The sequence below is a fragment of the Geotrypetes seraphini genome, chromosome 3 (assembly GCF_902459505.1).
Source record: "Geotrypetes seraphini chromosome 3, aGeoSer1.1, whole genome shotgun sequence".
NCBI classification, from domain to species: domain Eukaryota; kingdom Metazoa; phylum Chordata; class Amphibia; order Gymnophiona; family Dermophiidae; genus Geotrypetes; species Geotrypetes seraphini.
Genome location: NC_047086.1, coordinates 400431886 through 401373210, shown reverse-complemented (window position 1 = coordinate 401373210; position 941325 = coordinate 400431886). Strand labels below are relative to the sequence as shown.

At 43.5% G+C, this 941325-nt stretch overlaps 1 protein-coding gene and 1 long non-coding RNA gene across 2 annotated transcripts; one reads left to right on the top strand and one right to left on the bottom strand.

Moving 5' to 3' along the window:
* The first annotated feature begins 275246 nt into the window (after window positions 1–275246).
* ZFAND3 (zinc finger AN1-type containing 3) lies at window positions 275247–774342 on the top strand. The gene is made up of 6 exons (XM_033938373.1): window positions 275247–275980; window positions 368441–368481; window positions 574051–574233; window positions 630136–630201; window positions 713194–713361; window positions 772068–774342. The coding sequence occupies exons 1-6, from the start codon at window positions 275910–275912 to the stop codon at window positions 772220–772222; spliced, it is 684 nt and encodes a 227-aa protein (XP_033794264.1). The 5' UTR covers window positions 275247–275909; the 3' UTR covers window positions 772223–774342.
* Window positions 322114–389891, bottom strand: LOC117357574. The gene is made up of 3 exons (XR_004538829.1): window positions 389799–389891; window positions 354064–354215; window positions 322114–322701 (listed from the first exon to the last, which is right to left on the bottom strand). It is a non-coding gene; the product is annotated as an uncharacterized LOC117357574 (long non-coding RNA).
* Window positions 774343–941325: the final 166983 nt, after the last annotated feature.

Here is a 941325-nt window from a genome sequence, read left to right as displayed (position 1 = left end):
TTTCTCTGTCTCTGTCATTTGTAAGTCAGGTACCTGGGGACACATCTTAAAGACCAGAAATCGTCTTCCAAAACATGTCCAAAGTTTATTATGAGTTTCACATCTTTTATACGAATCAGGTTTGCCAGCATGTGTCAGCATGTGACGTAAATACAAACCATATATGGAAGGTCACATGAAACTTTAAACACATCAGCATTTTTCCTATCTGGAGATTGAAGTCCAAAGAGGGTCAGAAAAAGCCTTAACCAGCAGAGACCCTAATCTAAATCTGTCTGTAAATACGGCTTAACAAAACAATTGAATTCACTTCACTACAACTCTGTTTAAACATTCATGTCCTTATACCGTCTTCAAAGAAGGGAAAGATAAACAGGGCCTACCTTTGCATCTTTAAACAACATATGCCTAAGGACACTTACTAAAGTTCTGATACGTGTCCGTTCAGTCCCTTGTTTCTTCCCAGCCTTTTTTCCCCTTAGTATCTTCACAGGACACCTTCTTCCGAATCGTCAACACTAGGTCGACTGTCGGCTTTCCCCTTCCTCTTAGTTTAAAGCCTGTTCTATTCCTCTCTTGATATTGTTTGCTAGAAGTCTTGTTCCCACCGTGCTCAGGTGCAGTCCATCTCTCCTGTAGAGCTTGCTCTTGCCCCAAAATGTTGTCCAGTTCCTCATGAAGTGGAACCCTTCTTCCTCACACCATCTCCTTATCCACGCAATTATTGATTGTAGTTCCTCCTGCCTTTTCACATCTGCCCTCGGTACTGGTAGGATCTCTGAGAACGCTATCTTCTGGGTCCTCATCTTCAGCTTCCTTCCCAGAATCCTGAACTGTTCTATCAGCGTGCTTCTTCTGTAGTCTCTCCTGCTGACATCATTCGTCCCGATGTGGATCATTATTGCGGTTTCTTCCATCTCCGCTCTTTCCAGGATCTTCCCAATTTTGTCTACGATGTCCTTGGTTCTTGCTCCTGGGAGGCAGGTCAACAGCTGATCCTCTCTTCCTCCTGCTATGTGGCTGTCCACATGCCTCAGGATCGAGTCTCCCACTAGGATCGCTGACTTTCCCTTCTTCAAATTTCGCTTCGGTCTCAGGTCGATGTCCTCGGTGTGCTTCGCTCTCTCTTCTTTTGGGCATCGACTAGTCAATTCCTCCCCCTCGTGCGGTATTCCTCTGTGGGTGTCTTCTTTGAGGTCATCTGTTTCTTGCTCTCCCTTCCATGTTGGTGTTGGTGTAACTTTATCTTTCATCTGGAGATTGTTCTCTTCCACCCTCCTCCTGTATGCTTCCTCAATGAATTCCTCGAGATCCCTGACTTCCTTCTCGATGTGTCTCTCACTCATGAAGTCTTCAAATGTCCTGATAGGGTCCTCCGTGGTGTAAAGGCCTTCTAGCTCCTGTATCTTGTCCTCAAGTTGCTTGACTTCCTTCTTCAAGCTTTTTAGCTCCTAACACCGACTGCATACATATGACTGTCTCCCCGAGGGGAGGTAGTCATACATATGACAGTCTGTGCAGAACACTGGAAAGCTCATCTTCTGGTTTCCCTCTGCTTCCATCGTTGTTCCTGCTTAAAGATAAAAGTTTAAGATTTTCTGCTGTGTTAGTTATTGGTTTTCTTATATTGTCGCCCTTCCTTGATGTACTAACTCTGCCCTTCTTGAGGCCCTTCGCAAAGGCGCTCTCGATAAGGCGAGCGCCTTTGCCGCTCGCCTTCGCTGCGTGCCGAACAGCTGCGCGCTGTTGGCCCCTCCCCTTTTAAGGGGGAGCTTCGGTGGCTGATGTCAGGGGTGGGCAGAGCTAACTCTCACCGATCCCCTTAGTCTCCTGCCTCTTCTCTCCTCTTCTCAGCTTCAGTTTGCCTCCCTTCCTTCTGTTTTTGTTCTTCTAAATCCTCTGCTTTCTCCTGCTTGCCTCCTTTTCTTGCAATGTGCTCCGGAGGTTGGCCCCTACCCTTTTAAGGGGGAGCTTCAGTGGCTGACGTCAGGGATGGGCGGAGCTAACTCTCGCCGATCCCCTTAGTCTCCTGACTCTTCTCTCCCCTTCTCAGCTTCGGTTTGCCTCCCTTCCTGTTTTTGTCCTTCTAAATCCTCTCTCTCTCTTTCTTCTGCTTTCTCCTGCTTGCCTCCGTATTATATGTTCTGTCAGGTTAGTCGTATTTATTTGGCTTGTTTCCCACAGAAATTTGTAATTTTACTGTTTTGTACATCGCTTAGAATTTTGAATAAACTTGAAACGTGATGTAAATTTAGGGGCTCCTTTTACAAAGGTGCTTTAGCGGTATAACGCGCGTAATAGCGCACGCTAAACCCTTGAGCAGGCGGTAGTTTTCCAGCTAGCGCAGGGATTAGCGTGCGCTAAAAAGGTGCGTGCGATAAAGCCGCTAACGCGGCTTCGTAAAAGGAGCCCTAAGGGGCATCCGCATCTAACGTTAGGTGCAAAGTTGTACATCGTGTTTGCATTGGTATATAAGGTCAAACCCATAGGCAGCGGAATGCTGCTTTGTTTGGGGGGAGGGGCCCAGGAGCTCTGCACATGACCTCTAAACAGCTCGAGTCCCCCACCCCCCTCTTGGCGCTTTAGTTAAATCTTTAGCAGCCGCCACGCAGCAGCCGCAAGTAGGCCTGTCTCTGAATGAAGGGTTCCAGGGCAGGCCTGCTGTCCGCGATCTGTCCTTGCCTAAAGCAGGGGTCCCCAATCTGCTTTCCTTCCCACTGCCCTCCCTCAAGCCACCGCAATCGGGGAATAGGCCAGTGCCGAGGTCTTAACTCTCCCTGCATATCTTCCCCAGCTCGGAGCCAACCAATTCTCGCCACCCGACGTCAATTCTAATGTCGGGGAGGAAGTTCCGGGCCAGAGATTTTTCAAGCGAATCAGTTTCACAGACATCTTAAACAGCATTTCAGTTCTATCTTTTGAGTGAGAAACTTTTCAACTTTACAGCTGGGTCTCCTGAAGCAGATAACAAAACGGGGCCGTGTTGGGACCCTACAGGACTTTTTCCTCATAAGATAAGTGAGATTGTAACAATGCTCCAGTAACACATGTTTCAAACAAAGGTGCAAAACAAGAAAAGAAACGTTTTTTGAACTTAAAATTTTGAAAAATAGATATAAACCAGAGTTTACCATTTCTCAGAGAGTGATTTATCAAATATGTAATGACTGGATGGTAAACTCTTGTCCCAAGAGGGGGTTGTCTCTCTCTTCAGAGTTTCACTTCTCTGAGCGTACTTCAAAGTAATTTCACTCTCTTGGAATTGGTGTTCATTATAGTCAGTTTGTTTCTATCATAATTAGACTTTACTGACGTTCTATAAAAGCATATTATCCCTGTTTTTTGTTAGATACAAAGATGGATGCAAGGCAGAAAACTGAAGATGGAAAGAAAAACAGTCAAAGGACAAGAAGGCCCTGGAAACATAGTTGAAAGCACAGAAAAATAGGGCCGCAGAAAAAAATAGTTAATATCTTATTAAAGAAATGACAATTTTGCATGAGGTAAAACTCTTTATAATTTATATATCGTTCTTTTTAACTGTTAAAGGAAAGTTTTATAAACTATAAAGAGTTTTACCTCATGCAAAATTGTCATTTCTTTAATAAGATATTAACTATTTTTTCTACGGCCCTCCAAGTACCTTCAAATCCAAAATGTGGCCCCGCAAAGGGTTTGAGTTTGAGACCACTGGTCTATAGTGTATAAGTTTATGTTCACAACACTATTTCTATATTAATCAGCGGAATGATGGAATTCTTTATTAATTACAAAAAAAAAAAAACCCTCCATAAAACATTAAAAACTTTCTTGTTTCAAAAGCAGCTTTCAAGTCTACAAGATGTCGCTACATAATCCAAATAACGTTGACGTACTGAGGACCATTTTCTATAAACAGTGCCTGAAGCTAGGTGGCTCGCCAATCTAAGAACCTAACTTAATTTTCTTAATTGGCGCTGTTAATCGAAAACAGCATTAAAAAAACAAAAAGAACATTAATTAGCTGGTAGGAGCCTATCACTTGGAAGTAGGCATCTACTCCAAGGCTCCTACCAGTTAGTAGGTGTGGTTAGGGACAAACTCCGGGCGGGGCATGGTTTGACTTAGGTGCTCTCAGGCCAAGAAAACCCTGGCCTAAATGGGAATGCGCCTAAGGGATTAATGCCTACCAGTGCCGCTGGGTGCAATACTATAAAGGCGCCTTGCAGATGATTGATAAGTCTGCTCAACAGTGCCTAGCAGTTAGGCGTTGTTTATAGGATCAGAGCCTATGTGATTTAATATAATATGTGCAATTAGAAACATAGAAACATAGAAACATAGAAGTCGACGGCAGATAAGGGCCAAGGCCCATCCAGTCTGCCCACCCTAATGACCCTCCCCTGCCTTTACTTTGCGAATAGAACCCACGTGTCGATCCCATTTGGCCTTAAAATCAGGCACGCTGTTGGCCTCAATCACCTGAAGTGGAAGACCATTCCAGCGATCCACCACCCTTTCGGTGAAAAAGAATTTCCTGGTGTCACCGTTCAGTTTCGCTAGGTCCCTGGGAACGCCCAGCTTTTTGCTTTGTTAACTGTTCCGAACTCATGAGGTTTGTACGGGGTAGACGTGTTTATTGCGATGTAATGTAATAAAGCTGATGGTGGTCATCGTCATTGACCATGACCAGGGTTATATTTGGGCCCGCAAAACCCCAGACACACCTCTGGCCCCGTCCCGTCTGCCTAAGCCCTGCCCCATTCCGCCTCCATAAAGCCTCCGCTCTCCTTCCCCGGCGAACTCCGGTTGCATCTGGAGGGCCTGGAGCATGCGCAGATATATGCGACATCATCTGCACATGCTCAGAGGCCCTCAAGATGCGGCTGGAGCTTGTCGGGGCTTTCCAAAAGCTGGACAAAATGCCGGGTTTTGGATAGTCCATCCAGGAACCCAGATAGTCCTCTAAAAAGAGGACATGTCCGTTAACCCTAACCATGGCTATTTGGAGCCACTCGCCATCTGAGTAGCGGCATGGAATATATGTAATATATTGAAATACCATTTGAATATTAATTCAAAGGTGTACATCGGAAGCCCTTCAAGACCAACTGACTAGGCGTCTTTCTGCCTGAATGGACGGTGCGGGGCGTGACCTTCAGATCCCAGTTCTCTTGACTTTTCCCAGTCCCCGTCACCTTGCCTCCCTGCCTCCTCCTGTGTTCCATTTCTTCTCATCGCCACCTTTTTTCTGAGGCAGAAAATGAGCATGAATATCTGATTGCCGTAATTAGTTAATCAGTCACCGGTATAATTTTGCCCCTGATTAATGCTTTGAATAATTATTACATCCATTATTATGTAGCGGCAGTTCTGTTGTCAGAGTCACTTTGAAAACACATATTTTAAAAACTTTGCTGTGCTGCAGATAGAATTAGTGGTTGGGGGAGGGAAGATTAATTTCCCTTTTAAAACCTGTTACATCTGATTTTACATTAGAGCAGTAGGAAGAAGTCAATTTTTTTTTCATCCCTAACCACATCATTCATTCCTTCCCTCAACCCAACCGTTTCTTTTTTCTTTCGTTACCTGCCAATTCCTTCCTTTCCTAATGTTTCTATGGTTGTCTTACTGTTTCTCCAAATTTAATGTTTTGTCTATTTTTTTCTATCCCATTTTATTTTTTTACTAGTCTTTAAGCCCGTTACATTAACGGGTGCTAGGATAGATGTGTGTGTCTGTCTTTCTTTCTTTTTCTCTCTCTTTCCTCGGCTGTCCACCACCACCCATTGCCTGCTCCCCCTACCAGCAGTAGCCCTTCTCCCTTCGTTTTAACTCCCCCCTGTCCAGCAGCACCGCTTCCCTGCTCCCCATGTCCAGCAGCACCTTTTCTCTGCTCCCCCTATCCAGCAGTAGGCTTTCTCCCTTCCCCCTATCCAGCAGCACCTCTTACCTGCTCCCCCTGTCCAGCAGTAGGCTTTCTCCCTTCCCTCTGTCCAGCAGCACCTCTTACCTGCTCCCCCTGTCCAGCAGTAGGCATTCTCCCTTCCCCCTGTCCAGCAGCACCTCTTACCTGCTCCCCCTGTCCAGCAGTAGGCATTCTCCCTTCCCCCTGTCCAGCAGCACCTCTTACCTGATCCCCCTGTCCAGCAGTAGGCTTTCTCCTTTCCCTGCTCCCCCTGTCCAGCATCTGCTAGCCTGGGGCAGCCTCAGGGCTTTTGCTAGGCCGGCCCACCTCGCATTATCGAAGTGGGCCAGCCTAGCAAATGCCCCGCGGCTGCTGCATTTGCTGGTCAGGGGGTGAGAAGAGGCATTCTGGCAGCGCAGCAGTCAAACCCGGCGCAGCAGCCAAACCCAGCAGTACAGGAGTCAAACCACCACCGCCGTCGCAAGCCGCCCACACGCCTGAAATAGAATTCGGCACGGAGGCACACAGCACGGTGGCAGGGACTCTCTCTCTTCATGTGCAATAATCTGCTGGTTGTGTTTAGTTGTAGGTTATCCCGAAGGGGATCACAGTAGAGAAAATTTAAAAAAGTGAAAATTAATATAAAAATTAAATAAAAAATAGCTGGGTTTTTTTTGCCAATGACTGCATGGAGGAGCAGATTCAATCTAATACGCTAAAACAGTGAGGATTTGCTGGGCATATGGTTCCAGTCTCTGAGGCTTTTTTCCCCCAGATATGAAATTAGTAAAGCTATCAAGATACTGGGCTAACAGCATATGGTAAGGGACCCTTCAACTTTTCGAGTGGGATTTGATATTATAGTATTTTTTCTCATAGCCACAAACATACTGTACTGTGAGAATGGTACAAGCGGGGAGGGTACGAGGTCAAGAAGAGGAGGAGGGTGTTTGAAGGGGAGGGAGGGGAGATTGAAAGTGGAGGAGGAGGATGGAAACAAAGAGGCAAGAATGGAGGGTAGAAAGAGAGGTCAGAAGAGAAATATGGAGAAAGGGAGGAGAGGAGGATGAAGGTTGATCAAGATGACAAGGGTGATGTTTTAAAAAGGTGGAAAGAGAAGGAAGGGGGTAGAAAGTAAGGAAGAATAGATGAGCTGGAAGAGGACAGGGGTAGAAACATAGAAATTGAAACATGATGGCAGATAAAGGCCAAATGGCCTATCCAGTCTGCCCATCCACAGCATCCTTTCTCTCTTTCTCTCTCCGGGAGATCCCACGTGCCCATCCCAGGCCTTTTTGAATTCATAGTCTCTGTCTTTTTGAATTCATAGTCTCTGTCTCCACCACTTCTTCCAGAAGACTGTTCCATGCATCTACCACCCTTTCTGTAAAAAGTGTTTCCTTAGATTACTCTGGAGCCTATCACCTCTTAACTTCATCCTATGCCCTCTCATTCCAGAGCTTCCTTTCAAATGAAAGAGACTCGACTCATGTGTATTTACATCACGTAGGTATGTAAACGTCTCTATCCTATCTCCCCTCTCCATTGGAAGTTTGGGTGAAGGAGTACCCTAATGGTCACCACAGTGGGCTGAGAGCCTGGGGGACTGAGTTCAAGTCCCATGGACAGGACACTTAACCTTCCACATTGCCTCAGGTCCAAAAACTTAGGACAGAGAAAGGTAGATTGTGAACCCGCTGGGACAGAGAGGGACATTCAAAGGACCTGATTAGATTTTAGGCCATTACTTAAGTCAATTTAATTGTTTTGTAAACCGCTTTGAATCCTTTGGGACATGGAGTGGTATATAAGACACCACATGACATTAAAAATTAAATACCTGTAGATAATAAATGTAATTTGGTATTTCAGTACTAGTTGATGAAAATATAGTGAACTTGACTTTGGTACGCTGCCTTAAAACATTGTAGTACCGTATTTGCCGGCGTATAAGACGACTTTTCAGTACCTTAAAATCCTCCCCAAAGTCGGGGGTCGTCTTATACGCCGGGTACTGTTTTACATGTACTTACTTTACATTACAGAGCTGCACGGGGACGCCCCTAGGGTCGCGGGGATCCCGTGGGGATGCCCCCTAGGGTCACGGGGATCCCATGGGGACGCCTCCGAGGGTCGCGGGGCTCCTGCGGGGCTGGATGCTCAGTCTTCTGGATGTACGCGGCTCTTCTTCTCCCTACCTTCTCTGCTTGCAGCACAGAGCCGAACGGAAGTCTTCCCGACGTCAGCGCTGACGTCGGAGGGGAGGGAGGGCTTAAACAAAGCTTAAACAAAGCCCTCCCTCCCTCCGACGTCAGCGCTGACGTCGGGAAGACTTCCGTTCGGCTCTGTGCTGCAGGCATGGCAGGTAAGGAGAAGGAGAGTAGCCTCGCGGTACCAAGAGAGAGGGGCGGCCGCCCCGCCCCGGTTGCAGCACAGCCGGCCAGGTTCCCTTACTTTTGTGGCACTTCCCCGACCGACCGATAACAGCCCGGGTCCGACAATCCTCCCTGCCCTGTAGCCGCGAATCTAAATACCTTCTTACAGCAGCTGTAAGAAGGTAATTTAGATTCGCGGTTAAGGGCAGGGAGGTTTGTCGGACCGGGGCTGTTGTCGGTCGGTCGGGGAAGTGCCACAAAAGTAAGGGAACCTGGCCGGCTGTGCTGCACCCGGGGCGGTAGAGAAGGTGTGCGGAAGAAGGGGTAGTCTTATACGGCGAGTATAACACAAAACTCTATTTTTTAACTAAAAGTTGGGGGGTCGTCTTATACGCCCAGTCGTCTTATACGCCGGCAAATACGGTAATTTGGATGAAAATACGTCAGTATTTTACACACACACACACACACCCCCCTTTTACAAAATCGTAGTGTGGATTTTAGCGCCGCCGCAGCTCAGAGAAATTCTATGAGCGTCAGAGCTATTAACAGGGCAGGATTAATTCTTTGAGGGCCCCTAGGCACACAAGTACACTGGGCTCCCTGGCTCTGCCCCGCCCCTGCCCCACCCCCATTTATCTACCTGTTTTCTTATTTGTTTTTATGCTTTTTATTAAATGATTATATATCCCCTTTTCCTCATCTTCTTGTCATTCTCTTCCATCTATCCACTGTCTGACCCATCCAGAAACTGTCTTCCCCTGCCCCTCCCCCTTTCTTGGTCTGGTATCCATCATCTTCCCTCTGTTCCCCTCATGGTCTGGCAGCTCTCTCCTTCCATCTCTCCCCGTGGTTTTTAGCATCTCTCTTCTCATTTCCTCCATTCAGATCTGATATCTCTGTCTCCTTCCCCTTTCTTTGGCATCTGTCTCTCCTCCCTTTCCTTTTCTTCCTTCTCTGTTTTCTGCCTCCGTCTAAATTAAATGCTTTCTCACTATTCAGTCCTCAGTTTCCCTCTTTTCACAGTGTCTGCTCACAGCTTGCCATCCCTTTCCTTCACCCCTCCACTATCTCATTAACTCTATCTTCTTCCCCCCATCCAGCATGTGGGAAAGCGGCAGCAGTGGTGAGGAGGTGAGGGCCCCTCACCTCCTCACCGCTGCTGTTGCTGCTTTCCCATATGTGCCCGACGCAGATGGCACAAGTTCTCCCCACTTCCATCATCTGCTCGTTTCTCTCTCTCTCCCTTCTCCCTACTTCCATCATCTGCCCCCTTCTCCATCTCCCCACTTCCATCATCTGCCCCCTTCTTCCCATTTCCATCATCTGCCCCTTCTCTCTCTCTCCCTTCTTCTTGTGGGGCTTGGTACCCCTGGTGAGAATGGTGTAGGATGGTGGTGGTTCTCTGGGATCCCCAGTGGTGCAAGGCCATGCCCAGGGGTTCAGCAGGAGGTGGAGTACAGTCAGAGCCCAGCAGCCAAGGAGCAACAGTCGGACAAAAGCCCAGGAGGACAAACCCCAACAACTCTAGTAAGAACTCCTGCTTCCTACAGCTTTCCTAATGCAGGAGAAAATATAAAACACCTTAATACCTCATCCACTGCCAAACTTTAACTGTCTCCCTCAACACACAAAGTAACACACTGCTAACACCTACCAGGCCTCTACACCCCCCCCCCCCTCACAGGCAGACAGAGAACAAAAAAAATCACTGAGCAGCTCCAGAGTCCAGAGCAATTCACCTTCTACTCCCAAAAGTTATCCAACTTTCAGTCTGCAAAAGCATCTCTTATCTTACCGGCTCCCTGTCTCTCTGCCATCATCTTTCTCCTGCTGGGGAAGAGCTTTCGGCAATTCTTTTTTGAAGGCTCCAGTGGCTGCAGACACCTTCTCATCTGAAGGCCTCTCCAATGGGGACTTCACTGATTAAATTCCAGTTCTCTTATTATGTTCAGCCCTGTCATCTCACAAGTAAAATTACTTCTCTCTCTCCCTTTATTTTTCTTTCTTTCTTTCTTCTTCCTCTCCTCCTCCCCCCCCCTCTTTTAAGAAAAGCAGTAACATTCCTTGCAGGCCTGAAGGAGAGGATACAAGAGAAAAGTCAAGCAGCTTTTCTGTTCACGTGCTCTCAACAAGAGCCATAACCAGTAGACGCTGCCGGCTCTGCTCCAAAACAAGTGGGGTGGACTGGCAGTCGTGCTGAGGTCAGAAGGTCCCGCGATGACTGTGTCTGCCGGTCCATCCCCCTCTGACGTCACTTTTTTTGAGCAGAGCCGGCAGACGCTGTCATCGCGGGACCTTCCTGACCTCAGTGTAGTTGCCGGTCCACACCACTTGTTCCAGAGCACAGCCAGCTGCTTTGCCATCGATGCTGCGGGGGGGGGGGGGGGGCATGTTGCCACTGACGCAGGGGGGGGGGGGGCTGGTCTGGGACCCATTGCTGTTAAAAAATTTTTTTTTTTTTTAAAGTGAGTTCTCCATTTGTCCTCCTTCAGCGGGCTCCCCTGTCAATTATGGGCCCTAGGCACGTGCCTACTAGGCCTACCCTTTAATCTGGCCCTGGCTACTACCACTGTGGCTGGTGCTAAAAACCACACTATGGTTTTGTGAAAGGTGAAAGGGGGGTACAGCGAGAGGTTAGAGAAACTGGGCCTCTTCTCCCTTGAAAGAGGAAACTGAGAGGGGACATGATAGAAACATTCAAGATAATGAAGGGAATAGACTTAGTAGATAAAGACAGGTTGTTCACCCTCTCCAAGGTAGGGAGAACGAGAGGGCACTCTCTAAAGTTAAAAGGGGATAGATTTCGTACAAATGTAAGGAAGTTCTTCTTCACCCAGAGAGTGGTAGAAAACTGGAACGCTCTTCCGGAGGCTGTTATAGAGGAAACACCCTCCAGGGATTCAAGACAAAGTTAGACAAGTTCCTGCTGAACCGGAACGTACGCAGGTAGGGCTAATCTCAGTTAGGGCGCTGGTCTTTGACCAGAGGGCTGCCGTGTGTGTGGACTGCTGGGCGCGATGGACCACTGGTCTGACCCAGCAGCGGCAATTCTTATATTCTTATGTTTAGTTTCGTGTATACTGGGAAATTGAAAAGTATTTAATTATGGTCAGTATATAGTTAATGTGTCTTTACAGCTTAAGTTCTCCCTGATGAAGCGCTGAGAAACTTGGCCGAAGCTGGAGGACAATAAAGAGAAGATTAAGAGTGAATTTAAAATGCTGAATATATTATCATTTCACAAGTTAACTGGACACTGTACAGATTTGGTGCATAGTGGAGCTTTGAAGTTTTCTTCGGATCAACAACTATCTTTATATCAGTGGTCTCCAACGCAAACCCTTTGCAGGGTCACATTTTGGATTTGTCGGTACTTGGAGGGCCTCAGAAAAAAATAGTTAATGCCTTATTAAAGAAATGACAATTTTCCATGAGGTAAAACTCTTTATCTATATATATAAAATCGGAGGTATGCATGTGTGTATGTATGTATGTGCCGCGATCACGCAAAAACGGCTTGACCGATTTGAACGAAACTTGGTATGCAGATCCCTCACTACCTGGGGTGATATGTTCTGGGGGTCTCGCTGCCCACCTGCACACGTGGGCGGAGCTACAAACAGAAAATCAGATTTCACCCATTCATGTCAATGGAAAAAATGTAAAAAGCTGTGGGACCGATTTGAACGAAACTTGGTATGCAGATCCCTCACTACCTGGGGTGATATGTTCTGGGGTTCTTGCGGCCCACCTGCACACGTGGGCGGAGCTACAAACAGAAAATAAGATTTCACCCATTCATGTCAATGGAAAAAATGTAAAAAGCTGTGGGATCTCCAGTTATTTTACTTAGCAACCTTGACCCACCAAAACTTTGCAATGGCACAAGGCTTTGTGTAAAGAGGTTACTGTCCAATGTAATTGAAGCGACTATCTTAACCGGAAAGGGACAAGGTGAAACCGTATTTATCCCGCGGATACCACTTATTCCAACAGATCTTCCTTTTCAGTTTAAGAGATTGCAAATTCCAGTGAGACTTGCATTCTCTATCACAATCAACAAATCACAAGGACAGACTATTACATACTGTGGAGTGGATTTAAGATCCCCCTGTTTTTCCCATGGACAACTCTGTTGCTTGCTCAAGGGTGGGTTCACCCAAGAATGTATATGTTCTTGCTCCTGGAGGTGAAACTAAAAATGTTGTTTCTAATCAAGTTTTGTGTTAGTAATATTTCACATTATTATTTGAATATTGTACTTTTTATAAAGCTGTAAAAAAATAATTTATTTCACCACTATAAAGTATCTTTTTTTGAATCCATTTACAGTGTTATTGCTATAATTAAATACCCGTGCAACGCCGGGGCATCAGCTAGTAGTTTATAAATCTTTCCTTTTGGCCAAGTTTTACTAATAATATTGCAATTTATAGCTAAAGAGACATATGATCAAGAAACGGTTTTATTTTACTTTTGGGATTATGATAAATGTACTGAGGGCCTCAAAATAGTACCTGGCGGGCCGCATGTGGCCCCCGGGCCGCAAGTTTGAGACCACAGTTTTATATGGACTGCAGTTCATCCATTCCCAGGGAAATACAATTGTGCAGATAAGTGATTTAATTATTATATTTGTGCATTAATAGAAACCATCAGAGTCTACAATATATGATGCAGTTATATTTTGGAGTATGCCAGGAACGTAGCGATGCGATGATGGTCTTTTTTATGTATTTATGACCTTTGAGTAGGAGGTTTCTACTGCAGCCCTGATTGCTCACAGAATTCCAATGAGTGGCGGAGCATTTAGCACTTTGGGCCATGGTAGAAACATCTACCACAGCTTAGTAAAAGGGGGGATATAATTTTTATAACTAATTTTTCCACTTATATATGAAATGCTCTTGTTATAAATGAAAACAGGCACATATATTATTGACAGTCCCTGCTCAGAAGAGCTTACAATCTAAGTTGGACAGACAGACATGACATATAGAGTTGGGGATGTGTGAGGTGAGAGGAGTTAGGAGTCAAAAGCACTCTCGAAGAGGTGGGCTGACATTTACAGACGGTCCCTGCTCAGAAGAGCTTACAATCTAACTTGGACAGACAGACGTGACATATAGGGTAGGAGATGCAGAATCCAAGGTGAGAGGAGTTAGGAGTTGAAAGCACTCTCGAAGAAGTGGGCTGAAATTTGTAGACTGTCCCTGCTCAGAAGAGCTTACAATCTAACTTGGACAGACAGACATGACTTACAGGGTTGGGGATGCAGAACCCAAGGTGAGAGAAGTTAGGAGTCGAAAGCACTCTCAAAGAGGGGAGCTAACATTTATAGACGGTCCCTGCTCAGAAGAGCTTACAATCTAACTTAGACAGACATGACATATAGGGTTGGGGATGCAGAACCCAAGGTGAGAGGAGTTTGGAGTCGAAAGCACTCTCAAAGAGGTGGGCTTTTAACTGGGCCTTGAACACTGCCAGAGACAGAGCCCGCTGTAGGGATTCAGGCAGCTTGTCCCAAGCATAGGGCGCAGCAAGGCAGAAGGGACGGTCTGGGGTTGGCAGCTGAAGAGAAGGACACAGATAGGAGGGATTTGCTAGCTGAGCAGAGCTCATGGAGAGGGGGGGGGGATCATAGAGGGAGATAAGTGAAGAGAGATAGTGAAGGCCAGCTGAGTGAGTGCATTTATAGGTCGGTAAGAGGAGTATGAAGATTAGAAGATTTGAAAAGTGGACAAAGCCTGGCTTCTATGCATCTAAAAGGAGTAATGGGAGAGGGCTGGAGGCTCATTTTAATATGAGTAAGGACACCAGCTGCATTTTATTCTGTTGAATTTTTATTGTAATTTGCCTTTAGCAATCTGATAAGAGGATCGCTATTCAAAGCAATTGAAATGGCTCCTGACTGCTTCAATCGCTTGTCCAGGGCCCACCAGGAATATTCAGCAGAATCTAACTGGATGGTGCTGTTGAAAATGACCGGTTAGCCCCTAAGCCAAAACAGGCTCCTTTGTGTTTTATTGATGGCATTATGTGTGGGTAGCAGCAGCTTTTGTTAGATATAAGATGCATTGTTTTTAAATATAGTCAAACCTTGGTTTACGAGCATAATTTGTTCCGAAAACGTGCTTTTAATCCAAAACACTCGTATATCAAAGCGAAATTCCCCATAAGAAATAATGGCAACTCAGACGATTCGTTCCACAACCCCAAAACTTTAATACAAAATACTGTACACGTACTCGTATTGCAAGACCTCACTCATTTAGAACAGTCACTTCACTCCCGCAGCGTCAGAGAGAGAAGAATCATCGGCTCAGTTGTGATGGTGTGACGCATGTATACTGTATGTACTTGTATTGCAAGACATTTCTTGTATATCAAGTTAAAATTTAATCAAATGTTTTGCTTGTCTTGCAATGCAAGGTTTTACTGTACTTTGCATGTTGACTGTGAACTGCTTAGATTTGTAAGCGATATATACATTCTTCAAATAAATAAATAAAATATGGTCTAATTGCTCGCAATTTCCATAATCTATAAAAACTTTTCCGAATCAAAGCATCATTCATTGCCAAATTTTATATAGCTACGAGGAGCCCAGACTGAATTACAGCCAGTCCCTGAGTTACAAAGCATCCCCTACCCTCTATGTCATGTCTGTCCAAGTTAGATTGTAAGCTCTTCCAAGCAGGGACCATCTATAAATGTCAAAATGTACAGCACTGAGTATGCCTTTCAGTGCTATATAAGTGATAATTGTAGTGTTAGTAGACTTGAGTACAACTCATACTTAAGAACGTGGTTGTGGCTTCATTTGATTTCACTGAGCAGTCCTTTCCGGTGGCACAGACTCCTCCACTTCTCCTGCAGCAGATTTAGGAATGATGCAAGGCCACATTAAGAGCAGTGTGTGGTTGTATATGCTTAATGTGACCATTTATTTTTTTCATCAAAATGGGAAATCTATTAATTTTCAGTCCTGCCCTAGCCCCGTTCCGAATCCCACCCCCAGTTTCTTCCATTCATTTTTTATGTACACACAAATCTTATTAATTCATAATGGTAACCATAAAATTTTTTTTAAAACCCACCAAGCACACTGTATGCAGAGAAAACATTAATTATCATTTATGAGTTTCGTTTTTTTTTTCCCAAAGATGTCAAGGCAGATGACTCTAAACTATGCAATGTCACCTCAGTAACTATAGAAAAATAGATAAATATAGTGCAAAATATAGACAGCAGATATAAATTCTCAAAACTAACACATATTGATCACTAAATTGAAAATAAAATCATTTTTCCTACCTTTGTTGTCTGGTGATTTCATGAGTCTCTGGTTGCACTTCCTTCTGACTGTGCATCCATTATTTATTTCTTTTCAAATATTTCTTTCACAATCCAGCCCCTTCCCCTTTGGGTCCAAGTCTCTCTCTCTTTTCCCTCTGTTACCCTTCCCAGATCCAGTGCCAGTTCTCCTTTGTACCACGTCTCCCTCTCTCTCCCTCCTCTGTTATGATCTTGATCTCTCTGTCTTCCTCAGGGTCTCTCCCCCTCTGTCTGAACCTCCCATAGTCTTGTATCTGCCTCCTGTCTTTCCCCTTTGGTCTAGGCTTTTTTTTTTCTAGTCTTTCTTCTGCTTACAACCCTTCCCCCTTTTCTCTGTCTCTTTCTCTCCTTCCTTCCTCCCTCCCTCCTACCTATGTCCCTCTCACTGCCTTCCAGCCTTTGTCCCACCCCTTCTCCCGAAGCCAGCCAGCCTACCACCCCTCCCTCCTTGCTGCGCCAAAGCCAGCCAGCCTACCTGTCTGTCTGCCTCCCTCCCTCCAAAGCCTACCACCGATTCTTCTGTTCCCCATCCGATCTGCCGCCACCCGATGCTGCTTACTGCCCGCTGCAACAACCAGGAAAGGCATGTCCAGGCACCGGCCCAGAAGCCTTCTCCCCGAAATCAATTCTGACGTCATAGAGGAAGTTCTGGACCAGCCAGGCAGCGATTGGCTGGCCTGGAACTTCCTCCCTGACATCAGAATTGACGTCGGGGAGAAGGCTTCTGGGACAGCGCCTGGACATACATGGCTTTCCTTTGGTTGTTGCGATGGCAGGCAGGGAAGCAGAGAGCCCATTCTCTGCGATCACCTGTCCTGTTGTCCCCACACACAGCTTCGGGACGCCGTCTCTGAAAACAGGACATTTCGGCGTCATGGGGACAATGGGACAGGGGATCTGAAAAAGGGACAGTCCTGTTCAAACAGGACGTATAGTCACATTAAGTATGCTGTACCCTAGAGCAGTGTTTTTCAACCTTTTTACACCTATGAACCGGCAGAAATAAAAGAATTATTCTGTGGACCGGCATCGGTCCATGGACCGGCGGTTGAGGAACACTGGGCTAAGTCGTGGGCCAGACCCCGCCCATCTCTACCCAATCTCCACCCCAGACCCCGCCCCCATAATAAGTACTAATTGCACCTTGCATGTCCCGTGCCTCATCTGGAAGTCTTCCCTCTGACGTTGCAACGTCAGAGAGAATGCTTCCAGTTCAGGCCCTTGGCTTTGTGCACTGAATCAGTTAGGAAGAGGGAGCTGGCTCGAAGATAACGCCACATCGATCGCACCGTGGACCGGCAGTTGAAGAACACTGTTTTGGGCCTGATGCACGTGCTGGCCCTGTGGACCGGCAGGAAATTTCTGTGGACCAGCACTGGTCCATGGACCGACCAGTGGCTGAAGAACACTGCCCTAGAGCAGTATCCTTCAACCTGTTGACATCTATGGACTGGCGGAAATAAAATAATTATTTTGTGGACTGGCACCAGTCTGCGGACCGGCAGTTGAAGAACACTGGGCTAAGTCATGCGCCAGACCCCGCCCCCATAATAGTACTAATTGTAATACCATTTTTTTCCCATTTATTTTTCATATATACACACACACAATATAATCTTTTTAACAACACATTATGGTTAACCACAAAATTAAACTACACAAAGCACACTGTATGCTTCTCAACATTCATTCTTACCAGAATACAGATAATCCCTATGCAAATACGGGACCAAAAACTAAAAGTACTAATATATACAAAGGAAACCCTAAAGATTCAAGACTCTGCTTGCAGTACAACCCCAGAGTAATAGAAACAAATGCATTTCTTCCTGAACAGTGCAAAATACAGACAGCAGATGTAAATTCTCAAAATTGACACTATTCAATCACTAAATTCAAAACTAAAATCATTCCCCCTACTTTTGTTGTCTCCCTCCCTCTATGCTGTGCCTTAACTTCTGGCCTGCTCCCACCTGGCCATTTAATGCCGCCCCTGGTGTTATCTTCGAGCCAGCTCCCTCTTCCTCACTGCCGCAGTGCACAAAGCCACGGGCAGTGGATCCTCGCACGTCCCGCACCTCACCCAAAAGCCTTCCCTCTGACGTTGCGATGCAATAGAAAAGGCTTCCGGATCAGGCGCAGGATGTGCATAGGAGCCGCTACCCGTGACTTTGTGCACTGCAGCACTGAGGAGGAGGGAGCCGGCCCGAAGATAATGCCGCATCGATCGCACTGCGGACCGGCGGCTGGAGAACACTGTCTCGGGCCTGATGCACGTGCCGGACCTATGGACCGGCAGGAAATTTCTGCGGACCGGCATCAGTCCGCAGATTTGCGGTTGAAGAACACTGCCCTAGAGGGAACACTGGCTAGGGACAGTTGACCCTTTTGTCAACTGGGAGCAGAGATACGCAGCAAGAATTTTAAAATTTATTTATTCAAAAACTTATATACAGTGGTGCCTCACACAACGAACTTAATTCGTTCCAGGAGCAAGTTTGTTATGCGAAAAGTTCGTTATGTGAAACGCGTTTTCCCATAACAATACATGTTAAAAAAAATAATTCGTTCTGTAGCATAAAATATGCTAAGATGACATAAAAAAAGATAAATTTATCTTGTTAGAGCTGTTAGCATGATATAGAGGGGATATATGTGAAGGGGAGGGGAGACAGGGGTTTTGTTGATCCTTGCTGTGTATTATAATCACCCCCCACATACTCCCCAGTACCTTTTTTAATTCCTCCCATCTTTCCCAGCCAGTGGCGTACAGGCCAGAAGCGCAGAGATCAGGAGCAATTCCTCTGCACGCCTGTGTGGGCCCATGCCGATCTCCGAATGGCTGCAGTTAGTTCTTGTGAGTCCCGCGAGAGCTGGCTGCAGTTAGTTCTTGTGAGTCCCGCGAGAGCTGACTGCAGCCATTCAGAGATCAGCGCAGGCCCAGGCAGTAGCACAGAAGGCTTGCTCTTGATCTCTGTCTGCGCTTCTGGCTGGGAAATTTGCTAGACCACCAGTTTGAGTGAGCGGGTGAGAAAGTTGCAGCAGTGGTGGCTTTTTAAAAAAAATATGTGGCGGCGGTGGGAGGTTTAAAAATATGCGGTGGCGGCGGGGGGAGGTTTAAAAATATGCGGTGGCGGCGGGGGGAGGTTTAAAAATATGCGGTGGCGGCGGCAGGGGGGTTTAAAATATGTAGCGCCGAGAGAGGGCAGTTAAGGATGCAGCTCGGGCGACTTCATTGTGTGAAACGAAGTTCGTTGTGGGAAGCAAGACCTGAAGTTCGTTGTGCGCAGCGTTCGCTGTGCGAGGCGTCCGTTATGCGAGGCACCACTGTACCACTAAACCAAAGCAGTGTACAATCAACATAACCTAATGCATTGAACTCCCCAACTTCACATATAAGCTGACACATACAAATATGTCTTCAACATTAAAAAAAAAAACCCAAAAAACCATCCCTGGGCTTACCCAAACACATTTGCCCACGCAAACCATTCCAAAGCTTGAGACCCCCTGGCGGAGAACACTGACAGCCCTATACGCACATGTGATATAGTGTTCACTCTGTCAGTGGCCAATCTCATTGCATTTTCTGACCTTAGTTTTCTGGTCGGATAGTACTGTTTCAACATGTCCCGAAACCATTCTGGGGCCCTATGATATAGGGTCTGATGCACAAAAGACAAAACCCTGAATTGTAGCTGCTTCAAAATTAGTGAATTGTGGGCTCTTCGAGATACACCTACAATCTGAGTTACATACAAATCCGACTTAAGAACAGCTCGTTCTTAACCCGGGGACTGCCTGTATTTTGTACTAACCTATTTATAACTCCCTGCCCAACACAAACAGGGCTGGAAGAAAATCTGTACAAGTCTTTATATTATGCGATGAAGCCCACAGAAGCGGACCCAAGTGGAATGATGAAGGGAAGTTCCCAGAGCAGTTTCCTTCCTGCAGGATGGCCGCTGGGTTAGAATTGCTGCTAAGTCAGTGCCCTGCATACAAATGACTGCAACCAGAAGGAGCATGGCTCCTGGCAGGTCGATATTCACGCCTTCCTCTCCCCTCCCTCCCTTTCCCTAGACATCCCCCCCTCCCCATTTCTATCTCAGCCTGGCTCTTTGTGAGTGGTATAAAAGAGCTGATGAATGGCCTTCCCCAAGGGGCTGAGCACGGAAGAGACAAGGCTCTCAATCTTGCTTGTGAGTAGGAAGGCGCAGAGTTATGGGAAGCGTGTGTGATGGAGAAGTGAGAGCGAAGGGAAACTGCTTTTGTTTTAATGGGGCTTTTTTAAACTTGGGCTTTATTAACATTTTTTTTCTTTCAAAGGTAGCATTTCAAAAGACAGGGAGCAGGCATTCTCGACCTGGTCACCTAATCCCTCTCAGTCTCAGAAGGGGAAATAACATAGTAACATAGTAGATGACGGCAGATAAAGACCCGAATGGTCTATCTAGTCTGCCCAACCTGATTCAATTTAAATTTTTTAATTTTTTCTTCTTATCTATTTTTGGGCAAGAATCCAAAGCTTTACCCTGTACTGTGCTTGGGTTCCAACTGCCGAAATCTCTGTTAAAACCTACTCCAGACCATCTACACCCTCCCAGCCATTGAAGCCCTCCCCAGCCCATCCTTCCCCAAACGGCCATATACAGACCGTGCAAGTCTGCCCAGTCCTGGCCTCAGTTCAATATTTAATCTTATTTTCTGATTCTAGATCCTCTGTGTTCATCCCACGCTTCTTTGAACTCCGTCACAGTTTTCCTCTCCACCACCTCTCTCAGAGAGCATTCCAGGCATCCACCACTCTCTCCATAAAGAATTTCCTTACGTTGCTCTTGAATCTACCTCCCCTCAGCCTCAAATTATATCCTCTGGTTTTACCATTTTCCTTTCTCTGGAAAATATTTTGTTCTACGTTAATACCCTTCAAGTATTTGAATGTCTGAATCATATCTCTCCTGTCTCTCCTTTCCTCCAGGGTATACATATTCAGGGCTTCCAGTCTCTCCTCATACGTCTTCTGTATGTACCAGAAACCATATGTGCAGTTTTACGTATTTGCCAAGCAGCACTCCTGAAGCGTAAAACTAGATATTCCACAACATAACTGAAGAATAAGATCCGTTCAGATCATAGATGTCCAGATTTCCTGGGGCATGTCCTCCTTTTCGAGGACATGTCCGGGGGTCCAGACGGCTTTTCCAAAACCCGGCAGTTTGGGTTTTGCAAAAGCTTCCCGTCAAAATCGCATCAGGAAGGGGCATCGGCGCATGCGTGGGCGCCGGCTGGGGGGCGGGGCGGGACAGAGGCGGAACTGGGTCCTGGGACCGGATTTTGCAGAAAGAAAATCCGGTAATCCTGCTTAAATCGACTGACTGGATTAGAAAACGGTTGAAGGAGAAGTTGACAGGGGGTAGCGATGCATGAAGGAAAGGGATATTAATAATAATAATAATTTATTTTTGATATACCGCCAAAGTCATGATAGTTCGAGGCGGTGCTGGACAATCAGCGAAGTGGATGGGATGGGAGTAGTGAAACACTGTAAGATTCTTGGGTCATAATTGATTAAACAAATTTGTTTGAATTGATTTTCTAAAATTGAATGATAATGTTACCCAGCCATTCGTTCCATTTACCTGCCTGGGAGGCAAGAGTTCTGTCCAGGAATCTTTTGTAGCGACAGTCCTTTAATGATGGATAGGTGAACATGTGAATTCTGCGTGTGGGCCTAATGGCACAGTCCAGATTAAATTGAAAAACCAGGTACATAGGGGCCAGGCCAAATATTGATTTGTAACAAAGACAAAAAAAATTTAACAAAACTCGTGCTTCTAGGGGCAGCCAGTGGAGTTTTTGATAATAGGGACTAATGTGTTCCCATTTTCTCAACCCAAAAATCAGTCGAACTGCCGAATTTTGAATGACTCAGAGCCTTTAGAGGGTTTTTTTGAAGGTTCCCAAATAAATGATGTTAAAGTAGTCCAGTATGCTTAGGATGGAAGATTGAACTAATAAGCGGAAAGATACTGCGTCAAAATATTTTCTGATGGTTCTGAGTTTCCATAATGTCGAAAAGCATTTCCTAACCAATAAATCCGTGTGTTCATTTAGGGTAAGGTGTCGGTCCAGAGTCACTCCCAGAATTTTTATGGAACCTTCAAATAGGGAATAATAATAATAATAACTTTATTCTTCTATACTACCACAATCGTGCGACTTCTAGGCAGTTTACAACTGAAGAGAGCTGGACAATCAGTGAGTTACAATATGCAGATAATTAATGAAATTACAGGATACAGAATCATGGAAAAGCAGCAATTACAATATACAGTTTGTTTAGAAATTCAGAGGAGTCCTTTTTGGTAAAGTGGCGAAATACATAGTACAGTTTGTTTCGAATTTTTTCAGGGGGGACATATTAGGGAAAAGAAAAAGAAATAGTGATTGGTGTAGTTGAAGTTTAGGTGATATATTTGTCGAATAAGGCAGTTTTTATGGTTTTTCTAAAGGCAACGTAGATCAGTCTAGCTCCATTTATGTAGTTGTCCAGCCAATGTTGTTTGTTTGCTTGGTACATAAAAGTTCTATCCAGGAAGGTTTTGTATTTACAGCTGGTAATGCTTGGATATGCGAATAGATTGCAATTTCTGGTTTGCCTTGTGGGACTGTATAGTACGAAGTGTGATAATAAGTATGTGGGGGCTAGTCCCCATACTAGTTTGAAGCATATGCAAGCCTGACCATTCACAAAAATCGTTGTCTATAATTTTATCATTTGGGCTTGCTAAGAAAAATTTGGTTTCGTGTGAGTTGAGTTTTAATTTGAATTCGTTCATCCATAATTCGATCTACTACTATTTATTATTTCTATAGCGCTGAAAGGCGCTGTACATTTTAGCATACAATAGACAGTCCCTGCTCAGAAGAGCTTACAATCTAATTTAGACAGGACATTTCAGGGTTGGAAGAGGTTATAGTGGGTCTAGGTATCTGACAGCAGCGAGGGGGACTTAAGAGTTGAAGGCAGTTTCAAAAAAGTGGGCCTTTAGCTTGGATTTGAACACTGACGTGTTGATTCAGGTAACCTGTTCCAGGCAAACGGCGCCGCAAGAAAGAAGGGACGGAGTCTGGAGTTGGCAGTGGAAGAGAAGGGTACAGATAAGAGGGGCTTGCCCGATGAACGGAGATCACGGGGAGGAGCATGGGGGAGATAAGCGAAGAGAGATATTGGGGGGCTTCAGAGCGAATGCGCTTGTAAGTCAGCAAGAGGAGTTTAAACTGTATTTGGAAACAGACAGGGAGCCAATGAAGTGACTTGAGCCTGTATAGGTATGCGCCTCTCACAAATGGAAGATTAGATTAGAATAGCGGCTCTCAAGGAATGAGTCATGCAGCAGCATTTTGAACGGATTGAAGAGGCGAGAGACAGGTGCGCGGGAGGACCGAGAGAAGTACGGTGCAGTAGTTTAAGCGCAAGGTGACGAGAGCGTGGACAAGGGTTTTGGTCATGTATTCAGAGAGAAGAGGACGGATTTTGATAATATTACAGAGGAGGAAGCGACAGGATTTGGTGGTCTGTTGGATCTGAGCAGAGAAGGAGAGAGAGGAGTCAAAGATCACCCTAAGGTTGCGAGCTGACGAGACAGGGAGGAGGAGAGCAATGATGCGCTGCGAGCATCGGTCCTTTGACAGACTCTTTTTAACATTTTTGTGAGTGATGTTATGGAAGGGCTGACAGGGAAGGTTCGCCATTCTGCAGATGATACCAAAGCTTGAAGAATGGCCCAGATTTAGCAACTAAAGTTTAATGCTAAGAAACGCAAGATCATGCATTTGGAGTACAAAAACCCACAGTGCTGGGGTGAAGCAGTTCTGTGCACGAAAGACGAGCAGGACAAAGGGGGTGATAGTATGTGATAATCTTAGGAAGAGGATAGAAAAGGGTGCGTGGGTATATAGGGAGTGAATAAAGGAGGTGATAATGCCCCTTACAATGGCTTAGCGAGAGTGAGAGGTGCCCCTCCCTGCCCTCGTCTACGCCCCCCCTCTGCCGTACGCACCCTCCTTCCTTCCCCCATTCTAGTTCTTCACCGCCACAAGTAATAACTTCAGCGTGCTCCTCACGACCCCAGAAGCTCTCTCTGACACAGCGCCTGCAAGTGACATCGGCGGGAGGAACCCGTTGAAGCTGTTGCTTGTGGCAGTGAACAACTAGAGTTACAAGGGAAGGGGGTGCGCATGTGGCGAGGGGACGAGTGGGATGAGATGGAGGAGGTAGAGAGGAAGAGGGGGTCTGGTTTGGACCACCCTCCTTGCCCCTCCCCTCCTTACTATGCCACTGGCTCCTTAGAATATTGGGTACAATTCCACAGACAACACCTTCAAAAACATAGAAACATTATGGTAGATAAAGGCCAAGTGGCCCATCCAGTCTGCATAACCAAGGTAAAATCCCACATGCCTATCCAAGGCCCTCTTGAATTCAGACACAATCTCTGTCTCCACCACCTCTTCCAGGAGACTGTTCCACACATCTACCACCCTTTCTGTAATAAAGTATTTCCTTAGATTACTGCTTGCCCTGCCTCGTCTGGTCTATTGCATTCAATTCTGGTCTCCTTATCCCAAGAAAGATATAGTGGTGGTAGAAAAGGTTCAAAGAAGAGCGACCAAGATGGTAAAGGGGATGGAACTCCTCTCGTATGCGGAAAGACTAAAACGATTAGGGCTCTTCAGCTTGGAAAAGAGACGGCTGAGGGGAGATAGGATTGAAGTCGACAAAATCCTGAGGGGAGTAAAACGAGTACAAGTGGATCGATTTTTCACTCCGTCAAAAATGACAAAGACTAGGGGACACACGATGAAGTTACAGGGAAGTGCTCTTAAAACCAATAGGAGAAATTTTTTTTTCACTCAGAGAATAGTTAAGCTCTGGAACGCGTTGCCAGAGGATGTGGTAAGAACAGATAGCGTAGCTGGTTTTAAGAAAGGTTTGGACAAGTTCCTGTAGGAAAAGTCCATAATCTGTTATTGAGAAAGACATGGGGAAGCCACTGCTTGTCCTGGATCGGTAGCATGGAATGTTGCTACTCCTTAGGTTTTGGCCAGGTACTAGTGACCTTCACTACTGGTCTTGACGGATCATTTGTCTGACCCAGTAAGGCTATTCTTATGTTCTTACGAAGGTGCAGCCTCCAGAATTGTACACAATATTCTAAATGAGGTCTCACTAGAGTCTTATATAAAGGCATCAATACCTCCCTTTTCCTACTGGCCATACCTCTCCCTATGCACCCTAGCATCCTTCTAGCTTTCGCCATCACCTTTTCAACTTGTTTGGCCACCTTAAGATCATCACATACGATCCCACCCAAGTCCCACTCTTCCGTCATGCACACAAGTTCTTTACCCACTAAACTGTACCGTTCCCTCAGGTTTTTGCAGCCCAAATGAATGGCCTTGCATTTTGTAGCATTAAATTTTAGCTGCCAAATTTCAGACCATTTTTCAAGCTTCGCCAGGTCTACTCTATTGCAGATTTTGGTATCATCCACAAAGAGGCAAATCTTCCCTGACAACCCTTCAGCAATATCATTTATAAAAATGTTAAAAAGAACAGGCCCAAGATATAAACAGGATGGAGGTGGTCCAAGGGTGCCTACTGAAATGGTCAGGAGTCTTCATCATAAAGTGTGTGGGGACAGACTTAAAGATCTCAATGTGTAAACTTTAGAAAAGTGTTTCTCAACTCGGTCCTGGAGTACCCTTTTGCCCAGGTTTTCAGGATATCCACAATGAATATGCATGAAAGAAATTTGCATATAACTGAGGCCGTGTAGGCAAGTTTATGCATATTCATTGTGGATATCCTGAAAACCTGACTGGGCAAAGGGGTACTCCGGGACCGAGTTGAGAAACACTGCTTTAGAAGAAAGGCAGGAGAGGGGAGAGATGGTACAGAATTTAAATACCAACGTGGCTTAAATATGGATTAGGGGAGTCTCCCTCACCCATTTCTCCCTTCCTCTCCTCCACCCCAACAATTCTTCCTCTCTCCCCTTATGTACAGCATCTTTCCTCCCCTCCCACTCATCCCCCTGTGCAGAAGTTTTCCATCTCTCCCACCCATACCCCCCCCTCCAGTGCAGCAGCACCCTTCCGACCCTCCCACTGTGAGACCAGACATACTTCCGGGCCTCTCAAAGCAGCAACAGCAGTGGCAGTAGCCGGCCTTGAAGAAGCCGCTCTGTGAACAGGCTGATTGCGGCCTGCCCTGTCAGGGCTTTCCTCTGCAGTGTCATCTGTGACATCACTAACGATGTGGCAGAGGGAAGGCTCCAGCGGGGCAGGCCGCAAGCAGCCCATACAGAGCGCTGCCTCTTCAAGGCAGGCCAACACTGCTGCTGCTTTAAGAGGCCTGGAGGTATGTCAGGTCTCATTGGGGGGAGGTCACTGAATTGGTGAGTTTGTTTTTTCCCAGACAATGAATCGGTGAATCAGGCAGCACTACTTTTATCTACCTGCGAGAATGCATCTTTTCTCATCGATGTGATGTAACCACTATGGAAGTGTTTTAGCTAATGATGTGGGGGGGGGAGGTGGTTTGAGCTTGGGCTCTGCCAATAAAACCTGAGGCCTTTCTTCCATTTGAGCAGACTCTCAGCTTCATTTAAGTGGAATTTTTTTTGCACTACTTTATTTATATTTCCCCACTTCACCTTTTACAATATTGTAGTTATACAGTGTTTCCCCGGTCATTCGCAGTATTCTCTGACCGGGACTTCCTTTGCTAAAGTTGGGCTTCACCAATCAGGAGCTGCGTTTCAAAGCAGCTCCTGATTGGTGAAGCCTGACTTTAGTGCAGGAAGAGGTGGTCGGAGCATACCGCGAGTGATTTCCTTTACTTGCTGGCACTCCAGCTGCCCTCTCCTGCCTCCCCAGGCAAAAAAAAAAAAAAACCGCATTCGCGGTTTTTCGATATTCGCGGGGGGTCCTAGAACGGAACCCCTGCGAATATTGGGGGAGTACTGTACCACTATTCCCTATGCATCTTTATGGGCCTCTTAATTTGTAAATCGCCTTGAACCTGTACTGGACTAGTGCGATGCAGAAATTCAAATTAGATTAGATAGTCTTTTAAGCAAGAATTTAGTTAGAAAAACCTGAAGCTTAAAGAGCTTCCTTTATAAAAATGCATTCAATATATGAACAGAACATTCTAATAAACATAACACCTAGTCTCCAAAGAATTAAACGAATAGGACGTCAATTTGAAATTATAAGCGTTTTTCTAATCTTACTCTTCTTACTTTTCTTTTCCTTTAAAAGGCTATTAATATTTAAACTGATTAACCAATCCAAACATTATCTTTATACAGTGGTGCCTCACACAACGAACTTAATTGGTTCCAGGAGCAAGTTTGTTATGTGAAACGTTCGTTATGTGAAACGCGTTTTCCCATAGGAATACATGTAAAAAAAAATAATTCGTTCTGCAGCATAAAATATGCTAAGATGACATAAAAAAGATAAATTTTTTGTTATTATTTTTATTTAGATACATCTAAAAACATACATCTCCCTGTCCTTTTACTTCCACTATCTTCCTATCCCATCTCTATTCCCTTTTGTCCCTCTCCCCATGATCAATCATCTCACCACCTCTCTCTGCCCTCACCCTCAGGGTTCAAGATTGCTTCCACTCTTTTTCCTGTTGTTCTCTCTGCCTGTCACCCTATGATTTAGCATCCCTTCTGCCCTTGTCCAATATTTCCCCTTCTCTCCCTCCCTCTCATCCCCTGCTCCAACATGTGCTTTCTCCACTCCACCTTTCCTCCCTCCCTGCCTCCACCTTTGTGGCGCTTTTGCACCCGACCGACAACAGAACAGGCCCGGTCGGACAAATCTCCCTGTCCTGTAGCCGCGAATCTAAATTACCTTCTTACAGCAGCTGGATTATTGAAGCTGCTGTAAGAGGTAATTTAGATTCGCGGCTACAGGGCAGGGAGGTTTGTCGGCCGGGCCTGTTGTCGGTCGATCGGGGGACCTGACCATCTGTGCACATTCTTCGGGGCGGACCGCCCCCTCCCCCCTCTTTCGTTCGCCATTGCCTTCTTCCTACCTGCCCTGCCGCAGCCGCACACAGCCGACCGGAAGTCTTCCTGATGTCAGCGCTGACGTCGGAGGAAGGGAGGGCTTTGCTTAAGCCCTCCCTCCGACGTCAGCGCTGACATCGGGAAGATTTCCGTTCGGCTGTGTGCGGCTGCGACAGGGCAGGTAAGGAGAAGGAGACTACCCTCGCGGCTCGACCAACCCCGCTGCGATCCAACCCCGCAGGAACCCCGGAAGTATGCAGCTCGGGCGACTTCGTTGTGTGAAACGAAGTACGTTATACGGATCACGACATAAAGTTCGTTGTGCGCAGCGTTCGCTGTGCGAGGCGTTCGCTGTGCGAGGCACCACTGTATTCTGAAAGATTTCAAAAATAATTAAAGCATTTTTAATCAATTTTTATTACATTCTTTCTTAAATGACCCCCTTCCTTGTGTGCAAACCTTAAATGTTTCTTTTTTTTTTATAAATTGTAATTCTACCCATTACCCAATTGTTCCAGTTTGTATTAATTTGTAATAGAACAAAATGATTAGTATGTACTATCTTATCTTATTTGTATTTGTCATCCCCGCCTTTTTTCTATATATTAGAAATATGTAATACGCATTGAAATTTTGGATATTGCGTAATAATCAAAATTTATTAAACTTGAAGGAGACTATTAGAAGCATTCGTTAGAAATAGATTAGCACCACACCAGGCTCTCCCTGTCGCTCTTATCCTCGACTTCTCCCCTTTCCAACAGCGTTCTAATTCTATCAATTAGAAAAATGTCATGACCTGGTTAATTATGAAGGCGACCGTGAATGGACCGAGAAATACAGCAGAAAATGTAGAGGTGAGCCCGCTAATTATGCTAAATTCTAGGCTCTTCAATTAGCTGTGGCCGGAGACGTCCCTGACAACAGACTTTCAGCGTTGTCTTTTCCACGTCGGTGCACAGTGGGCAGCTTTTGTCAAGTTACCCAGCAAAACAGCGCGATCTCAGTGATGTTATCTCGCTGAGCCGGGCTCTAAACAACCGAGAGAACGTTAAGTGCTGCATTGTCGCGCAAAGAATGGAGATCTGACAAAAGGATCTGTGTACTTGGGCAATGTTTTTCTCGTTTAAAAAAGAACAGCCAGATGGGTTTCCAAAATACTGGCCTCTTTTTCTTTTCTTATTTTCCGTACGTGTGTTTTCATGCCGTTCAGAACACGAAGCATAGGAACATGTTTATAAGATACAAAACGACGGCAGATAGAGATCCAAATGGTCTATCTAATCTACCTAGTAAGATCGTTAGAGTTGTGGTTCAGTGGTTAGAGCTACAGCCTCAGCACCCTAAGGTTGTGGGTTCAAATCCCACACTGCTCCTTTGTGACCCTGGGCAAGTCACTTAATCCCCCCATTGCCCCAGGCACATTAGAAAGATTGTGAACCCACAAGGACAGACAGGGAAAAATGCTTGAGTACCTGAATAATCTCATGTAAACCATTCTGAGCTCACCTGGGAGAACAGTATAGAAAATTGAATAAATAAAGAGAGTGAAAAGTTTCAGCCTCTGATAGCCAGAGCTGGTATTGTGATGTCATAATGCCTCATTCCACCAATAAGAACCAACCTCATCAGTGAGGTCACAATGTCTTGATTGTCTTTTACTTGGCTCACTTCTAATACATTTTGCTTTTGAGAGTGGCGCAGTGGTTAAAGCTACAGCCTCAGCACCCTGAGGTAGTGGGTTCAAATCCAAGCTGCTCCTTGTGACCCTGGGCAAGTCACTTAATCCCTCCGTTGCCCCAGGTCCCAGACAGATTGTGAGCCCACTGGGACAGACAGGGAAAAATGTCCCAACCAGTTTGAAATCGTTCCCCAAAACCTACCCGAGATCTGCCCATGCAAATGAGGTGAAATGGCATGCATAACTAGGCAGCCATCGATTCACTATGCAGAAGAAGAAACGCCAATTGGGTTTGCCGATCCGTAATGAAGTGACTGCCGACTCTTGTGCTCTCTGCCGCCCTGAAATCCCAGTGTCGAGGTTACAAAACAACCATCAAAATAAAAAATAAAACTGTACCTATGCATACAAACTCCCTTTTTATATATTCTTCAAAAAGCGCAGTGCGAGCCTGTGGTTTTAACCTGCGGGTTTAAAGTATGTTCTGTTCCATAATCTGGCTGCACAAATTGAAATGATTCCTTTTAAAATGTCCACTCGTAGGGCCAGCAAGTAAACTGCAGCCACCCCTCCCCCCTTTCATAGAAACATAGAAATAGACGGCAGATAAGGGCCACGGCCCATCTAGTCTGCCCACCCTAATGACCCTCCCCTTCCTTTGCCTAGCGAATAGATCCCATGTGCCGATCCCATTTGGCCTTAAAATCAGGCACGCTGCTGGCCTCAATCACCTGAAGTGGAAGACTATTCCAACGATCAACCACCCTTTCAGTGAAAAAGAATTTCCTGGTGTCATCGTGCAGTTTCCCGCCTCTGATTTTCCACGGATGCCCTCTTGTTGCCGTGGGTCCCTTGAAAAAGAAGATATCTTCCTCCGCTTCGATGCGGCCAGTGAGATACTTGTCCCCCCTCTCTCTGCGCTCCTCGAGCGAGTATAGCTGCAGTTTGTCTTTTGCACTTGCTTGTGCGAAGAGCAAGCGCATGCGCAAATCGCATCTACAACCAACAAGGATAATCTACGCATGCGTCTGGGATCGCTATAGGGCATGCGTCCGATCAGATCATTCGCATGAAGAATCTGTAGTGAATCGGTCACTCGGCAAAGCGCGGGCAAGAATCGCCCAACAACGATCTTGATCGGTGAGTTTAGTGAATCTAGGTCTAAGTCAATGGTCTCAAACTCGCAGCCTGGGGGCCACATGCGGCCCGCCAGGTCCTATTTTGAGGCCCTCAGTATGTTTATCCTAATCACAAAAGTAAAATAAAAGAGTTTCTTGATCATATGTCTCTTTAGCTATAAATTACAATAATATTATTAAGACTTAGCCAAAAGGGAAGATTTATAAACTATATATAATGAGTTTTACCTCATGCAAAATTGTCATTTCTTTAATAAGACATTAACTATTTTTTTCTGAGGACCTCCAAGTACCTACAAATCCAAAATGTGGCCCTGCAAAGGGTTTGAGTTGGAGACCACTGGTCTAAGTTCATGTAAACCATTCTGAGCTCCCATGGGAGAACAATATAGAATAATGAATAAATGAAGTGTGAAAAGCTTCAGCCTCTGATAACCAGAGCTGGTATTGTGATGTCATAATACCTCATTCCACCAATGCCTAAGAGCCAACCTCACCAGTGATGTCACAATGGCTGGATTGTCCTATACTTGGCTCACTTTCAATGCATTTTGATTTCTAGAGTGGTGCAGTGGTTAAAGCTACAGCCTCAACACCCTGAGCTTGTGGGTTCAAACCCACTCTGCTCCTTGTGACCTTAAGCAAGTCACTTAATCCCCCCATTGCCCCAGGTCCATTAGATAGATTGTGAGTCCACTGGGACAGACAGGGAAAAATGCTTGAGAACCTGAATAAATTCGTGTAAACTGTTTTGAGCTCCCCTGAGAGAACAGTATAGCGAATTAAACTAAACTAAACTAAAGCTTAACTTTGTCTACCGAGTCATCATTCTGAGAAGGCTCAACTCGGTTTACAGCAATTAAATAAACAGGAAATGATTTACAAATGATAAATCGAAGATAATAACAAAATTTCTAAAGAATTAATTTTCAAAATGTTTGGCAGAGTAGTTTTTAAAGATTTATGGAAAAATTGAAACTAACTGGAATTCCTAAAAAAAAAAAAAAGAGGAGATCATTCCAGAGTTGGGAGAGTTTGAAGACCAAAGATTGACTGAAGATCTTGACTCCTTTAGTCCCTTTTTTAGAAGGAAGGGAGAGTTTCAATGGTTGGATACCTCTTGCAAAGGAGAATCGGTAAACGTTCCAAAATAAAGGAATGAGAGGATTAAAGATACCATGTAGAATTCTAAAAGAAATTGAATTCTAAACTAAACCGGGAGCCAATGAAGACTCTGAAGCAAAGGGGTCACATGGTCAAATTTACGTTTTCCAAATAAATAAATACAAGCATACTATGGAAATTACCCCCTTGTTTGGCATTGTACCTGACACTCTGTGTATTTTATGCTGATGTTTGGAAGTGTACCTGAGGGTCCATGCTCTTTTTTAAAATTTATTTTATAAATATATAAATTTTCATATTGCCAATCAAAAACAGAACAATTATCAATCCTGTTTGGAGCTGTATTAGTTCCTGTTTGTAGGTTACATCAGTGGTTCTCAACCCTGTCCTGGAGGAACACCAGGCCAGTCGGGTTTTCAGGCTAGCCCTAATCAATATGCATGGAGCATATTTGCATGCCTGTCACTTCCATTATATGCAAATCTCTCTCGTGCATATTCATTAGGACTAGCCTGAAAACCCGAATGGCCTGGTGGTCCTCCAGAACAGGGTTGGGAACCACTGGGTTACATCCTTCTGTGCTGTTATTTGGAGTTATGCCTTCTGGTCCATGTGGCTTATGTGCCTCTATGCTAGGGGTGGGCAACTCTGGTCCTCGAGGGCCGGAATCCAATCGGGTTTTCAGGATTTCCCCAGTGAATATGCATTGAAAGTAGTACATACAAATAGATCTCATGCATATTCATTGGGGAAATCCTGAAAACCCGACTGGATTCCGGCCCTCGAGGACCGGAGTTGCCCACACCAGCTCTATGCTCTTGTTTGCAGTGGTACCTGCTGTTCTTGTAGTTTTAATCCACCTCTGCCTTGTTTAAAGTGTGAATGTCATTTAAGTTTTGGTTTCATTCCTTCCTTTTTCTATTTAGGGATCCACTGTTTATCCCACACCTTTTGACCAGGGTTACCACATGTCCGGGAAAACATGGACATGTCCTCTTTTTAGAGAAATATCTGGGTGCCCGGAGGGATTTCCAAAACCTGGCAGACGTCAACGTCATGTGTGCACATGTGTGTGATATCATCGCATCAATGTCCGCACTTGTGCAGAGGCCCTCCAGACCTTGGGAAAGGAGACAGGAGGATATGGCGACACTCGAGAGGGTCCAGAGAAGAGCAACAAAAATGATAAAGGGCATAGAAAACCTTTCATATGCTGAAGAGGCTGGAGAAGCTGGGGCTCTTTTCCCTGGAAAAGCGGAGACTTAAAGGGGACATGATAGAAACTTACAAGATTGTGACGGGTAGAGAGAAGGTAGAGAGGGACAGATTCTTCAGACTGGTGGGGGCAACAAAAACTAGGGAGCACTCAAAAAAATTGAAGGGAGACAGATTCAGAACAAATGCCAGGAAGTTCTTCTTCACTCAGAGGGTGGTGGACACCTGGAATGGGCTTCCAGAAGAGGTGGTAGAGCAGAGTACGATTTTGGGTTTCAAAATGGGATTGGATGAGTTCCTGAAGGAAAAGGGGATTGAAGGGTACATTAGAGGGTTACTATACAGTACAAAATGCTTTGGAGCATTAGATCACTTACAGGTCATTGACCTGGGGGGCCGCCACGGGAGCGGACTGCTGGGCATGATGGACCTGTGGTCTGACTCAGCAGAGACGATGCTTATGTTCTTATGGAGCTGGGGGCAGAACAGGGCAGAGCTGGGGAACAGAATGGAATGGGGCCAGGCATCCTCTTTTTTTGATAGGGCCGTGGGGCACCTAACACCACTGTAGGCATGGCTAACATAGGAAATGGCGTTAGGCACCATAAAGCGCTTACGAAGATGCGATTCACTTCAAAGGTACATGCTGGAAATGTAGGCCTTGAAATCCCTGGCCTAAATTTCCAGCGCCTTCCTTTACTGGCAGTGCAAGTCTCTAAATCACTGTTCTTCAACCGCCGGTCCGCAGAAAATTCCTGCCGGTTCGCGCAGGGCCGGCGAGATCGACAGCTGCAATTTCCTGCCGGTCCATACTGGGCCGGCAAGATCGACGAGCTGCAGGGCCGGCAAGATCATGGGGAGCCTCCAACAATGGCTTTCTCCTCTCCAAGCAGCTGTCGGTACTTACCAGCGCGATTCAGGAAGGCAGTCTTGGGGCTTTTGCTGAGTCGCGGCCACCTCTGATGATGCAACTTCCTCTTCCGCAGAGGCGGAGTGACCCATCAAAGGACCCAAGGCTGCCTTAGTGAATCGCTGCGCTGGCAAGTACGGAGAGCTGCTGGGAGGGGAGAATGCCACTGTTGGAGCCTGGGAAGCTGCTGGACAAGGGGAAAAAAAAGGACAGCTGCTATTGGACCTGGAGAGAGGGAGAAGGAGAGATGCTGCTGGGAGGGGAGGAGGGAAAGGAGTCTGGGAAGCTGCTGGACAAGGGGAAAAAAGGGACAGCTGCTACTGGACCTGAAGGAGAAGGAGAGATGCTGCTGGGAGGGGAGGAGGGAAATGGAAGGGAAGAGAGTCACTGCTAGACAGGGGGAGGAGGGAAGGGAGAATGAAAAAGGAAGGAAACAGCTAGCAGGGAGATTAGCAGAGGGGAAGGGGAGTGACACGAATGAGAAAGTAGAGAGATGGGAAGGGGGTCAGCAGAGAAATAGAGAGGGACAAATATGCTAGATCTGGTGTAGGAGAGATAAAAATGAAGAGAGCAGTGAAGCTGGAATGAATCATGTAAAAAGGAGAGAGGGGGCACAGGCTGGATGGAAAGGGGAGAGGAGCATATAAAGAAGACAGATACCATATGGAAGGAGGAGAGGGCAGACAGTGGATGGAAGGGGCAGATGCTGGATTGAAGAGACAGAAAGGGCAGATGCTGGAAGGAAGAGAGTGAAAAGAAGATGAAAGCAGAAACCAGAGACAACAAAAGGTAGAAAAAAATAATTTTATTTCTATTCTGTGATTAGAATATATCAGATTTGAAATATATATCCTGCTAGAGCTGGTGTTAGACATAATTGGGGACTGCAAAGCCTAGGCAGTGCTTCTTTAGCTTCCAGCTGGCTTAGGGTTCTCTCTGACCAGGGGGCAGTTGCCCTAGGTCAGGGGTGTCAAAGTCCCCCTCGAGGGCCGCAATCCAGTTAGGTTTTCCCCAATGAATATGCATGAGATCTATTTGCATGCACTGCTTTCATTGTATACTAATAGATCTCATGCATATTCATTGGGGAAATCCTGTAAACCCGAATGGATTGTGGCTCTCGAGGAGGGACTTTGACAACCCTGCCCTAGTTGCATTCCCCTAACACTATTCTTGTCATGTGTGATTGTGGTATTCTGTTAGCATGATATTTCTGTGTAGCATTCTGTAATAATTTGGCGTATTCAGTTTTCTTGATAGTATAGGGGATATATGTGAAGGGGAGGGGAGACAGGGGTTTTGTTGGTCCTTGCTCTGTATTATTTGTATTTATAAAATGACAATTGTACAGAATACTGTTTCTTTTTATACTTTAATAAAATACATTCAATATAAAATCATAACTGAGGCTTGTGCGGATGGGATCAGATGGTTTGCAAGGACCGAGCTCGCGGAGAAGGGGTGGAAACAGGGTTTTTAAATTTCAGTCCTAGTAGTTTGCCGGTCCACAAAATATATATATTTTTTCTGCTGGTCCATAGGTGTAAAAAGGTTGAAGAACACTACTCTAAATGGCACCGTCGCATGATTGGCATGAGTTCGGTGGCGGCCTTAAAAGCAGCCACCGACAACGGCGCTGTGCAAAAAATTCAGGCCTTAAAGCGTAACGTCCCAGCCTTGATCCTGAACTCTTAAAGCGGACATGTGCTATAATTTCCAGGAAGTATAACCTTAGCACATCAGCAGGCACAAGTCTCTGTTCTTTTCGGAAATTTACTTTATTGAATAAATGTAGCTGATTTACCCACAGTTCATCCATTCTCAGAAGCTTGTTGCCCTAAGGCAAGAGACTTTGTATTTCCGAATGCTGCAGCAGTAGGTAAAGGCTGAAAATATGAAGAGAAAGAGGTTCTATGGCAGAGGTGAGAGAATTATCCGTCAGATTAAGGTAGTTCCAGAGGTGAGTTGCCGAGTTGTGCGATATTGAGTGTGTGTGTGGTAAAAAGACAACTTCAGTCCAGAGGGAGGAGCGCACGTGCTTCCGAAACTAAGATGGAGTGTGTCTGCGCTCAGTGAGTCCAAGAAGAACACCCACAAGGCCAGAGGGTGAGGTGAAGGGACCCAATAGGGGACAGAGCCTGACTCCAGGTTACAGAGAAGGTCATAGAAGGTAGTCCTTGATTGGAGAGAGAGGTCATACCCTTACAGACCCATCAGAGCAAAGATGGTAGAGGTAATCAGGGAATAATAATAATAATAATAACTTTATTCTTCTGTACCGCCACAATCTTGTGACTTCTAGGCGGTTTACAATCAAGAGTGCTGGACATTCAGCGAAATACAATAAGAGATCAGAGACCTCAGGAGGCGATAGTATAGAAATACAATTTGCTGTGCGAAAATGTAATATGTACATTTTAGTAGGTAATGTCCGACAGGACCTGTTGGGGATAAATAGCAACGTAAAGTTACGATAAGATGAAGATAGCAGATTATATTTATAACAGTGCTGTAAGTTCAGGTGGAATAGGGAGGGGGAAGGGAGAGGGAGAGCGGGTCAATTGTTTAGGTATTTCTGTAATAACAGCAGGTAAACAAAGGACTCAAGCTCAGCTGAGGGAGAGAGAAGAGGATGCCTTTGCAGGAAACAAGACCACTAGTCGTAAAGCTTATACACGTAATACAGTGTTTGGATGCACCTTCTTGACCAGTTTGTCTGTCATTAGTATGTAAGCTCTTTTCAGCAGGGACTGCCTCTTCTGTGTTTTCACGTACAGCGTTACGTATGTCTGGTAGCGCTATAGAAATGATTAGTAGTAAAAGTTGTCTGAATGCTCAGTGACATCACAATACATCTGGGTCATTTCAGGAATTCTTGATTACATCATAATGCAGCTGTATATTGTTCCCCTACCTGAGCACTGTTTATCGATGCACCTTCTTGACCAGTTTGTCTGTCATGACTAGACTGTAAGCTCTTTCGAGCAGGGACTGCCTCTTCTGTGTTTTGATGTACAGCGCTACGTATGTCTGATAGCGCTATTGAAATGATTAGTGGTAGAAGCTGTCTGAATGCTCAGTGACATCGCAATGCATCTAATCATTTTGTGTTCCCTGCATATTTTCATCCTAAGCGGGGAATTTCCCTAATTTTCTTTTCCAACATTAAAAGGATGCATCTCTAAACGATTTCTGGGCAAAACTCTATCTTACTAGGCTGGTGTTTGGAGTAAAACTATAAGTGGTTTATTTCTGAACTCAATCTTTAACAAAATGTTTTAGAAGATCTGTGAACACTTATTTATGCGATAGATTTGTTGAAGAAATTTCGGTTATCTGATGGATATATTTTTCTATGTATTTCATCTGCGCTGGGCAGATCTTCTTGATGTAAACCGCTTTGAACTGTCAAAGTATTCTTCTTCTTACTTCTCACTCCTCAGCATTGATCTTGGGTCCTGGTCAGGAGCAGGATGTGTTTGCTCACTGCAGATGGGGGTCCGTGGCCAGAAGTCAAATGGAGGAGAGAACTGGCTTCCTGAAGAATGGTCCATCCTCACAGACTCTACCTGGGACACTCCTTCTGCCCACGGATCCTCTGGTGGAACAAAAAGGTAGAGCCCTGTTCATGTTGAATACTTGAGGTCAATACTGGAGGAGAAGTAGAGAACTTTTGCTTACGATATGTCCAAAATTCTGCCAACCTTATGTTCTGCGCTGTTTTGGTGTCGCTGAAATGGCGACACCAAAACCGCTAAGCCAGAGCTTCACACGCCCTAATTATTAATTCCCCTCCTTGACAAAGCCCGCGCTAGCGTTTCTAGCGCCGTCTGCCGTGGCAACAGCTCCGACGCTCATAGAATTCCTTTGAGCATCCGAGCTGTTACCGCCACGGCCAGCGCTAAAAACGCTAGTGCGGCTTTGCCAAGGAGGGGGTTAATCCCCAGTGCTGTACTTGAGCTGGAGACCGCACCAGCCCCAAATCCAGGTTGAAGTCGGTATCATATCCCAGCTGGAAGTCTGAATGAAAAAGACATTCACAGCAGCCGTATTAGTGTTCTTTTCACAGAGGACCCCGAAGTCAGTGAAGTCAGCCTTATCAGGGCTGAAAAAAATATCAACATTACCCTCCAGCCCCCCCTTTCAACTTTCTATACTGTTCCAGGAACATAAAAACTGACAGTAGTTAAAAGATTGCAAAGTATAAAGCACAACATATATAACAAACCGAAGCAACGGAGGCATGAAATAACACCACTCTCCACCTCTCCTATGCTGAATGCTAAGGAATGACACTACCGTCAAAGAGTCCCATTGCCCTGATGAAGTGGTGATACCATAAACACTGTCCACCGTTGGGGGCACTGTGAAGTTATTTGGACTATTTTTGTGCACTTGTATTCAGTCATAAGATCCTAAGAACTCAACTCAACTGCCGTACTGGGACAGATCGAAGGTCCATCAAGCCCAGTATCCTGTTTCCAACAGTGGCCAACCCATGTCCCAATTAATTGGCAGAAACCCAAAGAGTAACAACATTTCAGAGCTGAGATTGTGATGTCATAATGCCTCATTCCACCAATGCCTAAGAGCCAACCTCATCAGTGATGTCACAATGGCTTGACTGTCCTATACTTGGCTCATCTTGCACAATCAATCGGTTTTATTGTATTCAGTTATGCCGTTGATATTCAGTTAATCCACCTATAGATCCAAACAATCCTCAGGATATTCTAAATATCAATAATAAATTAGAAATGATCCCTGAATGGCTAACTTCAAACATGCTCTTCAAATGGAATGTTCTTCTCCCCTACTAGAAATAAAACTCTTGTTTCCCCCATCTATCTCAAGTCTACCCCTCTTCAATTCACCAATAATACTAAGATCCTTGGGGTAATCATCGATGATGAATTATCCTTCCACCAACAGATAAGCAAAGTGATCAGGAAAAGTTTTTACATACTAAGAATGATCATATCAATCATGAGTCTACTAGAGCCCTCCTCTCTCAATATCTTACTATACTCTCTGATAATATCTCAAATTGACTACTGTAATTCCCTCTATCAGGGCATTTCTCAAAAAGAATAAGAAGACTCCACATGATTCAAAACACAGCAGTCAAACTAATATATAATACAAAAAAATCTAATCATGTCATCCCCACTTACTTATAAAATCACATTGGCTTCCGGTCAATCATCAAATCACATATAAAATTTCATGACTTATCTACAAAACTAAGTTAACACAAACTCCAGGATTCATGGATAGATTTCTTATCCCATACTGCCCAACAAGAACACTAAGATCTAGAAACCAGAACCTTCTGGTGGTCCTCTCCCCGTGGCATTTATTCTATGACACCACAAGGAAAAAAATCTTCTCGGTTACTACACCAACAATATGGAATTCCTTTCCTTCTCACCTTCGAGAAGAGACCTCACTGGACAAATTTAAGAATAACTTAAAGACCTTCCTTTTTAAAGATGAATATGACAAGTAGATGCTAGATCGCACATAGAAGGAAGAGCATATCCCCTTCCCAGTGTGTTGACCTTTTACAATCTTTCTCTCCTATTATAAATTGTACTTCCCCCCTAATCCAATATTTATTTTGTAAGTCAGTAAAGTCTTGTTATTTGATGTCTTCCCCTGGATTTTAATACTGTACTTAACATTGTACACCGCTTTGACAATTTATTTAAAGCTGTATATTAGTGCTGCCCGATTCACGATTTGAATTGGTTCACCGATTCACTTCGGGTGAATCGATTTAAAACCCATATAAATCGGCTTCCCAATTCGTCTGACCCTCCCCCCTCGACCCCTAAAGCAGGAGCGGCAGCGCTGCTCTTGCTGGCCGGCCGCTGCCGCACCTGCTTTAGAGGGCGAGGAGGGAGACTCAGTCGGGAAGTGCTGCTGTGCTAGTCTCCGGCTTCCCCCTCCCTCCCTGGCATCCGGTTTTCCCCCTGGCCTCCCCGAAGGACTGTGCACCCCCCCGGGAAGGTCTCCATGTTCCCCCTGGCCTCCCCACACCTGACGTCAGAGGAGGGGCAGGACCGCAGCAGAGGAAACAGCTCAAAGCAAGTTTACAAAGACGCTGTAACCGCAATCTTCGCTGCAGACTGCAGCTATGAGGTAAACGGTGTGGGGAGGCCAGGGGGAATAAGGAGGTCTTCCCAGGAGGGGGGCGCAGTCCTTCGGGGGGAACAGGCCTTCAAGAGGGGGGTACAGACCTTTAAGGGGGGGAACAGGCCTTCAAAGGTGGGACAGGCTAGGGATGGTGGCATAGGCCTTCAGGGAAGACAGGCAGGCCTTCAGAGGCGACAGACCTTCAAGGGGGGGATAGGCCTTCAGGGATGGGGTGCATGCCTTCAGGGGGGGACAGACCTTCAGGGGGGGCCCTGGTGTAGAAGTACATGGAGGGAGGGACGGAGGGAAGGGGGGGTTCAAAGAGACATGCATTTGCCGGACTTTGGGGGGGAAGAAATAATGGGTCTAAAAATAGATGAGAGGGAGAGAGATGATGGACAATGAGATTTAGGGAGGGAAGGAACAGAAAGGGAGAGAAGTTGGACACAAGGGATGGTGTGGAGGGGGGATAGAGATGCTGGATAGGAGGGTAGTTGGGGAAAGAAAGGGAGAGATGGTGAACCCTGGAGTGGTGGGGAAGGAGGGAGAGATGCTGGATGAAAGGGTAGTTTAGAAAACCTCCAGGGGAGGGAAGGGAAACAAGGGGAGGACAGAGATGGCAGATGGATGGTTAGAACGGAGAAAGAAGAAAGAAGGAGACCCTGGAAAGCAAGTTATCAGAAGACAACCAGAGCCTGGGACCAACAAGATTTGAATAATGACCAGACAACAAAAGGTAGAAAAACTAATTTTATTTTCCATTTTCTGATTACAATATGTCAGATTTGAAATGTGTATCCTGCCAGAGCTGGTGTTAGACCGCAAATGTGAGCTAGGATTTAAGAGAGAGAGGAAAAGTCTTTTTTGTTTGTTTATTTTGTTTACACCACAGTGCCAGTGTGGTTAGGAGAAGGAAAAGGGGTGAAGAGGCTATAAAATAAATCCACCAGGATGTTTGAAAAAAAAAAAACACCCAATTGGGCAGGAAAATCGAATCGAATCGAAAAATCAATTCAATAGGCTGAATCGAATCAAATTTTTTTTCCTGAATCGAGCAGTACTACTGTATATCACATTTTAAATAAAACTTGAAAACTATTGAGACAGACGTGAAGGTCCATCAAGCCCAGTATCCTGTTTCCAACACTGGCTAACCCAGGTCACAAATACCTGGCAAGATTCCAAAGAGTAAAACAAATTTATGCTGGTTAAAATAAGCAGTGAATTTCCCAACATCCATCTTAATAATGGCTTATGGACATTCTCTTTTAGGAAGTAATCCAAACCTTTTTTAAACCCTGCTAAGCCATTGGTGTTTCACATCAACAATGGAGGATTTTTATGCCTGTGTGATGTGGTGTAAAGGTAGAGCACATTAGATTTGTTCACCGAAGTACTGAGGCTTTTTCCTCCATTATTTGCAGATTTGGTGCATTATTCAGCATAAGAGAAGTATAAAGCACGTGAATTTTAGTTTCCAAAGGAGATATTAATCTGTTAGCAGGGAATTAAGCACTTGCAAATTAAACTAGAAAACATTTTCCCAGTTTTCTAGTTTACTCTGTAAAATACGTTATCTCTCATCAAAGCACAATTTGCATCTGTCAGCAGCTCAACAACCCTCTATTTCTGTTCCAAGAAGAGACTAGTGGTCAACATCACCATATCTAGGCCACGTCGGTGTCAGCTCACCCTCTGATGTCACTTCCTAGGTGCAGGTCCCTGAAATAGAAACATAGAGTATGATGGCATCGGCCCAACAAGTCTGCCCACTCGAATAACCCTCCCCCCTAAACACTCCCTCGAAGTGACCCCATATGTTTGTCCCATTTTTTCTTAAAATTGAGCAAGTTGTTGGCCTCAACTACCTGAAGTGGAAGATCATTCCAACGATCAACCACCCTTTCGGTGAAGAAATACTTCCTGATGGCACCATGAAATCTCCCACCCTTGATTTTTAACGGATGCCCTCTTGTAGTCTTAGGTCCTGTGAGGAAAAAGATGTCTTCTTCTACCTCAATACGGCCAGTAACATATTTGAACGTCTCTATCATGTCACTCCTCTCTCTGCGTTCCTCGAGAGTGTATAGCTGCAACTTACCTAGGCGTTCTTCATATGGAAGATCCTTGAGTCCTGAGACCATCCTGGTGGCCATTCACTGAACCACTCCACTTTCAGCACATCATTTTGATAATATGGCCTCCAAAACTGAACACAATACTCCAGATGAGGTCTCACCATGGACCTGTACAGCGACATTACCACTTCAGGCTTTCGGCTGATAAAACATCTTTAGATGCAACCCAGCATTTGTCTAGCCTTGGATGAAGCTTTCTCCACTTGATTGGCAATCTTCATATCTTCACTAATGATTACTCCCAGGTCCCATTCTGCAACAGTTCTTGCTAAGGTCTCACCATTTAGGGTGAAGTTCTGCATGGGTTTCCACTACCAAGGTGCATAACCTTGCACTTTTTGGCATTAAAACTCAGTTGCCAAATATTAGACCATTTTTCCAGTAAAAGTAGGTCCTGCGTCACAGTGTCGGGCACGGTTACTCTGCCCACTACGTTGCAAAGTTTAGCGTCATCGGCAAATAACGCAATTTTGCCTCAAAATCCCTGAGGCACGTCCTGTACAAAGATATTAAATAGGATTGGACCCAAGACCGAGCCCTGCGGCACTCCACTGATCACTTCCAACGTTTCGGAGGGAGTACCATTTACCACCACCCTTTGAAGTCTGCCACTGAGCCAGTCTTTAACCCATGCAGTCAATGTTTCTCCTAATCCCAACGAACTCATCTTGTTCAATAACCTACAGTTCAATAACCTACACCCTTACTGAAGTCCAAACACACAACATCCAGGGACTCTCCCTTATCTAGCTTTTTCGTTACCCAGTCAAAGAAGCTAATTAGATTGGATTGGCAGGACCTACCCTTTGTAAATCCGTGCTGGTGGGGATCCCTCAGCCCCCCGTCATTTAGAATCGTATCTAATTTGTGTTTAATCAATGTTTCCTTAAGTTTACACACTATTGATGTGAAACTGATGTTGGAGAGAGCGCCGGTTCCAACGCGGGCAGTAACCTCACGCTGGGGAAGTAAATATGGTACAGAAGAAGGCAAAGGGCACACGTGCATGGCAAGGCGGGGAGTGGGGGGAAGGAGCTGAGGGGTACCGCACCCTTAGGAAGACCACGCTCGGGGTGGACCACACCCCCACTTACTACGTCACTGCACTCAGAAAAGGGTTGCATCAGGGGACTGAAAAACTAACACCCCCTCTTTTACTAAGAGGAATCCCATGAGTAGCAACATTCCATAAAAACTGGGCTGCGGTAGAAACCTCTAGCACAGCATAGAAAAAGGGCGGGGCTGGGAGGTAAATAACAAAAAAAAAAAAATAAACCATGAAATCCACATCAATATTTCCCAACAGATAAAGGATAGAATTGTAAAAGAATCTTAGATGATCATGAATAAAGGTTTTTCCTTCATTCCAACTCCACACTGTAATGTGGGGTTGGGCGCAAAACTTGCATGCCAGGGTTTATACCAGGTTTCACTTGCTATGAGTTGATGTGTCCAAGGTTGGTTGCAGTAACCAGCACTAATTCCTATTCTACAAAGGCGCTTGGCCTTTATGGAATGTGATTTCAGTGTGGATCTTGCCGGTGTGTAACTTTTGCCACCACTTTCTGAATCCAGCCCACAATGGGCTAGATTCACCAAACCTTCCGATCATGTCACGATGATCGCAAAACCAGTTTTACTGGTTTTGTGATCGTTCCCCGACCTGATTCATGTATAAGATTTTGGTTACCCACATGCATCACCTTACACTTATCCACACTGAACCTCATTTGCCATGTTGCGGCCCATTTCTCGAGCGTCTTTATGTCACGTTGCAGATCTTCGCAATCTTCCTGCGTCTTCACCACTCTGAATAACTTCGTATCGTCTGCAAATTTAATCACCTCACTCGTCGTGCCAATTTCCAGATTGTTTATAAATATGTTGAAGAGCACGGGCCCAAGCACTGAACCCCGCCCACTAACTACGTAGAAAGGGTGAAGAGCTAGAGTATGCTTAAATTGCATTAATAAACAACAAGGATACTCTTTGCATGTGTTTTGATCGCTCTTACAGCGATCAGTGGGATCGCTATAGGGTGTGCGTCCGATCAAATCATTTGTGTGTAGAATCTGTAGGGAATCGGTCTCTCAGCAAAACTCGGCCACAAATCGCCCAACAACGATCCAGATCGGTAAGTTTAGTGAATCTAGGCCAATAGTGTGACCATATGGCTCCAGAAAAAAGGGGACGGATTGAGACATCCGGGTTTTACTTCCATTGAAAGCAACCAAGATGTCTCAATCTGTTCTCCTTACTTCCATTGCTTTCAATGGAAGTAAAACCCGGATGTCTCAATCCGTCCCCTTTTTTCTGGAGCCATATGGTCACACTACCAATGACCGGATTATCTGCATATAGGAGGTGTCAAGAGTGTGCATTTCACTCATTTGGGCACACAGATCACTTATACATGTGTTTACATATGAATTAACCTGTACGCTATTGATTTTCACATGCATGCAAAGACTAAATAGTGAAATGAAAGGGGGGATAAAAAGCCCTAAAAGTGGAACATTTATTTAAAATGAACACAAACCGAACTTTATTTTGGTTGTACACTGCGAATGCCTAGCAGATATTTGAGGCATTTCATTGTAGTCACTTCCTTGGGTGAATCTCTTCATTAAGGTCGTTAATAAATCTCAATAAATAAAGAGTCCAGGGGCTGAGGAATTTTCCAGTACTGTGGGGAGATATCATGTAGATCGCTTAGAAGTCTTTATAGGCGATATTATCAAATTTTAAATAAACCTGAACCTGAGATCTTTGATGTACGTAGATATTAAAGAGGGTGAGACCTCTGCGCCTCTGTCTTCCACTCTCTCTCTTATCGCTTCCACTCTGCATCCTGTCTCTCTCTTCCATCTCTGTCTCTCTGTTGTGGTTTCCTGACACTCACTGTGGCAGCAGAAATGATCTGTTTGAAGAGTGACACTCCAGTGTGTGATAGATGTATGTGTCTGCAGTCTGGAGAGCAGGAAGGATCCATTTTATTGGTAGACTGGCAGTAGACAGTTTCAAGATAATTAATGTCAGAAGCTTGCCTTGGCTTTCTTTTGTTTTCACTTCTTCACACCAACTGTGAGGGGGGGGGGGGGAGAGGAAGAAATGCTCAGACTCCGAGGAGGATAAAAGGAGAGAGAGATGGAATCCAAAAGCCATGACTGCCGTGTCATTCAAGAGGTTCCAGTTCCTCAAGAATAACGTTGGCTTTTTCCTGTGGTGTACCCCAGGGTTCCCCTCTCTTTCGACTTACTGAATTAGGTATTAAGCACTTTAGTTATGCCGATGACATTACCACTATGCTTCTTGAATGTTCTTTTTCCCCTGCTGAAATTTTATGTGTGGAGAAAGTACTATTAATAGCTGGATGTAAGATTATAAATTGACGCTGAATATGGAAATTAAAAAATGATTCTTTTTAGCATCACCGTCTAAATTTGGAGATAATACAATAGATTCTGAATGGGATTATTTAACTGGAAGGGGAGATATGATTGAAGTCTACAAAATCCTGAGTGCAGTAGACAGTGGCATACCTAGCATATGTGACACCGGGGGCCCATCATTTTTTGACACCCCCCCCCCTCCATCTATATGAAAAATATGATTTTTAGTAACAATCCACATATCGCACAAGAGTGTACCTACGAAAAGGCAGCATCTTAAACACTGCAGTGAGCACTAGAACACCAACACATACATTGTAAAACTAAACAAGCCAGATCCTGCACAGTCAATTGATCCAGTACAGTCGATGCTATCAGAAAGCCATCTCCCTTTCATACACACAGACAGATACACCCTTGCCCAATATGGAATAATCACAAACTAAAAACAGAAATATGTAGACAAAAGTTAAACTGAACTGCCAAGAAACCAGACTCTGCATACAATGCAACACTACAACACCACAAAAACAGTAATACATGTCCTATAATACTGTGCGAAATATAAAGACAGTAGATGTAAATTTGAAAAAACTGATATATAACAATCACCACTTTACAAATTAACAAATAAAAATAATGCAAATAATGAGAAATAAGTAAGCTCAGTCCCCATCCCCGCAAACCACCTGATTCCATCCACACAAGCCTTGAATTGTTTTATATTGAACTTATTATATTAAAGTATAAAAAGAAACAATATTCTGTACAATTGTCAATTTATAAATCAGCGTCTTCTCCCCACTCTCTCTTCCCCATTTCCCTTCACCGTCCTCAGCCCACTCTCTCTCCACTTTCCTTCAGCGCATGCACATAAAAACAAGCAAGTAATTTTATATCATTTTCATTCTATTTATTCATAGAAATTAAAGTCTAAATAATGCCAGTCACATAACAAAACATGATTTTACAAAAATAATTCCCTGCACAGTCAAGCCTGCAAGGATTACTAGATGTCTTTCAGCAGCTCCCCTCCCTCCCCCTTACCTTCGTGGCCAAGTCGAAATGATCTACCAACAATAAAATTTTAAAAACACAAAGCACACTGTACGCAGAGAAAATGTTAATTATCATTTATATTCCGCGGGTTTTCAGAGGTCAAGGCAGATGACTTTAAGCAATGTCACCTCAGTAACAACTATACAAAAATAGACAAATATACCCCCTCTCTTTTTACTAAACCGCGATAGTGGTTTTAAGCTGAATGCCCCACGCTGCTCTCAACGCTCATAGCTCCCTGCGCTAAAAACTGCTATTACAGTTTAGTATAAGGGGGCCATAGTGCAAAATATAGACAGCATATATAAATTCTCAAAACGGACACATTTTGATCACTAAATTGAAAATAAAATCATTTTTCCTACCTTTGTTTGGTAATTTCATCAGTCTCTGGTTGCACTTTATTCTTCTGACTGTGCATCCAATATTTCTTCCCTTCTTTCAGCCTGCTGTATGCTTTCTCTCCTCCAGACCTCATTCCCTCCCCCAACTTTTTCTTTCTTTCATCCTGCCCCCTTCTTTCTTTCTCTCTCCATGCCCCCTTTCTTTCTGTAAGTCTGTCTTTCTCTCTCTCTCTTCGTGCCCCATTTCATTCTTTGTTTCACCCTGCCCCATTCTTTCTTTCTCTCTCCATGCCCTCTTTCTTTCTCTCTATCTTTCCGTGCCCAATTTTTTCTTTTTCTTTGTTTCACCCTGCCCCCTTTCTTTCTAGCTCCCTGTCCCTCCCCCCATTTCTTTCTATCTCCCTCCCCTTCCCTATGCCACCGCCGCTGTGGAATAGGCTGCCACTGCCGCCATCGGGAACAGGCCAGCTCCGAGTTCGCCCTTCTTCTCTTCCCCGCGGGGCTGACCAACTCTTTGCTGCCCGACATCAATTCTAAAGTAGGAGAGGACGTTCCGGGCCAGCCAGGCAGCAATTGGCTGGCCCAGAACGTCCTCTCTGATGTCAGAATTGACGTCGGGTGGCGAAAATTGGTCGGCCCTGCAGGGAAGAAAAGAAGGGAGAACTCGGCCGGCTTGTTCCCGATGACGGCAGTGGAAGCCTATTCCCCAGTGAGTGGTCAGCTGTGCACCCCCTTGGGACGTGGACCGCCCCCCCTTGGTACATCACTGACAGTAGAACGAGTACAAGTGGATCGATTTTTCACTCCATCAAAAATGACAAAGACTAGGAGACACTTGATGAAATTACAGGGAAATACTTTTAAAACCAATAGGAGTAAACAACAAGTAATGGTCATGTCACAATAGAGCATCCAAAGAAAAACAATAGTAATGATTGAGCACAAAGTAGTATAAAAGATTATGTAACAACATGTTATAAACAAGCTGTAAACTATTGATGGAGAATAATAATAATAATGACACTGTCAGTACACTTAATGGTGTGAGAAAGTATACAAGACTATTACTTTTTTACTTTATACTTGAAAATAAATAAAACCTGTTGAACTTAAAACAAAAAAAAAAACAATAGGAGGAAATATTTTTTTACTCAGAGAATAGTTAAGCTCTGGAAAGCATTACATAGTAACATAGTAGATGACGGCAGATAAAGACCCGAATGGTCCATCCAGTCTGCCCAACCTGATTCAATTTAAATTTTTTTAATTTCTTCTTAGCTATTTCTAGGCAAGAATCCAAAGCTTTACCCGGTGCTGTGCTTGGGTTCCAACTGCCGAAATCTCTGTTAAGACTTACTCCAGCCCATCTACACCCTCCCAGCCATTGAAGCCCTCCCCAGTCCATCCTCCACTAAACTGCCATATACAGACACAAACTGTGCAAGTCTGCCCAGTACTGGCCTTAGTTCAATATTTAATATTATTTCTGATTCTAAATCTTCTGTGTTCATCCCACGCTTCTTTGAACTCAGTCACAGTTTTACTCTCCACCACCTCTCTCAGGAGCGCATTCCAGGCATCCACTTCCCTCTCCGTAAAGTAGAATTTCCTAACATTGCCCCTGAATCTACCACCCCTCAACCTCAAATTGTCAGAGGATGTGGTAAGAGCGGATAGCATAGCTGGTTTTAAGAAAGGTTTGGACAAATTCCAGGAGGAAAAGTCCATAGTCTGTTATTGAGCAAGGCATGAGGAAGCCACTGCTTGCCCTGGATTAGTAGCATAGAGTGTTGCTACTCTTTAGGATTCTAGAATCTTGTTACTCTCTGGGATTCTGGAATCTTGCTATTCCTTGGGATTCTGTATGGAATGTTGCTACTCTTTGGGATTCTAGAATCTTGTTACTCTCTGGGATTCTGGAATCTTGCTATTCCTTGGGATTCTGTATGGAATGTTGCTACTCTTTGGGTTTTGGCCAGGCACTAGTGACCTGGGTTGGCCACCGTGAGAACGGGCTACTTGGCTTGATGGACCATTGGTTTGTCCCAGTAAGGCTATTCTTATGCTCTTATGTACTCCTACTATTAAAATTTTGGGAGTGCGGCTTGATAGAAATTTGACTATGGTATCCCAAGTTGAGTCAGCGGTTCAATAGGGTTTCTCCATGTTATGGAAACTCAGGTGTATAAGATCATATTTCGATACTTTTCCTTTCCAGTTATTACTGCAATCATTAGTACCGAGTGTTTTAGATTATTGTAACATCATAGCCTATATTTGGCTGGGCGACAGAAACATTTTCGTAAATTGCGCACTGCACAAAATTCCGCATTGTGATTCATTTTTAATTTGTCTTATTACTATCAGAAATTGCACTGGTTTCCAGCTGAGGGTAGAGCCCTGTTTAAGACCCACTTCTACTAAGCCATGGAAGAGGTTTCTACCACAGCTCCGATGCTGCTCTGACGCTCTTGGGAATTCTGTGAGCGTTGGAGTATTTAGCGCTCCAGGCTGTGGTAGAAACCTCTTCCACGGCTTAGTACAAGTGGGGACAAGTTTGGTCGTATTTTCTATAGCACCAAAATATTTGATCAGTTTTTATTTGTTTCACCAGATCATTTGTTGCTCAACCTTTCAGTTTTTGTTTCATCACCTGTAAAAGGTTGTTCGCATAGACAAATATATAAGTCAACAAATTTCTTATCAGGCTGCTCATTTGGACCCTGAGTTTTGTCCTACGATTTTAACTTCAAACTCATGTATATATTTTATAACAGGGCTGCCCAAGTCCAGTCCTCGAGATCTTCTGGTAGGCCTGGTTTTCAGGATATCCACAATGAGTATGCATGAGAGAGATTTGCATTCCAAGAAGGCAGTGCAGGCAAATCTCTCTCATGCTTATTTATTGTGGATATCCTGAAAACCTGGCCTGCCAGTAGATCTCAAGGACCGGACTCGGGCAGCCCTGTTTTATAAGAACAGCCTAACTGGGTCAGACCAATGGTCAATCTAGCCCATTAGCCCGTACTCACGGGGGTCAATCCAGGTCACTAGTACCTGGCAAAAACCCAAATAGTAGTAACATTCCAGAATATAGCAACATTCCATGAGGAATCCCCAGAGTAGCAACATTTCATACAGAATCCCAAGGAATAGCAAGATTCCAGAATCCCAGAGATTAACAAGATTCCAGAATCCCAAGGAGTAGCAACATTCCATACAGAATCTCAAAGAATAGCAAGATTCCAGAATCCCATACAGTAACAAGATTCTAGAACCCAAAGAGTATCAACATTCCATACAGAATCTCAAAGAATAGCAAGATTCTAGAATCTCAAAGAGTAGCAACATTCCATACAGAATCTCAAAGAATAGCATGATTCCGGAATCCCAGAGATTAACAAGATTCTAGAATCAAAAGGAGTAGCTAGAAAGCCAGGCGAGGGGCTGAGAGAGGAAGGCAGAGAGTCTCAGCAGGCCAGGCGAGCGGCAAAAGCCTGGGATTTCTTCATTTTTTTTTTTTTTAGCATCGGGGAAGCGGCGAGAGTAGCTCCGCCCCCCCCAACGCATCAGCAGTAAGCGCCGGGCCCCTCCATAAAAGGAGGCGAGCCGACGGTCCGCCACTGCTAGAAAGCCAGGCGAGGGGCTGAGAGAGGAAGGCAGAGAGTCTCAGCAGGCGAGGCGAGCGGCAAAAGCCTGGGATTTCTTCATTTTTTTTTTTTTTTAGCATCGGGGAAGCGGCGAGAGTAGCTCCGCCCCCCCAATGCATCAGCAGTAGGCACCGGGCCCCTCCATAAAAGGAGGCGGGCCAACGGAGCCCTTCCACATTCATCCAGATACACTCCTCTATTCTTTAAACAGAGCCCTTCCACTTGAGCCGGAAACACCCCTCTCTTCCCACACACGTAAACAGATACTCTCTTTATCACACGCAAACAAACACTCAGGCAAACACACTCTTTTCTTGACTCACATTCCTTTTTATTTTAATTTTTTTCTTTCTTTCTCTTTTTTGAAATGGCAGGGAGAACTAGGAGCGCCAAGACTACTATCAAGTTCAACACTCCAGCGTCTGGAGAGACCCGGGGGATGACCAAGGACTCTACACAGAAGGCAGAGAGTGCCACTGAGCGGGGAACAGATGTCTCAGTGCTGACCGAGGCCATCCCTCTCCCACAGTATGCTTCGGTCTCTACGCAGACAGAGGAGATGAGACAGGTAGAAGCAGACGAGAACATTATGCAGGAACTGCGGAGCCTCAGGGAGGAGGTGAAACGCCTGAGGTGCATCAGGGAGGATGAGGCCTTCATCGACGATGCCATCCAGGAACTGTCTCATATCACAGAACGAAGCCTCGACAAGACCCTCGGCACTCCCAAACCTACAGCTCTAAATTCAATGATCGGAATACAGGAAATGATTGGAGATGCCGGTCCCTGGCAGCTGGTAACCTCTTCTACTGGCAAGCAAAGAAACCCCCCCCATTCTCACTTTCTTCTTCTTTTTCTCTCAAACAGGGCAGTTCTACACCAACCCCACAACTTTCCCTGAAGAACAGATTTCATGTCCTTCAAGAAGGAACTGTCGAGGATGAAACAGAGGGGGCTCAGGAGGATTCCGAACACAGAACATCGGCTACAGTTCTCACTGCTCAACCCCCCCCCCCCCCTCGGAAGGAGCGTAGAGTGGTGGTCATCGGAGACTCCATGCTAAGAGGCACCGAAGGACCAATTTGCAGACCAGATTTGCAGTCGAGGGAGGTCTGCTGTCTCCCTGGAGCCAGGATCCGGGACATCACCACCAGTATAGATAAACTTCTGAAACCTACTGACCATTTCCCTATGTTTCTCATTCATGTAGGTACCAACGATACTGCCAGAAGCACATCAGACAGCATCCCTGAAGACTTCGAGGCCCTGGGAAGAAAGCTGAAGCAGACAGGAGCACAGGTGGTCTTCTCATCAATTCTCCCGGTAAGAGACAAAGGCAGAGACAGGGAAGAGCGTATCCATCGGACCAATGAGTGGCTTCGCGAATGGTGTTTAGAGATGAACTTTGGATTCCTAGACCACGGAGAGGCGCTACAAGGACTACAGGGACCTGACGGACTACACCTAACAAAGAGAGGCAAGAAAGTTTTTGGACATCGACTAGCACGCCTACTTCGGAAGGCTTTAAACTAGGTAAGTTGGGAGAGGGTTCATACATACATACCAGAGCAGCAAAGATCCGCCCTGGGGAAGCAAGTAAAACCCACACCTCTGAGCCTAAGGTAAGTGCCCATAGTATACACAAAAAAACAGGAGTCACACTAACGGGGATAGGCATCTCATCACAAATTTGGAGAGCAATGTATGTTAATGCACACAGCTTGGGCAACAAAATCCTGGAACTAGAAACAGAGACAAGGAATGCTGACCTTGACATAGTAGCGATATCCGAGACCTGGTTCACGGACTCGCATGGGTGGGATATGGTTATACCAGGCTACAATCTACTTCGTCGGGACAGAGAGGGCAAATTAGGAGGGGGGGGTAGCACTATACACTAAGGATAATATCAAAACTACCAGGATCACAGAGGTTAGATACACAGGGGAATCACTTTGGGTAAACCTGGCCAGAGGGAATGAAAAATGCCTTTACCTCGGTGTGGTATACAGGCCTCCAAGACAACAGGAAGACAAAGACAAGGAATTGATTGAGGACATAGAGAACATCACTTTGCGTGGTGACACAGTACTGTTAGGGGACTTCAACATGCCAGACGCAGACTGGAACACCCTCTTCGCGACTACGAGTGGTAGCAGAAGAATATTAACCTCCATTAAGGGTACACAACTCAAACAAATGGTATTAGAGCCCACCAGGGAAAAGGCAATACTGGACCTGGTACTCACAAATGGAGACAGTGTCTCGGAAGTATCAGTGGGAGACACGCTGGCTTCCAGTGACCACAACATGGTATGGCTCAACCTCAGGAAAGGATTCTCTAAATCAAACACAGCAACGAGGGTCCTCAACTTTAGGGGCGCAGATTTCGACCACATGAGAGACTTTGTCCATCAGGAGCTGCAAAACCATGCAGAAACTGACAATCCGGAAACTATGTGGTCAAATCTAAAATCCATCCTGAACGAAGCATCTAGCCGCTATATAAATACAGTAAGCAAATGCCGGAGAAACAAAAAACCACAATGGTTCAGCAAGGAAATTTCGGACCTCATTAAAAAGAAAAAAGAAGCATTTATCACCTACAAACATCTTGGGAAAAGGGAGGCAAAAGAAGACTATCTGGCCAGATCTAAGGCTGTCAAAAAGGCAGTCAGGGAAGCCAAACTTCAAACAGAAGAAGATCTAGCATGGAATATTAAAAAGGGGGACAAATCCTTCTTCAGGTACATTAGCGACAGGAAGAGAAACAAAGATGGGATAGTACGCCTTAGGCAATCAGACGGAAACTACGCAGAATCTGATAATACCAAGGCAGAACTGCTAAACGAATACTTCTGCTCAGTATTCACCTGTGAAGCACTGGGAGCTGGTCCACAACTACAGATAAGAGACAGCCAAAATGACCTGTTTCATGATTACGAGTTTACACCCAGTAGCGTCTACCACGAACTTTCAAGACTCAAAGTAGACAAAGCCATGGGACCTGACAATCTACACCCCAGGGTACTCAGAGAGCTGAGTGAAGTTCTGGCTGAACCACTATCCGTGCTCTTCAATCTTTCCATGCGCACAGGAAAAGTGCCCCTAGACTGGAAAACAGCTAACGTAATTCCACTCCACAAAAAGGGCTGCAGAACAGAGACAGAAAATTACAGACCGGTGAGTCTTACATCCATAGTGTGCAAACTCATGGAAACACTGATCAAACAGAAACTCGACAAAATTCTAGACGAAGAAAATTTACGTGATCCACACCAACACGGATTTACCAGGGGAAGGTCCTGCCAATCTAATCTGATTGACTTCTTTGACTGGGTGACCAGTCATCTGGATGCCGGGGAGTCCCTGGATGTGATATATTTGGACTTCAGCAAAGCTTTTGATAGCGTCCCACACCGCAGGCTGTTGAACAAACTAAAATCGATGGGATTAGGGGATACATTCACTACATGGGTAAAGGATTGGCTAGATGGTAGGCTTCAAAGGGTGATGGTAAACGGTACCCCCTCCAAAACGTCAGCAGTGACGAGTGGAGTACCTCAGGGCTCCGTCTTAGGGCCGATTCTATTCAATTTATTCATAGGAGATTTGACCCAAGGGCTTAGAGGAAAAGTATCACTGTTTGCAGGCGACGCCAAACTATGCAACATAGTAGGCAAAAGCAGTGTTCCGGACTTTATGACGCAGGACCTACGGCAGCTGGAACAGTGGTCATCAACTTGGCAGCTAGGCTTCAATGCTAAAAAATGTAAAGTAATGCACCTAGGCAAAAAAAATCCACACAGAACTTACACACTAAATGGTGAAACCTTGTCCATGACCACGGTGGAACGAGATTTAGGAGTGATCATTAGCGATGATATGAAGGCTGCCAATCAGGTGGAGAAGGCTTCGTCCAGGGCAAGACAAATGATGGGCTGCATCCGTAGGGGTTTTGTCAGCAGAAAACCTGAAGTCATAATGCCACTATACAGATCCATGGTGAGACCTCATCTCGAGTATTGTGTTCAATTCTGGAGACCACACTATCGGAAAGATGTGTTGAGAATTGAGTCAGTTCAGCGAATGGCTACCAGGATGGTCTTGGGGCTCAGGGATCTCACGTATGAAGAAAGGCTAAAGAAACTGCGGATGTACTCACTGGAGGAGCGAAGAGAGAGGGGGGACATGATTGAGACCTTTAAGTATATCACGGGGCGTATAGAGGTGAAAGATGATATCTTTAGTCTTACAGGGCCCTCGGTAACCAGATGACACTCGCTGAAAATCAGGGGAGGGAAATTTCAAGGTGATGCTAGGAAGTACTTCTTCACCGAAAGGGTGGTCGATCATTGGAACGAGCTGCCTCAGCAGGTGATTGAGGCCAACAGCGTGTCAGATTTTAAGAGAAAATGGGATATTCATGTGGGATCTCTAGGGGAGTAAAAGTCAGGGAGTGGGTCATTGGTATGGGCAGACTCGATGGGCTATGGCCCTTTTCTGCCGTCAATTTCTATGTTTCTATGTTTCTATTCCATACAGAATCTCAAAGAATAGCAAGATTCCAGAATCCCAGAGAGTAACAAGATTATAGAATCCCAAAGAGTAGCAACATTCCATACAGAATCTCAAAGAATAGCAAGATTCTAGAATCTCAAAGAGTAGCAACATTCCATACAGAATCTCAAAGAATAGCAAGATTCCAGAATCCCAGAGAGTAACAAGATTCTAGAATCCCAAAGAGTAGCAACATTCCATACAGAATCTCAAAGAATAGCAAGATTCCAGAATCCCAGAGAGTAACAAGATTCTAGAATCCCAAAGAGTAGCAACATTCCATACAGAATCTCAAAGAATAGCAAGATTCCAGAATCCCAGAGAGTAACAAGATTCTAGAATCCCAAAGAGTAGCAACATTCCCTGTCAATAACAGACTATGGACTTTTCCTCCAGGAAATTGTCCAACCTCTTCTTAAAGGAAGTTGTTAAAAACTTATTTGTATTTAAAATTTTTGTAGAATTCTTTGAATTTAGGTAGAATTTATGATTGTGCAAAGACACAAAATAAAGAGTGGAATGGTCCAAAACAGACTGGTGGACACACTTTTATTGCATAAATGTCCTTTTATTCATCCAATAACTCAATGACTCGACATGTACATGTTTTGGCCAAAAGGGCCTGCACCAGTTAGAATTTATGATTGTGTGCATTTTATACGTGTAATTCATGGATAATGTTCAGCTTTTATCTTTCGTAAACTGCATTGAACTGAAAGGTATTGCAATATACCAGGGTCTTCAAAGTCCCTCCTTGAGGGCCGCAATCCAGTCGGGTTTTCAGGATTTCCCTAATGACTATGCATTGAAAGCAGTGCATGCACATAGATCTCATGCATATTCATTGGGGAAATCCTGAAAACCCGACTGGATTGCAGCCCTCAAGGAGGGACTTTGAAGATCCCTGCGATATACTGTATAAACTAGGGGTGGGCAACTCCAGTCCTCGAGGGCCGGAATCCAGTCAGGTTTTCAGGATTTCCCCAATGAATATGCATGAGATCTATTTGCATGTACTGCTTTCAATGCATATTCATTGGGGAAATCCTGAAAACCTGACTGGATTCCGGCCCTTGAGAACCGGAGTTGCCCACCCCATTTTTATGTTATGTTCCCCAAGTCCTAGGTGACATCTTGTGATCTTTCTGGGGGTTTATGTTACTTGGAGTAAAAACAAAAACTGGTGAAACATTCTCAGTTTGTTTCTATTTCACCCTGTGACATACCATAAGTCAGGGCTGCCCAAGTCCGGTCCTCGAAATCTACTGGCAGGCCAGGTTTTCAGGATATCCACAATGAATATGCATGAGAGATTTGCCTGCACTGCCTTCTTGGTATGCAAATCTCTCTCATGCATGTTCATTGTGGATATCCTGAAAACCTGGCCTGCCAGAAGATCTCGAGGACCAGACTTGGGCAGCCCTGCCATACGCGCTTCATTCTCACAGGTAACAAGCAATAGTTATTCTAATAGGCTGACGCATGCACTATGCACCATATTTCTCCTAATGTAATGGCAATACCATCTAGCATCTTTTCAAAATGTTAATATTTACTTACCCCCCTCACTTTTACAAAACCACGATAGCGTTTTTAAGCGCAGGCTGGCAAACTGAATGCTCTGCGCTGCTCCCAACACTCATAGGAACTCTAGCAAAAAAAGACTAATGCTAGGTGTGAGGCTGGTATGGGCTGAGGTTCCATTTTGAAATTCTTTACCTCAAATATGAGGGTGATTTGAAAAGTTAGATTTTTTTTTAAAAAGCAAGTTAAACAATGTAGGCTCCATCAAGGGCTAGGGAGTCGCGCTGAATGGCCTGCGCTGCTCCCGATGCTCATTGAGTTCCTATGAGCGCCGGGTGCGGCGCGGGTCATTCAGCGCAGCTCCCCGCACTAGAAATTGCTTTCGCATTTTCGTAAACGAGGGGGGTTAGTCCAATGAGTTTACAGGTTTTTTTCACATAGTAGCAAAAATGGATTACAAAAAAACTGGAAACTTGCTAAAAAAAAAAAGTTTACATTGAAGAGACTCCTGAAGCAGGCCATAGGGCTGAAACATGTATGTATCGAGTTTTGTTGAACTAGAAAAATAAAGCATCACAGCATTTAATGGTCATCTTTACTGTGTTTCCATGTGTGCTTAACCTGTTCCATTATGGTAATTGACCACGCCTTAAAAAACAATTAGAAGCAATTAGTTTAGCAGTGTTTAAAAAAGGTTTGGACAAATTCCTAGAAGTGAAGTCCATAAACCATTATTAAGGTAGGCCAGGGGGAAGCCACTGCTTATCCTTTGGAGTAAATAGAAGAACCCTGCTCCTGTTTGGGATTCTGCCAAGTGCTTGTGACCTGATTCAGTCGCTGTTAGAAATATGATGCTGGGGCTAGATTAACTTTTGGTCTGAAGCAGTTTTTATGACCCTGTGGAATTCCAAACAAAAGCAGGAAAGTAAGTTATAGTGATGATCCCAGTGTCATCTGTTACATACAATCAGTGGACTACTCGATCTTTCGCTCTCTGATTTCTGGTCCGATCTGATCTTCCTAGTTCAGGTTCTGCACTTTCAAGGTTTCAATCCTTTTAAATTATTTCTTTACAGCACATTGGTCTCAATCCACCTTAGTCTTGCACAGCCTTTCCTGTGGGGCTCAGTCCTGGGGTCTATACTTTTTAATATTTACATTTGCCTTTTCTCTGGGCTTTACACTTTTTTTTATTAAGCAGCTTCTATCCACTACTGATTCCTGTAACATAGTAAATGACAACAGATAAAGACCTGAACGGTCCATCCAGTCTGCCCTGCAATCACATGCATTACAATTTCATGATTAAATTAAAATGTCTTTTCTTTGTTAGTTTTGGGCCATAGACCTTAGAAGTCTACCCGGTACTGGCCTTTGGTTCCAACTACTGGAGTTGCCGCTGAAGCCCACTCCAGCCCATCCAAACCATCTCCTTTGTTGGATTCAGCCTGCGAAAATTTGCTCATTTCTATTCTAATTAGCGATCCTCTGTGTCCATCCCACGTTTTTTTAAATTCCATCACATATTTCCTCTCCACCACCTCCTTCGGGAGGGCATTCCAGGCATCCACCACCCTCTCCATTTTCCTAACATTACTCTTAAAATCAACCACCCCTCAACCTCAATCTATGTCCTCTAGTTTTACCAATTTCCCTTCTCTGGAAAAGATTTGGTCCTCTATTAATACCTTTCAAATATTTAAATGTCTGTGTCATATCATCCCAGTCTTTTCTCTCCTCCAGAGTAGACATGTTGAGGTCCTTTGGTCTCTCCTTGTACTTCTTTCGGCACAAATGCCTACTGGCCAAAGGTGTCTTCACAATTGTAGGAAATTGATTGCTAGAAAAGCAAAGAAGCAAATGGAAGAAAAAATAGCTGACACGGTAAAAAGGGGAGACAAAAGATGTTTTAGATCTATTAGTGATAGGAAGAAGTGTCAAAGTGGCATTGTGAGACTCAAAGGTGAAGGGGAGGAATATGTAGAAGCTGATAAAGAAAAGGCCAAATTGCTTAACAGATATTTCTGTTTTGTGTTCACGGCTGAAGCGCTGGGAGCGGGACCACAGAAGACAAACGTGAATAGGATGGAAGAGTAATAGACCCTGATTGATTTTAAGAGGGTTGAGTTCGTGAAGAGCTAGCTAAAATAAAGGTAGACAAAGAGATGGGGCGGATGGTGGACATCCGAGGGAGTTGAAGGAACTTAGGGCAAAGGGTAGATGTGGTCCCTCTCCACAAAAGTGGAAGTAAGGAAGAAGTAGGGAATTACAGGCTGGTAAGTCTGACTTCTGTGGTAAGCAAATTAATGGAAACGCTTTTAAAACAGAGAATGGTCAAGTTTCTGGAATCCTGTAGATTACAGGACCGGAGGCAACATGGATTCACCAGAGGTAGGTCTTGTCAGACAAATCTGATCAATTTCTTTGACTGGGTGACCAGAGAATTGGATAGAGGGAGTATGCTAGATGTGGTATATTTAGATTTTAGCAAAGCCTTTGACAGTGTTCCACACAGATGTTTAATAAATAAACTGAGTGCCCTCGGGATAGGTACCAAAGTGACAGGCTGGGTCATGAACTGGTTGAGTGGAAGACGACAGAGAGTACTGATCAATGGAGATCGCTCTGAGGAAAGGGATGTTACCAGTGGTGTGCCTCAAGGTTCTGTTCTTGGGCCTGTTCTTTTTAACATTTTTATAAACGATATTGCTGAAAGGTTGTCAGGTAAGATTTGCCTCTTTACGGATGATATCAAAATCTGTAATAGAGTAGACACCCAGGATGGTGTGAACAACATGAAGAAAGACCAGGCGAAGCTTGAAGAATAGTCTGAAATTTGGCAGCTAAAATTTAATGCTAAGAAATACAAGGTCGTGCATTTGGGCTGCAAAAACCCGAAAGAAAGGTACAGTTTAGGGGGTGAAGAACTTATGTGCACAACAGAAGAACAGGACTTGGATGTGATTGTATGTGATGATCTTAAGGTGGCCAAACAAGTTGAAAAGGTGACGGTGAAAGCTAGAAGGATGCTAGGGTGCATAGGGAGAGGTATGGCCTGTAGGAAAAAGGAGGTATTGATGCCTCTGTATAAGTCTCTGGTGAGACCTCATTTAGAATATTGTGTACAATTCTGCGGGCCGCACCTTCAAAAAGATATAAAAAGGATGGAGTCGGTCCAGAGAAAGGCTACTAAAATAGTCAGTGGTCTTCGTGATAAGGTGTATGGGGACAGACTTAAAGATCTCAATCTGTAAACTGGAGGAAAGGCGGGAGGGGAAAGATATGATAGACACATTTAAATACCTACATGGTGTAAATGCGCATGAGTCTCTTTCATTTGAAAGGAAGCTCTGGAATGAGAGGACATAGGATAAGGTTCCGAAGTAATCTAAGGAAATACATTTTTACAGAAAGGGTGGTAGATGCATGGAACAGTCTCCTAGAAGAGGTGGTAGAGACAGAGACTGTCTGAATTCAAGATAGCCTGGGATAGGCATGTGGGATTGGAGGAGGCTTTTCAAAACCCGGACAAAGTGCCAGGTTATGGAAAAGCCATCTGAAAGATGTCTGGTAACCCTAGAAAAGAGGGATAGGGGACATTTAAATATGGGCAGTCCCCGAGTTACAGACGCCTGGCTTAAGTATGGCTCATACTTAAGAATACGGTTGCGGCTTCATTTGATTCCACTGAGCATTATTTTCAGTGGCATAGAAAGACTCCTACACTTCTCCTGCTGCAGATTCAGGCCATGGCCACATTAAGAACAGTATGTGGTTGTGCATGCTGTACCTTAGAGGGAACACTGGGGACAGTTGGCCCTTTTTTGTCAACTGGGAACAGAGGTAAGCACCAAGAATCTTAAAATCTACAAGTTCTGAGTTACAAACAAATCCAACTTAAGAACAGCTTTAAAAATGTCCAAAGATAGGGGAACAGTAGGAATTGAATAGAGGATAAGAACATAAGAATTGCCGCTGTTGGGTCAGCCATCATGCCCAGCAGTCCGCTCACGCGGCGGCCCTCTGGTCAAAGACCAGCACCCTATCTGAGACTAGTCCTACCAGCGTATCTCCTTGTTCATTATGAACTTGTCTAACTTTGTCTTGAATCCCTGGAGGGTGTTTTCCCCTATGACAGACTCCAGAAGAGCGTTCCAGTTTTCTACCACTCTCTGGATGAAGAAGAACTTCCTTATGTTCGTACGGAATCTATCCCCTTTCAATTTTAGAGTGTGCCCTCTTGTTCTCCCTACCTTGGAGAGGGTGAACAACCTGTCCTTATCTACTAAGTCTATTCCCTTCAGTACCTTGAATGTTTCCATCATGTCCCCTCTCAATCTCCTCTGTTCGATGGAGAAAAGGCCCAATTTCTCTAATCTTTCACTGTACAGCAGGATGCAGGAAGATAGGCTTAGGAGTAACATCAGGTGATACTTTTTCATGGGGATGGTGACAGATGTCTGAAGAGCCTTCCAGTGGAGGTAGTGAGGGGAAATATTTAAGTTAAAAGGATTCTTAAATCCTCATTTACTCAAAAATCTGAACATCTTTGACCCCATTACTCCAGCTCTGACCGCTATACACTGGCCACCCATTCAAAACCACTGTATCTTCAAAGCCCAGACACTATCCTACGCATTCGTTGAGAATATGGTCCCAGCCTACATGTCAAGAAAATTATCATCTTATATCCCTAACCGACCTTTAAGATTCAAACTGAGAGAAGATTTTCCGCCATGCCAGCTCAAACCCTCAACCTAGAAAGTGCCCACAAGCGCGTTTACTCTCACTTCTTGCCCAAACTACGGAATGGAATTCTGCACTCTATCAGATCACTAACAGGAATATTTAACTTCAGAAAGGTGGTGAAAACTACGGTTTCCAGACATCCAGGAAAATCCGGCCATGTCCTCTTTTTACATAAGAACATAAGAATTGCCGCTGATGGGTCAGACCTGTGGTCCATCATGCCCACCAATCCACTCATGCGGCGCCCTCAGATCAAAGACCAGTGCTCTACATGAGTCCAGCCTTACCCGTGTACGTCCCGGGTTACCGGACGGACTTTGGGTTTTGGAAAGCCCCAATGAGCTCCAACTGCATCTGGAAGGCCTCTGAGCATGCGCGGATGGCATAACACACATCTGTGCATGCTTGAGCACGGATAGCTAAAGAGCAGATCTCCATCACAGCCCCATGAAAGTTCCACACTGCTAAAAGTGTAGCATGATAGCACGGATGGCTGAAGAAGGGGTCATTATCACAGCCCCATGCAATTATCACAATCAGTGGTCTCAAACTCAAACCCTTTGCAGGGCCCCATTTTGGATTTGTAGGTACTTGGAGGGCCTCAGAAAAAATAGTTAATGTCTTCTTAAAGAAAGTACAATTTTGCATGAGGTAAAACTCTTTATCTATATATATAAAATCGGAGGTATGTATGTGTGTATGTGTGTGTGTATGTGCCGCGATCACGCAAAAACGGCTTGACCGATTTGAACGAAACTTGGTATGCAGATCCCTCACTACCCGGGATGATATGTTCTGGGGGTCTCGCGGCCCACCTGCACACGTGGGTGGAGCTACAAACAGATAATCGGATTTCACCCATTCATGTCAATGGAAAAAATGTAAAAAGCTGCCAACGCAAAAACAGCTTGCCCGATTTGAACGAAACTTGTTATGCTGATCCCTCACTACCTGGGGTGATATGTTCTGTGGGTCTCGCGGCCCACCTGCACACGTGGGCGGAGCTACAAACAGAAAATCTGATTTCACCCATTCAAGTCAATGGAAAAAATGTAAAAAGCTGTGGGACCGATTTGAACGAAACTTGGTATGCAGATCCCTCACTACCTGGGGTGATATGTTCTGGGGGTCTCGCGGCCCACCTGCACACATGGGCGGAGCTACAAACAGAAAATCTGATTTCACCCATTCAAGTCAATGGGAAAAATGTAAAAAGCTGTGGGACCGATTTGAACGAAACTTGATATGCAGATCCCTCACTACCTGGGGTGATATGTTCTGGGGGTCTCGCGGCCCACCTGCACACGTGGGCGGAGCTACAAACAGAAAATCAGATTTCACCCATTCAATTCAATGGAAAAAATGTAAAAAGCTGTGGGACCGATTTGAACGAAACTTGGTATGCAGATCCCTCACTACCTGGGGTGATATGTTCTGGGGGTCTCGCTACCCACCTGCACACATGGGCGGAGCTACAAACAGAAAATCAGATTTCACCCATTCAAGTCAATGGAAAAAATGTAAAAAGCTGTGGGACCAATTTGAACGAAACTTGGTATGCAGATCCCTCACTACCTGGGGTGATATGTTCTGGGGGTCTCTTCACCCAAGAATTTATATGTTCTTGCTCCTGGAGGTGAAACTAAAAATGTTGTTTATAATCAAGTTTTGTGTTAGTTGTATTGTATTCATTTTGTCAAATATTTCACATTATAATTTGAATATTGTACTTTTTATAAAGCTGTAAAAAAATAATTTCATTCACCACTATAAAGTATCTTTATTTGAATCCATTTACAGTGTTATTGCTATAATTAAATACCCGTGCAACGCCGGGGCATCAGCTAGTAGTTTATAAATCTTTCCTTTTGGCTAAGTCTTAATAATAATATTGTCATTTATAGCTAAAGAGACATATGATCAAGAAACTCTTTTATTTTACTTTTGTGATTATGATAAACATACCAAGGGCCTCAAAATAGGACCTGGCGGGCCGCAAGTTTGAGACCACTGAGTTAAGGGGAACAGTTAATCTGTTGACTGGGTTGGAGGGCAGAGCGGAGAACAGGACAATCCAGCCATTGTGACATCACTGATGAGGCTGGCTCTTATTGGTGGAATGAGGCATTATGACATCACAATCTCAGCTCTGCTTCCCAAAGACAAACAGGATGTCATGGATACAGTTAAGGCAGTGGTCTCCAACGCAAACCCTTTGCAGGATTTCTAGGTCCTCGGAGGGCCTCAGAAAAAATAGCCAATGTCTTGTTAAAGAAATGACAATTTTGTTTGAGGTAAAACTCTTTATAGTTTCTTAATCTTTCCTTTTGGCTAAGTCTTAATAATAATATTGTCATTTATAGCTAAAGAGACATATGATCAAGAAACAGTTTTATTTTACTTTTGTGATTATGATAAACATACCGAGGGCCTCAAAATATTACCTGGCAGGCCGCAAGTTTGAGACCACTGCTATAAATCAGGAATACGGCATGAAATGTTGAACAGAGGGTTTTCATGAGAGTTAAAAGAAAATGTCACACTGATGCACTTAAAGCAGACAGGCAAAGAGCTTGTCTTCCTCAGTCCCATACATGCAAAGCATGATTGTAATCTAGAGCACTGGTTCCCAACCTTGTCCTGGAGGACCACCAGACCAATCTGGTTTTCAGGCTAGCCCTAATGAATATGCATGAGAGAGATTTGCATATAATGGAACTGAGAGGCATGCAAATCTGTTCCATGCATATTCATTAAGGCTATCCTGAAAACCCGATTGGCCTGGTGGTCCTCCAGGACAGGGTTGGGAACCACTGATCTAGAGGGCTGAAGATCTGTTTGTGTATATTTCACAATCAAATTACGTATTTGGGGCAATCTCACTGGACCTCCTTTGCAGTGTTCAGATGCACTCAAATATGTACCTAAGCAGGCCTTGTGGAAAGGGATTTGGCAAACAGGGGAATAATGTTAAAAATGAGGAAAAATCACTTTGCCACCAGTTCACACACTGTGTAGCAGCAAAACAGGAGCTCTACCTTACTGTTTCTTCCGAATCTAACGCCATTGTTCAACATCATATGGCTCTTGACAATTTGGACTAGGGTTGCCAATCGGAAAATCCGGACTGCTAGACCCGCCCCCCAAGCCCGTCCAGTTCCACCCATCCATACCCTAGCCCCGCCCACCGCTCATCCGAAAACCACGTCGGGCAGGGAGGAAGTCTGCACGTGCACGCGTGATGTCATCCCGTGACATCCGCGCACGCGTGGACTTCCTACCTGCCCAACACGATTTGCTTTTCAAAACCCAAAGTGCCGGGTTTTGAAAAGCCGTCCGGACCCCCGGACGTCTGGTAACCCTAATTTGGACCCCTGAGGAAGAAGTGTTTTTCAAAACACGGACCGTGTCGGGTCCTGTCTTCTTATTACAGAGAACCATCCTTTGGCAAACAACATCGTTTTGCAGTACTCTTTTGGGGGCTTTTGTTCGACTCCTTATTGCAAACCTGTTGGATCCTTTTTTTGTTTCGTCTTTGGCCAAAGGATACCTCTCATGTCTGCAGATGTTTCGGCCTGCACTGCTGTCTGCTAAAGAAAAAGCCTAATCGGTCATGTGCTAGAGAGGTGAGCTACGACCCATCTGATTCTTAACAAGGGGAAAAACAAGATTCTGTGTGTTTTAACAGATCCTTTCTGTAGTAGGACATAGGGAGAACGTGGCCTCCTGCCAATTTTGATATCTCTAAACAAGACCTTGGCATGTGAACACTGTCGTGGGCTCCTAATGAAATAACCTCCGACGTAGGCGGCCATTAAAAACGCCGGGGTTTGCTTTTCTCTAACTCTTTCTCCAGTGCCTGGGGAGCTGCATAGGAACCGGCAGTACCTGCCAAGAAAAAATATATTATTTTAATATTTCCGAGCCGTGTGCTGATTTCAGTCTTTGTTTGACAGTCTCATCTACTCTGTGCCACAGGCAGCCAGACACCAAGCAACTTTCACTCATCAGCCAATACGGGAACAAGCAAAGACTGAAGAGACATTACAGGACACCTTTTTTATACTTTAAAATAGTGTTTCCCAAGTCGGTCCCGGAATACCCCCTTGCCAGTCAGGTTTTCAGGCTATCCACAATGAACATGCATGAAAGAAATCTGCAAACAATGGAAGGGATGATGCAAATTAATCTAATGCATATTCATTATGGATATTCTGAAAACCTGACTGTCAAGAGGGTAGTCCGGGACCAACTTGGGAAACATTGTTTTAAAACACTCAAGGAGCATGCTGTCATAACCTTTAACTTACACCAGGGTTGTCCAACGTCAGTCCTCAACGGCTGCAATCCAGTCGGGTTTTCGGGATTTCCCCAACGAATTTGCATGAGATCTATTTGCCTGAAAACCTGACCTGGCAAGGGGCAAGGATGGATGCCCCCGACTTACACTAGGGCTTTCCCAAGCCGGTCCTGGCCACCTCACAGCCAGTTGGGCTTTCAGGATATCCACAATGAATATGCATGAGATAAATTTATATATTCCGAGCCTCCATGTGTATGCAAGTTTATTTCATGAGTGTTCATTGTGGATATCCTGAAAACCTGACTGACTGTGGGGTCCCCGGAACAGATTTGAGAACCTATGACTTACGCTTTTGGTTTCCTGGATCCCTCTGCTGTGGCAGAGGTCTACAGCCACCGAGAATTCCCCCGTCGTGATGTCCTTTCTATCCAGCCAGCAACATTAAGAGGCGCTTGCTTCTATCCCCCCCCCCACCCCGAAACATTATTGACTCATGAAATTTACTTCTCCCATTCTGAGCTCAGAAAGGTGGTATAAGCAAATAACTATTCAAGCTATTCAAAAGTGAAGCTGCGTGGGAAGCTGATAAGGGTGTTTAATGAGGCATTTGGGGACCTGTCATGTTGCTAGCAGAGCACTGAATTAGTTGCCTCACCATGTCCCTATGGATTAGCTCATTACCACTTCTAAGATATGAAAAGTGGTTCAAGTGATGTTGGTCTCCTGTAGGAAAAGGTACGGGATCTGCAGTGAGCATGCTCAGATCATGCCGTGTGTGTGCATGCGATGGACGGTTGAGAAGCCAAAACTGGCTGCCCACTTTTCTAACGCCACTCTGTCCCATTGCATACACTGGAACACTTATTTGTCCCAGCCCCGCAGGAATTCATGGGGGAAACCCCCAACATTGACATAACATAAGAATTGCCGCTGCTGGATCAGACCAGTGGTCCATCGCGCCCAGCAGTCCGCTCACGCAGCGACCCCCAGGTCGAAGACCTGTGCCCTAACTGAGACCAGCCCTACCTGCGTTCGTTCTGGTTCAGCAAGAACTTGTCCAACCTTGTCTTGAATCCCTGGAGCGTGTTTTCCCTTATAACAGACTCCGGGAGAGCATTCCAGTTCTCCACCATTCTTTGGGTGAAGAAGAACTTCCTTACATTCATACAGAATCTATCCCCTTTTAACTTCAGAGAGTGCCCTCTCATTCTCTCTACCTTGGAGAGGGTGAACAACCTGTCTTTATCTACTAAGTCTATTCCCTTCAGTATCTTGAATGCTTCGATCATGTCTCCTCTCAGTCTCCTCTTTTCAAGGGAGAACAGGCCCAGCTTCTCTAATCTCTCACCGTACGGCAACTCCCCAATCCCTTAACCATTTTAGTCGCTCTTCTCTGGACCCTTTCGAGTAGCACCATGTCCTTCTTCATGTATGGCGACCAGTGCTGGACGCAGTATTCCAGGTGAGGGCGTACCATAGCCCAGTACAGCGGCATGATAACCCTCTCTGATCTGTTCGTGATCCCCTTCTTAATCATTCCTAGTATTCTGTTCGCCCTTTTCGCTGCCGTTGCGCATTGTGCAGACGGCCTCATTGACTTGTCGACCAGTACTCCCAGGTCTCTATCCTGGGAGGTCTCTCCTAGTACTGCCCTAGACATCTTGTATTCGTGTGTGGGATTTTTGATATCAACATGCATTACCTTACATTTATCCACATTGAACCTCATTTGCCATGTCGCTGCCCATTTCTCGAGCGTGGTTATGTCACGTTGCAGATTCTCACAATCCTCCTGCATCCTCACTACTCTGTATAGCTTCGTATCGTCTGCAAATTTAATCACTTCACTCGTCGGACCCATTTCCAGATCGTTTATGAATATATTGAAGAGCACAGGTCCAAGTACTGAGCCCTGTGGCACCCCACTGGTGATGCTCTTCCAGTTCGAGTATTGTCCATTTACCCCCACTCTCTGTTTCCTATGCTTCAGCCAGTTTTTAATCCACTTGAGTATTTCACCCTCGATTCCCTGGCTCGCAATTTTCCGAAGTACGTGTTCATGCAGGACCATGTCGAACGCCTTCTGAAAGTCCAGATATACAATGTCGACAGAGTCTCCCTTGTCTGTCTGCTTATTTACCCCCTCGAAGAAGTGCAGCAAATTCGTCAAGCAAGATCGTCCTTTGCTGAAGCCGTGCTGTGTCAGTTTGTGTCCGTCAAGGTGATCAATGATGTGGTCTTTTATCAGCGCTTCTATCATCTTTCCCGGTACCGAAGTCAGGCTCATCGGTCTGTAGTTTCCCGGATCTCCTCTCTAACCTTTTTTGAATACTGGCGTAACATTCGCTAAGAAAAATCATGTGTTACAGTCAGAAGGTAAAAGCTCGAGACAAGCCCTCCAGCTCTATATAGCACAGTACAAGTTAGGGGCTAAATTTTAGGCACTCAAACAAAACATAGGGTCCGGATTCAGTAAACGGCACTGGAAAAAAAACTGTGGCGTGCTATTTTATAAATGGTGCTCCAAGTTGGACTCCGTTTAGACTAGTGTTTGGAGTAGGGTTACCAGATTTTCCGTTGGGAAAATCTGGACCACCTAGACCCGCCCCCCCCCCCCCGGCTTGACCATTTCTGCCCTGTCACGCCCCAGTCCCACCCCCAAACCTACCCTAGCCCCCCCCCTCGCTGCCTGCTCTCGTCAAGCAGGAGGACATCCACACATGCGCAGGTACGATATGATGATGTATCCTATCCGCACAGGCGTGGATGCCCTCCTGCCCGACGTGATGTGAGGGGAAAGTTTTTCAAAACCCAAAGTGCCGGGTCTTGAAAAGCTGTCCGGACCCCCAGACATGTCCAATTTCCGCACAAAACTATGAGCATGAATATTTACACCAACTGAAACCCAGTGTCAATCTTGGCGCATAATTTATGCGCATTGGGTGTGGAGTGTGTGGTGCATATATTTTGCATAACTGCTAGGAAAGGTTTAAAATCATCAGTGCTGTTAGGTTTGCAGTCTCTAGGCATTAGGGCTGCCTGCTAGTGATAATCTGATCTGCAGTTTCTATGGGGATAGGAGGAGTTCACAGATGGCTCCAGAGGACTGTTGGTAGAGTGTCCGGACAGTTTTTCAAAACCCGGCACTTTTCCTCGAAGTCGCGTCAGGCAGGAGGGCACGTGTGCCGTAACCATTATCTTTTCTGGTCTGCGCTACCACGATGGTATTTTTGAACAACATCCACGCCTGGTTTCCATTTCCGACCTTTGCCACAGATCCTTTTAGCTTTTTAATCATTTTCCTCATTTTATCATAGTCGCCCTTGCGAAAATTAAATGCCACTACAGTAGATTTCTTTAGCAACGTCACTCCAGTTATCATCTCGTATTTGATCATGCTATGATCACTGTTTCCCAGCGGGCCCAACACAGTTACCTCCCGTACTATGTTCTCCATTCCACTAAGGACCAAATCTAAAATAGCTCCTGGGCGACTGTCGACTTCCCCCCATCTTAGATTAAAAGCTGTTCTATCTCTTTTTTAAACGTTAGCGCCAGCAGCCTGGTGGATTCCGTCCTTTCAGACCAGGCTCCCCCTTTCTCAGAAGGTAGCCCACTTCCTAACATATCTAAATCCCTCAACCCTGCACCATCGCCTTAACCATGCATTGAGACTTCAGAGCTCTGCCTGCCTTTTGGGTCCTGCGTGTGGAACGAGGAGAGCATTTCTGAAAATGCTACTCTGGAGGATCCGGATTTCAGCTGTCTACCTAAGAGCCTAAATTTGGCTTCCAGAACCTCCGTCCTATATTTTCCTATGTCATTAGTACCTACATATACCAAGAGTAATTTGAGCATAGGGATGGGTGGGCTGTAGGGAGGGTGAATAGGCTGAACCTCTACAACCTCTCTCTTAGAACCAGGCTTACTGAGGGTTAGGCACTAGGCCAGCATTCCTCCCCTCATGTCTGGTCTCAAAGAAAGTCCTCAGAGATCATTCTCTTTCTTCCTTAGTGTCGCTTTCTCTCCCCTTAGAAAAACGTTTAATCCATTTGTCCAGTGCCGTTTTCTTCATGTCATTATCCCCCATAAACTTGGACTAACATGTCCCTGATTTCCCTTCCACTCGTGCCGAGTTTAGCAAGAAATTTAATGTTTGGTCATTGCCCTAATTCAAGCTCTGACATTCTTGCAACGGCATACAAAAACGTGCAACAATAATGAACACCATTCGGCAAGACACTGCCACACGTCGACATGAGCACAGCTGTGAGACATAGATATACCAAGGTTATGAAACCTTGCCGAGTCGTTTGTGCAGTGCTGCCAGCGGAAGCGCACGGAGGCAAGTTTGCAAATTGTCAGACCTCATATTTGCACAAAAATGGCACACCTACTTAGGCCAAATCAATGGCATGCCTAGGTGTTTCAATGCATGCAACTTCTAGTATTCCATAAACTGATTGATGGCTGATGTGCCCGTGCTCTTCCCACGTATAACCCCTTCACAGTTGCATACTGTACCACTTAAATGCAAGCTTACAGAATAGCAATAGACGTGTATAAATGACACTTACTCTGCAGTCACATGCATCGGATGCAGTTATACAGAATTGCCCTTTAAGCCACTAGTCTCGGTGGGGTTAAGAGGTGTTTTCTGTGATGAAATCGGATCAATCACCCCCGAGCTTCAGAAGTTGTTCTTGGTGACATTCCGAAGCATATCCAGCATCTTTATTTCTAGGATAGCCATAGTGAACATGTGTGAGATAGATCAGAGATCAGAGAGGAATGGCCAATAGGAAAAAGGAGGTATTGATGCCCCTGTATAAGACTCTGGTGAGACTTTGTTTAGAATATTGTGTACAATTCTGGAGACCACACCTTCAAAAAGATATAAAAAGGATGGAGTTGGTCCAGAGGAAGGCTACTAAAATGGTCGGTGGTCTGTGTCATACAGGGACAAGATCTCAATCTGTAGACTTTGGAGGAAAGGAAGGAGAGGGAAGATATGATAGAGATGTTTAAATACCTACTTGGCATAAATACACATGAGGTGGTTATCTCTCAATTTTGTTTGTTTTATTCATTCATTCCACACTATCACAGTAAGTTTCTAGTTTGATTACATTCAGGTACTCAAACATTTTCCCTCTCTGCCCGGTAGTCTCACTACCTATCTAATGTACCTGGAGCAGTGGAGGATTAAGTGATTTGCCCAAGTCACATGGAACAGCATGGGGTTTGACCCCCAGGGTTCTGAGGCTGTAGCTCTACCATTACATCACACTCAGGAGTAACCTAAGGAAATACTTTTTGTACAGAAAGGGTGGTAGATGCATGGAATAGTCTTCCAGTAGAGGTGGTAGAAACAGACAGAGTTCAAGAAAGCGTGGGTCAGGCACGTAGGATCTCTTAGGGAGAGGAGGAGATAGTGGATGCTGCGGATGGGCCATTTGGCCTTTATCTGCCATCATGTTTCTAGAACCATAAAGCTCTATGACCTCACAATGCAGGTGTAAAGAGCCTTAGCCTATAGGAAGAGGAGATGCAAATGTTAAGAGCCTTAGCCAATAGAGAGAGGAGGAGATAGTGGATGCTGCGGATGGGCCATTTGGCCTTTATCTGCCATCATGTTTCTAGAACCATAAAGCTCTATGACCTCACAATGCAGGTGTAAAGAGCCTTAGCCTATAGGAAGAGGAGATGCAAATGTTAAGAGCCTTAGCCAATAGGGAGAGAAGGAGATAGTGGATGCTGCGGATGGGCCATTTGGCCTTTATCTGCCATCATGTTTCTAGAACCATAAAGCTCTATGACCTCACAATGCAGGTGTAAAGAGCCTTAGCCTATAGGAAGAGGAGATGCAAATGTTAAGAGCCTTAGCCAATAGAGAGAGGAGGAGATAGTGGATGCTGCGGATGGGCCATTTGGCCTTTATCTGCCATCATGTTTCTAGAACCATAAAGCTCTATGACCTCACAATGCAGGTGTAAAGAGCCTTAGCCTATAGGAAGAGGAGATGCAAATGTTAAGAGCCTTAGCCAATAGAGAGAGGAGGAGATAGTGGATGCTGCGGATGGGCCATTTGGCCTTTATCTGCCATCATGTTTCTAGAACCATAAAGCTCTATGACCTCACAATGCAGGTGTAAAGAGCCTTAGCCTATAGGAAGAGGAGATGCAAATGTTAAGAGCCTTAGCCAATAGGGAGAGAAGGAGATAGTGGATGCTGCGGATGGGCCATTTGGCCTTTATCTGCCATCATGTTTCTGTTTAATAAGTCAGTTTTTGAGATGAATTTGTTCTGTCTATCATTTGCTCAGTGCAGGGGAAAATGCACCACTTTGTCTCTTTCTCCAGTGTTGCACTATGGCTTCATGGGACAGCATGAGGGAGGGGATTCTAGAGCATGAGGGGGGCCGTCCCAAATGTTGTTTATAGCCCATTATCAGTAGTAAAATAAATATTGTAGTAGCCTGACCATTTTCATTTTCATTTTTCAGGCACCACGTGCACCTTGTTGAGATAATTAGATATGGATTGGTTCCGCTGAATTAAATAAATATTGTTAAACTAGTGGATGGAATTCCTATTAAAGCAAGTCATTGAGGGCTGAGAAAGGAGAGGCTTTTTTTTTTTTTTTTTTTGCAACGAGCTGGGTGTTTGATTTTTATTTCATTGTCAATACAGGTAGAATGGGGCTGATTAGCCTTGTTGCATTAGCTGCTTTACGAGAGAGAGAGGAAAACCTCCTTTCAGAACATGGCATTAAGAGTGCAGATGTTTCAGTGGGCTTTGCCGACTTTCATTTTGTGACTACCTTTATGCATATTGTTAATAAGATTATATTGTGTCTATATGAAGAATGAATGGAAGAAATGGCATTACAATTAGTACTATTATTATGGGGGTGGGGTCTGGGGCGGAGCTTGGCATGTCTGGGGGCAGGGTCTCTGGTGAAGCTTTTGGGCACCCCCCCCCAACAAAAAGGCATTCCACGGTCCCTTCCTCCAACAGTCTCTGTACATATTTGGCATACCTGATGGTGTCGTCTCTGAGGGCCACGAGGTAAGGATAGAGGGCCCCCCCCCCCTTCAGAGAATATATACCACGAAAGATGTGTGAGAGCAGGATTTTGCATCCACTAAAAAATGTTAGTCATGTAGCCGAGTTTTGCTATGAAATCAAGTCCGTGAAGAAAGAAATGTCATGTTTATAGTTTCAGCGCTCTTTGCTCCGATAAGAAAATAGAGCTGATTGTTTATAAAACACTGCTTGGACTTTTGCAGAAACCTTGAGGCTAATATGAACAAAGGTTACTAAGCAGCGTAGAAGGAAACAGAGAATTAAGATTTGCCTTTTGGAACAGAGGCCTCTAGAAACTTAGATAAAGAGAATTAAGAAAGGACACGGCCTTTAGATGCAGAGTACTTTAAATGTGTTATCAAATCCGAAATCAACAGATTAAAAAAAGGAAATACTATTCCAAACAAATTTTAAATAAAGCTAGAAATACTTCTACACTATATGGAATTGTTAGATCTCTCACTACGCAGAAGGCTGAGCAACACTCGTCGGTTTCATCACCGACAGCCCAATAAAATTCAAAGCATTAGAAGCTCCTTTTCACAAGCAAATGTTACTAATGCAACTCCAATCCCTGCTAGCCCAGGGGACTTAAATTTATCCACACCCACGTTTCTTCCGCTTTCAAAATGTTCAAGATTTACTTTACCCACTCTCCAAGATCTTCAGAGAACTTTGAATTCATTAAACCCAAAAGGTTCCAATTCTGAAACGCTTTTTCTCATTTTTTGGTCCAGATATTTTAAATTTGGTCCATACCAACTTGGCTACAGGAATAGTTCCCAAAATGTGGAAAGGATCAATTATTTACCCAATACTTAAAGAACGTAAAATCAGTTCACTCAACACCTCTAATTATCGCCCAATCGCAAATATTCCTTTTTTGGCTAAACTTACTGAGAAAATTGTCTTTCGACAAATTTCAGACTTCATTGAACAAACAAAGGCTTTACATCCAAACCAGACTGGATTTCGTCAATACCACTCCACCGAACTTTCACTTATTGGGTTAACCACTAAAATCCTTTATCATATAGACCAATAGTTCCCAACCCTGTCCTGGAGGACTACCAGTCAGTCAGGTTTTCAGGATAGCCCTAATGAATATGCAAGGGACAGATTTCCATGCATGTCATCTCTATTACATGCAAATCTCTCTCATGCATATTCATTAAGGCAATCCCGAAAACCTGACTGGCTGGTGGTCCTCCAGGACAGGGTTGGGAACCACTGATCTAAATCATCATCAGTCTGTATTACTCATTTCATTAGATTACATTACATTACATTAGTGATTTCTAGTCCGCCAATGTCTTGCGGTTCAAGGTGGATTACATCAAAGTTATCAAGAATTACATTAAAAGTTTGCAGGAATAGCATAAGCGATATCATAATGTTTACTTAAGAAGTACCAAAGAGTTGTCAAGATCTTAAGGTGATAAATGTTGGATAATAAGAATTACCAAAGAGAAGTCGAGATCTTAAGGTGATAAGTATTGGGTAAATTAGAAGCATTTTAGACTATGTTGGGTAGTTAGAAGCACATTAGAGAGTATTAAGAGTGTAGAAAGGGTAGGAGGGGGTTAGGTAGGGACTGGTCGTGCTAGATGGGTTTTATGTATTTTTTGAAGAGTATGGTTTTAATATCTTTCTTGAAGGTTTTGTAGTCTGTGGTCGATGATAACAGAGTGGTGATTTGTCTGTCCAGTTTAGCTGCTTTGGAGGCTATTAGGTTGTCATATAGTTTTTTTCGTTTGACATTTTTGGATGATGGGTGTGTGAATAGTGAGTGGGTTCTCCTGTGCCTGGTTGAAGAGGATTGAGTTAGTCGGTTATTCCAGTAGGTTGGGCTTTCTCCGTTAATAGCTTTGAAAAGTAGGCAGTAGAATTTGAAGTGTACTCGTGCTTGTATTGGAAGCCAGTGTGAGTCATGGTATGCCTCTGTGATATGGTCATATTTTTTCAGTGAGTAGACAAGTCTCAGGGCTGTATTTTGTATTGTTTGTAATTGTTTTATCATGATTGCTGGGCATGGGAGGTATAGTATGTTGCAGTAGTCTATTAGCCCAAGGATAAGAGATTGTACCAAAAGTAGGAAACAATGAAAAAGTGGAGAAACCGACAGTAATTTCTAAACTTGTCGGTCAAAAGTGAGAAGTCAAAATTACACAGCGTACAAAAATCAAAGACGCTGTCGGTTTCTCCACTTTTTTCATTGTTTCATTTGTATCCCGCTCCTGATGAAGACGCGAAACGGAGCTCTGTCGAGTGGTGATATTCCTATGTTTTGATTGAGTGGTGAGATGTGTGTGTGTGTTTGGGGTTTTAATATTTTGAGACCCTGGATGTATGTTGTAGTGCTTGTGCTTCATTATCTTTACCGTATGTTGTAGTGCTTGTGCTTTATTATCTTTACCAGTTGATTATTTTAGGTTTTGGGCATTTGCACTTTATATTTATTCTTATTAATGAATTTTTGGATTGGCACCTTATATATTTATATACACTTTCAGAGTTTGATTATTTAGTGTTTAGTTTGGCCTTTGTGTATCAGCTCAGGCAACGTTATTTACTTTATTACGATAGGAACTTTTGCACTTGCACTTTATATCAGCATGTTAATAATTCTCTCAGGGCTTTTTTAAGGTTTTTTATATATATGTCATTTACTCAGTAAGACTTATGTATTAATTTATAAATGTTAATGTATTTATTTATCAACATTTCAAAATTATGTGTGATTAATCTATTAATTCATTATTTCATTAATTTTCTCCTTCATTCCCACCCCACACACTTTACCTCATTTATTTTGTATTGATTTAGTCTTTAGGGAGTGTATGTTGTTTACATGCCTTTGTTTCCCTTTTTCCTGAGTGCTAAGCCTGGCACTTTTCTTTTGGGAGTGCTATTATTTTCACATGTGATGAATTTTGTTATGGACTATATGATGTATGAGGCAACTCTCATTTAGACTGATGTCTGGTGCTGGCCACCTCTGAGATTTTGCCTGAGCCAGAGGTTTACGTTATCTGCGACGGGCTCATACTGATGTCCACCACTTCATACCCTGTTTCCTCCCATTGAGTAATTGTTCTGTCAGACTTACCACTTTAGGTCTAAGGCATTTTAGCCAATTTCTCAGCAGTATTTCTTTTAGGTTGATATTGGCTATATATTTTGAAAGGGTTTAGTTATTTTGCTGTTTAGGTTAATATGTGGCCAGAGTCAGGGATGCCTCAGCCTTCTGCTCAAGGTGCAACCCTTGTCCTTGCTTAGAATGTATACGTGGCAGGAGGGAGAGGGAGAGGAAATGAGAAACAGGGCCTCAGAACCAAACCCAGGCCTGGATCCACACATAGGCCTGGATCCACACACAGGGCCTAGGTCGGTGTGCCGACCCGGCCTGCGTTCAGAACCGCCTGCGTGTTAACCCTGCCTGTGTTCTGATGCCATGGATCAGAACTTATCAGATCTCCATCCCTACACCTGGTTTTCTTGGATGTCTCCTCAACATTTGATATAGTTACCCAATTACCACTTGGCTTGAATCTTTTTCTTTTTTTTTGTCTGATTGCTGCTGACAGGTGAGGATGGGAGATGATTCCTTTGGCTGAATCTAACTCAGGGGTGTCAAAGTCCCTCCTCGAGGGCTGCAATCCAGTCGGCTTTTCAGGATTTCCCCCATGAAAATGCATGAGATCTATTAGCATACAATGAAAGCAATGTAAGCAAATAGATCTCATGCATTTTCATGGGGGAAATCCTGAAAACCTGACTGGATTGCGGCCCTCGAGGAGGGACTTTGACACCCCTGATCTAACTGATGTTTTGGAGTACAGGCAGTCCCCGGGTTAAGAACAAGTTACAAAAGTTAATATGTAACGATTATATTATTGTATATTTATTGGATTTCTTCAATAAAATGTTATAACATAAAAAATGTAATTCTTAAGTCAGATTTGTATGTAACTCAGAATTTGTAGATTTTAAGATTCTTGCTGCTTACCTCTGCTCCCAGCTGGCAAAAGGGCCAACCGTCCCTACCAATATTCCCTCTAAGGCAGGGGTAGGCAATTCCGGTCCTCGAGAGCCGGAGCCAGGTCAGGTTTTCAGGATCTCTACCATGAATATGTATGAGATGGATTTGCATGCACTGCCTTCTTGAGATGCAGATCTATCTCATGCATATTTATTGTGGATATCCTGAAAACCTGACCTGGTTCTGGCTCTCAAGGACCTGAATTGCCTACCCCTGCTCTAAGGTACAGCAGGAACAACCACACACTGTCAAGGGTTTCAAGACTAAGCTGGACAAGTTCCTGCTAAACTGGGATGTACACAGGTGAGGCTGGACTTATTTTAGAGCACTGGTCTTTGACCCGGGGGTCGCCGCGTGAGCGGACTGCTGGGCACGATGGACTACTGGTCTGACCACATTCCTGAATCTGTGTAGGAGTCTAGGCCACTGGAAATACTGCTCAGTGAAATCAAATGAAGCCGTGACCATGTTCTCAAGTACGAGTCGTACTTAAGTCAAGGCGTCTGTAACTTGGGGACCGCTTGTATACTTTTGCATTCATACGGATATGCTGGGGTTTGATGCCATCCTCAAGTGCTTTGAAGGAATGTATCAATCCGAATGGATGCCTCGATTATGTCCTTGGGGGTCATTTTGGACATCTAGCCAACCGTGAAAACCTCATACTAGACTGATAATGAAAGGGGCCTTTTTTATGCCATGGTTATTGAGCAGGTTGATGTGTTTATCACAGAAGACTTTTCGTACTTTGCCGCAACTTTTAATTTTATGCATTGATTATTGCAGTGCCCTATTTACAAGACTTCCTGTTGTAAACTTGAAAGGTTTTCGAGCTAGCCACAATTCAGCAGGACACCGACAGATAGTGGCACACGAGGCCACCTTATGCCACAATCGGTGGTGTTACACTAGCTCCCAATCCACTCACCCCCAGCCCACCCCTAACCGAGCACCCCGGTCCACACGTAAGCCTCATATGTAGAATCTGTGACTGACTGCATAAGTCTTTCTAAATGTCAGGCCATTTGTTTTTTTTCAATTAGGCCTTTGGGCCTAGTTGAAATGTTTCAATTATATGGAAACCTGGCAAGTTTTAGTGGACTCTGGCTGTGCCTTTGGATGCAGTATATTGTGTGGGGTTTTTTTTTCTCATGGAGAGATTATTTCAACCATTTTATGTTTCATTGCTGAGAACTGTATTGGATGAGCAGTTTATAAATTGTTTAAATGCATAAATAAACTAAGAACTGAGATGAAAATACAAGTGAAGCATTTCTATCTCCCATGAGCACCCTGCAACCAGCTCCACAGTTTGCCCAGATATAATTCTGCAGTTGGAAGATTGGAGGGGGGGGGGGGGGGAGATTACTAAAAGCTCAGACCAGATCCTGAATAGTTGGTCATATGAGGGGAAGGTGGGGTGGGGAGGGCTTTTTTTGGCTTCTTTACATGCACATTATATGCTCCTCTGCTGTGTTCCCGTTTTGTAATATTAAAGTGCTCAATAATTTAAATGTATTTTAATTTAAACTCTAAGTTTCAATAACATGCCAGCTGTTGTGGATAATGAGATGTTGAAAGCTGCAGAGGTTTTCTTACAAACATGGAAACATGATGGCAGACAAAGGCCAAATGGCCCATCCCTTCTTCCTCCCAGAAGCCTTTTGCTGTCCCTGGGGTCCATGCACAAAAGTGTGCTTCGCTTTGCCTTTAGCACAAAGGGGTTCTTTTGCGCACGAGCCGTTTGCAAAGCCTTATGCAGAGACCAGCACACAGCGCATTTAAATCCCTGCTAATGAAGATGGCCGCTATTCGGCGCAGAAGCGCAGAGAAGACTGGAAGGCCGCATGCAACACCAGGTCTGAAGAAGTGTATAGAGTAGGCCGTTCTTTAGCCAGTGTTGGTGAGAATTTTGTGCCTGTTTCTTCTTTGTAATGTGACTATATAAGGCTCAGAACAATTTTTCTGGCTTCCACAATGAGAGTGAGTGAAACTAAACATCAGAGCTGAGCGTAATGTATGCAAGAACAAAGGAGCAGAATTCTGGATTCCTGAGATCTGCATACGCACATGGGTCCGTGCATAGAGCAATCGTATCAGTACCAGGAGGGGGCATGTGTGCAAACCTGTGCATGTGCTGGAACGACAGTCTGTGCACAGATACTGCAGAGCATTTTTTCTAGCTCAAAAGAACATAAGAATTGCCCTAATGGGACAGACTGAAGGTCCATCAAGCCCAGAATCCTGTTTCTAACAGTGGCCAATCCAGGTCCCAAGTACCTGGCAGAAACTCAAAGAGTAGCAACATTCCAGAGCTGAGATCGTGATGTCATAATGCCTCATTCCACCAATGCCTAAGAGCCAACCTCAGCAGTGATGTAACAATGGCTGGATTGTCCTAGACTTGGCTCACATAAGAACATCAGAATTGCCATAATGGGACAGACCAAAGGCCCATCAAGCCCAGTATCCTGTCTCCAACAATGGCCAACCCAGGTCCCAAGTACCTGGCAGAATCCCAAAGAGTAGCAACATTCCAGAGCTGAGATTGTGATGTCATAATGCCTCATTCCACCAATGCCCAAAAGCCAACCTCAGCAGTGATGTCACAATGGCTTGATTGTGCTAGACTTGGCTCACATAAGAATTGTGATACTGGGTCAGACTGAAGGTCCATGAAGGCCAATATTCTGTTTCCAACAGTGGCCAACCCAGGTCCCAAGTACCTAGCTAGATCCCAAGTAGAAAAACAGATTTTATGCTGCGTATCCCAAGAAAAAGTGGATTTCCCCAAGCCATCTCGATAATGGTCTATGGACTTCTCTTTTAGGAAATTATCCAAATATTTTTTAAACCCCACTAAGCTAACTGATTTCAGCACATTCTATGGCAATAAATTCCAGAGTTTAATTACACGTTGTGTGAAGAAATATTTTCTCCGATTTGTTTTAAATCTACTATTTAGCAGCTTCATCGCATGCCCCCTAGTCCTAGTATTTTTGGAAAGTGAACAAGTGAGTCACATCTACCTTTTCCGCTCCACTCAGTATTTTATAGGCCTCTACCATATCACCCCTGAACCGTCTCTTCTCCAAGCTGAAGAGCCCTGGCCGCTTTAGCTTTGTCTCATGGGGAAGTCACCCCATCCTTTTTATCATTATTGTCGCCCTTCTCTGTACGCAAATACCAAGCCATTCTTCAGGAGTGGGGTGCTCACTGAGGGACTCACCCCACACTAGCCAGGCCCTCTGCAACCAGCCACAGAGTCCATGAAATGGCGGCACTGAGTGTGCCGAACCCGAGCTCTTTTATTAGGACTTGGGGACCAGGAGTCATTTTTATTAAGCAATGGGAAAGGTGCCGGCACTCAGTACCCCCTTAAAAAAAAAAAAAGCCCTGCAAAAATGTTACCCAAGAGTAGCCATCCATCGTCGTGCTTAGGTGTGCGCATAGAATTCCAGATGCTGCTGTAATTTTCTTCTGCGCAAGGCAGATCCAGATGTGCACTTATCTGATCCATACCCCACTCCGCTAGCTTACAATTTTGGCGCTGGCAGTGGCATAGTAAGAGGGGGTGAGGAGGTGAACAATCCCGGGTGCCGTCTTGCTCGGGGAGCCGGCGCCCCTCCTTCTTTTTGTGCCCCTTCCCCCATACCTTTCTTAAGTTCAGTGCGAGCAGCCACCAACTTGTTGACTGCGTCGGCCTTGGCGCGCTCTCAGACATCACTTCCGTGACTCGCGCCGAGGAAGTGACAGCAGAGCGCTGAAGCCGACGCCGGCAGTGAGTCGGTGGCTTCTCGTGCGGAAGTAAAAAAAAAAAAAAAAAAGGTACGGGGAAGGGGCGTGTGCAGGCAGCAGGGGGAGGGAGGGGCGCACCACCCCCACCCCAGGTGCCGCTCACCCTCTCTACGCCCTGGGTGCTGGGGCTTTTTGTGTATTATTTGGTTACTGCTCTGGGAAGCAAAACTTTGGCGTTACTGTGGGGATAGGAAGCTGCGCATTGAGGCGGGAATTCAATAAGTGGCCCTGAAAATTCAGCAAACAAAACAAAGGTAACCAGTCTCTCTTATTAGGATGGACTCGACACGATCGTGTTTCGGCCCACGAGGGCCTGCCTCGGGAGTCTTGTGGTAATCGGATCGTACAAAATCCGCACAATTTTCAACACATTCTACAGAAAACCTCTCCCTGGAGAACTAACGTCTACTTCCAGCTCTGAGAATTTAATACCCTTAGATCAGCAGATCAGAATTTATTGGCCGTCCCTTCCATCGAAGAATTCTACTACACCAGGAAAACTAACGTCTCCGTAGTCGATCCAACTTTATGGAACGCCATGCCACCTCAACTCCACCACGAAAATCTTCTCGACAAATTCAAGACTAAACTAAAAACGTTCTTATTTCAAGACGCATACCACGGCCTTTAAATACTTCCTCTCCAACAGCTAGCAAAATTTATCATCAACCGCTTTTATGAAGCGACCCCCCCCCATTTCTAATGTTATATTCCCTCCTCTACTCCCTTTTCTTTTAACTTTGTTTCTTTTAATGATGTAATAATTTACAAAAACAAACATGAACTTGGGTCAATAGTCTTTTTAATGTTCACTCTTCCCCCACCTATAATTATTATTTTAACCTTTTATTTATTTATTTTTTAGCATTGTAAACCGGCTAGTTACATGTTGATGGTCAGTATATTAAAAATAATAAAACTTGAAACTTGAATACGAGTTAGGACTGTTTGTGTCAGGAATGGATCCTGAGAACTCCTGGAGTCTCTATCTCAGGATCCTGACACAAACAGTCCTGCCTCATATTAAATTCTCAGAGCTGGAAGTATTGCCCAAGTCAATTATTGATGAACCTGATCTCATTAGCCAATTTATTTGCACGCTCATCTCTGATGCACAGCTCTAACGTCGATTGGAGATACTGGAAACAACTTCCTAGGTCCCACAATCCCATTGGACGTAGCCTGTGTCAATCACGTTTACTAGAAGAAGTATTTCCCATCTTCCATTGTTTTGATTCCTGGCCCTGTGTGCTTCTGATTTGCTGGTTACCTCTGTCGCTAGGGCTTCAGCCCTTCACTTCCTCACAGTTGCTGCTTCAAACACTACTGATGCTTCCTTCCGTTTCTGTGCTAGTTTCCCCCTGCCCAAGATGAAGAACTGCAGGGGGAGATCAGCAGTGCTATAGGTCACACTTTCCAACCATGTAGGACACCGGAGTACTGCATGATCACTGGTGTCACAGAATGGGAAGAGCATAGCCCAAGGTATCACCTGTTGGCCAAATAGCATGTGTGTGGGGTGGGAGAGGCAGAGGGGATACGTCGCATTCCCAAGCAAGTATCAATGCCTGGCTGCTTCTTCATGGCCTAGCTCCTGGTTTATTGCAGTTCCTTGGGGGGGGATCCACACAACTTCACAGCAAGGGACAAATTTTGTGCTTCTTGTCGCAGCCATGGAATTGTAGCATAGTGGCCTTGAGCTTACCCGTCAGTCTCTTGAATGGTCTTCAAGCTTTTGTGCAGCAGAGTGAAAACATAAGAACATAAGAGTTGCCGCTGCTGTGTCAGACCCGTGGTCCATCGTGCCCAGCAGTCCGCTCACGCGGCGGCCCTCTGGTCAAAGACCAGCGCCCTAACTGAGACTAGCCCTACCTGCGTACATAGAAACATAGAAAGTGACGGCAGATAAGGGCCAAGGCCCATCAAGTCTGCCCACACCAATGACCCTCCCCTACCTCCCTTTGTGAAGAGATCCCATCTTTTGATCCCATTTAGCTTTAAAATCAGGCACACTGCTGGCCTCAATTACCTGTATCGGAAGACTATTCCATCGATCTACCACCCTCTCGGTGAAGAAGTACTTCCTGGTGTCGCCATGCAATGTCCCTCCCCTGATTTTCCACGGATGCCCTCGTGTTGACGTGGGTTCCTTGAAGAAGAAGATATCCTCCCCTACCTCATTACGGCGCGTGAGGTATTTGAATGTTTCGATCATGTCCCCTCTCTCCCTGCGTTCCTCTAGGGAGTAGAGCTGCAATTTATTCAGCCGTTCCTCATACGGGAGCTCCCTGAGCCCTGTTACCATCCGTGTGGCCATTCGCTGGACCGACTTAAGTCTCAGCACATCTTTGCGGTAATGTGGTCTCCAGAACTGCACACAATATTCCAGATGGGGTCTCACCATGGACCTATATAATGGCATTATGACTTCGGGCTTACGGCTAACGAAACTCCTGCGTATGCAACCCATGATTTGTCTGGCCTTAGATGAAGCTTTCTTCACTTGAGTTGCAGTCTTCATGTCCTCACTGATGATTACCCCTAAGTCACGTTCCGCTACAGTTCTCTCTAGGATCTCACCATTAAGACTGTAAGTCTTACATGGATTTTTGTTGCCAAGATGCATGACTTTGCATTTTTTGGCGTTGAAATTTAGTTGCCAGGTCCTGGACCAATTCTCCAGTAGGAGGAGGTCATGTGCCATACTATCGGTCTTGGATTTGATGTCAGGTCCTGTTGTGTTCTTGTCTACTATATTGCATAATTTGGCGTCATCGGCGAATAACGTTAATTTACCCTGAAGCCCCTCAGCCAAGTCCCTTATGAAGATGTTGAATAAGATTGGGCCCAAGACCGAACCCTGCGGTACTCCACTGATCACCTCTGTCATTTCTGAGGGGGAGCCATTCACTACCACCCTCTGAAGTCTACCTCTTAGCCAGTCCCCCACCCAAGTAGTTAAGGTATCACCCAAACCTATAGAGTTCATCTTGCTCAACAACCTGCGGTGTGGTACGCTATCGAATGCTTTGCTGAAATCTAAGTACACGACGTCCAGGGACTCCCCAATATCCAGCTTCCTCGTCACCCAGTCAAAGAAGCTGATCAGGTTGGATTGACAAGACCTCCCCTTTGTGAACCCATGTTGATGGGGATCTCGCAGATTCCCCTCGTTCAGGACCGTATCCAATTGGTGTTTGATTAGAGTTTCCATTAGTTTGCTCACTATTGATGTGAGACTCACCGGTCTGTAGTTCGTGGCTTCCGTCCTGCATCCTTTTTTATGTAGTGGAATGACATTAGCAGTTTTCCAGTCTAGCGGGACTCTTCCCTTGCTAAGGGAGAGATTGAAGAGTGTTGATAGTGGTTTCGCCAAGGTGTCTCTTAACTCCCTGAGTACTCTGGGGTGTATGTTGTCTGGCCCCATAGCTTTGTCAACCTTGAGTTTGGATAGTTCACTGTAGACACTACTGGGCGTAAACTCCCTCTCTGTCGGTACCAGACAGTCACCAGCAACAAGTGACAAAGTTACCCAAAAGACTTCAGATGATTACTGACCTGCTGTGGAATATTTTCACTAAAGGGGGTCACCGTAATTTTCTGTAGGTCACCTAATTGTGAACGAAACGGCCACTCTTGAGGCTTACAAAGTGAAATTTAGTTTGAGCCGGGCAAGTTTATTCTCTTTCGATATTTTTACTACACAAGTTAGCGTCTGTGATTGGACTCGGCCCAGTTCACGTCTACAGATCCTAGCTTGCACCCTAGATCAGTGGTTTGGAATTCCCAGTTTATCTTCCCCCTCTCCACCTCAGGTATGTTACCTCGCTAATTTCCCCCTTCCCCGATCTCCTTGGGGTATTTAAACTGACATTTCATCCCTGTGAAATCTTTTTGGGAATAGCCTCTTGCTCGATACTCGGACATTCTTTGCTTCTTGTGTGTTGGAGAAGAGGCCTATCCCTTTCAGTGCCTCCTTCTTGATTTTGTGGTCCCTTTTCTTAGATTATGACACATTTATAGAGTTTGGGGTTTGGCATGGTTAAAACCAAACGTCTAGGCCTGGTGGAAGTCAAGTTTCCCATTCCATCTGATCCCCTAAAATGTGATGGAGGAGCAGTTGCTATTTTGCCCTCTCCCTAGTCTTACTGAGTGGCACAGTGGTTAGAACACCAAAAAAACTGTGTGGATTGACGATGTTCCTAAATGGACTTTATTTGAAAGTGTCAAAGTTCCAAAGGTACACTGAAACCATCCACATAAAATAATTTCATCCACATAAAAATAAATCATCCACATAAAAGCCTTAAAGGACCTAGTCTGCTAAGGATACAGGACCCAACACTGTCCCCTTTCTATTGCAAATGCAAGCAGTGTCTCACTTCCGGCTCACCACACAATTGTTTCCCCACATACTCACCTTTATAGGACCCCCAGGGACCCCTGAAGAAGACTTTTTGTTGAAACTCGGACCGTGTTGGGTCCTGTTTCCCTAGCGGACTAGGTCCTTTAAGGCTTTTATGTGGATAACCTATTTTTATGTAGATGAATTTATTTTTATGTGGATGATTTATTTTTATGTGGATGGAATTATTTTATGTGGATGATTTCAGTGGACCTTTGGAACTTTGACACTTTCAAATAAAGTCCATTTAGGACTCAAAGTTGAAAAACAGGTCTATCGAGCTATCCCCTGTTGGTAGCTGAGGGCCGGATTCTGGCGCCTCACGGGTGAAGACTGAGCAAAAGTATTCATTTAATAGTTTAGCCTTCTCGGAGTCCGATTCTACATAGCTCCCGTCTGGTTTCATAAGGCGTACTATCCCTCCTGTGTTCCTGTTCCTATCACTAATATATCTAAAGAATGATGGTCTTTGCTAGATTCTCCTCCATCTGCAATTTGGCCTGCCTGACTGCCGTTTTGACGGCTCTTGACTTGGCCAGATAGCCTTCCCTAGAGTCCTGCTTCCCTGAATGTTTGAAGGAGATGAATGCTCTTTTCTTCTCTTTTATGAGGTTGGAGATCTCCGTAGAGAACCACTGCGGTTTGTTATTTCTTCGTCGTTTACTTACTGATTTTATAAATCGGTTTGTTGCTTCTTGTATAGTAACTTTCAGTGTTGACCACATTTCCTCTACATTATCTGTCTCTGCTTGGTTTTGTAGCGACTGATGGATGAATTCCCCCATGTTCTCGAAGTTGGTGTCCTTGAAGCTGAGGACCTTGGTTAATGTGTTGGATTTGGTGAAACCTTTTCTGAGGTTAAACCATACCATGTTGTGGTCACTGGACGCAAGCGTGTCTCCCACTGAGACCTCTGTGACACTTTCTCCGTTGGTAAGTATTAGGTCTAGAATCGCCTGTTCCCTAGTTGGCTCCAAAACCATTTGCTTGAGTCTTGCTCCCTTTATAGCGTTTAATAGCCTCCTGCTGCTGCTGGTCGCAGAGGAAATTGTGTTCCAATTCACATCAGGCATATTGAAGTCACCCAGCAATACTGTGTCCCCCCGCAAAGTGATATTCTCTATGTCCTCGATTAATTCCATATCACGGTCTTCCTGTTGTCTTGGAAGTCTGTATACTATGCCAAGGTACAGGCATTTGTCCTTTCCCCTGGCCAAATTTACCCAAAGGGATTCCCCTGTGTACCTAACGTCTGTGATTCTGGTAACTTTGATGTCATCTTTGGCATATAGTGCTACCCCTCCTCCCATTTTGCCCTCCCTGTCTCGGCGGAACAAATTGTAACCCGGTATGGCCATGTCCCACCTGTGGGAGTCCGTGAGCCAGGTTTCGGATATTGCCACCACATCTAGGTTGGCGTCCCTCATTTCCGTCTCCAATTCCAGAATCTTGTTGCCCAGACTGTGGGCATTGACGTACATAGCCTTCCAAATCTTAGGTTTGTTATGGCTATCTAGTGATATTCCCGATTGAGCTCCATCGGCTCCTTTGGTAATGTTTGCAATGTGTGGTATTCTCCTTAGACCCTGAAACATAGTGTGAACTTACCCCGGACCCGAAAATGTGAGTATCCCCCCTGAATATGGAAATGTGAGCACCCCCCCCAGACCCATACTTAGAACTATTTGTTAGCGCCTCAGATCCCGACCCATGATTGCTATGTGTGTTTACCTCAGACCCTAAATGGTATTTGCAGCTTACTTCGTTAGTTAGGTTATTAGTGCCCGTACCCTCCCCCAACTTACCTAGTTTAAAGCCCTATGGAGTAGGCGGGCTAATCGGTGTCCAAAGACATTCTTCCCTCTGCTGGACAGGTGCAGCCCATCTGGTCCCTGTAGTGCCTCTCCGTGGTTCAGGAACCCGAAGTTCATCTCCTTGCACCGGTTCAGCAGGAACTTGTCTACCTTTGCCTTGAATCCCTAAGCAAAGTTGATTGTATAACCAGTATTGGAGGGTGGGATCCTTGACACATTTCAAAATTTCTTAGCATCCTAGCAGTCAGTGATCGATCAAATGTTATCTTCGACCAGAAGCTAAAACATTTAGGGGTCAATATTCAAAAGCACTTAATCTAGATACCAGCGAGCCTTACAGACCTTCTCTGCATTGAGAAGGTGTCTATGTTTATGTGGGCAAATGACTATTTTCTCAAAATTATACGGTATATGTTTTTATATGTTCATTACCGGTATGGCTTTCCATTGATCAATATTGTTTGGTTTTTAGAAACTATACCCCTAATGTAGGAGTCTGTTCAATGTGGCGCATCAGGACGGTGTTCGTTTACTAAAACCTTTTTTGCGTCATACAAGCGTCTCATTATGATCACTCTTCTGCCGTCTGGTTGATCAAAGAGGACCAGATTATGTAAATGGCGTCTACCATGTGTCAAGCAAATCTAGATGACATTTACAGAGTCGCGCTTAGTGACGTCTAAATTTGAGTTCGCCTACAAAGTAGACATTGAACGTAAGCCAGGGTTTTTCTGGCCTACATTACAGGCACCTAGCAATGCGTAACTCAAACCAAGCCTATACTATATTACCATACGCCAGCACGCGCCTGGTGCTCGAGCCAAGAATACCTGCAAATACAAAAGTGTCAGGACAAGAATGTTCTCAGTGATGGCTCCAAGATGGTGGAACGCCCTTCCGAAGGAATTAAAACTAGAAAAGGACATTGGAAAGTTCAAGAAAGGGCTAAAGACCATCCTCTTCACAGGCTACTTTAACTAATAATGCAACATAGAGGAGATTTGGGGCTAGACCACACTAGGAACACGATAGGGTGAACACAGTAGAGATACCCAGAATTGCCGAGGATACGATAAACAAAGTAGATACTTAAATTATCAGGATGTAAATCTATGATGAACATAGAACATGATACAGGTATTATGTGTGCAAATAAGTAGGATTTAGTAAGAACATAGTACCCTATACTAGTATTATATGTGTATATATGTAGGATGTATGTCAGCCATGTATCTGATTCTCACTGAAAGGAGGCCGTAAGCAGGGACCCTGTGACCACTTTAAAAGCCACTATCTTTAAAATAAACATAGATACTTTAAACATCAAACATCAGGGGTTCGGATTCTGGAAAATACCAGATCTATTTTCTCCTTGTCTTTCCAGCATCTTTCTGACCAGGGTCTTTGAAAATCAGAATGCAAGCAACAAGAGAGATCCTTGCACTGGATCCCATTTCAATTAACATAAGAACATACGAATAGCCTTACTGGGTCAGACCAATGGTCCATCAAGCTAGGTCACTAGTACCTGGCCAAAACTCAAAGAGTAGCAACATTCCATACAGAATCCCAAAGAACAGCAAGATTCTGGAATCCCAGAGAGTAACAAGATTCTAGAACCCCAAAGAGTAGCAACATTCCAAGCTACCAATCCAGGGCAAGCAGTGGCTTCCCCTATGGACTTTTCCTCCAGGAAATTGTCCAGACATTTCTTCTGCAGCAGCTCATGCCCCTCTGCCAGCCTGCCTACCACTTGCGGTTTCAAAGCCTCATCTGCACAGTGAAAGGTTTCATCACCAGATTAATACATTTCAACGGACAGGCTAAAAAGATGCTGGGCCTTTCTTCTCTTCATCTCCTGCCCGGGCCCTGCCATCGATCGTGCCAGGAAAGTTGACATTGGGCACAAGATGAACAGTGAGAAATGATCAAGTATCATCTGAAGCAAGTGGGGAATGTTGATCTCATTAGTCATTCATGTTTTCTTCATAATTTACGGTAATTGGTCCCTTTCCCCATCACCTCCCATCTCCCCCTTGTTTCCTGCAAACCCAGTCATTTCTCTGCCTTGCTCATTTCAGCAGCCAGGTGATTAATACTTAGGCTGACAAAGATTTCTGCCATTTGAGGTAATCTTAGCCTCTCGAAGGCCAGGCCCTTTGTGAAAGACGAGCTCTTTGGTTTCTGCTTACAAAGTGGGAGAGTAACAGAAGACATACAATTAATCAATGTATATTTCATTCTGTCCATGGGGTGATCTCAGAGACCTTGCTCTCTGCAAACCCGATAGTCCCAATGGAACGTAATAAATAATTTCACCCTGTTCACTCAATACTTGGATATGGGGAAGGGGGAGGGGCTATGACTTAGCCAAGAAAAGGGCACCTTGTCCTGGAAGGTCACTAACGTGGGTCTTGTTCTAAAGTGCTGGAGGCGAAAGACGGTTCAGCATCCCCCCCCCCCCCAATATATGTAAGGGGGATTCTAACAGCCACTGCGGGCGTCTTATTCGCAGCACAGAGTCCCAAGGTCAAGGAGACGGCAGCTTCTCGGGATCCTCTGCAGTAGTTAAATCTGGGATATCTCAGAACAGAGTTTGTGAAGATCTTCCAAGTTGATTCCGTTCTTGATATATCGTCTATCAAGGAATGGCTACAGTTTAAAAATCCTAATTAACATTAAGAACAAATGAATTAAAATAAAATTTTAAAAATAATTAGGGGACAGACTAAACTATGAGACAAAAGGAAGGGGGAGGGAAAGTGAAAATACATCGAGATAGAAAATAAAAAAGGGAAGAGGTAAGGGAAGTACATTACGAGTGGGGGGGGGGGGTCGCTTCAGAGAAGCTTTTGTTGTTCTCTGCCATGGAGGTATAAGTTTAAGGGGCAAATATCACTCTGAGGGCTAAATACTAAGGTGTCCGTAGAATATAATGGATGCCTTTGCATTTAGTGCACGCAAAATTGGGTATGCACCTTAATAAAAGGAGCCCAGAATTAGCAGGAACTGCTCTTACTTTTCCCTCTGTTTCAGGTGTGTCTTGAAAATATTTATTGTTGCAAGAAATGAGCAAGGCGGAGGAACGTCCAACTTTTGTCTTGTTCTGAGCCTTGTGCACCAGGGGTGTCAAAGTCCCTCCTCGAGGGCCGCAATCCAGTCGGGTTTTCAGGATTTCCACAATGAATATGCATGAGAGCTATTTGTAACCACTGCTTTCGTTGTATGCTAATAGATCTCATGCATATTCATGGAGGAAAGCCCGAATGGATTGCGGCCCTCGAGGAGGGACTTTGCCACCCCTGGTTTAGACTATCTGAAATCTCTCTCTACTACTGGTCTTGATACAAATTCCATATTTTTCACAGGCCCTCCTGCTTAACTTTATTTCTGCTCTTTTGTACTAACTCTTCTGCCCCTCTCCTTAGTTTTTATACCCATGCAGTGACGTCGTAAGGGAGGGCAGGGGGCAGACCGCCCTGAGCATTATCTTGGAGGGAGTACTGGCACCTCTCTGCCCCCTCCCCCCCTCCCCACAGCATGCTCGTGCCCTCCCTTCCATGTACCCTTAGGCAGTGGAATGCTTTTTTGTTTGGGGGGCTCAAAAGCTCCGCCCCAGACTCTGCCCCCCACAATAAGAGAACTTGTAAATGCCATTTCTTCCATTCATTTTTCTGTGCACACAATATAATCTTATTAACAATATCCACAAAATTAAACAACCCAAAGCACAATCATTTTCCCCTCCCCACCCCTGCACAGCATTTCTTCCTCTCTCCTCCACCCCCATCTGCAATGTCTCCCTCTCTTTCACTGTCTACCATCTCTCTCTCTCTCATTCCCTCCCCTGCTGCAAAAGGAGTAGGGAGAGAGAGAGAAAGAGAGGGTGCCTTTCTCCAACTCCCTTTTTACAGCCACATCCAACATTTCTCCCTCTCTTATCCCCCGAACTGTGTGCAACATTTTTTGCCCCTGCCCACAACCCCCATGCCCAACATTTCTCCTTCTATCACCCCTCTCCAGCACCATGCCACATCTTTTCCTCCATTCCCTCCACCCCCATCCATGTCCACAAATCCTCCCTCTTGCATCCCTTTCCATCTGTCCCACTGTTCCCTCTCCAACCCAATCAACATTTCTCTCTCTCAACCTCACACCTCTCCCACCGCCATGTCCAGCAATTCTCTATCTCCCAACAATTCTCCTCTTTCTTCCTTTCCCCATGTACACCATCTCTTTTCCTCTCACACCCATGTTCAACAATTCTCACTTTCTAGTCCCTCTCCACCTCAGCATCTCTTTTCCTCCCTCCATTCTATGTCTCAAGGTCATGCCCCCTCCCTCCCGTGTCCCATGTTTGTGCCCCCTCTCTCCCTTCTGTGTCCCAACACGTTCCCTTCTCTCCATTCTGTGCCCCAAGTTCATGCCCCTCCCTCCTTTGTCATAACTTCACACTTCCTTTCTTGTCTCAGTGCGCCCTTCCCCTCCCTTCTGTGTCCCAATGTTTAAGAGCCAACCTCATCAGTGATGTCACAATGGATTCATTGTCCTATACTTGGCTCACATAAGAACATCAAGCCCAGTATCCTGTTTCCAGCAGTGGCCAACCAGGTCTCAAGTACCTGACAGAAACCCAGAATAGCAACATTCCAGAGCTGAGATTGTGATGTCATAATGCCTCATTCCACCAATGCCTAAGAGCCAACCTCATCAATGATGTCACAATGACTAGACTGCTCTATACGTGACTCACATAAGAATAGCCTACTTGGTCAGACCAATGGTCCATTAAGCCTAGTAGCCCGCTGTCAAGGTGGCCAATACCCAAAGAGTAGCAACATTCCATGCTACCGATCCAGAGCAAGCAGTGGCTTCCCCTGTGTCTTTCTCAATAACAGACTATGGACTTTTCCTCCAGGAACTTGTCCAAATTTTCTTAAAACCAATTACACTATCCGCTCTTACCACAACCTCTGGCAACGCGTTCCAGAGCTTAACTATTCTCTGAGTGAAAGCATATTTCCTCTTATTGATTTTAAAAGTATTTCCCTTGCAACTTCATCGAGTGTCCCCTAGTCTTTGTCATTTTGGACAGAGTGAAAAATCGATTCACTCCATTCAATAAAATGCGCACCTAAAATTTCTGAAACTCAGCTCAAAAGAGGATGTAGTGGGTGGGGGATGTTCCCAGAAATTAGGCGTGATGTTATCGAACAGGGACATTTAGGGTTCCTTTTACAAAGGCGCGCTAGAGGCTTAACGCACGTAATAGCGTGCGCTAGCCGCTACCGCCTCCTCTTGAGCGGGTGGTAGTTTTTCGGCCAGCGCAGGGGTTAGCACGTGATTGAAAGTCGCTAGCGCGGCTTTGTCAAAAGAGCCCTTAAAAGGCTCAGCCGCCATTACACCTAGGTTCCGTCGACAGAATCCGCACTGACCAACTATTTTATAAAGTGCGCTCGGTGCAGAATACCAGTTTAATGCAGACCTTCCCAGTTCTTCATTTTGGGTGCCAATTATAGAATCCCTTCAAGTGTGGAATAATTTTGGTTGCTCCTTGTTACTTTTATTTCTGTAACATGTAAATGCCACTGAAAAGTTTAAGAATGTAATATCTGACAAAGGGGTCTGTTCAGATCCATTTACGTGACAAGGGACGAGAGAGGGAGGGGGGGGAGCTCCCGCTGGCTCTTCACGCGCAAGTTTTAAGAGGAAAATTCTGGCTGTTCCAAGAAAGAGGAAAGAAAAGAGCGGAATGAATTATGGATTTAATTAGACAGACTGGGTCAGTGGCAATATCCAGCTGAAGTGCAGGAGGGACCGGGAGGCCCTGATGGAGAATATAGCAGATATCGATTGCACTAAAGTGTGAGGTGTCAGGGAAAAAAAAAGCCTGCATGTTTAAAAAAAAAAAGTTCAGCAGCAAGAATTAAAAGGTTGAGACGATTCTGCCTAGAACAGAGAACGACAGACTTGGGGGGGCTTCTAACACTCCTTGATGTGAAAACTGAAAGATCTACAGGAAGGGGAAAAATCGTTTTGCTTAGGTGGGCCCCAACCCACCTAGCTTTGTCCCTGCCCCTCCCACTGATTGCCGATGCTTTGTGGGGCAAAAATTGGGGGCCGTCCCCCCTGTGTAGGGTTACCATATGGCTCCAGAAAAAGGAGGACAGACTGAGTCATCCGGGCTTTACTTCTATTGAAAGCAATGGAGGTAAAACCCAGCTGTATCGATTCAGGTTTCAAGTTTATTAAAATCTTGATATACCGCCAAATCAAAATTCAAGGCGGTGTTCAACCAATATTAAAAGTACACATAATTAAAAGTACAATGGAGGTTTGTCGTACGAGGACTTAACAAGACAAAGAAACTGGTACAAGAGGGAAGCGGTAAAACTACATTGTTTATAAAGAAAGTACAAATGGAATGAACATTAGGTCGGAGGACTGGTAGCAGGTAAAGGATTGCGTCCTTAACAGGACGGTTAAACGTTGTAAGTGTCCTTAAACAGGCAGGTTTTTAATTTGGACTCAAAGTCTACTCTTTAAGTGGATCACAGCGGCATTCCACAGGGTGGGGGCAGTGATAAAAAAAAATGTACGGGCGCATTGTGTTGATATGTCTTGGGGAAGGAATGGCGAGAAGATTTTGAGAAATGGAGCAGAGGGTTCTTTGGGGAGCATGTGGAATAGGCATTCTATTCATGAAATCAGGGGAACTGACAGACCGGATTTTGAATGTTGACAGAAGGATTTTGTACGCCATTCTGTGCTCTATAGGGAGCCAATGGGCCTTGGTAAGCAGAGGCGTGACGTGGTCGTATTCTTTGGCCTTAAATATAACCTTGATAGCGGTATTCTGCACGATCTGCAGGCACCTAAGTTCCTTTTGAGTTATGCCTTTATAGAGGGAATTACAGTAATCTAGGCACAAAATTATCAATGAATGAATGAAGATGTTAATAGATGATCAAGTAACGGTTCATTCGCAGTCTTTGACAACAGCTACGAAGTACTGTACTGATTTGGTGATGATATGTTAGTTTTGCACCGAACGTGACTCCAAGAAGTTTGAGAGTAGGGACTGTTTGCAAAGGAATTTGTTGAAATTGAGATTGGGTCCATCAAACATTGACCCTCTTACTGGGAAGATCATAACCTTTGTTTTACTGATGTTTAAGGCTAACATATTAGCGACAAGCCAGTCATTGATTTTTGCAAGCTTATGGTTAATAACGGGCACATCTTCAAGGTCGTTAAGGTCAATCTATCCTCTTTACTTCCATTGCTTTCAATAGAAGTAAAGCCCGGATGTCTCAATCCGTCCTCCTGTCTCTGGAGCCATATGGTAACCCTATCCCTTTGTCCTCCCCCTTTTTGCCTATGAGGAAGCGGCAGAATGGCTGTAGGGCCTATCGGTTTTCCATCATGTTCTATGTTCTTTCCTTTCTACTGCTTGTGAAAATAGTGCCAGCCAGAACCTGAGGCAGTCTCTTATTCTTACCAGTTCACTCTTATTTCATGTCTCTGGTGCTTATTAGCAGTAAATCTGAGATTCTAGGAGAGGCTTTTACAGAGTCCCGCTTGCCCTGGTGAAGAATAATACAAAAACAAAAAAACAAATTGAAGATCAGCAGGAGAGATGCCCACTCTCTCTCGCCACCAAGCAACACACCCTGACACCCTCCCATCCACCACCCAGCAGCGAGAGAGATGCCCACACTCTCCTGCCACTACGCATTCCCCCCTCCCAATGAACCCGCCCTCTCTCCCTTAACTAACTTAGATGGCTGGCCAGAGGGATGCCTACTTCCTTCAGACAGCAAGCCCGCTTCTTCAAAATGGCAGGCCTTCCATCTAGGATGCACCAGGAAGGGGCCTGAGGCTCTGATTGGCCCAGGTTGTTTAAGGCCCCTCCTATGCTCCAGGCTATTCCAATCTTTGGCGGGGTCTTTGCAATAAATAAGCCTCATGGTCTGGGACATGAAAGTAGTGCCTTGGTTTGTGAGGAATTCCTTGGGAATGTCCACAGGGGAAAACATCTCCCACAAAGCCTTCGTTACTGTCATGGCCTCCGGGTATCTGGTGGCATAGTCTAGTATGACTAGGATATACTTGTTCCTGCGGGTCTTCTGCTCTAGTGGGCCAACAAAGTCCATGCCAATCCTCTGAAAAGGTACATCAACTAAGAGCACAACACACGAGAAGGGTGGGTGGAACCCGGACAGGACAGCTCACTTGACAGTTAGGACAGTCTTGACAAACGAGATCCACCTGCTTATAGATACCTGGCCAGTAAAACTAGGCTAGAATGCACTCTTGAAAGTGGCTTCCTAACAGGTAAGGGTGGGGGGGGGGGGAGCAGCTGTAGAACTTTGTTTCTAAATGGCTGGGGAACTAGCAATTAGAAACATAGAAATATGAGGGCAGATAAAGGGCAAATGGCCCATCTAGTCTGCCCTTCCGCAGTAATCATTATCTCTTTCCCTCTCCGAGAGATCCCACGTGCCTATCCCAGATCCTCTTGAATTCAGACACAGTCTTTGTCTCCACCACCTCTTCCAGAAGACAGTTCCATGCATCTACCACCCTTTCTATAAAAAAGTATTTCTTTAGATTACTCCAGAGCTTAACACCTCTTAACTTCATCCTATGCCCTCTCATTCCAGAGCTTCCTTTCATATGAATGAGACTCGACTTATGTGCATTTACGTCACATAGGTATTTAAACATCTTTATCATATCTCCTCTCGACTGCCTTTCCTACAAAGTATACAGATTAAGATCTTTAAGTCTGTCCCCATATGCCTTATAATGAAGACCACACACCATTTTAATAGCCTTCTTCTGGACCAACTCCATCCTTTTTATATCTTTTTAAAGTGCAGCCTACAGAATTGTTCACAATATTCTAAATGAGGTCTCACCAGAGTCCTTTATACAGAGGCATCAATACCTCCTTTTTCCTACTAGTCATACCTCTTCCTGTGCAACCTAGCATCCTTATAGCTTTTGCCGTCACCTTTTCAACCTTTTTGGCCACCTTTAGATCATCACATACAATCCCATCCAAGTCCTGCTCTTCCGTTGTGCACAGAAGTTCTTCACCCCCTAAACTGTACTGTTCCCTCTGGTTTTGCAGCCCACATGCAAGACCTTGCATTTCTTAGCATTAAATTTTAGCTGCCAAATTTCAGACCATTCTTCAAGCTTTGCCAGGACTTTCTTCATGTTATTCACACCATCTGGCATGCTTACTCTATTGCAGATTTTGGTATCATCCGCAAAGAGGCAAATCTTACCCGACAACCCTTTATAAAAATTTTAAAAAGAACAGGCCCAAGAACAGAACCTTGAGGTACACCACTGGTGACATCCCTTTCCTCAGAGCGATCTCCATTGATCACTACCCTCTGTCGTCTTCCACTCAACCAATTCTTGACCCAGCCCGTCACTTTGGTACCTATCCCGAGGGCACTCAGTTTATTTATTAGATGTCTGTATGGATCACTGTCAAAGGCTTTGCTAAAATCTAAATACACCACATCTAGCGCACATCCTCTATCTAATTTTTTGGTCACCCAGTCAAAGAAATTGATCAGATTTGTCTGACAAGACCTACCTCTGGATTCCAGAAACTTGACCATTCTCTGTTTTAAAAACGTTTCCATTAATTTGCTTACCACAGAAGTCAGACTTACCGGCCTGCAATTCCCTACTTCTTCCTTACTTCCACTTTTGTGGAGAGGGACCACATCTGCCATTCTCCAGTCCTCCGGTACCACTCCCGACTCTAGAGATTCGTTGAAAAGGTTAGTCAGTAGAGCGACCAGAACTTCCCTAAGTTCTTTCAGCACTCTCAGATGTATACCATCCGGCCCCATCGCTTTGTCTACCTTTATTTTAGCTAGCTCCCCACAAACACTTATCGATCAGGAAGATTACTCCTCCATCCTTATTCACATTTGTCTTCTGCGGTTCCGTGCCCGGCGCTTCAGTCGTGACCCTAGAACAGAAATATTTGTTAAGCAATTTGGCCTTTTCTTTTTCAGCTTCTACATATTTCTCCCCTTCACTTTTGAGTCTCACAATGCCACTTTTGCACTTGTTCAAATCACTAATATATCTTATAAAAATGTCTTGTCTCTCCATTTTACCATGTGAGCTATTTTTTATTGCATTTGCATCTTTGCTTTCCTGACTACACGACCAGCTTCTCTTAACTTTCCCAGTTATCTTTGCCCATCTTCCTCTTTCTGCGATCTTTTGTAGTTTTTGAAAGCTATCCTCTTATTCCTTACCTTCTCAGCTACTACTTTTGAGACCCAAAGTGGCCTTCTTTTCCTCTTACTTTTCCTTACTTGCCTAACAGAAAGGTTTGTCGCCCTTACAATCGCTCCTTTCAGTTTTGCCCACCACATTTCCACTCCTTCCAGACGTTCCCACCCAGACAACAATTCCTTGACGTAAACCCCATCCGAACAAAGTTCTTTTTTTTAAAGTCTAGGACCTTTGCTTTTGAATGATCCCTCTCTATACCCATCTTAATATTAAACTTACCATGCAGTGATCACTGGATGCCAGATGATCACCCACTATAACATCAAAAATACTTTCCCCGTTTGTAAGCACTAAGTCCAGTATGACCTCCATCCCGTGTCGGTTCCATTACCAACTGCTGGACCAGTTCTCCTTGTAGAGAATCCAGAATCTCCCTACTTCTAGAAGACCCTGCAATAGGGATACCCCAATCAACAATTGGCATGTTAAAATCACCTATTAGCAAGACTTCCCCTTTTTTAGATATATTCTGAATGTCTGCTATTAAATTTCTATCTACTTCTTCCGTATGTTAAGGAGGCCTGTATATCGCACCAATGTAAATATATTCACCATTCCCTCTTTCCAAATTGATCCGCAGGGCCTCTTCCTTGCCCTGCAGATCCTGCAATTGTATGGCTTTGATATGATGTTTAACATTTAACGTTACTCCCCCTCCTTTTCTTCCTACCCTGTCTTTCCTAAACAGATTTAGAGCCCAGTATAACTATATCCCAGTCATGGTTCTCCATGAACCACGTCTCCATGATCACCACTATTTCCAACTCCTCTTCTTCCATCACAGCTTCTAGATCCAGAATCTTGTTTCACATACTTCGAGCATTAGTATAAACTGCTTTCCAGACATTGCCCCCTTTTCCCATCTGTGTAGAGGTATTGCGGTATATAAAAAATACCTCCTCTCCTCCCAGAGGCCCCTTATCCACTTGGTATACTAGATCCTGTTTAGTGATGAAATATGGGGTACTTGCTTTATCTGAACTTTGGGGGCCTACTGGATTTACATTGTCCAACCTCGGCCCTTGCCAGGTCAGGTTTTCAGGATTTCTCAAATGAATGTGTATGAGATCTATTTGCATACAATGGATGCAGTACATGCAAATACTGTAGATCTCATGCAAATTCATTGGGAAAACCCTGAAAACCCAACTGGAATGCGGCCCTCAAGGACCGACATTGGACAGCCCTGATCTAAAGTTACTACCCATGCTCTGGCCTCTTGAAGGGGCTCATCTTCCACCCAGGCTTGTTTGAATCCCTCTGATGTTTCCATTTTACTCACAGTTTCAATCTGGGGAGAAGGAGTACGTAGGGGAAGGGACATACAAATATCTATGTCACCGATATTCCTTTATAAACAAGTGAGGGAGAGAACATTTCCAGGTCATTTGTTTTGTTTGGGCATATGGAACCTTTACTTGGAACTTGTTGGGATTTGTGAAGGAAGAGGAACTGGGGTGGGGCTGGAATAGGGTTACCAGACATGCCCTCTTTTTAGAGGATATGTCCGGACGGCTTTTTAAAACCCAGAGCTTTGTCCTGGGTTTTGAAAAGCTTCCTCTTCAGATTGCGTCGGGAGGGGGCATCCGCGCATGCCAGGCTGGGCCGTGATGTGGGAGGGGTTGGGTTGAACTGGGCGGGCCTGGGAGGCAGGTCTATGGATCCAGATTTTATGCAAGTAAAATCTGGTAACCTAGACTGGGGTCTCTCTGGGGGATCCTTGACAAACATGGACCACTGGGATTAAGAGGAAAATAATAATAATAATAATAATAATAATTTTATTCTTATATACCGCCATACCCAGCGAGTTCTAGGCGGTTTACATCAGTTAGATTAGGATCTGCGTTGACAGCAGATTTACAGCAATTTATCAGCTATATAACAAATTTAACCGAACTTGATAGAGGAGGGAGGGAGATTGGGGGAGGTCGAGAAAAGAGGAGCTATCGTGGAGGAGGGTAAGAGCAGGGGGCGAATTAGGGGGTCGAAGAGTAATGAAAAATGGGGGTTGTGTGGAGAAGGGAACTTCTGTTCCTATAGGTGCTGGAGCACTCATAGGTGGATGGCACAGAGATTTCATGGTAATTTGGCCCACCCCCAGGAGTGTGTGGTGCTTAACAGACGTGACTTGTAAACTGGAGTCTTAGATGTCTATGGAATAATAATAATAACAACTTTATTCTTCCATACCGCCACAATCGTGCGACTTCTGATAAACATTTAAGTGCCAGTTTATGTAGGGTTACCAGATGTCTGGATTTCAAGGACATGTCCGGAGGTCCAGATGGCTTTTCAAAACCCAGCATTTTATTCAGGTTTGAAAAGCCTCCTCTAAATTGCGTCTGGCAGATGCGCGGGTTTCCTCCTGCCTGACAAGAGCAGGCAGCGGGGGTCGGGGCTAGGGCGGGATTGGGTGGAACTGGGGGCGGGTCTCAAATGTGAACAACCCTACTAAAATGACTGTCTAAATCAGGGGCGTCAAAGTCCCTCCTCGAGGGCCGCAATCCAGTTGGGTTTTCAGGATTTCCACAATGAATATGCATGAGATCTATTTGCATGCACTGCTTTCATGGTATGCTAATAGACCTCATGTATATGCAGTGGGGAAATCCTGAAAACCCCGACTGGATTGCGGCCCTCGACGAGGGACTTTGACACCCCTGGTCTAAATGTATGTACTGCATTAAAACTGATATTAGAATAGAACTCCATTGCCTCCAGGGAGCACCATTCACAGCCCTTCTTCTCTCCTTGTAGCAGGGCTGACAGTGGGAAACCGAATTCCAAAATGGAGCCCACCGTCTCCTTTCCTTCCAACATCATGTCCTTTAATGTTCACAATAGGCTGAACATGGGATCCCAGCTGTGAGGAAGGAAAGTCCTGCTGGCTTGGTCTGCCGGCCTGGACAAAAGCCCCCAACAGCTCGCCAGTGACATTCACGCACTCCCTCAGAAGTCTGTGCTTTCCCATGCTAAATATCACTTTATTAGGATAACCTGTAAATGCTCTCTCGCTGTGGCTGCATTCATAATATATGAGGACAGTCTCTGTGGGAAAATCTGCACAGCACCGGATTAAATTCAAACCGTGTAAAACGGGAAAGGAAGGACTCAAAAAGGAGGCATCGGCTAATGGGAGACTCTCATTAGCTTCCAGGTCTTGATCATCCACACGAACTTACACGAAACTAGATGCAGCTTCCTCTCTGTTTCCGATTCTGACCTTCCAGAAGCACTAAACCGTGGAGAGCAGCCGAGATGAACTAGTTCTACACGGTCAGCCTGGTAAAAAGGATTTGCCACTTTAAAGACAATTATTCAGATATTTTAAAATTATATTTTTTGAAAAAACAAGAGATGTTTTGTGGTCAACGGGTGATAATGTTTCCGGATGTCTCTAGACAGACTCAGTTCAAAAGGAAACAGTTCCTTCAGCTAAAGCCTAAAGTTTTGGCAGTTGGAGCTACTTTCTTTTTGAAATTTCCTTGCAAATGCCTTATCTCGTATGGTAGTGATAAATATGTGTTTTATGACACAGTCCAGTTAGAAGACTTTATTAAAGACATCAAGCCCAGTAGCCTGTCCTCACAGTGACCAATCCAGGTCACTAGTACCTGGCCAAAACCCAAGGCCTAGCAATATCCCATGCTACCGATTCAGGGCAAGCAGAGGTTTCCCCATGTCTTAACAGACTATGGACTTTTCCTCCAGGAACTTGTCCAAACCTTGCTTAAAATCAGCTGCGCTATCTCCTTTTACCCCAACCTCTGGCAACTCGTTCCAGAGTTTCTCTTTAAGGGGGAAGTTATTAATGTGGACTTCTGTTAAGATAAGTATTTTACTGGTAATCCAAGTTGTTAATAACTAGGTCCCATTATATGAACTGGGACCGGTGCTAAAATAGCTTGTGTTGATAGCTTCCCCCCTCCCCTTAGTGTGAAGAGTCTCAGTCTCTGATGAGCTGAGATTGTGATGTCATAATGCCTCATTCCACCAATGCCGAAGAGTCAACCTCAGCAGTGATGTCACAATGACTTGATTGTCCTATACTTGGCTCACTATTATTACATAGAGCAGTCTAGAGCCATTTTGTTTCTTTAATTAAGAGCTCCTTTTACTAAGCTGTGATAGCATTTTTAGCGCGCACAGAATTGCCGCGCATTCTAAACCCACACTACGCAGCTAGAACTAATGCCAGCTCAATGCGTCTAGCGCTAAAACCGCTATCGCAGCTTAGTAAAAGGAGCCCTAAGGGAGGAAGTGATCAATATTGGCTTGTTATGTTATTGTTAACCCCCATTATTAGTAACTAGGTCTGATTGCATAAAAGTTTTTCTTAATGTGCCTTAAGTTGAGCTAATTTATATCATTTGTAATCTTTTCAGAACTATGGATGCAGTGGAATATAAATACAGTAAAACCTTGGATTGCAAGTAACTTAGTTTGCAAGACAAGCAAAAAATTTTATTACATTTTAACTTGATATACAAGCAATGTCTTGCAATACAAGTACATACAGTATACACGCATCACATCATCACAACTGAGCCAATGGTTCTTCTCTCTCTGACGCTGCGAGAGTGTAGCGACTGTTCTAAACGAGCGAGGTTTTGCAATACGAGTACATACAGTATACACGCGTCACATCATCACAACTGAGCCAATGGTTCTTCTCTCTCTGACGCTGCGAGAGTGTAGCGACTGTTCTAAACGAGCGAGGTCTTGCAATACGAGTACATACAGTATACACGCGTCACATCATCACAACTGAGCCGATGGTTCTTCTCTCTCTGACGCTGTGGGAGTGTAGTGACTGTTCTAAACGAGCGAGGTCTTGCAATTCGAGTACATACAGTATACACGCGTCACATCATCACAACTGAGCCGATGGTTCTTCTCTCTCTGATGCTGTGAGAGCGTAGTGACTGTTCTAAATGAGCGAGGTCTTGCAATAAGAGTACATATAGTATTTTGTATTAAAGGTTTTGGGTTGTGGAACGAATCGTCCGAGTTTCCATTATTTCCTATGGGGAAATTCGCTTTGATACACGAGCGCTTTGGATTACAAGCATGCTTCTGGAACAAATTATGGTCGCAAACCAAGGTTTGACTTATTTTAAATAACTAAAATGGGACCTGCGCTAAAAATAGCACTAGTTAGTGGTAAAATAAAACATCTTAACAGTAGCCTACACTGACAACTATGCCCCTTAATTGGTTAACGACAGGGTGGGCCACGGAAAAGTAGCCCACCTCTAATACATTTTTAAGAAATTGATGTATTCCATTTTAATATTTAGACTCTCGATGAAGACACATTGTTTACCATATATGCTCAAGTATAAACCATCTGTTGTAACTTGTGGGTAAGTGAATAAAAGCAATCCACTTGCTCATTCACCTTGTCATACTATTGCTGGAGGCGGGCTACTTTTCCGTGGCCCACCCTGTTGATCAGCTAAAATGAAACCCTTCCTCTGGCATGCTTTGGACTCTACCCAAAGTTAACCGGATAAATCATATGAATAGCAACCTCTGTGTATACAACAGATGCTATGACAGCAACTGAAGCTCCAAGCAACAAGCTCTGGTCGTCCACACGCATGCTGCAGGTTGTCTTGGCAACCTACAGTCTGTATCGTTAAAACTGATGGCACCACATGAGTTCCATAGTAACGTTCCAGAAAGTATACTGCTGACGATATCTAATCTAATCTTCTATTTGTGTGTCGCGCATACCTAGGCAGGCTCAAGGCGACATACAGAAAGAAGGGAGAAAGAAGAGAGGGGCAGAGGAAGGGAGATAGGGAAAAAGGACGATAATTGACTTGTAGGAAGAGAGTTTGAGAGTTTCATGTAGATTCAGGTATCAAAGAGAAGAGTTTTCAGTTTCTTCCGGAATAAGGTGCAGCTTGTTTCTGTTCTAATTGTTTCTGGGAGGTCGTTCCAAGTTTTTACGCCCAGGAAGGTTTGCATACAGTGAAAAATGCACCTGTATTGGAGATTTTATTGTAGTTGGAAGGTTTAGTTGTATTCGATGATAAACTAACCTATCATGATCACATTAGTAATATTGTTAAATCAACTTTTTATAGACGTCATCAATTTTTATGTCCAAAGTCTTTTAGCATATTAATTCATTCCTTGGTTATCTCAAAAATCGATTATTGCAATGCCCTATTCAAGGGAATAGCCCAAAATGAAATTAGACGTTTACAGATCATCCAAAATGCATCAAACTTATAATGAAAGCTAAGAAATTTGATCACGTGACTCCCCTTCTTAAGAAAGCGCACTGGCTCCCAGTCGCACACCCGTATAACGTATAAATTAAGTCTGCTTACCTTCAAATTTTTGCTATACAAAACTCCAGCTTTCATTTATAAATCATTGATTCCCTTTACCTCAACTAGGCTACTGCGGTCCAATGATCAACATTTACTAGTTATTCCCTCACTTAAAATTATTAACACACGGCGGCATTTCATCTTTTCTATTTCAGCTCCTCAAACATGGAATTCCTTCCCTATTTACTTAAGGGAAGAAAACAATTTGGATAAATTTAAAAGCAAACTAAAAAGCTTTCTTTTTAAAGATGCATTTAGTAATTAGAAAGCCCGACCAGGAATTTCATTTCAATCCCATAACTTCTCTGAGGTTCATTGCTCTTTCCCTTCCTATTGTTTTTCTATCAATCAATTTGTATTTCTATTCCCATCCTTTCCTCGTGTTTTATTATGTTTGTAAAGTTAGTCTTCAATATGCTTTGTAAGGTTTGGTTCTCTGTTTTTGTTGCCCCCTTAATTTTGTAATTTTACCGATGTGTTCATCGCTTAGAATTCTGAATGTGATCAATCAAATTTATAATAAACTTGAAACTTATTCTGTTAAGGATTCTACTAGAAGTAGACCATGCCGTAGAGAAGAGTTCGATAAGGGGGACTGCTGAATTTCCATGTAGTATGTGATAGAAACACATATACCGTGTGATATTTTGAAGTTTATCCATGATGGGAGGGCATGTAAGCTGAGATCGAGTTGTATTTCTTTAGGATGAAAATTAGTCTTACTGCTGTGTTCTGAATAAGTTGCAGTCTATGAACTAGAGTAGTGTTGATTTCCATGTAGGCGGAGTTACAGTAGTCCAGTTGTGGTACGATCAGGGCAAAATGATCAGTTGTGGCACGATCAGGGCAAAATGAGGCTGATGAAAGTAGGGCCTAGTGAGTCTTAATTGCTGCATGGTGATGAAGGCCTTCTTCCAGAGGTGAGAGATTTGTAGTTCCATCGTGAGTGTGTTGTCTAGGATGCAGCCTAGAGCTTTGGAGGTTTTATCCACTGTAAGGGTGTTTCCATATTGAAGAGTGATGTTCGTTGGAGCCGTCTGCCGAGCGGTGTGGAAGCAGATAACTTTGGTTTTGGTGGCATTTCTTGTTGATTGTTGCCCAGGTTTGAATTCTTTCTATGTTGATGGATATTTTTTTTGGTAGTGTTTGGCTGGTTGTTGGTTATGGGAATGAGGAGAATGTCATCTGAATAGGACATTATGGTTTCATCTTCAAATTTGATGTGTCTGAGTGAGCTCATGAATAGGTTAAATAGAATGGGGGAAAGCGGGAAGCCTTGTGGGACTCCACAGAAGGCCTTCCAGGGGTTGGAGAACTCCCCGTCCTTTTTAACTGTGTATTCTCAGTTCTATAGGAAGTCGGCGAACCATTTCAACACTGTGCAGTAGGCTCTCAGTTAACCGGCACCCATAGGGATTGATGGATGTCGGATAAATGTAGTTTCTGGTTGTTTGACAGTTACTATTAAAAACAGGCCTAACTACCTAATTCTGTGCCCATACTATGCCATACAGATATTTCTGGGTCAGAGCCCATAGAAAGACTCCTGGTTCCAACTCCTGGAGTTGCTGTCGATGTTCACTTCAGCCTATCAAGTTTCAAGTTTATTTAAGAATTTTATAAACCGCCCAATCGGCCTTCTAGGCGGTGAACATTGTCTTAAAAACATATATGGAATAACAATATATCCTTTAAAACAATAACCATTATTAAAAACATTTAAAAACAAGACAAACAGACAATGACAACCATCTTGTCATTTGCGGGATACAGACCGTAAAAGGTTGTTCAGCACTGTCCTCGTGTTCCATATTACTGGAGTTCCCACCGAAGCCCTCCCCAGCCCATCCTAAACTGAATTGCCATATAAGGGACACATAAGGGCAAGTCTGCCCAGTACCAGTCTTAGTTCCTCAATTTATACCATTTATTTTCTAATTAGAGATCCTCTGTGTTCATCACCGTTTTTGTCTCCACCATCTCCCTCAGGAGAGCACTCCAGGCATCAACCCACCCTCTCTGTGAAAAATAATTTCCTAAAATGACTCCAAAGCCTACCAACCCACAACCTCAATTCATGGCCTCCATTTTCCTTTCTCTGGAAAAGATTTTCTTCTGTATTAATATCTTTCAGGTATTTAAATGTCTGTGTCATATCTCCCCTGTACCTCCTCTCCTCTTCCAGTATATGATATGTTGAAGGATGAATGTGCATAAAATAGACCTAATATTATAATCATCCAAATTATACCCCAGCACTCATTAATAACCAAACAGAAAAGCTGCGTTATATAATCTACCCCAAAAATGGAGAAAAGACTTTGGTGTCTTAGGGGGGGGTGTCACAAAACTTTAACGCCCCCACAGATAAACCTGCTTCAACAACATGTTGAGACGAGTAGACGCATCCTTGGTCAGAAAACTCCATCGATTTTATATTTCTTCAATGGTTAGAAGCTTCCAGCTTGGTGAAGATGGGATAACTAGTGCTCAGTTTCCCTGATGAAGCTTAGGCGAAACAGGGGCCTTGCTGGAAATTTTGAGATTTGCCGAGGATTGAAGAGCTGCTTGCTGGCGGTGATTTTGAAGCTGCAACGATTATGCATGTTCTCCATCCTAGGACTTTTCTGCTTCTTCTGCCCAGTACTGCAAAAGACTGTTTTCCAAATAAGTGTGACATTTTTCCTTTCAGTATTATGAGTATGTATCACAATGAACTTATACACTGTTTTTGAGAGTTAGGAATTCTAGCCATTGAAGAAATATTAAATAGATGGAGTTTTTCTGACCAAGAAAGCATCTACTTGTCTCAACATGTTGTTGAAACAGGTTTGTCTGGGGGGGGGGGTGTTAAAGTTTTGTGACACCCCCTAAGAAACCAAGGTCTTTTCTCCATTTTTTTGGTAGATTACATAATGCAACTTTTCTGTTTGGTTCCTAATGAGTGCCAGGGTATAGCTTGGATTATTATAATAATAGGTTAAGTTTTTGGGCATCCATACTTGTGTTTTGGTTTTTTTTTTTTGCTTTTTGTACATAAAATAGACCAGTTTAGAACTACTTGAGAACGGAAAATTATATATTGTAAGATGAAAAAAAAAAAAAAAAGTTAGCACACTGGTTCATTTCAACCCCCCCCCCCGAGACAAGGCAGCTCAGTCCTCCCTTTAACAAGAGGCTATGCTTGCATTAGCCATGTATGGGCAGCGGGGGAATAGAAAGATGGCACACGGGGGGATAGGAGGAAGGGAGGGATAGAAGCTGCAAGGGTTTTGCCGCACAAGGGATGGGAGGGAGGGAGGGATAGAAAGATACTGCACATGGGGATGGGTGAGAGGGGAGGGAAGATGCTGCCCATGTGGGGGAGAGAAAAGAAATAGGAAGAATTGGGGTGGAGGAGAGCAAGGGAGAGATGATCATTGTACAGTACAAGAAAAAAGAAGACCTGCCCTGAAAATAAGACCTAGTGCCTTTTTTGGGCCCCAAATTAATATGACAGTGTCTTATTTTCAGGGAAACACGCTAACTGTCCGTGCCATCTGTCCATTGTAACTTCCTGAGTAACTGACCCAACCTCTTGTAATGTAATCCGACCTTGAACTGAATAGATAAAGGCGGAACAGAAAACCTGATTAACAGAACATACTTCTCCCACAGACTTTGATCACAAACGACGCGGGGATCAATTGGGCAAAGCTGCAGTAATTTTAAAGGAAAACTGGGTGAGTCTTTTCCTTTCCAAAATCAGTTTGAGAGTCTAGGGCAGGGCTGCCCAAATCCGGTCCTCGAGATCTACTGGCAGGCCAGGTTTTCAGGATATCCACAATGAATATGCATGAGAGAGATATGCATACCAAGAAAGCAGTGCAGGCAAATCTCTCTCATGCAAATTCATTGTGGGTATCCTGAAAACCTGGCCTGCCAGTAGATCTCGAGGACCGGATTTGGGCAGCCCTGCCCTAGACTCTCAAACTGATTTTGGAAAGGAAAAGACTCACCCATTTTTCCTTTAAAATTACTGCAGCTTTGCCCAAGTGATCCCCGCGTCGTTTGTGATCAAAGTCTGTGGGAGAAGTATGTTCTGTTAATCAGGTTTTCTGTTCCACCTTTATCTATTCAGCATGCACTGCTTTCAATGCATATTCATTGGGGAAATCCTGAAAACCCGACTGGATTCCGGCCCTCGAGGACCGGAGTTGCCCACCCCTGGTCTAGGGAGATACCAAACTGGCCCCTTCCAATTTGGTTCACGCACCTTGTGCTTTTTCTGTCTCCCTCCCTCCTTGCTGTTTCCCGGCTCCTGGATACTGCGGGGTTGCAGGAGTGACTTTCTGCTGGGTCACTTTGTCCTCCATTATTGTAATTGCACCAAACTATCATTCTCTCCTGCAACCCATGGGTCAGTGGTTTCCTCAATATTCGTGATTTCCCATCAACCCCCAACTCTCCATCTATCACCAGCTCAGCATATTTAAGAGAGGAGAATGATCACAGGAGAGGTTGACAATTTTTCAAACCCTTCATCTCTCCCCCCACCCAACTGTACCTTCCAAATCTATTTTCGCAAGAAGAAATATATAAAGATGATGGAAACCGATGTGAAGGTGGCAGAATCTGCTGAGCTCAAGTCATTTGGCTTGAGGAATTTCTCTTGTCATCATCCCCCTTTCGAGGGTATTTATGACTCTAGGCCATCTGCACAGTGATCCTTGCTGATGCCTGTCAGTTCCCGTCATGTAAATGCCTCATTTTGCAGCACTGCAATGGCTAGAAAGAATTCCAATTAACCCAAGCAGGTATTGCAGCATCCCTCTTAACCTCACTTTGTTTAACTTCTTACTTTCCAACTGATATCTAACGATTTGCTCTCGTTTGGCATTCCAAAGTCATGCCCTTGCTATGCCTCCAATCCGTCAAAGCACACAACAGTTTCCAGCTTTGAATGAAGGAAACAGTTTGGGACGTTCAGAGATTAAAATTGGAAGGGGCCAGTTTGGTATCTCCCTAGACTAGGGGTGGGCAACTCCGGTCCTCGAGGGCCGGAATCCAGTCGGGTTTTCAGGATTTCCCCAATGAATATGCATTGAAAGCAGTGCATGCAAATAGATCTCATGCACATTCATTGGGGAAATCCTGAAAGCCCGACTGGATTCCGGCCCTCAAGGACCGGAGTTGCCCACCTTTGCCCTAGACCAGGGCTGCACAAGTCCAGTCCTCGAGATCTACTGGCAGGCCAGGTTTTCAGGATATCCACAATGAATTTGCATGAGAGAGATTTGCCTGCGCTGCCTTCTTGGTATGCAAATCTCTCTCATGCATATTCATTGTGGATATCCTGAAAACCTGGCCTGCCAGTAGATCTCGAGGACCGGATTTGGGCAGCCCTGCCCTAGACTCTCAAACTGATTTTGGAAAGGAAAAGACTCACCCAGTTTTCCTTTAAAATTACTGCAGCTTTGCCCAAGTGATCCCCGCGTCGTTTGTGATCAAAGTCTGTGGGAGAAGTATGTTCTGTTAATCAGGTTTTCTGTTCCGCCTTTATCTATTCAGTTCAAGGTCGGATTATATTACAAGAGGTTGGGTCAGTTACTCAGGAAGTTACAATGGACAGATGGCACGGACAGTTACCGTGTTTCCCTGAAAATAAGACACTGTCATATTAATTTGGGGCCCAAAAAAGGCACTAGGTCTTATTTTCAGGGCAGGTCTTCTTTTTTCTTGTACTGTACAATGATCATCTCTCCCTTGCTCTCCTCCACCCCAATTCTTCCTATTTCTTTTCTCTCCCCCACATGGGCAGCATCTTCCCTCCCCTTTCACCCATCCCCATGTGCAATATCTTTCTATCCCTCCCTCCCTCCCATCTCTTGTGCGACAGAACCCTTGCAGCTTCTATCCCTCCCTTCCTCCTATCCCCCCGTGTGCCATCTTTCTATTCCCCCGCTGCCGCAGTGCACCTCCCCCCTCTGCCCGCTGACTCATCTCTCCCTCCCATCTGAACCACAAGACAGGAATACCTTATGAACAAACTGACAGCGTTGGCACTCGGCATGCTGATGGCATCATCAGCAGAGGAACGCCCAGCAGATAGAAGGCCGCAAAGCAGCCTGTGTAGATTGCTGCCAGTTTGTTGTAAGGTATTCCTGTCTCGCAGTTCGGATGGGAGGAAGAGATGGGTTAGCAGGAGGGAGGATTGTGTGCGGCGGCGGCAGGGGGAAGCACTGCTGCTGCAGGCAACTAGGGCTTATTTTCGGGGAAACACGGTAGGTCATAGTTTCAACCAGTGTTGTAGTAAGGGGGAGGAGAGGGGAGCAGTCTACCCTGGGCGCCATGGTGGTGGGGGCGCCAACACCCCTCCTCCGGCTCTTCCCATTCCTCCCCTTCACGTGTCCCCCTCCCCCCTTTCCCCCATACCTCTTGTTGAAATTGTTTGCAGCAGTCAAGAACGTGCTCTTCGCGACCCTGTCGGCTCTCCCGCTGACGTCACTACCGGGTGCCTTGGATTTTGAAAAGCTGCCAGCTGGAAGCAACATTGGAATGGCGTCTGCGGATGCAATGCGGTGACGTTGCGTGCATGCGGGTGACATCATCATGTCCCACCAGTAAACAGGTTGAGGGGGGTGGGGGGGGGTAAATGGGGTGCGACTCGGGCAGAACGAGGCAGAGCTGGGCGGACCTGGGGGCAGGGCCATGTGTCCGGATTTTAGTTCCGGAAAATCTGGTAACCCTAAGTAAAGATTACAACTAATCAGGAAGTAACTTGCATTTCCATGCTGGAACTGCAAAATAAAAAAAAAAAACAGTGTGTACACGCTGTAGGGGCAGAAAGTGGACACTTGCTCCCAATCGCCCCATCGCCAAGATATACCGGCTTAACAGTGAAAGAGTTTCTCACGTTCCTTTAAGCTTTTCATTCCCTCTCAGACTCAAGTACACTTGAAAAAGGTCACTAGCCCCATTAACTGATAGAAGGAGACTGAAAGAACATTTATATAAATAATGTGACCATCAATAGAAAGCATTTCCCAATAAGTAACCACCTTCAATTCTGTTATTACTGGAAGTGCCTTAGAAAGCACACAAAGGTCCGTAGCTCATAGCAACGAAAAAATAAAGCTGCATTTGCTACAGTTAAGAAGCAATGGTTATCTCTAAAAATACCGGATGCAATTGAAGACTAGATACTCATAAGAACATAAGAATAGCCTTACTGGGTCAAACCAATGATCCATCTAGACCAGAATCCTGTTTCCACAGTGGCCAATTCAGGTCACAAGTACCTGCCAAAACCCCAAATAGTAGCAGCATTCCATGCTACCGATCCAGGGCAAGCGGTGGCTTCCCCCCTGTCTTTCTCAATAACAGACTATGGACTTTTCCTCCAGGAACTTGTCCAAACCTCTCTTAAAAGCAGCTACGCTATCCGCTCTTACCACAACCTTTGGCAATGCGTTCCAGAGCTTAACTATTCTCTGAGTGAAAAATATTTCCTCCTACTGGTATTAAAAGTATTTCCCTGTATCTTCATCGAGTTTCCCCTAGAGTTCAGCGTGGCAAAGAGATGATGGGGGCTGGAAGAAAGGGAGTTATTTAAAATGAATATCCCACTGTGACTGACAAGTGCTAATATTTATAAAGCATATCCCACACTAAATGATGACAGCTGGTTTCTCTACAAAATATTACACAATGGCTGACAAATGCTGGTGTTTATACAGAAGATATCACATTGCGTGGCAGCAGCTGGTGTTTATACAGATTATTATACAGTGACCGACAGCTGAGGATGTTTACACCGAATATATCGCACCGAGTGTCAGCAGCTGGTGTTTATACAGATTATTATACAGTGGCTGACAACTGCTGGTCTTTATACAAAATATATTGCACCGAGTGTCAGCAGCTGGTGTTTATACAGATTATTATACAGTGGCTGACAACTCCTGGTCTTTATACAGAATATATCGCACCGAGTGGCAGCAGCTGGTGTTTATACAGATTATTATACAGTGACTGACAGATGAGGATGTTTACACCGAATATATCGCACCGAGTGTCAGCAGCTGGTGTTTATACAGATTATTATACAGTGGCTGACAACTGCTGGTCTTTATACAAAATATATTGCACCGAATGTCAGCAGCTGATGTTTAAACAGATTATTATACAGTGGCTGACAACTCCTGGTCTTTATACAGAATATATCGCACCGAGTGGCAGCAGCTGGTGTTTATACAGATTATTATACAGTGGCTGATAACTGCTGGTCTTTATACAGAATATATCGCACCGAGTGTCAGCAGTTGGTGTTTATACAGATTATTATACAGTGGCTGATAACTCCTGGTCTTTATACAGAATATATCACATCGAGTGGCAGCAGCTGGTGTTTATACAGATTATTATACAGTGGCTGACAACTGCTGATCTTTATACTAAATATATCGCACCGAGTGGCAGCAGCTGGTGTTTATACAGATTATTATACAATGGCTGACAACTGTTGATCTTTATACAAAATATATCACACCGAGTGGCAGCAGCTGGTGTTTATACAGATTATTATACAGTGGCTGACAACTGCTGGTCTTTATACAGAATATATCACATCGAGTGGCAGCAGCTGGTGTTTATACAGATTATTATACAGTGGCTGAAAACTGCTGGTCTTTATATAGAATATATCACACCAAGTGGCAGCAGCTGGTGTTTATACAGATTATTAACAGTGGCTGATAACTCCCGGTCTTTATACAGAATATATCACCGAGTGGCAGCAGCTGGTGTTTATACAGATTATTAAACAATGGTTGACAGTTGTTGATCATTATACAGAATATATCTGGTGTTATAGAGAATATTATAATGACTGACAACTGCTGGTGTTTATACACAATATCAACAGAGTGAGATCAGCAGTTATTTAAACAGAATATTAACCAATGACTGGCAAATAAAAGTGTTTATGCAGAATATTATGCTGACTGACTAGCCCTACTGCTGTTTTTATGACAGCTAATGCTGTTTAAATATAGAATATTATACACCGATTGATGGCAGCTTATGTTTATATAGAAAATTAAACACTGAGTAACAGCGACTGACGTTTAAGCATGATACTGTTTGATGATTGATGGCTACAGGTAATACAGAATATACTACATTGGCTGACAACTGCTGGTCTTTATTCATCATATCCAATGCTGAATGATAGCCGCTGGTATTGATACTGACTAACATATGCTATACTGTTATTTAACACGGGCTGAGAGCTGCTGGTAATTATACAAAATAAGGGCCAATGACTGATCCTTGAAGCAAAAAAGCAAACAGGATGTTGGGAATTATTAAAAAAGGGATGGTTAACAAGACTAAAAATATTATAATGCCCCTGTATTGCTCCATGGTGCAACCTCATCTGGAATATTGCATTCAAGTCTAGTCTCCTTAGCTCAAAAAAGATATAGTGGCGCTAGAAAAGGTTCAAAGAAGAGCGACCAAGATGGTATAGGAGATGAAACTCCTCTTGTATGAGGAAAGACTAAAATGGTTAGAGCTCTTCAGCTTGGAAAAGAGAGCTGAGGGGAGATAGGATTGAAGTCTACAAAATCCTGAGTGGAGTAGAATGGGTACAAGTGAATCGATTTTTCACTCCATCAAAAATGACAAAGACTAGGGGGCACTCGATGAAGTTACAGGGAAATACTTTTAGAACCAACTGTAGGAAATTTTTTTCTCTCAAAGAATAGTTAAGCTCTGGAACGCATTGCCGGAGGTTGTGGTAAGAGCGGATGGCGTAGCTGGTTTTAAGAAAAGTTTGGACAATTTCCTGGAGGAAAAGTCCATAGTCTGTTATTGAGAAAGACATGGCAGATGCCACTACTTGCCCTGGATCAGTAGCATGGAATGTTGCTACTCCTTGGGTTTTGGCCAGGTACTAGTGACCTGGATTGGCCACCATGAGAACAGGCTTGATGGACCATTGGTATGACCTAATAAGGCTAATCTTATGTTCTTATGTATAAAATGCTAATTCTTATGCGCATAGGTGCGTAGTTACTTCTGCAAAAGTGAGCAGTGTTCATAAAGTGCTATTTTGGAAAAGTATACATAAATAACATAGCATGCCACTGCAAAAAGCCTGTGCATATGGATGGAGCATGAGTGAGATATGGGCAGGGCTCCCACTTCTGTGTGCAACGTGCACTGCATTGAGTTCTTGCTATTCGCTATTTCATGCATCCACAGAGGTGTGAATAGAGACCTCAATTTCCCATTCACGCCACTCTGCATATTTGCGGACATGTGCATTTCAAAATGGCCTTCTTTTGCTTTCACTTTCGCTTTTGCATTTTGGGCGTTTGCTTCTAGAAATGGCCACCAAGTGTCCAGAGAGTGAGTTGCACACAAGTCCTAAAAGAAAGAAACATTTGATGTGCCTTAGTGACAAAATACAAGCGTTAGGCTTTGTTCTGGACAGTCTGTTTCTACTGTTGACCATGACTTTAATGCTAGTAAATTGGCAATCCAATCCATCTGGCAAAGAGGAAATATTCATCAGTCTGTTCGTGAAAATTAAAAAACCCAACAACCGTGGTTCGTGATGAGTCAATGGAAAGCGGCTAAATTTATGGATAATACAAATGGTGGATGAAAAAAAAGCACAGTGAACAGCATTGTTGTGAGGATGAAAGCAATAGAGATTTATAATAGGGTCTGGAAACCGTGAAAACCTTTTTCAGCTGGCCTGTATGTTTTAAAAGGCGATATGTGCTTAATATTGTAAGCCTTTCCAGCAAGGCAGTTTGAGTTGACAACGAAGCTTAGGGTTACCAGACATTCGGGAAAACTCAGACATGTGCTCGTTTTAAAAGACTGTCAGGGTGCCCAGACAGTTTTTTTTAAAAATGGGGGAGTCTGTCTGGGTTTAGCTGGCTCTCCTGGCTCCCCCCACCAACCTCCTCCCCAGCAACTGGTAGCAGCAATGAGGAGAGCCTGCTGCCGCTGGTCTGCCCTGGAAGCCACCTGTCAGTACATCCTGCCTACATAGGATAAGAAGTCACTGTAAAGTGGGCCGGCAGCAGCAGGCTACTACTACTACTCTTCACTTATATAGCGCTGAAAGACATATGCAGCGCTGTACATTTTGACATTTATAGACGGTCCCTGCTCAGAAGAGCTTACAATCTAACTTCAACAGACAGACATGACATATAGGGTTGGGGGTTGCAGAACCCAAGGTGAGAGAAATTAGGAGTCAAAAGCACTCTCAAAGAGGTGGGCTTTTAACTGGGCCTTGAACACTGCCAGAGATGGAGGCTGCCGTACGGCAGCTTGTTCCAAGCATACGGTGCAGCAAGGCAGAAAGGACGGAGTCTGGAGTTGGCAGCCGAAGAGAAGGGCACAGAAAGGAGGGAGCTCATGGGAGGGATCATAGGGAGATATAGGGAAGACAGATATGAGGGGCAGCTGAGTGAGTGCATTAGTAGGTCAGTAAGAGGAGTTTAAATTGTATTCGGAAACGGATGGGAAGCCAATGAAGTGACTTTAGGAGAGGGGTAAAATGAGTATAGCGGCTCTCCCGGAATATAAGTCGTGCAGCTGAATTCTGGACAGATTGGAGGGGAGCAAGATGGCTAAGTGGAAGGCCTGAGATGAGTGAGTTGCAAGCTTTCCTCATTGCTGCTGCCGGATTCCTGAAGATTAAATTACAGCAGCCGGGCCCAGGGAGGAGGTAGATAGGGAGTCGGGAGCTAGCGAGGCTGTGAGAGAAAGGTCAGAGGAGGAGGGGAGGGGGCTGGAGAAACAGCATGGAGGGAGGACAGGATAAGCAATATGGAAAGGAGAGAGTGCTGGAGAAAAGTGCAGGGATTGGGGTAGTGCTGGATGGAAGGGGAGAGACAGAAACAGCAGGAGAGGAGGTTGGAAGGAGAGAGAGGGGCACTTGGGGGGGGGGGGGGTGAGGAGAGAGAAAGCGAGGAGCACCCGGGGGAGGAGGGTTGGAGGAAGGGAGAGAGAAGCACTAGAAGGGTATAGAGCAGTGGTCTCAAACTCAAACCCTTTGCAGGGCCACAGTTTGGATTTGTAGGTACTTGGAGGGCCTCAGAAAAAATAGTTAATGTCTTATTAAAGAAATGACAATTTTGCATGAGGTAAAACTCTTCATAGTTTATAAATCTTTCCTTTTGGCTAAGTCTTACTAATAATAATAATCGCCAGGGTCCACTATAAATGCGCCTGTTTAGCTTTCAAAATCCTACACGGTATCCTCCCTCCCTTTATCCCTCTTTCTTGGAATTCCTCAAACCCTAATACCACCAGATCCTCCCAGAAATTAAAACTATCCTTCCCCTCGCTAAAAGGCATTTCCCACACAGGAAAGCTAGGGACCTCCCTCCACTTCAAAATCACTGAGCTCTGGAACAACCTTACCTCCCCTCTTCGGAACTTGAGCTCTCTCCAAGTTTTCCGCAAACATCTGAAAACCTGGCTTTTCTCAAAAAATGTAAGTCTCCCTCCAATTTAGGAATCAAGGAAACTCTTATATCTTGGCATCCCAAGTCCTCTAAATTTTCTTCACACTTTTACCTGTAACCCTCTGTTGTAGTTCCTTCCTATTTCTCCTATTGTAAACCGCGTCGAGCTCTACGAACGTGGAGATGATGCGGTATACAAACCTAAGGATTAGATTAGATTAGATTAATGAGACATATGATCCAGAAACCGTTTTATTTTACTTTTGTGATTATAATAAACATGCTGAGGGCCTCAAAATAGTACCTGGCGGGCCGCAGGTTTGAGACCACTGGTATAGAGGATGGGAAGGGGGACCAAGGAAATGGGTGGAGTGTGGGCAGGGCTATGGTTGCAGAGTAGGCGGGGTCAAGTGTCCTGTTTTTTTGTCTTCTTAAATATGGTAACTCTAATGAAGCAGCTGAAAGAATTTTACAAATATCTGTTAAGCATAAGAGAAGAAAAGGATTACGTGCCAGAGCAGACTGGAAAACGGACATATGTATATAATAAAAATGTTGGCCAAAGCGCCTGGCTTTAAGACATTTAAAGATCATGTCACCCTGTTAATGGGCGCCAATGCCAAGGGTGATTTCAAATGCACGCTTCTTATGGTCTACAGAGCCCCCCCCAATCCTTGTGCATTTAAAGCATAGTTACTTACCGTGACAGGGGTTATCCAGGGACAGCAGGCAGATATTCTCACCTGTGAGTGACATCATCCACGAAGCCCCGGCACGGACAGCTGCAAAAGTGCGTCGGCACTTTAAGAACTTTAGAAAGTTTGCTACTGACCGCACTGCGCATGCGCGAGCGCCTTCCCGCCCGACGTAGGCGACAGGAGCGTTAAGTCTGTTGCGTGTGCAACTGCAAATTAGCCCCCATTATTGTTTGATTAGGCTAACGATTGGACGTATCACCAATTACTTGACGATTAGTTAATTAAGTTTCGCACATAACTCACCCTAGCCTATAACCGCACCTTTCAGACCCGTTCGTAGAATTGGGGGGGGGGGGGTGGAGTTAATATATACCACTCCACACAGGGTGCACAGATCCTTATGTAGGGATCGCTCAGCTTCGGCCTTCTGAGAGGTGCTGGAACTTTCTGTGCTCTTTGTTCTAGAAGAAGTCCTGACTTTTTCATAACCCTGCAATTTCCAGAAAAGACCTGTGCCTTTCTAACTAACTGATACAGCCTTTGGAGGAAAATCTGAGCTCATATGAAAACCTACCTGGGGAGGAATCATTGTCTTTGCTTCAGATACCTACAGGAGTTAGAGCCTCAAGTTTCAAGTTTCAAGTTTATTTAGATTTAATGGTTCGCTTAATAAATTCTAAGCGAATAACATAACAGTTTAATAGGGATAAAACAATTAAATAAAAAAATAAAAATATTAAAAGAAAAAAACAAAAAGAAACAGGGTCGATACAGACTAACAATACAGACAAGACTGGAATAATTGGGAAAGAACATAAGGGAATGAAAGTTACAAATTTGTTGTATTCCCACTGGGAAGAGAAGAAAACTGAAAGGATGGGAAAAAACACTAAGGATGGGGTATTAAAAGAGTTAAGACTTTTCACTTTTATTATTTTAAATTATCGAGGAAAAATTCCTTTTTAAAGGTTGAAAGAAGCTTTGAAGAGAAATGTTTTTAGGTTAGTTTTAAATAAAGTGAGGTCTTTGATGTTTCTAATATATAAAGGGAGAGTATTCCAAATAAGCGGCGCTTTGACTGAAAAAATATCGTGGCGTCTAGTTCCTATTATTTTTAATGAAGGGACCATAAGTAGCTCTTGGGTGTTAGATCGAAGAAGGCGGTTTGAAACGTGAGGAATTAGTAGACGATCAATAAACTGAGGTTCATTAGAAGTTATTGTTTTGAATACTAATAATGCTATTTTATATATTATTCTTTGATTGATGGGTAGCCAATGAGATTCTATCAGATAAGGAGTCACATGATCATATTTCTTCCCGTGATGGATTATTTTTATAGCTATATTTTGTATTATTTGTAAATGTCTTTGTTCTTTATATGTGATGTTTAATAACAATGAATTACAATAATCTAGTTTGGATATTATTAAAGAGTGAACTAAGATATTTAAGGATTTTGGCTCTAAGTACTTGGACATTGAGCGAATTAAACGTAGGCGATAAAAACAACTTTTGACTATATTGTTAATATGCTCTTGATAGGAAAGTTTGGTGTCGATTATTACCCCTAATATCTTGAGTGATGTTGCTAATTCAATAGTCATATTGCTGATCGAAAAAGGGATGGAAAGCTTTAGGTCCTGTCTTGAAGGAAAGTATAAAGCCTTTGTCTTAGATATGTTTAGGGCAAGTTTGTTTAGTGTAAGCCAATGGAAGGGGACTAAACTCACTTTTAACCTCCATGCTGCAGGAGTCTCTTTACTACTGGAGAAATAGGTCAGGGACTTGTACGGTCACTTGAACTGCAGAGGGAGGAACAAGCGGAAGCATGGGCAGCGGAGCGCTGTTTGGTTTTGGGAGGGAGGGGGACCCAGGAGCTCTGCCCTGGCCCCAGAGGAATCCTGCAGCGCGGCATGGTCTCTCACCAGCCCCCGACTCCCCCACCCACCTCCTTCCAGCGCTGTACTTTAAAATCTCCAGGCAGCCGCCGGGCAGCGTCAATGAGAAGGCCTGCCGCCGGAAGTAGAATGGCCCAGGCCTGCTCGTTGATGCTGCGCGGCGGCTGTCCGGAGATTTTAAAGTACAGCACCGAGAAGTGGGCACCAAACGAGACTGCCAATTATGGGGGAGGCCATGGCTCCCGGTGGCTTCCCCCATTTCGACGCCTATGAGCGGAGGAGTAGCCTAAAGGCTAATGCAGTGGGCTTTGATCCTGGCAAGCTCGGTTCGATTCCTACTGCCAACTCCTTGTGACCTTGGGCAAATCAGTTAACCTTCCATTGCTCCAGCTACAAAACTGAGATTGTGAACCCACTAGGGCCCACATATCAAACACAAGGCCCGGGGGCTGAGTCCGGCCTGCCTGGCCATTTTATGTGGCCTGAGGTAACTGTGCCACCTCTAAGCGCCTGACTGTCGCTCCAAGCGCCTGAACGCACTGCCTCAGTATCCATTTGCAGGCAGAAGGACCCAGCTAGGTTGGAGCAGGGCACTCCACACAAGTGCCTGACCGCACCACAGGTGCCTGAGGGTGAGGAAGGATCTATACTTCTACTAAAACTAAGTATCTTAATAAAAAATTTGACCCGCAACTTAGCCTGTGTTTTAGATTTCGGCCCCTTATATGATTGAGTTTGACACCCCTGTACTGGGGACAGAGAACCAGCTTTCCCCTGAAAACTATAGAGGACTTTAATTCCTTTATCTTTTTTGGCATATACACATGGTGTAAATAATTATTTGAAGCACGTCCCAGTTAACCCAGAGTTTTGAGCGTATTAAAAGTGTGGGCTGCTTTACTGAATGTGAGACGTGCGCCGAGAGTGTGGATTAAAGCACCAGCTGGCCTCCTAGCGTGGCTTGTCCCGGCTCTGCCCGCTCACCAGTCCAAGAAAAATATATTTGCGCACCTGAGGCTCACTCAGAAGTCAGGTTGGACTGCCGTTAGACTATGTACAGAACTATCCCACACCGTTTGCAGCTGGCGTTTGGGCAGACTATCCTGCACTTTCTAGTAACAGCTGGCATTTACCCAGAAGTCATTTTGTTAAAAACTGGGTCCGCATCCCAAGAGACGCTGACTTGGTGGTTCCCGGATCTAGTCTTCAGCAGATTTGTTTTCATGGTAACCAGAATATGGAAATGAGCCTTCCGTCTAAGCCCATTTCCATATGCTCTTCTGAAAGCCAGACGTGTTTTGGGTTTTTTTTTTTTCCTGCACATCGGTGACTGCCCTCTATGGTACCCGATGGCATATGGCATGGTCATCGGTTTGCTCGCTCTGCTCTGAGCCTGTGTGGTTTTGTCTCGTACATAGCATAAACATAAAAAACTCACTTGCATACCACAGATACCATTAAGGGCTCCTTTTACTGAGCTGCATTAGCGTTTTTAGCGCAGGCGGCATTTTTGCTGGCACTAAACCCGCGCTAGGCGGCTAAAACTAACGCCTATTCCCCACGTTAAAGCCCTACCGCAGCTTAGTAAAAAGGAGCCCTAAGTTCTATGCGGTTCACAAAAATTAGTAATACAAACGAATACAGATCCAGATTCTAACGTCCCTAAAAAGATACGTTTTTAAGGCACGACGAAATTGTTGGTATGAAATTGGAAATGTAAAAATACGAGTTAAATCCCTAGTCCATGAGGCTGCCTGGAAAGACAGCAGTCGTTCCTGAAATTTCTTGTATTTACATCCTTTAACTGAGGGCCATGAAAACTGTGGATGCGATTTTCTAAAATGTTTGGAACTTGTAACAATAAAAGATTCCATGAGACACCCAGGAATTGAGCTTGTTACTGCCTTAGAGCAAATGCAGCCGAGCTCAAACTTAACCCGCGTCTCAGCTTAAATGATTCAAGTTCCCATGACAAGACAGTTCCTTTGCACCTGTGTTTAATTTTGGATTTGCAGGAATAACACAGAGCAATTTTGCAATCAGAAAGAAGGTGGAAAGTATAATCTAAGCTGTCAGCTGTGAAAAGCAGAGAATAAAGAAGCCACTCCTTCCTTCCGGATCAGTCAGAATAGCTCCTGCAGTGACACAGTCCAGAGGCTAGGAGAAGCCCACTCCAGGCACGTCCTGGCCCACTCCAAACACTGCACAGGGGGACAACCTTTCACTGGCGCTCTTTTACTAGCGGAGAAAGGGAAGCTAAATCAAGGAGCAAGGCCTTTCTGTCTCCTTATGGTCATTGCCGATTTCTACAACTTTACCGACCCAATCTCTCGCACGTTCAACCCGTCCCTATATCCCTGTACCCAGGGCCGGATTTAGATGAAAAGAGGCCCTAGGCTATTCCACTTATGAGGCCCTTTCACCTCCCATTTTTAAGTTTGTAAATTACATGAGAGATAATAAAATGCATCATTACTGTGATATATATCAATATGTTAAATGAAACATGTTGTTATTGGTACTAACCTTTATAAAAAATGTGACACGGATAATAAATAAAAAAAAGTCGAGAACACTTATTTGGACATTTATTCTCAACACCATATATAGTACTTGTAACAATAACTAATCAAACATAACACACAACATTGCCACTTCCTATGTCCATAGTGCCCCCAGTGCGTCCTTCCTCACCTCACCCCTCCTCCGATGCCTGCCTGCCTCCCATCCCCCTTCCGTTGAACACCCCCCATGCCATCCTGCCTGCCTGCCTTCCATTAAACCCCCCCCCCACCCTCTCCGATGCCAGCCCGCCTGCCTCCCATCCCCGTTCCACTGAAACCCCCACCCCACCCCCCACCCCCGATGCCAGTCTGGGCCGCCCTGTTCTGACGGATCCACGTTTTGCCTCTCTCCCCTCAGGGCTGGGCTTTGCCCAGCTGTTTCCGGACTGACGTCTTTCCCTCCCCGATCCTCCTCCCAGGGCGAGAAAAAGAAAGGGAGAAGCCGAGTCGGCGCCCCGTTGCAGCCGGAGCCGGTTCCGATCCCGAAGCGTAGAATTTCTCCTTATTTTCGGTTCAGTGCTTTAGTGTTCACTGTTTTTAGAATGGTGTAATTTTAATTTTGCTAACAATTTGAATGTAGGCCCCTCTTGATCTTGAGGCCCTAGGCTGAAGCCTAGTTAGCCCATAGGAAAATCCGGCCCTGCCTGTAGCCTTCATTCTCTCCCCCTCTCCCCGCGTCCTCTTCTCGTCTCCCCCTTCTGGAAGAGTGGCCAACGCATCCCCGGAATTCAGTATAGCAAAGCAAATACTCTGTCTCCAGATAAACCTTTCTTACCATAAAATCACGACTGCAGCTGACAGTATATACACAAATTCAACCAAGGTGAGACCAATTGATGTGTAAGGATCCAACGCCGTCCGTGTTTCGGAACGCAGTGCCTTCCTCGGGGAGCCTAGTCTTTTATACTATGGCATCAGACAGATAACGATGCAAATGGTCATAATAGCTACCACAATCTAGCAAGCCATACCAGACATTTCCATTTTTAAAAAGCCGACTGCCTTCAATGACTGTTAACCCTTTCAGGACCATAAGGATCGTAGGCCAATTTTTGTGGTTTTGACGACATTTTTATGGTAAAAAGGGCTTGCAGATGCCAAAAAATTGATTTTTTTGGTGAAATATCATTATTTTTATTTAAAAAAAATCACACTTCTGGCTTATGGACAGTGTGGCAAGTGAATCTTCTCGTCAATCTGGCAACGACGCTAATGAATGAATGTTGGAACCAGTTTGTTTACATAAAGGCAGTATCCTATGGAATCCGTACATATCAAATTTAGAACTGTAGACTATCCCAATCAAAATTTATAGGATTTTAAAGTTATGGGACAAATATGTCCCTTGGTCCTGAAAGGGTTAACAATACTCTATTTCCTTCTCCTTCTGGACCAGAGCCTCTCAAACTGTGTGGCACGGCATAATGGCCCATCCCGAAGAGATTCCGCGTGTGCCACGAGAGATTCCAGAATTATACTTTATTTTTTAAAATTTTCTTCTTAAGCAGACACTAGAATAGATTAAGAACATAAGATTTGCCGCTGCTGGGTCAGACCAGTGGTCCATCGTGCCCAGCAGTCCACTCACGCGGCGGCCCTTAGGTCAAAGACCAGTACCCTATTTGAGTCTAGCCTTATTTGCGTATCTTCTGTTCCAGTAGGAACTTATCCAACCTTGTCTTGAATCCCTGGAGGGTGCTTTCCCCTATAACAGCCTCTGGAAGAGCGTTCTAGATTTCTACCACTCTCTGGGTGAAAAACTTCCTTACGTTTGTATGGAATCTTTTCCCTTAGATGACATGTACGTCGCGTACACAAGAATCCGTCAATGTTATGAGCGTCTGCGTGCGTAAGGATACAACCGCCCAGGCAAGCATCGTTCTACGACGCGATTGCCTTGATAACTAATGGCAAGTCATTTTATTTGTATTTTTTTATGCAATAGTTATCCTAACTTGAGCAACAAAGCAATCGAGGCTTTCTTACCGTTTGGATCTTCTGATCTTTGCGAGCTTGAATTTTCAGGTCTGACAGAAAGAGATTGACTGCAGATGGTGGATGATGAAATGCGTGTTTGCTCGTCGACTATCGAGCCACGTTTTGAGTTAATTTGCACTCGGAAAACAAGCGCATCCATCGCATTGATTAGCAATTGTATTCCATCTACTTTAGTTTCACTGTTACAATTACCCACAAATAGCTTAAAGAATTTTAAATAACTCTCAAATTAAATTTTTTTCTTGGTTTTGCAATTTTATAATTTCAGTTATAATGTGCTGCAAAAAAATATTGGCTCCATTTAGGGCTCCCCCAGGGACCCCTGAAGAAGACTTTTTTGTCGAAACGCAGACCGTGTTGGGTCCTGTATCCTAGCGGACTAGGTCCTTTAAGGCTCTTATGTGGATGATTTACTTTTATGTGGATGGAATTATGTGGATGATTTTAGTGGACCTTTGGAACTTTGATACTTTCAAATAAAGTCCATTTGGGAACATCGTCACTCCACAGAGTTTTTTTTTGGTTTTCACTGTTACAATTACCCACAAATAGCTTAAAAAAATTTTAAATAAATAATTCTCAAATTTAATTTTTTTGTTGGTTTTGCAATTTTATAATTTCAGTTATAATGTGCTGCAAAAAAATATTTGCTCCATTTAGGGCTCCTTTTACAAAGGTGCGCTAGCGTTTTTAGCGCGTGCTAACCAAAAAATTACCGCCTGCTTAAAGGAGGCGGTAGTGGCTAGTGCACAGGGCATTTTAGCGTGCACTAAAACTGCACGCGCACCTTTATAAAAGTAAACCTTAGTGTGCCAAAGCTAAAAAAAAAAAAAAAAAGATTGAGAGACCCCGCGCTACACTCTCTAGACCAGTATCCCGCAAACTTTGTTGAGCCACAGCACACTCAACGTAGTGGCCGTGGCTCAAGGCATCCAGAAGTACACAGGCGTCGCCGTGATGACATCAGGCGCATGCGTGACATCGTGTCAAGGTCCGCACCCGCGAGAAGGCCCTCCAGACGGGCCCTGATCCGCCAGTAGGGGGTGCCAGCAGGGAAGAGGGCCAGAGAGAAGGAGAGGCGCTGGTGCCAGCTGACTGCCTACAGGACGTGCCTCTCCTCCTCCCCAGTGTGTCACGGCACACCTGAAATCCCAGGAGACACACAGTTTGCAATATACCGTTCTAGACCCATACTTTAAAATGTCTCTTCATGCTCTTCCCTGGGGTCACCATATGTCCAGACAGAATTTGAAAACCCAGCAATTGTTTAAAGCTACGGCCTCAGCACCCTGAGGTTGTGGGTTCCAACCCACACTGCTCCGTGTGAGCCTGGGAAAGTCACTTAATCCATCCATTGCCCCAGGTACATTAGATAGATTGTGAGCCCACCAGGACAGACAGGGATAAATGCTTGAGTACCTGAATATATTCATGTAAACCGTTCTGAGCTCTCCTGGGAGAACGGTAGAGAAAAATGAATGAATAAAATAGTGTGAAAAGCTTCAGCCTCTGATAACCAGAGCTGGTATTGTGACATCATAATGCCTCATTCCACCAATAAGAGCCCACCTCATCAGTGATGTCACAATGGCTTGATTGTCCTAGACTTGGCTCACTTTTACTAGGCGCAGTGGTTAATGCTACAGCCTCAGCACCCTGAGGTTGTGGGTTCAAACCCTCCCTGTGACCCGAAGGTCCATTAGATAGATTGTGAGCCCACCAGAACAGACAGGGAAAAATGCTTGAGTACCTGAATAAATTCATGTAAAACCATTCTGAGCTCCCTTGGGAGAACAGTATGGAACAGGGGTGTCCAACCTTTTGGCTTTCCTGGGCCCCATTAGCCAAAAAAAATGTTTCTGGAGCCGCACAAACGCGCAAGTGCTGCAGCAAAACAGAGGAGGGAGCTGGCAAGACGGTAAACACCCAGGGGCAGCAGAGGAAAACACTGCTTCGCCCTCGACCAGGGCTGCACAAAATACTTCATTGGGCCGCATGCGGCCCTCGGGCCGCAGGTTGGACACCCGTGGTATAGAACATTGAATAAATAAATAAACGAAAGGCCCCCTGCTCTGCTAGAGCTCAGGGCTACATCTGGAGGATCTCCAAGGACGTGTGGATGCAGTGTGATGATATCACATGCATGCCTTCCAGACACAACCCCCAAGCTCAGGGAAGGAGAGAAGAGGTTTGTGTGGGGCTGGGATGGAACAGAGCAGGGCCAGCATAGCTGGTTTTAAGAAAGGTTTGGACAAATTCCTGGAGGAAAAGTCCATAGTCTGTTATTGAGAAAGACATGGGGGAAGCCACTGCATGCCCTGGATCGGTGGCACGGATTGTTGCTACTCTTCCACATGGATTCTTGATACTCTTTGGGATTCCAGAATGTTGCTACTCCTTGGATTTTGTCCAGGTACTAGGAGAATGGGCTACTGGGCTCAATAGACCATTGGTCTGACCCAGTACGGCTATTCTTATGTTCTTATAAGCTTCCAGCTTGGGAACCACGTCAGGAGGGCATCTACATGCCCGTGGATGCAACGCAGTGACATCACACACATGGGTGCATGTATGTGATAGCGGCGCGTCACATCCGTGCACGTATAGACACCCTCCTGACGTGGCTCCGAACTCAGGAAGAGGTTGGGGGCGGGGCTGGGGAGGAATGGGGGCGTGACTTGGTTGGAACAGAGCGGGGCTGGAGGCAGAGCCATGGGTCCGTAAAATCTGATAACCCTAACCTAGGGCAATAGAGGGTTAAGTGACTTGCCCAGGGTCACAAGGAGGTGCAGTGGGAATCCAACCTGCTGAATATCAAGCAAGGTTCTCATCAGAGGGTGTTAGCCGGGTAGCAGTCGCTGAATACTGACCGGCAAATCTGTCTAAAATAGGTGGACCTCACAGACCCAAATCCCCTTCCCTCCTGTACTTTCCTGGCTCACTCTCCCCCTTTTTTTCTGTTTTCTCTCAATGTATTTTTTATATGCCCAAGTATCCTTTCCTGCTCGTTCTCGTTAGTCTTGAAACCATAAGAACATAAGACTAGCCTTACTGGGTCAGACCAATGGTCCATCAAGGCCAGTAGCCTTTTCTCACGGTGGCCAATCCAGGTCACTAGTACCTGGCTAAACCCAAAGAGTAGCAACATTCCAAAATCTCATAGATTAGCAACATTCCATGCAGAATCCCCAAAGAGTAGCAAGATTCCGGAATCCCAGAGTAGCAACATTCCGTGTCTTTCTCAATAACAAACTATGGACTTTTCCTCCAAGAACTTGTCCAAACTTTTCTTAAAACGCTACGCTATCCGCTCTTACCACATCCTCTGGCAACACATTCCAGAGCTTAACTATTCTCCGAGTGAAAAAAATTTCCTCCTATTGGTTTTAAGAATATTTCCCTGTAACTTCCATTCAGTGTCCCCTAGTCTTTGTCATTTTTGACGGAGTGAAAAATCGACCCACTTTTTTTTTTTTCTTCTTTTTTACATTTTTAACATTTTAAGTTGCTTTTTAAAACGATTTTCACTGTGAACCGTTGAGCTAATACTTGATAGATAATAAATCAAATAATAAACAAACTTGGAAACCTGGAAATCCAAAACCCGGCTAAAACCTTGCATTTCACTAGCAGAAGTCCCAGGGGGGTCTTCACTTGTTTCCTGTGAGGATTCCTCTTGCCTCTCTCATGCAGCTCAAGGTGTTTCTACATTTTTTTGTCTTCCTATATTTACAAATTGGTTATAATATTGCGCAGGTGTAAAAAAATCTTTTCTTTACAACTTGCCCAGGTTGGTGCTAAATCCTTACCTTGATCCAAAAGAGTGCACCCATGAAAAGATTTTTCTATGTTTTAATAAGGAAAGAAAAAAAAAAGTTTTTTATCTCATGAAAAACATATCGCTGTACCAATTAAAGAGTTATGTCAACAAAATATTGCATGAGAGGGTTATTTTTACAGCTCAGAAAGCTCTTCCAGCTGAAAATTGTGTGATATGTAAATTTCTGTGCTAATGAGGATTTATTGTACAAAATCAGTATTCTAATTAAATAGAATACTGTGCAATGTAAAACTGCATACTTATGGGGAAATTTAGCAAAACGAAGACTTCAGGTGTTACTAAGCCGCGGCTCAATGTGGTCATTCTTGGAACCTGATTAACGTCAGGTCAGAGGGATTTTCCTATAGCTTTCTGCTGCAGAGATGCTGTATTTTCTCAGACCGAGACAGCCAGAGTGAGATGACGAGAGCACGGATAATTCAGACAATGCTAGAAGCAGAGAGAGCGAGCGAGAGAGAGAGCGAGAGCGAGAGAGAGCGAGCGCGAGAGAGCGAGAGCGAGAGAGAGCAAGAGTGAGAGAGAGCGAGCACGAGAGAAAGAGAGCGAGAGTGAGAGAGAGCGAGCGTGAGAGAGCAAGAGAGAGAGAGAGCGAGAGTGAGAGAGCACGAGAGAGTGAGAGCGAGAGAGAGCGAGAGCGCGAGAGTGAGCGAGAGAGAGCGAGAGCGCGAGAGTGAGAGAGAGCGAGCGAGAGCGCGAGAGTGAGAGAGAGCGAGCACGAGAGAGCGAGAGTGAGAGAGAGCGAGCGCGAGAGAGCGAGAGTGAGAGAGAGCGAGCGCGAGAGAGTGAGAGAGAGCGAGCGTGAGAGAGAGCGAGAGCGAGAGAGAAAAGAAAGCAAAAGGTGGACTCTCGGGCAGGAGCTACAGAGAAGGAAGATAGGGCCACAGACCATCTTGTTAGCAATGCAAATGGAACCCTGGTCTTAGATAGTCTCAGGGCACCAGCTAGGTCTATGGGTCAGACATCCATAACCAGGACATTAAAAAAAAAAATGTAAACAGTCTGTCTCTGAGCTGGGCGTAGGCCGGAGCTGGCCTCATTCCAGTATAGGGTAACCAGATTTTCCTTTGGGAAAATTCAGACCCATGGTCATGTCTCCAGGACCACCTCGCTCACGCCCTGTTATGCCACCCCAACCCCCCCTAGACGGCATCCGCGCATGCGCGGACGCAATGACGTCACGCCCCTTCCTGGCGTGATTTTGTCGGGAAGCTTTTCAAAACCTGAACAAAGTGCCAGGTTTTGAAAACCTGTCCGGAGCCCCAGACATGTCCTTAAGATGAAGACATGTTCGGGGAAATCTGGATACCTGGTAACCCTGCTCCAGTCGGCTGAAGGATTACTTTCTAAACTAAACCTTAGGTTTGTATACTGTGCCATCTCCGCAAGCGCAGAGCTCGGCACGGTTTACAGAGTTAAGAGGAAAGGAATTACAATGAAAGGATATAGGAGAGGGACTAAGAAGATAGAGAGGGACAGGATACTAGAGAGCGGGAGGTGATTAGATTTTTGAAAAGAGCCAAGTTTTCAAGTGTTTGCGGAAGGATTGGAAGGAGCTTGAATTTTTGAGCGGGGATGAGAGGTTGTTCCAGAGTTCTGTGGTTCTAAAGGGGAGGGATGTTCCAAGTTTTCCTGTGCGGGATATACCTTTTATAGAGGGGAATGAAAGTTTCAGCTTTTGGGAGGGTCTGGAGGAGTGTGGTTTTGAGGAATTCCAAAAGAGTGGGATAACGGGAGGAAGGACGCCATGTAGGATCTTGAAGGCTAAGCAGGCACATTTAAAGAGGACTCTGGAGTATACTGGGAGCCAGTGAAGCTTGGAGAGGAGTGGGGAGACGTGATCGAACTTGCCTTTTGCGAAAATAAGCTTAGCCGCGGCGTTCTGAATTAGCTGAAGTCTATGGAGGTTTTTCTTAGTTAGGCTTATATAGATGGAATTGCAGTAGTCCAGTCTAGAGAGGATGGTGGATTGAACGAGGATGGTGAAGTGAGAATGATGAAAGCAGGATCTCACTTTCCTCAACATATGAAGGCTAAAGAAGCATTTTTTTTACCAAGGAGTTGAGGTGATCATTGAAGGAGAGAGAGGAGTCTATGACGATGCCTAGGGGGGGGATTCAATCACCATAGGCAGTCTGTACTTAATTTTTTCTTTAATAAATCATGCTGAGGCTGAAAGCAAATTCATAACTCAACTTTACGCCTGGTGAGCAGCTCTGAGTCCCACCCTCTCTCCACAGACTGTGATCACGCTATCTTCCCACCAAGCTGAAACACAAGTCCGGGGTCCAGACGTCTTTTCAAAACCCGGCACTTTGTTTGGGTTTTGAAAACCGTCTCTCAAAATCGCCGTCGGGCAGGAGGCAGAAGAGGGAAGCTGGGGCTATCTGGCGTGCCAAAGCAGCTCTTGATTGGTGTAGCCTGACTTTAGTTCCTGGAAGAGGCGGTCACAAAATACCACAAAAGACCGAGTCCGCAATTCGCAAACCGTGAATTCACGGGGCAGTACTGTATATGACATCTAGTGCTTTCCCTTTATCCAGTTCTCTGGTAACCCAGTCAAAGAAATTGATCAGATTTGTCTGACAAGATTTGCCTGTATTGAATCCGTGTTGCCTCCGGTCCTGTAATCTACAGGATTCCAGAAACTTGACCATTCTCTGTTTTAAAAGCGTTTCCATTAATTTGCTCACCACAGAAGTCAGACTTGCTGGCCTGTAATTCCCTACGTCTTCCTTACTTCCACTTTTGTGGCGAGGGATCACATCCACCCTTCTCCAGTCCTCCAGTACCATTCCCGACTCTAGAGACTGGTTGAAAAGGTCAGTCAGCTGAGCTACCAGAACTTCCCTAATTTCCTTCAGCACCCTCGGATGTACACCATCCGGCCCCATCTCTTTGTCTACCTTTATTTTAGCTAGCTCCTCACGAACACATCGATCAGGGTTTATTACTCCTCCATCCCTATTCACGTCTGTCTTGTGCGTCCCACTCCCGGCGCTTCAGCCGTGAACACAGAACAGACATATTTGTTACGCAATTCAACCTTTTCTTTATCAGCCTCTGCATGGACCCCCTAAATTATATTAGAAATGAAAATGAATCACTTTTTGGCTCCTCGTCATTCTGGTCATTTAAAGGGAAATGAACTGAAAATGGTTTCATTTATCATGTCTTTACCATTTGTTTTCAAACAAATCCACATTTCTGCTTTATATTGAGATCTGTGTTGCTCATCCTTAGAATAGTACACCCGTAACTAACATCTCTGTAATTAGTGTGAAATGTCACACTTGCTAGAACACAAGACAAAACAAGACTATATTATTAAATTGTGGTGATCTATTGATTGTAGTCTGAAGAACTGTTCACCTTGGAAACAGAACAGCCACTGATCATGAAAGCTGTGGGAAAGAAAACACATTTTCTGAGGCTGTGCGGAGCAATTTATCTGAGCAGCTGCTGTAAGGTGTGCTGTCCTGACACGTAATAGCTGTTTTTTGAGAATATAAGAATCGCCTTACTGGGTCAGACCAATGGTCCATCAAGCCCCATAGCCTGTTCTCACAGTGGTTAATCCAGGTTAGAGAATGACACGGTGGCGGTTTACCCGCGGCCACCGCATTTTAGCCGCGGGTCACCGCCGAAAACGGGGAAGAAAACTAGCAGTCACTGCGGCGACGGGGACAAGGCCATTCACCGCCCGCGGGGCGGTGAATGGATCTTGTCCCCACAGTGAGGCATGAAGGATCGCGCGGTCCCCGCAGCTCACACCCGCCTGCCCAATCGATTCTAGTGTTTAGCCAGCTCTCTCCCTTCTCCTCACCTTAGTTTGTAGATTTTCTTTTTCGGCGACCCGCACGCTATCAAAGAGCCGCTGCTGCTCAGTTTCGATCTTCTGCTCTGACGCAACCGGAAACAGGAAGTTGCAGCAGAGCAGAAGATTGAACACTGAGCAGCCGCGCGTGTGCGGCTCTTTGGGAAAGCGTGCAGGTCACTGAAAAAGAAAGCCTGCAAATTAAGGTGAGGAGAAGGGAGAGAACTGGCTAAACACTAGGATCGATTGGGCAGGCGGGTGGGGGCTGCGAGGACCGTGCGATCACCCGTGTTCCCGGCTCAGACTGTAAGGAGGGAGTGAAAGGGAAAAGGATTCTGGGCCAAGGTGATGAAAACGGAAAGAAAAACCCACAGCAGGAAAGAAAGGGAAGGACAGGCAGGTGAGCCAGATGCTAGAAGCAGGGGGGGGGGAAGAAAGAGGGAAAAAAGCTAGATGGGGTTGAAAAGAAGAGACACACTGGTATGGAAGAGGAAGATAGGAGAAATCTGGACACAGGAAGGTAACAGAAAGAGGGGAAATTATGTGCATTGGGGCATAGGGACAGAGACAAAAAGGGGACATGCCATGTGGATGGAATATGGACACAGGGGGGGGCAATGGCAGATACATAGGGGAGATATTAGAAAAGTATATAAAATCGTACCCGTTTGAGGCTTTTATGTATGCAGCAGTGACGGTGACGGGGCGGTGAATGGGATGGCAGTGGCGGTGACGGGGCGGTGAAGAGGATGGTGAGACGGGGACGGGGCGGTGACGGGGATGGTGAGACGGGGACGGGGCGGTGACGGGGATGGTGAGACGGGGACGGGGCGGTGACGGGGACCAATTTTTTCACCGTGTCATTCTCTAATCCAGGTCACTAGTACCTGGCCAAAACCCAAGGAGTAGCAACATTCCATGCTACCGATCCAGGGCTTCCCCCATGTCTTTCTCAATAACAGACTATGGGCTTTTCCTCCAGGAACTTGTCCAAACATTTCTTATAACCAGCTACGCTATCCGCTCTTACCGCAGCCTCTGGCAATGTGTTCCAGAGCTTAACCACTCTCTGAGTGGAAAAAAAAAATTTCCTCCTATTGGTTTTAAAAGTATTTCCCTGTAACGTCAACGAGTGTCCCCCCAGTCTTTGTAATTTTTTTTTTAATCTTTATTGATTGTTTATTCAAAAATAGTGCATTAAATATACATATACATATTAAATAACTTCAAAATTGCAATTGAATCAATCATCAAAATACTTTAAGACATTCCCCCCTCTTCCACCACATTACCAGAACAAAAAACCAAATGCATTACTTCAGACAAGTAATACAAATCTTATTGAATATATAGATCAAAATCTTCTATCTCTCCACCCTCCCACCCTAGATGTGAAAATAAAAAAAAAAATTAAGGGAATAATCCAGCTAATCATCGTTAACAAAGTTTGTCAAAGGACTCCAAGTTAATTTGAATAACATCATTAAACAACATTTCTGAATTCATTTTCTCATATTTGTAATATAAACATACAGAATCCCACCAAAAGGAGAAATTTTGGGTCACCTGTTGCATGGCTAGCCCAGTCATAATGGCAAATCATCTACTTTTATATTTAACCATCCCTTTTTTAATAATTCCCAGCATCCTGTTTGCTTTTTTGTCATTGTATTGTCTACAAAGACACCCAGATCCTTTTTCTTGGGCGCTAATCCCCAAGGTGGACCCCAGCGTCCGGTAACTGCGATTCAGGTTATTCTTCCCAATGTGCATCATTTTGCATTTGTCCACCTTAAGGGCTCCATGCGCCAGCGTTTTTAGTGCACGCTAACCACACGCTAAATGAAAAAATACTAACGCAAGCTCTATGGCGGTGTTAGCGTTTAGCGTGAGCGGTATTGTAGTGCCTTAGTAAAAAGGAGCCCTAAATTTCATCTGCCACTTGGACGCCCAGTCTTCCAATTTCCTGCAATTTTTCACAATCCGCATGCAGTTTAACAACTTTGATCAGTTTAGTGTCATCTGCAAATTTAATTCTGATATGCTTCTGCTCGTGTCTGCATCTCGCACACACACACACACATAGGGGTCGGTGCAGAAATCTTAGGTTGCAGGCAGTATAATGTCCAATTTTTGCTTGCTGATGAAGTAAGGGCTCGGCTCTATATAAACTGGGACTCACTGCTCCAGGTTCTGTGTGTTTCATTCTTATTTACTGCAGGTTCAGGATGTCTCCATCTCTTTTGATCAGCTAAGCTCAGGGTGTCTTTCCTTCCTTCCCAGAGTTTAGCTTTGAAGTTTCTCTCTCGCCTTCCTAAGGACCAGGCTTATAGTCTCTCTTTCTCCTCTGCTTGTAAAATCGCTTCACTTACTTACACGCCTGTTAGGATTCGTGTTCACATGACGTAAATGTCATGACTATAAAATCATGCACAGAAACTTTGTAAGACACAGGTCTGTAAATGGATTGATAAAAATTGTCATATTGGGACAGACTGAAGGTCCTATATTTGGATCACATGAGAACATAAGAGCTTCCATACTGGGACAGAGCAAAAGTCCATCAAGCCCAGTATCCTGTTTCCAACAGTGGCCAACCCATGTCCCAATTAATTGGCAGAAACCCAAACAGTAGCAACATTCCAGAGCTGAGATTGTGATGTCATAATGCCTCATTCCATCAATGCCTAAGAGCCAACCTCACCAGTGATGTCACAATGGCTTCATTGTTCTATACTTGGCTCACAAAAGAATTGTGATATTGGGACAGTCCAATGGTCCATTAAGCCCAGTATCCTGTTTCCAACAGTGGCCACCCAGGTCCCAAGTACCAGCCAGAAACCTAAAGAGTAGCAACATTGCAGAGCTGGTATTATGATGTCATAATGCCTCATTCTACCAATGCCTAAGAGCCAACCTCATCAGTGATATCACAATGGCTTGACTGTCCTATACTTGGCTCACATAAGAACATCAGAATTACTGTACTGGGACAGAGCAAAGGTCCATCAAGCCCAAAATTCTGTTTCCAACAGTGGCCAACCCATGTCCCAATTAATTGGCAGAAACCCAAAGAGTAGCAACATTCCAGAGCTGAGATTGTGATGTCATAATGCCTCATTCCATCAATGCCTAAGAGCCAACCTCACCAGTGATGTCACAATGGCTTGACTGTCTTATACTTGGCTCACATAAGAATTGTGATACTGGGACAGACAAGGTCCATCAATCCCAGTATCCTGTTTCCAACTGTGGCCAACCCAGGTCTCAAGTACCTGGCTAGATCCCAAGTAGTAAAACAGATTTTATGCTGCTTATCCTAGGAATAAGCAGTGGATTTCCCCATGCCATCTCAATAATTGCCTATAGACTTCTCTTTTAGGAAATTATCCAAACCTTTCTTAAACCCCGCTAAGCTAACTGATTTCACCACATTCTATGGCAACAAATTCCAGAGTTTAATTACAAATTGTGTGAAGAAATTTTTTTCTCCGGTTTGTTTTAAATCTACTACTTAGTAGCTTCATCTCATGCCCCCTAGTCCTAGTATTTTTGGAAAGAGTAAAGAAGTGGTTCACATCTACCCGTTCCACTCCACTCAGTATGTTATAGACCTCTGTCATGTCTCCCCTGAGCCGTCTCTTCTCCAAGCTGAAGACACCTAGCCACTTTAGCCTTTCCTCATTGAGACGTCATCCCAACCCTTTATCATTTCCGTTGCCCTTCTCTGTACCCTTTCTAATTCCGCTCTATCTTTTTTGAGATACAGTGACCAGAATTGCACACAGTATTTCAGGTGCGGCCGTACCAAAGAGAGACATAGCTAATTCTCACCACGGGGTGGAAGGGGACGTCCACAGATGGATCCAAAATTGGCTGGCGGATAGGAAGCAGAGGGTAGTAGTAAAAGGACACTACTCTGACTGGAAAGGGGTCACGAGTGGTGTCCCACAGGGGTCTGTGCTGGGACCGCTGCTGTTCAATATATTCATTAATGATCTGGAAATGGGCACAGTTTGCGGACGATACAAAACTCTCCAACAGAGTCGAAACTGTTGAGGAATGCAAAGAATTACAGAGCGACCTGAACAAACTGTGTGAATGGGCAAAAAGATGGCAGATGAGCTTCAATGTGGAGAAATGTAAGGTCTTGCACATGGGGAAAGGGAACCCCATGTACAGCTATACGATGGGAGGAAGGGTGATGGGGAAAGGCACCCTAGAAAAAGACCTGGGGGTATTGGTGGATACAACAATGAAGCCAGCGGCGCAATGTGCAGCAGCCTCAAAGAAAGCAAACAGAATGCTGGGCATTATCAAAAAAGGTATCACTACCAGAACGAAGGAGGTTATCCTGCCATTGTATCGAGCAATGGTGCGACCACATCTGGAATACTGTGTCCAATACTGGTCACCGTACCTTAAGAAAGACATGGCGATACTTGAGAGGGTCCAGAGGAGAGCAACTAGGATGATAAAAGGAATGGAGAACCTTTCATAGGCCGAAAGGTTAGACAAACTGGGGCTCTTTACCCTGGAAAAGCAGAGACTGAGAGGAGACATGATACAGACATATAAAATCATGAAAGGCATAGAGAAGGTGGAGAGGGGCAGATTCTTCAGACTAGCGGGGACAACAAAAACAAGAGGTCATTCAGAAAAACTGAGAGGGGACAGATTCAAAACGAATGCAAGGAAGTTTTTCTTCACTCAGAGGGTGGTGGACACCTGGAACACGCTTCCAAATGAGGTAATAGGACAGAGTACAATACTGGGTTTCAAAATGGGGCTGGATGACTTCCTGGAAGCGAAGGGGATTACAGGGTATAGATAGAAGGTTACTCTACAGGTCATAAGCGAAAAGCGTATGACAGTTTTAGGGTATGAGCACTATCAGGTCCTGGACCTGAGGGGCCGACGCGTGAGCGAACTGCCGGGCACGATGGACCTCCGGTCTGACCCGACAGGGGCAGTTCTGATGTTCACCAAATGTCGTAAAAAGTTTCACTTTGTCGAATGATTTTTCAGTGCAGTACTGCGCACTTCTGTAGCCGCGCTCCACGCTCACAGGCCACTTGTGTGTGTAAATGTACAGCTACCAGCACTCGGAGTTTCAGGGTTTTATTTTCTAGCCTATGCAATGCTCTTCCAGGTTTATCATGCCAAAGAATCTTTGCTTAAAGTTTAAATCTGTCCTGAAATCACATTTTTTTTCGGTTGGCTTTGGGTTGATGGAGTTGGGAAGAAGGACAGAGCAGCCTTTTTTTTTTTTTTTTTTTCTAACGCTGTGCGCACAGCGTGTGTGAATCTTTTTGAATGCTCTGTTTTATGGAGTTCCTTGCTTGTCTTTATTTGTTGTGAATCTTTTTTTTTTTTTCCACATTCAGAAGCAAAAAATAAAACAAAGATCATGGTTGTATAGGGAATAGAGCAAAACAAAAAAATTTATGTGGACCAATATATTAAAAAAAGCATCAGTTTCAAAACAATCCAACATTATAACCAAGAACAATAATCCTACTTGGGGTGTTCTTATCGAAGAAGGGATACAACATTTTTACGCTCTGAACTGCTATTTCATCTCCCTCCATATTCCCATCCAACAGAAGTCCACGTGAACCACTTTGCCCTGTCTGTCAGAAATGATGCTACAGCAAATTCTCATTAGGGTTACCAGATTTTTCCACAGAGAAACCTGGACACATGGCCCTGCACTGTTCCACCCCAGCCCATTCTGCCTCTAGCTCCGCCCCCCACAAAGCCTCATCTTTATATTCCGACCTCTGGGCCGCCTGTGGAGGGCCTTTGAGTAGAGAGCTGCATGGGTACGGGGCCTACGGGATTCCTGCAGAACCTGCGAGGATTCCATGGGGTCCCCCCGGGGTTGCGGGGTTCCCACAGGGATAGAGGCACCTCGAGGGACTCCCGAGTGTTATCTCGCTAGCGCCTTCTTTGTCTTGCCCTCCAGCTGTATTCACTCCTTCACAAAGCCGCATGTAGCTCCCTGCATGCTGCCTACATCCATAGAAACATAGAAACATAGAAATAGACGGCAGATAAGGGCCCACGGCCCATCTAGTCTGCCCACCTTAATGTCCCTCCCCTACCTTTGCCCTGTGAAGAGATCCCATGTGCCAATCCCATTTGGCCTTAAAATCAGGCACGCTGCTGGCCTCAATCACCTGTAGTGGAAGACTATTCCAGCGATCAACCACTCTTTCAGTGAAAAAGAATTTCCTGGTGTCACCTCGTAGTTTCCCGCCCCTGATTTTCAACGGATGCCCTCTTGTTGTCATGGGACCCTTGAAAAAGAAGATATCTTCCTCCGCCTCGATGCGGCCCGTAAGATACTTGAACGTCTCGATCATGTCCCCCCTCTCTCTGCGCTCCTCGAGCGAGTATAGCTGTAATTTGTCAAGCCGTTTTTCGTATGGTAGATCCTTGAGTCCCGAGACCATCCGGGTGGCCATTCTTTGCACCGACTCCAGTCTCAGCACATCCTTGCGATAATGCGGCCTCCAGAATTGCACACAGTATTCCAGGTGGGGCCTCACCATGGATCTATACAATGGCATAATGACTTCCGCCTTACGACTGACGAAACCCCTTCGTATGCAGCCCATGATTTGTCTTGCCTTGGACGAAGCCTGCTCCACTTGATTGGCAGACTTCATGTCCTCACTGACGATTACCCCCAAGTCTCGTTCTGCTACCGTTTTTGCTAGGATCTCGCCATTAAGGGTATAAGACTTGCATGGATTCTGGCTGCCCAGGTGCATAACTTTGCATTTTTTGGCATTGAAGTTGAGTTACCATGTCCTAGACCATCGCTCCAGTAGGAGTAGGTCGTGACATCAGAGATGTCATCAGAGGGAAGGCTTCCAGGTCAACCACGTGCAGCCTGCAGGACCACCACCCTTGACCCTGTGAAGAAGCGAATAAGGCAAGAAGGAGGCGACCCACCTAGTACACACTCGCAGGAGGGGGCCGTAATATTTGGGCTACATTAGGGAGGGAAAAGGGAGGCAGCGAGTGAGCATATTGGGAGAAGGAAGGGAGAAAGAGGGGGCATGAATTTGCGACAAAAGAAAGACGTGTTGGGACATGTGAGGGGCACAAATTTCGGACAGAGGCTAGAAGAAAGGAGAGAGGAAGAGAGGCAAAAACTTGGGACACAGAAGGGAGGGAGGGACATGAAGCTAGGACATAATATGGAGGGAGGGGGAGGGAATAGAAAGGGAGAAGTTTTGGGCATGGGTGTGTGAGTGAGGGAAAAAGAGATGGTGTACATGGGGAAAATAAGAAAATGGAGAATTGTTGGGCATAGAGAGGGAGAGGAGTGAAGTAGAGATGTATGGGAAAGAAAAAGATGAGAGGGAGAAATGTTGGATATGGTGGTGGAGGGAATGGAGGGAGAGATGTGGCATGGTGCTGGAGAGAGGTGAGAGAAGGAGAAATGTTGGGCATGGGATTGGTGGGCAGGGCCGAAAGAGGCTGCACATGGTTTGGAAGATGAGAGAGGGAGAAATGCTGGATGTGGCAGTAGAGGGGGTAGGAGAGAGGCACCCTGGATCCCTCTCTCTTTTTCCCCCACTCCCTTTGCAGCAATGGAGGGAATGAAAGAAAGAGAGATGGTGGACAGTGTGAGAGAGAGGAAGACATGTTGCACATGGGGGTGGAGGCGAGAGAAAGGAATGCTGTGCAGGAGACGGAAGTGGAAAAAGAGGGTGAATGATCCAGGATGGAAGGGAGGGAGGGAAGAGAGAAATGCTGGGCCATGGTAGTTGGAACCAAAGGACAGCAACCGCTTGAAGAAGAATTTGCAGAAGACAGAAAAGGGGGGAAAAAGAGAAACTGGAACCAACTTGATGGAAAAATAAATCTCCAGGCAACAAAGATAAAAAAGGGAATTTATTGACTGAAATAGATTAGCTTTGGGAAACGTAGATAGCAGATGTCTTTGTACTTTGTTCAAGAGGGAAGGAAACACATTTCTGTTGTTACTTCTCCAGTGTTGAAGTACTTGCTGACCTTTGCTAAGGCTGGTGGAGATCCCCAAACACCACCAGCTGAGGACTTCCTCCAAAGACAGCCAGAACTCCCCTCCACCAAGTGCACCAGTCGCTGGCACCATCCCTGGGCCACTGAGGTGCCAGCATCTGTGACTTAGGGATGCTACTGCTGCCTGCCAAGCTTGGCAAAAAGGATCCTCGGCCACCTTCAGAGGAAGTCCTCAGCTGACATAGCTTGGGGGTCTTCATTAGCTGGAGTATTTATATTTTATATATACATTAGAAGCTCTGGCAGAGACCTATTTACAAAGTGTGCATTCTTCCCAATTAATATTTCCAAATGAATAAAGTGTCTTTGCTAATTTGTAAATGGGTCTCTACCAAAGCCTTTAATTCAGTAGCATAATTAAATGAAATAACTACGTTTGAAGTTTGAGGGGATGGAAGAGATTACTTGCAGGGATAGGTAGGGACAGATTTCAGCAGGGGCGGGGACAGATTTGATTTCCAGTGCGAATGGGTGGGGACGGGTTTGATTTCTGTCCCTGCGCAACACTCTATGTCATCTGCACATGCTCAGATGCCATCCAGACGCGGCCGAGAGGTCAGGGTTTCCAAAACCCGGACAAACTACCAGGTTTTGGAAAGTCTGTCCGGGCACCCAGATAGTTCTCTGAAAAGAGAACATGTCCGGATTTTCTCGGACATCTGGTAACCCTAGTTGAACATTAAGGGCTGGATTCAGTAAATGGTACTGGAAGTTAGGTGCTAGAACGATCTGTGCTGAAATTGTATTCTATAAAAGTAAGTCCGTATAATCAGAGAGAATATTTAAGATTATGCCCTCTCTCCTTCCTGGATTGGAGACTCCCTACTAACCCACTGAGAAGGAAAATCCTGCAAACCAAATGTCCTTGTATGATGCTGCGTGATGTTCTGGTTGGCACATACAGGACTGAATTTTGGGCACAGCGTGGGTAGAATGCACATAGATATTAAAATACACTAATGTATCTGGGGGAAAAAAACGTGTCTGGGCCTGCAACGTAGGGGTCAATTCCTGCCTCTTTTGCTAGTATTTTGTAAAGAGATGCAGAAACCTAGGCTAGGTTGACCTTCGCAAAAAGCATATTTGACCGTGTTTCCCCGCTTCTGTCAAAACTTCACTGGATTCCGGTGATTTCTAGGATTCCCTTTAAATGTACCTGCTTAATTTTCAAGATTCTATATGGAATTCTTCCTCCCCTAATCCCATTATCCTGGAATTCTTCGAGACCCGACACTACCAGATCCGCCCACATACTCAAACTATCTTTCCCCTCGTTAAAAGGCGTCATGTATGCAGGTAAATTAGGGAAATCCCTTTGCTTCAAATTCACAGAGCTTTGGAATAACCTCCCTGCCCCGCTGCGGAACCTAGGCTCATTCTAATTATTCCGAAAGCATCTGAAAACCTGGCTTTTCTCCAAAACGTAAAGCTATCTCTTTAAAATGTAAAGCTACCTATCCTCTTCATAACCTCTAATTTCTTATTATGTCCTTCCCTCATTTATTGAATTACCTGTAAACCGTGCCGAGCTCTATCTTTATGGAGATGATGCGGTATACCAACTTAAGGTTTAGTTTAGTTTCTCTTCCTCTCTCTTTTTTTTTTTCTCTCTCTCCCTCTCTCTCTCCTCTTTTTTCTCTCTCTCTCTTCCTCTCTTTTTTTTTCTCTCTTCTTTCTCTCTGTCTCTTTTTTTCTCTCTCTTCCTCTCTTTTTTCTCTCTTTCTCATTCTCATTAAAAGGCGTCTTGTACGCAGGTAAATTAGGGAAATCCCTTTTCTTCAAATTCACTGAGCTTTGGAACAACCTCCCTGCCCAGCTGCTGAACCTAGGCTCATTCCAATTATTCCAAAAGCATCTGAAAACCTGGCTTTTCTCCAAAACGTAAAGCTATCTCTTTAAAATGTAAAGCTAGCTATCCTCTTCATAACCTCGAATTTCTTATTATGTCCTTCCCTCATTTATTGAATTACCTGTAAACCGTGTCGAGCTCTATCTTTATGGAAATGATGCAGTATACAAACTTAAGGTTTAGTTTAGTTTCTCTTCCTCTCTCTCTCTTTTTTTTCTCTCTCTCTCTTCCTCACTCTCTCCTCTTTTTTCTCTCTTTCTCTTCCTCTCTTTTTTTTCCTCTCTCTTTCTCCTTTTTTTTCTCTCTCTCTTCTCTCTGTCTCTTTTTTTCTCTCTTTCTCATTCCCATTAAAAGGCGTCATGTGTGCAGGTAAATTAGGGAAATCCCTTTTCTTCAAATTCACAGAGTTTTGGAACAACCTCCCTGCCCAGCTGCTGAACCTAGGCTCATTCCAATTATTCGGAAAGCATCTGAAAACCTGGCTTTTCTCCAAAACGTAAAGCTATCTCTTTAAAATGTAAAGCTAGCTATCCTCTTCATAACCTCTAAATTCTTATTATGTCCTTCCCTCATTTATTGAATTACCTGTAAACCGTGCCGAGCTCTATCTTTATGGAGATGATGCGGTATACCAACTTAAGGTTTAGTTTAGTTTCTCTTCCTCTCTCTTTTTTTTTCCTCTCTCTCCCTCTCTCTCTCCTCTTTTTTCTCTCTCTCTCTTCCTCTCTTTTTTTTCTCTCTTCTTTCTCTCTGTCTCTTTTTTTCTCTCTCTTCCTCTCTTTTTTCTCTCTTTCTCATTCTCATTAAAAGGCGTCTTGTACGCAGGTAAATTAGGGAAATCCCTTTTCTTCAAATTCACTGAGCTTTGGAACAACCTCCCTGCCCAGCTGCTGAACCTAGGCTCATTCCAATTATTCGGAAAGCATCTGAAAACCTGGCTTTTCTCCAAAACGTAAAGCTATCTCTTTAAAATGTAAAGCTAGCTATCCTCTTCATAACCTCTAATTTCTTATTATGTCCTTCCCTCATTTATTTAATTACCTGTAAACCGTGCCGAACTCTATCTTTATGGAGATGATACGATATGCAAACTTAAGGTTTAGTTTAGTTTAGTTTAAACCTAGGGGAAAGCATTCCGTTGGTGCTGGTGAGTGACATTTTACCTGCTGCTGGCTTTGTGCCCAGATATTTAATGACAGGCCATGTCCGGGCATCAGCATTAAATATCTGGGTATGTGGGATTTGTGATTCCACCCATGCTCCATACAAATCACGTTGTGCAACACGCTGACACCCGGATCGTGTACTTGAACACGGGAAAGTGGGGAATAATTATAAAATTTTACGCCTTTAGAGACATCCAGCGTGACAAATCTTTTATCCAAAATGTCCCTCTGTGGAGGTGAGGGCTGTCGCCTTCGCTGCCCCCTTTCTTGGTAGCAATATAACAGCTCCAACAGCAGCCGTGACGGGTCCCTACAGCAAACAGAGTTGCCCTCTGGCACTGCCCTGAACAAATGACTGCAGCTTCCCCAATTTAATAAGCCAGGCTCCGTTTTGAAATTCCCAGTCTCAGAGCAGGAATATATTGCAAAAACGTATTAAAATGCCTCGCTGTCCTGGGACCTTATTAAAGATTTTCTTAGCATTCCTAATATAGTTAGAGAAGAGAATATTGTATTATTATATTGCACAGCTGGATAGAGCAGGACACTGAATTGTTACAGGGAAGAATGTTAAAGCATATTGTGTGCGAAGATAACAGACCAGTTTTAAAAGCGAGAAGAAAGTAGTCTATAGTACAGGGAAATGAAAGGGTACGCTCCGAGTCTTTCTGGAACTTGCCAACCTCAAATACTTGCCACTAGCAGGACTTTTAAGCTTTATTTTCAAAGGAGACTATTCACAGAGTGTCCCTTTGAAGGAGGTGGAGGCAGGGAAGAAATGAGAAAACCAGGGCCCGAGATGGTCAGCTACTGAGTGCAGCTGAACGCAACTCACCGTGAGTGGGGCTAGGGTTACAGATTTCCCCGGACATGTCCGGAGGTCCGGATGGCTTTTCAAAACCCGGCACTTTGTCCGGGTTTTGAAAAGCTTTCCTTCGCGCAGTAGGGCATCCGCACATGTGCGGATACGACGCGATGACGTCATCACCACGCATCTGCACACGCGCGGATGTCCTGCCCGACGAGAGCAGGCAGTGGGGGGCGCTGCTGGGGAGAGATTGGAGGCAGGGACCAGGGTGTGACAGGGTGGGGAGAGGTGGAAGTGAGCGGGCCTGGGGGGCGGGGCTAAGTAGTGTATGTGCAGCCAGTGCATTCTCCCCCAGATTCTATAAAAGTCGCTGAAATTTGGGCGCAGATCCCAGATTTTAATGAAGCATTAAGAATCAATGGGCGATCTGCCCTGCTCCCTATTCTATCAAATTCACAGCTAAATTTTAGAGGGTGGGGCTCAAAAGAGGGCGTGGATATGGGAGGGGCAAAATGGTATAAAACAGGGTCGTTTACATGACCAACTTGGTACTTGGGCCTGCTGCACCACCAGGGCTTGCGCACCTCTGAGAATCTCCCAGCAGGGACTCCCAAGGCGGTCAAGTTTCAACGAAGATTTGCAGTGACGTAGTAAGGGGGGGGCGGGGTGGTCCACTCCCACCCCTTCCCTTCCTTTCCCTCATACCTCTTTAAATTTTCCCTGTGTGAATAGCATTACGAACCTGCTGCCCGCGTCGATGTCGCCCCTCTCTGACGTCACTTCCGGGATCCGCGCCTAGGAAATGACATCAGAGAGATAGCCAACATGACACGGGCAGGTTTGTGCTGTTGCTTGCGACTGGAAAATTAAAAAGGTATGGGGGAAGGAGATCGTGGGCACAGCAAGGGGAGGTCAGGAAGGAGCAAGGGACAGAGAAGAGGGCGAAGAAGGGGTGCCACTCACCCTCTCTACGCCACTGCCCATCTGGGCAGCAGCAGACGGGCAGCGTTTGATGCAACAGCAACCCCATTGAATTTATACTGCGCAGAAGAAAGACCCAGCAATCTACTTCCATATTCTGCCACGAAAACGCGATGGCATTCGTCAAGTCGCTAGAATTCGAACACGAATCAATGGCATCTAACAACATGCCCAACTGGCATGAGTTGTGTTCCAGCACATATGCCAGATTTCAGTAGGCCTAAGTGCCACGCCCAAAGATAGGCATGAGATCCGTGCTAAGCTGGTTTTCTGTACGGACTGTCTGCTCAGAGCAACTTCCGCAGAACTCTAGTTCAGCGTAGATCTTCCCCGGGTCTACACATGAGCATTATTTACGCCATTCAATTTCTTATATCCCGCAGATTTCTACAAGGATTCCTTGAGGATTACAATAAGATTTGCCAGAGATTCCAGCATAAGGTTCTGGATTACAATTGGATGGCGATCACGAGAATGACAGAAAAAAGAGAGAGGTTTTTGACATTTTCCTGAAATGGTTGTAGGACGAAGTCTGTTGAAGATACAACGCTAGGTTGTTTGAGCGTGGTCTAGAACCGTTTTTTGGGGTTTTTCAGTTCCCCTCTACATGGGCTGCACACACTGTGTGTGGAATGCCTCCTAGTACCCAACCAGCACTTAGGCACTTAAAGATAACATTCATACCCATAAATGTTAGTCGCAAAACATGAAGAAGTACATAGTACTACTCGAAGAGTCCAGAGAAGAGCGACTAAAATGATTAAGGGGCTGGAGGAGTTGCTGTAAAGCAAGAGATTAGAGAAACTGGGCCTCATCTCCCTTGAAAAGAGAAGACTGAGAGAGGACATGATCGAAACATTCAAGATAATGAAGGGGATAGACTTAGTAGATAAAGACAGGTTGTTCACCCTCTCCAAGGTAGAGAGAATGAGAGGGCACTCTCTAAAGTTAAAAGGGGACAGATTCCGTACAAATGTAAGGAAGTTCTTCTTCACCCAGAGAGTGGTGGAAAACTGGAACGCTCTTCCGGAGGCTGTTATAGGGGAAAACACCCTCCAGGAATTCAAGACAAAGTTGGACAAGTTCCTGCTGAACCAGAACGTACGCAGATGAGGCTAGTCTCAGTTAGGGCACTGGTCTTTGACCTAAGGGCCACCGCGTGAGCGGACTGCTGGGCACGATGGACCACTGGTCTGACCCAGTGGCGGCAATTCTTATGTTCTTAGTGAAACGGGTGGTGCTTACGTTTAGACACTGAGGGGGTCGATATTGAGACCATATGAGGGAGGCAGGGTAACTCTCACAGCCAGCGTTGACCACCAGTGTTCAATGCTAGGCCATTTCTGGTGACCAGCATTGAATATCCATCCTATCTATTGCTTAGCTTAAACTTAGTGGCCACGGTAGACCTGCATTTTGCACAGCTCGCTTTGGCCACTAAACTTGGGTCAGCCAGTACTTAAAATTGGTGGCTATCATGTGATATAGCGAGCCACATTTAAGCCACTAACTACTATTCAGTGGACATAGCCCTCTATCTCCCAGTAAATATTAGTAGTTAGTCGGCCAAATACTATTTAATCAGCCAGGTAAGGTTATCGGGTTATAGAATGAGTTATAGAACGGGTTATAGAATGAGGGGTTATATGTTGACATTCTATCTAACACTGTGAAGATACTGTACAAGGGGCCGCCGAAAAGTTCTCAGCCCAACCAAGAAGAGAATGATGTGGAGCCACGAAACTTACAAGTTATTCCACACTTTTCTCGACACTTTTCATTTCAATGAGGCAAATGCATCTAGTAAATGGGCACAAGTAGAGGGAAACCAAGTTATTGTGACATCACTGATAAGGTTGGCTCTTAGGCCTTGGTGGAATGAAGCTTTATGACATCACAATCTCAGCTCTAGAATGTTATAAGGGGGTGCTTAAAAGTTCTCAGCCCAAACATGAAGAGAATGATGTGGATATGACGTAGATTCTGTTCTAGAATGTTGCCCAAGTATGACCTGGGCTTCAGTGTCTCTCTCTTATATTTTTAAGTTTTTAGTTCTATTTAGTTGGTTTCATCTACCCAATGGCGTACCTAGCATATGTGACACCCGGGGCCCATCATTTTTTAGCACCCTTCTTTTCACCCTTTTCCTTCCAGCGTCTGCCCTGTCTCTTCAATCCAGCATCTGCCCATTCCATCCACTGTCTGCCCCTTCCAGAAACTGTCTGTCTCCTCCTGCCATCTCTCCTCTAGAGCCCCCCCCCCCTTTGGTCTGGCATCCATCATCTTCCCTCTGTTCCCTCATGGTCTGGCATCTTTCTCCTTTCATCTCTCTTTCCCTCCCCCCTGTGGTTTTTAGCATCTCTCTCTTCTCATTTCCTCTGCTCAGATCTGATATCTGTCTCCTTCCCTGTTCTCTGGCATCTCTCTCTCCTCTCTTCCCTTTCCTTCTCTGGTCTTCCTTCTTTATTTTCTGTCTCTGTCTAAATTAATTCTTTCTTACTATGCAGTCCTCAGTTTCCCTCTTTTCACTGTGTCTACCCACAGCATACCACTCCTTTCTTTCACCACTCCAATATCTCACTAACTATCTTCTTCCCCCATCCAGCATATGTCCTTTTTCTTTATCCCTCCTTCCATCTAGTATGTGTTCTCTTTCTCCACTTCCATTCAGCATTTGCTATCCCTTCTCCCCACTTCCATCATCTGTCCCTTCTCCTCACTTCCATCATCTGCCCTCTTCTCTCTCCCCCTTCTCCCCACTTCCATCATCTGCTCTCTTCTCTCTCCCCCTTCTCTCCACTTCCATCATCTGCCCTCTTCTCTCTCCCCCTTCATCCACCACAGACCCATCTCTCTCCCTTCCTCTCACCTTTCCGATTTTGGCAACAAGATCGGCAATGCCCCTCCCCCTTGATGACACTTAAGATCGGCAATGGGCCTCCTTCTACCCCAGGCATCAACAGAACTTTAGATCCGCAACTCGGTGCTCAGTTAAAAGCTTCCCTCCGACTCAGCTTCCTGTTTCTGCCCAGGCAGTTCAGTCAGAGGGACACTTTTGACTGAGCACCGCGTTGCCGATCTGAAGTTCCTGTTAATGCCGGGGGTAGAAGGAGGCCCATTGCCGATCTTAAGTGTCATCGCAGGGGGGGGGCCGCCGATGCCACTCATCGCCGTTGCAGCCCAGACGCTGCCAATGGCTCCAATGCGATCTTGCCGGCCCTGCGCAGACCGGAACCGGACGATCCGGACCTGGCCGGCTGTGCACCCCTCCTAAAGCGTGTACCCGGGGCGGAACTCCCCCCACCCTCACACACCCCCTTGGTACGCCACTGCATCTACCTTTTTCATAGTTTTACAGGGTTCTTTACTTTTTTCTTTTAATTTTCACTCGGGTGAGTCAGAAAACATCTTGGATAGGAGGAGTTGTGTTTTTTTTTAGTTCAAAGAGTTTTATTGATTTTATAAGTATGAAATACAAAGCCAACAATATGGGTGCTCCAACAAGGAATAGTATAACAAGGTCATAAACAAGTGTGAAGTGCATCCAAAATGAAACAACAATCATTAATGGGTAAATGTATAGATAATAAAGAGGAAAGATAAATCATGAAAAGGATATAGGAGTTTGACAGTTATAGAATCACAGCCTAACTGACCACTAACCTAAAGGCCTAGAACGGTTCATTTTCAGCAGAGGCCCTTCCTACCTGCATCTGGTGACTGGAGATCACTGTGAGGAGATCATTGCTGGAGGCGGGGCCAGTGGAGGCATAGTTGATCATTGTTGGTTGTTGCCTAGGATGGGGCGGCGTCTGCTCTCATTAGGGAGGGGCTAATGGTGTCTCCAGATCCATGGAGTGGGGCCGTGCCATGGACTCCTCCTCCTGGTTGTCCGCCGACGGAGGCAGAGGGCCGTATTCTTCGGGAGCTGCCCATGAGCATCCGGCACTGGATTGTTCTCTTTCTGTGCATCTTCTGCCTGGAAGTGATGAGTCGGGGCTGCAGCAGCTGGAAAGCCCAAGCTGATATCTGTCCTGTCTGGACTTTTGCCGTTGGGATTATTTAAAATATGCTGAGGCAACAGAACTGCTTCAGGAAATTAGACTTCTGTCAGACTTATTTGATTCCCCCCCCCCCCCCAGTTTATGAATTATTTTAAATTTTATTCCATTGTTTTTACCTCTTATTCTTTTTATTTTATTAATTGAATTTTCCTGAATTCAATTGTTTGACGGTTCCTCCCTTCTATTCCTTTTTACATATTACTTTGATTCATTTAGATATCATTTAGAAGTTAGGAATTTCTATGAAATATTCTACATGCTTTTCTCCTCTCCACTTCTTCCTGCCCTCCATAGTCTCAAACAGATGGTTACGGAGCCCACTAGGGCCCAGGCGATCCTCGACCTGATACTCACCAATGGGGAAAGCGTCTCAGAGGTCTCGGTAGGAGATACGCTAGCCTCCAGCAACCACAACATAGTATGGTTCAACCTTAGTAAAGGCTTCACTAGGTCAAACACTAAAACAAAGGTACTAAATTTCCGGGGCACCTACTTCGCAAGCATGGGAAACTTCGTCCATCAGGACCAAGCGGAGACCGGTAATGTGGAAATTATGTGGTCAACCCTGAAATCAACTCTACACGACGCGATTAGCCACTACATAAAATCAGTAAACAAACGGCAAAGAAACAATAAACCCCAATGGTTCACCAAGGAGATCTTGCACCTCATTAAGAAGAAAAAAAAAAGCATTTCTATCCTACAAGCATACGAAGAAAAGAGAAGCTAACATGGAATATAAGACCAGGTCTGCAGCGGTCAAAACGGCAATTAGGGAGGCCAAACTTCGAGTGGAAGAAACTCTGGCGAAAAACATTAAGAAAGGGGACAAATCCTTCTTCAGGTATATTAGTGATAGGAAAAGGAACACAGACGGGATAGTACGCCTTAGAAGACCGGATGGAAACTACGCGGAAGCGGATTCCGATAAAGCCGAACTACTGAATGAATACTTCTGCTCAGTCTTCACCTGCGAGGCACCGGGACACGGTCCACAGTTGAAGGCAAAGCAAATCACGGAGGACCCATTTCAGAATTTTGAGTTCACACCAGGAGATGTATACAGCGAACTGACAAAACTCAAGGTGAACAAAGCCATGGGACCTGACAATTTGCACTCAAGAGTGCTCAGAGAGTTGAGCGACGTCCTGGCGGAACCGTTGGCCGTGCTCTTCAATCTCTCACTTAGTACGGGGAAAGTTCCCTTGGACTGGAAAACAGCTAACGTCATTCCTCTGCATAAAAAGGATTGCAAGGCAGAGGCTGCGAACTATAGACCGGTGAGTCTCACATCAATAGTGTGTAAACTCATGGAAACACTAATTAAACGTAGATTAGACATGGTCTTGAATGAGGGGAGTCTACGGGATCCCAGTCAACATGGATTCACCAAGGATAGATCCTGCCAATCCAATCTCATCAGCTTCTTCGATTGGGTAACAAGAAGGTTGGATCTGGGAGAGTCCTTGGACGTCATGTACCTGGACTTCAGCAAAGCCTTTGACAGCGTCCCACACCGCAGACTGCTGAGCAAGATGAAATTGATGGGCTTAGGAGACACGCTAACTGCATGGGTCAATGATTGGCTAAGCGGCAGACTTCAGAGGGTGGTGGTTAACGGTACCCTCTATAAAACATCGGAGGTGACCAGCAGAGTGCCACAGGGCTCAGTCCTGGGTCCGCTCCTTTTCAATATATTCATAGGTGATCTGACTCAAGGGCTTCAAGGTAAGATAACATTATTCGCTGATGACGCTAAACTATGTAATATAGTAAGTGAATGCAATCTACAGGATACTATGGCGCAGGACCTGCTTACATTAGAAAGTTGGTCCTTGACCTGGCAGCTAGGCTTCAACGCCAAGAAATGTAAGGTCATGCACCTCGGAAGAGACAATCCATGCAGAGCTTACACCATGAATGGAGAAACTTTAACTAGGACTACAGCAGAATGAGATTTAGGAGTAATCATCAGTGCAGACATGAAAACTGCCACTCAAGTGGAGAAGGCTTCATCTAAGGCAAGGCAGATAATGGGTTGTATTAAGAGAAGTTTTGTCAGCCGGAAGCCTGAAGTCATAATGCCGCTGTACAGAGCCATGGTGAGACCTCATCTGGAATACTGTGTGCAATTCTGGAGGCCACATTACCGTAAAGATGTGCTCAGAATTGAATCGGTTCAGCGGATGGCCACCAGGATGGTCTCGGGGCTCAGGGGTCTCTCATACGAAGAAAGACTTAACAAATTGCAGCTCTACACTCTCGAAGAACGAAGGGAGAGGGGAGACATGATTGAGACATTTAAGTACATCACGGGACGTGTCGAGGTGGAAGATGATATTTTCTTTCTCAAAGGACCCTCAGCCACAAGAGGGCATCTGCTCAAACTCAGGGGAGGGAAATTTCATGGTGACGCCAGGAAGTACTTCTTCACGGAAAGAGTGATAGATCATTGGAACAAGCTTCCAGTGCAGGTGATCGAGGCCAGCAGCGTCCCAGACTTTAAGAATAAATGGGATACCTACGTGGGATCCCTACGAGGATGAAGATAAGGAATAGGGTCACTAGGGTATAGACTTAAGGGGGTGGGTCAGTAGAGTGGGCAGACTTGATGGGCTGTAGCCCTTTTCTGCCGTCATTTTTCTATGTTTCTATGTTTCTACCCTCTTCTCACCCCTTCCTCTGTAATGTCGCCTAGAGCTTGTATAGGCATATGCAATACACAAATGGAAGAAATAAATAAATAAATATGGTTCAATCCATCATCTGAAACAATGTCAAAACACAGAATTTAATTTCTGTGAATTGGCCCTTAACGAAATAAGATAACACTCTTTTCAACTTCAGTGGCAAAATAACGCTCAGAATTCAGGAAGTTGGTTGGTCGGGCTGAGAACTTTCCAGCAGCCCCTCGTACTATTTGGGTTTCTGCCAAGGATATGTAACCTGGATGGTCACGACTGGAGATAGGATTCTGGGCTAGATAGCCCATTGGTCTGAGCCAGTATGGCTGTTCTTATGTGAGTCAAGCATAGGACAGTCAAGCCATTGTGACATCACCGTTGAGGTTGGCTCTTAGCCATTGGTGGAATGAGGCATTATGACATCACAATATGAGGAGCCACAATGAGGAGACCCTTTTCAATTCAATGAAACAGAAAGTGTGGAAGAACTTGTAAGTTCCATGACTCCACATCATTCTCTTCGTGATTGGGCTGAGAACTTTTCATCAGCCTCTTGTTCTATCGCTCAGTTAAATAAAGCTTCCACCTGCGAGCCCTCCCTTGCAGCACAGGTACCTGAGATGTGTTAGCACGCTGCGTGGGTGCCTGTGCCCCTAAGATGTATTCTTTCCTCTGACAAGACTATTTCACCGTTCTTTAGGCACAGAACAAAGGCGGGCTTGGATAGACACGAAAGTGATCCTCAATAGTCATTTCCCCGGTGTGATTTTTATCCAGCAAACAAAAAGTCTTATTATAGAGAAAAAGAAATGAGCAAAAAAGCCATAAATTGTGTGAATCCTGCAGGGACGTTATCTCAGCTCATTTGTGAAGAGCTGTGTAGTTAGTGCCAGCGAGTGTCACTGAAGTCCAATACCGCTACGTGGCTTCACAGTTTAGATTTATGGTGTTATAAGTTTCAAACTGGAGTATATTGTGCATTGCAACAAAAGGGCATTTTTCTAAAATTAATATTTTTTTAAGATCCAAGAAAAATGTCAGAGGGGCTTAGCAGAAGTACTGAAATTCACGGCTTCTGTTGGGCTCAGATAGCAGGCATCTGACTCTCCTGAGCCTCAGGATTCTGGCTAGAAAGGGGAAACGGTTTGGGACTTGTATAGCACACCCCACTCACAGCACTCACTCAGCTGCCCCTCACTATCTCCACTTATTTTCCCCTATGTTCCCCCCTACAAAGTATACAGATTGAGATCTTTAAGTCTGTCCCCATACGCCTTATGACGAAGACCACACACCATTTTAGGAGCCTTCCTCTGGACCGACTCCATCCTTTTTGAAGGTGGGGCCTCCAGAATTGTACACAATATTCCAAATGAGGTCTCACCAGAGTCTTATACAGAGGCATCAATACCTCCCTTTTCCTACTGGCCATACCTCTCCCTATGCAACCTAGCATCCTTCTAGCTTTCGCCGTCACCTTTTCAACCTGTTTGGCCACCTTAAGATCATCACACCCAAGGACAGAACGTAGTAGCTGAGTTGGGCAGACTGGATAGACCATATAACCTTTATCTGATACAATTTCCTGTTTTTATATGTACTTCAAGCCCAGACTAAATGGAGCTGCTCGAGGTGGGACAATGAGAAGGAAAGAGAAGGCCATTCTTGATTCAGCACGTTTACACAAGTCTATCACATTTGACAGCTATATGTCATGAAGTTTTTTGGGGTTTTTTTTAAGCTGAAAGAGACACTTGTTCAGTTATTGCTCAGCCTGACCTTAGAGAAGGAAAGATTTGTGAAGTTTCTTGTTTCCCAAGGAAAGGAAAGATATTCCGTTAGACAGTGGAGTGTGGTCAGTGCCTTCAAGGGATTCATCCAACCCCCTGAAGGCCCTGTTCTGAATTTGATTGGTTGAGCAAGCAGCGGGGAGAAGCTGCTCAACCAATCAAATTCAGAAAAGTATTGTCAGGGCCTTCAGAGGGTTGGGTGAATCTCCAGCCCTAGAGCCCTGGCAGAGTACAATGTCATATATTTTATTGAGCACAGCAAAGTACCAAACAGAGAAACAAAACTGGGTACAGACAGGCTCAACATTTTAGATTACAGAACAAAGTCCCCGCACAAGAATTTCCCTACAAACAACCCCACTCCCAAACAGATCCCCCCAATCACCCCCCCCCAGGGTCCTCCTTCCAAGTACAACAATCGCAAAGAGAAAACATAAAAGGAAACAGGCATACCAAGTGCAACATAGGGGGACAAAAACTACAGGTATTCAACAGTTAAGCAAACGGCTGCAAGCCAAAGGAGTCATGGTAGTCCAAAATGGTTCCCAAGTGCGTTGAAAGATGCGACCTGGGAGAGAGGAAAAGTCCAGCACATCTCTCCTCTCCTACTGTCACCTACATTATAATAAAACACCACAAAAAAAGACAACTTGGGGCTAGATGCACTAAAAGGATCGGTAAGACCACGTGGGTCTTCTCCGATCTGATTTTTGGCTGAATCAAAAAGAGCTATTGATGCACTAAAAAGTCTGCATGCAAATGATTCATGCGGAGGTTTGTTGTAATCCCCAACTTTCCCGTCCAATTGATGGCTGTGAGAGCGACTCTCACACGTGTTTGTGTTACACATGCACAATATCTGCCCACTTAAAAAGAAAGGGGAAAAAAACACCACACCCCCGCCGATGATTGCCCTCTCCAACAACCCCAACAAACGGGGCACTGGGAATCCCTCCCCCCTCCCCGTGCTAGCAAACATCAGCAGGAGGGATGCCCATTCCCTCCTGCCATGCTGCCCCCCCCCTCTCCCCTCCTGCCATGGTGACTCCCCTTCCATGAGAGAAAATAGGCAGGAGGATTGCTCATTGCCCTCCTGCCATGCCAACCCCCCTCCCCTGTGCAATAGAAAATTGGCAGGAGGGATGCCCACTCCCTCTTGTCACCAGATGCTCCCCTGAACCAAACCCCCAGTATCTTTTTCTGAAGATGGAAGCACAGTCCCTCCACTTTCAAGGCCTGTTGATCCAAAATGGCAGGGCTTCCCTCCTCGGTGCATCATGTGATGTACGGGGAAGGGCCCAAGGCCCTGATTGGCTCATATGCCTAAGGCCTCTCCCAGCATCCAAATCCTTTCTTTGATACCTTAGAACCGCATCGGCTTTACTCTGCAGGGACGGAAACCCCCAGAATATCTTGTTTCATTTCACTTTCCGTATTTGCAGCCCTGTTCGTTTCGTTTTCTTTTGGTTGGTCTTCATTTTCATATCCGGGCCAACGTCGTCAATGCTCTTTCCTGCCTAATTTACACATGTGTTGTGGTTCAAGTGATCCGTGCACTCTTTGCCAAGGTTGTTCACTATTATCGGCAAATGTAAAAGCACAAAATGTCATGGGTTTTTTCTGCTCGTGTTTACCGGTTAACAACATTCAACATAGACTAGGTTCTTAGCCTTTCCCCGTTTTGTTGCAAATGACAGCCCATCCCAATTGGTGACCCATCAAATGAGCGCATGACGATTGCACTCCGACAAAAGCGCCCCGACAATTGCAGCAGTGGATATTTTTTTAGGGTGGGGGGGGGTCACTACACTTTAAAAATTCACTTGCTATCTAGTGTTAGGGTAAGGTTTATATCACAATTATGGGAACCCTAATCATGATATAAGCCTTAACCTAACACGAAGGCCCTGATTTGCTGACAATCCCCAGGCCCCGTCTCTTGGGAGGGGCTTGAGGAGTCCTCCTGCGCTCATTTGTCGGTGTACCATCCCAATTACTCTCTTATGGAAATCAGAATCAGATCATATTATGTACAGAAGGGTACAGAAAAGAATAGAGGTAGAGGTAAGTTATAAAATTAGTCTGGGAACACTGTTTCAGGCAATAGGCCTGATGGGCCGCCACGGGAGCGGACCGCTGGGCAAGATGGACCTATGGTCTGCCCCAGCGGAGGCAACTCTTATGTTCTTACTTCTTCCCGATAATCCATCTGTTTTCTAATAGGCAGATTGAAAAGACGCCTAGAGGGAACTCGCGCAAGACTTGAGAATGAAGGGAGAAGAATTAAGAGAGGAAGAACTTCACAGGGAGACACATCCACAGAATCATTCAATTTGATATATTTTCCTAATTGCACCTAAATAATAGGAATAAATGTTTGAAAGGGAATGGCAGCCTGTAATCATTTTAACATTTCATTTTGTTCAATTATTGAAAATACTGTAAATCTGTTATTTCAGTGTGAAGGCATAAAGGCCAACAGATTTTTATATATATCTATATAGTTTCTGAAAAAAGAAGAAAAAGATTAAATTTGTTAAAGAAAAATGGAATTTAAAAAAAATTACTTACTACTCGATCAAATGCCAAATGCCTGTTGAAAAAAAATAGGTTTTATGTGGAAACTTACTTCTGGGAAGTGATGACTCAAGTCGAATGTACCTGAGATGTCCCAAATAAGCGTACCAGAAAGTCAAAGGCCGACTCGTGTATGGATATAAGCTGGTCAGACTAGAATAAAGTGATACATAGAAACATGATGTCAGATAAAGGCCAAATGGCCCATCCAGTCTGCCCATCCCCAGTCACCATTATCTTTTCCTCTCTCCAAGAGATCCCACATGCCTATCCAAGGCTTTCTTGAAATCAGACACAGTCTCCGTCTCCACCACCTCTTCTGGGAGACCGTTCCACACATCTACCACCCTTTCTGTAAAAAAAGTACCGTATATACTCAAATATAAACTGATCTGAATATAAACCAAGGGAACCTTTTTTTCTCTTTAAAAAAAAAAGGGGGGGGGGGGAGATTATAAACTGAGGGAGTGAGAATGGAAAGCCAGGGCTCAGTAGCTGAGCCAAGATCAAAACCAAACCACGAACCCCTTACCCCGTTCCAAACTCCACCCACCTTTCCTGTAACCTCTTCCTGCGGCTGCCATGCTATTCCTTTGGGACAATACAGCGTAATGAGCCCACCTTAGTCCAACACTACTGCCCTCCTATAAGATGTGAGAAGATAAAGGCGTTACTCTCTAGTCCCCTTTTCATTTGAGGTCTCTGCATTTCGGAGCTGCCAAAAAGAAGTAATTTTAAAGATATCAAATATTGACTCAATCCCCTCCTGCTCTCCCATGTCTTTCCAGTAAAATAACATATTAATTCTGGTGACTACAGGACTGGAGGAGAAGGGCAAAATATGGCTATTGCCTACCCTTTATCCAGTTTTTATCCATTTGCTGTCAGCCAGAACTGGAGGCGAGAAGGATGCCTCCTGTCCCGGCTCACCACTGGACCACCAGGGCTTATGGTAGGCTCAGGGGAGGCCTACAACAGGTCTGGGAGGGGGGGGGAGCAAGTGGGTGCTGACTCGAATATAAACCGAGACCCCCATTTCTGGGCCATTTTGGGCCAGATTCTGTGATGGACTCTAAGAAGAGTTAACAAAGATTACAAGGAGAGATGTTCAGCAGGAAGGATACATGGACACAAATAATAAGATCATTTCCCCTGCAAAGCTGGAGTTTTGCAAAATACACACCTACCAGATGTGAAACTAGGTGAAGCTTGCAGTTCCGAGCTCCATTAATACCTGCCGGGCTCTTGTCTAGAAACTGCTGGCAGGCGGTGGTTAATTGGTGAAGGTGAATGACACTCGGTATGTTAATGAGCATATTAACGGTGGAACCACCATCAGTCAACACTTGCGGTTAATAGCAGTGAAAGTCTTTCGAGTGAACGGGAAACAGTGTAATGAATATTCCATTAGCAAAGCTACTGATATGCTTTTCCAGGTGCTTCTCGATGGAAGAAGGATTTAAGGATTGCTGCTGCTGGGTCAGACCAGTGGACCATCATGCCCAGCAGTCCACTCACACGGCAGCCCCCAGGTCAAAGACTAGTGCTCTAAATCAGTGTTTTTCAACCTTTTTACACCTATGGACCGGCAGAAATAAAAGAATTATTCTGTGGACCGGCATCGGTCCGTGAACCGGCGGATGAAGAACACTGGGCTAAGTCATGGACCAGACCCCGCCCACTCCACCCAATCTCCAACTCAGACCCCGCCCCCATAATACGGGTGGCTTAGGGCAATGTTTTTCAACCTTTTTACACCTATGGACCGGAAAAAATAAAATAATTATTCTGTGGACCGGCATCGGTCTGTGGACCGGCAGTTGAAGAACACTGGGCTAAGTCGTGGGCCAGACCCCGCCCATCTCTACCCAATCTCCACCCCAGACCCCGCCCCCATAATAGTACTAATTGCACCTTGTACGTCCCGTGCCTCAACCGGAAGCCTTCCCTTGAACGTTGCAACGTCAGAGAGAAGGCTTCCGGTTCAGGCGCAGGATGCCCGTAGGAGCCACTGCCCGTGGCTTTGTGCATTGAATCAGTGAGGAAGAGGGAGCTGGCTCGAAGATAACGCCGCATCGATCGCACCATGGACTGGCGGTTGAAGAACACTGTTTTGGGCCTGATTCACATGCTGGCCCTGTGGACCGGCAGGAAATTTATGTGGACCTGCCCTGGTCCACGGACCAGTGGTTGAAGAACACTGCTCTAAATGAGTCCAGCCTCACCTGCGTACGTCCCAGTTTAGCAGGAACTGGTCCAGCTTAGTCTTGAAACCCTGGAGGGTGTTTTCCCCTAGAACAGACTCCGGAAGAGCAGAGAATTGAAATAAGTGATTATAAATTGAGAGCTGGTCCTTGCAAGTATCTCTCTTCCTTTAAATCAGACATGCCAATGTTCCTCACACCATGGGATACTCTGCTGCTTTTCCATTTCCAGTGGAAAATCCAAAAGGTTCCGGTCAAGGCACATACAGGCTAGACACGGAGAGAATAAGGAATCAGCCAATCAAGAGGACCACCTTATCATTACCTCAGCTTCACAGGCACGAGCTTGCACAATACCAGAGGGTTATTTCTAATTAGGGGTCTTGTAATTCATGTCCACGGGTAGAATGCAGTTACTAGGATTGAGGCAGCCTAAAAACTCCTTTATCAGGTTGTGGTTTCCAACTGCCCTGAATTATCTCAAGGAAAATATATACAGTGGTAATCTTGGAATCTGAACTTAATCCGTTCCAGAACCCCGTTCGAGTTCCAAAACGTTCGAGTTCCAAGACAATTTTTCCCATTTAAAAGAATAGAAACTTTTCTCATATTTACCTCATAAGCATACCATGTTCCACCAACTATTATAATCCAATTTAGAAAAATCCTTCCAATTAAATGATATTGTTTTTGATTGCTATCATTAGTGCCATATTTCTCCATGTATAATCCGCCCCTCTGCATAGGCTGCACCCATGTATAGGCTGCAAAAAAAGGGTGACCCATGTTTAAAAACTGGAAGATAAGCTGCCCCATGGTATTAGCTGCGGCTTATCTTCCGGTACCTCCCCTGCCTTTTTCAATCTTCCCCTCCTTGCCCCCGCACTGCCCGCTGAATGGCCGACGTCAGCTCTCGCAGGACTCGTGAGAACTGACCTCAGCCACTCAGCAAGCAGTGCGGGGGCAGGCCAGATGCCGAAGAGATCGCGGCTGCCCTGCACCGCTGGAGATTCGAGTGGTGTGCCATCCGCCATCCAGTGAGGGGGCTCCGAAAAAGGTACCAGGTGTGGGGGAGATGATTTAAAATTGATACATAGGCCGTCTCGTTTAACTAGGCCGCGCCCATACACAGATCTGTAAAACCCATGTATAGGCCGCGGCCTATATAAGGGGAAATACAGTAAATTCTTTAACAGTTTTGTTTTATAAGTATTTAACGTAGATTATAGCCCAAACCCCCTCCTAATATAATTATTGAGCAAGTCAGTGTTTCCAATATAGAAAGCAAAGTTGATATGGTTGTCCAAACCTTACTCCAATACGTAGCTACATATATACTGGCACTGTTTTTAGAATCCGGGACTCAGTGTCTAAAAGTAGAGAGCTTAATGAAGGGGTTTAGGGGACAAAGCCAGGCAATTAAAACAAGAAACTGCAAGTGACCAAGAAGAAATTGTACACCAATTAAAATTTTGTTTTTAAAAATAGCATTGTCAAACTTTTCCAGGTGCAAGAAGAAAACGTGTAACGTTACACAAAAAAAATTCATACTTGAGACTCCCTTCTCCCCAAAAGAGTTATTGTTAATGGATGTCAGAAACATGTAAACACAGAATGCACAAAGCTGATAATTAGAGCTGGTGCGGAAGGGATGAAGGAGGTGGAAGCTATGGGGGAAGGAAAGCAGGAAAACTGATGCTCTGGGTATTTGATACAGTTTTGCCTTCTACCTGTAATCCTGGTGTGTCCTGCGGGGTGACCTGTCAAATGTGCACAGGACACTGGCGCTGACAGTTCTGCCCTGACATCTGCACGCAGGACAAATGCACGCCGCCCACAATGCCTTCCCATTTGTGCTCTGAGGGGGGGTTGGGGGGAGAACCCCCAACACACTTGCGCTCTCACTGAGGGGAAGTGTAGGGAGGGAACTCCCACTACACTTACAACTTGCACTCTTCTTCTGAAGCCTTCCCGTTTCTGCTCTTCCACTCTCAATTTGAAGATTGCCGCAACCCCCCCCCCCCACTACACTTGCAATGGTGCCCCAAAAATCTCACTCCCTTCATGAGCGCATTTGGTGCGCACAATTGTCCTGCAAACTACCGACGGTGTACTGAGTCCCGCTCACCACCAGTTCTACAGTAGTTTATCTCAAAAAACAGATTGTAGTGGAAGAGAAGGGAACCAAATGGACAAGTTAAAAACACTGTACCAGCAAGCACCTGCTGGTTATGGACTGGTGCAGGGATGTCAAAGTCCCTCCTCGAGGGCCACAATCCAGTCGGGTTTTCAGGATTTCCCCAATGAATATGCATTGAAAGCAGTGCATGCAAATAGATCTCATGCATATTCATTGAGGAAATCATGAAAACCAGACTGGATTGTGGCCCTCGAGGAGGGACTTTGAGATCCTCACAGGTGGGAAAGGTCTGGCAATCTTTCAGAGCCACTTTCAATCCAGCTGTGGGGGGGTTTGGGCTACTATTTGAGAGGATGGAGCCAAACCTCATATAGGGTATTTTTTTCTGCACAGGAAATGATGCTGTTTTGTCAGAGATCTGTTGTGAGCAATGAGGCTAGGTCAGGGGGAGGCAATTGTGGTCTTCGAGAGGCAGGTCAGGTTTTCAGGATCTCCACCATGAATATGTATGAGATGGATTTGCATGCACTGCCTCCTTGAGATGCAAATCTATCTCATGCATATTTATTGTGGCTATCTTGAAAACCTGACCTGGCCTCCCCCTGACCCAGCCTCATTGCTCACAACAGATCTCTGACAAAGCAGCATTCATTTCCTGTGCAGAAAAAATTAATTAAATCCAAGTAATCTACATAATCTAAAAAGAAAATAATTTGGTTTAAATCTTGTTGAAATGGTTGCCAAAAAAAACAGGATCCCAATTTACCAAACTTCTCATAAAATGCTAAAGCCAAAAGATGCGTCTTAACCAAAGATCTGAATTTTACATAAGATAACTCCTGTGTCTGGGCGACATTTAACTTCGGATTTAGGCGTCATATCGAAAATGACCCTCCACATCTTTTTTTTACAGTTACCCCTTTCTTCTACAAACTGCGCTGCTCCCGCCGATCACTGAGTTCCTATGAACGTCGGGAGCCGCGACGCCATTCAGCACGGCTCCCCACACTAGAATCTGCTAGCGCAGTTTCATAGAAGAGGAGGTTATTTTATTTGATATAACCGCCATTATTAACAAAAAAAAGTCAAATCAAAGCGGTTAACAATAGATAAAAATCAAAGGGAAATAAATAATTTAAAAAAAAACAAAACCCAATAAAATGAACATAACAGGGAAACGGATGCTGTACAATTAATAATACTGGACACAAAGGGGTCCTTTTACGAAGGTGCAGCAACCGATTCAGCGTGCGCTAATCGATTTAGTGCATGCTAAAGATTAGCTAAATGCTAAGGCGCCCATTATATTCTGGGAGGGTCTTAGCATTTAACGTGTGCTAAATCAGTTAGCATAGCTTCGTAAAAGGACCCCAAAGTGAAGAAAGGTTTACAATATCAAGAGGAGGAAAAGGGGAAAAAATGCAAGAAGAAGAAAGCAAAAGAAAAACTAAAGTGACGTGTTAAGAACTAGGGTTTAGTGCTGCCCAATTCAGGAAAAAAAATTCGATTCAGCCTATTGAATTGGTTTTTCGATTCAATTCGATTTTCCTGCCCAATTGGGTGGGGGTTTTTTTCTCTTTTATTCTTTATTGGTTTTTAATCTAAAACAGTGCCATACAAATAAAAGAACAATAATTATTACATACTTTGCACTATTAACTGTACAGGTAACATATATATCAATCAAAATTTTCCCAGTTTTCTACAGTTATTAATAACATAACATAATATATAATATGTAGTGAAGAAATAAAGTTACCCAAACATAACTCTCAATATTTATTTCCCTCCCTCCAACCTCCCTCCCCCCCTGGATGTGTAAAGGTAAATGAGCAGAAGAAAAAAGAAGATAAATACACATTATTATAATTTCACAAAGTTAGCCAATGGGCTCCAAGCTTTATAAAATATACTACTTAATCCCCTACATTCTGCATTAATTCTTTCATACCTGTACACACATTCACCCACCAAAAAGTGTAACTTGTTCTGTCATTGTTTTTTTTCCAGTTACTCGTGATCAATTGAACAGCTATGCCAGTCATGATCATAAAAATATAGTGGACAAAAATATAGCAGATGATCCAAAGTCCCTATATCAATATGACAATGCCAGCATCTATTAGACCTAGAACTATCTATTTTATTTAACCGAACTGGGGTCCAGAAAATCCTATGCAACAAAAATAACCATGTTTGTCTCATCCTGGTGGATTTATTTTATAGCTTCTTCACCCCCTTTGGCTTCTCCTAACCACACTGGCACTGTGGTATCAGAGGAGGGGTGGGACCGCAGCAGAGGAAACAGCTCCGAAGCAGAGCAAAGATCGCTAGCACCACGATCTTGTCTGCAGGCTCCTCCTATAAGGTAAACAGTGCAGGGAGGCCGGGGGGGAGGAAGCTGGATGCCAGGGGGGGGAACGGACACCAGGGGGGGAAGCAGGAGGCCAGGGGGGAGACGGACGCCGAGGGGGGGAGGGGAAACGGACGCCAGGGAGGGAAGCGGGAGGCCGGGGGGAAGCGGGAGGCCAGGGGAGGGGAGAAGCTGGATGCCGGGGGAGGGAAACGGATGCCAGGGGGGGAAGCAGGAGGCCGGGGGGAAGCCGGACGCCAGAGTGGGGAACAGGAGGCCGGGAGGGGGAAAGCAGGATGCCAGGGGGAAAAATGAACACCGGAGGGGGGGAGAACTGGGAGGCCAGGGGGGAAAACGGACGCCGGGGGGGAAACCGGATGCCAGGGGAGGGGAGCCGGACAGCAGCACTTCCCGACTGACCCTCCCCCCTCGCCCTCTAAAGCAGGTGTGTCAGAGGCCGGCCAGCAAGAGCAGCGCTACCGCTCCTGCTTTAGGGGGGCGAGGGGGGAGGGTCAGCCGAATCGGGAAGCCGATTTTTTTTTTTGTTTTAAATCGATTCGATTCACCCGAAGTGAATCAGTGAACCGATTTAAATCGTGAATCGGGCAGCACTACTAGGGTCAAACACCAGTTTGAAATAATAGGCTTTCAAGTATGATTGAAACGTTTTAAGAGATATTTCTGTGCGCAGATATAGCGGAAGTGTATTCGAGGTGAGGTCTTATCATGGAGCAGTACAGAAGTATTATGATATTCTCTGCTTTATTGTGTATTCCTTAGGACCTGCAGCAGTGGCGCAGTGAGGGTGGGAGGCGGCCAGAGCGGTGGCACCCCCGCACCTTCCTCTCTGCCCCCTGCTCCTTCTGCGCTCCCCACACCATACTCACGTCGCCCTTCTCACTCCCGTACCTCTAAATCTTCTCCAGCCTGAGCAGCTTCTCCGTCCGCTGCTCATGCTGGCTTTCCCTCTGATATCACTTCCTGGCCCCATGACCCGGAAATGATTTGAAAGGGAGCCAGGCCTGCGCAGGCGACAGGCTAGAGCAGTTGTTCGCGCTGGCAAAGATTTTAAAGAGGTACGAGGGAAGGGAGGGCGTGAGCTGGCATAGAAGGGCGAAGAGGTGCCGGCGCCCCCAATGAGATGGCGCCTGGGGCAGTTTGCTCCTCCCCCTTACTATGACACTGACCTGGAGCACTGATTTCAGTGGTAGAAACAGGGACTGCAACTACTGCTCTGCTTCAGGATGTAAGCTGCAAACCGGGAGTAGCCAAAAAGTCTCCTTCCTAAGACTGGGTAACTTAGCAGTTAGACAAACTTAGAAATATGACGACAGATAAAGGCCAAATGGCCCATCCAGTCTGCCCATCCGCAGCATCCACTATCTCCTCCTCTCCCTATTGGCTAAGGTTATTAACATTTGCATCTCCTCTTCCTTTAGGCTAAGGCTCTTTACATCTGCATTGTGAGGTCATAGAGTTTTTTGATTATACAAACATGACGGCAGATAAAGACCAAATGGCCCATCTAGTCTGACCATCTACTGCATCCACTGTCGACTCCTCTCCCTATTGGCTAAGGTTCTTTATATCTGCATTGTGATGTCATAGAACTTTAGTAACATAGTAACATAGAAACATGATGGCAGATAAAGGCCAAATGGCCCATCCAGTCTCACCCCTGGCGTCCGGCTTCTTCCCCCTCTGGCATCCGGCTTCCCCCCCTGGCCTCCCGCTTTCCCCCCTGGCCTCGCGCTTCCCCCCCCTGCCCTCGCGCCTCCCTCCCTCCCTGGCGTCCGGCTCACCCCCCGGCCTCCTGCTTCCCCCCCTGGTGTCCGTTTCCCACCCCCTGGCATCCGGCTTCCTCCCCGCACTGTTTACCTTATAGGAGGAGCCTGCAAACAAGATCGCGGTGCTAGCGATCTGTGCACTGCTTCAGAGCTGTTTCCTCTGCTGCGGGCCCACCCCTCCTCTGACATCACAGCGCCAGTGTGGTTAGGAGAAGCCACTATCTCCTCCTCTCCCTATTGGCTAAGACTTTTAACATTTGCATCTCCTCTTCCTATTGGCTAAGGCTCTTTACACCTGCATTGTGAGGTCATAGAGCTGCCCATCCGCAGTAACCATTATCCCACGTGCCTATCCCAGGCCCTCTTGAATTCAGACACAGTCTCTGTCTCCACCACCTCTTCCGGGAGACTGTTCCACACATCTACCACCCTTTCTGTAAAAAAAGTATTTCCTCCAGAGCCTATCACCTCTTAACTTCACCCTTTGCCCATTCATTGCAAAGTTTCTTTTCAAATGAGAGAGACTCGACTCATCCACATTTATGTTATGCAGGTATTTAAACGTCTCTATCAAGACAAGATGTAGTCCAGCTTCTTTGGGGAAAATATGCATGTAGTGAAGGCAAAACCAGATTGGATGAGCCTGCTCTGGGAATCAGCATATCACACAAATATTAAACAAACGACCCCTGCTAAATCCAGACATTTCACAATCCTTCTAAACGGCTCTTCCTCTAAGCTGCCGTCCTGATGAATAGTTGCCAGCCTCATTATTCGGCATGCTGCAGGAGCTCGAGAACCCGCTTATCCACCCTACAAGCCTAATTTATATAAATCTTTTCAAATTATCTTGCTCCTGTTCTGATATACTAATGTTTGTCTCATGAGAACATTTCTAATCATTTGCAAAGTATACTTTTTCTCTGGAGGATAAGACACAGACAGGAGGGTTTAGCACTGATTCATGAGCCCACCTCTCCCTGCACTGCGGTAACGCAGACACATTATTAGAAAAACAAGGAGGAAAGTGGTTAAAAGAAAGCTAAAAGTATCAGTGGCAAAGGTGAGGAATCAGAATTTCTGTTTATCTACTGTGTGTGAAGTTGTAACCTTATTGCTAAACCTTCTGCTGGGTATGTAAACTTGTAACCCGTTCTGGGCTCTTCTGGGAGGACAGACTAGAAATTTGACTAAATAAATAAATATAATCATGGAAGCCTAGACCAGATGTATTCTACGTATTAACAAAGAAGAGAAAACGAGAGTCAGCATGGTTAAAAGGTGAAGTGAAAGAGGCTATTAGAGCCAAAAGAACATCCTTTCAAGAATGGAAAAAGGATTCTGTCTTTCTTTCTTTCTTTCTGTGTCTCTCCCTGCCCCTGTCTCTTTCTTCCTTTCTTTGTCTCTCTTCCTCCCACTATCTGTCTTTCTGTCTGTCTCTCTCCCTGGCCCCCTTTGACTGTCTGTCTGTCTTTCTGTCTCCCTGCCTGCTGTCTTTCTTTGTGTCTGTCTTTCATTCTCATGCGCTGCCTGCCTATCTTTCTGTCTCTCTCCATGTCCCCCTTCTGTCTCCCCCCCAAAGCAAACCAAGATTGCTCCCTGGCCCCCCCTTTCCCTATCCCCCCTCCCCCCACTTCCCTGTGCAGCAGCAGCATTCCCCCATTCCATGTGCAGCAGCATTCCTCCCTTTCCCTGTGCAGCAGCAGCATTCCCCTCCTTCCCTGTGTAGCAGCAGCATTTCCCTCCCTTCCCTGTGCACCCACCCCTTGCCTGCTCCCCCTGTTCCCTTCCTTTTCTCTCCCCCCGTCCAGTAGCACCCCTTTCCTGCTCTCCCTGTGCATACTGTGATATGCAGACTGTGCCTGCTAGGTCTGGCTCTAGGGTTAGACCTGTATCAAAAGCAGACAGTTCCCAACCTGCTCAGGTTAAACCCCAGTTTAGCATTTTGCCTGACATTCCTTCTGTAACCAGTAGAGGGAGCCCTGGGGCTAGGCTGCAGTTTTCCCTGCCCCCACGCAATCCCAGAGGAAGGAACCGGATATCCTCTACACCTGAGGGTTTGGGGCGTGGTTGCCAGCTCCTAAACCAGAGGTCTGAGCTTCTAGAGAGGCAGAGGGAGAGTTGGAGGGAACAGAAGCAGCTGCAAAGCTCAGGGCTGGGAGTTCTGCAGGGCTGTTCTTTGCCTGAATGCATGGAGCTTGTTGAGGCCGGAGCAGAACTACCTTCTGACCCACATGAGGAATTCCAAGCCATGGAACTGGAGCCGGAGCAGATTACTGAGGTACCTAACGGTGTCCAGCCCATGGAAATATGCTGGTCTAAGGCAAGTGTTTAAAACTCTTAAGTGGATTACAAATATCCGGGTTTTGCTGGTTGGACTATTTTTGAAACTGTGCCTTGCCAGTCTTGCTAAGTTTAAAGCAGGATAGGATTCTTTTGATAAGGGCTGTGCTGGACTTATCCTGCTGTGGATTAGTTTTTTCTTTTCTTCCTTTTTGGAAGTTTGACTGGTATCTAAGGAGGTGGGGTTTGCCCCACGTTCATGCGGTGGGATCGAGGGCCAAATCTTGGCAATATATCACCACGTGGAGCACGCCACCTTGCCCAGCACTACTGCTGCTGGAGGAATCAGTGCCGGTGCACTGATACAAGCACCAGTCTTCCTGGGAAAAGTAAAGACTTATGTTTGGACTATTTTTGGTTTGAGTGAAACCTTGCTGACTGAAACTCTTAATTATATAAAGAATCCGTTTTTGCTTGGAAGATAAGGTTTCTTGTTTTGGGTTTAAAACCACTTTGAAGCTTTTTGTGCAGCTTTAGGACCATTAAGCTATACCAAACCTTATGTTTTGGGACTTTATTGTTTGCTGCTGTATCCTGACGAAGTTTATGTTTGACTTATTTGAGGACTGGGTTAAGAACAAAAGAGTGAAGCAACTGGTTTATTTTGTTCTGAAGAATAAATCCAATCCTGATTTTGATTTTCAACTTCCTAGTTTGTCTGTGTTTTCTTCCACTAAACCTTACTTTCTTTTTTCCTTGTGTCGCCCTCCGCGGCCCAGAAGAGTATTTCTTTGTCCCAGCGGTCCAGGACCTATTGCTCTGAGCCCGCTGGTGACAATATGTCTGCATAAATCTACTTGCCTCAAAGAAAAGCACTGCACCGCGCTGTTGCTGGCCTCGGTGTCTTCTCTCCACTGCGGCCCGCCCTAGCGGAAACAGGAAGTTGTCAGAGGGTGGGCCGCAGTGGAGAGAAGACGGCGAGGCCAGTGGCAGCATAGCACAGCACTTTTCAGTTAAACGCTGTGAGCGGGTGAGCAGGCAAGAGGGAGGAGGGGGAGAAATAGATGCCGGCAGGGGTGCCTGTGCCTCCCGTTCTGAATCAGCGGTGGCAGCGGTTTCTCTGGCGGTGAATCAGAGAGGGAGGAGGGAAGTGGCCAGAGTGTTCCCTGCTGCCAGGTTCTAAAATAGAATCCGGCCAAAAAAGCAAAAACTCATAGTGACAATTTTTTTTAGGTACATCAGAAGCAGAAAACCTGTGAAGGAATCTGTGGGACCGTTGGATGATCAAGGCGCAAAAGGAGTGCTCAGGGAGGATAAGGCCATAGCGGAAAGACTGAATGAGTTCTTTGTAACAGTCTTTATAGAAGATATAAGAGATCTACCTGAACCGAGAATGGTTTTCAAGGGCGACAATGTGGAGGACCTGGAAGAAATCTGGGTGAGCCTGGAAGATGTACTGAGCCAAGTCAACAAGTTAGAGAGTGATAAATCACTTGGACCAGATGGTATACATCCCAGGGTGCTGCTGAAAGAACTCAGACATGAAATTGCTGATCTTCTTTTAGTGATCTGTAACCTATCACTAAAATTGTTCATGTATCTGAAGATTTGAGGGTGACCAATGGTACGCCGATTTTTTTAAAAGGCTCCTGGAATGATTTGAGATATTACAGACTGGTAAACCTGACTTCAGTGCTGGTGGAAACTATTATTAAAAATAAAATTACAGAACATGTAGACAAACATAGTTTAATAGAACAGAGTCAGCCTGGATTTAGCCAAGGGAGGTCTTGGCTGAACAATTTGTTTGACTTCTTTGAAAGTGTGACTAAACATGTGGATAAAGGTGAGTCGGTTGATGCAGTATATCTAGATTTTCAGAAAGCTTTTGACAAAGTTCCTCATGAGAGATTCCTGAGAAAACTAGAGTCATGAGATAAGAGGAAATATTCTGTTGCAGATTAGGAATTGGTTATTGGACAGAAAACAGAGGGTAGGGTTAACCCTTTCAGGACCAAGGGACCTATTTGTCCCATAACTTTAAAATCCTATAAATTTTGATTGGGATAGTCTACAGTTCTAAATTTGATATGTACGGATTCCATAGGATACTGCCTTTATGTAAACAAACTGGTTCCGACATTCATTCATTAGCGTCGTTGCCAGATTGACGAGAAGATTCACTTGCCACACTGTCCATAAGCCAGAAGTGTGATTTTTTTTAAATAAAAATAATGATATTTCACAAAAAAAATCAATTTTTTGGCATCTGCAAGCCCTTTTTACCATGAAAATGTCGTCAAGACCACAAAAATTGGCCTACGATCCTTATGGTCCTGAAAGGGTTAAATGGCCATTTTTCTCAATGGAGAAAAGTAAGCAGTGGTGTGCCACAGGGATCTGTACTGGACTGATCCTATTTAATATATTTATAAATTATCTGGAAATTGGAAGAAGTGAGGTGATTGAATTTGCAGATGACACATAAATTATTCAAAGTTGTCAAAACACATGACAACCGTGAAAAATTGCATGGAGACCTCAGGAAACTGGAAGACCGGGCATCCAAAGGGCAGATGAAATTTAATGTGGACAAATGCAAAGTGATGGACTTTGGGAAAAATAATCCAAATCAGAGTTACCTAAGGAGTCAGCACCCAAGAAAAAGATCTGGGTGTCATTGTAGAGACGACGTACTTGAGTCCCAAGTCTTTATAATAATCAATAAATGTTGTCTTTAGGGTGTTGTCTTCCTTCGTAATAAAGGAACAAGGACCTGACGTGGTCCGTGTTTCGATTAACAGATCTTCCTCAGGGGTCCAAATTGTTCCTCATTAGGTCACAACAATGTGCAAAGTATCCAAAACTCTTAATAAAGACTTGGAATCAGGTACATCATCTCTGCAGTGTTGTTCTTTGGTCTTCTGTTGGTCTACGTTTACTGCAGGTTTGTTGCATACTCTTTGTGCTTGTCATTGTAGATACTACACTGAAATCTTCTGCCCAGTGTGCAGCTGTGGCAAAAAAAGAAACAAACAGGATGCTAGGAATTATTAGGAAAAGGATGGTAAAGGGGGAAAGTGTGACACAGTGGTTAAAGCTATAATCCTATCAAACAAATGCGAGTGGGTTTTCTTCAATACAAAAAATATAGACCAACTCAGTTCTTAGACATTCTAAAAAATGTCATCAAATATAGTAATTCAGCAGTAATGTTACTATAAGGAGGAAAAAAGCCTCAGAACTCAATGGCACTCATCGTAAAAAGCTTTATGATAACCTCATAGCAACGCATGCAGCAAAACTCGAACCCTCCATCACTAGATTGTTAACCTCAACATCTGACTTCAAAGCATTCCGTAAAGAAATCAAAACGCTGCTCTTCAAAAAGTATTTACAACCTACCTAATCTCCCTCTCCTCTTCCACCAACCAGGTTTGCTCACTCCCTGGCACCATACCATCAATCGACAAAAAATACATATAAAAAAATAATAAATAAATAAAAAAATACCTGGAACCTAATTCACCCTACCGAAACCGATTACCTACCAACGTATGGAAACAGAATATTTGATATGTATAGTAATGTAACCTGATTTATCTTCCATTGTTATTATGTCTACACACTCACTCTGTCATTAAGTCTATACCCTCAATCTGTATTCTCCAATGTTATGTACCCTCCTGGAAATGTCCAGCTCTCTTCTTATGTAATCCGCTTTGAACCGCAAGGCACAAGCGGAATAAAAATCACTAATGTAATGTAATGTAACCCCATCTTCAGACAGATGAAATCTTGCTGAAAGACTAGATAGGGTAAGCACCTCACCGGTTTGTAAAAAAAATCTCCTTATACAGCATTGTTAAATGCTTGTTAAGTTTTAAATTGAAGTGATTAATGTAAGCTTTAACTGAATTGTTATATCCCTGCGTATCTGCAGTCTATTTGTAAACCGCACAGAGCTGTGAGGTTGTAACGCTATACGAGAGCACTAACCAAAACCTTAAACTTATATACTGCATCTTCTCTATAAAGATAGAGCTCAGCACGGTTTACAAAAAAATTTAAAGAAAGGAAAATATAATAAGAATTAGTGATTATATAGAGAGTAGCGAAATTTACATTTTTGAAAATAGCCACGTTTTCGGATGTTTTCAAAATAATTGGAAAGAGCCCAAATTGCACAGCTGGACAGGAAAATTGTTCCAAAGCTCAATAGCTTTAAAGTAAAGAGATTTCCCTAATTTTCCAATACAGATAACGCCTTTTAACGAGGGGAAAGATAATTTAAGCTTTTGGAGAGATCTGGTAATATCAGGTCTCGCAGAATTCCAAGATAGGGGAATTAAAGGAGGGAGAGTACTCTTATGTTATTTGTTGAAGAAGGGATAACAAAGGACCACTGATTGCTGGGGTAGGGTTCACACTGTTTATGGAGGAGAGTTTCTCCAGAACTTGAAAAGCACTAATTATATCCTTACTACTGGAAGCATTCGTGTACTGCACATCTCAGTAGAAGCAAAGTGGACCTTGACATTACACATTAACCATAATTAGACAAATGCATTCAATAGAATGATTGAGTCATTATAGACTATTGCGTCTTGAGTACGAGGGGTAGTTGAACGTTCTCAGCCCAACTCGGAATGACGTGGATATGATTGAACAATGTGGAAACAGAGAGAGCACAGTTACTTACCGTAACAGGTGTTATCCAGGGACAGCTGGCAGATATTCTCTACATGTGGGTGACGTCACCGACGGAGCCCCCTAGCGGACGTTTTCGCAAGCAGACTTGCTTGAAGACCTTCAAGCTTGTGATTGGCCCGCGCATGCGCGCGAGCCCCTCCCGCCCGGTCTAGGGCGTGCATCTCCTCAGCATAGCCTCAGTTCAGATAGCAAGCAAAGAAGCCAACCACTGGGAGGTGGGTGGGTTACGAGAATATCTGCCTGCTGTCCCTGGATAACACCTATTAGGGTAAGTAACTGTGCTTTATCTCAGGACAAGCAGGCAGCATATTTTCTACATGAGTGTGACCTCCAAGCTAACTAGAATGGGATGGAGAGAGTTGGCAAATTTGGAGAACAGGTTTTGCAAAATAGACTGGCCAAAGTGGCCGTCACGCCTGGAGAAAGCATCCAGACAGTAGTGAGAAGTGAATGTATGAACTAAGGACCAAGTGGCAGCCTTACAGATTTCCTCAATAGGAGTTGAGCGGAGGAAAGCAACAGACAATGCCATCGCTTGGATCTTGTGGCCTGTAACTTGACCAGGCAGGGAGAGGCCAGCCTGAGCGTAAAAGAGATACAAGTGGCCAACCAGTTAGAAATGGTCCGCTTAGAAACGGAGCGACCCAAGCGATTAGGATCGAAAGAGAGGAACAGCTGTGGAGCAGAACGATGAAGAGCGGTGCGCTTCAAGTAGAAGGCCAGCGCACGCTTACAATCAAGGGAATGCAGAGCCGCTTTTCCAGGGTGAGAATGGGGCTTCGGGAAAAACACAGGAAGAACAATGGATTGGTTGATGTGAAACTCAGAAACAACCTTAGACAAGAACTTAGGATGGGTACGGAGAACCACCTTATCATGATGGAAGACAGTGAAAGGTGAGTCCACAACCAGGGCTTGAAGCTCACTGACCTGATGGGCAGACATGAGAGCAATAAGAAACACAACCTTCCAAGTAAGAAACTTTAAGTGAGCCCGCAGTAGCGGCTCGAACAGGGATTTCATCAAACGAGCAAGGACCACGTTAAGATCCCAAACCACCGGAAGAGGTTTAAGGGGCAGATGAATGTGGAAAAGGCCTTTCATGAAGCGGGAAACTACAGGATGAACAGAGATAGGCTTCCCGTCAATCAGCTGATGAAAAGCAGTAATAGCACTAAGGTGGATTCGAACCGAAGAGGACTTGAGTCCAGCGCCAAACAAGTGCAACAGATAGTCTAGGACAGCAGACAGGGAGGCAGAGGAGGGCTCCAGGTGCCGAGTAGCACACCAGGAAGAGGAACGAGTCCACTTCTGATGGTAACATTGGCGAATGGACTCCTTCCGAGACGCCTCCAGGACTTCCAGCACAGGCTGGGAGAGCTGGAACGAGGGCATTAATTCTCGAGGAACCAAGCCATCAAGTGCAGAAACTGCAGGTTGGGATGAAGCAGTGAACCCTGACTCTGCGTAAGCAGAGAAGGAAAAACAGACAGAAGTAGAGGCTCCCTGGAACTGAGTTGTAACAGAAGGGAGAACCACGGTTGCCGGGGCCACCGAGGAGCAATCAGAATCATGGTGGCCTGCGAGGACTTGAACTTGACAAGAGTCTTCAGAATCAGAGGGAAAGGAGGGAACGCATACAGGAAAAGGTTTGTCCAATCCAGCAGAAAAGCATCCGCTTCGAGCCATAGAGGAGTGTAAACCCAGGAGCAGAAGCGGGGTACCTTGTGATTGAGGGGAGACGCGAACAGATCGACATCCGGAGTCCCCCAATGAGCAAACACCTGTCGCAGAGTCAAGGAATGGATGGACCATTCGTGAGGCTGTAGGAACATGACTCAACCGATCCGCCAGACAATTGTGCTGGCCCTGAATGTAGACTGCTCGAAGGAACATGTTGCGGCGGATGGCCCAATCCCAGAGCCACATCGCCTCTTGGCACAGGGACAGGGACCCCGTGCCCCCTTGTTTGTTGATATAATACATGGCGACCTGGTTGTCCGTGCAGATCAGCACCATCTGGTCACGAAGTAGGTGACGGAAAGCCCTCAGAGTGAGGAAAATCGCTCGGAGCTCCAGCAGATTGATGTGACAAAGGCGGTTGGCACTGGACCAAAGACCCTGAGTGTGAAGACCATCCAGATGAGCCCCCCAAGCGTAGGCTGACGAGTCCGTCATGAGGACCTTTTGCGGAGGAGGAGCATAAAACAGAAAACCTCTGGAAAGATTGGAAGAGAGCATCCACCAACGGAGAGACTTCTTCAACAAAGGAGTTACGACAATGCGTCGAGAGAGAGAGTCTCGACTCTGATTCCATTGGGACCCAAGAGCCCATTGAGGAATACGGAGATGAATTTTGGCAAAAGGAGTTACGTGAACCATAGAGGCCATGTGACCGAGGAGGACCATCAGGAACCGAACCGGGACCGAAGACAGAAGGGCCACCCTCTGGCATAAACGAACAAGGGCCTCCTGCCGAGGCAAGAAAGAGCGCAGACGAACCATGTCCAGGACCGCTCCGATGAACTCCAGAGACTGGGACGGACAAAGGTGCGACTTGGGGAAGTTCACCTCGAAGCCGAGACTCTGAAGGAGCAAGATGGTTTGATTCGTCGCTCGCAGAACCTCCTAGTGAGAGGACGCTTTGATCAGCCAGTTGTCGAGGTAGGGAAATACCTGCAGGCCGCGGAGACGCAGGGATGCAGCTACCACAACCAGGCATTTTGTTAAAACCCTCGGAGAGGCCGCCAGGCCGAAGGGGAGAACACAATACTAGAGATGGAGATCCCCCACCCGGAATCTCAGAAACCGACGGGAGGCCGGGTGTATAGAAATGTGTGTGTATACCTCTTTGAGGTCCAGTGAGCACAGCCAGACCCTTTCGTCCAAGAGGGGGTACAACATGGGAAGGGTGAGCATTCTGAACCGTTCCTTGACTAGAAACTTGTTCAGGGCATGAAGGTCCAGGATCGGACACAGATCCCCTGTCTTTTTGGGGACCAGAAAATACCGGGAGTAGAATCTCGAATTCCACTGTTCCCGAGGAACCTTCTCGACCACTCGGAGGCGAAGAAGGGCCCAAGCTTCTCACAACAGGAGGGGTAGTTGAGACTGGCCCGAAGGAAACTCTTATGGAGGAAGGTCTGGGGGTACGCGACTGAAGTGAAGGGAGTACCCCCCTCCTGGATGACAGAAAGCACCCAACTGTCGCAGGTAAGGCTTTCCCACCGGGTGTAGAAATGGTGGAGACGTCCCCCGATTGGAAGGGGAGAAGTCTCCAGAAGGAAGGGAGCCCGAAGGCTCATACCGGAATTGTCAAAAAGATGGCCCAGGTTTCCTTAGCTTGTCGTTGCTGCTGCTGCTGCGGCCGCTTCGAAGGAGGCCGAGAGAACGCAGGGGTGGTTTTCTGTGGATACCTTCGGAGAGGGATTTTGTATTGTCGGGCCGGAGGGGTCTTTGGCTTAAGGCGCACCAGAGAGGCGAAGGACCATTCATGCTCCGATAGGCGCTTAGTGGCTGCCTCGATGGAATTATCAAAGAGCTCATTACCCACGCAAGGGCGATTGTCTAGACGATCCTGGAGATTCGGATCCATATCAAGAATTCTGAGCCAAGCGAGGCGACGCATGGCGATCGCAAAAGCCATGATCCTCAAGGACAACTCGAAGGCGTCATAGGCCGCCTGAAACATATAGAGCCAGAGTTGGGAGAGAGTCTTCTCGAGGAGACGAAACTCCTGATGACGAGAATCCGGCACGTCCGATGGGAACGAGTGGAGGGCATCCACACAGAACCGGAGATAGGATGTGAAGATAAAGTTATAGTTGAGGACACGGTTCGCCATCATCGAGTTTTGATAAAGACGGCAACCAAACTTGTCCATCATACGGCCCTCCCGCCCCAGTGGGACGGCAGCGTACACTTTCGAGGGGTTGGACTTCTTCAAGGAAGACTCAACCTCCAGGGATTGGTGAGAAAGCTGAGAATTTTCGAATTCCTTAAGAGGGATCGTTCGGTAGCAGGATACCAACTTGGAGGGAATAGCCAGGACCACATAAGGGGTCTCTAGGTTCCTTAGGAAAGTTTGCTGGAGAACCTGGTGCAAAGGCAAGCGGAGCACTTCACGAGGGGGATGAGAAACCCCCATCTCCGCCAGGAATTCCAGAGTATAACGGGAGCCAATGTTCCCTCTAAGCTGAGCGCATGAGCGATCGCTCACTATTTTCAATGGCATCGCTCATACGTTTTCTCGTGTCACTTAATCGAGGGTGGGCGGAGGTGAGAGGAAGCGGTGGCGGCGGCCTGCCCTGCTCGCCTTAGTATATTTTAAGTTGAAAGATGCAGCGGCTCCTCTCAAGATCCCCGACTGCATCGGACTTCCGATGTAGGTGGGGATTCGTGAGAGGAGCCGCTGCCACGTCTTCAGTGGCGTACCAAGGGGGGGGTCCGCCCCAGGTCCAGCCTTAGGGGGGGGTGCACAGCCGACCAGGTCCGGATCTGGCCGGCTGTGCACCCCCCCTAGGCTGCCGTCGGAGAGGAAGTTCGGGCCAGCCAATCGCTGCCTGGCTAGGCGGAACTTCCTCTCCGACGGCAGAATTGACGTCGGGGGAATGCCGGTTGGCCAATGGTGGGAAGCAGAGAGAGCTTGGGGCAGCCGCGGTGGTGGCTTTGGGGCCTGTTTCCCCCGAAGGTGGCAGCAGTTGCTTTGTGGAGGGTAGGAAGAAAGAAAGGGGGCAAGCAGGGAGACAGAAGGAAAACAGAAAAAAAGAAAGGGGGCATCAAGAGAGAAAAAAGAAAGAAAGGGCAGGGAGAGAGGAAGAAAAAGTTAGGGGAGGGAATGAGGTCTGGAGGAGAGGAAGCATACAGGCTGAAAGAAGGGAAAAAAGATTGGATGCACAGTCAGAAGATGAAAGTGCAACCAGAGACTCGTGAAATCACCAGACAAGGTAGGAAAAATGATTTTATTTTAAATTTAGTGATCAAATGTGTCTGAATTTATATATGCTGTCTATATTTTGCACTATGGCCCCCTTTTACTAAACCGCAATAGTGTTTTTTAGCGCAGGGAGCCTTTGAGCGTCAAGAGCAGCGCTGGGAATTTAGCGCAGTTCCCTACGCTAAAAACTGCTATTGTGGTTTAATAAAAAGGAAAGGGGGTATATTTGTCTATTTTTGTATGGTTGTTACTGAGGTGACAATGCATAGAGTCATCTGCCTTGACTTCTTTGAAAAAAAACCAAGAATAGAAATGATAATTAACATTTTCTCAGCATATAGTGTGCTTTGTGTTTTTTAATTTTTTTGTTGGTAGATCATTTTGACTTGGTCATTTTAAAGTAGCTCGCAAGCCCAAAAAGTTTGGGCACCCCTGAGCTAGAGCGTTGAAGCTGTGTATTTATATTTTATCCCCCCTTTTACAAAACTGTGGAACGTTTTTTAACGCTAGCCGTGGTGATAGCAGCTCTGATGCTCAGAATTCTATGAGCATCAGAGCTGTTACCACTGTGGCTAAAATCCACACTACAGTTTTGTAAAAGGGGGAGGGGTTAGTTTGTGATGACATATTCCATACTAGGCGAAGGTGTTTTCTGTGTTCTGTGTGTTCGAAAGACATGGTTTTCCGTTAGGATTGGCGGTGTAGGATTGATCTGTGCTGGTCTGGCTTGTTTAGTTTTACAATGGGTGTATTGATGTACTGCTCACTGCAATATGTAAGATGCTGCCTTTTCCTAGGTACTCATGTGTGACGTGTGGCTTGTTACTAAAAATCATGTTTTTTGTACAGATGGGGGGGGGGGGCAAAAATTGATGGGCCCCGGGTGTTACATATTCTAGGTACACCACTGTATGTAAAGATACCAGAAAGCTGGCGAAGCAAAAACTTTAAGTAAATTGTTATTCTTCTAAATTTTGAGTATTTAACCCTCCCACAATCTCACAGGCACTCGTCCTCCGCGCCTTCTCATAAATTTGTGGAGTATGTAACTTGTCGCTCATGCATATTTTTTTTTGCACACACCTCATCAATCCTTAGAGGGAACATTGAACGGGACTCCGACTGGAGGTCCAGATTAAAAGCCTTGCCCATGTCAGCAATGAAACGAGTGAAGGAAGAGTTTCGAGAAGAAGACTCATCTTCCGGAGGGGATCCTGAACGAGATCTCGGGGCAGCAGAGAAAGAGGGGGAAATTTCCCTTGAGTAGCACGTCGGAGCCTCGGAATCCCGAGAACGGGAAATCGAGGAGGCCCGGCTAAAGCACCTCGGAGGCATCGAGGAACGACCCTTGACAAGATGGGTCAGAGAGAACACCGGAGTCCGAGGGACCCGCATACGGAGCCCCAGAGAAGACGGGGCAAAGGAAACTTCATCCCCCGGCTTTGAAGAAGAACCCCGGGAGGCAGACCGGTGCCCCTAGGGAGAATGCATGGTAGAGTCCAGTTCGAGGACAAGGGTGTGCTTGGAGGGTTTCATGGTCGGAGACCTGCCTCAAAGAGGTGTGGAGGACCGCAACCTCTTAGGAGGAGCGAACCTCAACAAAGTAGCCGGTGAAAAACGGGACCCCGTCACGGGTCCCCGGAAAGTCACAGGTCCCGAATCCGGGGCCGAAGAATCGCTCAAGGAAATCCTGCGAGCCTTACATGTGCGACCCCGAGGCACAAGCGAAGTACGCTCAGGCTGGTCAGAAGGAGACTGGGTCGAGACCGAGGTCATAGGCGCTGAATCCAGGACCAATTGGCTCACCACAGAGGAAAGCTGCGAGATAAGGATTGCCTTAAGCATGTCCTCGAACATTGGCACCGAGACCAAGGGAGGTTGGGTCTGGGATGCAGCAGTGCGCTTCTTCAGGGGCGACCTCAAGGAAGAGTATTCCCTACATGAGGAACGCTTTGAATGATGTCTCGAAGAGGCCGATGAAGCGGCACTCGCATGAGACTCCGAGGTAGGCTTCTTTGCCGGCACACCTGAGGAGGCAAGAGGATACTTACCGAGGCCTGGGTAGCAGGAGTAGCTGAGGCCGGGGTCTTAGATGTCGAGGGGGATTTCGAGGCCGAGGGCCCTGATGCCAGGGCCGAAGCTGAGCTCGAGGGCTGTCCTGCCGGATCCATAGGGCCAAACAGTGGAAGAATATTGGCCACCCTCCGATGAAGCGCCCGCGGTTGCAAAGTCGCACAACGCGGACACGACTCAGCGCAGTGCTCCGCACCCAGGCACTCTACACACCAACGATGGGGATCGGTGATGGAGATAACCCGGTTGAACTTAGTGCAGTTTTTGAACCCGGAGCGAGGCCAGGACATAAGCAAAAAATACGGCCGCGGCCCTGCGAGGCCAAGCGGCCAGGGTAAGACCGGAGGCCCGGACAAAAACTACACGAAAGAAGAAAATAGAAAGACGCGAGCACAGCGACTCAAACGAAAATAACAAAGAAAGCTGCGGTGCAAGAGGGACAATGAGATCGCGCACAGCAAGGGAGCAGTGCTTCTGGCTCCGCAGAAAACATTGAACTGAGGCCATGCTGAGGAGATGCATGCCCTAGACTGGCGGGAGGGACACGCGTGCATGCGCGGGCCATTCGCAAGCTTGAAGGTCTTCAAGCAAGTCTGCTTGCGAAAACGTCCACTAGGGGGCTCTGTCGGTGACATCACCCACCTGTTGAGAATATACTGCCCGCTTGTCCTGGGATAACGCTCTTTTCAGCTCCAGTGGCAAAATAACGCTCAGAATTTAGGAAGTTGGTTGGTTGGGCTGAGAACTTTTCAGCACCCTCTCATATGGAATTAACCACACTATGTGCAAGCCTGAAATCTATCAAAAGCGGTGTACATTCTGTGCTTGTGGACTTTCGCAGTCTATGTTTGGAGGGTTAAATGACTTGACCAAGGTAGCCTGAGCTGTAAATATTTTACATAGAGAAATAAATCAATCAGGCATTGTACGAGTACAATTTGAACTGGGCTCCCCAAGGTCTCAGTCTGCTGCTGCTCGAACCATTAGACTATTCCTCCACTTGTTATCTGGAGATGTAGGCGAGACCTTTCAATTGCACTAAATTTAATATATCTTTGACACGCTTTAGGCAGGTGTCTTCTGATCTGATGAAGAGAGGATAACTCTTGAACACTTGTCAAAGACAGATTAAGTCAATCCAGTAAAAAAAAGTCTCGGTTTTGTTGGCCCCGGTTTCCACCGGGATTGGCGTGCCCACATCTGCATGCAAATTAATTATCAATGACTGGGTGCCGACAATCAATTGAGGTTAATTGGCACACATTAAAATTTGCCCATGCGTCTGGCTGTGTGCTATCCTATATAGGTATGGGGCGTAATTCTACTGGCACCCAACTCAAAAGGGGGGGTGGTTAAAGGCATGTCAGGGGCTATGCAATTCGGCCTCCGACATTTACACCAGGTTTCAGGAATTGGCGGTAAGCACAATAATATAAAGGATGTGCGGCCTTTAAAGAATTGCACTTAGGAACAAAGTTTTCCAGCGCTGAATTTTGAGCAGCATTTATAGAATTCCTTCCCCACCCCTCCACTGTTCCCTCTAAGCCAGTGGTCTCAAACTCAACGGCCTGGGGGTCACATGCGGCCTGCCAGGTACTATTTTGAGGCCCTCGGTCTGTTTATCATAATCACAAAAGTAAAATAAAACCGTTTCTTCATCATATGTCTCTTTAGCTATAAATGACAATATTATTATTAAGACTTTAGCCAAAAGGAAAGATTTATAAACCATAAAGAGTTTTACCTCATGCAAAATTGTCATTTCTTTAATAAGACATTAACTATTTTTTCTGAGGCCCTCCAAGCCTGCATCTGGAGTACTGCGTCCAATATTGGTCACTGTACCTTAAGAAGGATATGGCGATACTCAAGAGGGTTCAGAAGAGAGCGACACGTTTGATAAAAGGTACGGAAAACTTTTCATACGCTGAAAGACTGGAGAAACTGGGGCTCTTTTCCCCGGAGAAGCGGAGACTTAGAGGGGACTTGATAGAGACTTACAAGATCATGAAGGGCATAGCGAAAATGGAGAGGGACAGATTCTTCAAACTTTCGAGAACTACAAGAATGAGAGGGCATTCGGAAAAATTAAGAGGGGACAGATTCAGAACCAATGCTAGGAAGTTCTTCTTCACCCAGAAGGTGGTGGACACCTGGAATATGCTTCCAGAGGGTGTGATAGGGGTTCAAGAAGGAACTGGATAATTTCCTGAAGGAAAACAGGATAGAAGGGTATAGACAAAGGATTACTATACAGGTCCTGGACCTGATGGGCCGCCGCGTGAGCGGACTGCTGGGCACGATGGACCTCTGGTCTGACCCAGCAGAGGCACTGCTTATGTTCTTATGATTCTGGTCAAAGCAGTTTGTGAGGTGTGTGCACGATAAATCCAGACCACCTAGTAATTTTTTAAAAACCAGTTGGGAATTTTTACAATGGTTATTAAAGAATTAAAACATAAGAATTGCCACTGCTGGGTCAGACCAGTGATCCATCGTGCCCGGCAGTCCGCTCACGCGGCGGCCCTCTGGTCAAAGACCAGCGCCCCGAGACTAGCCCTTGAGTATTTAAGATAAAACAATAGATTCGGTGGCAGGGTGGAATTTGAGCCAGTGACGTGAGCAGGAGCGAGTGAACGCTGTTCACGAAAGAACCCGTAGTGGGTATACATGCTCCATTTTCTGAGGTTTCACCTTACAATCTTGTTTTGTGAAGTTTACCAGTGGATTTTTTTGATTTAGTATACAATGGAAGCAACACATGGAAACCAGTCTCATGCAAATTTATTGTGGAATTCTTGAAGATCTGACCGGGTTGCCCACGCCTGGCCTAGAGTACACAGAGTAAGTCATCATCTTCTCAACCAACACCGAAACAGTGAACGAACGAACTGGTAGACTCTTATTAGGCTAACACTTATGGAGCCCCTAGAAATTATCCACAGTACTTTTGAAATGGTTCTTTCAACATTACTTTATAGAAATCCCATTTCTGTATTTGTAAGGCTCACAAATTTAATTCAAGACAAGAGGCCACTTCGTGGACATTGATGTGATTCCCGGTAACCTTTTCTCTTTGTCCGTCTATCCAGTAGAAATATTAACACACATAATGTTATTTGCTCTTCAGTCTTATCTGTGTGACAATTGGCATAGCCCCTTTTGCCTCCATCAGCCTCTATTCAGACTGATAATGGATTAGAGATGCTTTTAAGCATTTCACTAGATGTGAAGCTGCATGTATACTTTCTTACAGATCAAGTTCTGATGTGATAAGGCTCAAACATCACCTGGTGCCTTAAAGTAAGAAGACCTTAATGTTTCCAATGATAGAAAGGAGACTAAGCTGGGACAGGAAACACACTAGAACCTGAGTAACTGAATTATGGATTTCAAAGATGACGTTGCTGAGTGTTATATTACTCACTTCTCTGTTGTATTAAATCTTTGTGTGATTTTTTTTATTTTTTATAAAGCTGGATGTTTCCGTTTTAGGAATGAATGCTGACATCGGTGGTTATTAAAGGAACACAAGAGAAATACAGAGAAGTGTTTAAGAGTGGCATAGAGTGATACGGGGAAGGGTAAATTAGATGCACATCTCCCTTGAGAAGCATACAGTGATATGGGGACTAAAACTAGGCTACATCCCGCCACTGAACCAACAATAGAGTCTGGGAGACAGGGTTGTGGGTACGGAGGTTTTTTAGAAGTCCGATTGCCACATTTTGTACACGCTAGAGACATTGTGCATTCTTCGTTCGCTGTGAGACCATTGAATAGGGCATTGCAGTGGTCCATGCGTGAGAGGATTGAGGCAGAAAGTAGTTGGGTGAAGTCAGACTCAGGAAAGTAGTTCTGCTTATACATAGAAACATGATGGCAGATAAAGGCCAAATGGCCCATCCAGTCTGCCCATCCGCAGTAACCATTATCTCTTTCTCTCTCCAAAAGATCCCACGTGTCTATCCCAGGCCCTCTTGAATGCAGACATAGTCTCTATTTCCACCATCTCTTCCGGGAGACTGTTCCACGCATCTACCACCCTTTCCGTGGTATTATTATTGGTATTATTTCCTCAGATTATTTCGGAGCCTATCACCTCTTAACTTCATCCTATGCCCTCTCATTCCAGAGCTTCCTTTCAAATGAAAGAGAATTGACTTATGCGCATTTATGCCACGTAGGTAATTAAACGTCTCTATCATATCTCCCCTCTCCCGTCTTTCCTCCAAAGTATAAAGATTGAGATTTTAAGTCTGTCCCCATATGCCTTATCACGAAGACCACACACCATTTTAGTAGCCTTCCTCTAGACCGACTCCATCCTTTATATATTTTTTTGAATTCGGTCTCCAGAATTGTACACAATATTCTAAATGAGGTCTCACCAGAGTCTTATACAGAGGCAGCAATACCTCCTTTTTCCTACTGGCCATACCTTATGCAACTTATTCCCTAATCTTGGCTAATTTAACCGCTTACTAAAGTCTAGCTGTGCTGGAGCCTGGTGGCTATTTGGCAACCTACCAAAAACATGGATAGGTAAATCATTTTATAGTTGCCAGAAACCTCAAGATTTCTGTTGCAGTGATGCTGGACTTGGGAGCTAAGTGACTGAATACTTCAAATATTTTTCTGTTTTAATATGTTGCCTTTCCCTGAAGTGTATTATGGTGTGCATAATATCATCAGTAGCAGAGGTACTGGGGTAGGCAACTGGTAGACAGTGGAGTCCTTCCATGCTGTGCTTAAAATGCCCCAACTGTCCACCTCCCCCTCCCCTTTTTTTTAAGACTGGTTCTTGTACAGGAGAAGCTGTGTTCCCTCTAAGCTAAGCAGACTATAAATGATAAACTTTTCTCCAGATACAGTTTTTTGCAGATTAATTCTGTGGTTACCATTATATATTGTTAATAAGATTATATTGTGTGCATAGGAGCCAACTTTTCAAGCTCCACCAAGACCCCACCAAAGCTCCACCCCCGACCCCCACTCTCATAATAATAGCACTAATTGTAATGCCATTTTTTCCATTCATTTTCATAAATACACACAATATAATCATATTGACAATACATAACAGTTAACCACAAAATTAAACTACACAAAGCACTCTTGTCTGCTTCTCAACATTCATTCCTACCAGAACACCTGACCTTGGTCACACATGCAGAACACAGATAACCTCTAGGCAAATACAGGACCACAAATTAAAAGTACTAATATATACAAGCAAAACCCTAAGATGCCAAACTCTGCATGAAGTACAACCTCAGAGAAATAGAAGGAAAATAATTTCTTCCTGAACAGTGCAAAATATAGACAGCAGATGTGCCTTCTCAAAACTGCCATATTTCAATTACTAAATTGAGTGAAATGGTGTGTTACTCCATTTTCCAAGGTAAAATAAAGAAATAAAACAAAAAAAAAAAAAAACCCAAAGGAAATAAGGTGATACCTTTTTTATTGGACTAAATGCATTTTGTGATGAGCTTTTGAAGGTAACCCTTCGTCGTCAAATAAAAAAAAAACACATGTTGACAAATACCAGTTTATACGAGGAAAACATGAAAGCATTTTAGGGATAGGAAGAGGGAGGGGTGGGTTTCTTAAAAAAACAAAACAATTCCTTTTTTTCCCAAAATAAGACAATTTGTTTAAAAAATTTATATTCACATTCAGAAAAATTTATCAGCTATTGAGTATGAAATTGGGCTATTTTGAACTTTGAATTTGAGGTACAGGGAGGGTATGACCTTACCGGATTGCCGTACAAGTAGCGTCTTTTTGAAATACGCATCCACCATTTTGGTAACACTAACTGTGTGGAAAGTGAGAACGGGCTTTACTTGAGGGCCCTGGTAAGGTAACTGTTTTCATTGAAGCTTAAATCAAAGCAATAGGGATTGCTATTAAAGAGTAATATTTGATCATTTAAATGCCGGATCTCGGAAGAGTTCAACAATGCTTTATTCATTTTTCTCTCGTGTGAAATGTGCTTGGGCAGTTGGCAGCTCCTGAAGAAGCAATTGTGAAACCAAAGCACATAGATAGTATGTTAAGAAAAAGTACACTATTGGCCTGTCAACCCCAGGCACCCATCCGCCATCATCATCTGGTACAACTAGACATGGATAAACATAAGACTTGCCGTACTGGGACAGATTGAAGGTCCACCAAGCCCAGTATCTCGTCTCCAACAGTGGCCAGCCCAGGTCCAAAGTACCTGGCAGAAACCCAAAGAGTAGCAACATTCCAGAGCTGAGATTCTGATGTCACAATGCCTCATTCCACCAATGCCTGAGAGCCAAACTCATCAGTGATGTCACAATGGCTTCATTGTTCTATACTTGGCTCACATAAGAATTGTGATACTGGGACTGACAAGGTCCATCAATCCCAGTATCCTGTTTCCAACAGTGGCCAACCCAGGTCCCAAGTACCTGGCAGAAACCCAAAGAGTAGCAACATTCCAGAGCTGAGATTCTGATGTCACAATACCTCATTCCACCAATGCCTGAGAGCCAAACTCATCAGTGATGTCACAATGGCTTGAATGTTCTATACTTGGCTCACATAAGAATTGTGATACTGGGACTGACAAGGTCCATCAATCCCAGTATCCTGTTTCCAACTGTGGCCAACCCAGGTCTCAAGTACCTGGCTAGATCCCAAGTAGTAAAACAGATTTTATGCTGCTTATCCTAGGAATAAGCAGTGGATTTCCCCAGGCCATCTCAATAATTGCCTATAGACTTCTCTTTTAGGAAATTATCCAAACCTTTTTTAAACCCTGCTAAGCTAACTGATTTCAGCACATTCTCTGGCAACGAATTCCAGAGTTTAATTACTTGTTTTGTGAATAAATATTTTCTCCAGTCGCCTTTCCTCATAGGGAAGTTGTCCCATCCCTTTTATCACTTTTGCTGAGAAGAAATGTGTCTTCAGCAGTGACTTAAAGTGGGGGGAACAATTGTTCTAATCATATAAAATCAGAGGGAGAATTCCAGAGGTACCAAACAATAAAAAGTTGTTCTTTTTGTCATGGACCTGGAAGAACCATTGTGTTTGAGACAAAAGAGCGTAAAGCGCGAGATGGTGTGTCGAGAACGGCAGAAGATGGAGTTGGAGACTTAGAGATGAAAGAGCATACACGAAGCCTATGCTATTCCCCTAATGCCCCTCTCTCACGTACTCATTATCCCACTTGTCATCCAATTTGCTTTCAAGTTTTGTACAGCTGACACTGGCCGGAGTCAGGCCTGGCTGTGACGTTTTCACAGCGCCAGAGGTTTATTTGACAAAGTATAAAATGTATTAGAGAAAACATTTCCACTCTCCATAATTAGAGGTAGGTGGGTGGGCTTTGCATGTGCAGCAAAAGGCCATAGTGCAAACAGCTCAGCTGGAAATTTCAAGGGGGAAAAAGACTTCGCTGTGCAGAGAGATTTTAATTAGCCGCAGTATATGTGAGAAAAGAAATCAATTCTGCAAAGTATCTTTTACAGAAATCTGAGAAGGATGTCCTAGCAAATGGAAGTTATTACTAGTTACCTAACGAGGCTCTCTGTGACCTTCAGAAAGGAGCTCGCTAACCTAGCTAAGAGCAGAAGCACAAGGAAACTCCATGCTATACTCAACCACTTTTTACTGTTGTCCGTGCTGTTTTGGTAGGTCAGCCCCTTTTCAGTGTTATCAGTGAAGTGTGCGCGTCTTTCTAAATAAGCCCCTTTTCAGTGTTATCAGTGCAGTGTACATTCCTTTGTTAAATAAGCCCCTTTTCAGTGTCATCAGTGCAGTGTATGGTCCTTTGGTAAGTCATCCCCTTTTCAGTGTTATTAGTGCAGTGTGCGGTTATTTGGTAAATCAGCCCTATTTCAGTGCTATCAGTGCCATGTCCAATGTTCTGGTAAATCAGCCCCATTGCAGTGTTATCGGTGCAGTGTGCACTCCTTTGGTAAGTCTGCCCCTTTTCACTGTTACCAATGATATGTGTGTGCTTTCTTGATTTTTTTTCACAGTAATGATCTTTTTGAAATTTTGACAATAATTTTTTTTCATTTTCTGCTCAAGAGTTGTGTTTGTCTACTTTTGAAGTCATCTTTGACACCCCATTTTCATTGCTCTGAGCCTGTTCAGAGTTAATAATTTTACGCTTGCAAGTGTTTTAGTTGGGTTTTGATGGTTTATATGTGCATTACTGGATGTTGGTAGATAATTTATTTTATTTTCTTTGTAATTCTGATTGTTGCCTCTCACCTTTTGGCGCCGAATATGATAATGGCCTGTAATAAGGACTCAAATATTAAAATGCTTAAATACGATATTGACTTGTTTCTCAGTTCTGCTATTGCGTATTCAGGCTGGTGATCCGGAGTCAGTACAGGCCACTCTGAGATGAGTGGATTTTCTAAACAGGAGCCTGTCACAGTCTTGGAAGGAATCCATGTGGCTCCAGAAAAAGGAGGATGGAGGCCACAGGCGCCATGGCCTCCCCAAAAATTGGCAGTCAGAAGAGCCACCAGACGTCTGGATTTCCTTATGAGGACATGTCTGGGGATCTGGATGGCTTTTCAAAACCCGGCACTTTGTCCGAGTTTTGATAACCTTCCCCCGAAATTGTGTCGGGCAAGAGGGCAACCACACGTGCGCAGATACCTTCTTGCCCAACCAGAGCAAGCAGTGGGAGAGAGGCTAGGGTGGGATTAGAGGCCAGGGGGCGGGTCTAGTGGTCCTAGCTCTACTCCACCACTTACCTCCTCTCAGCTGCTGTAATTTTAAATCTGTGGGCAGCCACCACGCGGCGCTGCTCCAGAATGAGGACTTCCAGGGCAGGCCTGCTGGTTGATGCGGCGTGAAGGCTGTCTGAAGATTTAAAATTACAACCGTAGGCATCAGAACAGGGAAGGCCACAGGGACCACAGCTGTCCCGAAAACTGGTGCCCGCCCGCCCAACACCCAGGGTTTAATTAAAATGATCGGGCAGCCACCACCCCGCAGCTTCAAGGAGCAAGACTTCCGGGGGCAGACCTTCTTCTTGATGCTGCCGCACGATTGCGCCGGGGCTAGGGTGGAGCGCCTTAGCCCCCCCCCCCAAGACAGAATTCCGCTGCCCCTGATTACAACAACCGGGGAAGGTAGGTGGGGGTGTTGTTGTGCCCCAGCATCCTGATGTAGCTAGGGTGGGGTTTGGGGGGGAGGCAAAAAAAAAAGCATTCTGCTGCCTGGGTTCAAAGCAATGAAAGTAAAACCCGGATGTCTCAATCTGTCCTCCTTTTTTCTGGAGTCATAAGATAACCCTACACTAGGGGTGTCAAAGTCCCTCTTCGAGGGCCGCAATCCAGTCAGGTTTTCAGGATTTCCTCAATGAATATGCATGAGATCTATTAGCATACAATGAAAGCAGTCCATGTAAATAGACTCATGCATATTCATTGGGGAAATCCTGAAAACCTGGATTGCGGCCCTCGAGGAGGGACTTTGACACCCTGCCCTACACATTTGAGTAGGCTGCCCCCAAATTTAGGCCCCAGGCACATACCTAGTTTGCCTTTGACTTAATTGTGCTCTGGATTCTGTCCTGTCCAGATTTCCCCTAAAGCAGGGGTAGGCAATTCCAGTCCTCGAGAGCCGGAGTCAGGTCAGGTTTTCAGGATCGCCACCATGAATATGTATGAGATGGATTTGCACGCACTCCCTCCTTGAGATGCAAATCTATCTCATGCATATTTATTGTGGGTATCCTGAAAACCTGACCTGGCTCCGGCTCTCGAGGACCAGAATTGCCTACCCCTGCCCTAATGCAAAGGGGGGAAGAGAGCGCCAAGCTCCTGCATGCAATGAGGCAAAACCCAGGACTGGATTCCTCTCTTCCATCTGACACGGAGTCAGGTGTTCAACTTTTCGTTTGCAGAAACCTCAGCGTGTCATTGGACTCGGTGGCATCAAAGAGGGTGTCAGCAAAATACAGGAATTTCATCTTTTAATCTTTAATCAACAGGGTGAAAGGCCCCTTAATTCCGCCAGGCATAGAGGGGCAGAGCCCAGCCTGGTAAGCTCAGAGGATTTGCATTAGGAGCCACCGGGAGGGAAAAGAGCAAACTTTTTAGAAAGAAATCAAATGAGAGCAAGAAAAACCAATCTGAAGTAAATCCCTGACTGATTTTATACTGTAGTTGAATCAGCCCTTTCCTGTTTCCCTAATGAGGGCTCCACTGCTTCTTCCCTGTGGATTGAGGGAGGGCTGTTTTCTGCCTGGGATATAGTTTGTATAACAGGTTATTTGAACTCCGATGCTGTGTGCTCTCCATAATCCCCACAATGAAATTAGATTTGCCACCTTCAGGTACACGACGCATGAGGCCGGCCTTCCTGAGAAGTGTCGCGCATTCTTTTGCTCATCACCTGAAATAATGAGCCCCGCTTGCTGCGCTAAGGTGTAAACATTAAGGGTTTTGGTTTTTTTTTTAACACAGCAGGACTTATGTCTAATGATGGCCTCCCCTTCTCATCTCACATGCTGCAGAGGTTGGCTAACACCTCAGAAACCGATGGTGCCATCTGTGGCTGACAGAGAAAAACCTCCATTTTGGTTCCGTTTGGGGCATTTCGGAACAGTCTGCTGTCCATTTTAGAGGCTGGCCCATTGATGCAGAGTAAGCTGGGGTGGACTGGGAGCTGATGCTGCTTTTTCTGTGATAGGTGGGGGCGGGGGGGGGGGCATTGCTAATAAATGATCCACTGGGGGAAGGGGAGGGGGTTCAGGAAAGTCCTGAATGTCTGACATTATGGGCTCATTTTACTAAACCGATAGCGGTTTTAGCGCGCACGCTAGACGCCAACGCCAGCACTGAGCTGGCGTTAGTTCTAGCAGCGTAGCGCGCGCTAAAAACGCTATCGCAGCATAGTAAAAGGAGCCCTATGTCTTCACGCATTGTCATAACTGCAGAACAGTTTTCTACGGTAGAAGTAAGGCATGCAAATTTCATAATGTGTTGAGATGTCAGCCCCAAGTCCAGGACCGGATCCCAAAATCTCTCTTCCTGAACTGGGAGGCCAAATAGCTCCTGAGAATTATCACGGGCTAGAGCAGTGGTTCCCAACCCTGTCCTGGAGGAACACCAGGCCAATCGGGTTTTCAGGCTAGCCCTAATGAATATGCATGAAGCAAATTTGCATGCCTATCACTTCCATCATATGCAAATCTCTCTCATGCATATTCATTAGGGCTACCCTGAAAACCCGATTGGCCTGGTGTTCCTCCAGGACAGGGTTGGGAATCACTGGGCTAGAGAGTGGGGCACAGCGGTTAAAGCTACAGCCTCAGCACCCTGAGGTGGTGGGTTCAAACCCTATCCTGCCCCTTGTGACCCTGGGCAAGTCACCTACTCCCCCCTCTGGTCCATTAGATAGATTGTGAGCCCACTGAGACAGACAGGGACAAATGCTTGAGTACCTGAATAAATTCATGTAAACCGTTCCGAGTTCCCTTGGAAGAATGGTATATAAAATTGAATAAACAGTGTGAAAAGTTTCAGCCTCTGATAACCAGAACTGGTATTGTGACATCATAATGCCTCATTCCACCAATAAGAGCCAACCTCATCAGTGATGTCACAATGGCCGGATTGTCCTACACTTTGATTTCTAGAGCGGTGCAGTGGTTAAAGCTACAGCCTCAACACCCCTGGGAGAACGGTTTAGAAAAATTCAATAAATAAATGGATATATCCAGCAGAGCTGCTGAGTTCTCCATATCCAGGAATGTGACTGGGCAGGGCACCTTGATTGCTACCAGCCCACTGTCATTAGCTGAGGAGGGGGTGCCAGTGGCAGTCGCTAAAGCTCAGTAGGATTGTGCAGTAGAATTAACATATGTCCAGGAAAATCCAGACATGTCCTCTTTTTAGAGGACTCTCCGGGTATCTGGACTTTTTTTTTTTGTTTTTTTTGCAAATGAGGGAGTCTGTCTGGGTTCAGGAAGTTCTCCCGACTTCCCCACCTACCTCTTCTCGGCAGTGTTCAGGCAGCCAGCAGTAGCAAAGAGGTCAGCCTGCCGCACCGGAAGCCGCCTCTCTGTAGGTCCCGCATACACGGGAGCAGTCACTGGAGAGAGGCAGCTTCTGGGGCAGGGCCAGCGACAGCAGGCTCACCTCGCTGCTGGCTCCTACGACTATTAATTATTTCTATAGCGCTACCAGACGCACGCAGCCAGAGTCAATGCCTGAAGATTGAATTACAGTGGCCGGGCAGGAGGTATGTGGGGGAGTTGGGAGCTAGAAAGAGAGGTTATAAATGGAATTTAGCATCAGAGGAGGGGAGGGCTGAAGAACCAACATTGGGAGAGGAGGAGATAGGAGTGGCAGGAGAAACATCATGGAGGGAGGGCTGGAGAAAAGAGCAAGGAGTAGGGTAGTGCTGAACAGGAAGGGAGAGACATAAATAGCAGGAGAGGAGGTTGGAAGGAGAGAGGAGTACCCCTGGGGGGAGGGGGAGTGGAATTGGAAGAGGAGAGAGAGAAAGAAACACCCACGGAAGAGGAGGGAGCGAGAGAGAAGCACTAAAAGGGTACAGATGATGGGAAGGGGGACCAGTGAAATGGATGAAAGGTGGGGAGCATTGGGAAAAATGTGGGCGGGGCTGTTGGTGGGGTCATATGTCCTCTTTTTTTTTTTTGCTTCACAAATATGGTAACCCTATGCAGAACGAAGAGCTTTTCGGTTAGTTCTACTTTTGAATTTACCCTCCAAATCAGACTGGGATTTATAAAACCCATAATTCTACCCACCGGAATTAATTCTGCAGGAAATCCAGGACCGACCTGCAGCTTCCCTTCGGGAATGGAATATTATCTGCTAAACCTGCAGCTCAGGATTTTTGCAAACTAGAAGCTGGGATATTTAGCCAGCTGAATGATTTTATGCTCTTTGAGGCTGATTGATTACTTGATGCGTTCTGTAACAAGTCCTCATTTTGAAAGATTGTCCCTGCTTCACTTTATTTATTTCAAATCATTTCTATGCTACCTTTCTAATTAAAATCCAAAAAGGCTTAAGATGTTATATAGTAGCATAAAATACATTGAGATAATATGCAACGTATGATCCATATAAATCAGGTCAAACTCCTTAAAGCCATAAAAATCAGTTTCCAAAAAGAGCAATCCAGTCTTCAAGAGGCTCAAATTAGAGAATGACAAGGGGATAAATTTGTCCACATCCCCGTCCCCGCAAGTTTTGTCACTCTGCCTTTCCCTGCCCCATTCCTGAAAGCTCTGCCTTAACCACACAAGCCTCGAACAGTTATGATTTTAAAGCATTTGAGGCTTGTGCAGATGAGGACGGAGCTTAGGCATTGGTGGAATGAGGCATTATGACATCACAATCTGAGCTCTTGAATGTTGCTACTTAGGATGTTAAAGTGTTTGAGGCTTGTGCAGATGAGGACGGAGCTTAGGCATTTGTGGAATGAGGCATTATGACATCACAATCTGAGCTCTTGAATGTTGCTACTTAGGATGTTAAAGTGTTTGAGGCTTGTGCAGATGAGGACGGAGCTTAGGCATTGGTGGAATGAGGCATTATGACATCACAATCTGAGCTCTAGAATGTTGCTACTTAGGATTTCAAAGTGTTTGAGGCTTGTGCAGATGAGGACGGAGCTTAGGCATTGGTGGAATGAGGCATTATGACATCACAATCTGAGCTCTTGAATGTTGCTACTTAGGATGTTAAAGTGTTTGAGGCTTGTGCAGATGAGGACGGAGCTTAGGCATTGGTGGAATGAGGCATTATGACATCACAATCTGAGCTCTAGAATGTTGCTACTTAGGATTTCAAAGTGTTTGAGGCTTGTGCAGATGAGGACGGAGCTTAGGCATTGGTGGAATGAGGCATTATGACATCACAATCTGAGCTCTTGAATGTTGCTACTTAGGATGTTAAAGTGTTTGAGGCTTGTGCAGATGAGGACGGAGCTTAGGCATTGGTGGAATGAGGCATTATGACATCACAATCTGAGCTCTCGAATGTTGCTACTCAGGATTTTAAAGTGTTTGAGGCTTGTGCAGATGAGGACGGAGCTTGCAGGAATGGGGGGCAGGGGCAGGGACAGGAAGAGAACTCATGGGGATGGGGCGGGAAAATGAGTTCTCACAGGGAAGGGGAAAAATTTGTGCCCATGTCATTCTCTACTACTGACCAGCTCTCCACTTCCTGCACTCTCTTCTCTTCTCCCATCCCTCTCTTATTCCTTCAATTTGCAGAGTTTCTCCTGTAGACAGTTTAAACCTCATTCCGCAATTATCATCATGGTTTTATTTGTATTTATTAACCTTTAAAAGGAACTTGCATGCAGGCAAAGCAGTGTATCCATAATATCATCCGGTCAATGGGAAAAGAAGGAAAGGCAAATCCCACTCTAAAGCCTTGCAACCTTGGAAAAGTGCAGGAATGTCAGGGCCCTGGAACTGATGATTTCTGGGCACCAGACCCGAGAATTCCTGGCAATCACGGCAGGACATGCGGGAGCCTCTCTGCCCACATTTTGCAGGCTTCAAAAATAAATAAAAAAAATCCCTAATTAAGTAAATAGACGCAGCTTAACTAATGACTTCATGTGTGAAAATAGACGAGTCTGCTAGTTTGCAGCCAGGCTGTTCCCAGCTGATCCTGCGCAGGGATGGTTTAAGCACTTTCATCTCGGAATTAACCCCCTCACATTCCTTCGCAGCTGAGACAAGGTGCAATGACGTCCTATGCGTGTGCACATAGGCTTGATGTCGTGTCAACGACCGCACAGACGCAGTCCAGCGCTGGGGGTGGAGTTGGGGCCAGATATTGTTTTTTATGCACAAAATCTGGCCACCCTACTAAGAGGCAGCAGGAAGCCTGAAGAGGTACCAGGGTCCAGCTGCAGCCAGTGGGATACCGTTGGCAGGCAGAATTATTTTTAAAAATAATCACACATCAATGTCTTTCCTTGTAGTGAAATACCTTCCATGTCTGTTTTGTAAGCAACGGCCTGGTTGCAGCTTGAACTGCTGCGTAGAGAATGACACGGGGACAAATTTTTCCCCAACCCTGCGAGCTTTGTCGCTGGCTCTGTCCCTGCCCCATTCCTGTAAGCTCTGCTTTAACAGCACACACCTCAAACACTTATGATTTTAAAGCGTTTGAGGCTAGTGCAGATGAGGACCGAGCTCAGGCATTGGTGGAATGAGGCATTGTGACATCACAGTCTGAGCTCTTACGATTTTAAAGCGTTTGAGGCTTGTGCAGATGAGGACGGAGCTTAGGCATTGGTGGAATGAGGCATTATGACATCACAATCTGAGCTCTAGAATGTTGCTACTTAGGACTTTAAAGCGTTTGAGGCTAGTGCAGATGAGGACCGAGCTCAGGCATTGGTGGAATGAGGCATTGTGACATCACAGTCTGAGCTCTTACGATTTTAAAGCGTTTGAGGCTTGTGCAGATGAGGACGGAGCTTAGGCATTGGTGGAATGAGGCATTATGACATCACAATCTGAGCTCTAGAATGTTGCTACTTAGGACTTTAAAGCGTTTGAGGCTAGTGCAGATGAGGACCGAGCTCAGGCATTGGTGGAATGAGGCATTGTGACATCACAGTCTGAGCTCTTACGATTTTAAAGCGTTTGAGGCTTGTGCAGATGAGGACGGAGCTTAGGCATTGGTGGAATGAGGCATTATGACATCACAATCTGAGCTCTAGAATGTTGCTACTTAGGACTTTAAAGCGTTTGAGGCTAGTGCAGATGAGGACCGAGCTCAGGCATTGGTGGAATGAGGCATTGTGACATCACAGTCTGAGCTCTTATGATTTTAAAGCGTTTGAGGCTTGTGCAGATGAGGACCGAGCTCAGGCATTGGTGGAATGAGGCATTGTGACATCACAGTCTGAGCTCTTATGATTTTAAAGCGTTTGAGGCTTGTGCAGATGAGGACAGAGCTCAGGCATTGGTGGAATGAGGCATTGTGACATCACAGTCTGAGCTCTTATGATTTTAAAGCGTTTGAGGCTTGTGCAGATGAGGACCGAGCTCAGGCATTGGTGGAATGAGGCATTGTGACATCACAGTCTGAGCTCTTATGATTTTAAAGCGTTTGAGGCTTGTGCAGATGAGGACAGAGCTCAGGCATTGGTGGAATGAGGCATTATGACATCACAATCTGAGCTCTAGAATGTTGCTACTTAGGACTTTAAAGCGTTTGAGGCTAGTGCAGATGAGGACCGAGCTCAGGCATTGGTGGAATGAGGCATTGTGACATCACAGTCTGAGCTCTTACGATTTTAAAGCGTTTGAGGCTTGTGCAGATGAGGACGGAGCTTAGGCATTGGTGGAATGAGGCATTATGACATCACAATCTGAGCTCTAGAATGTTGCTACTTAGGACTTTAAAGCGTTTGAGGCTAGTGCAGATGAGGACCGAGCTCAGGCATTGGTGGAATGAGGCATTGTGACATCACAGTCTGAGCTCTTATGATTTTAAAGCGTTTGAGGCTTGTGCAGATGAGGACCGAGCTCAGGCATTGGTGGAATGAGGCATTGTGACATCACAGTCTGAGCTCTTATGATTTTAAAGCGTTTGAGGCTTGTGCAGATGAGGACAGAGCTCAGGCATTGGTGGAATGAGGCATTGTGACATCACAGTCTGAGCTCTTATGATTTTAAAGCGTTTGAGGCTTGTGCAGATGAGGACCGAGCTCAGGCATTGGTGGAATGAGGCATTGTGACATCACAGTCTGAGCTCTTATGATTTTAAAGCGTTTGAGGCTTGTGCAGATGAGGACCGAGCTCAGGCATTGGTGGAATGAGGCATTGTGACATCACAGTCTGAGCTCTTATGATTTTAAAGCGTTTGAGGCTTGTGCAGATGAGGACCGAGCTCAGGCATTGGTGGAATGAGGCATTGTGACATCACAGTCTGAGCTCTTATGATTTTAAAGCGTTTGAGGCTTGTGCAGATGAGGACCGAGCTCAGGCATTGGTGGAATGAGGCATTGTGACATCACAGTCTGAGCTCTTATGATTTTAAAGCGTTTGAGGCTTGTGCAGATGAGGACCGAGCTCAGGCATTGGTGGAATGAGGCATTGTGACATCACAGTCTGAGCTCTTATGATTTTAAAGCGTTTGAGGCTTGTGCAGATGAGGACCGAGCTCAGGCATTGGTGGAATGAGGCATTGTGACATCACAGTCTGAGCTCTTATGATTTTAAAGCGTTTGAGGCTTGTGCAGATGAGGACCGAGCTCAGGCATTGGTGGAATGAGGCATTGTGACATCACAGTCTGAGCTCTTATGATTTTAAAGCGTTTGAGGCTTGTGCAGATGAGGACCGAGCTCAGGCATTGGTGGAATGAGGCATTATGACATCACAATCTGAGCTCTTATGATTTTATGTTTAAATCCTTTTTATTGAAGCACAAACATAGCAATGAACCAAAACATCGCACCCTTTTCAAATATCACACAAGGCCAATCCCCACCCACCCAACCCTCCATCCCCCCTCCCACCCTCCCTCCCATCCCGGCAGCAGCGGTGACAAATCAAGAAAGATAAAGCAAAAGGGGGAAAAGAAGTCAATTAAGTACCCCAGAGTTGGTGTTGAACGGAAGGTGTAAAAGTCGAGCTAAAAGGGTACCAACACTGAGCGTACAATCGTCCAGCTTTAGTCGACAAGTCCATCACTTCACGGCGTTCCAGTAACATTTGATGTAACATCAATGCTCTCCATTGTGGTACGGTCGGAGGGAGCTCTTATGATTTTAAAGCATTTGAGACTTGTGCAGATGAGGACAGAGCTTGCCGGAATGGGGCAGGGACAGGGAAAAAAAACTCACCGGGACTGAAAAATGAGTTCCCGCAAGGATGGGGAAAATTTTTGTCGCCGTGTCATTCTCTACTGTTGAGTCCTTGCTGGTTTCCACATTCCTAGGGCCTGCTGACATAAAGAATGAAATATACTTGCCCTGCCCTCCCTTTTTCCTGGAACAACACTCCTTGCCGTCCGTGAACACGCTTTTAACCCTCCCGACATCTTGACCACCGGTCTCAGCACTATTGACTTTGAAAACCACTTAATGCTCCCATTCGTTTTCGTCTCCTATCCCCCCTGGATGCTGGATCTTTGCAAATGCTATTGCTGGCAGGGTAAGGCAACCGCTCAATTTCCATTAGATGAAGAACACCTTTGACGTAAAGACCCTTCCTCCCAGAAGCAGAGTCATTTTGCAACCAGATCTGTGTGTTTAACAAGTGTGTTTTCTCCACATCGCTTGGCTCCTTCTTTCATTAGACTCCTGGGGTTTCAGTGCTGCAACCTTATCTTCCCCCTCCCGCCTGTACATGAGATTGCTGGAGCTGCTACCCTTAGCTGTGGGATCTAACTCCTCTCCTATACTAACCTCCCTCTGCTGTCAGTTTTAGGGCTGTGCCTTCCCTGGCACTGGGAAAAGAACCTTCCACCCGTTCTAGAAACCTGCCTAGTAGTGGAGACCCAATAAGGTCATCAGTTCAAGCTGCAACCAGGCTGTTGGTGACACAACAGCCATCTTAAGTTATAGGAACAACAAGAACAAAGACAATATACTCCACAAAAGAGAGTCGATAAAGGCAATGTGGTGCAGGCATATGTTAAATCCAAATCTCTTATTACTTTTCAAAATAAATATGTACAAAAATACTTTTAAATGGAGAGTGGAAAGACCTCAAGTTTCTTTTATTCCCGACTCATTATACTGTATAGCAGATCCACTCTGTGGGAATTATTATAATCATTGATCAACGACCTGCACCATAATAAATGTGTTCAAAATCTTCAAAACATTCAAAGCCTTCAAGAAACAAGGAACTTGCAGGCCAGGATTCTTTATCACTGATCCCAACGGGGCCCGCTTCGCCCTTGGCTTCGTCAGGAGACAAATCATCACAAAACCACGTTCCAAAAACGATTTCATCTTTATAAAAGTACCTGCTTGTCAATCACCATCCGCACTGCTTTCAATAAATGGCGCCCGTTCTGCAGTTGCTAGTGGGGTGCTGAGCGTCCCACGATACTCCGCAAGTTTTTTTTTTAACTGGGTACAGGGAATGATAATTTGTTTTGCATTTGGCACTCCCAATCATTTTGAAATCTTGGCGCCTATGGCCCACGTTGGTGTATTGAAAAGAAATCAACCGACAAAGTGATACAAACCTGTGCCCTGAACCGACCCCGCGCGCTCTGCCTTTCCACCATTCTCTCGTCCCAAACTCAGTTTATTTTGCAGCTGAAGATCTACACTCCCATGTGTTCACGGTTTTGCACGAGCGGTGGTTCTCCATAGATCGACCAGGATGGGGAACATGAAGCGTGAATTCTGTAAGAGCGGTTCTGTGCACACGCTGCCCTTATAGAACGCTAGCGGAAGTCTGCATCTACCTCAATGGCTGGTGCAATTGGTAGGTGATCAGGCCCCTGAATGGTAGGATTCTGTAACCCATGCATGCAACTGCCTGACACACTGCTGCCCACGGCCCTCAGGTCCACACCCCCGAGGAATTGTGAACTCTGGAATTTGAATGTGCAACCTATAGAAGAACCACAACCCAGGCCAGTTATACACGGAACTGCCAATTAATAGCAATTATACCCAATAAGTGGTTGTTAGGGCTAATATGCAGCTAATTACTTCATTCATTAATTATGTGTCCAACTGAACTTATTGTGCGGGCATATGATAATTTGGGCATGCGACTTTCTAGACTTAGGGGGATGGGAGGGGTCATTTTATGGAGGGTTTTCTACGTGTAAAGTCTGATTTATATGCTAAAAGGGAATTTTATACAAGTGCACAATCGGATACGCACATAAAAACGTAGACTGTGAATACAGCTTGGCAAGACTAACGGATGCTCACACAGAAAGTATAGACAAGATTCTTCTTACAGGGGTTCAGTAATACCACAACTGACTCACACAAATTTGCACCCTCAGCAGAGGTGTAAAATGCCTTCTTTAAAATTATTCCTTGCCCCCACGTGCAAGTACACCCCAGCTATAAGCGTGTTTCAGGGCGTAGCTTGTGTAGAGTGCTGGCAGGGTTGTTTAAGGTCAAATGTATAAAAGGAAGTAGGGGGTTGATATTCAGAACAGTTTAACCAGCAGGATCAGTTATGTGGGGTTATCCAGAGATATTCACCAACACTTAATTAGATAAGTGCCAGTCAGCCATACATATAAGGATTTTAGAAACTAGTTGATGGAATTTGCTCAGAGGAAAGAAGGGTATGGTAAGTAGTGGAGTGCCTCAAGGATTGGTGCTGGGGCCGATTCTGTTCAAAACGTTTGTGAGCGACATTGTCAAAAGGTTAGAAGGTAAAGTTTGCTTTCTGCAGATGATACCAAGTTTTGTAACAGAGTGGATACCCCGAAGGGAGTGGAAAACATGATAAAGGATCGTGCAGAGTGATGCATTTGGGAAGTAGAAATCTGAGGGAGATGTATGTGCTGGGAGGTGAGAGGCTGACATTCAACAAAATGAACACACTATGGGCACCTTGAACAAAGCCACGGTCCAGTCCCAGACCAGCAAATGCGACGTAGCTCATAGGAACAGAGTAGGCAGTGTTGCATTCAATGGAACGACTGGCTGGGTAACATTATCATGCATGCCTTACCCTACTTCAATTTTAAAAAATCAAATTTGTTTAATCCATTGTAACCCAAGAATCTTACAGTGTTTCACTACTCCCATCCTGTACCTTATACTCGATGACTTTGTAATGTAACCAATTCGCTGATTGTCCAGCACCTCTTATTGTAAACCGCCTCCAACTATTATGGCTTTGGCGGTATATAAAAAAATAAATTATTATTATTACCATGGCTTTGTTAAGGGGGGTCCTATATTACCATATTGCAAAGTCAAATCAATTACAACACAGTGAGAATTCCACCATAGAGCATCTGAGGACATAAATAGACAAAAAAAAACGGGGGAGGGGAAAAGAGAACTCAGAAAATTTACGCCACAATAACTTAATGCACAATTAGGGCCATTTTCAAAACACTAAGGGCTCCTTTTACGAAACTGCGGTAGCGTCTTTAGTACGCGCTAACCCCCGCACTACGCGGAAAAACTAACGCCAGCTCTATAGAGGCATTAGCGTCTAGCGCAGCTTAGTAAAATTAGCCCTAAGACACCTAAACAAACGGCATAAATCGGCACTTGGACTTTTTTTCCCACCAAAAGGTCCAAGTGCCAATTTTCAAAACTGTCTTTCTGGACATCTTGCGAGGCGTCCTAGCCACTGTGCATCCAGAACTAAAGTGGGGCGTGCTGGAAACATATTCTAGGTGGACTTAGACTTGGACGTCTTGCGGCAATAATCAAAACTTAGCTATTATGAGTTAGACCCGTTTTAAAAGCATCAAAGTGCCAAAAATGTACCCAAAGAAACTGACCGGATGACCACTGGAAGAATTAGGTTATCATCCCTCCCACCCCCCCAAAAATCTGAATGAACATTACCTACCTGTCTCTACAACAGAGCCTTATAGAGCATCACGCAGGTGTCTTAAGTGGCCTGGTGGGGGAGCTAGTGAGCCATAGAGAGGAGGAGCCAGGCCCATAAGCCACTCATTTATGGAGGAAAGTGTGAGGCCACCAAAACCCTACCCAAATACACAAACGAGCACTGTTCTGAGCCCCCGGGAGAACGGAAATACAAATTGAATTAAATAAACTGCGCAGGAGTCTTCCACCTACGTGGGACCAGGAAGTGCTGCAGAGTGAAGGCTTCTGGGGCAGGCCGACGGCAGCAGGGATCCTGTTGCTAACGCCGACGGCTGCCCGAAGTTTTGAAATCGCAGCGCCACAGGAGGTACTGAGGACAGGGGATACTCGGGAAGCCATACCCGACTTCGGGGTGTCTCGGGTGGGGGAGCTGGAGAGCGAGAGGAGTAAGACAGGCAGAGGCAGGGCAGAGCACGGTGTGGGGGGGTGGGGCGTGTCACTCCCATCCTCCGCTCCTCTCCTTGCCATGCACATGCGCCCCTTGCCTTTTCATGGAGTATTACATTCAGTTCTGGTCTCCTTATCTCAAGAAAGATATAGTGGTGCTAGAAAAAGTTCAAAGAAGAGCGATCAAGATGCGAAAGGGGATAGAACTCCTCTCATGAGGAAAGACTAAAATGGTTAGGATTCTTCAGCTTGGAAAAGAGACGGCTGAGGGGAGATAGGATTGAAGTCTACAAAATCCTGAGTGGAGTAGAACGGGTACAAGTGGATCGATTTTTCACTCTGTCAAAAATTACAAAGACAAGGGAACACTCGATGAAGTTACAGGGAAATAATTTTAAAACCAGAGGATGTAGAGCGGATAGCGTAGCTGGTTTTAAGAAAGGTTTGGACAAGTTCCTGGAGGAACAGTCCATAGTCCGTTATTGAGAAAGACACGGGGGAAGCCACTGCTTGCCCTGAATCGGTAGCATGCAATGTTGCTACACCTTGGATTTTGGCCAGGTACTAATGGCCCGGATTGGCCACCGTGAGAACGGGCTACTGGGCCTGATGGATCATTGGTCTATTCTTATGTTCTTAACTGCTTATGCCTAAGTTACGTTGTAGCTCCCTCACAATTGTCAGTCCGTGTCTTTTGTAAACCACTTAGAGCCAAAAGACTTCTACAATATATAAATAAAATTTTAGGCTTATTTAATTATTTGTTTACACCCCCTTTTTTTTCAAAAGCGCAGAAGAGATTTTTAGCGCTGGCCAGCATGCCGAATGCTCTGCGCTGCTCCGATGCTCATAGGAGCTCCACGACCGTCGGAGCAGTGCACCGGCTCAGTGCTATAAACCTCTTCTGCGCTTTTGTAAAAAGGGCGGGGGAGGGGTTATTTTGTTTTCTATCCTGTTCTCCCCAAAGAGCTCAGAATGGGTTACAGGTTTTAATGGACAAGTTTTTTTCCTAATTCCACACGTACTAGGGATCTAATACCAATATACAAAAGTATAGTTCAGGGGTAGGCAATTCCGCTCCTCAAGAGCCGGAGCCAGATCAGGTTTTCTGGATGCAGTGCCTCTCCATCTCATGCATATTTATTGTGGATATCCCGAAAACCTGACCTGCCTGTGGCTCTCGAGGGCCGGAATTGCCTACCCCTGATCTAGAGTATAGACTCCGGTGTAGTTATGTTATTTGAAATCAGTGAAGCAGGTGCCTGAAGGCATCAGGACGGGACTGGGAAATCTCTCTCATTCAGCTGGTCACTAGAAATCTCTGGGGCTCCCAGGAAACCTTTCTTAATTTTTTAATGAAATGATGGAGCAGGGGTGTCAAAGTCGTTCCTCAAGGCCGCAATCCAGTCGGATTTTCAGGATTTCCCCAACGAATATGCATGTGATCTAATTTATAACATTTTTATTGAAGAAATCAGTAAATATACAATACTAGTATTTTAGCCCGTTACATTAACAGGTGATAGAATATATGTCTGTATGTCTTTATTTCTGTCTCTCTCTCCCTCCAGCTGTCTGTCTCTCTCCCTGGCCCCCTTTGTCTGTCTGTCTTTCTGTGTCTCTCCCTGCCCCTGTGTCTTTCTTCTTTTCTTTCCATCTGTCTCTCTCTCCCTCCAGCTGTCTGTCTCTCTCCCTGGCCCCCTTTGTCTGTCTGTCTTTCTGTGTCTCTCCCTGCCCCTGTGTCTTTCTTCTTTTCTTTCCATCTGTCTCTCTCCCTGCCTCCTATGCAGCAGCATTTCTCTCCCACCACTTCCCTGTGCAGAAGCCACAGCAGGATTCCCTCCCCCTCCATTTCCCTTCCCCCACACCACTTCCCTGTGCAGCAGCAGCATTTCCCCTACCCCCCTTTCCGCAGTCTGGCCGGCTCCCTTAGTCCCTTACCGCCCCCCCCCTCCCTTCCCGCAGTCCTGACTAACCTTCCGATTCCAGCAGTGTTTGTAGCACTGTACACACTGCTGCTTCGGGGCCTTCAGTAGAAGGCCCCGAAGCAGCGTGTGTAGAGTGCTGCAGACGCTGCTTGAATCGGAAGGTTTCAGGACCCGCAGCCCTTGCCGGACCCAAAGCGAGCTCTGGGTTTGTTTGTTTGTTTGTTTTTACGCGGGCCTAGCCGGAGCAGGAGGAGAAGCCTGGGAGGCAGCAATTAAAGTCTGTTCCGGCCCCCGCTGACATCGCCCTGGCCAGTTCACATCCTTAAGTTCAGACTGCAAGAGCCGCCGCGCGCATGCGCACTCCTACCTGCGGGTCCCTACAGCTCACAGAAAATGGGAGCACGCAGGTGGGAGTGCGCATGCGCACTTAGGGATTTATTATATTAGATAATACAATAAAATAGACATTAAATTAAAATTCATCATATTAATTTCCATCAAATATCTTTCATTTCTTCAAAATATATTTCCAAAATACCCATTACATCTCTCAATACCCTCCCCCTAATTCTTACCCCCCTTCCCTTTTCCTGTTGACCTCTCCCCCCTATCCTCCCCCAAAATTTAGTTTATAACTTTTTTATTGAAAGAATCATACTAAACCCCCCCAAACCCAATGAAAGTTGACAAAAACAGAGAATTTTAGATAAATAATCATAGCTTCAATGTAAATCATTAAGAATTAAACTTCTTGCCTTAGTTGAAAGATTCTGAATATACAGATCCCAAATTTCCATAAACATACGAATTTTCCTAACCGAACACCTAACTTCCCAAGTCTCAAATAACAATAGATGATGAAATTGATTCCTCCAATGCCAAAAACTAATGAATGTGATCTATTTGCATGCACTGCTTTCATAGTATGCAAATAGATCTCATGCATATTCATTGGGGAAATCCTGAAAACCCGGCTGGATTGCAGCCCTCAAGGACCAACTTTGAGGGTCTCATTGAGTGGAGCAGACCCCTAATAAGTAATAGATACCGGAAGGGTCCATCTCAAAACTACACATTTGATCTAATATCATATAAGCCAGGGGTAGGCAATTCCGGTCCTTGAGAGTCAGTGCCAGGTCAGGTTTTCAGGATATCCACAATGAATATACATGAGATAGATTTGCATCTCAAGGAGGCAGTGCATGCAAATCCATCTCATACATATTCATTGTGAATATCCTGAAAACCTAACCTTGCTCCAGCTCTCGAGGACCGGAATTGCCTACCCCTGATATAAGCCTTCCTCAATTTGATTTTCTCTCTTATAGTGTTGGGGCAGGGATGTCAAAGTCCCTCCTCGAGGGCCGCAATCCAGTCGGGTTTTCAGGATTTTCCCAATAAATATGCATGAGATCTATTTGCTTGCATTGCTTTCATTGTATGCTAATAGGTCTCATGCATATTCATTGGGGAAATCCTGAAAACCCGACTGGATTGCGGCCCTCGAGGAGGGACTTTGACACCCCTGTGTTGGGGGGTGGAGTAGCACATCCCATGCTACAATCAGTGAGCAATAGGATAGCTCCGATTCCCTCCACCCCCCACTCCTCAAAAGCCACATTTCAGGCTTTGGGATAAAAAGCTGCCTTTTAATTAGCAAAGGAACGTTTTAAAGCCAGCCTTTAATCTGCGACTACTGGCAGTCAAGTACCACAGTAGTTGGAGCTGTCAGACTGACTCTGGCAGAGCCGGCTGTGGCCTCTCCAAATACACCAGCTATAGATAAAACGAATTAACAAAAATTCAAACCATATTAATTGCCATCTGTTCTTGGCTCTCTCTCTTTTATTCCAGTTTCCTTTCTTTGTTCCTTTTTTTATTATTATTATTAATACCCCAAGCTGTTTATTGCCTGTGTAGTTTTTTTTTCCTAATCAAGAATAAAATGATGCATTAATGAATTTGGAAAACAGATAAAGAGACAGACAGCTCATAAAGCTGAAAACAGTTTCAAAACTCTTCTGCCTCCCACAACGAACTTTCTGTTTTCAATCTATGGCTGTCGCTGTGGCGCAATTCCCAGCGTTGACAGTATGTGGGCTTTGATGGGTCTCATCTGTGCTGATCCTGCTTTCGCGGACTATCACTGAACTGTTTTCACACCCTTTTCCGTGCCTTTATGTTTCAGCTCCCCAGTTAAGCTGGATTCCAAAAATACCAAGTCTCACTCATTAGGAGTGTGTCATACACTCATTTGTAAGCTTTCTCACTCATACTCTTTGATTGCTGCTTTCATGGAGGGAAGCCTTAGAGAAGTAAAACCAATGTGTTAATTAAACTCAGAATTCATTGTCACAGAATGTGATGAAAGCAGTTAGCTTAGCAGGGTTAAAAAAAAAAAAAAAAAAAAGGTTTAGATAATGCCCTAACAGTGGTCTCAAAGTCCCTCCTTGAGAGCCGCAATTCAGTCGGGTTTTCAGGATTTCCCCAATGAATATGCATTGAAAGCAGTGCATGCAAATAGTTCTCATGCATATTCATTGGGGAAATCCTGAAAACCCGGCTAGATTGCGGCCCTCAAGGAGGGACTTTAAGATCCCTGCCCTAAAAGTACATAAGCCATTATTAAGATAGATGGGAAAATCCACTGCTTATTTCTAGAATAAGCAGCATGAAATCTGCTTTACTCTTTTGGGATCTTGCCAGCTACTTGTCACCTGAATTAGCCACTGTTGGAAATAGGATCCTGGGCTTGATGAACGTCAGAAGGGAGTCGAGGCCGGCACGAGCAGGAGGTGGAAGATGCCCGGTGAACTTTTCAAGAGGTACACAGGGAGGGGGGCGCATGGTGTGGCAATGCTGGCCATCATCGTCCCAGGAGCCTCGTTCCACCACTATGAGAACTCTTATATTCCTAAGTAGAACAACCACTAGGAAGAAGTCCGAGTATACCTTCCTGCCGACTGCTTCTCCTTGCCCTGTCCCTTTTCCCCTAACTGCAAACCACATGTACTCTGAAACCATTTCACATACTTTTAACTAGAAGCACGGCCAGATTAAAGGGTAGGCCTAGTAGGCATGTGCCTTGGTTCTGAAAACTTCAGGGGCCCGCTGGTGTGCTGCTCCATTAGCAACGAGGACTGTCCGGGTTTAGCTGGCTCGCGAGCAGGGTCGGCATTGAGTGGGGAAACAGGGCAATTGCCCTGGGGGGCCCCCGTGACCAGTGCGTCTTCCCCCTTCTATCTGCGCTGGTCTGATGTTGCCTTTACCTTCTGTTTCATTGACAAATCCATTTTTGTTGCAGGGGCCTGCCGGCCGCAGCAGCAATTCTGAAGCACTGCCGACGGCACTCCTTCCTGCTTTTCTTCTGCTGTGGTCTGCCCATGTGGAAAGAAGAAGTTGCATCATTGGGGATAGACACCCATGGGGCAGCATATGGCAATCTGCTGCCTGGGGCGATGGATGAGGTGACACCCTCCAAAAGAGAGGGCCCCCTGATAACTCTGATGTGAGGAGCTCCCCTTAAACTAACCACCGTTTAGGCATTCGCCCCAAGAAAAAAAAAAAGAATGCAACTTATATATTCCAAATACTAATTAAAATTCTAATAATCAACAACAATTATCTGTCTCTCAACTATCCCGATATTGACTGGATAAATGCCACATCAGAGCATGTTAGGGAGATAAAATTCCTTGATGAAATCAAGGACTGCTTTAAGGAGCATCCGGTTCAGGAACCGACATGAAGCAATTCTAGATCTAGTTCTTAGTGGAGCACATGAATTGGTGGGGGAGGTGACGGATTGGGGGGGGGCTTGATAACAGTGATCCTACTATGATCAGATTTGATATCATCCCTGGAATAAGTTCACACAGAAAATGCAATATAGCAGCATTTAACCTTACAAATGGAGACGCTGGAGTCTTCTACTATTCCAGCAGCCTCGGCAATGAAAGCATGCTGCCGTCAGAAGTCTTTCTTTCTACAGCTGCCCACCTACTTGGAAACTAGAAGCTGTAGAGAGAAGGGCTTCCGGGGCAGGTTGACGGCACCATGCTTTCATTACTGAAGTTGCCGGCAGCTCAGAAGATTAGACTCCAGTGGGGGGAGGGGGGGGGAGTATGGAGTAGGAGTGAAGGAGAAAGATGCCAGAGATGCCACACCACTTGGGGCACTGCCAGCCAGGACAAAAAAAAAATGGAATGGCAACCTACTTTTTAAGACAGCTCATTGGTGGGGGGGAAATGCCTCCATGCCTACTCCCAAACTTTGCTCATGGTCCTAATCCTAATCCTTTTCAACAACCCCCATTTCCAGTCTACTCACTAGTTCTACAAATGGCGCCTTAACTTTGGTGCCAGTCGGTGCCCTACTTAATAAGGAAATGTCTTTTGAAATGGCAAATAACTTTAACCCTTTCAGGACCATAAGGATCGTAGGCCAATTTTTGTGGTTTTGACGACATTTTTATGGTAAAAAGGGCTTGCAGATGCCAAAAAATTGATTTTTTTGGTGAAATATCATTATTTTTATTTAAAAAATCACACTTCTGGCTTATGGACAGTGTGGCAAGTGAATCTTCTCGTCAATCTGGCAACGACGCTAATGAATGAATGTCGGAACCAGTTTGTTTACATAAAGGCAGTATCATATGGAATCCGTACATATCAAATTTAGAACTGTAGACTATCCCAATCAAAATTGATAGGATTTTAAAGTTATGGGACAAATATGTCCCTTGGTCCTGAAAGGGCTACATGTAAGCACCTATGGGCTCCTAAAGAAAAGGTGTTGGAATCGTGCCTCTGGAGACGCCTACTGGCTCCTAATGCCACGATGGACATGGCTAACACCAGAAGTGGCATTAAGCGCCGTGAGTGATTCACAACAAAGATAGGCACTGGAAACGTAGGCCTGGACACCCCTGGCGCCCACCTTTCCCGGAAGCGTGATTCTCTATAAGGCGCCCTCATATGATTGACATACACATAGAGAATCCGGGCCTATGTGTTGTTGCCTCGCGTGCAATCTTCTTTTCAAGGTCCCTCTTTGCCTTCTTTGTCAGCGCCTTCCATTTGACTGGCCGTTCCTCACGCTGTGTCCTATTATTTTCGGCACAACAGAAGGCAAGGGAGACGTCCTTTCAACCAATGACAAAGTCTTGATTTGGCAATCAAGACTTTGGGCTCCTTTTACGAAGCCGCGTCAGGGCTTTAACGCGCGGAATAGTGCACGCTAAATTGCCCCGCATTGAGCTGGCGTTAGTTCTAGCCGCGTAGTGCGGGTTTAGCGCGCGCTAAAAACGCTAACGCTGCTTAGTAAAAAGGAGCCCTTTGTCATTGGTTGAAAGGACGTCTCCCTTGCCTTCTGTTGTACTGTCTGTGTCCCAAGGCGAGGTGTTCTTTTGCCTGTCTCCTATTATTTTCAGCCAAATCCTTCTTCCACTTTCTGAAAGATTTTCTTTTAGCTCTAACAGCTTCCTTCACCTCACTTGTCAACCATGCTGGCTGCCGTTTGGTCTTCTTTCTTTTTTTATTACAAGGAATATACAGTATCTGGTCTGGGCATCCTGGATGGTATTTCTGAACAACATCCACACCTGACATACATTTTTGACCTTTGTAGATGGTCCCCTAGGTTTATTTTTATCATTCTCCTCAAAGTTAAATGCTATTATACTGGTTTTCCTTTGTGTACTCCAGAGATTATATCAGATCTGACCATATTATGACCAGTTATGAAGTCACCCCAGCACCATTACTTCCTGCACCAATTCATATGCTCCACTAAGGACTTGTAGGTCTGCAATTGCTTCGCCTCTTGTTGGTTCCTGAACCAGCTGCTCTGTAAAACAGGCCTTGATTTCATCAAAGAATTTTACTTCCATAGCATGCCCTGATATTACATTTACCCATTCAAATGCGAAGAAGAACGTTTGACTTTAAATGGAATTAACTTCCCTGCTGTTCCAACTATTAGGATACTTGGTGTGTATTTGGACAGGTCAGAAAATGTTATTTTACATTCTGGAAGCTCCGTACCATCAGGCCTTATTTTAATGATAATACATTCAGATTTTTAGTTCAATCACTTGTCCTAGGAATATTAGATTACTGTAATATGGTACATTTGGGCAGTCATCGAGAAAATGATCACAGGTTGCAACTAATACAAAATACTGCCCTGCATCTGATTTTGGGATTGAAAAAGGTAGATCATGTAACTCTATATTACTGATAGTTACATTAGCTCCCTATTGAGGCGAGAGCGATGTTTAAGTTCGGATGTTTATGTTATAACGTGGTACATGGTATGGCTCCTGGGTATTTAGTTGACCATTTCAATTTTTCAAGTTTTCGACGTTCCCCACTTATATCAACAATGTGTCTGCTTTAAGCTGATATCGGGATTGTCTCCAGCTTCCCTTTTTCCTCATTTTGTGTTGCATAGACCATCAAGAGAAACTGGAAACTTCTACTTATTTGCTTATCAAAAAATTAATGGGTGTAGATACAAGACCTTCTTAGATAGGACCCTGGCAACAATCTTGGTAGTTAAATGTATTCAGCAAGCTATGTTATCCTATTGCAGTTTTTGGAAATAATTAAGACCACTTTGTTTGATAAGTTTATTACTTAGTGAGTTTTATTATTGAAATTCTATTTTTTTTACAAATATTTGCATTTTTTTTTTTACTGTATTATTGTATTTCGATGATTCTCCAGCTCTTTTTAGTGTAAACCGCCTAGAACTTTTGGTTATGGCGGTATAAAAGAATAAAGTTGTTATTACCACTGGTTAACGGATGTCGTTATAAAAGATTTTACAACAGATTGCTTTCATATCAAGCAGCGATCTGGGACTCCGTTCTCCACAGACTATTTTTTTTGCTTCTACATCGTATATGAAACTGTAAGTAACTAAGACCATTCAAGCATGCTTTGCACAAATGCACTTGTTATACAATTAAAACCAATGTTAGCGCCATATGATTTTCGAACTGTTGTTCAGGCTATGGTTTTGTCGAGATTTGATTACTGCAATGCCCTGTATCTTGGAATAACAAAAGCAAGATGCAGGGCACTGCGGGTTACACAAAATGCAGCAGCACAATTGATAATGGGATTATCTAGATTTGATCAGATTTCGCCATATCTCCCAAAATTGCGTTGGCTTCCAGTCGCCTTCAGAGTACAGTATAAAGCCGTGATGATTTGCCATCAATTTTTGTATGGAAACATCCCAGAATTGTTTAAGAAAAATATACTTAGCTAGATACCAAAAAGATCTTTGCATTCTGAGAATTTAGAACATAAGAGTGCCTTTGCTGGGTCAGACCAGAGGTCCATCACGCCCGGCAGTCCACTCACGCAGCGGCCCATCAGGTCCAGGACCTGTATAGTAATCCTCTATCTATACCCTTCTATCCCCTTTTCCTTCAGGAAATTATCCAATTCCTTCTTGAACCCCAATACCGTACACTGTCCTATCACACCCTCTGGAAGTGCATTCCAGGTGTCCACCACCCTTTGGGTGAAGAAGAACTTCCTAGCATTGGTTCTGAATCTGTCCCTTCTTAATTTTTCCAAATGCCCTCTCATTCTTTTAGTTTTCGAAAGTTTAAAGAATCTGTCCCTCTCCACTAAATGCCTCTTGCAACTCCCACGCTCATAGGCTCCCTGCGCTAAAAACCACTATCACGGTTTAGTAAAAGGGGGGCCATAATGCAAAATATAGACAGCAGATATAAATTCTCAAAACAAACACATTTTGATCACTAAATTGAAAATAAAATCATTTTCCTACCTTTTTGTCTGGTGATTTCATGAGTCTCTGGTTGCACTTCATTCTTCTGTAAAACCAATATTTTTCTTTCTGCCTTTCTCTCTCCCCCTGCCTGCCTGTCTTTTTTTCTCTCTACCCCTGCCCCCCCCCTCTTTCTTTCTGACTTTCTTTCTCTCTCCCAAGCCATTGTACCGATTTCTCCACTTCCCTGATTCTTTCCCTACCAACCCCCCCCCCCCCAAAGCCACCATGCTGATTTCTCCTTGCTGCTTCCCCGAGCCAGGCCTGGCGCGTACAAGCACTGGGCCCAAAACACTTCACCTCCGACGTCAATTCTAATGTCGGTGAGGAAGTTCCAGGCCAGCCAGGCAGCGTTTGGCTGGCTCAGAACTTCCTCTCCGACGTCATAATTGACATCAGAGGTGAAGTCTTGCGAGTCCAGCGTTTGTACGCACCAGGTCGTCTAGTTTTAAACGGTGTATAAATTTTTAAAATAAATAAAAATAGAAAACAATTAAAATCTTATTTGTATGACAGATTTTTATAATTGATCATTCTTTTTTATAATTGACTGTTAACCGCAAGGATCCACATGGTTTTGCGGTTTACAAATGTTTTTGTTATATTATGTTGCGATTGAAACCATCCATTATTATTGTGTTACCTAGTTCATTAGCTTCTCTAATTTCTGATAACATTTCAGCAACCGTCTGTTCCTTCTGACCAGGTGGATGGTAGCAGACTCTTACCACTATCCCTTTCCCCTTTACACATGGAATTTCTAACCAAAGGGTAGAATTTTTGTCTGTTTGATTCAAGGCCCTCCTTAATATATAATGCTACCCCTCCACCAATTTGATCCACCCTATCACTGTGATATAATTTGTACCTTGGTATCACAATGTCCCATTGGTTATCTTCCTTCACTGGATGCAAAAGTAAATGTTTCCTTGATATACTTAGACCCATGTTCTGTTAAAATTTTTAAAAATATCCAAAAAAATCAAGAAAAGGATGCCCAAAATAAATCACAAAAAATTGCACCCTCCAAAATACAGGACAAAAAAGTCACCTTTCTTTACAAAAAGGGAGAAAAGACCTCAGTGTCTAATAGGGGCTCTTTAAGCTTCCCATATAGACAGGCTAGTTTTAAACAGAATTTAATCCTAGCAGACACATCCTTGGTCAGAAAAACTCCCAATTAGTATGTGAACCTCTATTCTAATTTTCTAATAGTTTTATATATTTTCTTATAATTTTATATATTTTTTTAAACTTTTCTTCAAACAACAATTGTCAAAAATAGAAGTTACTTATCTGAGCACTTCGATATTCAGGTGTAGTCCTGGAGTAAAGCAAGCAGGAAAAACTGCTCTATGGAAAAAAGCTATCAGTCAAAACATTCTTCCAAAATATCCAACAGGGGCCCCTGTTTCGCAACAAAATGCTTCGTCAGGGATTTGAGCGATCACACACCCGCTTCCACTCCTGTCATCCTGTTAAAATTTTTGCCATCACATTTGATCTCTTGGCTCACAAATTTAATAAATCTCTCTTTGTCTGAAGGGTCTTTTGTAGAAAACAAAATAGGGAATATTATCAAAGCAATAGAAACAATTCTTCCTTTTAATTAACTGACAATTGTGTGTCCATAAAATATACATATATGACGTATTTGGTAAGAGAGGACAGGAACCTCTGTTCTAAACATCTGTACCAGAAACAATGTCCAAACGAAGGGTTACAGCAATCAAATCACAGGCTCCAAATTGACACGCATCCATAGAACTGGCAAAATGCATAACTATTTTGCAAAAGTGGATAAAAAAGCATCAGAGTTGGGGGGGGGGGGAAACCTCCACCACTATTAGAAAAAAAACCAGGAGACAGTTTGAGATGAGTATTAAAGAGTTCCAAGCAGAAAAAACCAGTCACATCAGTCGCTGTCAACATTGCAATGCAAGGAAGGTGAAATTGTGAAAAAAACTTTCTTTGAAAGATGCGATGCTAACACGGTCATCGCCCAAGGGGCCCTCATTTCACGAGTGCTGAAACAGAGGTTGCACAAAAGGGAACTTCAGCTCCAAAGCTAAATGCTGCCCAAACCTTGATTAGAGAATGACACGGGGACAAATTTGTCCCCATTCCCGCAGGAACTCAATTTCTCCGTCCCATCCCCACGAGTTTTGGCGCTGTCCCTGTGTCTCCCCCCATTCCTGTAAGCTCTGCCTTAACCGCACAAGCCTTGAACTCTTATGATTTTAAAGTGTTTGAGGCTTGTGCAGATGAGGACGGAGCTTAGGCATTGGTGGAATGAGGCATTATGACATCACAATCTGAGCTCTAGAATGTTTGAGGCTTGAGCAGATGAGGATGGATCTTAGGTATTGGTGGAATGAGGCATTATGGCATCACAATCGGAGCTTTAGAATGTTGCTACTTATGATTTTAAAGTGTTTGAGGCTGGTGCAGATGAGGACGGAGCTTAGGCATTGGTGGAATGAGGCATTATGACATCACAATCTGAGCTCTAGGATGTTGCTACTTAGGACTTTCAAGTGTTTGAGGCTTGTGCAGATGAGGACGGAACTTAGGCATTGGTGGAATGAGGCATTATGACATCACAATCTGAGCTCTAGGATGTTGCTACTTAGGACTTTCAAGTGTTTGAGGCTTGTGCAGATGAGGACGGAGCTTAGGCATTGGTGGAATGAGGCATTATGACATCACAATCTGAGCTCTAGAATGTTGCTACTTAGGACTTTCAAGTGTTTGAGGGTTGTGCAGATGAGGAAGGAGCTTAGGCATTGGTGGAATGAGGCATTATGACATCACAATCTTGAGCTCTAGAATGTTGCTACTTAGGATTTTAAAGTGTTCGAGGCTTGTGCAGATGAGGACGGAACTTGCAGGAATGGGGAAGGACAGGAAAAGAACTCGCTGGGATGGGAAAATGAGTTCCCGCGGGGACGGGGGAAAACCTGTCCCCATGTCATTCTCTAACTTTGATCAACTAAATCCACCACTCTATCATTTAAATTACTCACAGTGGCAAGCTCATCAAGATAAGTGACCCCCAAAGAAGGCCAATGAGATTCGTTCCCATAACAATGTCCAATAGTAGTATAGGATCAGAAAAAAGATTTCCATTTGTAGTAGGAATTTAAGCCAAAGGGTTCGACAGTACACAATTTACAGAGCCATCGTTGTTCACACTGCCTCAGTTTCTTCCTCACATCCCCATAACAAATGCCAGGAACAATGTTCCCTCTAAACGATGTGGCTTTGCGGATGCCACGCAGCTGATCAGTCGGGACCAGCACCCCTCTGTATCTCTCTTCCGTCTTGTACCACTGCTGCTGCTTTCCTTAAGCAGAAGCAGTGGCAAAGTAAAACAAACTGGCTGTGGGACCGTCCCATACATACCTGTGGCTGTCAGCATGCCCTCCAATATCACTTCTTCCAGGGCAAAGCCGGCAGCCGTGGCTATGTATGGGAAGGTCCCATAGATGGTTTCAGTTTGCCACTGCTGCTTTGGGAAAGGAGCAGCAGTGGTGGGGATGCTAGTGTGTAAATAGTGATGGCTGTGATTTGGGGGAGAGAGAGGTAGCAGTCACTCATGTGGGATGGGTGGGTAAGAGAGGAGAGCAGATGCTGGTGGATATGGGTTGAGTGAGAGAGAAGAGAGTAGATGCTGGTGGAAAAGGGGTAGAGGAGAAAGGTGGTAGACACTTGTGGAAGTGGGGTGGGAGGAGAGAGAGGGGGCAGAGACCAGTTGAAATGGTTTGGGGTGGGGGTAGATTTTGTATAGAAGTGGGAAGACAGATTCTAGATAGAACAGGGGGGAGAGAGGGCAGATGTTGGAGGGTGGGGTACAGGGAAGAGAGACATGATGGAACGGGGAAAGTGAAAGGGGAGATGCTGGATGGAAAGGGGAGGGAAGATAAGCTGTACTGAAGGAAGAAGATTGAAGCCTGGATGGAAGAGGGAGATGATGGAAAGGGAATGGTGAGAGAGGGGGCAGACTATATGAAGTGGGAAGAGACGCTGTACTGAAGGAAGAAGATTGAAGCCTGGATGGAAGAGGGAGATGATGGAAAGGGAATGGTGAGAGAGGGGGCAGACTATATGAAGTGGGAAGAGACAGAGTTGGGAGACCTTAGATGAGCACATCATTTAAATTAGTATTATGAATGCCAATAAATTCGGGCTCCTTTTCTGTCCTGCTGTTCCTGGATTTATAGCAATACTGTAAACTGAGTCGAGACCCAGTATCTGAGGATGATTCGGTATATAAATGTAAGGATTGGATTGGACTGATGGAAAGGGGGAGATAAGGCAAACACTGTTTAGAAGGGGGTGAAAGCTGAATGGAAAGAGGGAGAGAAATGAGCAGATATTTGGAGGGTGAGAGACAGAATGGAGGGAGATAATGATGGAAGGGGAAAGAAAGGACAGATAGAGGGGGCAAACACACTATAGAAGAGAGAGAGAAAGGGAGCAGAGTTGGTGAAAGACCGTGAATGAGGGGAAGTGAAATAGGAGACCAGGGTGAGGAAAGAGATGGAATGGCGTCACTAGGCTATAAAAGAGAGGGAACTTGAAGACTAGATAGTTAAAACTGGACATAGAGATGGAAAAATAAATTGAAGAAAGCCAAAAGGAAAAATCCTGTAAAGAGACTTAAGACGGAGGAAAGCAGAAACCAGAGAAGTGAACATAACGGTAGAAAAAAAAGAATTTTCTTTTTAATTCAGGATAAAAGTAGTATGGCACCCGTGTTTATAAAGGTTAACAAAATCGCCCTAACAGAGCACTTGCTCTGGGACATGGTAGAAACCTCTACCATGGCTTAGTAAGAGGGGGGTTAATTTGTAATGTACAGTGTATATAATACGAAAATATTTGCTCACATCAACTCAGTCCTTTTCTCATTTAAAAAAAAAATAAAAAATTTCCGCACAGGAGCTCAGTCCTTAAAGGGAACATTGGTCAGCAACTTGAATCAGTAACAGCTCTTTTTACAAAGCTGCGGTAGCAATGCTGCCCCGGTAAATGCATCGAAGTCCTTAGGAATTCAATGGGCTTTGGTACATTAACCACAGCAGCGTCGCTACCGCAGCCTTGTAAAAGGGGCCCTAAGCTGGTGGTGAACAGATAAGCAACGATCAACAAATGACTCTTCCAACTTGCCAGTTGTCACACGATGCTTAACTGCTTACGCTCTATATTCTGGGGTTTAAACTGAAGCAAAGCCTGCCTGATATATAACTTTGGGCACGGGCTCTGTATTGAACAAACAACTTGAGTAAACGTGCAAGTCATGGCATATTTCAGATGCACACAAATGTTGAATTAAGATCCCCAAAAGATCCGCCTTCTAAAGTTACAAGACAAATAAAACAGCCCCCGCACTGCTGATATCCCACAATTGCAGTACAGTGTTCCCCCGCGAATTCGTGGTTCGTGAATCGCTTCTTCCTGTAATAAAGTCGGGCTACACCAATCAGGAGCTGCGTGTCAAAGCAGCTCCTGATTGGTGTAGCCCGACTTTACTACAGGAAGAGGCGGTCGGAGCAGACCGCGAGTAATTTTCTTCACCCAGCTTCCCTCTCCTGCCTCTCCAGCTGCCCTCTCCTGCCTCCCCTGACTTTTGACAGGTAAAAATCTGCATTTGCGTTTTTTCAAAATTCGCAGGGGTTTCGAGGGAGCTACTGGTCCAAAATTCAGATTTACATTAAAAATCTCCAAGGTTCGAATTTCTACAGTATTACATCAGAACCCAAGTGCAGGCAAAACATGAGTGTACTCTCAGTATAGGCCAACATTTCCAATGTCATATTGTAGAAATTCACCTAGCATTAAAAGTAATGAGGGAAGAGGGTTCTGATTTGTAGGTTACGGGGCAAAGGAGGGGGCACTGGCACTAGCCCTGATCCTAAAGACTCTGGAAGAGAGAAAAGAAATTGGGATTGATACTGAACCAGGTAGAAAAGCTGCTACCCAGTTATCTCCCACTGACCAGGCCACACTTGAATATTCAGCAGCACATAGGACAATGCCACTAAATAAGCAGGCAGGCCGCCTTGGTACTATCGATGAAAACAAAAAACTGTGGATACAGATATTCTGGAGATAATTTATTATACACTGACATATGTTCAAATATATTTTATTGAGCAATCATGAAAGACAACAGAATGCCACAACAAGAGCAAAACCAGCTCAAAAGAGTTTGAAGTATTCCCCCCAAATAGCCTCCCTCCCCACCACCCAACCCAAGCCACCCCTCCCCCACCCAATCCCACCCCTGGGTCCTCCTTCCAATTACCAAAAATAAACAAAGAACAAACTCCACACAAAAGTAAGCAAAGAATTAGCAGTACAAAAAGCATCAATTAAGTATCCGGCTACGAGCCAGAGGGGTCAAAGTAGTCCAGAAGGGTTCCCAAGTAGTCTGGAAAAGGCGGCCCTGACGATACACTGACATATAAAAACATGAAAATTCAATGAAAAAAGTACAATGATAAAAAATACAGTGGTAAAAATCCAATCGGACTCTACATGATCCTTGTTTTGGCGAACACACCTTCCTCAGGGGGCCAATGGTTTGCAAACTCACATATAAAGAATTGGACTGAAAACAGTCTATTGTCTTTAAACATGTGAGCAAAGAACACCACAGACAAGCTGAAGGAGAAAAAAAAAAACCAAAAACACCCAACCCCACCATATGGTACTGTCTGCACAGTGCTTGGGTGCTCCAGAAAAGGAGATGGGATGGACCTGGGAGTTACCCAATTAGCGGTCTAGATCAAGTTAGGACAGCAAGAAAACGATCCTACCTTTTATTCAAGTAATTATCCGGGTAGTCAGCTGGTTTATACCTGTATTTCTGCACCCAGATATAGCCCAGCGTTAAATATCCAGGTATAAAAAGCGCATAGCAGAGTTTTTAAAAAAATGCTGTCAACTACAGGCTGAACACTGACCCATATATTTTTATATGTGCAGCCAAAATCTAAGAGAGACTGAAGAGAAAGCGAGACACCGATGCCCCTCAGCACCCACAGAGAAGGTAAAGAGGAGTCTCCGCCTTCACTTCTGTGTCCCTTTGAGCATTCTCCAAAACGCAGTAACCCAAGAGGTCCACCACACAGTCTTCCTATAGATAGCCTTCTTCTTTAAGGGGTAGATTTTCAAAAGGTGGAACAAGTAGATGTATAACTTATTTACTCTTTCCAAAAATACAAGGACTAGGGGGGCATGTTTGTGACCTGAATTGACCACTGTTGGAAACAGGATATCAGGCTCGATGGACCTTCGGTTTGTCCCAGTATGGCGATGCTTATGTACTTATGCTGCTAGCTAGATAAGCGACAGTGAGAGGACTATTTCTCCTGACATTCTCGGCACTATCTAGACAGTGCTGGGTTGGTCCGTGATCGGAGCCAGGAGTTATCTTTACTGGCCATATTCAGATTGTCCTAACTTTGGTTAACTATCTCGTTAGCAACCTGACTGTGGCTGTGAGAACCAGATAGCACTTCCAGGTTGGCACAAAAACTGGGTATTCAGCAGTTTGGAATCCATTGTACACATGTTTTTTTTTTTCATGCAGTGTTTGTATTTCTGTAATGGACACGTCAAATTCCTATCCATGAGGATTCTACAGTGCAATCTGTTTCCTGACAAATTTTAATATTATATGACTCAACACCTCTTTAAAATATAGCATCACTCCCCTCCAATTTGATCCATTCTACTGTCCCAAATGAATTTGTGCCCTGGTAACACAGTATCCCATTCGTTATCCTCCTTCCATCAGGTCTCTGAGATGCCTGTTAACTACCTCTTCATTTAAGTGAATTCTCCTATCTTATTTTTTAGGCTTTTAGTATTTGTATACAAAGCGTTATTTTTTTATATATCTACAAGTTGCTTGGCAGTTGACAAGGATAATTTGCAGTCTTTACTCTGCTGTTTCCTTAAAGGCTCATTTACCTTTGTTGCAACTTCTCTACCAGAATCCCCTAATTTCTCAGTTTTAATACTACCCTTCAAAGTGGCATCTATACATGGTCAGAGGATGAGCCTATGTGTCATAGCATCGGTACATACTCATGCATTACAGCATATTGGTATCTGCACATGGTCATGAGGAAGACTTGATGGCTTTGTGTTCTTCACCTGCCATCTCTGTTGCTACAAATGTTGGTGGTTGTCAATTCAGAGTTCAGAGTATACTACATATTCTAGCTATGAAAGCAGGTGAAACAGCAGGATAAATTGGGCCAATGAACAAAATCAGCCCCCTCCCAAGAGCACTGATTTTTTTTTTCCCCTGAAGCAGCAGGATATGAATCCTGATTGTTGTACACATTACTGGACTTGCTAAACTTTCTCTGCAGACCCCCAAGCAAGAAACAGCTGCTGCCTCTTATCAGATGCAGCTCCACAGTCCTGGGGGGGGTTTTCTTTCTAATTTAAATCTTTTTCTTTTTTTTCTTGTCTCAATCAAATCCTGTCGTTTTGGCATTTCCTACATAAGCAAAAGTTGAGCCACTGTTCAAGCACAGATCATCTGCTAGTTAGCAGAATCAACCTGGGGATGTGCTGACATCTATGCTGGGTGGGATGAGCCAGGACGAGCATGCTGACAGGTGGTGTCAGACATTGCTGGAGACATATTTCCAGAATTACCCCAAGCTCTGCCAGTCTCATTAGGACGATTATGACTTCCATTTCTTCACAGCGCATCCTCAGGCTGCTGAAGAGTGAATCGTGACAGATTTGAAGGCTGTAAGCTATAGAAGCTGTCATTTTTCCTCTAATTTAAAAAAAAAAAAAAAAAAAAAAAAAGTCTGATGTGTACCTGTATGTCAGGCAGTAACCAGCTAATGGCAAGAGGAGGTGTAAGACAGGGAACGAATGAGAGATCTGACACTCTAGGGACTCTTGCGCCTGGGACATGCTTGCTTAAAGTTACCAGATTAATACTGTGGATTTGGGGGTTTTGTTTTTTTGTAGCAGGACATCTGGTATACAGAGGAAGATTCTCAAGTCCCTGCTCCAAGTTTGACCTTGCCTAAATTGTGAAGTCATGGAAGTTGGGCCTCCAGAAGATTTCTCTTCCTGATTTGGAAGGAAGTATAAAATCGGGTCCTCAGGGGCGGTGCTGGGAATTATAGGTGGGACAGACTGGGTAGGAATATGGAGAGGATAGCTGAGAGGAGGTGTTAGGGTGTGGTGAGCATAATGTGAATTTGGAGGGGATAGGTATGAATGGGGGTGTTTAGATGGGCTGGGAGTATGAGTGAGGGTCTGAAATGGAGTTAAGAGAAAGGGGTTAAAGTGTGGGAAGAGGCTGAAACACAGTGTGAATAATTTGGAGGACCAGAGAATGGATGCAATGCTTTGAGAAAGAAAGGGGCGCTGTGCAAAGGTATGAGAGAAGGAGATGGGTCTGTGAAGTGACGAGTAAGGGTGAAAATGGGGTTAAAATGATGGTGAAGGAGAAGCAATAGAGGACAGAGTAGAGGGTAAGAAATAGAATGGCTTGGAGACAAGGGAAGGAAGAAGAGTGTGAGAGCAAGTGGCATAGTGATAGGTGTCTATAGGAACACTCTGTCACTGAGGTTGCAGTTTAGCCACCTTACAGCAGGTGGCAGCACTAACCTGCCGTGCCAGAGGCTGAGTCAGAGGGGTGGGGCTAAGGCTGGGAGGTGGTGGAATGCCCTGGAGCAAAATGGATCAGAGAAACTATAAAGCAGTGTCTCGCAAACTTCTGGAAGCCACGGCACACTAAACCCTGTGCCACAGCTGGAGGGCATCTGAAAATGCGTTGGCGTCGACACAATGACTCACACGCATGTGGGGCCTCATCACATAAACGCCTATGCATGCGCGAAGGCCCTCCAGATGGGGCCCTGAGCCACCAGCAGGGAGGTGCTGCAAGAGAAGTGCCGCCGAGGAGAGGCGTTGGCACCAGCTGACTGCCCACAGAGCACGCCTCTCGCCACACAAGGCACTATATTGTAGGCAGTCAGCTGGTGCCAGGGCTTCTCCTCCTCGCTGGCATCTAATGGCAGCTCTATGACAAGAGGTCCCCAGGCGAGAGATCCTTAGCGAAGGAATCTTCCCTAATGTGTTGATTGGGCTGCAGTACATATGGAGAGATCCCAGGGACGTTAAAAGTGGCTCTGTGGAAGCCTAGTGTAACCAGTGGGTTACAAAATAAATATATGTTATAGCTGACCCAGGGCAGGAGAGACCCGACAGGGTTTTTTTTCTCTAATATTTTAAAGTTTGGATGTTTTTGCTTTAAGGTACTATTCGGTTTAGCCCCTAAATATATAATTGACCTTTTCTCTTTCTCAACCAACAGACATAAGAGAAGCTCACACTTGAATTGTTTCTCCACCAGTTAGAGGTTGTAAATTTAAAAGACATCATCAACATCTTTTCTCCCATCAGGCAGCATTATGGGGTAAAGATCTGGAACAATTACTTATGCTCGTGAATACTTATAGGGAATTTAGGAGATACCTAAAAACATATCTGTTCCTGAAGTACTTAGGCAATTGATTTGTACAATCTCTCCCACAATAACTGATCACAGGAGCTGTCAGTCACTAGTCTTTAACTTTAGAAACATAGAAACATAGAAAGATGACGGCAGAAAAGGGCCACAGCCCACCAAGTCTGCCCACTCTACTGACCCACCCCATTAAGTCTGAGTGCTAATGACCCAGCTCCTTAACTCGACCCTCGCAGGGATCTCACGTGGATGTCCCATTTATTCTTAAAGTCGAGCACGCTGGTGGCTCTGATCACCTGCTCCGGAAGTTTGTTCCACTGATCCACCACCCTTTCTGTGAAGAAATACTTCCTGGTGTCACCACCAAATTTCCCTCCTCTGAGTTTGAGCGGGTGCCCCCTTGTGACCGAGGGTCCCTTGGGAAAGAATATGTCATTTTCCACCTCGACACGACCTGTGACGTACTTAAATGTCTCTATCATGTCACCCTTTTCCCTGCGCTCTTCTAGAGTATAGAGCTGCAATTTGCCCAGTCTTTCTTCGTATGAGAGATCCTTGAGTCCGGAGACCATTCTAGTGGCCATCCGCTGGACTGACTCAGCTCGAAGCACATCTTTACGGTAATGTGGCCTCCAGAATTGCACACAGTATTCCAGATGAGGTCTCACCATGGTTCTGTAAAGTGGCATTATGACTTCAGGTTTGCGGCTAACGAAGCTTCTATTGATACATCCCATCATTTGCCTTGCCTTGGATGAGGCCTTCTCTACCTGTTTGGCAGCCTTCATGTCTGCACTGATGATTACTCCCAAGTCCCGTTCTTCTGAAGTCCTAGCTAGTGTTTCTCCATTCAAGGTGTATGTTCTGCATGGATTTCTGCTGCCGAGATGCATGACCTTACACTTCTTAGCATTGAAGCCCAGCTGCCATATCGAGGACCAGTTTTCCAACGTGATCAGATCATGCGTCATGCTATCCTTGAGATTGCTTTCGCTTACTGTATTACACAGTTTGGCATCGTCGGCAAACAGTGCTACTTTACCCTGAAGCCCTCGGGTCAAGTCCCTTATGAATATGTTGAAAAGGGATGGTCCCAGGACTGAGCCTTGTGGCACTCCGCTGGTCACTTCCGAAGTCTCAGAGAGGGTGCCGTTGACCATCACCCTCTGAAGTCTTCCACTCAGCCAATCATTGACCCATGCAGTTAGTTTCTCACCTAACCCCATCGATTTCATCTTGTTTAATAGTCTGCGGTGTGGGACACTGTCAAAAGCTTTACTGAAATCCAAGTACACTATGTCTAGAGACTCTCCCGAGTCTAGCTTTCCTGTCACCCAATCAAAGAAGCTGATAAGATTGGATTGGCATGACCTGCCCCTAGTGAATCCATGTTGGCAGGGATCCCTTAGATTCCCCTCATCCAATATCGTGTCTAATTTACCTTTAAGTAGAGTTTCCATGAGTTTACACACTATTGATGTGAGACTCACCGGTCTGTAATTCGCAGGCTCTGCTCTGCAACCCTTTTTGTGCAGAGGAACAACGTTAGCTGTTTTCCAGTCCAGGGGACACTCCCCGTACTTAGGGAGAGATTGAAGAGCATGGCAAACGGTTTTGCCAGAACATCGCATAGCTCTCTGAGCACTCTTGGGTGCAAATTGTCCGGTCCCATGGCTTTGTTCACCTTGAGTCTTGACAGTTCTCTGTAAACATCAGCAGTTGTGAACTCAAAATTCTGAAATGGGTCTTCCATGCTTTGCTTTGTTTCCAGTCGTTAATTCTACTCAATTTGTAGCATTTCTAATCATTGTAAACCGCATAGAACTTCACGGTCCTGCGGTTTATAAACTGGTATTATTATTAAATTTAAGTTTTTTGTTGTTTTTGTCCAGCAAAGATAATGCTGTAGATGTGCAGGGTGCAAGAATTCCCATAGAATGTCAGTGCATGATGGTGATTGGCTGGAACAAGCCAGGAAACAGGCGGAGTGTAGCAGTTAGGAAAAGAAAAAAGAACGAGTGAAGATCTTTAAGAGAGAAGAGAGTTTTGTGAATCAGTGCTCTGTGAGAGAAAGACATTTAGGGCTCCTTTTAGAAAGGTGAACTAGCCAAAAAACTACCACCTGTTCAAAAGAAGGCGGTAGCGGCTAGCACGCACTATTCCGCGTGTTAAGGCCCTAACGCACCTTTGTAAAAGGAGACCTTAGTTTTTCGGTGGCAAAGTCCCTCCTCAATGCTTAGGACAGAGTAGCAACATTCCATGCTACCGATCCAGGGCAAGCAGACACATCTCCCATGTCTTAATAACAGACTATGGACTTTTCCTCCAGGAATTTGTCCAAACCTTTCTTAAAACCAGCTATGCTATCTGTTTTTACCATAACTTCTGGCCACTTCATTTTTAAGCTTCCAAACAGAGATCTTGCTAGATGTCAAATACAGAAAGAACAAGGCAACTTCACAAGGACTTAGCTGTGCAGGAAATGTGCATCTCCTCATACACCCACCATATAGTGCAAAAATGTGCAAAGGTCTGGTTTTTTCTAATGCCACACAAGCAGCGCTGTTACAAACATATTCTGAAGGTCAATGCTAAGGTTAACAAAGTTTCCTTCCTTGGACCACAAGGAGATACTGACAAACCACTGGAAGAGATCCCAAAACAACTACCCAGGCACAACACCCAAAGACCCACTCAGTATGTGAACCAGATGAGTGGAGTGGACTAACTGGGGGGTGGAAATGGGCCCGGAGTTTGCTCAGCAGAATTTCCCAGACCACCTCTTCCTCTCAACACATTGACACGCTGCCACCACCACCACTAGGAACACCTCACCGGGTAGGCCAGCAATGCTATAAACTTTATAAAACACATTATTATATTTTCTTATAAAGCACATATTTTAACTGCACTATCTGACATCCTCAGCCTTTCCATTCACAAAAATAGAAGGAAGAAAAGTTCCCATTTCCTGCTTTCTCATGTCCCCTCCCCAATGGTTCACCGCGGAGATCTCGCACCTCATTAAGGAGAAGAAAAAAGCGTTTCTCTCCTACAAGCGCACGGAGAAAAGAGAGGCAAAGGTAGAATATAGGACCAGGTCTACAGCGGTCAAAATGGCAGTTAGGGAGGCAAAACTTCGAGTGGAAGAAATTCTGGCAAAAAACATTAAAAAGGGGGACAAATCCTTCTTCAGGTATATTAGTGACAGAAAAAGGAGCACAGGCGGGATAGTACGCCTTAGAAGACCGGACGGAAGTTACGTGGAAGCAGATTCCGATAAAGCTGAACTACTTAATGAATACTTCTGCTCAGTCTTCACCTGTGAGGCACCGGGACACGGTCCGCAGTTGAAGGCAACACAAAGCACAGAAGACCCGTTTCAGAATTTTGAGTTCACACCAGGTGAAGTTTACAGTGAACTGGCAAGACTCAAGGTGAACAAAGCCATGGGACCAGACAATTTGCACCCAAGAGTGCTCAGAGAATTGAGCAATGTCCTGGCGAAACCGTTGGCTGAGCTATTCAATCTCTCCCTAAGTAAGGGGAAAGTTCCCCTGGACTGGAAATTAGCTAATGTCGTTCCTCTGCATAAAAAGGGTTGCAGGGCAGAGGCTGTGAATTATAGACCGGTGAGTCTCACATCAATAGTGTGCAAACTCATGGAAACACTAATTAAAAGCAAATTGGACACGATCTTGAATGAAGGGAATCTTCGGGATCCCAGTCAGCATGGATTCACCAAGGGTAGGTCCTGCCAATCCAATCTCATCAGCTTGTTTGACTGGGTAACAAGAAAGTTGGACTTGGGAGAGTCTTTGGACGTCGTGTACCTGGACTTCAGTAAAGCTTTTGACAGTGTCCCACACCGCAGGCTGCTAAGCAAGATGGAATCGATGGGGTTAGGAGAGACACTAACTGCATGGGTCAATGATTGGCCGAGTGGCAGACTTCAGAGGGTGGTGGTTAATGGTACCCTCTCTAAAACATCGGAGGTGACCAGTGGAGTGCCGCAGGGCTCGGTCCTGGGTCCTTTTCAACATATTCATAGGGGATCTGACTCAAGGGCTTCAAGGTAAAATAACACTATTCGCCGATGACGCCAAACTATGTAATATAGTAAGTGAATGCAGTTTACAGAATTATATGGCGCAGGACCTGCTTACATTGGAAAGTTGGTCCTCAACCTGGCAGCTAGGCTTCAATGCTAAGAAATGTAAGGTCATGCACCTCGGAAGCGGAAATCCATGCAGTACGTACTTCTTGAACAGAGAAACTTTAACTAGGACTTCAGCAGAACGAGATTTAGGAGTAATCATCAGTGCATACATGAAAACTGCCAATCAAGTGGAGAAGGCTTCATCTAAGGCAAGGCAGATATTGGGTTATATCAATAGAAGTTTCGTCAGCCGAAAGCCTAAAGTCATAATGCCGTTGTACAGGGCCATGGTGAGACCTCATCTGGAATACTGTGTGAAATTCTGGAGGCCACATTACAGTAAAGATGTGCGCAGAATTGAATCGGTTCAGTGGACGGCCACCAGGATGATCTCGGGGCTCAAGGGTCTCTCATACGAAGAGAGACTGAACAAATTGCAGCTCTACACTCTCGAGGAACATAGGGAGAGGGGAGACATGATCGAAACATTTAAGTACCTCACGGGACGTGTCGAAGTGGAAGATGATATTTTCTTTCTCAAGGGACCCTCGGCCACAAGAGAGCACCCGCTCAAACTCAGGGGCGGAAAATTTCATGGCGACACCAGAAAGTATTTCTTCACAGAGAGTGGTTGATCATTGGAACAAGCTTCCAGTGCAGGTGATCGAGGCAGACAGCGTGCCAGACTTTAAGAATAAATGGGATACCCATGTGGGATCCCTACGAGGGTCAAGATAAGGAAATTGGGTCATTAGAGCATAGACAGGGGGTGGGTAAGCAGAGTGGGCAGACTTGATGGGCTGTAGCCCTTTTCTGCCGTCATCTTCTATGTTTCTATGTTATACAATATTTTTCTTCTGCAGACCCTTCAAAAAAGTCTGACCAAATCCTCGTTTCACTTGCATTATAAAGTACTGAGAATGCCATCTCTCCCCATTCACAGGTCCTAAATTCTAAGACAGTAGCACAAAGTAGTGCTGCCTGATTCAGGAAAAAAAATTTTGATTCGATTCAGCCTATTGATTTGGTTTTTCGATTTGATTTTCCTGCTCAATTGGGTGTTTGTTTGTTTTTTAAAACATCCTGGTGGGTTTATTTTATAGCTTTTTCACCACCTTTGGCTTCTCCTAACCACACTGGCTCATGTTTGCGGTCTAACACCAGCTCTGGCAGGATACACATTTCAAATCTGACATATTGTAATCACAAAACAGAAAATAAAATTCGTTTTTATCCTTTAGTTGTCTGGTTATTTTTCAAATCTTGTTGGTCCATGGCTCTGGTTGTCTTCTGATAACTTGCTTGCCAGGGTCTCCTTCTTTCTTCTTTTTCCGTGCTAACCATCCATCTGCCATCTCTGTCCTCCCCTTCCGTTTCCCTTCCCTCCCCAGGAGGTCTGGCATCTTTCCTTTTTTCGTCTCCCTCCACAGATCCACCTTTTCTTAACTACCCTTTCATCCAGCATCTCTCCCTCCTTCCCCACCACCCCAGGGTCCATCATCTCTCCCTTTCTTTTCCCAACTACCCTCCTATCCAGTATCTCTATCTCCCCCCTCCACACCATCCCTTGTGTCCAACTTCTCTTCCTTTCTGTTCCTTCCCTCCCTAAAACCCACAGTCCATCATCTCTCTCCCTCTCCTCTATTTTCAGACCCATTATTTATTCCCCCCAAAGTCCGGCATATGCACGTCTCTTTGAACCCCCCCTTCCCTCCTTGTACTTCTACACCAGGGACCCCCCTTCCCTGAAGGCCTGTCCCCCCCCCCTTTGAAGGCTTACATCCCCCCCTTGAAGGCCTGCCTGCCTGTCTCCCCCCCTGAAGGCCTACCTGACCGCCCCACCCTGAAGGCCTGCCCCCCTTAAAAGTCTACATCCCACCCCTGAAGACCTCTCCCCCCCCCCCGAAGGCCTGTCCCCCCACGTTGAAGGCCTGCCTGTCCCCCCCTGAAGGCCTGTCCTGCCCCTGACATCAGAGAAGGGGCAGGACTGCAGCAGGAAACAGCCGAAGCAGCGCAAAGATAGCCGGCATTGCGATATTCCTTAAGGCTGCTTCTCTAGGTAAATGGTGCGGGGGGGGGATCCGGACGCCAGACCCGGACGTCGGGGGGGGGGGGGGGAACCAGACGCCAATTACTTTGAGGCCGGGAGCACCCCCTCAGGGTGGGGCAGGGCGGACCGCCTCCCTGCCCCCCCTTGGTACGCCACTGAGTATAGTTTAGGTTCATTATACAGAGAAAGACATGCAGTATTAGGTTCCTATGCTTAGGCAGAGATTTTCCATAGCTGCCCACACTGATAGGAGATATTTTCTCTCCTTTTAATTTATTTCAGTATAAGTTTAGGAAGAAGAACAAGTTAAAGTATACAAGAAAGGAGGAACGGAAACTAAAGCTGGAAGAAAATCTAAGTGCACAAAGATTAAAGAGAGACTTTTTACAAAGACAGTTCCTGTAAAACCCCATACTAATTATTTGTGAACATACTTATAATACTGGATTCAGTTAGTTGGGTAAATAGGAGAGAAATGTACACAGATTTAACTTGTTGAAATTCTTAAATTGGGTTTAAAGGGTTTTTAAATATTTTATTTGAGCAAACTGCAATTAAAAAATATTTTGCAATTTAAAAAGAAAAAAAAACAACAACATTTGTCCTATTTGTAACATTGAGTCTGATTCTCAATTAATTTTTAAAATTTCACCCCAGTCAGGTTCTTCTTGACAAATAACTCAAGTCAAGATTTGATTGGTGCATTTCTCTGTTCTGACCTCATTTGTACACTGTACTTCTAGCCTGAGGTAACTTGGCTATACGACTACATGAAGAATAAAGTAAGGCTGGTGTTGCAGAATTACAGACTGAGGCTGGTTACACTAGGGCAGGGGTAGGCAATTCCGGTCCTCGAGAGCCAGAGCCAGGTCAGGTTTTCAGGATATCCACAATAAATATGCATGAGATAGATTTGCATCTCAAGGAGGCAGTGCATGCAAATCCATCTCATACATATTCATTGTGGAGATCCTGAAAACCTGACCTGGCTCCGGCTCTCGAGGACCGGAATTGCCTACCTCTGCACTAGGGATTGTGTGAGGAAAACCTGACCTGGCTCCGGCTCTCGAGGACCAGAATTGCCTACCCCTGCACTAGGGATTGTGTGAGGAGGAACAGAAGACTGTAAAAGTAAACAAATGTCTTTATTTGTCCCTGAAGACCCAGATCCTGAGTGTCCTAGAAGGAGCCAGGTCTGCATTTATGTATGAGTAAGTAGAACTGTACTGAAGAAGACTGAACTGCTGTGGTGGCTGTCCAGAGCTGAGTCTATGATGGGGGAGCCTACTGGATCACTTGTTCACCAACAGAGCTTTTCCTTTAAAGTTTAAACCTCAATCTGTTTGTGTCTATGGGGTCTTGTGGTCAACCATAAGTCACCTTACTACGGAGAGATGGGGGGATGAGTCGCAATGGAGGGTAGATGAGGGCTGATAAGGTTGCAATGGGGAACTAGGCAGTGGGTAAATGATAAAGAGGGGATAGGAGATTGAAGGAGAGAGACAGGGGTCAAATGGGTGGGGATGCGAAAGAGTTGGGGGAAAATACAAAAATAGGAAAGATATACATTTTCCCAAACACATGTACCAATCCTTATTTTTTCTTTTCTACCTTCTTAATCTGGTCACTTTTCTAATTGAGTGGGTCCCAATCTGCTCTGCTTCTAAGTATTTTCCAGGATGGCCATTCCATTTCTTCTCTGTATCATTTCCTTCCTGTCTGGTACTGATCTTTCTTTTATGTTTCTTTTTAAATTTTGGGTCTTCTCTGCCTTTATATTCTCCCAAGTTATGATGTTGACCCCCCTCATTCTCCCTTTCTCTCACCCTCTCAGTTACCTACCACGTGGCTTTCTGCATCAGACCTAAAGTAACGGGGAAATCGCCGACTTCTTCAGAAAAACTGGGTTAGACTCACACGGACATCCTGAAGAAGCTGTGCTGGATAGCCAGGGCTGGCTTAGCCATTAGGTAAACTAGACAGTCACTTAGGCAAGCAGCTTTCGGGAAGGTAGCAACGAACAGCTGTAGGTGGTGCAAAGCAGAAAGTCCAGACAACAACACAAAGAACCACCAACACGGATTTACCCAGAGGGAGGGAGGGAGGGCCATTGTCAATAGGGTAAAAGTAGGAAAATCCAGACCCATCCCACCCCCAGCATTGGGACGGCATCCGCGCACGACGCAATGATGTTGCAAGTGTGCGTGCGATGTCACCGCGTTGTATCCACGCGTTCACGGATGCTGTCCTGACGTCGGAAAGTTTTTTAAAACCTGGACAAAGTGCCGGGATTTAAAAAGCCGTCCGGACCCCTGGACATGTCCTCAAAAGGAGGAGATATCCAGGGAAATCTGGACGTCTGGTAACCCCAGAAAAAAGGGATAGGATGTGATATGGAAAAATTATGTTCTTACCTGTTAATTTTCTTTCCTTTAGCAGCAGCAGATGAATCCAGAGACCAGTGGGATAGCACACATCGACCAGCGCGGGAAAAAAACTGCCTCGCTAGCCGGCAACAATAAATCTTCTGTCGCAGCGTCTGCACACCCGGCGGAACAGAGCCCCGACAGTGTTCTGCGCTTCCCACAGCGCGAACACCGCTTAACTGCCTCGGCTGCCATGAAATTAAATTTTTTTTTTTTTTGCAAAGTAAAAACACCAAACCAGAAGGAGCACGACAGAGAACGCCAACTACACTCCAAAACGCCCGTAAAACCCTCAAATCAGCACCAGATACCCCAGAGAGAGGGAAAGACCAACTCACCAAACCTCCTACCGGACAGAAGTTATGGCTGGCAGTTGTAAGTTGTAAGCTAACAATAAAGTACAGCACAGCTTCACACTGAGAGGCTCTTGTTGTTTTTTTTTTTGGTTTTTTACTAAGGAAAGAATAAAATTAAGAGCCCAAAATAATAATAATAATAATAATGATAACAGTTTATATACCGCAATACCGTTAAGTTCTATGCGGTTTACAGAAGATTAGTGGAGTACAAGTTGAGTAATAAAACCCTCAATCTACTGGAGGGGAGGGTGGAGCAGACCTGGGGGGGCCCAGGTGTAACTCCCAAAGCTGGCACCGCTCAGCCAGTCACCCCTTTCTACCTGAAGAGAAATAATCTCAACAGAATAAATTATTATTCCTCAGAAGCTAGAAGGATAGTGACCAACCCTTGCTGGGAGATAGAGCATACTGGATATACAGGAGGAAAGCCAACCTATAGGACCACCTGTTAATCAGTTTCTCTATCTCCACCTGCTGGTCGATGTGTGCTATCCCACTGGTCTCTGGATTCATTTGCTGATGTGCTAAGGAAACCACTTTTTCTGTGGTTACAATCAAAGCAGTTTATGTATTTTAGACAGGTGCTTATTTTGTACCTGGAGCAACAGAATGTTAAGTGACTTGGCCAGAGTCACAAGGAGCAACTGGGGATTGAACCTATGATCTCAGGGCGCTGAGACAGCAGCTCTAACCACTGGGCCACACCTCCACTCAATAGCTTGTTTTGCCTTTGAAGGCTGCCCTTGCATGACTGCGAGTATGTGCATGGATGTATACCAATGAAACAAAATACATTATTTAAAATTATACGCCCAACTAAACATTTTTACAGGATGATTCTGAAGGATGGTGTTGCAGTGAATCATTAATGTAAAATTCTCTTGATTCCATGTAGTAAATTGCGGGACATAAGATGTATTGTATTGTTGACAATGATTGTAGAGTTGCATTATCACAATCTCAGGAGATACTAAAGGGGATATAAGGCTGAAGTTTTGCCTAAGGAGCCCAATACCTTCACATTGGCCGACAGATAACATCTGGCAGCTTTCTGTTTCAATACATTTAGGTTTAAAAATGAATAAATATGTATTGAAACAGAAAGCTGCCGGAAGTTATTTGCGGCTGGGATCCTGGGGCTTATGCACTAATGGCTCAGTCTTTGTAGTGGAGCTTAGAAACCTACAAAGCTTTCACAAGAGAAATAACTGACCTTTATGGCTTTGTTAACATACAAATTTAGAGCAATTGACTGTCGATTAGCAAAGACTGTACCATCACCTGCTCTATTCATCTGTAGTTATTTTGAGCTCTAAAAAGCAGCCTATTTGTGATCTCCTCTGGTCACTTTTATTAACTTTCCAGGCAGCCAGAGAGGAGTGGAGGGGGTACACTTTTAGCTCTGCAGGGGATGAAAGAAAAAAATGTTCATACCCTCCTCCCCTGCCAAATATCCCTCCTCTCGTGCACACTTTGAGAAATAAGAACACAGTTCACTCTAAGTTTAAAGCAGAACTACTAGCAAAATGGACTGCTTTTTCATGACACAATTGGCAATAAAAGCAAAATGAGTGAAATTCTAAATATAATTTGTGGAAAAAAAAAAAGAATATTTATCATTTCTGAAAGTTTCTCCTACTTGGTTACTCTGGGTAAATTAAGAGCACTGCTTTGCTGTTTCTCAAAGCACCATGCAAACTTCACTCTCATGCAGTGGCATATCAAAGATGGGGTAGTCAGCCCTGGGTGCAGACCATGAGGGGGTGCTCCCAGGATCAGCAGCTGCTCTGCTGGCATCGGGCTTTCCTTTCTGCCGGGTCCTGCCTTTGTATAAGCAGGAAGTAGGCGGGAGCAGCAGAGAGGAAGTCCCGACGCCGGCAGAGCAGCAAGTTAAGGCTGCCGACAGAGAGAGCTCACATATCTCCAGGCCTGCCTTCTAAAGCAGCAGCAGTGGTGGCAGTGGCTGGCTGTTGGTGGCAGCGCTCTGAACAGGCTTCCGCCAGGGCCTTCCCTCTGCTGTGTCACTGATGATGTCATTGATGATGTGGCAAAGAGAAGCCCTAGTGGAGCAGGCTGCACACACCCCATTTGGCACTGCTTCTAACATTTGGCCACCACCGCTGCTGCTGCCATTGGAGGCCCAAAGGAATGTCAAATCTTACGGTGGGCAGGGGGGGGGGGGTCGGTTGGGACCTTAGGTGCGGTGAGAGGGAGAAATCTTGCATTTCAAGTTTTATTAAATCTTGATATACCGCTTGACCTTCCTAAGAAGTTTACAAAGTACGATTTACGGTATATAAAAAATAAAGAAAAAAGGGGTCTAAATGTACATGGTTACAATATTTAAAAGTCAAGACAACACATGAAAGAAAAGGAAGGGGGAGAATAAAATGTGAGGGTGCAAGGGTAAAAATAAGATTGAGCTCTGGATCTAAACTTCATGCGCATCTTTAAAAAGAAAGGTGCTGAGGTTGGATTTGAAGTTATGACGCTTAGTTTCCAGCCTTAAAGTTATTGGAAGGGAGTTCCAAAGCGAAGGCATTACCACTGAAAAAATTGTTTTATGGGTTGTGTCAAAGAATAGCTGTCTAACTGAGGGAATTATAAGAAGATATTGTTGTGATGAGGTGGAGGGGAGGGAGACATGCATGGAGAAGAGAGGAGAAATGTTGGACATAGGGTGGAGGGCAGGGAGAGATGGTGCACAGGGAGAGAGAAATAAATGTTGCACATGATAATGGAGGGGCAGAAGGACAAGATGCTGCATGGAGGAGGAATAGAGATGTTTGACCCAGGGGACATGGCAGAGTGATAGAAAGATATGGTAGACGGTGGGAAAGAAATAGAAATGTTGGATATGGCAGTGGAAAGGAAGATACAGACATGGAAGATGGATGGTGAGCACAGAGAAAGAAGAAAACGTCAAATGGGCAGGAGACCCTGGTGAGCGAGTTAACAGAAGACAAACAGAAACCAGAGCCTGGGAGTCCAAGGGACCAACATGAAATGACAAATCCACAAAATGTTGTGTGTGGGAGTTTATGTCTTTAACTCTGCCTGCTCTTCTGAAGATTATGCACGATTCCCCAAATTCTTTATAGCTCACCCAATATAATAAAATGACCACACAACAAAAGGTACAAAAAAAAAATAATTCTAGATCTATTTCCTTGTTCTGCCGGTTCTTCCTCCTGAAGAAGCACATTGTGAAAACATGATTTCGAATTGAAGGGTAATTAAAAATAAATATTTTTGAGCGGGAGTTGGATTGGACGATTTTTGGAGTTGGGACTTTCTATGGATATTGTTCGCATTCAAGGGATTATAACTGCTGGCAGGACCCTGCCTGGAGATTGTGGGTGCTAGCTTTGCTTCACCAGCTGTAGCAGCAAGATAAGTGACTTATTATAAGATCTTTTGGAAGTTTCACAAGGAGGCAGGCAGGGTGGGCTATGATGTAGATTTCAACACCACTGCCAGCAGCTGGGTGTTACATACGAACATAAGAATGGCCTTACTGGGTCAGACTAATGGTCCATCAAGCCCAGTAGCCCATTCTCATGGTGGCCAATCCAGGTCCTTAGTACTGGCCAAAACCCAAGGAGTAACAACATTCCATTCAGAATCCAAAAGGATAGCAAGATTCTAGAATCCCAAAGAGTAGCAACATTCCATGCTACACATCCAGGACAAGTGGCTTCCCCATATCTTTCTCAATAACAGACTATGGACTTTTCCTCCAGGAATTTATCCAAACCTTTCTTAAAACCAGCTACACTATCAGCTCTTACCACAACCTCTGGCAATGTGTTCCAGAGCTTAACTGTTCTCTGAGTGAAAAAATATTTCCTGCTTTTGGTTTCAAACGTATTTCCCTGTAATTTCGTTGAGAGTCCCCTAGTCTTTGTAATTTTTGATGGAGTAAAAAAAAATAAATAAATAAAAGATCCACTGGTGCCCGTTCTACTCCACTCAGGAGTTCAATCCTATCCCCCTTCAGCCGTCTTTTTTTCGAAGCTGAAGAGCCCTAAACATTTTAGTCTTTCTTCATACAAGAGCACAACACATTCACTTTCAAATGGTTTAGGTCAGGATATGTTTGGGTCACTTTAACAAGAATACACGGAGAGTACATCTGTTTACAGGCCCTTCCATAAAATCTTGACACTACAAGAGGTTCCTCAAGAAAACATTTTCATTTCAGGCCGCCACATTGAATACATGGCTCGGCAAAATGATGTTAGAAGCTTCTTCTTTTTTAGATTTTAGAAAATTGCTAGACACAACTATTCAACAGGCTGGTACCTTAACGTTCTTTGCTTTTTTAACATCTCTTTCCAATTTTATTCACATGTTTTTTTTATCTTGATGTATTTATTAGAATTGTATGTATTGCTTTCCTGTTGTTAGCCGCTTAGAACCTCCCCGGTATGGCAGCATATAAATAAATGATTATTAGTATTATTATATATATTTTGTGGATTTTTTTTGTTTCTGAAAGAACAGAAAATCACAAACCTCATGCTCACTGGTTCTCTGATAGTTTCTGCGACACTGCGTTCTGCTTCTTTCCAACTAGAACTAGAAAAATAAGCAACAGGGCCTCAGTCTGGTGGCGGACAGTAAGACGATTTTAAGGTCAAAACTCGGCCCTCTGGGACTAGCACAGGCACACTTCATTGCCGGAGTTAAAGACAGACGAGAGCCACTGAAGAAGGGGAGACTAGAGATGAATAAAATGAGAGAGGAGAGACGAAGGTAGATTTGGAGGAGAGTCGGGATTAAATCATGAGGAAAAGATAAAGAGGGCAAATATTAACCTTGCCGTATTCATTTGCAGCAGCAAGCTTAGCGAGCTCCTTCATAGCCATTCTGGATACTCATGCTGATCTCCACTGCAGAGAATCAACTGCTTACACAGCAGACATTACTTCAAACCTATTAAAACTGCAACAGGAGACAAATCCATTACCGCCAGTTTCATTTTACTTACAGTTACGAGTCATTTAGACAGAATAAATTGAAGAGAGGCTGATTGAAGCTCTCCTAGAGGACAGACGTTAAAGCTCCATCCCACTCACAGTATTTGGATAAATAATAGCTGCTCACCAAACACAAAAGACACCCAAATGGACAAAACGTATTGCAGAAGTTATTAACAGGCTAGGAACAGAAGCACGGTAATATATCTCTGCTGAACACCTGTGATTTCAAGACCTTCTCTCACTAGAAAGTCATTTAGCAAAGATTGGTCGACTGGCAGGGTGAAGTGACGGAAAGAAAACAGGATAAGGGGCCCTTATGAACTGAAAGAAGGAAGGAATGGCAACAGCAGCCCACAAAGGTTAAAGGGAGGAGGAGGAGGAGGAGGAGGTGGCAGCGTCAAAAGCCTGTGCAGGCAAAAAAGGGAAGGATGGGCTCATGGCATCGCTGGTCTGTGCACATCAAAGGGAAAAGGAGGGGCTGTCAGCAACATGTCCCAACCAAAGAGAGGAAAAGGTGGCGTTAGTGGACCAAGTGGACCAATGGTTGGAGGAGGTGGCCAATAAAGATGGAAGATGTAATATCAGCAGTACCCTGGACTGAAGACAGGTGGAGGCACTGTCTAAACTAAACTAAACTAAACCTTAGGTTTGTATACCGCACCATCTCCGCGTGCGCAGAGCTCGGCACGGTTTACAGAGGTTGAGAGGAAAGGAACTACAAAGAAAGGGTATAGGAGAGGGACTGAGAAGATAGAGAGGGGCAGGGAACTAGAGAACGGGAGGTGATTAGATTTTTGAGAAGAGCCAAGTTTTCAAGCGTTTACGGAAGGATTGGAAGGAGCTAGAATTTCTGAGCGGGGATGAGAGGTTGTTCCAGAGTTCCGTAGTTCTAAAGGGGAGGGATGTTCCGAGTTTTCCTGCGCGGGATATACCTTTTATAGATGGGAAAGATAGTTTCAGTTTTTGGGAGGGTCTAGAAGAGAGCGGGTTTGAGGAATTCCAGAAGAGTGGGATAACGGGAGGAAGGACGCCATGTAGAATCTTGAAGGCTAAGCAGGCACATTTATAGAGGACTCTGGAGTATACTGGGAGCCAGTGGAGCTTGGAGAGGAGTGGGGAAACGTGATCGAACTTGCCTTTTGCGAAAATAAGCTTGGCCGCGGCGTTCTGAATTAGCTGAAGTCTAAGGAGGTTTTTCTTAGTTAGGCTTATATAGATGGAGTTGCAGTAGTCTAGTCTAGAGAGGATGGTGGATTGAACGAGGATGGCGAAATGAGAATGATGAAAGCAAGATCTTACTTTCCTCAACATATGGAGGCTGAAGAAGCATTTTTTTACCAGGGAGTTGAGGTGATCGTTGAAGGAGAGAGAGGAGTCTAAGATGATGCCTAGGACTTTGCTTGAAAACTCAAGCTGAAGAGTGGGGCCGGAAGGTAGAGGGATGGAGGTGGGTAAATGATCTGAAATTGGGCCGAGCCAGAGTAGTTTGGTTTTGGACTCATTCAGTTTCATTTGTACAGACTGTCAGTTGGAAGGAGGTAGGGAGGTGCATTCAGATGAAATGACATGGAAAATCTCCACAAAATGTTGAGGGGGCGAGGGGGGTTATGTCTTTAGCACTGCCTGCTCTTGTGAAGATTATGCACGATTCGCCCAAAATTTGGCCTGCAATTTTAGATGCTGATCATAGATCCATACATCAATTAATTGGCTAAATTGGAGGCAAGAATCGATAATCAGCTTTTACAAGTTATAATTGGCATTAATTACTAGCTATGCGCAGATCTGCGATTCGTACCTATTCTTTAACCTGCGCGCCAAACTCATCTTGAGCTCAACTCCAAAGGGTGTGTGGCCTAGGGAGGGGCACGAGCAAGGCAGGGCCGTTCCCAGGATTTAGGCACAGAGTTCTAGAATACTTCCATTCCCGCACCATCGATGCTCATGTTTAATAAGAGACGCAAACTAGTGCGCAGTAAAGACAGGTCCACGTGGAAGTGCCTTTGTAGAATTTGTGCTTTAGTGCACATCATCCCAATGACTAACTTTGGGTGCTCTTTACTGAAAGTCACCCTCTTTGCAAAGAGGGTGCACTCTTAATAATGTTACTCCTATAGGGAAATCCCCCAAACACAATGAAAATCCCCATAAATGACATGGGAAACAATATGAAATGAACATTTTTAGGCTACACACCCCTAGAAGGAGGCAGCAGAGACCTATGTTGGCCCCTCCCAATCTATAGCCTCCTTTTATCAAGCTGCATTAGGGGGGGTTTTGTCGCCGGCCACTGTGGTAAAAGCTCCAAAGCTCAATCTTAGGTGCTCAAATTTAAAGAAACATTTCTTGCCTACTTTATTCACTTGTGGTTGATACGTCAACGTAGAATCTAACAAAATAAGTTAGAAGTACACTCGGTTAGAGAAAGGGGATGGAATTTGTATGCTGCCTTTTTGTGGTTTACATATATACAGGTACTTATTTTGTACTTGAGGCAATGGAAAATTAAGGACTTGCTGGTCTTCAAAATCAAACTTTCACGTCTCCCATCTTTTCTTGATAAACTCATCATCTCCTTTTGCTCTTCCTGAACCCTAAGATCGGCTGATCAGAATTTATTGACTATACCTTCCATCAAAGAATTCTACTATACTAGAAATACGAACTTTGCCGTTGTAGCTCCAACTTTATGGAACGCCATGCCACCTCAACTCCGCTTCGAAAACTCCGACAAATTCAAGACTAAACTAAAAACGTTCTTATTCCAAGACGCATACCACAGCATCTAAATATTGCCTTTCCATCAGCACAGCAGCATATTACACGAACCGCTTTTAAGAAGCGATCCCCATTCCTGGTGTTGTAGTCCTCTTCCTTTAATTATTTGTTTTTAATGATGTAATTATTAACTTCCCCCCCCTTTACCCTCAAACTCATGTTTGTATTTATAATTTTTCTAATTAATGTTCACATTTCCCCCTCTTACAAAAAAATTTTATTTTAACCTTTTTTAGCTTTGTAAACCGGCCAGGTGCACGTCAACGGTCGGTATATTAAAATTTAATTAAACTTGGAAACTTGATTCGATCCCACAACCTCAGGGTGCTGAGGCAACACCTCTACCACTAGGCCATGCCTCACCTCCGTACTAGCTTATCTCTCATATTGAGAACAACACTGTTAGGTAGGGTTACCATATGGCTCCAGAAAAAGGAGGACAGATTGAGACCTCCAGGTTTTACTTCCACTGCTTTCAATGGAAGTAAAACCCAGATGTCTAAGTCTGTCCTCCATACTTCCATCGAAAGCAATGGAAGTAAAACCCGGAGGTCTCGATCCGTCCTCTTTATTTCTGAAACCATATGGTAACCCTACTGTTAGGGAAAGACTGATCCTGCATACCGAACTAAAGCAATTTAGTCTTACATAAATTTAATGTCAATTGGAATCTTTTAGCCCAATGTTAAACTTTACAAGACTTCACAAGTTTTGTGAAAGAAAATTGCGTTATCTGAATCTACTTCCAGTAGAATGAAAATATCTACATATGAACACAAGTATTCACCCTCATCTAATTTAATTGAACTAAGAGTACTCCTGAAAATGTTAAAGACTATCGGGGAAAGTGGAGAGCCCCGAGGGACCCCACAAATTAGAGTCCAAAAATATGACATTTCATCTTTAAAACTTTCACCGCATGTGATCGATTTTGCAGGAAGCTGCTCAGAATTTGTTCAGAACTGAGGCAGATTCTGGGGGCCTGTTTTATAAAGACATGTACAGTACAGTTAATGATCTTTACAAATAGGCGCGAGCAGCACCCCTAGTCTGCTGCTCATGTCAGCGGCAGCTCTTCCTCCGACATCATTTCCTAGGCGTGGGTCCAGGAAGTGACATCAGAGGAAGAGCCGACGCTGGTGCGAGACTGAGCTTTCCATGTAGGCATCCTGTTCTAAGATTACTTCCAATATGTGTAAATTTGGAGTTTGTTAGAAATATTCACTAGTAATACAATATATTTCATTAAAACTCATGAACTACTTCTTTTTAATTCCAAATTGACTCTCTTTCCAGTTTCCACCCAAGCCCTATGCTGCCACAAGACATACAATAGCAGTAAAAGCTTCAAATAAGCTGTAGATGCAGCAAGAAGGTGTTGTGGGCTTGCAATTTGGTCCCCACTACCCTCAAGTAGTTCCTCCTGCACAAAACATAACCTTTGTCATTCAAAAGGAAAGCATGCAGATCTGCAGACATGGCGATGCTATAAATTTAAACAAAGGAGTTCTTTTCATCCTCAAAGCCACAACTGAAGTTAAAGTCGCAGGTTTAATCCCCTCCTTTTTATGAATAAACAATTTTATTGATATGCACTAAAGAATAATTCAGTGCCTTGAAGCAAGACAGCAAGCAGAATATACACCACTATTCTCCTGGGAATCTTCTCTCACAGCCTTCAATTAGCTCTTGCTTTTTTTTGCCAGTTGGCTTCTAATGACGGTGCCTTGCTCTTTAAAACCCACAGGTACAGCTGCTTTGAGTCCCCCGTCATACAAATCCAGCTTTGTTTATTTCAAGACATCATCACGTCCACGCACTTCCGGATGCCCTCGCATACCACAGCCACCAGTTTAGTGTGTCACGGCTTCGCAAAGTTTGCGTGACACTGATTTAGGGGGATATTCTATAAACAGCGCTGAAACTTAGGCACCTGAAAAGTAATTTTAAATAGTGAAAAAAGGTAAAATTAAAGCACCTACCAGCGCCTATATAAAAGGTACACCGACAAATCCGCACATGACAATTCTGCTCAGACAAATGCATGCATGGACAAGTGCGCAGGACAATTGTGGCCCGTGAAGGATATCAGGAAGGCCCTGATTTGCTGAGACTCCTCAGGCCCCATCCCTTGGGAGGGGCTTGAGGCGCCTCAGGCAGTTTTCTATCTTTGGCTCCCAAGGGACAGGGCCTGAGGAGTCTCAGCAAATCAGGGCCTTCCAGATATCCAGTAAAAGGGTTCCCATAAGCATGCTGTAAACCTAACCCTAACACTAGATAGGAAGTGAATCTGTTGATAGGAAGTGAATCTGTTAAGTGTAGTGGGGGATGGGGGTTCCCCCCTCAAAAAAGAGGGTTACTTTGTAACTCTCCAAAAGACAAAATAGTACCCTGTCGGGGCGGACCTCCCATTCAGAGTGCGCATTTGTCATGCGTGCAAAGGTCAGGGCGCCACTGTCGGCACGCCTTTGTCCTGCACGCATTTGATGGGTCACCAAATAAAAGGTGCCAGAATCATACCTATGTAAGTGCTTTATGGCATTTAATGCCAGTCTGGGCATGGCTAACGCCGGAAGTGGCGTTAGGTGCCATAAAGCACCTAAGCAAGCACGATTCACAAAAAAGATAAGACGCAGGAAATGTAGGCCTGGAAAATTGATGAAGTTACAGAGAAATACTTTTAAAACCAATAGGAGGAAATAATTTTTCACTCAAAGATAGTTGAGCTTTGGAACATGTTGCCAGAGGATATGATAACAATGGCATATTGTCACCCTCCCGACCCACCGCCAGGTAGCGAGTGTGCTGGGCAGGGTGACAAGGCCCGTTGCCGCGCACCACTCAGGCAAAGTAATGTCAAGACCAAGTAAGTAAGGTGAGTTGTAAAGTCAAATGGCACCAAAACCACTTTCAAACAGCTCAGGGCTTTTCCAAAAGAAATGAGTTCTGTTTATTACATCCAGCCCATAGAATATCATATCAAAACCAAAATAAAACGGTCCTGGTTTATAATTCCTTCAGGCAGGCTTTTACAAAAATTATAAGGAGTTCAGTTCTTACTGGACTACCTTGCTCCCAGGTAGGCCCAGCAACAGCTAACAGAAAAGCAAACAGTTCTTCAAAGAAAAGAAACATAAAGTCCAAACTCAAAATCAGTGCTTTGGGCTGGCAAGAAGGCCACAGCCCTGCCAGATACCTGGACTACCACAGATCAGACACAGTTCTCTTCACCAGGTTCTTGAGGTAATTGCAAACAAAATTCAATCACAGATAAAGTAAAACAATCACTGTTCCCAATGCCTGCCTTCTACCACTAAGGGCAGGTGTGTCTGCTCCTTAGAGCTAATGTGGGGCACAGACTGCTGTGTAGCTTCAATCACTCCTTCTCCTTGCAAACATAAAGGAAGAGGAGTCCCTCAAAATATCCCACCAGGATGACACAGCATACACTACCCCTAAGCCTCATGCACTCCCCGGCAATTCTTATCACAGTAGTCAGGAACACAAACAGCAAAGAAAAAAAACTCTCCAAAAGTAGAAGTCCCTTGCTAGTAGCAAAAAGGTAGGACTGCTACCAACACACAAGTCTTTCTCACAAAGTTCCACAAAAGGCTCTGGTAAGCTCCACCACAAAAGATTTTTTAAAAAACTGACTCCCCCCCCCCCCCAAGCAAAAAGGAAAAACACATGCCACAAAATGGCTATTGCCCACTTTACACCAATTGATTTCCATAGCCTAAGCTTGCTCAGGAACTGGCTCTGATTCAGAAAAATCTATGCTTTCCCCTGCTGGACCTGGGGTCTCCTTCCTGGGCCTGCAACTTTGACTGGAGAGCTCTCCTGAGGCACTGCTCCTCAACTGCCCTAGCTAGCTTCTGTAAGCTAGGCTTTTGTCTACTGGGACCACACCCAAACCTAGCTAAGGTGGCAGTAGGCTTTCTCTCTCTCTGGCTCCCCTGGTGGTTATTGAGGAGATTTTCCTCCTTCCTGCTAAAAGGGTGCTGCCTCGGCTGAAATGGTGGATAGACAGCTCTGGGTGATTTATACTGTCTTCTCCTATGAATCTGCTTCTCTCTGTGGCCTGGAAGCACAGTTTCATGCCTCACCTGTGTGTCAGGGCTGACTAACGGGTCAGAACTGTCACAATATGGGTTTAAAGAGATTTGAATAAGTTCCTGGAGGAAAAATCTATAGTCTGCTATTGAGACAGACATCGGGAAGCCAATGCTTGCCCTGGGATCAGTAGTAGAGAATGACACGGTGACAAAATTCATCACCGTTCCCATCCCCGCGGATAACCGCGGGAAACCATCTTCATGTCATTCTTTAAGGAGAGAGGGAAGAATCGGAGTATGAATGGCCACAACCACTGACCCTCAAGCTTTGCTTTGAAGAATGCTGGTGTAGAAGGACTGAGGTTGAAATAGACACTAAAAAATGACATGGGATTATTTCCCGCGGTTATCCGTGGGGACGGGGATGGTGATGAATTTTGTCACCGTGTCATTCTCTAATCAGTAGCTTGGAACATTGCTACTATTTGGGTTTTTGCCTGGTACTTATGACCTGGATTGGCCACTCTGGAAACAGGATAGTGGGCTAGATGGAGCACTGGTCTGACCCAGTATGGCTGTTCTTATGTTCTTAGAACATAGCCCTCCTCCCCTCTGCCTCCAAGGTCCTCCACTATGCCATTCAGGATCAGTGGCACGCTTTCCTTAGTGGTATTCCGAGGCTCAATTTTATTAAATAACTAATTAACCTCATCTAGCAGCTCTGTAGTGCAGGGGCATAAGCTGCTCCTGTCACTGACCACCACACTGGCTCAAAGCCTGGGTAAATATAGGATCCATATTCCTCCTTTGTGGTATAATGGCTGCTTTAGCTAAAGATAGAAACTGCTTTTGGGGTTGTAATACTATGTTTCCCAGAAAATAAGACAGTGTCTTATATTAATTTTAGGTCCAAAAAAAAAATGCGCTAGGGCTTATTTTCAGGGATGTTTTATTTTTTCGTGTACAACAATCATCTCTCCATTCCTCTCCTCCACTAAAATTCTTCCTCTTTCTTTCTCTCCCACCCCCCATGTATAGCATCTTTCCTCCCCTCTCACCCATCTCCTTGTGCAGCATCTTTCTATCCCTCCCTCCCATCCCCCTGTGCAGCAGAACCCCACCGACCCTCCCACCGTGAGACTGACATACCACCTCTCCGAGGCCTCTATAAGCGGCAGCAGCAATCTGAATGGGCTGCTACACGGCCTTCCCCGCCGGGGCTTTCCCTCTGCCGCATCACTGATGACACTTTATAAATACTTAAAGGAACACTTTATAAATACTTGAAGGGACAGCCAATGATGAGGCACCACATAATTCTTCCTGCAGTTACAAGATAATACAGCGGTGGAGTGGTGGGGCTGAGGCTTCCTATAAAATCAAGTAATATTGAGGATATAAGAAGAATTTATCCAGCCCCGACTATATTTGAGCATCACTGATGATGTCATCAATGATGCGGCAGAGGGAAGGCCCCAGCGGGGAAGGCCGCGAAGCAGCCCGTGTGTCAGGGATGGAGTCGGGGAGTGTCAGGGACATTAAGGAGGGGCTTCGGGGGTCGATCTTAATTAGGGCTTATATTTGGCTAGAGCTTATATTAGGAGCACCTTTAAAAATCATGCTAGGGTTTATTTCCAGGATAGGTCTTATTTTGGGGGAAATATGGTAGTAAATTTAGTCTTACAGGGTGGGGTATTTATATGAGTTCAAATTTCCCTCTGATAACTTATTCTCCACTAATAAATCATTGGTGTAGCCAAATGGTCTCAAACTCAAACCCTTTGCAGGGCCACATTTTGGATTTGAAAGTACTTGGAGGGCCTCCGAAAAATGTCTTATTAAAGAAATGATAATTTTGCATAATAGTTTATAAATCTTTCCTTTTGGCTAAGTCTTAAGAATAATATTGTATTTATAATCAAGAAACTATTTTATTTTACTTTTGTGATTATGATAAACATACCGATGGCCTCATAATAGTATCTGGTGGGTTTGAGACCACTGGTGTACAGAATCTACCCCTATTCTGGATAATTTAAGTGGCACAAAAAGGTCCCAATGTATTGCTCTCACAGAGCTACCAGGAGTCCCTGCCTTCTGAACAAGGCACAACCTTTGGGGCTCTGTACAAAGGTGATTTTCACTGGCCGAAAGCAAACATCCGAGCAACAAATCAAACTAAGAATAAACAAAGAATCTCATGTGGAGGAAATATTCCCAAAGGACTAAAAACAGAAGAAATTGGAGCATATCTCTTGGCAACTTCCTAAATATGTCTAGTGTATTCCCTGGTGATCTCATGTTTAGATTACTGCAACTCACGAAAGGCATCACGCAGAAAGAAATCAGACGCTTGCAAGTTATACAAAACACGGCAATAAAATTTATTGGAAAAGAGGAGATTGAGAGGAGACATGATCGAAAGGATAGTGTACTTCCTTGAATCTAATGGGTTACAGGATCCGAGGAAACATGGCTTTACAAAAGGTAAATCGTGCCAAACGAACCTGATTGAATTTTTTGATTGGGTGACTAGTGATCGAGGACATATGCTAGATGTAATTTACTTAGATTTCAGTAAAGCCTTTGATACAGTTCATCATAGGAGGCTGTTGAACAAACTTGAAGGGCTGAAGTTAGGACCCAAAGTGGTGAACTGGGTTAGAAACTGGCTGTCGGACAAACGCCAGAGGGTGGTAGTTAATGGAAGTCGCTCGGAGGAAGGAAAGGTGAATGGGGAGTCCCTCAGTGTTCGGTACTGGAGCTGATCCTGTTCAATATGTTTGTGAGTGACATTGCTGAAGAGTTAGAAGGAAAAGTGTGCCTTTTTGCAAATTTGTAACAGAGTAGACACCGAAGAGGGGGTGGAAAATATGAAAAAGGATCTGCAAAAGTTAGAGGAATGGTCTAATGCCTGGCAACTAAAATTCAATGCAAAGAAATGCAGAGTAATGCATTTGGGGATTAACAATCGGAAGAAACCGTATATGCTGGGAGGAGAGAAGCTGATATGCACGGATGGGGAGAGGGACCTTGGGGTGATAGTGTCCGAAGATCTAAAGGCGAAAAAACAGTGTGACAAGGCAGTGGCTGCTGCCAGAAGGATGCTGGGCTGTATAGAGAGGCGTAGTCAGTAGAAGGAAGAAGGTGTTGATGCCCCTGTACAGGTCATTGGTGAGGCCCCACTTGGAGTATTGTGTTCAGTTTTGGAGACCGTATCTGATGAAGGACGTAAGAAGACTTGAAGCGGTCCAGAGAAGGACAACGAAAATGATAGGAGGCTTGAGCCAGAAGACTTATGAGGAGAGACTAGAAGCCTTGAATATGTATACCCTAGAGGAAAGGAGGGACAGAGGACATATGATTCAGACATTCAAATACTTGAAGGGTATTAACGTAGAACAAAATCTTTTCCAGAGAAAGGAAAATGGTAAAACCAGAGGACATAATTTGAGGTTGAGGGGTGGTAGATTCAAGAGCAATGTTAGGAAATTCTACTTTACGGAGAGGGTGGTGGATGCCTGGAATACCTCCCAAGAGAGGTGGTGGAGACGAAAACGGTGACTGAATTCAAAGAAATGTGGGATGAACACAGAGGATCTAGAATCAGAAAATAATATTAAATATTAAACTAAGGCCAGCGTCTGTGTCTGTATATGGCCGTTTGGGGAAGGATGGGCTGGAGAGGGCTTCAATGGATGGGAGGGTTTAGATAGGCTGCGGTAGGTTCTAACGGAGATTTCGGCAGTTGGAACCCAAGCTCAGTACCGGGTAGAGCTTTGGATTATTGCCCAGAAATAACTAAAAAGAAAAAATTAAAAAATTTAAATTGAATCAGGTTGTGCAGACTGGATGGACCATTCAGGTCTTTATCTGCCGTCAACCACTATGTTACTATGAAACATTCAAGGTACTGAAGGGGATGGACTTAGTAGATAAGGACAGGTTGTTCACCCTCTTCAAGGTAGGAAGAATTAGAGGTCACTCTCTAAAGTTGGAAGGGGATAGATTCTGTACAAACGTAAGGAAGTTCTTCTTCACCCAGAGAGTGGTAGAAAACTGGAACATTCTTCCGGAGGCTGTTATAGGGGAAAACACCCTCCAGGGATTCAAGACAAGGTTCAACAAGTTCCTGCTGAACAAGAATGTTCGCTGGTAGGGCTAGTCTCAGTTAGGGCGCTGGTCTTTCTCTAGAGGGCCGCAGCGTGAGCGGACTGCTGGACATAATGGACCACTGGTCTGACTCAGCAGCGGCAATTCTTATGTTCTTATGGTTAAGGGGCTAGAGGAGTTGCCGTACAGTGAAAGATTAGAGAAACTGGGCCTCTTCTCCCTTGAAAAGAGGAGGCTGAGAGGGAACATGATCGAAACTTTCAAGATAATAAAGGGAATAGACTTAGTAGATAAGGACAGGTTGTTCACCCTTTCCAAGGTAGGGAGAACGAGAAGGCACTCTAAAGTTAAAAGGGGATAGATTCCGTACAAATGTAAGGAAGTTCTTCTTCACCCAGAGAGTGGTAGAAAACTGGAACGCTCTTCCAGAGTCTGTCATAGGGGAAAACACCCTCCAGGGATTCAAGACAAAGTTAGACAAGTTCCTGCTGAACCAGAATGTACACAGGTAAGGCTAGTCTCAGTGAGGGAACTGGTCTTTGACCTAAGGGCCGCTGCGGGAGCGGACTGCTGGGCACGATGGACTACTGGTCTGACCCAGGAGTGGCAATTCTTATGTTCTTATGTGAAAAAAATCTGACCATGCCACACCTCTTCTGATAAAAGCTCACTGGCTCCCTATTCCACATAGAATAACCTAGAAAGTCATACTTGTAACATTCAAAACACTCGTAACAACCAGCCAGAATTCTTAAACCATTTTCTAATTCCCTACACCCCAGCTAGAACACGGAGATCACAATCACACAATGTCTTTAACGCAGGGCCGCCATCAGGGCAGTACTACCAGTCCTGCATTCAGGGGCCCGGAGGTGACAGGTGGCTCGGGCTCCCCCAAGGTCCTAGGCAGTGTTCCCTCTAAGGCAGCGGTCTCAAACACGGGGCCCGCGTGTGGCTCTCCAGGTTTTATTTGTGGCCCGCGGTCTGGAGGCGATCATTCTCTTCCTTTTGGAGCAGCAGCCGGCTCGTTCCTTGCGCTATCCACTCCTGCATCGGAAGCCTCTCTGACGTCACACCATCAGAGAGGCTTCAGGCGCAGGCGCGGATCTCGCAAGGAGCCGCCACCCGCGGCTTTGAACGAACGAGCCGGCCAGACACGCTGCTGCTCCAGTGGCGTACCAAGGAGGGGGCGGTCAACTGTTCTCCTTAGCGTGCGGCTCGTTTAGAGCAGTGGTGCCCAACCTGCTTCCCTTCCCTTCTCACTGCTGCCATCGGGGATCAGGCCGGCACCGTGTCTTTGATCTCCCTGCTTCTCTTTGCTGCTGGGCCGACCAACTCTCGCGGCGGCCCGACGTCAATTCTGACGTCGAGAGGACGTTCTGGCTAGCCAATTGCTGCCTGGCTGCCCGGAACGTCCTTTCCGACGTTAGAATTGACGTCGGGCGGTGAGAGTTGATCAGCCCAGTGCAGAAGAGAAGCAGGGAGATTTCGGCCTGTTCCCGATTGCGGCAGCGGCAGCAGCCTATTCCGCGGCGGTGGTGGCATGGGGGAGGCAGGAAGGAAGAAAGAAAGAAGTTGTGTGTGTGGGGGGGGGGACAGGGAGCCAGAAAAAAAGCAAAAAATGGGGCATGGAGGAAGGAAGGAAGAAAGAAAGAAAGAAGGGGGGGCAGGGAACCAGAAACAAAGCAAAAAAATGGGGCACAGAATCAGAGAAAGACAGACATAGAGAAAGAAAGAAAAAGTTGGGGGAGGGAATGAGGTCTGGAGGAGAGGAAGCATACAGGAGGCTGAAAGAAGGGAAGAAATATTGGATGCACAGTCAGAAGAATAAAGTGCAACCAGATGAAATTACCAAACAAAGGTAGGAAAATGATTTTATTTTCAATTTAGTGATCAAAATGTGTCTGAATTCATATATGCTGTCTATATTTTGCACAATGGCCCCTTTTTACTAAATCGCAATAGTGTTTTTTAGTGCAGGGAGCCTATGAGCGTCGAGAGCAGCGCTGGGCATTTAGCGCAGTTCCCTGCGCTAAAAACTGCTATTGTGGTTTAATAAAAAGGATGGGGGGTATATTTGTCTATTTTTGTATGATTGTTACTGAGGTGACAATGCATAGAGTCATCTGCCTTGACCTCTTTGAAAAAAAACCAGAATAGGAATGATAATTAACATTTTCTCAGCATATAGTGTGCTTTGTGTTTTTTAATTTTTGGTAGATCATTTTGACTTGGTCATTTTAAAGTAGCTTGCAAGCCCAAAAAGTTTGGGCATCTCTGAGCTAGAGCATTGAAACTGTGTATTTCTATTTTATCCCCCCTTTTACAAAACTGTGGAGCATTTTTTTTAGCAGCTGATGCTCAGAATTCTATGAGCGTCAGGGCTGTTACCACCATGGCTAAAATCCACACTACAGTTTTGCAAAAGGGGGAGGGGTTCGTTTGTGATGACATATTCCATACTAGGCGAAGGTGTTTTCTGTGTTCTGTGTGTTTGAAAGACATGGTTTTCTGTTAGGATTGATGGTGTAGGATTGATCTGTGCTGGTCTGGCTTGTTTAGTTTTACAATGGGTGTATTGATGTACTGCTCACTGCAATATGTAAGATGCTGCCTTTTCCTAGGTACTCATGTGTGACGTGTGGTTTGTTACTAAAAATCATGTTTTTCTTACAGATGGGGGGGTGCCAAAAAATGATGGGCCCCGGGTGTTACATATGCTACGTACGCCACTGTATGTAAAGATACCAGAAAGCTGGCGAAGCAAAAACTTTAAGTAAATTGTTATTCTTCTAAGTTTTGAGTATTTAACCCTCCCACAATCAAGTTTCAAGTTTATTCATTATTTGATTGATCGCCTATCATAATTACTAAGCGATTTACATATACAAAGAATACAGGATAAAACAATAACATTAATAAAAATAAAAATATAAAAATCATTTAAATACTAGACAAATTACTACAGGAAACAATAGGATAGAGGGGAAAGAAATACACTTTATAATAGGAAAGAAGAGAACATTGAGGGTAAATTACAAAAGGAAAGGTAAAAACAAAATAAATTCGGAAATGATATCTATGGATGACTGGTATGAATGGTAGTAAAAAAGAGCAATTAGCATTTCACTTAAGTATTGAAAGCGTCTTTAAAAAGAAAGCTCTTAAGTTGGCTTTTGAATTTATCAAGATTTTTCTCTACCCTTAAATATAGAGGGAGAGAATTCCATGTTTGTGGTGCTGTAACGGTAAAGATATATTGTCTTCGGATATTTATGAATTTCACCAGCGATTCGGGCCGCGTGGGAGCCCTGCTCCGCCCCCCGAAACCCTACTGACCTGCTCTGCCTTTAAAACAGCTCCTCTGCCATCGGGAGCTGCTTGTGTTCTTCACCAGCGATTCGGGCCGCGTGGGAGCCCTGCTCCGCCCCCCGAAACCCTACTGACCTGCTCTGCCTTTAAAACAGCTCCTCTGCCATCGGGAGCTGCTTGTGTTCTTCACCAGCGATTCGGGCCGCGTGGGAGCCCTGCTCCGCCCCCCGAAACCCTACTGACCTGCTCTGCCTTTAAAACAGCTCCTCTGCCATCGGGAGCTGCTTGTGTTCTTCACCAGCGATTCGGGCCGCGTGGGAGCCCTGCTCCGCCCCCCGAAACCCTACTGACCTGCTCTGCCTTTAAAACAGCTCCTCTGCCATCGGGAGCTGCTTGTGTTCTTCACCAGCGATTCGGGCCGCGTGGGAGCCCTGCTCCGCCCCCCGAAACCCTACTGACCTGCTCTGCCTTTAAAACAGCTCCTCTGCCATCGGGAGCTGCTTGTGTTCTTCACCAGCGATTCGGGCCGCGTGGGAGCCCTGCTCCGCCCCCCGAAACCCTACTGACCTGCTCTGCCTTTAAAACAGCTCCTCTGCCATCGGGAGCTGCTTGTGTTCTTCACCAGCGATTCGGGCCGCGTGGGAGCCCTGCTCCGCCCCCCGAAACCCTACTGACCTGCTCTGCCTTTAAAACAGCTCCTCTGCCATCGGGAGCTGCTTGTGTTCTTCACCAGCGATTCGGGCCGCGTGGGAGCCCTGCTCCGCCCCCCGAAACCCTACTGACCTGCTCTGCCTTTAAAACAGCTCCTCTGCCATCGGGAGCTGCTTGTGTTCTTCACCAGCGATTCGGGCCGCGTGGGAGCCCTGCTCCGCCCCCCGAAACCCTACTGACCTGCTCTGCCTTCAAAGCAGCTCCTCTACCACATTCTCCAGCTCTCTCTCACCTTCCTCCGCCCGGTGCCGCTCAAGCAGGAGGACTCTGCCCCGGCCCTCCTAGAGCCCTGCTCCCCTTAAGCCCACCGGGATCACAGAAAAAGCTCCCTGCTGTTCAGGACTGTTTATCTCCTGCGTCCCTACTTCCTCTGCCCAGCTAGGCTTTTTGCCACTTCAACCGCCAATCCTGACTTCATTGACAAGCTCCATTCTGACAATCTCCTACTTAATTTGCTTTAGTTTGGCTAAGGCCCTCCAGTTTCTATTTAGTAATCAATCTTGTCAAAAATCTTCAGTTTCTATTCAACTGTATAATTACTCTGCTATTCTATTGTCTTATCCTGTAAAAGACCACCTGATTACTCTTCCTGCTTTCTCTAAGTTAGTTAAGACCTCCATATCCTATTCAACTGTCTTTTAAGTTCGTTAAAAACCTCCATATTTTATTCAGCTGCTTTTGCTCTGATAAGGATCGCCAGATTCCTCTCAACTGATAAGCCCCGCCCAATTACTAAGTCTCATCAGATTATATTCAATTGTTCCAATTTTGCCCAATTATCCGGCTCTGCCCTACTTCCAAGCCTCTGTTTACATTCGCTTCTCACTCCTCCAAAGGCTCTCCCAAACCCCACCATGAAACCACACCCATGGATCCTTCTCCTTCTTCTCTGCTCAACCTCCAACATCTCCTCTTGCCTGAAACCTCCCCCTCCTAACTTATTGAACCCCACTATTGTCAGTCCCACCTGCCCTGGTGCCATAATCCCCACGCTTTTGCGCACCAGAAGTCACCCCTCCAAGAAAATCCCCCGAGGAATCAACCACGCCTCCTTAAAGCCCATTTCCCCGGCCAACCCTCCCAACCACGCCTCTGACTCCCTCACCCCAGTACCGTCTCTCTACTGCAATGCCAGATCTGCATGCAACAAAACCCAAATCCTGAAGGACCTTCTTGAAGACCTTAACCCTGGATTCCTATTCATCACGGAGTCATGGATCACAAAAGACGACATATTCTCCCAAAACGAACTTTGTTCTCACGGTTACCAAGGCCTCTTCTCCCCCAGAACTAATCGAAAAGGAGGTGGCCTGGCACTCCTTCACAAATCATTCTTCGACGTCCAATTGCTAGAAAAGGGCAGCCACGCCTCCCTAGAATACATGCTAGCCTCTGTCAATGATGAACTCCATCCTCACCCACTGGGCATCCTTCTACTATATCGTCCTCCCTCCCCTTGGAATAAATCCTCTGACCTCGTCCTTGAGACCATCACTAACGCATTCCTCAAATTCCAAAGATTACTAATCATTGGAGATATTAACCTTCACATAAACGATACCACCAACAAGGATGTTATCGATTTCAATAATTTCCTCAACTCTCTAGGCTTCCCCCCCCCCCCGGCTCTCTTCCCAACCCATGAAAAGGGGCATACGTTAGACCTTATCACCTTCCTCGACCTCACCGATTACAAAACCTCGGTGGACGACACTCGCTGGGAACCTGTCCCTTGGTCCGACCATTTCCTAGGAGCTTTCTGCCTCCCCATCTTCATGTCATACCTCGAACCACCACCACGCACCCCCAATCCCATTACCTTCCGAAAAAAAATTACGAGCGACCTGTTCTGGAACAAATTCCTCAACCTATTTTCCATCACTCCCAATCCACCAAGCCCTGAATCCAACTGGCTCAACTGGATCACCCTCTCTGAAACCACCTACCGCTCCCTTGCTCCACTATCAACTAAAACCGTCTCCTACTCCCGTAAGGCTCCCTGGTACCTTCCATACCACAGACATCTGAAACAGAAATGTCGAAGACTGGAAAGAAAATGGAAAAAATCTAAATCCACCACCGACAGACAGTCCTGGAGGGAGAACATCAAGTTCTATAATACTGAATTAAAAAAATCAAGAAAGAACTACTATGGCAATAAAATCTCCAGATCCAACAACCAAAGTAATACACTGTTCAACATTTGGCGTTCCATATCCTCCAAACATGATTCCGCCACACCCCTCTCCTCTCCATCTGCTGATGAACTAGCAAAATTCTTCAATGAGAAAGTCACCACCTTACGATGCTCCTTCCCTCCAACACCCTCTTATAACTCCCTTGTGCTCGCCACCCCCAACCCCAATCTAACCGATGCCAACCATATCCCAGCCGACAGATCCTGGACCACCTTCGATCTCGTCTCCGATTCCCAGGTCTCCAAACTCTGCCTCAAGTTAAAATCCTGCAACTGCACCTTGGATCCTTTCCCCTCCTACTTATACGAAAATATTCCCACACAAGCCATCTCATCTCTCACCAAACTTATAAATTCTGCTTTACTCTCAGGCCTATTTTCTGCAGAAATGGGAGTCATTGCCTTATCCCCTCTTTTGAAAAAAGCCGATCTAAAACCCTCCACACCGTCCAGCTATCGCCCAATAGCTAACATCCCTCTCCTGACCAAGATGCTGGAGTCCATCATAGCCACCCAACTCTCATCCTATCTTGAAAGATTCTCCATTCTTCTACCCTACCAACATGGCTTCAGACCCAACTTTAGCACTGAATCCCTTTTAGCCTCTTTAATTTCAAAAGTCCAACATCTTCACTCTTGCAACAAGTTCGCTGTCCTTCTTCAATTTGATCTTTCCGCAGCCTTCGACATTGTCCATCATGACATACTTATCCTTCAACTTTCTGAAATTGGCATAAACTCCACAGTCTTAGATTGGTTCTCAAAATTCCTACGTTCTCGCTCCTACTTCGTTAACATGAACGGTATCTCATCCTCCCCTTGGAAATCGATTTGCGGGGTTCCTCAGGGTTCACCCCTATCCCCGATTCTTTTCAACGTTTATATGTCCTCTCTGAAACTCCTCAAACTTTCCCCCTTTGAGACACTCTACACCTACGCCGACGACATTCTTGTCCTCCTCGAGACCGACTCCAACCTCACCAACCTCGCTGATAACATCTCTTCTTGTATAACGAACCTCCAATCCTGGGCTCTCACCGTTCAAATGAAACTCAATGAGACCAAAACAAAACTCCTTTGGCTAGGCCCAAAATTAGATCAGCTGCCCACCCTCATCCCACTATCCTCAGGCACCAACCTGCCGCTTGAACACTCAAGCAAAGTTCTGGGAATCATCTTGGACTCTACACTGTCCTTCAACGATCACCTCAACTCCTTAGTAAAAAAATGCTTTTTCAACCTTCACATGCTAAGAAAAGTCAGATCCTGCTTCCACCAACAACACTTCGCTATCCTCGTTCAATCCATTATTCTTTCTAGACTGGATTACTGCAACTCCATCTACCTAAGCCTAACAAAGAAAAGTCTTCTCAGACTCCAGCGGATTCAGAATACCGCGGCTAAATTAATTTTCGCAAAAAGCAAATTTGACCACGTCTCCCCGCTTCTATCTAAGCTTCACTGGCTCCCAGTTTTCCTCAGGGCCCACTACAAATGCGCCTGCCTAACCTTCAAGTCATTACACGGTATCCTTCCTCCCCTGTTTCCACTATCCTGGCTCTCCGCAAATCCCAACTCCACCAGATCCTCTCAGAAATTCATACTATCATTCCCCTCTTTAAAAGGCATTTCCCATACAGGTAAACTTGGAACATCCCTCCTCTTCAAGATCACCGAGCTGTGGAACAGCTTATCCGCCCCTCTCCGGAGCGCGACCTCCCTCCAACACTTCAGAAAACATTTGAAAACTTGGCTTTTCTCCAAAATGTAACCACTCCCTCCCTCTCCTCTACACCTAACCTCTTCTCTCTCCCCTTATTGCCAAGCTCTTCTTCTCTCCCATTGTAACTCCTTTCTTTTGTAACTCCTGTAAACCGTGTCGAGCTCTACTTCTGTGGAGATGATGCGGTATACAAACTTAAGGTTTAGTTTAGTTTAGTTTAGTTTAAGAGTAGGAATAACCAATAACAGCTGTTCAATCTCACGGGCACTCGTTTCAAGTTTATTGAGATTTTGATTTAAACGCAATATCAAATATTTTCAATGCGTATAACAAAAATAAATTTGGGGAAATAAATAAAACCATTTGAACAATAAACATACAAACATATTCATAGATGATTAAAAATACATAAGGAGTACAAGGATAAACTACATTTGTTTAAAAATGCGTCCTCCGTGCCTGCTCATAAATTTGTGGAGTATGTAACTTGTCGCTCATGCATATTTTTTTTGCACACACCTCATCAATCCTTAGAGGAAACATTGGTCCTAGGCCACCATAGCACAAATTCCTGTATTATGCTTCTGCTGTGCACAACAATAAACAATAAACACTGCTGTCATACTTTTTTTTGTCCCCTGCCGATTTCCTGATAGCACCCCCCCGGACAAAAGTGGGGGGGGAGGGGTCCGTGGGGGGGCCCAATAGGATTGCTCAGTAAGGGGCCCAGAAATTTCTGATGGTGGCCCTGCTTTAACGGTTCCATCTCTCCATATAATTAGCACTACACGAACAACAAACTTCTCCGTCATAGCCCCATCTCTTTGGAACTCATTACCGCCGGAACTACGGGATGAACGCATGCTAGATCGTTTCAAAGGAAAACTAAAAACATTTCTTTTTAAAGATGTGTTCAACCTCTAATGCACTTACCTTATGAAACATTATCTTCATTTCTCCTTTGGTTATTAGATGGGATCCCCCCTTCCTTTTGTATTTCCCCTATATGGCTCTCGTTCCTATTTTATAATATAATTCTCCACCTTAATCCTATCGTTCCAGTAGGTCCTGTATGTTTTAATGTATGTTACCCTATTTTACTATTTTTATTATGTACAAACCGCTTAGAAGACTGACAGGCGGTATATCAAATTTTTATTAAACTTAAAGCTTAAAAGATAGCAGTTGGGCATCTAAAAGGCAGAATTCAATGGAATCAACAATTTGCAAATGGACTTTGGGGAGCAAAATAATTGCTTCAGTTTATAAAGTGACTAGTCTTATAGCCTGTTACATTAACGAGTGCTAGCCCCAACTTCCCTGTGCAGCAGCAGCATTTCCCTCCTCCCCCCACTTTCCTGTGCAGCAGCATTCCTACATTCCCTCCTCCTGTGCAGCAGCAGCATTTCCCTCCCCTCCCCCCACTACCCTGTGCCGCAGCATTCCTACATTCCCTCCCCTCCCCCACCCCACTACCCTGTGCAGTAGCATTTTTACATTTCCTCCCCCTCCATTTCCCTGTGCAGCAGTAGCAGCATTTCCCTCCCCCCACTACCCTGTGCAGCAGCAGCATTTCCCTCCCACCCTTCCCTGTGTAGCAGCAGCATTTCCCTCCCCCCTCCATTTCCCTGTGCAGCAGCATTTCCCTTCCCTCCCCCACCCCACTGCTCTGTGCAGCAGCATGTTTGTTTCTGGCCGATTCCCTTACCCTTTCCAATCCCTGCCTGCATCGCACGACACCTTAGACATGCCTGCATGCGCCGGAAGCTTTTATACTTTAAAGGAAAGAGCAGCAGCATGGGCAGCAGCAGCAGCAATCACAATTCACTGCTGTTTCCAGCTTCAGGTCTTGCTCTCTGGCGCGTCCTGTCTTCATGCTTGAGTACCTGATTGTAAAAACCGCTTAGATAACCTTGATAGGCGGTATATAAAATCCTAATAAAACTTGAAAAAAAAACTTCATGAAAATAGGAAGTAGGCAGGACCTGCCAGAGAGGAAGGGCTGAAGCCGGCAACAGCAGCGAATTGTAAACGCTGCTGCTGCCTTAAGCACCCGAGGCAGACGCTTCTCTCCTCTCCCAGCCCAACCCCCGCTGACTCTCCTATCTCTCCCTCCCATGTGACCCTCCCAGCGAGACAAACCTACCTCCAGCATTGGCAGCCGCAGCACAGGCTGCTTCGCGGCTTTCTCCTGCCATTGAGTCTCTCTGTTGCGTCACTGAGGGACTCTCATCTTCTGGTACCCGGCGCGGAGCGGCATGTGGGACCCTGAGGAGTTCAGCCAGCACTGGCGAGCGTAGTTCGCGGGTGAGGAGATTCCGGCGATGCAGCTGCTCTCCGTTCTGGGCATGTCTGCCCTCCGCCGACAGCCACCTTGCCTCGAAGCCATCCTCCCGGCAGCTGCTGCTCCGCGCATCCTGGAGTCCTGGTGACATAGTAAGCACGCATGCGCACTCTTGCCGGCCACATCCCGACAGATTAAGACTCAGGAAACACGGGATAAGAGTGCGCATGCACGCTTAGCATATTATTATTATAGATTATTGAAGGATGATTTCATGGGGAAAAATGTAATTCCGTAAATCAAAGGGTAACAGATCCGATCCACATCAAGGCTATCAGGGGGGGGTATTTTCATTTAATTTATTAATTTACAAACCACCTTCCGTGCACTGTTCCCTCTAAACTGAGTAGAAGCTTCCAGCTGTATTTGTTTTTGATATTTCTAGTCTCTTCAAAGCGCTTGAAGTTTCAGGACTCCAGCCAGTGATACACCTTGACCAATTTTGGCTGCAATCTCTCAGTCACTATAGCCCTTCTTTTCTTAAGGTTATGGCTGTTGCTTTCTCTTTAGGCGACCGGTCAAGTCTCTTCTGCAAAATTTAGCATACAGCTGTAATTTTAGTGTATTTAGACAATTAATAGTCATTTCATTAATTAATGAAAAATAGCAATTCAGATGTTGTCATATTACACAACAGGCCTTCAGACAACACCCACAAGCTGTGGCAACACCATCAGAGCATCAAAATGAAACACAACCTACTGTGCTGTATGCGCTCAAAATCTAAGCAATACACATCAAAAGAAACATGACCGATTGCTCACCTTTTTGATGTCAAATCACTAAGCCCCCTGTTTATCAAGCTGCTTCTTTATTTATTTATTTTTTTAATTTATCAATCATTTATTCATTTTTCAACACAGAAAATTATTGAACAAATCAAGAGCCCAATCTCATTACAAAATAAGACCTATCTAAACAAGTTAGCAATCATTACTACAAAACAATAATTTTTTTAAGTCTCTTCCATAGCCCACATTTCGAGAAAGACAATCACACAAATCAGAAGGAGTGATATTTAAACAAAACTATAATGAATATCTCCAAATTTCGTAATAGTGGCTTCTCCCCGTTCATTTAAATGGACTAGCACAATATGATTCACTTGGTCCCCTGCATTAATACCCCCTTTCCTTCTAGGAAAAATTGTAATTGGGAGGGTTCATAGAAAACATAAGCATTTTGATCCAAATGAATCATACTTTAAAGGGAAACGTCATTGAAATTTTGCCCACAATGCTTTCACATTTTCTTTCATCTCCAGGAATCTTTTCCTTCTTGTTTGCGTGGATCTTGAAACATCTGGAAAAATTGAGATTTTTTTCCATTCAGAAAGGAGATGTCTTTATGCCTATAAAAAGGCGAAGAATAAACTGGAAAATTATCAGGAGGAAGTTGTATTGCATTCATAGAAACATAGAAAATGACGGCAGAAAAGGGCCACGGCCCATCTAGTCTGCCCACACTAATGGCCCACCCCTTAACTACCTCCATGAAGAGATCCCACATGCCAATCCCATCTTTTCTTAAAATCTGGCACGCTGCTGGCCTCAGTTACCTGTTGTGGAAGATTATTCCAGCGATCAACCACCCTTTCGGTGAAGAAATATTTTCTGGTGTCGCCATGAAATTTCCCACCTCTGATTTTCTACGCTATTGGTAACATTTGTATTCCAACCGGATAAGGAAACCACTTCGGGTTTTTTTAAAAATCACTGGCCACTGCACTAAGAGCTCTGGCGCTCATTCCTAGCCAAAAAATAAACATAATTACTATACAAATATTACCAGTAATTAGTGGCGTAGCAAGGGTGAGAGGCGCCTGGGGCAGTGGAGTCCCTCCCCGCCCTCTTCTCTGCCCACTCCCCCATCTGCTCCTTCCCCACCCCCTCGTTCCATGCACCCCTTCCATTCCCCATACCTCCTTGATGTTTGCAGCGGCAGCTCTTCCTCCGACTTCACTTTCTAGGGCTGGGTCCAGGAAGTGATGTCAGAGGAAGAGCCGATGCTGGTGCGAGCAGCAGATTGGGGTTACTGCTCGCGTCGCGGATGTTAAAGAGGTACGAGGGGAGAGAAGGGATGTGTACGCGCGGTAGTGGGGGGAGCAGGGGTGGAGAGGAGGATGGGTGCCAACGGGCGCCCGGAGCGAACTACATCCCCCACTCCCCCCATGCCACTGCCAGTAATAACAACCAAATGATATCAATTTATTCTTTAAACGCTTTTAGGGGTCCTTTTATTAAGATGCGCTAACCGATTTAGCGGGTGCTAAGGATTAGTGCACGCTAAACGCTACAATGCCCATAGGAATATAATAGATGTCTTAGCATTTAGTGCCCACTAAATTGGTTAGCTGAGCGCATCTTAATAAAAAGACCCCTTAAAGAATAAATTGATATAATTTGGTTGTTAGGACGTCTCTCTTGCCTTTTTTTTGTTGTCTGATCACTACAGTAAACAACGTTAAAATCCCCTGAAAAGCTGCTGAGATGCTTAAAAGATAATCCAGAAAGCAGCAAAGGTCAAAATAGGTTCTCACTACAGTGTGGTATGGTACGAGCCATAATATCACTACAGTAAGGCAGGAGTTTCTCTTTGCTTGCTTGGAAAAATATTATCTTTTCCATAAGTTTGGAAAGATAAGATAAATTAGATAATAATGAAGCTTTCCATTTAACACTCTTAAAAAGTGAGCAAATTATCATTTGTTTTCATTGATATGGCAATAACCCCCTCTTCTGCAAAGCCACGCTAGCAGCTGCCGCGCCGTAACGGCCCCGAAGCCCATAGAGATTTAAAGGGCTTCGGGGCTGTTGCCTTGCGGCTTTGTAGAAGAGGGGGTAAGTTTGCAAGTTTATTAAAATTCTGAGATACCGCCTTATCGGGATTCAAAGCGGTTTTACAGCAATTAAAATTATGTCGAAAATACAGGACAATGGCCAATAAACGAAGACAAACGAGTATACAAGACATACTGGAATGAGAGGAGATGGGGAGAAGCTACAATGTTTGGAAAACGGGAAAAACAAAAGGAGGGGAAAACGAAATAGCAAGGCCAGGATAGACAAGCTAGCATAAAATGAAAAACGGGCTAGCATTATTCAGAGAACATGATCAAGGTTTAAAATAAGATCCTTAAACCACTAAGAAGATCAAAACTATTAGGGCAAACGGAAAAGAGAATTCTCCCCAGCACAAAATTAGAAATTAAATTCAATGTAGGTCAGGGGTGTCAAAGTCCCTCCTCGAGGGCCGCAATCCAGTTGGGTTTTCAGGATTTCCTCAATGAATATGCATGACATCTATTTGCATGCACTGCTTTCATTGAATGCTAATAGACCTCATGCATATTCATTGGGGAAATCCTGAAAACCCGACTGGATTCTGGCCCTCGTTGCCCACCCCTGCGGTGTAACCTGTGGCTGGGGCACAAGTTTCTCTGCTCTCTGGCTCCCTCTCAGTTCACTAGGAAAATTACAGCTTGGGAACTGACAGCCTTCTAGGGGAGACTTATTTCCTGACAGGTTCCTGGTCAAAAGTGTGTTCTGTGTCAGGATCTAGGTCCCTCGCTTCAGGATAGGCAGCCCTGACTTGCGCAGCCTCTCAGGCTCTATATCAGGGGTGTCAAAGTCCCTCCTCGAGGGCTGCAATCCAGTCAAGTTTTCAGGATTTCCCCAATGAATATGCATGAGATCTATTTGCATGCACTGCTTTCATTGTGTGCTGATAGATCTCTTGCATATTCATTGGGGACATGAAGGTTGCCAATCAAGTGGAGAAGGCTTCCTCCAGGGCAAGACAAATGATGGGGTGTATCCGCAGAGGTTTCGTCAGCAGGAGACCTGAAGTTATGATGCCGTTGTATAGAGCCATGGTGAGACATCACTTGGAGTACTGTGTTCAGTTTTGGAGACCACACTACCGAAAGGACGTGCTGAGGATCGAGTCAGTTCAGCGAACGGCCACCAGGATGGTCTTGGGGCTCAAGGATCTCACGTATGAAGAAAGATTTAAAAAATTGCGGCTGTACTCACTTGAGGAAAGAAGAGAACGGGGAGATATGATTGAAACATATAAGTACATCACGGGACGCATCGAGTCAGAAGATTATATCTTCTGGCTCATGGGACCCTCGACCACCAGAGGGCATCCGCTGAAAATCAGGGGAGGGAAGTTTCATGGCGACTCCAGGAAGTACTTCTTCACCGAAAGAGTAGTTGATCATTGGAACAGACTCCCACTCCAGGTGATAAAGGCCAGCAGCGTGACGGATTTTAAGAGAAAATGAGATACTCACGTGGGATCTTTAAGGGAGTAAATTCAGGGGAGGGGATACTTGGAATGGGCAGACTTGGTGGGCTTTAGCCCTTTTCTGCTGCTTTTTTCTATGTTTTTATGGGGAAATCCTGAAAACCCAACTGGATTGCCGCCCTTGAGGAGGGACTTTGACATCCCTGATGTAGGTCAAGAGCTGGCACTTGTGAAAGAAACAGTGGGATGTCAGGAACATGAGGCAAAGCTAAACCCACCTGGAAGAGCGTTGGTTCAACATTCAGAAGATATGTCCGTGGGAGAAAATGTCAACCAAATATTATTGATTTTCTTGACGTAATATGCCAGAGCTTCAGCAGATGAAGCCAGTAAAGAGACACCACCACGGGAAGAGAGAGTAAACAGCTTAACCAAGGAAAATAGCATTTTTTAATAATTCATGCTCTGTGTTATCTGTATAGACAGAAAATCCTTTGTAGTCTGTCTCATACAATTGAGCAGCCTCAATGCAGTTCCTTACTGTGATTAAAATTAACAGATAGTTACCATTTATGATGACAGCAGCATCCTGGGTGACTGCTGCCACCTGGGACCTCTTTCACTGCTACAGGAGACCGTCAGATAGGTCCTGGGGAAATTGAAAGGGAAGGGAGGGTAGAGCTCAGAGGGAACGGTGTCTTCTGTTAGGAGGGTTAGGTCTTTGTGGTGGGAGTGTGATCGATATGCTTGGACTGGGATTGTTTTAATAAGGTGGTCTGAGTTGTGGTCTGATTAAGATTAGGAGGTCCAGATTGGTATCGGAGTTGGGAGACTGGATTGCGATGGGGGTGTCCAGACTGTGACATGGGGGACCTGATTGTGTGAGAAAGGCCGAGGTATGGAGGGAGGGGAGTGCGCTGACGTAACATTTAATTATTTAACCACATTTGGCCAGACCATGTTGCATATGGTGTCCAATAGCATGGACATTCCCGCACTGCATACAATCTGGTACTTTTGTGCTAATTCTCTGCCCTGTGCAATGCCCCTTGCTTTTACCACAAAGGCTTCCGCACATTATATGCAAAACTGAATGTATGGAAAGTAAAGTGCAAAAACTTACTGCTTTTTAGTAAGCATGTGCAACTGTTAAAGCACCATAATTAGAAGGAAATCCATTTCATTGTAGCTAACTCTTTTGAGCACCTTTTTGGAGAGTTTGATGAATACAGCATTTAGTTAAAGACTGTATGAGGAACAGTGTTTAATCGTTGATTCATTCTTTCAATGGCTTTACAAACCTCTCCTAGGGAGACAATGTCTCGATCATACCTCTTTAGTATGCTTGATATTCCATCCAACCTCATATCTTCGGCCGTTACATTGCCTGGACAAACCCCATATACCGTCCAATTTTCACCACTCGCTGTCTCTTCAGGAGACCACGGGGGGGGGGGGGGGACTCTGTGAGGCCGGTGCACCTAGCAGCAATGGGATCGCACCACCACCAAGAGCCCTTTCATGCACTTTGGTGTCAGAACTCCGTGGTGCTCCTTTCGACGCATCCAGAATACACAGTCTCAGTGGGGTCTCGTGTTATTCGGGACTCAGCGTAGTTCTCCAACTGCCACTCTAGAATCCCCCGAACTCTCAACTCCAGCCGCAGATGCCAAAAAGCCTCTAATAGAAGTTTGGGCTAAGGTTGGGCCAGCGCTATTCCAGGGCGGGTGAGTAGGCACTTTGACCATCCCCATCTTCCTGAGAGCTCAGATAGCATCTGACCTTCCCGCCACCAACTTGCCCTGATTTTTGAGTCAGCTTGCAGTCCACATGTGGTAAAGACATTCTTGTTTGATTTTTGAAGTTTATGATTTGGGGAACAGTTTGGTACAAGGTGATGACACTTGTTTGGACTTTAACTTTGCTGCAGTACCCTGAGTGAGGGGAACTAAAGAAAGTTCACGTGTGTGTGTTTTGGGTTTTTTTCTTTTGAGTCAGCAATCATCCTTTGGTCACTCCAGTAATTCGCTCGGCTGGTGCTGTGCTGAGGATTAAGGTCCAGAAACCTGCTGTCCTTATTCCCTGCCACAATGTAAGCTCATTTACAAATGAATCATCCATACAGTTCCAGCAGAATCAAAGGGCTACTAGTCTATATAAAATGCCTTAACAAACAGATGAGCTTTCAGAGATTTTTTTAAATAAAACTCTTCAGATTTGGCATCGCCTTAATGGACAATTTAAATCATTCCATAATTGAGGACCTGCTACTGAAATTGATGCCATCCGTGTTTTCTTGTAATGCACCTCACACAGATGCCCAAGAGTCAATCTCATAGCAGATTCAGATCTCAGAGAACGAGAAGGTAGATATTTTCTTAGAACTTGTATCAAGTAACAAGGTGCCTTTCCATATATTACTTGATGCAAAATCATCAAAACTTTATATTCAATCTGAAACATTACAAGTACCCAATGTACTTGTTTTAGCACTGGGGATATACAGTATGTTGATAATGAGAAATCCCAGTGATCATCCTTGCAGTCATATTCTGCACTACCTATAATACCTGCATTTTAGATTAATAACAGGACCACTCAATTTTGGATTTACTTTGTACCACTGAGCAAGTAATCGAGTCATTAGGTCATTGACTAGTTCATTAGTGCTGAAATTTTGTCTGTCTTTATCACTGATGTCTCTCAAATGCAACTCATATCTAATGAGATCCATGACATTTGGTAGTTCAGCTCTGCCTGATCGCACCAAATGATGTAAATGAATCGAAACTTGCAGTCTTGTTTTTCTTTTGGACATTTTCAATTGCTATCATGATACTATGTTGAAAACCTGTGAATGAGAAAATGAAACTAATGTGCTATTGTCAATATGGGTAAATAAGTAAGATAAATTGATAACTGAGGTACAAAAGGTATTAATATGCAATGCAAACATATAAAAACTATTATCAGAGCACTTAAACATATTTCAGAAATTTGTGTATTTTGCACTTTCTAAGAAATTCCAGGTAGGTAAATAACATATTATGGATGGGAAAAGGGAGCAATGTCTGGAAAAAAGTATACTAATGCTCGAAGTATGGGAACAAGATTCTGGATCTAGAAACTGTGATAGAAAAAGATGAGTTGGATATAGTGGTGATCACAGAGATGTGGTTTATGGATAACCATGACTGGGATGTAGTTATACCGGCTATAATCTGGTCCAGAAAGAAAGGATCATATTAAAGCTACATAATTGCAGAATCTGCAGGGCAAGGAAGAGGCACTGTGGATCAATTTGGAAAGAGGGAATGGTAAATATATTTACTTTGGTGTGATATACAGGCCTCCTTCACAGACGGAAGAAGTAGATAGAGATTTAATAGTAGACATTCAGAATATATCTAAAAAAAGACTCCAGATCCAAGATGGCGATCTGAGACAGGACGCGCTGAGCTGCGTGTCCCAGGATTGTGCCTTTTCAATTTCCTTAACGGTAATTACTTACCGCGATGCCGAAGAGACGGGGCCGGAGTGCCGCTTCTGCCTCGCGGCGTCCTGGAACCCCGGGTCTCGGGAATATTCAAGATTTACTGCGGCGCATGCAGGAGGTCGCAGCGACGTCGGATGGCGGCCCGCTGACAACACAGGGAGGCGAAACCAACGTGGATGCTCCTGGGCCCGACACCACACTGAGCCCCGACGTTAGGGCACCGCCCCCGCAACCCCAGACGACCAGCTCTCCCAGGGGCGGGGAAACCCCGGATTCACTGGTTTTCTCCTCTCCAGAGGCAAGTAAGGATCCACTGGAGAGCTTGGAGGCTGGGGCCCACTTTTCTAGGGCCCCTATGGAGATATCTGGGGGAATATCATCTCAACATGAGGGGGAAGGGCTGAAGACATCCCCTGAAGGACTTCAGAACGGTGAGAACTCTACATTTACACAAACTTCAACTGAATTGATTAAACCTGCAGAAGTGACTTTAGACTCTATCTGGGACTTAATGGCTGGTTTTGTTAAAAATATTACTCCTACACTTCAACAAATTGAAGGGAAAATTAAGGAACATGATAAGGAATAGAAGGATTTAAGAGAAGAAACGAATACTTCTAACTCATCTGTTCAAAAAATAGAAAAAGAAATTGTATCATTGAAACAAATTCAAGAGGCCTTAGTTAAAGACAATATTAACCTAAGGAAGAAGACTGAAATGCTTGAGAATAATTCACGCAGTAATAACTTAAGGTTAATTAACTTTCCAAGACTTGAGTTAGTAACACCTAGAGATATGCTTAAGAGATATCTAGTAGAGAACTTAGAGATACCCGAAGATTCATTACCACCATTTTCACGGGTTTATTATTTGCCTGATAAAGAACAAAATCAACAACTAAAAGAAAAACCTTCAGATCAAGAACTTCTAAATATATCACAGATCTTAGAAACATCTGAGAAGGATTTTGCATCACCAGCCACCATGATTATTACTTTAGCTTTGCCAATTGATAAAACATGGTTGTTAAAACTTTTCTTTAAAAATAGACAAAAAAGTTTTCTTGGTTATAAAATACAAATGTTCCCAGATTTGGCACGGGAGACGCAAAGGCGCCGCCGTAAATTTCTTCTTTTGAAACCTGGGGTTTTATCTTTGGGGGCAACCTTTTATTTGAGACATCCGTGTAAATGTATTGTATATCACCGTACTCTTAAATATATGTTTTTTGAACCATCACAATTGACAAATTTCGTGGCTATGTCTCGCCTGAATGTTAACAATCTTTGAGCCCTATATTTAGGATATTGTGACCCTATCTCAGTGCTATAGTTCTCAGTTTCTTTTATAATTTTCTTTTTAGATAATTTTGCCAATTTTCTATAATTCTTGGATCCTAATTGTGGACTTGAGCATAAATAGTATATTTGTTTAATTTAAGATTTATATTGCTTTGTATTTGATATCTATCCTATTCTTGCTTTCTGTACAAGTGTAATACTTTAAATTTAAGTTGAAAATAATAAATAAATATATAAGAATATATCTAAAAACGGGGAAGTTTTACTAATAGGTGATTTTAACATGCCAGATGTTGATTGGGGTACCCTATTGCGGGGGTCTTCTAGAAGTAGGGAGATTCTGGATTCTCTACAAGGAGAACTGCTCTAGCAGTTAGTAATGGAACTCACATGGGATGGGGTCATACTGGGCTTAGTGCTTACAAATGGGGAAAGTGTTTCTGATGTTACAGTGGGTGATCATCTGTCATCCAGTGATCACTACATAGCACGGTTTAATATTAAGATGGATATATAAAGGGCTCATTTAAAAGTAAAGGTTCTAGACTTTAAAAAACTAACTCTGTTTGGATAGGGGATTACATCAAGGAATCGTCTGGATGGGAGTGTCTGGAAGGAGTAGAAATGCAGTGGGCAAAATTGAAAGGAGTTATTGTAAGGGCGACAAATCTTGTGAGGCAAGTAAGTAAAAGTAAGAGAAAAGAAGGCCGCTTTGATTCTCAAAAGTAGTAGCTGAGAAAGTAAGGAATAAGAGGTTAGCTTTCATAAACTACAAAAGATCACAGAAAGAGGAAGACAGGCAAAAATATCTGGAAAAGTTAAGAGAGACTGGTCAAGTAGTCAGGAAAGCAAATGGAAGAAAAAAATAGCTGACACAGTAAAATGGGGAGACAAGATTTTTTTTTTAGATATATCAGTGATAGGGAGAAGTGCAAAAGTGGCATTGTGAGACTTGAAGGTGAAGGGGAGAAACATGTAGAAGCTGATAAAGAAAAGGCTGAATTGCTTAACAAATATTTCTGTTCTGGCTTCATGGCTGAAGCACTGGGAGCGGGACCGCAGAAGACAAATGCAAATAGGGATGGAGGAGTGGTAGACCCTGATCAATTTTCAGAGGGCTGTGTTCATCAGGAGCTAGCTAAATTAAAGGTAGACAATAGGGTCACATGGTGTACATCAGAGGGTGCTGAAGAAACTTAGGGGAGTTCTAGTGGTTTTGCCACTGACCTTTTCAATGCCTCTCTAGAGTCAGGAGAGGTACCAGAAGACTGAAGAAGGGTAAATGTGGTCCCTCTACACAAAAGTTGAAGTAAGGAAGAAGCAGGGAATTACAGGCTGGTAAGTCTGACTTTTGTGGTAAGCAAATTAATGGAAACGCTTTTAAAGCAGAGAATGGTGAAGTTTCTGGAATCCTGTGGATTACAGGACTGGAAGCAACATGGATTTACTAGAGGTAGGTCTTGTCAGACAAATCTGATCAATTTCTTTGACTGAGTGACCAGAGAATTGGATAGAGGGAGTGTGCTAGATGTGATGTATTTAGATTTTAGTAAAGCCTTTGACAGTATTCCACACAGACGTCTAATAAATAAAGTGAGTGCCCTCAAGAGGGACCTCAAAGTGATGGGCTGGGTCAGGAATTGGTTGAGTGGAAGATGACAGAGGGTAGCGGTCAATGGAGATCACTCTGAGGAAAGGGATGTAATTTATTTAGATTTCAGCAAAGCCTTTGACACGGTTCCTCATTGGAAGCTCTTAAACAAACTCCATGGGCTGAAGTTAGAGCCCAAAGTGGTGAACTGGATTAGAAGCTGGTTGATGGACAGATGCCAGAGGGTGGTAGTTAATGGAATTCGCTCAGAGGAGGGAAAGGTGAGTAGTGGAGTGCCTCGGGATTGGTGCTGGGACCAATTCTGTTCAATATGTTTGAGAGCGACATTGCTGAAGGGTTAGAAGGTAAGGTTAGCCTTTTTGTAGATGATACCAAGATTTGTAACAGAGTGGACACCCCGGAGGGAGTGGAAAACATGAAAAGGGATCTGTAAAAGTTAGAAGAATGGTCCAACATCTGGCAACTAAAATTCAATGTGAAGAACTACAGAGTGATGCATTTGAGGAGTAGAAATCCGAGGGAACCGTATGTGCTGGGAAGTGAGAGGCTGATTAGCACTGAAGAGAGAGGGACCTTGGGGTGATTGTGTCTGAGGATCTAAAGGCTTCTAAACAGTGTGAAAAGGTGGTGGCTGTAGCTAGAAGGATGCTAGGCTGCATAGAAAGAGGAATAACCAGCAGAAGGGAGGTGTTGATGCCCATATATAGGCCATTGGTGAAGCCGCACTTGGAGTATTGTGTTCAGTTTTGGAGGCCATATCTGGTGAAGCATATAAAAAGACTTGAAGCGGTCCAGAGGAAGATGATGAAAATGAAAATGGTAAGGGGTCTGAAACAAAAGAAGAATGAGAAGAGACTGGAAGACCTAAATATGTATACTCTGGAGGAGAAGAGGGACAGGGGAGATATGACAAATACTTGAAAGGTATTAATATAGAACCAAATCTTTTCCAGAGAAGAGAAAATGGTAAAACTAGAGGGCATAATTTGAGGTTACGGGGAGGAAGACTCAGGAGCAATGTTAGGAAATTCTTTTTCATGGATAGGGTGGTAGATGCCTTGAAAGCCCTCCCGAGGGAAGTGGTGGAGAGGAAAACGGTGATGGAATTCAAAAAAGCGTGGGATAAACATAGAGGACCTTTAATTAGAAAATGAAGGATATAAATTATAGAACTAAGGCTGGCACTGGACTGTGTCCCATATGTGATTTGGTATAGGATGGGCTGGGGAGGGCATCAATGGGAACACCACTAACTTGGAACATGAGGATGTTACTGGCCAGTGTTTTTTGTAGATATCCTGCAAACAGGATAGCTGGATAGGCTGAAGTGAGTTTGGACGACAACTTCAGCATTTGGAACCTAGGACAATACCAGGTGGACTTTATAGTCTACGACCCAGAATTTGCCCTATTGAAGCAATATAGATATTGAACAATAACACCGAAAAGGCAGATCCTTGTGGGATTCCTTTTTTCATTGCCATCACTGAAGATTGTCCTATACCACATTTTACTACAAATTTCCAGCAGAACCATTTCCAGACAGTCCCTCCGATTCCTCCCATCCTTAGTTTATCTAACAACATTCTTGGGTCAACTGTGTCAAAAGCAGCTGATTTATCAGTGACACCGTACAGAATGTTGCACCAATATCCATCCCTCTGGGTTTGAGAAAGGGCAATTTGCACGGCTTCAACTGATACAAAATACTGCTGCAAAATTAATTTTTGGGAAAAGAAAGTTTGATCATGTGTCTCCTTTATTGAGATAGCTTCATTGGCTCCCCATATATCTCAGAGTTCAGTTCAAAAATGTGCCTATTGTATTTAAACTCTTGTATGGTATATTTATACCCTTGATACCGCTGTCTTGGAATGCCCAAAGATCATGTTACTTGAGTAATACCCCAAAATATAAACTTTTACTCCTTTCTTTTAAGGGAACAAAATTTGTTGGGAAATTATGCAAGTCACATACATTTAAATTAATGGAAATCTGGAATTGAATTCCTTTTTCTATTAGAACAATGGGCTCTTTTTAATTAAGAGCATAAGAACATAAGCTGTGCCTCTGCTGGATCAGACCATAGGTCCATCCTGCCCAGCAGTCCACTCACGTGGCGGCCCATCAGGTCCAGGACCTGTATAGTGATCCTCTATCTATACCCCTCTATCCCCTTTTCCTTCAGGAAGTTATCTAATCCCTTCTTGAACCCCAATACCGTACTCTGTCCTATTACACCCTCTGGAAGCGCATTCCAGGTGTCCACCACCCTTTGGGTGAAGAAGAACTTCCTAGCATTGGTTCTGAATCTGTCCCATCTTAATTTTTCTGAATGCCCTCTCGTTTTTGTAGTTTTCAAAAGTTTGAAGAGTCTGTCCCTCTCCACTTTCTCTATGCCCTTCATGATCTTGTAATTTCTATCATATCCCCTCTAAGTCTCCACTTCTCTAGGGAAAAGAGCCCCATTTTCTCTAATCTTTCAGCATATGAAAGATTTTCCATACCTTTTATCAATCGTGTCACTCTTTTCTGAACCCTCTCGACTATCACCATATCCTTCTTTAGGTACGGTGACCAATATTGGATGCAGTACTCCAGATGGGGGCGCACCATCGCCCGATACAACATCAGGATAACTTCTTTCGTTCTGGTTGTAATACTTTTCTTGATAGTACCTAGCATTCTATTCGCCTTTTTAGCAGCCGCTGCGCACTGTGCTGATGGCTTCATTGTCTTGTCCACTATTACCCCCAAGTCCTTTTCTTGGGTACTTTCACCCATTTCCAGCCCTCCCATCGTATTGCTGTACTTTGGGTTTCTGTTTCCTACATGCAAGACTTTACATTTCTCTACATTAAACTCCATCTGCCATCTCGTCGCCCACTCTCCCAGCTTGTTCAGGGACCTTTGTAAATCTTTGCAGTCCTCTTTAGTCCCAACTCTACTAAATAGTTTGGTGTCGTCTGCGAATTTTATTACTTCTTACTTCGTCCCTGTTTCTAGATCATTTATAAATACATTGAACAGCAGCAATCCGAGTACCGACCCCTGCGGAACACCACTCACGACCATCCTCCAGCCAGAGTAGTGGCCCTTCACTCCCATCCTTTGCTTTCTACCCACCAACCAATTTTTGATCCATCTATGTACGTCTCCTTCCACCCCATGGTTCTTAAGTTTCCGTAGTAGGCATTCATGGGGTACCTTGTCAAAGGCTTTTTGGAAATCTAAGTATACGATGTCTATGGGGGTCCCCTTTGTCCATCCGTTTGTTTATTCCTTCGAAGAAGTGCAATAAGTTCATTAGGCACGATCTTCCCTTGCAGAAGCCATGTTAGCTTGTTTTCATCAGTTTATTCCTTTCTAGATGCTCATCGATGTTGTCTTTTATCAGCGCTTCCGCCATCTACCCCGGCACCGAAGTCAAACTCACCGGTCTGTAGTTCCTCGGGTCACCTCTCGATCCTTTTTTAAAGATGGGCGGAACATTAGCTATCTTCCAATCCTCCGGATCATGCCTGTTTTCAGGGATAGATTAAAAATCTGCTGTAGTAGTTCCGCTATTTCCTCCTTTAGTTTTTTCAATACCCTGGGGTGGATTCCGTCTGGGCCTGGAGATTTGTCCGTTTTTAATCTATCTATCTGCTTGCGTACGTCCTCAAGGCTTACCTCCATGGATGTTAATTTTTCTGCTTGATCTCCTTTGAAGATTTTTTCAGGTTCCGGCACGATGGATGTGTCCTCTTTTGTAAATACTGACGAAAAGAACATGTTTAGTCTATCCGCCACTTCTTTTTCCTCCTTCACCACTCCTTTCCTATCTCCGTCATCCAGCGGTTCCATCTCCTCCCTTGCCAGCTGCCTCCCCTTAACATATCTGAAGAACAGCTTGAAATTTCATGCTTCCCTGGCTAGCCTCTCTTCATAGCCTCTCCGCATACCTGGAAAAATTCAATATCCTAAGCGACAATCAATCGGGCTTCCGCACGGACCACAGCACAGAGACCATCATCGCCTCCTTACTAGACCACCTGCACATACTCTTCAGTCGGGGCTCCAGCGCCCTGATCTTACAATTTGATCTAAGCAGTGCGTTTGACCTAGTTGACCACACTATTCTCCTGGAATGCCTGGCCCACATTGGAATCTCAGACCGGGTACTCAGCTGGTTCCAAGGGTTCCTACGAAACAGATCCTACAGGGTACACAAAAATGACAACTTCTCCTACAGCTGGGTGAACTCCTGCGGTGTACCACAAGGCTCCCCCTTATCCCCCACCCTGTTCAATATCTACCTCGCCTCCCTCAGTAACCTCCTTCACAAACTTAAGCTCAAATTCTTCATCTATGCAGATGACATCACAATTGTCATCCCTCTAACCAGTCTATCCCAGGATCTTCTCAACTACATAACTAGCATACTCAGCCAGATAGAACTCTGGATGCTCTCCTTCAAACTAAAGCTCAACCCAGACAAAACAAAATTCTTTCTAGCCACCCCCAAAGACAAAATCAAAGACACCACAATCCAGGTGAAAGGATTGGTTTTCCCACTCGAACAAACATTAAAAATACTAGGAGTCACGCTTGACAAACATCTATCCCTAGAAAATCACACCGACCTCATTGTCAAGAAAGGCCTTTCAGCACTCTGGAAACTCCGTACCATAAAGAAATACTTCGATGACACTGCATTTCGACTATTAGTTCAATCCTCTATCCTCAGCATACTGGATTATTGCAATATCATTTACCTAAGCTCCACAAAGAAAATCACCAGAAGACTAAAACTGATTCAAAACACAGCTGTCCGCCTCATTTTCGGCCTGAACAAATGGGAACACATCACCCCCTTCTACCACCAACTGCACTGGCTACCCTTCGAATCCCGAGTCCTCTTCAAGTTCGCCTGCATCTGTTACAAGACAGTATTTGGTCTCTCACCAAAATACCTCTCCCCACATTTCAATATGTATTGCACCAACAAGAAATCCCGCAGAATCCAGTTGTTTACCTTCCCCTCCATAAAATCATGCCAGCTCAAAAGATTCATCGACAAAACCTTCGCCTTCCAGGCGGCCAAGCTGAACCCTTGGCTAGCCCAAATGATGCTAGAGGCCCCGACCTACCTAGACTTCAGAAAACTTCTCAAAACACACCTCTTCCGCGAACAAGACCCTTAGTCCTTACTCCCCGCATACACTCCAACCCCCCCCACCCCCACCTCCCTCTCCCCCCCCTCTTCTGGTTTCCCACTCCCTCCATTTTATCTTCTAACCCAACTATGATAAACCTGTGCCTCCTTACGCGCTACCTGCAATTCCGATAAAATTTTTGTAAATCCGGGTTCAGACCGGATCTAATGTAACGAATGTAAACCGCCTAGAACTCTTTGGGTATGGCGGGATATAAGAACCTAATAATAATAATAATAATAATAATATTCTCTTTTTGCTCTTCTCACCACAAGGTGACATTCTTTTTGATGCTTCCTGTGCTCTTTCCAGTTCTCCCCGGTTTTGTCCTTTTTCCATTTCTGGAATTAATGTTTCTTTTCTCCTATCGCTTTCTTCACTTCTTTAGTTATCCACGCCGGGTCTTTTGTTCGGCTCTTTTTGTATCCTTTTCTAAATCTGGGGATATTACATTACATTACATTAGAGATTTCTATTCCACCATTACCTTGCGGTTCAAGGCATATAATATACCGATTTTGTGCCTCGATCACGTGTCCCTGAATAAAGACCAGGTTTGCTCTACAGTCTGCGATTTCTTTGAGCTGTTCCTAAGTTTCTTCTTACCATTACTCTCATCTCTTCGTAGTTTCCTTTCTTGAAGTTAAAAGTTGACGTTGTGGTTCTCTTTCTCTTCGGTATTCCTATTTCAACTTTGAACTTGATCATATTGTGATCGCTGTTTCCCAATGGTCCCACTACTTCCACTTCCTTTGCTGATCCTCTTAGCCCATTAAGGATTAGATCCAGAGTGGCATTTCCTCTTGTCGGTTCTCTAACAAGCTGCTCCATGAAGCAGTCCTGTATAGCCTCTAGGAATCCGGTCTCCCTAGTGCATTTTGAGTTTCCAAGATTCCAGTCTATCCCGGGATAGTTGAAGTCTCCCATAACAATCGTGTTACCACTTTTGCATTCTCGCTTCATCTCGGCTTTCATTTCTTCATCATTTGCTTTGGTTTGCCCAGGTGGACGATAGTACAGGTCCATCCTTATCTCGGGCCCTCCTTCCCGATATTTAACCCATAGTGATTCCAATTTGCTGGTCGTCACCGCTGTGTCCACTCTGGTTGAGTGTATATTATCCTTTATGTATAGGGAACCGAGAACCATGTGGCATATAAAATTCATAAAACATAGGCGGCAGAGGCTCCTGTTGTAGACGTGATGACATTGAACACAGTTGTGCATGTGTGTGATGTCATCATGTCACATCTGCGCATGCCCAGATGCACTCCAGACTCGGCCCGAATCTCAACAGCTTTTCAAAACCTGGACAGATGCCCCAACAGTCGTCTACAAAGAGGACATGTCTGGGTAAATTCAGACATCTGGTGACCCTACCCATGCTGCGCCTTATGACCCTGGGCAAGTCACTTAATCCCCCCATTGCCCCAGGTACATTAGATAGATTGTGAACCTGCTGGGACAGATAGGGAAAAATACTTGAGTACCTGAATAAATTCATACAAACCATTCTGAATTCCCTGGGAGAACAGTATAGAAAATTGAATAAATAAGAACATAAGAAATGCCTCCACTGGGTCAGACCAGAGGTCCATCGTGTCCAGCAGTCCGCCCACGCGGTGGCCCAACAGGTCTAGGACCTGTGCAGTAGCCCTCTATCTATACCCCTCTATCCCTTTTTCCAGTAGGAAATTGTCCAATCCTTTCTTGAACCCATGCACCGTACTCTTCCCTATTACGCCCTCTGGAAGCGCATTCCAGATGTCCATAACACGCTGGGTAAAGAAAAACTTCTAGCATTCGTTTTGAATCTGACCCCTTTCAGCTTTTCCGAATGCCCTCTTGTTCTTTTATGTTCTGAAAGTTTGAAGAATCTGTCTCTCTCTACTCTCTCTATGCCCTTCATGATCTTGTAGGTTTCTATCATGTCCCCTCTAAGTCTCCGCTTTTCCAGGGAGAAGAGCCCCAGTCTTTCCAGTCTTTCAGTGTATGAAAGGTTTTCCATGCCTTTAATCATTCATGTCGTTCTCCTCTGAACCCTCTCAAGTATTGCCATATCCTTCTTAAGATACGATGACCAATACTGGACACAGTACTCCAGGTGCGGGCGCACCATTGCCCGATACAACGGCAGGATGACTTCTTTCGTTCTGGTTGTAATACCCTTCTTGATAATACCCAACATTCTGTTTGCCTTCTTTGAGGCTGCTGCGCATTGTGCCGTTGACTTCATTGTTGTGTCCACCAGTACGCCCAAGTCCCTTTCAAGGCTATTTCCCTCTAATACTAATCCCCCCATTTGGTAGCTGAACATCCGGTTCTTTTTCCCTATATGCATGACCTTGCATTTCCTACATTGAATTTCATCTGCCATTTATTCACCCACTCCTCCAGTTTGTTTAGGTCCCTTTGTAGTTCCTCACACTCTTCGGCAGTTGTAACCCTGCTACAGAGTTTGGTGTCATCCGCAAATTTTATAACTTCACATTTCGTCCCCGTTTCCAGGTCATTAATAAATACATTGAAAAGCAGTGGTCTGAGTACTGACCCCTGCGGAACTCCGCTCGTGACCCTCATCCAGCCCGAGTAGTGACCTTTCATTCCAACCCTCTACCTTCTGCCTGCCAACCAGTGTTTGACCCATCTGTGTACGTCCCCTTCCACCCCGTGATTCCACAGCTTCCTTAATAGCTGCTCATGGGGTACCTTGTCAAAGGCCTTTTGGAAGTCGAGGTAAATGATGTCTACAGGATCGCCTTGGTCCAACTGGTTGTTTACCCCCTCAAAGAAGTGCAGTAAGTTTGTTTGGCACGATCTTTCCTTGCAGAAGCCATGTTGACTCGCTTTCATCAGCCCATTTTTTTCGATGTGCTCACCGATGCTATCCTTTATCAGTGCTTCTACCATCTTGCCTGGAACCGATGTCAAACTTACCGGCCTGTAGTTTCCTGGGTCTCCTCTCGATCCCTTTTTAAAGACAGGTGTAATATTTGCTGTCTTCCAGTCCTCCGGGATCTCTCCAGTTTTCAAGGATAGGTTGCAAATTTGTTGGAGTATTCCTGCTATCTCGTTTTTTAGTTCTTTTAGTACCCTAGGGTGTATTCCGTCAGGGTCTGGTGATTTGTCGCTTTTTAATCTTTCTATCTGCTGGAGGACATCCTCATGGCTTACCTCTATTGTTGACAGTTTTTCGTCTTGGTCTCCATGGAAGATCCTGTCTGGTTCTGGTACACTGGATGTGTCCTCGCTTGTGAAGACTGACGAGAAGAACTTGTTTAACCTGTCGGCCACCTCCTTTCCCTCCTTTTCTATCTCCATCATCCAACGGTCCTACTTCCTCCCTCACTGGCTGCTTCCCTTTAACATATCTGAAGAACGATTTGAAGTTTTTTGCCTCCCTGGCTAGCCTCTCTTCGCATTCCCTTTTCGCTCTCCTAACCACTTGATGACATTCTCTTTGGCGTTTCCTGTGTTCCTTCCAGTTTTCCCCAGTTTGGTCTTTTTTCCATTTCCAGAATGATTTTTTCTTGTCTTCTATCGCTGTCTTCACTTCATTGTTTATCCATGCGGGGTCTTTTGTTCGTTTTTTTTTGCACCCTTTCCTAAATCTGGGGATGTACATATGTTGTGCTTCTTGCACTGTGCCCTTGAATAGAGACCAGGCTTGCTCTACGGTTTCTGTTTTCCTTGAGCTGTTTCTGAGTTTTTTCCTTACCATTGTTCTCATAGCATCATAATTCCCTTTCTTGAAGTTGAACGTTGTCACTGTGGTTCTCTTCCCTTTTGTTGTACCTACTTCTAATTTATACTGGATCATGTTGTGATTGCTGTTCCCTAGTGGTCCTACTACTTCCACTTCTTTTGCAGGTCCTCCTAGTCCGTTGAGGATTAGGTCAAGAGTGCCATTCCCTCTTGTTGGTTCCTTGACAAGCTGATCCATAAAGCAGTCCCTCACAGCCTCTAAGAATTCTGTTTCCCTCTCACAGTTCGAGTTTCCAATACTCCAGTTTATCTCAGGGTAGTTAAAATCTCCCATTACTGTCACGTTCCTGTTATTGCCTTCCCGCCTCAATTCTGCTGCCAGATCTTTGTCGTTTGCTACCGTTTCTGGAAACCAGAGCTGGTATTGTGATGTCATAACGCCTCATTCCACCAATAAGAGCCAACATCATCAGTGAAGTCACAATGTCTTGATTGTGTTTTACTTGGCTCACTTCTAATATATTTTGATTTTGAGAGTGGCACAGTGGTTAAAGCTACAGCCTCAGCACTCTGAGGTTGTGGGTTGAAACCCACGCTGCTCCTTGTGACCCTGGGCAAGTCACTTAATCCCCCTATTGCCCAAGGTACATTAGAAAGATTGTGAGTCCATCAGGACAGACAGAGGGGAAAATGCTTGAGTACCTGAATAAATTCACTTAAACCATTCTGAGCTCCCCTGGGAAAACAATAGAGAAAACTGAATGAATGAATAAATATTGATGCTTAGCAGGTGGGGGGATTGTGGGGGGCTGTCCCACTCTTAACTCTCCTTTAACCTGAAGAATGTCTTAGTGTCCATTTCTTGACATACTTCCCCCCCCCCCCTAGTGACCTAAAGAACTTCATGTTGCCCTTTCCTTGACCTCTTCCCAGGTAACCTGAAGAATGTCAGGTTGGCCACTTCCCGTCCACCCAGTAACCCATTTCTTGAGCTCGCCCCGCCCACTCGTCAACCAAGCCCCGCGCGCCTCGGTCGAACCATTGCACGGCGTGGGAGCCCTGGCTTCCAACGGGCTGCTCCACCTGGGCAGAGTTTCTTTCGGAGGCGGAGGATGTCGCCGGGAACCGATTGACAGCGCCCTTTCCCCAAAACCGTGCAGAGGATGTTTCGGTGCCAGCGGCCGCTAACGCCTCCTCTCGTCAGGCCGCGCTCGCGTACCCCCCTCCCGTCACTTTGCCTAATGGTTCCTTCCTCTTCCAGCTGATTCCTGGTCTGGCTTCTCGCTTTCAGCCGCGCGCCGGCAGGGGTGGCCTGTACCATTACCGTCGCCGAGGGGGACCCTCTCTCCCCGAAACGGCACAAGTGCTCCGGTTCCGCGACCCACGGCGGGGGCCCCGGATTCACAGACCGGAACACAAAGCAGCGGTCTGCAAGGGCTGGCGTTGGCGGACCGTTCCGGGCTCGCGCGGCAGGAAGGCTTTCCCTCGGCTACCCCGCCGCCCCCCCCCCCCTCCGCAGGCGGTAGTAGGCTCCGTCTCCAGCTGACAGGCCTGGCTCCGTCTCCGCGAGCCCCGCACTCGTCGCTGCCGCCGTCGGAGTCTTCCTGCTCGGTGCCCGGCCGTCCTGCGGCTCCGCTGCCTTCGCCTCGCCGACGCCCGGGCCTCTCGCCAGCCGCCGCCATGGGAGACGCGGACAGCGAGCGCAGCAAACCGCCGAGCCTGCCGCCGCGCTGCCCCTGCGGCTTCTGGGGGTAAGCGAGTGGCGGGGGGGGGGGGGGACGACGAAGAGAGCGGACTGTTTGTACGTGCAAATGAATTGGGGGGGGGGGGGGGGCGTCCAGGCTCTGCCCTGGCCAGGTCGGGTTTTCAGGATTTCCCCTCAATGAATATGCATGAGGTCTATTTGCATAGAGGGGAAGCATAGATCTCATGCAAATTCATGGTGGGGGGGAGGGGAAATCCTGAAAACCCGACTGGATTGCAGGACCCTGAAATAAAGCCTACATGGTTTTTCAGCTGTGATGGGATGGAGGTGCCTGACCTGTGGATTGGGGAGGAAGGAGTGGCCCAGTGGTTAGAGCTAGACCAGGGGTGTCAAAGTCCCTCCTCCGGGGCCGCAATCCAGTCGGGTTTTCAGGATTTCCCCAATGAATATGCATGAGATCTATTTGCATGCACTGAAAACCCGACTGCACTGCGGCCCTCGAGGAGGGACTTTGACACTGGGCACCCTGAGGTGGTGGGTTTGAGCCCTGCGTCGCTCCTTGTGACTCTGGGTAAGGTACTCGGCCCTCCATTGCCACCGGCACGCTGGGTAGATTGTGACCCGCTGGGGCAGAGAAGGAAAAAATGCTTGAGTACCTGAATGTAAAACCTGGAAACTCCTCCCCCCATAGGAGCCAACTTTTCAAAATTATTGGGGGTACCAAACCTATTGCAAATTGCCTCTTTCTGGATACAATAGAAACATAGAAATAGATGGCAGATAAGGGCCATGGCCCATCCAGTCTGCCCACCCCAATGACCCTCCCTATCTATCTCTGCGAATAGAAACATAGAAATAGACAGCAGATAAGGGTCATGGCCCATCCAGTCTGCCCACCAATCAAGGAGTTTGTTCAATATTGGGGGCGCTCAAGCACTCACAAAGTTGGTTCCTATCGCCTCCCCCCCCCCTCATAAGTGCTTAGGACCATCCCATGTCACAGCACATCAGTCTGGGGTGGAGGAGGGGGGTTGGGGCTCAGAGCTGTATTTCTCACTGTGTGAAGCAATGTTTGTACGAGTGCATAGGCCGAGGCTGTGTACCTTTCACCAGTGCGGGGGTAACAGGGTGGATATCAGCTGACAGGACCCTCCAGCAGATGTAGTTGCTTATTCCAACATTTTGGCTAAGACCCTTTGAAAATAAACCCCTTGGAAAAGTCACTAGTGTAGTGAGCAAAGCTGGCTGCAGAGATGCTCTCTGAGCCTAAGGGAGCCCATGTCCTTACACGGGGCTAAGATGTTAAAAAAGTTTTGTTGATTTTGTGCAAGTTTGTACTGTTTGCAACTTCGCTGGTCTCCATGGGTGTGAGTTGACTTCAGTGCATGGTGATGCTCAACTTGTGGCATTTCTTTTGTGCTCTGTAAAAGATGGTATGTTATGCGCAACCTTTTATATCCCGCTGAATCCTCATTAATCAGAGTTCTAGACAGGTTACAAGCAGCATTTTGCTACATAGAATTCTGTATAGCGTTAAACATTTACAAAGAGTTATACACAATACATAAAATGATCAAATTGTACATCAAAAGATATTATTAGTCTGAGTCTCTTTGAATCCCTGGTAGGGATTTCTTAAAAACTTTTTAGATTTTTGTGGAACAGTGTATATATTCTGTGCTTGTGTAAATTTCAATGAGAATTGGGTTCCACAGTTTAGCTATTTTGTAGTTTGATGATATGAATGAACATGTTCTGTAGCCCTCAGAATTTCCCAGACTGGTGGCCTCTGAGAATCAAGTTCTTCTGGTGCATTTATTTCCAAAGTCTATTTTTGGGAGAGGAGAAGAGTGAGAAGCCTAACTTGGGATCCAAGTTCTATATAGTGGGACCTGTCTGGAAGGTTTAACATTCTTATTTACAAAAGGTTTAGTCGTTAAACCAAATGGGAAAAGTCCTTTCTATGGTAGGTTACTTTGGAAGAAAAAATGTCTACAGTAATTTTTCCTCATTTCCTTTCTTTGTGCTTGTTAGGTGAATTCATGCATGAAGCCCTCATACATTATGTTAGACTATAACTTTGTTTATGGCTCATTTAGATTTTTCCCCCCTAGATGAGTTGGTTGATAACAGGTGAGAGAGAAGGAAGGCCCTTAGGCTTTGGTTATGCGGGCTTGTTTGTTAATTTTGTGGTCTTTGCCTATGAGTTATAAAAATTACTTTTATCCCCTTCACAGTGTTTTCCTCTTATAATCTCTTTGCTGCTGTTTCACCTAACTTCCTGGCTGTTAGCTTTCATTGGTCAGGCGAGTATGGAGGCATGTCTTTTCATAACCCTGCCTGTAAAGTTGAATGCTTTTATTTTATTTTTTTTAAGCCTTTCCTATTAGTGTTTTTTAGATGTTCATATTTCTTCAAAATTGGTTGCTCTTGGGTATTACAGAGGAAATGTTCAAAGCAAGTACAGGTTCAAGATTCTTTATCTGAAATTCCGTAAACTGAAAAGCTCCCAAAACTGAAAATTGATGCGAACAGGAAGTAGTAAATTTCCCCAATGTGACGCATGCTGAAACCAACGCAGGTAGAAACATGTAACATAGTAACATAGTAGATGACGGCAGATAAAGACCCGAATGGTCCATCCAGTCTGCCCAACCTGATTCAATTTAAAAAAAAAAAAAAAAAATTGTTTTTTTTTTTTTTTTTTTTTCTTCTTTGCTATTTCTGGGCGAGAATCCAAAGCTTTACCCGGTACTGTGCTTGGGTTCCAACTGCCGAAATCTCTGTTAAGACTTACTCCAGCCCATCTACACCCTCCCAGCCATTGAAGCCCTCCCCTGCCCATCCTCCTCCAAACGGCCATACACAGACACAGACCGTACAAGTCTGCCCAGTAACTGGCCTAGTTCAATCTTTAATATTATTTTCTGATTCTAAATCTTCTGTGTTCATCCCACGCTTCTTTGAACTCAGTCACAGTTTTACTCTCCACCACCTCTCCCGGGAGCGCAATTAAAGGCCAAATGGCCCATCTAGACTGCCCATCCACAGTAACCATTATCTCTTTCTCTCTCCGAGAGATCCCACGTGCTTATCCTAGGCCCTTATAGAAACATGATGTTAGGATGTATAGAAACATGTATAGAAACATGTATAGAAACATGTGTGTTAGGATCGGCGTACTGATAGCCTGGATTTGGTGCTAAGGCCCTGAAGCGGTGGTTACCGGCCACGAAACGATCGTCGGCCTGGCCTGTTTGTGTTCAGTGGTTTTTGCCATTAATCATTCTCGGCTATATTTTTTTTGCTCCCATCTGCTAATTTTAAACTTGTGCGAAAGTTTTTTGTCCATGATGCTTGGGTGGAGGAGTGTGGGTCCACCTCTCCGTTGGTCTGAGGCTTTTCTTTCCCTTAAGTAATAAGCTAGCTTTCGTGGCTTGGGTGGTGCTTTTGTTTTGGAGTGATATTTTTGAATTTTTTGCATTATACTTCCCGCCATTCCTCCCTGTTTTTTGTGTTTCTCTCTTTCTCTGCATAATTCAAGTTGGAGGACTGGAAAAATGGCTAAGAGAGCTGGAGAGAAAGACTTTGAAGGTTTCCAAGTTTGTCTTATTTTGAAATAAAAAAGTTTGGTGGCAATTTTATGGTTTTATGGTCTGTCTTTCTCTGACTTAAGATTACCGTTTCAAAATCTGAAAAATTCCAAAAGCCAAACTATGCCTGGTTCCAAGGATTTCAGATAAAGGATCTTATTATACCTGTACCTTCATCTTGTTGACTCATAGGTGATTAATTGGAAGTGCTCTGTGTAGGTGTACAGTACAGTTTGCTTTTCCTTTTCAGCTTGCCTAAGATCAGATGTAAAGTGAGCAACCCAAAACCATATACAATATGAGATTTGGGGTGTGGGGCTTAATGCCTTAGCACTTTACCAGAAGGAAGGAATTATTTAGGCCCTGGCCAAAATGAGACTTAAGCCTTGTGTTAAAAAAAAAAAATCTAACCTTAATACAGATCTGTCCTTTCTTTCATTTGGGTACGAAGGGTGCCTGAGATTAGGGTAATCACCAGATGTTTTCTTTACTTAGTCAACATAGTGATCCTCTGAAGAAGTCATAGGTATGAAGTGAGCCGGTCAAAGAACTGTTTTAATTAACCAGGTATTGTGGCAGACCTGTGGAACCTTTTAACAAATGGTGCTTTTGTTGAAAACGATGAAACACAAAACATGAGAGCGGGTTCACTGGTTCTTCATTTCTCCTCTTTTTTGAAATACTGTAGATCTTATGTCCCTCTGCAATGAGTCAGCGGTGCTTTCTTGAATTTTTTTTTTTTTAACTATCTTTCCTGGGAAGACCATTCTAGGTTTGTGCATTTTCTGGGAACTTATATACAATTACCACTTCCTCTGGAACTCTTCATCTCTTCCATATTGTTTTCATACCTTTTTTTACATATGAACATCTGTATAAATTTCATACCCATTGTGTAAACTAGTTTTATCCTGAATTTTTGGCAAATTACAGTGCTTGAAGTGCTATTGGGTTTTGTCCTGGTGTCTTGGAAGAAGCATTTCGACCATGATTTCTGTGTGTGGTAGTGTGAAGAGAGAATGCCTGGGGCAAGATTACAATATATGGGGCAGAGACATGGGAGTGATTATTTTTACTTTCACTGGAAGATGGACTTGTATTAAGAGCAAGTTTTGGGTTATATTTGCAGTGGTTCCACAGCAAAGGTAAGCTATAAACATATTTAAGTAAGTCACAAAGGACGCCCTTTACAAAGCCGCAGTAGCGATTCCCGTGCAGAAAAATGTGATGCAATTTGCCGCACCAGGACTTGCTACTGCTTCTTTGTAAAAGGGGCCCAAAGTAAATCCCTTGTAGGGAAGCGATATTTAAAAAAAAAAAAAAATAAAAAAAAAAGCCAGGAAAAAAGAGAACAGCCTGACATGTTCTAAACCCGAAACAAATGTTCAGTTCTAGATCTCTTTTGCTGATTTTGTCCAAACCCATTGAATGATCTCCCGTCCCAAGCTGAGTATGTATGTGTTAAAGTGGCCCTCTGGTGAGTAGAGGAACTACAGAGAAACACAAAACTTGGAGAAGTCAGCTCACTGGAGATTTAATGCCAATGAGAATGATCATAATTCTTAAAGCAGTTTTACTGTACAGTAACTGAATTAACAGAATCCTTAACGTAAGAAGTTATAGACAGCGTGAAGCTTTCATTCTCTTATATGGAACTAGTCTTTAAGCCCGTTACATTACCGGGTGCTAGAATAGATGTGTGTGTCGGTCTGTCTTTCTCTTTCCTTGGCTGTCCACCACCACCTCTTCCCTGCTCCCCCTGTCCGGCAGTAGGCCTACTCCCTTCCTTTTACCTCTCCTCAGCACCCTTTACCTGATCCGCCTGTCCATAGTACCCCCTTCTCCTTTCCCTGCTCCCCCTGTCCAGCATCCGCTAGCCCGGGCAGCCTCGGGGCTTTTGCTAGGCCAGCCCACCTCGCATTATTGAAGTGGGCCAGCCTAGAAAATGCCCCGTGGCTGCTGTGTTTGCTGGTCAGGGGATGAGAAGAGGCGCCCGGCACTGCAGGAATCAAACCGTCGTCACAAGCCGCCCCACATGCCTCCGAATTCGACACGGAGGCACACATCACAGTGGCAGGGATCACAAAACCCTAAGTGCGCATGCGCGCTTAGGGTTTTATTATAGAGGATGATGTAAATATTGTCTCCAGTGACTTTTTTTTTGTTCTAGTTGTTTGTTTGTTTTGCCTCTGTTCATTTTGATTTTGTCCTCTGAAACCACCCCCTAGACAGCATTTTGGGGTGATCTGAGGGATATTTCTTCAGGGCTGCCACAATCTTTCCATCCTTTCGAGGGCCAGTATATTGCACACTTCACATAGCCTGAGACAGAGGACTGGTCTGACTTAATTTTTTGTTTTAGTTTCTCTAGAATAAAATGCAATCCTACCCACCTAACTCATGCATCCTTAACTATATCAATTATGTGGAAGAAACAAGTTTAGCTATTTTGGAGTTCTAAACAGCCATCCTCAAGGAGAAGGGGTTGAGGAGCTCCTGCCCTGCCTAGCACTAGCCTGGAATAATCCTGGCTGGCATCACTGAGAAAGGACAAGCTCCCTCTTCCAATCCAACCTGTTACTAGCTGGATGTTTGTGCAGAGGCTGAAAGGTTGTATTTTCTCATAGGAAGGACCCGGCTCCGAGCTCTATTTAAAAATATGGCTTGTTGACTTTGGAATCGCTCTTGTACTTGAATGATATTATGTTTTTATTCATCTGCTCTATTTAATCTAGTTCTTGTAAATCTGCATACAGAGGAAAATGACTTCAAATGAAATAGAAAATTGAGGGGATTTTTTTTTTCTTTTCAGCTGCTAAACCCATAGCAGCAAATGTTTATAGGTGAAGAATTTGGGATTTGTATGACACCAAATCCCAGGCCGCCTCCTCCTTCGGCTGACTTGATTCAGTTGTTTGGCAAATACTGCTAATGGGGCATTTGTCACTCACACTGTAAAAATAGCTGTCTTATGAATCACATGAGATCAAAGAGGGAAGGGAAGACATCTCTGTGACTTAAAAAACACTGTCTGCATTAGTATGTGAGCCTCATCACTGCCACTTTAATCACCAAGTATCAGATTGGGATTTGACCTTTTAAGGTCCAGAATCTTCTGAGGAAGATTTTATTTATTTATTCAATTTTCTATACCGTTCTCCCAGGGGAGCTCAGAACGGTTTACATGAATTTATTCAGGTACTCAAGCATTTTTCCCTGTCTGTCCCAGTGGGCTCACAATCTATCTAACGTACCTGGGGCAATGGGGGGATTAAGTGACTTGTCCAGAGTCACAAGGAGCAGCGTGGGTTTGAACCCACAACCTCAGGGTGTTGAGGCTGTAGCTTTAACCACTGCCCCACTCTAGAAATCAAAGTGTAGGACAATCCGGCCATTGTGACATCACTGATGAGGTTGGCTCTTATTGGTGGAATGAGGCATTATGATGTCACAATACCAGCTCTGGTTACCGGAGGCTGAAACTTTTCACACTATTTTATTTATTCAGTTTTCTATCCCATTCTCTCAGGGGAGCTCAGAACGGTTTACGTGAATTTATTCAGGTACTCAAGCATTTTTCCCTGTCTATCCTGGCGGGTTCATAATCTGTCTAATGCACCTGGGGTAATGGGTTGATTAAGTGACTTGCCCAGGGTCACAAGGAGCAGCATAGGTTTGAACCCACAACCTCAGGGTGTTGAGGTTGTAGCTTTAACCACTGCGCCACTGAGGTGGGTATGTGTATTCGGAAGAGTTAAGAGATACATGCAAAACATTCCTTCTTAACCTTTATTACAAGACACTGTTAATTTCATTTGATGTTCGGCACTGGTTTTGTTCATGTTGGAGACAGATGGTGGAAAGCTTCTTTCTTGTGCCTTGGGTAGCTACACAGAAGAACGGAGTCCATTCTAGCAAGGAGAGTTATTGTAGGAGTTCCATTAGAAAAGCATCGATTACATTTGTCTGCTCTGTGGCCGTGATAGAAACATAGAAACATAGAAATAGATGGCAGATAAGGGCCCACGGCCCATCTAGTCTGCCCACCTTAATGTCCCTCCCCTACCTTTGCCCTGTGAATAGATCCCATGTGCCGATCCCATTTGGCCTTAAAATCAGGCACGCTGCTGGCCTCAATCACCTGTAGTGGAAGACTATTCCAGCGATCAACCACTCTTTCAGTGAAAAAGAATTTCCTGGTGTCACCTCGTAGTTTCCCGCCCCTGATTTTCAACGGATGCCCTCTTGTTGTCGTGGGACCCTTGAAAAAGAAGATATCTTCCTCCGACTCGATGCGGCCCGTAAGATACTTGAACGTCTCGATCATGTCCCCCCTCTCTCTGCGCTCCTCGAGCGAGTATAGCTGTAATTTGTCAAGCCGTTTTTCGTATGGTAGATCCTTGAGTCCCGAGACCATCCGGGTGGCCATTCTTTGCACCGACTCCAGTCTCAGAACATCCTTGCGATAATGCGGCCTCCAGAATTGCACACAGTATTCCAGGTGGGGCCTCACCATGGATCTATACAATGGCATAATGACTTCCGCCTTACGTCTACAAAAATTCACCGATTGCATTAACAAACTGAAAGGAGTTATAAGAAGGGCAATAGATTGGCATCAAAGTAAATAAAAGGAGGAGAGAACGGGAGAAACTGAAAACTCATCTATTCAACGCCTAGGGCTCCTTTTACAAAGCCGCGCTAGCGGTTTTATTGCACGCACCGGATTAGCGTGTGCTACAGTGCGCGCTAGCCGGAAATCTACTGCCTGCTCAAAAGGAGGCGGTAGCGGCTAGCGCATGTGGCAATTTAGCACGCGCTATTCCGCGCATTAAGGCCCTAGCGCAGCTTTGTAAAAGGAGCCTTTAATCTCCTGTATCCTCTCCTCCCCCCCTAATTTTACTTCTTCTCCCCCTACCCCCCTCCTATCTGTCCTCTTCCCTACTCTCTCCTCCCGCCCTTCGCTCCTCTGTCTTAAGTCGCCTTGAGCCCGCTTAGGTATGAGCGACACACAAATAGAAGATTCGATTCGATTAGAAAATCATTAGGGTTTTACAAGGATTATTTATTTAATGAATTTTCTATACCATTCTCCCAGGGGAGCTCAGAACGGTTTACATAGATTTATTCAGGTACTTGAGCACAGAACATAGCAAAGATCATACGCCGCATACTCTGGCCTGGGTTCAATACTGTCATAGTATGTGCAAAACTTGCCTCATTGGGACAGGAGTTCTGAACCGTTGGCGCCCGCACCGTCAAGGGGTGAGGGAACAGGTCAGGAGGGGTAATGGAGGAGTTTCTTGAAACTAGGCTTGCCCAACCTTTTTCTATCGGGGGCCACATTTCCTAGTTTGTCACATTTGGAGGGCCAAAATGTGTGTGCACTGCTGCAGTAACCCAGAAGCCGCACTCTCTGGAGAATAACTTAATACATATTTAACTAGTTTCAGAGGTCAAAGCTGCCTTCCATAAGTCTGGACAAGCATACTATAACAACACTGTACTGCCCAGACCTGAAGGAGGGGGTTTTGGTCTCGGAAAGCTAGTCAAAAAAAATAAATTTACGGCTCCTTTTACAAAGTGGTGCAACCAATTAACGGCACACTCAATGCGAAGAAGCCAATTCAATCCCTTCGTATTCAGTGTATTGGGCAGACTGGATGGACCATGCAGGTCTTTATCTGCCATCATTTACTGTGTTACTACCGTGTTTCCCTGAAAATAAGACAGTATCTTATATTAATTTTGGGTCCAAAAAACATGCATTAGGGCTTATTTTCAGAGGATGTCTTATTTTTTCATGTACAACAATCATCTCTCCCTTCTTCTCCTCCACCCCAATTCTTCCTCTTTCCTTTCTCCCCCCCACCCAAGTGCAGCATCTTTCTTCCCCTCTCACCCATCTTTCGATCCCTCTCTCCCATCCCCCTGTGCAGCAGAACCCCAATGACCCTCCCACTGTGACACGGCAGAGGGAAAGCCTCAGTGGGGAAGACCACGAAGCGGCCCGATCAGAGCGCTGCTGCTGCCGCTGCTTTAGGACGCCTCAGAGCAGAAGTATTTCAGGCCTCACCGGGGTGGGGTTTGCTGAATTGACGAGCCTGATTTTTTTTTCGGCAAATTGGGCAGCACTAAGTGTCGGGGATGGAGTCGGAGAGTGTCAATCTTAACTAGGTCTTATTTTTTGGGTAGGGCTTATTTTCAGGGAAACAGGGTACGTGATCTGTAGCACTGCTTTGTAAAAGGAGCTCTTTGTCCAATAAAATGGAAAATAAGATGACACCTTTTTTTCTTTTCTTTATATTTATGAACTTTTAAAGTAGATTAACATTGCTTTTCTTCATCTTAAATTAAAAATAACATTTTTTTTCTACCTTTACTGTCTGGCCGTTTAATTTTTTCCTATTGTGTTGGCCCTGGCTGTCAATCTCTTTCTCTGCCCCTTACAAGCTGCATTGCCTTATCTCTTTCTCTTCCTCCCTCTTCTCTTCATGCACTATTCACTGTTATCAGGTCTGTAGGATGGAAAGGTTTAGGTTGTGACTGGGGAGGTTTAATCTATGGATTTCCCACCAGATGCATAGCCATCCCTCTGATTTTTTTTTTTTTTTTTTTTTTTGTGGGGGTGCAGTATATTCCCTCCACCCACCCCTCTTGTGTTACTAATTAGTACCTTTGCCACGAGCCAAAGGAATTCCCACAAAATTAAACTAAACATAGCACACTGTAAGCTTCGCAACATTCATTCCTACCAGAACACAGATAATCCCTATGTAAATACAGGACCACAAACTAAAAGTACAGTAAAACCTTGGTTTGTGAGCATAATTCATTCCAGAAGCATGCTTGTAATCCAAAGCACTCGTATAGCAAAGTAAATTTCCCCATAAGAAATAATGAGCTGATGGTTCTTCTCTCTCTGACGCTGTAGGTAGTGACTGTTCTAAATGAGCGAGGTCTTGCAATACAAGTATGTATAGTATTTTATATTAAAGGTTTTGAGTTGTGGAATGAATCGTCTGAGTTTCCAGTTGTGATGATGTGACTCGTGTATTCTGCATGTACTCGTTTTGCAAGTCTTTGCTTGTTTAGAATAGACACTACACTCTTGAAGTCTCAGAGAGAGAAGAAGCATTGGCTCAGTTGTGATGTGTGTAATACTGTATGTGCTTGTATTGCAAGACATTGCTTCTATATCAAGTTAAAATTTAATCAAATGTTTTGCTTGTCTTGCAAAACACTTGCAAACCAAGTTACTTGCAATCCAAGGTTTTACTGTACTAATATATACACACAAACCCCTAAGATGCAAGACTCTGCATGCAATACAACCCCAGAGAAATAGAAACAAATAAATTTCTTCCTGAACAGTGCAAAATACCGACAGCAGTTGTAAGTTCTCAAAACTGACACAATTCAATCACTAAATTGAAAATAAAATAATTTCCCCTACCTTTGTTGTCTGGTGATTTTTGTTTTTCAAACCATCTTTTCCCCGTCTCTAGCTGCACTTCCTTCTGTCTGTGCTCTTAACTGTGTATCCAAGGCCACCTTATCCAATTGCTGTTTTTCTCTCCTTCACTTTCTGCAATACATTCATCTTTGAACAAAACACAAAAGACCCACTTCTCATCAATACTGGGCAAGTTATTCAAATAATATCATCATGTAACATTTAAAGGCTTTCAAATATTTAAATGTGCTCATAAGCTCTTCAGCAAGGTGCCACAACAGCGGTACGACGTCACTGGAAAGGTGTTTGAATTTTAATCATAACACATTGCATGGAGCAAGGAATCTCGCTTCTACAGGAGTGGCAAAGGTTATGGCTCTACAAAAGCTGTTTAACAGTAGACCACTTATCTGAAAAGGTCAGTTCACTCCAGTAGGGGGTCGATAGGAGGGAGGAATTCGGGGTCTTTTAAAAAAAAAAATTTGCGGGAGGTGGGGTTGGGTCAGAGCTGTCGAGCCTATGAGTGCTCAGGTACTGACTGGAAAGTAAGGCTTTAACAGCTCAGACCCTGCCCGAAAATTTTGCCTGAAGGTATAGCATAGTGAGGTTACAGAATCACCCAACGATGATAGAGAATCGCCCACAGTGCTCATTTTACTACCATTTTAATATTAATGGCCTCATTGTACTACATTTGCATGGCAGAGTTGGATTCTGCTAGGAAGCTCAGAAAAGACCATGGTGATCCGTTCTGATAATCTGGCTGGAACCAGTTTAGTGACCACTGTTAAGGGCACACAGTAAGTTTTGAGAATCCGACCCTCAATGCCTTAATTAGTTCAGAATGTCCTTGGGTGTATTTCCAAGAGCCCATTAAACTTTGTTTTATCTTCATTAGCTCCCTAATGAATGGTGATCCAAATTCAAGACCTTTGTGTTTCTCCTTCAACCAGACAGAAAATCAGGTTTAAGTCCACGCCTAAACTTTACCAGCCCTAATCCATGCATTTTGCTTCACCTATCGGAGAGATCTTCCATCCTCCTTTTCCTCTCTCCCTCCTCCCTTGACGTGCAGAGATCTATAGAGGACTGGCCTTATGGAATGCATTCCTGGACATACTTCAACTGGAATCTGATATGTTAAGATTTCAGAAACCAAATCTTTTCTTTTTATGGAAGCCTTTCAAGTCTAACTTGTTTTTTGATGATGTTGATAGAAGCCATTGTTTTAATGTTCTGAGCCATTTAGAATTTCATGATGGTGGAATGTAAATTGTATTGAATGAATTTCATGTGAACTGGAAAGGGAAAATACTTGGGGCAGTGAATCCACATGTACTAGCTTTTCTTGCTGCTTGTTTGTGGGGGGGGGGGTTTGTTTGAAAATGTTTATTAAGAAAGCAAACAGAATAAAGGCGTACATAATGCATGAATGAGATGAACACTACAAGCGAAATTGTACAATACAACCCAAGAAGCAGGGCTGAAAGGAGAGAGGCACAGGGAAAAGAAAAGGAAAAAAAAAAAAGACCCCCCTCCCATCATCCAAGAAATATAACCAAAAACAACAGTGGTGCAGGTACAAAGAAAACAGGATATGCCTAGCATAGCACCCGCTGTCATTCTGTTCCCACATTTTTAAAATACATACACCATAGAGAAAAAATCCCCCCCTATGCTGCTTGTTCTTGACGGAGGTATGTTAGTTACAAAAGATGAGCAGAATACTTGAATACTCCTTATCGTAACACTACAGTGATATTCAATATTAAGACTGAACACTTTAAGTAGAATATTATACGTAGAATATTAAGTGTTTTTATCAATAGCATTCTGGTAATTCATGTGCTTGAGAAGGAAAGCAGGGAAAAATGACTTTTCAGAGAGCTATAGTTCAACATTTTATTGGTTGGCTTCTTGCATTGTTTCAGCATATGCACACATTGTTACATCCTCAGAGCCTGCTTTGAACTTAGTTCTTACCTTAAGATTTGTGTAGAATATTAACACTACAATTTCTCACTCTCCTCATGCAATAGATACAAACCATGCTCACAGATGGCTTTTTCCCACAAAACCTCTCCGAAATCACCGTCACCCCGATCTTAAAAGACCCAAAAGGAGCAATAGATCAACCATCCAACTACAGACCCATAGCCTCAATTCCACTATATGTCAAGCTAATGGAAGGCCTAGTAGCTAAACTCCACCAACTACCTAGAAAACCACAACTTGCTCTACCCTACACAGTCTGGATTCAGAGACAACTTCAGCACTGAGACACTACTAGGCTCCCTTCTGGACACAGCTAGTCAACACCTCAGCACAGGCATAAAAATGCTGATTATACAACTAGATCTCACCACAGCATTTGACCTGGTAGACCACGACATCTTGCTACAAGTACTAGACACAATAGGAATCACAGGCAAAGTACACACATGGTTTCAAGGATTCCTACAATCCAGGACCTATAAAGTAAAGATAACAATGAAAAATCAGAACCATGGTCCAACCCCTGTGGCATACCCCAAGGATCATCATTATCCCCAACACTCTTCAATCTCTACATTGTATCCCTCGGCACCTGTTTAGACAAAATAGGCTTAACCTCCTATAGCTGTGCAGACAACATCACCATTCTCCTTCCTTTTGATCAGCTAACGCCCACCATGACAGACACACTACACAGAACTCTAGAAACAGTGGCAACATGGATGAAAGACCACAAACTAAAACTGAACCCAGACAAAACAAAATTCATACTTCTCGAAAAAAACCAAAAAACAACCCCAATCATAACAAACCTAGTAATAAACTCAATCACATATCCCATTCAACCCACTCTAAAACTTCTGGGAATGACGATAGACAGATGCTGCACCATGCAACCACAAATCAACAAAACAATACAGAAATCATTCGCGGTCATGAGAAACCTAAGGCAAGTTCAAAAATTCTTTGACAGGAAACCATTCCATCTCATGGTCCAGTCCCTAGTCCTAGGTCTCCTTGACTACTGCAACATCCTCTTTCTCCCCTGCCCCGCAACAATGATAAAACAACTACAAACAGTACAAAACACAGCCCTGAGATTAAGCTATTCACTAAGAAAACACAACCACATTACCGAGGCATACCTTGACTCACACTAGCTCCCAATTCAAGCAAGAATATTATTTAAATTCTACTATCTACTATTTAAATCCATAAATGGTGACAGCCCAGCCTACTTGAACAACCGCCTAATCCAAACTACTACAACCAGACACAGGAGAACCCAAACACCATTCACATACCCTCCAATCAGAGACATCAAACGGAAAAAAACTGTACGATGGCCTTCTAGCCAAGTAGGCAGCAAAACTAGACCACCAACTCTCTAATCTACTAATTGCAACCCCAGACTACAAAAACTTTCAGAAAAGAAATAAAAACCCTGTTATTCAAGAAATCCATGAAGACTAACTAACACCGTATGAAACATTACAATTCTCTGAAGCAATCTACCCTACTCTGTAACATCTCTGGACATGTCCAGAAATCTTCTTCTGTAATCCGCCTTGAACCGCAAGGTAATGGCGGAATAAAAATCACTAATGTAACATAATGTAGATGCTGGCAAATTGATTTACATGAGCAGACCAACTAAAATATACATTAATGCCTGGATAAGTCTTGGAGGATAACATTTTTAAAGGTTTTCTAAATTTTAGTGCTATCAAAAGTGCTGGATTAATGAGGTTTAAAGACAGGTCTTAAGTTTACCAGGTATAGGACAGACAGCCTCTTGCCTTCCCACCCTGCCTAAATCCTATTATCAGTTGGCTGCAGAGTTTTAGTGACAGGCTGATTCGGTCTTGATTTTACTGGGCCTGCATGGACCTGTACCTTTGATTTCCTAAAGGCACCAGAATTTACAAGTTCATGCAGACAGTAGAATAAAACTGAGGAATTGATCATTTTGTCCTGAAAATGTGAAGTTGGTTGGCAGTGTTATTTTTAGTGACCACCTCCAGTGGGAATGTAAATTGTTTCCACATTTATTCTAGGACAAGCAGTCAGCAAATTCTCACATGTGGACGATGTCATCCATGGAGCCGGGTACGGTCAGTGCAAAAGTGTACTGTCACTTAATAAAGACTGAAAAGTCTCGAGACTGCCCGTATCGTGCACATGCTGGTGCCTTCCTGCCTGATGTTGATTCGTGGAACCATCAGATTTTTGTTTTCTGAGAAGTCGTGTCATCATTATTTAAATTTTATTATTGTTTTCTCCATTTGGTAAAATTTTTACCTTTTTTTTTTTCATTTTTGGGCCTTCAGGTTTATTGCAGCCTATTTCCAGGCTGGGGCGTGTCGATTATTTTTTTTGTACTACACCTTCCTGGACAATTGAGTCCTTTGGTTTGGTAACAGCTATTTTTCCTTTGATGTCCAAGCCTCCTTCTGGCTTCAAGCGATACTCAGTGCAACAGGACCATCTCGGTAACCAACTCACACAGCTGCTCTAAGCTTCAAAAGAGGCCACTTAAGTCTTGTCAGCTCCAGTTTGAGAAACTCTTTGGGGAGTCTCCAAGCACAAAGAGGATGTCAGCGACTTCGGATGCCGATAACCGTTCATCCTATTTCAGTGTTGGCACCGGTGCATCCATGTGTGTGTTAAGAAAAGGGACACTTATCTGAAAAAATGGGTCTGTGTGTGTCTCTGTTGTGTTATGGTGCTATTTTCAGAATTGTGACTCCCGTTATAGGTAGGTACCGGTAATGTAGGCCAGGGTTTAAAAGGCCTGCATTACTGGCACTTACCGTTGACCGAGAATCACGCATAATGGCACTCAAGGTAAATTTCAACCCAAACCACGCTTACTTTGACATTAGGCGCTGTTAGCCTCCTCTATAGACCCGATTCCACCCACCCTTTGTACATTTTTTTTTTTTAAACAAGATTTTAATTGATTTTTAATTGGCACAGTCAATGCATTGACTAAATGTGTTTCAGTTAAAACAATTAGATGGCAGTATAGCGCCTTTCACTGCCTAACTTACGGCGCTGTTTGCAGAATCTGCGCTTCAGTGGAGTTTTGCATAGTAACGGAGTGGAAGATCCAAGGCAGGTGAGGGGAGAGGTGAAAGAGTACCGGGGGAAGTGCGGTACCCAGCATGTGTCACTGGCGTTTACCCCTTAAAACCTGAGTTCAGAAGCCCTAGCTAGTTTGCCTTTTAGAAGTGGGTGAAAAGAGGAGAGATGTTGAGCGTGCAGTAGTGTTTTCATTCGTTTTCTTACCGTATCCTTGCCCAAAGTCAAAACTATTCCTTCAGAAAAATGGAGGAAAAGAAAGGTTAATAAGCATAGAATAAATGAGTTTTGCACTTGATGTTGGTTGCCAGCAGAAAGTTGATAGAAAATCACAGTACGATTAGCTTCTTCCTGATTTGTGATCCCTGTTGGGGAATCTTATTTCTTTATTAAAAAGTGGTTAACCACATCGCCATATTCTCTCTGTAAGAGAGGAAATGTTGGCTCTGAACAGATTCCTTCAGGTCTTTGCCAACGTCGTGGGAGTTGCTTCAGCCCATTGCTCTTCTCTTCTGGAGACAACGTTCGCAGTGACCTCTGTGGCAGTAGCTGTATCAACTCCTCTGTATATAGTGCAGTATTTCAAGAGTGGATCTGACAAATAATTATCCCCATCTCTCAGTACTATGAAGTTTTACTGCTCTGTACCATTGGAAGCAGTGTCATAAGTAAATCTCATATGTAATGTTGGAACCATGTACCGCATCTTAGGTAATCAGCGAGGTGCTAATATGACACAGAAATATAGAAACCCTTCTGCTTGGGAAAATGTAACAGTATGATGCATTGAGTTAGTATGACTAATTAGCTTTTGTGTAGTTTTGAAACGGCCTCATAATGCTTGTGATATATTTTATTTAGGGTTGCATTTACAGGTTTGCTGTGCTTAAACTTGAGAAATTTACCTATACAGAAATTAACTTATAGTGTGTGATTTCATCAAAAGAAAAGGTTTTATTGACTTAAGTGAGAATTATAAGGCTACAGAGCTCATCAGAATAAAATTTCAATGATTCATTTCATTTCATATGCTGCCTTTTGCAAGCAGTTTACAATGTGCATAAAACTGACATGAAAAGAACCCCCACCTCCTCATATAAAGTAAAGAAAAAGAATAGAGTAAAAAAACATAATTATGGGTGTGGGGGATTGGAAGGAGCATCCTGGAACCAGGGATCTGCCTGGCAGAAGCCAGATTTGAAACTGCAGATTAAATTTGTATTGAAAATAAGTTTGTTGCATAGCACAAGTTTAAATACTGTCCGGCAGTGAAAGGAATGGTGACAGGAGAGGAACCAGAAACACCTGCAATAAACTACTTGTATACAACTGCACACCGGCTTTTACCGCCATCACCTAGAGCAGTGTTCTTCAACCACCAGTCCAAGGACCAATGCCGGTCCACAGGGCCAGCACATGCATCAGGCCCAAAACAGTGCGATCGATGTGGTGTTATCTTCGAGCCAGCTCCCTCTTCCTCACTGATTCAGTGCACAAAGCCACGGACAGTGGCTCCTACGCACGTCCTGTGCCTGAACCAGAAGCCTTCTCTCTGATGTGTTAATAAGATTATATTGTGTATCTGTGAAAAATGAATGGAAAAAATAGTGTTACAATTAGTACTATTATGGGGGCAGGGTCTGGGGTGGAGATTGGGTAGAGATGGGCAGGGTCTGGCCCACAACTTAGCCCAGTGTTCTTCAACCGCTGGTCCACGGACCAATGCAGGTCCACAAAATAATTATTTTATTTCTGCCGGTCCATAGGTGTTTGATAAGATTGGACATAAATCGAAAAGCGCAAGGATCCAAGATGGCTGCGATGGTCTGACCGTGGGTGAGACACTCTCAAAATAGTTTCCCCAAGTCTTACCTTCAATTCCTCAGAATGCCAAAGAGAAGGGGCAAGAGTGCTGGGGCCTCACGGCGCTCAGAGACCCCTCCTCTGGTGACTATTAGTCCGATGGAAGCAAGAGTTTTGTTTAAATTTTCTTGTCTTTGTTTTAAACTAATATTTGGCTTGGCCCCTGCGTATTTGGTCTCTCACTTTTCCTTGAATTGCCCTGACAGGCCTACAGGTAGAATCCATATGTTCACCTACCCAACAACAAAGGCTTGTCATTATAAAAGATTCCTGGAAAGAACTGTTGCTTTCCAGGCAGGTAAATTGAGCGACTGGTTGGGTAATACTATCAACGCAGTTGTTTTGATTGATTTGTAACCTAAGGATTCATTATTTTACTTATTTTTATCCTGTATGTATGTATTTCTGGTGATTTGTATTGTTTCTTCGCTGATTGTCCTGCGCTTCTTACTGTGGCTCACATCTGATACAGACCCACACATTATAGAACTCTGCCCTAACGGATACAAAATTGAATTAATATGCCGAGCTAATAGAAGAGGAGGAGGGCTAGCAATCATAGTAAAAAACAACTTCAACATCAAAGTACTAGCCAAGCACTCCACCCCTCATTCAGACCTTCTAGCCTGCCAACTTTCTGACTCCTCCCTTACAGGAAATCTAAACTGCCTTCTATGCTATATCACCCCAGGAAAATGGAATACCACCAAACAAGATCTAGAAGAGTTCATCCTCCAGAACTCTCTTTCCTCTACAAATAATCTGATCCTTGGTGATTTAAACCTCCACCTAGAAGACCACACCTCCAAACAAGTAGTAGATATTATATCATACCTCAATACCCTATCGTACCAGATCCTCAATCCTGAACCAACACACGAAAAAGGTCATCAACTCGATATTGCAGCATACTCATCCCTAAACCTCAATACACAAAACATCCAAATAACCAACGGCACTTGGCAACCCACCCTATGGTCGGACCACTATAAATACAATTTCACCATCAAATGGCAGCAAAACAAAAATATACCCACTCCTCCCAAAACAAGCTTTATGACCAGACAGAAAATCGACCCCAACACATTCTGGAGCACAGTGGACCCAGCATTAGTCTCCAGTAACCCTAGTGAATTCATAAACACCTGGCGATCTCTCAGCGAATCGACCTTGAACAAACTAGCACCACTAAAAGCAAAAAATAAAATATGTAGACAATCAGACAAATGGTTTGACATCGAACTCCTACAACTAAAAAGGAAATGTAGACAACTAGAAAGGGCATGGTTAAAACAGAAACAAGATAACACTAAAACAGAATGGAAAATCCAAATCAAGCAATACAAAATCAAACTGAAGGAAAAACGTAAAGACTATTACTCCAACCTCATAGGCACCGACAACCCAGACACAAAAAAACTTTTCAACCTAGTAAAAACCCTTACCGACACCAAACCATGTCTAGCCACCCAGGGAAACCTAACACCTACAGCCTCGCAACTAGCAGACCACTTCAAAAATAAAATCATCTCAATCAGAACAACATTCAACAACTCACAAAACAACATAGACGAGATTCTAATAAAACCCATAACAGATGAGTCCATATCAGCAGACAGATCCTGGACCGACTTCCCCACAATCCAGTGGGCCGACCTGGACAGGCTATACAGAAAATATTGCAAATCCTCATGTGATCTGAACTACTGCCCACCATACCTACTAGCAACAGCGTCCACCAACTTCAGAGCTTGCTACATATTATGGCTGCAAACAACACTCAGGGAAGGCCAGTTCCCACCTGACCTTGGTGAAATCATAGTTACGCCTATACTGAAAGACCCCAAAGGTCTAATAGACAGCCCATCGAACTACAGACCAATCGCTTCAATCCCAACATACGTCAAAATAATAGAAGGGCTAGTAGCACAACAACTGTCCATGTACCTAGACACCCACAACATCCTACATCCATCCCAATCCGGATTCAGAACCAACCACAGCACAGAAACTCTTCTGGTATCTTTACTAGACATAGCTCGATGACACCTCAGCCAAGGACACAGACTGCTAATCATCCAATTTGATCTCTCGGCTGCATTCGATCTGGTGGACCATTCCATACTTCTCCAGATACTAGATGCAATTGGAATTTCAGGAAAAGTTCACAATTGGTTCCAAGGCTTCCTTAAAACTAGAACATATAGAGTCAAATCAAAAGACATTCTATCAGAACCATGGACCAATCCATGCGGAGTGCCACAAGGCTCTCCCCTCTCTCCCACACTCTTCAACCTATTCATAGCATCCCTAGGCACCACCCTGGACACCCTAAATATTACCTCCTTCAGCTATGCGGACGACATAACCATCCTCCTTCCTTTCGACATCCACAATCCAACTTCCACAGGACGCCTGAAAACAACACTAGAAACAGTAGAAAAATGGATGACAAATCATAAGCTGAAGCTGAACCCAGACAAAACTAAATTCCTAATGCTAGAGAAGGACAAAAAACCATCCCTAATAGAACTGGAAGTAAACTCAATCAAGTACCCAATACAAAGCTCCCTCAAAATCCTGGGTATACATCTAGACAGATGCTGCACAATGCAAACACAAATTCAAAAAATCACCCAAAAAGCATTCTTCACAATGCGAAATCTAAGAAAAATCAGAAAATTTTTTAATAAAGACCAATTCCGGATCATTGTCCAATCTCTTGTGCTGAGCATTGTAGACTACTGCAATAGCCTTTACTTACCTTGCCCTAACAACACAATAAAAAAACTGCAGACCATCCAGAACACAGCCCTCAGACTCATATACTCACTCAGCAAACATGACCACATTACTAATGCATACTTAGAATCGCACTGGCTACCAATAAGAGCAAGAATACAATTCAAACTCTACTGTCTCATTTTCAAAGTAACCCACGGCACGGCACCTAGTTACCTAAACAACCGCTTCCACTACTACCTCTCACCCAGAAGAAGGAGAACGCAGAACATCTTCACCTTCCCACCTCTCAACGGAACTCGTCGTAAGAAACTTTACGACAACCTCCTAGGGACACAGGCAGCTAAAATCGACTCCGACATCTCAGAATTACTGATCAAAACAACAGACATAAAAGATTTCCGTAAAGAAATAAAAACACTATTGTTCAAAAAATATCTCCCATCACTCGAACCTCCTCCCAATGAGTTACCAATCAACACCTTCAGAAATACCCACCTATAGTATCTCCTTGTCTATGATTTAGAATGTACTGTAACTCTTCTACACTACACCTGATCTAACTTGATTCAATCGATATATAATTCTCCTGTGATATGTATTATCTTCTGTGACATGTATTATCCTCTGTGTTATGTACCATTCTGTTAAACTGTTGTATCATAATTCTACTATTCCTGAAATCTACTCTTATCCTGTAATGTAATTCTCTGGAATTGCCCAGACATCTTCTATATTGTAATCCGCCTAGAACCGCAAGGCACAGGCGGAATAGAAATCCCCTAATGTAATGTAAACCGCCACGAACTGTTGTGGCTTTGGCGGTATATAACAATAAAATTATTATTATTATTGATGAATTTTTGAGGCAGGAGCGAATTTTGTCGGCGAATCGCCTGCTGGAGGTTCCCGCTGTGAGTGAAGCCGTGGTGAACCTCCCTGGGCTGGAAGCGACACTGAGCCTCGACGCTAGGACCCTGCCTCCACAGCCACAGGGAGCCAGCTCACCGCGGGAGGACAGTCTATCCGAAGAGGTGGACTCTCTGTCCCAAGAGGCCATACAGAGTCTGGCTTTGGAAGAAATTGATCCTGCGGTAGAAACGGCAATGGAGCAGCCAGAGGAACAAGGCACTCCATTTGGGACCTAGATAGGGAGGGTCATTGGAGTGGGTAGACTTGATGGGCCGTGGCCCTTATCTGCCGTCTATTTCTATGTTTCTATGTTTAATTGCAAGTCTGGAGGCAGACATTGTCCCCACAAATAAAGGAACTGGGAAAAAAAAGTTCTGGAGCAAAAGGAAGAATTTAAAAGCTTTAAACAAGATATTTCTATAATTAAAACTAAGGTGGAAAACATTGAAAAAGAACTGTTAGAAGTAAAACAGGTTCTGGGTATCCTAATTAGGGATAACACTAACTTAAGAAGGAAAGTTGAAAATTTAGAAAATAACTCTTGTTCTAATAACCTTAGGATACTGAACTTTCATAAAACTCCAATGATATCTGCAAAAGAGATTTAAAAAAAAATAAAAAATATCTAATTGAAATATTAAATGTCCCTGAAGATATGTTCCCTCCTTTTCTACAAATATTTTATCTTCTGTCAAAAGTACAAGAAGATTCTTCTCCGTTGGCACAAAATCAGGACTATCAAATGGCTGTAACAACAATCCTGGAAACATCTCTTAAAGATTTAGTAAAACCTGCTACCCTTATACTTACGCTGGTGTTAACACCTGATAAAAATTGGCTACTGGCTGTGTGCTGTGGCAGGGCAGGTAGGGCGAAGACGAGCCTTGCGAGTACATCCAACCCAACGGGATACCCGCGACCCTAGTGGGCGTCCCCATGGGATCCCCGTGACCTGAATGGGGAACCCGCGGGTCCCGTGGGATTCCCGTCGTCTCCGTTCCCGTGCAGCTCTCTATCTTGAAGTTCAATGTGGTTTACAAAAGGTTAAATAATAACAAAGAAAGAAAACCAAGTTTCAATTGTTTTCTAAAATATACAGAAGAATGAGATGTAAATAATAATTAGAAAACCCTTATCATAGAAATCTGCCTGAAATGAGAGAGTATGATCATGGTATTTCTTACTTTTACAGCCCTCGACAGAAGGAAATACAAAAAGGGCATGAGATCTATTATTCCTTTGAGAAGCTAATGAAAATCTATTAACTAAATAAAGTGGGGCATGACTAAAGATGACCTTATTATAGATACAGCCCAATTTAAAAATTATTCAAGCTTCGACTGAAAGCCAGTGCAGTTCATGATAATAGGGGGTTATATGGGTGAACGTCTTCAGACCATAAACAAGACTCACTGCAGTATTCTGAATCAGTCTCAATCTGGCCATATTTTTCTTGGTAGTAGTAATATAAAAGATGTTATAGAAATCAAGATGGCTCAATAGTAATGACTGGACCAAGACTTTGAATGCAGAAATTTCAAAGAATTTCAAAGTACTGTATGGTCTAATGGAGTACAACTTTCACATCAATCTGATTCTTCATGGTCAAATTCTGATCTCCCAATATTTTGATCGAGGAGTGAATAGTATATTGAGTAGTATTTAGAATAATGGGTGGTTCATGGGGAGTCTTTTGAGAGGAGGCAAAGAAGAATTTTGTTCTTTCATGATTTAATTTCAGTTTCATCCAGGAATCCATTGAACTTAAGACAGCTTCAGTGATGTGAATTATATTAGTAACTGTTGTGCTACATGGAATAATACTCGTGATGTCATTGGCATAACTAAATAGCTTTATGTCTAGGTTACTTAATCCAGTTTATTTTTTGTAAGCAATTTTTGCTATAATACAAAAAAACTGGAAACTCACTGGATTAAGTGTATAGACCTCAATATTTAACTTGCTTTTTTACCAAACTTTTCAAACAACCCTCATAGGTGTATAAGGTTTGCAAAAAGATTGAGTGCAGTTCACTTTCATTCATTACACAGGCCAACAAAAAAAAAAAATTATTGGTGCCTTGGGTTTTTTGACCTGTTCCTTGGGTTATTTGGGGTACTGGTTCAGAAAATTGCACTGTATCGGCTCTAGTTTCTTAGATATGGTTTCTAGTCTCTTAATATCCTTGCTTTTTATGCCTTTGGGATAGTAGAGCCAAACATGAACATTGGGCAAAAAAAGATTGGCCTCTGAGGGAATATATGGTGGTTGGAGGACAAAATATAATCAATGAACCTTTGGTAGCACGAGAGAGAATCATACTTCCGCCACTACATTCAAAGCTAGGCCTGATGAGACAATTTATAAAGGCTTTGAATAAAGACGGTTCGTACATTGACTACATGGACTTACCATGGAAAAACTGAAGGCAGGAATTTTCGATGGTCCACAGATCAGACAACTTATAAATGACCCACATTTCATAGCATCAATGAATGAAATCGAATCATGTGCCTGGTCTTCATATGTTCTTGTTGTGAAAAACTTTCTTGGCAACAAGAAGGCAGACAATTAGTAGAGGATAGGCTCTTTCATTTCAACAGGCTTGGCTGTAACATGAGTGTTAAAGTCCATTATCTGCACAGTCGCTTTCCAGAGAACCTTGGTGACTTAAGCGAAGAGCAAAATGAAAGATTTCACCAAGACATAAAAACAATGGAAGCCAGATCCCAAGGAAGATAGGATGCACACATGATGGCAGACTATTGTTGGAATCTTATGTGGGATTGTCCTGGCAGATCCCAGTCTCGGAAGTCTTAAAAAGGAACTTCTTGTGTATTGAAAGGCTAGAAAGTTTGTATCATAAACTTGTGCTTTTGGTATGAAATAAGTAGATTTTCATGTTGTACACTTTTCTTTTAATTTTTAATATGTTTCCTTCATGCTTAAAAGATACTAATTTAAACACTACATTAAAATATCCTGATTTTTTATAATGGGCATGCAGAGTGAAGATATGGCACATGTTCTGTATCTCAAAAACAAGAGCTAATAGGAGAAAACTGGTGCCATTTTTGGAATCAGAAGGTTAAATATACCCAGAAACAGGTCCAACATATGAGGTACCAAAATAAGTGTTGGCCAGTATTATTTTGGTTGGGAGTAGGGTTTGGTATGATAATATTTATATCTTGGTCTCTTTTATATTTACCACTCCCTGTTGGAATCATATTCATATCACAATTCCGATAACTTTTTAAATTGATCATATAACATTTTTTACCCTATGATAACCATTTGTTATAAGTACTGGAATGGAAGTAGTACCAACCGCTAAGTTCATAACCAAATCCCACCCACCCACACCCATATAAAAACAAACAAAAAATACAAACCAATACATTATAAAGGGATACAATTTCCAATACAAATTACAAAAAGCAAATATTTGAAGGCTAAATAGACTACATTATATCGTATTTGCCGGCGTATAAGACGACTTTTTAGTACCTTAAAATCCTCCCCAAAGTTGGGGGTTGTCTTATACGCCGGGTACAGTTTACATGCCCTTACTTGCGGGGCTGGATGTACTCAGTCGCGCGGCTCTTCTTCTCCCTACCTTCTCTGCTTGCAGCACAGAGCTGAACGGAAGTCTTCCCGACGTCAGCGCTGACGTCGGAGGGGAGGGAGGGCTTAAACAAAGCTTAAACAAAGCCCTCCCTCCCTCCGACGTCAGCGCTGACGTCGGGAAGACTTCCGTTTGGCTCTGTGCTGCAGGCATGGCAGGTAAGGAGAAGGAGAGTAGCCTCGCGGTACCAAGAGAGAGGGGCGGCCGCCCCGCCCCGGTTGCAGCACAGCCGGTCAGGTCCCCTTACTTTTGTGGCACTTCCCCGACCGACCGATAACAGCCCGGGTCCGACAATCCTCCCTGCCCTGTAGCCGCGAATCTAAATTACCTTCTTACAGCAGCTGTAAGAAGGTAATTTAGATTCGCGGTTAAGGGCAGGGAGGTTTGTCGGACCGGGGCTGTTGTCGGTCGGTCGGGGAAGTGCCACAAAAGTAAGGAGACCTGGCCAGCTGTGCTGCAACCGGGGCGGTAGAGAAGCTGTGCGGAAGAAGGGGTCGTCTTATACGGCGAGTATATAACAAACTCTATATTTTAACTAAAAGTTGGGGGGTCGTCTTATACGCCCAGTCGTCCTATACGCCGGCAAATACGGTAACTTAAAACTACATTTAAATACAACATAAATTACAAGTCGCTGTGTAAAGTGTGCCTTTGACTTGCACTTTAGGTATATCACTGACCACCACTTGAAATCCAAGTGGCGTCTGATGTCACCAGGTGGGCAGAATGACCTCCCACGCCCCAACTCAGCAGCACAGGGGAGAAGCTGGAAAAACTCCGGAAAGCTGGAAATCAAGCACAGAGACCCCAAAGATTGTAAGTAGCTGAGGCAATATTACAGAAGCTAATCCTCCGACTTGGATTTGAAATCTAAGCGGCATCTGACATCATCAGGTGGGCAGTGCGACCCCCCCCCCCATGCCCACTCAGCAGCACGGGGAGAAGGCGGAAACACTCTGGCAAGCTCTGCAAGTGGGAGAATGACGTACATCTGCTGCCTGTTCCAGAATGCAGTAATCTGTGTTGATGGATGATTTGCATCTACTTAAACCAGGGCTATCCAAACTGGACATGATAGAAACCTTCAAAATCCTTAAGGGCATAGAGAAAGTGAATAAGGACAGATTTTTCAAACTGTGGGGAGCCACAAGCACTAGGGGTCACTCAGAGAAACTGAAAGGGGACAGGTTTAAAACAAATGCTAGGAAGTTCTTTTTTACCCAGAGGGTGGTGGACACATGGAACGCGCTTCCAGAGAATGTGATAGGCCAGAACTCTGTACAGGGGTTCAAGGAGGGTTTGGATAGGTTCCTGGAGGATAAGGAGATAGAGGGGTACAGATATAACTTGAGGTAGTTTATAGAAATAGGCAGAAACCACTTCACAGGTCACGGACCTGATGGGCCGCCGCGGGAGCGGACCGCTGGGCGAGATGGACCTCGGTCTGACCCAGTGGAGGCAACTTCTTATGTTCTTATGTGGACTTAACCAAAATGGCTGTAGGATCCTTTTCAGGATATTGTTGAATCTTGTTTCATATAGTGGAGGCTGTACATGTAAATTGGTCTTGTGCATATTCATTGTGGAAAACCTGATAAAGTGACTGGGCTGTGGCCTTTGAGGACAGAGTTTGTCCACTTCGAACACAGGCTGAGCTACCAGTTGAGAGCTTTTGAAACAGCACCATTTGCTTGGTGGCATGACGTATAATGAGCATTAAAAGAGCTGCAGGTTGCCATTTTCTCATAGCCCAGTTTAATTTTGACATTGACGGGCCATTTCCTATTTGTGTTTACGTCCAACTCATGAGATGGTGAATGTTTGTTTATTTTTAATATAAGGAAGTGACGGGTCACTTCAGTGTCTGCAGGTTTTTCCATTTTTCCTCTAAGTTCTTGGCAGCTGAATTTTTTTTTTTTGATGTGTTAAATATGTGACAGAACTTGCAAGCTAATTTTTGAGCAGAGAGAAAAGTAATTCGGTTAAGTCAAACACTGTGTGGTGAATAGAGGCAGCAGCCAAAAGCCTTGTCGTTCCAAGCATTTTGCCCTAAATCCTGCTTTGCAAGCCTCCCATAATTTAAAATAAGAACATAAGAATAGCCTTATGGGTCAGACCAATGGTCCTTCTAGACCAGTGACAAATCCAGGTCACAAGTACCTGGCAAAAACCCAAATAGTAGCAACATTCCATGCCACCGATTCAGGGCAAGCAGTGGCTTCCACCATGTCTGTCTCAATAGAAGACTATGGACTTTTCCTCCAGGAACGTATCCAAATATTTTTTTAAAAACAGCTACATTAACCACTCTTACTACATCCTCTGGCAATGTGTTCCAAGGCTTAACTATTATCTGAGTGAAATATATTACCTCCTATTGGTTTTAAAATGTATCTTCCTTGTCCTAGTCTTTGTAATTTTTGATGTAATAAAATTATCCACTTGTATCCCTGTTACACTACTCAGGATTTTGTAGACTTCAATTATTTCATCTCCGCTGTCTCTCTTTCAAGCTGAAAAGTCTAACATCTTTAGTTTTTTCTCTTATGAGAAGATTTTCATCCCATTTATCATCTTGGCTGCTCTTCTTTGAAACCTTTTCTAGTTCTGCTATATCTTTTTTGAGATAAGGCGACCAGAATTGAATGCAGTACTCAAGGCGATGTTGCACCATGGAGCAATACAGAGGTGATATAACATTCTTAGTCTTGTTTACCATCCCTTTTCTATTACCGGTAATTCCAAGCATCTTATTTTCTGTTTTGGCCACCGCCGCACATTAGGTGAAAGGTTTCAGCATACCGTCTAAAATGACACCCAGATTTTTAGGGGGCGCTGACCCCTAAGGTAGACCTATGATTTGGGTTTTTCTTCCCAATGTGCATCACTTTGTTTTTGAACACATTAAATTTCATCTACCATTTGGATGCCCAATCTTCCAATTTCCTAAGGTCTGCCTGCAATTTATCATAGTCTGCATGTGTTTTAACAACTTTGAACTGTTTTTAGTGCAGGGTTGCACAATGTCTGTCCTCGAGGGCTGCAATCCAGTCAGGTTTTCAGGATTTCCCCAATGAATTTGCATGAGATCTATTTGCATGCACTGCTTCCTTTGTATGCAAATAGATCTCATTCATATTCATTTGGAAAATCCTGAGTACCTGATCTGGGGGTGGGGCCAAGGTTGGACACCCCTGGTTTAGTGCCATCTACAAATTTAATCACCTCGCGCGTTCCAATTTCCAGATCATTTATAAATAAGTTAAATAGTGCCAGTTCCAGAACAGAGCCCTGTGGCACTCCACTATTTACCCTCCTCCATTGAGAAAAATGGCAGTTTAACCCTACCCTCTGTTTTCTGTCCGATAACCAATTCCTAATCCACAACTAATCATTGCTTCTTATCCCGTGACACTTTAATTTTCTCAGGCACCTCTCATGAGGAACTTTTGTCAAAAGCTTTCTGAAAATCTAGATATACTACATCAATTGGCTCACCTTTATCTACATGTTTATTCACACCTTCAAAGAAGTCAAGCAAATTAGCGAAGCAAGATCTCCCTAGGCTGAACCCATGCTTGCTGTCTGCCATTAAATCATGTTTGTCTACGTGTTTCACAAGTTTATTTTTTATAATTGTTTCTGTAGGGTAATTAGTGCTATAAAATAATTAGCTTGTAGTGGCTTAGCTCACTCATTCGTGTCTAGGGAGAATAGCAGAACGAAAGAAGTTATCCTGCTGTTGTATCGGGCGATGGTGCACCCACATCTGGAGTACTGCGTCCAATATTGGTCGCCGTACCTAAAGAAGGATATGGCGATACTCGAGAGGGTTCAGAAGAGAGCGACACACTTGATAAAAGGTATGGAAAACCTTTCATATACTGAAAGATTGGAGAAACTGGGTCTCTTTTCCCTGGAGAAGAGGAGACTTAGAGGGGATATGATAGAGACTTACAAGATCATGAAGGGCATAGAGAGAGTAGAGAGGGAGAGAAAGGGAGAGAGACAGATTCGTCAAACTTTCGAAAGCTACAAGAACGAGAGGGCATTCAGAAAAATTAAAAGGGGACAGATTCAGAACCAATGCTAGGAAGTTCTTCTTCACCCAGAGGGTGGTGGCCACCTGGAATGCGCTTCCAGAGGGCGTGATAGAACAGAGTACGGTTTTGGGGTTCAAGAAGGCATTGGACGATTTCCTGAAGGAAAAGGGGATAGAAGGGTATAGATAGAGGATTACTATACAGGTCCTGGACCTGATGGGCCGCCGCGTGAGCGGACTGCTGGGCATGATGGACCTCTGGTCTGACCCAGCAGAGGCATTGCTTATGTTTTTAAGCACTCATTACAAAAACCAAGGTCCAAATTTTTTGGTTGTCTTTGCAAAACAGATCAGGAGGGACAAACCGATAAATACAGTCTTTATTACCAAAATAGAAAAATGCATAGAAATATGTATGACTTGCATAAAACACACTACTGATTATCTAAATACCATTACATAAACCATTGGTAGAAACTGGTGTATCCTCAGCACCAGAACGAAATATATATATAAATAAATTAAGATCTCCTAGAGAGATAAAACGGCTATGATTCACGCATGGTTAATCACCAAAGAAGTTCCGTAGCCTTCCTCGCACATGCGCAAAAAGCATTTCTAAACTAAACACCAAGTGAACTGTAAAAGGAATTCCTGCTCACCATTGGATCCCCGGGGTGGCAATCCGCAAGGTAGCCGGACTGTCTCTTCCAGGACAACGAGCCAGAGGCGGGCCCCAGTTCTCTGGGCAGTTGCAGAATTTCAGCTTGGGGAAAGAAGTCGCAGTTCTTATGATAGCTGATATCAGTCTTAGACAATTTAGAGAAAAAGCTCACATTCCTGTGAAGACAGGTGTCCTCTTTTACAAGGAACAGCATGAGGGAACTTTTCTCTGCACTCTTAGGTCTGGTAAGGCACACACCGTCACTTCAGCTTCTTCAGACACCAAACATTTACTACCTTTTCTTCCTTTTTAAGGTGTTTTTCCCCTTCTTCCCGGGCATTCTCAGAGAGGTCAATCAGTGCCCGACTTGCAGGAGTAACTTTTGGGTCAGATAGCTCCAGCCATGAAGCCTGCAGTGCAATATCAGACTTATGGTGCCAGAAAAGCAAAGGGGTCCAGTGTTTCAGTGTTGATACATGGTGACCTTGGCTTCACACACATAGCTTGCAGAAATTCCAAGATGCTTTAAGAGTGAGAGAAAATGGTGTTTGCTATTTAGGCCCAACACAAAATGGAGGTGCAGAAATAGCCCTACATTTCCATTATTTTGTTTAGCACTGAACCAGATTTCCCCTGGAATCCTTTTAAAAATCAGTGTAACATTGGCCTCCCTCCAATCTTCATGTACTAGAGACAATTTTAGCAGCAGGTAAACAGCAGATCAGTAATTTCATGTTTTACTTTCAGTACCCTGGAATGTATACCATCCGGTCTTGATGATTTATCACTCTTTAACTTGTCAGTTTGACTGAGTACATCTTCAGGTTTATCTAAATTTCTTTCAGTTCCTCCACATCATCATCCTTTAAAACCATTTCTAGTTCAGGTAGATCTCTTTCATTTTCTTCTGTCAACTAAAGCAAAGAATTCAGCATCGCGGAGGGTTTGTAGAAGTGTATAATCTTGCCAGTTCTCAGGCCTGGAAAGTGTACTAGCAGATTTCCTTAAAGAACAAGCATTGCATTTATGATTTTAGCCTACAGCATACAACTGAGTCTAACATATGCAGTAGAACTAATAATTATAATATAAGTGATTAAAGATTTAGTAAGCTTGTATTTATAGCACTTGAAGTTTTTACTATCCTCAGAAGGTTCATCAATGCTTGCGTTCCTGAACAAATGACTCTGTAATATGACACTTTCTGGGACCATTCTTGTAGCTTTGGCATAGGTTTAGCATACAAGAGGTAAGGTGTTGAACTGTTCTGTTTGACAAATAATATTGTGTGTTAAAACAGGCCCGTGTGTATGACCAGTGTAACTTTTGTATGTGCCATACTGTGATTTTGTAAAACAGCTCCACATTAGAGTATTCCTCCCCTCCCTCTTGTTGGTTTATTTGGTTATTGCATCACCATAGATAGACCCTGTTCTAAAAGGCAGACCCTAGCTCTTTGTGAGTTATACAAGGGGATGCTGATAAGTCTTTTGGCTTTTCCTATTTCACCTACTTTTAGACTAATAATACTTTCATCATATCAAAGTTTATTGTTTTGTAAACTTCATAATTGTTTCCTGATTATTTTTTAAAAGATTTCAGATCTGAAGTGAAAATGGCGTAAAACAGAGATTTTACTGCAAAAGAGTGCCGAGTGGAGATGAAATATCTTTTCCTAAAAGGGAACTCGGACAAACAAATTTGGTTACATTGGGGGATACATGCCCTTTCTAGTTCAGTCAAGAACTGTGTTACTGCGTTTAGAACAGGATATTGAAACATGGAAGATGAAGAATGTTCTGGAAGACCAACTCAAGATGACAAAGAAAACATGGATGCCATTCATTCCATGATCCTGGACAATCGAAGAATATCTGCTAAGATAACAGAGACCTTGGAGGTATCCTGAGAATAAGTAGGCTGTATTATTCATGAGATTTTTTTTTAGACATGAGAAAGCTCTCAACCAAATGTCTCAGTGCTGACCAAAAGCATGATCAAATGGTTGCCTCACAATCCATTTTGGACCAATTTGGGGGGGGGGGGATTCTGTGGTATTTTTGAACCATCTCTTAACTATGGATGAAACTTGGATGAGCTACTACTGAAAGGGTGAGCAGTAATCCAAACATACACACATATATACACCTACATAAACTGAAGAAACACCTCAAGGGAAGAACATTTTCAAGCACTGAGGATGCCACATTAGCTGTGGATGAGTGGTTTGCAGCACAACTAAAATAATTTTTCTTGGATGGGTTAAAAAAATTAGAACAATGAAGTCACAAGTGTATGGAGCTCAGTGGTGTATAGAATAAATTAATGTTTTCATTCCCGTTGCTTGTTGTTTTCTCTACAAAGCCAATAACTTAACAGCACCCCCTTGTATTTTTTGGAGATTTATGTGCTATTTCCTAAACATAGCTAAATAACCTCTGTTAGTTACTACCATCAAGAGCAGGTCCTTTTTTGCCTGTTTTTTGCATCCTGGTTAGGAATAGGCTCCTTTTTAAAAGGGTGTGCTCTGGGCAGAGAAGGGTATGCATGTCCAAACCATTATGTGTGCACTAACAAGATTTGGGATGGTTTGTGTATATTTGCTCTTTTTGAAGAAGAATGCTCCCTCCCACTGTCACAGCAAGCCTAGAGGGTACACTTAGCTGTGAATGATGTTTTGTCACAAAGGACAGCCATTCCTTAGTTGGGATAGTGAAACTTGTGGGCATGCCTGTGAGCCTGTCAGTTTGATTTCCTAATGATTTTAAACATAGAAACATGATGGCAAATAAATGCCATATGGCCCATCTAGTCTGCCTATCTGCAATAATCATTATCTCTCTCTCTTCGAGAGATCCCATGTGCCTATCCCAGGCCCTTTTGAATTCAGACACAGTCTCCGCCTCCACCACCTCTTCCGGGAGACTGTTCCATGCATCTACCACCTTTTCTGTAAAAAAGTATTTCCTTAGATTACACCTCTTAACTTTATCCTATGCCTTCTCATTGCAGAGTTTTCTTTCAAATTAAAGAGACTCGACTCATGCACATTTACATTACGTAGGTATTTAAACGTCTCTATCATATCTCCACTCTCCCGCCTTTCCTCCAAAGTATACAGATTGAGATCTTTAAGTTTGTCCCCATACGCCTTATCACGAAGACCACACACCATTTTAGTAGCCTTCCTCAAGACCAACTCCATCCTTTTTATATCTTTTTGAAGGTGCGGCCTCCAGAATTGTACACAATATTCGAAATGAGGTCTCATCAGAGTCTTATACAGGGGCATCAATACCTCCTTTTTCCTACTGGCTATATCTCTTCCTATGCACCCTACCATCCTTCTAGCATTTGCTGTCATCTTTTCAACCTGTTTGGCCACCTTAAGATCATCACATACAATCACACCCAAGTCTCGCTCTTCTGTCATGCACATAAGCTCTTCATTTTCTAATCTGACCATTCCCTCGGGTTTTTGCAGCCCAAATGCATGACCTTGCATTTCTTAGCATTAAATTTTAGCTGCCAAATTTCAGACTATTCTTCAAGCTTCGCCAGGTCTTTCTTCATGTTGCTCACACCATTCAGCGTGTCTACTCTATTGCAGATTTTGGTATCATCTGCAAAAAGGCAAATCTTACCTGACAACCCTTCAGCAATGTCGTTTATAAAAATGTTAAGAACAGGCCCAAGAACAGAGCCATGAGGCACACCACTGGTAACATCCCCTTCCTCAGAGCGATCGCCATTGATCTGTAGCCTCTGTCGCCTTCCACTCAACCAGTTCTTGATCCAGCCCGTCACTTTTTAATGCACACACAACCGATCCACCTTGCTCCAGTCACCCCCTTCATGACATACGCAACTCCATGCACCTACCGGCAGCCCTCCATCACTTTGTCAGGCCCACCCCAAACTCCATTTGACATTTCTTTTCTCTCCATATTCACCATCCATCTTCCCTTTATGTCCCTAGCCATTTGGTCCGGTATCTCTGCTCTGTGCCCCTGTCCTTAGGTTCCATATCTGTCTTCTCAGGAATCCCATCTTCTCCTTTTTCCAGTATTGACCCCTACCTCCACACCCATCAATATTACTCCCTCTCTCTCCTTGCATTCCCCCCTTCCCCCCCAATGGTCTGGCTTTTCTCTTACACCTTTATTCCGCTGTTCCCCTTCTGCTCCCACTGTGTGTCCTGTATCACCTTTCTCTCTCTTTCCCTTTTTCTCCCCACCTCTCTTACATTACCGGCAACAATTAGAATTGGCTGCTTCCAGCCAGCATCAGAGCTTTTTCTCCCCAGAGTCTCACCTATTTGAGAACTAAACTAGAATTTGGGGCTTCTTTTATCAAGCCGCGCTAGCGGTTTAATGCACGTAATAGCACGCATTAAACCACCGGCCGCGCTAGCCACTAACACCTGCCTTGAGCAGGCGATAGTTTTTTGGCCAGCACGGGTTAGCACGTGATTAAAAGTCGCGCGCGCCAACCCCGCTGGTGCGGCTTGATAAAAGGAGCCCTTGGTTTTATAGACCGGGTCATCTTCATGTAGTAAAGCTCAACTCGGTTTACATCAATTAAGAAAATATAAAAAAGATCATGAATTTACAATTTAGAAAATAATCATGTTAAGTTTTTATGAAAAAGTTGAAATGAACCTAATTTTCTTTAATCTTAGATTTCCCCAATTTACCAGTAAAAATAATTCCTTTAAGAGAAGGAAAAGACAGTTTGAATTTTTGCATGGTCCTAACAAGACCCATTCTTTGAGAATTCCAAGAAAGAGGTACAAATGAGGAACATATGACAAATAAGATCTTGAAAGTTATGCAGGAACATTTGAAAAGTATCCTGGAGAATGTGGGAAGTCAGTGAAGTTTGGCCAGTAGAGGAGATACATGTTAAAATTTACCCTGGCTGAAAATCAACCTAGCCGCAGTATTCTGAATTAACTGGAACCTCTGTAAGCTTGTTTTGGTTAGATTTAAATAGATTAAATTACAATAATCTAACCAAGAAAGGATGATGGATTGGACTACAACAGAGAAATGCTAATGATGAAAACAGGACCTGACTCTCCTCAACATGTGAAGGCTGAAAAAGCATTTTTTTTTTTCTAGAGTTAATTTGTTCATTTAATGAAAGAGAGAGTCTACGATAACGCCTAAAATTTTGGAGGAAAAGCCAATTTGCAGGGAAATAACCTGACAGCAAGGAAACAGAAGAAAGGAGGTGATCCAATTTTGGACCGAGCCATAAGAGTTTACTTTTGGCTTCATTTAATTTCATTTGAACGGAGAATGCCCAAGCTTGTAATTTTGCTATACACTTCTCCCTCCGTATTCGTGGTTTCAGCAACCATGGTTTTGATTATTCGCGGTTTTTAGCATGCTGGCTCCTCCCCCAAAATTACATCATCCATGAGTACAATAGTACAGTATAGAGAAAATCGCTGCTCCCAACTTTCACAGAGAAAATCGCTGCTCCCAACTTTCACAGAGAAAATCGCTGCTCCCAACTTTGCACACAGATTCAAAGTGTCATGGCTGCCTGGCACGTAAACAAGGAGCGGGATAAGTTGTGTTAACCGTGGTGGTGAGTGAAAAGGAGAGTATAAGAGAGAGATTCCAGCACTCAACATGCATCACCAGAGGGTAACTTTGCAGGGAGTATGGTAGCTTGGGCTGCTCTGGGCTTAGGCACTAACCGGGAGCACTGAGGTTGAGATTCAAAAGTGACCAGTGATACTGTACAGAGAAAATCACTGCACTTTCTTCACAGGCACATTTGCAGTTCACAGGTTATTCCTAGTTTTACCAAAGTGTCTAGGTTTTTTAAACAGAAAACTGCAAATAACTTATGAGAAAGTTATTTGCAGTTTTTCAGTATTCGCGGATCTGTTCAGCCCCAATCACCACGAATACGGAGGGGGAAGTGTACACTGAGTTAGGTTCAAAGACAGATTTGAAAGATTTGAATCTGCCTCAAGGAAGTTGCATCGGAGTAGGCAGGACTCTGCAGAGAGAAAGCTCTGATGCCAACTGAAAGTAGCCTGTACTAATCACTGCTGATGATGTAGAAAAGGTGGGGGAAGAGCGCGGGGAGGGGGAAAGGAAGAGACAGAGCAAGGGAGCAATATAGGGTTCACAAGGGGGAGGGGAATGAGAAGGGGAGAAAAGTGCGAGAGCAGACTTGGCCCAAATATACCAATGGGCATATGCCCCCTTATGTAGGACTCTAGCCCAGAGGTAGGCAATTCCGGTCCTTGAGAGTCGGAGCCAGGTCAGGTTTTCAGGATATCCACAATAAATATGCACGAGATAGATTTACATCTCAAGGAGGCAGTGCATGCAGATCCATCTCATACATATTCCATTGGGGATATCCTGAAAACCTGACCTGGCTCCGGCTCTCAAGGACCGGAATTGCCTACCCCTGCTCTAGCCCAATGGTAAAAGCAATGGTGGGACAAGCAGAGAAGATACTTGGGTAAAAGGAAGCAGGAGGTGCAATATTATACTAGGAAGGAAGAGAGGTTCATGTTTTTGCTGTTCATGAGAACGGTATTTGGCTGTCCTCTTCAATTCAGGCCATATGTTTTTCTCCAACCCTGCTCAAATCTCCTCTTAGCACTGCAGAATGTTCAATATTAGATGTACACTTTAGATTCAAAATAACACAGATTCTCTTAACACACTCATCTGTCTTGGACTCGCAATATTTGCATTAGAGGATCTACAGTGTACTTTGTAATCTGAGAAAACAGAAGGGAATTTCCTGGCTCCCTCCCTCCCTTCCTCTATTCCCCTTGAGAGTCTTTCTCCTAGTTCTTTAGCTCCTCTGATGTCCAATTGATTGCTCTCCTCGGTCTCAACTCCCAACACATTGAGCAGTTCAACCATGTCAGTGTGCAAAGCAGATCAGAATATCTAATGTATGGAGACTTGCTCTGAAAAATTGCACTAATTGGAGCTTGGTATAACCGGACAGAATCAGGCCAGAGAGACGCTTTAGGTTTCAGAATTTGTGAATTAAATCTGCTACTGGCCCAGACAAATTCGGGGGAATATTTTTATAGTAATTTCTGACATTTTCCTTTATTTTCAGCTGCAGTATAGGAAGCATAGAAACACAATAAAATGAAGGCAGATAAAGATCAGATGGCTTATCTAATCTGCCTAACCATGCCATCGCCCATAGAGATCCAAGTTGAGGAGAATATGGCACAGTGGTTAGAGCTACAGCTCCCTATGACCCTGGACAAATCACTTAATCCTCCACTGCTCCAGGTACATTAGACAGATTGTGAGCCCCCCGGGACAGACAGGGAAAATGCTTGAAGTACCTGTATGTAAACGACTTTGAGTGTGGTTGTAAAGCGACAAAAAGCAATATACAAGTCCCTTTCCCTTTCTTGAATTCAGATATAATTTTATCTCTACGGCTTTCACTGGAAGGTTATTCTAAGCATTCTCCACCCTTTTCATAAAAAAGTATTTTCTCAGGTTACTTCTGAATCTATCCCCTTTCACCTCCATCCTATGCCCCGCAGTTCAGGTCTACCATACCTCCATCCCTATTTGGGTTTGTCTTCAGCGGTCCCACTTTCGGTGCTTCAGCTGTGGATGCAGAACAGAAATATGTGTTAAGCAATTCAGTTTTGTCTTTATCAGCTTTTACATATGCCTGCTCTTCTCTTTTGAGTCTCACAATGCTACTTTTTGCACTTATCACTAACGCATCTAAAAAAAAAAAAAATTCTTGTCCTCCCATTTTATTTACAGTGTTGGAAAGGAGGGGACAAAGTGGGCAGCCTTGCATGTGCCCCCTTGATGGTTTGAAAGAGATAGAGAAGGAGCTGTTCACTTAAAGTCTTGTCGTAGGAGAGGAGTCTAGTACTGAGATCATGTTTATAAACATGTTGAAAAACCATACCATTGTAGAGATTTACAGTTTCGATTATTCACGTTTTTTAGCTTGCTGGCTCCGCCCCTCAAATTACATCAGCTAGCATAGAGAAATCGCTGATTCCCAGCACTTTCTTCATCTTGATTTGCCTCTCCTCCGGGAACAGACCAGGTCTCCTACCATGTTATTTGTGGATTCACAATGGTTTTTAATAGAAAACAGCAAATAACATATGAAAAAGTTATTTACGGTTTTTCTGTATTTGCGGTTCTGTTAATCCCCTATCACAGCGAATACGGAGGGAGAATGAAGGACCTTTCTATGCGATCAAATGTTTTCTCGGCATCTAATCTAATGGCAACAAGTTCATTTGATTGAGATGGTTTATCAGTGATAGTATGGCAGAGCTCCAGTGGTGTTGTTAGTCTACCGTTCATGCAACCTGATTGTTCATTTGAGATGATTTGGGGTAATACTTTCTGCATTTGCTAAGGTTTTTGTATATATTTTAGCATAGTGCCTCTCAAATTGTGTGCCAAGGCTCAGAGGTGTGTCCCGAAGAGATTTCGGGTGTGCATAACTAGAAGAGATGAGATGTATGTTGCGTACGTGAGAGTCCATCAATGTTATAAGCATCTGTGTGCATAAGGATTCAAGCGCCCAGGCAAGCATCATTCTTTGATGTGATTGGTCCTTGAAATCTAACAGCAAGTAATTTTATTTTTATTTTTTATGCAGTAGTTATCCTAACTTGAGCAACAAAGCAATCAAGGCTTTGTTACTGTTTGGATCTTATCTTACGAACTTGGATTTTCAGCTCTGACAAATCGAAAAAAGAACATAAGAATTGCCGCTGCTGGGTCAGACCAGTGGTCCATCGTGCCCAGCAGTCCGCTCATGCAGCGGCTCTCTGGTCAAAGACGAGCGCCCTAACTGAGACTACCCCTACCTGCATACGTTCCGGTTCAGCAGGAACTTGTCTAACTTTGTCTTGAATCCCTGGAGGGTGTTTTCCCCTATGACAGACTCCGGAAGAGCGTTCCAGTTTTCCACCACTCTCTGGGTGAAGAAGAACTTCCTTACATTCGTACGGAATCTATCCCCTTTCAACTTTAGAGAGTGCCCCCTCGTTCTCTCTACCTTAGAGAGGGTGAACAACCTGTCCTTATCTACTAAGTCTATCCCCTTCAGTACCTTGACTGTTTCAATCATGTCCCCTCTCAATCTCCTCTGCTCGAGGGAGAAAAGGCCCAGTTTCTCTAATCTTTTGCTGTACGGCAGCTCCTCCAGCCCCTTCACCATCTTAGTTGCTCTTTTTTGGACCCTTTTCGAGTAGTACCGTGTCCTTCATGTACGGTGACCAGTGCTGGATGCAGTACTCCAGGTGAGGATGCATCATGGCCTGGTACAGCGGCATGATAACCTTCTACGATCTGTTCGTAATCCCCTTCTTTATCATTCCTAGCATTCTGTTTGCTCTTTTCGCTACCGCCGCTGCACATTGCGTGGATGGCTTCATCGACTTATTGATCAGAATTCCCAAGTCTCTTTCCTGGGAAGTCTCTCCAAGTACCGCCTCGGACATCCTGTATTCGTGCATGAGATTTTTGTTACCGACATGCATTACTTTACACTTATCCATGTTGAACCTCATCTGCCATGTTGATGCCCATTCCTTGAGCCTGATTATGTCACGTTGCAGATTTTCGCAATCCCCCTGCGTCTTCAGTACTCTGAATAACTTTGTATCGTCTGCAAATTTAATCACCTTGCTCTTCGTACCTATGTCCAGATCGTTTATAAAGATGTTGAAGAGTACGGGTTCAAGCACTGAGCCCTGCGGCACCCCACTGGTGACGCTCTTCCAGTCCGAGAAATGTCCTTTTATCCCCACTCTCCGTTTCCTATGCCCCAGTCAGTTTTTTATCCATGCGAGTATTTCACCCTCGATTCCATGACTCGCAATTTTCTGAAGTAGTCGTTCATGCGGAACTTTGTCAAATGCCTTCTGGAAATCCAGATATACAATGTCGACTGAGTCGCCCTTGTCTATCTGCTTGTTTACTCCCTCAAAGAAGTGCAGCAAGTTTGTCAAACAAGATCTGCCTTTGCTGAAACCGTGCTGGCTGGCCCTCATCAGACCGTGTCCGTCAAGGTGATCAATGATGCGGTCCTTTATCAGCGGTCCTTTATCAACTGCAGATGATGGATGATGGAATGCATGTTTGCTTGTTGACCATTTAGATGCATTTTGAGTTAAACTGCACTCAAACATGCACATCCATTACATTGATTAGTAATTCTATCTACTTTACCCCCTTTTTTTTTTTTTTTTTTACGAAAGCATAGTACAGTTTTTAGCACAGTCCGCAGTGGTAACAGCTGGGATATTCATAGGAATTCTATGAGTGTTAGAGCTGTTATCGCCGCTGCTGGTGCTAAAAACTGCTCTGTTTTTGTAAAAATAAAAAAATGGGGGGGGGAGGGTTAGTTTCACCGTTTGTTACAATTATCCATACATAGAACTTTAAATAACTTTCAAATTTAATTTTTTGTTGGTTTTTGCAATTTTATAATTTCAATTATAACGTGCCGTGAAAAACATTTGCTCCGTTTAATGTGCCGGAGGTAAACAAAAGGTTGAGACATTGTTTTAGCATCTACATTTATTAGTGAAAGTGGTCTGTAATTTTGCACGTCTTGTAGATTTTTCTCGGGTTTAGGATTAGCTGTTATTGTTGCTTCAGTGTATGAGCCTGATGATATTTGAGATTGAGACAGAAAGTGAAAGTATTTTTGCATATATAGGGTTAAAGGGTTTTGAAAAGCTCTATAAAATTCTACTGTAAAGCTGTCTGGGCCAGATGATTTATTTCTGGGCAGGCTTTTAATGGTTTGAATGATTTGATCTGAAGATATTTCTTTTTAAAGTTTATCATCTTCTTCCATTAGTATAGGATATGAGAGAGATCTTTTAGTATATCATATTGTATCCTTTCTTCAGTTGTTTCAGAAGTACAATCCATGTAAAATGTCCTCTGGTTAGACTGGATGCATTTTTATCTTTTATGTTTACAATCATGGATTTGTCTGATCGTTTTTTCAAGTAATTTGCTAGAAAATAACCACGCTTATTGCTTTCCGCATAATAGTTGGCTGCTTGAATAAATATGGTGTGTGCAGCAATTTTACTGAGTGAAGTGTTATATTTAAATCTTAACTTCTGTACTTCTAGTAATGTTATATTTGATGTATCTTTTTGATGCATTTGATTTCCATTTCTAGTTTATTAATCTCTATTTTTCCTTTTATTATGTAAATTTGTAGTATAAGCAATTATACTGCCTCTTATAAAAGCTTTAAATGTGTCCCAAGTATTTGGCCAATTGGTGACTTCTGATATATTCTGAGTGAAAAATTCTTGAATGGAATTATTTATTGAGTTAGTAAAACCAGGTTCGTTTAAAAGTGCAGAGTTAAATCTCCTTTGTTTATTTTTGACTGGTTTTCTAATTCCTTTTAGCAATAGCAATATCAGACCATGCTGTTATAATTCTATTTCTTTTATTGCTGTAAGAGAAATATTGTCACATAATTGTTTACTCGCTAACAAAAAGATCTAGTCTGGAGTATAAATTAGGAGAAGGCGAATAGAAGGTGTATTGTCTATCCAACGGATGAGATTGACGCAATGTATCTATCAAATTTAATTGAGAAATGATATCTGCCAAAGTGTACCAAGCTTTTGTTTTCTTGTAAGGGACCTTGGAGCATCGATCATTTCAGGATAGGTTATTAAAGTCACTTCCAATAACGTACTGTGAATTCTGGTCTAATAATAACTGGTTAGCTATGTCACTAAAGAATTGCGGAGAATCTTGGTTAGGTGCATATATGTTCAGTATAGTTATTATTTGTCGATTAATATTAACAGTTAATTTGACCCATCTTCCATGTATATCATTAGCAGAGGATATTACAGTAATGTCTTTCACTGTTAAGCATCAATACTCCATTCTTTTCTTTTCAGCTTGAGAATAAAAAGGAGGAAGAAAGCAGTTTCACTTCAATTTTGCTGAATCATTTGCATTTAAATGAATTTCTTGAAGTGATATTATGTCAGCTGATGAAGTATTTATTAAGTAGGCTAGAATTTTTGTTTTTTAACATTGGGTTATTGAAACCCTTAACATTTTAGTGAGACTAACACCCTCTTTTACTAACCGCCAACACGTCCATAGACTAACATGCACACGTTAGCGTTTAGCGCATGCTAAATTGGTTAACGCACCTTAGTAAAAGAACCTATAAGATTAATGCCCCATTGCAATGTTGAGAAATTCATGTATACATAATCTCATATTTTTACATTTGATGTTGCAATGCTTGAAGTATATCTTAATTATACAGTAAAGAAACAAATTATGAAGCTTAAGTATGGCTTTATGAATGCAGATATAACAACCGAGTGGAATATTGTGACCGGGTAAGACCTGGACTGGATTAGCCTGAGCCTTGACCTGGGACTTCTAAGTCTCAGCCGAGTGGTTGAAAGAGGGTAGAGGGGTGTCTGCATCAAATAAAAAGGTCCAGTACAGGTGTTTAGTGTGAATTTTAAGGTGACTTTATTTTCTAGCTTTATACTGTAGTGCAATTCAAAACATACAAAAATAAACTCTCAATGGTGGCTAAACAGCCTGTTAGTCCACCATGCTTTATTCACGACTAAAGTTCAATAAAAATCTGGCAGTTTCAAACAGATTGCCTCTGGAGCAATTCTCAGGGTATAATTATTCTTCTCACCCTGAGCATGGAGTTCTTATCTCTTCTGTTACTTTTAGGTAAATCAGAAGCAGTAATTCTTAATTGTTCTGGTACTTTGTTTTATGAGGCAAACACCACATTATCAGACACAGCTTTTGCTTCCCTCAAACTTTACTCTGTGATCATGCCTTCAAAATGCCTAATTCCTCAGACTCCATTTCAATATCCCCTACTAACATTTCTTCTGGCATTTCCTCATCATATTCAGTATCTTCAGAAGCATTATTAGAGGCTTTAGTGCTGAGGTTTTCTACCTGCTTGCTTTGGGAAGTTCTGGGCTCTGCCTTCTGAATCCAGGCTTGCTTAGGTCTGCCTCTCACCAAGGATTCAGCAATGCTGTAAGCTTGTGGCTGCCTCCTTGGCTTAGAGACCACATCCTTTTCTCTAGATTGGGGCTGATTGCCTCTCAAAACACCTGTGGCTCTCTGGTGCTTTGCTAATGAGCCTGGATAGTTTCCCTGGTCACTAATCCTGCCCCAGCAGAACTAATTGCAGGAGCTAATCCTTTTGTGGGTTTTTCTATCACCTGCTTGGTGCATGCTGGTACTTGTAGTTCTTTGCTTTTAGCATTCTCTACACTAAAACTAGACAAGTATAATCGGGTCACTTTCGGGTTACTTTTCACAGGGGATAAATTCTGCAGGGCAGTTTCCCTAACGTGCCTGCTTCTAGGAGCAGGTTTAGGGATAGTTTTAGAGCACTGCAGGGTTTCTTCCAGCATGACAGGACTCTCCATGTCACAGTATCCACATGGGAATACATTATGGGCTTGCTTATGAGTATCAGAAAGGCAGCACATTTCACCCTACAAGTTATCAATATAAATAATCGGTTTGTCATATGTGGTATTTAACCTGTTATGATTATAATCTTTGTAAACGGTATAGTTAATATACGGTATATAAATTTTAAAATAATAAATATTTGATACTTATCTAATAATATTAGAATAGAAAAACAAGTTAGAAATCAATACTAGTACATTTCCTTTATATTAATATTCGATACTGGATCAATGAAATTGTTCCAGCATTAGACATGTGGCTGTATTGGCAAGGTCCTGTAGATTAGATAAGCTTCGATGTGATCCACATTACTTACAATGTTAACAGTACCTTAAAAAGAAGAATAGAACATTTAATACATTTATCTGAAATATCTAATGCAGTGTTCTTCAACCTTTTTACACCCGTGGACCGGCAGAAAAAAAAGAATTATTTTGTGGACCAGCAAACTACTAGGACTAAAATTTAAAACCCCCGTTTCCGCTCCATCTCCGTGAGCTCGGTTCCCACAAATCATCTGATCCCATCCACACAAGCCTCAGTTATGATTTTATATTGAATGCATTTTATTAAAGTATAAAAAGAAACAATATTCTGTACAATTGTCATTTTATAAATACAAATAATTCAGAGCAAGGATCAACAAAACCCCTGTCTCCCCTCCCCTTCACATATATCCCCTCTACTATCAAGAAAACTGAACAAGCCAAATTATTACAGAATGCTACACAGAAATATCATGCTAACAGAATACTGCAGTCACACATGACAGGAATAGTTTTAGGGGAGTGCAACTAGGGCAATTGCCCCCTGGTCAGAGAGCGCCCTAAGCCAGCTGGAAGCTAAAGAAGCACCGCCTGGGTTTTGCAGTCCCCACCAGCTCTAGCAGGATATATATTTCAAATCTGATATATTCTAATCACAAAATAGAAATAAAATTATTTTTTTCTACCTTTTGTCATCTCTGGTTTCTGCTTTCAATCTTCTTTTCACTCTCTTCCTTCCAGCATCTGCCCCTTTCATCCACTGTCTGTCCTCTCCCCCTTCCATATGGTATCTGTCTTCTTTCTATGCCCCTCTCCCCTTTCCATCCAGCTTGTGCCCCCTCTCTCCTTTTTACATGATTCATTCCAGCTTCACTGCTCTCTTCATTTTTATCTCTCCACCAGATCTATCATTGTTGTCCCTCTCTGCTTATTTTTCTGCTGACCCCTTCCTATCATCAATCTCTCTACTTTCTCATGTCTGTGTCTCCCCTTCCCCTCCTCTAATCTCTCTGCCAGCTGTTTCCTTCCTTTTTTCATTCTCCCTTCCCTCCTCCTCCTGTCCAGCAGTAACTCTCTTCCCTTCCTCCCCTCCCAGCAGCATCTCTCCTTCTCCCTCTCCAGTAGCAGCTGTCCCTTTTTTCCCTTGCCCAGCAGCTTCCCATACTCCTTTCCCTCCTCCCCTCCCAGCAGCATCTCTCCTTCTCCTTCCCTCCAGGTCCAGTAGCAGCTGTCCCGGTTTCCCCTTGCCCAGCAGCTTCCCAGACTCCACTAGTGGCTTTCTCCCCTCCCAGCAGCTCGCCTTACTTCTCAGCGCAGTGATTCAGGAAGGCAGCCTCGGGTCCTTTGTTGGGTCGTGCCGCCTCTTGAGGAAAGAGGAAGTTGCTTCATCAGAGGCACCGCGACTCAGCAAAAGCCCCGAGGCTGCCTTCATGAATCGCTGCGCTGGGAAGTAAAGGAGAACTGCAGAGAGGGGAGAAAGCCACTGTCGGAGGCTCCCCAAGATCTCTCCGGCCCAGCGCAGACTTCAGCTGTTGATCTTGCCGGCCCTGTGTGGACCGACAGGAAATTGAAGGGAGTCAATCTTGCCGGCTCTGCGCAGACCGTCAAAAGTTTCCTTTGGACCGGCGGTTGAAGAACTGTGATCTAATGCATCGAACTAATTAGTTTAAAGATATAATATACTCCTGACATGGTAATCTGCTGTTCCTCAACAGCATTCATGTGTAACAGTTGCCAATATTCTCCACTCAAATTCATGAGACACTGAAGATGAGGCGCCGAAGCTTTCCAGTAGGCCTCAGCATCACCATCACTAATCAAAACGCCATGAAAGTCTTTAAACATTTTAAAAAAAAAAAGCAAGCTATATTAAAATTTTAGTTTGCAAAACAGTTTAATTGTAACATCAACAGTATTTCAAAGAAACAGATGACATATTAGTTATATTTGATGTTTTGATGTTTTAAGGGTAAACAAGATAATACAGTTATACCATTAAGCAATGTTAGGGCTTATACATCATTTATTGGAGTGGGACTTTTTTCTTCAAGGTAAGCTGCAAGAGTAGCAGGATCAGTGAAATCTTTAGTTTGATTGTTATTAAAAGTGGCTCTTATCTGGGCAGGATAAAAAATGTCAAAACAGGCACCAATCTTTGAGTCTAGGCCTGAATGCCAAAAGCTGTTTCCCGTTATAAGCAGGCAATGCAACTCAACAACAGACATCTTTGCCCGATTGTTCTCAAATTGCTAAGGAAACATCACTTAACAAGCAAAATCATTGGCACCATAATATAAATATAAAGGTAATAACATACTATTTGTGACGGACCTTGCAGTTCAAAAAAAAAAAAAAAAAAAAAAAAAAAAAAAAGTAAATTTACTAAGGTCCGTCACAAATAGTATGTTGTTACCTTTATATTTATATTATGGTGCCAATGATTTTGCTTGTTAAGTGATGTTTCCTTAGCAATTTGAGAACAATCGGGCAAAGATGTCTGTTGTTGAGTTGCATTGCCTGTGGAGAATTGTGAGCTCGCTCTGTTTCAGATGAGTTGGTAAATTGTATATTTAGTAGAGAAGGGATAAAATTTTCTAAATAATGACCTTATTAGATCTTGACTTTCTCTCCCTTCTGGCAGACCTAAGATCCTGATATTGTTGCCTCGAGTACGGTTATTAGCATCTTTGAGATCTTTTTCAATTTGAGCCATGCATTTTATTTGTTTTGTAGCATTTTTGTTTTCATCTGCAATGGTACATTTGGATTCTGAGCTTAAATTGTGACATTTCTACAGTGAGGGAAGCCAGTTCTTCCTTTATTTTCAGCAGTATCTTCCTTCATGACGTTCATGATGTCTTTGAGAGCTGTCGGCTCTTCTAGAATTTCTGTGGATAATACGTTGTCCTTTTTGTTTGCCAGGCCTTTGTTTGGTGATTGTGGTTCAGGTTTGTGCCTTTTCCCGGATTTAGAAGTTGCCATTATGCTTGCTGGGTTTCTGCTGTTGGAATAAGATGATATTTTAAGTAAGATTATTGCTATGTTATCAAATATGACTCAGTTTTGTAAGGCGATATGGAAGCTCGTTGTCTATGCTGCCATTATAGTCAGGCTCCTCAGCTCCCCCCTTCCTCAAGTTTTAGCAAGACTGATATTTTGGTGATGAAGTGTCTTAACATTTCCTGAAATATTGTAACTATCCATTGTAATCAATCCAACACTTTAAACACCTTTCTTCTCTTATTAGGATTATTCAAATAATTCTTATTCTATGATCCAACTTGGTACTCCCATCTTCCTTCCTCCAGAACCCTGTATATTATGACAAAAGGGAGTGGCCCTGTTCCAGGATTCTACCACTCCTTGAATCTACCCATTTCCCCCTGCAGACTCACTCTTTCCTCACACTGCTTCCCTCCCTCCCCCCCTCCCCGGATCTAATCCATCCAGTCTAATTTAATTTTTCACCCCACATAGTTGAAGACCATCTCCTCACTGGATCCTTGCCTCTTCCCAATCTGCCTCAAAGTTTCACTGTTACTGCCCTTGATCCCTGGTATTAGCCTCATTTTTGCGTTTATCTTTATCTTCCAAACTCTTGGACACAAACCACAATGCCTCCTGGAAAATTATAAAGTTTATTAAAAATCTTTATATACTGATTTGCTAAATAGGATCAAAGCAGTTAACAATATAATCCAATCAAAGTAATGAAAAAACTCCATTTAAAAATAGGAAAGGCAAAGCAAAAAATAAACTAAATATTATACATCTATCATACAAGTCAGAGAAAAGGCTTCCGATGCAGGCGCGGATCGTGAGATTTGCCGCCGTGGCAGCTTAAACTAAAAAATAACTTTGGCAAGGGACTGTAAGGGAGCCAGCCAGAAACAAACAGAAATGCTGCTATACAGGGAAGTGGAGAGGGAGGGAATGCTGCTGCACAGGGAAGTGGGGTGGGGGAGGGAATGCTGCTGTTGCACAGGGAAGTGGGGGAGAGAGGGAAATGCTGCTGGTGAGAAAAGGGGGCTGGGGCTGGAAGCTGAAAGGGAAAAGATGGGAGGGGGTGGGGGGTAAAAATGGGTTTGGAGCTGGGGCTGAAAATAGGGGACATGTGAGGGAAGGAGGCTTTACTAGCACCCGTTAAACACTTGTAAATAGCATATTAACTCTAATTGCTATATGACATAAGTCCTCCCAAAACTCAAAGCAAAGAAAAACAAAAACTTATCTGCAGCAGGAATTCCTTCTACAAGTTATGTGAGCAGGGTGCAGCAAAGAGGTGTTCACACAGAGTCCGAATGTACCCAAATCCAAGCTATACTCATCAAAGGACCCCCCCCCTCAGCAAACTCCCAACAGAGCCCTTGTTTCGCTATCTTAAGCTTCGTCAGGGGAATAAGCTTCAGCTTGAGCTAATCGCTTCAAAGTTCTTAAAGGCTAACAGTTTATCATTTTCTTCATTGTTAAGCCATCAAAATGAGGATTACCTTCTCCATCCTAGTCTGTGTGACATTTGAACAGCTTAGTCTCCGTTTTAGGAATACCACAGACTATTCAAAATGCATTACTTGTTTCAAGAAATCCATCTTCCAAATGTGCCTATGCTTCTAAGTGGAAAATGATTTCCATTTGGTATTTCACAAATGGTCACAACCTCATTCGCTATTGGCCAGACAAAATCTTCTACTTATCTTTTGTTGCCTGGAATTCCAGAGGGTTTTTATTTTCTACCAGAATACTCACTGCTTTCTCAGCCTTTCATATTTCAGGCGATGAACTTCTGGCTTCCTTATTTTCTGTCATTTCTCAGTTCACGGGAAGGGCTTTGTTTGAAACCACCATTTTCGAAGTCTCCTTTTATGGGTCCCCAATGTCATCCTAGGAAAGCTGCTGCTTGACCCTGTGAAGGCTGGGAAGTATCGGTACTCTTTCTAGAAGCAGTTAACTTAATTATGTACGAACTATACAGTATACTCAGTTCTTTAAACTCATCCTAAGTTATCACCTAAGTGGCAACACCTTTCTATGCAAATAAGGAAATGATACTTCCTACATTTTATCCAAAGTCAGATAAAAATTCTCTGGACTGTAAATGAGCTCTAACTCCATCAGAAAGTCTGGGCAGCTCTGTCTCCTTTGGTCCCAAATGAATCGGCATTCCAATCGCCTAGTGAATTCTATCAAATTGGCCAGCTTCCTGCATCCAATTCTGTTATGGAACAGATGGATATTTTTTTTTCTAAACATTAAAGCAAAACCTGATTAGATCAGAGCTATTGCTGCATCTGAACCTGTCCTGTGCTAGCTGTTTTCTTGTAAACAGCCTGGTCCTTACTTCATACCTATATCTTGTACTACTTGGTCCAGTCCACGGTAAGAGACACACATTTGTTTGGACTGTGCTGGGTGTTGCAGCTTTCATGCTGTGCCTATGTGCAGACTACTTCTGCAAAAATGGACAACTTAGGAGTTGCCTGTGTATCCATGGAAAAGCATTGGTGTTTTCTGTGGTCGGCAGGACTGCTCAGGAACACGGACCCATGCATGTCAGCATGCACTGCAGTGTTCTCCCCATAAATTTTTTCCAGCCGGGTGGGGCGGGGTGGGGAAAATTAACCCCCTCTTTTACTAAGGTGCGCTAACATTTTTAGCACGAGCAAACTCCCGCGCTACGTGGGAAAACTAACGCCAGCTCAATGCTGATATTAGCGTCTAGCGCGCGGGGTAGTACTGTGCGAGCTAAGCACACGCTAAAACCATTTTCACAACTTAGTAAAAGGAGCCCTAAATGTGTACTATTTTTATTAGTTAATTATTATTATTTTCCAATGCTCAATATGACTTCCTTTTTTAAGGCTTTTTTAAGGCTTCAAAGAAGGTTTGGATAGGTTCCTAGAGGATAAAGGAATTGAGGGGTACAGATAAGAGTAGCGGTAGGTTATAGGGATAGTCTGGGACCATTGCTTAGGCAATGGGCCTGATGGGCCGCCGCGGGAGCGGACCGCTGGGCGAGATGGACCTCTGGTCTGCCTCAGCGGAGGCAACTTCTTATGTTCTTATGTTCTTGTGCCAAAATATTTTTACTAAATTTAAGAAGCATCCAATGCTAGAAGGGAATAATTAGATATTTGCCCTCTTTCAAATGGTATATAGGTTTAAAAAAGGGAAAGGTGTTAATGAAGTCATTAGGTTCAGTCTAGCCAATTATTTCTGCATGAATTTAAACAACTAAAAAAAAAGATAAATATAGCTCATCCAGTCATACAAGAAATGGCTCTACAGCAGGGGTGCCCACACTTCTTGGGCTTGTGAGCTACTTTTAAAATGACCAAGTCAAAATGATCTACCAACAATAAAATTTAAAAAAAAACACAAAGCACACTGTACGCAGAGAAAATGTTAATTATCCCAGGACAAGCAGGCAGCATATTCTTTACGCATGGGTGACGTCACCGACGGAGCCCACGGTACGGACCTTTTTACTAGAAAGTTCTAGTTGGCCGCACCGCGCGTGCGCGAGTGCCTTCCCGCCCGACGGAGGAGAGCGTGGTCCCCAGTTTCTTCGTTTCCGCGGAGCGAAGAAGACGTGCGTTTTTCAACTCCGATTGAAATCCTCTTTTTGCCTTCCCGCTCGCGTTCTTTTTTCGTTTATTTACCTTCGGGTTCTTTTTTATTTCATTTCCAAAAAAAAAAAAAAAAAAAAAATATTTTCTTTTTGTTCGTTTTTTTGTCTTTGCCCCGGCGGGGCCTGTTGTCACGATCCAGGCCTCGGGGTTTGATTTTGCGGAGGCCGTGTTTCCATTCATGCCCCCGCAGCCCGGTTTTAAGAAGTGCCAGCGGTGTGCACGCCCGATCTCCCTCACTGACCCACACAATTGGTGTTTACAGTGTTTGGGACCGGAGCATCGGGCGGACTCGTGCACCCGCTGTGCCACTCTTAAAAAACGCACTTTGAAGAATCGCCAAATCCAGCAAAGTCTGCTGTTCGGCACCGGCCCGACTATGGACTCGACTTCTTCAACTGCGGCACCATCGAAGTCGGCACCGACCACCTCGACACCGCCTGACATTACATCGGCGCCACCGGCGCCAGGTAAGCCGGCTAAGAAGCCTTCCACCCTTGAGCGCCCTCCCACCTCGGTGGCGACACCAGCTCTTTCGGCTCCACGCCGAACTAAAAAGCGCTCCGCTCCGATATCGGTGAGTGCCTCGTCATCGGCCTCCTCATCGCCGGAGCGTAGAGCGGCACCCATGGAACCAAAGCAGAAAAAAGTGGTTCCGGTGCCACCCCTGGATGACCGCATTGCGGCCATCCTCCAGGATAAGTTGCAGGAACAACTCCAAACGCAACTTAAACAGCTCTTGCCCTCTATCCTGGCACCGCTGCTTTCGGTACCAGACCGGCCCGAGCCCCACACCGTCCAACCGGTATCCACTCCATCGGTACCTATGGACCCCTCCATGCCCATTCTCTCGGCACCGCATATCCATGCCCATGCCGAGGCCGTCGCTCTGACGACATCCGATCCTCCTCGGGACCGAGCGGAACACCGGTCTTCCCGCGAACCTGACCGGCACCGTTCTTCCCGGGACCGAGACAGACACAGGTCTTCATCCCCTGGTACCGTCTCGGTACGCTCAGGCAAGTCTCGGTCTAAAGCTCACCATACCGAGCCTTCCACTCCAGTCTCTCGGCACGCACACACCGATGTCAGAGACCCGGACCTCTGGGAGGAATCTCCCCTCGGTACCGAAGAGGACGCATCGTCATCGGACGAAGAGCCCTCGGCCCCCGATACCACATCTAAACCTGAGCAATCTTCTTTTTCAAAATTCCTCAGGGAATTATCGGGGGCCTTATCTTTGCCTCTGGAATCTGATTCCAAGAAATCACAAGCTTTCCTGGAGGCATTAGATTTCGATCAACCCCCTAAGGAGTTCCTGAAGTTACCCGTGCATGACATCCTACGGGAAACTTTTTATAAAAATTGGGAAAATCCATTAACTGTCCCTGGGGCACCCCGTAAACTGGATAGCCTTTACAGGGTTATTCCAATCCCGGGATTTGATAAACCCCAGCTGCCCCATGAATCTCTCCTGGTTGAGTCCACTTTAAAAAAGACTCAAGGATCCAGTGTATATGCCTCTACCCCTCCTGGCAGGGAGGGCAAAACTATGGACAAGTTTGGCAAGCGGCTCTACCAGAATGCCATGCTTGCCAACAGGGCAAACAATTACTCTTTCCACTTTTCATTCTACCTGAAACATCTGGTAATGCAACTCTCCGCCATGCAAAAGTACATGCCGGAGCACAAGATCCCACTATTCCAGCAGCACATCTCCAGCCTGCTTCAACTTAGAAAATTTATGGTACGCTCCATCTATGACTCCTTTGAGCTCACCTCTCGTGCATCTGCCATCGCTGTGGCCATGCGCCGCCTGGCCTGGCTCAGGGTCTCGGATCTGGATGTCAACCATCAGGACCGACTAGCCAACGCCCCATGTATGGGAGATGAATTGTTCGGAGAGTCTCTGGATACCACCACACAAAAACTCTCCGCCCATGAGACCAGATGGGATACTCTCATTAAACCAAAGAAGAAGGCACCTCCTGCTCGGCCTTACAAACCACAGTCTTCTTACCAGCGCAGGTTCTCCGCTAGGCCGCTTAACCCGCCTTCACAGCAACCTAGGCGGGCTCGCCAACAACACCACAACCAGGCTCGTGCACAGTCTAATCAACCTGCCAAGCCTCTTCCTCCTGCCAAACCTTCTCAGCCCTTTTGACTCCTCTCTCCAGGGCTTAGCCAGTCTTCCACCCTCATTGCCTCTCCCTCAACCAATCGGGGGCAGGCTCCACATTTTTCTCAGCCGTTGGGAGGTCATCACATCGGACCAGTGGGTCCTCAACATCATCCGCCACGGCTACTCTCTCAACTTCCAGACTCTTCCACCAGACAATCCTCCCGTAGAGTCTGCTTCTCTTTCAACTCAAACCCCCCTCCTCCTGAGGGAGGTCCAATCCCTCCTTCTCCTCAATGCCATCGAAGAAGTACCTCTGGAACAAAGGGGCCGGGGATTCTACTCCTGTTACTTTCTGGTTCCAAAAAAGACAGGAGACCTACGTCCCATTCTCGATCTCAGGGACCTCAACAAATGTCTTGTCAAGGAGAAGTTCAGAATGCTCTCCCTTGCCACGCTTTACCCTCATCTCTCTCAAAACGACTGGCTATGTTCCCTGGACCTCAAAGAGGCCTACACTCACATACCAATCAATCCAGCTTCACGTCGCTACCTAAGATTCCAGGTGCACCATCGCCATTATCAGTACAAAGTGCTACCTTTTGGCCTCGCTTCATCACCCAGGGTGTTCACCAAATGCCTCATTGTGGCGGCGGCCTTCCTCAGGTCTCACAACCTCCAGGTGTTTCCCTACTTGGACGATTGGTTGGTGAAAGCACCTACGTCTCCGCTTGTGCTACAAGCCACTCATCAGACCATCTCTCTCCTCCACCTCCTGGGGTTCGAGATCAACTACCCCAAGTCGCATCTGCTCCCCACGCAGCGCCTTCAGTTCATTGGAGCAGTTCTCGACACCACACTAATGAGGGCGTTTCTCCCCTCCGACCGCCAGCGGAACCTGCTCCGCCTGTGTCGTCAGGTGCTCCTTCATCACTCCATTTCTGCCAGACAGATGATGGTCCTCCTGGGCCACATGGCCTCGACGGTGCATGTGCTTCCCCTGGCACGACTCCACCTCAGGACACCTCAATGGACTCTGGCCAACCAATGGTCGCAGACCTCGAATCTTCTTTCTCATCCCATCTCTGTGACATCGTCTCTTCAGCAATCTCTACAATGGTGGTTGAACTCCTCAAATCTTTCCAGGGGCCTTCTTTTTCATCTGCCCCCGCATTCCATGACCATCATCACGGATGCCTCCCCTTATGCATGGGGAGCTCACCTGGGAGACCTACGCACCCAAGGTCTTTGGACCCCGCAGGAGCGTCTTCATCACATCAATTTCCTGGAACTACGAGCCATGTTCTATGCTCTCAAGGCCTTCCAGCACCTTCTTTGCCCTCAGGTTCTGCTCCTATGCACGGACAACCAAGTTGCCATGTACTACATCAACAAACAGGGCGGCACCGGATCTCGCCTCCTTTGTCAGGAGGCTCTTCGCATTTGGACCTGGGCCACGGCCCGCAGTCTCTTCCTCAAGGCTGTCTACATCCAGGGCGAACAGAACTCCCTGGCCGACAATCTCAGCCGCATCCTTCAACCTCACGAGTGGACTTTGGATCCTCCCACGCTCCACTCCATCTTTGCTCGCTGGGGCACTCCGCAGGTGGACCTATTCGCAGCTCCTCACAACCATCAGCTGCCCCAGTTCTGCTCCAGACTCTTCTCTCCTCATCGTCTGGCCCCGGATGCATTCCTTCTCGACTGGACGGATCGGTTTCTCTATGCCTTTCCTCCTCTACCTCTGATGTTGCGGACCTTATCCAAACTCCGCAGGGACGGAGCCACCATGATCCTCATAGCTCCCCGGTGGCCTCGTCAACACTGGTTCTCCCTCCTGCTTCAGCTCAGCTCCAGGGAGCCCATTCCTCTACCTGTGTTTCCTACTCTACTTACACAGCAGCATCAGTCTCTACTACATCCCAATCTGTCTTCGCTCCACCTGACAGCTTGGTTTCTCTCGGGCTGACCTCTCCAGGAAATCTATCTCAGCCTGTCCGTCTCATTTTGGACGCCTCCAGGAAACCTGCCACCCTCCAATGTTACCATCAGAAGTGGACCAGGTTCTCCTCTTGGTGCCTCCGTCATCATCACAATCCCACCTCTTTAGCGGTGGAACCTGTTCTGGACTACTTACTCTCCCTGTCCAACGCAGGCCTCAAGTCTACCTCAATCAGAGTCCATCTCAGTGCCATCACGGCATTTCATGAGCCTGTCCTAGGAAAACCTCTCACGGCTCACCCTCTGGTTTCCCGATTCATGAGGGGCCTCTTCAACATCAAACCACCTCTGAAGCCTCCTCCGGTCGTCTGGGACCTGAATGTGGTTTTATCTGCCCTCATGAAACCTCCCTTTGAGCCGCTTGCCACAACTTCGCTCAAATTTCTGACATGGAAGGTTCTTTTCCTCATTGCCATCACCTCTGCCAGGAGGGTTAGTGAGCTTCATGCACTGGTTGCCGATCCACCATTCACTATTTTTCACCATGACAAGGTGGTTCTGCGCACCCATCCAAAGTTCCTTCCAAAGGTGGTCTCAGCTTTTCACCTCAACCAGTCCATTGTGTTGCCTGTTTTCTTTCCGAAACCTCATTCACATCCCGGAGAACAGGCATTGCACAGTCTTGACTGCAAGCGTGCCCTGGCTTACTATCTTGATCGTACAAGGGCTCACCGCTTGTCCCCTCAGCTCTTCCTGACCTTCGACCCAAATCGTTTGGGTCGACCGGTCTCTAAACGGACGCTATCCAACTGGCTTGCAGCTTGCATCGCGTTCTGTTACGCTCGGGCCGGTCTGTCACTAGGCGGCGCTGTCACGGCCCACAGGGTAAGAGCTATGGCCGCTTCGGTTGCTTTCCTCCGTTCCACACCCATTGAGGAAATCTGCAAGGCGGCCACCTGGTCCTCAGTTCACACATTCACTACTCACTACTGTCTGGATGCTTTCTCCAGACGGGATGGGCACTTCGGCCAATCTGTACTTCAGAATTTATTTTCATAATGGCCAACCATCCCTCCTCCCTCTTTGTTAGCTTGGAGGTCACCCATGCGTAAAGAATATGCTGCCTGCTTGTCCTGGGATAAAGCACAGTTACTTACCGTAACAGGTGTTATCCAGGGACAGCAGGCAGATATTCTTACGTCCCACCCTCCTCCCCGGGTTGGCTTCTTAGCTGGCTTATACTAACTGGGGACCACACTCTCCTCCGTCGGGCGGGAAGGCACTCGCGCGGTGCGGCCAACTAGAACTTTCTAGTAAAAAGGTCCGTACCGTGGGCTCCGTCGGTGACGTCACCCATGCGTAAAGAATATCTGCCTGCTGTCCCTGGATAACACCTGTTACGGTAAGTAACTGTGCTTTATCATTTATATTCCGTGGATTTTCAAAGAGGTCAAGGCAGATGATTCTATGCAATGTCAGCTCAGGAACAACTATACAAAAATAGACAAATATACCCCCTCCCTTTTTACTAAATCGCAATAGCAGTTTTTAGCGCAGGGAGATATGCTGAATGCCCTGCGCTGCTCTCGATGCTCTTAGGCTCCCTGCGCTAAAAACTGCTATTGTGGTTTAGTAAAAGAGGGCCACAGTGCAAAATACAGACAGCAGATATCAATTCTCAAAATGGACACATTTTGATCACTAAATTGAAAATAAAATCATTTTTCCTACCTTTTTGTCTGGTGATTTCATGAGTCTCTGGTTGCACTTCCTTCTTCTGACTGTAATCCAATACTTCTTTCTTTCTGCCAACTCCCTTTTCTTTCTGTCTCTTTCTTTCTCTCTCCCCCTGACTGCCTGTTTCTCTCTCCCCCTGGCCCCTCTTTATTTCTGCTTTTCTTTCTCCCCCTGCCTGTCTTTCTTTCTCTCTCCCCCTACCCCCCCAAGCCATCATGCCGATTTCTCCACTTCCCCGATTCTTTCCCTACCCCCTAAGCCACCACGCCGATTTTTCCCTGCTGCTTCCCTGAGCTAGGCCAGGCACGTACAAGCGCTGGACTCACAAGACTTCACCTCTGACATCAATTCTAATGTTGGAGAGGAAGTTCCAGGCCAGAAAGTAGGCAGGACCCGGCAACGAGGAAGGCTCAAAGCAAGTAAAAGCATGCTGGTAAAAAAAAAAAAAAAAGGCAGGCGTCAAACAAAATTTTCAGCGGAGAGTCAGCCCAGGAAGGAGCATCGGCGGCAGCAGAAGGATTTGCCGGGCAGTCATCTAAATTAGCTGGGCGGTGCGCCCAGCTAAAAGGCCCTGGAGAGATCACTGCACTGATTACTTAAACTATGGAACTGAGGTGAATGCTGTGCGTGCTCAGAACTTTACATTGACTTCGACACGCTGAGAAAGCTGCTCCATTTTGGTGACATGTGATATTGTCCTCTTATGTGCCTAATCGGTCCTGTTGTCATCACATACAGGCGCGCAGCAATGATTTTAGTGCTAAAAAAGTTAATTAAAATAAAACTGCTTCTAAGCTTAACACATTTTTACATCTGGAGTAATTTTAGATATAAATTATTTTAAATAGATCTTTGTTTATGTTACCTGTATTGAAATGTTAGATATACTATCTATAATAAAAATGATATCAAACCTAACTGGAACGTACGCAGGTAGGGCTAGTCTCAGGGAGCTGGTCTTTGACCAGAGGGCCGCCGTGTAAGAGGACTGCTGGGCATAATGGACCACTGGTCTGACCTAGCAACGGCAATTCTTATGTTCTTATGTTCTAATTCAGTAACACAGTACATAAAATAACTACAATATCGTGACATACCTGCTGAAAAAAATACCTATTGCTGTTTTGAGGAGAAGATGGATTTATTTTAATTTGAGTTCTCTCAATGGATTATTTTATCATTTCCTATTCATAATACTGCATCTTAGGCCTGCTGAAAAATACAGTGCTTTTAAGCACTTGAAACAATTTTACAAGAGCTGTGGTGCGCCTCCTACTGAGAAAGAGCTCCCTTGATGAGGACAAGCTTGTAAACCTCAGACCAGTCTCTAACATTCCTAAGCTTATAGAACGGACAGTTTGCATGCAACTCAACAACTGGCTGGATTCAGGTCAGTCTGGTTTTAGACCTGGGTACAGAACAGACAGTTCTTGTGTCCTTTCTTGATAACCTACACACAAACTGTAACATGGGATCTGCCTCGAATAACTAGTATTGCTTCGACACTGTGGATCATAATATGCTTACAAGACTGGTAGAAACAGGTATCTGTGGCACAGTATTTACATGGTTCAAATCCTATTTGTTACCCAATAGTACATTAGACACTGAACTGTGGGTGTCACAGGGGCCCATCCTCTTATGTAATACCTACCTTAAGCCTCTGGCTGAGCTGCTTAAGTCTATGGACACAAAATTCTATATGATCAAGTTTCAGGTTTCATGTTTATTTAAAATTTCTTATACCACCTAACCAAACCTTCAAGGCGGCATACAAAAATACCAAAACAGTGTACCAAATAGAGTCAGAGTGTAGTCAAAAACAAATTGGGGAAAAAGACAATTTTTTGTTTTTAAAGACATTGACGAACGGGAATGAAGGGGAAGAGGGGTAGAACTACAATTGATAGAAAGAGAAAGAACATTTAAGGAAAAGAACAAAAGGAAGGGAGACTGGAGTTAAAAACCTTTCCAATCTGGTTTGTCCTTAAAAGGACAGTTTAAGTAACAAAAACATCAAGGAATAAAAATGTCTTTAACTTCGCCTTAAAATTGGCAAGACTTGTTATTTCGCATAAGTGATTTGGAATACTATTCCAAAGCAAGGGGGCACTAACGAAAAAAATTGTAGCCCTCATTGTACTGATATACTTCAACGAAGGAATAGTTAGAAGGTTGTGAGCTGTGGATCTTAAAGCCCTAGATTGATTATATGGAATAAGTAGGTTGTTAATAAATTCAGGTTGATTATTTGCTCTGGTTTTAAAAGTAAGTAAAAGGATTTTGTAAGTGATCCTATATTCTGTTGGAAGCCAATGAGCTTTCTGTAAGAGGGGAGTGACATGATCATACTTTTTTGCATTGAATATGATTTTTACTGCAGTGTTTTGTACTATTTAAAGTCTTCTTATTTCCTTTTTTGTAATGCCTTTGAGGAGGACGTTACAGTAGTCTAAGCATGAAATGACAAGTGGATGGATTAAAATTTTCAGAGAAGAGGGCTCTAACAATTTTGCTAAAGCTTTAATCATACGTAATCGGTGGAAACAACGTTGAACAATTGAACTAATATGTAAGTGATAAGAAAATTTACTATCAAATGTAACTCCCAACAATTTAAGAGAGAATACCACTTTGATAGGTAGATTTTTAAGTATTAGCGGGGATTGAAGAGAAAGGCCATTTTAACTGGAAAAAACATTAGTTTTGACTTGTTTACATTCAAAGAAAGCTTGTGTACGTCAAGCCAGGAGTTAATCTTTTCTAATTTTTGATTAATGAGAATAATTTCAATAGGGTTATTTAGGTCTATTGGGTGAACTAGTTGAACATCATCCGTGTAGGTGAATGTTGTAAATCCAATAGATTGGCCTAAGGTTTGGAGAGGGGTTAAAAAGATATTGAAGAGTAAGGGAGATAGAATTGAGCCTTGCGGGATACCATATGCAGTAGTTATGGGGTCAGAAGATGATGAGTTAAAGACAACCTTGGAGATCCGATCAGAAAAGAAAGAGGAAAACCAGTCAAGAACTAGATCTGAGATACCAATATTTTCTAATCGTGCGAGAAGAAGTTTGTGATCTATGGTATCAAAAGCTGATGAAAGATCCAATGAAATGACTAATACTAACTGATGATCTAAATGATAAAAAATTTTGGTGGTCAGCCCAATAAGTGAAAGTTCAGTGGAGTGATGTTGACAAAATCCAGTCTGATTTGGATGTAACACCTTTGTTTGTTCGATAAAATCTGAGACTTGTTGAAAGACGATTTTTTCAGTGAGTTTGGCTAGAAATGGAATATTTGCGATAGGGCGATAGAACAGTTGAGCAGACAGATTTTATGGTCTTTGAGTCTTGGATAGATGATAGATTCTTTCCACCATTGAACCAGATCTACCCACAGTCTAATCGCAACTCAAGAATGGGAAACAAAAACAAACTCTGCCTGAAACCTAACACAAGTGGGCAAATATCTGACTTCAAAATATCTTTTGGGAGGGGCCTTAAACAACTTGGCCAATCAGAGCCTCAGGCCCCTCCTCAAGATGCACCAGGGAGGGAGAAGCCCATTTTTTAATGACACAGGACATCTGAGAGGAGAGAGTCCATGTCCCTCCATGTATCAATTTGGAGGTAAAGGGGAGGGGGCAACAGAGGAAGTGGGGAGATGTTCTATGGCGGGGGTGTCACTTGCCAGCGGGGGAGAATGGGCATCTCGCCCACTGTGTGTGGGGGGGCGGGTGCAGCTGGGTTTTCTTGGCAGTGGGAGAGTGAGCTTCACCGCCATTCCGAGTGGGGGGGGTGTTGTAATGCAGCAGGAGAGAATGGGCATATCACAACCAGTGTTCCCTCTAAGCGGGCGGGTGTTGTGAGCAAACTTTTTTCACCGTGAGCCAAAAATATCGGGCGCCAGCAAGTTATGAGCCAACTCGCCCGATTCTCCTCTCGCCGCCCTGCCATCTGCCGTACGCCTCTTCCGATTGTGCGCTGTGACGAGAAACGTGTGCGCTGCGATGTAATATTTTGTGCGCCAGCGCAGCTTAGCGGGAACACTGGTTCAAATGGTTTTATTTATTTCCCCAAATTTATTTTTGTTATACGCATTGAAAATATTTGATATTGCGTTTAAATCAAAATCTCAATAAACTTGAAACGAGTGCCCGTGAGATTGTGGGAGGGTTAAATACTCAAAACTTAGAAGTTTTTGCTACGCCAGCTTTCTGGTATCTTTACATACAGTGGCGTACCTAGCATATGTAACATCCGGGGCCCATCATTTTTTGGCACCCCCCCCATCTGTAAGAAAAACATGATTTTTAGTAACAAACCACACGTCACACATGAGTACCTAGGAAAAGGCAGCATCTTACATATTGCAGTGAGCAGTACATCAATACACCCATTGTAAAACTAAACAAGCCAGACCAGCACAGATCAATCCTACACCGTCAATCCTAACAGAAAACACACAGAACACAGAAAACACCTTCGCCTAGTAAGGAATATGTAATCACAAACTAACCCCTCCCTCTTTTACAAAACTGTAGTGTGGATTTTAGCTACGGAGGTAACAGCTCTGATGCTCATAAAATTCTGAGCATCAGAGCTGCTACCACCAAGGCTGGTGCTAAAAACGCTTCACAGTTTTGTAAAAGGGGGGATAAAATAAAAATACATAGACAAAGGTTAAATTGAACCAGCAAGAAGCTGGACTCTGCATACAATGCTTCACAGAAACAGTGACACATGTCTCCTAAAGCAATAAATAAATAGAAATTTTTTTCTACCTTTGTCTTCTGTGGTTTCTCCTTTCCTCATCTTCTTGTAACTCTCTTCCTTCCATCCACTGTCTGCCGTCTCTCTTCCCCTATATGGCATCTTCTCTCCTTCTATGCCCCTTCCAGAAACTGTATGCCTCCCCCTTCCATCTCTCCTTTCACCCCATTGGTCTGGCATCTCTCTCCTCGCCTTCCCTCTCCCACACCTCTCCTCATAGTCTGGTATCTCCCCTTACCTGATTCTCTGGCATCTCTCTCCTTTCCTTTTCTTCCATCTTTCGCTCCCCCTCCATGCTCTCACATCTCCCCCTTCCTTTTCCCTTAGACTGGCATACCTTCCTCCTACGCTCCAAGCCCTGGCATCTCCTTTAATTCCCTCCCTCATCTTCCTTCTCCCTCCAGCTGGGTACCGCAACACTCTTCCCTGCAGCTCTGCACTTCCCCACAATTGCCATGCTTCGGTTCCTTTTCTTCCTTCCTTACTCCCCCCCCCCCCCCGCGGGACCCTGCGGCACCATCAACTCTTACTCCCTCTAATGTCGGCCCTGCAGCTCCAGACTTCCTCGCACCTTCTCCCCTCCCCCTTTGGATCGCTATTATTTTAAATGTTATAGCCGCGGAGCTGTATCCATCAGTGGAGATGTCTAACCTCGGCCTGCCCCGGAACTCTTACTGCAACAGTGACTTCCTGTTCCTGCCTAGACGGGCGGCTGCTGCAGTAAGAGTTCCGGGGCAGGCCGAGGTTAGATATCTCCACTGATGGATACAGCTCCGCGGCTATAACAGCTCCTGCAGCTCTGCACTTCCCCACAATTGCCATGCTTCGGTTCCTCTTCTTCCTTCCTTCCTCCCCCCCCCCCCCCCGTGGGACCCTGCGGCACCATCAACTCTTATTCCCTCTAATGTCGGCCCTGCAGCTCCAGACTTCCTCGCACCTTCTCCCCTCCCCCTTTGGATCGCTATTATTTTAAATGTTATAGCCGCGGAGCTGTATCCATCAGTGGAGATGTCTAACCTCGGCCTGCCCCGGAACTCTTACTGCAGCAGCCGCCCGTCTAGGCAGGAACAGGAAGTCACTGTTGCAGTAAGAGTTCCGGGGCAGGCCGAGGTTAGACATCTCCACTGATGGATACAGCTCCGCGGCTATAACATTTAAAATAATAGCGATCCAAAGGGGGAGGGGAGAAGGTGCGAGGAAGTCTGGAGCTGCAGGGCCGACATTAGAGGGAGTAAGAGTTGATGGTGCCGCAGGGTCCCGCGGGGGGGGGAGGAAGGAAGGAAGAAGAGGAACCGAAGCATGGCAATTGTGGGGAAATTTGCGACGCGTGTGTGCGCTGTGAAGAGAAACTTGTGCGCTGCGATGTAATATTTTGTGCGTGAGCGCAGGCCAACGCAGCTTAGCGGGAACACTGATCACAACACAGGCCTGCATCACAACACAGGCTTTCTAGCAGTCTCTGACACTGACTGGCACCCCTGGACCAGTTGCTTATTTTTATCGCCAAAAGCAGGTGCCACTTTTAGAAAATGACCTTGCATTTTTTAAGAATCCACCGGAGGGCTCATTTCAATGTTGAAGAGACCATTTGTATGTCATTGTTGGAGACTGCTAGAAAGCTCGCTATTGACGGAAATAATCCGTTTTGATAATTTGCTGCTAAAATGCGTGCAGGTTAAAGCGTCTGTAAACAGTTTAGCAACTGTTTAGAATCTGGCCCTGAGTGACTACAGATAATTGAGATGTTAGAGGAATTATGATGGTTATATCATCAGCATAACTATACTGTATAGTTGAATGCCTAGATTTGTCAATCTTGTCCCCAAAGACGCTAGATATATATTGAACAGCAATGGCGAAAGAGGGGGATCCCTGTGAAACCCCACAGGAGTTGTCTCATGTACCTAAATGAGTGTTTTCAAAATAAACTTGGTAGGTTCAGGATTTTAAGAAGTCTTGAAACCATTTCATTACCTTGCCAGAAATACCCATGCAGTCAAGACAATCCAGCTGTATTACAAGAGCACTAGAGCCTTTTGCAAACAAAGAGAGTAAATAGTTCTATCATATTAAACTGTCTTGGTACTATGCAGAGGGTGAAAACCAGATTGAGAAACATGTAAGAGAGAGAAGTGGTCCAAGTAGCCCAAATAATGAAATTGAATGTTATATTATGTGCAGAATCACCATGAATTAGTGTTCTAGGCTTGCATCTGAATGTGTGCTGTTGCTCAGTTCCAGGTGGAATAGGTATCCTCTGCCCTAAGCACACAATTCCAATTAATGCTAATTGGCAATGTTCACTTAGTACAGTTTCATCCCAGCTAAATTTATTTTCTATTATTTTTGTACTGCCGTACTTTATGCATGTAAATAGATAGCTAAATGTGTTTCCTGTAATCTAGTCTGAGGCCCAGATTCTAGGTTTATGTTGTCTGCAGATGCATTTAGAAGGAGATGACTAAACGAAACGAAACCTTAAGTTTGTATACCACATCATCTCCATAAAGATAGAGCCGGCATGGTTTACAGCTAAATTCAATAAATGAGGAAGGGACATAATAAGAAATTAGAGGTTATGAAGAGGATAGGTAGTTTTACATTTTAAAGAGATAGCTTTACGTTTTGGAGAAAAGCCAGGTTTTCAGATGCTTTCGAAATAATTAGAATGAGCCTAGGTTCCGCAGCGGGGCAGGGAGGTTATTCCAAAGCTCAGTGAATTTGAAGAAAAGGGATTTCCCTAATTTACCTGCATACATGACGCCTTTTAACGAGGGAAAAGATAGTTTGAGTATGTGGGCGGATCTGGTAGTGTCAGGTCTCGAAGAATTCCAGGATAGTGGGATTAGGGGAGGAAGAATGCCATGTAGGATCTTGAAAATTAGGCAGGTACATTTAAAGGGAATCCTAGAAATCACCGGAATCCAGTGAAGTTTTGACAGAAGCGGGAAACATGATCAAATTTGCTTTTTGCGAAGATAGCCGCAGTGTTCTGAATCTACTGAAGTCTTTGAAGATTTTTCTTGGTTAGACTTAGATAGATGGAATTACAATAGTCCTGTCTGGAAAGAATGATTGATTGTAAAAGGACAGCAAAATGTTGTTGGCGGAAGCAGGATCTCACTTTCCTCAACATGTGAAGACTAAAAAAAACAACTTTTTTTTACCAGAGAGTTGAAATGATCATTAAAGGAAAGTGTAGAGTCAATAATGATGCCTAAAACTTTGCTTGAGAATTCGATCTGCAGTGTGGGACCAGAAGGTAGTGGAATGAGCATGAGTAACTGATCTAATTTTGGGCCAAGCCAGAGTAGTTTTGTTTTGGACTCATTCAGCTTCATTTGTACAGAAACAGACCCGCCCCAAGCTTCACCCACAACACTATCTACATAGCAAATTAAAAAAAATATTCAAATCACTCATTAGGCATTTACTATTATCGCAACAATTCTCTTGTAATCCACTGAATGTATTTCATAGCATCATAACAATTCTTATGTAATCCGCCTTGACCCGTAAGGTAGCAGCGGAATAAAAATCACTATTTTCACTGTATAAATACCTCTGCTGTATATGTACAATCTCTTGCATTGTAAATCTGCATCGTTCTTCGCTGTATGAACACTTATACTGAATATGTACAGTCCCCTGCATTGTAAACTGCTCCCAACTGCATAGTACATTCCCTTGCATTGAATCTTCGCTGTGTATGTACAGTCTCTTACATTGTAAACCGCTCTGAACTGTTTGTGGTATTGCGGTATACAAAAATAAAGTTGTTATTATTATTAATAATGTAATATAATGTAATGAAGCAATTTACAAGACAATTAAATTGGCTTTAAGTAATGGGCAAAAATCTAATCAGGTACTTTGAATTTCCTTCTCTGTACCAATAGGCTACAATCTAACTATAGTACCTATGAAATAAATAATTACTTACATTTACCTATATAAAGAGAAGGAAGAGGGAAAAGATAATACAATAAATTCTGGTACTGTAGGTTCGTAAAATTCACAGCAGAAGAAAAAACTTTAATATCAAAGAACCCCAAAGAAAAATCCTAAAAATAAAAGCAGGGAAAAAAAAATAGCAACAAGCCCAACAAAAATAAACCCTAGTCATTCTCACAACCCTCAGTCTTGACCAGCTTCTAATTCCATGTCCCCCATCGAGGCAGGGCAGCCTGGACTGGTACCACAAAAATGACTCCTCTGCTTCAATTTCCCTGCTCCTGAAAGGCTGGAACCAAACGCGGCAGCTCTGTCGGCGAACTCTGAGATGACAGAACAAAGAGAGGTGGACAGTCCTCCCATGGGACTCCAGAAGTCGTGGGCTGGGAGCTGGATGCAAGCGGAGACTCTGGGCTGAAAGCTGGGCATAAGAGGCATTCTCCATGCCATTAGGGCAGCGCCGCTGCAGCACCAGCCATAAATGCTGGTTCATTTTAGGTGGTTTGTTAGATGACCCCTTTCTGGATTGTAGATCACACATCTGAATCCCTCCGTGCTACTGCTAGAGTCCCCAGGAAGAGCAGCAGTGAGGAGAAATGAAAGAAAACAGTTCCTTCAGAACCTGGCACGCTTTTTCTCCTTGTCACAACTGACTCTGCACCAGTGGGTGTGTCTAAAGCAGTCCCTCCGTGCTGCTGTGTTGAACCAGCTGATAGAATCCCCAGGGACAAGGACAAAACTCATGGGGACAGGATGGGGACAATTTGCTCTATTCTTTGCTTCAGTCTTGATGGAAGAACATGTAGAATATATCTATCTGTCAAGGAAATGGTTTTTAACGGAGTTGATGCGGAGGAACTAAAAGAAATCTTGGTTAACTCGAAGATGTAATGAACTAAATTGATATGTTAAAGCGTGATAAATCATCTGGACCAGATGGTATACATCCCAGGGTACTGAAAGAACTTGAACATGAAATTGCTAATCTGCTGTTATTGATCTATAAACTCTCTCTCTCTCTTAAAATTGTCTGCAGTATCTAAAGACTGGAAGGTGGCTAATGTTGTGTTGATTTTTAAGAAGGGTTCTGGGGTGTTTTGGGAAATTACATAAGCATAACTTTAGACCTGGCAAAATAGTGGAAACTTATAAAAAATAAAATTATGGAACACTTAAACAAACATAGTTTAATGGGACAGTCAGAAGGGGCTCAGCCAAGGGAGGTCTTGACTCACCAATTTGCTTGACTTCTTTCAAGGTGTGAATAAACATGTGGATAAAGGGAAGCCAGCTGATCTAGTGTATCTAGATTTTCAGAAAGCTTTTGACAAAGAATTGGTTACTGGATAAGAGGCAATATTCTATTGTGGATTAAGACTTGGTTACTGGATAGTAAACAGAGGGTAGGGTTAAATGGCTGTTTCTTTAAATGGAGGTAGGTAAATAGTAGAGTGCCACAGGGATCTGTTCTGGAACCAGTGCTATTCAACATATTTATAAATGAACAAGTGAGGTGATTAAATTTGCAGACGACACAAGACTATTTGAAGTTGTCAAAAGACTAGGCATCCAAATGGCAGATGAAATTTAATGTGGACAAATGCAAAGTGATGCACATTGAAAAAAATAATCCAAATCAGTTACCTTATGCTAGGGTCCACCTTAAGAGTTGGCACCCAAGAAAAAGATCTGGGTATCGTAGACACTATGCTGAAATCTTCTGTCCAGTATGCGGCTGCAGCAAAAAAAAAAAAAAAAAAGTAGAGGATGCTAGGAATTATTTAGAAAGGGATGGTAAATAAGACCAGGGATATTATAATGCCTCTATCATTCCATGGTGCATTCTCACCTTGAGTGTTGTGCATAGTTCTGGTTTAGTACTGCTCTCCAGCACTTCTATCTCACGCTCAGCTTTTGGCTTCTACAATCATTTTTTCCAGATTTTTGTCCACAAAGACTGCATTAATACATATTGGATCTCTGAAGAAGGTGTGATCAGCCAAAACATGGCCCGTGCTGGGTCCTTTTATGATAAATGTGGATAGAATTTTTTTAATGTTTCTATTTGTTGTTGTCAAGAATACTTGGAATAAACTACAACTCAAGGTCCGAGAACATTCTCCACATTCTCGTTTGTTTGGATTTACATAGTTCTGATTGCCATATCTAAAAAAAGATATAGCAGAATTAGAAAAGGTTCAAAGAAGAGTGACCATAATGGATAAAGGGGAAAAAACTCCTCTCATATGATGAAATTGGAGCTCTTCAGCTTACAAAAGAGATGTTTGCAGGAGCATTTGATCGAGGCCTACAAAATCCTAAGTGGTGTAGAATGGGGTAAGAATTAAAGGATTTTTCACCTTTTCAAAGTGTACAAAACCCTAGGGACACTCAACGAAATTACATGGGAATACTTTTAAAACAAATAGGAAGAAATGTTTTACTTAAGGAATAGTTAAGCTCTGGAACTTGTTGTCAGAGGATATAGTAACAGTGGTTAGCATAGCTTAAGAAAGATTTGGATAGTTTCCAGGAAGAAGTCCATAGTCTGCTATTGAGACAGACATGGGTTAAGCTACTGCTTGCACTGGATCAGTAGCATGGAATGTTGCTACTATTTGGGTTTCTGCCAGGTATTGTGACCTAGATTGGTCACTGTTGGAAACGAGAAACTGGGCTGGATGAACCATTGCTCTGACTCTGTATGACTGTTCTTATGTTCTTAATTAAGCTCTGAAATTCATTATCAGAGAATGTGGTAAAAGCAGTTAACATAATAATCAATTATATACTCGTATATTACTATAAGTAGGTATTATCTTCTAGTTCTCTGTTATGTATTTTAAGTTTTAACTGTCCTCTCTTTTACTAAGCCATGGTAGAGGTTTCTACCACGGTCCAGAACACTAAATACTCTGACGCTGCTCCATTGCTCATAGAATTCCTATGAGTGTTGAAACATTTAGGGGCAAATCTATAAACGGCGTTCCGGCTGTAGGCAGTGGTAGGCATCCTACCGCTGTGTAGCTAATCAATCAGGACGCACATTTAAAAAAAAAAAAGCCCTGAGGAGGGTTGTCTACATTGTAAGCATTTTCACGAGCCTAAGGAGGTGCGTAGGGCCGCCTAAGCTCACCTAACATAGAAACATAGAAACATAGAAAGATGACGGCAGAAAAGGGCTACAGCCCATCAAGTCTGCCCACTCTACTGACCCACCCCATTAAGTCTGAGTGCATATGACTTAGTTCCTTAGCTCGACCTTCGTAGGGATCCCACGTGGATGTCCCATTTATTCTTAAAGTCGAGCACGCTGGTGGCCTTGATCACCTGCACCGGAAGTCTGTTCCATTGATCCACCACCCTTTCTGTGAAGAAGTACTTCCTGGTGTCACTACTAAATTTCCCTCCTCTAAGTTTAAGCGGGTGCCCCCTTGTGACCGAGGGTCCCTTGGGAACGAATATGTCGTCTTCCAGCTCTACACGACCTGTGACGTATTTAAATGTCTCAATCATGTCACCCCTTTCCCTGCGTTCCTCTAGAGTATAGAGCTGTAATTTGCCCAGTCTTTCTTCGTATGAGAGACCCTTGAGTCCGGAGACCATTCTAGTGGCCATCCGCTGGACCGACTCGGCTCGAAGCACATCTTTACGGTAATGTGGCCTCCAGAATTGCACACAGTATTCCAGATGAGGTCTCACCATGGCTCTATACAGTGGCATTATGACTTCAGGTTTGCGGCTGACGAAGCTTCTCTTGATACATCCCATCATTTGCCTTGCCTTGGACGAGGCCTTCTCTACTTGTTTGGCAGCTTTCATGTCTGCACTGATGATTACTCCCAAGTCCCGTTCTTCTGAAGTCCTAGCTAGTGCCTCTCCATTCAAGGTGTATGTTCTGCATGGATTTCTGCTGCCGAGATGCATGACCTTACACTTCTTAGCGTTGAATCCCAGCTGCCATGTCGAGGACCAGTTTTCCAGCGCGAGCAGATCCTGCGTCATATTATCCTTGAGATTGCTTTCACTTACTATGTTACACAGTTTGGCGTCGTCGGCAAACAGTGCTACTTTTCCCTGAAGCCCCTGGGTCAAGTCCCTTATGAATATGTTGAAAAGGGACGGTCCCAGTACTGATCCCTGCGGCACTCCGCTAGTCATGGCTAGGCATGGGCTAGGCTAGGCTAGGCATGGGCGTGGCTTTGCCTGAAGTGGCCTTTGGTGAGGTTAGGCGGCCCTAGGTGTCTCCCTGGGGCCACGATAGGTGTCTGAATTGTGTAGGCCAGCAAAATGTGGGCCGCTGATCCAATCGTTGCAAGGGAATCTCCCTGCCTCAATCAGATTAATGGCTGTGGCAGGGAACCCCTGCCCCTTCCGCAAAGATTACCAGAAAAAGGGATGCCCAGTTCCTTCTGCTGGAACCCCCGAAGCCACCCCCCACCCTCAAATGTCTTCAGCAGAAGGAGTGCCCAGTTCCTCTTGCCGCCACCACCCTGAGATATCTCCCGGCAGGAGAGATGCCCAGTTCCTCCTGCTGGAAACACCCCAACCCCCTGAGACATCATCCAGCAGGAGGGATGCCCACTCCGCCAAGACATACCCCAGCAGGAGGGATGTCCGGTCCCTCCTGCCGGAACCCCCCCTGAGACACTGGCACCCCGAACCCCCCATCCCACCTGCCCCCCCCCAGTACCTTATTTAGTTGGCTGGATGGAGGGATGCTTACTCCCTCCAGCCAGCAGGCCCACCTTCACTGAATGGCGGGCCTTCCCCTTCCCAGTGCATTGTGGGATGCACCGAAAGGAGCCTAAGGCCCTGATTGGCCAAGGCACTTAAGGCCCCTCCCATAGAACGGCCTTAGGCACCTGGGCCAACCGGGATATTAGGCCACTCTTGCAGTGAATTTTGGGATGCACTGGGAGTGGCCTAACATTCTAATTGGTCAGAATCCGGCCCTTAGTGCTTAGTAAAAGAGGGCCTGTATTTCTTTTTATGTATGTGTTCTTGTTTCCCCACATAGAACTGTTGGATGCAGTGGGTTACAAATTTTTTTAAATAAATAAAAATACATCATGTTTGTCTACGTGTTCTGTAATTTCCTACATTGAAGTCAGGCCTACTGGTCTGTAATTTCCCAGATCATTCCTGGAACCCTTTTAAAAAATCAACGTTGTATTGGGCACCCTCCAGTCTTTAGGTACTACAGATGATTTTAATGATGGCTTAGAGATCACTAATAGTAGATCAGCTATTTTATGTTTGAGTTCTTTCAGTATCCTTGGGTGTATACTATCTGTTCCAGGTAACTTCTCACTCTTTGTTAATTTGACTCAGTACGTGTTCCAGGTTCACAGAGATATGAGTTCCTTCATGTCGTCATCCTTGAAAACCATTTCTGGTATAGGTAGTTCTTTTACATCTTCTTTGATAAATACCGAAGCAAGTTTCCAAGTTTATTTACAGTTTGATATACTGACCATCAAACAAATATCTGGATGGTTTACAATTGTTAAAATTAGAGTTTAAAAAAGTAATAAGAAAAATAGGGTAACATAAGACAAAGATATGGAAAAAAGTTTCCTCCAATTGGTTTTAAAAGTATTTTCATGTAACTTCGAGTGTCCCCTAGTCTTTGTCATTTTTGACAGAGTAAAAAAATCGATCCACTTGTACCCGTTCTACTCCACTCAGGATTTTGTAGATTTCAATCATATCTCCCCTCAGCCGTCTCTTTTCCAAGTTGAAGAGCCCTAACCGTTTTAGTCTTTCCTCATATGAGAGGAGATCTAACCCCTTTACCTTGGTCGCTCTTCTTTGAACTTTTTCTAGTGTCACTATATCTTTCTTGAGATAAGGAGACCAGAATTGAACACAATACTCCAGATGAGGTCGCACCATGGAACGATACAGGGGCATTATAACATTCTTAGTCTTGTTAACCATCACTTTTTAAATAATTCCCAGCATCCTGTTTGCTTTTTTGGCCGCCACCACACATTGGGCGGAAGGTTTCATCATATTGTCTACGATGATACCAAGATCTTTTTCTTGGGCGCTAATCCACAAGGTGAACACGAGCATCCAGTAACTGTGAGTCAGGTTATTCTTCCCAATGTGCATCACTTTGCATTTGTCCACATTCAATTTCATCTGCCAATTTCCTAAGGTCCACCTGCAATTTTTCACAATCCGCATGCGTTTTAACAACTTTGAACAGTTTAGTGTCATCCGCAAATTTAATGACCTCACTCGTCGTTCCAATTTCCAGATCATTTATAAATAAGTTAAATAGCACCACTCCTAGTACAGACCCCTGCAACACTCCACTGTTTTTCTCTCCTCCATTGAGAAAAATGGCCATTTAACCCTACCCTCTGTTTTCTATCTGATAACCAATTCCTAATCCACAACTTAACTTTGCCACCTATCTCATGACACTTCAATTTTCTCAGGAGCCTCTCGTGAGGAACTTTATGAAAAGCTTTCTGGGAGATCATGTGATGCAGTAGGCTGAGGCAGACGTGTGCTGCCTGAGCTCTCGGGCCCCGAGTCACCCTGCATTCTACATAGCAGCCCAGATTCTGAGCTAGCCGGGAGGTAATTTTGCTTATTTTGAGCCGCATGGACAGATTCCTCGCGTCCCTGGTACTGCAGATGACCACACGCAATACAAAAAAGATCACGAATGGCAGCTGCTGGGGACCGACAAAATGGCGTCGGGAACCTCAGCCGCGGTCACTCAGCTTGCACCCGAAGCACTGCGGGACATCACACAGGCAGTTACTATGGCGGTGCAACCAGGTATTGAGCAGCTTTCTGACCAACTACAGGGGCTAGAAAACATGCTAGCAGACACTAACCGCCGCACCACGGAAGTGGAGGCCCGTGTGTCTAAATTGAAAGACACTTCTGGAGATCAGGATAAAACTTTGCAAGACCTGCAGGCACTTACCCGTGCGCAAGCAGAACGGATTGAAGACCTGGAAAACCGTTCCTGCAGGTCTAATCTTCGTTTTCTGGGCAAACCAGAGACGGTGTCAGGGTCCTCCTTACTGTGGGCCATGGAACTGTGGCTGGATGCAACTTTTCCCATTAGGTAGGGCCTAAGCCCTGTTTGCCTGGAGCGGGCACATCATATGGGCAGAGAGCAGATTCGCGGAGCTGGAGTGGCAGAGGTGTACCCTATATCTTGATGTGAAGGGGGCTCGGGGAGGCACCGACTCGTGATCTTACACAACTCTAGACCCTCTTTGGAGTGGTGTCTATAGCTGTGACAATTTAGGAATGTGGGTTTGGGAACTGGGAGGGAGGGTGGGAGTGTGTGGTGGGTGTGGGGTGGGAGAGGGTTTGAGCATTTTGTTTGTGTAGTGGTGTGTGACCTTCCTTTGGAAAAGTGGCCCAAAGGGATCAGGAACAGATGTTAGATGGTCATTTGGAAGACTGTGGGTACTACTCCTACTTTTGCTATCTGGGTTAGGCTGGGAACCCGGGATAGTTCACCTATATGGCAATAGCTATTGTTTGGCAAGGTATTTTATACCCTAACTAAGCTATGACTACTATATTAAGAATCATATCCTGGAATGTATTGGGTATTACTTCCCCTATTAAAAGAACTAAAATATTGACTCAGTTGAAGCTGCATAAGGCAGATATAGTCTGCCTGTAGGAAACCCGCCTGACTGATCTTGAACATTCCAAATTGAAGAGATCTTGGGTGGGCTCAATATATACAGCTTCTTCCCCATAGAAGCGAGCGGGAGTAGCAATTTTAATTTGCAAGTCTTTACCCTTTCTAGCCCAAGTTGTAGAAAGTGATCCACAGGGTAGATATTTATTGCTTCATTTGACGATGGGAACATATTCGTTTTACCTTCTAAACGTGTACGCACCCAACGTTTATGATCTCTCCTTTTTTGAATGAATTACTGCAATGTTGCTTGCACGAGTGACAGATAACATCTTTCTGGCGGGGGACTATAATCAAGTCCTGGACCCGAATAATGATCGATCCTCTCTGGGAACGTCCACAGGGGTGAGCCGGACGCGGGGTATCCCGTATCTGTGTGCCAAGTTGGACCTGGTCGATCCATGGCGCCCATTACACCCGACAGAAAAAGATTATACACATAGGTTGCGGACACATAGCACCCTTTCCAGAATAGATTATATTCTCTCCACCAGCAGGGCCTTTCTTAATATAGACTCCACAGTTATTGGCCCTGCGGCGATATCTGATCACACATTGATTTGTTTAGATGTGAATGTAGGCTTTGGATTGCGGGGCCCGAAACGCTGGCATTTTCCTAGCTACTTGTATTGGGATGATCATTTTCAAAAATACTTGACAACTAAATGGGAAGAGTTTTCAGAGTTTAATGACTAGCACCGGCAAGATCCCATACTATTCTGGAGCACTGCTAAGGTGGTTCTTATGGGGGATTGTATAGCATATGTTATCGATCGCAACAGACGCTTGTCTAGAGGCATAGTTCGTTTGGAACGAGAATTAGCTGTAGCTAAATGCCGATATACTCAACAGCTGTTCCGTGCTAACAAGGAATACCTTATTTCTTTAGAGACAGCTTTAAATTCCTTTATACATGAGCGCACAGTTAAGATGTTGTTTTACCAGAAGTTTCAATATCATCGTTATGGGAATCGATCGGAGAAATTGCTGGCACATTTGACTAAACAAGCATGGGGACAGCACTTTGTCTTTTGGCTTAGAGATGGCCTGGGCCAGTTACAACATTCTACTGACCAGATAGCGTGATTATTCCGCGACTACTTTAAGGGTATCTACGGCCGGCGGGATTCGGGGACAGGGCCTCCCATTTGGGATTATTTGGAGGATTCCGGCTTTCCTAAATTGCTAGAGCAGGATGTGCAGTCTTTGAATGCACCAATTACTTTTAAAGAATTACAAAAAGCCATTCAGACCCAAAGGAATTATTTGACCCCAGGGCTGGATAGCTTCCCTGCTGAATTTTATAAGTTATTAGCCCCCCAGCTTGGGCCCCCATTACGTGAATACTATGCTCAAGTAGTTAAGGGAGGGAGATTGCCGGAGACAGCCAATGAGGCCTTAATCACTTTAATTTTGAAGCCTGGGAGGGAGGGAATGGCTCCTGAATCCTCTAGACCTATATTGCTTTTGGATGTGGATATAAAAATATTGTCAAAAATATTCACAGATCGATTAGCACTCTTTCTTCCCAATCTCATTGTCCCTGATCAGGTGGGTTTTGTGAGAGATAGACAGGCAATCCATAATGTCCGTAAGGCGATTGACCCTGGCACATACGCAGGCTCAAAACATACCAATGTTGTTACTTGGTTTAGATGCCGCACAAGCTTTTGACCAAGTAGACTGGACATATTTATTTGAGGTGCTTGATTACATCGGATTGAATGGTTGGTATGCTCGGGCGATACAGACTTTATACGTGAACCCGAGGGCACATCTCCTGGTTAATGATGTAATTACTCACCCATTGTTTCACAGGACGGGGATATTCTTGGAGTAGATTTTCTGGGATGTCTGTGAAGGTTTTAGCTTTCGCAGATGATCTGTTATTCATATTAACTGGACCGAGTCACTCCATTCCCCATTTATTACAAGCTCTGGAGGAATTCCGATTTTATTCGGGGTTCACCTTAAATTATAGGAAATCCACTGCTTTGGCTGGCCCGCTCACCCTGCAACAGTCTTGGGCTTTTACATGGGCTACGACTTCTATCAAATATCTGGGAGTATGGATCCCTAGAGACCTTAAGACCCTTTACAAGTGTAACATCTCCTCTTTATTGATTGATACGTTACAACGACTTCAACTGTGGTCCAATTTTCCCCTTTCAGTGGTGGAACGGGTAGCCCTGTATAATATAATGCTTTTTCCCAAATGGTTGTACCAATTCCAGGTACTTCCTTTATTATTATCCCATACCCATAACGTCCATCTTACTAAGGGATTACAATGTTTTATATGGGGGGGGGACGTCGCCCTCGCATGACACTTCCTCGAATGTGCATCCCTAGGGAAAGGGGAGGATATGGTTTGTTGAAAATTCGCTGGTATGCCTTGGCCTGCCAGATGCGACACATTAATGATTGGTTTAGAGGCACTTCTCACTTTTCTGCAACTCCAATAGAACTGTCATTATTGGATCCTTACCATACTAGTTATGTATTACATGTTACCGACCCGTCACTCCGCCTGATAGTAGCAAATTACCCTGTTTTTGCTCCGGCTAGGTGGACATGGCGGTGGATTTGTAAAAGTGCTAAACTGTCTTCTGTGGTTTCTCTGTATTTACCTATTCAGGGCAATAGGGCATTTTTTCCGGGACTGCAAAATGCTTCATTTCAACGATGGGCTGTAAAGGGCCTCCGATATTTATTTCAATTGTACTCGGAGGATGGAATCTTGGCTTCCTTTTTAACTTTATGTCGTACGTTTGACTTACCAGCTACAGACCTATTTGCTTATTACCAGATATGACATTATATTCAGTCTTTGCCAGTCGAACATCTTACGGAAGACAGTCGTGAAGCAATTTCTGAGCTCAGTCTATCAGCTCAACATAGGATCCCTCTTAAATTTCATTTAATAGGCCTCTGAGATTGCCAAGCGGGACCTAATCTGGACATTTTGGCGACCACTTGGGCGGAAGACCTGAAGTGCTCTTTGACAGCTCAATAGATGCAACAGGTGCTGAAAACCATCGAGAGAGCGTCTGCCAATGTTACTCACTGGGAATTACAATTGAAGGTGGTTCTGCGGCTCTACATTCCCCCTGAAATGGCAGCTCGGATGGGAATTACTCTCACTTATCATTGCCCCAAGTGTGCACAGGCTCATGCTTCATTGGGACACATGCTTTGGACTTGTCCTTTGATTCGCCAATTCTGGCGTGATCTGGGCAACTATATCACATCCCTCTGGGGCAGACGTTGGTCACCTACGCCCAGAGCCTTATTTGGTTATTATACTATTGCTACACCGAAATTGAAAAGGATGACAGCTTTTGTAGCGTGGACTGTGCTTTTGGGAAAGAAAGCCATTTTGACAAAGTGGATATCCCAGGACCCCCGACTTACAGTCAGTGGAGATCTTTGATGATAGTACAAGCCTCTTTGGAGCGGAGACAGGCTGATGACCTTGACTTGGGCCCAGGTCGCCGCTTCTGTCAGATTTGGGAACGTTTTTGGATGGACCTTACACCCCAGGCCCGTGGATGATTCCTGAACTTGTGAAGGGAGTTGACACTACTGTTGTTGGTGAGAGGGAGGAGGGTGTGGGTGGAGGGATGGTGGGGGTTTGAGTTGTGCACATGTGAGAGTTTCTGGATTACACTGCTATGAGTTTTTACTTGCACCTTTTTTTTTTTTTTTTAACCGTTAATACAAATATTTAAACACTAGTCTTTAAGCCCGTTACATTAACGGGTGCTAGAACATATGTGTGTGTGTCTGTCTTTATTTCTTTCTCTCTCTCTCCTTAGCCGCTTTTTTTCTTTCTGCCTTTCTTTTTCCTTGGCTGTCCATCACCACCCCTTGCCTGCTCCCCCTGTCCATTTTCCCTTCCTTTTACCTCCCCTGTGTCCACCACCACCCCTTCACTGCTCTCCTTATGCAGCAGCAGCCCTTCTCCCTTTGTTTTACCTCCCCCCTGTCCAGCAGCACCTGTTTCCTTCTCCCCCTGTCCAACATTAGTCCTCCGTTCCTTTTTTCTTCACCCCCCCCGTCCATCAGCATCTCTTTTGTTCTCCCCCCTGTCCAACGGGTGCTAGAGTAGACTGTTTTTTTTTCCTTTCTCTCTCTGTGCTAGGATGCTGTCTGTCTGTCTGTCATTCTTTCTGTCTGTGTCTCTGCCTTGTGCCCTGACTTCCTGTATTTCTCCATTGCGCCATGCCTGCCTATCTCTTGGTGTGTGCCCCCAGCACACCTTTCTCCCCAAAAGAGCCCCGTTTTCCAATGCCCCTGCCCCCTTTTGTGCCATGCCTGCCTGCTCCGTGGCCCCCTTCTGTTTCCCCCCTATGATTGCTGCTGGCCCAGCAAACCCCTCACCTCAAAGCAGCCCCTTTCTCTCTCCCCCTGTTTGCCTGCCATGCCTGCCTGCTCCCTGTGCATCAGCATCAGCATTTCCCTCCCCTTCACCTGTTCCTTCGTAGCAGCATGCAGATAAAACGGCTCCCTTAGTTATTTGCTGGATTTTTTTTTTTTTTTAAAGTTTAAAGATGCCGACGCGGCTCCTCTCACGATCCCGCCTGCGTCGGAAGCCTTCTCTGACACAGGCCGGGATCGTGAGAGGAGCCACGGCGGCAGCATTAAACTTTAAAAAAAAAAATCGAACAAAGAACTAAGGGAGCCGTTTTCAAAGCCGCTGCCGCAGCTTAAGGGACAGGATTGTACAGCTGGACTTGCTCCTGGGCCCGCGTCTGCCCTCCTCCGACAGCCGGCTCCCTCGAAGCCCTCCTCCCCTCCCCCTTTCCCTTCCCGCGGTCCGTCTGGCTGCGGTCTGGCCTGTGGAGGCGATTGGCTGGTGACGTGCAACCCGCGCATGCGCACTAAAAAAAACGGGACAGCTCAGGGAACACGATTTTTTTAGTGCGCATGCGCGTCCTACCATTTTATTATATTAGATATCAAAAGCTTTCTGAAAATCTAGATATACTATATCAACCGGTTTACCTTTATCCACATGTTTGTTCACACCTTCAAAGAAGTGAAGCAAATTTGTGAGACAAGATCTCCCTCGGCAGAACCCATGCTGACTCTGTCTCATTAAATCATGTTTGTCTACGTGTTCCGCAATTTTATTTTTTTATAATCATTTCTACCATTTTGCCCGGCACTGAAGTGAGGCTTACCGGTCTGTAATTTCCCGGATCTCCCCTGGAGCTCTTTTTAAAAATTGGCGTAACATTGGCCACCCTCCAATCTTTAAGTACTACAGATGATTTTAGCGACAGATTACAGATCACTAACAGCAGGTCAGCAATTTCATGTTTGAGTTCTTTTTGTACCCTGGGATGTATACCATCTGGCCCTGGCGATTTATCACTTTTTAACTCTTGGGTTTCACCAGGCTCATGTTTCTATATTCATTATCCTTATCCAGAGACATGATCCTGGAAACTTAGGAGTCCTACGGGTGAGAATATTATGCCTGCTTGTCCTTGGAGAAAGGAAAAATACTTACTGGTTGCAGGTGTTCTCCGATGAAAGTGGGCATATATTCTCAGAACCTGCCCATCTTCCCGAGTAGGCTGCTTAGCTTTGTTACTGTACTGAGGGTCCCGCAGGCTGTCATCAGGTGGAAAGGGGCCAGCACGCACATGGTATGAGCACTGCCTATAGATTTAAAGTGATAGTGCACTTGGTAATGTCTGTGTGAGGTTCCATGGATGTCATAAAAATAAAAATGCCCTTTTAAGGGCTAAATTTACAATCCAAATTCTAAACTTCTGTTATTTTTACCCAACCAACTGTTTTATCCTTTTATGTCTCGCCTTTTCTATATCAATTGTAGTTCTTCCCTACTGTCCCATTGTGTGGCTGTATGTCTTGGTATGTTACCTTTTTCCTTGTTTTTATATGTTCTAATGTAATTTTACAATTTGTTTTTATGTAATTTTATTTTGTTAACCATTTAGAAACTAGAATAAGCAGTCAAAAAATATTTTAATAAACTTGAAACTAAACTTGTCATCGCCCACATGTGAGAATGTTTTTATTTGAATTTGTATTTTTGGTAGGTCTTTCATTTTATGTGTGTTTACTTTGTAATCCGCCTAGTTGATAGGTGGAATAGAAATTCTTAAATAAATATATATACCTTCTGTCCTCAAGGAATGCCTGCTGTAGGTAAGTATCTTTGCTTTCTTTCCCCTACTCTCCCTTGCAGAGCTCTAAGTCAGGAATAATTTCAAAAGTATCAACAGAAATACTTTAGCTGGTTATAGGGAACATTAGAAAACTTGAATGTTTAACAGTGGAAGTGTTACAAATTAGTGAATGAAAGGGTATCGAGATTTTGTTTCATATTAATTATTATTATTATTTTTTTTTTACGAATTCAGAATAAGAAAACATTGCAAATAATTAGTTATGCATTGCAGAAATATGCAGAGGAAGGGACAATTTTTTTAAATGAAAACCCATCATTCAGCCTATAATTATCTTCGGTGTCAGCAACATCACAGATGAGTACGACTGAGGTTTAGCAACTTACATAGGAAGAACTCTTGGGTTTCTTTTCTTCTGATGTACAATAATTCTACATGCTTAGAAAGAATGCTGTCTTTAATTGTCCTGAAAGAATGACAAATGCTATCTTGGTCTGGTGGACGAAGACAATGAACTGAATATACTAGTCTGTCATTTAAAAAAAAAAAAATCATTTGTACCATAAATGCCAGGGAGAAACACTCCTGTGGTCAGCAACCTTCAGCAGTATTAAGGTCAGATAAGAGTTTTTCTGAACCTTTATGAACTGTTGGATAAAGGGCACTATATTGTTCCTTAAACATCTGGGGAGGCTTCACGAAGGAGCGCTGTGTTCACACAGTAAGACAAGCTCCCTATTCATGACAGGACTATTTTTGTTATGCTGTATTCCCCTTTTGTGCTAGATGAAAAATGAGAGTGAGACCTAAACAAAGTGTTAACCTTTAGGGAACAAAGGGAAAGCAAGAGAGGACAGAGCAGTATGTAGGACTGGCCGAAAGGGCTCCTGTGGGAAGAAAACTTTCTTCCACTCTTCCCAGATTCCTCTATCCTTAAGGCTATCTGGCTTCCTTGTGTGCTTCTGCTGGAATAAAAACACTTTGCAATTCTACAGCCATCATCTCTGCTCTCTGTGCGAGGGAGAGAGAGCTCTGGCTAAATACTCTCCTTAAAATGCCTCTATCCATAAACTCTGGGTGACAGAATGCAGAAAAGGGACCCACTTCTCTCCCCCATCTCTTTGTGATAGAGATGTTGTGATCCCAATGACTTCAGCTGACAGCTGAGCAATTAAGCCACTGACAGGTAGTGAATTGGAAGTGGGGAGGTGAAGTGAGAACTACAATTACCAGCCTGCCCTTCATTGCTTGCAAATTTGGGTACTGGAAGGAGTAAGAAGTGAGCATGAACAATGGAGTCAAATCAGGGACTGCACAATATTTGATCAAAAAAGCTGTTGGCTATGTTGAAATCTATGAAATTGAGCCATGTTGCAGCTTTAGTAAAAATGTTGGGTTTTTTTTCCTTCTTGATGAGAGTTTAGAAGCCTCAACACATTTTATATTCAGTCCTTAGCCTGTCATTAGATGATAATTACTGATGAATTATTTTCTTTTGGTATAGTAGACTGGACTTTCAGGTTGAAGGCAAAAGCAAAGTGCATTTAGTTTTAAAACCTTCAGCTAGTGCACTTTTACAATGACACATTTCACTAAAAAAAAATGTAGACAAATGGTTGTGGAATGGAAGGGTCTTGTATACATATGTGGTGAAATTATCCTCATAGCTGGCTTTAAGAAAGGTTTGGACAAGTTCCTGGAGGAAAAGTCCATAGTCTGTTATTGAGAAAGACATGGGGGAAGCCACTGCTTGCCCTGGATCGGTAGCATGGAATATTGCTACTCCTTGGGTTTTGGTCAGGTACTAGGGACCTGGATTGGTCACCATGAGAACAGGCACCTGGGCTTGATGGACCATTGGTCTGACCCAGTAAGGCTATTCTTGTGTTCCGGTTTTGGGATGCTTTCAAAAAATTTTGGAACCTGGGGAGTTGAGTTCGTTAAGCTGTGCTTCCCGGCAGCGCGGCTAGTTCTCGCTGCCAATTGGAAGAACTCTGTGCAGCCTGACTGGCGTTTGGTGATTGACGAGTTGTGTCTTTGGCGCACCATGTACAATCTCAGTGCTTAAACATGGCACCTTTCTTCTTCGTTTTGTACTTGATCATTGTATATATTCTGTATTCTAATGATGTTTGTTTCTGTATGGCATGTTTTGTCAATAAAATAGTTTGCATATAAAGACATCAAATACAAAAAAGTGTCAGAAAAAAAATATTCTTAATAGTGGAACTCTCTACCAAAGGAATTAAAACTAGAAAAAGATGCCAAAAAGCTCAAGAAGGGAATGAAAACCTTCCTTTTCTCAGATTACTTTAATATAAGAATCATTCCGGGGGGAGGGGGGGAAATATAATGGAGTTAGCTCACAACTATACAGTTAATACATGATAGGATGAAGCAGGATATGGAAAGGAAGTTTAAATGATGATAAATTTTTTTTTTTAATCTGTTACATTTACATAACAAAAACACAGATATATCCTGTTCAAACATAGCATATAAATGCTCATCAAATAAAGTCAAAGGCAATTGTTATTAATGATCAAATCCACATTAAATGGTTAACATCTTGGCAGGCTAAGAGATGTGGCACACTCTCCAGCAAACAAATAATAATTTAAGAAACTATCTGCAAAGGTTTATTTCTAAGAAAATCTTTAAGTGGACTGGATCCAGAAACACATATTTGTCACTTGCAAATGAAATAAGGCATTTACAAGGGAATTTTAAGAAGAAAGTCGTGCCCACCGCTAAGGTCTTGGGCCTAAGCAATAGAAACTGCTTCCTCTTTAACTGAGTCTGTTTAGAAACATCAGGAAATGGTAACACTCGTTGGCCACAAAACAGAGCTTGTTTTTTAGTAAAATACAACTTCAGAATAACCTGTTTCTCTAGTTCTGTTTTGAAAGCTACCAAAGTGTAGCACGTTTTGTAATTGTGTCCTTAGAGGATTCAAGAAAATGAGACAAATCCAACTGTCTGGTGATACTAATTTGTCTATTTCCCCCTCATCTATCACCTCCCTAGAAGCCCTTTAAAATGATAAATCCCCAGGATCGGATGGCATCCATCTGAGGGTCATCAAGGAACTGAAAAGGGACTATAGCTGAACTGCTTCAACTAAAAGCCAATCTGTCGATCAAATCGGGAAGGATTCCGGAAGACCGGAAGGTGGAGATTTACACCGATCTTCAAGAAAGGTTTGAGGGGAGATTCGGGAAACTACAGACCGGTGAGTCTGACCTCGGTACCAGAAAAGATGTTAGAGGCGCTTATAAAGGACCGCATCATTGATCACCTTGCCGGACATAATCTGATGGGGACAAGCCAGCACGGCTTCAGCAAAGGAAGATCTTACTTGACGAACTTGCTGCATTTCTTCAAGGGAGTAAACAGGCAAATAGACAAGGGTGACCCGGTCGACATTGTATATCTGGATTTTCAGAAAGCATTTGACAAGGTTCTGCATGAACGACTACTTCAAAAAATTGTGAGCCATGGAATCGAGGGTGAAATGCTCATGTGGATTAAAAACTGGCTGGCGGATAGGAAACAGAGAGTGGGGGTAAATGGACAATACTCGGACTGAGAAAGTGTCACAAGTGGAGTGCCGCAGGGTTCAGTGCTTGGACCCGTGCTCTTCAACATATTTATAAACAATCTGGAAATTGGTACGACGAGTGAGGTGATTAAATATGCAGATGACACGAAGTTATTCAGAGTAGTGAAGACGCAGGAGGATTGTGAAGACCTGCAATGTGACAAACACGCTCGAGAAATAGGTTGCGTCATGGCAAATGAGGTTCAACATGGATAAGTGTAAGGTGATGCATGTCGGTAACAAAAATCTTATACATGAAAACAGGATGTCCGGTGTGGTACTTGGAGAGACCCCCCAAGGAAAGAGACCTGGGAGTACTGGTCAACAAGTCGATGAAGCCGTCCGCGCAATGTGAGGCGGCGGCAAAAAGGGGAAACAGAATGCTAGGAATGATTAAGAAGGGGATCACAAACAGATCGGAGAAGGTTATCATGCCACTGTACCGGGCCATGATATGTCCTCACCTGGAATACTGTGTCTGGCACTGGTCGCTGTACATGAAGAAGGACACAGTACTACTCGAAAGGGTCCAGAAAAGAGTGATTAAAATGTTAAGGGGCTGGAGAAATTGCTGTACAGCGAGAGATTAGAGAAACTGGGCTTCTTCTCCCTTGAAAAGAGGAGACAGAGGGAACATGATCGAAACATTCAAGATAATGAAACACAGAAACATAGAGTATGACGGCAGAAAAGGGCCGGCGGCCCAACAAGTCTGCCCACTCAAGAACCCTCAATCCCCTGAGAAACCATAGCAACCCCACTTGCCTGTCCCATCGACTCTTGAAGTCGAGCATGCTACTGGCCTCTACCATCTGTTGTGGAAGACCATTCCATTGATCAATCACCCCTTTTGGTGAAGAAGTATTTCCTGGTGTCACTATGAAATCTTCCCCCCTTAAGTTTTAGCGCATGCCCTCTTGTCGCCGTGGGACCCTTAAGAAAAAAGATTTCTTCCTCCACTTCAATGCGGCCCATGATGTATTTGAATGTTTCTATCACGTCTCCCCTTTCTCTGCGCTCCTCGAGAGAATATAAGGGCAATCTGGTCAGACGTTCTTCATATGGAATATCTTTAAGTCCTGAGACCATTCTAGTGGCCATTCTCTAGATCAACTCCATTCTCTTCACGTCCCTTTGATAATGTGGCCTCCAAAACTGGACACAGTACTCGAGATGAGGTCTCACCATGGATCTGTATAACGGCAGTATGACTTCAGGATTTCGGCTGATAAAGCTCCTTCTGATGCAACCCAGCATTTGTCTAGCCTTTGCTGAAGCTTTCTCCACCTAATTGGCAGCCTTCATATCTTCCCGGATGAGAACTCCCAAGTCCCTTTCTGCAGTAGTTCTTGTTAAGTTTTCACCGTTCAAGGTGTATGTTCTGCATGGATTTCCGCTTCCAAGATGCATTACTTTACATTTTTTGGCATTAAAGTTCAGTTGCCAAGTACTGGACCATTGTTCCAGTAAAAGTAGGTTCTTCATAAACATCATTTTTAAATCAAGAATATAAAAAATAATACATATCCGTATTTTCTAATTAGAATCAAGAACTACATTAAATTACTTAAATTTTAAACTCAAGTCCACCATTAGAGGATCTAGATGTAACAAGGGCGATTTAATAACAAAAAATATCTAGAAGTATGCTACAACTGATCTAAGCTGAACTCAAAGTCCCCCCCCAAAAAAAAAACCCCCATCTAATCTAGGGCTAGGTCTTATCTTTTTCCAGGTGAGACAATGACAGAAAGGCCGTCAGCTGGAGAGGTTCAAAGAAAACATATTTCTGAGAAGAATAATACACTATAAATTTGCATGGATGACGTAAATAAAAAGTTGCCCCTAAGGCCAACACCCCCGGCTTTAATAATAGAAATTCTTTACGACGTCTCTGGGTGTCTCTGGCAAGATCTGGATACATTTGTATCTGCATTCCTAGGAATTGTTTCTGTTTATTTTTAAAGAAAAGTCTCAATAACCAGTTTTTGTCAGGGGCCAAAGCCACTGTTAATAGTAAAGTTGCCGGCACTGCTTTTTCACTATTCGAGGATTCCAGTAAAGTGGACACATCCAAGTTTTCCTGCATAACCTCTTGTTGTTGTTTCAATTGATTAGTAGGAAGATAATAAACTTGTGTAAATGGTGGTATCATTTCTTCAGACAGTCCCAAGATTTCCACCATATATCTTTTCAGCATCTCCCGAGGAGTAATCATTAAGACCTTAGGAAAATTCACCAATCTTAGATTATTACCACGGGAAAAGTTTTCCAAAGACTAACTTCCTCCTAAGATTAGTGTTATCTTTAATTAGTGTTTCATAGATTTGTTTGGTCTTAAATGATTCTTGGTTAATGCTGACAAACTCTTTTTTAAGCTCTATTGTTTCCTACTTCAAATCTTGAATATCCTTATCGTGAACTTTTATTTTCTCTTCTATTTGATTTAATTGAGGTTTTATCAAATTGGGAATATTAGCAACCAGGTCCCAGATAGCTTCTAGTGTTACCTCACGGGGTCTTTGAAGATGAAAAGAGTGAGCTGCAAACGCTTCTCCTGTTGATGGTTCTCCCTGTTGAACACTCTCCTGGATCTGTCCGTTCCCCTTTGGTGTTGACTCCTCAGTTTCTACATACAGACTCTCTTGCAAATGTAGTGTCTGGTTGTCAACAGCCTCCAGAGCAGGACGTACTCCCTCTTTGGAGAGTTCCCCCGCCCGCGGGGAGCTGGTAACCTGAGGGTGTGGGGACCTCGTGTTGGGGCTTAGTATAGTCTCAAGTCCCAGAGAGTCCTCCGAGGAAGAAGGAAGTTGTATCATCAGAGGCGGGACGGTCTAGCAGAGGCTCTGAGGCTGCAGAAGGGAATTGGCTCGCTAAAGCTACGGAATGAGAGAGCGGTGCAGCTGCTAATACAGGCTAGTGTTACAGGGAGGGTTTGAAAAAGCGCCTGGTTTTTTTTCTTTTGTACTTTCTTTACCGGAGTCAAACACAACTTCAGGCTGTGCCGAGTCAGGCTGAATCCACAAGCCGGTGAGAGGGTTTAAAAAAAAAAATGTTTTGAGTGGCAGGATTCGTGAGCGCGATGACAGCCGGGCCTGGGGAGGTTGGGCCCTGAATCAGAGAGGCAGATTTTTTAAAAATACACATCGATTCGAATCGATTCACCCAAAGTGAATCAGTGAATCGATTTGAATAGGAAATCAGGCAGCACTAGTTAAAAGATATGCTGTCTTGTATTTTTCTATCCAATATTCTGTTCTATGACCTCACCACACCGCTCCCCTTCCCTCATCCTCTCTAGCTGATGACGATGTCCCTAGTTCTGTTTCTGCAGTATTGGGTGTCTATTTGAATACCTCTATAGCTTGCCAAATTTAAAAACCTGTTGCATGACATTTTGGTGAGGTATACATGGAAGTAGAAGAATCATAAGAATTCATCATTCTGAATCACTTCTGCATCTTTTATGTCTTTCAGAGGTTGCATTTTGCAGGTTACCTCCTATTACCGTAGGTCTTTCCTTGGTGACATTTATAGATCTTTTTATTGAACATAACTCATTTCTAAATGTAGTACTCTGTAATCCGTCTCATCTCATTTGAATGTATCAAATGTAATTTGCTTTACTGCTTTTTTATTCACCTAATTGTAATCATCATATAGCAAATCAAACATGAAGTCACCAAACACAATACAGCGAAAAAAGCACAAAGGGCCTCGGTGAACAGGGACTTTCTTTATTGACCTAACACGAGCATTGTTTTGGCGTACAATTCCTGCATCAGGGGTCAGCCAATAAGCAAAATAAGATTACCAAACTTTGGGGATCAGAAACGGTCCTAAAGCCACGATGCAGGCGTTGTATGCTGAAGCACGGCCTATGTTGGGTCATGGACAAGCCCTTGTTCATTGAGGCCCTTTGTGCTTTTTTCATTGTATTGGCTATGTTTAGCAATAGTGAACATATCAAGGTCAAATCTGAGTTAATTTGTGCAAAATCACTGATGTCAGTCAAAAGTGAGATGAAGGAAGCGGAGTTATTGAAGCAACTTAGATCTGACACAGGCTGTGCTTTGGTAAACTTACTATAGTTTCAGGATCAAGTAATCATCAGGCCTGCATGAGATGGGAGCAATAAGTCACTTCTCAGCCTTATGTTTTCCATGGACACTTCTTTCCTAAAACAGTCTGTTTTTATTTAGCACTGCTAGGCTCTGGAGATTATATAAATGGAATGGTCGCTAGTTTCTACATATCAATCAATGCAATAAGTGTGAAGAAGGGTGTTTTATATTATAATAAGGACAAGAATCAGTTTAAACAAGCTTTATATTAAACATCAAAATGCCAAGCCAGGATGTCACTTGTGGGGGACAACACAAAACCAGAGCATTGCATCAATTATTTTATGTTGAGAATATGAAAAGGAGATTTTTAAGACGATCCAGGAATGTAAGACCTTTGTGGTCAAAATGATGAAATATTTTCACACCCACTAGATGAGATTTAAAGATCTAGATCTGGATTTTCTATCACCTAATAAACCATTAAATTATGCTGCTTTGTCACCCTCTGATTACCCATCCATCTCTTGCTGTCTCTCACCTACCTTACCTCTGTGAGGCTGCCTTTGCAATGCTTTTCTTTCACTTATGTATTCTGATGGTTGCTCATTTCTCATCTGAAGATAGTATTACCTTTGAAAGCTAATCAAAAATGTATTAATTTATTCCAATAAAAAGGTATCTCATTGACTTTTCTGATTTGTTTTATTTCCATTTATTACCTTTAAAGCGGACTAACACAGCTAGCACACCACTTTAGACAAATAGGAAAAATGGTTTTCACTCAGCTATGTTTAAAAAAAGATTTGGACAGATTCCTGGAGGGGTAAAGATCTAGAACAATTGCTTTCGCCCGCTACTTATGAGGAATTCAGGAAGCGTCTAAAAACATACCTGTTCCTAAAGTATCTAGACAACTGACCCTTTCATCTCTTTCTCCTCAATAATGATTTTCTTGTCATATTAATCACTCTCTTCCACCTCTCTTTTGTTCAATGAACTTGTTCCTTCGTTTAATCTTTTGTAAACCGCATAGAACTTCACAGTATTGTGGTATATAAACTGTTATTATTATTAATAAAATCTGTGAGCCATTATTAAGGTCGATCCAGGAAAAGCCACTGCTTAACCCCAGGAAAGGTAAGTAGTGTGGAATCTTTCTGCTTTTGGAGATTCTGCCAAGTACCTGTGTGGCGCTCGCAGCTAAAAGCAGGATTCTTGGCTAGATGGACCTTTGGTCTGTCCAAGTATGGCAATTTTTATGTTCCTATGAAACTTAAGGAGTTCCCATTCACATAGACTTTTCGGACCCGTCACATGCATCCCAAATTTTTTCAGCCAAAAATGGAGAGCTCCTGTTCAGACTGAGAATCCTATATAAATGCAAATTCCTGTCCTCTGTGTGTGGTTTTGAGGAACACATGAATGATACAAAGTAATGGCCAAGTTTATATGTGGTTCAAGCTACAAAAAACAGTTCCTCTTACAGTACTAGCTGTATTGTTTTATAAGAACATAAGAATTGCCACTGCTGGGTCAGATCAATGGTCCATCGTGCCCAGCAGTCCGCTCACATGGCGGCCCCTAGGTCAAAGACCAGTGCTCTAAATTAGAGAGTTGCGCGGGGACAGAAATCCCACCCGTCCCCACCCGTCCCCGCCAAAGTCCCACCCGTCCCCACCCGTCCCCGTGAGGAATCCCACCCGTCCCCGCGAGGAATCCCCTCCGTCCCCACCCGTCCCCGCGAGGAATCCCCTCCGTCCCCGCCCGTCCATATAAACTTCAGAAATAGTTATTTCATTTAATTATGCTACTGAATTAAAGGCTCTGGTAGAAACCATTTACAAATAAGCAAAAAGACTTTATTAATTTGAAAATATTAATTGGGAAGAATACATACTTTGCAAATGGGTTTCTACCAGAGCCTCTAATGTTTATAAATTTTTATCAACACAACTAATATACTACTTTATCCTGAAGCAAAATAAAAAAAAAGAAATATAATTCTTTTCCTACCTTTGTTGCCTGGTTTCTGCTTTCCTCATGTTCTCATTCAATTCCTTCCATCCACTGTCTCTCTTCCTTCTGCATCTTCCATTTGCTCTGTTACTGTGCCTCTCCCTTTCTTCCCCCTTCCAAATTGGTCTGGCACCCATCTTCTTCTCTCCGCTCCCCCCATAGTCTGGCATCTGTCTTCTTCCCTGCCAGCGTCTTCTTCCTACTCTCTCTTCCCCATTTCCTTTCAGCGTCCTTCTCCCCCCCATCTTCCCCATGTCCTGTCAGCGTCCTTCTCCCCCCTCTGCTTCCCCATGTCCTTTCAGCGTCCTTCTCCCTCTCTGTCTTCCCCATGGCCTTTCAGCGTCCTTCTCCACCCCCCCCCGTCTTCCCCATGTCCTTTCAGCGTCCTTCTCCACCCCTTTGTCTTCCCCATGTGCTTTCAGCATCCTTCTCCCCCCTCTGTCTTCCACAAGTGCTTTCAGAGTCCTTTCGCCCCCCCCGCCCTTCCCATGGCCTTTCAGCGTCCTTCTCCACCCCTTTATCTTCCCCATGTCCTTTCAGCGTCCTTCTCCACCCCTTTGTCTTCCCCATGTGCTTTCAGCATCCTTCTCCCCCCTCTGTCTTCCACAAGTGCTTTCAGAGTCCTTCCCCCCCGCCCTTCCCATGGCCTTTCAGCGTCCTTCTCCACCCCTTTGTATTCCCCCATGTGCTTTCAGCGTCCTTCTCCCCCCCCTCCTTCTCTACCGCCCCGGGTGCAGCACAGCCGGCCAGGTCCCCTTACTTTTGTGGCACTTCCCCGACCGACTGACAACAGCCCCGGTCCGACAAACCTCCCTGCCCTTAACTGCGAATCTAAATTACCTTATTACAGCTGCTGTAAGAAGATAATTTAGATTCGCGGCTACAGGGTAGGGAGGATTGTCGGACCGGGGCTGTTGTCGGTCGGTCGGGGAAGTGCCACAAAAGTAAGGGGACCTGGCCGGCTGTGCTGCAACCGGGGCGGGGTGTGGCGGGGCGGACCGCCCCGTCCCTTGGTAGCCACTCGAACCGCGAGGCTACTCTCCTCCTTACCTGCACTGCCTGCAGCACAGAGCCAAACGGAAGTCTTCCCGACTCAGTCGCGAAGCTCTTCTCTCTACTTTCTCTGCTTGCAGCACAGAGCTGAACGGAAGTCTTCCCGACGTCAGCGCTGACGTCGGAGGGAGGAAGGGCTTTAAGCTTTAAGCCCTTCCTCCCCTCCGACGTCAGCGCTGACGTCGGGAAGACTTCCGTTCGGCTCTGTGCTGCAAGCAGAGAAGGTAGAGAGAAGAGCCGCGCGACTGAGTACATCCAGCCCCGCAGGAACCCCGCGACCCTCGGAGGCGTCCCCACGGGATCCCCGCGACCCTAGGGGGCGTCCCCACTGGATCCCCGCGACCCTAGGGGCATCCCCACGGGATCCCCGTGACCCAAAGGGGGAACCCGCGGGATGCCCGCGGGTCCCGCGGGATTCCCGTCGTCCCCGTTCCCGTGCAGCTCTCTACTCTAAATGAGTCCAGCCTCAGTTGCTTACGTTCCGGTTCAGCAGGAACTTGTCTAACTTTGTATTGAATCCCTGGAGGGTGTTTTCCCCTACGACAGACTCCGGAAGAGCGTTCCAGTTTTCCACCACTCTCTGGGTGAAGAAGAACTTCCTTACGTTTGTACAGAATCGATCCCCTTTTATTTTACTTAATTTAGTCTTCCCCAAGCATTTTTGATGAAATGATAGGTGGCAGATTTAGGAAGCTCAATTTGTCACTGCTTCAAAATGGATTGTGCATGGATTGGAGGTGGGTCATGTCCCCCCCCCCAAGTCATGGAAAGAGCTGTTAAACTGTATTGTATGGTCTTTCTATACCCTACTTAATTATAGAATGAAGAATAAATGCATAAATGTAGTCATTGGTATAATTTGTCTGCTGCTTAGGAAGGGCAGAGCGCATGGAAGTCATACTGGCAATGGAGGGAAGAATCACCAGTCCAGCCTCAGCAACCACAATCCCTGTTTCATATAATGCTCTGGGTGATTAGTGCTGCACTTGAAAAAACTCCAGCAAATTCAGAGCACTGCTGTGAAATAGAAATAGGATGGAAGCTAAAGGCCAAAAGGCCCATCCAGTCTGCCCATCCGGTCTGCCCATCCGCAGCATCCACTATCTCCTCTTCTCCTTAAGCGATAATGCAAGGTGGTTTGCAGGATAAAATTTAAGACTTTCAGAGATGGAAAGTAGAATATCTATCAAGCCACCTAATACTCTATATGTCATCTGTCCTAAACTAATTTATATCTCTCTTTCCCCGACTTTCCTGCGTTTTTATCAATCCCAAGTTCTGTGAAACTCTTTGCCACCGTACTTAAGAGTGGTAGACTTCCAAAATCCAAACAGGAGCTTAAAATATACTTAATCATGTAAAGTCGCTGGCAATTGGTCACTGCCTTGCCTTGCTTTCCTGATGATTTTATAGAGCTTTGCAAACCGCTTTGGTAGTCTTTGCCCAAAAGGCTGCCAAGAAAGCATCAATAAACTAAACTGAGTGATGAGTTGCGGTATTCTGCTGCATTGGGGTTTGGGTTTGGTGAGCTCTGCTCTGTGCTGCCTGGAGGCTCCGTGAAGGGGGGTTGGGTTTCTAGGAGACGTTGATGAATTATGCGTGATGCACCACGGCTCTGTGAAATGAGGTGACCTTACTGTATATTACAGCAGATAAAAACCCAAATGGTCCATCCAGTCTCCCCAACCATAGATGCTCTATAAATTAATCATGTAATTTAAATGGTCCTTTTTCTTTGATATTTCTGGGCCGGAAACCCAAAGCTCTGCCCGGTAGTGTGCTTGGGTTCCATGCACCGGAGTCTCCGTCAAAGCCCTCCCCAGCCCATGGCCATATACGGGACACAGACTGCCCAGTACTGGCCTTAGATCCTTCAATACACTACACGACACACAAGAGCACAAAGATACAGTGCAAGTTACAATCTCGTTATTCATGGTAGTATGGTTCCTGAAAATGTTTGCAAACTGTAAAATTGAGAATAATGAAATGCCGAGTCTGTGGGGAAATAGGTTCCAGCAGTACACGTTGCGCCTCAAAACCGCAGAAAGTGAATAGGGTTAGATTCCTGCATGGGTAGCACTTGGAGAACCTGTAGTGTAGATGCTTGTAATTCACACACTGGCAAATCTGGAAGCAAACGCCAGAAGGCAAAGTGAGAATGAAAGCAAAGAAAGCTGGGGATTTTGTTTTTTTGTTTTTTAGAGAATGTAAATTCAGCAGCAGGAATGAGGAATATCTGTCACAGTGGATGCAATCAGGGCTACACAAAATCATGCATCGGGAAAGCACAAGTAACGAGAATGGACTGTAATGGTCTTTCCTTATATAAAAGATTTCAGGAGGAAAGCACAAGCGATTCCCTTTTCTGATATGGTAGCTTCTTTTTGCCAGGAATTCTTTTTATTAGTGCCTAGCCTTGTTTGTCCCATGGTCTGTGATGCTAAAAAAGTAAAAACCAAAAAACTCCTGTAATATCTCGTGTGTTTACCGAGGTAGGGGATGGCGCTCATGGCTTGAGACCTCAAGATTTCTCCTGTAAGCTCTTTTCCATTTCTTTAATAGAAACTGGTCATCCTTTTTGGGTTTCAGAGGGTAGAGGACTCGTCAGTTTGTCTGAGCTGCTCCTATCCTGGCACAGAGAAGGCAATTTAGACGTTGAATTCTCATGGTGGGGAGAAGGGGGAGGGGTTGTAACATTCAAACAGAATAAATTAACTCAGTTCCTGACTTGCTTTAATTATTATGAATGCTCAGATAAATATTTGCTAATCTTGCATCTTATAAAACTGTGCCCCGAGTTTAAGGAAGGTGCCTCTAGCAAAGAGAAATCCATTTTTGTGTAGTATATTCAGCTGGGGGCTGGCACTGGTGATTTGTACACACACCTGGTCATTAATTTTTTTTTCTGCTGCCTTACTCTGCAAACAATCCTTGTGTATTGATTAGATTTATAATGATTTTTTGTTTTGTTTTTTTTCTTTGTTACCCCAGGTCCAGCAAGACTATGAATCTCTGTTCCAAGTGCTTTGCTGGTAAGTGTCATAGAAGACTGTTTCCCCTTGAACTATTTAAATCACACAGGGCAATTTTTATTCTGAAAATGTATTGCCGTTGTAGAATTAGGTAGCCTGAAAGGCTGTATGGGCTGGTGAAGAAAATTCCGCATGCTTTAATTTTTCTATGCAAGTCAGCTTGCAGAATTAGGCACAAATTATAAGGGTACAAAACGCCCATATATTAGGGCTGCCGGAGGGGATTTAAAAAATTTCTTCCTTCTAGGCGCCTTTAATAAGAGGAGAAGTTAGGGTGGGGTTTGGAGACTGCTTTTCTTGGGATGGTTACTGTCTTGTGCAGGTTTGTGGAACGAACCCTTTTGCACGGAATTATGACTGATAAGCCCTATGGATTTTGCTCTACCCATCCTTGTACAGAGCTGGTCTTTTATGATTGCTGTGCTTGGGTGGAACTATTTTATAAAATGCCCTATGTATGTTTCCTGGGATACACAAATGGTTTTCTTGCCTGCTTGAGCTTTTTTTCAGGGCTTATTTGCTTCTTTCTGTAGTTAAACGCTTGGTCACTTGACCTATCCACTCGTTTTGGAATAAAACAAATAAAGGTATATTTATCTGTTGATGGTGCCCCTTTTGGAGGAAACAGGGCAGAAAGCTGCTGTTGGTGTCAGTATCATTGGCTTGGGCAGTATGATTACCGTATTTTCGCGGATATAACGCGCGCGTTATACGTGATTTTACGTACCGCGCATACCCCTCGCGCGTTATATGCCTGAGCGCGGTATAGAAAAGTTTTTAAACATAGTTCCCACCCCGCCCGACGCCCGATTCACCCCCCCAGCAGGACCGCTCGCACCCCCACCCCGAACGACCGCTCGCACGCGCTCCCACCCGCACCCGCATCCACGATCGGAGCAAGAGGGAGCCCAAGCCCTCTTGCCCGGCCGACTCCCCGACGTCCGATACATCCCCCCCCGGCAGGACCACTCGCACCCTCACCCCGAAGGACCGCCGACTCCCCAACAATATCGGGCCAGGAGGGAGCCCAAACCCTCCTGGCCACGGCGACCCCCTAACCCCACCCCGCACTACATTACGGGCAGGAGGGATCCCAGGCCCTCCTGCCCTCGACGCAAACCCCCTCCCCCGAACGACCGCCCCCCCCCAAGAACCTCCGCCCGTCCCCCAGCCGACCCGCGACCCCCCTGGCCGACCCCCACGACACCCCCACCCCGCCTTCCCCGTACCTTTGTGTAGTTGGGCCAGAAGGGAGCCCAAACCCTCCTGGCCACGGCGACCCCCTAACCCCACCCCGCACTACATTACGGGCAGGAGGGATCCCAGGCCCTCCTGCCCTCGACGCACACCCCCCTCCCCTCCAGCCGACCCGCGACCCCCCTGGCCGACCCCCACGACCCCCCCACCCCCCTTCCCCGTACCTTTGGAAGTTGGCCGGACAGACGGGAGCCAAACCCGCCTGTCCGGCAGGCAGCCAACGAAGGAATGAGGCCGGATTGGCCCATCCGTCCTAAAGCTCCGCCTACTGGTGGGGCCTAAGGCGCGTGGGCCAATCAGAATAGGCCCTGGAGCCTTAGGTCCCACCTGGGGGCGCGGCCTGAGGCACATGGGCCAAACCCGACCCATGTGCCTCAGGCCGCGCCCCCAGGTGGGACCTAAGGCTCCAGGGCCTATTCTGATTGGCCCACGCGCCTTAGGCCCCACCAGTAGGCGGAGCTTTAGGACGGATGGGCCAATCCGGCCTCATTCCTTCGTTGGCTGCCTGCCGGACAGGCGGGTTTGGCTCCCGTCTGTCCGGCCAACTTCCAAAGGTACGGGGAAGGGGGATGGGGGGGTCGTGGGGGTCGGCCAGGGGGGGCGCGGGTCGGCTGGGGGGGGGGGGGGGGGGGGAGGGGGGTTTGCGTCGAGGGCAGGAGGGCCTGGGATCCCTCCTGCCCGTAATGTAGTGCGGGGTGGGGTTAGGGGGTCGCCGTGGCCAGGAGGGTTTGGGCTCCCTTCTGGCCCAACTACACAAAGGTACGGGGAAGGCGGGTGGGGGTGTCGTGGGGGTCGGCCAGGGGGGTCGCGGGTCGGCTGGGGGACGGGCGGAGGTTCTTGGGGGGGGGCGGTCGTTGGGGGGAGGGGGTTTGCGTCGAGGGCAGGAGGGCCTGGGATCCCTCCTGCCCGTAATGTAGTGCGGGGTGGGGTTAGGGGGTCGCCGTGGCCAGGAGGGTTTGGGCTCCCTCCTGGCCCGATATTGTTGGGGAGTCGGCGGTCCTTCGGGGTGAGGGTGCGAGTGGTCCTGCCGGGGGGGGGATGTATCGGACGTCGGGGGGGGCATCAGGCTTTCAGGATGGGGACAGACCTTCAAGGGGGGACAGGACTTCAAGGGAGGACAGTGCACGGAAAGTCAGGGGGGGGTGAACGGATAGTCGGGACAGCGCACGGAAAGTCAGGGCAGTGCACGGAAGTCAGGGGGGTGAACGGAGAGTCGGGACAGCGCACGGAAAGTCAGGGCGGGCGAAAGGAGAGTCGGGCAGCATGCGCGTTATATGCCTGAGCGCGGTATAGAAAAGTTTTTGTACATATCATCGTGATTTCTGCGCGCTATACCCCTGTGCGCGTTTTACAATGGTGCGCGTTATATCCGCGAAAATACGGTATATATGAATTGTGTAATCTTAGCTCTGCAAAGAAAGTATCATTGTATTTAGCTAAACGTATCATCCTATGGCGTATTATTGCATCAGTTATCTATCTATTAGTTTCCCAAAAGATCTTGCAGTTTACCTTCATCATGCTCAAAATGAATGCTGTTGATACTAGGAGTTTTGGGGCACTGTTTTTCTTCAAATTCTTTTCATTCCTTGTACACAACACAGATGTAATGTGATTTGCGCCTCTGTGTTTTCAAAGCTAATTCTAGCACCGTTTCGTTCTTTCACCTTTATCTCATGCTGTCCACTTTCATGGTTGGACTCTACGAGGGCAATGCTGTGGGGAGCATTGTCCTTGGGCTGAGTAGCAATTTTCCATGCCTGAGGAATTACATTTACATAGAATACAATAATCTAATCTTCTATTTCTGCGCCGCTCATACTTAGGTTACTTAAAGAGGGAGGCGAGGAAGGAGAAGGGGGAAAAGAGAAGAGGAGGGTAGGAGGGGGTAGGGAGAGGGGTGGAGGGGGGAGGAGAGGATACAGGTGATTAAGTGTCAAATAGAGAGTTTTCAGTTTCTTCCGGAATATGGTGTAGTTAGGTTCGTTCCGTCCTGGTCATTTCAGTAAGGTCATTCCAAGTTTTTACGTCTAGAAAGGTGAGCATAGAGTGGAAAACGTTTGTATTGCAGATTTTTTGCGGAAGGGAGTAGACCATGCCTTGGAGAAGAGTTGGATGAGAGGAGCCGTGGAGTTTCCGTAAAGTATACGGTGAATGATGCATGAAGTTTTGAAAGTTATTCGTGATGGGATAGGTAGCCAGTGCAGTTGCCTGATAAAGTCTGTAATCGAGTCATGTTTTCTCAGTTTGAAGATTAGTCTGACAGCGGTGTTTTGGATGAGTTGCATTTTGTGAATCAGAGTGTTTGTATTCTGATTCCTAACCAAAAAGAAAAAGGCCAAAATGAGAAGACTGAGATTGCCTACTGTTTTAAATGTGTAAAGCCTGAAGGATTTTTGAATTTGCTTCTCAAATGCCCTTTCCCCCTCGACTTCCTATCACTTGCATATTCAAATGCTGAATCCTTGCATTCCACTGCATTTCCTGCCTGACATTCTAAGGCCCTTTTTCTGCTTTATTTACAAGTCCAAGAAAGAAAGGTCACCTAATGCTGAAGTTTGGTTTTATCTTCAACCTTAAATCATTCATGTCTAGAGTCAACTCTTCATAAGGTCTTCCGATAAAACAGTAAACAATTCAAAGGAACAGACGTTCAGGAAGGAAAGGAAGGTAAAGTTGTCATTTCTGGCTTGAGCAGCTGAATAGGCCTCCAAACACAATAATATGGACAGTAATCTGGAATCAGTCACTTATGTATTTAAATTATTTCTCTATTGCTTTCCAAACTGAACACTGTTCATTGCAGTTCACAAAGTACATCTAATAATTGTCAAAAATAAATAAATCTCAAAACAAAACAACAAACACAGCAATGCCTGACCAATGAAAATCCATTTTCAAATCCATTATGAACTGAGTGGTAGAAAAAGCCAAGTCCCTAATCCCCTTCTAGAAAGATAAACTAACTAACCTGGTATCCTTGAGGAGACTATTCCATAGTATGGGAGCCATTACAGAAAATAGACCTCAAAGCAGATTTCCTAATTTTCCTTCACTATAAAAAGACTCTCAGCAAAGCCCCGTAACTAGAATGCAAATTATACTTGGGTACATACCAACACAATTACTTTTTTTAAATAAATAGGATTATTGTAGAAACACACAAAGTTTTAAACTGGACTTGCACCTGACTTGGCAACCAAGTTAGTTGGTGCAACAAAGGGAGCGATTCCATTTATCTGGGACAACCGAGGACCAGCCTAGCTGCTGCCTTTAGGACTGCCTGGAGGCAACTTAACAGTCTCTTTGGTAGATTGTGGTCGCACGTTTTCTATCTAGTAGTGTCTGGCATTTCCCCTCTATCTGTGACAAAGAAAAATGTTTGAACCCATCACCTGTATGTGATCTTCAAGAGAAAACTAAATTAAGCAGTATACCACGTACAGACCTAATTTCTCTAGATTCAGTCTAAAGCCACTTTCAGAGGCTACACTAATAAAATCTCCATTTTCTGACAGTTCAATAAATACTGCGGTATATATTAAGTCAGGGTAACAATGCAAAGGCTTGGACTTTTATATTGCGTGCTCACTACTCTAGATGAAACTCATAACTGCAAACTAATGCAGGCCGTGCCATGACCCCTGGTTTTAATCCATTCCTCACTTGATTTACCAAATAATCTTTACACCAAAGAGCTTGCAGTATAAGTGTGTATCGGAGGCAGTGGAAGACACCGAGTCTGGCTTCAGTGGGTGAAGCAGATATGAATCCAGATGCTCTGCTTTCCTTCTTATGTGCCATCTGGTGGATCCCTCCCTTGCAGTTCCCTCTTTGAACAGCACCATTTCTTTGCTTATCTGAGAGAACATTTGTACCTGGTTCAGTGAGGGGAGTGTGTGGCTACAGCCTCAGCACCCTGGGGTTGGGTTCAAACCCACGCTGCTCCTTGTGACCCTGGGGAAGTCACTTAATCCCTCCATTGCCCCAGGTATAGATTGTGAGCCCGCCGGGACAGACAGGGAAAAATGCTTGAGTACCTGAATAAATTTCATGTAAATATTTTTAGGCTCCCTTGGGAGAACGATATAGAAAAATGAATAAATAAATAAATTCATTTGGCTTGGATGATTAACTGGGAAGGGGGGGTGGGATTAAAGATGGTAGCAAAATCTCTCTCTAGTGCCAAAAAAGGAATAATGTTAATTACTCTGTAAAGGTAGTAATGGAATGAGATGATCCAAGCTAACCCTATGCATCCCCACCTGCCCCCTCCGCTCTGAAATGGAGAAACGCCTCCAGGAAGGTCTCTCCTGTCAGAACCTGCCAGCAAACGCACCTACAGCCACTTCATCTCCCAACTCTGGAACCAACTCCCCCCGCAAATCAGATTACAGAACTCATTGATGACCTTCCAGAAAGCAGTAAAGACCATCCTCTTCAACTAAAATTCCCCCTTCCTCCTGCACCGACTTCTCCATTCCTAACCTGTATTTAAGTTGCTGTATAGTCTTTGTACTGTCCAAATGTATTCCACTGTGAATGTTGGCTTGTAACCCGTTCTGAGCTACTTGGACGATGGGATAGAAAGCGAAATAAATAAATGTCCATGAGCTGAAGGCAATGATCCAAAACCCAAAGAAAATGTATATCTGAATGACTGGGGAGAAGCAAAATTAATATTTTGGATTGGCCTAGTCAGAGTATCGATTTGAACCTAGTCGAGGTGTTGTGGCAGGACCTGAAATGAGCCAGCTCATGCACAAAAACCTACAACTGTGAATTAAAGCAGTTCTGCAAAGAGGAGTGGACTAAAATTCCTCAATAGTGATGTGAAAACCCCAATATTGCTACTAATGGTGGTGCAACCAGTTAATTTCATGGTGCAGTTACTTTGTCATGTGGGTGGTAATGGATGGTGGTTAACTTTGATCCTTAAATAAATGGAAGTAATTTAAAAACTGTGGTATGTGTTTACTCAGATTCACTTTGTTTATTATTGCATTTTGTTTGAAGATCAGATAACATTCCGTGTGACACATATGCAACAATATAGGAAATCAGGAGGGGAGAACTTTTTTCTCGTTGCAATATACCTGGTTTTGTAAGTACTGTACTTAGCATTAAATAAGAAGTAAAGGCCATCTGTTTTCCCTCAGCTTTCTGGGTAGGGTTGCACTCCACTATTGGATATTTTGGTGACCAGAACTTTGATGAACCTAGAAGGGATCAGGATACTATGATCCCTTTTGACAAAAACAACCTTATTTTCTGCTTCTTTCGGCTTTATCCCTCCAGCGTTAGTTGAAAACTTGCCCAACTTATATCACACACAACTAGGGCACAGTGGTTCCCAAACCAGTCATTCCGATTTCAGGATTTCCTCAATGAATATGCATGGGATAGTTTTGCCTGTGATGGAGGCGGTGTATGCAGATCTATCTCGTGCATATTCATCAAGAATATCCTGAGAACCCAAAGGACTAGGGGTCCTTAGGGCAGGTTTGGGAGCCACAGGTCTTCCCTACCATTTGGTTTCCAGCTCTCATATATTGGATGTTGAAAGAAATGCAGTATGATCTTTTGCTTTTTTGAAAAATCTGTTTTAAAAGATATTTATGATCTAGAAGGAAATGTAGAAACCAAAAGGAACTGCAGAAGTGATGTTCAAAATGCCAAGTCTTTTGTTAGAATCTATAAAACATGGTAGTCTAAAGAATGGTTCACATTAGGGTTGAGACCTGAACTTGACATGGTCTGTGTTTCGATAACACTTCTTCCTCAGGGGTCCAAGATATTATAAACCTCAATTGTGGAGAACTGTATGAAGTGCAGCTGGATTGAAACAATATAGTTGATGGACTAGAAAAGGAGTCCTGTAGTATAATACTGAAAACGAAGGCAATATTCCAGGAGGTATTTTAATTTTGAAGGGAAGTTGTTACATCTGATATGAAGGCAAGATCTTAAATTCTTTTACTTGTCGCGTACAAAAAAATAAAATAAAATGAATGATCCATTCTATTATTTTGGGAATGACTTGAAAGCTAGGGGAAAGGTGAGAGTCATTTAACAAGGCAAATAAAATGTGCTTGGAATCGTAGTAGTAGTTGTTGGTTTGGAATCGGAGGTCTGTAGTGTATGAAAAGGTTGGAGAAGAAAGACTCAGATTTAAAGTTAATGGGTGCTACACAATGAAAACCACTGCTTTTATATTCTTTTGTGCTCAACCTGGAAAGTAGTTGGTTGGGTTTTTTTTTTTAGGCAGGGTGCCACATTAGGAGTTGCCACTCAGGAAAAGGATCTAAGTGTCTTCGTTGAGGATAAATTGAAATCCCCTGCTTCATGTGCAGCGGTGGTGAAGAAATCAAATAGAATGTCAGGCGTTATCAGGAAAGGGATGGAAAACAAAAATGAAAATACTATAATGCCTTTGTATGGCTACGTGATATAACCACACCTCGAATACTGTGTATATTTTTGGTCACCGCATCTGAAAAAAAGATAGCGGAATTAGAAAAGGTACAGAGATGGAAGGTCAAAATGATAAAGGGGATGAGAAGATTTCCCTGAGAGGAAAGGCTGAAGTGGCTGGGGCTTACAAATATGGGATAAGAATGTCGCATCTTAAAGTAAGCTGGTGTTTCCATACTGGAAGACTTGACCACTTAAGACAAATGATATAGCAACATGATCTGAGATTGATATTTAATGGATTTTAGCTGACTGTAGCACTGGAAATAGATTTTTAGAAGCCATGAAGTTGTTTGGTCTAGAATAAGAATGGTGTGTGTGTGAATAAGCGGAATAATATTTGGATTTAGGATTTAAAAGACACCAGCAGTTTGATCAACCATATAGTTATGCAAGAGATGTTAAAGCAGCTCTGATGTATAGTTTAGTTAGTCAACAATATGTATGTATGTATGTATGATTCAGATAAGCCCAGTAATTGAATATTATTTCTTCTCATCCTATTTGCCAAGTCATCCAAGTCATGTTGCAGTATGTCAATCTTATTTACGCAACATCGAATCTCCATAGCCTGTGAATCATGCACCAACATGAATTCTTCAACTAATTTAAGCCCAGTGTTGAAATGCGCTGAGGAGGAGTTCTTGTTAATTTGGATTTGATTTCAGCAGTATTTTGCGGGTTTGGTTGTATTTTTTTTTTTAGCAATTTTATATCATCTGCTATGCTGTCACATCAAGTGGAAGAGGGGCCACGAGGGCCTTTTCAGGTGTAGTAGGCTCATGCTTCAACCTTTTAGATGCTGAGTGCACTGAGAAGGAGGAGGCATCTGACTTGGTTGATTTTGTAGATATGTAGGAGGTATTTCTGTTGGGAATATTAGAAAAACATCTTCAAGTCAATATACTTGCTACACGCTGCTAGGAGAGGTTGTCTTAAATGTCCATTCCAGAGATGGTCACATGCCTTCCTCCTTTTAAAAATAATCTTAACATACAAGGACACTCAACCTTTTTTCCCTATCCTGTCTTGTCCTGTCCTTCCTGAATAAATTATATAGTTTTATTATATGCCATTCATGGCTCTCCATGAATCATGTCTCCATGACTGCCAGTAATTCCAAGTTTGCCTCTATCATTACAGCCTTTAAAACTAGAAACTTGTTTCTGTTGCTACTTAAAGCATTTCACTATTCTATTAGCTGTTGTAAACTCTTCCATTTAGGCCATGAATACATTACCTCATTCTTAAAGGAAGCATAACTTCTGAGTTGTGGTACCAGTATGGAAGAGTGTGCATGGAAGGCAGTCGTGAATAGAGAATGACACGGGACAAATTTTTCCCCATCCCTGTAGGAACTCAATTTCCCTGCCCCATCCCGTGAGTTTTGTTGCTGTCCCTGCCCCATTCCTGTAAGCTCTGCCTTAACCGCACAAGCCTCGAACACTTATGATTTTAAAGTGTTTGAAGCAGATGAGGACAGGGCTTGCAGGAATGGGGCAGGAGCAGGAAAAGAACTCAATGGGACAGGAAAACGAGTTCCCCTGGGGATGGGGAAAAATTTGTTCCCGTGTCATTCTCTAGTCATGAACCAGCTGCTTGCTAAAGGCTACAGTATATAATAAGTATTTACCCACCATTGTATGTACAATATTTAAGAGGCAAACTGTTCATTTGTTTTTTAAATGACCATGTTAAAATGGAAACCAGGTGAGAATGGTATTATTTAAGCAGAATAAGCAGCTCACTAGAGATCAAGGAGCTCAGAATATGTTGTGTGCAGCAGTCCTATAAAATGAAGGCTAGATCAGGAGAATGTTCTTGTTTTGTAGTCTTCATTTCCTAGTGATTGTTACAAGTGATTGCTCTCAGTGGGGTCCCCAGTTGGTGCATTTCAATAACATGTAGGGATTTAGTTTCTGCAGGTGACTTCCCTGAGGACATAGCTAAGCTCTTGCAGTTTGAGTTTTTCTCATAGATTAGGAAATCATGCGTGAAAAGCAAGCTGTGCTTTAGCTATGTACAGTGTGGTTTTCAAACACAAACAGGACCAGTAAGAATATGCATTCAGTGTTGGGTTTAAAAGATTTCTACTGAATTGCCATTTTCATCCACATTTCAAGATGTTATACAGTGGTCGAGATCCTACATTTCTTCAAGACAAGCTTTTAGACCTGGTCACTAGAAGGCTTTATGTAAAATATCACTGGACACATTAATTACACTGAGAAATCTAAAAGAAGGAGTCTGTATATTGTGGCGGGGCCGGGGGTAAGCCTAGCGCTGGCAACCCGGCTCCCGCCCCAGGCGTAAGGGCGGAGCGCTCCCAGGAGGACTCCCACTGGATAAGCAGTAGAATAATTAGTGGAGACTGCGTTCTTGGTAAAGTTCAGCTTTTATCTTTATTACCCCTAGTTCACCGCACTAGGGGTAATAAAGGGGCGGGAAACTACGAGGTGACACCAGGAAATTCTTTTTCACTGAAAGAGTGGTTGATCGCTGGAATAGTCTTCCACTACAGGTGATTGAGGCCAGCAGCGTGCCTGATTTTAAGGCCAAATGGGATCGGCACATGGGATCTATTCACAGGGCGAAGGTAGGGGAGGGACATTAGGGTGGGCAGACTAGATGGGCCGTGGGCCCTTATCTGCCGTCTATTTCTATGTTTCTATGTTTCTATGTTAGGGTTCCAGTAGTCCCTCTGGTCTGAGGAGACTTAAAACAAATCATATATTCACAAGGTTTCTTCCTTACAACACAGTCCAGCCTGCTACCCAGGCAGAAAAGCCAAAAAATAAACCAAAACGTTTTCTCCTTAATTTTGCTCCTTTTGTTTGGAAATACTTCAGGAAGCTCTGTGACCTAACCCACCCGAAGTCCAATGCCCCCCACTACCCTATGTTCCTGGGTAGGGGCTAGGGAACTTTATATAGCCCAACCTTTTATGACTGGTGTAAGTCCCCTCCCGAAAGTTCCCTGCTTCAGGGTTACACAATGTCAGGTCTCTGAGTTCCTTACACTTCTCGGGGAAGTTAATTAAAGGTTCTCACCTCCTTCCCTTTATCTACATGGCCTCCCTCTCAGGCTCTAAGTGATTCATTCACACATGCTCACAGTTCTGCTACGGGAGAAAGAACGCTCCACAAAGATACATTCACTTTCATTCCCCTCCCCCATTCATACCTTGTTAACTGTGATTCTCCAGGAGATCCCATACTGTGAGACTGCACTCCATCTCACTGCTTTCAGATAGCTCTCCCTCTAATTCCATTAGGGAATCTCCGCTTTCTGAGACAGGGTAAGAACTCCCTTCAGGGACAGCTAACGGCCAGCCCTGCCCTGGAAGTCTTTCTACTCCCCTGCACTTCTGCTTAGGAGTCAGAAGTCTGTTAGCTCGGGAGGGTTGTAAGACCAGCTGTGCTTTAGCTAGGGTCTGGGACAGAGACCTCCTAGCAGGCTCTTTCCTGCTTAGCACGGCATGTCTCTCTCCTGCATTTCTCCCTACAGTCTTCTCCCCAGTGTTCTCTCCAATCTTCTCCCTAATCTTCTCCCTAGTGTTTCCACCTGTGCTCATTTTATGCTGCAAGCTTAATCCCACTCTCCCTCTGGGTTCGTCTTGCTTGTTAGCCACACCCCTCTCATTAACCATGCCTGTGCTGGTTTTCTTTACTAGAGGTTTTGTTGGAGATTTGCCCAAGGTATTATAAAAGGGATTATAGTGCCCTAAACCAGATGTTATGGTTTCTGCCCTTCTCTCTCTGCCTTGCCCTGCCTGTTGGCTCTTGGTGATAGGTACAGGATTATTAGGCAGCTTCCTGGGCTTAGGAATAGGGGCCAGCCTTTGCAAGGCAGGGTTTAAAACTGGGTTTAAACTGCTGACAGGCTCTTCCCTGTCACAATATATTGCGCTTGGATATATTGAAAAGGTACTTGTATTTACCGTCTCTGATGCAAGTAAAATTATGCACTTTTTTTTTTTTTTTTAAATTTTGCAAGGATGTACCTGGAGTGTGATTGGGTTAGGGAAGTAACAATATACTTAAGTTTTACATTTTCAAAATTATATACTCTTACTTTGCTTTTCTTGGAATGAGCAGCTATAGCAGATCAAACATCTTGAGGTAGTTTTTGGAAAACGGTGCAGTTGTGAATGCTATTAAGGACCACTGTTCCAGATTTCATCACCTCTCTGCTATACCACCAGCTTCAACGTCATTCTCTAGTTCCATATTTCACCACCCCTCTGCTATACCACCAGCATCGACGTCATTGTCTAGTTCCATATTTCACCACCCCTCTGCTATACCACCAGCATCGACGCCATTGTCTAGTTCCATATTTCACCACCCCTCTGCTATACCACCAGCATCGACGCCATTGTCTAGTTCCATATTTCACCACCCCTCTGCTATACCACCAGCATCGACGCCATTGTCTAGTTCCATATTTCACCACCCCTCTGCTATACCACCAGCATCGACGTCATTCTCTAGTTCCATATTTCACCACCCCTCTGCTATACCACCAGCATCGACGTCATTCTCTAGATCAGAGGCTCTAGCCAGTGGTGCCTGTATCACCAAGAAGTGTAAGATGAGGTCAGACAAGGTGTGGAGAATGGTCTTGAAACGTTCTAGATTTCGTGAAGGCAATTATTAGGATAGTTATTGGTAGTATAACTGCATTTGTAGCAACATATTAACAGCACTGTTAGTGGCTAATAGTGCCACATGTAGATGTGAGTAGTCACTAGCGGATATATAGTTTACAAAGGGGGTGCAAAGATTTTTGATCAGTTAAAGAGGTACAGGAACCAAACAAAATTTAATAACATCTACTTAGATAAATGAGTACATTCCAGGGCTGGAGGAGTTTGTTATAGAAGAATCATAATCATGTGTGGGTCCAATATGCTTCTTCATGGGTTGAAGCACATAGATGTTTTATTATTTGCTTAAAAAAAATGTAAAGTTGGATTATTTGTCAGTCTTTGAGTAATGAAATTGCTTTAAGGTGTTTTTATCTATTGATTATGCGATAACGATTTCTTGTAACCTTACATATATAATAGTTGTTTATAAGTAAGCCTCATCAACAAAAGCTTGCCCAGTAAATATAATATTTACCCATTTATAAATAAAGGCCTGTCATTTTGTGCACTTTTATTTTAGCAAGCTTCTCACAAGAAATCTTCTGAAATCCATACGAGACGTTTTGATTACTGTCTTCTGCAGTCCTGTTCCTGGCTTTTCCATAGTGAACACCAAATACAAATATTTGTTAAATAATTCACTAACCCCCCTCTTTTACTAAGGCGTGCTAGCCGATTTAGCGTGCTAAACGCTAATGCATCCATAGAATATAATGGACGCATTAGCGTTTAGCATGTACCTTAGTAAAAGGACCCCTAAAAGTCCTATTCTAGACTAATACTCTTGTGAGAGCGTTCCCTAGTCATCGTCATCATCCTTCTGCTGGTATGTCTTCAGTGTATCATCATTGGTAACAAACATGAATAGAATAAAAGCAAAAACACAAAAATATTCAAGACGATTTATTTATTTGTTGGAATAACTACTTATTTTTTGACTATACTTGGGGAGATAACATCCCCTTTCTTGAGACAGTGGACTAACTTTGCCACCAATGTAAGACAGCATCTTCTTGCTTGGGGTCTGTATTCTTCTTTTATGTCTTGGTTTTGAGATTATATTCTCATATCCTCATATCTCCAACCATCAAAAACCCCAAAGAACCACTCTTCACAGCCATCAACTACAGACCCATTGCCAACATACCCTTCTTCCTCAAGATTATGGAAGGCCTTGTAAACCAGGACCTCATGTCTTATCTCGAAAAATTTAACATCCTTCATGACTCCCAGTCTGGATTCCGCACTAACTACAGCACAGAAGCTGTCCTAGCTTCTCTAACCGACTACCTCCTCCAACTATTCTCACAGCGAAACAGTGCCCTACTACTCCAGTTTGACCTCAGTAGTGCCTTTGACCTGGTAGACCATGACATTCTGCTCAGCTACCTCGACTCCATAGGCATTTTGGGACAGGTACTAACCTGGCTCACAGGCTTCCTAAAAAACCGTACCTACCAAGTCCACAACGAGGGAACCTACTCCCACACCTGGTCCAACCCCTGTGGAGTTCCACAAGGCTCCCCCATATCACCTTCCCTATTCAATATCTACATGACTTCATTGGGACACATGTTATCTGACCGAAAGCTGAAATCCTACATCTACGCAGATGACATCACAATTGTCATCCCCATCTACTCATTGTCACAAGAAACAGAGCAACACATCTCATCAGTACTTACCATGGTCGAACACTGGACCACTCAGTCCAAACCGAAACTAAATTCAGAAAAGACTAAACTCTTCCTAGCAAGTCCCAACCACAAATTAACGAATACCACCTTACAACTCAACGGCCTAACTTACCCTATTAATCCCACCATCAAAATCCTTGGAGTCATCCTAGACCGCTGCCTGACCTTTGAAGACCACACCAATGCCCAAGTCAAAAAATGCTTTTATACCCTCTGGAAACTCCGCACCATCAAACATTACTTCGACTTCCCCTCCTTCAGACTGCTGGTCCAATCCCTAATCCTAAACACACTGGATTATTGTAATATAATTTATATGGGCTCCTACAAGAAAACCATCAAACGACTGAGACTTATCCAAAACACCGCAGTCCGCCTAATCTATGGCCTCATAAAGTCAGACCATATCAGCCCTTACTATAGAAAACTGCACTGGTTGCCAATAGAAGCGAGAGTCATCTTCAAATTCGCCTGCCTCTGCTTCAAAACCTTAATTGGCTTGTCCCCGATATATCTGTCTCACCACTTTGTGTTCCCTGGAACCACTCGCACGTGTAATGCCAATCTGTTTACCTACCCTTCCCCAAAGGGATGCACCTTCAAAAAATTCCTCAATAGAACTCTCTCATACCAAGCTGGCAGATGGACAAACTGCCTGACCACCCTCATCTCATCTGCCCCATCTTACTCATCCTTCAGGAAATCTCTCAAATCTTTCCTCTACGACAAATTTCTCGAACCCCCCCCCCATCACCAAATAATCAAATACTTCCATCCTGTAATTGATACTGGTTGTTTTCTTGACATTCACCACCCTGCATTGGTTTTGTACACTGCTTGTTCTTTATAAGCCTCTCGCACTGCCTTCTCCACTATATAAATATCTCTGCTCTATATGTACAGTCTCCTGCATGGTAAATCTACATTGTTCTTCGCTGTATAAACACCTTACTGAATATGTACAGTCCTCATTGTATCTTCGCTGTAAATGTAGAGTCTCTTACACTGTAAACCGCTCTGAACTGTTTGTGGTATTGCGGTATATAAAATAAAGTTATTATTATTATTATTCCATTTATTTTTCACTCTACTACTATTCCTACTATTTATCACTTCTATAGCGCTGACAGGCGTACACAGCACTGTACATTTTGGCATTTAATAGACGAAGAAGAGCTTATAATCTAACTTAGACAGATATGACATATAGGGTTGGGGATGCAGAACCCAAGGTGAGAGGAGTTAGGAGTTGAAAATAGTCTCGAAGAGGTGGGTTTTTAACTTGGACTTGAACACTGGCAGAGATGGAGCCTGCCGTAGGGATTTGGGCAGCTTGTTCCAAGCATATGGCGTAGCAAAGTAGAAGGGATGGAGTCTGCAGTTGGCAGAGGAAAAGAAGGGCACAGATCGGAGGGACTTACCAGCTGAATGGAGCTCGTTGGGTGGGGGAGGGCGACATAGGAGGAGATAAGTGAAGAGAGAGTGAGGGGCAGCTGAGTTAGTGCATTTGTAGGTCAGTAAGAGGAGTTTGACTTGCATTCAGAAATGGATGGGAAGCCAATGAAGTGATTTTAGGAGAGGGGTAACATGAGTATAGCGGCTCTTATGGAATATGAGTCATGCAGCCAATTTGTGGACGGATTGGAGGGGAGCGAGATGGCTGAGTGGAAGACCCGAGAGGAGTGAATTGCAGTAGTCTAAGCACGAGGTGATGAGGGCATGGATAAGGGTTTTGGTAGTGTGCTCAGAGAGGAAGGGTCAGATTTTGCTAATATAGAGGAAGAAGTGTCAGGTTTTAGCAATGCGTTGTATCTGGGCAGTGAAGGAGAGAGAGGAGTCAAAGATTGTGAGCAAAAAAAACAGGGAGGAAGCAGGGAGGTGGGTTTAGGCAGGAAGATGAGCAACTCCATTGTAGCCAATGGTTTTAGTGCCTGTGAATAATATAATTGTTTCACTTGATGGAAACATTCACAGCTTTTACCCCTGACACAGGAACGTAGGGAGAGGGGAGACATGATTGAGACGTTTAAGTATATCACCAGTCGTATCGAGGAGGAAGATGATATTTTCTTTCTTAAAGGACCCTCGGCCACAAGAAGGCATCCGCTAAAAATCAGGGACGGAAAATTTCATGGCAAAAATCAGGAAGTATTTCTTCACTGAAAGAGTGGTTGATCATTGGAATAGACTTCCTGTGCAAGTGGTCAAGGCCAGCAGCGTGCCAGATTTTAAGAATAAATGGGATGCGCATGTGGGTTCTCTAAGAGGGTAAAAGTGGGGGGAGGGTCATCAGAATAGGCAGACTTGACGAGATATAGGATATCTAGGAGGATAAATTTAGGGAAGTGGATCTTTAGTGTGGGCAGACTTGATGGGCTATGGCTCTTTTCTGCCGTCATTTTTCTATTTTTCTATGTTTCTAACCTTTCTAGGTGATACGTGGCCATTTCGGGTTTTGTTTAATAAACTGCTTGTGTGTCCACTGGTCTACTTTGTGTTTGCTGCTGGGATTTCTTGCAGATCATTGCCTCTAGTACTCTTAAATGTTACTGCTACCTTTCTAAAATTTAAATATTTAAAGTAAATCAATACCTCCATCCCACCCCATTTATTTGATCTGCAATCACATTCCCAGCAGTAATTCTCTGGACAATATTCCTTAACCTCAACCATATCTGATTATTACAACCATGATTCTGTGATGCATAAAATATATGTCTAATTTCTCATCAGAAATCAAATCAGAAATAAACAGTCTTATGTACCAACCTTGCATTTAAAAGACCCAGTCTCAGAATATCAGTGTGAACATTGAATACAGATGCATTTCTTGGTCTAAATCCCTGATTCCCCACCACCATGCAAACCTGTAAACAACCCATACTGCCCTGACTAGTAATCACCGTAATTTATATCAAATGCATTTACTACTCAATACCTGTTACAGGGATCCACCCCAATGAAACAGAGGCTTTCTGATGCTTTGACTAACCAGGCCAACCTTATTCCCATAGCTAACAACAACAAAAAAAACAACCCCTTGATGTTCCCCATAAAGTAGCGTTCTCTGGGCCCTTTGATGTAACAACTTATTCGGCGCTCTTTGCATAGCAAAAAATTGTTTCTTAGTAGCTTGAGTCATGCCTTTAGCCATAGCTGCTTTTGTTCATTGTTTTGTTTTTTTATTTCTACTAAAGAATTACACTCTCCCTATTCAATTTTTTATGTTTGGTCTTCACATGCACTTGGATTTCCCCTTGCAGTACCGCCTTTGTGTTTTTCCAGAATAATCCCAATGTCTCCACATACTGTTTTTGTGGCAGGAGTATTCTTCCTAATTTTTATAACAAGGTATTGTATGAAAGCAGTATCTTCCCTCACTTCCCTTGACATTCTCTTCCTGGTGGGAACTCTGCCACTGCATTGACCATCAGCATATGGTCCAAGACAACCAAGGGTCATATACCTGAAATTAACATATAATCTCTTATAAGGTATTGAAAATGTGGCTTTTCAATTTAAAAATTTTTGTATTGTGTAGTGAACTATACAGTATATTATGGAAAGTCATGCGAGTTAGAATGTTATAGGCAACGGTTATTTATTGAGATTTTTATATTATTAATAAGTGGATTTGATAATGAGGGTTGCAATTAAATGACAATTATGTTTGGGGTAGGTTCTTTTTTTTTTTTTAATTTAATATTTATTGAAATTTTCAATATATTCAAGCATATTATAACTTGTACAGAAAGGAAATTTAGCAAGAAATTAATACAAATGAAAACATATATCAAAGAACATATAAGCATAAATTTCTACTCAAGTCCTCAATAAGATCCAAGAAGGAAAATAGGCGATAGAAAGAAATTATTATAAAACAAAATAATAGCTAGTCGAATGAGATTGAGGCACCCTTTCTTAAACTAAGCACTTTCTTTCTCCAAAGATGCAGTTGTGAGAAAAGTTGTCAGTTGAGATGGCTCAAAGAAAACATATGAATTCCACTCCTCTAACAGGCCTACCAGAAACCATAACCTCTTCACATACCCAAACATTACAGGCTGTAGATATCAAACCTTCTTTGACAGAACATTCAAATTCCAAGCAGCCAGACTGTACACTTGGCTAGGTTACTTCACCGATGGCGCCAGAGAATCATATAGTGCCTTTAGAAAAGAACTAAAAACCACCCTGTTTAAAAAATTCTTAACCTAACCAGACTCCCCTCTCATCCAAACAATCCCGTCCCCCCTCATCAGCCAAAACTCCATCTTTAATTTACCTACCAGCATGCTCATTGGTGCCCGTCCTCCGCTAACGTACCAAGTAATTAAAATAGTTCCTCACCAATACTCCTAAGCCATCACTATCATATTTAAAGTCTTTCTCCTTGTAACTTATTGACCGCGCATTCTACTTTCTCCTCTCCTACTTATGTTCTCAACTATTGCTGATTGTATAAAGTTACTCATTATAAAACCATGTAATAAATTATTGCTGATTGTATAAAGTTACACATTATAAAACCATGTAATATTCCGACCCTGAAATTTTCCTTGTATCATCATACGATGTTCATTTCAATACTTTGTAATTCGCTGTCTGTACAGTTTTTCTTCATTGTGAACCGCCTAGAAGTCGAAAGATTGTGGCGGTATATAAGAATAAAGTTATTATTATTATTATTATATTATATTTATGAGAATGGTAATTAACAACACATTTACATGGGTGTCGCAAGTAAAAAGTCGCCCCCAGAGATAAAACACCAGGTTTCCTTAACAGAAATTCTTTTCTCCTTCTCTGCGTCTCCTTGGCCAAATCTGGGAACATCTGAATTTTACAACCTAAAAACTCTTTTTGCTTATTTTTAAAGAAAAGTCTCAGCAACCAGTTTTTATCTGGTGCGAGAGCTACTGTCAATAATAAGGTTGCAGGGGTCACTAATTCTCTATCAGACATTTCCAATATATTGGATATATTCATTAAATCAGGTCCCGACTTCTGTTGTAATTGCTGTTGTTGTTGGTCTTGAGGCTTACTTGGAAGATAATAAACCTGCGTAAATGGTGGTAATGATTCATCAGAGAGTTCCAATATTTCCGTCATATAACGTTTCAACATTTCCCTTGGGGCTATCACAGAGACCCTAGGGAAATTTATCAATCTGAGATTATTGTTACGAGAAAAGTTTTCCATTGCTTCCATTTTCCTTCTTAAATTGGTATTATCTTTAATTAATACCTCAGTAATTTGTTGTGATACTTTAAGTTCTTGATGAATATTTTGTATTGAAATTTTTGAGTCCTCAAGTCCAGTCTTTAAATTTTTAATCTCAGTTCCATGATTTTCTAATTTCTTTTCTACTTCTTGTAATTGTGGATTAATAGATTTTGCCAAATTGGCTACCAGGTCCCACAGAGAGTCTAATGTAACCTCTCGGGGCTTCAAAATTTGCAATGGTTGTAATTTTAAGTTAATTAGCTCACCCTCTGGCAACATGTCTCCTCCTGCAATCTGTTGGATTTTCTGTTGGATTTTCTTATCCCCCACTGCTTCTTCCACAGTCTCCTCGTTAAGACTCCTCTGCTCCAGCAGGGAGTCCCGTGGCACAGTCCCCGTGTTCTCTTCCTTAGCCTCTGAGAGGAAGTGAACTCCAACCTCAGGAAGTTCCTCCTCTCGCGGGGAACTGGTCGACTGAGGGCGTGGGGGTGGTGCTCTCACTTCGGGGCTCAATGATGTTTCCAGCCCCATGGTGAACGCCACTGACGCGCCTCCGCCGTGTGTCTCCTGCGGGGAACTCCCCGAAGCTATCGGCGTGCCCTGCATTCTCCTCATCAAGTCCTCGATGTTCCCGAAGACGGCTGTTCTGGAGCGCTGCGAGGCTCCAGCAGCGCTACGTCCCCTCCTCTTCGGCATCGTGAAACAGGTAAAGGTTTGAGTGGACAAATTATGTCAAGGAATAGACGGGAGCGTGAGACTCATGCGACTGCTCATGCGGCCATCTTGGATCCTCATTGACCTGGGGTAGGTTCTATGGATGTGATGGCAATTGTTATTGTACAATGAGATGTTATTACAATTGTCGCCTGTTATAATATATACAATGTTTTTAGAATTGTAAACCGCTATAACACTTTGGTCTTTAGTGGTATATCAAGTACTAAAATCAAATCAAATCTCCAGCTTTGAGTGTCATGTTCTGGAGAAGAAGTGTACTGTATATTCCCATTCTGTTTGATGAAGGGTTCATCAAGCGTCTAATAGATGTAATCCTGAGCAAAAAGTATAAGGCCCGTCTCAGTTTATTTCTTTACCTGACATTGCCTCTCATCATACCTATTCCTGTTAGCAATGAGAGATAATCCAAGAATTTAGTAAAAATTAGGAGCATAGGCAGAAACCAGTGCAAAAATCTGTTCAAAACAACTGTCCACCTTCCTTCTCCATCTTTGATGACTTGATGTTCTGTGAATGAAATTGCCTTCTAAGTCAAAACTTCCACCCCCTGCTTTTATACTTACTGTGTTTGATGCATTTTAACAATCTAATCTAATCTTTGGTTTATATACTGGGTCATCTCCCAGTGGAGCTTGACTTTGTTCACATATAATTAAGACAAAGAGTACATAGCAGAATATATAGGAGAAGGAAGAACTAATTAAAAAGTAAAATACATAAGAAAAGCATTAAAAAAAATAACTATAATATTATCGTTTTGTTGAGGCTGTAGTTAAACCATTTAAAAACTGCAAGAACAACCAAGTTTTCAGGAATTTACAAAATAATTGCAGCTGGCCTAAAAGCCTAATCAGATCTCTACAAACTTGAAAACAAAAGATCGACTGAGCTTCCCGTGGATTTAATTCCTTTAAAGTAAAGGAAGGCTAACTTATATTATATCTTTGTGTATTTCTCAAATGGCAAAGTTTAAGAGTTTTCCAACATAAGGGGACAAAAGGATCAAATATTCCATAGAGAAGCTTGAAGATTATGCATGTGCATTTAAACTGGATCCTAAAGCGAACTGGGAGACAGTTAAGCTTTGTCACACCACTTTTTTGGGGGGAGGGGTATGCTCTTCATTTAAATGCATCTCCTGAAGACATGCTGCCCTATGGTAGACTAGCCTGGCTTGCTAGGATCAATTAGCAAACAAACACCTTTCATTGAAACAAAACCACTTTGCTTTATTGTTTGCCTCATACCAATGAAAGAATATAGCCTTGGCTTACCTCAGCCAGCTGCTACAGGCACCAGTCTGTTTTTCCAAGGCCTTCCTCCACCTATGTTTAGGGGAAACTTGAGTGTTCCTCTTTCTCCCTAAGAGACCTCTCTAGAATGAACCCAGTCTGGGGTAGAAGTATCCCTCTCTGTCTGGGTCCCACCCATGTGACTCAGCAACTGTTCTACCTCATCTGAGGTAACTCAACTCTTAAGTTGCTGAGCCCAGTGCATCCTGGGATCTGTAGTTTTTTTGTTCTGATTAGCACCCCCTGCTGCCTAGGAATATATTTACATGGGCAAGGGGAAATCCCCCCTCAGCTCATCCTTTTTTTTCTTTTTTTTTCTTTCTCTTCCCTCTTCTCCCCATTTACTTTATTCATAAACTCTTCCGATTCCAATTCATGCATCCAACCGCTTTTAAAAAAGCGATCCTACCCAATATGTTTTTTCCCATCCCTACTTCTCCCTTTCTTCTCTAAAATATGTAACTTTCCCCCTCCCTTTCCCTTCTATCCACACGTTCATGTTAGTCAAATTATGTTTTAATGTTCACTCACTACATTTTATATTTAAAATTTTTATAAATCTTATTGTAAACCGGCCAGATACTTTGTGATGGTCGGTATATTAAAAAGTCAATAAACTTGAAACTTGAAACTTGAACAGGAGCCCCTTTCCCAAGGGTGGAGGGTAAAACATTCCCCTTATCCACTCTTCTGAATCACAAGACCACCCAAGGGGTCTTTAGAGGCTGGGGGCCCTCAATATAGAAACTTTTCCTTTTTTGGAACAGCCGAAGGAGATCAGCTTTGGCTGAAGAGAGAGGGAGGAAATGTATAATAGTTATTTAGAGCTGGAAAAGCAGGCATTTGGTTCTTTTTCCTGAATAAAGCTTGTATGTATACAGCTCCAGCGTGCTGATAGGCTTAATTAGCAACTGTTGGCATCTGTTAAGCCAGCAGTGTATCTGTGCCTTAATTACCCCACTGAATTCAGCTGGGAATAGCTGCCTGAGTTGTGCAGAGAAAAGAACTGCTGTAGGAACAGGAACTGTGGTTTATGGTTTACTTTATTTGATATACCACCTTTCCTTCTAAACAATAGTAAGGTGGTGTACAATAAAATTAAATCGAGAACAATTATTATAAGAAAGAAAAGAGTGAAATTAATAGGAAGGAAGTTACTATATTTTTTGGTCTTCCATTGTAGAGAACCTTACTCTCCCTTAACCTGCCTTCCTTCCTGTTTACAGATCTGTCCATCCTCCTTGCCCCTCTTCTTTATAATCTTAATATCCTACCATAAAACATGATTTAGCCTTGCCATCCCTTTGCCCCATATAATTTCTCCAACGTGTCTTCATAGCCTCCATCCCCTAACCCAGGGGTGGGCAATGAGGGCCAGAATCCAGTCCGGTTTTCAGGATTTCCCCAATGAATGCACATGAGATCTATTTGCATGCACTACCTCCCATTGTATGCAAATGGTTCTCATGCATATTCACCGGGGAAATCCTAAAAACCTGACTGGATTCCGGCCCTCGTTGCCCATCCCTGCCCTAACCTTTTCCCTTTTCCCTTCCACCCCCATATTTGCATATTGTAACATATTTCTGAGTGTTCATTTTGGAAAATCAGTCCCTTCCCCCACTACCATTTAACATATCTCCGTGACCCCTCCCCCATTTTATTTGTTTCATCCAAGCATACCATTCCCCTTGTTCTGGCCCGAGACCTTCATTCCCTATATCCTTTTGATTTCCACTATTTATTTTCCTTTACCTCCCACTTGTTTTCTGTTTCACCACCTGTCCCCTCCCCAATCCATCACTCAAAACCTGTTCACCCACCTCTCACATTCCTTTCTCCCTGTTCCACACTAGATACTTCATCAATGTGGATACTTGTCCTCTGAGCTCGTTTCTGAATTCAGTTTTTGATAACCATGATTTACCAGACTAAAACTCAGTGAAGTCCTCTTCAGTCTCTTACTGTCCTCAATCACATGTTGCCAGAAAGACATCACTGCCTCGACTTGTGTTGTCCGTTCAGGGCTTGTTTCTTGCTGCATTGGTCCCTTCTTCAGTAGCTTCTTCCAAGGTTCCCACTTTATATGTTGTGCCTATATTGTAAATTGTGGTCCAAAAGGGATCATCTACCTGTACTACCAGACATACTCAGCGCTGTACCGAGTCACAAAGAAGACAGTCCCTTCTTGAAAGAGCTTACAATCTAAACAGACAAGACAGACAAACAGGATGTGATGGAAACGGATACGGAGAATGGTTAATCTGTTGGTGGGCAGTGGAGAGTAAGATTATGGATTGAAGGCTAAATCAAAAAGGTGGGTTTCAGTCTGCTTTTCAACAAGTGAAGGTAAGGGGCTTGGCGGACAAACTCGGCTATTTACTGTAGTAATAGCATACTATCTCAAGTTTGAGCTGCAATGTGACATCACTCATCTCACACTTGTATTGCAGTGTTAATGATTTTTCTGGCCTATTTGCTACTTAATATGTCCCATCTCCCCTCATTTAGAATATTGTGTACAATTCTGGAGGCCGCACCTTCAAAAGATATAAAAAGGATGGAGTCGGTCCAGAGGAAGGCTACTAAAAAGTTGGTGGTCTTCATAAAGCATATGGGAACAGACTTAAAAATCTCAATATGTACAGTATACTTTGAAGGAAAGGTAGGAGAGGGAACATATGATAGCGATGTGGTGTAAATGTACATGAGTTGAGTCTTTCATTTGAAAGGAAGCTCTGGAATGAGAGGGCATAGGATGAAGTTATGAGGTGATTAGGCTCAGGAGTAATCTGAGGAAGTACGTTTTTACGAAAAGGGTGGTAGATGCATGGAACAGTCTCCCGGTAGAGGTGGTGGAGACAAAGACTGTGTCTGAATTCAAGACAGCATGGGCCAGACTGTCTCTTAGGGAAAGGAGGAGATAGTGGATGAGCCATTTGGCCTTTATCTGCCATCATGTTTCTATAGATCTGGTAATAATAATCAGCAGCAGACTTACATTATTTTTCTTTACAGTAGAGGACAGCAGTGCCTCATTCAAGTAACAGTAATCTGGCATCTCTCTCTACCTTATTTCATGTTAAACACATTAGACTTGATCAAACATGCCCGGCACTGCTGGTCTCCAGATTTCAGAAATGGGTAGAAACATAGCTACCTCTTGCATTCTCAAAAGCTAAGTACGTGACGGAGATGGCAGACCTGAAGGGAAAAGACAGAAGCCCAAATCGTACCAGCTAGACTTTCATAAAACATACAGAAGGCTCTTTTGGGAGTAGTCTCTCGTTCTGTACCCTTCTCCTCTACTGCCAACTTCCGACCCTGTGGCTTCTTCTTTACTGCACCGTCTGCCTGGAACAAACTGCCTGACTCGGTGCATCAGGCTCCGTCTCTGGCGGTATTGAAATCCAAGCTGAAAGCCCACTTTTGTTGAAGCCGCTTTCAAGTCCTAAGCCCAACCCACTTGTAAAGCCCCCTTATCTGTTTGTCATTCTCTCTTTAGTCCTCTACCCTATCTACCTTATTCCCTTTGTGTCCTGTTTGTCTGTCACAATTGGATTATAAGCTCTTTCAGGCAGGGACTGTCTCTTGCCTGTTTAATGTGCAGTGCTGCATTCGTCTGGTAGCACTATAGAAATGATAAATGGTGGTAGCATTTATTTTTCTTTGTGTATTTCTTTTGCGTTCAATAACGTTTTTCATTTCCTACTGACCCTTATAGTCTGTCTTCTCCCTGCATCCAGAAACACCATCCTTAATTTAGTCCCTTGTGTATAGCTCCTCCGATGATTAAAAGTGAAATGCATAACCTTAATTGCACCAGTGTTTGACTGTTGTCAGCATGAATGCAATGATGTTATATTTGGATGTTCTGACCTGAAGCTTCAGGTAGTCAGATCATGCTGTGTGTAATTCCATTTAAATATACATATGTGCATAAAGTAAAAAAAAAAAAATAAATAAATTGTGATTTAAAAAAAACCCAAACCCAGCTCTTGTTCAGTCCATATTTAGTAATTTAGTTAAGATATAGAAAAGTCTGTGCTTTACACTGCATTGTATATATGCTCATTTGGAAACCTTGTAGAGTTTATAGAGACACTAGTGATTTGTTCCCTAGCCTCCCTGCGGATTCTGTTCCATATTACAATCTAATTCCACGTCCGTGTCGCGCACTCCTGAGCCGTTAATTTGTACATTTCGATGCAGTTTGTTTCATCGTGTTTTTGTAATCCAAACTGAATGTAATGAGCTGTGTGCTTCGGGGACCCGGCTTTGCCTTGCCAATTAGAACAAGTGGTTACTGAGAGAGAGTGTGTTTTAAATAAAACATGGCACCTCTGAGTGGGACCGACAGCCGTTAGGGAATAAAAGAAATCTTTTGTTTAACTCTTGTGAATCTGGCAGAAAAACACCCTCCTCAAGGCTAGCTCCTAGGACCTGGACTTCATGTAAACCTCTTCGCACTGTGAAAATGTGAAGCTGAAGGTCTTTGTGTAATTGCAAAAGGTGAAAGTTAATGTTTGGGAAGAGTAAGCCGCTCCTGGATATGAAGAGACAGCATTCGCAAGTACATGACCCATGCAAAGGAGGCAAACCAGAAAATGATAAGAAATACCCAATAGATAGGTCAAGATAACTGCCGGCATGTGATGATGATGCTGGGGTTCTTTTTTTTTTTTTTTTTTTTTTAATAAACTTTATTATTTTCCGATATGAACAGAGCAATATAAATATATACATCTGAAACATACCGAACCATTACAAAGCACTTTTGAACTACAGAAATTAAAAGACATCATTAGCCCCCAACCCTGTATAACTCAGAAATGTAAACATACATCATATATATATGCGGTATCCCCCCTCCCCTCCCCCGGATGTGTATGGGAACGAAACCTAATGTAAAAGAGATATAAGACATAAATATATAACTACATATCTTAAATAGATGCAACAAAAGCTGCTAACGGGCCCCACACTAACTTAAATACCTTATTATTCCCCAAAAATTCTGCATTCATTTTTTCATATTTGTAACTAGAACACAAATTTGCCCACCAAAAAGGAAAATTTAAAGTATCCGAACTCTTGCAATTTCTTGTTATCATCTGGACCCATACAAAGGAGGCAAAGCAGAAAACAACAAGAAATACCCAAAAGAGAGGTCAAGACAACTGCTGGCATGTGATGATAATGCTGGGGTTCTGCATGATGTTTCTTTGCTTTGTTTATGGATTTCGCTTATGCCTTTTTTTAAGGGACTACAGTTTATTTGTACCTTGATAGTTTTAACTGTGCAAATTGTGTCTTGTGCTTTTCAGTGTCATCAGGCCTTTAGCAAAGGCTAGGAATCTGCCTTCTCCTTACTGGCATAGTTGTAGCAAGTAAAAGCAGCATCTGTGTGACCCAACGTAGTCTCCGATTTAGGGACATTTTTCTGATGCTTCATACTTGTTGGGAGCTTTTCTTATTGGCGTGGCCTGAAGGACTTTGCTGCGATGCTGTTTTGAGAAGTATCGCTACTGAGGCTGTTGATTCATCAGCTTTCCTTATGTTGCATGTTGTTTTACTGACAGATTGGATCTCAATAATTAATAATAATAATTTATTCTTATAAACCGCCATGCCACAAAAAAGTTCTAGGCGGTTCACAGCAAACTGGGCAATTGCATAAAATACAGATGAAATTCAACAGATTGGAAGAAGAGAAACTTAACAATAATGAGTGGAATGCATTTACAATATAATGCGGATAAAATACATTAAGAAATAAAGAGAAAACTGATAAAATACCAGCTCAACAGGCAAAAGAAATGCATTTAATACGAATAAAATATCTGAGTCTAAACTAATTAACCAGATCTCTGGTTTAGACTCAGCTGATATTTCATGTGTATTAGATGCATTTCTTTTGCCTGTTGAGCTGGTATTTTATCAGCTTTCTCTTTATTTCTTAATGCAAATTCCGTTGGATTCTTTTCTTGTGCTTTTAAATTAATTGTATGGCACTGTCAAAGTTTGAAAATTAATAAAGATTAAAAAAAACAAAAACAAAAAAACCCCCACTAGCCAATGTGCTGCTTAATGAAAGCTAAGCCCTCACCCAATAGTGTCCAAACTGACCCACTTAATAAAGCAAACGCATCAAATGAAATTGAAGTCATGCTCACCATTAAGCACTTAAAATTAAGAAAGCTCAGAACACCAAATGGCAAAAGTTTCTCCTTCACTGGGTTGTTAGAAAAAGTTGTTGGCATTTCCAAACCATACCCCAAAACTTTCACTATGCTCATTTGGATAAATTAAAAACGAAAGTAAAAAGTGTTGTCATCAAAACATTGACTGTTGGGGACAAAAAAGGAGGCTGGATTCTATTTGTTTTTTTACATCGGCAATGGCTTAAGTTTAGTGATAGCTATTGAGCCCCTTTTTTTTGGTTGTAGCCATGTGTTTTGACTGACACAATTGAGAAATGCTCTTACTGTAATTCCATGTGCAAGCTCCACAAGCAGTTTCCACTTAGATCTAAAGGAAAGAATATATGATTATATAAATAACTAGTCTTTAAGCCCGTTACATTAATGGGTGCTAGAATAGATGTGTCTGTCTGTCTGTGTTTCTTTATCTCTCTCTCCTTGGCCGCTGTCTGTATCCTTCTGTCTCCCCCCCCGAGCAAAGCTGTCTGCCCCCAGCACACACCTCCCCCCCAAAGCAGCCCCCTTTCCCTCTCCCTAACTGTCTCTCCATGGCCCTCTTCTGTCTTCCCCCCCAGAGCAAAGCTGTCTGTCCCCAGCACACCTCCCCCCCAAAGCAGCCCCCTTTCCCTCTCCCTATCTCTCCAGGGCCCCTTCTGTCTTCCCCCCCAGAGCAAAGCTGTCTGTCCCCAGCACACCTCCCCCCCCAAAGCAGCCCCCTTTCCCTCTCCCTGTCTCTCCAGGGCCCCTTCTGTCTTCCCTCCAGAGCAAAGCTGTCTGTCCCCAGCACACCTCCCCCCCAAAGCAGCCCCCTTTCCCTCTCTCTCCATGGCCCCTTCTGTCTCTTCCCAGAGCAAAGCTATCTGTCCCCAGCACACCTCCCCTCCAAAGCAGTTCCCTTTCCCTTTCCCTCTCCCCCTGGCTCCCGGTATTGATCCCCTTCTTACCCTCCCTCCATCCCGGCGTCTTCTGGCCTGCTCCTCTTCAAAGCAGCCTGCGATCTTGGTGGCCGGCTTTAGCGAACCTAGCAGGCCGCTCTCCAACTCGGTAGCACATTCCTCTGACGCGATCCCGTGTGTCAGAGGGAGCGTGCTACTGAGGTTGGAGAGCGGCCTGCGAGGTTCTTTAAAGCCAGCCACGATCGCAGGCTGCTCTGAAGAGGAGGATCAGCGGCAGCGGCGAGTGAGGGCGAGAGGTGTATTCCCTGCCGAGGACGCGGGCAAGGAGAGAGCACAGTCGCGCGCCTTCAGCCACCGCACGCGCCTCCAGCCCCTGCAAGCGCCGTGAGGTATCAAATAGCCACAGAAGCACACCTCACGGCGTCAGGAATCACGAATTTTCAAGAGCGCATGCATAGATATGCATGCATAGATATGCATGTCTCTGGAAAAAGACCCCCTGATATTCTGAAAATTTGCTGTGGATAGGTCCCCAAATACAAAAGCTTTTATGCCACACAAAATCATCTTATACCCTCTTATTTTTTGGAAATACCATATACAGTAAAACCTTGGTTTGCGAGCATAATTCGTTCCGGAAGCATGCTTGTAATCCAAAGCACTCGTATATCAAAACAAATTTCCCCATAGAAAATAATGGAAACTCAGACGATTCGTTCCACAACCCAAAAACTTTAATACAAAATACCATACGTACTTGTATTGCAAGACCTCATTCATTTAGAACAGTCACTACACTCCCGCAGCGTCAGAGAGAGAACCATCGGCTCAGATGTGATGATGTGACGCTTGTATACTGTATGTACTTGTATTGCAAGACATTGCTTGTATATCAAGTTAAAATTTAATAAAATGTTTTGCTTGTCTTGCAAACCAAGTTACTTGCAGTCCAAGGTTTTGCTGTACAGTGGTGCCTCGCATAACGGACGCCTCGCACAGCGAACGCTGCGCACAACGAACTTTATGTCTTGATTCGTACAACGAACTTCGTTTCACACAACGAAGTCGCCCGAGCTGCATCCTTCCGCGCAGGCACTGCGCTTAACTGCCCTCTCTCCGCCTGGCTCCCTCTTGCCCCCCCCCCGACTCCCCGACACGATCGGGGCAAGAGGGAGCCCAAGCCCTCTTGCCCCCCCGACTCCCCGACACGATCGGGGCAAGAGGGAGCTCAAGCCCTCTTGCCCCCCCGACTCCCCGACACGATCGGGGCAAGAGGGAGCCCAAGCCCTCTTGCCCCCCCGACTCCCCGACACGATCGGGGCAAGAGGGAGCTCAAGCCCTCTTGCCCCCCGACTCCCCGACACGATCGGGGCAAGAGGGAGCCCAAGCCCTCTTGCCCCCCCGACTCCCCGACACGATCGGGCCAGGAGGGAGCCCAAGTCCTCCTGGCCACGGCGACCCCCTAACCCCACCCTGCACTACATTACGGGCAGGAGGGATCCCAGGCCCTCCTGCCCTCGACGCAATCCCCCCCTCCCCCCAACGACCGCCCCCCCCAAGAACCTCCGACCGCCCCCCAGCCGACCCGCGACCCCCCTGGCCGACCCCCACGACACCCCCAACCCCCTTCCCCGTACCTTTCTGTAGTTGGCCGGACAGACGGGAGCCAAACCCGCCTGTCCGGCAGGCAGCCAACGACGGAATGAGGCCGGATTGGCCCATCCGTCCCAAAGCTCCGCCTACTGGTGGGGCCTAAGGCGCCTGGGCCAATCAGAATAGGCCCGGGAGCCTTAGGTCCCTCCTGGGGGCGGGGCCTGAGGCACATGGGCCCAACCCGACCATGTGCCTCAGGCCCTGCCCCCAGGAGGGACCTAAGGCTCCCGGGCCTATTCTGATTGGCCCAGGCGCCTTAGGCCCCACCAGTAGGCGGAGCTTTGGGACGGATGGGCCAATCCGGCCTCATTCCGTCGTTGGCTGCCTGCCGGACAGGCGGGTTTGGCTCCCGTCTGTCCGGCCAACTACAGAAAGGTACGGGGAAGGGGGTTGGGGGTGTCGTGGGGGTCGGCCAGGGGGGTCGCGGGTCGGCTGGGGGGGCGGTCGGAGGTTCTTGGGTGGGGCGGTCGTTGGGGGGAGGGGGGGTTTGCGTCGAGGGCAGGAGGGCCTGGGATCCCTCCTGCCCGTAATGTAGTGCAGGGTGGGGTTAGGGGGTCGCCGTGGCCAGGAGGACTTGGGCTCCCTCCTGGCCCGATATTGTCGGGGAGTTGGGGAATCGGCGGGGCAAGAGGGCTTGGGCTCCCTCTTGCCCCGATCGTGTCGGGGAGTCGGGGGGGGCAAGAGGGCTTGGGCTCCCTCTTGCCCCGATCGTGTCGGGGAGTCGGGGGGGGCAAGAGGGCTTGGGCTCCCTCTTGCCCCGATCGTGTCGGGGAGTCGGGGGGCAAGAGGGCTGGGGCTCCCTCTTGCCCCGATCGTGTCGGGGAGTCGGGGGGGGGGGGCAAGAGGGCTTGGGCTCCCTCTTGCCCCGATCGTGTCGGGGAGTGGGGGGGGCAAGAGGGCTTGGGCTCCCTCTTGCCCCGATCGTGTCGGGGAGTCGGGGGGCAAGAGGGCTTGGGCTCCCTCTTGCCCCGATCGTGTCGGGGAGTCGGGGGGGCAAGAGGGCTTGAGCTCCCTCCTGCCCCGATCGTGTCGGGGGTGCCACGGACCACACGGAGTCACCCACCGTACCGCCGGATTCGGGTAAGCGCAGGTATCGGTGGGTGGCTTATTTGCGGGGGGGTGCCTTATTTTACATTTTTTTCTAAAAAGGGGGGGCTGTCTTATTTGATGGCCCTGCCTTATCATCGGGGAAACACGGTAGAAAAAAAAAAAAAATGAACAGTTAAGTCCCAGTTTTTGCCGCTGAGACTCTGCCCTCTCTCACTGTAAAATTAGACTCTACTTAGTCTGTCTTTAAATTTAAAAAATGTGTGTTGTTTTAAAAAACAATTATGTTTTTAGATGTATCTAAATAAAAATAATAACCAAAAATTTATCTTTTTTTATGTCATCTTAGCATATTTTATGCTGCAGAACGAATTATTTTTTTTTACATGTATTCTTATGGGAAAACGCGTTTCACATAACGAATGTTTCGCATAACAAACTTGCTCCTGGAACCAATTAAGTTCGTTGTGTGAGGCACCACTGTACTTTCCTGTTCTGCATTTTCCCCAGCTTCTTACACAACTAGACAGTGGCTATGGCATGTAATACACAATAACTGGTGAAATACGACTAATGAAAGGTCTGGATCTGGCTTTATATTATCCTGAAAACAGAGAGCTATATTTCTCAATAGAAAAACAATCCTGAGAAATGAGGTTAAAATTAAAAATTCAAATCACAATATCTGATTAAATTTGAAACAACCGTTTAAGGTCCCTAATCACAGGTTCATTATTGTAGCTTGGTAAAATATTCACCCTGTACTAGAGAGAGTATCCATTGTGGCCAAATCCTTAAATTATCTGAGATATGTTGGAATTCACATCACATGGAGATTTAGAGAGATGTACTGCTCGAGTAATTAGTAGTCTGGGAAAGTCTTAAATTTCACAAATACCCAGCCACTACTACTCAAATATACCTTTTTACCAGGTAAAGGAAACCCAAGTAAGTGACACTACAGCCATTAATTTTTAAAACCAAACTTTATTTAGACATGTTAGGATAGCAATAATTAATTCCCCATCTCGTATATTGAAATAAAAAATGAGATCTGATAACGTCACTTATAACTAGCAAGATTGACTCAGACATTTCCATACCGAATGAATTGTACTAAAAAATTAGCATCTGTTGGTTATGTCAAGTGTTCGCCATCTCATCTAGTGCATGAGTAAAGAGAAGGATGTCCTTGAGGAAGCAAGGAAATGTTTTTTTAGGTTTGTCTTAGAAAAGTCTATAGATGAGCGTCACCTGGAGGATATGCATTTCTCTTGGAATGCACTTTCCTCAGCTGTCCAGCCCTTTTGGTTGTTCTGTCCTTTCTGAGAACCCTCAAATATGTAAAAGCTTTCGTGGTGGGGTTTCTCCTTAGGACCAGCTCTGTTTTGTCAGTTGTTTTGGATGTGGTGATCCATCATATTTTTATGTAAGTGGCATTCATTGGTTTCCTCTTTGTAGAAGGTTCTCGATATTCAAAATGCTAGTTTGAAGTATTGTAGTCTGAATGCTTTCATGAGTTGCTCCCAGTCCTTTTATAGTATAAGAGTAGTCTAGTTGTAGGGCAGTGATCTCTCCCACTTGTTCCAACCCATCATCCTTCAGGTGTGTAGGCGGAAGAACTGGTCCCCTGAATGATCTTTAGTGCTGCTTATGGCAGTTCTAGTTCAGCTGCAGGCAAACGTTTTAAGGGTAGTGGCAAAATTGATGACTCCTTTCTCCACCTTTTAAATGTTGTTTGGAAAAGGCAGCATATTTCACATTGTCTTAGAGTTCTATATAAAGTGTTTAATCAAAAAACTTGAATAAACTTGAATGAAAGAGGCAATGAAGGGAACCTATAGACACAAACAACAAAATATTTTTTAGCATCAGCTCTGCTTTTCTTCATAAGTGGGTGCTATCCTTTCCTACCTGCAAATGGAGGTAAGGAAAAAAGCTGAGTTTTACCAGTGTCCTCGCTGGTATTATCTTCTGGTGCCCCCTGGATAGATCCAGTATTTTCTCTACTTCGGCAGATGGTAGGTTATGCTCCTGTCTCTGCCCTGCTCTGCTGGCTGAGGCTTGGTTGAGCCTAAGAACCACTCCGTTTATCCAATCCATGGACTAAACCCACTTGAGTATAGTGCTTGGCTCTGCTGCCTGCCTCCCCCCCCCACACCCATCACACTTCTTTGTGTTCATTGGGTGAGACTTGTGGCTGAGTCCTGAGGGGTGTGGGCCATCAACCTCCTTCTCCCCCAACCCCACGCAATCCCTGTTTGGGTATCCTTCCATCATGTTCCCCTTCAGCAATCAGGCATAAAAATAATAAAAATCTGAATTTGTTTGCCTGGCTTAGCTTTATTTCTGGGTACCGTGAATAGCTTTTGCTGACAAAACAAACAAACACAACCAAATAAAAGAGCTTACTTGAAAGCAGTGGGCTCTTTGGCGACACCAGAGTTCTGGGCTTAATTGGCTCAAGCGTATAGACGGTCTATATGCGCTAGACCTGCTGGGCATGTCTCCAAGAGCCAGCAGATCAGCACATTAGTGAGCTCTGTCTGCCCTCCTGTGATGGACCATTTGCAACTCTGGAAACTGTTCTTGGTCAGGGAGCTGCCAGAACTATCTCTTCTCCTTGCTCTGAGGCATCAGGACCCATGGTCCTGATGACTTTTGTGGGCGCAGTGATCATTTTATTCTAGCTTGTGTTTACTGCTGCTGTTTTTCCTCAGCAGGATTGCGTTTACTGCAGCTGTTTATCCTCAGGATTCTTCACTGCCCCTGACCAGGACCCCTTGGATTTTTTGGGTTTCAGAGCTTGACTCAAATAGTCAAACAAACCCTGTAGGAGGAGGCTGGTCCTTTGGCCAGTAGTGGGGCCCCTAGACCCTTAATTCTCCAGTCCAGGGCCAAGTGCTGCTGGGGAGATTGGTGGTTGTAGATGTCCCAATCGGTTCTGGGGTGCTGTGGGTGGAACTGGAGATCCTTTCTGACCCTCAGTCCCTCTTAGATTCAGATTTAGATCAAATTTCCTCACAGAAAGAGGAGGAGGAGTAAGACCCATGTGATCTGGCTTTTTTGTCATGAGGAGCGCTCTCATCTCATTGATGAGGTTAGAGACACTGCCCAGATCACCCTTTTTGAGTCCTCTGAATTATTTTCTGTTCCATAAAGCACTTACTACATGATTCTGGTGGAGTGGGAGGCCCCAAATGGAGCTCTCAAGGGTGCTTGGGCTCTCTCTTTCTTTTTGCACCTGATGAGATGAAGTACTGGGCATACCCTAAGGTAGACGCTCTTGTTATGGCAGTCACCAAGGTAACTGCTGTTCCTATTCAGGGTGGCTTTATGGAGCTCCAGAATAAGTAGAGGAGCAATTATGCTTACCATTTTCAGTAAGGACATCCAGAGTCCAAGCAATTACCTGTGGTGGCCGTGTAGCGCTTGCTAAGCTGCGCTGGCTGAAACAGCTGCCTAAGTCTCCTGAGGTTTCCTGTCTAGAGCTGCCTTCTGTGCAGATGTTCTTTATGGTCAGGTCTGCTGGGCCTCTTGGTCAGTGTGCTCGATTGAGGTTGGGCTGTCACTGTCTGTAGCGGATGTGACCTCCAGGTTCTGCCCTTTTGAAAACATTTTCTGTTTATAGGAGGTCTAGAAGAAGCTGGTGAAAGATATGAGGTAGGCTAGACTGTATCATGCCTGAGCTGAAGCCAAAGAGATCTCGGTGGTTCTCCACATCAAGAAGTTGCTCTGGGGATTGAGCCATTTCTGGCCAGCCCGACATGTTCTGACCCAGGCCTTTACCTCAGGAAGACCCTTTTGTTCAGGCTCCTTTCATCCTCAATGGTACATGTGGGCAGGTTGGGAATGAAAAAGCCAGGGAAAGAAGTTGGGAGGAGACACCGCAGTATAATTAATTTTATTAGCTGTAATTCATTTTTGTTAATTGTAACTAATAACGAGTTAATCGCAGTCCTCATTCTTTCTCATAGAGTACATTATGAATGTGTTCCACCTTGTTATCCATGGTTAAACCTTAATGTTCCTGGTAGATCACCAAGGTCTCTTTCTAGCTCAGGCTGTTGATACCTATACTTGCACAAATTCATTAGTTTCATGTTTCAAGTTTAATAAATTCTTTGATTAGATTGCAAAATCTCATTTCAATGCAATTTACATCAAATAAAAAAATAAAATCCACATATATCACATATACTGGTAATTGACATTAAAACAATAGGGAAAAGGGCAGCTTAAATTACAATATTAAAAAAATAAAACCAAAAATAAAATCAGACTCATTAAAGTGCATTTCTTTGGATTTAGCCTAGATGTTCAATACAATTTAAAAAACTTTTTTTTAAACATATATTTTTTAAGTTAAATCATTTGTTTTATGGGGCCGGGAATGATAGGAATGACTACCAGAGACGACTTGCAAAATGGCATTTTAAAAACTATGTTTGAAATGTATGAATGGGGTATTTTTTTTCCTATTTTAAAATTTTTTTAGAAAGACTGTCCTCAATCAAAACTCAAAATTGTTCATCCAGGAAACAGAGTACATTGGCTCCACTGTCACCAAGAGCTGCCAGACAGTATGTTGGTAGACCTTAAGGGATCATAAAGAACTGTTGAAGCACATAAAAAACTATGCTTGTTTCAGATTATCCATCAACGCTAGTAATGTTGATATTGGAAGATACATTGCTCGGTTTTCAGGCAAATAAAATGAATTGATGGTTTAGTACTATTATTTTTCAGGCTCACTCGTATATGTCCTTTAGGAAACTACTAAAACCCGATTTATTCAACAAATTTGTAAACTGATGTTTCAAAATGTTTGATTGGTAAACGAATATTGATTTTATAGGTAGCACATTTTATTGGATTTTAATGTATTTTAGCTGATTGCATTTTATTCATTTATTGTATAATTTTTAATGTATCTGAACCACCTAGAACTATGTGGTAGGATGGTATGTAAAAATAAAATTATTATTATTTATCTTATTCATCAGTTGTGTTAAGTTACATATATAGTGTGACTAGTATAAAGGGCAGTTGACTTGAAGACGTGGCTGAATTTCATGTATTTATATTTTGTTGGTGTCCTTCTAAGAGCTGTTAGAGGATTTCAAGGCGTTTTCTTTCCTAAATAGGTGGAAGGTTTTGTGGCTGTTCATTACAAAAGTCGTGTCATGGTCTTTGACTATACAGAATATCTCACATTATGCAAATCTACCTGTTTGCGTATTCGTTAGAGAGTGAGGATTTGTTTGTAGAATGTCAAGATTAATGAAGTGACTCATAGCCTTAATGTTTTTCCTTATGGGAGGGACTTTCGCATTCAGGTTAAATGTAGAGAAAATAGAACCTTTATTATCCTCCCAGTAGTGCATCTGTCAATCAGTATTTTTCTTAATCTTTTTCCAAGCTCTATCTTCTCGGGAATAGTCACAAAAGATTTGACTAAGTTTTTCAGATTGCCTTGTATCACAGGACACCTACGCAAAATGATTTTGCTATAATTTACCACAGAGCTGTCTTTAGGCTAGAAAAGAACATGGTGAGATAATAGAACACAGGGTCCCTGGATTCATTATTACACCAAGTGTGTGGTACTCCTGGGGCACCACACATACGTTCTGCACATAAGCCCTTTAAAATTCTGTAAAACTCTGCATAATGTTTGTCCATGTAACACAATATAATTACTGTTGAGTAGTAATTACAGATGTAATACATAAAAAGTTGCTATTCAAAGGTGCGGAATTGTTTGCATTTTCAATGCAGAAATCTCTCATCATAAGTCCGGGCCTGTTCCCCCTCCACTTTCCAGCTCAACCACACCTCTCTCTCTCTCTCCACCTTGAACACCAACCCCCCCCCCCCAGCATGCTTGCTCTTTGCCTCCTTCAGGCTCACTCTCCTGCTCTGTCTCTCTCCTCAAGCCCCCCCTTCCCCCTCCTCTAATTAAGGCTCTAGCTTTGGGTTCTCTACTCCAAGTGCTAATCCTCTATCCTCAATTCTTAGGGCTCCTGTTACTAAGCCACGTTAGGGCTTTAACGCGCAGAATAGCGCGTGCGTTAGACCTTAATGCCAGCACTGAGCTGGTGTTAGTTCTAGCCGTGTAGCGCGGGTGCAGCGCGCGCTAAAAACGCTAACGCAGCTTAGAAAAAGGAGCCCTTAGTCACAGTACTTTCTAGTATGTTTAGTTTTGATCACCTTCCTCATACTGTGATTTTCATAACTACTGTATATAAGAAAAGCCATGTTCAGTCAGTGGCTTGTCCAGGTTAAAAATAGATCTGTTTCTTATAGCTCATCTCCAGGTATGAGCAGCGGTTCGTGAAAATGTTAAGAGAAGTTTGAAGTCTTAAGATTATGCGGAAGCAGATTCCATAATTCAGGACCCTGAATAGAGAATATGGAATTGCGTACAGAATCTAGAAATATCTCTCTCAAGTGATGGGACTACTAAACGCTTCTGATTAAGAGATCTAAGCACGTAAGAGGGAGTATAGCAGTGGTCTCCAACTCAAACCCTTTGCAGGGCCACATTTTGGATTTGCAGGTCCTTGGAGGGCCTCAGAAAAAAGAGTTAATGTCTTATGGTTCAAATCAAATGCAAGGAAGTTTTTCTTCACCCAAAGGGTCGTGGACAAATGGAATGCGCTCCCGGAGGAAGTGATCCGGCAGAGTACAGTACAGGGATTCAAACAGGGATTGGACAGATTCCTGAGGGAAAAGGGGATCGTGGGGTACTGAGGGAGGTGCTGGGGTGTTGCATAAGTATAGACAGCTCACCAGGTCGTGCAGGTGCAAGGCCGGAGGGTTAGGACATTGATGGGAAGATAGGACTTCGATGAGAAACCTAGGGGGCAAGGGGGCCCCTTCTGGTGATTAAGGCAGGTCATGACCTGTTGGGCCGCCGCGGGGGCGGACTGCTGGGCGGGATGGACCTCTGGTCTGACCCGGCAGAGGCACTGCTTATGTTCTTATGTTCTTATTAAAGAAAGTACAATTTTGCATGAGGTAAAACTCTTTATGGTTTATAAATCTTTCCTTTTGGTTAAGTCTTAATAATAATATTGTCATTTATAGATAGAGAGACATATTTTACTTTTGTGATGATGATAAACATACTGAGGGCCTCAAAATAGTACCTGGTGGGCCACATGTGGCCCCCAGGCCGTGAGTTTGAGACCACTGGAGTATAGGGTGTTAAAAATTTACTAAGAAATAACGGAGCATCTGTAGAACAAATTAAAAAAATCCCTAATAATATAATTTTATAAGTAATGCATTAAGATATAGGTAGCCAGTGAGCTGATTTGAGTAAAGGAGTTACATGATCATATGTTTTGTGACCTGTTACCAGTTTTATTGCAGTTTTTTAGATTAATTGGAGTCTTTTTAGTTCTTTATATCATGAGTTGCATAAGTCCAGACAACTAATAACAAGAGAATGAATGAGAACATTTAAGGCTGAAGGTTGAAGTAAAGATTGGATAGAGCATATCTGTCATAAATTATAAAAACAACTACGTACAAATGAAGATATCTGTGTTATACGGAGAAGAATCCAATATTATGCCTAGAATGCGTATTGTAGTTACCTGTGGGACCGGGATATTATTTTAGAAAATTGGATATAATAAAGCATGTAAATTATATAAACCGTTTAGTGTTAAACGGTATATACATTTTTAAAATAAATAAATAATTTTCCTGAAAAGCAAACTTCTCGATTTTGATGGATTGAGAATTAATTTATTTTGTGCTAGCCAAGTTGTAAAATGTTTAAGTTTGCTATTAATTTCATTGATATTTAGGGCCTGTTTTACAAAGCCGCGGTAATGGCCCCAAAGCCCATAGAGATTTAAAGGGCTTGGGGGATGTTGCCGCACAGCAGCCGCTAGCATGGCTTTGTAAAACAGGCCCTTAATTTATCTTGAGAATCAGTGATTGATAGAATTTGGATATCCTCAGCATAGATGAAGGTAGCGAAATCTAAGGATTGAAGTAAGGTCAGTAATGGAGAGAGAAAGATCTTGAATAAAGTAAGATATGAGGTTGATTCCTGAGTGACTACGGAAGATAAGTTAAACTTTGGAGAGGTATTTGCTCCAAAAGAAACATAGGGCTCCTTTTACTAAGCTGTGTTAGGGCACTAACGCGCAGAATAGCACGCACTAGACGCTAACGCCAGCATTGATCTGGTGTTAGTTCTAGCCACATAGCACAGGGTTAGCGCGCGCTAATCTTCTGCGTGCGATAAAAATGCTAGCGCACCTTAGTAAAAGGAGCCCATATATTATGTACGGTCTTCAAGTAAGATTTAAACCAGTGTTCTTCAACCGCCGGTCCACGGTGTGATCAATGTGGCGTTATCTTCAGGCTGGCTCCCTCTTCCTCACTGCCGCAGTGCACAAAGCCGCAGGCAGCAGTGCCTACGCACGTCCTGTGCCTGAACCAGAAGCTTTCTCTCTGATGTCGCAACGTCAGATGCAAGGCTTTCAGAGGAGGCGTGGGACACATGAGGAGCCGCTGCCCGTGGCTTTGTGCACTGCAGCAGTGAGGAAGAGGAAGCCAGCCCGAAGATAACACCGGGGGCGGCATAAAACAGCCATGCAGGAGCAGGCCATGGAGGGAGGGAGCCAACAAAGGTAGGGGGAATAATTTTATTTTTGAATTTAGTGATTGAATTGTGTCAATTCTGAGAATTTACATCTGCTGTTGTTATTTTGCACTATTCAGGAAGAAATGCATTTCTTTCTTTTTCTCTGGGGTTGTACAGCATACAGAATTTTGAATCTTAGTTTTGTCCAGGAAATCTTGCAGTTGTGTATGAACAATATTTTGTCTGTTTTTTGCTGTAAAGGAATATTTGCTATGGGTTGATAATTAGAACATAAGTTTTAGATGAGCTTGAGGAATTTTTAATCTTTGGTCGAATAGTAACAGATTTCTGGTGTGATGGGACCACACCAACAGAGAGAACATAAGAGCATAAGAATTGCCGCTGCTGGGTCAAACCAGTGGTCCATCGTGCCCAGTAGTCCACTCATGCAGTGGCCCTCTGGTCAAAGCCCAGTGCCCTGAGACTAGTCTACATTCCGGTTGAGCAGGAACTTGTCTGACTTTGTCTTGAATCCCTGGAGGGTGTTTTCCCCTATGACAGACTCCGGAAGAGCGTTCCAATTTTCCACCACTCTCTGAGTGAAGAAGAACTTCCTTACGTTTGTACGGAATCTATCCCCTTTCAATTTTAGAGAGTGCCCTCTCGTTCTCCCTACCTTGGAGAGGGTGAACAACCTGTCCTTATCTACTAAGTCTATCCCCATCAGTACCTTGAATGTTTCAATCATGTCCCCTCTCGATCTCCTCTGTTCGAGGGAGAAGAGAAGTAACGGAACAGCCCAGGGAACTAATAGGCCTAAAGTAAAAACAAAATAAAACCACTTAACAGGGAATAACACTCATATTAAATGCGCGACCACATTTTGAATTACTTGCAAAGCTCTGCATCATGATGGCAAAATTCCTAAATTAAAGGGCATTACAATAATCTAATCTCTGAATTGCTATAGTTAGAACCACCACACGAAAATCATAACCTGATAGCATAGACTTTAATCTATTCAATAATCACATATGGAAGAATGCAGATTTCACCACTACCAACACCGGATCTTTCTTATTTAACAATGAGTCCAACCAGACATCCAAAATCTTCAGCTGCCTATGGACTGTATTGTTAACTTCAGCATCTTGGGGCCGTTGAGGATCCTCATTCCTTCCAATCAACATCACGTCTGTCTTAACAAGGTTCAATACTAATTTGTATGCGCTAAAAACGCTAGCGCGCCTTTGTAAAAGGACCCCATAGAGACAGTGTCCTTTGTAAATCAATTTTCCAGTTCCATCCGTTCAGCAAAAGAATTGAATGTAATCAGCATAGAAACGATAACTGATATAGAGTTCCTAAAGACCTTTTTCAAAAACGCTATATAGAGGTTAAAAAGTAAAGCGGAAAGTGCCGATCCTTGTGGGAACACCCTTATGTATGGATACTGTACTTGATACTTGACCATTGCTATAGACTCGAATCGCACAATCTTGAACGTACAAGACAAATCAGCCGTGTACTTCACCTCCGATTCTCATCTTCACCAACTTTCATAATAAAATATCAATATCTATTGTATCGGATACTGATAATACATCTAATAAAACCACACAATGTTTTATTTTTATCCATACCTCTTCGTAGTTCGTCAATTGTAGTCAATAGCATGTCCCATCCGAAAACCAAACTGATAGTGATCAAGTAGAATTTCTCTTTCCACAAGTTTCTGTAATTGTTCTAAAGCTAATTTTTGTATAATTTTACCCAGAAATTTTATGTTGTATAATTGAGAAACGGGCAGTTGTAAGATTCTGCAAAGATTTTCTCTTGTCCATTCTCCTCCTCCATTGTTTTTGATGATGGAAGTGTAACATGGAGTGAAATCTTCCTTGATGTGTTGAGAGACCCATCACCCTATATTTTTTAAGCTGTCAGTCATGCAAAGTTGCTTGAAAATACAATTTCCCAAAATTTAGACCTTTTAAAAGATCATACATATTAGAATGAATGAATATTGCATCTGTTATAAAACAATTATTAATAATAATAATAACAGTTTATATACCGCAGGACCGTGAAGTTCTATGCGGTTTACAATGATTAGAAATGTTACAGATTGAATTGGCTTTGTCTGTGATTGCTATTTTCTAAAATAGTGCCTCAGATCCTCTGTCGATGTTGATGGAATTGCATGCTCTGCAGTGTTTTTGGAATGGATGAGTAGCCTAATGGTTACAATTTTCCCATATGTGGCACAGACCTCACCCGGTGTATCCCCAAGATGCATGGCTCCTGCCTCTCCTATTACATAAGGCAGAGGTGGGCTGGGGGAGGAATTGAGGGTGGGAGGGACCACTAAACACTAGGGATTTAATTTTTTTTTTATTTGAGGAAGAGGGAAGGAGTGGGCCATTAGACTACCAGGGATATCCTTTGAACTTCAGGTGGGGGAGAGGTAGGTTCAGGTTGTGTCATTGGGGAGGGAGGTGGCCACTAGACCATTGGGGGGGTGGGAGGGTGAATGCAGGAATCCAGAGCAGGTTGGGGAAGAGAGTGTGCCAGTAGACACTCACTCCTCTCAACCAACCCTTCTGGGATGAACACAGAGCATCTAGAACCAGAAAATAATAGTAAATATTGAACTAAGGTCAGTACTGGGCAGACTTGCATGGTCTGTGTCTGTATATGGCCATTTGGTGGAGGATGGGCTGGAGAGGGCTTCAATGGCTGGGAAGGTGTAGATGGACTGGAGTGAGCTTTGACGGAGACTTCAGCAGTTGGAGCCCAAGCACAGTACCGGGTAGAGCTTTGGATTCTTGCCCAGAAATAGCTAAGAAGAAAAAATTAAAAAAGTTTAAATTGAATCAGGTTGGGCAGACTGGATGGACCATTTGGGTCTTTATCTGCCGTCATCTACTATGTTACTTTTGGACTCTGGTGTAAATTTCCCTTAGTCGTTGTGCAGCCAAAGCTTTTATTTGTTGGGATAGGAAAATGCACCACACTTGCCTTCATTTTCATGTGGTGTGCAGTCAGGTTTTCTGCATGAGTTAAGACCCACGTTGAAATCCTTAGTATAACACTACTATTTATTATTTCTATAGCGCTAAAAGGCGTACGCAGCGCTGTACATTTTAACGTACAATAGACAGTCCCTGCTCAGAAGAGCTTACAATCTAATTTAGACAGGAGATTTCAGGGCTGAGGAGGTTATAGTGGGTCTAGGTATCTGACAGCAGCGAGGGGGAGTTAAGAGTGTGAAACCCACAGGAACCAGGCCAAACGTTTTCTGCATTGGCTTAGTAAAGGAGCTCAGTTTTTCTGCCTTACTGTGCAGTCGGGTTCTTGTATGTGTGCTGTAGAGTTTCAGTGTTAGTGTATTAACTTGGAACTCATCTTGTCAAGGAATTCATGCAGTCACTTGTCCTTCAGCCAGGATCTGGGATGAGCCTTCCCTAAAACCTCCGTGCTCCACGATGATACTTTGGGCTCCTTTTACAAAGCTGCGCTAGGGCCTTAACGCGGGGAATAGCGCACGCTAACCCCTACCGCCTCCTTTTGAGCAGGCGGTAGATTTTCGGCTAGCGCGCGCTAAAACCGCTAACGCGGCTTCGTAAAAGGAGCCCTTTGTGGCTTTATATGCTAGATATTTTAAGTAGTTCATCTTTGATTTTAGTTAAAACGGCAAAAAAGGAGTTTAATGGAGGAGTGCCACTATTTCAGTAAATTTCAGCTTGCAATTCAATAAAGAGGTTCCATATTCTAAATTCAAAATCTGGCCTCCTGGTTTTTTTCTATACTAAGCATTAAAATTTAACCCCGCCCAAGAGGTTTTTTAGTGCCGGCCAGTACACTGAATACGCTGCGCTAATCCGACGCTCATAGGAACTCTTGTAAGGGGGGGAGGGGTAAGTGAGATCTAACGACAGCTGTTTGCAAATAAAAATAAGAAAAATTAAACTAGGTAAACAGAATCATCTCGGTTGGTATTTTGAGTAAGGTATATAAACATGTGTTAAACATTTCCTTATTAAAACCTTCTGTGATATATTTGCTTTTCTTGAAGGTCTTTGCTCTATTTCTCATAAGTGGATGCTGTCATTAATGGTTTTCAGCCAGATAAATCATTTTCCTTATGTTTGAATAGATCCCCCCACATGGCTAAGCGCTGATTAGCTTTGATACACAGATCCTCTGTATGTGTTCGCATGGCTATTGTTAAGAGGAAAAGGGAAAAAAAAATCTAAAGTGTTAAAAAAAACAAACATTTTTTTCTCAAATGAGGCGCTTGCCTGTTGTAACTAATTACAAAAAGGAAATCCTATTCTATAGACTGGTAAAAGTCAGTGTGATTTAATGCAGACAACTCTCTCGGCCACTGGCATTATACTCACAGGGACCCAATTGGCCTGATTTAGTATCAAGTTGGGGAGTGAGTAGATATTACATTACATTACATTGATGTCTTCTATTCCGCCAATACCTTTCAGTTCTAGGCGGTGTACAACAAGAAATTAGCTGGGCATTCCCAGCTGGATTACACAGTTGATAGCTATAGTATGTGTCGGGATCTGGGAATGGTCGATAAGGTTTGGTTAGATCATTTGACAAATTTCTTGAATAGTATGTTTTCAGTTCTTTCCTGAATATTTTGTAGTTGGGCGTCATGGTCAGCAGATTTGAGAGGTGCTGGTCTATTTTTGCTGCTCAGGTGGCTAATAGACTGTCATATATTTTTTTTTATTTGCATGCCTTTGATTGGGGGGTAGGTAAAGTGTGCTTGAGTTCTCCTTGGTCTGGATGTGTTTTTCCAGATTAGGCGGTTGTTCAGATAGCTTGGTCCATTTCCATTTAGGGATTTGAATAAGGTACAGTAGAATTTATGTTGTATGCGTGCTTCTACTGGGAGCCAGTGTGAGTTTTGGAAAGCTGAGGTAATGTGGTCGTATTTTTTCAGCAAGTATATTACTCTTAGAGCTGTGTTTTGAACTGTTTGTAATTGTTTTAGCATGTTGGCATTGACTAAATACTGTAATTATGAGCATTTTAGTTGCATCTTGCCAGTTGCTCTGATTTCAGGGCTAGAGTCAATGAAGTATAGTAAAACCTTGGTTTACGAGCATAATTCGTTCCGAAAACGTGCTTGTAATCCAAAACGCTCGTATATCAAAGCAAATTTCTCCATAAGAAATAATGGAAACTCAGACTCAGACTCAGACGAGTCGTTCCACAACTCAAAAATTTTAATATAAAATACTATGCGTACTTGTATTGCAAGACCTCGCTCATTTAGAACAGTCACTAGTACTCCCGCAGTGTCAGAGAGAGAAGAACCATCGGCTCAGTTATGATGTGACGTGTGTATACTGTATGTATTCGTATTGCATGACATTGCTTGTATATCAAGTTAAAATTGAATCCAATGTTTTGCTTGTCTTGCCAAACACTCGCATGGCCCTCTTGAATAAGAGCAAGTTTGATGCTTTCTTCTTTCCTTACAGTTTACTTGAATGATAGCTGCAAGTTCTGCTTTGGCAGTAGGTTTGTTTCTGAAAGAAGGTAACAACTGGAGTCCTTTTTCATGTGCCCTGCCCTATTAGCCAGAATATACAGTGATACAAAAATGAATTTGTCAAGAGTTTTATAGCCCTATGATCTATTGTACAATATTAATCCCACTGCAGAGTTATTAGATCGTTTTTCATCTCCTTTCAAATTAAGGTTGACGTTCTATTACTGGATTTGTTCTTGTCCCAGGATTAAAACATAAAGTAGAAAAAAAAATTCCCCTGCTAGAATATTAAAATTAATTGTAGGATAAGCACTACTTGCTTTGAAGTAGAATCCTCCTGGAAAGAATCTAAGCATTTTTTTCCTTAACTTCTGCTTTGTGTCTTTTACAAGACTGTTATTGGAGTGAGTGCTCAAGGGCAATGAAAGAACAAGGCAGATGGAGAGGAGAGTTCAAGATACCACTGCAGTTTCTTAGCTGAAGTTTTCAAAACTCAGTGAGTATAAGACCAAGTAAATCTATAAATTAATGGAGTCACCTCCATAAAGCTTAGAATCGATAGTTCTCTGTTTTGTAGACTGGCTATTGCTGCTGACTTTATTCTGCCTTTAAACATCCAGATTAGCCAGGCCTAGTGGTTGGTTTCCTCGGTTCTCAGCTCGCTGCTCTAGAGTTCTAGATCACACTGATATAATCCTTGTGACCAGATTATATTTATATCAGACTCTGCCACCTATCCTTAGCCAAGTGCTATGAAGTCATACTAGGCAAAGTGCTTCTTGGCTGACCTCTGCTGGAAGTGAGGGCTATTGCAAGAGGAATAGAAGGCAAAATGAATGAGGCTGTCCCATGCAATGGCCCTTGGGTAGAGAATGATGCGGGAACTTATTTTCCCATATAAATAATTATTTATCCCTCCATTGCCTCAAGTACAAACTTAGGCCTCCTTTAATCAAGCTGGATAAGGTTTTTTAAATAGAGCATGGTGAATATTTCAAAGTTATAATGCATACTCTACTGTCATTGTATTCATGGCATGGCACAAATAAATGAAACATTAAAAGTAAATAGTACAGTAGGAAAATCTAGTTCTACTTTATTGACATAATACAAAAATCAGTATCAAACACAACCCTAAAATGAAAACCCCATCCTAATAACAAGTACAGCATAAATAACTCTGTACACCCATCTAAACATGTTAACTCTGACTGTCTTCGCCACCTACTCAAGTGTATATGCAAAGTCCTCACGGTCACTCAGATCAGTCTGGTTACTGCCGGTCATTACCCGAATACCCTGGTCCCTCTTAAACTCTCTGGTTACTCTGGTCCCTACCGAGTACAGTGGTCCTGCAGAGACTCTCCAGTCACTCAAGGTAAGAATGCTCTTTGCCCTACTTTGACCACAAACCAAGAAAGGCATGCGAAATGTCCTTATCAACCAACAGTATTCTTTACTAACTTAAGCAATCTGAGGATAATACGTGGTAACATAGAAACATAGAAATAGACGGCAGATAAGGGCCACGGCCCATCTAGTCTGCCCACCCCAATGACCCTCCCCTACCTTTCTCTGTGAATAGATCCCACATGTCTATCCCATTTGGCCTTAAAATCAGGCACGCTGCTGGCCTCAATAACCTGAAGTGGAAGACTATTCCAGCGATCAACCACCCTTTCAGTGAAAAAGAATTTCCTGGTGTCCCCGTGCAGTTTCCCGCCCCTGATTTTCCACGGATGCCCCCTTATTGCCGCGGGACCCTTGAAAAAGAAGATATCTTCTTCCACCTCGATGTGGCCTGTGAGATACTTGAATGTCTCGATCATGTCACCCCTCTCTCTGCGTTCCTCGAGTGAGTACAGCTGCAACTTATCCAGCCGTTCCTCGTACGGGAGATCCTTGAGTCCCGAGACCATCCGGGTGGCCATTCTCTGGACCGACTCCAGACTCAGCACATCCTTTTTTTTTTTTTAAATGTATGTTTATTAGCAGTGAAAGATACACTACCCAACAGGGCGCAACAACAAACAACAAACAACAATAGAGCAACATTTGTCCATGACAAGTGAAAATACAGTAGCAGCGGCAAAGCTTCCCAAACAAGTTCCCCCACACAGAAACAGTATATATCAAAGTAGAATGAGGCTTCGAAGTCATCGGAAACCAAAGCGATGTAGGACAACAGTAATAGATAAAGCCGCCCAGTAGGGACGGCGATCTCACACTTTTTTATATATTATGCAAAGACCCATGAAAACCACAAATAACTCGCAACACCACTCACGTACTGCACCATCCATACCACTCACACAGAGCACTCATTCCCCCAATCCCCTCCCTCCCTCCCTCCCACCCTCCCCCCATCCCTGGGGCACCAAAGCATGATAGAAGGAAAAGGTAATGAAGTTTATCAGGAGTGTTGCAGGAAGAGCACAAAATAAAAACTAGACAGGCGCCAGTCCCCCGTCCGGTTCTTGTCCTTGTGATGGCACCAGGTCCCTCAGTCTCTCCCACAGGCCAACGTAATGCTACTTAATCGCACTCGGGGACCTAGCATACATTCGAATTTCAAACTGAGCCACTTCCCGAAGTCTACTCCTCCAGTGGGGTAACGGTGGCTGATCCACCGACATCCAATAAGTCAAAATCAGTTTTTTCACTACGAGGATAACATTATAGAAGAATCTACAGTGGGGGATAGTGAAACCCTGATCCCGGAGGGAGGTCTGCAGACCCAGGAGGAGAAACCCATAGTCCCATTCAACAGTGCGTTGCACAGTGCGCTCCAGCAGGGTAAGGGCCTCCTGCCAGATACTCAATTGGGGGCATTCCAGGAAAGAGTGAAGGTACGTACCTACTCGGTTCTTACATTTAACACAAAAAGCACTATCCCAGAGCCCCATACGGGCCCCTCTCTGTGCAGTGAAATAGGCCCGGTGGAGAATCTTATATTGGAGTTCTTGAAAGTCAGCGGACTTAGTGTAGGAATATAAAGTGCTGAAACAAGCTAAAAATTGAGGTTCGGAAATATCCTGTCCCAGGTCTCGTTCCCAGGAAGAACGCGCAGGGGTGAGCACCGATAGGGGAAGAGACGATTTAAGGACTCGGTACCAATGAGCAAGGGAGTTAGCTATGGATGGGGTAGCCGAGAAAAGAGTATCCAGAGACCCCTTAACCCAGACCCCCTCGCCTCCTCTGCGTTCAACATCCCAATAGTGACGCACCTGGAAGTAAGAAAATAAATAGCTAGAGGGAAGGCCCCACGCGTCCCGGGTGTGCTGGAAGGATGGGAATCCGGCGGGGGATATATCGAGTAAGTCCTCTATCGTCTCGCAGCCCCGAACCGCCCATTGCTGAAATACTGAGTTACCCCAACCCGGCTGAAACCGGGAGTTACCTACTAGACATACAAAAGGAGACACCTCCGTTGACAGCTGTTGTCTGCGTCGACACCAGCGCCATGCCATTCTAAACGGTCTTAAAAAATGAAAGCAAGCTAGATATCGCCTCCCGGGATCATCCTGACGGTGTAATGTATTCATAAAGTGAAAAGGGGAGCTCCAGTTCGCTAACCAACCCCGGGGAGAGTAACGATAGCACCCTGTATAACCCTCATGGATCCAGCGAATGAGAGACGCTACATTATAAAGCCGAATATCCGGGACATTAAGTCCCCCCAGGCCTTTATCCAATGTAAGTTTGGACATCACTATCCGGGGTGCTCGGGACCTCCAAATGAAACGGGAAATAGTAGATTTAAAGGCAAGTTCATCCCGCCTACTGAGCCAAAGAGGCATAGTCTGCAAAGGGTACAGAAGTTTTGGAACCAAAACCATCTTTACCAGAGCTACCCGTCCCAAGATACCTAATGGTAACTCCTGCCAAGCTTGGCATAACTTTCCGATAGCTTCGAATTGTCGCCGAATATTGGCGTTATAAAGAGTAGGCAGGTCGGTACTAAGGTATATTCCCAAATAGCGCATCGGTTTAGTCGTGGGTGCAATGGGCAATACCGCATGCCAATGCTGCGCCGGTCCCCCTGATAGAAGCAGGAGTTCTGACTTGCTACAATTGACTTGTAATCCAGACAAGGTTCCAAAGGCTCGAATCACCGCCAAGGCTCTGGGCAGGTGCAGGGGAACCTGGTCCATATAAAGTAGGATGTCTTCAGCAAATAAGCTGATTTTGCATTCCTGCCCCTTCACCACAATGCCCCGTATGGTCTCGTCCTGTCGGACCTTGGCTGCTAGAGGCTCGATAGCCAAAAGAAAGAGAAGGGGGGAAAGAGGGCAGCCCTGTCTCGTACCTCTCTGCAGACCAAAATCCCCAGTCAGGCCCCCGTTAATCAGTTAGCGTGCCCTGGGGTTATGATATAGGGCCGTCACCCAGGTCAGAAACCCACCCTGAAAACCATCCCTGCGTAGGACCCAAAATAGGTAATCCCAGGAGATGCTGTCGAACGCTTTTTCCATATCCAGTCCTGCCACCGCCTCTTGACCGCCCCCACCCACCCTGTCGTGGATCGTGCCCAAGACCTTCAGCAAATTCATAGAGGCGTAGCGACCTGGTACAAACCCAACCTGGTCAGGGTGAATAAGATCAGGTAGAAAGCGGTTTAGACGCCGCGCCAAAGTCGCGGCCAGAAGTTTAATGTCCTGATCTAGGAGGGAAATGGGACGAAACGACCCCACCAGGTCCGGGTCCTTGCCCGGCTTCGGGAGCAGAACAATGTGGGCCATATTATCCGGAAAGGTGCCTCCTGTCTCCGCTACCGCATTATACATTGCACTCAGGGGTTGCGCCACCAAGTCCTCAAGGATCCGATAATATTCAGGTCCAAACCCATCCGGACCTGGCACTTTCGCCAGTTTGAGCGACCGGATGGAGACGCGGAGTTCAGCCTAAGATATGGGTAGGCTCAGCGATGCAGCCTGGTCCTCCTCCAGGGATGGTAGGAATAGGCCCCGGAAAAATTCCGCGAGAGCCATCTCATCCAACGGGCGTTTACCATACAGATTCTCATAGTACCTGACAAACTGTGCTGCAATTTAGCTCTCCCCCTCATGTCGAGTACCCGTAGTGTCGCGGATAGCAGTGATGAGTTGGCGTTTTTTGTACGGGCGCACTAGGTTTGCCAGAAGTTTCCCCGTCTTGCCCCCCCACCTATGCATATTATACCGTTGGAACGCGAGAGTCCGTTCCGCCCGCTGATGAAGTAAAGTCTCAATGCGTTCTCGAATTTTCTTATATTCCAGTCTATCGGATTCTGACAGAGAGGAGATATGGGCCCTGCGGAACTGATGTAGCTGGCGCGTAAGCGTTAGAAGCTCTGCTCCCCAAGCCCGGTGCTTGGCAACCGTATATGCGATCACGTGCCCCCTCAGGACTGCCTTGGAGGCGTACCAATAAGTTACCGGCCCTACCTCAGGAGAATCATTAGTGGCCTGGTAATCTACCCATCGCGCCCGCAGGTAGGTCCGAAACTCCTGATCATGGTACAAATGTAGCGCCATTTTCCAGGAAGAAGCCTTGCTGCCCGCTGCGAGGGTTAGAGTGAGATCCACGGTGGCATGGTCAGAAACCGTGGATTCCACAATCTCTGATTTGGTAGCCTTGGAGAACAGCCGCTGGTCAAGTAAGATGTAATCCAGTCTGGCGTACACTTTGTGGACATGGGAATAAAAGGTGAAGTCCGAGTCGTACGGGTGTAGTGCCCTCCAGACATCCACCAGGCCTAAGTGTCGTGCCAGAAATCCCACCCCCTTGTTATCATGGTCCCTCAAGCTGCTCCTAGGGGGTTTGCAATCCACCCCTGGGTCTGCAGTGATGTTCATATCTCCCCCCCCAAGATCACCTGGTAATCTGGGTAAGCCGATACCATGGAAAGAACTGTGGAGAAAAATTTATGACAGTAAGAGTTCGGGGCAAACAAGTTACAGAGCAGCAGCTTTAGACCCCAAATCTCCCCCAGGATAATAACATATCTCCCCTCCCGGTCCGTTAATTGTTTATGCAGGACAAAGGGCAACCGCTTGTGTAGCAGAATTGCCACCCCCCTCTGTCGGCCCCCAGAAGTGGAGGAGTAAACATCCCCGACCCAATTTCTCCGCAATTTGGAATGTTCAATCTGAGTTAGGTGGGTCTCCTGCAGAAAAGCCACATCCGCTTTCAAATTACGCAAGCTCGTGAGTATGCGAGATCTTTTAACTGGGGACCTGATGCCATCAACATTAAAAGTGACAACCCTTAAATCAGCCATAGCGTAGAGAGAAAAGCAATATACTTCGCCAACACTCAGAGGGAAACTGCCCTCCGAGAGCAGAGAGATTCATCCATTCTCCACCAGCCATACAGGAATTGCACACGTACTAAAGTAATAGATAGGAGCGGGCGAAGCCTCCCAGCTAAGTGCCCCAGAGCCCAGCAAACCATACCCCCACACAACCCTCCCCCACACACATTCCTGACTCAGACACCAACCCCCACTCACACCCCACCCCACTTCCCCCCAGCATACCAGCTCCCCCCTCTCCACCCCCCCATGCTGAACCCTCCCAGCCAGCATACATACCCATATGTACCCCCCAGCCTATCCGGAGACCTCCCTCCACCCTCAGTAAACTCCCCTTCTGCATCCCGTAGAACCGCACATCCCAAAAATAAAGTAGAGTAAAGTCAGATTTGCAAGGCTGTTAAGCACCAGCAAAGTATCAGTAACAGATCCTTAGCAGGTGTTGAACAAGGTCTGTAGGTACAGCCAGGGAAAATCCACCACCGATTCCGTCGTGTAAGATCCACCAGTTGGGACACTGTGCTGAGATGGTATAAGAATCCCAGCAGGCACTAGAAACAGAGGCCCGGTACAGTCCTCCCCAGCGAGTCCTCCGGGGCAGTGTTGAAGCAGGAATAAGGTGGGTCCACCTCTGTAACCGGGTCTGTTATCCCCAAACCTTGTATGTGAAAGTGAGTAGAAAAGTGGCAGCCCTCCATCCAGGCTGCAAGTGCTCCCAACTCAGTCTGACCGGAAACGTGGAAAGTAGATGGGAAAGGCACCCCCGCCCATTACATCAAGCAGGCAGCTTGGCTAAAAAAGCCTTGGCTTCCTCTCCGGTGGTTATGTTAAGGGTTTTGCCTTCATGCCATATCCGGATCTTTGCTGGGTAAACCAGGGCGAACTTAATCCCCTTATTGTGGAGGTTCGTGCAGAAGGGCGCCATGGTCTTGCGCTGGGCCGCCACCCGCACAGAATAGTCATTGAAAAGGAGAATCCGAGAGCTGTTGTAATCTAGGGCCCCCGCCCTGCGAAATGCCCGAAGAATCATCTCCTTTTCCCTCCAGCAGGCGTATCGGGCTATAGCGGTCCTCGCTCTCCCCCCCTCCGCAGGCTTGGCTCCAATGTGGTGAGCTCTTTCACAGGCGAAGCCCTCGGTGCCCCCTGCCAGTTCCAGACGCTCAGGTAGCCACTTACCAAAGACGGCATACAGTTCCTGATCGCTTACCGTCTCCGGGAGCCCGACCATTCGCAAGTTGTTTCTGCGGCTTCTGTTCTCCTGGTCCTCCAGGGAGGCCAGCAATTCCCGGGAGGTTTTTTTCAGTTCGGCCACCTGGGCGGTCAGGCCCACACACGTGTCCTCCTGATCGGACACTCGCTGTTCCACTTCGGTGAGCCGTCGGCTGTGGGAATCAAATTTCTCCTGCATCTCCTCCACAGCCGACTGGATCTTATTAAGCCTATCCGTCAGTGCCGCGGAGACTGACCGCGTGATGTCAGCGATCCAGTCTCCAGCGGGTATAGTAAAGTTAGCCGGTTCCGCCGCCATCTTGGAGGGGGTGAGTGAGGGCCTGTCCCGGGTGCCTTTCGCCTTTTTTACTGGCATACCCCGCCTCGTTGTACCCGCTGAACAGGTTCGCCGTAGAGCAGGGGTGTTCACCGATTGAAGAAATTGTGCAGTCCCCGTCCAGGTGCAGTAGAAGCTGATTTTAGCGCGGGTTATATGTCCGTGGGGCAGGAGCTCTCCGATCGCACGTCTGCTCAGACAGGCTGCATCACGTGACCCCCCCCCCCCCCTCAGCACATCCTTACGGTAATGCGGCCTCCAGAATTGCACACAGTATTCCAGGTGGGGCCTAACCATGGATCTATACAATGGCATAATGACTTCAGGCTTACGGCAACCTATGATTTGCCTTGCCTTGGATGAAGCTTGCTCCACTTGATTGGCAGTCTTCATGTTCTCACTGACGATCACCCCTAAGTCTCGTTCTGCTTCAGTTCTTGTTAGGATCTCGCCATTAAGGGTGTAAGTCTTGCATGGATTTTGGCTGCCCAGGTGCACGACTTTGCATTTTTTGGCATTGAAGCTGAGTTGCCAGGACCTAGACCAGCGCTCCAGTAGGAGTAGGTCGTGCATCATGTTGTCGGACGCAAAGTCAGAGTCTGAAGATTAAGGTCCCAACTAGGATCTCAGTTTCAGCAATCTGGAATGCCTTCTTCAGGGGACAAACAAATAATAGTGACTCGCTGGTTAGAAAAATCCAGCTTAGAAAATGGAAAAGCAAATTGTATTGGCATGCTCAAAGACTTGAGACTGTTTATGTCAAAAAAAATACTGTTGATTGATACAAACATCTCGCTTGCCTTTCTTTGTTTGTTTGCTACATATTGAGGATTACCTAAGATATATCACATAAAAACTATGCGGTTTACAAAATTACATGCATACATATTAAAAATACTAAAACATATTTCGACAGTACAAATACAATAAAACAGCTTAACAATATTTTTATTAAAACCTTTTTTTCAAATTCTTCCAACAAGATGGAAAGACAAAATCCCATAAAAACATTTACAGGACGGTAAGGCTTCAGCAGCAAATAGCATTAGCCACATGAAGGCATTAACGAATAATAGTGTTTTCAACATTTTCTTAAAATTCAGTCTCCCATCACTCTGTATTGTACCACCTTTACAGAAGCTCATGCAAACTCCCCAGTCATTAGTAGCGGTAAAGGAGCTCACGGTAAACAATATTATTAACCCAACCAACTGCCTTTACGAAGATTTACCCAGGATGATGTATTGTTAACCAAATTTTTTTTAAATGACCAAATTTCATAAATACAATAAGGTAAATTTGGAGATAGAGAGTTGTGCGAGGACAGAAATCCCACCCATCCCAGCCTGTCCCCGCCAGGATCCTCTCCATCCCCACCCATCCGCGCAAGGAGTTACCTCCATCCCCACCCGTCCCCATAAAAAGCAGCAATTACTTCTGACAGGATCATCAATTCCACAGTTTCTTTTGCTGTTTTCCTTGTGGAATCTCTTTGGTGGAACCCTTTTTTTGTTTTCTGTTCAGGTAATTAACTTAGAAACCCCCTCTTTTACTAAGGCTGATGTGTCCATTATATTATATGGACGAACCCTGCTTCCAAAGCCTTCCATCCCCGTGGGAGTTCTGTGGGCTAGAGGGGGGTCCTCGTGGGAGTCCCGTGGGCCAGACCCACACACAGAGTATATCTGTTTAACCATCCAACACTAAAGGCCTGCCATTACAAAAGATACCTGAACAGAACACTTGCCGTCCAAGCAGGTCAACTGAACGATTGGCTGGGTAACATTATCTCACACTCCTCATCCTACCTAAATTTCAGAAAATTAGTAAAAACAAACCTGTTTAACCGATTTGTAACCTAAGACCTCTTATGCCTTATCGCTTGTTTCCCAAGACCTCTTATGCCTTACCTCTGTATCCTGCTCACCTGTTTTTGGATGACTTTACATTGTACCTATATTCGCTGATTGTCCAGCTCTTCTTTGTTTTAAACCGCCTTGAACTACTACGGCTTTGGCGGTATATAAGAATAAAATTATTATTATTATTATTCTCTTAAACTGAGTCCATCTTTTCGCATTAACCAATCAGCTGCCAAGACCACCATCTTTAGATGGATTCATAGAGCTATTTCCTCTGCATACATATACATCAGTTGTGGCAACCAGCCATCTATCTCGTTGAAGGCGCATTCGACAAGAGGTGTGGTCTCCTGTTGGGTAGAAGCAAGGGCAATTCCACCTGAGGAGATTTGTAGGTCAGCCACCTGGGCCTCCCCTCATACTTTCACCAACTTCTACAGGGTAGACATAGCAGCGCAGGAGGATGTACTTTTGGGTTCTCAGTACTTAGTTTAACTTAGTGGTCTCTGGCTAGGGATTTCTTGCGCAAGAAATCCCTAGCCAGAGACCACTAAGTTAAGCTAACTATTCGCTTATAACCTAAAAGATTTTGAATCACTAAATTAGAAAGGTTGACAGATCCAGTGATGATTAGGCATATAAAGCTTTTTGAGCCGCTGAGGATCTGGGGAAGTATCTATAAGGGCTATATAAAAGTGACGGTGAAGAAATTACCGCTGTCTCTGAATATTGGTATTCAAGAAATATAAACATGCTGAATTTAGAACAGAGTTACACCCTAAACTAGGGTACTAGGGCCCCACAGACTCAGCTCCATCTTGAGAATCTGTATGTAATTTATGTAATTTCTAGTCATAGCCTGTCCCAAAGATGCCATTTGTTAGACTTTTGAGAACTACAGTATATCGGCTAGAGGTACAGAATCATCATTTCATTCTCAATCTGATACACTCAAGATGTTGATAGTGATTGTAACATTCAAGAAGCCTGAGATGTTCACTCATAATAATAATAATAATAATAATTTCTTTCTTATATACCGCTATACCGTGAAGTTCGAAGCGGTTTACAATAAAGATACATTTGACAGTACATGGGATAGAAACGGTTTACAATAAAGATACGTTTAGTCAGTACATGGGATGCAAGTGGTTTACATTAAAGATTCATTTTGTCAGTACATGGGATACAAGTGGGTTACAATACAAGTGGTTTACTATCAAGGTGCATTTTGTCAGTGTAAGGGATACAGGTGGGTTACCATAAAGATACAATTAGTCAGTACATGGGTTACAATAAAGATATGTTTTGTCAGTACATGGGGTGCAGGTGGGTTACAATAAAGATACATTATATCAGTACATGAGATTCAAGGTGGAAAGTATAATTAGTTTCGGGCCTTGGAATTAGGGGGCGAGGTGGAAGGGTCATGGCGAGGAAGAGTTGGGTATGGGAATTTAAAATTTGTTAAACAGTCGAGTTTTCAGGGATTTTCTAAAGTCTGCGTAGGTAGTAGCCTCAAGTATGGGCTTTCCAAGCCATGTGTTCAGCCTGGCTGCCTGGAATGATAACATTCTATCTAGAAACTTTTTGTATTGGTAAGATTTCAAGGAGGGGTAATTAAATAGGTTTGTTCTGCGAGTGCTCTTGTTGGACTCGTTGGGGGAGAACTGGGAGATTAGGTAAGCTGGAAGAATCCCAGAGACAGCTTTGTAGCAAAAACAAGCAAACTTGAAGAGGACTCTGGATTCTGCGGGTAACCAGTGGAGTTTCTGATAATAAGGGGAAACGTGTTCCCATTTTTTTAAACCGTGGATTAGTCGGATCGTGGTGTTCTGAATTAATCTCAGCTTGTTGAGGTTCTTTTTATAAGCTCCTAGGTATATGATGTTACAGTAATCCAGGGTGCTTAAGATGGATGATTGTACTAGTAAACGGAAGGACTTTTCATCAAAGAATTTTTTAATAGTGCGAAATTTCCAGAGGACCGAAATTCATTTTTTAAACAGTAGGTTTGTGTGGTTTTCCAGGGTTAGTTGTTTGTCAAGTGTTACCCCCAGAATCTTTATGGTTTGGTCAATTTTGTATTCTCGGCTCTGTAGGTGAATTGAATTTTCTTTTATCTTTTCGTTGGGTGATGCCAGGAAGAATTAGGTTTTTTCTGTGTTGAGTTTCAGTTTGAAGGCCATCATCCAGCGCTCTATTTGATTTAGGATGTTGGTTAAGGAGTTGGAGAATTGTGACGTTAAGGTGGTTATCGGAATCAATACAGTAATGTCATCTGCGTAGATGTAGAAGGTGAGCCCTATGCTTTGTAGCAGGTTTCCTAATGAGCTGAGGTAGATATTAAAGAGGGTTAGGGATAGGGGGGAACCCTGAGGTAATCCGCAGTTGTTATTCCAGCTATGGGAAAGTTTGTCATCATGGTAAGCTAACCAGTCACCTATCAAACCTGTAGTCACAGTTACATCTCTGTTTCAGTCACTGAAAGATTTACTAATTTTCGGTTTGTGCATCTCTCTTCAAATCACAATACAGAGCACTTGACAGAGAACATTGGCATAATTTTCTCTCTGCAGCCCCAAGCTCCTCTACCCAGTTGCAGCTGGAGATTTATTGTTGCAGCAGAAAACCCTCTGCCTCTTGGTCTTTTCCAATACCTGTCACCACATTGCTTTTAACTGCCAGAGAAGTCAAAAATTAAGGTTCCATGAGACAGCTAGGTTTAAATGTGGGATTCTTTGCAGGTTATAATGCTTTTAGTCTGATCCACTTGAATTTAAGGGTTTCAGTTGCTGCTCTTTGATGAGCTCTCTAAAGCTCCAGTGGGAACTAAACCTTTTGGAAGGCTAAATTCTAGCTTTGTATTACTTTTTTCTTTTTTCACTATATTAAAAAAAAATATTTAAAGGTTTAAATATACAAGAAAATGACATGTAAAAGCAGATACACCAAGAAACAGTCTAAAAGTTGGCAGCCATTTTGACCCAAACCTAGATGTTGTGACCGAGCCGGTTCCTGAGTAGGTGGGAAGCCAGGCTCGGACCACAGGCAGATTTATTGTAGCGCTTTTTATATGGCTGGATGAATGAAAACCCGGAAGACGGATTCTCTAGGAACTAGATTCAGGTTTATTGAAGTAAAAAAAAACAACAAGTTGGAACATATAGTTAGTTCTGCACATTTTCTGGGCTCACTCTCCCCAGGAAGGCTCTTCATCTCCCAGTCATTAGACTCATAGCCACGGCTGCTTCTCCACCCCGGGACCCCAGGTGGTTCTTCCCAACCCCCTCCTTGCTTGCGTGTTAGCTCCTTGCTAACCTGTCCTCTCCAAGGCCAGTCTTTTGGTCCACCCTCCCAGGGTTTGTCCAGCAAGGCAGGATAGCGTCCAGGGATTTCAATCTCCCTCCTGTTGGGCTGTCTCCTGGATAGCGTACGGGGCTGGGGAACAGGAACTCCTTGGAAGCTGCAATCCCTGCTGGTGGCTGGCTGATTGTGATTAGCACCAGCTGAGCTCCCCTTGCTGCCTATCCCTGTTTCGTATTTGAGGCTGTTGGAGCTGCACCTCCTGAGGACTAATTCCACCCCCTCCTGGGTGGGTTTTAGATTTTGGAGCCTGAGGAAAGGAATAATAGGGGGAAGAATTAGGTACTAGGGCCCTCCCTCACTGGCTCTTGGGCTGGACTATGACCTGCCTTTTCCTTTCCCTTCCTGGCTGTGCCGGCTGCCCGGACTCCTTGCCAGGTTTTCCAGGGACCTGGGCTGGGTGCATGCTGGGATTCATAGTTCTCTTGGCTGGAACAGGGACTTCCCTGTCATAATGTGTAGTACTTCATGTTTATTCCCTCAATTGCCGTATTTTTCGCTCCATAAGACGCACCTGACCATAAGATGCACCCTAGATTTAGAGTAGGAAAACAAGAAAAAAAACCATTCTGAACCAAATTGTGTACTAACATATACCAGGCTCTGCACCCAGCCCCCCCTCACTCTCCTTGCCAGGCTCTGTACCCTGTCCCCCTCCCCCTACTAATTATAATGCAATTTTCTCCTTTCATTTTATCTCAAAACTGACACATTTCGATCACTAAATTGAAAATAAAATCATTTTTCCAACCTTTGTTGTCTGGTGATTTAATTAATTTCTGATTGGACTTCTTCTGACTGTGCATCTAACATTTATTTCACAATTCAACCCCATCCCCTTTGGGTCCAGGTCTCTATCTCTTTTCCCTCTGCTTACCCTCCCGAGATCCAGTGTCAGTTCTCCTTTGTACCTAACACCACCTTTGTTCCAGGTCTCCGTCTCTCTCCCTCCTCTGTTATGATCTTACATCTCTCTGATCTTCTCTGTTATGATCTTGCATCTCTCTGTTCTTCCTCAGGGTCTCTCCCCCTCTGTCTCTTCCCTCCCATAGTCCACCTCCCATAGTCCAGCATCTGCCTCCTGTCTTTCCTCTTTGCTCCAGGCCTCTCTCTCTCTTTTGCTTACAACCCCCATCCCATCCCCATGTCCAGCATTTGTCCTCCTTTCTTCCAGGTCTTTCTCTGCTTCTCTCTGTCTCCTTCCTTCCTTCCTCCCTGGTCCAGCATCTTTCCACCTCTCTGCAGTCTCTCTCTCCCCTCTATTAATCCCTAAGTCCAACATCTTCGCCCCTCTCTTCTGCCTCTCCCTTTGTTTCAGGTTTCTCCCTCTCTCTGTCTTCCTTCTGCTAGCATTTTGTGTTTCCCCTCTCTACGCCCTCTAGTCCAGCTATCTGCCCTGTCTTCAAGTCTGTTTTCCCGCCCCTCCTCAAGGTCCATTTCTGTCTTTCTCTTCCCCCCCAGGTCATTTTCTGTCTCTCTTTCTCTCCCCCCTCCCCGGTGTCCAGAATCTTGGGTGCTGACCCTAAGGTGGACCCTAGCATTCAGTAACTATGATTTGGATTATTATTCTCATTGTACATCACTTTGTGTTTCTCCCTATTAAAGTTCATCTACCATTTGGATGCCCAGTTTTCCAATTTCCTAAAGTCTTCTTGCAATTTTTCCCAGTCTGCATATGCCAGGAATGCTCTTCCATGGGCAGTGGCTAAGGTGCTTTTTAAAATTACAGAATATAATTGTATAGACAAATCATAAATCTACAAGCCTTTAAAAAGGTACGACGGGGTGGGGGCGGGGTGTTTTTTTTGTTGGTTTTTTTTTTTTTTTAGTATCTTCATTGCATAAGACGCAGCAACATTTCCACCCACTTTTGGGTGGAAAAAAGTGTGTCTTATGGAGCAAAAAATACGGTATATATTTACAAATTTGAATTAGACATCTGATTTGATTGTAGAGCTTTTATATATGTATCCCAAATTAATCTAAGTGTGAAAACCCTTTTTTGTTGTTGTCACTGGTTGTCTTAAACATAACAGTAAATGAACAGAAATGTTAAAAATAAACAACCCCCTCACCCCAAAAAAGTGAAAGTGGCAATGTGATAATTTGCTTGAGAATATTAGCTTTATTGATGCATAGACTGGATGACGAGATTCAGAAACAACTATTGACTCAGGTACACATTTCATCAACAGTTTTGTTTCTCCTTCTGAATTTATGATGTTTCTTTGCAAAAACTTAATTTGCAATATGATTTCTTTCCTCCTGCCTTTTACTCTCTATCATTCATCTGTATCTTCAATTGATCCTAATAAAGGGCATAAGGAGAAGAGAGGTTGGCAGACACGTATTAGAACTTTTTTTGCATGTAGAAGAGTGTTTTGATGTAAAAAGGCCTCTCAATGTTTTGTCTGCTAAGCTCACTAAACAGTGGCCTGCACTTTGCCCAGTGTTTAGATTTCCCGTGTACTGAGGCCGCCTTAAGCACAGCTGTAAAATGGCTGCATTTTCCATGTTTGCAATAGTGGCCATTAACACGGGAGATCTTAACTACGCCTATTGTCTAAGGCAGGGAACCTTTTGGCTTCCCTGGGCCGCATTGGCTGAAAAAATTGTTTCTGGGGCTGCACAAACACTGCAGTAAGACAGAGAAGGGAGCCGGCAAGATGGTAAACACCCAGGGGCAGCAGAGGAAAACACTGCATCGCCCTCGACCAGGGCCGCACAAAATATTTCACGGGGCCGCAGGTTGGACACCCCTGGTCTAAGGTGATAAGGGCTCATGCGCTAACTACATGCTAATCAGTGCTAATTAGTGTCCACTCTCCGCCCCTAAACATGCTCCCAGCACTAAAAAATACATTTGAATTATTAGTGCATGGGTAGTTTGCGCACATACAAAAACTACCGTGGGACACCTGAGTGCCCCCCGCAATATTGTTTTTTTAATTGGCTCCTTAATGAACAGCCGCAAGTTAAGAAGGAATTATGGTATGTAATATATTAAAGGCTTTTCTTAATGTATTATTTTGCTAAAGTTGAACATGGACAGGCATTAGGGCGGTCCAAAAAAATCAAGTTCCATGGTACATGACCTCCACAAGTCAGTTTTTGTTCTAATTCTGGCCACTGTTAGTTGTGCCAAATTATAAGCCTTTTGGTGAACATTTAGAGGTCGTGCAACAATTTTTAATTTAATACATAAAATGCACGTACGGAATGTATATTTTCCACATTTCCAAGATCTTGAACGTGGCCGGATGAGCTGCCTCTTTCAAAGCAGCCATTTTTCCAATATGTTGAGTACATCATCAATTGAAGAACATCTCTATTGGTTGGAAGATGTGACCTGGACAGTTCATCAATGCCCTTCCCTAGCAGCCATACTTCAGCACTGCTTCTGTCTTTGACATTCTTACTTCTTAGTTTTTATCTTAAAATGTGACATCAACTTGGTTTTCAACTGCCTATTTATAACGAAACTAACTTTTTGTTTTACAGGAGTACTAATACAAAGTTTTTATTCAAATAACAATAAAACTGTTGTCAACAGAAGCTTCAAAGAATAGTTATTTAGTTCCAACCAATATTAAGTAACAGCTTCTGTATTCTTCAATATTGGACGATCCCTGACCCTCCGAAGTTTTGGCATTGGCGGAACCAGTTACATCAGTTGGCCATCTGGGAGGCGAGAGATGCTGGTGGGGTTAGAAAGCGAAAGATGTTGTTTATGCAAATCTGGGATCCACATTTGGAAGCCTTACATCCTAAAGGCCGTAGTGCGGTCTTAAGATGGGTGTTTTAATTGGGCTGAGATTGTAATAGTATGTCCTGATGAGGTGGGGTAGAGAGTACCATTGGGAGGGGAGGGGAAGGGGGGCTTGGGGAGGGGAGGTAGAGGGTATTGGAAAGGTTCAAACACATAGTAATGTATAGATTAAGTGGGGTTTGGTGAGGAAGAGGGGTTGAAAGGCATTCTCTAGATTCATAAGAGTCAAGGGCCTGGGGGTGCCTTCCCTCCCTTGCTCGCCATATGTAGTGTAGAAGGGGAGAGAGTTAGTTTGCTGTTATGTTTTATTTGTAAATGTTTATTATATTATTGTATTCGATGCTTCATTATTGTACTATAGCATGGCTAGCAAAACCAATACTCGAAGCCACATCATACGCTGACTTCAGAAAATCTCTGAAGACCCGTCTCTTCAACACCACCTAAGCTCTCCCCCCTACCAGTTATAATTCACCTCGAAAGTCCTTCCCCTTCCTTTTCCCTTCCCCCAACGCTTAATGCTGTACACCTCTCTTATGCACATTGTATATATCTAGCTGTAAACAGCATTGATCTCTTGTATACTGTTCATATTGTATCATCCTATATCTTAGTGTAATATCCTGTATCCTGTACCTGTTCACTTGTTAATATCCTGTACCTTATTGTAAACACCCCCAGTACCTGCTCACTTTGTATTATCCTGTATCTTATTGTTAACACTGTACTCTCTCTAGACACGACTCTCATTGTAAACCGCTTCGAACTTAGGGTATAGCGGTATATAAGAAATAAAATTATTATTATTATTATCAATATAAACACTCCAGTCTTCTTAATTTATTTTTATTTTTTTATCTGATCCTCGGAGGGCTAAAGAACCCTTATTGGTTTATGTGAAACAGATAACAATAACCCGATCGTCATGGGATCCTTATTATGTACTTTTTTTTTGTATGTATATATATATATATATATTTTTTTTTTTTTAACAACTTTTTTCATATTTTATAAATATTGTAAATACTTAGCTTAATATATAGTTGATTTTTGGGAGCGTCTCTACCAACACGCACATGTTTCAAGAATACTTTTCATCAGGGTTGAGGCTCCCACTTGTAATCTAAAAAATACTAAATTAAGCAATTTTAGCCACTGAGAACCTCAAAAATTCACTCTTAACTTTCATTCTATATTACCTATTTCATACTTTCTAACCAGGACATCTCTCTTATCTTTGAAATGTAGTAACTTACATCGTGCTTCATTATTGTACTATGCACTTTGGGGTGCCCTTGTGTTGTATTTGATGTTGTTTGCATCAATAAAAATTGTTTGAACCTAAGTAACAGCTTCTAACCACATTACCACATTGTTATGAATAGCCAACTGCATTATGAGGATATTGTAGGACCATGAGCAATTTCTAAATTTGTCCCAAGCTACTTCAAATTTTAACCCTATTACATGAGGTAGAACATATTCATAGTTGTGGAGGCGTGTTCTAATTGCATTTTTACCCTATATCATATAGTGGTACCTCAGTCCAGGGATTTAATGGATGAAGATAACTGATGCAAGAACCGAATGAAGACATAGACATTTAAATGTTTACATCAAATTTAATTTAATTTATTTTTTTTTTAACAAAGCTAGGAGCCGTTCTGAGAATAACTAATCAGCAAATGGATCTTGAAATCATTGTGGACAATACTTTGAAATCTTCAGCCGAGCTTAAAAGAAAATAGTAGGCCTGCTTTTCTGAAGCTGTAAGACTGTTCATAGCTATTCTGCATGCTGTATGTGTAATTTTTTCATTTTGTAATTTGCATCTCTTATCTTGTCATTACTTTTTTATTTGCTAATTCTTTTATGCCTACATTTTGATTAAAATTTGTAATTATGGTTAAAAGGTATATTTATTGTTTCCAGTGCTGCCCCTTTTTAAAGTGACCAGAGTCAGAAGGATCTGCAGCAGTAACAAAATAATGGCCCCTTTTACAAAGTCATGGTAATGGCTGCTGTAGGGCAAATGTTCTGACCTATTAAATTTTGACTTGGTACAAGCCATTATAGCTACTTCCAGAAAGCTGCCTACCCAGCAATGTTATCAACACAAATGGCCTGGATGCTTCCTCCTCTTCTCTTCTATCAGTGTTGGACTGTCTTCTCTATTTATCCAACTCTGGACTTCAAACCACTTCGGGCAGAGTTAACCTCATTGCTATTAGTGCTTACCATGTTCCTTTCAACAATATACCTCTGTCTACTCATTCGCTAGTTTCATGAACTCCAAAACCTCCACTCAAATCACCTCCAGTTCTTTTGGGATCCTAATGTAGTCCTAACCAGCCTGATGAAGCCGCCATGTGAACCACTAGCGACTACTCATCTAAAATGTCTCAATTGGAAAGTGGTCTTTTTGATCTTTGTCATTTCTGCTTGTCGAGTGAGTGAACTTCAAGCACTGGTTTGCGACCCACCGTTTACAGTATTTCTTCTCGACAAGGTTCTCAGGATTCATCCTAAATTCCTTCCAAAAGTAGTCTCTGAATTTCATCTGAATCAATCCATTGTGCTTCCAGTATTTTTCCCAAAGCCTCATTTTCACCCTGGAGAAACAGTTCTTCTTACATTGGACTATAAGAGTGCTTTGGCCTACTACATACAAAGAACTAAGCCACACAGATCTTCACTTCAACTGTTCATCTCCTTTGACCCCAACAGACTGGGCCTACCTGTCACCAAATGAACTATTTTCTCATGGTTGGTGGCCTGGATTTCCTTTTGCTATGCTCAAGCTGGGCTGCAGCTCAAAGGATGTTTTGCAGCACACAAGATCGAGCTATGCCTATGTTCCACACATATTGAGGATATTTGCAAAGCAGGTCCTCAATTCACATCTCACTACTGTCTAGATTCCTATTCCAGACGAGATGGTCATTTCAACCAAACAGTATTACAGAATTAATTTTCTTCCTAATGGCCAGCTCTCCCTCCATCCTGTTTCAGTAAGCTAAGGAGTCCCACATGTACGAATATGCTGCCTGCTTGTCCTAGGATAAAGCAGTTACTTACCGTAAAAAGTGTTATCCAGGGACAGCAGGCAGATATTCTCGCATCCCTTCCACCTCCTCTAGTAGGCTTCTTAGCTTGCTTATGGAACTGCGAGCCGACATTGGGCGGGAAGGCACTCACCTGTGTGCGGTGCGGGCAGCCTCAAAGCTTAAAGTGACGGTGCACTTTTCACTGTCTGTACCGGGCTCCGTGGATGATGTCACCCCACATGTGAGTATATTTGTCTGCTGTTCCCGGATAACACCTGTTATGGTAAGTAACTGTGCTTTATGTGTGGTTCTGGTTGAAATCGGAAAGCTCCCTTATGATGAAAGGTTAAGTGTGTAGTGTAGAACAAACTATAGGTAGTGAAATGACCATGTTCCACCAAGTTTCAGGAACTAAGAAACTTGGGGGACAGGACAGAGATTGATTTGTTTGGCTCTCCTAATTTCAGAGGAAAAGATTAATTAATTTACTATTTCCAGTAATAAAACATAAACATATTATTGTGACTAGGGGATGTTCCACAAAGCCATCTAGTAGCAGACTAGAAAGAATCTCTTTTTTTTGGTCAATTTGGAAATAAATGATAGTCAGAGAATGTATTGAACACTAGTTGTATAGCCGAATCCTATGGGATAGGTCCATTAGCTGTTAATGCAGCTGAATTTCCTTGAATGGTGCCTTCTCATGTGTTGGAGAAAGCAACACGTAGTGGAGCTTTCCTAGTTGGGATTGGCCAGGTACCTCTGAGTGGCTCAGATTGACTTCTTTTAGATGAGATGCTGCCACTTTGTACCATTAACCCAGGTCACGCTTGTTTACTTAGCATCGTAATTCTGAGACCAGGCAAGGATGTGATTAGTTTATGAATGGAGGATGCCTCTTAAAAACAAGTAATAACAAAGGATTTGGCAGCCGATGGCATTTCCCATCTCTAGTACTGAATGTCATAGCATGGAGAACAGATGAGAATTTTTCATTATAGGCCTGTCATTCAAACTTGCTATTAGATTGCTTTGAATTTAAATAGATTAGTATTCTGCACATATTTACTTTTGAGTTATAAAGTCTGGTTATTAAACTCTGTAGCCAATCTAATGCTACTATTTGCATTTCTGCAAGGTACTGTGACCAGGATTGGCCACTGTTGAAGTCGGGAGACTGGGCTAGATGAACCATTGGAATGGTCCAGTATGACGATTATGTTCTTATAAGATAGTGTACTTTCGCCATTCTGAAAGCTATTACCCAACTGCAACAGAAAGAGAGATAGAAATATAGATACCTTATGGCAGATAAAGGCCAAATGGCCCATCCAGTCTGCCCATCCGCAGTAACCATTATCTCTTCCTCTCTCCAAGAGATCCCACTTGCCTATCCCAGGCTTTCTTGAATTCAGACACCGTCTCTGTCTCCACCACCTCTACCAGATGAGTAAGCCAGGATTTAACCTCTTGAGTTTCTGGAGCTTTTCTGGTATGTAATTTCCCACCCGGATCACTAGCTGTTAACCTCTTTACTTACCAATAGAAAATGTGTATTGTTGAATAACTTCTGGGGATTTTTCAAGGAGCAATTTGGACTGATAAGGTTGGTGTTGCTTGTTTTTGTTCTAAAGTAATTGAAGCACATTGATATGTACTCTGTGTTCTTCTTAGCTCATGTTAACAGTAATTTGTGAGCTGCCTAGCTGGCTTATTCAGCATTATTTCCTCTAGCAGATGTCACTGATACATTAATGTATGTCTGCAATTAGCTGTCACATTACCCATCTGCATATAGATTCAGAGTGATGTGGTGTTTTTGAGAGGGAGTGTAGAAAGAAAGACGGAGCCAGCGAGTGAAGGAAGTCATCTTTGCTGTGCCGTACTTGTGAGTTAGGATTTCCTCCAAAGATCTGTGTTTATTCCTCAGTCTTGCTCGTCTATGAGAGAGGATTTGGTGGTTTAAGCCAATATTTCAACACATCCTGTCCAAAATTGTTCAAATGGTAAGGGCTCTGATCTTTGCTTTAACATAGCCTCTGGTCCATATTGAACCATGTCAGGCATTCAGAGGGCACAAATATCCTGTTACAGTCTTGCTTTTTATTATAAATTGCAGAGCTGGACAACCTTGAGTAGATTTATTCCGCATTCTTTGCACAGAAATTCTCACATTGCTCCTGTTCAGTTTATTTGATATACTGCTAATATAAAACAGGGTTAAAACCTAAATGGTGTACGATAAAAAGAATATTTGGGGGGGTGGGGACAAAGCAATAAAATCTGACAGATGCAACAGACAGGACAGGGCATAACAGAAACCCATGGGAAAATATGGAAGGAATGGTTACAATAATCTAATCTTTGATTTTTATACCGATTCATCCCAACAGGAGGGCTCGACTCGGTTAACAAAATATTAATAAAACTATACAGGAGATTAGAGCAGAAGCTATGGGCTCCTTTTACTAAGCTTAGCTAGCGTTTTTAGCGCGTGCAGAATTTTAGCGCGTGCTAAACCCGCGTTACGCGGCTAGAACTAACGCCAGCTCAATGCTGGCGTTAGCGTTTAGCGTGCTAAAACCGCTAGCGCAGCTTAGTAAAAGGAGCCCTGTATCTTTTTGGCCAAAATTTTATCTTTTATGATTGATTTGAAAAAGAAGGATCATTAGTAAATTTCTGAAATAAATACGTCTTTGATGCTTTACGAAAAGTGGGTAGATGAGAGAGAACTCTAATTATAGAAGGAAGGTCATTCCATACTTGTATGAATAAAAAAGAAAATGATCGACAAAAATTGGCCATAGTTTTTATTACTTTAATAGTGGGAAAGCCAAGTTTATATTTCTTTTTTTTTTAATTTTCAGATCAAATACAAAGTGCATACAATATACAATCAAATAATAAATTAAACAGCACTTATAGCCAAACAAATATTAATACAAAGTACATCCCCCTCCCTCTCTGGATGTGTGTAGAAATCAACTAGGAATTAAAGGTTTATTTGATTAATCAGTTTTAACACATTGTAAACAACTGGCAACTGAATTAAATGATTTAAAGAAACTGCTTGTAGATTTAAATTAACTACTGTTAAATGACATTTCTGTCTTGTCTGTAACATGCTTCCATCATGTGCCCAGCTGCTCAAGCATCTTACTGTTACTGCAACAGATTTTATCCATCGTTACTGGCATCAAGGAGTATTTCCAATACTTAATAATAATAATAATAATAATAAGACACTTGTTGGTTCTCTTCTACACCCGTGCCTGAAAGATAATCCAACTATCTTCCCAGATATATAAAAACAGAGGCAACCGATTCTTTGGGAAAGTTGTACCAAAGCTAGATCAAAATGGAAGAATTATTATCCCTTTTTATACTTATAATAAAAAGGTTTAAATATAAAATCATAAATGTTCATGGCGCTGCCACTGATTCTGTATTATTGTGAGTTGTATTAATATAGTATATATATTACAATATAATAATAGATATAATAAAACCCTAGCCGCGCATGCGCACTCCTACTTGCGTGTTCCATTTTCCCTGATCCATGAGATGTAGGTCCGTGGCCGCAGGAGTGCGCATGCGTGAGTCCCCAGCCTTACTGCTTCCCAGCACCTACCTACACTTGCTGGCAGGACTGGCCACCAGCGCTGGACTCCCTGCTCTCCACAAGATCGAAAGGAGCCGACACTCGCCTGGAGCAAGCCAGACCGCGGGGCGGGCAGGGAAGTGCCAACAAAAAAGACTCCAGCCGCAAGCCGCTCAATGGGATCAGGCAGGCAGCCACGCGAGGGAGGGCAACAGAATTTTAAATAAAGGTAACGTGCAGGGAGAAGCTGGGCCTGCCTGCGGGGAACACAATAAGGGAAGGGGGGGCCCTTGGAGCAGGCTAGACCGCAGGAAGGGGAGGGGCCAAAAGGAGCAGTCCACATCGTGGTAAGAGTAGGGAAGGGGGTGGGGGAAAATGCTGCTACTGCTGCACAGGGACCTGGAGGGGGAGGGAAATGCTGTTGCAGCTGCACAGGGAAATGCAGGGAAAGAATGACAGACAGACAGCAGGAGGGAGGGAGACAAAGAAAGGAAGAAAGACACAGGGGCAGGGAGAGGGACAGACAGAGAAAGGGGGCCAGGGAGAGAGAGAGACAGTGGGAGGGAGAGAGACAGAAAGACAGACAGACAGACATATATTCTAGTACCCATTAATGTAACGGGCTTCGTGACTAATAATAATAGAAATAAAGTGCATAATATAAAATGTAATAATTACATTTACATTTTTTTGTTAGGTGCTATCGACTCATGCTCAAGTCCTACTACTTGATGAGTTACAGATCTAAAAAGATATGTGATAATTATTGATTATGTGCTTGAATCTCTTCCCTAACACCAGTCCGTGGAAAAATTGTTTTGCACGAAACTGGTCTGTGATGCAAAAAAGGTTGAGGACCACCGATAGCTGATTCCACCTCTAGCATTACCTGATTCCCTTAAGTGAGAATCTATGAAACGGTAGGGAGTCATCATTACAGCTAACTAATTTTACTCCCTACCTATCCTCAAAATGCCCATCCTTTTTTGTCTTTATAAATTTACTGCAAGTCTGATCTTGAGATAAGCTACTATCGTTTTAACAAATAGCCACCGAAGCTGCTAATGGACTGCGGGCTCTCTTGCTTCATTTTTCTCTTGAATTCAAATTTTCCTGCATGAATACTGCTTGCTAACGTATCTCACTGTTTGCTAGTGATAATATGGGAGGGGTGTCGGAGCTTTGTTTTTCTGGCAGATAGTCATTAAGTAGAAAGGATATGTTTGTTTTCCTCTGAAATCTGATAGGAATTTAAAATCAATGTAGAGGCAGAAAATTGAGTTAGAACCTTTTGGCATTACCTTGTAGAAACTAGTTAAATACAGTATAAAAACACTTTCTCATAGGCATTCCATTCCACTTATTTACCTCTTTTCTTAGAAGACGAGCAGTACGGAAAGTATTGTACATGGGCTGCAAGGTTGCCCTTGGCACTAAACAGAACCTTTCAGAGCTTTCTGGAAAACAGCAAAGGCTTGGCACAGTTGTTCAGTGCTGCCGCACCACTTCAGTTCATTGTTCTAAACAAAACTTAGTAGAATTTTCTCTTAGTTGGAGATTTTTCTTCACATACGTTACCTAAAATACTCTTTATCACTTATCTTCCCCTCCCCCCCTTTTATAAAACCGCACAAGAGATTTTTAGCGCCTGTCGGTGAGCTGAATTCTCTGCACTGCTCTGATGCTCATAGGAACTTTATGACCCTCGGAGCAGCGCAGAGCATTTGGCGTTCCAGCCGGTGCTAAAAACTTCTTGCATGGTCTTGTAAAAAGAGGGGGGGTGGGTTAGTTCTTTTTTGTTACATTGAATTTTGTTTTAGTTTGGCTGAGCCAGCTCACTTTTTTTTTTTGCCAGCAGTCCACTGTTCAAATATTTTTCATGCAATACCTTTAGAGAAAATGAAAGAAGGCACACTAAATGTGAATGGGTCTATTTATCCCAGTGGTCTCAAACTTGCAGCCCGCCAGGTACTATTTTGAGGACCTCGGTATGTTTATCATAATCACAAAAGTAAAATAAAACCGTTTCTTGATCATCTGTCTCTTTAGCTATAAATGACAATATTATTAGTAAGACTTAGCCAAAAGGAAATATTTATAAACTATAAAGAGTTTTACCTCATGCAAAATTGTCATTTCTTTAATAAGACATTAAGGGGCTCATAATCGAAAGAGAAAAATGTTCAAAAACCGGCCTAAGTCGGCACTTGGACGAACATTTCTCAAAAACGTCCAAGTGCCGATAATAAAAACGGGTTTTGGACGTATTTCTAAACAACCTAGGCCTCCATGTCCTCAGTGAGCTTGCAATTAACTCAGCTGGGGATAAAACTATTCAGTTATGCAGATGACTTCACGATTATAATCCCATTTGCTGACTCTATCTCGGAAACTATTCCCAAGGCTTCAGAAGCCATAAACATGATGGAGCAATGGATGACAAACTTCAAGCTCAAACTTAATTCAGAAAAAACAAAATTCTTCATTGCTTCACCACATCCGTTTGATACCAAAACACCTCTATGCATCAATGAACTTAATCACCCCATCCAGCCCACCATAAAGATACTAGGTGTAACTCTAGACCAAGGCCTAACCATGAAAGACCGGGTGGACTCCTTAATCAGAAAGGGTTTCTTCACTCTCTGGAAACTCAGATCCATTAAAGCTTATTTCGATACGTCGGCATTCAGAACCCTGGTCCAATCCCTCGTACTAAGTCAACTTGACTACTGTAAGATCGCCTACTTAGCCATTTCCCCAAAAAATATGCGACGTGTACAACTAATGCAAAATGCAGCGGTCAGATTAATCTTCGGACTAAAGAAATTCGATCATGTATCACCCTACTACCGGCAGTTACATTGGCTACCGATGGAAGCACGCATAAAGTTTAAATTTGCCTGCTTCTGCTTTAAAGCGCTAAACGGACTTGCCCCTAAATACATAATTGACCTTTTCTCCTTCTCTGCCAACAGACACAAGAGAAGCTCTCATTCCTACTTCGTTTCCCCCCCAGTCAGAGGTTGTAAACTGAAAAAACACCATGAACACCTTCTTTCACATCAAGCAGCATTGTGGGGTAAAGACCTAGATCAACTGCTTTCGCCCACTACTTATGAGGAATTCAGAAAATGTCTAAAAACTCACCTGTTCCTAAAGTATCTAGACAACTGACCCACTCATCTTCTTTCTCCTCCATAGTGATTCCTCTGTCCTATTAATCTCTTTCTCCTCAACAACGCATTTCCGGTCATATTAACTCTCTTTCTTCTCCCCTCTTAAGTTCAATCAATTTGTACCTCGCTTAATCTTTTGTAAACCGCATAGAACTTAACGGTATTGCGGTATATAGAAACATAGAAACATAGAAATAGACGGCAGATAAGGGCCCACGGCCCATCTAGTCTGCCCACCTTAATGTCCCTCCCCTACCTTTGCCCTGTGAAGAGATCCCATGTGCCGATCCCATTTGGCCTTAAAATCAGGCACGCTGCTGGCCTCAATCACCTGTAGTGGAAGACTATTCCAGCGATCAACCACTCTTTCAGTGAAAAAGAATTTCCTGGTGTCACCTCGTAGTTTCCCACCCCTGATTTTCAACGGATGCCCTCTTGTTGTCGTGGGATCCTTGAAAAAGAAGATATCTTCCTCCGCCTCGATGCGGCCTGTAAGATACTTGAACGTCTCGATCATGTCCCCCCTCTCTCTGCGCTCCTCGAGCGAGTATAGCTGTAATTTGTTAAGCCGTTTTTCGTATGGTAGATCCTTGAGTCCCGAGACCATCCGGGTGGCCATTCTTTGCACCGACTCCAGTCTCAGCACATCCTTGCGATAATGCGGCCTCCAGAATTGCACACAGTATTCCAGGTGGGGCCTCACCATGGATCTATACAATGGCATAATGACTTCCGCCTTACGACTGACGAAACCCCTTCGTATGCAGCCCATGATTTGTCTTGCCTTGGACGAAGCCTGCTCCACTTGATTGGCAGACTTCATGTCCTCACTGACGATTACCCCCAAGTCTCGTTCTGCTACCGTTTTTGCTAGGATCTCGCCATTAAGGGTATAAGACTTGCATGGATTCTGGCTGCCCAGGTGCATAACTTTGCATTTTTTGGCATTGAAGTTGAGTTGCCATGTCCTAGACCATCGCTCCAGTAGGAGTAGGTCGTGCATCATGTTGTCGGGCACTGAATCTTCGTCTGTTGTGCATTTGCCCACTACATTACTCAGTTTGGCGTCATCGGCGAATAATGTTATTTTACCTCGAAGCCCTTCTGCCAAGTCTCTTATAAAGATGTTGAATAGGATTGGGCCCAAGACTGAGCCCTGTGGTACTCCACTAATCACCTCCGTCATTTCGGAGGGGGTGCCGTTCACCACCACCCTTTGGAGCCTACCTCCAAGCCAGCTCCCAACCCATTTCGTCAATGTGTTACCTAATCCTATAGAACTCATCTTGCTCAGTAACCTGCGGTGTGGTACGCTATCGAATGCTTTGCTAAAGTCCAGGTACACGATGTCCAGGGACTCCCCTATATCCAGCTTCCCCGTTACCCAGTCAAAGAAGCTGATCAGGTTGGATTGGCAGGATCTCCCCTTAGTAAATCCATGTTGTCGGGGATCCCGTAGTTTCTCCTCATCCAGAATCTTATCTAATTGGTGTTTGATTAGAGTTTCCATTAGCTTGCTCACTATCGATGTTAGACTCACTGGTCTGTAGTTTGCTGTCTCCATCTTTGAGCCTTTCTTGTGGAGTGGAATGACGTTAGCCGTCCTCCAGTCCAACGGGACACTGCCTGTACTAAGGGAGAGATTGAAGAGCGCGGACAGTGGCTCCGCCAAGACATCACTCAGCTCCCTAAGCACCCTGGGGTGCAGGTTGTCCGGCCCCATTGCTTTGTTAACCTTGAGCTTTGACAGCTCACCGTAGACACTGCTGGGCGTAAACTCAAAGTTACTAAACGGGTCAACTGAGCCAACCCTTGTCTGTAGCTGAGGGCCGAGCCCTGGCGCTTCTCGGGTGAAGACTGAGCAGAAGTATTCATTTAATAGTTGGGCTTTTTTATATAAACTGTTGTTATTATTATTAGTATTATTATTCATAGTGCCGCTGAATGACCAAAGCTAAACGGAGCGTTTCGGGAGGAGCGTCGAGGGTGGGAGTTGGGCAGGACGTGGGCCGGCTTAGACTTAGTCATGCAGCATGTATAACCGAAAGTTATACAGCCCACGATCGACGGAACTTGGGACGTTGTGACTTAGACCATGTAAAACATGATCTAAGTCACAAAAACCCACCTAAAGTGACCAGATAAGCACTGCAAACACATAAAACAGACCCCCACACACTACCTCAGTGATCACCAACCCCCCCCCACAAAAATTTTAATCATAACTTTAAAATTCAGCCTCCAGACCATCATCACCTGGCCGCCTGGCATAGGAAAGCCTAGTCGTCCAGCCCAGAGGCAGCTTAAGTCGTCTTGGGGGTGGGTTACGGACCCATAGAGAGGAGGACCTATGCTCATAAGCCTCTGTAATCACTGCATTGATCCTTAAACATGTGCACTCCCCTATACACCCCAAAACCCTTTTGTACTGGCATATAAGTGGCTCCTGCAGCCATAAGGGCTATTGGGGTGGTAGATAAGTGGGTCTAGGGGATTCTGGAGGTGGTGTGGGGGGCTCACCATGACCTATAAGGGAGCTGTAGTGAGGAGAAGACATGGCATCCTTTTTGAGAAGTTCACAGCAGTGCCCTGTAAGGTACCCCACTATTTAGGTGGCATGTCTGAGTGTGCAGTCCATTACTTTGCAGATCCCTCCCACATCCAACAGGGCTTGTTCTAGGCGTTTTGGACTTGGACGGGAAGTTGGACGAAAATGTGGTATAAAGATAGATGATTTAGTGGCTTGGACGATCAGATCAGCAGGACGTGTAATTAGACGATTTTTGAAATGAAAAAAACAGTTGGACGTATCTTTCGAAAATGTGTCTTAAGCTGTTTTTTACTTTGGACGACTTGCGAGATGGACATAAACGGACTTAGACATTCCTTTCGATTATGCCCCTCTAACTATTTTTTTCTGAGGCCTTCCAAGTACCTACAAATCCAAAATATGGCCCTGCAATGGGTTTGAGTTTGAGACCACTGGTCTATCCTATTTCTCCTGTTATTAAAATCTTGGGTATTTATTTTGATTGAAATCTTTCTTTCAATGGTCAAAAAAAGTTATTGTATGCTGTGCAGTCTTTGATCTTAAGCCTTTTGGCCTATTGTAATATTATCTATTTAGCATCTTCTAAGAAGAATATTATATTCAGAATACAGCAGTCCGATTGATTTTTAATCTGAAAAAAACCATCAAGTAACGAAATACTAGCAGATTTTGCACTGTCTTCCAATTGAAGCAAGGATTCTTTTTAAAATGGGTTGCATTTGTCATAAGACATTTATATGGATTAATACGTAGGTACCTTATGGATCATTTTAACTTTATGGATAGAAAACCAACCTTGCGCAAACTTCATCTATTTCCAATTCCAATAGTAAAGGGCTGTATTTATAAACATTTTTCCAATAGAACATTAACTCACCAATTCTGGGGCATGAATTTTAGTAACTTGATATCTAATTTCTGTTCGTATCAAACTTTTAGAAGAATGCTCAAAACTCATCTATTTGCCAAATTTTATAGATAAGTATTCTGAAATTTAAATATGTAATTCCCTGTGTATGTATAGTTCTTGCATTTGTTAACTGCATCAAACTGAGAGATATTGCGGTATATAGGTTTGTTATGTTATATATATTAAAATGGTTAAATTAAACTTGATATCTGCCCCGAACACTAGTTTGCCCAGGTCTGGTTTTCAGGATGACCCTAATGAATATGCATGAGATCTATTTGCATTCAGTGGAAGCAGTGCATGGAAATAAACCTCATGCAAATTAATTGGGGAAACCCTGAAGACACGACTGGATTGCGGCCCTCAAGAGCAAACATTGGATAGTCCTGGTGTAGATCTTTGTTTTGATTTTACTTTTCTAGTACGTGTTGATATTACAAAACTTTTATATTTTCCTACCTAAGACATCCAAAAGATTTTGCAGGGGTGTCCAACCTGCGGCCCCGTGAAGTATTTTGTGCGGCCCTGGCCGAGGGCGATACAGTGTTTTCCTCTGCTGCCCCTGGGTATTTACCGTCTTGCCGGCTCCCTCCTCTATCTTGTTGTAGCGTTTGCACGTTTGTGTGGCCCCAGAAACATTTTTTTCGGGCAATGTGGCCCAGGGAAGACAAAAGGTTGGACACCCCTGATTTAGGGCAAATGTTGCCACCTTGAATGAGCATTGTATCATTCTTTTAAAGAGGTTTTTTTTAGCATGTTCATATTTCTACAAAATTTTGTGATCAACTTCAGGTTGTTCTTCTTGTCTCGTAATCAAATCTTGCCATTTCGTCACGCTATGTACTATAACTTAGGGCTCCTTTTCCGAAGGTGCGCTAGCATTTTTAGCACATGCACCGGATTAGCACGTGCCATAGCACGCGCTAGCTGAAAATCTACTGCCTGCTCAAAAGGAGGCGGTAGCGGCTAGCGTGCGTGGCAATTTAGCGCGCGTCAAGGCCCTTCGTAAAAGGAGCCATTAATGTTTCAGCTTACAGCTGTGTTTGGGCCGTGCTTGACATATTTTCTTAGTTTAAGGTCGTCATAAAACGTTGCTTAGATGTGGATGGCTAATTATACGGTCTGGAATTTCTAATAGCGTTCAGTAGAGGAAGAATTTAATTTTTTTCTGCCAACACCTTCAAGATTGCGGTACAAAAACGCATCGAGATTTCTTGTTGCTACTTCTAGTGATATGCAAAATGTATTAGTAAAATCATTCACTTTGTGTACATTTGTTCCTGCATCCAGTAAAATTGTTTAGATTATGGCTGAAATCTTGAGTTAGTGTTTCTAAAGGCGTTCATAGGTGTTATATTTTCCAGCTAATTAACTGTTCTTTGAGGGTACAAAAAATTGACATGTTTTTGCATCACTGGTACTATTGCTGGGTTCCTTTCCTAGTGGAATCAAATATGTACATTTTGCGGTGTTAGGAATCAATCTAGAAAAGGAACAAAATTGAGTAGAAGATATAAGATAAGAGAGGGGAAGGTTTAAAAGGGAACCAGAGGGTGGTTTTACATTATTACATTACATTACTGATTTCTATTCCGCCTCAACCTTTTTCCAATATATATCTAAGATTTACAAAAAATAAATAATTCTAAATCTAATAGATGCTGGCATTGCCATATTAATATAGGGATTTTGGATCAAGTTTCTGGAAGTCAATTTGGGGACAAATAAATCTTATTCTTGAGTCATCTATTCCCTTAACCTATGAAGCTGTAATTTGTGGTACGTTACTTCATGTTAAGCCTACTTTAGACAAAGTATAAAAGTCGCCTTTTCCTGATCATGACAGGAATAGGTGTTCAACTGATCACACTTAATTGGAAGAACCATGACAGGATTAATTTTACTTTTTGGTGGGTAAATGTGTGTACCACATATAAGTATGAAAGAATGATGGCGGAACGTTTGGAGACTAGGAAGTCTTTTAATGATGTCTGGAGTCCATTGACTACTTTTGTTTCTTCCCTTTTCATTAGATTTCTTTACACATCCAGGGAGGAGGGAAATGTATTTTGAGGAGTTAAATTATTTAATTATAATATTGAAATCACATCATATGTTTTATTGTATTAATAATTAAGAAGAGGATGGGAGTAAATGACTGTTTAATGGAATAATTGTATAGTTACTACTGAGTTCTATGCAGCATTTTATGATTTACCAATTGTATTGCACTATAAAAGTTTGAAAATCACTAAAGATTTAAAAAATATATATCTAAGACACTCCTGTATGTGTCATTTTGTACGCGCGTGTGTGTGTGTGTGGGAGGAGGTGACGTGAGAGTACTGATGTGGTTCACAGAATCTTTATAATTACCATAATCCAAATCAAACTGATAGGAATAGAATTCGCATAAATTTTCAATGGTAGAAAATCAAAATTTGACCTTCAGTGACTTTGTTGGTGAAGTTCAGCTTCTTTCAGGAGAACAATGTGCGGGAGAGAAGATGGAGAAAATCAAGTGCTTGAGTTTCAGATTTAACTCCGGCTCTATGAATGATAACATGGAAGAAGCACATACGGCTTGATAAAACATTTTGAGGCAGGTGATCGTCTGGTTTAAATTGTAGTACCAGCAGAAAAGAAGTGTAGCTTTTCATAATGTTGCAAGTTATAGAGATCAGCAAACAGAAACAGCCATCCAAGCAATCCGCAGTAAGATAATGCAAGCCAGATTTATTGAATCACACAATAATTTGTAGTGCTCAGTATCATACACTGTATTCACATAGTTTTAAAGAGTTAGAAAGGGTATGGACCCAACACGGGTTGTGTTTCAACTCTATCGTCTTCCTCAGGGGTCCTAAGATGGAATATACATTACTTTTTAAAAATATATTATGTTCAAGTACAACTGACAGAGCTTCAAGAGTGCGTTATGATGCTCCTTGCAGAACACATTAGAAGGCACACAGGAATCATAACATACCATAAATCTTTATTTATATGCATGAAAGCCTTTCGGTTTGAGGCGGTTTACAGGAAAAATGGCTAAGGAGAATCAGCGAGCTACATCAATGGAGAGAGGACTGAAGATTGTATAGATTGCATAGAGGGAGGTTAAGCAGGGCTTTATAAGGAGGGAGATAAATAGGTAGGAATGTTTATAGACTTAGAGCAACAACGTGGAATAGAGAGTCAATGGGTCAGGAGTCTTTTCATGGAAAATTTAAGGTGGGTCATCCTGTTTAGGGAAGAGGAGCATTTTTAGTTGCTTTCTGACCAGTTTGCTCCATCCGAGATCTTTAGAGGCTGCTTGGTAGGGTAGGAGTCTGTTGATGAATCTCTTATGGGTACATTCTTTAATTGAGGGGAAGGTGAAGAATGATTGAGGTCGAGTAGATCGTCCGGGTCTGGCGAATGGGAACTGATTGGTGAGGTAGTAGGACAGTAGACCCTACAGAGCTTTGTAGAAGTGACATTCAAATTTGAAAAGTACCTCATTTCTCAATTTTCAGCCAATGAAGTTTTTGGTAGAAAGATGTGATGTAATTGAATTTTTTCAGGTTGAATATGAGCTTCACAACGGTGTTTTGGATGACGCTTAATTTCCAGAAGTGTTTGCATAGTCCTGCTAGGTACATGATGTTGCAGTAATCTAGGATGCTTAGGACTAGTGTTTGGACTAGGAGTTTGAAAGGCGCCTGGTTAAAGTATTTTCTGATGGATCTGAGTTTCCAGAGTATGTTGATCCTTTGCGTTTGACATGGTTGACTTGGGCAGACATGAAGAGTTGTCTAAATAGATCAGGGGTAGGAAACTCCGGTCCTCGAGAGCCGTATTCCAGTCGGGTTTTCAGGATTTCCCCGATGAATATGCATTGAAAGCAGTGCATGCAAATAGATCTCAAGCATATTCATTGGGGAAATCCTGAAAACCCGACTAGAATATGGCTCTCAAGGACCGAAGTTTCCTACCCCTGATCTAGATGCATGCCCAGGATTCTGATTGTGGAAGAGATGATGAAGTTGGTTCCCCTTAGGGTTATGGAGTTTATTGAAGAATTGGTGGCTGTGGCTAAGAAGAATTTTGTTTTATCGGTGTTCAGTTTTAACTTGAAGTGGGTCATCCAATTTTCTGTTGTAGACAGGATGGTGTCTATTCTGTGTATATCTGTGGGCGTCAGACATGTCATTAGGCACCCAAGAAACATAGTAAATATTTTCTGTTCATTGTCAATACCATCCTCATCTGTGTAGACTGGGCCTTGGTGACAATGTTAGCAGGTGTATGAAGAAGTTCATACTTGACAGCAAAAAGTTGATTACATCTTTTGAAAAATAAGACCCAGCATATGATGAATTTTCCTTTCTCACTATAGTATAATTCAGGGTATAATTTAGGAAACGAACAGTTCTAAATGTTGTAAAAGTGTCAGAACTATGAACATAAGAACATAAGAATTGCCGATGCTGGGTCCATCATGCCCAGCAGTCCGCTCACATGGCGGCCCCAGGTCAAAGACCAGTGCTCTAAATGAGTTAAATTAGCAGGAACTTGTCCAACTTTGTCTTGAATCCCTGGAGGGTATTTTCCCCTATAACAGACTCTGGAAGAGCGTTCCAGTTTTCTACCACTCTCTGGGTGAAGAAAAACTTTCTTACATTTGTACGGAATCTATCCCCTTTCAGCTTTAGAGAGTGCTCTCTCATTCTCCCTACCTTGGAGAGGGTGAACAAACTATCTTTATCTACTAAGTCTATTCCCTTCAGTATTTTGAATGTTTCGATCATGTCCCCTCTCAGTCTCCTCTCTTCAAGGGAGAAGAGGCCCAGTTTCTTCAATCTCTCACTGTTCGGCAACTCCTCCAACCCCTTAACCATTTTAGTTGCTCTTCTCTGGACCCTTTCGAGCAGTACCGTGTCCTTCATGTATGACAACCAGTGCTGGACGCAGTACTCCAGGTGAGGGCACACCATGGCCCGGTACAGCGGCATGATAACCTTTGGTCTGTTCGTGGTCCCCTTCTTAATCATTCCTAGCTTTCTGTTCGCCCTTTTTACCGCCGCTGCACATTGCGCAGATGGCTTCATCAACTTGTCAATCAGAACTCCCAAGTCTCTTTCCTGGGAGGTCTCTCCAAGTACCGCCCTGGACATCCTGTATTCGTGCATGAGATTTTTGTTACCAAAATGTATCACTTTACACTTATCCAAGTTGAACCTCATTTGCCATGTCGATGCCCATTTCTCGAGCCCATTTCTCGAGCCCATTTGCCATGTCACGTTGCAGATCATCGCAATCCCCCTGTGTCTTCACTACTCTGAATAACTTCGTATCGTCTGCAAATTTAATCACTTCACTCGTCGTACCAATTTCCAGATTGTTTATAAAGATGTTGAAGAGCATAGGTCCAAGCACCGAGCCCTGCGGCACCCCACTGGTGACGCTCTTCCAGTCCGAGTATTGTCCATTTACCCCCACTCTCTGTTTCCTATGCTCCAGCCAGTTTTTAATCCACATGAGGTATTTCACCCTCGATTCCATGGCTCACAATTTTTCGAAGTAATAGTTCATGTGGAACCTTGTCGAATGCCTTCTGAAAATCCAGATATACAATGTCGACCGGGTCACTCTTGTCTAACTGCCTATTTACTCCCTCAAAGAAGTGCAGCAAGTTCGTCAAACAACATAGAAACATAGAAACATAGAAACATAGAAATAGACGGCAGATAAGGGCCCACGGCCCATCTAGTCTGCCCACCTTAATGTCCCTCCCCTTGCCCTGTGAATAGATCCCATGTGCCGATCCCATTTGGCCTTAAAATCAGGCACGCTGCTGGCCTCAATCACCTGTAGTGGAAGACTATTCCAGCGATCAACCACTCTTTCAGTGAAAAAGAATTTCCTGGTGTCACCTCGTAGTTTCCCGCCCCTGATTTTCAACGGATGTCCTCTTGTTGTCGTGGGACCCTTGAAAAAGAAGATATCTTCCTCCGCCTCGATGCGGCCCGTAAGATACTTGAACGTCTCGATCATGTCCCCCCTCTCTCTGTGCTCCTCGAGCGAGTATAGCTGTAATTTGTCAAGCCGTTTTTCGTATGGTAGATCCTTGAGTCCCGAGACCATCCGGGTGGCCATTCTTTGCACCGACTCCAGTCTCAGCACATCCTTGCGATAATGCGGCCTCCAGAATTGCACACAGTATTCCAGGTGGGGCCTCACCATGGATCTATACAATGGCATAATGACTTCCGCCTTACGACTGACGAAACCCCTTCGTATGCAGCCCATGATTTGTCTTGCCTTGGACGAAGCCTGCTCCACTTGATTGGCAGACTTCATGTCCTCACTGACGATTACCCCCAAGTCTCGTTCTGCTACCGTTTTTGCTAGGATCTCGCCATTAAGGGTATAAGACTTGCATGGATTCTGGCTGCCCAGGTGCATAACTTTGCATTTTTTGGCATTGAAGTTGAGTTGCCATGTCCTAGACCATCGCTCCAGTAGGAGTAGGTCGTGCATCATGTTGTCGGGCACTGAATCTTCGTCTGTTGTGCATTTGCCCACTACATTACTCAGTTTGGCGTCATCGGCGAATAATGTTATTTTACCTCGAAGCCCTTCTGCCAAGTCTCTTATAAAGATGTTGAATAGGATTGGGCCCAAGACTGAGCCCTGTGGTACTCCACTAATCACCTCCGTCATTTCGGAGGGGGTGCCGTTCACCACCACCCTTTGGAGCCTACCTCCAAGCCAGCTCCCAACCCATTTCGTCAATGTGTTACCTAATCCTATAGAACTCATCTTGCTCAGTAACCTGCGGTGTGGTACGCTATCGAATGCTTTGCTAAAGTCCAGGTACACGATGTCCAGGGACTCCCCTATATCCAGCTTCCCCGTTACCCAGTCAAAGAAGCTGATCAGGTTGGATTGGCAGGATCTCCCCTTAGTAAATCCATGTTGTCGGGGATCCCGTAGTTTCTCCTCATCCAGAATCTTATCTAATTGGTGTTTGATTAGAGTTTCCATTAGCTTGCTCACTATCGATGTTAGACTCACTGGTCTGTAGTTTGCTGTCTCCATCTTTGAGCCTTTCTTGTGGAGTGGAATGACGTTAGCCGTCCTCCAGTCCAACGGGACACTGCCTGTACTAAGGGAGAGATTGAAGAGCGCGGACAGTGGCTCCGCCAAGACATCACTCAGCTCCCTAAGCACCCTGGGGTGCAGGTTGTCCGGCCCCATTGCTTTGTTAACCTTGAGCTTTGACAGCTCACCGTAGACACTGCTGGGCGTAAACTCAAAGTTACTAAACGGGTCAACTGAGCCAACCCTTGTCTGTAGCTGAGGGCCGAGCCCTGGCGCTTCTCGGGTGAAGACTGAGCAGAAGTATTCATTTAATAGTTGGGCTTTTTCCGAATCCTTTTCCACATAGTCTCCGTCTGGTTTCCTAAGACGTACAATCCCGCCTGAGTTTTTTCTTCTATCACTGATATACCTGAAGAAGGATTTATCTCCCTTCTGGATGTTCTTTGCTAGAGACTCCTCCATGAGGAATTTAGCCTCCCTGACTGCTGTTTTGACGGCTTTTGATTTGGCCAGGTAGTCTGCTCTAGAGTCCTGCTTCCCTGATTGTTTGTAAGAGATGAATGCTTTTTTCTTCTCCTTGATCAGGTCTGAGATCTCCACAGTAAACCACTGTGGCTTATTGTTCCTTCTGCCTTAGCTGAAACCATGCTGGCTGGTCCTTATCAGACCGTTTCTGTTAAGGTGATCAATGATGCGGACCTTTATCAGCGTCTCAACCATATTTCCCGGCACCGAGGTCAGACTCACCAGTCTGTAGTTTCCAAGATCTCCCCTCAAACCTTTTTTGAAGATCGGCGTAACATTCGCCACCTTCCAGACTTCCAGAATCTTTCCCGATTTGATCGACAGATTGGCTTTTAGTTGAAGCAGTTCAGCTATAATCTCTTTCAGTTCCTTGATGACCCTTGGATGGATGCCATCCGGTCCCGGGGATTATCACTCTTAAGCCTATCAATCTGCCTGCATATCTCTTCTAGACTGACCGTCAACCCTGTCAGTTTCCCGTCTTCATTTTCAGCATATAGCTTGATGGGTTCTTTTATGCTGTATATATCCTCTTTGGTAAATACAGATGCAAATGTGTTCAGTCTGTTAGCGATTGCTTTGTCCTCCTTTAGCACTCCCTTTATTCCATGGTCATCCAACAGTCCCACCGCTTCCTTCGTGGGTCTTTATCCCTTAATATATCGCAAGAATGGCTTGAAGTTTTTTGCCTCCTTGGCTATTTTTTCCTTGTCTCTTTTGGTCCCTTTTACTGCCTTATGGCACCTCCGTTGATGTTGTTTGTGCATATTCCAGTTGACCTTTTCCATTCCTTAAACAAAGTTTTCTTGCCTCTGATCGCTTCCTTCACCTCTACAGTGAGCCACACCAGTTCCTTGTCTTTTTTTCCTCTTGGATCCCTTATTGATACTGTCACCAATTGGGCCCGCGAGGAAACTGGGGTTGGACCGCCGACTGGTGGCAGCACGACCCTGGCGCGGCTTTGGCCCCTTTTACCGCCTTATGACACCTCCGTTGATGTTTTTGTGCATATTCCAGTTGACCTTTTCCATTCCTTAAATGAAGTTTTCTTGTCTCTGATCGCTTCCTTCACCTCTACAGTGAGCCACACCAGTTCCTTGTTCTTTTTCCTCTTGGATCCCTTGTTGATACTGTCACCAGTCGGGCCCGTGAGGAAACTAGGGGGGGGGGGGGTACCGCCGACTGGTGGCAGCATGATCCTGTTGCGGCTCCCAAAGGGGGAGATCCTAAACAGTAGTGAAATTCTTTGGCTCTACAATAATAATACTAATAAGCCAACAAGTCCTCAGACTATTGCAGTAAGTTTATTCTATCAAAAGGAAAAAACAAAAACGATTCCACTGGCTTTTCCTCCTCCAACAAACAGTTCGTAGTAACCCATTAGTAGTCCTACAAACAAACTTAAGTTTTGTCCCAGGTAAGTAATCCTATGTTCAAGGCAATCTCCTGGCAGCTTCACTCAGCTTCAAACCGGAAAACAAAAACAAAGGAAACACTTTTACACTTCTTCCTAGAGTCCTGGGCTTTCTGTAACATAGTCCTGCTCTTCACCAGGCTCCTGTATAATAAATCACAAAATAAAAATTCTGAGCAATACAGCTTGTAAACTTCGCTTCTCTAGGCTGCAGCAACTCTCCAGTCTTTGGAGACTGGGAACAGAATTGCTGGGTCCACCTTTTACTATTGGCTTTTTCAAGCACCTGCAAAAATCCCAACCCTAGGTCTTCGGGGAACCCTCCCCAATTCTGCAAGTCACTGGCTCTTAATGCAGTAAACCAAAAACAAAATCACACCAGCTTCCTTCTGGCTCACTCCCAGCTGATGTATAGCAACTTGATTAAGGCTCTACACAATCCTAGCCCCATATAAGCCCAGCCCCCACTGCTGTGCAACAACCAAAAAGAAGATTTTCAAAACAGTTCCTTGGAAGCTACTTCTTTCAGTAAATTGTCCCCAACAAAAATATCCACAAGAGCAAAAATAAATTACTGATAAGAAACTGCCAAACTCACATCCATCGGTTCCACAGATTCAGCTACAGGCATTGCAAACTCAGTTATGTCCATACATTCCTCTGGAGCTTCCAGCTCTGTAGTCTTTTAGGGTGCAGTGCCTTCCCATTCCATCGGCTCCTGGCTTGTGCCTTGCATTTGCCTGGCCAGAAGAGTTCTATCTGCCAGATCTTCCTGGGCTGCCTGCTTTACAGTCCTTGAGAGCTGTTTTAAGCTGTTCAAGCCACTCCCTACCTTATGTGGCTGGGGCACAGGTTTAAGTGCTCTCTGGCTCCCTCTCAGTTCACTGGGAATATTGCTGTTTGGGAACTGATTGAACTTCCTAAGGGAGCTTGCTTGCCTAACAGGCTCTGGCTCTAGGATGGGTTCTAGGTCAGGGTCAGGCTCATTCTCCTCAGGATAGGCAGCCCTGTCCTCAACAGCCTCCGAGGTTCTACCTTCAACTGGTCTCCTACCTCAGGGAACTGATCTAACACCTGAGTTAACCCTGACAGGTTCATCCCTAGGGATGGAAATGTCACAATAACGCGGTATATATAGATTTTGCGCCTTGGTGACTATGTCCTTAAAAAGGAACCAAGCTTGCTGTAGCGTTTTTACAGTGCTTATCCTCTTCTTAATCTTCTTCCCCACCATGAGTCTCATCCCTTCATAATTCCCTTTTCGGAAGTTCAGTTCCGTGGCCATCGTTCTGGACCGATGTTTCGCCCCTGTTGTCGAGGTCAAAGCGGATCATGTTGTGATCGCTGTTTCCCAGCATCCCTTCTACTTCTACACCTTGTGCCGGTCCTCGCAGTCCATTTAGAATTAAGTCCAGAATTGCATTTCCTCTTGTATTTTCCTTGACAAGTTGTTCCAGGAAGCAATCGCCTACAGCATCCAGGAACGTGGTCTCCCTAGTGCAGCCGGAGGTGCCTAGGTTCCAGTCTATCCCTGGATAGTTGAAGTCACCCATGTTAACTGCGTTGCCTCCCTTGCAGTTGCGTTTAATCTCGTCCGTCATTTCTCCATCAATTTCTTCAGACTGCCCTGGGGGTCGGTAGTAGATGCTGTTCCCGGAATTTTGACCCATAGAGACTCTAACTTATCCGTCAGTTGTGGCGTGTTCTCTCCAGTAGATTAAATTCCCTCTTTGACGTATATGGCAATGCCCCCACCTTTTTGAGCCACTCTGTCTCTGCGGTATAGTATGTATCCCGGTAGCACAGTGTCCCAGACGTTTTCCTCAGTCCACCATGTTTCCATGATGCCGATGATATCCACGTTATCTTTTTGTGCCATAGCTTCTAATTCACCCATCTTATTTCTAAGGCTCCTTGCGTTCGTGTACATACACTTGAGTTTGCGGCCTGTTCCTTTCTTGCATTTCCTTCTTCCCTCTTGTGTCCCTTTCGATCTGTCTTACCTGTGATCCAGTGAGTCTTCCCCTCTATTTTCCTGCACGGTATCCTCTGGGTATACCGGTTCCCGAACCATCGACTCTCTCTCTCGGTAAACTGTCGGCTTTCCCCTTGTACATTGGAAGTGAGTCAGGGTTTTCATTTGAAACTCCAAAGATAGATGATATAAAATGTGCAATCTTCTTCAGGGAATATCTGAAGAGGGGAAAAACAGTCCCTGACCTTTTGCCACATGCATCAGAGCATCTTTGCCTGCAATTGCATCAGACGTGTCCTGAGGAGCAACTCCAAGGACCATGGGAGGGAGTGGGAAAGATTGCCTCATATCCTTCTAGCTTGGAGGATGCTAGACTGGGATTCATTCTCATTATTCTTCAACTAGTCACCCTGTCAGAATTATGAGATGGTGGTGCTGTTCATTTGTTAGGTGAGTACAGTAGAACACTATTCCATGATATAGACGGAGAGAGCAATTGAGATAATGGAAGAAACAGCGATTGGCGGACTGATTAAAAGGCTTGGTAAGACTCTAATAAACAACTGCAGAAGGCAAAGGTAGGGTTGTAATGATTAAGAAGATGATGAAAACTGTTGTACACTGTCATGGAAAAAGGATCTAGGCAATGTCCTGGAAATGGCTAAACATTTCTCGATGTTGAACAGTAAATTAACTGGCTCTAATAAAAAAATTGCTTGTGAGAATCTAACTTTACAGCCAAAAAGCTATAAAAATTAACTGCTGTGTAAGTCATTCAAGCTAACATATCCAAATTACAGAAATTGATTTGAGAGCAATGTTTTTTTCCACACTTGCTGTTTAATTCAAAGAGAAGGAGAACTAGGTTACTTTTCCAAAGAGGCAAATATTCTAAAAATGACTTAGAAAATTGAAGCAATGCCATTAGTCACTCCTGGGCCGTCTAGATATGTATACTTTGGCAGTTTCTTTCTATTTCCCCCTTCCCTTTAAAATTTGAATCCTTTAACAGAAATCTTATTTCTGGAAGTATTTAGTTGTTGAAATGTGCACACACGCGCAAAGTTAGCAGTATCAAGTGATGAAAACGCAAAAAATCAATATTTTATCTTTTTCTACGAGGACAAGCAGGACAACACTTACCACGTATGGATGATGTCATCTGACGGAGCCTGGCATGGATATTGCATGGCATTCTGGACATTTCAGTAGATTTTGGCAGCTCCATACTGTACATGCACAAGCCCTTCCCTCCAACTCCAACTCATTCCATGGAGCAGAATAGATGTTTGTTTTCTGCTCTCCTCGGTGAAGATTTTTTTTTTTTTAAACCTTCTGCCTTCCCTTCTACGTTTCTTCTGCTGTAGCTATTTCTCACTTTCTCCACTTACCTCCTTAACTAGTCCTCATTAATGTTGCTGATTCTTTCTTTTTGGCATGGCTTCACTGGCCCTATTAGGCCTGAGCTCCTGGTTCAGATTTTCTTTTGTCTTAAAATAAAATTCAGCCATTTGATTTCACTGCTTCTGGTTTGCTCCAATCTCCCTTAAAACTCCCATTGTTTTAAAAGATGTTCTTGGTATAGTTCATATATCCTATAAAAGCTTGTCATTATAAGAGGTTTTTGGAAAAGACATTTGCCTTTCAGTTAGGAAAAATGAATTCTTGGTTAAATGTTTTGATTCCTCAGGCACAAACATATTATGTCTTTAGGAAACTACTGAAGACCTACTTGTTTGACAAATTTATAACATGAATTTTGTTGTATCCCCTGTTACATGTATGTTCACTGATTGTACAGTTCTTCTTTGATGTGAACCGCCTAGAACTTTATAGTAGGGCGGTATGTAAGAATAAAGTTTATGTTTATTATTATAGCATGGTCATATCTGTGACTAATCCTCATAGCTGGTTCTTGCCATACTTTAGATCAATCCAATTATAAACTGTTCTAAAATGCAAGAAACATCATTAAGAGTAGAGATGTGACAGGATAACCAAGGGAAACCATCCAGTGTCATTCTTTGTGTTTATCTCAACCTCTGCCTTCTACACCAGCATTCTTCAATGCTTGAGGGTCAGTGATCGTGCCCATTCATACTATGATTTTTCCCTCTCTCCTTAAAGAATGACACGGGGATGGCTTTTCGTAGTTAACTGTGGGAATGGGAACAAATCTATCCCTGTGTCATTCTCTAGGCAACATGCAAGACAGTGTTTGGTGCGTCTAGGTCTGTTCTATTAACATTGACATCAGAGGCATCAGTCCCCATGACTGACAGAGCTGCATCAGAAACCATGGATTCATCAGCAGTAAGTAAGTATTCCCACCTGTCTCGGAGTCAAGCTAAGCAGCATCAGACTCCATATTGAGGACACTCAAGAATTCAATATTTTTCTCATTGGCCCCAAGGAATACCAATGTTATGCATCAAGTAGAGGCTAAAAGACTCCAACATTGGACAGTGCCAGAAGATGTTACAGAAGCAGTTGGCATGGAAAAATAAATGAGAGTTGCCATACTAGAACAAACTGCAGCTCCATCAAGCCTAATATCTGTTTCCAATAGTGGCCAACCAGGTCATAAGTACCTGACAAGATACCAAAAGAGCAAAACAGATTTTATGCTGCTTATCCTAAAAAATAATCAGTGGATTTTCTCAATTCCATCTTAATAATGGCTTATTGACTTTTCTTTTAGGAAATTATCCAAACCTTTTTTAAAGCCTACTAAGCTAACTGCTTTCACCACATTATCTAGCAGCGCATTCTAGAGTTTAATTACACATTGAGTGAAAAAATATTTCCACCAGTTTGTTTTAAATCTATTACTTAGTAGCTTCATTGCATGCCCCTTAGTCCTGGTATTTTTTGAAAAAGTAAACAAATGATTTACGTCTACCCATTCCATTCCACTCCACTCAGTATTTTATAGACCTCTATCATATCTCCCCCGAGCCATACCTTCTCCAAGCTGAAGAGCTCTAGCCACTTTAACCCTTTCTTCATAGGGAAATCATCTCTTTCCCTTTATCATTTTCATCGTCCTTCTCTGTACCTTTTCTAATTCCACTATATCTCATTTTTGAGATGTGGTGACCAGAATTGTACACAGTATTTGAGGTGTGGTCACTCCGTGATTCAATACAAAGGGATTATGTTATCATTTTTCCATTTCTTTTCTGATAATTTCAAATATTCTATTTGTTTTCCTAGCTGCTACTGTACACTGAGCAGAGGATTTCAACTAGAGAATGACACGGGGAAAAATATTTTCCCCGTATTCGCCTGTCCCCGCGAGCTTGGTCCCCATCCCCATCAACCATCTGATCCCATCCACACAAGCCTCAAATAGTTTTATACTGAACTTATTTTATTAAAGTATAAAAAAACCCAATATTCTGTACAATTGTCATTTTATAAATCAAAGTACTGGCTGCTGAACTAGAGAAAGAGATATTTAGCTGGCAGGGCTTTGTTTATTAAATTACATTAGGGATTTCTATTCCGTCATTGCCTCGCGGTTCAAGGCGGATTACAAAAGAGTTATAGAAGGTGTATTACAGAAGATGTCTGGTCATTTTCAGGGAGAATAAAGAGTAGAGTAGGTTGTTTATGGGGGTTGGGGAGTTAGTGGAGGGAAGGAAGAGGACTTGTGGTGTTAGGTCTTTTTTGAGGGAATTCTTAAGCAGTATATATGTGGTGTTAGGTCTTTTTCAGGAATTTCTTAAACAGTATAATCTTTATTTTTTTTCCTGAATGTTTTGTAATCTGGGGTTGTTATCAGTAGATCGGAGATTTGGTTGTCAAGTTTTGCTGCTTGAGTGGCCAGGAGGCCATCATATAGTTTTTTTCCTTTTAACTTCTTGGATTGGTGTGTGTGTGAATGGGGTGAGGGTTTTCCTGTGCCTGGTTGAAGTGGTTTGGTGAAGCGATTGTTCAGGTAGGTTGGGCTATCTCCATTTATAGTTTTAAATAGTAGACATTAGAATTTGAATAGTATTCTTGCTGGAATTGGGAGCCAGTGTGAACTGAGGTAGGCCTCTGTAATGTGGTTGTGTTTCCTCAATGAGTAGATGAGTCTCAATGCTGTGTTTTGAATTGTTTGTAATTGTTTTGTTATTGTTGCTAGGCAGGAGGAGATAAAAGATGTTGCAGTAGTCTAGTAGGCCTAGTATTAGGGATCGTACTATGAGCTGGAATTGTGTAATCTCGAAGAATTTCCGAACTTGTCTTAGGTTTCTCATGACTGCGAAGGATTTCTGTATAGTTTTATTGATTTGTGGTTGCATGGTGCAGCAGCATCTATTTATAAATGTTTATCAACACAACTAATATACTACTTCATCCTAAAGCAAAAAAAAGAGAAAAGAAATATAATTTTTTTTTCTACCTTTGTTGTCTGGTTTCTGCTTTCCTCATCTTCTCCTTGAATAATAATACTAATAATAATAATAACAGTTTATATACCGCAATACCGTTAAGTTCTATGCGGTTTACAAAAGATTAAGCGAGGTACAAATTGATTGAACTTAAGAGGGGAGAAGAGAGAGAGTTAATATGACCGGAAATGCGTTGTTGAGGAGAAAGAGATTAATAGGACAGATGAATCACTATGGAAGAGAAAGAAGATGAGTGGGTCAGTTGTCTAGATACTTTAGAAACAGTTGAGTTTTTAGACATTTTCTGAATTCCTCAGAAGTAGTGGGTGAAAGCAGTTGATCTAGGTCTTTACCCCACAATGCTGCTTGATGTGAAAGAAGGTGTTCATGGTGTTTTTCAGTTTACAACCTCTAACTGGGGGGGAAACAAAGTAGGAATGAGAGCTTCTCTTGTGTCTGTTGGCAGAGAAGGAGAAAAGGTCAATTATGTATTTAGGGGCAAGTCCGTTTAGCGCTTTAAAGCAGAAGCAGGCGAATTTAAACTTTATGCGTGCTTCCATCAGTAGCCAATGTAACTTCTGGTTGCGTCAGAGATGACTTTTACGGCAGCTACAAGCGATTTCAACGCTCTGGCTGCTTATAGGAAGGAAATTTAGAAATCACCTGCCACAAAGGTAAGGGGCAGGGAGGGAGATGCTCAGACAGGGCGATGATGATTGGGCTACAGCAGCGGCAGCAGCAATCAGTAAGAAGGGAGGGAGATTCTTGGATGGGATGGCAGCGGCAATCGGGCAGCAGCAATCAGTAAGGAAGTAGGGAGGGAGATGCTTGGACGGGGTGGTGAATGGCCTTATCCCTGTAGCCGCAGTGAACACTGGTTTTTCCCCACCGTTTCGTCAGGTTACCTGCGGCTTTCCGCGTGTAACAGCCACCATGTCATTCTCTAATTTCAACATATCAAGGATAACACCTAGATCCTTTTCCTGGATGGTGACTCCTAATGTGGAATCCTGCATCACATAGCTATACTTTGGGTTTCTCTTTCCAACATACATCACTTTGCACTTGCTCACATTAAACGTCATCTTCCATTTTGATGCCCAGTCTCACAAGGTCCTTTTGCAATTTTTCACAATCCTCTTGCAATTTAAGTACTTTGACCAACATTTTGTCATCACCACATTTAATTACATCACTAGTTATTTCCATATCTAGATCATTTATAAATACATTAAAAAGTAGAGATCCCAGCACAGACTGCTGAGAACCCCACTATCTATCCTTCTCCATTCTGAATATTGACCATTTAACCTACACTGTTTTCTATATTTTAACTTGTTCTTAAGTCCACAATAGGATGTTAAACCTATCCCATAACTTTCTAATTTCCTCAGGAACGTTTCATAATATATTTTGACATATGCCTTTTGAATATCCAGATATAGAATATTGACTGGCTCACCTTTGGTAAGGGGTTTGAACCAAAAGAGGTCTGAGAAGAGACTGGAAGACCTAAACATGTATACTCTAGAGCAGGGCTGGTTTTCAGGATATCCACAAAGAATATGCATGAGAGAGATTTGCCTGCACTGCCTTCTTGGTATGCAGATCTCTCTCATTCATGTTCATTGTGGATATCCTGAAAACCTGGCCTGCCAGTAGATCTCGAGGACCGGACTTGGGCAGCCCTGCTCTAGAGGAGAGGAGGAACAGGATAGACATTTAAATACTTGAAAGGTATTAACATAGAACCAAATCTTTTCCAGAGAAGGGAAAATGATAAAACTAGAGGAAAAACTTAGGAGTAATGTTAGGAAATTCTTTTTCTTCGAGAGTGTGGTGGATGCCTGGAATGCCCTCCCGAGTGAGGTGGTAGAGCAAAAAACAGTGATGGAATTCAAGAAAGCGTGGGATAAACACAGAGGATCTCTAATTAGAAATGAATGGTATAAATTGAAGAACGAAGGCTGGTATTGGACAGACTTGTATGGTCTGTGTCCCATATATGGTGATTTGATGTAATCTAATCTTCGGTTTATATACCGGGTCATCTCCCAAAGGAGCTCGACTCGGTTCACAAGTAATTTAGATCAGAATATGTAACAGGATATAAACCTAAAAGAGAACTAGAAGGATAAAATATGTTATTAATATGAACTTCAAATAGGTGAGCCTCTAAGATACTGCGTAAACAGCCAAGTTTTTAGATCTTTTCGAAATTGTTGTAGCTGACCTATCAATCTAAAAGTCAGGAAGCTTATTCTAAATTTCTACCAGCTTGAACATCATAGATTTACCAATCTTCCTAACGGATTTAAGTCCTTTCGAAGAAGGAAATGATAATTTATATATCTGTGTGCTCCTCGAATAACAAGTTCTAGTGGTATTCCAATATAAGGGAACTAGAGAATCAAATATTCTGTAGAGGAATTAAAAAATAACGCTTGCACACTTAAACTGTATCCTAAAATGAACTGGGAGCCATTGAAGCTATCTCAGCAAAGGGGAGACATGATCATACTTTCTTTATCCAAAAATAAGTTTAGCTGCCGTGTTTTGTATCAGCTGTAGCCGATCTAGACTACCGTGTTTAATACCCAAGTAAACAGAATTGCAATAATCCAGTTGGGCAAGCACAGTAGACTGTACCGACACTGCATAATGTTCTTGATGGAATAATGATCTAACTTTCCGCAGCATACGCAGACTAAAGAAGAACTTTTTTGCCAAAGAATTTATCTGATCATGAAATGTAAGTGATGAGTCCAAAATAATACCCAGAATTCTAGAGGAGAAGTCTATATGTAATGAAATACCCATTTTCAATGTAACAGCGGCAGGGAGGATTTCTAATCTAGGCCCAATCCAGAGTAGTTTGGTTTTTGATGGCATTCAATTTCATTTGAATGGACATTGCCCACGCCTGCAATTTGGAAATACAACAATCTATACCCAAGGCCAAATTGCTAAGATCAGGACTGATCTCCTATAGAATGAAAATGTCATCCGCATAAGTAAATGTAGGCTGGGCTAGGGAGGACATCAGTGGCAACTTCAGCATTTGGAACCTAGGTGGGCTTTAGTCAATGGCCCAGAAATATCAAAGAAGAGACAAGTTAATTTAATTGAGTATTTTTAATGAGAATAACTAATGGGCTGACTGGATGGATCATTGAGGTCTTTATCTGCCGCCATTTACTATGTTACCTTTATCCACATGTTTAGTCACCCCTTCAAAGAAATAGTAGATTGGTGAAGCAAGATTTCTCTTGACTAAATGCATGTTGGCTTTTTCTCATTAATCCATGCTTATGTGTGTATGCTCTAATTTTGTTCTTTATAATAGTCTCTACCATTTTTCCTAGCACTGACGTCAGACTCATTGGTCTATAATTTCACGGATCACCTCTGGACCCCTTTTTAAACTTATATTGTCCATACTCTAATCTTCTGGAGCCACGCTGGAGTTTAAAGATAAATTATAAATTACTAACAATAGCTCTACAAGTTCATTTTTCTGTTATGTCAGTACTTTTGGATGTAAGAACATAAGAAGCGCCATCCCCGGATCAGACCTTCGGTCCATCAAGCCCGGTGATCCGCACATGCGGAGGCCCTGTCAGGTGTACACCTGGCGTAATTTTTAGTCACCATCTGGTTCAGGAGATTTGCTGCTCTTCAGTTAGTCAAATTGCCCCATTACATTTTTCAGGTTTACAGATATTTGTTTCAGTACCTCTAACTCATCAGCATTGAATACCAATTCTAGCACTGGTATCTCTTCCACATCTTCATTAAAGACTGAATCAAAGGATTCATTTAATCTCTCCACTATGGCCTTGTCTTCCCTGAGTGCCCCTTTTATCCCTTGGTCATTTAATGGTCCAGCCAATCTTTACCAGTTTCTTGCTTCTAATATACCTAAAAAAAAGTTTTTACTATGTGTACTTTACTTCAATGCAACCATCTTTTCAGGGTCTCTCTCTCTGCCTTCCTTATTAGTTCTTTGCATTTGACTTGCCAGTCCTCATGCTGTTTCCTATTACCTTCAGTCAGATCCTTCATTTTCTAAATGATTTTCTTTTAGCTCGTAAAGCTTTGTTCTCATTTGTTAACCATGCTGGCTATTGTTTGGCCTGCCTTCTTCCTTTTTTACTACATGGAATATATCTAATCTGGGCTTCCAAGAATGTATTTTGAATAACATCCATGCCTGATGTAAATTTTTGACCTTTGCAATTGCTCCTCTAATTTTTTTCCTCTAATTCTCATGTTATCGTACCCTCCTTTTTTTGGGAAAGTAAAATGCTTAACATATTGAATTTCTTGTTTGTACTTACTTCAGAGATTTATATCAAATCTTACTATGGTATGATCACTACTTATCAAGTGGCCGCAGCACCATTACGTCTGCACCAAATAGAAACATAACATAAGAAAAGCCATACTAGCTCAGACAAATGCCAGTATACTGTTTCCAATAGTGGTCAATTCAGGTAACAAATAACTAAGAAAACCCTAAATAGTATCAACATTCCATGCTACTTATTCCAGGGCAAACAGTGGAATTTTTCTCCAGGAACTTGTCCAAAATTTTTTATAACCCAGCTACGATAACTGTCGTTATCACATCCTCTGGTAGTGAGTTGCAGAGTTTAAGAATTCATTGAGTGAAAAAATATTTTCTCCTACTTGTACGTATAATGTAAATTCAAGTAAAAAAAATGATCCAATCACGAAGAGTTATGAACTGCCCAATGGTGTCCTAAAGTACTATGAGGAAAATCAGATGTTATTATGGTATCTAACGCATGTGTTACCTTCATGAATATGATCTGCAAATTGAGTTTCTGTAAATTCTGTAATTTCCAAAAATTCTACCATTCATTTATCATCATTTTTCTAAATGGATATTAAAATCCCAGCAATAAGAATAGATTGAATTTGAGAGGAGGTCTGCATCAATATTGAGCAGAGATCAAGACTCCCCTCCCAACTTCTTGGTGGTCTATATAGAACCAGTACTCTCACTACATTCCCCTGAGAGGATAGTTTTATTTTAGCCAACATAGCCTCCAACTTATCTTTCATAATTACTTCAGCGAACTCCACCTGTAAGAGTTTCTGATGATAATCACTAGCCCCCACCACCTCTTATGCTTTTTTTTTTTTTGCAGGAAAATGAATGACATAACCATAAGGACACAGTGAGTTTGCTACAACCTAATCGGTCTCATTTAGCCAATTTTCTGTCAATAGGAGGAGACCAGCTTGATTAACTGTTACAAATTCTCTAATATTGATTTTATTTGCTACTGACCTATTGTTAGTATACCAGACCGGTAGTGATAAGCAACCCCTCTTTCATAATTCAACTTTTATAGGTTTGATTTTCTTCAAGAAATCTCCTAGAATTTTTTTTGACTTCCATATATGCCATAACCCATTACAACCTCAATTTCAAACAAGCAGTTAATTAGTTTACCCTTAGGGCCTGTTTTACAAAGGCGCGCGGCAACAGCCCCGAAGCCCTTTAAATCTCTATGGGCTTCGGGGCCTCTAGCATGGCTTTGTAAAACAGGCCCTTAGTATCAGTATTACCCAGTGTCTCTCAAACGTTTTTAGCTCTAAACGGAGCAAATGTTTTTCGCGGCACATTATAATTGAAATTATAAAATTGCAAAACCAACAAAAAATTAAATTTGAGAGTTATTTATTTAAAATTCTTTACGTTAGATAGAATAGAATTGCTAATCAATGTGATAGATGTGTTTGTTTTTGAGTGCAAATTAACTCAAAACACAGCTCGATAGTCAACAAGCAAACACACATTTCATCATCCACCATCTGCAGTTGCTCTTTTTTTCGATTTAATTTGTATCAGAGCTGAAAATCCAAGTTTGCAAAGATAAGAAGATCCAAACGGTAACAAAGCCTTGATTGTTTTGCTGCTCACGTTAGGATAACTAGTACATAAAAAAATAAAAATAAAATTACTTACCCTTAGTTTTCAAGGACCAATCACGTCAAATTATGATGCTTGTCTGGGCGGTTGTATCCATACGCACACAGACGCTCATAACATTCACAGACTCCCGCGTACACGACATGCATGTCATCTATTCTAGTGTATACTTATGAAGGGAAATTTTAAAAATAAAGTAAAATTCTGGAATCTCTCGTGACACGCCCAGAATCTCTTCGGGGCATACCACTGTGCCATGGCACACAGTTTGAGAGACACTGGTATAACCCATGTAATCGGTCCTATATTTTTGTGATTTATCTAAAGGTGGTCCTTATTCCCATATCTTCCCAGAGTAGTTTTCAGAGTAGATTCCGTTTCCCCAGACAGTTTGAATATTAAAACAATTATCTAAACCAAAATTACATTTAGAAGACGTAATAGTAGAGCCCCGTTACCCAAAATTGAACCCCACAAAAAAGAGCAATATTTTTTTACATTAAAGTATATTCAAATGAACCCCACCTTTCATCATAAAATAAAATGAAAATCTGAACAAAATAAAACCTAGTAATAAATTTTAAAAGAACTAATGCCTTGGTTGTCTTGGTTCACACTTCTGGCTGGAAAGGCCCACTGTTTGTCAGCCATCTTGTAGAGCTGGAAAATATGACATCAGTGTGGCTCATGGCTTAGCACCACAGATATCACTGTTCAAGGTATGCAGGAAAGACAAAGGCAACTCTGGAGGGGTAGGAGGTAAAAAAGAAAAACCTAGCTGAACCCAGCTACAACATCTTTCATGGCAAAATTTATTCTAAAATAGTCTGCATTCAACCCAACGACCGATTAAATGAAATAAACTTGGCTAGACACATCAATCTGGCTTCTTTTCTGGGTGCGCAGTAGATCACATCTACAACAAAATGGCAGACCTGCCTACAAAATACAGTCTAGTATCATTTACTTCTATGAAATGCATACATTGTGCTGAGTATATGGCTCAGAGACTATCTCCTGCTCACTTCGCCCAAATCAATATCTAAATAATGACCCCACTCAGCTATGAACTCTAAAAGCTGCTGTGACTAAGTAAGTTTTCAATAACCTCTTAAATGAAGCAGTCTTTCTGCAACCTAATTTGCACCAGAATCTCATTCTCTTCCCTGGATTTCTCAGCATCCTTTCACACTGTATATCATAATACACTTACAAGGCTGGCAGAAACAGGTATCGGCAGCACAGTGTCTCACAAATAGGATTTGAACTACGTAAATAGACAACAATCAGTTCTGTTCAGCAAGAGCACATCCATCACCTTGGACACTGAACTGCGAGGTACTACAGGGATCCACGTTGTCACCTATGTTATAGAATATCTACCTCAAGCCTTTAGTGGAGCTGTTTCAGTTGATGGATGCAAAATTCTAGATTGGTGAAGATGATGTGCAATTGCGTATTCCCACAGAACTAGATCTACCTGTGGCTTGGAGTAAATTAATTAATTGTATAACAGCAGCTCAGAAATGGACAAAATATGCTCTGCCTGAACCCAAATAAAACACAGATTGTGTGGGTTCCTAACACAAATGGACAATTACCTGACTTCACCTGCAGTAATTACGAAATCTGTCTCCATATATCAAAAAGATGAGCCATTCCATGATAAAATCACAACTATAATGTTCTGTATATTGGTCAAACCAAAAAACTTTGCATCAGCTGCAACTAAACATAAGAAGTTAAGAACATAAGAAGTTGCCTTCGCTGAGTCAGACCAGAGGTCCATCTCGCCCAGCGGTCCGCTCTCGCGGCGGCCCATCAGGCCCACTGCCTGAACAGTGGTCTCTGACTAATTTTACAAATTACCTTTAATCATATCCCTATAACCTTACCTCTACTCTTATCTGTACCCCTCAATCCCTTTGTCCTCCAGGTACCTGTCCAGACCTTATTTGAAGCATGACAAAAGGCTGTTAGCGATGTAACCACGTTACACCTAGAGAATGACTTGGGGACAAGTTCCTAGTCCTCTGGAACTGGAAAAAATACAGTCAGTTTATGACGGGAATGGAAACCATTCCTTCTACTACCCAGCAGGAGTGCTAAAGACCTTATTCCCACTGCAAGGCAAAAAAAAAAATTGTACCAGGGTCAGCGATAGCGGCAACACCCTCCACCCCAGCTCCCCTCATGACTACCCTACCCAAACGAGCCAGCTGTGCCACACCATAAAATCTTCAGAGGCCTGTTCCGAATCCTTCTTCTACCGACAAGCCCCTCCTTGATGTAACTTACAGTTTCACAAAACCAGGTGTTATATCAGGGAGGGGGCTCGTCGGAACAGGCCTCTGAAGATTTTTCAGTGTGATGGCGGTTTTACTTGAAGGAGCTAGCCATGCCAAGGGGAGATGGTGGGCATGGATATGAGCATAGGGACATGGACACAAAGGGGAATGCTACATGGGGATGGTATATGGACATAGTAGGGCAGTGCCAGAGGGTATATGGACACAGAAGGAAGATGGCTAGACATGAAGGAGAAGAGGAATGCAGAAGAGAGATCTTGGATTGGGGGGGAGAGACCTAGGGACACAGAGGATTGACTCTGGGCACAGAGGGTATAAGGACACAGAATAGTGTTGATGATGAAGGCAGGGAGATGGGCACAGGGGAAATACTGGAAAAGGAAATATAGGAGACAGAGAAGGGAGATGATGAACATGGAGGGAAAACATACACAGAGATAGAGGATGAATGGGGAAAGAAGACATGTCAAATGGTCAGGAGACTCTGGCGAGTGAGTTAAGAGAAGACAGGAGGAAGCAGAAACTAGAGCCTGATACCAATTTGATTTGAAGAATAAAATGACCAGACAACAAAAGGTAGAAAAAATAATTTTATTTTCTATTTTGTGATTTAGAATATATCAGATTTGAAATATGTGTCCTTTTGGTGGTGTTAAAGATAACTGGGGACTGCAAAGCCCAGGCCGTGCTTCTTTAGCTTCCAGCTGGCTTAGGGCTCTCTCTGACCAGTGGGCAGTAGCCCTAGTTGCACTCCCCTAACACTGTTCCTGCCATGTGTGACTGAAGTATCCTGTTAGCTTGATTTTTCTATGTAGCATTCTGTAGTAATTTGGCTTTTTCAGTTTTCTCGATAGTGGAGGGGATATTTGTGAGGGGAAGGGGCTAGAGGGGTTTTGTTGATTCTTACTCTGTATTATTTGTGATTTTATAAAATGACAATTGTATAAAATGTTTCTTTTTATAAATAAGTTCTGTATAAAATCATAGCTATTTGAGACTTGTGCGGATGGGATCAGACGGTTTGTGGGGATAGAGCAGGGACGGATCCTGTGGAGACAAATTTTTCCCTGCGTCATTCTCTAATTACACCCTGCATGGCCAAATTTAGAGCTGTATCTTTTGATCTTCCTCAAGTTCCTGCTGAACCGGAATGTACACAGGTAGGACTAGTCTCAATTAGGGCGCAGGTCTTTGACCAGAGGGCCTCCGCGTGAGCGGACTGCTGGACACGGTGGCAGCGCCAATTCTTATGTTCTTATGAATGGACCAGAGTACCTAACAAATAAGTTGGCCCTTTAAACAGCTTGAGGTGTCTGGGGTACGCTCAAGGATCTCACTATTTGTACGTTTGTCAAAAGAAATTGCACCATGAGATATCTACTAGTGAGCCACACTATAGAACTCTCTCGCAGGGGGGCAACACTGAACTCGAGACGACTCTTCAGAAAGCAGATGAAAGCCTGGTTCTTCTTCCAAGCCTTTAATACATGTGCAAACTGTCTACTCGCTTCACTTCACACCTTGTTAAGTGTACAAAAATTTTGCCTTCAGTTTAGACACCTATCTACGTATTTATCCCAATTACTTTATTACCTATCTTGTCCCCTCTATCTCAATCGTGTTTGGCCTTTCAGCTGACCATTCAGATGTTTTATTCTATGAATACTATTAATGTCATCTAGTGTGTGCCTGTTAAGGTGATTCATTTGTATTGTGCTGACATACTTTATATACTTAAATATAAACTATCCGTATATAAACCCAAAAAAGAGGGAAAAAGTTTGCCTCAGATATAAACCTAGTGCCTTGCCCTTGCCTTCACTTCCTGCCAAGCTTTGCACCCAACCCCCAATGACCACTGCAGGCCTCCTGTAGGCCTGTCTTAAGCCCTGGTGGTCCAGCAGTGAGCTGGGACAGGAGTGATCCCTCTGTGACTCTGAAGCTCCCCAAATCCCTCCCATTCCTGGACCTGTCTATACCTTACCTTTAAAGCCCTGGTGCTCCAGCAGTGAAGCGGGGCAGGAGCAATCTTCCAATGCTTCTGCCCCATGCTGAGCTGCTGCACATTTCCATGGCAACATCTCAAGACTGCGGGAGTGTAGCTCTCCACAGGGCTCAGGAATGTAGGAAGATTGCTCATGCCCCGCTTCACCTCTGGGAGGCGGGGTGGATCAGTCAACTGGGACAGGATGTGGTAGGGATTGCTCCAGTCCTGGCTCACCACTGGACCACTATGGCTTAAGGCAGGGGTATAAGAAACAATATGGTATGGTATATCATTTGTAGTCTGCTGATATTGATCATACTCGTATTTCTGTTATATGATAGTTTTATAGTGCCATTGACTGTGTATATTTCTGAAACTGGTATCATGTTATTCCTATTTCTAGGATTTAATTTGCTATCTCTAAGTTCATCTCATTCATTTTATTTATGCTTAAATTTGGTCATTTTACTATTATGGTTTTTTTTTTAAATAGTGTTTTTGTGTCAAGCTGTTCTTGTTATATACTGTCTTAGAAACATAGAAACATGACGGCAGATAAAGGCCAAATGGCCCATCTAGTTTGCCTATCCACAGTAATCATCTCTTTCTCTCTCTGAGAAATCCCATGTGCCTATCCCAGGCCCTTTTCAATTCAGACAGTCTCCGTTTCCACCACCTTTTCTGGGAGACTGTTCCATGCATCTACCACCCTTTTCGTAAAAAAGTATTTTCTCAGATTCTTCTGGAGCCTGTCACCTCTTAACTTCGTCCTATGCCCTCTCACTGCAGAGTTTCCTTTCAAATAATAATAATAATAATAACAGCTTATATATCGCAATACCGTGAAGTTCTATGCGGTTTACAAAAGATTAAGCAAAGGTACAAATTGACTGACTTCAAGAGGGGAAGAGGAAAGAGAAGTAATTAGACAGGAAATTTATTGTTGAGGAGAAAAGTGATCAAAAGGACAGTAGGTCGCTATTGAGAGGAAAGAGATAAGTGGATCAGTTGTCAAGATGTTTTAGGAACAGGTGTGTTTTTAGACTCTTCCTAAATTCCTCATAAGTAGAGGGCGAAAGTAATTGTTCTAGGTCTTTAACCCATGATGCTGCTTGGTGTGAGAGGTTGAGAAGGAGAAAAGGTCAGTAATGTATTGGGGGGCAAGTCCGTGTAATGCTTTAAAGCAGAAACAGGCAAATTTGAACTTTACGCGTGCCTTCATCGGCAGCCAATGTAGCTGCCGGTAGTAGGGTGTCACGTGGTCAAAATTTTTTAGTCCAAAGATTAATCTGACTGCCGCATTCTGCAACAGTTGTAGGCGTCACATATTTTTTGGGGAAATTGCCAAATAGGCGATGTTACAATAGTCAAGCAGGCTTAGTACGAGGGATTAGACTAGGATTCTAAAAACCGATGTAACAAAATAAGCTTTAAGGGATCTGAGTTTCCAGAGAGTGAAAAATCCCTTTCTGATTAAGGAATCTACTTGGTCTTTCATGGTTAGGCATTGATCCAGAGTTACACCTAGTATCTTTATGGAGGGCTGGATAGGGTAACTAAGGTTATTGATACAGAGGGGTGATTTAATGTCAAGTGGATTTGGTGAAGCAATGAAAAAAGTCGTTTTATCTGAATTAAGTTTGAGCCTAAAGTTTGTCATCCATTGTTCCATCATGTTTATAGGTTCTGAAGCTTTGGTAATAGTTTCGGAGACAGAATTGGTGAATGGGATGATGATCATAAAATCATCTGCATAACTAAATAGTTTTATCCCCAGCTGGGTTAGCTTCGTGCCCAGTGAGAACATGTAGACGTTGAAGAGCAATGGGGATAGTGGAGAGCCTTGGGGCACACCGGATGGATTGCTCCAGGTGTCGGAAAGCTCATAATTAAAACAAACCTGATAGGTATATCATCCCTATCTACTAGAAAAGATATTATCAAGGTAAGAACCTAATCTCTTTTTCCAGGCAATAGGGATGGTATGCTGAACAGTAGGGATATACCTAAGCAGTCTCCACATCAGGGTGAGAATAAGCACCTGGCTGTAGCACTGAGAACCCAAAAGCATCCTCCTGTGCTGTGAAGTCCACTCTGTAAAATTTAGTAAAAGTGTAAAGACTAGACCATGTCGCTGACCTGCAGCTTTCCTTGGGTAGGATCACTCGCACTTCCGCCCAAGAAGCAGCTTCGCCTTTCAAGTGGGCCTTCAACAAGACAGTGATCACAGGCAAGCTGTATATATGTGTCCCCACATGAGCTGAGAAGGGGGGTCCCCAAGGCCAGAGTCTCAAAATGCTTCCCGAGGACCATATCCACTTTGCGGTCCTGAGTATCTTTCAGAACACCACCACCCTTACTAAGAAGGGAAGTGCATTTTCTCACCTGAATCCACCTTAGGCTGAACAAACATCTGGTGAAACTCTGGATCCAAAGGATATAATTTATTTATATTTTTATCCCGTCCTCCCAGTAGCTCAGAACGGTCTACAAGCAAACATTCAGTGGAGTACATTTGGACAGTACAAAGACTATGCAGTAGTTTAAATACATTTGGACACTACAAGACTATAGAGAAGTTTAAAATATAAGGACTATACAGTAAATTAAGTATAAGTTAAGAATAGACTGCACATCAATTTAAGTAGAAATTTTGAATGGAGAACAGAGGTTAGAGGGGAGGGGAGTTTAAGGGGGGGTGAGGCGTAGACCGGTTGAATTTTAGTTGAAGAGGAGGGCTTCATAAACATTGACCTGGCAATACAGTTGCCCACTTGCCACATCTCACCAGACTAGTCAAGACAAAAAGATGATCGGAGAACCGAAACTCATTAAATGTCACTTCCAGGTAATGCAGGAGTACTTTCTGGACATCCAGGACCTTCAATGGCTTCTCCTCCTCCTTGCACCCTGTGGGGTGGAATGCTGAAAGACAAATCTCCTAGTTAACATGAAATACCGACACAACCTTTGGTAAGAAAGAGGGAACTGTTCTTAAAGACACTCCTGCTTCCATAAACCTGAGCAAAAGGTCTCTGCATAACAACTTTTGTAATTCGGAAAACCTTCTGGCAGATGTAATTGTCACAAGAAACACTATTTTGACTATAAGATCCATTAGGGATGCCTCCTGGAGAGGTTCATAGGAGCCTTACTGAGCCCATCTAGGACAGTATATCACAAAATTAGCGAAGTCGCAGCACACTAAATGATGTGGCCATGGCTTGTGGCATCCGGAAGTGTGCAGATGCCAATGCGATGATGTCATGCGCATGGGTAAAGGCCCTCGAAGGGGCCCTGAGCAGCTAGTGGGGGGTGCTGGAAAGGAAGTGGTACAGAGAGGAAACATGCTGGCGCCAGTTGACGGCCTAAAGCAGGGATGTCAAAGTCCCTCCTCAAGGGCTGCAATCCAGTCAGTTTCAAGTTTTATTTTGATTTGATGAATCGCTTATTCAAATTTACTAAGCAAGTTATAATAAAAGAAAGATAAACAAACATTTAGACATGCTTGAGATCTATTAGCATACAATGAAAGCAGTGCATGCAAATAGATCACATGCATTTTCATTGGGGAAATCCTGAAAATCTAACTGGATTGCAGCCCTCGAAGAGGGACTCCGACACCCCTGGCCTAAAGCATGTGCCTCTCCTCCTCCCTGGCATCTAGCGGCATACCTGGAATCACAGTTTGTGATACACTGTTCTAGGACCATACAGGAAATGGAGCCCAGACTGGTGGTCTGAATTTCATGGCCCCTTTCAAGAACCAAGTAACATCCAGATGGGATGCCAGTGAAACCTTCTGCTCCCAGGTTCAGAAACATGACCCTGTGACTTGAAACTTAAAGGATGCTGCTGCTAGATCCAGTTCAGAGTCATGCAATTGTAGGTGCCAAGGTTTTTATTAAGTGCCATGACATCTGGGCCTTGTTGAAGCCTTTCCTGAGACTGACTGATTTTGTGTTAGAAGGTATATATCCAGGCCAATATAAAGAAAAGATACTCAGGAACTGGACGGCTCAACTAACATGACTATCCAAAAAAACAGCTCCTAATGCTTCCCTTGTCTAATGATATAAAATAGCAAAGAAACTCCAATATGAGCACAGCTAAGATAAGGCTATACCAAAAGGAAAATATAGTACAGACTGCAATAAAAGAATACACAGTCACATTTTATATATTCAAAATTTTATTTTGTATTTTTAAAACCTTTAAATATATTCAATATAAAATAAATACTTTTGGAGACCAGACTTGAAAAAGCATGATTATTTAATATGAATCTTACATAAATTTAGGCAATTACTACCTTTCCAGTCTAACCTTCAACCAGGTCTACTTTCTTGAGAAAGGGAGAGTGCTTGCTGAATTTCGATCAACAACCACCACCAGAATTGGTAAGGCTAAGGTAAGGAAGATGTCCTGTCTTTGATCCCTAAAGGTCTAGGACTACTTCAAAACCAGTTAACCACCGTCTGTAGGAGATCTCAAGAAGCACCACTGAAATACTGTGAACTCTGCTGAGGCACTAAAGATCCAACCAAAAGTGTTTCTAGCATTATTATCTTCATCACCATGCAAGATTCAGTAGCCATTAATATGTCCAAGGACTGTTAGAGACCACATAGGATTGTTCAAGACCTCTTTCATCTGCATACTGTTATCTGTAAAAAGATTACAATGGCCCCTTCTGGATTCTAGACCCAACACAGGTGGACTCAATCTAGAGCTACTGCGAATACAGTATTGGGAAAACATCAGTCATTGCATGAAAGAGACTCGACTCATGTGCAATTACATTACGTAGGTATTTAAATGTCTCTATCATATCTCCCTTCTCCTGTCTTTCCTCCAAAGTAGAGAATGACACGGTGACAAAATTCATCACCGTTCCCGTCCCCGCGGATAACCGCGGGAAATAAACCCATGTCATTTTCTAGTGTCTATTTCAACCTCAGTCCTTCTACACCAACATTCTTCAAAGCAAAGCTTGCGGGTCAGTGGTTGTGCCCAATTATACTCTGATTCTTCCCTCTCTCCTTAAAGAATGACATAAAGATGGTTTCCCGCGGTTATCCGCGGGGACGGGAACGGTGATGAATTTTGTCACCGTGTCATTCTCTACTCCAAAGTACACAGATTGAGATCTGTAGGTCTGTCCCCATATTCCTTATGATAAAGACCACACACCATTTTGGTAGCCTTCCTCTGGACCGACTCCAGCCTTTTTATTTCTTTTTGATATAAAAGATGTTGTACACAATATTCTAAATGAGGTCTCACCAGAGTCGTATACAGAGGCATCAATACCTCCTTTTTCCTACTGGCCATACCTCTCCCTATGCAACCTAGCATCCTTCTTGGGTGATTCTCTTAAAAAATAATAATATAATAATAACAGTTTATATACCGCAGGACCTTGAAGTTCTATGCGGTTTACAATGATTAAAAGGTATTACAGATTGAGTGGAATAAACAAAGTTCAGAGTCAGTGAATAACAGTTCTAAAGATCATTTGTTGAGGACTAAGATTGTATAGGTCAGTTATCTAAGTACTTCAGGAACAGATGTGTTTTAAGGCATTTCCTGAATTCCCTATAAGTAGTAGGCACGAGCAGTTGTTCCAGGTCTTTACCCCATAATGCTGCTTGATGTGAGAAAAGATGTTGGTGATAACTTTTAAATTTACAACCTCTAACCAGTGGAGAAACATTACATTACATTACATTAGGGATTTCTATTCCGCCTGTGCCTTGCGGTTCTAGGCGGATTACATTATAGAAGATATCTGGACATTTCCAGTAGAATTACATTTCAGGATAGGAGTATATTACAGTAACAGTAAAGAGTTATGATACTTCAAGTTCACAGAAGATAATACTTGTCACATAAGTTATTACATATAACAGAAGATAGTGTAATTTGCAGAGGTAATACATGGCAACTCGATCGTTTAAATCGGGTGTAAAGTAGAAGAGTTACATTACATTTTAGGTCACAGACAAAGAGATAGTATAGATGGGTGTTTCCGAAGTCGTTGGTTGGGAACTCATTGGGTGGTGGTTAGAGTGATGGGAGATATTTTTTGAACAGTAGTGTTTTTATTTCTTTGCGGAACTCTTTTATGTCTGTTGTTTTGGTCAGTAATTTTGAGATGTCAGAGTCTATTTTAGCTGCCTGTGTCCCCAGGAGGTTGTCGTATAGTTTCTTACGACAAGTTCCGTTGAGTGGTGGATAGGTGAAAAGGTTCTGTGTTCTCCTTCTTCTTGGTGGTTGATAGTGAACTTCTCCTATGTCTGTTGGTTGTGAAAGAGAAAAGGTCTGTTATATATTTAGGGGCTAAGCCGTAAAGTACCTTGAAGCAAAACCAACCAAACTTCACACGTGCCTCCATCGGCAGCCAGTGTAGAAGTCGATAGGAAGATGTTACATGATCAGACTTCTTCAGTCCACAAAGTAACCTAACCGCTGTATTTTGTACGAGTTGCAATCGCCGCATATTCTTCTGGGAGAGTGCCAAGTAGGCGATGTTACAATAATCGAGTTGACTAAGTATGAGGGATTGTACCAGAATTCTAAATGATGAGACATCGAAGTAAGCTCTGATGGACCGAAGCTTCCAGAGGGTGAGAAAGATCTTTCTAATCAAGGAGTCTACCTGGTCTTTCATGGTCAGACTCTGGTCCAGTGTTACTCCCAATACCTTCATAGTGGGTTGAATGGGATGATTAAGGTTATTGATGCACAGTGATGCTTTAGTGTCAAGTGGGTGTGGCGATGCTATAAAAAATTTTGTTTTCTTTGAGTTTAGCTTTAGTCTGAGCTCAGTCATCCATTGCTCCATCCGATTTAGTACCTCTGTTGCTTTGGGGTTGACTTCTGAGATAGAGGTATTGAATGGGATAATTATCGTGAAATAATCAGCATAGCTAAATAGTTTTATCCCCAGCTGGGATAGTTGCGCAACCAATGAGGACACATAAACATTGAAGAGTAGAGGGGATAATGGTGACCCCTGTGGTACGCCAGATGAATTGCTCCATATATCAGAGAGATCGTAATTGAAATGGCCAATAAATCCCAGCCCTTGTGTCTCTTTTCAAATATGTGCTTTTTCTTTTGCGAATGAGAGCTTACATATTTCCTATCTTATAACTGGCATTCCTTAACTAATGTTAATCTGTAAACCGCTTTGACATGCTTGACAGGAAAGGCATTGAAAACCTATTAACCTCTTCACCAACTGAGACCCTTAAATAGAACTACTAGAAGGCCAAACATTCTGTCAAGATCACTTTGATAAGCCTCACACAAAGATGTTTTCTAGATCCAAGCCCATATAATGGAATTATTCCCACAAGAGTTAAAATCAGTTCCAACTTTGCTGGCTTTTCATAAGTCTTTGTTTTGAGAAGCTGTTGATGGGTAATTTTTGCATATTCTTATAGATTTTAAAGTTGTTGTTTGATAATTTATTATTTTGCTATATGTTGTATATTTTATTTATTATGCACATTTTAGTGTTAATCACATAGACCTCTTGGGATATTGTAATGTATAACATTGTAAATAAATGAAATACGTAATAGATAGGTTTATTAATTCATTTTACATAACCTAGGGAAAGAAGTCAAGCAAATTCCTCAATATGCAAATTAGTTTCCAAGGACCAATAAATTGAAACAGTTTAAATGTATATTTGTACAAACCTGTGCTAGTTATCACAAGAACTTATCTATAGTGGGATGATAAATTAACAAATCCCAAGGTCTTGTAAACACCTTTAAAAAGCTATTATTTTGAAAAAAAACACACAAAAGGCCTGATATTCAGAGTTTAACCAGACTCCTGATGGTTAAACCATACTGAGGAGGTAATGTTTATCAAGACAATATTGGGGTAATGGGTCTTTGTATAAAAAGATAGTAATTGAACTCACCCATTATTATACTATTACCCAGTTATTCAGCTTTCCTAATCTTTGTAAATATTTCTTCATCTATCTACTCATTAATAGAAACTTAGAAACATGATGGCAGATAAAGGCCAAATGGCCCAGTCTACCCCTACACAGCATTCACTATCTCTCCCTCTCCCTAAAAGAACCCACGTGCATGCCCTGACTTTCTTAAATTCAGACACAGTCATTGTCTGCACTTCCTCTACCGGGAGACTATTCCACACATCTACTACCCTTTCTGTAAAAAAAAGTATTTCCTTAGATTACTTCTGAGTCTATCATCTCTTAACTTCATCCCATGCCCTCTCACTTTGGAGGTTCCTTTCAAATGAAAGAGACTTGTTTCATGCGCAAAAATTTCAAACTTCTGCACACACAATTAGCAAAGTCTTCAAGTTTATTTGCCAAAAGGTAAACAATATTTTTGCTAATTATCCATATTCCTTTTAAAACATTTAAAATAAAATGTTTTTACTTTTACCTTTGTTGTCTGGATGTTTTATTTTTCCATCATGTTGGTTCCAGTTTCTTTTTTCTGCTTTCTTATTTCTAATCTTAATGTATATTTTCTGTAAACCGCTTAGAACCTAACGGATGTAGCAGTATATAAGAAATAAATTACATTACATTACATTCCCGTCGTCTGCTAATTCTCCTTCAATGGCTGCTGTCCTTTTGTCTTTTCTGTTTGTTCCCTCACTACTACTCTTTTCTGCCTCTGTTACCCTTCTCCTCTTTACTTTTCAGCTACCTATCAAATTTCCATCTTCTCTCCCATTTTCCACCTCATTTCTTTCTCAGCTCTCTATTCGTTTTCATCTTCAATGTTACTCCAGTACCATATTTCTACCCTCTGTTATATCTATCCTCACATCTGTTTCCTTTCCACCTTTTCCTCCCCCTCAGGGTTCTACTGTTTTCAGTGTCTTCCTTCCTCCATGTTTATAGCCCAGCAACTGCTCTTTCTTCCTTCCCTCCCCACCATCGTAGCCTGACATCTCCCTATCTCATCCCACTGAACTCTCCCCCATAGTCCAGCATTTCTCCTACTCTCTTCCCTCATTCCCATTTCAAGGCCTCTCTCTTTCTCCCTTCCTTGTACCCTGTGTCAAATCTCTCTATCCCCCTTCATGCATGGATCCCTCCCTTCCTCCCTCCATTATCTGCAATTTCTTCCTCTACCCTCACCTTTCCCTAGCCTCCCCTTGTGCCACCATCTTTCCTCCCTCTTACCCCTTTCCTCCCCCTGTGCCCACCATCTTTCCTCTCTCTCACCTCTTCCCTCCCCCTGTGCCCACCATCTTTCCTTCCTCTCACCTCTTCCCTCCCCCTGTGCCACCATCTTTCCTTCATCTCACCTCTTCCCTCCCCCTCTGCCTACCATCTTTCCTTCATCTCACCTCTTCCCTGCCCCTGTGTCCACCATCTTTCCTTCCTCTCACCTCTTCCCTCCCCCTGTGCCCACCGTCTTTCCTTCCTCTCACCTCTTCCCTCCCCTGTGCCCACCATCTTTCCTTCCTCTCACCTCTTCCCTCCCCCTGTGCCACCATCTCTTCTTCCTCTCACCCCTTCCCTCCCCCTATGCCACCATCTTTCCTTCCTCTCACCCCTTCCCACCATCTTCCTTTCCTCTCCTGCCCTGTACTGTAAGGCTTAATTCTTCAGGTGACTCTCCAAAGGCTGTCTGCCGCTAAGCCAGAAGCCTCCCTTCTGCCACAAAGAGACTTCCAGGTTAATACAAGTAGCTTGTGAGAATTGCTGCCGATACTGCAACCTGAAACAGATAAGATTCTGTGCTGAAAAAGGGAATTCTGCACAACTGTGCAATTCTGTGGAAATTCTGCATTGCGCAGTCATGTAGAATTGCGCCAGGAGTGAAGTGTTTTGCTACCTCTCCTCTCTATTCATTCACCTTGCCACAGTCCTAGAGAATCCCGAAGTATTGTAATATTTTATATTGCACCAATAATACGGTCAGTAAAAGCTGAACATGGGTTATAAAAAGATGATCGCTAATGTTCTTTGGACAGTGAAGAAGCAAGACAGGAAGAAAATCAATGCCTTTGAATTATGGTACGTTCTGCCATATTCTGTGGACAACCTTGAAGAATAAAATCAGTTAGTATTGGAGAAATTCAAATATGAGCCTTCCTTGGAAGCTCTGCACCTAGGTTAATTCTGCACATCTGTGTAATGCAGGATTTGTGCAGAATTATGTTTTTGCCACACAGAGTTCTGCACTTGGCACAACTGCTGGTGTGGTTAAGCCCTCTTGGAGCACATCAACCTAGTTTTCTTCCTCACCAGTGCCCCCCCCCCAGCAATCCCCAGTTTGTTTTATTCATTATGGTAGGGTATGCACACAGGTAGGGGGAAAAGCTTGATAGGAAGCTTTGGTGAGGTGTGTGCTGTGGGTGTTGCGAAAGGGATCGGAAGGATGTGTCTAGGCATCCTGAGAGAGCAAATAGGAGTGTGTATGCTGGGGGAGAGAAGAGAGCTTGGTGCAAGGGGAACAAGGGCCGCAATCCAGTTGGGTTTTTAGGATTTCCCCAACAAATATACATGAGATCTATTTGCATTGCACTGCCTCCATTGTATGCAAATAGATCTCATGCATATTCATGGCGGAAATCCTGAAAACCCGACTGAATTGCAACCCTCGTTCTCCACCCCTGGCTTAGTGTATGTGCACCAGGGGGGAGCTATGAGTTCTGAGTGTCTTGGGAGAAGAGATTGACAGAAAAATATGGGGTGGGGCAGAAAAAACTAGAGATTGAAACTGGCAAGGCGGAAGGTACATCAAACTTATGAAGGGGTTCAGGCTAATTGGAGAGAGTGATTCTATTGGGGGAGGAGGGAATTGAGCCTGAGCTGGTGTTAGTCCTGGAGCCTAGAAGAACCAGGCATTTTTGCTGGGGGAGAGGGGTTCTTTACACAAAAGCTACAAATCAGAATGCAGAAGAAGGGTAGATGTGAATCACTTGTTTGTTCTGTCCAAAAATACTAAGGCTTGTGGGCATGTGATGAAGCTACGAATTAGTAGATTTTAAAACAAACCGTCCAGGCATGATTCATTGATGCACCTTTTGAGCTTCTGTGATGGTCAATTTTGAATCGTTTCACCTAGAAATGCTTTTCCTAGAAGCTATCACTTCCTCCTTAGTCTTAGTTCTTCCTGAATAGAGTATTATATACTCATCCTAAATTTCTACTTAAGGCTATACCATAGTTTCATTTCAATTACCGTATTTTCACGCATATAACGCGTGCGTTATACACGATTTTTACAAACCGTGCATAACATTGCGCGTTATACGCGTGAGCGCGTTTTACAACGTTTTTTTTACATAGTTCCCCCCCCCCCGACGTCCGATTCACCCCGCAGGACCGCTCGCACCCCCCCCCCGACGTCCGATTCACCCCCCCCCCCGCAGGACCGCTCGCACCCCCACCCCGAAGGACCGCTCGCACCCCCACAGCCTTCCCCCCACATCATTATGGAGAAGCTCCTATCGTTCTCCTGCTGCTTCCTCTGCTGGTGGTCCCGGGCCTTCTGTGAGCCCTGCTCTGAAATGCTTCCTCTTCCGGCGGTCCCGCCCTTTCTCTGATGTCAGAGAAAGGGCGGGACCACCGGAAGAGGAAGCAGCGCAGGCGCAGGGCTCACAGAAGGGCCGAGACCGCCGGAAGAGGAAGCATTTCAGAGCAGGACTCACAGAAGGCCCGGGACCGCCGGCAGGGGAAGCAGCAGGAGAACGGTAGGAGCTTCTCCATGATGATGGAGGGGGGGGGAGGCTGTGGGGGTGCGAGCGGTCCTGCGGGGTGAAACGGACGTCGGGGGGGGGGGGGGCATCAGGCTTTCAGGGTGGGGACAGGACTTCAAGGGGGAGAGGAGAGTCGGGTCGGGCCAGAGGAGAGTTGGGGCGGGCGAAAGGAGAGTCGGGGTGGCCAGAGGAGAGTCGGGGCGGGCGAAAGGAGAGTCGGGCGGCGACGGGAGAGTCGGGGCGGCATGCGCGGTATACAGGTGTGCGCGGTATATAAAAATTTATTTACATAAATTACAGTTTCCCGCGCGCTATACCCATGTGCGCGTTTTACACGGGTGCGCGGTATATGAGTGAAAATACGGTACTCTGATGTCCTTAAAATGTTTGGGGTTTTGTGGGTTTTTTTTTTAACAAAGCTTTGCTCTCTCCCAGTAGATGGATTTTTACATACTTTAGAATGAAGATTCACATTAATATACAGTACTTACTACCTATATGCAGCACAACATAAGAAAATGTTTTTAGCCTTTCTTCAGTCTGAAATCTCTGAGGACTCTGATGATCAACAGGTATTTCATCTACAGACCACATCACTATCCATCAACTCCATGTGTAATTATGTCTATCGTCTTGGATTGCTTCCATATCAGACATATGCAAAGCAGTGATTGGTATTTAGTGTACTTTCACTGTGCATTACTGTCTGTCTTCTGACTTAGACTGTAATTTGGCCAAACCATGTTTCATAATCTCATTTCTTAAGAAACTTAAGCCTGTCCCAGGCAGATGAAAACACTATTCACATTTTGCATAATAGCTAAGAAGTCCAAGGAAGTACTCCACTCATCTGGGGACTTGCCCATTCTTGTGGCAGCATATCTGCTGTTCATCCATAGAAAAAGCAAAATTGCTTACCTGTAATAGGGATTGAACACAGACAGCAGATGAGTATTGCCAAGCTTCCATCCCTTCACCCAACCATCCCAACTATTTTGTGTCCCAGTTATCCTATGAACTCAATAGACAAAGAGTAGTAACACGTTTGTATGCATGTGAATTAGAAAATGACACAGGGACAAATTTGTCCCTGTCCCTGTCCCTGCAGGAACTCAATTTTCCCATCCCGTCCCTGTGAGTTTTGTCCCTGCCCCTGTCCCTGCTTTAACCACAGAAGCCTCAACCATTTATGATTTTAAAGTGTTTGAGGCTTGTGCAGATGAGGACAGAACTTGCAAGAATGGGGCAGGAACAGGAAAAGAACTCGCCGTGACAGGAAAATGAGTTCCCGCAGGGACAGGGAAAAATTTGTCCCCGTGTCATTCTCTAATAGGAAGCTCCTCATCCTGGTGCTTCCCAGGCTGTGAAGAGTGCTGCATTCCTGTTGGGGCACTGTTCTTCATTGCAAGGCCCGCAAGCCATTGGTGGCCCATGGGGACCTCTTGTGCATCCCGCAGCTCCCCACCTGGTTTCAGAGCCCCCCCTTATCTTGAAAAGTACAAGGAGGTTGCCGGTGCAGCAGTGATTCTCCAGCGCTGCCGGTAGTTTCTGCTGCACTGTTCTTCTGCCATGGTCTACCCCCATCTGAAGTTACTTCCTGTTTGCAGATTGCAGCAAATAAACCATCAAGAGGAGACTGCGGACAGTGCTAGAGAATCATTGCCATGCCAGCAACCTCCTTGTAGTTTTTGAGGTGAGGAGGCTTTGGAATTTGTTGGTAAGGACATTTGGTGGAATCTAGGTGGTGGGGAGGGAGGGAGAAATGCTGAATGGGATGGGGCAGAGAGGAGAGACATAGAGGACACATGGATGGAGGGGAGGGGAAGGAGATGATGCAAATGGATGGTTGGAGGGGAGGGAAGGGAAAGAATATGGTGTGTATGGATGAAGGGAAGAGATGGTTCACATGGATGGAGGGCAAGGAAGAGATGGTGCACATGGATGGAGGGGAAGGAAAAAGATGGAAAGGTAGATAGATTTGAGATGGAGGGAGAAAAATGGAAGAAAACTGAATATGAAAATCAGTGCCAAAGATGGATGTAATGTAAAAAATATGAAGGAGAGGAATGAAATAGCAAATGCATAAGGAGGCCTTGGAAACAGAGTTAAGAGCACAAAGGAGGAAACAAGATGATTTTTTAAAAAATCCCTAGATAACAAAGGTAGGAAAAATGTTCAGGATGAAATGCATTTCTTTCTGTTTGTTTTGTGGTGTACTGTGTTCAGAGTCTGCCATATTAGGTTTGGTTTGTGTACAATAGTATTTTTAGCTTGTGGGTCTGTATTTGAAAAGGTTTTTTTCTATTTTCTTCATGTGTGACTGAGCCCAAGTGTTCTGATGGAGATGGAAGTCCAGAAACTTAGGTTGGTGTCATGGCCCCAAATAGGACGATATTTGTCAACTTTCCTTTAGCTTTTATGGACTCGAAACGGCCCCAGCTTAAAAATTAGTGAAGACCACTGCAGTTGGGGGATCAACCATATGGATGATGTGACCCATTCAGGTGGCTGACTCTTGGTCATTTGTTCATTCATGAGGCTGTTATCCTTTGCCATCCAAAGAGATCATTTGCTACAAGTAAATATTTCACTATCTAATCCTGGGTAAACAGCAGAAAATATTTTCAGTGATGCCTCCCCCTCCCCCTTTAAATCCTGTTTACTTGGGTAATCATTCTTAGAGACAAAAGTGAATATTATGTAAACATCACTTTGTAAAAACAAAAAGGGACCTAATGCAGAGCTCCCAAATGTAGGTAAGGATCCCAAATAGGGTCATAAAACCAAGTGTTTGGAGTTGTGACCTGGGTTGGCCCTCTATAGATGCAACTTTATACTGCATCTCGGGAACATGGAAAATTGACACAGTTTTATTTGGCCATCTTCATGGAGTCATAAAACGGATGAGCACTGACCTGAAGGCTATGGGCCTGTTTTACAAAGCCATGCTAGCGTTTGCCACGTGGCAACAGTCCCGAAGCCCTTTAAATCTCTATGGGCTTCAGGGCCATTACCACGCATCAGTCGCTAGTGAGGCTTTGTAAAACAGGCACTATGTTTCAAGTTTATTAATTATTTTATATACCACCAATTGAACCGTCTAGGTGGTTTACAACAACATTTTAAAACATAATAAAAACAGTGGGGAGGTGAAAAATCAAACTGAAATACATAAACTAGACAACATAGTGACAGGAAACACAAGGGAGGATGGGAAAAAATACAATATTTTTTTTTTTTTTAAAAGAGCCCATAAAAGCTCTATACTCCCAATAGGAAAAGAATTTCTTAGGATGTAAAGGCATCTTTATACAGAAAGGTTTTTAAAAAATAGACATATATTGGTAATGATGTTTCTTGTCTTATGTGAGTAGGAAGTGCATTCCATAAAGTAGGAGCTACAACAGAGAATATGATAAATGCCGAAGTGGAGGGAAACCATACTTTTTCTCTCAACTGAAGAAACGGTTGCACAAGAGTCTAAAATTGCAAGGAATGGAGACTGTTATGGTTAATTTCTTGATACAGTCAACATTTCCTAAAGTTTACTTCCTTCTAATTTTTTCTGTGACAGTAGATAAGAATGAGGCTACACAGCTTCTTCTAGAGGGTGCAGTCTGTTTAGTGAGCATTTTGGAATTGTAACAAGAGTGCAGAACAGATGTAAATTATCCTTTTTATGAATTTCTAGTAGGAAAGCTGAAATGGCTATATGAGGGTGGTTTGAAAAGTTTGGTAAAGGACTTCCGGTGTGCTCACTGACCAGGTGGCTGCTTAAGCAATCAGCTCCCGCCATTTATCATAAAAATCAAAAAATTGCTAAACAGCTCTCTTTCAAATCAACTTTCTCAACATCTATCAATTGTTCTTATGGAGAATGAAGAAGAGTAAATCTGAGGCACAATTTAACCTGCCTTCTACCTTAAAAAGCCTCAAATCAAATGCATTGTCTCCAGACAAAGCCAGAAGGTTGGAAACTACTGCACAGAGCAAAGGCACTATAATGTCAGAACTTCGATCTATCCAAGAATTACTAAACAATCACATGGCAATTTCTAGAGATATTCAAAAAGAATTACAGGATATTCAAGCTCAGTTAACTAACTCCCAACAAATGATGAATTCACTCTCAACAAAAACCAATGCTGCCAACGTTATCAAATTACAGGGCAATCTGAAAGACCTCTTAAACCGAAGAAGACAAAATAATATTCAGAACCTAGGCATCCACGAAGGCGCAGAAGGGAATGATATCTTTCCTACTTACTTGGGTCCCAAAGTTTTTGGTCATCAAGTTCTCTCCTACGCTTGAATTAGAGAGAGTCCACCATACTCCTTCTAAAGTAATCAGTGGTGCCAAACATCTACGACCTATAGTTGCAAAGCTTCTTTGGTATCCACACACTTTACAAATTTTGATTGCAGCCAAGTGCAAATCTTCATTGATCTTTCAAGGCAGGAAAATTATAATTGTTCCAGATCTTGCATCTGCATCTAAATGCAAGGAATTATTGACTCATAATTCAACTGTGTCCAGCTCCTCTTCATCAGACTAAAATGGGTTGAAGATTTCTCTGTTGTTGAACTGTTTTTATCTCCAGCAAAACCTACCTTTCATTTTGGATCTAATTTTGTCATCATAGATGTCCTCTCCACATTTTTCAACTTTGGTACTTCAGTGTGTGTTAGGTAATCTTTGCTTCAATGATATAAGACCTATTCAGTTTGCGTTAAGTAAATTTATTGTCTTTTATGCTTACTCTCTTATTTTATACTACTCACTGCAAGAATGGCTATATTAAGTGATTTATGATATCTGTTTAAAATGCTAGTATCAAAGCTGTTCAATGTAATTTAGAAACTGACACTAACGGCAGGGATGATTGTCCTGGCTACCAGTGTAAAACCCCTGGTTGTCCTGCCTAAGGTATTTTTTACATATGAAGTCATACTCACTGTACGGTATTATTTTGTTTTATTATTTCTAGGGAACCACTTTCACTATCATGTATCATTTATTTCACAGTGGTATACCAATCTGATTATGGTTAAATTACACATAGCTAATTAGAATATAAATGGCCTTAATCATCCTATAAAATACAAAAAAGTGATTGTTACCCAGAAAAATATTGATATATTACTCCTCCAGGAAACACATTTGACTACCATTGATTGTAATAAGCTTAAGTTTCCCTGGACTAATGCTTATGTACATCAAAAAGAAGAGATGTATCAATTATATTTTAAAAATGTTTAAATCATACCATCATGCAACAGGCAACTGACTCTGAGGGGAGATGGGTCATAGTCATGCTATAAATAGAGTCTTTTACCTTTTCAATCATATACAGTGGTGCCTCACACAACGAACTTAATTGGTTCCAGGAGCAAGTTTGTTATGCGAAACGTTCGTTATGTGAAACGCGTTTTCCCATAAGAATACATGTAAAAAAAAATAATTCGTTCTGCAGCATAAAATATGCTAAGATGACATAAAAAAAGATAAATTTTTGGTTATTATTTTTATTTAGATACATCTAAAAACATAATTGTTTTTTAAAACAACACACATTTTTTAAATTTAAAGACAGACTAAGTAGAGTCTAATTTTACAGTGAGAGAGGGCAGAGTCTCAGCGGCAAAAACTGGGACTTAACTGTTCATTTTTTTTTTTTTTCTACCGTGTTTCCCCGATGATAAGGCAGGGCCATCAAATAAGACAGCCCCCCCTTTTTAGAAAAAAATGTAAAATAAGGCACCCCCCCCGCAAATAAGCCACCCACCGATACCTGCGCTTACCCGAATCGGGTGGTACGGTGGGTGACTCCGTGTGGTCCCTGGCACCCCCGACACGATCGGGGCAAGAGGGAGCTCAAGCCCTCTTGCCCCCCCGACTCCCCGACACGATCGGGGCAAGAGGGAGCCCAAGCCCTCTTGCCCCCCCGACTCCCCGACACGATCGGGGCAAGAGGGAGCCCAAGCCCTCTTGCCCCCCCGACTCCCCGACACGATCGGGGCAAGAGGGAGCCCAAGCCCTCTTGCCCCCCCGACTCCCCGACACGATCGGGGCAAGAGGGAGCTCAAGCCCTCTTGCCCCCCCGACTCCCCGACACGATCGGGGCAAGAGGGAGCCCAAGCCCTCTTGCCCCGCCGATTCCCCAACTCCCCGACAATATCGGGCCAGGAGGGAGCCCAAGTCCTCCTGGCCACGGCGACCCCCTAACCCCACCCTGCACTACATTACGGGCAGGAGGGATCCCAGGCCCTCCTGCCCTCGACGCAAACCCCCCCTCCCCCAACGACCGCCCCCCCCCAAGAACCTCCGACCGTCCCCCCAGCCGACCCGCGACCCCCCCTGGCCGACCCCCACGACACCCCCAACCCCCTTCCCCGTACCTTTCTGTAGTTGGCCGGACAGACGGGAGCCAAACCCGCCTGTCCGGCAGGCAGCCAACGACGGAATGAGGCCGGATTGGCCCATCCGTCCCAAAGCTCCGCCTACTGGTGGGGCCTAAGGCGCCTGGGCCAATCAGAATAGGCCCGGGAGCCTTAGGTCCCTCCTGGGGGCAGGGCCTGAGGCACATGGTCGGGTTGGGCCCATGTGCCTCAGGCCCCGCCCCCAGGAGGGACCTAAGGCTCCCGGGCCTATTCTGATTGGCCCAGGCGCCTTAGGCCCCACCAGTAGGCGGAGCTTTGGGACGGATGGGCCAATCCGGCCTCATTCCGTCGTTGGCTGCCTGCCGGACAGGCGGGTTTGGCTCCTGTCTGTCCGGCCAACTACAGAAAGGTACGGGGAAGGGGGTTGGGGGTGTCGTGGGGGTCGGCCAGGGGGGTCGCGGGTCGGCTGGGGGGCGGTCGGAGGTTCTTGGGGGGGGGCGGTGGTTGGGGGGGGGGGGGGTTTGCGTCGAGGGCAGGAGGGCCTGGGATCCCTCCTGCCCGTAATGTAGTGCAGGGTGGGGTTAGGGGGTCGCCGTGGCCAGGAGGACTTGGGCTCCCTCCTGGCCCGATATTGTCGGGGAGTTGGGGAATCGGCGGGGCAAGAGGGCTTGGGCTCCCTCTTGCCCCGATCGTGTCGGGGAGTCGGGGGGGGGAAGAGGGCTTGGGCTCCCTCTTGCCCCGATCGTGTCGGGGAGTCGGGGGGGCAAGAGGGCTTGGGCTCCCTCTTGCCCCGATCGTGTCGGGGAGTCGGGGGGGGCAAGAGGGCTTGGGCTCCCTCTTGCCCCGATCGTGTCGGGGAGTCGGGGGGGGGGCAAGAGGGAGCCAGGCGGAGAGAGGGCAGTTAAGCGCAGTGCCTGCGCGGAAGGATGCAGCTCGGGCGACTTCGTTGTGTGAAACGAAGTTCGTTGTACGAATCAAGACATAAAGTTCGTTGTGCGCAGCGTTCGCTGTGCGAGGCGTCCGTTATGCGAGGCACCACTGTATATATATAAGCTCCAAATGTTGATAGCTGCAATTTTATGTATGATATTAGATGTGATCATAGGAGATCTTCTTTTAGATGTCATCATGGATAGACAATCTGCTTACAACTTTTGTCCCTCAAAGATGTGGTCCAACCTGCACTCATTTATCAGGTTTATTTAAAATTTGATTGTATCGCTTATACTACTTCTAAGTGATGTACAATTTAAAAAATGGAATATATTACTACAAATTAAGAACATATACCAAACCAGACAAAGACCAACATTATACAATAGGGACAGGGATTGAACTGTAATAGTTATAGGAAAGAAAACAGACCAGGAAAGCACAAAAAAGGGCTAACAGGGAGAATGTCTGATGCCTCCTGAGGTTCGTGTTTCTTTAGTTTGAAAAGCATCTCTATATAAAAAGGACTTCAGGATGCTCTTAAAGTGATCGAGGTTTTGTTCTTCTCTGAGATAGGAGGGCAATGTATTCCATAGCTGCGGAGCATAAATTGTAAAAATTTTGTTTTTTCGAGTATTAATTATTTTTAAGGAGGGGATTACAAGCAAATTTTGGTCTGCCGATTGTAAGGTCCTGAGAGGTGTGTATGGGATTAAGAGTTTATCGAGGAATGCTGGTAAGTTTGACTGTTGTGTTTTAAAACAAAGCAAAATTATTTTATATGTAATCCGATGAGATATTGGCAACCAGTGAGCATTTTGTAAAAGGGGCGTCAGATAGTCAAATTTTTGGGAGTTAGTGATGAGTTTTATAGATGCATTCTGGATTAACTGTAAGTGTCTTAATTGAATCTGGGTGACATTTTTATATAATGAGTTACAGTAATCCAGTCTGGAGGTGATGAGAGAATAAATAAGGGTGTTTAGTGCAGCTGGTGCTAAGATCTTTGCATATGACCTTGGGATATTGGGCTAGTGGATCCTTGAAGAACATATAATCCTACTGGAAAAGAGTTCACTTTCTATTCTGCCTCACCTTTTATTCTGCTTCACATCAAATGCATTCTAGAATTGACTTTTTCCTCACATCAAAAATGTTTATACCAAACATCCAAAATACAAAATTTTTTCCAATAACAATCTCTGACCACCCATTGGTCTCTATGGAAGTTATAGTTTCATCTCAGAAAAAGATTCATCACTGGAGAGTTAACTCAACCTATCCCAGATCCGGTTTTTATTGAGAAAATTAACAATTTTATTCTTGCCTTTCAAAATAATGACTCTAATGCTCAATCTCGGAATACCGTATGGGAAGCCTTCAAATCTTGTTTTAGAGGAGAGATCGTCAGCTATGTCTGAAAATATACAGATGGTTCAACTGGAACCTGAAATTGCTCAGTTGGAAAAACTTCATATTCAAACTAATGATAAGTCCATCCTTCCTGGTTTACTTAAATTGAAATATGAATACAACTCTTTGGCTAACAAATGCGCATGTCAAGACATGAAAAAACTGGTCACTATTCAACTGCTAATAAATCAGGTTGCTATCTTGCTGGATACCTTGCTAATCGCAAACAAAGATCCAGAACTGCTGATGGTCAAGTTGTCACATCTAATTCCGTAATTGCAAAAAAATTTGAACAGTTCTATACTAAGGTATTCTCATCTATAATAGCTGAATCTATTACAGGATTCTTTTCTGCAAGATTTCTCTCGCCCAATTTTAACAGAATCCCAGGCAGATTTTCTTGGTGTATCAGTTTCAATTAAAGCCATTAAAGCGTTGTCTTCCCAAAAAGCACCAAGACCAGGTGGATACCCAGCAAAATTTTACAAAACTTTGTCTCAAATTGTCCCTGAAACTTCAACTTTTATATAACTATCTATGGCAAAATCCCTCAGATCAGGGCAGATTTGCTGAAGCTCAAGAGGTAATATTACCAAAGCCTGGCAGAGATGAAACTAGAGTGGAGAACTATAGACCCATCTCCCTTCTGAATCTGGACTGTAAAATCCTTGCTAAAATTCTTGCTTCCAGATTGGAATCCTTATAATCTCACTTAATACATTCAGACCAAATGGGATACATGAAGAGTAGATACTGGAGAATGGCATGGGAGCACATTTTTCCCTATCCCCTCGGGAACTCATTTTCCCATCCTGCCCCATTCCTGAAAGCTCTGCCCTCATCTGCACCAGCCTCAAATACTTTAAAATCATAAGTGTCTGAGGCTTGTGTGATTAAGGCAGAGCTTGCAGCAGGGGTGTCCACAATTTTTGGGCTTGCGAGCTATTTTTAAAATGACCAAGTCAAAATGATCTACCAACAATAAAATTAAAAAAAAAATACAAAGCACACTGTATGCAGAGATAATGTTAATTATCATTTATATTCATGTTTTTTTTCAGAGGGGTCAAGGCAGATGACTTTAAAATATGCAATTTCACCTCAATAACAACTATACAAAAATAGACAAATATACCCCTTCCCTTTTTACTATACCATGATAGCGGTTTTTAGTGCAGGGAGCTGCGCTGAATGCCCCGTGCTGATCTCGACGCTAATAGGCTCCCGGTGCTAAAAACCACTCTTGCGGTTTAGTAAAAGGGGGCTATAGTGCAAAATATAGACAGCAGATATAAATTCTCAAAACGGATACATTTTGATCACTAAATTGAAAATAAAATCATTTTTCCTACCTTTGTTATCTGGTAATTTCATGAGTCTCTGGTTGCACTTTCTTCTTCTGACTATGCATCCAATATTTCTTCCCTTCTTTCAGCCTCATATATGCTTCCTCTCCTCCAGATCTCATTCCCTCACCCAACTTTTTCTTCTTCTCTCCCTGCCCCCTTGTTTCTTTCTGTCTGTCTATCTTTCCGTCTCCCTGTCCCCCCTTTCTTTGTTTCCCGTCTTTCTTTCTGTCTCCCTGCCTGCCCCCTTTCTTTCTTCCTGCCCTCCCCCAAGCCATCACCACTGAGTTCTGAGCTCTTCCTGCTTCCTGACACCGTAAACAGGAAGCAGAAGCGTGGGCCCATCAGCCTTCCCCCCCCCCCCCGGTCGTCAATTCTGTCATGGGAGAGGAAGTTCTGGGCCAGCCAGGCAGCGATTGGCTGGTCCGGAACTTCCTCTCTGATGTCAGAATTGATGTTGGGGTGAGGAAGGCTGGTGGGCCCCGCGCTTCTGCATCCTGTTTATGCCGTCGGGAAGCAGGTAGAACGCAAAGGCAACACAAGTCTATCATGGATCCCAGGATGGGCTCGCAATTGACTCGCATTGCCTTCACGATCTACTGGTCGATTGCGATTGACCTTTTGGGCACCCCTGGCTTACAGAATGGGGCAGGGATAGGAACAAAACTCACTGGGATGGGGCGGGGAAATTGAGTTCCTGTGAGGATGTGGAAAAATTTGTCCCCATGTCATTCTCTAGTAGAAACATTGGAGATAATGCTTGGATATTTCATATTATTGACTTTGGTCGCACTTGTATAAGATTCTACTTTGGTTTGGTTGTGGTAACAAATTTGTTCAGTAGATTAAAATATTGTACACTTTACCTATTTCTAAGTTTAAAATCAATGATACTTTATCTGTAGATATTTGTCTAGGGGCACCAGGCAAATCTGTCCTCGCTCCGCTCTCCTTGGAACCTCTACTTTTTGCCATTAGGAATTCAAAAGATATTAAAGGCATGCCCTGTGGGGATTCCCAATTTACAACTCTAGCATATGCAGATTATTTACTCACTGAACCCGGTGTTTCTGTGCCTGCTCTACTCCAACTTGTCTCTCGTTTTTCCAAAATTTCTGGTTAACGTATCAATTGGAAAAAAATCTGAAGTAATGCCCCTGAATAATGATAATACTACATTGAAATGGTCAGCTGCTTAATTAAAATATTTAGGAATATTATTTAACAAGAACATAGATGTTTTAATGTCTTTAAACCTAAAAGCACTCCAATCCAAAGTTGTTAAACTTACATCTAAATGGTCTCCATATAATCTTTCTTGGTGGGGCCGGATTGAAGTGGGAAAAATGACCATTTGCACCTAAAGTGAATTATTATTTAAGTATGTTACCCAAATTAGCTCCATGTTCTTTTTATAAAGAAATAAATAACATACTCTTCAAATTTGTGTGGTGTAATAAACCTCCCCGAATTTCCATAGGTACATTAAAACCCCCTAAAAACCATGACGGCAGGGCTAACAAGGATCCAAGATGGCCGACGGTCCCGGACGCTGAGCAGCACCCGGAGGAGACTTTCTGAAACAAGTTTCTGCCGAATAGGTTTACCTACTTAGAATGCCGAAGAGGAGAGGTCGCAGCGCCTCTGGAGCCTCGCGGCGTTCGGCGGTTCCCTCGTTCGGCAACATAGAAGAACTCCTGCGTCGGATGCAGGATATCCCGGCAGCGTCGGCACCCCCGCTTGAGACGCCTCAGAGGGGCGGAAATGAGGTGATCTCCCTGGGGCTAGACACAACGCTGAGCCCCGACGCTAGGGCACCTCCCCCACCTCCTCAGGTTACCAGCTCCCCACGAGTGGAGGAGCTGCCGGGAGAAGGCAGGCATCTACCCTCGGAGGCCAGGGAGAACAAAGAGGGGAGCGTGGAGATGGACTCCCTGAGTTTTCAGGTGAGTCCAAGAAACACCGAGGATTTGGAAACATCAGGGTCTACTTCAGGCCAGCAGAAGGATTGCCAGGAACTGCTGAAAACTGGTGAGACTATTCAAACTTTTAATCCTTCATATGTTATTGAAAAACCCAGAGAAGTAACACTGGATTCAATTTGGGATTTAGTGGCTGACCTGGCCAAGTCGGTTAAGCCCCAGCTTTTGCAGCTGGAAAATAAAATTACTTTTCAAGAAACTGAGATAAAAAACATAAAAGTTGAAATTGGTGAATCTAAGAATTTTATTGAGAATATACAACAGGAGTTAAAAGTATCAAAACAGCTTAATGAAGCAATAATAAAAGATAATACAAATATGCGTAGAAAACTGGAATCTTTGGAGAATTTTTCTCGTAATAATAATCTCTGACTGATTAACTTTCCTAGGATAGCCTCGGTGACACCTAGGGATATGTTGAAACGTTATATGTTGGAGATTTTGGGTATTCCAGAGGATACATTATCCCAGGACAAGCAGGCATGATATTCTCACATGTGGGTGACGTCATCTACGGAGCCCCGGCGCGGACAGCTTTTCAAGCAAACTTGATTAAAGTTTCAAGTTTGCACACTGCACCACGCATGTGCGTGCCTTCTCGCCCACTAGAGGGCGCATCCCACCTCGTGGTTCTCAGTTCAAATTTTTCCGCGGAGCAAGAAAGCCCTGTGGATCTGAGCTCCAGTGTTTTTGCCTTCTAGCTGCCGCGTTTAGTTTGTTTTCCTTCGAATTAGTTCGCGGTGCTGTTTCTTTCTTTTCGTTTCTCCTCAAAAAAAAAAAAAAAAAAAAAAGTCTTTCGTTTTCATCGGACTCCGGGGGCTCCCGGAATCCGTGGCCGCAGGACGTCGGTACGTTCCCGGCCTTCTCCTTTTTCTTCGTGGATGTCCCGTCCTGTTACGGGATTCAAAAAGTGCAACCGGTGCGAGAGGTTGCTTTCCATCACTGACCCTCACCGGTGGTGCATCGTCTGCCTTGGGGCCGAACATCCGACAGACTCGTGTGATCGCTGTGCTACCTTCCAAAACAGGGCCCTCCGTCGCCGTAAGGCAAGAATGGCCGAATTGTTCGCCGTCGACGCGCCGCCTAAGGCCTCGACGTCGGCCTCGGCTTCGGCCCCGGCCTTGACCTCGGCCTCGGCGTCCTCGGGGGCCTCGGCCTCGCCTCGGCCCTCCTCCTCGAAGGCGTCGTCAGTGAAGCAAGCTTCGGGTAAGTCCTCTGTTCCATCCCCTTCAGCAAAGAAGCCATCCTCGAGTCAGGCCAAGGCGGGTGGGTCGACCCCGGCCCCGCATCGGACCTCGACTCCGCACACCCCGAGGGAATACTCGAGACCGAGGTCGCCCTCCAGGGAGTGTGCCCCGGACTCGGAACTCCCCACCTTCGTGGGGATTCCGGCCTTCCAGGATCTCCTCCGAGCTCTGATCTCATCGGAGCTGTCGGGAGCCCTGGAAGTGTTGCAGCGTGCTGCGGTTCCGGCGGCCTCGACCTCGGCCTGGACGCCTTCGGTCTCGGAGGCCCCGGCCTCGGCTCCCTCGGTCCCGGGTATTGGGACCCCGTTCACCTCGGTCTCGGCCCCGCCCCGGACCTCGACCTCGGGGGAACCCCCTGAGCGGAGTGTAAGGCCCAAAGAAAAGTTGCGCAGAGTGCGCCGTCTTTCCTCCTCTTCCTCCGGGTCTTCCAGACACGCCTCGCCCTCGACGCGACCTCGGACGGGGCGTCGATCGAGGAAGTCTAAGCGGCCCCGAGGCTCGCCTCGGCGCGACCGTTCCTTGTCCTTCGGGGGCGAGGCGTTGCAGGTGTCGGAGTTGCGCCTCAACAACCCGAGGCTCCTCCGCTCACCCCATGGGAAGTCTTCCCGGGCTGCCTCGCCGAGGAAACGGGAGAGTGTCCCACGAACCCCGGGGTCCTCACCCAAGGGTTCTGCGAGGAGGACAACTTCCCCTTCCCCCTCGAGGGCCCTCGAGAGGGGATCCTGGGATTCGGGATCGGTTAGGGATCCTCATTACTCCCATGAGGCCTCCCCCCTCTCCTCGGTGGGGCGGTCGAGAACCCCCTCTCCCCAGGCTAGGCCGTCCTCATTTTCATCTTTCGTTCAGGACATGGCCCAAGCCCTGGGGATTGACCTGATGGTAGGCTCTCGGTATTCCAAAGAATTTTTGGAGGAACAGGACCTCCCCATTCTTCCTAGGGAGGTGCCTAGACTCCCTCTCAACAGTGTCCTTCTGCAAACCTGGCTGAAGAACTTGTCAAACCCTCTTACAGTCACGTCTGTGCCTTCAAAAATGGAATCGAAGTATAGGACGATTCCCCCTAAAGGGTTCGATAAGGCGCAGCTCTCACACCAGTCTCTTCTGGTGGAGTCCGCTCTTAAGAAATCACAGCCCTCACGGGTTTCGGCGGCGGTTCCACCAGGCAGGGAGGGGCGGACCCTGGACAAGTTTGGCCGCCGCCTCTATTCAAATTCCCTGATGGCCACCAGGGTTCTAAACTACGCCTTCACCTTTTCCTCCTTTTTGCGTGGTATGGTGAAGGACCTCCCTCAATATCGGAACTCGTTACCGGACTCCCAAAGAGCAGGATTCGACAAGTTTATGTCCAACCTGTCTCAATTGCGGTTGTACCTATTCCATGCAGTGTACGACGCCTTTGAGCTGGTTTCGAGGGTGTCGGCCCTCGCGGTGGCCATGCGCCGCTTGGCCTGGCTTCGCACCCTCGACATGGACCCAAACCTGCAGGAACGCCTGGCAGACTTGCCTTGTGTGGGGTCCGAGTTATTCGACGAGTCATTGGATGCGGCGACCAAGCGCTTGTCGGAACAGGAGCGCTCTCTAGCATCCCTGGTCCGCCCCAAACCTAGGCCCCCGCCGCAGAAACCCTTTCGGCCTCCGCCGCGCCGATACCCTCAGAAGTCGACCCCGGCTTTCTCGAGACCCGCCTCCGAGACGTCCGTCTCAGCGAGGCAGAGGGGGACAACCCCAAGCCCCGGCGCAGGGCCCTTCTAAGCCAGCGCCTTCCTTTTGACGGGATGAGCGGACGGGGCGGGTTCCCCTCCGCGCTTTCTCAGGAACCCCTTCCTATCGGGGGCCGTCTTCGGTTCTTCCGGGAGGCATGGACCGGGATCACCTCAGACGCTTGGGTGCTCCGGATCGTCTCCGAGGGCTACTCGCTCAACTTTGTGGCCTCGCCGCCGGACAGTCCCCCAAGTTTAGTCCCCCGCAACCGTTCGCAGCTACCGACCCTTATAACCGAAGCCAAAGCCCTCTTGAAGCTTCGGGCGGTCGAGCCGGTCCCCAAGGACCAGTGGGGTACGGGGTTTTACTCCCGCTACTTTTTGGTCCCAAAAAAGACCGGGGACCTGCGCCCCATACTGGACCTCAGGAAGCTCAACAAATTCCTGGCCCGGGAGAAGTTTCGAATGCTATCTCTCCCGGTTCTGTACCCCCTCTTGGGGGAAGGGGACTGGATGTGCTCCCTCGACCTGAAGGAAGCATACACCCATGTTCCGGTGCACCCCGCCTGTCGAAGATTCCTACGATTCCAGGTGGGGGACCTCCACCTCCAGTACAGGGTACTGCCCTTCGGCCTGGCCGCGTCCCCACGAGTATTCACGAAGTGCATGGTGGTGGTTGCGGCAGCCCTCAGGTCACGTGGACTCCATGTGTTCCCTTACCTGGACGATTGGCTCATCAAAGCCCCGACCAGGGAGGGGGTTATCTCAGCGACCCGACAGTCTATCGCCTTCCTGCAAACTCTCGGGTTCGAGATAAACTTTCCAAAGTCTCAGTTGAGACCGTCGCAGTCTCTTCAATTCATAGGTGCTGTGCTGGACACGGTGAGCCTACGCTCCTACCTGCCGACCCAGCGGTTGGAAGCCTTGATACGGATGAGCCGCCAGGTCTCCCAACTATCGAGGGTGTCGGCCAAGCGCATGATGATGCTGCTGGGCCATATGGCCTCGACGGTACATGTCACGCCGTTTGCGAGGCTACACCTGAGGATCCCTCAGTGGACCCTCGCGTCCCAGTGGCGCCAGGAGTGCGACCCGGCGTCTCGCCTCATTTCGGTAACTCCGCCCTTGCGGAAATCGCTGCGTTGGTGGACAGACTCTTCAAATCTGTCCATGGGACTATTGTTTCGCACTCCGCCTTTTCGCAAGGTCCTGACCACGGACTCCTCGGAGTACGCGTGGGGAGCCCATCTCGACGGTCTTCGCACGCAGGGCCTGTGGTCGTCAGAAGACCGTCAGTGTCATATCAACGTGCTAGAGCTGCGAGCCATCTTCCTAGCACTTCGAGCCTTCGTTCACATATTGCAGGACCAGGTGGTCCTCGTCCGCACGGACAATCAGGTGGCAATGTATTACGTGAACAAGCAGGGAGGAACAGGGTCATGGCCCCTCTGCTCCGAAGCTCTTCGCCTCTGGGAGTGGGCGGCCTCCCGGAACATCTTCCTCCGGGCGGTCTACATCCAAGGAGAACGGAATTGCCTGGCGGACAAACTGAGTCGACTTCTGCAACCGCACGAGTGGACTCTACACTCAGCAGTTCTACGCGAGGTCTTCGCACGCTGGGGAACGCCACAGGTGGATCTGTTTGCCTCTCCGGAGACACACAAACTACCACTATATTGTTCTCGGATGTACTCGCAGGACCGTCTGGAAGCGGATGCCTTCCTACTCGACTGGGAAGGGAGGTTCCTGTATGCATTCCCTCCATTCCCGCTGATCATGCGAACGTTGGTACACCTAAAATCGTCCACGGCCACGATGATTCTCATAGCACCTCGGTGGCCGCGTCAGCACTGGTTCTCCCTGCTGCTCCAGCTCAGTGCCAGAGAGCCTCTCCCCCTGCCCGTCTCTCCTTCTCTGCTGTCTCAGAGTCAAGGATCCATGTTACATCCCAATCTGCAGTCATTGCACCTGACAGCCTGGTTTCTTGTTCCCTGACTCCTCCGGACCTGTCTCAATCGGTGAAGGAGGTGTTGGAAGCCTCCCGCAAGATCTCGACGAGGCTTTGCTATGCGCAGAAATGGACCAGGTTTTCCACCTGGTGCTCGTCTTTTCACCTGGATCCGGTATCAGTTCCGGTATCCTCGGTTTTAGAATATTTGTTTCATTTGTCGCGCTCCGGCTTGAAAACCACTTCGGTGCGGGTTCATCTCAGTGCGATTTCTGCTTTCCACCAACCTCTGGAGGGACGCCCTCTGTCACTCCATCCCTTGGTGACACGCTTCATGAAAGGGTTACTCAGGGTTTGTCCCCCTCTTAAGCCTCCGTCGGTCGTGTGGAATCTGAATGTGGTTCTGGCTCAACTGATGAAACCCCCGTTTGAGCCACTCAACAAGTCCCTCTTGAAATTTCTGACTTGGAAGGCGGTGTTTCTAATTGCCCTCACCTCCGCCAGGCGGATCGGGGAGTTGCAAGCCTTGGTTGCGGACCCCCCTTTCACTGTCTTCCATCACGACAAGGTGGTTCTCCGCACCCATCCTAAGTTTTTACCTAAAGTTGTTTCTGACTTCCACCTCAATCAGTCCATTGTCCTTCCTGTGTTCTTCCCGAAGCCCCACTCCCACCCGGGCGAGACGGCGCTTCACACGCTTGACTGTAAGAGGGCGTTGGCATTCTATCTTCAACGCACCAGGCCTCATCGGAAGGTTCCTCAATTGTTTTTGTCCTTCGATCCCAATCGATTAGGGCATCCAGTTTCCAAGCGCACTCTGTCTAACTGGTTGGCCGCTTGCATTTCCTTTTGCTACGCTCAGGCTGGCCTTCCTCCCCCGGGTCGAGTCACGGGGCACAAGGTCCGAGCGATGGCAGCTTCGATAGCTTTCCTCCGATCCACTCCGATGGAGGACATATGTAAGGCTGCCACTTGGTCTTCGGTTAATACATTCACCTCTCATTACTGTCTGGACACTTTATCCAGAAGTGACGGCCGGTTTGGCCAGTCAGTATTGCAAAATCTGTTTTCCTAAATTGCCATCCTCCCACCTGCCCTTTTTTGGTTAGCTTGGAGGTCACCCACATGTGAGAATATCATGCCTGCTTGTCCTGGGATAAAGCACAGTTACTTACCGTAACAGGTGTTATCCAGGGACAGCAGGCATATATTCTCACAACCCGCCCGCCTCCCCGGGGATGGCTTCCTTGCTAGTTATGGAACTGAGAACCACGAGGTGGGATGCGCCCTCTAGTGGGCGAGAAGGCACGCACATGCGTGGTGCAGTGTGCAAACTTGAAACTTTAATCAAGTTTGCTTGAAAAGCTGTCCGCGCCGGGGCTCCGTAGATGACGTCACCCACATGTGAGAATATATGCCTGCTGTCCCTGGATAACACCTGTTACGGTAAGTAACTGTGCTTTACCACCACATACTCAAGTATATTACCTACCAATGAAAGCTATTAAATCACCATTTAAACAACAGGAGAATAATCAACCACTTAATGTTTCAGCAATCTTGGAACTTTCGGATAGAGAGCTTGCATCTCCGGCAACATTGCTCCTTACTGTGGCTCTTGCTCCAGATAAAAATTGGTTGCTTAGATTGTTCTTTAGAAATAAAATGAAAGAATTTCTTGGACAAAAAATATTAATGTTCCCAGACTTGGCACGGGAAACCCAGAGGAGAAGGCGAGAGTTTCTTTTGATGAAACCAGGTGTTACATCTATTGGTGGGACTTTTTTCCTTCGACACCCTTGTAAATGTGTAATACAATACCATATGAAGAAATATGTATTCTTTGAACCATTCCAGTTGACAGCTTTTTTGGCAGGAACTCGGCTGGATGAAGGAAAATCAAAATCAAAGTGAAGTGCATTTGAATAATGATATCCTTTCTCAGCCAGGGGATCTTGTTTTCCTAATATTTGAATTGATAGTTGTTAGCAGTTGTTAATATGTCCGCCTTATCCTTCTTGGATCTATTGTTGAGGACTTGAGCTGAACTTAAGCTAAACATTTATTTGATTTGATTTGATTATTATGTATTTTACCTTTGAGTATTATTTTCTTGCTTTTCTTCAACTTTCTGTACAAGTGGATACTTGATTTATAACATGTAAAAATTTGATAAATAAAAAAAAAACCATGACGGCATAGGTTTGCCTAATTTTTATAAGTATCATTAAGCTATGCTGCTAAGATGTGGCAACCATTGGATGATTGATACTGCCAGTGACTCAGTTTTTCCTGCTTGATACTCCATAGAAACTTATCTGGCTTCTCCAGTTCCATTAAAATGTATTCCCTTCCAGTCCAAACTTACTGCCCCATCTTCTAATGATACTATTCATTCTACAAATTATGCTTTTCAAGCCTTAGAAAACATTTCACCTAATCAGAGTAAAATGTCTCTATCCGTTCCCATTTGGCATAATTCTGAAATCCTCATTAATGATAAGCCATTATGCTGGCGTAAATGTGAGCCAAATAATATCAGATAATTCCATTATACCTTTCTCTAAATTACAGATGTTCCCCCTACAGACTTTTATAAATGGCTACAATTAAGATATTGTCTGTCAGGTTTAAAATGGCCCCTGCTTGCTACTTATTACTCCACTCTCGTCCACTTTTTTGGATCTGTGTTTACACAGGATTTTTTCTAGGCCATACCACTTATTTATTTTATAAATTCTCTATTGGATTTTCTTTGTCCCGTACACAGCGTACCAAACAACTTTGGGCTAATGATACTACCTGGGAAAGGACTGAAGAACAATGGTCATACTTTTTCTGTTCTTCCTGTCACCCTACACCAGTGGTCTCAAACTCGTGGCCTACCAGGTACTATTTTGAGGCCCTCGGTATGCTTATCATAATCACAAAAGTAAAATAAAACCATTTCTCTATAGCTATAAATGACAATATTATTATTAAGACTTAGCCAAAAGGAAAGATTTATAAGCTATGAAGAGTTTTACCTCAAGCAAAATTGTCATTTCTTTAAGACGACATTAACTATTTTTTTCTACAAATGTGGCCCTGCAAAGGGTTCAAGTTTGAGCCCACTGCCCTACACTGTCCACCAGCCTCAATACATTTCCTATTTTACAAAGCTTATTGGACTCCTAGCAAGCGTCAGAAAGCTCATTTAATTGTGTTGGCACTGTAATTCCCATTTGGGGGATTTTAAACATAGGATATTTGACGCTCCCTAATCCAGATATTCTGAACATCTGTATGGAAAGTCATCTGTAATATTTTACCCATTTCATCCCCCTTGTCCTTTGAGATAGCCTTGCCTGATTCCTTGGACAAATGGCAAAGCAGACTATTTGATGCTCTCATAGCTATAACAGTCAAATGATATTGTTTCATTGGAAAGCTCTTGACCTTTTAGATATTACATTCTGGTGATACATAATTATGAATGTAAAGCTAACTATCTTACTAATAAGGGATACAAAACTAAAAGAATTTGGTCTCTTATAGCAATTCTGTCTGATATAGGCTGAATGTTCCATATATTTTTAGGTGCTGAGTTTTATTATATCCCTCTGACTTTTCATGGCAAATATATACTGTATATACAATATAATGGGTCCTTTGTTGATCATAAAACAAATATGCATGACTTCATATTTATGTTTCTGTTCAAGTGAAGGTTCAACTTGTTTCTGTGACACACCTTTCTCTATCATTGTATCATTTGCAGATTATTGTATTACTTCAAATGTTTTCAAATTGTATTCTGATTTAAAATTTCAATAAAATAGATTTAAAAATCAAAATCAAATCAAGTTTGGTAAGAAAGCAACTTAAATAATGTGGTCTCTATCAAGGGCTATACACTTAGTTCAGTGAGTTTCCAATTATTTTTGTATCATAGGAAAAATAGGTTTTATCAAACTGCAAAATACTAATTTATGACTTTAATGGACTGTGGCGCCATCTCATGGCCATTTACCAAACTTTTCAAACTACCCTCGTATTATACAGGTCTTCAGTTATTTTGAATTAAGATTTCACATAGAGTAGTTTTATTATATAACGATTGAACAGAATGGAGAATTCTTGCTTTGTTGATAGCTGTGTATATACTGTTTTGAATCCCAGAGAGAGATTTGCAGGTAAATACTGTTTCACTTTTATTTTGAATCACTTCTTAAAAGCAATAAACCAAGAAAAATTCTAACCCTGTAGGATCCCTGGGCAAGCTGAAAGAAGGAGAAGAGTGGGAGGCAGATGGCTGGACTTCCCTGTTTGGATTGCAGTGTTAGGTCCCACCGCCTCTCTGGTGCAAAGCTACTTCGCCTAGTATTTGCGGATGAGGATTACTGTGCCTGCTGAAACGTATGTTTTTAGGTTGCTCAGTGCTTTTAATTGAAAGCCCATGAACGCTTAAACTGCTTGGTTTCATTCAAACCATATTCTTTCATTTACTGTAAGTCACTTTAGCAGTATTGCTCTGCCCCTTTCCCATTTACTTCTCTTTGTCTATCTCTACTTGATTTGAATGCTTCAGAAGCGTCACACCTTGCAATGAAGACACGTTCCACATTCAACAATAGATATAATTTGCCTTCAATTTAGTCACCCATCTCTTTATCCTAATAACTTTGTCTTGCCCATCTTGTCTGTCTGTATGTCTCAGTCTACTTCCCCCTCTACTGTTAAGATTTTTCATTGCATCATATCTCTTATTTGATTGTTCCATTGGTGCTTATTAAGATGTTTCATTTGTATTGTGTTGACAGTTGTGTCTAATGTGTTGTATGTTCTTCCATGCTGCCTATTACAGCATATCATTTACATTCTGCTGCTGTGTATCATATTTCTGGGATATGAATGTTCTACTATGCTGTTTTAATTTGTATTATTTCTTACACTGTATCATGTTCCTACTTCCAGGATTGTTTACCTGTCTCCAAGTTTATCTCGTTGATTGCATTTATACTTGTTTGGTCATTTTACTGCTTTGCTGTTAATAAAACTGTATGTTTATATAAGGCTATACGTGCTGCACATTGCCTTGGGTGAATCTCTTCATAAAGGCAGTTAATGAATGCCAATAAGAATGCAGAATAGCCTTACTGGGTCAGGCCAATGGTCCATCAAGCCCAGTATCCCATCTTCACAGAAGCTAATCCAAGTCGCAAGTACCTGGCAAAAACCCAAAAAGTAGCAACATTCCATGATACCGATCCAGGGCAAACACTGGTTTCTCCCATGTCTGTCTTAACAGGAGACTATGGACTTTCCCTCTAGGAACTTAAAAATATAGCTACATTAACTGTTCTTACCACATCCTCTGGCAAAGCGTTCCAGAGCTGAACTATTCTCTGAATGAAAAAATATTTCCTCCTATTGGTTTTAAAGTTTTACTCTTTAACTTTATCAAGTGTCCCCTAGTCTTTATAAATCTTGATGTAGTAAAAAATCGATCCACTTGTACCCATTCTACTCCACTCAGGATTTTGTAAACTTCATTCCTATCTCCCTTCAGCCGTCTCTTTTCCAAGCTGAAGAGCCCTAACAGTTTTAGTCTTTCCTCATACAAGAGGAGTTCCATCCCCTTTACCATCTTGGTCACTCTTCTTTGATCCTTTTCTAGTGCTACTGTATCTTTCTTGAGATAAGGAGACCAGAATTGAACAATACTGTAGGTGAGGTTGCACCATGGAGCGATACAGAGGCATTATAGAATTCTTAGTCTTGTTAACCATCCCATTTTTAATAATTCCTAGCATCTTGTTTGCTCTTTTGGTCACTGCCACACATTGGGCGGAAGATTTCAGTGTATTGTCTACGATGAAACCCAGATCTTTTTCTTGGGCACTGACCCTCAAGGTGGACCCTAGCATCTGGTAACTGATTTGGATTATTCTTCCCAATGTGCATCACTTTGCATTTGTCTACATTAAATTTCATCTGCAATTTGGTTGCCCAGTCTTCCAATTTCCTAAGATCTTCCTGCAGTTTTTCACAGCCCACATGCATTTTAACAACTTTGAACAGTTTAGTGTCATCTGCAAATTTAATCACCTCACTTGTAGTTCCAATTTCCAGATCATTTATAAATAAGTTAACTAGCACCAGTCCAAGTACAGATCCCTGCGGCACACTTCTGTTTACCCTATTCCATTGAGAAAAATGGCCATTTAACCCTACCCTCTCTTTTCTGTCCAATAACCAATTCTTAATCCACAATTGAACATTGCCTCCACAAGAACTGAAGTTCATCTCAAGAGAGCAAAGCAGTTGGAACAATGAGAATAATGTCAGCTTACTCTTTGTATCAAAACCAACTTCTGAGAGAGCTCCCATTGGTTTTATTTTCACCCAAGATCCCTTCCACTGTTCTTTCTTGCACTTCTTAACACTGGTCTGTTAACCTTCCCTCCTGGTACTCCTAGCTGCCCACAGTGTTGAAGGCTTTGTCTAGGAACAGTTAACCAATAACGTCTGAGAAATTTTCTTTCAGTTAAAAGGAGGAATGCAAATTTTGGATACCAGATTATTTTCTGAGAAAAATGAAGGTTATGTGGAAAGGCAGGTAATGTTGATCTTAAACCTAGATACAGAGATGTCAAAAAATGATACCATATTGGTAAGCTATGTAGAGCCAAGAAATAGTCTCCATTTCAACTCTGTCATGTAACAGAAAATACAAAAGGAATAGGCTAGCTTGGATATATGGGGAGCATTCCAAAGCATCTGACTACCATGAAAAAGGCAGCCTTTAGGTTAATCTAAGCCTATTAGGTTAATCTAAGCACTACTCTTTGTTTAATGAGTCACAATTTTATGGCAAAAATAAATAATCTCTTGTTTGTTTGTTTGTTTTTCTCTAGTATTTGCTAGTTGAACCTACAGCGGTCACCCTTCTCCCTATCCTGTTCCAACTTCATAATTATTTATTTATTTAAAAATTTTGTGTACTGCCTAAGCTCTAAGCAGTTTCCAAGTATAAAACACTCACAAAGTTAAATTATCAACATAAAACCCTAACCACTGTTTCAATCATACTTATCTCCTAAGTCAGGAAGCAATTGGCATATGGACTCGGGCAACCTCTCAAGGAATATGCTTCACATGTTATGTTTGTTTTCCTGAAAATATTATTTGTACTTCTTTGTATTCATACATTGGCATCCACCGTACTTGTGTTATTTGTTCTATTTGGAAAAGTTTCAATAAAAATATTTGAAATCAAAACAGTCTACCTAACTGACAAAAAAATGCAATGATAGACAAATTGAGCAGAGTTCTCTAACCCCCCACAAATGGTCTATCAGCACTTCTGTAATTTGCCAGATTTTCCAGTGGTGGGGGACCCCATTAAAAGATCTCTTTGTGCCTCCTCAGAACAACAAACTTTCCTGCTTCTTCTCCAGGCATTATGCTCCCAATTGAGAAGCCCCAGATGCTTTCCTGCTTCAGTTTTTTGTTTGTTTTGATTTTTTTTTTTTGGGGGGGGGGTCTTCTATATGCTTTTCCCCCTACTACCTCATTTAGAAAATTATTCTCAAGCTGGAAAAAGACCAAGGGACCATGATCCTATTTGCTCCCTACCCACCACATCAGATATAGTTTCCCGTTCTTCTAGAACTATCATTCAAAGAGCCATGGAGGTTAGATTTTTTTACAACTCTAATAACTGGAACAAGAGATGCCTACTTCATCCTGACACCTGCTCCCTTGCCTTCATGGCATGGTTCTTGATGACATGGAACTGGTCTGTCTAAATCTTCCAGAAAACATATCCAGAACAATCATGCTTCTAGATGAGTTTCTATACAGAAGTGTTACCATTTTAAATGGACACGATTTTCCCTCTGGTGTACAGGCAGAGCACTTAACCCTATTGATTTCAGCAAAGCCTTTGACACGGTTTCTCATAGGAGGCTCTTGAACAAACTTGAAGGGCTGAAGTTAGGACCCAAAGTGGCGAACTGGATTGGAAAATGGTTAACAGACAGACGCCAGAGGGTGGAGGTTAATGGAAGTCGCTCAGAGGAAGAAAAGATGAGTAGTGGAGTTCCTCAGGGTTCGGTGCTGGGGCTAATCCTGTTTAATATGTTTGTGAGTGATATTGCTGAAGGGTTAGAAGGAAAGGTTTACCAAGATTTGTAACAAAGTAGACACCGAGGAGGGAGTGGAAAACATGAAAAAGGCTCTACAAAAGTTAGAGGAATGGTCTAATATCTGGCAACTAAAATTCAATGCAGAGTAATGCATTTGGGGATTAATAATCAAAAGGAACTTTATATGCTGGGAGGTGAGAGGCTGATATGCACAGATGGGGAAAGGGACCTTGGAGTGATAGTGTCCGAAGATCTAAAGGCAAAAAAAACAGTGTGACAAGGTGGCTGCTTCCAGAAGGATGCTAATGTATAAAGAGAGGTGTAGCCAGTAGAAGAAAGAAGGTGTTGATGCCCCTGTACATGTCGTTAGTTAGACCCCACTTGGAGTATTGTGTTCTGTTTTGGAGACCGTATCTGGCGAAGGACACAAAAAGGCTTGAAGCGGTGCAGAGGTGGGCAACGAAAATGATAGGTTTGCGCCAGAAGACATATGAGGAGATACTGGAAGTCCTGAATATGTATACCTTAGAGGAAAGGAGGGACAGGGGAGATATGATTCAGATGTTCAAATACTTGAAGGGTATTAACGTAGAACAAAATCTTTTCCAGCGAAAGGAAAATGGTAAAAGCAGAGGACATAATTTGAGGTTGAGGGGTGGTAGATTCAAGAACAATGTAAGAAAATTCTTCTTTATGGAGAGGGTGGTGGATGCCTGGAATGCGCTCCCAAGAGAGGTGGTGGAGATGGTAACGGTGACTGGGTTAAAAAAAAGCGTGGAATGAACACAGAGGATTTAGAATCAGAAAATAATAGTAAATATTGAAGAACTAAGGCTGACTTGCACGGTATGTGTCTGTATATGGCCTTTTGGTTGAGGATAGGCTGGGGAGGGTGTAGATGGACTGGAGTGAGCTTTGACGGAGACTTCAGTAGTTGGAACCTAAGAACAGTACCAGACAGAGCTTTAGATTCTTCCCCAGAAATAGCTAAGGAAAAAAAAAAACCCAACAAATGTTTAGATTGAATCAGGTTGGGAAGACTGGATGGACCATTTGGGTCTTTATCTGCCATCATCTGCTATGTTACTTTTTTACTATTACTTGCACTCTTCCTTCTCTTCTGGAGTACTCCCTCTATTGTTTACAAAGGTGCGCTAGCGTTTTTAGCGCACGCACCGGATTAGCGTGCAATATAGCACGCGCTACCCAAAAAACTACCGCCTGCTCAAGAGGAGGCGGTAGCAGCTAGCGCACGCTATTCCACGCGTTAAGGCCCTAACACACCTTTCTAAAAGGAGCCCATAGTGCAATTAGTGCTTTCTACTCAAGGATTAATGATGAATCAATATTTATTCACCCCTGAAAGGCTTGTTTCATACCAAACCACTTATCTAGCCTACCCTGGTGCCCTGGGACCTGAATGTCATCTTCATGGTTCTCATGAAGCTGGCTTTTGAATTTCTCCATTCTTGTTCCTTCAAATTCCTGACATGGAAAGTGGTCTGCTTAATAGTGTTCATTTCTGCTTATCAGGTAAGTGCACTTCAGGCATCAGTGGCTGATCGATCTTATTTCTTTGCTTATCCAACATTAAAATCTTGTCGTTAGAAGAGGTTTTAGATAAAACATTTGCATTCCAGGCAAGTAAAATAAATACCTGGTTGAGTACAATTATTCCTCAAGCTCAGTCTTATTCTTTCAGAAAGCTAATGAAAACCTATCTGTTCAATAAATTTGTAACTTGATAATTTATTTTCACTCTTTGTATTTCCCTAATATTTGTATTTTCACTGATTGTCCAGTCTTCTTTAATGTGAACCGCCTAGAACTGTGTGGTGTGGCGGTATACAAGAATAAAATTGTTGTTGTTATGATCTTGCACCAGGTTTTATCAGGGCAGGGTAGTTATTTGAACCCACCCTAAATTTATTCCCTAAAGTAGTATTGGAATTTTATCTCAACCCACTGTACTTCTGCTTCTTTCGTAAACCTCACACTCATCCTGGAGAAGCAGCGTTGCACATCTTGGATTGTAAGCACGGGGTCAAATTTGTCCCCCGTTCCTAAGGGATCTCAATTTTCCAGCCCGTCCCTGCGAGTTCCGTCCCTATCCTTTTTCCCGCTTGTGTGGTTAAGGTGCTGGACATTTTCCCTTCATGTCTTTTTCTCTTCCAAATAATATTCTATCATGGTTAGTTGAATTTATTAATGGACTGCTAGCTCTAGTTGTTATGCCTATTCCAAAACAACAAATGGTGATCTTTTTCAGCCATCTGATTTTAGACCTGTAGCCAATATTCCTCTGTTGACTGAATTACTAAATAAGCAACTATGAGAATACATAGAACAGTTCTCTTGCTTACATCCAACTCAATTTGGATTTTGACCTAAACTTAGCACTGAATTGTTCTTCTTAACGTTAACATCAAGAGTATAATATTGCTTTAGTTTGGGCCGTCAGTCTATATTATTACAATTTGATATTAGTGCAGCGTTTGATTCAGTAGATCATTCACTATAAAGTAGGTGATTTGGGTTAGTATGGATCAGTTATTAAATGGTTCCAGGAATTTCTTCGGAGCTATTGTGTGATTAAAGATGAAGTTTCCTGTAAAAGTTAGAACTCTTTTTTAGGAGCTCCACAGGGGGCTTTTAGTTCTCCTGTACTTTTTAATATCTTTATGAGTTCTGTGCAGACATTGGTTTTGTTGGGTGAATATCTTTTTCTTTCTTATGCTGGTGATATTGGAAATGTCAATATTAAGATCGGGGATTCTATGGGAAAACTTTGACAGATGAGCTCTGTCCTGCAAACTGAAATTAAATACAAACAAGACAAAAAAGTTGACTTTGGTCCCTACATCGGTCACATTGGAATCTGGAATTTCTCTTAAAGTTGAAAAAACAACCAAAGTATTAGGGGTTATAGTGGACCCCTCCTTGACATACAAGAATCAACTTGCAAATTTATGGAAGAAAACCATAATGAGAAGGTTGAGATTAGTAAAATCTTATTTTTTTAACATCACTTTGCATCGGTAGTGCAAATGCTAATAATATCACAACTCGACTACTGTAATTCTTTGTATTTGAACTTAAACTCAAAAATGGTAAAAACAAACAACAATGATTCAAAATGTTGTGTGATCATGGCACGGAGGTACCCCCCTCTTCAAACCCAGCATGCACCCAAAAAGAGGGAGAAAAAGCCTCAAACTAATGTAGCAGTATAGAACCAAAAGGTACAAATCAAAACTGCTTTTGATACATTCACTGGCAAAAAATTCCCTCACAGAACAGCTCAGGTTTAGAAAAGGGCAAAGTCACCCGGAGGCACGTTCAAGGACTTAGCTGACAAAAGACGACTTGAGCTCCCACGTCTTCTCCAATCTTCCCAACAAGCGACCTTGTTTCACCAATGTTTGGCTCATCAGGGGAACAAACAATACAGCCTTGAAAAGTGCAGCCACGCTGAGACCAGCCATTATATGAACATATTATATGTTGTGTGTCCTCGTATAATTTGTTAAAAAAAACCAACAAATTCAGCTGATTCAAAATATTGCAGTGAGGTTGATATATGGTCTGAGGAGATGCGATAGTGTTTCGATATTGTATAAGAAACTTGGCTGTCTATAGAGAAACATATAGCATTTAAAACTGTTTTGATTCATCATAATATACAGGCAGAGGCTTCCGATTGTCTAACTTTGTTCTTTTCACATTTGCATTATTCATCTAATAGATTGAGTAGAACATTTTTATTGCAGTTTCCCATTTTAGAGATATACGTTTTAAACATCAATTTAACTCCTCTTTTACTGTACAGTGCTCCCCCGCAAATTCGCAGTTGGCGGTTCGCGGTCCCGGTCATTTGTGGTATTTTCCGACCGCAAATGACCGGGCAGGAGAGGGCTGCTGGAGCGCCGGCAAGTGAAGGAAATCACTCGCTGTATGCTCCGACTGCCTCTTCCTGTACTAAAGTCGGGCCATACCAATCAGGAGCTGCGTGTCAAAACAGCTCCTGATTGGTGAGGCCCGACTTTAGTACAGGAGCATACAGCGAGTGATTTCCTTCACTTGCCGGCGCTCCAGCTGTCCTCTCTTGCCTCTCCAGCTGCCCTCTCCTGTCTCCCCTGCCTAAAAACCGTATTCATGGTTTTTCGAAATTCTTGGGGATTCCTGGAACATAACCCCCGCGAATTTCGGGGGAGTACTGTATATATGTTGCTATTGTTTGGAGTGATTTACCTAAGCAAATAAGGACAGAAATTAGTTATTAGAGATTTTGTAAAATGTTTAAAATATTTTTATATGATATGGATTATAAAGTTATTATTTTTATCTAAAGAATTGAAGGATAACTTTTTATCCAAAGAATTTTATCTTCCCAAAGAATTACTATGACTTCTTTCTGATATAACTTGCCTTGAACTAAATGGTATTAGAGCGATTCAGAAATTTTGTATGAGGTTAGATTAGCACAACATTTGTAATTTTCGTTGTATTGTGACTAATAAGGGGAAGTGTCATAATTCTGTTCTGCATCCTTTAAGGAAGTTTTTGTATTCGGAGTAAATGTGTGCAGAACTGGAGGTGCAGATTTTCTTTCGGGGTTTTGTCCAGTTCTGTAGTCTTTGGTTCATGTAAGACCCCAGACCTCAATCCCATATGATGCTTTCAAATTTTAATTGTAGTAATACTTGGGGATTATAGTTGTCTGAGGCTTTGATGCATAAAAGACTTCAAGCTTTTTCTTGTAGGGTCTTTATAGCCAGTTTAAAATTCCCTGATGGGCTTAATCTCAGGCCAAGGTCCATATATTCTAAAGTATGTCTTACTACTTGTCAATTTATGAAGAATGTTTCAAGATATTTTTAATTCTTTTTTGGAAAATCATAATCTTTGTCTTAAGAAACCATTCTACTGTATGCTGTACAATTAAATTCATTCTACATTGTCTAAGCCTGCCATGATCTTTTTGACAGTGAGATAGCTGACAAATTTGCCTGGCTCTTCATTAGAATATCATACCTGTTTAAAAAAAATAAGATTGAGTCCCTGCCTGTTGTCCAGGCTTCAATTGATAACACAGATTTTGTCTCATGATACATCAGAGTTAGTCAAATAGAGGTACCTGGATCTCATTCTCTAAAGTTACTGATGAGGATGTAATCGTAGTCCTTAACTATCCCCCAAAATGTAGAATTAATTTTATGAAGGTCATTATGGCAATAACACGGGTTGATTGCTACTTAACATTCACTAAACAGCAATATGTATTAAATTACCGTAATGTCCACTAAATTAGATTACCAGAGGCTATCTAATAATGAGATGCAAAACATGTAAATGCATGCAGAATGCTTCATTAGTATGTAAATCAAATAATGCAGTCTATGGTGAATACTGAAAGCTCTTAAAGGGAATGCAGCAAAAGGAGCTTGGCCTTCCTCCCTCCCCCCAAATGCTACCCTATAGAAAACACCACTCAAGATGCCCCCCCCTCCCCGCACACACTGTAGGCCTCCTGGGCCAACCTTATGTCCCTGGCTGCCATGTTAAACCCAGATGCAACTGGGGATTGGGTTTTTTTTTTTGTTGTTTTTTTTTTTTAAATTATCCCACTTTTCCTAGTCAACCAGGGAGACATAAGGAGGGGGCCTGGCGGATTAGAGGTTCTCGAGGGAGGTCTTCATCTTTGGGGCTAGGGAGGGTCAACAACTTCTGCTGTGGCTCCTTAATGCTCTCAGGAAGCATAATCAGCTTTTGAGGTTCATTGCAAAGTATAATATTCGTTTACTGCAAGAGTCACAAGGGCCAGTTTTTACTTTCACTTTGTAACTATCTCTCTTAGGGTCCCCGTCCCTTTTCACAAAGCCGTGGTAACAAGGCAAGGCAAATGTTAATGTAATTCATAGAAATTGAATGGGCTGCATTGCTTTTGCTGCGAGGGAATCACTACCGCAGCTTTGTAAAAAGAGCCCTTATTTTGCGATTATTATAGGGGGGGCTACTGAAACCCTTATGATCCTTAAACGTCTGAGCCAATCAGGCCCTAGGCCCCTCCCCGTGCACCTCTGCGCCATTAAAAAACCCCCAATAACTAGTTTGTGCATGAAGTAAGACGAAGTACAGAAGGGGTGTGAAATTAAAGCCAGCTACCACATTGTAGGTAAAAACTACGACAGATTTTATTCTTTCTCCTCTTCTCTCTCCTAAGTCTTGTCTTCTATAGTTTGCTGTGAATTTCTTGCACTAAATGAGCTTTGTGTTTTGCAGGTAATTTTCTGACAGTATCATTTGGGGTTGAAGGCAGGGGGCTGTTTGTATAGCCATTGAGCTGGCTGCCAGGACATGTCCAGCACTTTCTGCTTCTTCCATTAAACAGCTGTCAACACCTTGCCAGAAAAGCTTCTCCTGCCCTCCGTTAATTGCAGCAAGATGTTGGATGTAATGAAAAGCGGCAAAAGGAGGAGGATGCCAAGCTGGGCTGAAGGTGTTCAAGAGGCAAGGATGGATGTAGTGAATCAGCAGAGTGGAGATCAGAAAAGGGGGCAATGAGAGAAGGAGCAGACAATTAACAAAAAAAAAAATGGAAACCTAACTTTTACATATTCTCTTCCTCCTTTATCCGTTATCCTTCCATTCACCTTTGAACGAAAGACTCGTGAGTTTTTCCAGAAAAGCCACTCTCATTAAATTTGCTCCTTGTTGTATTGTAGAATTTGTTTTGAAATGAAAATTTGGGTTGTCTGATCAAATGCTAAAATAGAATATGGGGAAGCTTAATAAGTTATGTCCTTAGATCAGGGTGTCCGGTCCTTGAGATCTACTGGCAAGCCAGGTTTTCAGGATATCCACAATGAACATGCATGAGAGAGATTTGCATACCAAGAAGGCAGTGCAGGCAAATCTCTCTCATGCATGTTCATTGTGGATATCCTGAAAACCTGGTCTGCCAGTAGATCTCAAGGACTGGACTTGGGCAGCCCTGCCATAGATGATGTTGAATTTGGAGGACTGAGTAGGACTAGAGTCTGCACTTAAATTTTGTTCAGTTTTTCCTTTGGAAGTAAATCAACTATATTCTAAAAAAAAAAATTAAAGTAAGTTCTCAAAGCTGGCTGAGTATTTAACAGATAAAGTACATGGTCATATAGCATTGGATTGAAATGCTTCCGGAACTTGAGTTGTGCTTTATTTTGAAATATACAGCTCTGGGGTTGTTGCTGCTAGTTGGGTTTCTGCCTGGAACTCATGACCTTGTTTGGCCACTGTTGGAGACAGTATATTGGGCTGGATGGACCATTGGTTTGATGCAGTATGGAGAAGAGGGTGGGGAGGAGAGGCCAGGCACTGTTGGATAGATGTGCGAGAGATCTGAAGAATAAACCAATATTTAGCAACCTTTGACCGCAAGTGAAATTCTCTTCTATCTGCAAGAGAATCTTTCTGGCCATTGAAAAACTGGACAACAAAAGCTGCTTCTTTCTAATGTCACATGGTATCAAATTGTCCAATCAAAATCCTCCAACTACTGGCAAGGAGACTGAAAGCAAAACAAAACGAAACCAACAAGAACTGCAGTGAAAATGCGAAGCAAAAACCAAAAAAGAACTGCAGAGAGATGTACGAGGAGATACGCTAGCCTCCAGCGACCATAACATGGTATGGTTCAACCTTAGGAAAGGATTCCCTAAATCAATCACAAAAACAAAGGTACTTAACTTCCGGGGCACCGACTTCACACGCATGGGAGATTTCGTCCATCAGACGCTGCAGGACCAAGCAGAGACTGGTAATGTGGAAGCTATGTGGTCGTACCTGAAATCATCCATACACGAAGCTACTAATCACTACATAAAATCGGTAGACAAACGGCAAAGAAACAATAAACCCCAATGGTTCACTGAGGAGATCTCACACCTCATTAAGGAGAAGAAAACAGCATTTCTTTCCTACAAACGTACGCAGAGAAGGGAAACTAAAGTAGAATATAAGACCAGGTCCGCAGCGGTCAAAACAGCAGTTAGGGAGGCCAAACTTCGAGTGGAAGAAACTTTGGCAAAAAACATTAAAAAAGGGGACAAATCTTTCTTCAGGTATATTAGTGATAGGAAAAGGAACACAGACGGCATAGTACGCCTTAGAAGACCGGACGGAAACTACGCGGTGGCGGATTCTGAAAAAGCCGAAATACTAAATGAATATTTCTGCTCAGTCTTCATCTGTGAGGCACCGGGACACGGACCACAGTTGAAAGCAAAACAAATTGCGGAAGACCCGTTTCAGAATTTTGAGTTCACACCTGAAGACGTCTACAGCGAGCTGACAAGGCTCAAGGAGAACAAGGCCATGGGACCGGACAATTTACACCCAAGAGTGCTTAGAGAATTGAGAGATGTTCTGGCGGAACCGTTGGCCGTGCTCTTCAATCTCTCACTAAGCATGGGGAAAGTTCCGTTGGACTGGAAAACAGCCAACGTCATTCCTCTGCATAAAAAGGGTTGCAAGGCTGAGGCTGCGAACTATAGACCGGTGAGTCTCACTTCAATAGCGTGTAAACTCATGGAAACACTAATTAAGCATAAATTAGATGCGGTCTTGAATGAGGGGAATCTCCGGGACCCCAGTCAACATGGATTCACCAAGGGTAGGTCCTGCCAGTCCAATCTTATCAGCTTCTTTGACTGGGTAACAAGAAGGCTGGACTCAGGAGAGTCCTTAGACGTCGTTTACCTTGACTTCAGCAAGGCTTTTGACAGCGTCCCACACCGCAGACTGCTGAACAAGATGGAATCGATGGGGTTAGGAGTAACACTAACTGCATGGGTTAAAGATTGGCTAAGTGGCAGACTTCAGAGGGTGATGATTAACGGTACCCTCTCCAAAACATCGGAAGTGACCAGCGGAGTGCCGCAGGGCTCAGTCCTGGGTCCACTCCTCTTCAACATATACATTAGGGATTTGACTCAAGGGCTTCAAGGTAAGGTAACCTTATTCGCTGATGATGCCAAACTATGTAATATTATAAACGGCTACAATCTGCAGAATACTATGGAACAGGACCTCCATACTTTAGAAAGTTGGTCCTCTGTCTGGCAGCTGGGCTTCAACGCCAAGAAATGTAAGGTCATGCATCTCGGAAATGGAAATCCATGCAGAACTTACACCTTGAATGGAGAAACTTTGACCAAGACTACAGCAGAACGAGACTTGGGAGTGATCATCGGTGCAGACATGAAGACTGCTACTCAAGTGGAGAAGGCTTCATCTAAGGCACGGCAGATGATGGGTTGTATCAAGAGAAGTTTCGTCAACAGGAAGCCTGAGGTCATGATGCCATTATACAGAGCCATGGTGAGACCTCATCTAGAATACTGTGTGCAATTTTGGAGGCCACATTACCGTAAAGATGTGCTCAGAATTGAGTCGGTTCAGCGGATGGCCACGAGGATGGTCTCGGGGCTAAAGGGTCTCTCGTACGAAGAGAGACTGAACAAATTGCAGCTCTATACTCTTGAGGAGCGTAGGGAGAGGGGAGACATGATTGAGACATTTAAGTACATCACGGGACGGGTCGAGGTGGAAGATGATATCTTTCTTCTCAAAGGACCCTCGAACACAAGAGGACATCCGCTCAAACTCAGGGGAGGGAAGTTTCGTGGAGATGTCAGGAAGTACTTCTTCACGGAACGAGTGATAGAGCATTGGAACAAGCTTCCAGTACAGGTGATCGAGGCCCGCAGTATCCCAGACTTCAAGAATAAATGGGATACCTATGTGGGATCACTGCGGGAGTCATACCAATGAATAGGGTCGCTAGGATATAGACTTAATAGAGCAGGTCAGTAGAGTTAAGGGGGCTAGTAGACATAAAAGGGGGTCAATGGTATGGGCAGACTTGATGGGCTGTAGCCCTTATCTGCCGTCATCTTTCTATGTTTCTATGTTTACATGGTGCAGGAATTAATTTAATAAAAGTCATAAAAGCATATCTAATCTCTAATCTAGTCTTCAGTTTATATACCGGGTCATCTCCCAACGGAGCTCGACTCGGTTCACATGTAATTAAGACTAAAGCACATAAGAAAGAGAGCATAGAGAATAAAAAAGCTGGATTATCGTCAGTTCTTTGATACTGTAGTTAAACCATTTAAGTTTTGTGTAAACAGCAGCGTTTTCAGGACTTTATAAAATTGTAGTAGCTGGCCTATCAATCTAATGGAGTCAGGAAGTCCATTCCACATCTCTACCAGATTGACTAAGCTTTCCTATAGATTTAATACCCTTAAAAGAAGGGAAAGATGGTTTATATCTCTGTGTAATCCTCAAATGGCAAGATCTGAAGGGGTTCCAATATAATAATAATAATAATAATTTTATTTCTTATATACCGCTATACCCTAAGTTCAAAGCGGTTTACAATGGGAGTCGTTCTGAGAGAAAGTGCAGTGTTTACAGCTAGAGACAAATGTTTACAACAAGATACATATGTTTAGAACAAGAAAACAAGCTTTGGAACCGGGGATCTGAAAAAAACATTAGCATTGGAGCAAGATGTCTAAGTTACATAACGAAGGGTTCAGACCAAGGTACTAAAGGATCAAATATTCCATAGAGAAGCTTAAAGATAATACATGCACATTTAAATTGAATCCTGAAGCACACTGGAAGCCAGTGAAGCTTTCTCAACAAAGGAGAGACATGATCGTACTTTCGCTTCCCGAATATAAGCTTAGCTGCCATAAAACCGACATAGATAATATAATTGTTTACAAAGGTTGATTCTTCTTCTCATGCATACTAGACCCAACACGGTCCGTGTTTCGAAAAACACTTCTTCCTCAGGGATCCAGATTGTTCAGTACGTAGAGAATCAAAAAATCCAATGGATGAATACAACAAAACCTCAAACAAACCGAGCGTGAAACTCTCTGGTCTAAAGCGCTGCACTGTGAGACTGAAACCACCTTTACTGTGATTATAAAGGAACTGTAATCACTGAAGGTGCTAATGGCGCAACTAAAGAAGTTAAAATGGAAGTGGTTTTCCTTACAACATAATTTTTATTTCAGAAGTATGTGGATGAATTGGAGGATTGATTTACGGAAACTGCAATGTCCTTTTCTAGCAGTGTTTCCATTATTACAGACATTGGACTTAACCAGTGCTCATCCTTCCACTTTGTGGAGAGTAACCACATTTACCTGACTCCGCTTGGACTCTAAAGAAAAAAAAAATTATTCAGATTTAGTTCCTGCTTTTCTTAGTTGAAGGTGAGGCACATCCAAGTACAGTATGCATTTTTCTATCCCCAGGGAGCTTCGGGATAGATAGGGAAAATGCTTGAAGTACCTCTATGTAAACCACTTTGAGTGTGGTTGAAAAACTACAAAAAGGCGATATACAAGTCCCAATCCCTTTCCCCTATTAATCTATCAGCAGTCCCTGTGTGCTATGGCAACCTAGGGCACAACTACAAACTTGCAGGGGAACCATAAGATATTTTAAAGGCCGCTCCAAAATGCCCTCCCACACACACACTCATACACGCCCCAAGCATACCACACATTCCATACACACCACCAGATACACACCCCAGCTCCCACCCCTCATCTCCCAGCCCCAAAAACCCAAAATAATACCAAGCCATACATAACAAATAGAAACATATCTAGTGTGTGTGTGGGGGGGGGGTGCTCCCGCGGACCTTAGCGGAGACTTAGAGGAGACATGATAGAAACCTTCAAAATCCTGAGGGGCATAGAGAAGGTGGACAGGGACAGATTCTTCAGACTGTGGGGAACCACAAGTACAAGGGGTCACTCGGAGAAATTGAGAGGGGACAGGTTTAGAACAAATGCGAGGAAGTTCTTTTTTACCCCCAGAGGGTGGTGGACACATGGAATGCGCTTCCGGAGGTTGTGATAGGCCAGAGCACACTACAGGGTTTCAAGGAAGGTTTAGATAGGTTCCTAAAGGATGAGGGGATTGAGGGTTACAGATAGATGTAGAGGTAGGTTACAGAAATGGTCAGGAACCACTTCACAGGTCACAGACCTGATGGGCCGCTGTGGGAGCGGACTGCTGGATGTGATGGACCTCTGGTCTGACCCAGTGGTGGCAACTTCTTATGTTCTTATGTACAGAAGGAGGAGAGCCCGCCTCCATGTCCAATAAAGTCACAGGCCTATAGAGTCACTGACTGAGGGTATATAGAGCAAAGAGAGTCCAGTAAGATGAACCCCAGAGGGATCCACAATGGTAACGGCTGGTAGTGGAAAAATCATGCCTCCACGTTGGAGAAGTTCCAATCCCGATGTCCCAGAGGATAAGTTCCTCAGGCCTTCTAACAATACCATGCAAGGAACTATGCAGGCCATAAAACCAGCAATCAGGATCTTAGAATGCATGGAGGATATCAGTACCTTGCAGGAGCTGAGCTAAAACCATCATGCAGAGTACAAAGCCCCATTAGTCCTTCATGGGGTGGGAGGTTTAGCGGGTGTATCATTAACATCATCCAGAAATTTTTGTGCTACATCGCAGCTATAAAGAAGTCATCTTTCTGTCCCTCTAAACCCAAAGGTTAGCAGGATATATAAGCGCAAAGCAAATTCCTTTCTTGTGAAGGGATGTGCAGATCAGAGCCATCTCTTGTTGTAAAAGAGCAGTTGTGCTGGAATAATCATTAAATAGGAGTAGAGGATGCCCATTATATTCTAGCACTTCCGTTTTTCAATAGGCGTGCAAGATCTGCTCTTTATCCCTCCAGTTCAAATATCGTGCAGTAGCAGATCTGCTGCGCGTATCTTCCTGTCTGTGGGCTAATGCGATGAGCATATTCAGAGACAAAACTGGTGGACTTGTCTGTTAGGCCCAGCTGTTCGGGGAGCCAGGAGTGAAAGAACTGGTATAAAAAGGTGTCCTTCACTGATTCCGGTAATCCTACCACTCTCAAATTATTCCTTCTTTGGCGGTTTTCTTGATCTTCCAGCCATCCTGTAAGGTGGGAAACGTGTTTCTGAAGCAGGCCGATCTGAGTGCGAATGTGTTGTGCTTCATCTTCCCACTCCAATATTCTGCACTCTACTTCTGCGAGCCTTTGAGATTGAGAGTCAAGTTTATCATTGATGCTCTCCACCATGGATTGCAATTTATTTAGCTGATCTTCCAACACCGTGGACACCTCCTGTGCCCAAGCGCTCATAGAAGCAGGTTCTGGAAGAGGGCCCCCCCCCCTCACCATCTTGGTGATAGAAAGTTTTCCCTTTTCTTGAGTAGACTTCAGGGTTTTAGCAGGCATTCCTGTCTCTCCGTTCTGCAGATAAAATGCTACGGGATGCCCCTCGCTGTCCTTTGCCTCTCAGATGCAAAATATCCAGAAATCGAGCAGAATTAACAGGGAAAACAAAGATTAATAGCCGAGAGTCCATGGAGCCCAAGTGAAACATGTCTTACCAGGCAGCGTGCATCATGTGACACCCCCTCCCCTTTTTCTTTATTTTTTTTCTAATGGGGCATATATTGTACATGTGTAAAATGCACATCTGTGCCCATTTAAAAAAAAAAAAAGATTAGACAGGTAAGCGACTGGTCTTGACTGGTCGCTTTTTATTTTTTTTTGGATTGCTAAAAGCGATCACTTTTTAAGTGCATCGGGAAGCCATGTTAGCGCATCAATCGCTCTACTAGTTTACATGGCATTTTAATATAAGCTTATTTGCTTGGTCGGATCGGGGAACGAGCGATCATGCAGAAAACCAGGCAGTGAACTGTTTTCTGCGTCGGGTCGGCAAGTGTGATAGTCACTAAAGCTGTTAAAACAGGTTTAGCAATGATCGCTGGCTTTAGTGCATCTGGGCCTCTTAGGTGGTTGTCCACAGAGAATACAGATGTCCTACTAGTAAGGGTATTCTCCATGGACAGCAGGGAAATTCAGCAACCCCAGCCTGCTCTCATTTCCCCTCTAAGCTTACGTCACTAGTCTGTTAGTGGACTGCAGTAAGAGAAAGGGAAGAACCTCTGCATATATTCACCACCACCAAGAATGACATTATCTTTTACTAAGGTGCGCTAGCGTTTTTAGCGCATGCAGGAAATTACCACGCGATACACCTCAATGACATTATCTTTTCATGTTTGTTTTTAACATTATATATAGAGATCTTTTCTGTTTTATGTAATTATTTAACAAATATTTATTTAGCTGTTATTAATGTATTACTAATATGACTATATGTTCTCTTATAATCTGTTTTTAATTGTACATCGCTTAGAATGTTTTAAATAGGCGATTCATCAAAAATAAAGTGAACTTGAACTTGAACTTACAGTATGGCTATATTTCCCTGTTACCCAGAGAAACTACTCCGCCTCCTTGAGTTGTTGCTTTGATTTGTTTTACTGGTACATTAATCTGCTTTTAGTAAGCAGTGCAAACTCATGGTTGAAATGACAGATTTCTTCTAATGGACCTGGAGTGCTGTATATTCCAGCCTGAACCTACCAAACACATTTTCCATCTTATTTCCCTGCCTAGAATCAGTCTGACTTCTTCTAGCAGCAGGGGTGAAGTAGAGATTCATTTCTGTCTGCCCTTTGATATATATTATATAGAAATGAAAATAAATGTATTCTCTCCCTCCAATGAGGCAGATATGGCTCAACTTAATGGTTTTGGCTTAAGGGGAAGGCACTCTCTAAAATTGAAAAGGGATAGATTCTGTACGAACATAAGGAAGTTCTTCACCCAAAGAGTGGTAGAAAACTGGAACACTCTTCCGGAGTCTGCTATAGGGGATTCAAGACAAAGTTAGACAAGTTCCTGCTGAACCAGAATGTACATAAGAACATAAGCAATGCCTCCGCTGGGTCAGACCTGAGATCCATCGTGCCCAGCAGTCTGCTCACGCGGCGGTCCAACAGGTCCAGGACCTGTGCAGTAATCCTCTATCTATACCCCTCTATCCCCTTTTCCAGCAGGAAATTGTCCAGTACCGTACTCTGCCCTATTACGCTCTCTGGAAGCGCATTCCAGGTGTCCACCACACGCTGGGTAAAGAAGAACTTCCTAGCATTCGTTTTGAATCTGTCTCCTTTCAACTTTTCCGAATGCCCTCTTGTTCTTTTATTTTTCGAAAGTTTGAAGAATCTGTCCCTCTCTACTCTCTCTATGCCCTTCATGATCTTGTAAGTCTCTATCATATCCCTCCTAAGTCTCCTCTTCTCCAGGGAAAAGAGTCCCAGTTTCTCCAATCTCTCAGCGTATGAAAGGTTTTCCATACCTTTTATCAGATGTGTCGCTCTCCTCTGAACCCTCTCGAGTAATGCCATGTCCTTCTTAAGGTACGGCGACCAATATTGGACGCAGTACTCCAGATGTGGACTCACCATCGCCCGATACAACGGCAGGATAACTTCTTTCATTCTGGTAGTAATACCCTTCTTGATTATACTTAGCATTCTATTCGCTCTCTTAGCGGCCGCTGCGCACTGTGCCGTTGGCTTCATTGTCATGTCCACCATTACCCCCAAGTCCCTTTCTTGGGTACTCTCGTTCAATAACATCCCTCCCATCGTGTAATTGAACCTCGGGTTTCTGCTTCCTACATGCAATACTTTACATTTCTCAACGTTGAACTTCATTTGTCATCTCGTCGCCCATTCCCCTAGTTTGTTCAAGTCTCTTTGCAATTCTTCGCAGTCCTCTTTAGTCCGAGCTCCACTAAATAGTTTGGTGTCGTCCGTGAATTTTATTATCTCACACTTTGTCCCTGTTTCTAGATCATTTATAAATATATTAAATAGCAGTGGCCTTGCAGGTAGGGCTAGTCTCAGTTAGGGCGCTGGTCTTTGACCAGAGAGCCACTGCGTGAGCGGACTGCTGGGCATGATGGACCACTGGTCTGACCCAGCAGTGACAATTCTTATGTTCTTATGATTACTCATTACATTTGCTTCTGGGCCAGCTGAAATAGGAATATTTTTCAAGCTTAGATTGGCCACTCAGTCAAGGTGGCAGCTTTCTCTGGGCCCCACTGCAGTAGCCAGGTAATTAAACCCGCATGCATGTGACAGCATTAAATCCGTGTGATCTGGGATGAGTATTCACACTTCAATTTACACCCGTGTTAGTGGTTGTACTTAATTTTCCATGTCAATTCACAATTACTCGCATTCTGTAAGCTATTATTGAACATACTCCAGAAGGTTGTTTTATTCTTTCTAGTTCTTTTATTTATTTCACTGACAGTAGGGATTCCTTAGTAACTGTGAGAATGAGAAACTGTTTGCAGAAGTATTAGATGCATATGAGAGTTTAAATAAATGTAACAGAGCTTTAGCAATCCTAGAAACATGATGCAGCAGATTACTACAGAAACAGATGACTGAAGATGCCAGGTAGGAGCCAATAATGATGACCAAATAAAAGTGTAATGAGTTGTAAGGAACGCAGAAACCAGAGGGAAACAGATGGGGGCAATATAAGGACCAGATGACAAAGAGAAACAGCGAAAGAACAGGACTGAGGTAATAGGGGACCATATAGAAGCACCAGGGGCCAGATTCTCAAAACTTTGTGGTAAAAACCAATGGGCCGCTGTCGCAGCCGTTATTGTACCGATTTCAAAATGGCAAGTCATTCTCAAAAAAAACGCACATGCAAATGAGGTTGGCAGAGAATAGAGAAGGTTCGCTAAATTTACATGAGATGAGTCGCTGGTGATAGTGATTGCCACATGCACAGAATACACCACAAAAGAAGTGTAAATGTGTGCATGTGCATGCTTTAAGCGGCGTGTCAATCATAGGCGTGCCAGAGCTACTGGATGAAGGGAAGGGAGGGGAGATGCAACATCTGCTTTCAACAACCGTGCAGAAGACATGCCCTTTCTCCCCCCAAAACTGCTATAATTCATGTAAATCTTGTAATTTGTTTTTAATGTCAAATTTTATCATGAACTACAGCAAGAAACACATAAGACGCGGCTATAATACAAGCTCAGGAAGCGTGCATTTGTCTACCCCCAAAAAATATTATGTAGTAGGGGGGGTTTGTTTGTTTTTTGTTTTTTTTTAATGAGCCACAGTCAAAACACACACCAGAGATGTACTTTTCACAGTTCCGGCACCCCCAGACCAGTTGCTGTTTTTTCATCGCCAAATGTCGACACTGCAATTGGCAAGAATCCACCGGAGTGCTTGTTTAAATATTGACAAGCCCATTTGCATGGCAGAATTGAAGACTGCTAGGAAGCTTGGAAAAGACCAGGAAGAGGAAGTGCTGCAGAAAGAACACTTCTGGGGCAGGCCAATGGTGGGGAGGCTGGCTTTGTTGTGCCGTCGGCTGCCCAAAGATTTTAAATTTCAGCAGCGGGGAGGTGGTAGGTGGGGGAGTCTGGAACTGGGAACAGGTTGTATCGTAGGATCCAGCTGAGAGGGGAGGGCTGGGGTTGGAAATGAGGGAAGGACATGCTTCGTGGGCTTCAGGGGGAGGGGGCTGGGAAAGCAAGGACAGATGCTGCACGGGCTAGGTGTTAGGAAGGGAGGGAAAGAGATGCTGCTAGTGCAGTAGTCTCCAACTCAAAACCTTTACAGGGCCACATTTTGGACTTGTAGATACTTGGAGGAGGGCCTCAGAAAAAATAGTTAATGTCTTATTAAAGAAACAACAATTTTACATGAGGTAAAACTATAGTTTTTAAATCTTTCCTTTTGGCTAAGTCTTAATAATATTGTAATTTATAGCTAAAGAGACATATGATCAAGAAACTGTTTTATTTTACTTTTGTGATTATGGTAAACATACTGAGGGCCTCAAAATAGTAGCTGTTGGGCCGCATGTGGTTCCGGGGTCGTAAGTTTGAGACCACTGTGCTAGTGGGTGAGAGAGAAAAAGAAAATTCTTGAACATGGGTATGTGGAGTGGGAGGGAAAGGGAGAATGGTATACATGGGGAAGAGGGAGAATTGTTGGACATGATAATGATGGAGGGGAGGGAGGGAGAAATGTTACACTGGGAGGGAGGAGAGATGACTCAAAGAAGGGAGAGATGTCAGATTTCAGAGAAGGGTGATGGAAGGAGGGGAGAGAGAGATGTCAGACCATTGGAATGGGAAGGAGGGGAGAGAGAGATGCAAGACTGCAGAAAGGAGAAGAGAGAAGGAGAGAGATGTTAGACCTCAGGAAGAGGGAGGGAAGGAGAGAGAGATGCCAGACCATTGGAGAAGAGAGATTTCAGACTATGGGAAGGAGAGGAGAAAGGTGCCAAACCGTATGAGGGGGGAAGGGAGAAGACAGAGCTGTCTGACCATGGGAGAGGGATGAGATGGTGCACAGGGATGGAGGGGAAAGGGAAACAGAGGGAGGAGATGGTGCATCAGGGAACAGATAAGAAGAAATGCTTCTTATGGATAGATGGGAATAGGAAAGAAGAATGAGGGAGGAGATGGTACACATGGATAGATGGGAAGGGAAGACATGGAAAAGTAAATAGATTTTGAGAAGAAAGCAGAAAAATGGAAGAAAGTTGAATGTTAAAAGTTAATGCTAAAGATGGATGTATAGAGCAAAACACAAAAAAAACCCTCTCATCAATACTGGGCAAGTTTCTCAAATAGTATCTTCATATAACATTTAAAGGCTTTTAAATATTTAAATGTGCTCATAAGCTCTTCAGCAAGGCGCCACAGCAGCGGTACAATGTCGCTGGAAAGGTGCTTGAATTTTAATCATAACACATTGGATGGAGCAAAGATACTTGTTTCTACTGGAGTAGAATTCCTTTCTTGTGAAGGGATGTGCAGAACAGAGCCATCTCCACTCCACTCCACTCCAGTAGAAACAAGTATCTTTGCTCCATCCAATGTGTTATGATTAAAATTCAAGCACCTTTCCAGCGACATTGTACCGCTGCTGTGGCGCCTTGCTGAAGAGCTTATGAGCACATTTAAATATTTAAAAGCCTTTAAATTTATATGAAGATACTATTTGAGAAACTTGCCCAGTATTGATGAGAAGGGTTTTTTTGTGTTTTGTTCTATTTTGAAAGTTTTGCCCCCTCAAGTGGACTGTAATTTAAAATCCCCGGTCTGTTTGGATGAAAGATGGATGTATGGCAGAAAGTGAAGGAGAGAAAACCAGCAAATGGATAGGGTGGCCCTGGATGCACAGTTAAGAGCACAGACAGAAGGATGTGCAGCCAGAGACTGGGAAAAGTTGGTTTGAAAAACAAAAATCACCAGACAACAAAGGTAGGTGAAATTATTTTATTTTCAATTTAGTGATTGAATTGTGTCAGTTTTGAGAACTTACAACTGCTGTCTATATATTGCACTGTTCAGGAAGAAATGCATTTGTTTCTATTTCTCTGGAGTTGTACTGCATGCAGAGTCATGCAATTTAGGGTTTTGTTTGTATATATTAGTACTTTTAGGGCTCCTTTTACAAAGGTGCATTAGGGCCTTAATGCATGGAATTGTGCACGCTAAAATGCCGCGCGCACTAGCCGCTACTGCCTCCTCTTGAGCAGACGGTAGTTTTTCGGCTAGCTAATCTGGTGCATGCACTAAAAACGCTAGCGCACCTTTGTTAAAGGAGCCCTTAGTTTGTGGTCCCGTATTTGCATAGGGGTTATAATAATAATAATAATAACAGTTTATATACCGCAGGACCGTGAAGTTCTATGCGGTTTACAGTGATTAAAAATAGTACAAATTGAGTGGAATTGACAAGTTAATACTAGTGAATTGTGGTTCTAGGGATCAGTTAAGTGGGAAAGATTGTACAAATCAGTTGCTGAAGTAGTTTAGGAACAGATATGTTTTTTAGGTGTCTTCTAAATTCCCCATAAGTATTAGCGAGCATAAGTAATTGTTCCAGATCTTTACCCCATAATGCTGCTTGATATGAGAGAAGATGTTGGTGGTGACTTTTGAATTTACAACCTTTAACCGGTGGAGATAACAAAATTCAAGTGTGAGCTTCTCTTATGTTTGTTGGTTGGAAAGGTGAAAAGGTCAGTTATATATTTAGGGGCTAAGCCGAACAGTGCCTTAAAGCAGAAACATCCAAACTTAAATTTCACACGTGCCTTCATCGGCAACCAATGCAGGAGTCGGTAAGAAGGAGATACATGGTCAAATTTATTCAATCCAAAAATCAGTCTGACTGCTGAATTTTGCACCAGTTGTAATCATTGCAAGTTCATATCTGTGGTCTGCATGTGTGACCAAGGTCAGGTGTTCTGGTAGGAATGAATGTTGAGAAGCCTACAGTGGGCTTTGTGTAGTTTAATTTTGTGGTTAACCATTATGTGCTGTTAATAAGATTATATCGTGTGTTTATATGAAAACATGAGTGGAAAATGGTAATACAATTAGTACAATTATGGGGGCGGGATCTGGGGTGGAGCTTTCGGGCCCCCCAAAACAAAAAAGTGTTCCGCTGCCTATGCCTAGAATGACTTTCTGAATAAAGTTGGGATTAAGTATGGTAACATCTGGAATTAACCAGATGGATCACTGGAATGGTGTCTCAGGGTGAGGATAGTCTTTTACTAAGATTAAGGGCACCTTTTACAAAGGTGCGCTAGCGTTTTTAGCGCATACACAGGATTAGCACACGCTACCCGAAAAACTACTGCCTGCTCAAGAGGAGGCGGTAGCAGCGGGGCATTTTAGCGCGTGCTATTCTGCGCGTTAAGGCCCTAACGCACCTTTGTAAAAGGAGCCCTAAGTATCTTAATAAAAAATTTGGCCTATGATGTGATTGAGTTTGACCCCCCCCCCCCCCCCCCCCCGTCTTAGAGAATGGAAGAGATAATGGTTACTGCAGATGGACAGACTGCATAGGCCATTTGGCCTTTATCTGCCATAAGGTTTCAATGTTCCCATTTCTCTAGCAGGTTGCTTATTTTGTGAACCTATGGAGGTATGAACATCTTGCCTTTGTTGTGGTAGGAAAGAGGTAAAGTATCTAGGGTGGTGAGGTTGAAAAATCAGAAAAGATAACTGAAGATAACAAAATGATTTGAAGGCAAGGAAGGACCAAGAGTAGAGAATGACACGGTGACAAAATTAGAAACATAGAAACATAGAACATGATGGCAGAAAAGGGCCACGGCCCTTCTAGTCTGTCCACACTAATGGCCCATCCCCTAACTACCTCCATGAAGAGATCCCACATGCCAATCCCATCTTTTCTTAAAATCTGGCATGCTGCTTGCCTCAATTACCTGTTATGGAAGATTATTCCAGCGATCAACCACCCTTTCGGTGAATAAATATTTTCTGGTGTCGCCATGAAATTTCCCACCCTGATTTTCAACGGATGCCCTCTTGTTGCCGTGGGTCCTTTAAGGAAAAAGAGATCCTCTTCCACCTCGATACGGCCTGTGACATATTTGAACGTCTCGATCATGTCTCCCCTCTCTCTGCGTTCCTCGAGTGAGTACAGCTGCAACTTACCCAATCGTTCCTCATACGGGAGATCCTTGAGTCCTGAGACCATCCTGGTGGCCATTCGCTGAACCGACTCAACTCTCCACACATCTTTTTGATAATGCGGCCTCCAGAATTGTACACAGTATTCCAGATGGGGTCTCACCATGGATCTGTACAACGGCATTATGACCTCGGGCTTACGGCTGATGAAACTTCTACGGATACAGCCCATGATTTGTCTAGCCCTGGATGAAGTTTTCTCCACTGGATTGGCAGTCTTCATGTCTTCGCTAATGATTCATCACCGTTCCCGTCCCCGCGGATAACCACAGTAAACAATCTTCATGTCATTCTTTAAGGAGAGAGGGAAGAATCAGAGTATGAATGGTCACAACCACTGACCCTCAAGCTTTGCTTTGAAGAATGCTGGTGTAGAAAGACTGAGGCTGAAATAGACACTAAAAAATGACATGGGATTATTTCCCGCGGTTATCCGCAGGAACGGGAACGGTGATGAATTTTGTTACCGTGTCATTCTCTAACCATGAGTCTTTGAGCAGGTCATCTTCCAAGTTTGGCTTTCTAGGTTCCAGTGCTGCATAAATTACTAATTAGTTAGACATTATTCTCTTTTCGCCTCACAACTGGAAATAGGATTTTGTAAAATTATCTGTATGTGTAATTGGTTGAACTTTTATTGATTTGTGAAACCAGTTACAGTTCATAGTTCTCTGCTTAAAAAATAATCTCATAGGGTTGAAATTCAAACACACTGTGGTATTTTTCATCAGAAAAGCCTAAACACGTTAATCAGATTGGACTTGTTAGCTAAGAAAGCTTAAATCTCTGCATGAAGTTCTGGTATGTGTCTCTCTGTTCCTTATTATATGGGAATTAGTTTTGCATGGACACATTGTGAAAACAAAGGAAAATTCAGTTCAAAACCTATCAAATGAGGTGAGATGATAAATCAAATTACAATACCTTCCCTTGTTTGGTTTCTTCACCTAAATGTTAAAGAGCACATTCAGAGACATGGTGGCCAGCCATGCTATTCTACATTATGCATAGACAATCATTCACTCTCTCCTGAATGCAAACTTTTCACTGTTAACATCAGTAAGAACATAAGAATAGCCTCACTGGGTCAGACCAATGGTCCATCAAGCCCAGTAGCCCGTTCTCACGGTGGCCAATCCAGGTCACTAGTACTTGGACAAAACCCAAGGAGTAGCAACATTCCATTCAGAATCCTAAACAATAGCAAGATTCTGGAATCCCAAAGAGTAACAGATTCCGGAACACCAAGGAGTAGCAACATTCCACGCTACCGATCCAGGGCAAGCAGTGGCTTCCCTCATGTCTTTCTCCATAACAGATTATAGACTTTTCCTCCTGGAAATTGTCCAAACCTTTCTTTAAACTAGCTACACTATCCGCTCTTAATACAATCTCTGGCAATGTGTTCCAAAGCTTAACTGTTCTCCGAGTGAAAAAATATTTCCTCCTATTGGTTTTAAAAGTATTTCCCTGTAAATTAATTGAGTGTCCCCATGTCTTTGTAATTTTTGATGGAGTTAAAAATCGATCTGTAGTTATAGAAGGGCCATGAGGGCCTGGGCCTCTCACCAGCTTCAGGCTCAGGCCCCCTCCAACACTTACAGCCAGTACATGGCTGATGGGGGTACTGAAGCCACGCTAGCCAAAGTTTTCATGCCAGAGTCCAGTCCGTGCTGCCTGAGCAGCAGGAGGTTGTCAGGTTGCTGTGGTGGCTGAAGGACTTTTGCACGTGCTCGATTCACATATTTGAACTGAGCATGTGTGGAAGTGCTGGTGTCGGGGGTCATAGCTGCCAGCCAGCAGGGAAACTCTTAGCTAGCACAGCGTGAGCCTCCCCAGCAACAAAGTTATGATTGGGTGGGGGACTGAGATGAAATGCTTATCCCCCCTCTCCCCAATAAACTGGCTACGCCCCTGGTTAACTCAAAATCTATTTGGAACTTCTGGGTACTGTAATTGTGATTTCAAATTCATGATCTAGTTATAAGCTTTCTACAAATAGTTCCTAAACCTTGATCCACTGCAGTGCTTCCCAATGTTTTTGTATCTGTGACCCCATAATTGTGGCCAAATAAAATTATTACACTGCCCTGGAAGTGCAAAATAATGATGCACCTGTGGAGAGCCCACCTGTGTTGTGACTCCAAATATGGATTTTATCACACATACACACTCACACACACTCTCTCACACTCATACTCTTTCACACATACTCACACTCTGTGGGAAGCTCTGATCTACTTTACTGTGGAAGCTATAAAAGAATTCACCAATTTTGTAAAGCGCTCAAGAATGCCTCCTAAAAAGTTTAGTTGTCAGTGTACAGTTTAAGGGGTTAAGAACTTATGTGCACGACAGAAAAGCGTGACTTGGAATTGTATGTGATGATCTTAAGGTGGCCAAACAGGTTGAAAAGGTGTCAGCGAAAGCTAGAAGGATGCTAGGTTGCATAGCGAGAGGTATGGAAAAAGGAGGTATTGATGCCCCAGTATAAGACTTTGGTGAGACCTCATTTAGAATATTGTGTACAATTCTGGAGGCTTCACCTTCAAAAAGATATAAAAAGGATGGAGACAATCCAGAAGAAGGCTACTAAAATGGTGTGTGGTCTTCATCATAAGGCATATGGGGACAGACTTAAAGATCTCAATCTGTATACTTTGGATGTAAGGTGGGAGAGAGATATGATAGAGACGTTTAAATGCCTACGTGATGTAAATGCGCATGAGTCTCTTTCATTTGAAAGGAAGCTATGGAATGAGAGGGCATAGGATGAAGTTAAGAGGTGATAGGCTCCGGAGTAATCTAAGGAAACACTTCTTTACAGAAAGGGTGGTAGATGCGTGGAACAGTCTCCTGGTAGAGATGGTGGAGACAGAGACTGGCTTGGGATAGGCATGTGGGATCTCTCGGAGACAGAAAGAGATAATGGTTACTACGAATGGACAGACTAGTTGGGCCATTTGGCCTTTATCTGCCATCATGTTTCTATGTTTGTGTTTTAAATTTTTTTTTTGGGGGGGGAGGGTTGTGTGATCTTGTGTGATATAAGGTCACTTATTTGGCTAATTATTGTAATTGACATTGGTCTTGGAAAGCAGAATATAATCTAGAATCAAATTGATATCTTCCATCCAAACTGTTTAATTTACTCTTACCACCTGATTTCAGCAGACCTGTTTGTAGCAGATAGAATGAGCTCAATTTGCAGTTTTTGTCCTAAATACTCATCTGTATATTTCGCAAATAATCACATGACCCTACTAGGCCTGTGCCTGGAGTGACAAAATTCTGGGAATGCAGCACAAGTTTCCTAGATCACAAAAGTCTTATCTGGGCATAGCTTTTTATTGAATGGTATGTTTTAAATAAGGGTACAGGGGTGGCTGGGTAACTACAAATCGTGAGCCTGATGTCAATGTCGAGCAAAATAATAGAACCTTTTATGAAAAATTGAATTACTGAACACATAGACATGGTTCAGTGGGACAGAGACAACATGGATTTAGCTAAGGGAAGTCTTGCCTGACCAATGTGCTGCATTTTACTTAAGACATGATTAAACATGGATAAAGTTGAACCAATTAATGTAGCGTATTTGGGTTTTAAGAAAACTTTTGACCGAGTACTTTAAGGAAGACTTCTGAGGAAACTTAAAGAGCCTTGGCATAGGACACCTAGGAAAAAAAAAGGAGGGTTAAATGGCCAATTTTCTCAGTGGATGATGAGAAATAGCGACGTATCCCAGGGTTCTGTACTGGGACTGGTGTTTTTTTCACATATTTATAAATGAGATCAGATTTGAAGATGACACAATTATTAAAAGTTGTTAAATCTCTTGTGGATTGTAAGAAATTGCAGAAGGACCTAGGGATACTGGGTCTTCCAAGTCAAAGTGATGCACATAAAGAAGAGTAACCCAAATTATAGGTACATGATAGGTTCCACGTTTGGAGTCACTACCCCGGAATATAATCTAGTTGTCATTATGAACAATATGTTAATCTGCTCAGTGTGCAACAGTGGCAGCCATAAAAAAGCAAATGATGGGAATTATTAGGAAACAAATAGACTATAACATAAAACACATTGCAGTGCCCCAATCACTCCATGGTGTGACTACACCTTGAGTATTGAATGTACTGTACAGTAATTCTGGTTCCTGCATCTCAAAGGATAAGGCAGATCCAAAAAGATAGAGGAAGAATAACCAAAACGACTAGGGAGGTTGGAGAAGACAGTTGAGAGAAGATATAGAGGTCTTCCCGATTCCGAGTGGAGTGGAACAAATGAGAAACAATTGTTTACTAGTTCAAGAAGTTCAAAGACTAGGGAGACGTGCCATGAAGTTACAAAGTGGAGGTGCAGCCAGAGAAATTGGCCTGGTCCCCCCACCACCACCACAAGTGGCCACATATGCTGGCAAGCTATGGGGTGCCCTCCCAGTTTTCTGCTCTAGACTCCAACATGCTTAAAACTGGTCCCACTTTCACTGCAGGTTGAAGACTGATTCGAAGGACAGGACACTGAGATGCTGTTCCCACCTAGGGCAGTGTCTGGCCACTTTAGGAAGGGAGGTGAGAAAGTGACCCAGATAATACCTAGGGGACAGTAAATATCTTAATCTAGATGATACAGGTAAAACATACATTCTGAGCTGCCCTGAAGTTTGCGTCTTTGTAGGAGATCCATGTTGAAATTTCAGCTGGGGACTGGTGTCCTTTATACGTGGAAGGGATACAATGGGACAGGAGTTGTTTTCTAAAGACAGTGGTATAGAGCAATGATCCCCAACCCTGTCCTGGAGGACCATCAGTCCAATTGGGTTTTTGGGGTAGCCCTAATGAATATGCATGAGAGAGATTTGCATATAATGGAGGTGACTGGCATGCATATTCATTAGGGCTATCCCAAAAACCCGACTGGCCTAGTGGTCCTCCAGGACAGGGTTGGGGACCACTGGTATAGAGTAACGGACCATATTTTAGCCTGTAAACCGCCTATCCCCGCAAGTCAGATTTGCGCGTACATTATATTTAACCAATAAATAAATAAATTATGCTTAATTTTGATGGAACAAACATGGAAGGACAACGGCTGCTTTTAGTTACCCTTGTTAGCTGAGGGATATTTCTTTTAGTCTGGAAGAAGAAGGAAAAAATGGAGAAAAGCAAAATATAATCATATTGGCAATTGAAGTTAGCATTGCTGCGGTCATTAGAGCATAGTCCAAAAAGTGACTGGAACACTAGTAGTGGCTTTCTCCACTCCAATCTTCCATTTGTGAGTCGCAGGCTCAAGGCGATAGATCAGGGGTCTCAAAGTCCCTCCTTGAGGGCCACAATCCAGTTGGGTTTTCAGAATTTCCCCAATGAATATGCATGAGATCTTTGTGCATGCGCTGCTTTCAATGCATATTCATTGGGGAAATCCTGAAAACCCGACTGGATTGTGGCCCTCAAGGAGGGACTTTGAGATCTCTGCGATAGATCAAAGAAGGAGGGGAGGAGGACGTGGAGAGATAAGAGGATGAAGGTAACTTGTAGAAAATCTTTTCTGTTCCTCTCCTGGTTATTACTGGATAGGGAAAGATGCAGCTGTGGTTTTCTCTTATCCCAACTTCAGGGATGTGCTTCTTGCTATTGACCTTTCAGGTTCATAAGTATGGGTCAGTTTCTCTTTCCTTGCCGAGTTTTTGACACTGATGCATGAGCATATGGAGATTTTTCTATGCATCTGCGAGGATGATCTTTTTCTTGTGGAAATATAAAGGAAGTCCTTTGTGCATTCTTTTCAGAAACCGTCTCTCTGCAGACTCCTTTTAAATTCAGTATATGCAGTATGGCACATCACAGGCTTTCTTCCATTTTTATTTTATATACTTTGCTAGATTATAGAAGCCTAGTTTGTATAGTTCCATAGGTTTACATATTTGTACAATCCTAGGGTTGAAAGGGATCACCGGAGGTTATCAAGCTCCTACCTTAGAACATAAGAATTGCCGCTGCTGGGTCAGACCATCATGCCCATATCTACATTACTTAGAGTTCCTTTTACAAAGCTGCGTTAGAGGCTTCTACCACGGGCCGGAATTTTATGAGTGTCAGCATTTACCTCACCAGCCTGCGGTAGAAACCTCTAAACTGGTTTAGTAAAAGCCAGCGTTAATATGTAGAAAGTGAATTGTATTAGAGTAGGTTTTTAATATTTGTTGCATGAGTCAGAATAACTTTTCCCTTTTTCTCTCTCACTTTTTGTGTTCCTTTTTTCTTTCCTCTTCCTTTCATATCATATCATATATCGTAACACAACAATCTGATTCTCCCTATCCTTAGATTATCTGCAGGACTAAAGCTATATGTTTGTTAGAAGACTTATATATCGCTTCCCGAGAACATCGAGGCGGATTACAACTTTGGGAGAAAAGAAAAGGAATTACTATACTGGTAGAAAAGGCACACGCGTGAAAGAGGCATAAAAACATGATTCTTCTACATCGGTAGTTTCACATATTCTACAAATGCCAGTTAACCGGTAAATTTACTTTAAAGCTAAAGTGGAAATTTTCACTTTTGAGGTCTAAAACTTGCGGCCTGCCAGGTAATAATAATAATAATAATAAACCTTCGTTTATTATTATTATTATTATTGCCTGGCATACTATTATTATTATTATTATTACCGCCATACTAATGAGTTCTAGGCGGTTTACATCAAGAAAGGCTGGTCAATCAGCGAATCTTGTAAGTACACCACATGACAAATCATAAATACAATACTAAAAGAATTAAGATATGAATTTATCAAACAAGTAGGTTTTCAGTATTTTTCTAAAAGCATGGTAAGATTGAGCTTGAGGAATTAAGATACTTCACCTTTCATACGCTGAGAGATTGGAGAAACTGGGTCTCTTTTCCCTGGAGAAGAGGAGACTTAGAGGGGATATGATAGAGACTTATAAGATCATGAAGGGCATAGAGAGAGTAGAGAGGGACAGATTCTTCAAACTTTCGAATAATAAAAGAACAAGAGGGCATTTGGAAAAGTTGAAAGGGGACAGATTCAGAACGAATGCCAGGAAGTTCTTCTTTACCCAACGTGTGGTGGACACCTGGAATGTGCTTCCAGAGGGCGTAATAGGGCAGAGTATGGTACTGGGGTTCAAGAAAGGATTGGACAATTTCCTGCTGGAAAAGGGGACAGAGGGGTATAGATAGAGGATTACTGCACAGGTCCTGGACCTGTTGGGCCGCCACGTGAGCGGACTGCTGGGCGCGATGGACCTCAGGTCTGACCCAGCGGAGGCATTGCTTATGTTATGTTCTTAGGTGTTCATTTTGCTAACCTGGAATGCTAAAGTTTGATCAAAAAATCTTGTATAACGCCAAGCTTTAGGTGATAGAAATGCAAACCAGTAAGATTTGCGTGCATTCACGTTTGTTCTATGAAATTCAAAATGATAGACAAGATAAGCTGGAGCTAAACTGAATAATACTTTAAAACATATGCAACCAAATTTAAATAAAACTCTTACATCAAATGGTAACCAGTGAAGCTGTCTGTAATAAGAGCTAACATGATCATGTTTTTTCAGATCGAAGATCAAACGAACCGCTGAGTTTTTTATTATTCTTAATCTATTAAGAATGTTTTTATGAGATCCCAAATAAATTATGTTATAATAGTCCAAGACAGACAGGACTGAAGACTGAACCAATAGCCTAAATCACTCGAAGTCAAAATATTTCTTAATCATATGCAATTTCCAAAGGACAGAAAACATTTCTTTATCATTAAATCCATCTGACGATCTAACACAACACCCAATATTTTAATAGTATTAAATATTGGGAAATTATGTCCATTAAGTTGAAGTACATTTTCATTAATATCATTTGGACAAGCTAAAAAGAACTTTGTTTTTTCGGGATTAAGGGCTCCTTTTACGAAAGCGTGCTACCGTGTTTAGCGCACGCACCGGATTAGCGCGTGCTAGCCAAAAAATTACTGCCTGCTCAAGAGGAAGCAGTAGTGGTTAGTGCGTGTGGCATTTTAGCACACGCTATTCTGCGCGTTAAGGCCTTAACACGCTTTCGTAAAAGGAGCCCTAAGTTTGAGTTTAAAATTAATGGTCCATTTCTCTGTGCCAGAATTACTGAGATCTGATGTTTTACATCTGCTGTAAATGGTCCTATTTTGAGGCCCTCGGTATATTTATCATAATCACAAAGGTAAAATAAAACAGTTTCTTTTTTGAATTCAATAGGTTTTATTGAATTTTAAGAACATAACAATGTAACTGAAAATAAAGTAATATACAAAGTCAAATCAACAATACAGTAATACAGTCCAATAGCTCCTGTATATTTAGTATTGCATGAACCATAGATAAGCATGTCATATTACAAACATGTATAAACGGTATGTACCCAAATGAGTACTATAATGTATATTGACAATTAGCCTTCCGGCATGTAATACATGGCTGACTAGATATATGAAAGAGAATATCAGATGAGTGTATATATAGTAATATCATGAACTATCTATCTAACGTACCTGGGGCTATGGAGGACTGAGTGACTTGCCCAGGGTCACAATGAGCAGCGCGGGGTTTGAACCCACAACCCCAGGGTGCTGAGGCTGTAGATCCAACCACTGCGCCACACACTCCTCCTACGTTAGATAGATTGTGAGCCTACCGGGACAGATAGGGAAAATGCTTGAGTACCTGATTGTAAAAACCACTTAGATAACCTTGATAAGTGGTATATCAAATCCTAATAAACTTGAAACTTGATAAACTTGAACTATCTCTTTGGCAATAAGATAACAAAGGTGCCCATATTTTTTGATAAGTAGACAATGAATTGGTGCGTTCTGCAGCTACATATTCATATTTGGAGTAGAGGCAAACAGTATTCCACCAGATATTATGATCAAGTAGTGAGAAGTCTTTCCACGCCGAAAGAATTGATTTAAGTGCTATAAGTAACATCAGCTTCAGTAATCTAGACTCAAATTTATCTAATGCTCTCTGTATGGCTAAGTCACCAAACATCACAATCGAGAAAGATAAGGATACATCAGTAGGTAATATCTCACATATTGTGGTCCAGATAGATGTCCAAAAATGTTGCAGAAATAAAACAGTTTCTTGATCATATGTCTCTTTAGCTATAAATTACAATATTATTATTATTAAGACTTAGCCAAAAGGAAAGATTTATAAACTACAACAAGTTTTACCTCATGCAAATTGTCATTTCTTTAAGAAGACATTGGCTATTTTTTTCTGAGGCCCTCCAAGGACCTAGAAATCCTGCAAAGGGTTTGCGTTGGAGACCACTGCCTTAACTGTATCCATGACATCCTGTTTGTCTTTGGGAAGCAGAGCTGAGATTGTGATGTCATAATGCCTCATTCCACCAATAAGAGCCAGCCTCATCAGTGATGTCACAATGGCTGGATTGTCCTGTTCTCCCCTCCAACCCAGTCAACAGATTAACTGTTCCCTTTAACTCAGTGGTCTCAAACTTGCGACCCGCCAGGTACTATTTTGAGGCCCTTGGTATGTTTATCATAATCCCAAAAGTAAAATAAAACCGTTTCTTGATCATAAATACAATATTATTATTAAGACTTAGCCAAAAGGAAAGAATTTTACCTCATGCAAAATTGTCATTTCTTTAACAAGACATTAGCTATTTTTTCTGAGGCCCTCCAAGGACCTAGAAATCCTGCAAAGGGTTTGCGTTGGAGACCACTGCCTTAACTGTATCCATGACATCCTGTTTGTCTTTGGGAAGCAGAGCTGAGATTGTGATGTCATAATGCCTCATTCCACCAATAAGAGCCAGCCTCATCAGTGATGTCACAATGGCTGGATTGTCCTGTTCTCCCCTCCAACCCAGTCAACAGATTAACTGTTCCGCTTAACTCAGTGGTCTCAAACTTGCAACCCGCCAGGTACTATTTTGAGGCCCTCGGTATGTTTATCATAATCCCAAAAGTAAAATAAAACCGTTTCTTGATCATAAATACAATATTATTATTAAGACTTAGCCAAAAGGAAAGAATTTTACCTCATGCAAAATTGTCATTTCTTTAACAAGACATTAGCTATTTTTTCTGAGGCCCTCCAAGGACCTAGAAATCCTGCAAAGGGTTTGCGTTGGAGACCACTGCCTTAACTGTATCCATGACATCCTGTTTGTCTTTGGGAAGCAGAGCTGAGATTGTGATGTCATAATGCCTCATTCCACCAATAAGAGCCAGCCTCATCAGTGATGTCACAATGGCTGGATTGTCCTGTTCTCCCCTCCAACCCAGTCAACAGATTAACTGTTCCGCTTAACTCAGTGGTCTCAAACTTGCAACCCGCCAGGTACTATTTTGAGGCCCTCGGTATGTTTATCATAATCACAAAAGTAAAATAAAACAGTTTCTTGATCATATGTCTCTTTAGCTATAAATGACAATATTATTATTAAGACTTAGCCAAAAGAAAGATTTATAAACTATAAAGAGTTTTACCTCATGCAAAATTGTCATTTCTTTAACAAGACATTAGCTATTTTTTCTGAGGCCCTCCAAGTACCTAGAAATCCTGCAAAGGGTTTGCGTTGGAGACCACTGCCTTAACTGTATCCATGACATCCTGTTTGTCTTTGGGAAGCAGAGCTGAGATTGTGATGTCATAATGCCTCATTCCACCAATAAGAGCCAGCCTCATCAGTGATGTCACAATGGCTGGATTGTCCTGTTCTCCCCTCCAACCCAGTCAACAGATTAACTGTTCCGCTTAACTCAGTGGTCTCAAACTTGCAACCCGCCAGGTACTATTTTGAGGCCCTCGGTATGTTTATCATAATCCCAAAAGTAAAATAAAACCGTTTCTTGATCATAAATACAATATTATTATTAAGACTTAGCCAAAAGGAAAGAATTTTACCTCATGCAAAATTGTCATTTCTTTAACAAGACATTAGCTATTTTTTCTGAGGCCCTCCAAGGACCTAGAAATCCTGCAAAGGGTTTGCGTTGGAGACCACTGCCTTAACTGTATCCATGACATCCTGTTTGTCTTTGGGAAGCAGAGCTGAGATTGTGATGTCATAATGCCTCATTCCACCAATAAGAGCCAGCCTCATCAGTGATGTCACAATGGCTGGATTGTCCTGTTCTCCCCTCCAACCCAGTCAACAGATTAACTGTTCCGCTTAACTCAGTGGTCTCAAACTTGCAACCCGCCAGGTACTATTTTGAGGCCCTCGGTATGTTTATCATAATCACAAAAGTAAAATAAAACAGTTTCTTGATCATATGTCTCTTTAGCTATAAATGACAATATTATTATTAAGACTTAGCCAAAAGAAAGATTTATAAACTATAAAGAGTTTTACCTCATGCAAAATTGTCATTTCTTTAACAAGACATTAGCTATTTTTTCTGAGGCCCTCCAAGTACCTAGAAATCCTGCAAAGGGTTTGCGTTGGAGACCACTGCCTTAACTGTATCCATTTAGTGCAATACCAGTGTGTTTTTTTATTGTATCTAATTCCAACCTTCCTTAGTTAATGGTAGAAATAAACATGGTTGGATATCCAGAGAGTAAATAATTCCTCTAAAATACCTCAGCCCCACCACTCCACCGCTATGTTTGCTTCAAAACAGCGGGAGATTTGCGTGGTAACTCATCATCGGTATTTTACCTAACTAAATGCTGTGACAGTTTTAGACAGTTTTTTATCATTTTTTATCCTTTTGATATCTTTTTTTCATATATATCTATCTTTTTTATATAAAAAAAGTTATACCATAGTAATGGGTATACTTAGCTCTTAACCCACACAGCTGGACCTGGGAGCCAGACCCGACATGTTTCGTACAAACGTACTGTCTCAAGGGTCTCCCTAGTGTGCAAAGATAAAGAAAAAACGACTTAGGGAAATAGCAGAAAGATCTAATCCTACCTGCCACCTCCCATATAAACCTTTTCAAAAGTACTTAATCAAAAAGCGCTCACCGAGGCCGCCGTTGTCATCCGACTCACAATCATAACTTCTGTGGAAAGATGGCGTCGGCGTTCTCAGGCTGTTTTTAAATCCAAAAAACAATGACAGACACACCCCCCGAAGCAGCCATTGGGTCATTCATTCACCAATCAGCGATCCCCAGTCAATCTCCCCATTCAATCCCCCTGGTTCAACTGTATTCAAAGAAAAGATAAGCCTTTGTTCTGACTCATTCAACCTCTGTAAATCCTTCCCACCATCCCTCCCCACTATCTTTTTAATTACACGCCATCTGAGTTGGTCAACCCGATGGTTAAGCCTCCGCCAGTGAGCCACTAGAGGCGCTTGAACCACATTGTTAACAATGCGCGATTTATGTTCAGTGAGTCTGGTTCTGATCTTACGGTTAGTCCTACCAATATATACCAGTTCACATGGGCATATAATGGCATAAATCACATCCTGAGAAGCACAGTCTGTAATCGCATTAGAATCCAGACTCACTGATCTTGCCGGAACCTTCCATGATTCACCACTAATGGTGGAGGGATACCACTGGCACCTGCCACATGGGCTATGGCAACCTTTCCCCCTCACCTCCCTCTTACCATATTTTAAAGGGTCGCATCTCTGTCCCACCGTCTTACCCCTAGAGTATGCTATCCGGGGGAAATCCTCAAAAATAGAGTGAAGCTGTATTATGTGCCAGTTGTCTCTTAACAAACCTACCATTAGCTTAGTTGCCATTGAGTACGGAAGCACACATGTCAGTATATCAGTCCCATCCTTTTTAGAACTTGCTGGTGGTTTTAAGAGTAGATCCCTCTGAGCGAACTTGGCTCTCAAATATGCCTGACGAATAGATTTTTCCGGATACCCTCTCTTCCGGAATCTGTCGGCCAATAGGCCTGACTGTTTTTTATATTCGCTCAACGTAGAACAGAGCCTGCGAATTCGCAGAAACTGAGCCACCGGTAGATTAAACTTAAGTTTAAACGGATGAAAACTATCAAAATGTAAAATAGTATTACGTGTGACCGGTTTACGATATACCGAAGTGTGCAGTTCACCTTCCTGAACCTGAATGTTTATGTCCAAGAACACCATTTGGGTACGGTGACATGCCATGGTGAAACTGATATTTGTATCCACCGTATTCAAATGGTGTACAAATTTATCAAGCTGTTCTTGTGTGTCTTGCCAAATAAAAAAGACATCATCGAGGAACCGGCACCAGAATATCACCTGCGGAGACCATTGGGACGTGTATACATGATCCTCTTCAAACTTGGCCATGGTGGTGGGGCTGAGGTATTTTAGAGGAATTATTTACTCTCTGGATATCCAACCATGTTTATTTCTACCATTAACTGTATCCATGACATCCTGTTTGTCTTTGGGAAGCAGAGCTGAGATTGTGATGTCATAATGCCTCATTCCACCAATAAGAGCCAGCCTCATCAGTGATGTCACAATGGCTGGATTGTCCTGTTCTCCCCTCCAACCCAGTCAACAGATTAACTGTTCCCCTTAACTCAGTGGTCTCAAACTTGCGACCCGCCAGGTACTATTTTGAGGCCCTCGGTATGTTTATCAGAATCACAAAAGTAAAATAAAACCGTTTCTTGATCATATGTTTCTTTAGCTATAAATGACAATATTATTATTAAGATTTAGCCAAAAGAAAAGATTTATAAACTACAACGAGTTTTACCTCATGCAAATTGTGATTTCTTTAAGAAGGCATTAACTATTTTTTCTGAGGCTTCCAAGTACCTACAAATCCTGCAAAGGGTTTGAGTTGGAGACCACAGCTGTAGATGAAGAAAACTTGCCAAGTGTATTGGACCAAAAAATAAAAGACTTAGGGCTCCTTTTATGAAGCCGCGGTAGCAGCTTTAATACACGCGACTTTTAATCATGCGCTAACCCCCGCGCTAGCCGAAAAACTACCGCCTGCTCAAGAGGAGGCGGTAGCGGCTAGCACGGACGGCAGTTTAGCGTGCGCTATTACACGCATTAAACCGCTACCGCAGCTTCATAAAAGGAGCCCTTATTTTCATAAGTTTGACCAGGAATTCCCCGCGAAAAATCTCTTCCTTTTAAGATGCCTTACGTAATCATTCTGAGCAATATACAAAGCGGGAACTGCTGTGGATAAAATCATGAGCTTAAGCTCTTATATTCTGTGGGCAGATAAACCACTGAGCACTCCCTTCTTTAAGAATGGAAAGAGTAACCTTTCATATCCACAACTAGAGTGGTGTAAGCCAAAGACCAGTGGACAGATTGAGCGAGTCGGTTTTAGTTGTTATGAAGAGATTTACCCAAGCAATGTTCAGCAGGTACAGCTTGACATGAGACACTTGTAACAGCTTAACAATAGTAAAAGGACCTAATTCTAAGCATAAATACAATCAATGAGCTGAACTTGGAAATGGCAAATTGAAGAGGACTTTGGAGCCACGATCCCTTGATGGTTTAATGCAGTACCTTCCTTCTTTGAACACTCAGCTGATCCGTTTAGGTCCAAGAACGAGAGGGCATTCGGAAAAATTGAGAGGGGACAGATTCAGAACCAATGCTAGGAAGTTCTTCTTCATCCAGAGGGTGGTGGACACCTGGAATGCGCTTCAAGAAGGAATTGGACGATTTCCTGAAGGAAAAGGGGATAGAAGGGTATAGATAGAGGATTACTACACAGGTCCTGGACATGATGGGCCGCCGCGTGAGCAGACTGCTGGACACGATGGACCTCTGGTCTGACCCAGCAGAGGCACTGCTTATGTTCTTCTGTCATGTTAAGCTTTTCAAACGCAAGGGCTTATGCAGTAAGCCTGCATTACAACTGTGTGTTGACACTTAGCAGCACATGGCTTCCTAACACAAGCCTAATGTAGAATTTTAGCTCGCCAATGCACTAAGCAATTAGTTTGCAAGTTATAATTGTGTTGAAAAGTTTGCAATGTCAGAAAAAAAAACCCAGCTACCAGGGTAACATACTCACACATTAAAAACTCTGCATCCCTCCTCCCCCCAACCCCCAACCCCCAAATTTCCTGTGTGCGCCTCCTTCCAATACACTGAGCAATGCCCACTCACTCCTGCTTTCATGCTGCCCGTCTTTATTTGGTTTGATTTGAGTCGCATCTTTTTCAGTTGTAACGTTAGACAAGTTACATTCAAATACAGTAATTAATTCCCTGCTCCTGATCTAAGTTTGATCTTGAGGCAATGGAGGGTTGTGACTTACCCAAGTTGGAGTGATATTTGAACTAGGCTTCCCTGGTTCTCAACTCACTGCTCTATCCATTAGACTACTTCTCCATTCCTTTGGGATTCACTGCAAAGTAGGGTGGTCCAAGGCTAATTTTATTCCTTTATATAAAAATGAAAACCACAAAATTTTACTTAAAACAAAGTTTAGAGGTTACCCCACCTCACTTTTTTTAAACTACTGCTAAGCTTAACAGTATATTGTAATTCTTGTTTACTCGACAAATGTTCTATGACTTAAGAGTTGCCTTTGGTGCAGAAGGAAACTTCTTTCGGTGGCTGGCCACTAGCCAAAGAACAAATTGCTTCTGTTCTTCATCTTTTGTCAAAGTATTGTATTTTAGCAGCAGCGCTGCTTCCCCCCCTCCCCCGAGAATCGGCATTGCTCCCCCCGAAGGCCCCCCCCCGCGAACCGGCACCCTCCCCCCCCGCGCTCCGGCACCCCCCCCCCCCCGCAGCCATCGGGCACTCCCCGCCACAACCTGAGGTCCCCCCGAACCCTCTTCTTACTTTGATGTAGCCTCCGCACTGGCACCAGCATGTCCTGTGCTGTGCTATGCCGGTGCCCGAAGATCTGCCTCCGGTGCTGGGCCTTGAGCATGTGCGCATGCTCAAGGCCCAGCACCGGAGGCAGATTTTCGGGCACTTACACAACACAGGACATGCTGGTGCCGGTGTTGAGGCTACATCAAAGTAAGAAGAGGGTTCGGGTGGGTTGGGGGGACCTCAGGTCGCGGCGGGGGGTGCCCGATGGCGGCAGGGGGGGTGCCGGATCACGGGGGTGAGGATGTCGGTTCACGGGGGGGGCCTTTGGGGGTGCAATGCCGATTCTCGTGGGGGGAGCAGCGCTGCTGGCCTCGGGGGGGGGGGGAGGTGGAGGGTGGGAACCTATCAAAGCGAGTTTCCATTATTTCCTATGGGGAAACTCGCTTTGATAAATGAGCATTTTGGATTACAAGCATGCTCCTGGAACGGATTATGCTCGTAATCCAAGGTACCACTGTACTAGTGTTAGCAAAGCAGCCATGTAGCCAAAAGTCTATTGGAACTTTAAAGAATTGTTTGCTGGGCAGATCTCACAGGACATCTGGTGCATCTTTAAAACATTATATATTGTTCTTGTAAGACTGGCTACTTTCAGACCTCTCCTAAAACCACTTCATTGGCTTCCCATCCATTTCCAAATACAATTCAAAATCCTCTTACTGACCTACAAATGCATTCACTCAGCTGACCCTCATTCTCTCTCCTTACTTCTCTCCCCCTATGTTCCCCCTTCCCCCACAAGCTCCGCTCAATGGGTAACTCCTTCCTATCTGTGCCTTTCTCTTCCTCTGCCAACTCCAGACTCCGTCTTTTGTGTCTTGCTGTGCCCTATGCCTGGAACAAATTGCCTGAATCCCTACGGTGGACTCATCTCTGGCAGTGTTCAAGTCCAAGTTAAAAGCTCACCTCTTTGAGACTGCTTTCAATTCCTAACTCTTCTCACCTTGGGTTCTGCATCCCAAATCCTATATGTTATGTCTATCTGCCCAAATTAGATTGTAAGCTCTTCTGAGCAGGGACTATCTATTTAATGTCAAAATTTACAGCATATAGAAATGTTAAACAGTATCTTATATACTTGAATATAAACCGAGATTTTTGAACCAAAATAATGGCCCAAAAATTAGGGTCTCAGTTTATATTTGGGTCCTCGGGTTTGCAAGCTTCCCCACCCCCCACACACAAATCCTTTGCAGGCCTCCCACAGGCCTGCCTTAAGCCCTGGTGGTCCAGCAGTGAGCCGGGACAGGAGCGATCCTTCCCGTGTCTTGTCCTGGCCAATTGTTAACCACTCCGCCTCCCAGACCAACAACATACCTTTGAACCCTGTGGTCTAGAGGTGAAGCAGGGCAGGAGTTATCTTCGTTCACTCCTGACTCATCCAGAGCCGTGATCAGAAATGACTGCCACAAGCTCCTGGGGCAGTCTTGTGAGACAGCGTGAATTCACGAGACTGCTGCAGGAGCTCCCAGCAACCATTTCTGATTGAGGCTCTACATGGAGCAGGAGCAAATGAAGATAGCTCCTTCCCCACTTCACCTCTAGACCACCAGGGTTCAAAGGTATGTTGTAGATGGGTGCAGGTGAGGTGGTAAACAGTTGGTTGGCACAGGGCACAGGAAGGATCACTCGTGGCCCAGCCCACCACTGGACCACCAGGGCTTAAGGGAGGCCTGCAGTGGGCATTAGAGACTGAGTGCAGAGATGGGCAGGGAGGGAAAGAAAGAATGCGCGAGGGAAGGAGGGCTGGGAGCAAGGCAAGGCAGTTGAATATAAACCCCCTTTTTTATAGTCAAGTGAATCTTCCCCTCCCCCCCCCTTTTTTGTGTGTGTGGCGGGGGGGGGGGAGAGATTACCTCCATTTATAATCAGATCAGTTTATATTTGAGTATATGCAATAGTAGTGGTAAACCTCATCTGCATGGCTTCTCTCCATATCTTTCACATATTCTCAAATTTGTGCATCTTTATAGTGTGAAGAATTGCCAAGTCAAACTAGCACAGGAAAACCAGGCTGCATTTTTATTTTAAATCCTGCAGTGAAATTAGTTTGAGGATTATATTTTTTTCTTGATGTTTTCTTTAAATGTAGCTTATGTATTTTACAAGTACATTGAGGGAAGACTATTCTCTTTTTTTAAAGTTTTGAAAACAGTGAAATGAGCTCTTAAAAATCCTACAACTTTTCTTTATTATCCCCTCTTCCCCCCCCCCCCCCCCCGATATTGCTCTAGACTTGATAAATGGGCGTTTTGGCTATATGTGACTATATATGAAAAATCAACCATAAATCAAATAGCACACTGCAATAGAAGTTTCTATCCCGGGTTGGCGAGGTAAATGCTCCAACGCTCACAGGAATTCTGTACTCATCAGAACATTTACCGCTCAAAGGCAGCATGAATCACAAAAAAATAGATATTATATAGCTGAACTCAATGTACATCTGTTGCTATGTATAATTATCATCAGCACACTTTTAAAGTCTTCGGTCCAGTCCATACACTTATTCCGTAGAGTCGAGCAAGTGGATGCTATTCCTTCCTACCAGATGGAGGTGGAGAAAAAATGGACTTTTCCCAGTGACCTCACCAGAATTAGCCGATACCACTCCCCTGGTAGGTCATGCTTTCTGCTGCTCCTGGTCCCTGGCTTAGCTTCTCTGTTCTGCTTGCCATGGCCACCCAGTTTGGTTGAGCCTAAGGGCCGCTCCCAGGTCATCCAGTCCCCAAACAAGGGCTGGTCAAGCGTGGGGTTGGGCTCTCCATTTGCCTGCCAGCCCTGTCCTGGAACTGACATTGGAGGGGACAGGACCATCAGCTGCACCATTGGAGAGCCCCCTGCCCCATGGTGAGTGTAGATTGTTTTGCTGCTGCTGTCATAGAAGAAGGAGCAGCAGGAGGATTACACTTAGGAAACAGAGAAGAGGTAGATCTAATCTAATCCTTAGGTTTGTATACCGCATCATCTCCACGTTCGTAGAGCTCGACGCGGTTTACAGTAGGAGAAATAGGAAGGAACTACAACAGAGGGTTAGAGGTAGAAGTGTGAAGAAAATTTAGAGGACTTGGGATGCCAAGATATAAGAGTTTCCTTGATTCCTAAGTTGGAGGGAGACTTACATTTTTTGAGAAAAGCCAGGTTTTCAGATGTTTGTGGAAAACTTGGAGAGAGCTCAAGTTCCGAAGAGGGGAGGTAAGGTTGTTCCAGAGCTCAGTGATTTTGAAGTGGAGGGAGGTCCCTAGCTTTCCTGTGTGGGAAATGCCTTTTAGCGAGGGGAAGGATAGTTTTAATTTGTGGGAGGATCTGGTGGTATTAGGGTTTGAGGAATTCCAAGAAAGAGGGATAAAGGGAGGGAGGATACCATATAGGGTTTTGAAAGTTAAACAGGCGCATTTATAGTGGACCCTGGCGATTATCGGAAGCCAGTGGAGCTTGGCCAGGAGCGGGGAGACATGGCCAAATTTACTTTTAGCCAAGATGAGCTTGGCTGCGGCATTCTGAATCCGTTGGAGTCTGTGGAGGTAGATGCTGGATTGGAAGGGAAAACGGGGGGCAGAAACTAGATGGAAAAGAGGGAGGGGACAAATATTGGATGGAATGGGGAGAGATGCCAGACAGGAAGAAAAGAAGATAGAGACTTGGGAATAAGAGGATGTGAAATAGGAGAAGAGGGAACTTGAAGACTGGATAATAAGAGAATTAGATTTGGACACAGGCAGAACAGTACATTGAAGAAAGCTGAAAGAAAAAGGAGGAAGCAGTGGCTTCCTGGTCAAAACCCCATGTGATTACTAATGTGTAAAGTGCAAAAAGATAGCACAAAACTTTAAGAACAGCACTTAACTTATACAGTAAATGCCACGATGAAATGCCAGCACTGCTGTTCAAGCCCAAGCTCTCGGGTCCCCAGGACAGATTTGAGAAGCCCTGTTCTACACTTGTTACCTGAAAGGACAATTATAGAAACACAGTATTCAAAAAATAATAGGACTAGAAAGCCTTGAATGCATCCATCTTCCCCCTTGAAACACTGCTTGATGAAAGCCTCTGTTGCAGCAAGAGCAGCTTGGAGTCCTTTAGGAAAGTGTCTGCCAATTTGGCAGTGTAATAGTGCAGAATAGCACAAACTCGTAAGAAGGCCAGTCTCCAAATCTTGCAACGGATATTCTGTCGGATTCAGGTTTGGGCTTTCATTGGGCCACTTGAAAACGTTCATTTTCTTTTGACTGAGCTGCTCTGTTGCTTGTGAATCTTCTGCTCAGACTGAGACAGGCTTTCCTCTTGGATCTGCCTGCGCTTGACACCAGCCTCAGTCTTTATAGCTCTTCCTGTCCCTGCTGCTACAAAATATTCCCGTAACATTGCTGCCGCCACTGCCGTGCTTTACTGAGACAAAAGGTTCCACTTTGGTCTTTTCAAACTGCCAAATCTACTGGGTTCAGTATCCCCTTGGTGTTTGCGGTGCTTTTTCAGCAGTTACTTTCTGCTTGCCACGCTTCCACATAAGCATTTTCCCCGTCTCAACCAGAGAATTTGTAGTCCTTTTGAAGGGAAGGGTGGGAGGGGGAGGATTATTTTTGTCTCGGGTTGGTTCTAGGATACTTACCTTTGGGGGTTGATGATTAGCTGGGAAGATATGTTTTGTGTTTTATTGAATAATTATGGGGTGGGTGGGTGGAAAATGATTGATTAAAAACATGTGAAAGTTGAATGTATTATTACATGTTATATTTGTTGTATTGTATTATTGAAGTTTTAAATCAATAAAGAAATTTAAAAAAAAAAAAAAAATAGTCTTGCGATTCTTTTCCTTAGCACCCAGTTACCGACTTTAGAGGAACGGTTCCAGATGTTTTCCACTTTACAATTATGTACCTGACAGTGCCCAAGGGATATTCAAACACTGCCATTTTTGTAAAGCCCTCCCCACCCTACATCGGGGTTCATAGACATAATCGCGGAAGACAAAGGCGCACGCCGACAACTGAGCGCAAGACGGAGGCGCGCGCCAAAGAAAATTACTGTTTTTAGGGGCTCCGACGGGGGGTTTTGTTGGGGAGCCCCCCCCACTTTATTAATACAGATTGCGGCGGCGTTGTGGGGGGTTTGGGGGGTTGTAACCCCCCACATTTTACTGGAAACTTAACTTTTTCCCTAAAAACAGGGAAAAAGTGAAGTTTTCAGTAAAATGTGGGGGGTTACAAACCCCCCACAACGCCCCCACAACGCGGCGTGATCTGTATTCACGCCCCCCCATCGGAGCCCCTAAAAACAGTAATTTTCTTCAGCGCGCGCCTCCGCGCTGCGCTCAATTGTCTGCGCGCGCCTTTGTCCCGGCGCGCTTTTGACCTGACACCCTACATCGGTATGCCTCTTCCCTTACCTTGTTTAAAAGCAGACTGAAACCCCACTTTTTTGATATAGCCTTCAATCCATAGACCTTACTCCCCACTGCTCACCACCCTAGCCAGCAGATTAACCATCCCCCCTGGTATCCTCTTTAGATTGTAAGCTCTTTGGAGCAGGGGCTCTCTCCTTTGTGACTCTACAGCGCTGCGTATGTCTGGTAGCGCTATAGAAATAATTATTGAATGGCTTTATTCTGGATTTCGCTTTGCATATTTAAACCTTTGTTTCAGGTACATCTTTATACAACAGGAATGGCTTGATTCTTCATCCAGGCATATTAAAATCAGCTTAGACACAGGAGGGCTCTATTTAACTTATTATGGGCTTTAAGGCAATTTTTGGAAATGAATCTAAATTGGATTTGCTGTGACAAACAATGTGAAGGCTTGTGCAATCAAGTCAGTTTGGTTTCTTTATTTTTAATTACTTTCAGAAGATTTATTTAACTGTTCATTCATGTTGAGAGTGTAAAGTGTTGGGTAGATTACTGGAGAAAGTCCCATTTAAATGAATTGTATTTTTCAGACAGCAGAATGTAAACAAATATGTTTTTTCCATATATGGTTCTTCTCTGTACTTTAAAATACTGAATTTGTAGTTCTGTTCCCTCTTACCTTGTGTATTAGTCAGTCTGTAAGTCTATTTGTCTAACCCATTATTTTAAATTTTACGTCTAAATATATGTTTAAACTTTTATCAATTTTGAACCTCGCTTAGTAAAACTAAAAAAGCGATTGATTCATCAAACTAAAATAAAACTTGAAACTTGAAGACTTTTCCAAGGCAGTAAATTCCCAAAGGGATCAATCATGGCAGGAATCAGAATATTTGGATCAGCTGTTGTCTGAAGGTGAAGAATCCCATTTGATCCTTCAATCTGCTCCCGCAGAGAGGAATACTTCCCATTGTGAGGACAAGTCAAAGGAGAATCTTTGTACTATTCAAGAATAAATAGAACCCAGGGCAGCCATTTTGGGGTTGCTTAAATGTAGATGGATTCAAGTGAAGTCATAGCAATCCCTATCCATAGACCTTTGTACCAGAATAGAATGACGGACTCACATTTCTATTATAACATAACATAACTTTATTCTTCTATACCGCCATAATCAAACAATTTCTAGGCGGTTTACACAAAAGAAGGCTGGACAATCAGCGAAATACAATACAAATAATTAAAATACAACAAGTTTCTTAAATATGTTCAAATTTTGTTAACAGTAATATCCACATTTAGGAAATTAATTTATCAAACAACGCTGACTTAATTACTTTTCGAAATGCACCATAAGACATCATAACTCCACCAGTGTCCTAAAAGCTTGATGTTAAATATATAATGCAAACTTCTTTGCGTTTTAATAAGGTACAGTTTTCCCATCACTGTTACAGCTGGGTCACCAATGAAAAAAGGCTATAAGGTCTAAGAAATACCGCTAGTACCCCTCCCAAGAAAATGCCTGACATATTAGACAAGCTTTATAAGGCATATTATATTACATTAGTGATTTCTATTCCACCATTACCTTGCGGTTCAAGGTGGATTACATCCAAACTAAAACAAGAATTACATTTCAACTTGAAGTAATAGATTAAACGATGAGATAAAATTTTAAGGGAGAATTATGGGTTTTAGATAATGTTTGGTAACTAGAAAAATTAGAGAATACTAAGGATTTATAGAGTGTTGGATGTTGGGTTAGGATTTTCATATTCATACTGTTGTACCTATTGTATTACGATTTTAATACAAACAATCTCCACAAGTCTAGATATTAAAAAATAGATATAAAAAACTAAAAAACACACACTCAAGTGCATTTAATACTGTAACTAATCAATCTTAATGTCATAAAGTGCTCAGTCACCAACCAAACAGTGTCATAAAAAATGCCAGCAATGGTTGTGAAGAGGGACCATCATAGCACTTGAGAGTCCCTCTTACTGCCCTCCAAAGGAAATACAAACAACAAAATTGTTAGTGTATCTTCTAGGAAAGAATTTGAGTTGTGGTTCCTTATCTGGTTATAACAGAATCACTTTTGGAGGCAGAGGCATGGCAATGGCAGGGAAAATCAGGCCTAAATACCTGTGCCATATTCTATAACAGTGTGCATAATTTTAGGAATTCCCATGCTCTACCCCTCATGCCCCTCTTTGTCACGCAGCACTTTATAGAATATGCCTCCCAAATTGTGTGCATCACTTTTCAGTTAGTTCCAATTATTGCTAATTAAGCTTGTTAATTAAGTTGTGTGTGCAAATCAGCTGTGCTCACAACACAAGGCACCATTTACAAAATTTGGGGGGGATTAATGCTTGAATCAGCGTGTGTTATCTGTTTCCATACAATCATGCCAATTAGCATGCAAATTAAATGCATTTTTTGTTAGTGGTGGGACCTAGGTGGGTCATGGGCAGAGAATGGCCATAGATAGTATATTGCGGTGCAGAAAGCATACTCCATAGTAATTGTCAGATGACACTAGACATCCCACGTTAATCGCAAACAGCATTACCGTATTTTCACGCAAATAACGCGCACCCGTATAAAACGCGCACACGGGTATAGCGCGCAGAAATCACGATGATATGTACAAAAACTTTGGTATACCGCGCTCACGGGTATACCGCGCATGCTGCCCGACGCTCCTTTCGCCCGCCCTGACTTTCCGACTCTCCGTTCACCCCCCCCTGACTTCCGTGCACTGTCCCCCCTTGAAGGTCTGTCCCCATCCTGAAAGCCTGATGCCCCCCCCCGACGTCCGATACATCCCTCCCCCCGAAGGACCGCCGACTCCCCAACAATATCGGGCCAGGAGGGAGCCCAAATCCTCCTGGCCACGGCAACCCCCTAACCCCACCCCGCACTACATTACGGGCAGGAGGGATCCCAGGCCCTCCTGCCCTCGACGCAAACCCCCCTCCCCCCAACGACCGCCCCCCCCAAGAACCTCCGACCACCCCCCCAGCCGACCCGCGACCCCCCTGGCGACCCCCACGACCCCCCCACCCCCCTTCCCCGTACCTTTGGTAGTTGGCCGGACAGACGGGAGCCAAACCCGCCTGTCCGGCAGGCAGCCAACGAAGGAATGAGGCCGGATTGGCCCATCCATCCTAAAGCTCCGCCTACTGGTGGGGCCTAAGGCGCGTGGGCCAATCAGAATAGGCCCTGGAGCCTTAGGTCCCACCTGGGGGCGCGGCCTGAGGCACATGGTCGGGTTGGGCCCATGTGCCTCAGGCCGCGCCCCCAGGTGGGACCTAAGGCTCCAGGGCCTATTCTGATTGGCCCACGCGCCTTAGGCCCCACCAGTAGGCGGAGCTTTAGGATGGATGGGCCAATCCGGCCTCATTCCTTCGTTGGCTGCCTGCCGGACAGGCGGGTTTGGCTCCCGTCTGTCCGGCCAACTACCAAAGGTACGGGGAAGGGGGGTGGGGGGGTCGTGGGGGTCGCCAGGGGGGTCGCGGGTCGGCTGGGGGAGCGGTCGGAGGTTCTTGGGGGGGGCGGTCGTTGGGGGGTAGGGGGGTTTGCGTCGAGGGCAGGAGGGCCTGGGATCCCTCCTGCCCGTAATGTAGTGCGGGGTGGGGTTAGGGGGTCACCGTGGCCAGGAGGGTTTGGGCTCCCTTCTGGCCCGATATTGTCGGGAAGTCGGCGGTCCTTCGGGGTGGGGGTGCGAGTGGTCCTGCCGGGGGGGGGGGGATGTATCGGACGTCGGGGAGTCGGCCGTGCAAGAGGGCTTGGGCTCCCTCTTGCTCCGATCGTGGATGCGGGTGCGGGTGGGAGCGCGTGCGAGCGGTCGTTCGGGGTGGGGGTGCGAGCGGTCCTGCTGGGGGGGGTGAATCGGGCGTCGGGCGGGGTGGGAACTATGTTTTAAAACTTTTGTATACCGCGCTCACGCATATAACGCGCGAGGGGTATGCGCGGTAGGTAAAAACGCGTATAACGCGCGCGTTATATGCGTGAAAATACGGTAATGCACCGTAATAGCAGAAGATGGGCTGGGCGTGCCCCCAACAATTAGCACACAGCCTTTACACGTAAGGCACATTAGGTACAAAAACTTAACACAGTTTAGTAGAAGCACCCCTGAGGTAGTGTTTGAGGGTCTATCTATGTTCTGAGTGGGGATAGTGGCCTGAACTGTTCAGCAAGTACATTACATTACATTACATTAGTGATTTTTATTCCGCTTGTACCTTGCGGTTCAAAGCGGATTACATAAGAAGAGAACTGGACATTTCCAGGATGGTACATGACAATAGAGAATACAGTTTGAGGATAGAGACTTAATAACAGAATGATAGTAAAGACTTAATAACATCGGAAGATGTTTTGGACGGCAGTGTTTTGGTTTCTTGGGGGATGGGGTGAGGGAGGTTAGGTAGATTGTATATGCTTTTTGAACAGCAGTGTTTTGATTTCTTTACGGAATGTCTTGAGTACAACCCCCAACAATCTTCCTGCACAAACTCAATGGATCATGTCGGTCTTTTTTCTGCTGTCATTTACTATTACTGTCTGTGTTGTAAAAAAAAATATCCATAGTCTTATGCTTATTCTTTTCTTTGACGAGAGCAGCTGCTAAAAATCAAATAGGAGTGACTTGGGCTTTAGAACCAGGTTCAGATGCCCCATCTCCCTGAGAGTGTCACAAAGGGGAGGAGAGCTGCCACTCATTGAGTGGCATTGTATAAGTACCCAGGAGGAGCTCACACACACACACACAACTTGTAAATATATTGGACTCTGTAGAGGAGAGGGGACTAATAGGGTCAAAGTTTGAGAGGCCAAATGAAGAAAAAATGTAAAAGGTTTCTTTACCCAGGAAAAACTCCTGGGGTATTAGGTTTTACGCCAGATAAAAGCTTGCTGTGCAAAGGGAGGGCAGGCAGATAAAATATTGTGATTGTCACTCTCCACGGTATGGTGATGGAAAGCAGATTGCCAAATAAGTGTTAAGACAAACTCTGGCATATAGCAGATGTGCAGTTAACTAGGTTCAGACAAAGGTTCAAAATAACATTTGATAATCTCTGTAGAGTGATTGCCATTGCGCCACGATGGAAAAAGCATCTGTCTATCTCAAGGCCAGGCAAATCCTGGCCTCAAGTTCTGCATGTCAGCCAGGTGTTCAATTTATCCACATCAAAATGTGTGTCAAATACATTGCCTCCCTCTATTGTATACTAATGATTATTCATTGTATACAGTAAATTCTGAAAACCTGACTGACTTCCAGAACTGTATGACAGAAGTTGCCTACAAAGTTATTCAGAGTAGTGAGGACACAGAAGGATTGCGAAGACCTACAAAGAGACATAAATACGCTCGAGGAATGGTCTGCGAAATGGCAAGAACACAAGCTTAAGATCAAAATACACTTCTCCCTTCGTATTCGCGGTTTCAGCAATCGCGGTTTTGATTATTCACGGTTTTTAGCTTGCTGGCTCCTCCCCCCCAAATTACATCAGCTTGCATAGAGAAATCGCCGATTCCAAGCGTTTCCAGAGAAAATCGCTGATTCCCGGCACTTTCTTCACCGTGTTTTGCCTCTCTTTCAGGAACAGGCCAGGTCTTCCACCATGTTATTCACGGTTTCACTATATTCACGATGGTTTTTAATAGAAAACAGCGAATAACATATGAAAAACTTATTTGTGATTTTTCTGTATTTGCGGGTCTGTTAATCCCATATCACAGCGAATACAGAAGGAGAAGTTTATGTAGCCAAACCCCCAAGAGGCTACACTCAGCATGCAGTGTAACACCAGAGGAACTGAAGCAGTACTCTTTGTGCTACCAAATGTTAAAGCAGATGCCAATTCCTACTGTAAAATTGACAGTTTCCATTTGCTTACCTTAAAAACAACATTTTTATTTGACCTTGGTTGTCTGGCCATTTTATTCCTGTTCAGATTCTGCTTTCCTCTGTTTTGTCTTTTATCTCTTTCCAGGATCTCCAGCCCTTCTCCTGCCTCTTCTCTCTCTTCCAGTCTTCACTTCCTGTCCTGTATCCATCTCTGATTCTGATCTTATTCTTTCAGCTATCTTCCATTTGTTGTTCTGCCTCTCTGCTTCTGCCTCCAGTATTTGCTTTGTATCTAAGCTAACAGAGATTGGTTCTTCAGCAATTGCTTCAACATGTGCATTCACACCAACCTGGTTTTCAGTGCAGAAGCTATACTAGCCACTCTCCTAAGTGGCTTTTCTTTTGACAGTGTTTGATTAGCGAACATTGTCATCACTGGAACAGTTCTTCGCTGGTTTTCATACTTAGTAGAATTTCCTTAGTCTCATTTTCTACATTTGCCTCATAACATAGCAGATTAGTGCACGCTACACGGCTAGAACTAACGCCAGCTCGATGCTGACGTTAGCGTCTAGCGCGCGCTATTCTGCGCGTTAAAGCCCTAACACAGTTTAATAAAAGGAGCCCTAAAACTCTTGCCTCTTGGTTTACTAGAGGACCAACAGGCCCTTAACTGTCCCCTGTAATGTACAGGAAACAGATTGCCCTTGTAGAATATTTCATTTGAAGAAATATTGTCTCTGGTTTATTTTAAATTTACTACATAGTAGCTCCTTTCCATGCCATCTAGCAGGTGCCATCTTGGTTGGGATTCTGGTAAACATAGAACATGACGGCAGAAAAGGGCCACGGCCCATCTAGTCTGCCCACACTAATGGCCCACCCCCTAACTACCTCCATGAAGAGATCCCACATGCCAATCCCATCTTTTCTTAAAATCTGGCACACTGCTGGCCTCAATTACCTGTTGTGGAAGATTATTCCAGCGGTCAACCACCCTTTCGGTGAAGAAATATTTTCTGGTGTCACCATGAAATTTCCCACCCTGATTTTCAACGGATGCCCTCTTGTTGCGGAGACAGAAACATCTCTGTGCCCCCCCCCTAACGCCATGCTCATGCCTTCCCTCCCCCCTACCTATTTAAATCTTTGCCAGCATGAGCAACTTCCCCAGCCTGCTGCTCATGCTGGCCTGGCTCGCCTCTAAAATCACTTCCTGGTCGCAGGGCCTGGAAGTGACATCAAAGGGAAAGCCAATACCGTAACAAGCAGCAGGCTGGAGAAGCTGCTTCTGCTGGCAAAGCTTTAAAGAGGGAGGGGGTGAGTATGGCATGGGGAAGGAGCAGGGGGTGCCTCAAACCACAGGTGCCTCTTACCCTCGCTAAGCCACTGTGGAAAGATTAGACAAGCAATTCACATCTTCCTGAGTTCACATGTGGAAATAGCACTCCGCTCACTATTTTATAGACATCCTACCCAGTCAGGACATTGCGATGTTTACATGGTAAAAAACAAAAGGAATTGACCCCAAAATATCCACAAAGAAGAAAATCCAGAGAAAACCAAAAAAACTCTGTGGAGTGACGATGTTCCTAAATGGACTTTATTTGAAAGTATCAAAGTTCCAAAGGTACACTAAAATCATCCACATAAAATAATTCCATCCACATAAAAGTAAATCATCCACATAAGAGCCTTAAAGGACCTAATCCGCTAGGGATACAGGACCCAACACGGTCCACGTTTCAACAAAAAGTCTTCTTCAGGGGTCCCTGGGGATCCTATAAAGGTGAGTACGTGGGAAACAATTGTGGTGAGCCGGAAGTGAGACACTGCTTGCATTTGCAAATAAAGTCCATTTGGGAACATCGTCACTCCACAGAGTTTTTTTGGTTTTCGATGTTTACATGGTAGCCACCAAGTCATCCCACCAGTCTCTCGGGCTTCCTGGGACTCCACTCAGCAATAAGCTTATTTTTTCATTGCACCCTCTCTGTGGAACTGGCTCCCACAAGCATTGCATCTTGAATCCCCCTTTCTCAAATTTAAATTCTTTCCTCTCTCTCCATGGCATTAGCTCATGACATAATGCCATCTCTGCTCCTCTAGTCTTAACTATCTCTCTTAACAATTGATGGTGTTCTTTTTTTCTTTTTAAATTTTGTTGCCAGGTGCAACGAGGAAAGGTTGTATATCGAGTCTAATAAGCCATTTATTTCTTATTATCCAGTCTTTAATTTTCCTCTCTTCTTGCATCTACCTAGAGCTTTCCATATCCTTCATCCCAGCCCTCCCATTCCTTATCCTGTATACAGCAAGAGGCAGAAGTGGCGAAGGAAGCAGTGGGGAGAAGAGAGGTGTGATGCAGGGAGATGTGGAAATGCTGGATCTGGGAAGGGGGAGATGCCGGACACGGGCCAGGAAGTAGGATAACCAAAAGGAGAGGTGAGAGTTAGCAGAAAAAAAGGGGGGGGCCCTTTTTTTCTGCTAACTCTCACCTCTCCTTTTGGTTATCCTACTTCCTGGCCCGTGTCCGGCATCTCCCCCTTCCCAGATCCAGCATTTCCACATCTCCCTGCATCACACCTCTCTTCTCCCCACTGCTTCCTTCGCCACTTCTGCCTCTTGCTGTATACAGCAGTTACAATAAAACATAGTGAGGCTTCAGGGCTTTCCAGCTCACTTGCTCTGCTATATGCTATGTTAGTCCTGGTTCTGCTCCCCCAGCAGCAGGTGCAGCTGCATACGGGAAAATCCACTGGATTCCAAGGATAAACAGCACACAATCTGTTTCACTACTTGGGATCTAGCCTAGATACTTTGGACCTGGATTGGCCACTGGTGGAAACAGGATGCTGGTCTTGATGGACCTTTGGTCTGTCCCAGTATGGCAATTCTTATGTTCTTATCATTTTAGCCCATTAATGAAGGTCTTGCCCTGAGTTACATTCTAGTAGCTCTGTTTTCTTTGGAGAAATTGGGGTTTTATAGACCGTGGTCCCTTAATTGGTCTGGCATAAGAATTATCCCAAGTTGCTCTGTATGTGCCTTTCAGAGCATGGATGTCGCTGCTTTAAATATGATGGAAATTACTGTAAGACATCAACCTAAAACACTACTTTTATTATTTCAGAAAGAGAGGTCATTGTTCAGGCTGAGCAAAGTGGAATGCATTTAGCATTTAGATATAATGAGCAAAGATTGCCTTGCCTTTTTTATGTAGCAGATTTAGTTTGTTAATCTCATTATTCTCAAAGAGGAGGATAACTATATTGGCGTTTATCGTTTGGTCTTTTTTTTCAGGGTTTAATCTCCAGAGAATGCCATTTTGGTTGCTGAATGACTAATTAAGTTACAGATAACGGAGAAATAACATGATGAATTGTAGTGTGGATGCACAGTGTAAATATGTTGTTTTCACAGTAACGGTATCTGTGCTTAGATTAATAGGGTTTATTTTGTACAATGTCAGCTCCAGTGGTGGGTGGTAATTCTCTCCAAAGCCTTGACAGTTGCAGGAGCCAGAAAAACCAGATTAAACAACTGGAGCCATCTGAGCAGAGCATTGGTTCTTGGCAGCTGTATTTTCTGGGTTCAGTTTCAGAGTACATGCATGTTTTATAACCAAGTAGATATTTATAGGTAGTGAAATGCCACTCTTAGCTGCAAAGTAAGTATAGCTTTAGCAGTGACAATAAAAGCTTCCCCAGAATGACACGGGGACAAATTTTCCTTCCCATACCGTCTCCACGAGGTCTTTTCCTGTGTCTGCCCCATTCCTGCAAGCTCTGTCCTCATCTGCCCAAGCCTCGAATACTTTAAAATCATATGTTCAAGATTTGTATGGTTAAGGCAGAGCTTGCAGGAATGGGGTAGGGACAGAACTTGCGGTGATAGGATGGAAAATTGAATTCCCAAAGGGATGGGGAAAATTTTGTCCTCATGTCATTCTCTACAATTCTACCCTTAGCAACAGGCCTCAAGCTTACTCTCCAGGAGGGTCACTTCAGGGCTGAAGGAGAACATTGGTTTCCATCTGTCTCTGAGACAGTTTAACATGCCATGTGTGATGATGGTTTTACTGTTAACTGTGATATGGAATTGATTTGAGGGCACCAAGTCGATTTACTAGTAAAACCAGGCATTTGACTGCTATGAGTTCTACGTCCATCCTTAGAAAGTTTATGTGTCTTTGATTAGATATGAGGAAGATGATGTCATTTCAAGAAGTTTTATCACCCCAATATAAATCTATTTCTGCGGTATCTTTGATTGCTACAATAATTAACGCCATACAATGAGAGGTTAGAGAAACTGGGCCTCTTCTTCCTTGAAAAGAGGAGACTGAGAGGGGACATGCTCAAAACATTCAAGATAATGAAGAGAATAGACTTAGTATCTAAGGACAGGTTGTTCACCCTCTCCAAGGTAGAGAGAACAAGAGGGCACTCTCTAAAGTTAAAAGGGGATAGATTCCGTACAAACGTAAGGAAGTTCTTCTTCACCCAGAAAGTGGTGGAAAACTGGAACGCTCTTCCGGAGGCTGTTATAGGGGAAAACACCCTCCAGGGATTCAAGACAAAGTTAGACAAGTTCCTGCTGAACCGAAACATACGTAGGTAGGGCTGGTCTTGGTTAGGGCACTGGTCTTTGATCTAGGGCCCACCACGTGAGCGGACTGCTGGGCATGATGGACCACTGGTCTGACCCAGTAGTGGCAATTCTTATGTTCAAAAATCAGCTGTTGGTTGGTAGAAAGCAGTTAAAGTGATTTTTAAGGACCTGGTCCTGTCCAAGTTAGGTTGTGAAAGTCGGAGGTTTAAGTCAGGCCTTCCCATGAAAGATGAAATGTCATCCTGGAAAACAGAAGGGATTGTCTTAATAACCTTGTGAAAGAGAGCTTTCGGTTTCAAACCACGACTGTGTCAGTGAAAGATGAGGGGGCCGAAGGTTATTGTCAGGAAGAAAAGCTAGCACATTAGTTTCCAGCTAGCAAGCAATGATTTCTTTCATATATTTGGATGACGGTTTTTGTACGAGTGTGTTCAAGTGATTTATTGTCTCTCTTGAAGTGGCACTACTACAATCAGATTTTAGTTTTTGCTGCTTCCAATTACCACATTTTCAGCCATTTCACCAAATAGTCCTCTAGATTTGGTGCTTATATTGCCAAATCCAGCTTTCCTTAGTGTTTGAAGGCTTACCTTTTCCAAAGGGCATTCCAAAATTTGTGATGGGATTAACTAGTGTTATATTTTATTTTAATATGTAAAGAATGATTCTGCGCATATTGTAGATTTAATTTGGGGTTTACTAAGGCGTGCTAGCTGTTTTAGCGCACGCTAAACGCTACCGTGTCCATTATATTTTCTAGACGCGTTAGTATTTAGCGCGTGCTAAATCGGCTAGTGCAGCTTAGTAAAAGAGGGGGATAATGTGTTATGGGGTTATATAAGCTGATTGTTTTTGAGGATCTTAAAGTGTGATGTGTTAGTTTTAGATGTCAAGGGCTTTATAATGTTATGCTTATATGTGTTTTTTTGTAACATTACATTACATTAGTGATTTCTATTCTGCCGTTACCTTGCGGTTCAAGGCGGATTACATAAGAATTGTTGAGAACTTAAGATGATATATGTTGGGTAATTTGAAACATTTTAGATTTGATAAGGGTAGATAGTGTGGTAGGTGGAGCTTGGGAAGGAACTTGTCGTGTTAAATAGGTTTTATGTATTTTTTGAAGAGTAGGGTTTTAGTTTCTCTTTTGAAGGTTTTGTAGTCTGTGGTCGAAGTCAGCAGATTGGTGAGTTGCCGGTCTAGTTGGCCAGTAGGTTGTCGTACATTTTTCTTCGTTTGACATTTTTGGTTGGCGGGTGTGTGAATATTGAGTGGGTTCTTCTGTGTCTGGTTCAGGTGGATTGAGTTAATCGATTGCTCCGGTAGGTTGGGCTGTTTCCGTTTATAGCTTTGAATAGTAGGCAGTGGAATTTGAAGTGTACTCTGGCTTGTATTGGGAGCCAATGTGAGTCGTGGTACGCATATAACCCGCATCTTTTGATTATGTAACCCGCATAATTGGATATGCAGAATATAAATGCTTTAAAAAATAAATACATCTGTGGAGTGGAGGAGTAGCCTAATGGTTAATGCAGCAGACTTGATCCTGGGGAAGTGGGTTGAGTTCCTACTATAGCTCCTTATGACCCAGGGTAAGTCACTTAGCCCTCCATCGCCACTGGTACAAAAGCTTAGAGTTTGAGCCCACCGTGGACAGGGAAAGTACCTGCATATAGAATATACAGTGCTGTGTACAGCTAGTAGTGCTATAGACATGATTAAATGAAATTCTGGTGCTGGAATAGCCCAATGCAGCATCGGGCAAGCACAGAACATCTGGGTTTCATGAAAATAGCATGTTCTGTGCATCAGATGAGGCCTTGTGAAATGTATGACCATGAGTAGGCAAGTGGTTTATTTCCTAATGAATTTCTTTCCTTGTATATTTTTGGTGATACCTTTAAATAGATAGGCCCGTAGCTCTAAACAATGAGCGGAACTTTCCCAGAAACAAGTATATCCCTAATATGACTGGATACTGCAGGGAGAGCCCAAAATTGGTGCTTAGTTAGTTACTCACCTTAACGAATATAGCAATACCTCTTCTACTAGAGCAAGGAAAAGCACAGTAATTGAATCAACATAGGTTAAAACCAGATGGCTTTGGGTTTGAGTAGCCTCATGTTAAAACAGCTCAGAGTGGCATACTCTACACGGTGATGCATGAGGGTGCTGTGTTTCATTCATCCCAGAGGCAGTGGAGACCTTACACCAGGGGTGTCAAAGTCCCTCCTCGAGGGCCGCAATCCAGTCAGGTTTTCAGGATTTCCTCAATGAATAAGCATGAGATCTATTTACATGCACTGCTTTCATTGTATGCTACTAGATCTCATATATAATCATTGGGGAAATCCTGAAAACCCGACTGGATTATGGCCCTCGAGGAGGGACTTTTGCCTTACACTAAACATTTTAGTGTAGTATTCCCCCAAAGTTTCTGCTGTCTGTGATGTAGCCATCTGTTCCCAGGATGGCTTTGCCATTTGTTAACTAAATGATTGGCAGTTGTTCCCTTGACATCATAACATAAAAGAAAAAATAAAACCTCTTAAATATCTTTCTCTCAAATATATTTTGAAGATGGTTTCATTACTAATACCACAACAATAGGATTTCAAAGCCAAGAAAGTGATGCACCAGGCGAGGGGGGATGATGTGTTGTTGATTTTTTTTTTTAAACCTCTCAGCAGCATTCGACTTGATCCAACATGAGCTGCTGAGGATGTGATGTAGGGAAATAGGCATGGGAGAAAGAGTTTTGACTTTGATTCAACCATATTTATCCAATTAGATGGTGAGAGTGGAATTGCAGGAGGATTATAGTGATTGGAAAGAAATGGATATAGGAGTCCCTCAGGGGTCTACTTTATCTCACATGCTGTTCAAAATATTCCTAAAACCATTGGGCAAGTTTATTAGAGATTTGGGCTGGGATGCCACATAAATGCTGATGACATTTAATTGATCATCCTGGTGTATAAATCTGATGTAGGGGTTAAATAGATAATTAAGAGAGGATTGGAGAAAATATTTGGATGGTTTTAGGCCAATGGATTGCTAGTAAATAAAGATAAAATAGGATTTCTGCTCATTAATAAATGGAGTGGGCAGAGTCAAGATATCAGTTGACATTGACTGGCTCTGTAGTAGTCTTCCATGAGTTGGGTGAGATATTTGGGTGGAGGGGAGGGAGGATCAGGCCATAGCAGAGAAACTGAATGAATTGTTTTGGTCTTTATGGAAGAAGATGTAAGAGATCTATCTGCACCAGAAATGGTTTTCAAGGGTGATGATGCGAAGGAACTGAAAGAAATCTCGGTGAATCTGGAAGATGTACTAAGCTAAATCAACAAGTTAAAAAGTAACAAATCACCTGGACCAGACAGTATAAATCCCAGGTACTGAAAGAACTCAAACATGAAATTGCTGACCTGCTGCTAAAATCATTTGTAGTACCTGAAAATTGGAAGGTGGCCAATGTTATGACGATTTTTAAAAAGGGTTCCAGGGGAGATCCTGGAAATTACAGACTGGTAAGCCTGATTTCAGTGCCGGGCAAAATGGTGGAAACAATTATAAAAAATAAAATTGTGGAATACGTAGACAAATATTATTTAATGGGACAGAGTCAGCATGGGTTCAGCCGAAGGAGATCTTGCCTCACCAATTTGCTTGACTTCTTTGAAGGTGTGAATAAACATGTGGCTAAAGGTGAGCCGGTTGATGTAGTGTATCTAGATTTTCAGAAAGCTTTTGACAAAGTTCCTTATGAGAGGCTCCTGAGAAAACTAAAGAGTCATTGAATTGGTGGCAAAATTCAGTTGTGGATTAGAAATTGGTTATCGGATAGAAAACAGAGGGTAGGGTTAAATGGTCATTTTTCTCAATGGAAGAGAGTAAACAGTGGAGTGCCACAGGAACCAGTGCTATTTAACTTATTTATAAATGATCCGGAAATTGGAATAACGAGTGAGGTGGTTAAATTTACAGATGACACTAAACTGTTCAAAGTTGTTAAAATGCATGCGGATTGTGAAAAATTGCAGGCAGACCTTAGGAAATTGGACGACTGTGCATCCAAGTGGCAGATGAAATTTAATGTGGACAGATGCAAAGTGATGCACATTGGAAAGAATAACCCAAATCTCAGTTTCCATATGCTAGGGTCCACCTTGGGGGTTAGCCCCCAAGAAAAAGATCTGGGTGCCATTGTAGATAATACAATGAAACCTTCCACCCAATGTGCAGCAGTGGCCAAAAAAGCAAACAAGATGCTAGGAATTATTTTTAAAAAAGGGATGGTTAACAAGACTAAGAATGTTATAATGGGGAGCGTGTGGCGCAATGGTTAGAACCACAGCCTCACCACCCTGAAGTTTTGGGTTCAAATCTAATGCTGCTTCTTCTACCCTGGGCAAGTTACTTAATCCCCCATTGCCCCAGGTACATTAGAAAACTGGAACGCTCTTCCGGAGGCTGTTATAGGGGAAAACACCCTCCAGGGATTCAAGACAAAGTTAGACAAGTTCCTGCTGAACCAGAACGTACGCAGGTAAGGCTAGTCTTAGTTAGGGCACTGGTCTTTGACCAGAGGGCCGCCGTGTGAGTGGACGTCTGGGCACGATGGACCACTGGTCTGACCCAGTAGCGACAATTCTTATGTTCTTATGAGTGTAAGCCTACCAGGATGGATAGGGAAAAATGCTTGAGTACCTGAATGTAAGCTACTTAGACTATAAGTGGTATATAAATACTAAAATAAATAAATAATGCCCCATGGTGCAACCTCACCTGGAGTATTGCATTCAGTTCTGATCTCCTTATTTCAAGAAAGATATTGCAGCACTAGAAAACGAAGTGCGACGAAGATGATGGAACTCATCTCGTATGAAGAAAGACTATAAAAAAGTTAAGGCTCTTCAGCTTGGAAAAGAGACAGCTGAGGAGAAACATGATTGAAGTCTAAAAAATTCTGAGTGGAGTAGTACGGGTACAAGTGGATCAATTTTTCAATCCATCAAAAATTACAAGGACTAGGGGACATTCAATGAAATTACAGGGAAAAACTTTTAAAACCAATAGGAGGAAATATTATTTCACTCACAGAATAGTTAAGCTCTCGAATGCATTGTCGGAGGTTGTGGTAAGAGCAGATAGCGTAGCTGGTTTTAAGAAGGGTTTGAACAATTTCCTGGAGGAAAAGTCCATAGTCTGTTATTGAGAAAGACATGGAGGAAGCCACTGCTTGCCCTGGCTCGGTAGCATGGAATGTTGCTACTCCTTGTGTTTTGGCCAGGTACTAGGGACTAGAGAATGACATGGTGGCTGTTGCCCGCGGGTAACCTGCCAAAACAGTGAGGGGGGAAAAAGTGTTCACTGCAGGTACGGGGACAAGGCCATTCACCACCCCGTGGAGCGGTGAATGGCCTTGTCCCCACAGTTAACGGAGGGAACGCACACGGTCATCCTCCCTCCTTACCGGCCAAATCTATCTTCTGTATCTCCCTCCTCCTTACCTTTGCGGCACGTTTTGTTTAGAGAGCAACTTGCTCAAGTCACCGGAGTCTGCCTGTAGTTGTGTCAGAGAAGAAGCTTCCGCCCACAGATGCACGCGACTCCAGGCAGACTCCGGCGGCCTGAGCAAGTTTCTCTATAAACAAAACGTGCCGCGAAGGTAAGGGGAGGGAGGGAGATGCTCGGACCGCGCGAGAGTTGCTGAAGGGAGGTAAGGTGGTGAGAGGGAAGGGTGGTAGTGGAAAGGAAAGGAACAGACGCTGAAGGGGGGTGGAGAGGAACAGAGGCTGAAAAAAATGGGTAAGAGAGAGTAGGGAAAAGACACTGAAGGGAAATGGGGAAGATAGAGTGGGGAGAAGACGCTGAAGGGGAAATGGGGAACAGAGAGTGGGGAGAAGATGCTGAAGGGGAAATGGGGAACAGAGAGTGGGGAGAAGATGCTGAAGGGGAAATGGGGAACAGAGAGTGGGAAGAAGATGCTGAAGAGGAAATGGGGAACAAAGAGTGGGGAGAAGACGCTGGAAGGGAAGAAGACAGAGATGCCAGACTATGGGGGAGTGGAGGGAAGAAGATTGGTGCCAGATCAATTCGGGGGGGGGGGGGAGTGAAGGGAGAGGCACAGTAACAGAGCAAATGGAAGACGCAGAGAGAAGACAGACAGTGGATGGAAGGAATTGAATGAGAAGATGAAGAAAGCAGAAACCAGACAACAAAGGTAGAAAAAAAAATTTTATATTTATTTTTTTATTTTTTTTGCTTTAGGATAAAGTAGTATATTAGTTGTGTTGATAAAAATTTATAAACAAAGCCCTGCCAGCTGAACATCTCTTTCCCTAGTTCAGCAGCCAGAACTTTGATTTATAAGGCAGGAATAAGCTAAATATTGCATTACTGAGGCTTATATGGATGCTGCGGGGATAGGGCAGGGACAGTGATCATGGGGGAGGGGCAGAGACAGTGTTTGTGGGGACGGGACGGGGACACATTTTTTTCCCCGTGTCATTGTTTACTAGGGCTTGGATTGGCCACCGTGAGAACAGGCTGCTGGGCGTGATGGACCATTGGTCTGACGCAGTAAAGCTATTCTTATGTTCTTATCTAAATTTTGATATATCAGTACAGGTTCAGCATAGTGTAAAAATTGCCTATAGGAAATTGTACTGGGTTAGAGGTCTGAAATCTTATCTTTCTTTCAGGTGATGACCAATGTAGTTTCTCTCTGTCTTGTAATGCTGTCTGGTTGGGATTACCAAAGTATTCGATTTGACAAATCCAAACAATGCAAAATGTACATTTTGGCAGGGTAAATCACAGCGGACGAGTGCCACTCCTTTGTTTAAAAAGTTGCATTGAGAGCAGGGTGGAATTTAACATTTTGTTACTAACTTTTAAAGTTGTGCATTTAACTGAACCACAATCTCTGTTTACCAGATTACACAAATGTGTTCACCGCAGGCCCAACATTCTGGACAAGCTCTTGTTGGAAAACCCTTTTTTTTAGACATTAAATATGAGTGTATCAGGATGAAAATGTTTTCAGTGATGGCTCCAGTGTGATGGAATGCCTTGCCTAAGGAATTAAGAATGGAAATGGATGTTTATAATCTTAAAAGAAAATTGAAAACACTCCTCTTAAAGGGCTTCTTTTGCCGATGATATGCTGCTAATCCCTGGGGGGTGGGGGAGAAATGCTGTTAAATTTTAATCAGTATTTTCGGTGAAACTGTGTGTGTTATGAATGTGTTTTGTAAACCGCTTTGACTTGACTATTTAGTCGTCATAAACAGAATAGAAATTTTTGATAAAGATGCTCTTCCAGGAGTTTCTGTAGAATGCCCTCTCTGCTGCCCCTTTTTTCTAGGATGTTCAGAATAATTTCTGTGACGGAAGAGTTTAAAGTTGTTTAACTACTTGCATGATAGCTGGAAACTGACTTCAGTTTGGTTTTATATATATATATATATATATATATATATATATATATATATATATATATATACATATATATATACTAGTCTTATAGCCCGTTAACGGGTGCTAGAATATATGTGTGTGTGTCTCTCTTTATTTCTTTCTTTCTCTCTCTCTCCTTAGCCGTTTTCTTTCTTTCTGTCTTTCTTTTTCCTTGGCTGTCCATCACCACCCCTTGCCTGCTCCCCCTGTCCATTCTCCCTTCCTTTTACCTCCCCTGTGTCCACCCCCCCCCCTTTACAGGTCTCCTTATGCAGCAGCAGCCCTTCTCCCTTTGTTTTACCTCCCCCCTGTCCAGCAGCACCTTCCTTCTCCCCCTGTCCAACATTAGGCCTCTGTTCCTTTTTCTTCACCCCCCCCCGTCAATCAGCACCTCTTTCCTTCTCCCCCTGTCCAGCAGTAGGCGTCCCTTCCTTTTTCTCCCCCCCCTCCTCCTTCTTATCCCTATGATACACTTACCTTGCTCTGCCCGTGATCAGAGGCTCCCAACAGCCGCCCAGTTGCACCCATTGGAAAAGTTCCCTCTGCGGCATCCCGCACCCCTCCTGACGCGACTCCCGCTGTCCCGCACCTGCCCCTGTGTCTTTCTTCTTATCTTTCTGTGTCCCTTCCTCCCTCTGTCTGTCTGTCCAAAGCAGCATTTCCTCCCCCCACACCAGTTCCCTGTGCACCTGCCCCTGTGTCTTTCTTCTTGTCTTTCTGTGTCCCTTCCTCCCTCTGTCTGTCTGTCCAAAGCAGCATTCCCTCCCCCCACACCAGTTCCCTGTGCACCTGCCCCTGTGTCTTTCTTCTTGTCTTTCTGTCTTCCTTCCTCCCTCTGTCTGTCTGTCCAAAGTAGCATTCCCTCCCCCTTCCATTTCCCTCCCCCCACACCAGTTCCCTGTGCCTGCATTAGCATTTCCTCTATCCTCTTTCCCTTCCCACAGTCGCGACTACAAACGTGGGTCCGAGTCCGACTACACATGGCGATTCAAGCAGCGTGTCAGCACTCTTCACACGCTGCTTCGGGCCCTTCTACTGCCCTGATTTGCTCCGGACGTGCCAGAATAAATCAGTGCAGTAGAAGGGCCCAAAGCAGCGTGTGAAGAGTGCTGACACGCTGCTTAAATCGGCAGTCGGGTCCGCGGTAAGGGAAGAGGGGGGGCGGCAAATGAGTCGGGTCCCGGACAGCGGAAAGTTGCTGGGCTCCTCGGTGTGGCCGCGATCCCTCTCCTCCCAGACCCCCCCCCCCCCCCCCCGAGGAACGGAGATCGATTTGCCGCCATTTTGAAGATCGTTCTGCCCTGCTCCTTGAAAGACACGGCGGCGGCGGCTGCTCTCAAGATCCCCGACTGCATTGGACTTCCGACACAGGTGGGGATCCTGAGAGGAGCCGCTGCCTGTTCTTTCAACTTAAAAATATAGTAAGGCAAGGAGCAGGGCAGAGCGAAGAACATTGATTCCCATAAGATCATCCGCCTTGGGGGAGACAAACGCCGCGTCCGACATCCGTCTCGGGGGAGGAGAGAGAGTATTTCGGGCGCATGCCACTCCTATCTGAGATGCTGTACATCTCATGGAAAACGGACCCACGCGATAGGACTGCGCATGCGTGGCCTAGCGTTTTATTATATTAGATATATATATATATATATACACACACACAGTCAAATCTTGGTTTGCGAGCATAATTTGTTCCAGAAGCATGCTTGTAATCCAATGCACTCGTATATCAAAGCAAATTTCCCCATAAGAAATAATGGAAACTCAGACAATTCGTTCCACAACCCAAAAACTTTAATGCAAAATACTATACGTACTCGTATTGCAAGACCTCGCTCATTTAGAACAGTCACTACACTCCCGCAGCGTCAGAGAGAGAAGAACCATCGGCTCAGTTGTGATGTGTGGATACTGTATGTTCTTGTATTGCAAGACTTTGGTCATTTAGAACAGTCACTACACTCCCACAGCATCAGCTCAGTTGTGATGATGTGATGCGTGTATACTATATGTACTCGTATTGCAAGATCTCGCTCGTTTAGAACAGTCACTACACTCCCGCAGCGTCAGAGAGAGAAGTACCATCGACTCAGTTGTGATGATGTGACACGTGTATACTGTATGTACTCATATTGCAAGACTTTGCTCGTTTAGAGCAGTCACGACACTCCCACAGCGTCAGAGAGAGAAGAACCATCGGCTCAGTTATGATGTGACGCATGTATACTGTATGTACTTGTATTGCAAGACATTGCTTGTAAATCAAGTTGAAATTTACTAAAATGTTTTGCTTGTCTTGCAAACGCTTGCAAAGCAAGTTATTTGCAATCCAAGGTTTTACTGTATACAGATATATATATTCTTTTTTTTTTTTTTTTTGTCGGGTTTAATGACTCTGAATGCTTAGCACCTACTTTTCTATCGTGCAAATTAGCTAAAGGTTTAATTTGATATAATAGTGCTTCATTTGTTTTGTAGGCTCTGCTGTTTCCCTACACGCATCTCATTTTCACAGGATAAATTTCTTTGTTAATGTGCCATGAAATATAGATTTAATGCTTTGTTTCTCCATTCATCAGTGTACCATTCTAGTCTCTTTTCTAGAGCGCTGCATACGTCTGATAGTGCTCTAGAAATAATAGCAGTAGTAGTATCCATAGTGACCATGCAGAAGGCTGACATCTTTTGAAAAGACCAACCAAACAGATGATAGAAATATACAGAGAAGGAAAATGAGCATAGATGAGGAGAAACCAAAAAAACACTGGAGTGACGATGTTCCTGATATGGACTTTATTAAAAATGTCAAAGTTCCAAAGGTACAATTAAGCAATCCACCTGAAAATAAAATGATCTGCATAAAAACCTAAAAGCATAGGACCCAAATGGTCCGTGTTTCGACACGATAGTCTTCTTCAGAGGTCCCTGAAAGTAGATGAGGACCATATATTACCAACTAATGAGCTCTGTATTCCCCTTCTCTTCCTTAGACATTCCCTGTACTTTCTTTTGAATTAAGAAATAGTCCTTGATTCCACCACCTCCACTGGGCGCAAGTTCCATCCATCCACCACCCTTTTTGTAAAGAAATATTTATTTCAATTATGTCTGGCTTGTCATCCTTCACCTTTACCCTAAGCTCCCTTGTCCAGAGCTTCCTTTCAGATGAAAGAGGCCAGCTAGCCTTTTCCGCATTTATACTAGAGAGGTATTTTAAATGTTTTATTTATTTATTTCATTTTCTATTCTGTCATCCCCAAAGAGCTCAGGACGGGTTACAGGTTTCCTTCAAATCTCCCTTTTCCTACATATATGAGTACGTAGGCTTGAATTATAGTGGAACAAAGCTGTATGATGCAAGATTCCACATTATGTCGGAGTCTCTGCTCTGGAAAAGAATTTAGATGTCATTGTTGATGCAGTGAAACCCTCTGTTCAGTGTGTAGCAGTGGATTTCTTTAGGAAAGCAAATAGAATGTTTGGAATTATTAAGAAAACAAAAAACTTGGTCCCTTTTTAAGGACACGGTCACCGAGGCGCAAAATCTTTATAAACCACATATCAACAAGGGATCCAAGAGGAAAAAGAACAAAGAACCAGCATGGCTCACTGTAGAGGTTAAGGAAGCGATCAGAGACAAGAAAACTTCATTTAAGGAATGGAAAAGGTCAAAAACTGGAATAAGCACAAACATCATCAATGCAGATGCCATGAGGCGGTAAAAGGGGCCAAAAGAGACTATGAATAAAAAATAGCCAAGGAGGCGAAAAACTTCAAGCCGTTCTTTCAATATATTAAGGGGAAACGACCCACGAAGGAAGTTGTGGGACTGTTGGATGACGGTGGAATGAAGGGAGTGCTAAAGGAGGACAAAGCAATTGCCGACAAACTGAACACATTTTTTGCGTCTGTATTTACCGAAGAGATCCATCAAGCCCAGTATCCTGTTATCCCAGTAACCTGTTCTCATTGATATAAGCCATACTCTGTAGTTCCTGAACAACTTTCTTTAATAACTGAAAGTTAGTAAGACTGAGATAATGATTGTGAGTGGTGAAGGTTCCTGAGCATTTTTTTTGTAATGGGAACACTATTGACGGTAAAGAGAGAGATGACAGTCTTGGGTGTTTGCTTAGAATCCACTCTTTCAATGGGAAAACAAATCATTAAGGTTATTCAGGGAGGATATGCTCAATTGCATATTCTATATAGATTAAAATCGATGCTTCCATCATGTGATTTCCAATCTGTTATTCAAGCATTGATATTAACTAGATTGGATTATTGTAACATGTTTTTCCTTGGTGTGACTAAGATGAAATGTAAATCCTTGCAGCAATTGATAAGCTCTGCAGCAAAGTTGATCATTGGTATACCTAAGACAGAACATATCACTTCAATTTTGAAATGATTACATTGGCTTCCAGTATAAAAGTGAATATGTTACAAAGTGCTTTTGATTGTACACCAAGTTTTATATTTGTCTGTTCCATTATGGTTTAAAAGTCTCTAGAAGATTTATAAACCAGGTAGAAAACTTCAGTCCGAAAGAAAAATGATGCTGATTACTGATAAGGAAGATAGAGTTCATTATGTGAGATCGAGGGTGTTCATGTTCTAATGTGAGAGTAAAATTTTGGAACTCTCTTCCTGGATCCGTGAGACTATGTATGGACTGAAACTGTTGAAAACACAATTGTTCATGGATGCCTTTATGTAATATATGATGGGAGGACTTTGACCTCAATATGATATCGTAAAATTCTAAAATTGAGAGAAGTAAAGGAAGGGAGGAATTTGAACTTGATGTAGTCACTTTACAATATCGTGTTACTGAGAAATGTAAACATTATTGTTTTATTATATCTGGGCTGTGTGTTGTCTGTTTTAATATTATGTATGTTCCTATGTAAACCGCTTAGATTTAAGTGGTCTATACATTTTTAAAAGAAAGAAAGAATAAACACTTACAATTGATGTTTTCAAGGCAGTTCAGCTTTCACAGAATCTTCTCACACTACTAGCATATTCTATTCAAAGGGAATCTGGGAGTGTGTCCACACACCTTGTGGAAAATAACACTGTGCATCAGACTTAGCTAGAACCTAAGCTGTGTTAGACTGTTAGAAATAAAGGAAGTAAACCTGGTGGGAAAAAAATGTTACTCAGATTCTCATACAGCCACACAGTCTTATAAATATGGCAACTATTCTCTCTCAAACTGAAGAAGAAGGGCGGTCTTAAGCTCTGTAGTTGCAGCCTAGCTCTCTGGGGATTTAAGTCCACAAAGCACACTTTACTTATATATCTTAACTTATATACTTGTTCTTATAGAAGAAACTGAGCAAATGCCGACATAAAGTGGGGGCAGAACAATCGCACTTGGGTTTATTCCAGGCTCGTGTTTATATATCCATTATCCTTATCCAGAGCCATGATCCTGGTGGCTTGGGAATCCCATAAGTGAGAATATAATGCCTGCTTGTCCTTGAGAACAGTAGGCATACATTCTCACAACCCACCACCTCTCCTAGTTGGTTTCTTCTGTGAGTATGGGATAGCTTCTGTCTTCAAAACATGTTAGATGTATTTTTTTTTTTATTTAATCATTTTCATTTGCATTTAGTACATACCTTTTCACTGATAGCTCAGAGTGAGTTACAGCATTGATGGCCTGTACTGGGGTTGTCTTATTGGACAGTGTATCCCTCTAGAGATGTTCTTTAGAATTGAAAACAAGGTTTCATCAATGATTTAAATGTTCATTAGTACATATGTAGATTAGAATATTGTATAATCAATGCATGTGGTTTTCAGTCCTGCCCATGCTGTGCCCAGAGCACATACCCAGCGATGCTGACAGTAAAGGTATGCCTCTTTATGCCATTGTGTATTATCCTGCACCTAGTGCTTATTTTAAGAGCCATTTTATGCACATATATTGCCAAATTAGCTAAGAAAATGACCTTAGAAAATGACTCCCTTCATGCTGAATCCCTAAGTGTTCAGCACTCAAACTAGCTGAAATTACCAGGGCTGTGGAGTCGGTACACAAAATCTTACGATTTTGACTCAGACTCCTTTATTTATATATCTGTTTAGGAGTTCCCAGGTGTTGGGACAAGGACAAACTTTCTTCCCTGTGTCGTTCTTTAGGTGCCATGTTCACTAATATAAATATCATAAAATATATTACATTTTGTAATTATCAAGGAGGAGAGTGTTTGGGGCAGTGGTTAAAGCTACAGCCTCAGCACCCTGAGGTTCTGGGTTCAAACCCACGGTGCTCCTTGTGACCCTGGGCAGGTCATTTAATCCCCCCATTGCCCCAGGTCCTTAAGATAGATTGTGAGCCCACTGGGACAGACAGGGAAAAATGCTTGAAATTCATGTAAACTGTTCTGAGATCCCGGGGAGAACAGTACAGAAAATTGAACAAATGAATAAATCGGAGAACTTGATATCAAAATATATTCTAAAAGTAAAAAATATCCTGAAACAAATGGGTTAATTAACTCCTTCCTTTATAAAGCTGCGCTAGCGTTTTAGCGCCGGCCATAGCAGTAACAGCTTTGACGCTCATAGAATTCATAGGAGCGTCCGAGCTGTCACCGCTGAGGTCGGCACTAAAAACGCTAGTTCAGCTTTGTAAAGGAGAGGGGTAAATGATCATCTCCGAAATAAGACATTTAAGCATTATAATATAATATTTACATGATTTAACTCTGTTAGGAGTTGGAGTTGGAGTCGGCACATTGATTCTGACTCTACAGCCCAAATTGCTTCCTACTCTTGACTCCACAGCCCTGGAAATTACACGAGTTGTGTTCAGACAGGTCATCTTCCCCCATCACAAATAACTACAGATATATAGGGCCTTTTAGACCGGATGTCCCACAACCAATACCAGCTAGTGTACTCCTGCTAAGCCACATGGAATACACATGAGAGGTAACGGGAACATCCGGCTGCTACTCTTCTAGCTGGATGAGGTCATGAAAATGGACAACAAGTAAGAACTTATTCGGGCTGGTCATTTCTGACTTTTCGTTTTCTTTGTTGTGACAGATTTTCAGAAGAAGCAGCCTGACGACGACGACACCATCCCTAGCACAAGCAACAGCCAATCAGATTTGTTTTCTGAGGAAACAAAAAGCAACAACCGTAATACCTCTTTAACCGCGCAGACTGTTAACGCCAGCCAGCAATTCTTGACCGAACCGAATGTACCTTCGCCCAGCAAAGAGGAATGTGAGTTCTCTCCTTTATAGCAGCTCTCTGCATGTCGGCAGTATGTAGATCACCAGGCTAATGAATCCAAAGCAAGTGCTCTGCCAACTTCTCACTGCAGTCTTGTTACACTTTACTTTTTAACAACCTTTTTAGATGATGTCATTACAACAAATAAGTGCATCTTGGAACCAAAACGATCCAGAGTTGTTGCTAGAATGAATTTCCCTCAGTTGACAGAATATTCCTGCCCTATACCTGAACATTCTTGCATTAATTCATCCCTTATCCACATGCATTGTATCTTTTACCTACAGCCATCAGACCAATAAATGAGATTTTGCAATAGGTGTAAGCCCATATGACCCAGCCCAGCAATAATAAGATTTAGAAAATAGAGATTTTCATTTGGATAACAGAGCATGATCAGAATTTAAAATAAATAAATAAAAATCAGGTTTTGCTAACCAGATCTAATGAAATACTCCTGATAAACAGGAAACATCCAGTGGAAGACACAAGTTGCTGCTCATTTTCTAGGGGTTTCCCTAGTTTTGAAAATGTGTATTACTGCTCCTAATAATAATAATAATAATTACCATTTCTATAGCATTACTAGACATATGCTATTCTGTATACTAAGCCACATATAAGACAGCCCTTGCTTAACAGAACTTACGGTTATTCAAATCAGACAGACGAGACAAAGGACACATAACACAAATGTCCTGCATTTGGCCTTGTAGATATTTGAAAAACTGAAGGGAATTGAATAGGTAAAATATTGCCAAATTCAGAATAACTGGAGGAAGGGGGTGGTTTAACAGCTCTCAGCTCCAAAGGCATCAACAATTACCTTATCTGTTACTCATGATTTAAATATTTCTCCATGTTGGTGTAATGATTCATCTGGACTATCAGCTGTGCAGAGCTTTGACCACATTTTCACGTAGTAATTTACTTTCTCTGAAAGCAAGATGAATGACCTAATTGAGCTGATGGGTGTCTTCATCCAGTATCACCAGTACAAAATGTACTTTCAGGAAGATCCTGACAAATATCTTTTGGGTATCTAGAGCTGCATGGCGTGGCTTAGTTCTCTGTTTTCTTTCAAGAGCAATGCTCACTTTTTTTTTTTTTTTCCAATGCCTGCTCTAGTTAGTGTTCCAGAACCATTGCCTTTCTTATACATAAAGCATCCCCTATACAGGGTTTTTCATCCCTTTTTAATGTTCTTGATTTTTTTTTTTCTTCAAAATTGTCAAGCTTGAGGAGGTTTTCAGTTTTCCTTTCGAAAGGCCACCTTTTTGGAGAAGAATCAGCCAGCTGAGAAATGCCTCTTCCTTTAGTCAACTTAGGACTTTGCTATCATTTCTTTGATTTTCTGTGGCCCGTTTTTTACAGTAACAGGAAAGAAGGCATTTAGGAAATGCCCAGACTGGAAAGAAGGCTTTAGGAAATGCCCAGACTGGGAGCAAAAAATGCCCTTTATAGACACCATGAGAAGAGGCTGAGGGGAGATATGATAGAGGTCTATAAAATACTGAGTGGCGTGGAAGTGGTAGATGTGAATCACTTCTTTACTCTTTCCAAAAATACTAGGACTAGGGGACATGTAATGAAGCTACTAAGAGGTAAATTTAAAACAAATTCTGTTACATCTACTCAGGAGTCCATATGTTTGGTGATCAGTCCATTCCTGCGAACCAGGTTTTGAAGAAGTATGTTACTCACAACTTTCATCACCTCCCACATTGCCAGTGGAATGGGGTGCTTCCTTCAGATTTTCCTTCTACAAGTGAACTGTGCACAGTGGTGTAGTGAGGGTGAGAGGCACCCAGGGTGCTGGTGCCCCTCCCCTGCCCTTTTATCCAGCCCCCTACCCAAGATGGTGTGAATAACATGAAGAAAGACCTGGCGAAGCTTGAAGAATGGTCTGAAATTTGGCAGCTAAAATTTAATGCTAAGAAATGCAAAGTCATGCGGGTTATAAGCCAGTCAATTTCTGTCTCATAGGCAAAAAACTCCACAAAGTACAAAATGCTACTTTCAAAATGGGTTACCCCACACCACTGTGCACAGGGAAAACAATAGAAGACTGTTGTGCTCGGCCCCGCTGCTGATCATGATGAAGTTGCACCTCAGCTAGTCCACAATGCTACGGTGAAGAAAAACAGTTTTTCCAACAAGGCTCTTGTTTTGCCACCGAGTGATTGCATCAGGGAAATTTCCAATATTCTCACTCCCTCCAGCTCCATGCACTAAAGGCTCCACAATGACGCCCAGATGTTTAAATACCTACATGATGTAAATGCGCTTGAGTCGAGTCTCTTTCATTTGAAAGGAAGCTCTAGAATAAGAGGTGATAATCTAAGGAGTAATCTAAGGAAATACTCTTTTACAGAAAGGGTGGTAGATGCGTGGAACAGTCTCCTGGAAGAGGTGGTAGAGACAGAGACTGTATCTGAATTCAAGAAAGCCAGGGATAGGCACATGGGATCTCTTAGAGGAAGAGATAATGGTTACTGCGAATGGCCAGATTTCACCAGTTCAGGCTCAGATCATACATCTTTCCTAGGCCCATGCTAGGCCTGTGGCGCTATCCTCGGCACAGGATCCCTGAGGTGAAAGCATTGGCCTATGCAGTACTGCCTTCGACATCAGAGGAGAAATCTTCCCCAGAGTCAGAGGGCAGGTCTGTACCTCAGTGCCCTTTAGGGTGTGGGCATAGATTCACTGAACTAAGGCGGGCTTGAAATTCTGTCCATAGTTGTATGCGGTATATAAATTTTTTAATAAATTTTGATTTTAGAGTAGAATCTGATTGGGATTCTGTTGAGGATCCTCATTACTTTTCTCACTATCTCAAGAGAAGGAAATCTCCACTTGAGTGCGTTATACACAATTTTTACAAACCATGCATAACCTTGCGTGTTATACGCGTGAGCGCGTTTTACAACTTTTATTTTACATAGTTCTCCTCCCGACGTCCGATTCACCCCCCAGCAGGACCGCTCGCACCCCCACCCCGAAGGACTGCTCGCACGCACACGCACTGGCACCTGCACCCCCACCCCGAAAGGACCGCTCGCACGCACTGGCACCCGCACCCCCACCCCGAAGGACCGCTTGCATCCCCACAGCCTCCCGACCCCCCTCCCCCAACATGTAGAAGCTCCTACCGTTGTCCTGCTGCTTCCTCTTCCGGCGGTCCCGGCCCTTCTGTGAGCCCTGCATCTGCGCTGCTTCCTCTTCCGGCGGTCCCGCCCTTTCTCTGACATCAGAGAAAGGGCGGGACCGCTGGAAGAGGAAGCAGCAAGACAACGGTAGGAGCTTCTACATGTTGGGGGGGGTTGTCGGGAGGCTGTGGGGGTGCGAGCGGTCCTTCGGGGTGGGGGTGTGGGTGCCAGTGCGTGCGAGCGGTCCTTCGGGGTGCGAGTGCGTGCAAGTGGTCCTTCGGGGTGGGAGTGCAAGCGGTCCTGCGGGGGAGATGAATCGGACGTCGGGGGGGGGGCATCAGGCTTTTAGGGTGGGGACAGGACTTCAAGGGGGAGAGAAGAATCGGGGAGGGTGAAAGGAGAGTCGGGCGGCGACGGGAGAGTCGGGGCGGCATGTGCGGTATAAGGGTGTGCGCGGTATATAAAAATTTATTTACATAAATTACAGTTTCCAGCGCGCTATACCCGTGTGCACGTTTTACACGGGTGCGCGGTATATGAGTGAAAATACGGTAGTTCCTGCAGGAGGCAGCTGGTATTGAAGAGCTTGCATTAAGCTATTTAGTGTCATCACTGACACATGAAAACTTTGTTACATATGATCATAAGAATAGCCATACTGGGTCAGACCAGTTGTCCATCTAGCCCAGTTTTCTGTGTCTACAGTGGCCAATCTAGATCAAAAGTACCTGGCAGAAACCCAAATAGTAGCAACACTTTTTGGTGTCAATCCAGGGCAAGCGGTGGCTTCCCCCATGTCTGATGCAGGGGGTGTGGGGGAAGGAAGGGAGGGAGTTTTCTGCTGCATGCATAGCAATTATAATTTGTCATATGTCAAAGCATCAATATGACACAGTACAGTAGATGGAATGGATGGGAGAGTATTTTTTTATTTTTCATTATCTCAATAAATCAAACAAGCCTAACACTTGTACAGGTAATAGTTGAACAATATTAACATAAAAATATTAAACATCAAGGTAATTAATTTAAGAATCTATTAGATTTTCCTGCTTTATAAAAGTTCACAGTAAGGAGGAGAAGTCAACATAGAGATGAAATTGGAAAAAAACCCCAAAAAACCCCAATATGTATTAATAAAATAGGCTTCAAAAATAGACCATTTAAACTCCAGTCCTATTTTTGGCAGATTTTCTATGAAGCATATACATATGTCGCTGCAGATAAGTTACCCTCACCAGATGGTCTTTATTACTAAGAAAAGAAACCAACTGTGATGCCTCGAAAATACATATTTAGAATTATTGTACCATATAACACATTTACAGGGAGATTTCAAAAGGATGTGTGGTCTACTGGGGTACACCAAGGGCTCCTTTTCCTAAGGTGCGCTAGCGTTTTTAGCGCACGCATAAGATTAGCGCGCGGTATAGCACGCGCTAGCCAAATAACTACCTGCATAAAAGGAGGCGGTAACGGCAAGCGGCATTTTTGCACGCGCTAAGCGTGTGCCTTTGTAAAAGGAGCCCCAAGTCTTAGCAGTAAGAATTGTCTTTGCTTTTTCAGTGTAGTCTTAGCTATATCTGGATGCCCCCTTATCTGAATACCCCAAAAGCTTTTTTTTTTTTAATGTCTCAATTATGATCTCAATATATTTTCTTTTATTGACCCTGAGAAAAATGTTGCCCACCAAAATACAAGAAAAAACCCCAAACCAATTGGAAACGCTCTCATTTAAATCTTGGAATAATTCTGTTCCAATAGAATGATTATTTCTTCCACTTTGAGTTAAGGAATATTAAATACTCTAAGCAAAGTAGGAAGAGCATTAGAAGAAATGCCCAAATTGTTAGTCAAATATTTTAATATGACTTCTGTGTTGGTTTTTTCTTGGAAATTTCATAAATCAAAGATTTATCATACTGGATATATTGTCAATAGACTCGAATTTCCTCCAGATACATAAATTATCCTTTATTAGAGTTACTTCCAAAGAGTCAAGCTTATTAACTTTCGATTCCATACTTGATCTGAGAAAGTAAGTGTGTGTTCCAATAGAGTTCCAGAGATCGGATAACTGTTCTTTCACAATTTTAAACTTTCCAGATAAGACCTTTCCCAGAGTATCGGTTGCTGACCGCAATGATTCAGAAGTAGTCACTTCAGGCTTTTTAGTCAACATTAAAGAGCTTGTCTAAGTTGGTGAGATTTAATAGCCACAGTTTGACCTTCCAACACAAAATCACTCAATGGCTTAGGAGTTCTCTTCTCCTGAGGCTATGCTCAGAGTGATCACTTTTATGGGTAACTCAGCAGATCCAGCACTGATCTGTGTAACTCCATTCAGATCTCAAGGTCAAAATACTTGGCTGCATTGGGGCTCTGCACTCCTTGGGAGACGCCGATAATTCACAGACCAAAGGGGACACTGGTTCTCCAACTACTAGAGATTTCTCCTGTGGCAGCTCCTCCAATCAGGTAAGAACATAAGAACATAAGCAATGCCTCTGCTGGGTCAGACCTGAGGTCCATCGCGCCCAGCAGTCCGCTCACGCGGCGGCCCAACAGGTCCAGGACCTGTGTAGTAAACCTCTATCTATACCCTTCTATCCCCTTTTCCAGCAGGAAATTGTCCAATCCTTTCTTAAACCCCGATACTGTTCCCTGCCCTATAACGTCCTCTGGAAGCGCGTTCCAGGTGTCGACCACACGTTGGGTAAAGAAGAACTTCCTAGCATTCGTTTTGAATCTGTCCCCTTTCAACTTTTCCGAATGCCCTCTTGTTTTTTTATTTTCTGAAAGTTTGAAGAATCTGTCCCTCTCTACTCTCTCTATGCCTTTCATAATCTTGTAAGTCTCTATCATATCCCCTCTAAGTCTCCTCTTCTCCAGGGAAAAGAGACCCAGGTACCTCATCTCAATCAGCTGGTTGGCCTGGAAAAGGAGAGGAAGAACCTTTTTCATCTTTTTCATAGGTAAAATTCACAGCATACAAAAGAACCACCACTCACACTGTCCGTTTTGAAATTACTCCATCTTGCTCTGCCCTGGCCTTCATTGGAAACAGGAGGAGAGGTTGAGACCTTCATGAACAAACCATAAGCTAATAGGCCATATTCTAGAAAGGGTGGGTGGGGACAAAAATGGGGGGCTGGATTTTGGAGGGTTGGGATTCAAGGGGGATCTGTGAGCATGATAGAAGTAGGTGGAATGGGGGCTATAATGATAGGCAACAGAATGCAATGTGGAAAAATTGCTATGCTAGATGTAATGATGACAATAGGAAAGTGAGCAATGGTAGAGAGTATAATGGGCACTAAAATATTAAAGTGATGCCACCAAATTTGCTGGAATGCAATTCCCCTTACAAAAGACAGCTTTATTTTAAAGGAGTGAAGTACTTGCATGTGGGAGAGAGTCTTATACAGGGCAGACATCTTTTGCTATCTCATGAAAGATCATTAAATCCCACCAGTATATGGGAGAGCGGGAGCCTAGGGTGTCTACCGTAGAGGATTCCTCCCATGCAGTTTTCGAGTTAGTTAAGCATTTGATTTTTTTCAAAATGCTATGATAAAATGAGAAAAATGGTTAAAAGAGTGTTGTGCAGTGGTTAAAGCTACAGCCTCAGCACCCTGGGGTTGTAGGTTTAAGTCCACACTGCTCCTTGTGACCCTGAGCAAGTCACTTGGGTACATTAGATAGATTGTGAACCCAGAAGGACAGACAGGGAAAAATGCTTGAGTACCTGAATAAATTCATAGAAACCATTCTGAGCTCCCTTGGAATAACAGTATAGAACACTGAAAAAATAAATAAATATTTGAAAGTGTTGTCCCTTTGTTTTAATAAACCAGCTATTTTTCCATCCTTTTATGCTTTTGCTGTCCTATGTCCCCCGCTTCCAGAAGTATATTAGAATGCTAATCTTTTTCTTTTTGTTCTTAGTTTCAGACAACTCTCTCGACAGTCATAACTGGTCTGACTTGATTGACTTTTCTAACAAACATTTGTTCCTCTCACAATGGCTTCGTTTTCATTTAAACTTCACAGATATCTTCTCACACTCTCTAAAGTATTTACCTCTTAACAAAGTTAGTACTCTTAAAGTCTAGCATTTTGGCTCTTGTATTTAAGTACATTGTCTGATTCCTGCTACTGAAGAGGCCACCTGATTGCACTTAAGAAACTCTTTCCCCATTTGTAAGTACCAAATCCAGTATTATCCCTTTTATGAATTCTGTTGCCATTTGCTTGAAGAGAGCCCCTTGTAGGAATTTGAGATCTTTCTATTCCTGTTTCTGCAGGCTATGTTGGCGAGATAAAAATCTAACCAGTCACACTGCTCCTTTTTATTGGTCTTATATAGTACCCCTAACTTTTCTAGTTGTGTTCAGGATTTCTGTTAATGGAAGTGCTATCTCCATTTTTTTAAGATAACCTTACCAGTACTTGCTAAATTTCAATTGTTTAATTTTAATTTTTGTTTTATAACAATCTTGTTCCTCCTGACTCTTCTGATCAAACTATGGCCTAATATTAGTGAATTCCAGTTAGGAACTCATTATACTCAATACCTGTTGTCTCTACCAATAAGGGCATGGAGGTACTGTATAAGATTTTATAACCTTGACTACAGGCATTTGAGCTCTTAATATTCCAGAAATTTCTCATTCCCTTGTCTTCACACCATATTTCCTGATACCTTCCTCCCTCCCTCCCTCCTCCACTCCCACACGTATACTGGTTTTATCTGAGTTAGGGATCCAGAACACTCCAGGCCTAGGCCTCCACCACTGGAGGCCATTGACAAAAAGCCCCAGACTATTCCAAACCCTCCTTCACCCACATAATTCGTACCTGATCCAAGAAAAGCATTGGCTACTGCCATTTTAGAAAATGATGACAAGGTGTCTCTGTTTGCCTTGGAGTCCTCCCAAAGGACATTAGTCTAGTAGAGCCTCAAATTGGTGAGCATATTCCTTTGAGCTTGCATTGCCCATCACAGATGCTTAGATGGTATCTCCATGCAACTTTGAGCTGAAAAGGTGGATGTCACTGGTGAGATTTTCTTTCAGTTTGAGGCAGTGGAAGGACATGGCCAGAGGTAATGATCCATTGAAAACAAAGCTGTTTTGCTTTGAGATTGGATTGAGGAATGTTAGCGTGGGCTTGTTTTTCTGACTGAAACTTGGACCTTTTCAAAGGAAGATACGATAATTATAGATCTTTGTCCAGTTGGTTATGTTATCAAAACACTGTCTAGACAAGGGAAAAGGAGAGTTGGTATGGCTGTAATTTTTTAAATTTCTTTGTTCAAATTGTTGAACACTCTTAGTTGCGCTGAGTTAGAAATGCTGGCCTGTCAGCTGAGAGATGATTCACTACATGAAGCTTTATCTTGTATTTTATTGTCCTCCTGAGGGTTGGTCCAAGGCTATAAAGGGCTTTTATGATTTTATCTCTAGAAATTCTGTTCTATCAAGGTATGCTTTGCTACTAGGAGACCTTAATGTACATCTGGATGATCATTCAGATATTACTTACATTTTTGTCTAACTTACATTATACAAGGGGCTGCTGAAAAGTTCTCAACCCGTCTAACAAAGCTGGAGCAGTCTCCATCGATTTCCACTTTTTTCGTTTCATATGTTTCTGCCAGAAAAACCTTTCTCCTGTTCACAGATAAAGGGGCATCCCTGTCTTCCAGTAAGACCAGTAAAATGGTGCCGGGTTCCGTGTCCAATTTTGTAGCAAACAGTTTTTCCCCAATTATACAAGCCTTAAAAACTAATCCACATACCCCTTTACCTAAGCCAGGGGTGTCCAATGTCGGTCCTCGAGGGCCGCAGTCCAGTCGGGTTTTCATGATTTCCTCAATGAATATGCATGAGATCTATTTGCATGCACTGCTTTCAATACATATTCATTGGGGAAATCCTGAAAACCCGACTGGACTGCGGCCCTCGAGGACCGACATTGGACACCCCTGACCTAAGCAATCAACCGGAATTCATCAATAATCTTCTCATTCATTACAATCCTTCTAAAGCAATCATCCATTCAATGAACCAGAATCTCCTCACAATTGTGACTTTAAAACATATAAATACTATGCGACTAGATAACTTTGCCATATCAACACCATCCCTTTGGAACTCCATACCTGCGTGAAGAAAAATGTCTGCCTCATTTTAAGGCAAAATTAAAACCATTTCTATTCCGGGATGCCTTTGAAACATAACTGCCCTTATAAGGGCTAACTTTTTAATTCCTTCATTGCTCAATTTTGTCATGGAAATTTACTTCACCTCCTACTGTTCTTCTTTCCTATCAAATATTGTAGTTCTCCCCATCTTACCTTTCGTTCCTGTTTGTTATAGATTGAAGTCTTTCGGCTACTAACTTCCCCTTTTGTTATATGTTGTTTAGTCGTTGACCACGATTCTTGTAAATGTACAATGTTTGATGTTTTTATTATTGTACACTGCTCAGAAGTCTGATTGAGCGGTATAAGAAATTTTTAATAAACTTGGACACCTAAAAAAAGAATATGCCTCCCGTGTCACAAAAAGAATTCCCATAGGTGACATAAGTAAGGTTTGTCCCAACGAACAGCCCAAATGCTGCAAAATTCTTGCCTGTTGACCAGTCAACAGGACCACAGAGTGTTAGTCTCAGAGTACTTTATTCCACTTCAAAAAGAAAGGAGTTTGTGGATCAAATAAACCCATGTGATCATGCCAAAGTAGCGTTCCCAAAAACTGCAATGCACCTTCTTAGGAATCCCTGTGACAGACTGGAGGAGGTCTTCCAGAGTTAATGAAAGTCCTAATTCAGCTGTCCATTTATCTGCTGCTCCTGCTACTACTGTGTAATCATGCGAAGGTAAAATTTGGCAGAGGACTTTATGGAAAAGTGCCATTGACAGAGGCCATGATGATTTGGTTTGAAAATGCAACAGGTATGTTGTGTTCTCGCTGTACGTCCTCAAAGTAAAATATGCTACCATTGTCCTACAGTTCAGAGGCAAATAGGACAATCCCCTTTTAGCCCAGTTCTAAAATATGGCTTTGTTGGTACTCGCTAGGAAATCGTTATTCCCTAAAATAAGAATGCTATCACTACTCTGAAAATTCTCATGCTACTAAGTCACAAGACCATGCCAACCATCCTGCAGGTCCTAAGTTTCAAGTTTATTTGTAGCTTAATATACCGACCATCACAGATATCTGGTCGGTTTACAACAAAAGAAATTAAAAAGATATTTAAAATATTTACATAAAGAAAAAAAATGGGGGGAATTAAGAACAAGACAGGACATAATTGAGATGGGTGGGTGACAAGAGGAAGGAGGGGGAGAGGGAGGTTTTTAATTGCTTTATGTAAATTAAAAAAAAAATAATAAAAGGAAGGAAAAAGGGGAGGGATAAAACAGGAGCAAGTATCATACATGATAAGGGGCAAATGATGCCTTTCCCAATGCCAGTGCTGTATAGGATTCATGCTCTGAGGATACAGGCCAAATTGTAAAGCCTTTTGTCTGGTAAACCCATACCTCCTCGCACCCAGCTCATCAGTTCAGATCTTGGATTCTACTCTAGGCTTATCTAGATCCTTACACAACACCCAGACTGGAAAATGTTGAAGTACAAAAAAGCTATTTAGGGAAGAGTATCATTTTGAATAAATTAAATTCTCCCACTCAAAAACAAAGGCAAAGTTTCCGAGCTTCCAATTTATGTTGTGTTATCTGCACAGAGGAGGTATATTAACCTGATGCAACAACCTGGGACTTGCAGGCAATTGGAACCCCAGATAATGCAAGCTCCCATCTGCCCAGCGAAAGAAAACTCATCCTCCCACTCAGTTCTCAAGGATGCATCTGTGGCCAGTGCTTCATATCACGTGTACTAAATTTTTTAAGCATGTGCATTAGTGTTCAGTAAAAATAGTCACTGGCATACATTTCTTTCTGTTAGGTGTCTAATAGAACGGGCATAACCTCTTCCTTAAAAATTATTGTTCGGGAAAAAAATGGTGTTTAATTGCTTCCAGACTAGCTTTGTGTAAATATAGTGATGAGATGTATTTATAGGTCTGGTTGTCTGTCCCCTCCCCTTCTCTTTAATGAACCTCAAAGACAAGGCTCATTTATCAGAGATAATTATACAACAGATGGAGCTTTTCTGCAAGATCATAGTCTCCAAGTGGAAAATTCATTCTCTTGGTGAAGAATGACCAGAGTTAACACTTCTGTCTTTATTAAACATGTGGGAAGGGATTGCTTGTTTGCAGTCCTGTGTAATGCTTTTTATCCATCCTCCTGCAAGGTCATTATTGGATTTTGTGTTTGCCATACAGTGGAACTTTTCTGCCTTAGGGCTTGTCCCTCTTAGTGATAAGATTGCTTATCTTTATTAGAGAGGCATCATTTAATACATGAATATCAATCTATACAAAAGGCTAGTTGATCTAAAGCAGGGGTGTCAAAGTCCCTCCTCGAGGGCCGTAATCCAGTCGGGTTTTCAGGATTTCCCCAATGAATATGCATTGAAAGCAGTTCTTGCACATAGATCTCATGCATATTCATTGGGGAAATCCTGAAAACCCGACTGGATTCCGGCCCTCGAGGACCGACTTTGACACCTGTGATCTAAAGAAAATAATTACTGTACTGTGGTTTTCAAAAGATTTTTATTTTGTTCCAAAAGTCGAGCATTCATAATGGCTGGTTAGTTGTGAAGAAGTTTAAATTTGGAAGCTGGTCTTTCCAGTTTGACCTTTTCACTTTTCCAATTTCGCGTGAATCGCTTGGTGGTGGTGGTATCCCTTTACTGACTAGAATTTTATTTCTGGGCAGCTCCTGGTCCTTTGCTGTCTTGGCCTAACTTTCCACTGCATCCTTATAACTTTCGATGATCTGCTTACACTACATTACACTGCACTGTCTAAGATCATTTTATTTGCTAGCCGCCCCTTTCTGGTTTATCAAGTTCTATAGTCTCCCATCATCAGTTGAGTTCTTCTCTTGAAATAAAAACTTGATTTGTCCTATTTGTCAAGTACATTGTAAGCTTCACAGCTTTTCTGTGTACATGTATAGCACTTATCCACTTCTAGTGCTACAGAATGATAAATAGCAGCAGTTGTTGTAATGTAGACTTCACATTCCTTAGAAGAGCCTCATATTATCACAAAAAAACAAATTCTTCCTCCATGTACAATTCCTTTTAGTGTTTTGAGAAATTTGTGGTTATTTTGAAAGCGGCATTGCATTTGCCTTTCTAATTGGGACTGCAATGCCCATCTTCATTCACATATTCCTGACTGTGTCTCTTTCTTCAGCTGAACCATGCTGTGCTGTCACATGCCTGAAAAGAGGAGGGTAAATAGTGGTGTGCCAGAGGGATCTGTACTGGGACCGGTGCTATTTAACTTATTTATAAATGATCTGGAAATTGGAACTACAAATGAGGTGATTAACACTAAACTGTTCAAAGTTGTTAAAACGCACGCAGACTGAAAAACTGCAGGAAGACCTTCAGAAATTGGAATACTGAGCATCCAAATGGCTGATGAAATTTAATGTGGACAAAAACAAAGTAAGACACATTGGGAAGAATAATCTAAATCATAGTTATCGGATACTAAGGTCCATCTTGGGGGTCAATGCTAAAGAAAAAGATCTGGGAATCATCATGGACAATACACTGAAACCTTCTGCCCAATGTGCAGTGGCGGCCAAGAAAGTAGAGAATGACACAGGGAAAAAATTTGTCACCATCTCTGCCCCATCCGCATGAGCTCATTTCCCATCCCCGCGAGCTTGGTCCCTGTTTCCGTCCCGTCCCTGTCTCTGCCCGGTCCCCACAAGCTCAGTTCCCATCCCTGCAAACCATCTGATCCTATCCACACAAGCCTTGAATAGTTTTATACTGAACTTATTTTATTAAAGTTTAAAAAGAAGCAATATTCTGTACAATTTCCATTTTATAAATCAGAGGTATGGCTGCTGAACTAGAGGACGAGATCTTCCGCTGGCAGGGCTTTGTTTATAAATGTTTATCAACACAGCTTCAATACTACATTATCTTAAAGCAAAAAAGAAATATAATTTTTTTTTCTATCTTTGTAGTCTGGTTTCTGCTTTCTTCATCATCTTGTCATTCTCTTCCTTCTATCTACTGTCTGCCTCTCTCTGTCTCTTCCATATGGCATCTTCTCTATTTCTATGCCTCTACCAGAAACTGTCCACCTCTCCCTCCCCCCCTCTCCATTGGTCTGGCACCCATCTTCTTCCCTCTGCTCAACCCATGGTCTGGCATCTCTGTCATCTTCACTTCCATCTCACTCCCTCTCTCAGGTGTTTTTTAGCATCTCTCCTCTTTTTCTCTCCTCAGATTTGGTATCTATCTCCCCAATCCAGCATGTGCCCTTTTTTTTTTTTATCCCCCTCCTTCCATCCAGTATGTGCTCCCCTCTCTCCTCCCTACTTCCCTTTAGCATCTGTTCCAATCTCTCTCTCCTCTCCACTTCCATCCAGTGTCTGTGCCTCCTCTCTCTCAACTTCCCTTTAGCGTTTGCTCCCCTCTTTCTCCTCCCCACTTTCCAGCATCTGTTCCCCTCTCTCTTTCCTACCCACTTCCATGCAGCATCTGCTCCTCCCTTCCCTCTCTCCCCTCTCTCTTTACTTCCTTCTAGCGTGTTCCTCTCTCTCCTACCCACTTCATGCAGCGTCTGCTCCCAATTCTCTCCTCCCCATTTCCCTTCATCGTCTATTCCTATCTCCCCACTTCCCTTCGCACAGTCCAACAGCCCTCTCTTGATTGTCATGGTCTGAGCATCTCCCCCTCATCGGAGCATCTCCCTCCCTTCCCTCACCTTCGCTGGGCAATTTTCAGTTTTCTCTCTCCGAGCATCTGCCCTGAAACTTCTCATCTGATTCAACTTCCTGTTTCTGCCTGAGTGGCTTGCATCAGATAAGTTTCAGGGCAGCTGTGCATGTGACATGTGAAAAGGCTTGGGTGCTTGGAAAGAGAAAACTGAAAATCGCCCGTGAAGGTAAGGGGGGAGGAGATGCCCCAACAAGGGGAAGAGATGCCACGATGATTGGGAAGGAGGAGGCTGCTGGATCGCGTGATCACGAGGACTGCTTACCAGGAGGGCTGAAAAGTGAAGCAGCACACGCAAGGTACTTAACTACAGGGACAAGGTCATTCACTGCTCCATGGTGCGGTGAATGGCTTTGTCCCCATACCCGGGGCAACCAGTTTTTATCCCTCCCCATTCAGGCAGGTTACCCGCAACTAGCTGCGTAACAGCCAGCGTGTTATTCTCTACAAGAAAGCAAACAAGATACTAGGACTTATTAGAAAAGGGATGGTAAACAAGACTAAGAATGTTATAATGCCTCTGTATTGCTCCATGGTGCAGCCTCACCTGGAGTATTGCGTTCAATTCTGGTCTCCTTATCTCAAGAATGATATATTGGCACTAGAAAAGGTTCAAAGAAGAGCGACCAAGATGATAAAGTGGATGGAACTTCTCTTGTATGATGAAAGACTAAAAAGGTTAGGGCTCTTCAGCTTGGAAAAGAGAGGGCTGAGGGGAGATAGGATTGAAGTCTACAAAATCCTGAGTGGTGTAGAATGGGTACAAGTGGATTGATTTTTCACTCCATCAAAAATTACAAAGACTAGGGGACACTCGATGAAGTTACAGAGGATGTGGTAAGAGCAGTTAATGAAGCTAGTTTTAATAAAGGTTTGGACAAGTTCCTGGAGGAAAACTCCATAAACTACTGTTGAGACAGACATGGAAGAAGCCACTACTTGCCCTGGATTGGTGGCATGGAATGCTGCTACTATTTGGGTTTTTGCAAGGTACTTGTGACTTGGATTGGCCTCCGTGTAGACATGGGATACTGGGCTAGATGGACCATTGGTCTAATCCAGTAAGGCTATTCTTATGTTCTTAAATATGTATTCATATCATTGACCAATACTAGAGTCGCACATACCTATACAGGCTCAAGGCGACAGATCAAAGAGAAAGGAAAGTGGTATTTATAGCAGGGGATTCACTAGATGTGTGAAACTAGCAGTGTGGCATTTCGACCTTTTCCTTACTGGGTTTTCAGGATGTCTGCAATGAATATGCATGAGATCTATCTGCATATAATGAAGGCAGTGCATGCAGATAGATCTCATGTATATTCTTGGAGAAAATCCTGAAAACCCAACTGCACTGAGGTTGGACACCTCTGTGCTAAATATTAGTGCAACGGGGACTTTTAACTAAGCTTAAACGATGTCAGTATTTTTCTAAGAGTCACCTATAACATTTGCTACTTCTCCTTTTGACTGTTGATGTGAAGAAACAGAAGTTGTATGCATCACCATCACCTTCCCAAATTGTATCCTTCAGAGTAATGCACAAATTAGCATTATGTGGTGTACAACTGCAGATTCCATCAAAATAAATACTTAGAGCAATGCAAACGTTCTCTGATATTCTGAGGCTGAAGCAGCAAGTTGTCGTGTTCCCACAAACAAGATGCAAAGCAAGAGAGCAACAGACACACGACCCCCAGGGTGCACACAACAAAATAAAATAAGCTTAGCCTTCAGATCATACTCACATAGGAGTGACAGTAGATAAAGCAAAGTCATTGTCACCTGGGCCAAACCTGAAACATTGATGAAAATGTCCTTACCACTGGAAACAGAAACCATTAACAAGTCAGGTGGGGAGGGAGCATTGAGCTGCAGTAGGGTGCAAGACCATGAGAAAGAGGGAGGGGGAGAGAGAGAGAGAGTTGGACCTGGGAGTAGAGGGGAGAGTGGGAAGAGAAGAGAGTTGGATCTTGGAGTGGGACAAAGGAAGATATTGGGGAACTCCCTAGAGACCTGAGCACTCTCCTTTGGGCTTGGGCCCCTTCCAAAGCGGCAGTACCTGTTCAATGGCTGGTAGAGTAGCTGAAGCCCCATCAGCAAAAGAACTCTGCTTCCTGAGCCTCCCCTTTCCTCCTCATAGAAGCAGAAAAGTAATTGGCATGCCTCTAGCTATGGACACTTGTACTCCTCAAGCATGCTCAGGCATTAGTGACTGGGGGCATTTTACTGACTTCCTTAGTATTGAGGCAGTACAAGGATGTAACTTTTTGGCAATGGATTTCTTTGATTGGCAGGGCTTCAGCATTCCCACCATCAAAGGTACGATGCCTAATATGAGGAGGAGGGAGAGAAAATGGGAAGTCCTCCAAGTCGCCTCCTGTGCGCCCCCCCCCAAGGATTGCAGTTTATACCCCACAATTAATCATAAGATCACTATTTTATAATCACACAATTAATTGTGATTAAAAAATTTAATCAAAATGCAGCCCTAATTGAAAATAAATGTAATCTGTCTGATCACTCATTTTCCACAGATGTTTCACTTATGAGCACAACTGTAGCTTCTGTGCCTGTTCAAAGCATGAGGGATTCAGGAGCTCCTCTGAAGGCACGGTTGACTCCACCCAGTCCCTATTACAGTGACTCCAACAGTAACCATAAATATAACCTTTTTTTTTTCTCCCTCTGCTCCCCATCCTCTCTCTGACAGGGCCCCAAAGATACAAAATATTTCCTCTGTACCCCTTCCCAATCCCATCCATCCATGTTCTACCCCTGTCACCCCCATCCACTCCATCTATCATTGATTCCACCGACGGCTTCCAACAGTTCAAACAAATATATTTTTCTTGTCACCTAATCCCTTCTTTTTTTTTGCCCCCACCCGCCCACCTGTACAAGAGAAGGTATTTTTCCTATCACCCGATCCCTTCTCTTTTTGCCCCTAGTCCCCCACCCGTACAAAGAAGGTATTTTCCTGTCACCCCCATCCCTTTTGTGCCCCAGCAACTCACCAGTACATAAAAGGCATTTTCTCCCCAAACTGTAAACATCCCTTCTCTTCTTGCTCTCAGCCCTCCACCCACTCCCTAATTCCTATGACCCCCCCCCAAAAAAAAAAAGCAATTGACTTTTACTTAACAAATGATGCTGCACTATTACTGAAGTGAAGTTTTAAGTTCCTTCCCATAGGAACTTTAAACCACGAGGGCTCAGTTCTCAGAAGCTGAGCTGAGGGGGCAGTTCTAAAGTTTGCTGGCAGAAAATCCTGTAAGTAAGGTTATGGGCCCCAGGGACGTCTCTCCTCAGAGTGGATTGCTTCAGTGCCTGGGGGTGGGGAGAGCTCTGCTGCTATACAGGGAGTCAAGGCAGCATCTGATAGTTGGAGGAGGACAGCTACAGGGCCAACAATTTTGAGGAGAGAAGGTGCGGCAGCGTCAGAAAAGCAGCTTTCTTCAGTACCTATCAGAGGAGGTAGGGCCGCCGCTGCCGCTATTCATGGAGCCTTAGGTTGTTACAGTAGGGAAGTAATGGCTCCTCCCTCACATCAGAGGAAGGAGGGAACTGGCCAGGGGGCAGGGCACAGATAGGAGGTGGGGCAGGGTACTATAATGCTTTGAGCTGGTCCTGCCTGTGGGCTGAGGATTCTGCGACTTCCATCAAAGGCCCTGAGAGCATGTCTCTTTTACTTAATGCAGATTGATTGGTTGAGCAAGCAGCAGGCTGAAGCAGCTTAACCAAATAAATTCAGAGTAGTACTGTTAGGGCCTTCGGGAGGTGGGATTGAATGAATCCCCAGCCCTACAGCCACACTTTTTTGCTTGATGCAGTTTGGTTGAGCAGACTGCCTTCTCAACCAATCAAACTGCAGAAAGCAAAAAGTCAACAACAAAATAGCATCACTGTGGGTAGGGATTCACAGAATCCCTTGAAGGCCTTGACCACACGCCATATATACTGTAATCTATAGAGAGAGATTATTTTCACATACAAATAAAACGTAGCAAATTTCTTTTGTTTCTCCTATTTTTCATCTTGGCAACAGGGGTGGTGGGTTCGATCACAGTGCCAGTCCTTGTGACTCTGGGCAAGACACTTAACCCTCCATTGGCCCAGGTACCAGATAGACGGAGAAAATACACAAGAGTACATGATAGTCTATGTTGTGTTAACCACTGTGACCTGCTGCACATATACTGTGAGAACATAGGAATTGCCACTGCTGGGTCAGACCAGTGGTCCATCATGTCCAGCAGTCCGTTCATGCGGCGGCCCTCTGGTCTAAGACCAGCACCCTAACCGAGTCTAGTCCTATCAGCGTATGTCCTTGTTCAGCAGGAACTTGTCTAACTTTGTCTTGAATCCCTGGAGAGTGTTTTCCCCTATGACAGACTCCGGAAGATAAATCTAATATAATAAAACGCTAGCCGCGCATGCGCACTCCCTCCTGCGTGTTCCGTTTTCCATGCGCTGTAGGGTCCCGCAGGTAGGAGTACGCATGCGCGGCTACCGTTTTATTACATTAGATATTGGCTGCTGGTAGGGGCTAGAGTGATGCTGAATCTCAAGGTATTGCATGGAATGGATTCTGTTTAGGGTTGTTTTTCGTCCTGTTGTTCGGTCTGGCCTGCTCCCTGCTCGCCTTGCCGTATTGTATTTTTAAGTTGAAAGATGCGGCAGTGGCTCCTCTCACGATCCCCGCCTGTGTCGGACTTCCGACACAGGTGGGGATCATGAAAGGAGCCGCTGCTGCGTCTTTCAACTAAAAAATACAATACGGCAAGGCATGCAGGGAGCAGGGCAGACCGAAACTCCGAATTGAACTGCCAGTTGGCCGGCTCCCTTGCCGGAGTTATTTTTCAGTTTATAGGTGCCGCTGCGGCTCCTGTCTCGAGCTGCACCTGCTTCAGAGAAAACTTCCAATGCAGGCGGGGATCGTTAGAGGAGCCGCGGCGGCATCTTTAAACTGAAAAATAACTCCGGCAAGGGAGTCGGCCAGACCGTGGGAAGATTAGGGGGATGGAGAAATCCTGCTGCTGCACAGGAAAATGGAGGGGGAGGAAATGCTGTGGCTACTGTACAGGGAAGTGGGGGGATGGGAAAAAATGCTGCTGAACACGGAAATGGAGGGGGAGGGAATGCTACGGCTGCTGCACAGGGAAGTGGGGATGGAAAAAAAATGTTGCTGCACAGGGAAATGGAGGGGGAGGGAATGCTGCTTCGGCTTTTGCACAGGGAAGTAGGGGGGGAGGGAAAAATGCTACTACACAGGGAAATGGAGGGGGAGGGAATGCTGTTTTAGCTTCTGCACAGAGAAGTGGAGAGGGGGAAGTGAAAAAAATGCTATTGCACAGAGAAATGGAGGGAGAGGCAATGCTGCAGCTGCTGCACAGGGAAGTAGGGAGGGAGACAGAAAGAAAGGAAGAAAGACACAGGGGCAGGGAGAGAGACAGACAGCCAAAGGGGGCCAGGGAGTGAGACAGACAGAAAGAAAGACAGCTGAAGGGAGAGAGACAGAAAAAAAAAAGACAGGGGTAGGGAGAGAGACAGAAAGAAAGATAGACATATATACCAGCACCCGTTAATATAACGGGCTTAAAGACTAGTATATATATATAGAGAGAGAGAGTATGCAAGCAGTTAACATTTTTGCACACTTAACAAAGGTTTGCATTTTGTTAAGCTGGAAAAGGTCAGGGTAGTTCTAGTCTTTAACTAGCAGTGTCAGCCTCTCATCAGCTGCCTAGAGTAGTCATACTGTTGTTTTTTTTTATTATAATACAGATAAAGGTAAAGCTGACAAGGTACAGGGGCTTAAAGCTATCATCAGCTTTAATATAACAGAAATGTCAGTGGGGAAATACGTCTTTGGCAGTTGCTCTAGTTCTGCTGTTCCCATGATTCAGGTGACATGGTTTTGTTTTAATTATGTACTGAATGTGCCTGAGTCCCACATGATTTAAGAAATGTCTAACCTGCCAAAAAAGTTATTTTTCTTCGACTAGTTAAAAATGCAGAGCTAAAATTTTCCCTCTGTATTGGCCTCTCTTGACAGTTTATCTTTCTGTCTTTGTATCCTGTTTTTATAAATGTTTATCCTCCCTCATTTTCCCCTCCTTGCATCTCTCAGCAGAGAGCTTTCATGCACCACATTCATTGTTTCCTCTTTTATACCACATGCCTTCCTATATATTATATATGGGAACAACTGCAGTGACCTTGTGTGGCTGAGACGGTGCTCTTCAGAGCTTTCTCCAGTGCAGTTTCAGTAGTTCAAGGCTAGAATAACGTAGCCTGATTGTGAAAATGTGACCTGTTAACTTGCATAACTTGACTACCATTTTTAAAAAGGGAGATAGGGCTATGCCCTTTGTCTGCTATTGGAAAGAATCTTGCTAAGATTCTACAGAATCGCCTGCTTCCACTTACAGAGATTATTCTCCAAGAATCTGTTTGGATTTTACACCCTTGCATGGAACAGCTAGCCAAATCTGGGGGGAAATGTCAGGAACAATTCCAAAATCTGTATGTAGGCTTTTCAAACTGACCAAAGTCATTGACCTTGTAGAAAATCTGAGCACAAGTTTGACAGCTCTAGAAAATGTACTACTCCTGTAAGACTCCTCCACGGCCAGATATGAATGCTGTATATACTCGAATATAAACCGATCCGAATATAAACGGAGGTAATCTTTTTCCTCAGAAAAAGAGAGGAAAAAAAAGGTTGACTTGAATATAAACCGAAGTTAGAAATTTGGGTGTGTGAGTGTCATTTGTCCTCCCCACCAGAACACCTGGCCTCAGTCACACATGCATAAAACAGAAAAAAAAAACCCAGCCCTTCTCAAATACAAACTTACAAACTAAAAGTGTACTATTGTATACAATTGAAACTCTAATATGCCAGACTCTGCACACAGTACATCACAAGAGAAACAGAAAGAAATGCATTTCTTCCTGAACAGTCCAAAATATTAAAACACATGTAAATTTTCAAAGTTTACATATTTCAATCACTAAATTGAAAATAAAAACCATTTCCCTACCTTTGTTATCTGACGATTTTATTTTTCTGGTCATTTTATTCCATCTGTGCTCTTAACTCTGTTCCCAAGGCCTCCTTATGAACATAAAAATAGCCTTACTGGGTCAGACTAATGATCCGTCAAGCCCAGTAGCCCGTTCTCACGGTGGCCAATCCAGGTCACTAGTACCCGGCCAAAACCCAAGGTGTAGCAATATTCTATGATACCAATACAGGGCAAGCAGCGGCTTCCCCCGTGTCTTTCTCAATAACAGACTATGGACTTTTCCTCCAGGAACTTATTCAAACCTTTCTTAAAACCAGCTACACTATCTGCTCTTAGCACATCCTCTGGCAATGCATTCCAGAGCTTAACTATTCTCTGAGTGAAAATAAATTTCCTCCTATTGGTTTTAAAAGTATTTCCCTGTAACTTCGAATGTCCCCTAGTCTTTGTAATTTTTGATGGAATGAAAAATCGATCCACTTGTACCCATTCTTTTTTTTTTTTTTTAATATATTTTTATTGTAGGAACAAATCATAAGAGACACAATCAGCAACCAAGCCAAAAAGGAACAACACTGTAGAAACAATAATACAAATAAGCAATACAGCTAGGCAAGAAATCAAACAAAGCGCTCTCATGAAAGTCCAAAATTTTCATTTTTTAGACAGAACAGCAAGAAAACAAATCTCCCACCCGCCCACCCAAACTCACCCCCACCCACCCCCCCTGCATCCTAAAAGAACCGACCCAGCTTAGAAAGAGTTCCAGCACTCCAGATAAGCCACTGATTGCCAGCTAGTGGCACCCTTCATGCGTTGCCTTTCCCAGACCGCCATCTGGGACATAGTAGCTCTCCATTGTTGGAACGTAGGACACACACTCCCTACCCAGTGTTGCAAGATAAGCTTCTTAGTAAGCCCTAGAGCCAATAACACAAAGCGCCGCAAAGGCTCACCAATACCCGCCTTAGCCAGGGGACCCGTGACACCGAGCAGCAGAGTCTTGTACGACCACTCCAGGGAGCGCCCCAAAACCTCTTCCAACTCTCGAAGCACACGCACCCACAACGGCCCCACTAAAGAGCATTCCAGAAAATGATGCACCATCGTCCCCTTAAGAGCAGGGCATCGGGTACAAAAGGCATCAGGCCACAGGCCCATAGCGTGCCCGGCGCAGCGGGTTATATACGCCCTATGTAAGATCTTAAGATGAATTTCATGTAAAGCAACATTAGGAGTCACCCCAGCACCGTCCACAAAACACTTAGACAACTCATCGACCGTGACCTCCTCTCCCAACTCAGAGCTCCAACCCTCTGCCATCCGGGACAAAAAAGCCTCAGCAGGTTTCCAATCCCTCCCTAGCTTGTACCAAGCCGATAACGAATTCAATTCAAGCGAAAGGGAAAGAAAAGCCCTGTCCAACGGGGAAAAAGTGGGCAACTGCCCGGTCGGCAACCGAAGCAAAGAACAATAACTGCGTAGTTGTAGATAGAACAGTACGGACCCTGCACTCCACGCCCATTGATCTTGACAGGAAAGAAAACCTGGCAGCCGTCCCGAACCCAACTCGGTAATCTGACCAACAAATCGACACCCGGACTGACTAGCCCGCGCAAAGAAAACATGCTCACCCGCAGGGAAGGCAGGGTTAGCCACGAACTCCAGGAACAGCGAGGGGCCCGACGAGCCCTCCATTTCCCTGCGCCACCATCCCCAAGCGCTGCGCAAAGGTCGTAACAGGGAAGCACAAGAGCCAGCTCCAGGTCTCAAAGTGTTAAACACCGACACCGGAGCTGCCAACAAGGACCAAAACCCCGGCGGAGCAAACTTGGTCGCACCCGTGTAAGCTTCATGCACCCAGCGAAGCAGAGCCGCCACGTTATAAAGACGAAGATATGGAAGATTTACCCCCCCCCCCCCCCCTGAGACCGCTCTCTAATAAGCTTAAGGTAACCAATTCGCGCCCTTCTAGATCGCCAAATGAAAGAAGAAACAATACCTTTGTAAACCTTTATATCTCTACATGTGACCCACATAGGCACCATTTGTAGAGGATAGATCAACTTTGGCAAGAGGACTATCTTAATAAGAGCAATACGCCCGAGAAAAGAAATCGGAAAGTCCATCCACCTCTTACAAAGCACTTTAACCGCATCCAGTTTTTCCAGCACATTTTTCCTATAGACTACCCGGGTGTCCGCATGTAGAAAAACTCCCAGGTATTTAAGCGTGCCCCCAGACCATTTTAGTGGAAAGGAAGAATCATGATGTGCCGCACACTGTGAGTGGACCGCTAAAGCTTCCGACTTATCAAAATTAATACTCAGACCTGAGAACGCACCAAATTGTTGGATAAGCTTAATTAACACAGGTACTCCCGTAGCTGCATCCCCCCAAAATATAAACATATCATCTGCAAATAGATTGATTTTAAATTCTTGCGTCCCTAAATGTATACCCCGAAGTTCCCCCATATGTCTGATCTTAGCCGCTAGAGGTTCAAGGGCCAACACGAACAGCATGGGAGAGAGCGGACATCCCTGACGTGTACCCCGAGCCAAGGAAGAGGTGAGCGTCCCATTCACCAAAATTTGTGCAGTCGGCTGCTCGTAAAGCGAACGGATCCCGGCCAGAAAGCTCCCCATAATACCCATCTGAGGTAAAATCCAAAACAAATAATCCCAGAAAACCTTATCGAATGCCTTTTCAGCATCCAGACTAACAATAAGGGCAGTCTCCTGACCTGGGTGGTCCCGTAACAGTGCAGGGTTCTGCAACACAGAAAGTGCTCGCAAAACATTAGCAGAAGAATACTGACCTGGGACAAAACCGGCCTGATCCGGATGAACCAGAAGGGGCAAAACCTGGCCAAGGCGCGCAGCCATAATGGCCGCAAAAAGCTTGATGTCTTGATTCAACAGAGATATAGGCCGATAAAACCCCAGTTGGTCCTCCGCTCTCCCCGGCTTCGGTAACACAACAATATGAGCATGAGTAAGTCGATGCGGAGGCAAGCCCCCCACACATAAGGCCTGACATAGAGCCTGAAAAGGACCAATCACCCGATCTCCAAGCATTTTGTAGTATTCAGGGCCCAGGCCGTCTGGGCCAGGTGCTTTCACAAGCTTTAAAGCCCGTATAGCTCTCTGAATCTCAATTCCCTGCACCGGAGCATTAAGCGCATCTCTCTGGGCCTGGGTCAAAGCAGGAAGAGGAAGGTCACGAAAAAACTCTGCCCTCTGCTCAGTGTCACAGCTCCCCCGGTCATACAAGGCCCGATAGAACGTTACAAAGCTCTGTTGAATAGCCGCGGGCGAAGTCGCCTCAGAGCCATCAGGAGCCCAAATTTTAGGAATATGACGCCTGCGGACCTTGTGATTAACCAAGGAAGCCAACAGTTTCCCTGCCTTATTTCCCCACCGATGTAGTCGATATTTATACATCTGAATATCCCTTAGGGCCCTCTGCGCCAGTAAGTCATTAATTTGCCGTCGCAGCTCCATGTATTGGCTCTTGAGGGCTGTGGATCCCTTCCTATGTAACTCCCCCCGCACCAGGCCTAGTTGACGGGCCAAATCAACCAGTGCCTGATCTTGTACCTTCCGCTTATGGGAGGTGTAAGCTATAATTTTACCCCGTAACACAGCTTTACTGGCCTCCCAAAATACCACCTCAGAAACATCAGAAGAGGAGTTATCGGCTAGATAAGAATCCCATTGGTCTTCCAAGAAAGTGCGGAAGTCCTTATCTTCATACAATGTGGGATTCATTCTCCAGCCAGACAAGGTCCTCTGGGGCGCCTGTTGATCAAGGAGCTCCATCCAGACCACATGATGATCGGATAGTACCCCATCCTCAATCATCACTCTCCGGACACCAGACAAAAGGGGTGGGGCCACTAACAAGTAGTCTAATCTACTATGTACTTTATGCACTGGGGAATAATAAGTAAAATCAGATTCGTCTGGATGGAGCGTGCGCCACAGGTCCACAAGGCCCAATTGCGAATTAACAAAGTTGACCCCCTTGTGTTCCCCCTGATGCAAACGAGGCTTAGGAGGCTTACAGTCAATAAGAGGATCAGCAGTAATATTGAAATCTCCGCCAAGCACCAATTGGTACTCAGAGAAGGGAGCAAGAGCAGCAACCAAAACAGAAAAGAAACGATGAGAATACACATTAGGGGCGTATAGAGAGCAAAAAACATATTTCTGTCCCAGAAACACCCCTGCCCAGATTACATACCGGCCCTCAGAGTCCGAAATCACTTTATGTACAGTACAAGTATGTTTCTTATGGAAAAGCACAGCTACACCTCTCTGCCTACTATTAAAGGAAGCAAAGACAAGCTCACCCACCCAGTCCCTGCGGAGCTTAGTGTGCTCAGTAGCATTGAGGTGTGTCTCTTGAAGAAGCAAAACATCCACCTGCAGTTTCCTGCAGTACTGAAGTACCTTACTACGCTTAACAGGAGAGTGTAACCCATCTACGTTAAAGCTAGCAACCCTAACCCCAGACATAATTACCGGATATGTCCATAAAGCACAAAAAAGACCAAAGATCATACGAGACGGCAGCACCGGCTTCCCAGCCGAGCCGGCACTCCGCCCATTCAAACAGAAACTCAAACTGAGCCAGATTCCCAGGATGCAACCCATCCCCCCAACTACCCCCCAACTCAACTACCAACTCTTCCAAACAATCCCCCCCTCACAATCAAAGTGACCCGCCCTCCTCCCTCCCAGCAGCCCCACCACCCCATCCCCCATCCATACTGGCAACCACACCCCCATATCACCAACTCCCACTTCAAGCAAACACAGATACTCACACTCACCCCTCGCCCTCCCCCAATCTCCCCCTCCCATAAACAAGTCCAACATCAGATACCAGTCTCGTCCATGACTGAGGTAAAATAAAACATTAAGGAACTAAGGACAAGAAGACGTCCAGAACTCTAGGCAGAAGGACTAAAAGCAAAAGGTCAGAAAGTAGCATAAGAAAAACAAAGGAAGCCAGACCCTCTCAACAAAAGAAGGCATCCAGCTCTCCTGATCAAGTCAAAAAGAGAGTCCAAAAAAATGTCTATCAGATGTCCAGGCCTGCTCTAAAGCCGGTTCGGAGAGGCATCCCCTCCACAGATACCTTCCCTGCAAGCTGCCAAGGTTCCCCCTCCCCGGATCGGGAGGCATGTCAAGCATGTCCAAGCAGAGAAGCTCCAACCAAAGGGCAGCGGAGGATTCCAGACAGGCAGTACTGGTCCTTGTCCAAAATGAAACCCCTGGGAAGCACGGGAGGCCCATAAGCTCACCCCCAGACCAGAACTCTCCTCTTCCTCCGGCAGGGAATGTCCCCCAGTTGAGCAGTCACATCACTGAGCAGGGAGGCTCTCAATGAAGCGCTTCAACTCTTCTGCCTTGGCCACCGTAAAGGTGCGGTTCTCATAGGTTAAGCGCACCTTAGCCGGGTAGAGAAAGGCAAATCGAATCCCTCTAGAAACCAGTTGAGAGCAGTAAGGCGTGAAGGTTCTTCTTTGCTCCGCCACTTTAGTAGAGAAGTCCTGAAAAATCAGTAGTTTAGCGCCCCCATAAAGCAGATGTCGCGACTTCTTAAAGAGGTCAAGCAAGCGAGCCTTAACAGCATAGTTATGAAAACGGGCCAGCACAGCTCAAGGTCTGCCGTTGCCATCAGAATCACGTCGTTGCCCTACACGATGAACACGCTCCACCACCACAGGGCCCTCAGTGTCCAGCAAGCCGAGCTCCTTGGGTAGCCATTGTTCAACCAAGTGCCGGAGCTCCGAATCTTTTACACTCTCCGGGATTCCAATGATTCTAAGGTTCTTCCGACGAGCCCTGTTCTCCTGGTCTTCCACCTTCTCCTCCAACTGGCAGACACGGGCCTCCAGAGAAGCGAGCTTGCCGTCGGCCACTCCAGCTCTATCTTCCTGGGCTGATAGTCTCTCCTCTACCTGCTGTAGTTGTGCAGCCTGCCCCACCAGGGAATCTTTAAGGTCATCCATAGAGGCATGCAGCTTGGCCAGTTTGTCATCAAGCAGCTGCGAGAGGTGCCTCATGGAGACCTGCAGCACCTCATCCGGGGAGTGGGCCGCCGCAGCGTCCGTCTGTGTCTCCGCCATCTTGCGCGCCGGGCTCCCACTGGCTTTCGTCGGCCGCGAAACTTTTGGCGGCATGCCCCGCTGTTAAAGAAGGCAATCCACGGTCCTCCAACTCACCGCCGGTTCCCGGTGCCTAGCAACGGCTGCGCTTCGAAGAAATTTTCATTTGCCGGTCAGGAACGCTCCTTTAGGGGAGGAAATCGGGGAAGGCAGAGCGGAGCTCCGTGCTCAGGCGTCCGCTCAGGAACCAGCCATCACGTGACCCCGTACCCATTCTACTCCACTCAGGACTTTGTAGACTTCAATCATATCTCCCCTCAGCTGTCTCTTTTCCAAACAGAAGAGCCCTAACCTTCTTAGTCTTTCCTCATACAAGAGGAGTTCCATCCCCTATACCATCTTGATCGCTCTTCTTTGAACCTTTTCTAGCACCACTATATCTTTCTTGAGATAAGGAGATCAAAATTGAATGCAATACTCCAGATGAGGTTGTAACATGGAGTGATACAGGGGCATTATAATATTCTTAGTCTTGTTAACCATCCCTTTTTTAATAATTCCTAGCATCCTGTTTGCTTTTTTTGGCCATCATCGCACATTGGGCAGAAGTTTCATTGTATGGTCTACGATGATACCCAGATCCTTTTCTTGGGCACTAATCCCCAAGATGGACCCTAGAATCCAGTAACTGTGATTCAGGTTATTCTTCCCAATGTGCATCAGTTTGCATTTGTCCACATTAAATTTCATCTACCATTTGGACACCCAGTCTTCCAATTTCCTAAGGTCCGCCTGCAATTTTTTGCAATCCGCATGCATTTTAACAACTTTGAACAGTTTAGTGTCATTTGCAAATTGAATCACCTCACTCATTGCTCCCATTTCCAGATCTTTTATAAATAAGTTAAATTGCACCGGTCCCACTGTTTACTCTTCTCCATTGAGAAAAATGACCATTTGCTGTTTTCCCTCTCCTTCACTTTTTGCACCACATCCTTCTTTGGCACTGATTTTCATATTCAGTTTTCTTCCATTTTCTGCCTCCAACTCAAATCTATCTTTCCAACTCTTCCCCTTCCTTCTGTCAATGTGCACCATCATTTCCCTCTCTTCCTCTTCTCTCTGTCCATGTGCACCATCATTTCCCTCTCTTCCCCTTCCCTCTATCTGTGTGCCCCATCTTGTACACTTTCCTCCATTCTCCAAGGCTACTTTGAGTAGGCTGCCTTTCAAGGACCACATGCTATTTGGCAAGGGGTTGGATGATCTCGTGGCCAGTGTGGCAGATCGTCACCCTATGCCAGGGGAATGGCTCGAGGTTCTTTTTGTGGTTCTCAATAGTTTTGTCAGAACTCAGCGGGATCCTCTGTTCAGAGATCATTTCAGGGTTCTTGACAGAGGTCTAGAGATTCCAGGCATCCTCAACCATCAGTTTCTTGCCCCTTGCAGCAGCCTCCAAGAAGTCACAATGACACCATGCTAGTAGCTGAAGTCCCACGAATAGGAAGGAGGTTGTCTGCTTACTGGGAGGCCAGTGTGAGGATTTACTTGGACCAGTAACTGCTGGACATTATTTGAGAGGACTGCAAGTTGGAATTCTATTATTTTCTGCTGAATTTATTTGTGGACTATGGCTGGACAGCCAGAAAAAGTGATTAGGGTCCGAGTAATGGTGAATCTGTTCTTGGACATTGAAGTTCCAACCAAGGAATCAGGTTTGGACAAATACTCTATACTTCATTGTGCTCAAGAAAGACTCAAGATGACTGGAGGCCAATTCTGGATCTGAAGTTGGTCAACTCAACACTGAAAGTGCCCCGGTTCTGGATGGAGACCATTTGTTAATGCCTCAATGGTACCAGGGTAATTTCTGGCTTTACTGGATTTGATGGAGGCTTACTTGCATTTTCCCATATTTTCTGAGATTCCATGTGTTGGAGAGACATTTCTAGTTCTCGGTGCTTCCATTCAGTCTGGCAAATGACGCCTTGCATCTTTAGCAAGGCAATGGTCATTGTGGCAGCACACTTGCACAAGGCAAGGATCCAGGTGCATCCATACTTGGATGATTGGTTGATCAGAGCTCCTTCAAAGGCCTCTGGTGACAGAGTGGTGGTACAAGTTGTCTAACTTCTGCAAGACCTGGGCTGGATCATCAATTTCCAGAAGAGCCACCTGGAGCAGACGCAATATCTAGAGTATTTGGGAATCGGCTTTCACACAGTGGAAGGCCATGTTTATCTTTCAGAGCCATGCAAACTGAAGCTACAATGTCAGATTTTGGAGAATCTGGCAATTCTGGCTTCCACTGCCTAGCACTACACCCAGCTGCTGGGGTTGATGGTTGTGACCATAAAGAGACAAATGTCTCAGATTGTTACTTCATTCAACTCTTCTCTCACAGGGTCCAGTGGCCCTGACGGATCTGGATCTGCTTTGGGTTTATAGCATGGGATCTGCTTTGACTTTATAGCATGGCTGTTGGGCAAGCTGCCTTAGTGCGCAAGGGCTACTTGGAGGTGGTCATGACTACCCTTCTGAGATCTAAGAAACCAGCAACTGTTGCGGCTTATGCTAAGGCTTGGAAGACTTTTCAGCCTTACTTCAGGATGGGACCTAGTTGTTGGTTCCCTGAAAGTACAAGTGGCAAGCCTCTCTTGGTTTAGGTCTCAAGTGGTAAAAGTTTCTTTGGCTTCACATCCTGATGTAGCATCCTCCTGTGTGATATCCATTCCCGTCTTGGAATCTTAAAATTGTTTTTCATTCACTCAGCAAGGCTCCTTATGAGTTTTTGCAAGATGGATCTTACCACTGAGACATTTTTGTAATAGTTATAGCCTCAGCGAGAAGGGTCTCTGAGCTATGGGCTCTGTTGAGCTTAGAACCTTTTCTCAGGTTTAAGGAGGCTGGGATCTTACTGCGCACAATAACTTCCTGCCTTCCAAAAGTTGTCTTGGCCTTACACATAAATCAGGAAGTCCAATTACCCGTGTTCCATGCCACAGGTTCAAAGAAAAAGAACAAAGTTTTGGTGTTGCTGGATGTTAGGAGAGGAGTTCTTCATTACCTCAAGGTGATGAATGATTTTGGTGTCTTAGATCATCTTTTTGGACTAACAAATCCTAGCCGCCTGGGGAAGCTGGCTTCTAAGGCTTCCATTTCAAGATGAATTTGTAAGGTTGTTGCTTCAAGCATCCACCAATTTCTTTAAGGGTGCATTCTTTGAGTGTGGCTTCTTCATGGGCAGAGTTCTGAGTTGTTCAGCCTGAGGAGATTTGTAGGGCAGCCATATGTTCCACCCTTCATTCTTTCATGAAATTTTATAGGGTAGATGTGGTCGCCACTTTTGGATCCTCTGTGCTAAGAGCAGCCTCATTTGCCCTTCTCTAGACTTGGGAGACTGCTTTGGTACATTCCACTTTTTCAATACTCGTATGCCATTTGCGCTAGAAGGGAAGATTAGGATTTTACCTTGATAATCTTCTTTCTAGTAGAAGGGCATATGAGTCTTGAAGGCCTGTCCTGTCAGATTTGGATTTAGCCTGCTTACTGTCTCAGATGTGTGTTTCTAGATGCTTGGCTTTCTCCTGTGAAACAAGTTTGAAGAGTGATAAATACCTAGAAGGTCTCCACAGTGTCAAGAGATATCTTCTTTGAGAGGAGAGGTTTGTAGATCTGGTTATATTGAAAAAAAAATATGTTCTAGTAAATGGGAGACTGCGGAAACCACATAAGTGTTAAAACTGGTTGCACTCAGGTAGAGGTTAAAACTCAGGTTCCACCTTGGGTTTGGTTTTTTGTTTGTTTTTTTTAATATTCCTATTGGCACTGGTTTTCTTGACGTGTAATTGATTAATGACAGAGCAGACTTGGCTTCCTTGGAGAGTTTCCCATACCCCACCGCTTGTCAAGTGTTTTTGTACAAACTAATGAGGTGAAGCAGAGATAAAGGAAGTGGAGCTGAAAAAGATAGATGACTCCTTCTACACAACTCATGATTAGAGGTGAACTACCTACTGATTCAGGACTCGTATGCCTTTCTACCAGAGGTAAGAACCTAATCTTCTCATACTAGGTTGTATACTAGGCTTGAGTTCATAAAGCTGTGATAATCCTAACCCTTCTCTGTGCTTGTAAGTTTTCAGCGAATCATAGAAGAGACTCCAGAACACAGATCAGCCATGCCATTTTTTCTGGAAAATTCAAAATATGATGGGGAAGATTGCTAGTATCATTGTGCAGGCTACTATTATCGTTGAAATCTTGGTCATTGGGCATCATATAGATATGTTGGATATATATTTGTTAAAGATAAATGTGACAGAAATTCAGAGGCATTAATAACATGGATTTGGAAGATGACAACTCAAGATATACATAACTGACCAAAATTAAAGACACTACCATCTTTGAAGATTGTCATCAATGTGGAAAAATACAAGAAAAGAAAAGACTGTGCAGCAACTACGATTCATGTTTTCCCTTTAATTCATCTGCAACAGCTGCCTAAATGTTTGTAGTTGAAGAACTGGACTTTTTGATGAGATCATCTTTGGAGGTTTTGGATTCCTTGAAAGGTCTGACTTGCAAGTTGAAATGTTCCTTTAAATCTCCTCAGGCTGCAGACTAGAAAGGAGTGAAAGTCATGGCTTTGTTTTCTGAGAGCTAAGCAGCATAAAGAAATTTCCACTTCCAACCATAGTGAGACAAATTTGAACTCGCTCGTTAAACACATTTTGTCAACTATTAGAGAGAGCTGCTAGGTCAGCTTGCTTGCTACTAGAGAATGACACGGGGACAAAATTCATCACCGTTCCGGTCCCCGCAGATAACCGCGGGAAACCATTTTCATGTCATTCTTTAAGGAGAGAGGGAAGAATCAGAGTATGAATGGCCACAACCACTGACCCGCAAGCTTTGCTTTGAAGAATGCTGAGATTGAGCAGCAACATTCCAGAGCTGAGATTGTGATGTCATAATGCCTCATTCCACCAGTGCCTAAGAGCCAATCACATCAGTGATGTCACAATGGCTTCATTATCCTTGACTCACATAAGAATCAGAGTATGAATGGCTACAACCACTGACCCGCAAGCTTTGCTTTGAAGAATGCTGGTGTAGAAGGACTGAGGTTGAAACAGACACTACAGAATGACAGTCTCTGGTATCCAGAGCAGATATTGTGATGTCATAATGCCTCATTCCACCAGTGCCTAAGAGCCAATCACATCAGTGATGTCACAATGGCTTCATTATCTTTTGCTCCCATAAGAATCAGAGTATGAATGGCCACAACCACTGACCCGCAAGCTTTGCTTTGAAGAATGCTGGTGTAGAAGGACTGAGGTTGAAACAGACACTACAGAATGACAGTCTCTGGTATCCAGAGCAGATATTGTGATGTCATAATGCCTCATTCCACCAGTGCCTAAGAGCCAATCACATCAGTGATGTCACAATGGCTTCATTATCCTTGGCTCCCATAAGAATCAGAGTATGAATGGCCACAACCACTGACCCGCAAGCTTTGCTTTGAAGAATGCTGGTGTAGAAGGACTGAAGTTGAAATAGACACTAGAAAATGACATGGGATTATTTCCCGCGGTTATCCGCGGGGATGGGGACGGAGATGAATTTTGTCACCATGTCATTCTCTACTTGCTACCACCTTGCTAAGAATGTCCAGAATAGCATCACCTAGTCTGCTTGATGATTAGTCCACATTCTCAAAGATGTCTATTGATGTTGAATACTCCCATTTGTTATATCTCATCCCATTGGAGAATATGGCTGCATCCAAGAACTGCTAATTTACTAATTCATAAAGATTACTAACTTTAACCCCTCCCCACCCAAAAAGGAATTATGTGTAACTGTTCTTGTGTGAAGGTGGTGCTATTCATAATCTCTTTCAGATGGTTCAATGAAACCAACCACAGAAAGGATGAATGTCCTGTAGATTTCCCCTTCCCTTGCTTGTGATATGTCTTTTACCATGGTATTGGCAACATCATGACGGCAAATAAAGGCCAAATGGCCCATCTAGTCTGCCCATCCGCAGTAACCATTCTCTCTTTCTCTCTCAGAGATCCCACATGCCTATCCCAGGCCTTTTTGAATTCAGACACAGTTTTTGTCTCCACCACCTCTTCTGGGAGACTTTTCCACGCATCTACCACCCTTTCTGTAAAAAAGTATTTCCTTAGATTACTCCAGAGCCTATCACCTCCTAACTTCATCCTATGCCCTCTCATTGCAGAGTTTCCTTTCAAATGAAAGCGACTCAACTCGTGCGGACTTACATTATGTAGGTATTTAAACATCTCTATCATATCTCCCCTTTCTCACCTTTTCTCCAAAATATACAGATTGAGATCTTTAAGTCTGTCCCCATACGCCTTATGATGAAGACCACACACCATTTTAGTAGCCTTCCTCTGGACCAACTCCATCCTTTTTATATCTTTTTGAAAGTGTGGCCTCCAGAATTGTGCACAATAGTCTAAATGAGGTCTCACCAATGTCTTATATAGGTAGGTAACCAGTAGGCATTTTACTATAATCTTTTAAAGGGACAGAACTCCTGATTTATATCTATAACTTTCCTGAAAGGAATGTATTGGGCTCCTGTAGCATCCTCATAACCTGCTAGTTTAAGTTGGAGAAAGCCCCTGGACACGCTTCTTCAGGCTGCTTTGGTGGTGGTTGGAAGACCTTGAAACTAAAGGAGAATTTGTGGCTTTGTTCTCCACTCTGAGGTCACCACTCGAGTGTGTGAAGTGAATCTGATTATACTAAAGGTGCTGAAGTTTGGTTTTCATATGAAATTGTGCCACATAACCATGAAATGAAATTTTAGTCACATACTTAGCAAGCTACAATTGCTCATTTGTACAGAACATGCTGATAAGAACTTTAGCAGCCAAGTATTTTGCAAAAGCAGCTTAAACTGGTACTGTTTTGCCTAAATTTCATCTGCAGGAAAGCGTTCTCGCTGCAGGAACGGTGAAATCTGCGCACAAGATGAAATTAAATTGACAGCCTGTTTTAAAGGAGATGATGCATTACTAATTAGCCCACAGTGTCTGTAGACCGAAATTAATGAGATACTGTTATGTAAATGTCATGTTAATTAAAGGCAAATTGGAAACCTAATAAATTTACCAAAGGAACTGGCTAATGGCTAGGCCCCATTTTTTTGTTAATACTCTGCTAGCATTTGTAGTGGAAAATGTGAGAGAAAGGCGAGTTACGTTTGATAGTGGACTGGGGATTGTTTTTATCTGCTTATGTCTTTTGAATTCCTATGCAAACAATGTGTTTCAGTAGTCAAAACAGTGGATTAGTGATCTCACAAGCTTAAAATAATCGGACGATGCAAGTGCTTTTGACATTTCAAGAAGGCAGCTCTTGTGACTTTCAGTGTTTGGCCTCCCTGGATTCCATGTGCACAAAGTGTGTCAGACAGGATAATAGTTATTACTCAATTACATGTGGCTCGTTCTCCTCTCAAGCTGTAACCTGCCAACAGGAGCATCCTCTCTCTCACCTACTCGGATGAGGATTGGATCAGTCTGTGATGCCTGTATTATATTCCCTGAATAGAAACTGCACTCTGCAGTGATAACAGGTGTGGGAGAATGGACAATTTCCGAAGCGGGAATGTTTCATAACAAATACAGTAAAACTTTGGTTTGCGAGCAGAATTCGTTCCAGAAGCATGCTTGTAATCCAAAGCACTCGTATATCAAAGTGAATTTCTCCTTAAGAAATAATGATAACTCAGACGATTCGTTCCACAACCCAAAAACTTTAATGCAAAATACTATACGTACTCATATTGCAAGACCTCGCACGTTTAAAACAGTCACTACACTCCCGCAGCGTCAGAGAGAGAAGAACCATTGGCTCAGTTGTGATGACGTCAAGCATGTATACTGCATGTACTTGTATTGCAAGACCTCAAACGTTTAGAACAGTCACTACACTCCCACAGCATCAGAGAGAGAACCGTCAGCTCAGTTGTGATGATGTGACGCGTGTATACTATATGTACTCGTATTGCAAGACATTGCTTGTATGTCAAGTTAAAATTTAATAAAATGTTTTGCAACATTTGCAAACCAAGTTACTTGCAATCCAAGGTTTTACTGTAGTAGTATCTAGGAACTGGAAACGTAAGGCCAATTCACTGGGTGTAGCAGTCCTGGTAATTCTGCTTCACTTGCTTCATGGTGTTCATTACAGAGAAATGTGTGTGGAACTTTACAGCTCTATAATCGCAGGCATGTTGTTCCCTATAAGGCAGATCATTTATTCTGTAACAAGTATGTTAAGCAGCTTGTTATATCAACTATATGTAGTAAATTGGGTAATTTAGGAGCAGGGAATTTTGCTTGAATTTAACACAATTACTCACTATGAACTCAAACACTGTTGTGATGGTTTGGTTTGTGTTCTCACAATAAATGCAGTTCTTAAAGAACCAGAGAAGGAAGTACCAAAGCCCTGCTACACAGAAAAGCAGAATGTGCACAAGCTAACAAAACATATCCTTTCCTGACCAGAGCAGACCACAGTGTGTTTAATTAGTTTCTTTGAATTTATCACATTAGCTGTCTGTGTCTCAATCTAACTTTGTCTTGAATCCCTGGAGGGTGCTTTCCCCTATGACAGATTCCGGAAGAGCGTTCCAGTTTTCCACCACTCTCTGGATGAAGAAGAACTTCCTTACGTTTGTACGGAATCGATCCCCTTTTAACTTTAGAGAGTGCCCTCTTGTTCTCTGTACCTTGGAGAGGGTGAACAATCTGTCTTTATCTACCAAGTCTATTCCCTTCATTATCTTGAATGTTTTGATCATGTCCCCTCTCAGTCTCCTCTTTTCAAGGGAGAAGAGGCCCAGTTTCTCTAGCCTCTCACTGTACAGCAACTCCTCCAGCCCCTTAACCATAAGAACATAAGAATTTCCGCTGCTGGGTCAGACCAGAGGTCCATCGTGCCCAGCAGTCCGCTCCCACGGCGGCCCCTAGGTCAAAGACCAGCGCCCTAACTGAGACCAGCCCTACCTGCGTATGTTCCGGTTCAACAGGAACTTGTCTAACTTTGCCTTGAATCCTTGGAGGGTGTTTTCCCCTATAACAGCCTCTGGAAGAACGTTCCAGTTTTCTACAACTCTCTGGGTGAAGAACTTCTTTACGTTTGTACGGAATCTATCCCCTTTCAACTTTAGAGAGTGCCCTCTCGTTCTCTCTACCTTGGAGAGGGTGAACAACCTGTCTTTATCTACTAAGTCTATTCCCTTCATTATCTTGAATGTTTCGATCATGTCCCCTCTCAATCTCTTCTGTTCGAGGGAGAAGAGTCCCAGTTTCTCTAATCTCTCGCTGTACGACAACTCCTCCAGCCCCTTAACCATCTTAATCGCTCTTCTCTGGACCCTTTCGAGTAGTATCGTGGCCTTCATGTACGCAGTACTGGACGCAGTACTCCAGGTGAGGGCGCACCATTTGACTGCAAATGAGTGCCTACATTATATTATGGGGTTAACGCCCAGTACACAAAACTGTAATCTGCCCTAACTGGGTTAGACTTCCAATAACAAAATAAAAACCAAAGGGCTCCTTTTACAAAGCCGCGCTAGGACCCTAACGCGCGGAATAGCGGTCACTAAATTGCCGCGTGCACTAGCCGCTACCTCTTCCTTTTGAGCAGGTGGTAGATTTTCGGCTAGTGCACACTATAGCGCGCGCTAATCCAGTGCGTGCGTTAAAACGTTAGCGCACCTTTGTAAAAGGAGCCCCAAAACCCCACAAAAACAAAATAAAACCACAAGCAAATATTTTATTGTTAGGGCTGAAGATGTCCATTGGTTTGTGGTGCAACTACAGTATGTGAGAAATAACATAAGAATTGCCATACTGGCGAGCGTAGGTGGGCTTGGGGGCCTCCCAATATAAGCATCTGCCTGGGGAGCATTTTTTTTTTTTTTTAAACCTGCATCCCGATTGGCTGGTTACCTGCCTACAATCTGGATGCAGTTTACAGAATCCGGGCCTAAATGTTTACCTGATGAACATATTTAACGCAGTTGTCTCTCCCCCACCTGCACCTATCCAGCATTGCTCTCTCCTCCTCCCCCATATTCTAAATCAGGGGTGTCCAACTTGCGGCCCAAGGTCTGCAGACTCTGGGAAGAGGAAAAGATGGGCAAATGCAGGATATGGAGGGTACAGAGAGATATAGCACTGCAGACCAAAGAGGGGGGGGGGGAGAGATGGGGCAGTACAGAATAAAGGGTGGGGACAGATGAAGCAATGCAGTGTATAAGGGGAGACAAGGCAATACTAGATGGTTGGAAGTGGGGGGGAAAGAGATGGGGCAATGAAGGATGATGGCTTTGTTTTTGTGGTCGTGGTGAGGGAGAAAGGAGGAGACAGAGAGTCAAACTAGATGGTCAGGAGGAGGAACAGAGAAGCGGGACAATGCTGCTGATGGTGTGTGAGAGTGAAGAGATGAGTGAGGGGGTAGAGAGAGAAGAGCAATTCAGGATGGTTGGGGAAGAGAGAAAGGGATGACACAGGGGAAGAGAGGAACAGATGTCGGAAATGGGGATGGAAGAAAGAAGGAAGATGATGGACAGGAACAGAAGGCAGGAGAAAGGAAGAGAGAAGAAATGTACATAGATGGCAGGGAATGGAGGAGATGCCGCCCAACTAGATGAATTTGAGAAGAAGGCAGAAAAACAGAAGAAAGTTGGATGTGAAAGATGGATATTGGGCAGGGAATTGAGAATAAAGGAATAATGAAGGGAGAGCAGGCCTTGGTAACAGAGTTCAGAGCAGAGAGAGAAGCAACACCAGAAAGAGGGAACAAAATGATTAGAAAAATAAAATAAAAGATGACAAAGGTAAGAAAAATGATTTTAGTTTCAGTTTAGTAATTGAAACATGTTGGTTCTGAGAATTTACTGCTGCTGTCTATATTTTGCACTGTACAAGAGGAAATGTGAGGGTGGGGGGACACTATGGGCTCCTTATACGAGGCTGTGTTAGCAGTTTAACGCGCATAATAGCGTATGCTAATTTGCCAGCTGCGCTAGCCGCTACTGCCTCCTCTTGAGCAGGCGGTAGTTTTTCGGTTAGCGCGCTAAAAAGGTGCGTGCGATAAAGCCGCTGACGCGGCTTCGTCAAAGGAGCCCTATGTGATTAATCGTGCAATTAAAACTTGTAATCGATGTGCAGCCCTAGTTATAATTCCAAAGAAATTTGGATTAGTTGGTTTGTGTTATGAAATCGGAATCGGAATTTGCCAAACAAGAAAATCGCTGCAGTTCTGATAGATTTACCTTGGATTACTAAACGTGAGCAGGGGGTTGCGTATTTCCTTTGTCCTCTTATACATTCCAATGTGTAAATAAATGCCGATACGTCAGTACTAGAATTCTAGGAGCTAAATCACATGATTGCAAGGTCTCTGTTCAAACTGTGCTTCCTGACCTGAACAAAGTAAACAGTAGAGTTGGAACTGGAAATCTCTCTGAAGGGGATTATTTACTAAGCTACACTAATGTGTATCAAACGTAGACTTTAGCATTTAACACACATTAGAACACATCCATGTGTTATAAGTGAAAAGAGAGAGGCTTATTATGCAAGGAAAATATGCAAATATATAAAGCAGTTCATTCCAAGTGTGGTCTGACCATTGCCCTATAAAGCGGCATTATAACTTTCTCCGATCTACTCGAGATTCCTTTCTTTATCATGCCCAACATTCTATTTGGCAGCGGCAAAGAAGGCAAATAGAATGTTGGGCATGATAAAGAAAGGAATCTCGAGTAGATCGGAGAAAGTTATAATGCCGCTTTATAGGGCAATGGTCAGACCACACTTGGAATACTGCGTCCAACATTGGTCTCCCTACCTAAAGAAGGATATAAAACTGCTGGAGAGGGTGCAGAGACGAGCAACAAAACTGGTGAAGGGTATGGAGAGACTGGAATATGAGGATAGACTTATAACACTAGGATTGTTCTCCCTTGAGAAAAGGAGACTGCGTGGGGATATGATCGAGACCTTCAAAATACTGAAAGGAATCGACAAAATAGAGCAGAGAAGATTATTTACACTGTCCAATTTGACACGAACTAGAGGACATGTAATGAAGCTATGGGGGGGCAAGTTCAGGACTAATATCAGGAAGTTCTGCTTCACTCAGAGAGTGGTTGACACCTGGAATGCCCTCCCAGAGGAGATTATTGCGGAATCGACCGTCCTAGGCTTCAAGAGCAAACTAGATGCATATCTCCTTAAGAGAGGCATATAAAGATATGGTGGACTATAAATTACTAATAAATATGTTGAAGATGCGTTTGTGAAATTCAGTTATAAGCAGGGATTCATCCAGACCATATATACATAGAAATAGCTGACATACTAAAAATTTACTAGAATACTAGAATTTAATGATAAAATAAACCAGTGTCATCATTCCATTAAATTTACCATGACATATAGTATGGAGAACATCAGTTTTTTAGATGTGGAAATCCAGAAGAAAGATCAATATATTGAAACTTCAGTCTATCGCAAAAAAACAGATAGAAACACGTTGCTTAAATTTAACAGCATGCATCCTATTCATCTCAAAAATAGTATCCCTTTTGCGCAATTCCTTAGATATCGTCGTATATGTAACACCAAAGATAAATTTACTCAAGAAGCAAAGATATTGGAACAAAAATTATTGTCAAGAGATTATCCTAAAAACATAGTAAAACGAGCCAAAAAACGTGCGTTACATAATCCTAGGGAAACATTGTTAGAATATAAAAAACCTCATTCAGATGATGTCATAATTCCATGTGTGATTAAACAAACTCGTATGTCATCACAAGTGATCAAGAAATACAAAAAACACCTTCCCCTATTAAAAACGCTCCCTTGTTTTGCAAACAAAAGATTTATTTTCTCACAATCAAGAAATAAAAATTTAAGCGATTTGCTTTGTCATACGTCTAAGGAAGATTTTACAGGAGAAGAGTTAAACAATATTCAGAAAGGTCACAGACCTTGTGGCCATTGTTCAAATTGTGACATAATGCTGACGATTTCCTGTTTCATCAATCCTAGTGATGGCAAGAGCATTATTTTACATCATGCAACCTCATGTCAATCTGTGAATATAATATATGCCATCCAATGTCCATGTGACCGTTTATACAAAGGTCAAACATCACGGACGTTAACCATTAGAATCACTGAACACAAAAGTTGTTTGAATACTTTGAAATTAACAGCTCCGATAGTTGCTCATTGCACTCAATTTGGCCACAAGTTCGAGAACTTGAAATGTTGGGTCATTGAGAAATTGCGACCAACTCAGAGAAGAAGGGATAGTAGAAGAATGCTATGGCAGAAGGAACAACAATGGATTAGTCGTTTACAAACTTTAGAACCATTCGGCTTAAATACAGCCTATGAATGGCAGCCGTTTTTCTGAAATTTACCTTTAACGTCACTTTTGTGGTCAATTGGGGAGCTTGATAGAAGTGCTTGTGTTTAGCCTATGGTGCATCACATAGATGATGACGCCACGACGCCCGGTTCGTGTTTTTATTCGAGCCGGGCGCGTCTCTCAGTCCCAGCACTATCTTGAGAGGAGTCGGCTTTACCACCAGTAGATAATAAGAAGCAGAGAGATAATTGAGTGGGTATCTTTCCCCTGAAGTAGCCCTTGCTGGGCGAAACAGAAAGTCTTTTCTGTCGGGATTTTGAATTGGAAGCCTCCGGTGAAAACCTTCGATTTCAGATGAGTGTATGTGTTCACAATTCCATATGTATACTTTATATCTCTAAAAACTGCTTATACTTATTGCATTCAGCTGTAGTCCTCGCCAAGTAATATGGTTAAGTTTGGGATTCGGGCCTTCTACTGCTTGACATTCACATTGAATTTATAAAAAAGACTTTGAAAAAATAACAAAAAGAAGATTTTGTATGAATGAAAAACGTGAGAATTGATTATTTATACATGTTTTGGAGTTTTTTATAAACCCGTGATGATGAGTGGAGGGTTGGGTACTTGTGTAGTCCCAACTGCCCTCAATTGAGGTTTATTTTTCTCCTTTTCATCTTTTTTGATTTTTAGTATGTCAGCTATTTCTATGTATATATGGTCTGGATGAATCCCTGCTTATAACTGAATTTCACAAACGCATCTTCAACATATTTATTATTAGCTTCACGTTTGTGCCTCAAATAAATTATTAGTGGACTATAAATTACGCCAGGTGTACACCTGGCAGGGCCTCCGCGTGTGCGGATCGCCGGACTTGATGGACCGAAGGTCTGATCCGGAGAAGGCAGTTCTTATGTTCTTATTATCTGTCTTTATCTTTATTGGCACATGACATACCCCAGTTGGCGTGTAAGTCATCCAAGTGGTTAACATTGACAAGAGCATATACAAAATAGGCATAGCAACTACACTCTTGTAATAAGTTTGCTATTCTATTACAATTTGACCTATCTGCGGCCTTTGACGTCGTTCACCATGACATTCTGATCCATAGTAGCCGGAACGGGGGGGGGGGGGGCCCACAGGGGACATGCCCTCCCACAAAATTGGCCCTTACTTTTATCCCTGGTAGTCCAGAGGTGCAGCGGGCAGGAGTGAGCTTTCCTCGCTCCTGCTCCGCTGCTAACCCAGTCAGTCGCGGCTGGTTTCTTCTGCCGCTGAGCGGCAATAAACGCAAACGCGTTTTGGCGCACCTGCTCGGTGCTCAGCGGCTTCTTTGGCTGGCTCCCGTGAATTCTAGTTATTGTTAATGGTGCCGGAAGATTTGAAGCATTGTATCAGCGGCTTGGATATTTGGCAAACTAGTGGAATTATCGTTTACAGCATTATAAAGACTTACGAGACTCCTGAAGCACTCCTTGCTTTGCGTGTTTCAGTTTGTGGATTTTGGATCGCCTGTTTTATCCCTTGACAGGTCATTGTTAGTCACCTGAATTGTGTGTTGACTAGCTGGAACCTGTGGTAGTGATCTCTTCTGGTAAGGGTTACTCAGACAGATCTTTGTAGCCCAGATGCCAGTATTAGCGTTAGGAGTAAATTTGAGAGAGAGAGAGCATTCTTCACATACCCTGGCTTAGGAGTGAGGTTAATTGCTGTTATGCTGTGCACAGAACTAATCCTTATGGAGTTCTTGCCCCTCAGATCCCTTTGGATCTTCATTTTCTCCATCCTTTAAGAGCAACTGCATGCCTATAAAGCACCTACGTGATGCCTGCTCTGTAAAGGAAAGTAGATGTACTGGTATTCTATAAAGGGAAGTTGGCAACTGCTAGAATATATGCCTTTAACTTAGGCATGAGTACTTACACCAGCCATAGTGCTGGTATAAATGGGCCTCTCTAAATTGCTGAAATGCACATGTAAATTATAATCTAATTTCTGTTACATATACACAGGAGTCCATACTTTAGCTGTTGATTCCCATTAACCGTGAAACTGCAGGAGGGTGTCACTTTAAGATCTTGAACTCCTCCCCTTATGCAGTGGAGAGCAGCTCGCCAGCTCCCTCTTCAGTTTTTCCTTGTGCAAGTGGACTCAGAAGGTGTGTTCAGACTTTTTTGTGATGACCAGCCACTCGAGATGAGACAAGCTGGCCTTCAAGGCCTTTATTGCCAGATGGATTCGCAAGTCACTTTCTTCTTCCTACACTGCTTGCAGGAAATAGCTTCCTATCTCTGTTGCAGCTCATTTGACAAGAGGTGTCCAGCTTTCTGGGTGGAGTCCCGGGCTGTTTCGCCTGATGAAATCTGTTGAGCATCTACTTGGGCTAATCTTCACACTTTTATGGAATTCTAGAGAATGGATGTGGCAGCTCGAGAGAATGCCGCTTTTGGGGCCTCAGTTCTGAGGGCAGGCTCATCTGACCCTCCCTAGATGTCTGGCACTGTTTTGGTACGTCAGCTAAAGTATGGACTTCTATGTATTTGTAACAGAATGAAAGATTAGGTTCTTACCTTGATAATCTTGTTTCTGTTACTATACACAGGAGTCTGTACAGCCCACCCTGCGCGGACCTTTGATTTTCCTGATTTCTGCCTCGGATATTGCCAGTGTCCATATTGGGAACCCTTTTACTGTATCTAAGATGCAACTGAGGTATTGCTATAGTAAAAGGGTGCTCCCTTTTCCCTTCCGCTTTGGGGGGTTCTCTAAACCCTATTAGTTGCATTGACTCATGAGTGTAATTTGTTATTCAATGTTAAATTGTTAAATGTGTATCGATCATTATTCTATTGCCTAAGTTTCAGAGCAGAAGAAAACATGTTTGTTGCCGGTGAAGCTCCCTGTGGCACCTTCTCCTCTTTTCTTCTGTTTCAGTGGAATTTGATTGGTTTGGTACCAACTGAAGAGAAAGTTCAAGATCTTAAACAGACGCCCTTCTGCAGTTTCACGGTTAGTGAGAATCAACAGTTAAAGTACGAACTCCTGTGTATATTAACAGAAAGATTATCGAGGTAAGAACTTACCCCCTCTTTTACTAAAGGTGTGCTAACCGATTAGCGCACGCTAATTGAATTAGCATGCGCCAAACGCTAGTGCGTCCATAGACTAACATGCATGCGTTAACGTTTAGCGCGCGCTAAATCAGTTAACACACCTTAGTAAAAGAGGGCCTTAATCTTTTGTTCAATGTGCAACTGTGTACCCCACCCACCTTCAACCAATGCACCATCATGTTTTCATGGCTTTGGTCAGCTTTTTGGCATTTTCTGTGTGTATATGCCATATTCTAAACATTTATACATGTATTTGGCTCGGACATGTTGGTATCCACTTTATCGCATTATCTCCTTTGTGTCAGCTGTTGCTAGTTTGTCTAGCTAGCTTGTGGGTTGGCCACCTGTTTGAGGATATATCTGCTAGACATAACTTTGATGAAGTCCTGTGAGATTACATTACATTGCAATCATTGTTTATATACCACAAATACATTTGCAAAGTTCTTTGCGGTTTACAAATATTAAAAAAAATTGAGACATATTTCAGAATTACAATCAAATTAAATAAAATACCTAAATGAAATTCTTTTTTTATCTTTATTGCTTTTATTAAGCATATAAAATGTGCAACATATATACATTCAAAAATGCAATAAACAGCACTTCCATACTTGCAAATTACTGAAACAATTTACCCATCCTCCCCCCCCCTTCCTGGATGCACGTGGAACTAAGATCAAATCTGGAAGGTGTTTAACAAATGACTCCAAGGGCTCCTTTTACAAAGGTGCGCTAGCGTTTTTAGCGCATTCTACCTGAAAAACTACTGCCTGCTCAAGATGAGGCGGTAGCAGCAGTTTAGTGCGCACTATTCCGCGCGTTAAGGCCCTAAAGCACCTTTGTAAAAGGAGCCCCAAATTTCTTTAAAAATGAACATAAGAACATAAGCAATGCCTCCGCTGGGTCAGACCTGAGGTCCATCGCGCCCAGCAGTTCGCTCACGTGGCGGCCCAACAGGTCCAGGACCTGAGCAGTAATCCTCTATCTATACCCCTCTATCCCCTTTTCCAGCAGGAAATTGTCCAATCCTTTCTTGAACCCCAGTACCGTACTCTGCTCTATTGCGCCCTCTGGAAGCGCATTCCAGGTGTCCACCACACGTTGGGTAAAGAAGAACTTCCTAGCATTCGTTTTCAATCTGTCCCCTTTCAACTTTTCCGAATGGCCTCTTGTTCTTTTATTTTTTGAAAGTTTGAAGAATCTGTCCCTCTCTACTCTCTCTATGCCCCTCATGATCTTATAAGTCTCTATCATATCCCCTCTAAGTCTCCTCTTCTCCAGGGAAAAGAGTCCCAGTTTCTCCAATCACTTGGCGTATGAAAGGTTTTCCATACCTTTTATCAGACGTGTCACTCTCCTCTCAACCCTCTCGAGTATCGCCATATCCTTCTTAAGGTACGACGACCAATATTGGACGCAGTACTCCAGATGCAGAAGCACCATCGCCCGATACAACGACAGGATAACTTCTTTCGTTCTGGTTTTAATACCCTTCTTGATTATACTTAGCATTCTATTCGCTCTCTTTCCTGGTCAAGCTGAAGGAACCGCTTCAACCTCTTAAACATGGGCTTGCACTCTGTGGAATGGGCTGGCAGAGAGGATAGTGGATGAAAGGGAAACGGAGTATTAGAAGAGATGGAAAGGAAGGATAGAAATAGGAATGCATAGAAGGCAGGGGGAAGACAGAGGGTCAAAGAGACAACAGGAAGAAGGAATGAGGGAGAGAAAAATAGGTAGCAATAAAGGCATGAAAGATTGTGGAGAAGTGATGAGATGAGAAGACAAAGTTTGGGTATATTATAGATGGGGCAAAAGAGAGATTAAAGAGGCAAATGGATGCGAAAGATAAGATACACAATGATGAAAAAAAGAAGTGGACAGAAATAAATAAGACGGGAAAATTAAAATAAAAAAGCAAGCTGTACAAGAGGAGGAGGAATGAGAAGGTAACAAAAATATGAAAAAAGACCAACATGAAAAAAGCAGAAACAGGGAAAAAAGATGTAAAAGGTTGGAAAATTTATCTTGGTTGGAAATTGTCCCTGCTAAATTCAATTTACCTTTGCCACTTTAGAGCCAAACTAGCCTTCAGCTCAATTTGCCCTTCTTTGTGCTTGCCCAGTAGGTGTCACCCAAATCCATGTCACATGGATGGGAATATAATTTTCTTCAAAACATTTTTTTCACTAAAACAGAACTAAAAAACCAACAACAAAAGTTCCAGATATTTTGCCCCCTTCATGAACTGAGAACTGTCAGCATTTTATAGCTTCTTTAAATTGATAATCAATGCTGGTTTGGCTTACATCATTCACACAAAAAAAGAAAAAGTTGTGATTTTCGAATAGTTAATTTACTGGCAAATTGAAATGAGCTCAAAGCTGGTTAACCGAGGTCCTAGATAGGAGATTAGGCACAGAGCTGGCAGAATTGTGCACAAACCAATTCAAAATTCTGCGTAAAAAATTAGCAAATTCTGCAAAATTTCTGCAAGGTTTTATGTCAAAATTTAAACAATATTTTTGCCAATTATCATCCATATTCCATTTAAAACATTTAAAATAAAATGGCTTTCTTTGTTGTCTGGATGTTTTATTTTTCCATCATGTTGGTTCCAGTTTCTTTTTTCTGCTTTCCTGTCATGTGCCAGCAACTTTTCTTCCTCTCCTTCCCTGTACTCTAAAGACTCCTTTTACTAAGCTGCGCTAGCATTTTTAGTGCGTGCAGAATTTTAGCGCGCACTAAACCCTTGTTACGCGGCTAGAACTAACGCCAGCTCAATGCTGGCGTTAGCATCTAGTGCGCGGGGCAATTCGCGCGCTAAAACCGCTATCGCAGCTTGGTAAAAGGAGCCCTAAGGCTTTCTTCTTCGAGTCATGGCATTGGCAGTGACTCTCACGTGCTACCTGCTGCTAACCCGGAAGCCTCCCCTCTGCCGTGGAGAGACTTCCGAGTTAGCGGCAGGCAGTGTGTGGGAATTGCTGTCAATAATGAGACCCGAAGATGCCGACAAGGTCAAAATTCTGCGTGGAAAAAAGGCAATTGTGCGGAAGTTCTGCATTATGTAGTCGCGCAGAATTCCACTAGGAGTGATATATTGATTTTTCTTCCACAAGGAAAGAAAACATATTTCATCTTGAAATGCAGTTGTTGGGGGTTTTTTTTTACGTTGAGCATTTATCATTCATTAACAGTAACACAATAAATGTGAAACCCTTAACACTAATTAATAGCAGTTCTATGAAAGATGCTGGCACAGAGGGAGGGGGAGAGGATGAATTTCTTGACTATACTGAAAACAGAGATTAATTTGTTGTCTGTAAGTAAGTGACATTGTTTAGTGAAGGGTTGACAGTGCCAGTTAAACGTCACCCATTTACCATGGCCTAAATTCCTTTTCTAGGGTTGCATTGCTGAAATGTAATGTGCCACATTGGGTTCTTAGCTTAACAAGCTCTCCTGAGAGCCCTGCTACGATGACCTGAGTTGAGATGAATTTGCCCCAGGCTCTATGCCTGTGCAGGACACTAGTAATTAGCCCAGGGTCAGGAGTCACACATAGTCCCGGGGTCCTCAGTGTTACCCATTAAAGCCTCATAATCACAGAGATTAAAATTGGGTTCATAAAAAAAACAACAACATTAAGATGCTAAAACAGAAAATATTACGACAAATAGTCTAATTTATCCTTCAAACTTAATTATCAGATCAAGGAAAGCCTGCAGTAATGCATTGAAAAATCAAAGCTGAAGGGGGAATGTGTTCCTATTTAAGACTGCATACTTTAGAAAAAGGCAGGAGAGGGGGAATATGATAAATGCACAGGAGGCAAGTCTCTCTCAATTAAAAGGAAGCTCTAGACCAGTGGTCTCCAACTCAAACCCTTCGCAGGGCCCCATTTTGGATTTGTAGGTACTTGGAGGGCCTCAGAAAAAATAGTTAATGTCTTATTAAAGAAATGACAATTTTGCATGAGGTAAAACTCGTTATAGTTTATAAATCTTTTCTTTTGGCTAAATCTTAATAATAATATTGTCATTTATAGCTAAAGAGACACATGATCAAGAAACAGTTTTATTTTACTTTTGTGATTATGATAAATATACCGAGGGCCTCAAAATAGTACCTGGCAGGCCGCGAGTTTGAGACCAGTGCTCTAGAATGAGGAATGGGGAGGGGAGAGCATAGGTGAAAGGGGATAGAGACAGGAGCAACCTAATGAAATATTTTTTCATGGAAAGGGTGTTGAATTAGAGTGTGAGCCCACCGGGACAGATAAAGAAAAATGTTCGAGTACCACTTAGGCTATAAGAGACTAAACTAAACCTTAGGTTTGTATACTGCGCCATCTCCGCAAGCGTAGAGCTCGGCACGGTTTACAGGGTTAGGATAAAGAGGAACTCCAATGAAGGGTTATAGGAAAGGAACTAAGAGGATAGAGAGGGGCTAGGGTACCAGAGAGCGGGAGGTGTTAGATTTTTGAAAAGAGCCAAGTTTTCAGGTGTTTGCGGAAGAATTGGAGGGAGTTTGAATTTCTGAGCGGGAATGTGAGGTTGTTCCAGAGTTCTGTGGTTCTAAAGGGGAGGGATGTTCCTAGTTTTCCTGTGCGGGATATACATTTTGTAGAAGAGAATGATAGTTTCAATTTTTGGGAGGATCTACTAAAATAAATTAAAATTTGTAGAGCGGGTTCCTAGTAGAAGTGATGGAAATGAAGACAGCTTGAGACAAGTACTGTATATAAAATCTCAAAGGGAGATGAAGGGATAGTAATAGATGGTATGGATGGGCAGACTGGATAGACCATATGGTCTTGATGAGCCTTTATTTTTTCTTTGTTTCTGTGTTTCACTACTAGCTGATGAGGGTCAAGTTTCTCTTCTTCAGAGAGGCTTAAATGTATAAAGTAAGTGGGTGTACTTTAGGCGCATACCTGATTAAAAGGAAAAGTCAAAAAGTCAGGATCAGTGCAGGGTGACTCATCCAGGAGGTGTAGCTGACATAACTTTCAATTTAGAAGCACAGCTAACAAAAAGGTAACCCACACCTCAACTTCTCCTTGTCCTGAAGTGTGAGGATCTGTTTGGAACTTGGCAACATACAGGGGAAGGGGGGGAATCCCCAAAGATGGGCTCCACCTTAAACAGGGTGGAACTAGGCTGCTGGCATCAACATTTAAAAAGGAGCTAGAACAGCTTTTAAACTATAAGCTGGGGGGAAAGCCAACAGATGCTCAAAAGAGCTTGGTTCAGAACAAGATATTTTTAAAAGATATCATAAAAGGGAAGATAGAGCATTATGATAGCAATATTGCAATACAGGCAACAGTAGACTAGGTTTCCATAAATTCAGAGCAAGCTGATTTTAAAGATTGCAAATTATCCATGTCAATTGCTGAGCAAATTGTAAATAGATATGATAAACATTGTTTGAAATGCTTGTACACAAATGCCAGAAGCCTAAGAAATAAGATGAAAGAATTAGAATGTATTGCACTAAATGTAAAGATAGATATAATAGGCATCTCTGAGACCTGGTGGAAGGAAGATAACCTGTGGAACACTGTCTTACTGGGGTACAGACTATATTGCAGTGATAGGGTAGATCAAATTGGTGGAGGCATAGAGTTATACATTAAGGAGGGCCTTGAATCAAATGGACTGAAAATTCTACAAAAGCAGAAACACCTTAGAATCCCTATGGGTAGAATAACCTGAATCACAGTTACCGGATGCTAGGGTCCACCTTGGGGGTTAGCACCCAAGAAAAGGATTTGGGTATCATCGTAGACAATACAATGAAACCTTCCGCCCAATGTGTGGTGGCGGCCAAAAACGCAAACAGGAAGCTAAGAATTATTTAAAAAAGAGATGGTTAACAAGACTAAGAATGTTATAACCCCTACTAGTCTTATAGCCCGTTACATTAACGGGTGCTAGAATATATGTGTGTGTGTCTGTCTTTATTTCTTTCTCTCTCTCTCCTTAGCCGCTTTCTTTCTTTCTGTCTTTCTTTTTCCTTGGCTGTCCATCACCACCCCTTGCCTTCTCCCCCTGTCCATTCTCCCTTCCTTTTACCTCCCCTGTGTCCACCACCACCCCTTCACTGCTCTCCTTATGCAGCAGCAGTCCTTCTCCCTTTGTTTTACCTCCCCCCCCCCCCCCTGTCCAGCAGCACCTCTTTCCTTCTCCCTCTGTCCAACATTAGGCCTCCGTTCCTTTTTCTTCACCCCCCCTGTCCATCAGCACCTCTTTCCTTCTCCCCATGTCCAGGAGTAGGCTTCCCTTCCTTTTTCTCCCCCCTCCTCCTTATCCCTATGATACACTTACCTTGCTCTGCCCCTGATCAGAGGTTCCCGACAGCCGCCCAGTTGCACCCATTGGAAAAGTTCCCTCTGCCGCATCCCACACCCCTCCTGACGTGACTCCCGCTGTCTTTCTTTCTGTTTGTCTCTGTCCCTGGCACCCTTTGTCTGTCTGTCTTTCTGTGTATCTCCCTGCCCCTGTGTTTTTCTTCTTTTCTTTCTGTCTCCCTTCCTCCCTCTGTCTGTCTGTCCAAAGCAGCATTCCCTCCCCCTCCATTTCCCTCCCCCCACACCAGTTCCCTGTGCAGCAGCATTAGCGTTTCCTCTACCCCCCTTTCCCTTCCTGCGGTCCCGACTACAAACCTGGTGATTCCAACAGCGTGTGCAGCATTCTCCACACGCTGCTTCGGGTCCTTCTACTGCCCTGATTTACTCTGGCACGTCCCTGATGACATCATCAGAGACGCGGCAGAGCAAATCAGGGCAGTAGAAGGGCCCGAAGCAGCGTGTGAAGACTGCTGAATACACTGCTGGAATTGCCAGGTTTGTAGTTGGGCCCGCGGGAAGGGAAAGTGGGGGCGGCAAAGGGCTCAGGTCCCGGGCGGTGGGGTCAGTTTAAGAGCCGGGCGGAAAGTTGCTGGGCTCCTCAGTGGGGGCGCTGAGCGGCTGCGATCCCTCTCCTCCGAGACCCCCCTCTCCCCCCCTCCGCTGGAGGAATGGAGATCGGCGGCTGGCTGCGGTCCCGGCTTGTGGAGGCGATCGGCGGCTGGTGACGTAGTAAGCGCGCATGCGCACTCTTGTGGCCACATCCTGACGGAACAGGGAACATCTTCTGGTGTTCCACAAGGATCTATATTATCCCCTCTGCTATTTAATATCTTCTTATCCCCATTTATCACCATGTCCCAGTCATTAGGATTTACAACCTTTTCATATGCAGACGATATTCAACTACTGCATCCTCTTAACCCAGAAAACATTGAAGAAATAAATACGATTACTAACAAATTAGAAAAAATGAAAACATGGTTAAACAATAACAAATTAGCTTTAAACACTCAAAAAACAAAAACCATGCTTTTTACTTGGAAGGGAGACATACTTCAAAAAATACCATTCAAACTTGACAATATTCCATTAGAATCAGTATCCAAATTGAAAATCCTCGGTGTAATAATCGATGTTGATTTATCCTTTCATGACCATATCAGCGCAATAGTTAAAACCTGTTTTTACAGATTACGGCTTCTACGCTCGATCTCTACTTTCTTGGAAACTAAATCTCTCAATATCTTAATTCACTCTCTCATCATTTCTAAACTGGACTATTGTAACGCGCTTCTTATTAACATAACCCAAAAAGAAAATAGACGTCTCCAAATTATCCAAAATACAGCAGTTAAATTAATATTTAATGCAAAGAAATTTGACCACGTTTCACCTTTACTAATTAAATTACACTGGCTGCCCATAACCCATCGAATTACCTTTAAAATATTATTTTTAGTCTATAAAACATTAAGCACCAATGAACCTCAATTTATCTCAAAAATGATTGTCCCACATAATTCTGCTCGTTCTCTAAGATCTTCTTCATCTAATTTGCTTTCAGTCCCATCACTAAGAATCATAGGTACTAGACGCAATGACATTTTTTCAGTAAAAGCTCCCACACTATGGAATGCCCTCCCAAATTTTATTAAAAATGAAACCGACCTTGTAGTATTTAAGAAAAACTTGAAAACATATTTATTCCAGGACGCTTTTGACCTATAAAACACCGTCCTTCTAGATTTCTGTATTCTTCTTTCTTTTTTCTCTTAACCCATTATTACCTAATTTGTTTTTATCCTTTGATGTCAAACTCTAACAAATAATAAGATTGTAATTTCTCCCCTCCCTTCCCACCCTTTCTTGTTTGTCAATCTTCGTTTGTCCTAAAAATGAATTTAGTATATTAAATGTATGTCTGTCTTTTAAGTGACCTTGTAACCTAAATTGTATTACCACACTCTGATGGTTTTTTAACTGTACATCGCTTAGATATCTTGATAAGCGATTCATCAAATAAAGGTAAACTTGAAACTTGAAACTTGAACACGGCTTTAGAGTGCGCATGCACGCTTACCATTTTATTATTATAGATATTGCTCCATGGTGCGACCTTATTTGGAGTATTGCGTTCAATTCTGGCCTCCTTATCTCAAGAAAGATATAGTGGCACTAGAAAAGGCTCAAAGAAGAGCAACCAAGATGATAAAGGGGATGGAACTCCTCTCGTATGAGGAAAGACTAAAGAGATTAGGGCTCTTCAGCTGCTAGACAACTGAGGGATAAAAGGGGCTCTCAGGGAAGACAAAGGTCATAGTGGAGAGAGTAAATTAATTATTTGCTTCAGTATTCACCAAGGAAGATATAGGGGAGTTACTGGTGCCAGAAATGGTACTCAATTCTGATGAATCAGAGAAACTCAAACAAATCTCTGTATGTAACAGGTTTTATGCTGCTTATCCTAGGAAAAAGCAGTGGATTTTCCCCAGTCCATCTCAATAATGGCCTATAGACTTCTCTTTTAGGAAATTTTCCAAACCTTTTTTAAACCCTGCTAAATTAATGGATTTCATCACATTCTCTGGAAACGGATTCCAGAGTTTAACCCTTTCAGGACCATAAGGATCGTAGGCCAATTTTTGTGGTTTTGACGACATTTTTATGGTAAAAAGGGCTTGCAGATGCCAAAAAATTGATTTTTTTTGTGAAATATCATTATTTTTTTTTAAAAAAATCCAACTTCTGGCTTATGGACAGTGTGGCAAGTGAATCTTCTCGTCAATCTGGCAACGACGCTAATGAATGAATGTCGGAACCAGTTTGTTTACATAAAGGCAGTATCATATGGAATCCGTACATATCAAATTTAGAACTGTAGACTATCCCAATCAAAATTTATAGGATTTTAAAGTTATGGGACAAATATGTCCCTTGGTCCTGAAAGGGTTAATTACACGCTGTGTGAATAAATATTTTCTCCAGTTTGCTTTAAATCTACTACTTAGTAGCTTCATCGCACGCTTCCTAGTATTTTTGGAAAGAGTAAACAAGCGATTCACATCTACCCTTTCTACTCCACTCAGTATTTTATAGACCTCTATCATATCACCCCTGAGCCATCTTCTCCAAGCAGAAGAGCCCTAGCTGCTTTAGCCTTTCCTCAAAAGGAAAGTCGTCCCATGCCTTTTATAATTTTCATCATCCTTTTCTGTATCTTTTCTAATTCTGCTATATCTTTTTTGTGATGCGCCAACCAAAATTGCAAAGAGTATTCGAGGGCATTATAACATCCATCTTTGCTTTCCATTCCCCTAATCATCTATTGTATGTTAAAATGTACAGCGCTGCTTATGCCTTTCAGAGCTTTAGAAATAATAAATAGTAGTAATAACATTCTATTTGCTTTCTTAGCTGCTGCCGCACATTGAGCTGAGGCTTTCAATGTATCCTCAACGAAGACACCTGGATCATTTTCCTGGGCAGTGACTACTAAAGTTAAACCCTGCAACACGTAGCTATAGTTTGGGTTCCTTTTCCCACATGCTCAATTAAATGTCATCTGCTATTTTGATTCCCAGCCTTCCAGTCTCACAAGCTCCTCTTGCAATTTTTCACAATCCTCTTGCGATTTAAAAACTTTGAACAACTTTTTGTCATCAGCAAATTTAATCATCTCACTAGTTATCCCAATCTCTAGATCATTGATAAATATTTTAAAAAGCAGCGGTCTCAGCACAGACCCCTGGGGAACCCCATTATTTACCCTTCTCCATTGATAATATTGACCATTTAAACCTACTCTGTTTTCTGTCTTTCAGCCAGTTCTCAATCCATAAAAGGACATTACCTCCTATCACATGGCTTTCTGATTTCCTCAGAAGTCTTTCATGAGGTACTTTGTCAAATGCCATTTGAGAATTCAAATATACAATATCAACTGGTTCACCTTTATCCACATGCTCGTTCACCCCTTCAAAGAACTGCAGTAGATTGGTGAAACAAGATTTCCTTTGACTAAATCCATGTTGGCTTTCTCTCATTAATCCATGATTATGTACTGTATATGTTCTCTCATTTTTCCCTTTATAATAGTCTCTACCATTTTGCCTGGCTCTGACGTCAGGCTCACCAGAATATAATTTCTCAGATCAACTCTGAAACCCTTTTTAAAAATCAGCATCACATTTGCCACCCTCCAGTCTTCTGGTACTATACTGGATTTTAAAGAAAAATTACAAATTACTAACAATAGCTCTCTGTAAGTTTATTTTTTAATTCTATCAGCACTCTGTGATGTATACCATCTGGTCCAGGCGATTTGTTACTATTCAATTTCTCAAATTGACCCATTTTAGTTGGGACCTGGGTTGGCCACTGTTGGAGAGAGGATGCTGGGCTTGATGGGCCTTCAGTCTGTCCCAGTATGGCAATTATTATGTTCTTGTATGCAAAGGTAACTGCATCAATGTTACCCAAGTATTTATTTGTGAAGTGTGAAAGGATTCTATTTGCTTACAAAGTGCTGTTGAACTGTTTTGTTTCTTTCATTTCAATGGAAGGATAAGTAGTTTTCTCTGAGCAGTGATGCTAATTGTAGTGCATTCTCCAGTGTTTTTTTGTATGGAAAAATTTACCCTGGTAACCAGGGTCGTAGCGAGCTATATGCGGACACTGAGAGGATGCAGAGAGCACAAGGGAGTTGGGGGGGTCACAAAAATTGTGCCCCATCCAAATCTTCCCCTGACAGGCCATGATATAGTGGGGGCAGGGTGAGATTGCTAGGGGTGTGTTGCACAAGGTTCATTGCCTGCTTGGGATGGTCCTGCTAGTATTCAGAAACTTTCTGTAGGGCAGCCCACTTGAGATTTTTATTAATTCTATTTACCTAATAAGCTAGCATGCAAGATTTTGAAGCATTGCCGTGCTAATTGATGGATATTAAGTTACCATTTGAGAAAGATCTTCGTGAGAGAACGTGAACTCTCAGGCCTTGAACATGCGCACATGCTCAAGGCCCAGCACAGGAGGCAGATCTTCGGGCACCGGCACCAACGCACAGGACATGCTGGTGCTGGTGCGGAGGCTACACTCAAGTAAGAAGAGGATTCAGGTGGGTTGGGGGACCTCAGGTCGGGGCGGGGGGGTGCCGGATCATGGGGGGAGGGTGCCAGTTCGCAGGGGGAGCCTTCGGGGGGAGCAATGCCGGTTCTCGGGGGGGGGGGGAACACATCAAAGCGAGTTTCCATTATTTCCTATGGGGAAACTCGCTTTGATAAACGAGCATTTTGGATTACGAGCATGCTCCTGGAACGGATTATGCTTGTAATCCAAGGTACCACTGTATATGGCTTTCTGATCATGTGACCCTCTATGGAAAAAACTTGGATATCCTCGTAGTAAGGCATGGCTCAAAGAACAAGATCTGGTTTACTGATCTCTTGATATTTGTCTGACTAGGATTCCCTGATATAAGTGTTGCAAGTGTAGCACAGCTCCCTGAGGTTGGGGGTTCAAACACATGCTGCTCCTTGTAATCCTGGACAACTCACTTAATCCCCCCCCCCTATTGCTCCAGGTACATTAGATAGACTGTGATCCTGCTGGGACAGATAGGAAAAAATGTTTGAGTGGCTGAATGAATTCATGTAAAACCGTTCTGAGCTCCCCTGGGAGAACAGTATAGAAAATTGAATAATTAAAAAAATAATCTCTTTTTGTAATAGAGTCGATTAGTAACGTGTTGTTTTTGTTTCCAGGTGGGCCATGCACAGATACAGCACTTGTCTCGCTAACTACGCCAACCAAAAGATCCTGTGACTCAGGTAAAGCTGCTTAACTATTTCTAATTGTCATTGAGCTGTCAAGCAATTATTCTCCAGGTGTTCAAATTTCCACACACTAGGAGGTGTGAAGTCAAGTGTGGGTGGACCATAGCCAATTTAAACAGCAATTATAGGCTGATCCAGTGGCAGCACACATAATTACATCCTATTAACTCCAGTGCAAGTGTTAAGAACATTTGCAGTAAATATAAAGAGATTGAGCTCATGTCCGTCCTGCTCTGGCTTAGTGAGCTTGATTTCTTTCACGCATTTGCAAAATTAGCAAAAACATTTTTATAATTACTTTTTTTTAAAGTTATTTATTTAATATTTCAAAATTATACAAAAGCGAAGAACACGCTACCTAAGCAAAGACACTTTCTGAAATTATAATAAGGAAAACCTCATAACTGATGAAGCGAAATACCTGAAAATCTCAGTGTTTCCCATGTTAAACCTTGAAGCAAGATATTGGAAAGGAAAATACACAAAATCTTGCCTAAGGAGAGGAGATACAATTTCCTATGACAAGCTTCAAGAAATCTTTTAAGCTGGTTTGGGTCAAAGAAAACATACTTATTTGAATTTTTTTATGCCCATCCTCCAAAAGGAGCTCAAAACACGTTACAAATTGAATGCTCAAGCATTTTCCCTATCTGTCCCAGTGGGCTCACAATCTGTCTAATGGACCTGAAGGAGTGGAGGATTTAGTGACTTGCCCAGGAGCAGCGCAGGATTTGAACCCACAACCTTTGGGTGCCGAGGCTGTAGCTCTAACCACTGTGCCACTCTCTCCACGTTCTTATGAGCAGCATCCGTTACACAGCATTTACAAAAAAATTTTAGCATAAATTTGGCACCAAGCTCAATTACTTGTTGCCGCGTATCCCAAAACTTCTCTCTCCATCCCAGTGTTACATATCTTTTGACCCATAAACTGCTTTTCTCAGTGATGAAAATAAAGTTTCAAAATAGGTTCTCAATCCTGTGGAAAAACAAAGGTTGCCAGCAGTTAGGTCTAAACTATGAAATATCTTCTAAGCCTTCTTTTGCAATCCCAGTCTGAGGCCTCACTTCCTCAGGCGTGAACTTATTTTTAGATGGAATTGGAGGAAGTGCATCTTTAGGAATACCCAACATTTCTTCAAAATAACTCCTTTGGAGTTGATTTGGAGAGATAAAAGGATATTTAGGAAAAGTAAATTTAAGAAGCATATGGAATGTTCGATGAGTCAGGGAGGTTCCAAGATGGCTGCAGTAGAGTGAGCGTCTCTGATCGAATACCAAGAAATTTACAAACTCTTACCTTCTTTTTCAACATGCCTCACAATCACCAGATGCTAGAATCCACCTTGGAGATAGCGGCCAAGAAAAGGATCTGGGTGTCATCGTAGACAATACGATAAAATCTTCCGCCCAACTTGCGGCGACGACCAAAAAAGGAAATAGGATGCTAGGAATTATTTTAAAAGGGATGGTTAACAAGACTAAGAGTGTTATAATGCCCCTGTATCGCTCCATGGTGCGACCTCATCTGGAGTATTGCGTTCGATTCTGGTCTCCTTATCTCAAGAAAGATGTAGTGGCACTAGAAAAGGTTCAAAGAAGAGCGACCAAGATGGTAAAGGGGATGGAAAAACTAAAATGGTTAAGGCTCTTCTGCTTGGAAAAGAGACGGCTGAGGGGAGATATGATTGAAGTCTACAAAATCCTGAGTGGAGTAAAACGAGTACAAGTGGATCGATTTTTCACTCCGTCAAAAATGACAAAGACTAGGGGACACTCAATGAAGTTACAGGGAAATACAGTTAAAACTAATTGGGGGAAAATTTTTTTCACTCGGAGAATAGTTAAGCTCTGGAACGCGTTGCCAGAGGATGTGGTAAAAGTGGATAGCGTAGCTGGTTTTAACCTTTTCCTATCGTAATAAATTTTACGTTACGCTGGTTCCAGTCGTAATTATTTTAGCAAAGTTTTGAATTATTCACCGTTATCGTTTACGGCTATTGTAAACATAATGTAAATAAGTCATAAGTCTGTAAATTCAAATATTTTGTGTTCCTGGCTCTTTATTAGTCCATACGGACTGTTTATCCACTGTCTATGTCATTTTTGGAATGTCCCATCATCCAGGACACACGATAGGAAAAGGTTAAGAAAGGTTTGGACAAGTTCCTGGAGGAAAAGTCAATAGTCTGTTATTGAGAGAGACAAGAGGGAAGCCACTGCGTGCCCTGGATCAGTAGCATGGAATATTGCTACACCTTGGGTTTTGGCCAGGTACTAGTGACCTGGATTGGCCACCGTGAGAACGGACTACTGGGTTTGATGGTCCATTGGTCTGACCCAGTAAGGCTGTTCTTACGTTAAAGCATAAGGGAAGTGTCCAAGCCGATCCCTCGGTGGCAAGGACCTCTTTCCCAGTGCAACGCTCCATGTGGGAGTTCGCTATTGCCCCTGGATCCCGTGGAGTGAAGTCTGATATTTCTTCAGCAGAAGGAGAAGCCAAAGAATTGGACTTTGAAACGTCATTTTTGCCTCCGTCTGTTGTTACACCACCATGTCCTTCTCCTAACACGGCTAAGGCGGGGGATCCCTGCGAAGTTATTCTCGCGGGAGAAATCCCGATTCAAGGGGGCAGACGCTGTGGGAAGTTTCGAAGGAGCAGAGAGTGCTTTGAGCTGCTGCATAAGCTACTTCCCAGCTGTTGAAATCACCAGTGGTGACCCTGGAGAGTATCTGAGAGGCTCTCTAAACACTCTTATTATTGTGGTCTAAGGAAGAAAAGTGAATTTCTAATGTTTAAGTGTATTAATTTCTTTAATGGTTTTCCCTTTTCCTTCTGTATTTCCTGAGCAAGTGTATTATGTTAAAAGCAATAAAAGAAAAAAAAAAAAAAGAAGAAACATATGGAATTTTCCAAATGCCTATTTGTAACAAATTTATCCTTAAAACTCTTTGTTGAGTTTGTACCACTGTGGACTCCGCTACAATCTGCCATACTTGATTTTGCAAATTAGTCAGTGAGGAATTATTTTTAACCATTGTAAAACCACCTTAGTTAAAGAAGTAACTGCAGTATGTAAAGATAATACTTGAAAGGTATTAACGTAGAACAAAATCTATTCCAGAGAAGGGGGGGCAAGTTCAGGACTAATGTCAGGAAGTTCTGCTTCACACAGAGAGTGGTTAACATCTGGAATACTCTCCCAGGGGAGATTATTGCGGAATCGACAGTCCTAGGCTTCAAAAGCAAACTAGATGCATATCTCCTTGAGAGAGGCATATAAAGATATGGTTGGCTATAAAATAAGCCAGGTGAATACCTAGCAGGGCCTCCGCGTGTGCGGATCGCCGGACTTGATGGACCGAAGGTCTGATCCGGAGATGGCGCTTCTTATGAAAATGGTAAAACCAGAGGGCATAATTTGATCATTAGCACAGAAAAAAAGGAAAAATCTTTAGTAATCCTTACCTCTTGTTTTCTCCTTAAATGTCCTTTTCTTTCAATATATTGTAGTTCTACCCTTTTCCCTTTTATGTAAGTTGGTTTGTGTGTTATTATACCCATTTTTATGGGATACTAATTAGCTCTCAATTTAACTTGTCTGTATTACCATGATTTTACTTTTTATTGTAAAGCCGTTTTGTAATTTTGAAAAGGTGGGATAACAAACTTGAAACCTAAGGTCCATCAAGCCCAGTATTCTGTTTTCAACAGTGGCCAACCCAGGACCCAAGTAGTAAAACAGATTTTATGCTGCTTCTCCTCGGAATGAGCAGTGGATTTCCCCAGGCCATCTCAATAATGGCCTATGGATTTCTCTTTTAGGAAATTATCCAAGCCTTTTTTCTAAACCCCACTAAGCTAACTGATGATTGTCTTTAAAATGTCATGAGCTCCTTGATGACCATCTGACCCTTCATATAATGTTCCCTTCTTTCCTGATTATACACATGACCTTTGGCTTCAGTTGTCATTTTTACACATCTTTCTTTGGATTTGGATGTATGATGGCCAGTCTGGAACCACCATGGGCTTGTTCAGAAATGCCTTGATCTCTGCTGTGGTCATGGTACAGGTATGAGGAGGCTTAGGGACTCTGGAGCTCCAGTCAGATAATTGGGTGAGTGTTGATGGCTGGTGGTTCCAAAGGTCTCACCCTGCTGTCTCCAAGCTATATCTTCTCATCTCCTTCACTCTGATCTTCAGTATATTCTGCACTCATTTTTTTCTCTCCTGTTCCTCTTCACTGCACAAGAACCAACAGGAGAAACTGCCTTCACACCAGTGAACAGCAGACAACAAAGGTGACCAATTGATGCTCAGTCTTTTTAATTGTAATTAAAGAGACTGAGCACCAATTGGTCATAAGAACATAAGAACTGCCATCTCCGGATCAGACCCATGGTCCATCTAGTCCGGCGATCCGCACACGCGGAGGCCCTATCCGGTATATTCCTGATGTAGTTTTAGTCACCCATAACCCTCTATGCCTCTCGTAAGGAGATGCGCATCTAATTTGCCTTTGAATCCTAACACAGTGGATTCATTAATAGCCTCCTTTGGGAGAGCATTCCAGGCGTCCACCACTCGCTGTGTGAAGCAGAACTTCCTGACATTTGTCCTGGACTTGTCCCCCCTTAGCTTCAAACCATGTCCTCTTGTCCGTGACACGTTGGACAATGTAAATAATTTATTTTTCTTCTCTATTTTATCGATGCCTTTCAGTATTTTGAACGTCTCGATCATGTCCCCTCGCAGCCTCCTCTTCTCAAGGGAGAACAGTCCCAGTTTCTTGAGTCGTTCCTCATATTCCAAGTTCTCCATACCTCTTATTAGCTTCGTTGCTCGTCTCTGAACCTTGTCCAGTAGTTTTATATCCTTCTTTAGGTTGGGAGACCAATGTTGGACACAGTATTCCAAGTGTGGTCTGACCATTGCTCTATAAAGCGGCATTATGACTTTCTCCGATCTACTCGTGATTCCTTTCTTTATCATGCCTAACATTCTGTTTGCTTTCTTTGCCGCTGCCGCACATTGTGCCGACGGCTTCAGGGTCCTATCTATCAGTACACCCAGGTCCTTTTCTTGTTCGCTCTTACCCAGAGTAGCGCCTTTGTCACCTTTGTTGTGTCGTTTGCTGTTCCTCTTCTCTGTACAACATAGCCATCACCATACCAAGCTAACCTTCTCACCGTAGGCATGACTCTTCAGCTGGAAGAGGAGATGCCTGGGACCTTGTGTCCAATTGAACCAGTTTACCATGTAAATCCCAACACAGAACTCTACAGTTGGTCTTCTTTCCTATCGGATTATGTTGTTGTGAGCCATCTGCTATGTGACACAGGTCCTATTTCCAAGAGATCCAAATATTTTGGCAAGATGCTTCTTCTAATGGTAGATACAATTCTATAACCAAAGCTTTGATCTGTACTTAAGTCATTGATCACTTCTTCATCAAACTGAGGAAGATCAGAGCCATCAGAGATCTTATTAAAATTGGGATTTATTTCTAGATCAGTAGCAGAATCCAGTATTTTTCCAATGGGACTTACCTATTTGTTGCTTAATGTCTTTGCCATCTAAACCAGTCACCAAATGCCTGTTTAACATAATACATCACTCTTCCCTCCCAACCAGTGTTTACTTTACAGGAATCATCTCCAATAGCTTGAAGAGTTTTGTCTGCTCGTCTCTCTCAGCCATGCAACTAAATTATCTACAATTATTTCTACATGAGTCTTCTCTTTAGTTGCTTTTGCAGGAACAAAATAGCACAAATATGTGTGTAATAGTCCTCTTTCACCATACCTGGATAAATTTTGCCATTGTCTTCTTCCTTTGACATCACAACAACTATCATTGAGAATGCAACTGATGCCATTCTGCTGCAGTTCCTCCTTAAACTGTACATACAATTTTTTCATGATTCACACCTGAACCGTCTTCATCTTACGATCAGTCACCAAAGCATTGTCCAAGTGAGTGTTGAGTCTTGCATCAATCCAGACAGCAGTCTCTCTCAGTCCAGTATAGTATCTTAAACTGGCAAGGGCTACGTTGGTTAGATCCTCAGTATTATATGTTGGCCTTTTCCTAGCTTTCTCGGAGCTTCCACCATTGGTTCTTCTGCCAAATCATCTAAATCTTCCTGTTCTACTTCAAGCACAGGTCTCTCCATCATCTCTTGCTCTTCTGATATTTTTTCACTATTCATTCTCCGCTTTTCTTCTTCCTCCTTCTCTAGTTCTTGTCATCTGATCTCAGGGAGGGCGACTGGTCCAATCTGATGAGGTCCAACACTCCCAATTTTCTCCCTTTGACCTTTTTTAAAGGTTAACTCAATCACAGCAGTCTTCTCTCTGCTGCAGTCACAAAGGGTTCATAGACAAAACTGCGGAAGACAAAGGCGCGCGCCGACAACTGAGCGCAAGATGGAGGCGCGCGCCAAAGAAAATGACAGTTTTTAGGGGGACGGGGGGTTTTGTTGGGGCGCCCCCCCACTTTACTTAATACAGATCGCGGCGGCGTTGTGGATGGTTTGGGGGGTTGTAACCCCCCTCATTATACTGTAAACTTAACTTTTTCCCTGTTTTTAGGGAAAAAGTGAAGTTTTCAGTAAAATGTGGGGGGTTACAACCCCCCAAGCCCCCCACAACGCAGCGCAATCTGTATAAAGTAAAGTGGGGGGTTCCCCCCCCCACACCCCCGTCGGAGCCCCTAAAAACAGTTATTTTCTTCGGCGTGCACCTCCGCACTGCGCTCAGTTGTCGGCGTGCGCCTTTGTCTTCCGCGGTTTTGACCTGACACCATCACAAAGCATGAGTATTCCACTGACACATCTCCATAAATCTGTCTTTCTCCTCTAGTTTTGCCCACAGAAATGTTGCTGGCTTGTTCCCACCTGGATTTCAACTTCGTTTTAACCCTAACTTGGCTGTTTATAACAGGACCACTGAAGTTTGGATTTTTTTGTACCACTGAGCAAGTAATCCGGTCATTAGTGCTGTCATTTTGTCTGTCTTGGTCACTGATGTCTCTCAAATACAATCCATTTCTAATGAGATCCCTGACAGCTGATAGTTTGGCTAAAGGAAGATCTCTGCCAGATCCCACCAAATGATGGAAATAAGTCCAAATGTGCAGTCTTGGTTTTCTTTTAGAAATTTTCAATATTAGATTGCCACTATGACAAAAATTAATCATTCAGGCATTGATGGCATTAATATGCAAATCAAACACAGCAAAAAAAACCCAAAAAAACCCTGTTATCTGAGCACTTAAATATATTACAGTAGTTTGTGTGGGGTTGTTTTTTGTTGGGGGTTTTTTTGTTGCATAGTTTCCTAGAAATTCCAGGTAGGTAAATGACATATTACACAAAATATAAAGGTAGTTTTTGATTTCCACTTGAAATTGTACCATTTTTCACAAGTGCAACTATCAACTGAAGCACTTGGAAAGACACACTATAGGAGAACACAGAGGTCAGCAATTTCAGTGGCAGGTCCACGTTTGTGGAATACCCTGCCAAGGTACCTGAGACTCTAGGGACAAAATGTCTTAAAAAAACAACTTAAAACCTTATTATCTGTTAAGGCTTTTTATTAGCTTTATTGGGAAGGCTATTTTAGGGCTCTGTTAGTATGTTTTTATGAAAATGTGTGATGAGACTGTTTTGTATGCATTTCAGTTGTGTTATGTTATATTGTTATCCGCTTAGTTTGTAAGCGGAGAATAAACTTTTCAAAATTGACACACCCTATTATACCTTACAGTTTTCCTTTACTCTGTTTTTTTACTGCACGTGCAAAACCCACCCATTTTAAGTCATTGCCCCGGAAGAGACCTAAGTTTGATACCGAGATTAGATCCTGCCCCTCAGGCCACGAAGGTTGGGAATGCCCTGAGACAACAGAAAGAGCTAGAGTCCCACATATTTAGTGGCTGTCTCAAGAGTCCACTTGTACTGGTTTTCTGAAGGGAGCTGTGGCCCATGACTCTCAGCAAGTCTTCCTTGCTGTAAAGGAAGGGAAAGCATAATAAAAATAGAGAGACCCCTTTGCTGGCTATAAATGAAGGCCTTGAGCACTGTATCCCAGCAGAAGCTGGTTTCAGTTGAGCTGGAGGCCTAAAAGGAATAGGAGGGAACTGCCGAGCAAAGGAAAACAATTGAGAGAACATTGAGGCCTGAATTTACTAGATGTATTTTCCCAAAATAGGAACAAGACTGTTATAAATTACGTGAAGAAGAAGTTGATATATTGTGGAGCAGCACAGTGTGTTGTGTGTTTTGACAGCATAATATAATGCTGTCGCTAATGGCATGTCTTAGTTGAATGGTAGAGCTCTTGTTTATGCATATATAGATAAGCCTTTAGTGGGAAATTCTATAAATGGCGCCTAAGTTAATTGGGAAACGCTGTTTGAAGTGGCAGGCAATGTCAAATGTAAAGCATTTACCAGCATCTAAATAAGAGGAGCCAGAATTTCACGTTTGACAATTATGTCATTTAGGCTATCTTTATTTTACATTTACACTTAATAAAAACGGGTTATACCACCATACTGCAACTGATCTAGGCAGTTTACAAAACTAATAATACAATTAACGCTAGCTTTTACAACGCCGCGGTAGAGTTTTTTCCGCAGGCTCCCACACTCATAGAATTCCCGTTCCTGTCAGAGCGTTTACTTCACTGCCCCGCGGTGTTAAACTCTACCGTGGCTTTGTAAAAGGAGCCTTAAATAAAGTGGAGAAGAATTCCCTAAAATATAGGAAAGATCTAAGCGTTCGTGCCAAAGTCAAAGAAAAAAAGCAAACCCTAGCATCAATACATTATAAAAAATATTAACATAATAAAAAGACATCTCACATTTCAACCTGAGGCCCTGTGACCTTAACCATTCCAAAAGACTGCTGAAAGAAATACCGATAGGCCTTTAATAGTTTCTTAGACTCAATAGATCTAATTTTGTACTTGCCATTTATTCTTGGACAATCTAGTTTACTGGGAACAGGAGTACAGAGAAGCTCAGTGGCATAACAGAAGGTACTGTTCATGTTTTCAGGTTTTACAGAATTTCACTGATCAATAAAAATAATTAGATCATTTCAGTTATTCAGGTTTTAGTGCTTTACATACTCTTCTCAGGCCACTCAATCCAGTAGACTGACTTATTATACTGGAGCACTGAAACCAAAGCAGCTCTTAATGCTAGACTTACTCCGTATACACAGTGGAATTATTTGGATTCAATCATGCTAATGCTGTACCATGACTGGCTCACATAATTAGGCACTTCTTACCCTTCTTGCTCTTTTCTTGGTTTCTCTAGTGTACAAAATGTATTTGATAAAGTTGTGGCAAAACAAGGACAGCAATCTATAAGCAGATCAGCAGGAAGTAATGGACAGTGGGAAAACCAAAAGTTTAAGGTTCATTTCAGGTCCTAGAAGTGGTCCTGGCTCTTCAGTGCTGGGTGCTCACAGCAGTGTGGGAAATGGAGGTGCAGCCATTTTATTTGCGAGATGCATATGAGGTACAAATCAAAGTGCTGCAAACCAGCTTGCAACCATGGTAGGAAACCTGTGGCCACTGGAGAAGAGAAGAGCGACTAAAATGGTTAAGGGGCTGGAGGAGTTGCCGTACAGTGAGAGATTGGCGAAACTGGGCCTCTTCTCCCTTGAAAAGAGAAGACTGAGAGGAGACATGAACGAAACTTTCAAGATATTGAAGGGAATAGACTTAGTAGATAAAGACAGGTTGTTCACCCTCTCCAAGGTAGAGAGAATGAGAGGGCACTCTCTAAAGTTAAAAGGGGATAGATTCCGTACAAACATAAGGAAGTTCTTCTTCACCCAGAGAGTGGTAGAAATCTGGAACGTTCTTCCAGAGGCTGTTATAAGGGAAAACACCCTCCAGGGATTCAAGACAAAGTTGGACAAGTTCCTGCTAAACTGGGACGTACGCAGGTGAGGCTGGACTCATTTAGACCTAAGGGCCACCGCGTGAGCGGACTATTGGGCAGGATGGACCACCGGTCTAACCCAGCAGCGGCAACTCTTATGTTCTTCTGAGTGAGCATTTCTCTAGCCTCGCGCTCGGTATGCATAACTGCTGTTCAGATCCATGCTAAGCGGCCTTTATGGATTAGCACTTAGAGCAGATTCCCATGTCAGATTTGGGTATCAGGACCGAAGCTTGCTAAAACCTAGTGTAAAACCTCAAACCCAACTGATACCACATCCAAGGATTCTATAACTTCAGGCTTGATTTCTGCCAATGCCCCTTCCATGGCTATGTCCTCTTACGACGTGCACACTATAAAGCTTAGGCATGGATGTTATAGAATAACATCTGGGCCAGATTTTTACACATTCAAATTGATGCCAGTTAACACCAATTATTGATTGACACTTGTTAACTCATCCTCTGTAGTTTCATATGAGGGCCACGTTTTGACAAGTTCCTGGAAGAACAGTCCATAGTCTGCTACTAAGAAAGACATGGCGGAAGCCACTGCTTGCCCTGGATCGGTAGTATGGAATGTTGATACTCTGGGGATTCCAGAATCTTGCTCATCTTTCAGATTCTAGAATGTTGCCACTCCTTGGGTTTGGGCCAGGTACTAGGGACCTGGATTGGACACCATGGAAAAGGATGGGCTACTGGGCTTGATGAACTATTCTTATGTTTGTTTCATTTTGTGTTGCTGATTCCCTCTGGTCTGCTTGTTTTATCACTAACCAATACCAAACCAATGTTTGATATTGCCCATCTAAAAAACCAACCCAAAAACCCAGCCAGATTATCAATGGTGTTATCAGTTTATCAGTATATAAATTTGTCACCCAATTTCAATTTTTTTGAATGTAAATGATGCTGCATGACTTACACAGATAACCCATTTAGGAATCACCCACCTAGTCTCTATAATATCTCATTTATTACACACTTATCTGGCATTAAACAAAGCACAAGGCATTGGTATAATCATGGTCTTTTCTACATATAGATTGAATAACTGAAATGATATGTTGAAATCTTTAATTTGCTTAATAACGTTAACATATTCTTTTATGACCAATTATAGTAGGGATAAAGTTTGGGATGCACATAACTACATTTTTGGGGCGATTGCACTGAAGTGTTACTTAGCCCGCTAGGCCTGCAACCCCATAAAACTGGAATAGAACCATCCGTATGAACTCATTTATTTAGCATCTTTACCCAGTCCAAAAAAAAAAGAAGAAAAGCAAACAAGAATATCCCAACTCACCCTTGTACTTCACTGTGTCAGCTTTTATATGAAATTGAGGTATTTAGTTCATTAGGTTCTGGAAGAGTTGATTGCTTGTTGTATGTTTTAAACTTTGTATATCGACACTGCTTTGGTTTAAAACTGTTACTTGAATGTGTCCAGAATGTGCATTATAAAAAGACCTGGACGTCAGCAATTTCAGCAGCTGGCCCAAAATTTTGGAATGCGCTGAATGTTCTAACTTTGGATCATTCAAAAAACTGCGGAAAACTCACTTATTTGTAAAAGCCTTCTATGAATAAGGAACTACTGCTTTGATTCTTTTCTAGGATCATTTTTACTTGTTGAATGTATTTGTTTGTTGGGTCTGTATTTTAGAATGTTTTTAGTTGAATTTGTATTTTTCGTAGGTCTTTCATCTTATGTATGTTTACTTTGTAATCTGCCTAGTTGATAATAGGCAAAACAGAAATTCTTAAAATAAATAAATAAAGCGGTGTATACATTTTTAAATAATCCAAAATAGTCCAATGATCTCCTATCATAAAAACACAACAAACCTATAATAGACTATCTAAACATCCTAAACATAAAATATAGAAACATGAACATAGTGTTATGAATAACAACCATATTTTTCCAGAACACTAAAGTATCTTTCTTCGCACATACTTCGTTAGATAAGGCATTACACAAGCACACTTCAGTGGGTGTCGGATCATGCAAAAATGCCTCTTGGGCCAGTGTCTATTCAAGGTTCTGTTCTTTTTAACATTTTTAGAAACGATATTGCTGAAGGATTGTCGGGTAAGATTTGCCTCTTTGCAGATGATACCAAAATCTGCAATAGAGTAGACATCTAATCTGTCCATCCATAGTAACCATTATCTCTATCTCTCTCTCAGAGATCCCACGTGCCTATCCCAGGCCCTCTTGAATTCAGACACAGTCTCTGCTTCCACCACCTCTTCCGAGAGACTGTTCCACGCATCTACCACCCTTTCTGTAAAAAAAGTATTTCCTCAGATTACTGTATTGATTGCAAGCATGCAACATACAAGTCATTTCATCACTGCCAAAGTGAATCATCAGGCTACTTTTTAGAACCTTAATCTGTTAAAGCTGGGAACTAAAGACTATAGCTATTGCCATTGTGGCTTTTTTTAATTTATTAAAGAAATTACAGACACTTGAAAAGACTATAAAGTGTAAAATAATAGGATTTAAAAGAAAATCTGCATCATCTTTTGTTACGAATTCACAAATGTACAACCAAACATCTTAAAGTGCATGGTTTGAATATTTAAATCAAAAATAAAATATATTGTTCTAAGAAACAGAATTGCCTCTGCCAAATAATTAACACATTGTTATAAGGAGCAGTTATAGTTTTATCAAAGAGCCTATAAAGTGTAAAATAATAGGATATAAAAGAAAATCAGCATCTTTTGTTACGAATTCATAAATGTACAACCGAACAACTTAGAGCTTGGTTTGAGTATTTAAATAAAAAATAAAATATATTGTTCTAAGGAACAGAACTGCTTCTGCCAAATCCTCTCTCATAGAAGCTCTTAATTCTGATTTGACGCGTTTTAGTGCCGAAACAGTCTCTCAAAACTGACTTGGGTAGGTGGCATTGACATTAACCTCTGGATAAACATGGATGGCATTGAAAAAAATAAGCTCAAATTAAACACCACACAAGACTACTCTGGTCTCACACTGCCACTCAGACTGTCCCCTCGACCCTATCCCTACCCTCAGGCTCAATGCTTAATGTGGAAAAAACTTCCAAGGTACTGGGAATCATGCTAGACTCTACCCTCTCCTATGAACCCCAAATATCCAGCCTCCAGAAAATAAAAACCTTTCTACAGCTTAAAGTAATTACGGCTGATCAGACCTTACTTCTGCAGCCACAACTTCACTATATCAGTCCAAATGTTTGTCCTAACTCATAGAAACATAGAAAGATGACGGCAGATAAGGGCTACAGCCCATAAAGTCTGCCCATACCATTGACCCCCTTTTAAGTCTACTGGCCCCCTTAACTCTACTGACCTGCTCTATTAAGTCTATCCTAGCGACCCTATTCATTGGTATGACTCTCGCAGTGATCCCACTTTATTCTTGAAGTCTGGGATACTGCGGGCCTCGATCACTTGTACTGGAAGCTTGTTCCAATGCTCTATCACTCGTTCCGTGAAGAAGTACTTCCTGACGTCTCCACGAAACTTCCCTCCCCTGAGTTTGAGCGGATGTCCTCTTGTGTTCGAGGGTCCTTTGAGAAGAAAGATATCATCTTCCACCTCGACCCGTCCCGTGATGTACTTAAATGTCTCAATCATGTCTCCCCTCTCCCTACGCTCCTCGAGAGTATAGAGCTGCAATTTGTTCAGTCTCTCTTCGTACGAGAGACCCTTTAGCCCCGAGACCATCCTGGTGGCCATCCGCTGAACCGACTCAATTCTGAGCACATCTTTACGGTAATGTGGCCTCCAAAATTGCACACAGTATTCTAGATGAGGTCTCGCCATGGCTCTGTATAATGGCATCATGACCTCAGGCTTCCTGTTGACAAAACTTCTCTTGATACAACCCATCATCTGCCGTGCCTTAGATGAAGCCTTTTCCACTTGAGTAGCAGTCTTCATGTCTGCACTGATGATCACTCCCAAGTCTCGTTCTGCTGTAGTCTTGGTCAAAGTTTCTCCATTCAAGGTGTAAGTTCTGCATGGATTTCCATTTCCAAGATGCATGACCTTACATTTCTTGGCGTTGAAGCCCAGCTGCCAGACAGAGGACCAACTTTCTAAAGTACGGAGGTCCTGTTCCATAGTATTCTGCAGATTGTAGCCGTTTATGATATTGCATAGTTTGGCATCATCAGCGAATAAGGTTACCTTACCTTGAAGCCCTTGAGTCAAATCCCTAATGAATATGTTGAAGAGGAGTGGACCCAGGACTGAGCCCTGTGGCACTCCGCTGGTCACTTCCGACGTTTTGGAGAGGGTACCGTTAACCATCACCCTCTGAAGTCTGCCACTTAGCCAATCTTTAACCCATGCAGTTAGTGTTACTCCTAACCCATCGATTCCATCTTGTTCAACAGTCTGCGGTGTGGGACGCTGTCAAAAGCCTTGCTGAAGTCAAGGTATACGACGTCTAAGGACTCTCCTGAGTCCAGCCTTCTTGTTACCCAGTCAAAGAAGCTAATAAGATTGGACTGGAAGGACCTACCCTTGGTGAATCCATGTTGACTGGGGTCCCGGAGATTCCCCTCATTCAAGACCGTATCTAATTTATGCTTAATTAGTGTTTCCATGAGTTTACACGCTATTGAAGTGAGTCTCACCGGTCTATAGTTTGCAGCCTCAGCCTTGCAACCCTTTTTATGCAGAGGAATGACGTTGGCTGTTTTCCAGTCCAACGGAACGTTCCCCGTGCTTAGTGAGAGATTGAAGAGCACGGCCAACGGCTCCGCCGGAACATCTCTCAATTCTCTAAGCACTCTTGGGTGTAAATTGTCCAGTCCCATGGCCTTGTTCTCCTTGAGCCTTGTCAGCTCAACTATTGCCTAACTTAACTCAACTCAACTATTGCAACATTGGCATAACCTCTTCCAATATGCACAAACTAAATGATTCAAAACACTGCAATCGGACCAATCTTCAGCTTAAATAAATATTACCCCATTTCTGCCTATTATCACAAGCTTTACTAGCTACCTGTTCATGCACAGATTTTGTTTAAGCTATGCTGCACCATCTATCACGTCCTTGATTCCAACTCTCCTGAACAAATAATTAATTTGTTCTCCGATGACTCCTTCACATATTCCACAATCAACAGCACTCGTCAACTGATCATCCCATCATCCAGAGGAGTGAAATATAAATCAATATTCAACACCCTGTTCACTTACACAACCACAAGAACATAGAATAGTCTCCCTGCTTCTATAAGGACAGAGACAAACTACCTCTCCTTCTGTAACCTGTGGCCAGTGTTATGCTGATTTTTTTAAAAGGGTTCCAGGGAAGATCCAGGAAATTACATACCGGTAAGCCTGATTTCAGTACTGGGCAAAATGGTGGAAACAATTATAAAAAATAAAATTGTGGAACACGTAGACAAACATGATTTAATGAGACAAGTCAGCATGGGTTCAGTCGAGGGAGATATTGCCTCATCAATTCGCTTGACTTCTTTGAAGGTATGAATAAACATGTGGATAAAGGTGAGCCAATTGATGTAGTGTATCTAGATTTTCAGAAAGCTTTTGACGGGGAAATACTTTTTAAACCAATAGAAGGAAAAAAAATTTCACTCGGAGAATAGTTAAGCTCTGGAATGCATTGCCAGAGGCTGTGGTAAGAGCGGATAGTGTAGCTGGTTTTAAGAAAGGTTTGGACAAGTTCCTGGCAGAAAAGTCCATAGTCTGTTATTGAGAAAGACATGGGGGAAGCCACCACTTGCCCTGGATCGGTATCATAGAATATTGCTACTCCTTGGGTTTTGCCAGGTACTAGTGACCTGGATTGGCCACAGTGAGAATGGGCTACTGGGCTGGATGGATCATTGGTCTGACCCGGTAAGACTATTCTTATGTTCTTATGGCAAAGCTCCTGAGAAAATTAAAGAGTCATGGGATAGGTGACAAAGTTCAGTTGTGGATTAGGAATTGGTTATCAGATAGAAAACAGAGGGTAGGGTGCTTCACTTTCAATAAATAAACAATTACAAAAAAAACAATAAACAAAGAAAACAGAGAGTAGGGTTAAATAGTCATTTTTCTCAATGGAGGAGAGTAAAGAGTGGCGTGCCACAGGGATCTGTACTTGGACCAGTGCTATTTATAAATGATCTGGAAATTGGAATGATGAGTGAGGTTATTAAATTTGCAGATGACACTAAACTGTTGTTAAAACACATGCGGATTATGAAAAATTGCAAGCAGACCTTAGGAAATTGGAACACTGGGCATCCAAGTGGCAGAAGAAATTTAATGTAGGCAAATGAAAAGTGATACACATTGGGAAGAATAACCTGAATCACAGTTACCAGATACTAGGGTCCACCTTGTAGGTTAGCACCCAAGAAAATGATCTTGGTGTCATCGTAGACAATACAATGAAACCTTCTGGCCAATGCAAAAAAGCAAACAGGATGCTAGGAATTATTTAAAAAGAGATGGTTAACGAGACTGAGAATGTTATAATGCCTCTGTATCACTCCATGGTGCGACCTCACCTGGAGTATTGTGTTCAATTCTGGTCTCCTTATCTGAAGAAAGATATAGCGGTACTAGAAAAGTTTCAAAGAAGAGCAACCAAGATGGTAAAGAGGTTGGAACTCCTCTCGTATGAGGAAAGATTAAAAAGGTTAAGGCTTTTTAACTTGGAAGACAGCTGAGGGGAGATATGATTGAAGTCTACAAAATCCTGAGTGGAGTAGAATGGGCACAGGTGGATTGATTTTTCACTTTGTCAAAAATTACAAAGACTAGGGGACACTCGAAGATACATAGAAATACTTTTTAAAACCAATAGGAGGAAATATTTTTTCACTCAGATTCTCTGGAACGCATTGCCAGTTCTTGTGGTATGAGCAAATAGTGTAGCTTGTTTTAAGAAAGGTTTGGACAATTTCCACAGTTATAAAATCTTACTTTTAACCTTTACAACACGTTTAAATCAACTGGAGTTCATTAACAGACTTTTAATTCCTTATAATTCTTTAAAATCGCTTCGTTCAAGGTCACAAAATCTCCTCGTCATACCTTCATTAAAATTAATCAAGACTTTGCGTTCCAACAACTTTGCTGTCACTGCCCCCACTCTCTGGAATTCACTGCCCAATCATTTGCGCAGTGAATCCGAAATAAAACAATTCAAATCAAAATTAAAAACATTTTTGTTCTAGGATGCCTTCAGACAATAACTGTCCTCTTAAGGACAAAAACAAATAAATGTTATCACTTTTTTACCCTAATCTATTTGTTTTCCTTTTTCTTTCACGATTTTAGTTCTTCCCTTTCTTTCCTATTATTTGAAGTAAGTCCATATGTCTTATTATGTGTTTTACTAAGCCACTTTGGTTTTGTCTAGTATTCCTGATTTTTAATCTGTTTTTTTGTAAACTTTATATTGTATACCGCTTAGAAACCTGATTAAGCGGTTTAAATTTTTTTTAATAAACTTGAAACTCTGTTGTTGAGAAAGACATGGGGGAAGCCATTGCTTGCCCTGGATTGGTAGCATGGAATGTTGCTACTCCTTAGGTCTTGGCCAGGTACTAGTGACTTGGATTGGCCACTGTGAGAACAGGCTACTGGGCTTGATGGACCCATTAGTCTGACCCAGTAATGCTATTCTTATGTTCTTAAAAAAACGAAAACATACTTCTTTGATAAATTCCATAGAACTCAGTAACTCAACCTGCTTACCTAGCTACAGTAAGAATCGTCAACATTTCTTCACCCCTTTTTTACTTTATTGCTGTGCCCCTCCCCCATCCCGTTTGTGAATCTGCAGTTGCCATCCCCAGCTACTGTATATCCCTATCCTCTGTGCAAATGTAAACTCTTCCTCCCTTTGCCCTATCTACCCGCATTGAATTACTTGCCCTCATTGATGAGATGTAACTAACATTGCCCATACTACCTTTTAGGCCTCTTACTTTGTAAATCACATTGAACCTGTACTGGATAAGTGCATTACAACACTTCACATTAGATTAGATTCTCTATGCTCAATTTTGATGAACGGCCATACTTTCCCACTTTTTTTAATCCTTCAAACAACTCTTCCTGAAACTTCTTTAAGGGGACATCAGCTGGTCTCAGGGCACTGGTCTTTGACCTGGGGGTCACCATGGGAGCAGACTGCTGGGCACGATGGACCCTGGTCTGACCCAGCAGCGGCAATTCTTATGTTTTCCTGTGATTAAGCGACATCACTTTATTTTAGAATGTTCTATTCTATCCAAGTAGGCTTCAAAGTCTAATTCTTCATTCGAAGAGGATGATGTACCAATGTTTATTTGTTCATCCGGTGTTTGAAGCGTTTCATGTTGCACTTGTAACCCTTTCTTGCGTACTGCTGTAAGGTTTAGCCCCCCAAATGTAAGGTTGGAGGGGTAATGTTGAGGCGGCCTTACAGTCTGCCAGGTTCCGGGTTCAATACCCTCGTAGAAGATTCAGTAGGAAGTAAAATCAAATGACAAGTTAATTACATAAAGAATATAATGTAGAAATAAGCTTAATATTACAGAAAAGCAAGATTCATAAAGATACATCAAGCATTACAATTAATGAGAGAGAAAAGACAGTTTACCTGCCTTATAGAGTTCAGAGGAAAGATAAAAGAGAGTGGAGGGGTGATGTTCCAGGGAGAGCAAGAAGGGGGGGGGGGTTTCTAATCTCCCATATTATACATTTGAGGCTTGGTCTAAAAATAGAATCTATTGAAGTTAAGTTCCCCTATCTTTTGTAAACTGTTTGAAACAATGGTGAATAAGGTGAGTGAGGTATGAGAGACTGGAAAAAAAAAATAGAGGGCGAATCTGTCCCTTACAGACTGGAGTCAAATGTAATTTCCAGCTTCACTCTAACATTGGTTTCTGATTACCTTAACTATCTGTGCTAGAACATGCAGCTGAGCTTACTGTATATCTTAAGATGTCCATCTTAAGCAGCAGACATTAACCCATCTTAGCTGTCTTTAGCACCTCTTCGCACCTTACATTTGGGGGGCTAAACCTTACAGCAGTACGCAAGAAAGGGTTACAAGTACAACATGAAACGCTTCAAACACCGGATGAACAAATAAACATTGGTACATCATCCTCTTCGAATGAAGAATTAGACTTTGAAGCCTACTTGGATAGAATAGAACATTCTAAAATAAAGTGATGTCGCTTAATCACAGGAGAACATAAGAAGGTCCTTTGTTACCTTTAAGCACTAATATAATTTAGGCTGTCTAAGGCTGTTTGCAATGACATGCCCTAAGATCAGAAATGAATGATATGATTTCCCATAGGCCTTTGCTGACATTGGTAAGGCCAGCAAGTTAAGGCAGGGCTGACAACTGCTACTTCATAGGGTGCCTGTTATCTGTAGCAACTTGGTCATTGCTTAACAAAACTTGGTTAATTTGGGTAAATGTAAACAGCAACAGACTAATAATCATATGCAGGTCAACAATCGTTTTAAACATTCACGTAAGGATGGGTAATTTCGGAGAATATGGTCAGATGCAATTTTGCTAAGACTTTTTCTGTTTCACCTCGTGAATGTTTTATTTTAAAACAGACCTCCTTGAAATTTAGAGGGTATCTTAGGTGTCCCCTGTACCTATCTCAGGACAGAAAGAAACTTATATAGAAAGGCTCAATTGTTTTCCTTGGATAGTCTGGCAGATACCAATCCAGTGACAACCCTCAATGCTGATGATTCAGCTTGAAATCAACTCCAATATGGAATGCCTTCTGAAATGTTTTCTTTAAGATTTGTATATTCTCACAAACAGAGAAATCAGTTTCTGTTACTGAGGCGAAAAGTACAGCAGCTAGGGGCCTCTGTTGCTGTAGATTACCTGTGAGAGTACCATGTTATGATTTTCTATTCTACCCTTCCCCCATCTCTCAGCTTTGTTTTATTAAAAGTAGTGGCTTGGTCCCTACGGCTCTTCCTCCTGAGAATTATCTTGTCTTGTGGAACCTTCAGACATATATCTGCAATTTTCTGCCACACAACAGGCCTCTTCATTGTGTTGACATCTACCTTCTCCTCTTAATAGTCACTTTCTTAATTGTGGCCTGTCGTCAAGGTTCTTTTGTTATAATTTTGCTTCTTTATATATTAGAATTGATTATATTACTGCTAAAGTGTATAGATGAAAACAATGAGGAACCAGGGAACATGTTGGGAAGGCAGGAGCCAAGTCAGATAGAATAGGCTGCTGGCCCCAGCATCTTAAAAGGAGAGAGTGAGCAGCTTGTGGAGGAAAGCCAGGAGTCTTTCAGGGGACAGATAGTTCTTAGTCATTTATGGGGAAGTTTAGCATATTCAGGGAAGTTGTGGTAAGTACTTTTAAATAAGGAATATATTTATGTATTCAGTTTTCTATACCGTTTTCCCAGGGGAGCTCAGAACGGTCTACATGAATTTATTCAGCTACTCAAGCATTTCTCCCTGTCTTTCCCAGTGGACTCACAATCTGTCTAATGTATCTGGGGCAATTGGGACTAAGTGACTTACCCAGGATCACAAGGAGCATGTGGGTTTGAACCCACAACCTCTGCGCCACACACTCCCCCCAAATTCTGAGCCACCCATAAGAACATAAGAATGGCCACTGCTGGGTCAGACCAGTGGTCCATCGTGCCCAGCACTCCGTTCATGCGGCGGCCCTTAGGTCAAAGACCAGTGCCCTGATTGAGTCTAGCCTTACCTGCGTATGTTTCAGTTTAGCAGGAATTTGTCTAACCTGGTCTTGAATCCCTGGAGGGTATTTCAACTATAACAGATTCTGAAGAGCATTCCAGTTCTCTACCTCCCTCTGGGTGAAGAAGAATTTCCTTATGTTTGTACAGAATCTATCCCCTTTTAACTTCAGAGAGTGCCCTCTCGTTCTCTCTACCTTGGAGAGGGTGAACAACCTTTCTCTATCTACTAAGTCTATTCCCTTCATTATATTGAATGTTTCGATCATCCCCTCTCAATCTCCTCTTTTCAAGGGAGAAAAGGCCCAGTTTCTCTAATCTCTCACTGTACAGCAACTCCTCCAGCTCCTTAACCATTTTAGTCGCTCTTCTCTGGATCCTTTCGTGTAGTACCGTGTCCTTCATGTACGGCAACCAATGCTGGACGCAGTATTCCAGATGGGGAGCACTATGGTCTGGTACAGCGGCATGATAACCTCCTCTGATCTATTTGTGATCTCCTTCTTAATCATTCCTAGCATTCTGTTCACCCTTTTTGCCGCCACCGTGCATTGCACGGATAGCTTCATTGACTTATCTACCAGTACTTCCAAGTCTCTTTCCTGGGGGGGGGGAGTCTCTCCAAGTACTGCACAAGACATCTTGTATTTGTATATAAGATTTTTGTTACCGACATGCATCACCTTGCACTTATCCATGTTAAACCTCATTTGCTATGTCGCAGCCCATTCCTTGAGTGTGTTTATGTCACGTTGCAGGTCTTTGCAATCCTTTTGTGTCTTCACTATTCTGAATAACTTTGTATCGTCCGCAAATTTAACCACATCGCTCGTCGTACCAATTTCCAGGTCCTTTGTAAATATGTTGAAGAGCACGGGCCCAAGCACTGAACCCTGCGGCACTTCAGTTGTGACGCTTTTCCAGTCCAAGAATTGTCCATTTACCCCCAATCTCTGTTTCTTATCTGCTAACCAGTTTCTAATCCACGTGTGTATTTCACCCTCGATTCCATGGCGTGCAATTTTTTGAAGCAGTCGTTCATGTGGGACCTTGTCGAATGCCTTTTGAAAATCCAGATATAGAGTGTCAACGGGTCACCCTTGTCTATCTGCCTGTTTACTCCCTCAAAGAAGTGCAGTAAGTTCGTCAAGCAAGATCTTCCTTTGCTAAAGCCTGGTCCTCATCAGATTCTGTTTGTCAAGGTGATCAGTGATGCGGTCCTTTATCAGCGCCTCTACCATCTTTCCCGGTACCGAGGTCAGACTCGTAGGTCTGTAGTTTCCTGGATCTCCCCTCAAACCTTTCTTGAAGATCGGCGTAACATTTGCCACTTTCCAATCTTCCGGAATCCTTCCTAATTCGATCGACAGATTGGCTATTAGTTGAAGCAGTTCAGCTATAACCCCTTTCAGTTCCTTGATTACCTTTGGATGGATACCGTCCGGTCCCGGGGATTTATCGTTTTTAAGCCTATCAATCTGCCTGCATACCTCTTCTAGACTGACTGTCAACCCTGTCAGTTTCCCATCTTTGTTTCCTGTGTATAGCCTGACGGCTTCCGGTATATTGTATATATCCTCTTTGGTAAATAGGAATAGAATAAAGATGTCACCATATCAAGTTTGAAGTTTATTAGGTTTTTATATACCACCTGTCAAGGTTATCTAAGCTGTTTTACGATCAGGTACTCAAGCATTTTCCCTGGCTGTCCCGGTGGGCTCACAATCTATCTAATGTACCTGGGGCTATGGAGGACTGCGTGACTTGCCCATGGTCACAAGGAGCAGCGCAGGGTTTGAACCCATAACCCCAGGGTGCTGAGGCTGTAGCTTCAACCACACACTCCTCAGTAACTGAGCTTTATAAAAGGAGTCGATAGAGAATGGATTGGAAATTATCCCCATCAACCATTAGGCAGGTTGTGAATGCAAATTAAAATGGAGACGTTAATTTTTTGTGTATGAATGCCAGAAATAAAATTTTTAAAAAGATGGTGTTTTGGAGATTCAATAGAAGGACAGCCAAGAGGACACTGACACCAGGGTACAAATTATGTTAAAATGATAAGGCATATCAATTTGGTGGTAGGGTGGCACTGAATTAAAGATGGCATAGACAGAGTCAAGCAGGGTAAAAGTCCTGGAGGAAATCTTTAGGCACAGAAATTCCATGTAAGAGAGAAAAGCAGGCAGTGTTGTCCAGTTGCCTAATAAGATTTTAGGAACAAACGAGAACATAAGAATTGCCGAATTGGGTCAGACCAAAGGTCCTTCTAGTCCAGTATTCTTCTCACAAGTACTTGGCTGGATCCAAGGAATATCTAATGTACCTAGGACAGCGGAGGATTAAGTGGCTTGCGCCACACTCTCCTCTATGCTAACATAACATAACATAACATCGTGCTTATTAACCGCATAGCCATAAGTTCACCGTGGTTTACAAAAGATTATAAACGAAGAACAATATTATTGGAAACAGAATAAATCATTTAAGAGCTTATGAACTCCATCTCCAGGAATTTGTCCAAACCTTTTATTTTTTAACGTAGCTACATTAGTTGCTTTTTACCACATCCAGAGCTTAACTTTGGGCTCCTTTTACTAAGCTGTGCTAGTGGTCTTAGCGCACGCTACAATGCCTCACGCGCTAGACGCTAACGCCTCCATAGAGCTGGTGTTAGTTTTTCCACGTAGCGCAGGGGTTACCACGCGCTAATCTTCAGCGCTAAAAACACTTCTGCAGCTTAGTAAAAGGAGCCCTTTGTTGAGTGGAAAAAAAATATTTCTCCCCCCCCACTTTTTTTTAACACGTATTAACAGTGTAACTTAATGGTATGTCCCCTAGTCTTTCTGCTTTGGAAAAAGTAAACACATGATTCATGTCACCTGTTGCATTCCACTCAGGTTTTTGTAGACCTTCCCTCTCCCCCTCGACCATCCAAGCTGCCATGATTTGAAAATGTAGAAAAAAGAACAACTGTAATCTCATCAAAATGACATCTAAAATAAACACAGTAAAAAGATATCGATAAACCCAACGAGGAAAAAGACCTCAACTTCCCCTGGTGTCAAAACACCAGAGTTTTTGCAAAGACAACATATCGGGGTGCAGGTTCTTATCATAGGCCAAAACCTCGTTGTGATGCCAGTATGCGAAAAACTATTTATTCAATTGTTTTTCTACCTAATCAACATCCTGTTGCCATGTTCAGTGTGTTCTTTTTATATTTTCAAAAATACTTAAGTGAAAAAAACGTGTCGCCAGTCACAGTGATCTTGCTGCCACCAAAAACTGAATGTGAAAATTCACAAAGCTCTCAAGCAATTGTCAAAACTGTGGAAGAACTGAAAACCACAGCAAACATGATAGGAGAACACTTATCTTAAATGGCCCGACAGAGGCCTGGCCGTTTCACTTAAGGAGCGTTCATATTGGGCTCTGTACCTCATGAGAGACAGCGGGGGAAACGCGTTGAGCAGCGTTCCAGACTGACCAAAATGTGCCCTTAATTCATTATGCTGAAACGGAGACATGTACAAGTTGGAGTTTAGAATTTTTGTTTTATTTTTTTTTTGCCTGTTGCCTTGCGCTTCTTAAAGCAAAAGGCCCCTTCTTGACATCCAAGAGACTTGTTGCGCTCAGCAGTAAAGAAGGAGAGAAATGTGTTCAAGGAATGTGTATGCCTAGAGCTTTCGTGTTGCATGGACTTTTCACCGACCTTTAATATTTTGACTGTTTTAGATAGCTGACGCTCTGAGTCTCATATCTCATAGGATTGTGATGGTAGAATGGCCACAAGAGTAGCGTTATAAATCAGCCCAGCCTGGCAATGATAGCGTCCATTAGATACATTTCTTACCCTGCCTCAGTCCCTGGCTCTACTAATAGAAGCAAAGATCAGGGATGACTGTAAATAAAAATTATTACCTAATAGGTAGGCAGTGAGGCAGAACGGACGGGAGCTGAGACATGGAGGCCTTATTACCCATCATCAGCAATTATAAACAGGATAAAGTGCCTGGGACTTGTGCTGATGCGGCAGAGGCTAATAGAGGCAGGGAGACAACACTGGTCCGTGAGAGCATGATGGATTTTGATGGGTTTTTAGTGCCTCATCTTGCTGCCTGTTGCTGAGATGAGTTGTATTACCCCGTTTTCTCTCGCGTCTTTCTGAGGAGGCAAATTTTCTGCTGCCAGGCATGAATTAGTTTCACATGTTTTGCATTCTTTTCCAGCCTGGCAAAAGAGAGGTAGTACTACAGACCTTTTCTTATGGCTCTAGATCAGTGTTTTTCAACCTTTTTACACCTATGGACCGGCAGAAATAAAAAAATTATTCTGTGGACCGGCATCGGTCCGTGGACCGACGGTTGAAGAACACTGGGCTAAGTCATGAGCCTGATCCCGCCCATCTCTACCCAATCTCCACCCCAGACCCTGCCCCCATAATACTAATTGCACCTTGCACGTCCCGTGCCTCATCTGGAAGCCTTCCCTCTGACGTTGCAACGATCTGCACAGGGCAGGAGCGTGGGAAGATCGCTCCTTCCCTGAAAAACCCGCTAGACCACCAGGTAAGGCTTAAGGGGGGGGACTTTCAGGGCCTAAATAGCCGGGGGAAGCGGGGGTTAGGAGCAGAACCAGCCCGAATATATATATATATATAAGTGTATGTATATATGTATGTATGTATGAGAGAGAGAGAGAGAGAAGGAAAGAGAGAGAGAGAGTGTGAGAGAGTGTGAGTGTGAGAGAGAGTGTGAGTGTGAGAGAGAGAGTGTATGAGAGAGAGAGAGAGTGTGAGAGTGAGTGAGAGCTTATATACCGCAGGACCGTGAGATCAGTTGTTGTGAGAAAGATTGTGCAGATCAGCTACCTAAGTACTTCAGGAACAGATATGTTTTTAAGTGTCTCCTAAATTCCCCATAGTTATTGGCATGCATAAGTAACTGTTCTAGATCCTTACCCCATAATGCTGCTTGGTAAAATAAAAGATGTTGTTGTTGTCTTTTAAATTTACAACCTCTAACTGGTGGAGAAACAAGCTTCAAGTATGAGCTTCTCTTATGTCTGTTGGTTGAGAAAGAGAAAAGGTCAGTTATATATTTAGGGGCTAGTCCGGCATATGCATGTTTCTTTGAGCCCCTCCCTCCGTGTACTTGCCTGCATGTTTCCCCCCCTTCTTCTTCCCGGTCTCACCTTTGAGATTTGGCCCACCGTTCCTTCCCTCCCTCCATCCCGGCTTCCCAGTCTCATCTTCAAAGCAGCCTACAGAAGATCGCCAGCCGGCTGTAGCAAACCTAGCAGACTGCCTCGGTCTCCGCAGCACATTCCCTCTGCCGGATTGCTGCAGAGGGAACATGCTGTGGAGGTTGACGGCAGCCTGATAGGTTCGCTACACCCGACCGGCAAACCTCTGCAGGCTGCTTTGAAGATGAAGCTGGGATAGAGAGAGGGAAGGAATGGCGGGCCATATTTAATTACCCTTCGGGCAAAATTTGGCCCGCGGGCCTGAGTTGACACCCCTGCTTTAGAGTCTGAGAGAAACGAGTCTTCCTGACTGCTCACCCAGACATTATTAGATTCTTCAAAGGAGCCCGAAGGCTCAGTCCGCCGATCTAATATCCCTTCCCTTCCTGGAATCTCAACATTGTGTTAGAGGGTTTTCGGAGGACCCATATGAGCCTCTGGAGGAATCTTCTTTCATGGATCTTATGATTAAAGCGGTGTTCCTAGTTGCAATTACCTCAGCAAGAAGAGTCTCAGAATTGCAAGCTTTGTCATGCAGAGAACCATTTATGGAAATGGGAGTGGCCTTGCGTACAGTACCTTCCTTTTTGCCAGAGGATGTTTCAGCATTTCACATCAATTTTTCATGCTTTTCTTCTAAGAACCTATGGGTTCTTAGAAGAAAAGCAAGGCTTTAAAGCTACTGGACTTGAGTAATAAGTTTTGTCTATCAGACCATCTCTTTATCCTAACCAAAGAGTCAACCCAAAGCAGACCAGCCTCCAAGGCCACCATTTCCCGATGGATTCAGACAGCAATCTCCTTCACCTACATTGTTTGCGGCAAACAACCACTGGTGTCGTTGAAAGCATATTTGACCAAAGGACTAGCCTCCTCTTAAGCAGAATTGAGGGTGATACCTCTGGAGGAGATATGTAAATCTGTGACATGGTCTTCCCTACAAACTTTCACTAAATTCTATAGGGTAGATGTAGAACCTCAGTACTGAAAGCAAGCTACTCTCTCCCACCCAGGACTTCAACGACTGTTTAGATATGTCCCTAAGGTTCAGCTACCATTACTATTGCACTGGAAAAAGAGATTAGGTTCTTACCTTGATAATATCTTTTCTAGTAGATAGGAATGGTATGCTGAACTCCCCGCCCAATAATTTCTGATGCGCTTGTTTCTGCCTTATGTTGCATGGTCCTCTCCATAGCTAAGACTTCTCTGCCAGTCAGACTGTGGGTTCAGAATCAGTTTGTTGGATGTCTTTTTAATATTCCCTATATTTGTATTTTAATTTTTTTTTCTACTTACTTTTAATGTAAACCGCTCAGACATTTGATGGGGCGGTATATGAAAATATGAATAAACTTGACACTTCTGATCTGTTCATATAACTTTATTTTTGAATTGAAAAGCTTTTATTGAAAAACACACCAAACAGTACATAACAATTGCACATGAAATGCAAGAACAAAAATACAGAGAGCAAAATATCACACTCCAAAATAGCGCACATTAGTGCAATCAACAATATAGACATGTGCAAGTCCTACAAACTAAGAAGAACAATCTATAATACCCACCCAAACACAGCCAATACCCCCCCTCCCACCCCCCAGGGACAAAACACAATACCCACAGCTCTCAATAAGGTTGAGAACAGTCAATTCCAAACATAAACCAAAAATTGGAAAGGAATATGGTTATGGGATCCCCCCAAGCATCGCCCACCCATTCCGACTCCAAGGCCAACTCAAAGCCCCTGACCACCCCTACCACTAACTCCCACAGAGGCCCGAAAATTACGCCACACATGAGCATAGCCATGTAATTTACCATGTCTCAAGGCCGTTAAGTGATATAGGTTCTGCCAAGTAAGCAAACGTTGCTCCACCAGGGCCCACGTGGGAGGGAGCGCCTGATTCCACAGAGAGGCAATGGCTAATCGAGCAGCAGTGAATGCCAACTTACAGAACAAAGAGTCACCCCAAGCCAGGTCCAATCGATGCCAAAACAACAAGGCGTGTCGCCAATCAGCCGGTATCTGGACATCCAGGATCCGGGACACCCGAACAAAGACCTCAGTCCAGAATCCACACACCCGCCCACACTGCCACCACATATGAAAGTAGGTACCCACTTCTCCACAGCCCCTCCAACAGAGAACACTCGCACCGCCCTGCCAGCGAGCCACAACCTGAGGGGTATAATACCAACGGAAGAGGACCTTGTATCCATTCTCAATCAGCAAAGCAGCTATACCCGCCGAGGAAATCTCCGACCAGATGTCACCCCAAGTGTCCCAGGAAATAGCAGAACCACCATCACCCTCCCAGGCCCTCATGTAGGGAAGGGGAGCCCCCCGACAATTAAGACAACTGTATACCGCAGAGAGAACTCCCTTCCGGAGCACGGGACCCAATAGCAGCTCAAAGGGCGTCTTACCACCCCTTAAGTCCCCCAGAAGGCCCGAGGTCCTGATATAATGGAGAACTTGTAGGTAGGGAAACAAATCCCGTACCCCAAACTCAAACTTACCCCTGAGTTCTGCGAAGGGTCTAATCCTACCCAGAACCGGATCCCACAACTGTCCCACACAGACTAAGCCCCGAGACTCCCAGTCTGTAAACACTCCTCTATCCCTTCCCGGTGGAAAGTCAGGGTTGTGTCTCAATGGTGTATACCAGGAATGCCGCCTACGCCCCAATAAACTAGCACGGGTCTGATTCCACACCCTCAGAGAAGTCGCAACCGAAGGTATCTCCCCCACCAGTCGCACCCTACCAGGCACCCACGGCCGATGTAACAAAGGCACCCCAGCACTTAAGCTTTGCTCAATTTCCACCCACTGTTCCGGCGTCTGCGTCTGCCACTCTAAAAGAGCGCGCAGCTGAGCTGCCTGATAATATTTTACCACATCCGGGACCCCCAACCCCCCATCCCCTCTCCCCATACATAGGACCTTTCTACTTACTCTGGGCCGTCAACCAGCCCAAATAAAATTAAAGATATGCCTTTGAACCCCCTCCAACGTTCTCCTTCCCACCCAAAGAGGCAACACTTGGAATAAGAACAGCAAACGAGGCAGGATCAACATCTTCACAATGGCCACCCGACCCAACCAAGAAAAATACAGATCTTTCCACTTAAGCAAATCCTGGTGAATACGACGAAAAAGCGGAGGAAAATTAAGGTCATATATATCCACTCCCGGCGGTCCAAAATAAACTCCAAGATATCGCAGAGAACGCTGAACCCACCGAAATGGATACCAGTCTCGGAGATAGGATACCCGATCAGCAGGCAAATTAATATTAAGAAGCTCTGATTTGCCAACATTGACCCGGAATCCCGACACCTCACCATAACTATCTAGCTCCCGCAATATAGCCGGTAGGGAAGTAGCAGGGTCTTCCACCGTAAACAGAATATCATCCGCAAACAAAGCCAACTTATAATCCCCTCCCGGCACCGTAACCCCCTTAATATCCTGATTCATCCGCACTCGCTGTGCCAGGGGTTCCACCGTTAGAGCAAAAAGGAGCGGGGAAAGGGGACACCCCTGGCGTGTTCTCCGTGCCAGAGAGAAAGTCTCCGAATAACCCCCATTCACCTTGATACAACTAAGAGGTCCAGTGTATAGAACCCGAATCCAATCCCGCATACGTGGACCCAAACCCACAGACTCTAGGACCCGAAATAAGAAAGGCCAAGACACCCTGTCGAACGCCTTTTCAGCATCGACAGATAAAAATACCGTTTCCCGCACCCCCCCCCCCCCTGGCCCTATCATATAAATCATAGACCCGACGAGTATTGTCGCCCACCTGTCTACCCACCACAAACCCTGACTGATCTGGGTGGATCAGCCGGGGAATCCAGCTCATCAATCTGTCCGCCAGAATCCGCGTAAAAATCTTAGTATCCACCCCCAACAAGGATATCGGCCGGTAGGAGGCACATTGAAGGGGATCCTTCCCCTCCTTAGCCAACACTGTCACACCCGCCAAGCGCATGAAGTAGGGAAGGGCACTATTCCCTTGTAACGAGTTAAGAAAACGTAACAGAGGAGGCAGCAGCAGGTCCTGAAAACGTTTGTAGTACCGAACGGTAAAACCATCCAACCCAGGCGACCTACCCAGCTTCATAGAACGCAGCGCACCCCGAGCCTCAATCAACGTAAGAGGGCGGTCCAACCGTGCTACATCTGCCTGTGCAATCTGGGGCAACTCTGCAGAATCTAGATAAGCGTCCTGGTCCCGTGAGGGCCCAGAGGCCTCCGGAGTATAGAGTTGGGAATAGTATTCCACAAAACGGGCACGGATAGCTTCCTCAGTCTGCAATAATTCCCCAGAGGCTGCTCGAAGCGCAAGAATCTGGTTACGTGTCTGTCGCACCTTAAGACGATGGGCAACCAATCGACTAGCTTTGTTAGAAAACTCAAAATATCTCTGTTGGAGAAGCTGTAAGTTATGGTGCAATCTGTCCAAGTCTAAAGCCTGGAGATCCCGACGCGCCTGAGACAAACGCTCCCGCAGCTCCGCATCCCAAGGACGACTCTTATGCATAGACTCCAACCTACCAATCACACCCAACAGGACCGCCGCATCCTCCCGTCGTTTACGTTGCCGGGCCGACGACAGGGCAATCAATCTGCCCCTAAGGGTAGCCTTCAACCCCTCCCAGACCGCTTCCAACGAGGCTCCACACTCCACATTCACATCCAAATATTCTTGTATCCACCCTTCAATCTGTGCCCCCACCTCCGGATCATCTAGTAGACTATCATTGAAACGCCAGAATTTCTGTCCCAAGCCTCCACCTGCCCCCTGGATCCGCAACCACACCGGGGCATGATCCGACCACGTGAGGGACTCAATCCCCGCGGACTCCACCCTCCGGAGTAGTCCCCGCTCCACAAAGACATAATCAATTCTAGAATAGGAGGAATGTATTCCCGAAAAGTAAGTATAGTCCTTGACCGAAGGATGTAGCCACCTCCAGCAGTCAACCACGTTTAGAGTAGTCAATGCCTCACGCAACAGTTTACGATCCCTTCTTCCATACTGATCTGCCCTCCCTGAATTATCCAAATGAGGGGTCACTGTAAGATTAAAATCCCCACCAAAAACCAGGGCTCCCCCCTTAAATTTAAGGATCCGAGGGACCAACTCACGAAAGAAGGTCCCCTGACCCTCATTAGGGGCATATACATTTACCAGGGAGTACAAGACCCCCTCAATCAGAGCCTCCAACATGATGTATCTGCCCTGAGGATCCCGCACCACCCTACATACCTCACAACTAATCCCCTTACGGATAAGGATTCCCACCCCACCCCTCTTAGAAGTGCCCACCCGGGAAGCCCAAAAGGCCTGCGGGAACCTATGATCCCCGACCAAGGATTCATGGGACTGGAGTAGATGTGTTTCCTGAACAAAGCAGACATCAGCCCTCAAACGGAGCAATTCCCTATAAAAAGCCCTTCTCTTATTGGGGGAATTGAGACCCCTGATATTATAGGAGACCAATCTAAACGCCCCCATATTCCAAATTAAACAAGAACCACATAGACCCAACCCTAGCAAATATGTCCCCACATCCCCCCCACTCCCCCCCATCCCTCCCCTCTGCCCCCCCTCCCCCAAAGTGAGAGTCCTCAGATCTCCCACCAACATACCAAGAAGTGAACCATCCCCATGGCCTCTTACACACATCCCACAATCAAACATCAACTATCGAGTACAATGCATACAGACATCCCCCTCACCCTACCCACCAACCCCCCAACTCCCACACCACAAGTCACAATCACCCCTCCCCCATACTACACTACCCCCCATAGAACACAAACACTCAAGCTGTCAACTTCCCCCTCCCACCTCATCCCAAACCGGACAGTGTGTTACCCCCACAAAACACCCTCCCAAGGAGCAAAATCCAACAGTCCATTCCCAGGGAGGGAAGCCCAAAGACCCCCACCGGGGCATAAAATCACAGTGGAGATAGGGAAGAAGCAATTATAGCCAATCAGTTCTCAGGGGGGAGCACTTGAAGAAGAAGCGGCGGCCTGAAGAGAGGGTCCGCCCCCTCGGCCACCCCTCCCGCTCCGGGATCTGTTCTCCACTCGCTGCCAGCGGGAGGGGGCAGGGCGCCCCACTTGATTAGGCGGTACACCCCCCGCCGGAGCCGCCTCCTCAGGAATCTCAATTCCCGCTTGTTGCAACAGCCCACGAGCCTCTCGAACAGTGGCAACTCTGGTGTGGACTCCATTGATGGAAATAACAACCCCAAAAGGGTAAGTCCAGCGATAGCGGATATTACTGCGCTGCAAAGCCTTAGTCACTTCTTTGAACGCACGACGTTTCTGGAGCGTACCAGCAGCTAGATCCTGATAAAACTCCAGCCGGTGACCCTCCCAAGTGACCGTGCCCATCTCCCGGGCTCTGCGGAAGATCCGCTCTTTAAGAACAAAGCTCTGAAGGCACAACACTATATCTTTAGGTTGATCCAATGTCCGGGGTCCCAGAGCACGATGAGCCCTCTCCAATCCCGGCTCCAGAGTGTCATCCTGCAGGAGCCACCTGATCAGCTTGATTGTAGTAGCATGAACATCTTTAAACTCGGGCAGGTCCGGTAGGCCCCGCACCCTCAAATTATTACGCCGAGTGCGGTTCTCCAGGTCCTCGACCTTATCCAGACGAGTTTGGTAATCCGCAGACACCGTCTCCAGTGACCTCTGCATTCCAGTTACACTGTCCTCACAACTATCCAAGCGCATCTCCACCACCTCGACCCTCGTGCCCACCTCCACCAGATCAGTGCGTAGCTCCTGCACCGCCTCCCGAACCTGCACAGCCACCGCAGAGATTTCAGATTTTACCTCTGCAATCCAGCGCTGCATGTCCGCTTTAGTAAGTGGGTCCAGCGATGCGCTCTCTGGCACCGGGTCAACGACCATGTCCACCACAGCCGCTAGGGCTCCGCTCGATTTCGCCGCCTCCCCGCTGCTCGACTCGGGGCCCATGCTGCCACGTGTAGCCCGGCCCAGCGCTTGTTCCAGCGTGCGCTGGCCGGGTTTGTCGCCAGGCAACTTTTTCCGCGTTGCCATGGTGTGCACTGTAGCTTCACACACCTCACCAGCCCCCGGGGACAAGAAATTTGCGCCGTTTACGCACCAAAACGATAGTTATTTTGCCGGCCCGAACGGAGCTCTCACTTCAAGCTTCCATCCGCGGCGATGACGTCACTTCCTCCTGTTCATATAACTTTATAACAGTCATTAATGAAACTGTAATGTATAAATGAACGAACGTTACCCCTGAACAGTAAAGCACATCAAATAAAAGCAATGGGTTGACTATTAGTGGAGCTCAATTATCTCTATAGATTCTATTTACAAACTGATTCTGAACCCACAGTCTGACTGGCAGAGAAGTCGTAGCTATGGAGAGGACCGTGCAGCATAAGGCAGAAACAAAATTATTGTTTTGCTACAATGTTGCACAACTTTGGACGTATACAGCCCCGTTTGGGACAGATGCTTCCATGAGCCTGCCTCTGCTAAACATTCATCTAATTCCAGCTTTTATTTGGTTTTCAAAAACAGTATTAGAAAGGGAAGCTACTTTATATTCACAAGTGGCTGCTTGAACACACAGCCATTGTTCTTTAAGAACCCCTAAACAGGATAATTTGGCACTGCTCCCTTCCCTCGTTTCATCCAGGCTAAGACTGGCAGAGAAGTCCTTTTACTCTTTAAAGCTGGTTCATTCTGGTTATTGGAGAGACAATAAGAAGGAGTTTATAAGAAGAAGAACCAGAGAGGGAAAGGAGAGGTGGTTGAAGGAGAAGGAGACGCAGAGGGAAGGCGTAGTAGAGAAGCCATAGAGATGGATGGAAAAGTAAGGAGGGAAGAGACAAGAAGGAGATGGACCTGATGGTACTGCACACAAAGAAATGAGGAAAGAAGTTTTGCTTATCCTCAGAAGAAAAAAGGATGTGGTGTGGGTGTAGCAGTGCTTCAGGGTGTGGGGCCCATCTTTACATATTATTTTTTTTTAGCTTTTCCTGCAGGAGATAAAATTAGGCCTGAGGCTAGATGTGGTGGCAGGGTTATGTGTCCTCTCTTTTTTTTGTCTTCCCAAATATGGTAATCCTAAATTACCATGAACTAAAAATCTCCCTTTTTTCAACATTCCTTTCCCTTGGAAGCTCTGATATCGAGAGGGGCTATGGTCAGGGATTAACTTCACAAAAAATACAAATATTATTCCCCATTGTATACCACAGAGGTAGAAATGGTGGGCCCTGGGCTATGTAAGCCTAAAATAGTTATATGGCAGGAGGTGACAGCAGAACACTGGGCAAGGGGCCTATTACTTCCGGACTCTGTTTCCTGGTTTGGCTCCCCTGTTTTCCCTCTTGCTTCATTGCTAAATCCTTGCTCTCAGGTCTCAACTGAACTGAATATTTATTTATTGGCCATTGGCCACTAAATATTCCAAGCCACTGTGTTCTCTTCAACATATTTATCAATGACCTGGAAAAGGAGGCAAAGTGCGAGGTTATAAAATTTGCAGACGATACCAAACTGTGCGGCAGAGTTAGGTCCAGGGAGGAGTGTGAGGACCTGCAAAGGGACCTGGACAAGCTGGAAGACTGGGCAAACAAATGGCAAATGCGCTTTAACGTGGAAAAATGCAAGGTCATGCATATAGGGAAAAAGAACCCGTTGTTCAACTACAAATTGGGGGGGGCATTGTTGGGAGACAGCAGACTTGAGAGAGACTTGGGTGTGCTGGTGGATGCATCACTGAAGCCATCTGCACAGGGCGCAGCAGCCTCAAAAAAAGCCAACAGGATGCTGGGCATCATAAAGAGGGGCATAACAACCAGGACGTGGGAAGTCATCATGCCATTGTATCGAGCAATGGTGCGTCCACATCTGGAATACTGCGTTCAGTATTGGTCGCCGCACCTCAAGAAGGACATGGCGGTACTTGAAAGAGTCCAAAGGAGAGCAACGAAACTGGTAAAAGGGCTGGAACACTGCCCATTCGCCGAGAGGTTGGATAGGCTGGGGCTCTTCTCTCTGGAAAAAAGGAGGCTCAGGGGAGATATGATAGAGACCTTCAAGATCATGAGGGGCATAGAGAGGGTGGATAGGGACAGATTCTTCAGACTGAAGGGGACAACAAGTACGAGGGGGCATTCGGAGAAATTGAAGGGAGATAGGTTCAAAACAAATGCAAGGAAGTTTTTTTTCACCCAAAGGGTCGTGGACACTTGGAATGCGCTACCGGAGGAAGTGATCAGGCAGAGTACAGTACAGGGATTCAAACAGGGATTGGACGGATTCCTGAGGGATAAAGGGATCGTGGGATACTGAGGGAAGAGCTGGGATGTAACACAAGTATAGAAAGCTAACCAGGTAATAAGTATAGGAACCCAACCAGGTCGTGCATGTGCAAGACCGGAGGGTTAGGACTTCGATGGGAAGATAGGACTTCAATGAGAAACCAAGGTGGCAAGGGAGCCCCTTCTGGTGATTCAGACAGGTCGTGACCTGTTTGGGCCGCCGCGGGAGCGGACTGCCGGGCAGGATGGACCTATGGTCTGACCCGGCAGAGGCACTGCTTATGTTCTGAGGTTTCAAGCCGTGATTCTTACAAGGGCCACCAAGGCTCAGGGTTAACGTGTGGCAGAAAATCTCATGTGGACTCAGCAGGTTTGAGGGGGGGGGGGGTTGCCACTGGCCAAGAATTTGGATACTAGAAGAGGTTCTACAATGCAGGGGATGTTCTAATCCCAGAAAACTGGAATATGCTTTGTGCCAGGGAGATGATGCCAGCCTGGGAGAGATAGGGCATTGTAAATTGAGAGATGATTTAACGCTACCAATGAGAATGAGAAGTGGGAAGCCGTGAAGGGGGAGTGAGCCAAGAGCAACTGGTTATGGAGAGGTGCTCTGAAGCTTGCTGGGTCAAGGGGAATTGGGAAGCAGAACAGACTAACCAGATTTGGGAATAGAGCAGGAAGAGCCTTGCTCCCAAATATAAAACAACAAATTATGCGAATGAAAAGTACAGAGGGTTGAAGGAAAGGAGAAAGAAGAAAGGGAGGGAAGGAGAGTGTGGTGTGGATGGGCTTGCCAGTGACCAGTGGCGTACCTAGGGGGGGGCGGGCCGCCCCGGGTGCCAGCCCTAAGGGGGTGTTCCCGGCCTTGCCGTTCAGTCCCCCGCCACCCCCGAAGGACCGCTCGCCCCACTGACCTTCCTGCACCACCTGTGAAGCAGCCCGCAGCAGGATCGCGAAGTCAGCATCAGCATCCCTGCGCTGCTTCCTGCGCCGCGATCCCGCCCCTCCTCTGATGTCAGAGGAGGGGCGGGACCGTGGCGCAGGAAGCAGCGCAGGGATCGCTGACGCTGACTTCGCGATCCTGCTGCGGCTGCTTCATAGGTGGTGCGGGGAGGCCAGGGGGGTGAGCGGTCCTTCGGGGTGGGTCGGGGCATCAGGCCTTCAGGGTGGGGCGGGCGGGCAGGCAAGCAGGCTTTCAAGGGGGAGGGGGTGACAGGCAGGCAGGCAGGCCTTCAAGGGGGGACAGGCCTTCGGGGGGGGGGGTGCAGACCTTCAAGGGGTGCAGGCCTTCAAGGGGGGCAGGCAGGCCTTCAGGGGGGTGCAGGCCTTCGTGGGGGGGTTTAGGCCTTTGGGGGGGTGCAGACCTTCAAGGGGGTGCAGGCCTTCAAGGGGGGAACAGGCCTACAAGGGGGGGGGACAGGCCTACAAGGGGGGGGGGGGACAGGCCTTCAAGGGGGGGTGCAGGCCTTCAAGGGGGGGGGTGCAGGCCTTCAAGGGGGAGACAGGCCTTCAAGGGGGGGAAAGGCAGGCAGGCAGGCCTTAAAGGGGGGACAGGCCTACAAGGGGGGGACAGGCCTACAAGGGGGTGGGACAGGCCTTCAAGGGGGGGACAGGCCTTCAAGGGGGGGACAGACCTTCGGGGGGGTGCAGACCTTCAAGGGAGTGCAGGCCTTCGGGGGGGGGTGGTGCAGTCCTTCAAGGGGGTGCAGGCCTTCAAGGGGGGGAAAGGCAGGCAGGCAGGCCTTCAAGGGGGGACAGGCCTACAAGGGGGGGGGGGGAAGCTACAAGGGGGTGGGACAGGCCTTCAAGTGGGGGACAGGCCTTCGGGGGGGGGCAGGCCTTCGGGGGGTGCAGACCTTCAAGGGGGGGACAGGCAGGCAGGCCTTCAAGGGGGGGACAGGCCTACAAGGGGAAGGGACAGGCCTTCAAGGGGGGTGCAGGCCTTCAAGGTGGGACAGGCAGACCTTTAAGGGGGGACAGGCCTTTGGGGGGGGACCATGATTTAGAAGTACACGGAGGGAAGGGGGTATTCAAAGAGACATGCATATGCCAAACTTTGGGGGGGGGAAGAAATAATGGGTCTGAAAATAGAGGAGAGGGAGAGAGATGATGGACCATGGGATTTAGGGAGGGAAGGAACAGAAAGGGAGAGAAATTGGACACAAGGGATGGTGTGGAGGAGGGATAGAGATACTGGATAGGAGGGTAATTAGGAAAAGAAAGGGAGAGATGGTGGACTCTGGGATGGTGGGGAAGGAGGGAGAGATGCCGGATGAAAGGGTATTTAAGAAAAGGTGGATCTGTGGAGGGAGATGAAAAAAAGGAAAGATACCAGACTTCCTGGGAAGGGAAGGGAAATGGAAAGGGAGGACAGAGTTGGCAGATGGATGGTTAGCATGCAGAAAGAAGGAGACCCTGGCAAGCAAGTTATCAGAAGAAAACCAGAGCCTTGGACCAACAAGATTTGAAATATAACCAGACAACAAAAGGTAGAAAAATTAATTTTATTTTCTGTTTTGTGATTATAACATGTCAGATTTGAAATGTGTATCCTGCCAGAGCTGGTGTTGGACTGCAAACGTGAGCTAGGATTTAACAGAAAGAGGAAAAGTCCTTTTTGTTTCTTTATTTTATTTACACCACAGCGCCAGTGTGGTTAGGAGAAGCCAAAGGGGGTGAAAAAGCTATAAAACCCACCAGGAGTTTTGAAAAAAATCACCCAACTGGGCAGGAAAATCGAATTGAAAAACCAATTCAATAGGGCTGAATCGAATCAAAATTTTTTTTTTCCTGTATCTGGCAGCATTAGTTTGCGCTACTGTCTTAGACTTTAGGACCTGGGATTGGGGAGAGATGGCATCCTCAGTACTTTATAATGCAAGTGAAACGAGGATTTGGTCAGACTTTTGAAGGGTCTGCAGAAAAAAAATATTGTATAGGCCGGGGACATGAGACAGCAGGAAATGGGAACTTTTCTTCCTTCTATTTTTGTGAATGGAAAGGCTGAGGATGTCAGAGAGGTCAGTTAAAATATGTGCTTTATAAGAAAATATAATAATGTGTTTTATAAAGTTTATAGCATAGCTGGCCTACCCAGTGAGGTGTTCCTAGTGGTGATGGTGGCAGCGTGTCAATGTGTTGAGAGGAAGAGGTGGTCTGGGAAATTCTGCTGAGCAAACTCCGGGCCCATTTCCACCCCCCAGTTAGTCCACTCCACTCAACTGATTCACACACTGAGTGGGTCTTTGGGTGTTGTTTTGGGATCTCTTCCAGTGGTTTATCTCCTTCTGGTCCAAGGAAGGAAACTTTGTTATCCTTAGCATTGACCTACAGAATATGTTTGTAACAGCGCTGCTTGTGTGGCATTAGGCTATGTAGTGATTGAAAGAAAAAAACAGACCTTTGCACATTTTTGCACTATATGGTGGGTGTATGAGGAGATTCACATTTCCTGCACAGCTAAGTCCATGTGAAGTTACCTTGTGCTGTATTTGACATCTAGCAAGGTCTCTGTTTGAAAGGAAAGATCTAAACTTAAAAATGAAGTGGCCAGAAGTTATGGTAAAAGCAGATAGTGTAGCTGGTTTTAAGAAAGATTTGGACAAATTCCTGGAGGAAAAGTCCATAATCTGTTATTAAGACATGGGGGGAAGTGTCTGCTTGCCCTGGATCGGTAGCATGGAATGTTGCTACTCTTTGGGTTTTGACCAGGTATTAGTGTCCTGGATTGGCTACCATGAGAATGGGCTACTGGGCATGATGGACCATTGGTCTGACCCAGTTAGGCTATTCTTATGTTATGTTCTCATCTGTAGGGGCCTTTGTTTTCACTTCTTATTTTAATGTATTTTTTTTCTGGGAACTTATCAGTGTTTTTTATAATGGGAACAAAAATGGAAGAGAATTAATGTGTGTGGAATGGGGGGGTAACTAATTTCTTCAGCTAAATAATTCAATCCACTTCAAACAGACATAGGAGAACTTGTGCACCATTCACACACCCTCCAACCAAAAACGTCAAAAGAAAAAAACTGTTCGACAACCTCCTAGCCATTCGAGCTGCAACACTCGACCCCCAACTCTACAACCAATTGATATCAACCACAGACTGCAAAACCTTCAAAAAGAAATAAAAACATCACAACCCACACTACTAGAGGAAAGATAGACCCAGAGGAATTCTGGTCTCGCTATGACACCCACATAAAACAAGACGAAGAAATAGATCAACTCATGTCCGCCTGGATCATTGACAGCACTAACATTTTAAATGAAATAGCCCCTTCAAAAACCCGCCACATCAGAACCACAAATCAGGAGGGATGGTTCGACACAGAGCTGTTACTGTTAAAGAGGGACCTCAGAAAGTCAGAAAGACTATGGATAAAGTCAGGAACCCAGGAACTCAGAACTGCCTGGAGACTCAAACTAAAAACCTACAAAAACCTTACCAAGGAAAAACGGAAAAAATTCTACTCACACTTAATTGGAAACATCACATCCAACAGCAGCAACCTCTTCAAACTCGTCAATAACCTTTACAACATTGAAACACTCACTAACAACCAGGAAGACTCAACACTAACCGCCAACACCCTAGCGGATTTCTTCAACTCCAAGATCCTAAAACTAAGATCAGCACTACCCACCAAGACCAATCCACTGGAGCTCTTTCCCATCCTCCCTGACATCGACATAGCTAAACCAGACCAAGGGTCTAGATCCGACCTAAACTGGAACCAATTTACCACAATCGACTGGAAAACCTTCAACAAATATTATAACAAATACACCAAATCCTTCTGCAAACTAGATACTTGCCCCCCAAATGTGATGAAAACAGCTCCGATCTACTTCAAAGCAAACATGCTACTATGGGTCAACTCCCTACTATCCGCAGGAAACTTCCCTCCAGAACAAGGACATATCTTAATAACCCCAATCATAAAAAGCATAAAGGACTCTTCCAACGCACCTTCCAATTACAGACCAATAGCTAACATACCACTATTCACCAAAATCGCGGAAGGGGCAGTAAAAGCAGAACTCTCCGCATACCTGGAAAAATTCAATATCCTAAGCGACAATCAATCGGGCTTCCGCACGGACCACAGCACAGAGACCATCATCGCCTCCTTACTAGACCACCTGCACATACTCTTCAGTCGGGGCTCCAGCGCCCTGATCTTACAATTTGATCTAAGCAGTGCGTTTAACCTAGTTGACCACACTATTCTCCTGGAATGCCTGGCCCACATTGGAATCTCCGACCGGGTACTCAGCTGGTTCCAAGGGTTCCTACGAAACAGATCCTACAGGGTACACAAAAATGACAACTTCTCCTACAGCTGGGTGAACTCCTGCGGTGTACCACAAGGCTCCCCCTTATCCCCCACCCTGTTCAATATCTACCTCGCCTCCCTCAGTAACCTCCTTCACAAACTTAAGCTCAAATTCTTCATCTATGCAGATGACATCACAATTGTCATCCCTCTAACCAGTCTATCCCAGGATCTTCTCAACTACATAACTAGCATACTCAGCCAGATAGAACTCTGGATGCTCTCCTTCAAACTAAAGCTCAACCCAGACAAAACAAAATTCTTTCTAGCCACCCCTAAAGACAAAATCAAAGACACCACAATCCAGGTGAAAGGATTGGTTTTCCCACTCGAACAAACATTAAAAATACTAGGAGTCACGCTTGACAAACATCTATCCCTAGAAAATCACACCGACCTCATTGTCAAGAAAGGCCTTTCAGCACTCTGGAAACTCCGTACCATAAAGAAATACTTCGATGACACTGCATTTCGACTATTAGTTCAATCCTCTATCCTCAGCATACTGGATTATTGCAATATCATTTACCTAAGCTCCACAAAGAAAATCACCAGAAGACTAAAACTGATTCAAAACACAGCTGTCCGCCTCATTTTCGGCCTGAACAAATGGGAACACATCACCCCCTTCTACCACCAACTGCACTGGCTACCCTTCGAATCCCGAGTCCTCTTCAAGTTCGCCTGCATCTGTTACAAGACAGTATTTGGTCTCTCACCAAAATACCTCTCCCCACATTTCAATATGTATTGCACCAACAAGAAATCCCGCAGAATCCAGTTGTTTACCTTCCCCTCCATAAAATCATGCCAGCTCAAAAGATTCATCGACAAAACCTTCGCCTTCCAGGCGGCCAAGCTGAACCCTTGGCTAGCCCAAATGATGCTAGAGGCCCCGACCTACCTAGACTTCAGAAAACTTCTCAAAACACACCTCTTCCGCGAACAAGACCCTTAGTCCTTACTCCCCGCATACACTCCAACCCCCCCCACCCCCACCTCCCTCTCCCCCCCCTCTTCTGGTTTCCCACTCCCTCCATTTTATCTTCTAACCCAACTATGATAAACCTGTGCCTCCTTCCGCGCTACCTGCAATTCCGACAAAATTTTTGTAAATCCGGGTTCATACCGGATCCTAATGTAACGGATGTAAACCGCCTAGAACTCTTTGGGTATGGCGGGATATAAGAACCTAATAATAATAATAATATTCAAAAAACACATAAAACCGAACTAACACAATCAGAACTGTCCCAAGCATCACCTGCAACTACTCCATATGTACTTCTAATGTCATGACAATTTAGACATAATTTATGTTATGTTATGTTTGGAATAATGGTTACATATATGAGGTTCAATAAAAGAAAATTTTCACTGCCTGTTTCTATTCTGACCATTTATTCCATTTCATGGTTATTGCAAAAAAAAAAATAAATAATAAATTTTTTACATGGGGGGGGGGGGTGTCAAAAAATGATGGGCCCCGGGTGCCACATACCCTAGGTACGCCACTGCCAGTGACTTAGCAAATATCATTTCAATCAATGAGGTCAATCATCCATAGCTATGTCAATGTAAAAAAGCAGCAATTTGTGGGAAATTATCCACTATATGCTAGGAAGTGTCTCTTTACATTTGGGAAGCTGCTCAGCAGGAAATTTGTGTCCTGCTGGTCCCATGCCCTCCATTGCTACCGAAAAATGAGAACTCTATTTACCAAAAAGCTCTTTTCTTTCATTGCCATATTAGAGCAACCATCATTACATCCATGCTTGGAAATGTGCGCAGGACTTTGAAAATCAGACAGTATAACCTTAGCAACATTAATCTTATCAGTGATTTTATACCATAATTAGTTACATAAACACAGTGGGTCATGGGTGACTTTTCTTAACTAATAAATACAAGGGTGCAGTGATGATACGGGTGGCTTAGGGCAGTATTTTTCAACCTTTTTATACCTATGGACCGGCAGAAATAAAAGAATTATTCTGTGGACCGGCATCGGTCCGTGCACCGGCGGTTGAAGAACACTTGGCTAAGTCGTGAGCCAGACTCCGCCCATCTCTACCCAATCTCCACCCCAGACCCCGCCCCCATAATAGTACTAATTGTAACACTATTTTTTCCATTCATTTTTCACAGATACACAATATAATCTTATTAACAACACATAATGGTTAACCACGACATTAAACTACACAAAGCACACTGACAGCAGATGTAAAGTCTCAAAATTGACATAATTCAATCACTAAATTCAAAAATAAAATCATTCCCCCCTACCTTTGTTGTCTCCCTCCCTCCATGCTATGCCTTACCCTCTGGCTTGCTCCCGCATGGCCATTTTATGCCGCCCCCAGAGTTATCTTCAGGCCGGCTCCCTCTTCCTCACTGATGCAGTGCACAAAACTGCAGGCAGCGGCGCCTTGCGTATCCCGTGCCTCATTTGGAAGCCTTCCCTCTGACGTTCCAGCGACAGAGAGAAGGCTTCCGGTTCAGGCGCAGGACGTGCGTAGAAGCCCCTGCCCGTAGCTTTGTGCACTGAATCAGTGAGGAAGAGGGAGTTGGCTCAAAGATAACGCCGCATCGATCGCACCGTGGATCGGTGGTTGAAGAACACTGGCTTAGGGTATGGTGTAGTCCCGGCTACCCGTGTATGAGGCCTGTTTTTCTCCGTTTTTTGTACTTATTACTTTTCCGTCCTTTTGGCTTTTGTTTTGGTATGAATGTGGTTTTTCTGTTAAACTAAAAATACAGTACATTTTCCTTTTGTGTTTTTTTTTATTTTTCTTAACTATCATGCGATGACAGATGTATAATTTATACAGCACATGTACACAGTTGTAAGAGCTTATTTAACTAGGATTTGACTTTGGGCTCTAAATTCTCTGCTCTATTGCTAGAATTCACCCACAGCCGCTTTCAACAAAGCGTACCTAGCCAGCATCTCTAAATTTTAAATAAACCCAGCCTTAGTAATTCAAAGAGCTAGGGAATTAGAATTACAGTGCTGCATTTTACCTTCCCACCTCTTCTCTGCAGCTTATTAAAAATCTGTATTACTGCGAGATTGGGGGTAGCTGTGGGGTCGCCTAGGCTCTGATTAGTCTAATTTGTCTCAGTTGCTTTAGTAGGGGAAAAAGAAACAGAGAACAATCTGTGATAACGGTATTGAATGTAGAGAGATCCGATAGGGAGGAAAAAAAATCCATTAGGGACTCAGTAGCAATCTTTCTGGATGGAGGAGGGCTTGTAGCTTTCAGAACTGAGTGCTGCACTAAGTAATGTGTTGATTGTGTTGACCAGGTTTGGGCAAGAACTCGTATTCTAGTGGGCTTAGGAAACCCAAGCAAGCATGATAAATCTCCATTACTTGAAATTACAGAGATCAGAGTCTGTTCATTGTTTACTAGTTCGGGATTGAATAATAATCACCTGGAGCCTCCAAAGCAGGTGCTCTCGTCATTCTCCTTCTGCATCCCTTTGATTATTTATATCACAGTATACACACCCGGGAAGGTGGTTTGTTGCTGACTGGGAGGAGTGGATTCGACCGTAGTATGAAATGGAATGACGATTGACAGGTGCTGTACCATGCAACCACAAATCAACAAAATAATACAGAAATCCTTTGCAATCATGAGAAACCGAAGACAAGTGTGAAAATTCTTCTACAAAACTCAGTTCTGGATCCTAGTCCAGGCCCTAATGCTGGGTCTCCTAGACTATTGTAACATTCTCTATCTCCCCTGCCCCGCGACCATGATTGAACAACTGCAAACAGTCCAGAACACAGCCCTAAGACTCATTTACTCTCTGAGGAAACATGACCACATCACCGAGGCGTACCTCCACTTACACTGGCTAGCAATTCAAGCCAGAATACAATTCAAGTTCTACTGTCTTCTATTTAAAACCATGAATGGCAACAGCCCAATATACCTAAACAACCGTCTAATCCGAACCACCTCAACCAGACAAGGAGAACCCACGCTCCAGTCACACACACCCCAATCGGAGAAGTCAAACGGAAAAAATTGTATAATGGCCTCCTGGCCACACAAGCAGCGAGATTAGACCGCCAACTCTCTACTTTGCTGATAATGACCCCTGACTACAGAACATTTAGAAAAGAAATAAAAACCATACTATTTTAAAAAAAACCCTGATACCCAACAATCGAAACCAACCTAACACGTCTCTACTCTCTAAAACAACCTAATGCCACAAGAACCACCTTATCTCTACGAACCAATCTAACTATTCTATAATTCCTCTGGAAATGGCCAGATAGATCCTTTATGTAATCCACCTTGAACTGCAAGGTAACGGCGGAATAGAAATCACTGATGTAATGTAACTTTCTTCCTTGTACTAATTCTATGCATATCTCTAAATTACCTGTAATCATCTATATGAATAATAATAACTTTATTTTTGAATACCGCAAATACCACAAGCAGTTCAGAGCGGTTTACAGAGGCAGAGACTGTACACAGACAGTGATGTCACAGAAAATATTTTCAAATTACATTGGTAAGTCGGGAGGGTAGGTCATCCCTTATGGCTGTTTTCCAAGGGTCAGCATTTATTTTCCAAAGTCCATATAGCTAAACACTTTTAAATTTAGCTGTGCCAGCTGCCTTGACCATAGCCTCTGACAACAAATTCAGACGTTTTAATAGTATATTGTGAAAAAAGAATTTCCTTATCTTGCTAGACTAGTCCAAACAAGTGGTTTGTGTCCCTACCCCAGCAGATGGAGACAAAGTGTAATATCATCAGTGTAACCCCCGGCTCGCCCCTCAGTCAGGGCTGCTGGCTAAGCTCTGGACCAGGGGTCATAAACAGATGGAGGATTTCGAGAAGGCTGAGTTCAGGCCAAGGCTAGGATAAATGCCAGGAAGCTAAATGGTACTCTTTTCTGGGCACATTTTGCTTCTTTCTTATCAAATAAACAGCAGTCTCCAAAGTTAACTTGATAAACATAGTTCGTAACTTAAAACTTGGTCTGTACAATTCAAAATAACATACTTTGGCATCTCAGGCATCTCTTCATGACAATGAATTTCGAATATTACTGCTTACAACCCGTTTTTACACACATTTTAGAAAACAATTAAAGACCTATCTTTTTTCTAAATATTTGATTGACTAACTAACCATAATGTTTTATGTAATATGCTTACTTTTATAATCTTTTATAAACCACGTTGAACTTCTGGTTACGCGGTTAATAAGCACAATAGTATGTTATGTTATTTCTCAAAGCTGTATAAGTGCAAGGGTCTCAAAACACTCTAGCCGACAAACTCAGCAGATTTCTTTGACTGCATGAGTGGACCCTCACTATGGGAAACTCCTCAGATAGATCTGTTTGCTTCTCCCCACAATCACAAATTACCTCTATATTGTTCCAGGCAGTATTCTCCTCAAAGTCTAGAAGCAGATACTTTTCTTTTGGATTGGACAGACAAATTCCTGTACACATTTCCTCCTATCAATGGGACTCAATGGGAAACCAAGGTGGCAAGGGGGCCCCTTCTGGTGACTCAGACAGGCCGTGACCTGTTCGGGCCGCCGCGGGAGCGGACTGCTGGGCGGGATGGACCTATGGTCTGACCCGGCGGAGGCACTGCTTATGTTCTTATGTTCTTATGTTCTTATCCCTCTCATTCTCAAGACGTTAAGTCAAACTCAAGACTCAGCCACCATGATACTGATAGCAGTGACCCCCAGCAACCTTGGTACTTCCTTCTACTTCAGCTGAGTGCCAGGGATCCAATTCCCTTGCAAATTTTCCATCTCTGCTCATTCAGAGTCAAGGATCTCTTTTACATCCCAATCTGAAATCACTACACCTCATAGCTTGGTACTTCTCGGCCTGACTTAAGCATATCCTAATCTCTCTGATGCTATACAAGTCATTATTGCTGCTTCCAGAAAACCTTCCACTCAGCAATACTATCAGCATAAGTGGACACATTTCAATACGTGATGCACTATTGAAATAATTAGTAGTAGTTTCTACAAGAATGCTATGCCATGATCAATGGAAATATCAGAACAGATGTTACTGAAATATATCAGTCTGGAGAGGGTTACAAAGCCATTTCTAAAGCTCTGAGATTCCACTGAACTACAGTGAAAGCCATTATCTCCCAATGGAAAAGACTTGGAACAGTGGTGAGTCTTCTCAGAAGTGGCAGGACCTCCAAAATTACTCCAAAGGTGCAATGACGACACATCCAGGAAGAGACTCACCTTCCCAGAAGAACATGCAAAAAACCGCAGGTCTCCCTAGTCTCAGCTAAGTTTAGTATTCATGACTCCACAATAAGAAAGAAAGTGAGCAGCAAAACTGGTGTTTACAAGATGGGAAAGTAGCAAGCGGAAACCTCTGCTTTCCAAAAAGTTACATTAATGCTGGTCTCACATTTGAAAAAAAATCTGAATGATCTCCAAGACTTTCTGGGATAATTTTCTATGAAAACACAAGATAAAAGTTGACTTCTTTAGGAAACGCTGGTATAAAGCAAATCCAGCATTCCCCAGTAACAAAGTAGCTCTAGAAGACCCTGTACACTGGACCGTAAAGGGCTTTGATTACTGAAAACAAATGTATTACATCAGAAAGTCTACACAGCTGCTCATCGCCTTCAACCTCAATAAGCATGTTAATGTAATTATGTTGGCTTTCGATTTTATGGCTTATAGACTTTAAAATTGACTTTGATTTTTAAAGCACTTCTTGATATGCTTTGCTGCCACCCTGAAGATTTATATATCAACACGAGCCTTAAGGTCCATAGATACTGTAAATGCCTATTTAGGCATCTCAGATTGGCGCAGGTGTAAACTTTGAGGCAATGTATTCCATGGCTTTGGGCCCAGTTATTGCTTGCTTTTTTGAAGGCAACTGAAAGCAGTTTTTTCCGATAAACCTTTTCTGGATGTTGAACTTTTAGACAACTTTTATCTCCTGTTTGGTACGGCCATTATGATCTTTGTTTATGACTTCATTGTTGTGCTTGTATTTATTTTGTATGTGATTTTTATTTGTGTGTTGGAGATAGGGTGGGATTAAAATGTTTCGAAATAAATCAATTCTAGTGTCTAAGCAAACCTTAGAAGGAGTTATCAGTCTGCTTGTAACGAATGAATACTGACTCCTAGTCGGCTGCCTAAATTCTAAAGTAAAACCTCATTAAATCAGAGCCACTGCAGCTACCGTAGTTCTTTTGAAGTCTGCTTTGCTGGACAATACTGTATATGTGAAACAGTTAATTATACGAGTATATTGCTTAAATTAGGGACAGGATGTACTGCAAAGAACAACCAAACACAACTTTCACATCTTTATGTGTGAATGGACCATTCTTTCATAGCTGCTCAATATCATAAGTAAGAGGGAAACTTGTACATTGGGGTGGCCAATTTCAGCCCTCACCAGGTTGGATTTTCAGACATTTCCCAATGAATATGCATGACCTATAGCTGTTTGCATACATTAGAGGCAGTGCAAGCAAACAGATCTCATGCATATTCATTAGGGAAATCTGGGGAAGGAGGCTAGCAGTCTTGTGGCCACCTTGGCTTCATACGTCAGGCAACTTGCCTGATTTTCCCACCTATTGAGACATCCCTACACTCAAGTAAATGAGAACTCCTATGATCTCAAGGAAAGTCCAACCAATGGTTACTATAGTTGGGATCATTTTTCATTTCATTTTCATTTAAAAAAAATTATCTGGCTATAACACTTAGGGCATGATATTCCAAAGGAGTATTAACCATTCACATTTCAGCCTTTATTATAAGCACATAAGAATAGCCTTACTGGGTCAGACTGAAGGTCCATCAAGCCCAGTATCCTGTTTCCAACAGTAGCCAACCCAGGTCCCAAGTACCTGGCTAGATCCCAAGTAGTAAAACAGATTTTATGCTGCTTATCCTAGGAATAAACAGTGGATTTCCCAAAGCCATCTTAATAATGGCCTATTGACTTCTCTTGTAGGAAATTATCTATACCTTTTTTTAAACCCTGCTAGCCATCAGCATCCATGGCAGTTGCCAATTTGCAGAGTAATAGAAAATGGTTAGGCAATAAATGCACGTGCTTCTTAAATCCCTGCATCCTTCTGATTCTGTAGAGAGGTTTTCTAATAAGCAATCTGTTGTTTGATAAACTTAGCTTTCTTTCTAAACCTTAGTGCTACTTTTACTAAGGTGCATTAGGGCCTTATCGCGTAGAATAGCGCGCGCTAAATGGCCACGCGTGCTAGACCTTAACGCCAGCACCGATCTGGCGTTATTCTAGAAGCGTACCGTGCGGTAATTTTGTACGTGCGCTAAAAACCTTAGTAAAAGGAGCCCTTAATGTCTGTAAATGCAGCTAGAGTTTGGATATTACCGTTGAAAATAACGAAAAACATCCCACGGTCTTATTAGTTTTTGTTTCAAATATATTGGTTTTCTCTAAACATAGGCTTTATTCTCTGAATAGAAATATGAAGATTGGAGGGCAATGTGCAGTGCTTCTGTTCATTTGTTTGGGAAAAAAATCTTATTAATTTGGAAAGTAATGAAGCTGCACTTTCAGCACCGAACACTACACAGAGGCACAACAGATGGTCTTATGATGACATTGACTGTTCTCAGGGTGTGAAATCGGTGGGTAAAAATGGTCAACTGCCATGTGAGTTCACTCCATAGTGTCACACGGAAGTTCAGCTTCAGTTTACGGCACAATCTGTAACACATTCAGCTGCAAAATCCCTTTTCTCGTAAGGTAGCAGCAATTCCACGTTCCTGGTGGTAATTGGAGACCTCTTTCTGGAGGACACTGTGCCTGTTTAGATTATGGTTATTACAAGCTGAGGAGCCAAAATGAAATAGCAGAAACAGTACAAAATAAAGTGCTTTTTACTATCCTGTAATGTTGCAATGAAGGGATTGGTCGCCGAGGTTGGTTTTTTTTTTTCCAACATATACCGTAATCAAAATATGACCACTTTAGCCCCTATTACGCCAAACTCCACTGGCTACCGGTGGAGGCAAGAATCACCTTTAAATTTGCTTGCCTCTGCTTCAAAACCTTAGCAGGCTCTTCACCAATCTACCTATCTGAGCACTTTGAAATTGCTGGCCCCTCTCGTACTCGAAACACCTACCTGTTCTCCTTTCCCTCCCTGAAGGGCTGCCTCTACAAAAAATTCCTAGACCGATCCCTAGCATTCCAAGCGGGCAAATGGAACAAATGCCTCTCTACTCTCATCTCCAATTCCCCCCACTATCAAACATTCAGGAAGTTAACTAAACCTACCTTTTTGACAAATTCCTCTGATTTATCCTCCCTCCTCTTCTGACCTCTCCCCCCTAGACTCTTACCGCCTCATGTAACACTGCTATTTGTAACGCCGCTGTATCGAACTTATAGCTAATGTAACTACTCTGAACATATAACCTAGCTGCCAAAATAACTTCACCGTATATTTATTGTCTGGAATGTAAAGGTAACTTGACCGAATATGTATCGTCTAAAATGTAAATGTAACATTAACGAAATTGTAACTTCGCTGTAAATGTACAGTCTCTTCACCTGTTAACCGCATAGAACTTCCATGGTAATGCGGTATACAAGAATAAAGTTATTATTATTATTAATCATGTGATTGTGTGTTACATAGAAACAACTCTGTGATGTCAGATAAAGGCCACAAGGCTCATCTGTCCAAACCAGTTTACTCCTGGTACTGGGTGAAGACCACAACTTGTCTCTAGCTTTCTATTTTTATTTCATTTTACTTTTGCAACTAAGGATCTTCCATGCTTATCTCAGACTTTTTAAAAATTCTGTTGTTGGCTTTAGTAACTCCACACACTCTGTGAGACTATTCTACCTATTCGTCGCTCTTTCTTTGAAGAATTGCAATATAATACAATACAATATGGGTACTTTTCTATCTAGCTACTTGCCAGGAGGCTTAGGGCTCTGTTTACTAAGGTGTGCTGGCGTTTTTAGCGCATGCAGGATTTTAGCACGCACTAAACCCACGCTATGCGGCTAGAACTAACGCCAGCTCAATGCTACAAATTTGTTTATAGCGTATAGTATTTATAAAAGGGAAATATAAAGATGGTTGAAAAATCTTTCAGTATAACCAAAATATAAAAGATTACAAAAATTGGGAAAGGAAAGAGTAATTGCTCGAATATGGAGAGCAGTGAGATCATGTGAAAAAGAAAACATTGTTTGACTTATTTTTTTTAAATTGATAGACAACTCTTCAAATCAGCTTATTTAATTAAACTTTCATTGTTAAGTTTGAATCTAAAAAAAACCCAGTATGTGTAGGGACAATTAGAATTTGAATTCTGCTCTATTGAAAACCGTGTTTGAGAAAGGAGTTGGAATGGCAGAGGACCAAGCCAAATTTAGGGCCCCTTTTATCAAGTCACGGTAGAGCATTGTAGCATGGGCTGATGAGGTAAATGCTCCAACACTCATTCAATTCCTTTGAGTGTCGGAGCATTTACCTCACCGGACTGCACTAAAATGCTCTACTGTGGCTTGATAATAGGGGGCCTTAGTTTGTTTTTAGTTGTATCCAATCTCAAACATACTGAGGCTGCCCAGAAAAACAATTATGTATCTGGGGTGTTGTAATTTGAAAAGACAGAAAAGAAATCAATAGAGTAATATTGACATAAGTACAGGGTGGGCCAACATTACCCCTATTGATTCCTTTTTCATCCTTTCAAACTACAACCTTTCTTCGAAGGGATGAATAAACATGTGGATAAAAGTGAGTCAGTCAATATTGTGTATTTGGATTTTCAAAAGGCATTTGGCAAAGTACCTCATGAAAGACTCCTGAGTCTTCATGATATTTAAATTAGAAAGTCATGGTATAGGAAGTAATATCCTATTATGAATTAAGAACTGGTTAAAAGGTAGAAAACAGAGAGTAGGGTTAATTGGTAAAAACACCATTGAACTGGTGGAGGTCAATCATTAATCATATATTTCTTGAATGATTCCTCTTTAGCTCTGAAGTTTATTATAGTTGACATTACAGCTGGATGATTCCTGGATACCCATGTCATAGCTAACTCCTGGATTCTATAAATGTCTCCATGATCATCAGCTGCCCACAAAAGCAGCGCTGATTGCATGTGAATCACGCAATGGTGCCATTTATACAATCATGGCTACATCACAGATAGTCACTTGAAATGTAAGCCAAGGTTTGCAAGAACTACATTTCTGGCACCTATCTATGATGAGAATCGCTACTATGGAGGCACTAAGGGTATTTCCGGCATTAACCACACCTATTTTACCCTTAGGCGCTGGAAGGTGCCTTTGTAGTCATTGTTCTGGCACCATTTGTGGAGGCGCTGCCTTTTTAATTACATTTTAATTGCAATGTGATCAATTATCATGTCAATTAAAGGCAATTAAACTAATTAAAATGGCTCCATTAGGGCGCTTAACTAGCGGTGCCGTTTACAGAATTTGGACCTTAAGGTTTGAGCCTGGTACCAAATATTGACAATATTTGCAAGAAAATGAGTTGGAGACAGTGTTTGTCCTATTTGGATTTTTTTTAATGCTTGTAATTAAATTCTGTCATTGTGCAGTTCTGTTTTAAGTGCTCACTTAGTTCCTTCCAAATTTCAACAGCATCAGCAATAAAACAGTTATTTTTTTTTTTATGTCTCTTTAACTCCAGAGATCTTTTTCATTTCCAGAAAGTTTTTAAATGTTGCAGTTCAAGGAAAACATATTTCACCCCCAAATATTTTACACACATTTATATGGAGGATAGGCCAATAAGAAAGAAGCATCCAAACAATGGGTCTCCTCTCTTGTCAGAAACAATGTCCTTTTATCTTATGTAGATCTTGTCACATCCAGATAGATCCATATCCTTTTACCACAAATTAAAACTTGTGAGTTATGAAAAAAACTGTTTAAGAATCAAATTTAAGTCAGCTTCAAACACAAAAGACACCAGAAGGGTAGATCTATCAGAAACATCTGATAAAAAGTTCTCCAATATAGCCAATAAATCTTGTGTAATGTTATCTTTCACTTGAGTGTGAATTCCAACTGCTGAAATAACCTCTGATTTATTTTTTTTAAGAACTTGGGAAATAATAAACCTTGTTTAAAGGAGGAATATTAGTAAAGCGTTAAACTATGCATAAGTCTCAGTATGGGAAATAAAATGGGAGTTAGAAAACTGCCATCCGTGCATTAACTTTAAACTTCAAATTCAGGCTGTAATATTAAAAGTAACTACTCTACAGAAGCTACAAGCAGAGAATTTGGAAGATAACACTGTGCAACAGAGGTTTTGGGACATGAATTGTAGTGGGTGTTCTATAGTCATTTGGGGTCGCTGAATTCAAAACTGACCCTAATTTTTTGGAATAATCCTCTGATATTTGGCAAAAGAGCATTATAATGCAAAAAATTGACATTTTTGCTATATTTTCTTGGAGTAAATGTTATAACAATGTTATAACAATCTCTGAAATATTAAAACAGTTTGCCTCAAATTTGATTTCTTCCCCGATAATCTTGGTAGTGTTAGTGATGAGCACGAGGAAAGGTTTCACCAGGACATTGTTACAATGGAGAAACGATATCAGGGCAGATGGAATTCATCAATGCTGGCTGACGATTGTTGGACATTAATTAGAGATGCTCCTAATCTCGTTTAGAAACGCACTTCAACAGCAAAACGATTCTAGAAAGTAATATTTATAGGAACTTTCAAGTCGGCGCAATGCGCTACATTATGACTTCTGCTATAAATAATTGCGATTTGCTCAAAAACTATATGTGATAGAAGAAAACTGAGGCTATTTTCAAACACAGGAGGTCAAATTCTATAAAGTAAACCTCTTTGTCTTCTTGCCCCAGAAAAAAAATTAAAATTTATTGTGCAGTGTAATGTGAGATTAGCTTTCAGTGAAAACCTAGGGCTCTTTTTATTAAGGTGCGCTAGCGTTTTTAGCGGACGCAGGATATTACCGCGCGCTACGCAGCTAGAACTAACGCCAGCTCAACTCTGGCGTTAAGGTCTAGCGCGCGGGGCAATGTAACACACGCTATTCCACGCGTTAAAGCCCTAACGCAGCTTAGTAAAAGGAGCCCCTAGTTTCTGCAGAACATTGAGCGAGAAGAAGTGTCTCCTCTACACTTGTTTTAAAGGCGTTTGACATTCCATCTGAGATGCTATTTCTCTATAAACCAAGGTAGCATTCTATAGTGAGCATTTCACATGCTTATTTCTGATAAATAAACTCTGAAATTGGGAAATCATTTCCTCTCTGTTAAAAAAAAATCCCCAAAAAACAATGCTCCACGAGCTTGCCTGTAATATTAAGCTCAGCAATAACACATGAGCCTTCAAAATATATATGTAGAAAAATATACCTAGTGCCAGAGCACTCAGTAAGCTATGCAGTCGACTCCACCTAAGTGCACATCGGTTAAGCGCACGCTTCGGTTATCCGCACTCTACCACCACAGTCCTGGGAGGGTTTTTTACATTAAAGTCAATGGACGTAAACTCGGATAAGCACCCAATCCACTTATGCGTACTGATGTCATAGGTCCAACCTCTATTCTTTCATGTTGACGTTCACTTCGGTTAAATGCAATCACGTTCTCACTGGGAATGGCTAGGCCTCACACAGCAGCTTAAGCGCTGGGACAGCTGGGAAAGTGAGTTCTCCGCGTCCACTCAAACTGTAGGCATAGCTTTTCTTTACTTTAGGCTCCAGCAGCCCATGCGCCATATTTAAACTGAGCCGGCTTAGCTACAGCCTCCCCTACCCCCCTCCCCAACTCCTATTAAGCATACACTCTTTTTAAGCACACGTGGCGACCCAGTCTGAGGGGCGTGCACTTAAGCGGAGTCGACTGTAGTAACACAAAAAATTTTCTTCTTAAACTATTTCTTCCTTTTCTTTGCTCTTGTTAAAGATTTTCAATTTTGGGAGGTCAGTGTATTAATTGGAGATAAGATGTAGGAACAAGAACTTTATGGGTGACGAGACTGTAAAGCACTTGATCTCTTTAGAAATCATCTTGAGGAGAGACAGCAACAATGTGCGGGGAGCTTCGGTAATTATAGGATGTTTGCCCAGACAGCAAGGATCATAGACAGTTTGTCAGGAGACACTGATGGATCCTCGAAGAAGAAAAAGCACTGAGTGTTTCAAAGGCTGTCATTTCATGCAAGATTAAACAGTTTTTTCTTGATTTTGAAAACAGAAGAGGGAAAAAGAACCTTTCTTTATTTTGCTACTTCTGCCCTTGCCACGTTTGACCAAATATAGACACCCACGCTGCTTAGAAGATCGGAGTAGTGAAACTGTGTGCAATATGTATCATATGACAGGAGTCAAGAGATGGGGATTCAAGTCTGACATTCCTGACACTGTGAATTTGGAAATTATGGAGCTAGAAGAGCAGGAACAGTAAGAAGAAATCGAGGGTTCTCTGAGACAAAATGGAATCTTAAGGAAGGTTCTCATTTGGTGGTTTTGTGTTCCTAATTTAAAACTTCTATTAAATGACATGATGTATTAAATTGTCTGCTCCTCAATCCATATTCCAGCTGCAAATTCAATTAGAATAATCTGCTTTTTTGTACAAAGGTAATGTATAACGCAAATAATGTCTTATTTTTTCTTTTGACTTTTTAAGTAGCAAATTCTCATATTTCTTCTACAGCCTTCCTGGTTTTAAGTTACGCCTTCTGCAATTAAATCCATGCTATCGCTTCTCTGTACTTTCACCGTATGCTGATCTAGTGGATGCATGCACAAACTTGTAAATCCTCCCTTTGTTTCTCAATTGGGCTTAACATTGTTGAAGACATGAAGGCTAAAATTGAACTATGATGGACTAGCATTATACATTACCAAACAAAAACAGTAGGAAAGATCAGATAATATTATTGAGCTCTGTGAAAAGCAAAGAAAAGTTTCATGGTGCGACCTCACCTTGAGTATTGCATTCAATTCTGGTCACCTTATCTCAAGAAAGATATAGTAAGAAAGGGGAATGGTCAAGATGGCGGCACGTACCTGGTGAGCTCTGTGTTTCCTGTTGCTGAGCCATAATTTTCTTGCAACTGTTTGCCACAACTTAAGCTTCTTTATGCCGCATACTTAAGAGAAAAGGAACAGTGGGGCACTCCCTCACTAGACCACACCTCCTCTCCAGTTCAACCTTATAGTGGTGAAGAAGAAAGACAAAACAAGGGTCTTTCCCTTGGAGCCCTCACTCTTATCACCTACTTTAATGATGGATCATTTTCTGTAAGATTTAGGTCCAGAAGGGACTTGTTCCAGAGTAGTCCTGCCTAAAGAAATGCCATAGGCAGGAGAACCAGTGGAGTTCTCTAGGACAGAACACTCAATGAGCTCAGAACATAGGAATCCTCCAGCACATCTTCTACCTTTGTCTCAAGAATTGTTCTATCATAGAAACATAGAAAAAGACAGCAGAAAAGGGCCATAGCCCATCAAATCTGGCCACTCTAATGACCCCCCCCCCTGCCCACACTAATGACCCACCCCCCTGGCTTTACCCTCCTAGAGATCCCACATGTATATCCCATTTACTTTTAAAATCTAGCACGCTGCTGGCCTCAATCACCTGTAGTAGAAGTTCATTCCAACGATTGACCACCCTTTCGGTGAAGAAATACTTCCTGGAGTCTCCATGAAATTTCCCTCCCTTGATTTTCAGTGGATGCCCTCTTGTGGCTGAGGGTCTTTTAAGGAAGAAGATATCATCTTCCACCTCGATACGGCCCGTGTGTTGGTGGCACCGGAAGTTGGAACTAGTAACATAGTTGATGACGGCAGATAAAGACCCAAATGCTCCATCTAGTCTGCCCAACCTGATTCAATCTAAAAATTTGCTTGAGAGGGGGGTTCCTTCTTCTTCTTAGCTATTTCTGGGCAAGAATCCAAAGGTTTCAATTACTGAAGTCTCCGTCAAAGCTCACTCCAGCCCATCTACATCCCAGCCATTGAAGCCCTCCCCAGCCCATCCTCCCCCCAACGGCCATATACAGACACAGACCGTGCAAGTCTGCCCAGTGCAGGCCTTAGTTCTTCAATATTTACTATTATTTTCAGATTCTAGATCCTCTGTGTTCATTCCATGCTTCTTTGAACTCCGTCACTGTTTTTCTCTCCACCACCTCAAATTCCTCATGAGAAAACTCCTGAGAAAATTAAAGAGTCATGGGATAGGAGGCAATGTTCAACTGTGGATTAGGAACTGGTTATTTGAGAACTACTCCTCTGCAATAATGCATTCTTATAGCTCTAAGAAAAATTTGTCATGACAAGAAAATATCCACTTACCAACAATCTTCATATAGGGCAAGTTCTCCAAATGGGCTAGTTTTGCACATACCATGACAGCAATGACCATCACTCCTGTGCTACTATGAGATGCTCTGATTACTCTTCCAGCAGCAGCAGCTCTTTCTCTCCTGCTCGAACCTTCTTCTACTGGCTTTTTTCCCAAGTAACTACAACTCTGTCTTTGAAATAGATTAATTGACTTCTGTGCTGCTGGTACAGAGGCTCTCTGCTGCTTCCGACAGCTAAGCAAATTGGTATACTATAGTCAATTAAGTCTGTCATGCACTAGTGCTGACCAGAACACCTAGAGTAGCATTCAGAAAAGAAACTGCGTACACAGAGACCCCCACCCCGAGCAAAAATAGGGATTAAAGGGACTTACTGTGTTGAGTGAAACGGAATGTTTCCCCCATCATGGTTATCTTGCTGAGAAATGTTTTGCAAAAGAAACAATAATCCCAATTAGAATAGCCAGATAAGTCTCTGTTTGACACAAGTTTGGACCACCTGTGGGAGAGGAAAACATGCCACAAGAAAAGTCCAAGCCGCAGGAGCTGATCTGATGCTGCTGGCTTGAACCCCTTGGATTTGAGATCTTTTACTCAAATCTTGATGTGCATTGCCCACTCCTGATGATATTTTCAGTCAAGAGGGCGAACCCATAGAAGAACTCTTTCTAAGGAATCAAGTTATCTGCCCAGGAGCATTTTTTAAGGTTGATTGTAGGTTATTGTTTTTAGTGCCCTTAGGGATCAATATTAATTATTACGGTACTGTTTTACTGAATTCTTTTTAATATATTGTGCATATGGTATTTTTGCTTTATAACCTACTTTGACTACATAATTTTATTTTCTTTGCTACTAGATAAGAGCGGGGGTTTTATAATTCTTGGCATTTAAGACAGTGGCTTCAGAGTATGTTTTCTTTTGTTGTGCTCTACATTCAAGAACAAGATTTAACGTTGCTGATGGTTCCTTCAATAAAGAACAAGATCTCTGGCATTTGGATTAGGTGTGATAATACTTCTACCTTGTCTAATAAAATCTTGAGCCTAATCACGAGAAAACAGGAAAGGAAAGAATTGTTTTGAACTGTTGTATCCTTGATAGATAGATTACTTCCAAATGGTTAAGTCCCGTTTTATACAAAGGTATGGATGAAGCAATGATGATGATTAATGGTAGCAACAGCTAGCTTTGAACACAGCTTTATCAGCTGAGTGATTTATAAACCACCTTGCTATTCTGTACAGGATAGGCAGTATATCAAAGTTGATAATAAACCATAAACAATTGATTTAGATTATACTGGATTCTCCTTCTACACACCAAGTTCTGTTAACTATCCCAAAGAAATATATCGCTGAGGTTTTATGAACTTTGGTCTTTCAGAAAGATATGCTTTACACCAAACATTTATTTTACAAATGTAAAGGGGCTCCAGTACTCTTTACTGGAGGCCAGGGGACACGACTATAAGAGTGACACACAATAATTAGCATGACTAGAATAGCCTAGAGTCTATAAGCTTAGAGTTCCACAAGGAGAGAGCCATCTTCTCTTGGTAGTCTGCAAAAGGGCTTCCCATGAAGGCACAGGAGGTATTTCCTGTCATTTTGCCTGGAGTTGGGGGGGGGGGTTAAGAAGAGAGCAACCAATTGATCTATTCCTAGACATTCCTATTAAGGTGGAAAAGAATAGGAGAAGGAAACATCTTCTGTCTAGTCTTGAGTTTAAAGGTGATTGAAGCAAGGAGACTTGCAATGGTGTTTGTCATTTCTCTTGAGGAAGCTGCTCTTGCTGTTAGTTTGGTAGTTTAGTGAGGAGCATCAAGGTGAAAGCTGCCTAATGCTAGAGTTCAGTGGGTTTTGGATAGTGTGACCATATGACTCCAGAAAAAAGGGGATGGATTGAGACATCCGGGTTTTACTTCCATTGAAAGCAATGGAAGTAAGGAGAACAGATTGAGACATCTTGGTTGCTTTCAATGGAAGTAAAACCCGGATGTCTCAATCCGTCCCCTTTTTTCTGGAGCCATATGGTCACACTAGTTTTGGAGGAAAAGGAGGGTTGCAGAAGGGCTTTGAAAGTAGAGGAGCCACAATCTTAAACTGTAATTTGAAGGTATTACCTGTAACTTGGTGTAAAGCTCTGCCCCTTCCCCCTTCCCCCAACTGTTATATCAACATATCTGTTAGAACTATGCTTTCATTTAAATTGAAACAGGAAATGTCACTGATATGTGACCATGCCCGTACACAACATCATGAGGGAGACACAGAAAAGAATACTAGAACTCTCTTCTCTTTGCACAAGACATTTTTTATGTGGAAGGTGCAGAAGATTCCCAGATTTGAGAAGCAGCAGTTTCTACATCTTTGCATCTTCAGCTCATTATTGTAATACAAACAAGAATATTTCTCAGGTACCTATCATGTCCATACCCTCCTATGGAGTTCACCTTTATATGCTGTCCAGTTCAGCTGTCAGTCTTGGATAGGGATCTGGAGTTTGGTATTCCTCGTTTTCTCTTGGTTATCAACATCTTTCCCAGGGAGCACCAGACTGAGAATCCTCCCTTAAGCTTCTCTCAGTGTCCTTATCTACTGTGTTGTGTGCCTGGTGAAGTGTGCTTTAGCTTTGCTTTACTCCCCTCCCCCTTTTCAGGCTATTTAGTTACAGACTTATGGTTATCTGGGTTCCAGGAACTTTAGGTCCCTCCTTTCTACGTCCTGATAGGGTCAGAACCTATTCTGGGTAGAGCAATGAAGCTTAATATGCTGGAGTTTCAAGATCCTGCATCTCCCCTCCTTCGATCCGTAAAGGAATATTTGCAATTCTATTATTTTACCCTGCGGGTAAAGATATTTTCGCTCAAATTTCTAGCTCTATCCTGAGGACTCTATGCCAGTCAGGTACAGGTAGGATCACAGAGATGAGACGGTATCCTAGATGCCATAATGTGCACAACCATTTGTCACTGAAGTCAATAGAGTTCATCATAAATCACCCAAAGTGTCACTTGAAACCTATACCATGGTAGGAATTCAAGTTTCAAGTTTATTTAAAATTTCTTATACCACCCAATCAGCCTTCTAGGCGGTGTACAAATTTGTAAAAACAGAAAATAAACTAACTAAAATACAAGTTTGAGCTGACATTACGTCACCAAACTATAACTATTAATAACTTTTAAAAACTTTTAAAACCAAAGACAAACAAGAACAAAAGGTAAAAGGCAAGAACTACAATAGTCAAAGTAAAAGAGAACAGGGGTGCCCAAAATGTCGATCACAATCAACCAGTAGATCGCAAAGGCAAGGCGAGTCAATCGTGGAGTCCATCCTGGGCTCCGTGATAGACTCGCGTTGCCTTTCTGATCTGTTCTCCCTGCTTCCCTGACACCAGGCCAGGCACATACAAGTGCCGGGCCCACTGCCTTCCCCCTCCCCCCCAACATCAATTCTGATGTCAGAGATGAAGTTCCGGGCCAGTCAGGCAGCGATGGCTGGTTTGGAACTTCCTCTCCGACGTCAGAATTGACATTGGGGGGGGGAGGCTGTGGGCCTGGCACTTGTATGCACCTGGCCTGGCATCAGGGAAGCAGGGAGTAATTGGCGGCGGTGGCTGAGGGGGGGAGAGAAAGAAAGAAAGAAATGGGGGAGGGGGGCAGGGAGAGAGAGAAAAAAAAAGGGGAGGGGCAGGGAGAGAGGAAGAAAAAGTTGGACTCATGGAGGAACAGAGAGATGTTGGGGAATGGAATGAGGTTTGGAGGAAAGGAAGCATGCAGGAGGCAAAAAGAAAGAAAGAAATATTGGATTTACAGTCAGAAGAAGGAAGTGCAACCAGAGACTCATGAAATCACCAGACAGCAAAGGTAGGAAAAATGATTTTATTTTAAATTTAATGATCAAAATGTATCTGAATTTATATTTGCCACAAGTCAGTTTGTTCCTTGTTAACTATCCTGAAATGAAATAACAACAAATTTAGAGTTTTCCCATACTTATTTTTCATTGTTTCCTCATAATTTGTTGCTTGTATCATGTTCCAGTATTTTACCTGACTTTGTTTCTTTTTCGTCAACTTTCATTTTTTAGCCTTCAGGTCACTCCAAGTTCTTTTTTACTCCTGAGAGCATTGACCATTTTCAGCATCCTAGTTACTCAAGCTCCCCAGGCCATTGAGCTCTTCAGTTTAGCGTCAGCCATTTTCCCCTTTGTGTCAAAGAGTGTACTGAGTAGCTTTAAGAGATGTTCTCAATGTAATCGGGAGAAAAAAGAAAGAAAAAAAACAAGCCTTTTTCTACTGTAGAGAAGACAACAAGAAGAGGCTCTGGAGATGTCACAACCGACTGATGGAAACGAGTCTTTTATTTGAAGAAAAACAATTAAAATGTATGAAATGATAACCAAAGTCCCAACTAGGATCCAAGTTTTGGCGACTACGTCGCCTTCCTCAGGGGACAATATTAAGCTGAAAAATACATAAAAAATGCAAATATAATTACAGACATTTTATAAACAATTATGTATTTTTTTTAAAGAGAAAAAGTATTTATTTCACTAAAAAAAGATGATAAAGAGAAGGAGAAACAAATCAATTACTAACAATGTAGAACTACACTTTTTAAGGCAACTGTGACAGACCAATACAAATAAAGAACTTGAATCCTAGTTGGGACTTTGATTGGTTATCATTTTATACATTTTAATTATTTTTCTTCAAATAAAAGACTTTGTTTCCATCAGTCGGTTGTGACAACTCCAGAGCCTCTTCTTGTTGTCTTCTCAATGTAATCGGACCATTTCATGCTCTAGCCCATATATTTGATGTGTCCAGTGTCTAGATCAGTGGTTCCCAAACCTGTCCTGGGGGACCTCCAGCCTGTCAGGTTTTCAAGATATCCCTAATGAATATGCATGAGAGAGATTTGCATACCTGTCACTTCCATTATATGCAAATCTCTCTCATGCATATTCATTAGGGATATCTTGAAAACCTGACTGGCTGGGGGGGTCCCCCAGGGCAGGTTTGGGAACCACTGGTCTAGATCCTGAACATCAGGACATTCGCTGTGGCCTCTGTCTCCATATGTAAAAAGAACACTGAAATCCCAAATCTTTATGGTACTACATCAGCATTTTTTCATTTATAGATATATAGATTTTCAAAATATAGACAAGCAAACCTTACTTGAATACAGATTTAGAAATTAAAATAGCCACATAATATGTGGTACCATAATAATCTAGGAAATTATAATTAAATATTTAGTCCACAACATTTAGGACCCAGGAAAAAGATAAAAGAAAAATAAATTATACAATTAACCAAAAGGACAGCATTGGAGAACAAATCCGACAGCTAGTTTGGTAAACTGTGGGCAATGCTATTGTTCCTATCATTACTCTCTCCCCCCCTCCCCTTCTTTAGTTACAAAAAAGTCCAACAACTGTTTCAGTAAAATAAATTTTAAAAAAAGGAAATTTTTCCCTTGTAGTGAAACATAGCAATTTGCAGGAAATTTCAATATAAAAGATGTACCCCAAGCTTGGACCCTTGGCCTATATGTCCAAAATCCTTTCTTCTCTTCTGTGTCACTTGAGATATGTCAGGAAACAAACATACTGTTGAACCGAAAAAATTATCCTTCATGTTTCTGAAATAAATCCGAATTCCAAGGGAAACGTCACTATGAGAGTAGTTCTTTCATTTATTACTTCCAGTGAATTCTTCAAAAAGTTAGTCAAATTCAATTCACCACCTACTGCTCCGGTGGGGGTAGAATTAGCCCGCTTTCTCCCTAGAAAAATACTGTATACTGAGCTCTTATCGGTGGTAAACTTTCCGTTGGTATTAACAAAACCTCTTTCAAATATCTCTGAACCATTTCTACTGCTGATACTATTAGAGATTTAGGGAAATTTAACAGTTTCAAATTATTATTATTCTGTTTATTTTTCATAAATTCCAACTTTTTCTGAATAAAAACTTTCTTTAATAATCTCCTCTTCTGAAGTCTTAATTTGTTTAATCTGTTCTTCATGTCTTTTCATACGCTCACCTTGTTCTTATAACATTTCTCTGTTTGGTCTTGGAGGATGAGATGTATAGCGTCAGCATCTATGAGACAAACTTGGATTTTCTTGTTACATAGATCTTTTTGGACCCCTGTTAGGTTACAAAAGTTAGACAGTTTTAAATCTAATAGATGCTGGCAATGTCATCTAGACATTGGGACACTGGATCATCTATTGTTCTATTGTCCTTTGATACTCAACTTTTGGGAAGTCAATATAGGGACAGATTAATATCATACTGGACCGCTATAAATGCCGGCTTTTTCTAATTATGACCGGGATAGCCATACAGATGGTAACTCGTAATTGGAAAAATTATGATCAGCTCAGTTTTCCTTTTTGGTGGGTGAATTTATGTTCAAGCTATAGATATGAGAAAATGAATGCTAACATGTTGGGACATAGAAATGTATTTAAATTAGTTTGGGGAACATTGACATCTTTTATTTCTTCATTATAGTTGTCTTTTGTCTTTAATTTTTGTTTATTTCCATACACATCCATGGAAAGGGGGGGAGGGATACTCGTATCTTAATTTAAGCTCTTTGAATACATACAATCCAGGTGGGTGGGAGGAGAGTGAGATTATGTTACTACTTTAAATAGGGAAAGGTTTTTATCACAGTATTTTTTTAGCATTGTACTTTTTAAATTGAATTTTCATGGTTTTATATGTGTATCCACAGTTTTTGTTTTCATCGGTGGATTAAGTTCCTACTGGAACAGAACATACGCAGGTAAGGCTAGACTCAAATAGGGCACTGGTCTTTGACCTAAGGGCCGCCGCGTGAGCGGACTGGACCACTGGCCTGACCCAGCAGTGGCAAATCTTATATTCTAGAGCTCAACAATAAAGTCCTGAGCATGTGTGGCCTTTCCAATGCACAGCAGTCTCCTCAACAACTTAGTCAATTGCATAGCTCAAGAAATAATGCAATTCTCAGGTGGTTAGGAAGGATTATGCACACCTCATCAATTCTGCTGTCTGCAATAAACTTTATAGATGTGAGCAACAAGCAGGAATGAGGGGTCAGTGCAAGAAGTTGCACAATAGAGCTGCTGAGTGCAGTTTCCAACGTAAGCTTTCTGCAAAAATTTATCACCTAGACCAGTGTTTCTCAACACGTGGTACACGTACCCTTGGGGGTACGCAGGCCGCCTGTTGGGAGTATGCGGCCTGGCTGCCGCCAGGGATCCCTCCCTGCCACCGCCAAGGATGCCTCCTTGCCTCCCTGTCTGCCCGTCCGCTATACCACCCCCAAAGCAGACCAGGAGACGACACGCTCCATCCCCCACCAGCAGCAACTCCACGCAGGTATGGGCCATGGTGCGTGCAGTGACTCTCACGCTGCCGGCTCACAAATCTTCCCCCTGATATCAATTCTGACGTCAAAGAAAAAGTTCTGGGCCAGCCAGTCGAGTAAGATACGTGAGGTATCACCTATGTGCATTATTTCCCTCCCACAACCTAAACGCAGCTGTTATTTCTCTCCCACAACCTAAACGCAGCTGTTATTTCCCTCCCACAACCTAAACGCAGCTGTTATTTCCCTCCCACAACCTAAACGCAGCTGTTATTTCTCTCCCACAACCTAAACGCAGCTGTTATTTCCCTCCCACAACCTAAACGCAGCTGTTATTTCTCTCCCACAACCTAAACGCAGCTGTTATTTCTCTCCCACAACCTAAACGCAGCTGTTATTTCTCTCCCACAACCTAAACGCAGCTGTTATTTCTCTCCCACAACCTAAACGCAGCTGTTATTTCCCTCCCACAACCTAAACGCAGCTATTATTTCCCTCCCACAACCTAAACGCAGCTGTTATTTCCCTCCCACAACCTAAATGCAGATGTTATTTCTCTCCCACAACCTAAACGCAGCTGTTATTTCCCTCCCACAACCTAAATGCAGATGTTATTTCTCTCCCACAACCTAAATGCAGCTGTTATTTCTCTCCCACAACCTAAATGCAGCTGTTATTTCCCTCCCACAACCTAAATGCAGCTGTTATTTCTCTCCCACAACCTAAAAGCAGCTGTTATTTCCCTCCCACAACCTAAACGCAGCTGTTATTTCCCTCCCACAACCTAAACGCAGCTGTTATTTCCCTCCCACAACCTAAATGCAGCTGTTATTTCTCTCCCACAACCTAAATGCAGCTGTTATTTCTCTCCCACAACCTAAATGCAGCTGTTATTTCCCTCCCACAACCTAAACGCAGCTGTTATTTCCCTCCCACAACCTAAATGCAGCTGTTATTTCCCTCCCACAACCTAAATGCAGATGTTATTTCTCTCCCACAACCTAAATGCAGCTGTTATTTCTCTCCCACAACCTAAATGCAGCTGTTATTTCCCTCCCACAACCTAAATGCAGCTGTTATTTCTCTCCCACAACCTAAACGCAGCTGTTATTTCCCTCCCACAACCTAAACGCAGCTGTTATTTCCCTCCCACAACCTAAACGCAGCTGTTATTTCCCTCCCACAACCTAAATGCAGCTGTTATTTCTCTCCCACAACCTAAATGCAGCTGTTATTTCCCTCCCACAACCTAAATGCAGCTGTTATTTCTCTCCCACAACCTAAACGCAGCTGTTATTTCCCTCCCACAACCTAAACGCAGCTGTTATTTCCCTCCCACAACCTAAACGCAGCTGTTATTTCCCTCCCACAACCTAAATGCAGCTGTTATTTCTCTCCCACAACCTAAATGCAGCTGTTATTTCCCTCCCACAACCTAAATGCAGCTGTTATTTCTCTCCCACAACCTAAACGCAGCTGTTATTTCCCTCCCACAACCTAAACGCAGCTGTTATTTCCCTCCCACAACCTAAACGCAGCTGTTATTTCTCTCCCACAACCTAAATGCAGCTGTTATTTCTCTCCCACAACCTAAATGCAGCTGTTATTTCTCTCCCACAACCTAAATGCAGCTGTTATTTCCCTCCCACAACCTAAATGCAGCTGTTATTTCTCTCCCACAACCTAAACGCAGCTGTTATTTCCCTCCCACAACCTAAACGCAGCTGTTACTTCCCTCCCACAACCTAAATGCAGCTGTTATTTCTCTCCCACAACCTAAATGCAGCTGTTATTTCCCTCCCACAACCTAAATGCAGCTGTTATTTCTCTCCCACAACCTAAATGCAGCTGTTATTTCCCTCCCACAACCTAAATGCAGCTGTTATTTCTCTCCCACAACCTAAATGCAGCTGTTATTTCCCTCCCACAACCTAAACGCAGCTGTTATTTCCCTCCCACAACCTAAACGCAGCTGTTATTTCCCTCCCACAACCTAAGTGCAGCTGTTATTTCTCTCACACAACCTAAATGCAGCTGTTATTTCCCTCCCACAACCTAAATGCAGATGTTATTTCTCTCCCACAACCTAAATGCAGATGTTATTTCTCTCCCACAACCTAAACGCGGCAATTTTTTTTGTAAATCACAAGCACAAGAATGGATGGTTCTCTCTATATATCGCTAGTACCCCTTATGGACTTGTTTTAATGTACTTGTATATTTTTTATTATTATTTTTTTATTTCTTTAATTTTCTGTACGGTTTACATGAATTTATTCAGGTACTCAAGCATTTTCCCTGTCTGTCCCGGCAGGCTCACAATCTATGTAATGTACCTGGGGCAATGGGGGGGGATTAAGTGACTTGCCCAGGGTCACAAGGAGCAGCGTGGGTTTGAACCCACAACTTCAGGGTGCTGAGGCTGTAGCTTTAACCACTCACACTCCCCCTTTTATATTGTTACCTAAAGTCCGTAGAAGTTGTTAAAAGGAACTGATTGGAAAAGCCTCTTATCGGATGGAAGTAGTGAATGGGTGCTAAAGTCTTCCTTATAGTAAAGGTAGAGGAACACCTTGACTGTAGGTACTGCTTGTGTTTACCTTAATATACAGTTGTCTAAAATGCTTCTGGCTGGTTGGGCAAAAGGAGATATCAAATGTATGTCCAGTTTCCAAAGCTAAGTGGCTTTTTATATACAGTATGTAAATAGGAGACTAACTATATATGAGTGGCTTTTAAATCCTTACTGGAGATGGAGAGAGCTGTAAAATGCAAGAATTGAAGGACTAGTTAAGAGCAGCAGCTGTTTTGTTGTACACATTGGGGTTGATAAAAATTTCCATTTAGATGGTTATGCTCACAGAGGTGCACAATTTGATATTTACGATGTGTGCTTCCATTATCCGAGCAGTAGTGATAATACAGCGATTCCTTTCTGCACTTTCTTAAGAGCCAGCAACAGTCGCAAGACTGAACTTGTCTTTTACTTCTAAGGCCTTGTTTATCTTGCTTGAATAGTTGCCACAACGAAATAAGCAATGTATATAGTGACGTCTTTGTACCAAGGACTGGATGTCCTCTATTTGTGTCAGCACAGTAGAGATAAGACTGCTAACTGTGGACCCCGATGTTCTAAACTTACCGTTACAAGTCAATTTTCTGATTTCCAAAAGACAAGCGACGCTGCAAAAACTTTGCATGCAAATGAGGTCCACAGAAATTCCATCAGGTCAATCATTGCAGAAAAGCGACTGATACATTCACAGAAAAGTCCATAGGCAAGCGTAAGCATCAATCATAGGCACACATCAGAAACAAATACTTTTTTTCTTTTTATGGATTTAACAAATTTTTACAAGTAAAAACTACTTGCACAAGAAATACAGAGTACGTTTCAACAAAATTAACATCAATTTACATATCATCAATATGCTACTTTTCAAAATGAAGAAAATAGGAGTAAATGGAACTTAGCTCTTCCTTAGACCACTAATAATTTTGGAGAGAGAAGAAAGAAAATTTAAAGGGAGTAAACATTCACCATTTCTTCAAAAGAAAAGACTTAAACGTCTGCATGCCTGGCTTCTTTTTTTTTTTCTTTTTGTCGTCACTACCCCGCTACTGGTTTAACCCCTTAAGGTCCAAGAAGGATCGTAGATGGTCTGGGGGTAAAGAAGACGTATTTCAAACCCTGAAATTTAATAACAAATTTGCATGGATAAGCCAACATAAATATAGCCCCCAGCCTCCTTGTGTCCTCTCGCATTCCCAGAAATAACTTCCACTTTTCCTGAATTACTTTGGTTACTTTATGGTGCAACCATATACGTTGACCACAAAAGAGCATAGTAGGCTTCATGATAGAGTTTAGAGCAGCGGTCTCAAACTCAAACCCTTTGCAGGGCCATATTTTTGATTTGTAGGTACTTGGAGGGCCAAAATAGTTAATGTCTTATTAAAGAAATGACAACTTTGCATGATCCAAAATGACCCAGATTATCTGAAATTAGTTTATAGATCTTTCCTTAATTGCTTCTGATAATTTCAGCTATACACAGCAGAAAGCAGTGCAACATGCAGAAAGTGAAAAACTATCAAAGTATCAACTGCAAGAGAAAAGATTTTGGACCAACTATTTTGAGGCCCTCGGTATTATAAGGGATGATTGATTCTTTATGGAAAACTTGTGCCTTAAGTGTCCTCCAGCACCGGACACACGCACAAGCTACACTGCCTCCAATGGTTACCTTACATTCTGGAACGTTGCCCGCCTCACCCGATTGTGAGGTGGAGTGGAGAGGACAATCGTGTACAGATGCAGGAAAGCGCATGCGTGAGGTTACAGCAGTGAGGCGGGTAATGTTCCAGGACACGACCTCTGGACACTTGAGGCACAGGTTTTCCATAGAGTCATTCTTTATAATACCGAGGGCCTCAAATAGTACCTGGCGGGCCGCATGTGGCCCCCGGGCCGCGAGTTTGAGACCACTGGTTTAGAGCAAATACTTTTTTCTACACTGCTTCTGCGGTACATATATGATGCCCCCAGATTCAGGGGCAATGTTAGGAAATTCTACTTTACGGAGAGGGTGGTGGATGCCTGGAATGCGCTCCCGAGAGAGGTGGTGGAGAGTAAAACTGTGACTGAGTTCAAAGAAGCGTGGGATGAACACAGAAGATTTAGAATCAGAAAATAATATTAAAGATTGAACTAGGCCAGTTACTGGGCAGACTTGCATGGTCTGCGTCTATATATGGCTGTTTGGGGGAGGATGGGCAGGGGAGGGCTTCAATGGCTGGGAGGGTGTAGATGGGCTGGAGTAAGTCTTAACAGAGATTTCGGCAGTTGGAACCCAAGCACAGAACCGGGTAAAGCTTTGGATTCTCGCCCAGAAATAGCTAAGAAGAAAAAAAAAATAAAATAATAATTTAAATTGAATCAGGTTGAGCAGACTGGATGGACCATTCGGGTCTTTATCTGCCGTCATCTACTATGTTACTATGTATATTTTATTTTGAAATTCAATTTCTTATGCTTTTAGCAAACCCACACGAGACGTGCCTGAGACGCACATTTAACACATTACCGGCACCTGTAGACCTGCTAGTAATTGGAGCATTAACGGTTAGCGCTTCATTTCATGCATCACCAGGCACTGTCTGGATATCGCCCGGAGTGTTCATTTTAATTTTAATGATCTCGTGTACTACATTTACACAGTATTATCAGAGGATGCTATAAAGTACAGAGAAGACCGCACAGAGCCATTATGTGCATGTTCTACCCCCTTCTACCCTTTTGGATTAGTTTGTTTGTGTCGGTTTAGTTTACCCTATTTTATGTCCCGTTCTTAAATTGTAATTGTATGTCTTTTCATGCTTTTTTATTATTGTAGTTCGCTTAGTAAAACAAGATAAGCAATCAAATTTTAATAAAAACTTGAAACTTGATCGTTAAAGGCATGGTAATCTCATGCAAGAATCCAGCGTTACTCCCTGTGGTATTAAAATTATTGAGGCAAGTATCTGGAAGGGTCTAATGAGATCCTTTGAATGCATTTTTCTCTTTTAGCGCCAAATTGTGCTTGCGTACTATCCAGCTAAAAGTCACGTTTTACACACTTTCTACTGCTAAGTTGAGATGGTCAACACAATTTGTTTTCCATTCTCTTTACATACCAGAGAATAAAGACTTAAAGTAACTGCTGAATACACTTTCCCAAAGCAAGAGTTGAGCACAAAGTGTTGTTTTTAAGTAAATATACACTACAATTCATGTTAGGAACACAGTAGCATCCTTGATGTCTTTTCTAACTCTTTAAGAGCATTCATATCTTATATAAAATTTAAGGAGATTCTTTATATACCCAGATGGTTCTCAACCTTTTTTGTTTGTATTTTTGTAAGACCAAAGAAAGAGTTATAACAAACCCATGGGAATTTTTCAAACTTGACAACTGTGAATGTTGGAAAGCAAAATTACTCATGTTTCAATTAATGCCACGTCTTTTATGTCTATAATTCTGTTTACTTATCCTTCATGTTGTAACCCAGGGTTTTTCAACACGTGGTATGTGTACCCTTAGGAGTACATGGGCCGCTTTGTGGGGGTTCGCAGCCTGGCTGCTGCGGAAGACGTTACCTGCCCGCCTGTCCAAGCTTCTGCCGCCGCCAGGGATCCCTACTTCCTGTCCACCCCCCTCTGCTGAAGTCACTGCTGAGAATCCCTGCCCCTCCCCCCCCGAAGCCAACCCATAGGGCTTACCTCTGATGTCAGAGCTGATGTCAGAGGAAAGCCTCCCGGGTCTGCGGGGAGGGGCCAGTTACATCCTTGTTCGAGCCGAACTCACTCCTTCTGCCTTCAGTGGCTATCGTTTCAGGGATGCACAAGCAGCATTCACATGCTACATATATCTAACCCGGAAGCCTCTCCGATGTCAGAGCTGACATCAGAGGGAAGGCTTGTGGGTCAACCACGTGCAGCGTCTGAACGCTGTTTGTCCCTGCAACAGTAGCCACTGAAGGCAGAAGGAGCGAGTGAGGCTCGAAAAAGTAAGGGGACATTGGAGGGGCACAATTTTGGGACAAAGGCTGGAAGGCAGGGAGGGGGAGGAGGCAAAAACTTAACACAGAAGGAAGGGAGGGGGCATCATCATGGGACACAGAAAGAAGGGAGGAAGGGGGCACTAACTTGGGACATAAGAGGAAGGGAATAGAAAGGGAGAATTGTACATGAGTACAAGAGGGAAAGAGATGGTGCACATGGGGAAAGGAAGAAAGAGGAAAATTGTTGGGCATACAGAGAGGAATGAGGTAGAGATGCACGGGAAACAGATGAATGAGAGGGAGAAATGCTGGATATGGTGATGGAGAAGGAACAGGGGACAGATTGAAGGGGATGCAAGGGGGAGGAATGTTGGACATAGTGATGGAGGGAGAGATGTGGCATGGTGCTGGAGAGGGGTGATAGAAGGAGAAATGGGCATGGAGCTGATGGACAGTGGTGAAAAATGGGCATGGGGCTGATGGACAGTTGTGAAAAATGCTGCACATGATCCCGGGGATAAGAGAGGAAGAAATTTTGGTTGTGGCAGTAGAGGGAATGGGAGAGATGCACCCTGGATCTCTCTCTCTCTCTTTCCCCACTTCCTTTGCAGCAAGGGAGGAAATGAGAGAAGGACAGAGAGAGAGAGAGGGAGACATGTTGCCAATGGGGGTGGAGGAGAGAGAAAGAAAAGCTGGACTCATAGAGGGACAGAGAGAGATGTGGTTGGATGATGGGAATGATTTCTGGAAGAGAGGAAGTGTGCAGGATGCAGAAAGAAAGAAATATTGGGTGCACAGTCAGAAGGAAGTACAACCAGAGACTCATGAAATCACCAGATAACAAAAGTAGGAAAAATGATTTTATTTTCAATTTAGTGTCAGTTTTGAGAATTTATATCTGCTGTCTATATTTTGCTCTATATTTGTCTATTTTTCTATAATTGTTACTGATTGCATATTTTAAAGTCATATGCCTTGATCTCTTAAAAAAAATTAATATAAATGATGATTAATATTTTCTCAGTGTACTGTGTGCTGTGTGGCTTTTTTTTTTAATTAAGTGGCTACTATTAAGATTATATTGTATGTATATGAAAAATGGATGGAAGAAATTGCATTACAATTAATACTATTATTATGGGGGTGGGGTCAGGGACGAGCTTGGGCAGATCTGGGGCGGATCCTCGGCAGGTGGTACTCTGTTGATATTTATTAGACTTAGGGGGTACTTGGCTTGAAGAAGTTGAGAAACACTGTTGTAACCTACCTAAAAATACCTTCTATACCCATAAATTGAAAACCACTAATCTCAGATACTGGTTTTGAAAAATTCTCATTTCATGATTTCCATTTGTAGACTATTCCTGTGGATTCAAATATGTATTTGGCATTTCTACAATGTACGTATAATTGATTTTATGAATAAACTCATCCCTACCAAACAACCAAAACAAACTTATTTTTAAAAAAATCTGCACACACAAAAAGAAATATGAAAGACTGAAGTCATAAAAGCATGAGAATAGCCCTACCAATGGTCCATGTAGCCCAGTAACCCATTCTCACAGTGGCCAATCCAGGTCACTAATGCATAGCCAAAACTCAAAGTAGTCACATTCCACACAGAAGCCCAAGGAATAGCAAGATTCCAGAATCCCAGACAATGACAAGATTCTAGAATCCCAAAGAGTAGCAATATTCCATGCTACCAATCCAGGGCAAGCAGTGGCTTCCCCCACTACGGACTACGGACTTTTCCTTCAGGAATTTGTTCAAACCTTTCTTAAAACTACACTATCTGCTCTTACCACATCCTCTGGCAACACGTTCCAGAACTTAACTATTCTCTGAGTGTAAAAACAATTCCTCCTATTGGTTTTAAATGTATTTCCCTGTAACTTCATCGAGTGTCCCCTAGTTTGTGTAATTTTTGATGGAGTGAATAATCAATCCACTTGTTCTACTCCACTCAGGATTTTGTAGACTTCAATCATATCTCCCCTCAGCCGTCTCTTTTCCAAGCTAAAGAGCCCTAACCTTTTTAGTCTTTCCTCATACGAGAGGTGTTTCATTCCCTTTACCATCTTGGTCACTCTTCTTTGAACCTTGGGTTTTCTAGTGCTGCTATATCTTTCATGAGATAAGGAGACCAGAATTGAATGCAATACTCCAGGTGAGGTTGCACCATGGAGGGCATCATGATACTCTTAGTCTTGTTAACCATCCCTTTTAAAATAATTCCTAGCATCTTGTTTGCTTTTTTGGCCATAAATTAGACCGAAGGTTTCATCATATTGTCTACAATGACACCCAGATTTTTTTCTTGGGCGCTAATCCCCAAGGTGGACCCTTGCATCTGGTAACTGCGATTTGGGTTATTCTTCCTAATGTGCATCACTTTGCATTTTTTGTCCACATTAAATTTCATCTGCCACTTGGACGCCCAGTCTTCCAATATCCTAAGGTCTGCCTGCAATTTTTCACAACCTGCATGCGTTTTAACAACTTTGAACAGTTGTTATCTGCAAATTTAATCACCATCAATCTAAGGTCTTTGGACCTTTACTTACTTGTACTCTATCACTACCCAAATCTGTTTTGTTTTGGGTGGTTTTTATATGCCATCTCTTATTTCATATATGGATACAATAACTGGGTTGTTGTAGCAATATAGAACAGTAGGTTTAATCGAAATACCTCAGCCCCACCACTCCACCGCAATAATAATCTTTTCTAAAGCGGGAGATTTACGTGGTGCTTCATCATTGGTAAATCGTCTTTAGCGCTGTGGTTGCATTTAAATTAGTTATTTAACTTGTAATAGAATTTATGAATTTATCAATCAATAAATAGAGTTGTGAAATGTGTAAAATTGTATACTTAACGTCTATACACAGCTAGACCTGGGAGTCCGACCCGACATGTTTCGCACTAGTTGTGCTGTCTCAAGGGTCTCCCTGTATAAAAGATAAGAAACATCTTAGGGCAGTGACCGTGACATTTCTCAACCTATCACCGTCCACCATTCAAAGCTTAGTGTCAATATAACTATCCCCTCTCATCATAACTCACCGAGGTAGCCGCAGTCATCCGACTCACAAGTGTACTGTCTGTGAAAGATGGCGGCGGCGTCCTCAGTACAGGTGTAAATAGTTTCCTTAATGTAACACCCCCCCCCACATGCAGCAGTCCATTGGTCCATTCACCCTCCAATCAATGTATTCCAGTCAATCTCAACATTCAATCCCCGCGGTTCCACAGTGTCCAATGTAAAAATTGTTCTCTGTTCAATCTCATTTAATCTCCGTACATCCTTCTCACCCTCCCTCCCCGTTACTCTCTTCACCACACGCCACCTCAATTGATCCACCCCATGTTTATATTTCTGCCAGTGGGTTACCAAGGGGGCCTGAACAACATTGTTGACAATACGTGACTTGTGTTCATTAAGTCGAATCTTGATCTTACGATTCGTTCTACCAATGTAGATCAGCTCACAGGGGCATATGATCGCGTATATTACATCTTCAGATGTGCAATCTGTAATTGCATTTGAATACAAAGATACCGATCTACCTGGAACCCTCCATACGTCCCCTATAATGGTAGAAGAACACCACTGGCACTTCCCACAGGGATTGTGACATCCTCTCTCCCTCACAGTCTTCTTCTCATATTTTAAAGGGTCACATCTTTGCCCCAGGGTCCTACCTCTAGAGTATGCTACACGAGGGAACTCACTAAGAGATGGGTGAATCTGTACTATATGCCAGTAGCGATGCATATAACCCACCAGCAACCTAGTAGCCTTCGAATAAGGAAGCACACATGTCAATAATTCTTGGGTGCTCCCCTCAACAACCTCTTGAATACCCAAAAGTAACTCCCTCTGAGCGTATCTAGCCCTTAAATGCGCATGACGTATAGATTTTTCCGGGTAACCCCTCCTGCGGAATCTGTCCGCTAGCAGATCCGCCTGTTTTTTATACTCTTCTAAAGAGGAACAAACCCTACGAATACGTAAGAATTAAATGAGATTAATGAGATTAAATGAGATTGAACAGAGAACAATTTTTACATTGGACACTGTGGAACCGCGGGGATTGAATGTTGAGATTGACTGGAATACATTGATTGGAGGGTGAATGGACCAATGGACTGCTGCATGTGGGGGGGGGGGGGTCACATTAAGGAAACTATTTACACCTGTACTGAGGACGCCGCCGCCATCTTTCACAGACAGTACACTTGTGAGTCGGATGACTGCGGCTACCTCGGTGAGTTATGATGAGAGGGGATAGTTATATTGACACTAAGCTTTGAATGGTGGACGGTGATAGGTTGAGAAATGTCACGGTCACTGCCCTAAGATGTTTCTTATCTTTTATACAGGGAGACCCTTGAGACAGCACAACTAGTGCGAAACATGTCGGGTCGGACTCCCAGGTCTAGCTGTGTATAGACGTTAAGTATACAATTTTACACATTTCACAACTCTATTTATTGATTGATAAATTCATAAATTCTATTACAAGTTAAATAACTAATTTAAATGCAACCACAGCGCTAAAGACGATTTACCAATGATGAAGCACCACGTAAATCTCCCGCTTTAGAAAAGATTATTATTGCGGTGGAGTGGTGGGGCTGAGGTATTTCGATTAAACCTACTGTTCTATATTGCTACAACAACCCAGTTATTGTATCCATATATGACTTAGTAGAGTGGGTTGGATATAAATTTATACAAATTACTGGTTTTGAGTAAAGCTTATCTCTTATTTCATGTCACCATAATCTGTGTCAACTTCTTGCATAAGAGTCAACTTTTCAGAATGATTGGGGGTGCTTGACTTGCCACAAATTACCAAGTCCATATAAAGGAAATTAAAGCATGGTGGGCTGTGAATTCGACTGGTCAGACTGTCTTTAAATGAGGAGCACAGCAGGTGGTGCCACCCAGGGAGGACTTGTGGGTAAAAGAAATGCTAGGGTTAGCACTGCAGGTTTCACCAGTCTCTCTTCCTCTCCCACAGCCTACCATCGTACTTTCAGCCCATCTATACCACACTCATGCTTCTAGTCCACCCAGCCAATCCTAAACAGTTCCTCTTCCCTGACAAACCTGTGCACACCATATACTTTCTTTTCTCTTAGGCCATCTCTGTCCCTCCCTGTCTTCTTCCTCCTCTCATCTTCTCATTCTGGTTTTTCCCTCACTTCTTTCTCCCAACTCAGTTTGACTTTTGTTTTGGGGTAGGATGCTTAATAACCCCCATATCTATTCCACTCCCCCATTTTATACTTCTCTGGTCTGTATTGCTTTCTGACCTGACTTGCCTTGCCCCCTACTAATTCCTTCCCCCACTGGATCCCCTCTCACTCGACCTTAGTCAGTGTACCTCCCATGTAGGCTAGACTTGCCCATCTTTCAAACTTTCTAAGCAGATTCATTGCACATTTCAAAATGTTTATCACAACTATTCCTGGCAAGCAACTTATTTCTACTCCCTCTTCCCAGAGCCCCAGACACCATTAATATCTAGAACTCACAGATTCAAATACAATATCAGTTTCACATCCAGAAGGGCCCTATGAGCTGCACCATCACCTGCATCACAAATCTTGGAAGCTCAGCAATCAGTTGCTTCACAGCCCCTAGGGCCACATTTGCAGTTGTTGGTGCTTGCTCTCAGACTGAAAATCCCAAAAATGACATGCTGAGAAGGAAATCAGTGAACCTAAAGATGTGCATTCATATCATAAGAACATAAAAATAGCCTTACTGGGTCAGACCAATGGTCCATCAAGCCCATTAGCCCGTTCTCACGGTGGCCAATCCAGGTCACTAGTACCTGGCCAAAACAAATGGATGGTGGAGAACCAGTGGATATAATTTACTTGGACTTTCAGAAAGCGTTTGACAAAGTCCCTCATGCAAGGCTTATGAAGAAACTACTAAGCCATGGAATAGGAGGAGAAGTACACAGATGGATCGGCAAATGGCTTGAAAATAGAAGGCAAAGGGTTAGCATAAATGGGAAATTCTCGGACTGGGAGAAAGTGACCAGCGGCGTGCCTCAGGGCTCGGTTCTTGGGCCTATCTTGTTCAATATTTTTATAAACGATCTGGAAGAGGAAACGACATGCAATATAATAAAGTTTGCTGATGATACAAAACTATGTCGGGCGGTTGGCTCTCAAAAGGACTGCGAGGACCTCCAGAAAGATCTGAACCAGCTAGAAACGTGGGCGATAAAGTGGCAGATGAACTTTAACATAAACAAATGCAAGGTGATGCATCTGGGAAAGAAAAACAAGGAACATGAGTATAAGATGTTGGGGGTCAAGTTAACAAAATGCGAACGGGAAAGGGATTTGGGGGTACTGATTGACAGTACCCTAAAGCCATCGGCACAATGTGTGGCGGCGGCGAAGAAAGCAAATAGGATGTTGGGCATAATTAAGAAGGGGATTACGAGTAGATCGGAAGATGTTATACTGCCACTTTATAGAACAATGGTCAGACCGCACTTAGAATACTGTGTCCAACACTGGTCTCCATACCTTAAAAAAGATATAACTCTGCTGGAAAAAGTGCAGAGGCGAGCTACGAAACTTATTAAAGGAATGGAACATTTGAGCTACAAAGATCGACTTAGGAAACTAGGACTGTTTACCCTTGAGAAGAGAAGACTGAGAGGGGATTTGATTGAGACTTTCAAAATATTAAAAGGATTTGATAAAATAGACCAAGAAGCAGCATTACTGACATTTTCACATGTGACACGGACAAGAGGTCATAGCCTGAAACTGAGTGACAGCAGGTTCAGGACAAATGTCAGGAAATTTTCTTTCACACAGTGCGTGGTGGATGCTTGGAATGCACTCCCGGAGGAGGTTTTGGAAGAGGCTACTGTACTGGGATTCAAGCGCAAGTTGGATGCATACCTTCTTGCATATCATATTGAGGGATATGGTAAATCCGGGTCTCCATAAAGGAGTACCTAAATGGGCCGCCGCGTGTGCGGATCGCTGGACTAGATGGACCTCGGTCTGATCCGGTGAAGGCGTTTCTTATGTTCTTATGTAGTGATTACAGAGAAAGTCCTTGACTTGGAGAGCTGAGTTAGCACTGACTTTAGTGCCTACTGCAAACATGGAAATTGGCACCTCATTTGGTGGTAACAACTTTGGCACAATGCCATCTCCTTTATTGGTGATGATGCCTGCACAGCATCCCTTTCTTTCTCCCCCATTCCTGCCCAGCACCATGGATATGGGAGGGGGGCACATACCACTGTAGAAATACTTCCTTGTTCATAATGCCCTGCACAGACCCCAAAAAGCTAGCCTGTAGTGGAGCTGTGTGGTAGGCGTGAGGATGGTACTGAGTCAAGGGGAAAACCAATCCAAGAACTCCTTACCCCTTTCCAAACTCCCCCATCTCTCATGTAACCTCTTTCTGCTACTGTCCTGCTATTTCTTTGGGATTGCATATACAGCATAATGAGCATACTTACCCCCTCTTCTATTAAACTGCACTAGCAGATTGTAGCGCAGAGAGCCGCGCTGAATGGCCTGTGCTCGCTGCTCCCGATGTTCATAGGAACTCTGAGTGTCGGGAGCAGCATGGCTCACTGTGCTAAAAACTGCTTTCGCAGTTTCGTAGAAGAAGGAGTTAGTTCAACACCAGTGTCTCCCATAAGATGTAACAAGGGATTGACCATTTTATTTTTGTGAAAAAAAGGAGATGATGATACTCTCTATTCCCTTCAAATTGGTCTCTGCATTTCAGAACTGCCAAAGAGAAGCAATTGTAAAGATGTTTTTTCAGACTACAGCATAATCCCTTCTTCCCAGGTCCTTCCAGTGAAATAACATTAATTTTGGTGACTACCGGCCTGGAAGAGAAGGACAAAATATAGCTATTGCCTACCCTTGATCCAGCCTAATTTCTCTGTTTCAAGTTTATTAGGTTTTTATATACCACCTATCAAGATTATCTAAGCGGTTTTACAATCAGGTACTCAAGTATTTTCCCTATCTGTCCTGGTGGGCTCACAATCTGTCTAGCGTACCTGGGGCTATGGAGGATTAAGTGACTTGCTCAGGGTCACAAGGAGCAGCGCTGTAGCTCCAACCACTGCGCCACATGCTCCTCTACTTGATCTTGGGTTTCACTTTGTCCTCTACTTCCTTCTCTTAAAGATTCTCTTCCAGTCTTCCTTTCTTCATGGCTTCTCTCACCTTCCTTTCTTCTAGTCTTATTCCCCCCTCCTTTACCCTTTTTTCACAGTCATGTCTGTTTCTACTCCTACCCCACAGCTCCACTTTCAGGCCCTTCCTTCCCTTTACTGCCTCTTTTCTGCCTCTTCCAGTATTTCAATGCAACATTCTAAAAAGTGACCCCTCTCCATTCCCTTTCCTTGCTCCGTTTATTCCTCTCCCATTACCTTGTCTTTTTTCTTTTTTTTACCTTAAATATACTTGTTGGTATTACTTTGACAACATAGATAAAATTGTCATGCCAATAAAGTTATCTGAATCTGTCTGTTCCTTTTGTCAGTGTCAGTCTGCTGCATTTGCCTTCCCCATTGGCAGCTGCTAGGCTATAGCAATTCCCTTTTCCCTTGAAGTCCATTTGACAGGCATGAGCCAACAGACTGTAGGGAAGGCGGGAGCAGTAGCTAAGATACAGAAGCACTTCCCTCCTATGTTTTCAAGTAGCTGTGCAAAATTAAGTATGCTGCCCCAGATCTGCTGCCCGATTCAATTTGGCCTGTTGAATCATTTTTTAATTCGCTTTTCCTGCCCAATTGGGGGGTTTTCTTCAAACATCATGGCGGCTTCATTTTGTACTCAACGTGCTTACAATGGAAACAAGTCCACTGGTCAAAAGTATCAACAGGAAAAGGACTTGTGAAAAAAGAAGTCTATAGTATACAGCAGTACCCTCAGATACCTGTGCTGTTAAATCATTAAAGATTTCTTGTAACAGCTTACACAAGTGGAAGATATCATTCACTGGGTTCTACTTTTTTTCTTAAAGTGCAAATGCTTAGTGCACACAATCCAAGATATATAAATAATATAAAGTGCTCAAGTGTAATTGTAAAAGTTTAAGACAGCACTTATCTTAAAATGCTGTCGGAGCCCAACGGGACCCGTTTCGCCGAATCTTCGGCTTCCTCAGGGGTCGTGACGATTAATGGGCAGCTCTGCTCTCTGGTTTCTCTAGCAGAAAATGGCTCCGACAGCATTTTAAGATAAGTGCTGTCTTAAACTTTTACAATTACACTTGAGCACTTTATATTATTTATATATCTTGGATTGTGTGCACTAAGCATTTGCACTTTAAGAAAAAAAGCAGAACCCAGTGAATGATATCTTCCACCTGTGTAAGTTGTTACAAGAAATCTTTAATGATTTAACAGCACAGATATCTGAGGGTACTGCTGTATACTATAGACGGCTTCATTTTGTAGCCTCTTCACCCACCCCATCTCCCTTTGCCCTCTCCAACCCCATGCCGCCGCTGTGGTGTAAACAAAATAAATAAAAAAGACTCTTCCTCTCTCTGTTAGGTCCTAGCTCACGCTTGCTATCTAACACCAGCTCTGGCAAGATACACATTTCAAATCTGACATATTGTAATCAAAAATTAGAAAATAAAATTATTTTTTCGACCTTTGTTATCTGGTCATTTTATTATTCAAATCATGTCTTCTGTTAACTCGCTCACCAGGGTCTCCTGCCCATCTGATGTTTTCTTCTTTCTCTGTGCTCACCATCCATCTTCCATCGCTGTACCTTCCTTTCCACTGCCATATCCAACATTTCTGTTTCTTTCCCACCGTCTACCATATTTTTCTGTCACCCTGCCTTGTGCCCTGGGTCAAACCTCTCTATTTCCCTCCATGCAGCATCTCTCCCTTCCTCCTCTCCATTATCATGTGCAACATTTCTTTCTCTCTCTCCATGCACCATCTCTTTTTGCCCTCCACCCTATGTCCAACATTTCTCCCTCTCTCTTCTCCATGCATGTTTCCCACCCCTCCACCACATGCAGAATTTCTCCCTCTCACCCCTTTCTGCCTCTTTGCTGCATCTCTTCCTTCCTCTCCTCCACCCATGTCCAACAATTTTTCCTCTCTCCCCCCATATGAAACAGATTTGCAACCCTCCCATTTCCCGAGCAGCAACTTTCCATCCATCCCTTCCCATCCCCATGTGCAGCACCTCCTAACCAAACACCCCCCCCATGAGATCTGACATACTTCATGCCTCCTAAAGCAGCAGAGGTGACGGCCAGCAACGGAAGCAGCACTGTGAACAAGCTGCCTGCATCCTGCCCCACCAGGGCTTCCCTCTGCTGCATTGTTGGTGATGTCATAAATGATGCGGCAGAGGGAAGTCCCCAGTGGTGCAGACTGTACCAGCCTGACATATCTCAGAGATATGTCAGGTGTTGTTTTGGGGGAGGGGGTGGTCACTGAATCGGTGACCCAGTTTTTGGGGAAAACGAATCGGGCAGCACTGCTACAGACTTGTAATTATACTGTCCTTGTCATTTGTTGTTTATTCAGACTCATTCTGTAAACCCAAAACTTTATCTCATCCTCACAAAGCCATCTTCCACAATGTAATAAAAATCTGAGTTAGCAGATGTTATTTTGATAGCGTAAATTGTAAGTACTCCTGAGATATGCTAAAGGTAGAGGCAGCACTGGAGTGCAGAAGATCTTGTCGAATGGGACTAATAGGGTTAATGCGTTTCTGGCTCTGGGAGTGTAAGCGAGTGATTTTTGTCTTGGAATAGAGATGGGGTATTCTTGCTCGTCTCAGCCTGCCCCTCCTCCATACTGAAGCAGAATTGTAAACAGTCTAATTTTGCTCTGTTGCAACTACAGAGATTATAGTCACGTTTTCTGATTTCCCAGTAGATTTTTCTAAAGAACTCGGTGCATAATAAGGAGCAAAACCAGCACTAGCTCAGCTGCAGAATATGGTCCCCCTGTAAAAGGCTTCCCTTCAAATCCTTGACTGACCAACCACCAAACTTAAAAAGAAATAATAATCTGAAAAGTACAGGCAGTCCACGAGTTTTAGACGCCCAACTTAAGTATGACTCATACGTAAGAACACGGTTGCAGCTTCATTGGATTTCACTAACCAGTATTTCCAGTGGCATAGAAAGACTCCTCCGTTTCTCCTGTAACAGATTCAGGAATGATGCGTGGCCACATTAAGAACAGGGTGTGGTTGTGCCTGCTCTACCTTAGAAGAAACACTGGTAGGGACGCTTGGCCCTTTTGTCAGCTGGGAGCAGAATCTTAAAATCTATGAGTTCTGAGTTACACTTCTCCCTCCGAATCTGCGGTTTAAGTATCCGCAGATTCTGTTATTCGCGATTTTTTTTTTTTTTTAATCAATTTTAATTTGGGGGCTATTTTTAAGCCCTCGGAGACTCCCCGGAACCTTACCTTGTGGTCTAGCGGGCTTTCGGGGCAGGAGTGATCTTCCTACGCTCCTGCCCCATGCAGACCACTCATAGGAAACGGCTGCTGTGAGCTCCCGTAGTCTCTCAAGGAAGATTGCTTCTGCCCCGAAAGCCCGCTAGACCACCAGGTACGGTTCCGGGGAGTCTCAGAGGGCTTAAGGTAAGGTCCGGGATTCCGGGAGAAGGCAGGGGGTGGGTCAGAACTGGCCCGAATATTATTCACATTTTTTTAATGCTCGTGGGCCGGCTCTACCCCGAACCCCCGCGAATATTGAGGGAGAAGTGTACATATAAATCTGACTTAAGAACAGCTTTAAAAACGTCAATTGTTCTTAACCCGGGGACTACCTGTAAACACTTCTGTCTCTTTTCTGGTGTGGAAACTGTTGCCTGTGCACATAAGGACTCATAGTAGGATGCATTTCGTAGAATGCTGTCCTTAATTAACTAAAGCTGTTTGTTTTGGGGTCCAACAGATTCCCAGTCAGAGAATGATGCTTCCCCGGTGAAACGGCCACGGTTACAGGACAGCGGAGATAGGCCCGAAGAAAGCAGCCGATCCAAACAGAAGAGTCGACGCCGCTGCTTCCAGTGCCAAATAAAGCTGGAGCTGGTACAACAGGAGCTGGGATCGTGTCGTTGCGGTAAATCTCTTTCTTAACGATAAAGCAAAGGACTCCTAATGGAGGAAATGTGTTCCTCTAGGCGTGTGCCATGGTCTCCAGTAGAACCCCGCTGGCATCAGTTGGCAGAAAGACAGCCACTCCATCCTATATTACTGTTTCCGAGTAAGGGTGCCCAAGAAATCAGTACGAAAATGTATTGTATGTACAATGTGGTCCCCAACCCTGTCCTGGAGGACTAGCAGTCAGTCAGGTTTTTGGGATAACCCTAATCAATATGCATGAGAAAGATTTGCATATAATGGTGACAGGCATGCAAATCTGCTCCATGCATATTCATTAGAGCTATCCTGAAAACCTGACTGGCTGGTGGTCCTCCAGGACAGGATTGGGAACTGCATAGTTATCGGTATCAGTGAAATAGTGGCTGTAGATATTTGTGAATCGTCTTATTTTCTAAGGTGTGAGCATATGGCCCAGACTACACAGCAGTGTTGCCAAATTCATTTCTAAATTTATAAACTGGAGCCACTGGGACACCAGCCTCCATTGCTGAGCAGAACAAAATGGTAGTTTCCCTTGCATAAGTAACACACGGAGAAAACAGGAGATGACAGGGGCCTATTAATAATGTAACACTTGGGCTGGAGCCAGTACACTTGTTAGAAAAAGTGTTTGGTACGGCAGAATTTGACGGCTATCATAAATAATGAAGGGATTTAAGGAGCCAGGTTCACTAATATTAGTCAGTTTAATAAAATTCTTCTGATGCCTTATCCCATTGCATTTGTTAAAGAAAGAAATCTGTTGTGAATGTGAGGTAGAGAATGACACGGTGACAAAATTCATCACCGTTCCCATCCCCGCGGATAATCGCGGGAAACCATCTTCATGTCATTCTTTAAGGAGAGAGGAAAGAATCAGAGTATGAATGGCCACAACCACTGACCCGCAAGCTTTGCTTTGAAGAATGCTGGTGTAGAAGGACCAAGGTTGAAATAGACACTAGAAAATGACATTGGATTATTTCCCGCGGTTATCCGCGGGGACGGGAACGGTGATGAATTTTGTCACCGTGTCATTCTCTAATGCAGTGATTTCCAACCCTGTCCTGGAGGAACACCAGGCCAATCGGGTTTTCAGGCTAGCCCTAATGAATATGCATGAGAGAGATTTGCATATGATGGAAGTGATAGGCATGCAAATTTGCTTCATGCATATTCATTAGGGCTAGCCTGAAACCCAATTGGCCTGGTGTTCCTCCAGGACAGGGTTGGGAACCACTGCTCTAATGTGAGGCTTAAATTACATTCACAAATAGGGGTGGGAGGAGGACCCAAAGTCCCTCATACAGGAAACCTGTACTATGTGGGTAGGTCACAAAATGTGTCAGGGTCACGTCGTCTCCTCCTCCTAAGGCAGGGGTAGGCAATTCCAGTCCTCGAGAGCCGGAGCCAGGTCAGGTTTTCAGGATATCCACCATGAATATGCATGAGATGGATTTGCATGCACTGCCTCCTTGAGATGCAAATCTATCTCATGCATATTTATTGTGGATATCCTGAAAACCTGACCTGCCTGAATTGCCTATCCCTGTCCTAAGGCATAAGATGTGCAGGGCCGGTGTGGAGTATACGGGATACCACTGATTTCCCATAGCAGTGCTGTGCAATTTCTCTTTTCATACTATGACTTTTCTTTCGAGGTTATTTTTTCAGTAGTCTCTAATTTAATTTCTAGACAATGCATATACTTTATAGGTTATAAATTTGCATGCTGTTGGCATAAATTCTTAGAGGGAAATACTTGTATTTTTTCCAAATGCATATTCTAGTAAGTAACTCGTCATTCCTGTACAAATATAATTTTTTGCTATGGAGGAAATTCAAGAATGAGGAGACAGAAAACTGCACCATTTTTCTAAAAGGAAATGCACATGGTCTGGGCAACAGTTTTTGTAGCCATGGCTGTGTATCGGTGGAACTTGAAAGAGGAAAGACCAGCTTTGAGTCCACAGAGCAGACGGTAGTCTAGCATGGCTCTTTTTTGCCCCTCCTTCCTTTCTTTCTTTCTGGGACACTAGGAAAAGTGGCTACCGGTGCTAGACGAGTGGTTCCAAGGATAGAAAATGCTGGCTGGCAGGAATCCCTTCTCAACCCATGAGGAAAGAAGGGGAGAGAGCATCAGTGCTGTCTTAGCTGGTTCAAAAAGATCAGCCTGCATTGGGAAAGAGAAGAGAGATCAAGCCATGTGGTATTGAGGATAGGAGAGAGGAAGGAACCCGCAAGGGCAGGAGGATGCTGTAGAATGTGGCACATAGGAGAGGGGGAGGATGGGGCCAGAAAAGCTTAACTGCTTTGAAGGGTTGCACACAGGGATGCTCTACACCACAGGTGTCAAAGTCGGTCCTCGAGGGCCAGAATCCAGTCGGGTTTTCAGGATTTCCCCAATGAATCTGCATGAGATCTATTTGCATGCACTGCTTTCAATGCATATTCATTGGGGAAATCCAGAAAACCCGACTGGATTCCGGCCCTCGAGGAGGGACTTTGACACCCCTGCTCTACACCTTCAGTTTGAATTTAATTCAAAAACTTATAACCCACCGCTTTCAACAAATATAGAACGGAGCAGGAGCAATCAAATATTCATAATAACCCCCCAAATAACACCCACCACAACTCCTCCTCCCCTCCAACCCCATACAGAAATCACCTATCCCCATAATACTGAGTTTAAAAAAAAGTCATGACTTGTCTCTGAAAAGATACATAATCTTGAAGCATCTTCAATTGACCAGGGACAAAACCCACATAATGTGACCCCTGTGCTACACTAATGAAATGGTTATTGCGGGTGGGCCATAATATGCCTCACAAAAAGCCTTAAAAACCAGGCTCCAGGGCAAACGGGTCTGGGGAGTCTGTTCCCTGGGCCTCGGGATCAGAGAGAGATGAGATTCAAAAGAGCAATCAAGCACAGGACAGAAATCCTTTCTCTAAGGCTTTAAATCATACTACAGTGAGTTTGAGCAAAACTTGAAGCCTGCCTAAGGAATTGTGCTCTTTCCTAGTTTCAGAGCCACCTTTTCATTTCAGAACTATAATGGCCTTGGGGGAAAAAAATTAATAATAATAATAACTTTATTTTTCTATACCGCCATAGTCAGACGACTTTTAGGCGGCTCACATCGAAAGAAGGCTGGACAGTCAGCGAATTAGAAATGCATGAGGAGAATGTTATAGAAGAAAAGGGTTGTAGGGGAGGGAAAGTGAGAGGGGTAGGAATTGCCTGAAGATTGCTTCGGGTTTGAAGGGGGAAAAAATGCGTAGTGAGCGCGGATCGGTCTGTTTAGGTGATGAATTTGTCAAACAGAGTGGTTTTGATAGATTTTCGGAATGCATTGTAGGTCTGTCTGGCTTTATTTATGTATTTTCCCAGCCAGGATTGTTGTCTGTTAGCTTGGAACATGAAGGTTCTGTCAAGGAAGGATTTGTTAAGGCTTAACAATAGCATATGCGATTTCAATTTCTTTCTTTTTAGGCAAAGTAACTTTTTTCAATCCCATATACATTGTCATATTCAGGAAGATATCCATCCACAGCCCATGAATCTGACTCTAAATTCCCTTGCCAACAAAGAGCAGGGCTTCTTGAAACACTGAGTACACCAGTAGCCAAAGAGGTCCTAGGCTGGAGGGGAGGAGAGCTCACAGATGTCCAGGAGACTTTGCAGAGGTAGGGTTAACGAAGAGAGAAGCCCCTGAGGAAGATAAGCCTCCCTAGACCCACAGAAAGTATATAATGGCTCTCAGCGAGATGGAGTTCCCAATGAGACCCAGAAGGCTGGAAGAGCCTATGTACTCTTATGGAAATTGAAAGGCCTGAAATACAAGAGGAAGATCAAATGTCAGAAATATTTTATAGACTGCTCTGATTCAGCCAATTTGGGTAAAATCCCAAAGTATGGAAATGTGAATGAGAAAAGGGTTCCCAAATACTTTCTGGTTGGCGGGGGTGGGGGGGGATAATGCCTGTTATGTAAGACGTCTATCCAAGGGGTAGGAGCTGTCAGGGGTTTTTTACAGAATTCATAAAGCTGTGAGATTTTTCCAGACCTAATTTGCATATGACTTGTGGACAGTTAAAATCCTTGGATTATAAATTGCTAATGAAGGAATCCAGGAGTTTGAGCTTCTCTTGTGGACTATATACAGCATTTTACTGATGAACCATAGAAGTGTGTAAACCTGTATTGCCCAGTGGAGGACCCCTATCTGTTACAACATACATCAAATACTCCTGGCAGAATTCAGCGCAGACCTTTTGTTCTACCCCTGACCCTCTGTCTAACCGACTGACTGACACTACCCCTTCCCCAATGAGAACCGACATACATGCCATGAAAATGGTAAAACCAGAGGACATAATTTGAGGTTGAGGGGTAGTAGAGTCAAAGGCAATGTTAGGAAATTCTACTTTACGGAAAGGGTGGTGGATGCCTGGAATGCGCTCCCGAGAGAGGTGGTGGAGAGTAAAACTGTGACTGAGTTCAAAGAAGCGTGGGATGAACACAGAAGATTTAGAATCAGAAAATAAGATTAAATATTGAACTAAGGCCAGTACTGGGCAGACTTGCACGGTCTGTGTCTCTGTATGGCCGTTTGGTGGGGGATGGGCTGGGGAGGGCTTCAGGGGATGGGAGGGTGTAGATGGGCTGGAGTAGGTTTTAATGGAGATTTCAGCAGTTGGAACCCAAGCACAGTACCGGGTAGAGCTTTGGATTCTTGCCCAGAAATAGCTAAGAAGAAAAAATTAAAAAATTTAAATTGAATCAAGTTGGGCAGACTGGATGGACCATTCGGATCTTTATCTGCCGTCATTTACTATGCTACTATGCAGGCCTCCCAAAGCAGCAGCAGTGCTGGCAGTGGCAGTGCTGTGAAAAGGCTGCTTGCAGCTGGCCTCGCAAGGGCCTTCCCTCTGCCACCTCACTTTCTGTAGATGGACGATGTGGCAAAGGGAAAGCCCTGGCAGGGTGGCCACAAAGAACCTGTTCACAGTGCTGCATCTTGGGGAAGCCCACAGGTACATTGGATCTCACGGTGAAGGGGGATGGGGTTGTTCGGAGAGAGGCCAGACCAGCACAGGGAGGGGGAGGGAGCAGAGACATGGATGCTGTACTGCAATTTGGAGGGGGGGGGAACATGGATGCTAAGCCCACAGGGAGGAGGGAAAGGGACATGGATGTTGGACTTCAAGTGGGAGGAGGAGAGAAGGGGATATGGATGCTGAACTGCAAGTGGTGGGGAGAGGTGGGGGCATGGGTGCTAGGCCCACAGGAAAGAGGGGAGGGGACATGGATGCTGAACTGCAAGGGGTGGGAGGGAGAGGGTAAGAAGGAGGCCCAGACCAGAAAGGAGGATGAGAAGAAGAGATGCTTAGCCTTGGAGAGAGAAAGAAAAAGATGCCAGACCATGGGGAGTAGAGAATAGATTCAGGGTGCAAGCGAGAGAGGTGGTGAGTGAGGTGGGGTGAGGGGTCATGGATGCTGGACCCACAAGTGGGTGTGGGGGAATGGTATAAGAACATAAGAACTGCCATCTCCGGATCAGACCTTCGGTCCATCAAGTCCGGCGATCCGCACACGCGGAGGCCCCGCCAGGTGTACACCTGGCGTAATTTATAGTCCACCATATCTTTATATGCCTCTCTTAAGGAGATATGCATCTAGTTTGCTCTTGAAGCCTAGGACGGTCGATTCCGCAATAATCTCCTCTGGGAGGGCATTCCAGGTGTCAACCACTCTCTGAGTGAAGCAGAACTTCCTGACATTAGTCCTGAACCTGTCCCCCCTTAGCTTCATTCCATGTCCTCTAGTCCGTGTCAAATTGGACAGTGTAAATAATCTTCTCTGCTCTATTTTGTCGATTCCTTTCAGTATTTTGAAGGTCTCGATCATATCCCCACGCATTCTCCTTTTCTCAAGGGAGAACAATCCTAGTGTTATAAGTCTATCCTCATATTCCAGTCTCTCCATACCCTTCACCAGTTTTGTTGCTCGTCTCTGCACCCTCTCCAGCAGTTTTATATCCTTCTTTAGGTAGGGAGACCAATGTTGGACGCAGTATTCCAAGTGTGGTCTGACCATTGCCCTATAAAGCGGCATTATAACTTTCTCCGATCTACTCGAGATTCCTTTCTTTATCATGCCCAACATTCTATTTGCCTTCTTTGCCACTGCCGCGCATTGTGCCGACGGCTTCAGGGTCCTATCTATCAGTACACCCAGGTCCCTTTCTTGTTCACTCTTCCCCAGAGTTGCACCTGACATTGTATACTCGTATTCCTTATTTTTATTGCCTAAATGCATTACCTTGCATTTCTCCACATTGAACTTCATCTGCCATTTCTCCGCCCATGTTTCTAACCGACACAAGTCGCTCTGGAGTTTCTCTCTATCCTCCTGCGATCTGATTGCCCGGCATAGTTTTGTATCGTCTGCAAACTTGATGATCTCACTGGATGTTCCTTCCTCCAGGTCATTGATATAAATATTAAAAAGGATCGGCCCAAGTACCGAGCCCTGGGGTACACCACTAGTCACTTTCTCCCAGTCGGAGAACTTCCCATTTATGCCCACTCTCTGCTTTCGGTTTTCCAGCCATTTGCCTATCCATCTTTGTATATCTCCCTCTATGCCATGGCTTTGTAGTTTCCTGAGAAGTCTTTCGTGTAAAGAGAGGAAGAGAGAGTAACCAAAACCAGGAAGGTGGTGGGAAGGGAGGAAGCAATTCTTAGCTAGTGGAGAGTGGTAAAGAGAGATGCCAGACTCTGGGGACCAAGGAAGGGATTCAGGGTGCAATGAGAGAGGGGTGGGATTTAGAGGTAGACAGAACTGCAGGTGGAGTGAGAGAGGGAACAGATGAGGCTGGAATCTGAGAAAGGAAAGGTAGGAAGAAATTTCAGGCCTTAGGATAGAAAAATTCTACGCAAAACATTCCTAATAAACATTGCAGAATTTTCCAAAAACTTTGCATAAAATTTTCTAATTGTTTGAGCAGAATTCCGCCAGAAGTAATAAAAATAGGTAAGCTATATTTCATTGGAATTATGCAAGTATGTGCTAAGACACAGAGAGCTCACTTTGGCACTTTGCCTGAGCAGCAGTGTCTTTCAGCCTGCATTCCTTGGCTGTTTGTATCCATCCCTTAGATTTAAAATCCAGGGTATATGCTGCATGTTTGAGGGGCTTATTTTGTTCAAGGATATGAAATATTTACCATTGGAAAGGTGTGCACTTTGTCATGAGGCTATGGGCATTCTAACATCAAGTAGACGTGTAGATGAGCATAAGGGCAGACCTTGACAAGTGTCCTGGGGCAGATGTAAATGTCCATGCATGCAACATAGGCGTGGTTTCTGCCACTTTCTCAAGTATGAGCTAAAATAGGCACCCCCTTATCAAATCACCCAGAGTATTAGGAGAGATTTCTGCTATCACTTATACGATCAGTTACTTCAATTTTAAGGCTAAACATTTGTTTTATAGTACAGTGGTACCTCGGTTTACAAGTGCACTGGTTTGCGAGTGTTTTGCAAAATGAGCAAAACGTTTGCAAAATCGGCACCTCACAAACTGAGCTTGCCTCGATGTACGAGCGGCTCTCCCGGCGATCCGGCACCCCCTGCAATCCGGAATCCCCCCACTCACGTCGTCCCCCACTCCCGCCGCAATTCGACATCCTCCCCGTACCCATCACCCACCCGAACACATCACTTAACCCCCCCCCCCATGTGACACCCAGCACCGGCACCAACGCACAGGACATGCCGGTGCCCGAAGATCTGTCCTCCTGTTCGCTGGGCCTTGAGCATCTGCGCATGCTCAAGGCCTTAGTTCCTGCTCTGGAACGAATTATGCTCGTAAACCAAGGTACCACTGTACTTTGATATTATTTCTCCCTGAGGCTGCATGATGGTCGGTTGTGATGATCTGCCCTCCTCCTCCTCCTCCCTCTGCCCTATTGCCGCCTGATAGCAAGGGCATACTTTGGACATGGCGTGGCAATGAGATCATGCCCTTGCGTCCTCCTGTGCACACACCACTGGGTGAATTTGATGCAGTCATCGTAGGGTCACCTTTAACCCATTATGGAGACTGTTGACCGTTGTTAGAGCCCCAGAAGGATTAAGGAGGCCGAAGAATCGATTGAATTCATTTTCCATCTCGTTCTCCCCAAAGAGCTCAGAGAGGTTACAGGTTAAACATACATAATATACAGTTTACAGGCTGCAGTTTGCCATAGCTACAGTGCAAGGTTTTTTGCTAAGAAAGTTGTCCCTTGGGGTGTAAGTATGTCTGTACATCTAGATACACACAAACCCAGAGTGTTTCTGTTTGCATCTTTTTCTCCATTACTTTTCTGTTATATGCTGGTTATTAATTGCTCTCAGCTCATAAATACTGCTTAAGAGCCATTGCTCTGTAAATTGAATGTGTTACGAATTGTGATGGGCCTTTTTTGTAGCATCCTGAGCCTAGAGCAAGAAGAACAGAGGATGTCATTTCCATTAATTTCTAATGAGGTACCTATTAAAGGCAAAGCATGAGCTCAGAAGAGAAATTGTCACCCCCCCTCCCTGAACCCTCTACCCCTGGGCCTGTCATACCAAACACCGCCAAAGCTTCTCTGAAAACTCCATTAAATTACCTTCTCACATAGTGTGCACACAAATTCAGCTTCCCTTTCATCTTCAAAAGAGCAATTTGTAAACTGAGCTTTGAGTCTCCTCGTACCAATGCGCTGGGAGAGGCGCTAGGAATTGCTAATTGCTCAGCCACTTTATAGGCTTCAGTGAGGAAGGGACAAAGAAACAATTGAAGATTAATTCTTATTCTGTGCACCCTCCGACTGACTAACCTTTAAATCAAGAACAGTAGCCAGAAGAGCAAGGATGTTAGGTGGGAAACATTTTGAGATGCCAATTAGAGGGAGGAGTGTGTTGAAATACCGCTGATGTCTCGCATTGTGTGCTGTCCTCCTTGGGATGGACCATAATTGCACAGGAATAATTTTGAATATTCCTGATATTAGCACACATTAAAGCAGGGCTGCCCAAGTTTGGTCCTCGAGATCTACTGGCAAGCCAGGTTTTCAGGATATCCACAGTGAATATGCACGAGAGAGAGATTTGCATACCAAGAAGGCAGTGCAGGCAAATCTCTCTCATGCATATTCATTGTGGATATCCTGAAAACCTGGCCTGCCAGTAGATCTCGAGGACCGGATTTGGGCAGCCCTGCATTAAAGCTTCTACTGAGTAGGGTCCTCCCCCACCCAAATGCCAGAGCTCACAGTTTTAATCCTGCTTCAAGTGTATGGACCTGCAGCTGTGCAGGGCCAGCTTAACCATTAGGTAGGCGCTGGCCCAGGACAGAAAAAAGTAGCTGAAATCAAATCAAAACTCCAAAAGAACTCTCAGAATGTTCTTCCGTCTGCAGGGAGAGTGAATGTTTTCAAATAGCAGATTTACACAGGTAGACAGCTTTTGGGACGTACCCTCAGAAAGAGAGAGTTTTGTATTTAAAAGTAGTTTCCGAGTTCTTAAAAAAAGTTTCCAAGTTAGCTGTCCCACAGAAGTTTATAAAATCCTTAAAAGGACAGTGAAACTTGGAACGTTTTAAGGAAGGATTTGAATTTCTCCATAGATGTTCTCTCTCTTCAGGAGTTCCAAAGGGAAGGAGCAACAACTAAAAAAATGGAATTTCTCCTGGTATTGATGAATCTAAGTGATGGGACTACTAATAATTTTGATCGGAGGGTGCGTGGTGAAGAGTATGGGATCAGAAGGATGTAGTTGAATTGTTCGGGGTGGGGGATGTTGAAATGAAAGTTAATGAAGGTGATCACAAGGCTGGAAGTTTGCTTAGACAGCTAATAGTGGGACAACCTCACCCAAGGCGCTACCCTCCAGGCTTAACATCAGCTCTCTGGGAAGTGAGCTTTCAGAGCGCAAAGATCTTCCCGGTTGGTAGCTAGACATTGTATTCTTAAAGAATTTGGGGATCGTTCCGTACACGAATTGGTGGCAAATCCTAATTGCTTTATATTGAATTCTAAAAGCATCAGGTAACCAGTGCAGCTGTCAAAGATAAAGTGTAATGTGCTCATGTCTCAATCTTACATAAATCAGCCAATTCAATGATTAAGTGGGCTATAAATGCTAACATAACTCTGACTTGGTGGGCCTTTACCTAGCCCTTTTTCTGCTGTCCACTAATCGGTTATTGAAAAGAACTATATTCAGTATCAACCAGTAGACTATGTGATTCTTTTGCATTTAAAGCCCTGACTTGTACCTTTCCTGATGATGTTCGAAGACCTTGATGGAAAGGCGACAGAAGTCATGAAGTGAGATCATCAGGGAACAGGTAGAAATGGGTTTTGATTCCTGAATCTCCTTCATTTTAAAAGCATCAGCTTGTTGAAGCTGGATGCAGAGAGATCCGTGTGGGCAGTTTCCACTTTTCAAGAGGTATCTTAGTATTCTATTATTAAGGGACCACTTGTGAGGTTGTCTGTCTGAATTGTCTGCCAAGTAGTTCTGCTCTCTTAGTATGCATGCGGCTCTTTCCATCCATCTTTCTGCACATTTTCATGATTTCAGATTGTCCCTATTAACCATTTTCTCATTTTTCTCTATTTTTAATCTCCAGTTGCTTAATGGGACACATTTTATTGTACTTTCATCTGTTACTACATGCTATGGTTACTCTTTGAATATGACAAAAACACAAATTCCTATTAGAAGATTACTTTAATTTGCGAGGAGTTTGATTTCTAGAGCTGCTAATCTGACCCTTTTCACCGGCATTTAATTTACAATAATTACAAATAAATGGCTTGTCATGAACGTATTTGCCCATTTTTGTAATAAAAGCTTCAGATTTTCTCACAAGTTCTAAGAAATGGTAACAGGAAATCCTACACCGATTATTTTTTTTTTTTTTCTGTTAGGGTTTGAGGCAAGCAAGGGAAGCTTCAAAAGGTGGGTAGTTAAATTCTTCATGGTGATACACAGTAATGCGGTAAATGATGGCAGATGACTAGAGCCATGGCCGCCACTGTTTGCGGGCCTCAGACTCCCATGCTTAGATCTCTCAGGCCCTAGCTGTAAAGTTATTGCAGTATGTAATCTATTTTATTTATTTTTTTTAGTAAAGACACTTTCTGTACTAGGGTGTTTTGGTTATTTTAGTTTAAATCTGTGTATTAACTTTTTGATTTGATATCCTCATATTTGTATTTGGACAAATTTAGCATACTGCAGGACAATCAGTCAGGTTTTCGCTCTGGGTTCAGCACTGAAATTGTCATTGCATCACTGCTGGATTTTCTTCGTACCTTATTCAGTCAGGGTACCAGTGCCCTAATTCTGCAGCTAGACCTTAGTAGTGCCTTCGATCTGGTTGACCATGCCATTCTGATTGACTGTTTGGAGTCAATTGGTCTATCAGGTAACGTGTTAAAATGGTTTGGGGTTTTTTTGAGTAAACGGTCATATCAAGTCTATAGTGACAATAAAAAATCCTATAGTTGGGTAAATTCCTGCGGAGTCAACATCTACCTTGCCTCTTTGGGGAACTTACTACAAAGCTTAAAAGTTAAATTTTATATCTATGCTGATGATATCATCATCTATCATCCATTCTAAAGCAAATTGAACTATGGATGACTGAATTCAAATTGAAGCTCAACACAGATAAAACTAAATTTTTCCTGGCAAGTCCTAACGACAAAATCAAAGACTCATCGATCTTCTTGAATGGTCAGGTCTTCCCTATTGACCACTCCATAAAAATTCTGGGAGTGTCTCTGGACCGCCAACTTACTCTAAATGCTCACACAGATTTATTGGTTAAAAAATGCTTCTCGTTACTATGGAAACTCAGAACCATCAGAAAATACTTTGATGCAGCATCTTTCCGCTTACTGGTTCAGTCTTCCATCTTGAGCATGCTCGATTATTGCTACATCATCTACCTGGGATCCTTCAAAAAAAACATTCTAAGACTCAGAGTCATTCAAAATGAAGCAGTTCGACTGATCTTTGGGCTGAAGAAATGGGAACACATAAGCCCCTATTATCAGAAACTCCATTGGCTGCTCCTAGAGGCACGAATTCTGTTCAAGTTCTCTTGTCTGCGTTATAAATCAATATTTGGTCTGGCCCCCACTTACCTAGTTTCCCAATTTAACCTGGCAAGTTCTATTAGGCCCACACGAAGAACACATCTGTTCACCTATCTGACAATAAAGGCTTGCCACTACAAAAGATTCCTGGACAGAACCCTTGCCTTCCAGGCAGGCAAATGGAATGATTGGCTGACTAACATCATCACGCATTCCTCAATCTACCTCAGTGTTAGAAAATTGGTAAAAACGAGTTTGTTCAATCGTTTTGTAAACGAAGGAATTTTTATACCTCTGCAAATTCAACACGTAACCTTAAGATCTATATAGCTTTCCACTTCTTCCATTATGTAAGATTGCATAATGACTTTGAGAATCTTTTCTTTCATTATGTAAGATTGTATTGACGACTTTGAATTGTGACCTCTTCATTGATTGTCCAGCGCTTCTTGTTGTAAACCGCCTCGAACTTTCATGGCTTTGGCAGTATATAAGAATAAAATTATTATTATTATATAAGCTGAATCCACCAGGAAAACGATACTAATAGTACAAGCTCTGTACCCAAACAAAGCTATGGTAATTACAGGTGTTACATAAGATGAGGCTCCCAGTCTCTTTTCCTCTATTTCCCCCCCCCCCCCCCCCATTTTTTTTTCTCTGCAGGGCTCCATTTTGGTGACAGTGATTGTGTAAAATGTTACTCCCTGCAGTTGAGAGCATTAGCAGATATTATATGCAGCTCCTATCCATTTAATGCAAGGGTTAGGGTGCTTATACCTCCATTACCATTATATACCACAAGTTTCGACAAGGATTCAATGCGGTTACCGTTACAACAAGAATTCAGGAGTAATGGCAATAAGTAGTAAATAGCGGGATGATTAAGAACAGATATGTCGTAGGCATTTCCAAGACAATCAGTTCAAGGAGAAGAGAGGTGTCTTAAGCAATTTTCTAAAATGGCAATATGAGTCAGATGGACTCAAGGACTGTGGTAGATTGTTCCATATTTTAGGGCCAAAGTAGTCAAAGGTAAATTCATATACTATATTTATCACTCCATAAGACGCATCTTAGATTTAGAGGAAGAAAACAAGAAAAAAAACATTCTGAACCAAATTCTCCCTGCCAGGCTCTGCACCCTGTCCCCCTTCTGGTAGTCTAGTGATAGGCAGGGACAGGGCAGGCAGGCCTAATGGCCTAGTGACAGGCAGGGCCCCCCAAAGTGTATAATCTTTCTTCTCTTCTTCACTATCCATGTGTACCATTTCCTCCCTTTCCATTAAGTATCACATCTCTGTATCTTTATTTCTCACCTTTCCAGCATTATTCCATGTCCCTGTCCCTATGCTCCCTCCTCCTTCAGCATTTCTTTGCTCTGTCTCTTTCCCTCCCCTGATTGCCCTGGTTCTTATGCTGGGATTGTCATTTCCTTCCTCCTGTACTCCTCATCCCCACCCCCCACCCCGAGGCAGGCAGCCCCCCCCCCTCAGTCCCCCCCGGTGCCCCCTCCGACCTCTCCCCCATACCTTTAGTTCCTCCATGTCCCGCCCGATTGCGAAGGGAGTCAGAGGAGCGGCGCTGGAGGCAGCTGAGGCCCGGATGTGCTGCCACGGGGGATAGGAGGGAGGAAAACGGGAGGTCGGAACCAGCCGCCACTGCTGCTATTTCTGTAGCCGCTCGCTCTCTTCAGGGCTGCGCTGCCATGCCGGGACTCCCAACGGCTTCCAGATCCGATGTCTGCTGCTCGCATCCAGCCCCTGGGAGTATGTGGGAAACAGGACTCACTGTCTCCAGCTGCCTCTCCACGGGGGTGGAAACTGCTTCTAGAGAATCCGTTTCAGTACAGGTAGTGGCTTGCACTTCCTTCAGACCAGCCCTGTAGCTCAGAACACCAGATGCAATACTGTAATAATAATAACAACAGTTTATATACCGCAGGACCGTGAAGTTCTATGTGGTTTACAATGATTAAAAAATATTGCAGATTGAGTAGTGCTAACAGAGTTAAAGTTTAGCGGGAAAGATTGTGCAGTGCAGCTACCGACGTTCTTTAGGAACAGATATGTTTTTAGGTGTTTCCTAAATTCCCTATAAGTATTCGCAAGCATGAGTAATTGTTTCAGATCTTTACCCCATAATGCTGCCTGATATGAGAAGAGATGTTGAAGATGTCTTTTAAATTTACATCCTCTAACCAAAGTTTGAGCTTCTCATATGTTGATTGGTGGGCAGCATGCATCAGAGGGTCCAATTAACCTGATTCCTACTGCTTTGGTTTCACCTGGACTTTGTCCTTTTCCCTTATTGAGAATCATTGTGGCCTATATGTAACATCTTTTTTTTAATGTAAATCTGTTTTTATTGGCAAGAGCCCAACAGCAACTGCCACTGTAGCTTAGGCTTCTGCCCCCCCTCCCCCTCCCGTCAAAACCTCAAGAGCAAAGAGTAGAAGGCCGGGATGTCCTTGTTCAAGAGACACAAAGGGAGGGTCTGCAGAACGTAAAGCCACTTAGGGAACAACACCATCTGAAAGAGATGCACTCTCCCCATCAAGGAGAGGGGCAAATCGCGCCAAGTAGCCAAGACAGAGTACGTAGTGGAAAGTAAGTGAGCTACCTTCGGCCGGTACTATATGTGACATCTTAAGTCACTTTTTTATGTTATCTGAAAAAATAATGGCCCCAAGCTGTTTGTCATCTGATATAAAGCAATGTGGCACTTGCCAGTAATTATTTACAGTACAGTGTTGCTTGAACATTTATTAATATCTGCAGGGCCAGAACACATTGTAATGTCTCAAGCATTAGTAAAACTTTGATGTCATTGATTAGTTTGTATGCATTGAATGGTTTCTGTGCTTAGTCACACAGTTTTTGATAATAACAGCGTTTGGGCTCTCTTAACAATGTTGGAAATTCTCCTTGTTCTATCCAGTAGTTCTTGTTTCAATACCGTGTTCCTGGAACATTTAAATGCCTTCTACTAAAGAGGAAGTTAATGCTCTAAGTAGTGATTAGTGAGCCTACAGAAGTGAGAGCAAAGGTCATAAAGGTGTCATAGGAGAAACTTTTGGGGTGGGATAGCAAGGAATTTGAGATCAAGCTGCAATGCTTGGCTCATCAAAGGAAGCCTCTGCCAACTTTGATGTTGAAATAGTCCTACTGAAAGTAGGGAACATTTCTCTAACTCTTGCTCAGTACCTGAGAGAGGTTCTTCAGCACAGTTAGGGGTTGAGTTCAGGTTCAAGGAGTCATGGTTTTTCAAAACATCATGTTTGATATGCCTCCCGTGGGGGGGGGGGAGAGACAACAAAGCACTTTACAATATTATACAATGGTTTAGTCCTAAAACTAATTACCTTATGGTCTCTAATAATCACCCAGGTGATTATTAGAAATACCAGATCTTTTGAAGTCTAGAGTGGGCAATTAATGGAGGTATTATTTCTCTCCTCTGGCTCTCCTACCTGTAATGACCGTGTCTCTTCTCCACCCTGCCCCCCCACCCCCCCCCCCCCATAATTCTATCTTCCATCCCACAGTAACCGGTCCTGCCCTCAAACCTCCACTCCCTGACCACTGGATCTGTCTTCTTACCTCATCTTGAGGTTATGATGCTGGGCTGGTGCGAGGCCTTGAGTGTAAAGGAATGGAGAAGAGAGTAGAATTTGTCCAACTGTTTTAGTAGTTCTATGCAGAAGGTTTTCTGGAGGAACCCAACCCAGGTCTGCTTTAGTCATTCCTAATGGACTTTGAGAATCTAGAAGAGTGTCCTCCTAGCCCACATTGGAGGTTCTATCCAGATGTGTTGAGAGGCAGAACCCAAGTGTATCCCTATCACATAGGAAGGAGAGCCTGGAACATTTTTGTCTTTTTACTTTTTAGGAATTTTATCTCTGTTCATTCCATACTCCAAGGTGCATCACTTGACAATAGATTATATTTTGTGGATTCACGCAAAGAGGTTCAGAGTACAGGGTACAGCAAGGTATTTGGCCGGCTGTAATAGAGAAGAAAGAGAGAGATGTTCTGCTGTGAAGGGTTACCATACAGAGATACTGATATTTGCTTGCAACCTTCTTTTGGACTTTTTGCTGCTGTTTCATTGGTTTTCCATTTGAATTGCTCTGTTCTCGTACGTGTATGTATACATTCCAAATAAAAGTGATTTTTTGTTTTTAAAAAGCACACAGGCTCTGGGCTTATTTTCTTGTGGAATGGAGCAGACCCTTGGTGTTTAGGAGGCAGTGAGGACCTTGGGAAAGTGGCCTTCCTACTTCCACTAGGAATAATTCTTTCACAAAAGTAGCCTCCATTGAGTAGGTCCCAAACCGCATATGTAGAAGTAATAGTTACATGTGGATGGAGAAAGATTTCTAACCATTCCAATAAAGCTTTAAAAGATGAATTGAATAATTCATTCTCCGAGTATTTGCACAGCCAGGAATTGAAAAGAATGCTAAGCAAATCTTTGTTGCCTCTGAAGCACTTGTAATATTTCTATCTCTGGCTGGGCTCTGCTGAAACAAAATGCATGAAGATCTTTCAACGCATTCTTCAGCTAGGCATTTTGCCATGGGTTATGGATCAGTAAACCCATCCTAATCCTGGACATTCTGCTAGTTAAGTAGAAGTAGCTAATCCTTTTTAACAAGCTTTCTTGAAAGAATTTGCCCTCCTTCTGCTTCACTCGCAGAATTGTTTCAAACAAGCAAATTCCTTAACCTCTTGCAATTACTGCTATGCATTTCTTTTATTCCGCATTATGCAAAGTATTATAGGTAAAATAGAGCACCCTGTAATTGTTCTCTGACTGGTTTTGAACATTTATCAATAAATTTGTGTGTGGTAACTAAAATAGATTTTTTTTTCAGAGTGGGACTGATGGATACTGTGGAAGCTTCCACAGCACATGGTGTCCGTATATACTCGAATATAAACTGAGATTTTTGGGCCCAAAAAATGCCCCCAAAATAGGGGTCTCGGTTAATATTCGGGTCCTCAAGTCTGTGTGCTCCCCTGCCCCCCATCCAGACCTGTTGCAAGCCTCCTGTCGGCCTGCCTTAAGTCCTGGTGGTTCAGCGGTGAGCCGGGACAGGAGTGATCCTTCCCGCGTCTTGTCCCAGCCAACTGTTAACCACCCCAGTTCCCTCACGGACCCCTCTCCATCATACCTTTTGAAACCTGGTGGTCTAGCAGTGAAGCAGGGCAGGAGCTATTTTTCTTCGCTCCTGCCCCGTGCAGAGTTGCGATCAGAAATGACTGCACATGTTCCCAGGACAGTCTCACGAGTTTTCATGGTCTCATGGCTGTCATGTGGAAAAGCATTATTTATAAGACATGGAAAAAGGCACGATCGTCGGCTGCCAGGCCAAGGCCAGCAACATTTTGGAAACGATGGAGTTTAAATTCTATTTTATAAATATTTGTATTTTTTACTGTGTTATTGTATTTCGCTGACTGTCCAGCTCTTTTTAGTGTAAACCGCCTAGAACTTTTGGTTATGGCGGTATAAAAGAATCAAGTTATTATTATTATAACTGTGGGGCAGCATGAGCCATCGATGCAAGAGGTGAATGTCGGCTGCGCAGGTTGGTGCGGACCGATTGGCACGCTACCACGGAGCAACTCGCCATACAAATGAACCAGGGGGCTTCCAGAGGTGTGTCCAAAATGAGTGTGCAGTGAACTCTGTTTCAAATGGGGCTCCGGAGCAGACAACTGGTGACCGCGCCCATTCTCATGAGGGTTGGAGTGAAAGGCCAATACTCAGACTGGCAATGGGTCACGAGCGGAGTTCCACAGGGGTCGGTGCTGGGACCTCTACTGTTCAATATATTTATCAACGATTTGGAGGCGGGGACAAAATGTGAGGTTATCAAATTTGCCGATGACACCAAACTCTGCAGCAGGGTTAGAAACACGGAAGACTGTGAAGACCTGCAAAGAGACCTAACGAGACTGGAAGACTGGGCAAAAAAGTGGCAAATGAGTTTTAACGTAGAGAAATGCAAGGTCATGCATGTAGGGAAAAAGAACCCGATGTTCAGCTACAAAATGGGGGGAACACTGCTAGGGGTGAGTACCCTTGAAAGGGACCTGGGGGTGATGGTCGACACATCACTGAAACCATCGGCGCAATGTGCGACAGCCTCAAAGAAAGCAAACAGAATGCTGGGCATCATCAAAAAGGGTATCACAACCAGGACGAAGGAAGTCATCATGCCGCTGTATCGCGCAATGGTGCGCCCGCACCTGGAGTACTGTGTTCAATACTGGTCGCCGTACCTCAAGAAGGACATGGCGATACTCGAGGGAGTGCAGAGGAGGGCGACTAAACTGATAAAAGGTATGGAAAATTTTGCATACGCCGACAGGTTAAAAATGCTGGGGCTGTTCTCCCTAGAGAAGAGGAGACTTAGAGGGGACATGATAGAAACCTTCAAAATCCTAAAGGGCATAGAGAAAGTGAATAAGGATAGATTCTTCAAACTGTGGGGAGCCACAAGAACTAGGGGTCACTCGGAGAAATTGAAAGGGGACAGGTTTAGAACAAATGCTAGGAAGTTCTTTTTTACTCAGAGGGTGGTGGACACATGGAATGCGCTTCCGGAGGATGTGATAGGCCAGAACTCTGTACAGGGGTTCAAGGAGGGTTTGGATAGGTTCCTGGAGGATAGGGGGATTGAAGGGTACAGATATAACTTGAGGTAGGTTATAGAAGTGGACAGAAACCACTTCACAGGTCGCAGACCTGATGGGCCGCCGCGGGAGCGGACCGCTGGGCGAGATGGACCTCGGTCTGACCCAGTGGAGGCAACTTCTTATGTTCTTATGTTCTTATGGATCATCGCAAAAAAACAGCAGTGATTTGCGCAGGAGTACTGGCATTGGACTTGCACAGACTGACAGGGGGTTGCCTTCTCTGATGAGCCACATTTTGAGCTCCATCGAGCGGATGGACGTTGGCGTGTCAAGCTGAAACCGCTGTGAGCAAACAGCCAGCAAACATTGTTGGACATGCACAAGCTGGGGGCGGCAGCGTTATGGTTTGGGGACTGTTTTCATGGTATGTTCTGGTTCCTTTTTTAATCTGGCCGAAGGTTGTCCTGTCTCAGTTTACTCTTCGTCTTCTCACAGACCCTAGTGTATTCCTGATGTCTCTGTACTAGTACCATGCTCAAAAATAATCAATTGTAGTTTCGAAAGAAATCTGTTGCCAGCGCTGAAGTGCCTGCCGAGTTTAACTTTTTGGGGTTCACAGTTCAATTTTTATCGACTTTAATTTATGGCCCCTTGTTCTGTATTTGGTGAAGGTCTGTCAGTGTGATAGTAATCTGATTATAAAAACGAAGGTTGGTAAAAATCATTTTGCCTGTCAATTTGTCACTTTTTTACCATATATATCAATCTAAAAGTACAAAAACCTCTTTTATAAATTGGCACAAATTTTCAAATATTAGTCAAGGAGAAACATCAGATTTGTAACGTATAGGATCATGGGGCCTCCTATAGCATACAGCTATTCCAGTGCTCGCTCCAACGATCCAAGTCTTTTAATCATTTGTTTCTCCCTCTCTCTTTTTCTCCTTATGAAAAGATTAACACATAACAATAAATATAGCACTGCAATCACTATAAAATGCCTCAAAAAAATCCCCTAACTTGTGAGGGGACAGTACTTAACTGTCCAATAGGACTCCAGCGCTGCTTCATTATCACTCCCAGTTCTAAGAGTATAGCATCCGCACTGACCCAGTTAACGTTTTGGTCCCCAGACCTGTTTCGGGGGCTTCATTAACCACACACGCCCGCCTTTGCGGTGATATCCTGCTCTAGATTTCAAAACTATCTAACAAAGCCAGACAGGCAAAAAGAGATTTTTGCTACCCTTCATCTTCATAATGTATTCAGGTTTCTATTGGGGAAGCTATTTAGATGCGTTTTTATACTTCCTAGTTATAGTACGATAGTAATGACAGCTGGGGAGCTCGGAGGAAAGAGGATCGGGGTGGGGGTCCTCCTTTATTTTCTACCCTGGACACAAGCATATCCAACCTTGGCCCTAACCCTTGCTGTAATTGGTGAGGATTCCCAAGCACCGTCGGTTGAGAACCACCTCCAAAGATTACCAGAACTCCTTTCTACCAAGACATTGTCAGACAACCCCTATAATGGTGGTAACAAAGATGGGTCATGAGAGAGGATATTACTGAAACAGAATAATAATTAGAATGGAGGTGGTTCAGCATTGCCTAGAGTCTGCAGAGTGGGAAACCCATTAATGTAATGGAGATGACAACAATTACGTGAGCTTTATTTTCATTTAAGGAAGAAAATTATAGGACATATAGAATCAAACAGTATAGCACTGGTCCCATGTATCAGAAAAGACTGGCAAAGCAATGAGGAAATATTCCGTTGATATACTCGGATGGGCACAGGGCTCCTTGAAGCATTTTTTTTAGCAGATATGCGTTCCAAGTTTTCAGCAGACTTGGAGACAGTTTGAGACTTGGAGTACCTCCAGAGAGAGATGATAGTCATTCAGAACACCAGCAAAGTGGAGAAATAAATGTACAGAGGAAAAGCCCTTTAGTCAGGTTGATCTTATCAATATTGTACCAATACTACCAATTTTTATAACAGAAGTGATTGGAAAGATAGATGCCATACCTATTTGTTATACCCTGCAATTGTCTGCTAGGGATCGTTGCAGCTTACATAAGATTAATAAAAGTTCATAGCAGTAACATCAAGGATCAGACAATATAGAGTTCCAGTCCTGGATGACACTTCTCCCTCCGTATTGGCTGTGATAGGGGATTAACAGAACCACAAATACAGAAAAACCACAAATAACTTTTTCATATGTTATTCACTGTTTTCTATTAAAAACCATCGTGAATATGGTGAAACCGCAAATAACATGGTGGGAGACCTGGTCTGATCCTGAAGGAGAGGCAAAACACGGTGAACAAAAGTGCTGGGTATCAGCAATTTTCTTTGTAAACGCTTGGAATCAGCAAGTTCTCTATGCAAGCTGATGTAATTTGGGGGGGAGGAGCCAGCAAGCTAAAAACCGTGAACAATCGAAACTGCAAATGCTGAAACCGCAAATACGGAGGGAGAAGTGTATAGTGAGAATAGATGCATTTTTAATAATGTCCCCAAACTAGTCCAGGAGGGTCTGGTGTCCCTCCCCCTCCCACCCCCAATTAATTGTCAGTGTTTTATTTTCCATCAATATCACAAGGTTTATGCTTTTGGCAGCATACTGTTGAAAAGGAAAGTTCATTAGACCTTAGAGTGGCAGAAATGATAACGTAAGAAAAGGTAACATTTTCCAGTGCTGAAATGTGAGCAGAATTTTAGAAGAGATGTCCAACTCTGTATGTCAGATTTGGATATTCATTTCTCATGTATTTTAAAACAGGATCTGCTGACATACAGCCTATTGTAAAATGCATGAGAAATGAACCGTCAAGTGCTGGCTATGTGCAACATGAATGTGTATCTGACAAACTGAAATGTCGAAACTATTAACAGTACAAAGCAAGGGACATAGACAGCTGTGTGACTGCATGCTAATGTCCTTATTATAAATGGCCACACAGATGTCTATGTGGAGGAATAGCTTAATGGTTAGAGCAGCCAGCTGAAAACCAGAAGTTGCAGGTTCAAATCCCACATCTCCCTTCTGTTACTTTGAACTCAGGCATATCCTTACAAGTTGAGTTTTCATCTAAAATCTTGGGTATTGTTATAGATTCCTCACTTACGTTTCAAGATCAAATAAATTCTTTAGTAAAGAAGTGTTTTTTCAGTCTGCGAATGCTGAAAAAAGTCAGGGCTTTGTTTCATTAGCAACATTTTTCAGTGTTGGTTCATAAGAACATAAGAAATGCCTCTGCTGGGTCAGACCCGAGGTCCATCGTGCCCAGCAGTCCGCTCACGCGGCGGCCCAACAGGTCCAGGACCTGTGCAGTAAACTTCTATCTGTACCCCTCTATTCCCATTTCCAGTAGGAATTTGTCCAATCCTTTCTTGAACCCCAGTACCGTACTCTGCCTTATAACGTCCTCTGGAAGCGCATTCCAGGTGTCCACCTCACGTTGGGTAAAGAAGAACTTCCTAGCATTTGTTTTGAATCTGTCCCCTTTCAACTTTTCCGAATGCCCTCTTGTTCTCTTATTTTCCGAAAGTTTGAAGAATCTGTCCCTCTCTATGCCCTTCATGATCTTGTAAGTCTCTATCATATCCCCTCTAAGTCTTCTCTTCTCCAGGGAAAAGAGTCCCAGCTTCTCCAATCTCTCAGAATATGACAGGTTTTCCATACCTATTATCAGACGTGTTGCTCTCCTTTGAACTCTCTCGACTAATGCCATATCCTTCTTAAGATACGGCGACCAATATTGGACGCAGTACTCCAAATGCGGGCGCACCATCGCCCGATACAACGGCAGGATAACTTCTTTCGTTCTGGCTGTAATACCCTTTTTGATTATACCAAGCATTCTATCACAACTGGACTATTATAATTCTATTTACCTGGGTTTGAAAAAGAGCAGTTTGAACCGGCTTCAACTAATACAAAATACTGCCATGAAATTCATTTTTGGGTTAGAAAGTTTGACCATGTCTCTCCATTATTGAGACAGCTTCATTGGCTCCCCATTTAAACTTTTGTATGGTATATTTATATTCTTGATACCCCAAAATACAAACTTTTATTCCCTTCCTTAAAAGGAATAAAATGTGTTGGGAAATTATGCCAGTCATGTACATTTAAATTAATGGAATGGAATCCCTTTTTTTATTAGAACAATGAGTTCCTTTCAATTATTTCGTAAGACTTTGAAAGCATCACTATTTGCATAATATCTAGGTGATCATTCTAGATGATCCAATAATCTTTAGGAAATAATTGAACCTCATCTTGTATTAGGTTAGCCACATATTATTAAGAATATTCATTTTCTTCCGCATTTTTGTAACTAATAGACCTTCTTGTTATTCTTTGACTTTTATTAACCAAGTCGATCTCCTTTTGGTGATGACCTGGTATAAACCCAAGCCTTAGATTATATTAGATTTTTTAAAAAAAGAAAATAAATTAGCAAATCATGAGCCCTACAATGAAACAAAATACCTACTATGACTTGGCTTACTTCTTCCATTGGAAAACCACTCAATTGGAGAACCTTTCTGAAATTTGGATGTGCCAAGAACATGTCTAAACTCAGATATCCATCTTTCTCAATGTGGACATCTCTACCCCTTCTGCAATTAGAGATGGATCTCCATCTTTTGGCCCATCTCTAGTATAACCCAAAACATGACCAGACAATGCTCCCGTGCCATATGGACGTACTGCATTTTAGATGTCCATATCCTGGCATTATAAAATCAGGATTTGGATGGCCATGAAATAGGGACATCTAACTGCCAGCATTCAGATTTTCCAAACAGGAACAGAGCTTTTAAAATAACCACAATACTTATTTTAACAGTAGCACATGAAGCAAGGATTCCTCTTTTGCAGATTGGTTTCAATTATTTGATTAAAGTGGTGTGGTAGCATGTTAATCCACTTGTAAAGGTAATAACTAGAAATAAAACAGAGAAAAGAAAAGAAGATACCTTTTTTATTGGATTAATTTAATACATTTTTGATTAGCTTTTGAAGGTAACCCTACTTCAGATCAGAAATGAGCAAATGTTGGCAAATATCAAGATATATAAGTGAAATATAAAACCTTTCCAATGACAGTCCTTCAGAAAGAAGGTAGAGGTGGATGGGGTGATCAGAGTGTAACAAAGCAGTATAATTTTATGATTTGTAATGTGATTGAAAATCCAGATCTTTGTCATATCTGGTAGGTGTCAAAATATTTTATCACTTTGACTTAAAGCACTATAATTTTATGTTTTGTATTACATAACATAAGAACAGCCTTACTGGGTCAGACCCATGGTTCATCAAGCCCAGTTGCCTGTTCTCACAGTGGCCAATCCAGGTCCCTAGTACCTGGCCAAAACCCAAGGAGTAGGAACATTCCAGCATCTCAAAAAAATAGCAAGATTCCGGAACCCCAATCAGAGCAACATTTCAGAGCTGAGATTGTGATGTCATAATGCCTCATTCCACAGTGCCTCAGAGCCAACCTCATCAGTGATGTTACAATGGCTTAATTATATAACATAACAACTTTATTCTTCTATATCGCCATAACCAAACGATTTACACAGAAGAAGGCTGGACAATTGGCGAAATACAAATAGTTAAAAATACAACAGTTACTTAGATATACTCAAAGTAGAGTTTTGCTAACAATAGTACCCACATTTAAGAAATAAATTTGTCAAACAGTGCTGACTTAATTTCTTTACGAAATGCACCTTAAGACAACATAGCTTCACCAATGTATTTACACAGTCAAAATGGCTGTTTACCTGCTTGACATGCGAGAGTCTTATCCAAAAAAGTCTTGTATCTGCAACCAGTAATTTTTGGATAAGCAAATAAATGTGAATTCCTAGTTTTCCTTATAGGACGATACAACACGAAATGAGATAAAAGATAAGTTGGGGCCAATCCCCAAATCAACTTAAAACAGATACAAGAAAGTTTGACTAGTACTCACACCTCCACCCATATACCTAAGTACTCGCACCTCCACCTAAGAACATAAGAATAGACATACTGGGTCAGACCAATGGTCCATCTAGCCCAGTAGCCCATTTTCACAGTGGCCAATCCAGGTCCCTAGTACCTGACCAAAACCCAAGGAGTAGCAACATTTCATGCTACCGATCCAGGGCAAGCATTCCATTGTGATTGGTCACCCTCTTATCTCTCTCTCTGTCTCACCCACCCATTTCTGTATGAAGAAGCAAAGAAAAAAATCCAGTTGTATAAAAGATTCCTAAAAGGAAAATTCATCTCCACACTCAGGAATTCAATGCCAGTATCCAGGTTAAATACTCAAAACAGTAAAAGGCACCAAATTCTAATTATTAAGCAATAAATACCAGTTCACCACTGTTCATGTGTTCAAATCACGTAGTTCCTCAGAATGCCACACGATAGAATTGTGTGGTAGCCGTCCTCACCGGAACTTTTTAATATGTGATAGATTTGAACTAGTGTGCAATTATTTGCATAATATAATTTATAAAGTGTCAGTGCTATCTAAAAGCAAACATTTTAAGATAATCTGTGCATAGAGTTGACTTAGCTTTAGAACCGGGTCTGCCTCATTCCCCACCGACGCGTTTCAAGTTTTTCTTCAGGGTCGGGGACATGAAGAGCAGAATTGTCTGGGATTTGTAGTATAATGCTACTCCATAGTGATACTATCCGGGGCTGCAATAGTATCACTATGGAACTACGTGATTTGAACACATGAACAGTGGTGAACTGGTATTTATTGCTTAGTATCCAGGTTAAACACAGAGCTGCAAACCTTAAGTGAAAGGCCTTTTTAAGCTATTACATAAGGTGTTATGCAATATGTTATAAGGTATTTTTAGTGGTAATTACTTTCCTGATGTTCTTTTCCTGAAAAGATAGGGTTAAGAAATTCAGTATTCTTATCCTAAAGCTTCAGCTTAAATGATAACCTTACCTGTTGTTTTGCATGAATTGTTCCGCCAGATTCAGTGTCTCTTAGTAGAAATTGCTTTCCCTGAAGATGATATGAACCTTGCAGAATTTCTTGAAATAGGAAGTTGTAGACTCTCAGACTCTTTGTCTGGTTTGAGGATATGAAGACCTTTGCCAGCGATGATAGGTGTCCTTACAAAAAAGGGTGGTTATAAAAGCACTATTTTGTTGTAGAGGCCATACCTGAAAATGTAAGAGCTCCTGGACTGAGAGCTCACTTTTGAATAAACGTGTAGATTAGCTAGGTGGGCTGCTAGACACACATTTGTGAAATATCATAGGCACAATATAAATAAAATGAGTAGCAATAATCCCATTGTTCTTGATATCAATGAGAATAGTTTTACTGGATTACATCTCATGTTCTAGATTGCTCAGGATGGAAAAGTTCAGACCTTCCCACCCCCACCAATGATAGACTGGAAGGAATTGGTTTGATATCTATAGTAGGTATTCAGCAGAGAGGGGTTTTGCACACAGGCGAGTTGGAAGCCATTACAAATGCTGCATCTTTACAAGGGGCGTTTCTCTGCCTGGAAACATGTTCTGTCTCCATCTGTAGGTTGAGGAACAATACTTGTGGTCTAGGTTGTTCCTAGTGAATCTCGGAGAAATCTACTTATTAGGTAGGAAGCTGCCCTTTGCTCTTAAGATCCATCATTAATATTGCATTGCTATCTCTAAGTAGCATGCTGTTTGATATGCTAATAGTGTCTATTTGATCTGTTGTCCTCATTATCTTCCATTTCAGATCTCCTCTGACTCTCACTGATGAGTCATTTTACTTGAACTTTTTGTTGATTATTAACAGCTTTAATACTAGAGTAACCTCTCTTGTGTGGTAAATTGTCATATTGTAGAAAATGTCCGGTGGAAGAGGAACCTAAATGGTTAGTGCAGTGAGCTGAGATCCTTGGGAACTTGGATCAATTCCCACTTCAGCTCCTTGTAACCATGGGCAAGTCATTTAACCCTTCATTGCCCCAGGTACAAAAAATACTTTAGATTGTTGGGCCCACTAGGGACAGAGAGAATACCGAGCTGTCTAGTAGCATTATAGAAATGAGGTGGAGAGTTGCAACAACTGAAAGTTCCATCGATGGACAGAATGAATTTAGAACAATGTGCTGCTAAGGATGCTTTCAGAAAGGCATCTACTTGGTAAGAGGTCCTATCCTTAAACTTGCATCCACTATTTTATGCCCTTGCACCGTTTTTACTTCGTCGCTGTACTTTAATGAGCTCTACGAGGAGTGAGCAGTCCCCTTTCATAGTGTGTTTAACCTCACAATTGGTTGTTTGCCACTATCTTCCCACATTCTCTGTGAATGCCGATTCCCCAGTGCCTATGGCATATGCCCAGTATAATAAACAGGTTCTAAAGCTAAGAGCTTAGATTTCTTGTTCAGCCCTGGAGAATGTGTAAACTGTGAGAATGAGAGCAACAGTGCCAAGTAACAGGCATTTGGAGATGCAGATCTCCCATAAGAGCCATTGAAACACATGTTGCTTCTGAGCAACAATGCCAAATAAAGGGTTACTGAGATAGATATATGCAGAGAAAGTGTTCACAATAAATCAATGTGTATAAATTATGCTAATGAGATAATTTCCATTTGCTGATGACACAAATTTGTTCAAAGTTGTTGAATTGCAACAGGATTGTGAAAAATTGCAAGAGGAGATTGGGAGACTGGGCATCAAAATGGCAGATGACGTTTAATGTGAACAAGTGCAAAGTGATTTATGTGGGAAAGAGGAACCCGAACTATAGATACGTGATGCTGGGTTCTTTGTTAGGAGTCGCTGCCCAGGAAACGGATCCTAGGTATCATTGTTGAGGATACGTTGAAACCCTCAGCTCAATGTGCGGTAGCTGCTAAGAAAGCAAATAGAATGTGAAGAATTATCAGGAAAGGAATGAAAAACAAAGATGAGAATATTATAATGCCTTTGTGTTGCTCCATGATAATAATAATAATTGCTTTATTTATATCCCGTCATACCTTTTCAGTTCAAGATGGTGTACAACAAGAGGTGCTATAAGGACAGCGAGATGGCATTACATCAGTTAGAATTGGGAAGGGGTAGAAGACAGTTAAGTGAAGGGGCGGAAGGAGGAAGAAACGTGTAAGACGATGGGCAGAATTGAGGAATCAGATCAATTTGTCGAATAAGTGAGTTTTTAGTGTTTTTCTGAATGAGTGATATGTTAGTGCGTTCAGGATTAGGTCACTTAAGGTGCTGTTCCAGATCCATGCTTGAAAGGAGAGTGTCCTGTTGTGGAATCTTTTGAATTTGTATCCTTTGGGAGAAGGAAATGTGAACTGTAATGTTCTGCAAGAGAGGCAGAGGTTGTCCTGTAGGGTGAGGTGTTGTAGGAGGTAGGTGAGAACAGAGCCGAGGAGGGTCTTGAAGCAGAAGCACCCAAATTTGAAGGTTATTCCAGCCTCGATGGGTAGCCAGTGTAGTTTCTTGTAGTATGGGGTAATGTGATCTGATTTTTTTCAAGCCAAAGATTTCGAACAGCTGTGTTTTGAATGAGTCTCAGTTTCTTGATGGTTTTTTTGTGAGATCCTAGGTAGATTATGTTGCAGTAGTCTAGTGAACTCAGGACCAGAGACTGGACCAACAATCTGAATGATATGAAATCGAAGTATAGTTTTAGCATGTGTAGTTTCCATAGTAATATGAAGCATTTTTTAATTAGGGTGTTAGTGTGGGCTTCGAGTGTCAGTTGCTGATCTAGGGTGACTCCTAGGATTTTGATGATAGGGTTAATTGAGAAGTTCTTTCCATTTAGGATGATAGTCGATTCTGTTGGTTTGTTTGTTAGGGAGGCCATGAATATCTTGGTCTTTTCCGGATTTAGCTTTAGTTTGGAGTTTGTTGACCATTGTTCTACTTGGTTGATGATTGATGAGATGAATTGTCTGGTGTCGGTTGATGCAGTAACCGTTTCTCAAAAAAGATATAGTGGAATTAGAGGACAATTAATGAAAATGTTAAAGGGGATGGGATGACTTCCCTATGAAGAACTAAAGTAGGTGTGGCTCTTCAGCTTGGAGAAGAGATGATTCGGGGCAATATGTTAGACGTCTATAAAATACTGAGTGGAGGGGAATGGCTAAATGTGAATCGCTTGTTTACTTTTTGCAAAAATACTAAGTGCAGGGAACATGCAATGAAGCTATTAAGTAGTAGATTTAAAACAAATTGAAGAAAATAGTCCTTCACTCAACATGTAATTAAACTCTCAGATTTGTTTTTGCAGAATGAGTTAAATCAGTTAGCTTAGCAGGGTTTAAGAAAAGGTATGGTTAATATCCTAAAGGAAAAATCCATAAGCCATTATTAAGTTGGACTTGGGAAAATTCACTGCTCTTTTTTTCTAGGATAAGCAGCATATTCTTTGGGATCTTGCCAGATACTTGTGACTTGGATTGGTCACTGTTTGAAAGAGGATGCTGGATTTGATGGACTTTAGGTCTGTCCCAATATGGCAACTCTCATGTTCTAATTAGGTATAAAAGATGTGTAATGTAATGTCTGTATTACTTAGGGCTTGAGATTGATTAGGCTTTGCTAGAACCTCGTGTCAATTTGAATTTTAAATTGTCATGAAAGTGTAAACTTTTCTTGCAAGTGAGGTGAAAACAGCAGAGCATCTGGAGCAGTGAGAGAGGAAAACAGATAGGAGACTTTGTGAGAAAGAAGGTGTCTTAGTAGAAGCTCCTAGTAGAATCAAAGTGTTTCACTAATTAAAGTCAGGAAATTGCAGGTGCAGCTGATTTCTGCCCTTTCACCCTGAAAACAAGTCAACAAAGCCTTTTGTTTGTGTGAAGCTGGAGGAGAAATTCAGCATAGAAGGCTGGTGTGGAAGATGTGAATCATCTTGGCTTACCTAGAAGATTCCTGTTTCCTTCTATATTGGACAAAAATAGAGTCTTTCCTGACCCAAAAACAAGGGGTGAAGGGAAGAGATAGCCCCAACGAACACACCACCGATAATCCTAAAAAAATTTTTTGTGAAGGGAAATCCCTAAGTAAGGGAGACAAATAAATAAGTGGCGCCATTTTCAACTTTGCCTGACACACTTTTGGCTGGTCACTGGAGAGCCCACCACAGCAGAGTTGGTTCCTGAGAAAGGGGGGTTTTCCCTCGAAACAGAGCCCCATTGAACGGGTTTATCCACCATTTGTTGACTACCTACTAAGAAGCTAAGGGCTCCTTTTACGAAGGTGTGCTAGGGTTTTTAGCGCACGCACAAAATTACCGCGTGCTATAGCGCGCAGTAGCCGAAAATCTGCCTCCTAAAAAGGAGGCGATAGTGGCTAGCGCGCTTGGGAATTTAACACGCACTATTGCACCTTTGTAAAAGTAGCCTTAAGTGTCTTCTCCTATTGTGTCTGTGCTTTGGCTTGGTCAATTCTGGACGCCATAGTACCCTCGGATGAGGGGCAGAGATAGCCTAACAAACGTATTTATTTGTTTCCCTTATTTAGAGTTTTCACTTTAAGCACACTTGTTTGTGCACTAGCTCAGCCCAGGGATGTTTCACAGATAATACCCTTTTGGGTGTATGACTGTGGCAGCTGGTGCTTTAGGGTGTGTCCCCATTGCAGGCTGTGCGACTGAGGGCTTTCCCTTCACAAAAACTTTTTTAGGATTATCGGTAATGTGTTCGTTGGGGCTATCTCTTCCCTTCACCCCTTGTTTTTGGTCAGGGGAGACTCTATTTTTGTCTGATATTTTTCAGTACTCCTCTTTTTGGGTTCTATTGCTTCATTCTATATTGGGACATTTTATCAGAGAAGAAAAAATGGAAGTCCTTAGGAAGCCCCAAACTAGATGGTTTCTTGTAGAAGAATATGACTGTACTGTACATGGTGTGACTTTGGTTTGGTATAACCATGAGTTGCTTTCAAGAAGAGACTATAGCGGATGTGGATTGCTTATGTAAAATCAGCCATTTGGATCCAGTTATTCAATGTGTTGTGCTCTGTCCTTTCTAGACACCCATCTGAAGAGGCAGTCCGTGGTCTGTTCAGCCTAGAAAATAATTTTTCCTCAAAACTATTTTTGGATAGTTGTCTGCATTGATCTCTGGCTCCCTTGTAGATGCTTCAAAACTATTGTGCTTTTCTTTTTCTCTGATGTTGTCCTAGATCTGGCACTCCTTTCTCCTCTTAAATTTTCCACCTACATTCTTATTTGATTTGTTTCTAAGCACCTAATTGCTATAAACCAGTGGTTCCCAACCCTGTCCTGGGGGACCACCAGCCAGTCGGGTTTTCAGGATATCCCTAATGAATATGCATGGGAGAGCTTTGCATACCTGTCACTTCCAATATATGCAAATCTCTCTCATGCATATTCATTAGGGATATCCTGAAAACCCGACTGGCTGGTGGTCCCCCAGGACAGGGTTGGTTACCACTGCTATAAAGTAGTCTTAAAATTAAGGGCTCCTTTTATGAAACTGCATTAGCGGTTTAACGCACGTAATAACGAGCGCTAATTTGCCGGCCGCGCTAGCCGCTACCTGCTCCTCATGAGCAGGCGGTAGTTTTTTGGCCAGCGCGGGGGTTAGCGTGTGCTAACGTGGCTTCGTAAAAGGAGCCCTAAATGTTCTCCCAAAAGGTTTTGTATTGAAATCTGTGATAACGAAACCGTTTGATTTTTTTTTTTTTTTTTTTCCCTAGAATTCTGTGACTTGACGTCAATAGAAGCTTAAAAGCAGGACCATGTGCATAAAACAGTAGATCAGTCGGATAAGGAAATAGCGACCGCCGCAACTTTAATCCTCACTGTTGCCTTGGCACCAGACAAAAACTGGTTGCTGAGACTTTACTTCAAAAATAAGTTAAAAGAATTGTTGGGATTTAGAATACAAATGTTCCCGGATCTGGCACGAGATACCCAGAAGCGTCGACGTGAATTCTTGATTTTTGCTCTTGGAGCTTCCTTCTTTCTACGTCACCCATGTAAATGTGTGATATTGTATCAAAAGCAAAAATATGTTTTCTTTGATGCTACACAACTGACAACCTTTTTGTCAGCTGCACACCTGAAAGCTGGGACAACAACATGTGTGCTCAGGGTTTAATTTGTCACTTCCTTCAGTTGATTGTGTCCCTGTTTTCCTTTCTTTATATTTCTATGATCTATTTCTGTAGGCTCGCTGCTCTACTTCTTGGATTTATGATTTGAGGACTTGAGGTGGAGTCAATGTCTATTTTGTCTTATAAGCACATAAGCACATAAGCAATGCCTCTGCCGGGTCAGACCCGAGGTCCATCGTGCCCAGCAGTCCGCTCACGCGGCGGCCCAACAGGTCCAGAACCTGCGTAATAATCCTCTATCTATACCCCTCTATCCCCTTTTCCAACAGGAAATTGTCCAATCCTTTCTTAAACCCCAGTACCGTACTCTGCCCTATTACATCCTCTGGAAGCGCATTCCAGGTGTCCACCACCCGCTGAGTAAAGAAAAACTTCCTAGCATTTGTTTTGAATCTATCCCCTTCTAATTTTTCCGAGTGCCCTCTTGTTCTTTTATGTTTTGAAAGTTTGAAGAATCTGTCTCTCTCCACTTTCTCTATGCCCTTCATGATCTTGTAGGTCTCTATCATGTCTCCTCTGAGTCTCCGCTTTTCCAGGGAGAAGAGCTCCGGCTTCTCCAATCTTTCAGTGTATGAAAGGTTTTCCATGCCCTTAATCATTCGTGTCGCTCTCCTCTGGACCCTCTCAAGTATTGCCATATCCTTCTTAAGGTGCGGTGACCAATACTGAACACAGTACTCCAGGTGCGGGCGCACCATTGCCCGATACAACGGCAGGATGACTTCTTTTGTTCTGGTCATAATACCATTTTTAATAATACCCAACATTCTGTTCGCCTTCTTCGCGGCTGCTGCGCATTGCGTCGTTGACTTCATTGTTGTATCCACCAGATTGTGGTTAATCTAAATAGGGAAATTTATATTCTTTGATCAGCTCCGCCTTTCTGTACAAGTGTATACTAGATACGTTTATGAAAATGACTAATAAATAAATGATAAAAAAAACAAAACCAGTAGATTAATGGTAGTTAGACCTGGGCCCATATAGTCTTTCCAATTGTTCTAGTTCATGATCAAGAAAACAGGGGTCTACAATAACAAATTAACAGAAAAGAACTTTTAATAGGGAAGCAGTACTAAAATTAAAAACTAAAAGTGTAAAAATAGATGGTGGGTTCAGTCCCCGTGCTGCTCCTTGTGACCTTGTGACCTCCGTTGCCCCAGGTACTATAGTTAGATTGTGAACCTGCCGGGACAGATAGGAAGAAATACTTAAACCCAAATGTAATCCACTCTGAATAGAAGCAGTATATGAAAAAATTAAAATAAATAAAAGTATTAAGTGCCAAGAGTAAAGTCCTTACTAATCCCCATGGGAGAAAGCATCAAATGCAATAGAAAAAAAAATGGTCTTAGCTGTACTTTAAAACATTTAAAAGATCCTTCGACCTGTAAGTCTAAAGAGCTCCTGTTCTTGTGGATGCCCAATGGGCCCTAGATAAAGCAGGAACCACTAGCTCAACAAGGGAGGGAGGGTATTATCATAAAAGGCCCTATGGGTTAAAGCAAAAGTGGCTCACAGCTGTGCAACTTCAGCCCTCCTTATCCATGCCTGCTTTGGTTCTATATCATCTGGGTAGTAGATAAATTTAAAATCCAGTATACAAGACTTACCCCACCTAGTTTATAGTCAAATCTTCAGCCAAATGTTGAGGACTTGGTAGGTTGTTGTTTTTTTTAATAAGATTAAGGGATATAAATAAACTATCCAGTACCAAAAGCCCAGAGATCCAGCCTGAACCCAATACCACAGTTTTCTCTACATCAGATCAAATTTCGATTAAGTTTGAGCCCCTCTCTCTAAATGAAGTTTCTTTGTAACTAAAAAGATTATCCACTCAAAATTGTGTACTGGATGAATGCCCTCCATTCCTATTTGCACACATTCCAAAGTCATTAATATCCTGTTAAAGATTGGCCAGTTACCAGTTCAGATGGCCGCATTGCACACACTCTGATTCCTAAAACCCAAGTTGCCGATCTTTCCACTTCATCAAATTGCTGGTATTCCTCTTGTAACCAAACTACTTGAAACTAGTTTACACGCAACTCACAGCTTTCATTGATAAATTCTCTTGTCGCCATCCCTCACGTTTGGTTTCTATACCCAGCATAACACAAAATTACTGTTACTGACCTTGCCGACTAAAATTAGATGCCAAGTACAGGGCAAGTCAGTCTTGCTCCAGTTTGATATATCAACAATTTTTGATTCAGTCGATCACAGTTTGTTATTGACCAAGCTGAATGAATTGGGTTTTACCGGATCTATTCTCAGCTGGTTCAGAGATTTTCTAATAAATAAGAGAATATTGTGTCTGGAAGGATGTTACTTTTTCCTCGAGGATTCCCTCAGGGGGTCCTCATTATCCCCTATACTATACATTGATGCTATAAAATGTGGGTCATTTATAAGTTGTCTGATCTGTGGACCATCGAAAATTCCTGCCTTCAGTTTTTCCATGGTAAGTCCAGGTAACATATGTGCTATGTAGTCAATGTACGAACCGTTTTTATTCAAAGCCTTTATAAATTTTCTCATCAGGCCTAGTTTTATATGTAGTGGTGGAAGTATGATTCTCTCTCGTGTTCATTGATTACATTTTGTCCTCCAACCACCATATATATACCTGTTTAACTTTCAAAATCCTATATGGTATCCTCCCTCCCTTTATCCCTCTCTCTTGGAATTCCTCAAACCCTAATACCACCAGATCCTCCCACAAATTAAAACTATCCTTCCCCTCGCTAAAAGGCATTTCCTACACAGGAAAGCTAGGGACCTCCCTCCACTTCAAAATCACTGAGCTCTGGAACAACCTTACCTCCCCTCTTCGGAACTTGAGCTCTCTCCAAGTTTTCCACAAACATCTGAAAACCTGACTTTCTCAAAAAATGTAAGTCTCCCTCCAATTTAGGAATCAAGGAAACTCTTATATCTTGGCATCCCAAGTCCTGTAAATTTTCTTCACACTTCTACCTTTAACCTTCTGTTGTAGTTCCTTCCTATTTCTCCTACTGTAAACCGCGTCGAGCTCTACGAACGTGGAGATGATGCGGTATACAAACCTAAGGATTAGATTAGATATATTCCCTCGGAGGCCAATCTTTTTTTGCCCAATGTTCATGTTTGGCTCTACTATCTCAAAGGCATAAAAAGCAAGGATACTAAGAAACTAGAGCTGATGTGGTCTATCCAAGGCAATTTTCTGGATCAGCGCCCCAAGTAACACCCAGGAACAGGTCAAAAAACCCAAGAGACCAAGAAAAAAAAATGTTTTGTTGGCCTATGTTATGGATTTTCTGAAAACCCATTTGACACTGGCTGGGTTTTCCCTTAGGACTGGGGTGCGAAGCACTGACCTAGGACCTCCACCCTTCATTGGTTTTGTGCATTTTAATGTTTTTAGTCATTCCTTTCTTCCCCCCCCCCCCCAAAAAAAAAAAAAAGGTGGTGTTTGATACTGTGTTGGAGGTTCTGTGTCATTGAGAGACTTTGCCGTTGTAAAATCATATAGGAAAAAGGCTGCTTGGAAGTCAGCATCTATCTCAGTAATGAACCTAACAGCAAATACAGAGAAAAAAAATCTCATTAATCTAGCTTTGCCTTGCAACCAAGACTGCCAGCTTCTTGAAAGACCCAGAGTTTCATCTTTTCAACAGGATTGGTTTTAAGACTCTTGAGTGTCCCAGTGAACAAAAGAAATGACAATGCTGAAGCAGGGAGATTTGTAGAAATAGAACGGACACTTGTTCTTTTATATTCTTCCTCTCTGCCCTTTACAGATATGCAATCACAAATATTCTTACTGACTTCGGCGCTGGACAGCAATCCAGTTATTACATGCTTTCCTGCAAATAATCACAACTAAGTAAGCTAATTAGAGAAATTCTCTAGATTAGCACTTTTTTTCTCTTAGTTTATTCTTTAGGAAAAGAATCCATGCTGTTAGGTTTGCAGGGAGAAGCATATGTGCTGAGTTTGATTTCCTTATGGTCATACAAATCAGCTCTTTAAAGCTAGGAGATGTTAGACTTCAAGTGTTGTTTCCAATTTCTAGCTATAATTCATTCTTTGGTTCAGATTATGCTCTTCAAAAGAAAGTGAGATTGGATTTGATGAACATGAGGTCAGTAAAAAAACAAACAAACAAACCCCCAAAAAACCTATAATTCTGTATGATTATTTTTGAATGAGAGGCTGGAAATAGGAATTGCTGAAACTTGGTTGCCAGATGAGAGTGGAATAGTAGCTTTTGCACCTTGATTGTTATCAAATTTTAGGTGAGGGGGGGTTGATTCCAGGAAGGAGAGGTAAGGGGATGGGAACTGTATTGAAGCACTCACAGCTCTAATCCCACTAACAATGTTGTATGTTTGGTTGTGGATTATTATTTTCCAGGACTAAACTAAACCTTAAGTTTGTATAGCACATCATCTCCATAAAGATAGAGCTCGGCACGGTTTACAGGTAAATTCAATAAATGAGGGAAGGACATAATAAGAAATTAGAGGTTATGAAGAGGATAGCTAGATTTACATTTTAAATAGATAGCTTTACGTTTTGGAGAAAAGCCAGGTTTTCAGATGCTTTCAGAATAATTGGAATGAGTGGGGCAGGGAGGTTGTTCCAAAGCTCAGTGAATTTGAAGCAAAGGGATTTCCCTAATTTACCTGCATACATGACGCCTTTTAACGAGGGGAAAGATAGTTTGAGTATGTGGGCAGATCTGGTAGTGTCAGGTCTCGAAGAATTCCAGGATAGTGGAATTAGGGGAGGAAGAATGCCATGTAGGATCTTGAATATTAGGCAGGTACATTTAAAGTGAATCCTAGAAATCACCGGAAGCCAGTGAAGTTTTGATAGAAGTGGAGAAACATGGTCAAATTTGCTTTTTCCAAAGATCAACCTAGCCGCAGTGTTCTGGATCCGCTGAAGTCTTTGAAGATTTTTCTTCGTTAGACTTAGATGGAATTACAATAGTCCAGTCTGGAAAGAATGATTGATTGTACAAGGACAGCAAAATATTGCTGGCAGAATCAGGATCTCACTTTCCTCAACATGTGAAGACTAAAAAAACATTTTTTTTACCAGAAAGTTGAGATGATCATTAAAGAAAAGTGTAGAGTCAATAATGATGCCCAAAACTTTGCTTGAGAAATCGACTGCCTGTGACACTTGGGTTGGAGATTTTAATTTGCAAGTCGATGATTTGTCTAATACCCAAACTTGATGTTTTCTTACGTATTTGCCTATTTGCAATTTGGTCACATGATAATTTGGTCACATGATAAGGACAGGTTGTTCACCCTCTCCAAGGTAGGGAGAACGAGAGGGCACTCTCTAAAATTGAAAAGGGATAGATTCCGTACGAACGTAAGGAAGTTCTTCTTCACCCAGAGAGTGGTAGAAAACTGGAATGCTCTTCCAGAGTCTGTCATAGGGGAGAAAACCCTCCAGGGATTCAAGACAAAGTTAGACAAGTTTCTGCTGGACCAGAACATACGCAGGTAGGGCTAGTCTCAGGGCCTTGGTCTTTGACCAGAGGGCTGCTGCATGAGTGGACTGCTGGGCATGATGGACCACTGGTCTGACTCAGCAGCGTCAATTCTTATGTTTAGTGAGCCTATGTTGAATCTTAATTTTTAGCTCCTGGGCTTACATGTGGCTTATATGAGGACCTGGGATGTCCAGTAGTCTGACTATATGGTGCAGACTTTCACATTTAAGGCGACGCTAATTGAAAACAAGGGATTTTTGGTTGATGATGTAGGGAAGGAAGGTAGCTAAGGCTTAGTTTGTAAGAGATGGCTTTCTGGGGCACAACAGACCTGAAGAATAGGGTAATAACTGAGTAATTGAAATAAGGAAGTCATTAGGGTTCTAGATGAGATTACTACTTGGTCCTCAAGGACCAAGCAGATTTGAAATCTGTTCCTTTGACGGGAGAGTTAGGACATATTTGGCATAAGACAGCAAATAAATATACCACAAAAATACAGGAGGTAAAACAAAAAAAAAAATCCTTTAGTTTATAATTCATAAAGCCACGAGTAGCCCAAGGCAACTGTTTTCAGTCGCTACCGGTAATAAACTGACAAAACTCTATCCAAAAGGCCTATTGATCCTTTGAGCACAGATTGTGATGATTTTTCTGCAAAGGTTGATGCTATTCAAATTGGATTTGGTAAAAAAAAAAAAAAAAAGATGGCATCCTTAGCTACAAGAGGTGAAGTCCAGATTTTGAATCACCTTTTTTTTTTTTTTTTAAATTGAAATTTTACAAATACAAAAGTATAAGAATAAAACAAAACTATAAGCTGCAGATACCAAAATATACATAATAATATGCAAAATATAGTATAGTTAAAATACAAAATAAAGTTAATTGGGATTCACATGAGTCCTTACGTATTCATCAAGAGGGGTCCAAATTTTTGTGAATCTGGCTATGTTATTTTGTTTGAATGTTATTATTTCCTCAGACTTTCTGATGACACAAAAGTGATTCCACCATTCGTATAAATGAAGCCTCAAATTGTCTTTCCAATTGGAAACAATATGGTGGATAGCTAAGGCAATCAGGAAATCAAATCTTCCTTTATATAACGGTGGTATTGATATATTCTGAATCATCTTGATTTGCATTTGAGCAACAGCTTTTTGTTTTGTTCATTTTATCTTTTGTAAGTATGATGCATTCTGCTCAGCATTTCTAGACCATTCCTGGATAATAGTTTGGAATATTAACTAATGTTAGGGAGTATTTCTTTGAGTGAAGGCGTGTTCCTTTCTTGTTTACCTAATCTGGTTTGGAACCCTATTTTACATGGCTCGTGCTGTAGCTACAGACTTGTTGCCAAGTTCAAATTCTTGCATTTTATTCAAGTTTCTATGTAGGACATAAGACAGAATCTATGTTCAAGTTTCAAGTTTCAAGTTTATTAAAATATTTGATTAAACGCTTTTCAGGATACAAAGCGTTTTACAAAGAAATAAAATTGGATATCTTAAAATTACAAATACATCGTAAATAAAAATTGTTACTTAAAAAATTAAAAAACGAACTGGGGTAACAAACACATGGAACAGTAGGAAAGGAGGGAAAAGAAAAAATACAATAAAAAAATAAAAAAAACAAGATGAGTTAATCAGGATGGGTTAGAACATAAGGATAATGTGAGAAAAGGATTTACAAACTTGAAAATCTAAGAGAAAAAAAAAAAAGGGGTATATACTCAGAGTTTAATACAAAACGATAAAATTAGGAATGAACCGAAAAATAAACTTTTAGTTAAAGGCTTCTTTAAAAAGAAAACACTTTAAACTATTTTTGAATTTATTCAAATCTTGTTCAAGTCTTAAATGAAGAGGAAGGGAGTTCCAAATGGTAGGGGCTGTAACCGAAAAAATAAGGTCACGGCGAGTACCTATGACTTTCAAAGAGGGAACATAAAGGGACGCTTGTGAGGAAGATCTGAGAACTCTAGAGGGGCTGTAGGGGATCAGAAGCCTGTCTATAAATGCAGGTGTATTATTTCTTAATGTCTTAAAGACTAATAGTGCTATTTTATAGGTGATTCTATATGAAATTGGTAGCCAGTGAGCATTTTGAAGCAGTGGTGTAACATGATCGAATTTATTTGAACCTGTGATTACCTTTATTGCAGTGTTTTGTATGATTTGGAGGCGCCTTATATCCTTAAGATATGCCCCCTTTAACAAGGAATTGCAGTAGTCTAGCAATTGTTGTCTAGCCATTGTTGGTGGCAATGAAGGATGAAGATCTCTGCATGGTGTATTATTAATCTGCTGTCCTGGATACACTGAAGAACGTGCTAATTTGAGGCTTCTGCCCATGATTGAACAAAATAGATCCTGATGGGAATGCATCAGTCCAGTATGAAAGAAGACTAGCCTAGAGATCAGAGGACCAGGCTGGCAGCCAGCAAAGCTAGTAGGTTCAAGCCCCTTTGATCTTGGGCAAGTCATTTAACCCCACCCCCAGGTTTAAACAGACAGGGAACTATGGGCTAGATTCATTAAGGACACAGATCGGATCCGTGTCCGGGGGGCTGATTCACAAATCACGACCCCAACCTCCTAACCAGATCACTCTGTAGCAATCCCAACACATGTGCAGACCATTTGTAGATGGTCTGTCCATGCGCTGGTCCTACGAGCCCGGCAGAGCTAGATTTAACTTTTTTAAAATTGGTTTTAACTTTTTCGCGAGCCCATGGTTTTAACCCATTTTAAGCCTACAGGCATGCATTTCGGGGAAGGGCAGGAGAGTCGGGGTGGCAAGAGAGATTCAGGGCGAGAGCAGGGCGGCGAGTCGGGGCGGCAGGAGAGATTCAGGGTGGCAGGAGAGATTCGGGGCAAGAGCGGGAGGTCGGGGCTCAGGGCAGAGAGCAGAGCGGCAGAAGGCAGGGCAGTTGGAAAGGACCTCAGCGACTGGTCCTCAGCAGTCGCTTATTTTTGGATCGGCCAGCCCAGTCGCTGTTTCTTTTTTATTTTAGTGAATCGCTTCCTGCCTACATTTTCATGCCGTTCCCCCTCATTTGCATGCGTGGATCGGAGGATGATCGGTACAGAGGTTAGCGAATCAGGTCGGAGGGAAATCAGGTCGTAAAGGGGTCGCTAAGTGGTCGGAAGTTGATCGGTGGGCTTAATGAAGCTACCTGAATGTAATCCACTTTGAGCTACTACAGAAAAAGGTGTGAGCTAAATCCAAAAATTAAATACAGCAAATCCAAAATATAAACGTACAAATGAGGGCAGTTTTCAAAGCCACTTAAGTGGGCCAAAATAACACTGTACCTGTGAAAATTAAGCTGTTTTGAAATTATCCACCGTCAATATGAGTAAAACTGAGCACAAAAGCCCCCTGTATGTAAAGTAATTGGTGCTGAAGAATATAGCCTCAGTCTATCAGATGGGTAGATTTCTAATGCTCAAAGCTAGGACTAGTGTTTCTTCCGGGAAAGTGAATATTAGATTGCTGTATTCATTCGTTGGCATCTCATCACTTCATTGCTAGTCAGAATCCTGCCATTAATCTGGGTTTATCATACCATGATTTTATCTAGTTTGAGGAAAATGTCAAAATTCTCATTAACATTAAGTGTTAATTTTTGTTGTGAAATAATTGCTGCGTCTCTCTCTCTCTGAAAAATAATCTTTCTCTTGCAGCTTCTTAACTCTACTTACAATAAGAGGCTGCAATTGGTGAAATGAGATTTGTGATTGTACGTTTTCACCAGGAATCCTGGCCCAGCTTCAACCACGGCTCATAATACTGAGGCCACTAAAATCTTTGCAGCCTCTCTGTGGACAGCCTGAAGAGCAGCTGCTCCTGCTTTCCAGAAAGTGGTTCTTTTGGTTTTTATAGATTGCGTCGTTTGTTTTCTTGTCAGTTGCTAGCCCACAGGAGAAATGAAGAAGAACCAGAGAACATTATTACAAGGAAAAATTTGCAAATGACTGAGATAGTTGCACTCTGTATTCTGGTTCTGGAATTACAGCAATAAACCAACGCGTGGCCAGGTTGCACTACAATTAACATAAGAATAGTCCATCAAGCCCAGTAGCCCGTCCTCACGGTGGCCAATCAAGGTCACTAGTACCTGAAAAAAAACCAAAGAGTAGCAACATTCCATGCTACCGATCCAGGGCAAGCAGTGGCTTCCCCCATGTCTTTCTCAATAACAGGCTATGGACTTTTCCTCCAAGAACTTGTCCAAACCTCTCTTAAAACCAGTTATGCTATCCGCTTTTACCACAACCTCTGGCAACGCGTTCCAGAGCTTAACTATTCTCTGAGTGAAAAAAAAACTTCCTCCTTTTGGTTTTAAAAATATTTCCCTGTAACTTCATCAAGTGTCCCCTAGTCTTTGTAATTTTTGATGGAGTGAAAAATTGATCCACTTGTACCCATTCTACTCCACTCAGGATTTATTAGACTTCAATCCTGTCTCCCCTCAGCTGTCTCTTTTTCAAGCTGAAGAGCCCTAACCTTTTTAGTCTTTCTTCATGTGAGAGGCGTTCCATCCCCTTTACCATCTTTGAACCTTTTCTAGCACCAGTATATCTTTCTTGAGACAAGGAGACCAGAATTGAATGCATGTAAATGGAAAAACCAGATTAGCTTTTCAGGAGATTAAGAGATTGCGGCATAAATTCCAACCTCAACTGGGGATGCTTAAAGATGCCAGTGGAATGATATTGAATGATCCAGAAAGCATTAAAAAGAGATAGAAAGAATATACGGAAAATTTATGCAAACAAGGCAATAAGGATAACATTGGGGAAATTGAACTGGAAACTGAAACCGAAGAAGAACCAGATATTTTAAAAGAAGTTGTCATAGCAGCAATTAAAGCTTTTTCGAAAAACAAGTCACCTGGTATCGACAGTATTCCAATTGAATTAATAAAAGGCTCAGAAGGTGCTATCACAGCCCTCATTCGACTGTGGCAACAGATTTGGAAAGAAAATCCATAGCCAACCAATTGGCGAAGATCACTGTTCATACCTATACCAAAGAAAGGTGATGTCAAGGAACTGTTCTAATGCTGGGAGCCTCGACCCTGATGAAAAGTTGAAACATGTCATGTCGGTGGAGGTGCTCCCGTGATTTATTTTCAAGATAAGTCTTGTTCATATAATTATTTATAATAAGTTCGCATAAATTTAAAGGTGATATGGTTGCGCAATTATTTTTTTTAAAAAGAGGATCCAGTGAAGAAAGTGGCTCAAACTATCCTAATATGAAATACATTTAGAAAGAAGAGCCTGCTTAGGATTCTACAGAAAACGCTTTATTAGTGGTGATTAATGAAATAGCAAATAATAAACAGTAAAAAAAAAAAAAAGTATTTTAGACTGGGTTGCTGCTGTATTTATATTTGTATTTTCCCAGTTATAGATTAGCCAATATAGGTCAGTGCACGTTGTTTTGTGGAGAAGGATTTTAGGCATGCCGTGGATTACCAGAAGAACTAACAAATCAATTCTGAAAGAGATCAAACCGGCTGTGTCACTCAAAGCCCAAATGATGAAGCTACAACTATCTTATTTTGGTCACACCATCAGAAGAGAGACCACTGGAGAAGGACATCATGTTTGGGAAGATTGAAGGAACCAGGCGAAGAGGGTGACCTGCAATCAGATGGCTGGACATGTTGAAAGCAACCATGGGGATGACACTGGAGAACCTTACCGGACTAGCATAAAACCAATTTCATTTTAGATCCTTAATTCATCAAGTCGCTAGGACTCGAGTACAAATCGATGGCACCAACAACAACAACTCCTCTTGCCTAGCCTCAAAGAGTGAATTATACATATTCCGTTAACCTAGAACAAAACCACAAATCTATGGCCAAGTACGTAAAAATTGCAATACTGGGTCAAATTAAAGTCCTTGTATAGCCCAATATTTAGATCACAACTGTTAGCAGGCTCCTATTGTACTTACCCCACGAGGGAAGCTATAGCTTTCCCCAGGATTACATACATAAGAACATAAGAGTTGCCGCTGCTGGGTCAGACCAGTGGTCCATCCTGCCTGGCAGTCCGCTCACGCGGCGGCCCCCAGGTCAAAGACCAGTGCTCTAAATGTGTCCAGCCTCACCTGCGTACGTTCCAGTTTAGCAGGAACTTATCCAACTTTGTCTTGAATCCCTGGAGGGTGTTTTCCCCTATAACAGACTCCAGAACTAGAAAAATTATATAAGATCTACAATCACTACTCCAGGAAGATGAATTACTAAAATAAATATTCCCAGCTCCACCTATGCTGGCCTTCTCTTTGCCACCTAATCTGAAACAAAAATTGATAAAAAGCAAACACCTCACGCAAGCCCACAAAGAAGAGAATGGCACACATCCTTGTGGTGTGACAAGCTGCAAAATGTGCCAGCGCATCTCAAAGATCCCGCGGTCACTCATATGGGAAAAATATTCAACATAAAGGGATCCTTCACATGGTAATCTTCTAATGTGATATATATTACTCAGAGCAAAAAGTGTAAAGAGGGGTGTTGCATTAGTGAAACAGACCAGAATCAATCTACATAGATATCATATTAAGAATTGCAATACCAACCAGGATGTCATCTCTGTCGGACAACACTTTGGAAAAACTGACCACTGCACCGATGATTTTATGGTGAGAATTAGCGAATTACACGGTGGATGTTACCTGCAGCTAACCGCGAGTAGCCGCGGGTAACCTGCCAAAACAGTGGAGGGGAGAGAGGTGCTCACCACAGGTACGGGGACAAGGCCATCCACCACCCCGTGAAGCGGTGAATAGCCTTGTCCCTGCAGTTAAGGGAGGGAACATGCGCGGCTTCTTCCTATCTACCCGAATCTATCTATCTCCCTCCCTCCCCCTTACCTTTGTAGCGTACGTGCAGTCATGCGTGTGTGGACAGAAGCTTCTCCTCTGACGCAACTTCCGGTTGCGTCAGAGGAGAAGCTTCCGCCCACACATGCATGAGACTGCACGAACACTCCGGTGGCTTTCAACAAGACTGAAACCTTAAAATGTGCCGCGAAGGTAAGGGAGAGGGAGGGAGCTGCACGGACCGTGCGAGGGGTGCCGAAGGGCTGTGAGGTGCCGAGAGGGAAGGATGGATGCTGTGGGGACGGGACGGGGACGGGGACAGATTTTTTTCCCCATTGTCTTTCTCTAGTGAGAATACTAAAAGGGACCTTTAAGACAATCCAAGAAATTTGAAATTAAAATGATAAACTATTTTAACACCTACCAGATAGGACTTAACAAAGATCTGGGCTTCCTTTCCCACTACGAAGACATTGAAAACTGCTTTGGTACCTCTCTGTCTCTCTCCCGCCCATCCCTGAAATGCTTCCTTTTTTCCTTATTTATACTGATATTTATCAGTATGTGCTTATTTCTGGTCTGAAGAAGGGTTACCTTTGAAAGATCATCATAAAATGCATTGAGTTAGTCTAATAAAAAAAAGGTATGACCTTATTTCCTTTGATTTTTGTTTTATTTCTATATATCACCCAGGATTTACCCTAATGATTTCTGGACTTTGCCTCTAGGAATTTGTCCAAATATTTTAAAACCCAAGGCTTGGTTATTTATTCAAGGTTTTCAAGTTTCAAGTTTCAAGTTTATTTACATTTGATGGATCGCCTATTACAATATCTAAGCGATGTACATATTAAAAACCAACAGTTTTTGGTAATACATATAATATTGTAGGACAAGACATTAGACAGAGGGATTGGACATACATGAATGAGTGAGTAAGAGGGGAAAAAGTTACAATTGTAATGTTTAGTGAAATTACATAAATGGGAAATACATTAGGTAAGAATGGGATAGGAATGTAAAAAAAAAAAATTTTAGTTAATTGTTATAAAAATGCAGAAAATTGGAATATATTTGTTATAAATCAAATGCATCTTGAAATAAATATGTTTTTAAAATTTTTTTAAAAGAAGTGATGTCTTTTTCAAGTTTAATAAAATTTGGGAGGGCATTCCACAAGGAAGGTGCTACGACTGAAAACATATCATTTCGTCTTGTGCCGATAACCCTCAACGACGGGATCGAAAGTAGATTCATTGAAGACGATCGTAGGGAACGAGAGGAATTATAAGGGACAATCATTTTTGATATGAATAGAGGTTCATTGAAGATTAATGTTTTATAAACCAAAAATATAACTTTAAAGGTGATTCGATGAGAGATAGGGAGCCAGTGTGATTTAATAAAAAGTGGGGTTACGTGATCATATTTTCTTGCTTTATGAATTAATTTGATTGCGGTGTTTTGGATTATTTGGAGCCGTCTCTTTTCTTTTTGGGTTATGTTAATCAAAAGAGAGTTACAATAATCTAGTTTTGAGATGATCAGTGAGTGTACTAGTATATTGATTGATTTAGAATCTAGAAAGGAGGAAATAGATCGAAGAAGCCGTAATCTATAGAAGCAAGATTTAACTATTTCACTTATATGACTGTGGAATGAAAGATCTGTATCAATTAATATTCCTAGAATTTTCAATTGAGATACTGATTCAAGTAGAGTATTATCTATTATGAATAGTATTTTTTGAATTATGTCTCCTTTCCAAGTGAAAAGCATTGTTTTTGATTTTTGAGTATTTAAAGCTAGTTTATTATTATTTAACCAGTTTTTTATTAGTTCAAGTTTGTCGTTGATAATTTTTGATGAGGTTGACTAAAAGAGCTGGGTACTAAGTAGAGTGAATTGAAGTCTACAGGTTTGAAGTTGTGTACATGACATGTGTTTAAAATTTTTAGTGCAATGTCATGTTCTTTAAGTCTTGCAGATGACTTGTGTTATTGAATTTAAAGGCATATGTCAAGTCCATTAAACTATGCTTGAACAAAGGGATGGAAGCTGCTGGGTTCTAATGGGAAGAACTTTTCTTTGCTAAGCAATTTCCAGTGTCCTCTAGCTTGGTCGAGTCCTTAAAGTCTCAGAAGGGGCTCCTTTTACTAAGCTGCGTTAGCGTCTAGCGCACATGGCAATTTAGCGCATGCTATTCTGCGCGTTAATGCCCTAACACAGCTTAGTAAAAGGAGCCCTAAGTTTTCATACACTTAGAGGGGCAGAATCAAAAAAAACGTCTAAGTCCCCTTTTGGCCTAAAGGCCTTAAACGTTGAAAGTAGAAGTAGGGAAAATGTCCATTATCACAAAACACGTCCAAAAAGAGTTTTTTTTTTTATAATGGCCTGCCTCTACGTTCAGCTGTTTAAACGCCTAGACCACCACTACGTCTACACTAACCATATAATCAACCTAAAAAAAGCCTAACACCCAAACGCCCAAAACAAGAGCTTTTAGGCGAAGGAGGAGCCAGTGCTTCGCCTAAAAGCTGGATTCTGTAACCAATGTCTGTCAAAAACACTGGTTACAGAATCCATCCCCCCCTCACAATGATCCGGGCAGGAGGGAGCCCAAGTCCTCCTGCCCCGTGGCACCCCCGAACCCCCTGACATGATCAGGGTAGGAGAGAGGCCAAGCCCTCCTGGCCCAGTGGCACCGTGACCCCCCACCCACCCAACACAATCGGGGTCAGGAGGGAGCCCAAGCCCTCCTTGCACGGTGACAGCCCCTACTCCCACCCCCACTAAAATATGACCCCCCCCACACTGCCCCAACGACCCCCCCCAACCCCCCCATCTTTAAATCGTTGGTCAGATGGACGTTGGCCAAGCCTATCCATCCGACAGGCCAGCCATTTGTTGAATGGCTGGCCTTAGGGCATGATTGGCCCAGGTGGCTCAAATCCTGCCCACAGGTGGGGCCCAAGCCCTCCTGGCCCCATCGGAATTGGCAGGATGGGAGGGGGGTTGGGGATTGCCAGGCCAGGAGGGCTTGGGCTCCCTCCTAGCCCCATTGGAATCGGCTGGGCAGGAGGGCTTGGGCTTCCTCTTGCCCGATTGTTGTAGGGGGAGGGCTCATCGCTGCAGGAGAGATGGCTCATCTCTCCTGCCACAATGATGATCGCCCACCCCCTCCAAACCACGGCACTTTGGGGTGAGCGTCGCCGGCAGGGGAGATGCCCTGCCCCGATGCTCACCCCAAAGTGCCACAGTTCGGAAAGGGGTGGGCAATCATCATCGCGGCAGGAGAGATGAGCCATCTCTCCTGCAGCGATAGGCAGGTTGCTGGGGCCGCTGAGCTGCAGCGATCAGCTCAGTGGCCTCTTTTTCGGCACTTATACCTGTTTTGACTTGGTCTAAGTCAAAACGTATAAATGCCGACTAGGCAACCTGTCAAAATCTTTGGTTATACCTGTTGTACGCCTAGGTGCAGGTCGGCCCACCGCCCGCCTTTCCCCTCCTCTAAAAATGCCTCTTTTCGCCCTATGCATTTAGAGGCAGGGGAAAGGCCTAAGCTGGTTTTAGATACGTCTAAAACCAGCTTTGATTATGAGTACTTGGACGATCAGGCTTTTTGATCGTCCAAGTACCCATTTAGGCCACTTTTTAGACTTTTTTTTTTATTATGAGCCCCCTATTTACAGCATTCTAGAAACTTTATTTAATTCCTTAAAGCAGGGCGTGATGAATTCTGTTTCATTAACCACTTGTCATTTTTAGTAAAGGAACATTTTTCTATTTTGGTAATTCATAGTACTTGTCTTCTTGAATCATGATGTGCCTAAGAAAATGTATTTTTCTTTTATGCATTAGAAGTGAGTAAAAATCTGTTCACGGGTCAAGATTTTGCTTTTATGCCAAGATCTAGATTTTATCATATGTTTCTTGAAAATCTGTTTACAAAATTCAGACTGACAGTATTACTGTTGTACTATTTTTACCCAGTGAGGAAGTACCCAGGGACTGTAATATTTATCATCACTTTTGTAAGATGTGCGCGTATATGACCTTATCAAAAATGGCTTATGTAATTTATTAATACAACAAGACAGAGGTATATCAACTGCGGGTATGGACTAATTTCATCTTTAAAAAATGAGAAATATTATCAATAAAACATCAAAGTAGTGGAAAAAATTGCTTAGTCCCATTCTACTGATGCTATAGTAGAAAAAGCTTTCAAAATTGAAAATTGCCTCTCCAGACTTTGAACCCCACTTGATACCATTCACTTTTCTCTTAGCAGATCATGTATGTATTTATGTGTGTGTGTGTGTGTATGTAGGTATAGGTGTATTATATAGATTTTATAATTTATATAATAAATCAGGAGTTCTGAACTCAAGATACACCAAACCACAGTAAATATGCATATAAGAGAGAGAGTTGTGTGTAGTGGAGACAGTTGTGGATATCATGAAAACTAGACTGGCCTGGTATGTCCCGAGGACTGGGTGAAAACCCCTGGATTAGACGAATAAACATAGAGCATGAGGGAGAGAGAGAGCATATATCCTTTCAGTGAATCCGAGGACAATATTGAGCCTTAGAAATGAGCAATTTCTCACTCATTTGCTCCCTGAAATGCGTGACTACCTTCCTGTTTATTTTGCAGACTAGAGGTCCTTAAAATTATATAACCTAAGATATGCTTCAAAGAAGTTCATTAAGTCCTTTTGTAAATCATCACAAATATATTTCAGGTTTGGACAGTAGAGAAAGAGTGCTTTAATGAGGAAGAGGAAAGAATTTAGCTAGTGGGCTTGCTTTGCATACCGTGAAAATTAGCTGCTCCTGAAGAACCGTTGAGAACATCCACCACATGGGACAATAATGGAGCCTTTAATTCTGGTGGGCAAGCTATAGGTGATCTGGGATAAGACCTCAGTGGCTACATCTATACAGAATAAGATCTGATATAGTACAGAATTCCCAACGTAGCTAGCCTCCTCATTGGTCTTGTCCCTGCTACCTCTGAACCTCGGTATTTCTTTAAGTATTAAATATTTTCATGAAATAAATTAGTTTTTAACTTAGCTTTCTTTGCTTGGGCGTTTAAACGGGACTCTGACATGGAACCACGTTTCGCTAAGGCTGTCTCAAGGAAATGCCCCTAAATAAAAAATATTTCAGAAGATAAATATCTTAGCAATGAAACATTCATCATTAGAATTATTCAAATAACTTCTTACCGACATGCAGACCCGCTGTCATTCTCAAATCTTTTACAACATGGCGGAGGCATCTGTGCGGATATTTAAATATCTACTTATCATGTGACTATTTGAACCAATCAAAACAGCGCACTCTGCAGAGCACCGGGAGATTTAAAATTAGGTCAGAGACATCCATTCTACCTCACTGTTCAGTCCCAAAAGTGTAACTGTATTCAAGTCAAAAATCCAATTCTGCATGATATTAACAAAAATAGCATTAAAATGTTATGTAAATGTAAAAGAATGAAATAAAAAAAACACAAATTGTAGAACAAAATCTTTTCCAGAGAAAGGAAAATGGTAAAACCAGAGGACATAATTTGAGGTTCAGGGGTGGTGGATTCAAAGACAATGTTAGAAAATTCTACTTTACGGAGAGGGTGGTGGATGCCTGGAATGTGCTCCCGAGAGAGGTGGTGGAGAGTAAAACGGTGACTGAGTTCAAAGAAATCATGGGATGAACACAGAGGATCTATAATCAGAAAATAATAGTAAATATTGAACTAGGCCAGTACTGGGCAGACATGCACGGTAAGGCTAGACTCACTTAGGGCACTGGACTTTGACCTAAGGGTTGCCGCGGGAGCGGACTGCTGGGCATGATGGACCACTGGTCTGACCCAGCAGCGGCCATTCTTATGTCTGTGTCTGTATATGGCCGTTTGGGGGAGGATGGGCTGGCGAGGGCTTCAATGGCTGGGAGGGTGTACGTGAGCTGGAGTGAGCTTTGACAGAGACTTTGGCAGTTGGAACCCAAGCACAGTACCAGGTAGAGCTTTGGATTCTTGCCCAGAAATAGCTAAGAAGAGAAAATTTAAATTGAATCAGGTTGAGCAGACTGGATGGACCATTCGGGTCTTTATCTTCCGAAGTTATGTGTACCTGGAGCCTGACACACATGAGTTTGTGCTTGCTGAAAAAAAGCCAAAACCAGAGTAACGAATATGAAAAAATGTGTGACTTCTCCACCAAAGTGTACTAAACTATGTGAATATAGTCGCCCTCTCTTTTACAAAGCCGCGCTAGCGTTTTTAGCGCCGGCCGCTGCGATAACAGCTCGGACGCTCATAGGAATTCTGTGAGCATCCGAGCTGTTACCGCGGCAACCGGGGCTAAAAACGGTAGCGTGGCTTTATAAAGGAGGGGGTAAATGAATCATTATTTCTCATTTGATAGTCTAAGAAATTATTATATAAAATTCACCAGATGTGTTCAGCAAGTGAGCCAACTGCCAGTATTATAACGGACATGATGCGCTGGCGTCGAGATACACCATGTCCAGCTTGAGATATCGAAGAGTGTAAATAAATAAACTTAGAACAAGTAAATGAAGGTTCTCTCAGCAACCTATAATGTACCAAAATACAGTAGCCCCCTCTTCTACGAAACTGCCCTAGCGGTTTGTAGCGCAGAGAGCCGCGCTGAATGGTCTGCGCTGCTCCCGACGCTCATTGAGTTCCTATGAGTGTCAGGAGCAGCGTGGGCTATTCAGAGCGGCTCTCTGCACTAAAAACCGCTAGCGTAGTTTCGTATAAGAGGGGGTATGTGATAAAAGATTAATGCCTTAAAATGCACTGGATGGAAAATGCAAAATATAGGCAGCCATCAGAAATATAAATATACATACTGATGGGAAATAGCATAAATGACTGGTATGAGAAAATAGGAGAGAATAGCGATTCCTTTGCTATGAGGCAACGTGCAAAAAATGTTACATGACATAAAGAATATATGACAATATGAGGATGCGTCATTCCTTAGCTATAAGGCATTGTCTGAAAATCTCTGACAAAAAAACAAGAGAGCTAGCTAAAGTCCAAAACAGAAAATCTCTCATGGTGCCAATGGCCTGGATTTCAACTACTCCATCCGACCTCAGTGATGTCACTAAGCTACGAGTCATCCAGATGCAACGAAATTGACATTAAAGGAAAAGTAGACTGAATACCTCTGATTTCCATTTAGAGAGGCAGCTCTGAGGTGAACTTTACTTTTTTTGGGCAGATATATTAACTTTTATGCCTGGGCACAATATTTTTGCCTGTTTGAATTCAAACAGTGAGCTGCAAAAAGCATTATTAGCATGGACTCTAAAATGGAGATTGCCAAGATGCCCTAGAACCCCAAATGTAAATTATTGAGCAATGCGAAAGATGTGACTATCTAGTGTTGAAAAAGTGGGAAAGGAACCGGAGATAATGTACTAAAACAGTCTGTATTTCGTATTGGATTCAAGTGTTTCTTCAGCACTTTGATCCTATACGAAATACAGACTGTTTACATTATCTCTGGTTGATGTGTCCAGTTCCTTCCCCACTTTTTTGTAACTGCTGCTCCTTGTCCTCGCTGGGATTCCAGGGTTCTGCTCTCTCTTGGTTTTCTTCCTATCTCTTCCATTGTTTCTTCAGTGTATGCCATCCCACTATCAATTGGTGTACCTCAAGGCTCTGTCCTGGGACCACTCCTTTTCTCAATCTACACTTGCTCACTGGAGCGCTGATCTCCTCCCATGGTTTCCAGTATCACCACTATGCCAACGACTCCCAGATCTACCTCTCCACACCAGATATCTCTTCTGCAACCCAGATCCAAGTGTCAGCCCGCCAGTTCAACATTGCCACCTGGATGTCTCATTGCCATCGAAAACTGAATATGGCTAAAACGGAGTTGCTCATCTACCCACCTCCCCACTTCCCCCGTTCTCTGTCGCTGTGGACAACACTCTCATCCTCCCTGTCTTGTCTGCTCGTAATCTCGGGGTCATCTTTTACTAAAACCTGCTTCTTCTTCCTCTATAATATCACCAAAATCTGACCCTTCCTCTCCGAGCACACTACAAAAACCCTTATCCACACCCTCATCACATCACGCTTAGATTACTGCAACTCCCTACTCTCAGGTCTGCCACTCTGCCATCTTTCCATCCTCCAATCTGCCCAGAATTCAGCTGCACGACTGATATTCCATGAGAGCTGCTATACTCGCCTTACCCCTCTCCTAAAGACATTTCACTGGTTTCCCATCTATTTCAGAATACAATTCAGACTCCTCTTACTGGCCTACAAATGCATCCACTATCTCACTTATTTTCTCTTATGTTCCCCAATGAGCTCTGCTCAGCTGGTAAGTCCCTCCTAACTGTGCTATCCTCCTCCTCTGCCAACTCCAGAGTCTGTCCCTTCTACCTTGCTGCGCCATTTGCTTGGAATAAACTGCCCGAATCCCTACGGCGGGCTCCGTCTCTGGCAGTCTTCAAGTCCAAGTTAAAAGCCCACCTCTTTGAGATTGCTTTCAGCTCCTCTTACCTTGGGTTCTACATCTCCAACCCTGTCTGTCCAAGTTAGATTGTATGCTCTTCCGAGCAGGGACCGTCTATTAAATGGTGAATGTACAGTGCTGCGTATGCCTTTCAGCGCTATAGAAAAGGTGACAATGAAAGCCCTAAGGATGCTTGGGTGCATGGGGAAAGAAATGGCCAGCAAGAAAAGAAGGTGATAATGACTGTACCCTGTTGTACTTTGTTTACTGATATATATATATATATATATATATATAACAATTGCCTTACCGCCCTCATCTCCAACTCTCCACCCTACCACCTGTTCAGGAAGTCACTAAAAACCTACCTCTTCGACAAATTCCGCTAACGCTGCCTTCCCCCCTTCCCTGCACCCTCCTGACCTCGACATGCCTCCATTCCCTCTGACTACGCCCCCCTCCCAAGCCACTATGGCCTCTCTTTCTCAAGCTCTGTTTTATCTAATTGCCCTGCCTTTTCATAGCCTCATATTTAACATCACTGTAAATGTACCACCGCTTTAACATGGAACATCGCTGTATACGTACAGTCTCTTCTTTAGTATATGCCTTTTTATTACTGCTATTTATGTAACACCTTTGTAAATGTAATAACACTGTAATATGTATCATCGCTGTAAATGTACAGTCTCTTCTATTGTTAACCACATTGAACTTCCATGGTATTGCGGGATACAAGAATAAAGTTATTATTATTATTATTATATATATCTATGTTTGCTAATATATATATATATATATTTATTTTTTTTTAAACATTATAAAACAAGTGCCTGAAACAACATCTACTGCAATAAACTGGAAGGGTTAAAATCTTGTCTTTTCATCAGTTGCAATTAAATAAAACTTAATTAATTGCAACTGATGAAAAGACAACATTTTTCCCTTCCAGTTTATTGCAGTAGATGTTGTTTCAGGCACTTGTTTTATTATGTTTTAAATAAAAACCAAGGTTCATGCTGCCATGACTTGCTTGACACCCTTCTGGGAACCATCAGGAAGATATTGTGAAACCAAAGAGCTGTGAAGCTATCGAAATGCTTTTTATTTGTATACGGCAGCCCAGAAGTTCAGATACAAATCACAAATCCATAGTTGTTTGCTCCTTTGAAGGATATGCTGCATTCTCTGTGTTATCGACTCTGTCTGATCTTATCTGCCTGTTTTCTATCACTTTTCTTGCCTGTCACAGATAGTATTTCTTTTCCATCTATTTTTGTTGTTGTTGTTTAGCTTGTAAACTGCTTTGATTGTTTTTTTAAAGGCGGTATTTCAAGAGGCTAATTAACATAAGTCTGATTACACATCATTTAGAGCAGTGTTTTTCAACCTTTTTACACCTATGGACCGGCAGAAATAAAAGAATTATTCTGTGGACCGGCATCAGTCCGTGGACCGGCGGTTGAAGAACACGGAGCTAAGTCGTGGGCCAGACCCCGCCCATCTCTACCCAATCTCCACCCCAGACCCCGCCCCCATAATAGTACTAATTGCATCTTGCACGTCCCTTGCCTCATCTGGAAGCCTTCCCTCTGACGTTGCAACGTCAGAGAGAAGGCTTCCGGTTCAGGCGCAGGACGCCCGTAGGAGCCACTGCCCGTGGCTTTGTGCATTGAATCAGTTAAGAAGAGGGAGCTGGCTCGAAGATAACACCGCATCGATTGCACTGTGGACCGGCAGTTAAAGAACACTGTTTTGGGCCTGATATACGTGCCGGCCCTATGGACCGGCAGGAAATTTCTGTGGACCGGCACTGGTCCATGGACCGGTGGTTGAAGAACACTGAGTTAGAGTACAGCCCACACCTTCAAAAATATAAGATGGAATCCAGAGGGCTACTAAAATGGTCAGTGGTCTTCATCATAACGCTTATAGGAATAGATTTAAAGATCTCAATGTGTATACTTTAGAAGAAAGGCAGGAGAGAGGATATATTATAGAGTCATTAACTAACTCCATGGCATAAAGACACAGGTGGCAAGTCTTTAAATTGCAAAGGAGTTCTCAAATAAGGGGGGGAATAGGATAAAAGGTGAAAAGTTAAACTCAGGAATAATCTAAGGAAAGGATATCCAATGTGGTGGAGGTGAAGACTGTATCTGAATTCAAGCAAACTTAGGGACAAGGTCATAGGATCTCTAAAGGAGAGAAAGGGATAGTAGATAATATGGATGCAGGGCAAACTGGATAAACCATGTGGTCTTTGATCTGCTTTCGATTTTCTTTGTTTATGTTTCTTGAATAACTGATGGTTAAATTTGTCAAATGCTGAAGTCGGGTCCAATAAAACAAGGTTGTTCTTACCTTTGTCAAAGCTAAGCCTTATATCATTCAATAGAGAAACCAATAGTGTGTGTCCCGTGGCCATTTTAAAACCTAAACTGATGAGAATTAAAGGAATTTTTCCAGGTACAGCCAGTGTACTTTGCATGTGATCTTTTGAGCAGATGATCCAGAACAATAAAATAATACAGATACTTGTGCAAATGTCATAAACATGCATGGTTTTCGTTATCTGATATCTCCTTGCTGTCTGTCATTGTCATGCAGTGGAATACTGGGTGCACTTTTAGCCTGACAAAGGACAGTTTTCAGCTGAGCCATCTTACCTGTCGAAATGGCTTTGAAAGCAGTTCTCTGAATATTCCATTCCAAAGGATTCTTGTTAGGGGGGGAGAGGAGGGGAGAGTGCTCCATGTACTTTATTTGCTGCAGTGAAAAGTTGTTGCTATAAAGGTGTCCTTTTCTTATGTTATAATATCTTAAGATGTACAGAATGATAGCAAGATGGCAATTTAAAATCTTTAATTTGCAAAAGGAGCAATTATTTGCAGTGAAATTTGGAAGTTCGTTTTGAGCCAAATAAAAGTAGCTTATTCCCCCCTATTCTGTTATCACACAAATCCTGCATCCGCTATAATAATTCCCTTAGAGTGCATGCACACTTCAAACCTGGTGGCTCCGTGCATCCGTAGCTCCGTGGCTTCGCATGCACAGTAGAAGGAGTCAGCGGTGGTTTCTTCTGCGCATACGGAGGCACGTGAAGCAGGGATGCACAGAGGCGACTCCCCCTCCCGCCCTCACTCCGTGTAACAGCGATGTCAAACTTGCGGCCCCCCCAGGTACTGTTCTGCGGGCCACGGTCTGGCCGGCTCCCTTATCCTTGCCGTAGTTATTTTTAAGTTCAAAGCTGCTGCAGCGGCTCCTCTCACGAGCCACACCTACGTTGGAAGCCTCTCTGACATCAAGTCAGAGAAGGCTTCTGACACAGGCGCGGATCATGAGAGGAGCCGCCACGGAAGCTTTAAACTAAAAAAATAACTTCGGCTAGGGTAAGGGAGCTGGCCAGAAACGCTGTTGCACAGGGAAGTGGGGTGGGAGGAGGGAAATGCTGCTGCTTCTGCATAGGGATGGAGGGGGAGGAAATGCTGCTGCTGCACAGGGAAGTGTGGTGGGGGAGGGAAATGCTGCTGCTGCACAGGGAAGTGGGGGGGGAGGGAAATGCTGTTGCACAGGGAAGTCGGGGGGAGAGGGAAAGGGGGCCAGGGAGTGAACTTGCTTTGCTTTGGAGGAGGGGTGTGCTGGGGGGAAGGGAGCAATATTGGTTTGCTTTGGGGGGGAGACAGAAGGGGGCCTCGGAGAAAGACAAAGAAAGGCAGGCAGGGGGCCACAGAGAGACAAAAAGACAGGTATGCAGCACACGAGAATGAAAGACAGCGGGCAGGGAGAGAGACAGAAAGAAAGACAGATGGCCAGGGGGCCAGGGAGAGAGACAGGCAGAAAGAAAGACAGACAGACAAAGGGGGACAGACAGATAGAAAGAAAGACAAACAAAGGGGGTAGGGAGAGAGAAAGAAAGAAAGACAGCGGGAGGGAGAGAGGGAAAGAAAGATAGACAGTGGGAGGGAGACAGAAAGAAAGGAAGAAAGAGACAGGGGCAGGGAGAGAGACAGAAAGACAGACAGACAAAGGAGACCAGGGAGAGAGACAGACAGAAAGAAAGACAGACAGCAGGAGAGAGAGAAAGAAAGGAAAAAAGAGACAGGATCAGGGAGAGAGACAGAAACACAGAAACAGACAAAGGGGGCCAGGGAGAGAGACAGACAGGAAGAAAGACAGACAGCAGGAGGGAGAGAGATAGAAAGAGGGAGTTTTCCCCTATAACAGCCTCCGGAAGTGGTAGAAAGCTGGAATGCTCTTCCGGAGGCTGTTATAGGGGAAAACACCCTCCAGGGATTCAAGACAAAGTTAGACAAGTTCCTGCTGAACAAGAACGTGCGCTGTTAGGGCTAGTCTCGGTTAGGATGCTGGTCTTTGACCAGAGGGCCATCACATGAGCGGACTGCTGGGCATGATGGACAACTGGTCTGAACCAGCAGCGGCAATTCTTATGTTCTTAAGAAAGGAAGAAAGAGACAGGGGCAGGGAGAGAGACAGAAAAAAAGAAAGATAGACAGACAGACGTATATTCTAGCACCCGTTAATGTAACGGGCTTAAACACTAGTATTGCCATATTGTATGTGATATGGAGATATTAATTCCCAGAAATGTTGAATAGAGGAAATTTGTTATCTCTATTCATCTGTAATATTTTGTGCACTAGATTACCTCATAAGTGTCCAAGCAAAAAAATATTTAAGAAAATATATACCTAGCATGCCCTATGATTATATAACACAAATATAGCCTAGGACACATTTTGTATAACTCGTGGCAAAGCCATACATTTGATATAATTTAGTTGTTTCCGAAGAGAATGGTTTAGATGCTCAAAGAAGAATTAGAGGGACTTTATTCTCTAACACTAGCATGAGCTAAATACCGAGCCACCAGGTCTATTCCTACGGGTGGCTCGGCATTTAGCTTGTGCTGCTAGTCAGTGTGGCTTGATTAAAAATGGGAAGGGGGGAGTGGAAGAGAGTAGACTAACCATTGTACTGTTATCTCTGCAGAGCAACCCCACATATTTCAAGAATATTCAGAAGTACAGTCCTCATATTCTGAAGCAATTCTGGTGATTTTAAGAAACCAGAGAAATATATACAGAGAGCCAAACTTAGGAGCCTAAATTTCATCAAAATGTGTTTGCCTTTCATGGACTGTGCTTTAGGGGCCTAGTGCTGAAGTCATTACTAAGATCCCAACCTTTCTCCCCAAGCCTAAATGCATCCCCTTAGCCTCCTAAAATTATAAGAACCTAAGAATTGCCGCTGCTAGGTCAGACCAGTGGTCCATCGTGTCCAGCAGTCCGCTCACTCGGCGGCCCTCTGGTCAAAGACCAGCGCCCTAACTGAGACTAGCCCTACCAGTGTATGTTCTGGCTCAGCAGGAACTTGTCTAACTTTGTCTTGAATTCCTGGAGGGCGTTTTCCCTATGACAGACTCTGGAAACAAAGAGCATACATTTTCAGAGTTAGGAGTTTAAGCCACACTGTATAGGTACACACACATGAAAATGCATGTCTTGACTTCTGTTCTACATTCCATAATTTTTTTTTCTTTTCTTTTTATTGCACCAGAGGCCGTTTTACATTTTCTGAACTTGAAGCCTCATTATTGCTATGAGTGGAGTACAATGCAGTGCTTCTTTGCATTAAAGATTTAACATCCAATTAAAAAAAAAGCTGCTTTGTTAGCCTAATGAGCATGCAACCACAGAATAGCCCAAGTTTGGATTAAAGCTGTCCAAAATCAAATGTGCAGAGTCAGGGCTGGTTCTTCTCTACCGCCCTCCCCTCATTTCAGCGTATGGTGTCTCAGGTTTTCATAATGTGTGTTTGTTTTTCTTCTTAGGATACGTGTTCTGTATGTTGCATCGTCTCCCGGAACAACACGACTGCACGTTCGATCACATGGGCCGGGGCCGCGAGGAAGCCATTATGAAAATGGTGAAACTGGACCGTAAAGTGGGCCGATCATGCCAGCGCATTGGAGAGGGCTGCTCCTGAGTGCCGCACTCTGGAACCTCACCGCTCTTTCCCTTAGCTCACTGATATTAGCCTTATTTAGGACAAAGTCAGCCAGGCTCTCTGTACTGGGGCAAGATACAGGTTATGGCCAATCCAGGTTTCTTTTAAATAGCCAACCATGCCAGTCCAGGAGTGTTGGGAGCTGGTGATGGTTAAAGTATAGAGTGGCTAGTGGGCATCTTAATAACCAGCCACAAGTGGAACAAAGACACCAGGAATTTGGTAAATGTTTGTCTATCTCAGTATGGCTAGTTAATTTATAAGAAAAACAGTTCCAAAGGATTTTCTACTTGAAGGAACCAGAGGCCTCTTCACAAGTGTACTGTCACATTAACTAGTAAATAGAAAAATGCCATTAAATAAAATAAAAGGGAAACCCCTGCATTATAGCACAGCAGGAGAACACTGAAACCATATCGGAAGCTATTTTATCTGACAGGTGGAGCACAGCCATATCCCGATTGGTCACTCCTTTCTTCCTAGACATGTGTGGCTAATGGGGATTTAGTATTAGCATCAGGGTCTCCCACTCAAATCAGTTTCTATCAGAACCATCTGATTGTTTAAAAAAAAAAATTGTACTTAAAAAACCCAACTTTGGATTTCATTTCATCCTACCTGTCATCCATAGAGTTTTCCAGCTTTGTGTAAGCCCCTGACAGTGACTAGCAGACCTTTGCAGCCCTGTCCAGCAGCCTAGGCCTCATTAGCTCATGTTTGTCACTTGCTGAGGGGCAGGGATTTCTGATCAAATGAGGATAGCAACGGTTGGCTTCTGCAGGCCACCTTTCTATAGCTATACTATATATTGGGAATAATGTAGACATTTTGGTCACAAACTAAATTCAGTAACAGTATTGGGGAACAATCGGGGGCGAAAACCGGCATTGCCAATTTATCTTTGTACTCCTCAACTCCTGGTGTTGATGGGATATTAAAAAAAAAAAATTAAATTCAGTAAGGGCTAACAGCCAAATTTACATACAGCCAGAGGGTTACAGGGAGAGCTGGGCCCAGAGACTGTACGAATCAAGTGTCATGAGAAAGTGTGGAAGGAATTATGTCCGAGGAGACAGCTCGAAATTCTAGTCTGTCTCAGTCAGATGCAGAAGTGGCATGGGCCATGTCAATTTTTGGCAAACGTGCCATGTAGCCTCTTTTTGGCACAGTTCATGCAGGCAGAAAGAGTTTTGGTCTGTGTAGCACTGTTTTCTCTTAATGATGATAAAGCATTAACAATCATATTTAGCATTACAGTGTGACTGAGGGCACGGAAAGATTTGATCATTAGCTGAATTAGTAAGTTTCACAGAGTAGGTTGATTACTGCTCTGTAAGCATAGGATTTGAATAAGAATTGCCACCCTCTTAGCTTAATGGGCACGACCCTGGCCATCCTCTTTAGCTCTTTGCTGCAACAGACTGAACGTTTGAACACCAGAGAAAGTGAGAGTGTGATCTTCAGCCTGAAAATGCTCAAGATGTGTCTGTTGAGGAACGGCACATGACCAGTGAGGTACTTCATTGTGAAATGTTCACATATTTTTCTGCGGTTCTTTTGATTTGTTTTTGGTTTTTTTTGTTGATCTTGTTCATTTTTATGGAACTGGTACCAGATTTTCCCAATTCCTCTTGTCTTTGATAAGAGTCCATCAGAAGGCGTCTAACAAGACACCCTCTCAACTGATGCCAACAAGAGTTTAAAAAAAAAAAAAAAAAAAAGCCTTGATGCCAGCTGCTGTAGCATTGTACTTTGCCCGCCTGATTGCTGTCCTAGCATTGAGAAAACATTCAGAACGATTGGCAAGAGTGTGTTATTTCTTAACGAACACTGGTGAGAACTGTCCGTGGTCCTGATCTCTTTGCAGTTACACATGTATGATTAGCTTTGAATGAACTCCAGTTACTCCTCTAACACTACTTGCTGACAGCTCACCTGGATCAACAATCATGCTCACTTAAAAAAGAAAAAAAAGAGAAAAAAAAAAAAATATCAAAGGATGATTGAGGGGGTGGGGGTTCTTCCTTCACAGGATCTGTTCTGTGAAGTTTATTAAAAGGTAAAGAAAAATTTAAGTTCTTGTATCTTACAAAAAAAAATCTTATTTAACACTTTTATGTTCTAGATTTACTTATACATGTAACCTAGAACTGTTTTAGTTTAACATTGTAAAAAAAATATTAAGAGATTCTTGTAACTTTATTCTTTTTTTTTTTTCCTTCCCTGCTCCCTGCTGGAAAAATATTAAATCAATCAGATTAAAGTTTGAATTGATTTCTGATTTCAGTGAGCTGCTTTCTAAATATGATGACCTAACATTTAAAGCAACATAAGATTCAATGCTGTAAACACCAAAGAGTTTTGCAGCAAGAAAGATTTAAAAAAGTCATAGACAATACCTTTGCATTGGGCTAAAGCAGTGTAGAACTGAGACCAATCCCCTGCCTGGGTTCATAGTCATTCACGTGCGAGACTTCAGCGCGCCAACATTGCAGTGCCGACAGTTCGGTGCAAGACACCAGCACGCCGCCTAAAAAGTGACTTTTAAACAGCTCCGACTCGGGGTGTGAGTGGGGAAACTCCCCCCCCAGTTTACTTCATACTCTTCGCGCTGCCGTTGGGGGAGTTTGGGGGGGTTGGAACCCTCCATTATAGAGTAAACTTAACTTTTTCCTGAATTTTTAGGAAAAAGTTAAGTTTTCTCTATAATATGGGGGTTGCACCCCCCATAACCCCCAACGGCAGCGCGAACAGTCTGAAGTAAAATCCCACACCCCCTGTCGGAGCTCTTTAAAAGTCACTTTTTAGGCAGCACACTGGTGTCTTGCGCCAAATTGTCGGCGCTGCAATGTCGGCGTGCTGAAGTCTCATGCGCTTTTGTCCTGTCACCCCCTGCCTGTCCTTAAGCCCTACCAGAGCTACAAAGGTTGACTTAGAATATGTGCTCTTAGTTTTTTATAATATAGGTAGGTTTGTGCAATCACCTCTTAAACAGCTCCAGTGATCCTGGGAACAGAGAGATGTTATATCTGGGCTCTCTCATCTGTATCAGGGTATCCTGTGCAGAAGTTCCTGATATTTTTATTAATTGTCACAGTTAGACACTGCAGACATTCCATATTTGTCAGGAATGTTTAATGGAATATTAATTGTTCTCTGTTAGACTATCTTATCAAGTTTATTGCATTCTTGATATACTACCCATCAAAACTCTCTGAGTGGTGTACAATACAATCATTCAAAATATGAAGAAAGGGGAGGGGTTCATCAATGTAAAGGGGTGAAAGCAGATAGAAAAGAGAGTACAGGGGCATAAGTCTGAATACAATCATTAATAGGGGAATAGAGGAAGGGGGATAATCTTTGAGACGGTCTCCTTGGTTTCATATTAGTATCAAGAGTGAGTCATGTCTAAGCGTCAAAAGCACGAGAGCAACAACGGAGACCAGATGGTGCTCAGTCCTTTTTATTAGAAAACAGACTTGACACGATCGTGTTTCAGCCCAAGAAGGCCTAACTCAGGAGTCTTGGTGTTGAATGATAAAACCAACGATATGTTAATCCAAATGTCCCGAGTATTGCAATAAAAACACTAGAAAAGACCAAAGGAATGGCTGGCAACAATTGCAACGAACATCGCAGTTTCATTTTTATGCGGTGTTGCCATTCCTTTGGTCTTTTCTAGTGTTTTTATTGCAATACAGTACTTGGACATTTGGATTAACATACCTGTGGTTTTATCATTCAACACCAAGACTCCTGAGGCAGGCCTTCTTGGGCCAAAACACGATCATGTCAAGTCTGTTTTCTAATAAAAAGGACTGAGCACCATCTGGTCTCCTTCGTTGTTGCTCTCGTGCCCCTCACTGTTGTGAAGGCAGTTTCTCCTGTTTGCCTTTTAAGCTTCAAAAGCACCAAGAAACAGCAGTGACTTGAATGACGATCTAGGGATCTTTCCATTCAGATCAAAGTAGGGAGTGCGTTCCACAGAGTGACGGGGGAAGTTGCCAAAAACATTTTGTGGCCTATAGCATCGTAAGTGATGGGTGAGCTTGCATGCAACCGTGTTAGCAATGATATCACACACTAGTATAATATATATGATTCATTCTGTGAAATTTTTTTTTTCTTTGCCTTTTTCTCAATCTGTTTACTTTATTTGCGGCACTTAGAGCCTACCTAACTAGGCAAATGTCAATTGAACTTACAGAATAAAGACATAATCAGAGATTTTTTTTCTCCCTTTCATTTTTAGAGGTGAGTTTTTTCTCTCTAGTTTGTTTCCGGAGAAGACCTATGATTAAAAATTGACTTTTGTGGAGCGTGAAGCTTCCGGAGTAACTATCCTGTTGGATTTTGAGGTCTATTTGATAGATATTTGAGATGTTCAGCTGACTACTCGACACATAGTTTGGAAGACATTTTGAATGTATGTTTTACATTGTAGCATTAGTGTATTCTCTTCCTGATTTTTTGGGGTGATAATTGGATCTAATTTATAAATTAACATGCATTGAATCAATTTTACTTGCACTACGGTAATTTTAAGTTGTGTTAATGAATAAAATGCATGCTAATTAATGCACATCCCTAATTGATCAGCTGCAAAATCTTGTGAAGGTGATATGTGACATCAGTGTGGGATGTGCCTAGTGACATTGCTGTCAGCAAAGCTACTTAAAAAGGGTAAAGCACCCATGAATGATGACTTATTTATTTTTAAAATGTATATACTGTTTTATTAGCACCATGCATCCTTTAACGTGGAGGATGTTATAGTCCACCTTGTAATGTAACTAATGGTCTCTCTTGATCTGCGCTGCCAGCTAGTCTCTGACTCCCTGCACAATCTACGTTGTGCCCAGCTAGGAAATGAAATTCCTGGCTATGTGTAGTTTTTTAAATGGAAAATCTGTATGCTGTGCTATATACACCTGAATATTTACCAGTTCTTTTGAAATCCTGCTTAAAATTTACTGTGTGGGGTCAGCAGTATAGACAGATGAAACATAGAAAAATAGAAACTGATGGCAGAAAAGGGCCAAGGCCCATCTATTCTGCCCATACCAATGTCCCACCCCCTAACTCCCTCCCCGAAGAGATCCCACGTGCCAATCCCATTTTTTCTTAAAATCTGACATGCTGCTGGCCTCAATCACCTCCAGTGGAAGACTATTCCAACAATCAACCACTCATTCAATCAATGTTCTAATTTAGTCCACATCAGTAATTGAGGTTTAAATTATAAGGTTGTTGTTGGTTTTTTTTAAACCATAGCAAGTTGTTCCTAGAGGGAAGCATGACCATGGTCTCAGTTGTATTCCTAATGTCACCACAATGCTCATTGACTAGGTAGAAACCTTGTGTTACCACTGTTCTGGAAAAATGGAGAGTTTGTTGTCAATTTGGTACCAGTTCTAAATATTAAGATCATGCAAGAAAATATTTGTGGTCATCTTTATATTAATATAAGCAGAGCTGGGCAAAATGAGGATGGGAGACCTCTTGTCTGAAGAGTTGTATTACCTAGGGCTATGTAAGCTAGCAAAGAGGGTATGACTTCAACCACCACTGCATTGACACCTCTTGAAGACACACAGAAGAACATAAGAAGTTGCCTCCGCTGAGGCAGACCAGAGGTCCATCTCGCCCAGCGGTCCGCTCCCGTGGCGGCCCATCAAGCCCACTGCCTGAACAGTGGTCTCTGACTAAATTTTATAAATTACCTCTATCCCTATAACCTTACCTCTACTCCTATCTGTACCCCTCAATCCCTTTGTCCTCCAGGTACCTGTCCAGACCTTCTCGCAGAGCACAATGAATGACAACAAGCGTGTAGGATGCAGCGATCAGATACAATGTGAAGATATGAGAGGACAAGTTATTTGCTCATTATCTACACTTGTGTAAAAACAGTAGCCCTCGTTTAATGCATTCTTTATTGAGAGATTTTTGAGCGACCTTGGAACTTGAAACATAATGCATTGATTTGAAAACATCTTGTTTTCCCTGGAATACTTAAATGTGTGGTTCTTTTGCTTTTGTTATGTATAATTGAAGATCATTAACTATTTAACAGGCTTAAATCATAGGCTAATACTGTTCCCACATTCTGTGCTTTTTAACATTCAGCTGCTTTTTTGGAGACCTACTGCACTAATAGACAGCACAACTTGACTTTTCATTCTCTTTGTTTGTTTCCGAATTCTGGCTCCTGTTTAAGTTCCTGTAAATTCTCAGGCTTGAGCCATTGTTATGTCTGCTTTGTGTCGTTGGATGCTGTAAATTACTTTGTATTTTTTTTTAAAACTTGCTCGACTGATACAGTAGAGTCAGTATGTGAAATACTTTTCATGCTTCGCCTCTCCTTCCAAGCCCAAGGGACTGTGGGGCTTAGCTTTCCACTCTGTTACCTGGAATCTCCATGTGTCACCACATTTGCAGTTATATTTCAGTATTTACCACTCAAACGGAGGCACTGAAAGCAGTTTTCTGGTTTATGCTATAAAACTGAATCACGTCGCCCCCCTCCATCCACAAGAATGAGTTTCAGGCTGTCCTAGACTTAAGATGAAAACCACCTCCTGCGGATCACTAACCTGAGGAAATTCTACAAGGAAAGGTCATTGGTCTTTCTTCTTTGAGTAGGGTAGGATTAGTTTTATGGCTATAACTACTTTCAGTAAGCCCCACAATATTGTCATTCACAGCTCGCTCCTCTGTGCTCTTCAGAATTTCAGTGGGTGCCTCAAGCGTAATAACAGGTAAGTATTGAAGTGTCTACCCACTTTCATTCCTAGTGTCATGCTACAGACCCCAGTTGTTCCTCTGGCTTTTCCTGTAACTGATAGAATGTCACCCATCCACACAATTTTGGAGCTTGCTATAATAATTAAAAAAATAAAAATATATCAAACTATACCTGATTACATCTAAACTGAAATGCAATACATGCATATGTAAAGCAGTAAAACAAAGAGAAATTGATGCAATTAATAAAACAGACTATTGCATTGTTTTACAGTACAATGCTAGGCAAAATTCTGATTATTAAACTATAGAAAAAGTAATATAAACAGGCCTTGTAATGTTTCTTTAAAACATCTTCCATCTGGTACAATTCTCCATAGAATGTTCCAACCGCTGAAGTGTTTTTTCTTGCATCGTCAAGCAGGACTCAGCCAAACACGATGGGTATCATCCAGCAGTACAAGAATGGAACTCTTGTCCCAGAGCTCAAAGCTTTAGTGCAAAGTTGTGGTCATGCAAGGGATTACCTCAGCATCATCGTCATGTTTTCCACTTCATCAGTGGCAGATTAATTTCTTTATATTTGTGGTCATCTTTATATTTTTTTTTTCTTTCTAAAAAATCACCAAAGCCTGGTTTTAAACGTTGAAGTATAGCAAAAAGATTCAGAGCTTCAACGCTCATTCCAGGTATATTTGCTCGAGAGTGGACCATAATCAGAAAGGCTGTAAACATTTTGGGCAGACTGGATGGACCATTTCGGTCTTTATTTGCTGTCATTTACTATGTTACTATGCTGCTCAAATAACTCTGAAAACACAGAGATCTTCTAAATCCCTTCCATGACTACTTGGAGGCTTATCGTGGATTGCTTCAAGAGAAGGGCCAGAAGAGCCTGCAAGCACTGTGCATAAAAGTCAAAAATTTGCTATGGAGCAACCTTCATCCTCCAACCAGTGATTTCTCAAAAGTCCAGTCGCCTAAAGGCCTGAAACGCAGCCATCACTAGAGCAGTGGTTCCCAACCCTGTCCTGGAGGACCACCAGGCCAATTGGGTTTTCAGGATAGCTCTAATGAATTTGCATGAGAGAAATTTGCATATAATGGAAGTGAGAGGCATGCAAATCTGCTCCATGCATATTCATTAGGGCTATCGTGAAAACCCGATTGGCCTAGTGGTCCTCCAGGACAGGGTTGGGAACCACTGCACTAGAGCACCTGCCTAAGCCTGAAAGACCGTGGCTTCCTTAATCCCTGAGTACAAAAAGCACAGGATCACTTAAGTCTTCAGCCTCCAATTGAAAGGACACATGATTCTAATAAGACAGAACAGACATAAGTCATCGCTGATGGGTGCTTTACCCCTTGTATGTAGCTTTGCTGCCAGTAACATCACAAGGCACATCCCATCACATATTACCTGCCCAAGATTTTTCAGCTGATCAGTTAGGGATGTGCATTCATTAGCACAACTTAAAACATTAGTGCAGAACTCATAGACACAGTGCAAGGGTTATTCAGCCCTACTGCTGCTGCCCCTGCAAAACCTCCTATCCAATAACCTACCTCTTCTATTGCAATACTGGTCTTGGGTAGCCAATGAGGCTTCTTTTTTTTTTGAATTCTTTATTTATTGGATTATTCATTACAATATCTTTGTAACAAACATACATGAATGAACACAAAAAATACAAAATGTAAATTCCCAAATGGGAATTAACATAATATATAAGGAAACTAATTCAACCGTATCCTAGTCCACATTAAAGCTGATCGCCAGTACAAATAAAACATCAAAGCAAATCTTTCTATCTACTATCTAGGAACAGGCAAATGGCTATTATATGCATTATACATCATCCTCCAAAAATAAACTAAATATAAGAAATTAAACTTTCAACAAAGGTTTTTCTTTAATAAAATCTTCCACCTGGGCTGGATCAAAAAACACATATTTATCATTTCCATATGATATCAGGCATTTACATGGAAATTTTAAAAAGAAAGTAGCTCCGACTGCCAAAACCTTTGGCTTTAGCTGAAGGAACTGTTTCCTCTTAAACTGGGTTTGTCTAGAGACATCTGGAAAAATAACCACCCGTTGACCACAAAACATCTCTTGTTTTTTCAGGAAATATAATTTCAAAATGTCTTGTTTCTCAAGTTCTGTCTTGAAGGTCACGAGAAGAGTTGCTCGTTTTTCAATTATGTCTTTAGATGACTCCAAAAACTGTGACACATTCAAACTCTCAGGTGATACTATTCTATCCATTCCACCTTCCTCTACCTTTTCTTTGGAATCTCTTGAAATGTAATATAAATTATCGACCTCAAAGGTCTCCACTTTACTATAATGCAATATCTCCCTCAAATACATTTTCAAGAGTTCCATTGAAGAAAGGTAGTGTGTGGTAGGAAAATTTAACAAACGAAGGTTCTTAACTCTAATAGCATTTTCCATTTTTTCTAATTTAGCATGTAACATCATACTATCCTTTATATTAGAAACAGCACTAGCTTGTAAATTACCTACTGCCTGATCTAACTTTTCAACCTTTACAGCTGTTTCTCCAATTTTATCATTTTGTTCTTTAATTTTCACAGTTACATCAGATGAAAATTGACATAAGTTCAAAACGGTTTTTTGTAAAGATGACTCTATTCTGTTAATACTAAGCCAAACATCATTTAGAGTGATCACTTTATCCCTGGGGAGAGCATCCGAGCTTTGCCCAGTACTCATCTGCACTGGGGTTAGTTCTTTAGCCTGTCCCAGGGACTGTCCTGAAACCTCCAGACCAGATAGTGACAATGATTGAGGGGAAGAAGAAATTATTCCTTCCTTAAAAGGGGAAGGAGATTCTTCTAACCGTAAGGAATATGATGGTTGAGGAGGTGGTGTTGGTTCCCCAGAGGATAAGGAGACAGCTTGAATATTAAAAGTTACCTGTTCCTCAACAGGAGGCAAGATAGGAACCACAAGATGGCGATCCATTGGGCCTGTTGTTACAGCAGATGGTATTGCTTTAGCTTTCCTCTTACCCATGTTGAAGAGTCGGTAGTCCTGCTCCCTGCTCCTCTTAGGCTCCGAAGGGGCTCAAAAGGGGCAAGCCCCTTTAGCCACGCCCCTTCAGCTCGCGACCCAGGGCTCGCAACCGCGGGCCGCGTACCGCGGCTGTTCGAAAATTTAAGGCTCCTTCTCCAAGGACCCTCTCAGCTGGCTGGGTCGGGCAGCAGCGGGACTGCCTGTCCCGATGACTCCAAGTGCAGCAAGCACTAGCGACAGGCTCCCTCTCTGTTTTCCTCGTTTAAGGCTCCTTCTCCAAGGACCCTCTCAGCTGGCTGGGTCGGGCAGCAGCGGGACTGCCTGTCCCGATGACTCCAAGTGCAGCAAGCACTAGCGACAGGCTCCCTCTCTGCTTTCCTCGTTTAAGGCTCCTTCTCCAAGGACCCTCTCAGCTGGCTGGGTCGGGCAGCAGCGGGACTGCCTGTCCCGATGACTCCAAGTGCAGCAAGCACTAGCGACAGGCTCCCTCTCTGCTTTCCTCGTTTAAGGCTCCTTCTCCAAGGACCCTCTCAGCTGGCTGGGTCGGGCAGCAGCGGGACTGCCTGTCCCGATGACTCCAAGTGCAGCAAGCACTAGCGACAGGCTCCCTCTCTGCTTTCCTCGTTTAAGGCTCCTTCTCCAAGGACCCTCTCAGCTGGCTGGGTCGGGCAGCAGCGGGACTGCCTGTCCCGATGACTCCAAGTGCAGCAAGCACTAGCGACAGGCTCCCTCTCTGCTTTCCTCGTTTAAGGCTCCTTCTCCAAGGACCCTCTCAGCTGGCTGGGTCGGGCAGCAGCGGGACTGCCTGTCCCGATGACTCCAAGTGCAGCAAGCACTAGCGACCCCAATGAGGCTTCTGACCCACTCGCACTTCGTTTCTCCCCCGGTTAGAGGATGCAAACTAAAAAACCACCATGAGCATCTTCTCTCACATCAGGCTGCTCTATGGGGTAAAGACCTAGAACAACTCCTATTGCCCACCACTTATGAGGTATTCAGGAAACGCCTCAAAACTCACCTATTCCTGAAATACCTAGACAGCTGACCCACTCCCCTCCTTCCCCTCTCTTGCCCTTTCTCCCCATTGTTTCCACATCCCTTAAGTTAACTCAACTTGAACTCCACTAATCTTCTGTAAACCGCATAGAACTTAACGGTATTGCGGTATATAAACTGTTGTTATTATTATTATTACCTCTCCCAGAACAGTTACGCATTCCTGCAAAGAATGCTATGAATTTGAAAAGGGGTTTTATAGAGACTTAAAGTGCATATCTGTTGTCAAAGACCCATCTGAGGTGCATCCTGTTTTATTGGCATTTCCTCTTCACAGATGAACACAATCCTTTTGAGATCCTATAGTGTTATGGCTTTCTTATTCCAATTCAGAGTATTTGCTATCTCTGTCCTCTCTGTTACCTAACATCTCTAGTAAAAGGCTTACTGAATCCTCAGCCCCCCTCACTAGAATATCTGGAGGAGGTTTCTATGGGAATCCTTTCTCACCCTTCCCTTCAACCAGTGAGTAATAAATTTATTTATTAAAAAAATTCTTATATAACATAAATGTAAATGGTTTACAACATACATGCACAGAATTGATATAACATTAAAACATACTCTTCAAGACATAGATTATTCAAAAACCTGAACAATGTCTAAAATTTCTGTTTTAATTCATAAAAATGCCTAAGAAAACAGATATGCTTTTAAAAGTTTTCTAAATGAACTCAAGGACTCAGTCTTTCTCAATTCCTTTGGAAGGGAGTTCCATAACTGAGGTCCCACAACCATAAAGATCGAATCCCTATACATTTCCAATCTAATTTGTTTAAAATCTGGAACATCAAGTAATGCCTGATTACTTGAACAAAGGGGATGGCCCGGTACATGAACCTTTAGGGTTGCAGCCAGACAAAGTTGTAGTTCATAAAGAATTTTTAAGAGTTAGCATTAATATTTTTAAATGAATACACCATTGAATATGCAATTGATGAAGTTGGCATAATGTGACTATACAAAGAACTTCCTGAGATTAAATGGACATCAGCATTTTGAGCTATTTGTAAAACTCCTAAATTTTTTTTTTAGGCAAACCAACTAACAATGAGTTACAGTAATCAAACAATGGGTATCTCATATATGCTTGTACAGACTCATCAATCAATTCAGAGGTTATAGTGATTTCAACTTCAAAAATATCTTCTGAATAATTAATTTGAGATGTATTTCATTAACGGTGAAGAATCAAGAAGTACTCCCAAATATTTCAGTTCTGAAATGGGAATTTCAGTATTCTCATAAGAAAGTCGCAGGAAATTGAAGATTAAATCGTCCAGCGAGTAATAAAACCTGAGTTTTGGATGGATTCAAACTTATTGTCTGAAAGGCAGGATTTAATAGTACTGAGACATAATGCCAGAAATGAAAATGTATCAAAAATAGATTCATGACCTGAAACATAAAACTGAATATTATTGGCATAAAGCCGGTACTGAACAACCAAACAAATCAATGTTTTGCAGAGTGGTGAAATATGGGGCAGAAAGTGATGAACCTTGTGCCACTCCTGAAAAAATTTTAACCCACGATGAACTAAGATTTCCCAAAACGATGATCTTGTAAGAATGAAGCAAACCAGTTCAACGCTTCTCCAGCTATGCCAAAGGCTTGTCATCTCTTCAATAAAAGCTGATGGCTAATCATATCAAATAATGCACTAGTCTACTACTTCTAATCACATATAGAGCTGAAAGGCATTCACAGCGCTTTACATTTTGACATTTATAGATGGTCCCTGCTCGGAAGAGCTTACAATCTAACTTGGACAGACAGACATGACATATAGGGTCTGTCAAGCCCCTTGTTTAAAAGCAGACTGAAACCCACCTTTTTTGGTATAGCTTTCAATCCTTAACCCTACTCCTCTGCCCTCCAACCCAGGCAGCTGATTAACCCTTCCTCTTAACTGTATCCATGACATGTTTGTCTGTCTTGCCTGTTTAGATTGTAAGCTCTTTGGAGCAGGGACTGTTTTCTTACTCTTTGTGACTGTACAGCGCTACGTGCGTCTGGTAGTGCTAAAGAAATATTTAATAGTAGTAAGAGTAGGAGTTAGGAGTCAAAAGCACTCTCGAAGAGTCTAATGGCTTCTGGAACCTCTATGAGAGTATGCCAATCCAAATTCCCCAAAACATCTGATGAAGTGCCCTGACCCTCCATTGTCTTGAGTCACAAACACTATGTGCCTCATCCTATGTCTGACCATGCCATGCTTTCTCATACCGTGTTCTTCCATACTCTATCATACTGCTTGTCATCTTTGACCTACTACAGTATACTGTACATCATATTTACCATACTATGTCTGCCATGCTACATGCTTTGTCTGCTACCCCCAGCCTTCCTTGATATGTTTCATCATGCATATTGGCTTTACCATTTTTGCCAAGTCATTTTTATGCTGTTAGCCATGCTTTATAGTGCTATGCTCGCCATGCTATGTCTCATACCATGTTTTGTCATATTATGTTTTACCATGCTTTACTGTTTAAGGATTTTTTTTTCTAGCCACCTCTACCAACTATACCTTGGACACTCTAACTCTGAAAGGAAATACCTTTCCCATCACCCCTTCGATTAGAATTCTGGGAGTTCACCTTGATAGACAGCTATCTATGACCACTCAATTGGACCAAGTTGTACGCAAAGGCTTCATCATGCTTTGGAAACTAAGATCCATACGAAAATTCTTTTAACATGCATCTTTCTGATTACTAGTCCAATCACTAGTGTTAAGCCTCTGGACTACTGCAGCATTTCATACCTAGCAGGACAATGCAGGCATTTCCAGAAACTGAGTATCATCAAAAACACGGCAGTGAGATTAATCTTTAACCTGAAAAAATTTGACCACATAACTCCATTCTACCAAAAATTACATTGGCTTCCTGTCGAGGGAAGAGTTCTCTTCAAATTTGGATGCCTTGTCTACAAAGCCCTACATGACCTATTGCCTAACTACCTAACTGCTCAATTCTTGTTCTCATTGCCAAGCCGCTTCACACGTTCCTGATCATTTTTTACCTACCCTTCAGTCAAAGGCTGTACTCAGAAAAGATTCATTAACTGACTCTTATCATACACCAAGCTGCTTCCAGGGATCCTGAACTGGACTAACTGGGTAGAATATCAATATCATATTTGCATTTTAGAAAGCTATTAAAAACCCATCTGTTCTCAAAATTCTTGTAATTCTGTCAAAGCAGCATACTGATTTGAAACTATTGTTAACTTGTTGATGCCAATAATCTATCTATTGTAGCTCACTGGCAATGGTCAGCCACATAGAACCAAAAGGCTTTTGCGGTATATAAATAAAAATTTATGTTATGTTATGCTACTGTTTTGCCATCTCAATCAGACAATGTTTACCATGCTATCTTCTACCATACTGTGTCTGAAAATATGGTGAAGGTTTTGGAGTTACAGATATGTTGGATAGATTGTGAGCCCACTAGAACGGACAGGGGAAAAAATACTTGAATACCTTCATAAACCCATGTAAACCGTTCTGAGCTCCTGCAGGAGAATAGTATAGAAAATTGAATAAATAAATCAATAGGAAAACTTTCCATTTATCAAAACCAATTTAGATATCATCAAGGATGGATAGAAGTACAGTCTTATTATTATTTTTAAATTTAAAACCAAATGGGTACTGATCCAAAAGGCATTTCTCATCCACAAATTTTTGAATTTGATTTAATGCTAGTTTTTCTAAGGCTTTAGTTAGAAAAGATATATGAGGAAACTGTTCTAAAATGATCAACTCGTAGCATCAAATTTTGAATGTTTCAAAAGAGGCCTAACTACTGCACATTTTAAAAATTCCGGGATAGTTCCTTCACAAAGGGCTCCTTTTACGAAGGTGCACTAGGGTTTTTAGCGCATGCACAAAATTACCGCGCGCTATAGTGCATGGTAGCTGAAAATCTACCGCCTGCTGAAAAGGAGTTGGTAGCAGCTAGCGCGCTCAGGAATTTAACGCACGCTATTGTGTGCGTACCTTCGTAATAGGAGCCCTAAAAGATTTGTTCACAATTTGAGTAACACTCGGAGCAATGTCTGATGCCAAGCTCTTCATCACAGAAGTTGAACAGATGTTTCAACAATTTGATGTATTATTCAAAGAAAATATAACATCTCTTGTTTGATCTTCAGAAACTGCTTCAAAAGTAGTCCAAAGATCATGATCATCAACAAGCAAATCAATATTGGGAAATGGAACCATAGCAAGATCTTTTACTATCCATGCTGCTTTTAACTGAAAACCTTCAGCAAAATTGTTGAGGTGTTGGCTATGAATCATAATTTGTGTCATAATCCAAGAAAAGGGACCAACCAAGTCTTAGAAATTGAGTTATTCTTCTGGCTAAGTCATCAAGATGTTGATTCAAATGCAACAAACCACATCTTACTATCATTTTATTTGCTAGAGTTCCAGTACTCCCCTGATATATTCATAGGGGTTCCGTTCCAGAAACCCCCGCTTATCTTGAAAATCCATGAATATGGTTTTTCGTGGGGGAGACTGGAGAAGGCAGTGGGAGAGGCAGGAGAGAGCAGCCGGAGCACCGGCGAGTGAAGGAAATCACTCGCAGTATGCTCCGACCGCCTCTTCCTGCACTAAAGTTGGGCCTTACTAATCAGGAGCTGCATGTCAAAGCAGCTTCTGATTGGTAAGGCCCAACTTTAGTGCAGGAAGAGGCGGTTGGAGCATACTGCGAGTGATTTCCTTCACTCGCCGGCACTCCGGCTGCTCTCTCCTGCCTCTCCAGCTGTCCTCTCCTGGTCGGCGGTTCGCGGTCAGAAAATACTGCGAATGACCGGGACCGTGATCCACCGACCGCAAATTCACGTGGGAACACTGTACACTATATCAATTAACTATATAGTTCAACAAATAAATAGAACCCAACTGACATTGCCTCATTTCTCAAGAAATAATGCACTACGACTTGGTACCTTTTCTTAGATTGTGACACATTTATAGTTTTAGAATCTGTTAACATCGAGACAATATCAAATAGTTTGAGTTTTATTTGCTACTGACTCTTAATGTTTTTTAGCATTAAGAGTTGCATTTTGATATGATTCCATATCCATTCAATAAGACTCTTTTACTCAAAATTTGTTCAGATGTTGGCTAAATAAGTACCTTATCACTACAGTAGAATGTGAAATCAAGAGCAGATGTATTTGGCCTTCTGAAGTACATAGAAATACCAAAGGTAATTGTGGCTCTTCTTGGGAAGATCAACAAATCCATATCCAACAGCCTGTGTTTAAAAAGCTGAATGTAAATTATGAGGTTCAGTTAGCTGTGGGATTCAACAAGATTGTCTATCATGGCTGAAGCTGGTTGAGAAAAGCTGAGGAGTGTATGGACCTTTCCAACTTTCCTTCAGGAAAAGATCCATGATTGTTAGATCATTTAGGCAGAACTAGTTTCATAGGGGGCCATGATTTCAGCCTGCATAGTGGCTCATCAACTCTGCATCACTGAGTATATCATTACTGTTACCATACCTCTCATCGCAGGCTCAAGCCCAATTCATTTCCATACTAAAAGATAAGAGTGGCACTTATCTCCTATGGACTGCCTATATGAGGGGCTGCTGAAACGTTCTCAACCTGACCAAGAGGAGAATGTTGTGGAGCCATGAAACTTGCTCGTTATTCCACATTTTTCTTGACACTTTTCAACTATATGAAATGAAACGAAGTATCAAGAAAAGTGTGAACTAATGTGTAAGTTTCATTGCTGCACATCGTTGTCTTCTTGGTTGGGCTGAGAACTTTACAGCAGCTCTTGTAATGTCTCTGAAGCCTTATCTAGAATTTCTGCTTCCACAGTTGTGGCCAGATGCCTAACTTGACTATGAACCTGTGGACACTCAAATTGACAGATGCTATTTGTGTGGAGAGATTCACTGTTTAGAGATAAAGTGAAGAAGACAGTTTATTATAAAAGGCAACTGCTCAACCCTCCTGCTGCCCCATCTGCTTCTGGATCATTGGAAATGCAAACAGCTTTCAACTAATACCACAGAAGTTTCTAATACTATAAAAGGCTCTATTACCAAAAACAATCTCCATAGGTCCAACAGTCTATAAGTTCACAAAACTTTCTTAAGGCAACGAGCTCAGTCTAATCAATCTGCTCAGTCAAAGCAACAGTCTTCATTAATCCTAATCAGTCTGTTCAGTCAAAGCAACAGCCTTCATTAAGACTACAATCTCTCTAAACACCCACAACTCCTCCAGAATGCATAGCCTGCTCTTCAGCTGAAAGGGTTGAGGTTGATATTTCTTTCTGTCTTGGCAAAGCATACCCAACAAGTCCTGGTTCTGAAAAGGACCAGCATTAAGAGATGGAAAAAGGGCTCCTTAAAATATGCCTTAAGTTTAAACATAATAATTTTTTTGTAAATAAAAATGCCTGTGATGGAGATTCACATAAGCTGTCTTCAGCTGGCCCTAGTGCCTACCTTCTGCCACATCCTACCCCCACTAATGCGATTTTTCCACATGGATGGAACATGGCAGAGGGAAGGCTCTCGGACTAGCCAAAGACAATGTATGTGAATTTTTGTCACTGTCAATGACCTTTAGAAGGTAAGTATTCATATTGAGAGGGGGGATATGAGTCTGGGGACAAAGGGGAGAGAGATGCTGGCCAATGAAAAGGAGGGATTGATGGAGATGGAAGGATACTGGATCTTTAGGGGGGGAGAGATGTTGGACCCAAGGTGTAGAGGAGAGAGAGATGTTGGACCCAAGGAATGGAGGGAGAGAGACTGTACCATGGTGGGGGGAGAGAAGGATGAATACTAGACTATGGGGAAGGAAGGAAGAAAAATGGAACAAGAAGATGCTGGAGGGAAAGGGATGGGACAAGGAGATGTCAGGCTATGAGGGTTGAGTGATGTGAGGAGTTGCTGATCTACAAGGGTGGTGGAAAGGAGGAGGTGAGATGGCATGATGGAACTGTTAGACCATCATGGGGTTGTCAAGGAAATAAATGAGAGGAGAATAGTGAGTACAGAAGATAGATGAAAGACAAGGGAATTAGACTGGAATGAGATGGGAAATGGGATAGCTAGAGGGTAAAAGAAGAAAATAGAAATTTGATATAGTAAATGAAAAGAAAAAAGGAGATGGAAGACTGGAGGGTCAAATTTGAATGGACAGAGGCAGAAAAAAAGAGAAAAGATGTCAAAGAAAAAGATCAATATATCATACAGGTGTAGTGAGGGAATGAAGAAAAGACAAATGGATAGTAGTCCTGATGTAGAAGTAGACAAACAGGAAAGCAGGAACAAAACTGAGACCAACATAATGAAACAATAAGATGTTCAGCCAACAAAGGTAGAAAAAAAAATGTTATTTTGAATTTATTAAGTGGAATATGTTAGCTTTGGGAACTGTACATTGCAAATGTCTTTCTACTGTGTTCAGTACAAAAGTAAATGCAATTATATTTCTCCAGCGTTGCAATACATGTTGAGTATAATTAGGATTTCCAGTTCAATTTTTGTCATATTTCTATTTCTAATTTATGATCATATGTTGGGTATTTGATGACAAATTGTCTTGGTTTTAAATGACCTCTTCACATACAAGTTTTTTATGTGTGGTAGTAATGGTAGAGAGATCTGGGGGCTCCCTCAATTTCTGGCCTTGCCCTCAGCATTTCGCTCTAGTCCTGAGTATAATCCAAACAGTTACGAGTTTTCTCAACCTTTATGCTGGATTTAACTCTCCTCCTGAAACAACAGCCAGTGAAGACCATGGAAGGCATTTTGGGTTTTCTCCCCTGACACAGCAGGTGGATCTGTGAAATGGGAGTGTTGTTTGCAGCTATCACTAGCTAGAAGCGCTATTGGAATGGATAAGTACTCTTTGTTTTGACTTTGTGCAATGACTCCTAGTGTGTGCAATTGAACTTGTTTCCCTGTGCTTTCAAGAAAGACTTTTTTGGATTCTAACTACTACTGCTTCAATGACTGACCACTATCCTTGGGAAGGGGCTTAATGCTTTAATTATATGTTCTACTGTGTGGCTTTATGTGTTTGCTTATTGCCAGGAGTTTGTGAAAGTGTCAGTTGCCTGGTGGAGTTTTTTCAGCCCATGACTGAAGGTGAGCTATCCTGGTTTACGGTACTTCATTGTGGTTCAACAGGGTGTGGCTCACTATGCCTGATGCTTTTTCTCCACCTTGGTTGGATGCATTGGTAGTGACTAGTTCTGTGGTTCTGAAGTGATTGGTTTTAATTTATATAATATGATCGCATATCCAATCTCTATGTGTGCAGCGTGGGTAATTGAAATTACCCATTATTATATTGTCCAGCTTTCCTAATCTCTGTAAACATTTCTTTATCTGTTTGCTTATTCTGTCCTGAGGACCAGTGGTACAGCCCTACCTGTATTCTCCTCCCCAAATAAAATATAGCAGAAATAGAAAAGGTTCAAAAAAGGGTGACCAAGAGGTATCCAACAATTTAAACTCTCCCTTCCTTCTAAAAGAGTCAAGATCTTTAGTCAATCTTTAAATTCTCCCAACTCTGAAATGAAGTGCAGAGAATGGAGTCGGTTCAGCGAATGGCCACCAGGATGGTCTCAGGACTCAAGGATCTCCCATATGAGGAAAGGCTGGGTAAGTTGCAGCTATACTCACTCGAGGAGCGTAGAGAGAGGGGAGATATGATTGAGACATACAAATATCTCACGGGCCGTATTGAGGTAGAATAGGATATCTTTTTTCTTAAAGGACCTACGGCGACAAGAGGACATCCGTTGAAACTCAAGGGTGGGAGATTTCATGGCGACACCAGGAAGTACTTCTGCACCAAGAGGGTGGTTGATCATTGGAATAGTCTTCCACTGCAGGTAATTCAGACCAGCAGCACGCTGGGCTTCAAGAGAAAATGGGATAAGCATGTGGGATCATTTCAGGGAAGAATTTAGGGGGTGGGTCATTAGAGTGGGCAGACTTGTTGGGCCATGGCCCTTTTCTGCTGTCATCTTCTATGTTTCTATGATCTCCCCTTTTTTTTAAGGAGTTCCAGTTCATTTCAATTTTTCCGAAAATCTTTAAAAACGACTCTATTTGCCAAACATTTTGAAAATTAATTCTTTTGAAATTTTGCTATTATATTCTATTTATCATTTCTAAATCATTCCCTGTTTATTTAATTGCTGTAAACCGAGTGGAGCCTTCTCAGAATGATGACTCGGTAGACAAAGTTAAGCTTTAGTTTAGTTTAGTTTATCAAGGGGCTGGAAGGACTCTCTTATGAGGAGAGGGCTTAGAGCTCTTAAGCTGGGAGAAGAGTTGGCTGAAGAAGATATGATAGAAGTCAACAAAATCCTGAGTGGAGTTAAATGAGTAAACATGCTTTGATTGCTTACTCTTTCAAAAAGTTCAAAGACTAAGGGAAAGTTCAAAGACTAAGGGAAATTAATTCTTTTGAAATTTTGCTATTATATTCTATTTATCATTTCTAAATCATTCCCTGTTTATTTAATTGCTGTAAACCGAGAGGAGCCTTCTCAGAATGATGACTCGGTAGACAAAGTTAAGCTTTAGTTTAGTTTAGTTTATCAAGGGGCTGGAAGGACTCTCTTATGAGGAGAGGGCTTAGAGCTCTTAAGCTGGGAGAAGAGTTGGCTGAAGAAGATATGATAGAAGTCTACAAAATCCTGAGTGGAGTTAAATGAGTAAACATGCTTTGATTGCTTACTCTTTCAAAAAGTTCAAAGACTAAGGGAAAGATTCTCAAAACCCACCATGCCTTTAACGATGGTTGCTAAACTGGTTTAGCGTGGAATTATTCTACCAGACAGTTCTCAAAAGGGCTCACCATGATCTTTTCCGAGCTTCCTGGCAGACTCTGACTCTGCCATGCAAATGTATTACAATGAGATCATTAATATTTAAATGAGCACGCTGGAAAATTCTCGATTATTAATATATCTTTAACCTCGCTGTCTTACATTTGCGGGCAAAATTTACTGGCAGGTCTGGGCTGTTGTAGCCTTTATGGTCAGTGCCTGACTGTTTATTGACTCAGGCACTGACAGGCTTTTGACAACTCAGACCTGCCAGAAAATTTTGCCCCATCCCCCTGACAACCCTGGCATTCCTGGCAGGAGAGATGCCCATTTCCTCCTGCCACCAGTGATTCCCAACCCGACACCCCCTGACAAACCTCCCAACAGTTGGGATACCTACTCCCTCCTGCCACTGGTGATTCCCACTCCTCAACAACCCCCCCAGCAGGATGGATGCCCACTCCCTCACCCGCATACCTCTCAGTCCAAAGCCAGCAGGAGGGATGCCTACTCCAGCTGGCAGGCCCACCTCTTCAAAATGGCACGCTTTCCCCTCCCTGCTGCATCCTGGGATGCAGCAGGGAGGGTCCTAAAGCTCTGATTGGCCCAGGCAATTAAAACCCCTCCTATAGGAGGGACTTTAAGCACCTGGGCCATTCAGAGCCTTAAACCCCTCTCCAGTGCATCCCAGGATGCACAAGGGAGGGGAAGGCATGCCATTTTGAAGAGGCAAGCCTGTTGGCTGGAGGGAATAGGCATCCTTCTGGCTAGCTTTGGACTGGGAGGTACAGGGGTGTCACGGGGTAGGCATCCCTCCTGCTGTTCTTTCAGTTGGGGGTCTTTTTTATGGTTTGGTGTATTCTGTGAATGTGCCGATCACTATCATCAGCGACTCGTCACATGCAAATATATCGACCCTCCAGGAACTTCATTTGCATGCACGAGTTATTGAGAATGACTCATCTTTTCAAAATGTTATATTTATGCCTGCGACAGTAGCCCATCGGATTTTACTGTGAAGTTTTGCAAATCTTTCCCTCAGTGACACACCATGAAGTTATGTTGTAATACTTTTAAAAGAAATAGAAGAAAATATATTTTTTAGTAAACTAAAATCTCTGAAACTCATTAAAGGAGGATGTGGTAAAAGTAGTTAGTATATCTGGGTTTTAAAAAGGTGTGGGCAAGTTCCTAGAGGAAAAATCCATAAACTGCTATTAAGGTAGACATGGGGGAAGCCATTACTGTACTTGTGGTGGTAGCTTGGAATGTTTTTATTTTGAGATTCTGCCAGGTACCTGTGACCTTGATTGGCCACTGTTGGAAGCAGGATACTGGTCTAAATTGATCTTCCCTCTGACCCAGTATAGTAATTTTTATGATAATATGTTCTTAACTGGAAGGATAATTTAATCGACCGTATGTAAGAAATCAGGTTTCAAAATATTCCATGTGTAAATCAAACAATAAATCTATTTTTTAAAAAGATTAATCATGAGTTGTTTTATATTTCCACCGAATGAAATAATTGCTGCATAATATTTTAACAGTTTGCACACTTAAGACTGTGAAGTATTAGAAAAATATAAGTTCTGTGCTTTATAAATATCTGTAGACACATGCATATCAAATTAACCTTAAACGTGCACCTTTCAGGGGTAAGGTGCTAATTAACCCAGTGCAAATTTAATTAAAGACCCATTTTATCACTTTAGTGACGTTCTCTCATTCCAGTTCAGCAGCTGGATCCACAGCACTGAAACAGACAATGTCAGGAAGGCACAGAAGTTCAGATGGCATCCATGATAGATTCTGTGCCTCCACACTTCCTCTTAGGACAACTGCAAGTACCACATGGGCCCGCTGTTCTTCAACAATTGTGGACTTTATTAATGGCCGCAGCCATAAATGCCAAACTACAAACATCGTCAAAACAGCAAATACCAACATTTCAAAAACCATTAACGATGAACATTGTAGATACCATTGCAGAACATCATATTGCTGCATATTCATTCTTATAACAAGCAACTCATCCATGGATTGCCCAGCAGATCTGGCTGGGCTACCGTTCTTCGTCTTGGAGTGCCATTCAAGCTTCCCCAACCTAATCACCATCTCGTTCAAGGAAGGAGCCATTCACCTGTTGGTTGTCGAAGTCAATGCCACATGCCCTCCCTGCCGTCTAAGCTGGGAGATATGCCTCTTTAAGTGTTCACATCACCTGCTTCTGCAATGCTATACGTTGCCACTTCTTTTGCTATTAACAAATGTAACGCTGTGTTCTTTCTTGGCCATATGCTGTGCCTATGGCTGCACTGTGATCTCCTGCCTATGCATCTAAAGCAGCGGTCTCAAACACGTGGCCCGCAGGCCGCATGCAGCCTCCCCAGGGACTATTTTGCAGCCCGTAATCTGTCCTCTCCACTTCACAAGTTTTCCGATTGTGGAGAGGACAATCGCGTACAGACTGCGACTGCTGTAATTGGACTTGCAGAAGTCTTTCTGGAGGGAATGTGAGCAAATGGCTCATGGCTCGCCTAAAGCAGGGGTCCCCAATCTGCTTCCCTTCCCGTCTCACTGCCCTCCCCCAAGCCACCGCAATCGTGGAATAAGCCAGCGCCGAGGTCTTAGCTCTCCCTGCTTATCTTCTCCAGCTCAGAGCCGACCAATTCTCGCCACCCAACGTCAATTCTAACGTCAGGGAGGAAGTTCCGGGCCAGCCAATCGCTGCTTGGCTGGCCTGGAACTTCATCTCTGACGTTAGAATTGATGTCGGGTGGCGAGAATTGCTGGCCTCGCGCTGGGGAAGATAAACAGGGAGAGCTAAGACCTTGGCGCTGGCCTATTCCCCGATTGCAGTGGTGGCGGCCTGTTCCCCAATGGTGGTGGCTTGGAGAAGGGCAGGGAGAAATAAAGACAGAAAGGGAGGGGACAGGGAGACAGAAAGAAAGAAGGGAGATGGGACACAGACAGAAAGGGACATGGAGAGAGAAAGAAAGAAAGGGCATAGAGAAAGAAAGAAAGAAAGGGCATGGAGAAAGAAAAAAAGAAAGAAAGGGGGCACAGAGAGAGAAAGACAGACATATAGAAAGAAAGGGGACATGGAGAGAGAGAGAAAGAAAGATGGGGGCAGGGTGAAAGAAATAAAAAGTTGGGGGAGGGAAGGAGACAGATGCCAGACCAGGGAAAAGGAAGGAGGGAGGGAGGGAGGGAGCGAGAGAAAGGAAAGAAAGAGATGTCAGACCATGGAAATAGGGATGGAAGAAGAGAGAGATAGAAGGGAAGGTAAGACATGGAAACGAAGATTTTGAAAAGAAAGCAGAAAAATTGAATATTAAATTAATGCCAAAGATGGATGCAAGGCAGAAAGTGAAGATGGAGAGAAAAACAGTCAAAGGACAAGAAGGCCCTGGAAACATAGTTAAAAGCACAGAAAAATAAAGTCACCAGCCAACAAAGGTAGGGAAAATGATTTTATTTTCAATATAATGATTGAAATGTGTCAGTTTTGAGAAAGGAAAGATATTAAACTTTAAATGTGAGGGCTGCAGAAAAAATTGGGTACTTGGAGGGCCACAGAAAAAATAGTTAATGACAATTTTGCATGAGGTAAATCTCTTTATAGTTGATACTGTTAAAGGAAAGATTTATAAACTATAAAGAGTTTTACCTCATGCAAAGTTGTCATTTCTTTAATAAGACATTAACTTTTTTTTTTTTTTTTTGCGGCCCTTCAAGTACCTACAAATCCAAAATTTTGCCCCACTAAGGGTTTGAGTTTGAGACCATTGCCCTAGGAGCTGCATCTGGGGCAGACCATCCCTCCCCCTCTCCCTTTATATGCCACTGCCTGAGGAAGGGAATTGTTGGTCTCCAAAGTTTAGTTTAAAAATGTATTAAAAGTAGTCTAATAAAAATATTACTTTATTTCCATTTTCTATTTATAAATGTTTATCAATATAGCTACAATACTAATTTATTCTAAAGCAACAAAAAATATCTTTTTTTCTACTTTCTGTCATCTTTGGTTTTTGCTTTCCTAATCTCTTCTCTCTTCATTCCATCATGCCTGCTCTCTTTCTCTGTCCTTTTCATTTTCTCTTTCTGTCTCCACTTCCTCCCCCATGCTCTGGCATCTCTCTTTTCTCCATTCCTGCCTTCCTTCCCTTCCCCTATGCCCAAGGATCTCTCTCCTTCCATCTCTCCCTCTCTCTCCATGCTCTGGCATCTCTTTTCCTTCCTTTCCCTCCCTCTCTTCTTTCCCAATGGTCTGGCATGTGTCTTTCCTTACCATCCCCCCCATGCCCTGGCATCTCTCTCCTCTCTTTCCCTTCCATCTCTCCCTCCCCTTCACTGCTCTGGCATATCCTCTCCTTCCTTTTGCTCCCTCCCTCCCTTCCCAACAGTTTGGCATCTGTCTCTTTCCCTTATGGTCTGCACCCCCCCTTGGTATGCCACTGTATTAGACTAATCCATTTTTCAATTAGCTTTCAAAAGTCAAAACCTCCTTCTTCAGGTCAGTACAGTATACTGATGTTACGGTATGCTGTTCTGACCTGATGAAGAGGCCTTTGGTCTCTGAAAGATAGTAAAAAAGTAATCCAATAAAAAGATTACCATATTCCCATTTTTTATTCATAAACATGTATCAATACAGCTACAATCCTACTTTATTCTAAAACAAAAACAAAATAATCTTTTTTCTACCTTTTGTTGTTTCTGTTTTAATCTTCTTCTTTCCAGCCAGCATCTGTCCTCTCTCCCCCTTCCATGCAGCATCTACTCTCTTTCACTGCTCCTTCCATCCTCTCCCCCTTCCATATGGCATCTTCCCTCTATGTCCCTTCCATAATCTGTTTACCCTGTGCCCCTTCTCTCCTTTTTACATGATATATTTCAGCTTCACCCGCTCTCTATTTTCCTTTCTCTGTCTCTGCCTTCTCTCCTATGCTCTTTTCCTTTCCTTCCCTTCCTTCCTTCCCACCCCATGGTCTGGCATCTCTGCCCCCCTTCCCTTCTTCCATACCCTGTTATCTCTCTCTACCCCTTCCCTTCCATCTATCCCTTCCCTTTCATGCTCTGGTATCTCTTCTCTTTCCTTTCTCTCCCTCCCTCCTTTCTCCCTGGTCTGGCATCTGTGTCCTTCCCTTTCCTTATGCCCTGGCAGCTCTTCCTCCCCCTCCATGGTCTGGCATCTCCATTCCTTCCTTTCTATCCCTCCTTCCTTCCCCATGGTCTGACATTTCTCTTTCCTTTCCCTTCCCTGGTCTTCCTTCTCCCTCCCTCCTTCTCCCCAATTAGGTGCATTTCTGTTCCCCCCCCCCCTTTCCCTCCCTCTGTCACCTCTAGTTGGCAGCGCTATGTTCAGAATTCACTGCTCTTGCCAGCATTGGCTCTTCCTCTCTGCCGGTCCAGCTTGACACTAGCAGAGCAGTGAATTCTGAATGCTGCCACTACTGGAAGAAGTTCCCAAAGTGGGACCATCACACCATCCCTCACTCAAGAGCACTCTCTTATGGACTGTCCCTCCACTTGGTACACCACTGCTTGTGAGTCTCCTAATTTTCAGGCTACTCTGTCAGACAGATGCAGATACATGCAGTTAAATTATCACTAGGACTTCTGACTACAATAGACCTTGCAGACTCGAATGGAGAATCAAATACCACAGTCAAAACAAATCTCCATCCAATTTAAACAGTGTTTCCATAAATAGCACTATCAAAACATTTTCTAAATTGCACACTGTTTAATTCAATTCATTTAATTTTAAATTAAGGAGAAAAATGTCTTGGGAATTCACAGGCGAGCAAACCAATCTACTCTACTACTTCTCCCTCTGTTGAGATTCTGACTAGATTACCGTATACTCATCATACAAGTCCTTCACATTTTGGCCCCTACCCTGTGGAATACCTAACCCAAGGAAATTCATTCCGAAAGTTCAGACAGGGAATTTAAAACTAATGTTAAACTTGGGCTATTTTGTCAGGCTTTCCCAATTCTTAGTTAAAATTCTGTGCTGGGTTTTGCAGTTGGGCAGTGTTTCCCCTCCTCTTATGTGTTCTGGTATCTGTATCTCACTGTTATTTGGAAAGTTATCATTGTGGTATGCCTAGATTTCTTCTTTTTCTTAGTTGAACCATCTTTTCCAACTTTATTCATTACACAATGATCTATTATTGTACACGGCAATGCCAGATATAATTTTCAAATCACAATATGCCAAGTAATCTGAATAAAATAATTAGCCTAAAATCCCTCTATTAAAATGTTGCAAAAAAGCTAATAAAGAAGTTTTCATTCAATAACATAATTATACCATTTTCCATTAAACCTTTTTGAGAATGTTATTTGTAGGATCGCACGGTGTGCCAGACCAACCCAACAGCTACTCTGTTCTACCACTGCAGCCTATCAGAGAAACCCACACACATGATAATCTAAGCCTATCCTGGGATGCACTGGCATTCTTGCTAGCAGGCCCAGTGGCCAGGGCTGAATCAGATAGGAATGGTAGTATGAATAGTTACATACATGTTAGTAGTTCATGCTGTCTCCTCTCATCACGTTTAGCAAGGATCCTATTTATTCAACCCATGTTCTCGTAAGTACAATTGATATTTTAGCCTCTACCATCAAGCAAGGAAGAGCATGCTGTGGGTTAAAATGACCAACGATGGATTTTTGGGTGAAGGTTTGTGCTAGAGGTAGGCAAGGTCTAGTATTTTTTTTTATTATGGTATGTTTATTAGCTGAGCGGGTTCCACATCTGGCATGCAGGAAGATTACGAAGTGGTACCTTGTGCTGTACAGTAAGTTGAGAGTGAGCTTGCCCCCTGTTGTTAGGGGCGTCACCCAACTGCTGGACTTGCCTCGGCAGTATTTAGAGCACTGGAGCATCCTACTGCTCTTCTGGGCCGAGTAGAGAAACACCCTGATTGGTAAAGCAGTTTCGTTCATGGTTTCCCCTCAGCTGTGAGCCTTGTTTACTTGCATATGGTTCTAGCAAGGTCAATGCTAGGTGGTGCGCTCATTTGCCATCTCCTCAGCCCATTGGGACAGACATCTCCTAGGCACCTGAAGCTTAAATTGGTTCCACCTCTGATTTGAAGCCCTGACCAGGAGTGGTCCATTTTCTAGTAAGGATAGAATCTCGGCCCTAGGATCCGCTGGCTGCAGATGTTATTGTTGTGGATGGGAGTGAGAAGGTGCAACCTCAGGTGTAGGCATTCCTTCCCTGTTTGGGATTAGGATACATTCAATCAGGTTTGGTAGATCTCTTTTTGAGGCAGCCAGCTATGGCTTCTAAGTGTCCATCCATTTTTTTCTATCTGTCTCCTTGTCCTTTTCAGCACAGGCCATGAAGGATTGGGGTAGTGTTTTTCCCTGGATGTTAAGTCAAAGAACTCTGTCCTGGCCAAGACCTGGCTACTGTGGTACAGATCTTGGTGCAATGACCTTCCACTATGGACTTCTCTATACTCCTGTGGACAATACAGTGGTGACATTTGGCATCGTCTTCCTCTCCCAGTTGTTGCTCAACTTTGAGCACAGGGTTTTGACCTTTCTTGTCTCTATGTAAGGAACGGGTCATGTTGCATGCTGTGCAATTCAGTATTGGACCATGTGTTTGTATATAGAGCAACACTTGTAGGATACTCCATATTTCCTTAACGGTTCTTGCTGTTTCTCCACAGCAGGATGCTCGGTTGGTTGATGCTTTTACAGCATTGACAGTCATTTCTATACTTTCTCCACAGTAGGGGGATGATCAGTTGGTTCAGATGCTGTGGGCCAAGTATGTTTGATGTACAGCAATGGATTGCCTGGCAGGAGTGCTGTACCTAGTAACTTGACTCATTCTGAAGTAGCTGGACTTTCCTGGATCCAGCGCGTCATCCTAGAACTTGGATCCCTTTCTGCTTTTCTAAACTCTTCTGATGAGCTCCGTGAAAGCTTTGTGAGGAGGGGGAAGGGCAGGGTGGGGGAAAAGGGGGAAGAGTGAAACAGGTGGGGGGGGCAATCAGGGGCTGGGACGTAGGTACACGGGGCGGGGTGAGTGAGGATCAGGCAACCAGGACCGGGGTGGAGGTGGCGGTTCAGCATTTGTTAATGGAGCGCTGTAGCATTCCCTCCCTCCTACCCCAATGGAAGCTCATCATAGCTTTAGATCAATGGTCTCAAACTCAAACCCTTAGTGGGGCCACATTTTGGATTTGTAGGTACTTGGAGGGCCGCAGAAAAAAATAGTTAATGTCTTATTAAAGAAATTACAATTTTGCATCAGGTAAAACTCTTTATAGTTTATAAATCTTTCCTTTAACAGTTAAAGGAAAGATTTATAAACTATAAAGAGTTTTAACCTCATGCAAAATTGTCATTAACTATTTTTTCTGCAGCCCTCCAAGTACCCTATTTTTTCTGCAGCCCTCACATTTAAAGTTTAAAATCTTTCCTTTCTCAAAACTAACACATTTCAATCACTATATTGAAAATAAAATCATTTTCCCTACCTTTGTTGGCTGGTGACTTTATTTTTCTGTGCTTTTAACTATGTTTCCAGAGCCTTCTTGTCCTTTGACTGTTTTTCTCTCCGTCTTCACTTTCTGCCTTGTATCCATCTTTATTTCCTTAAGAAATATCAGGGAAATATACTGAGAAAAACCAAGGTCAGAAAAAGCTTGTTATATAATCAAAACAACTGACCCTAAGAGTATTCTATCTGAAGAGGGTGATCAAAAAAACTTCTATAAAAGCTCAGAGATATGGAACTCTGGAGGGAAGACTGGAAAACCTCCCTGTGTAAAGAGTTCACCTTCCAGTCATTGCTACTATATATGTTTTTTGATCATGCTCATAGACTAGGATTTTTTCATAAAATTTAAAGAACTTTACACAATTTCAAAATATGATGGTAGTTTTCCTTTCTTCTTATGTCAATCATGTGAAAAGTCACTGCATAAATAGATTAGAAATGCGTTCACTTAGCTTGCAAAAACAAGATTAATGGGGTCCCAACGTGGCCCCGTTTCGTTGCCTGCCTCAGGAGACCCGACTAGTGCATGTTTCAAAAACAGTCCTGAGAGCTTGTTCAAAACGATCCTGGTAAACTTCGTGACAAGCAATCACATCGCTGCTGGGTGGTTGAAAAAGTAACTTCTGAAGGTCCAATAAACTTCCAGTTGTTTTGATTATATTGCATCCATCTTTGGCATTAACTTAATATTCAATTTTTCTGCTTTCTTTTCAAAATCTACGTTTCCATGTCTTACCTTCCCTTCTATCTCTCTCTTCTTCCGTCCCTATTTCCATGGTCTGACATCTCTTTCTTTCCTTTCTTTCCCTCCCTCCTTCCTTCCTTCCTTTCCCCTGGTATGGCAACTGTCTCCTTCCCTCCCCCAACTTTTTATTTCTTTCACCCTGCCCCCTTCTTTCTTTCTCTCTCCATGCCCCTTTCTGTCTGTGTCCCGTCTCCCTTCTTTCTTTCTTTCTGTCTCCCTGTCCCCCCTTTCTTTCTTTATTTCTCCTTGTCCTCCCCCAAGCTACCACCATTGGGGAACAGGCCACCACCGCCGAAATCGGGGAACAGGCCAGCGCCGAGGTCTTAGCTCTCCCTGCTTATCTTCCCCAGCGCGGGGGCCGACCAATTCTCGCCACCCGACATCAATTCTAACATTGGAGAGGACGTTAGAATTGACCTTGGGTGGCGAGAATTGGTCGGCTCCGAGCTGGAGAAGATAAGCACCTTGGCGCTAAGACCTTGGCGCTGGCCTGTTCCCCAATTGCGGTGGCATGGGGGAGGGTAGTGAGACGGAAAGGGAAGCAGATTGGGAACCCCTGCTTTAGGCGAGCTGCAAGCCATTTGCTCACATTCCCTCCAGCGAGACTTCTGCAAGTCCAATTACAGCAGTCGCGGTCTGTACACGATTGTTCTCTCCACAATCGGAAAACTTTTGAAGTGGCGAGGACAGATCGCGGGCCGTAAAATAGGCCCTGGGGGGCCGCATGTTTGAGACCTCTGTCCTAGAGGGTGCTCCTCTGGCTGTCTGGAAGGACACATGTGTAGCTGAGTAGGTTTGTACACACATATGTGTCTAGATATGGCAGGGCAGATTTTAGGGATATCTAAATGGTATGCCCATCTTTCAAGATGGTGGAGTATATAAGAATAGCCTTAATGGGTCAGACCAATGGTCAATCTAGCCCAGTATCCTATTTGCACAGTGGCCAATCCAGGTCACTAGTACCTGGCAGAATCCCAAATAGTAGTAACATTCCAATAGTAGTTGCCAATCCAGAGCAAGCGGTGCTTCTCCCATGTCTGCCTCAACAGCAGACTATGAACTTTTCCTCCAGGAACTTGTCCAAATCTTTTTTGGAACCAGTTATGTTAACTACTGTTAACACATCCTCTGGAAATGTGTTCATTAGCTTAACTATTCTCTGAGTGAAAAAGTATTTCCTTCTATTGGTTTTAAAAGTATTTTCCTGTAACTTTGAGTGTCCCCTTGTCTTTGTAATTTTTGATAGAGTAAAAAAAATCTATTCACTTGGACAAAATATTGCCCTGGGCAAACAGAGAGCCAAGTGGTATAGATGGGATAAGTGGATGGATTAGTTGGTCTTTTTTCTGTTAATTTCTCTTGTATTTCTTGAGCGTTAGAGGTGGCCTGGTTTATATGTATTGTGCTGCTTTTGAAGATGAATCACTGTAGAGCATGGTGTAGTGACTTTTTGCAGGAGCTAGACAAATTGATGCCTGGCACTTCTATGTAACTGTTTTCTATAGGATTGTAGTGCAAAAGGTTGTCATCCTACTCCTCGGTGGCATATCTAGTCAGTTTTTCAGGATATCCTCAGTGAACATGAACAAGAGAGTTGTGTGCCCTACCTTCCTTGTATATCGGCCAAAGATAAAGTATGCAGCCTAGGGGTGATCCATGACCATATCTGACCATATCTCCCAAGTAGTTTCCGCCTCATTCTATTACCTCCGCCAACTACAGAAAATCAGACGATACTTCTCGGAACCGGACTTCTCCCTGCTACTCTATGCCTTCATCTTCTCCCGTATGGTTTTCACGAGCGAAGACACATCTAATATACCGGACTCAGAGGAGCTCATGAGTGGGGAACAGGCTGAAAAATTAGAGTACATAGAGGTAAGTAGGGAGGATGTCCTCAAACAGATAGACAGGTTAAAATGCGGCAAATCACCGGGCCCGGACGGGATCCACCCAAGGGTGCTGAAAGAACTAAGACAGGAAATAGCGGGCACAATCCAACATGTTTGCAACCTATCATTGAAAACTGGTGAGGTGCCAGAGGACTGGAAATTGGCAAATGTCACACCGATCTTCAAGAAGGGATCGAGGGGTGACCCCGGGAACTACAGGCCGGTGAGCCTGACTTCAATAATAGGGAAGATGGTGGAAGCTATGATCAAGGACGGCATTTGCGAGCACATCGAGAGGAATGGCCTACTGAGAACAAGCCAGCACGGATTCTGTAAGGGAAGGTCGTGCCTAACGAACCTTCTGTACTTCTTTGAGGGAATAAGCAGTCGGATGGACAATGGGGAGCCCATAGACATCATTTACCTCGACTTTCAAAAGGCTTTCGACAAGGTGCCACATGAAAGGCTACTTAAGAAACTGTGGAGCCACGGGGTGGGAGGGGATGTGCACAGATGGATCAAGCACTGGCTGTCGGGTAGACTGCAGAGGGTTGGAGTAAAGGGCCAATATTCTGACTGGCGGGGAGTCACGAGCGGTGTGCCACAGGGATCGGTGCTGGGGCCTTTACTCTTTAACATATTCATCAATGACCTGGAAAAGGAGGCAAAGTGTGAGGTTATAAAATTCGCAGACGATACCAAACTGTGCGGCAGAGTTAGGACCAGGGAGGAGTGTGAGGACCTACAAAGAGACCTGGACAAGCTGGAAGACTGGGCAAACAAATGGCAAATGCGCTTCAACGTGGACAAATGCAAGGTCATGCATATAGGGAAAAAGAACCCGTTGTTCAACTACAAATTGGGGGGGGGTATTGTTGGGAGACAGCAGACTCGAGAGAGACTTGGGTGTGCTGGTGGATGCATCACTGAAGCCATCTGCACAGTGCGCAGCAGCCTCGAAAAAAGCCAACAGGATGCTGGGCATCATAAAGAAGGGCATAACAACCAGAACACGGGAAGTCATCATGCCATTGTATCGAGCGATGGTGCGTCCACATCTGGAATACTGCGTTCAGTATTGGTCGCCGCACCTCAAGAAGGACATGGCGGTACTTGAGAGAGTCCAAAGGAGAGCAACGAAAATGGTAAAAGGGCTGGAACACTGCTCATACGCCGAGAGGCTGGATAGGCTGGGGCTCTTCTCTTTGGAGAAAAGGAGACTCGGGGGAGATATGATAGAGACCTTCAAGATCATGAGGGGCATAGAGAGGGTGGATAGGGACAGATTCTTCAGACTGAAGGGGACAGCAAATACGAGGGGGCATTCTGAGAAACTGAAGGGAGACAGGTTCAAAACAAATGCAAGGAAGTTTTTTTTCACCCAAAGGGTCGTGGACACTTGGAATGCGCTACCGGAGGAAGTGATCAGGCAGAGTACGGTACAGGGATTCAAGCAGGGATTGGATGGATTCCTGAGGGATAGAGGGATCGTGGGGTACTGAGTAAACCAACCTGGTCGTGCATGTGCAAGACCGGAGGGCTAGGACTTCGATAGGAGGGCAGAACTTAAATGGGAAACCAAGGTGGCAAGGGAGCCCCTTCTGATGATTCAGACAGGCCTTGACCTGTTTTTGGCCGCCGCAGGAGCGGACTGCTGGGCAAGATGGACCTGTGGTCTGATCCGGCAGAGGCACTGCTTATGTTCTTATGTTCTTATGACTACTGCAACATGCTCCTAAATGGCCTCACTACAAAAAACCTCCATCGACTACGAGTACAAAATGTCACCATCCGATTCCTGAAGAACCTCCACATATGAGTCACGATCACCCTGGCATTGCACGCTGCCCACTGGCTGATGATTAACAAACAATTTATATACAAATGCCTAGTAATGGTCTATAAACACTTTCACCACTTGATACTGGCCTATTTGGTCTATTTGAACTCCAAACCTCCTACACCCCAAACCAACCACTTCGTTTGTGCCCAAAAAAGATCCTACTTACACTACCTACTGCTCCTCTGGAACAAACTACCTACCTGCATAAGATCGTTAGAAGGTCTACTGAACTTCAGGAAGGCAATAAAAATTCATCTTTTCCCCTGACCCTCTATGAAAGTACACCAATCCAAATTCCCCGGGCCTTCTGACAAAGGGCCCGACTCCACTGTCTCGAGTCTCAAACGCTGATGTGCTTCATCTTATGTCTGACCATGCCATGTTTTGTCATCCAATGTTCTACCACACTCTGTCACACTATTCGCCTCCTTGTCCCACTATACTTTACTATAAACATAGAAACATAGAAACATAGAAATAGACGGCAGATAAGGGCCACGGCCCATCAAGTCTGCCCACTCCAATGACCCTCCCTATCTATCTTTGCGGATAGATCCCACATGTTTGTCCCATTTGGCCTTAAAATCTTGCACGCTTCTGGCCTCAATAACCTGAAGTGGAAGACTATTCCAGCGATCAACCACCCTTTCTGTGAAGAAGAACTTCCTAGTGTCACCGTGCAGTTTCCCGCCCCTGATTTTCCACTGATGTCCCCTTGTTGCCGCGGGACCCTTGAAAAAGAAGATATCCTCTTCTACTTCGATGCGACCCGTGAGGTACTTGAATGTCTCGATCATATCTCCCCTCTCTCTACGTTCCTCGAGTGAGTAGAGCTGCAACTTCCCTAACCGCTCCTCGTACGGGAGCTCCTTGAGTCCCGAGACCATCCTGGTGGCCATTCTCTGGACCGATTCCAGTCTCAGTACATCCTTGCGGTAATGTGGCTTCCAAAATTGTACACAGTACTCCAGGTGCGGTCTCACCATGGATCTATACAGTGGCATAATGACTTCCGGTTTACGGCTGACGAAACTCCTGCGTATGCAACCTATGATTTGCCTTGCTTTGGATGAAGCTTGCTCAACTTGATTTGCAGACTTCATGTCTTCCCTGACAATCACTCCTAAGTCTCTTTCTGCTTCAGTTTTTGTCAAGATCTCGCCATTTAGGGTGTAAAGTTTGCGTGGATTTCGGCTTCCCAGGTGCATGACTTTGCATTTTTTGGCATTGAAACTGAGTTGCCAGGACCTAGACCAGTGCTCCAGTAGAAGTAGGTCATGCATCATGTCATCTGCCATTGAATTATTGTCTGTTGTGCTCTTGTTCACTACATTGCTTAGCTTGGCATCATCGGCGAATAAAGTTATTCTTCCTCGGAGCCCTTCTGTCAAGTCTCCTATGTAGATGTTGAACAAGATCGGGCCCAGGACGGAGCCCTGTGGCACTCCACTTATCACCTCTGACATTTCGGAGGGGGTGCCATTCACCACTACCCTCTGAAGCCTACCTCCAAGCCAGTTCCCAACCCAATTTGTCAATGTGTCGCCCAGACCTAAAGAACTCATCTTGCTTAGCAACCTGCGGTGTGGTACGCTATCAAATGCTTTGCTGAAATCTAGGTAGACAATGTCCAGGGACTCACCAGCATCCAGCTTCCTCGTTACCCAGTCAAAGAAGCTGATCAGGTTGGATTGGCAGGATCTCCCCTTAGTAAATCCATGCTGGCGGGGATCCCTTAGTTTCTCCTCGTCCATGATTCTATCCAATTGGTGTTTGATTAGGGTTTCCATTAGTTTGCTCACTATCGATGTGAGACTCACTGGTCTGTAATTTGCCATCTCCATCTTGGAGCCTTTCTTGTGGAGTGGGATGACGTTAGCTGTCTTCCAGTCCATCGGGACGTTACCTGTACTAAGGGAGAGATTGAAGAGCGCGGATAGCGGTTCCGCTAGGACATCACCCAACTCCCTGAGCACCCTAGGGTGTAGGTTGTCAGGCCCCATTGCCTTGTTGACCTTGATTTTTGACAGCTCGCAATAGACGCTGCTAGGTGTAAACTTGAAATTACTAAACGGGTCAACTGATTTAACCCTTGTCTGTGGCTGAGGGCCGATTCCCGGCGCCTCGCGGGTGAAGACTGAGCAGAAGTATTTATTTAACAGTTGGGCTTTTTCCGAGTCCGTTTCTACATAGTCTCCGTCTGGTTTTCTTAGACGTACTATCCCTCCCGAGTTCTTATTTCTGTCACTGATATACCTGAAGAAAGATTTATCTCCTTTCTGGATGTTCTTTGCTAGAGACTCCTCCATGCGGAATTTGGCCTCCCTAACTGCTGCTTTGACGGCCCTTGACTTGGCCAGATATTTTACTCTAGTCCATATTTACTCTAGTCCATATTTACCACACTATGTTTACCGTATTATGATGGCTCTGCTACGATCTCTCATACCACGTTTGTCACACGTTTGCCGTTCCATGTCTTCCATGCTATGTTTCATCATACATGCTTGCCTAACTATTTCAGCTAGTCATGTCATACTATGTTTTACCATACCATGTTCTGTCATATTGCATTTTTACTATGCTTTGTAAACTTTGTTTCACTATCTTTATCAGATTTGCCTCAGGTACATTAGATAGATTTTGAGCCCGCCAGGACAAACAGGGAAAAATGCTTGAGTACCTGAATAAATTCATGTAAATCATTCTGAGCTCCCCTGAGAGAACGGTATAGAAAACTGAAAGAATGAATAAAAAAATAAAATAAAAATCTATTTCATGTATATTCATTATGTATATCCTGAAAACCTGACTGGCTGGGTGTGACTTCAAGGACTGGGTTGAGAAATTGTAACTAATTATTCTTCTGCGTAGATAAGGCCAATAGTTATAAAACCAGCCAGCTAGTAAGAAAAAGTTTAAGATTAAGAAGCTAAAACACTGTCTGTAATAGAAATCACTGCTTCAAGAGCGAACCAAGCACCCTAACAAACAGAAAACCCCAGGCCTGTTGCATAATTAATGCACCAAGATTGTTTAGATTCTATAATTAGAGCCTTCATCAGTGAAATTATGGCATCAAAAACAGTGGTCTTGATTTATTAATTATGCAAGAAATCTACATTTGATTTGTTTACTAGGAATGCCTCGCTCACTTGTGAAATGGGTAATTAACTGGTCACAGCCTACTTTTTGACATAAAGTAGAACTTTTAGACATAGTTTTAGAACATTTCACTGGACAGAATAACACGAGGAAGAGGTGTTTAAATAAATAAATGTACGGATTCGTATACTCCAGTGGTCTCAAACTCACAGCCCAGGGGCCACATGCGGCCCTCCAGGTACTATTTTTGAGGCCCTCTGTCTGTTTATCATAATCACAAAAGTAAAATAAAACAGTTTCTTGATCATATGTCTCTTTAGCTATAAATTACAAAATTATGATTAAGACTTAGCCAAAAGGAAAGATTTATAAATTATAACAAGTTTTACGTCATGCAAAATTGTCATTAACTATTTTTTATGAGACCCTCCAAGTACCTACAAATCCAAAATGTGGCCCTGCAAAGGGTTTGAGTTGGAGACCACTGATATACTCCTATTCTTCATTGAGTTGACAGTAAACCTTGGAAAACATACCGCTTTAAAAAACAGCTTGTGCTTTAAACCGCACCAAATATTCTTATTCATTGCGTATTAACAAGAAGACTCCTGAGGCAGGACCCTTGTAAGGCCGAAACACGATCGTGTCGAGTCTAACACAATCAACGAGATTGAGCACCAATTGGTCACCTTCATTGTTTGTTTCTTGGTAGCATCAAAGGTACAGGAGAATTCTGAGTTGGCACTTTTATCTGTAGCACAAACTTAAACTAAACTGAATTTACCACTGAAAAGTTATTTATGGATTGGAGGGAGGGGGCAGACACATACAATATCAGGTCATCTTATAAGGAGAATTTGTCCAAACAAAACGCAGCAATAAAAGGGTCTGAAATATTTCTGCAATAAAAGAAAATATAACAAGACACTTTATTTTATAGTTACCAATCATGCTTCAAGTTAAACCAGATTTCAGAGAGACAGACTATCCAGAAGGAAGATTTGCTGGGCTCCATGTTATATCACTTAGCACCTAATGAGGGCAAACTATGAACTGTAAAAGCATGCTCTCGGTTTAATATTAAAATCTATTGCTCTTCTGAGGGATTACCAAGCACTCAGCTACATTACAATCTTCACCTGTTCTGTTCACATATCCTGTCTCATTCTCATGTCATCTCTTCTTCCAATCTGTTCTGTTTTCTCCATCCCTTTCCCCCTGCTTTCCCTCCTCCTCTTTCAAGTTCTGCCCTCTTCTCTATATCCCTCTCCTGCTATTCCACTTCCTCTCCAATATTCTGTCCTGTTTTCTCTACCCCTCTTTCCTTCCTATCCCTCCTGCTCCTCCTCTAGTCTCTGTATCCCTTTTTCCCTGCTTCCCCCTTCTCTCCCATATTCTGCCCAGTTCTCTGTAACAATCTCTCCTTGCTTTCCCTCCTCCTCTTTTGAGTTCTGCCCTCTTCTCTGTATCCTTCTCCTGCTATTCCACTTCCTCTCCAATATTCTGTCTTGTCTCCTCCACCCCTCTCTCCTTCCTATCCCTCCTGCTCCTCCTCTATTCTCTGTATCCCTTTTTCCCTGCTTCCCCCTCCTCTCCCATATTCTGCCCAGTTCTCTGTAACAATCTCTCCTTGATTTCCCTCCTCCTTTTTTGAATTCTGCCCTCTTCTCTGTATCCTTCTCCTGCTATTCCACTTCCTCTCCAATATTCTGTCTTGTCTCCTCCACCCCTCTCTCCTTCCTATCCCTCCTGGTTCTCCCCTATTCTCTGTATCCCCACTGTCTCCTCCTCTGCCTGTGCCCTCTCCTGCCTCCCTTTTTCTCCCTTCTATGTCTCTCTCATTTCTTTGCTTTGTTTTCAGCTTCATGTTTCATGCCTGTGTGCTATGATTTACAACAAATTATCTTTCTTTTCGCTTAAATGACACACTTTTGTGCAGGGAATGGAAAGAGTTTGCTGTGGTTCTGTAGGAAATTATCCATGGCCTATTGTACATTCATATTGCAGTCTCTCTCGCACCTTCTTTCTCATACACAACATAGGAATGGACAGAGAAACAGAAAATGACACTTGGCCTATCTAGTCTGCCCATTCATTTCATATCTGCAATTTCTTCCTTCCCCCGAAAGATCCCATATGCCTGTCTCATGCTTTCTTATGATGCAGATAGATGGGAACCACCATCCCATACCCAGAGACTAAGGGCTCCTTTTACTAAGGTGTGCTAGCGTTTTTAGCGCACCCAGCAGATTATCGCGTGCTAACCCCACGCTATGCGGCTAGAACTAATGCCAGCTCCGTACTGGCGTTGGGCGTCTAGCACGTGCGGCATTGTAGCCTGCACTATTCCGCGCATTAAAGCCCTAACGCAGCTTAGTAAAAGGAGCCTTAAGGCACTTCGGAACTAAGACATGCTGAAATTTTTAATTTTAAAAAAATCCTCCAAACTCTACCGAATACAGCCATTAGATTAATCTTCAGATTACCTATGTGAACTGCACTGGCTACCTATAGAAGGGAGAATACTTTATAAATTCTATTGTATACTATTTAAAATACGTTTTGGAGAAACTCCAGATTATATGTCTCAATTCTTTAATATTTCCAATAATCCATCTTTGAATCTGAGAAATAATGACACTTTCCGGTATCCAGTCATTAAGCTTGTAAGATACAATCTTTAAACTTCGCGTGGGCAGATAAAGCAGCAAAACTTTACCCACAAATATTAACCAGCAATCTAATTTTAAGATTTCCAAAAAATGATCTAAAGACCTATTTTAAGAATTTGTTATTAATAATTCCTAAATATTGTAATACTGTTTTGGGACCCCTGAGGAAGACTGTTCAAAACACAGACTTGGGTCCCATATTTTATATAAAGTGATTTGTATGCAACAATCTGTTTGTTCAAAATATTTGCCTGCATCTTGTGCGTCTGTCTGCAGTATCTTTCTGTCTTCTGTTCATCGTATTTTTACTGCAGATTTGTATGTGTGTTGGGGGGGGGGTTGTCTTTTTAAAGAAAAGCGTTGTAAACATTACTCCCAAACAATTAATTCTCCTTCACTGAATAGCAAAGAGCTCTTTAGAATAGTCAATTCCTTATTTGATATTAAGCTACATAAACGCTCCCACGCAGATCTCCCACCCTCTGCTGCAAACCTAACCAACCACTTCGCCACAAAAATTCGTAGCTTGAAAGCATCCCTTGTAGCTACTAGCACAGACCTATCAATCAATCTACCTGCTCTAGGAAATGAAGGCTCAACTGCTGACATGATCTGGAATTTTGAAAACCCAGACTGGAACCAATTCCTCAAGCTCTACTCTAAATATGCAAAATCCAACTGCCTACTAGACAACTGTCCTCCGATTATCATGAAAACAGCCCCCTTCCCTTTCAAAGCTGAACTTTTCACCTGGATCTCTCTTTGCTTGTCCACTGGCTACTTCCCATTGGAACTCGGCCACATTCTTGTGACTTCTATTATCAAAAATTCCAAGGAACCATCTCTTCAGTTTCCAATTACAGACCCATCGTCAACATACCTCTTTTCCTTAAACTAATGAAAGGTCTAGTTAATCTTGATCTCATGTAACATTTAGATAAGTTCAACATTCTACACGACTCTCAGTCACGATTTCGCACAAACTACAGTACGGAAACTGTCTTAGCGTTGCTGACTGATCACCTCTTCCATCTGTTTTCTCTGGGAAAAAGCGCATTGATACTTCAGTTTGACTTAAGCAGTGCCTTTGACCTTGTCGACCATGACATTCTGCTCAGATGCCTCGATTCTATTGGATTTCTGGACAGGTACTAACCTGGTTCACAGGCTTCTTAAAAAACCGCACCTACCAGGTCCATAGTGACGGAACCTTCTCCCAATCTTGGTGCAATCCCAGCGGAGTTCCACAGGGCTCCCCTCTCTGTCCTTCTCTATTCAACTTCTACATGGCATCACTGGGACATATGTTATCTGACTTAAAACTGAAATCATTCAAAACAACCCCACCAAAGATCACTCATGTACCCGATAACAACTCACAGCACATCAACAGACCACACCACTCTCAAATGTGCATATGTGAACATCAGAGCCATAGGCCCCAAAACAGAACGCATAAAAAACTGGATAGAAGAAGACAACCTAGACTGCCTTTTCCTCACAGAAACCTGGCTTACCTCTGATTCAGACCCCAGAATAACTGAAGTTTGCCCAAAGAGCCACAATAGTCTGCAGAGAAAATAAAAGAGGAGGAGGAATCGCCATCATAGCCAGAAACACCATAAACCTAAAAATACAAGACAAAACAACCAACCCATACATGGATTTACTAGCCTGTCAACTTTCAAGCACATCACTCAAAGGAACTCTAACATGCATACTATGCTACATAACCCCAAATAACTGGAACACAGCAAAACCAATATTTAAAGAATTCATATATCGAAATTCACTAACAACAACCTACAACCCAATCCTAGGAGACCTCAACCTTCACCTCGAGAACCAATCATGCAAACATGTAGAAAACTTACTATCATACCTCGAGGCCTTAACATATAAAATCCTAGATCCCCATATCACACACAAAAAAATGATACAAACTCAACATTGCAGCCTACATGTCCCAACAACCCACACAACCAGAGATCCAAACATCAAATGGAAAATGGAACCGTTCCAGATGGTCTGATCACTACACATACTCCTTCGAAATCAATTGGACCAATAACAAAAGCATTCCAATTAATCAAAAAATAACATACAACTCACGCAAACATATCGATCCCACCATATTCTGGACAAAAGCAGACATCATAATCCAATACTTCATACCCAAAGACTTCATTTCACAATGGAACCATCTAAGTACTGCAACCCTGGACGACCTAGCCCCCGAAAAACCCAAAACCAAAATCCACAGAAAATCAGACAAGTGGTTCGTCAACGAACTACTCCAACTCAAAAGGCAATGCAGACAACTAGAAAGAAAATAGAGAAAATTAGCCAAAAATCCACAAAAACAGCATGGAAAATAATGAACCAAAAATACAAGCAAAAACTGAAAGAAAAACATACTACTCAAAGCAAATAGGAGAAGGACCCCAAGACACAAAAAAGCTATTCCAGCTACTAAAAAACCTCACAGATACCACACCTTATCTAGCCAACAGCAACTCCCCCCTCCCTCAGCCACCCTCTTAGCCACATACTTCAAAAGCAAGATCGCAAACATCAGAGCCACGTTCACTGGAACTCACACTCGCACAGAAGAGACCTCATTCCCCCCCCCCACAGAAAAAGAATCAGTTGCAGCAGACAGAACTTGGTCCCAATTCACACCCATACAATGGTCAGACTTCAACAAACTATATAATAAATACAGCCATGCAGCCAGTGACCTTAATCACTGCCCCCCATACCTATTGAAAGCCTCAAGTACACTATTCCGCTCCCTGCTCCTACAATGGATACAATCTCTACTCTTAGATGGACATTTCCCACAAGACCTCAGCAAAATCATCATAACTCCAATACTAAAAGACCCCAAAGGAACAACGGACCAACCATCCAACTACAGACCCATAGCCTCAATCCCACTGTACGCCAAACTGATGGAAGGCCTCGTAGACAAAACATTAACCACATACCTAGAAAACCACAACTTACTCCACCCCACACAGTCAGGCTTCAGAACCAACTACAGCACTGAGACTCTACTAGGAACACTAATGGACACAGAGAGACAGCATTTCTGTACAGGCAAGAAAATCCTACTCATACAATCCAGAACCTACAGGGTTAAAACAAATAAAGAAAAATCAGAACCATGGTCCAACCCCTGCGGAGTTCCTCAGGGATCACCTCTCTCTCCCACATTATTTAATATATACATAGCCTCCCTCAGCTCTTATCTAGACAAACATGGCATAACCTCATACAGCTATGCAGATGACATCACCATTCTCCTCCCCTTCGACCACCCAGAATCCACCATGACAGGCACAATACACAGAACTCTCAAAACAGTAGCTACATGGATGACAAATCGCAAACTAAAACTTAACTCTGACAAAACAAAATTCATCCTCCTAGAAAACAGCAAAACTCCAACCTTAACAAAACTAGTAATAAACTCGATATCATACCCCATTCAACCCACACTAAAACTTCTAAACCCACACTAAAACATCACGAATGATGTTTTATTAATTTGTTGATTTGTTATTAATTTGTTGATTTGTGGTTGCATGGTACAGCGCGTCAGAGGCTGTACCATAGTGAGTAAACTCATGGAAACACTAATTAAGCATAAATTAGATACGATCCTGGACGAGAAGAATCTACGGGATCCCCGCCAACATGGATTTACCAAGGGCAGGTCTTGCCAATCCAATCTAATTAGTTTCTTTGACTGGATAACAAGGAAACTGGATGTGGGTGAGTCCCTAGACGTCGTTTACTTGGACTTTAGTAAAGCTTTTGATAGCGTTCCGCACCGCAGACTATTGAACAAGATGAAATCAATGGGACTGGGAGAGACATTAACTACATGGGTCAGTGATTGTCTAAACAGTAGACTTCAGAGAGTGGTGGTGAATGGTGCCCCTTCAAAAACGTCAGAGGTGATCAGTGGAGTGCCTCAGGGCTCGGTCTTGGGCCCGATCTTCTTCAACATATTTGTGGGAGATCTGACTTAGGGGCTTCAGGGTAAAATCACATTATTCGCCGATGACGCCAAACTATGCAACATAGTAAGTGAGAACACTTTACCAGACAGTATGACGCAGGACCTACTTCTATTGGAACACTGGTCCTTGACTTGGCAGCTAAACTTCAATGCTAGAAAATGTAAGGTCATGCACCTCGGCAGCAAGAATCCATGCAAAACTTACACACTAAATGGTGAAACCTTAGTTAGGACCAAGGCGGAACGTGATTTGGGGGTGATCATTAGCGAAGACATGAAGACTGCCAATCAAGTGGAGAAGGCTTCATCAAAGGCAAGACAAATGATGGGTTGTATCCGAAGAAGCTTTATCAGCCGGAAGCCCGAAGTTATAATGCCATTGTACAGATCCATGGTGAGGCCTCATCTGAAATATTGTGTACAATTCTGGAGGCCACATTACCAAAAAGATGTGCTGAGAGTTGAGTCGGTTCAAAGAATGGTCACCAGGATGGTCTCGGGACTCAAAGACCTCCCGTATGAAGAAAGGCTGAATAAATTGCAGCTATATTCACTCAAAGAACGTAGAGAGAGATGAGACATGATAGAGACGTTTAAATATATCACCGGCCGTATTGAGGTGGAGGATGATATCTTCTTTTTTAAAGGTCCCTCGGCCACAAGAGGACATCCGCTGAAAATCAGGGGTGGGAAATTTCATGGCGACACCAGGAAGTTCTTCACCGAAAGGGTGGTCGATCGTTGGAATGAACTTCCACTTCAGGTGATTCAGGCCAGCAGCGTGCCGGATTTTAAAAGGAAATGGGATACACATGTGGGATCTCTAGGGGGGTAAATTCAAGGGGGTAGGGTTGTTGGAGTGGGCAGACTTGATGGGCTGTGGCCCTTTTCTGCCGTCATCTTCTATGTTTCTATGTAACAAATTAATAAAAACATCATTCGTGACTATGATAAACCTAAGACAAATCTGAAAATTCTTCGACAGGAAACAATTCCTACTTTTGATATAATCTCTTATCCTTGGACTAATAGACTATTGCAACATATTATACCTACCCTGCCCAGCAACCATGATAAAGAAATTATAAACAATACAAAATACAGCCCTAAGACTCATCTACTCATTGAAAAAATATGATCACTTCACAGAAGCATACCATGACTCACACTGGCTCCCAATTCAAGCAAGAATACACTTCAAATTCTACTGCCTACTATACAAAGCTATTAATGGAGAAAGCCCAACCTACTGGAACAACCGACTAACCCAATCCACCTCAACCAGGCACAGGAGAACCCACTCACTATTCACACACACACCAACCAAAAATGTCAAAAGAGGAAAACTTTATGACAACCTAATGGCCACCAAAGCAGCTAAACTAGACAGACAAATCACCAATCTGCTATCTACGACCACAGACTACAAAATCTTCAAAAAAGAAACTAAAACTCTACTCATCAAAAAACACATAAAACCTGTTTAACATGACCTTCCATAACTCCACCTACCACACACTCCACCCATATCCAAGCTAAAATGTTCCTAATTACCCAACATGTTGCTCCTTAAGTTCTCAACAAGTCTTATGTAATTCTTAAGTTCTCGACAATTCTTATGTAATTCTTATGTAATGCTTACGACAATTCTTATGTAATGTTACAACTCTTGTAACCTCCTGATATCTCTTTTGTAATCCGCCTTGAACCGAAAGGTAATGGCGGAATAGAAATCACTAATGTAATGTAATGTAATATATGCAGATGAAATTACAATTATCATCCCCATAACCTCACTGACACAAGAAACTGAACAATTCACCTCAACTGTTCTCACTAAGGTACAGCAATGGACTCCACAATTCAAACTAAAATTGAACCCTGAAAAAACCAAGCTCTTCCTGGCAAGCCCTAACCACAAGCTAACGAATACATCTTTGAAATTAAACAGGCTAATGTATCCATTCAATCCTACCATCAAAATCCTTGGAGTCATCCTGAACCAATGCCTGACTTTTGAAGACCATACCAATGCTCAGGTTAAAAAATGCTTTTGCACCCTCTGGAATCTCCGTACCATCAAAACACTATTTCGACTTCCTCTCCTTTCGCTTGCTGGTTCAGTCTCTAATCTTAAGCACCTTAGATTACTGCAATATCATATACCTGGGATCCTTTAAGAAGACCATCAAACGCCTGAGAATCATCCAGAATACTGCTGTCCATCTCATTTATGGTCTCAAAAAGTCAGATCATGTAAGCCCATTCTACCACTTGCACACACAATGCCTATCTGTTTGCCTTCCCCTCCCTGAAGGGCTGTATCTACAAGAGATTCCTTGATAGAACACTGTCATTCCAAGCAGGCAAATGGAATAAATGCCTAACCACCCTCATTTCAAATACACCCTCCTACCAATCCTTTAGGAAATCAATTAAAACCTATCTCTTTGATAAATTTCTCTGACTCCTTCCTGCCTTGTTGTATCTCTGACATACTTGTTGTATAAGAACATAAGAACATAAGAAATGCCTCCGCTGGGTCAGACCTGAGGTCCATCGCGCCCAGCAGTCCGCTCACGCGGTGGCCCAACAGGTCCAGGACCTGTGCAGTAAATTTCTATCTATGCCCCTCTATCCCCTTTTCCAGCAGGAATTTGTCCAATCCTTTCTTAAACCCCAGTACCGTACTCTGCCCTAAAGCGTCCTCTGGAATTGCATTCCAGGTGCCCACCACACGCTGTGTAAAGAAGAACTTCCTAGCATTTGTTTTGAATTTGTCCCCTTTCAACTTTTCTGAATGCCCTCTTGTTTTTTTATTTTCTGAAAGTTTGAAGAATCTGTCCCTCTCTACTCTCTCTATGCCCTTCATGATCTTGTAAGTCTCTATCATATCCCCTCTTAATCTTCTCTTTTCCAGGGAAAAGAGTCCCAGTTTTTCCAATCTCTCAGCGTATGAAAGGCTTTCCATCCCCTTAATCAGTCGTGTCGCTCTCCTCTGAACTCTCTCGAGTAACGCCATATCCTTCTTAAGGTATGGTGACCAATACTGGACGCAGTACTCAAGATGTGGATGCACCATTGCCCGATTCAGCGGCAGGATAACTTCTTTCATTCTGGTTGTAATACCCTTCTTGATTATACCTAGCATTCTATTCGCTCTCGTAGCGGCAGCTGCGCACTGTGCCATCGGCTTCATTGTCATGTCCACCATCACCCCCAAGTCCCTTTCTTGGGTACTCTCAGTCAATAACATCCCTCCCTGATATTCTTCCAGATATACCTAACCTCTCTCGACTTACCAATGTAATTTGAAAATATTTTCTGTAACATCGCTGTCTGTGTACAGTCTTTTCCTCTGTAATCCGCTCTGAACTGTTTGTAGTATTTGCGGTATACAAAAATAAAAGTTATTATAATTATTATTATTTATGTATACCGCTGTGAACTTCCTGGAGGTATTGGCGGTATACAAATAAAGACCGCATTGTATTTTGTTCATTTGCTAATCTACATAGCAGAATGGGGTTAGGATCAAAATACTCACCTTAAAGTGTAGTTTAAAAGGTATGAAACCTCTCCTTATGCGTTAGCATTTTATTGCCTCCTTTAATGCAATGGTAAGAGCAAAGTGCAGAGGTAACTGGCGAACCCATTTGCTGGAGCCATTAGAAGTTAGGATGCTTTGTGAATCTCTTTCTGTTATTTATAGGTGAATATAGGAGAATAGAAACATAGAAACATAGAAACATAGAAACATAGAAAGATGACGGCAGAAAAGGGCTACAGCCCATCAAGTCTGCCCACTCTTCTGACCCACCCCATCAAGTCTGAGTGCTAATGACCCAGATCCTTAGCTCGACCCCCATAGGGATCCCACGTGGATGTCCCATTTATTCTTAAAGTCTAGCACGCTGGTGGCCTTGACCACCTGCACCGGAAGTTTGTTCCAGTGATCTACAACCCTTTCTGTGAAGAAATACTTCCTGGTGTCACCATTAAATTTCCCTCCTCTGAGTTTGAGCGGGTGCCCCCTTGTGACCGAGGGTCCCCTGGGGAAGAATATATCGCTTTCCGCCTCGACACGACCTGTGATGTACTTAAATGTCTCAATCATGTCTCCCCTTTCTCTACGCTCCTCAAGAGTGTATAGCTGTAGTTTGCCCAGTCTTTCTTCGTATGAGAGACTCTTGAGTCCGGAGACCATTCTAGTGGCCATTCGCTGGACAGATTCAGCTCGAAGCACATCTTTTTGGTAGTGTGGTCTCCAAAATTGCACACAGTATTCCAGGTGAGGTCTCACCATGGCTCTGTAAAGCGGCATTATGACTTCAGGTTTGCGGCTGATGAAGCCTTTATTGATACATCCCAACATCTGCCTTGCCTTGGATGAGGCCTGCTCCACCTGTTTGGCAGCCTTCATATCTGCACTGACGATTACTCCCAAGTCCCGTTCTTCTGAAGTCCTAGCTAGTGTTTCCCCATTTAAGGTGTAAGTTTTGCATGGATTTCCGCAGCCGAGATGCATGACCTTACATTTCTTAGCGTTGAAGCCCAGCTGCCATGTCGAGGACCAGTTTTCCAACGTGATCAAATCCTGCGTCATATTATCCTTGAGATTGCTTTCACTTACTATATTACACAGTTTGGCGTCGTCGGCGAACAATGTTACTTTACCCTGAAGCCCTTGGGTCAAGTCCCTTATGAATATGTTGAAAAGGGATGGTCCCAGGACCGAGCCCTGCGGCACTCCGCTAGTCACTTCCGATGTCTCAGAGAGGGTGCCGTTGACCACACCCTCTGAAGTCTTCCACTCAGCCAATCGTTGACCCATGCAGTTAGTTTCTCACCTAACCCCATCGACTTCATCTTGTGCAATAGTCTGCGGTGTGGGACACTGTCAAAAGCTTTACTGAAATCCAAGTACACTATGTCCAGAGACTCTCCCGAGTCTAACTTTCCCGTCACCCAATCAAAGAAGCTGATTAGATTGGATTGGCATGACCTACCCCTAGTGAATCCATGTTGACAGGGATCCCTTAGGTTCCCCTCGTCCAAAATCGTATCTAGTTTACCTTTAAGTAAAGTTTCCATGAGTTTACATACTACTGATGTGAGACTTACTGGTCTGTAATTTGCAGCCTCTGCTCTGCAACCTTTTTTGTGCAGAGGAATGACGTTGGCTGTTTTCCAGTCCAGGGGGACTCTCCCCGTACTTAGGGAGAGATTGAAGAGTACTGCTAACGGTTTTGCCAAAACATCGCTTAGCTCTCTGAGCACTCTTGGGTGCAAATTGTCCGGTCCCATGGCTTTGTTCACCTTAAGTCTTGACAGTTCACTGAATAGAAGAGGGTCCCTCTCTCTCTCTCTTTCAGAGACTCTCTCATCAAAGACCAGAGGGTACGAGATGATTCTGTCTTAGACTATCTGAGCTAGATCAGGAACGGCCCAAGGCAGAAAATTACCTTGAGTGACATTCCCCCTACTGCTCCCACTCCACCCCTTGCATTGCAGCCAAGCAGGGCAGGCAATGATGAGGTAAACGTTTGATGCCCCACCCCCTTTGTCCCCTGTGCGATCGCACTGCCTGCTCATGGGACAGACTAAACCCTTTCCTGTTCAGTTTTGAATCTGACATTCAGCTCTTCATTCCTCCAAAGCACTAGCTCTTCAGACTTCAGAGACTTAACCCACCACATCACACTCTGATTTGCTGGCAGGAGGTCTCTGAGATTGAGGCTGCAGTCCAGAGGTCCCCCCTAGATCCTCCACAGTTATTCCAAGGCCTGCAATATTTATTTCCAAAGTCTAGAAAGAGAACTACAGAACCATAAAAATGGAAAGTGGGTTCAGTGCCTGAGATTCTCTAGAGCAGTGGTTCTCAATCTTGTCCTAGGGGACCCCCTGCCATTTGGGTTTTCAAGATATCCCTAATGAATATGCATGAGAGAGATTTGCATATAATGGAGGAGACAGGCATGCAAATATGTCTTATGCATATTCATTAGGGATATCTTGAAAACCCAACTGGCTGGGGGTCCCCTAGGACAAGGTTGAGAACCACTGCTCTAGAGAATACACCAGGCCTAGCTCCGTTTCACTTGAAGACTTGGTAATAATGCTGCATTCAGATTGTTGTCATTTTGCTTTTCTCATGAGGAGCAAAATTAATAAAAACCTCATCTGCAATAATTGTGTCCAATTCTAGAGGTCATACCTCTGTAATATGGACAGGATAAAATGAGTTCAGAATAAAGCTACCCAAATGGTTCAGTGTCTAAAGATATAGCCTCAGCACCCTGAGGTTGTGGGTTCAAATCCCGCACTGCTCCTTGTGACCCTGGGCAAGTCACTTAATCCCCATTGCCCCATGTACATTAGATAAAGTGGGAGTCCACCAGGACAGTTAGGGAAAAATGCTTGAGTACCTGAATAATTTGTAATCCGCATAGAATTGTAGGATATGTGGAATATAAATTATTAAAATAAAAATCTTCAGGGGCCATAAACCAGTCTGGTCTGCAGTGAATATATGTTAGGTCCTACGGGGAATAATCAACCCCACAGCACAGAGCCAAATTTATTCAGTCAAGATGGATTTTTGCCTGTAAATTCACTGCTGTATCCCTGGTTTGTGGAACAATGTTTATTTGGCTATATTGACTTCAATGCTTTTGTATACACACTCAGATTGATGAACACTTATGATATGATTCAATTTATATTATTTTATTTCACACCCACGAGAGAGGCCCGTTGATGTTCCTAGTGACCAGATCCTTTAGTGGAAGGTCTCGAAGATTTGCTCCTTGGAGAGGATGTGTTCTTGACAAAGGCATAGAGAACTGAGGGCTTGCGTTTTCTCACACCAATTATTATTTTTTGCCGAAGAGCCAACCTCATCAGTGGCTGGATTGTCCTATACTTGGCTCACATAAGAATAGTCACACTGGGTCAGACCAATAGTCCATCTAGCCCAGTTTCCTTCTAACAGTGGCCAACCTAAGTCACAAGTACCTGGCAGAAACCCAAAGAGTAGCAACATTCCAGAGCTAGTATTGTGATGTCATAATGCATCATTCCTCCAGTGCCTAAGAGCCAAACTCATCAGTGATGTCACAATGCCTTGATTGTCCTATACTTGGCTCACTTTTATTACATACAGTTTATAGAGACATGTCTCTTTAAGGAGGGAAGCTAGCAATGTGGGCTACTGTAAAGATGTGTTATTTGACTGTTAGCCCCAGTTATTATTAATTAGGTCTCATTGCATAAAATGGAACCTGTGCTAAAATAGCTCATGCTGATAGCTTCCATTCTTAGTGTGAAGAGTTTCAGTGTCTGTTAACCAGAGCTGGTATTGTGATGTCATAATGCCTCATTCCACCAATGTCAAAGAGCCAACCTCATCAGTGATGTCACAATGGCTTGATTGCTCTATACTCAGCTCACTTTTATTACATATAGGAGCGATTCCCATTAAGTAAGGTAGGCACAGGGGATCAATGTGGGCTCCCATTAAGACATGTGATTTTACTATTTCCAGTTACTATTAACTAGGTCTCATTGCATAAAATGGAACCTATACTAAAATAGTCTGTTAGTGGTAAAATAAAACATCTTAACAGTAGCTCAAGTTGATAACTCACCATCTTCATATTTTTGTTGTTCCCCCGCAACAAATCTTCAACACCTAATAGGCTACTGAGCTGAACTGAGTCAACGTGTTGGTAGCATCAAAGGTGGATAAACCGCCTCCACACAAGTGAAGAGCAACAAACAAACAATGAGGGTGACCAATTGGTGCTCAGTCTTGTTTATTGTGTTAGACTAGACACGATCGTGTTTCAGCCTTAAAAGAGGCCTGCCTCAGGAGTCTTTTTGTTAGAACGCAATGAATAAGATGTACAGATTCATATACTCCTATTTTTCATTGAGTTGACAGTAAACCTTGGAAAACACCACCTTAGTGTGAAGAGTTTCAGTCTTTGATAACCAGAGCTCAGATTGTGATGTCATAATGCCTCATTCCACCAATGCCGAAGAGTCAACCTCAACACTGATGTCACAATGGCTTGATTGTCTTATACTTGGCTCACACTTAATCCATATAGCAGTGATTTTGATTTCTGGAGACATTTCTTTTTTCTATAATTAAGGAGGGGGAAGTTATCAATGTGGACCAATGTTTAGGCAAGTTATTTTACTGTTAGCCCTAGACTGACTTGATTTATTAAAGCTTGATTGATCACCTTTCCTCAAGAAGATAACGAAGCGATTTGCGAATTCCATATTTAAAAGAAAAAGAAAAAAAAAGGGAACAAAGAAAGCGTTATTATTATTGACGCAATCTCATTGCATATATTGTAATATTTCCTGTGCTAAATGTCATGAGTAAGTGGTGTAATAACACATCTAAGCAATAGCGTAACTAAGCCCCTCACCAGTCTTTTATTGCCTGCAGGGGAAGCAAAGAAACTGGACTTCTAATTAATTAGAGAATTTTCACTCTGCCTGGCAGACCCTGTGCCTAGTTAGATTTTATGGTCACAGAATGATTATAGCTGCCATTACCAATGAACCACGCAGGTCCTCGCCAGAGAGGTCATCTACGATGTAGTGATATGTTAGTCCACTTTTAAAGATAATAAATATAAATGTAAAAAAAAAAAACCAAAAACCCAAAGGGAAGCAGCTGGCTAGGGAAGAGGTGGGACCGCTGGATGACGGAGATAGGAAAAGAGTGGTGAAGGAGGAAAAAGAAGTGGCGGCTAGACTAAACATGTTCTCTTCATCAGTATTTAAAAAAGAGGACACATCCAACAGGCCGGAACCTGAGAAAATCTTCAAAGGAGATCAAGCAGAAAAATTATCATCCATGGAGGTAAGCCTTGAAGATGTACACTAGCAGATAGATAGATTAAAAACTGACAAATCTCCTGGCCCGGACGGAATCCACCCTAGGGTATTGAAAGAACTAAAGGAAGAAATAGCAGAACTACTACAGCAGGTTTATAATCTATCCCTGAAAACAGGCGTGATCCCGGAGGATTGGAAGATAGCTAATGTTACGCCCATCTTTAAAAAAGGATCGAGAGGTGACCCGGGGAATTACAGATTGGTAAGTTTGACTTCGGTTCCGGGGAAGATGGCGGAAGCGCTAATAAAAGACAGCATCGACGAGCATCTAGAAAGGAATAAACTGATGAAAACAAGCCAACATGGCTTCAGCAAGGGAAGATCGTGCCTAACAAACTTATTGCACTTCTTCAAAGGAATTAACAAACGGATGGACAAAGGGGACCCCATAGACATCATATACTTAGATTTCCAAAAAGCCTTTGGCAAGGTACCCCATGAATGCCTACTACGGAAACTGAAGAACCATGGGGTGGAAGGAGACGTACATAGATGGATCAAAAATTGGTTGGCGGGTAGAAAGCAAAGGGTAGGAGTGAAGGGCCACTACTCGGACTGGAGGAGGGTCACGAGTGGTGTTCTGCAGGGGTCAGTACTCGGATCGCTGCTGTTCAATGTATTTATAAATGATCTAGAAACAGGGATGAAGTGCGAAGTAATAAAATTTGCAGCGACACCAAACTATTTAGTGGAGTTTGGGACTAAAGAGGACTGTGAAGATTTACAAAGGGGCCTGAAAAAACGAGGAGTTGGGCGACGAGATGGCAGATGAAGTTTAATGTAGAGAAATGTAAAGTCTTGCATGTAGGAAACATAAACTTGAACTACAGCTATTCGATGGGAGGGCTAGTAATGGGTGAAAGTACCCAAGAAAAGGACTTGGGGGTAATAGTGGACAACACAATGAAGCCTTCGGCACAGTGCGCAGCGGCCTCTAAGAAGGCAAATAGAATGCTGGGTCCTATCAAGAAAGGTATTACAACCAAAATGAAAGAAGTTATCTTGCCGTTGTATCGGGCGATGGTGAGCCCGCATCTGGAGTACTGCGTCCAATATTGGTCACTGTACCTTAAGAAGGATATGGCGATACTCGAGAGGGTTCAGAAAAGAGCGACACAGTTGATAAAAGGTATGGAAAACCTTTCATATGCTGAAAGATTAGAGAAACTGGGGCTCTTCTCCCTGGAGAAGCGGAGACTTAGAGGGGACATGATAGAGACTTCATCCTATGCCTTCTCATTCCAGAGTTTATTTCAAATGAAAGAAACTCGACTTTCACATTTATATTATGTAGGTATTTAAATGACTATCTTATCTCCCCTCTCCTGCCTTTCCTCCAAAGTATACAGATTGAGATCTTTAAGTCTGTCCCCATACACCTTATGACGAAGACCACACACCATTTTAGTAGACTTCCTCTGGACCAACTCCATCCTTTTTATATCTTTTTGAAGGTTTGGCCTCCAGAATTGAACACAATATTCTAAATGAGGTCTCACCAAAGTCTTATACAGGGGCATCAATACCTCCCTTTTCCTACTGGCCATACCTCTCCCTTTGCAACCCAGCATTCTTCTAGCTTTCGCCATCACCTTTTCAACCTGTTTGGCCACCTTAAGATCATCACATACAATCCCACCCAAGTCCCGCTCTTCCATCGTGCACATAAGTTCTTCACCCCCAAACTGTACCGTTCCCTCATATTTTTGTAGCCTAAATGCATGACCTTGCATTTCTTAGCATTAAATTTTAGCTACCAAATTTCAGAACATTTCTCAAGCTTCGCCAGGTCAGTCCCTCCTGTCGGAAACCCCCAACCCACGAAGATCAACAGCAGGAAGGATGCCCAGTCCCTCCATCCAGAACCCCCCTGAAAACCTGTCTCCCCCCCTGAAATGTGCCCTTTATTTAAAATGTGCCCTTACCACAAACGAGGCTTATAAAGCATCATGCTACGATCCCCAAAATGATCAAATCAATCTGAGCTTTTGCAAGTGATTTTCTCTTTCAGAGACAGAAGAGGAAAGAAATCCCTGGTCTTCTATATACTTTGCCAACTGCCTGCTGCTAAGCTAGCTCCAGAAAAAGAAACGAGGTAACGGCTCTTCCCCCTCACGGTTATCTTTGCCTTTCAAATCAGTCGCCTTTTCAAAATCCCTGAGGTTCCTGTCTGTGGCTGTGGCAGGCAGACAAAGGGACCATATGTGCTCTCAGTGAAAGAGTAGCGAGCAGGGCTGCCTTCAGAGATTCCCTTGGATAGCACTCAACATTTAGAGAAGCAGAATAAGACGATGCAACTGGCAGCCTGTATGGTAGCAAAGCTGGAATGTGTGTCTGTATGAGAAAAACTGGAGTGACGGGGAGTGTGTGGCACAGTGGATAAAGCCACTGCCTCAGCACCCTGGGGTTGTGGGTTCAAACCCATGCTGGGCAAGTCACTTAATCCCCCTCCCCACCGAGACAGACAAGGAAAAATGCACGAGTACCTGAATAAATTCATGTAAACCTTTCTGAGCTCCCCTGGGAGAACAGTATAGAAAATTGAACAAATAAATAAATATATATCGGTGCTGGATCCTGGAAAGGTGATGGATGAGACATCATGATCAGTAATAAGCTGAGACCTCGCTCCTGGCCTCTGAGTTGGTGTGAGACTATTAATTTGCTGGCGGGGAGAGAAGAGAATGGAGACAGACAGACATCCGGCAGAAGCAAAAACTGATAGCCACCTGCGATTCTCATCAAGTGCAAATAAGAACCCATGGCTGGCAAAGAACCTCCTCGATCATCCTAATTAACACAATGTGTTTCCTGTACTCTTTACCAGCTCTGAAACACGTTCTCAAAAAGAGGAAACGTGACCAGGACTGTGCCCAGGTGTGTTCTGACCCATCCATCATTCAGCCCTGCCTCTGTATTTCTCCCCCTTTGTGTTCTCTCTACTCCTTTTGCTCACTGTCTCTCGCTTTCCCTTCGCTCTTTACTCGATGGCACTCAGCAGAAGTCTGATGCTGCGCTGCAGCTAAAGCAGCCACTGTTTGCCGCCTCTTTCCACAGGGCAGCAGCTGCTGGTGGTGAGGAACCAACAGAGAAGACTGCGCCACAAAGAAGAAAAAAAACCCCGATGAAGACAAATACTAATTACATTACCACTGACTTCTTTCATCACTCTTTCCTCTTTTTTTCTCCTGTGCAGCAATTAGGATGCTGGGCCTGATCTGTGCAAGAAGAGCAATCCATATTATTAGTCTGAGCTGTTTGGGCAGATTTTGACAAGTTCTGAACAAATGAAACAAAATGGGATCATTAGGTGACCCTGAAGTAGTTCACCTGGAGATTGATTATTGCACTAGCGCTGCGAGTCTGAATTAGTTTCCAGGGCAAACATGAGCAAACAGTGGCCCTGTCTCCCCTCCCCCCTGGTGAAAATCTGAGTTGTCAGGCTCCTCTGGAAAGCCAGTAGCATATGGTGCCAAAGATGAAGACGTATACGATTCGGTTAGATCAGAGCTTTAAAGGAGCCGGAAGCCGGTGCAGTACGCATGTCCATAGCTCTGGTCCAGCTACAGTACCTGAGAAAGGCACTTGAAGACAGACATCAAATCACAGGCTGCAGAATCCTTCCTGGTTATGTCTGTCTATATTTACTGAGCCGTCCCTTCCATGAATTTTACCTTATTCTTTCGACAAGTTCTCAGCAGGAAATCATCTTATGCACCCCTTGAATTTCATCTCATTCTTTATCATCAGGACACAACCTCGATTTACTTTTCATAAGTACATAAGAGCTGCCATGCTGGGGCAGACCAAAGGTCGATCAAGCCTAGTATCCTGTTTCCAACTGTGGCCAACCCAGGTCCCAAGTACCTAGCTAGATCCCAAATAGTAAAACAGATTTCATGCTGCTTATCCAAGGAATAAGCATTGGATTTCCCCAAGTCATCTCAATAATGGCCTATGGACTTCTCTTTTAGAAAATTATCTAAGCCTTTTTTTAAACCCCGCTAAGCTAACCGATTTCACCACGTTCTCCGGCAATAAATTCCAAAATTTGTGTGAAGAAATATTTTCTCCGGTTTGTTTTAAATCTACTAGTTAGTAGCTTCATCGCATGTTTCCTAGTCCTAGCATTTTTGGAAAGAGTGAACAAGTGATTCACGTCTACCCTTTCCACTCCACTCCACCCTATCACCTGAGTCGCCTCTTCTCCAAGCTGAAGAGCCCTAGCCACTTTAGCCTTTCCTCATACAGAAAGCGTCCCAAACCTTTTATCATGTTCGTTGCCTTTCTGTGTACCTTTCTAATTCCACTGCATCTTTTTTGAGATACAGCGACCAAAATTACACACAGTATTTGAGGTGCGGCCATACCATAGAGCGCTACAAGGCTATTATAACATTTTCATCATTGTTTTCCATTCCTTTCCTGATAATTCCTAACATTCTATTTGCTTTCTTAATAGCCTCTGAACATTGAGCTGAGGGTTTCAACGTATCTTCAACAATGACACCTAAGGCTCCTTTTACGAAGGTGCGTTAGGGCCTAAACTCGCAGAATAGCATGCGTTAGCTACTACCGCCTCCTCTTGAGCAGGTAGTAGTTTTTTGGCTAGCGCACGCTAACCCAGTGCGTGCGCTAAAAACGCTAGCGCACCTTCATAAAAGGAGCCCCTAGATCCTTTTCCTGGGCAGTGACTCCTTACGCGGAACCCTGCATCACGTAGCTATAGTTCGGGTTCAAGTTTCAAGTTTATTATAATTTCCAAAGTTTAAATTATACAAATTCTAATAAAACTCTTTTAAAAAAATAGGGTAAAGACAAACGTGTTAAAAATCTTAACGGACCAGATATGATACATAAGGAAATTGGGTGGGGTTACATTGCTTAAAATAAACATGAGATGGTGAAGGATAAAACATTAGGATAAGGGAAGTAATCTGAGTAGAGCTCTTGGACTAGATGTCGTACGCATCTTTAAAGAGAAAGGTTTTGAGATTAGACTTGAAATTATTAGAATTCATTTCCAGTCTCAAGGTTATTGGGAGAGAGTTCGATAATGTAGGCGCTACCACTGAGTTGAGTCGTCATTCCCATCCATCTTCTCCCACCTCTCTATTTACTCTTCCCCTGCAGTTATGAGAAAGAATCTACCATCCCTACCACTGTTAACCCCTGATATGTAATCCTACAAAACAATGTGGCAAAATGGTGACTGTAGCCAGAAGGATGGTGGGATGCATAGAGAGAGGAATAGCCAGCAGAAAAAGTGAAGTGTAATGCCCTTGTACAAGTCATTGCTGAGGCCACACTGGGAATATTGTGTTCAGCTCTGGAGGCCATGTCCTGCTGAGGATGTAAGAAAACTTGAAGCGACCCAGAGGAAGGCGACAAAAATGATATTGGGATTGTGCTGAGAGACGTATGAGGCTTGAATATCTGAATATGTATACCCGAGAGCAGTGGTTCTCAACCCTGTCCTGGAGGACCACCAGGCCAATCGGGTTTTCAGGATAACTCTAATGACTATGCATGGAGCAGATTTGCATGCCTGTCACTTTCATTATATGCAAATCTCTCTCATGCATAGTCATTAGAGCTAGCCTGAAAACCCGATTGGCCTGGTGGTCCTCCAGAACAGGGTTTGGAACCACTGCCCTAGAAGAAAGAAGGAATAGAGAAGATACCGTACTTGAATGATATTAATCTACACCCAAATCTTTTCCAGACATAGAAGTGGTAAAACCAGAGGACATTATATGAATTTGTGGGATGGTAGACTTAAGAGTAATGTCAATAAATACTTTTTTACAGAGAGGGTGGTGGGTGCTTGGCATGCTCTCCCGTTAGAGATCGTGGAGGCAAAAACAATGACAGAGTTCAAAAATGCTTGGGATAAGCACAAAGGATCCCTAAATTAGAAAGAGGTCAGTATTGAAACAAAACGTTTCAGATCAACAGCTATAAATGTATTTACAATGTGGAGGAATAGTGCTCCAGCAGTGGGGCATTATGACCAGTGCCAGGCGGACTTCTACGGTCTATGTCCCACTTGTGGCAAGACGGATTGGGATGGGCTGCAGTAGGCTTTGATGGCACCTCGGTTCACGGACTGAGCCCTGAAAATGGCAAGTTTGGATCAGAAGCAATACTCGTATGCGTATATTGAACCACATTCACATCATTTCAGTACAGGTCTTGCATATCTCAGGGGGGGAGGGGAAGAAATCTTATAGTAGAACTTAGCAAGTAAGATGTAATAATATACTGGATTGTTGGTTCAACATTGCCTTGAGAAGGAATGTGACTGATGGGCTGACTGGATGGACCACATAGGTCTTTATCTGGAGTGATTTACCAAAAACATAGCAACATAGTAAAGACGGCAGATAAAGACCCAAATGGTCCATCCAGTCTGCTCAAGCGTACACACTCTATAAATTCATGATTTAAACTAAATTGTCCTTTTTTTAGGTATTTCTGGGCCAGATCTCTACCCACTACTGTGCTTAGGTTCCATCTACTCGAGTCTCCATCAAAGCTCACTCCAGCCCATCTAAACCATCCCAGCCGTCAAAACCCTCCCCGCACGTCCTCAACTGAATGGCCATATACGGGACACAGACCATGTATGTCTGCCTAGTACCCACTATTTTCTGATTCGAGATCCATGCTTTGTCACTGTTTTCCTTTTCACCACCTCCCTCGGGAGCGCATTCCAGGCATCAACCACCCTTTCTGTAAAGAAGAATTTCCTAACATTACTCTTGAATCTACCACCCATCAACCGCACATTATCCCCTTGGGTTTTACTTGGATTTTGTTCTTGAACTTGTCTTTTCTTATTAAAGAATACAAATAGCCAAAATACAGATATCCTTTCACTTACACTGAATTAACAAAACGGGGACAAAATCAAAGGCAATTTGCATATCACAGGACCCTATCATAATGTGAAATTATTGCATACTCTCCCTCCCCCCTTTCACAGAAACATTCCCAAGAGAGAACAGTACAAAATAATCCTAACCCACTAATAATTGTCCTCAGTGATGTTCTCTCCAATTAACATAGCGGTCCCATATTTTATGATATAACTGCAAGGTGTTATGTCTCAATACCGTCAACTTAGATATGAATTGAAGATTAGATCTATTTAATATCCATTGTACATCTGGGATAGTGTTTGAAAAGATTTCATTCTACGTTAATACCTTTCAAGTCTGAATCATATCTCCCCGTCCCTCCTTTCCTCTAGGGCAGGGGTGTCCAACCTTTAGGCTTCCCTGGGCCGCATTGGCCGAAAAAAATGTTTCTGGGGCCACACAAATGCGCAAACGCTGCAGCAAGACAGAGGAGGGAGCCAGCAAGACGGTAAACACCCATGGGCAGCAGAGGAAAACACTGCATCGCCCTTGACCGGGGCCAAACAAAATACTTCACGGGGCCACAGGTTGGACACCTCTGCTCTAGGGTATACATATTCAGGACTTTCAGTCTCTCCTCATACGTTTTTTAGTGCAAATCTCCTGCCATTTTCATTACCCTCCTCTGGACTGCTTCAAGTCTTCTTACATCCTTCGCCAGATACGGTCTCCATAACTGAACACAATACTCCAAGTGGGGCCTTACCAATGACCTGTACAGGGGCATCAACATCTTCTTCCATCTACTGGTCACGCCTCTCTCTATACAGCCAAGCATCCTTCTGGCAACAGCCAGCGCCTTGTCGCACTGTTTCTTTGCCTTTAGATCATTGGACATACTATGGGCTCCTTTTACGTAGGTGCGCTAGCGGTTTTAGCGCAAGCACCTATTCCGCGCGTTAAGGCCCTAATGCGCCTTCGTAAAAGGAGCCCTAAGTTGCTATGATATTATAATATGAGAGCTGGAGAGTCATTTCTAACTGTGTGTGCCCCATAAATGATGACAGAACAATGTTGTACATGGATTTCTATTTTCCCAAATGATCTGTTGCTCATTTAAAGACAGAGGAAACAGGAAAAGGGATGAGATTTGATATACCACCTTTCAGGGGTTAAAATCAAAACGGTTTATATATTCTGGTATATTCAAGTACCTATTTTTATACCTGGGGCTACTAAAATGTTCGGTGGTCTACATCTTAAGGCAGGGGTGCCCACACTTTTTGGGCTTGCGAGCTACTTTTAAAATGACCAAGTCAAAATGATCTACCAACAATAAAATTTTAAAAAAAAAACACAACGCACACTGTACGCATACAATTGTTAATTATCATTCCTATTCTGGGTTTTTTTCAAAGAAGTCAAAGGAGATGACTCTATGCACTGTCACCTCAGTAACAACCATACAAAAATAGACAAATACCCACCCCCTCCCTTTTTACTAAACCACGATAGCAGTTTTTAGCGCAGGGAGCTGCGCTGAATGCCCAGTGCTGTGCTCGACGCTCATAGGCTCCCTGCGCTAAAAACCTCTATAGCGGTTTAGTAAAAGGGGACCATATTGTAAAATATAGAGAGCAGATATAAATTCAGACACATTTTGATCACTAAATTTAAAATAAAATCATTTTTCCTACCTTGTCTGGTGATTTCATGAGTCTCTGGTTGCACTTTCTTCTTCTGACTGTGCATCCAATCTTTCATCCCTTCTTTTAGCCTGTATGCTTCCTCTCTTCCTGACCTCATTCCCCCCCCCCCCCATGTTTTCTTCTTCTCTCCTTGCCCTCTCTTTCTTTCTCTCTTCATAAGAACATAAGAACATAAGAAGCGCCATCTCTGGATCAGACCTTCGGTCCATCAAGTCCGGCGATCCGCACACGCGGAGGCCCCGCCAGGTATACACCTGGTTTATTTATAGCCACCATATCTTTATATGCCTTTCTCAAGGAGATATGCATCTAGTTTGCTTTTGAAGCCTGGGACTGTCGATTCCGCAATAATCTCCCCTGGGAGAGTATTCCAGATGTCCACCACTCTCTGTGTGAAGCAGAACTTCCTGACATTAGTCCTGAACTTGTCCCCCCTTAGCTTCATTTCATGTCCTCTTGTCCGTGTCAAATTGGACAATGTAAATAATCTTCTCTGCTCTATTTTGTCGATTCCTTTCAGTATTTTGAAGGTCTCGATCATATCCCCACGCAGTCTCCTTTTCTCAAGGGAGAACAATCCCAGTGTTTTAAGTCGATCCTCATATACCAGTTTCTCCATACCCTTCACTAGTTTAGTTGCTCGTCTCTGCACCCTCTCCAGCAGTTTTATATCCTTCTTTTTTTCTGTTTCTCTTCTTTCCTTCTGTCTCCCTGCCTGCCCTCTTTCTCCCTCCCTGCCCACCCACAAGCCACTGCTTCTGCCGCTGCCATCGGATAACAGGCCCCCAAAGCCGCCCGCCGCCGGCCAAGCTCTCCTTGCTTCGGGCCCACCAGCATTCCTCTCCCCGACGTCAATTTTGCCATCGGAGAGGAAGTTCCGCTGGCCAGAACTTCCTCTCCGACGGCACAATTGAGGTCGGGAAGAGGAAGGCTGATCGGCCCAAGATCGACATTTTGGGAAAAATGCTGCCGGGTCCTGCCTTTGAGGAAACAGAAAGTAGGCAGGACTTGGCAGCAAGAAGAGCAAATCGCAAGCTTCACTGACCTGTCTCCCGCTTTAGCCCGCGAACAGGGCTCTAACATGTGCGTGCCGGCTTCCCTTCTTACCCCCTCCCCCTCCCCGGACATAACTTCCGGTTTCAGAGGGAAGCCGGTACAAGCACATGTTAGCCCCCGGAGCATAAGTTCTCCAAGCCTTTTTTTGTTGTTTTTTTTAAATGTTGAGCAGCGGAGGCAGCAGCAGAATTCAGGAGCGGGCCAGTCAGGAGGGGAAAAAAGAGAAGGGAAGAAGGGAACCCGTTCTGCGATCGACTGGGGTCGCCTGAGCGAGCGACTTGTCGATCGCGATCGACGCGTTGGGCACCCCTGTCTTAAGGCATACGTGGACGTCACCCCATTACTACAAAAAGCTCATTGGTTACCTGTTATACATAGGATAACATATAAAATTGCTCTTCTAGTTTTCAAGACTATACAAACCAACGCCCCAGCATTTATAGATAGACTTTTGATTCCGTATGACCCCTCGAGAGTTCTCAGATCTACTTCTCAGTTTACCCTTAACGTCCCTTCCCTGAAAATAATCGGAACTCGCCATGCTCTTATTTTTTCTGAAACCGCTCCAATGACTTGGAACTCTCTTCCCCTATATTTAAGAATGGAACGAAATTTGCAGAAATTTAAAAACAGTTTAAAGAGCTTTCTTTTTAAAGATGCCTTTAACTGAAAATACAATGCTTTTAGCTAAAAACGTATTACATATCAATTTTGGCAATTTCTAAAATTGATAATTTTAGCAGTTTCCAAATTTGACATATATCTTTGTCAGCAATCTTTCTTTTCCCACCTCCCTTATGTATTTTCCTTCTATGTACTTTTTCTTTAAAATTGTAGTTCTCCCCCTCTTTCCAATTGTTTCTTGTGACCTTACAAAGCAGTTACCCAAGTATATCTCATAATTAATCATCTACGTTTAATTTCTTAAAATGTTAATGTTCTTTTTATTTTATTTTTTTATTTTTTTACTCTTTGTACAACGCTTTGTACCTTTGGATAAGCGTTTAATCAAAAACATGAATAAACTTGAAACTTGATCTTTGGAGAAAAGGCAAGAGAGGAGAGATATGATAGAGACGTTTAATTATCTATGTGAGATAAATACACATGAGGTAAGTCTCTTTCAATTGAGAGGAAATTCCAGAGTGAGAAGGCATAGGATGAAGTTAAGAGATGACAGGTACAGGAGTAATCTAAGGAAACACTTTTAGAGAAATGGTGGTAGGTGTGAGGCATAGTCTTCTTGTAAAGGTGGATTCACGAAAGCATGGGACTTGCACATGGGATTTCTTAGGGAGAGGAGGAAAGAGTAGATGCTGTGGATGGATGGGCCAACTGGATGGGCCATTTGGCCTTCATCTGCCATCATGTTTCAACGCTTATCTGCTGTGACGCAGTATTGCCATAAACTGCACTGGTCGCCAATAAAGGCAAGAGTGATTTTTAAGTTCAACTGTGTCTGTTTCAAGGTTCTCAGTGGGTTATTACCCAGTTATCTCATGGATCATTTTAGATTGGCCAATAGGAAACATCCTTACATCCTTAATGATGAGATCCTAACAAGAACTGAAGCAGAACGAGACTTAGGGGTGATCGTCAGTAAGAACATGAAGACTGCCAATCAAGTGGAGCAAGCTTCATCCAAGGCAAGGCAAATCATAGGTTGCATACGCAGGAGTTTCGTCAGCCGTAAGCCTGAAGTCATTATGCCATTGTATAGATCCATGGTGAGGCCCCACCTGGAATACTGTGTGCAATTCTGGAGGCCGCATTACCGTAAGGATGTGCTGAGACTGGAGTCGTTCCAGAGAATGGCCACCCGGATGGTCTCGGGACTCAAGGATCTCCCGTACGAAGAACGGCTGGATAAATTAAAGTTATACTCACTCGAGGAACGCAGAGAGAGGGGTGACATGATCGAGACATTCAAGTATCTCACGGGTGGAAGAAGATATCTTCTTTTTCAAGGGCCCCGCAGCAACAAGGGGGCATCTGTGGAAAATTAGGGGTGGGAAACTGCACGGGGACACCAGGAAATTCTTTTTCACTGAAAGGGTGGTTGATCGCTGGAATAGTCTTCCTATACAGGTTATTGAGGCCAGCAGTGTGCCAGATTTTAAAGCCAAATGGGACAGACATGTGGGATCTATCCACAGAGAAAGGTAGGGGAGGGTCTTTGGGGTGGGCAGACTGGATGGGCCGTGGCCCTTATCTGCCGTCTAGTTCTATGTTTCTACGTGATCTTCAGCTCTTTAATTTTCCTTCTGTAAAAGGATGTGTGTATAAACGCATCTTTAGTAAGATCTTAGCATATCAGGCAGCATTATGGGAGAAACAAATTAGTATGTATCTTTCTATCTCTACTTCTTATTTGGCATTTAGAAAATTTATGAAGACTAATCAATTTGGTAAATATTTTAATTAATTAATTGTGTTTATACCGTGTATATTTGTATTTTAATTTTTGTTAACCACATAGAACCACGAGGTAGCTGCAGTGTATAAAAAATTTTGTTGTGTTATGTCTTCCATTTTGTTGCTATATAACAAATAGGAAAATTACCTCGCTAGCGTTTAGCATAATTGTACCTCGTGAAGAAAGCAACCCACTCCCTACGTTCTCGCCTTTCTCTTGGCCAAGAGTGTTTCTGGGTAGCATTCTCTGTCCTCTGTTCTGCTTTGCCTCCTGCAGCTGAGAGCAGAGCATGACGGAGGCAGAACTTCTCCTCGGTAACTCACCAGGGACCCTTGAAAATCAGCATTTTCTCATCTTATTCATACCAGGTCTTGACAGTTCTCAAAGTAGAAATTCAGTGTAGCTATTCTTAAAGTTAGATGTCTTGAAAACATCTTCACTTGGGTTTACTAGATTAAAAAAAAAAATACCCACACATCTGCAGGGAGTGAAAATATTCATCTAGAAATTCACTTCTTTACAAAGTTGACAGTCACACATCTAAAACTGTCAGCTCCCTTCCTGGCTCCCTATTAGCTAGGCAGCCAGATCATCACCAGTTCAAGAACTACGAAGGCTTTAATTATCTCCTCAGATGCTGAGCCAGTCAGTAAACAGTGGTAATACTGAGCACCATAGGACCCAGTAGAGGATTAGCCTAATAGTTATACATTGGTGGATTAATACATAGTAACATAGTAAATGACAGCAGATAAAGACCTGAACGGTCTATCCAGTCTGCGCAACAGTCATGATTATATTGTCTTTTCTTGACTATTTCTGGGCAATAGACCATTGAAGTCGGCCTAGAGGTTCCCACTGCCGGAGTTACCACTGAAGCCCACTCCAGCCTATCCTAACCATCCTGTCACTGGATCTTCTATCAAAGCCCTCCCCAGCTCGTCCTAAACCAAATCACCCTCTACGGGACACAGACCGTGCAGGATTGCCCAGTTACTGGCCATTCATTTTCTAATTAGAGATCCTCCGCGTTCATCCCACGCTTTTTTCAATTAAGTCACCGTTTTCATCTCCCCTACCTCCCTAAGGAGGGTATTCCAGGCATCCACCACCCTCTCCATGAAAAAGAATTTCCGTAACATTACTCCTAAGTCCACCACCCCACAACCTCAATTCATGCCCTCTAGTTTTACCATTTTCCTTTCTCTGGAAAAGATTTGTTTCTATATTAATATCTTTCAAGTACGTAAACGTCTGTATCATATCTGTCCTTTCCCTCCTCTCCTCGAGTATACATATTCAGGTCTTCCAATCTCTAGTTATACGTTTTTGGGCGCAAGCCCCATACCATTTTCCTTACTTCTCTCTGGACCGCTTCAAGTCTTTTTACATCCGTAGCCAGAATTGGCCTCCAAAACGGAGCACAGTACTCCAGGTGAGGCCTCACCAATAACCCGTATAGGGGCATCAACATCTCCTCTTTTCTGCTTATAATTTCTAACTGCAGCTTCTTGTGACCTTGACAAGGCACTTAACCTTCCGTTACTTCAGGTACAAAAAAGTTTAGATTCTGAGCCTACTAAACTGTATCTAAACTTTCTATGGTTCTACCACAACCCCCCTCCCCCCACCCCGAATCTAATAAACAAGTATTTCTGGGATAAACAGCATGGAATCTATTTTATTTTATTGAGATCTTGCCAGGCACTTGTGACATTAATTGACCACTGTTGGAAACAGGATACTGGACTTGATGGATCTTCTATCTATCCCAGTATGGCAATACTTACATAATATGACCTATGTTTACGTCAGAGAGGCAAAGGATTATTCATGTATCATTTAGAGCAGTGATTCCCAACCCTGTCCTGGAGGAACACCAGGCCAATCGGGTTTTCAGGCTAGCCCTAATGAATATGCATGAGAGAGATTTGCATATGATGGAAGTGATAGGCATGCAAATTTGCTTCATGCATATTCATTAGGGCTAGCCTGAAAACCCAATTGGCCTGGTGTTCCTCCAGGACAGGGTTGGGAACCACTGATTTAGAGGACCATTTTTGTTAAGACGTCTAAGTCTAACTTTGGACTTTTCCTCAAGACATCCAAAGTCAGAAGCAGAGAAACGTCCATTTTCAAAACCAGCCACCACAAGACGTCCAAATTTTTATTTTTTTTTTTAATCGCCTAATTAGATGTTTTGGCAGCTAGGACATCCAACCATAGGGCAGCCAACTTTATTTGCCATTTTCAACCACAAAACCGTCCAAGTTCAAAATGTGCTAATCCAGACCATTTGGACATGGGAGGGTCCAACACAGCAGTGGGTTACCTTAGAGGGCACTGCTGTGAATTTCACATAAAGAGTGCCAGATATACATCTCACCATAACCCCCTTATAATTCCAGTTGGCCAGATGCCTAAGGCCCCTCCTAAGGGTGGGGCTTTAGGCACCTGGGCCAATCAGGCCCTAGGCCCACTATTCCAAGGATGGTGGGCCTGCCAGTCAGCCACTGGTGACCCAGCCGGCTGGCCAATGGTAAGGTAAGCTGGGGAGTGTCTGGGGTTAAGAGGGGGGGCTGGGTAGTGGGGGGGGGCAATTGAGGGTTTTGGGGGCCATTCAGGGGTTCAGGGAGGCTCGGGGGGTTCGCAGGGGGTGCACCTTTGGCAGGAGGGCTGCCGGTATTGTCATGGGGAGTGGTTCGGGGGTGCACCATTGGCAGGAGAGCTTGGGATCCCAACTGCTGGTATTCGCAGGGGGTGGGATCGGGGTGCCGTCTTTGGCAGGAGGGCTTGGGATCCCTCCTACCGGATTGGGGTTTTGTCAGGGGGGGGATTGCAATTGCAGCAGGAGAGATTAGGCATCGCTCCTGCCACGATCATTGTGGTGGGGGGTGGGCCAGTTACAGGACTCTGTAACTGGCTTTGTTTTTGACAGACGCCAGTTACAGAATCCTGTTTTTAGGCAAAGGACTGACCCCTCCTTCGCCTAAAAGGTCTGGGTTTGGGCGTTTGGGACTTGGGCGATTTTTTAGTCGGGAATGTGGTGTAGGGATAGACGTAGTGCAATTCTGAGCCAGTAGATTGCTGAACGTGCAGGTAGCAAATTCTCCAGAAAAACCCCTCAATTTGGATGTGGTTTTTTTTATAATGGACATTTCCCTGTTGCCAACTTCAGCGTCTACTGACTTAGGTCAAAAGGGGACTTAGACTTTTTTTTTTAAATTATGCCCCTCTTAGTTAATAGAAGATATGGATTTTTATATATTATATTCATTTTTATAAATTTATCTTTTCAATACATTTTAGGCTGTCAGCAGCACAAGTGTAAATTAGTAGCAAGAATTTTTTTCAGAACTAAGCTATTGGCTGATAAGTGTTTTAATATAGGTTGAATATTTGGATATTAACTCCTCCCCCCTTTTACTAAGCTGCGGGAGAGGTTTCTACCATGGCCCAGAGTACTAAATGCTCCAGCACTCATAGAATTCCTTTGAGCACTGGAGCAGTGTCAGAGCATTTACCACAGTTTAGTGAAAGAGGGTCTAAGTATTTTTATCTATTTGTGGGTTGGATTTTTATGCATACCAAGGGGGGGCAGGGGGGTAGTCCACCCAGGGTGCACATCTGGCACACTACCCTACTCTGCTGTTGCTGTTTTCCTGAACCAGCAGCAGTGGCAGTAAACTTTAAATTCAGCCATCGCGGGACCTTCCTGCACCGCCCCGCAACTGCCACTTCACACCCTTCATCATCACGTCCTTGTTCCACAGCAGAGCTAGCAGCCAAGGGGAGATGCAGGAAGGTCTCGCAATGGCTGTATTTAAGTTTAAAATAGCTGCTGTTGGTTCAAGAAGCATACAGCAACAGTGGCAAGTGAGGGGGCAGGATATTGGATGGTATCGAGGAGGAGGAAGAGAGAAGGGAACAGGATACTGGTATGGAAGGTTGGTGGGTGGAGAGGGAAGTGGGTGGAGTAAGAGAGGGGATCAGATGCTGATGGAATTGGGGTGCAGAGAAAGAGAGAGACAGAAGTGGGAAGGATACTAGTGGAATTTGGTTGGAGAGGGAGGGAGGAGGGCAGATGCTGATGGAAGTGGGGTGGATGGAGAGAGAGAAGAGGACAGACATTAGATGTTAGTAGCAGATGCTGGATGGAAGTATGGATGGAAGAAAGAGAAAGGGAAGCAGATGCTGGATGGAAGTAGAGATGGGAGAGAGAGAAAGGGAAGCAGACGCTGGATGGAAGTGGGGAGAAGAGAGAGAAAGAGGGGAGCAGATACAGGAAGGTAGTGGGAGAAAAGAAAGAGGGGAGCAGACACTGAATAGAAGTGTAGAGAGGAGCTAGATGCTGGATGGAACTGGAGAAGAACAGAGAGGAGCAATGGACCAACCATCCAACTACAGACCCATAGCGTCAATCCCACTGTACATCAAACTGATGGAAAGCCTCGTAGCCAAAACATTAACCACATACCTAGAAAACCACAACTTACTCCACCCCACACAGTCGGGCTTCAGAACCAACTATAGCACTGAGACTCTACTAGGAACACTAATGGACACAGCGAGACAGCATCTCTGTACAGGCAAGAAAATTCTGCTCATACAAGTAGACATCTCTGCAGCCTTCGACCTGGTGGACCATGACATCCTCCTACAAACACTAGACTCCATAGGAATCTCAGGCAAGGTACTCACGTGGTTCAAAGGCTTTCTACAATCCAGAATCTACAGGGTTAAAACAATGTAAGAAAAATCAGAACCATGGTCCAACCCCTGCGGAGTTCCCCAAGGATCACCCCTTTCACCCACACTATTCAATATATACATAGCCTCCCTCAGCTCCTACCTAGACAAATATGGCATAACTTCATACAGCTATGCAGATGACATCACTATTCTCCTCTCCTTCGACCGCCCAGAACCCACCATGACAAGCACAATACACAGAACAATCAAAACAGTAGCAACATGGATGACAGAGGACAAATTAAAACTTAACCCTGACAAAACAAACTTCATCCTCCTAGAAAACAACAAAACTCCAACCTTAACAAATCTAGTAATAAACTCAATCTCATACCCCATTCAACCCACACTAAAACTTCTGGGAGTAATAATTGACAGAGGCTGTACCATGCAACCACAAATCAACAAAGTAATAAAAACATCATTAATGACTATGATAAACCTAAGACAAATCCGAAAATTCTTCAACAGGAAACAATTCCTACTTTTGGTATAATCTCTTATCCTTGGACTAATAGACTACTGCAACATACTATACCTCCCATGCCCAGTGACCATGATAAAACAGTTACAAACAATACAAAATACAGCCCTAAGACTCATCTACTCTCTGAAAAAATATGACCATATCACAGAGGCATACCATGACTCACACTGGCTTCCAATACAAGCAAGAGTACACTTCAAATTCTACTGCCTACTTTTCAAGACTATTAACGGAGAAAGCCCAGCCTACTGGAATAACTTACTAACTCAATCCTCTTCAACCAGGCACAGGAGAACCCACTCACTATTCACACACCCATCATCCAAAAATGTCAAACGAAAAAAACTATATGACAACCTAATAGCCTCCAAAGCAGCTAAACTGGACAGACAAATCACCACTCTGTTATCATCGACCACAGACTACAAAACCTTCAAGAAAGATACTAAAACCATACTCTTCAAAAAAGACATAAAACCCATCTAGCATGACCAGTCCCTACCCAAACCCCACCTACCCTCTCTATACCCTTAATCTATATATATAAAATCGGAGGTATGTATGTATGTATGTGCTGCGATCACGCAAAAACGGCTTGACCGATTTGAACGAAACTTGGTATGCAAATCCCTCACTACCTGGGGTGATATGTTCTGGGGGTCTCGCGGCCCACCTGCACACGTGGGCGGAGCTACAAACATAAAATCAGATTTCACCCATTCATGTCAATGGAAAAAATGTAAAAAGCTGCCATTCTCACTGTAATTCAAAAACGGCTTGATCGATTTGAACGAAACTTGGTATGCAGATCCCTCACTACCTGGGGTGATATATTCTGGGGGTCTCACGGCCCACCTGCACACGTGGGCGGAGCTACAAACAGAAAATCAGATTTCACCCATTCATGTCAATGGAAAAAATGTAAAAAGCTGCCATTCTCACAGTAATTCAAAAACGGCTTGACCGATTTGAACGAAACTTGGTATGCAGATCCCTCACTACCTGGGATGATATGTTCTGGGGGTCTCGCGGCCCACCTGCACACGTGGGCGGAGCTCCAAACAGAAAATCAGATTTCACCCATTCATGTCAATGGAAAAAAATGTAAAAAGCTGCCATTCTCACAGTAATTCAAAAACGGCTTGACCGATTTGAACGAAACTTGGTATGCAGATCCCTCACTACCTGGGGTGATATGTTCTGGGGGTCTCGTGGCCCACCTGCACAAGTGGGCAGAGCTACAAACAGAAAATCAGATTTCACCCATTCATGTCAATGGAAAAAATGTAAAAAGCTGCCATTCTCACAGTAATTCAAAAACGGCTTGACCGATTTGAACGAAACTTGGTATGCAGATCCCTCACTACCTGGGGTGATATGTTCTGGGGGTCTCGTGGCCCACCTGCACAAGTGGGCAGAGCTACAAACAGAAAATCAGATTTCACCCATTCATGTCAATGGAAAAAATGTAAAAAGCTGCCATTCTCACAGTAATTCAAAAACGGCTTGACCGATTTGAACGAAACTTGGTATGCTGATCCCTCACTACCTGGGGTGATATGTTCTGGGGGTCTCGCAGCCCACCTGCACACGTGGGCGGAGCTACAAACAGAAAATCAGATTTCCCCCATTCATGTCAATGGAAAAAATGTAAAAAGCTGCCATTCTCACAGTAATTTAAAAACGGCTTGACCGATTTGAACGAAACTTGGTATGCAGATCCCTCACTACCTGGGGTGATATGTTCCGGGGGTCTCGTGGCCCACCTGCACAAGTGGGCAGAGCTACAAACAGAAAATCAGATTTCACCCATTCATGTCAATGGAAAAAATGTAAAAAGCTGCCATTCTCACAGTAATTCAAAAACGGCTTGACCGATTTGAACGAAACTTGGTATGCAGATCCCTCACTACCTGGGGTGATATGTTCTGGGGGTCTCGCGGCCCACCTGCACAAGTGGGCAGAGCTACAAACAGAAAATCAGATTTCACCCATTCATGTCAATGGAAAAAATGTAAAAAGCTGCCATTCTCACAGTAATTCAAAAACGGCTTGACCGATTTGAACGAAACTTGGTATGCTGATCCCTCACTACCTGGGGTGATATGTTCTGGGGGTCTCGCAGCCCACCTGCACACGTGGACGGAGCTACAAACAGAAAATCAGATTTCCCCCATTCATGTCAATGGAAAAAATGTAAAAAGCTGCCATTCTCACAGTAATTCAAAAACGGCTTGACCGATTTGAACGAAACTTGGTATGCAGATCCCTCACTACCTGGGGTGATATGTTCTGGGGGTCTCGTGGCCCACCTGCACAAGTGGGCAGAGCTACAAACAGAAAATCAGATTTCACCCATTCATGTCAATGGAAAAAATGTAAAAAGCTGCCATTCTCACAGTAATTCAAAAACGGCTTGACCGATTTGAACGAAACTTGGTATGCTGATCCCTCATTACCTGGGGTGATATGTTCTGGGGGTCTCGCGGCCCACCTGCACACGTGGGCAGAGCTACAAACAGAAAATCAGATTTCACCCATTCATGTCAATGGAAAAAATGTAAAAAGCTGCCATTCTCACAGTAATTCAAAAACGGCTTGACCGATTTGAACGAAACTTGGTATGCTGATCCCTCATTACCTGGGGTGATATGTTCTGGGGGTCTCGCGGCCCACCTGCACACGTGGGCGGAGCTACAAACAGAAAATCAGATTTCCCCCATTCATGTCAATGGAAAAAAATGTAAAAAGCCGCCATTCTCACAGTAATTCAAAAACGGCTTGACCGATTTGAACGAAACTTGGTATGCAGATCCCTCACTACCTGGGGTGATATGTTCTGGGGGTCTCGCGGCCCCCCTGCACACGTGGGCGGAGCTACAAACAGAAAATCAGATTTCACCCATTCATGTCAATGGAAAAAATGTAAAAAGCTGCCATTCTCACAGTAATTCAAAAACGGCTTGACCGATTTGAACTAAACTTGGTATGCAGATCCCTCACTACCTGGGGTGATATGTTCTGGGGGTCTCGCGGCCCCCCTGCACACGTGGGCGGAGCTACAAACAGAAAATCAGATTTCACCCATTCATGTCAATGGAAAAAATGTAAAAAGCTGCCATTCTCACAGTAATTCCAACTACCTGGGGTGATATGTTCTGGGGGTCTCGTGGCCCACCTGCACAAGTGGGCAGAGCTACAAACAGAAAATCAGATTTCACCCATTCATGTCAATGGAAAAAATGTAAAAAGCTGCCATTCTCACAGTAATTCAAAAACGGCTTGACCGATTTGAACGAAACTTGGTATGCAGATCCCTCACTACCTGGGGTGATATGTTCTGGGGGTCTCGTGGCCCACCTGCACAAGTGGGCAGAGCTACAAACAGAAAATCAGATTTCACCCATTCATGTCAATGGAAAAAATGTAAAAAGCTGCCATTCTCACAGTAATTCAAAAACGGCTTGACCGATTTGAACGAAACTTGGTATGCTGATCCCTCATTACCTGGGGTGATATGTTCTGGGGGTCTCGCGGCCCACCTGCACACGTGGGCAGAGCTACAAACAGAAAATCAGATTTCACCCATTCATGTCAATGGAAAAAATGTAAAAAGCTGCCATTCTCACAGTAATTCAAAAACGGCTTGACCGATTTGAACGAAACTTGGTATGCTGATCCCTCATTACCTGGGGTGATATGTTCTGGGGGTCTCGCGGCCCACCTGCACACGTGGGCGGAGCTACAAACAGAAAATCAGATTTCCCCCATTCATGTCAATGGAAAAAATGTAAAAAGCCGCCATTCTCACAGTAATTCAAAAACGGCTTGACCGATTTGAACGAAACTTGGTATGCAGATCCCTCACTACCTGGGGTGATATGTTCTGGGGGTCTCGCGGCCCCCCTGCACACGTGGGCGGAGCTACAAACAGAAAATCAGATTTCACCCATTCATGTCAATGGAAAAAAATGTAAAAAGCTGCCATTCTCACAGTAATTCAAAAACGGCTTGACCGATTTGAACTAAACTTGGTATGCAGATCCCTCACTACCTGGGGTGATATGTTCTGGGGGTCTCACGGCCCCCCTGCACACGTGGGCGGAGCTACAAACAGAAAATCAGATTTCACCCATTCATGTCAATGGAAAAAATGTAAAAAGCTGCCATTCTCACAGTAATTCCAACTACCTGGGGTGATATGTTCTGGGGGTCTCGTGGCCCACCTGCACAAGTGGGCAGAGCTACAAACAGAAAATCAGATTTCACCCATTCATGTCAATGGAAAAAATGTAAAAAGCTGCCATTCTCACAGTAATTCAAAAACGGCTTGACCGATTTGAACGAAACTTGGTATGCAGATCCCTCACTACCTGGGGTGATATGTTCTGGGGGTCTCGTGGCCCACCTGCACAAGTGGGCAGAGCTACAAACAGAAAATCAGATTTCCCCCATTCATGTCAATGGAAAAAATGTAAAAAGCTGCCATTCTCACAGTAATTCAAAAACGGCTTGACCGATTTGAACGAAACTTGGTATGCAGATCCCTCACTACCTGGGGTGATATGTTCTGGGGGTCTCGTGGCCCACCTGCACAAGTGGGCAGAGCTACAAACAGAAAATCAGATTTCACCCATTCATGTCAATGGAAAAAATGTAAAAAGCTGCCATTCTCACAGTAATTCAAAAACGGCTTGACCGATTTGAACGAAACTTGGTATGCTGATCCCTCATTACCTGGGGTGATATGTTCTGGGGGTCTCGCGGCCCACCTGCACACGTGGGCAGAGCTACAAACAGAAAATCAGATTTCACCCATTCATGTCAATGGAAAAAATGTAAAAAGCTGCCATTCTCACAGTAATTCAAAAACGGCTTGACCGATTTGAACGAAACTTGGTATGCTGATCCCTCATTACCTGGGGTGATATGTTCTGGGGGTCTCGCGGCCCACCTGCACACGTGGGCGGAGCTACAAACAGAAAATCAGATTTCCCCCATTCATGTCAATGGAAAAAATGTAAAAAGCCGCCATTCTCACAGTAATTCAAAAACGGCTTGACCGATTTGAACGAAACTTGGTATGCTGATCCCTCACTACCTGGGGTGATATGTTCTGGGGGTCTCGCGGCCCCCCTGCACACGTGGGCGGAGCTACAAACAGAAAATCAGATTTCACCCATTCATGTCAATGGAAAAAATGTAAAAAGCTGCCATTCTCACAGTAATTCAAAAACGGCTTGACCGATTTGAACTAAACTTGGTATGCAGATCCCTCACTACCTGGGGTGATATGTTCTGGGGGTCTCGTGGCCCACCTGCACAAGTGGGCAGAGCTACAAACAGAAAATCAGATTTCACCCATTCATGTCAATGGAAAAAATGTAAAAAGCTGCCATTCTCACAGTAATTCAAAAACGGCTTGACCGATTTGAACGAAACTTGGTATGCAGATCCCTCACTACCTGGGGTGATATGTTCTGGGGGTCTCGTGGCCCACCTGCACAAGTGGGCAGAGCTACAAACAGAAAATCAGATTTCACCCATTCATGTCAATGGAAAAAATGTAAAAAGCTGCCATTCTCACAGTAATTCAAAAACGGCTTGACCGATTTGAACGAAACTTGGTATGCTGATCCCTCATTACCTGGGGTGATATGTTCTGGGGGTCTCGCGGCCCACCTGCACACGTGGGCAGAGCTACAAACAGAAAATCAGATTTCACCCATTCATGTCAATGGAAAAAATGTAAAAAGCTGCCATTCTCACAGTAATTCAAAAACGGCTTGACCGATTTGAACGAAACTTGGTATGCTGATCCCTCATTACCTGGGGTGATATGTTCTGGGGGTCTCGCGGCCCACCTGCACACGTGGGCGGAGCTACAAACAGAAAATCAGATTTCCCCCATTCATGTCAATGGAAAAAATGTAAATAGCCGCCATTCTCACAGTAATTCAAAAACGGCTTGACCGATTTGAACGAAACTTGGTATGCAGATCCCTCACTACCTGGGGTGATATGTTCTGGGGGTCTCGCGGCCCCCCTGCACACGTGGGCGGAGCTACAAACAGAAAATCAGATTTCACCCATTCATGTCAATGGAAAAAATGTAAAAAGCTGCCATTCTCACAGTAATTCAAAAACGGCTTGACCGATTTGAACTAAACTTGGTATGCAGATCCCTCACTACCTGGGGTGATATGTTCTGGGGGTCTCACGGCCCCCCTGCACACGTGGGCGGAGCTACAAACAGAAAATCAGATTTCACCCATTCATGTCAATGGAAAAAATGTAAAAAGCTGCCATTCTCACAGTAATTCCAACTACCTGGGGTGATATGTTCTGGGGGTCTCGTGGCCCACCTGCACAAGTGGGCAGAGCTACAAACAGAAAATCAGATTTCACCCATTCATGTCAATGGAAAAAATGTAAAAAGCTGCCATTCTCACAGTAATTCAAAAACGGCTTGACCGATTTGAACGAAACTTGGTATGCAGATCCCTCACTACCTGGGGTGATATGTTCTGGGGGTCTCGTGGCCCACCTGCACAAGTGGGCAGAGCTACAAACAGAAAATCAGATTTCACCCATTCATGTCAATGGAAAAAATGTAAAAAGCTGCCATTCTCACAGTAATTCAAAAACGGCTTGACCGATTTGAACGAAACTTGGTATGCTGATCCCTCATTACCTGGGGTGATATGTTCTGGGGGTCTCGCGGCCCACCTGCACACGTGGGCAGAGCTACAAACAGAAAATCAGATTTCACCCATTCATGTCAATGGAAAAAATGTAAAAAGCTGCCATTCTCACAGTAATTCAAAAACGGCTTGACCGATTTGAACGAAACTTGGTATGCTGATCCCTCATTACCTGGGGTGATATGTTCTGGGGGTCTCGCGGCCCACCTGCACACGTGGGCGGAGCTACAAACAGAAAATCAGATTTCCCCCATTCATGTCAATGGAAAAAATGTAAAAAGCCGCCATTCTCACAGTAATTCAAAAACGGCTTGACCGATTTGAACGAAACTTGGTATGCAGATCCCTCACTACCTGGGGTGATATGTTCTGGGGGTCTCGCGGCCCCCCTGCACACGTGGGCGGAGCTACAAACAGAAAATCAGATTTCACCCATTCATGTCAATGGAAAAAATGTAAAAAGCTGCCATTCTCACAGTAATTCAAAAACGGCTTGACCGATTTGAACTAAACTTGGTATGCAGATCCCTCACTACCTGGGGTGATATGTTCTGGGGGTCTCACGGCCCCCCTGCACACGTGGGCGGAGCTACAAACAGAAAATCAGATTTCACCCATTCATGTCAATGGAAAAAATGTAAAAAGCTGCCATTCTCACAGTAATTCCAACTACCTGGGGTGATATGTTCTGGGGGTCTCGTGGCCCACCTGCACAAGTGGGCAGAGCTACAAACAGAAAATCAGATTTCACCCATTCATGTCAATGGAAAAAATGTAAAAAGCTGCCATTCTCACAGTAATTCAAAAACGGCTTGACCGATTTGAACGAAACTTGGTATGCAGATCCCTCACTACCTGGGGTGATATGTTCTGGGGGTCTCGTGGCCCACCTGCACAAGTGGGCAGAGCTACAAACAGAAAATCAGATTTCACCCATTCATGTCAATGGAAAAAATGTAAAAAGCTGCCATTCTCACAGTAATTCAAAAACGGCTTGACCGATTTGAACGAAACTTGGTATGCTGATCCCTCATTACCTGGGGTGATATGTTCTGGGGGTCTCGCGGCCCACCTGCACACGTGGGCAGAGCTACAAACAGAAAATCAGATTTCACCCATTCATGTCAATGGAAAAAATGTAAAAAGCTGCCATTCTCACAGTAATTCAAAAACGGCTTGACCGATTTGAACGAAACTTGGTATGCTGATCCCTCATTACCTGGGGTGATATGTTCTGGGGGTCTCGCGGCCCACCTGCACACGTGGGCGGAGCTACAAACAGAAAATCAGATTTCCCCCATTCATGTCAATGGAAAAAATGTAAAAAGCCGCCATTCTCACAGTAATTCAAAAACGGCTTGACCGATTTGAACGAAACTTGGTATGCAGATCCCTCACTACCTGGGGTGATATGTTCTGGGGGTCTCGCGGCCCCCCTGCACACGTGGGCGGAGCTACAAACAGAAAATCGGATTTCACCCATTCATGTCAATGGAAAAAATGTAAAAAGCTGCCATTCTCACAGTAATTCAAAAACGGCTTGACCGATTTGAACTAAACTTGGTATGCAGATCCCTCACTACCTGGGGTGATATGTTCTGGGGGTCTCACGGCCCCCCTGCACACGTGGGCGGAGCTACAAACAGAAAATCAGATTTCACCCATTCATGTCAATGGAAAAAATGTAAAAAGCTGCCATTCTCACAGTAATTCCAACTACCTGGGGTGATATGTTCTGGGGGTCTCGTGGCCCACCTGCACAAGTGGGCAGAGCTACAAACAGAAAATCAGATTTCACCCATTCATGTCAATGGAAAAAATGTAAAAAGCTGCCATTCTCACAGTAATTCAAAAACGGCTTGACCGATTTGAACGAAACTTGGTATGCTGATCCCTCATTACCTGGGGTGATATGTTCTGGGGGTCTCGCGGCCCACCTGCACACGTGGGCAGAGCTACAAACAGAAAATCAGATTTCACCCATTCATGTCAATGGAAAAAATGTATAAAGCTGCCATTCTCACAGTAATTCAAAAACGGCTTGACCGATTTGAACGAAACTTGGTATGCTGATCCCTCATTACCTGGGGTGATATGTTCTGGGGGTCTCGCGGCCCACCTGCACACGTGGGCGGAGCTACAAACAGAAAATCAGATTTCCCCCATTCATGTCAATGGAAAAAATGTAAAAAGCCGCCATTCTCACAGTAATTCAAAAACGGCTTGACCGATTTGAACGAAACTTGGTATGCAGATCCCTCACTACCTGGGGTGATATGTTCTGGGGGTCTCGCGGCCCCCCTGCACACGTGGGCGGAGCTACAAACAGAAAATCAGATTTCACCCATTCATGTCAATGGAAAAAATGTAAAAAGCTGCCATTCTCACAGTAATTCAAAAACGGCTTGACCGATTTGAACTAAACTTGGTATGCAGATCCCTCACTACCTGGGGTGATATGTTCTGGGGGTCTCACGGCCCCCCTGCACACGTGGGCGGAGCTACAAACAGAAAATCAGATTTCACCCATTCATGTCAATGGAAAAAATGTAAAAAGCTGCCATTCTCACAGTAATTCCAACTACCTGGGGTGATATGTTCTGGGGGTCTCGTGGCCCACCTGCACAAGTGGGCAGAGCTACAAACAGAAAATCAGATTTCACCCATTCATGTCAATGGAAAAAATGTAAAAAGCTGCCATTCTCACAGTAATTCAAAAACGGCTTGACCGATTTGAACGAAACTTGGTATGCAGATCCCTCACTACCTGGGGTGATATGTTCTGGGGGTCTCGTGGCCCACCTGCACAAGTGGGCAGAGCTACAAACAGAAAATCAGATTTCACCCATTCATGTCAATGGAAAAAATGTAAAAAGCTGCCATTCTCACAGTAATTCAAAAACGGCTTGACCGATTTGAACGAAACTTGGTATGCTGATCCCTCATTACCTGGGGTGATATGTTCTGGGGGTCTCGCGGCCCACCTGCACACGTGGGCAGAGCTACAAACAGAAAATCAGATTTCACCCATTCATGTCAATGGAAAAAATGTAAAAAGCTGCCATTCTCACAGTAATTCAAAAACGGCTTGACCGATTTGAACGAAACTTGGTATGCTGATCCCTCATTACCTGGGGTGATATGTTCTGGGGGTCTCGCGGCCCACCTGCACACGTGGGCGGAGCTACAAACAGAAAATCAGATTTCCCCCATTCATGTCAATGGAAAAAATGTAAAAAGCCGCCATTCTCACAGTAATTCAAAAACGGCTTGACCGATTTGAACGAAACTTGGTATGCAGATCCCTCACTACCTGGGGTGATATGTTCTGGGGGTCTCGCGGCCCCCCTGCACACGTGGGCGGAGCTACAAACAGAAAATCAGATTTCACCCATTCATGTCAATGGAAAAAATGTAAAAAGCTGCCATTCTCACAGTAATTCAAAAACGGCTTGACCGATTTGAACTAAACTTGGTATGCAGATCCCTCACTACCTGGGGTGATATGTTCTGGGGGTCTCACGGCCCCCCTGCACACATGGGCGGAGCTACAAACAGAAAATCAGATTTCACCCATTCATGTCAATGGAAAAAATGTAAAAAGCTGCCATTCTCACAGTAATTCCAACTACCTGGGGTGATATGTTCTGGGGGTCTCGTGGCCCACCTGCACAAGTGGGCAGAGCTACAAACAGAAAATCAGATTTCACCCATTCATGTCAATGGAAAAAATGTAAAAAGCTGCCATTCTCACAGTAATTCAAAAACGGCTTGACCGATTTGAACGAAACTTGGTATGCAGATCCCTCACTACCTGGGGTGATATGTTCTGGGGGTCTCGTGGCCCACCTGCACAAGTGGGCAGAGCTACAAACAGAAAATCAGATTTCACCCATTCATGTCAATGGAAAAAATGTAAAAAGCTGCCATTCTCACAGTAATTCAAAAACGGCTTGACCGATTTGAACGAAACTTGGTATGCTGATCCCTCATTACCTGGGGTGATATGTTCTGGGGGTCTCGCGGCCCACCTGCACACGTGGGCAGAGCTACAAACAGAAAATCAGATTTCACCCATTCATGTCAATGGAAAAAATGTAAAAAGCTGCCATTCTCACAGTAATTCAAAAACGGCTTGACCGATTTGAACGAAACTTGGTATGCTGATCCCTCATTACCTGGGGTGATATGTTCTGGGGGTCTCGCGGCCCACCTGCACACGTGGGCGGAGCTACAAACAGAAAATCAGATTTCCCCCATTCATGTCAATGGAAAAAATGTAAAAAGCCGCCATTCTCACAGTAATTCAAAAACGGCTTGACCGATTTGAACGAAACTTGGTATGCAGATCCCTCACTACCTGGGGTGATATGTTCTGGGGGTCTCGCGGCCCCCCTGCACACGTGGGCGGAGCTACAAACAGAAAATCAGATTTCACCCATTCATGTCAATGGAAAAAATGTAAAAAGCTGCCATTCTCACAGTAATTCAAAAACGGCTTGACCGATTTGAACTAAACTTGGTATGCAGATCCCTCACTACCTGGGGTGATATGTTCTGGGGGTCTCACGGCCCCCCTGCACACGTGGGCGGAGCTACAAACAGAAAATCAGATTTCACCCATTCATGTCAATGGAAAAAATGTAAAAAGCTGCCATTCTCACAGTAATTCCAACTACCTGGGGTGATATGTTCTGGGGGTCTCGTGGCCCACCTGCACAAGTGGGCAGAGCTACAAACAGAAAATCAGATTTCACCCATTCATGTCAATGGAAAAAATGTAAAAAGCTGCCATTCTCACAGTAATTCAAAAACGGCTTGACCGATTTGAACGAAACTTGGTATGCAGATCCCTCACTACCTGGGGTGATATGTTCTGGGGGTCTCGTGGCCCACCTGCACAAGTGGGCAGAGCTACAAACAGAAAATCAGATTTCACCCATTCATGTCAATGGAAAAAATGTAAAAAGCTGCCATTCTCACAGTAATTCAAAAACGGCTTGACCGATTTGAACGAAACTTGGTATGCTGATCCCTCATTACCTGGGGTGATATGTTCTGGGGGTCTCGCGGCCCACCTGCACACGTGGGCAGAGCTACAAACAGAAAATCAGATTTCACCCATTCATGTCAATGGAAAAAATGTAAAAAGCTGCCATTCTCACAGTAATTCAAAAACGGCTTGACCGATTTGAACGAAACTTGGTATGCTGATCCCTCATTACCTGGGGTGATATGTTCTGGGGGTCTCGCGGCCCACCTGCACACGTGGGCGGAGCTACAAACAGAAAATCAGATTTCCCCCATTCATGTCAATGGAAAAAATGTAAAAAGCCGCCATTCTCACAGTAATTCAAAACCGGCTTGACCGATTTGAACGAAACTTGGTATGCAGATCCCTCACTACCTGGGGTGATATGTTCTGGGGGTCTCGCGGCCCCCCTGCACACGTGGGCGGAGCTACAAACAGAAAATCAGATTTCACCCATTCATGTCAATGGAAAAAATGTAAAAAGCTGCCATTCTCACAGTAATTCAAAAACGGCTTGACCGATTTGAACTAAACTTGGTATGCAGATCCCTCACTACCTGGGGTGATATGTTCTGGGGGTCTCACGGCCCCCCTGCACACGTGGGCGGAGCTACAAACAGAAAATCAGATTTCACCCATTCATGTCAATGGAAAAAATGTAAAAAGCTGCCATTCTCACAGTAATTCCAACTACCTGGGGTGATATGTTCTGGGGGTCTCGTGGCCCACCTGCACAAGTGGGCAGAGCTACAAACAGAAAATCAGATTTCACCCATTCATGTCAATGGAAAAAAATGTAAAAAGCTGCCATTCTCACAGTAATTCAAAAACGGCTTGACCGATTTGAACGAAACTTGGTATGCTGATCCCTCATTACCTGGGGTGATATGTTCTGGGGGTCTCGCGGCCCACCTGCACACGTGGGCAGAGCTACAAACAGAAAATCAGATTTCACCCATTCATGTCAATGGAAAAAATGTAAAAAGCTGCCATTCTCACAGTAATTCAAAAACGGCTTGACCGATTTGAACGAAACTTGGTATGCTGATCCCTCATTACCTGGGGTGATATGTTCTGGGGGTCTCGCGGCCCACCTGCACACGTGGGCGGAGCTACAAACAGAAAATCAGATTTCCCCCATTCATGTCAATGGAAAAAATGTAAAAAGCCGCCATTCTCACAGTAATTCAAAAACGGCTTGACCGATTTGAACGAAACTTGGTATGCAGATCCCTCACTACCTGGGGTGATATGTTCTGGGGGTCTCGCGGCCCCCCTGCACACGTGGGCGGAGCTACAAACAGAAAATCAGATTTCACCCATTCATGTCAATGGAAAAAAATGTAAAAAGCTGCCATTCTCACAGTAATTCAAAAACGGCTTGACCGATTTGAACTAAACTTGGTATGCAGATCCCTCACTACCTGGGGTGATATGTTCTGGGGGTCTCACGGCCCCCCTGCACACGTGGGCGGAGCTACAAACAGAAAATCAGATTTCACCCATTCATGTCAATGGAAAAAATGTAAAAAGCTGCCATTCTCACAGTAATTCCAACTACCTGGGGTGATATGTTCTGGGGGTCTCGTGGCCCACCTGCACAAGTGGGCAGAGCAACAAACAGAAAATCAGATTTCACCCATTCATGTCAATGGAAAAAAATGTAAAAAGCTGCCATTCTCACAGTAATTCAAAAACGGCTTGACCGATTTGAACGAAACTTGGTATGCAGATCCCTCACTACCTGGGGTGATATGTTCTGGGGGTCTCGTGGCCCACCTGCACAAGTGGGCAGAGCTACAAACAGAAAATCAGATTTCACCCATTCATGTCAATGGAAAAAATGTAAAAAGCTGCCATTCTCACAGTAATTCAAAAACGGCTTGACCGATTTGAACGAAACTTGGTATGCTGATCCCTCATTACCTGGGGTGATATGTTCTGGGGGTCTCGCGGCCCACCTGCACACGTGGGCAGAGCTACAAACAGAAAATCAGATTTCACCCATTCATGTCAATGGAAAAAATGTAAAAAGCTGCCATTCTCACAGTAATTCAAAAACGGCTTGACCGATTTGAACGAAACTTGGTATGCTGATCCCTCATTACCTGGGGTGATATGTTCTGGGGGTCTCGCGGCCCACCTGCACACGTGGGCGGAGCTACAAACAGAAAATCAGATTTCCCCCATTCATGTCAATGGAAAAAATGTAAAAAGCCGCCATTCTCACAGTAATTCAAAAACGGCTTGACCGATTTGAACGAAACTTGGTATGCAGATCCCTCACTACCTGGGGTGATATGTTCTGGGGGTCTCGCGGCCCCCCTGCACACGTGGGCAGAGCTACAAACAGAAAATCAGATTTCACCCATTCATGTCAATGGAAAAAATGTAAAAAGCTGCCATTCTCACAGTAATTCAAAAACGGCTTGACCGATTTGAACTAAACTTGGTATGCAGATCCCTCACTACCTGGGGTGATATGTTCTGGGGGTCTCACGGCCCCCCTGCACACATGGGCGGAGCTACAAACAGAAAATCAGATTTCACCCATTCATGTCAATGGAAAAAATGTAAAAAGCTGCCATTCTCACAGTAATTCCAACTACCTGGGGTGATATGTTCTGGGGGTCTCGTGGCCCACCTGCACAAGTGGGCAGAGCTACAAACAGAAAATCAGATTTCACCCATTCATGTCAATGGAAAAAATGTAAAAAGCTGCCATTCTCACAGTAATTCAAAAACGGCTTGACCGATTTGAACGAAACTTGGTATGCAGATCCCTCACTACCTGGGGTGATATGTTCTGGGGGTCTCGTGGCCCACCTGCACAAGTGGGCAGAGCTACAAACAGAAAATCAGATTTCACCCATTCATGTCAATGGAAAAAATGTAAAAAGCTGCCATTCTCACAGTAATTCAAAAACGGCTTGACCGATTTGAACGAAACTTGGTATGCTGATCCCTCATTACCTGGGGTGATATGTTCTGGGGGTCTCGCGGCCCACCTGCACACGTGGGCAGAGCTACAAACAGAAAATCAGATTTCACCCATTCATGTCAATGGAAAAAATGTAAAAAGCTGCCATTCTCACAGTAATTCAAAAACGGCTTGACCGATTTGAACGAAACTTGGTATGCTGATCCCTCATTACCTGGGGTGATATGTTCTGGGGGTCTCGCGGCCCACCTGCACACGTGGGCGGAGCTACAAACAGAAAATCAGATTTCCCCCATTCATGTCAATGGAAAAAATGTAAAAAGCTGCCATTCTCACAGTAATTCAAAAACGGCTTGACCGATTTGAACGAAACTTGGTATGCAGATCCCTCACTACCTGGGGTGATATGTTCTGGGGGTCTCGCGGCCCCCCTGCACACGTGGGCGGAGCTACAAACAGAAAATCAGATTTCACCCATTCATGTCAATGGAAAAAATGTAAAAAGCTGCCATTCTCACAGTAATTCAAAAACGGCTTGACCGATTTGAACGAAACTTGGTATGCAGATCCCTCACTACCTGGGGTGATATGTTCTGGGGGTCTCACGGCCCCCCTGCACACGTGGGCGGAGCTACAAACAGAAAATCAGATTTCACCCATTCATGTCAATGGAAAAAATGTAAAAAGCTGCCATTCTCACAGTAATTCCAACTACCTGGGGTGATATGTTCTGGGGGTCTCGTGGCCCACCTGCACAAGTGGGCAGAGCTACAAACAGAAAATCAGATTTCACCCATTCATGTCAATGGAAAAAATGTAAAAAGCTGCCATTCTCACAGTAATTCAAAAACGGCTTGACCGATTTGAACGAAACTTGGTATGCAGATCCCTCACTACCTGGGGTGATATGTTCTGGGGGTCTCGTGGCCCACCTGCACAAGTGGGCAGAGCTACAAACAGAAAATCAGATTTCACCCATTCATGTCAATGGAAAAAATGTAAAAAGCTGCCATTCTCACAGTAATTCAAAAACGGCTTGACCGATTTGAACGAAACTTGGTATGCAGATCCCTCACTACCTGGGGTGATATGTTCTGGGGGTCTCGCGGCCCACCTGCACAAGTGGGCAGAGCTACAAACAGAAAATCAGATTTCACCCATTCATGTCAATGGAAAAAATGTAAAAAGCTGCCATTCTCACAGTAATTCAAAAACGGCTTGACCGATTTGAACGAAACTTGGTATGCAGATCCCTCACTACCTGGGGTGATATGTTCGGGGGGTCTCACGGCCCACAACTCTATGTTGCTTGCTCAAGGGTCTCTTCACCCAAGAATTTATATGTTCTTGCTCCTGGAGGTGAAACTTAAAATGTTGTTTATAATCACGTTTTGCGTTAGTTGTATTGTATTCATTTTGTCAAATATTTCACATTATAATTTGAATATTGTACTTTTTATTAAGCTGTAAAAAAATAATTTCATTCACCACTATAAAGTATCTTTATTTGAATCCATTTACAGTGTTATTGCTATAATTAAATACCCGTGCAACGCCGGGGCATCAGCTAGTATACTCTAATTTGCTTCTAACTACCCAACAAATTCTAAAATGCTTCTAATTACCCAACATTTAAGATCTCGACAACTCTTTGGTACTTCTTAAGTAACTATTATGACATCGCTTATGCTTTTCCTGTAAACTTTATGTAATTCTTGATAACTTTGATGTAATCCACCTTGAACCGCAAGGCATTGGCGGAATAGAAATCACTAATGTAATGTAATACTGGATGGAAGGGGTTAGAGAAAGAGGGCACATGATGGCAAGAGAGGATAAATTAAAAAATGGCACATGGATGTGGGGAAGTGAATAGAGTTAGTGAAATATATTGGAGGGGGTGAGGGAAAGAGGTGGAAAGCCATAGGTAAACACAGTGAAAAGAGGGAACTTGAGGACTGGATAGTAAGAAAGAATTTAGTCTAGACAGATGCAGAAAATAAATTGAGAAGGAAGACAAGGGAAGAAAAGGAAAGAGAAGAGAGAGGACAGAGTGAAATGCCAGACTATTGGGGGAGGGGGAGGAAGGAGATAAGAGGAAAGAGATGCCAGACTGTTGGGGAAGGGGAGGGAAGAGAAGAAGATGGATTCCCACCCACCCACCCGATGATCTGGCTACTCTCAAACCTTTCATGGACACCAAATTTAAAGTTTCTTTATTTTTGATATACCGTTTATCAAAACAAATGGCTAGACAGTGTACAATATAAAAATATTATAAGGGACAGTTAAAATAGGTAAATAAAAGCAATATTTTATCACATACTAGCTGATGCCCCGGCGTTGCACGGGTATTTAATTATAGCACTAACACTGTAAATGGATTCAAATAAAGATACTTTATAGTGGTGAATGAAATTATTTTTTTACAGCTTAATAAAAAGTACAATATTCAAATTATAATGTGAAATATTTGACAAAATGAATACAATACAACTAACGCAAAACGTGATTATAAACAACATTTTTAGTTTCACCTCCTGGAGCAAGAACATATAAATTATTGGGTGAACCCAGCCTTGAGCAAGCAACATAGAGTTGTGGGCCGCGAGTCCCCCAGAACATATCACCCCAGGTAGTGAGGGATCTGCATACCAAGTTTCGTTCAAATCGGTCAAGCCGTTTTTGAATTACTGTGAGAATGGCAGCTTTTTACATTTTTTTCCATTGACATGAATGGGTGAAATCCGATTTTCTGTTTGTAGCTCCGCCCACGTGTGCAGGTGGGCCGCGAGACCCCCAGAACATATCACCCCAGGTAGTGAGGGATCTGCATACCAAGTTTCGTTCAAATCGGTCAAGCCGTTTTTGAATTACTGTGAGAATGGCAGCTTTTTACATTTTTTCCATTGACATGAATGGGTGAAATCCGATTTTCTGTTTGTAGCTCCGCCCACGTGTGCAGGTGGGCCGCGAGACCCCCAGAACATATCACCCCAGGTAGTGAGGGATCTGCATACCAAGTTTCGTTCAAATCGGTCAAGCCGTTTTTGAATTACTGTGAGAATGGCAGCTTTTTACATTTTTTCCATTGACATGAATGGGTGAAATCTGATTTTCTGTTTGTAGCTCCGCCCACGTGTACAGGTGGGCCGCGAGACCCCCAGAACATATCACCCCAGGTAGTGAGGGATCTGCATGCCAAGTTTCGTTCAAATCGGTCAAGCCGTTTTTGAATTACTGTGAGAATGGCAGCTTGTTACATATTTTCCATTGACATGAATGGGTGAAATCTGATTTTCTGTTTGTAGCTCCGCCCACGTGTACAGGTGGGCCGCGAGACCCCCAGAACATATCACCCCAGGTAGTGAGGGATCTGCATACCAAGTTGCGTTCAAATCGGTCAAGCCGTTTTTGAATTACTGTGAGAATGGCAGCTTTTTACATTTTTTCCATTGACATGAATGGGTCAAATCTGATTTTCTGTTTGTAGCTCCGCCCACGTGTACAGGTGGGCCGCGAGACCCCCAGAACATATCACCCCAGGTAGTGAGGGATCTGCATACCAAGTTGCGTTCAAATCGGTCAAGCCGTTTTTGAATTACTGTGAGAATGGCAGCTTTTTACATTTTTTCCATTGACATGAATGGGTGAAATCTGATTTTATGTTTGTAGCTCCGCCCACGTGTGCAGGTGGGCCGCGAGACCCCCAGAACATATCACCCCAGGTAGTGAGGGATCTGCATACCAAGTTTCGTTCAAATCGGTCAAGCCGTTTTTGAATTACAGTGAGAATGGCAGCTTGTTACATATTTTCCATTGACATGAATGGGTGAAATCTGATTTTATGTTTGTAGCTCCGCCCACGTGTGCAGGTGGGCCGCGAGACCCCCAGAACATATCACCCCAGGTAGTGAGGGATCTGCATACCAAGTTTCGTTCAAATCGGTCAAGCCGTTTTTGAATTACTGTGAGAATGGCAGCTTTTTACATTTTTTCCATTGACATGAATGGGTGAAATCTGATTTTATGTTTGTAGCTCCGCCCACGTGTGCAGGTGGGCCGCTAGACCCCCAGAACATATCACCCCAGGTAGTGAGGGATCTGCATACCAAGTTTCGTTCAAATCGGTCAAGCCGTTTTTGCGTGATCGCGGCACAAACACACACACACACATACATACCTCCGATTTTAAATATATAGATAAAAAAAAAATACTAGACACATTCGGATTAACGTACATGAGATGGAAGGAGAGTAGGGAAGGGCAAGAATATTTAAAATACATCGAAGTAAAAATAATAAAAAAAGGACGGGAAATTGGAAGTGAAAAAACATTGGGAGGGGAATCATTTCAAAATAGTATTAGATGTTTGATAGCTTCACATGAATCAAGAAACTGAGAGACTGAAGCTGATACTAAAGAGTAAAGGCATCGTTAAAAGGAAGATTTTAAGTTTGGATTTAAATTTTTCAGGCGAGTTCTCTAATTGAATGTCTAATGGGAGCACATTCCACAGAGAGTGGGCGGTAACTGAAAAGATGGATTTGCGAGTAGCATCGTAAAATAGTTCCCGTATTGATGGTATGGAGAGTAGATTTTGATTATTTGATCTGAGGATCCTTGATGATGAATAAGGGATCAAAAGTTTATCTATGAATGCCGGTTGGTTAGAGTTTATTGTTTTAAAAGTGAGGAGTATTTTATAGGAGACACGATGAATAATAGGTAGCCAATGTGCTTTGCAGAGGAGAGGAGTGACATGGTCAAATTTTTTTGCATGATAGATTAGTTTAACAGCAGTATTTTGCAATAATCGTAGGCGTGAGTCAAGGTGTGTACATTATGGCCAGAACTTAGGGAATCTTGGAATTTGCAGAGCACTTGCATGTTCAGGGAATGAAAGGATTTTCTGATGCTTTAAGTGCCCTCTTTTTCTCACAGTGCCTGGATGTGCAATTTTTATGTGCAATTTTTCACCCCAGTCCAGATGATAAAACTGGGTTATAGTTTATTGTCTGAGCTCCAACCAGCATGTGGGAGGGCTATATAGCTTAAGGTAGTCATTCCTAACCCAGTCCTCAAGGCACACTTAGTTTCATCAGGTTTTTAGGATAGCCACAATAAATATGCATGAGATAGATTTGCACATACTGCCTCAATTGTATACAAATCTAACTCATGAATATTCACTGTGGATATCCTGAAAACCCGAAGGAACTTGTGACAAACCTACAGCAATCCCAAGGTTTATCACAGAGAAGTATAGGAAATCATACAAACCCTGGTGCAGAAGGACAGACCAGGTCAGAGCCCAGGACAGTAATTTAGCTGACTACCCTATGAATAGTGAGGATGAGACTCAGACAGAACAGGAAAGGCTTGCCTTACCTGAGGCAGTGCCAAAGCAAAGTAAGAAATTTCTGCCCTACTTTTGCCCAGGTCCTGTAAGGCAGAAAGCAGGAAGACAGTTTCCCCTCAGAGAAACATTCCAGGCTGAGGAAGGAAAACTCTTCCCCCCTCTGAAGCCAAGGGGGTGTGGTTTTTTCCCTCAGCTTAAAGCGAGGCTCAGCAGAGAACAGGGGACAGGACAGGAGGAGAGACAGGAAGTGCAGACAGGACTGAGCTGGGCAGGGCAGCTTTCCAGCCCTGATTGGGAAATGAGGAGCAGGCTGAAGAAAACCTATCTTCAGGAGTCATGTCTTCAGAGCCGGGTGAGGCAATGATAGTGGAAGACAGCAATGCTACAGCTGAGTTATGGCCAGAGCAAATGGAAGTAGTCTGAAACAAACGTGAGGTTTTTTTTTGGGGGGGAGAATGTTTTCCTGGGCTGTTTGTTTTTCTGATAGGCAGATTGTGTGTGCTGCCAAAGAAAGGATTTTGGACTGTAGAATTTGCTACCTTTTTGCCTCTGTATTTCAAGCCAAACAGTGACTAAATTAGCTCCAACGTAGGGCAGAAAGCTCAGTCTGTTTATTTCTCTGATTCATGGTTAACAGAACTCCATGTGGGAATACCAGCTGCTAGCTGTTACCATAGCAGCTGGCTGATTGCAGGGAGCCTGCACACTTCTTACAAACATAGTGAAAATCTCTGAGTTCAGAACTGCTATGTTTTCTCTGTTAATTACCTCAGAACCAGTGTTTGCTGCCTACTGCCTATCTACTTTAAAGCTGTCTGTATGACTTGCTCAAGAACCTGCTTTACAGTAGTGTAAATTATTTTGTACCTCTCTCATGACTAACTGTGCCAGTCATCCTGTATTACTGGCTTATTAAGCAATGTCATAAAGCTGTCCTGCAGCTCAGGAACAGAGAGCTGCTTATTGGAGCGGTTGTAAGACAGTGAAACATTTGAATAAAATGGATATCTGTCTTTTCAGAATCTGGTGAAGAGGACTGTATATAACTTACCTGCTAAAGTCCAGAGCTGGCAACAGGGTTAAAGTTGATTTTGAAGAATCTTTTCAATTGAATTTATTTTCCATGTTCGCACTGAAACCTGTTATGGTTTATGATTTTGAGGGGTTTTTGGGCAAAATAAAATTTATGTTTTCTTATGGTCATTCTGACTTGATGGTATTCTGTGAAAGTCCAGTAAAGGAACCATTCCAGGCTGTTGCCTGGAAATAACCAACCTGAAAGGCTCCCCTAGTTCCAGGGGGACCATGCCAGAAGAAAGCACATGGCCACTACATGGCCGCCCGTGGCGCTCTTGGAGGGCACAGGTGTGAGAAACTAGAAGCACCCTATGGCAGTGGTGTAGCAAGGGTGGGAGACGCCCGGGGCAATGGTGCCCCCCTGTCACACATGTGCCCCTTCCCCATACCTCTTTAACTTCCCTGGCACAAGCAGCTCCAACTTGCTGCCTGTTCTGGCCTCAGCTATTCCTCTGATGTCATTTCCTGGTCCCATGACCAGGAAGTGACATTAGAGGGAGCACCGAGGCCGGCATGAGCATTCTGTTCGCCCTGTATGCTGCCGCTGCGCATTGCATACAAATAGACAACTTTCTACAAAATATGAGGCCCAGCACAGTCCGTGTTTCAATCAACACATCTCCTTCAGGGGTCCCACAAAATGGTGGTATGCGAAAGCTTTTTAGCAGAACATTTGGATCGCTAAACTATACAGCATACAGAACAGACATTATTGTTGTGTGTACTTTAATACCACCATTTTATGGGACCCCTGAAGAAGATGTGTTGAACGAAACACGGACCATGTTGGGTCCCATAAAGTAAAATCTGGTAACCCTAGTGTGGGTGGCAGATCAGGTGTTATAGAATTCTGGAGATCCGCATCTAATTAGGCTCGGAGATAAATCCCAGGATTCACCTGGTATAATCCTTATGCCTAAAATTGGACGTGGATCCCGTCACTAAGAGATATTCTGTAAACAACACCCAACTTTATGTGTCGTTTAAAGACTTGAGTCCAAAATGGGTCACATCAGGGTCTCTACAGAGCCATAAGGATATTCTCTCTTTTGTTCTCTGTACCTTTCTCAATAAGGGCCTGATGCTCAAAAGTCCCCGTTAAAATCCTGTGTGCCGTTGTAGTGGCAGTGAATTTTTCTGATCTCTAAACGATGAGCGATGTTCAAAAGGCTTTGCGTGCAAATGAGGATCACGGAATTTCCAATGGATCAGTCGTTGGAGAAAGCGACTGACACCTGCGCAGAATAGATCACATAGTCATAAATGTGCGCATATGCCAGGAAAAGCTACGTCGTCGGGATGCATGAGCATCAATCATAGCCGTGCCTTATTGTGGTGCATCATAGGTGTACGTCTGAAGTGCACATCACCTGTGTCGATAGCCGTAAGGCAGGTTACATTTACTTCTACCTGTGTAAAAGTCCTACGTCTTTGAAAATTTAACTTCTAAAATATGGTATCAATCCGGAACATTTACCCATCACATACAATATATTCCAAAACATTCCAACAGCCCCAACTCCTACATCATAAGCGCAAGAGCCCGGGACCAAAGAAAGGCATGTTTTGTGCTCTGTAACTTAGGTTATCCCTGATAAACACAGAACCTCCAGAAACATTTACACTTCAGCACCACATCTATTAGTCATCTCACGCAAGCACCTGCCATTTGGGCTGAGCCCAGTCAAATTAAGAAGTCTCCCCACCTCCTTCACTCCACCAGGAAAAACAAAACATCGGCAGAGCTTTATTTGTTATCTTGAAATAGGGACACTGGATCATTTGTTGTTTTATTGTTCATTGATACTCAACTTTTGGAGATCCATAGGGGGGGAAATTAATATGATACTTGATGTCTCTTTACCATTGCCTGTGATGTGGTCCTATTTGGGACATTGTTGAAATCTAAGAGCCCAATAGACCCAGAGAGTGGTAGAAAACGGGAACGCTCTTCCGGAGTCTGTCATAGGGGAAAACACCCTCCAGGGATTCAAGACAAAGTTGGACAAGTTCCTGCTGAACCAGAACGTACGGTGGTAGGGCTAGTCTGAGTTAGGGCGCTGGTCTTTGACCAGAGGGCCGCCATGTGAGCGGACTGCTGGGCATGAGGGACCACTGGTCTGACCCAGCAGCAGCAATTCTTATGTTCTTAATAAAAACAGACTTCTTATGATTATGACCAGGGTGGCCATGCAATTGATAATCAGAAACTGGAAGAATTGGGATAGATTACATTTTTCTTTTTGGTGGGAAACACTGTTTGTATTACAGATATGAAAGAATGTATGCAGAATGAATGGGAAATACTAAAAAGTTTAATAAGATATGGGGTCCATTAAAGGCATTTGTTAAACAAAAGATTGACTAATTGATTTACCTTTAATTCCTAGCTGATATCTACACACATCCAGAAAGGGTGGTATTTTGTTTCGTATTTGTTTGATGATAAGTGCTGTCATATGTCTTATCTCTACCCACACTTCAACCTGAATTACAATAATAAGAGCTCCCGCAGAATAAACCTGTTCGCTTTTCCCTCATTGAAATCGTGTCATCTTAAAAGATTCTTCAAAAGAACCTTCGCTTTCCAAGCGGCCAAATAAACTCATGGCTCGCCCAAATTGTACTAGATGCCTCTTCATATCTCAACTTTAGAAAGCAGATCAAAACCCAACTCTTCAACAAACCAAATCCTTAACACACCCCTCCCTTAACTCCCTCCACCCCTTCCCTTTATTTTTAAGATTGTTACTCCCCACCTCCTAAAGCTTGTATGCATCTTCTCTTAAATGCATTGTATATACTTACTGTATGTACTATAAAAATAATCTTCTCCCTCACTTAAATTGTAAACATTTAACTAGTTTGACTTCATGATTGCTTTGTTATGTTCCTCAATCTCAACTGCATTGTCTGTATTTCATCTAACTGTTGTGAACCGCCTAGGTATGGGGTATGGGGGTATACAAAAATAAAATTATTATTATTATTATCTGACTGTATATTTTGTTTTTGCTTTGTATAAGTTTTGAAAATGAATAAAGAATTACAAAAAATAAAAAAAAAGAAGTCTCCCCACCTCCTTCACTCCACCAGGAAAAAGAAAACATCGGAAGAGCTTTATTCTAGAAAAAGTGATGTATTTTAGGAAAAGAAGCGATTGTATCTTTATTACCTGTACTTCCTCTGCCAGCAAACTGGAAAAGCGAACGGTGCTTTCTCGTTGGGCCTTTGCAAGAGCCTAAACTGGCCCACAGCCAAGCAAGAGAGTTTCTAATTGCTAACAGGTCCAGCAATGTGCAAATCAAACATCTGTAGCCGTGATTTAGATAGCAAGGTTTGAATGCCTTCAGGCTGACATAAATTGCAGAGTCAAAGGAAATCTCAAGGCAGGGATAACTGTTCATTTCACTCTTTACAGAAGCCAAAAACTACGCTCACGCACCGACGGCCGATTCCAAGGATTTTATTTTAAAAAAAACAACATTTCAATTGTAGGAGTAGTAAAACAGTTCAAGTGCCGTCTTATGAAGTGCAGGAAAATCAAGCCATGTCTTCACTCAGGGTGCTTCAAAGCAGTGAGGAAGTGCATGCTGGCCTGTGACATTCCAAAAATATTTATTCGTTCAATTTTCTCTACCGTTCTCCCAGGGGAGCTCAGAAGAGTTTACATGAATTTATTCAGGTACTCAAGCATTTTTCCCTGTCTGTCCCAGTGGACTCACAATCTATCTAATGGACCTACGAGTCATAGGAAGGGTTTGAACCCACAACCTCAGGGTGCTGAGGCTGTAGTTTTAACCACCGCGCTGTACCCCCTTTCCCTGCTCCCCCTATTGCGCCTTCCGCTCTCCTCTCAGCTGGCTTGGTGTTCTAAACTCGTCGATTCCGATGACGCAGGTTATTGCTGTGCCTTTTTTGGCAACGAGTTCCTGATGAAGGGACTTTGTGTCTCCAAAACCTGGCTTGGTTGAATCTGATTATACCTGACTCCAGGACGTACAGTGACTATGCTCTCCTGTTCCAATTACGGACATTCCAACTAAGGATCAAGCTAAGTCTGAGTTGGGAGTTGGCTGAGGGTTTTCCTAGTGGGCACCTGTGTGATTTATAAAAATATTATATCACTGATTGAGTTCTTATCACTTATTTTGTTGAACACACGTGAGGTGTCCAGTGATGGTGTGCTGGTATGGATTGATTAATCTGTACCTCTGATGTATAACGCTGGAGGTGTTCCTCCTATTGCTGACCCTACACACTGAGGACACCCCGTCACTAAAAATTTAAATATTTAATTATTATTTATTGAGAGTGCCAGATGCTGTATTAAGCGGGTTCTTTATCCCTATGAAAACTCAATCGACTTATGCTGCTTCTATGAATTATCTTGTTAACCCCCTATTGTGCTGGCAGACCGTCCACTCTGACATACTTCCAGGTGAAATAACAGGAAAATAATACCCAATTGCTCCCTTTAACAAAGCTGCTTGTACATTTGCCCTTTATACTAACAAACTCAGCGAAAGAAAGATGGCGAATGTATATCATAAAATCTTTCAAATGCAAAAAAAGAGTAAAGAAATACTATCTCATATAAAACACTCCATTCTAATGAAAATTAAACAATAAATTGAATGTAAGTGCCGAAGGTCCTCAGTTTTCACAACTCGACATAGGAGAGTTGTTGGTTTACATTTACCCAAACGGCGAAACCTCCCTGGTCCTAACGGTACATGATGTGTGCAAAATCAAATGTGATTGTGTGAAAAATTCAAAAATGTATTTCTCAGTCTCTGTCAATGTCCAATAAACAGATCCAATTCAAAAATTTTTTTATATATCCAAGCAGAAATGTTTGCATGTACTTGTGTCCTATGCTTGATATCCAAAACAGTTGAGAATAAAATGTCCTGCATGGCACACTTGAACTGAACTGATTTAAAGCTAAATCTATTTTGTTCAAGTTCAAGTTTCAAGTTTTTATTGGCATTTGATGAATCGCTTCTTCGATTTACCAAGCGATGAACAAAATTATTTTTTTTAAAAGGGTAAATTACATAAAGACAAATCAAATAACAAAATTATTTAATATAATACGAACATGAATAGGGAGGGAAGGAGGAAAAGTTACAATTTTTATCTTAGAAGAAATAGACAAGGAAGGAAATAACAAGAGGGAACGGAGGAGGTAGAAACTTGAGGACATTTAAATTTGTGATAAATTTAAATGTTAAAAGCATCTTTAAAAAGATAAGATTTTAAGGATTTTTTTAAAAATGTAAGATCCTTTTCGTTTTTAATGTATTGTGGCAAAGAGTTCCACCATTGGGGGCCCATTACGGAGAACATGTCTGATCTTCTCAACTGTTTTGGATATTACGCAAAGAACACAAGTACATTCAAGCATTACTGCTTGGATATAACAGAAAAAAAATTTTTGAATTGGATCTATTTATTGGACATTGACAGAGACTGAGAAATACATATGATTTTGCACACATCGTGTACCATTAGGGATGTTTCGCAGCAAGTTACCCATTTCGATAAATGAAAATCAACAACTCTCTTGAACTGAGGTTCCTGTTTTGAGTTGTGAAAACTGAAGACCTTCAGCACTTAACACTCAATTTACTATTTAATTATTTATTTAATTTTCATTGGAATAGACTTTTTGTATATTTGCTCAGCAAGCTGAAGAGCACAGTGAAATAACAGATCCTGCCTTTCCCTGCTAAAAGTTGCCAGTGAGACCCTATCCACTCTGTCACTTTAAGCAAAACACCTTCCAGAGCCCACCTGTAGAACCTCCTTTGCTCCTGGACTCTTTTCCCAGACTACTAAAATGGTGTGTGGTCTTCGTGATAAGACTTAAAGATCTCAATCTGTATACTTTGGAGGAAAGGCGGGAGGGGGGGGGGGGAGATATGATAGAGACGTTTAAATACCTACGTAATGTAAATGCACATGAGTCGAGTCTCTTTCATTTGAAAGGAAACTGCAATGAGAGGGCGTTGGATGAAGTTAAGAGGTGATAGGCTCAGGAGGAAATACTTTTTTACAGAAAGGGTGGTAGATGCATGGAACAGTCTCCCAGAAGAAGTGGTAGAGACAGAGACTGTCTGAATTCAAGAGGCCTGGGATAGGCACGTGGGATCTCTCGGAGAGAGAAAGAGATAATGGTTACTGCGGATGGGCAGACTAGATGGGCCATTTGACCTTTATCTGCCATCATGTTTCTATGTTTCTATAACCATAATGCTCTATGTCATCACAATGCAGGTGTAAGAGCCTTAGCCAATAGGGAGAGCAGGAGGAGATAGTGGATGCTCGGATACACAGACTGGATGGGCCATTTGGCCTTTATCTACCGTCATGTTTCTAAAACTGATTTAAGGCTGTTCACTCAACTGGGATTTTATTCACAAGGACAGTGTCAGGCTGGTTCAAAACATGAATCATTCTAATCCACGTGGCACCTTTCGGTTTTACAATAGTCATCGCAGCCACAGCTCTGCCATCCTTTTCTCTTTAAACTAGGGCTTCTTGACCCAGACCTCAGGTTTTCAGGATACCCAAAATGAATACGCAAGAGATAGATTAGCAGGCAATAGAGGCAGGGCCTGCAAATTTATCTCATCCGTTTCCATTCTGGATATCTTGGAAACCAGAGTGGCTTGGTGCATCTTGAGGACTGGGCAGGCCCAACCGTTTCTTGGAGGAGGTGATCGGGCAGAGTACACTACGGGGATTCAAGGAGGGATTGGATAGCTTCCTGAAGGATAGGGGGATTGAGGGGTACAGAGAGAGGTAGATAGGGTATAGAAAGAGTATAGATAGAGAAATAAGGGGGCTATAGGGCTAAATCAAGAAAACCTGACAGGTCATGGACTTGATGGGCCGCCACGGGTGCGGACTGCTGGGTGCAATGGACCTCTGGTCTGACCCAGCGGAGGCAACTCCTTATGTTCTTATGACAGCAAAGAGCGGCCGCAATCAAAGCAAATCAACAGGTTCCGACAGTCCCATTGACTCAAAGAACAACAGCACCAGTGGCAGGGCATGGGAGGAAGGCGCCCGCTGCGGTGGTGGCTGCCATCGCCACACCGTGCGCCCCCAACTCTTCCCCGCCACCCAAGTGCTCCCCCCACATACCTCTTGAAATGTAAACAGCATCTTCCACTTCCTGTTTGTGCCGACCTCGGCTCCCTTCTGGTTGCTTTACAGACTGTTAATATGTTCATTTTATTACTTGATTTCAATTAGCAATTTCCATGTTTACGCCATTTACTGTATTTATATTTCCATTTGGTCATTTTACTAGTGTTATGCTGTTAACAATATTGCCGGGGATGAATCTCTTCCTAATGATGGTTAATAAATCACAGCAAATAAAACACATTTCTACGGAAAGCGAGGGTATTGCGCCTGCCCTACGCTAATGCTAAATGTTACAAAATGATTTTGCATTCATGAGTAACAACTTTTGACTCCCTTTTATCAGCCGCTACAGTTAAAGCTCTGATGCTCATAGAATTCTTATGAGCGTCGGAGCTTTTACTGCAGCGGCTGGCGACAAAAAAACCCCTAACGCAGCTTGAAAAAAGGGGGCCTTTATAAGGCACGGGAACAGTCTACACTTCCACATACAATATTCATATACAGAAACAACATCTATCCCCCATCCAGCCTCTCACACACACTTCAGATTAGAGGCTGATCAAGTTCTGTTTTCAGATATAGCACCAAACCTGACCTGAAATCTGGATTCAGGTTTCCATCGAAATCAAACCTCTCTTCCTCTATCCCCACAACTAAACTCCCGTGACTCCCCTTCCCACCTGACTACTCATAGGCTCTCCCCAGAGCTGGATCTTGACTCGATAAAGTAGTGAAGTCGGATGACGGGATGGCTCTGGGAATTTCCTTGATAAAGCTTCAGGTGAAGCACGTTGGACTAGAAAGACTTCCCAGATGGAAAGAGAAAAATTCTATAAAGCGCTGGATTGAGATGATCATGAATGAATGATTAACCCCCTCCTTTACAAAGCCGTGCTTGCGTTTTTAGCGCCGGCCGCTGCAGTAACAGCTTGGATGCTCATAGGAATTCTAGCCCCCTCTTCTACGAAACTGCGCTAGCAGTTTCTAGCATGCTGCTCCCGACGTGGGCCATTCAGCGTGGCTCCCCGCGCTAGAAACTGCTAGTGCAGTTTAATAGAAGAGGACGTATGAGTGCCAGAACTGTCGGTGTCGGTGGCCGATGCTAAAAACAGTACTTTGGCTTTGTAAAGGAGGGTGTAAGTTATGTAAAAATTTATCTAAGCATTTTTACGCTAAAGATTTTTATGAGTTAAATTGAATTAAGTAAAAATGTTTATAATTGAAGGACCTATGAAGATATGACACATAAAGGGCCTCTTCTACTAAACCGTGCTGAATGACCCACGCTGCTCCCGACGCACATAGAGTTCTTATGAGCGTTGGGAGCAGCGCAGGTCATTCAGCACGGCTCCCTGCGCTAAAACCGAGAAGAGGGGGAATGTTTATCGCTAGGAAAGTGAATTGAGTGTTAAGTGGTGTCGCTGAGGTCCTGTAAGAGTATTTCTATTATAATATTGGTACTCCACTTACATGGACTCAGAGATTATTACTGAGTTATAAAAATGGATGTAGGGCAGAAAGTGAAGGTGAGAGAAACGGCACAGAGAGGAGGAAGTGCAGCCAGAGTCCAGGAAAAGATGATTAGTCTAATCTAATCTAATGCTTGACTTTATATACCGAGTCATCATTCAAGGTAAGCTTGACTCGGTTTACAATAGTTAAGTTATCGAATGAAAAACCAGAAAAGAATAGGACTAAGTTTGGTAAAGTTAATTTTCAAAGTGTTTAGCAAATAAAGTAGTTTTTAAGGATTTTCGAAAAGGTTGAAGTGAGCTGGAACTCCTTAAAAGAAGTGGAAGGTAGAAAAATAAAACCACCAGACAACAAAGGTAGGACAATTTATTTCATTTTCAATTCAGTGATTGAAGTCTGCTGTTTATATTTTGCATTTCTCTCTATTTCTCTGGATGCAGAGTCTGGCATCATGGGTTACAGTTGTGTGTAGTAGGACTTTTAGTTTGTGGTCCTGTATTTGCATAGGATTCATTGTGTGACCGAGGCCAGGTGTTCTGGTAGAAATGAATGCTGAGAAGCGCTATTGACATCATGGCTACAAGTAGGAAGATATTCCCAAAACGGCCCTTGCATAAAAATTAGCGAAGGCCACTGGCCTAGACATTTGATAGGCGGTATATCAAGACTGGAATAAACTTGAAACTTAATCAGTTTTGCTGCGTATAACGAAAAAAAAAAAACCAACCTGAAGGAGCAACTAAATAAATAACAATTAGGAAAATTATGATTGAAAGAGCAAACATAATAAGAAATTAGAAACCCACAAATCAGAGTTAAAGAAAACAACTTGTAAGAATTTGTAATGACAATTGAGTTACTACCAAATCAAATTAAACAAATTACAGATCATAAACTTCTACAAAGCCTGATTTATTACAAGTCATGAAAAGAGAAGCAAATGGGGAACGTCTGAAGCATACTAAACAGAAAAGATAGTCAAGTGCTCTCTGAATGTCAGATGTGACTCCATTAAACATAAAGGGGCTGATCCTGTACAGGACGCCAGTCTCGGTGGACACCTAAGAAGTGGCTGAGAATTGGGTACCAGTATCCTATATAGAATCGAATCTGTCTCAAAAAAACAGAGGCCTTACCTCCCGATTCTCTAACCATGTCATTGGCATTGGTTACAGAATAAACATATAACATACATTTAGAACAGGGGTAGGGAACTCCGGTCCTCGAGAGCCACATTCCAGTCGGGTTTTCAGGATTTCCGCATTGAAAGCAGTGCATGCACATTGATCTCCTGCATATTCATTGGGGAAATCCTGAAAACCCGACTGGATTACGGCCCTCGAGGACCGGAGTTCCCTACCCCTGATTTAGAAGAAGAGAAGAACTAATACATATATGCACACAACATTAATAATTTATTCATCAACCTTACTTTTCTCATAAATATTATAAATATATTGAATATACCATCCTCTGACTTATAACAAACACCTATTTCAACAGACAACCCAGGCAAATGTCCTGGATAATCAGTTCCACATTGTCCAGTGTTTTATTTGCCAAACTGGTGCTTCATGGATTAAACTCCTGCTTTCATGATAAGATCTTGTTCTCTCTTGAATAACAACTGACAAAATGTTCAAGCCAGCCCAACAATCTTGCATTTCGCCACACAAGCGTCCTCAGGAGTTGTTAAACGTAGATGCAGCCGGTAGAGCTGATCACGGCAAGAGAATCTCTGATTAGCTGAGCCGGCAGGACTTCCCGAATCCTGCTAGCTCAGCTGATCAGGGGGAAAATACCCCTGCCACGATTAGCTGAGTCGGCTGCGGCAAGGGACCACGCCCCAACAAGTACCCCGAAATCGGCAGCAGGGATGCCCATGCCCTCCTGCCGCTGGCCCCTTCAATCTTACAACCCCCCCTTGAAGATTGGCAAGAGGGAAGCCCTCTTGCCAACATCCCCGGAATCCCTGACACTCCCCATAACCCCTGAAACCCCCAAACCTTGAGACCCCCCCCTGACATCCCCACACCTCAAGACCTTCACCCCTCACCTCTAAATTCACCCCGACACCTCTGTACCTTTGTCAAAAAAAAGCTGGCCAAAGGAATGCTTACTCTCTCTGGTTGGCAGACCCATCTCTTCAGAATGGTGGGCCTTCCCCTACCCGGTACATCCTGGGATGCACAGAAAGAGACCTAAGGCCCTGATTTATTCAGATGCCTAATGCCTCTCTCATAGGATGGGCCTTAGGCACCTGTGCATTCCTGGTGCATCCTGGGATGCAAAGGGTGTGGCATATTTTTGGGAGCAACCCTACAGAGAAAGTCAAGATGCAGTAACCAGATACCATAAGAAATCTGTAAGAATGAAGCCCTTGAAGAGAATTCTCCCTCCCTCTCCATACCCTCCCCCAATCCTTATTGTTTGTGTGACTCCAGATAATGTCTTTAAAGAAGGATCTGCCTCAGGGTTCCTTTCCTCATCGCAGAACTGCCAAATAAGAAAAGAAGCACACCTTTTCTCAGTGAAGAGAAAGTTCTACAGAAAGAGGTCATGGTATGATGTTCTGAGAGGGTTGGCTCAAGAGTACCATTAGTAAATAGCTCTTTTCTAAAAGAATAGAGAATGCAGAATTCAGAAGAACCTGGAATAAACTTTAGAGGAACCCTATTTGTAAATAAGTGAAGAAAATGTCTAGATTGTTCCTATGATCATCCATCAGGTTTTATGATTATTTAGTACAAGGTCTGGCTATTTAAGGCAACCAGAAGGGTATAGCCTAGGGTTTAGAGCTACAGCCTCAGCACCCTGAGATTGTGGGTTCAAATCCCTCGCTGCTCCTTGTGACCCTGGGTACGTCACTTAATTCTCTACTACCCCAGGTACATTAGATAGACTGTGAACCCACCGAGACCAATAGGGAAAATGCTTGAGTACCTGATTTGTAAACCGTTCTAAGGACGAGCTAAAAAAAATAAATAAATAACCATGTCAAATCTGCTTCTGGGCCTGAAAGCTGCCTGACTCCAGTTCAGTCACTTTTAATAGATTATAAAGCAGGGACTCAGCAGAGCTTTGGGATGTTATAGTGAGTCCAGTTCAATGGCAGCCTGTCAGAGGACCTCATAAATGACCACAGAAACCAGTTTTCCCTTTTCAGCACCAGAGATTCTCAGAGCTCCAAGAGTTATCAGTCTCTCCCCTAATCTCTCGGATTGGAAATGGAAGGAGAAGAGTGAGTCCACCAGCTAGGCTCTCCATCTCCTTCAGTGAATGTGAGATACCCCCATGTACTATTGGTATAGAACATACCTGGGCCAAGGTTGGTGAAATAAATGCAGCCTGTCCACCTGAAAGGACCAAGCTGTGCAACAGGCTCAAATTAGATAAAAAGTAATTTCATAGGAAGTCAACAAATTCAAAATATCCTGAGGCCGAGAAAGTCTTTTCAAGGGAACACATCAGATCATATTGTTTAAACCTACAGGAAGCAAAAGACTCCATTTATCAAAAGACTTTCCTTAAAGGCACAGAGAGAAGAAAGACGTTCATAAATCAAGGAGCAAGTGTTCAAGTTAGAAATCCAAAAACATTCTTTCTGTCGCAACCTTTTTGGACAGTTTCTTCCAAGACTCTGCACATACTAATAGAATTCAAAGACTAGGCATCGCTTAAGTTTACGTTAGATTATGAGCCCACCAGGATAGATAGGGAGAAATACCTATAGCACCTGTATGTAAACTGCTTCGAATAGAAGAAATCATGCTTTAAAAGGCAAACCAAACCCCAGCCCTGGCTGACCTCTAACATCCAATACTTACATTTCTATGTGCAATCAATGGAATGTCACTTGTTGAACTTTCCCGCGCTCATGCTAACTTTGTGCACATCAAATTTCTGCTAATCTCTTTCCAAACCACCCTTTTGCTACACTCAACTCTCTACTCAAAGTGCCCTCATTTCCGACTCCTCCTTCACTTGCTCCCCAGACTATGGCTGAGTACCTCCATGAAAAGGGTCACAAGGTTAACCTTCGGTTTTCGACCATATTGCCTCCACCTCTCACACCTCCCGTATGCCCTCCTCTATCGACCCCTGTCACCTTTTCTTCCTTCTCTGAAATCACTGAGGAGGAAACTCACTACCTGTTCCTCTGATCCCATCCCCACCCGACTACTGATCACCATCTCTCCTACAGTCATCCCCACTATCTGCCGTATTTTCCACTTATCACTCTCCACTGCAACTGTACCCAACATCTTCAAAAACCTTCGCTTGACCATTCCTGCCCCTTCAATTATTGCCCTGTCTTCCTCCTTCCCTTCATATCCAAGCTACTTAAACATTCTGTTCACCGTCATTGTCTTGACTTTCTTTCATCTCGAGCTACCCTTAACCCGCTTCAATCCAGTTTCACTCTCTTCTTTCTATGGAAACTGCCTTTGCTAGAGTCTCCAGTGATCTGCTCCTGGCCAAATCCAAAGGTTTCTACTCTGTCCTCATTCTCCTTGATCTATCTGCAGTGTTTGACACTGTAGATCATTACTCATCAATACAACTGTCCTCACAGGTTTCAGGGCTCTGTTATCTCATGGTTTTCATCCTATCTTTCCCATCACACTTTTAGTGTTTGCTCTGGAGGAGCCTTCTCTGCTGCCACTCCACTATCAGTCAGCATGCCTCAGGGCTCTGTCCTGGGACCTCTTCTTTTCTCCATCTACATTTCTTTCCTTGGTGTTCTGATCTCCACCCATGGCTTCCAGTACCATCTCTATGCTGATGACTTGCAAATCTATTTCTCTACGCCTGAAATTTCTACAGCCATCCAGGCCCGAGTCTCAGTCTGTTTGGCTAACATTTCCATCTAAAATTAAACATGGCCAAGCCTAAACTCCTTACCTTTCCTTCTAAATCCTCCTCTCCACTTCCTCCATTCTCCATCTCAGTGGATAATGCTCTCCTCCTCCCTTTCTCAAAAGCTCGCAACCATGGGGTCATCTTTGACTCATCTCTTTCCATATCCAACAGACCACCACAACTTCTCACTTTTTTCTCTATAACTTCGCTAAAATCTAGACTTTCCTCTCTGAACATACTTCCAGGACCCTTGTCCACACTCTCGTCACCTGGATTATTGCAACTTGCTTCTCGCAGGTCTTTAACTAAGCCATCTCTCCCCCCTTCAATCAGTTCAGAATTCTGCTGCACAGCTCATATTCCACCAGGGTCATTATGCTCATGCTACTTCCTCCTCAAGTCGCTTTACTGGCTCCCTGTCCATTTCCACATACAGTTCAAACTCCTATTACTGATCTACAAGTGTATCCACTTTGCAGCCCCTCGGTATCTCTCCCTATACCCTGCCCCAGGAATTCTGATAATTGGGTAAGTCTCTCTTGTCTGTTACCCTTTCCTCTATTGCCAACTCCTGACTCTGACCCTTCTGCCTTGTTATGCCGGAAGCCTGGAACAACCTGTCTGACTCGATGCATCAGTCTCCGTCTCTGGCAGTATTCAAATCCAAGCTTAAAGCCCACTTCAAAGTTGCATTTAAGTTCTAAACTTACCACTTGCAAAGCACAAAAGTCTGCCATTCCCTCTATTGTCCCTTACTCTCTCTACCTCATCATTCCCTCTGTAATTCCATACCTAAACATACATAGATTCACCATGGGCCTTGTATGTTTGTCATAATTAGATTGTAAGGTATTTGAGCAAGGACTGTCTCTTGTGTTTTTAATGTACTGTGCTATGTATAGAAATAATAAATACAGTGCTCCCCCAGTCATTCGCGGTTGGCAATTCATGGTCCCGGTCATTCGCAGTATTTTCCAACCGCGCATGACCAGGCAGGAGAGGGCAGCCAGTGAGGCAGGAGAGAGCAGCTGGAGCACCGGCAAGTGAAGGAAATCACTCGTGGTATGCTCTGACCGCCTCTTCCTGTACTAAAGTCGGGCTTCACCAATCAGGAGCTGGCCAAATCAAAAGCCGTCAAAACAGCAGTCAAGGAGGCTAAATTCCTCATGGAGGAGTCTCTAGCAAAGAACATCCAGAAGGGAGATAAATCCTTCTTCAGGTATATCAGTGATAGAAGAAAAAACTCAGGCGGGATTGTACGTCTTAGGAAACCAGACGGAGACTATGTGGAAAAGGATTCGGAAAAAGCCCAACTATTAAATGAATACTTCTGCCCGAGAAGCGCCAGGGCTCGACCCTCAGCTACAGACAAGGGTTGGCTCAGTTGACCCGTTTAGTAACTTTGAGTTTATGCCCAGCAGTGTCTACGGTGAGCTGTCAAAGCTCAAGGTTAACAAAGCAATGGGGCCAGACAACCTGCACCCCAGGGTGCTTAGGGAGCTGAGTGATATCTTGGCGGAGCCACTGTCCGCGCTCTTCAACCTCTCCCTTAGTACAGGCAGCATCCCGTTGGACTGGAGGACGGCTAACATCATTCCACTCCACAAGAAAGGCTCAAAGATGGAGACAGCAAACTACAGACCAGTGAGTCTAACATCGATAGTGAGCAAACTAATGGAAACTCTAATCAAACACCAATTAGATAAGATCCTGGATGAGGAGAATCTACGGGATCCCCGACAACATGGATTTACTAAGGGGAGATCCTGCCAATCCAACCTGATCAGCTTCTTTGACTGGGTAACGGGGAAGCTGGATATTGGGGAGTCCCTGAACATCGTGTACCTGGACTTTAGCAAAGCATTCGATAGTGTACCACATCGCAGGTTACTGAGCAAGATGAGTTCTATAGGATTAGGTAACACATTGACGAAATGGGTTGGGAGCTGGCTTGGAGGTAGGCTCCAAAGGGTGGTGGTGAACGGCACCCCCTCCGAAATGACGGAGGTGATTAGTGGAGTACCACAGGGCTCAGTCTTGGGCCCAATCCTATTCAACATCTTTATAAGAGACTTGGCAGAAGGGCTTCGAGGTAAAATAACATTATTCGCCGATGACGCCAAACTGAGTAATGTAGTGGGCAAATGCACAACAGACGAAGATTCAGTGCCCGACAACATGATGCACGACCTACTCCTACTGGAGCGATGGTCTAGGACATGGCAACTCAACTTCAATGCCAAAAAATGCAAAGTTATGCACCTGGGCAGCCAGAATCCATGCAAGTCTTATACCCTTAATGGCGAGATCCTAGCAAAAACGGTAGAAGAACGAGACTTGGGGGTAATCGTCAGTGAGGACATGAAGTCTGCCAATCAAGTGGAGCAGGCTTCGTCCAAGGCAAGACAAATCATGGGCTGCATACGAAGGGGTTTCGTCAGTCGTAAGGCGGAAGTCATTATGCCATTGTATAGATCCATGGTGAGGCCCCACCTGGAATACTGTGTGCAATTCTGGAGGCCGCATTATCGCAAGGATGTGCTGAGACTGGAGTCGGTGCAAAGAATGGCCACCCGGATGGTCTCGGGACTCAAGGATCTACCATACGAAAAACGGCTTGACAAATTACAGCTATACTCGCTCGAGGAGCGCAGAGAGGGGGGGACATGATGGAGACGTTCAAGTATCTTACGGGCCGCATCGAGGCGGAGGAAGATATCTTCTTTTTCAAGGGTCCCACGACAACAAGAGGGCATCCGTTGAAAATCAGGGGCGGGAAACTACGAGGTGACACCAGGAAATTCTTTTTCACTGAAAGAGTGGTTGATCGCTGGAGTAGTCTTCCACTACAGGTGATTGAGGCCAGCAGCGTGCCTGATTTTAAGGCCAAATGGGATCGGCACATGGGATCTATTCACAGGGCAAAGGTAGGGGAGGGACATTAAGGTGGGCAGACTGGATGGGCCGTGGGCCCTTATCTGCCGTCTATTTCTATGTTTCTATGTTTCTATGTTATGTTTCTATGTTTCTAAGTTTCTATGCTTTGACACACAGCTCCTGATTGGTGAGGCCCGACTTTAGTGCAGGAAGAGGCGGTCGGAGCATACCACGAGCGATTTCCTTCACTCGTTGGCGCTCCAGCTGCTCTCTCCTGCCTCTCTGGCTGCCCTCTCCTGTCACCCCCGCTAACAAACGTATTCACGGTTTTTCAACATTCGCGGAGATTCAGGGGAGTACTGTAGTAGGAGCAGTAGCTGAAGTAGTAGTAGAGCTTTGAGCTTTGGTGCTGGAGAAGGATTTTAGGCATGATGTGAACCGCCAGAAGAACTAACAAATCGATTCTAGAAGAGATCAAACCAGCTATGTCACTCAAAGCCCAAATGATGACGTTATGACTGTCTTATTTTGGTCACACTGTCAACAGAGAAAGATCATTGGAGAAGGATATCATGGTTGAGAAGATCAAAGGAACCAGGCGAAGAGGGTGACCTGCAATTGGATGGCTAGACACGCTGAAAACAACCATGGGGATGACACTGGAGGATCTTTCTGGACTAGCACAAAACCCACTCTGCTCCTTGTGACCCTGGGCAGTCACTTAATCCCCCATTGCCCCAGGTAAGTTAGATAGATTGTGATCCCACTGGGACAGACAGGAACAAATGACTGAGTACCTGAATGTAAACTGATTAGATAATTAATAGGCAGGAAAGGAAGTGTTGATGCCCTACCACTACTACCATTAATTATTTCTATAGCCCCTGTACAAGTCGGTGAGGCCACACTTGGAGTATGAGGATGATGCAGGGCAAATTTACAGTCTATAGATCCTGCAAATGATGAGAGGGTTTGGATTAAGCTTCGATGACAACTCCAGTAGTTGGAACCTATGGACAGTACCAGGTGGACTTCTACAGTCTATAACTCGGGAATATCAAAGAAAGGGTAACTATTGTGCAGACTGGATGGACCTTTCAGTCATTTACTAAGTTATATGTTAATTTACTCATATAATCAAACTAGGACCTTAAGATCTACAGCTCACAACCTTCTTACCATCCCCTCATTGAAACATATAAGCACAATGAGGCCTACAATTTTCTCTGTTAGCGCCCCCTGTCTTTGGAACAGTATCCCAAATGACTTGCGTGAAAAAACAACTCTTGCCAATTTTAAGGTGAAGTTAAAGACATTTCTCTTCCTCGATGCTTTTGTAACTTAAACTGGGCTTAGATTCAAGAAAGGTCTTTACCTTCAGTTCCCCCTCCCTTTGTTATTCTTTCCCTTGAGTGTTTTCTTTCTTTCTATCAATTGTAGTTCTAACCCTTCTTCCCTTTTGTTTCCGTTTGTCAATGTCTTTAAAAAATGTCATTTCCCCTGGTTTGTTTTTGTTTAATTGTATTTTAATTGTTGCATTGTTTTGGCGTTTTTGTACACCGCCTAGAAGGCTTGATTGGGTGGTATAAGAAATTTTAAAATAAACTTGAAACTTGATTGTTATTAAATGCGGAAATAAAAAGAAATAAACATACTGTATTATGCATGTCTACAAGATTATCCTCTGAGCAGTGATGGGGTGATTATGATTGTTGAGCTTTATATTGGGGAGGAGATAGGGGTTTTAAAGTTACGTAATTGAGGGTGTACAAGACTCGGTTGCATCTAAGGTGCCTAATATCTTTGCACTTGGCCTGTCTGAGAAAGAATTTTCCACTATTCTGTGTCTGTGGGAAAAAAACTTTACTTACGAAGGTCTACTCTTGTTTGTGGGTTGAAAAGAAGCACCCACCTACTAACGTTAGTTCCTAGACTCATGAAAGAGAAGGTAATTGAGCCAAATGTGTGATCTGAGGAGCTCTCCGGGCCTGGTTTACATTGTTGTTTCTTCTTGAATACACCGACTTTCTTGATAACAACACAGCTGTCTTTATTAAACTTATCTGCGTGTCACATTCAACCTTATGTTTCATTTCTTGAGTTACTTCAACTATAGATCCCAATGTTGCTTACTAAAAATACACTCTCCCATTTCTTCCTCATTACTCGTCCTTGTGACACATAATCTTTTGAAGGGTAGTTTCTAAATCTGAAATGAATCAATTAAATAATCCAAAAACACGAGATGCACCACGACAGCCTCTGCAAGACAGTGTCACAGTCGTGACTGATGTTATCCTTAGGTTTATCTATTTATATAGATGGCATCAATCTACTTCTCTGGCTTCACAGTATCTGCCCATCTTTTTTCTCCCTCATCTCCATGTTCCTGCAGGATAGAGACGCACAATCACTGGGCCTATGAGCCATTTTAATACATTTTGTCTTGATATATTGGGTAAAAGAATCAACTTCAGTTAATTTCACAGTTCACTTCCTCCCTGTCTCTGTTTCCATGGCCCATAGCCTGAATCGACCCTGCTAGTAAATTCCTGTGAGAGGATCAGCCAGAGAAGTTGCTTTGACCTCTAGTGATTTTGTCTTGAGTCTACAGATGATCAATTAAGAAAACTCACGGCTCGAGTAAGAAAATATTTTTACAGGGGTTATTTTTTTTTAGACTACAATCTCATATTTATTTAGTTTTTTTTCTCTAGTTATTCAGCCTTTCCTTACTGGGGAAAAAAAATCTGCTTTCATTAACTCTTTTGTCCTATGTTGTGCATGATATGTCAACATCTGATAGCACCTAGTAAGAGAAATGTAATGATGGCTGGGAATTGTATAAGCAGGATACTATTCACAATGGTGGTGGTATTCAGTCAGACAAAGGAAATCTGCTTCAAAGGAGAGAGAAACCCAGCAGATCTGACAACATATACCATGCAGAATATTAAGAAAACATAGCTCTGTCTATCTCGGTGGGAGGGATTCTTCTGGGACTTCACCGTGATCCTCAAGGTCTTGTCACTGCAATCAACGGCCCCCACCTCCTACTGCCAAAAGATGCCGAGGAAGAAGCATTTACTGGCAGCAAAAATTACTACATTTTGCCAATGTAAATGCACTGTTTTAGTTTATTCTGATATTCTGAGCTTTCTATAATAATAATAATAATAACAACTCCCACCCCCCTTTTCACTAAACCGCGATAGTGGTTATTAGCGCAGGGAGCCACGCTGATTGCTCCGCGCTGCTCCTGACGCTCATAGGAACTCTAAGAGCATCAGAAGCATCGCAGAGCATTAAGCGTGGCTTCCTGCGCTAATAACCACTATCGCGGTTTAGTAAAAGGGGAGGGGGTATTTTTAGACCGCCATACCTCACAGTTCAATGTGGTTTACAACAAGAAAACCTGTGAAAACACAGCGATGGTACATCAAGTTACGAATAACATACGCTTTTATTTCGTTATCATTCAGTATACATATACTAGAGAATGACACGGGGGCACATTTTTCCCCGTCCCGTCTCTGTGAGTTTTGTTCCTGGCCCTGCCCCATTCCTGTAAGCTCTGCCTTAACCGCACAAGCCTTGAACACTTATGATTTTAAAGTGTTTGAGGCTTGTGCAGATGAGGACGGAGCTTAGGCATTGGTGGAATGAGGCATTATGACATCACAATCTGAGCTCTAGAATGTTGCTACTTAAGATTTTAAAGCGTTCAAGGCTTGTGCAGATGTGGGCGGAGCTTAGGCATTGTGGAATGAGGCATTATGACATCACAATCTGAGCTCTAGAATGTTGCTACTTAGGATTTTAAAGTGTCTGAGGCTTGTGCAGATGAGGACGGAGCTTAGGCATTGGTGGAATGAGGCATTATGACATCACAATCTGAGCTCTAGAATGTTGCTACTTAGGATTTTAAAGTGTCTGAGGCTTGTGCAGATGAGGACGGAGCTTAGGCATTGGTGGAATGAGGCATTATGACATCACAATCTGAGCTCTAGAATGTTGCTACTTATGGTTTTAAAGCATTCGAGGCTTGTGCAGGTGAGCTTGCAGGAATGGGGCAGGGACAGGAAAAGAACTCACGGGGACGGGACAGGAAAATGAGTTCCAGCAGGGATGGGGAAAAATTTGTCCCTGTGTCATTCTCTAACATATACATTCAGTAGCATATTATTATATTCCATACCTGTACAATAAAGGAAATGAATAAATACTGTATATCTTCTTTTTGTCCACCCAGTACATCGGACACATGGTAACAAAACAGAGTTGAATTAGTATATTTTGTCATCAGTAGCACCAGTCGGGGCATCAAATCTAGCTACTGTCTGTCTGTGCAGAATTCAATATTAACTGTGTAATTTGATATTATAATTCAATGAAATAAACATATATTTGTAAGGATACATAAGAATAAACAGGAATTTTTCACCTTGTACTTCTGGAAGATAAGATCGGGGCTCGGGGTATCAGGGGGGTTGGAATAGAGGAAGGGATCAGAAGGGAGAATGAACTGTCGCAGTGGCCTCAATGATCTTAATGGCCTGCTCCGGCCGTGCTATCAGCTATCAGGACAGCTACTGCAATATGGGGGCCTTTTTATTAAACCGCGAGAGCGGTTTTTAGCGCAGGGAGCCGCATTGAATGCCCCATGCTGCTCCTGAGGCTTATAGAGTTCCTATGAGCGTTGGGAGCAGCACGGCTCCCTGCGCTATAAACTGATATCACGATTTAATAAAAGGGGGCCTATATATTTTAATTTTATGTTTGATACACATTAGTTTTGATTGCAGTAGTTTTTCATGCCAACTGTTTGTATAACATTTATTCTTATATAATCATGAGTTATTTTATTATGCATGTTTTACTGTTACCCGCCTACAATTGCAGAATATGCGGGTTATACATTTTTAAATAAAGAAATATATGGAGGAAAAGTCCATAGTCTGTTATTGAGAAAGACATGGGGAAGCCACTGCTTGCCCTGGATCGGTAGCATGGAATGTTGCTACTCTTTGGGATTCTAGAATCTTGTTACTCTCTGGGATTCCGGAATCTTGCTATTCTTTGAAATTCTGTATGGAATGTTCCTACTCTCTGGGATTCCGGAATCTTACTATTCTTTGAGATTCTGTATGGAATTTTGCTACTCTCTGGGATTCCGGAATCTTGCTATTCTTTGAAATTCTGTATGGAATGTTGCTGCTCTTTGGGTTTTGGCCAGGTGCTAGTGACCTGAATTGGCCACCGTGAAGATGGGCCACTGGGATAGAAGAACCATTGGTCTGACTCAGTAAATATATTCTTATGTTCTTATGACGTACAAAGAAAAGTGTGCATTATATATAAATAGTGCACCCTCTTCATGAAAAATATGAGGAAATTCTATAAGCGATGTCTAAAGTTTGGCACCTAACTTACCTCTTCCCCCCCTTTACAAAGCTGCACACCTGGCTACAGTGGTATTAGCTCCGCCAATCATAGGAATTCTATGAGCTTTGGAGCTAATGCCTGATACGGTTTTATAAAAGGGGGTGTGCTAACTAGTAAATCGTCTTCAATAACGAGCTCATTATTGGAAAAAAATAAAAATTTAATTGGGAGATGGGCATCTGTCTTCTTAGACACGATTTTACAAAAGTTAGGTGCCTATCACATGGCCCCTAGCAACGCCTAACACCAAAGTAAGCGTGTTTAGGGGTGCAGATAGACTTAGCACCGCTAGGTGCGATTCTCTAATTGGTTACCCGTAATTGGAAAAATTGGGATCGCCTTAATTTTACTTTTGGATGGACGAGTTTATGCTTAAGTTATAAGTATGCAAAGATGAACGCAGATATGCCGGGGCATTCTAAGATATTCAAGTTAGTTTGGGGCCCATTGACATCTTTTGTGGATTCGTTATAGTTGTCTTTATATCTTTATTTCCCACACATCCGGGGGGGGGGGAAAGGTATATCTTTAGTGTGATTTTATTCCCGGATGAAAATGTTAGTTGGGTGGGGGTTTTTATTCTATGGATACTGATAGTTTATAAGTGCATATATGATTATTATTAGTTGTATGTATATTGTATTGCATTTTATAGCAGCTTTGAAAATTCAATAAAGATTTATAAAGGACTTTGGCGCCAACAGTAGGCCTTCCAAACCCTGGCCTACATTATAGGTGCCTAAGTTTCAAGTTAGACGCCACTAAATGCGATTTTGTAATGGGCGCTTAAGCGTGATCGGCATGCAATAGGCACCTATTTTTTTAAGGCGCCCATTGCAGAATCTGGACCTGTGTGCACATAGTGTGTCCACTTAAAAAACAGTGTGCATCATGGACCAAATTCAACATCTAATCTGAGCTCATCAGCAAATTGATATTTCGCTATTTTTCAATTCAGATTCAGAGGGGATTAACTCTTGTGGAACACAGTGTGAAAACAACGAGGAGCCTCGACCCTGAAGAAAAATCTATGAAACATGGTCATGTCAGTGGAGGCTAGAAATGTTCTACTCAAAAAGATAAGTTATATTTTGAGGATTCCCAATTATTATTATGCATTGCACAAAAATATTTAAAAATAATTTTAAAAGGATCCTATGAAGATAACAGCTTATGCGATCTTTAAATGATATGTATAAAGGAGTATAACAAGCCTACAGAGGATCTATCAAAATTTTTTCTCATATCTATGTTATCTGGGATATTGATTTTGATACTGATCTATAGTTAATTGTTTTGGAGGTTATTGCGGAATCCACCGTTCTAGGATTTAAAAGCAAACTAGATGCACATCTCCTTACAAGAGGCATAGAGGGATATGGGTGACTAAAATTACGTCAGGTGTACACCTGGCTGGGCCTCCGCGTGTGTGTTACTTTTTGTTATAGTATAGAATCTTTATCGTACTGAAATCTAGCTGAGCTGTGAGATATTCGTAGGGCTCTTCAATGGGTGGAATAAGAGGCCAGATTGTGAGGCTGTTGCGGAAGACTGGTTGGGAGGTGAGTGCTGCGCTTATGTTTTAGGATGTAATGGGAGGGGCTTATAATTTGGTGGTTTTATGTGAATGATAGAGTAAGGGGGTTTGCATTTTGGGGTGTGTCCCCGTTTGCGGCTTCTCTACCTGCGGGTTCTAAGCACTTCCGAACTTAGTTTACATAGAATGTATTAAGGCAGGGCTGCCCAAGTCCGGTCCTCAAGATCTGCTGGCAGGCCAGGTTTTCAGGATATCCACAATGAATATGCATGAGAGAGATTTGCCCGCACTGTCTTCTTGGTATGCAAATCTCTCTCTCATGCATATTCATTGTGGATATCCTGAAAACCTGGCCTGCCAGCAGATCTTGAGGACCGGACTTGGGCAGCCCTGTATTAAGGTTATTTATATAATTGAGCTGTTCATCATTTGGATCCACCAAATATTACATTTATATTCCCCGAGTTTGACTTAATGATTGTATGTATACTTTATAAGTCATCTTGAGTGATTTTGTAGAAGTTGTTAATCTAAATAGATAAATCGCCCGCTCTTTTGGGAAGAAACCCCAACCTTCTTTTCTGGAGAGGGCAAAGGAGAGGGAAGGCCTCACATCACTGGCACATAGCACAGGGTCTGAGGACTGGTGGGAATCAAAGACGAGCTGTACTTTTGATCATTTGCCCTGCTTTTCTGGGTCCTGTCTTAAAGGACCCCTCCTAACTCCCCCTTCTAATCAGAATGGAGGCAGGGGTGCTGAAAGGTTCTGAGCCCAACCAACTAACTTCCCAAATTCTGAGTGTTAGTTGAAAACAGTGTTATCTTATTTCTTTAAGTGCCAGATTCTCTGTTTTGACCTTGTTTCAGATCATTGATTGAACCGTATCCACCTCATTCTCTTCTTGGTTGGGCCGAGAACTTTCCAGCACCCCCTCATAGCAACATTCCAGAGCTGAGATTGTGATGTCATAATACCTCATTTCACCAATAAGAATTAACTTCATCAGTGATGTCACAATGGCTTGATTGTCCTATACTTGGGTCACTTTTATTACATACTGTGTGCTGAAGGGGGTGCTGAAAGGTTCTGAGCCCAACCAACTAACTTCCCAAATTCTGAGCGTTATTTCTTTAAGTGCCGGATTCTCTGTTTTGATCCACGTCCTTCTCTTCTTGGTTGGGCTTTTCGTATATGAAGGCCCAGGAAGTGCTATCATTCAGAAAGCTCTGTCTGTCCTTCCCATTTGTAACCTAATGTAATGTTACCAGAAGCCATTCTTCCTAATGAGAATAATAATTTCCTTTTAACTCAGTTTTAATGCAGTAAGCACAGAACTCTGTGCCGAATATTACATTAAATTGTCAATTAACCAATGCCCTTACTGTATTACTACGATATAAAGAATGAGCCCAGGGAACAGTCAATGCGCTCTGAAAGAATTACTGTTCAATATATTTCCTCTTAGTTTTTAGAATCTGACAAATTCAGATTCCTGGAAACAATATAGATATACTCCCATCAAATAAAAGTTATTTAATCACAGCATTCTTTCAAAATAAATATTCTCCGTTCTGTAGTCCAGCTTTTCTTCAGGGGATGATGTACATCAAACGTATGTGTAAATGTTTTGGAATAATGTCATTGACTTCTATTCAGCACAAGATAATCTTATGGTATATATATAAATTATCATTCCATTCGATATATGTATACGAGAGTCTGTGAGGAGTGAGATTGAATTTTGTGTTAAACTTGGAAGCTCTTGAAATGTTACAGCAATGGTGAAACAATTAGCCATGCTGCGTACTCTCACAGACACGTCTTCCTCATCTGCCATGATGAAATGTATGATGTTCTTCCTCTCGCTGTGACTACGGCAGGTCCAGAAGTGTCGATGTATGAGCTTCACAAGAACCAGAACAGCGTTGCCATGTCTACTTCTTGGAAAGAGAAGCAGAGGCAGTCTCATTAATTTTGCAATCAGCCTTCGTATAAAAGATAAGAGATAGTCACCATCTTATAGAATGGCATCATCATCCATGAAGCGACAGAGGGAAGGCCGTGGCAGGGCCAACCTGGGGCAGCCTGTTCAGAGCGCTGCCTCTGCTGGCCGGCCACTGCCATTACTGCTGCTGCTACTTTAGGCGACCCGGACGTATGTCAGGACTCACTGAATCGGTGAGTCCAATTTTTTTTTAGAAAAGAAATTGATCGGACAGCACTGAAGGTGCTGAGGCTATAGCTCTAACCACTACACCACACTCTCCTCCAGAGCTATGCCTTGAAGTTATCCATGCTTTCCTGTCTCATTACAATCTATGACATTTGATCCTACATCTCATGATTCAGGGGAACTGGTTGCTCTGTTTAGGGTGAGGTCTTAATGATATTCCATGTTCCTCTTCCATGTCTCCATCAAAGTGGTTCTTTTTGCTACTGTGGCTTCTGGTATGAATTTGTCTCACGCTCTCCCTTCCCTAACCAACCCCCCCCCCTCCCCGTAATTATTCTGTGTTTCTTTTCCTCAAATTATCTCTCCTTTCTGCAATGTTGCCAGATTTGAAACACTAAATTATCCTATGGGAACTTCAGAACTAAATTAATTTATAAAAACGAATTGCCTTCTTCTAGTCAGGGGTTCTTAGTGATGTCTGGATTCCTGCAGTAACAGTGCAAGAGGATTGCTTTCCAATGTGGCAGGTCTGAACTACGCCTTTGCCAATTCAGTCTGAGAGGCGCTACTTATGCTCTATTACAGTGGTTCCCAACCCTGTCCTGGAGGACCACCAGACCAATCGGGTTTTCGGGATATCCCTCATGAATATGCATGGAGCAGATTTCCATGTCTGTCTCTTCCATTATATGCAAATCTCTCTCATGCATATTCATTAGGGCTAGCCTGAAAACCCGATTGGCCTGGTGGTCCTCCAGGACAGGGTTGGGAACCACTGCTCTAGAAAATTATCTAAAGCCTGGGATTTTCCATGTGTTTTCACTTATTTATTTTCCTGTTAAATCCCTCCCCCTGAAAAATGCCACTGACGTAAAAGCGGTGGTGGTGGATTTTTCAGGTGGTCACTGAATTCTGACTATGGCTAGAAAAGACCTGTGGGAGGAGTAGGAGCTCCCTTTTCTCCTAGTGGGAGGGGGGGAGTGTATAAAAGGGGAGTGCAGAGCACATTCCTGGCTTTTTCGTTGTTCCGTTCTCCCGCCAAAGCCCTAAGACTGAGCAGATTTCATAACAGTAAAATCCGGACACCTGGCCCCACCCTCAGCCCTGCACCATTCCACCCAAGTCACGCCCCATCCTTGCCCCCCCAAACCCTTCTCCTGGAGCTCGAAGCCGCATTTGGTGGGTCTCAAAACATGTGCGGGTGAGACACGATGGCATCACATGTATGACATCATCGCATCACACCTCGGAGGACCTCCAGACACGGCCCCGAACTTGAAATCTGGAAAAGCGGCTGCATTTTAAAAATCTGTACGGACACCCAGACAGCCCCCTATAAAGAGGACATGTCTGGTAACCCTAGAGTGAAAGAGATTCCCAGAGAGATTTGGGAGGGAACTGAAGAGTATACCGGAGTGGTCAACTCAGGTTTGCATCTTATTTGGTTTGTATATTGGTGTTATTGTATGGGACTGCATCTAAATTACATGCCACACTTTGCACCAGGTTTTGCTTGGTGTAGGTTTACCAGACATGTCCGGGGGTCCAGATTTTGCAAAGCTTCCTATAAAAATTGCTTCGGGAAGGGGCATCCGTGTAAGTGCACATGTTATAGAACAGAGCATAGGGCAGATTTTGGCATAACTCCTAATTACTGACAATAACAAGCTTATTAACACCAGTTATTCCTTCTCAATGCCTAATTAGCCAATTAGTCTATGCGCAGATCTGTTTTCCATGGCCAAATTTCCGCACCCAGCCTTGAGCAATCTGTACAGCAGGGGTGTCCAATGTCGGTCCTCGAGGGCTGCAATCCAGTCAGGTTTTCAGGATTTCCCCAATGAATATGCATGAGATCTATTAGCATACAATGAAAACGGTGCGTGCAAATAGATCTCAGGCGTATTCATTGGGGAAATCCTGAAAACCTGACTGGATTGCGGCCCTCGAGGAGGGACTTTGACACCCCTGCTGTACAGAAGGAGGGCATTCTTCTTCGTTGGACCATCCATATGGAATTCATTCCCGCTAGATCTAAGGGGAGAACTCTCACTTCCCAGATTTAGGAAACTATTAAAAGCATGTTGTTTTCATACAGGCCAATGGAGTTTTACTGGAAGTTAGTTAGTTACATTTATGGCGAGTATTTTCTTTTTTTCTTGCTATTTTTGCTGATATTATCCTGCCAATCTCAGTATTTGTGGTTTTTGCTTTGGGGGAGGTTTCCTGTTATGACCTGTTTTTAATTGTTAAAGTTTTATTTATGGCTGTTTGTCCTTTGGGTGGCTTTGGGAAGGGTCTGTCCTGTTTTATTATTGCATTTATTTTCTTAATTATTCTTTTGATTTTTAACATTGTAGCCTGCTTATATTTCTTTCTGAGTGAGAAAGCAGTAAAGAAAGTCAATAAACTTGTAAATACTAGTACAAACAAATGACCAGCATACCAGTGCTTACATAAATACAAATAATCTGGCTACGCACTATCTTCATGTCTTTGATAGCACATAGTCTGAGGAGGACATGTACATGGGCGGAGTATGGGCGGGGCTTATACTTGCAGAGTTAATTTCTAGAACACTCTGCAATCTTGGCATGGGCATTTACACCATCAGTGCTCAAACCTAACCACATAGACTAGAGACAGACTTGTACGGTCTGTATCCCGCACATGGCGAGAGACCAAGAAAAGTGGCCAAATCCAGCATGGAGGAATGGAGCCCAATGCTAGATAGACTTGTTCTGGCTTTTCTCTTGTGAGTCCAAGCTAGTAGGAAGCTGAAGTTTGCCCATAACTATAGGGAGAAGTTTGCTGTTATCCTAGGAGGGAATTTTTGAAAGCGATTTATGAAGCTTTGAAGACAAACTTGTGGCAAACTCCCTGTCCCCAGCTGTGCTTGTTAGCAGTTGGAGGCATCTATACTTTTGCTTGGTTAAATGTTTAAAGTTGCAGGCTGGTGCAAAGAACTTTTGAGAATAAAAGGGAGAGAAAGTGAAGTTTTGTGTGGTGAAATTCCTGAAAGCCTTACAGGAGTTTTCCTTAATAATTATTTCTTTTTTGTTGTGGTACTTAAATTCACTGAAGGAATTTGGCACACATTGACCAATAAACCTGTGTTGGGAAAGTTACCGTACCACAGAACTTGGTGTTTTTTGCAGTCTTGATTCTTACCTTTCTTTTGCCCCTGCAGGGCTTACTCCATCCTTAGTAGCACGCCTTGTCCAGTAATTTTGCCTGTGACCACTTGGGGTGGTGTTGGCTATTCTAAGAGACCCCAGCGGTTACACTAGTTAGTTGAATGCTGTCAGCAATATACTACATATCATTCCCATCATGGTTGGGATGGACTATGAGGATCTTTTTCTGCCGTCATTTACTATTTTACTGTGTATATTCTTAGTTATGTCAATAGTCTACAAAGGAAAGTAGGCACCATACCTTCAAACTGTGACATTGGGTACACATCAAAAAGAAACTGTTTTAGATCTGATCATTATGCCCTTCATCAGTGAGTGTTCTTTAGAGGTTGTGGATGTTAAGAACATAAGAACATAAGAAGATGCCTCCGCTGAGGCAGACCAGAGGTCCATCTCACCCAGCGGTCCGCTCCCGCGGCGGCCCATCAGGCCTATTGCCTGAGCAGTGGTCCCTGACTATCCCTATGACCTACCTCTACTCCTATCTGTACCCCTCAATCCCTTTGTCCTCTAGGAACCTATCCAAACCTTCTTTGAAGCCCTGTAACGTGCTCCTGCCTATCACAGCCTCCGGAAGCGCGTTCCTTTTAACGTGGTCAGAACACTTTTTAAAAGGGTTCCAGGAAAGATCTGGAAAATTGTGGAAAGGTAAGCCTAACTTCAATGCCGGGCAAAATAGTGGAAACAATTATAAAAAATATAATGGCGGAACACGTAGACAAACATGATTTAATGGGACAGAGTCAGAATGGGTTCAGCAATGGGGGGGGGGGGGTCTTGCCTCACCAATTTGCTTCATTTCTTTGAAGATGTAGATAAACATGTGGATAAAGGTGAGCTGGTTGATGTATGGAACAAGATTTCAGAAAGAGCTCAACAAAGTTCCTCATGAGAGGCTCCTGAGAAAATTAAACAGTCATGGGATAGGTGACAAAGTTCAGTTGTGGATTAGGAATTGGTCCATTTATTTATTCAATTCTCCCAGGAGAGCTCAGGACAGTTTATATGAGTTTATTCAGATACTCAAGCATTTTCCCTGTCTGTCCTGTTGGCTCACAATCTATCTAATGTACCTGGGGCAATGACAAGATTATTTACCTGTCACCAGAGGAGAAGAGATGGCTAAAGGTACTTGGAACAGTCTTCGCATCAACTAAACTGTGAGCATGTGAAGGATCCCAAACCACATAATAATTGCTCTGAAATTTCATGAAACACTTACAAGGAAATCAAAGAGAGAACATTGCTCCTAGAGACAAAACCTGCTGATGTTTGGCCAAAAATGCTTTACGTCTGGCCGAGTCTCTCTAGGCAAGTCAGGAAATGTCACATTTAAATCATAAAAAGGAATCAACTTATAGCAGAAATAGTCTCAATATCCTGTTTCTGTCTGGCTATAAAGCAAAGGTGGCAATTAAGGTTGATTTAGCCACAAACACAGGTTTCCAAAAATCCAGTTAAATCAAATGATGGTTCAGCTGTTGGTTTTTTTGTTGTTGTTTTTTTAAATTCTTTATTCGTTTTTAATCTTACATCAAGTGTACAAATAATAAAACATCTGAAATTAAATACATCACTTGAATTTCTTTCTAATATAACATCAAATATATAAATGTATTCCCTTCCCACCCCCTGTTGTTTTAGCATTCTCCCTCTTCTCTCTTAGACTCTGCTTTTATTTATTTCAATTTTCTAGACTGTTCTATCAGGGAAGCTCAGAACGGTTTACATGAATTTATTCCGGTTCGCAAGCATTTTTCCCTGTCTGTCCTGGTGGGCTCACAGTCTAGCTAATGCAGTGGTTCCCAACCCTGTCCTGGAGGACCACCTGGCCAATTGGGTTTTCAGGCTAGCCCTAATGAATATGCATGGAGAAGATTTGCATGCCTGACACTTCCATTATATGCAAAGATGGGATACTGGGCTAGGTGGACCATTGGTCTGACCCAGTAAGACTATTCCTATGTTTGTAGCTTCCACAGGGAGCCAGTGTAATTTCATCATATTGGAAAATAGGCTGATCATTATGAAATTTGAACTGTATATACCAAGTTAGATATTTTGAACTGAGACTGCTGCTTATTTGTTAAAAGGGAAGCAAAAAGTACCCTTCCGCCTACATGGATTAGCCCGGTCCTGGCCTGCGCCCAGTTCGAATTTAGACTTTGTTATGTAGATCCTGGTCTGGATACACTACCCAAAAAGCTAGCCAGGACAGTTGGGGAGAGACCAGGGTTACAACCCGTAATGAACATTTCCTGCCATACTAGGTGGGTTTGACATTTACATGTGGAAGACAGCTTTTTAAAACCTTACCCATGTAACAGAGAAATCCCCTCTGGTTGGATTCATTTAGAACAGTGTATCGCAAACTGTGTGCAGTGGCACACTACTATGCCTCCTGAAATTTCAGGTGTGCCGCGAGACGCTGAGAAGGAGGAGAGGTGACTGCCTACAGGACGAGAGGCGAGAGGTCCATCCTGTAGGCAGTCAGCCGGCGCCTCAGGACCTATCTGGAGGGCCTTTGTGCATGCACAGACTTTGACGTGATGACATGATGACTTTGATGTGATTCTTCTAGCTGTGGCCACTATGTTTGGTGTGCTGCGGCTTGACAAAGTTTGCGGGACGCTGATTTAGAAGGAAAAGGATGGTTTGGGTATGTAACACCTCGTGTCGGACTACAGCCTGAAGACAAACTAGCCTTCTATCCCTTTGAACAGGGCAGGTCTCCTTCCCAGCAGAATAATTACCCAAGAGAGTCTGAATTCCCCTCGAGGGGAGCCATGGAATGTGTTTCCTAGGCCCCTCGGAAGCAACAGTCTATAAATATCCATACTCTGTCAAGAAAGATCCATTAATCATTTAGACTGTGAAGACACCCAGGGATTTCATTTTTAAACAATGCCTCCTCTAACGCTACTTTCTATTTCTCAGTTTGCTTTTCCCTTTAATTTTCACATTTTTGCATGAGTAAGATTCTGATAAACTCATAAAGAGTTAGGTATCTCTGTGTGGCAAATTTCATGAGTGCCCTGTCTATTACCAGAAACATTTCACAACAATCTTTCTTTAAATTAGTTCTGTGTATGTCACATTTTGGTATTGCACTCTGTAGGTGCTGAGTGTTCTGTCAGTGTTGACTTGTTGCGTCCTTGTCAAAGGCAAAGCTAGATCTGGCATCTGACTTTATGAAGCACGGTGAGGCCCTCTTATGCAGGAATAAGTGGTTGCATGAACATTATTTTGACTTTAAAAATACAAAACAGAAAGAGAAAAGGAGCAGACGATAGCCAAGTAAAACATCTCCATGGAAACAAGAGTACGAGACGATGGCCAAGAAATTGGAACACCCATGGAGAAACGGAGCGTGCAGTGGAAGCCAAAAACCAAGGAACTTTATATTCTGGCTTGGATCTTGGCTCTTTGGTCTGTCTGGGATTGAGTTTTCTCTGAGATAATGTTCACAGTCCTTGGGAGTACAAGACAGCAAGGCACTGCGCCAACTAATGGCTAATGATCTGAAACTGAGTGGCACCGGATTGTTCCTGAAGGGCTTGGCTTCTGGACAGAATCCCCCTCGTTCCTGAACAGGGTGCTAGCACTTATGCGTGTGAAGGTGCACTTCTAGGAAAACGCTCCGTGCTATTCTTTAATTTCAGTGTGCAAATTGCTTGGTGTGAAAACGCAAGGGGAGGGCATGGGTGCGTTCAACGTGTGAAAATGTGGAATCGGTTGTCAAGATATTTGAGACTTTGCTCCAAAATTCCACAGTTTGGAAAAGGTTTGAAAACGTATTGCTTTTTTAGAGAGTTAGGTATTTAATTGTGCAAGATCTACTGATTTGGAGCGATCCAAATCAATGTGTTTGCAATCTATGCTATATGTCTTCCTGTTATTGTTTAAAAGAGATTATTAGGTATTTATATATAGGTTATCTAAGTGGTTTACATTCAGTACTCAAGCATTTTCCTTATCTATCCTGGTGGGGTCACAATCTATCTAACATACCAGGGGCAGTGGAGGATTGAGTAACTTGCCTAGGGTCACAAAGAGCAGAACCCAAAACCTCAGGGTGCTGCGGCTGTAACTCAAACCACCTTGCCACTCCTTCCTGTATGTTTCATTGTTTTAAAATGGGACATAAATGGCAAAATAAATAAATAAACACAGTTAGTTACAAGCATAAGTTACGTACCACATTTCGGTGCGCCCAGTACGAAAAACAATAACCATAGACCTGGCATAAGTGGGTATGCCTAAGTGCAGGCACAATGATGCCAACTTATGCTAGCAGTAGTTATACAGTAGAATAGGCTCACTCCCCACATTAGGGGAATGCCTAAATTGTAACACCAAATTACAGACTTGGTCCCAGTGGGGGTAGTTCTATCACACTGGCGCTTACATTCAATGCAAATGGGTCTGAGTAGCCTGTCCTCACGGTGGCCAAGCCAGTTCACTAGTACTTGGCAAAACCCCAAAGAGTAGCAACATTCCAGAATCTAAAAGAATAGAAACATTCTAGAGTCCCAATTAGTAGCAACATTCCAGAATCCCAAATATTCCAAACATTCTGGAACCCCAAATATTCCAAACATTCTGGAACATTCTGGAACCCCATACATTCCATGCGGAATCCCCAAAGAGTAGCAACATTCCAGAATCTAAAAGAATAGAAACATTCTAAAGCCCCAATTAGTAGCAACATTCCAGAATCCCAAATATTCCAAACATTCTGGAACCCCAAACATTCTGGAATATGTGGAATCCCCAAAGAGTAGCCATATTCCATGCTACCGATCCAGGGCAAGCAGTGGTTTTCCCCAGGGTCTTGGGTAGAGCATGGGTAGAGCTAGCAATTATGGATGTAGGTTATGAATTAGGCTAATTTACATATGTTCTTGTGAACTATATGTTGAACATTTATATCTGCTACCAATGAAGTATAAATGTCTGAACCTTTATTCAAGCCATGACTCCTGCCTTTAAAAAATAACTCCTAAGTGGATGCCTATACATCCTCTTAACCCAGGTACTCTTTTATAAAATTACCCTCACCAGGTCATCGCTGTTAAAAACTTAAGATGTTCCGGGGAGATCCAAAATGGTGCAGTGGTGAAAGGACGCACTGTAGAGGTGCGCTGAATCAGTCGCATTGCAAGGGCGTACGAGCGGTGCTTGGTGTTTTGTTTGAGTTTACTCTGCCATACCTTGCTTCCCTTTGGTTTTTTCGTTGGAGAAGATGAGAGGAGAAATGTGGGAGCCTCCCCCATGGCACCACCTACTCTGGGAATGAGACAGTCTACTCTTGACTACCTCCAAGTTCCAGTCATGCCCAGAACTCTATAAGCCCCAGAGAATGAACAGCTCCTCCTTGCCTGGGTGAAAGTTCACCAGCAGACCAGCTTTCTGCAGGGGATCCCAAGCAGGATGATATCCCCTGTAAGTAAGGGAGGCAGCCTGCTAGGAGCATGGAGTTTACTCCAGAAGAAGATGAACAACTGATACAAGCTGCTTCCAAAACCTTGTATCAGGAAACAGTGAGTAATCTTATGAAAGCTAAGATCCAGGTAACTCTGGTTTCAGAGAAGCCAGAGAGGTTAAGACTAGCCGTTGTGAGTCTTGAATCAAGTTATCAACTATTAGAATCAGTGAAGATATGAACTGAGTGCCTACAGATCATTTTTATTATATTTTAACCAAATAAAGAATACTAAATACTAAAACTAATCCCCCCAAGGACATGACCCTCTAGTTGAGACCCAACTCGATACACGCATTTACAATTGACAAAAAACACTCTTTGCTTCTTAAATCCAGCAACTTCCTAACCAGACAAGAAGAGTTGCACCGAGCAATTGTTGACACCGCAGTGTTATCTTTCCACTCAGAAAGGAGAAGTTGAATATCAGATTTGCTCTAGCCTCGTTCAGAAAACAAAAATGGGAAAGAGCACCTGAACACAGAACAATATTAGATGGAAGTTCGACCTGACTAGTTAACCCATTTGTAATCCTCTCCCATACTGGACCCCAGAAACCGCCTTAAATCCACGCAAGCAAATAACATATGATAAAAGAGTCCCATTGCTGACGGGCAGGGACCAGCAAAAATGTGATCCTTTCTCAGAGTGAAAAGGCTGTTTTGTCCACTCTTCAAGGTAAGATGTAGAGATGAAAGAAAAACATAGAGAAAAAAAAAATAAGACTTTTTTATTGGACTAACTTAATGTAGTTTGTGATTAGCGATACAAGGACGTTATAACGGTTCATAGATGAAAGCGCGTGGGACAATCGCACGCGAACAAACCCACTAAGCCAAATGCACACAGGATGTCAGCGCACCGAATTAAAAGGTAAGTTTAAAGTGCTCCGACATGTGCGTACATGCACCAGGCGAGGAGTTTAAAACAGAACTCATAACCTGGATCTACCTGCCCATGACGTCGCAAATTTACCCTGTTCTGGGAGGGATATTTTAAGCCAGTCCAGAATCAGGAACCACAAACACCACACCGGTGTAGGTCAGGATACAAATTCAAATCCTGAATATGGCTATAAACGCCTCCTCGTGGACCCGGACAACTTGGATGCTGTTTCTTAGTGCTGTGTAAAGGAGAGACGCGACAAGAGGCCTGAAGGAGGCTGCATTTTTCTCCCCTGCTTTGCTGCATCTGCTTAAATTCATTCCGTGTTCATTGAGCAGAACGCATCATCCACTCTGAAGGCTGCTTTTGTTTCTCTGCACTTTAAAATACTTTACAGCTCAGTCCCTCGGCTGCTGTCCTTTAGACCCTTCTCTGCGTAGCCCACTGGGAATCCCTTTCTTGGTTTTGCAAAGGTTTCTCCCAGGGAGCATTCTCGGCGGAAGAATGCCTGGCTGTAATTTTCATCTGTTCTGCGGTTACTCACAAAGCACTGGGGTTCTTTAATTGGGAAATCCCAGCGATGTAACAGGGTATAAATTGACACATAGGGTGTCACTCAGGGTGAAGTTAAAAGGCCTGTCAATCATCAGTAAAGGCCTTTCAGCTCAGCTACAGACTGCTTCGTTCTTCCCACAGCACTCCCGCCTGCTACATGCTGCCAAAGTGCATAGCACATCTGTGGCACAACCTTCTCACAGGACACATCTGGTTCCCAACATAGAAACAGAGACAAATGAAGGCAAGTCAAGACCACATGGCTATCCATGCCACCTACTATCCCCTCATCTCTTTTAGAGATCCAACATACTTGTCCTCTGAGGAAGGGGGTGTTACCAGTGGTGTGCCTCACGATTTGGTTACTGAGCAGAAACGTTTAACCTTTTTGTAACTGGTATTGTAGAAAGGCTGTCTGCTAAGGTTTGCCTCTGATACCAGAACAGAGTAGACACTCCTGATGGTGTGGATTACACGAGGAGGGACCTAGGGCTAGATTCACTAAGGCCACGGATTGGATCCGATCCGTGAGCGATCCGATCCGTGGCCGGGGGGCTGATTCACAAAGCGCCCTCATGCAAATGAGGGTGATCGGAATCACGGCCCCAACTGGCCGCACGGATCGCTCTCCAGTGATCCCGACGAATGCGCAGACCATCTTCTTTGCCTGTATATGGTCTGCAAATGCACTGGATTTCCACAAGTGAGGTCAAAACGGGAGGGGGGGTGGTCTGGAACAGAACACACTGCAGGGGGATGGGAAACGCACCAACGAAGGTTGCCGGTTACTCGTGAGTTTTCTGCCCCGACTCTCCTGCTCTCTGCTACCCTTCCCCGTAGTGCAGCCCCGCTTTAAACCCACAGGTTAAAACCACGGGCTCGTACTCCAGGGGAAGGGCGGCAAAGAGCAGGAGAGTCGGGGCAGAAAACTTAAGAGGTAGTTACAGAAAAAAAAAGTTGGCTGACTTTCTTTGGCATTCGTTTAAAGGCAGGGTGGCAGAGAGCAGGGTTTTTGCACAAGGCAGAGCAGGTTACTGCAGGGCATCTCCACAGCTGCTAAGCAAGAAGGGGAAGAGCTATATTCCATAGACGCATCCGACAAGGGAGACAGGCTCTGGGGAGAGGCAGAGAGGCAGGAGACAGCAGGAAAGGACAGGGTGGAAGAGAGCAGGGCCTGAGCGATTGGTCCACAGCAGTAGCTTATTTTTTGATCGACCAGCCCAGTCGGTGTCCCTCATTTTTTTTGTGAATTGCTGCCTGCCTATATTTGCATGCGTGGATCGGATCGGATCTGGAATAGGGTCGGGGTTGTTGGCGATCGCAAAGTGGTCGGGACACGATCAGGGTCCTTAGTGAATTTAGCCCCTAGTCAGAATTTACACCTTTGAACTAAGGAAAGCTATTTATTCCTAGTCTCCACTGAACTCATTTCAAATCACAAAACAGTATTTCAGGAAGTTGAGGATCATCTGTAGACCTCAGGCAAATCACTTGGTACAGATTTTCAGGAGGCTCAATGGGACAGCCAGTTTTTGGCAGACATTTTTTAATAGAAACATGACGGCAGATAAAGTCCAAATGGCCCATCTAGTCTGCCCATCCGCAGTAACCATTATCTCTTTCTCTCTCCGAGAGATCCCCCGTGACTATCCCAGGCCCTCTTGAATTCAGACACAGTCTCTGTCTCCACCACCTCTTCTGGGAGATTGTTCCATGCATCTACCATTCTTTCTGTAAAAAAAGTATTTCCTTAGATTACTCCGGAGCCTGTCACCTCTTAACTTCATCCTATGCCTTCTCATTGCAGAGTTTCCTTTCAAATGAAAGAGACTCGATTCATGCGGCATTTACATTACGTAGGTATTTAAACGTCTCTATCATATCTCCCCTCTCCCACCTTTCCTCCAAAGTATACAGATTGACATCTTTAATTATTAAGGCCCAGTAATTTTTCATTGTTCATTTGGATTTCAAGGTCTACTGAAACTGGGGCTAGGATCCAGCTCCCTAGGCTTTTGCCACTACTCTATATTCCCCTTCCATCACCATCATTTATTTCATGTACCACAAATTACCACCAAAGTGTTTCTATTCCCCTTCCAATTCACTCGGACCAGTCATCGCAATGACAGTCCTCAGCTGGGGGCATGTCCAGGGTACTTTCTGGACCCTAAGTCCAGCCACCAGGTGTCACTATTGTGCAATGGGCCATAAATGCTATTCTCCCTCCCACAAAGGGCTGCCCCAGAAGACCTGAGCTGGCAATCAAATTCACGTCCTTCACATGCCAGTGCTTTGCACACCAATGAACTGCTGAACCAGTCCCTGTAGGAAAATTGTCACTTGGGGAGGCTAAGGCTCCCCATCTTCCCTTCTCTGCAGCTGGCACCGTTGCCTTCCAGGGTTGGAGGCACTGCCAATGTAGCAGCAGTAAAAGCAATGCAAAGACATGAGGGACTATTTCCTCTGTGCACGTCTGGCTTTGCCAGTCTCATCCCCTCTGATGTAAGCTTTCTGCATCAAAGGGGGGTTACCAGCAAAGCCAGCAGCAGTGTGCAGAGGAAACTGGTGTCATGCATCCTTGCATTGCTTTTACTGCTGACTTCTTCAAGCGGGCATTTACGAGAGGGTGAGAGGGAGGGAGGGAAGTAGGAGAGAAGGGGAAGTGGGTGATGCTGATTTGGTGGAAAGCAAAGAGAGAAAGGAAGTAATAGAGGAGAAGAGAAAAAGATTGACACATACAGAGTGGTAAAGCTTGATGGGGAGAAAAGACAGAGGGATAGAGAATGGTTAATGCTGAATGGGGCAGAACAGGGCAATGTTGGGTGGGGTAGAGAGATGGGGTAATGCTAGATTAGGAGAAGAGAGAGACACACATGGTGCAATGCTGGATAGGAGAGAAGAGGCAGACAAAATGGGGTAATGCTAGATATGACGAGAGACGCACAAGGGGTAATACTGGATAAGGGAGAAAAGACAGAGAGAGAGAAAACAGAATAATGCTGAATGGGGAAGAGAGATGGAGTAATGCCAGATGGGGAGGATAGAGAGAGAGACTGGGTAATGCTGGATGGGGACAAGAGTTTTACTTGTACAGAGAAAGAGAATGAGAATGGGATAATGCTAGATGGGGAGAAGAGAGAGATGAGGCAATGCTTCAGGAGGACATAGAAGCAAAGGGTATGTTTGATGGTAGAAAAAGAGAGAGTAAATGAAAGGCATGGGAATAGGAAGAGAATGGGAGGACCTGGATGGGGAAAGATGGGGAAAGTTGTAGGTGAATGTAGTGGGGGGAAAAGGGAGATTAAAGATTGAATGAAAACTGAATGGACAAAGAGGCAAAAAAATCGAAAAAGAGCTGAAAATAAAAGGTCAGTGTCAAAGATGGATGTAGTGTTGGAATTGAAGAAGATAGGAGGAGAGAGAGAAAGAGAACAATTGAACAGGAGACCCAGGAAAGCAGTAACCGGAGACTGGGACCAACACAATTAGAAAAATTAAATGGTAGAGAAAACAATTTTATTTTTAATTTAGGGTGAAGTAGTGTTGGCATACTGTTAGCCCAGTGTAAGGTTAATAAATCCAAATAAAACACCAAACAGAAAATAAGGTGACACCTTTTCACTGGACTAATTAAATACATTTTTGACTAGCCATTTTTTACTAGCCAAAATCTAACCTGAGGAAGATGGGTTTGGCCTCTGAAAGCTAGTCAAAAAATATATTGAATTAGTCCAATAAAAAAGTATCACCTTATTTTCCATGTTTCTTTTATTTTTGTTTGTTAATTTGGAATGTAGTGATTGGAATGTGTCAGGTTTTGAAATTGACATCTGCTCTCTTTGTAGTTTGCACAGTAGGGGGGTGGCGTGCATCACTTTTCTCTTTCTCTGGTGTTGCACTATATGCAGAGTATGGCTTTTTGGGGGTTCAGTTTAATTTTTTGTCTACTTATTTCTATTTTTAGTTTGTCGTTAATTGTTCTATACTTAGTGAGTGTATTTTGCATTGGTGAAAAAGACATGGAATGATTGGTACTACGCTGACTTATTTAGTTCTCCCAATAGGTATATTGATGTTCCCATGCCTACTGCAGTGTTTGCAGTGCTGCCTTTCCCTAGATAGGGCCTTGTTGTATGACTCCTATATGTTATGGTAGAATTGATTTTGTAGGGCTTTGTGTTGATTAACAATATGCATCTGCACCAGCGACACAGAAGAGGGATCTTTACCTGCTGTCCATTTACTGATGACATAGGTATCATGGAATGTTGCTACTCCTTGAGTTTTGACTAGGTACTAGGGACCTGGATTGGCCACTGTGAGAACGGACTACTGGGCTTGATCGACCATTGGTCTTAACAAGCCTTTGTAGGGAACTGTGGTGCATACTTTCAACCAAGAATTTCCACTGTAGTGGAAAATCCTGAACATCGCATGTGAAGACTTATAGAACCCGACTTCAGAGTGTGAGACGGAAGTCAAGAAATGAGCCGTTGAAGTTGAAAAAACATGACAAAATAATAATGATCAAAAAGTGTCAGAACGGTAAAGTTCAATAAAGTAAATGACATTGGTTACAGATTTATAAATGAAAAGGTTGTGTTTGGTCATTCAGTTTATCTAATGCAGAGCAGACCTATGTTTGCAGGGCTTTGTGTACACAATGGAATCGCCTTTCTAAAACACCTCGACTCCGTCAAGGTCGTCCTTTTTGCGATGGCCCACTGAAGGTCAGCGACAGTCTTTTCCGTCTGTCCTGGACGCAGTGCTGAACTTTTCTGTATTAATCTCTGACAAACCAGCACGGGCTTGTTTGCTTGTGCCAGTCAATCAACCTTTTGCTTTCCCGTCCTCTCAGCCTTTATTAGGTCCTATTATGAACTTGATGCTGGCACTGAAATCCTGCATTATCATTTCAGCTGTGGTTCCCAGATAAGGCAGGTGGTAAACAGACCAACCCGGAGCAAGGACATGTCTTGAATTACATTTGCTTTTGGAAATGTTAGAAGGTGTCCTCTTTCTCCTCTGCAAGGTTGCTTTATTCCTGGAGTCTCTTGGGAATGCCGGCTTCCAGGCATGTGCTTTACTTTAAAACAAAACAAAAAATGTCACTGACATTTTCCATTTTGTTTTGCTCCATTTACTCCCTACCTGTTCTCCCTCCAACCCAGGTGCCAAACCCATTATTTAAACTTTAGAAGTGATATTTAAAATGATTTAAATGGCCAGCAGAGGCTCCTGACCATTTAAATCACCTGCCCAGGGCTAACCAGGCTTATTCAGCAGCACTTAAGTGGACTGTGCGGCTGAAAATATCTGGTTAGCACCCAACCCAAAACTGGCTATTTTCAAGTTTATTTAAATTCTTTGATTTACTCGCATACTCCAAATCCAATGCGATTTACATAAGTTAAGCATTAGGTTAAAATAAAAACACACAAACATAACAATTAGTACTAATTATAATAACTCATTTAGGGAAATCAGGACCGACAACAGTTGGCTTAAATACAATTCTTAAAAAAAAAAAAGTAATACAGGAAGGTCTCATACACAAAAGATTGGGGAACAAAAACCTGCTTGATTTTACTAGATCTTCTTCCTAGTCTATTGTAACTTAGAATAAATCCATTAAAAAGCGTCCTTAAATAACCAACTCTTTAGGAGACTTGCTCAGTAGTTTTTCTTCTCTTATATTAAGTGGAAGTGAGTTCCAAATTTGAGGAGCTGTAACAGAAAAGATCATATCTCTTCTAGAATATATAATTTTTAATGAAGGAACTACCAGTAAAGATTTAACTTCCGATCTTAAAGATTTTATGGGGGCGTACGGTATTAGATATCTTTCTAAGAATGTAGGGGCTTTGTTTATAAGTATTTTATGTGTAAGTGATGCTATTTTGTACGTGATTCTGTAGTTTACTGGTAACCAATGTTTTTCCCTTAGAAGTGGTGTTACATGATCAAATTTTTTCTTTTTCGTAATTATTTTTATTGCAGTATTTTGCAGAATTTGTAATCTGCGTATTTCTTTTAAGGTGGACCCTTTGTACAGGGCATTACAGTAATCAGTTTTTGATATGACTAATGAGTGTATTCATATATTTAATGATGATTCATCAAGGAAAACAGATAATGATCTGATTAGTCTTAACCTATAGAAGCAGGTTCTTACAAGAGCACTGATTTGCTCATGGTAACTAAGCTTTTGGTCTAATATGACCCCAAGAATCTTCACCTTAGTGACTGGTCCCTAATTTCTGCCCCTCCCTACATGGAAAAAGCATAGTTTCTGTTTTAGCTGTGTTGTCATGTAACCATCTAGCTATTTTTGAAAGTTTCTCATTCATTTCTGAAATTTCTACCTCTGAACTACTATCTATAGGATACAAAAGCTGTATGTCATCTGCATAAGCAAAGGGTACGAATCCAATTGACTGACTAAGAGTTAAAAATGGTGCCAGAAATGCATTAAACAGTAGCAGAGATAAAATTGATCCCTGCGGAATCCCAAAATTTGTCGAATTTATACTTGCTGAGGAATCATTAAATATTACTTTAGATGATCTTTTGTTAAAGTATGATTGAAACCACTGGAGAACAACATCTGAGATTCCTAAGGATTCTAATCTGCTCAGGAGCATTCCAGGGGCGGCCGTACCATAGAGAGATACAAGGGCATTATAACATTTGCACAGATGAAGCTGGGTCTGCCATTTTGCTGTAGGTAGGTGAGATGGATCATCTAGATGGTTCCACATTTGACTTACCAGTACAATCTATCTTTCTGTGACAACTGGATGAGAACAAAGTTTATGTACTTAATTTTTGATAGGGGTAAAGTTAAGAAGAAATGACACTGGTGAACTGGAGTGGCTGGGGATGGACTTAGTAGATGAGGACAGGTTGTTCACCCTCTCCAAGGTAGGGAGAACAAGAGGGCACTCTCTAAAGTTGAAAGGGGATAGATTCCGTACAAACGTAAGGAAGTTCTTCTTCATCCAGAAAGTGGTGGAAAACTGGGACGCTCTTCCGGAGGCTGTTATAGGGGAAAACACCCTCCAGGGATTCAAGACAAAGTTAGACAAGTTTCTGCTGAACAAGAACGTGCGCTGGTAGGGCTAGTCTCAGTTAGGGTGCTGGTCTTAGACCAGAGGGCCGCCGCGTGAGCGGACTGCTGGGCGCGATGGACCACTGGTCTGACCCAGCAGTGGCAATTCTTATGTTCTTATGGTTGTCTCCTCAGTGAGATTAAAAGGGAAAGATTTAAATGGAGGTGAAAGCTTCCTGCTAAGTATTGACTCAGATGATGTAAGCAGAGAAGTCCTAGTGTGAGCTGAACAGAGAGGTATCAGAGAAAAGGTAACGCAAGCACGAAGAAATACACCCAGAAAACGGAAAAATGCCTCTCTGGCACTACAAGCAAGTAATGCAGGCAGATCTGTCGCTGCATTTCGGTATGAAACTGCTAATGTCATAAGTCTTTGCCTATTTCATGCTTGACTAATTATTACATTGTAAATGACATCCACGGGGAGTCATTTCACAAAGTAAATAAGTTTCAAACAGCAGCAAGAACAAAAAACACAGGCATAATTTAACATGAAGAATAGATGGGTCTTTGTGTGGCAAAGTGTATCTGCTTTAATAAGGCAAGAAATGGAAGTCACAGAATCTTATGAGTATCAGGAGTCCAGAATTAGCAAGGAGAGCGAGAAAGCTTCCTCCTGACAAGGCTGCTAGGCTATGGCCTGGTCATGCATTCCTAAATTTCTCATTTCCAATCCAATGTTTTCAGTAGGACAGCACCAGAATTGGAATTAAAAGTATGGTGCAATCCAATGCAATTGTATTCTGTCTTGAAGACATTTGGCATTAATAGGAAGCTGAAAAAGAGTCACCAGCGAACGAATAACATTACTATCCTGGGATTTTTAGTCATTATAAAGACATTATCAGGCAAAACTATTATCAGACTGGCCCAATCCTAGCCAGATATCAAAAGTGTAGAGAAAGGGTCAGAACAAAAATTACCTGAAGAGCAGCAATATTTGGCTGCAAAGAGGGTAATTTTATTTCAGTTTGCTCAAACTGAAGCACCTTTTGTATAAAGACACATAAGTCCCTAATGTGGGACTTTCCCACAAGCTAAGCCCATTTCGAGCAATCCCAGGAAATAGGGCAATTTCCAGTATTTTCTTTCAGGTCGTGTGCTAATGTTTGCATTATCATGCCTAACTTGAAAAACAGTATCAGCTTACCACCTCCTATTTAGAAAATGCTTAGAGCTCCTGCGTTATGGATGCATCAGAATGTGTTAGCTGGAGAGTGCATCAACACTCGTTCTCTGCCCCGACACTCCCCCCCTCCAGAAAATACATATGAAAAAAAATAAACAGCACACCTAGTGCATGCAGGCAGCTTACTTATCACAAAACGCTTTAATGCAGTTTGTGGGGTGTATTCAAGCGCCCTGAACACACGCTAGAGGTTAAATTTACGCTATGTGTCTTTCTAAAATTCCAAAGTTAAGTAAACATATGAGATTATAATAAATAAACCTTCAACAAAATTTCCATTAAAAAAATATAAAAACTGAAGAATAAATATAAAATAAGACAAATTAAGTTGGTGGGTAAAGTGCTCAGTACCTATGCCTACTGCAATTGAGTCACAAGAGAAACATTGAGGGACCATCATAGCACTGTTACTATCCCACATTGAGCGTACATTACACACGTTTATACATTTAAAACAACGGCAATTATCTGTTGTTACCAAGATCGATGTGGTCCCAGAATCAACACTTGAAGCGGCTCAGCAGGACAGCAATTGCCAGCGATGTAATCTCTTGTGAACAATTATTGTGCTCCAACAACGTGAGTGGTAGAAAACTGGAACGTTCTTCCGGAGTCTGTCATAGGGGAAAACACCCTCCAGGGATTCAAGACAAAGTTAGACAGCATAGGCACCTATGGGGCCCTTTTACTAAAGACACAGCAGATCCCTTACACGGGTATTTTCCACGAGCTAAAGGCAGTTGTGTCACAGCTGGAAAATGGCACATTATCCCATTTTCCAAATTAATGGCCATGCACTAATTTTGCCATTAGTGCACGGCTATTAAAAAACTTTACTGCGTGAGCCCCTAACATAAGAACATAAGCAGTGCCTCTGCTGGGTCATAAGTGTTTAAGGCTTGTGTGGTTAAGGCAGAGCTTACAAGAATGGGGCTAGGGCAGGGACAGCAACAAAACTTGCGGGACCGGGACGGAGAAACTGAGTTCCTGTAGGGACGGGGGAAAAAATTGTCATACCATACATATACATATAATATATATATAATATATATATAATATAATACAGTATATAATATAATATACATACAAATACCATCAATAGATTGTAACCTACCCTCTCTAACTGCATTCCATATGTATTTTTCATACAGTTCTTCACTGTCAGTTTAATTTCCATCCTATAAGTTCACATAGAATTTTTCTTTTTTCAACCATCTTTATTTTCTCTTCTTTATTAATTTCCAGGTACTTTAGTTAGATTGTGAGCCTTCGGGACAGTAAGGGAATTTTTTAAGTACCTTCTTACTTCTCATTTATAATCTTAATGTATATTTTCTTCAAACCGCTTAGAACCTAACGGATGTAGCGGTATATAAGAAATAAATTACATTACATTACATTACATTCTCTAATACCAGCGCGTGTCCTGTGTTCTTTTTTACAAGTGGTAAGTGTGAACTAGCGCTTACTGCAGGAAAAAGACCCCAGTCGTGCAAAATGAGGACAGAAATTTACACTTGCTCCAAAGTACCTGATATTTTGTAGAAATACATGGCAACTCCACCTCTGTTTCTGCTCAACCTGCGCCACCAGGAATATCGACATGCAGAAGATGTGAGAGCGGGAGCCACAGTTTTAGAAAAGTCCTTTCCTGCAAGTAAAAAGTCTTCACGTGTGGAAAAGCTTTAGAACATTACCTCATATAGTATGCACGCTCAGCACTGTTGTTGAATTTCACCTACACAGAAGTGATAATGGAAGATGGAAGTTGCAGATTATTCTAGTAAGGTAGAAAGACAGGGAAGCGCGAATCAATTCCTATGGGATGTCAGCTAGCATCAAGCATTGGTTCTGAAGGTGTGATGCAATTTAGCTGAGATGCCACCACCCACAAAGCACTTCACAGTTTACAGTAAAATTCAATATAAATACAGTTCATTACAAACATCATCAAAACCCCCCACAAATGGTGTGAAATTTCTTCAGAAAAAAAAGAAGATCCCCACCCCCACAAAACCTCTTCAAGCCAAGAAAGCCACTCGGCACAGCATTTCTCCATCAAGAGCTAAAGAACTGACCAAATCTCCAGGCTTTTAGGAGCATCCTGAATTGCAAACAATCGCTGTTCTCACACAATTTTTTTAAGATGGAGCACACCTGAGTAAAAGCCCACAAAACTGAAAGCACTATTCTGTCCAGAAGAAAGATGAATAATTGACTATTGTAAAAGCGCCCTCGAGGATAATCGTAAAGCATGACACGGATCAGATTCCACCACAAGGGACAATTATATAAGTGAGCCCCTCCTTTCATGCACATCGATATTGCGCAGGGAGCATGAAATTCTATAATGCAGCTGAGATAGGTTAAATTGACATCTCCCAAATTAATAACGTTTCTTTCTCTTCATTGTCTACCTTCCAACAACAGATACTTCACTTTCTAAATTCATTACATCTATGTGTACCAATATTTGCGCTCTAGACCCTTTCCCATCCAGTTTGATCAAACTTTCTCATCTTAAGTTGCTCCCATTTCTCTTGGCCATGGTTAACTCAAATCTTGAGCAAGAGATATTAATTGACAAATGAAAAACTTTTCTCATCTTCCTTATCTTAAAGAAACCTTCACTGGATCTCCACCTTCCCTCCCATTACTGGCTAATCTCTAACCTAAGTTTTGTTTGCAAGGTGATAGAGAAAGCAGTTTTTAGCCAACTTCATCAGTTTGTCAAGAAGAAACTTATTCTTCACCCCTGCCAATCCAGCTTTCACCCAGTATACACACAGCACAGAAACAATCCTTGCTTCGGTATTTAGCAAAATACATTCACACCGGAAAACTCTAGCTATTTCACTTGATCTGTCAGCTATGTTTGAATTAATTGATCATGAGATCTGCAGAACATAGGCTAGTCTCACACAGTCCTATCATGGTTCAGATCTTTTCTCTTAAGTTGTACTTACCCTGAATGCTTCAATCACTCAGTCTCAACAACTAAACCTCTCTCTTGTGGGGTTCCCCAGGGCTCAATTCTTTCCCCTTTTCAATATTTTTCTACCATTCTCCAGAGTTGTAACATGATGTCATTCCACATATATGCAGATGACATTCTTCTTCTCCATCTCACCAATGCCTTTTCCCAAGATATTTCTTCTCTGCAAATTTGTCTAGATTCAGTTATCTGATAAAACGATTGCCTGCTGGCTAACCGGGCACCTTTCCTCTCCTGATGTTCCCCTCTCTTTACTAGGGACCTCTGTTATCCCATACCTTCTTTCTGCTCTCTTGGTATCATACTTGATTCCAAATTGACGTTTGCTCCTCATGTCTCCGCTCTTTGCAAGACCAGCTTCTACATACCACTCAGCTTCACTCGGTGCACCCTTTCTTTGACACATCTTCTTTTCAATCTCTGATTCTGTCTTTGGCAATTTCATGTATCAATTACTGTGCTCTTGAGTGCAACACAGTTCATTACCAAGAGACTCCAAATGCTATAAAACACTGCTGTCCACCTGCTAACCAACTCCAGCATTCCTGATCTGTTAAAATAATACCACTGGCTCCCATTCAATACAAAACCCTCTTCCTAGCTTTTAAAGTCTTCTTCAGGCCTTCTTGGAATATCTCTCATCTTTGACCATTCCATATTCCCCTGCCCAGGTTCTCAGATCTCTGAAAAATCATTGTACAGTCCTTCCTGGACCACACTTAGCACAGCTAGAGTCCACCTGGGTCTCCATATTCTTTGTTTGTAGCCCCTTCACTTTGGAACAGTATGTCCCTTACACTACACAATGAGGTATCCTTTTGAAAGTTCAAATCCGTTTTAAAAAACGGGCTCATTGAGCTTGTTTCTGCTCTTGGTTCTATCTGAGAATTGCTCCTTGGCACTTCCCAACCTCCTGATTTTATGTTCTTGTGATTTTTTTCTTCCTTTCCTGTCAATTTGATGGAGATCCTTTCCACCTTTGATTTTAGCCTGTAAACCTCTCAATTCTGCAAATCAGTCATAGTGATATAGTAAACTGTGAATAAATACCCATGGTGGGCCACAATACTGTTGACCAGAATGCATCAATCACATCCATCCTCACCAGTCCACCTTCAGACTTTTCATTGGGGCTACTCTCAAGGAGAATTGCTTTTCCATCTTCAGGCTCTAATACATAGAGTTACAGTAGTCTAATGTGCTTAATATGATGATTGGACCACCATAAATAAGTTAGCTGGTGTAACCCATCTCAATAATTCCAAGAGAGTTACTTCACTCCGCTCCTTAATTGACTCCTATTCTACATATACTTTTGTAAAATCCAGCACATAACTCTTAAGGGGCTTATAATTAAAACATCCAGACAACTAAAAACCCCGCCTAAGTCGGCATTTGGATGTCCTAATAGCTGGGATATCCATGTGCCGATTTTCAAAACCAACTTTCTGTACCTCCAGAAGGACTTCTAAGTACTGTGCATCCAGAGCTCAAAGGGACGTGTTGGGAAGCATGTTATGGGCGGGCAACAGGTGGGCTTAGAACCAGATGTCCTGCAGCAATAATTGAAGCTTTTCCAGGATGTCCTAAATGGAACTTAGATGCCCAGAGTTAGTAACATAGTAAATTATGGCAGATAAAGACCCATGTGGTCCATCAAGTCTGCCCAACATACATGCTCCATAAATTAATTTAGTTTAATGGTCCTTTTTCTTAGATATTTCTGGGCCAAAAACCCAGAGCCCTGCCCATTAGTATGCTTGGGTTCCATCTACTGGAGTCTCCATCAAAGCTCACTCCAGCCCATCTTAACCATCCCAGCCATCGAAACCCTCCCCAGCCCATCCTCAACTGAATGTCCATATACGGGACACAGGCCGTACAAGCCTGCCCAGTACTGGTCTTAGTTCCTTCAATGTAAACCCATTATTTTCTGATTAGAGATCCTCTGTGTTCATCCCACGCTTGTTTGAACTCTGTCACCGTTTTCGTCTCCACCACCTCTCTCGGGAGCGCATTCCACGCATCAGCCACCCTCTCCGTAAAGAAGAATTTCCTAACATTACTCTTGAATCTACCACTCCTCAACCTCAAATTATGTCCTCTGGTTTTACCATTTTCCTTTCTCTGGAATAGATTTTGTTCTAAGTTAATACCTTGGAAGTATTTGTACGTCTGAAACATATCTGTTAGACCTGTTTTAGATTCATCTAAGTGCCATGAAGGTGCCAAACTGACCAGATGACCACTGTTTGCATTAAGGTATAATCCCCACACTTCTCTAATGCTCACAGACCCCCTCCCACCCCCAAAATATCCCATTTAAAGAGCACATACCTGTCTGTAGAACAGCAACATCTAGTATGGGAAAGCCTAGTGCAGTATTACACAGTTTTTTAAGTAGCCTGGTGGATGGGCTAATGAACCTCAGTGAGGAAGACCCAGGCCCATAAGACACACTAAACACTATATTTATGGTGGAGCATGTGAGGCCACTAAAACCCAACAGAATCCTACTCTACTTCCATATAGATGCCACCTGCAGCCATAAGGGCTATTGGGGTGGGAGACAGCTGGGTAAAGTAGGTTTGGGGGGAATTTCAGAGGGTTTGGTAAGATGTACATGTGACAGCCTTTATATGAAGTTCACAGCAGTGCCCTCTAAGGTGCCCCACTGCTTTGGTAGCCAGTCCGTTACAATGCTGACCCCTCCAAAATCAAAATGGTCTGCATTTGGACGCTTGGAGCTTGGATGCATCTGTGGTTGAAAATGCCGTATAAAGTTAGATGTCTTGTCAGCCAAGACATCCAAGTGGGTGATTTTGGGGGAAAAAATGTGGACGTCCAGGACATTCAAAAATAGCTGTTTTTCCATATCCGACTTTGGACATCTAGCGATAAACGCACAAAGGGCTAGATTCACTAACCTCCATTGACTTCTCGATCCGAATTCCCCAAACTAAAAAATTTAAATGAGGGCAATCGGAGGAACGTCCCCCTCTGACCGCATGGATCGCTAGTGTGCAATCCCGACACATGTGCAGACCATGCCTCTCTAGCCCCCCAGAACTGAATGCAATACTCAAGGTGAGATCTCTGAGCGATACAGAGGCATTATCAATTCCTTTTCTAATAATTCTTAGCATCTTGTTTGCTTTCTTGGCTGCCACCCCACATTGAGTGGAAGGTTTCAGCGCATTGTCCATGATGACACCCAGATCTTTTTCTTGAGCGCTGACCCCCAAGGTAGACCCTACCATCCGGTAACTATGATTTGGATTATTCTTCCCAAAATTGTATACCTCTGATGCAGACATGTCTGGTGAAACATGGCCATGTTGGGCACCAATTCATGGGAGCCCACTGTGGACTGGCACCGGTCTGCGGACCGACGGTTGAAGAACAGTGCTCTATTCCTCTCCCCAAAATTCCTAACATTCTCGACTATTTTTGCTGCCTGCTGCTACATACTGAGCAGAGCTGCATTGGAGGTCTCTTGCTCTGCTGAGGCCTCTTGCTAACCTCAGGGATTTTTTTTTAGAGGTTCTAGCTAAGCTCCAGACGAAACCTCTCCTGGGGCCAGAGCTGATTTTGAAAACTTTCCTGACCAGAGAATCTCGTGGAAATAAGGGACAACGAACATGTTGCTGCCTTCAACTTTCCCCGCCCATCTTGTTAGTCTACCGGTACATGTCATATTTAGTGCTCTTCCTTGCGGCACATGCTGCTTTTTAGTGCGCTCCTTCGTGCGCCTTCTAAGTGCGCCTTCTCTTCGTCTTTGTTCTGCTCTAACCGCTTAAGTATTCTCTTTTTTTGCTAGCAAATCTAGTCACTATTATGTCCTATAATCAATTTCAGATCCCTGTCTTCTGGGGCCATCGTCCCGGGACAACAGTCATTAACTCAATTTCAGTTCCACAATATGCTAATCTCACTTCAATATAGTTAGAAGGGAAGCCCAACCCACCGCCTACAAACCTCACAAAAATTGGCCTTATCAATTCTAGATCTCTTAAATCTAAACACCATCTTATTTCAGATATTATTTTAAAAAATAAACTTGACCTCCTCTTTATCACTGAAACCTGGTTAAGTATCCTGCCAGATTGGTCTCAGGCTCTGGTTGTCTTCTGATAACTCACTTGCCAGGGTCTCCTGCCCATTAGTCGTTTCCTTCTTTCTCCGTGCTAATCATCCATCTTCCATCTCTGTCCTCCCCTTCCATTTCCCCTCCCCCCTCCCCCTCCCCCCGGAGGTCTGGCATCTTTCCTTTTTTCATCTTGATCTCCGCAGCTGCAGCAATGGACCCCACCATTCCCAGATCCACCATCTCTCCTTTTCTCAACTACCCTTTCATCCAGCATCTCTCCCTCCTTCCCCACCACCCCAGGATCCACCATTTCTCCCTTTCTCTTCCCAACTACCCTCCTATCCAGTATCTCTATCCCCCTCCACACCATCCCTTGTGTCCAACTCCTCTCCCTTTTTGTTCCTTCCTTCTCTCCATCCCATTGTCCACCATCTCTCTCCCTCTCCTTTGTTTTTAGAACCATTATTTCTTCCCCTTCCCCCCCCCCCACATTCCAGCATTTGCATCTCTTTGGACCCCTTCTTCCCTCCCTCCGTGTACTTCTACACCAGGGCCCCCCCACCCCTGAAGGCCTGCATGTTGTCCCCCTTCTTTCTAGCGTTCTCCAGCTTCCTGGTCTCACCAGCAGAGGATCACTGGTCAGCTGTAGCGATCCTAGCAGGCTGCCATCGGCCTCTGCAGCACGTTCCCTCTGCCGCGGTCCCGCCCCTCCTCTGACATACAGGATCGTGGCAGAGGGAACATGCTGCGGAGGCTACGGCAGCCTGCTAGGATCGCTACAGCTGACCATTGATGCTCTGAAGGCTGCTTTGAAGGTGAGACCGTGAAGCTGGGAGAGAGATGGAGGACAATGAGATGTAGGGAGGGAAGGAACAGGGTATTTTCTCATGGGCCAAATTTAATTACTCTGCAGGCCAAATTTGTCCCACAGGCCTAAGTTTAATACACCTGCTCTAAGTTGAGTGAGAGTCCTCTACCTATAGTCTTGCCAGTAGGGTGTGCTGATTCACTATCATATTTTTAGTATTGAGGGACAGGAAAGTTCTGCAGGTCTTCAAGGAACCTGCTTTTCCCTAGAGACTAAAAACACAAATTGAAGCACAAGCCCCTACTGGTAGCAAAGTGGTTGGAGGACACCCACTCCGCTTAGGGGTGTACTGATTAAAGTATTATTCTACCTAGACATCTGATGCAAAATGGGACTTAAAATTCAGGCTCAGCTTTTCCAGACCCATGGTATAGAAAATAATCTACAAGGCAGGATATTAACTAATACATTTTCAAAGGAGTACACTTCTTTCTTACAAGTAAAAATAAGTGAGGCAGTTTTTAAACAACAGACATGGCATTTTAATATTTTATATACTCATATATTCAGTGGTGTTATCTGAATATATGTGGAAAGCAGTTACTGCCTCCAATTTATATTCTCTCTGCAAAGCAGTTTAATTAGGATAGCTCTCTGCAGTTGACTATTGCTGAGTATCCGTAAAGTTAGCTGGAATACAAACGCTTTACCCTGACATTGCCCAGAAACTGCTGGGGCAGTCGATAAGAATCCGTATGATGCCGTTGAACATTCATGGAAATGGAAGTTACTGGAACAGACAGAGTATATCTGGCAATGGATGGAACAGGGTTGAGACTTTGGAAAGGAATCTGGGGCTGGGTAAGAAATTGATATTGCTTTAAGTATGGGAATTTATAGTATATCCTGATCTACTGAAAGTGGTTGAGAATCGGAGAGGAGACGACTGGGCCGAGAGGTCCGTATCTATCGTCATTTATTAACCCACTGTTTTAGCAATAGTGAAAGCATTATTAACACTGGTAACGATATAATAAAGTTGATCGTGTCTCTCCGCTTCTGCAAAAACTTCATTGGCTTCCAATAATTTCCAGGGTTTATTTTAAATGCGCCTGCTTAACATTCAAGATCTTGCATGGTGACCAAGTGGCTGGAGACTTGATCATCGAGGCCAAAAGAATTGCCAGAATGGATTCTCTCTCCCACATGATTGGGCTAGAGACTCCGTTCTGTGAATTCAAATAACAGACGAGGAAAAGCCATGTGAAAAACAAATAGGTTTTATTGACAGAGCTCCTGTGGTCTGGGAAGAGCAAGCCCTCAGAATTTCGGTGCTCTTCAAAGAGAGAAAACAAGGCAAACAGATTTATACCCTAAGTGACATCATTTGTAATAATTATCATGCACGGTTGATCACATGACTTCCTTTCCAAAAATGCTTTACGTCATATTAGCATTAAAGTCCATTCTGTTAAGTTTTTAAACCCAGCAGGTGGCAGTGTTTCACTTTTCTTCCTAAATCAGTTTTGATCTTTGATCTTTCCAAGTATCAATCATGTCAGTTACAAAGCCCTACTTCCTCAAAGTAGTATTGTATTTTCTAATCTATAAGAAACAGATTCTCTGTAAAACACCCAAATTCCCTGTTCCTCTGAGAACCTTATCCCATAGATGTATGTGAACAATGGTACATAAATCTATGTCTCTTAAGAGTCACAAAATCAACCAAATCAACCTTCTGAACTTCCTAGCATTAGCTGAAATGTAGAATCAGCAATTTAGACAGGGAATGCCAATCTGTGAACTAGCTAAATCTATTTATTACAAGGCCTCATGGCTGAGTTTCCAACTGTATTTTTTAATGTATTCACTTCATCGATAACAACTGTCACACCTGTAAATTCCAGAAATCATCAACAATGGCATCCTTCTCCCTTTAATTCCCCTGTCCTGGAATTCTGTAAGATCTGATATCTCCAGATCTACTCAAAAATTTATCTACATTGGCAAACTAGGGAAATCTCTACTTTTCAAAATTACTGAGTTGTGGAATCATTTTTCTGTTCAACTGCACGGTCTGGACTCTTTCCAACTATTTTGAAAACATCTGAAAACTGGACTATTTTCAAAGTTGGAAATTTCGCTCCTCTCCATACTATTCCAAATTCACATTGTACTTGTTCTCTTTTGTATTTTTTGTAAACCGTTCCGAGCTCTATTGTTATAGAGAAGATGCGATATATAAGCTTAAGGTTTAGTTTAGTTTATAGTACAGGTTTCAGGTTTCTTTAAAATTTGATGTACAATTTAAAATGGGAAACAATATTACAAATTACGGACATGTACTGAACAATGCAAGACCAACATCATACAATAGGGACGAGGGTTGAAATACAATAATTATAGGAAGAAACAAATAATGGTAGTACAAAACAGGCCAATAGGAAAGGTGTCTGAAGCCTCCTGAAGTTCAGGTTTCTATGGAGAGAAACATCAATTATTTGATTTTATGTTTGAAAGGCATCTCTACATAAGAAGGATTTTAGTGAGCTCTTAAACCGATCAAGATTTTGTTCTTCTCTGAGATGGGAAGGTAACTTATTCCAAAGTTGCGGAGCAGAAGTTGTAAAAATTTAATTTCTTTGAGTATTAATTATTTTTAAGGAGGGGATTACAAGCAAATTTTGATCTACAGATGGTACGGTCCTAATGGGTGTATATGGAATTAGGAGTTTATCAAGTTTGACTGTCATGTTTTAGAACAGAGCAAGATTATTTTATATGTGATTTGATGTGAAATTGGCAGCCAGTGAGCATTTTGTAATAAAGGTGTCACATGATCAAATTTTTTGGAGTTTAAGAGTTTTATAGATGTATTCTGGATAAACTGTAGACGTCTTCGTTGAATCTAGGTGATGTTTTTATATAGAGAGTTGCAGTAATCCAGTCTAGAGAGAATGAAGAAGGATGTTTATTGAGGGATGGGCTCTTTAAGATACAAGAGAAGGACTACTACTACCATCTTTCACTTATATATTGCTGAAAGGCATATACAGAACTGTACATATTGACATTTAATAGATGGTCCCTGCTCAGTGACTGAAGGCAGAGGATCTAGTGGATAATGTCTTCAAGATCAGAAAAGAGACCAGACTGGTGGTGAAGAGAAAGGGAAGATGGAAAAGAGAAATGGAAGGTATCAGGAGGTATGTGGGCCTAAGGGCCACCGCAGGAGCAGACTGCTGGGCACGATGGACCACTGGTCTGACCCAGCAGCGGCAATTCTTATGTTAGGTTCTTATATCTATCTATCTATATAGCATTTATCTCATGCTTCTTTCCAAAATGAGTTATATTCATGTGTGTATTTTCCCTATTCTTAGTGGGTTTATTATCTAACACCCCCCCCCCCCTTTTTACAAAACTATAGTACAATTTTTAGCGCCAGGTAAGGCGGTAACAGCTCTGACATTCATAAGAATTCAATCAGCATCGGAGCTGTTACTGCCTCAGCCGGCACTCAGCATTATCCAAGCTGGCATGCTGCATTTATCGCATGCTTCCTAGATAAACCATTGTTAATGTGGGGCCACTTACTGCCTCCTAGTGGTCCTACATTAGCTCTCAGCAGGTACCGCTTGCTAATAAGTAATACTGGGAACGCTCCTTTGGGCATGTTGCACATTAAAATCCTGTATTATGTTAAGCACAAAATTTAACACACTTTAGTAAAAGGGCCTCTAAATTTGATGAGGCAGCGGAGGATTAACCCTTAGATTCACTAAACCTTCCAATTGTGTCCCGATTATCGTAAAACCAGTTTTACTAGTTTCGCAATCATTCCCTGACCCGATTCACTAACCTCCTGGCCGATCAACCTCCGACCCAATCTGATCTGCACATGCAAAGTAGAAAGGACATGATTCACTAAACAGAAGAAGGAACACCGATTGGGCTGGCCGATCCAAAGTGAAGCAACTGCTGATAACAAGTCGCTTCACTTCCTTACCGACTCTCCTGCCCTTTTCTGCCCTTTAAAACCATGGGCTGGCAATGCACTTTTGCAGAATATATAAAAAAGGAATTATTCCTTTTTTAAATATTCTGCAAAAACCACATTGCCAGCTTGTGGTTTTAACCCACGCCAGGACGTGTGCCAATGCCCACCACTGTCTGATGCCCGCCAACATCGCAGCCTATGGAAGGAGGGATGCTGACTCCCTCCTGCCACCCAAGGGATGCCCCCTCCCTATCCCCAGTCCCCTCCCCACCCTATTCCCACCCCCGTACCTTTAACGGAGCAGGAGGGGTGCTTCCTACTTCAATGCCTCCCAACTCCCCCCCTCCACCAACCAAAAAACAAATGGCAGGAGGGATGCCGACTCCCTCTTGCCACCCAAGGGACGCCCCCCTCCATATCCCCAGTCCCCTCCCCATTCCCATACCTTTAACGGAGCAAGAGGGGTGCTCAAACCCTCCTGCTCCAATGGGATTTGAACTTGGCTCCCCTGAATCTCAGCTTGCTGCTCTAACAATTAAGCTATTCCTGAGGGGAGAGGAGAAGTAAACATGGAAAGCAAATTCTCAAGCTTCGTTGCAGAAAAATAATTAAAGTGATAAATTAATAGAGAGAGAAACCTTTACGATTTGGAAACAGAGATAGATACAAGTAGTGCTGGATCTTGGATTCCTCACAATCCCACTGGTATAAGCAGATTTCATACAGAGGCTGGTTTTGCTTTTTAAAATAGTATCCAAGCCATCAGCGAGTAAAGATTTGGGATCTTCACAGAAAAAAGGATGAATGAACTAACTACCTGAGGACACTAGAGTGGAGTCAGATTATAAAACATTATAGAAACGAATTAAAACTGGATATTCCTGGTTGAACAAATAGGCAAAATTATGGCAATAGGGGGATCATTTAGGGCAGTGGTTCCCAACCCTGTCCTGGAGGACCACCAGGTCAATCGGGTTTTCAGGCTAGCCCTAATGAATATGCATGAGAGAGATTTGCATTTAATGGAAGCGACAGGCATGCAGATCCGCTCCATGCGTATTCATGAAAACCCGATTGGCCTGGTGGTCCTCCAGGACAGGGTTGAGAACCTCTGATTTAAGAGACAGTTAAGGCAGCTACAAGATGTGGTTTTAGCGTTTTATGAAACTGGTGTATATCTTTGTTAATTTTGTTTGTAGGCTTTTAGGCAGGAAGCTACTTTGAATAAACAAAATGTCTGTATTTCTAGAACATACATTTTAAATTAAGATAATGATAGCGATAAGTGTCATGGAGAAGGGAGGGAAAGAAGAGATGGAAGGCTATAAAGGGATGAGATATGCAGATGAGATCAGATATCGCAAAAGTATAAGGACCGTTTAAGGAATGGTACGACTGGGTCAGTTATTTTCAGTGAGATCAACATAGAGAAAATGATGAAGGTGTGATAAACTCCTGAAGTCCTGAAATACAGAGAAGAAAGGGAGAGAGACAGGAGAGGAACTACTGATTCTGGGGTCTGTGGTTGGATCCAATACAATTGTGAGGTTTTGTCTCTAGTTCCTTGGTATAAATTCAGACATTAAGGAGCTGACCTCTTACCACAGAAGTCTTGACGCATGTGACTTTGCCAGGAGTCACTCGATACCAGACCTTCATAGATAAGAGGAATTGTATGTAGCATGTGCAAATAAATGATAAAGCATCATCAAATGTTAACGCAGTTGGGGGTGGGACAAAGGAACCCTTTACTGGGATCAGTCTCAATGCTACTGCTTGGGCAGTAGGGGCTGGTAATGTAGAAGCAAACATGACCATGCCATGTCTTTGGTACACTGGATGCCCAATTGTCCCCACTGAACTGTTAGTACCAAGTCATGTCTTAGTGCAGTAAGTGGTAGGCTGAGTCTAAACCAAGAGAAGACAGTAGTGAAATTACCGGTAATCTCTTAGGACCCGATATTCAAAGAATTTTTACTAACGTTGAGAGTTATACTCATAAATCGGCCTTTTAAAAAAATTTTCCAGGGCTAAGTTCTAAAATTTATATTCAAAATTCTTGTTTTAAAATCAATAAAGAATTATTAAAAAAAATATATATATATATTTCGCTGAACTCTTAAAATGCAGGAGCGTAAAAAGTGGGTGGGTTTATGGCCGAGAAAAGAACTCAATGCTGACTTTACCAAGCTGCGGAAGAGGCTTATACCGCGGGCTGGCAAGGTAAATACTCCAACGCTCATAGAATTCCTATGAGTGTCACAGCATTTACCTTTCCCGCAGCTGATTTTCAGTAGTAGCCTCCGACGCAGGTAGGAATTCTATGAGCAACGGAGTAGCATTGGCATATTTAGCACTCCGGGCCGCAGTAGAAACCTCTATCGCAGCTTCTACAACTACAAGGATCGACTGAATGAAAATCAAAGTGTCATTTGTAAGAGCCGTCGGTGGTACTACTATGGTGAGGTCATCTGCATAACTATATAGCTTTACACCCAAAGATGAAATTCGAGTTCCAGGTGGAGCTAAGTAAAGATTCGACAGCGTGGGAGATAATGGGGAACCCTGAGGGACTCCACACAATTTCTTCCATTTGTGAGAGAAAGAATTGTCGAAATCAGTGGTCTCAAACTTGCGACCCGGCAGGTCATATTTTGAGGCCCTCGGTGTGTTTATCATAATCACAAAAGTAAAATAAAACCGTCTCTTTAGCTATAAATGACAATATTATTATTAAGACTTAGCCAAAAGGAAAGATTAAAAAACTATAAAGAGTTTTACCTCAAGCAAAATTGTCATTTCTTTAATAAGACATTAGCTATTTTTTCTGAGGCCCTCCAAGGACCTAGAAAAACTGCAAAGGGTTTGCGTTGGAGACCACTGCCTTAACTGTATCCATGACATCCTGTTTGTCTTTGGGAAGCAGAGCTGAGATTGTGATGTCATAATGCCTCATTCCACCAATAAGAGCCAGCCTCATCAGTGATGTCACAATGGCTGGATTGTCCTGTTCTCCCCTCCAATCCAGTCAACAGATTAACTGTTCCCCTTAACTCAGTGGTCTCAAACTTGCGGCCCGCCAGGTCCTATTTTGAGGCTCTTGGTATGTTTATCATAATCACAAAAGTAAAATAAAACCGTTTCTTGATCATAAATACAATATTATTATTAAGACTTGGCCAAAAGGAAAGATTTATAAACTATAAAGAGTTTTACCTCATGCAAAATTGTCATTTCTTGAATCAAACATTAACTATTTTTTTCTGAGGCCCTTCGAGTACCTACAAATCCAAAATGTGACCCTGCAAACGGTTTGAGTTTGAGACCACTGGTCTAAATGAACTTGGTAAGAGCGATTTGACAAAAAGCCTCTAAACCAATTCAAGACCTTACCTGACACTCCAATGGCACCCAAGCAGCCCAGTAAGATATGATGATCTACCTTGTAGACCTTTTGGCTTCCCTGGGCCACATTGGCCGAAAAAAAATGTTTCTGGGACTGCAGCAAGACAGAGGAGAGAGCCGGCAAGACGGTAAACATCCGGGGGCAGCAGAGGAAAACACTGCATCGCCCTCGACTGGAGCCGCACAAAATACTTCACGGGGCTGCAGGTTGGACACCCCTGATCTACATGACCAAAGCACTAGCACCTATACTGACTAATTGATCAAGATAAGTAAGGAGGCCAACACTGTTTCGGTGTTATGGTGGGGGCGAGTAGGATGCAAAATTAGAAGACGTTCTAAATAATCATTACGCACTACGTTTGCCAGTCTGTCAGTAGGTTTTACCAAAGAAGGAATTGCAGCTATTGGCCTATAATTACTAACAAGAGATGTTGGGCATTTGTAATCTTTAACAATCAGAGTAATTGCAATATGACCTAAGTTGGAAGGAAAATGACCATATTGCAGTTGTAAATGAATCCAAGATAATACTTCAGCCTTAAAGTGTACAGGAGCAGTTTTCAATATTCCCGAAGGGCAATTATCTAGCAGATGATGAGATTTTGCATATTTATTATAAGGAGTTTCCAATTCGTTCCACTTTAAATCAGTAAATTCATGCCAGACTAAGTCGGCTCGAATACAGTTATCAGTTTTTCCCCTATATTTTCAGCATTAACACAGTAAGGCCTCACGTGTCACTCCTGCGCTATTTGATTAGCGCAAATATGCCCACTATCCCGAAGCCCCTCCTATCTGTGCCCTTCTCTTCCTCTGCCAACTCCAGACTCCGTCCTAGGGTTATCAGACGTCCGGATTTCCCCAGAACGGGGCAGACCCAGGGTGGGGTCATGCATCCTCTCTTACCAGAAGAAAAATCTGGTAACCCTCCCCCGTCCCTGCTGCCTGGACTCCGTCTCTGGCAGTGTTCAAAGCCCAGTTAAAAGCCCACTTCTCCGAGAGTGCTTTCGACTCCTAACTCCTCTCATCTTGGGTTCTGCATCCCCAACCCTATATGTCATGTCTGTCTGTCCAAGTTACATTGTAAGCTCTTCCAAGCAGGGACCATATATTAAATGTCAAAATGTACAGTGATGGGTATGCCTTCCAGTGCTATATAAGTGGTATTTTTTGGCATGCCAATAGTACACCCACATGTGAAAAATACAGTGGGACGTGTCAGCACGCCCTGCGGTACACTATTTTAAGCTGCAGTAAGCATGCATTAAAGCCTACCGTAGCTTGACAAAAGGGCCTCATTCTGATTAGTTACACTTATATTTTGTGAAATTATCTGCTTACGTTATGGATTATATTACATGGCTATATCTTGCTTTGTACAGGATAGAGTTCTTGAAAAGAGAGATTATAACCTGTTAAATTACATTATAGATCAGGACACCCTTCCTCTGAAATCAGAGGTGCATATTTTAGGAGTGAAAATTAATTCAAAGTTAAAGATGGAATCTCATGCCACATTAACAACCAAAAATGCTTTTGTAACTCTGCATGCTAATAAGTTCTTAAAAGCTTCTTTTTTTTTTTAAATCTATGATAATGCCAGCAGCTGTGTTATCCCGCCTGAGTCTTTGCATCTCTCTCTGTGCAGGTCTTCCAGTTTGTCTGACAGTTAATGGCGGCTGACTTGGTATATAGCAACAGATCCCAAATCTGCTTGTGCTTTCAGGAATTAGATTACTCCTGCATGTCTGGCTTCCTTGAAACTTAAATCCAACATACAATTGGCCAACACGCTTAATCCCTTGGGGAGGATGCTTGAACTAGAAACTAGAGAATGACATGGTGACAAAATTCATCACCGTTCCCGTCCCCGCGGATAACTGCAGGAAATAATCCCATGTCATTTTCTAGTGTCTGTTTCAACCTCGGTCCTTCTACACCAGCATTCTTCAAAGCAAAGCTTGCGGGTCAGTGGTTGTGGCCATTCATACTCTGATTCTTATGGGAGCCAAGGATAATGAAGCCATTGTGACATCACTGATGTGATTGGCTCTTAGGCACTGGTGGAATGAGGCATTATGACATCACAATATCTGCTCTGGATACCAGAGACTGTCATTCTGTAGTGTCTATCTCAACCTCAGTCCTTCTACACCAGCATTCTTGAACTAATAAATTGTAATTTCCCCCCGCTATCCCCATGTTTCATGTCTGTCTTAGAGTCATAAAGATGTGGATTACCCTGTTAGTTTCTCAACATATGTTTTTATCAAACTGTACATTGCTTAGTTAATTTAATAAGCGATTTATCAAATAATAATAAACACTTGAAACACTTGTCATTCTCCTATTTACAGTCTTGTTTGCATAATTATGAGCCCAGTCAAGATTTATTAAAAAAGTTCATCTTTCCATTCCCGATCCAGAGATGTTGAAGCTAACTGAAATAAGAAGCAAAACGTTATTGAATATTGTCCTGAATTGACAGACTGTGTTATCTAAGGTGGTGCTTCACACTCAGTCCAGTCCTCAAGGTGCACCTGGTCCCATCAGGTTTTCAGGATATCCACAATGAATATGCATTGAAAGCAGTGCATGCAAAAAGATCTCATGCATATTCATTGGGGAAATCCTGAAAACCTCACTGGATTGCGGCCCTTGAGGAGGGACTTTGACACCCCTGATTTAAAGTGTGATAGGCAGACCAGACCATTCTTGGATTTTCAGCCGCACTGAGCTGCATAGTGCCAGTGAACATTTGGTGTGACTGCCGCGCCACTCGCCGGATATCCGGAGGTGCAGTCAGAAAAGGGCCAGGACTTCTACCTGAACAGTGGCATTCGGGGCACAACAGGCCTTCCTAACTTTGCCCAGTTAGCCATGTGGATACAGCACTGAATGGTCAACATTTAAAAGATTTGCTTGTTCTCAGGAAGCTGGTAAATGGGTGGGATTTTAAGAGCGTTCTTTCTTATCTGCTTTTCATGACTCAAACATTTCCTGGCTAATTTGGGGATTGTTAATTACACTTATAGATGATTAATCGAGAGCCACGTGTTTTAACTTACTCCTTCAGGAAGGCTATCAATATCTTTGTATTTGGATCATATATTTTAGGTCTTTTAAAGGCAATAATCAGAGCATTTTTTGTTGTTGTATTTGTTTAAATGATTTTTATTATTCCAGCAGTAAGAAGCAAATACAAACAGTAGTACCATTCAGGAAATAACATTTTCAACAATATAATCAGTTCCCCTCCCCTCCCCAAGAATCCATGGCCAGCCCAACAGCTGAGAGTGGGAATAAAATCTTAAAGATTCAAAAGTCTACTGCGAGCACGCGGTGTGAGGTCCTGCCAGAAGTGCTCCCACACCTGACAAAATTTGCGACCCGGGCCAAGAGTCAAGTCTCCCACCATGCGTCTCTCCAGTGTTGCGTGCACTATCATTAGGGATCTCCATTGTGCATATGACGGGGGATCACGGGAGAGCCAGTTGGTGAGGATGGCTTTTTTTTCCCCATCAAAAGGGCTCAGAGCATTTGTTTAAACAGGTAAAACAGTGTGGCACTTACAGAAAGTGACTTTTTAACATTAGCCCATTCTCTGTGCAGGTAAAATTAAGTTCAGATGGTGAGGGGTTCCTGGGGCAGGGTTAGGTTGGAGGTGGGGGGCAATAAGGCACTTAGAGGGCCTCTAACTAAAGTGTGCAGTAACTGCAAAACCTCTGAATTAACAAATGGGGGTGCTTTACCCCTGCAGTTAATGTATAAGGAGCTTACTAGATTAAAACAGCAAAGATAAGCGGGCGGAGGTAGCAATTCACAGAGCTATCCTGCCAGCGGTCCCAGCGTCTTCCTGTTTCAGCCGGGGTGAGCCGCAGTGGACAGAAGACGCTGGCACCAGCAGCTTTTACAGCAAATGAAAGGTAGATGCGGGGAGGGGGGAGGGATGGGAAAAATGCCGATTGGGGGGCGAGAAGGGTGAAGACGCTGGGAAGGGGAGTGGCAGAGAGAGCCGACCAGCATGTAGGCAGGCAGCGAGATGCCGCTCCCTCAACAGTGCCGACTGAAGCCGCCCGCCCCTGGTAAACGCTAATCTATAAATATGCATCTAGATGCGATGGAGTTTATTTTGCAGATGGATGTTCACATGGGCAGAGTGTGTACTTACAATCCATGTGCATTCTTTAAAAAGCTAGGCATGACTATTTACACTGGCTTTATGGCTGGTGGAATGATTGTGTTTAAAATATAGGCAGGTTTGACATATTATACTGCTATTGTATAATGAACACTGGGTGCCTAATTCTATAATATGCTCCAAAAGAGCATTTTCGTGGAGCCAAAAAAATATCTCTACTTCTTATAGGGTTGGATTCAGTAAATGGCTTCTGATGGGCCTAGATGGGCACAGGCAAGTCTGGTGGCCGATCAGGCATTTTTCCTTAGGCATCACTAGTGCCTGGGTATAAAACTGTGTTCGATTTTGGTACATCTTCTCCCCTCCCCTCAAGTCTGATATCTGCTCCTTGCCCTCAGTTATTCAAATCTGCATGCCCTTCACTGGCAGCGATGAAGACAGACTGCCTCCAACTTGCCTGGGCGCCTTCCTGTGGTTGGGATGTGATGGAGAGAAAGCCCCTGGACTGGCCAGAGGCAGCCTGGCTTCATCATTGCTGGTGAAATGTATACAAGTTTGGATGACTAAGGGCAAGGGAGAGTTACATAGAAACATAGAAACATAGAAGATGACGGCAGAAAAGGGCTACAGCCCATCAAGTCTGCCCACTCTGCTTACCCACCCCCTGTCTATGCCCTAATGACCCAATTTCCTTATCTTGACCCTCATAGGGATCCCACATGGGTATCCCATTTATTCTTAAAGTCTGGCACGCTGTCTGCCTCGATCACCTGCACTGGAAGCTTGTTCCAATGATCAACCACTCTCTCTGTGAAGAAATACTTTCTGGTGTCGCCATGAAATTTTCCGCCCCTGAGTTTGAGCGGGTGCCCTCTTGTGGCCGAGGGTCCCTTGAGAAAGAAAATATCATCTTCCACTTCGACACGTCCCGTGAGGTACTTAAATGTCTCCCCTCTCCCTACGTTCCTCAAGAGTGTAGAGCTGCAATTTGTTCAGTCTCTCTTCGTACGAGAGACCCTTGAGCCCCGAGATCATCCTGGTGGCCGTCCGTTGAACTGATTCAATTCTGCGCACATCTTTACTGTAATGTGGCCTCCAGAATTGCACACAGTACTCCAGATGAGGTCTCACCATGGCCCTGTACAACGGCATTATGACTTCAGGCTTTCGGCTGACGAAACTTCTATTGATACAACCCAATATCTGCCTTGCCTTAAATGAAGCCTTCTCCATTTGATTGGCAGTTTTCATGTCTGCACTGATGATTACTCCTAAATCTCGTTCTGCTGAAGTCCTAGTTAAAGTTTCTCCGTTCAAGAAGTACGTCCTGCATGGATTTCCGCTTCCGAGGTACATGACCTTACATTTCTTAGCATTGAAGCCTAGCTGCCAGGTTGAGGACCAACTTTCCAATGTAAGCAGGTCCTGCGCCATATAATTCTGTAAACTGCATTCACTTACTATATTACATAGTTTGGCGTCATCGGTGAATAGTGTTATTTTAACTTGAAGCCCTTGAGTCAGATCCCCTATGAATATGTTGAAAAGGAGTGGATCCAGGACCGAGCCCTGCGGCACTCCACTGGTCACCTCCGATGTTTTAGAGAGGGTACCATTAACCACCACCCTCTGAAGTCTGCCACTCAGCCAATCATTGAGCCATGCAGTTAGTGTCTCTCCTAACCCCATCGATTCCATCTTGCTTAGCAGCCTGCGGTGTGGGACACTGTCAAAAGCTTTACTGAAGTCCAGGTACACGACGTCCAAAGACTCTCCCTGGGTGGGGGAGAGGGGTCAGAAGAGAGTGATGCTATATCTGAGGTGTGAGGGGAAAAGGAGAGAGAGATGCCTAGTGCCCTCTAGAGGTCTGCATGAGAACGGGTAATGCAGGAATCCTGCAGGTCCTGAAGAACTCCTGCAGGGATTCCCCCCAGGTCTACGGGACTCCTGTGGGGATGGAACCGGGGTTCCTGAAAGAGAACCCTGGAAAGAGAATTACTAGAAGATAAACAAAAGCAGAAACTGGGATCAAGATGATGGAAGAACAAAATGTTCCACCAGCTACAGCAAGAGAGATATTCATTTTGAGGGGGGTTAAACTGAAAGTGGGAGGCCCAGCCCCCTCTCATGGTTATGCTACCAATCGTGTTTAATACAAAATGAAGTACTTGCTGAGTTTGTTTTGGGTTTTCCAGTTCAGTTTTGGCACATTTTTCTGATGCAACCATTGTCCTGAAAAGTGCCTCCCTCAATTCTGCTTTAAGTGATTTTGATGCTGTATTGTTTGATTCTTTACTCGTTGCAGAAATAGTCAAGGTTCAGAGAGTGGTCGCTCAGAGTAAAAAACACTACACACCTAACAAATCACCACTAAGAGAAAGTGAGATAAATATGATATAGGGTGCCCTCAGTGTGGGGAAGCAGCGACGGGAGACAAGGCTCCAACGCTTAACAGCACCAGGTGGAGGTAATATACCCACACCAGCACACCATCATCGGGCACCCAGAAGTGTGCAATAAATCAAAAGTGCTAAACCACAACTTAGTAAAACACAAAGTCAATCAAAGTGTGTGTACAGTAATAAACCACTGAGCGACCACTCACTGAACCCCCCAGCCAACTCCCCCAAAAATAAAAATAAATAGTAACGCGGACTTAGCTGAAGGATAGAAACATCACTGGGGCTCAAAATCAGGACCTCACAGGCTACCAGGTTCAACGAGCCTGGTTTCGGGATCAAACCCTTCTTCAGGAACCGATGATTACACAATGGGAGTCCAAGTCAGCTAGAGGGTGGGCGGACTCACTTTCTCTTAGTGGTGATTTGTTAGGTGTGTAGTGTTTTTTACTCTGAGCGACCACTCTCTGAACCTTGACTATTTCTGCCTTCTTGTAGTTTCTAGTATAGGTCTTTGGCAGCATTTTTGGAGTTTTTTCCTTGTCTTTACTCGTTGCTGCATGAAAAACCATTTGTGGATCTTGGAAGGACATCTCACAAGTTACCTATGCCAGATGGTGGAACCAGATTTATTTACTCTATGGATAACAAGAAATGGTAGACCCTACAGTCACATGACCTAATGTCTATTCTAATTCTTTCCGGTGATATATGCATCTATTATTTCTGTTCACTTATTTGTTTATATTGTATTTTATTGTTGGTTGATGTCCTTTGATGCTGTTTTTATTGTATTCGATGATATTTGCATCAATAAAACTGTTTGAATCTAAATAAACTAAGATTTAAAAAAAAAATTTTTAACTATTAGAAGTAATTGCTGCTTTTTATGGGAACAGGTAACTTTCATGGTGGGACGGGTGAGGATAGATGGGGGGACGGGCGGAGATGGAGGGGATTCCTCGTGGGGATGGAGGGGATAATGGTGGGGACGGGCAGGATTTCTGTCTCCGCGCAACCCGTGCTGACTCTGGGCTCACCCAATATGCAGGTCTGGCTATGCTACTGTGTGATGGGGTAGTTGACTTCTTATGAGTCTGGAAGCATATTCCTCCCGTGTCAACTGAGATTCTGTGCAGGTTATAGCACAGAGAGTGCTGGTGGCTCTGCTGAGTGAGATCTGTGATATATTGCCTAGTGAGTGTATAGTTCTGGCTATGTCTTGGACATAGTGTCAGAGTTGACTTGATCGATGATGGTTTTAGGCAGCTGGTTTTAAAAAAGGTTTGAACAGACATGGGGGAAGCCACTGCTCGCCCTTGATCAATGACATGGAATGCTGCTACTATTTGGGTTTTTGCCAGGCACTTGTGACCTGGATTGGCCACTGTGAAGACAGGATACTGGGCTAGATAGACCATTAGTCTGACCCAGTATGGCTATGTTATATTCTTTATTGCAAAAATTGAATATGATTGGCATTAGTGATCTGCTATACTATTGATTGAATTCTTTTTTGTCTAATCAATGTTTTCCAGTCTCTTGTGGGACATCTATGTTACATAGAAACACGATGGCAGATAAAGGCCGAATGGCCCATCTAGTCTGCCCACCGCAATAACCATTATCTCTTCCTTTCTCTCTGAGATCCCACCTACCTATCCCAGGCTTTCTTGAATTCAGACAAAGTCTCTGTCTCAGTTTCTTTTCTGGGAAACTGTTCCATGTATGCATCTACCACCCTTTCTGTAAAAAAGAAGTATTTCCTTAGATTACTCCGGAGCCTGCCACCTCTTCACTTCATCAATGCCCTCTCATTCAAGAGCTTCCTTTCAAATGAAAGAGACTCGACTAATGTGATTTACATCATATAGGTATTTAAACATATCTATCATATCTATCAAATTCAAGAGGGCATGGGATAGGCATGTGGGATCTCTCGGAAAGAGATAGAGATAATGGTTACTATGGCTGGGCAGACTAGATGAGCCATTTGGTCTTTATCTACCATCATGTTTCTATATCTCCCTTCTCCCGCCTTTCCTCCAAAGTATACAGATTGAGATCCTTAAGTCTGTCCCCATACGCCTTATGATGAAGACCACGCACTATTTTCTTAGCCTTCCTCTGGACAGACTCCATCTTTTTTATATCTTTTTGAAGATGCAGCCTCCAGAATTGTACACAATATTCTAAATGAGGTCTCACTAGAGTGTTATACAGGGGCATCAATACCTTGTTTTTCCTACTGGCCATCTCTCTTCCTATGCACCCTAGCATCCTTCTAGCATTTGCTGTCTTCTTTTCAACCTGTTTGGCTACCTTAAGATCATCACATACAATCACACCCAAGTCCCACTCTTCTGTCATGTACAAAAGTTCTACACCCACTAAACTGTATTGTTCCCTTAGGTTTTTGCAGCCCAAATGCATTACCTTCCATTTCTTAGCCAAGTTTCAGACCATTCTTCAAGCTTTGCCAGGTCTTTCTTCATGTCGTTCACACCATCCAAGGTGTCTACTCTATTGTTAATTTTGGTATCATCAGCAAAAAGGGAAATCTTACCCAACAGCCCTTCAGCAATATCGTTTATAAAAATGTTAAAAAGAACAGGCCCAAGAACAGAACCTTGAGGCACACCACTGGTAACATCCCTTTCCTCAGAGCGATCTCCATTGATCATTACCCTCTGTTGTCTTCCACTCAACCAGTTCTTGACCCAGCCTGTCACTTTGGGATCCATCCTGTGGGCACTCAGTTTATTTATTAGACATCTGTGTGGAACACTGACAAAGGCTTTGCTAAAATTTAACTACAACACATCTAGTGCACATCCTCTATCCAATTCTCTGGTCACCCAGTCAAAGAAATTGATCAGATTTGTCTGAGAAGACCTACCTCTAGTGAATCCATGTTGCCTCCAGTCCTATAATCCATAGGATTCCAGAAACTTGACCATTCTCTGTTTTAAAAGCATTTCCATTAATTTGCTTTACCACAGAAGTCAGACCTACCGGCCTTTAATTCCCTACTTCTTCCTTATCTCCTGGATATGTATGTCTATATATAGGAAATCAATTCCTAGAATCTTGCCTGCTCCTGTGAAGCAGGAGAGGTACAAAGCCTGGATTGTATTAGTAACATTGGGCAGACCTGGTCCCTGCACTGTTTCCCAGAGAGGACAGTAGGGAGAAAGGGTGCTACAAGGAGAAACTACTACTATCCATCCAGTCATGTCTGACCCTTGAATACTCTGGCCAGTCCTCACCATGCTTCCCTGTGTTCCACAGCTTCTTTCAATTGCTTAATGTTCATTCCTTTGTCATTCTGCTTCCTTTTACCACTGACCATTTTGAGTAGCACCTCCTTTTCTGGTGAATTCAGCCTTATTACATGTCCAAAATAGGTCAGTTTCTATCTGATAATCTTGCCTTCCAGGGACAACTCTGGGTTTATATGACCAAGCACATCTTTGTTGGTGATCCTAGCTATCCATGGGATTTATAGAAGTCTTCTCCAGGGATTTATAGAAGTCTTCACCACATCTCAAAGGCGTCGATTTTTCTTTCGCAGCCATATGTCGTGATTGGAAACCCAATGGCAGTGATCAATTTTTGTTTGATGGTGACTGAGACATCCTTGCAAGGAGAAAAGATATGCATAAATTGATGGTACACTGCAGCCATATTCTCCCATCAATACCGGAGACGTCAAGCACCCTGTATTTTCTCACCAACAGCTGCCCTATGAGACCAGGTAGGCACCAATTTTATAGACATATAGAATGCTATGTTTCTGTATAAAATACTAGCACAAATCCTGCAAAAATAGCTGCTAGATTGAAGCTGTGAACATGTATCACAGTGTATAATCTATGCATATATTTGATAACATATGTGCATAAATCACAACTCCACCCACGTGCCCCCCTCCCCTGAATATATGCCTACTCTAGAGTTGCACACATGCAGTGGCATAGCAAGGATGGGTGGTGCCTCTCCCCCGACCCCCTACCACATGTGCTCCCCATTCCCCTTTTAACTTCTCCAGCGTGAGCAGTGTGCCCTTGGCGCGGGTCCTGGAAGAGAGAGCGCCAATGCTGACACGGGCGGCAACCTCGCGCCAGGGAAGTAAAAAAAGGTACAGAAGTCAAGGGGCGGGCCGAGAAGAGGAAGGGGTGCTACACCCTTAGCAAGACAGCACTGCACACATGTAATTGTACCGCCCTTACTTATATGGGTGAGCTAATTTTGGGGTCCTTTAACTAAGGCACACTAGCCGTTTTACTGCACATGTCTATTATCGTCTATGGACGCACTAATATTTAGCATGCGTTAAAACGTCTAGCTCGCCTTAGTAAAATGACCCTTTTATGCCTATGTTCTGGCATATACTCGTCTGCATAGACTCTCAACTTATCTCCCAGAAGCCTGGAACCCTTTTCTGCAGATGCTTCAAGCTCTGCCCTTTCTACCCGTCATTGTAGCTCTTCTCTCACGCTAACACAATGGCATTTGAATGAACAGAGGCAGAACACAGCCCCTGATATTACAGGAACAGCAATCTGCCTGCACAGAAGAGCCAATGAGCCCAGAGTGCTTAATGATGCATTTGACCACAGAATTTAATGTTAAAAACCATAATTAAATCACTGAAAAGCATTATCATAATTGATGTCTATATCACACTTTGATTAATTTCCTGTTTCGCACAACGTCATTAATGCTAACAAATGAAACCCATCAGTGTACACAACTGCGGTGACAGACAGCTCACTAGAACATCATTTAATGCTAATTCGTGTTCGGTTTCTCAGTTCACTGGTGCTGACCAGTTGTTATAGAATATTTCAGCCTTTATTATGGTCTTTTGTTCTGCTAATGTTACATGACGTGCTAAAGGTTCAATTCCATCAGCTGTTTGCAGCTGTTGAAGAGAACTGGTTGATAGGGTTTGGTAAATACGAGTGAATGCAGAGCAACCTGATCCTGAGTGGGAGGTAGTCAGGATGCAGGGGCTGAGTAACTGTTTGGGCAACTGGGCAGTGCCCTGGGCCAAGAGCAGAAGGGGACGCAATGCCTCCCTCTATGTGATCCAGCTTCTGTCCCACAGTCTACTATTTGGGTTTTTACCAGGTACTTGTGACTTGGATTGGCCTCCATGAAGATGGGATACTGGGCTAGAGGACCATTATTCTGACCCAATAAGGCTGTTCTTATATTAGTCAAGTATAGGACAATCAAGCCATTGTGACATCACTGATGAGGTTGGCTCTTAGGCATTGGTGAAATGAGGCATTATGACATCATAATCTCAGCTCTGGAATGTTGTAACTATTTGGGTTTCTGAAAGGTACTTGTGACTTGGATTGGCCTTCATGAAGATGGGATACTGGGCTAGATAGACCATTGGTCTGACCCAGTAAGGCTATTCTTATGTTACCTTAAATAGTGTCTTCTTGGAGATCCTCCGGCACCAACAACCATTCACGGACACTGCCTGTGGCTGGCCCAAAGCCTCTATTCTGCCCCCAGGTAAATAGGAAATTGCATCAGAAGGGAGGGTCACAGGAACAGCAGACTAGCTGTAAGCAGCATCTGTGAATGGCTGCCACTGCTGGGAATCTCCTAGAAGATGCAGTTTAAGGTCAGACTGGGGGGCGGGGAGTGGAGAGAGAGTGGGAGAGTTGTTAGAACCGGGAATGAAGGGGAGAGGGAAGAGAGAAATGATGGATCTGGCAGGGAAGGGGAGAAATAGAGAAATGATTGGCCAGGATGAGGGAGGGGGAGGGAAGAGAGAGAAAAGTGATGGACACAAGGAGAAAGGGAAGGATGAAATGATGGACCTGAAAAGAGGATGGAAAGGAAGGAAGAGAAAGAGAAATGATGGATCCAGAAGGGAGTAGAGAGAAGGGAAGGAAGAAAGAGAAATAAATGATGGACCCAAGGTAGAAGGGAGGGAGGAAGAGATGCTGGACCACAGAGACAAGGAGAGAGGGAAAAGAGAGGAAGAGATGTTGGCCACCAGGATCAGGGACAGAGGGAGGAACGAGAAATGAAAAGAGACTGTACAGGAAGATGATGAGGATGGAGGGAGGAAACAGGCAAATAGGCTACATGGGGAGGGTGAGAGAGAGAGGAAGAAGATGCTGGTCTACAAAGGTGGATGGAGGGAGAAGGGAGGGAATGGGGGGCCATATGGAAGAGGTCATATGGGGTTGTCAAGGAAATGAGCGATAGGAGGATATGAAGTACAGAGGGTTAAAATGTGGCTAGAGCCAGAGGTAATATGGGAATGGAACAAGACAGGAAGAGAAATGAGAAGTGGACAGCAAGCCCTGGAAAGAGAATTAGCAGAAGAAAGACAGGAAAGCAGAAAATAAAAACTTTGACCAATGTGAGGTAAAAATAATTGTCAAGACAACAAAGGTAGAAAAGAAAGTATTTTATTGTTATATTTATTAACTAGGTAATGTTAGTTTAGGAAGTGCACATCACTGCATTATATTTTTGTTTTTAATCTCCCATGTTGTGGTACATGCCCAATTTGACTTCTTGGGGTTCCCAATTCAATTTTTATCTTTAGATTTCTATTTCTAATTTGTGATCCATCACTCTATATTTGATGAGGGTCTGTCTGTGTGTGAATTATAGGCATTAGTGCCACTGTTGATTGACATGTTTGTACATGTACATTAGGACTTTTTTTTCAAGTTTTGTATTTCACAATATGCTTGGTAGTGGATTTATTTTGCTATTTCTCAGATGACATGAGAATTACATTACATTACATTAGGGACTTCTATTCCGCCTATACCTTGCAGTTCAAGGCGGATCAGAATATATTTTTGTATGGCACCTTTCAAGAAATGCCCTACATTTGATTTGCACCTTGGCGGGCAGGGGGATGGATTTTTGCGAATGCAGGTTATGTTTGCATTTAGCTCATAAGAACTGCTATAAAGTGTGTCAGACCAAAGATCTGTAAGGGTCATGTATGCAGAATGTATGCAGTGTGTCACATAACAAAAGCATCATTTGTTTGGTGTGTCTCAACCACAGAAAAGTTGAGAACCACAGCACTAGAGCCTCGACAGCATTCAATGTACCTGAACCTCACCTTGAGCTATTACAGAATCATCAGACCCCTGCATCCTCTCCATCTTAATTGTACAGGTTGCTAGATACCTTTTCTTCCCATTATCACCAGCCCCCTTCCCTTCCTTCTTTCATATTTTAAAATACACTTCTCCCTCCGTATTCGCTGTGATAGGGGATTTACAGAACCGCAAATACAGAAAAACTGCGAATAACTTTTTCATATGTTATTTGCTGTTTTCTATTAAAAATCATCGTGACTATGGTGAAATTGCAAATAACATGGTGGGAGACCTGGCCTGTTCCTGAAGGAGAGGCAAAACACGGTGAAGAAAGTGCTGAGAATTGGCAGTTTTATCTGTAAACGCTTGGACTCAGCGATTTTTCTATGCAAGCTGATGTAATTTGGGGGAGGAGCCAGCAAGCTAAAAACTGAATAATTGAAACCGCAAATGCTGAAACCACGAATATGGAGGGAGAAGTGTACATCAAATTATCTTTGCTTACATAGAAGTTTCTTCCTACTGGCCTTGAAAAGAGTATGCTAGTTGATGGACCCTACTACTTTACTTTTTAAATAGGAGGTGAGGGACTTCCTAGACAGCATTCTTATTATAAGCAAGGAAACCCCTATCAGTACTGGGGGAAGGGGGGGGGGGGTTCATGTAAAGAGTATTGGGCTGCCCAGGAGGAGGTGCAGATAGTTTCATGTAGCAAAAGAAAGAAATGCTCTGATCCTCATTCAGTCTCTCCACTAGGGAAGATAAAGCCATTGTGGAGAGACTGAATGAATTCTTTACTCCAGTCTTTACGGTGGGGGTGGGCTTGGGCTACCTTTGGGTGGGTGGGGGGGTGTCTGGCAGGAGGGACTGGGCATCCCTCCTGCCAGTGAACTTTCAGGGGGGGTGTCGGCAGTAGAGATTGGGCATCTCTCCTGCTGAACTTTCAGGGGTCCAGGGGGGGTGTCCAGCAGGAGAGATTGGGCATCTCTCCTGCCGGTGAACTTTCGGGGGTTCAGGGGGGTGTCCAGCAGGAGAGATTGAGCATCTTTTCTGCCGGTGATCGTTGCGGGGGAGTCACGGCGGGTGCAGACAGGAGGGACTGGGCAACCCTCCTGCTGTGAATGTTGCAAGGGTGGGGGTTTGCAGGAGGGACTGTCCATCCCTCCTTCCGCGATCATTGCAGGGGAGTCACGGCGGGTGCAGGCAGGAGGGACTGGGCATCCCTCCTGCCACAATCGTTATGGGGGTGGGGGGAACGGGTTGCCTGGGCCGCTGAGCAGCCGCAATCAGCTCAGCAGCCCAGTCTGGAACTTATACCTGTTTTGACTTCATCTAAGTTCCATCCAGGCAACCTGTCAAACTTTTGGTTATTGCTGCAGGACAACTAAGTCTAGGTTGGCGCACATTCTGTCTACTTCCCGCCCTAACCACTCCTCGAAAAATGCCCCTTTTCACTCTAGGTGCCAGCAGCTGCTTTTAGAAATGTCTAAAACCTGTTTTGATTATCGGAACGTGGACCTGTCTTTTTGATGGTCCGATTTAGTGCCGATTTAGGCAGATTTTTAGATGTATTTTCATTTTGATTATGATTATATGTTCTTATGAGAGTGAACTTTAGTAATATTATGATAGATGCATCATCAGTAATTTATATCAGAGGTGAGGTTTGGGGGTGGCATGACTCTTATTGCCATGGGGGGGGGGGGGGTCTCATATCACTATAGTCTGCCCCTGTCAGGTAGTATTTAGGTTTTTGAACATCGGAGACATTCTGTGTTGACTTGATGGATCACATTTGAATAGGAAAATGGTCCATAGAAACATAGACAATATTTTGAAGATTTGTCCAAATAGCTTCAGGAATTATCCAGACAAATCTTTGTTTTAAAAATCAAACCCTCCCCCTCATTTGCTAACCAGCCAAATTTTGTCCAGGCAAGAAGAAACGGCATTTTGGGGCATTCCGGGGCATAGCTTTATTTTAGCCAAATAACTGAATATCAGTGGTATCTAGCTCCAATTTTGGTCATATCATTGAGATGTCTTAGAATTAACAAGAAATATTTATCCAATTATATTTTCCAGCAGTTTAAATTAACTGTGGTTGAATATCCAAGGCATAATTAATCAGATAATTTTGTCACAGGGTGCAATACTCGACAATGGCCCATCCAGTCTGCCTAATTTCATTTACATTGTAACATGAGAAGCTACTAGTCAGGGGCATATCCCTGAGGATGGGGGGATGGGACCTCTACTTTCAGCTCAGACACCTCCAGTTCAGAGGCTGGAGTCTGTTTGAATTTGCCATTCACCACAGGCCTTTGGGTACCCTCTTATTCTGAGGAGAGATGAAGAGATCTATCATGGGTGTGTCTTACTTATGAAAGATCATCTGAACCACTCCTGAATCCAGAGACTTCTTGTGTGGTTGAAATACTAGACTCAGTACTGGAGGAACTGGGAAAGGGAGTTCTTTTGCCAAATTGAAATGATCCATTCACCAGGACTGAGTCCAGTAGAAACATGATGACAGATAAAGGCCAAATGGCCCATACAGTCTGCGCCTCCGCAGTGTCCACTATCTCCTCCCCCCACTATAGGCTAAGGCTCTTTATACCCGCATTGTGAGGTCATAGAGCTTTATGGTTATAGAAACCTGAGGCAGATAAAAGCCAAATGGCCCATCAAGTCTGCCCATTCACAATCTCCTCTCCCTAAGAGATCCCACGTGTCTGTCCCACGCTTTCTTGAACTGATCTGAGATGGTAATTCTAAAATGGTGCCCCCTATCTTTGGGTACCTAGAATATATGCAAATGACTACTCTACCTGCATATTAGTGCTGCCCGATTCAGGAAAAAAAATTTCGATTCGATTCAGCCTATTGAATTGGTTTTTCGATTCAATTTGATTTTCCTGCCCAATTGGGTATTTTTTCAAACATCCTGGTGGGTTTATTTTATAGCCTCTTCACCCCCTTTGCCTTCTCCTAACCACACTGGCACTGTGCTGTAAACAAAATAAACAAACAAAAAAGACTTTTCCTCTCTCTGTTAAATCCTAGCTCACGTTTGTGGTCTAACACCAGGTCTGCAGGATACACGTTTCAAATCTGACATATTGTAATCACAAAATGGAAAATAAAATTAGTTTTTCTACCTTTTGTTGTCTGGTCATTAGTCAAATCTTGTTGGTCCCAGGCTCGGGTTGTCTTCTGATAACTTGCTTGCCAGGGTCTCCTTTCTTCTTTCTCCGTGCTAACCATCCATCTGCCATCTCTGTCCTCCCCTTCCATTTTCCGAGGTCTGGCATCTTTCTTTTTTTGTCTCCATCCACAGATCCACCTTTTCTTAACTACCCTTTCATCCAGCATCAATCCCTCCTTCCCACCACCCCAGGGTCCACCATCTCTCCCTTTCTTTTCCCAACTACCCTCCTATCCAGTATCTCTATCCCTCCCTCTACACCATCCGTTGTGTCCAACTTCTTTCCCTTTCTATTTCTTCCCTCCCTAAATCCCATTGTCCATTATCCCTCTTTCTCTCCTCTATTTTCAGACCTATTATTTCTTCCCCCCCAAAGACCGACATTTGCACGTATCATTGAACCCCCCTTCCCTCCATCCCTCCCTCCATATACTTCTACACCAGAGCCCCCCTCCCCTGGTCTGTCCCCCCCTCAAAGGCCTGCCCCTCCCCCTGAAGGCCTGCACTCCACCCCTAAAGGCCTGCCTGTTCCCCCCTGAAGGCCTTTTCCCTCCCTGTACTCTCCACTCTCCCCTTTCTTCACCCTCTTCTCTCCATTCTCCCTTCTGTCTTTTGATCTTTATTCTCCCCCTTTCTGCTATTCTCTGTCTCTCCCTTCTCACTCCTTTCCACGCTCCCTCTTCTCCTCATTCTATCTTCTATCCTTTCTTTCTTCACAGCTTTCTCTTTTCTAAACAGTATCTTCTGTACTCTCTCTCTCTCTCCCTTCTCTGCAATGGTTTGGAACAAGCCCAGGATGCAAAGTGGTCTTCAGTAAGTGAGCAGGAACCACAGGGAGGGGGCAAGCTGCCTGGCCGATCTTTCTTCTCATTTCTGTTTAGTGGGTTTCAGCTGCACTCAGGCTATACAACAAGCTTAGTTCTCTTTGGAGGCCCCAGAATGAACTGTGACAACTTGCCTTGGACTAGCAGCAGCACCGCTCTCTCCTTATTGTAATTTGCCTGACAGCTTCTGTAGCTTTAGTGAGTCAATTCCCTTCTGCAGCTTCAGGGATTTTGCTAGACCGCCACACCTCCAATAATGCAACTTCCTTTTTCCTTGGAGGCGGGACAGCCTAGCAGAGGCCCCGAGGCTGCTGGAGGGTATTGATTCGCTAAAGCTACGGCAGCAGTCAGGCAAATTACAATAAGGAGAGAGCGGTGCTGCTTCTAGTCCAGGCTAGTGTTACGGGGAGGGTTTGAAATTGCCGAGTCAGGCTGGGGAAGGCCAAGTTGGGAAGGGGAAGGGCCTAGTCAGGCCGGGGAATCCCCAAGCTGGTGAGAGGGGTTTTAAAAAATGTTTGAGTGGCAGGCAGCAGGATTTGCGCCCAGCTAAAAAGCGCTGCAGTCTCTGCATCAGAGACAGAAACTGTCCAAGAGCCGGAGCGGCAGCTTTAGGTTAGCGGCACAGGGAGGAGGGTTGTGCCCTGAATCGAAGATGTCAATTTTTTAAAAAATACACATCGAATCGATTCACCCAAAGTGAATCGGTGAGTTGATTTGAATCGGAAATCGGGCAGCACTACTGCATATACATACATACATGCTAATATTCTGGCCATGTGTTATTCTACAAACTGGCATCTAAATTCAATGGTATATATCAGTATATCTCAAACTGTGTGCCAAGGCACACTAGTGTGCCTCCTGAGATTTCAGGTGTGCCGCAGTACACTGGGGAGGAGGAGAGGCGCCGGTGCCAGCTGACTGCCTACAGGATGTGCCTCTCATGGCAAGAGGCATGTCCTGTAGGCAATCAGTGGGCACCAGCACCTATCCTCCTCTTTGGCCCTCTTCCCTTCTGGCATCCCCCACTGGCATCTCAAGGCCCGCCTGGAGGGCCTTCACACGCAGACATTGACATGATGATATCATGCATGCGCGTGATGTCATCATGGTGATATCACCACACTACCAGGTGCCTCGAGCCATGGCCACTACCTTTAGTGTGCCGTGGCTCAAGAAAGTTTGCGGGACACTAGTATATAGTTTAAAGGTAAACATACAAGTATGTACAGAGCCTGGGGTGGAGAATGGCAGGGAATAGAATACTCCCCCGATATTCGTGGGGGTTCCGTTCTAGGAACCCC

What these genes read in the sequence shown, in the direction of transcription:
- ZFAND3 (XM_033938373.1), top strand. Translation starts at nt 275,910, where the DNA reads ATGGGAGACGCGGACAGCGAGCGCAGCAAACCGCCGAGCCTGCCGCCG. An exon ending in CTGTTCCAAGTGCTTTGCTG is followed by an intron (nt 368,482 to 574,050) that starts GTAAGTGTCATA and finishes TTGTTGTGACAG; the next exon opens with ATTTTCAGAAGAAGCAGCCT. An exon ending in CAAAAGATCCTGTGACTCAG is followed by an intron (nt 630,202 to 713,193) that starts GTAAAGCTGCTT and finishes GGGGTCCAACAG; the next exon opens with ATTCCCAGTCAGAGAATGAT.